Genomic DNA, 975,807 nt, shown 5'->3' on the forward strand with positions numbered 1-975,807 from the left:
CAAGTACAACAAAGTAGGACACATACAAAGAGTGCTTTGGGCAGACAAAAATAAATGGACCATTCAGGGAAGAGAAAAAGATAAAAAGACATTGCTGTTTCTAAAAGAGCACTAATCTGCAGGCCGTTGATGAAAAATCTGATGAAAGTGACACAGGAATGTGTAGCCTTAAGAGTTACAGTGTGAAAATTAACAATTGACAAGCAATCTGACCTGATTCAGATGTTTCAGTCATTCCACAATATGAATTTGAGAGGCATTTTGTAGACACTAAACTGAACCTGCAGACATCCAGGTCAGAACTTCTACTGGAGAAAAGGTAACTCCTGTGGGAATGACATTCGAGAAGGTGAAATAGAACAACTGAGCTTGTATGTGGTAAAAACAGAAGGACCAGCATTGTAGTGGTGTTATTAGCTGAGACAACGACAACTTGATTAGAGATCTGTCCACCATTTGCATGCCACGTGCTCTGCAATGAAAACATTTGAAAACAAAGTAAGGTACTGATGATGCCAACTATCTCCATGCCAAACACCATGAACCATTGCCTAAGCAAGCTTCTGGTATGTTAGGTACTTGCGAAACGTGGTCAGTTTAAAACTGGAAGAGAGTTCAACAAGCTTCAGGAAAGTTGTAAGTGTTCGTCTTTTGTGAGCATAAAGACCAAGAATCTACCCTGCATGCATTGCGGTTATTACATGAACTTCAAGTGGGAGATAAAAGGCTGCTTGTAAAAGTAGGTGCAAAGACCAAAGCCCAGCTGAATAAATGAAAGGACAAAAAGAAAGGAGTCAATGGAGATACAAAAACAGAGGATTCGTCAGATGATGTTGTGGATGAGGAAACCAAGAGGAGAGATCAGATAGTAAAAGGAGCAATAGAAGGATTTATTAATAGAAGGATTTATTAAGCGAACTAAATGAATTAAATGCACCTTCCCGAGATCAAGATGCACGAACTAGAAAAAGAAAGATGGCTACCACTGACTCAGAACCCCATCCTGCAGTCTCAGAGTCAACTCCTACAACTCCTGAGGATGCTCCAGAGCCTCAAATTGTATTCACAGCCACAAGTCTCACCTGCCAAGCAGAGTGACTATCCTTGTCAGGAAGGACCTTATCCAAAAACAGTAAGAAATCTTCCACAGTGTTTAAATCTTTAAGCCTGAATGGAACAATTCAAAATTTACTATGCTTGCATTTCTGAATATAGCAGTTGTGAATATAGTATATGTGCATATAGTTGAGATGCATTCTATAATGAGTTGGAGTTTACTGCTAAGCAGGGAGGAGTATTGTGTATTTAATATTTCAATAAGATTTGAGTGATCTTGTGCGTGTGTGTGTGTGTGTCTGTGTATCATTTGATTAAGCATTTCCTGTTCATTTAAATAATTAATTACAGGTTATATGTCTAAATATGTGAATTTCATACATCATCACGCTACCACATGATATGTGCGCACCTTGATTAAAGTAAAGCAAAAGCTAGACCGGCATTTCAGACTCCGTGTCTTCCTTTGAATTAGTTGAGTGTTTTGAAGTTACAAAACATAACAAAATGTATGAGCTATGAGACTGATTCTAAGTCCTTTAATGACTTTAGGCGCTAAGGTGAAACTTGTCGGATATGTTGTCGTCAATGTACAACAGATCAGCCTTTGAAGATGGGCCATTTCAGAACAGTGGAATTTTTTTTTCTGCATTTAAGGTTAAACCGGCATAATGTTGGTCACATAGCTTCCCAGTGAAAGAGCAATACTCCTTCAGAAAGAGCACACAAATGTCACAAAAAGTAGTAGATTCGTTGAGCAGATACAGAGTGGCAATATTTCTGGTCAGTATCCCTTATCAGACACTACATTTATGACACTACGTGACCTTCTGAGTGTTTGCAACATTTTCAGTTTTTGCAGTGGATCTACAGCATGTGCTGAATTGGTAGGGGCTGGGGTCTTTACCAAATTGTAAAGGTATCTCACACAAAAGTCTCTTGTCAACAACTAGTCAACTATCTGCACACTGGCAGAGGCTAAAGGGCAAAGCTCCAGAGATTAGGGCAACAAAGAGGTAGTCACGGGAGGTAGAACAGCTATAGGATTGCTTCGAGTCTGTGGACTGGCCCGGATTCATGGCTCCTCTGTGGATTTGGATGAAAACACTAACGTTGTCACAGACTTTATTAAAACAGTTGTGGATGATCATTCAGAGTCTTCCCCAGCCAGAGGCCCTGAATGAGCCATGAGATCAGCAACCTGCTGAGGGCCAGATGAGAGCCGTTCAAGTCTGGCGACCAAGAAAATTACAAGGGGTCCAGGTACAATCTCCGGAAAACCTTCTCCCAGGCGAAGTGGAAATTCCAAGAATATCAATGCAGCTACAACGAGGGCACAACTGCAGCTATATTTTATTAGGAGTTTGAGAAGATTTGGTATGTCTCCAAAAACATTCAAATTTCTACAAATGTACTGTGGAGAGCATTCCAACTGGCTGCATCGCTGTCTGGTATGGGGAAGGCTACAGCACAGGATCGAAATAAGCTGCAAAGAGTTTTAAACTTAGCTCCAACATAAACTTAGCCTCTGTAGTATCCAGGACATTCTTCAAGGAGTGATGCCTCAGAAATGCAGCATCCATCATTAAAGACTTTTATCATTCAGGGCATGCCCCGTTCTCACTGTTACCATCAGGCAGGAGGTACAGAAGCATGAAGGCACACACTCAGCGATTCAGGAACAGCGTCTTCCCCTCTGCCATCCAATTTCTGAATGGACATTGAACCCATGAACACTAGCTCACTACTTTTTTGTTTCTATTTTTGCACTACATATTTAATTTAACAATTTAATATACATATATTTACTGTAATTCACAATTTTTCTCTATTATTATGTATTGGATTGTGCTGCTGCTGCACAGTCAACAAATTTCACAACATATGCCGGTGATATTAAATCCTCCTGAAGTCAATAATCAGCTCCTGGTCTTGTTGACATTGAATAAGAGGTCCTCATTAGGGGATTAGATGTGGAGAATGCCAGCAATGTTAAATTCCTGTGTTATTATTTTGGAGGACTTGTGCTGGGCCCAGCATGTAAGTGCAATTATGAAGAAAGCACTGCAGTGCCTCTACTTCCTTAGGAGTTTGCGAAGATTCAGTATTAAAACTTTGACAAACTTCTATAGACGTGTAGTGAAGAGTATATTGTCTGGCTGCATCACGTCTGGTGCGGAAACAACAATGCCCTTAAATGGAAAATCCTACAAAAAGTAGTGGATACAGCGTAATCCATCACGGGTAAAGCCCTCCCCACCATTGAGCATATCCACGCAAAATGTTGTTGCAGGAAAGCAGCATCCATCATCAGGAACCCCAGCACACAGGACATGCTCTCTTCTCACTGTTCCCATCAGGAAGAGGGTACAGGAGCATCAGGACTCACACCACCAGGTTCAGGAACAGTTATTACCCCTCAACCATCAGGCTCTTGGCCAAAGGGGATAACTTCACTCAACTTCACTTGCCCCACCAATGAAATGCTCCCAGAACCAATGGATTCATTTTAGGCGCTCTTCACCTCATTTTCTCAATATTTATTGCTTACTTATTTATTATTATTTCTTTCTTTTTGTATATGCACAATTTGCTGTCTTTTGCACACTGGTTGTCCGCCCAAGTTGGAGTGGTCTTTCATTGATTCTATTACGGGTTTTATTGAGTATGCCTGCAAGAAAATGTATCTCAGGTTTGTACATGGTGATGTATATGTACTTAGATAATAAATTTGCCGTGAACTTGGACTTTGAACTTTATTCATAAATCAATCATATTTTATGGAAGGAGACCATTTCAGTCTGATGAGCCTTTGCTGTATCACAGAACAATTCTATTACCCTCTAATTAGCCTTGCAATCTACATTTGCATTAACTCAGCCCTAAGTCTTCTAATCACTTACACACTTGGGGCAATTTCCAGTAACCAGTGAATCCAACATGGGGACTAAATTGGAATGTGATCATAGGGAGAACAAGTAGACTCACAGTCAGCAACAGATCAGGACTGAACTTCTGTAACTGGAGCTGTGAAAAGGACAATGAAGAGGACACTCTGCCAGTGACGCTTCTCTGCCATCAGTTAGAAAGTCATCACCCAAAATATCTCAAACCACCATTGTCAAAATGTCAAAGGGAGTCCAATAGTCTCTTTGAAACCAAAATGATACTTTTGTTGTAATTAAGAAAGAAAATCTCTGACTACTTAAAGACATTCAGGAGCAGAATATTGAACTCTGGAAGATTGATAATCATGGATGCAGATGATCTACAATATCAGATCTACAAAAATTGGAGAACTTCAAACTTAAGTCTTCCTTGGTCCTTGTTCAACATAATACCAGACCTGTCAGGTATCACAACAGCATTGACATTGTTTCTTCAAATGCTGGGGAAAGCAAAGGTATATGATCTCTAAGTTATTTGTTAGTCGTGTGGGCCTTCTAGTGCATTATGACACCACTTGTAAGTTAAAGCTTGCTTGTCTTCCCTCAGTTTATGGAGGTCATGGAGGTTCAAGTGGTTATGAGTCATGGTAATGTACAAAAACAATAAAAGAACTTTGCTTTTGAATCTCAGAAAGAGTGAGAGGATTTACGCTAAAACAGAAAGGTTATGAATAGTATTTGGCATAGCACAATTCACATTGATCACTTGAGCCCCTGGAACCGAGTTTGCAATTGCACAATGGTCACCTGAAGTGCTAATCCATCCTCCTCAAGATTTAGATTGAGAGAGGATTCCAGCTGGATGTCACACTCAGCCTCAATGTTGCCAAACAGTGCTGCTAATGCAAGTATAGAGAATGCTGTGTGTACCAGCAGGCAGTAGAGGGTGATTTTTCTATAAATACAGTGCAAATAGTGGAAGCAACACAGAACGCATATTAAAACAGAATCATTTTACTTTGAATGGTTGGGCTGATCCAGACGTAGTTTGACCAAAAATATGAAGACTTACCATGAGATGTTACTGACCTGTCTTTAAATCAGGGCTGTTTTAAAAGGCTACAAGAAGTACTATCCTTAAAACAATGAGAAGATCTTTGCACATGTTGTAAGGTTGAATTATTTGATGAAGAGTTGAGACACAACATGACTGAAAGTGACAAGTAAATGCCTTCAATAAGTTGATGGTGGATGCTGAACCATCTGTTGAGTGTAGTGAAAAGCAAAACAGGCACTCCAGAGCAATTGAAAGAAAAAAAAATCAGAGGATTTGAAATTCAGGTAATTGGTTAAACTTGTTGCTTTATAAAAAAAATGTTGACTTACTTCCAAACATTGTTAATATATTGGGTGATATGTCCTGGGCCCGGCACATAGATACAAACATAAGCAAACAGTGCTTGTGTCCTTACTTCCTTCTGAGGTTAAGGAGCTGCAGATTTTCATTGATCGCTCAATAAACTTTGACGGATGTACTGTTGAAAGTATCCTGATCATTGTAATGATCTGGTAGAACAATGTTAATGTGCACAGGAACGTCAGAAGCTGCAGAGAGTGGTGGATTTTGCCCAATACATTACAAGCACTTCCCTCCCCACCATTGGTAGATCTACAAGAAACACTGCCTCAAGATACCATCCAGGCCATGTCAGCTATTAACAGCCCACCATCAGGTAGGAGATACAGAAGCCTGAAGTCCCACACTTCCCTTCAACCATTTGGTTCTTGAACCAGCCGGATAAACTCTAATACCAGTACAGTTAAGCAACACTATGACCACTCTGATCCCTTTGCGGTAAAATGGGATTTTTTTTCTTTTAATTCTGTTTTTTTCTTTTAAAAATGTGTGTAATTTATGTTTAAATTATGTTTCTCTTGTGAATGGTGCTTGTACGAAGCTATATGTCTGTAGTGATGCTGTTGCAAGGAAGTTTCTCATTGCACTTCGCGTGTTAGAATGAGTGGCACCTAAAAGGAACTACATTCTTTACTTGTCATTGTTGTTAGAGTTACTGCAGCTGGAACTTGCTTTTAGGAAGATATGTATCAATGTCAGTATGGTTACTATTGCTGGTTTTGATTTTAGAAACCGGATCTAGCAAACAGATGGCCATGGTAATCCATACAAACAGGTGGAAGCCATTTAGTTCTATTTAGTCACTCAAGCCTGTCTCAGCATTCCATGAGATCATAGGTGATGTGATCTAGCTTAATAGATTTGTCTTTCCCACATCCTTTAAAGCTTCTTTAACGGAAGTATATCAATATCAATAACAATTGACCATTAACTTCTGGCTCCCTCTTGCCATCTTGCTCTGTGACTCTGTTGCCAGCCAATTTATAAGATAGCTGGTTTGACAAGTCACTTACAGCTGTTCAGAAACACTCACTGTTGCCACCACCCACCAAAGCCTCTTCTTGATAACGGTTTATCTAAATGGTATCAGAAAAAGACCTTGGCAATTGTGGGGATGACTTAACAGCGGACTGAAACACTTGAGCATATAGACATTAAGAAAGAGAATGTGCTGGAGCTTTTGAAAAGTATTAAGTTAGATAAATCACCAGGGCCAGATGAGAGATACCCAGGCTACTGTGGGAAGCGAGGGAGGAGATTGCTGAGCTTCTTGCGATGATCTTTGCATCATCAATAGGGGTGGGAGAAGTACCGGAGGATTGGAGGGTTGTAAGTCTTGTTCTCTTGTTCAAGAAAGGGAGTAGATATAGCCCGGGAAATTATAGACCAGTGAGTCTGACTTCAATGGTGGGCAAGTTGTTGGAGAAGATCCTGAGAGGCAGGATTTATGAGCATTTGGAGAGACATAATCTGATTAGGGATAGTCAGCATTGCTTTGTCAAGGGCAGGTCGTGCCTTATGAGCCTGAGTGAGTTCTTAGAGGATGTAACAAAACACATTGATGAAGGTAGAGCAGTGGATGTAGTGTATATGGATTTCATTAAGGCATTTGATAAGGTTCACCATGCAAGGCTCCTTCAGAAAGTAAGGAAGCATGGGATCCAAGGAGACCTTGTTTCGTGGATCTAGTATTGGCTTGCCCACAGAAGACAAAGGATGGTTGTAGATGGTTTGTATTCTGCATGGAGGTGGGTGACCAGTGCTGTTCTTCAGGGAGCTATTCCTCATTGTGATTTCTATAAATGACTTGGATGAAGAAGCAGAAGATTGAGTTAGTAAGTTTGCTGATGACACAAAGGTTGGGGGGTGTTGTGAATAGTCCGGAGGGTTGTCAGAGGTTACAATGGGACATCGATAGGATGCAGAACTGAGCTGAGAAGTGGCAGATGGACTTCAACCCAGATAAATGTGAAGTGGTTCATATTGGTAGGTCCAATCTGAAAACAGAACATAATATAAATGGTAAGACTCTTGGCTGTGTGGAGGATCTGAGAGTTCTTGGGGTCCATGTTGATAGGTTAACAGTGTTGTTAGGAAGGCATGTGGTGTGTTCGCATTCATCAACCATAGGATTGAGTTCAAGAGCCGTGAGGTAATGTTACAGCTACATAAGACCTTGGTCAGACCCCACTTGGAATACTGTGTTCCGTTCTGGTCACCTTACTACAGGAAGGATGGGGAAACTATAGAGTGAGTGCAGAGAAGATGGACAAGGATGTTTCCTGGATTGGAGGGCGTACCTTATGAGAATAGGTTGAGTGAACTTGGCCTTTTCCCCTTGGAGCGAGAGAGGATGAGAGGTGACCTGATAGAGGTGTAAAGATGATGAGAGGCATTGGTCATGTGAATAGCCAGAGGCTTTTCCCAGGGCTAAAATGGTTAACATGAGGGGGCATAGTTTTTAAGGTGCTTGGAAATAGGTACTAAGAGGATGTTTTTCACACATAGAGTGGTGGGTGTGTGGAATGCACTGCCGGCGGCGGTGATGGAAGTGGATACAATAGGGTCTTTTAAGAGCCTCTTAGATGGTACATAGAGCTTAGAAAAATCGAGGACTATGCGCTAGAGAAATTCTAGGCAGTCTCTACAGGAGATAACATGATCGGCACAACATTGTGGGCCAAAGGGTCTGTAATGTGCTGTAAGTTTCTATGTTCTATGTTCTGTGTTCTGGAATATTAGAAAGCTTAGGACTAGAGAGATACCAGATCAGAGATTCCAATCTCTCACATTGTCAATTGCAAAAGTCCCCTATTCTACCCCCAACTGTGACCCCTTCTTCATCCTGTCAGAAAATAACTGATCAATTATTGATCAATTTCTGATTACTGATCCGTGGCTGACAGGGAAGTCAAAGCTAATGTAAAAGCAAAAGACAGGGCATACAACAAAGCAACAATTAGTGGGAAGATAGAGGATTGGGAAGCTTTTTAAAACCTGTAAAGAGCAAGTAAAAGAGTCATTAGGAGGGAAAAGATAAAGGGGATGCAGTGGATGTTGCATACTTGCAGGGGCCTTTGACAAGGTGCCACGCGTGAGACTCCCTACCAAGTTATGGGCCTATGCTATTAGAGGAAAGTTACTGACATGGTTCGAGCATTGGCTGATTGGTAGGAGGCAGTGAGCGGGAATAAAAGGTGTTGGCTGCCAGTGACTAGTGGTGTTGTGCAAGGGTCGGTGTTGGTTCCTCTTCTTTTTATGCTGTATATCAATGGTTTAGATGATGGAATAGATGGCTTTTTTGCTAAATTTGCAGATGATATGAAGATTGGTGGAGGGGCAGGTAGTGTTGAGGAAATGGATAGGCTGCAAAAGGACTTAGACAGATTAGAAGAATGGGCAAGAAAGTGGTGATGAAATACAATGTTGGAAAATGTGTGGTCATGTACTTTGGTAGTAGAAGTAAATGTAAGGACTATTTTCTAAATGGGGAGATAATCCAAAAATCTGAGATGCAAAAGGACTTGGGAGTCCTTGTGCAGAGCACCCTGAAGGTTAACTTGCAGGTTGAATTAGTGGTGAGGAAGACAAATACAATGTTAACATTCATTTCAAGAGGTCTAGAATACAAGAGCAGGGATTATTGCTGAGGGTTTATAAGGCACTGGTGAGGCCTCACTGTGAGTATTGTGAACAGTTTTGGGCTCCTCATCAAAGAAAAGATGTGCTGGCATTGGAGAGGATTCAGAGGAGGTTCTCAAGGATGATTCTGGGAACAAAAGGGTTATCATATGAGGAATTTTTGATGGCTCTGGGTCTGTACTTGCTGGAATTTAGGATGAGGGGTGGATCTCATTGAAACTTGTTGAAACTTTTTGAGTGTCAAAAGGCCTAGACAGAGTAGATGTGGACAGGGTGTTTCCCATGGCGGGAGAGTCTAGGTCAAGAGGGCACAGCCTCAGGATAGTGGGGCATCTATTTAAAACAGAGATGCAGAGAAATTTCTTTAGCCAGAGGGTGGTGAATTTGTGGAATTTGTTACCACAGGCAGCTGTGGAGGCCAGGTCGTTGGGTGTACTTAAGGCAGAGATTGAAATGTTCTTGATTGGACATGGTATCAAAGGTTATGGAGGGAAGGCTGAGGAGTGGATCTGAGGACAGTAAAGAAGCTCAGCCATGATTGAATGGTGGAGTCGACTTGAGGGGCCAAATGGCCTAATTCTTCTCCTATGTCTTATTGTCTTGTAGTCAATTAAGATGACTGTTCTGAAGTGATAGTGATGGGTGGGTGGGGTTATAGGGTGGAAACAAATATATGAATTCTAGAGGAAGAATTTCTGTCATATTTCCCTGTTTTAGGATTTTATAGTCTAGCTCACCGTTGTCTCCTGCTTAATTCAAATGGTTTTGCTTAGCTTGCTTCTTGGTAATCAAGCTACCAAAGTGCTCAGACCTCTATAGGGTTCAAATTCTATGGAAACAACGTGTTTCTGATCAGAAATAAATGATTTTCCATTCAGCAGATGTTTACGTCACTATGATCTTTATCATAATGTGGCCTTGTAACTGAATCAAGGAATGTATGTGAAACTAATCCATGAGGTCAGGGAGATTTCTCCCCACCGGAATTATCCCCAGCACATTGCTCACATTATTCAAAGCCGTTCTCAAGAAGTGGAAGAAGCAAATTAGCATAAGACAGACATTGCTGCTCATATAAATCAAAATCCAACAAGGGTAGTATGCTGCATGCCCATGTTATCAACTGGAACCTAAACAGAGGCAGAAAACATCTGAACATTAACGACAAAAATAGATGTGACATAAATGTGTTGGTACTTTCTTCAAGTTTGTTATCTCATTCAAAGGTCAATGTAGGATCACACAGTAATTGGCAAGATATACTGTACATGTATTGTTTTTAATGACTTCCAAGAAGTGTGCATGCACATTGAATGATTTGACTGTTAGGATGACTTTCCCTTTTCTGCTCTGACCTGCATATCACAGCTTTATATGTGCCTTTGTTTTTCCCCCTCTGACTGCCTTCATTAATCTTTTTAACCAGACAGCTCTGTAAACTAGGCAGTTGACCTCCTCATATCACTGATTCCCTTTTCTGAATCACCCTCCCCAGTCCTCTCACAGTTCCAAACTAACTTGTTTTCTCTCTTTCCCAGGTCTGAAGAGAAGTCAACCTGAAATGATAACAGGTGCAAATCTGGCCTTTTGATTGTTTACAGTACTGTACTTCTTTTGTTTTTATTTCATATCTGCTGCATTTTTTCTTTTTTCTCTTTCTCTCCCACAGTTTCTCCCACCTTACCCATTATAAAGCAAGTATTCTGCCATATGTTATCACTCTTAAAAATCTACAGTTTTGTCTTGTACCTTTCACTTGCTAATATTTTGTCCAGCCACTAGCTGTTTTGCGAGCTTAAAATCAGCGACATTCTGTCCCTCTTGGCCTGCCGAAGGATCAACATTTTGTGCTGATTACTACAACAGCTGTTTCGACTGTCGGCACCCACCCTGCTTGCAGCACTTTAATTCAAACTAATTTTAAACCGTGCTGCTGAACTGAGCTTTTGCCAATTGTATAAGCAGCTGTTGAATTCACCAGCTGGAAACTTCCTTCATTGTTGGATGTGCTGACGGAGGCAGAATAGGACCTTAAAAGCTGCTGCTGATTAAAACTAATTTATTTCTTCAAATTAATGAGCGAGGAAGTGAGTGGAATCAAAACTTCATACAATGTTGGCTAGTGTAATATCCAGGCGTGTGAGTGGTTTTGGCGCAGGCAGGAGTCTGGCTCCCTAACCTGGATCAAATTATGAAATTTATTTGACAAAGCTGCCAGGTCGTCAGAGCTGTGCCACAAGCAACCTCCAGTTTGGTCACTTCTGATCTTGGTGAACGTCTGTCAGCAGCTAGAAACAAGGCCACGTTCCCTATGCAGAGCCTCTCCGTAATGACCTCCATGAGATCACCTGGAAACGAGAGATGCAGGCCGGGTGCGGTTGGGTGGAGAGTTGGCAGTCTTTGGTGCCATTCCATATGCGCAATGTCACATAACTAAACAAACTAATTTCCTTATATTACCATAATGAAAATAAGAGAAAAAGCCTTCATCCTTAACATTCCTTGGGTCACTATTGTCCAGAAATCTAAGTGGACATATACATAAACTCTAGGGCTACAAACACATGCCAGGCCAGAATTGTGTATAATATTCTGAAATAATAATACCAATTTATTATTGTTGCTATGTTAATATTTTGTAATACCAGCCATACAGTGGAGAGCCCTTCATTACAGGAACGGCCATGGATCTTCAAGAAGTCCACTCACAAGACCAGCTAAAAGGAAAATTAATTATGGGCAATAAAGTCAGGTCTTCTTTTCCATGAAAACTAAACGTAAATAAATATTCATGCCCTTTGTGCTTGGTGTGAATATCTCCCCAATAAGACTCAATGTAACCTATGTTCATTATCTGAGTAGTTATATTTTTGGAATTATTTCCAGTGAAACAAAATCGCTTAAAAAATTACAGTAGCAGCCTGCATAATAATTTGTGTACAAGCATATCTTTGTGAAACGTTCTTATTATTTCCTTTTCACTATCTTCCATTTTGTAAATCAGGATTGATTGCCATCTGATATTGTATTAAAAATCCTTTAACAAAGTTCAAAGGTGGAGATATAAAACAATTCAACTCTTAGCCTTTCCTAAAGAGTGTGTCTGGGTAGTATGTGCTGTGTAAACCAGTATGGTTGAACAAGGGGAAGCACAGCTGTGGGAACCAAAATTGTAATCCCAGTATAACAAATAATGAACGACCAGTGCCATTTTCTATGTATAAAGTCTCGAACAGAATGGATAGATACATTTGTGGATGTTGATTACCTTTAAATGGCATCATCCTCATTTAACTTGTCCATTTCTGGTTCTGCCAAGTTTCTAATTATCAGTGTGTAGAGAGGTGTCAGCTCACACAATTTTGGTTACCCTGCTTTTCTCCCAAATCCTACGACATGTTGGTTGGTTGATTATTTGGCCACCATATGTTGCCCATAGTGCAGAGGTGAACAAAAGAATCAGGAGAGAGCTGAGGTGAGCGTAAGGGGAATGAAATCGAATTAGTGTATCTGGGAGCACCTTAGTCAGCACACACTCATTGAGTTGAAGGGTCTATTTCTGTGCTGTATGAAACTATGATTCAAGGAACATATGAAGCTGAGGTATTGGCCTGAGAACATTACATGGATCTCACAATATAGATATACTTTAATTAGCCATCTGTGGGCAGAAAGGTGACTGGATTATCCATTTTCGTCTCCCTCTGATCTGCTAAACATTGGAGAAACAGAACCTCGGCCACTTTGATTCGTGTCACCCGGTGTGAAATGGCATCGAGTGCCCTAGATACCGTAAGTTCAGTTAACATTATCAAAGCCTTTCTTCATTATAACATTGGCAGTTTGGATGCTCTCTGACTGCACAACATTTGGTTTCAGTTCTAGCATCATATTAGTTGGAGCAATCTACATAAGCATGAACGACGTCCAAGTTTGAGATGTAACATTCAACTTCCAGGCACTGATTATACGCAACAGGATGCCACCGAGATGCAACACAGAGCGTCATAGGAAGTCATTCCTGCCTGTGGCCATCAAACTTTACAACTCCTCCCTTGGAGGGTCAGACACACTGAGCCAATAGGCTGGTCCTGGACTTAATTCCTGGCATAATCTAAATATTACTATTTAACTATTTATGCTTTTATTATTACTACTTAATTATTTATGGTGCAACCGTAATGAAAACCAGTTTCCCCCGGGATCAATAAAGTATGACGATGACTGTGACTATGAAGAGAGCAAGTGATTATATACTCTTGACATTTGGTGCCAATTCCACAAACTTATGTTATCATTATGGAAATAAGAGACAAATCCCACACCTTCAACATTCCTTGGGTCAACAATGTTGAGAAATCAAGGTGGACGTGCACAGAAACTCTATAGCTACAAATACATGACAGTCCAGGTCAGAATTGGTAAGTATTGAATTGACTTTATTTCTTACATCCTTCACATACATGAGGAGTAAAAATCTTTACGTTACATCTCCATCTAAATCTGTAATGTGCAATCATATTAATTTATAATAATTTACAATAAATAGATTAGTCAATGTAATACAAAGTACACTCAGATCAGAGTGAGTTAATCAATCTGATGGCCTGGTGGAAGAAGCTGTCCCAGAGCCTGTTGGTCCTGGTTTTTATGCTGCGGTACCACTTCCCGGATGGTAGCAACTGGAATAGATTGTGGGTAGGGTGACTCGGCTCCCCAATGATCCTATGGGCCCTTTTTAGACACCTGTCCTTGTATATGTCCTGAATCATAGGAAGTTCACAACTACAGATGTGTTGTGCTGTCCAAACCACTCTCTGCAGAATCCTGCAATCAAGGGAGGTACAGTTTCCATACCAGGCAGTGATGCAGCCAGTCAGGATGCTCTCAATTGTGCCCCGAGAAAAGTTCTTAGGATTTGGGGGCCCATACCGATACAGGACCAGGAGAATCCCGAATGACATAATATTCTGACTAAAACCCTCACTAATTTTTATAGATGCACCGTAGAAAGCATTCTTCTAGGGTGCATCACAACCTGATATGGATGTTGTCCTGTCCAAGACTGGAAGAAGCTGCAGAAGATCGTGAACACAGCCCAGCACATCACACAAACCAATCTTCCGTCCTTGAACTCACTTTACACCGCACGCTGTCAGAGCAGTGCTGCCAGGATAATCAAGGACACGACCCACCCAGTCAACACACTTTTCATCCCTCTTCCCTCCGGGAGAAGGTTCAGGAGCTTGAAGACTCGTACGGCCAGATTTGGGAACAGCTTCTTTCCAACTGTGATAAGACTACTGAATGGATCCTGACCCTGATCTGGGCCGTACCCTCCAAATATCCGGATCTGCCTCTTGGTTTTTTTGCACTACCTTACTTTCCATTTTTCTATTTATGTTTTATAATTTAAATTTTTAATATTTACCATCGATTTGTAATCCAGGGAGCGGGAACTGCAGAATCAAATATTGCTGTGATGATTGTACGTTCTAGTATCAATTGTTTGGCGACAATAAAGTATAAAGTGTAATATTCATTGTTGCTAGGTTAATATTTTGTAACACCAACCCCACAGTGGAAGGCCCTTCAGTACATGAACTGTCATGGACCTTTAAGAAGTCCACTCACCTCACTAGCTAAAAGGAAAATTAATAATGGGTAATAAATTCAGGTCTTCTATTCCAAGAAAATATAATGTAAAATAATACATGCCTTTTGATCTTGGTGTGAATATGTCCCCAATAAAATTCAAAGTAATCTATGTGCAATTCAAAATGTTCATTATCCGAGCAGCTATATTTTTGCAATTATTTCCAGTGGAGTAAAATCTTTTCATAAATTATAGTAGCAGCCTGCTCTATAATTTGAGTGGAAGGATGTTTTTATGAGACATTCTTATTATTTCCTTTTCAATGCCTTCCATTTTATAAACCAGGACTGATTACCATCTGAAATTGTATTTAAAAGTTCAAAAGTGGAGAAAAAGAATAATTCAACTTTTAACCTTTCCAATAGAGTGTGCCTGGATAGAATGTGCTAGGTGAACCAGTATGGCTGAATAAGGGGAAACACAGCTGTGGGAACTAAAACTGTAGTCCCAGTACAACATGTAATAACTGACTGCACAGCAAGAGGTTTTGTGAAAGGCTGAGATGAGAGGTTCTATGAACCATATCCTTGCTGCTTTTTGGCTTCTACAGCATTCTGGTAAGCAATGCAAATGATGGACATCACTCTGAATTCATCACAAATCAGACAAAATAAGCTTCAACTAACCAAACAGGATTTACCCATTCAACAGAAGAAGCATATTGCAGTGTTGTGACACAAAATGTTACTCACACAACCCCTTCTTCAAGACAAACAGAAGCATATTTGATTGCTCTTACAGCTGAGGTGGGAAATGGGACCATTCACCTTCCCAGGTGTGGACTACAGACTCCTCGTTTGTACAGAACTCTGTAAATTTATACATAGACCATCTTTAACTGATGCACAGACAGATGGTTATTGGCACTCGACCAATCAGGTGCCAATAAGCTCATGATCAGTCTTTTCTGACATGATTAGGCCTGCATGACCAGTGTATTTGAAGATCCCATGTGCTGGTGATCTTGTAGTCAGCTTTCATCTCTTGTCCATAAGGGTGCTCTGACTTGGATTACTCTGGTGTCATCCTTGGAGACATTCCCTGCTGCAACCCTTGAACCAGCAGAGGCTGTCTGATATCTTCTTGGGATGATGGGAGTATTATTGGCAATGGATGTTCCATAGATTTGCTGCCACCATACAAGGCCATATTGTGAAATCCCTGGGCCTGTTTCCTTGTCCTGTGTCAGCAAATGAGCATATTTACTTATGGCTGGATATGCTGCCACCATACGAAGCCGTATTGGGAAATCTCTGGGCCTGTTCCCTTGTCCTATATCGGCAAGTCTATTGCCTAGCTTGTAGAATTAATTTAAAGACTTTAACTTGTAAATAAAATGTCCCAATCCCAATAACTAAACAGAGATAGCTGGTATATACTGCTGCTCTCTTTATGTGTGCAGATTAAATCTTCTATTGTGCCATTATCCTATACAATGCACTGTGAGGATCACGTTTTTTGATTTCTCAAGTGCCTTTAATAGCATGCAGCCCTCATTGCTGGGGGAGAAGCTCTGTTCAATGCAGATTGGCACTTCCATTGTATTGTGGATAATGGACTGGCTGACCACAGTATGTGCAGCTTCAGAGCGGCGCGTCAGACATAAGCAGCACTGGGGCCCCACAGGGGCCTCCCTTCCTGTTTACCCTGTATACCTTGGACTTTAGGTACTGCGCTGAGTCATGTCACCTGCAGAAATTCTCTGATGACTCAGCAATAGATGCACGGCTCTCTGTTACTATTGATGGTGAGGACATGGATGTTCTGAGGACCTACAAATACCTTCGAGTGCACTGGGATGACAGACTGGCCGTGTACAAGAAGGACTAGAGCTGCCTTTACTTCCTGAGGATACTGAGTTCCTTCGGAGTGTACAGGCCTCTCCTTCACATGTTCTACCAGTCTGTTGTCGCCAGTACAATCTTCTATGCAGTGGTGTGCTGGGGCAATGACATCAACACGAGTGATGCCAACAGGCTCAATAATCTGGTTTGAAAGATTGGCTCTGTTGTAGGAGTCAAACTGGACATTCTATAGGTCGTGGTAAAACATTATTCCAGCCGGAAAAATTGGCTAGAAAATGGCAGATGGAATTTAATGCAGACAAGTGTGAGGTATTGCATTTTGGAAGGACAAATCAAGGTAGGATATACACAGTAAATGGTAGGGCACTGAGGAGTGCGGAGGAACAAAGAGATCTGGGAGTTCAGATACAGGTTTCCCCCGCCATCCAAAGGTAGAGCGTTCCTATGAAACGGTTCGTAAGCCGGAAGGTCATAAAGCAAAGAAGCAATTACCATTTATTTATATGGTAAAAATTTGTGAGCGTTCGCAGACCCAAAAAAACCTACCAAATCATGCCAAATAACACATAAAACCCAAAATAACAGTAACATATAGTAAAAGCAGGAATGATATGATAAATACACAGCCTATATAAAGTAGAAATACTTCTCTACAATCACTGCCTGCACTGTTCTCCGTAGCGAAAATCTCACGCAAGCGCTCTTGGCAAAAACACGGCGCAAGCGCTCTCCAGTAACCTTTAAGCTATGACGCTGCCAAATCATACCAAATAACACCTAAAAATACACAGCCTATATAAAGTAGAAATGACGTATGTACAGTGTAGTATCACTTACAGGAATCAGGAAGACATCGAGCACACTGATGATGGTGTGTTAGGCTGAGTCATCGGAGGCTGGGGTGGTGCTGTGGCCCCCACCCTCCAGGCAGCGAACTGATACCGATTTGCGAAGAATGCAGCAGCGGCCGGGACGCATCCAACACATCTTTAAGAAAAAAAGCCGAAATAAACAAACTAATTAATTAGGTGCCGCCTGGTATGTAAATGTCAGCCCAGAGCAGAGGCGATTGCCGATTGCGTCGCCTCTGATGTGGGGCGACATTTACTTGCCGAGCGGCACCTAATTAATTAGCTTGTTTATTTCGGCTTTTTTTCTTAAAGATGTGCTGGGTGCATTCTTCGCAGCGGTTGGGGACCACTAGGGTGTCATCTCATCGTCGATCAGGGCAGGCAGGTCATCTTCTTCTATGTCTGCCTACCTCGATGTTGAAGGTCAAGGTTCGTCGTCTGCCGAAGGCTTGCTTGACTGCTAGCCTCGCACATTTTTCTATCATACAGTTCTTTGTAAGCACTCAAACCATCTTGCAACTATGCCCTAAACCGACGTACCCTTTCAAAATTAAAGTCGTACTTTACCATTGTAGCAAAAATCTCACGCAGTTGCTTCATGTTCAGTTCCTGGACAACTTCACTTTCGGTCCGTTCGCTACTGTATTCGGTTTCAATTGTTATCCTTTCCTCTCCCAATTGCATCAGCTCTTCATCTATCAGTTCTTGGTCATGGGATGCCAAAACCTCTTCCACATCATCTTCGTCAACTCCCAAAAGCCAAACTCACTTTTTCCTTGCTTCATTCACCACGATTGAAATGGTTAATTATGTCTAGTTTTACGCTAAGTGTAACACCTTTACAAGCTCTTTTAGGCTTTTCCGATACCTTAGAACTCATCTTGCAAACGGCTGCTCACAGGCACGTGTTTAAGCAATGCCAACTAGAATGCCGTTCCGATTCCAGGGGAGAGCAGTTGCTCGGGGCGTGCGCTGCTTTTTTTCCACGCGCTGCCTTTTTTCGTAACAGTGAAAACACCTTCTGTTAGCGAAAACAGGGAACTAATGTAGGTCTTTCATAACAGTGAGGTTTCGTAAAGCGAACGTACGAAAAGCTGGGGGGACACCAGTACATAATTCCCTGAAAGTGGCGTCACAGGTGGACAGGGTGGTAAAGAAGGCTTTTGGCATCCTGGCATTCATAAATCAAAATATTGAGTATAGGAGTTTGGGTGTTATGGCGAGGTTGTATAAGACATTGGTGAGGCCAAATTTGGAATACTGTGTGCAGTTCTGGTCACCTTACTATAGGAAGGATATCAGTAAGATTGAAAATGTGCAGAGAAGATTTACTAGGATGTTGCCAGGTCTTCAGGAGTTGAGCTACAGGGAAAGATTGAGCAGGTTAGGACTTTATTCCTTGGAGCATAGAAGAATGAGAGGAGATTTGATAGATGCTTACAAAATAATGAGGGGTAAAGACAAAGTAAATGCGAGTAGGCTCTTTCCACTTGGATTAGGAGAGATAAACACAAGAGGACATAGCTTTAGGGTGAAAGGGGAAAGGTTTAGGGGGGACATTAGGGGGAACTACTTCACTCAGAGAGTGGTGGGAGTGTGGAACGAGCTGTCATCTGACGTGGTAAATGCGGGCTCACTCTTAAGTTTTAAGAACAAATTGGATAGATACATGGATGAGAGAGGTCTGGAGGGTTATCAACTGGGTGTGGGTCAATGGGACTAGTGGAATAAAGTTTTGGCACAGATTAGAAGGGGCGAATGGCCTGTTTCCTGTACTGTAGTGTTCTATAGTTCTATGGTTCTAAAATACCTTTCTGAAAATCCTGGCAACTCTGGACAATGTTTCTCACCCTCTGCATGTCACTTTGGCTGAACAGAGGAGCACTTTTAGTAATAGACTGAGACAACAGCGCTGCTCCAAAGAGCGCTATAGGAGGTCATTCTTGCCCTTGGCCATCAGGCTCTATGAGTCAACCTATAGTTGGGGAAGTGATTAGCTCCCTCCTGTTAGACTGTTTGTAGTAACTTATTTTTTATTCTTTCTATTTCTCTTCTAATATTTATATCTGTGCACTTGTAATGCAACTGTGACACTGTAATTTCCTTTGGGATCAATAAAGTATCTATCTATCTAGTCCAAATTCACATTTTAATAGGAATTAATATAAGTGATATTCATACTTGGAATTTAACTTCCTCCTGACTATTTAAGGTAGCACATCTGCTGAAATGTTGATTATTTGCCCCTCAATTTCCCTTTCCCTGCCCCGTAACATTTATCTTTTCCATTTCATGCGTGTATCCAATTCCTCTTTTGATAGTACAGATTTTGTTCCATACAGTGCACACCAAATCTTGAGAACTCACTGCTTTTCCTTATATCACACAGGTTCATCATCACAGGACCTATATGTTCATGAACAATTAATTCAGCTATCTTTTGATAAGTATTTCAGGACGTCCTACCTTTCAGAAAAAATTCCACAAGTGTCTAAAATGAGTGGCGTGATTTCTTTGCCCCCCTCCCCATCATTCACTGCATTCAACACAAACATAGGTGAGACTGTGAAAAGCAAAGCTAATTAATTTGGCAACTTTATTTTTTAATCTCTGAGATACTTCAGTGGATTAAAAGTAAATTTATCCAGAGGTTAATTGAATGCTTACAATTTACTCTTAAACTTTGTATTAAAGTAATTGGTAAAAGGATCAGATGGGATGTCCTGGGAAGGGTAGTTCCTCTGGTGAAGGGGTTTATTGTGTCCATTCCAGGGCAGCTTGCTCACCTTTGGTCTTCAGCGGACACTCAGTTCTTGCCGATGGCTCCAAGTAGCTGTTTTCATGCAACAGTGACCACACCTGATACATCACTTGGACAGGTGGGCTAAACCAGGTGAGGGTAGCCGACAGCCTCGTACCCCAGTGTGATTGGGACATGCCTGTCCTACCATGCGAAGTCGGCTCTGGCGGACTAGGCAGATAAGATCCAATGGTCCGGAAGGTTGCTCTACAGCACTCTGTGGAGAGCAAAGAGCACGACGAGGCACAGAAAAATCATGGTCATCCACTGCAGCAAGGAAGACCCTGGATGTGACGCTTGTTCATACCACTGGATCTGGATGTCTGAGGTTGACAGAGTGGAAACTGCCCCAGTGCAATGGCTCTTCCACGATAAAACAAACTCTCTTTCACAAGTGTCCTGTCATTCTCGGACATGACGAACAACCACCAAAAGGAACAGAGAATTTCTTCGGAAGGAAGTCTTTGCACCAAAAAGTAACAGAGATCTATTATCCATGACCTCTAAATGTAGTGGAGCCAGAAACCCTGAATACACTTAAAATATGCCCGGTTAAGCATTTAAATGGATGTAATGTTCCAAGAACCAAAATGTGCCATTTGGGCTGGCAGGAACACAAATGAGTCAAATGGCCTCCATCAGTGCTTCAAATTCCTGTGGTTTTACCAGCAATTGTTTCTTTATTTAACAACCTTAAGATTTAAACGGTCCCTGCACTAAATGTAAATTAGTGTAATGTTCACTGCAAGGATCACACGATCATATGTAGATCATTGAGCATTTGAGTTCAATTTGCCTAATGAAGTTTGCAGTCCCTGAATGTAATCTCTACTGACTATGGACACATGGGGTCATACATAATACAATGGCAATAAAAGAAAAAACAACAAGGTTTAGTATCCAATGGCATAGCCCCAGGATGAAGGGACTTCACTGCAGGACTGTGATGAGCTGAAACACTCAATTTCTTCAGTCAGCGGGTGTTGAGTTATTGCCGCAGAGGGTTTTGGAGGCCGAGTTTGTTAGGTTCTTGAATGGTAAGGGAATTAGGGTGATAGCAAGAAGATGGGAGAATGGAGCTGAAATAAAAATAACAGCCATGGTTGAGTAGTGAAGCGGACTTATTAGACTGAATGGCCTAACACTACTCCAAATTAAATTAATCAAATAAATTGAGTGAATGGATACTCAATAGTGGAGTTTGACTGAAAATTTGCAAATTAGGCAGTGACTTAAACCTGAAGGAATAATATTAAAGTTCAGAGTTGGGCACATGAGGAATATAGGGTAGTGTGTGTGGAACATTGAGTATAGCCCCTTTCAGTGTTAAACTAAGAACTGTGGCATCTGCAGTATAGTCCAATCCCACTATATTAGGAGGCACAGCAATTATTATTGAGTCTATAATCCCTAATGGGGCATGGTCTACTGACAGTAGATTGCCAGAGTCCTCTGTCCTGGGCCAATCTTTCAAGTTGTCCCCAGATGCAGCCCATCTTATCTTTCCTCTCTCAGGAATGAGGTCTTTGGAGATTCTGCTGACTTCTCTGTTGCTCTGGGTTTTTACAGGATGGGGTTGCTTGCCCCATGTTCAACTCTCCTCCTCTCACAGCCGGCCTCAGGACTGTCTGTGGAGGAGTTTCACAGCGATTTTGCATAAGCAGAATGATTGGAAATATCCTTCCTGGCTAATACACTCTTGAAGTTGAGCGTCAGCATAGAAAGTAACTTATAATGTAAGTGTTATATTTGAATGCACGCAGCATAAGAAATAAAATGGATGATCTTGAAATTCAGCTACAGATTGGCAAGTATGACGTTGTGGCCCATCTCTGAAACTTGGCTAAAGAATGGCTGCCATTGGGAGCTGAATGTCGAAGGATATACAGTGTACTGGAAGGATAGGTTAGTAGGCAGAAGGGGTGGTGTGGCCCTGTGTATAATATTAAACCATTAGAAAGGGATGACATAGGACTGGAAGGTGTAGAGTCTCCATGGGTCGAGTTAAGAAATGGCAAGGGTAAAAGGACCGTAATGGCAGTTGTATACAGGCCTCCAAACAGCAGCTGGGATGTGGATTACAAATTACAGCAGGAGATAGAAAAGGTGTGTCAGAAGGGCAATGTCATGATAATCATCGGGGATTTTAACAAGAAAGTGGATTGGGAAAACCTGGCCAGTACTGGACCTCAAAAGAGAAAATTTGTAGAATGTCTAAAGGATGGCTTTTTAGAACAGCTTGTTGTTGAGCCCACTAGGTGATCGGCTGTACTGGATTAGGTGTTGTGCAATGATCTGGAGGTGATAAAAGAGTTTAAGATTAAGGAACCTTTAGGGAATAGTGATCACAATATAATCAAATTCACCATGAAATCTGAGAGGGAGAAACTAAATTCTAAACTAAAAAAAATGTCGGTATTTCAGTGGAATAAAGGAAATTACAATGGCATAAGAGGGGAACTGGCCAAGATTGACTAGAAAGGGACACTAGCAGAAGGACAGCAGAGCAGCTGTGGCTGGAGTTTCTGCAAAAAATGAGGGAAGTGCAAGGCAGATATATTCCAAATAAGAAGAAATTTTCGAAGGGAAGGAGGACACTACCATGGCTGACAGGAGAAGACACAGCCAAAGTAAAAGCAAAAGAGAGGGCATGCAAGGAAGCCAAAGCTAGTGGGAAGATAGAGGATTGGAAAGCTTTTAAAAACTTGCAGAAAGAAACTAAGAAGGTCATTAGGAAGGAAAAGATGAATTATGAAAGGAAGCTGGTGACTAATATCAAAGAAGATACTAGAAGCTTTTTTAAGTATATAAAGAGTAAAAGAGAGTCAAGGGTAGATATAGGACCAATAGAAAATGACACTGGAGATATTCTAATGAGAGACGCAGAGATGGCAGAGGAACTGAATCAGAATTTTTCATTAGTCTTCACAGTGGAAAACATCTGCAGTATACCAGACATTCAAGAGTGACAGGGAAATGAAGTGTGTGCATTGAAAATTATGACTGAGAAGGTGCTCAGGAAGCTTAATGGTCTGAGAGTGGCTAAATCTCCTGGACTTGACGGAATGCATCCTCGGTTTCTGAAGGAAGTAGCTTGAGAGATTATGGAGGCATTAACGATGATTCTTAAAGAATTGTTAGATTCTGGCACTGTACTGGATGACTGGAAAATTGCAAATGTTACTCTGCTATTTAAGAAGGATGGGAGGCAGAAGAAAGGAAACTATAGACCTGTTAGCCTGACAACGGTGGTTGGGAAGTTGTTGGAATCAATTGTTATGGATGAGGTTGCGGAGTACCTGGAGGCACATGACAAGATAGGCCAAAGCCAGCAAAGGAAGATCCTGCCTGACTAACTTACTGCAATTCTCTTGAGGAAATTACAAGCAGGGTAGACAAAGGAGATGCAGTAGATGTGGTGTACTTGAATTTTCAGAAGGCCTTTGACAAGGTGCAGGATATGAGGCTGCTTAGCAAGAATTACAGAGGAGTTACTAGCATAGGTGGAGCATTGGCTGATTAGCAGAAAGCAGAGTGGGAATAAAGGGATCCTATTCTGGCCTGCTGCTGGTTACCAGTGGAGTTCAACAGGGGTCAGTATTGAGACCGCTGCTTTTTGCGATGTATGTCAATGATTTGGACTACGGTATTAATGGATTTGAGGCTCAATTTGCTGATGATACAAAGATAGGTGGAGGAGCAGGTAGTGTTGAAGAAACAGAGAGCCTGCAGAGAGACTTGGATAGTTTAGGGGAATGGGCAAAGAAGTGGCAAATGAAATACAATGTTGGAAAGTGTGTGGTCATGCACTTTGGTGGAAGAAATAAACGGGCAGACTATTATTTAGATGGGGAGAGAATTCAAAATGAAGAGATGCAAAGGGACTTGGGAGCCCTTGTGCAGGATACCCTAAAGGTTAACCTCCAGGTTAAGTTGGTGGTGAGGAAGGTGAATGTAATGTTGGCATTCATTTCTAGAGGTATAGAATATAAGAGCAGGGATGTTGAGGCTCTATAAGGCACTCGTGAGACCACACTTGGAGTATTGTGTGCAGTTTTGGGCTCCTTATTTTAGAAAGGATATACTGACATTGGAGAAGGTTCAGAGAACCTTCAGGAGAATGTTTCCAGGAATGAAAGGATTAACATATGAGGAACGTCTGGCCGCTCTAGGGCTGTATTCCTTACAGTTCAGGAGAATGAGGAGGTATCTCAAAGAAATGTTCCTAAAAGGCCTGAACAGATTAGATATGGCAAAGTTATTCCCCATGGTAGGGGACCGTTGGACAAGAGGGCAGGATTGAAAGGTGTCCATTTAGAACAGAGATGCGGAGAAATGACTTTAGTCAGAGGGTGATGAACCTGTGGAATTTGTTGCCATGAGGGGCTGTGGAGGTCAAGTTATTGGGTGCATTGAAGGCAGAGATAGATAGGTTCCTGATTAGCCAGGGCATCAAAGGGTGTAGGGAGAAGGTAGGGGAGTGGGGATAGCTGGAAGAATCAGATCAGCCATGATTGAATGGTGGAGCAGACTCAATGGGCTAAATGGCCTACTTCTGCTCCTATATCCTATGGTCTTGTATCAAAGCCACAGGGGAGAGTAAGAAAGCACATATGCCTGGGTGCAGATGTCATATTGCCAGACTTCCTGGTGACACAAGCTAAAAAAAAGTGCCATTCAATGAGGTGAGAGGGATATTACAGAAACATTTTAATTTGGCAACTATGAAGATTGTAGAGCGGGTAAGCCAATTCAGAACCAGAAACTGAAGTTCAGAGAACACCAATCGTGATTAAATGTTTGCATTTAACAATCTGCCTTAATATTGCTATGTTGCCACTTCACTGAAAAAAATGCTGAAGATTATGTTCGTGTGTGGTTTTATAGCTGAAAAATGAACTTAGATGCTTAAACACACAAGAATCAACATTTGTGTGTGTGTGTGTGTGTGTGTGTCTGAGAGAGAAAGGACCATTTCAATGGAGAAAGCTTCCAAGCTACTGAGGAATTTTATCCAGTGCATCATGCATGAATTATTGTGATGGTTCTCTGGTGCTGATCTTAAGGCTTGTTTTTGTTTATGAGAAGTGAGACTAGTGAGAAATGGTGTTACCAACATATTGGATCATTTATTACAACTGTACCAGTTTAGAGCAGTGAAATACCTCTACAGCAAAATAAAAGTGTATCTAACCCTGGAGTTCAAGGCTGGATACAATAATGTCGGCCAAACTGGTCTGCAATGTAATGGCAACACTAATTACAAAAAGCTGCAAAGGAGACTTTTGCCATGTTAAACCCACCAGAAAAATTCACAGACGATCATGCCATTAGTTACAATTATGGGAAATGCAGTGGTTTTAAAATTAAAATAAAATTTAATGATCAGTGTGAACACTGATGTTAATGTTGATTACTCAGTTGATGGCAGAGGAATGTGCAGAAAGAATTTCATTAAAGTGCCTTTCATAAAACGTATGCTGAATCCGAGGAGATGCTACAGCAAAACACTGAATCCCTGGTCCCAATGTGATAGATAGATACTTTATTGATTCCAAAGGAAATTACAGTGTCACATTAGCATTACAAGTGCACAGATATACAAATATTAGAAGAGAGGTAAAAAAGAATAAAAATAAATTACTTTAAAAATAAGATGTACAAGATTTACAAGGCAAAGACGACAAGATCACTTCCCTGGCTATAGGTTGACTCATTAGGCTTCTTTAGCTATGTGAAAAGGAAAAAAATAGTTAAGACCAAAATTGGGCCCTTGAAGACAGAAGCGGGTGAATTTATTATGGGGAACAAGGAAATGGCAGATGAGTTGAACAGGTACTTTGGATCTGTCTTCACTAGGGAAGACACAAACAATCTCCCAGATGTAATAGTGGCCAAAAGACATAGGGTAATGGATAAATTGAAGGAAATTTATATTAGGTGAAATGGTGTTGGATAGGCTGTTGGGCCTGAAGGCTGATAAGTCCCCTGGACCTGATGGTCTGCATCCCTGGGTACTTAAGGAGGTGGCTTTAGAAATTGTGGACACATTGGTAATCATTTTCCAATGTTCTATAGATTCAAGATCAATTCCTGTGGATTGGAGGGTGGCTAATATTGTCCCTCTCTTCAAGAAGGGAGGAGGAGAGAAAACAAGGAATTATAGACCAGTTAGCCTGACGTCGGTGGTGGGAAAGATGCTGGAGTCAATTATAAAAGATGAAATTACGACACATCTGGATAGTAGTAACAGGATTGGTCCGAGTCAGCATGTATTTGCGAAGGGGAAATCGTGCTTGACTAATCTTCTGGAATTTTTTGAGGATGTAACTATGAAAATGGACAAGGGAGAGCCAGTGGATGTAGTGTATCTGGACTTTCAGAAAGCCTTTGATGAAGTCCCACATAGGAGATTGGTGGGTAAAATTAGGGCACATGGTACTGGGGGCAGAGTACTGACATGGACTGAAAATTGGCTGGCTGACAGAAAACAAAGAGTAGCGATTAACGGCTCCCTTTCGGAATGGCAGGCGGTGACCAGTGGGGTACCGCAGGGTTCAGTGCTGGGACCGCAGCTGTTTACAATATATATTAATGATTTAGATGAGGGAATTAAAAGTAACATTAGCAAATTTGCCGATGACACAAAGCTGGGAGGCAGTATGAAATGTGTGGAGGATGTTACGAGAATGATGGGTGACTTGGATAGGCTGGGTGGGTGGGCAGATGCATGGCAGATGCAGTTTAACGTGGATAAAGGTGAGGTTATCCACTTTAGTGGTAAGAACAGGAAAGCAGATTATTGTCTAAATGGAGTCAAGTTAGGAAAAGGGGAAGCACAACGAGATCTAGGGTTCTTGTACATCAGTCACTGAAAGCAAGCATGCAAGTGCAGCAGGCAGTGTAAAAAGCTAATGGCATGCTGGCCTTCATAACAAGCGGAATTGAGTATAAGAGCAAAGAGGTCCTTCTGCAGCTGTACAAGGCCCTGGTGAGACCACACCTGGAGTACTGTGTGCAGTTTTGGTCTCCAAATTTGAGGAAGGACATTCTTGCTATTGAGGGAGTGCAGTGTAGGTTCACAAGGTTAATTCCCGGGATGGTGGGACTGTCATATGTCGAAAGATTGGAGCGACTGGGCTTGTATACTCTGGAATTTAGAAGGCTGAGAGGAGATCTTATTGAAACATATAAGATTATTAAGGGATTGGACACACTGGAGGCCGGAAGCATGTTCCCGCTGATGGGTGAGTCCAGAACCAGAGGCCACAGTTTAAGAATTAGGGGTAGGCCATTTAGAACGGAGTTGAGGAAAAACTTTTTCACCCAGAGAGTGGTGGATATATGGAACGCTCTGCCCCAGCAGTCTGTCAAGGCCAAGTGTCTGGATGCTTTCAAAAAGAGATGGATAGAGCTCTTAAAGATAGTGGAATCAAAGGTTATGGGGTTAAGGCAGGAACTGGATACTGATAGTGGATGATCAGCCATGATCACAGTCAATGGCGGTGCTGGCTCGAAGGGCCGAATAGCCTACTCCTGCACCTATTGTCTATTGTCTATTGTCTGTTATAGAGCCTGATGGCCGAGGGCAAGAATGACCTTATGTCATGCTATTTGGAGCAGTGCAGTTGTCTTAGTCTATTACTAAAAGTGCAAGTGGCATGAAGGGAGTGAAACATTGTCAGGATTGCCAGGATTTTCCGTAAGGTCCTTTGTTCTACCACAAATTCTAGTGTGTCCAGTTTGACTGCAAAAACAGAGCCAGCCTCTCTAATCAGTTTATTGAGCCTGTTGGTATCACCCGTGTTGATGCCATTGTCCCTGCAGACTACCGCATAGAAGATCGTACTGGTGACAACATACTGGTAGAACATGTGAAGGAGAGGCCTGCATACTCCAAAGGACCTCAGTCTCCTCAGGAAGTAGAGGTGACTCTGGCCCTTCTTGTACGTAGCCTCTGTGTTGGTGCTCCACTCAAGTCTGTTGTCCAGATGCACCCGCATGTTCTTGTAACTCCTCCCCACGTCCACATCCTCACTATCACCATCAATAGTAACAGGGAGCAGTGCAGGCTTGGCCTTCCTAAAGTCCATCACCATTTCCGTTGTCTTCATAGACGTTGGTAATAGATGTGATGAATTGATGTGATTGGCAGGTCGTAAGGCAGAGTTTGATCGGTTCTGATTGGACACGGCATCAAAGGTTACGGGGAGAAGGCTGAGGAGGGAATAAAAAGCATCAGCCATGATTGAATGGCGGTGCAGACTCAATGGGTCAAATGACCTAATTCCACTCTTATGTTTTATGGTCTTATGGTGATTAATAGATGTTGATAACTGTGAAAAGCAAAGTTGCAAATCATAATAAATGCAGAGATCAACTCTGCTCAGGAAAGATCAGTTGGAGGAATTAAAAGTGGACTGGTGTGTAAACTTGGCACAAGCCCTTCACAGCCATGTCTAGATAAGCTAAATGCACAGCTGCTTATTGAAGTGGGAATGGACTTGGTTTGGACGAAGGGGTTTGGTGAATTAAGATTGTTCCATTCTTAAAAGTGAAAGTGGAATGCTAGTGGTTGGAACACTGTTCAACAAATCAACCAAAACTGATCAAGTGTTCACGTGGAATAACTATATTTTTCCCTAAATAGACGTGTCCTGAATGGAAGTTGATTTCCATTATTTGTTCACAATACAAGAGATATCTCTTTCAATCCACCCACTCGCTGATCTCACTATTCATCCAAACAGAGTAAAAAACCTCATCAAAGCTCTGAAACTTAGTAACTGCCACTGGACAATCAATCAATACTTTTTGTAGCTTACCAAATCTATTATGTATTTGATATGTCAGACAGATCTTTACTTATTGCAAGTTTTATTTATTTCTCCCTTTGTGAATTAACCATTTTTAGAGTAAGTTGCAATTCCCTTTTTCAGAGTTATAACATTTTATTGATGTCTATTATTTTCTTTCACTAATTAGTGATGCCATCTCTGTGATCAAGATTTCATCAGCAAATGTTTCAGTTGATGCTTCCGTTTACCAGCTAAGTATTCTGGAGACTATGGTTACTTTTTGGTCTGCTCTCTGCTAGAGCTTGCTGTAATGGGAGAATAGCCCTAAAATACAGTTTTGGAAATGTAGGCAGAGAGGAACTTTCCACAAAATATTGCACTCTAATCTAGTTGGAATGAGAATGTTATTGTCCACCTGATAAATATTAAAATTCTGCAGTAATTTTCAGGAAAGCCCAAGATTTGGAACAGCTGAGCAGGTATTTCAATCAAATCTTTGATGCCCACTTCTACTCCTGTAAGTGTCAGCCTTAAATCATAACTTAAAATATTGAAGCATTTGGGATCAAATTATTTTAAGGAAACATCTCATTAAATACGCTGCAACTTGAGCAGTGAGATGCTAATTATTTACTTCACACAACAAAGGAATTAGGGAAGTGTGCTGAAATATCATAGCAAAGGAGGAGGGGAAGGGTGGAATGCATTGTTTTCTCTTACTTGATTTATAACTTTTCCTTTTAAATCAATCACTTTTGCTGGTTGCGAACAAAAATATATTGCAAATGCTGGAAAACTAAAATAAAATCGGAAAACGTGAGAAATACTTACCGAATCAGCATTTCTGGACTGGAGAACAGAACCAGAGTTTCAGCTAAAGACCTTTAATTGGATCCATTCGTGGTTTCATTTGAAATATTATGTGTTGGCAAGTCCCACCCAACCAAGGGGCAATGCCTGCATGAAATAACAGAGACCAATGAATGTGTATTTTGAGAAAGGTGTGTTTTTAAAAAAAAAATCCATGAGGAAATGAGCTGTCATACTGAAGACTTGCTCCCAGTTTTTATTTGATTGTATTTCCTTTTCACTTGTCAGTTTCCCAACCTTCATGTGTACACAACAAGCACAAACCTAATTTTTTTTCTTGCTGTTCTCTTTCATAGCTTCAGAGTTCAATCTGTTGAGGAAATCTATGTATGTAAATCTTTGAAGCGATAGTGATTGTGGAAAATTCTATTCGAAGATTGTCGAATAGTACTGCAACTTATTAAAGAGCATTCACGGATCTGGGAAAATTAGAAAAAGGAGAAGAGGGTAAATCAGACTTCACAAGAAATAATGAACAAAGTTATGAAATGTGCAAGCACCTACAGGGTAAAGTTTAACTCAGAAAATTTGCTGATGCAGTCTGGAAGGAGGAATGAAAGGGGAAGAATGGCAGAGGGATGGGAACTGGAGAGATAGTGCTGAGGATGAGGTAGTTGGTTTACAGGCAGAGGCAGTGTGTAGTGAGACTGCTAGCAAAGAACAGGCTGACAGTGGGCAAAATTACAGTCAACAAGATGAGTTGCAATGTAAAAATGGACAAAATCGAAAAGGGGTGAATACAGGTCTGGAGGTGTTATATTTGGATGCACGCAGTATAGGGAATAAGGTAGAAGAACTTGCAGCACAGTTGCAGTTTGGCATGTATAATGTTGTGGGCATCACTGAATCATCGCTGGAAGAAGATTATAGCGAGGAGCTTAACATCCAAAGATACACATTGCATCGAAAGGGCAGGCAGGTAGGCAGAAGGGGTGGCGTGGCTCTGTTGATAAAAAATTAAATCAAATCATTAGAAAGAGGTGATATAGGATCGGAAGGTGTTGAATCATTCTGGGTAGAGATAATGAACTGCAAGAGTAAAAATACCTTGATGACATTTACATACACACCCCCAAAACGTGGTCTACAAATTACAATGGGAGATAGAAAATGCATGCCAAAAGGACAGTATTACAATATAGTCATGGGGGATTACAATATGCAGGAAGTTTGGGAAAATCAGGTTGGTGCCTGATCACAAAAGGGGGAATATCTAGAATGCTACGAAAGGGCTTTTTTGAAACATAGAAACACAGAAAACCTACAACAAAATACAGGCGCTTCAGCCCATAAAGCTGTGCCGAACATGTCCTTATCTTAAAATTACCTAGGATTACCCATAGCCCTCTATTTTTCTGAGCTCCATGTACCTGTCCAGGAGTCTCTGAAAAGACCCTATCATATCCACCTTCACCACAGTTGCCAGCAACCCATTCCTTGCACTCACCGCTCTCTGCGTAAAAAAGCTACCTCCTGACAGCTCCTCTGTACCCACTTCCAGGCACCTTAAAACTGTGCCCTCTCATGTTAGCCATTTCAGCCCTGGGCAAAAGCCTCTGACTATCCACATGATCAATGCCTCTCATCATTTTATACACCTCTATCAGGTCATCTCTCATCTTCCGTCACTCCAAGGAGAAAAGGCTGAGTTCACTCAACCTATTCTCATAAGGCATGCTCCCCAGTCCAGGCAACATCCTTGTATATCTGCTCTGAACCCTCTCTATGTTTTCCACGTTCTTCCTATAGTGAGGTGACCAGAACTGAGCACAGTACTCCAAGTGGGGTCTGACCAGGGTCCTATATAGCTGCAACATTACCTCTCGGCTCCTAAACTCAATCCCATGATTGATGAAGGCCAATGCACCATATGCTTCCTTAACCACAGGGTCACCCTGCGCAGCAGCTTTGAGTGGCCTATGGACTTGGACCCCAAGTTCCCTCTGATCCTCCACACTGCCAAGAGTCTTACCATTAACACTATATTCTGTCATCATATTTGACCTACAAAAATGAACTACCTCACACTTATCTGCGTTGAACTCCATCTGCCACTTCTCAGTCCAGTTTTGCATCCTGTCGATGTCCTGCTGTAACATCTGACAGCCCTCCACACTATCCACAACACCCCCAACCATTATGTCATCAGCAAATTTACTAACCCATCCCTCCACTTCTTCATCCAGGTCATTTATAAGAATCACAAAGAGTAGGGGTCCCAGTACACACCCCTGAAGCACACCACTGGTGACTGACCTCCATGCGGAATATGACCCGTCTACAACCACTCTTTGCCTTCTGTGGGCAAGCCAGTTCTAGACCACAAAGCAATATCCCCTTGGATCCCATGCCTCCTTAATTTCTCAATAAGCCTTCCATGGGGTACCTTGACAAATGCCTTGCTGAAATCCATATACACTACATCTACTGCTCTACCTTCATCAACGTATTTAGTCACATCCTCAAAAAATTCATTCAGGCTTGTAAGGCATGACCTGCCTTTCACAAAGCTATGCTGACTATTTCTAATCATATTATGCCTCTCCAAATGTTCATAAATCCTGCCTCTCAGGATCTTCTCTATCAACTTACAAACCACTGAAGTAAGACTCACTGGTCTATAATTTCTTGGGCTATCTCTACTCCCTTTCTTGAATAATGAAATAATTGATGGTGCAAAATCATTGCCAGAGGCTCAGAAATCTCCTTCCTCACCTCCCACAGTAGCCTAGGGTACATTTAATCCGGTGCCGGTAACTTATCGAACTTAAAGCTTTTCAAAAGCTCCAGCACATCCTCTTTATTAATATCTATGTGCTTAAGCCTTTCAGTCCACTGTAAGTCATCCCTACAATCGCCAAGATCCTTTTCCATAGTGAATACCGAAGCAAAGTACTCATTAAGTACCTCTGCTATCTCCTCCGGTTCCAGAAACAATTTTCCACTGTCTCACTTCATTGGTCGTATTTTCTCACGTCTTGTCCTCTTGCTCTTCATACACTTGTAGAATGCCTTGGGGTTTTCCTTAATCCTGTCCACCAAGGTCTTCTCATGGCCCCTTCTGGCTCTCCTAATTTCATTCTTAAGCTCCTTCCTACTAGCCTTATAATCTTCTAGATCTCTATCATTACCTAGTTTATTGAAACTTTTGTAAGCTCTTCTTTTCTTCTTGACTAGATTTACAACAGCCTTTGTATACCATGGTTCCTGTACCCTACCATCCTTTCCCTGTCTCACTGGAACGTACCTATGCAGAACTTCAGGCAAATATCCTCTGAACATTTGCCACATTTCTTCCATACATTTCCCTGAGAACATCTGTTCCCGATTTATGCTTCCAAGTTCCTGTCTGATAGCCTCATATTTCCCCTTATCCCAATTAAGCGCTTTCCTAACTTGCCTGTTCCTATCCCTCTCCAAAGCTATGGTAAAGGAGATAGAATTGTGATCACTATCTGTGTCCGACTATCTATTGTGTCCGACAGAGTGATCAGCAGCACTGGGGCTCCACAGGGGACTGTCTTGTCTCCCTTTCTCTTCACCATTTACACCTCGAACTTCAACTACTGCACAGAGTCTTGTCATCTTCAGGAGTTTTCTGATGACTCTGCCATAGTTGGATGCACCAGCAGGGGAGATGAGGCTGAGTACAGGGCTACGGTAGGAAACTTTGTCACATGGTGTGAGCAGAATTATCTGCAGCTTAATGTGAAAAAGACTAAGTAGCTGGTGGTAGACCTGAGGAGACCTAAGGTACCGGTGACCCCTGTTTCCATCCAGGGGGTCAGTGTGGACGTGGTGGAGGATTACAAATACCTGGGGATACGAATTGACAATAAACTGGACTGGTCAAAGAACACTGAGGCTGTCTACAAGAAGGGTCAGAGCCGTCTCTATTTCCTGAGGAGACTGAGGTCCTTTAACATCTGCTGGACAATGCTGAGAATGTTCTACGAGTCTGTGGTGGCCAGTGCGATCGTGTTTGCTGTTGTGTGCTGGGGTAGCAGGCTGAGGGTAGCAGACACCAACAGAATCAAGAAACTCATTCGTAAGGCCAGTGATATTGTGGGGATGGAACTGGACTCTCTGACGGTGGTGTCTGAAAAGAGGATGCTTTCCAAGTTGCATGCCATCTTGGACAATGTCTCCCACCCACTACATAATGTACTGGTTGGGCACAGGTGTACTTTCAGCCAGAGACTCATTCCACCGAGACGCAACACAGAGCGTCATAGGAAGTCATTCCTGCCTGTGGCCATCAAACTTTACAACTCCTCCCTTGGAGGGTCAGACACCCTGAGCCAATAGGCTGGTCCTGGACTTATTTCCTGGCATAATTTACATATTACTATTTAATTATTTATGATTTTATTACTATTTAATTATTTATGGTGCAACTGTAACAAAAACCAATTGCCCCCGGGATCAATAAAATATGACTATGACTATCTCCAAAATGCTCTGCCTCTGAGAGACCTGACACCTGACCAAGTTCATTTCCCAATACCAGATCAATTACAGCCTCTCCTCTTGTAGGCTTATCTACATATTGTGTCAAGAAACCTTCTTGAACACACCTAACAAACTCCACCCCATCTAAACCCCTTGCTCTAGGGACATGCCAGTCAATATTTGGAAATTAAAATCTCCCACCACGACAACCCTGTTATTATTACACGTTTCCAGAGTCTGTCTCCCTATCTGCTCCTCGATGCCCCTATAAAAGACACCCAGTAGAGTTATTGACCCCTTCCTATTCCTAACTTCCACCCACAGAGACTCTGTAGACAACCCCTCCATGACTTCCTCCTTTTCTGCAGCCATGACACTATCTCTGATCAACAGTGCCACGCCCCCACCTCTTTTGCCTCCCTCCCTATCCTTTCTGAAACATCTAAAGCCTGGCACTCGAAATAACCATCCAAGTTTCATTCCTCCCCTGAGCCATCCAAGTCTTTAGAGCAGCTCATGGCTGAGCTCATTAGGGGATCAGCTATTCTGCTTTGAGTGCTGTGCAATGAACCAGAATTGATTAGAGATCTTAAGATAAAGGAACCCTTAGAGGCCAGTGATCATAATATGATAGTATTCACCCTACAATTTGAGAAGGAAAAGCTAGTCAGATGTATCAGTATTACAGTGGAGTAAAGGGAATTACAGAGGCACAAGAGAGAGCTGTCCAAAATTGATTGGAAAAGAACACAGGCAGGGATAACAGTAGAACAGCAATCACTTGAATTTCAGGGAGCAATTTTTAAGGGACAGGATAAATACATCCCAAAGAGGAAGAAGTATTTTAAAGGCAGGATGACACTAATGTGGCTGACAAGAGAAGTCAAAGCCAGCATAAAAGCCAAAGAGTGGGCATATAATAGAGAAAAAAATTAGTGGGAAGTTAAAGGATTGGGAAGCTTTCAAATACCAACTGGAAAAGTTATTCAGAAGGATAAGATAGAATACGAAAGTAAGTTAACCAATAATATAAAAAAGAGGTTACCAAAAGATTCTTCAGGTACATGAAGTGTAAAAGAGAGGCAAGAGTACATACTGGATCACTGGAAAATGGTGCTGGAGAGGTAATAATGGGGAACAAGAAAATGGCAGAGGAATTGAATAAGTGTTTTACATCAGTCTTCACTGTGGAAGACACTAGCAGTATGCTGGAGGTTCAAGCGTGTCAGGAGACAGAAGTGAGTGGAATTGCCATTACTAGGGAGAAAGTGCTTGAGAAATTGAAAGGTCTGAAGGTAGGTAAATCACCTGGACTCGGTGATCTACTCCTCAGGGTTCTGAAGAAGGTGGCTGAAGAGATTGTACGGCATTGGTAATGATCTTTCAAGAATCAATTGATCTTGACATGATTCCAGAGGAATGGAAAATTGCGAATGTCACTCCACTCTTCAAGAAGGGAGAGAGGCAGAAGAAAGGAAATTATAGGTTAGTTAGTCTGACCCCTGTGGATGGGAAGGTGTAGGAATCAATTGCTGAGGAAGCAGTTTTGCAGTACTTGGAGGCACATGATCGAATAGGCCAGTATAGTTTCCTTAAGGTAAAATCTTACCTGACAAATCTGTTGGAATTCTTTGAAGAAATAGCAAACAGGACAGTCAAAGCAAATCAGTGGACATTGTGTACTTGGGTTTTCAGAAAGCATTTGACAAGGTGCCACACATGAGGCTGCTTAACCTGTTAATAGCCTATGGTATTATAGGAAAGATCCTAGCATGGATGAAACCACCACGATGACCCTTCTGCTGTCATCGATGATGCCTTCACCCGCATCTCCTCCATTTCCCGCACTTCGGCCCTCACCACATCCTCCTGCCACCACAACAGGGACAGAGTTCCCCTTGTCCTCACCTACAACCCCACCAGCCTCCAGATCCAGAACATTATCCTCCGCAGCTTCCGCCACAATCAACAGGACCCCACCACTAAACACATCTTTCCCTCTCTACCCCTCTCCACTTTCCGCAGGGATCTTTCCCTCCGCAATTCCCTGATCCACACATCCCTCCCCACGGATTTCCCACCTGGCACTTATCCCTGTAAGTGTAAGTGCTACACCTGTCCCTACACCTCTTCTCTTGCCACCATTCAGGGCCCCAAACAGTCCTTCCAGGTGAGGCAACACTTCACTTGTGAGTCTGTTGGGGGTCATCTATTGCATCCGGTGCTCCCGGTGCGGCCTGCTCTACATCGTTGAAACCCGACGCAGATTGGGGGCCCACTTTGTTGAGCACCTCCACTCCGTCTGCCACAACAGACAGGATCTCCTGGTTGCCACCCAGTTCAACTCTGCTTCATACTCCCATTCGGATATGTCCATACATGGCCTCCTCTACTGCCATGATGAGGCTAAACTCAGGTTGGAGGAGCAACACCTCATATACCGTCTAGGTAGTCTCCAGCCCCTTGGTACGAACATTGAATTCTCCAACTTCCGGTAATTCCCTCCCCCTCCCTTCCCCTATCCCTATTTCACTCTGCCCCCTCCCCCAGCTGCCTACTACCTCCCTCATGGTTCCGCCTCCTTCTACTACCCGTTGTGCTTTCCCCTATTCCTTCTTCACCTTTCCTGCTTATCCCCTCCCTGCTTCCCCTCCCCCAGCCCTTTATCTTTCCCCTTACTGGTTTTTCACCTGGAACCTACCAGCCTTCTCCTTCCCACCCTCCCCCCACCTTCTTTATAGGGCCTCTGCCCCTTCCCTCTTCAGTCCTGATGAAGGGTTCCGGCCCGAAATGTTGACTAATTTCCATGCATGCTGCCCGACCTGCTGAGTTCCTCCAGCGTGTTGTGAGTGTTGCTTTGACCCCCGCATCTGCAGAGTATTTTGTGTTTATGATTTCTTCTCATTTTCAGCATCTTGTCACATGAAATCTAATGGCATAAGCAAGGAGGTGATCTGCTCTAATTGGTATCTAGTATATGTTTAGCACTAAATTCAGCAATTAGTACTTTCACATCAGTAATGTACTTGATAGTCAAATATTAGTCTATGCACTTTCATTCGGCCTGTCATTGTTTGATGTATGTTATTGTCTCTGAAGCTATTCAGCAAGCATCATCTTATGCCGATAAATCCAGGCAAACGTCACCCATCCCTATAACCAAACACCACCATAATTTTCCACACTTAGAAAATATTTTCTGTTTTTCTTGAAATGTTCATTTTTCTTAATTGTCATTCCCTTTGCCATCAAGATATAGGTATATGGTTTGGATAAAATGTATTCTATTTTTCATCTTCACCTCTTTTTAAAAAAATCATGATAATCTGCCCTAATGACTTCTTACTTTCATTCAAGTTCACGGATTATTTATAAGATACAAGAATGATCACATGTGATACATTATCCAATTCTTAAACAAGGGTTTTTTGGAAGTCTCTCACGTGGGAGTCATGGGATGTGCTATAAAAGATACATTAGGACATCAATATCTGAACAATAGTTGAACTTGTCAGATCTGAACTGATCAGATATGTTCGGAAAAATAATTTTACCTGAATGTTCTCCTATCAAAGGGAACCATTTGAAACTTCCCTCGGATGCTACATAACCTGTTTTGTACCTGCAGAATTTTTAGTTTAAATTTATGTTCTTGCTGCAATATTTTTGTTGATGCTTAGCATATGCATCTCTTGTGCTTGCATGACATTTTGTCTGCGAAGTGAGTAAAAGATTTGTAATTGACTGCAGGCTTTGTTGCATCTTCAATTCCTAGTTCAGCAAGGTCACTGACTGTGGATCCTAACTCATATGTCAACATCCATTGGTTTCCAGAACCATCAGAATCACTATAAGCTCTTGAACAATCACAACTCATTAACCTCAAGTGAATATAGATTTTTAATATCTATTGGCATCTGTGGAGTGGCTCGAGGCCCATAGTTAGAGCAGGGCCAGCAGTTTAAACATTAGCCAATAGTAACAATTCTAGCTGTTATAAAAACGGGAAATTGGAGTTCCAAAGAAACCCAGCAACAACAACTCAGCCTAACAGTTAACTAAAACCAGAGAAAAGTGAAAGTTGCCACTGCCACCACAGAACAACAAAAGCAATTGAGAAATGCGATTGTAGGCTATAGGTTGGGATCGTAATTCACTGGAGTTCCCGTAGAACGAGCTTGTCCCAGATAGTCACAACTGCAAAAAATTACTCTGCCCAGGGGCACTCTGGCTCATAACCTACTGTGTTCAGAGGAGGGAGGGTTTGTGCATGTAAGTCAGCAAAGGATAAAGAGAATAATTCTCAACAAAAGCTGCAGTGCCCATGACGGATGTGAGGGTAAATATGAAGGTTTTGCAGGGAAAGAGGCAAGTATGCAATCTGGAGCAGGAGGCAGTCCAAGGTGAAAGGGAGAAGAAAGGAAAGGAAAAGAAAGGGGCTTCGGCAAAAAGGAATCATTCAGTAGATGAATTGCATCCCCTGCAGACACAATTGATAGATACTTTTGCTTATTTATTACAAAGTACACTTTCTGGAGTAACTGGAGAGGAACGTGAAAAGCAAAACTAATGTGGGCCATTTTCAATTAACATGATGAGGAAGAAAAAAGAGAAAGACCTGCCGGTGGAGAACTGAATTTGTACATAATCGTGTGTGAAGACTAGGTGCATTTCTGCCCTTGATGTTATAAAACAAAACTGTGAAGGTACAAAAAAGATTAATGAATGCTTTTTAGAGCAGTTTGTGCTTGAGCCTACTCAGGGAAAGGCTATCTTAGATTGGGTGTTGTGTAATAACCCATAGCTTATTAGAAGACTAGCGCGCCTTCAGGGTGCCGGATTTTCGTGGCCCTGGAGGCAGGCGGATTCGAGGTCAGTGCCACCGTCTGATGTATCGTAGGAGTACATGGAAGATCGGAAGCAGTGGGCTGGCTACTGCCGGTGTGTCCGGAGACCCGAGTTCTTTGGGCACAGAGCTTGGGAAAAGTGATGCAACATGAATCGGCGAGCTGTTTAGTTATGCCTCCCCTCTTGCTGTGAAATGGGGACACCTCTTTTTCCCTTATTAGGGAGAGAGAGAGAGAGAGAGAGAGCCTATGGTATGTCGAATTACTAGGTGATTGAGTAGCCTTTGGAGTACTGCAAGTCTGTGTCCTTATTGATGCTTTGCTGCACGCTTGAGTGCTCGGTGGAGGGTGCAGATGGTGGGAGATGGGAGGGGGTTCATCACTTTGCTGCTGCTTATGCATGGGAGGGGGCTTTGGGGTTTTAACATATAACTGTCATTCATTCTTTGGGGCACTCCTCTGCTTTCGTAGATGTTTGACAAGAAAAAGAATTTCAGGATGTACATTTCTCTGACATTAAATGTACCTTTTGAGCTATTGAAACTATAATGTAGCAAAAGTGGGTGGGAAGTTGGATGATTGGGAAGTTTTTAAAATCCAACAAAACGGATCTGAAAAAGCTCTAAGAAACGAAATATGAGGGCAAACTAGCTGATAATATAAAGTAGGATACTAAAAGTTTCTTCAGTTATGTAAAGAATAAAAGAGAGGTGAGAGTTGATATTGGACCACTGGAAAATTATTTTGGTGAAGTAGTAATGGAGAACAAAGAATGACAGAGGAACTTAATAAGTACTTTGCTTCAGTCTTTACTGTAGAAGACACTATCTGTATGCCACTGGTCTGTAAGTTTCAGGGAACAGGAGTGAGTGCCGTAGCTAATACAAAGGAAAAAGTACTGGGAAAACTCAAAGATCTTAAGGTGGATCAGTCACCTGGACCAGATGCACTACATTTCAGAGCCCTGAGAGAGGTTGCTGAAGAGACAATGGATGCATTGGTCATGATCTTTCAAGAATCACTTGATTCTCGCATGGTCCCACAGAACTGGAAAATTGAAAATGTCACGACAGAGGAAGACAAAGGAGGAAATTATAGGCCAGGTAGCCTAACCTCAGTGGTTAGGAACGTGTTGGAATCTATTATTAAGGATGAGGTTTTGGGGTACTTGGAGACCACTGATAAAATAAGTCAAAGTCAGCATGGTTTCTGTGAAGTGAAATCCTGCCTGACAATCTGTTGGAATTCTTCGAGGAAATAACAAGCAGGATGGACAAAGGAGAGAGGCAGTGGATGTCATTTACTTAGATTTTCAGAAGACATTTGATAAGGTGCCTCACATGAGGCTGCTTAACAAGATAAGATCCTATGTTGTTACAGGAGAGATATTGGCATGGATAGACGAATGGCTGACAGGCAAGAGGCAGCGAGTAGGAATAAAGAGGGCCTTTTCTGGCTAGCTGCCAGTAACTGGTGGTGTTCCTCAGGGGTCAGTATTGGGATCGCTCCTTTTCACATTGTTTGTCAGTGATTTAGATAGTGGAATTGATGGCTTTGTGGCAAAGTTTGCAGATGATGTGAAGATAGGTGGAGGGGTAGGTAGTGCTGAGGAAGCAATGAAATTTCAGCAAGACAGACAAATTGGAAGAATGGGCAAAAAAGTGGTAGATGGAATACAGTGTTGGGAAATGTATGATAATACATTTTGGTAAAAGGATCAATAGTGAAGACTATTATCTAAATGGGGAGAAAATTCAAACATCAGAAGTGTAAAGGCTTAGGATTCCTCGTGCAAGACTCCCAGAATGTTAATTCACCAGTTCAGTCTGTGGTGAAGAAGGCAAATGCAATATTGACATTTATTTCAATAGGAATAGAGTATAAAAACAAGGAGATAATGCTGTAGCTTTATAAGACACTAGTCAGGCCACACTTGGAATATTGTCAACAGCTTTGGGCCCCATATCTCAGAAAAGATGTGTTGTCATTGGAGAAAGTCCAAAGGAGGTTCATGAGTTGATGTTCTGGGAATGAAGAGGTTAACATATGAGGTGTGTTTAGCAGCTTTGGGCCTGTACTCACTGGAAATTAGAAGGATGCGAGGGCACCTCATTTAAACCTACTGAATGTTGAAAGGACAAGATAAAGTGGATGTGGAGAGGATGTTTCCTTTGGTGGGGGTATCCAAAACTAGAGGGTACAGCCTCAGAATTGAGGGGCAACCTTTTAGAACAGAAGTAAGGTGGAATTTTTTAGGCAAAAAGTGGTGAATTTGTGAAATGCTATGCTACAGACTGCCATTGAGGCCAATTCCATGGGTATATTGCGCGCGCGACAGTTCTGAATGAATATCGTATGTGTTAACTAGGGGGCCGTGCACAATCCGGATTTGATGGAGAGAGCCGTCAGAAGCACGGAGGAACATCTGGAGAAACCTCTGAAATGCCCGCTTCGCTGCCGCTGCTACTGTGCGATCGAGAATCTCCGGAGGGAATGCCCCAAATCCTCGGCTTTGCCTATTGCCTGTTGCCGGGGCCGGGGTCGAAGCGCTCGGCAGAGATGGTGCTCGGTGTCAAAGAGCTGGTCGGAGGCTCGGAGTTTTCGGACGGACTCTGAGTCGGACTGTGGTCGGATGCTTCCAGTATGCTGCATTGGCAAGTTTGCGGCGCTGGAGGTTTACCGTGTGCGTGAGATGATGGGACTTTCGAGAGACTTTGAGACTTTTACCGTGCCATGGTCCGTTCTTATCAAATTATGGTATTGTTTTGCACTGTTGTAACTATATGTTATAATTATGTGGTTTTTGTTAGTTTTTAAGTCGGTTTGTCATGTGTTTCTGTGATATCATTCTGGAAAAACTGTATCATTTCTTAATGCATGCATTACTAAATGACAATAAAAGAGGACTGCGTGTCCTCATAATCTAATCTAATATTGAAAGCGAAAGTTGATAAATTCCTGATTGTTTGGTGCATCAAGGGATATGGTGAGAGGGCAGGTGTATGGGGTTGTATAGGATCTGGGATCAGCCATGATGAAATAGCAGTGTGGACTCGATGGGCTGAATGGCCTAATTCTGCTCCTGTCTCTTATGGTCTTATGGTAATATACTATAGGCATAGACATACTATATACTTTATATAGCATACTTTAGACATAGGCACACTATTTTCATACTGTCATCCTCCTGGATAGAGAATGCATATAGTGTACCTATTCATCAGTAATATTCAATCTGCATCAATGGCTTAACAATTCGATATATAAATAGCTTAAGTGTATAGTTTTGCAAATAAGACATTATCCCTTTGGGTAAATGTAGAGTGTTTCAATGAACACATTGCAAGAAATGTTGAAAGATTTTTGTGTGAAAATTTTAGTTGAAGTTGTAGACTTAAAACTGATTTTTTTGTGGTGTTTCCTTGTAATCCTCTGGAATATAGTCTCCTCCTCCGAGAGAATGAGAACTTGATTGAAACATTGGTTCCTAAGGGGTTTTGACAGGATGATGGAGAGGATGTTTCTTCCTGTGGGAGAATTTGGAATAGAGTGGTCACTATTTAAAAATAATAGACACTTGTTGCTTCTTAATCAACATGGGTTGAATAAAACACATAAGGTTTAAATGAAACATAAGGTTTAAAATCAGATAAGCCATAATCTTACTGAAAGGCGGAATAAGAATGAGGGCTCATTTGGCCAGGCTCTGCTCCTAATTCTGTTGTCCATATGGTTTTCTTTTACATGTATGTCTCTGGTGTGGTACTTTGCTTGCGGAAGACAGCACCGGGGAGCAACATTCTTCTGTTTTCCAGCCAGTTTTGCTGAACAGCAGTTACAATCAGGAACGCAGGGAGACCCATCCCTATACAGTGACAGCACTGGCAGACTGATCTGAGCTAATTAATTGGTCCCAGGGATTGACACTGGAAGACTCTTATTCATGATTTCAAAAGTACATTTATTCATTCAGTTGTGAGAGAGGAATTTATGAAACTGATTTTGCCAGAGAACCTTAAAAGAAACCTGAAAATATGCTTGTTGCACGAAGGATTGGAGGGAAAAAAAAAGTCCTGTGTTTCCTTGTCCAAAACAAACTTTTAACTGCATTAATACAGTGCTCCAGATGATGAAACCATATAACCATGTAACAATTACAGCACAGAAACAGGCCATCTTGACCCTTCTGGTCCGTGCCGAACACTTACTCTCACCTAATCCCATCTACCTGCACTCAGCCCATAAACCTCCATTCCTTTCCTGTCCATATACCTATCCAATTTTTTTTAAATGACAAAATCGAACCTGCCTCTACCACTTCTATTGGAAGCTCATTCCACACAGCTACCACTCTCTGAATAAAGAAGTTCCCCTTCGTCTTACCCCTAAACTTTTGCCCCTTAACTCTCAACTCATGTCCTCTTGTTTGAATCTCCCCTACTCTCAATGGAAAAAGCCTATGAACGTCAACTCCAGAACGAGGGGTCACAGTTTGAGGATAAAGGGGAAGCCTTTTAGGACGGAGATTAGGAAAAACTTCTTCACACAGAGAGTGGTGAATCTGTGGAATTCTCTGCCACAGGAAACAGTTGAGGCCAGTTCATTGGCTATGTTTAAGAGGGAGTTAGATATGGCCCTTGCGGCTACGGGGATCAGGGGGTATGGAGGGAAGGCTGGTGCAGAGTTCTGAGTTGGATGATCAGCCATGATCATAATAAATGGCGGTGCAGGCTCGAAGGGCCGAATGGCCTACTCCTGCACCTATTTTCTATGTTTCTATGTAACTCTATCTATCCCCCTGATAATTTTAAATACCTCTATCAAGTCCCCCCTCAACCTTCTACACTCCAAAGCTGGATTGTTTTAATAAAATGCAAGATAAAGCAGTTTCCAGGAGGGATTTAGTTTGGCAATCAGAGGATACAATTGTCAGTTTTAATGATCCTTGTTGGAAACATTTGACTGCCAGTACAATATCCTTATTTTTATGTTTTTGTCTCTAAACAACCACAGCATGATTATTTATCAATGGGCTAGAAATGAAATCTTCAGTTCCAGTAAGGGAGAAATAGTGCAGTTGTCCATAGCTATCAGATAGAGTAGACTACTGGCCAGCTGTACAGCCCTTGAGCAAGTGTGACAATAGGCAAAACCCTAACTTTTTTTCATATGTTCATAAGATGAACTTAACAGAGTCTTTGAAGAAACATCTTGTGGACCTTTATGTAACCTATGATATTTGTGTATCTATAATGCCTGCGCTCAGCAAGCTGAAGTTGCATTGTTTGATAGTATTTCTGAGTGTATTTAGTATTTATAGAACCTTTTTTGGAATGGTAGCGTAGGGGTTAGCACAAAACTTTACAGTACCAGTGACCCAGGTTCATTTCCTGCCTAGGTTTCCTCTGAGTGTTCCAGTTTCTTCCTAACAATACGAAGAAGTGCCAGTTGGTAGGTTAATTGGTCATTGTAAATTGCCCTATGGTTAGGCTAGGGTTAAATTGGGGGATTGCTGTGCAGTGAGGCTCAAAGTGCCGGAAGGGCCTATTCTGTGCTGTATCTCAATAAATAAACAAAGGAACTGAGAGATGTTGAAGTGGGAAACGGGACCACCGCGAAGTCGCAGTTGCCAATGTGAACTCTGTTGCAGTCTGTACTATTGACCACTTGCAAATTCAGTGAAAGAATGAAGGGGATCACAAAGCAAATTAGAATATTAATGAGATACTGGAAATACCAAGCAGTCAGATAGCCTCCAGGAAGAGAGAAACAAAAGTATCAAATAGATTGGTGCACTGGACCTGTTGTGTCGTAAAATACAAGCATAAATGTACAAAGGATGAAAAATAGAAGGCTGGCCAATAAGGCATTGCAATACTTGGGTTCTGATGTAGTGAAGTTAAGGAGAAACACAGACGAGCTGAGAGATGTCAGTTATATTTGCATATATTTGAGAAATAATTTATTGGTTGTTTACAGCTTAGGACAGGAACAGCTTAGGGTGATAAAATATCAAATAAAATTTTATTCACTCATAGTAGAAATACATCACTTTTTGCATTTCAACATATAATATCTCCATTTGTTCATATTGAATGCATGAGTCCTTCATCTTCCTTAGGATTATCTTTTTTGTATTATCTCAAGTTCATAGTTCCTCTTGTCTGTTGATATGTTGAATCTGGTCACCCTGCACCAAAGCTGTAAATCTGGATCATAAACTGGGAATGGATTATAACAACCAGGAACCAAAAGGCAACCTAAGTAACATCTCCAGTTGTCTGGTTAGACCTCGCGAATGGCTACGGGTCTATTCCACATGACCTCATCCTAGAAGGACTTGACCACTACTACATCCCAGTGGCTATTTGAGACATGATCACCAGCTACCTAGGAGGATTCAAACTCAGATTTACATCAGCCCATTTCACAACTAGTTGGCAGGACCTCCAGAAGGGGATTCAAACAGGGTGCATCATCTCCACCATCCTATTTATTATGGGAATGAACCTCCTATTATCAGCAGCAGAAGATGTAACCTGTGGCCCGATGCTGGAGTCGAGTATTGTTCATCCGGCTCTACGAGGATTCATGGATGACATCACGATAACAACTGTGTCACATGTCCAAGCAAGATGGATATTGGAAACCCTGGACAAAATGTAGCCACTTGGGCGAGGATGTCCTTCAAGGCCAAGAAGTCCGGGTGCATGGTGATCAGAAAGGGCAAAGTTACTAGCAAGTTTAGCCTCCAGGTTCAGGGTGAGGTCATCCCTTCCATCGAAGATAACCCGATACAATGTTTGGGGAAGTGGTTTAATGTGTCACTGACAGATGGGGCCAATGTCACCAATGCTGTGAAGCAAACAGACGAATGGCTGAAGAAGATTGACAAATCCGGACTTCCGGGTAAATTCAAGACCTGGCTGTACCAATATGGCCTTCTGCCCAGGCTTCTCTGCTCTTCACACTTTATGAGTTCCTCATGACTGCCGTAGAGGGCATTGAGAGGAAAACCAACAAGCACCTGCGGAGATGTTTGGGAGATGCCCCAAGCTTCTCTTCAGTGGGCTTCTGTATTCGATCTGGGGAAATGCAGCTTCCCCTGTCATCTGTTGTGGAGGAATTCAAGGTGGCAAAATGCAGAGCTTTGTTAAGCTTGAGAGATTCCAATGACGTCTTGGTAAAGCAAGCAAGCGTTACAACCAGATCCGGGTGCAAGTGGGCAGCCAACGCAGCTGTGGAGGAGGCAGTGTGTTCTCTGAAGCTGCGAGATATCATCAGCAACCCCTGCATCGGGCAGCAAAGCCTCGGCTCAGTTCACTTCCAGCAGTGGGGAAACGCAAGCATGAGGAACAGGCGAGACATGGTACAGGCAGAAGTACGGATCCGTGAGGAAGAGAAGGGGATTTCAAAGGCAGTGGAACAAGGGTCCCAGGGTGCCTGGACAAAATGGGATCTGCCTAAGCGCAAGATCTCATGGGCAGAGTTATGGAGACTGGAGCCCTTCCGTATTTCCTTCCTCTTGCGATCCGTGTATGACACCCTTCCTTCACCATTACATCTGTACACATGGGGGATGAGAGAGGACCCGAACTGTAAGCTCTGTGTTCAAAAGGGGACACTGGCTCATATACTGTCCGGGTGTAAAACAGCTCTAACTCAAGGACGGTATAGGTGGCGCCATGATAAGGTGCTTCTGGCTCTTGCTGACACACTAGAGCGAGAGAGATGCAAGAAGAGGACGGCTGGCACAGATTTGAGGAAGGCCATCACCTTCATCAAAGAGGGAGCCAGACCTTTTGTAACCAAACAACCAAAGCCCAATCTGCTGCTAACAGCCAGGTCTTGGGAGATGAGGGTCGATGTGGGAAGGAGGTTGTAGTTCCCGGATGTGGTGCACACAACCCTACGCCCGGACATTGTACTGTGGTCAGCTGAAGACAGGAAAATAATTCTGGTTGAGCTGACTATGCCGTGGGAGGAGGGATGGGAAGAGGCCCACGAGAGAAAGGCCTTGAAGTACCAGCCCTTAGTGCAGGAGTGCAAAGACAAGGATGGCAGGGATGTTTGTTCCCTGTGTTGATCGGCTGCAGAGGTTTCCCAGCCAAATCAGCATGGCGGTTGTTGTCAGCTCTGGGCCTGGATGAAAGGAGCAAAAAACAAGCAGCTCGTAAGATGGGGGAAGAGGCAGAATGAGCCTTTTGTTGGATTTGGAGTAGGTGAGAGGAGGGGAGCTGGAAGCCAGGAGCAGCTGGGCAGTGATTTGGCCACCACTGCCAGCCCACCAACTGTAGAGTGTCATGGTTAAGGGTCAAAACACTCAGTGAAGGTTGGGAACCACCTGATGACATCTGCTCCTGGCTGAAGGCTACGGTTACCTTATAAAGTATCTGGAGAATGCACCCTAGCAGGTGTATGTAACAAGCCTTTAATGTTGACCATTCCTGTCTATTACTTTTCCTTTACTGAACAGTTTTTCATGGGAATTATATTGACTCCAATGAGCCTGAACAGAAAGCAAGTTGTACAAACTGTCCTTACTGGTAACTCAGAAGAAGCATTGAAAATTTAATGTTGAAATTTTTTTTAAAAAGATGCATATATGGAAAAGCAGAGTCAGAGCAGAAATTGCTGGGAGTCCTCAGCACATCAAGTAGTACCTGGAGGGAAAAGAAAAATAAGTAATTTTTCAGGTCAATTAAATCAGTATCAGGTTTATAATGTGCAATTTATTACTTTGCAGTCTTAGTATAGTGCAAAGACATAAATGTTACTATAAATTACAAATAAAGGAAATAAATAGTACAAAATAAAAGAATAATGGGTTAGTGTTCATGGATTCTTGGAGAATAACAGGTTAGTGTTCATGGATTCTTGGAGAATAACAGGTTAGTGTTCATGGGTTCTTGGACCATTCAGAAATCTGATGATGGTGGAGAAGAAGCGGGTCCTAAGTCATTAAATGTAGATTTAAGGCTCCTTTGCTTCGTCCCCAATGACAGTAATGAAAAGGGGGCATGTACCAGATGGCGAGGGTCCTTAGTGATGCATGCCATCTTCTTGAGGCACCGTCTCTTGAAGGTCTTGATGGTGATGAGGCTTTTGTCCATGATGGAGATCGCTGAGTCCACAAACCTCCGAAGACTCTTGTGATCCTGTACATTGGAGTGTCCCTACCAGGCTATGATGCAGCCAGTCAGAATGTTCTCCACAATACATCTGTAAAAATTTCTAAGAGTCTTTGGTGCCACGTAAAATCTTCTCAAATTCCGAACAAGGTAGAGCTGTGGCATGCCTTATTTGTGACTGTATCAAAATGTTGGGCCCAGGATAGATCATCTGACACGTTGATGGCCAGGAACTTGAAGTTGATCACCCTTTCCACTGCAGACTCCTCAGTGAGGGTTAGATGTGTGTTCTCCTGATTTCCCCTTCCTGAAGTCCACAATCAATTGTTGGTCTTGTTGATGATCAGTGTTGCAACACATTCAACAATAAATGTTAATATTCAGCAATGTTAATGTTTGAGAAAGAACAAAGTATCGCATCTGCAAACTGGAACTGAGGGACGTTGTTTTTTTCATGTTTCTATCTTTTGCATTTATTTATTTTAAATCTGGATTCTGATGTCATTGTTATTTACCAAAGTTATTTAAGAGGTAAAAGAAACGCTGCTGATTAATTTGTTCAGGTTAACCTACTAAATTACACAGCAATCACAAATTCAATTAATTCAGTGGCTTCCATTACTGTAAGTGCTCAACATTTATCCTTCCATCAATATCATAAAAACGGATGCCTTGGGCATTATAATATTCCTGCCTGTGTGTATAAATTGGTTACTGTCTTCCTGTGTTATAACAATGATGGCTCCCCTTCAGAACTCCTTCAGTAAATATAACGTGCTATTAGATGGCTATACAACTCTGAAACTTCCCTTGCTATCCCATCAGATTGATTCAAGGCTCAAAGAGAATGTGAAATGTAACATCTTCAAGCTGCATGCAGAAATGGAGCTGGAATGGGAAATTACAGGGATACTCCTGCATCTTGTTACCATTCTGTGTTTCTTCTTGCTCATTCTAAACTTAATCACTCCACGATTGGCAACCACCAGGGGACTAAATTTATAATACTCTCTGCCTCTATTTCCATAATGAAGATACACCTTAAAACTAACATCCTCAATGAAATTTTGGTAAACTATCCTAATATTTTATTTAGGTCATTGTTAGTTTTTTCTTTGATAACATTCCCATGATGTGACTTGAAACTTTGCTGTAGTCATAACTGTAATTGTGTAAAACTGTGTAAACTAAGACACCAATAACATAGGTAGACAAGGTGAGGAGGTCCTGAAGGTATATTTTAGGGAGCTTGGTAGAAAGCTGAGATGAACAGGACCTCCAAGGTAGTATCTCTGGATTGATGCCTGTGCCACGTGCTGGTGAGAACATAGAACATAGAACATAGGACAGAGAAATTTACAGCACATTACAAGCCCTTCGGCCCCAATGTTGTGCTGACTATGTAACCAACTCTAGAGACTGCCTAGAATTTCCCTAGGGCATAGCCCTCTATTTTACTAAGTTCCATCTACCTACCTAAGAGGCTCTTAAAAGACCCTTTTGTATCTGCCTCTACGACTTTTGCAGTGCATTCCACACACCGACCACTCTCTGTGTGAAAAACTTACCCCTGACATCCCCTGTGTACCTATTTCCAAGCACCTTAAAACTATGCCCCCCCTTAAAACTATTCCCCCCTGGGAAAAAGCCTCTGGCTACCTACACGATCAATGCCCCTCATCATATTATACACCTCTATCAGGTCACCTCTCATCCTCCGTCGCTCCAAGGAGAAAAGGCCAAGTACACTAAACCTATTCTCATAAGGTATGCCCTCCAATCCAGGCAACAGCCTTGCAAATTGCCTCCGCACTCTCTCTGTAGTATCCACATCCTTCCTGTAGTGAGGTGACCAGAGCTGAACACAGTACTCCAAGTGGGGCCTGACAAAGTTCTTATATAGCTATAACATTACCTCATGATTCCTGAACTCAGTCCCATGGTTGATGAATGTCTGCACATCATACGCCTTCTAAATAACACTGTCAACCTGCGCAGCAGCTTTGAGTGTCGTATCGACGCAGACTCCAAGATCTCCCAGCTCCTCCACGTTGCCAAGAGTCTTACCATTTATATTACATTCTGTCTTCAAATTTGACCTACCAAAATGAACCACTTCACACTTATCTGGGTTGAAGTCCATTTGCTACTTCACAGCCCAGTTCTGCATCCTATCGATGTCTCGCTGTAACATCTGACAACCCTTCACACTATCCACAAAGCCCCCAACCTTTGTGTCATCAGCAAATTTAATAACCCACCTTTCTACTTCTTCATCCAGGTCATCCAGGTTGTGAGGGTAAGAGTAGGACGATTTGACAGGTAAATGTACGTCTGAGGAACTGGTGCAGAGGGCAGGGGTTCAGGTTTATGGATTATTGGGATCTCTTCTGGGGAAGGTTGACCTGTACAAAAGGGATGGGTTACTCCTGAATCCGAAGAGGTCCAATATGCTTGCAGCAGGTTGACTGGAGTTGTTTAGGAGGATTTAAACTAATTTGTCATGGAGTTTGAGAACTGGAGTGATAGTGCTGAGGATGAGGTAGTTAGTTTACAAACAAAAGCAATGTGTAATGAGACTCCTAGCCAGGAGATGCTGATGATAGGGCAAAATTGCAGTCAACAGGATGAGTTGCAATTAAAAGGCAGACAAAATCTTAAAGGGTGAACACAGGACTGAAGGTGTTATATTTGAATATGTGCAGTATATGGAATAAGGTAAATGTTGCAGTTGCAGATTGGCATGAATGATGTTGTAGGTATCACCGAGAAAAGATTACAACTGGGAGCTTAATATCCAAGTACATACTGTATCAGAAGGAAAGACGGGAAGGCAGAGGGGTGGCAAAAAATGAAATCAAATCATTAGAAAGAGGTGAAATAGGTTCAGAAGGTGTTGAATCATTGTGGATAGAGCCAAGAAAATGCAAAGGTAAAAAAACCCTGATGGGTGTTGTATACAGATCCCCAAACAGTAGTAAGGATGTGGCCTACAAATTACAACAGGAGATAGAAAATTGGAACTTCAATATGCAATTAGATTTGAAAAATCAGGTTGGTGCTAGATTCCAAGAGATGGAATTTCTAGAACGCCAATGAGATTGCTTTTTAAAACAGCTCATAATTCAGCCCACCAGGGGATCTGCTATTCTGGATTGGGTGTTGTGCAATGAATTGGACTTGTTTAGACAGCCCTTTGGGGATAAGTGAAAATCATATGATCAAATTCATCCTGAAATTTGAGAAGGAGAAGCTAAATTCAGACATATTAGTATTACAGTGGAGTAAAGGGAATTACAGAGGCATGAGAGAGGGGTTGACCAGAATTGATTGGAAAAGAACACTGGCAGGGATGACGGAAAAGCAGCAATAGCTGGAATTTCTGGAATCAATTCGGAAGGCAGAGGATATATACATCCCAAGCAGGAAAAAGTAAGAGTGACAGGATAAGACGTGAGAGAATAGTGTATGGAACTGGAGGAGAAAGCAGAGGTACTTAATGAATACTTTGCTTCAGTATTCACTACGGAAAAGGATCTTGGCGATTGCAAGGATGACTTAGTGGACCAAAAAGCTTGAGCATGTAGATATTAAGAAAGAGGATGTGCTGGAGATTTTGGAAAGCATTAAGTTGGATAAGTCACTGGGACTGGACAGGATGTACCTCAGGCTACTGTGGGAGACAAGGGTGGAAATTGCTGAGCCTCTGGCAATGATCTTTGCATCATCAATGGGGATGGGAGAGGTCCCAGAGGATTGGAGGGTTGCAGATATTGTTCCATTATTCAAGAAAGGGAGTAGAGATAGCCCAGGAAATTATAGACCAGTGAGTCTTACTTCAGTGGTTGGTAAGTTGATAGAGAAGATCCTGAGAGGCAGGATTTATGAACACTTGGAGAGGCATAATACAATTTGAAATAGTCAATATAAAGGCAGGTCGTGCCTTACGAGCCTGATTGAATTTTTGGAGGATGTGACTAAGCACATTGAAGAAGGTAAAGCAGTAGATGTAGCGTATATGGATTTCAGCAAGGCACTTGACAAGGTACCCCATTCCAGGCTTATTGAGAAAGTAAGGAGGCATGAGATCCAACGGGACATTGCTTTGTGGATCCAGAACTGGCTTGTCCACAGAAGGCAAAGAGTGGTTGTAGATGGGTCATATTCTGCATGGAGGCCGGTCACCAGTGGTGTGCCTCAGAAATCTGTTCTGGGACCCCTACTCTTCGTGATTTTTATAAATGACTTGGATGAAGAAGTGGAGGGATGGGTTAGTAAATTTGCTCATGACACAAAGGTTGGGGGTGTTGTGGATAGTGTGGAGGGCTGTCAGAAGTTACAGTGGGACATTGATAGGATGCATTAGAGGTGTACAAGATAATGAGAGGCATTGATCTTGTGGACAGTCAGAGGCTATTCCCAGGGCTGAAATGGCTAGCACGAGAGGGCACAGGTTTAAGGTGCTTGGAAGCAGGTACAAAGGAGATGTCAGAGGTAAGTTTTTTATGCAGAGAGTGGTGAGTGCGTGGAATAGGCTGCCGGCAACGGTTGTGGAGGTGGATACGATAGGGGCTCTTAAGAGACTCCTGGATAGGTACATGGAGCTTAGAAAAATAGAGGGCTATGGGTAAGCTTAGTAATTTCTAAGGTAAGGACATATTCGGCACAGCTTTGTGGGCCAAAGGGCCTGTGTTGTGCTGTAGGTTTTCTATGTTTCTAAAATTGGTCTGAGAAGTGGCAGATGGAGTTCAACCCGGATAAGTGTGAGGTCGTTCATTCTGGTAGGTCAAATATGATGGCAGAATATAGTATTAATGGTAAGACTCTTAGCAGTGTGGAGAATCAGAGGGATCTTGGTGTCTGAGTCCAAGACACTCAAAGCTGCTGCACAGGTTGACTCCGTGGCTAAGAAAGCATACCATGCATTGGCCTCCATCAACCGTGGGATTGAGTTTAAGAACCAAGAGTTAATGTTGCAGCAATATAGGACCCTGGTCAGACCCCACTTGGAGTACTGTGCTCAGTTCTGGTCACCTCACTATTGGAAGGATGTGGAAACCATAGAAAGGGTGCAGAACAGATTTACAAGGATGTTGCCTGGATTGGGGAGCATGCCTTATGAGAATAGGTTGAGTGAACTCAGCCTTTTCTCCTTGGAGCGACGGAGGATGAGAGGTGACCTAATGGAGGTGTACAAGATATTGAGAGGTATTAATCGTGTGGATAGTCAGAGGCTTTTTCCCAGGGCTGAAATGGCTGGCACGAGAGGGCAAAGTTAAGGTGCTTGGAAGTAGGTACAGAGGAGATGTCAGGGGTAAGTTTTTTATGCAGAGAGTGGTGAGTGCATGGAATGGGCTGCCGACGACGGTGGTGGAAGTGGATATGATAGGGTCCTTTAAGAGACTCCTGGACAGGTACATGGAGCTCAGAAAAATAGAGGGCTATGGGTAACCCTAGTAATTTCTAAGGTAAGGACATGTTCGGCACAGCTTTGTGGGGCAAAGGGCCTGTATTGTGCTATAGGTTTTCTATGTTTCTAAGTACTCTTAAAGGCAAGAAGACACAATCATGACTAACAAGAGAAGACAAAGCCAATATGAAAGCCTAAGAGAGGGCATATCATAGAGCAAATATTAGTGGGAAGATAGATGATTGGGGAGCTTTTAAAAACCAACAGAAGGCAACTAAAAAGTCATTAAGAAGCTAAAGATGAATACAAAGTGTAAAAGAGAGGTGAGAGTGGATATTGGACCACTGGCAAATGATGCTGAAGTGGTAGTAATGGAGAACAAGGAAACGGCAGATGAACTGAATAAGTGTTTTGCATCAGTCTTCACTGTAGCAGATACGAGCAGTATGGTGGATGTCGCAGGTGTCAGGGGTCATGAAGTGTGTGAAATTACAATTATGAGGGAAACTGAAAGGTCTGAATGTAGATAAGTCACCTTGACCAGATGGTGTACATCTAGGGTTCTGAAAGAGGAGGCTGATAAGGTTGTGGAGGCATCTTTCAAGAAGCACTAGATTCTGGAATGGTTCCGGAAGACTGGAAAATTGCAAATGTCACTCTTCAAGAAGGGAGAGAGGCAGAAGAAAGGAAATCAAAGACCAGTTAGTTTGACCTCAGTGACTGGAAAGATATTGGGAGTCGATTTGTAAGGATATGTTTTCAGTGTACTTGGAGGCACATGATAAAATAGGCCATAGTCAGCATGGTTTCCGCGAGGGAAAATCTTTCCTGACAAATCTGTTGGAATTCTTTGAGGAAATAACAAGCAGGATAGCTAGTGTAGAATCGGTTGATGTTGGGTACCTGGTAATATATGAAGCTGCTTAACAAGTTAAGAGCTCGTGGTATTATGGGAAACATTCTAGCATGAATAAACCAGTGACTGATTGGAAGGAGGCCAAGACTAGGAATAAGGGAAGCCTTTTCTGGTTGGCTGATGGTGACTAGTAGTTTTCCACAGGGGTCTGTGTTAGGACTGATTCTTTTTATGTTATATGTCAATGACTTAGATGTTGGAATTGATGGCTTGGTTGCAAACTTTGCAGCTTATATGAAGATATGTGGAATTCCAGGTAGTTTTGATGAAGTAGAGAGGCTATAGAAGGACTTAGACATATTAAGAGAATGGACAAGGAAATGGCAGATGGAATACAGCATCAGGAAGTGTATGGTCATGCACATTGGTAGTAGAAATGAAAGGGTTGGCTGTTTTCTAAATGCAGAGAAAATACAAAAAACTAGGTGCAAAGGGACTTGGAAGTCTTTGTGCAATATTCCATAGAACCATAGAAACTACAGCACAGAAACAGGCCCTTTGGCCCTTCTTGGCTGTGCCGAACCATTTTCTGCCTAGTCCCACTGACCTATAGAACCATAGAAACTACAGCACATTCCCTAAAGGATCATTTGCAGTTTGAGTCTATGGTAAGGAAAGCAAATGTGATGTTAGCATTCATTTCAAGAGGACTAGAATATAAAAGCAAGGATTTAATGTTAAGACTTCATAAAGCAGTGATGAGGCCTCACTTGGTGTATCATGAGCAGGTTTGGGCTCATTATAAGACCATAAGTCATAGGAGCAGAATTAGGCTATTTGGCCCATTGAGTCTGCTCCACCATTCAATCATGGCTCATCCTTTTTTCCCTTCCTCAGCCCCATTCCCTGGCCTTCTCCCTGTAACCTTTGATGTCTTGTCCAATCAAGAACCTATCTAGCTCTGCCTTAAATACACCCAATGACCTAACCTCTACAGGCGCCTGTGGTAACAAATTCCACAAATTCACCACCCTCGAGCTAAAGAAATTTCTCTGTATCTCTGTTTTAAATGGATGCCCCTCTATCCTGAGGCTGTGCTCTCTTGTCCTAGACTTCCTCACCATGGGAAACATCCTTTCCATATCTACTCTGTCTAGGCCTTTCAACATTCGAAAGGTTTCAATGAGATCCCCACTCTTCATAGTCATAGTCATACTTTATTGATCCCGAGGGAAATTGGTTTTCATTACAGTTGCACCATAAATAATTAAATGGTAATAAAACCATAAATAATTAAATACTAATATGTAAATTCTGCCAGGAAATAAGTCCAGGACCAGCCTATTGGCTCAGGGTGTCTGACCCTTCAAGGGAGGAGTTGTAAAGTTTGATGGCTACAGGCAGGAATGACTTCCTATGACGCTCAGGGTTGCATCTCGGTGGAATGAGTCTCTGGCTGAATGTACTCCTGTGCCCAGCCAGTACATTATGTAGAAGGATTGAATCCTTGTAACTACCAGCGAGTACGGACCCAGAGCTATCAAGAAAAGATAGAAAGGATGTGCTGAATCTGGAGAGTGTTCAAAGGAGGGACATAAAATTGATTCCAGGATTGAATGGCTTTTTAGATTAAAAGCATTTGATGGCTCTGGGCCTGTATTCACTAGAATTCAGAAGAATGAGGGATGACCTCATTGAAACCTATCGAGTGGTGGAAGGTCTTGATAGAGTGGCTGTGGGGAGGATGTTTCCTATGGTGGGAGAGTCAAAGACCAGAGGTCCCAGGCTCAGAATAGAGTAGTGTCCTTGAAGAAAGGAGATGAGGCATAATTTCTTTAGTCAGAGAGTGGTGAATCTGTGGAATTTGTCACCACAGGAAGCTGTGGAGGCGAAGTCTTTATGTATAATTAAGACAAAGGTTGATAGATTCTTGATTGGTCAGGGCATGAAGGGATATGGTGGTGCAAGGGAGGCAGGAGATTGAGGCAGTGAGGAAAAATGGATCCGCCATGATGATGTAGTGGAGCAGACTCGATGGGCCAAATGACCTAATTCTGCTCCTATACTTTATGGTCTAATGGTCTTGTCCATTTGATGAAATGGGTGAACCACAGACAGAAAAATTTGTGGTATTCCTCCCAGACTCCGAAATGTTCTATTTTTATCTTCTTCTGCAGTCACTTAGTATTGATAATGCTTTTCTTTCACTCGAATTTTTTAGGTCCTGAGGTGGCTGATGAGGTCTGCAGATTCTGCCACGAGTAGGGCACGTGGTTCTTGACAGATGGGGAGGTCAGTAGTCTGGGAGCTGGTGCACTTCCTCTGTTGTTCATTACAGGCTTACTGTTTGGTTCCAGGTAAGTGAGTCCTTGTTCTCAATGCCATTTGTACTGATCCTTATGCAGTTTTGAGTATGTTATAGCCAGGATTTCTGTAGAGTGGTAAAGATATAGGACTTCTTCAAGGAAACATTGATAATATTCTATAATCTTTTCCTTTGTCCACATTGCAGTGACAATGAAAAACCTAGTTTCGGAGTCTGATATCAGGCAGGTGAACAATATGATCTCTCTGTTTGTAGACTTGATGCTGTGGAGGTTGGGCTAGGAGACAGCACTGCTATTGGATTTGATAGAATTTCTGATAACAACACTGGCTTGAAATTGTTTGTGAAATGTGCAAAAGTTCAGGTATCATTGCTGCCCAGTAGGCCATGATCTTAGTGCCTAATTTGAGGATTAATCTTCAAACACACATTTCCTTATGAGGCTTCTGCTGCGATGTAGGAGAAGTAGGCCAGTTTTTCCAGGGTCTTGCTGTAGATCGTTGCCATGGGTGGTGTGTGCAGCAATGGCAGGTTAGTAAAGGGAACATTGTTTTGCAGAGAGTGAGCAATTTCAAGTTCCTGGGTGTCAATACGTCTGAGGAACTAACCTGGACCCAACATATTGACGCAGCTCAAAGAAGACACGTCAGTGGCTAGGTTTTATTAAGAGTCTGAGGAGATTTGGTATGTCACCTAAAACGCATGCAAATTTCTACAGATATACTGTGGGTGGGGGGGGTGCAGGGGGCCTACTGCACAGGACTGAAGAAAGCTGCAGAGTTGAAAACTTAGTCAGCTCCATCATGGGCGCTGGCCTCCGTAGTATCCAGGACAACTTCAAGAAGTGATGCTTCAAAGATGGGAAGTCCATCATTAAGGAGCCCCACCACCCAGGATTTGCCCTTTTCACACTGTTATCATCAGGAAGGAGGTAAAGAAGCCTAAAGGCACACACTCAATAATTCAGGAACAGCTTCTTCCCCTCTGCCATCCAATTTCTGAATGGACATTGAACCCACAAACACTACCTCACTACTTTTTTATTTCTATATTTTGCACTACTTATTTAATTTATCTATTCACTGTGAATTATACTTACTGTAATTCACAGTTTTCTCTATATTATTACTTATTGCAATGTACAAACTTGACAAATTTCCCAACATATGCCAATGATATTAAACCTGATTCTGAGATATTATATTATATTATATTATATTTACCCAATGCTCTCAGATGCTTGTGTAGATGAATCAATGTTAATTTAAAATAAGTTTATACCTTCTGTGTTAACATAGAACAGCAATAAGGTAAGGGTGAATTTTGAGGCCAGTCAAATTTTGGAAAGGTTCCCCATGGACCACTTAATTGATCCTCTGCTACAACCTCTTCACGGAACAATGACAATGACAGAAACATCGACACAATAAAATCAATGATGCCATATGGTCTCTAGGTCACCGCATCACTGAGCTGTTCCTACAACTGACTCACTTCCAAGGACTCTTCACATCATGTTCTCAATATTTATTGATTATTTATTATTACTGTTATTTTTTCTTTATTGTTTATTTGTGCAGCATATTGTCTTTTGCACACTGCTTGTTTGTCCGGCCTGTTGAGTGTGGTATTCCATTGATTCTATTGTGTTTCTTGTACTTACTGTGAATACCCACAAGAAAATTAATCTCAGGGTTGTATGTGGTGACACATACTGTATGTACTTTGGTAATAAATTTACTTTGAACGTTGACAAAGATACTACTTCTCCGTCAGCACTTCACAACCTGATTACTTTCAAAAATGAGAGCTAAAATTGTTCACAATATCTGGATTGCCCTGAAGCCTCCATATTTAATGTCAGTTTATTGATGGAACCAGGTATAAGATAGAGGAGCAGAATTAGACCATTTAGGGATGGTTTGATTACAATGATCAGAATTCCAGAAGTGAATTAACTGCAAAAAAAAATGGCACTTAGAATGAAAAACACCAGATCTCAAGGGAAAAGTTAAGGTTCTACATACATACTTTTGAAAGCCGAGTTATAAAACTGGTTTCCTTGAGGACTGCCGTTGGGTGGAAAGAGTGCTGCAGGTCCAGCTGCTTACTGAATTTCATGTTAAAATTCTTCCGTTCAAAGCCATCTATGGGACCATACACCACCTAACTGAGAGCCCAGGGCAGTGACAAACTTATCAAAGACACCAGGCAATCAGTTTCAACTGAAAGAAAACTCCTCAACCTTGTTTTCTTGTCCTTGATATGAGTAATATTGTTTCCATTTTAAAGTAGCCCATCTGGTCCAGACTACATGAGGGTGAACCCACAGAAAACATCAGACCAAGACAGGGTACCTGGTCGAGTACTAGACCTGTGCTGCTCAACTGGCTGGAGTATTCACTGGTATCTTTATCATCTCACTTCAGCTGTCTGAGGTACCCACCTGCATCAAGCAGGCTTTCATTATACCAGTGCTAAGAAGAACATGGTAATCTGCCTCAATGACTATCTTCCAGTAGCACTTATATCCACTGTGATGAAGTGCTTTCAGAGATTGGGGATGAAACATATCAACTCTTGCCTGAGAAGTGACTTGGATCTGTTCCAGGTCAACTACAGATGCCATCTCATTGGCTCTTCACCCAATCCTGGAACATCTGGACAGCAAAGGTGCATGCATCAGAATGTTCTTCGTTGACTACACCTTGCCATTCAATACTATCACTCCCTCAAAACTAATCAATGACCTTGGCCTCAATACCTCCTTCTGGAACTGGATGCTCAATTTTTCCTCACTTGCAGACCCTAGAAAGTTCAGATTAGTAACAACATCTCCACAATCTCCCTCAGCACAGGGGCACCACGAGGCTGTGTGCTCAGCCCCCTACTCTACTAGCTTTCTACTTACAACTATGAGGCGAAGCACAACTTCAGTGCCATATTTCAGTTTGCTGATGATACCACAGACACTGGCCAAATCAAAGGTGGTGATGAGTCAGCATATAGGAAGCAGATTGAAAATCTAGCTGACTGGTGCCACAACAACAACCTCTCACTCAATGTCAGCAAGACGAAGGGGATGATTAGTGACTTCAGGAGGAGGAAACCGTAGGTCCATGAGCCAGTCCTCATCGGGGAATCAGAGGTGGAAAGGGTCAGCAATTTTGAATTCCTTGATGTTATCATTTCAGAGGATCTGTGATGGGTCCAGCACATATGTGCCACTACAAAGAAAGCACAGCACTGCCTCCACTCCCTTAGAAGTCTGTGAAGATTCGGTATGACATCTAAACTTCTGATAAATGTCTATATATGTGTGGTGGAGAGTATATTGACTGGCTGCATCATACTAGTATGGAAACACCAATGCCCTTGAACATAAAATCTTACAAAAAGTAGTGGATATGGCCCAGTCAGTCACGGATGAAATCCTCCCCACCATTGAGCACATCTACATGGAGCACTGTCGCAGGAAAGCAGGGAGCAGGGACCCCCACCACCCAGGCCATGCTCTCTTCTCACTGCTGCCATCTGGAAGAAGGTACAGGAGCCTCAGCACCCACACCACCAGGTTCAGGAATAGTTATTACCCCTCAACCATCGGGTTCTTGAATCAAAGGGGAAAACTTCACTGAGTTTCACTTGCCCCATCATTGAAATGTTCCCACAACCTGTGGACTCACCTTTAAAGACTCTTCATCTCATGTTCTCGATATTTATTGTTTATTTATTTATTATTATTTTCTTCTTTCTTGTTCTATTGCATATAGGTTGGTGTGGTCTTTAACTGATTCTATCGTGTTTCTTGTATTTACTGTGAATGCCCACAAGAAAATGAATCTCAGGTTTGTATATGGTGGGATATATGTACTTTGATAATAAATTTACTTTGCACTTCTCACAATTTCTAAAAAGATGATGTGCATCTGAAAGGCTGCAAGACCTCTAGACCAGAGGATATGCCCACTGAAATTATAAAATTTTTCATGGGTGGCTCTAGAAATCACGGACACATTGGTAATTATTTTCCAATGTTCTATAGATTCAGGATCAGTTCCTGAGGACTGGAAGGTAGCTAATGTTATCCCACTTTTTAAGAAAGGAGGGAGAGAAAACAGGGAATTACAGACCAGTTAGCCTGACATCAGTGGTGGGGAAGATGCTGGAGTCAATTATAAAAGATGAAATAGTGGCACATTTGGATAGCAGTAAGAGGATCGGTCCGAGTCAACATGGATTTACTAAGGGGAAATCGTGCTTGACTAATCTTCTGGAATTTTTTGAGGATGTAACTATGAAAATGGACAAGGGAGAGCCAGTGGATGTACGGTACCTGGACTTTCAGAAAGCCTTTGATAAGGTCCCACATAAGAGATTAGTGTGCAAAATTGGAGCACATGGTATTGGTGGTAGGGTACCGACATAGATAGAAAATTGGTTGGCAGACAGGAAACAAAGAGTAGGGATTAATGGGTCCCTTTCAGAATGGCAGGCGGTGACCAGTGGGGTACCGGAAGGCTCGGTGCTGGGACCACAGCTATTTACAATAATGATTTAGATGAAGGGATTAACAGTAATGTTAGCAAAATTGCAGATGACACAAAGCTGGGTGGCAGTGTGAAATGTGAGGAGGATGTTATGAGAATGCAGGGTGACTTGGACAGGTTGGGTGAGTGGGCAGATGCAGTTTAATGTGGATAAATGTGAGGTTATTCACTTTGGTGGCAAGAACAGGAAGGCAGATTACTATTTGAATGGCATCAAGTTAGGAAAAGGGGAAGTACAACGAGATCTAGGTGTCCTTGTTCATCAGTCTCTGAAAGTAAGCATGCAGGTACAGCAGGCAGTGAAGAAAGCTAATGGCATGCTGGCCTTCATAACAAGGGGAGTTGAGTATAGGAGCAAAGAGGTCATTCTGCAGTTGTACAGGGCCCTAGTGAGACCACACCTGGAGTATTGTGTACAGTTCTGGTCTCCAAATTTGAGGAAGGACATTCTTGCTATTGAGGGAGTGCAGCGTAGGTTCACAAGGTTAATTCCCAGGATGGCGGGACTGTCATATGTTGAAAGATTGAAGCAACTGGGCTTGTATACACTGGAATTTAGAAGGATGAGAGAGGATCTGATTGAAACATATAAGATTATTAAGGGATTGGACACGCTAGAGGCAGGAAACATGTTCCCGATGTTGGGGGGAGTCCAGAACCAGAGGCCACAGTTTAAGAATAAGGGGTAGACCATTTAGAACAGAGCTGAGGAAAAACTTTTTCACCCGGAGAGTTGTGGATCTGTGGAATGCTCTGCCTCAGAAGGCAGTGGAGGCCAATTCTCTGGATGCTTTCAAGAAAGAGATGGATAGAGCTATTAAAGATAGCGGAATCAAAGGTTATGGGGATAAGGCAGGAAACGGATACTGATTGTGGATGATCAGCCATGATCACAGTGAATGGTGGTGCTGGCTCAAAGGGCCGAATGGCCTACTCCTGCACCTATTGTCTATTGTTTGACATATGAGTGATGCAGTTTTTGGTGACCTGAGTTGATGTCTGACCTCCGCTAGTTTCTACAGGGACTCTGCATTGAGTGACTGCAGGTTTCCCCAGTTTCCTACCCCATTCCAATGACATGTAGATTAGTTGGTTGATTAATTGATCCAAGTGTTAGAATCTGGGTGAAGTTGAAAGGAATCTGGAGAAATTAAATTGTGATTCATGTAGGATTAATATAAATGGTTAACGCACATAAAATGTTGGAGGAACTGCAAGTTCAGTAGTATCTGTGCATAGAAATAAAGAGCCAACATTTCAGACTGAGACACTTCAACAGGACTGGGAAGGAAATGGGCAGAAGCCAGAATAAAAGGTTGGAGGGGGGGAGAGGGAAAAGAGTACAAGCTGGCAGTGATAGGTGAGAACAGGTGAAGGGGAGAAGGGGCAAAGGAAGAAAGAAGTTGGGAGGGAATTCAATAGAAGAAGCCTTACGTCTGTGGTGGGAAAGCTGTTGGAAAAGATTCTTCGAGGTAGGATCTATGGGCATTTAAAGAATCATGGTCTGATCGGGGACAGTCAGCATGGCTTTGTGAAGGGCAGATCATGTCTAACAAGCCTGATAGGGTTCTTTGAAGAGCTGACCAGGCATGTAGATAAGGGTAATGCAGTGGATGTGATCTATATAGATTTTTAGTAAGGCATTTGACAAGGTTCCACACAGTAGGCTTATTCAGAAAGTCAGAAGGCATGGGATCCAGGGAAGTTTGGCCAGGTGGATTCAGAATTGGCTCGCCTGTGGAGGAGGGAATACATTTGGATTGGAGGGTTGTGACTAGTGGTGTCCCACAAGGATCTGTTCTGGGACCTCTACTTTTCATGATTTATATTAATGACCTGGATGAGGGCGTAGAAGGGTGGGTTGGCAAGTTTGCAGACAACACAAAGGTTGGTGGTGTTGTGAATAGTGTAGATGATTGTCAAAGATTGTAGAGAGACATGGATGCAGAAGTGGGTTGAGAAGTGGCAAATGGAGTTCAACCTGGAGAAGTGTGAGGTGGTACACTTTGGAAGGACAAACTCCAAGGCAGAGTACAAAGTAAATGGCAGGATACTTGGAAGTGTGGGGGAGCAGAGGGATCTGGGGGTACATGTCCACAGAGCCCTGTAAGTTGCCTCACAGGTAGATAGGGTAGTTAAGAAAGCTTATGGAGTGTTAGCTTTCATAAGTCGAGGGATGGAGTTTAAGAGTCGCGATGTAATGATGCAGCTCTATAAAACTCTGGTTAGGCCACACTTGGAGTACTGTGTCCAGTTCTGGTTGCCTCACTATAGGAAGGATGTGGAAGCATTGGAAAGGGTACAGAGGAGATTTACCAGGATCCTGCCTGGTTTAGAGAGTATGCTTTATGATCAAAGGTTAAGGGAGCTAGGGCTTTACTCTTTGGAGAGAAGGAGGATGAGAGGAGACATGATAGAGGTATACAAGACATTAAGAGGAATAGATAGAGTGGACAGCCAGCGCCTCTTCCTCAGGGCACCACTGCTCAGTACAGGAGGACATGGTTTTAAGGTAAGGGGTGGGAAGTTCAAGGGGGATATTAGAGGAAGGTTTTTTTACTCAGAGAATAGTTGGTGCATGGAATGCACTGCCTGAATCAGTGGTGGAGGCAAATACACTAGTGAAATTTAAGAGACTACTAGACAGGTATATGGAGAAATTTAAGGTGGGGGGTTATATGGGAGGCAGGGTTTAAGGGTCGGCACAACATTGTGGGCTGAAGGGCCTGTACTGTGCTGTACTATTCTATGTTCTATGTTTTTAAGTAAAGGGCTGAAGAAGAAGGAATCTAGTAAGAGAAGATATTAGACCATGGAAGAAAGGAAAGGAGGGAAACCAAGGGAGGTGATGGGCAGGAGAGCAGAAGGGGTAAGAGGGAGACCTGAAAGTGGAATGTAAAAAGAGAGAAGGAAGTAGGGGGGAAAGAAATTTCCGTACAAATGGGTACTTAGTAGTCCAGAAGGATGCGGTGGGCCAACGAGCCTGGTGCTGTGCTGTTTGATTCTCTGACTCTGGGAATCCTGGAGAGAAATTCACAACCTCATGTACTAAATCCGGAAAGAGGAGCTCATTTCTAGTAACTTTAGAGACACCATAGTTGGCTTGTGATAACCACCAGAGTTTTCTTTGCTGTCTGGCACAGGAAGTACCTTCACCAGCATCCTCTGCCATGTATCCTTCCACCAGCTGAACAGTTGTTCTTTCAACTATTCATCGAGAAGCACAATGGGCAATATTTTAACTGCATATTAATTCCAAGAGAAATGCAAACAGCAGAATCATCACAATGAGTAGCCTATTTAATAGGAATGAGCTGCACTAAATGAATAAAGAAGTCAATAGACTTGGAACAAGCTACACGTCAATTTTCTCATAGCACCCGAAGAGTTAAATTTAATAGCATTAAAGAGTTTGAGAGTTTCTGTTTGCATACAGTAAATCAAAATATATATTTATAGAACATTAACTACTGAATATAGCTGTTTTAATTATTTTAAGGTACATTGGGAAATGAGTTTAATCTCTGTGAGCCATCATGAATATGAATGGGTTTAATCATTTCCTCAAATCCTCTGAAGGCTGAGCATCTGTACTGCTGACGCTGACTCAGCAGTTCGTATGCTCAGTCATCAGAGGAGTTTACATTGCTTTGTCGGCTGTATGGTTGTCATGCCAACAAATCAACTCCCTCCAGTTTTGCTTCTCTTATACATACACAGAAAGACAGACCTGCCTTAACTGGTCTTCACTTCTCCAACCTTCACCCTGGCTGTCCCTTCATCACCCTGTGTTCTCTCAAATTGTCCAATCTGGATTCTTAACCTTCTGCAACACATACAAAACGCTGGAAGGAGTCAGCAGGTCAGGCAGCATCCATGGAAATGAACAAACAGTCGACGTTTCGAGCCAAATCCTTCCTCTTAATCAGAATCAGGTTTGATGTCATGAAATTTGTTAACTTAGCAGCAGCAGTATAATACAATACATGATAAGTACAGCATAAATAAATAGAATAAATAAATAAATAACAGTATATAAAATGATTAAATTTAAAAATAATTCAAAAACAGAAATTTACAGTAAGGTAGTGTTCGTGGGTTTAGTGCCCATTTAGAAATCAGATGGCAGAGGGGAAGAAGCTGTTCCTGAATCACTGAGTGTGTGCCTCACCACAATGAGAAACAAGTAGTGTTACAAAGTGGTTTGACACCTTCTCGCAAAATGCCAGAGAACACATCACCTCTGGGGACTGGATTCAGTGCCAGAATAGGGTGGTGCTTAGCATAATGCTCTTACAATGTCAACACCCCGGGTCCAGTTCCCACTGCTGTCTGCAAGGCATTTGTACATTCTCCCACACCCCCACCCCATGACCACGTGGATTCCTCCGGATACTTCAGAGGTAGGTTTCAACATCACTTTCAGTTCACCAGCACGGCCTTTGGCCAGCTGAGGAAAAAAATGTTTGAAGATAAAGACCTTTTGAGTTTGATACTGACCTTGGGTGCTCTCGATGTGGAGGTTGTGTGTTCTCTGCGTGGCCAGATGCGTTTCCTCCAGGTACTCCAGTATTCCCACAGCTCAAGGACATGTAACTGATGGGTTCATTGACCACTGTATTTTGCCCCCCGTGTGTAGGTGAGTGGTAGATTCTGGTAGGAGTAGAGGGAATCTTGGGAGGAGAGGTTACAGGGGAAATTATTGGGGCTAATTGCTTTGTAAGCTGTCAAAGAGTTGTTGAGCTGAAATGGCCTTCTTCTATGCCATAAAGGAAAATGTAATATGCCATCTCAAATCCAGCATAAGACTCATGGTCTACTGGGCAGCAGGGCAGCAGGGCAGCAGCGATCTTAATGCACTCGGGCCATGGACTTCTCTCAACATGCTCACAAAGCACTGAAGAGATGCCATCAATACTGTCTCCATCTGTTCATAAATAAGTTATGATCTCATGATCGAGTCTCTATCAGAGTAAACAATTCAAGTATGTTCTCCAAGCCTCCTTAGAAGATAATGACATTTCTGCTGTCTCATGGAAATCCCTGTGCACTCCCCTTTCAAAAATGATGAAGATTCAGGATTCCAGTGCTAAGAGCTCTGTTATGTGTGATATATACCTGCATATATGGATATGTGAAGTGTAGAGAAACCTTGGGATGCAAATTGGCTCCCTGACAGTGGCAACACCAGTAGGTAGGGTGGTAACTAAGGTATACAGCATACAAGTGAAGGCATCAGTCAAGGCATTAAGTATAAAAGTCAGGAAGTCATGTTTCAACAGTATAAAACATTTAGAGTATTGTGTGCGGTTCTGGTCACCACTTCACAGGAACCATGTGGAAGCTTTGAAGAGGTTCACTAGGATGTTGACTGGGTTGGAGAGTACTAGCCACAAGGAGAGGTTGAACAGACTTGGATTATTTTCTCAGGAACTTCGGAGATCAAGGAGTGGTCTAATTAGAATTTTATAAAATTATAAGAGGTATTATAAGGCAGATAGAGTCTTTATCCCAGGGTGAAAATGTCAAATAACTTTAAAGTGAGAGTTGTTCAAAGGAGATGTATGTGTAAGAGTGGTGGGTGCCTGAAATGTGCTGCCATAGGAGGTGGTAAAAGCAGATACAATTGAAATATTTAAGAAACATTTAGATAGGCATGTGAACTGGCAGGGGACGGTGTGACATAGAACACATGCAGGAAGGTGGGATTTGTTTAAGTTGGCAGAATGGTCAACATAGACATCATGAGCTGAAAGGCCTTTCCTATATTGACCTCGTCATTTCTAAACAGCCAGCACTTCCACCTCATATGTGGCAGAGTCCACGGATCCCTTGTTGGTCTTAATTGCTCCCTCGGAACCCAAAAGCCTGAACTGGAAGCAAATCATCATAGACCATGAGGGACTCTATCAGAAGAAGATAAATTAATATTTTACTTTGACTCCTAAAGTGCATTTACTATGCATAATTCCTTTTTTGACTGCTCTTAAATTACACTTGTCAGGAGGTCACAGTCATTTTATCCGACTTCTGCATGTACTCATTCAAAAGCTGGAGGTCAAAGGGCAGATCCTATCTTTTGTAATGGTGGAGCACTTGAGCTCCAAGAAAATGCTCCACAGGTACCAGGCCCACATCTACATGGACTTTGAATGGGCTGAACCTAGTGTAAACTATCATGGTAAATGTTTCAGTTATTTCACTGTATACTTATTGCTTATTAGTCTGTGAGAAGTTTCTGTTTATTGTTTCAAATTATGTTGACCAATTTGAATGTATTTTATATACAGTATACCTCTGACCAGTAGAAGCATTATAAACCAGATGAATGGTAGAGAGGGCATTCCAGGAGCAAGGCCCCAGTGCAATAGCACTAAATATCCATTGATAAAGGGTCAGTTATCAGACTTTTGAAATGTGGGAGAAATAATAAGGGTGGGACAGGTGTGAACCATCAGTAACAAGTCCAGACAGCAAGTCACGCCCTACCATTTTTTGAACTGGTGTTGGAATTTGTGCTGCACTTCCTGCCTTTTCTCCTCTCATCTGTATGCAAAATTTCATTTTGAATTTCAGCTACATTTCAGCTGTATGCAAAATTGCATTTTGACAAGCAAATTATTACAAATATTTTAAAACATTTTATTACAAATATTTTTAAAACATTTTGCAAAAGATCCATAAAGTTCTATAAGGAAGTTCATCAATTCTCTGCTCCTTTTGAAAAAAACTATATATATGTCAAATGCTGAGCTCAAGATATTGTAATAGCTGTAAACTAGTTCCTGGGGAGACTTCATAAGTGGACATACAGGAAAACAGTTGTTAGAAACATAGAAACATAGAAAACCTACAGCATAATACAAGCCCTTCGGGCCACAAAGCTGTGCCAAACATGTCCTTACCTTAGAAATTACCTTGGGTTACCCATATCTGTCTATTTTTCTGAGCTCCATGTGCCTGTCCAGGATTCTCTTAAAAGACCCCATCATATTCACTTCCACCACTGTCGCCAGCAGCCCATTCCACGCACTCACCACGCTCTGCGTAAAAAAACTTACCTCTGACATCTCCTTTGTACCTACTTCCAAGCACCTTAAAACTTTGCCCTCTCATGCTAGCCATTTCAGCCCTGGGAAAAAGCCTCTGACTATCCATATGATCAATGCCTCTCATCATCTTATACAACTCTATCAGGTCACCTCTCATCCTCCGTCACTCCAAGGAGAAAAGGCCGAGTTCACTCAAACAATTCTCATAAGGCATGCTCCCCAATCCAGGCAACATCCTTGTCAATCTCCTCTGCACCCTTTCTATGGTTTTCACATCCTTCCTATAGTGAGGTGAACAGAACTGAGCACAGTACTCCAAGTGGGGTCTGACCAGGGTCCTATATAGCTGCAACGTTACCTCTCGGCTCCTAAAGTAATCCCACGATTGATGAAGACCAATACACCATATGCTTTCTTAACCACAGAGTCAACCTGCGCAGCAACTTTGAGTGTCCTATGGATTTGGACCCCAAGACCCCTCTGATCCTCCACACTGCCAAGAATCTTACCATTAACACTATATTCTGCCATCATATTTGACCTACCAAATTGAACCACCTCACACTTATCTGGATTAAACTCCATCTGCCACTTCTCAGCCCAGTTTTGCATCCTATCAATGTCCCACTGTAATCTCTGACAGCCTTACACACTATCCACAACAGCCCCAACCTTTGTGTCATGAGCAAATTTACTAACCCATCCCTCCACTTCTTCATCCAGGTTATTCATAAAAATCACGAAGAGCAGGGGTCCCAGAACAGATCCCTGAGGCACACCACTGGTGACTGACCTCCATGCAGAATATGACCTGTCTACAACCACTCTTTGTCTTCTGTGGGCAAGCCAGTTCTAGACCACAAAGCAATGTCCCCTTGGATCCCATGCCTCCTTACTTTTTCAATAAGCCTTGCATGGGATACCTTGTCAAATGCCTTGCTGAAATCCATATACACTACATCTACTGCTCTACCTTCATCAATGTGTTTTGTCACACCTTCAAAAATTCAATCAGGCTTGTAAGGCATGACTTGCCTTTCACAAAGCCATGCTGACTATTCCTAATCATATTATGCCTCCAACAGAGGCAAACTAATCTTTTAGAACGCTAAGTGTTTGAATGCAGGTCTTCATGTAAGAGAACTGGAGAAATGGATGTTGTATGATACAGTTAAATATGAATCCGGTGAAAGATGCCAAATGGTTAGGTTAGATACCATTTCAACAACTTAAAGCAGGGGCAGTTATTTGGATGGTAACATAAGCTGCCATAGTTCTAGCTGCAGAGCTGCAGTTTGGGTGTAAAAGACCATAAGACCATAAGACAAAGGAGCAGAAGTCAGCCATTCGGCCCATCGTCTGCTCCGCCATTTTATCATGAGCTGATCCATTCTCCCATTTAGTCCCACTCCCCCGCCTTCTCACCATAACCTTTGATGCCCTGGCTACTCAGATACCTATCAATCTCTGCCTTAAATACACCCAATGACTTAGCCTCCACTGCTGCCCGTGGCAACAAATTCCATAGATTCACTACCCTCTGACTAAAAAAATTTCTTCGCATTTCTATTCTGAATGGGCACCCTTCAATCCTTAAGTCATGCCCTCTCGTACTGGACTCCCCCATCATGGGAAACAACTTTGTCACATCCACTCTGTCCATGCCTTTTAACATTCGAAATGTTTCTATGAGGTCTCCCCTCATTCTTCTAAACTCCAAGGAATACAGTCCAAGAGCGGACAAACGTTCCTCATATGTTAACCCTCTCATTCCCAGAATCATTCTAGTGAATCTTCTCTGTACCCTCTCCAACGTCAGCACATCCTTTCTTAAATAAGGAGCCCAAAACTGCCCACAGTACTCCAAGTGAGGTCTCACCAGTGCCTTATAGAGCCTCAACATCACATCCCTGCTCCTATGCTCTATTCCTCTAGAAATGAATGCCAACATTGCATTCGCCTTCTTCACTACTGACTCAAGCTGGAGGTTAACTTTAAGGGTATCCTATACGAGGACTCCCAAGTCCCGTTGCATCTCCAACTTTGAATTCTTTCCCCATTTAAATAATAGTCTGCCCATTTATTTTTTCTGCCAAAGTGCATAACCGTACACTTTCCAACATTGTACTTCATTTGCCACTTCTCTGCCCATTCTTCCAATCTATCCAAGTCTCTCTGCATACGCTCTGTTTCCTCAGCACTATCGGCCCCTCCGCCTATCTTCGTATCGTCAGCAAACTTAGCCATAAAGCCATCTATTCCATAATCCAAATCGTTGATGTACAATGTTAAAAGAAGCGGCCCCAACACTGACCCCTGTGGAACACCACTGGTAACCTGCAGCCAACCAGAATAGGATCCCTTTATTCCCACTCTCTGTTTCCTGCCAATCAGCCAATGCTCTATCCACGTATGTAACTTTCCTGTAATTCCATGGGCTCTTATCTAGTTAAGTAGCCTCATGTGTGGCACCTTGTCAAAGGCCTTCTGAAAATCCAAATATACAACATCCACTACATCTCCCTTGTCTAGCCTACTGATAATTTCCTCAAAAAATTGTAATAGGTTTGTCAGGCAGGATTTTCCTTTAAGGAATCCATGCTGAGTTCTGCCTATCTTGTCATATGCCTCCAGGTACTTTGTAACCTCATCCTTGACAATCGACTCCAACAACTTCCCAACCACCAACGTCAAGCTACCAGGTCTATAATTTCGTTTTTGCTTCCTTGCCCCCTTCTTAAATAGCGGAGTGACATTTGCAATCTTCCAGTCCTCCGGAACCATGCCAGAATCTATCGACTTTTGAAAGATCATCGCTAATGCCTCCGCAATCTCCATAGCTACTTCCTTCAGAACATGCGGGTGCATTCCATCTGATCTGGGAGATTTATCCTTTAGACTATTCAGCTTCCTGAGTACTTTCTCTGTCGTAATTGTGACTGCGCACACTTCTCTTCCCTGCCACCATTGAGTGTCCGGTATACTGCTGATGTCTTCCTCAGTGAAGACTGATGCAAAATACTCGTTCAGTTCCTCTGCCATCTCCTTATCTCCCATTACAATTTCTCCAGCATCATTTTCTATCGGTCCTATATCTACTCTCAACTGTCTTTTACTCTTTATATACTTGAAAAAGCTTTTAGTATCCTCCGATATTATTTGCTAGTTTCCTTTCATAGTTAATCTTTTCCCTCTTAATGACCTTCTTGGTTTCCTCTTGTAAGGTTTTAAAAACTTCCCAATCCTCTGTCTTCCCACTAATTTTTACTTCCTTGTATGCCCTCTCCTTTGCTTTAACTTTGGCTTTGACTTCTCTTGTCAACCACGGTTGTATTTTTTTCCATTCAAAAATGTCTTCTTTTTTGGAATATACCTGTCTTGCACCTTCCTCACTTCTCACATAAACTCCAGCCACTGCTGCTCTGCCATCTTTCCCGCCAGTGCCCCTTTCCAGTCAACTTTGGCCAGTTCCTCTCTCATGCCACTGTAATTTCCTTTACTCCACTGAAATACCGATTTCAGTTTCTCTTTTTCTAATTTCACAGTGAACTCAATCATGTTATGATCACTGCCTTCTAAGGGTTCCTTCACCTCAATCTCTCTAATCACCTCTGGTTCATTACACAATACCCAATCCAGTACAGCCGATCCCCTAGTGGGCTCAACAACAAGCTGTTCTAAAAAAGCCATCTCGCAGACATTCTACAAATTCTCTCTCTTGAGATCCAGTGCCGACCTGATTTTCCCAATCCACTCACATGTTAAAATCCCCCACAATTATCATAACACTGCCCTTCTGACAAGCCTTTTCTATTTCCAGTTGTAATTTGTAGTCCACATCCCTGCAGCCCTTTGGAAGCCTATAAATAATTGCCATCAGGGTCCTTTTACCCCCTGCTATTTCTTAGCTCAACCCATAAAGATTCTTTACCTTCCGATCCTATATCACCTCTTTCTAATGACTTAATATCATTTCTTACCAATAAAGCTACGCCTCCCCCTCTGCCTACCTTCCTATCCTTCCGATACACCGTGTATCCTTGGACGTTCAGCTCCCAGAAACATGCATCCTTTAGCCACGTCTCAGTGATGGCCACAATATCATACCTGCCAATCTGTAGCTGTACAACAAGATCATCCACCTTATTCCTTATGCTGCGTGCATTTAAGTATAACACCTGTATTTGATAATTTTCGCTTTGATTTCACTGCAACTTTATTGCACTGCAACTCATCCCAATGGCTACAAATTTGCCCCATCACCTGCCTGTCTTTCCTGACATCTTTACTGCTCACTATCTTAGATTTATTTCTGTTTTCTCCTTCCTCCGTTCTGTCATTTCGGTTCCCATCCCCCTGCCAAATTAGTTTAAACCCTCCCTAACAGCTCTATTAAACTTCCCCGCCAGGATATTGGTCCCCTTCGGGTTCAGGTGTAACCTGTCCTTTTTGAACAGGTCATACTTCCCCCCAAAAGAGATCCCAATTATCCAAGAATCTGAAGCCCCCTACACCAGTCTCTCAGCCACGCATTCATCTGCCTGATCCTACTATTCTTGCCCTCGCTAGCACGTGGCACAGGTAGCAATCGCGAGATTACTACCCTGGAGGTCCTACTTCTCAGCTTCAGATGTGGATAGACTTTGCATTTCTTTAAGGTTCTTAGCCAGTTATATTGTGTTGTAATATATGCATATAGGAAGTACGCAGAGTAAGTATGTCATGTCACCAAGTCTCATCTGTTGGAGATCATTGAGTGGTGAGCATTGCCAAAGCAATTGATGAGTGCAGTTCTGACTGACTTGTGATCTCATACGTACCACAGTGGGTAGCAGTGAAGAGGCCAGTGATCCTCAATTCTTTCTCCTTGGTGTCATTCCAACTGATGATTGTGATATCAACAACTTTAGGCAGCCCACCTCTGTGTTGCTGACGGGACAACTGTGTTCAAGAGGTGAATCCAACTACTTTTCCTTGGGCGGCAAGTAACAGCAACAATGGCGTGACTAGGAATTTGGCAAATCAGTTCCCCTAAGAAAATAATTCTAAAACAAATTCCTCATAACACCCTTAGATGTTAGTGTTTTGGGACAAGAAGGCAGTACCATAGAATTTCTTACTTTAATATTTTTAGTTCGAGAGATTCTCAGATAGTTAAGATCAACAGTGGAATGCAAAGTTAAATCATATTGAGAGAGAAACTACAAGTGAGCAAAACACCATCCTACTAACCATGAATGAATGAATGCAAATCAAACCTGATCATTACCCAAAACTATATTTATGCATCCAGGCACAGATGAAACAACAGATAATAAGGTGCATGTCCATCATGCCTGCCTTCCTTTTAAACAGGGGTTTCCAACCTTTATTACACTATGGATCTTTACCATTAACCGAGGGGTCCATGGAGCCAAGCTTGGGGCCCCTGCTTTAACACCAAGTGAATTAGACATTTCAGCTCATTGATTCATCAGTAGTGGGAAAGTTATTGGAATATATTCTAAGGGACTGGATATATGTGTATTTGGATAGACATGGACTAATTAGCAATTGTCAGCATGACTTTGTGCATGGTAGGTCATGTCTAACCAATCTTGTCCAATTTTTTGAGGAAGTTACCAGGAAAGCTGATGAAGGCAAGGCAGTGGATGTTGCCTACATGGACTTTAGCAAGGCACTTTTCACAAGATCCACACCGGAGGTTGGTTAAAAAGGTTCAGTCACTTTGCATTCAAGATGAGGTAATAAATTGGATTGGACATTGGCTTTGTGGGAGAAGCCAAAGAGTGGTAGTACATAGATGGTTGCCTTTCTGAGTGAAAGCCTGAGACTAGTGGAGCGGTGCAGGGATAGGTGCTAGGACCATCTGTATCAATGATCTGGATGATTCACCTCTTTCACCTCAGATGGTTGAAGAAGTCTGGTATGGGCCCCCAAAGCCTAAGAACTTTCTATAGGGTCACAATTGAGAGCATCCTAACGAGCTGCATTACTGCCTGGTGTGGGGCTCTGCAGAGAGTGGTCCGGACAGCCCAGCACATCTGCAGATGTGAACTTCCCTCTATTCAGGGCATTTACAAAGACAGGTGTGTTAAAAGGGCCTGAAGGATCACTAAGGACCTGAGTCACCCCAACTACAAGCTGTTCCAACTGCTACGATCCGGGAAATGGTACTGTAGCATAAACACCAGGACCAACAGGCTCTGGGACAGCTTCTTCCACCAGGCCATCAGACTGCTTAATTCATGCTGACACAACTGTATTTCTATGCTATATTGACTGTCCTGTTGTACATACTATTTATTATAAAAGTTGCACATTGCACATTTAGACGGAGATGTAATGTAAAGATTTTTACTCCTCATGTATGTGAAGGATGTAAGAAATAAAGTCATTTCTTGATAATGTGGTTTACCGGATCAGAAAGTTGGCGGATGACACCAAGATTGGGAGTGTAGTGGACAGTGAGGAAGGTTTTGAGAGCTTGCAGGGGGATCTAGGCCAGCTGAAAATATGGGCTGAAATATGGCAGATGGAATTTAATGCAGACAAGTGCGAGGCATTGCACTTCGGTAGGACCAACCAGGGTAGGTCTTACATAGTGAACGGTAAGGCACTGAGGAGTGCTGTAGAACAAAGGGATCTGGGAATGCAGGTCCATAATTCATTGAAAGTGGTGTCACAGATAGGTAGTGTTGTAAATAAAGCTTTTGGCACATTGGCCTTCATACATCAAAGTATTGAATACAGGAGATGGGATGTTATGTTGAAGTTCATAAGACATTGGTGACCATAAGACCGTAAAACATAGGAGTGGAATTAGGCCTTTCAGCCCATCAAGTCTGCTCCACCATTCCATCATTGTTGTTCCCGGATCCCACTCACCTGCCTTCTTGGCATATCCTTTGATGCCCTGACTGATCAGGGAACGATCAACTTCCGCCTTAAATATACCCATGGACTTGAACTCCACCACAGTCTGTGGCAGAGCATTCCACAGATTCACTACTCTCCGACTAAAAAATTTCTCCTTACCTCTGTTCTGAAAGGTCACCCCTCAATTTTGAGGCTGTTCCTTCTAGTTCTGGATACCCCCACCATAGGAAACATCCTTTCCACATTTACCCTATCTAGTCCTTTCAATATTCGGTAGGTTTCAATGAGATCCCCATGCAGTCTTCAAAATTTCAGTGAGTACAGGACCAAAGCTGCCCAACGCTCCTCATATGTTAACCTTTTCATTCCTGGAATCATCCTCGTGAACCTCCTCTGGACTCTCTCCAATGACAACATATCATTTCTGAGATATGGGACCCAAAACTGTTGACAATACTCCAAGTGTGGCTTGACTAGTCTATATACTACTAAAACCCTTATGCTCTGTTTGTCTGTCTGTGACCTCCAATTAGCGCAAACAGTGCATTACAACGGCACTATTTTTGGCTAAATTGACTTGAGATGCACTAACTTACAGAATGCAGGCAAAGTTCAGGGTTCTATATTTGTTTAAAATTGCTCACTTGCAAAAATCAACAGCCCCGCTTTCACCCGAGAGCTGATGTCGGCCATGATGGAAACCGCGACGCCACACCACGACGCATGCGCACGGCCAGCCTCAGAAGTGACTCATGATGCTCACAGCAGCAACACCAACCAGAGGAAAAGGGCAGGGCAGCTCTATTTCGAGTGGTCACTTTCTGCTAATCACCATCAGCACGTGCAGGATTGGGACAGATCAAACTGAGACCCATCACTAGATCATTAACTCTTATTGTAATGACGTACTTTGAGACACCCATCAAACCCTTTGCTGCAGTCAAAGGACAGTGGTGATTATATCACGTCCATCTATAGAATAGTACAGCAGAGTACAGTCCCTTCGGCCCACATTGTTGTGCCGACCCTCAAACCCTGCCACCCACATAACCCCCCACCTTAAATTCCTCCATATACCTGTCTAGTAGTCTCTTAAATTTCACTAGTGTATCTGCCTCCACCACTGACTCAGGCGGTACATTCCACGCACCAATGACTCTCTGAGTAAAAAACCTTCCTCTAATATCCCCCTTGAACTTCCCACCCCTTACCTTAAAGCCATGTCCCCTTGTATTGAGCAGTGGTTCCCTGGGGAAGAGGAGCTGGCTTTCCACTCTATCTATTCCTCTTAATATCTTGTATACTTCTATCATGTCTCCTCTCATCCTCCTTCTCTCCAAAGAGTAAAGCCCTAGCTCCCTTAATCTCCGATCATAATCCATACTCTCTAAACCAGGCAGCATCCTGGTAGATCTCCTCTGTATCCTTTCCAATGTTTCCACATCCTTCCTATAGTGAGGCAACCAGAACTGGACACAGTACTCCAAGTGTGGCCTAACCAGAGTTTTATAGAGCTGCATCATTACATCGCGACTCTTAAACTCTATCCCTCGACTTATGAAAGCTAACACCTCATAAGCTTTCCTAACTACCCTATCTACCTGTGAGGCAACTTTCAGGGCTCTGTGGACATGTACCCCCAGATCCCTCTGCTCCTCCACACTACCAAGTATCCTGCCATTTACTTTGTACTCTGCCTTGGAGTTTGTCCTTCCAAAGTGTACCACCTCACACTTCTCCAGGTTGAACTCCATCTGCCACTTCTCAGCCCACTTCTGCAACCTATCAATGTCTCAGCAATTTTCGACAATCCTCTACAATATTTACAACACCACCAGCCTTTGTGTCATCTGCAAACTTGTCAATCCACCCTTCAGGTCGTTAATAAAAATCACGGAAAGTAGAGGTCCCAGAACCGATCCTTGTGGGATACCACTAGTCACAACCCTCCAATCCGAATGTACTCCCTCCACCACGACCCTCTGCCTTCTGTAGGCAAGCTAAAACTGAATCCAGACGTAAATAAGGTTGAAACAGTACAGAGAAAATTTACAAAGATGTGGCCTGGACTGGAGGAACTGAGTTACAAGGAAAGATTGAATATGCTAAGACTACATTCCTTGGAATGTAGTAGATTAAGGAGAGATTTGATAGAGGTGTACAAAATTAGGAGAGGTATAGATAGGATAAAATCGAGTAGGCTTTTTCACTGAGGCTGGGTGGGACTACAATTAGTCATCATGCATTAGGGGTGAAAGGTGAAAAGTTTAAGGGGAAGGTGAGGGGAAACTTCTTCACTCAGAGGGTGGTGAGAGTGAGGAATGAGCTGCCAGTGCAAGTGGTGCATATGAGCATAATTCCAACATTTCAGAGAAGTTTGGATAAGTATGCGGATGGTAGGGGTTTGGAGAGCTATGGTCCAGGTGCATGTCAATGGGAGTAGGCAGTTTAAATGATTTGGCATGGACTAGATGGACTGAAAGGCCTGTTTCTATGACTCTGAGTCTGCTCTACCATTTGATCTTGACTGATTTATTTTCCATATCAACCCTATTCCCCTGCCTGTTTCCTGTCACCTTTGAGATTCTTACTATTCAAGAACCTATCAACCTCTGTTTAGACTACTGAAAACATCTTCTCCACGTCCACTCTATCTCGGCCTTTCAATAGTTGGTAGGTTTCAATGAAATCCTCCTGATTTTTCTAGACTCCAGTGTGTACAGGCCCAAAGCTATCAAACACTCTTCATACGTTAAACCTTTTGTTTCTGGGTCTATTCTCATAAACCTCCTCCGGACCTTTTCTGAGCACTGCTCCTTTGGCCAGTGATTGTGTGCACCACTGCACTCATTCCCTGGGATATAATTCCTCATTTTCTATGGAGAACTTTTTGCTACATTATTGCAACAGCTTTGAGATCCTTTGAACACAGACACTTGGAGCCATACTGACAACATGAGATTGCATGCAATCTTCAACTGGTGTAGCAGTGGAATTTACCGGATTAGCCAGTGGATTTCGCAGAACGATTGGGTGAAGACGTATTCAAACGAACCTGGCTGGAACTTCTATACTGGAAAATAGAGTTCTGGGCTGCTCACAAAGCCTTCCACAATCTGGAGTCAACCTTTAATTTATCTGAACTGTTTCTTTCTCTGCATGTGCTGCTTGACCTTTTAAGTATTTATAGCAGTTCTTTTTTCTTAATTGCAAGGGCTCTCAGTTTGAAGTTGGGAAATAAAAACAGAGTGTTGGTGTTTACAGCTATAGTTGGATTGAAATATAAGTGACATATTTAATTCTGCTACAGATACACTAGCGAAATTTAAGAGACTGCTAGGCAGGTATATGGAAGAATTTAAGGTGGGGGGTTATATGGGAGGCAGGGTTTAAGAGTCGGCACAACATTGTGGGCCGAAGGGCCTGTACTGTTCTATGTTCTATATTCATATATTTATTTGAATTAATTATAAGTACCTTTCAATATTTTTACTTAAGCCTAATCTGCAAATCTATACCAATTTTGTAAAATACGCTCTGTAATTAATAGTTATAAAATGTCACCAAAGACAAACATCTTTTGCAAAAGTTGGCAAAGCTATGAGGAGGATTTTGCCAGCTATATAATTTTGAAGGACAATTTTTTTTCCTTGGGCTATGAAAAGGTGTTTGGTTTGGAATTCTTTGAGGAAATAACAGGCAGGATAGACAAAGAAGAGTCAGTGGATGACTTTTACTTGGATTTTCAGAAGAATTTTGACTCTGAAATTAGACAGTTCAATTGCTTAATTCAGTTTTGCTTCATATTGTACATATTAGTCCCTTTCCAAAAAGTCTGGATCCGTATATATGAGATGCATGCAATGACATGGGAGCTATTTCTGATCACACTTAAGATCCAACACTACATGCCTTAGCTCTTCAAGTATTTGGTTAGAAATTATACAGCTGTGGCAAATTTATAGAGGAAAAGCCCTATCAACTTTTGAGAGGGACTGATGCCAATCTAACAGAGGCAAGTCTGTTCACCTATGAAAGGGTGTTTTCTATGCAAAGTGCTCATTAGTGAGAAAATGCTATTTTAAATAGAAGGGACAGTGTTTTATATATATATGTTATAAAGCAAGAAAATGTGATGTAATTTCTATTAATTTAAAAAAATGCATTACTTCATCTGCTCCTATAATATAACATCTATTTTTATCTGCAGAAATTATGCCTTAATTCTTTTGGTTGGCAACTGAATATTCAACATATCTGACCAGGCTCAAGAGAGCAAATGTGCTCACTGTGCTCTTTCCAAATTTCTGCTTTCTCCTGTTGCGTCTAACTTGAATTGGTTACAAGGGACTGTAATTCTTTACTGCTTTGGGACAGAGGTGAATGCAATTATCAAGGATATCAAACTTAATTTGAATCAACAACATCTAACTCACACCCAATCCCTTGTGCAAACAAACCTGGCAGACTCTTTGAATCCAGCCTAGTGGACTGTGCTTCGCACTTTCTCAGCACTACCACTTTAACACCTCATTACTTCTTCAGATGCTAAAGACGTGGACTGTACAATTGGGAGAAGCTGTAAAAGGCCCTCTTCAAATTTGGCTACTCACAGAAATTCTCTCCTTTTTATGTTTGTCCATAACAACAGGTAAACTGTGACACGAACCAAAGAATCTACAACAGCAAAACACACAAAAGCTATTCAATCTTTTCTTAGAAATCATGTCCTCCAGACTCGGCAACATCCTTGTAAATTTTCTCTGTACTCTTTCAAGCTTGTTTACATCTTTCCTGTAAATAGGTGACTAAAACAGCACACAATACTTCAGATTAGGCTTCGCCTACATTTTATACAATTTCAGCATAACATCCCACCTCCTGTACACAATACATTGATTTATGAAGGCCAATGTGCCAAAAACTTTCTTTATGACCCCATCTACTTGTGACGCCACTTTTAATGAATTATGGACCTGTATTCCCAGATTCCTTAGTTCTACCACATTCCTCGGTGCCCTGTGGAAGACCCTATCCTTGTTGGTCCTACTGAAGTGCAAAACTTCGCACATGTCTGCATTAAATTCCATCTGCCTTTTACCAGCCCATTTTGTTCCAGCTGATGCAGGTCCCTCTGCAAGCCATGATAGCCTTCCTCACTGTTCACTACCCACCAATCTTGGTGACATCCGCAAATTTGCTATCCAGTTAACCACATTATCTTCCAGATCATTGATACAAAAATGACAAACAACGGACCCAACATGATCCCTGCGGCACACCACAAGTTACAAGCCTCCAGTCAGAGAGGTCACCCTCCTTTGCCACTCTCTGCTTTCTCCCACAAAACCAATACCTAATCTAATTTACTACCTCATCTTGAAGGCTAAGCAACTGAACCTTCTTCACCAACCTCCTGTGCGGGACCTTGCCAAGTGCCTTGCAGAAGTCCATGTAGACAACATCCACTGCCTTGCCTTCATCAACTTTCCAGGTAACTTCCTTGAAAAACTCAACTTGATTCGTTTGACATGACCTACCCCACACAAAGCCATGCTGACTGTCCTTAATCAGTCCATGTCTATCCAAATACTTTTATATCGGGTCCGTAGAATACATTCCAATAACTTTCCCACAACTGATGTCAGACTCACCAGTCTACAATTTCCTTGTTTCTGTTTAGAGTCTTTTTTAAAGAGCCGAAAAGTGTTGTCTATCCTCTCCTGTTGGTAAGCATGTTTTAAATATCTTTGCTCGGCCCTGGCAATTTCTGCACTTACCTCCCGCAGGGTCTGAGGGAACACCTTGTCAGGCCCTGTGGATTTATCCACCCTGATTTACCTCAGGGTAGGAAACACCTCCTCGTCTGTAATCGGTATGGGGTCCATGAAATTGATGCTGCTTTGCCTCATTCTATAGACTTTGTACCTGTCTCCTGAGTAAATACAGATGCAAAGAATTCATTTACGATCTCCCCCATCAGTTTTGGCTCCACACATGGATTATCATTCTTATCTTCCAGAGGAACAATTTTGTCCCTTGCAATCCTTTTGCTCTTAACATATCTGTAGAATCCCTTAGGATTCGCTTTCACCTTGTCTGCTAAATCAACTTCATGCCTTCTTTTAGCCGTCCTGGTTTATTTCTTACATGTTATCTTGCATTTCTTATACTCCATAAGCACCTCATTTTTCCCTACCTGCCAATACCTGCTATGCACCTCTTTTTTTCTAACCAGGGGCTCAATATCTCTTGAAAACCAAGGTTCCCTGCAATTGTCATCTTTACCTTTTATTCTGACAGGCACATACAAGATTTGTACTCTCAAAATTTCTTTTTTGAAGGCCTCTCACTTTTGAAGTACACCTTTGCCTGAAAACAGCCTGTCTGAATCCACACTTCCCGGGCCATTTCTGATACCATCAAAATTGGCCTTTCTCCAAATTCTCTCAATCTGCAGACCAGTCATATCTTTTTGCATATTTACTTTGAAACTAATGGCTGTGGTCACTGGATGCATACTTCAGCCCCATCTCATTCCCTAATAGCAGATCCAGTATCGCATGCTCTCTCGTTGGGATGTCAACATGCTGATGAAGGAAACTTTCCTGAACACATTTGACAAACTCTGTCCCATCTGGAACTTGTGCAGTCTGGGTTTCTCAGTCAATATATGGAAATTAGAATCACCTACAATAACAACCTTTTGTTTCCTGTGACAGTCTGCCATCTCTTTACAAATCCTCTAAGCGCTGTAGGGTGGTCTGTACTATAGCCCACTAACCTTGTCATACCTTTCTTATTTTTCAGTTGCACCCATAATGCCTCTCTAGTCAAGTTCTCCTGACTGTTCTGACAGAGCACTGCCATGATATTTCCCCAAACTAGTAACACCATCCTTCCTCCATTAATCCCTCTCACTCAGTCATGTCTAAAACAACAGAACTCCGGAATATTGAGCTGTCAGTCCTGCCCTTCCTATGACCGAGCTTTACTAATGGCTACAATATCATTATTATAGGTGTTAGTCCATGCCCTGAACTTATCTGTGTTCCTACGATACTTCTTGCATTGAAATACACACAGCTCAGGACATTAGTTGCACCATGCTCAACCTTTCGATTCCTGACTCTGTCTATTTTGTCTGAGGTCTTACCAACCTCTGCCTCCACAACCTCTTCACTAACTGTTCTGACACTCTAGTTTCCATCCCATCCCCATTTAGTTTGCTTAGTGTTTGGGGTACAAACACATAATTACTAAGCAAACTAAATAAAGAGCTGAAAAATGATGCTAAGAGGGAAATTAATGCTAAGGCAAAAGAATAAAGGTGGCACTTTTATAGATAAATGAAGGGAAATTCCTTAGATAGGATTAAACAAATTACTAGGCTAAATAATTCAAACAATTACATCATGTGAAGTAATGTGTTAATACTGCCAGTGAGTTGGAGAAAAAACAGTCTTGTTAAAAAGTACAAGTCTTATAAAAAGTACTATTTTAATAAAACAGTGATTTCCAACCACTGGTTCTATAAGGGACCCTGGCAGAATGACATATGAATATTCAGAATAATCTCTTTTAAACAAACACAAAAAAAGTAATAATGTCCAATAAAAATATCTGTGTTTGAAGTCTTCCCACAGTACTTGTCTTAATCTGGAGTCACCTTAGCTCTCTTGCAGTGGCTGGAATGTATCCACTTAGTTTTACCTTCTACTTTAACTACTGAATTGGTAATTAACAGTACTTGGTAAGGACCTTCCCATGAGCTGCCAAGGATATCTTATGCGGTTTCTTGAACAGGACCCACTCTGCAGGAATCAAGGCGTGTCCTCCTTCCAATGGACTGCTCCAACAGACTGAACAGCTTGTGTTAGTTTTGCACAATAATTAACTAAACTATCTGACATTGCTACTCAAAGGCATCAGAACTGGTGCACGAAGGCAGCGTACAGTGTAATTGGGGGGTGGGGGGGTGATTGTCTTGGACGTTTCTCTTGTGATCGCAAGACATTGTTGGACATTGATAATGTAAGATATGGTAGGCCTGTTTCCCTTGTTTGGTGGTGAGACAGGAGGTGTGGGAGTTGCATAGCCTCAGTTGTAGCAAGGACTAGGCCTCAAGTGACAGGCTTGCTTGCTGTTGCAGTCCAGGTGAAGAAACACTGGAGGCAGTGTAGCGTGATGTCTGTGCTCGAATGGGGGCTGGCCTCTCCCATCAGTGCTGCCCTCCAGTGTATGATCGGTGGAATGACAGTTTAGATTGCTGTACCATCAATTTGCAAGACATTTCGCTCAGGGTCTTGGACCTTTTTTTAATGTGTTTTTTTTTAGTGACTATGCTTTTTTTTGTTCGCTATTTTGAATGTGCTGTGTACAATATGTTTTGCACCTTGGTGACAGAGGAACGTTGTTTCGTTCGGCTGTTTCTATGTCTGGTTGAATGATAATTAAACTTGATTTGATTTGATTTGATAACGTGTATAGATCGAGAACTCCTGATAGTGATATAGGTTGCTCTGTCACCGCTCCAAACATACCCAAACTTGTTTTCTTGATTGAGGTTGCCCTGATGCTGCATAGAACCAAAGGAAGAGCTATAGGCCATGGTACACCACCCTAGTGATACTTAGTCAGCCGTTGTTTGATGATGCCATTGATTCTTACAACTTTTTCTGGATGATGTGGGCAATGAAAAGACTATTCAATGTTCATCAATCAACATAATTCTTGACAAACACATTTTCCAGTGAAATGTGTTCCTTGGTCAGAGTCAATGTGGCATGGTATCCCCATCTAGGAATATAGTCTTGTGTGAGTGGTAGTAGCTTTTCTTGCTGGGATGACTTCCACCCATCTTGAAAATATATCCATTATTACAAACGCATCTGAATACCCTTGGCACTTCGGTAAAATAATGTGGTCCACTTGTAGATGTAAAAGTGGTCCAGGTGCGGCAGGAGTACTTCGTTGAGGTAGCTCCTCCCTTCATCCAGGGTTTGTTTTCTGGTATGTCATACATCTCTCAACTGTTCGTCGAGCTTGCATCTTGAACTTTGGATTCTACCACCATTGGGAGAATGTGTCGACCATCATTTACACTCCAATGTGTCCTAAGAAGTGTATCTACTTCGCCAGGTAAGGAAGCAGCTCAGCTGGGGCTACCAGTCTATGACTAGTCCTGCATTTCCATACTCCGTTTTTGTTTTATAACCCACCATTTTCCATCCAGAACCACTTTTCTTTATTTGAGCACTGATCTTGCATTTCTTGAATTTCTTGCATGTTTATCTGTGACGCAGTGTTTAACTTGGTTTTGTTATTGGGTTTTCTTCCATTTTTTTGATTTTCTTTATTTCTTCTCTTGTTCCCCTTTTTGCAGCTTCATCTGCAAAAGTATTTCCATGGTTTTGCATTGTGGTAATTTTAGAGTGACGTTTACATTTTAATACTGCAGCTTCTGATGGTAGAGTTATGACTTTCATGATTCCTTGTATTAGTTCACCATTCTTGATTGGCATTCCCTCGGCGGTAAGAAATCCTCTTTGTCTCCATAAATTTCCAAAAGTCCAGGATGATTTCAAAAGCATATTGTGAATCCATGCAGATATCAGCTGATCTTCCTTCTGTGAGCTTACAGGATTCAATTATAGCTATCAGTTCTGCCTGTTGTGCAGCGGTACCAGGAGCCATGTTTCCAGAGGCTATTACTTCAGTTTCCGTGACAACAGCCCAACCAGCCATTTGAATTCCATCCTCAATGATTGAGGAGCCATCAGTGTACAGGACTAGATCTGGGATCAACAAGGACACTTCTTGGTATCTTCTTGGCATGATATTGGTCTTGCACAGTCATGATCATCACAATCTCCCATTTCCACTGAGACCGGTGTACATAAGCCATCCAAGTTTTGCCCTACCACTGCAGAAAAAGGCTGCATGGGCAAGCCCAGTCATTTTCGCAACTTTGAGAACATCTCAATTAGCTCTGCAATTGTAGCCTGAAGTGGGTCTGTCCAGTCAATGTTTTCCTTCCCTGGTCACGTAGAGGGTTTAGCTTGCCATTGAGGTTGTTGTCCTTGTGATGAAATTGATTTATTATGCCAACAAGATTTAGCCCAACATACTCTTCTACTACATAAGTTGCATATGTTGGTTAGCAGGTAGTCTGTTGACCCATCTGTATTGATCTTATTCAGACGTCGATATCACACTCCACTTGTTTAGCAGCTTGTACCAGTTCACTGTAGGTAACATCAGTTTGACTCCAATTTGCTTTTGTTAGCTTTGCCATTTGGGCATATCTGGTTTCAAACCATCCATGAAAGTTGAGTTCTGATATTATCTTCTTTTATTCCTGGGACTGTAACTGAGCCAAACTGTTTTATAGTGATCTTCATATTCAGAAACATCATCTGAAGGCTTTTGTTTGCAATCAACCACTTTCTTCTGGTTTGGGGCTTGTCCCTCCAATCATGTCTTAATTGCTTCTCAACCAGCTGGTAAATTCTGCTCATCCTCTCCTATATGATCTTCAACTTGCTGTGTCAGCTGGTTTCTTTGCTGAGTTGTTAGCATAATAGCTAAAATTTGAATGCCATCAAATAGATGCAATTTACATATACAGTATTCTTAATTTGTTGAAGTTCAGCCGAAGACTTTATGCTTCCTATTTTTTAGATGTGGAACTTCTCTGGACAATTTGTCAATTTTTTTCTGGATCTGGTGGCTGATGATGACCTCCTGTTTCCTTTCATAATCTCCATCATAAGTTTTGCGTGTTTTCGCTCTCTTAGATTTTACTGCGACGAGTCTTGCCATGGCTGCCAGACCAATTTCCTTATTACTGTCATCATCGCTTTGTGGTTCCTTGGAGTTCCCAAGGTGTCGCTATTTTTGGGGACTAGTCAATATTGGCTGCCTTTCAACATGATTGACATCAGCGTTAATGCTGCCCACTGGGTTGGCTGAACTACCCTCTGAAAGGCTTCTCGATGCCATTCAGATTCATTTCATTTCACTTTGCAACTCAGAATAGAGCTCTTGACTATGGACACATTTTGCTGTTAATACAGAAATCCGTTTTTCTGCTTATGTATTATCCTTTTCATGTTGCTCTTATTGTGTGTTTTTTCCAAATCAGTGTTTTTGGGTTTTGAATTATTGGTCTGGACTTGCAATTCAATACACTTGCGCCTTCATACCTCTGTAAGGTTGCTAGCATCCAAGCTGTTTTTTAAGCTCCTGACCACATCTTTTTGATCTTCCAACATATTGCTTCAACATCACTTATAAGCTAGTCCTCACCAGTCAGAGCAATGATAGTGCATTACATCTGAATATCTTTTCCAATGGCATTGTTTATATGCATCACTTAAACACCTACAATTCCAGTTAACTTTCCCCACTCTAGTGGGAATGCAAGGGACTCACCAGTCTGTTCCAAAGCTTTGGCTATTGTATGAGTTTCAATCTTAAGGAGTACTTTTCATTGTCAAAAATCTCACAATCCCATTGTGACTCTAATATCAGGTACAAACAAACAAACATCCAGCTGATATCTTAAAACTTTTGTCAGTCTCTTTTCCGACAACTCACACAACTCCGTTATGACTATAATATCAGATTCTGCATTTCCGATAATTTATGTTGGCCCCACACAGGTTGTACAACCGTGACTCCACTCACTCTTAAACTCCCTATAAATGATGTGTGGAAAATATTTATCCTCAGACAGTTAAGAAACGAAGGAATATTTTACCTCCCAGCTGCATGTTTAAAGCTTCCTTTGTTGATCTGGTTTATTGGGCATCAAACAGTTGGATCTCTGTTTATTTTGCGATCCTTAGGATTCTTCCAGGAGTCAGGAATGATGAGCAATCTTAATTCTGAGATTTTAGTTTATTTTAGAGTACAAACAAACATACAAATACTAAGCAAACTAAATAAAGAGCTGAGAAAAGATGCTGAAGGGAATTAAAGCAAAGACAATATAATAAAGATGACGCTTCAGAAAAATCTATCACTTTTAGAGATAAGAAAAGGGAAATACCTTAGATTGGATTAAACAAGTTAATAGGCTATATAATTAAAGCAATTACATCACGTGGGTAATGTGCTAATGCTGAGCCAATGAAAAATGAGAAAGGTGATAAACCATTGGTTTAGCAACCATACCGCTTTCTGGCAGTGAGTGTGAAAATACATGTGTTCTTAAAAAGTACAAATCTTATAAAAAGTATTATTTTTAAAAAACGGTGGTGTCCAACACTATCCACACAGTCGTAGAGAGAGTAGAACAGTGGGCTAAGCATGCATCCTTGAGGTACGCCAGTGTTGATTAGCAGCATGGAGGAGATAGAATATAGAACAGGCTTTTTGGACACAATGTAGTGCTGAACCAGCTAAAACAAATCAAAACCCCCCAAAAAGTAATCCCTCCTGCCAAATAATGTCCATATCCCTCCATCTTCCCCATATTCATGTGCCCATCTAAACATCTCTTAAAAGCCTCTATTGTATTTACCTTTACCACCATACCAGACAGGGCAATCCAGGCATCTACCTCTCTCTGAGTAAAAAACTTACCCCTTGCATCCCTTTCGAACCTAAACCCTCTTGCTTTCAATGCATGCCCTCTGGAATAAGACATCTCTACCCTGGGAAAAAGATACTCTGTCTTTGCATCTCATAATCTTATAAACCTGTATCAGATCTCCCATCAGCTTCAGTCACTGCAAAGAAAACAACCCAGGTTTGTCCAACCTCTCATACCCTCTAAACCAGGCAGCATCCTGGTAAACTTTTTCTGCACCCTCTCCAAAGCCTCAACATCCTTCCTATAGTGGGGTGACCAGAACAGTATGCAATACTCCAGATGTGGCCTAGTCATACTTTATTGATCCCGGGGGAAATTGGTTTTCGTTACAGTTGCACCATAAATAATAAATAGTAATAGAACCATAAATAGTTAAATAGTAATATGTAAATTATGCCAGTAAATTATGAAATAAATCCAGGACCAGCCTATTGGCTCAGGGTGTCTGACCCTCCAAGGGAGGAGTTGTAAAGTTTGATGGCCACAGGCAGGAATAACTTCCTATGACGCTCTGTGCTGCATCTCGGAGGAATGAGTCTCTGGCTGAATGTACTCCTGTGCCCACCCAGTACATTATGTAGTGGATGGGAGACATTGACCAAGATGGCATGCAACTTAGACAGCATCCTCTTTTCAGACACCACCGTGAGAGAGTCCAGTTCCATCCCCACAACATCACTGGCTTTAAGAATGAGTTTGTTGATTCTGTTGGTGTCTGCTACCCTCAGCCTGCTGCCCCAGCACACAACAGCAAACGTGATAGCACTGGCCACCACAGACTCGTAGAACATCCTCAGCATCGTCTGGCAGATGTTAAAGGACTTCAGTCTCCTCAGGACATAGAGATGGCTCTGACCCTTCTTGTAGACAGCTTCAGTGTTCTTTGACCAGTCCAGTTTATTGTCAATTCGTATCCCCAGGTATTTGTAATCCTCCACCACGTCCACACTGACCCCCTGGATGGAAACAGGGGTCACCGGTACCTTAGATCTCCTCAGGTCTACCACCAGCTCCTTAGTCTTTTTCACATTAAGCTGCAGATAATTCTGCTCACACCATGTGACAAAGTTTCCTACCGTAGCCCTGTACTCAGCCTCATCTCCCTTGCTGGTGCACCCAACTATGGCAGAGTCATCTGAAAACTTCGTAATCTCTTAACTTTTGAACTCAGTCCCTCAACTAATAAAAGCAAACATTCCATAAGGTCTTTTAACCACCCTGTGTAGGCACTTTCATGGAATTATGAATTTAGACCGCGAGATCTCTCTGCTCAGCAACACTGTTAAGAGTCTTGCCCTTTAACAGTGTCCTTGTATTTTCCCTACCAGAGTGCGACACCTCACATTTATCTGTGTTAACCTTCATCTGCCGAAACAGCCAATTCGCCATGGACCCCATGCATCTTCATCTTCTGAATTAGCCTCACATGAAGGACCTTGTCAGACGGCATCATTATCCCCACCATCTTCTTGGTATGCAAACACGAGGAAATCTGCAGATGCTGGAATTTCAAGCAACACACATAAAAATTGCTGGTGAACGCAGCAGGCCAGGCAGCATCTATAGGAAGAGGTACAGTCGACACTTCAGGCCGAGGCCTTTCGTCAGGACTTGGTACCTTGGCCCATGACCCTTTGAAATGAAGGAGGAGCACACGTGCACCCATATTGAGAACTAGCTGTGTTCCAGGAGTACATAAAAATACAAGTAAGTATTGGAAGGAGCACACTATCTCATAAATAACTCACCCACCAACCCCATTACTCGTACCCGTGTCCGTGGCAAGGTTTGTGGTTCCAATGACCTCATTAGCCACTTCAGAAGCAGGTCATTCTCAGTTCCTGGGGACAGTTCATGGCACTGTTTTGGAGACAGTGGCGAGTGCAATTCCCAAGAATATCAAACTTGAATTTCAATAAAGAAGCCTAAATCACACCTGATCCTTGTGTAAACAAGCCAGCCTGCCTCTTTAAATCCAGCTGTGCGGAATATCAAGAGGACTGCTGTGCTTTTAAACAATGTGACCTATTCTACTCAATCCACACTTTCTTTTATTTACATTCTGCACTAAACGTATTACACCTTATCACCTCATTAACAGCTCCATTACATAGTACTATCTCTTTCACCAAGGAACTAAAGCAAATCCTCTGTAACATCTCAGCAGCAGATTGTCCAGAGCCCCAGGGAATATTTAATACCTCTGCCCTCTGTATTCAAATCAGAGTTGTTTGTTTCCCTCAATTGCGTTCATCTATTCAGAACAATTAACCCCTTGAAACACTCCCATTGAATTAAGGGGTCACCAGGGTTCTCTGCACAGCAAAACTGAGAAACCACTTGAGCACCATGAGTAATTTATTGACCCGACAGGTCTCTTTAGTGATATGTGACAAGAGATTCTGATGATGTATCGTGGTATATTTCACAATGATTAATGGCAGTGCTACTGTTGACCACAAATGCATTATAAGGTCCTGTCCATCAAGAGCCTTTACCATGCTAAATAGGAAGTCCTGCAGTAAATATAGAGCTTCAAAAATTAAGATAATCAGTAAGCATAAAAACTCATCTATGATTCTTTTTAACTCTTTTCTCGACCACTTCACCTTTAGATTTCATAGTAGTTAACAAATACATACGATTTACGGAAATTTGCATCTGGTAAACAAGGGACAGAAACGGGTCCCTTTATCCCAGCACAAATACGCCAATTATTAAACACAGATTCATACTAATACTACAATAATCTCATTCTATTTCCTTCCCAAGCCCTCATCCGCTCACCACAGATTGTACTTCTCACCTATTTACCAGGGGTAATTAATTTAAAAGCCTGTGTGGCGACCCACTTTCTACACAAGCGAACCAGCTCACAAAATAGCCCGCGCGCGGGGAGAGACTTTTGTAATGCACCTCTGACGTCATTTCCACCCGGAGTGGTCTGAAGTTTGCCGTGAAGTTTGGATAAACGAGTCTCGAGTGCGACTTACAGACTGCGTGTCGTTATTTCTAGCTGTGTGTGTAGCACATCGCTACATTGGTGACCCCGACGGTCCAAACGGGATTTGGACCAAAGATGATCGATTCTTCTTCATCTGTTCACGCAGTTTCGCTAAAACTGCCAACTTTCTGGACGCTTCGGCCACGCGTGAGGTTTAACCAAGCAGAAGCCCAGTTCCAGATTCGGCAGATATCTTCGGATTCCACACGTTACTGTTAGGTGGTGAGCTCCCTCAACCAGGAGACAGCCACACGGGTTGGGGATTTCATACAGTCACCCCCCGAAGAAGGCAAATATGCAGCATTCAAAGTGCTGCTCTTAGAGACCTTTGGCCTCTCACGGCGTGAGCGAGGTGCCCACTTGCTGCACCTGGATGGTTTGGGAGACAGGCCGCTGTCAGCGTTAATGAACGAGATGCTGGCCCTGGCTGAAGGACACAAGCCCTGCCTCATGTTTGAGCAGGCGTTCCTAGAACAACTGCCCGAGGACATACTGGCTGACACAGATTTCAGTGACCCCCAGAAGGTGGCAGCCCAGGCAGACGTGCTGTGGAAAGCCAAGAGGGAGAGCGGGGTGTCCATTGGCTAGATTACCAAGCCACGCGCCCAACAGCAGGCCAGACCAGGCCCGGCAACGGAGCGCACACAACCCAGAGGGAGGAGTGAGGAGGCCAATGAACAGTGGTGTTTCTACCACCAGCAGTGAGGCACAGAAGCCCGCCACTGTCGCCTGCCCTGCACGTTCCCGGGAAACGCCAGGGCCAGCCGCCACTAATGCCTACAGCGGCTGGCCACCAGGACAGCCTCCTGCATGTCTGGGACAAACAGTCAGGACGCCGCTTCTTGATCGACACTGGAGCGGAGATCAGCGTCTTACCCCCGACGGGGTATGACACCCACAACAGGGAGAGGGGACCCACCCTGAGGGCCGCAAACGGCAGCACGATTTGGACCTACGGCACCAGCACAGTGCAGCTACAGTTCGGCACCAGCCGGTTCACGTGGGACTTCACACTGGCCGCCGTGACCCAACCACTCCTGGGGGCGGACTTCTTGCGAGCCCACAGCCTGCTGGTCGACTTGCAAGGGAAAAGACTGGCCCATGCCAAGATTTTCCAGACGTTCTTCCTGGGTGCAACCAAGATGCTGGCCCCACACCTGGACTCCATCACGCTGTCTGACAACGAATTCACCAGAATCCTGGCGGACTTTCCATCGGTTCTGACACCGCAGTTCATGGCAGCCATGCCCAGACACGGCGTACAGCACCACATTCCGACCCAGGGACCACCCCTCCATGCCCGTGCTCGAAGGCTTCCCCTGGACAAGCTCCGACTGGCGAAGGAGGAGTTCAAGAAGATGGAGGAATTGGGGATCATACGACGGTCCAACAGCCCATGGGCCTCCCCCTTGCACACGGTGCCCAAAGCAGCCGGGGGCTGGAGACCATGCAGCGACTACCGCAGACTGAATGAGCTACAACTCCAGACCGCTACCCCGTGCCACACAGACAGGACTTTGCAGCAAACCTGCACGGGGCAAGCATCTTTTCCAAAGTAGACCTCGTCCGGGGGTACCATCAAATTCCGGTACACCCTGAAGACATCCCAAAACAGCACTCATCACCCCGTTCGGCCTATTCGAATTCTTCCAAATGCCATTCGGCCTGAAGAATGCTGCACAGACGTTCCAGCAGCTAATAGATGCGGTGGGACGCGACCTGGACTTTGCATTCATCTATTTGGATGACATCCTCATAGCCAGCAGTAGTTATCAGGAGCATCTGTCCCACCTCCGCCAGCTGTACTCCCGCCTGAGTGTTTTCGGCCTCACGATCAACCCAGCCAAATGTCAGTTCGGACTCGACACCATCGACTTCTTGGGCCACAGGATTACCAAAGACGGGGCAACACCTCTGCTCGCCAAGGGAGATGCGATCCGCCACTTCGCCCGGCCGAACACAGTCCAAAGGCCTGCAGGAGTTCGTTGGTATGGTGAACTTCTACCACCACTTCCTCCCCTCAGCAGCCCGTATCATGCGCCCTTTGTTCACCCTAATGTTGGGTAAAGGCAGGACATTACTTGGGACGAAGAGGCTGCGGCCGCTTTCGTTAAAGTCAAGGAAGCCTTGGCAGATGCTGCGATGCTAGTGCATCCCAGAACAGACGTTCCAACCACCTTCATAGTGGACGCATTCAACACCGTAGTCGGTGAGGTGCTGGAGCAACTCATCGAGGGGCGCTGGCAACCCCTGGCATTCTTCAGCAGGCGCCAACGGCCACCCAAACTCAAGTACAGTGCCTTCGACCAGGAGCTGTTGGCACCATATCTGGCAATCCGGCATTTCAGGTACTTCTTAGAAGTTCACCGCGTTCACGGACCACAAACTGTTGACCTTCGCATTCACGAAGGTGTCCAATCCCTGGTTGGCCCGTCAGCAACGACATCTGTCCTACATCTCCGAGTTGTTGTTGTTGCTGTTGTTGGTCCTTCGTAGTCGAAGATGACCATGGCTTCAAAGTCAAATGGGAGATTGGTGGCTGTGAGTCTGGAGGTGACTGATGAGGCCAATCCGGGCCCTGAAGGCTTGCCCACATGTGGGACACAAGTGGGTGGGTGCTGTCGTGGCAGTGGATGCTGCTCGGGCCTTGCGCACAGCACGCTTTCGTTGCGCCTCAATGATGCGCCTGACTTCAGCTGCACGGGCTCCTGTGGTGATCTTGCTGCGCCAAGCTGGACGGTTGAGAGCAAGTGTCTCCCACGTGTTGATGTCGACACCCAGGCCTTTGAGCTTTGAGGGATGCTTTCAGGCAGTCTTTGTAACGTTTCTTCTGCCCCCCGACTGAGCGCTTGCCCTGACACAGTTCTCCGTACAGCAGCTGCTTAGGCAATCGGCTGTCTGGCATTCTGACCATATGTCCAGTCCACCTGGCTTGGGCTTTCAGCAGGAGGGTGTAGATGCTGCAAGAGCCCAGCTCGTTCCAGGATTTCCGTGTCAGGGACTTTGTCCTGCCACCTGATGTGGAGGAGTCTGCGGAGACAGCTCAGGTGAAAATGGTTGAGCTGTTTGGTGTGTCTGCTGTAGACAGTCCAGGTCTCGCTGGCGTAAAGGAGCGTGGTAAGGACCACTGCACAGTAGACCTTCAGCTTGGTGGTAAGCTTACATCACCACCAAGCTTACATCTCCGAGTACACGACGGACATCCAGCATGTCTCGGGAAAGGACAACGTCGTGGCGGACGCAATCTCCAGACCAGCTATCCAGGCCCTGTCCCAGGTGGTGGACTATGCAGGACTGGCGGAGGCGCAGCAGGCAGACGACGTGATGCCCAGCTACAGGACCGCAGTCTCGGGTTTGCAGCTTCAAGACTTCCTCGTAGGCCCAGGTGAGAGGACCATCCTGTGTGACATGGCTACCGGCCAACCTCGTCCCATCGTCCCGGCAGCCTGGCGGCCATGAGTTTTCAGCTCCATACAGGGCTTGGCGCACCCATCTATCAGGACAACTGTCTGGATGGTCTCCAGCAAGTTCGTGTGGCATGGGCTTCGTAAACAGGTCAGTGAATGGGCCAAAACGTGCATGCAGTGCCGAACGGCCAAGGTGCAGCGGCACACCAAGGCTCCGCCGCAGCGGTTCGAACTCACCCGCCGGAGGTTCAACCACATCCATGTGGATATCGTGGGGCCCTTGCCAGTGTCGTGAGGAGCGCGGTACCTCCTAACTATCGTAGACCGGTTCACAAGATGGCCAGAGGCGGTCCCGCTCAACGACACCACCACTGATTCCTGCGCCCGAGCGCTGATTGCAACCTGGGTAGCCCGCTTCGGGGTACCGGCCCACATTACCTCCGACAGAGGCGCCCAGTTCACCTCCAGCCTGTGGTCAGCTGTAGCCAGCCTGGGAACACAATTATACCACACAACTTCCTACCACCCACAGTCGAACGGACTAGTGGAACGCTTCCACCGTCACTTAAAGTCGGCTCTCATGGCCCGCCTGAAAGGGCCGAACTGGGTGGACGAGCTTCCCTGGGTCCTGCTCGGAATCCACACAGCACCCAAAGAGGATCTGCACACCTCATCAGCCGAGTTGGTGTACGGCACACCCCTGGTAGTCCCAGGAGAGTTCATACCAGCCTCAAGGGGGCAAGAGGAAGAACCCGCAGCAGTGCTGGGCAGACTATGCGAAAGGCTCTGCAACCTGGCCCCCATACCCACTTCACAGCACAGACAGATCCTGACCTGTTTACCCAAAGACCTGCAGAACTGTAAGTTTATATTTGTACGAAGGGGCGCACACCGGGCACCGCAACAGCGGTCGTACGAGGAACCGTTCAAGGTGATCAGTAACAACGGGTCCACATACGTCCTGGACATTGGGGGGGAAAGAGGAGGTTTTCACGGTGGTTTGACTCAAACCGGCCCACGTGGACTTGGTGCAGCCGGTCGAGGTTCAGGCACCGCGTCGCAGAGGCAGACCGCCCAAACAGAGACTGATACAGACTGTGGACATTGGGGGTGTATCGCCGGTTCTGGGGGGGGGGCGGTATGTGGCGATCCACTTTCTACACAAGCGAACTGGCTCCCAAAATAGCCCACGCGTGGGGAGAGATTGCACCTCTGACGTCATTTCCGCCCGGAGAGGGCTGGAAGGAAACTGCTTAAAAGCCAGCGCCGCGCAGTTTGAATAAACGAGTCTCGAGTGTGACTTACAGACTGCGTGTCGTTATTTCTAGCTCTGTGTGTAGCACATCGCTACACCTGCATGTCTTTCAGATGCAGAGAGGAACGAGAGCACCCAGAGGAAAGCTCTGAGGCAACAGGAGGAAGATCCGTATTCCACAGGACCTCTCAGACCGGGATTGAACCCAGGTCACTTGTGGCAGTTTGGCTAGCATTGCCAATGGCTCTGTAGGGTTTCTTAAGTTCAAATATGGTGTTTGATACTAATTTGCCTTTGGTAACTTTGTGCTATTACTTACTCTGTTAAGATGCAAAACACAACAGTAAAACTTACCCATAAAGGACAACATATGGTGGTGCTGGTTTGAAACATTAGTAATGCGTGTTGTTCAATAATGACATTTTTGTTGTATATATTCCTGCAGGAGCAGATGGTCAGAGCAAATGGCTGGATAACTGTTGAAATCTAGAAAGTTTGAGAAAAAGGAAAATGTCTGCATGCTGAACCTCTAGGAGGCTCATACTAACAAGTGAACAACCATTATAGCTAATAATTTTCAGCCAAGAAAATTCATGTCTTCATTTGGTGAGGCACTATTATCCCAAGGGGCAAAACAGAGAGAGGAAAATAGGTAGTGATGAACACAAAACAACAAGGAAAGAACATAATGCTGTGCCCCAGGGAACTTGGAATCAGGAATATCTGACTGTAAACCCAGTCAACTTAGTAATTCTCAGCAAAACTTCATAAAGTTGCTGACTTGCTTGAAAATTTGTGTATATATCTTGCAGGTCAAAATTGGTCAGAAATCCTAAATGAGAAGGTTTGAGTGTCCTCTGCCCATTTGAAGCAGGAAAAATCCATTTCTTTTAGCTTTATCTGTAGATCTTTTAATGATCTGGCAGGTTTGGTTATGGTAGGTATAAGGGAATTTTGTGTCCCATATCTGCTTTTTAAGTATGTATTATTGGTATTTATCTACCAAAATTAACTTAGACTATCAGCAGTTGTAATGAAAGCAGCTCGACAAGGAAAGAAATGTTTGTAAGTAATATGTAATTCATTGAAATGAGATAATCTTATCTTGGTGATTTCAGCTGGAAAATATCAGAATTGTCATTAGTATTCATTGTCCAAAAATGGAAAATATCTGCCACGGTTTCTCCTTCTGATGAACAGCAATTAATTAACCAGCAGGCAAATTTATGTAAAAGTCAACTGAGAATGGGCTGTAATTCTCACCTGGAAATATTGTCATATTTACACTTTATAAAATTGCCTACTAAGGATTGCTGTAGAGTTGTGTTCAACCATGTCATTACCTTCAAGATAGAGATCAATGATCATAAGCAAAACAAAATAGAAACTAGACAAATTTATGTCACAGCTGCGCATGATTCCATTTCTAAAGCAACTGCCTTGAAACTATATTTATCTGCTTTTTGTCAACTTCTTTGACATGCTTTTCCATGGTCTGATTTGAAATCGAGTTGTTTGATTGCAATTGAAAGACACAACAAGCTGCTAAAATTATGATCTCTCTCACTGATGACAATAGTGGACAATAAAACTGGTTTAGATAGTATTAACTAAGTTCCTACAAGGTAGGGGCAACCTTCATAAAAAGGTCAGTTTTGAACATGGTACTTTTTTATGAGTATTGAATTCCATTAATCATAGATTGAAATTGTTAATTCCGAATTATATTCTTTGCATTGAAAGCATACACCTCTTCTCTTCAACCAGGTGCCATTATTTAAGTTGATTTGCATGTTGCAGTTGGCAATTTGACTATATCTGCATTTTAAGTATTTCTAATGACTTAAGTAGCTATGATTATTATTGCATCTATTGGTGATTGCAGGAGAAACACAGAAGATGAACTTTAAGGGAGAAGATTCGCCACTAATAGTCAACTAGGTGCCATTAAATTTGAACTTATTTAATTAGGCAAAATCTCATTTTCTTTCTGCCCACGTTTTTTCAAAGCTAATGTGATAGTGGAGGAAAAGTGGCTTTAATCTTCTTATCTTCCACGAACTAGTTGTAAACTAGAAAATATTTTATAAATGTTATGGTTAAGAAATAAATTCATAGCCAAGGAAGTAATTGTGAAACTACCACAGGAAAAATTTACAGATTTATTCAGGACACTAAAGGCTATAGAATAGAGGCGAAGACCAAAAATATGAAAGTGGAGTTAATACTGAGAGATGTAGATATGAATGAATGTGCAATAAACATGTTGTATACATTTTGGGCAAGGTTATATACAGTAACAAAGTCCTTAAAAACCAATTACTTAATTGGTTAACTAATTCTTAAATCTGTTTCTCAAACAGTCTCATTTTGCTTTTTTGATAAAATCCATAAAGCAACATGAATTCTGCAGTTTAATTCAATATTATCCTCCCAATAGAAATATATGATAACTTCATGATATGGAACTATGTTCAATAGGAGCAACATGTGAACAACACTCATAGCCTCTTCAACAAGGTGAAATATCCCACAGGCCATCTTGGAAGGATCAGCAGATCCTCAGTATATCTGCCTGAGGAGATGTTACCTACCCATCTTTAAGGCTGTGGGTCACAAAGTAACCCCCTCCCCCCTCCCTCCCCCTCCCCCTCCATGAATCTTTTGGAACAAGAAGTATGAGCACATCTCAACCTGCCCCACAGAGGTGATCCTGTATTGGAAGATGATCATGGAGGATTTCAAGGCAAAGAGCACAGCTTGTCGGCTCTTCGTTCTCTCAGAGTTCCTCCCACTTCCATCCTTTGACTGCAGAAAGAAAATTTGCTGCATCTGTTTGTTTGGAGTTGGCACAATTCCATCTGACTTTCCAAATACCCTTGGGGATGATGAACCTGTTGATGTTTTCCTTGGTCGCTTCCATCAGGTGAATCAGTGAGTTAAAGAGGAGCTTCAAAGTCCGCTTTTTTAATCCTTTGTAATCCTTTTTTAGCTCCTCGATGATCTCTAGAGACAGCAGCTTGTCATTCAACTTTCCACATCCCCCTGCCTGCCTCCTGGTCCTCCTGTAGATAACAGGAGGCTTGAAGATAGCAGTGCTCAGGCATGATGTTGGAGGACCGGATCATGACTGCCTTTGGGACGAAGATTATCTGGGACCCTGCTGAGCTGCCTTTTCCAGGCTACGTGCTTTGAGGCTAAACTCCAGCTGCAGGGTACTGAAGGCATCACACAACTTTGCATTTTTAACCCCTTCCATCGGGAGTCGGAGGCGCTATATGATCTGTCAGCATTGCCAGGATGTCCAGTCACATCAGTGATATAGTTGAAATCCCAGTCTGAGTGGCTGGCAGGGATGTCACCAGCTGTGGGAGCCCATCAAGTCTGCTCTGCCTTTTTATATATTTTTTATTACAAATTAAGTTTTGTGCTGATGTATACACTGTTGTGAACATATCAAAGTTGGTGATGAATTAGCATTCAGTGAGAAATTGAATGCTCAATTGAATGTGAGAAATTGTTGTGGTGGCATTACAACAATCTCGCACTCCATGTCAGCAAGACCAAGGAGCTAATTGCAGACTTCAGGAGAGGGAAACCAGAGGTTTGTGGGCAAGTACTCATCAGAGGATCAGAGAGGAGAGGTCAGTAACTTTAAACTCCAGCACCTCTACTTCCTTAGAAGGCTGCGGAGATTTGGCATGACATCAAAAACCTTGACAAACTTCTATAGGTGTGTAGTGGAAAGTGTATTGACTGGCTGCATTACGGCCTGATGTGGGAACACCAATGCCTATGAAAGGAAAATCCTGCAAAAGGTAGTGGATTCAGCAAAGTATGTAATTGATAAACCGCCCCCCCCCAACCATTGAGCACATCTACATGAAACACTATCGTAGGAAAGCAGCATCTAACATCAAAGATCCACACCACCCAGGCCATGCTCTTTTCTTGCTGCTGCCATCAGGCAGATGGCACTAGTGCCTCAGGACTCGCACCACCAGGTTCAAGAACAGTTACTACCCCGCAGCCATCAGGCTCTTGAAAAAGAGGATTACTACATGGAGATGTTCACACAAACAATGATCTCACTTTAAGGGCTCTTCATCTTGTTATTACATGCTCTCATTATTTACTGCTATTTACTTATAATTGCACTTCAACAGTTTGTTGTCTTCTATGCTTTTATCTTTCATTGATCCTGTTTACAGTTACCATTCTATAGATTTGCTCAATATGCCCACAGGGAAAAAACAATCTCAGGGTTGTATGTGGTGACATATACATACGAACTCAGATGATAAATTTTACTTTGTTTATTTTTGAATTTAAAAATATCTAAATATCACATAGTTTGGTTGTTATCAATTAAGCTATGGAACCAAACCAAATATGCAGATATGTTTGAAGAACCATTTTAGTGGAGGAAAGAGAATTTGAGAGGTTTGCACAGAGAATTGCTCAATGAGTAAACAGTAGCAGAGTCGTGAAAAATGGAATGTTCAGAAGGCCAGAACTGGAAGAGTGGGAAATGGAAACATTATCAATTAGGAATCAATGTATTTCTATTTACATGAGAGTGATAAACAAGTCCAGATTATGCATTAATAGCAACTGTAGGATATAAAATAGATTATAAAATACTTGAGTTTTACTTTGAATGTTGTAAAGATTAGGTAATATTTATCTGAACATTGTCAGAGCATAGTTTAACATCTTAACAAACTAGCACTATTTCAATGTTGCATGAATTTTTGTTAATAGGAGGCACCTATCAACTTCTGAAGCAAAAAAAAACAATTTTCTGGAGGAACTCAGTGGGTTAAGTGGCATCTCTAGTTTGATTTACTATTGATGCATATACTGAGATATGGTGAAAGGTTTGTCATACCTGCTATAAACACACAAGGTTGTGCAAATGCTGGAAATCTTGAGCAACGCACAGAAAGGGCTGCAGGAATTCAGAAGGCTGGTGAGGAGGAGCTGACAGTACATGCTTCAGGCTTTTGTACCTTCCGCCTGATGGAAGGAAGAGAGAATGTCTGGGGGTAAATGGGGTCTTTGATTATGCTGGTTTCCTTATGGAGGCAGCAAGAATTTTACACTGAGTATAATTCTTGGAATTCCAGGAGAGTTTGGCTTTCATGGTGCGCCGAACTGTGCCCACAGCTCGGCAGCTTCTGGTTGTCATGGGCAGATCAGTTGTAATACCAAGCCATGATCCATCCAGATAGGATGCTTTCTGTGGAGTATCGACTAAAAATCAATGGGAGGAAAGGAATTCTCCTCTTCCTTTCCTTTTAAATACCCTTTGAAGTGAATTTAAATTTCTGTTCTCCTACCGCCAGAAATTCAATTTTCTTCCACCAACGCAGCTCAACCCACTGAAATGCTCCGGGTTCTGCTGCTCCAGAATCCAGAGCCTGCAGTCGCTTGTATCTCCTATACTGACTTGACAGGAGCATGTAACGACTGAATCAAGCTGGTATCCCCGTGGAACTGTCAATCTCCCTCAGTCAGCCACTGTGAGCTTCACAACCACTGTCCTGTTGCTCAGTGTTTTGGGAGTTTGACATGAGTTTAAAAGTAATTACGTCATCTTTGGATCACTTTTAAGGTTTCTTCTCCAACTAAAGCCAGTATTTGAATGATTCCGATTTGACTCATTTCATAACTAAATGTAATATTGATCACTATAACTCTAAAATGCACTAGAGCACAAGTTCACACATGGCATGGAAAGGGTTAACACATTGAATCCTTTGCATAAGTATATCCATGACTGTGGGAGTATTCACTTCATCCTAGAGTTTAGTCTCCAGTTGTGCCTGTGTGATTTTTGTCATAATCATATGCAAAAAATACACAATGGCATTAGCTTACAGTTATGTGCTAAATGGATGCCATTATCTTCACAGTGCCGCTGGCCATGATGCTCATGGAATTTAGTTAGGGTAATCTGGGGAACATGAAGAGAGAATTGAGTGAAATAATAAAATTTGGACGGCAGTTAAAGTAGCTTGATGGGTGGTTAAACACAATAGCCAACTGAAAAAGTTCATTGTACAGGCCTTTGTAAAGTGAAACCATTTCTGTCTAGGGTTTAATATTGTAATAACAAAAATGAGTCGTGCTAATTTTGATACTGCCGTGCCGAACTGTTGGACAGAAGGATGAGATGCTACAGTATAGCTGAAGGGTGTGTTAATGTTGGCAGGTTTGGAGCCAATTTTCATAAGAAATAGTATCCTGAACAGTGAAACTGGTGAAAGATTACATTAACATGAACAGTAATTGTCACAGCAAAATGTGTTAACACTGTGTTTGGAAGATTATGGATTAAAAGAGCTGACTTAAAATTATATATGTTCTTGGTGGCCACTTTATTAGGTACACCTGTACACGTACTTGTTAATGCAAATATCTAATTAGCCAATCATGCAGCAGCAACAGCATACAAAAATGCACGCAAACCTGGTCAAGATGTTCAGTTGCTGTTCAGAGCAGACATCAGAATGGGGAAGAAGTGAGATCCAAGGGACTTTGATCATGGAATGATTGTTGGTGCCAGATGGGGTGGTTTGATAATCTCAGAAACTGCTGATCTCCTGGGAGTTTCACACACTGCCATCTCTAGAGTTTACAGAGAATGATGCAAAAAAACAAACAGAAGTCCTGTGAGTGGCAGTTCTGTGAGTGAAAATGCCTTGTTATTGCAAGAGGGCAGAGGAGAATGTCCAAGCTGATTGGAAGGCGATGGTAACTCAAATAATCACGCCTGTACCTAATAAATTGGCAGCTGAGTGTACGTTTAAAAAAACTCCTTTAGGTATCTTTTCCACAACTACGCAAAAGATTAAGAGAGAGAAGCAGAATGTGGAACAATAAAAATGACCCAGTTAAGCATTCAAGTTAAAGTATAGTTCGTGTGTAACATCAGCATGTTATGTATTTAACAAATTATCTGTGTCAACAGCTCCCAGTAGATCCTGATTTTCCTATAAACTTCGACACCCCATAACCTAATGGCTTACTTGCACTGCTGTCTATGCTGGTGTGAGGAATGCTCACTTAAAATTGAAGTTGAGGGAAAATAACTTCCATTTATACTGAAATGTTTATAACCTTAGGACATTCCTTTCAGTGAAAGAAGTACTTTGGATAATTGTTGTTGCTGTACTATAGAGAAAGGTAGGGCCAATATGTGTGGAGCAAGACCCATCAATCTACTATGTGATAATGATTGCATCATCAGTTTTAGTGATGCTGACAGAGGGGGAGCTTTTAACCAGGTCATCTGGGATTGCTCTCCTGGTACTCCTAAAATGTTAATGGTTTGTACTCTATATCCATCAAGAAAAGAAGAGGGTGCCTTGGTTTAATAGCTTGTCCAAAAAGTAGACTGGTGTTCCTTCTATGCTTTACTGATTTGTCAATAAAGATTATGTATTCAGATCTTTGAAGTGGCATATTGACTTGTACTTAAAAGACTAACAAAAAGACCTTTCAAACCAAGCTTTCAATAATTTAGAAAATATCACTACCTGCTGGCTATGAAGCAATACTGGTTAGTAATTAGGAAGAATAGGGAGCTTCAATTTAATAATTTTAAGTAAAGATGGTTATAATGAAAGGTGGGTGAGTTCATCAGGTAATTAGACGCAACAAACTCTCTACTGGAGGTACCAGTAGGATGAGCAGCATCGGTGTGAGGTTGGTGCTCGGGTGGAGGAATTGTTGACGATTTCAAACCAAAATTTTAACACTTCCTTTCACTCTACAAATAGGTATATAGAGCCGTCTCTATTTCCTGAGGAGACTGAGGTCCTTTAAAATCTGTCGGACGATGCTGAGGATGTTCTACGAGTCTGTGGTGGCCAGTGCTATCATGTTTGCTGTTGTGTGCTGGGGCAGCAGGCTGAGGGTAGCAGACACCAACAGAATCAACAAACTCATTCATAAGGCCAGTGATGTTATGGGGATGGAACTGGACTCTCTGATGGTGGTGTCTGAAAAGAGGATGCTGTCCAAGTTGCATGTCATCTTGGACAATGTCTCCCATCTACTACATAATGTACCGGGTGGGCACAGGAGTACATTCAGCCAGAGACTCATTCCACCGAGATGCAACACTGAGCGTCATAGGAAGTCATTCCTGCCTGTGGCCATCAAACTTTACAACTCCTGACACCCTGAGCCAATAGGCTGGTCCTGGAGTTATTTCCTGGCATAATTTACATATTACTATTTAATTATTTATGGTTTTATTACTATTTAATTATTTATGGTGCAACTGTAATGAAAACCAGTTTCCCTTGGGATCAATAAAGTATGACTATGACTATGACTATAGCTAACGTACCTAAGACTTCTGTGGAGTGGAGAACAAGTTTATGAACCTGACGGGGACAAAGGATGTTGGGAATGGAGAGGGTGGAGTACTATGGGAGGAATGTGGGACAGGTGGCAGAGGAGGAGTGCTGGGGGGGGGGCATTGCTGGTGCAGACACACCCAGCCCCGAGACACCAGGCAAGGTCATTTGATTCCAAACAAGTGGTTCAATGATCATTACAGAATGTCTCTCGAGTGTTTCCCGCTCTCTTCCCTCTCCCTTCCCCTTTTCACAACCATGATTCCCCTCTCCCTGCCCCCTTCCCATTCTCAGTCTACAGTAGAGACCATATCAGAATCAGGTTTATCATCACTCTCATATGTCACTAAATTTGTTTTTTTTATTGGGGCAGCAGTACAGTGCAATACATAAAATTACTACCACACTGCGCAAAAATATGTAGTACCCCAGCTATATATTTGTGCCTAAGACTGTTGCCCAGTACTGTAAAATTACGATAAATTACAAAATAAATAGTGCAAAATAAAGAATCACACTATGGTTTGTGGGTTCAGAAATTTGATGGCGGACAGGAAGAAGCTGTTCCTGAATCTTTGATTCTGAGTCTTCAGGCTCCTGTATCTTCTCTCTGATGATAGTGAGAAGCAGAGGGCATGTCTTAGATGGTCAGAGCCTTTTGAAGATGTTCTGGATAGTGGTGAAGGGGGAGGGTGAAGTTATTCCTGTGATGGAACTCGCTGAGTCTACAAACCTCTGCAGCCTCTTGTCATCCTACACATCGGAGACTGCATCCCAGGTTGCGATGCAACTGGTCAGAATTGTTTTGGAGAAATTTGCAAGAGCCCTTGGCAACAGGCAAATCTCAAACCCTTAATGAAGTAGAGCTGCTTGCACGTTTTTCTTTATTATTGCAACAACGTACTGGGCTTGGGACAGATCATCCAAGATGTTGACACCCAGAACATGACGATGCTTACCCCTTCTGGCTCCTCAAAAATAAGGGTTGGTGTGTGACCTCCTGACTTCCCCTTCCTGAAAACCACAATCAATTCATGCTCTTGCTGATGTTGAGTGTGAGATTGTAGTTGTCATTCTGCGCAACCAGTTGATCTATCTTACTCCTGTACGCTCTCCTCGTCACCATTTGAGATTCTGCCAACAACAGCAGTGTTATTTGCAAAGTTATAGATGGCATTTGAGTTTTAGCCATGCAGTCATGTGCGTAAAGGAAGTAGAGCAGTGGCAAGGCACACGTCCTTGAGGTGCACATGAGTTGATTGCCAGCAAGGAGGAAATGTTCAGTCCGATCCGCATGACTGTGGTTTCTGATAAGAAAGTTGAGGATTCAGTTGCAGAGGGAGGTACAGAAGCCCAGTTTTAGATAGATAGACACTTCATTGACCCCAAAGGAAATTACAGTGTCACAGTCACACTGCAAGTGCACAGATATACAAATATTAGAAGAGAAATAAGAAAGAATAAAAAATAATTTACCTGAAACAGCCTAACAGTAGGGGGTCATCACTTCCCAGCTATGGGTTGACTCATTATACAGTCTAGTGGCCGAGGGTAAGAATGGCCTCTGTTCAGAAGCACAGTTGTCTTATAGTCTATTTCTAAAAGTGCTCCTCTGTTCAGCCAAGGTGACATGCAGAGGGTGAGAAACATTGTCCAGAATTCCAGGATTGTCCATTGAGTACTTTGTTCTACTACAGCCTCCAGTGGACTATTTTCTGAATGCGGCGAAAATTCAAAAATCTGGGATGCAAAGGGACTTGGGAGTCCTTGTGCACAACACCCTAAAAGGTTAACTTGCAGGTTGAGTCTGTGGTGAGGAAGGCAAATGCAATGTGAGCATTCATTTCAGAGGTCTAGAATACAAGAGTAGGGATGCAATGCTGAGGATTTATAAGGCACCAATGAGGATTCACCTTGAGTATTGTGTACAGTTTTGGGCTCCTCATTTTAGAGGAGATGTGTTGGCATTGGAGAGGGTCCAGAGGAGGTTCACAAGGATGATTCCAGGAATGAAAGGGTTATCATACGAGGAACGTTTGATGCTCTGGGTCTGTACTTGCTGGAACTTAGAAGGATAAGGGGGGATCTCATTGAAATCTTTCGAATGTTGAAAAGTCCGGACAGAGTAGATATGGAAAGGATGCTTCCCATGTTGGGAGAGTCTAAGACAAGAGGGCACAGACTCAGGATAGAGGGCTGTCCATTCAAAACAGAGGTGCGGAGAACTTTCTTTAGCCAGAGGGTGGTGAATTTGTGGAATTTGTTGCCACAGGCAGCTGTGGAGGCCAGATTACTGGGTGTATTTAAGGCAGAGATTGATAGGTTCTTGATTGGACATGGCATCAAAGGTTACAGGGAGAAGGCCGGGAAGTGGAATTGAGGAGGAGAAAAAAGGATCAGCCATGATTGAATGGTGGAGCAGACTTGATGGGCCAAATGGCCTAGTTCTGCTCCTGTGTCTTATGGTCTTATGGTCAATGTGAGAACACTCACAGAATAGTCATAGACTTTACAGGAGGGACGTGTGCTGCGTGTGGCAAGATATACAAACTATAACAGATTACAAGTCCACCCTGTGCATCAATGATGGCGACACCTCTCTCCCTGATAGGCTGAATGCTTTCAAAGCCTGATTTGACACAATGAATGTTGGAACATGAAGGAAAGCTCCCCTCTCCCACTGAGGAACAGGCACCTTGTCTGGCTAGGACCCTAGCCAGGGTAAACCCACACAAGGCTGCGGGGCTGGACAACATACCTGGTCAGGTGCTGAGGGATGGTGCAGCCCAGATAACAGAGGTCTTAAAGGACATCTTTAATGTCCCTTTGCAACGATCCACTACCCCTGCAGACTTCAAGGGAACCACCATCATTCCGGTGCCCTAGAGAGCAAGCTAACTAGCCAAAATGATTACTGACCTCAGAAATTATGAAGTGCTTGAGTACAGGCAATGGATTGTATAAAATTCCAGCTTCCAGCTATAATGGACATTTTCCTGTTTGCCTACTGTTCAAACCAAAGGACTAATGATGTCTCGTCCCTCCTCTCCATCCACTCCCACCTGGAGAATCATGCCTCATATGCCAAGTTGTTCATTAACTTCAGCTCAGCGTTTAACGAGATCATCTCCTCAGAGACTGGTGGGTAAGCTCTTTCAATTGACTTAACGCCACTCTCTGTAACCAGATTTTGGACTTCTAGATAGAAATATCCCAGTCAGTCCGAATTGGCAGCAACATCTCAAGCTCCACCACGTTGAGCACTGGCGCCCCCCCCCACCGCCCCCCCAGGGTTGTGTGCTCAACCTGTTTCTGACTCACAACTGCACTGCCAGATCCAGCTCAAACTGCATCATCAAGTTTCCTGATGTTGGTCTCATCAGTAACATTGATGAGTCACCATTCAGAGCGGAGGTAGAGAGGCTTGTCAAATTAGTGTAAGAACAACAACCAGAATCTCAAGGAGATGTGGACTTCGGGGAGGTGCAAGTTGACCATGGTTCATTGCACATCAATGGCTCTGTCGTGGACAGAGTGAAGAGCACAAAGTTCCTTGGTGTGCACTTAATGAATGATCTAACCTGGACCTACAACACTTCCTCATTAGTCAGGAAGGCCCAGCAGTGTTCGCACTTTTTGAGGACATTGAGGTGTGCAAGGCTCCTTGCCCCCACTCTAACAACTTTCTTCAGGAGCACAATTGAAAGTCTTCTGTCTGGCTGCAACACTGTGTAGTATGGAAACTGCAAGGCATCGGACCGCAAGACCCTGCAGAGGATACATTGCCAAGAGTAACACTAGGGTCTCCCTCCCCCCTATTTGTGACACTTACTGGGCGTGTTGTATACAAAAGGGGCCAAAGCACTGTTGAAGATCCCTCCCATCAATTCCACAGTCATCACTTTGACCCACTACTGACAGGAAAGGGCATCACGACTAGGACTAGGACTGCCAGTCTGTGTAACAGCTTCTTCCCTCAGGCTGTGAGACTAACAAATACCTTGCCACCACCAGGGTCTCATCATTAGCACAGCAAACTGTTTACCTGCGCTGCACACTACATGCATTTTTGAATTACATTTTATTTACCTATTTATTGTATAGATTGTTTGATGTGCGATGTATGGTATATGTTTTGGGGGTGCATTGTGTTCTGGAGGAAGGTTGTTTCATTTGCTTATATATACGTTCAGTCAGATGACAATAAACTTGAACTTGAACTGTTAAACTAGATTGAAGTAACTTATAAAAAGTACAATTTATGTAATAAAAAGTATTTAGAGAAAACTTGAAGTACTTCAAGATAACTCAAGGATCAAGATAAACAAAACAAATAAACCATTTATCCAGGCTTTGCTGCTAACTCTGAATAAGTAATTATGTTCAAATAAGTTGGTTTGTGCTAATTGTCCCTAGGATAAAGCTGAGCAGAGAGGTGCAAAGTGTATCCAGTCCTGTATGCTGTGTGCAACTAGCAGCAGGGCAGGAGGTTGATACATACTTATCTGACATCTAGTTAGTCTCCAGCCTGCCTGTTTCAGATGCAGTGGTTCAAGAAAAAAATCAGGGTGAGTGGCTAGCTAAAGGCCGCTATGACTTGGCCAAAGATAAACCAGTTAGGAGCAGTTCTAAAAACCGACCAACCTTGTATAAAACTCCAAAGTCTGCCGAAAGCTTTATACAATGGCACAGCCGTCAGCCCAAGAGCATGCAGAAAAATCTTCTGTTTGATAACAATAAGATATTAATTTAATACTCTTTCTGCCAAAGTCATAGAATCATTGAGTAATACAGCACAGAAACAGACCCTTCGGCCCAACTCCTCCATGCTGGCCAAGGTACCTACCTAAACCAGTCCCATTTGTCTACATTGGCTGATATCCTGCCCATATACTAATTTAAATGTCTCTTAGGTGTTATTGTGGGAATTTCTGGCAGTTACCATTAGTAAGTGGTTTTTGTGGATTCTAGTTATTGCTGAGCTCCAGAACCATTGGCATGGATGGCAACAGAGCACAATAAGAAGTTAAAGAACATGAAACACTGCCTTGGGTATTGTGTCAGTCCATTTCAATCTGCAAGCTAGCATAAAGGTGTCTAAAGAAAATGTTTAAAGTTAATCAGAGCTGTTCCATATAGAACTGGTTTTTTCAGAGAGATGTCTGAAGCAAGATGAATTAGCAAACTAAAGTTTTAGCAAAAACCTAAACAAACGAATCTAAGACGATTTGTCTTTTCTTATCTTATAGATTGGGAGTATATATATAACTGACATCTGCAGATGGACATGTTTTCCATTTTAGCATAATCAGAATGGGGTGACTATTACTCTGGAAGCAATGGAGTACTTCGTCTTCTGTCCACAGAATTTGTGACCTTGCATTGAAGGGGCATCTTGAAATTTTCATTGTTAAGCAAAGCTTTGAGACTATTTTGTTTTACCTGCTGCCTCAAACTAAGACAAAGGCTCTCTTATTAAAATGGTCTTGTGCCTCAAGCAAGCTACAGATTAATACAGAAATATGAAACACGGAATTTCTTAGGAATTTAAACTAAACAGGCTTAAAACTCATTACAGTAGATCCATCAGCAAGTACTGAAGGTACAGAATTGAATAATAGTTTGAGAACAGGGAGGTCAAGTCAAAGACCAATGAAGAGTATAATGTGGGGTGACCAAATATATTTATCAGAATCAGGTTTACTATCACTAGCACATGTCTTGAAATTTTTTAAATTATCATACAACACAATACATGATAAACATAGAAAAAAACTGAATTATGGTAATTATATACGTACATTAAAGAGTTAAATTAAAGTAAGTAGTTCAAGAAAAGAAATAAATAAAAAGCATTGAAATGGTGTTCATGGGTTCAATATCCATTGAGAAATTGGATGGCAGAAGGGAAGAAGCTGTTTCTGAATCGTTGAGTATGTACCTTCAGGTTCTGTACCTCCCTCCTAATGGTAACAATGAGAAGAGGGCATCTCCTGTGTGGTGGGTGTCCTTAAATGATGGACGCTGCCTTCTTGAGGCACCAATCCTTGAAGATGCCTTGGATACTACACAGGCTAGTTTTACAACTTTCTGCAACTTACTTTGATCCTGAGCAATAGCCCCCTGCCCCATATCAGATAGTGATGCAGCCAGTCAGGATGCTCTCCACGGTACATTTTCGGTGACAAACCGAATCTCCTCAAACTCCAAATGAAATATTTCCTTCTATATAGCTGCATTAATATGTTACGACCAGATTAGGTCCTCGGCGATATCGACACCCAGGAACCTGAAATTACTCACTCTCTCCACTTCCGATCCCTTTGTGAGGACTGCTTTGTGTTTCCACATTCAACCCTTTCTGAAGTCCACAATCAGTTCTTTGGTCTTATTAACGTTGAGTGCAAAATTATAGCTACGACACCACTCAACTAGCTGGTATACCTCACTTCCGTACACCCTCTCATCACCATCTGAGGTTCTGCCAACAATTTACAGATGGCATTGGAGCTGCCCCTAGCCACACAGCCATGAATGTAGAGAGAGTAGAGCATTGGGTTGTGGTGCTCCTGTATCGATCGTCAGACAGGTGGCGATGTTATTTCTAATCTGCACAGATTGTGGTCTTTTGGTTAAGAAGTTGAGGATCCAATTGCAAAGGGAGTTACAGAGGCCCATGTTCTGTAGCTTTTCAATCAGGACTGTGGGAATGATGGTGTTGAATGTTGAGCTATAGTCAATAAACAGCATCCTGACTTAGGAACTTGTATTGTCCAGGTAATCCAAGGCTGCATTGAGAGCCATTGAGATCATGTCTGCTGTAGACCTATTGTGGCAATAGGCAAATTCAGAGGGTCCATGAGGAACCTGGTGGCATGGTGCGAAGACAATAACCTATCCCTCAACGTCAGCAAGATGAAGGAATTGGTTGTTGACTTCAGAAGGAGCAGCGGACCGCATGACCCAATTTACATCGGTGGTGCGCGAGTGGAACAGGTCAAAAGCTTTAAGTTCCTCGGGGTCAATATCACAAATGACCTGACTTGGTCCAACCAAGCAGAGTTCACTGCCAAGAAGGCCCACCAGCGCCTTTACTTCCTGAGAAAACTAAAGAAATTTGGTCTGTCCCCTAAAACCCTCACTAATTTTTATAGGTGCCCGTAGAAAGCATTCTTCTAGGGCGCATCACAAACTGGTATGGAAGTTGTCCTGTCCAAGACCGAAAGAAGCTGCAGAAGATGGTGAACACGGCGCAGCATGTCACACAAACCAATCTTCTGTCCTTAGACTCACTTTACACCGCACGCTGTTGGAGCAGTGCTGCCAGGATAATCAAGGACACGACCCACCCAGCCAACACACTTTTTGTCCCTCTTCCCTCCGGGAGAAGGCTCAGGAGCTTGAAGACTCGTATGGCCAGTTTTGGGAACAGCTTCTTTCCAACTGTGATAAGACTGCTGAATGGATCCTGACCCGGATCTGGGCTGTACCCTCCAAATATCCGGACCTGCCTCTCGGTTTTTTTTTGCACTACCTTACTTTCCATTTTTCTATTTTCTATTTATGATTTATAATTTAAAATTTTAATATTTACTAATTTTTATTATTTTTAATATTTTTAATATTTAATATTTGTAATCCAGGGAGCGGGAAGCGCAGAATCAAATATCGCTGTGATGATTGTATGTTCTAGTATCAATTGTTTGGCGACAATAAAATATAAAGTATGTCATGTTTATCGATTGAACAGAGGTGATCAACAAAGCACAACCCATATGCTTTAGTCACTCCAATGTAGGAGGTGCCACAGTAATATGGAAATGCAAACAAATTCACTTGGAAAGGGTTGTTAGGCCCTGGGTGGTGAAAAGGAAGAGGGAAGAAGGGAAGTTTTGCAAATATAATGGTTGCTTTAGAAGGTGTCTCACCAATCACAGGATACTATACATTTGCACATGCCCACAAGTATAACTATGACCAGCTGCAAAGATGGCAGCTGGCAGCAGAAAGTAGGTGCATTATTTTCACAAATACATATGATAAAGAGGAAAACTAGAATGGTTGGAGGGTGGGAATCAAATTAAAGAGACTAGGAGAGAGCAGGTTAGTTCACAGCAGGGGGATGGGAACCAGTGCAGAGAGTCAGAGAGGTGTAAAATGAGGGTAGAAGCAAAAAGTAGTAAGGTGAAAAGTATATGTGGCAGGCCAGCAAATCCAGGGCAAAAATCAAAAAGGGCCACTGTTCAACATAATTGTATAAGGGCTAAGAGTGTTGTAAAAGTGAGCCTGAAGGCTTTGTGTGTCAATGCAAGGAGCATTCGTAACAAGGTGGATGAATTAAAAGTGCAGATTGTTATTAATGAGTATGATATAGTTGGGATCACAGAGACATGGTTCCAGGGTGACCAAGGATGGGAGCTCAACCTTCAGGGATATTCAATATTCAAGATGGATAGTCATGAAAGAAAAGGAGGTGGGGTAGCATTGCTGGTTAGAGAGGAGATTAACGCAATAGAAAGGAAGGACATTAGCCGGGAGGATATGGAATCGATATAGGTAGAGCTGCATAACACTAAGGGGCAGAAAACGCTGGTGGGAGTTGTGTACAGGCCACCTAATGGTAGTAGTGAGTTTGGGGATGGTATTAAACAGGAAATTAGAAATGTGTGCAATAAAGGAACAGCAGTTATAATGGGTGACTTCAATCTACATATAGATTGGGTGAACCAAATTAGTAAGGGTGCTGAGGAAGAGGATTTCTTGGAATGTATGCGGGATGGGTTTTTGAACCAACATGTCAAAGAACCAACTAGAGAGCAGGCTATTCTAGACTGGGTATTGAGCAATGAGGAAGGGTTAATTAGCAGTCTTGTCGTGAGAGGCCCCTTGGGTAAGAGTGACCATAATATGGTGGAATTCTTCACTAAGATGGAGAGTGACATAGTTAATTCAGAAACAAAGGTTCTGAACTTAAAGAAGGGTAACTTTGAAGGTATGAGACGTGAATTAGCTAAGATAGACTGGTAAATGACACTTAAAGGGTTGATGGTGGATATGCAATGGCAAGCATTTAAAGATCGCATGGATGAACTACAACAATTGTTCATCCCAGTTTGGCAAAAGAATAAATCAAGGAAGGTAGTGCACCCGTGGCTAACAAAGGAAATTAGGGATAGTATCAATTCCAAAGAAGAAGCATACAAATTAGCCAGAGAAAGTGGCTCATCTGAGGACTGGGAGAAATTCAGAGTTCAGCAGAGGAGGACAAAGTGCTTAATTAGGAAGGAGAAAAAAGATTATGAGAGAAAACTGGCAGGGAACATAAAAACGGACTGTAAAAGCTTTTATAGATATGTAAAAAGGAAAAATATATTCAGGAACATTTCTTTAATCAGTATGTAGAAGTCCCGACTAAAGTCCCTTGAAATGGGGAAGGAGACAGAACTGAGTGCTGGGGAACACTTCAGATCTAGTGATTGTTATTCTATTAATTTCAAGATCATTATAGAGGAGAATAGGAGTGATCTTCAGGTTAAGATTCCAAACTAGGGGAAGGCCAAATTTAATAGCATCAGAAGGGAGCTGGCAGGCATGGATTGGTATAGGTTACTTACTGAAAAGGGATGCTTGGCAACTGAGAGACCTTCAAAGATAAAATAGCAAAGCTAACAGGTTTAGGGAACCTTAAATACTGATGGATATTGAGGTCCTGGTAAAGAAAATTTAGGAAGTGCATGTCAAGTATAGGCAGATAGGATCAAATGAGGCACTTAAGGAGGATAAGAAATGGACAAGAACACTTGCCAGGGAAATCAGGATGGCTAAATGAAGACACGTTTGCTCTGGTAGACAAGATGAAACAGAATCCCAAGGTCTGCTATAGCTACGTTAAGAGTAAAATGATAGCAAGGGACAAAATTGGTCCTCTTGAAGATCAGTGTAGTGATCTCTGCTTAGAGCTAAAAGAGATGGAAGTGACCTTAAATAACTTTTGTATCTGTATTTATGTGGGAGATAGACACAGTCAATGTGACTAAAAGTAAAAAGTAGTGAGGTCATACACTATATCCAGATTACAGAAGAGATAGTGTTTGTTCTCTCGTGGTAAATCAGGTGGGATAAATTCCTAGGGTCTGACAATGTGCCCCCTTGAACTTTGTGGGAGGTTAGTATAGAAATTGCAAGCGCTCTGGCAGAGATATTTAAAAGCTTTTATAGATATGTAAAAAGGAAAAGACTGGTAAAGACAAATGTAGGTCCCCTGCAGACAGAAACAGGTGAATTGATTATGGGGAGCAAGGACATGACAGACCAATTGAATAATTACTTTGGTTCTGTCTTCACTAAGGAGGACATAAATAATCTTCCAGAAATAGTAAGGGACAGAGGGTCCAGTGAGATGGAGGAACTGAGGGAAATACATGTTAGTAGGGAAGTGGTGTTAGGTAAATTGAAGGGATTAAGGGCAGATAAATCCCCAGGGCCAGATGGTCTGTATCCCAGACTGCTTAAGGAAGTAGCCCAAGAAATAGTGGATGCATTAGTGATAATTTTTCAAAACTCTTTAGATTCTGGACTAGTACCTGAGGATTGGAGGGTGGCTAATGTAACCCCACTTTGTAAAAAAGGAGGGAGAGAGAAACCGGGGAATTATAGACCGGTTAGCCTAACATCGGTGGTGGGGAAAATGCTAGAGTCAGTTATCAAAGATGTGATAACAGCACATTTGGAAAGCGGTGAAATCATTGGACAAAGTCAGCATGGATTTGTGAAAGGAAAATCATGTCTGACGAATCTTATAGAATTTTTTGAGGATGTAACTAGTAGAGTGGATAGGGGAGAACCAGTGGATGTGGTATATTTGGATTTTCAAAAGGCTTTTGACAAGGTCCCACACAGGAGATTAGTGCGCAAACTTAAAGCACACAGTATTGGGGGTAAGGTATTGATGTGGATAGAGAATTGGTTGGCAGACTGGAAGCAAAGAGTGGGAATAAACGGGACCTTTTCAGAATGGCAGGCAGTGACTAGTGGGGTACCACAAGGCTCAGTGCAGGGACCTCATTTGTTCACAATATATATTAATGACTTAGATGAGGGAATTAAATGCAGCATCTCCAGGTTTGCGGTTGACACGAAGCTGGGCGGCAGTGTTAGCTGTGAGGAGGATGCTAAGAGGATGCAGGGTGACTTGGATAGGTTAGGTGAGTGGGCAAATTCATGGCAGATGCAATTTAATGTGGATAAATGTGAGGTTATCCACTTTGGTGGCAAAAACAGGAAAACAGATTATTATCTGAATGGTGGCCAATTAGGAAAAGGGGAGGTGCAACGAGACCTGGGTGTTATTATACACCAGTCATTGAAAGTGGGCATGCAGGTACAGCAGGCGGTGAAAAAGGTGAATGGTATGCTGGCATTCATAGCAAGAGGATTCGAGTACAGCAGCAGGGAGGTACTACTGCAGTTGTACAAGGCCTTGGTGAGACCACACCTGGAGTATTGTGTGCAGTTTTGGTCCCTTAATCTGAGGAAAAACATCCTTGCCATAGAGGGAGTACAAAGAAGGTTCACCAGATAGATCCCTGGGATGGCAGGACTTTCATATAATGAAGGACTGGATCGACTAGGCTTATACTCATTGGAATTTAGGAGATTGAGGGGGGATCTTATTGAAATATATAAAATCCTAAAGGGATTGGACAGGCTAGATGCAGGAAGATTGTTCCCGATGTTGGGGAAGTCCAGAACGAGGGGTCACAGTTTGAGGATAAAGGGGAAGCCTTTTAGGACCGAGATGAGGAAAAACTTCTTCACACAGAGAGTGGTGAATCTGTGGAATTCTCTGCCACAGGAAACAGTTGAGGCCAATTCATTGGCTATATTTAAGAGGGAGTTAGATATGGCCCTTGTGGCTAAAGGGATCAAGGGGTATGGAGGGAAGGCTGGTACAGAGTTCTGAGTTGGATGATCAGCCATGATCATACTGAATGGCGGTGCAGGCTCGAAGGGCCAAATGGCCTACTCCTGCACCTAGTTTCTATGTAAGGAACTGAAGCTCCGATTCACCAACAGTCTAAGGTGTGATGTCCACAGTCACCCATATTCCCTCCAGTTTTTGTTTAAACTAACTTGATGCGAAGAAAACAATCATAGTTACTTTGTCTCACATCCTTCGCTCCTGAGTGCTAAGGTGAATAAAGCCCAATTAAGAAAAAACATTGCACAAAGGGTCTCGGCCTGAAACGTCGACTGCACCTCTTCCTAGAGATGCTGCCTGGCCTGCTGCGTTCACCAGCAACTTTTATGTGTGTTGCTTGAATTTCCAGCATCTGCAGAATTCCTGTTGTTTGCACAAAGAAAATAATGTTTCTGAAGTACGATCTGGTCTGACACCTGGTTTTGAAGAAATACTTTTTAAGGACTGCACTGAAAACATAAATAGGTTGATAAACATTGCTTAACTACTACTTCGCGCTTCACAGAAATCTATTTTGATTCAATATTGCAAAACGCTGTGCTTGAATGGGCATCGTTTCAAAGCATATCATGGGAGTCAACTAAGGAGGAAATAAAAGGTTGGGAAAAGATATTTAAGCCCATGAATCAACATTGTCCTTCATTTAAAAACAATGAGGAATGTGATAAAGCAGGAAATTCTCTTGCCCTGTGCTATTGCTCTTTGTGCTTGTATTGTTTTCAGTGAGACAAACAAGTCAGCAAAGAGAGAGGCCCCTAGGGCTGTACAGCACAGGAGTGGGTACTTCTGGCCATTGTGTCCATGCTGGCCATTTCGCACATCAACACTAATCCCATTTACAGTACTTACATTGGGAAACCATACACTTCTGTGCGTTGCCTATTTAAATGCCTGTCTAAGTGCTTCTTAAATAAAGTAACTGTATTTGATCTCACCACCATTTCTGGAAGCACATTCAACCCCTCTGTATGTGTCTGGGGGGCGGGGGGCGGTGTGAGGACATGTCCTTTAGAACCCCTTTAAAACTCCTTCCTCTCACCTTAAACCTACTGTATATCTCTTGTTTTGAGGATTCAGGACTTGCCAGTTTTATGATTTCAAGTGCTCATTAAGTTATCTAAACCTCAAGATTGTATTATAGTTCTGCACCAGATGTTATCAAGATATTTTATTATAATGTAATTTAGATATTTCACTTAGATTATTTCTATACTTCTACATTATATTTGGATTGCTTCAGACAAACCATATGTTGCTGAAGTTCCCAATGACAATTAGAAATGCTGGCAATCTCAACGTTGACATATTTATTGACCATTTAGGAAGTTGGAACAATAAATCAATAATCCCATAACATTTGTCCTTTATATTTTCCAAGCTGGAATAATCGTAGGAATACTGCATTTTATCTCCAATCACCTAGTGTCAAAGGTGTGTGCTTAATCCACTTCTCTACTCTCTCTACACCCATGACTGTGTGGCGAGGCACTGCACAAACAGCATCTGTAAATTCACCAATGACACAACTGTTGTCATTAGAATCTCAGATGGCGATGAGGAGACGTACAGGAGTGAGATAGATCAGCTGGTCGAGTGTGTTGCAAAACAACCTGGCACTCAGTGTCACTAAGACCAAGGAATTGATTGTGGACTTCAGGAAGGGGAAGTCGAGGAAACACACACCAGTCCTTATTGATGGGTCAGCAGTGGAAAGTGTGAGCAGTTCCAATTTCCTGGGTGTCAACATCTCAAAAGATCTATTCTGGGCCCAACATATTGATGAAATCATGAAGAGGACACACTAGTGGATATATTCAATTTGAAGTTTGAGGAGATTTGCTATGTCACCAAAGACTAGCAAATTGCTGCAGATGTAATGTACTGTGGGGAGTATTCTAATTGGTTGTATCACCACGGAGTCATTGAGAAGTACACCACAGAAATAGACCCTTCAGCCCATGTAGTCCATGCCGGAACCATTTAAACTGCCTACTTCCCATCAACCTGCACCTGGACTATAGCCTTCCATACTTCCATACTCCTACCATCTGTGTACTGGACCTGTCCGAACTTCATCTAAACATTGAATTTGAGCTCGCATGCACCACTTATGCTGGCAGCTCATTCAGAACCCTCATGACCCTTGGGTGAAGAAGTTGCCCCTCATGTTCCCCCTTAAACTTTTCACCTTTCACCCTTAACCCATGACCTCTGACAGCAGTCCCACCCAACCTCTGTGGAAAAACTCTGCTTGCATTTACCCTATCAATACCCCTCATAATTTTGTATACCTATACCTCTATCAAATCTCCTCTCAATCTTCTACGTTCTAAGGAATAAAGTAGTATCTCATTCATTATAACTCAGGTCCTCCAGACTCGACTACATCCTGGTAAATTTTCTCTGTACTCTTTCAACCTTTTTTGTATCTTTCCTGTAGGTAGATGACCAAAACTGTACACAATACTCCAAAATAGGCTTCACCAATGTCTTACACAATTTCAACATAGCTCCTGTACTCAATAAATTGATTTATGAAGGCCAGTGTGCCAAAAGCTTTCTTTACGACCTTATCTACCTGTGACACCACTTTCAATTACCTATGGACCTGTATTCCCAGATCCCTTTGCTCTACTACACTCCTCAGTGCCCTACAGTTCATTGTGTAGGACCTACCCTGGCTGATCCTACCGAAATGCAACACCTCGCACTTAAATCCCATCTGCCATTTTTCAGCCCATTTTTCCAGCTGATGCAGATCCCTTGCAAGCCATGATAGGCCTCCTCGCTATCCACTACGCTCCCAATCTTTGTGTCTTCCGCAAATATGTTGATCCAGTTAACCATGTAATCATCCAGATCACTGATATAGATGACAAACAGCAATGGACCCAGCGCTAATCTCTGCAACACACCACTAGTCTCAGGCCTCCAGTCAGAGAGGCAACCCTCTACTACTACTCTCTGGCCTCTCCAACAAGCCCAATGTCTAATCCAATTTACTATCTCATTCTGAATGCCGAGTGACTGAACCTTCTTGATCAGCCTCACATGTGGGATCTTGTCAAGTGCTTTACTAAAAATCATGCAGACAACATCCACTTTCCTGGTAACTTCCTTGAAAAACTCGATAAGGTTGGTCAGACATGACCCACCACGCACAAAGCCATGCTGACTATCCTTTATCAGACCATGTCTGTTCATATACTTATATATCCGGTCCTTAGAGTACCTTCCAATAACTTTCCCACAACTGATGTCAGACTCAGCAGCCATAACTTCTTGGGTTCTGTTTAAAGCCTTTTTGAAACAGTGGAACAAAATTGGCTATCCTCCAATCTTCAACTACCTCTCCTGCAACAAATGATAATTTAAATATCTCTGCTAGGGCCTCGGCAATTTCTGCACTTGCCTCCCATAGGGTCCGAGGGAGCACCTTGTCAGGCCCTGGGGATTTATCCACACTGATTTGCCTTGAGACAGCAAACACCTCCTCCTCTGTAATCTGTACAGGGTCCATGAAGTTGATGCCCCTTTGCATCATTTATATAGACTTTGTACCTGTCTTCTGAGTAAATACAGATGCAAAAAAAATATTTACCATCTCCTTCATCTGTTTTGGCTCCACACATAGATTATCATTCTGATCTGCCAGAGGACCAATTTTGTCCCTTGCAATCCTTTTGCTTTTCATGTACTGTATCTATGGAATCCCTTAGGATTCTCCTTCACCTTGTCTGCTAAAGCAACCTCAGGCCTTATTTTAGCTTTCTTGATTCTTTCTTAAGTGTTCACTTGCATTTCTCATATTCCTCATTTGTTTCCTACCAACTATACCTACTCTGCACCTCCTTTTCTCTCTTAACCAGGGCCCATATATCGCTTGAAAACCAAAGTTCCCTACACGTCTTATCTTTACCTTTTATTCTGACAGGCACATACAAGCTTTGTACTCTCAAAATTTCACTTTTGAAGACCCCCCTTCTTACCAAGTATACCTTTGCTAGAAAACATCCTGGCCCAATCCACTCTTGTCAGATCATATCTGACAACATCAAAATTGGCCTTTGTCCAATTTAGAATTTCAACCCATGGACCAGACCTATATTCTTGCATATTTACTTTTAAACTAATGGCACTGTGGTCACTAGAACACTACAAGGTGTTCCCCTACACCCACACCTGCCCTGTCTCATTCCTCAATAGCAGATCCAGTATCGCACACTCTCTCGGTGGGGACTTCTACGTACCGATGAAGGAAACTTCCCTGAACACATTTGACAAATTCTATCCCATCTAAAACACGAGGAATTCTGCAAATGCTGGAAATTCAAGCAACACACATCAAAGTTGCTGCAAAGTGGCTCGGCCCGAAACGTTGACTGTACCTCTTCCTAGAGATGCTGCCTGGCCTGCTGCGTTCACCAGCAACTTTGATGTGTGTTGCTTGTCTATCCCATCTAATCTGTTTACATTATGGGATTCCCAGTCAATATGTGGAAAGTTAAAATCACCTCCTGTAACAACCTTCTGTTTTTTTGCAATAGTCTGTGATCACTCTGCAAATTTGCTCCTCTAAACCCCTAGGAGTTTTGGATGGTCTGTAATATAGCCCCATTAACATGGACTTACCTTTCTTATTTCTCAGTTCCACCCATAATGGCTCACTAGATGAGTTCTTCCGTTCGTCCTGATGGACAACTGCCGTGACATTTTCCCAGACTAGTAATGCCACCCCTCGTCCTTTCATCCCTCCTGCTTTGTCATGTCTAAAACAATGGAACCCTGGAATATTGATCTGCCAGTCCTGCCCCTCCTAAAACCAAGTCTCACTAATGTCTACGATATCAATTTTCCAAGTATTGATTCATCTGCCTTTCCTACGATTGAAATCACTTAAGACATTAGCCGCAGCATGCTCAACCTTTTGATACCTGATTTTGTCTGAGGTCTTACCAACATCTATCTTTACAACCTCTCCACTAATTGTACTGGCACTCTGGTTCTCATCTCCCTGCAACTCTAGTTTAAAATCCACCGTGCAACAGTAGCAAACCATCCCGCTAGGCTATTATCCCAGCTAATATCACCACCTGCCCGGGATCAGAAAAAGTTGCAGAGTGTTGTAAATACAGCCAACTCCATCATGGGCACTGGCCTCCCCGCCATCAAGGATATCTTCAAAAGGTGATGCCTCAGAAAGGCTGCATCTATCTTGCAGGACCCCCACCACCGAGGACATGCCCTCTTCTTATTGCTACCGTTAAGAAGGAAGTACAGGAACCTGAACACACACTCAATGTTTTAGGTACAGCTTCTTCCCCTCCATCATCAGATTTCTGAATGGACAATGAACCCACTACCTCACTATTTTTGGCTCACTTTTTGCACTTCTTAATGGTTAAAGGCATCCGTTAGTCTTGCGAGACCATGGATCTGCGCCTGGAAAGTCTTCACTCTCTAGGGCGCAGGCCTGGGCAAGCTTGTATGGAAGACCAGCAGTTGCCCGTGCTGCAAGTCTCCCCTCTCCACGACATGTTGTCCAAGGGAAGGGCATTACGACCCATACAGCTTGGCACTAGTGTCATCACAGAGCAATGTGCGATTAAGTGCCTTGCTCAAGGACACAACACGTTGCCTCGGCTGGGGCTCAAACTCACGACCTTCAGTTCGGTAGTCCAATGCCTTAACCACTTGGCCACACGTCCACACATGTTCAAGTGTACTTCTTATTATAATGTATGGTATATTTATATATTGCACTGTATTGCTGCTGCCATGAAACACCAAATTTCATGGCATATGTTGGTGATAATAAATCTGATTCTATTTCTGCAAGGTAAATAATTCACTTGCAATCTGAGATATCTGGGGGGCAGCACTGTATCTGCCTATTGCAACTAAACAGGTTATAAGCTCTCACTGTCTTTGCTTGGATACATGCGATTCAGGTAAAATATCAGTATTTAAATATTTTTTTTAATGTAATGCCTTGTTGAAAAACATGTTAGCCAGACTTTTCTCCTATTGAATAGGTCATCCTCAGTGTACTGCTAATTAAAATGACTGTCTGTAAAATTATAGGCCTGTAAGCAGAGAAGCAGAAAATTGCAGGCACTGAATTACAAAGTTTGTGATTACTAGTGGTTACATGAGTGGATTACAGGCACAGACAAAAACCTAATGCATTGTCTGACTCATAGCATGGAATCTGAAAAGGAAAATCAGAGTCATAAAGCCATACAGAGGTGAAATGGGTTTTTGTCCCACTGTGTTATCAGATACCGATCTATCTGAATCCTCTTGTCCAGCAGTCGTACATCTTAAAATGTTGTGAGAAGCCTTTGCTTTTACCACTATTAGTTAGCAAGTTCCAGTTTTCAACCACAAACCAGGTGAGAAAATGCCACCTCAAATAATCTATGAATCACCTGTCCCTTATCTTAAATCCATATTCTCAGGTTAGGAATGGGAAAAGTTTATCTACCCTTCTATGCCCCTCATGATTAAATTTCTGCTGCCATTTCTCTGACCATTTGAGACCTCATCTCCGTCCTCCAGTTTTATGCACAAATTGATATTCTGGTTCCAAATAGACCCTTCGTTCGCGCTGGATACCTTCTTGCCCTCAGAACACTTATAAAATGTTGTGGGATTTTCCTTTAATCCTGCCCCCTCTTCATCCTTCTAATTACTTTTATATGTAACACCCCACACATTCAATTCTCCTGTTATCAGCTACCTTTTCTTAATTAATTCTTAATTTATAATCTACATTCACAGTCTCGCAAACTAGTTGGCCTTGAATTCCAGAGGAACGCGTTAGCCGAAAACTCTCAATATTTCATCTATTTGCAAACTTCACGACACATGCCGGTGGTAATAAACCTGATTCTGATTTAGACTACTCCCAATTCATGTTTACCAATTCTATTTGACCATGATCAGAACTAGTGGTTATAAATGGTCATAAATGAGACTGATTCTCAAACGAAATGCTAATCTGGGGAAAGGATAATTACAACTGTATGAGGCAGGAATGGGGGAACTAGATTGGGAGGACCGATTTGATGGTAAATCCACATCTGGCACAAAGTCTGGGCCTGTGGCTCAGAAGGGTAGGGAAAGGAAGAGGATGGCAGCAGTGATCGGGGACATTATAGTTAGGGGGTCAGACAGGCGATTCTGTGGACGCCGGAAAGAAGAACGGATGGTAGTTTGCCCTAGGTCCCAGGGTCCGGAATGTTTCTGATCCCAACCATGATATCCTGAAGTGGGAAGGAGAACAGCCAGAGGTCGTGGTACATATTGGTACCAACTATATAGGCAGGAAAAGGGAGGAGTTCCTGAAAGTAGACCACAGGGAGTTAGGAAGGAAGTTGAGAAGCAGGACCACAAAGGTAGTAATCTCGGGATTACTGCCTGTGCCACGTGACAGTGAGTATAGGAATAGAGTAAGGTGGAGGATAAATGCGTGGCTGAGGGATTGGAGTAGGGGGCAGGGATTCAGATTTCTGGATCATTGGGACTTCTCTTGGGGCAGGAGTGACCTGTACAAAAAGGATGGGTTGCACGTGAATCCCAGGGGGAACGATATCCTGGTGGGGAGGTTTGCTAAGGCTACTGAGGAGAGTTTAAACTAGAATTGCTGGGGGTGGGAACTAAACTGAAGAGATGGAGGAAGGGGTGGTTGGCTCACAAATAGAGAAAGCACGGAGACAGTGCGAGAGGGAGGATAGGGAGGTGATAGAGAAGGACGCGCTCAGACTGATGGTTTGAGATGTGTCTATTTTAACTCAAGGAGTACTATGAAAAAAGCGGATGAGCTTAGAGCGTGGATCAGTACTTGGAGCTATGATGTTTTGGCCATTACAGAGACTTGGATGGCTCAGGGGCAGGAATGTTTCTTCGAGTGCCAGGATTTAGATGTTTCAGAAAGGACAGGGAGGGAGGCAAAAGAGATGGGGATGTGGCACTGTTGATCAGAGATAGTGACACAGCTGCAGAAATGAAAGAAGACATAGAGGGATTGTCTGTGGAGTCTCTGTGGGTGGAAGTTAGGAACAGGAAGGGGTCAATAACTCTACTGGATGTTTTTTATAGACTACCCAACAGTAACAGGGACATCGAGGAGCAGACAGGGAGACAGATTCTGGAAAGGTGTAATAATAACAGGGTTGTCTTGGTGGGAGATTTTATCGATTGGCATGTCCCTAGAGCAAGGGATTTAGATGGGGTGGAGTTTATTAGGTGTGTTCAGGAATGTTTCCTGACACAGTATGTAGATAAGCCAAGAGGAGAGGCTGTACTTGATCCGGTATTGGGAAACGAACCTGGTCAGGTGTCAGATCTCTCAGTGGGAGAGCATTTTGGAGATAGTGATCACAATTGTATCTCCTTTACCACAGCATTGGAGAGGGATAGGAACAGACAAGTTAGGAAAGCATTTAATTGGAGTAAGGGGAAATATGAGGCTATCAGGCAGGAACCTGGTAGCATAAATTGGGACAGATGTTCTCAGGGAAATGTGTGGAAGAAATTTGGCAAACGTTCAGGGGATATTTGCGTAGAGTTCTGCATGGGTACGTTCCAATGAGACAGGGAAAGAATGGCAGTGTACAGGAACCGTGGTGTACAAAGGCTGTTGTAAATCTAGTGAAGAAGAAAAGAAGAGGTTATGAAAAGTTCAAAAAACTAGGTAACGATAGAGATCTAGAAAATTATAAGGATAGCAGGAAGAAGCTTAAGAATGAAATTAAGAGAGCCAGAAGGGGCCATGAGAAGGCCTGGCGGACAGGATTAAGGAAATCCCCAAGGCATTCTACAAATATGTGAAGTGCAGAGGATAAGACGTGAGAGAATAGGACCAATCAAGTGTAACAGTGGAAAAGTGTGTATGGAACCAGAGGAGATAGCAGAGGTATTTAATGAGTACTTTGCTTCAGGATTCACTATGGAAAAGGATCTTGGCAATTGTAGGGATGACTTATAGCAGACTGAAAAGCTTGAGCATGTAGATATTAAGAAAGAGGATGTGCTGGAGCTTTTGGAAAGCATCAAGTTGGATAAGTCACTGGGACTGGATGAGATATGCCCCAGGCTACTGCAGGAGGCGAGGGAGGAGATTGCAGAGCCTCTGGCAATGATATTCGCATCATCAATGAGAACCGGGGATGTTCCAGAGGATTGGAGGGTTGAGGATGTTGTTCCATTACTCAAGAAAGGGAGTAGAGATAGCCCAGGAAATTATAGACCAGTGAGTCTTACTTCAGTGGTTGGTAAGTTGATGAAGAAGATCCTGAGAGGCAGGATTTATGAACATTTGGAGAGGCATAATACGATTTGGAATAGTCAGCATAGCTTTGTTAAAGGTAGGTCGTGTCTTACAAGCCTGATTGAATTTTTTGAGGATGGACTAAACACATTGATGAAGGTAGAGCATATAATATAGTTTATATGGATTTCAACAAGGCATTTGACAAAGTACCTCATGAAAGGCTTATTGAGAAAGTAAGGAGGCATGGGATCCAAGGGGACATTGCTTTGTGGATCCAGAACTGGCTTGCCCACAGAAGGCAAAGAGTGGTTGTAGACAGGTCATATTCTGCATGGAGGTCGGTGACCAGTGGTGTGCCTCAGGGATCTGTTCTAGGACCCCTACTCTTTGTGATTTTTATAAATGATTCAGATGAGAAAGTGGAGGCATGGGTTAGTAAATTTGCTGATGACGCGAAGGTTGATGGTGTTGTGGATAGTGTGGAGGGCTGTCAGAGGTTACAGCGGGACATTGATAGGTTGCAAAACTGGGCTGCGAAGTGGCAGATGCAGTTCAACCCAGATAAGTGTAAGGTGGTTCATTTTTGTAGATCAAATATGATGGCAGAATATAGTATTAATAGTAAGACTCTTGGCAGTGTGGAGGATCAGAGGGATCTTGGGGTCTGAGTCCATAGGACACTCAAAGCTGCTGCGCAGGTTGACTCTGTGGTTAAGAAAGAATACAGTGCACTAACCTTTATCAATCGTCAGATTGAGTTTAGGAGCTGAGAGGTAATGTTGCAGCTATATAGGACCCTGGTCAGACCCCACTTGGAGCACTGTGCTCAGTTCCAGTCACCTCACTACAGGAAGGATATGGAAACCATAGAAAGCGTACAGAGGAGATTTACAAGGATGTTGCCTGGATTGGGGAGCATTGAGTGAACTCGACCTTTTTCTCTTGGCGCGACAGAGGATGAGCAGTGACCTGATAGAGGTGTATAAGATGGTGAGAGGCATTGATCGTATGGATAGTCAGAGGCTTTTTCCCAGGGCTGAAACGGCTAGCATGAGAGGGCACAGTTTTAAGGTGCTTGGAAGTAGGTACAGAGGAGATGTCAGGGGTGAGCTTTTTATGCAGAGAGTGGTGAGTGCGTGGAATGGGCTGCCGGCGACGGTGGTGGAGGCGGATATAGAAACATAGAAACATAGAAAGGTCTCTTTAAGAGACTCCTGGATAGGTACATGGAGCTCAGAAAAATAGAGGGCTATGGGTAACCCTAGGTAATTTCTAAGGTAAGGACATGTTCAGCACAGCTTTGTGGGCCGAAGGGCCTGTATTTTTACTGTAAGTTTTCTATGTTTTCGATGTTTCTATCTGGCATATATACTCTTTTAAAGACCAATTGTTTTAGAGTTCAGAAGCAGCATATTCCTGTGAGTAGGTAAGGTAAGAATGGCCAGAATTAGGAGCCTTGGTTGATTAGAGATATTTAAAGTTTGGTTAAAAAGGAATATGAAACCAGTGTAAGATATACATCTGAAATCAGACAAGGCCCTTGAGGCATACAAAAGAAACAAGGAATTGTGAGTGCTAAAGTGTCGATGAAATCTCCTTCACAATTAGTATTAAGGAGAATCCTAGAGCATTTTATAACATAGAATAGAAGTAGGATGGTAGCAAGGGAAGTGGAAGGTTAACTGAAGGATAATGGAGAGAATTTATGCATTAAGCAGAGCAGGTGGGTAGATCCATAATCAGTACCTCAGATCAGTATTCACAAGAGATTGACATCGATGATAATGGAACTGGGGAAGAGTCTTTTGATATCCTAGTTCATGTCGGGCACGATGACAACGCCCGACGCCGGCCGCCTAGGCCTGAGTCGACGTAGTGGGAGGAGGTGTGTATTGATAAACATTAATGTGATTAAGTCCACTGGGCAGAACTGAATCTACCCCAGCAGACAAGGAAAGGGATTGCTGGGGCTCTGACAGAGAGTGTCCTCTTTCGCCACAGGCAAGCTCCCAGAAGACTGGAGAGTAGCCAATGTTTGTTGGATATAGAAAGCATGATTAATATATTTACTAATAACAAAAAGATTGGTGGTGAGCCAGGTTATCTTTAGCTACAGAACATTTGTTACTTAGTGAAAAGGGCAGAGAAATAGCAGGTGAAATTAAATCCCAAAAAATTTGAGAAGCTGCACTTTGGGAGGACTTGCAGAGTTTGGACAATTTCACTGAATGGTAGGACCCAAGGAAGTAGACAGGAACAAAGGATTCCAAGGGACACCTAAAGGCAGCAGCACAGGGAGGTAAGGTGGTCAAGAAGCATATTTGCCATTTCTGGCCAGGACGTGGAATACAAGAAGAAGGAGATTATGATACAACAATATGAGACAGAAATTGAGCCACTACTGGAGCAGTAGGTGCATTTCTGATCACATCGCAGAATGGCAGGATTGTACTAGTGGAAGTGCAGAGGAGGTTGACAATGACATTGCCTAGGATGAGTGCCAGGAGGGAGGTCGGTGGAGAGGGTTGAGTGAACAAGGGATTCATACAGAGAGTGATCCCTGCAGAAAGTGGAGAGCTAATGGTAGACAACAGGAATTCTGCAGATGCTGGAAATTCAAGCAACATACATCAAAGTTGCTGGTGAACGCAGCAGGCCAAGCAGCATCTATAGGAAGAGGCGCAGTCGACGTTTCAGGCCGAGACCCTTCGTCAGGAGTCCTTTGCTGAAAAATTGCTGATCAATTGCTGAAAAAGGGACCGGCAAACGTGGACGCAATGAGCCACGAGGTCTGTTTCCGCTCTGTGTGATTTGTAACACTGCGGCTTTCTTTTACAGTTCCTACTGTCAGACAGGTGCATTAAGTGTCACAGAATATCCACACTCAATCTGCACATCCACCAACCATACACAATCTTCCTTCCCCCTATCCTGCCTCATGTCTCGCCTTACCTCTCCTCTAATGATTCCCGTTCTCCCCTCCTTTACTGTCAATAGTCAGCAAGGAGACGAGGTCATTTCCCATGCAGGAATCCAGCACTGGTGTTCCTGTAGCTGCCTCCCATCTCCCCACCCCCACCCACCTTGCTCCATCTGTTCCTTTTTCCCTCTCTCTTTGTCTGACTCCATCTATCATTCACCTACCATAGTTTTCCAACTCCTCCCCCTCCCACCATCCTTACATCCCTCCTCAGTCCACCAATCATCTCCAAGTCGTTTCTTACTACTCCCTTTCTCCTCTCTACACTGGCTGTCTCACCTCTCCACTTTCAGTCCTGATCCAGGGATTCAGCCCAAAATGTTGATCATTTCATTCCTCCCATTTATGCTGCTCGGCGTATTGAGTTCTCCCGGCAGACTGTGTCGCTCTGGATTCCAGCACCTGCGTTCTCTTGTGTCAGCATTAAGTTTTTGACTGAGACTCTAGCCTGTCAGCACCAGCACTTTTAATATGATAGGTGAGATTTTCTGCTTCTCTGCTCATCAATTTTACTGCCATCCATCTTAATTTAATTCTAACCTCACCTCCCAGTTAGTGGATGTCATTTGTATGAATGTGAACCATGACCTCAACTCTTCAGAATGCCCTGCAGCCGTCTGTGACATCCTTCATCCTGCTACCAGGGAGGCAACATACATCAGAGATTTAGACCTACAGTTCAACAGAATCACCCGTTTATTCCCTTCATTGTCGGGTTTCTCACCACGATTACCTCTGAGATCTTGCTCCTTCACTATGCAACTGAGCTACTCAATGTGCTGTGATCTTCATTTAGCTCATTTGAAGGCTTCCCTGCCTCCCGGTCACCTACTCGTTCTCCGACTGCATTTCCCTCACCCACAGGATCCCTAATTCTAAGCACATATTAATCATATAACCATCCCTATAGTATCTCCAACACACTCAAAATGAAGGGGCCCAAAGTGTCACCTATTTATCCCACTCCATAGATGCCGCCCGGACACCATTTTGTGTGCATTGCCCAAGATTTCCAGCATTTGTATTTGCATTTGCAGAATCTCTTGAGTTTATGCTATCGCACCTCCAGCTGGCATTCAGGCTCTGAAACCTGACATTCAAAGTGATCAAACCAGCGGCAATTCCTACTCCCGTGGCCATCTGTATCGTAATGCGTGTCCGTGAACTGTCCACTCGCTGCTGACTATACAATACTGCTGGAGCTCTCTGGGGTTGCCAGTATTGGACAAGGGCAATGGATGTACAAAGGGGAGCCAGTAGAATTTGTTATTTGGATTTTGGGAAGGAATTCAATTAGGTCCCTCACACAAAGGTGATTAACAGAAGAGAGGGTATTTGGGTAACAGATGGTGATTTGGATATTGATTATCAGACAGAAAGTAAAGAATGGAAATGTTTCTTAGGTTGGCAGGCAGTTATAGGTGGGTGCTTGAGTCCCTGCTGTTGAGAATCTGCTTTGACAATTTGCCTGAGAGGACAAAATGCCATACACCTACATTTGCTAATGAAACAGAACTAAGTGGGATTTTAAGTACTGAGGAGGATGAAATGAGGCTTCAAACGGATTCAGCTGTGTTGAGTGAGTGGGCAAGAACAGAGCAGATGCAATACTATGAGGAAATGATGTGGAGTTATCCATTTTAGTGTCCAAAACAGAAAAGCAGATTTTTTTAAAATGGTAAGTGACTGAATAATGTTGAAGTTCAATGGCCTCTATGTATCCTGGTACACAGGTTACTGAAGGATAACATGCAGGTTCAACAAATGATAAGGAAGGTAAACAGTATGTTGGTTTTTATTACAGAGGACTTGAGCAAGGAGCAAAGAGGTCTTACTAAGGAATTCTCTGTGCCGAAGGGTTGTGGAGGGTAGAGCACTGGGGTGGGGGGGGGGGAAGGGTACGTGATTCTAAAGGGCCGTTCTGAGACAATGGAGTATTGTGCAAAACATTTACAAAATGTTTGAAGAAACAAACAGGTCAGGCAGCACCAGTGGATGGGAATAAACAGTCGATGCTTCGAGCCGAGACCCTTCATCAGCAGATTCTGGCTCCCGCCCCATTTCCTCCTCATTCCTGGTGAAGGGCCTTGGCCTGAGAAGCTGACTGCATATTCTCCTCCACAGATGCTGCCTGACTTGCTGAGTCCTTTCAGCATTTTGTGTGTGTTGCTCAAGATTTTTAGCCTTTGCAGCATCTTTTGTGCCTGTGCATCACTCCGCTGTTCTTCCCTCCGAAGGGAAAAACTTGCAAAGGAGATTCACTGGACTGATTCCAGGGATGGTGGGTTTGCCCCGTGAGGAAAGGCTGAGTAAGGTTAGGCCTTTATTCATAGTTCATTTGGTGGAAGAATGAGATGCAAAGGGGATGTTGCCCGTGGCTGGGGAGTCTAGAACTGGGCTCAAAGTTTCAGAATAAGAAATGACCCATTTCGGACTGAGATGAGATATTTTGTTATTTAAAGAGTCCTTGGAATTCTTTACTTGGAAGGGCTGTGGAGACTTTGTTACTGAGAATCAGAATCAGAATTAGGTTTTATATCACCGATGTACGTCGTGAAATTTGTTAAATTTGTGGCAGTAGTATAATGATAATAGAGAGAAAAAAGAAAACTGTGAATGACAGTAAGTATATATATGTCCATGAATGAATTCATTCAAAGTGTGACTGAGCCCTTGGTGTACTTTAGATCTGGCTGTTCGGTGTACTGGAGGTGAACGATCCAGAGGAGCCTGCTACGTACAATCGCATTATTCTGCAAACAGTGCAAAACTGACATCACTTGAGCAAACCTCTCCCCCAATTGTGTGATTTTCCCCCTTGACAGGCCTTGGAGCAGATGTTGTCTGAGGGTTGGGGTCTGATCCAGCATTAGTTGAAAGTTCTGACTGACCTAATCTGGCAGTCTATGGTATCAATTTTCATTAAGGCAAGTTCCCTCTTCCAGAGTGACTGATAACCCCTCTTCCCCGGTCCACCCTGCCAGTCCCATTGTTACAGTCTATCTTTTCTACAAAATTTTAATACCCACATTTGCCCCTTATCCCCACATCTTCTCCATAGATTACTTCTCTCCTCTCTCTTTCTGTTGCCTCACACACTTTCTGCCTTCTTCATTCACCACAATGGATCTGGAACAAATGGCTTAGAGTTGCATTGCAATCCCACAATGCACTTCAAATCAGGAATTGTGGCTCATTAACCCATGACAACATGCACTGAGGAATTTCTAGCCTTGGGAGCTGCAGACAAGTGTTTGTAAACCCAGGGTAGGCCAGAAACCACCAGTTTTAATGAGGGGCAAGGAGATAATGAGCAATTATATAAAAAAAAACAGATTGCAGTAAGTTTTCTTGAGGTACTGAGAAAACATAAGAGGGTTCTTTAAATATTACATATCACAGACCACTACCTTAATGTGGTTCCTCTCTCAGTGTAAAACTTGGCATAAGCAAATCAGCAGCTCTGAAATTCAGTAGAACATCCTTCATGAAATGTGTAGGTGTTCAGAAGGACCTGCATAAATCTTGCAAAGTTAATCAGCAGATTCAGCAAGGAACTAGGAAGGCAAAACACTCTGTAATCTGTTTATTTATCATTGAATTTTATTGCACAGGGATTTAAATATAAGAACAGACATTACCTGATGGTGGATCTCTGGAATTCTGTCACCCTAGAAACTTGCATGGGATGGATCATTGGGTTTATGTAAAAAAGGAAGTACATACTTTTATGAAAATCAGTTAATTAAAGGACAGGGGAAGTGGCTCAAAAATATGATGTGAAGCCTGGGGCAAAGCAATCGCATTCATATCAAATGCTGGGCTAAGGTTGAGGGGCCAAATGGCCAATTTCATTTTAAAATCTTCTTATTAATTATTACTGAAATTCAACAAAAAATATATTTAAGTAATCAAGTCAACATATCAATATATACAATAAGAATTAAATTATCAAATAACTGATTAACAAAGCTAAACAATATATCAATAATAAGAAGAAAAAACAAAATGTCAAAACTATTTTTTGGAAAAAAGAATGAAGGAAAAATGAACCCCTACTAACTAAAACAAAAAAACCTACTAAAAAAAAGAGAAAAAAAAAACATTGGGAGCACATCCCCAGAGCTACACGCCATACAAGCTTCCATAAAAGAAAAACATCAATCCACCAACCAAATCCATTTACACAAGAATCAGAAGGGGACCATCTTAATTAACTCAAATCAAATGATAGTAGCAGGCAAAAGAACCCCACCTTTTCTCAAAGTCAAATGGACGATCGAAAGTTCAACTTCTGATTTTCTCCAAACTAAGATGTAACATCACCTGAGAGAACCATTGTATCAAAGTGGGAGCAGAGGCATCTTTCCATTTCAATAAAATAGCCCGAACAAAACTGTCAATTTACTAGGTTGTAAATCAATTTTTAAAGCTTTAGAAATTGTCGAGAATAAAGATTTCCAAAACTGTTTCAATATAGAACACGACCAAAACATATGTGTCAATATAGCTGTCTCAGTTTTACGTCTATCACACTGACTATCAACATTAGGAAATATTTTAGACAGCCTCTCCTTTGTCAAATAGTACCGATGTACAATTTTAAATTGAATTAGAGAGTGACTGGTACAAATCGAAGAAGAGTTAACCAACTTCAAAATTCGCAACCAATCCTCTGTTATCAAGGTCATGTTAAGCTCTCTTTCCCAATCTTGCTTAATCTTAAGTAAAGGATAATTGTACTGTTGTAATAGTAAATTATAAATTTTTCCAATAAAACCTTTCACTAAAGGATTCATTTTTAAAATAACGTCAACAGGTCAGAATCTTGTATACAGGTGTCCCCCACTTTTCGAACGTTCGCTTTACGAAACCTCACTGTTACGAAAGACCTACATTAGTACCCTGTTTTCGCTTTCAGAAGGTGTTTTCACTGTTACGAAGAAAGGCAGCGCGCGATAAAAAGCTACGCGCGCACCGAGCAGCCGCTCTCCCCTGGATTCGGAACGGCATTGCTTAAACACGTTGCATTAAGCAGCCGTTAGCAAGATGAGTTCTAAGGTGTCGGAAAAGCCTGAAAGAGCTCATAAGGTTGTTACACTTAGCGTAAAACTAGACATAATTAAGCGTTTCGATCGTGGTGAACGAAGCAAAGTGAGTTTGGCTTGTGGAAGCTGTCGAAGATGATGTTGAAGAGGTTTTGACATCCCATGACCAAGAACTGATAGATGAAGAGCTGATGCAATTGGAAGAGGAAAGGATAACAATCAAAACCGAATGCAGTAGCGAACTGAACGTGAAGCAAATGTATGAGATTTTCGCTGCAATGATAAAGTACGACTTTAATTTTGAAAGGGTACGTAGGTTTAGGGGATATTTGCAGGATGGTTTGAGTGCTTACAAAGAACTGTGTGATATAAAAATGCTTGAGGCTCAGCAGTCAAGCAAGCCTTCCACATCAGCCACAGCAGACAATGAACCTCAACCTTCGACATCGAGGCAGGCAGTCATAGGAGAAGATGAGCTGCCTGCCCTGATCGATGATGAGATGACACCCCCTGTCCCACCACCCCAACCCCTGGGCCCCGGACAGATACTGTACCGATTCGCGAAGAATGCAGCGGTAGCCGGGAGGCACACAGCACATCTTTAAGAAAAAAGCCGAAATAAACATGCTAATTAATTAGGTGCCGCCGACACATAATTGTCGATCCAGATCAGAGGCGATGCAATTGGCAATCGGCACAGATCTGGGCCGACATTTACGTGCTGGGCAGCACCTAATTAATTAGCATGTTTGTTTCGGCTTTTTTCTTAAAGATGTGCTGTGTGCCTTCCAGCTACCGCTACATTCTTCGCGGCAATGTATCGGGTCGGCAGCTCAGAGGGTGGGCGCCAGTGCACCACTCCAACCTGCGACAACTCAGTCTAACACACCATCATCAGTGTGCTCGGCGCTGTTTTCCCAATTCCGGTAAGTGATACTACACTGTAGATACATTATTTCTACTTTATATTGGCTGTGTATTTTTACGTGTTATTTGGTAGATTTGGCAGCTTCATAGTTTAAAGGTTACTGGAGAGCGCGTTTATGCCAACAGGGCTTGCGTGAGATTTTCTGCCGGGAGCGCTTGCGTGAGATTTTCGCTATGTAGATCTGTGCAGGCAATCGTTGTAGAGAAGTATTTCTACTTTATATAGGCTGTGTATTTATCATATCATTCCTGCTTTTACTATATGTTGCTGTTATTTTAGGTGTTATGTGTTATTTGGCATGATTTGGTAGGTTAGTTTTGGGTCTGCGAACGCTCACAAAATTTTCCCATATAAATAAATGGTAATTGCTTCTTCACTTTACGACATTCCGGCTTACGAACCGTTTCATTGGAACGCTCTACCTTCGGATGGCGGGGAAAACCTGTATATGGAAAATTACTTCAATATTCTTGTAAGAAATGTCTGACCTGAAGATATTGCAAGCAATGTGAGTACGAGAGAAAATGTTTAGTTACTAATTTCTCAATAGACATTAATCAGCCTTCTTGAAACAGATCCATGAAGGAATAAAGTCCTTTATTCCTCCAAAGAGAAGAAGTACGATCACTAAGTGAAGGTTTAAATAAATAGTTTCAATAAATTAAACCAAGAAGGTTAAATTTTTTAAGATTAAAAAAATTACAAAACTGGTTCCAAATTCATAATGACTGCTTAATCATAGGATATAAATTTAGAATAGAAATTTTGGCTAGGTGCACAGGTAAAGAGGCTCCTAATAACGAAGTTAAGTAAAAAGTGGGGCAAAGCAATCACATTCATATCAAATGCTGGGCCAAGCTTGAGGGACCAAATGGCTAGTTCCTACTTGCATTTTCTTAAATATTTCTTGTCGCTGTGGAATCAGGATGTAAAAGATTAATTACAAGTGTGGTATTCCAACCCGAGAAAGGCTATAGCTGTGGTAGAGAGAGCGCACCTAAATTTTACCAGGCTGATTTCTGTGATGATGGTAATCAGGTGAGTTCTGTGCTCTCTCCTGTTTGGGACAATGAGAAGATGCTTCATGAAATGTATAAAATCTTTCCTGGGACTGACGGGGTATACGAGGGTTGATGGTTTCCCCACTGAAATGTTTAGGATCATAGTCTCAAAGTATTGGTTTGGTCCGTTCAGTCCAAGGATGAGAAGAAATCATCCAGCTGAAGATTAATTCTCTCAAGAGCACTGTGGCCAGAATGTGCCCAGTACATTCATTCAGAGATCAGTAAACTTTTAGATATTAAGGAAATTGCAGGAAACTGCCATGGAGGAGAACAACTATGATCTGTTAAAATGGCAGACCAGCCATGAGGGGCTGAATTACTTTCTCCTGTGAAACATTTCTTTTAAGTTGCTTCCAATAATTTCAACACTGTATTGCAATTACTTTTAAAAATCACTGTACAATTTGCAACATTAGCATTTTAACAGCATTCTAATTATGTATTGAAATAAATATGAGGAACACATTAATCGGAATTTAGACTTGACACCCAAACTGATAAAGTCTTTGTGCACTATGAGTGATAGCCTACTTGTGTTAGATAGACTGAGAGTATAGATTAAACTGTAAATTGGTTGAAATAAATTAAAATAATGCTTTAGCTTCTCATTAACTCTGTATATTCTTGGAGCTTACATTAATAATTCTGCTCTTTGTCAATGCCAAAATGACTAACCATTCATTAGACAGATTGTATTTCTCTCCTCAAGTGAACAGGGTTGATTTCAACATCTCAGTAAACATTGGAGACCTATATGTTGGCTGAATAAAACATTTCATATTCCACTATATTTTTCTTTGTCTAGTCAGTCAACTAAGGTTCATGTCTTAAACTCCAATGCCCTTGAATGGGAAAGCCTACAACAGGTAGTGGACACAGCCCCATCCATCACAAGTAAAGACCTCCCCACCACTGAGCACATGATGGAAACCAACATCCATCATCAGGAAGCCGCACCATCGGCGCACGCTCTCTTCTTGTTGCTGCCATCAGGAAGGTGGTACAGGAGTCTTAGATCCCACACCGCCAGGTTCAGGAATAGCTATTACCCCTCAACCATCAGGCTCCTGAACCAGAGTGGATAACTTCACTCACCCAAACACTGAGGTCCCAACTGATTCCACAACCTATGGACTCAATTTCAAGGACTCTGCAACTCCTGTTCTCATTATTCTTTATTATTTATTTATCTTTTATTTTTATTTTGTTTCCGTATTTGCTCAATTTGTTGTTTTTTTGCACACTGGTTGTTTGTCCGTCTCTGAGTGTTGTTTTTTGCACTGATTCTATTGTGTTTATTTGTACTTATTATGAATGCCCACAGGAAAATAAATCTCAGGGTTGTAAACGGTGACATATATGTACGTTGATAATAAGTTTACTTTGAACTTTGAATTACAACTGAATTGAAAGTAAACAAGAATCTCACAGTGTAAAGCAATATATCTGATGCACCTTCAATTATTCCAAAAGACTGAAGTAGGGTGAATACTGAAAGGCTTTTATTCGCTGTACAATATGACCTCCATGGTGAGTGTCTGCCCCCGGACTGATGGGGAGGGACAAGGCAAAATCACCTTTATTCAGGGGTCTGTGGGAGGAGCCACAGGGGCAGTCAGCAGAGGGGCGTGTCCAGACAGTTAACCCAGTTACAACATATATATGGTTTACCACATTCACCCCTCCTTTTTTTTTTCAAAAGAGTCCCGCGCAGTGAAGTGACTGACAATATTTAAAACAAGTATATATACAGGTCAAGTCTGTCAGGCGGTCGAGTCCGTCGCTGTGATCTACATAGCACCGGTGGTGATTGCATCGGCGACGGCGGTTGTGCTGGCTCCAGCCTGACTTGAGGTGCCAGCACGTTAGGCATTGGTAATCCCTCGTGCGTGTGCGTCGCGCCCGGTATGGGAGTGTCGTGTGGTGTCTGTGTAGGGCTTGGAGTGCGCGGTCTCTGGTGGGTATACATATCGGTGCATACGGGGTTAATAGTCACCATGGAGTGTTCAGGGTAGGGGCCCGGTGCTCCTGCGGGCGCCAGGTCGCGGATGGAGACTGTGTCCTCCCGCCCATCAGGTAAAACTTTATAGGCATACTGGGGGTTCGAATGAAGTAAGTGAACCCTCTCGACCATCGGGGAGTATTTATTGCTCCTTGCATGTTTCTGGAGCAGCACTGGCCCCGAGGACATCAGCCAAATTGGTAGGGTGGTTCCAGTGGTCGACTTTCTGGGAAAAGAAAAGAGTCGCTCATGTGGGGTGGCATTGGTGGCTGTGCATAACAGGGAGCGGATGGAGTGGAGTGCCTCGGGAAGGACCTCCTGTCAGTGGGAGACCGGCAGTCCCTTTGACCTGAGGGCAAAGAGTGTGGCTTTCCACACCGTGCCATTCTCCTTCTCTACCTGTCCATTCCCCCGGGGATTATAGCTCGTGGTCCTACTAGTTGCAATTCCACTAGCCGGTAGGTATTGGCGCAGCTCGTCACTCATAAAACGAGGACCCTCTGTCACTGTGGATATAGCATGGGTATCCGAACAGAGTGAAGAGCTTGCGCAGGGCTTTTATAACTGACGTGTTAGTGGTGTCGGGGCAGGGGATGGCGAAGGGGAACCACAAGTACTTGTCGATAACGTTAAGAAAGTACACATTGCGGTCGGTGGAGGGAAGGGGGACCTTAAAGTCAACACTCAGTCGCTCAAAGGGGCAGGTGGCCTTGATTAGTTGTACCTTTTCGGGTCGGTAGAAGTGCAGTTTGCACTCTGCACAGACTTGGCAGTCCCTGGTCATCGTCCTGATCTCCTCAAGGGAGTAAGGCGGGTTCCGGGCTTTCACGAAGTGGAAAAGCCGGTGACCCCCGGGGTAGCAAAGATCTACATGTAGGGCGTATAGCCAGTCGATCTGCACGCTGGCTCACGTTCCCCGGGATAGGGCATCGGAGGGCTCGTTGAGCTTCCCAGGCCGGTATATGATGTCATAGTTGAAGGTGGAGAGTTCGATTCTCCACCTCAGAATTTTATCATTTTTGATTTTGCCCCGCTGTTGGTTATTAAACATGAATTCATCTGAGCGCTGGTCAGTTAGCAGGGTGAACCTTTTGCCGGCGAGATAGTGCCTCCAGTGCCTAATAGCTTCCACTATGGCCTGGGCCTCTTTCTCCACCGCGGAGTGCCGAATTTCAGGGCCTTGAAGAGCACGGGAGAAGAACGCCACTGGTCTTCCCGCCTGGTTGAGGGTAGCAGCCAGTGCGAAGTCGGAGGCGTCACTCTCTACTTGGAAGGGAATGGCCTCATCCACCGCATGCATTGCTGCTTTGGCAATGTCCCCTTTTATGCGGCTGAAGGCCGCGCGGGCCTCGGCTGAGAGGGGGAATGTGGTGGACTTGACCAGGGGGCGGGCCTTGTCTGCGTAGTTAGAGACCCATTGGGCGTAATATGAAAAGAAGCCCAGGCACCTTTTGAGGGCCCTGAGGGTGTTGGGAAGAGGGAGTTCCAACAGGGGGCGCATACGGTCGGGGTCAGGGCCAATGACTCCGTTCTCCATGACACACCCAAGGATAGCAAGTTGGGTGGTCCCAAACACACACTTGTCCTTGTTATAGGTGAGATTGAAAGCTTTGGCCGCTTGGAGAAATTTTTGGAGGTTGTCGTTGTGACCGCAGATGGTGATGTTATTCAGATATGGGAATGTGGCCTTCAGTTGGCACTGGTCCACCATCCAGTCCATTGCCCTCTGGAAGACAGATACACCATTCGTGACACCGAAGGGGACGCGCAGGAAATGATAGAGCCTGCTGTCTGCCTCGAAGGCGGTGTAAGGGCGGTCCTCCCGGTGGATGGGGAGCTGATGGTAAGCGGATTTTAGGGCTATGGTCGAGTACCTTGTACTGTGCTATCTGATTGACCATATCTGCGATGCGGGGTAAAGGGTACGCGTCGAGCTGCGTGAACCTATTGATGGTCTGGAAAGGCTTTTATTCGCAGTAAAATATGACTTCCAGCATGCTGAGTGTCTGCCCCTGGACTGAGGGGGAGGAGCAGGGCGAAATCACCTTTATTCAGGGGTCTGTGGGAGGAGCCACAGGGGCAGTCAGCAGAGGGGCGTGTCCAGACAGTTAACCCAGTTACTATATATATATATGTGTGTGTATATGGTTTACCACAATATCACCACTTTATCTTTTTTTTGAGAAAAGCAAATGTGTTTCTTTATCTATATATATGGCCTTCACAACAAGCTTTCAGTTCATATGTGGCTAGATTATATTGCATTTGATATGGTCCCCATCTGGCTGCAGTGTTTAGTCTCAGGAAACTTCCTGCCCAAATTCCAAAGGGAACCTTTGGAAAGATGAAAGTGGGTAATATGGCTTTGCTGCCTTTCATGGGCTATATCACAGCTGCAAGTCAGAGGCCAGTGTCAGGTGGGCTTGGTTTTTTGATTTGTGCGGGAGAACTTGACTGATCTACTTCAAGATCCCAGGAAGGCAGGCAAATTGGGCAATACTAACAAACTATCTTCTTTTGTGACAAAGATTGGCTGCCAGTTTGATGCGTTGAAGCTGAACAGTTGTGGATGGATGAGGAAATATAAAAATGGTTTGCATTGTGGACACAAACGATTCTGTGGATGCTGGAAATCCAGAGTAACACACACAAAATGCCGGAGGAACTCAGCAGGTCAGGCAGCATCTATGGAGAGGAATAAAGATTATTGCATAGGAGCAGGCTCTTCTGCCCATAATGTTGACCCGAACCAATTAAAATTATAGTGGGAACAGTGATGCAATACCTGGAAAGGAAGCAGAGTGCATAAATTACATTACATTAGCACCTGTTTCTATGTTGGTGCTTAGCAAAGTTATCAGTTAAACAGGTGAGAATTCATAGAAATAAACCAATTTTTATTTTGTGCCCAGTGAAGGGATTGATGAATTTTTGACAAATGCTTGCCCATTCTAAAGCTGACAGAGATCAGAAAATTTGTCTTGTAGAACTTGTAGAATGTGACAACGTTCTGAACATAATTACATTTAAACTGGAGGATAACTAACGAGTGTAGAAACTAATGGACTGATTTAAGCAAAGAGGCAAACATTTTAGGGATGCTGAAGTAGTTGGAATTTTCATTACCCAGGTTAAGTTGTACACTCTGCTGTCTATTCATTTAGATACCCGATGTGTCATTCTAGTGTGCTTTGCAGTTTTTTTTCTCCTCAGTGTTTTTGTAGCTCCTATCATTACATTTTTCAATTGTGTCCTATATACTCAAGCAATTAAAATAAATTAAGAACAAGAAAATCCTAGGACAGACCCCAGAGGTACACCACTTTCAGGTCTGGTCCAAGCAAAACCCATTACAACCTCTTTCAAATCCAACAGCCAAGTTTTTATCAATACCATGTGCCCTAATTTTTCCTAATGAACCAGCTATCTGATGCTATCTGAGGAGCTGAGGTTCACATTGAGAGATGAGGAATATATATTTGATTCCATCATATGAATGCAGATTTATTGATCATTTCATGTTCACTTCAGCTTACTGATATGAAATTAACAGAACTGAAATTTCGATTAATCTGCTGTTTTTTGATCAACTGGGCAACAAGCTATAATGTGGGATCCACCATTGTTTAAGAATTTGCAAAGTAATCTGTTAAGAAATTTGCAGATTTTTGAATTGACTTGTTTAAAAGCACTTCAATGGACAGTAAGATTGAGTGACAATTTAAATATAAAGGTTTATGGTACATACTTATAATATATATTCATTAAATAGATAGGTTTGGTTAAATATGAGGCTGGAGCTTTTTTGTTTGATATGGGATCAAATTCTTCCTGTGTGAGATACTCCCAACATAGATAATACTTCCACAGATAGTTCACTTGATTCCAGTCTAATTTCACCAACTGAATGTTGGAATCATTTTAGTCCTACTTACTAGTATTATAGTTTATAACCAAAATGCCAGTCGACATTATCATTGTATTGAAATATCAATCCTTTTAATTATCCCCTCGCTTTAAAGTTATTTGCCTTATTTCCACTGTGTATTCAAAGATTCAAAGTCCATTTATTTTCAAAGTATGTATACAGAATACAACTCAGGGATTCATCCACCCACAGGCAGCCAAGAAAGAAAGAAACACCATGGAACTCATTTAAAGAATAACTTCAAACATTGAACGTGTAAGAAAAAGAACAAATTGTGCAAAAGGCAAAAAGCGAGCAAAATACATATAGATTATCAACATCAAACCAGGAGTCCATGAGTTTAGTTTAGTTTAATTCTGCGCCGTGCCAGTAACTGACTGCATCCACAGAGCAAGTCTTCAACGAAGCACCCCAGTCCACATCAAACTGCTCAAAAACAGCAAAAAAAGAATAACTAGAATCCAGAAACACATGTAACATGTACCTCAAAATCACCCAAAATTAGTTCACAGCCACAAGCCTCATCGATCAATTCTTGCTACGTGAATTCCTAGACATCTACACTTTCCTCCAACAGCAGCTAGCAAGAGGGAGAGGAAGATCGGTCAAACGCAGGCAAACGGCACCGAGCAACTACCCATCCGCCACTCTCATCTTCATCGATTTCAACCTTGCTTGATGCCTCAATTGTAGAGAAGCAATGGAGTCGATCGTGGGCTGGCACTCTGTCTCCAGGCTTCCAGGCCATCAGGCCGCACATTCTGCTCCCAACCTCACCAAACTCCCTTGGACTCAACAAAGTGCCAGTCACTCAATCAGCCCAAAATGTTAATCACAGGTTCCAATCGCACACAGCTTTGTAGTGGAATCATACTTGAAAGAGGAAGAAGTAAAAAAAAAGCAGTTTTGTGAACTGTCTGCAGGACGTCACTATTGGTCGCGTTGTTTGATAGCGCCATCTTGACCAATAATATCTGTATATTATTTTACTTAAATTTTCAAAGGCCACATTGAGGCCATGCAATATGTGATGTGGAGAACATCTAACATAGAATCCCCCAACTTAATCCAGATGGAAAAGGCAAGCACAATGATTTTTAATCCCTAGAAGGTATAAAGACAGAGAGTTTCTTACTATTGGAACTTCATTGTGTTTCAAAAAAGCCAAAAGTAATGTAAAGCTGACTGTCCAAATAATGTTCAAACATATAGTTAATATGAGACTGGAGCAATACCAGATACGGGACAGGATAGGAAAGAACACGGCTAGAAGAGTAACTTTGTATTGGTTTAATAATATGTTGGGCCCGTGTTTCTGTTGGTTACTTTTCAGTTTTTGACAATGCTATCTCATTCTGTCATAATTTCAAGTCATGTGATCAGAACCTCGCATTAACTGAAGTTGTGCCAGAGCAGTGTGATGACAACCAGTTTCCATCAGCTTTCTTGTGTTCAACTTCCTGTTGTTACCTTAGTGCACAAAACAAAAATTGTCAATGTGGTAACTTTACTCTAAAATTGCTAATATGTCTCGTACTTGCTTTATGTCTCCATTCAATTTCATTAACTGACATAGTGAGATAGCTAACCAGTGATCAATTCTAGACATGTTTTAATATTCCTTTTCAATATTCTCAGGAAGACAAGTTATTGAAATTTGCCCCTTTTGCACAAAATGCTGAACTGTCAAATATGTCACTTACTCTAGCAAAGTAAATCCTACCAGCTGAGATTCTGAGGACACATCGTGATTTTCACTTTTGTAAGTTTATAGTTCTCAAATTTGCACAACTTTCAAGGTGATATTTTTAAAATATCATTCTAAACAAAGCTTGAATACACACGCTCTAAACAAAGCTCCAGTCACAAAAAAGATCATCTCTGATAGCTTCCTTGCATTAATCTCTACTCACATCTTGTTTTATTCCTTTTAACATTCTTTACTCTGTCTGCTGCTGGAAGAGAAACATTCTCCCAATTGGCTTGCAAGTGAACATTCTGCATCCTAACTCTGTTGCATTTGACTCTACATAATGTTTCTGCCATAATTGTTAGTCTGCTCAACTGTGTGCTCAGCTTTGAAGCCCTACTCCACAATAAGGTAATTTTCCCTCTGATAGCAGCCTTACATTACATGCCACAATGCATTCTTATAAATCCAAGAAATGTTGAGTTGAATTGAAATAGCAGAAAATTGACTCACTGACTTATTTTCAGATGTAACAGTCAAGACCACCTGAAAAGCATAGGCAACTCCAGCTTTTTCTACTGTAATATGTTGTCTTAACCCTCTCTCTGCTGTTTTTGTATTCTCACCTCCAACCATAAGAAAAAGGAACTTGTGCAAATCACTAAAATAAAGAGTCTTTACTCTGCCCCTTTCCTAGGATTAATCAGTCAGCCACCCAGTGCGTTTTCCCTACTGCCTAAGCTCTCATCTTTCACTTGTTTCTGTCCTCCCATAGTCTCCCTCTAGAGTCATAGAGTCATTGAAAAGTACAGCTCAAAAACAGCCCCTTCGGCCCATCCAGTCCATGCTGAACCATTTAAACTGCCTGTTCCCATCGACCATAGCACTCCATACCCCTGCCATCCATGTACCTATCCAAACTTTTCTTAAATGTTGAAATCGAGCTTGCATGCACCGCTATGCTGGCTGTTCGTTCCACGCTGTCATGACCCTCTGAGTGAAGAAGCTTCCCCTTAAACTTTTCACATTTCACCTTAGGCCATGACCCCTGGTTGTAGTCCCACCCAAACTCAGTGTAAAGATCCTGCTTGCATTTACTCTATCTATACCCCTCATAATTTTGTACACCTCTGTCAAATTTCCTCCCAATCATCTATGTTCTAAGGAATAAAGTCCTAACTTATTCAGTCTTTCCTTATAACTCAGGGTCTCCTGACCCATCAACATCCCTGTAAATTTTCACCGTACTCTTTCAATTTTATTTGCATCTTCCCTGCAGATAAGTGACCAAAACTGCACACAATACTTCAAATTAGGCCTCACTAATGTCTTATACAACATAACATCCCTCTGAACCCATTTCATCCATGAGATGCACCCTTTGCTTCCTTGAACCATACTGACCACCCAATTTTTATTTTGGATCCACGTCAATTGATGTAATAAAATCACTCTCCTCAGGTACTGCACTCATCTTTAGGTGTGCCATTATCACTGTCTTCCTAAAAAAAAATGAACTCTGGGTGCCAACAGACAAGTGCCTTTCTTTCTTCAATTTCTAATCTTTTTCAGCATTTTAATGTCCAACCACTTCCTAAATATGTACCCACTTTTCCCAGAGCACGAATTTTGAATTAATGCTAACCCTCATGATAGCACCGAAATGGTTATCAACATAGCGGAGACAATGTTCGTGACTAATGTACCATCTTCCTCCCAACTAGTGAGATCTGAATGTAACCCAGGTTAATTAAACCCTGCGGAGGGATGAATACAAGGTTTACCGATTTAAAAGAAGAGAGAATTTGGAACTGTTAAGAGCGGAATCAGTGGTGAGTATCTTTACCCTACTAACTTGAAACCCTCAGGGCGAAACCTGAGAGACAATAGCGATAAAAGATTTATTGAAGCTACAGCTATAACACGCAGCAGCAATAACAGGAAAATATCGGCAGAGACCAGTGTCCAAGATCCCTACCATGTAGTTGGCAATTAGTTCTGCAAAATCATACCAAGGGATTTGGTCAAGTTTTTGTACAAGTTTGTGAATTGACTTACTGTGGATGATAAACTATTTCATTCCAATGGATCAAGAAACAAGCTGGCGAGCCACCCAAGTTTAAGAACCATGGCGGGAACGAAATGTGCAATGACGCAGAGGATTTATTACGGTTGGATGTATAAGTTAATTTCATTTGAAGTATCCGAATTTCATTCTCTGCATGAACTGATTATTTTTGCAAAGACTTTGATAAGTTACCAAATGAGATTTTCTCTGTTTAAGAGTTGTGATGTTGGAGAATTGTTGTGAAGGGTGTTCAACTGTGTACAGTATATATAATCTTTAAATTTATATTTAAACTTCTAAAGCCTGGAACTGAAACTGAAGTTAACAATAATACTTAAGAATAGGAATTATGTTTGGTTTTCGAACTAACTAGGGATAAGAAGGAAAATATAGTCTGTAAACTTTTAAATAGGGAATAACATTAGATCTAATTAGTTAGGGAAATTGGAGTAACAAAGGTTATTCTAATGAATATCACTGATTCTAACTAAACAGGAACTTGGCTTTTGTTGATATCTGAAATTTGGAACCCAAAGAGAATGTTTGAATTTTGATTTGTTCTTGCTCATGAAATGTTTTGTACAAATTGTTCTTTTCCTATAAACAAAACTCATTTCCAGAGTGTGTGGTTTCTATTCACTGATACCTGGATTCTTCTGATGGTCTTCTTGCACGTAGTGTAATGTGATTTTCCCAAAAGAGTGCGATGACCAGACACATGATAAGACCGGTGCTACACAGGTGTTACGTGAGCATCCTGACTCCTTTCTTATATCTACAGCTGTAGCAGGGAATGCGTTGCAGTGGGTTTTCTTCCCACTTACACACTTTCTGCTTTGGTGTTTCCTCATCTCCATTTGTGGTAGCCTTTTTAATTTTACCTAAGTTCCATCCTTTAACCATATCTTCTTAAAATACCTCACTGCAGTTATGTTGACAGCATACCCACCACCCCGCCATCAACATCTCTAATATAATTAAGTTTATCCGTTCCTGTTCGGCAATTTAGTCACCACAGCAAACAGTTCTCCAGCTTCTGACTCCATACCTCTCCCTGGACAATTCAACAACTAAGTCAGACTCTCTTTGCAAATTTGCTACAAAATTGAGCACAAGATGATATGTGCACATCATTTCTATCACTGTTTATATCTACTATTAATATCCCCAAGATCAGAAGATTTGACTGCCAGAATCAGCAACATTTTGGACATTGCAATAATCATGAAGAAGCATGATGAAGATCTGGTATTGGTATTTGGAATCAATTATGTATTGGGATACTGGTAGTCAGCAGTTTAATAGATGAGTGGGGAAGTTAGAGGAATATCAGAAACTGGCCTTTGTAATCTGGAGTTATGCTGAGGCCTAAAGGAACTTGACTTAATGGAAACACCCAATGCTGGCCTGCAAATTGCGCATGAAAGTTTCCTTGTGTTATACTGAAGCAACCCTCACAGGCACTGTGGAACCTCGCTGCTGGGTGAGTGGCCTGGAAACCTCACTGGATTGCACATTTGCCACTGAAAATTCCAAGAGTAATTGTACCTGATCTTGTGCAGATAACTGCATCGTCACTGGGTCTGCAGATATTAGCATGACGTGCTGAAGGATCGTTTAGAAATTGCAGCTTACAGACCATACTGTAATTGTCCCATTTTGCATATTCTCCATTGTAGTAAAGTGTGATGCCAAGTGATATGATTTATGGGATTTTTTGCAATCATAAATCTTCTAGGAAACTACAGTACTGTGCAAAAGTCTTAGGCACATATATATTGCTAGAGTGCCTAAGGTTTTTGCAAAGTACTGTAGTAATTTTCTGTGGTGCACTGTACTGCCACCCCGAAATAAGACACGTTTCATGACATGTGAGCAAAGATAAACCTGATTCCAATATGTGTCTCAACTGTGGACTAAGACTGGGAAGGGGGCAGGGAGAGGGGAATCATGGTTGGAAAAAGGGGAAGGGAAAGGGGAGAGAGCTAGAAGTACCAGAGGGGTATTCTGTAGTGATCATTAATCCAATTGTTTGGAACCACATGGCCTTGCCTTGTGCCTCATGACTGGGAGTATCAGCACCTGCAAAACCCCCCGCCCCGGCACTCTTTCTCTGCCACCTGTTCCACAACCCTCCTGCAGCACTCTACCCGCAACATCCTTTGCTCCCAGCAGATTTATAAAGTTGCTCTGTGATCCATATTGACAAATATTGACACATACACACACACACACACACACACGCACACATATGTGTGTGTGTGTGTGTGTATGTGTGTGTGTGTGTGTGTGTGTGTTTGTACACAAACAAATGTTTGTATATACACACACAGATATGCCTAAGACTTTTGCACGGTGCTATAGTATCTTGTAAAATAATGCAGTTCGGTCTAGTCTGATTGGGAATACTGATAAGTTGTATTACTTTTGAAATAAATGGTATTTTAAAATGGAATCATTAGCTACTAATACAGAAAGCAAGGCTAATAGATGTAGAATTAATTTTAGCTCTGTAATAATCCCTGAGGTTTCTTAATTAAATGCCTTGCTCATGCATTTTTTTGGAATTCAGCACCAAATAATTGCTATTTCATTAATGCTTCCAGGAAGCCTGATAATTTGTAAAACAGCTTCATCCACTTCCAAGCCGGTTTTTAATTACAAGTAGGGTTAATCCACACACTGTGGAAATTGTAATCAAAAGAAATTAATAGGGCATATCAGCAAACACTGGGAAAGCAGTGCAATGGGGTCTCTGTATTTTTTGTGGAGAGAGCTGTGCTTACTGCTGACAAATAAGGTTTCTATACATTATGGAACCTCTGACCATTTTCTGCCCAGGGAACTACATTTCAATGTTTAAACTTTTAAAGCAAAATACACTCAGCGCCCATTTTATTGGGTACCTCCAGAACCTAAAAAGTGGCCACTGAATGTCATTCACAAAATTGCACAGAGACAAAGTTGGATAAAACACCAACAAACCCGTCAATGCAACTATTTCCCAAGCATCAAAGACATGCAATTTACTGGCCTAGCTTGGTAATTCAATAACTTGGACTGTTTTTGCCCTTGAGTGTTTGGAAAATATTGTCTACTTCAGACCGCTGCTCTGGTATGAAGACAGAAACAGGAAGAAAGTATAGTTTTAAAGTTCAGCTTTTGAACAAATGCTGAAAAAGGTTGATTTCCCTAGAATTAAAACTTTAAGTATGGGAATGGTTATCAACTTAACTCAAATTATGCAAAAACAAACAAACGAACAACCCAGAGCAAAGTTTTGTGGAGAGAGAAATACATCTGAGGGTTGAGGTGGTGATCTATTGTATTGTAATAGTACACAGTAACTGTGGTTGAAGGTAAAGTACTTTACATGATGATCATGTGCTCTGTTATTTTCTCCCATGCAAAAAATTCTATTCTGTTGCCTACCAGCAATGTCATCTAATGTGCCAGAGTCTGAAATTACAATTTCCTTTGTGTTCTCCCTCCCAATAAGTTATGAATGGCGTGTCCTGAAAAGTACTTAAATGATCTGATCCTACCTTGCAAGCTGAGGTAAGCTTTACAAAGAAACTAGTCTTTCAGTGTTTGTGTTTTGTGGGAACTTGAAAAGGGCTTCTTTCAGAACATTGACTGCAATTGAAATTGTGTTTGATATGATGAGAAATTATATAAATGCAGATATTTTGGTTTTTTTTGTCTTCGCATTCATTTTTAACTTTCTTATTTATGTTGTATTGATATGTTAAGTGCAGGCAAATTACAGTAAGTTTTCAACTTAATATATTGTGAGTCTGTTGAGAAGGAGGAATTTATTCATCTCCATAGTACAAGATCTTCTATAGTTTTAGTTGTTATTCATTGAGCCATATCTTTGTTTTTTTTTAGCTGTCTGGAAGCTTTGAACCTTTGAGAAATGAATATAATTTTCTCAATGACCCATTTCAAGTAGTTTGTGATTTCTGTAGGGGGACTTTAAAATGGTTGCTGATTTTTTTTTTCATGATCATGGTCTGCATCTTTTAATACCACAGCACATCTTGAGAAAAAACATTTTTCAAATTTATCAACTGTTTAATTAAATTCAACTGCTTTGATTAAAAATTAATTGCTCCATTATTAATTTCATATTGTATTCACGTTGCCTGTGTTCAACATCTTAACAGTAAAACCATTTAACAAAAGCAAATTTCATAACAAAAGCATGATTTTAAAAAAAACTCCAAATATCATTTTAAAAATTGGCACATTTAATTTCCCACCTATAGTATGTAAATGTGTACTTCAGAAATACATTTTTGTTGCTTGGATGGCATACAAATGAACTCAACATGCATAACTAGCATAGAGCCTGGTAGTTGTTTTAAGACAACAATGCACATTTATGTGGTCTCAAAGAAATAACCAGGCAAGTGGTGTTCAAAAGCCAGGGACCTCCAGGTTAAAAGGACCACAGAGATGTATAAATTAAGCTAAACTGTTCTGATATTCAAGAGAACGTGTCTCATATACAGTACTTTCAGGTAAGGGAATAGATTTTGGTTATTGAAGGAAGCAATAATTCAGTTGTATGTATGTAATATGAATTACTGCCTTCTCAATATTTCTGTATAATAAAAGTGTGTTACACAGCTTTGTCTGATATGCAATTTAACCAGTGGCTTGATCCAGGCTTCTTGAAATGTAAACCAGAAGGGATGATGATCATCAACTAAAAAAAAATCTAATCATTTTAAAATTGATTCTAAGGTTAAAATTCAACATCAACCCCCAATTTCTAAATACTGAAAAATCAAGACAAAAACCTTTTGTAGATATAAGTTTATTGAAGATAACAATAGCAGAAATAATAATAATGATCCAAAAGAGAGAAGTAAAACATTTGCTTGACATTTCAAAATTTAGTGATAATAATTACTAAATCAGTGATCAATGCTGGGATCTCTGTTGCTTGTGATAACATATAAATGACTTGAATGTAAATGTGTGAGGGCTGAATAGTAAGTTTACAGAAAACATTAAAATTGGCAGAGTTGTGGAGAGAGAAGAGATTTGTCAAAGGATACAGTAGGATAGATCAGTTGGCGATTTGGGCAGAGAAATGGCAGATGGAGTTTAATTTGGACATGTGTGAGGTGTAGTTTTGAGAGATCAAATGAAAGGGGAAAGTTGATGGTAAACAGCAGGATCCTTAGGAGTATTGATATGCAACTTCATCGGTCCCTAAAAGTGGAAACACAAGTAGTTAGGGTGGTAAAGAAGGTACATGGCATGCTTGTCTTCATTGGTCAGGCATTGAATATAAATGCTGGGAAGTCATTTGCAGTTGCACAAGACTTTCATAAGGCCACATTTGCAATATTGAGTGTAATTCTGCTCACCCCTTTACAGGAAAGATATAAAGAAGACTTTGGAGAGTGTGCAGAAGAGATTCCCCATGACAGTTTTTACACAGAGTGGCAAGTGCCTCGTGTGCAGGATGGTGTGGGTGGTGCGGTGGAATGTGGGGAAGGTGCGGCAGAAGCAAATAGTGATATTTCAGAAGCATCTACACAGGCAGATTATCAAATAGGGAACAGATGGATATAGAAAATGTGCAGGCACACAGTATAAGTAGGATTGGCATCATGACCTAAAGGGACTGTTTCTATGCTGCACTGCTCTATTTTTTTTTGAAGTCACGCCGAAGGCCCATCTCAGTCAAAAGTGAAGCAAAAGTTGACCCTACATTTCCAACTATTTTAAACTAGTTAAAAATGAATCAGACTATTTTTAATGCAAAAATAAAATGCCCTTAAATACGAAGACAGTTGAAAAATAGTTAAGCAAACTAATTTAATTAAAAACACGTAAATACCTAATATTACCTGGAGATGTATGGCATGTCCTGAAACAGGTCCATTGGGCAGATTTTCTGATGGAAGTGTTCTGGACATGTATGAGGTTGTTTCTCCCTCACTAGTGGTTTCCACCAATGGAAAATGGTTAATAAGAGCCCATTGCGAAGAACAAGAATTTCAGGGTGTATATTGTACATGAGGGGTGATTGATAAGTTTGTGGCCTAAGGTAGAAGGAGTCAATTTTAGAAAACCTAGCACATTTATTTTTCAACATAGTCCCCTCCTACATTTACAAACTTAGTCCAGCAGTCCTGGAGCATACGGATCCCTCCTTTGTAGAAGTCAGCGTCTTGGACCTCCAGAAAGTGGTCCACAGCAGGGGTCATTGATAAGTTCATGGCCTAAGGTGGAAGGAGATAAGTTATACAGATCTCGTTACATGCACGTGCAGTTCAACTCTTTGAGTGATTATGCAGAAAGTTTGAAGTTAATAACTCATCTCCTTCTACCTTAGGCCATGAACTTATCAATGACCCCTGCTGTGGACCACTTTCTGGAGATCCAAGACGCTGACTTCTACAAAGGAGGGATCCGTATGCTCCATGACTGCTGGACTAAATGTGTAAATGTAGGAGGGGACTATATTGAAAAATAAATGTGCTAGGTTTTCTAAAATTGACTCCTTCTACCTTAGGCCACGAAGTTATCAATCACCCCTCATACATTCTCTGATATTGAATGGAACTACTGAACTATTGAACTATTTATTCTCTACCATGAGGGATCCCGTATTTCATGTACGTCCCTAATTTCCTGACACGTACACACACAGAAATGTTAACAGCTACACAACATATTTTTTCAAGAAACTACGAGCCATTATCATTTCTGAGGAATGACCTGTGCTTCATTAACTGTCTACAAGTTGAGTTTGCCTGGTACATATGACAGGTTAGACACAGTAGTCATCTTCTGATTTCTCTGTATTGTTCTTCATTATGATAGCCCGGACAAATCATCTGGTCATGTGTACAAATTATGTGCAATGAATTTGAATCAATTAATGGAGTAAATATAAAATAAAAGGGGATAGTGACAATAAAAGATGGAGATCGTGATCACCCACTTGAATCACAAACATATTTTGGAGAAGGGAATTTGACATCATTGCCTGGATTGCATATAAGAGACCCCAGACCCATAGTGACATGATTAACTTTTTATTGTTCTCTGAAACAGCCCAGCAAATAGATCTAGTGCAAATCGAGATGGAGGATAAATGCTGATCTTTCCAATGATACCCACACCCTTTGAGTTAATTTAAAAAGTAAGTGCATGAAGGAGAATGTGTAAAACTTCATGTCTTTCCAGCAAGCCACTGGGAAGCTTTTGCATTGAACCCTGGCCACATTTAGTCAATGGGTCGCCACCACTGTAGTGTACGGATCTATGTCCTTTTTGTGCAATGACTAAAATTAGCACTAGTTATTGACTGATAACTTACCCATGCATATTGATTTGTTGCTGTCTCTGCAAAGTGAACATACAAGTTAACTTCACCTCCGCATGCGTGCCTTTATTGAATTGATATGTAGTTGTACAGACACAGCAAATTGGCAACGAGTATGAACGTGAATGTCAGTGAATATCACCAACTGCACCATCAGTTACAAGGTGACAGAACTCAGAGGAAGGGAGAGAGACAATGAGAGGAAAGAGTGAATCAGTACAGAGAAGGCAGCTACGGATGCTAGCAAAGGAATGCATGAGTAACAGTGCACAGTACACAGTGAGAGATGCTCAACTAGCAAAGCTAAAGTGAAAATAATGTGCTGATGGCCTCAGTTGGGAAAGTTGATGAATTTGACGGTGTAAATGAGGACTGGGAATCGTATATCGAGAGGGTTGAACTGTATTGAAATGCTAACAATGTGGATGAGGTAAAGAAAGTCTCCACACTTCTTAGCTTAATAGGAGCTAGAACATAGAGTCTCTTACACTCCTGAAAAGCCAGAAAGCAAGACCCATGATCCTCTCGTATCCCCTTTTGCCTATCACCTGTCCAGCTCTCGGCTCTATCCCTCCCCCTCCTGTCTTCTCCTATCATTTTGCATCTCCCCCTCCCCCTCCAGCTTTCAAATCCCTTACTCACTCTTCCTTCAGTTAGTCCTGACGAAGGGTCTCGGCCTGAAACGTCGACTGCGCCTCTTCCTATAGATGCTGCTTGGCCTGCTGCGTTCACCAGCAACTTTGATGTATGTTGCAACAAAATTGTTGCAATTTTACAAAATCATTTGAGCCCAGATTTCACAAAAGGAACCAGTCAAAGGATGAAAGCATTTCTGCATACATTGCAGAAACTGCACAAACTTTCCCAATACTGTGACTTTGGTGATGGACTTTCTGATACATTAAGGGACATGTTTGCATGTGTTATGTATAGTCAAACCACTCAAAAGAGGCTACTGTCAGAAAGACACTTAACCTTAGAACAGGCATTGACCATTGCAATATCATTGGAGACAGCAGCAAAGGATGCATCAGAACTACAGCAAAATAGTTTAGAATGTGAAACACACAAAATGTTCCTGAATGGTTAAAAAAGCCAGAAATGTTATCAATGTGGCAAATCCTCCCATGATGCAAGTGACTGTTCGCTCAAAGAAAAAGTTTGCAGAAAGTGTCACAGTCAAGGCCACGAAGAGAGAGCATGCAAGTTAAACAAAAGCACAACCAAAGAGAAAAATCACACAAAGTGAAACGTTTCAAACACAAAACAAAACAATACATTAAGTGACTGAATGTGAAACTGAATCAAACAACACTGAGTCTGACAAAGTTAAGCTGTCATGCCTAGAACTGCATAGCATTACTGAAGGAGATCACAAAATCATATGGATCACAACAGATGTGTCTGGTGTAAAACTGAAAATGGATCTGGATACAGGGTCAGCTTTGTCTTTTATTTCAGAGGTTGACTACAACAGACTGTTTTCTAAGCTACCATTAGAAAAGACCTCAGTAATGCTAAAGACCTACACAGGTGAAAAAGGCAAACTGAAAGTGATTTTGATGGATGGAGGCAAAACACAGCAGTTAGTGTTTTATGTGTTGAACAGTGGGGTGCCAGCACTTTCCAACTAGACTGGCACACATTCGAAGCTCTCAATGTGTCATCAACAGGCAACTGCAGCCTCAACAGTAGCACTAACCAAAGACTGTCACAGCTGCTTAATGCTAATAAGAAGGTGTTTGGGAAGGGTATTGGTAAACTCAAAGGCATGGAGGCCAGAATTGAACTGGATGAAGCAGCAACAGCATGATTCCATAAAGTGCGTCCAGTGCCTTACGCACTATGTCCTAAAGTTGATGCTGAATTTCAGAACTTGGAGGCACCCGGCATTCTCTCCAAGGTTGAGTAGAGTGATTGGGCCATGCCCATTGTCCCAGTGGCCAAGAAATGGAAGGCTGGAGTTGTTTGCACATGCATCAAAGTGAGCACCACCCCTGTGCTGTGTACTGTGCAATATCCCTTGCTGTGAATAGAAGACATTTTACATCTCTAGCAGGCAGGGAGAGGTTTGCAAAGATTAACTTGTCACAAGCCTATCTGCAAATGGAGATTGAGGAGTCAAACATGAAGTTCCTCACAATCAACACTCACACAGGATTGTTCCTGTATAATTATCTTGTCTTTGGCGTCGCATCAGTTCCAGAAAGTTGGCAACGTGCAATGGCCTAAGTGCTCCAAAATATCCCAGGAACACAATGCTACCTCGACGACATCATTGTGACTAGCAGGAATGATGAAGAGAACCTCCAGAATCTTGGTAAAGTGCTTACCAGGCTGAATGAGTATGGTCTACATGCAAAGAGAGAGAAATGTGAGCTTTTCGGGAATAGGATTGTGTGCTTGCAACTCTGTGTGTCCGACAGAGTGATCAGCAGCACTGGGGCTCCACAGGGGACTGTCTTGTCTCCCTTTCTCTTCACCACCTACACTTTGGACTTCAACTACTGCACAGAGTCTTGTCATCTTCAGAAGTTTTCGGATGATTCTGCCATAGTTGGATGCATCAGCAAGGGAGACGAGTCTGAGTACAGGGCTACGGTAGGAAACTTTGTCACATGGTGTGAGCAGAATTATCTGCAGCTTAATGTGAAAAAGATTAAGGAGCTGGTGGTAGACCTGAGGAGAGCTGAGGTACCGGTGACCCCTGTTTCCATCCAGGGGGTCAGTGTGGACATGGTGGAGGATTACAAATACCTGGGGATACGAATTGACAATAAACTAGACTGGTCAAAGAACACTGAGGCTGTCTACAAGAAGGGCCAGAGCCATCTCTATTTCCTGAGGAGACTGAGGTCCTTTAACATCTGTATTGAAATGCTAATGATGCTGAGGATGTTCTACGAGTCTGTGGTGGCCAGCACGATCATGTTTGCTGTTGTGTGCTGGGGCAGCAGGCTGAGGGTAGCAGACACCAACAGAATCAACAAACTCATTCGTAAGGCTAGTGATGTCGTGGGGATGGAACTGGACTCTCTGACGGTGGTGTCTGAAAAGAGGATGCTGTCCAAGTTGCATGCCATCTTGGACAATGTCTCCTATCCACTACATAATGGACTTGTTGGGCACAGGAGTACATTCAGCCAGAGACTCATTCCACTGAGATGCAACACAAAGCGTCATAGGAAGTCAATCCTGCCTGTAGCCATCAAACTTTACAACTCCTCCCTTGGAGGGTCAGACACCCTGAGCCAATAGGCTGGTCCTGGACTTATTTCCTGGCATAATTTACATATTACTATTTAATTATTTATGGTTTTATTACTATTTAATTATTTATCGTGCAACTGTAATGGAAACCAATTTCCCTCGGGATCAATAAACATTGACAAGCATGGCTTACATAAGTCACAAAAGAAGACTCACAACACGCTGGAGGAACTCAGCAGGTTGGGCAGCATCCGTGGAAACAATGAGTCGACGTTTTGGGCCGGAACCCTTCGTCAGGACTGAGGAGGGAAGGGGCAGAGGCCCTATAAAGAAGGTGTGGGAGGGTTGGAAAGAAGAAGAGGGCAAGATTGTTGCCAATGATTGCTGATAAGCAATCATCAGAAACCAATGTAGAGACCCACTGTGCATTGCCTCATGTTATACACATCTCACGTTTATATACATACATTTTTTGGAACCCTCCTTCCAACCCTCCCACACCTTCTTTATAGGGCCTCTGCCCCTTCCCTCTTCAGTCTTGATGAAGGGTTCCGGCCCGAAACGTCGACTGTTCGTTTCCACGGATGCTGCCCGACCTGCAGAGTTCCTCCAGCGTGGTGTGAGTGTTGCTTTGATCCCAGCATCTGCAGATTATTTTGTGTTTACAAAAGAAGACTGAAGCATTGCAAAAGGCACCCAAACCGGAAAATGTGTCGCAACTTAGGTCACACTTGGGCTTTGTAAACCACTACCAATGATTTCTCCCAAACATTGCTACAGTGCTGCACCCATTGAATGCACTGCTGCAGACAGGAGCAAAGTGAGAGTTGTCGGAAAGATGTGAAAGAGCATTCAAGGAAACAAAGAGACTAATAACATCAGATGAACTGCTCACCCATTATGACCCATCTCTGCCCCTCAGACTGGCCTGTGATGGCATTGGTGTCATTTTGTCGCACATTATGAAAAATGGATCTGAACATCTGATTGCTTTTGCTTCAAGACCACCGATGAGTGCAGAACGCAACTACGCGCAGATTGACCGAGAGGCCCTTAATCTATTATGGAGAATAAAGAAGTTTCACCACTTTCTCTGTGGACAAAAGTTTACTCTGGAGACAGATCACCAGCCCCTTGTTTCATTTTCAATCCCAGGAAGGGAATTCCAGTGATGATTCTACCCGATTACAGTGTTGGGCACTATTCCTATGAGTCCTCTCTTATGACATAGAGTTCTAGGGTACCAAACAACACAGCACCACTAATGGTGTTGACAACTGAAGAAGAAAAGTCTTCATATTGTGACCCAGCAGAGAATAAGGTTGTGGCTGGACCAGCTATCGGTAACAAATTCTGAAATACAAAGCGAAACAAGGAATGACCCAATATTGTCAAAAGTCTATGACATTACCATGCAAGGATAGCCAGCTTATGGTAATCTTACGTTTCCAAAGTTCTCAGTGAGACAAAACCAACTCTCTGTATATCAAATGACGCTGATGTGTGGACCTCGTGTTGTGATTCCCTCTAAACTGTGCACCAGAGTTAGAGAATCTGCATGCAGGATATTTGGATACAGTCAAGTTGAAGAGTCTCACCCCGAGCTACGTGTGGTGGCTGGGAATAGATAGACAGATTGAAGACTTGACTGAGAACTCTTTGGGATCTCACAAAGTTCAGATTGCACCCACTCAGGCACCTTTACACCCGCAAGAGTGGTCATCTTCACCATGGCAAAGAGTGCATATTGACTTTGCTGACTCATTCATGAAATCCATGTTTCTGTTTGGTGTGGATGCTCATATGAAGTGGCGTGAGGTCATACCAATGAAGTCAACCACATCAGAACAGACTGATCCCATTCTCTGGAAATGAGTTACTCCAACAAATCTTCAGCAAACTTAGATATGGCATTGGAGCTGTGCTTAACCTCACAGTCATAAGTATAAACCAAGTAGAGCAGAGGGCTAAGTACTTCCCCTGTGCTGCTTCAGGACTTCAGAACAGGAGTACTTAGTGTGATATCTCACCGGGCACAGACAGTGCCCTATTTCAAACACAACATCAGATGAAGGTGGGATTAGAACCAGTCAATTCCTTCTGGTGGGGTCCAACTAGGACAGTTCTTCTGTTCTCTCATAAACTAGGTTACCAGCCCAGATTTCAGTATATTGTGGCTTATAGCCCAGGGAGACTTTATCAATTTTAATTCTAATGATTTATGATAGGCTTGTGAAAAGATTGTTCAAATCCAATGTAAAAACAATAACTTCTATATACCAAAGCAAGAACAAACTTTTTAATATGAGTTGTGAGCTCTTTCCTTTACAAAATGTTGATATTTTCCAATTGGGATTATTGCAGAATATGAAGGTAGCTACAAATGGTCGTCTGTAATGAGTGACTTTTTTCCCTATTGAACACACCCTGGAATTTCAGCTTGTCAAATTGTGTAACATTTTGAATTATTAACAATCATAAAATCTGATGATCATTGTGACCCCTGTGGTTTATGCTAAAATAAGGGATCGAGAGCTAATTAAAGCAGGAGCGAAGGTCCCTTACCACTAACTGAAGTCATTAATGCACGACTGCTTAGGGTTTTTTCAAAAAACATATTTTTCAATAAATCATTTGTGTGCTTCCTTTACTAATAATTAAGATTTCATATTTGTTTTTAGAAGCTAACTTTGATTCTCAGTTTCTTTCTGTAGTCAGGACAGTTTGACAATATTTATAAAGTAAATATTTGTTTTAAACTTTTAAATGTTGGTTTTGTAAATTCAAAATTGCATTGTTCAGTCTTTGGCCACAAATTAATGACAGGATGGCTGACTTAATTCAGTTACAATGAATGTTGTAGCATATTTCCTGCTGGAATAGGCAATAGAGCTGATGAAAGCATAAGTCATAGCTGTGTGCTTTAATCAGCTCATGTTCCCTTGTTGCAACGTAAAGCACACCAGCAAGTTCATTATTAAAAGCAGATTTTTTATATATATAAAATTTCACAATATAGAAGGAGGTTATTCGGTCCTTCATTGCTCTACTAAATCTCTGGAATACCTACCATTCCTGTATCATTTCTTTTCCAAGTACAGGACATTTTGGATTAAATGGTACAATTTTTTTCTGCAAGTATTGCACATTCTAACAGAACTTAAGTAAGTGAAATTATGTCTCCTAAACATTGCTTCTATTAGTATTGTTAAATTATTACCTCAAATTTCTAACCCATTGATCACGGGGATTTTTTTTCAATGCAGATGCTGGATGTCTTTTTCTTTTGGAGCAATGACTCCCTTTAGCACAACATATGGACAAATAACTTACATATGCATAATGATCTGATCTCTCTCTCACTCTTTCTGAAATATGCATACATCAGTTAACATCTCCGCTCATATGCGTGCCTTTATTTAATTGATATGTAATTGCACAAACACAACAAGTTAGCAATGACTACGAACCGGAAAGTTAGCGAATATCAGCAATGGCACTGATAGTTATGGGACAACAGAATTCAGAGAGAGACAGCGAGAGGAAAGAGTTAATTGGTATAGAGAAAGCTGTCACAGATCCTAATAAAGGGACGTGTGTGTAACTGCACAGTACACAGTGAAAGACACATAACTAGCAAAGTTAAAGTGAAAATAACGTGACGCTAGCCTTAGTTGGGAAAGTTGATGAATTTGACAGTGCTAATGAGGACTGGGAATCATATTTCGAGGGGTTTTAACTGTATTATACTGCGAACGACGTGAATGAGGAAACAAAAGTAGCCATGCTTCCTAGCTTAATGGGTGCTAAAATGTACAGGCATTTACACAACTTAGTAACTCCTGAAAAGCCAGCAATCATGGTGTTTGACAAAATTCTTACAAAAATCATTTGCACCTTAAACTGTTGGTAGTAGCTGAGATATTTAGATTTTACAAAAGGAACTAGTCAAAGGATGAAAGCATTTCTGAATATACTGTAGAACTGCACAAACTCATCCAATGTGACTTTAGAGATGGACTCTCTGATGCAATATGGGACAGGTTTGTATGTGGCATGCATAGCCAAAGTGCTCAATAGAGGCTACTGGCAGAAAGAGACATAACCTTAGAATGGGTATTGACCATTGCAATATTGTTAGGGACTGCAGCAAAGGATGCAACAGAACCGAGAAGACAAGTGGACACCCAGTAGGATAGCTACAAAAACAGGAGGTACACAGTAGATGTTGGCGATCATACAGGGAGACATTATGTGGACCAGATACTGGACGCTCAATCAAAGAACACACTTGAGTCGACTACATCCGACAAGACGGACGCATTACAGCCACCGGACTTAACCCTCAGTGATGATCATGTCTCTAACAGCAATGTGATATCAGCAGCAGAGTAAGTTGTCTCTGAAAAGACACCGGCCAAATCTGATGCCACTCTAGAGGTCCAGAGGCACTATCCTGAAAGAAAGAGAGCTCCGCCCAAAGACTGGATCATTAGTATAATGAAGTTACTTATGGATTATTATTGTGAAAGCACATTTATCTGAATATGGTTTGTGAAAAGGAAGTTGAATATTTTGGTACATATGCAATTTTATGTTACATTTATCTAATGGGGGAGGAAGTGTAATATATGGATTTATTTCTTTTAGAGCAATGACTCCTTTTAACACTACGTGTGGACTGATAACTTACCTGTGTGCATTGATCTGTTATCTATGCATGCACATTGATCTCTCAGGGCAATGTGAATACACCAGTTAACCTTACCTCCTGTGTGCATGTCTTTATTTAATTGATATGTAGTTGCAGACACAACACTGGAAATCTAAAATGAAGCAAAAAATGCTGGAAACACTCAGTAGATCAGGCCACATCTCTTGAAAGTGAAATAGTTAGTGTTTTATTGGAAGTTCTCTTTAAAAGCCTTCATAAATTTAAACACTTCTATTCAAACAGCTTATTTTCCCTAAGAAAATCTTCCTATTTTAAAAATTCTTACAGTAAGTTTCTTTAGCACATTTGCATTAATGCAACATTCTTTCCAAAGTAAATTATCAAAATAGGTCTCCCTTGAACAGATTTTTGATTGTGATTGTGACTGGCTCACAATGTTCCTTGTTTTTTGGAATGGCTCAGGTTTCTGCCTAAACTCACCTATACAACAGCAATTTAAAAAATATTGCACACATGAGGGAAACCTGGCAGTAAACGGGGATATGTTTGTTTTAATATTCCCATACATTAAAAACATTTCTTAGTGTATTTAAGAACATTGATTTGATGCAATTTTATTAATTAAAAACAGAAAATGCTGCAAAGATGAAGTAGCATCTGTGAAGTTAGGAACAGAGTCAATGTTTTAGACCAAGGCCATTGGAACAGTTCGTTAATACTGAGTAAATACTATGGTACCTTAATTAGATTAAGTATAATGTTTGTTCGAAATAATTTAGGTTTTTATTCTGGTTTGACCAATCTGGGTTAATTTTGCTTCTAAGTCTGTGTACTTTTATGCTTGCACTTGAAACACATATTCAATTGAACCTGCAAAGTGCTCTGAAGTCCTGATTTTATCATTCAGTATTTGTTTCTCATTTATTTATCACCAAACATATCATGTATGTATATAAACGTGAGATGTGTATAACATGAGGCAATGCACAGTGGGTCTCAACATTGGTTATCAGCAATCATTGGCAACAATCTTGCCCTTTTCTTTGTAGCCAACTAGCAGCTAGCTTCCTATATGGCTTTTTACCCAATTTTCATTCAAAACCCAGATTCCAAGGTTCACTCCGGGTTTTTCTTTCTCGGTCCTTGACCAATTCAATCATACCTTTGACAAGGCTCTCCTTAACCAGCCCATATTTTTGAGGACTATTAAGATCATAAAAACAAAACAAAAAAAGTAGGCCACATGGTACCATCCAAAAGATCAAAGCTGATTTTGTGCATCAATTCCACTTCACATCATGCCCACTGATTTCCAGACCCTCTCGTTGTTCAGTGTCAAAAAATTGATTTCAATTTTGATCACACACAAAAACGATGCATCCCAAACCCGTTGTGATGGAAAATTGCAAAATATTACTACATTGCACATAACAAAATAACTTCTTATTTATTTATTTGTCTGTTCATTTGTCCATCAATTTAATTGTATGTTTGTGTACTTATCAATTTATTTGTTTGTTTGTTTGTTTTAGAGATAGAGCACAGAATAGGCCCTTTTGGCTTACAGCCACACTGCCCAGCTACCCACCTATTTAAGACTATTAAGCGGGACAATTTACAATGACCAATTAACCTAGTGACCGGTTAGTCTTTGGACTGTGGGAGGAAACTGGAGCACCCAGAGGAAGCCCACACTCTCACAGGGAGAACATACAAACTCCTTACAGATGGTATCGGATTTGAACTCTGAACTCTGAACCCTGGAACACCCTGAGCTGTAATCGTGTTGTTCTAATAGCTGTGTTACCGCAGTGCCTTAATGATCCAAATGACCAACCATTCCTGAGATTACACATCCATATCTTTGATATGAATTTACTGTTAAAACATTTCTAGCATCTAACCCATCAACCCTCTCAAATTCTTCTATATCTCAACAAAGTCACCTGCCATTTTATGAACTTGATGAAACATCATTCAATCTCTCTTCACAGGACAATTCTCATTTCAGGAATAAGTTTCTGCTCCAGTGTCTGCTCTGTACGGAAGGCTGATTTATACTTCTGCGTCAACTCGACGCCGTAGGTACGGTGTCGCTGCGAGCCCTACGCAGAGCCTACACGGATCCCTACGCCGTCGCCTGACGTGCACCTCTCCCAAAATGTAACTGCGCATCGCAGCAACGCAGACCGCAACAGCTGTGATTGGTCCGCCTGGTAGCATCGCATTTCCTCCTACACTGCAATAGCTTCCCATTGGGCGACTGAAGGGCAGAGAAGGAACTCTGGCTGCAATGTTTTCCATAAATCTTTACAGTCCTCTGATATTATGGAGGACACATTTCGCTTTTACAAAAAAAGACGCTTGCTTTAAACTTGTTTACCCCGAGAAAGACTACCATGACCATGAAGCCTTGCATGGGCAGGTGTGTGCACATGCGCAACATGTGCGAATTGCAGAGCGACGCAGACACACCAACGCAGGAGTATAAATGCTCACAATGCGCGTAGGGCACTTGTGTAGGTTACGGCGTCGAGTTACAGCAGAAGTATAAACCAGCCTTGACTCCTCTATGTTCCGTACCTATTCTGGTACCTGTCCCCCACTTTTCCTTCGCTACATCGACGACGGCATTGGCGCTGCTTCCTGCACGCATGCTGAGCTCGTTGACTTCATTAACTTTGTCTCCAACTTCCACCCTGCCCTCAAGTTTACCTGGTCCATTTCCGACACCTCCCTCCCCTTTCTAGATCTTTCTGTCTCTGTCTCTGGAGACAGGTTATCTACTGATGTCTACTATAAGCCTACCGATTCTCACAGCTATCTGGACTCTTCCTCTTCTCACCCTGTCTCTTGCAAAAATCCTATCCCCTTCTCGCAATTCCTCTGTCTCCGCCGCATCTGCTCTCAGGATGAGGCTATTCATTCCAGGACAAGGGAGATGTCCTCCTTTTTTAAAGAAAGGGGCTTCCCTTTCTCCACCATCAACTCTGCTCTCAAATGCATCTCCCCCATTTCACGTACATCTGCTCTCACTCCATTCTCTCGCCACCCCACTAGGAATAGGGCTCCCCTTGTCCTCACCTACCACCCCACCAGCCTCCGGGTCCAACATATTATTCTCCGTAACAACGGGATCCCACCACTAAACACATCTTTCCCACCCCCCCCAGCTTTCCGCAAAGATTGCTCCCTACTCGACTCCCTTGTCCATTCGTTCCCCCCCATCCCTCCCCACCGATCTCCCTCCTGGCACTTATCCTTGTAAGCGGAACAAGTGCTACACATGCCCTTACACTTCCTCCCTTACCACCATTCAGGGCCCCAGACAGTCCTTCCAGGTGAGGCAACACTTCACCTGTGAGTTGGCTGGGGTGATATACTGCGTCCGGTGCTCCCGATGTGGCCTTCTATATATTGCCGAGACCCAACGCAGACTGGGAGATCATTTCGCTGAACACCTACGCTCCGTCCGCCAGAGAAAGCAGGATCTCCCAGTGGCCACACATTTTTATTCCACGTCCCATTCCCATTCTGGTATGTCTATCCACGGACTCCTCTACTGTAAAGGTGAAGCCACACTCAGGTTGGAGGAACAACACCTTATATTCCGTCTGGGTAGCCTCCAACCTGATGGCATGAACATTGATTTCTCAAACTTCCACTGATGCCCCACCTCCCCTCATACCCCATCCCTTATTTATTTATATACACACATTCTTTTTCTCTCTCTCTCTCTCCTTTTTCTCCCTCTGTCCCTCTCACTATACCCCTTGCCCATCCTCTGGGTCACCCCCCCCCTTTTCTTTCTCCCTGGGCCTCCTGTTCCATGATCCTCTCGTATCCCTTTTGCTAATCACCTGTCCAGCTCTTGGCTCCATCCCTCGCCCTCCTGTCTTCTCCTATCATTTTGGATCTCTCCCTCCCCCTCCCACTTTCAAATCTCTTACTAGCTCTTCTTTCAGTTAGTCCTGATGAAGGGTCTCAGCCCAAAACATCGACTGTACCTCTTCCTAGAGATGCTGCCTGGCCTGCTGCGTTCACCAGCAACTTTGATGTGTGTTTCTCCACAGATACAGCCTGATCCTTTGAGTTCCTATAGCTTTTTGTCTGTTGCTCCAGATTCTAGCACTTACAAATGAGACGTTGCCTGAATTATTGCATGTTGGGACAGAACAGTGGCAACCCTAGCACCACTGTTGCTTCACAACTCTATCAGCCCAGCTTTCACCCTAACCTCTGGTGGGTTTTTTTGTGTTCTCCCTATTTTACCCATTCTCTCTGTGACCAAATAGTTTCTTTCTCCTTGTGTTCCAGTTTACTCCCACATCCCAAAGACCTGCCAGGTTAATTGACTGCTGCGAGCTCTAGTGTTAGAGGGTTTCAGGAGAATGGTCGGGTGTGCGTGGGGTCTGTGCAGTGGGGGCCTGTTGATAGGGTTACAAGGGGAAATGGGATTAGTGCAGGTATGTGCTTGATAGTTGGTGTTTTACAACTCTATGAGATTTATATGCATTTTGTTGTTAACTGAGGGGAGAAGTGTTGAATGCCAGTGTTACATTGTACACTGTACTCTCATCTCTGCAACCTGGATTTAAAGGTTAAACAACTAATGTGGACATTATTTACTTTCTGCTGTCTGAATCATCCTCTGAGAAAATTAATGGATATAACTAAAGCAAGCTCAGAATGTCTGGGAATCTGATGTTTAAAAATGCCCGAGTTCCACACTGCAGGAATAATCTCATTCACAGATAAATTTGAGTGGTCTGGAGTTAGCTATCAGGCTGCGTCACTGAGCCAGGGAAGTTACATTTGACAGTGTTTGGATGTGTACATTAACCAGATGCTTATTAAAAATGCAGATGAACAGTACACTGTGCTTTACACATTTAATGGCCATGTCACCAAAACCTAACCTCCTTGGCAGTTCAGGTGGTGGTTGAGATATTTTGTTGGAGATTACAGGAAGCTGATGTTAAAAATCAAATTGTGCATTGGCTTGTTTGTTCCACCACATCACCAGTAGAAATAGAAGTTTTGTTCTGGCACTTTGATTCCACTTAAAGTTGTCTAACCCTGCTTGGGCCATGGCTTACTGTCTGACCTGTTATTGTTTAGTTGAGGGCAGGGTCATGCACAGGAATTTGGCTGCTTTTGGAAGAGAATGTTAAACACATGCACATCATAAACGTTTGACAGGTCCTTAGTGAAGTTAATGATTACTGGGCTCTGCCTTCTCATTCACCTTCACTCTGCACACACCATGACTATAGACTGCACAGAATATTGACCTCTTTTTAATTATGTATCTTTTTCATATGGATGGCCATCTGATTTATCATCAATCCTATGCAAACTTTCAGTGACAAACACTTTTTATAGCTATTAATTTCCTCCTGATTGCTTCCCTTCAGAATTTACAGTCTCCCATCTGGTTACAGTGCTAGTACTAATTCACTGCTTTTGTTTCCCTGTTTTCTTTGTCATACTCCCAAAGAGCTGTTGTTCTAATTTGTTCCCCCCCCCCCATACTTTTCATATATTCTCCGTAATTTCTGCAATGAACAGATTTCATGTTGAATTCATTCATGCAGTGTAATAATCTAGTCCTGACGAAGGGTCTCGGCCTGAAACGTCGACTGCGCCTCTTCCTATAGATGCTGCCTGGCCTGCTGCGTTCACCAGCAACTTTGATGTATGTTGTAGTGTAATAATCTAATTGACATAGAGGCCATTTTTAACAACTAACAATTTCTGAGGACATAGAGTTAATTAAGTTTGTCAACATACCCAAGCAAAAATTTGGCAAGTGAATAAGCACAGTGACAAGTTTAGAATCCGACTGATCATAAATATAAAAACATCCAAGGGCTTCATCCCTCTTCCAGACAAATGAAAAGCTTGTAAGTTAGATTTTATAGTTCCTGAAAATAGGCATGGCTTATGCCAGCCAATATGAACCATAGCATCAAAAACATAAAATTCTAGAAACACTTGTCATGTTAGACAACATCTATAGAAAGAGAAACAGTTGATGTTTCAGGTCAGAGACCCTTCATCAGAAATGGAAGGGGGAGAAAGCAAGTCACCTTCTAGCCAGCCTACCCCCCCCCCCCCCCAACCCACCTTTTAATTCTGGTGTCTTCCATTTCCATTTCTGTCCTCAGGAAGTGCCTTGGCCCAAAACGCCGACTGTTCACATTCATTTCCATAGATGCTGCCTGACCTGCTGAGTTCCTCTAGCACTGCTTTGGATTTCCAGCATTTGCAGACTTTCTCATGTTTAAGTTGCAAAAAGAATAGAGGAGGGATTAGTATGACAAAGGGAATATTTGACATAGCGGAGCCCGTATTGCTGTGGTGATGGTAAATGGATATGTAAAAACTCAGTTGGAAAGAGACAGAGAGAAAAAAACAAATAAATAGATATGTTAAAACTGCAAAGTTCAGGTTGGAGCTGTTGGGAATACCCAATTGATCAATCAGTATTGGAGGTGGGTGACCTACGACAGAAAAAGGAAGTCAACTGAACATATTGAATTGAATATTTATTTATTTTATTTTGAGATACAGCACAGTAATGGACACTTTTGGCCCAAGCAGTCTATGTGACCAATTACCCACGAACCCAAATATCTTTGCAATGTGGAAGGAAACCGGAACACCCAGAGAAAATCCACATGGTCATGGGGAGAAAGTCCGAATTCCTTACAGACAGTGACAGAATTGAACCTGGGTTGCTGGCGCTGTAATTCCACAACTTCATTGCGTTAATCTCTTTTGATCATGAAACGCCTAACGACAACTGATGCAGGGAATATGGCATTGTTTAAAATTGATTCGATATGTATCAGCCAAGGAAGAATGTAAAACAATGTACGGGAAGGACAGTGAAATCGGATTGCAGTAATTATCTCCTGTTGAATAGTTGAAATCAACACAACAAGGAAACTAATGGTTTCATTCTGTGCTGTAGTTTTTATGATGCTGTAAGATGTTGGACAATTCGATTCATTTGGGATCAAAGCTGCCTTGGACTTGAATCAAGGACATTTGCTTCAGTATAGCCATGATATCCTCCAAAGGGAGTGCTTGGACTGCACACTAGTGTTTCTAAAAATGGACATTTTTTAAAGTTTTTGTTTTAAGAGTGAATTGGCTTGCTGAAACAGAACTTCCAGTTCACCATCCGGCAGCTGTTGAAATTGCAGCGATCCCTCTCTCACACATGATTCTAAAACATGGTTACCTACAGTGAGCACCTCAAAGCACTGGAAAGATAACATCCATGCTGTCTCCTCAAAACCTTCAAATTTACCGCAAGGAAGAATGAATCAATAGTAGTGTCACCCTCTTGACCATCATCCTCAAAGCTGAGGTCCCATTTACCCAGTCAGTTCTATTGGACAGGCCAAGTCACCCTATGTCCATACTAGACTCTTGAAATGCACTCCACCTGAGTTCTGTCCAGGGTGAGCTTATCAGCAGGATAAATGAACAATTCTAATGAACCTGGTGAAGTCTTCCTTGAAAAATGCAACATCCCCACGGACTCCTGGGAATCTCTGCTCATCATTGCTCTAAGTGGAGAAGGATCATTACAGAGAACAGTGAAAATTGCATCCTCAATAGCTTTGTGTCTATGTACTGGAACCACTAGGAAGCCTTGTGGAAAGGTAGAAAGGATGTGTCATCTCACCAACTGTTCACCCCTCTTTGAACTCAGCACTGATCTCAGAACCTGTGTAAAGGACTGCTCCTTTGAAAGTTTCTGTTTTATATCTCCTTATAACTTCAAACTCCAATGGATATGTCTTCCACAGTTGTAGTCAACTTCAAGAAGCTCAATTTCATTTTATTTTCTGTGCGTGTCTTTTGAACTTTGCCTATTCATCTCCAACATCCATTCCAAAATATAAGCCGTGCTCTTAAATCAAAGAAGGCTATTCTCATATCATGAGTCAAGGATAAATGTGAATCATTAGGTCATCCAATTTCTCCTCCAGCCTTTAATAAGTCTTTATTAGAACCTTATTTTTGTTTTGGGAATTATTACATAAGCAGTACTTCTCTAAACTTCTGTTTCCTGTTCCGAAAATCTCTCAGAAGGGTGTGAAGCAAATAGTCTGAATGCCATAAATAAACTTGGAAACAGGACCAATGAAAAGAATACCCTGACTATTTTAAAAAAAGATAAGAATGTCCTATTAAAAAGGGGGAAGACAGTAGTTCGTTTTGAATAACAGAGGCGTTAAAACTGAAGAGGTATTTTGAGAGACTGGCAAAATGAAAACACTGAAAGATAATATGAGGATAATAGCTAAATAAGGAAAGTCAAAACAGAAAATGTGTTGGGTAATGATGAGGAAACCTTTAATCAAAAGGTGAAGAATTTTAATATCTGTAAGAAGAACATTTTATAAACAAACTTTACTCTCTTAGATGGGAAAATTGTAAATTTATAACCGAGTTATCAGTGTAAGTGTTTAATGAATAGTTTGCATTGTCCTTCGATGCAAGAGACATGGATGTGTGTGACAACAGCATGCAATTAAGATGGATACACTTTACAGTATAAGTACTATTAAGTACAAGATGACTGCGGTAGAAGAAGGCCTGGTGACAGGCAAGAGAAGCAGCTTTATTGATATCATCAATCAATTTTACAAAGCATGGAGAATTCTTCAGAGATTTTGCTCAAACCTTCTGAAACATGCATCAAGCTCCTCGACATGCCTGTTCAGTGATTCTCTTTGCATTGTGTTGCTGAGGTGAATCTGAAGATGGAGCAAGGTCATTTGAGAGAAGTAAAGATGATCTGCCTTGAGTGCAATATGTGCATGCGAAGAAAGTGAGCCAGAGTATCTTTTAAAACATTGCACCTCAGATTATATCACGGGAAAGGCTGAATGACTCTACTAAATGGAGCTGGATCGATTCACCTCCCTAATCAACCAAAGCAACATCAAAGAATTTAAGCAGAATAAGAGCATCACACACAAAATGCTGGTGAACGCAGCAGGCCAGGCAGCATCTATAGGAAGAGGTACAGTCGATGTTTTGGGCCGAGACCCTTCGTCAGGGCTAACTGAAAGAAGAGATAGTAAGAGATTTGAAAGTGGGAGGGGGAGATCCGAAATGATAGGAGAAGACAGGAGGGGGAGGGATGGAGCTCAGAGCTGGAAAGTTGATTGGCAAAAGGGATACAAGGCTGGAGAAGGGAGAGGATCATGGGACGGGAGGCCTAGGGAGAAAGAAGGGGGGAAGGGAGTGCCAGAGGAAGATGGACAGCAGGCAAGGAGTTATTGTGAGAGGGACAGATAGAGAAAAAGAGAGCGAAAAAAAGGAAAAAATAACGAAGAAACAAGCAAACAAACAAACAAATAAATAAATAAGGAATGGGGTAAGAATGGGAGGAGGGGCATTAACAGAAGTTAGAGAAGTCAATGTTCATGCCATCAGGTTGGAGGCTACCCAGGCAGAATATAAGGTGTTGTCCTGCAACCTGAGTGTGGCTTCATCTTTACAGTAGAGGAGGCCGTGGGTAGACATGTCAGAATGGGACATGGAATTAAAATGTGTGGGCACTAGGAGATCCTGCCTTCTCTGGCGGACAGAGCATAGGTGTTCAGCGAAACAGTCTCCCAGTCTGCATCGGGTCCCACCAATATATAGAAGGCCTTACTGGGAGCACCGGACGCAGTATATCACACCAGCTGACTCACAGATGACGTGTCGCCTCACCTAAAATAAAAGCATCATCTGTATTTCCAAATGGATTTATGATTCTGATGTCACCATGACACATCATTTGAAAATTCATGGAGCATGGTGGAAAGAAATCATCCAACTGTCCAATCCAAGCTCTCTTTATTGTTGTGTGGGAAGTAGATGTTACTGCCAAGACCAGAATTTATCGTTTCCCAATGCATGTATGAAGATGGTGGTGCACCGACCATAATCTTGAAGGATTGTCATAATCACCATAATCTTTGTGGTGTTCCTTCAAAACAATCGGGTATGCACTTCCATGATTTAGACCAACTGTGAAGTAGGACCAGTGATGTCAGGATGGAATGCAGAGAGCAAACTGTAGTTGGTGTGAACAAGACACCCTGATGGTAGAGCCTTTGACTTTGGAAGGAACTGTCAGAGTAACCCAGGCAAGAAAGTGTCATGAACTTTGCAGATGGCATGAATTAAAGCCATCACACACTGATGATGGAAGGAATGAATGTTTCAGCTGATAGATGGAGAAATGATCAGGCTCTGGCTTGGGTGTCTCCCAACACCTGATTTACTCTTGTAGCTAAGGTATTGACATAGCTGGTGCAGTTGAATTTCTAATGGTGCAGTCAAGTATACTGATGGTTCGTTCATTCATTATATTCCATGCTGTACGGCGTGGGCACTCATGCTCTTTCCATGACCATGATTGCTCTTGGAGAATTTTTCTACAGAAGTGGTTTGCCAGTGCCTTCTTCTGGGTAGTGTCTTTACAAGACTGGTGACCCCAGCCATTATAAACACTCTTCAGAGATTGTCTGCCTGGCGTCAGTGGTCGCATAACCAGGACTTGTGATATGCATCAGCTCCTTATACGACCATCCACCATTTACACCCAAGGCTTCATATGACCCTGATCAGAGGACTAAGCAGGTGCTACACTCTGTCCAATGGTGACCTACAGGCCCCATACATCTCCTTTGGTCGAGATATATCTCCACCCCACCACTCTTACTGAAGGTAAGAGTTATAATAATGCCTTTCAATATCAAGCAACAATGGCTCAACTCTCTCTTGTTGGAAGTGACGACTACTTGGTACTTTTGTAGATTGAATGTTGTCAAAATCTTGCTGCATGAAGGTATGGTTTGCTGAGGAGTTACACATGTCATTAAACATTAAGCAGACGACAAAAAAGCTGCAGGCAGAGTTTTTTTCTGCCCCATGGTTTATTGTTTTCCTTCTTGTCAGTACCTCCAGTTGAACTTGGTCTTTTTGTGTGTTTTCCCCCTAGCTGTCAGTCTGTGGTTTTGTATTGCCATGTGCTTCTGTCCCCGGTCCTGTTCTACTCCGGCTCCTGTATTACTGAGTACTCCGTCTCTCATCTGTTTCTCATTATTACCTGTACTGCTGCCACCTGTGTCTCATTGTGCTCCACCTATCACCTGCCTCTCTGTGTATTGCTCAGTGTATTTCAGTCCTGTGTTTTTGTCAGATTGTGCCAGTGAGTTTTCCTGAGCCTTTCCAGCATTTGTATCTGCCTGTTTCCCAATTCTGGTTTTTAGATTTCTCTGGATGTTTTGATCTCTGCCTGAACTTTGATGCTGACATTGTTTGCTCCTTGGGATTTGTTACTCAATTAAAATCACTGTGTGCACAGTACTGGGTCTGCGATTGGATCCCTGCTCCAGTGCCCTGACACTTCTTTATAGTTGCTCTGTTAGAAACAGTAGAGATGCAAGATGGTAGAATGTGCCACTTGTGGGGTTTGGGAATGTAGCGAGACATCCAATGCCCCTGACAACTACGCCTGCAAGAAGTGCACCTAGGCGCAGCTTCTAACACTCCACGTTCAGGAGTTGGAGCTGGAACAGCATAAACTCCGGATCATTTGGGAGGCTGAGAGGGTGATAGATAGGACATTTAAAGAGGTGGTTACATCCAAGGTGCAGGGCACAAGAAATTAGGTGACAGTCAGGAAAGAGAAAAGGGGTTCGACAGCCAGTGCAGAGTACACATGTGGCTATCCCCTTCAACAACAGGTATATCACTTTGGATACCATTGGGTCATTGCCTCCTGACCCCCCCCCCCAGTAGAGGAACTTCACAGCAGTCAGACCTTTGATATTGAGTCTGCCTCTGTGACTCAGAAGAGGAGGAGGGAGAAGAGGTGAACAGCAGTGATAGGGGATTTGTTAGTTAGTGGAACAGAAAGGAGGTTCTGTAGATGAGAATGAGAATCTCTGATGGCATGTTGCCGCCAGGGTTCTAGGGCCCAGGACATCTCGGATCAAGTCCTCAGTATTCTTAAGTGCCAGGTAAATAGCCAGAGGTCATGGTCCATCTAGAGTGACGAGGTTTTGCAATGTGAGTTCAGGACTTGGGTGCTAATTTAAAGGGCAGGACCTCCCAGGTTGTCATCTCAGAATTGCTACCCGTGCCAGGTGCCAATGAGGTTAGAAATAGGAAGATTATACAGTTGAACACATGGCTAAGGAGTTGGTGTAGGAGTGAGGGCATCAGATTTTTAGATCACTGTGCTCTCTTCTGGGGAAGGTGGGACCTGTACAGAAGAGACATTTTGCACCTGCACTGGAAGGGGAATAATATCCAGCTGAAAGGTTTGCTAGTGCTGTCTGGCAGGGGTATGGGAACCAGAATGCCAGAACAGAGAGTGGAGAGATTGTGGAAACAAATGTTGTTAAGACCTCAGACAATGCCAGGAATCAAAAGGTTGAGCATGGTGTAACTAATGGCCTGAGCTGCCTATTGTAGGAAAGGCAGATGGTCTCAGGGCATGGATTAACATTAGTATAACCATTAATGAGACTTGATTGCAGGATGGGCAGGACTAGCAACTCAGTATTCCAGGGCTCCTTTGTTTTAGATGTGACAGAGAGGAAGGGGTTAAAGGAGGAGGCGTGGAGTTGCTAGTCAGGGAAAATGTCACGGCAGTGCTCAGTCAGTAGAGACTGGAGAACTCATCTAGTGAGGTGTGATGGGTGGAACTGAGCAATAAGAAAGGTATGACCAAGTTAATGGGGCAATATTACAGACCAACCAACAGTCTGAGGAATTTAGACGAACAAATGTGTAGAGAGATCGCAGACATGATGTTGTAAGAGTAGGTGATTATAACTTTCCATATATTGACTTTAACACCCTATTCTGTAAAAGAACTAGATGGAGAGAGTTTGTAAAATGTGTTCAGAATTTTTTCTTCATCAGTACGCAGAAGTCCCCAACGAGAGAGTATGCGATACTGGATCTGCTACTAAGGAGTGAGACAGGGCAGGTGACAGAAGTTTGTATAGGGAACTGTGCACCTTGTGATTGCAATGCCATTAGTTTCAAAGTAAGTGTGCAAAAATATAGGTCTGATCCACAGGTTGAGATTCTAAGTTGGAGAAAGGCCAACTTTGGGGTGCTATCAGAAAGCTTCTCGCAAGTGCGGGTTGGATAAATCCATCAGTGATAATTTTTCAATACTCTTTAGATTCTGGACTAGTTCCTGAGGATTGGAGGGTGGCTAATGTAACCCCACTTTTTAAAGGAGGGAGAGAGAATCCGGGGAATTATAGACTGGTTAGCCTAACATCGGTGGTGGGGAAAATGCTAGATTCAGTTATCAAAGATGTGATAACAGCACATTTGGAAAGTGGTGAAATCATCAGATGAGGTCAGCATGGATTTGTGAAAGGAAAATCATGTCTGACGAATCTCATAGAATTTTTTGAGGATGTAACTAGTAGAGTGGATAGGGGAGAACCAGTGGATGTGGTATATTTGGATTTTCAAAAGGCTTTTGACAAGGTCCCACACAGGAGATTAGTGTGCAAACTTAAAGCGTAAGGTATTGATGTGGATAGAGAATTGGTTAGCAGACAGAAAGCAAAGAGTGGGAATAAACGGGACCTTTTCAGAATGGCAGGCAGTGACTAGTGGGGTACCGCAAGGCTCAGTGCTGGGACCCCAGTTGTTTACAATATATATTAATGACTCAGATGAGGGAATTAAATGCAGCATCTCCAAGTTTGCGGATGACACGAAGCTGGGCGGCAGTGTTAGCTGTGAGGAGGATGCTAAGAGGATGCAGGGTGACTTGGATAGGTTAGGTGAGTGGGCAAATTCATGGTAGATACAATTTAATGTGGATAAACGTGAGGTTATCCACTTTGGTGGCAAAAACAGGAAAACAGATTATTATCTGAATGGTGGCCGATTAGGAAAAGGGGAGGTGCAACGAGACCTGGGTGTCATTATACACCAGTCATTGAAAGCGGGCATGCAGGTACAGCAGGCAGTGAAAAAGGCAAATGGTATGCTGGCATTCATAGCAAGAGGATTCGAGTACAGGAGCAGGGAGCTACTGCTGCAGTTGTACAAGGCCTTGGTGAGATCACACCGTATTGTGTGCAGTTTTGGTCCCCTAATCTGAGGAAAGACATTCTTGCTGTAGAGGGAGTACAAAGAAGGTTCACCAGATTGATTCCTGGGATGGCAGGACTTTCATATGATGAAAGACTGGATCAACTAGGCTTATACTCGTTGGAATTTAGAAGATTGAGGGGGGATCTGATTGAAACGTATAAAATTCTAAAGGGATTGGACAGGCTAGATGCAGGAAGATTGTTCCGGATGTTGGGGAAGTCCAGAACGAGGGGTCACAGTTTGAGGATAAAGGGGAAGCCTTTTAGGACCGAGATGAGGAAAAACTTCTTCACACAGAGAGTGGTGAATTTGTGGAATTCTCTGCCACAGGAAACAGTTGAGGCCAGTTCATTGGCTATATTTAAGAGGGAGTTAGATATGGCCCTTGTGGCTAAAGGAATCGGGGTATGGAGGGAAGGCTGGTACAGGGTTCTGAGTTGGATGATCAGCCATGATCATACTGAATGGCGGTGCAGGCTCGAAGAGCCAAATGGCCTACTCCTGCACCTATTTTCTATGTTTGGCACAGACTGTTTACTGGCAAAGATACACTTGATAAGTGGGAGACCTTCAAAAGTGAAATTTTGAGAATGCAAAGCTTGTATGTGCCTTTCAGAATAAAAGGTAGAGATAACAGGTGTAGGGAAGTTTGGTTTTGAGGTGATACTGAGGCCATAGTTAAGAAAAGTAAAAGGAGGTACATAGGTATAGGCAGGTAGGAACAAATAAGGTGTCTATGGAGTATAAGAAATGCAAGAGAACACTTAAGAAAGAAAGAAATCAGAAGGGCTAAAGGAAGGCATGAGGTTGCCTTAGCAGACAAGGGGAAGGAAAATCTTCAGGGAATGTTAAGAGCAAAAGGATTGCAAAGGACAAAATTGTTCCTCTATAACTGTTAGCAAACATCCCATGTCTTTCCTTATGAGGGAATGGAATGTCTTTAAAGCACCAGCTGAAAATGGTTGAACCTTGGACTACACTGATGACTTGATGCAAAAATAAACCACAGAGATTAACAATAGTTTCTTGATTATACAATCTCCCCATATGAGCAAAGAAAAAATATGGAGCCAATTCAGGAAATGTAATTTTCCAAAACTCTTCTTGATTCATTAAGTCAATCAACTAAACCTTCAGTTGATGATAACAATCTGTAAATTCTTCCACTGAGTGTGATTGAGAAGCATTGACACATTGCCTCAGTAATGTTTGCAGTCTGTATTTCTCTATGGAAATGCCATTGTTCTGGATTGTTCCCCATTCTTTAAGGCATTTAAAAGTCTGTTGAACAGTATCAGGGTATATTTATCTGGGAAAGCACACAAACATCCCATTTTAGTATTTTTACTTTGCCTCAAGCTCAATCCTCCAGAGTTATGAAACAAGTAGTAAATACTCATTAAGCATAGTTTTAGCTCATTTCTAATCGTTATTCTTTTGCCAAAATACAGTCTAATCCTATTAATTGAAAATAGAGTCCAGCGGGAATATAAAACTCCAAATTACATGTTTATATTTAGCATGAAAAAACACTGCCTCAGGTGTGACGAAATGTTTTCCAAGTTCCGGCCTTGTATTTTTGCATCTTTTCTGATTACTCTGTGTCTTCTTCTTCTGCCTTTCAACTCACTAGTGAGTCGTAAGCACAAAATAATCTGGAGATGCTGGGGTCAAAGCAACACTTATTAGTGAGCATAGGCCATCAACAACCTCTTTCCAGATCAACCTGTCTTGTGCATATCATTCCAGCTGTGACCATGTCATTCCCACTCTTCTAGCGTCGGTTAACCCTTCCCTCCTCCATGTGGACTTGGGCCTACCTCGTTTGCCCTGAGGATTCCATGTGACAGTTTGTCTGGTGATACTATTTGGGGGCTTCCTCAACGTGTGTCCTATCCAGCACCACTTCCTTCTCTTGATCTCTGCCTCAGTTGGTGTCTGGTTGGTCCCTTGCCATAATTCTGTATTGTTCACACAATCTGTCCATGTTAGCCCCAAAATCTGACGCAAGCATTTGTTGATGAAGGTCTGGATTTTTCTGATTACTTCTGATGTCAGTCTCCAAGTTTTAGAGCCATATAGGAGGACAAATTTGACACTTGAGTGGAAGATTCTCAGTTTGGTTCTTAACCTTAGTTCTTTTGCCATCCAAACTGTGTGTAGTAGATTATATATTGATACTGGCACAAACCTTTTCAGTGTTGATAATAATTATTTAATGAAGATCATAAAGCCAATAATTATTACATTAGTTTTTTAAAATAATGCTGTTTGTGTATTAGATGCTAACAGAGCTTGAAATGACTTGAATACCCCTTTTAAGGATGATAGCTGTAAATATTAGTATGAATGAGTGGTTACATAAGTGCAGTGTGAGCCAAGATTGTACCACAGACAATTATTTTTAGAACAGAATTTATTACTGCAGTTACATGTCAGTAATATTTGGTTCAAACCAGAGGTGAAATCTCCATCAAGTGAATTAAGTTTCTGCTGAAATCTAAATGAGTAATACCATTAATATTCATATTATTGTTAGCTCAGCTAAAAAATTTATGCAAATAATCTTGTAAGAAAATTGTACATATTTGTGTACGTAACTCCAGCTGACCTAATTCATAGAGTTTGAACATTTTTTAATTATACATAAACTATTTTGGTTAATCTACTTTTTCCCTGGAGGAAATGTGAATAGAAGCAACTCAAACCATCTCTGTTTTTGAAAACTACCCATTGTTCAATTATGGATTTGCTTGCAACTTATCAGGAAAAGGTCCGTTCTCAAGCCATTAAAAATGGCCACCTACTAGTAAGAATTTTTACACTAGATTTTCCCTTTTCCTTTACCATTGTTAATATAAAGAGATCTCATTGAGGCAGGAAAACGCTGATTATGAAGGGTCTACAGGTGAGGTGCCGGAGGATTGGAGAGTGGCTCATGTTGTTCCATTGTTTAAAAAAGGATCGAAAAGTAATCCAGGAAATTATAGGCCAGTAAGTTTAACATCGGTAGTAGGTAAGTTATTGGAGGGAGTACTAAGAGACAGAATCTACAAGCATTTGGATAGACAGGGACTTATTAGGGAGAGTCAACATGGCTTTGTGTGTGGTAGGTCATGTTTGACCAATCTATTGGAGATTTTCGAGGCGGTTACCAGGAAAGTGGATGAAGGGAAGGCAGTGGGTATTGTCTACATGGACTTCAGTAAGGCCTTTGACAAGGTTCCGCATGGGAGGTTAGTTAGGAAAATTCAGTCGCTAGGTATACATGGAGAGGTGGTAAATTGGATTAGACATTGGCTCAATGGAAGAAGCCAAAGAGTGGTAGTACAGAATTGCTTCTCTGAGTGGAGGCCTGTGACTAGTGGTGTGCCACAGGGATCAGTGCTGGGTCCATTGTTATTTGTCATCTATATCAATGATCTGGATGATAATGTGGTAAATTGGATCAGCAAGTTTGCTGATGATACAAAGATTGGAGGTGTAGTAGACAGTGATGAAGGTTTTCAGAGTCTGCAGAGGGACTTGGACCAGCTGGAAAAATGGGCTGAAAAATGGCAGATGGAGTTTAATACTGACAAGTGTGAGGTATTGCACGTTGGAAGGACAAACCAACGTAGAACATACAGGGTTAATGGTAAGGCACTGAGGAGTGCAGTGGAACAGAGGGATCTGGGAATACAGATACAAAATTCCCTAAAAGTGGCGTCACAGGTAGATAGGGTCGCAAAGAGAGCTTTTGGTACATTGGCCTTTATTAATCAAAGTATTGAGTATAAGAGCTGGAATGTTATGATGAGGTTGTATAAGGCATTGGTGAGGCCGAATCTGGAGTATTGTGTTCAGTTTTGGTCACCAAATTACAGGAAGGATATAAATAAGGTTGAAAGAGTGCAGAGAAGGTTTACAAGGATGTTGCTGGGACTTGAGAAAACTCAGTTACAGAGAAGGGTTGAATAGGTTGGGACTTTATTCCCTGGAGCGTAGAAGAATGAGGGGAGATTTGATAGAGGTATATAAAATTACGATGGGTATAGATAGTGAATACAAGCAGGTTTTTTCCACTGAGGCAAGGGGAGAAAAAAACCAGAGGACATGGGTTAAGGGTGAGGGGGGAAAAGTTTAAAGGGAACATTAGGGGGGGCTTCTTCACACAGAGAGTGGTGGGAGTATGGAATGAGCTGCCAGACGAGGTGGTAAATGCGGGTTTTTTTTTAACATTTAAGAATAAATTGGACAGATACATGGATGGGAGGTGTATGGAGGGATATGGTCCGTGTGCAGGTCAGTGGGACTAGGCAGAAAATGGTTCGGCACAGCCAAGAAGGGCCAAAAGGCCTGTTTCTGTGCTGTAGTTTCTATGGTTTCTATGGGTCTATAAGACCATAAGATATAGGAGCAGAATTAGGCCATTTGGTCCATCAAGTCTACTCCACCATTTCATCATGGTTGATACATTTCCCTCTCAGCCCCAATCTCCTGCCTCCTCCCTGTATCCTCTCATGCCCTCAATAATCAAGAATCTGTTAACCTCTACCTTAAATATAGCCAACAACTTGGCCTCCACAGCCACCTGTGGCAATGAATTTCACAGATTCACCACTCTCTAGCTAAAGAAATTCCTCCTCATCATTCTAAATGGACACCTCTCTATACTGAGGCTGTGTCGTCTGGTCTTAGACTGCCCCCGCCACAGAAAGCATCCTCTCCACATCCACTCTATTGAGGCCTTTCAATATTTGATAGGTTTCAATGAGATCTCTCCTCATTCTTTTGGATTCCAGTGAGTATAGGCCCAGAGCCATCAAAAGCTCCTCTTATGATAAGCCCTTCAATCCCAGAATCATTTTCGTGAAACTCCTTTGACCCTTGTCCAATGTCAGCACATCCTTTCTTAGATAAGGAGCCAAAATCTGCTCACACTACTCCAAGTGAGCCCTCAGCAGTCCCTTATAAAGCCTCAACATTACATCCTTGCTTTTATATTTTAGTCCTCTCGAAACGAATGCTAACATCACATTGGCCTTCCTCACCACAGACTCAAACTGCAAATTAACCTTTAGGGAATCCTGCATGAGGACTCCCAAGTGCCTTTGCACCTTAAAGTTTTGAATTTTCTCTCCATTTAGAAACTACTCTATGATTTTATTTCCCCTCCCAAAGTGCAGGACCCGACACTGTATTCTAAGTGTAATCCAGAAGTTTTTCCCTTTTGTTTCCTTCTCTGATATTACCATTCCAGTCTAAATCAAGAATATTTAAGTTCCACCTCAGCCTATGGTTCTTACATTTTTCTCCATTTTCTTTTCTTGTGAGTTTACTCCTCTATAGCTTGAAAACTTGGATTGGATAAAATCCATTTGTGACAATCCTAATGACTGCATTCCATCTAACAAACCCTGTTGGACATGCTTGGAAGTGTTTTCACCCATTTCTGTTTGATTTCCTTGAGAAAATTGAGTGACACGCATCCTGTTTCAATTATCTTTACAATGATGTCTTTTCTGCACCTTATCCATAATGTGGACAATGAAAGTTGGATTTGAAGGTCACAATTTACATCGATTATTAATTCTCAGTTCAGCAAGGAGTTCATAGGTGAAACCTAAGTAAATTTAAGTCTTCCCTGGGTTATATTGAAATTCATCTCTTGTAATTTTGATTTTATTTAAGTTCATTACTGGTGATCTTTGGTACATTTATGGTATCAGTAAACTGCCAATTTGACTCAATTGTTAGTGTGAATGTTCACAGTGGCAATAAATGCTGTCCTTACCAGTGGAATTAAATCCTGAAAAATGAATACAGAAACCAGCCAATTCCACCTAGGAGAAGTTGCCCATAAAACCCATGTACAATAGTGGACCCCAGCGTTTACTCCCTTGCCATGGGGAGATCACTTCAACAGCTGTGATAATTTTCCCTTGGACGGACTATGAAGTGTTTTCACAGTTGCCTGCTAATATACAGCTATCCAGTTTTGAGGCAAAAACTTTTCCACTTCTGGTTGATAGTATGCTCCCAGCAATGAAATGGAACCCACACGTTACCTTAACCCTTACAGGACATCTTCGCCCTCCAACAGCACAATATGCTCTTTTTCAATACTGCTGCCATTATTCCTATTTACCACATCCGACCTTCCCAGTCTGCTTTCCTCACACCTTTGCAAATCACAGAAACCTGCATTTTGGATAATAGCAGAAATTGGCAACAATTTCCAAAAGCCCTCATGGCTAACTATTTCCCATTTGCAAGGGCTTCATAAACTTACGAGAACACAAACTTCAAATTTTAGTACAGTAACACTTAAAAGCAATACTTCATTTTGAAAAGTGATCAATCAGAAATTTTGATAACTTTGGAACTTTGTTACTTTGTGCTCACACATGGTCATTTGAAATTACAATCCAAGTCCTATTTATTTAATGTATTTAATGTAGACAAACTGCAAGAGCAGGTGTGCCCTAAATTCTTCAGTGTCTTAAAGACACAACTTGCGTGATATGCTTTGCATTTTTGTCAATAAACATTATCACAATCAACAATCTGATTAAAACACAATCAAAACTTAACCTCTTATTCAACAAAATTTTGTCAAATATATTGGCTGCTGTTAAGATACATATGGCACACCTGTTAATGAAAGGGAAAAACAGTTTGTAGCTAAAGTAAGCCCCAAATAATGGATTAATTGTGAATTTACTTTTTATCCACTAGCTTGTGCTTTATGGAAAAAATGCATAGCTTATAACTGTAGTACCTTTAGATTATGCTACAGATAGTTGGAAGGAATATCAAGAACTGAAATATTCTGATAAAAACATTGTAGTACCTCAAGGAATGATTGTCTGAAAGACAGCACCTCCACGATACCACACTCCCTTGATGCTGCACTGAATTGTTGCCCTACATTTTATACGCAATTTGTAGAGCTGGGCTTGAACCCAAACTTCTGACTCAGAATTGGGAGTGCAGCCAAGTGAAGCTGAAGCTCATGAAGTAAGTCACTTCACCAGAAAGAAACAGATCCAATCCATAGATGGGCTTAGAAATCAGTAGAGGGGTTGGCTGCTCATCATCTTTGCAAACAAGAAGAGCAGAGAGAGAGTAAGGAATTCAGAAGCCAGGCTCAAGGCTAAAAGAGTTCTTGGATTATATTGTGCCATCCTTTATACCCACTATCAGTCTCACTATCAGTCATGCATAGAATCTCACAAGCAGCATATTGGAGCTAAGTTCTGGTTTAATGTCTCTCTTGTGATCCTTGCCCCAACATTTGTTGTTTTTTCTGTCAGTTTAGGCCAGGAAGATCAACACTAGCCCTGTCATTGGCCCAGGGCACAGCAACAGCACTTTGTTAATGTCTATAAGTCATTGTACACATCATGAGGAAGAAATTGATGGGATTTGAGGAAGCAGGATTGGATAAGTCACTGTGCATAGATGAAGAGTTGTAATCCCAGTGGGAAACACAAAATCCAAGCATAGATGTTCATAAAGTTGTCAGCCATACATTTACTTGGCCGTATATGTTTAAACACAAGATCCGTTCCCTTCTCAGAGCTCCATGGAATGAATATAATTTGCCCTTGCAAACATTTTAGTAGTCATCATACACTCAGTGTCCACTTTATCATCTACACATGTCCTTTAATGCAATATCTAATCAGCCAATTATGTAGCAGCAGCTCAATGCAGAAAAGCATACAGACCTGGCCAAGCATCAGACTAAACATCAGAATGGGGAAGAAATGTGATCTAAGTGACTTTGACCATTGGTGGTGCCACAAGGGATGGTTTGAGTATGTCAGAAACTGCTGATCTGGGATTTTCATTCACAAGTGTCTCTCGAGTTTACAGAGGATGGCGCAAAAAAAAAATCCGATGAGTGACAGTTCTGTGGATGAAAACAACTTGTTAATGAAAGAGGTCAGACAAGAATGGCCAGATTGATTCAAGCTGATAGGAATGTAATAGTAACTCAAATAACCATACATTACAACAGTGGTGTGAGAAGAGCATCTGTGAATGCACAACAACTGAACCTTGAAGTGGATGTGATACAGCAATGAGGACAGGTACGAAGCCAACTTTCTTCCTAGGTAAGGTTTGAGTCAGAGTGAGGGTTAGAACGCTAGGCATGGTGGCATCTGTCATTCAGCGTCCTGGACTGAGAGCAGACATTTCACTTCAGAGTGGCCAGCCTCAGGCATTGAGATCAGATTTATTGTCCTGCTTTTCCGATCTGCCAAAATGTTTTTCAACAGATCAGCATAACTTAGCTGTTTGTCAGAGAGACTGTTCTAATAACTTACTTGCTCCATCTATTTATTCTGTACATAGCAATAAGCGATAAAATAATCATTTTATTTTATGAAAACACCTTTTTGTCTAAACCATTCTCATTCCTGCGAGTTCTTCCTTGTGCCAGGTTGGGTTCCTCTACAGAAATGGGCAGCTCCTGCTACCAATTATTTTAGCATACCTGCAATCAAATCACCATCTGCAGTCACTAAACATTAAACCTGACATACAAACACGTGGACAGGTGTGCAAATCAAACACGTGAATCAGGAGCGAGAGTAGGCGACTCAGTATGTCAAGCCTGTTTTAATAAAGTCATAGCTGATTTGAATGTAACCTCATTTCTGCATTCCCGCCCATCCCCAGTAATCTTCTATTTCCTTGTTTATCAAGAATCTATCTACCTCCTCTTTAAAAATTATTCAAAGTCCCTACTTCCACAGAACTTTAAGGAAGAGAGTTGTAAAGATTCACAACTCTTTGAGAACAAAAACACTTACATTTCTGCTTCATTGAGGAAGCCCATTATTTCTAAACAATGACAAGTGGTAGCAAACGCTCTGCATTCCCACCCCGCACCATCAAGAATCCCCACCAGGGTGTGATATCATTCCTCTTTCTCTAAAAGGGACAATGGTCTGCCCTGCACAGCTGAAGGAGTTAAACAGCACAGAAGCTTATCTCTGCTAGTAGATTGTCCCACTTCATTGGATAGATAAGTGTGGGGGTGGGAAGGTTGTATATGATTTACTGCTGCTTGAGAAAACAATGAAATTCTCAGGTTAACAAGTGCACTCTAAAACTTAGGCTACGCTTATTAGCACTCACAGTGTTTAGATCTTGAGAGAAGTAGCTGTCAGTTCTTCTGTTCTCAAACCTTCAATGAGAACATATCATTTTAATGTTGAAACAATTTCTGTTCTATTTCTTACGAATGTAGAAAATTAATAATTGGGCCAGAGAAGATAAGAAAATCATACAGAAGCCCTTTACTTAAAAAATTTGAGTAATGCCAAAGAAAACTTCATGCTGCGTCATTTGATAGAAGTTTGTTCCAGATAGATTTCTTAGGTCCTGAATTTTCCCTATTATTTTTTAAGACAATTTTTATACCATTTGCCTGTCCTTCACAAAACCCAACTTGATGCTCAAAAATTAAAATTGATTTGCTGCCATTTTAAAGGTTATAGACCTGTAAAACTTGTGATCCAGCAGTTTTTTAAAATCTTAATTTGAAACAATCTTCATAACAATGTTGACAGTAGACCTACAGAGTCATAGAAAAGTACAGCACCGAAACAGGCCCATCAGTTCATTTAATCCATGCTGAACTATTTAAACTCCCTACTCCCATTGACCAGCACTCGGACCATTACCCTCCATTCTCCTACCATCCATGTACCTATCCAAACTTCTCTTAAACTGCGAAATCAAACTTGCATGCACCACTTGTGCTATCAGGACGCCCCACACTTTCACGATTCTCTAAGTGAAGAAGTTTCTCCTTATGTTCCCCTTAAAATTTTCACCTCAACCCATAACCTCTAGTTGTAGTCCCAGATCTGGCCAGTTAACATCTTATAGACAGAATTCAATTCAGCAACACTGAGCACTTACTGTTACGTAATTGTTCCCTCTAAGAAAAATGATTTTAAATCTATATCTTTGTATCAACTAGCTTTAATAATTGAATATTGTTAAGCTTGTCATGGGGACTACTTTGAGGAGTGCAAAGTATCTTTGAAAAAATTCCAGGGGAATATTTATGCCTAGCTAGATAGAAACTGGCATCACTTAGGAGTGGAGATCAAGAAGGCACAATTTTTACTCTCTCTGGATGCTCCAAAGTGCTTTTTGATTTATTTGCATATCTATAGTACACAGCTTCATAGATGTATTGCAATATTTACTGTAAATTCAATTATTCTGGGGGTTGTCAATAGATTTTTTCCAATTGCCTATCATTTTTTCCTAATACATAAGAATAAACAAAAGTAATTTTACTTTAATATAGGTTTTAAAAGGTTATGTCAAATAAAGCCCTATTTTAAACAATTACCAGAGAGTGCCATTTTACTGTTATACAAAGAAAATGATTTAAATTCATTTTTTAAAACCTTGGTGTAAGTTATAGAATGACAGCAGCTTATTTTTTAAAAAATAAATTGAGCAAAGCTAAATGCAATGCTCAGCTTTAAGAATAAAAAAATTACATTAGCCTTCCTCAGTAGGTCACTCCCACGTCATTCAGCCATGTTACACATTAACTGTCTTTTCCAATGTGTTTTGCTTGAAATAAAAATATTATTTATTCCATGAGAGGTTACAGAAGTGGAAAGCTGTCATAAGAACAGAGCTATGGAAAACATACAACCAGTCAGTGAGTTCAGTGTGACATTGACTGAGCAAAGAACAGAATTAATACACGAAATATTGTTTATGTAAAACTCCTAAGTTAATGCTGTGTGAAGATTTCAAATGCATTCACTGATTTAAAAAAATTCCCATCTCCTTTTCTTCTCATTCAAAGTACTTACTCAAGTGAGTACCAGCACTTTAAAACTAATGGGGGTTTCTTCCTCCAAACTGAACACTCCACGGGTGTAATGGAGACTTTCTGTTGCTCAACTCAATGAGTTCACCGTTAGATGCAATACATCATATAGAACTGTACTTTGGTGAATGCCTTAATAATAAAGTGTGTTAATTACAGGCTTAAACATTAGTATGGGGACTGGATGTTCCAGAGTTCATGTCATACAAAGTGATCACATACTGTCACTTAAATAAAGGAGAGGAAAGAATTGAAAAAGTGGAAAAGAGAAGAAGAAACAGGAGCAGGTGTATGCCAGTCGGCCCCTTGAATTTGCTCTGTCCATTCAATAAGATCACAGCCACAAGGGGTACTGCAGATGCTGGAAATCTAGAGCAATGTACGCAATGTACTGGAGGAGCCCAGAAGGTCAGGCAGCATCCACGGATGGGAATAAACAGTCGATGTTTTGGGCCAAGACCTTTCATCAGGACTGGAAAGAAAGGGGGAAGAAGTCAGAATAAGAAGGTGGGGGGGGGAGGGGTGGATGAAGTAGAAGGTTGGAGGTGATGGGTGAAACTGGGAAAGGGAAGAGAGTGAAGTAAAGAGCTGGGAAGTTAGTGGAAGAGATAAAGGGCTGGAGAAGGGGAAATCTGATAGGAGAGGATTATAGCTGAACCTGTCATGGCTTCAATACCACTTACCCTCTGTCTCCATACCCATAATGTCAATATTTACCTTGTTTATGTTTAATGACTCAGCCTGCCTGGCATTCTGGAATAGAGAATTCCAAAACATTTTTGCCCCTTGAGAGGAGAAGTTGAAATTGCTCACTCTTTCCACTTCTGATCCCTCTGTGGACAGGTGTGTGCTCCCTCGTCCTACCCTTTCTGAAGTCCATAAACAGTTCTTTGCTCTTACTGACACTGAGTGCAAGGTTGTTGCTGTGACACCACTCAACTAGCTGATATACTTTGCTCCTTGTCTCGCTATTTGAAATTCTGCTGACAATGGCTGTAGTGTCAGTAAATTTATAGATGGCACTTGAGCTGAGCCTAGCCACATGATCATAGGTGTAGGGAGAGTAGAGAAGTGCGCTGAGCACACATCCCTGAGGTGGATTGTCAGCAAGGTGGAGATGTTATTTCTTATACGCACAGGTTGTGGTCTTCTAGTTAGGAAGTCGAGGATCCAGTTGCAGAGGAAGGTACAGAGGCCCAGGTTCTGGAGCTTTTCAATCAGAACTGTAGGAATGATGGTGTTAAACACTGAGCTGTAGTCAATAGACGGCATCCTGATATAGGTATTTTTATTGTCCAGGTGATCTAAGACCACATGAAGAGCCAATGAGATCGTGTCCACCGTAGACCTATTTTGGCGGTTGGCAAATTGCAGAGGTTCCAATTCCTTGCTGCTGTTTTAACTGAGTATGTCTTCATTTCTTCTTGGATCCATTTTCCATCTTTCCACCTTACAAAGTTATTTGTGACTATCAGATACTGGAAATACCGACACACGTATTCGTCCAAATCTGACCAGTCATGGAATCCTTGCACATAAATTTTATTTCAAGTTTATTTAAACCTGACTGCAGCCAACACCCACTAGGAGAAGTGTGTTGATAAGGGCAACATACACAAGGTGCCGGATGAGCTCAGCAGGCCAGGCAGCAGCTATGAAAATGAATAAACATTTGACATTTTGGCCTGAGATCCTTCATCAGGACTGGAAAGGAAAGGGGAAGAAGTCAGCGTAAGAAGGTGGGGGTTAAAGGTGATAGGTGAAGCAGGTGGGTGCCGGAGAATGTAAGAAGCTGGAAGGTGATAGCTGGAAAAGGGAAAGGGCTGGAGAAGAAGGAATCTGATGCGAGAGGAGAGTGGACGATGGGAGAAAGGGAAGGAAGTGAGGCACCAGAGAGAGGTGATAAGCAGGTGTAATAGTGACTTACTAAGTGTACACAAGTCAGTGATAGGTAGATGATTGAGTGCTAAGAAATTAAGGTGCATTGATCTCGAATGGGAAGGCACAGCTGTGTGCTGTTATAATGAGGAGAGGTGAGTGGGATGCAAGAGTGGGTTTGTAAAAAGAGGGAAGGAACAAGGGAAAAAATGACCAGAAGTTAGAGAAACTGATGTTCATGCCATCAGTTTGACAGCTACCTATATGGAGTATGCGGTGTTGCTCTTCCAACCTAAGAGTGGTCTCATCGTGGTAGCAGAGGTGGCCATGGACCAACATGTCAGAATGGGAATGGGATTGGAATTAAAATGGATGGCCACCAGGAAATCCAGCTTTTTGTGGATGGAGCGAAGGTGCTTGACAGAGCAGTCCCCCAATCTATGTCGGGTCTCACCAGTGTAGGGGAGGCTGGATAGGGAGCAATGGATACAGTAGTTGATCCCAACAGATTCACAGGTGAAGTGTTGCTTCACTTGGAAGAACTGTTTGGAGCCCTGAATGGAGGTGAGGGAGGAGCTGAATGGGAGGTGTAGCACTTTTTCCACTTGCAGGGACAATTAGCTGGAGGGAGATTGGTGGGGATAAACAAATGGACAGGAGAATCATGGAGGGAGTGATCTCTGTGAATGCTGGGAGGTAAAAGTTTGTTTTATGGTAGGATCCTGGTGAAGATGGTGGAAGTCACAGAGAATGATGTGCTGGATGCAGAGGTTCATGGGATGGAAGGGGAGGATGAGGAACTATCCTTGTTAGGGATACAGGAAGATGAGCTGAGGGTGCATGTCTATGAAATGGAAGAGATGCATGTGAGCACAGTGTCAATGGTGGAAGAAGGGAAATCTTGTTCTTTGAAGAAGGATGACATCTCTGATGTTCTAGAAAGGAAAGCCTCATCTTGGGAACAAACGTGGCAGAAACAGGAGACTGGTTAAGAAGAGGTATAGACACAATAGTTGAGGGAGTCCGTAGGTTTATAAAAGATATTCATGACTGGTTTATCTTCAGAGATGGAGACAGAAAAATGGAGAAAGGGGGAGAGATGGATAAGAGACAGAAGTGTACAGATGTATACTTGTAAAGGTAACGGAAAGCAATGTTGATAAGAGGTAGCTCTTGCCAACGAGCCTGCAATTTATTCATAAAATGTCAGTCATTTTAGCATTGAGTTAGGGTGGCTTCTAATTGTTTATTATGGATTGAAATGGCAATTTCAAAGCCAAATGTTCCAAATTTAACACGCGATTTATATTCCATGTTGTCTTTTCATCACCTCATGCAACTTTCATGGACAGCCTTTGACAGTGAACCAATCAGACAAATATTGTTTGAAATATTGTGAAATTTGGTGACTATTCAAGATTATGTAGCTAAAATCTATTTGGAAGTTGAGAGCAATGCTGAATTTAGCAATGACTTTGTTGGCAAAGGATATTGCTCTCACTTGATGGGCATGATTGTGGCATCAGGATCTAGGTAAAATTCTGTGCTACCTTCTGAGATACAATATGAGGTAGGCACTGTTTACAGGAGACAATTCAACATTTCCTTCAACTTAAACCTTACAGCCACTTGTACATGAAATAGGATTATATCTACCATTCTGTCAATCTTCAATTAGAGTTTCTGCTCAATTAGTCTTTTCCTATCCTTGAAAACCAAATGAAGTTTCTCTATTAACTTCAGTGTGGTTACTGACTGATAATTATCACTCATGTGCAGCTCTAACAACAGCTGTGAAATTTAAATTTAGTTAACATCTGCAAGTTGGAAACATAACAGCTAGTTTTAATATTTAAAGGTGACAATAACTACCAGACTGTTGTGAATACCCATCTGGCTCACTAATGTACTTTCAGGGAGGAAATTCGCCTTTATGCAATTCCAGATAGACTCCATGTGATTGACACTTCAGTATTCTTTGAAATGGTCTAGCAAACAATTCTACTGTAAATAGCTCACAACCATCTTCCCAAAGGCAATTAGAAATGGGCAATGCAACCTGGTCTTCTCAACATCACCTAGGTGCCGTTAAATGATGGGCAGTAGGGTAGCATAGTGGTTAGCACAACGTTTTGCAGTACCAGCAACCCGGGTTCAGTCCTGAAGCAGGGTCTCGGTCTGAAAAGTCGACTGTTTACTCTTTCCCATAGATCTCACAGGTAGTTAAGAAAGCTTATGGAGTGTTAGCTTTCATAAGTCGAGGGATAGAGTTCAAGAGTCGCAATGTAATGATGCAGCTCTATAAAACTCTGGTTAGGCCACACTTGGAGTACTGTGTCCATTTCTGGTTGCCTCACTATAGGAAGGATGTGGAAGCATTGGAAAGGGTACAGAGGAGATTTACCAGGATGCTGCCTGGTTTGGAGAGTATGCATTATGATCAGAGGTTAAGGGAGCTAGGGCTTTACTCTTTGGAGAGAAGGAGGATGAGAGAAGACATGATAGAGGTATACAAGATATTAGGAGGAATAGATAGAGTGGATAGCCAGTGCCTCTTCCCCAGGGCACCACTGCTCAATACAAGAGGATATAGCTTTAAGGTAAGGAGTGGGAAGTTCAAGGGGGATATTAGGGGAAGGTTTTTTACTCAGGGAGTGGTTGGTGCATGGAATGCACTGCCTGAGTCAGTGGTGGAGGCAGATACACTCGTGAAGTTTAAGAGACTACTAGACAGGTATATGGAGGAATTTAAGGTGGAGGGTTATATGGGAGGCAGGGTTTGAGGGTTGGCACAACATTGTGGGCCGAAGGGCCTGTAATGTGCTGTGTTCTATGTTCTATGTTCTATGCTGCCTGACCTCCTGAGCTCCCTCTGCATTTCGCTAGTGCGCTGCTTTTGGACTTCCAGCACCTGCAGGTTTCCCTGTGTTTGTGGCTTGGGTGCAATTCCCACCACTGCCCGTGGGGAATTTGCAAGCTCTCCCTGAGACCGCACTGGTGTCCTCAGTGTGCTCCAGTTTCCTGCCACAGCCCAAAGACGTACCAGTTGGTAGGTTCATAGGTAACAGTAAATTGTCCCGTGATTGGGTGAGGATTAAATCGGAGGATTGCTGGGTCGTGCAGCTTGAAGGGCTTATTCTACACTCTGTTTCAATAAATATATAAACAGATCTTTGAAATTGTGTACACAGACTTGGAACAGAAAGGACATATAGTGGACAGAAAGAATATTTGAAAGGAAGCAATCAGCTGAAAATCACAACATATGCTGATTCTTATCAAGTAGGTAAGTAGATAAGAAAAGAGCCTAGCAAGTGGAGAAGATAGGTAGGTAGCACCTGATGAAAGAAGTACTTCAAAGAATAGAAGTACTTCAACAAACTTCTCAACCAAGAAAATTTCTTCACGTGAGTGTCCTTGACTCCATCCCAGTGAAAATATCCAGTTCAGTCTACTACTAACAAAAATAACATAGCTCACAGAGAAACAACAAGGCCTACAAAGAACCCCAACTGAAATTCTAAAGCTTTTTGGAAAGAGACTTCAGCTACTTATTCACAATCTCATCTACAACATCTGGCAAAAAGTCATGTTTTTTTTCCGGTGGCCCAATCAAATCAGGAGTGAGTGAGGAGGCAACCCACAGATCTGTTAATGAGATTTTAAAAAGGAGCTTTCGCAGACTTTCAGCATTTTACAGGCAATTCAATCGAATCAAGAGCAAGAGAGGAGGCAACTCACAGGCCCGTGAGTGAGATTTTAAAAAAAGGGGAACTTGGCATTTTCAGCAGCCCAATCAAATTGCGATTCATTTTCAAGGGAAAATAAAAATAAGTCAGGGATAAGTGGAGCACTATTGTGTGAGTAGACCAGTGTTAGAGTGTGGCACTTTGGCTCATGTGGCTTCAGCAAGAACTGGCCTGGATGAGCTACATTCACCGTGTACAGTTAGAACTGTGATATGTTCTTTGTGTGAGATGCAGGAATTCTGGGAGACCTTCAGTCTCCCGGATAACCACACCTGCACCAGGTGCTTCGAGCCTCAGCACCGCAGAAAATGTGTGAAGGAACTGGAACTGCAGCTCAATGAACTGGTGCATATGGAAAACTGAGGTGCAGGGACATTGGTTGCAGGAAGCAGGTACCTGAGTGACTGTCAGAAGAGGGAAAGGAAATGGGCAACCAGTGTGGAGTATGCCTGTATCTGTTCCCTCAAAAATAAGTACACCGCTTTGGATACTGTGGTGAGGGAGCGGCAGGGAGTGGGATGATCTACCAGGGGAACCCGCAATGAGAGAGTCTCAGGCACTGAGTCCGGTCCTGTAGATCAGAAGGGAAGTGGGGAGGAGAAGTGGACTACAGTAGTGATAGGGGATTCCATAGTTAGAGCAGCAGGCAAGAGTTCTGACACCTGGATGGTATGTTGCCTCCCAGGTGCTAGGTTCAGGGACATCTTGAGTGCGGTCCACAGAATTCTAAACAGGAAGTGTGAGCAGCCAGAAATCTTGGTACATATTGGCAATGACATAGGTAGGAAAAGGAAGGAGGTCCTGAAGACAGAATTTAGAGAGCTAGGTAGAAAGCTGAAAAACAGGATCTCTGGATTACTGCCTGTGGTATGGGCCAGTGAGGGTAAGAATAGGATGATTTTGCAGATGAATGCGTACAGGGGGTCAGTGTCTCAGACTTGTGGATAATAGGGGTCTCTTCTGGAGAACATATGACCTGTACAAAAGGGACCGAGTTACACTTGAACCCGAAGGAGACCAATGTCATTGTCGCATGTTTGCTAGGACTGTTGGGAAGGTTTTTAACTAATTTGGCACAGGGATGGAAACTGAGGATTGGGCATTTGGTTTACAAGCAGAGGCAGTGTGTAGTGAGACTGTCACGAAGGACAAGCAGATGATAGGGCAAAATTGCAGTCAGTGGGATGAGTTGCAGTGTAATGGGGAAAATATCGGAAAGGGAAATGAATACAGTACTGAAGATGTAATATTTGAGCGCACACTATATACAGAATAAGGTAAACAACAGGAATTCTGCAGATGCTGGAAATTCAAGCAACACACATCAAAGTTGCTGGTGAACGCAGCAGGCCAAGCAGCATCTATAGGAAGAGGCGCAGTCGACGTTTCAGGCCGAGACCCTTCGTCAGGACTAACTGAAGGAAGAGTGAGTAAGGGATTTGAAAGCTGGAGGGGGAGGGGGAGATGCAAAATGATAGGAGAAGACAGGAGGGGGAGGGATAGAGCCGAGAGCTGGACAGGTGATAGGCAAAAGGGGATACGAGAGGATCATGGGACAGGAGGTCCGGGAAGAAAGACGGGGGGGGGGGGTGACCCAGAGGATGGGCAAGAGGTATATTCAGAGGGACAGAGGGAGAAAAAGGAGAGTGAGAGAAAGAATGTGTGCATTCAGGGCCCCAAACAGTCCTTCCAGGTGAGGCATCACTTCACCTGTGAGTCGACTGGGGTGATATACTGCGTCCGGTGCTCCCGATGTGGCCTTTTATATATTGGTGAGACCCGACGCAGACTGGGAGACCGCTTTGCTGAACATCTACGCTCTGTCCGCCAGAGAAAGCAGGATCTCCCAGTGGCCACACATTTTAATTCCACATCCCATTCCCATTCTGACATGTCTATCCACGGCCTCCTCTACTGTAAAGATGAAGCCACACTCAGGTTGGAGGAACAACACCTTATATTCCGTCTGGGTAGCCTCCAACCTGATGGCATGAACATTGACTTCTCTAACTTCCGCTAGGCCCCACCTCCCCCTCGTAACTCATTTTTATGCACACATTCTTTCTCTCACTCTCCTTTTTCTCCCTCTGTCCCTCTGAATATACCTCTTGCCCATCCTCTGGGTCACCTCCCCCCCCCGTCTTTCTTCCCGGACCTCCTGTCCCATGATCCTCTCGTATCCCCTTTTGCCTATCACCTGTCCAGCTCTCGGCTCTATCCCTCCCCCTCCTGTCTTCTCCTATCATTTTGCATCTCCCCCTCCCCCTCCAGCTTTCAAATCCCTTACTCACTCTTCCTTCAGTTAGTCCTGACGAAGGGTCTCGGCCTGAAACGTCGACTGCGCCTCTTCCTATAGATGCTGCTTGGCCTGCTGCGTTCACCAGCAACTTTGATGTGTGTTACAGAATAAGGTAGATGATCTTGTAGTGCAGTTAGAGATTGGCAGGTATGATATTTTGAGCATCACTGAGTCATGGCTGAAAGTCATGGCTGAGTTGGGAGTTTAACATCCAAGATTTACATTATATTGAGGGGACAGGCAGGTAGGCAGAGGAGGGTGGCATGGCTCTGTTGCTAAAAAGTGAAATTAAATCCTTAGAAAGAGGTAACATAGGATTGGAAGATGCAGAATCATTGTGGATAGAGTTAAAGAACTTCATGGGTAAAATGACCCTGAAAGGAGTTATAAATAGGCCTCTGAACAGTAGCCTGGATGTGGGTTACAAATTACGAAGGGAGATAGAAAATGCTTGTCAAAAGGGCAACGTTATGATAGTCATGCGGGGTTTCAATATGTAGGTAGATTGGGAAAATCAGGTTGATGCTGATTTTGGATCCCAAGAAAGGGAGAATTTGTAGAATGCCGACAAGTGGCTTTTTATAGCATCTTGTGATTGAGCCTATTAGGGGATCGGTTATTCTGCATTGTGTGTTGTGTAATAAACCGGATTTGATTAGGGAGTTTAAGGTAAAGGAACCCTTTGGATACAGTGATCAATATGTGATAGAATTCACTCTGCAATTTGAGAGGGAGAAGCTAAAGTCAAATGTATCAGTATTATGGTGGCGGTGGGGGGGGGGGGGGGGTGTAAAGGGAATTACAGGAACATGAGAGGGGAGCTGGCCAAAGTTGGCTGGAAGGGGACACTGGCAAAGATGATTTGCAGAGCTGCAATGGCTGGAATTTTTGGAAGCAATTCAGAAGGCACAACATAAATACATTCCAAAGAAAAAGTAGTGTTCTAAAGGCAACCATTTTTGACAAGGGAAGTCAAAACCAACATGAACGCAAAAGAGAGGACATATTACAGACAGGAATTATGTGTGTGAGGTCGTTGTTCTGTGCCCAGTGTTAGATGTGGGAAGTCCAGGAGACTCCCAGCCTCTCGGACAGCCACATCTGCGCCAGGTGCACTGAGCTGCGGCTCCTTAGGGACCAGGTTAGGGAACTAGAGATGCAGCTTGATGACCTTCGTCTGGTCAGGGAAAGTGAGGAGGTGATAGATAGGAACTATAGGCAGGTAGTCACACCGGGTCCTGGGGAGACAGATAAGTGGGTAACAGTCAGGAGAAGGAAGGGCAGGAGTCAGAGGCTAGAGAGCACTCCTGTGTTTGTACTCCTTGACAATAAGTACTCCTGCTTGAGTACTGTTGGGGGGACGGCCTACCTGGGGGAAGTAACAGTGGCCACGACTCTGGCACATAGTCTGGCTCTGTGACTCAGAAGGGTAGGGAAAGGAAGAGGATGGTAGCAGTGATAGGGGACTCTATAGTTAGGGGGTCAGACAGGTGATTCTGTGGATGCAGAAAAGAAACACGGATGATAGTTTGCCTCCCAGGTGCCAGGGTCAGAGATGTTTCTGATCATGTCCACGATATCCTGAAGTGCGAAGGAGAACAGTCAGAGGTCGTGGTAAATATTGGTACCAACGACATAGGCAGGAAAAGGGAGGAGGTCTTGAAAGCAGGCTACAGGGAATTAGGAAGGAAGTTGAGAAGCAGGACCACAAAGGTAGCAATCTCAGGATTACTGCCTGTACCACATGACAGTAAGTATAGGAATAGAGTGAGGTGGAGGATAAATGCCTGGCTGAGGGAGTGGAGCAAGGGACAGGGATTCTGATTTCTGGATCATTGGGACTTCCTCTGGGGCAGGACTGATCTGTACAAAAAGGATGGGTTGCACTTGAATTCCAGGGGGACCAATGTCCTGGCGGGGAGATTTGCTAAGGCTATTGGGGAGAGTTTAAACTAGGATTGCTAGGGGGTGGGAACCAAACTGAAGAGACAGTTGGCTCACAGACAGAGAAAGCTTGGAGACAGTGCGAGAGGGAGGATAGGCAGGTGATAGGGAAGAGATGCACTCAGACCAAAGGTTTGAGATGTGTCTATTTTAATGCACGGAGTATTATGAACAAAGCGGATGAGCTTAGAGCGTGGATCAGTACTTGGAGCTATGATGTTGTGGCCATTACAGAGACTTGAATGGCTCAGGGGCAGGAATGGTTACTTCGAATACCAGGCTTTAGGTGTTTCAGAAAGGACAGGGAGGGAGGCAAAAGAGGTGGGGCATGGCACTGCTGATCAGAGATAGTGTCACGGCTGCAGAAAAGGAGGAAGACATGGAGGGATTGTCTATGGAGTCTCTGTGGGTAGAAGTTAGGAACAGGAAGGGGTCAATAACTCTACTGGGTGTTTTTTAGAGACCACCCATAGTAACAGGGACATCAAGGAGCAGATAGGGAGACAGATTCTGGAAAGGAGTAATAATAACAGGGTTGTTGTGCTGGGAGATGATAATTTCCCAAATATTGATTGCATTTCCCTCCAGTGAAGGGTTTAGATGGGGTAGAGTTTGTTAGGTGTGTTCAGGAAGGTTTCTTGACACAATATGTCGATAAACCTACAAAAGGAGAGACTGTACTTGATCTGGTATTGGGAAATGAACCTGGTTAGATGTCACATCTCTCAATGGGAGAGCATTTTGGAGATAGTGATCACAATGCTATCTCCATTGGAAAGGGATAGAAACAGACAAGTTAGGAAAGTGTTTAATTGGAGTAAGGGGAAATATGAGGCTATCAGGCAGGAACTTGGAAGCATAAATTGGGAACAGATGTTCTCAGGGAAATGTATAAAAGAAATATGGCAAATGTTCAGGGGATATTTGTTTGGAGTTCTGCATAGGTACGTTCCAATGAGACTGGGAAAGGATGGTAGTGTATAGGAACCATGGCTGTTGTAAATCTAATCAAGAAGAAAAGAAGAGCTTACGAAAGGTTCAAAAAACTGGGTAATGATAGAGATCTAGAAGATTATAAGGCTATCGGGAAGGAGCTTAAGAAAGAAATTAGAAGAGCGAGAAGGGGCCATGAGAAGGCCTTGGCAGACAGGATTAAAGAAAACCCCAAGGCATTTTACAATTATGTGAAGAGCAAGAGGATAAGATGTGAGAGAATAGGACCAATCAAGTGTGACAGTGGAAAAGTGTGTATGGAACTGGAAGAGATAGCAGAGGTTCTTAATGAGTACTTTGCTTCAGTATTCATTACAGAAAAGGATCTTGGCATTTGTAGGGATGACTTACAGTGGACTGAAAAGCTTGAGCATGTAGATATTAAGAAAGAGGATGGGATGGAGCTTTTGGAAAGCATCAAGTTGGATAAGTCACCGGGACCGGATGAGATGTACCCCAGGCTACTATAGGAGATGAAGGAGGAGATTGCTGAGCCTCTGGCAATGATCTTTGCATCATCAATGGGGACAGGAGAGGTTGCAGAGAATTGGAGGGTTGTGGATGTTGTTCCCTTATTCAAGAAAGGGAGTAGAGATAGCCCAGGAAATTATAGACCAGTGAGTCCTACTTCAGTGGTTGGTAATTTGATGGAGAAGATCCTGAGAGGCAGGATTTATGAACACTTGGAGAGGCATAATATGATTAGGAGTCCCATGCAAGGCTTATTGAGAAAGTAAGGAGGCATGGGATCCAAGGAGATGTTGCTTTGTAGGTCCAGAACTGGCTTGCCCACAGAGGCAAAGAGTGGCTCTGCATGGAGGCTGGTGACCAGTGGTGTGCCTCAGGGATCTGTTCTGGGATACCTACTCTTTGTGATTTTTTTATATATGACCTGGATGAAGAAGTAGAGGGATGGGTTAGTAAACTTGCTAATGACACAAAGGTTGGAGGTGTTTTGGATGGTGTGGAGGGCTGTCAGAGGTTACGGTTGGACATTGATAGGATGCAAAACTGAGCTGAGAAGTGGCAGATGGAGTTCAACCCAGATAAGTGTGAGGTGGTTCATTTTGGTAGGTCAAATATGATGACAGAATATAGTATTAATGGTAAGACTCTTGAAACAGTGTGGAGGTTCAGAGAGATCTTGGGGTCCGAATCCATAGGACACTGAAAGCTGTTGTGCAGGTTGACTCTGTGGTTAAGAAAGACTCTGTGGTCTTCATCAATCGTCTGATTGAGTTTAGGAGCCGAGAGATAATGTTGCAGCTATATAGGACCCTGGTCAGACCCTGCTTGAAATACTGTGCTCAGTTCTGGTTGCCTTGCTGTAAGAAGGTTGTGGAAACCATAGAAAGGGTGTAGAGGAGATTTACAAGGATGTTGGCTGGATTGGGGAGCATGCCTTATGAGAATAGGTTGAGTGAACTCAGTCTTTTTTCCTTAGAGTGACGGAGGCTGACAGGTGACCTGATAGAGGTGTACAAGATGATGAGAGGCATTGATCATGTGGATATTCAGAGGCCTTTTCCCAGGGCTGGAATAGCTAGCACAAAACGGCACAGTTTTAAGGTGCTTGGAAGTAGCTACAGAGGAGATGTCAGGGGTAAGTTTTTTACGCAGAGAGTGGTAAGTGCACGGAATGGGCTGCCGGTGACAGTGATGGAGGCAGATAAAAAATAGAATAAAAGTCAATGGGAAGTTAGAAGATTGGGAAACTTTTAAAAAAAAACAAGATAGTAGCTAAAAAACTAAAAGGAGGGAAAAGATGGAATATTTGATTAAAAAGATTAGTTAGCTAATAATATCAAAGTCAATACCAAAAGTCGTTTTCAGTTATAAAAAAAGTAAAGGAGAAGTGAGGGTAGATACTGGAACACTGGAAAATGATGCTGGAGATGTAGTAATGGGAAACAAGGAACTGGTGGGCAAACTGAATTTTGAGTCACTTTTCATTGTGGAAAGCACTTGCAGTATGCTGGAAGTTCAAGAATGTCAGGGAGCAAAATCAAGTACAGTTGCTCTTACTAGGGAGAAGGTGCTTGGGAATCTGACAGGTTTGAAGGTAGATAAGTCATCTGGACCAGATGAACCAAACCTCAGGATTCTGAAAGAGGTAGCTGAAGAGATTGTGGAGGTATTAGTCATGATTCTTTAAGAATCATCAGATACTGGCATGATTCCAGAGGACTGAAAAATTGCAAATGTCACTCCATTCTTCAAGAAGGGAGAGAGGCAGAAACAATGAAGTTATAGGCCAATTATCCTGACCTCAATGATTGAGAAGATGTTGGAGCTGATTGTTAAGAATGAGATTTTGGGTACTTGGAAGCAGATGGTAAAATAGGCCAAAAGTCAACATAATTTCCTTAAGGGAAAATCTTGCCTGGCAAATTTGTTGGAATTCTTTGAGGAATTAACAAATGAGAATCACTGGATATTGTGTACTTGGATTTTTAGAATGCCTTTGACAAGGTGTGGTACTTAAGCAAGATATTACACTTAAGGTATTACAGGAAAGAAACCAGCAGGTATAGACTATTGGCTGATTGGCAGGAGGCAAAGAGTGGGAATAAGAGGAGACGTTTTTGAATTGCTGCCAGTGACTCGTCGTGTTCTGCAGGAGTCAGTTTGTGATGGCTTCTTTTTATGTTGTATTGCGATGATATGGATTATGGGATTGAAGGTTCTGTGGAAGAGTTTGCAGACAATCTGAAGATAGGTCAAGGGGCAGGAGCTGAAGAAGCAGAGAGGCTGCAAGAGGACTTAGACAGATTTGAAGAATGTGTAAAAAAGTGGCAGATCGAATACACTGTTGGGAAGTGTATGGTCATGCATTTTGGTAGAAGGAAAAACATCAACTATAATCTAAAAGGGAAGAAAATTCAAAAATCCAAGGTGCAAGGGTACTTGGAAGTCCTCGTGCAGACTTCCCTAAAGGTTAACTTGCAGGCTGAGCTGGTGGTGAGGAAGGCAAATGCAATGTTAACATTCAATACGAGAAAACTGGAATATAAAAGCAAGAATATAATGTTGAGGTTTTATAAGTCTCTGGTGAGGATCCACTTGGAGTATTATGAGCAGATTTGGGACCATTATCTGAGACAGGATGTGCTGACATTGGAGATGTTTCAAAGGAGGTTCATGAAAATAACTCTGGGATTGAAAGGTTTGTCGTATGAAGAACATTTGATGGCTCTAAGCCTGTACTCACTGGAATTTAGAAACTTGCAGTGTTTTTGCCTTCAGTAGAAGACTTCTAACAGTTTGCATTTCTCTTTCTTCTTCTCCATTTGCCTGTGGGTACTGTGGACTGCTTGTCTGGTGTTTGAACTTATGGTCCCTAGCAAAGGCTTTTGAATTCTGAGTAGCTGAATTGTGGACTCTTGTCTGATACAAGTATCTCTAACATTCCACGGTGATCGAATACAGCTTTCAGATGCTGTATAACTGCTGCTGAAGATGTGGAGGACAGCTTGGACACCTCAACATTCCTTGAGTAGTAATCCACAGTGAGAAGATATTTATCTCTTTTCAGCTTGAAAATATGCCATAGAAAGTCTGGGAATTCTGTGAGACAGAGAGGTTCAGCATGATATTTGTGCAGTTTTCTGCATGCTTCACATTGCTTTACATAATCTCCCAGCTGTGTGCTCAGAACAGGCCACCACATGGATTGCCTTATTCTTAGCCGATTTTTTTCAATGCCTTGAAGTCCTTAGTGGATTTGACTGATGATTTTGGTGTGCACAGAATCATGAATGATGAGTCTGGAGCCCTTTAGCAGAATCGAGAGTGTGTCTCTTTCAAGCCAGTAGGGTCTGGGTTTGTGAGCTCCTTTCGGAACAGTTGGCCATCCATGCTTACAGTATTGGTTCACCTTACTGCAGATTTGATCCTTTTTCAACAGCACGGATTTCATCCAGTTTACCCTGTAATCCAAGAGTTCTTTGACATACCTCACCTAATTAGATTTTGGTTTTCATGAGGGTGGAGTCAGCTTCCGTCCTCTCAAATTTGCGTGGCATCCTCGAAAGAGTGTCTGGTGTTGTGGAAGATTTGCCGGGAATGTGTTCAATGTCATAACGGTATCGCATCAGCCTCGTTTTGAATCTTTTCAGACGTGGAGATAAGTCATCCAAGTGTTTTGAGCTGAGAAGAATGGCAAGTGGCTTGAGGTTTGTTTCAACTAGGAATTTAGTACTTATCAAGTAGCAGCTGAAGCGTTCACAAGCATCTCTTTTTGGATTTAGGCATAACGCTGCTCAGTAGGAGTCAGTACTCTTGATGCATATGCCACCAGTTTCCATACACCACCCCAGTATTGCTTGAGCACTCCCCCAGGGCAAAGGCAGAAGCGTCTGAGCAGACGTTGGTTGCTTTGATCGGATCAATAAACACCAATGTTGGCGGAGAGATAAGCTCTAATTTAATTGACTTCTCCTGTAGCGCATTCCAGGTCCAAACATTTCCCCGAGAGAGGAGGTCAAGTAGTGGCTTTGTTTTCTCTGCCAAATCTGGATTGAACTTTCCCAGCTGGTTCACCGGGCCAAGGAAACTGCATACCTCTGATACATTCGTAGGTTGCTCCATGTTCCGAATTCTTGCCAGTTTATCTGAATCTGGTTGCACTCCCTCTGAGGACAGTTGGTGGCCTAAGAACTTCACGTTCCAACTTTGCAAATTCACTTTTCTTTTTGTTCAGGGTGATTGCAGTCTGTTTCTGTTTCTCCAAGTCTATTTTGTTATGTTCCTCACGTGAGTCTCTCAAGATGAGAATTTTGTCCATGGGGCAGACTACACATTCCAGTCCCTCCAGAATGTGGTTCATCCTCATCAGAAAGAGTTCAGGAGTTGATGAGATGCCGAAAGGGAGTTTCTTGAGCATGGTGTGTTATCAAGGTTGTGGACTTCTGTGAGTCTGGATCTAAATGGATCTTCCAGAGACCTGATTTTGCATATAGTCTGATGAAGAACTTTGCTCCACCTAACATACTCAATTTGTGCTCAGCAGAGGGCAGAATAAACTTCTCCTGCATTATTCCATTTTGCTTGATCAACACAGATCCTCACTGAGCCATCTGGCTTGGAAACAAGAACAATGCTCACACACTGGACAGTAGGTCCATTCACCCAAGACTCTGATGAAGTGTCTCAGCCTGAAACGTCAACTGTTTACTCTTTTCCGAAGATGCTGTCTGGCTTGCTGCGCTCCCAGCATTTGGTGTGTGTTGCTAAGGATTTTCAGCATCTGCAGATTTTGTCATGCTTGTGGTCCATTCACTATATTTATGATGTCACATGTCTCTGTTCTTTCAAGTTCAGCACTAACTTCGGTCATCAGTGGAACTGGAATACGCCTTGCTGTGGTCGGAGAGTAAGCTATCACTCCTGGACTCAGTTGGATAAGGTACTCTTCTTTCAGTACCCCCCCCCCCCATGAACAACTCCAGGTACTTCTCCTGCCATTGAACATTGTTTAGCAAATCCAACCTGGCAAAGAGGTTCAGCTTCTTGATGGCATGTCATTCCAATCATGGTGAGAAGAAATTCTGAACCACATAGATATCCTCTTTTAACTGTTTCTCATTTTTATGGATGGAAGTAGCAAATGTTCCTTTCACATTGAGTTTTTGTTTCCATGGCCCCATGAGCACTTTATTTGTTGGGTTTAGTGTAACGCCTGTTTCCTTTAACAGACCTGTGAACAGACATTCGGGGATGGCTGTGACATCAGCCCCAGAGTCCATTTTGAATGTCTCTGCCTCATTTTGTAACTGAACCATAGTACACCAGTCTTGAGAGCCCCAAGGAAAGCTCTCTCTTCATCTGAATCATGGTCTTCCTTGATCTCCTGTTTTTGAGTGACACTGGCTTTTACAATGGCCAAATCTGTTACATTGGTGGAATTTCACTTCTTTTGCTGGACAGAGCTCTTTGACGAGGAATGGAGACTTGCTGCATTTCCTACAGTTGGACTTTTTATCTGCTCTTTGCTTCGCTTATCTATTTTGTTTGTGCTGACCTCTTTCTGTAGACTTTCTGACTCCATCTTGTTTGTACCCTGTCTTTTGTACCTCAGTTTACCTCAGTGTTATTTGTATGCTTGAGTTCTGCCTGTTCCTGACAAACATTCTCACTCTGTCTGACCATGGTAATAGTTTTCTCTAGTGTGAGATTTGCCTGTAACTGAGGTCTCTCTGACAATGAGGTCTCTCTGACAAAAATCCTGTCTCTAATGAGCTCCTCTCTCAGGTTTCCATATGCACAGTTGTCTGACAGGGCATTCAATGCTGTGATTAAGTCATTTACCCTTTCATCTGGCTCCTGCTTTCTGGAGTTGAACTTTGCCCTCTCATATACCACATTTCACTTTCCTGTGAAATATTATTTGAATTTGTCCTGCTCTGTTTTCTAATCCTTTTTCTGAGTATCTGTCAGCCCTAATCATCGGATTTGTCACCCATGAAGTTTATTGGCATGCTTACTTGATGCTGTTCTGAAGCCTAAGTGAGATAGCTTGCAAACCTGAATATCTCAAAACATCTGATCCATCTCTCAAAGTCCCCTAGTTTAGAGAAAACAAATGTTTCGGGAGGCACTGCAGGTATTTGCACCATTTCCCTCTCTGTTTGTTTACATATCATTTTATTTATTTGTTTGGACTGAAAATGTCTTCTTTTCTCTCCCTGAGAGTTTGACTAACTTCTCTGCTGTGTCTGTGTCTCTGTGCACTTCACAAGGCTAGCGACGCACAGATTATTACAATATATCCATTTTAGGGTGCAGCTTGAAGGTGTTGCCCAACATTGCTCCCTTCTCAGCTCATGCCTCATGTTAGCAGACTAGCATAGGCAGTTTAGGTTGATAAGTCTCTGTATATGTTTCATAAATATATGCGAACAAGAACAGTCTTTCTGTAAATTTTTCTTGCTGGGCATCTCACTTGGTCTGTAGCAGCAATTCATCAACTGTCAACCACTTCTGACACCATGTTGTGTTTGTTATTAAGGGATAGTGCAGAGCACACCAGGGCACCCGCATGCAGGATACTCAACTGAACTTTATAGACAACTCTGCTCGTCCAGTACAGGAACTCCTCCCATGTGCAAGTGGCTAACTGAATGGAAAAGGAATAACACTGTTAACTACCACACAGCAAAAGATTACCAAGAAGAAAGAGGAAACCGTTCCAGGATGTTCTCAAGGCCTCCTTGGGGGAAAAATACAACACCTACACCTCAAAGTGGAGGAAAAAACATTCTGAAAGGAAGAAGGACTCTCTGGGAGCCCCTGAAGTACAGTGAAAATGGTGGGAGGAGCACACTGAATTTCACACTACTTACTGACCCACCCTCTTCAAACATCTCATGACTCATCTGCAGCAGACTATATTGGCCCCACAGTAGCACATAAGCTCAGAGCTAGGACTTGACTGGAAACAAGTCATTGTTAAGCTTGAGCAAGAAGTGGTACTCAGTCAGTTTTGTCATTGTCATTGTACTTAAAGATGTTCTTGGTTTGGCATATCTATCAACCTAACAAAGCCATTATTTCTGAGTTACTGGTAATTTTACATTTCAACCTTTGGCAATATTTTTCTTGGTGGCCCATAATTTGTATTTATCCTCTGGCAGAGAAACTTGTACTATACGAAAGTATAACACAAACCTCTGGTTGTTTTTAGTACAGATGTAAAAAAAAATCAGATAAATTTTTACAGACATACATGCTGGAACTATTTAAATTCTGTTTGCGCAAAAACTTCTTCCATAGTTTTTGCGCACCTTCCCAATCTTTCCTCATGGGATTTGCATTTCCTCCATTTTTTATTTTTGTTCTTTGGCAATTTAATTAGTGTTCCAAAGTTCTACATTTTATGCCTTGTTATTTCCCTAGATTTAAGATCAATATTTGCATTCTGTTCTCTCAGATCCATGTTGACTTTGAGTTGTCCCATCATGCTCTTTGATGGACAACAAATCACACCTTCAACAGGGTTGTATTAGTTTTGCAAAGCAGTTAGTTTTGCATTCTCAAATTCACAATCCTGAACATTTGAATCAGTCTTGGAACATCTTTATCTGGCTCTTTGGTAAACTTTTACGATACTAAACAACACTGATGGCAAGACTTCTGAGAAAATCTATACTCTCCTGTGGAATTATACCTTTTAATGAAGGCATTTTTTTTTTAATTGACAACTCTGAGGACTTTACCAATACCTGTTTAAGTTCATCCTGTCCAGTCTATGTCCAGTATTCTTCATGGTCTTTTTCACTAATTCCAGAAATAAACCTTGAAACATATGCATGTTCTGGCTTCAGTCCTTCAACATGAATAAGTTTTTCCAAGTTTTTGTGCAAATTTCTTCCACATTTTCATGTCATTTTTTTCATGGATTGTGAAAGCACAACTCATTGGCAGAATATCCCCTGATGCCATTGTGAACGTGAATCACTTCTTGTACAATATTGAGAATGGTGTCCACTACCAAAATAACCATCAAAATAATGAATATTATTTGAAAAATGTGCTCATTATCATCTTTAAGGCTTAGAGCTTTTAAAATCTACCAAAACACATCTAATGAAAAGTTAAACGTCCTTTTACAATCGACATTGTAAAAAGAATGAACCAAAGAAAAACCTTTCTGTATTTTTAAATAACATTCCTAAATTTTGAATCAAGCTGTTTCACTTAATAAGAACTGATTCCATCAGATTGGAAAACCATGCACAGTACAAAGACCTATTCATTTTATATCTGTCGATGCATGAGAGATAATTCACAAAAATATTGTCATTACTGTACATGCTTGTAACAAAATTTCAATAAACCACTATAACTTTTTCAATCAATTTTTCAAAAATATTATGACTCCAAAGTGATCATATTTGCAGATTCAAGTTACAATTAATAAGGTACTTTTGGAAGGGACCTGACCACTAGAATCTTAGGAGCAGGAAATCTTACTTTCTAAGTGCTGGAAATATGACACTCCTTTATAGAGAACAATTTTACAGATGTTGGTGGCACAATGGGTGCCTACTATCCATCCTGCTGAAAATTTCTGAAGAATTTATTCTGGCAGACAGAAACAATCAGTCACCTTTGGAGGCTTTTAAGCATTATTCTTTCCATACTTGCAAACCAAGCAGGTGGCACAATTTTTGGCATAAGCTTCCACCCACTTAAGATAAATGAACCCAGTTATTTAACCATAGGGAAATCTTCTTTCAGTGTTTCTATGGCAAAGATACAAGATTCTAAATTTTCAAGGTTACTTTTGATTTGGTAACAATAAATTGTAATCTATTTATCAATAACCTCAGCCTGTTTAGGTATTTTTACCAAAGCAATTTTAACCTAATTATTTTCTTTATAAATTATGTTTTCTGATTCAATCTACTGGTAGAATAAGCACTGAAACAAGAATTTGTGACCTGCTGAAATGTCCTCAATTTCAATACAATATTTACTTGCTCTGTACACTGCCATACAAATGGGGCCAGAAGACAGTTGACCTAACCTGCACCTTGCACTTTCCCTTGGTTACTCTCTGTGGCTACAGTGACACTTCGTGGTCCTGTAAGGCCCATCCAACCCTAGCCATTCCGTGAGTGCTGCTGTTGTGGTGTGGGTGAAGCCACTGGAGAGGCACTGAAGCTAGTGGATACAGAAGTGCTTTATTCAACAAAAAATAATGGCAGGCATCATATTCAGACACTCTTGGAGAAAGAGGCCTCTTGATCCAAAATTACATGACATTTTTATATGCTAAAGATCAAAGGTAGAAGTAGGACAATTCTGTAGATATATCTACAGTGCTTCCTTTGAATTACATATAGTTTTCAAACACCTCCTTCTTCCCACCCACACCTCAGGCATCTAAAATGAATGTTAATCCCCATGACTCTAGGCCGCATTCATGCATATGCCGGCATCTAAGATCTAAGAGGAGTGTTTCAATGTTTGTGATTGTCCCGACCTGCAGCTCCAGGAAACCCATTGTTCTGAGCAGCTTTTTAAATTCCATCTGCAATCCACATTCAAATCTGAAGAATGGCTGCTGTTGAACTTAATATTTCTTATATACCGTAACTCTAGAATATGCCCTAATTTTCCCTTAAATACTCTCTGTAGCTGCTGTGACATTTCACGGTCCTATTAGACCTGTCGAACAGGAATCCTCTATTCCCTAGCCATTCCATAAATGGTCACCAGGCCTCAGGTAGTTGAATCTGAGGCTCTGCCTCCAGCACTACCCTGCCAGCCTAAAAAAGCACCATGTCAAAGGTTTGTTTCTCCTTCATTCAGAGTTACTTAACAGTAGCTTTAAATAATTACAAATATAAAAATTACTTACAGATATTTTTAAAAGCCAGTACATTTAGTTGATGCATTATTGCCTCTAATTGAAAACACAACTATAAATAAAAATAAACATATTTAAAAATACATAAACATACATTTAGATGTTTCAGAAAGGATAGGGAGGGAGGTAAAAGAGGTGGGGGCGTGGCACTGCTGATCAGAGATAATGTCACCGCTGCAGAAAAGGAGGAGAACATGGAGGGGTTGTCTACGGGGTCTCTGTGGGTAGAAGTTAGGGAGAGGAAGGGGTCAATAACTCTACTGGGTGTTTTTTATAGACCACCCAATAGTAACAGGAACATTCTGGAAAGGAGTAATAATAACAGGGTTGCTGTGGTGGGAGATTTTAATTTCCCAAATATTGTTTGCATCTCCCTAGAGTGAAGGGTTTAGATGGGGTAGAGTTTGTTAAGGTGTGTTCAGGAAGGTTTCTTGACACAATATGTAGATAAGCCTACAAGAGTAGAGGCTGTACTTGATCTGATATTGGGAAATGAACCTAGTGATCTCTCAGTGGGAGAGCATTTTGAAGTTAGTGATCACAATTCTATCTCCTTTACCATAGCATTGGAGAGGGATAGGAACAGGCAAGTTAGGGGAACGTTTAATTGGAGTAAGGAGAAATATGAGGCTATCAGGCAGGAACTTGGAAGCATAAATTGGGAATAGATGTTCTCAGGGAAACGTATGGAAGAAATGTGGCAAATGTACAGGGGATATTTGCATGGGGTTCTGAGTAGGAACATTCCAATGAGACATGAAAAGGATGGTAGGGTACAAGATCCGTGGTGTACAAAGGCTGTTGTAAATCTAGTCAAGAAGAAAAGAAGAGCTTACGAAAGGTTCAAAAAACTAGGCAATGATAGGAATTTAGAAGATTATAAGGCTAGCAGGAAGGAGCTTAAGAATGAAATTAGGAGAGCCAGAAGGGGACATGAGAAGGCATTGGCAGACAGGATTAAGGAAAACCTCAAGGTATACTACAAGTATATGAAGAGCAAGAGGATAAGACATGAGAGAATAGAACCAATCAAGTGTGACAGTAGAAAAATGTGTATGGGACTGGAGGAAATAGCAGAGGTACTTAATGAATACTTTGCTTCAGCATTCACTATGGAAAAAGGATCTTGGTGATTGTAGGGATGACTTACAGTGGACTGAAAAGCTTGAGAATGTAGATATTAAGGAAGAGGATGTGCTGGAGCTTTTGGAAAGCAACAAGTTGGATATGTCACTGGGACCGGATGGGATGTACCCCAGGCTACTGTGGGATGCGAGGGAGGAGATTGCTGAGCCTCTGGCAATTATCTTTGCATCATCAATGAGGACGGGAGAGGTTCCGGAGGATTGGAGGGTTGTGGATGTTGTTCCCTTATTCAAGAAAGGGAGTAGGGATAGCCCAGGAAATTATAGACCAGTGAGTCTTACTTCAGTGGTTGGTAAGTTGATGGAGAAGATCCTGAGAGGCAGGATTTATGAACATTTGGAGAGGCATAATATGATTAGGAATAGTCAGCATGGCTTTTGTCAAAGGCAGGTCATGCCTTACGAGCTAGATTGAAATTTTTGAGGATGTGACTAAACACATCAATGAAGGTAGAGCCGTAGATGAAGAGTATATGGATTTCAGCAAGGCATTTGATAAAGTACCCCATGCGAGGCTTATTGAGAAAGTAAGGAGGCATGGGATCCAAGGGGACATTGCTTTGTGGATTCAGAACTGGCTTGCCCACAGAAGGCAAAGAGTGGTTGTAGACAGGTCATATTCTGCATGGAGCTGGTGACCAGTGGTGTGTCTCAGGGATCTGTTCTGGGGCCCCAACTCTTTGTGATTTTTATAAATGACCTGGATGAGGAAGTGGAGGGATGGATTAGTAAATTTGCTGACGAAACAAAGGTTGGGTGTGTTGTGGATAGTGTGGAGAGCTGTCAGAGGTTACAATGGGACATTGATAGGACGTAAAACTGGGCTGAGAAGTGGCAGATGGAGTTCAACCCAGATAAGTGTGAGGTGGTTCATTTTGGTAGGTCAAATATGATGGCAAAATATAGCATTAATGGTAAGACTCTTGACAGTATGGAGGATCAGGGGGATCTTGGCGTCCGAGTCCATAGGATACTCACAAGTTGCTAGACAGGTTGACTCTGTGGTTAAGAAGGCATACGGTGCATTGGCCTTCAATAATCGTGGGATTGAGTTTAAGAGCTGAGAGGTAATGTTGCAGCTATATCGGACCATGGTCAGACCCCAGTTGGAGTACTGTGCTCAATTCTGGTCGCCTCACTACAGGAGGGATGTGGAAACCATAGAAAGGGTGCAGAGGAGATTTACAAGGATACTGCCTGGATTGGGGAGCATGCCTTATGAGAACAGGTTGAATGAACTCGGCCTTTTCTCCTTGGAGTGACAGAGGATGAGAGGTGACCTGATAGAGGTGTATAAGATGATGAGAGGCATTGATCATGTGGATAGTCAGAGGCTTTTCTCTGGGGCTGAAATGGCTAGCATGAGAGGGAATAGTTTTAAGGTGCATGGATGTAGGTACAGAGGAGATGTCAGGGGTAAGTTTTTTACGCAGAGAGTGGTGAGTGCGTGGAATGGGCTGCCAGCTACTGTGGTGGAGGCGGATACGATAGTGTCTTTTAAGAGACTCCCGGATGGCTACATGGAGCTTAGAAAAATAGAGAGCTATGGGTAAAGCCTAGGTAGTTCTAAGGTAGGGACATGTTTGGGACAGCTTTGTGGGTCGAAGGGCCTGTATTGTGCTGTATGTTTTCAAGGTTTCTATGTTTCTAAAAGAAACCTGATTCTTTTTACTGAAACATGTGATTCCATCTAAATGAATAGGATTGTAGTTAAGACTGCTGGATTGAATACTAGGTACAGTGTTACCTAGGTAACTTCAGTTAGAAAACTGTCTAGAATTAGGGGTCAGTCGAGAAGCAGAGCAGGAAGTTAGTTGTTCTGGCATCTGACTTCCCTGGCTGTTCCAACTTCTTGGCTATAGTATACAGATGTTATGGTTGACAAAGCTTTATATATCAGACAACGAATAGAATTGCCACCACATCCAAGGTTGTTGTGGCCAGTTACCTTCCTGATCACAAGATGATCAAGATGATCCTGGTAATTTGAACTACATAACTCATACAAGACCTTGCTGTCATGATAGATATGCCATTGTACTGCATCAGGTCTGCTTAAATTTCTACTCAATATCAAAGTTGTGGAACAAACCACCACTTTTACAATTCAGACCCTAGTTAATGCTGGAGACTTTACCAAAGCTCTTTTTCCTCTCATTCTCCTTTTCAGCATTCCTTTGGGGATGAGAATACTTTACATTTGCTCCAGCTTAGTGCATCTGATGTCACCATTGAGACAAAAATGGGATGTGAAAACACAGCCACAGATAAAGGCCAAAAGCTTTTTTGTAGGAAATGGCTTGGTGGAAGAGAAAGTGATATAACTCTTCCTACCACTTTTGCTAACTTTCCATATGCTTCTGACAGAGTTTTGAAGTTCTCAGTGCCACCACAGAAGCTCGAGCTCCTAGGCAAGAGAGGAGACTTTGAGAACATCATAATTTTTTCCCCTTTCCTTCATTCACTAACATCAAGGGTTACCTATTACATCTGTGCCACTTTTCTGCATTAACCCTATATCCTTTGATTGTCTTACTATTCAAACATCTGTCAATCTCTTTGTTGGAAAGTCCTCAGCACTCTTGAGTAAAGAATACCAGAGTCACTCCCTTTTTGGTGAAGAAATTTCTTTTCATTACTTTGTGGCCCCAATTCTAAATTGAATATGCCCACAAAATAACAAATCTCAGGGTTGTATATGATGACATATATGTACTTTGATAATAAATTTACTTTGAACTTTAAAGCACTGCCTGGGGAAATAGCATCTCTGCATTTATTCTTCCAGTCCCTGTAAGAGTTTAGTTTATTTCAATAAGATTAATTATTCTTCCATATTTATTCGATGATAAATAATATCTGCATAAATGTTTCCTCAATGAAGAATTTCCTTCCTGCCGCCTTCTGTTCCTAGGAATTAATCTGGTATACCTTTGTGAACTCCCTCTATCACATGTGTATCCTTGCTGTCCCAATCTTTACTTTAGTTCTGAAACAGGATCACATTAAATATCAAAATATTAATTGTTTCTCTACTTGCTTGCTTTACCTATACATTAACTTACAGAAATTTGCATCCAAGGATATTCACGTTTCTCCGAATACAACATTTTAAATCACTCAGGAATGAAAAAAAGTACATTCAGTTTATGTTTCTTTTTCTACTTCAATCAATAACTTTGTGGTTTTTCATTTTGAATACCATTTGCTATGTCCTTGCCCCTTCATTTTGTGTGATTACAGCTCCTTGAAATTTCCCTGCAACTTACATACTGCAATCCTGCTTTGAATCATCAACTAACCAGGACAAATTGAATGTGAACACAGATTGTGAGTAGTTAAGGCCCAGCACTGTTCCCTGTGGTAAGTCCTGTTTCCAATCTGAAAATGGCCCATTTATTTCTACTCTGTTTCTGTCCATTAATCCTCAATCTACAGTATGTTGGTATGTCATCCACAGTTTTATGGACTCTGATTTCATTTGTTAGTCTTTAGTGTCTTCCATTATCAGACACCTTTCTTGAAATCCAAATACAACACATGCATTAGCTCCTGCAAGATACAACTTCAGAAACCTCCAGTAAATCTGTTAGATGTGATATTATTTCCATAAATACATCTTAACTCTACACTATCTTATTATTTCCCAAGAGCTCCATTTACAGGGAAGACATAAAAACTCCTAGAAATACTAGAGCACTAATAGTTCAGGGAAATAAGGAAGTAAAATAACTGTGTTTTCATAAAAATATACTACTAGAGAGACTAACAACATTAAAAGTTGATAATACCTATAGACCTTACAATCCACATCCCATAGCCCTGAAAATAATTGCTATAAAGAAAGCAAATACTTTGGTTACCATCCTCTGGATTCTGTAGATGAGGAAATGCTTCCTAGAGATTGGAGGGTAACAAATGATAGCCAACTATATTAGAAAGAATAATGAGAAGAAAAAAAGGAACTACAAACCTGTTAGTCTGACATTAGTAGCTGGGTAATACTAGAATCTAAATTAAATTATAAACTATCAAGATGCTTTTAAAATAAGAATAGGACTATGCAGAGTCAACATGGAGGAACACAGAGTCTGGTGGAAGAACTCGGTGGGTTGGGCAGGAGGGAAGAAACTGTCAACGTACCCTGCATCAACATTGATATTTTCTTTCCTCTACCCCTGATGCCTCTTGACACATTGCGTTCTTCCAGTAGTTCGCGTATTGTTCCAGATTCCAGCATCTGCAGACTCTTGTGTCTCCCGTGTCAACATGGATTTCTGAAAGGAAAATCATGTTAGAATTTTGTGAGAATGTATCTAGTTATTCATCATTTATATGAATGATATGGCTGAGAAGATCGAATACCACATTTCCAAGTTTGCTGATGATACAAAACTAGATTTGACTATGAGTCAGGAGAGGGTGGAGGGGAGGAAATGTTAAAGGGATTCACAGACAGGTAGAGTAAGAAGGCAAGCACATGGCAAAGGCAGTATAATGTGGAAAAATATGGTTATTTCTTTTGATGCATAAACAAAAAGGCAGGATATTTTTTAAATGGTGAGAAATTATGTAACACTGTTGTTTAAAGGGGCCAAGGTAAGTTGTGGGTATAACAAACAATTAATAAAAAATTAGTCTTCAGAACAAGAGGATATGGGTACAAAAAGTTTTCTGCTTTGACAATGGACATAGGGTCTTAGACTATAAACACATGAAAATCTGCAGATGCTGGAAATCCAAAACAACACACACAAAATGCTGGAGGAACTCAGCAGGTCAGGCAGCATCTATTGAAAAGAGTAAGCAGTCAACTGTTTTCTCTTTTTCATAGATGCTGCTTGACCTGCTAAGTTCCTCCAACATTTTGTGGGTCTTAGACTGTACCTGGTGTATTGTGAACAGTTTTGACTCTTATCTAAAAAGGAGTACAACAAAGATTTTGCCAATTGCATAGGTGGAATGATTCATTGGATTCAGCCCTCAATGGCTGGAAGAATGAGAGACAATTTCATTGAAGCTTACAAAATTCTTACAGGGCTCAACACGCTGGGTGAAGAAGAATGTTTCCCATGGGCAATTCAATTTCAGAATGAGACTAGATCATTTAGGACTGAAAGAGGAGAAATTTTTTCACATGGAGGGTGGTGAATTTTTGGAATTCTCTTCCCCAAAAGTCTGTGGAGACTCAGCCCTTGAGCTCATACAAAACAGAGATTAATCGATTTCTGGATATTAACGACATGGAGGGAATACAGATGGGAGAGGAAATGGTTTTGAAGTGAAAGATCAATCATGATCATGTTGGGGCTCAGTGGGACATATGACCCACTGGATCATGATCTTTTGTTACCAAGTTCCTTAATAATAGTTTACAACTTTACTCTTGTCAGGTTAGTTGGTCTGCAGTTCCTAACTTCTTTCTTAAATAGTAGGGTTACTTAGGCTACCTTTAAAATTCTGAGAAACTTTCTTGAATTGCTGAAGAATGGAAGATGCTTGTGCTTTTTATATATATATATATATATATATATATGTATATATGAGTTGGACTTGCCTGTAAAGTTTTACTTGGAGTGGAGAGCAAAGGTAGAGGAAGGGGAAGGGGGAAGAGAAAAAGGGAGGAAGCCTGGATAATGAAAGGAAGGAGGGATCAAGTGGAAGGAGTTGATGGAATAAAGGTGTCAGGGTGGCTGAAAAGGGGCAAGGGTTTGGAGGAGATTATGCAACGGGAGAAACCTTAAGGAGAGGGATCCAAGAGTGGAAGGACAGAGGTAGGAGGAGCCATTGGAAGTGAGTGGATGAGAGCAGGGAAGATGAAGAGGAAATGGTAGGCAAGACCAAGTGCCTGAGACCACCTGTTTATGAGCGAGAGTTAACAAGCATTTGGGCATGTCTGTCTGGATATTAATTCCAGAAAGCTCTTGCCACTAGACAAGTCCTCTTCCGGTCTGTTCATTTCACCTTTTATTTGCTCAGGTTTTCAAACATTCCAAATCAACCATAAAGGGAAGATTGCCAAGAAAATGCACATTTCGAATGAACTTCTGATTTGTTTCAAATTAAGTCTGTTTTTCAGTTGGGACATCGTTACATAGGAAGAAAACGTCTGGCGAGATTTCCACAAATGACGCTGTACAGGAGAATTTTTAAAAAAAACTTTCTAAAAAAATCTTCGTAAATTTACTTGAACTAATATTGCACATGAGGATCACCATGAAGCCCCTGTTGACTTAAAGGTGTAGACCCTCTAAGTTTTGTGTGATCCAGTGAGATCTTGTGTTGAAATTACACCGTATGTTTATTTAAAAGACGCTCTTTCTCCCATCCATTGAAGTTTATGTTAATTTCACAAGAATCCACGGAGAGTTTCGTCTCGGCCCGGTCGTCAGTGAAACCTGAACAACAAAGGCTGGAGCTGAACGTAACCGAAACGGCTGGGAATTTTCCACAACGCCATTTTCTACAATGTGACCCAGCTTTGCAAATCAAGCAAGAGCAGGTTCGGAGATTTGCAACAATAAATGAAAGAGCGGGGCAGGGAGCAGGCGACAGGCAAAATAAAGGGGGATGGTCACGCCACCTCACCGGGTTGATACTGTTTAAATTAGGCTATATTATTTTTTTTAATTGGGAAGTGAGTTTTCGGGAGACGATCCGAATTCTTCTTCGAGGATAAAATGTGCAAAAGTAAATGCTTTTAATTTGTTTTCCGGAATGGGAATAGAAAAAAAATGTCTGGTTACTGCAAGAAGGTTGGAATTTCACTAATCTTCCTCTTACCCAGGCCCAGATTATCAGCAAATACTTAGGCATCTGTAAGCGGACAAAAAAAATGTTTGCGAATGTGTTGCGACGAGTTAGAAGCAGAGTGGGTCATGGATGAAAGTGGAGCTCGGCCTCGATGGTGGTGACGTCTCCTGTCAGTTTGAGAATTAGAACCCAAACGTCAGATGAGCCACCCAAGTGTCGTCATTTACTGCGGCAATTTTATATAAACGGGGCTCGGCACAGAATCGCTCGTTTGCTGGTTAAAGAAAAAATGCATTGCGCAGTTTAAAAAAATAATGATGCAATATTTTGTTATTTGCAGTTTTAGACGTGTCACTTCAATACATTTGCAGTTAAACAATGACGATACGCTACATCTATCTATCTATATATCTATCTATATATTCTCATTGGAGAAAGAGAAACGCTTTTGTGAACCAGTTGTTTAAAGTTAACACGCCAGCCTTCATTTTAGGAACATTTTCTGAACGGTTCAGAAGCTTAACGTCGTTTTTTTTACTTCCCACCCAAGAGTGAGTTTACAGCACCTGACCTTGGCCTTTGTGGGGGATGGTGTAGAGTGGGTGGGACGGCGGTGAAGAGTGAATTAGTTCAAGATCTCCAGTCAACTGGCTGCATTCATTTTTTTTCGCGTCGCGATTCCATTACGTATGTTTTAAAAAAAAATAAGCGTTAGAATCTTCATTTGGTGTTTTGAGAGGAATATGAGTTATGCACTAGGAGTCAAGGGCATTTTTGCATTTCTGTGGCAATCGCCGAGTGACCGAATGTTTAGACACAGATCAAAGACCGCGACGTTTACAGTTGAGTTTTTTTTATGCCATAGCGGAGTTTGCCCTTTTGCTGGAAGTGACCTAAAAGGCAACTAAGAGCAGATAATTAAGCCACTGCTTGACCGCATGGTATTAAAAACAAGGCATGTTGGGAATACGTACCAAATTTCAGCCTGGAAGCTCGAAAGAAAATTAAAGCGACACTTTCTAGGGCAACGAACACAAAAATGCTGGAGGAACTCAGCAGGTCAGGCAGCGTCTATGGAGGGAAATGAACGTTTCGGGCGGAGACCCTTCATCAGGATTTCAAGCGCAATTTTGCAAAGGAATGGCAACGAATAAATCAGGGATACCAATAAATGGATGCAAATAATATTTTGCAGGAAGTTGTTTCCAAATTGTGACCATTCAAGTAAGCTCCTATAAAATACATGATCTAATTTCAGGGACCATTCCGGGGTGCCCTGCTGGGTATGGATAAACGTCCCTTAGCGCCCGCGTCAAGTACTTTAGCGCCCCCTAACTTCAATAAAAATTGTAATCAAAATCGTCACAGATCACATCTGGAGGTCACAGTTGTGAAAGGGTTTCGCTTTATTTGCGGACAGTTAGGATTGATCGCACTCTAATCTATATTTATGTAGTATTGATTACAAATGGCGAGAATGTAGAGGTGGAAATTACCAAATCACAAGATGTGTAGTTCCCAAAATAAGCATTTGCTATGTGCAACGCTGATTTTGAACAACTTTTTTGAAGCCCAGCCGAAATGTAAAGCGGTGAAGTTAGTTTATTCAAATAAAAAAGGCAAATCTAAACGTAATTAATTGTGTTTTGACCATCTTGTTAAGTACCAAAAAACTCAAACGTTTAATCAAGCGCACATGTTTTATGAACGTACGGTATTTGTTGCTTTTCCAAACACGGTGGAACAGGAGATTTCTTACAACGTTAAAAATACTGGTAGCTTTTCACTGGTGTCAAGAGGCAAATAAACAAGTTTGTAATGTTGTAATTAAAATATGTGAATCATTATCTTTTATCACCTGCACATATATGTTTTGGAGTGATTTCGTAGGTTGAAGTCCCACCATGGCTTATAGCTGTTGTAAGCTTGCGTAAATACTGTGAACCGACATTGCCATTGGTGCCATCGTCAAAAGTGCAGATGTAAAGAAATTCATGAATTGCTTCTTGATACCATGGAAGGGAAGATGCAGATTTTTACGTCAGTTATCTCTGAGAAATGGTAAGACAGTTACCTTGAAAGGTTTGAGACCGGCGGTGTAAAAAAAAGGAACACCCCGGTGACAGGCCTAAGAACACGTATGCAACAGTTGTAAAATTCGCCATTGTTGAACATGCATTGTTAAGCTATGATGGACATGTATGTTATTTTTATCTGATTTGTGTAGATTTCCTATAGATAGAATTTCTACTAAAGGTTATTTAAAAAAACAATAAACATAACAACGAAGGAGGTGCAATTACACATCCTAATAACCATGATTTTATTTGATACTTAAACTGAGATATGATTTGAATAAACGTTACTTGAATGAAGTATGGACTTCAATATTGTAATCACTGAAACTCACTCCTTTGCCATATGGGTATCCAAACTAAAATTCGCAGACGATAAGTTTCCATGTTCGACAACTTCGAACTTGGAAATGTTTTCTTCATGTTGCAATCAAAGGAGTGAGTCTCCTTTGTTATGGTGCCTGATATTTTACCCGTAAGTAAGACCAACGGTTAAAATGTTGAACAGAAAATAATCCGGAATTATATCCTTTCAGAATGATAATCTTGCTCTTCACAGGCACTTGTGCAAGGGTAACCTTTGGATTTAGTGACGACATTTAGAGCAGGTCTATTGCCCCTCTCGTTTTCTTTCAAGATGAAAAACAAATTACGTATCTCATGGATAACTGATATAAAGACTTCTTAATTTCCTTTTGCGGGCACCAGGAACTTGACGGAATTTTTTAAGAATGATCAGTTCATTTGAGACTTTTTTAAATACATAATCCTGGGAGAAATGATTCCAACCCAAACCCCATATGCCCTTGTTTAGCAGATTAACTGGTTAACTCAGATTTAAGTTTAAATGCAAAACGTGGTGGTTATTACAAAAAGACCCGAAAGCCAATTGACTATGAATATTTTACCGTCAAATACTAGCCAATACAAAGATCAATAAATACTATCAAATTACCATTATATAATATAATGTAACTAATCTATATTCTGCTTTTAAACTAATTAGCCATATCTTGACAGCAGTACTTAATATTTTAGTTTGAAATCATGTGGTAAGTGTAATAGCTTATTTTATCAACATATAGCATTGATTTAATTAAACAGGAAATACACATTATTATGAAATATATTTGGGATTTACATTCCAATTCCCACATATATGTAACAATTAGATTGGTTAGTGTGCCAAAGAAGAACCTTAGTAATAATACGCCGAATGGTATCGTAAAACATGACCCTCTGATTTTTTTTATCTAGTTCGTTTTGAAATACGGCCTTCCTGAAGGCAGCAGCAGCAAAATTCTGTTTAAGGTTAAGTTAAGAAAACAAAACCAGTTTGGAGATTTGGCACTTGGTTGGAGAGAATAAATTACTTTTTAATGACAAAAGAAGTTTAAACAGTGTTTTATAAATTCCGAATCAATCTTCTGACTCCAGCTAGAGCTCCACTGTGCGATCTTAGTGTCAGACTTGAACATACTAACTGTATCGATAAGCAGAATTTTATTTGTTGACCTTCACGAATCTATGATAGAGGTTTTATTGCATTGAAATTTAGTTCTTGACTTCAACTTACTTTGTCCGTGGAGACAGAATGGAAATTAGAATTTTAAAAGTTTTAATTGGTCCGTGGTATGATCAAATAAATCGAGAAGGAGGTGGGATATTCAGAAGATACCATTAATTTAAAATAATATGGGGGTAAGCCGGACACATGGTAGTTAATGAATTTTTATTAATTTTAGCAGGTGATATTGCCAAGGTTGGGGTATTTGTTTACTGATCTCGAGGTCAAGGGATGGAAAAGTGAGAGAGCTGCGTTGAGTAGGTCGGGCTTTAGGACTGCGCGGAAGCCGGGCTCTACCCGGTAGGACTCTGCAGTAAGTGCAGGGGACCTCAAGGAGGCCGCGCCGGCTGGGGAGGACGCTGGAAGAAGCAGCCGAGGGAAAAGGTCCAGGCCTGGATTGGCAACGGGTAATTTACACTCCGATCACTATTAAACTCATCAGCTAATCAATATATTTTCCGATCTTCAACTTTTCGAGGCGATTGCAAACCAAGAAGCAGTAAAAGATGGTGATGTTTTTCCTTTTAATGGGGGTTGGGTGGGGGTAGAGGTTCCATCAGAGGCTCTTTGCAGATGTGCCCTCCCGTATATTTTAACGATTGTTCACTTTCACCGTGAACTTGGGAGGTTTGGATCGGGAGGAACTGCGTTCCCCGATGAAACGGAGGAGGTGTCCGAGATCTAAAATACTCGTTCAGTGTAATCTGGTCGAGTCCGTGCGTGTGATTTTGTTTTTAAAGGCTTGCATCGAACAAAAATGTAGCTAAGCCTTGGTACGTGTTAGTATTCTCTGCAGCTAAAGCCAGTTTATCATCTGAAGCTTGGCTATCTTCCAAAACTCCACTACTATGGTCAGTCTCTGGCACATCCACTGCTCGCTTTCTAACAGCACTGGCTGATCAAAATGGCATCAGATTCTCCAGCAGCGCAGCCCATTGCAGAATTGTGTTTTATTTCCCAGCAATAATAACGATCTCCGAGGATTATTGTTGCGCGAGAGGAATCACGATGGACGTACCTTGCCCCACCTGCACGCAAACCTGGGTGGTGGTGCTGGGTGTGTGTCGGGGCGGGGGGTGTGGGAAGGGGTAATGGTTGCTGATAAAAAATTATAGACGTTATATACTTATATGCATATTCACATACAGATATCTGTCCCCGCTAAACATGTCAGTGTGTGTTTTATATTTTGTTTCCATAATGTCACTTTGATCAGCAACAAAGTGCAGCAGTTGCTACGTACATTACATAATCAAGCCCGAAGATCTTCGGTGTATCCCGTTTTTGTGGGCGTTACGATTCTGGGATTTTTCCTTACATTTAGTTTAAAAGTTAGTACATTTTTGTGAAAGTGGATGTTTTTCTTGCAATTGTGTGTCGTTTATATATAATATATATGTATATACTTTGCCCCGTTAACACGGAGATTGGTCTGTTTGATGCAGTTTACTGCAAATGACCTGCATAAAAGGGTCATCTGAATAATTTTGGGAATGTCATGATTTAAATGAACCCTTATGCCGTTTTTCCCCCACTGAAACCGTCTATGAAGGTTAACCTGAAGTTTAAAGTCAGCAGACGCCATGTTAGCGAGCTATTCCCAATGATTCTAGATAAAGGACGGGGAAAAAAGCAATGGAAGGCTCCAGAAAATCTTTCTCACTGCCAAGTACAACATCACACATGGCAAATGCATCAAGGATTTTCCATAGCAACAGGTGCTCAGTCCATTATTTTGACGGGGCGTTATTTTTCCCTCATCCTCCAACGTTTCTATTATTGTAACACTGATACACAGTAATCAGTTATAGTACAGTCAGACTCGCTGAGGTCACCGTTTCTGAGTCAAAACACAGACCAAAGCTCTAATTATTAATCAGATCACAACCCGATGTTTCGAGGAAACAGCTTGTATTCTTATTTTTGTTCTCTGTGTTAACTATGGGGCTGTATTTATTTACACGTTGAGAAATGTTGGTTTCTATTTCAATTACAATCATATTATTTTACTTTGCCAACCCACAGCTGTGGCCAGACAGTTTTTATTCGGGCTGTTCTTTTGAATCGCAAGGATCAACTAAAAAAGCCGAATCGTTTTTGGAAAACACTTAATCCAGTAATGTAATACGTAACATGTAATACGACAGGAGCACCGGATATTTCAAGGGGATCCAGGAGTATCATTCGACTTTGTTATATATTTCAATTGTCCCCACATACTACGACTAGTTTCCGATCGAGTGAGAGAGATACATAAAAATGTTGGACGGGAGATTCTTGCCAGTGAGGTGCAGAAAGCAGGGAATCTGTGCTGATTTGAAGTGTTGCTGACAAGCTTGACAAAGATGAGGGGAAAATGGAAAATGCTGACCAAGCAGAACGTGAGAATGAAACGCCGCTAATAAAATAAAAAAAGGAGATGTATTGTATTTGAAAAGGGTCCCTCTCCTCTGGTCAAAGCGAGTAAAGCAACAAAATGCGCATTTTGGCACCATGTCAAAACCGCCATGTTATAACAGAGAGAGAAAGAGAGGAGAGGGGGGAAACTCATTCAATGTGATAGTGATCTGTTACGGACTTTTTTTTCCAAGGGGAGACAGATACGACAATAATGTCCGGCCGGTTGTCCAACTGTAGACGGCCTGACGTTTACTGACGATCTGTACGATGCTTATTAGAAAAAAATGGTTGGGAACAACTGTCCATCTCCTAACTGAGCGCCACTGCCTGGAACGGCTATCATTTTCGCTAAGGTGGCAAGAGCCACGGCTGCTAAAATAACTGAAGACATTAAGAAATCACTCGAGCCCTGATTTGACGGTTCCAAAATCATCATTTGCTTTCTTTCTGTTTTGAATTTTTTTTTGCAGACAAGGGAAGGCTGAAGGACAGAAGGCACTCCTCCGCTTTATTACATCTAAAATATAGCAATCTATAAAATCAGATCCCATGATGCCGTCCAATACCAACACAAACCCTGCCCCGGAAGAAGGAGTTGAGACACAGATGGTAAGAAATTACCCCTTAAATTTTTAGCACTTTGCACTTTATTCTTTGCATTTCTTTGTTGTTCCCGTAACCGGGTTGGTGTAGGTCGGCAGGACCGGGTCCGATCTTCGCCAACGCTCGGCCACGTTCGGGCGAAATCCCCTCGTTTCTTCCCCTGCCTGTCTGAACTCCTTCCCTGCCCCGGGGTTGGGATCTTACTGAGTGCACCTTGGACATATTTTTTCCCGGGGGGGGGGCCGGTTAGTTAGTAGTGGTGTCGACCTATCAGGCGTTGCATTCTGGGATTGTCGCATAGCGCAGGCGAAAAAATAGTAAGCACCAACTTTGAACTCTTTGCACTCATGGGGTGGGGGGGCGGTGTTGGTCGGAAGGGCCCCGTAGCTCCATCTCTCTAGGGCCGTCTAGGCAGCCCCTCCCCCTCGGGCGGCCCTCCGCACGGCGTGAGGGCGGGCGCGCAGATCACCAGGAGCATCATTTCCACATCAGTGCGCCCTCCCTTCAGTTGGCATCAAGGTCAAGTTCCGCAAGATCAAGAGACCTCGGCCGGGCGGTTAGTGCATCCAGTTTACGGACCAGCCACCCCCCCCTTCTTTCTGCAGGGAGGTGGGAGCCTGGTGACAGCGCCAAAGACACTTGGCCGTTAAGCTGATGGGCATCTCCACTGCATTATATCAGCTGGTTTGTTGTGGTGCTGATGTAATGTGCCAGCTCGTACTAAACAGAGAACGAACTTTCTTTCCACTTCATCGGATGACTGGCCTTGAAACCATTGATTACTTGAATGTAGTTTGTTAAATCACTCTCAAGACATCTAGCTTTGGAAATATTAAACTGTAAGGAAGCGCAGTGGGCTTGATGTGGAATGCTTAGCAATCGCCCTTGCTCTTGAGTTCAGAATGTAAGCAATATGGGGCGAAAATTGCCACTGTTGTTACTGTATATAAATCTAGTTCCCAAAGTCATAGCGTAACTTCAAAACAAGAATAAAAACATCAGACTGTCCCAGATTAGTTGAGGACTTTAATTCATCTCTAAATTGATACGTCTTGCGTTACTTCTGTTCCCATAAAGTTAGGTTTACCCGTGCCAGAATTATTCTGCAATTAGTCAACAGAAAAATTTGGCTTATGTAACAGTGAGTAAACACCAAGCTTTTCAAACTTCTTAAAGTGAGTTTCACTTTCGGGTGGTGTTCATTGCGGCAAATAAGAACGTTGAGTTCAACAACAGCACCTGACTGTGGTTTGAATAGCTAATAGTCCAAGGCCTTTGTTATGATTAAATTCTTGATGCCCTTTAAAGCAAAGCTGTCAAATGAGAATCATTGTTTAAAAATTAAAATTTTCAGTCAGTTCCCATCTCTCTTAAATGTGTCTGTACCATAAATAATCACTTTAGGTGGTGATATTCCAAATGTAGCCACTGGAAGGTAAGTAAGATTGACATAGATTATCATACTGCCTGATTTTTCCCTCCCGTGTCCAGAGGTGTCTTATTTCAGCTCTATATCTCTTTTATCCTGCACTTAATTGGAAGCTCACTGTGAGTTCACTGTGATCCCAGAGTAAGTCTTCCCTCTCTGTCACACATCTTGGTCCAAAAGCTGCATGTTTCTTGGGCAAGCTTTAATGGTATGTATATATTTTTAAATAATCTCTTTATAAAGTTTTTTAAAAACAAGTTCAATCATATCCCTTCCCTGTTGGTTATGATTACATCATTTACAGCTATGAAAAAGAAATGGATACCTTTTGAAGTTGCTAGCATATCTGTTTTGTGCTTAATTAACCCTTTTGTCTAACTGTAAGTGGAAATCATTATTCAAGGTTAAGACTAAAATATATGACAACTAGTATATGAAATTCCTTGCCGTGATTTAATTTATAGAGTATCTATTCAGTTTTACTCCGTAAAGGTATAACATGTTTAACTCCAGTTTTCTTTGACAAGTTTTAAAGGAAATTATGAGTATAAACTCCTAGGATATTGTGCAAATTTTATCACCTCTGTGGAATCCGTAAGTTTAATACTGAATAGTGGATGAATCCCCATCCATAGTGAGGTGTTGCTCCACTCGCTACATTAACAAGCTATCTCTTTTCTTTGTCTGGTTGTCTCAATTTCTTTGATTTTTTTTGCAATTTGCTGACTGACCTTTGTCTGTTCATCCATGTTTCTCTTTCTGCCTCCTTTGCAGGTTGCCCTTGTTTCTCTCTCTCTTTCTCACTCTTTCTCTCTGACTCTTTGAACTTGCTCTGCTGCATTTTGTAGGACTATAATTCTTTTTGTAAATATATGCCTTCAATCATGTCCCTTCGTTGTTGTCATCCTGCTTACCATAAAGGAATCATCTATCTTGCACACAATGCTTATCAACACAAATGCATGTGCATTAGCTCAATTGCTGCTGCTATTGTGACATTACAATCACAGCTGTTGCTGTTCCCATCTTTATCACAGTCCCATATTACATAGAATTAAAATGTTGCTCTTTATATCAAAAGTGTTAGAAATGACTGATAACTGTCAAAATAAGCTGTTTTATTTTGTCCCACCTTCACTGAATCAACCCTTCTGGGAAATAATTTAATATGCAAGTTATTCAACACAGATGCAGCCATTGTGATACAAAGGCAGATGATCAGGGCAGTGACATGTCATTCCTTATAGTGCCCTTCCATAACAAAACAGAGGTTGTATACCATTAGGAATACTTTTAAAGTTTTCTGTTAAATTTTGGAAATAATTTTAAAAGTAATTGAAATTATACTGGACGTAACCTATCAGTGCAGTGAAATGGATACTGCAAATTGAATTTAGAATTTTGTAGAATTTTAAGAATTCTTGTTACATGTTAGTATTTAATTTTTGCTGACATAGTCCATTTTTCATTGTGCATACAGTATATGCAATAAGGGTGTTTGGATTGTCTAGTACTGTGATTAATTTTGCTGATAGTAACATGGGGTTTTCATTAAAGTCACACAGATCCCATGTTTGTTTGGATTTGTTTTGTATTTGGAGCTGCACCTAAGTTCATAACAAGCAGCAAGTGTAGAGTCATAGATCTGCTGCACTGATTTTGCATAAATTTGGTGTTATTTTGAAATTAATAGCACCGTTGTATTAATTTGTGCTCGCTTGTAACAAGGATCTTTAGTGAAACTTGCAAGTGTGCTTGGTACTTCATGTTGTGTAAATCCTAGCAACTGAATTGTTTGCTGCTAAGTTCCTCCAGCATTTTGTTTGTGTTGAGCTGAGTTGTTTAATTTTCTGTAAGAATAATGTTTCATTGATACTGATGGATTTATGATGTTGCTGAAGTAAAATAGCATTGTTTGGAACAGTGAGTTGAATATAGATAGAAATTGTGCCAGGACATAATTTTCAAAACTTTGTTTCTCTTAGCTTAGTCTTTTTGAAGTTTCATAAAAACAATTTAGAGGTAGGCCTTCATGTAAAGTTATCGTTTCACATCTTTTAAATAAAAGATCTAATTTTTTACCACAATTTAAGTTCACTTAAGTACTAAGTTGTGATTTTGTTTCCTTGCATTGAAGCAACACTTGTGCAAAGAGATACATAAAAGAAACAATGAAAGTTGTAACTAATGACTATGAAACAATGTGGATTTTGATGAATGTAATCTGAAAATTGAAGCACTTTGTGGTTCTAGAAAGATAGAATGAAACAATTGTACCATGCAAATGACAACCACATTACGGTATAGGACATTTTACTTTTTCAGGCAACATGATTAGTTATTCAACTATAAAATGGCCTTTGGCAGGGTAATCACTTTAAAGAGGTATATACGTACATATTTCATGCAGTAGAGTTTTTCAGTGGTGCCAATTAGTAGTTTGTCTTACCCAGCCAGTTGCCGACATCTCCCTGACACCCAGCATGCTAGTATTAAATGCATCTGGCTGAAAACTAAGTTTAATGTTAAGCTTGATGTCTTGCCCTTGGACCACTTTGACGTGTATTACTTTAATTTTATTTTTACGAAAGAACCAGCAAGAAAAGGAGTTCATTGATCAGTTCAATTGGTGTTTCTTGAAAACTTTGTAACTACCGCCTAAAACAAAGCTATACTCAAATGTTGGAACCTTGATGGTTATAAATGTCTTGTCAGTCATTAATTCTAGATCACTAACTTAAAGTACAAGATTGAATTGAAGAATATAAATGAAATAATTACTTAGCCAATGGCATTCATGACTGTTTAAACTAGTGGGGAAGCGCTGGGGAGTTTTCTAGCATTTATCTCTCATGCACTATGACAAAAACATTGGATCTGATCATTTTCATCTGATCATTATAATTCTTGCTGTTTGTGGAATTTTGCTTTATTTGGCTTTGCTTTCATTTGTATTCTATTATTACGTTATTGGCTGCAAAAGACTTCTGGAATGAAAGTTTATTTTATTTATTCATTCAAATTGGGGAAGTTTCTTTGTGCATTTTGTGAAAAAGGAAACATCTTTTTGTTATCCCAATTGGAATAAATCAAAAATGTCTTCAAAATGTTGCTGTCAGATGCAGTGGTCATGGACATGTAATAAAGTTGCTTGCACTATCACACAGGTTTTCACTGGTTGAGAGGATATTGTCCTATCATATTCATTGTTATGTTTGATTTTGTCTGGATTCACCTCATGGTCAATTGGAAAGTTATTTTAATCTTACTTGCACTTCTTTACGTATGTATGTTGTAACATTTCAAATAATTTCAATCAAACCAGTTATTTTGACTTTATTATCTTCATATATCTTGAAAACTTTTCAGGGTTGGTGTGGAGCCTATAAAGACAGTGAATTCATGCATGAACTAAGTTTTGGAAAATTTTAAGTTATTTACTACAGTCAGCAACAATGACTGGGTACGTGTATTTCTGTTTGTAGAACTTGCAAATTTTCAATTCAGCCTTTAGGTCCAGTGCATGCACAGTAACTCTTTCACTTGTGTTGTGCCTTACTGATTACTCCAATGGGTAAATGAGCCTAGCTTTGCCAATTTGGTATATTAACACACATGTAAATTTATCTCATCAGACAGAACCTAGCTGCAACATAAGAGTCACGACAGATTCTGTTTGGAATCACATGTATTTGATTTAGCATATTTAATTAATTTCAAATGACCAATGTAAATGCTGTCCCATTACAGTTACCATGATGTTTTTACCTCCCTTCTGTTAGTGCTTATCATTTAATGTTTCAGTGTAAGTCCATAGGTCTATTCTAAACAAGCACGTTTACAATTTAATCAGCATAAGAAATATTTACCATTACTGAAACTTTAGTGCCACAATTGTTTAGTAACATTATCCAAACTCATTAGGGTTTTCCAAGTTTCTTGCAAACTTACAGCTATTATAATGAAGAACTCTATAAATTTACTTTTTTTTTAAAAAGTCTACATTGAAATTCTGTACCTTTAAGATATGAGTGAGTAATAATAAAATTATCCAAGGCCAGGCATCGTGTAGTATTCCTTTTAAATTAGTAAAAAAAGAAAATCAACAAAATCAAAAGAAATCCCAGACTTGTTGTAAAGTGTAAACTCATTCTACAGGTTGCAAATATGGACCAAAAATTATTAAATTCGACTTATTATAAATCAGTGTGAAAAAATTGAACATTTTTGTTTTATTCTTACAAAAACGTGTATCCATATCTCAAATAAGGCATTTGATCTACTATTTGTTGTATTTTAGCACCATTCAATTTTGTGAGGTTATTTACATCATGTGTCCCTGACTGGCTCAAAATCACGCTTAGGGATAAATTCATAATTAACAAATGGATTTATCAACTGCAACTAAAATGGATGTACAAGTTTCTAACAAAATAATAAGGAATCTATAAATATAACCAAAGCCTCAGTAATACAGTTGACAAACCAATGACTTCATATTTTTTCAAGGACTTTTTTTTTGCCTTCAGTGTTTGGTTCTCTGTCAAGCCTAGGATATAATATTGAAAGAAAGAATGAATGAATTTACAAGGAAATGATTAATAGAATTTTGCGTTTTGAATATCTGCGGCATTTCTAGTGGAGGCCTGTGCTTGCCGCAGAAGCCTGAAACTTTAATTCATTAAGATTCAGGGGCCCATAATTCAAGGTCAAGTTCAACTTTGTTGTCATCTGACTGTGCATAGACAGTAAACAACCAAATGAAACAATCAGACCATAGTGCACCCACACAACATATATCACATCCAACACAAAAACCAAAATATAATACAAAATTCATGTAGTAAAGTGCAGGACAGATAAATACAAACCCCATTTCCAGAAAAGTTGGGATATTTTCCAAAATGCAATAAAAACAAAAATCTGTGATATGTTAATTCACGTGAACCTTTATTTAACTGACAAAAGTACAAAGAAAAGATTTTCAATAGTTTTACTGACCAACTTAATTGTATTTTGTAAACATACACAAATTTAGAATTTGATGGCTGCAATACACTCAACAAAAGTTGGGACAGAGTTAAAATAAGATTGAAAAGTGCACAGAAAAGTCATGCTACTGTGACAATTATAGCCACCTGGGCTCGGGAGTACTTCAGAAAACCATTGTCACTCAACACAGTCCGTCGCTGCATCCAGAAATGCAACTTGAAACTGTACTACGCAAAGAGGAAGCCATACATCAACTCTATGCAGAAACGCCGGTGAGTTCTCTGGGCCCGAGCTTATCTCTGATGGACCAAAGACTGTGGAACCGTGTGCTGTGGTCAGATGAGTCCACATTTCAGCTAGTTTTTGGAAAAAATGGGCGTTGAGTTCTCCGTGCCAAAGATGAAAACGACCATCCAGATTGTTACCAGCGAAAGGTGCAAAAGCCAGCATCTGTGATGGTATGGGGGTGCATCAGTGCCCACGGCATGGGTGAGTTGCACGTATGTGAAGGTACCATTGGGATTTTAGAGAGACATATATTGCCATCAAGGCAACGTCTCTTCCCGGGACGTCCATGCTTATTTCAGCAGGACAATGCCAGACCACATTCTGCACGGGCTACAATAGCGTGGCTTTGTAGACACAGAGTGCGTGTGCTTGACTGGCCTGCTGCCAGTCCAGATCTATCTCCTATTGAAAATGTAGAGGAGAATCAGACAACGGAGACCACGGACTGTTGAGCAGCTGAAGTCTTACATCAAGCAAGAATGGACAAAATTTCCAATTGCAAATCTACTACAATTAGTATCCTCAGTTCCAAAACGATTAAAAAGTGTTATTAAAAGGAAAGGTGATGTAACACAATGGTAAACATGCCTCTGTCCCAACTTTTGTTGAGTGTGTTGCAGCCATCAAATTCTAAATTTGTGTATGTTTACAAAATACAATTAAGTTGGTCAGTAAAACTATTGAAAATCTTTTCTTTGTACTTTTGTCAGTTAAATAAAGGTTCACGTGAATTAACATAGCACAGATTTTTGTTTTTATTGCATTTTGGAAAATACCCCCACTTTTCTGGAAATGGGATTTGTAGTACAGTAAGCTGCTCACTGTCCTGGGGACAAGACCTCAGTGGTGGTCTCTAGCTACTGTGCACTCTAGCTTCTAACCTGAATAGGTACAGTAGTATCATGGTTTATAGCTCCTGGTATGTTTTGTGCCGGCAGCTGAGAGTACTTCTTTATTTGATTGATGGGTATATGTATTATTCACTGAGCATGTTAGATCTTGCTGTTGATAAACTCTATCCAGTTTTCAAATTCTACTAATCAAAAATGGTGCTGTTTGAAATGGAGAAGGACAAGTAGTGAAGATTCAAATGGATTCATTCTTCTTAAAAGTTTAAAGCCGTATATCTATATTTTTATTCTGAGGTAACTTTGAAAACAATATACAGTATGCTGTAATTTAGCCAATCACCTTAAACATTGAATGATAAGAACAGGAGAGAGTTGAACATGTGAGCAAACAATGAATGAGTGGGATAGACTCAGGAAAACAAGATTGTTTGTCTTTATATGTCCTATTTACTTTAAAATACCCATCAATATTATATCAAGCAACATACACAAAATGCTGGAGGAACTCAGCAGGCTGGGCAGTATCTATGGAAAAGAGTACAGTCGACGTTTTGGGCGAGACCCTTCAGCAGGACCACAAACAAGAGAAAATCTGCAGATGCTGGAGGGTCTCGGCCTGAAACATCGACAGTACTCTTTTCCATAGATGCTGCCTGACCTGCTGAGTTCCTCGAGAACTTTGTGTGTTGCTTAGATTTCCAGCATCTGTAGATGTTCTCTTGTTTGTGATTAGATCAATATTGTATTCATATTTATTCCATTATATGGATATAGATTTATGAATGCTCAGTTTTCAGTCCATTGGTGTACACCGTTTGCTAGGATTTATACTTCTTGTGCATGCAAATGTACTGCAGTTCCCAACAAATGATTCTGCTGTTGACAGTCTAATTCCAAGTTCAGAATGTGATTACTTTAATGTCTGATAGTCGAGGGAATTGTTATATCAAACACTAATTTCTTCTAATTGTGTTACATGAAATACATAGCCAAACTACTTCATGGGTTATCAAATAAAAATTGACACACGACCATATTGGGTCAAGTGCCCCATACTTTAGACAAAGAAGTAGGTATTAAGGTAAAAGCTGAAAGATCAATGACTACAAAGTCGTCCTGTGGTGAATTATAATCATGGGTTGAAACTATACCTCATATTCTTGTTACATGAATACCAGTAATGCCAGAATGAAGCAACGTTATCAATTTTTAGGCCAAATATCTTGTATTATAAAACTGTAGTTCTGGTTTTACATACTGTCTAAAGTCTGTACATTTTGCATAGCATGCTCTAGAAGCTCACAATTCAAAGTCCATTTGCCTATTAATAGTTTTGGGTGCTATATTTGGCTTGCAGCCAACAAATTCTTCTGTCTGTGCCAGTATTGTAGGTTTAAAAGTAATATGTAGTTTTATTTTGCTGGAACACTTCATTTTTATAGTGCAACCTGTTTTGCATGTGAATGAATTTTTAATAATTTGTTAACTGGATCAGTGTCCTTTGATAATGCAACCTCGTCAGAAACATACAGTAATTCGTGGGTTGTGAACCACTTGAGGATAATCTGCCATGGAAGGCATGATATAAGTTTTTTTTCCTTGCTATTTAAACATAGTAATTTTGATCATATCCTATTGATATAGATTCTATCAATCTTGTGTATGTTTCTGTACATACATTTGATGCTTTCCTCTGCTTCATTCATATCACTGGTATTTATACTTTTACAAATCTCTTGTACCTATTTTGCAGGAGGAAATAGTTCCTCCTTCAGGAGATTTATAATCTTGGCGGGTATAGATAAGTAGTATTCATTAATATCCCCACTATTATATAGAGAAATACCATGGTGCATTTGAATGTGTCTTAGGTGGGGGTATGATTTGTGACCTACAAAATCTATAAGTGTATGTCTTGAGTCTGATGTTTTCAAAGTTGTGTATATAATGAATAGCTGCTCATATTGTTTATCTTTCAGTATACATGCCAATGTATACAGATGGATAAACCTAATGGAAAATTAGAGTGGACATCATTTAAAATTGGGTTGAACTTATAACAGCCTTGGATTTGTGCATGTGGCTTGACTTAAAGACATCTTTCTTAAATTAACAAAAAGTTCCAAATGTTTGAAGTGAAGTTTAGTAATATAATATAAGCTTACATATATGGTGTAATGTAAAGTAACTAGATAATTCAATTTATTAGTCTAAAGTCAGAGTGTACTCTGATAGTTTAAAAGCTAAAAGAGGTGCTGTTGGCTTGATATACATCCTACTGGTCATTCCTTTGCATTTATGGAAATACAATTCAAGTAGGTGCTTAGTTAATGTTTGATGATGCCAGTGATGGATGATAGTCAGCTTTATTCTTGGCTATTTAAGTTAGTAGCTGTTCTTGCATGATGGAGTTCTTAAACAAATAAGGAAGGTTATTCTTTGCTGTCTGCACCTCATTATTGCATCTTTACTATCATTTTAGGCAATATTTTGAGCTCATAATAGCAGATTTATATATTAATCAATCTTAACTCACAGAAATAAGCATATAGTCTACCCATCGTGCCCCCAAATGTCTTAATTTTCACTGCCCCACCAACATTTCCCAATCCCAGTTCAAAACTGGTTTTAGAAGAGGAACTGGGAACATAAAAAATAGTCAGTGGGAGCACTGAGAGTCCAAAGAGAGCAGAGTTGGCATCCCGTCTGCCTTTCTGGTGGGGTGCAGTTTGTCACCTCCCATGGTTGCCTCTGTAAGTAAGTGTATGCCTCAAAATTCGTCCTTGGCCAGTAGTACTAAATATACTTCCTAATAGCATCTACACATTGTATCCTTTCTGATTTCATTGCATTGGCACTGCTATGTCCTGTGTGAAGTGCTGCCAACTGAGTATTTGTTTTTTGGCATCAATCTTTGACTCTGATGAGTGTGAGTCATCTCCGGTAACATGCTCTGGCATGCTTAAGTATTGTTATAGCTATACACTACCAACGTAGGATGTCACCTGAGGAGAACTACACTGATTCTGCTAGGTATTTGAACTTCCTCTTTCTCCTCTCGTCCTTGTTCTGCTGAGCTGCAAAATGCTAACTACTAATTGATTCAGTCTTTAGATCATAAAGCTCCCTTATACCACTCTTTGCAGTAGTGATGGTTTGCTAAGTTCTCTTGGTTAAGACTCCAACTCCATAACTTATTCACTTGTAAAGTTGAAAGTATAGCATTTTTTATGATTCATGAATAAAGCTTGACAATTGGGGGTTACACACTAGTTTAACATTACAGTGCCAGTAACTGGGGTTCAACTCAGTGGTTGTCTGAAGGGAGTACATACATTCTCCCTGTGACCGTGTGGGTTTCCTCCAGATGTGATCCAGTTTTGCCCCACATTTCATAAGGCAGGTGGATTAGTAGGTTGTTAGGTCACATGGGAGGAATTGGGTGGTGTCCACTCATTTGCCTGGAAAGGCCAGTTGTCATACCCTAAAAATAAAGCAAATTTGGTCTTTTATTTCTTTCATCTACAGCCATTTTGCTTTAAAAGGTTACACAAATTAAGAACGCTCAAAAATCCTTTCATATAAAAGATGTCCCTTTGCACTGTCAGCTATAGTTTTGACAATTTAATGTATATTTTAGCTGAAATTATTGAAGAGAAATGTATCCAGTCTGAAGAAGGGTCTTGGCCCAAAACGTCAAGTGTTTATTCCTCTCCATAGATGCTGCCTGGCCTACTGAGTTCCTCCAGCATTTTGTGTGTGTTGCTTTGGATTCCCAGCATCTGCCGAATTTCTGGTGTTTATTATATATCCAGTCTTCTGTATTTGCAAACCCAAGGCAAAAATACAGAGGAAACTATATGGTTTACTCAGGAGACAACACAGTATGCATGCATTGCAATCACACAGAGCGCAAGGAATACCCTTGTTTCATCCCCTCTTAGCATGTATTTATAATTGGGCATGGTGCAACCGTTAGTCTCCATATTTGGAATCCTTGATGCTGTGGACAGAAATTAGCTCCAATATGGCTGAAGTTTTATTGTACCCAGTAATTTTGTGCCACAAAACAAATTGTAAACCTGTGTAATATATTCTTTGTTGTTCTATTATTTTGATGCTTGTGTATATTTACCCTGGTATTACCTGAACCAGTGTGCGACATTATTAATGGAAAATTCTGTAGAGGAATGCTGATTAAAATCCCATCTATCCAATCTGAAACAATAATAGTACATAACAATAAAACAACTTTAAAGATTCTCTATTGTTGATTATTTGACAAATACTTTGTCTACTTTGTGTCAGCTTTATTGAACTTAAGAGATCTACATACCCATCATTCCTAAGTTTGAGTAAATTAAAACCATTTAAATTCATCAAGTCCAAGTAACGAGACACTGAGAACATAAAATGCCATTTTGTCCATGATGGATTGATGTATAGTCAATCTCTAATACAATGCGTACATAAGGGTAGGAGGTATAGATTTCAGATTCTGATCTATCATCTTTGCAGATGACTGTACAATTGTGGGAATTATATTGTTGTCTGAAAGCTGTTACCCAGCTGACTTTTGTGCCTGCCCTATCCACTGATGATAACTCATTCCTAACTGTGGACTTTTTACTCTCCTCCCATCCGGTAGGCACTACAGGAGCCTCCGCTCCCATACCAGCAGGCACAGGAAGAGCTTCTTCCCTGAGGCTGTGACCCTGCTGAACCTCACATCACAGCGCTAAGCAGTATTGCACCCATATTGTACTGTGTCCGTACTTTTATATTTGTGTGCTATAGCACTTACTTTTTATTCGCAGTTATTTTGTAATAACACTATTCTTTGCATTTCTGGTTAGATGCTAACTGCATTTTATTGGCTTTGTATCTGTACTCGGCACAATGACAATAAAGTTGAATCTAATCTAATCTAATCTTAACGCTACTGAAGTTTCCTGATCGCTATTAACCAATAGAGATTTTGGGTCTTCAAGCTGGATAGGTGCTTCATCTTAGCCAAACTAAATCATCTCTGCCGCCGAATTATTTCAATTTCAAATTGTTCATTAGAGTCAGTAGAGGTCATTGATCCGAAATGGACTCTTCCACCACAAATGCTGCCTCATCTGTTGAGTATTTTTTGTTTTTACCTGTCTTTGTTTAAGATTTACATTTTTGCTTTGAGAAGACTATACGGCAACTTACTGCAAAGATTGGAACTGAGCAATTTTGGTAGAAATCTGGTGGGGGCATTTTCTGCTGCACTGTTACCTTATATATGGCCAGTTGTAGTTTGTTTTATGTGAGCTGAGAGAAGATGAGGTGATTACCAAGTTTTTGTTTAATTACAAAAGAAAATCATGGTTGGCCAAATTAAAATAACTTCCAGTGAATTTGGGATAATTAAACTTTAAGTTACTGAAAGAAATGAGCATTCATTTTTTTAAAGGGTTATGCAAGCTTTCTAAATAATCTTGGCGGAATGTTTTTCTCAGGGTAGGGATGTCAAATATTAAAGCGTTGATGTAATAGGGGAGAAAGTATCAGATTTTTATACAGGGAGTGGTAGGTGTCTGGAAAGTGCTGCCGGGGTGATGGTGGATACACGTGTTTCAGAGGCATTCAGACAGGCACATTAACGTGAAGAATGGAGCAATATGGACTATTGCAGGCAAGTAGGTTGAGTTTAATTTGGCATCATGGTTGGTCAGAACAGACATCAAGGGCTGAAGGGCTTATTCTTGCGCTGTACTGGTCTACTGTAGATTCTAACAGCTCTGTGGGAGTACCTTTACCAGAATGACTGCAGTGTTTTAAGAAAGTAATTCATCCCCAGCTTTTCCTGCCCAATTAGCAATGGGTAATCAATACTGTATTTGCTGGTGAGGCCAGAGTGTGAAAAATAAATAAATTGAAATATATTTTGTTAATGATAATGCCCCAGTACTTTTTGTGAAGAATCAAAAGTATCTTTATGGTAAATATAATCTAGTAGTTTGATGTAAAACTCTGCAGTTAGACTTGTGTAGCAATACCAATATAACACCAATCAGTTACTGTGGCCAGCAACCACTCTTCAAAGTAAACAGTGTCTTGAACGCCATTCATACAAAACTTTTAAGGTCAGTCTAACATTATTGTTACAAAGAAAAAAAGAAACCCGATTAAATGAGTTGATATGAATCTGCCAGAGAATTCCATCTTGGTGCAAACTTCTGACCATGACAAACCATACAGCAAAGCTGTAACTGTCAAGATACTGTTTTATTGTTTACAGTCCAATTGGCTGAGGCTGAAAAATAATTTCTCAGGTTTGGGATCATGCCAATTGGTTTGAATGAATAATCTATGCTTTATTTTGCTCTGATTTCTGTGGCTGCTTGAAAAAGATAAAACCTTGATTGATAAATCCTGGGGCAGGGCAATGAGGTTCAGGTAATTTCCAGTAGTTCCTCATTCATTAACTTTGGTATGGTACTTTTTTTGTACATTTATGTTCAAAATTGAGACAGCTGACTTTTACTTAAAAATACTTGCAGATCAGAATACAGGTTAACTTTCATTTTCATTCATTAGTTTACAAATTAAAACTGAGCAGAGTTTACAATAGTTGGCCTGTATGCAAAGCTAGTTTAATGCCTTCTGCTAAGTTGAAAGCCTGCCTTGATATTCTTTTTTGATCATGTGTGGAATTTCCATGTCAAAAAAAAGTGCATTATTTTTCATGCTTATCTAGTGTTTCTCTACAGTGCTAGGGGTTACATAGTGTTTCCATGAATAGAAAGTATCTTTTATGTTTCCACTCATGGAAATGGAAAGACAGCACAGTTTCTGCCTCACCACTTAAGAAACTCAGATTCCATTCTGTGCAAAATTTGCACATTCTCCCCGTAATCCCATAGGTTTCCATCAGCTGCTCCAATTTCTTCCCACGTGTCATGAGGTGAATTGGATACTGCCAAAAAAAATACCGGTAGCGTAGATGAGTGACAGGAGAGTTGGGGTGGGGCATAGTGGGTGGCAGTTGACGAGGGTGCAAGAGGAAAAATACGACGAGTGCAGATGGTGCCTAGGGGTCAGTGTGTATGTGATAGGCAGAGAGCAAGTTTCGATGCTATGCACTACTGAGCTGTAAAATGAATGGGTGTGGGATCAAACATAACTTTTTTTTGAGTGTTGGCACAAACATTTTGGACTGGAATGTCTTCTTTTGTGCTTTAAGTTACTAAGGTTGTATGTTGTGCATATTCTCTGTCATCTTTAGCCTCCAGTTTTAATGTTTCTGTTACAGATATTTCCTTAACAAGTTCTGTTCTGTTAATCACATTTTTGTTTCTCCCAACTGTAAGGTATGCAATCCCATGCATGCTTCCTTCTCTTTATGTTTGAAGTATGTTGAAATTAACCATTTCCATGCCATTTTGTACTGTTTAACTTAGTTCTTCCCAGGATCTGAAAGCTAGCATTTGTTTGTTAAGCTTCTTGCTACAAATTACTGCGTCTTGACTCCATGTCCTGGAAATTGTTCACTTACTGCAGTCTAACTGATCTTAGCTCCCCATCATCTGTATATTATGTAGCCTAACACTAGACCCTCAATGAGGTGTCCAATAGCAAAAGTGAAAAATTATTGTAAGTATTCACCACTTCAGCAAATTAAATGGCTTGATGATATTTTATATGATTAAACGAATATAAAACTGCACCTAAAATGATTTTGATTGCTCACAAAAATAAGCTGTTGCGGTATTGCATTGATTATGAGGGGGCAGAGTTTCAGATTTCTGGATCATTGGGATCTCCTGTATAAAAGGGGCAGGTGACATCTGAACCCACAATATCCTTGTGGGCACGTTTACTAGAACTGTTGGGGAGGGTTTAAATTAATTTGGCAGGGCGATGGGAAGCTAAGTGATACGACTGAGGATGGGCAGTTGGTCTACAAGCAGAGGCAGTGTAGTGAAATTGTCAGGAAGGACAGGCAGGTGATAGGGCAAAATTGTAGTCAACAGGATAGGTTTCAGTGTAACGGGGACAAGATCAAGAAGGGAGACGAATACAGGATTGAAGGTGCAACACACACACAATATTGGAGGAACTCATTAGACCATGCTGCATCTATGGAAAAGAGTAAATAGTCAATGTCTTGGGCCGAGACCCTTCATCATAAGTTCTGATGAAGGATCTCAGCTCGAAACATCGACTGTTTACTCTTTTCCATGGTTGCTGCTTGGCCTGCTGAGTTCCTCCAACATTTTGTGTGTGTTACTTGGATTTCCAGCATCTGCAAATTTTTTCTTGACAAGATTGAAAGTGTTATATTTGAATGCACACAGTATACAGAATAAGGTAGATGATCTTGTAGCATTTTTAGAGACTGGCATATATGATGTTGTGGGCACAACTGAATTGTGGCTGAAAGTAGATTAAAGTTGGGAGCTTAACATCCAAGCATGCATATTATATCAGGCAGGTAGGTGGAGGAGGTGGCGGGGCTCTTTTGGTAAAAAATGAAATCAAATCCTTAGAAAGAAGTAACATAGGATCAGAAGATGTAGAATCTTTGTGAGTAGAGTTATGGAAATGCAAAGGAAAAAATACCCTGATGTGAATTATATATATATAGGCCTCCAACGGAAGCCAGAATGTGGGTTACAACTTACAATGGGAGATAGAAAGTGCACGTCAAAAGGGCAATGTTATGATAGTCATGGGGGTATCAATTTGTAGATAGATGGGGAAAATCAGGTTGGTGCTGAAATTGGATCCCAAGAGAGAATTTGTAGAATGCCTATGAGATGGCTTTTTTGAGCAGCCTGTGGTTGAGCCCACTAGGGAGCAGTTATCCTGGATTGGGTGCTGTGTAATGAGGTGGATTTGATTATGGAACTTAGGAAGCAGTGATCATAACATAATAGAATTCACTGTGTAATTTGAGAAGGAGAAGCTGAAGTCATGTGTATCAGTATTACAGTGGAGTAAAGGGAATTACAGAGGCAAGAGAGAGGAGCAGTCCAAAGTTGACTGGAAGGGCATTCTAGCAGGGATGATGGCAGAACAGCAGTGGCTGGAGCTTCTGGGAGCAATTTGGAAGGTGCAAGATAGACGCATCCCAAAGAAGAAGTATACTAATGGCAGGTCGACACAACTGTGGCTTACAAGGGAAGTCAAAGCCAGCATAAAAGCAAAAGAGAGTACATATAATAGAGTAAAAAATAATGGGAAGTTAAAGGATTAAAAATCAGCAGAAGGGGGGGAAATATGAAATATGATGATAAGTGAGCCCAATAATATCAGAGAGAATACAAAAGTTTTTCAGATATATAAAAAGTAAGAGGGAGGCAAGAGTAGGTATTGGTCCACTGGAAAATGATGCTGACAAGGAAATGGCATGTAACCTGACTAAGTATTTTGCATCAGTCTTCTCTGTGAAGATGCTAGTAGTGTGCCGAAAGTTTGAGAGTGTCAGGGGGCAGAAGTGAGTGCAGTTGCCAATACTAGGGAGAAGGTGCTTGGGAAGTTGAAAGGTCTATAGGTGGTTAAGTCACCCAGACCAGATAAACTAGACCCCAGGGTTCTGATATAGGTAGCTGAAGAGATTGTGGAGACATTAGTAATGATCTTCCAAGAATCACTAGATTTTGGCATGGTTCTGGAGGACTGGAAAATCGCAAATGTTACCCTACTCTTCAAGAATGGAGGGAGGCAAAAGAAAGGAAGTTATAGGCCAATTTGCCTGATCTGAGTGGCTGAGAAGATGTTGGAGTTGATTGCTAAGGAAGAGGTCTTGGAATACTTGAAGGCACATGATAAAATAGGCCAAAGTCAGCATGGTTTTCATAAGGGAAAATATTACCTGACATATCTGTTGAAATTCTTTGAGGAAATAGACAAAGAAGAATTGGTAGATGTTGCGCACTTGGATTTTCAGAAGGCCTTTGACAAGGTGCTACACACGAGGCTGCTTAACAAGGTAAGAGCCCATGGTAATACAGGAAAGATACAAGCATGGATAGAGCATTGGCTGACTGGTAGAAGGCAAAGAGTGAGAATACATGGACCTTTTCTGGTTGGCTGCCAGTGACTAGTGGTTGTGTAGGAGATGGTGTTGGGACTGCATCTATTTATGTTGTATGTCAATGATTTAGGTGACAGAATTGATGACTTTGTGGCCAAGTTTGCAGATAATATGAAGATAGGTGGAAGGGCATGTAGAGCTGAGGAAGCAGAGAGGGTGCAGAAGGACTTAGACTGATTAGAAGAATAGGCAAAGAAGTGGCAGATAGAATACAGAGTCAGGAAGTGTATGGTCACGCACTTTGGTAGAAGGAATAAAAGCTTAGACTATTTTCTAAAGGGAAGAAAGTTCAATAATCTGAGGTGTAATCCTGTGCAGGATTTCCTAAAGATTAACTTGCAGGTTGAGTCTGTGGTGAGGAAGCCAAATGCAATGTTAGTATTCGTTTCAAGAGGACTAGATACGTATAAAAACAAGGATGTAATGCTGAGGCTTTATAAGGTGCTGATGATGTCTCACATGGAGTACAGGTGTGCGCTGCTTAACGTCCATTCGGACAATGTCCGATCGCATGTACGTATGTAGTCCTGATCCGAGAACATGACGTAGCGACGTAAACAATCTCATGTATCGCACGTCTCTTGAGTGCAGTAGCGTTATCTCTCTGTTTAATTTTCTTTTGAAAGTATTACCGTAAAGTGCATCATGGCTTCCAAACGCAGGTTATTTGGCCTGAAACTCTTCCAGTGGAACACTATGAGGAAGTTGAGAACAGTGATGAGGATGATCCTGATCATCTTTGATCAATTGTGTGTGATATAGGCTAAGAAAGTGTTTACATAAAAGTTTAAAAAGTGAAAAAATTATAAGGTTAAAATGAAATAAATTATAGTGTGTGTATTATAGTGTACAGTATACAGTTTTAGTGTAAGTTTTTGGCTATTTAGTCAATACAGGTACACTACAGTACTCCATATAGGTTTGCTAAGTATATAATATGGTGTTCGCACAATGTCCAAATCACATAACGTCCAATTTCGCAGAACGTATCATGGACGTTAAGTGACGCATACCTGTATTGTGAGCAGTTTTGAAGAAAGGATGTGCTGACATTGGAGTGTGTTCAAAGGAGGTTCATGAAAATGGTTCTGGAAATGTAAGGCTTACTATATGAGCAGCATTTAATGGCTCTGGGCCTGTAGTCGATGGAATTTAGAAGAATGAGGAGGATCTCATTGAAACCTATTGAATGTTGAAAAGCCTTGATGGTGTGTATGTGGAGGGGATGTTTCCTATAGTGGGGTAGTCTCGGACCAGAGGGCACAACCTCAAATTAGAGGAACATCCATTTGGAATGGAGGTGAGGAGGAATTTCTTTAGCTGGAGGGTGGAGAGTCTATAGAATTTGTTGCCATATGCAGCTGTGGAGTCCAGGTGTTTGGATTAATTGAAGGTGGAGGTTGGTAGATTCTTGATAAGTCAGGGTGTGAATGGTTATGGGGAAAACGCAGGAGAATGGAGTTGAGAGGGAACTGATTCGGCCATGGTCAAATGGCAGAGCAGTCTCAATGGGCTGAATGGCCTACTTCTGCTCCTGTCTCTTATGGTCTTTTTTGTGAAGCTGACTTTGGGATATTAGAATGTACTTGTTCCTTCCGCTCCCCAACACTTGCCAGCTGATTTGAGACATTTAATTGCTGTACCTCTTCTGTGCTTGACTGAAAATATGAAAAGAAAACCAGGCATCGATCCTTTCTTGTTGGAATTTTGCTGCAGCTGTAGGTTAGTCATGTATGATTAGACTTATTGATGCTCTACATAATCGTAGAATTTTTTTTATACCAGAGAGGGAGGCTGTTTCACCCATTGATTCCTTGCCAGTTTCTAGCAGAATAATTTACTTTGTTCCAATTCCCTGTTTCTTCCACCGATGGAATATACCTATCTAGTTCTACTTGAAAACCTTGATGCTTGCATGCAGTCATCAGCACTTCCTGCACAACAAAAGTTTTTCCTTCCATTGCCTGAGTTTTTTTGTCTGGCACTTTAAATCATTGTTCCTGGTCCTTGAACAGACAGGAACAGGCTCTCCTCATATAGTCTCAAAATCCATTATAGTGTTGGATACTCTGTCAAATGTCTGCTCAACCTCCTTTGCTCCAAGAACAATATAAACTCCTGCATTTTAATTTTGTAACTCAAGTTTCTCACCCATGGAGCCGGTCCAGAAATATTCGTCTTCACCCTTTCTTGAACTTTTCAGCCTTCTTGTGGCTAGAATCATATATAATACATACCATTAGCTGCCTGGTATTTTATAATGCTTCTGCATTCCCTCTATGCTTCTGTACTCCATGCCTCTATTTATGAAGTTCTTGTTACAATGTGCGGTTTTTGGCTACTTTTATTTGCCCATACACCCTAGTTGCTCTCTTCCTGCAAAACATTGTGAACCTGCCATTTAGCCTATATTATCTCCTCGATCTTTCTGCAATAAGGATCGCTCACCCTTTACTGTATTAAATTTTACTTGCCACTTTATCCAATTTGCCAGCTTATTTTTCTGTCTCCCTGTTGCCTTTAACTACTGGATTTTTCATGATTTTATTGTATTCAAAGTGCGGGTCCTTCCATATGTGCAGTAAATCACATCATTTGGCAGAGCCAAAAGAAGCTGTGTGCACAAAATAATTGGCAGATAGCTAAGAGATGTTCAGAAACATCAAAACTATTAAACTTTTGAAGCATGTTGTTAAGAGTTAACAAAAACTAAAAATGCTTCAATGCTTAATGACAATTAAATGCATTTAATTAAACTCATTTTAAATGGAAATAATCTAAAGTCACGTGAAACTGTTCCTCTCCAGTGCAGTGAATGGAGTTGTTGTTTCTAGGCCTGGTTCATCTGGCACAGATTCAGCAGGCAGATTCCACAATGTAAATGCTGGGGAAATGTAGGAAGTTGGCACTCTGCTCGTAGACTCGGTGAGGAATTCAGCATTGGAGTGTTACTGGCAAAACCCCATTGTATACCTGTTGTGAAATTTGGGACTTCTGTATTTGTGCAGGAGGCTCATACCTCTTGAGGCTTATAGCCAACAGTTCCACCGGGATGTTTCATATATTTTCCTTGTGATATACAGTTGGCTGTTATTTTGTGTACATTGTTCTTTGGGTTATTGCTTCCAGTGTCAATGATTTGATCACTGTTGTTATTACTGTATGCCATTATTTTCCACTGAATTCAAAATTTGGTCTGGGGTCAAAGGGCATTGTTTCAAACCACCTTCCCTCCCTCTGCCTCTTATTAAATTCCACACAACGAGAATGTTAGTCATCACTGGAGCAAATTCCAGAAGCTGTTTCTATGAGCAAATCATGCATTATTCCCCACTCTGTATTTTGTGGTGAATTCCTTATTATTCCAAAAGCCTCTTTATTTGGATATGTGGCCTATGAACTGGGAATTCTTACTTTGTAGTGTTTTTCAGTTATAGATTTATTTAGTTTTTCAGCTTTGAATTCAGTGAGCTGTATGAAAAATCTTAAATAATTCATAATTTGAGTTGCAATATTTCTTTTATTCTGTGTCATCATTTTGGCAGCTTTACAATATCTGGTTGCCAAAAGGGTGATGTAAGACTGATTCAGCATGTTATTCACTGGTGCTGTGGTCAAATGAGCTGCCTGTTTAAGAATTACATCATAAGAAACCTCTGATTATCAGCGGCAATTTCAACATGTATTTGAATTGATTACAACAATGCAATGCATCTATTTTAAATGTAGGGTTTATAACACTCATTTATTTGTTTTGTTCATTAGATTTCTTCATTAAAAAAATAAGTATTATACATCCTGGCAGAAGAGAGAGGGAGAATTCCTGATTGTTCCAAATTGTTGATCTCAGATTGGGACAAATAAAGTTAGCTTCATTACAGTTACATCAGGGAGGGTAAAATTTTGATTTAAAAGCACTATTTTGATTGCCCATGTGGGGTTGTCTTTGGTTGAGGAAAGAACCAAACTCACTTCACCTCACAGGGAAAGATAACCCAGCACACATTCCTGTTTGTACTCATACATTAAAAATGCTAATTTGACAAAGTAGAGATGTAGGACTAACAGGGGGCACAATCATCAAAAGAAGGAGGGTGGGACCTTGGGTGAAAGGTAATTAAAATATATAAATATATTATTTCAAAAATAATTTCCTTACTTTCTTCACATCTATTTATCTGTTATCCTCTTCCTTTACATGAGCTTTTCCATAAAGTAACTTTCTGCAGTAATTTCTGTGTCTCCTAATAGTTTTGATGTATGATTTTAAAATGTGCTAAAATGTAGCTTAAAGACATGTACACTTGGTGATAGCAATGATGTCCCCAGATGGTGTTATAACATATGTGAATAAGATTGGATTCATTGAGGCCAGAATGCCCTGGTCATATACAGCTTAAAGGCATTGTATAGAAAAATATGCTAAGAGTAAAGTTTGGGAGATTGGTCATACTGTGAAAGGCTTGATGAATTATTCTGGTTTGAGAATACTCTTGGTGGAGAGAATCCAGAAGAGGTAGAACATAGGAATATTGGTAAGCCTGCTCAGTGATAGCACTGAGACTGTAGCTTGAGAAATGGAAAATGAAGTTGGTGGGCTTGTGACACTTCTCAGAAGGGTCATGACTGAGTTTTCTGCCAATATACTGAGGCCCATAATAATAGTTATTATTATGTCATCACTTTGTGGAACTGCTGAATGTTCTGAATAATAAGTAAAATTCACACTTTCATCACCTGGGAAATCTGTTTTCTGCACTGAAAGGAGTATTAACCCATACATTCATTTGCGTTTTGTTAGAGTGGAGATTTGTGCCATAATCCATACAGATTATACTTATTTAAAATAAAAATTTAAGAGGCAGTTCTGTCCTTTGAACTATATAATCTGCGCATAAGATCGGTTAGATTGATGGTTTAATTGCTTTCTGGTGGAAAACTGACTGGAAGAATTGTTACTTAGTTAAAGCTGTGCACTTCAAGGTCACATGAAGGTTACTCTTGTGCTAGGTATAGAAAAGCATTATTAGTAAATTTTAACAATGCAGCACTTTGGTATTTCTATGCATAAGTGTCCAGTTTCTCTCAGAGGTGTGCTTATATATATATTAAAAATTACTGGAAGCACTCAGCAAGTTAATCAGTATTAGTGGAGAGAGAAACAAGAATTAATGGTTCAGTCTAAAGAACCTTTGTCAGAACTGTGGAAGCGGGATCGTAATGTTTTCCATCTGCATGATACGTTGCTTCAGCAAGGCTAGAGGTATCATCAAGGATGCCCGTCAACCCTCACTCTTCTGAATTCTAGTGCATACAGGCCCAAAGCCATAAAATGCTCTTCATATGAATAGCCATTTTCGTGAACCTCCTTTGAACCCTCTCCAGTTTCAGCACATCCATTCTACGGGTTCCAAACTTGCTCACAATGCTCCAAGTGAGGCCTCAGCTGTGCTTTATAAAGTTTCAACATTACATCCTTGCTTTTATATTCTAGTCCTCTTGAAATGGATAATAACATCACATTTGCCTTCCTCACCGCAGACTCAACCTGAAAATTAACCTTAAGGGAATCCTGCACAAGGACTCCGAAGTCCCTTTGCACCTCAGTTTTTTGTACTTTCTCTCCATTTAGAAAGTAGTCAACCCTTTCACTTCTACCAAAGTACATGACCATACACTTCCCAACACTATTCCATCTGCCAATTCTTTGACCATTCTTCTAATTGAAGTCCTTCTGTAGCCTCTCTACTTACTCAAACCTACCTGCTCCACCGTCTATCTTCATATCATCTGCAAACGTTGCAACAAAGCCATCAATTCCTTCATGCAAATCATTGACATAAAACATAAAAAGATTCGGTCCCAACACTGTGGAATACCATAAGTCACTGACAGGTAGCCAGCTAGAAAAGGCTCCCTTTATTCCCACCCTTTGCCTTCTGCCAATTAGCCACTGCCTTATCCATGCTAGAATCTTTCCTGCAATACCATGGGCTCGTAGCTTGTTGAACAGCCTCACATGTGGCACCTTGCGAAAGGCCTTCTGAAAATCAAAAAGCACAACGTCAAGCAATTCTCCTTTGTCTATCCTGCTTGTTATTTCTTCAAAGAATTCCATCAGATTTGTGCACTTTATCTATCTGAAGAAATTTTTGGTATCTTCAGTACTGTTGACTAGCTTACTTTTGTATTCCATCCTTACCTTCCTAATGACTTTTTTAGCCGTCTCCTGTTGGTTTTTAAAAGCTTCCCAATCCTCTGACTTACCACTATTTTTGCTGTATTACACACCCTCTCTTTGGCTTTTATGTTGTGTTATCTTTCCTTTAGAATACTTCTTCCTCTTTGGGATGTATATATCCTGTGCCTTCTGAATTGCTTCAGGAATTCCAGCCTTTGTTGCTCTGCTGTCATCCCTGCCAGTGTTCTCTTCCAATCAGTTCTGGCCAGCTCCTCGCTCAAGCCTTTATAAATCCCATTACTCCACTGTAATACTGATACATCTGATGTTAAGTTCTCCTTCTCAAATTTCAGGGTGAATTTGATCATATTATGATTACTTGCCCTCAAGACTTCATTTACCTTAAGGTCTCTATTAACATTCTTTGCTCCATTCTGCTATTTTGCACTTGTCATTGTAATTACTGTTGTGGCTATTATTGTCATGTTTCCAGCATTTCTGCTTATTCCATAAGAGATAAAGCACATTAGTTTCAAGCTGCAGAGAAGGCAGAGGGGGGATTGGTAGAATAAATGGAATATAACATAAAATGTTTAAAATTTGTAATTAACTTTAAATACTGTATTTTTATTGAAAACGAAACCAACGCTTCAATTTAGGAATCTTACTGTGAGGGAGTTGCTCTGCTGAGAGAAGTCATGCAAGTTCAGGCACATTATATTTACTTCCAATATTGTTGGAATAGTAAAGATTATAATTCTATTTTCACCATTAATTTGAGTGTAAATTGATATTGGCACTTTAGTTATAGGCCAACAGTCTTGAAAATAACTTTTTATTCTCTAGCCCATTTTAGTTTGAACCTGTGTATTGTGTTGGTGGTAATGTGGGATACTGCCTTGCATTGGGCATGACAGTCACATCAGAAATTAGTCACACATACCCAATTAATAAAAGGCTGAAGGTCCTGCTGAAGGGTTTGAGCCTGAAACATGGACTGTACTCTTTTCCCCAGATGCTGCCTGGCCTGCTGAGTTCCTCCAGTATTTTGTGTGTGTTGCGAGGATTTCCAGCATCTGCAGATTTTCTCCTGTTTGTGGCTGAAGGTAGCATTATTTTGGGACATTTGTTAACTTTTTGGTAATTACTGAAATTGAAACTCAGGAAAATCTCTGTAAAGTGGTTAAGTAGTATTAGATTTTACGGGAAATTTTATTTACTTTTGAAATTAAAAATACAGATAATAAATCCTATAGGTTATTCTTGGAGAATAGAACTGGAGCCCATCTAACTCTGTGTGGTATCTCAGCTAGACCATGTTTAAAATGTGTAATATTTATCCTCCATAAATCAGGAAAGAGGTAGAAAAACTAGAGAAGTTGCTTCTGAGACTTAAAATCACGATTCCAGAAGTGAGAGCTTTTAACCATTGGTAGAAGCTTATTTTTCTCTCTGGAAGGCGAAGGAATGACATAATAGAGATCTTCTGAAATTTTTGCATAACGTTAGATAGACATGCACAACTGGTCCATGTCAATTATGATACCTATCCAAGCTGACCCTGTTTGTCCGTGTTTGGCTCATATCCTTCTAAACATTTCCTGTCCATTTACCTGTTCATATGTGGAGCAGGTTTTTGTGGGGAAGGTGGGAGAAATGGGGATGATACCAAATGGTAATATAAATAGGAAGTTTACAATACTGAAGGATTTCAACTCTTCAGCGAGCCCTTTTGAGACTAATAATGATACATCCATGGATCAAACATAAATTTTTAAAGACGCAAGAAGTTCTGTGATGCACAAGACAAAGCTGCTCATGTGATTAGCACTCAGTCAATCATCTTAAAAGTTTAGACCTTGTTTTACCCAGGCAGTAGTGCTATACTTTGACAGCTCCTCACAAATGTCTACCATCAAAGTCCACCATTAAAATTATATACTTCCACCATCCTTTTAGCTAATGAGTTCCTAACCCATACTGAATTTTGTGTGAAAGATAATTTCCTCAACTACTTCTAATCCGTTGAAGTGCAATGATTAACAATAAATCTCGGGAATATCATATTTACATAGTGCAAAGTTTTAATTGTTACCATTCGTTATCTTTATATCAATATGGCAGATGGATATTGCAGGCAGACCTTAATTTATTACACCTCAATTCATTAACATACCTGTGAGATTATGGTCATAAAATGCCTCCTTCTTCAGTTGCAGTCGATGAGTTGAAGGTGCTCTCAAAATACTTTTAGTTGGGGAGCGGACACAGCAATGATGATGTAAAAACTGTCAATGTCAAAATGGAGGGGAACATTTTGGTAGTGGCATTCATTGTCTTTCACTGCAACCCAACAGTAAATTTATAAAGTGTAAGCAGACATCCATTTAATCTGTCCTGGTCATGGGCCAAACACAACGGGGGACCTTCATCCAAATTTGGTGATAATCTGTTTAACACAAATCATTCTTCATTTGTTAACTTGTGCTGCCTTGTGTCCTATTGTCAGATTTGGCCACTTTGTGTCCATTCAATGCAAGTATTAGTTTGTGTCAATTGGTTCTATGCTGCTTGCTGAATTAGATAAGTCTCTGTTTAGCACCTTTACTTCAGGACTTGGCTACATAATGTCAGTTGATACTGGTGCAGAACTGAAGAAATGTATCATTATCAGATGCTTCAACTTTTAGAGGAACCTTTAAATTACGTTCTAGTTGGAGTAAAATGTTTCCCTAACCAGCATTCTGCCATTGATCTAATTTTCTGTGGGTTAGATATCTGCAAATAGGTTACTTAACTATGGTTACTTCATCTCAAATATAAATTATTGGCAGTGAAGACTCGGAGGACAATTTGCAAAATATGGCATATATAAACCTAAGTGCTTTGCTTTAGAAAATACATAATAGGAGACATATTTTCTTTTCACACTGCTTTTACATATGACAGATTTCCTGGCATTTGGAAACCTTTTCACCGATCTAACTTAGGAACCTTATGGAATACACTCAAACATTTTTGGATGAAATCAGCCCCAACAAATCTTTGGAAGTTGGACATCATCCAGAACAGAGTAGACTGCTTGACTGGCATCCTGTTGATTACCATAACTATTAATTCCATCCACTTTCAGCATACTGAGCCTGCAATGTGTATCATTTACAAAATGCACTGCAGCTGTTCATTCAGATTAGTCTGACAGCATCCCTTAAAGTCACAACCTCTACCAGCAAGGAGGACAATGTTAGCAAGCAGATGACAATGTCATGACATGCAGATTCCCTTCCAAGTTAGACATCATTCTGATATGGAAATGTCTCCTTTGTTGTCACAAACTTCTGGAACTCCCTGCCCAACAGCAATGTGGATGTTTCTTCCCCCAGGCACTTGATCTGATCAATCATTCAAGTTAGTCCTCCACCAAGCCCCCTCTATCTATTACCTCATTTACTGCAATGCACTGTAAACATTTTAAACCACATTTTCTAATGCTGTTCACATTGTAAATACATGCTGGTATTTATGTACTTGTGTACATTTTATTTCATATCCATGCTTTAACCTCTAACATACAATTCTTTATTCTTCCTAATTGTTAAATGTTTGTTTTTATTGCATGTCATGCCAACACACCACAGCAAGTTCCTAATACATGTAAATGTATACAGCACATAAAGTTGATCTTTGATACAAGGACTAGAACAGTTCGATAAGACATTTCACTGTCACTGAGAGCAGTAAGTGTTGGAAAATAAATATTAAGTTTGCCTGTGTAACTTGCATGAAAAAAATGAAATTATGAGTATCTGTCCCGGACTTGAAATCTGATTTTTCACTGTTGGTTTAAACATTTATATTTTTGACAATATTTTAGCTAAATTGCAAGTGCACAAATGCCATTAATTTTATTGCTGCATATGACTTATTTCTGAGCAAATTTCTTCCTTATCTAAAACTCAGAATACAAATGTTCAACTTCCCTTCAGGTTAATTTATCAGCTGTCTCTTTGCAGTGTTGATGCAGAGGGAAATGGAATTAGATTTAAATGTTGAGTGAAATCTGGAGCAGTTAAAAATCCAGTGGAGCATGACAAAATAACAATGCTTTAAACCTGCCTTTACAATGTTTACGTTGAACGTTTCAAGACTCTCTTTCAAATTTTATGAAGGTATGGATCTTTAACATAGACAGACAATTTATACACATCTGGGGAAGGGTTTTTTCCACCAACATTCATGATCCAGTATGTTAATTTGGACTAGCTTGTGTAATAAATTAGAACATCGTCTTGACACCACAGAGGCCTTTGGCTCTAAATGCAGCTCTAATTAACCGAGTCTCCCTTTACTTTGAAATGTCTGAGCTGTGAAAAAAACTGGTTATTGATGTGGGCTACCCTATATTTCATTATGTTTATGGAGTTGTGATTTTAACTAAAAACAGGCATGTAATATAAGCACATTGTCTAGTCAAACATGGAACCTAATTGTCTGGAAAGCTCCCTATACTTTTGTTTTGTCATACATTACCAGTAGTAATATAAACCACAGATAAGGCAATTCCACTCTTAAGTTACACATTTTCTTGTAGCTTAGTCTTGTTTATTGCTCTTGAATGCCAGTGTCTCTATTTTAAATTTATTTAATTAGTTGATTTACAACCTACTGTATTGGTGTTAGACATTTGTCTGATAAACCAATAGCTTCCATGGAAGGACTGCTTCTGGCACTTGTACGTAAAACAGTACAGCCTCTCTCTGCCAGTTCATTTGCCTGTTTAAATGTACCTTAAACATTGTCATTGTATCTACAAACGTAATTCCACCATTTCTCTTGGTAGCATGTCCCAGAACTTACTGCTCTCTGTGTAGGAAAAAATAAACTTGTCTTGAAAATCTTCTTTAAACCTTTCTTGCTCGCCATAAAGTTATGTCGTCTATCTGTAAGGCCCAATTGGCTCAGTTTCTACTGTGCTTGCAAGCAGTGATTTCCAGATGATAACCACTCAATACAAAAGTTATTAAGAACAGCTTCCCTAAATCTAAACCAGTAATTTTCATGTGCACCTTTATCATATCTCCTCTTAACCTTCTTTACTTTAAAGAGACAGTTCAAATTCTATTTTAATCCTGTGTCCAAAATTTTTACTTCTTTCAAACATTCCAATATATCTTCTCCGCATGCACTCTATGACCTTGACATCTTTCATGACCTGATTGGCACAATTTCATTCACCTCTAAACTGTGTGATGATTACTAAATAATGGTTTCTCGTTGACTGTTAATTTAAATTCCTAAACCTAGGTTCCAAGGTTATTTCAAGGTTCCACACGGTAGGCTTATTCAGAAAGTCAGAAGGCATGGGATCCATGGAAGTTTGGCCAGGTGGATTCAGGATTGGCTTGCCTGCAGAAGGCAGAGGGTCGTGGTGGAGGGAGTACATTCGGATTGGAGGATTGTGACTAGTGGTGTCCCACAAGGATCTGTTCTGGGACCTCTACTTTTTGTGATTTTTATTAACGACCTGGATGTGGGGGTAGAAGGGTGGGTTGGCAAGTTTGCAGACGACACAAAGGTTGGTGGTGTTGTAGATAGTGTACAGGATTGTCGAAGATTGCAAAGAGACATTGATAGGTTGTAGAAGTGGGCTGAAAAGTGGCAGATGGAGTTCAACCTGGAGAAGTGTGAGGTGGTACACTTTGGAAGGACAAACTCCAAGGCAGAGTACAAAGTAAATGGCAGGATACTTGGTAGTGTGGAGGAGCAGAGGGATCTGGGGGTACATGTCTACAGATCCCTGAAAGTTGCTTCACAGGTACATAGGGTAGTTAAGAAAGCTTATGGGGTGTTAGCTTTCATAAGTCGAGGGATAGAGTTTAAGAGTCACGATGTAATGATGCAGCTCTATAAAACTCTGGTTAGGCCACACTTGGAGTACTGTGTCCAGTTCTGGTCGCTTCACTATAGGAAGGTTGTGGAAGCATTGGAAAGGGTACAGAGGAGATTTACTAGGATGCTGCTTGGTTTAGAGAGTATGGATTATGATCAGAGATTAAGGGAGCTAGGGCTTTACTCTCTTTGGAGAGAAGGAGGATGAGAGGAGACATGATAGAGGTGTACAAGATAATAAGAGGAATAGATAGAGTGGATAGCCAGCGCCTCTTTCCCAGGGCACCACTACTCAATACAAGGGGACATGGCTTTAAGGTAAGGGATGGGAAGTTCAAGGGGGATATTAGAGGAAGGTTTTTCACTCAGCGGGTGGTTGGTGCATGGAATGCACTGCCTGAGTCAGTGGTGGAGGCAGATACACTAGTGAAATATAAGAGACTACTAGACAGGTATATGGAGGAATTTAAGGTGGGCGGTTATATGGGAGTCAGGGTTTGAGGGTGGGCACAACAATGGGGGCCAAAGGGCCTGTACTGTGCTGTACTACTCTATGTTCTATGTTCTAAACCTTTTTTCAAATTCTTCCACGGTGAATCCCTCCAACTCTTTTTTCTTTCTGTAATCTCTTACGGCTCTGCTGCCTGCACCTTTCTTCATTTCTTTATTCACAATACTCATTGTTCCCTGTATTGGCAGCATGCCTTTATGCAGAAGTTGAATTCCTCCCCAAAACACCTTTTTCAATTTCACTCCTCTTTTAAGAGAAAATCTTAATTTTTTCATCTAGATTCTATTTACCCTCATCAACCCTGTTCTTTCTGAGGCATGCTGTCAAGTTGGGACAGATTCTTTTGAAGTGCTTCAAGAAGTTTTGCTACACCAAAAGTACTGTGTTTATTTAATCATTATTTTAAATAGTAGGAAAATCTGATGTAATGAACCAGAATTTCAATACTGTTCTTAATTAGGCATCCCACTGAAAGTACAAAGTCTGAAAATGAATATCTCTGGTAACTAGCGAGTTATTACATTCCACACTGAGGAAGGGCTGAACTGAGTTACACAGATTTTAAATAGTTGCACAATATGGCAGTGTAAGTTAACACTCTGAAAACTCAGAATTAAGATGATCCTGCATCTGCTCACACAACTTGAATGTAAGTGCAAAGTGCAAGCAAGAATAATGCAAATACATGGCATGCGGCATGCTTTACTGGCAAAATATGTGATAATTTCCAAGCTGCACCTCCTGCAGATGTGCAAGAAGTGCAGAAGTGTAACACGAAGATGGGCTGCTGGCTGCAACCTTGACAGACTTCCTTTTTACCTGGGCTAAACTTGGTCAACTTATTCAACAGTAACTACAAATGCAATTCCCTCCTCACTCGTTCATTTGTTCTATGCTGTGTCGTATGACATGGGCGATCATGGTCTTCCCATGGCCATGATTGTTCTTGGCAAATTTTTCTTCTGAAGTGCTTAGCCTTCTTTTAGGGAAGGTCTTTCCAAGGTGGGTGACCCCAGTCATTATCAATGCTTTTCAGAGATTGGCTGCCTGGCAACAGTGGCCGCCTAACCAGGAATTGTGATGTGCACCAGCTGCTCACACGGCCACCAACCACCTGCTCCTATGGCTTCACATGACCCTGATTGGGGAGTTAAGCTGGTGCTACACCTTGCCCAGGGTGACCTGCAGGCTAGCAGAGGGAAGGACCGCCTTACACCGCCTTTGGTAGAGACGTACCTCCACCCCACTGCACATCCTCCTGACTAGCAATTCTATACTCCTCATCTTCCTGTCATCACTGACCATTGTACCCTTGTACCGTCAGCAGTAATGCAAACATCTAGCTTGAGATACGTATTTTATTGCAAATTTATGAAACAATTCACCGCATAATTGTGTGAACGGAAAATGAATCTCAGCATAGTATATCGTGACATTCATGTACTTCAATGATAAATTTACTTAGAACTTTGATAATTGTGTATTCCTTAATAGTACTTTTTCTGCTAATTTTGCCTATGCAAAATATGTGAGGTGCTGTACAGTGATGTAATATTCTGAAATGCAGTGAAAGAGACTGCAGAAGAAGTGAATTTGAGCTTTCTGGGGCTGTGGAGGCTAGGTTTTATTCTATACCAACTCAACATGGGACGGTAATCTGAACTGACTGGCTCATGGCAAACAACTAGGGCAGAGGTGAAGTGATAGATATAACCATACAACTATATAACAATTACAGCATGGAAACAGGTCATCTCGGCCCTTCTAGTCTGTGCTAGAACTCTTACTCTCACCTAGTCTCACCTAGTCCCACCAACCTGCACTCAGCCCATAACCATCCATTCCTTTCCTGTCCATATAGCTATCCAATTTAACTTTAAAAGAGTAAACGACAGGTGAGAGTAGATATAGGACTGATAGAAAATAATGCTGGAGAAATTGTAATGGGAGATAAGGAGATGGCGGTGGATGTCTTCACTGAGGAAGACATCAGCAGTGTACCGGACACTCAAGGGTGGCAGGGAAGAGAGGTGTGCGCAGTCACAATTACGACAGAGAAAGTACTCAAGAAGCTGAATAGTCTAAAGGTAGGTAAATCTCCTGGACCAGATGGAATGCACCCTCGTGTTCTGAAGGAAGTAGCAGTGGAGAATGTGGAGGCATTATACTTTATACTTCATTGTCGCCAAACAATTGGTACTAGAACGTACAATCATCACAGCGATATTTGATTCTGCGCTTCCCGCTCCCTGGATTACAAATATTAAATATAAAAAATAGTTAAAATTAGTAAATATTAAAAATTTAAATTATAAATCATAAATAGAAAATAGAAAAATGGGAAGTAAGGTAGTGCAAATATCCGAGAGGCAGGTCCGGATATTTGGAGGGTACGGCCCAGATCCAGGTCAGGATCCGTTCAGCAGTCTTATCACAGTTGGAAAGAAGCTGTTCCCAAATCTGGCCATATGAGTCTTCAAGCTCCTGAACCTTCTCCCGGAGGGAAGAGGGACGAAAAGTGTGTTGGCTGGGTGGGTCATGTCATTGATTATCCTGGCAGCACTGCTTCGACAGCGTGCGGTGTGAAGTGAGTCCACGGACGAAAGATTGGTTTGTGTGATGTGCTACGCTGTGTTCACAATCTTCTGCAGCTTCTTTCGGTCTTGGACAGGACAACTTCCATACCAGTTTGTGATGCACCCTAGAAGAATGCTTTCTACGGTGCATCTATAAAAATTAGTGAGGGTTTTAGGGGACAGGCCAAATTTCTTTAGTTTGCTCAGGAAGTGAAGGCGCTGGTGGGCCTTCTTGGCAGTGAACTCTGCTTGGTTGGACCAAGTCAGGTCATTTGTGATATTGACCCTGAAGAACTTAAAGCTTTTGACCTGTTCCACTTGCGCACCACCGATGTAAATTGGGTCGTGCGGTCCGCTACTCCTTCTGAAGTCAACAACCAATTCCGTCGTCTTGCTGACGTTGAGGGATAGGTTATTGTCTTCGCACCATGCCACCAGGTTCATAATTTCCTCTCTGTACTCAAACTCATCATTACCCGAGATACGGCCTACAATTGTTGTGTCATCAGCAAATTTATATATTGAGTTCATTAGTGATGATCTTTCAAAAGTTGATAAATTCTGGCATGGTTCTGGAGGACTGGAAGATTGCAAATGTCACTTCACTATTTAAGAAGGGGGCAAGGAAGCAAAAAGGAAGTTATAGACCTGTTAGCTTGACGTCGGTGGTTGGGAAGTTGTTGGAGTCGATTGTCAAGGATGAGGTTGCAGAGTACCTGGAGGCATATGACAAGATAGGCAGAACTCAGCATGCTTTCCTTAAAGGAAAATCATGCCTGACAAACATATTACAATTTTTTGAGGAAATTACAAGTTGGGCTAGACAAGGGAGATGCAGTGGATGTTGTATATTTGGATTTTCAGAAGGCCTTTGACAAGGTGCCACACATGAGGCTACTTAACAAGATAAGAGCCCATGGAATTACGGGAAAGTTACATACATGGATAGAGCGTTGGCTGACTGGCAGGAAACAGAGAGTGGGAATAAAGGGATCCTATTCTAGTTGGCTGCTGGTTACCAGTGGTGTTCCACAGGGGTCTGTGTTGGGGCCGCTTCTTTTTACATTGTACATCAATGATTTGGATTATGGAATAGATGGCTTTGTGGCTAAGTTAGCTGATGATATGAAGATAGGTGGAGGGGCCAGTAGTGCTGAGAAAACAGAGAGTCTGCAGAGAGACTTGGATAGATTGGAAGAATGGGCATAGAAGTGGCAAATGAAATACAGTGTTGAAAAGTGTATGGTTATGCACTTGGCAGAAGAAATAAACGGGCAGACTATTATTTAAATGGGGAGACGATTCAAAGTTCTGAGATGCAACGGACTTGGGAGTCCTTGTGCAGGATACCCTTAAGGTTAACTTCCAGGTTGAGTCGGTAGTGAAGAAGGCAAATGCAATGTTGGCATTCATTTCTAGGGGAATAGAGTATAGGAGCAGGGATGTGATGTTGAGGCTCTATAAGGTGCTGGTGAGACCTTACTTGGAGTACTGTGGGCAGTTTTGGTCTCCTTATTTAAGAAGGGATGTGCTGATGTTGGAGAGGGTACAGAGAAGATTCACTAGAATGATTCTGGGAATGAGAGGGTTAACATATGAGGAACGTTTGTCCGCTCTTGGACTGTGTTCCTTGGAGTTTAGAATAATGAGGGGGGACTTCATAGAAACATTTCGAATGTTGAAAGCCTTGAACAGAGTGGATGTGGCAAAGTTGTTTCCCATGATGGGGGAGTCTAGTACGAGAGAGCATGTGTTAAAGATTGAAGGGCGCCCATTCAGAACAGAGATGCAAAGAAATTTTTTCAGCTAGAGGGTGGTGAATCTATGAAATTTCTTTCCACGGGCGGCAGTGGAGGCCAAGTCATTGGGTGTATTTAAGGCAGAGATTGATAGGTATCTGGGTAGCCAGGGCATCAAAGGTTATGATGAGAAGGCGGGGGAGTGGGACTAAATGGGAGAATGGATCAGCTTATGATAAAATGGCGGAGCAGACTTGATGGGCCAAATGGCCGACTTCTGCTCCTTTGTCTTATGGTCTTATGGTCTAAATGACAACATCGATCCTGCCTCAACCACTTCTGCTGGAAGCTCGTTCCACACAGCTACCACTCTCTGAGTAAAGAAATTCCCCCTCATGTTACCTCTAACCTTTTGCCCTTTAACTCTCAACACGTGTCCTCTTGTTTGAATCTCCCCCACTCTCAATGGAAAAAGCCTAACCATGTCAACTCTATTTATACCCCTCATAATTCTAAATACTTCCATCTAGTTCCCCCCTCAACCTTCTACACTCCAAAGAATGAAGACCTAACTTGTTCAACCTGATGCTGCCCGACCTGCTGAGTTCCTCCAGCGTGTTGTGAGTGTTGCTTTGACCCCAGCATCTGCAGATTATTTTGTGTTTTGTTCAACCTTTCTCTGTAACTTAGGAGATGAAACCCAGGTAACATTCTAGTAAATCTTCTCTGTACTCTCTCAATTTTGTTGACATCTTTCCAATAATTCGCTGACCAGAACTGTACACAATACTCCAAATTTGACCTTACCAATGCTTTGTACAATTTCAACATTACATCCCAACTCCTATCCTGAATGCTCTGATTTATAAAGGCCAGCATACCAAAAGTTTTCTTCACCACCCTATCCACATGAGATTCCACCTTCAGGGAGCTATGCACCAGATCCCTCTGTTCTACAGCATTCTTCAATGCCCTACCATTTACCATGTATGTCCTATTTTGATTAGTCCTACCAACATGTAGCACCTCACATTTATCAGCATTAAACTCCATCTGCCATCTTTCAGCCCACTCTTCTAACTGGCCTAAATCTCTCTGCAAGCTTTGAAAACCTACTTCATTATCCACAACTCCTATGTTAGTATTATCTGCATACTTACTAAACCAATTTACCACCCCATCATCCAGATCATTAATATATATGACAAACAAATGACAAACAATGTTGGACCCAGTACAGATCCCTGAGACACACCACTAGACACCGGCCTCCAATCTGACAACAGTTATCCACCACTACTCTCTGGCGTCTCCCATCCAGCCACTGCTGAATCCATTTTACTACTTCAATATTAATGCCTAACGATTGAACCTTCCTAACTAACCTTCAGTGTGGAACCTTGTCAAATGCCTTACTAAAGTCCATATAGATCCACCGCTTTACCCTCGTCAACTTTCCTAGTGACCTCTTCCAAAAATGCAATAAGATTTGTCAAACATGACCTTCCACGCACAAATCCATGTTAACTGTTCCTAATCAGACCCTGTCTATCCAGATAATTATATATACCATCTCTGAGAATACTTTCCATCAATTTACCCACCACTGACGTCAAACTCACAGGCCGATAATTGCTAGGTTTACTCTTAGAACCCTTTTTAAACAATGGAACAACATGAGCAATACACCAATCTTCCGGCACCATCCCCGTTTCTAATGACATTTGAAATATTTCTGTCAGAGCCCCGGCTATTTCTACACTAACTTCCCTCGAGGTCCTAGGGAATATCCTGTCAGGACCCGGAGACTTATCCACTTTTATATTCCTTAAAAGCACCAGTACTTCCTCTTTTTAATCGCCATAGTTTCCATAACTACCCTACTTGTTTCCCTTACCTTACACAATTCAGTATCCTTCTCCTTAGTGCAGGGGTCCCCAACCTTTTTTGCACCGCGGATTGGTTTATTATTGACAATATTCCTGCGGACCGGCCGTCCGCATGGGGGGGAGGGTTTTCGAGTAGGATTAAACTCACCTCAACGTGTCTTTTAAAGTTAAGGTTGCCAACTTTCTCACTCGCAAATAAAGGACAAAAGTAGCAGTCAAATCCCGGGACACTTTACCCCAGGAAAGACTACCACGACCATGAAGCCTTGCACGGGCACCTGTGTGTGCATGCGTGACATGCCCATATGTGACGTGTGCATGCATGTACGTGCAGATTTTTTTCCCATGAATCAGTTTTGCCTTCATCTTCCTGACTCTACTGCACATACATTATTTCTACTTTATACAGGCTCTGTATTTATCATATCATTCCTGCTTTTACTATATGTTAGTGTTATTTTCAGTTTCATGTGTTATTTGGTATGATTTGGCGAGTTATTTTTTGGGTCTGGGAATGCTGAAAAATGTTTCCCATATAAATTAATGGTAATTGCTTCTTTGCTTCACGCCATTTCGGCACAAAAGATTTCATAGGAACGCTGTACTTTAGCAGGGGAAATACGGGACAAAGGCGATCCCGTATGGGACAAACCAATTTAGCCCAATATATGGGATGTCCCAGCAAATACAGGACAGTTGGCAACCCTATGTTCAAGTTCAACAGTGTGTGACAGGGAATGAGGAAATGTGCAGCTGACTCATATTGTTTCCTCGTGGCCCGGTAGCACGTGTTTTGCGGCCCGGTGGTTGGGGATCGCTGCCTTAGTGAATACTGAAGAAAAGAAATTGTTCAAAATCTCCCCCATCTCTCTTGGGAGTCTTGGTGGAGGCAGTCAGCCCTGCGAGCCGAGGTGCCAAGGGGAATGGGAGCCAACCAGGAGACGCCCACACTTCCCAGCCAGAAGATTTGTGAAAGTTGTTATATGAAAGAGAATATGATATCACTGGCATTAGTAATGTATTGAAAAACATTTTGATGGACTGCTATGGTGCCCTGGAAACTACTTTGCACAAAATACATAACAGCTTATGATAGCAAGCCTCTGAGTCTCAATGAAGCATTGCATAATGTGCTGTAGTGGGAGCTGAGAAATGGGCATGCTGCATGAAACCTGGTTCCACGAGTATTTTGAAGTTCTCCCAATTCGCATTAACTGAGTAAATCCTGATTCTGAAACTTCCTTTGTGAGTGCTAGTATTCTCCAATAGTGGAGATATCCTCTAAACAACTACCTGGACAAGCTTCCCTCAGTTTGATAGGATCTCCTCACATCCTTTTAAACTCCAGTGAATACTGAACTAGTTTGCTCAGACATTATTTATAAGACATGTTAATCTCAAGAATCAGCTGAGAGAATATTCTCTGAACTGCTTCCAAAGTAGCTATGTCCCCTTAAAAGAGGAGAGAGAAATTTTATGTCGCACCCCAGTTGTGATCTCATCAAAAGCAATTTAATATAAAATTTCCAATGAACAGCCAGCATTTCCTTCTCCTTTCTATTTGCCTCTTGGATCTATACACTAACTTTCCATGTTTTCATATCCCTCTTTAAAGCAATTTTTAAAAACCTTCATCCAGAGAAATAATAATCTGCTTTGCTGTACTTTTCATGGAAGTGGATAACTTCACATTCTCCAATTTAATATTGCATCTTCCAAACATATACCCTTTATCTGAGCCTGTCTATACAGTATATCCTTTGCAGATTTCGTGTTGTCCTAACAATTTGCTGATGGGTAGAGGAGGGGCAAAAATAAAGATTGTCAAGGTAATACAAATGCAATCTTAAAAGAGGGTGATAAGTGCATGTTAACTGCAGCTGATTGTCCAGGGGAGCATAAATTGGGGGGGGGGGAAGAGGAAAGAGTGTTAGTATTGTGATATGCAAAACACAGCATTTATTTCCCTTTCCCTCCCTCCACAGATGCTGCCTCCTAATCACGAGGAAATCTGCAGATGCTGGAATTTCAAGCAACACGCATAAAAGTTGCTGGTGAACGCAGCAGGCCAGGCAGCATCTCTATGAAGAGGTACAGTCGACGTTTTGGGCCCAAAACATCGACAGTACCTCTTCCTAGAGATGCTGCCTGGCCTGCTGCGTTCACCAGCAACTTTGATGTGTGTTGCTGCCTCCTAATGCTGTCTTTAATCTACGCAACACACATCAAAGTTGCTGGTGAATGCAGCAGGCCAGGCATCATCTCTAGGAAGAGGTACAGTCGACGTTTCAGGCCGAGACCCTTCGTGAGTCCTGACAAAGGGTCTCGGCCTGAAACGTCGACTGTACCTCTTCCTAGAGATGCTGCCTGGCCTGCTGGGTTCACCAGCAACTTTGATGTGTGTTGCTTGAATTTCCAGCATCTGCAGAATTCCTGTTGTTTGCTGTCTTTAATCTCATTTTTTTTGGTTTAATTTCAGATTTTCAGCATTGGCAGTTTTTCTCTTTGATAATCAAACCTTGCCAACAGTTTCCAGCTTTCTGTTTTTTCCTTTTGTGAATGAAGTGGGAGGGGTGGTGAATTATGTTTACTGTTTTCCAATCCACTGGAATCTTATCTTACCCTGGAAAATATAGGAAGATCTCAAAACCTTGTACCTCTGCAGCTGCCCTTTAAAGGCAGGGTACAGTATTAGGTCCCAGGGACTTGGCAACCTGTAGTCTCGTTACTTTGCTGACTACCTTTATTCTGTTGATAGCAATTGTTTAAACTTCCTCTTCTCTCTCTCTCTCTCCTGTGACATGATTTTCCATGATTATTAGGATGCAGTTAGTCTTCTGGTCTTCAGATTCACTAGTCTTGGTTGCTTAATGGGAAGTAATGAAACTTTGTGAGTCATTGCATCAAGATCGTCAGGGTAACATTTCTGTTAGTCACCCCAAGAGATATTGTTTCCAGTGCAAGTACCTGTGCTCAGAGAGTCTCCTGACCCCACTGGTCTTTCTTTCCTTCTCCTTCTGTCAGGTTTCAGTCAACTGAAAGCCATAGTCAGTCATTCTTTTCTCTTTTCCAGGCTTGATTGAGCTGGAGAACGAGGCATTTGCCTGCTCCAACTACAGTGCATCTCCCCATTAAGATGCGCAGGCAAGTCCTAAGTGATGCCAGTTAGGAAAGAAATCAGGACTCTGGCTAATATGTATTGGCTAGCTTTAAGCTCTGCAAGTCACTAACAATATTGTGATCCCTACTGATCTGCCCAGGCAATAAACAGAGCTGGGAGAGCTGGCTGAAGGCAACAATCGATGTAATTACCATGAAGCATACATTTGGCACACTGCCCCCATTCCACCCAATAGGCTTGAATTAGTCATGCATCACAGTCTACCTACCTACTCACCCTTTTTAAGGGCTAACCAGTTTATAGCCCAGGGTGTCTGCGAGCTGAGCAAGACGTGCAGCTGAGACAACTTTTCCAATTCCTTGTCAGTCTGAAAGGTGCAAAACTTAAACAGGGCAGAATTTTACTGCTAATCAGTCTGGGAATATATTGATCATCGTTACTTGATAGTTCAGATTTCAACAATAAACTCTTTCAATTTTTTTACCCACACACCCTCGTTATGAACCACTGTTTACTTTCATGGGAATTACTAAAAAATAAAAATTTAATTAAATGTCTTAATAAGGAAGATAATGCTGAAATAGTTATCTGACATATTGAAGCAGTATTTATGATATTCACAGTAGTTCATTGAAATTCATAATATTAAAATGCAAATTTCATACAGAGAATTTTTTTATGGAAATACATTTAAAAATTTCTTTATAGTGATCTATGGAGCATTTGGTATGTATTAGTTCCATTGATTATTACATTCGTCCTTTAACAAAGAACATTTGATAAACATGCAAAGTATGCCCAGCTGGAACGTGTCCATTGGTGTCGAGCAGTGTGACTCACAGCTGAGTCTCCGGTGGTTAGGTTGTTTCTGTGGGTCCACCTGCTTATCAATGTACAATAGGTTTGTTCAGTTCTCCTGATGGTGAATACTGAAAAAAAAGGGGATTTTATATGTTCTGGATCCCACATTTGGGACTATGATCATCTCCACCCATCATATTGGAGAACACAGGGATATCTCATAATTTCTAGAGCCTAAAAATATCCAGTGACTGCAGGAATCCATGCCTTTGCTCAGTGTTGACCATAATTTGCTTTGGAAATTAGAACAGTATGACACAGGAATAGGCCCTTCGGCTCATGATATGCCAAACTAATTAAACTAATGCTACCTAATCCTTACTGTCGGCACACAGTCCTTATCTTATCCCTCCATTCTCTGTACATTTAGACCATAGATCAAAAGACATAGAAACGGAATTGGGCCATTTGGCCTATCGAGTCTGCTCTGCCATTCCATCATGGCTGATTTATTATCCCTCTCAACCCCATTCTTCCGCTTTCACCCTGTAACCTTTGATGCTGTGATTAAACAAGAACCTATCAACCTTCACCTTAAATATACCCAATGACTTGGCATGCACAGCTGTCTGTGGCAACGAATGCCACAGATTTATCACCCTCTGGCTAAAGTAATCTTTCCTCATCTCTACTGTAAATTCTGGGGCTGTGCCCTCTGCTCCTAGACTCGCCCATTGTAGCAAACATCCTCTCTACCCTCACTTTATCTAGGCCTTCCAATATTCTATAGGTTTCAATGAGATTCCCCCGACCATTATTCCATACTCCAGTGAGTTTAGGCCCAGAGCCATCAAATGCACCTCATATATTTAACCCTTTCATTCCTGCGATCATTCCCATGAACTTTCTCTGGATTCTCTCCAATGCCGGCAAGTCTTTTCTCAGATAAGGGGCCAAAAATTGCTCACAATTCTCCATGTGGCCTGGCCAATGCTTTATAACACCTTATACAACCTAAATTTAGGTGCCTATTGTATTCAAAGCACCTGCCACTTTCTCTGTTTAAAAAAAAATGACTTGCCCAGCACATGTTCTTTGAACTTTTCCCTTTCACCTTAAATGAAAGCCCTTTGGTTTTAGATATTTTGACCCTAGAAAGAAGACCAGCTTTCTATCTAGCCTCTCATAATTTTATAAACTTTTATCAGGTCTCACCTCAGCATCTGCTGCTGGCAAAAACAGCCCTAGTTTGTCCAAACTTTCTTAATAGCACCTGCCCTTTAATCCATGCAGTGTCTTGGTAAACCTCTTCTACACCATATACCAAGCCTACACATTCTACCTATAATTGTGAGACCAGAAGTGAATATAATACTCCAGATGCAGCCTCAGCAGAATTTTATAAAGCTGCATCATAACTTCTGGCACTTTGAACTTAATGCCCCGACTAACAAAGGGAAGCATGTCATACGCGTTCCGTACTAACCCTGTCGATTTGTGTGGCCACTTTCAGGAAGCTTGGACAATCACACTTCTAAAGGTCCTGCCATTAATTGTGTACTCTCCCTTTACATTTGATCTTCTAAACTGCAACAACTCACATTTTGCTCTGATTACACTCCATCAACAATTCCTCTGCCCACTTTGCAACTGGTATAATCCAAATTGGGTCTCCTTAACCAAGAAAGGATATACTTACCATTAGTGGGAACACAGTGAAAATTTACTAACCTGATTTAGATTATGAAGACACGTAGTCCTCTTTTATTGTTATTTAGAAATGCATACATTAAGAAATGATACATTATTTCCTCCGGTGTGATGTCACAAAACACAGGACAGACCAAGACTGAAAACACTGACAAAACCACATAATTATATAATTACAAACAGTGCAACAATACCATAACTTGATGAAGAAGTCCGTGAGCACAGTAAAGTTCAAAGTTTCTCAAATGTCCCACATCTCACGCAGACGGGAGAAGGAAGAAAAACTCTCCCTGCCATGCCGACCACAATCCGACTCTGAGTCATCCGAAAACTTCGAGCTCTGATCAGCTTTCTGACACCGAGTACTGAGCGCCATCTCTGTCTGAACAATTCGACCTCCTTCTCAGTCGCCAAAAGCAGACAAGGCCGGGGATTTTGAGGCCTACCCTCCGAAAGATTCCGGACCACACAGTAACGACAGCAGCAAACGGGCGTTTCAGAAATTTCTCCGGATGTTCCTCTGTGCTTTCACGTCCGTTCTCCATCAGATCAGAATTGTCCACGGCCCCTATTTAACAGATACGACATCATTTTTTCACCGGAGGGCTGCTCACACGCAGGCGCGCTGCCTTCTTCTTCTCCTGCCTAATTCAGAGGAGAGCAGGACTACCACATGAGGAGTGATAAGGTCAACTTTTGTTTTATTTCCAGTTGTGTTAATAAGAATGAGAGAATATCTAAATGACTGGATGTAGAGAGGATTTCCGGCACCTGCAGATTGTCTTGTGGTTTGTAGTGGTTCATGTTCTTGCGGATCTTGGGTTCAAGGCCTATCCTCACTGAATGGGAGTACAATGGTTTGGAGCTTAGGTTTCACTTGCATTCAAACACTCATGCCATCTGCGTGTGCAGCAGGTCATCTGATGCTCAGGCGGTTTTGGTTCTGGAGTGTGGTCAGTGTGGGTTGAACACCTTCCCATTAGTTTTGAAGTTAGTTAGAGTCAAAGTTCATCAATGAAATGGAAAACAATTGAGAGAAGTAATGGGGGGAGGGGCGATGCCGCAGTCTTGTTTGAAACTTATCTTCATTGACATTGGCTCTGTTGTTGTCCTTTTGCTTTGTAATGTGGCTTGCATACTGTTGTGGATCAAACATAAGATAGAGATAAACTTCAGATAAACTTTGATAATTTAATAAAATCACCAAGACTTGTGCTTATTTACTTATGGAAATAATTTTAAATCATTACTTTTTAAAAAACACCAGAAATTGCTTTTAAAAGCATTTAAATCCTTAAATTATGTTGCTGCTAGTTACTGATTCATAATAATAACTTGGCAATAAAGTCTGTAGATCTGTGGCCTAGTTTGGGGATATTAAATGTTTATTTTTGTTGCCAATATTTGCCAGTTAGCTCTTACCTTTAATATCTAAGGATTAGAAATATGCATAAAGAATGGACCTTTTGAAGTAAACTGTTGCATTTTAGTTTTCTATAATTATGGCATATTGGATTGACTTTGATTCCATAGGCACCTTGTCACTTTTATCTGTACTCCTAGATTTGGCCATGTAATGTGCACTAATACTTCATTGTATGACTATGAAGAATACTGTGTGCAAGTGCCTACCTTATCATGGAACCATGAAAATTTGTTATACTGTGGATTCTGATTAACTGGGGTACATCACATTCATTACATTTTGGCTGATTTAAGTGGCTGCCCCAATTAACCAAAGTTTCATGGAAATACTTAAAAAGGTATTGAAAAAAGACAAAATGGTTTAACTGAGTAACAAATTATGTATTTAAATGAAATGCAGAACAGATTAGAACACTACAAATACTACTACGGTACTATAAAACTGTATTAGTTCCTAATAGCTATCGATACAGGATATTAATCAGTAGTAAATTAAGGCAACTGGACTTGCTATGTTGCCTAGAAGATGTGCCTTGAATTACTACTGCTTGATATACAATGACCTAGATGATTGAGAACATTCATCGACATTTCAATACACGAATTCATCCAGTGTATGCTATTGTGTTCTTTTGATTGACTGTAATTGAACAATTAAGTGGCATAGTGTCCCAAATAAATGAAGAGAATGCCTGCTACTTTCTCGATTAGTTTTTGGTCTTTAAGAGTTGTCCCAAATAATTGGCTGCCCCGATTAACTGATGGCCCAGTTAACTGGAATCCACTGTTCTTGGGGTGGGGAAACACAAATCTCTTTCAATGAGCCATGAAGCATTTTGCTCAAAATTTAACCTTGAGATAAACCACTGAGGAGAATTATTGCTTGAGTTGCCATTCTACGCATTGTCTTGATCATCATTGCTGTCATGCATGACTCTGCTTCTTAAAAGTATTGTGATTCATGAAGCATTTGAGACGTGGTATTTCTTTTCCTTTTTTTGTTTTATCATGGAACTAACTTCATGCTCCTGTATTATTATTTTCAAGGATTTATCTCTCTAACAGAGGACTAATAATGCTATATCCTTCCCACAAAAATTTTTAAGCCACTCCAAGGTGTTTGCTGACCAACTCATGGCTGACCTTATTAAAATCTCCACCGATTGTATTTCTTTTACTTTTCTGTTGTCATAAAATTATTTAACTTTCCATTTCCTCCACTGTTTTCCAGTCCTGGTCCACCTGCTGTGGCTTTTCCTCCCTGATTTTACTGTATTGACAATAACTACAACATCCTTGTGGGATTATTGGTGGAAGATTGGTTCTGATAAAATGATCAATGTATGAACGACCTTTTGCTCCACATGTCACGTTGCCTGTCTTAATGACAATAAGGTGTTATGCTGATGGCAATGGGATGTGTGCAAAGTCAGCAATCGGTGTACAAAGCTAATTTTCTGACAGCATTAACAACATGGGGGTACAATTTATGGCTGTTTCATTTTTTAATTTTACACAGTTCAATGCATATTTGGTGGCAGGATAGACTCCTCCACCACTCAACCCTCCCTATTAACCAGCACAGTTTAAAGGAACACCAACATAGTGTGGGTTAGTTGCTGAGTGTTTTCTACTGGTTGTTCTACAAAGGTGTGCTTTCCAGATTTCTTTGAAATTACTGGTCTAAATGTAATGGCGAACCAGCTGCTGACTGTATTTGTCTTAACTTCAAACCTCTCTGGAAACTGGTTGCTTCTGAACCGTAGTGCATGTTAATTGGGATATCTGCACCCATTTTTTTTTGGGACCTATCCAAAATAACAAATCACCTCTTCAATGGGTTTCAGCTGTTTCACATGCACAGTCTTCTGTTTGCCTATCTCAAGCTTTATCTTTGTTCTCCCTCCCTGTTATCTTCTAACTGCATTAAACAACAGGCATAATGTAGAGACATCCAACAGCAGCCATTATCTGGAAACCTGATGTTTGCTGCTCTACCTTCAGGTTGCCCATGTGATATGTTGTGCTGGATCAGTTGTATTTTCCATCAGCTTCAGCTTCAGCTTGGGAAAGCTGAACTCATCCAGTTTAAAAATTCTTTTGTATCTTTTGGGGCTCTGGTGGCAACTGATCAGATTTCTTTTTTTTAATTGCGAGCTGAGGAAAATGATGTGCAAATTTGAAATTAACTTTAATCATAAATTGAGTTTTTTAATAGCAAATTTTGTCATCACCAGGTTTCTATTCTCTCAAAGTAAATTATAAAGTATAATTCCTTCATCATTTTCAGGATGGCATTCTTACATGCAACACCTTTTGAACTCTTGTCTATGTTCAACTAATCTAGAGGTGAAGCTGTCTTCCATACAAAGTTGCACATACCCTCAAATCACTTGAACTGGATCTTGTTCCCCAGCAAATTAACTTCAAGTTCTTTATCATCCTTCAATGGCTTCATTTCAGACTAGTTGAGCAATCTTCTTCACCCGTATATGTCAACCTACATTTTTCTTTTCCTTTAACTTTAATGGGCTGATTTGTTCTTCATTTCTCCAGTCCACCACCAAAGGCTGCTTTTTCAGCCATTGCTCTGAGGAACTCTCATGCTAAACCATGTTGCATGGCTACTTTCTTCTCCTCTTCAAAAACATTCTCAAGAACCAGAATTTCTCTCCTTTCTCCTCCACTTTCTCATTTTGAATTCTTCATTTCTGGTTAAAATTATCTTTGTGATGATCTGTTATCTGAGGAGCACACTGAAAATATGGTGGAGAAGAGATGTCGCACCAATTCACTGGCATCATCTCTGTAGAGATGAATGTTCACGTCAAAAAAATGTTCGTTGGAAGAAATTCCATCAGAATCGACAAGTTGCCAGAAAATTAAATAAATTGTAGAGAAGAAATTGTTAGTCGAAGATAACTTAAAGGGTCCTTTACAGTACATTTGAAAATGGCAAATGGAAGATTTTTGCCCTGCTGATCATTCTAATAACCTGCTGCATCATCGTTTATCAAAAAAAGTCATCTGGTTGTCTGTACCTTGTTTTTATGATACAGAATGATGAGCAGCCAGAGAAAAATAGAAACAAGGAGAAAAGACGAGGCAGGCCAGGGAGAAAACGCAAGCAAACGATGGTAAGCACGGATCCTATTGTTAAATGTCCCATGATTTCATATAACAAGTGAGTCCTCTGGTTACTGGTGGGGATGCACTAATGGAATATCACCATTCTTTTAAAAATCTGAATTGTTTGGCTTCCTTTGTTCATTCCACACTTATTAACAGTCTTTTCCAGTGACTGTTTAATGTTTTGCTTTTAATTTCTAATGCAATCCAGTTGCTAGTTGATTGATTATCTCAGCCAGACATGAGACTAAAATAGTTTTTACAGATAATTCCTAGTGGCCTTTTGGGTATTTTTCTATTCCAGATTTATTTCTTGTATCTTGAAATGTTGTTTTATTTTCTCCATAAATCTACTTCCCCATTAATTTCCACTCTGCTTTATAAAAAATCTATTTCGGCATCACATGTTTCCCATTTTGGACTGGGAGGCCAATACAGTGTCCCAGTAGTTTGCTTCCACACAAAACTCATGGCTCTGCCTAGTAGTTTGGAGCAGATTTCATCCATGTTGTTACAATGAATAAAATTATAATGTCAAACACATTTTTATAAGTTGTTACATAAAGCACACCAGCGAATCTGCTAATCCCATCCATTTTTTCCCATTCCCATAGCAAAAGATTTTTCCATTTGAATGTGGATACCAATTCAACAGTAATTAGTGTGAAATTATAGGTCGTGAAACCAGAGTGATGTCATTCCAAAAACTTTTCAGTAAGGGTAAAGCACACAGAAAGCAGCCTTCTCAATTGAGTGAACACATCCCTGAGATTTTCAAACTCATTGCATCATTTATTTGCATTATATTTTGCAGACACACAGGAAACATATCATCACTGTTTCTTGTATCAAGAGAGACATTTAATGGTATGCATCAATTATTTTAATTTGAGATTGATAATACTACCTGTGGATGTCATCAAAACTCTGAATAGTCATGGGACTAGCTCTTCAGAGCCAAATAAGTTGATGTATTTAGTTAGAATAGCAGCTTGTAGGATTCAGCGCATGCTATTTTTCTATGTCTATATGCTGTGCCAAACTTTTTTTTAATCAACAATAGTGCACACTTGTGAATGACCCTAAAAGATAACTAAATTAATTTATCTTTTCCAGGTTCAAATTAATTTGCTCAGAAAGAGAGAGAAAGCCAAACATAATTTTTATGTGTGTACCTAAATACATGATTTGACTGCCAACTCAACATTCAATCCTGAAAATTCTGACTGAAAGCAAAATGCTTTATGTTTAAAATTCACTTGTCCAAAACACATAACAAGGTATTACAGATGATGGAAACCTGCTAGTTCCATCTCCACCTCAAAAGGTGCTGAGAATTCATCACAAGTCAGCAACAGAAGTACAGGTGGAAATGAATTTACTGTTTCAGGTCAAATTCTCTTCACATGTAAATCCATTATTTAGAGAATCATTACAGATTACTATCAAGAGATAGTTTGCTTTATGTAGTTGGATTTTTGTCTTAGCTTCAACTGCATCACTCACACATGATAAGTTTTCGATGTTCTTTAGTCACCCTTATGAGAGATATTGAAAAGGAACTAGCATGTGTTTTCAAAATGCTGAACAAAGGCTGGCCAAAACCTTGCAGTCATTTCAAATTCGAATATTTTTTTTCTTTCAATACAAACCTTTTGAGTGTTTCCAGCATTTTCTGTTTACGATTTTATTTGCTTTTCTTATGTTTGTTTCTTTGCAGTCGTGCAACTAGGTTGAATTTTGTACATATTTTTTCATCTTATTTGTCTGCAAGGTAGAGGCAGTAACCTTTTGTAAAGAAAAACAACTGGTCCATGTTATCTCAGACTACTTCTCAAACTGAGGGTGAAATATCAATTATGCCAACTGTGTCTTAAATTCAGTCACAGCTTTAGTGTAATTGGCTTTAAGTTGGCTCAATCTCTACACTAGATTGTTCAATCAAACCAAAACAATATTGTGATTTCAAAAGTAGTATCTTTTCCAGTCAGGAACTGTTTATACAATATCTGCTCCATGACTAAGTTGCAACCTGAGCATAGAAAACACACAGCTATAATTCACTTTATTACTAGTGGCAAATATCCAACTGAAGCCATTGAGATATGAACCTTACCTGGCTTCAGTAACTTGTCTTATCAGTTTTAGCAGGTGTTGCAAATAAAATAATAGGTAATATTTATTTATGCATTGGAGTCCTAATCACATATGAAAATTGTATTTATTATTGTTAGATAAAAGATGAGCATTTATTTTTTCAATTGCTGTTACATGAAAACCTAGTTACAGGTATATTTTACAAAAGAAGTGTAAGAAAGGAAATACAGGTTAGACATTCAGAAAATTTCAAATTCAGAATATTTCATGTAGTTCATCGGTGTTTATTTTCAAAGCATGCTTCAGTTCAGTTCACATTCATCAAACATCTAGTCATTATGAAGACACACAAACAGATGCATGTAAAAAATTGAACAGAAAAAGGCTGGCTGTGACATGAAGCCTGTTATAGCTGGTGTAAAGATTAGCTTTTCCTTTCCTGTGAAAATTGCCCATATTTTTGACCCAAAGTTAGTTTGTAGTTTAACTCTTCAAGCCATTCTATGTCCTTTCTGGTTTCCTGTATTTGGGTCCCAAGCTGCATGTTTAATTCCAACTGTGACCTTTCCAATGTTCCACAGAAATTCAACATCACTTCTTGTTTCTTGGTCCTCCATATATCAACCCATAATTTTATTTGGTCTTTATGGGTTTTCCAAACTACATTAACTCTCTTTATTTCCAGTCAGAAGTAGGAGTGCAGATTCTTATGAACATACAATCAGTGAAGAGCGCAAATAAGTCATAGATCCGTCCAGCTTGAATCACATTTGATTTATTCTGCATCGCAATATATGCACACAAAAACATCAGTGGTCTTCTGGGAAGAACAGATAAATCAAACTATGTACCTTAGCTTATTTGGGGAGAAATAATTGATCACTTTTCTTTGGCTGATTCAAATAGTGCAGGACATAGACTTCTTTGCACTTTACTCTCCTTTCTTTAACTGAAATAGGTTGTAAATACTTCTGAACAGTGCCAACTCTCCATGTCTTCAGCCATGGCCAAATTGTTCTGCTGTTATTGTGGACTTCCTGGCATTCCTGGTCAATCTGCTTGCCCTTATTAGTTTGGAAGGATATATTTAAGAAAAGATTGTCAGTAGTCAAACATTGAGTCTTTAGAATTGTGCTGTGAGATTTTTGTGCACAAATGCTAAATGTATTCATGACACATCTCTTCCTCTCAATGTCACTTGATAAGTGAATACATGCCATATTAATAGTTCTTTATCTCCTTCTCAGAATGGGAAACAAACTTATACAGGTACATTTAGCATCTGAGCATAATTGTTTTGGAATGCAGTGTTGGAGCCTGATTCATTTTTTGCAGGAATGGTTAAAAATTATTTTTAAGTTATTTAACGTAATAACATACATCTTTCAAGCTGAATTTATAAGCACTGGACAATGTTGTGATGGGAAGACACACTGAGAGATTGCAGAGGAAATGAGTAACTTATTTTCTAACCATCTGTTGTAATTGATAGACTATCACGGGCACTTTGTCCATAATTTTCCAGGATGACTTTCGTCAAAGTACGTACATTAAGCTCAGGAGCAGTCAGGGTTCAAATTAGCAGAGATTACAACAATTGGTAATACTTGTACAATGCTTTTGACATTGTAAAATGCCTCAAAGTATTTCATAAGAACAATATAAAACAAAGCATATCACGATTCTCTGAGATGAGGCAGAAGGAGGTGAATATCAAGGAGCATCCTGAAGGAAAACAGAAAGGCAGAGAGGGCCAGTTCTTCTAAGTAGGAATTCTAGAGTTTAGAAACTTGAAAGTTGTGAGTTAATGGAGCAAGAACCAAACGTAGAGGAGAACAGATATCTTTGAAAGTTGAGGAGGTCATGCAGTTGAAATGTGTTGATCGATATTCTCATGACGTAGTTGGATTTTATTATCATGGTCAAATGAGATCTTAAAATTTTCCATCTCCTGCTCAGTAGAGAGTTAAATAATTTGAAAAGAGCATTTGGAATAACCTTGATTGAATTAAGTGATATCTCTTTCCCCAAATCTTTCCAAAATATCTTAAAAGTTGTTGTTACGCTTCGTAGCTTTTTGTGGTGAGAATTTAAATTATTTATGCAAGTCATCATAGTGTATTATCATTTCTCTTTAATTTTGAATTTTAATCATACTTTTCATTAGTCACCACAAGTAGGATTGATTTAGCTTGGTCCTTTCTATTCTAATCTGCCCAGTCTTAATCAGGTTGACTCAACCAATTGTCTCACTTCCCACCTCATACTATTTACCTCGAGACTAATCCAAGGATCGATAATTGTCTCCTTCCACTTGTTACTGCACTTAGTGCCCCATGGTGACTCTATCTGCAGATATGGAGTAAGTGACTATCAATAGTCTGGTGATATCCAGCTCTATCTCTTGACCATGCCTCTCAACCATTCACTCCACCTATACTTTCAGAGTTCCTTAATAGCTTTCAGTGCTGGATGAGTTACAGATTTTCAGTCTGCTGAATGCTGAAAACATTTTTCTTTCTCTTTATTCCTAATGCTGCCAATATACACTTGCCTCTGCTTGCTCCTTATCTCAGTTTGTCTGTTGTTAAAACTCTCTCAACTTTGTTATTTTAAGACTTGCCAGTCCACTGTTGGTTTCAATATTAATCCATCCACTCTCCTTCAATGCTGTTTAGATCATTCAGAATTTGTTGATGCTTTAACCAACACAAGTCCGTTTATTCACTATCCTATCCGAGCTAACCTATATTCAATTCTGGTTGCCCAGTAATTAAACAATTATTCTTTAACTATATGTCACCTTCTTAAACTATATGTCAATTTCTCTCACCCCAAATTCCATTTTTTGAAGTTGGTCTCTTATGGACCCAGCTCACTTTAACTTGTGGTGCTCTGCCTTTGGTTTGAAATTATTTTCTTGAACCCCTTTGCTTCTCCCTTTTTCATTAAGGCATGCTATAAAATAGTCCCTTTTCTTTCTGTGTGTACTTATTAATTTTCAGATGTTCTTTGGGTTGGGCTTTAAATTGCTGAAGTATGAGTAAGCTGGTGGTGGTGGTGGTGGTGGGGGGGAGGTAGCCTGTAAGAATTTGACTCATAGGTACAGCATGTCTACTGGTGACACTCAGCAGTGTTCCCAGCGTTCTGAATCAAATGACATAAGCAATGACTCTCATGAGTTAATTTCAGATCTGGTATTTGAAGGCACACTGCAAAAACGCAAATTGGATTTTGGAGTTTCTATAACTCAATAGCATTTGGGTATCATTGCAAGACCAGGAAGTATTGTCCAACACTTGAATGGAATTGGTTTGTTATTGTCACATGTCGGTGATACAGTAAAAAGCTTTTATTTGCTTACCACCCGGAGGTAGTACAAAGGACATGGATGTTCAGTTACAGAGAAAGTGCAGTGCAGAAAGTGGAAGGGCAACCAGAGGATAGATTAGGAGATCAAGAGTTCACCTTTTTACTGTATGAGAGGTCAAGAGTCTGATAATAGAGAACCAGGTGGTTCAGGCTTTGAAACCTTTGTATCTTCTGCCTGATGAGAGGTGGAGGGGTTGGAGAAAAGACGATGACTGGGATTCTAATGCTGTCCTTTTCAGCTGATGTTGTCCTTTGTGATGAGTGTAGCTGTGTAGTGCTGTTATATAAACAGCTTCATTTAGAGGCAGTGATGATAAAGGCGCAATTATTTTCAAGGCATGATAATATATGACTAAGAGTGGAATGTGGAAATTTCTGATGTTTTCATATAGTGGGTGCCCCAGGTATTAGAGGTTGCATGTTGGGAAGTTTTATTAATGTAACCTTGGTGAGTGACTGCTGTGTATTTTGTAGTTGATGCATATTCCAGTCATGGTAGAAAGAATTAATGTGTGAGATGGTGGATTGGGTGCCAGTCAAGTGGAATGGTTTATCGTTGATGGTAATTGTTGGAGGTGTGCTCACCCAGGAGGTGAAGTGTTTCCAGCATTCTACTGGCTCATGCCTTGTAATGGCTGTTGTCCTAATGTGGCTGGCAAAGTTTCTGTTCTTCAGTTACTTTGTTAATATGTGGCGGAGGTGGTGTCAGCCTTAGCAGGGAGATTCATTACTTCTCAGTTGTGTCGTGTGACTGCAACTATCCATTCATCAGTGTTGTCCAGGTTGTGCTCTAGAGGCAGATGAATAGTTTCATGTTTGAGGAGTTGTGACTGGAACAAAGCACTGGGCAATGATCAACAAACATCCCTTCTTCCGACATTGTGATGGAGAGAGTCTCATGGATGAAGAACTGAAGTTCTTTGAGCCTAGGATACTGTGTGAGCATTGGCAGCCAACAATTAAAACCTTCTTTCTTTGTGTGAGGTGCAATGCAGCCACTGGAAATCTTACTCTTAATTCTAATTGACTTGAATTCTTTCAGAGCTCCACGACACTCACTCTATATGTTTCTTTGATTTCAAGGCTCAGTCATTTTTGCTTTTCCTCTGGAATTCAGCTTTTTTTTATTATTATTATATTTGGACTAAAGTTGTAACGAAATCTGGAATTGAAAATGCCTGGAGGAATGCAAGAAGAGTGAGAAGAGCAAGTTATAACTAAAAAAAATTGTTTATTGACAATATCAATGCTAGCTGATGATTGAGAGGACAATGGAAAGGTTATAGTTGACTTGTAATGGGATTTTTCTTCCTTTCTAGTGGCTGATCATACCTGGTGAGTTTTTCTAACCATTGGGTTTATGGGATTGTCGTAATTTCACAGAAATATCTTGTATCACAGCATAGCTTATTCTACCACACAAGATTTCAATATGATATTATTTATTGTTGAACTAAAAAGCCTTTGTACCTGTGCAGATCCAGTCAGAATCTTATGCAGTGAATCTGATTGGATATCTCTGATTTCTGAGAGGTTGGGGATCTTTGAGGAAGCTCAGCAAGATCATTCTTCAGGCACTCTGGTTGAGGATGGTTGCCATTTCAGCCTTGACTTATTTACTGTGGTTGATGATAACGTTCATGAACTCTCCTATTCTCAGGTGTTAACCTGCCCAACATTGGTTGAGTCTGCTCAGACAGAAAAGCACCGATCTGATTGATTAGTTATGGCTGGGAGCTCAACAGCAGAAGTGGCAGAATGGAAGTTAAATGTTCAAAGGCTGCATCTTGATTTAGAAGTGCCTCTCTGGAGTTGGTGCTTAGGGAATTAAGGGTTCATAGGGAGATGGTCTTTCCTCTTATCAGAAGGAAGAAACCTTCCTGTGAAAAAATGGAGACGTGGTAGGAGTTTGACAATGAAAGTGATACAATGCTTGAGGGTTCATTAACAAAGCAGAGCAGGAAGGGTGAGTATATTGGTCATTTACCTATAACCTGATGTGATTTCCATCCCATCAGCCTCAGTCTGCCTTCTCAAACCTATTCTAAGCAGATAACCCTTCATACTTATTTTCCATGCAAATATAGCCATTCTTTTACAATTGTATCTCCTTTCACACACTTCTGTTCATCTACTACTCTCATTTAATTTCACCTTTCTGCATTAGCATGCTATTCCTCATGGTATACTCAACAATTGTATTTCATCTGTTCTTCCATTCAGCATGTGCTTCGTTCGTCACTCTTAGGTTTTGTTTCCTTGCAGGAGAAGAGAGCACAGACTTATGAGAAAGTGGTCTTCCTGACATTCCTCAGTAGATTTATAGAGGAGGTGCCTGAATTACTAGAGTCTCGATGTGGTTGACCATTGGAGGCAGAGAGATAATGGGCCCCAGCTTTCCACTGAATGTAGTAAATGTCAAATACATAATATACAGCACTCATTCATATTGATTTGCTATTAGTGGTAGGTGAAATATGATGCAGTACATAATGATAACGTAGCACAAATTTTCAGCCTGACAACTCTAATTTGGGTCTTTAATCTCCCACAGGAGAGGATCCAAGAGAAAGTCAACAGCTCCTCTGAAGAGGTCACTCCTCATCATTACAGGACACATAAAGACCATGCACTAGCTCAGATACTCACATTTTGGTGCAGTCGCTAAGGCACATAGTTGGACACGTAACAAGTGAGCATGAAAAATATGGACAGTAGATCCACCAGGAGGCCCCTGGATCTTCGAGCTGTATTAGCTGAGTAGAAATGGTGCTTCTCAAGGCCTTTGATCAAACAGGCTATTTCTGGAGCAACAGCAAAGAATTTATTCTTGGAAGGCAATAGAGTGTGTGGAAGTGATGGCAAGGTTGTTTACAGGACTGCTTTGTGTTGCTCAGACAACATGGGGTCAGGAGTGGTAAGAAAATGTAGCAGTTGTACATGCATGTCAGATGATGAAACTCGAAAGAAACCTCAAAATAAATAGAAACTCTTGGCAGCAATGTGCAGTATCAACCACAAACCTGCCTGCTTCTTGGAATCATCCGAACTTACTACTTACTTATTTTAACAGACAATCATTCAGCTTGTTGAATACATGCTGGCTCTGTGCAGACTAATCACATCATCCCATTTTTCCTTCCTATTTCCCAGTAATTCTGAAATTTTTTTTCTCTCACAAGCTATTTAAATTTTTTTTGCAACTTACCTGCACTAAGGGATAATTTATATTAATCTACCCATACATCTTTGGGTGGAAACTGGCACACACCTTGAGGATAACCCATGCAGTCGCAGGGTGAACATATGCAGACAGCATTCAACATCATGGTTGAACCTGGGTCACTGGTGCTGTGAATATGCAGCACTAACTGTGTCATCACTGTTCTGTGTCCTGCTCCCTATCTCCTGCAGGTCCAGGACTTGCTCCCGTGGAATTGTAAAACAGCGAATTAAAATTGCATGTCACAGCACAGAAAGAGGTTATTTGCCCATTGAGTCTGTGCTATCTGTAAAAGTAATCGTGTCAGCCCCACTTCTCAGTTACTGTGTCCCTTGAAAGTAACGATAGTATCTGCTCCTTCTGCTCTTGCATAGCAAATCCCAGATTATAATTACTTGCTATATGAATAGTTTTACCTTGTGAATGCTAGTTCTTTTCCTAATCGCCTTAATTCCGAGCCTTCTAATTATAGGCCTTAATTCATTTTGTCCAGATGCTAGATGATATTGAAGATTTTTATTAAATCGCATCTTATCTTCTCTGTTCCCCAGAAAATAATTATTCAAATTTGTTACATACCTGGTGGCTGGAGGAGCAATTACTTCAGGAGTGGGAGGGGGCATATCTAGTTGTCATGGCTCATGTGGGAATCAGTGACGCTGACTCGGGGCGGAGGGGGGGGCGTTAAACTTCAAAGTTCAAAGTAAATTTATTGTCAAAGTATATATATGTCACCATATACTACCTCGAGATTCATTTGCTTGCAGGCATTCGCAGTAGAACAAAGAATTACAATAGAATCAATTACAAATGGCACACAAAGACTGACAACCAATAAGCAAAAGACAAACTTTGCAAATATAAAACAATATAATAAATAAATAAATAATATTGAGAACATCAGTTGTAGAGTCCTTGAAAGTGAGTCCATAGATTGTGGAATCAGTTAGAGTTGAGATTATTCATGTAGGTTCAGGAGCATAGTAAGGGTAATAACTGTTGAAAGTGGTTGAAGGGTAGTAACTGTTGTTAAACCTGGAGGTCTGAAAATGCCATCCCAATGGCAGCAGCGAGAAGAGAAATGAAATATCTTTAATGTCATTGCATAGTACAATTTGTCATGCACCAATACAGCGAAAATGAGTTTGCAACACTCATACTCAATGCTATAAAACAACCAATAAAATAAATAAACAATAAATAAAATCAAGTAACCAGCCAGTACAAGCAATGTCCAGCAGTACAAAAGCGCAACTCAGCCATAAAACCAGTATTAAAAGTAGCAAGCAGAGCAATTATAGCTCTGGGGAAAAAGCTATTTTTCAGTCTGGAAGTGCAGGCATAGAAAATCTTATAACGTCTGCCAGATGGTAGAAGTTCAAACAGATGATTGCACGGGTGTGTATTGTCCTTACAGATGCTTGTAGCATCATCTGCATGGTGGAGGTCCTTGATGATGGATGCTTTCTTGTGGCACCACTGCTTGTAGATGTGCTCAATAGTGGGGAGGGCTTTGCCTATGATGGGCTGGGATGCATCCACCACTTCTTGGAGGCTTTTCCATTCTTGGGCATTGTTGTTTCCATACCATGCTGTGATGCAGCCAATCAGGTTACTCTCCACTGTTCATCTATAGAAATTTTCCAGAGTTTTATATGACCTACACAAACTTCTGAAAAAGTAGATGTGCTGTCATGCCTTTTTTGTAATGGCACTTACATGCTGGTCCCACGGCAGAACCTCTGATATGATAATGCCTAGGATTTAAAGATAATGACCCTCTCCACCTCCGTTTCCCTGCTGAGGACTGGCTTATGAACCTCCAGATACTTCCTCCTGGAATCTGGCATCTGTATTGCTAAGAGAAGAGCTGTACCTTTGAACCCTTATGAGTACCAGAGTTCTAGAAAATGGCAAAATGGAAAATAGGTTATTAGTAAAGCACAAAGCCAGTGCAACAGTAAGAGGCTATTATCTCAGTAAATGAAGAAGTGAAAATCTGGGCTGAGCCTAGTGAAGCGAAGCGGTGGAAGATCTCTGACTGACAGTGGTACAGCAGAAGATGGCATTAAGTAAGAAATGGAGGATACATATAGCAAAGACACTACAATAATTGTGGATGACATTAATCTACATGTGGATTGGCTGCACTGAATCACCAATATCTTCAATGAGGAAGTATTCCAGGAATGTGCAAATGATTCTCAGAATGGTGGATTTGCTGGATGAGGAGAGAGAAGGTCATCTCATTTGTATCTCAAGGGAAGACATTTAAGGGAAGTTTGGATAGGTACATGGTTAGTGGGGTATGGAGGGCTATGGTCCTGGGGCAGGTCAATGGGGGTAGACATTTTAAATGGTTTGACATGGACTAGATGGGCCAAAAGGCCTGTTTCTGTGCTGTACTTTTCTATGACTCTATGACTTTGATAATCTATGTCGGAAATTCAGGAAAATATAGGCTGATCAGTGGCAAGTAAGATTTGTGCCCCGCAAGTGCAAGGTCAGTTCCAAAATATTATCACTTAGCTTTGACATTTGATGGTGTTATCAACACTGAGTCACCCATTGTCAAGACCTTAGGATCACCATTGATACTCAATCGCAGCAATCAATATTCTGAGCAGATCAAAGATGGGGCATCCCATGGGGAGGAAATTAACTGTTCAGCTGTTGATGAATGTGACTGGATCAGCACATGGAATTTTGACATTGCAGCCATTAGTGAGACTTGGTTGCAAAAGTGGCAGGACTGGAAACTCAATGTTCCAGGATTCCATTGTTTTAGATGTGATAAAGCAGGAGGGGTAGCGTTACTAGTCAGGGAAAATGTCACATTAGTGCTCTGACAGGACAGACTGAAGAGCTCGTCTAGTGAGTAGAACTGAGGAATAAGAAAGGTATGACCTTATTATTGGGATGTATTATAGATCACCCAATGGTCCACAGGATTTGTCTAAGGTTGTGGTAGTAGGTGATATTAACTTTCCACATATTGACTGGGACTCCCATACTGAAAAGAGGCTGGATAGGAAAGAGCTTGTGAATTTGTTCGGAAAAGTTTCCTTAATCAGTGCACAGCACGTAGAAGTCCCAACGAGAGAGTGTGATACTAGATCTCCCATTAGGAAATGAGACCGGGTATGTGATGTAGGGGAACATTTTGCATCTAGTGATCATAATGCCATTAGTTTCAAGGTAATTATGGAAAAGAATATGTATGGTCGTCGGGTTGAGGTTATAATTTGGAGAAAGGCCAATTTTGATGGTATCAAAAAGTGTCTGGTAAGTGTTAATTGGAACAGTGTTGTTTTCTGGCAAAGGTGTACTTGGTAAGTGGGAGGCCTTCAAAAGTGAAATTTTGAAAGTACAGAGTTTGTGTGTTCATGACAGAATAAAAGGGAAGGATAACATGTTAAGGGAACCTTGGTTTTCGAGATATGTTACGGCCCTGGTGAAGAAAAAGAGGAGCAAGCATAGCAAGCAGGAAGGAACAAATGTGTGCTTATAGAGTATAAGAAATGCAAGAGAATACTTAAGAAGGAGGTAGGGCTGAAAGAAGGCATGAGGTTGACCTAGCAAACAAGGTGAAGGAGAATCCTAAAGGCTTTTACAGATAATGTTAAAAGCAAAAAGGTTGCAAAGGACAAAATTGGCCCCCTGGAAGCCTGGAGTGGAAACCTATGCATGGAGCCAGAAGAGATCGGGGACATTACCCATTTCACAGTGGAAAAACTATTTTAGAGTTTTTAAGGAAAGTAACCAGGAAAGTTGATAAGGCAAGGCAAAGTCGATTGGTCTACATGGGGTTCAGCAAGGCCCTTGACTGTGTCCCGAATAGGAAGTTAGTCAAGAAGGTTCACTCGCTTAACATTCAAAATGAGGCAGTAAATTGGATTAGATATTAGCTTCACAGAAGAAGCCAGGGAATGGTAGTAGATGGTTGCCTCTCTAACTGAAGGGTTGTGATTCCTGGTATGCCACTGGTATGTGCTGGGTCCATTGTAGTTTGTCATCTGTATACTGATTTGGGGTGATAATGTGGTAAACTTGATCAGAAAAATTTGCAATTTGTGGACGACACCAAGAATGGGGATAAGGTGGAGAGTGAATATTTGCACTGGGATCCGGACCAGCGGGAAAAATGGACTAAAAAATTACAATTGGATTTTAATATAGACAAGTGTGAAGTTTTGCACTTTAGGAGGACCAACCAGGGTGGATCTTACTCAGTATACAGTACGTCGCTGAGGAGTGTGTAGAACCAAGGGATCTGGGAATACAGATCACTAATTCCTTGAAAGTGAATCACAGGTAGATAGAGTCATAATGAAACCTTCGGCATGTTGGCCTTCATAAAGCAATGTATTGAGTACAGATGTTGGGATGTTATGTTGAAATTATATAAGATGTTGGTGAAGCCTAATTTGGAGTATTGGTGCAGTTTTGGTCGCTTACCTACAGAAAAGATGTAAATAAGGTTGAAAGAGTGCAGAAAAAATTACCAAGGTGTTGCCAGGACTTAAGTACTTGTGTTTTAGGGTAATATTGAGCAGGTTAGGACTTTATTCCTTAGACTGTAGAAGATCGAGAGGAGGTTTGATGGAGGTATACAAAACTATGAGGGATAAAGATAGGGTAAATGCAAGCAGGCTTTTTCCACTGAGGTTGGGTGAAAGTCCAACTAGAGGTCATGGGTTCAGGGTGAAAGGTGAAATGTTTAATGGAAATATGAGGGAAACTCTTCACTCAGAGGGTGGAACGAGCTGCCAGCACAAGTGGTGGATGCAACTCCAATTTCAACATTTAAGGGAACTATGGATAGGTACATGGATGGGAGGGGTAAAGAGGGCTCTGGTCTGGGTGCAAGTCAATAGGTTTGGCATGGATTACATGGCCAGAGGCCTGTTTCTATGCTTTTGTGTTCTATGACTTTGTTCTATGTTCACTTTCCAAGAACTTTTTTACTTGTATATTGAGGTGCAGTGTGGAACAGGGCCTTCTGGCTCTTTGAGCCATGATGCCCAGAAATCTACATATTTAACCCTAGCCTAATTACAGGACAATTTACAGTGACCAATTAATCTGTACATCTTTGGCATGTGGGAGGAAACTGGAGCACCCGAGGGAAACCCATGCGGTCACGGGGAGAACGTACAAACTTCTTAGAGGCAGTGGCAGGAATTGAACCCTGGTTGCGGGTGCTGTAAAGTGTTGTGCAAACCACTATGCATTGTAGCATAGTGTTTAGCATCTACGTAGCTTTGTGAAATACTCTTCATTTACCTGGATGGGTGTAGTTCTGGCAGTGTATAGGCAGCTTGACACTATCCATAAGACCATAAGACATTGGAGCAGAATTAGGCCATTTATCCCATCAAGTCTGCTCTGCTATTCAATTGTGGCTGATCCTTTTTTTCCCCCTCCTCAGCTCCACTGCCCAGCTTTCTCCCTGTAAAACTTAGATGCTGTGTCCAATCAATAACCTATCAATCTTTGCCTTAAATATACCCAATGGCCTGGCCTCCACAGCTGCCTGTGGTAAAAAAAATTCCAGAAATTCACCACCCTCTGGCCAAAGAAACTTATCTGCATCTGCTTTGAGTAGACGTCCCTCTATCCTGAGGCTGTGCCCTTTTGTGCTAGATTCCCCCACCATGGGAAACATCCTTTCCACATCTACTCTGTCTAGGCCTTTCAACATAAGAAGGGTTTCAATGAGATCGCCCCATCATCCTTCTAAATTCCAGTGGGTACAGACTCAGAGCCATCAAGTGTCCCTCGTATGATAACACTTTCGTTCTCAGAATCATCCTTGTGAACCTTCTCTGAACCCTCTTCAATGCCTGCATATTTTTTCTTAGATGAGGAACCCAAAACTGTTCACAATACTCAAGGTGAAGCCTCACCAGTGCCTAATAAAGCCTTAGCATCACATCCCTGCTCTTGTATTCTAGAGAAATAAATTGAAATGAATGCTTCCTCACCGCTGACTCAACCTGCAAGTTAACCTGTTCTGCACAAGAACTCCCAAGTCCCTTTGGATCTCAAATTTTTGGATTTTCTCCCCGTTTAGAAAATAGTCTGAATATTTACTTCTGCTACCAAAGTGCATGACCATGCATTTTCCAAATTGTATTTCATTTGGCACTATCTTGCCCATTCTCCTAGTTTGTCTAAATTCTTCTGCAGCCTGCCTGTTTTCTCAACACTACCGCCTCCTCACCAATCTTCGTATCATCTGCAATCTTGGCAACAGGCCACCTATTCCATCATCTAAATCATTGATATACAGCATATAAAGAAGTAGTTCCAACACTGACTCATGTAGAACACCATTAGTCATTGGCAGTCAACCAGAAAAGGATCCTTTTATTCCCACTAGCTGTTTCTACTAATCAGCTAATGCTCTAACCATGCCTGTAACTTCTCTGAAATACCATGGGTTCTTAACTTGGTAAGCAGCCTTATGGGTGGCACCTTGTCAAAGGCCAAATATACAACATCCACTGCATCCCCTTTATCGATCCTACTTGTAATCTCCTCAAAGAATTCCAACAGGTTCATCAGGCAAGATTTTCCCTGAAGGAAACCATCTGACTTTGTCCTATCTTGTCCTGTGTCACCAAGTACTTCATTACCTCATCCTTAAGGATTGACTCCAATTTCTTCCTAACTACTGAGGTCAGCCTAACTGTCTACAGTTTCCTTTCTGCTGCCTTTTTCCTTTCTAAAGAGTGGAGTGGCATTTGCAATTTTCCAGTCCTCTAGCACCATGCCTGAGTCCAATGATATTTGAAAGATCATTACTAAAGCCACCACAATCTCTGCCATTACCTCTTTCAGCACCCAAGGGTGCAGTTCATCTGGTTTGGGTGACTTATGTACCCTTAGGTCTTTCAGCTCTTTGAGCACCTTTTCCCTTGTAATAGGAACTGCACTCACTTCTCTTCCCTAACACCCTGCAACATCTGGCACACTGCTAGTGTCTTCCACAGTGAAGACCGTTGCAAAAAGCATATTTAATTCATCTGCCCTGCCCTTGTCCCCTGTTATTACTTCTTTGGCCTCAATTTCTACCAGTCCTATATCTGCTCAGGAAGAGGTACAGGAGCCTTAGGACCCACACCATCAAATTTAGGAACAGTTATTACCCCTCACCCATCAGGCTCTTGAACCAGAAGGAATCACTTCAGTCAGTCCATTACTGAACTGTTCCCATAAACGATGGACTCTTCATCTCATCTTCTCTATTTTTTTGCTTATTTATTTTTGTTTTTTTTTTCCTCTTTCCTTTTGTATTTGCATAGTCTTTTTGCACACTCATTGCCTTTCTTGTCTAGTGAGGTCTTTCATTGATCTTATTGTTTTTCTTCGTGATGCCCTCAAGAAAATGAATCCCATGGTTGTATATGGAGATATATATGTACTTTGATAATAATTTTACTTTGAACCTTGAGTTCAGATCCAGTATGGAAAGTGGGCATCAGTACCGGTCCTGCCAGCTGCAGTTGGTTGGATTCTTTTGTCTTTAGTTGTCCCCTCTGCTGGTTCATCATTTATGGTCAGTGATTCATCCAGAGCTACACTCTGATCCTCCACCTTCCAATGTTTATGCAATTGTGACAAACTTCGATAAACGTAGTAAAATTTATAAGTTTTGGACCTGTCTGCTCTTAGCATTTTTAATGTTGTATGAAGATTGATACATGGTGAGCATTCAGCAGCCTATTCTCTAATGAGAGCAATGCATCAGTTAGCTTTGGTGATTTTTGTGGATCAACACTAAATTACTTGTATTTATGATGGTACATCTTGAAGTGTACAAAATTGAGGGATGAGATTAACAAGAAAATGTTAAAGCATTTTCATTTCATGAAGACATCCATCCTTTTGTTGATCCTCTTCTAGTCATCTGTGTTCATCAAATGACACTCGTACTGTTTTTATTCTTCAGTCTTTTGTCTGGGCTCTTTTTTGACAGGATGCCCAGACCATGCAGAATTTGTACATGATTACTTTAGCTTTAGACTCCAACCCAATCCACTTGAGATCTATATCTGTAAAGAGAAAAGGCTGCTTGTGATATTTTGGGTGTGCACCTGTGATTTAAATGTCAGGTTCTAATAAAAGGATTACATCATATACTTCGCACAAATGATCTGCTCCAATTTTTACAATTTTGTAACAGTGGTTATTGTGCACTGAAGTGATACAGTGAAGTATTACTACAGAGTGGAACTGATTGATTACATTCTCTGAGAGAATGTATCATTCTGACCATATGGTGAGATAAGCAGCAATTTCTAAGTAATGTATCATTTTCTATTTGTAATAACATCACAACATAATCCTTTTCTACTTCCATCGATAATGTGCATTGAGTGTGTGCTGAGATTATATACCTTAGAGCAGTGGTCCCCAACCTCCGGGCCGCAGACCGATATCGGGCCGCAAAGCATGCAGGGGTGCAGTGGTAGCCGGAGCGCACCCAGCCCATCTTTAAGAAAATAGCCGAAATAAACAAGCTAATTAATTAGGTGCCGCCCGGCAGGTAAATGTCGGCCCAGATCAGGGGCAGTTACCGACTTCACTTGCTCTACGCGATGTTCATTCCTCTTTCTTTTAGCCTTTAGCTGTTCCATTGTTTGGTCAATTTAAACTCCAGCCCAGACAGGCTGAAAAGACAGGGCTGTCAGGATCAAGGTGACATGTTGAATCTACACAAACTTCTAATAAAGTATAGGTGCTGCCGTGCTTTCTTTCTAATGACAGTTACGTTCTGGTCCCAGGACAGATCCTCTGACACTTTTCAGAGAGAGAAACGTCAATCCTTAATGCCGAAGAATTTAAAGTTATTGACCCTCTCCACCTCAGTTCCTCTAATGAAGACTGGCCTCTGGGCGGCACCTAATTAATTAGCTTGTGTATTTCAGCTTTTTTCTTAAAGATGTGCTGGGTGTGCTCCGGCTACCTCTGAACCCCTGCATGCTTCGCAGGTGGCATGATATCGGTCCGCGGCCTGGAGGTTGGGGACCACTGCCTTAGAGTGTGGTAGAGCAATACCAACATCCTATGCTTTAAAAAAAATACTCAGCTGGTAATATCGGATTATTGGCTTTGGAATTTCTTGACTGATGCCCAAGTTTATTGAGGGAGAAATAGAGAATACAGCCCAGAGAGGTTTAAACTTCGTTTTTCAACTGTGATGAAATAGCTGACTTCAGCTGGGGACATAATATGGATAGTATAGTTAGTTCCAGTCCATATAAGACAGGAAGATGAAATTTGGCTTTTTTTCCTTTTGATTGCTGTCCATTGTCTTTTTGTGCATCTGTGGATATCGGAGAAGATCAGGATCATGAGTAGCTGTGATGTCACTCCAGTTAGAGAGCCAATTAGCACTCAGGAGTTAGGATTGCACACACAAGAATGCTTCAGTCAGTTTGCTTAAGGAGATTTGGACTTTATGAAACCGCATCCATCAATGATTTGCAATTATAGAGTGGGAGGGAGAACAAATGTAAATTCACTCAAAATAGGAGTCCCCAGTTGAAGCCAAGAGAATATGCTTTGTATTTCTTTCATTAAGGTTATTGGCATTTTATGTTCAATATGCCTGCTGAAAGAAGTTAAGGAATTGAATTTAAGATGAATATTATACAGAATTAAGATAGATCCTTGCAGCATTTAGTTTTGCCTCTAAAGTTATTGACAACATACTCATTGAACTATTTGAACATTATAGAAAGGTGGTGTGCTTTAAGTGTAAAATGTAATATCACTTTCATTTTTAAAATGGCAGATCTTTATCATTGGATCTCAATTCACAATTGGGAGAAAGCCTGAAACTTTTTATTTGGATTTATCTGAAGAAAATAAAAACATTAAATGTTGGAAAATTCCAAGGTCAAGCATCCTCAGTGGAGAGAGAAACAGAGTTTTCAGGATGATTGATGGCTTATCTCCAAGAGCTGCAAGTTAGAAATTGAACATCCTCAGTGAGAACTGAATGACGGTGGAATGGTACCATATGGGGTTGATGTAGTGCAGAATGGGGATGCAGGATTGTACTTTCGACTGTGGATGGTGTTGAGTGCCGGGAAGTGTACAAGGAATAAAAATGAAAATGTGCGAGAAGGCTAGAGTGATGAATTGACAAAAGGCATACTTTTTCAAGGCTAAAGATTTGGTAAAAGATCCAAAAAGGGAAAAATGAGATGCATTTAGAGAGAGTGCAGATGGTAACAGCAGAACCATAACCAGCACCTGCTGTCCACAATACATTGGTATTGAACCCAAACGTCTGCAATTGAAGGATAAAGTATTTTTGATTTACTGTGAAGTTCAGTGGAACATTGTTGGAAGTCAGTCTTAGAGTGGGAGTGGAACAAATCTCACAGTTGTATTTTCAATTCCATGCCAACATTACAACAGCAGTCAGGTATGTAGTTGCATTCTGAAAATCACACTGGCTTGCCAAGTTCTTCCAACTTCATTGTATTTTAGTGTGCTCACTCACTTTTAGAAACTGTGACAGCCAAAAATCTGGAGTGACCAAGTTTTAAGTTCAGTTTCATGAGCCAGTTAAATCTTTTGCAATATTTATTCCCATTGGTCAGTGTTTATACGCAATTAATTTCAACATGAAGTTCATGTATTTTTTCTTTGCTGGTGATTTGAGTTCCTATCCCTGTTACTAAGAAGTAATGCAGTTATCCTGCAAGGCATTTAAGAGATGGTCATGTGCCTGTGCAGATGTGTTAGAGAGGCTTCAACAAAGCATTGTCATGCTGGCTAAATGTGCCCTTAGAAGTATGATTCTGATGTCATTAAATATCGTGCTGAGAGTAAAGAAGTAGGAAAGAAAATTTTAAGGTGAATTCTGATTAGCTTGGAATGACATAGATTAACACGTTGGATTTTAATGTTCATATTAAAATATATTTAGCAATTACTCATTATAATCACTTTTTTACATATGTAGAAGTGAGCTAAGGATCCTTCTAAGCTTCCATTTAGAACTAAAATTGAAAAGGCTGGAAATACTCAGCAGGTCAGGCAGCTTCTATAATGACAAGAACAGAGATTTTGTTTCATTTCATTAACCTCTTTCATTTTAACTGCCTGGCTTGCTAAATCTTTACAGATTTTGCTGTTTTTATTTTTGGTTTAGACTAGACTAGGTTTACAGTAGATCTTAGAACATTAATGTTTTAATAATATATGTAAATCCCTCAAAATACCTGGGTATGCCAGAGTATATGGCGGTAGTAGTTAGTATTTACTTTGTGTAAATGGTCCAATGAAGAAATCACTTCTCAGTTTCCTACCCACCCCACAATAAAACAAATCTGACAGCATAATTTATAATGCTGAGAAGAATATTGTGGTTGACTTTTGCTCATTGCTGTGTCCAGATCAAGCACATTCAAGGCATTTCCCACCCTTTAGCTTCAAAATCAAAACCTCCACTATTGCATCTTCTTAATCTTTTATTTACTTTTGTCTACTTTGCTTATTTATTTGTGTTTCTTTTGCTTTGAGCTTCTCAACTCACCACCTTTGTCCAGGATCTCTGGTTGATCACACATTAAAGTTGTTAAACCATCATTACTGGCATGATATCAACCCTGGATCATCTTTTTCATGATAGACTCAATATCTAGTGCTTAACAATCGAATCTGCTCACTGAGACCGAACAAGGTAAGTTTCATAAGATAATCATCTTTGTCCCAGTTTTCTGCTTACATTGTGGTTTGCCATTGATATATGTTAAAGAATTTTCAGTATTGTGGTAATTTATCTGTCATAAAAAATTACAGAATATCAATTTCAAGGAGTTTAATTATAATTTTGTGGAATCTGCTTGCAAAAATAAAAATTCACTGTGCTACTATGTTGAATCTTTTGATGGCTCCAAAGAACTTACATGAAATTTAATGATCTGGCTTGGGGAAAAATGTGTGTCTTGGAAATCGTCAATGTATGAGTTAACCATTATTCAATTTTTGTCAGATTTATCATCTGATTGTTTTGAAAAAAGAACAATGATGTTTTCACATTCAAATCTTAGCAATATTCTTGTGCAGATCAAGGAAAACCATGTGATTTATTACGGGCTATGCTCAGATTGGGTGTTGTTTTTCTTACATTGCAATATGGTTCAGTTTTTTTGGGAGAAAAGTGCTTTGGAATGTCTTTAAGATTTTGGTCTCAAAGGGTTTGTTCTCATTTATTTGGTTTAGGATTTGGGTGCTATTGCAGGCTTGTAGAGATGAGTGTAATTCTTGGGGAATTCTGTTTTAGTGAGCTACACCATAAACCTTCTCCTTAGTTGTTGTCATTAAAATGGTGACTATGTTCTATATTCTGTATTTCTTTCCAAAATTTGTCCTGTTCAAATCAACAGAAATGAATATATAAGACAGTATAATTTTGTGTTTAGACTTATTGGCCAGTGTCTAACTTGTAGCCATTGCAGTCTTCTTGAGCAGTACTTTTCTGAAGTCTGTCAAAAGAATCAGCATTGATTTTGCTGAAATGGTTGATTTAATAAATACTTGTAGTTTGTAATTCATGGATGGAAAAGTTCAAATTCAAGTTCATTGCCATACAACCGTACACGTGTATACTGCCAAACGAGACAACGTTCCTCTGGACCATGGTGCGCAACACAGTACATATATAACACAAAGTAATATTACCACACATAATTAGGTGCATATGAATCAAGTTTAAAAAGTAAACCATATAATGCCACTGGTACTTCATACATGATGAGACCTTGGTGGTGGCAGGGAGTTCAGTAGTCTTACGGCCTGGGGGAAGAAGCTGCTTCCCATCCTAACAGTTCTTGTTCTAATGCTTTGGTACCTCCTCCCAGATGGTAGGGGGTGAAAGAGATTGTTGGCTGGATGGGAGGGATCACAGACAATTCTCAGTATGTTGTACGTTGGTAGATTTTTCAGTTGCTATGACAGTCACGTGTTTATGGTTTTACACAGACAAAATACAGTATATTTGCAGTCATTTTCAGAATTTCTCTAGACCTAGTCAAGGGGAAGGACCATTGTGTTTAATTTCTGGCTTTCAATTTGTTAATATTTGATTTATTTTTAAATCTCATCATTTCTGGTTTAATGAACAAATAAGAGAAAAAATAGCAATTAACTATTAAGGATGTGGAGCCAGTATTATGATAAATGTAAATTTTGAATCATGTTGCCAATTTCTTCTGGAGTTTCCATTGTTTCTAGTCCAGTACAGGCAGCGTGACAAAAAGCATAGCCCACTTTCATTTATTTATACATAATCACTGACACCTAGCCAGCAAAGACTTGCATGAAACACAGCCTACATGTTATTGATACCACACTGAACTGCCGGTCAGTTTTGTTCAGAAACTAAAATTTTCCTAATTGAGGAAATTCAAAATCTCTCTAGCCCTGAGACTTGGTAATGAAATAAAGTTTAGATTTAGCTCTGTTAAAATTAAATTTTAGAAAGTATGCATACATTAGTGCTGTTTTGCCACTGAGAACTGACCTGATTTCAGGTAAATTATATAAAGTGGCATTTGTCATATTCCTAATTTCTGATTATGGCTCAGCAAACAAATTGCCATTGGATCTGGGCAGGACCTGATATGGGTTTTATATTTTCCTACTAATCAGCCAGTCTGCTATACCAGTTGCACTGTCTTTCAACGTAACGATTGCTAAATGTAGCTTAGAATTTTCAGCAACTGTGCTCCAACATGAGTCACCCTTTATAATCTTATCATTTTGTAACAAGAACATTGATATTTTTCACACTTAAATAAGAGGAATTTTTTTATGTAGATCAAATAAGAACTGCAGCTTTTTTTTATATGACTTGCACCTTTCAGACCCCAGCATTAGAAACTGGTAGAATAATGTTGTAACACTAATCTCCCATTTAGTGAATCCTAAGGTGTAGAATATTTGTTAAGGGAATTGGAGGAGCTGTTGATTTTTTTCACTTAACCTCCTGGTGGGAAGCTGTCATGTTATTTTTCTTTGGTCAGTTTTACACCTTGCCCAACTTTACAACCTGTCTAAATCAATGGAGGGGTGTAAAACAGCTGAGAAACCCAATCCTGTGCTCTCCTTGCTTGGAATTTAAACTAACATCACCCCCAGCAATTGCTGTTCACAGCAACTTCTGCAAAAATTGGGGCATTATTTGCCTGGTTGAATGCAGGTTGGGAGAAGAAACTTAAGAAAATGAATTTACCAAAAGAGAAAGTAAAATAAAGTATCAAAAACAGCTCAATCTCAATATCATCACTGGGTCCCTGAATAGCTGGGAAATGGTTCCATTAAACAGATTGTTTTTATGCAGTAGGTGAAATAGACATGTAACTCTTACAGATTCCATTGAAGCATGATTGAATGCATTACGTTTTTCCCCCAAAGCTGCATAGAGTATCAACAAAGTGTGAAATATTACACTTCCTTGTCAATGAACTTGGGTCTAAGTATTCTCGTCTATTTATGTTAAGAAATGATTGACCTAATATCGTACAATTTTAAGTCTTGTTGAGAAGTCATTTGTTGAGGGTGTATCTCTGGACATGCTTTATTGCTAGCTTGAAGTCATATTTAACATTCCAAGCAAGGAGAGCACAGGATTGGGTTCCTCAGCTGTTTTACACCCCTCCATTTAGGAACAAAGGAAACCCTGAAGGGTGTTGTTAGTCTTTCGTTAGGCAATTGACATAGAGAGCTCAAAAGTGTAATCCTAACAAGCTGGGGCAGCTCCTAACATATTGTGACAATCCAAGGGTCATGAATACCAGCATAATTTCACTGTGCAAAAATCATTTCCGAGTACTTGAAGAATGATTTCCAGTAATTGATGGCCACAATGACCTTGAATACTGCTGAGCTCATACCTTACCTCCAATTTTTTTTAAACCAGTAGTATTTGACTGTAAATAATTTTTGGTGTTCAAGCTATCAATGAGAAATGTTTTAAAAAGGAAGCAGAATATTTGATGATTTTTTTAATTTATTGATATTTATTAGTTCTCAATCTCTTCATATTATCAAAAGAATATCACATGGGGTTTATCTGCTCTTCATCATATCTTCATCCAATCCTCATAGAGAGATCAGAAGTGGAGAGAGTGAGCAGCTTCAAGTTCCTGGGTGTCAAGATCTCTGAGGATCTAACCTGGTCCCAACATATCGATGTGATTATAAAGAAGGCAAGATGGCGGCTATACTTTATTAGGACTTTGAAGAGATTTGGCATGTCAACAAATACACTCAGAAACTTCTATATTTGTACTGTGGAGAGCATTCTGACAGGCTGCATCACTGTCTGGTATGGAGGGGCTACTGCACAGGACCGAAAGAAGTTACAGCTCCATGTTGGGTACTAGCCTACAAAGTACCCAGGACATTTTTAGGGAGCGGTGTCTCAGAAAAGCAGCATCCATTATTAAGGATCTCTGGCACCCAGGGCATGCCCTTTACTCACAGTTACCATCAGGCAGGAGATACAAAAACCTGAAGGCACACACTCAGCGATTCAGGAACAGCTTCTTCCCCTTTGCCATATGATTCCTAAATGGACCTTGAAGCTTTGGACACCACCTAACTTTTTTTTTAATATACAGTATTTCTGTTTTTGCACATTTAAAAAAATCTATTCAATATATGTAATTGATTTACTTGTTTATTATTATTATGTTTTATTTTATTTATTAACTTTTTCTCTCTGCTAGATTATGTATTGCATTGAACTGCTACTGCTAAGCTAACAAATTTCATGTCACATGCCGGTGATAATAAACCTGATTCTGATTTAGTTGGTAAGCCAACCATAGCCGGGAGGCTGCCAGGGGCGTATGTAGATAAGGGAAAACAATGGGAAGGATGGGGCAGTGGGAGAGAGATGAAATGGTCAGCCTTTTAAGAATCACATTTCCAACAGTACTTAATGAGAGAATCGAGAACAGTGGATGGGTTGGGAGTAGAAGTTCCAGAATTTAATAGTTCAGTGAAGACTGGATATAGAGAGAAGTAAGATTTCTGAGATCCATTTCAAATTTCAAACTGGTTTATTGTTTTCAGGCTATCTCCAAAATACAGAAGTCAGAAATAACTTATTTGTTGAACTTCGAGCATTTGCATTCCTGTGCCTGAGTCAATCAACAGATTTCTGCAGATCCTCTGACATTGAACTTGCTTTGTCTTTATGAAGCAACTGGATGAACCTCACGGAGGAATGACTATTGAGCAAAGTTTGAACCTGAGCCGTATGAAGAGATAATAGGACACATGATCTGACGCATAGTCAAAGAATTCAGCTTTAAACTATTATGTCTTTTAAGACTCTTGGTGTGATCTCAACAAAGCCAAGTTTATTACAATAAGATGTCTTTCATGTTGTTCTTTATATCTCCTGCAATGAAGGCCATCATTTCATTAGCCTTAATTGGTTTTCTGCACTTGAATGTTCACTTTTGATGATTGGTATGCAAGGGCATTTGGATCACTTTATACATCATTATTTCCCAGTTGTGTACCATTTAAATAATATTTCAAATATTTCCATTTCAAGAACTTAATATGTCTTCTAACACAAAATACTCTGCAGATGCTGGGGTCAAAATAACACTCACAACACGTTGGAGGAACTCAGCAGGTCGGGCAGCATCCGTGGAAACGATGAGTCGACATTTCGGGCTGGAACCCTTAGTCAGGACTGTAGAGGGAAGGGGCAGAGGCCCCATAATGAAGGTGGGGGGAGGGTGGGAAGGAGAAGGCTGGTAGGTTCCAGGTGAAAAACCAGTAAGGGGAAAGATAAAGGGGTGGGGAAGGGGATAGGCAGGAAAGGTGAAGAAGGAATAGGGGATAACACAATGGGTAGTAGAAGGAGATGGAACCATGAGGGAGGTGATAGGCAGCTGGGGGAGGGGGCAGAGTGAAATAAGGATAGTGAAATGGAGAATTCTATGTTCATACCAAGGGGCTGGAGCCGAGTCGCCAGCCCCTTGGTATGAACATAGAATTCTCCAACTTCCGGTAATTCCCTCCCCCTCCCTTCCTCTATCCCTATTTCACTCTGTCCCCTCCCCCAGCTGCCTATCACCTCCCTCATGGTTCCGCCTCCTTCTACTACCCATTGTGTTTTCCCCATTCCTTCTTCACCTTTCCTGCCTATCCCCTCCCTGCTTCCCCTCCCCCACCCCTTTATCTTTCCCCTTACTGGTTTTTCACCTGGAGCCTACCAGCCTTCTCTTTCCCACCCTCCCCCCACCTTCTTTATAGGGCCTCTGCCCCTTCCCTCTACAGTCCTGACGAAGGGTTCCAGCCCGAAATGTCGACTCATCGTTTCCACAGATGCTGCCCGACCTATTGAGTTTCTCCAGTGTGTTGTGAGTGTTGCTTAATATGTCTTCTGTTTTCCTATATCCATCTTGCATTTGCGCAGTCATTCAACTTTACTGAATCCCATTGGAACTATTTAGTATCTTTTTGGTATCCTATTCACAATTCACAATATTACCCAGTATTGTGTTGTCTGCAAGCTTAGAAATGTTTCCTCATTCAATTCATTGATATACGTTGTGAATAACTGAGGCCAAGTACAAATCCTTGTGCTACCCCACAGGCCTTTCTTGTCATCACAACAGAACACCATTTATTCTTCCTCCATGATTTCCACTTGCTGCCAATTTTCAACCCAGCATATTTACTCTAGATCCTATGTGACTAAATTTTGCATACTTATATAGGGTTCCATCAAAGGCCTTCTGCAAGTTTATATTCACCACGCCTTCTGGTTCTCCCTTAATTATTCTACCATTTAGATCTACAGAATCTTCAGTATGTTTGTCAAATGCAGTTTCCCTTCCATCAATCCACAGTGTCTCTGTCTCATACAGTTGATATTTTCCTCCAATTATTGCATCCTTTATAATAGACTTTAGAACTGTGTAGTCTTAAGACCATAAAATATAAGAGTAGAATTAGGCCATTTTGTCCATCGAATCTGCTCCACCATTTCATTATGACTGATCCATTTCCCTCTCAGCCCCAGTCTCCTGCCTTCTCCCCGTATCCCTTTACGTCCTAACTAATCAAGCATCTATGAAACTCTGCCTTAAGTATACCCATTGACTTGGCCTCCATAAATTCCACAGATTCACCACTCTCTGACAAAAGAAATTCCTCCTCATCTGTGACATGCTTCTATTCTGAGACTCTGTCCTCTGGTCTTAGGCTCTGCCACCATAGGAAACCTCCTCTCCACATCCACACAATCGAGGCCTTTCAACATTAGATAGGAATCAGTGAGACTCCCCCCGTTCTCTTCTGAATTCCAGTGAGCATGGGTCCACAGTCATCAAATGTTCCTCATAGGATAAGCCTTTCAATCCCGGAATCATTTTCGTGAACCTCCTTTTAACCCTCTCCAAATTCAGCACATCCTTTGTTTGATAAGGAACCCAAAACGCCGCACAGTACTCCTAGTGAGGCCTCACCAGTACCTTATAAAGTTACAGCATTACATCCTTGCTTTTATATTCTAGTCCTCTCGCAATGAATGCATGAAGATTTCCAAATAAGTCCCTTTGCATCTCAGATTTTTATATTTTCTCTGCACTTAGAATATAGTCTACGCTTTTATTTCTTCTTCCAAAGTGCATGACCATACATTTCCAGACACTGTATTTCACTTTTTTGCCCATTTTCCTCATCAGTCCTCCTCTAGCCTCTTTGCTTCCTTAACACTACCTGCTCCTCTACCTATCTTTGTATTGGCCGCAAAGCCATCAAATCTGTCCTGCAAATCATCGACGTATAACGTAAAAAGAATCAGTCCCTATACAGACCCCTGTGGAACACCACTAGTCTCTTTATTTATTTCCATTTATTTATTATCTTTATTTCTATTTTTTGCTTCTTGCCAATCAGCCAATGCTCCATCAGTATTTTTAAGTAATACCATGGGCTCCTACTTGTTAAGCAGCCTCATGTGTGGCACCTTGCCAAAGGCTTTCTAAAATCCGAGTACATGACATCAACTGATTCTCCTTTGTCTATCCTGCTTGTTATTCCTTCAAAGAATCCCAAGATTTGTCAAGCAAGATTTTCCATTGAGGAAACCATGCTGACTAAGGCCTATTTTATCATGTGCCTCCAAGTACCTTGAAACCCCATCCTTAACCATAGATTCCAACATCTTCCCAACTGCTGTCAGACTAACTGTACTATAATTTCCTTTCTTCTGCCTCTCTCTCCTCTTGAAGAGTGGAGTAACATGTGCAATTTTCCTGTCTACTGGAATGATGCCAGAATCCAATGATTTTTGGAAGATCATTACTAATGCCTCCACAGTCTTTTCAGGCACCTCCTTTCAGAACCCTGGGGTGTAGTCCACCTGGTTCAGATAACTTATCTACATTCAGACTTTTCAGTTTTCCAAGCACTTTCACCCCAGAAATGGCACCTTTACTTGCATCTACCCCCTGACACTGTCGAACTTTTGGCATACTGCTAGTGTTTTCCACAGTAAAGACTGATGCAAAATACTTATTCAGTTTGTCTGCCATTTCCTTGTCCCCAATTAGTACCTCTGCAGCATAATTTCCAGTGGTTCAATATGTACCCTTGCCTCTCTTTTACACTTTATATATCTGAAGAAACTTTTGATATCCTCTTGAATATTATTGGCTAGTTTACATTTGTATTCCATCTTTTTCCTCCTTATGACTTTTTTAGTTGCCTTCTGTTTGTTTTTTTTAAAGTTTCCAAATCCTCTATCTTCCCACTATTTTTTTGCGTCATCATGTGCCCTCTCTTTGGACTTCTCTTATCAGCCACGGTTGCATCAACCTGCCATTAGAATACTTACTCTTTAGGACGTAACTATACTGTGCCTTCCGAATTGCTCCCAGAATCTCCAGCTATTGTTGGCTGCTCTGCTGTCATCCCTGCTAGTGTTTTCTTCCACTTTTGGCCATCTTCTCTCTCGTGCCTCCGTAATTCCCTTTTCTCTACTGTAATACTGCTACATTGGTCTTTAGCTCTTCCTTCTCAAATTGCAGGCTGAACTCTCTTATTATGATCACTTGTCCCTTTGGGTTCCTTTCCTTAAGCTCTCCGATGAATTCTGGTTCATTGCACATCACCAAATCCAGCATAGCTGACCCCCTAATGGGCTGAATCTCGAGTTGCTCTAAAAAGCCATCTTATGGGCGTTCTACAAATCCCCGGTCTTAGTAACCAGCACTAACCTGATTTTTCCCAATCTCCCTGAATATTGAAATCCCCCATGACTATTGTAACATTGCCCTTTTGACATGCATTTTGTATCTCCCGTTGTAATTTTTATTCCACACCTTTGCCACTGTTTGGAGGTTTGTATTTAACTCCCATGAGGGTCTTTTTCCCTTGCAGTTTCTTAGCTCTACCCACAAGGATTCTACACCTTCCAATCCCATGTCACTTCTTTCTAATGATTAGATTCTATATTTTACCAACAAAGTCACCCCAACCCCTCTGCCTAGCTGCCTGTCCTTTCGATACAATGTGTATCCTTGGACATTAAGCTCCCAAATATAGTCAAGTCAAGTCACTTTTTATTGTCATTTCAACCATAACTGCTGGTACAGAACATAGTAAAAACGAGACAGTGTTTTCCAGGACCATGGTGCTACATGAAACAATACAAAAACTACACTGAACTACATAAGAAAAAACACAAAAATGACATGACTACAGACCTATCTAGGACTACATAAAGTGCTCAAAACAGTGCAGGTGCTACAATAAATAATAATAAATAATAAACAAGACAGTAGACACAATCTTTCTGCCATGATTCAGTGATGCCCACAACGTCATACATGCGAATCTGTAACTGTGCTACAAGTTCATCTACCATATTCCATATACTGTATACCAGCATGTTTTATTTTCATGGTAATTTTTAGTATTCTGAGATACATATGATCAGGCCATAGGCATTCAGTTCCATTAATTTATTCAGCTCTGCTTTACTAATCTTAGTTCATAGGTTTTGCAAGCAAATGTCTGTTACTGTATAATGTTTTTACTATTAAAATGTTAGGCAAATAGTATCATCACTCTGTTGAGGTCATTAAGCAATGCTGAAATTGGAGAGGGTTTCACGAGTAGGGGCTTGCCTGTCATCAGTATAACTTTGACAGTTTCTCCAGATTCTGAGTTGTTGACACTCGATGTATGGATTTCTTTTGAGCTGAATTTCTCTTTTTATAATGTAGATACACCTTAAATCTGTAGTTTGGACTCTGTTCCTCCAAGCTTTTGTTGGAGCTCTGCTTCCAGGATCAGAATCGTTTTTAATATCACCGGCAGATATCGTGAAATTTGTTAGCTTAGCGGCAGCAATACAATACAATACATGATAGTATAGGGAAAAAGGGTAAATCAATCACAGTAAGTATATATATATGTGCAAAAACAGGAGTAGTTACAGTGAGGTAGTATTCATGGGTTCAATGTCCATTTAGGAATTGGATAGTAGAGGGGAAGAAGCTGTTCCTGAATCGTTGAGTGTACTTCCTTCCTGACGAGAAGAGAAGAGGGCATGTTGTGGGTGATGGGGGGATCGCTAATGATGGATGCCTCCTTTTTGAGATACTGCTCCTTAAAGATGTTTTAGATACTATGGATGCTAGAACCCAAGATGGAGCTAACTAATTTTACAACTTTCTGTAGCTTCCTTCAATCCTGTGTAGTAGCAGCCCCCCCCCCCCCGCCCATACCAGACAGTCATGCAGCCTGTCAAAATGCTCTACTGTACATCTGTGTCTTAGGTGACAAATCAAATTTCCTCGAACTCCTAATGAAATATAGCCACTGTCTTGCCCTCCTTATACCTACATTAATATGTTGGGACCAGATTACATGCTCAGACATCTTGACACCCAGGAGCTAATTTGGCAGGGGGGTGGGAACCAGAGTGAAGGGACTCAGGATAGGGCAGATGGTTTAAAAAAAAGCAAAGATATTGTGCAGTCAGACTGTCAGGAAGGGCAGGCAGATGATAGGATATAATTGTAGCCAGCAGGGTGAGTATCAGTGAATTAGGATGCAGAAACAAAAAGGTTAGCAAATGCAGTGCTCATTGTGTTATATCTCAATACATAGAGTATAAGAAATAAGGTGGACGATCTTGTTGCACTATTACAGATTGCCAAATATGATGTGGCCATCACTGAATTCTGGCTGAAGGATGTTTGCAGTTGGAAGCTGAATGTTTGAGGTTACAATTTGTATCAGAGGGATAGGAAGGTAGGTAGAGGGGTGGCATGGCTCTGCTGGTAAAAAATGGCATCAAATCAGTAGAAAAATATGACATAGGATCGGAAGATGTTGAATCCTTGTGGGTTAAGTAAAGAAACTGCAAGGGTAAAAGGAACCTGATGACAGTTATATACAGACCTCCCAATAGTGGCTGGGAGGTGGACCACAGATTACAAGAGGAAATAGAAAAGGCATGTCAAAAGGGCAATGTTATGATAGTCATGGGAGATTTCAACATGCAGTGTGATTGGGAAAATCAGGTTGGTAATGGATCTCAAGAGAGTGAGTTTGTTGAATGCCTCCGAGATGGCTTTTTAGACCAGTTTGTCATTGAGTTTACTAGGGGATCAGCTATACCAGATTGGATGTTATGTAAGGAACTGGAGGCGATTAGTAAGCTTAAGGTAAAAGAACCTTTGGGAACCAGTGATCACAATATGATTGTATTCAACTTGAAATTTGATAGGGAGAAAGTGAAGTCTGATGTAGCAGTGTTTCAGTGGAGTAAGGGAAATTATAGTGGTAAGAGAGAGGAGTTGGCCAAAGTAAATTGGAAGGAGCTGCTGGCAGCGATGTCAATAGAGCGGCAATGGTGTGCGTTTCTGGGAAAAATGAGGAAGGTGCAGCACATGTATTCCAAAAATGAAGAAATACTCAAGATTTATAAAATAGTACAAACCGTGGCTGACAAGGGAAGTCAAAGCTATTGTAGGAGCAAAAGAGAGAGCATACAGTAAAACAAAAATTAGTGGTGGGAAGATAGAGGATTTGGAAGTTTTTAAAAAGCTACAGAGAGCAACTAAAAAATCAGAAGGGAAAAAATGAAATATGAAAGCAAGCTAGCAAATAATATCAAAGTGGATAGTAGAAGTTTTTTCAAGTACGTTAAAAATAAAAGAGAAATGAGAGTGAATATAGGACCACCAGAAAATGAAGCAAGATAAATAATAACGGGGGACAAGGAGATGGCTGCTGAACTAAATGAGTAGTTTGCATCAGTCTTCGCTGTGGAAGACACTAGCAGTGTGCCTGATGTTGTAGAGTGTGAAGGAAGAGAAGTGGATGCAGTTACTGTTACAAGAGAGAAGATGCTCACAAAAGCTGAAAGACCTAAAGGTACATAAGTCACCTGGACCTGCTGAACAGCACCCGAGGGTTCGGAAAGAGGTAGTGTTTGGGATTGTGGTGGCACAAGAAATGATCTTACAAAAATTTTGGACTCTGGCATGGTGCCAGAGGACTGGAAAATTACAAACGTTACTCCACTTTTTAAGAAAGGAAGAAGGGAGCGGAAAGGAAGTTATAGACGAGTTATCCTGACCTCAGTGATTGGGAAGATATTAGATTCTATTGTTAAGGATGAGGTGATGAGTACTTGGTGACACAGGACAAGGTAGGACAAAATCAGCGTGGTTTCCTTCAGGGAAAATCCTGCCTGACAAACCTGTTGGAATTCTTTGAGGAGATTATGCATAGGATAGATAAAGTGGATGTTGTATATTTGGACTTCTAGAAGGCTTTTGACAAAGTGCCACGCATGAGGCTGCTTACCAAGTTAAGAGCCCATGGTATTACAGGAAAGTCAGTGGTATGGTTAGGGCATTGGTTGATTGGTAGGAGGCAACAAGAGGGAATAAAAAGATCCTTTTCTGGTTGGCTGCCAGTGACTAGTGGTGTACTTCAGGAGTCAATGTTGGGACCTTTTTTTAATGCTGTATATCAATGATTTAGATGATGGAATAGATGGCTTTTTTGTCAAGTTTGCAGATGATATGAATATTTATTTAGGGGCGAGTAGTCTTGAGGAAATGGATAGGCTGCAAAAGGACTTAGATTAGGAGAATGGGCAAGAAAGTGAAAAATGAAATACAATGTTGGAAGATGCATGGTTATGCATTATGCACTTTGGTAGTAGAAATGAATGTGCAGGTTATTTTCTAAATGGGGAGAAAATACAAAAATCTGAGATGCAAAGGGAGTTCTTGTGCAGAACACCATAAAGATTAACTTGCAGGTAGAGGAAGGCAAATGCAGTGTTAGCATTCATTTCAAAACGTCCTGAATACAAGAGCAGGGATGTGATGCTGAGGCTTTATAAGGCACTGGTGAGGCCTCACCTTGGGTATTGTGAACAGTTTTAGGCTCCTCATTTAAGAAAGGATGTGCTGGCATTGCAGAGGGTTCAGAGGAGGTTCACAAGGATGATTCTGGAAATAGAAGTGTTGTCATACAAGGGACATTTGATAACTCTGGGTCTGCACTGCACATCGAAACCTTTCTAATGTTGAAAGACCTAGAAAGAGTACATGTGAAAAGGATATTTCCCATGGTGGGGGAATCTAGGACGCGAGGGCTCAGCCTCAGGATAGAATGGTGTGTATTTAAAACAGTGATGTGGAGAAATTTCTTTTGCCAGAATGTGGTGAATTTGTGGAATTTATTACCACAGCCAGGTTGTTGGGTGTATTTAAAGCAGAGCTTGATGGGTTCCTGATTGGACATGACATCAACAGTTACAGGGAGAAGGCTGGGGAGTGGGTCTGAGGAGGGGAAAAAAGAATCAGCCATGATTGAATGATGAAGCAGACTCGATGGGCTAGATGGGCTAAATGGCCTAAATCTGCTCCTATATTTTTCTGCTCTAACTTGAAATTGCTCACTTCTGTGGGGATTGGTTTCCTACCCTTTCTGAAGGCCACAGTCAGCTCTTTGGTCTTACTGACATTGTGTACAAGGTTGTCGCTACGACACCACTCAACTAATTGGTTTATCTTGCTCCTATACGCCCTCTCGTCTCCGTCTGAGATTCTACCAACAATGGTTGTATATCAGCAAATTTATAGATGGCGTTTGAGCTAAGCCTAGGATCACAATCATTGGTATAGAGAGCAGTGGGCTAAGCACATATCCCTGAGGTGCATTAGTGTTGATTGTCAGCAAGGAGGGGTTATTAGTACCAACCCATACAGAATGTGGTCTTCCGGTTAGGAAGTCAAGGATCCAACTGCAGAGGGAGTTATAGAGTCCCAAGTTCTGTTACTTATCGATCAGACTGTAGGAATGATGGTGTTAAATGCTGAGCTACAGTCAACTAACAGCATCCTGACATAGGTGTTTGTATTGTCCAGGAGATATAAGGCTGCGTGAAGAGCCATTGAGATTGCATCTGCGTAGACCAATTCTGGTGATAGGCAAATTGCAGTGGGTCCAGGTCCTTGCTGATGTAGGAGTTGATTCTGGGCATGAACAACTTCTCAAAGCATTTCATCATCATAGATGTGAGTGCTGCTGGACGATAGTCATGAAGGCAGCTCACAATACTCTACTTAGCCACTGGTATAATTATTGTCCTTTTGAAGCAGATAGGAACTTCTGACCATAGCAATTTGAGGTTGAAAATGTCCTTGAATATACCCGCCAGTTGATTGGCACAAGTTTTCAGAACCTTACCAGATACTCAGTTGGGTCCTGTCGCCTTACGAGGGTTCACACTCCTGAAAGACAGCCTGACATCGGCCTCCGAGACAGAGATCACAGCGTCACCAGGTGCAGCAGGAACCTTCACAACTGTAGTTATATTCTCCCTTTCAAAGTGGGCATAAAACATATTGAGCTCATCTGGTAGTGAAGCATCACTGCTATTCATGCTATTGGGTTTCGTTGACGTGAGTCGACATGCATCCGATGCCGCCTCCAACCTCACTCAGAGTTGTTTCTTGGCTCTTGAAATAGCCCTCTATAAGTTATACCTCTTTTTTTTTTGTACAAGCCTGAGTCGCCAGACATAAGTACCGCAAGTCTAGCCCTCAGCAGATGATGAACCTCCTGGTTTATCCACAGCATTTGGTTTGGGAATGTACTGCAAGTTTTCGTAGGCACATACTCATCCACACAGGTTTTAATGAAGTCGGTAACAACTGCAGCATACTCATCCAGATTTAAAGATGAATCCCTGAAGACAGTCAAATCCTCCAACTCAAAGCAGTCCTGTAAGTACTCCTGTGGTTCCCTTCTCCATATCTTCTTGGTCCTCACTGCTAGTCTTCAGTCTCCACCTATACTCAGGGAGTAGAAGTACAGCCAGGTGATCAGACTGTCCAAAGAGTGGGCGTAGAATAGCACGACAAGCACGCTTTATCTTAGTGTAACAGTGATCCAGTGTGTTGTTCTCTCTGGTACTTCGAGTGATTTGTTGATGATAATTGTTTAGTGACATTTTCAAGCTGGGTTGGTTAAAATCCCCCCAAATGATGGTGAAGGCATCAGGGTGTGCTGTTCCAACCATACTGTTACCTTCTGTTTTCCATTTGGAAACACTAGAAATTTGCAATATTAAACCATTCTGGAGACATTTCTAGATTCTCTTTATAGTGTTCCTGCACTTCCTGCAGCCTTTGCTCAAAGAGTAGTTCTTTTTAAATGCTGCAACTGTGATCTCAGGGTGACTTCCTGGGTCTCCTCTCCATTATGTTCCACCCAGCAGTGTTAGAAAGAGATGACTCCACTTTCTGGTAGATTCAGTGTTGGAATTACTTCTAGATTGTGTGATTTAGGATTTCAAACCGATTAAAAATTTAATTATTTTAAGAACTTTAAGGGAAGTTATGGTATGAGGCTTAATTTAGCAGAACAATTGGGCATCTTAGGAAGTAAAAACATTAAATGCATGTCCATGTCTTATTTTCAGCAGCATTAAGCAAGCTTTATGAGATAAATCATTAGCTGGTCTATATTTTTTAATATATAACTTTCAACAGATCTGTATAATAATTACACAGGTAAATACATCGATTGAATTTGATTGATTACCCAGCAACTTACCTCATTTTAAGTTGCTTACCGAGCTTTGTGCCGTTGTCTGGGGCAAGGACACAGTCATCATTGCCTTTTTTTAAAAATTCTGGAATTTTAGCAAAGGCAATGTTTAAAAGCAAAGTTTCAGTTTATAGCCAAGAGATCAAATAACTGAATGTTATTTCAACTCATTCTCAACAAGGGAATCTCCAAAAGATCCCTTTTAACATTTTCAGGACAAACACAGCTGGCCACGATCCCTATGAAACGGAAGAATCAAATTTAGCTTAGGCCAAATATTCACCTCATATTGGTTGCATGCTGTCCCACAGCTAAATCCTGGGAATGAAAAGGTTAATGTATGAGAAACATTTGCTGGCTCTGTGCCTCTACTTGCTGAGAGGGGATTTGATTGAAACCTGCCAAATATTGAAAGGCCTATATAGCATGGATGTGGAGAGGATCTTTTCCTGTAGTGGAGAGACTAGGAACAGCCTCAGAATAGAAGGATGCCCCTTAAGAACAGCGATGAGGAGGAATTACTTTTCTCAGAGAGAGGGTAATGAATCTGTGGAGCCATAGATGGCTGTGAAGGGCAGGTCATTGGGTATGCTTAAAGCAGAGGTCGATAGGTTTTGGATTAGTAAGGTCGTCAAAGGTTACAGGGAGAAGGCAGGAGAATGGGGTGAAGAGGGAGAATTAATCAGCCATGATCAAGTGGTGGAGCAAGCTCGATGAGCTGAATGGCCTAATTCTGTTCCTTTGGGTAATGATGTTTTTTAATGGATATGAAGATTTGATGAGTTGAATGGCCTAATTATACTCCTATGGGTTATGGCCTTAAATATAAATACTGAAGCAAAGCTTAATTCCCACAAAACACAGGATAAAAAAAGAGTACTATAAATGAATACCATGTCAAATTCTGAAATGGAAGGGTTAATAGTGACCAATCACTATAACGGAAGTTTGTTTGGAAGGTCTACCAACTGAAAAGTAAATAAAATATTTAAACTACACGTACAAAATGGTGGAGGAACGCAGCAGATCAGGCAGTATTTATGGAAATTAATAAACAATCGATGTTTCAGGCCGAGTCCCCCTTCATTCTCAGTCCAGAAGAAGGGTCTCAGCCTGAGCTACCAACTGTTTGTTTATTCATTTCCATAGATGCTGCCTGACCTGCTGAGTTCATCCAGCATTTTCCGTGTGTTGGTTTGGATTTCCAGCATCTGCAGAATTTCTTGTGTTTAAAATATTTAAACTGATTTTTATTTATTTTTCTTCCTTTCTTTCTTGCCCTTCCAATCCATGGTGTAATTTTTCAGGCACTTTCATATTCTTTTTACATTTTTCTGTGCATTTAGCACGGAAGATGATATGACTGTCGAGTCTTAATTTTGTGTTAATTAAAAGTTCAGGGATGGAGAGAAAGAATTGGCATGAAAGACCTCCACCTCAGTATGCTGACATGAGTGATGTCACTGTGCCCTGGCCAAATGAAGTGCAATGACCTCACTGACACAAAAGCTGCTACTGTCTTCTCTATTGTTCACACACTGGCCACAAAGTTGTTCAGCTAAAAAAAAAAGGCTCTCTGTAGTTCCTTTGTGTTGTGTACTGGTACATCATAGCACAAGCTCTTTCTTTCCTGTAACTAATCTGCACTCATTGTTTTTCTTGGCCAGGTGCACACAGGTTCATTGCTCCTTTAGCATTGAACTTTTCTGGCCAATAATTCTGATCCTGTCATTGTTTCAGAGGTTAAAATACCACACAGACTCGTCCGATGGCCTCAAACAGCAATGAGAAAAATGACTCATAGGTCCATTGAACAGTGCTAAAATTTGTTTCCATCTGTTTGAAAGCGTGCTTGCTACAATAATTACCAATGCACTCTTAACCCTTAAATATTTTGGCATTCAAGTTTTTTGGATTCCAAAATATTTTTGGACCCAAACTTGAATGTTCATCTTTATTGTGATCACTGAGAGGGGATCTGAACATTGTTACGGATGGTAGCAGTTATTCCAGTCAGTGAAAAAGAGGTTTAAGAGTATTTTGTTGATATATTTAATCTTCATTCAAACTGCTAAAGTGTCAAGCATTCTCCAAAATTCCTTTCAGATGCCTCCAGAAATAATTGCAGAACAAATAATGCATTGTACCCTCAGTTCGTAATCTATCTTGAAGTACTTCATTGCACTGTATTCACATATAAAAAAAATATACTGAGCCACAGAAAAGAGAGTTTTCTTCTCTCTTTGACATATTGTTACATACTCAGGAGTAGTTTCTTTCTTTGCCTGTGTCAATAAGCGGCCGATTGGTGAGATTTTATACTTCCATTCATTGAACCATTGAATAAGAGGCCAATGATGATTCCATGCTAACTAACTGAAAAGAGGCTCAGTCAGAAGTGCATATCTATAAGGCTTTCAAAATAAAGAAGGTGCCTGTGTCAAAGTCAGAATTACTTCTTCCTTTCCCACAATTACTTGTTACTGAACTGCCTTGTCAAGAAACTGAACAAGTATGATTTCCCTCAAGTTTAATTTTTAACTGGAATGTTTGAATTTCTGATATCCCAATTGTTCCACATGTGCCATGTTTGCTGACTTGAAATTCAAGTGAGTTGTTATACCAATACCTGAAATATTTTTTTCAGTGCAAAAATAGATTTTAAGTTGTTATATGCAAGTTCTATTATTTAATCTTTATATAAGTAAAGTTATTTGTGATTACATCCATAACTGAGGTTAAATCTTTTAATACTATATTTTTTTATGAGTGTTGCTCTGGATTTTCAGCATCTGCAAAATCCCTTGTGTTACAAAATACAAGGCCTTTGCTTTGGAACACAGATGAGGAGGAATTTCTTTAGCCAGAGAGTGGTAAATATGTGGGATTTATTGCCAAAGATGGCTGTGAAGGCCAAGTCATTAGGTGCATTTAAAGTAGAGGTTGATAGGTTCTTGATTAGTAGGGTGTCAAAAGTTATGGGTAGAAGGGAACTGAATGGGGTTGAGGAGAATAATAAATCAGCCATGATGGAATGGTGAAGCAGACTTGATGGGCCGAATGGTCTAATTATGCTGCTGTATCTTATGTGTTTTGTGGTCTTGTATGTAATATTGATTTGCATTCAGTAAACTTACTGAACTTTACTAATCTTTACAATGGATTATTAGAGTTTAGCTTTTGTTAATGCAACTAAGGCAAAAGCACATCCAAGACAAATATTGGTCTGGATTTAGTTGGTAGACTTAATTATTATCAAAGCATTGCACAAATGCCACTGGTGTTATCTTTTGCAAATCCTGCAAATTCACTGGAAAGATTAATTAAACCATGTTAGTGTCCTCTTCTAGCATAGGGTCCTTTCAGTTATTCACATTGAGCAGGCAATGCTATTTGCATGCCCAGTGCTAGAATCCCTAAATAGGCATTCCATTCAGAACTCTGTCATGGGAGGAGCTAAGCAGGTGGATGGAGAAAATGATTCAAGGATATGCTCAAATCTTCCTTGACAAAATGCAACATCCTTACTGGCTTCTGAATACATCTGGTTAATAACCATGCAGGAATCTCTGTTCCTACTTCACTCTTCTTCTACTTTCCCTGTGCTGTACATGTGCAAAATATAGTTTCTCCTCAAGGATACTTAGAAAAACTTCACAAGTTTTGAAAAACTCATGGGTCTTGAGGACAAACTAAAATGGATTTTGCAAGATGTACCCATTGTCATAGTACCACAATGCCTCATAGTTCCAAAGACTCAGATTTGATCTTGACTTAGGATGCTGTCTTTGTGGAGTTCATATGTTCTCTCAGATTTCTCCAACTTTGTCAGTTCCTGTCTACAACCAAAAAATAGGCTGATAGGTCAGCTGATGGCAGGAGAATCAGAGGGAAATGCCATTTGATGGGTATGTGAAAAAGGATGGGGTTTCATGGCAATAATTGCAGGATTGGCACAGATGGGTAATAGATGGAGCCTCAAGCAGGAGGGCTATTTGGTCCTGGATAGTGTTGAGCTTTGATTTGTGGAATGACATATTTATAAGAAGAGGTTATAAAAAGATGAAGGGAAGGGAGGAGTGAGCTCTTGCATCACCCCTTCCCTTTGCCTTTTTATACTGACTATCTTTCCTCTATCTTTCAGTTCAGATGAAGGGTGTCAACCCAAAATGTCAACTCTCCATTTCTATCCACAGATGCTAACTGAATTTTGGAAGGCTTGACAGAGTAGATTTGGAATTGAGGTCTCCTTTGACTTGGATTAGTGAAACCAGGAGCCACTACCAGAAAATAAGGGCATGCCAGTCCAGGTCAGAGATACAAACAAATTTCTTCACTAGAAAGTGATGAAACTTTGGAATTTTCTACCCAAGGGGCTATATTTAAATCACAGGCTGATAAATTTATAATTATCCAAGATATCAAGAAACATGAAATCGATGTTGGAAAATTGTAAAAATTAACTATGATGGCATTCAATGGTAGAGCAAGCACAGAATGACAAATGGTAAAATCCTGATTTTATTATTTACAAGCTTCTTGAATATTGATGCAACTGTGGTCATCCAGATAAGTGAAAAGGATTGTATTTCTCCCATTATGTGTTCCCCGTTGATAGTGGAAGGACTTTGGGGATTTGGAAGATGAAACATACCCTGTTCTTTGTTGCCTCATAATTGATTATGTTTCTTGATGTTGATAGTAATCTTGTTGATTAGCAAGGGTAGCTGAGTTGCCTGACATTTGTGTGGCACTGATGTTCTAACATGGCAGAACAATAGAGAAACTAAAAAGTACATTCATTTCATTGTACTCCAATGTTTTCTAGATAGTTTTTTTTCTCTCATACTAACAGTTACTCAAAATGCAGAAGTGTATGTTCGAAATGATAATACTAATACCAGTTGTAGGTTTTATAATTGCATAGAACAGTGATTGTGTAATGAGTAAACCTGTTGAAATGTCTACATACAAGGCTTTGTACTCTGTGGTGGTAATGAGCAGCTGAATCCAGTATGGAGAACTACGTCAGTCAAGTGGTTGTTGGAGTAATTGTCCCTCCATAGTGGATTCCAAGTTTCTTGTGGATTGTGAGTTGTTCCACACTATAAAGCAATGTACAAGGTGGTTTCCTCAGGACAGATGTAAAACTTGCGTGAGTATACAGTACACTCATCTGATGCTTGCTCCTAAAGCTTCTATCGGTGCATTGCATTGTGTTTTACAGCCACCTATAAAGGGTCATAGATGCATAGAACATTTGTAAAGGGCTTCAGAAACACACAGCACAGCCTTGAGCTTTGCCATCTGTCATTGGAAGGGTTTATTGAGAGTTACTGTTACAACATGTTGTTCATTCCTTAATTGCAGCAAAATCTCATTCACAAAGGAAGGCAAAGATGTTAATAGTGACATGTTGGAAGAGGATCTGTTACTTTGCTTGACGATATTTTGCACAGTAGTTGACGGAGGTACAATGTTTTGAAGTAGCAGAATATAAGATAGTGCATTGGAGCTATGAGTAAGCTTCCATTTCCCAGACATCCACGCTCCCCTATTTTCCCACTGACTTAATAGCGATAGAGTTGCTCTGTTCCTCACCTACCATGAGCCTTTGCATCTGGCACATCAATCTCCGCAACTCCCGTCATCCGCATCGGGATCACGGGATCCTATGACCAAACACATCTTCCCGCCCCCACCCCCAAACTCTCTGCTTTCTGCAGGGATAGCTCTCTCCACGATTCCTTGTCCATTCATTGCTCCCCACTAATCTCCCACCTTGTACATATCCCTACAGGCAACAGAAATGCTACACCTGTCCATTCAGCTGTTCCCTTACCTCTATTCAGGGTCTCAAACAATCCTTGCAGGTGAGGCAGCACTTCACCTGTGGATCTGTTGGGATCATCTATTGTATTCGGTGAAGAGACCCGATGTAAATTGGGGGACAGCTTTGTCAAGCATCTCTGCTCCATCCGTCAAAAGTGGAATTTCACAGAGGCCAACCATTTTTTTTCCTATCCCAATTCTCATTCCAACATGTTGGTCCATGGCCTCCTCTTTTGCCACGATGAGGCCACACTCAGGGTGAAGGAACAACACCTCATATTTTGTCTTCATAGCTTCCATTCTGATGGCATGAACATCAATTTATCCTCCTGGTAATTTCCCCCCCTTCCCTCTTCTTCTATCCCCCATTCTGGCATCTTACCTCATCTCCTCACCTGCATATCACCTCCTCTGAGACTCCTTTGAGTCTCAGCCCAAAACGTTGATTGTTCATTCATTTCTATAGATGCTGTCTGACCTGCTGAGTTCCTCCAACATTTTGGATGTGTTGCTCTGCATTTCCAGCACCTACAGAATCTCTTGCTTTTATGAGTAAACCTGCAGTTTTTAGATCGCTTCTGTTCATTATGTACAATACTGCAGCTCTAATCAGCGTGTGTGTTGCATTTATTTGTGGATTCCACTTCACCTAATTGCCGAACAGTTACTTGCACTTGTGTAGCCGTTAGACACTACACCATACTTACAGCGAACATTTTTAAAATAGTGTTGTATTTGTGTTCAAAAAAGTGTTTTTTTCACTGGTAGTTGACAAAAAAGAAGCAGTAAGACATTTCAGAACTGTGTTGCTCGTGGCAGTTTCAAGCATTTAAGCTTGGAGTTGCCAGAAACGGCCAGGACTGAAAACTAAACTATTTCACTACTTCAACAAGTTAGGACCTACGAAGAGTTTGAAGGTATTGCCAATCATCTTGAATGTTCAAAATGAAAATGTTACAATTGGAGGATGCAATCACCAATATCAATGCATGAAGGCTATTCATTATTTGCACTGGGTGTCTGCACTGATTTTGTTCATTGCACACACTGGATGAATTCCTCTGTTGATAACTGTTAGGAACTCATTCACAGTTTTATGGTACTGTAGTACTATTGGTAGTATTCCATTTATTTCATTTAAATACATAATTTGTACTCAGTTTTTCTTTTTTCTATTATTATAGCTATTTCCATGAAACGTCGACTATTTGGGACAGCTGCTTAATTGGGCCAAAATGAATTGGTCCCGATGTGTCCCAATTAACCAGAATCTACTGTATTAAGTGATCAGCTATTCACGCCTCCAATGAAGTGCCTCTTTCTGCAAAGTTTGGGGTGAAGAAGGTTTCACTTATTTCCTGTTCCACGCTATTAATTTCCTAAAAAATGCTTCGTGCTGCTGTCTAGGACATAGTTAGTAACCAAAGCTTTTATACTACATAGCATCATTTTAATTGTAAATAATAGTGAAAAGCCAACTATAAAAAGTGGCTTTCGAATTTGGAACAGGTCTGTGCTTTTGCTTTTTGCAGAATTGTAAGTCAGCAAAACTATGAATGGAAGAAATTAGACAAATCTAACTATAAAAATGTTCCACCAAAAGAGAAATGAAAGTGAAAATATCTTGGGCCACAGCTGATGAAGTAAGAGTGCTTCAGAGCGCTTCCCTTTGTTAGCACTGAAATAGCCATAAAAGGCATAGGCATACTTCAACGCTCAGACAGAATGGAGGGCTAAAAGACCTTTTAATCGTGCCTGAAACAACTGAGCTTGTGGCCTAAGTCTTGTAAGTGATTGCCCCTGGTGTCTTCACTAATTGTAATCTCAGTTCTCCCGGAACTGAATTCAATTCAAATTGGAAGATTTGAAAAATAAGAGCTGAATAACAAGAAATGCTTTTCATCAATTGTAAACCAAATGAATAACTCTCCTTTGAGCAACACACATCAAAGTTGCTTGTGAACACAGCAGGCCAGGCAGCATCTCTAGGAAGAGGTACAGTCGACGTTTCAGGCTGAGACCCTTCGTCAGGACTAACAGTCTTGACGAAGGGTCTCGACCTGAAACGTCGACTGTACCTCTTCCTAGAGATGCTGCCTGGCCTGCTGTGTTCACCAGCAAGTTTGATGTGTGTTGCTTGAATTTCCAGCATCTGCAGAATTCCTCATGTTTGTGTTTTTAAACTCTCCTTTGCATGCTTAATGGGTCTATTTTTAAATAAATATTCCAAAGGGAACCATGATATAAATTTTCAATTGTTTTAAATTCTCCATTAGTACATATTTTAATGATTGATATTGTCTGTTTTAAATAGTAACCTCTAAATATGTAATTTTTATCAACTGCTTGATTGAAATGCTTTATATTTTGAAAACATAATATTTAAAAACACTGGGCTCTAATGAAGCGAATTAATACTATTAAAACAAGATTATATGAGATGAAATTAATTAATTTATAAACTGGGACGGCTAATATTCGTACCAGTCTGTATATTTGCATGTGCTTGAAAAATAGTGTAAAGTTCTTACCATAGTAAGTCGTGAAAAACTAGTAGCCTTCTCTCTATCTTAAAGTTCAGAACCGGGGCTTCATACATTCAGTACTATACTCATATCCCCAGATAATGTCCACATGCACGTAGAATGGACCTTGGCTAATAGTAGACAAGTAACTTATGAAGGACATAAATGGCCATAATGAACAGATTTATATTTCCTTTGCATTCTAACATTACTCTGTCATCAACTTTATCATTTTTGAAATCTGATGCATCTTTATTGATCTGATGTTTACTATTTGACCATATAAATACGAATGCAAATTAGGAACCTGTTTTCCTATATTGTGCAACTCAGTTCCTGACTCCTTGAGGATTACACATTAGTTACAATGCAGAAAGGGCCTTTGCGGCCCTTTGAGCCATGCCACCCAGAAATCTTGTGATTCAACCCCAACCTAATCATGGGACAATTTTTTACAATGACACATTTACCTACAACCCGGTAGGCCTTTGGCTTGGGGCAGGGAGGAGTCAGAGCACCTGGAGGAAGCACACACGGTCATTTGGAGGATGTACAAACTGATTACAGGCAGTGGCAGGAATTGAGCCCAGGTCGCCTGTACTATAAAGCGTTGTACTGACCATGATGATGTGATGCCCCCATCTGGGAAATATAAATTAGAACCAGGATGGAATACATCTTCTCCTTTTCTAAATGAGTGCACTTTCAGTGGTACTCAGGAGGAGCAGGTAAATGTGATTAACTCTGTCCAGACCATTTCCAAAAATCATTCATTCCCTCCATTACTGGCTCATTAGCTTCTTTGGCTTAAGCTACATTGTATCAATTCTCAGTGTTTATTAACCAGCAATGCCCAAACCTCCAGCCTCAATTACCTAAAGATAAGAGCGGCTGGCACATGAAAATGCCATTTCACAACTTGAAAATGTATCACTGTTCCTTCACTGTTGCTGTGCCAAAATCCTGAAAACTTTTTGGGTGTGCCTTCACTGCACAGACTGCAACAATTTAAAAAGTCAATTCACCAACAGCTTCCCAAGATAATAAAGAATGAATAAGAAACTTTTGCCTTACCAGTGGTGTCCTCATTTCATAAAAACATATTTAAAAAAAAACCTTCAGGAATGTTTCTCAAGTGTTGTAATAAAGCAGGCAGTTGAATTTTATTGCTTTTTTTTGCTAGAAGCAGTCTGTGGTTTCAGACTTGACAAATAATGTAATTCAGTGAATTTCCTGTTATCAGTGGACAATAGGGTACAAAACTATACTATGTGCTGATGTAGAATATCTTTCTATGTTTTAAAACAGAAATGTCGATGTACAACAAATATTTTCCAAAATTTGTGCTCCAGGCACATAGCTTTCCTTGCATGGAAGATGTAAGGGAATTCAGGCATAGAAGTCAACAGGCTTTACAAGATTTTCCAATCATTAATTTTAAAGGCTGAAGGACCTTGTAGGCACATTGAGCTTTGCACATTAGCTGCTGATGTGCTCTCTTGGTGAAAGAAGTTCAAGTTTGTAAAGATTATCCCGTACTATTGTATTGCAGAGTTTTACTGGTGTTAATCATGTAAAATCTACAAAATGATTGTGTGATTGACCTAATTGATATTGGTAGCATTCAGAGAAAAAAAAGCAGCAATGAGCTGGTTGAGTGAAGTGATGAAAACTTAACTTTAGACTGCTGAAAGATTAGAAATGAGCGGAGGAAAAAATGAAAGCATTGTTTACTGGCCAGTTCCTAAGCATTGTGTTATTGATATCTATCAAATACATGCATGCACCATAAGATAAAATGATTAATAAACAGTTTATTCTTATCAAAAAGAAACTTGCTTATTAAAATTGAGTTTTATATTTGGCTTAAAATTGTCATTTTAGATGTAATCAACTAGTAGTTGTTGAGGTTCTCTGTTGGTGGGAGCTGACCATGGATGTTGCTTCAAGCTGTCTAAGTGATATGTAAGCCTGTCCCATGAGCCAGGGCAGAACGATATGGAGGGCAAGCTCCCCTCTCTACACATCTGAGGAATCCAAAGGAACGGCAGAGTTTGGCACCAGCAGCAGCATAGGGAGTTGCCAGCCAATATTGAACTCAATGTTGGACTGCCCTATGGACTCCAGCTCCAGATTTTTCCTCGGGGTTTACTCCCAAAGCCTTCCCCGTGAGTGAGTACAGGCGCAAGGCAGTGGTGTTTTGAGATCAGAGTTTTCCTTCTCCTAGTTGAGCCGTCAACCATCTGCCTGAAGTGTCCGGTTTTAAGGCACCAGTAACCCTCCTCCTGCCTGTAGAAATGGTTCTGCGGGGCCTGGTAACTATACTACACGTGAAGGATGGGAGCTGGACTTGCTTGTCAGAGGCTATTTGAGATGCACACCATTGGGAGCATTTACTAGGTAGTGGAAGCTTATTCCCCCCGTTACTCTCAGCTCTAACAACCTTAAGCAACCTGTAGTTCTGGACGCATAATTATTTTAATACTTTTTTGTTGATCCAAAGTAATTTTGTGTACACATAAATGGAAAAAGAAACAACAACTGAAGTGTTGAGTGACAATATGATAATCAAATGCTTCAGTGCCAAATTGTGCCCTTCTGATTCTGCCTTTACACCAGAACTTGCCTTGAAAGTATATTTCAAAACACTCCTCTCTTTGGAGCATTTAAGACCTTTTCAATTTAATGCTAATAATGTTAAGAGAGAAGGGCACTTAAGTGCCCTCCCTCTTCTGACATTAAAAGTAAACCCAATTGTCACAGCTCGATGCTATGCTATGTAGCCAGCATTGCCAACTGGGTGACAATTCATGAACTTCACTGCAATGAAGAGAAGTGATTCAAAGGCCCATAAAATATAATTAATATATCATCCAGGTCTTTAAAAAGAAATGGCAGTGCAAACAGAGTATTAATTTGGATTGTAGATTGTAGAATCAAGGGACACAGCTTCTCAATAATACAGCAAGGTTGACATAGAAACTTAGTAACTATTATGTACTGTCACTGAAAATATCAACTGCATCCCTGGCAAGCATACAGGTGAGGCATAAGAAGCACACAAACAAGTGAGGCAAAGTTGTTTTAATTCTTGGCTGAGCATGTAAAGCAGTTTTTGATGACAGACAGATATAATGTAGCTTAGAGATTATGGCCTGGATTTTTAGTCAGCTGTGCGGCTACAATGCTCACTTCACTGCTGGGTGTTGAGAGATGGCAAAAGAAGACAGAAATGATGGTAATCAATCAAAAGTTAGATTTGAAGTTCAATATAGATTCTTACAGATATTTTTTATAGTACTATAAAATGTAACTGTAATTTCTGGAGAGATAAATCAAACCAGAAAAATCTTGAAAGTACCTAGCAAGGCTGGCAGTGAGGCGGACGTAAAAGCTAAACTGACACTTTTCTTATAGTTCCTTCATGGAAACTGCAGCATCCAAGTAGATATACTTGATAGAAAGGGGAGAAGCTCATTAGCATCCTTATAACTATCATTAATAAAATGCAAAGTATTCTTAACTAATTCCTCGATATGCTCCATGGTTGTGTCTCCAGGAATTGTTCTCTTGTTATCCAACAGTAAGGCTTGGCAACTATTATACACCTCCATAAAGTCTGATAACACAGGGCTCTCTGACTCATGAATACTTTGCTGTGTTATTTGCCAAGGGGGTTTGTGATATGCTGAAGGTTTAATCATTTGTAATTATCAGCAACTTGTTAAACAGGGTGAGTGAATCATTGACAATATGTTCTAAACCGTAAAAATGTAATAAATGCAAGTATGAGGCCATAACTGCTGAGCCTGTTCAGACAAAGTGCAGTAAGATTATTGTACTCAGGTCCATTCTTCTGCCTGATTCCCACAATCCTTTGTACCTTTAGTGTCAAAACCTCTATCTGTCTCAGCCTATTACAATGATAGATGCAACACACATCAAAGTTGCTGGTGAACGCAGCAGGCCAGGCAGCATCTCTAGGAAGAGGTACAGTCGACGTTTCAGGCCGAGACCCTTTGTCAGGACTAACTGAAGGAAGAGTTAGTAAGAGATTTGAAAGTGGGAGGGGGAGGGGGAGATCCAAAATGATAGGAGAAGACAGGAGGGGGAGGGATGGAGCCAAGAGCTGGACAGGTGATTGGCAAAGGGGATATGAGAGGATCATGGGACATCACCTGTCAATCACCTGTCCAGCTCTTGGTTCCATCCCTCCCCCTCCTGTCTTCTCCTATCATTTTGGATCTCTCCCTTCCCCTCCCACTTTCAAATCTCTTACTAACTCTTCCTTCAGTTAGTCCTGACGAAGGGTCTCGGCCTGAAACGTCGACTGTACCTCTTCCTAGAGATGCTGCCTGGTCTGCTGCGTTCACCAGCAACTTTGATGTGTGTTGCTTGAATTTCCAACATCTGCAGAATTCCTGTTGTTTGCATTTTTACAATGATAGATGCCATAGGATAGAGAACTCCAAAAATTCACAGCTCTCTGAGGTATTCCTCCTCACAGGTTTCGTTGATGGACCAAATATTGTGAGAAGGTGGCCCCTCCTAGCCATCACACTATCCATTTTGTCAAGCTCTCAGAACTTAATGTTTTAATCATCACTAATTACACTTCTAAGTCGCAGAGACACAGACACAATCTCATAAGACAGTATCCTCATCCTAAGAATAAGTCTGGTGAACCTTTGCAGGACTACCTCAAGGGCACATGTATTCCACCTTAAATAGTGTATGCAGTGTTGTCACCAAGCATCGTGCTCTTCCTTACTTTCCTTCCTAATTGCTTGGTGTACTCACATCCCCATTTTCTCAATGCTTGAAAATCTATCGCTCTTTCAACATGCTATATCAATTAAATGACACATTTCTGTTCTTTAATGTCACCTTTACTTCATTATACTCTCTCTGATGTCTTTAAGACTACCCACTTAACCTGTCGAAATGGGATTGCAGATACTTTGTGTTCTGCTCACAAATGATTTTCCCAACTGTTCTTGCAGTATTTGCAAACTTGGATATCTTATACTTCCTCCCAATATTGTAGTCAGCAATGTACGTCATATTGGACAAAAACAATTTCTAGGACAGAGGAAAAATTGATGAGGCTAGTTTTGCTGTGAATGATTTGGCGAGATCTGATCTGAGAAATTTAAAAAGGACATTAGGGGAAGCTTCCTCACAGGAAGGGTGGTGTGTATTTAGAATGAGTTGCCAGAAATGGCGGTTGAGGCTGGCGCCTCAGCAATGTTTAAAAGCCATACAATTAGATACATAGATAGGAGAGGTATAGAAGGCTCTGGGCCAAATACTGACAGATGGGAGCACAGGACTGTAAGGCGTAGGAGCGGAATTAGCCCATTTGGTCTATCAAATTTCTCCAGTATTCCATCATGGGTGAATTTTTATCCCTTTCAACCCAATTCTCCTGCTTTCTCCATGTAATCTTTGACACCCTGATTAATCATGAATCTATCAACATCCACTTTAGATGTATCCAAAGTATGTAAGGGACTAGCTCTCTGGGCCGCATAGTCAGTATGGACAAGTTGGATTTACTTTTCTTTGTGTCTGGATTTGGCCAGAAACTGACATTGTAAATTTATCTTCGAGACGCAGAGCATGATATAAAGTACAGACAAAGTTTCAGGTAAAAAAAAACTGTACTGAGTGAAATAAGCTCATTTGATTCTGTTCCTATTATCGCTTGGTAAAGAGGGAGATTGTTGTTCTGTCTGCATTGCTTTGGTATATACAAAAAATAAACATTAAATTTTGTCCAGGTAGTCCGTAGCAGAACTCTCCTATTGTGGAAGTCTTGAAATGCACCACTCATAAAATGTAGGACTGAAATTTTAGACATTTTTAGATGAAAGTTGAGGTGAGTGGGGAGGGGGCATGAATTTGATCTTCATGAAAAATCTAAGTACACTCATAACAAATGAACACCGTCCTTTCTGTTTGCATGATCTTTTTCCAATAACTTCAATAAAAAGGAAAGTTGTGCAGCCTACAAACATGGTTGTGAGATAATAAGTTCAACATATCTGTATATACTAGGAAGAAGTTGGGAATGACAGACACTGGGAATTTGTGCTTGTATTAATTTGTTAAAGAATGTCTTGAGGCATGAGCCTTGATCATTAGGAAACTGTTTATAAACCCAGTGTTTTTATGTGTTCTGGACTTGGTTGCCATTGATTAGCATTGGCACGAACCTTGAAAAATAAAACATTCCAGTGAGTCTAGGCTTGAAATTGTGAATCCAACAGTTTGATTGCATTAAATCTGGGTGAATAACTATGTTAATAAACACAAAAGACTTGTAGTTATAAAATTGCTGAGAGTTTTAGGAATACTCTGAGAATTTGGGGTTCACCTACTGCGAAACTCAAAGGGGCACTTTTTTTCTGCAACTTGGCCAGAAGGAGTCAAAAATGTAATGACTCCAGACTACTGAACAGTGTGATATATGTGTGGGAACATATGAACATGCATTAACTTTACTGGCAACAATCATAAATGTATTCACATTTACTAAGTTGGCATGGAAGTGGATATTTTGAATGGCAAATACCAAGTACAGATGCAGTAATATGTCTTCTTACAATTTCACAAAACCAAAGGTCCTCCCAAACCTCACAAATACACTTTTTTGTAGTAGCTTTGTTACATTATATAATGTAGGCAATTGAGTGACTCCTAATTTAGTTTTGCTTAGTGTCACAGTGAGATCACATCAAAAACCTGGGCAGAAAATTAATTCTGTATATTAAAAGTAAAAGTTATCACCGTAATACTGTGATTGGGAAGCAGAAATAAAACAAACATAGACTATAATACAGACTTCTTGATGACTATAGTCAATTCCACATTGATCACCTAAGTTGCAAATTTTACAGGTCTACTAATAGTCTCCTCTTATCATATTAATTTCTGTTTTCATGATTGCTATAACTGACCAATAACAACAAAGCTGATAATCATAATTTCATGTTATTGCACAGTTAACCTCTCCTTAGGCACTGTTAATAATTTTTGTTGAATTAAAGAAATTATTTTTCATGGGTGTTACTGATGGAATTTGCAGAGCAGTAACATCAGGGTAAAGAGATTTTGAGTATTATCCAAGTAAAGGTGAGTCCAGTGGTGAAAATATGCATTTTCTCTCATTGTTATTGCAAATTTATCATAAAATTGTTTCAGCAATTGCTTTGTGGAAGCCAGTATATGAGTGGTAACAACACATCTGGCTGGTGTGAAAATTTCCAAACTTAGCTCCCAATCTAGCCTTGCTCATGACGGCAATCAAATTGGCTTTACAAGTTTCTCAAAGTGTTATTAATTTGGGCCATTTTAACTTGTGACTCACCTAGAGAGAGCAAACACACACATGTTCATGCTGAATGAGGGGTTTACTTCCAAAGGCAATGCTACCATTATTATCCAGCGGCGCTTTTAACATTGGCTGACTGTGGCTTGTATTGTCCTGGATCTGCTAATGAAATCTAACAGCAGTGGGAATGTGGCCCATGTGATTCTTTGAGGTTTGCAATTTTAAAAGCTACTTATGGAACACGAGGAGCAGTAACGTTCCTCCTTACCTCACCTATAGATAATAACACCCCCCCCCCCATGCCACCCCACCCCCGTTACCAGGCTTCACTCCCCTTGTTTAGCTGCCTTGTCTTAGATGTTTCTTTATGTGGGAATTGCAATGGTAACCTTTAAGACTTGTATCCCCCTCCAGCTTCCATTAAGGGTCACAAATTCAGCTCCAGAACCAATATGCCTGGACCAGGTTAAAATAGTCTATACTAATGGTGAGCAGCAAGATATCACAGGTATATCCTCGGGAGCTATGTTTTAATCTATCAGTCTATGGTTAAGATTATTTGTCAAGGCATCTGAGAAAAGAAAGGCTTGAGTAAAAACTCCTTATTTTGTTGTTACCTGGCTCAGCCAAAAACCTGTTCGTTTCTCTTTACCACTCTTGCAATTCCAATGAAAATGGGATAATTGGAGAAAAGTATAAAGGTTGTGTTAACTTTCTATATGTATAACTGAAGTTTTAAATTAATTAGGCCTCTAATATAAATTTTGGCAGTTGAATAAATGTAAGAGAGTAGTTTAAATTGACCCAAGTATCTGATTGGTCAAATACAAAAATTAATTCCGTACACAGAACAAGGAAGAAAAGTTATCAACCAGCCAATAACTGGCCTGAATACAATATATTGTTGAAACAGTTTTACTCCAACTTCTTTTGGTTACTGTGTTTCTTTTTCAGCCACTGACTTATAATAGTAAGCACATAAAATTCAAGTAAGTCTCTTAACATTAAACATGCCCATGAGCCTATTTTATTTTAGAAATCCCAATAACAATTTTCCTCTGCATAGGTCTTCTCCTTTCTCTGGCACCGGGCCAGCTGCATTCAAGATAACCGTGTCTACATGCGGCCGAACCAGCAGTCCTTAAAGGGACCGCTGGAGGCTGCCACCATAAAGGTAAGTTTTTGAAAAAAATACTTACCTGAATGTGGATCTGGGAGGTGAGGGAGGGCTCCTCCCAGTTCTGCAGCAGTCCTGTAGACCATTGCCAGCTCCTGCTTGGCCCCCTTCTAGTCAACCCCCTAGTCCTCCTAATCTCTCACCCTGTCTCTGATTCAACTCCTACCCCTCCCTCCTTGTCCCAGAACCTACGTGAGGGCTGCTGCTGGAGCAGCCGGACCATCTTTGTGCTTGTGAAAGAGCGAGTTGCCTCTGGACACCCGGTTGGCATCCGCAGCTTGCTGGTGAGACTCAAGTCTCGATGAGGGGTGAGCCATATGACAAGTGTGGCTGGATCCAGTTTGTGTTACAATGCGTAACACCTTCTTAAGTATATTTTCTATGCAGTGAAATATGTAGAAAATGTGTTTGTTCAATGGCCATAAACGTATAAGTGTTTGTGCTATCTTCTATATTCAGGTAATGATGGAAGTCAGCATCATGAGAAATTGTTTTGCACCATAGTACTGCTGTCTGTGAAAACTAAACAAGTTTAATAGCTTGTGGTGAGAAGAGATTGTGCCTCTGGTCTGAATGATATAACCTCTAACTACCCAAGAAGAATCACAAACAGAGAATGGATGAGGCTGCAGATGATGATGTGTTTGATTGGTTTGGTACAAGCTAAGTAATTTTTGCAGTGATCTGTGTGGCCAAATTACTGAGTGATCAGCTGTTAGGCCAATGATATCATAGCTCAGACATCATGTACTTTTCCACAGGACATTAAGATGCTCTTGATTTATATTCATCAATGTGCATTAAGATGCTCTTTCATCAAAGTGCATTAAGATGCTCTTGATTTATATTCATCAATTAGTCATGTGATCTTCAGTATAAACATCAAATTAGATGTATCAAGGCATGTTGTAATTATTAGTGTTGGAATTTATCAATCTTCCTGAAGAAACTTTGTCCACTACATCCTTTATGCTCTGGGAAAAATGGATCAGTTGACTATACATGAGGGTAAGCAGGTGAAAAAGTGAAGCAATCAGAAATCTATCATGATCTTTTAGAGCAAAATGGTTTTCACACTCATTGCTCCAATCAGTGCTGTCGACACATTGGAAGGAATGAAAATGTTGCGGTTTTGTTTGATCAATATTCTTTCTAACGTTAATATGGTGCCGGCTCCTGTCTCTACAATCAACCATTGCCACTTGTAACATTGGACGACATGGTGTCATTAAAGCATGTTCTGTCTGGCAGTGAAGTTCAAAGTGAAGGGAGATCCGACAGAGGCAGGCGATCTCCTCCCTGCCCCTCCCTACTCCTGAGGTGCTGATGAACAGAGACGCCATCCTTCAGGTGAGAACATTTGACCAAGGCCTTTCTGCTCTCTCAGGAAGATGGGAAAAATCCCAGGGAGACCCTTCAGAGGTGAGACTAAGCTGGGCTAGCATTAACCACACTACCAACGTCACTGCATTAACCAGTCAGTACTGATGTGCTGTGGGATCCTGTTGCGCAAAGTTTGGATATCAAGTTTCCTACATTGTGACAGTGAGAGTAGTTGGGAGAAGACACTCCAGTCCTCAGTGAGGGGTCAGTGGTAGAAACGGGTGAGCAGCTTCATGTTCCTGTGTCAACATCTCCAAGTATCTGTCCTGGGCCCAACACATGAAGAAGATGCATCAACAGTTCTACTTAATGAGGAGTTTGAAGAGATTCGGTTTGTTATGAATGATTAGCAAATTTGTACAGCTGTGCAGTGGAGAGGTTGTACCATAACCTGGTTTGGATCCACCATTGCATAAGATCAAAAGGCACTGCAGATGGTTGTAGACTCAACCAGCTCCAACTCAGGCACAACACTCAACTATTAAGGATATCTTCAAGAGCTGGTGCCAAAAGAAGGCAGCATCCATCACTAAGGACCCTCACCATTGGGAAATGCCCTCTTTGCATTACTACCATCAGGGAAAGTGATACAGGAGCTTAAAAACCCACACTTAGTGATTAAGGAGCGGCTTCTTCTGCTCTGCTTCAGATTGCTGAATGGCCCATTAACTCATGAATACTACCATTTTTGTACTATTTATTTATTTGTGTAATTTATAGTAATTTTATATATTTGTACTGTACTGCTACTGCTAAACAACACACTTCATGTGATATAAGACAGTGATAATAAACGATCTGATATCAAAATACAAAAATATATTATTGATGTGAGATTCCTTAATATTTGTCAGTATAATTTGTCATCTTTTTGTTTCTGATGAAGTGTGAGATTTGATTAGTAGAATTAAAAAAAAAGATTATGATCCGTGTAGATCAAAGCCTTTGGTCTAATTATGTTGATTAGGTGATTAAATATTAATCATATTATGTTAAAGATATTGATTATCTTTTATACTTTGGTAAATAGCAGCTTCAAAGAATTTTAATTTTAAACAGATTTTTACCTTGATTTGATTTAGGGATAAAGTTTGGTCTTTATATGACAATAAATTATTATCTTTGGTACAACATATTGAAGCTATGATTCCGCTTAAAAAGTTACAGTTTGTTAATGCGTAAATGATACCATTCCTTTCACAAAATGCACATGAAATAATCAAAAACATAAAGTAGATAGCTTATCAAATTTTTTGTATCCTTTTTAGTCATAGGTGTTGTGAAATTCACATTTTGTGGAACTCAGAAATTGTGGGCAACTTGCAATCCGTCATGGTTTGACTGGTCATTTTCTTAATTCTGACGGGCAATTCCAAGAAACTCAGAACAATACTACCTTAAATACTTCTCTAAACTCAAGGCAGAGGCAAATCAATCGCTCCTCTTGGGCGACAGTTGTGAAATTTATCTAGGCTTTTAAGTGTACATTCATATGCTGTGCTACAGAAACAAATGGCAGCCTGGTGTATCGTGAATTCACCTGCAGTCTTAGATAATTCTAGAACATTATCTATCACTGAAAGATTTTGAGAGAATTTAATGTTTTTGATTTATAAAGCATATTGTTGTTTTCAGTTTGTTGGCAAGCTGTGGTAACTTTTTCCTGTGGTCATCAAGCAAGCAAAAGAGTAAGGAGCAATATGCCCTCTAATATAGTTGTGAATGGCAAACAGGGACCCTTTAAGAACTTGAAATAGAATTTGGATGAAAACCTGTTTAGCTTTCATCTCTTAACCTGCACCATCACAACCACATGGTTTGTTATGTTACATAGGTAAGACGAGCAATAGCTACAATTAAGATGTAGTTAAGAGACCACAGTGTGCTTCATGATCTTCTAAACATACAGAAGGTGTCAACATCTCTTTTCTTGGCACTATTCAGCTCCGAGGCTTTTATTGTTTGGGATCTACAGATGCCAACTTGTGCTTGCTTGCTGCTTGACTTACATCACATATTTGTAGTACAGTTCATTCCTTCTGCTTTGTTGGGAAGGGCAGCAGAACATGTAATAGTCATGCATGCTGGATTATATGGAGCAGGTAGATTCAATGTGCAAGCTGATTTAGTGCCAGAACTGTTAAGTTGAAATTCAGTGATGCAACTGACAATGTGTTCAACTTATATTAAGAACTCAACAGAGAACAGCAGGAAGGAGCCACATAACATGTGCTAGATTCAATAGGTACATTTAATATCAGAGAAATATTTACAATATACATCCTGAAATTCTTTTTCTTTTTCTTTGCTATTTAAATTCCTCATATTTTGTTTGTGAATAATTTACCAGCTGTAAGTTTAATAAAGTAGGGGAGTTGATCTTTTTTCAGGTCTCGTGGCAACTTTTGAAGTCTACAGCAAACTTGCAAAAGAAGGTATGTGCAGACAACGGAAGTTGTTGACAGCAGAGTGGGAGGCTGGTGACCAGTTCACCACAGTACATTGTGTGAATGAAAATGAGGAGGATGGGACCATCTGTTAAAAGAGAGAGAAGGAGTTCCTCAACCAGAGAATCCATCCAACTAGACTGTGTTCTCTGAAGTCTTCACCCCCATGCATGTCAGCTGAAATAATCCCTAAAATGACGCTGCTTCATTAAGAACACGCTGTTGGAACTATGCTATAAATTACATCACAACTGGCCTTGCAAAGTAAGTATAGGACTCTGATTAGTGACTGTGGAAGTCAAGAAGATCATTAGTTTTTGCATGGGACATCTTAAACATTTCACAGTTAGTAACATGCCATTGCATGAGGAAGATCAAGACATTATCAACTTTAGGAGAGCAGAACTCATCACCTATGGATGTGGATTCACCAGGATTTATAGGTTTCCAGTGGTGTAAAGTGCCATTGACTGGACATGTGGCATGAAAACCTCTATACTTGAATGCTGAAGTACCCCGCGTATTGCAGACTTTCATTTTCTAACTGCACAACTACCCAGTAACCATACTTTGTGCAATATGATAGTCATTGCTGAATACCCTTTTGGTAGCACAGACTTTTAATTCTTCACAGTAAGCTGTATTTTCCAGCAGTGATTAACTTCACCAGTTTAAAAAGTGAAATGTGAGGTCCATCCTTCTCACCAAATGAATCTTGATTACAGAGTGAAATCATTAAGTTTTTTCAACACATAATGGCTGTCAGTGCTTAGAATCTTTGCCTATCATGGAGCAATGCAGTCTGTAACATTTTTTTTGATTTCTTTCTGAGAACAGTGCTGGCAAAACCTCCAGGTTTTATGTTGTCTGCAAATGGTAAAAGTTTACTCTGAGCATTCGTATCAGTATTATTGACCTCTGGGGACCACTACGATCCACTGTCTGAAAATTTGAGTCCCACACTTAAGTCATTTAAATTATCATAGTCTCTTTAATGTCATAGGTTTCAGTTTTACTAACCAGTCTTTGTGTGGGATTTTATCAGAAGTCTTTGGAAAATCCATATGTCAGACATTAATTCCATGAGCCACCTCTGTAACCTCAAAACAATATCTCAAATTGATTTATTCAAATTCAATTTGTTATCAACAAATTTGTCCTGATTCTTCATTAATTCAAACTTCTCCAAGTGAACTATTATTCTTTTACCAGATCATTGTTTCTCGAAGCTTTCCCATCACTAAAGTTAGACAAGGTAGCTTGGAGTTCCTAGCTTTCTGCTTGAATCCATTCTGAGCAAGGGTAAGAAAATGAAATTCTCCAGTTCTTTGACAACACCGCAGTATTTAAGGATGGCTGATGAGGTATGATAAGGGGAAGTGTGCGGTTAGCCATATCGATAGGAAAAATGAAGCATGAGACCTACCTTTGCTTGAATACATCAAAACCCTTCATCAGTGCAAATGAATGGTCTCAACTCAAAGCATTGATTGTCCATATCCCTCCATACCTGGGGAACAAGGAAATAGTGGACAAACTAAATAAGTATTTTACATCAGTTTTCACTGTGGAAGACACTAGCAGTATGGTGGAAGTTCCAAGTGTCAGGGGCATTAAGTATGTGAAGTTACCATAACTAGAGAGAAAGTTATTGGGGAAAATGGAAGATCTGAAGGTAGATAAGTCACCTGGACCCAAATGGCATACACTGCAGAGTTCTGAAAGAGGTGGCTGAAGAGATCGTGGAGGCATTAGTAATGATCTTTCAAAAATCTTTAGATCTGGAGTGGTTCTGGAAGACTGGAAAATTGCAAATGTCACTCTGCTCTTCAAGAAGGGAGGGAGGCAGAAGAAAGGAAACTATAGGCCAGTTAGTCTGACCTCAGTGTTTTGAAAGATGTTGGAGTCAATTATTAATGATGAGGTCTCAAGGTACTTGGTGGCACATAATAAAATAGGCTGTAGTCAGCATGGGTTCCACAAGGGAAAATCTTGCCTGACAAATCTGTTGGAATTCTTTGAAGAAATAACAAGTAGGATACACAAAGGAGAATCAGTTGATGTTGTGTTCTTGGATTTTCAGAACACCTTTGAAAAGGTGATGGACATGAGGCTGCTTAACAAGCTACAAGCCCGTGGTATTACAGGAAAGATTCTAGCATGGATAAGACAGTGGCTGATTGGCAGAAGGCAAAGAGTGGGAATAAAGGGAACCTTTTCTGATAGGCTGCCAGTGACTAGTAGTGTTCCACAGAGGATTGTGTAGGGACCAATTCTTTTTAAAATACACAGATAGATAGATAGATACACTTTATTAATCCTGAGGGAAATTTGGTTTCGTTACAGCCGCACCAACCAAGAATAGAGCGAAAAATATAGCAATACAAAAAACCCCAACAATCAAACACCAAAATACAAAAAATACGCCAGATGGAAAATAAGTCCAGGACCAGTCTATTGGCTCAGGGTGTCTGACCCTCCACGGGAGGAGCTGCACGTTCGATGGCCACAGGCAGGAACAACCTCCCGTGACGCCCAGTGTTGTATCACGGTGGAATGTGGCCGAAGTCCAACAGTAAAAAGTTCAGTATCCAGTCTGCAAACACGTTCCTCGATTGTAATATACCCCGGATTGCACCATCCGTTGTTAGCCAGAACAGCAAGCACCCAATTCCTTCACGCTTACTGCTCTCAGTGCACTTCCGGTCAGCCGGAACGGTATTACCCACCGAACTCCTCTTCTCCAAATGTCTCTGTTATCTCAACCCGGGCCTCTTTCCTCAGCTTTATGATCCCCCTCCGTGTGTTTTCCTCCGGATTTCAGCAAGGGTGTCCACCGCTCTGTTCGCTAAGCCGGCCGGTCTTTGCTGGTCCGTGGAATACACTATGCGACCTTGCTTCTGTCCCGCGTGTCGGGATGTAACCATTTCCAGCGCTAAAGAAAACCCAAATAAAACTCTCTCTACCAGCATGTTAGAGAGGGTGCAGCTTCGACGTGTTACCGTGAGAAAAAAATACAAAAAAGCAACGTAAATTAAAAAGTAAGAAGAAGAAAGTAAGAATAGATCGGAACAGCTGTACCAGGCTGCATGCACGACCGGCGCATGCGAATGATTTGGATGATGAAATTGATGGCTTTGTTGCAAAGTTCGCAGATGATATGAAGATAGGTGAAGAGGCAGGTAGTTTTGAGGAAGTAGAGACGCTATAGAAGGACTTAGATAGATTAGCAGAATGGGCAAGGAAATGGCAGATGGAATACAGTGTTGGGAAGTGTTTGGTCATGCACTTTGGTAGAAGAACTGAAAGGGTTTACTACTTACTAAATGGAGAGAAAATTAAAAAGAAACTCAGGTGTAAAGGGACTTGGGAGTCCTTGGGCAGGATTTCCTAAAGGCTAATTTACAGATTGAGTCTGTGGTGAGGAAGGTAAGTGCAATATTAGAATTCATTTCAAGAGGACTAGAATATAAAAGCAAGGATGTAATGTTGAGACTTTATAAAGCACTGGTGGGGTCTCACTTGGAGTATTGTGAGCAGTTTTGGGCCCCTTAGAAAGGATGTGCTGAAACTGGAGAGGGTTCAAAGGAGATTCACGAAAATAATTCCAGGATTGAATGGCTTGTTATGTGAAGAGTGTTTCATGGCTCTGGATCTGTATTCATTGGAATTCAGAAGAATGAGGGGTGACTTCATTGAAACCTATCAAATGGTGAAAAGCCTTGATAAAGTGGATGTGGAGAGGATGTTTCCTGTGGTGGGAGAGTCTAAGACCAGAGGATTCAGCCTCATAAGAGAGGGGTGTCCCTTTAGAATAGAGATGAGGAGGAAATTCTTTAGCCAGAGAGTGGAATTCTTTGTAACAGGCAGCTGTAGAGGCCAGGTCTTTATGTATAAGCAGAAGTTGATAGATTCTTGATTGGTCAGGGGATTAAGGGATATAGGGAAGGCAGGAGAGGAAAATTGGACCAGCCATGATGAAATGGCAGAGCGGACTTGATGGGCTGAATGGCCTAATTCTGTTCCTATATTTTATGGTCTTAAGGTCTTGCATGTGTGATTTCATTGATGTTCTTGTGTAATATCATTTGTTCTTTGGAAACTGCCGCCTACTGATCTTACCAGCTCATTTTTCCTTCTGGCACTTTGATGATTCTGAGATGATGCCCTAGTCTCCAATTAGAGCATCCCATTCTTAATCCCCACTTCATCAGTCGGCCTCTTCTGATACATCAGAAAATGTCTCCTGTATTCAGCTATCTCTTCAGCAAACTGTTTGGACGTTGAATGATTCCACCTCCTGCCGTATCTACAAGGCAACCCTCTTTTAAGATGTGAATTTTGGAAGTTGGCTTTAAGCTGTGGAAGTCAAATCCAACTTGTGCCCCTCCCATAGATGAACAGTGGCCTCATAACTTGGGCATTTTTGTCTGCCCTCCACCAGGTCAAAGAGACACAAATTACTTCAAAACAATGGTCACACTATGTTTATTTGAGCCATCCTTCGAGTTAAAATTGAAGTGTGTGGCTATTTTGCACAGAAGGGGAGGTTAAAATGAGTTTACTTAAATTCACTTCTAAGCTGATATTTCTAGTCTGAGGCCCTAGATACACTCTGTCAGTCATGTTGCAGAGGCAGTGTCATTCACACGCTTGACACCTGGCTGCCGAAACGGACACCTCATGGGAAGTGATTACCAGGTGACAGGAAAGACTTCAGGGATGTTTCAGAGCCTGCTGGGGAGAAATATATCATTCCCACTGATTCTTGGGAATTCCTAGCTCAATGATGCTCACAATGAAAAAAGAGCATTTTACATGTGTTTGAGAATGTCAAGGTCACACAAAAGCCTTTCATAAGCAACAGTAAGTGCACGTTGCATTATAAATGCCCCCCTATTGCCCATCCATATAACATCTGGAACTTTCTGCTTATGTGTAGAAACGTCAGTAGTTCCCACAATAGTTTCATTAGTCTTTTCAAAATGCCCAGAAATGGAATGGAAGTAGTCATCCTTGACCCCAAAGAACTGTCTGAGAGTTACCATATGAGGAACATCTGGCAGCTCTTGGGCTGTATTCCCTGGAGTTCAGGAGAATGAGGGGGGATCTCATAGAAACATTCCGAATGTTAAAAGGCCTGAACAGATTAGATATTGAAAGTGGGCATGCAGGTACAGCAGGCGGTGAAAAAGGCGAATGGTATGCTGGCATTTATAGCGAGAGGATTCGAGTACAGGAGCAGGGAGGTACTACTGCAGTTGTACAAGGCCTTGGTGAGACCAGACCTGGAGTATTGTGTGCAGTTTTGGTCCCCTAATCTGAGGAAAGACATCCTTGCCATAGAGAGAGTACAAAGAAGATTCACCAGATTGATTCCTGGGATGGCAGGACTTTCATATGAAGAAAGACTGGATGAACTAAGCTTGTACTCGTTGGAATTTAGAAGATTGAGGGGGGATCTGATTGAAACGTATAAAATCCTAAAGGGATTGGACAGGCTAGATGCAGGAAGATTGTTCCCGATGTTGGGGAAGTCCAGAATGAGGGGTCACAGTTTGAGGATAAGGGGGAAGCCTTTTAGGACTGAGATTAGGAAAAACTTCTTCACACAGAGAGTGGTGAATCTGTGGAATTCTCTGCCACAGGAAACAGTTGAGGCCAGTTCATTGGCTATATTTAAGAGGGAGTTAGATATGGCCCTTGTGGCTACGGGGATCAGAGGGTATGGAGGGAAGGCTGGTGCAGGGTTCTGAGTTGGATGATCAGCCATGATCATAATAAATGGCGGTGCAGGCTCGAAGGGCCAAATGGCCTACTCCTGCACCTATTTTCTATGTTTCTATGTTTCTATATGGCAAAGTTATTTCCCATGGTAGGGGATTCTAGGACAAGAGGGCACGACTTCAGGATTGAAGGACATTCTTTTAGAACTGAGATGCGCAGAAATTACTTTAGTCAGAGGGTGGTAAATCTGTGGAATTTGTTGCCATGAGCGGCTGTGGAGGCCAAGTCATTGGGTGTATGTAAGGCAGAGATAGATAGGTTCTTGATCAGCCAGGACATCAAAGGGTATGGGGTGAAGGCAGGGGAGTGGGGGTGACTGGAAGAATTGGATCAGCCCATGATTGAGTGGCAGACAATTTTCAATGGGCCAAATGGCCTACTTCTGCTCCTATATCTTATGGTTTAGTTCAAGAGAGGTGGTTTGTGTTCAATGAATAGACTAACGAGAATAGAAATGCCTGGCGATGTCTGATTAAAGGGAAAGAGAGTTTAAATTTAATTTTGGTGATCTTTCACCAGAACTGGAAAAATGGCAGTAAATAACTCCACGTTGAGATTGGAGGGCTGAAGAAAGCTGCTTCTCCTCAGTTCCCAAACATTACCCTAATGCTCCATTTACACCTCATCAAGGGAGATCTTCTCTTTCCCGTGCCACTTTAATTCTCCTTTATCTTCTATTGCCATGTCTTTCATCATTTAAGTTTTCCATCTTTCCATTCTACCGTATGTTACATTTAGTTATTTCTTCCCTCTCATCCTTCACCTTTTTTAAAAGTGCTTTTATTAATGGTTTCTCGTTCCAAATCATGCTCATTGACATGACACCAATGCTCATCCTCCAAAATTTGTATCTCTTTACAGATGCGGCTTGACTCCCTGAATAATTTAGCATTTTACTTTCTTTTACTTCACATTTCCAGCAGCCAGGAGCAGAGTTATACTTCAGTATTAATTGTCTGAATATTACTAGATAACTAAAGTTCAAATAATTGTTTTGGATTCGATGGATACTTCACCATTTCACAATGTTATAATACATGCAGGACAAAACATAATACTTGTCACCATATGCAGTTCATTTCTCAACAGATTTAAGATAATGGCATCACATTTCTTAGTAGCTTAATGACATTATCCCATATCACAACAAGGAGGTTGCTACTGGCAGGAGATAGAAAATCAAATAACAGTCCCAAATAAAGTTTCCTTTTTAAAAATAGGAGGCTTAAGAAGTAATAACCGAGTTTATAACCTAATTCCAGGAGTTTCTAGATGGTAACTATATACCACTCAAACTTTGCTATGCAATATTTCTAGTTCCGTTAATAATATTGCCAGTTTACATGGTGCAAGGGCAACATTGCAAATGGTAATCCCTAATAGCAGCCTCTATTACATGAGGTGTAAATCACATTACCTGTCATAATCGGAAAGGAACTAACCAAGATGTTTGATGGAAATATTCTGACAAAAGTAGACTGAAAATGAATTTTACTTCAGGAAGGATGCCATCAAAATTTATGTTACCTCGAAGTAAAATATACCACATCTTTAAAGAAAATAGGAACTTTAAATATATGCACAATAATTAGCATCTGGTTGTAGAATAATAAACATTTCTTTGCATTTTCATGTCCTATTTCATTATACAGAGTTAATTTTAAAAAAAATGATATATATTGCATGATAATGATATTGTGACAAGGAGGTGTACATAAGAGAATTAGATTGGCTTTTAGGGTGATGTCGGAAAAACAATCTTGTGTGCAATGTCAGGAAGGCAAAAGAATTGATTGTGGACTTGAGGAAGGGTAAGTCTGGAATGAGGGGTCGGCAATGGAAAGAGTGAGCAGCTTCAAGTATGGGTGTCAACATTTCAGAGGGTCTGTCCTAGTCTCAACACATTGATACGATCATGAAGAAGGAATGCCAGCAACTATACTTAATCAGGAGTTTGAGGAGATTTGATATATCATCAAAGACTCTAGCAAATTTCTACAGATACACCGTGGAGAACGTTCTGAACTGGGTGCTTCACCACCTGGTATAGACTATACAATGCGCAGGATGGAAAGAGGATGCAGAGGATTGTAGGGTTGGCCAGCACCATTACGGGTACTATCCTCCCGACCACCAAAGACTTCAGAAGGCGGTTCGTCAAGAAGGCAGCATCCATCGTTAAGGACCCTCCGCATCCGGTGCATGCCCTCCTCTTATTACTACCATCAAGAAGGAGGTACAGTGGCCTGAAAACCAACACTGAATGTTTTAGGAACAGCTTTTTCCCCCTCTGCCATTAGATTTGTGAGCAGTCCATGAACCCATGAAAACTACCTTATTATTCCTCTTAACAATTGTAATTTATAGTAATTTTTATGTCTTGCACTGTACTGCTACCACAAAGCAACACATTTTATGACATATGTCAGTAGTAATGAACCCGAATCTGATTCTAAGACTTTCAGTTTCAGTTAAGTTAACTTAACTTGGCTAACAATATGAGTTCTAAATGGATGGCAGATTAATTGCATCTCAGTCCCAATTATCAATCAAGTACATACGCTGTATTACAATCACCCTCAAACACTCCAGCTGTCAAAATTTGCAGGGAACCAGCATACCAAAAGCACAAAGAAACAACAACACAGCTGGACATAAGAAATTGTGCCCTTATAAATCCTGCCAAACAATTGAAGAGCCTTTGAATAGCTGTGATATCATTTATGCTGTTGGGGATCGGATGTAACATAGTGATGCACAGTAGTGTAAAAAGAATTAACATATTAGCTGATTTCTGATTCTGAATTTGTGTCAGATGATATGTTTTATGTTTATGTTTTAAAGCTAAATTGATTTGTCATCCAGGTAACAATACAAGGTGATATTGATTTTAAGAATATTGCAATTAAATATGCAACAACACATCCAGTTATTTTCAGAATAGGATTTTTGCATTAGATCATTGAATAGCACACAACAGATTAGATGTGATTTGTAGAAATAAACATATATTGTTTTAAAAAATATGTAGTATGTAACAGGAACTTCCCAAAATAGAATCAGTCAGATAACCAACAGTTCAGTAGAAACATCTGGAAAAAGTTATTGCTAAAAATAAAGTTGTTGTAGGTATGATTGTGCTACCTCTTGTAATAAGATGGGTGGTGAGAGGATTCTCTGATACCTGACAATGCAAGAAAGAAATAGATACTTGTGATGTTAATAATAAAGAAGTGATTTGGCTGACTGAGGACCATTGGTTTGTTATTCCTTTGTAACAGCAAAAAATCCCAAAGGAAACAATTAAAGTGAAAGCCTTGCTTCATCTTTTTTTAAAGTAAGTTAAATTTGCATGTAGACTGACCCATCTAAATCAAACAAATGACAGATGCAGCAGGACGCTTAAAACAAGTAAGTCAAACTGCTCATTGTTAGTCACTCAAAAGTTTAGAAACATAGCAATAGAAGAGATCTGCAGATGTTAGAAATCCAAAGTAAAAAATGAAAATGCAGTATTATCAAATATATCATCATATATTTATATAAAATATATAAATGCCAGAGAGCATCCATAGTGAAAGAAACCGTCAATATTTCAAATGCTGGTCTGTTGAGTTATTCCATCTTTATCTGCTTTTATTGGAAATGTGACAAATCAGGCTCATCCATATTTTTATGCAACCCTTGGTGGAGTGGAAGTCCAATAGTGAAAGTAGCTGCCATTTCTGTAGCACCTTTGGTATAACCAACATCCAAGGCACTTCATAATAAGATTATCATACTAAATTTGACCAAGGGCAACTTCCTCCAGATGGCTCACAAAACTCCTTCTTTCACTTAGTCTTTTTCTTCCAAATGTGCTATTGTTGGAGCCTGTGATCTGCATTTTGGTGGTGTGTTTTCGGGCTAATTGAGCGATTCGCTGTCTCCAAGTGTCTTCCATGAGGCTTTGAAGGAAGCATGCAGCCTCAAGGCCAAGAAGCCTGGTGATGGTTCATAAGCCCATGATCGACTCTTTTTCTCACTGATCTTGCCAGTTAAAGCACTGAGGAAGATTACAATCTTCGAGGCGAGTGCAGCAGGCGAGTGGATGTTCAACCAGTCTCTTGTTCACTGCTGTCGGAGGAAGGTGCCTGCGTGTGACTGTCTCTCTCTCTCTCCTTCTTGCTCGCTGCTCCTGAGGAAAGGTCCTTACATTTAAATGGTCCCTCTCTCCCTCGATGCTGTCGGAAGATAGTGCTGGAGTCCTGCATCTTGGGCAAGGTTTAATCAACGCCATTTGTGAATTGGACTCTATAGTTCACATTATGATGTGTTTCTGTTTGCTTTTTTAAATTGCTATCTTGGGCAATTTTCAATTGGGGTGGCCGGCAGATAATGAACACTGAGCTGAACTGAATGTGCCTCGACTCTTTCAATCTTGTATTTTATATTCTGTGTTTTTTGCTTGTTTTTTTCCTTTATGTTGCCATTTGCTCAATTTGGTTTTTTTTTCGTGTGTTGGGGGGTTGATTTTTTTCTTTGAATGGGTTCCTTGGTTTTCTTTGTTTCGTGGCTGTCTGTGGGGAAGACGAATCTCAGGGTTGTGTACTGCACACATGCTTTGATAATAAATGTACTTTGTGTCTTTATGACTTAATGGCCTGAGATCTTGCAGGGAAATGCTGCAATATCAGCATGAATCTATTGGCATTTCCTTATGTAAGTGCCACTAAGTTCAGGATTCTCAAGTTTACAGATGTGAATGCAGAAATCCTGATTGCCCTGGCCAATTAATTCCGCCTTTCCCCAACTGTGCTCCAACATGGAATCCAATGGCAGTTCAAAGCTGTGGCATTTATTTGGAGAGGAACAGCTGCATGTGACAAAGGTAATTAAGTGATTTATTGTTTTAAATTAACTGAGATAATTTTTTTTTAGTGCTTAGCTTTTTTTAATGTGTAACAATTTTAACTTGATAGTTCTTGACCACATTTAGATTTCAGGGACTTTCAGGACTTCCTAAAAGTTTCCAACAAGTCTGACAGCCAGTTAAATTGGAGTTAGCTTGGATATGTCTCATTGTTCTTCTTCCACAGATGGGGCTTGTTCTCTTTCACCACCCCTGCAACAAATTGGCTGTATTTATATATAGCCAATTTATAAATTTTTATTTCCTGTTTTCTAAAGTGAATGACTATTTCCAGAGTAGAATGTTTAGGTTTCAATAGGTATATTTAGTGCCAGAGAAATGTATACAATATACATCCTGAAATTCTTTTTCTTTACAAACAGGAAAAAACAGAGGAGAGCCCCAAAGAATGAATGACAGTTAAATGTTAAAACCCCAAAGCTCCCTGCCACACACAAGTAGCAGTAAGGTAATGACCCCCCACCCCCACCAGCAAAAATGCATCTGCATCCTCCACCAAGCACTTAAGCGTGCAGCAAAGCATCAATAAAGACACAGAATTGCAGTACCCCACCAACTGCTCATTCACACGGTAATTCGACATACCACAGGCTCTCTCTCTCTCTCCCTAATAAAGGAAAAAGAGGTGTCCCTGTTTCACAGTGAGAGGGGAGCATAACAAACAATTTGCTGATTTGTGATGATAAAGTTCTGTTGCATCTCTTTTTCTGAACTCTGCGCCCAGAGCGTCAGCCCCAGAAAGGCGCAGCTCTCTGAACACACAACCCCTGGCAGCTAATCCGCTGCTCCCGATGTTCCGCGTCTCCCACAACAGTTCGGTCAGTAACACCGGCCTAGAATCAGCACGTCCCCAGAGCCATGAAAACCTGGAACCCCTGAAGGTGTGCTCATCTTCCAGGCCGCGTCCTTGGGATATCAAAAAGCTGCTGGTCATGAGGCCCTGAGAGCGGGTCCCATTCCTGTGATGAACTGAAGTCAGAGTGCAAATCCAGGTCAGGGTCTTCAAAAGAACCTTGAAAAGGAAAAAAAAAGATATATCAAAGATAGAAATAGAGCTGTTTCGGAAGATGCAAGCAAAGGAGTTGCCGTTTAGTGCCATCTTAACTTCAGTCCACCTACACATTTATGTCTCATGTTTCTAGTTTTGTTTTAGTTTGTGCTGTGTAATAGTTCCTGGATTTTACATTCATGGCAATAAATGGCTGTTAACATCTAACATTCAGATTAGATTGATTTAGGCCACTTGTGCATCTGTTGCACCAATGTTGAAATAAGCATGTTTGGGAGAAGGTTAGGGATGGAACAGTGAAGGGAGAGTGCTTATAGTAGATGACAAAGCTACTAAAATCTTTGGAGAATGCAAGCACACAATCAGTGGTATGAAATCTGAAACTGCATGAATAGAAGACTTCAAGAGAAAAGTTTAAAGGAAATCAAACCTAAGTATGTGAGCAAGAGGCTGACTAATCGAGAAATACAGCCCACATACCAAATGATTGCCAAACTGGAGGCAGTGATGTACCACTGATGTAGCTGCAAGGTTATTCTTTCTCCGCCCACTGACACTGATTCACTACCCACTTTAAGAAGTATGGTTTTTGCTAGGACAGATACAGACCTTATAATCAAGTGGAAAAGTGGTGAGATCACCACACTTTCCATCTCACTTTCCTGAGTATACATGTGGAGGAAGTTGACTGGAATCCAAACTTTTGATATCAGTCTATTTTGCTGCCCACATACACTTCTTTCAAATGATAGGATGGCAGGTAGGGGGAAGGGTGGTAGGAAGTGAGAGAGAATTAAAAAAATGTTCTTTTTTATCTTTATCTAGCTGGACAAATATTCAGACTTCTTGATTATTTCTGAAATCAACTAGAATCCTAAAACTAGAAACCAATTGCCTTAATCTCTAGATATAGTTGTCTTCAATCCTTTCTTTCTAGCCAAAAGGTTTTGTGAAGAATAGACATAAGATCACAACTAAGCTTACATGCTGGTTTACATCACATAAAGTTGCAGGATTCTGCTTAAATGAATGCAATGAATTAACACTAGATGACTCTCACATGTTGTGGAGTCTTGCTTTCTCACCCACAATTGAATCATCTCTTTACTCTTCTGAGTTTCTGTTAGAGTTTTTAAAATAAACTGGATCATTATGTTCCAGTATTTTTGATGTAGGTTAGAAAATTGACCAAAAATTTGGATTGTGAATTAGTTGAAACTTACCATTTACATTTGATCGAATGTATGACAGGATTTTCTGAATGTAAGTATAATGGGGTGGTATGGTTAGTCTTTCAAGCCAGTGCTCATGATAACTCTGCAAGACCAAATACGATCTTTCTTGGACCAAAGACCAAATCAGCTTGTTGAATAAGGAGTTGAAAAATGGCAAATCTCGTCTTCCATGGTGTGCAAAAGATATCTTGACTATAATTCAGTTTAAGTCCAGCAATATGATAAAGTATAAAACCTGATACTAAGCCTTTGAGCATGAGATAATGTTCTTAGTGGGTGAGTGATAAGAGCTTTCCTGTTGAGCAAGAAGTGGTCCTGACATTAGATTTTCAAAGAAATCCAAGTTGTGTCATCTGCAAGTGGAGATTTGATAGAAAGGAGGAAATCATGGGAAAGAACCTAGAATTGTATGACTAGTTAGATTAGTGAAATATTGTGAAGTTATTTAAACATCAAATTGTAATAGGATAATAGTATTTAATAGAAGATATATGTCCAAGAATGATAACAATTGGAGACCTATAGACCCAGTGGCCTGAGAGCATGTGCAAGTTGATTCTGTCTGCTATCTTTAACACAGCTAATATTGTCAGGCCTTATTTCTCAGACTCGTGCTGAAAACAGGAAGTGGGGGTGGTTTCTGTAAGTGACAGGAGAAACATTTAACATTGACAGGAAATGCTGAACTTTTTTTTCAGAGAAAAGGCAGCAAGGAATTGTGTACCTTTGTATCACCTTCTGTGAACTTTAATCAGTGAAGATATTTGAGCTTCTGTTCCATATAATGGTATGTCAAACTTAACCATGGATCTCATTTTAGCTGTTTGTTATTTGTTTCAGCTGCAGCAGTGTTATCTTTCCAGAGTCTGAGAATTGTGTTTCTGGTTTCTAGCATTCTATTATTAAAGCAGATAATGGTAGGACGGTAAGCTTCACTCCATGTCAGAAGGCACCGCTTAACCAGAGAAGGTAGTCTGAAATATTTAAATTTCAAAACCAGCTGTCAATCATGCTGAAAGCTGTCGTGCTCTGACCACATGCTGAATGTTGAGGCCCATTGAAGTGGAAATGTGGAAGTCTATGTAAATGTCTTTTCGTGTCCATGCACGTGCTCAGCACAAGCGCTGGTATTCAGTCCTTCGATTGTTTCATTAAGGACCAAGATTGTGTGGTTTAATGATTTTCTTCCTCAATCATGGTGACAATACGGAGATAGTCACCATCAGAATCAGGTTTAATATCACCAGCATATGCTGTGAAATTTGTTAACTTTGTGGCAGCAATACAATGCAATACATAATATATTTTTTAAAACTGTGAATTATTCTAAGTCTATATATGTATATCAAATAGTTATAAGTAGTACAAAAGCAGAAGTAAAAAATAGTGAAGTGGTGTTCATGGTTTCAATGTCCATTCAGAAAATTGATGGCAGAGGGGAAGAAGCTGTTCCTGAGTCGCTGAGTGTGTACCTTCAGGTGTCTGTACCTCCTTCCTGTTGGTAACAGTGCAAAGGCATGTCTTGGGTGATGGGGGTCCTTAATGATGGACAGCACTTTTCTGAGGCACCAATCCTTGAATATGTCTTGGATGCTATGGGAATACAGAATAGTAACTGTACACAATAGTATATGTGTAGATCCCATATAATTTTATATTTGTGCATCATGGAAGTTGGAAGGCAATTTAGTTTTGGACGCAAAACTGACATTGAGGACTTTAAAAAAAAATGAAGAGTAGGGCCATTTCATGAATATCAGAAAACACTGCAGCTGTTGGAAATATGAAACAAAAATTACTCAGTGGGTCAGCCAGTGCTTGTGGAAAGAGAAATAGAATTAACATTTTAGCTGATAAATTCTTCATCAGAACTGTTTCATATTTTTGTGTTTGCATTTAACTAAGAAATATTAGTCTGGCAGATTGCCACCACCATTGCAGCACTCAGACTAGCTGGTGAGAGATTAATATAGATATATAAAGCTATAGTGAGGTATATATTGGATTTCTAGCATCTACAGATTTTCTGTTGTTTCTGAGGTATATATTCATTTTGTCTATGCCATTGTACCTCACACCCTGATCTGAATGATGTTAGAAACCTCATGGAGCAGGAATCATTGAAGACAGCTGTTATTGTGGATAGTCATTTTGCACTTAACAACAGCTATAGCATTGGACTGGGGTATCTAGGAGTAGTCCAATCACTTGAGTTGACTATAATGTTTTCCCAGGGGATTATTCCCTTACTGGAGAATGGCTTTGTGTGACTTGGTTTAAAGAGGGAGGCTGATGCATGAACAGCCACTACATGGTCCTTGACAGATTAAGGTCAGGGTCCGGTGCTGTGGCATACAAGACAACTAAGGACCTTTCACTGCAGCAGCCTTCCTTTGCCTTCACTGTCATTGTGATGTATCATCATCTCTGCCAGCACCACCGCTGAGGTCTTTGATGAATGGCTGTTTGTCTGGAACCTCCTCCGTGACTTTACCACCATTGGTGACCCTACCAAGAGCTAAGCTCTAGACAGCATCACTCTCAGGATCTCAGAAGCTTACTTGCCTCTCCACTTTGAAAAGGTGGCGATCTTTGGAAAAGATTTAGGATGGTGGCAAAAATAGGAAAACAGATTATTATCTGAATGGTGGCCGATTAGGAAAAGGGGAGGTGCAACGAGACCTGGGTGTCATTATACACCAGTCATTGAAAGTGGGCATGCAGGTACAGCAGGCGGTGAAAAAGGCGAACGGTATGCTGGCATTTATAGCGAGAGGATTCGAGTACAGGAGCAGGGAGGTACTACTGCAGTTGTACAAGGCCTTGGTGAGACCACACCTGGAGTATTGTGTGCAGTTTTGGTCCCCTAATCTGAGGAAAGACATCTTTGCCATAGAGGGAGTACAAAGAAGGTTCACCAGATTGATTCCTGGGATGGCAGGTCTTTCATATGAAGAAAGACTGGATGAACTGGGCTTGTACTCGTTGGAATTTAGAAGATTGAGGGGGGATCTGATTGAAACGTATAAGATCCTAAAGGGATTGGACAGGCTAGATGCAGGAAGATTGTTCCCGATGTTGGGGAGGTCTAGAACGAGGGGTCACAGTTTGAGGATAGAGGGGAAGCCTTTTAGGACCGAGGTTAGGAAAAACTTCTTCACACAGAGAGTGGTGAATCTGTGGAATTCTCTGCCACAGCAAACTGTTGAGGCCAGTTCATTAGCTATGTTTAAAAGGAAGTTAGATATGGCCCTTGTGGCTACAGGGGTCAGGGGGTATGGAGGGAAGGCTGGGTTCTGAGTTGGATGATCAGCCATGATCATAATAAATGGCGGTGCAGGCTCGAAGGGCCGAATGGCCTACTCCTGCACCTATTTTCTATGTTTCTATGTTTCTATGTTTCAACATAAGCAGTCATCGTGAGAAGAAATGGGATGTTGGAGAAAAGTATTAGAGGATAATTCAGCCCCAGCACTTCCACTTTTTTGCTTTCCTTGTTTGTTTAAATTAATTGAATTCGTGTTTCAATTGTGTTATCAAACATGTATCTACCAATCTTTGAAACAATGCAAGCTCTGACTACTTGCTAGGTAAGAAGGTTTCCTCTTTATTGCCTTTGTTTCTTTCAAGAGTAACATTAAATTTCTTCTCTCTTGACACCGATCCTTAAGCTATTGGAAACACGTGTTCTTTATTTGCTACATTTAAACATTTCATAGTATCAGACAACTCTATTGAAACTTCTTTGCCATGAAATAATCCAAATTTTGCCCGTCTATACACTCAGGTTGGAGGAACAACACCTTATATTACGTCTGGGTAGCCTCCAACCTGATGGCATGAACATTGACTTCTCTAACTTCTGCTAGGCCCCACCTCCCCCTCGTACCCCAGCTGTTACTCATTTTTATGCACACATTCTTTCTCTCATTCTCCTTTTTCTCCCTCTGTCCCTCTGAATATACCTCTTGCCCATCCTCTGGGTCACCCCCCCCCCCGTCTTTCTTCCCGGACCTCCTGTCCCATGATCCTCTCGTATCCCCTTTTGCCTATCACCTGTCCAGCTCTCGGCTCTATCCCTCCCCCTCCTGTCTTCTCCTATCATTTTGCATCTCCCCCTCCCCCTCCAGCTTTCAAATCCCTTACTCACTCTTCCTTCAGTTAGTCCTGACGAAGGGTCTCGGCCTGAAACGTCGACTGCGCCTCTTCCTATGGATGCTGCCTGGCCTGCTGCGTTCACCAGCAACTTTGATGTGTGTTGCTACAAATCCCTCATTTCTTTCTGGAAACTGGAACTTAGCACAGTGATTTTTGGACTGCACTGAAGTGATCCTACTTGCTGCAAGCCTCAAAAAAAGAACAACTTTAGCCAGGAATTATTTAGCAGTCTCCAGGTCCTGGTTTTCTGCTTTCCTGATATGAGCAGCTGTCAGGAGTCATCAAAATGAAGTGGGGGGTTTCAGGCCCTCAAGTAGGCTGTACTGAATGAGATGTGAAAATTTACCCCAATATGTCTGATCCAGAAGAAACTAAGATCAATCCAATTCCTGTTTGATGAGTCAAACATCAGAAATGAGGTAGAACATTGGTGTAAGGTACTACTTCCTCACCGACATGTTCAGTTTGAGTTTCAATAGGACCATTTGGCTCCAAAACTCATTTTTACTTTGGTCTGTGAATACCCAAAGGCGCTGATGAGAATATGCCTGCAACCAACAAACAAACAGAATTTGATTAAGTGTGACATCAAGGAGCCATGGTGAAATTCAAGAAGAAGATCTAGAACAAAAGAACATGGGAAAGTTTTTTGAAGATAGCTCATTCGTTTTCCAGAACATCACTGTAGCTGTTACTCAGGTCACAAGTGGAGATGTCCATTAATTACTCTGAAGACTTCAATTTTATCTGCAAATGCTTGAAGAATGAAGAAATCCCTACCTTCATTTGTCAATTCCTAAGCCATGTTTAGGGGTGGACTGATAATAGGAAGTAACATTTGTACTATTTTGTTGCCGGGTAATGGACACCTCTAATAAAAGATTCTAAATATCTACTCTCAGATTCAAGACCGTATGATTGCCATTCTCTGACCATCAACATCATGGATATGGTGGGATAAGGGGGAATATTACTGACTGGACACTGAACAAGATCAGCCATGTCAGTACTTGTCTCCAGGAGCAGTTCACAGACTGGGCATGCTACGATGAGTGACTTACTTGCTGACTTCCAAAATTCTACCATTAACAAGATGCAAGTCAGAAATTTGATGTAATGCTGCATATGCTTGGATGAACGCTTCTCCAGCAACAGAGTGCTTCAAACCATCTTGAACAAAACAACATGCTTGATGCAAACAAAAGGAAATCTGCAGATGCTGGAAATTCAAGCAACACACATCAAAGTTGCTGGTGAACACAGCAGGCCAGGCAGCATCTCTAGGAAGAGGTACAGTCGATGTTTCGGGCCGAGACCCTTCGTCAGGACTAACTGAAAGAAGAGCTAGTAAGAGATTTGAAAGTCGGGTGGGGGGTGGGGGAGATCCAAAATGATAGAAGAAGACAGGAGGGGGAGGGATGGAGCCAAGAGCTGGACAGGTGGTTGGCAAAAGGGATATGAGAGGATCATGGGACAGGAGGCCTAGGGAGAAAGAAGTTGGGGGGGGGAACCCAGAGGATGGGCAAGGGGTATAGTGAGAGGGACACAGGGAGAAAAAGGAGAGAGAGAAAAAGAATGTGTGTATATAGATGAATAACAGATGGGGTACAAGGGGGAGGTGGGGCATTAGCAGGAGTTTGAGGTCAATGTTCATGCCATCAGGTTGGAGGCTACCCAGACGGAATATAAGGTGTTATTCCTCCAACCTGAGTGTGGCTTCACCTTTACAGTAGAGGAGGCCGTAGACAGACATATCTGAATGGGAATGGGACGTAGAATTAAAATGGGTGGCCACTGGGAGATCCTGCTTTCTCTGGTGGACAGAGCGTAGGTGTTCAGCAAAACGATCTCCCAGTCTGCTTCGGGTCTCGCCAATATATAGAAGGCCACATCAGGAGTACCGAACGCAGTATATCACCCCAGCCGACTCACAGGTGAAGTGTTGCCTCACCTGGAAGGACTGTCTGGGGCCCTGAATGGTGGTAAGGGAGAAAGTGTAAGGGCATGTGTAGCACTTGTTCGGCTTACAAGGATAAGTGCAAGGAGGGAGATCGGTGGGGAGGGATGGGGGGGACGAATGGACAAGGGAGTCGTGTAGGGAGCAATCCCTGTGGAAAGCAGAGGTGGGGGGAGGGAAAGATGTGCTTACTGATGGGATCCAGTTGGAGGTGGCAGAAGTTACCGAGATTAATAAGTTGGACCCAGAGGCTGGTGGGTGGTAGGTGAGGACAAGGGGAACCCTATTCCTAGTGGGGTGGCTGGAGGTTGGAGTGAGAACAGATGTGCGTGAAATGGGGGAGATGCGTTTGAGAGCAGAGTTGATGGTGGAGGAAGGGAAACACGTTTCTTTAAAAAAGGAGGACATCTTTTCTTCCTTGATGTCTCATTCTCTACCACCAACATCCTCTTTGTCCTACGGCACTTGTACCTTATTGTTACAAAATGCACCATCTGCAAGATAAATTGTAGCAACTTGCTAAGTCTCCTTCGTCAGCACTTCGCAAAACTATAATGTCCACTGACAAGAGGGACAAGAAAGGACATAACTGAATTGTGCAAAATAAAACAGCCAGTCGCATTGAAGGGTACTGTCAGACACCAAATCAAACAATTCAAAATATTCATCTTTGAATCTTATATTCAAGGATTTTGTAGGGGTTAAAATAGACTCTAGAACATAAATATTGGAACTAAGGCAAAGTCAAAATATAAATACAAAATAAAATGAAAATTCAAAACATGTTTTGTGTATGCTAAATCTTTACAAACTCCATTTTGGCTAGCTGGAGCATTGATCTAGAATTTCTGATGGTAAAGCAACAGTCATTGTTAAAACCTGGGAACTGTAAGAGCAACACAAATACACAAGCAACTGGCAGTGACTTTCCACTCCCTTCCTGGATATATTGTTGAAATCCTTTCCGGCATAATGAGCAAATATTATAAATGACTGCGTACACCAAAAGAGGCTGTTAAGACTTGGCATATCATTGAAAGGTGTGTTTTAATTATTTCAGTGTCCTGGTTATTAAAGGTTATTATCTCAGTTCTCTGTGGTCAAATATCCCCTTCCAAAAGTCCAATATGAATTCTTTTTTGTCAAGAGTGCATGTTCTCCACAGCATACCTATCTAAGAACAACATATGGTGCAGTACCAGCCATTGCATGTAGCCTTTCCAGACAATGCAAAAGCCTTTTTCAACATTGAATTTCAGTTCAAAGTTCATCATAATTTCTGTCACTGCAGAATCACAGATACCATGCTAACTACCCCCTGTCACACATTACCAAACAAGTCTCAAACTGGACCCTCACAAAGATGGTTCAGTTTCTGTGTCTCAGGGGCTGGTTCCCAGTCAGGACAGAAAATGATGCTATTAATCACCACTTCTAGTGATGATTGGTTGGAAGATAAATGAGGAGACCAGCCGAAGGAGCAAAAGAGGCAATAACCAAGCTCACAGTCTATTAAGCAACAGTGATTGCTCGCTTCCTTTATCACTTTGAGGCATGATCAACGGGGAATCAGAACTTAAAACCTCAGAAAATCCACAGACACGTTATAAATGCTTCCTAATGCCATGGCAGGAGAAACAAAGCCTGGTCTATTTTCTGGCAAGCCAATATCCCTTGTCATTAAGGTCGCTGGCACCAGTGAACAGGCCACATTATCTGTTTTTTTGATGCTGGACTCCAAAAATAGGAATTTAATTACTTAATTACAAACTTGATCGTGGCAAAATAATTCTCAGAAAGCTGAGAAAATGCTTCAGGGGTGTTCTTGTAGTCTCTTTGAGAAACGTATGGCCTTTACTGGCTCACAAAAATCCTTAGCCCATGATTGATAAAATGGATCATTCAAGAAGGCGCAACTCAACTCAAATGTCATATTAGGAGCATGTAGAGGCCAAGTACAAACAGCAGAAAGGACACACAGCATCCCAAATAATCACCAAGCTGCTTCATCAAGCACTGACTGCTATTTGTCGATTCCACATAGGCCTGATTTGACTGCAGAAGTGGAGTTGGAGCAAGTAGTTCCCAACCTTAAGGGTTGCCTAAGAATAAGAAACTACAGCAAAAGGAGTCATTCTAATCACAGATTAGTACTCATGGATTCTAAAGGTAACAGCCCTTAAGACTGGTTCAACAGGGTCAGGCCTGGTAATAACACAGATAAGGTATGATAGCAATCAGATTTGCTATAGATAAGATTGTTCAGAGAGTATTTTCAATGCAAGCAGGCTAATAACCAGTGTATAGTATGGGTGTGGCAGACTGGAGAACAGGTTTAACACTGATAAAGCAGAATAGATCAATATCTGTGGGGTTCCGGGATAATGGCCGGGATCTGCTCTGTGCGAGAAGGAAGGTGATTGCCATTGGTAGGGGAAGTCCTGGTTTGAATGTGATTTAATCAACATGCAGAGGCATGGAATTTGGCTGACATTTAGGAGATTTTCAATACTTTATAAAATCCAGGTTTTCTCATTTTCCTTTCCATTATGGAAACACATCTGGATTAACAAATAGTTGGAGACGTATACCTATCAGTGTTGTGCTCATCAAAATAGCTGCGGGATTCCAGTCATGTTCGCCAACTGTTACTAGACTTGCTGCACTGGCATCAAGATCAAGTGTATACTTAATCCTGCGTCCCACTGATTGACAAAGTAATGGGGTGTAAATCTCTGAGACTGCCACAAACCACAAAAATCTTCAACAGGTTAACAAACCATTGAAAGTTGATGTGCCTGATGCAAAAATACAGATCAATCTTTCAACGTAATGCCTATAGTAAGTGATGTGCCTGATGCAAAAATACAGATCAATCTTTCAACGTAATGCCTATATCATGTGGATCTGGAATTGAGGATGGTTTATAAAGGGCCAGGCATGTGAAGCAAGAAGCCAACAGCAGAATAATGTTATTTCTTGACTGATCATTACAGATTTGCTATTTAACCCTCACTCTTTGTGTGGACCAAAGCTTGAAAAATAGACACAACCCTTAATAACTTTAAGAAATATAAAAGCAGATCCATTAAATATTTCATAAAGTTGGCAATTATAGCAATGGATATCTTTGCAAGTCTAATTAACTAGATGGAACCAAAGAGGCAATTAATGTTCTTTGAAGAAGTAAATTTAGTGCTTACACCCATTTAGTGCCTGCACTTAGGGCACTATGGTTGATTTTCAATTGCTCCATGAATTGATCCTGGACTAGCCATTCAGTGGAAAGGCAGTTAGTGAGAAATGTTGCCCAATCCAACAATATCTACATCCAAACAACAGGAATTCTGCAGATGCTGGAAATTCAAGCAACACACATCAAAGTTGCTGGTGAACGCAGCAGGCCAGGCAGCATCTCTAGAAAGAGGTACAGTCGACGTTTCAGGCTGAGACCCTTCATCAGGACTAACTGAAGGAAGAGTGAGTAAGAGATTTGAAAGTGGGAGGGGGAGTGGGAGATCCAAAATGATAGGAGAAGACAGGAGGGGGAGGGATGGAGCCAAGAGCTGGACAGGTGATTGGCAAAGGGGATATGAGAGGATTGTGGGACAGGAGGTCCGGGGAGAAAGACAAGCGGGGGGGGGGGAACCCAGAGGATGGGCAAGGGGTATAGTCAGAGGGACAGAGGGAGAAAAAGGAGAGTGAGAGAAAGAATGTGTGTATAAAAATAAATAACGGATGGGGTACGAGGGGGAGGTGGGGCATTAGCCCAAGTTGGAGAAGTCGATGTTCATGCCATCAGGTTGGAGGCTACCCAGACGGAATATAAGGTGTTGTTCCTCCAACTTGAGTGTGGCTTCATCTTTACAGTAGAGGAAGCCTACATCCAATTTACATTAGTGTAGATGCAATGGGTCAAATGGCCTCTTCTGTCGAAAGGAAATATGGAATAAATAAATAAGCATAATTGTTAGCCAAATTGTGCTCAGCTGCCTTATTTAGAACATGAGACACACTACCCTTTAGTTTATTTCTTAAACAGGAAAAGTTCTTTCAACTTTGGAGAGCTTTGAGGTATTGAGTTGCAAACTGAAACATGTCTGACACTATAAAAGAGTCAATGGTTAGAGTTTTATATATGTAATGAGCTAGATAATAACTAAACTGCAGAATCAGTTAATAATTACTTGAAAATATCACAATCCCATAGTGTTTGGAAATCTTGTTAAATGAATTAGGAAGAAACAAGCTGAGCTCTTTTCGCATCAAGTTCACCCTTGCTTTTTCAAGACAGTCTCTTCCACTACTGTTACTTTTATAAATTCCTCCTGTGCACTCCCTTTTCTTGTTAATGCATTACAACTGGTCTTTACACGTAATAGCAGTGATCAGTTGCTCTATGTGCAAAATAGCTACATTGGCACACTGTGCCCTGGTTTTAATTTTTCCCTAAGCTCTGTGATGCTGACTTCTGCATGAACTTGCTGCAGATAAGTTGAAAGCCTCATTTCATGTATCAACAGTGAAAGTATATTCTAGAAGTAGATCATGGGCACAAAGGGCTTTGGGGTTGGTGATCTTCAGAAGCACTAAATTAATGCAATTTTTTCTTTCTTAAAGAAAAGAGCAAATAACTAAAATTTTACCACTTTCGATTTGGCACCAGTGGCATTTTAGTGGAAAAATAGGTTAAATTTTTATTTCTCAGTTATATTTTAAAATGAGACTTAAATTTCATTGTCAGTTTCTTGAAGCCTTATCTTTGGTGACTGCAAACTCAATCTTCAGCTACTGTGTAGAGGGGACTGAGGATAAAGGACAAGGACATACGTTTTACTCAAAGGAGAGTTTAACCTAAAATGGCAGGAAGGGTAGGAAGCATAGTAGTAGGTGGGAGAAAAATAAAATGGATAAATCAAATAAGTGCAGTGGGCAGATTAAGGAGCATGGGAGGGCTGGCAGGTATTTGTTTAATGCAAGGAGACTCCTAAGGAACTCAGGTGATCTCAGAGTTTGGATCAACGCTTGGAATTAAGATGTTAATGCATTTTTGGAGATGTAGTTAAGAGAAGGGCAAGCTAAAGTAAAAGTTTTAGGCATGATAGAGGGTATGCAAAAGATGAAGAGGTAAGACAGTACTGATTAGCGTAAACATATTAGCAGTATTTAAAGAGAATGGCCAATGTGCAGGAGTAGGTGAGGGAGTGATCTTTGTATAACCATTTGCTGCAGTTATAAGGCACCCAATAATTTGCAGGAATTATAGGAACAAATACCTGAGCAAATCACAGAAAGGTGTAAGAACAATTCATTTAAAATAGTGGGTAATAACTTTCCCAGACTGACTGAGATCAACTTAGTGCAAGGGATTTAGATAGGGTGGAATTTATTAAACATGCCTAATTAAGTATTTGAGACAACTTGTAAAGAGTTCTACTTGAGATGGGATAGTACTCAGCCTATCAAAGGATATTACATTGGGCAGGTGGTGAAGTGCCAGTGAGGAAAAACTTTAGAGTGGTAACCATAATTCTGTAAGCTTCAAGGTAGTTATAGAAATAGACAAAGCTGGTCCTGATGTCAAGGTCTTGAATTGGGTTGATTTAAACAGTGTAAGAAAGACAGTGATGAAAATAGATGGGAGCAGATGTCTGTAAGTATCTGACAAATGGGAATCTTTAAAAGAGTGTTAGTAAGAGTTCAGGGACAGCATGTTTTAATCAGGGTGAAAGACAAAGATGGCAAAATTGGGTGACGAAGGATATTGAAGATTTGACCAAGGGGGAGAAAGGGAAGTGTATGGCATCTGCATGGGACTTGATCAAGGAAGTCCATATAGGAATATAGGACAGAACTAGTGTATCTAGGGACCAGGCCATTGGGTGAGGTCCTAAATGCCCCAAGGAGAAGGATGTGGAATATAGTGAGTTCAGGGAGGGTAACGTAGATAAAATAATAGTCAGGTAACTAGGGACCATTGACCTTTATGTCAGCAGTAGGGTAATTGTTTGAAAAAATCCAAAGTTATAAGAGTTAGATTAAATTCCACTGATAGATGGAATTTAATCCCACAAGTGTGATGTGATGCACTTTTTGAATAACAAATATGGAGGAACAGTAGGAAGTTTTTTGTTTAAGACTATGGCTCTCTGAAGATGGCCACACAGAGTGATGTAGAAGGCATATAGCATACTTGTCTTCTTAGGTCAGTGCAGAGAATATAAAAATGACTTGCATCGAGATTTTACCAAACATTGGTTAGACTGTGCTTGGAGCACTGTGTGTAATCCTGGTTGCTACACCACAGGAAGGATGTGGTTGCAGTGGAAAGAATGCAGAGGGGATTCATGGGTTATTATCTGAATAGGAAAGCTTTTGTAATGGAAAGTAATTAGATAGGCTGGGCGTGTTTTCCTGGAGTGCAATATACTGACGGATGACCTGATAGAGGTACAATATATCATAAAATTATAAGAGAAGTAGACAGGGTAAATAGTAATTGTGTCATGCTGTACGTGGAAGCAAACTATTCAGGACACTACGTTCATACCTATCTGTATTATTCCCATCTTCTCGCACTTGGGCCATTGGTTTCTATGTCTAGACATAGAGCTACTTAGAGTTATAGAGATATACAGCACAGAAACAGGCCCTTCAGCCCATCTAATCTGTGCTGAACCATTTTAGTGCACATGCACCGGTCATGCATGCAGCCTGGTACAGCCATTCCGATCTATTCTTACTTTCTTCTTCTTACTTTTTAATTTACGTTATTTTTTGTATTTTTTTTCTCATGGTAACACGTCGAAGCTGCACCCTCTCTAACATGCTGGTAGAGAGAGTTTTATTTGGGTTTTCTTTAGCGCTGGAAATGGTTACATCCCGACACGCGGGACAGAAGCAAGGTCGCATTGTGTATTCCATGGACCAGCAAAGACCGGCCGGCTTAGCGTACAGAGCGGCAGACACCCCTGCTGAAATCCGGAGGAAAACACACAGAGGGGGATCATAAAGCTGAGGAAAGAGGAGCGGGTCGAGACAACAGAGACTCTTGGAGAAGTGGAGTTCGGTGGGTAATACTGTTCCGGCTGACCGGAAGTGCACTGAGAGCGGTAAGCGTAAAGGAGTTGGGTACTTACTGTTTTGGCTAACAACGGATGGTGCAATCCGGGGTATATTACGATCGAGGAACGTGTTTGCAGACTGGATATTAAACTTTTTACTGTTGGACTTTGGCCACATTCCACCGTGATACAACACTTGGCGGCATGGGAGGTCGTTCCTGCCTGTGGCCATCGAACGTGCAGCTCCTCCCATGGAGGGTCAGACACCCTGAGCCAATAGACTGGTCCTGGACTTATTTTCCATCTGGCATAGTTTGCATTTTGGTGTTTGATTGTTGGAGTTTTTTGTATTGCTATATTTACGCTATTCTTGGTTGGTGCGACTGTAACGAAACTAAATTTCCCTCAGGATTACTAAAGTATATCTATCTATCTATCTGTCTGTTTATCTAAACTGCCTGCTGCCATGCTTCTTAGATGCCGTCAGTGACTCTGCTTCCACCACTCTCTTGCCAGTGCATTCCAGGTACTCATCCCTCCATGTGAAAAAGATCACTCTCAGATCCTCTCTAAACCTTTTACCCCTCATCCTGATCTAGTTTTATCTACCTTGGATATGAGGACAGTTTCCTGCATTTTACCCTATGTAGCTCAGTTATGTCCCTTCTTAACCAGTTCTGCTCCAGGAAAAGCAGAACTGTTCTCCCTTCAGAAGTAAAACACTCCATTCCCAGGCAACATTCTGGTGAATCCCTCCTGCAGTTTCTCCAGTGTCATCACATCTTTCCCATAGTGTGGTGACCAGAACTGAACTGCATGCAGTGCTCCAGTTGATGTTTGACCAATATTTTATAAAGTTGGAGAATAAGCTCTTTGTTGTCCCATATCACAGGGCTTGTATCCCATATCCAAGTTGCTACCTACAATGGTACCTTAAAAACGTCTGTGGAGAGCTACACCAAGGTTCCTCCCTTCCTTAGTACTGCTTGAGACCCAGCCATTCACAGTTTATGTATAGCCTTATTCACACTCCCCGAAAGTATCACCTTGCATTTATCTGGATTAATTTATATCTGTTTTTATTCTGAGCCCATTTTACCAATGTATTGATAACACACTGTAGCCCAAGACTACCCTTCATACTGCCGACAGTTCCATCATCTTTATGCCATCTGTGAACATACTGATCATATTCCCAAATCCACATTTAAATCACTCACATATGTGCAGTATATTACAAACATCAGGGATATTAGCATACTTCCATGTGGAACACCACTAGTCACATATATCCATTCACAATAATAATCTTCTACCATTACTATCTGTCTCCTATTGCCAAGGTAATTTTGAATCCAATTTACCAAATTGCCTTGGATTCTGTGGACCCTAACCTTTAGGAATCAGTCTGCCATCTGATATCTAAGGCCTTACTGAAGTCCTTGTAACAACATATACTGCACTGAACACATTAGTTCAGTTTGTTAACTCTTCTATAAAGCTCAACCAGCTTGGTCATACAGGATCTACCCTTGACAAAACCATTCTGGCCATCTCTGATTGGTTCCTTTCCTTCCAAGTGATCATTAATCCTGTCCATTATATTTTAATTTCTAAAAACATCCCTGCTTCGGATATTAGTCTCACAAGTGTGTAATTGCCAGACTTTTTCCTGCTTCTCTATGCATAGAAACCATAGAAACTACAGCACATAAACAGGCCATTTGGCCCTTCTTGGCTGTGCCGAACCATTTTCTGCCTAGTCCCACTGACCTGCACACGGACCATATCCCTCCATACACCTCCCATCCATGTATCTGTCCAATTTATTCTTAAATGTTAAAAAAGTACCCGCATTTACCACCTCGTCTGGCAGCTCATTCCATACTCCCACCACTCTCTGTGTGAAGAAGCCCCCCCCTAATGTTCCCTTTAAACTTTTCCCCCCTCACCCTAAACCCATGTCCTCTGGTTTTTTTCTCCCCTTGCCTCAGTGGAAAAAGCCTGCTTGCATTCACTCTATCTATACCCATCATAATTTTATATACCTCTATCAAATCTCCCCTCATTCTTCTACGCTCCAGGGAATAAAGTCCCAACCTATTCAACCTTTCTCTGTAACTGAGTTTCTCAAGTCCCAGCAACATCCTTGTAAACCTTCTCTGTACTCTTTCAACCTTATTTATATCCTTCCTGTAATTTGGTGACCAAAACTGAACACAATACTCCAGATTCGGCCTCACCAATGCCTTATACAACCTCATCATAACATTCCAGCTCTGATACTCAATACTTTGATTAATAAAGGCCAATGTACCAAAAGCTCTCTTTACGACCCTATCTACTTGTGACGCCACTTTTAGGGAATTTTGTATCTGTATTCCCAGATCCCTCTGTTCCACTGCACTCCTCAGTGCCTTACCATTAACCCTGTATGTTCTACCTTGGTTTGTCCTTCCAACTTGCAATACCTCACACTTGTCAGTATTAAACTCCATCTGCCATTTTTTAGCCCATTTTTTCCAGCTGGTCCAAGTCCCTCTGCAGGCTCTGAAAACCTTCCTCACTGTCTACTACACCTCCAATCTTCGTATCATCAGCAAACTTGCTGATCCAATTTACCACATTATCATCCAGATCATTGATATAGATGACAAATAACAATGGACCCAGCACTGATCCCTGTGGCACACCACTAGTCACAGGCCTCCACTCAGAGAAGCAATTCTCTACCACCACTCTCTGGCTTCTTCCATCGAGCCAATGTCTAATCCAATTTACCACCTCTCCATGTATACCTAGCGACTGAATTTTCCTAACTAACCTCCCATGCGGGACCTTGTCAAAGGCCTTACTGAAGTCCATGTAGACAATATCCACTGCCTTCCCTTCATCCACTTTCCTGGTAACCTCCTCGAAAAACTCCAATAGATTGGTCAAACATGACCTACCACGCACAAAGCCATGTTGACTCTCCCTAATAAGTCCCAATCTATCCAAATGCTTGTAGACTCTGTCTCTTAGTACTCCTTCCAATAACTTACCTACTACCGACATTAAACTTACTGGCCTATAATTTCCCGGATTACTTTTCGATCCTTTTTTAAACAACGGAACAACATGAGCCACTCTCCAATCCTCCGGTACCTCACCTGTAGACAGCGACATTTTAAATATTTCAGCCAGGGCCCCTGCAATTTCAACACTAGTCTCCTTCAGGGTCCGAGGGAACACCCTGTCAGGTCCCGGGGATTTATCCACTTCAATTTTCCTCAAGACAGCAAGGACCTCCTCCTTTTCAATCTGTACAGTTTCCATGATCTCACTACTTGTATCCCTTAATTCCATAGACTTCATGCCAGTTTCCTTAGTAAACACAGACGCAAAAAACCTATTTAAGATCTCCCCCATTTCCTTTGGTTCCATACATAGCTGACCACTCTGATCTTCAAGAGGACCAATTTTGTCCCTTACAATCCTTCTGCTCTTAATATACCTGTAAAAGTTCTTTGGATTATCCTTCACTTTGACTGCCAAGGCAACCTCATGTCTTCTTTTAGCCCTCCTGATTTCTTTCTTAAGTATTTTCTTGCACTTCTTATACTCCTCAAGCACCTTATTTACTCCCTGTTTCCTATACACGTCATGCAACTCCCTCTTCTTCTTTATCAGAGTTGCAATATCCCTTGAGAACCAAGGTTCCTTATTCCTATTCACCTTGCCTTTAATCCTGACAGGAACATACAAATTCTGCACTCTCAAAATTTCTGCTTTGAAGGCTTCCCACCTACCGATCACATCCATGCCACAGAACAACCTGTCCCAATCCATGCTGTCCCAATCTTGCCGTAATGGCAGAATGATCACTATGATCATCATATTCAGAGTGATGGTTAATGATATGCTTGTTTTTATGCTTTAAGAAACTCTTTTATCTGTTATAAATTCATATTTGTGAATAAAATGAGAAAACTGGGGAGTACACCCACGCATGACCTTTATTGTATCGCTTGAGGGATGACATCATTCTCTGTTTGGGCTGTAAATAATATTTTAATCACTCCTCAAGAAGAACATGATACTGATCCCACTAAAGAAAATGGTCTGGATCTTCTTAGTACCTCGTAAGGTTCACATTGCATTTGTAGGTCATTCACAATAACAATGAAACCATTGTTGCCTTATTGTCTTCGCTTACGTTGAAGGGACTAAAGTAATTTTTGTATATGTCTGGAAGAGATATTTCTTATTTTAATCACTAAACACTAATATGATTATGCTACGTGGTGTGGTGGTTAGAACAACGCTTTACTGTACAAATGATTAGGGTTCAATTCCTGCTACTGTCTGTAAGGAGTTTGTATGTAACCACCCCATGGTCATGTGGGTTTCCTCTGCGTGCTCCGGTACCTCTCACATTGTAAAGACATACGGGTTAGGGTTAACAAGTTGTGGACATGCTATGTTGGTGTTGGAAACATGGCAACACTTGCACGCTGCCCCTAGCATATCCTTGGACTATGTTGGCCATTGCCGCAAACAATACATTGAACTGACAAATAAAACTAATCGTTAATAAATCTCTTAATATAATCCATAACCTCAGGAAACACTGAGGCTAGTGACTACACAAAAGTACAGAACCCCACATAGTCTAGCAGATAGGATTGAACTGTCAGGGCCTGCGACATCATTCATTGGAAATGGCAGACTCATCCAAAGTGAAAGAGCCAGGATAGCCCTTGCAGTTCATATAGTGAAAGGAATCTGGAAAAAAGAAAAGAAGCTGTGTGTTAGACACTTGGATCTTTAATCCAAGGAATACTGTTGGGATGTTTCAAGGATTTGGTCACGGAGAGCAAGATGTGAAATGAATCATCATGAATACTGCACAGCCAGGACATGTCTGTGCCAAATGTGCCTAAGCCAGTTGGCCTCAAAGGTATGAGATTTTACAGTATGGCGATGGGGCTAGGAAATAGTCTATCTTGGAAGCAGAATCATCAATATATAGTTATCAGCTCAGCTGCAGCAGTGTTGACATGGTGGGTCAAGACCTGGAGGAACGACAGCTGGCAGGGGGATATAAAACAAAGGCCAGTGGCAAAAGAAGCAGGAGGATAAGTTTCTCATATAAGTGGTTTGGATCTGGAATGGACCCAAACATTTAATGGATGCAAACTCCACTGTGGGGTTGAAAAGTTACACTACTTGGAAAAGAAACAAACTGCCAGGCAACTTGATGAAGTTAATGAATAGCACAAGCTGAATTGTGCCTACAGAGGGCTAGCACAGACGTGATGGACTGAATGATCTCCCGTGCCATGACCTTTTTGTGATTTGATATTTGTAGGAGGATGGGAAAGAGTGATTTTATTTGCTGTTGATGAGGGATTGAATGAGTAGAGAAATGCAGACATTAATGCAAATGAGCAACTGAGCAGTGAGTTAAGCAATGTCCTGTGTCGATATAGGAGCAGAATTAGCCCATTTGGCCCATCAAGTCTGCTGCACCATTTCATCATGGCTGATCCATTTCCTTCTCAGTCCCAATCTCCTGCCTTCACTCCATATCCCTTCATACTCTAACTAATCAAGAATCTATCAACCTCTGCCTTAAATATTCTCAATGACACAGCCACCTGCAGCAAAGAATTCCACAGATTCACCACTCTCTGGCTAAATAAATTCCTTCTCATCTCTGTTCTAAAAGGATAGCTCGCTTTTCTGAGGCTGTGCCCTCTGGTCTTAGACTCCCCCATCATAGGAAACACATCCTCATCACATCCAATCTATCTAGGCCTTACAACATTCAGTAGGTTTCAATGAGATCCCCCCCCATTCTTCTAAATTCCAGTAAACCCAAAGCCATTAAATCCTCCTCACATAAGCCTTTCAATCCTGGAATCATTTTTATGAAACTTCTTTGAACCCTCTTCAATATTAGTATATCCTTCTTTAGATGAGGGGCCCAAAACTGCTCAAAATACTCCAAGTGAAGCTTCACCAGTGCCTTATAAAGACTCAACATTACATCTTTGCTTTTATGTCCTAGTCCTTACAAAATGAACACTGGCACTGCCTTTGCTTTCATTGGTGAACCTGTGAGTGCAGCTGTATGTAAAGGTGAGGATTCAGGACATGACTGCAGGGAAGTAAAACCAGAATGGGCAAAGAGAATCTAGGTCATGATTGAAATCACTTGAAAAGAGGAAATACACTGCGCAGAGGTTAAATGAGGAGAGAAGGAAGGAAATTACAGTGATAAAGTTGCCAAAATACTTTGTAGGATAAGCAATAAACGGTCTTAAGGGACATATGAAATTAGTGTGGCAAAGGTGCAAATGAATTAAGGCAGCCAGTCAAAATGAAACAAGGTTTGGGAAATGCAGAAGTCACTGTGGCAATAGAAAGCTGCAAATGGCTTAAGGCAACCAGGCAAGATGAAAAGAGATTTTGCTGTCCTGCAGTGGCAGATTGAATGTAGTTGAACATGTATTGTAGCTAATACTATGCTAATTTATCAAACCTTGGGCCACTTTTTTTTATCAAACCTGAGATAATGGTAAAGTTGAAAAGGTGAGAATCTTACCCACAAGGCAGCAGATATTTTGAAGATTAAGAGATCAGAATCCTTGAAAGTTGAAAGAGGGCTAACATTTGATGGTTGGGTAAAATTCAGTGCAGCAAGTTGTGTTCACCTGTTGCTAGCAATTATGCAGAATTTAGAGATCAGTGCCAGTACATGTGACCTTCTGATTCACAGCTCCTTATTGTTGAGTTCAGACATGGGATAGTAAGGTGAGAGGCAAAACATTTCTGCCCTTTCAGTGTTACAGCAATCTAGCTGATGTAAAAAGTGCAAGCTCATCAATTTCATTTGGGTTGATGGCCCCATTAAAAGGGCATTTCCAATTAAGAGGTTTATTTACTCTATTTAATTAATTTATTCTTTTAAAAATCTTTTTAACTTAATATGTTATGAGTTATTTTTAATTCTTTTAATTATCAGGAACATTGAAAAATAATTTAAAGTTATTTGTTAGTGCAAAAGCTGCCAAAATCCACTGGGATCTTCTGGGAGCCGAGTTGTCAGGTTCAAATTCCAGATGCTGTTTGCAACTGCTCAACTCCATGAGATTAAGGGAATTCATCGTGCATTAAGAAAATCAGTTTGTCCTGCCATCCTTTTCTAGATCAGGTTATTGTGGGTGGTGAGTTCAGGTTGGATCCAGAATGACCTGACCTGATCTGATAAGCCTTGGGCTGCAAAAAGCAATAAGTACAGTTAACCACCTTCCTCAAATCAGAAATGAAGGAGAAATTGGAACTGATGCCTGAAGAGGAGACACCAACCTGCAGATGGTGTTACTGATCACTAATCAGCTCATGGAGAACTAATTTTGGAGAAAGCAGAGTTGTGACATCTAGCGGTTCAGTGGCCTCTACTTTTGAGGTGCACCAGCTTTGCAATCAAACCAAGCAATTTTTAAAGTTTTTACTTTCATTGTAAACTATCAGGAGAGAGCTGTTCCTGCTAAACATTTCATAAATCATCTGTAGCAACACACAAAGTGCTGAAAGAACTTAGCAGGTCAGGCAGCATCTGAATAAACAGTTGACATTTCGGGCTGAGACCCTTGTTCGAGACTCATCTGTTTTAAACTTTGTTTTTCACTCCACCAGTTTGCTTGCAGGTGTCCTAATGAATAGCAGAAGGCTGATGCAACAGAGAGGGGGCATTTTGTTTCTAATGTATTCATATTTTTCCTTCTGCATGAAATTCAAAAGAGTAACACAATACTAGCACATCTAGTGATTGGAATGTCCTGCATTGTAAGTTTTTTCCATTCTCTATGGTTTACACCACAAAATAATCTGTATTGCTTTTACCTTGAACCGAACACAAGCTCACCTAGAAACCACTTCCCATTCCACAGACGGAAAACTCATTACTTATTTTGGCAGAGTAAAATTAATAGGTTCCACAGTTGGGAAATCTTTTTTAATGGTGCAGTTACTATTCATGATTTTTTTCTAATAGGTTTATTGAGGCCTAGTTAGACAGTAATTCATTAATCAATTTAACCACACAAACTTAGTCATTAGTTTAACTATCTGGAAAAGTTCCACATTTGTTTCTTAATGTTATAGTTAAATATTATAATGTAAATATTTGAACAAATCCCTAAACCAAATAGAAATTCAAACTAAGTCATTTTAACTATGATGGCTTTGGATTTTTATTTAGTTAAATTAAGTTCCAGTAGCTTGAACATTCTGATTAATTCATTTGTAAACTATGCAAAGCCTTAAGTCTTGCAACCGGCAGAAAGTCTCTCTAATTTTGTCTTTTCCACTGCTTTGCTGAAGTTTCTAAGCAATTCTTTTCTAAGGTAATAGTAGAAAATGTATGATTCAATTTCTGCCTCTCTATATGAACTTTTGAATCTTAAAACCACCACCATCTTGCACAAGTATAAAGAATGAAGTTAAAATAGCTGGAGAGAAAGTTTTGAGAGACATTTCAAGAAATATTTGAGAGGTAGGGGCAATTTTTTTTTTTTTTTTAGCAGTTTTCGCCTCTATGTTTCACCTGGATGTTTTTGAAATGACCAATTCTGCCTATTTTTAGTCCATCGCCCACAATCCAGCATGTGATTATGAACCACCATTAATTGTACTCTCACACTCTATTTGAGAGATTCATTTCACGAGCTCAAGATGTTCCAGAATTCTGCGCAATAAACAAATCACTTTTGAAGTGGTGCTGTTGATTCAGTGGTCCGAGATTGATCCAGATTTCTGGGGCTGTCTGTATGGAGTATGCATGTTCTCCCTGTCACTGTGTGGCTTTCTTCTGGATGCCCCTGTTTCCTCCTGTATTCCAGAAGCATGCCAGTACATTAATTGGCTATTTAAATGAACCCAAAGCGACTGGCTGGAGAGTTGAGAGTTGATGTGAATTTGGGAGGGAATAGGTTGCAGAAAATGAGAGAGGGGGAACGGGACTGATGGGGTTGCTGGATTGATGTAGTGCGCTGAATGGCTTTCTCTTTATTAAGAAAATACATAAATATTTCTGTGATATTAAATAAGAAAATATTAATTAATAATGAGTAAATAACAACCAAATTAGGATGTCTAAATCTGTCAGGAACTAGCCTATAAATTTTTAAGAGGAAAGGCCTAGTTTGAGCTTGGAAGTTCTCAAAATGGTTGGCAGTTGCAGCAGCCTCTGTTGCAGAACACTACTACCTGTGATTATCCTCACATTAATGTCTCTATGTCTTTTCAGGCCATCATAGCTGACATCTATATGGAATGTACTGATTAATTAAGCAAACCATGTGGCATTGTTTTCATATGTTACTTTTTCAGTGGATGGGAATGGCAACATGATAAGCTGCCTTCCTTACAAGGTTGTCCAAATGCCCAGAGATGAGCAGGAATAGCTCTGGGGCCCCATCACCTGGGCTGCAATCTGGAGCATTAGATCACACAGGTTCAATACTTCAGCCAATAGGCAATAGTCACAATTCCTACGTTCTACACGATATCTCTGTGCCACTTGTTTAAGGCAGGGAGCTGAACAGATGGCAGCCATTTTGGATATATCATTGGAGACAATTTAGAAGTTCAGCTCCAGTCAGTTCTATGAATCTAAAATCTTTTGACAGAATAACTGTTAACAGTGAGAGAAAACTTGGTAACCAAAGACCACAGATTAGTCATCTGCAAAATAAACTGAGGTGGTATGTTTTTTACAATCCCAATTGTAACGGTCTGGAATTCATTATGAAACAATGATAGAATATAGAATAGTACAGCACAGTACAGGCCCTTCAGCCCACATTGTTGTGCCGACCCTCAAACCCTGCCTCCCATATAACCCCCCACCTTAATTTCCTCCATATACCTGTCCAGTAGTCTCTTAAATTTCACTAGTGTATCTGCCTCCACCACTGACTCAGGCAGTGCATTCCACACACCAACCACTCTCTGAGTAAAAAACCTTCCCCTAATATCCCCCTTGAACTTCCCACCCCTTACCTTAAAGCCATGTCCTCTTGTATTGAGCAGTGGTGCCCTGGGGAAGAGGTGCTGGCTGTCCACTCTATCTATTCCTCTTAAAATGATGAAAGTTGATTCAGTGGGACGTTACAAAATAGATTTGGATAAATGATTAGAATTGAAAATCTTGCTGGGAAAAAAAAAGAGTGGGGGACTAGGATTAAATTGATACATTTTGCACAGAGCTGGAGTGGTGGATAAATGGCTTTTTCCTTTGCCAACTCATTCTTTAGATCAATTTACAGCACTAAATTTGTGAAAATTTCCATATAAGGAGTTACTAACATACAGAAATTCCAACTTCTACTTTTTTTTAAGCCTTAAGTGATTGAGTGGATTGCAGTCAGTGCTCAGTGGATCAACAAATGTCATTACACAGGAAGAGGTAAATGAGGCCATTTCACTCATGATAGTGTCCTGAATTTGGGAAATATGAGTACAGGGCAACTTTGAATGTTTATGGCAGAATAGAATAACTCCCAGGCATAAGTCGTGAAATACCAGTTAAAGGTCAGCATTGAAAATGTGGCAAATGTTTTTCGCGCCTGGAATGTATCAGAGAACAAATGGTTAACTCCTCACACCTGTGGGTACATGTTTGTTTGTTTGTTGTTGCTGAGAGCTGTCAAGTCGTTGTTGACTCATGGCGATCCTATGGATAGGGTTTTTGTGACAAGATGCAGAAGTAGATTCCACACAGATACTGCTGCTGGCCAGGTTGGAACCCATCCGCCTCAAAGTCCAGTGCTGATGCCACCAGACCACTGGCCGTTTGTTTGTTTACTTGTTTCTCAATAAATACCCTGAGGTCTGAACTAAAAATTCACAAACATGAGATCAAGTCACAGCATGACGGATGTGGAATTTGTTTTCATTTACAAAGTGAATAGGAAGGGTACAGAAGGCTACGGTATGCGTGTAGGTTGATGGGACTAGGCAGCTTAAATGGTTCAGCATGGACCAGATGTGCTGACTGGCCAGTTTCAGTGCTCCGCCTTTCTGTGACACTATGACTCCATTATATGAAAGGGCAGAGCAGACCCAACAGGCTGAATGGCCTAATTCTGCTCCTGTGTCTTATGTTTTGTGTCCTAAAGTGCATTGCAGAACTTTTGTACCCTATGGTGATGAGTCGGCTCTGACACTCGAAACGTTTCTTACCTATCTACTTGACACAAGACAGGTGTGCGGTAGAAAACTTCCCACTTTTCTTGATGTGTGCAGCACTGAAGAATTTTGAAACCATTAGAGACAAAGCATCCCATTTGATTAGCACCCAGTCCACAACCCTGAACATTGATTTTCTCTACCACCACCTTGCTCAAGTACTTGCCAAGGCGTCTCAGTACCACAGAAACCTACAACCTCTACCGCCAACAAGAATCAGGGCAACAAACGCATGGGAACATGGAAACTTCCCCTTCAATCACATAGTATCCTGGACTGGAAATGCTTCAGCCCTCTGTCATTGTTGCTGAAAACCTTATCCATCAACACTGTGGAAGTATCTTCAAAGAATTGTCAATTAATGCTGTCCTTTGTAGTGATATTCACATCCCAAAAAATGAATAAATATTAAATTTTGCTTTTATCTTGCACCAATTTTTCATCATTGAATCACTCCTGATATATTGTGTATCCTGTTGTGCAGTATTTTAACTTGTAATGGTAACACATTTTTGTGAGGTTAACAGTTAAAAGGTTTAGGCTTGTTCGTCCAAATTACGTTTTTGTTGCTTTAGTTCCAATGTCCTTGTCTCTTGATTATGTGGTTTCAGGATAGGTTCCAAAGCAAATACGTGTGGTATTTGTTAAAAATACTTGCATCAATGTGGTGAAATAATAAATGTTATTTCCAAAATGTTAATTGCCAGAGAGCATTCATAGCGACATTTGAAAAATGTAAAGATATACACACTTACCATTACACACTGTATCCTCATTATCCCATGACCTAACAGTGTTGAAAGGATTTAAAGAAAGCCATACGTGCACTGATCTAAGTTTTAACAAAACTTAAGTGAAAGGAAAAAATCAGTTTGTTCTACTGATAAACAGTTTTGCAAAATGTTGACATATTTATTTAAACAACATGATTAACTTGGGAAAATTTTTTACTTGTTTAATCGTATAGGAACTTCAAGTGGAAATGCAGTATTAAGTCAAGGTTATCCTGTCCATTCAGTTCATCTCTTCTCATGAAGGGTGACTCTGCATCACACAACAGAAACTGATTTTGAAAGCCCCAACCTTTGACTGTTTCTTGGCACTGAGAAGAAGCTGCTGCTTCGATTAAGAATGTGAGCTCTATTTTCTAGTGTAGTTGTTTTAAATTTCATCACAGAAAGATGGAAAGAAAATGTAAACCAGAACATTGACTGTGGAAAGAGAATTATTGAGTAAAAGGTACTTTCAAATAGTAATACAAACCATGTGAGAGAGTAAATCACAAACACGAGAAAATCTGCAACTGCTGAAAATCCAAAGCAACGCAACAAAATGCTGGAGAAACTCAGCAGAGCAAGCGGCATCTGTGGAAAAGAGTAAACAGTTGACGATTGGGCACCGACCCTTCATCGAGACATTTTTCTCTCACATGGCTCAAAGGTGCCAAAGCAATTTTGGGCACAAGTATTTTCAAAAAAAACACTTGAAAATAGTTTTTTTTAACTTTTTTAGGTCTATAGATGCTGTAAAAATTATATGAGAGAGGGATAGACATATCTATTTGCAAGCTCTAAACATAAGTCAATGAAAAATGACCCTTTCATGTCTCAGTAAAAATAGACCACTGATCAGAAAAAGTTCAGTGCTGGCTCCCTGGTTTGTGTTTAGTTACTTGGAATTGGAACTGCACAGAAGCACTTCAATGCACATTTCTTGACTTGGAGGGAGACAAACAGTTAAACCACAGTTTCAGTTAGCTCGTTGCTTTACTTCCTTGTCCCAAAAACATGTGACACCCATTCATGAGGCAAGTGTTCATTCTGTAGCTAAAAGCCTTCCAATACTACAGTAGTCATGTTTAAAGGAGCAAAGGCATGGTTCATCTGAGCTTTGGGGAGTGGATAATCCATGAGGAATCAACTGATGGTGAGATGAGTCTAATCAAGTACGGGCGTAATAAAGTGGATCAAGTGAAAGGAAAGCAGCATTTGAGAAACAGGTTCATAATTTCTTTGGAGAAGATTATTGATGGGGAAGATGGATGCCAACAAATTCTTCTGGAGGAAAATTAATTTTGGTAATCTGCAAAACGATTTGGTTCAAATGGATTGGAATCAATAATTGGAAGGTAAAACACAGGTCCAGATTTCTTTTGGTCACTGCCCAGATGTAACTTCAAAAGCTCAGAAGCATAGAGATTCCTTCATGGCTTCTCCAGTGTGGGAACAAAAACAGAGTCATGTGGGGCTGTTCCAACCAAAAGATCAAAGAAAAAAATCTGGCAGTGGACTAAATCATCCCTCCAGATCTAGTCAATTCTGGCTTTTAAAAAGAGTTTAGAATCTTTTCTTTAAGATTTTGAAATAACAATAAAGAAACTTGAAAGGAGTTCTAAATATTTCCCTACATTTTAAGGAATCTAAATCAATAAAATGTTGGAGAGATTCTTTGAAAAGAAGACTTGGAAAGATTTTTGAAAATTAGTTGGCTCTTATTACCTTTGTCTTTCACAGCTGTTTTTTTCTACTAAAATCCAAAGGAAAATTCCCTTGTGCTCCTTCCATAAGTTTTGGGCAATTTGCCGAATTTCTCACTACCCTGTTGAATCCTGTGTTGATTTCTGCCTCAGAGCGTTGGCTGCAGGGCCATGTAGTATCACTGAGAGCAGTTTACAGATTTATGTGCTTGAAATTGCACGTGTGGAAATCCTGAAATCTCTGTCAGTTTTGTGAAGTCGTGATAGCGAATGGCAGTAATTTTGTTATCTTTACTCCACAAAGCTTGATCAACTAACAAGACCTTCAAACAGTTGATACTCATGGAAATGTTAGATGTGAAAGCAAAGGAAGGATTAACAAATCTAAAGCCTGCTACCCCGCTCCTTTCCTCTTCACTCAGATAAGTTAAAACGTGATACAGAAAGAGGATACTTATGATGAGTATTAGTTTTCTAGTTCATTGGGGAAGCAACTGAATGCAAAAGAAATACATGGAAATTAGTGCCTGGGAAAAGATGGTTCCAAGGTCCTTTATATAGATGCAGAAGTGAGGGTGTGCTAGCAGAGGTTTTGGCTGAGATATTAGAGGTGTACTTTATGTCTATCTTCACAGAAGAGAAAAATTGCTAGTTGCACAAGGGGAAGATATAAAATAGTATTAAAATAATTGAAATAATAGTACTAAAACATTTCGCAAATCTCAAAATAGAAATATTTACAGTTTGGGTCTGATTTATCCCTAGGTTCTTTAAGGAATAAGCACTGTTACTGATCTTTCATTCCTCTTTGAGCCACGATGCCATACAACTGGAGCATTCCATTGATATGCCCTTGATCAGTAAAGCGGAGTTGGATATAACCAATCAGTGAATAAGCATTTTAGACATTTAATGGAGGAAATTAACTGGCATCTGAGAAAAAGTGTTTTAATAAATGAAAGCAAGCAGAGATTTCTAGAGGCTGTAATGTTTGACTAAAGTGAAAGAGTTTTTTGATGACGTAACAGACTCGTGATGAGGGTAGAGAGGTTGATATTGTGCATATGCTCTGACAAATAGCACTCAGTAAATTTTCACACTCCAGCCTTCACATTCTTAACATGCAACTGTAAGATGTCCTCTGTGTGCGAGTGTAGGGAGCAACATGGTGATCTATACTGAGCAGCAAGTGTCCACATGTTTAAAAAGTCAGCTGCAGTTAATTGCTCAGCTGGGCAAGCAAAGGGCGCGTTATTCCACTAGGATTCATAGTATAATTAGAGTGGTTATCTGCGAGAGTGAACAGTTTAAAGGTTGCTTTTTAATCTTGTTAGCTGTAGACTATTGCAGTTGGCTGCACCTGTTACAACATGCAATGTACTAAGAAAATACAAAAGTTTTTTTAATCCCAACAGTTAAAGATTTCCCAAGTTTGAAGTCAATATAATAATTAACATCATTATAATAGTTAATATCCTTACCACTGATCTGGATTTATGAAACAAATGTTATAAAAACATAGATGACATCCTAGATCTTTCAACTCGTTTTCCAGACTGGTTTTGGGAAACCTTCATAAGACTCTTACAGCTCATAGAGGTGGGAACTGTGATATTTGTGCAAAGTCCCTACTGAGTTAATTGCAGATCAAAAATGAACTTCTCTTGTTATTTTTTCATTTTTAAAAAGTAGAGACCTCATTTGTTGCTGGTTGCAAAAGAGGAAAATTATAGGAAAAAGATAATTTGGACAGAGACAACATTGCAAACATTACATTTTCTTTGGTGGTCACCGTGTGTATAATTAATTAGCTGCTGAGTTCAGTTGAACCTGAGTTAGCAGCCATTTATGAACTTATTAATCAAAAAGAAAGGTCTCACCATGTTTTCATTTGGCCTGTTAGATGATCCTTTCTAAACTTCCAGAGGGCACTTAGGCTGAAAAGGTGGAACTGGTTCTCATTCTCTTCAGATGTTGTACATTATGATTGTGAACAATACTGTTTTGAGCTTTATGAACCCCTTTCATCATGTACAGCATGGAAGCAAGAGACATCAAATACCTAAAATTAAAATGGCTGAACAAGCTTAACTTTTGCACCCGGTAAAGACTTTCTTCCATATAGCGTGTTGGCCTTTATTTGGATTATAAGAATAGTGAGGTTTTGATACCGCTCTAACAGAGTGATGTTGAGCCCACACTTGAATACTATCTCCTGTTTTGGTCATCTTACCTTAAAGAAATAATGATGTAGTGTTAGAGGCAGCCCAGAGACATTTCACCAGGATAAGATGGTTGCCCTGAATCTAAAGAGACCAGGCAGTTTAGGACTTCATTCTTTGAAGAAATGAAGAATGACCTTATTCGAACATATAAGATCCTAAGTGGCTTAACAGGGTAGATATTGGGATGTTTTCATGAATGGGAGATGCACAGAAAAGGAAACCTAGTTGGAAAATAAGATGCTGGTCATTAATGGCATGAGGACATTTCTTCTCTCAAAAGGTAGTGAATCTCTGGAATTCTCTTTCCCCTGAGGCTGGTGGAGGCCAAATCATTAGCAAAATTAAAGGCAGAGGTGAGAGCTTAAAGATGGCTGAATCTGATGGCTGCAGTGAGGAGATTGATGGGCCTCTGCTAAGATCCACACTGGCCACAAGAATGATACAGGTAACTGGAAGATGGTAAATATATATTGGATATATTTAAGGCAGAGGTTGATAGATTCTTAATTAGTCAGGGCATGAAGGGATATGGGGAGAAGGCAGGGGATTGAGGCTGAGGGACATGGATCAGCCATGATAAAATGGTGGAACAGACTTGATGGGCCAAATGGCCTAATACTGCTCCTATATCTTATGGTCTAAATGTGCTCCTCCTTTTCAAGAAGGAAAGCAAGGAGATAACTGCTAATGACATAAATGTGAGCCTAATATCAATGGTAGGTAAGTTACTAGGAAAAATCCTGAGGCACAGGATGAATGATTACCTGGAAGAGTAGGCACTACCAGGGATTGTTAGCATGGTTTTATTAACTGCAGAACTTTTTTGACTGATTGATCGTATTTTTGAAGAGGTATCAAAATATACTGATGAAGGAATACACATCAAAGTTGCTGGTGAACGGAGCAGGCCAGGCAGCATCTCTAGGAGGAGGTACAGTCGATGTTGCAGGCCGAGACCCTTCGTCAGGACTGAAACGTCGACTGTACCTCCTCCTACCTAGAGATGCTGCCTGGCCTGCTGTGTTCACCAGCAACTTTGATGTGTGTTGCTTGAATTTCCAGCATCTGCAGAATTCCTCGTGTTTGCATACTGATGAGGGACGTGCTTTCCGTACTTCAGTAAAGCCCTTGACAAAGACCCACATGGGAAACTGGTCCTAAAGATGATGTTACTGGCAGAGGGTGGCCTTTGTGATTGGACGCCTGAAACTAGTAGTATTGTTCACAGGCATTGGTGCTGGGCCCCTTGCTGTTTGTAATATATACGAATGATTTGGAAGTAGATGTAAGTGGCATGACCAGTAAATTTGCAGATTACATGAAGATTAGTGAAGTTGTTGACAGTGTGGTGAGTGGCCTTAGGCTACAGAATGGTATCAGTAGATTGGTGAAATGGGCTGAGAAATGGCAGATTCAGTTTAATCGTGATAAATGTGAACAGATTCGTTTTGGGAGTTCAAATGAGACTTATCAACATGCCATGAATGATAAGCTCCTAGGGAGTATTGAAGAACAAAGGGAGCTTGGTTTGCTAATCTAAACATCCGTGAAGGTGAAGAGCAGTTTGATAATGAGGTTGGGTTCGGGTTATAGTTTCTCTCTGGTAAATTTGGGAACATCATCTTCCCTAAAATAATCCAATTTAAGAGAACTGCTGCAGAGAATGAAATTACATTACACGGCAATATGATCCATAATATTTTTCATTGCTGGACGTTTAGTAAGCATGTTCTTTACATTATTGTCCTAAACTGTATTGTAGCTTTAAATTCTGAAATGCATAGCTGTCTGATTTCTCGGGCCAGTATGAAAGCAAATTATGGCAGGATTGTGGTTGTGGTGGTATCAACACGTTTGTGTAAAATATACTGAAGCCATTTTAAAATCTGTGGTTAAGTGGTTAACCTTAAAACCCCTGGATTTTAATTTGCATGTCAAATACCGAATCTTGGGAATCAAGTCGTGGTTCCACATGTCATAGCCCAGTTTTGTAATTTGATTGCATAAGTTTCTAGCTCTTCATTGCAAAACAAAAACTTCAGAATGGGTTGATCAGGATAAGATGTGTCATAGCTGTATTGTAAGGGAAAAATCTGTATGTTTGCTTTCCTTGCCACTAACTGCCTGACCACTATCACCAAATATCATAAGTAAACATCAGAGCTGACTTTATCGTGACCAATTTTTTTCCCCCTTGCTAAGTGACTGTGACAAATTGAGGGAGCTATTTCAGCAGAGGTATTTAAATGACTTACAAAGATATTCTCTTTTTTTTCCAAAATGCTTCAATATCCTCTTAAGCACTCAATTTAAAGCTTTTCTGTCATAAATAAAAAGGTGCACATATAGGATTCAGATTTGTAGAGCCCAATGATCTTGACAAGTGTATTAAGTATAGTAATGGCACGAAATAACTTTTATGTAATTGAATATTTTCAGTAGTCAAACGTAATTTTTGCTGACTGCCAATCAGCATGTCAGTTGTTCAGATGAAGTACCGTATTTGAAGCATTGAATCACCCAAATAAAATGTAGTTTGAATAGATTTCTTCTGATTGATGACTCAAGAAATACTTCGACACACGTAAAATGCATGTTAAATTGATGTTGCATGAAGGACCCACACCACTTTGGGTTGAGTTTGCAAGGCAGAGACTTTTTTTATGCATGGTGCATGCGATCCTATTTTTGTGCACATAATTGTGCATAACATGCAGTGTCCAAAAGAGTCATGAGAATTTCAAATTTGCCTCATCATGGAGGACTTCATATAGCCTCAGTGAGTCAGTGGGGCTAATCAAGGGAAGATTACCATGTTGATGGAAGTGAGGATTTGTTGGTAGACACGACATGGTTTTGATGGAGGATGAGGCATAATATTATTGGAGGTGGGCACTTGGGGAACCCCACTGAGAAAGGGACTTGATCTTGGGACTAGGTTGAAGAGCTGCCATCACTGCTGCATTCCCACTAGTTGTTTAGGTAGGGATGGCTACTCAGCAAATACAATAGTAGGTCTTCACCTTCCATGCAGGACTCTCTTTTCCAATCCCAACTCAAGTGATTATAGTGTGCACATTGGACAGTCCTCCTACTGCTTCTGGAAATGGTTTGTGCACACACAGAGTCTCTATTTGGTAACTTGTTTTGCAACACGTATAAAAACCAATGCATCATGTAATTTTGGCCCAAATTGTTATTTAAGTAAATAAATTTATATGGACTATACTGACGATGTGAAGAAATTTTTATGACAACAATAAATTCTTTTTGCACATGTGTTTAATGTAGCAAAAACCTTTGAAAATACTTCACAGGAGTGTTCTCAAATTTAATAAAAACAGCCATGCTGTTGCAATGTACTTTTTGGACAGATGAACAGATAGCATGTTCAAAGAAGGAGGCTTTATTTTTTTTTGTAATTTATTTTTTATTGAATTTCATCATCAAACAAACATTTCCATAAGATGTATTTCAGATACTGTACATATATATCATATAGTCATATTTGTCACAAATCTCCACATAATATTTATCTGAGGTATACACTTATAGAAAGGAGAGGAAAGAAATAATCAAAAGAAGAAAACTATGTAGAGTGGGGAGTGATTTTTTTTACAACATATTCATTGACTTGTGAGAATAAAATCAGGCCTATGAGGTGTTATGTAGTTAAACCATTTTTTCCAGTATGAATAAAATTTTTCCAACTTATGATTAACAGGTGCTGTTATCTTCTCCATTTTGTAAATGTCCATTGTAATTTCCATCCATACGTTTAAAGTTGGGCTCTCCTGTGATAACCATTTCCTGGTTAGGGTCTTTTTACCAGCCACCAGCAGTATATTCATTAACTATTTATCTCTTTTCAATCATTCTTGAGGTATATACCCAAAATATATGGTCTTACTCTCTAAGTGTATTTTACATTTAAAGATGTCTTGTAGGGCATTATGTATCCCACTCCAATAGTCTTTGATAACGGGGCATTCCCAGAAAATATGATAATGGTTTGCATTTTGATTCCCACAATTTCTCCAGCAAGCAGGGGAGTTGCTATTATAATGGGATTTCTGAGAGGGTGTAATAAAATATCTTATCAAGTTTTTCCACCCGAACTCCCTCCATTTCTGTGAACTGGTACACTTCCATTGATACCTCTATATTATTGTCCAGTCTTCCTCAGATATTATTATCCCTCCTTCCTGCTCCCATTTTGTTTTAATGTATGAAGTCAAATGTGTTTTAAGATTTGACAAACCCTTATAAACGCTTGAAATGATTCTACTACCGTTGTCTGAATTATATGCTTTTCTAAATAGCTCTATCAGACATGTACTTGCCTTGGTTACATTTTTAACCGTCCTGTTAACATATTGTTGCATCTGTAAATACCGGTAAAAGTCTTGTTTTTCTAATAAGTGTTTCTCTTTGAGCATTTCAAAACTGAACAGTGCTCCTTCTTGCATTATATTGCAAATAGCTGTTATTCCTTTAGCTGTCCAGTCCTTAAATCTAGCATCCAGTTTATTTGGCGTAAAATCTGAGTCATATGCACACCATTTAAGAATTGCAATGTCTCTCTCTAGTTTATATTTTATAATAGTTTTCCATATTTTAAGAGTCCATTTCACCTACGGGTTGTCAATATTATTTATATAACTTTGTAGGTTGTTATCAGCCAAAATTGCCTGTATGGGGACGGAAATTATCCTCCCCTCAATGTTTTTCCATTGAGCGCCATATGATGGGTTGCACCAGCATATCACAGCTCTCAACTGTGCTGAAAAATAGTAATCTCTGAGAGAAGGTAGGCCCCTATCGCCCTTTTTTCTTGGCTAATTGCGAAGTTTTGAGACGAACCCTAGGCCTTTTACGTTGCCATATATATCTTGATAGCATCTTGTTCCATTCATTAAATTGATTTTGGTTAATTCTCTATTGGTAGGGTCTGACAGAGATATAGTAGTCGGGGGAGTATATTCATTTTAATAGATTCAATCCTTGAACTGAGACCAAGAAAAGGAATTAAGTTGCAGCTTGTTATAGCTTCCTTAATTTTTTTATATATAGGCTGATGATTGCATTCTGATAATTTTGCCAAATCTTTTGGCATAATGATGCCCAAATATTTGACGGACTCTGGTTGCCATGTCCAAGGATATCTACTTTCACTTTCTCTTGGTGGGCTATAGTTATATGAAAGTAGTTGGGTTTTATCTATGTTGATCTTGTATCCTGATAATTGGCCATATTGTTCAAAGGATTGCATCAATTTAGGTAAAGAGTATGTTGGTTGCCCTAGATTCCTATTTTTAAAATTTCCTCTAGTGTATCCTGTGCCAAACTCAATTTATGTTCCTTCAGTGTCATCTGCGTAACAGGATGCTCTGTCCATTTAATAGTAATTCCCCTGACATCTTTATTTTGTCTGATGTATTGAGCTAATGGTTCCAGATATAATGCGAAGAGTAGCGGTAACCATGCACAACCCTGTCTCGTGCCCCTTTCTAGGGTAAAACTATTAGAGAAATATCCATTGATTTTAATCCTGGCAGTAGGATTCGTATAGTGCCTGGATAGTTTTGGTAATTGTGTCATGTAGATCAAATCTTTGTAAAACTCTGTAAAGAAAATTCCAATTAACCGAACCAAATGCCTTTTCAGCGTCCATGCTTATCACTATTGCTTCAAATTCATTTTTTTTAATATGATCCATAATGTGAATTGTGCTTCATATATTGTCTTATGTTTTGCGTTGTTTTATAAAACCTGTCTGATCATTATGTATCAGTGTGGGTAGAAACTCTTCTAATCGTTTGGCCATGATGGAGGTGAATATTCTATAATCCACATTAAGAACAGATATTGGTCTAAATGACCCACATTCCATTTTATCCTTGCCTTCTTTCGGTATAGCTGAGATTATTGCCTCCTTCCAGCTGGGTGGCATTTGCGACTTTCTTAGGGCCCAGTTCAGTGTGGGGAGTAAAACAGGAATTAACCCACTTCTAAACTCTTTATACCACTCTGCTGTATATCCATCTGATCCTGGTGACTTGCTTAATTTAAGCCTACTAATTGTAGTTTTGAGTTCAGCTTCAGTTATGTCAGCAGTCATCGTTCTATTTTGTTCTTTGCTTAAAGTGGGTAGTTATGCTTCCCCTGGAACTTTGGAAAATAGAGTTTTGTAAAACATTTCAAAAGCTTCTTGAATTTCACTTAGCTTATTTTTTTATCACTTTTGTTCTTGGATTCCTAATTCTATGAATTGTATTTTCTGCTATCTTTTTTTTCCAGTTTCCACGCCAGTATTTTCATAGATTTAGATCCACTTTCATAGTGTCCCTGTTTCAGAAACATAAATTTTTTTCTAATTTCTTGTGTAGCCAAACTATTAATTTCATTCCTATTTTTAAAATTTCCTCTAGTGTATCCTGTGTCAAACTCAATTTGTGTTTTTTTTCTAGCTCCTTCAGCTTATTTTGTAATTCCTCTAATGTTCTATTCCTTATTTTTTTCTTATATAAAGATATCACTATAATTTTCCCTCTTAAAGACAGCCTTCATAGTATCCCATAGAATGGGAGGTGAAACCCTTCCATTATCATTGAATTCTAAGTAAAGACCAATTTCTTTTTTAATTTGTTCCTTAAAATAGGGATCATTGAGTAGACTTGAATTTAGTTTCCAAATAGTATTCTTTGGTTGTAGGTCAAAATCAACAGATAAATATATTCTGTAGGTGCATGGTCACTTACATCTATTGCCCCAATTCCACAGGTGATTATTTTGTCTCTATCTTTTCCAAATGTTGTGAAATAGTGTATTCTTGTATATAGGGAATGGGGGGCAGGATAATGAGTGTAATCCCTTCTGTTGGGGAAAAGGTCCCTCCGTATATCAGTTAGACCAGCATCCTCAAAAAGTGTGTTAACTTTATTATGTAAGGACTTTGTTTCATAAGTTTTTCTATTGGAAGAGTCTAACTTTGGTTGTAATTGTAAATCTAAGTCTCCCCTACATATCAAGAGACCTTCTGTTTCCATTACCATAATACTAATAATTTTCTGGAAGAAACTGATATCACTTCCTGGGGGTGCGTATATATTCAATAAAGTAACTGGATTTCCATCTATATTCCCCCTTACCAGAATATATCTGCCCTCCCTATCTCCCATTTTGAATACTTTTTCAAAATTTAGCTTGCTTGAGATGAGAATAGCAACTCCTCTTCTATGTCCTGAGTTATATGAGGAGAAAAACAAATTAGTGAAGCCCATTCTCTTTAATTTTCCATGCTCATTATCACTTAAGTGAGTTTCCTGTAAATATACTACATGGGCTTCTTCTTTTTTCATTTTTGATTGCATTTTACTGCACTTGACTGGATTCAACAGCCCATTGACATTAAAAGAAATGAATTTTACTTTGTCCTTAGCCATGTGTATTTATCTGTTAGTGTATCATTAAATTTTGCAGAATATAACTTAATTGATCTACTCCCTGAACAAATAAGAGCCAAGAAACGTGAATAATAAAAAAAAAGGTAACGAAGGTGTGATTCCAAGGCTGGGGTCTCTAGATGACCCTGGGTTGAGCTAGAAGAAAAGTCTAGCTGTGGGGATTAGCCTCTCCTACCTGTGGGTTGAGGGCCCCCGTTGCAGTACCTATCAAAGTAAGAAAAAAAAACTATGTCCATTACACAGAAATTATTTCCCTGTGTATTCCACCCATGTATATATGGTGGGGAAAAAGGAATGAGTAATTGGACTTAAAAAAATTCAGTAATATAAAATCCATGTTATAACACTTATTTCTCGAGATGGGTATATCACCGTCTATTTTTGCTTCCGTTTAGTTTATCAGCACTTTTAAAGTTAGCCAAACCTTATGGCTCTTCTGGAGGAGGTGAGGGCTGCCCTCGGAGAACTCACAGTCTCTTCCTAATATCCTTCTCTCGTCCTGTTCCTGTCCCCTGCTTTCTAGGTTCTCTTACTATTTCCCAAGCAGCTCGGGACAACTGCTCAGCCAGACTTTTCCTTGGTTTGACCACACTAATGGACGGTCCTCTGTTGTTCATGTCTGTAGTCGCCTCCTCCACCGTCTGGTACAGTCACATCCCTTCTTGGTAAAATACCCTCAGTTTAGTAGGGTACGGGGTTTGGAATTTAATCTTTTCTTGCTTTAATATTTGTTTCGCTTTGGAATATTCCTTGCGTTTCTGTAGGACCGCCGGGAGGTAATCATGATCGAAGTATATTAACTTCCCGTTCCAAAAAACTCTCTTTTTACCCCAGGCCCTTCGTACAATCTCCGCCTTGCTCTTGAATCGAAGGAATTTAAGTACTATCGAGCACGGTTTACTTTGTCTGTCTCCGGGAGGCCACTGGACGAGCGAACGATGTGCCCTCTCAATTTCAATCTCCATAGTCTGGGGAATCGCCAGCGCCTCCCGCAGCAGCTTGTCTACAAAGTCTATCATCGACAATTCCTCCACTCCTTCGAGAACATTACAAATCCTGATATTTTTCCGTCGCGATCTTTCCTCCTGGTCAAACAATTTACATTTCTGTTGATTTAATATTTTTATTGTCTTACTTAGTATCTGTTCCCCGTTTTGCACGCGATCTTCCACCTTCTCAATTCGAGTCTCTGCCACTGCGATTTTCTGATTGACGTTGGCGAGCTCTGACATTATAGCATTGAGTTGCTGCTTTATATATTTTTGGACTTCCCTTATCTCCTCCAGAATCCTTATAATATTTGCCGCTTCGCCCGCACGAAGCCCTGCGTCACCCTCGCCAGCACGCGCACGTGTAGGAGAGCCGCGCGCTGTAACCTCTCTCTTCCATTGGCTCCACAGTGGTGCTTTTTTTTATTTCCATTCTTTCTCCCCATTCTTGCCCCCCTTATCAATTCAGATATTTTCGAAAGATCTTATACTTGATGGATTAATGGGGAAAAATGTGCGTTTTTCCGGAGGAGCTGTTGATTTAAGCTGCCATTCTGAACGATGACGTCACCGGAACCCCAAGAAGGAGGCTTTAAGAGGTGTAATACGGATAAAAAAAAAAGAGGAGCTTCATGAGAAGAGAATTCCAGAGCTTGGGGCAGCGGCAACTGCAAACTCAGTCAGCAATGGTCAAGCAATTACATTTGGGGATTGTCCAGAAATTACATTTGGAGGCACAGGTATCTATGGAAAATAAAGTGAAAGAGGCTGAAAGTGATAGAATGGAGCAATATTATTTGGGAACTTGAAAATGAGAATAAGAATTTAAAAATTCATAAAGGTAACTGGGAGCAAGTATGTGGGTGTTCTGTGCAAATAACAGTGAGAGACTGTTAGTGCAAGGAACAAAGTTTTGGATGACATCAAATGATTCTGTGATTGCCTGACTAAATACTGTCTCACAAGGTCTCTTTTAAAAGAGATGGCTAGGACTGGAAGCAACGTACCAACACAGATTTCAAGTACATACAAAATTGTCTTAGTGATTGAAGTAGTTGGAATATCCACCGGCATTCTGCAGATCAAGTACGTCCATTCAACTCTTTATTATGATTCCCAATTTCTGCTCTAGTAAGTTAATATGAAGTATTGGCACTTTGATAAGCAAACGTCCTTATTGGATGGTGTGAGACTGATGGTAACTTCAGTGCTGACTACCTTACCAAATGAGGTGAGCAGCTTGTGTGGTCTATTTACTCCTCATTGTATTTAGAAACAAAGTAAATAGACTGGATTTCAAATGTACTCCAGTCCTCACTGTAATTGAAAATATGTTTAATATGCACCAGATTTTACATTGTCTTGACCAGTGATATGCAAAGTGTAAAAGCTACAGAAAAAGTATAGTGTAGCTAAGTGATGAAGTGCAAGATCATAATGAGGTAGATTGTAAGGCCATGAGTCCATCTTGTCATACAAGTTGTCTGTTCAAGAGCCTGATAACAGTGGGATAGAAGCTATTCTTAAGCTAGTTGGGATTCATTTAAGATTAACGTCAAATGATGTTTGATAATTAGCGTGGACTCAGTGGGTCAAAGGGCCTGTTTCCATGGTGGTTAACTCCAGCATCAAAAGAAAAAGTTTGAATTAAGTTGGAGATAAATGATAGTGCAAAATATATTTTCTTTAACTTTTTAAAAAATCTCTGTCATTATGTAAAATATGAAAGACTGAAATTTCATGCTTACTAATGTTAATTTTCAGTGTCATAGAGAATTTGCTTGGTAATCAACGAGATATATAACCTATTCAAAGAGTCCTACTTTAAAAGGTATTGGAATTTTCTGTTGAGTTCACAGGTTAACAGAAAGGTTACCAGGGGAGCCCTGATGGTATTGGAACTGTATCTGGAGAAGGGCATCTTTATTTACATACTTAACTGAACACATGTTATTGCTGAAAGTTGATGTGTGATCTGCATATTGACATTGTTGCCCGAATTTTTAGCTCAAAACACAACTCAGCATTGTATGGAAATTCAATACATTGCAATCTTATGTGGCACAGCCTTTGGAAAGGTGTGTGAACATTCACCACCTGTGGAGCATATTGAATATAAACAGTTAGACGTTATAAAGTCTGTCAATATCAAATTGTTAATAAAGGATGTATATCAGACATTTCCTTTGCTTACATGTTTGGTTGAAAAAGGAAGGTGACAGATTAAGATCAGCATTGGGAAAATAAAGCTTTATTCCTTGAAAGAACAGACAAAAGCTCAGAAATTATGATTGGTTAAGTATTGAAGAAAATAATTTTGTCATGCCAGGTCGAAAGTACCAATATCTCCAAAAATAAAAAAATAAACTTGCAACTTGCCTCTTAGAAAAGGTGCTGTTTTAACATTTGGGCATATTTGAATAAGAATTCACCAATTGTAAGATATTTGTGAAAACGTACATATCCAGGCATACTCGTCTCGTGGAATTAACCAGAACCGTAGCTGTCCCTACGGCTGCTGGCAATGACATACTGCAGTCAACTGGCCATGGATATAACAACTTTTCTGTACATTTCTACTAGTCTGCTTCAGGTTGTCAGAGTAAGAATGTTTGCTTTTGATTTACAGCATTCTTAAGAGGAGGAAATTGCCAAGCTTCTAACTCTTCCCACAATCCTCAGCAGCTGGTAGCTTGTGACTGCTCTGTGACAGCAGAGCCACCCACATTCCCGACCCGGCTCCAGCTTCAAATTCTTCATCTTCCCAACTCTCAGAATTCCTGATCCCAGATAACACTCTGGACATTGCCTCTGACTATAATACCAGTCATATGTATTCACTAACTCACCCTCTGAAACAATGGTGATTATAGAATCTGGGAGACACAGGGGAGCAACGTACAAAGCAGATAGATTTCAACGTACAAAGCTGATCTCCAGTCTGAACTATAAACTGCAGTTCATCCACCTCAGATCCAAGATCACCTAAACCTGTGCAGCATACTTGGAGATTTTTGCTCTTGGAGGATAAGATACAAGATACTGTATCATTGCCTAAATCACATGAGGAAAGAACATTCACACAGCCTCCACATGACAAAAGTCATCGACCAAGTTCAAGAACATGCCAGAAAATGTAATTCTTATATTTTAGCAGCTCCTCTTTGCAAAGGTGGGATTCATTGATGAAATACTTCATTCCTTCAATACACCAGCATTATCTTTGGCCAGTTGAGGAAATGGACAATCGAAATCATAAGCCTGGTAGGAAATTCTTGGTTTATAGCCAGCAGTGATCCCGGACTGCCAATATGCTTCTGAGACCTGGGCTACTTACAGCCAGTACCTTTAGCATTGGAGAGGCACTACCAAGTCGATCTCTGTAAAATCCACCGTATTCAGTGGTAGGATAAGTGAACCAATATCAATACCCTCTCCTTGGCTTAACATCCTAGCTACACTCAGTGAGGCCTGCTGGGCAGGCCACAACCATCCCATGCCCATTACAACAGTGGTCCCCAACCTCCAGGCTGCAGACTGATACCGGGCCACGAAGCATGCAGGGGTGCAGTGGTAGCTGGAGCACACCCAGTAGATCTTTAAGAAATAAACAAGCTAATTAATTAGGTGCCGCCTGGCACGTAAATGTCGGCCCAGATCAGAGGTGATTGCCGATTTCACTTGCTGTACGCGATGTTCACTCCTCTTTCCAGGGAGTTGGAGCCTTTAGCTGTTCCATTGTTTAGCCAATTTAAACTCCAGCCCAGGCTGACAGGCTGAAACTACGGGTGTCAGGATCGAGGTGACATGTTGAATCTACACAAACTTCTAATAAAGTATAGGTGCTGCCGTGCTTTCTTTGTAATGACAGTTATGTGCTGGTCCCAGGACAGATCCTCTGACACTTTTCAGAGAGAGAAAAACATCGATCCTTAATGCCGAAGAATTTAAAGTTATTGATCCTCTCCACCTCAGTTCCTCTAATAAAGACTGACTTCTGGCTGGCACGTAATTAATTAGCTTGTTTATTTCATCTTTTTTCTTAAAGATGCGCTGGGTGCTCTCCAGCTACCGCTGCACCCCTGCATGCTTCGCGGCCCGGTATCGGTCTGCGATACTGCAGACCGATACTGTGGTTGGGGACTACTGAATTACAAGACTCCCAAGGAAGGCACCCTTTTTGATATTGTCACAGGAAAAGATTACTGGCGGATGGTTGAAAAGATTTATAGATATTCTCAGCTCTTCCTGTTGGGACTCCCTGGCCCATGACTGCTCAAACTGGAGAAGATACATTGAGGATAGTACCAAGAATCTTGAATCCTTGTGCTGGAAGCATACAGAAATTCAGTGTGAACTGTAGAGTGTGCACACCACCTCACAATTTGTCTACCCACCAGACCTATCAGGCACCCCTGCCCTCGCCATTGGAAGAAATACACTATCATGCTTTGGCTTCACCAGAACTACTAAACTGTAATGGGAACAATTCTTTCTGGATTCTGAGGAATTGTCCAAGAATATCAGAACAGGCTACGGAGTTGGATAGCTACTTTTGCATCAATTAATTATGTTTAAAAATTCTACTGCTGTAGATGTCAGGAATATACATCCACCACACATTCAGTCAAGTTTTTCAAGTCATGCTAATTCACTGCTTTTCAAAAAAAATCTCCTGTTTTACCAATTATCTTTGATTTATGTGCACTAGCTATTGATTCGCTAAGCATAAACAGGTTCTTTCCAGTAGCTCATTAAGTTGCTTCCTTTAGTTTGAACTCTTCAATTGACTTCTCATTTTCATCGATCTCAGAAAGTCAATCCTGATTTTCTCATTCATTCATTCCAGAGGTCATGAGTTAAGGGTGAGAGGTGAAATGTTTAAGGGGAACATGAGGGAAAATCTCTTCACCCAGAGGGTGGCGAGAGTGTGAAGCGAGCTGCCAGTGCAAGTGGTGGATGCAGGGTTGATTTCAACATTTAAGAGAAATTTGGGTTGGTATATGGATGAAAGGGGTATGGAGGGCTATGGTCTGGGTGCAGGTCGATGAGACAGGGCATATCAATGGCTCAGCATGGACAAGATGGGCCAAAGGGCCTTTTTCAATGCTGTTTTATTCTGTACCTCTGACTCTACATAAGTACCTCTGTCCTGGTAGTAGTGTGGTAAATGATACTAAATATTGCAGTTAATTTTCAGTATATATTTCAGATTATCAGCATTCACAATATTTTCCTTCTGTACTTTTAGATTATGATTCTACTTCTCCCATTTACACCTCCTCCAGCATGACCTTTTTATTTGTCACTTAATTATGTCATTACCACCATATTTTTCTTCGTATCATTACCATTTTTGAAATTTAATCTCTGATGTTTTCAATTTGTCATCCCCTCACTCCTTTGCCTGCATCTTAAAGCCTGCTTACATCCAATTTTTCCCATTTCAAATGAAAGATCTTCATTTCTCTCTTCACTGAAGCTGCTGAACAAGTTGCCTGTTTTCAGAATTTTATTTTTATTCAGTTTTCCACTGGCACCAAGCAGAAATTCTATTGGCCTATTAGTCTACACTTGTCATTTATAAAATGCTGAAATCCATTCTCAATCAAGTAATAGCAGGATATTTTGAAGGCAGATTTGTGGTGTTCTTTGTGATGTGAAAAATAGGGTGGATAAAGAGGAGCCAGTAGATGCAGCATCTTTGGATTCTGAGAAAGAATTCGAAGATTCAAAGTACATTTATTATCTTAGTATGTATCAGTATACAACCCTGAGCTTGGTTTTACCACAGAGGCACAAAACAAAGAAAACCATGGTACCCGTTCAAAGGAAAACATCAAACTCCCAACGTGCAAAAAAAAAGAACAAATCGTACAAGGGGGGAAAAAAGTGAAAAACACATTACAAAATCCCAAACCACAAATTCATTGGAACAGTCTAGGAATGCAGGTTTGATGTTGTCGTTTAAAGTTAAACTGGACAGCTATATGGACAGGAAAGGAATGGAGAGTTATTGGCTGAGTGCAGGTTGGTGGGATTAGGTGAGAGTAAGAGTTCGGCACAGACTAGAAGGGCCGACATGGCTTGTTTCTGTGCTGTAATTGTTATATGGTTATATGAATACTCAGTTTAGTCCAGCTCAGTGCAACTTAACGCTGCATCATTCGTTGACTGCAGGCCACAGAGCCAGCCCCCCGCCCCAAACAAAATCGTAAAACTAGCAATAAAAAGGAGTAACCAGAAAACAGAAACACATAAGAACACAAAGCACAGAGTCCAATACACAAGCTGTGTTAATTAAACCTTGCCCAAGACCCTAGACTCTGGCACCATTGAGTGAGAGGGAGAGAGCGAGAGAGAGACCATTCGGATGCAGGCACCTTTCCCCAGAAGCAGCAAGCAAGAGCAAGAGAGAGAGAGAGAACGACTGGTCATACATAGGCACTTTCCTCTGGCAGCAGCGAGTGAGAGTGAGACAGAGAGGGACCAGTCGAGTGCACACCCACTTGCTTTTCACTCTCATCCTTGTTGATTTCAGTCTTCCTCAATGGCTTAGTTGGCAAGGTCGGCGAGAAGTGGTGTCAATCACGGGCCCACACCCCGTCACTGGGCTTCTTGGCCTTCAGGCTGCACACTTTGCTTGATACTTCACTGAACTCCCTTAGAGACATCCAAGTATCAGATCGCTCAATCGGCCCTAAAACACAGCATCAAGATATAGATCACAGATTCCAATAGTAGCAGAAACATATTTGAAAGAAGAAGCAGCAGCAAAAGAAGTAGTTTTGTGAACTGTCTGAAGGTATCGCCTTTGGTCTTACTGTTCAGTAGTGCCATCTTCGTCATTAAGAAGTTGCATTAATGCTAACTGCACAAGAGAAGAGAGTATGAAGTTTGGATGATTCATGGCAAGGACAAGAGAGTGGGTGACTAACAAAAAGAGTTGCATAAAGGAGCCTACTTTTGGATTGATATTGAGAAGGTAATGGGGTGCCATCGGAGTTAGCAATTTGCCTCAGCTATTTAAAATCTATATTGATAACTTGAAGGGTGAGCATAGTGGCACAGTTAATGAAGCTAGTTCCAACAACCCAGTGTCAATCTAGCCCTCTGGTGCTGCCTGTGTAGAATTTATGTATACTTCCACATGAGGCTGTCCTCTAAGTGCTCTGATTTTCTCTTGCATACCAAATGCATGCAGATTTGTAGGATAATTAGCCATAATAAATTGCCGCTTGTGTGTAACCATTGACGGGGATAGGATTTATTGAAGGTGGGGTAAATGAAATATAATTAATGCAGCAAGAGTGTAGATGGATGTTCGATGGCCGGTTTTGACTCTGTGGGCAGACGGTCCTCTCTTTGCTGGATTTGAGAAAAATATATGTGGGTGAGCAAGTTGTGAGGAGGATACAAAGCTTCAGCAAAGAATACTTGTAACTGGGCGGACTAGGAGTTAGCTAATGGAGAGTAATGTGAAAATGGGAGCAAATTATTATTTAATCTTAAAGAAATAGAGATCTTCATGTAGAAAATATAAAATGTTAGTATGCAGGTAAATCAAGTAAGTAGTAAGATTAATAAAATCACACACAAAATGCTGGAGGACCTCAGCTGTCCACACAGCATCTATGGAAAAAAGTACAGTAGACATTTCGAGCCGAAACCTTTCGGCAGGACTGGTGAAAGTAAAGTAGATTTGAAAGGTGGGGGGAGCGGAGAGAGAAACACCAGGTGTTAGGTGAAACTTGGAGGGGGAGGGATGAAGCAAGGAGCTAGGAAGTCAATTGATGAAAGAGACAGACGGCCATGGAAAAAAGAAGAAGGGGGAGCACCAGAGGGAGGTGATGGGCAGGCAAGGAGATAACATGAGAGAGGGAAAGGGGATGGGAAATGGTGAAGGGGGAGGGGGGGTGGAGGCAATAATGAAAGCTTGAGAAATCGGTGTTCGTGCCATCAGGTTGGAGGCCACCCAAACAGAATATAAGATGTTTTTCCTCAAACCTAAGTGTGGCCTCATCACGACAGTGGAGGGGGTTGTGGATGGACATAATGGAATGGGAATGGGAAGTGGAATTAAAATGGGTAGCCACTGGGAGATCCCTCTTGTTCTGGCGGACGGAGCATAGATGCTCAGCAAAGTGATCTCCCAATCTACGTCAGGACTCACCGATATTCAAGAAACCATTATTTTTAATAGAACATTGCCCTTTATTGCAAGGGTATAGAGTATAAAAAAAGTGGAATTTTGATACAGCTTAACAGGCACTAGTGAGACCACGTCTAAAGTGCTATATATGCATTTGTGGTTTCTATACTTGAGGATGCTTGTACTTGTATTGGAGACTGGGCAGAGACAGATCATAAGCATGAGTCCTGGGATGAAAGGGTTGCCAAGTACAGTATTATGCACAAGTCTTAGATACATATATATTTGATGAGGGTGCCTTAGACTTTAGCACAGTACTGTAGTAACTTTATATATTGCATTGTACTGCTGCTTAATAAACAAATTTCATGTTCTATCTGAGTGATGATAAACCTGATTCTGAAATGGGCCTCTGTTGTAGACTGAGAGTAGGAATTTATTTACAGTGCGGAATAGGCCCTTTGAGCCACGTCGCCCAGCATCTCCTGACTTAACCTTCAACTAATCACAGGACAATTTTTTTTTAGATCCATGGTCTCGCAAGATCCGTTAGTCTTGCGAGACCATGAATCTGCGCCTGGAAAGTCTTCACTCTCCAGAGCGCAGGCCTGGGCAAGGTTGTATGGAAGACAGGCAGCTGCCCATGCTGCAAGTCTCCCCTCTCCACGACACCGATGTTGTCCAAGGGAAGGGCAAGGGCTGATACAGCTTGGCACCAGTGTCGTCGCAGAGCACTGTGTGGTTAAGTGCCTTGCTCAAGGACACAACACGCTGCCTCGGCTGGGGCTCAAACTCACAACCTTCAGGTCACTAGTCCAATGCCTTAACCACTTGGCCACATGCCCACACAGGACAATTTACAATGACAATTAACCTACCAACCGGTACGTTTTTTGTTCTGCAGAAGGAAACCAGAGCTCCTGGAGGAAGTCCGCGCAGTCATGGGGAGAACGTACAAACTCCTTACAGGCAGCAGCGGGAATTGAACCCAGGTTGCCTGGACTGTAAAGTGTTGTGCTCACCACTACGCTTCCATGCCATCCAAAATGCAGTATTGTATTGGAAGGGGGCAGGGAGAGGAGAATCATGTTTGGGAAAGTGGGGGAGGGAGAGGGGAGGAAGCAGGAAGCAGGAAGCACCAGAGGGACATTCTGCAATGATCAATAAATCAATTGTTTGGAATCAAATGACCTTGCCTGGTTTCTCAGGGCTGGGTGTGACTGCAACAATGCCATTCCCCCCCCCCCCCAACTCCTGGCACTCCTCTGCCACCTGACCCACAGCTCGGCCGTAGAAAGTTAAATTCATACCCATGATGATTTATCCAGAAGAGCCAAGTAGAATAAAAATGCAATAGACGTTACTTACATTACTTTATGTAATGAAGGTACGTTTACTTTTAATCTGTCAAGACATTGACTAATGGAGTTTTCTTTACTGTAAGCAACAACGATCATTGTTCAAATAAAGTGGGATTTCAGGGGAATATTATGAGAAGCTGATTACTGGACTTATTTGTGACTAAAATGGTAAATATAATGAAAAGGAGAATAGAACTTATTGTACATTTGTGCAACCTAAACTAATACTTCAGCTTATTTTGGTTTACAGATTTCTGGGTTGAAACTATTGTGTAGTATTATTTTGTGTGAATGCTTTAATTCATTATTCTAATGAACTAGCTATCATAAAAGGTATTTGTATTATGAAAAGGATTAGGATTAGCTCATCTTTGTTCAAATGACTCTTACCCACTGAACAGAGTCACATTGGAATCTTTGACATGGTCAGAAACACTCATTTAAGAGGAACTCAGCAGGTCAGGCAGCATCTATGGGGAGGAATAAAGAGTCAATGTTTTGGGCTGAGACGCTGCATCGGGGCTAGAAAGGAAAGGCGAGGAAGCCAGAATAAGATTGAGGAGGGAGGGGGCTGAGTACAAGCTGGAAGATGATAGGTGGGTGGGGGAAGGATTTCCAGCATCTGCAGAGTCTCCTATGCTTACATGCTTAAGATTTCAGGCTGAATTTGGAAACTGGTATTATTTATCTGTTTAATAATTAACTTCATAGCACTGTAGTTATTAATATATACACATCAATGAGTAACTGTGGATACTGCAACAATGTTGATTGACTGCATTTTTTCTTGTGCAGTTCAGAGATCAATGCTGGACATTGCACTGTGTTTATGAGTGAACATGGTGTTTGAAGCTACTACATTAACTGGATTTCTCCTTTAATGACCCTTCTCTTTAATATGTATCATAATGTTGTACTCTATGATTCAGAAGGTAGCCCCAATTTATTCTGTCTCATGCTAAGGCTTCCAAGGGTTCTGGTTGACTCCCTAAGCCTTTGCATCCGCTTGCAATTATTGAAAGTCAATATTGAACATACTCCTCTTCTTTTCTGCGGTTTACTCAGTTTGAACATTTGTAACAATGTGCCTATCATCCACTTTGCAGACATGCTCCACCTATTTGTGCCATGCTCTTAGAATGGAGCAGTTGTGAAGAGGTTCTAAATGAAAATCTCTCAGTGAGGAATAAAGAAATGGTTTTGATGCAAAGAGGGTTGTATTTGTGTTCGTGGACTTTAGGAGCATGTGGAAGAATTTAAATGGTGCAGTGTTCAGAATGCATTTTAAATAGGATGTCGGCTATGCACATAAAAGCATAACCTGCTTCTTTTTGAAGTTCATGGATGGTGTGGAGCTGGTGGTCCTGAGAGTAGGCTGGAAGTTCTGTGTATCATTTATAGTGCTCTCTCCATTGTACCAGTACCCCACTGGCTTTCAGTTTCTTAGACACATGTTTACAGTTTCTGAAAGGGAGTAAAATAATTGCCTTTTAATATTTTGAACTGCTGCACCAGGTAAGTAAAACCACTGTAATACTGGTGCAAATGGAATCTTGGCTGAGGTTTGAAGGTCATGGAATGCTTTCAAAAAAATACGAAGTAGTCACTTGGGTCATTTAAAATGCAGAGATTCATGAAGTCATAAAGCCTGGAAACAGACTCTTTGGCTTACTGAATCATGCCAACCATCAAGTATATCATTTACACTAGTCCCAGATAATACCCCTTCTAATCTTCCAACATTCTCATCAACCCTGCCAGAATTTACTGCTCAGTTACAAATGGGGGGCAATTTACAGTGGGCAGTTAACCTGCTGATGGCACATCTTTGAGTTCAGGAAGAAAATAGAAAATCAGAGAGAAACCCATGCTGTCACACAAAATGAAGCCGGGTTGTTCAAGCTGTGAGGTAACAGCTCTGTTAACTATGCCGTCTTGCTGACCCCCTCATTCAAGTTTAATTTATGTCGTTTAGATATATTTCTCTTCGTTTGACTGTTAATCCTCAGTCACCTCCTGACCTTGTTGGGTACCTGTTTCATGGTGTATCTTTATCCTCTTTTTGCAGATAATGTCTCACAATAATGTTTTGTGTTCATCCATAATCTTTACTCTCTGATCATTTTTATAGAAATAGATCTTTCTCCCCTTAAAAATACCAAGTGATATTAACAGTTAATTTAATACCTGAGTTCCAGACACTGCAGCCTTGCAGATTATGGAGTTATCTCTTTTCCATTTTATCTTGGCCTACATCTTCAGAGTAAACCTGCCCTACAAGATAATTATAGGACCCTGAGATGCATGGAAGGAGACTGTTCAAAGAATAGGTTCTCAGTAATTAATAAAGGTCATCAGCAGGATGTTAGAAAGTAAATACCAGCCAGAAATTGTTGACAGAGAAATAATTCCTGCTCTTGTGGTGCAGCCCCTTCTGTTGCTGCAAATGCTCGAGGCATTATCTAATAATCATGCAGGAATTCTGACAGAACATCTGAAAAAAAAGAGAGAGCATGTCTATAAATGTGGATTATTGTCAGTGATGGTTCTAGTCAATTAAAGGCAGCTGAAATTAGATTCTCTGGATATAGCTATTCCTTACTGCCATCAGAAAAACTGGAGGAATTTACTTTTCTCACTCATCAGAGGTAAAAAATAAAACTCTCAAACATGTGGAGTTTGGAGAAAGAACTTTCTTGTGCTTGACTTCTTAGTTTCAAAATACACAAGTTTTATAATAAAATTCCCCCAGCCTCCCCAAATAAGTGACTTGGCAAATGTTCTTTTGGTGCAGCACACTGGTATGTGATAAGTGTAAACTAGTATTCTTAATTGCCTCTTTACAGCTTTCCTGTGGAAAGCTGACCCATTTCTGTCATACAGCCCTTTTTCAGTTTATAAATGTAACAGTAGCATGCCTGAGGATAAAGCAATCTTTCACTAAACCCTCTGAGAATTTTAGAATTGGGAAATATATATTTGTTCAAGCTTTGGCAAAAGGAGAATCCTCCTAAAATATCAGCTTCCTCTGATTCCAGGGAACAGATATAATATGAGACTACACTCAGACCTTGAAAGTTGACTAGTTTGCATTAGTCAGCCAGGGATATTTGAATTTATCACCTAACTGCTCCTAATATTACTAAGATACAAATTCACAAATAGAGTGTCAAGGATTTCTGCATTTATGATTCATTTCCTCCCACTCCCCACCCCACTTGCTTAATAAATGTCAGGTACAGAATATCACAAATTAAAAGATTTCTAACTTCAAAGCAATGCTGGCTCTACTTACTACCTGAGTGCATATTGAAACTTCAGACTTCCACCAGAAAAGGAATGCTGATAGGGTATATTGAAATGTACAATGGAACTTGGGTTTATATCAACTATTCTCTTCACAGTAAAATAGGATTAATTACTGACAAAAACGTAGCCACCAACATTTTGCGCGCCACAGTTCCCAAGGAGATATTGGATCACGTAAGGGGAGAGAGTTTAAAAGAAGCGAGCAGGGGCAGCAAGCGCATGCTGTGCGCCACAGTTCCTGAAGAGACATTAAGTTGTGTAAAGGGGAGCTGGCTCATCAGGGATTTGGCAAGGAGAGGCATAGGCCGTAGGCAGATTTTTTCATCTTGTTGCAGATTTGGAGCTGTGGGATTTAGACCCATTCAGGTTACTGGAATGCTCCTCTTGCAGGACATGGGAAGGCAGGGAGATCTCCAGTGTCCCTGATGACTATACCTGCAAGAAGTGCATCCAGCTGCAGCTCCTAACAGACCATGTTAAGGAGTTGGAGCTGGAACTGGATGAACTCTGGATCATTTGGGAGGCTGAGGGGTTGATGGACAAGACATTCCTGGAGGTAGTTACCCCCATGGTGCAAGACAGAGGTAACTGGGTGACCTTCAGGAGGGGGAAAGGGAATAGGCAGCCAGTGCAGAGTACCCCTATGGCCATCCCTCTCAACAACAGGTAAACTACTTTGGATACTGCTGGGGGAGATTACCTAGCAGTCAGGTCCCTGGCACTGAGTCTGACTCTGTGGGTCAGAAGGGAAGTGGGGAGAAGAATTGAGCTGAAGTGATAGTGGATTTATTGGTTAGGGGAATAGAAGGTCATCCTGTGGAAGAGAACGAGATCCCAGATGGTATGTTACCTTCCGGGTGCTAGTATCAGAGACAAACAACAGGAATTCTGCAGATGCTGTAAATTCAAGCAACATACATCAAAGTTGCTGGTGAACGCAGCCGGCCAGACAGCATCTATAGGAAGAGGCGCAGTCGACGTTTCAGGCCGAGACCCTTCGTCAGGACTCAGAGTATCGTATCAGAGACATCTCGGATTGAGGCCACAGCATTCTTAACTGGGAGGGTGAGCAGCTATGTCCGTATCAATAATACAGGGAGAGGGGTGATAAGATCCAGCAAAGAGATTTCAGGGAGTTAGGTCCTAAGTTAAAGGAAGTGACTTCCAGGGTTGTGATCTCAGGATTACCCATGCCAGGTGCGAGTAAGGCCAGAAATAGGAAGATCATACAGTTCGACATGTGGCTAAGGAGATGGTGCAGGAGGGAGGAATTCAGATTTTTGCATCATTGGGCTCTCTTCCAGGGAAGGAGGACCTGAACAGAAGGGATGGTTTGTACCTGAACTGGAGGGAGACTAATACTCTAGTGGGAAGGTTTACTAGTGCTGCATTGAGCGGGGGTGGGGGGGGGGAGGGTTCTAAATTGGACTTGCTTAGGACATGGAATTATTAGCACATTGAATTATGACATTGTAGCCACTAGTGAGACTTGGTTGACTGGCAGCTCAGTGTGCTGGGGTTTCATTGTTTTAGATGTGATAGAGTAGGAGGGATGGCTTTACTAGTCAGGGAAAATGTCACGGCAGTGCTTAGACGGGACAGACTGAAGAGCTCATCTAGTGAGGCTTTATGGGTAGAACTGGGGAATAAGAAAGGAATGGCCATGTTAAAAGCAAGGATTTAATATTGAAACTTTATAAAGCACTGGTGAGACCTCATTTGGAGTATCGTGAGCAAGGACCTCTATTCTTAGAAAGGATGTGCTGAATCTGGGGAGGGTTCGAAGGAGGTTCACTAAAATGATTCCAGGATTGAATGGCTTGTTATATGAAGAGCGTTTGATGACTCTCGGCCTGTATTCACTGGAATTCTGAAGAATGAGGGGTGACCTGCAGAATGAGCTGCAGAATTATCTGCAGCTTAATGTGAAAAAGACTAAGGAGCTGGTGGTGGACCTGAGGAGGGTGAAGGCACCGGTGACCCCTGTTTCCATCCAGGGGGTCAGTGTGGACATGGTGGAGGATTTCAAATACCTGGGGATAATAATTGACAATAAACTGGACTGGTCAAAGAACATTGAGGCTGTCTACAAGAAGGGTCAGAGCCATCTCTATTTCCTGAGGAGACTGAGGTCCTTTAACATCTGTTGGACGATGCTGAGGATGTTCTACAAGTCAGTGGTGGCCAGTGCTATCATGTTTGCTATGGTGTGCTGGGGCAGCAGGCTGAGAGTAGCGGACACCAACAGAATCAACAAACTCATTCGTAAGGCCAGTGATGTTGTGGGGATGGAACTGGACTCCCTCATGGTGGTGTCTGAAAAGAGGATGCTGTCCAAGTTGCATGCCATCTTGGACAATGTCTCCCATTCACTACATGATGTACTGGTTGGGCACAGGAGTACATTCAGCCAGAGACTCATTCCACCGAGATGCAACACTGAGTGTCATAGGAAGTCATTCCTGCCTGTGGCCATCAAACTTTACAACTCCTCTCTTGGAGGGTCAGACACCCTGAGCCAATAGGCTGGTCCTGGACTTATTTCCTGGCATAATTTACATATTACTATTTAATTAATTAAGGTTTTGTATTGCTATATTTATACTCTATTCTTGGTTGGGGCAAATAACGAAAATCAATTTCCCTCGGGATCAATAAAGTATGACTATGACCTCGTTGAAACCTAACGGATGGTAAAAGCCCTTTTACCTTTTACCATAGAGTGGGTAGGAAGAGGATGTTTCCTATGGTGGGAGAGTCTGGACCGCCTCAGAATAGAGGGGCATTCTTTTAGAGTGGAGATGAGGAAGAATTTCTTTAGCCAGAGAGTGGTGAATCCGTGGAATTCTTTGCCACAGGCAGCAATTGAGGCCAAGTCTCTATGTTTATTTATGGCAGAGGTTAATAGATTCTTGATTGGGCAGGAAATGAAGGGATATGGGGAGAATGCAGGAGATTGGGGCTGAGAGGAAAATTGGATCAGCCATGATGGAATGGGGGAGTAGACTCGATGTGCTGAGTGGCCTAGTTCTGCTCCTTTATCTTATGTTCTTATGTCATAATGGGATCATATTATAGACTGTCCCTGGGTCTTCAGGTTGTGATTCTACATTGGAGAAAGGTCAATTTTGGTGATATCAGAAAGTAACTGGGAAGTGTAGATTGGGACAAGTTGTTTTCTGGCAAAAGTGGACTTGGTAAGTGGGAGGCCTTCAAAAGTGAAATTTTGAGAGTACAGTGTATGTCCCTGTCAGAATACAAGGCAAGGATAACAGTATTGGGAACATTGGTTTTGAGAGATATTTAGGCCCTAGTCAAAAAAAAAGGTACATAGTAGGTTGCAACAGGTAGGAACAAATGAGGTACTTGAGTACAAGAAATGCAAAAGGACACTTGAGAAGAAAATCAGGGTGACTAGAAGAAGGCATGACATTGCTCTAGTAGACAAGGTGAAGGGGGATAAAATGATGGGGGAGGTCTTAAATGGATATTTTGCATTTGTATTTACTTATGAGCCGGACACAGAGTCAAGAAGTGAGACAAAACAGCAGAGAGGTCATGGACCTTATACAGATTACAAGGAGGAGATGTTTGCAGTCTTGAGGCAAATTAGGGGAGGATGAATACTTAGGATCTGACAAGGTGTTCTCTTGAACCCTGTGAGAGGCTTGTGCAGAAATTGCAGGGGTAGAAGAGATATTTAAAATATCCTTAACTGTGCGTGAGATGCCAGAGGATTGGAGGATAGCTAATGTTGTTCACCATGGTTTTGTGTGTGGTCAGATGTGTCCAACCAATCTTAGAGTGTTTTTCAACAAAATTACCAAGAAAATTGATGAAGGCAAGGCAGTGGATGTTGTCTACATAGACTTTAGCAAAGCCTTTGACAAGGTTCCGCATGGGAGGTTGGTCAAGAAGGTTCAGCTGCTTGGCATTCAAGATGAGGTGGATAATTGGATTAGACATTGACTTTGCAGGAGAAGCTAGAGAGTGGTAGTAGATGTATGCCTCTCTGAGTGGAGGCCTGTAGCTGGTGGAGTGCCACAGGGATCAGTGCTGGGTCTGTTGTTGTTTGTCATCTATATCAATGGTCTGGATGATGATGTGGTAAATTAAATCAGCAAATTTGCAGATGACACCAAGATTGATGGTTTAGTGGACAGTGAAGAAGATTATCTGAGCTTGCAGTGGCAGCTGGAAAAATGGGCTGAAAAGTGACAGATGGAATTCAACGCAGACAAGTTGGAGGTACAATGTACTGCTGCGGCAAGACAGCAAATTTCATGACATAGAGTACTGTACAAAAGTCATTGGCACCCCAGCTATGTAGATGTGCATGGTACTGTAGATAGCATTGTAAAGAAAGCTTTTGGCACATTGACATTCATAAATCAATGTATTGAGTAGCAGAGTTGTAATGTTATATTGATATTGTATAAGACGGTGATGAGGCCTATGGAGTATTATGTGCAATTTAGGTTACCTACCTGCTGGAATGATGTAAGTCAGATGGAAAGAGTGTAGAAAAAAATTACAAGAATGTTGCTGGGACTTGAGGACCTGAGTTTCCGGAAAGTTAGAACAGATTAGGACTTTATTCCCTGTGTGTTGAGAGGAGGTGTGATAGAGGTATGCAAAATTATTTAAGGGTATAGATGGGGTACATGCAAGCAAGCTTTTTACACTGAGGTTGGTGAGGCTACAACTAGAGGTCATGGTTGAAGGGTGAAAAGTAGAATGTTCAAGCTGAAGATGAGGGGGAGCTTCACTCAGAGGGTGGTGAGAGTGTGGAATGAACAGCCAGTGGAACTGCGGGCTCAATTCAACATTTAAGAGAAATCTGGATAGGTACATGAATGGGACGGGTACGAAGGGCAATGGTCCAGGTGCAGGTCAATGGGACTAGACAGATTAATGGTTTGGCAGGGACTAGATAGGTAATGGGCCTGTCTATGTGCTGTAGTGTCCTATGTTTTGGTGTGAATGGCATATGGATTTGTTTCAGTATATTCTTATTGAGATTGATTTTCAAGTCACAATGTATGACCACCGATGACCTAGGATATATGAGAATTTTAGTGCTGTCTAAGGAAACATGGCTGCCTTTTACATCCCTGGATTATTATACTCTTGCTGGAGCTACACATGTAAATGCTAGTATAAACAAACCATAAAGCAAGCCACAATAAAATGTACTGGATGTTAGAAATCCGAAAGAAAAACAAAACTTGCTGGAAATTTTCTACTGGTCAGCCTCTGCCTGTGGAGAGTGTGGATAGTACAGTGTAAATAACACAGGTTTAATATTTCAAATTGATGCCCTTTTGTCCAACAAATATAAAGCCATTGACTTAAAAGGCTAACTGTTCTGCACAGATGCTGTCTAACCTGCTAACTAATTCTAGAATTTGATTTTTAAAATTTAATAAAAATAAAATCTAAATTTTATTTTTATTAAATAAAAATAGGGCTAACCCCTATTGACATTAATGGATCTGGGGTTGAGAGGATAAACAGCTTTAAGTTCCTCGGCATCCTCACTACTGAGGACCTCACGTGGTCTGTACATACCTCTATCACCTCAGATGGTTGAAGAAGTTCGGTGTGGGCCCCCAAATCCTAAGAACTTTCTACAGGGGCACAATTGAGAGCATCCTGATTGGCTGCATCACTGCCTGGTATGGGAACTGTACCTCCCTTAAAATCGCAGGACTCTGCAGTGAGTGGTGCGGACAGCCCAGCACATCTGTAGTTGTGAACTTCCCATGATTCAGGACATTTACAAGGACAGGGTGTGTTAAAAGGGCCTGTAGGATCACTAACTACCCGAGTCACTTCAACCACAATCTATACCAGCTGCTACCATCCGGGAAACGGTACCGCAGCATAAAAGCCGGGACGAACAGGCTCCAGGACAGCTTATTCCACCAGGCCGTCAGACTGATTAACTCACGCTGATTTGAGTGTATTCTATGTTACATTGACTGTTCTATTTATTATAAATTATATAAACTACTACGATTACACATTGCACATTTAGATGGAGATCTAATTTAAAGACTTTTACTCCTCATGTATGTGAAGGATGTAAGAAAAATAAAGTAAATTCAATTCTATATCAGTTGTACTGAAATAAATAACCTTTTGTTAGAATTATTACAAATGTTCTCTTTCCTTTTAAGAGGGAAACATTTTTCCTTACAATGGGCATAATAATGTACAAAAATCTGCAATCCTAATCCTGCAGAATTGAATACAGAGCAAGGGTCCACTTGTAGTTAATTGATGACACAGTGTGTCACTGTAGCCCCGAGGGCTGTTGGGCAGTTGTTAAACTGGACAAGTGAATTTGTTTAGTTCCCAGCCACTATAATCATTTCATTCAGACGATTTATTGCTCTATGACACCTTCCTTAGTGGAGCCCAACATTTTATGGCCGCTGCTTTATAGAACCACCAGTTAACCTTTAAATGCCCAGGTTAAAATGCTGGTAAATAATTTATTTGTTAAGAACAGTCCACTGATCTACTTATAATTATAAAGTTGGAAAGATAAGTGAAAAGTCCTCGATAACAACATTGCAATCCTTGCACATGATGCTCATATGAATTGAATGGTTAGATTCTTGTATGAAAAGATGCAAATTCAGTGTAAAACCTGTAACTCAGTATTGGTGTATTTTAAAATGCAAGTTGTTTTGACTAGAAAATCTCCATTTTTATGGGAAAATCAACTGTGAGTTCATTATTCACACAATCATGTACATTCAAATTGACTAGCAAATTCAGGTGTGGAAGAGACACTATAGTTTGCAGTTGATTACACCACTCCATAATTAGTTTTGCATAAACCACTCACCTTCAACTGAAAATTAGAGTTAAACTTGCACAAGTCTTAATTTAATGTCATGATAATTGCAAAGCAACCCCCAACACATCTTTCTTGACTAGAATGAAAATGATTTAAACTGATGAGGCTTTGCTTGTATGAAGTAGATCTTTCCAAAAAAAAAGTACATTCCTTTTCCATTTTTAAAAAGTTTCTCTCTTCCTTTCTCCAAGGAATTATGAATATGTGTAGAGGAAACTTTGAAAATGTCCAATCGTTGAGAAAGATTGTGGTTCATCTGTAATCGAGTTCCATACATCCCCAAGTAATTCTGGTCATTGAAAGTCTACCATTCTTGAATTTTCAATAAATAAAGGAATAACAGAAAGTCACCATTTGTGAATTCAAAGTTGTATGATATATACAAGTTTATGTTACCTTCACTCTTGGAGCTGCCAATCTTAATATTTAGACAATGACCCCACTTATCCTTGATTTCTTGAGCAATGAAGATGGTTTTTTCTCAATCTGTCATTCCAATTTCTCTTAAAGCCTCAATTAACTTGACCCCCAACCTTCAAAATAACAGAAAATGCCAGCCTTATGCAATATCTTCTTGTAACCTGGTAAATGCACTCTCTCCTTCCCTCTTCTTAATTCTCTTTCAATACCCCGTTCTCCATTGTTCCTCTGTTTATTTCTTGAAAATCTCTGTATTTTAATCTCATTGTTAATCCTGTTATTCACCAAGGTACCAGCTGCTGCATTCCTCTCATTATTAACTCAGACTTCAATGGTCAAAACTTTTGATTTAAAAATGCTATGAAAGAGTGCAACTAATGACATGCTCAGCAATATGTCTCCCTCCAGCAAAGTCCACCTCAGGGGTCCTTTTTCTTCTGGCTGTGACCAATATTTCTGAAAGGAGCCACAACTTCAAAAGGAAGTACATCCTGGAATTACTCACCTGCACTGAAAAACTTGGAGTTAAATGTTTGAAAAGATAACTGCATATCTAATCAGTATTTATGAATCAGTAATATCTATTTAAATATAAATTTATGTAAATATCCATAGTTTTAAATGTCTACAAAGGTCAAAGACTAAGGCACTGTCTCTAGATTTGCCTTCTGCCAAAGCCTGGGCCTCTGCACCTCCCTCGCTAAGGCTTGGTTGCCACCCAGACCATATTGCCTGACTGTATGCTGCACAAGTCAATTAGATCAGCCTGTTGCAGACAGCCCCAGTCAAGTTTCTAAAAGGGGCCCACTCCAGCACGTTCTATATATTATGTGGAACAGTAAAAGTGATTGCCCCATAGGCATGTAATTTTTAGCTTAAACTAAGATTTTGTTTGGCATTCAGGATCATCGATTTTGTTCAGTTATTTTCCTGTTAATATTCTATCCTTGAGAAGCTGAAACGAAGAGTAGGCTTTGGCTCTACAGCTAGCAAATACACCATTTATCTGCAGCCTCCTGGAATGTAGCAGTATCATCACGGCTGGAAAAAAAAACTTAGTTCATGACATTTGCCAAAAAAATCTATATCATACTCCAATATATCACATTCCAGCTAATTGCTCAATGGAAGAATAAACTGTAGCAAATCTTTTCCTGAACGATAGTGATGGTCGCAGGAATCGAGCTTTGAGGAAATAAGGGGAAGCAACACACATAAAAGTTGCTGGTGAACACAGCAGGCCAGGCAGCATGTCTAGGAAGAGGTACAGTCGATGTTTCAGGCCGAGACCCTTTGACCCTTATGTGTGTTGCTTGAGATTCCAGCATCTGCAGATTTCCTCGTGTTTGCATTTTTAAATAAGGGGAAGGATAAGTTTGGTAAGTCTCATTTTATACCAACAGTGTAGCTGGTTTATTGTTGCAGAACATGGCCACATATACATTTCATTTGCTTTGACAGGTATATTTTCTCAAAATGCTTAAAGGGTATGGTATTCCCTATGTTGTGTATCTGGCCTGTTTACACAACTATGTTATTAATAAAAACGCGGGAGACGGGAGCTAACTTTCATGGTTCTTTACTGGTAGAGTCCGAACTTTTACTCACACACATACAGATCCATATGTGCCTAATATCGCATGCAATGATGTGTTACTACAACATAAAGTAGTCCCTTATTATAATGCAGGCTATATGGTACACTCCTCCCCTTTTATTTTAAAAGTGTATCAACTTTTTCTTACTGAGGCACTATACTGAACAAATACGTTTACCCTTAACATACAAGCACAATATCAAATTATAACTCAAGTCTCGGGGGGCGGTGGGGTGTCTTCTCTGCCTCTCTGGGTAACGTCTGTCCTGAAACGTTTGCTTTGGGGAATGAGTCTCCACAGGTACATCAGGTTGGTCCTCAGCACTGATGACAGGCTTATCTGTAGATGAGGCTGATGTAGTCACATCAGGATTATTTGCTTCTACGTCAGGGGAGTCTGGGCAAGGCTTATCTGTAGATGAGGCTGATGTAGTCACATCAGGATTATTTGCTTCTATGTCAGGGGAGTCCGGGCAAAGTGTTATTGTGTTTTTCACCTGAGCATCCAGGATTTGGTCCACATGACATCTCCATACATTCTCTCCCACCTGTACTCTATGCATCAGTGGCCCGTCTATGGTGGAAATTGTACCCAGCTGCCACTTTTCAGTCCGGTAATCACGTGCAAGAACTGACTGTCCCACATTGAAGCTCGGAGTTGACTTAGCATTCAAGTGTTTGATCTGTCTGTTCTCCACATCACGCCATACATCTGGTTTGAGAAGATTCATGTAGAACCTTAGGTTCCTGTTCGGAAACATCATTGCTGGAGTCTGATTAGTGGCTGTATTACAATAGGCAAGCAGGAAGCTATCTATCTTGTGTTGCAGTGGTCGATTTTCACTGTCCATTGCCTTGAGGGCTTTCTTGAATGTATGCACAAATCTTTCTGCCAAGCCATTTGTGGATGGATGGTAAGGGGTTGATGTAAAGTGCTTGATTCCATTGTTCTTCACAAAACTTTGGAATTCTTCAGAGACAAATTGTCGTCCATTGTCTGTGCAGATTTGTTCTGGTGTGCCATTCCTGGCGAACATGGTCCTCAGAACTGTACTGGTCTTTTCCGATGTGGTTGTCTTCATTTTGATGACCTCTGGCACATTTGGAATGTGCATCGATGGCGATTAAAAGGATAGAGTCCATGAATGTTCCAGCAAAGTACATGTGCACTCGTTGCCATAGTGATGTGGGCCACTCCCATAGACGGAGAGGGGCTTGTGGTGGTGTGTTCTGGATCTTTTGACATCCAGAGCAGTTCTTGGTCAAGTCCTCAATCTATTTATTGATTCCTGGCCACCACACATAGGCACGGGCAAGACTTTTCATTTTCACGGTACCCAGGTGCCCCTCATGCAGTTCCTCCAGCATTCTGGTGCATAGCTTGGGAGGAATCGCAACTCGTGAACCACACATTAGTGTTCCCCGACACACTGACAACTGCTCCTTCCTGGCTGAGAAGGCTGGAAACAGTGTGTTACCCCGCGCTGGCCACCCCTTTACCGTGATGTCATACACTTTTGGCAATATAGGGTTATTGCTTGTTTCTCTTTCAATGAGACTATTTGGCACTGGTAATTGTTCAACACTTGCGTGAAAGACCTCTGCTGAATCCATTTGTGTAGTTATCTCTGAAGTCGGCAGTGGTAAACATGACAAACCATCAGTGTTGCCATGTTGCTTGGTCCCCTTGTGTTCAATGTCATACATGTGACCTCCTAAGAAAAGAGACCATGGCTGCAGTCTTTGTGCTGTCATCACTGGAACATCTTTCCTTGGGTTGAAGATTGACACGAGAGGCTGATGGTCAGTCAACAAAGTAAACGTTTGACCATACAGGTAGTGACTGAATTTCTTGACTCCCCACACGAGGCTTAGGGCCTCTCTGTCAATCTGTGCGTAGTTGCGTTCAGCTGAAGTTAGCGTTCTTGAGGCAAAGGCTATTAGTCTTTTGGAGCCATCTGGAAACGTGTGTGATAACACAGCTCCGATCCCATGGGGCGAGGCATCACAAGCCAATCGGATTGGTAAGGAGGGGTCAAAGTGCATGAGCACCCCTTCTGAAGTTATGAGTCTTTTAGTTTCTCGAAATGTTTTCTCACAGCTCTCAGCCCACTTCCATTGTGTCCCTGTCTGTAATAGTGCATTTAGTGGGTGCAGGACTGTGGATAGGTTAGGCAAGAACTTGTGGTAATAGTTCACTAGTCCAAGATACACTCTCAGCTGAGACACATTTTCAGGTGGTGGTGCCTTAAGCACGGCTTCTATCTTGTCTTGAGACATGTGTGAGCCATCCTTGCTGATCACACGCCCACAGTATGAGATTTCCTTTTTGAAAAACTCACATTTCTGTCGATTAGCTCTGAGCCCATATTCTCGTAACCTGGTGAGCACTTGTTCAAGGTTATAAAGATGTTCATCGTCGTCTTTGCCGGTGACAATGATGTCATCCAGGTAACACTGAGTCCCTGGAATCCCCTGCAGGACCTGGTCCATTGCCCTTTACCAGATTGCAGGGGCTGATGCTATCCCAAACACCAACCTGTTGTACTGGTAAAGTCCGTTGTGTGTATTTATTGTCAGGTATTTCTTGGATGCTTCATCGATTTCCATTTGGAGATAATGCTGGGCCAAATCGATTTTTGTGAAATGCTCCCCTCCTGACAGGGAAGCAAAGATGTCCTCAATACGAGGTAGAGGATACTGTACTGTGCGGAGAACTGGGTTAACAGTCACTTTAAAGTCACCATATATGTGCACCTTGCTTGGTTTTCCTGGTTTTGTGCTGGAGATTTTCTTCATCACTGGAACAATAGGCGTGGCCCATTCACTCCAATCCACCTTTGACAGGACCCCAGTCTGCTCCAGATTTTTCAGCTCTGCCTCTACTGTAGGATGGATTGCATATGGTACTGGTCTGGCTTTGTGAAATTTTGGACATGCATTTTCCTCAATCTCAATCTTTGCCTTCATGTCCGGAAGTGTTCCTATTCCTTTCATGAATACTTCCTCAGGGTCAGCAAGTATTTGTGACAGTCTCTCAGATGTAGCCTTGCTGCTCTCCTTTGCTGACACATCTAGTGCCTTGATGGTGTGCCAATCCAACTGGATTTTCCTGAACCATTCATGTCCCAGCAACGGTGGTTCTCCATCTTTCGGTACATAGAAGTTCATCTGTTGTGTTTTGTCTCCGTAGGTCACTGTCACTTTAATTTTACCTGTGGGACGCACTTTCTGTCTTGTGTAAGTCTTTAGCAGTAGTTTAGTTCGTTTCAGAGGTATGTGAGAAACCAGTCATTTGTAGTCGCGTACAGAGATCACTGTTAAGGCTGAGCCTGTGTACAACTCCATTTTCGGTCTCACACCTGCCACTTGTGGAGTGATCCATATTACTGTTCGATCATCTGTTTCTTTCACGCTGTGAAGTTGCAGACAAGACAATTCACTTTTGTCTGAGTCATTTTCATCAGAACTGCTTTCTTTCATTTTGTGCACATTGTTGTATTTTCCTTTCTGGTGTTTCTTGTATCTCTGTATTTTGTCCTTTTTCTGTTGTTTACTAGCTTTGCATACTCTGCCAATGTGGCCCTGTTTGCCGCAGTTTCTGCATTCTTTGACTTTAATCCAACCGTCCTCAGGGTTATGTGATATGTTCCCACAACGGTAACATTTCTTTCCTTCATTTCTGTTCAGGGACATTTTATTTGTTGCATATTCCAGAGATTTTTGTTGTATCTCTGAAGCACCCTGTGCTGCTATTTCCAATGATATTGCAATGTTTACCGCCTTCTCTAAGGGAAGGTCTTTTTCACACAGGAGCTTCTTCTGTGTGGTTTCACAGTGCATACCATACACTAACCTGTCCCTCAATGTGTCCAATAGACCAGCTCCAAATTGACAATGTTCTGATAATTTGCACAATTCAGCCCAATATTCAGAAATGCTTTCATTTTTGCTCTGATTCCATTTGTGAAATTTAAATCTTTCATCAATGATGAGTGGTTTGGGGTTTAAATGCTGTTGGAGAGTGTCTACTGTTTGCTTGAACGTTTTGTCAGGTGGTTTTTCAAGGGTTACCTAGCTCCGTAGCAGACCATATGTTTTTGCTCCCGTAACACTGAGTAAGACGCTGGTTTTCTTTTCATCATTAACACTGTTAATATCACAACATAACTTTACTCTTTCAATGTAAGTTACCCAGTTTTCAATGTCACTGTCAAATGCTGTATTGGTTCCAATCATCGCCATCTTTGTTATGTTAATTTAGCCCCATTTTTCCTTGTTTTCTTTTTAGCTAGCTCCTTGCAGTCACAGCACGTTTCACTTGATTTACGTGTCATTTTTGCTAGCACAACGAGCACACTCCATCTAGATGCATGTGTCGCTCCTTTTCATCTCCCTTCTTTCTCTTCTCTGAGGCTACATCCACACTACGCCGGATAATTTTGAAAACACCGGTTTCGAGTAAAAACGACAGGCGTCCACACTAAGCGTTTTTCAAAATATCTCCGTCCACATTAGACGGATATTTGGGCGAATCTCCTCCTACTGGACATGCGCAGGACACACAGAAAACAAGCGAAGAGAGAACAATATACTTGGTGCGCTTTTGTCCAGTTATAGAGTAGAAAAACTTAAAAGGAATTGCTCTTGGATCTCGCGCAGGAGGACTTAAAACTAAAAAAAACAAATACTGGAGCGTATGGGGGCAATTGACAGGGAGTTCACGGACAGAATGACCCGGCTGACGACAAACATTGAAAAACTGACATTACAATTTAACTCTCACGCCGTTCACACCGACTGCGCGTTATAACAGCCGTACGGCAGTGCTTGCGCAGTACCAAGCAGAAGCAGAAAAGCGTTATTGTTGAGGTGTTGTCATGACAGCGTTTTTAAATCTCTCCGGTTACCCTGTACACGCTACAACGGATATTTGGCGTTTTCAAATTTATTCCCTCTGGAGACCGTTTCTGAAAATCTCCGTTTTCGGGGGCTGAAAACGCCGGCTCAGTGTGGACGGGAGGTCAAAACGAAGAGAAAAAGCTTTGTTTTCAAATTTATCCGGCGTCGTGTGGATGTACCCTGAGTGTGGTTATCAACTAAAACACAGCGTTCTGATAAGATGTAGGTTCATAATTCTCGTCGCCAATTTGTTGTGTATGTGGCCTGTTTACACAACTATGTTATTAATAAAATCGCGGGAGACAGGAGCTAAGTTTCATGATTCTTTACTGGTAGAGTCCGAACTTTTACTCACACACATACAGATGCATACGCGCCTAATAGCGCATGCAACAATGTGTTACTACAACATAAAGCAGTTCCTTATTATAATGTAGGCTATACTGTACACCCTAATTTGGAGATTGAGCCAGTCATCTATTCTCAGGACTCTAATCAGACAAGATCTCACAAGTAATGTAGAACAGCTGTAGTCTACTCTTTACCTCCTACTTAAAGGAATAGATTCATTACTTTTCCTTAATAATACACGAGATTTGATCTGCAATTTATCTGCAAGTTCTTACATTCGATGGCACTAACGTATGTTAAAAGAATTGTCTCTTTTACAAGTAGAGTAGTCCCAGTGCTATTTTATGGATAAAAGTTGCTACATTATTTATATAACTGAAACTAATAGATCTGCAGCATTAGACCAGCGGAGAGAGTTTGAAGCATCTGGCAAAGACATAGATATTGCCCTCCAACTATAAGTGAACATTTTGATTAATTAGTGTGAAAGTGACAAAAGGAAGAGAAACAAGCTGCTGTAATTCTCATAGGGAATTCACATTGTTTGAAATAGCAAGTGAGTGAACATGTTGCAGGGTGGAATCCATTTGAAAACAGCAAGTCTCGTTGGGAGAAAGTCTTTTTGAACCATTAAAAGAAAGGAGTTATACAAAAAGAAAGGATACATTGTTGAAGTGGGTCAGTGTTAGAGTGGTCAGGCTTGGGCCCAACAGCCTTCAGCGAGAATGGACAAAGGCTAAGGGTACTGAGTCATGTAGTTGAATGTAGAACTTAAGCTTAAGGAGTTAGAGCCAAAGGTATAAATAATGTAGGCAGGATGGTAGTTAAGGCAATGGAATGCACCTCCTGTAAAATGTGGGATTGCAGGATACTTAATGGTCTGGATGTTCTCGGGACCATCCTGGAGGCTCAAAACCTCAAAGATGAGACTTTTACTGAGGTGGTCACACCCATAGCGCAGGCTTCAGGTAGCAGATTGGTGACCACTAGAAGTAAGGGGAGTAAAAAGTGATTGTCCTCATTAGCAAGTATACCCATTTGGATACTGCTGGGAGGGATGACCTAACAGGTCACAACAGCAGGGCCAGTGCCACTGTGGCTGGTTCTGAGACTCAGCGGAGAAGGGTAAAATCAGGCTGTGTGATAGGGATAGACACTATAGTTAGGGGGACAGACAGGAGATTCTGGTGGCCATGAAAAAGACGCCAGCATTGTGTGTTGCCTCCCTAGTGCGAGGGTTAAAGGTGACTCTGAGCTGCTGCCGAATATTTTCAAGAAGGAGGGTGAGCGGCCGGCAGTCATGGTGCTTATTGGCACCAATGACATGGGTAGAGAGGGGTAAGAGGTCCTGTGCAGTGAGTAGAGGTATTTGGGGAAGAGTCTGAAAAGCAGGACCTCTGTAATAGTAATCTCTAGATTACCACAGTGCCACCTGCTCGTCAGGGCAGGAATAGGGTGATGGAACAGATGAACGAGTGGCTGAGGAAGTGGTACAGAGGGCAGGGTTTCAGATTTCTGGATCATTGGGATCTCTTCTGGGAAAGTTATAACCTGTGCAAAAAGATATAACTGAACCTGAAGGGGACCAATGTCCTTGCAGGCAGGCTTGCTAGAACTGTTTGGGAGGATTTAAACTAATTTGGCCGCTGGATGGGATCTGAAGTGTTGGGGCAGTTGGTATAAAATCCTTAGAAAGAGGTGACATGTGATCAGAAGATGTAGATTATTTGTGGATAGTGTTAAGAAACTACAAAGATAAAAAAAAACCCTGATGAGAAGTATACACAGACCTCCAAACAGCAGCCAGGATGTGGGATATAAGTTGCAGTGGGAGACAGAAAAGGCACATAAAAAGGGCAATGTTATGATAGTCATGGGGGATTTCAGTATGCAGGTAGATTGGGAAAATCAGGTTGATGCTGGATCCTAAGAGGGAGACTTTGTAGAATTCCTATGAGCTGGTATTTTAGAGTAGTTTGTGGTTGAGCACATTACGGGAAAGGCAATTCTGGATTTGGTTTTGTGCAATGAGCCAGATTTGATTAAGGATGTAAAAGAACTTTTAGAAGGCAGTGATAAAAAATATGATGGAATTCACCCTGCATTTTGAGAAGGAGAAGATGAAGTTGGATGGAGATAAAATCAGTCTTACAGTGGAATAAAGAGAATCACAAAGGCATGAGAGGGGGATTGGCCAAAGCCAATTGGAAGGAGACACTAGCAGGGATGACGGCAGAACAAAAATGACTGGAGTTTCTGGAGGCAATTTGAAAGGCACAAGATAGATACGTCTCAAAGATGAAGAAGTATTCTAAAGGGAGGATGAGGTAACCATGGCTGGCAAGTGAAGTCAAAGATAGCAAAGAAGGAAAACAGAGAGGGCATATAATAGAGCAGAAAATTAGAGAAAAGTTAGACAATTGGAAAAATTTTAAAAACCAACAGAAGGCAAGTAAAAAAGCCATAAGGAGAGAAAAGATGAACTGGGAAAGAAAGCTAGCCAGTAATATATAAGAGGATAACGAATGATTTTTCAGACATGTAGAGAGTAACTGAAAAGTGAGAGTAGATATTGGATTGCTAGAAAATGACACTGAAGATGTATAGTGCCTATAAAAAGTCCCCCCCCCCCGAAGTTCTCATGTTTTATTGTTTTACGACCTTGAATCATAGTGGATTTAATTTGGCTTTTTTTGACACAATCAACAGAAAAAGACTATTTTGTGTCAAAGTGAAAACAAATCTATATAAAGAGATCTAAATTAATTACAAATATAAAACACAAAATAATTGATTGCATAAAGTATTCACCCCCTTCAAGTCAGTATTTAGTAGATGCACCTTTGGTAGTAATTACAGCCTTGAGTTTGTGTGGGTATGTCTCTATCAGCTTTACACATCCGGACATGGCAATTTTTCCCTACTATTCTTTACAAAACTGCTCAAGTTCTGTCAGATTGCGTGGATTGTGAGGGAACAGCCCTTTTCAAATTCTCAATTGGATTGAGATCTGGATTCTGACTTGGCCACTCCAAGACATTAACTTTGTTGTTTTTAAGCCATTCCTGTATAGCTTTGGCTTTATGCTTGGGGTCTTATCCAAGTCACAGTTCTCTTGCAGACTGAATCAGGTTTTCCTCCAGGATTTCCCAGTATTTTGCTGCATTCATTTTACCCACTACCTTCACAAGCCTTCCAGGGTCTGATACAGTGTAACATCCCTGCTGCTTGATGCAGCCACTATTATGCTTGAGAATGGCCTCAAAAATTGAGTGACCCTGCAAGAAGGGAACCAGTGATGTACAGCTGTGCCATATTCTTTCCATTTCTTGATGACTGACTCCAAGGGATATTCAGTGACTTGGAAATTTTCTTGTATCCATCTCCTAACTTGCACTTTTCAAAAACCTTTTCGTAGAGTTGCTTGGAGTGTTCTTTTGTCTTCATGGTGTAGTTTTTGCCAGGATACTGACTTACCAGCAGTTGGACCTTCCAAATACAGGTGTATTTTTACTACAATCAATTGAAACATCTTGACTGCACACAGGTCTCCAAAAACAGATCTCCATTTAACCAATTATATGACAATTATAAGATACTAGCAATATGCCAGAAATTCAAAATTGTCAGGGGCAGAAGTTAGTGTAGTTGCTATTACTGAAGAGAAGGTACTTGGGAGGCTGAAAGGTCTAAATGTAGATACGTCACCCGGACCAGAAAGGTTCTGAAATAGGTAGCTGAAGAGATTGTGGGGGCATGAGTAATGATCTTTCAAGAATTACTAGATCCTGGAATGGTTCCAGAGGACTGGAAATTTGCAAATGTCACTCCACTATTCAAGAAGGGAGGGAGGCAGAAGAAAGGAAATTATAAGCAAACAGAGGTTGGCAAGATGTCCATTATTAAGGATGAGGTATCAAGTTAAAAGAGGCCAAAGTCAAGATTTCCCCTTAAGGAGAAATCTTGCCTGAAAAATCTATTGTGATTCTTTGAAGAAATAACAGGCAGGATAGACAGAGAGTCAGTGAATATTGTTTACTCAGATTTTCAGACAGCCTTTGACAAGGTACCGCACATGAGACTACTTTACAATATAAAAGCCCATGGTATTATAGGAAAGATACTAGCCTGGATAGAAGATTGGCTGACTGGTAGGAGGAAAAGAAGGGAGTAAAGGGGGCTTTTCTGATTGGCTGCTATTGGCTGGTTGTGTTCTGCAGGGGTTGGTATTGGGGCAGCTTCTTTTCATGTTAGATGTGAATGATTTGGGGGATAGAATTCATGTCTTTGTGGCCAAGTTTGCAATGAGATGAAGATAAGTGGAGGGGCAAGTAGTGTTGAGGAAGCAAGGAGACTACAGAAGGACTTAAACAGATTGGGAGAATTGGCAAAGAAGTGGCAGATGGAATATAGAGAAGGGAAGTGTATGGTCTTGCATATTGGTAGAAGGAATAAAGAGAAAGACTATTTTCTAAATGGAGAGAAAATTCAAAAAATCAGAGGTGTAAAGGAATTTGGAAGTCCTTGTGCTGGGTTCTCTAAAGGTTAACTTGCAGATTGAGTCAGTAGTGAGGAAGGCAAATGCAATGCTAGCACTCATTTTGAGAGGACTAGAATATAGGAGAAAGAATGTATTTATTTGCTGAGCTTCCAGTCCTTGGAGCCATGCTGCCCAGCAATCCCCTGATTTAATCCTGGTCTAATCATGGTACAGTTTACGATAACCAATTAACCTACCAACCAGTAGGTCTTGGACGGTGGGAGGAAACTGGAAACCACACATTCCAGGGGAAGAATATACAAACTCCTGACAGGAATTGATGAGAATTGAACCTGGATCGCCTAAAGTGTCATGCTAACCACTATGTTACCTTGCTGAGGCTTTGTAAGGCATTGGTCCATCCACACTTGGAGTATTATGTGCAGATTTGGGCCCATTATCCAGGAAAAGATGTGCTGGATTGGAGTTGGTTCATGAGAATGGTTCCGGGAATGAAAGGGTTAACTTCTGAGCCGTATATGATGGATCTGGGCCTTTGCTTGCTGGAAATTAGAGGAATGAGGAGGGATTTCATTGAAACCTATCGCATATTGAAAGACCTTGATAGAGTGGATTTGGAATTGATTTTTCCTGTTATAGGTGAGTCCAGCAGAGGGATGTCCATTTAGAACAGACAAGAAGGAAGTCTTTTAGCCAGAAGGTGGTAAATCTGTGGAATTCAAAGCCACGGACGGTTGTAGAGGCCAAGTCATTGAGTATATTTAAATCGGAGGCTAATAAATTCTTGATTAGTCGGGGTGTCAGAGATTATTGAGAGAAGGTAGGAGAATGGGGTTGAGAGGGATAATAAATCAGCTATGATGGAATAGCGTAACAGACTTGATGGGCCAGATGTCCTAATTCTGTTCCTATGTCTATGGTTCTATAGATATTTAGTTACCTTCATTTTTTCATGGTTCAGAACCCCATTGGATTGATTCCTAGGAAAGCATTGAGGATGACAATGTAGCATTAGTTTAGTGTGGGACCTGGCAGTATGGGCATGAGGAAGCTGCACTCTCCTGCAGAATTTATTTATCTACATTACCTTTTTCATTCAGATGAATAGCCCTATCGCTTCTGTTGCAGTTTAATTAGTGTAAAATAGAACACCCTCATCATGAAATAGTCTGCCTCTTGAGAACTGATTTTGTGAAAAGGTCATTGGAATACATTTGTGGGCAAACCTTAGAGTTGTAGCATTTACTGGAGTTCTAGTTCTAAATTCCTGTGTTGAATTTAAGAATATTTCCATTTAGAAGTGTCATAAAATTTGCAGAATTTACTACAGCAGGCTACTGGAAAATGCACATTTACACTGAGTTAGACATTAGGAATGACATAGAGGTAACGGAGCTTAAGAGCACATGTGTGCATGGTGCTCTTAAGTTTGGCATTTTCATTTTTACCATTTGCAAACATTTGCCTTCTTAATGCTACACTATTGTTTTTTCAGTATATTTTTAATCATCATGTTGTTTTCCTCTGTCTCAGATCACAAGCAAACAGCAATTATAGAGTACTCAATAATTTTTATTTGGAGATTGTATTTCACAACTCCATTAACTTTTTCTCCATAATAGTCCTAATTAAAGTTGATTATAGTCTTGGTGATATAAATGAGAAATGACATAATTCCTGAGGTTTTGTAAAACCTTTCTCCTGTTCACATTTCGTAATATATGATAATTGGACTAACTTCTGCACATACATTAATGGCAAGAACGTACTGTTATGTTGGAAAAAGAAAATAATCCAAAAGATTCCAGATTAGATTATTTTATGAGGGTTTACTTTTGGTTTATCAAGGTAAAAAAAACAGGTCTGAGTTCACTTTGGAAGTAACAGCAGTGAAAATGCTGTGCTTCGTGAAGCTTTTTCCTGCTAGGAAAAGGATGAAATAAAAACACATTACTCTATAGATACAATTTGAGAACTTCTGAATAAAATTGTCAATCTTAAATTCAGCACTCTGGAATTTGAACTGCTGTACCACATCATTTAAATACATTTGCTATAAATATATGCAATGGGAGATTATGGTGTGAAGGGATCTGATGTGAGAATACACAATCAAGTTCATTTCACCTTCGAAGTTCATCATTTTCCACATTGATAGAAGCACTGGCGTGTAAGTCCAGAGATCATGGTTCTAACAGAGTTGTTGCTATTATTAAAAGCAGTCAGTCTCAATTACAAAACTATTTGTTGTTATTGATCCTTTTTTGTACCACTAAACCAAATGTAAAAGTGGAACATGAACTTGAATTAGATATTGGGAAATAAGGTGTAAAGGTTATTGATCTGAACAATATTTTATTATATTTACTAGTAGTTTTTCTTCCTTTCTCAGTTGTCATTCTTTTCTTTCTATTCACAGCTCCTTCAGACAAAGATACAGTTACTTTGATGGAATTATACTTGAGCACCCCACCCAAATAGTGAGCAGGAAATAGCGGCGCATATGTACGTAGGGAAATCATGGTTCAGTTTAGGAACAAGAGGGTTGTAACAGAAGGTGACTTTAACTTCTCTAATATTGATTGAGACTAGCATAGTGTAAAGGAATTAGATGAGACAGAATTTGTTACATGTGTCCAGGAAAGTTTTCTGAATCAACATTTTGATGGCCCAACTAAAGAAAGAACTATTACTCAATCTTCTATTTGAAAAGGAGGCTGGATAGGTGGTCGACATGGTTGTGCAGAAGCAGGTGGGGACCAGTGACCGTATCTCTGTAAGTTTTAAAATAGCCAGAAAAGAAGGTAGGCCTGATCGTCGACATTGGGAGAAGACTAATTTGCAGGAAGGCTAATTTTCGATTGATTCAGACAAGAACTCTCTAAAGTTTGATAGCATGAGCTATTAGCAGATAAGGGGGTCTCTGGCAAGTGGGATGCCTTTAAAAGTGAGTTAAGAACTGTTGAGGAGTAGCATATTCTTGTGGGAGTGATGGGCAAAATTGATAGGAATGGGGAAATGTGGTTGACAAAGGAAATTGAGAGTCTGGTCAGGAAAAAGGAGTCATATGTCAAGTGAAGACAGCTAGGATCAAGCAAGTCTCTTGAAGAGTATAGAGGATGTAGGAGTACACTTAAGAAGGAAGTCAGGAGGGCAAAAAGGCCCATGATATATATCCCTGGCAGATAAGATAGAAGGGAATCCTAAGAGGTTTGATGAATATATTTAGAGTAAAAGGAGAGACTAGATTAATTTGGTGATTTATATGTGGAGCCATCAAAAGTGGGTGAGGTCTCAAAAGAATGCTTTTTGCCTGCACACAGTCTATACCCCTCCACCCTCTCCCGTTTATTTGCCTGTCAGAAGTCTCTTAAATGTTGCTATCATTTCTGCTTCCACCATCTTCCCTGATAGTATGGTCTCGGCACCTCCCACTGTGTGTAAAATAAAAAAAGAATTACTCAGAAGTCTCCTCTAAAACTTATCCTTCAAAGTCCTCTATTATTTGACAGTCCATCCTGTCTTTAACTGTCTACCACATCAGTGCCCCATCATTATTTGAAATATTCCTATCTTATCACCTCCTCACCCTGCAATGCTCCAGACAAAGGAATATTTCCCATTGGTGGTATAGTGAGAAAACCTCTAAAATGCCTTAAAAATATTTTCCTGGTCCATAGCCTTTAAAATGGTATTCCAAAACAAAGCTTAATGAAATTCTGGATTGCATGCTGCGTAATGAATCGGATTTGATAGGGAGCTTAAGTTAAGGAACCCTTAGGAGGCAGTGATCAGTTCAGTTCAGTTCAGAGCTTTATTGTCATTGCTCAGGGTAATGAATTTACAGAGCTGCTCCGTTCATTGCAAAATAGTATACTGGCAATTCAATTACTAAAGACTAAATTTAAAATAATGTCTGAATTGGTTAGAATGACAAAGTTACAACTTAACTAAAAACAAAAAAAGCTCTAAAAGTAAAGGAAACAGAGGCTGTCCCATTCAAGTATTGCACATGACTATTTTATAAAATATAATGATTTAATATAAAATAGCATCAAGAATTAAAGCTTAAATTTAAGTACATGACCATGTATTGCATTTAAAGATTATACATAGTGCCTGTGGATTATAGGTGGGGGTGGGAGGGGAGTGCATTATTCAATTGCACAATAGCCCTAGGGAGAAATCTGTTTTCCAGTCTGTATATCTGTGTAGAGATGCTCCTGTATCTCCTGCTGGATGGTTGGAGATTAAACAGGTGATTACTGGGATGGGATGTGTCCATCATGGTTCTGTGAACTTGCTGTAGGCAGTGTGAGTTATGATAGTTTCCATGTTTGGTAGTTGTGTCCTAATGATCTTCTGTGCAGTTTTTCTCGGTCCAAGAGAGCTCCTCTTTAATGTTCATTCCCAAGACCTTACCGCTGGAGACTCTTCCCACTGCTTCACCATTTATGAGTAGTGGAGCTTGTTCATACCTTCTTGATTTCTTGAAGTCAATATTCATTTCTTTGTTTTTTTATGTTAAATGATAGGTTATGGTTTTTGTACCATTCAGACAGTGTTTGAACCTCCCCTAAGTTTGCTGTTTTGTTGTTATTTGCAATTAATCCAGTCACTGTGGTGTCACCTGCAAGCTTGCTGTTGGAGTTGGTGGCATAGGCAGGGACACAGTCATGGGTGATAAGAGTGTACAGAAGTGACTCAGTACAAATCCCTGTGATGCACTGGTGTTCAGGGTGAGGGAGGTTGAAATGTACTTACCGAGTCTGACTGGGTGCGATTGATAAGCAAGTCCAGAATCCAGTTGCGAATTGATATATTGAGTTCCAGATTGTTTAGTTTGATGGTGGTAAGTATAGTGTTAGAGGCAGAACTGTAGTCAATACAAAGCATTCTGGCAAGGGTGCTCCAGGTGTTCCAGTACACTGTGGTGAGCAACAGAGATGGTGTCCTTGGTTGATCTGTTTTCCTTATAGGCAAAGTGCTGCTGGTCCAGAGTAGGAGGAATGGCATTCTTAATATGAAACATAACCAGTCTCTCCAACCACTGAGGTTAGGCTAACTGGCTAATAATTTCTTTACTTCTGCCTCCCTCTTTTCTTGAAGTGTGGAGTGACATTTGCAATTTTCCAGTCCTCTGGAACTACTTCAGAATCTCTTGAAAGGTCATTCCTAATGCTTCCACAAACTCTTCAACTACCTCTTTCAGAATCATCTGGTCCAGGTGACTTATCTACCTTCAGATCTTCCAGCTACCCAAGCACCTTCTCCTTTAGGTGGAGGGTGGTGACTCTGTGGAACTCTGCCATGGACTTCTGTGGAGACCAAGTCATTAACTATATTTAAAGCAGGGGATCATACGTTCTTGGTTAGTCAAGGTGTCAAAGGTTACAGTGAGAAGACTGGAGAATGGGGTTGAGAGGAATAATAAAGCAGCCGTGAAGGCATGACAGTGCAGTCTCGATGGGCCAAATGGCCTAAATCTGCTCCTATGTTTTATGATCTTATAGTTTTCTGGTGAAAGAAGACATTAAAATTTCTGTCAGAGTCCCAAAAGAGACTAAGCTCACTTGTGTAAAAAAAAATAGAATATTCAACTGATTTATTACAACTTGGCAACCGCATTTGTTGTTAGACATTGGCCCTACTGCTCTGTTTAACTAATCCCAAACATCACTCATTTTGTCATCCAACTCCCACCCTATCTGCCTCTTAATTTTCTCTTATCCTTGTGTTAAAATTCTTTTTGTTGCTAACAGATTATTACTTTGCACTGTTACCTGCAGGACATTTGCAGCAGATGTGGGTGACTGCAATTAAATTAATGCAATTGTCTTGCTAGGGTACCAAATGTCACAGAATATAGGATAATTAGTTCTTCTGTGAGCAGTGGGTGGTGGGATAAGTTTCAAATCTCTTCAGCCAGCTCTATTCAGTAATGACATTCTGTGTGTGTTGCATGACATTGTACATTGCTTTTTTTGTTCTCTTATTGTGGGTGTATTTCAGTCTGTTATTTTAGGGAAAGTGTTTAATTTAACGTAATTATATTTCATCACTGTCTTCCTGCATTAATCATGTTCTAAAAATAGATCTATCAGCTATTTACTTAGTAATGTTGCCATTTCTCTGAAAAGTAAAACTAAATGTCATATAACTCTCTACTGTACAGTTTGAAATGTGCGAAGTGTATGTATAAGTTTATTGTTCAGAGAGCAAATGCTCTGATTTTCTTCCAAGGTCCAAGCCAGTGCAAAACCAAGGTTTGGGACTGCCCTAAATAAACCAATGTAAAAAAAATGACATCTCCAGCAATCCACAGAATAGTTTCTGGAATATTCTAAAGATCTTCAAAAGACTGTTACCTCTTGAATGTTTCTTTGTATTTAAACGTGTTTCACATTGGCAGCACCGAACACTGTCAAATTAAAAATAAATATGTATGTGAAAATGTATTAAGCAACATACTGAAAGAGCTGTTTTTTCACAAAATATGTCAACCCAAACCTTAGTTCCATTATTAGTGTGTTATGCTTTCATCTTGTGCTAGTACATTGGGTAAAACTATAAGTGTCCCTAATTCTATAGTAAAATATGTTCCATGGGGAGTTGGTCAAAAGTTTTACTGTGGAGAATACAATCTGTGTTAAATCATTTATTTTTCTTTACTGTAGGTGGACATCAATGAAGCTTCCAGTGAAATGGTGGCAGCCCCAAAGTGCCAATCTTCCCAAGCATCGTCAACACAGGTTCACAATGGAGAGATAGAAAGTAAACAGCAAGAGATGGGGAACTCACAGCAGACTGGAGAAAAGATCGTTCCTGAAAATGGCGACCGTGGAAGATCTGTCCTTGAGGCTCAGAACTTGAAAGACCAGGAGTCCAACGAAGAAAGCGCAAGTTTGGATGGAGATATTGAAATAGACTTGGAGATAGAGAATAGATGTTACACCCCAAAATATGGCCAGGATTCTGAGAAAGGAGAAAATGAGAAGCTACCGTCTGCTCTTAGAAAGAAGCACAAGAAGCGTCAAGTGGAAGCTGCCGAGAAAGGTTTGAGCATTTTAATAAAACTGTTTTTATATCTTTGGGACACCAGTCTGATCTCAGAGTTAGCTATGGGCTGGGCACCCATCTAAAATCACTTCTATAAAAGTCACTGTTGGCCCAGTTTATGTGAAGTATTTCAGAGCATTAAAGTATTTGCAGTTCAAAGGTATGTTCCTTTCTTTTGTTGCCAGTGAGGTTATTAAACAAGCATTGAGTTCTCTGAAGCAAAACAGTGTTGGAAATCCAAGTTACATTCAATGTTTGGGAGAATAATGTTTATATAGTCAAGTAATCCTTTTGAAAAAGCAATTCCCAGAGGTCTATGTTGCTGCTGTTAGAATTTAATTGTGAATAAATGGGAATTGTTTTTGTGTTCATCACACTTTATTCAGCTGATAATTAATAATCATTAAGCATACACACCAGCAAAATTATTATGGATGATTTGTGAGATGGTTTGTGGTGTTCCCCGTTTGTGCTCTTTAAAAGTACCATTTAGCCTGTGACATGAAGATTCAGAATGTATTTGGCCTGTTTATTAACTCATTAGAAATACTTGAGTGGTCTTTCTGGTTTTGGAAGGAGTCCAGTCTGACCCCTGATTGTCTCAGCCAGTGTTACTGAATGTATTTGTGTGATGTTTGAGACTGAATAGTCCAATAATTGGGAAGATATTTCACCATTATGCCACTTATCTGAAAACAGGGTGAACATCAGCAATAGGATTTTTGTTTCCTGTGAAACCAAGTCATGTTTGGGGGTGACGACGGAGGATGATATGAGAGTCTCACTGAAGATTGGATTTCTATTTAAGTTGAAGTGGTCTAAACACTTGCAAAGGAGTTTGCTTAGAAATTAGGTCACACAATCCTCTTTATTTTTAGCTGTACCAGGTTGGGTACTGTAAAATCAGACACAACAATGATAATTTCTGATTTTCTTTATGTTGATCTGTAAATTAATTCCTTCATCCTGCTATTTGCCACTCTCATCTGATGTGATTTCTGCATCTTATACGTGCTAAATCATGTATTTTCCCTTTATATATTTCAAAATGAGCATAGCAGTGGAGATTAAAGCAAATCTTCATGAAACATACATTGCTGGTCATAACTCGATCTTCACAGTGTAGCACCAGACTGGAATTTGAAACTCTGAGCCTTTCTGTCCTTCAGACCATAAGCTCCGTGATACTGATCAACACCTCCACACAATGATATGCTTATTTTTACACACCAATCAATTTTCTTTTCCCCACAGGTTTTTGGAGTTTTGATTCTCTCCTCCAATCCATCACTGTCCTCTGACTGCCTGATCCTCTTTTGGGCCTAACTACCACTTGACCCTCCAGACAGACTTTCAGACTTTGCCCCAAAACTTTCAAACTTTTTTCCTGACCTCCAGTCTCCTTCCTCATAGCATTCCAATCAGTCAGCCACACCAGCACCCCTCAAATTCCATCCAACATCACAACTTTCCAGTCATCTCCATGGGTCCCTGATCGCCCCTACCTTAACCATTAGATTGGCCCAGGAATGCTTGTTTTTCCAATGTGTAGATTGCCTATGATTATGGTATTTCCTGACCCTGGCTCTACCTTTCTACTGGTCTGTCAGCTTCTTGACTCCAGCCTCAGACCTATAAGGCCAATGATTGGATGCCCCCTCTCTCTTTTACCCTGACCTGGGGCCCAAATAACATTTTCATGCTTGAGGAATGTAGCACATAGTCCAAAATTATTGTTGATGTGCTGATTTGCAACCAACTAAATATCCATTAAGCCTCACTTAGAATGTGCAGGTCATTCTCTTGTTACTTTTTTTGAATTCAGCACCATTTTTCACTGCATCTGATTTATCCTGGAACTATGGTCCCACTCATATACTAGATTTATTCCTTGGTGAATAAAATATATAGCTCTTGAGTTTTTTTTCTGCTAGAGGCTATGAATATATTTATTTTATAATAGAACATCAGCAACTGTCTTTGCTATACTGTTGCTGACACTTATCTATGTATGAACAGAGGTATTTTCCTGTGTGTTCAAAACTTGTCAAACTTTTCCTGCAAATTAGAATATAATCCTTATCAGAAAAAAACAGACTTATTGCACCCCTGTAAGTGGCTCTGCAAGGTTTTTGTTTAACATGCTGCATACACTAAGGATCTTATAAAAGAGTATGCCTTATGGCAGATGTGCAAGTAAGACTTGTGGAATTCCTTTTTTGCTGAAAGCTCTGTAATATGACTCCCTTCTAACATTTGACATATAATATCTCTCAGTCAGCAAATGTTACTAAAACCACCAAATGCAGGTTGACAGTGTTGTTAAGAAGGCACATGGTGAGTTGGCCTTCATCAACCATAGGATTGAGTTCAAGAGCCATGAGGTAATGTTACAGCTATACAAGACCTTAGTTAACCCCTACTTGGAGTACTGTGTTCAGTTCTGGTCACCTCACTACAGGAAGGAGTGTGGATACTACAGAGAGAGTGCAGAGGAGATTTACAAGGATATTGCCTGGATTGGAGAGCATGCCTTATGAGAATGATTGAGTGAACTTGGCCTTTTCTCCTTGGAGCGACGAAGATGAGAGGTGACCTGATAGAAGTGTATAAGATGATGAGAGGCATTGATCATGTAGATAGCCAGAGGCTTTTTCCCAAGGCTGAAGTGGCTAACACGAGGGGGCATAGTTTTAAGGTGCTTGGAAGTAGGTACCAAGGGGATGTCAGAGGTAAGCTTTTCACACAGAGAGTGGTGGGTGCGTGGAATGCACTGCCAGTGATGGTGGTAGAGGTGGATACGATAAGGTCTTTTAAGAGACTCTCAGATAGGTACATGGAGCTTAGAAAAGTAGAGGGTATATAGGAAAATTCTAGGCAGTTTCTAGAGTAGGTTACATGGTCGGCACAACATTGTGGGCCAAAGGGCCTGTAATGTGCTGTAGATTTCTATGTTTCTGTGTAAATAGCTGAGCATCTATGCTGATCTACTTCACTGACTTCCTTCCAAAAGGATTATGTAAATGGAAAAAAAATGCATTAAGAAAGACAGGAAATATTTAACAACCTTTTTTTAACTTATAAGAACAATTCAAATTGGAAATAAAAGTAATGAGAAATTAGCTGAAGTAAAAAATATACAAGTTAAATGGTATTGAGTCAAAGTATGAGAAAAATGAAAATTAGACATTTAAATTAGACAGTGTATATTTGATGTTCACAGAACAAAAATGTTTTGGGAATAATATGGGTAGTTGGAGAGTTCCATCCATCTTGATGTACTGCTCAGATTAGGCATTCTTGAACTGTATGTTGAGAAATGATGTCCCAGAGTGGCTTAAAGTTGGCCAGATCTCAGTGATATCCATGTCATTCATTATTCAACCAGTGTAACACTGCTCAAGGTGAAGTCAGAGAGAACCAAAAATGATTATTTATTGTGTAAAACATAAAAACCTTTTTCAATGGTAAACCAACAACAACATTCTATTAAGATAAACTGTGTATTTTCTGGCAATTCTTTCCCAGCACCTTGAGATGCTGTGCTGGTCACAAGACAGGTCATTTGAGAGTCATTTGCAGATTGGAGTAAGCACTTGACATCGTGGGCCCGCAGTATTAGTGTGATTTCATGCACTAAGACATGCAGGTCTTCCACATTTCTCACTATTTACCTAAGTTGTTTCTTTTGTTGGAGTGTTGTCGCTTCTGAAAACCACTTAACCCTGGCTTTCAACCATGCATTGCACCCCTCCCAACAACCCCTTCCCCCAGTAAAGGTTTCCACGTAAGGGTTGTTACGGACTGAAATTATCCCTGGCATGCATGGGCCCACATGCTGTGACATGACCTTTGACAGGCCCTGTCAGCAGTGCTTCACTTGTGGATGAGAGCTGTTGCAATGAATTGTTGTGTTGTTCCATCTTTTGGTGTGACAGTGATTTGAGAATGAGTGAAAGCTGTCCCAATTTAAAAAAAAAATCACTGCAGACACAGCAGTGGAAATTTGTCAGGGTTTCTCTGAAAGGGAAAATGGACTGGATAGGCCAAGTTTGTTTTCTTTGCAGCGGAGAAGGCTGAGAGAGCATCTGACTGCAGTATATCTTATGCGGGATATAGACAGGATGGTAAGAGAAGTTGGTCCTCCTACCAGAAGTATCTATATTCAATGACAAAGATTTAAGATATATTCTCTGACTCAGAGGAAATTTAGATGGAATATATTCTCCTAGAAGGTGATTAAAATCTGGAATGCACCTCCTAAGAGGGTAACATAGGCAGGTATATAACAGTTCAGAGGAGGTGGTAGGGGGAGGTGATATTACAATACTAAGATACATTTGGACAGCTAAATAGATCAGAAAGGTTTGCAGAGATATGGTCAAATGCAGGAAAATGTGATTAATGTAGACAGGAACTTTGGAAGGAATGGACAGATTGGGTTAAAAAGTCTGTTTCCATGCTGTAAAGCCCTAACAATCTATTAATCTATAAAAGTAAGAGCATTGAAACACTAAGGCATACAAGGCTGCAGACTGAGTGCTGGAAAATGGATTGGTATAGCTAGGCATGTGATGGGCAGCACAGACCTGAATCTGTGCTACATCTGCGGCTCTTCCTGGTCCTCAAAACAAAACTAAAAAGAAAATAGTCAATTAAAACAAAAAGCTAAATATTCTTCCCATTTCTCCACCATATTGTCATTTGCAGTGTTCTGTTTAATTTAGGACCCTAACTTCCATATTTAAAAGATCTACTATTCAAAAATAGGAAGGGTATTATGATTGCTCATTGTTAGGACCCCTCCAAGATGGTAGTGTCAGGAAGATACTTGGATCTCTAACAAACCGATTATAAAGGACAAACAAACTCACACTCTCCCTCAAACTCGTGAAATAGAAATGAAGTTAGTACTTAGCTGTAGTGTGTGTTCTTTTGCAATTGCCACTTGTCACCTTGATTTTGCAGTTTTTTCTGTCTATTTGCATGCTGTTAGACTGCAAAATTGCAAAAGCAAAATGACAAGTGGCATTGCAAAATGTGCATATCTGTGAAGATCTGTCTTCATTAGGCATTTACCAATAGGAGACAGCAGCTGAAGTATTAAGAGGCTTTTATTTGCAACCAGGATTATAGTCTGAAATGTTGTTGAAATATTGGAATAAATGCTTGAACAGCACTGGACAAGTGTGATGTTAGTCTCTGAAGAGAGAAAATTATTGCAAAGGCTGATGAGGGATTTTAGTGTATGTCTCTCAGAATGGACCTGGACTGCTCCCATCTTTTACTAAATCACAAGATGACAGTGGTACCACATTTAACAGTGAAAGTTGTTTGAAACTGCACGCTTCCTGGATTATGCACCACATCTGGTGACAGTCTTCGAGAACTGTACAGTACCTTCAGAACAAACCATAAAGTTCCATGATTTCTTGCTTCCATGAAAGGGAAAATCGATAGCTTACACTAGAAGTCAGATTTGTTCATGCACAATATTTCTTAATCAAATGCTAATTCTACAAATTTTTGTCAAATGTGCACGTCTACACAGTGGGATATAATTAATATGAATGTATTTGATGACAATGTTGCAAAAGCTGTGGTTGCTATGCAACTTGCCCTTCCTTCGCATTATTGGCCTTCATTTTACAGTTGATGCATCAACAGCTCAGAACGAAAAAAAACTCAATCTGTAAACAAATCGTCTTTTGATATTGGTTGATTGTTATTGGCTGATTATTTCAAAATACCCAGTGATATAGCTGAGAGAACCACTCAGCTGTCAACACTGCCTTTTCAAATGGCAGTTAGTGATGGACAGTAAGAGCAGGCCTTGCCAGCAGTCCGCATGCACTAAAAGGAAGAAATTTTAAAGAATTGCTTTGAAAGCAGAACAAATTGAAGAAATTTTTAGCTTAAATAATGCACTTGATGGTTAAAGCAGTGAATAGTAAAGTTATGTGGAATGGGAAGTTCATACCATTTCTGTCCAGTTCTGCACAAACTTAACAAACCAAGCCAGTATGGTTGCCCATGTACCATTGGACCTCATTTAGTGAGAGGAAGACTGTGTCAGTTCTTTTTTGTTGATTGATGCCAAGTGGCTTTTTACCGGAAATATGCGCACAATAGCATCATGTGGGACGAGAACTAGGCTCAGTTGTATTAGCACACACAGTGTCAGACGGATTGTCCAGCTTTACTCTCTAGTCTACAACATGAAGGATCCGCACATGCTTGATATATTGCCAACAGGACTAAAGTTATCTCAGCAAGGAGCCAGCACTTTTAAGTCATTTTCTTTTAAGAAAATTGCCAAAGAAGATAAAAAATGTGCATTTTATTCTTGAATCAAGAATGCCTGTCAGATCCTGAGTATTGTAAAAATAATATTACCTGCAGAAAAATGCTGTGCAGGTGTGTAGATTATTCTCTACTCCCATGATGAAACTAGTGACCTTTAAAGTTTTATGATGCTATTGTAAAATCAGTTTTGTTTGCTTGCAGATAATATATTTCCCACTATATTGTGGCTTTGTGTTTAGTTGCATTTTGAAGCTAAATTACAAACCAATTAACAGAGCAAATAAAGATACTTTGCAGACTTTTGCAAAAGATTGTGCAAAAGCCATTTGATTTGCCTATGGAATCCTCCTTGTCCGTAGGCAAGTCTTGCAAAAGCAATGGTTGCACAAGAGTGGAAAAAAAAACATCTGTTGACACCCTGCTGCTGGTTGGGTCAGGTAACAGAGAATAAATAAAGACCAACATGTTACTTTCTTTTAGCCTTCACCTCTTCTTTCACCACTAATCTTAAGAGATTATGGTTAAGATTCGGTGGAAGAAATATTGATTAGTTTGGTATTAGCAGTACTGATCTGATGTGTATTACACTGCATTAAAGCCTTCTAGGATAGACTGCCGTGGAATACATTTCTTACATCCTGAAATTTGGAAGAATATAAAACATTTCATGGGTGACTTCAACTTCCTTAATACAAAAAAATTAAGATGGAGTGTGGCCAAAAAGGACTCCTGGCATAGTACATAGGCCGACCACAGGAAAGGTCATACTAGATCTGGTAGTAGGCGTGAACCTGGACAGGTGAAAGATCTCTCAGTAGGTGAGCATTTTGGAGGCAATGACCATAGCACCCTGACCTTTACCAAAGCCTTGGACAGGGATAGGAACAGGTGGTAAGGGAAAGTATTTAATTGGGGAAGGGGGAAGATGACAATAAGACATAGGAGCAGAATAAGCTATTTGGCCCTTCAAGTCTGTTCTGCCATTCAATCATGGTTGATCCTCTGTTCCCCCCCTCAGCCCCACTCCATGGCCTTCTCATTGTATCCTTTGATGCCATGCCCAATCAAGAAACTATTAAGCTCTGCCTTAAATATATCCAGCAACCTGGCCTCCACAGCTGCCTGTGGTACCACATTCCACAAATTCACCACCCTTTGGCTAAAGAAATTTCTCTGCATCTCTGTTTTAAATGGACACCCTGCTATCCTGAGGCTGTGTGCTGTTGTCCTAGACTCTCCCACCAAAGGAAATATCTTTTCCACATCTACTCTGTCTAGGTCTTTCAACATTCGAAAGGTTTCAATGAGATCCTCCATCACCTTTCTAAATTCCGGCGAGTACAGACCCACAGCCATCAAGTGTTCCTCGTATGTTAAAACTTTCATTTCTGGAATTATCCTTCTGAACCTCTTCTGAACCCTCTCCAATGCCAGCACATCTTTTCTTAGATGAGGGGCCCAAAACTGTTCACAATACTCAAGGTGATGAAGCCTCAGCATCACATTCCTGCTCTTGTATTATAGACTTTTTGAAATGAATGCTAACATTGCCTTTGCCTTCCTCACCACCGACTCAACCTGCAAGTTAATCTTGAGGGTGCTCTGCACAAGGACTCCCAAGTCCCTTTGCATCTCAGATTCCCGGATTTTCTTCCCATTTAGAAAATATTTCTACTACCAAAGTGCATGACCGTGCATTTTCCAACATTGTATTTCATTTGTTACTTTCTTGCCCATTCTCCTAATCTGTCAAAGACCTTCTGCAGCCTTCCTGTTTCCTCAACACAACCTGCCCCTTCACCAATCTTTATATTATCTGCCAATTTGGCATCAAAGCCATCTATTCCATCATCTAATTTATTTATATACAGCATACAGAGAAATGGCCTTAATACCCTCCCCTGCGGAACACCACTAGTCACAGGCAGCCAACCAGAGACGGATCCTTTAATTCCCACTAGCTGCCTCCTACTGACCAGCCAATGTTCTAACCATGCCAGTAACTTTCCTGTAATACCATGGGCTCTTAACTTGGTAAGCAGCCTCATGGATGACACCTTGTCAAAGGCCTTCTGAAAGTTCAAATATGTAACATCCACTGCATCCCTTTTATGTATTCTACTTGTAATCTCCTCAAAGAATTCCAGCAGACTTGTCAGGCAAGATTTTCCCTTAAGTAAATTATGCTGACTTTATCATGTTTTGTCCTGTGCCACCAAGTACTCCATTACCTCATCCTTAACAATTGATTCTAACATCTTCCTAACCACTGAGGTCAGGCTAACTGATCTAATATTTCCTTTCTGCTGTCACCCTCCTTTCTTGAAGAGTGGAGTGATATTTGCAATTTTTCAGTCCTCTGGCACCATGCCACAGTCCAATGATTTTTGAAAGATCACATGACAAGATAGGCCAAAGCCAGCATGGTTTCCTGAAAGGAAGATCCTGCCTGACAAACCTACTGCAATTCTTTGAGGAAATTATGAGCAGGGTAGACAAAGGAGATGCAGTAGACGTGGTATACTTGGATTTTCAGAAGGCCTTTGACAAGGTGCCGCACATGAGGCTGCTTAGCAAGATAAGAGCCCATGGAATTACTGGGAAGTTACTAGATGGGTAGAGCCTTGGCTGGTCAGCAGAAAATAGAGAGTGGGAATAAAGGGATCCTATTCTGGCTGGCTGCCGGTTACCAGTGGAATTCCACAGGGGTCAGTGTTGGGATCGTTATTTTTTACGACGTATGTCAATGATTTGGACTACGGTATTAAGGGATTTGTGGCTAAGTTTGCCCATGATACAAAGATAGATGGAGGAGCAGGTAGTGTTGAGGAGACAGAGAGCCTGCAGGGTGACTTAGATAGTTTAAGGGAATAGGCAAAGAAGTGGCAAATGAAATGCAACATTGGAAAGTGTATGGTCATGCACTTTGGTGGAAGAAATAAATGGGCAGACTATTATTTAGATGGGGAGAGAATTCAAAATGCAGAGATGCAAAGGGACTTGGGAGTCCTTGTGCAGAATACCCTAAAGGTTAACCTCCAGGTTGATTCGGTGGTGAAGAAGACAAATGGAATGTTGGCATTCATTTCTAGAGGTATAGAATACAAGAGCAGGGATGTGATGTTGAGGCTCTATAAGGCACTTGTGAGACCACACTTGGAGTACTGTGTGCAGTTTTGGGCTCCTTATTTTAGAAAGGATATACTGACATTGGAGAGGGTTCAGAGAAGGTTCACGAGAATGATTCAGGAAATAAAGAGTTATCGTAAGAGGAACATCTGGCAGCTCTCAGGCTGTATTCCCTGGAGTTCAGGAGAATGAGGGGAGGATCTCATAGAAATATTCCAAATGTTAAAAGACCTGAACAGATTAGATATGGCAAAGTTATTTCTCATGGTAGGGTAGTCTAGGTCAAGAGGGCACGACTTCAGGAAGGAAGGACGTTCTTTTAGAACTGAGAGGCGCAGAAATTACTTTGGTCACATTGTGGTAAATCTGTGGAATTTGTTGCCACGAGCGGCTGTGGAGGCCAAGTTATTGGGTGTATTTAAGGCAGAGATAGATAGGTTCTTGATTAGCCAGAGCATCAAAGGATATGAGGTGAAAGCAGGGGAGTGGGATGACTGGATGAAGTGGATCAGCCCATGATTGAATGGCGGAGCAGACTCGTTGGGCCGAATGGCCAACTTCTCCTATATCTTATTGGTCTTATGGTCTTATGATCATTACTAATGCCTCCACAATCTCTGCCACTACCTCTTTCAGCACCCTAGGGTAAAGGTCATCTGGCACAGGTGACTTATGTATCCTTAGGTCATACAGCTTTTGGAGCACCTTCTCCCTTGTGATATAGTAACTTCACTCACTTCTCTTCCCTCACACCCTTCAACATCTGACACACTGCTAGTATCTTCCACAATGAAAACTGATGGAGCATACTCAGATAGTTCATCTGCCAACTCCTTGTCCCCTGTTGTTATTTCTCTGGCCTCATTTTCTAGCTGGCCTATGTCCATTAGCTTTGACTTCCCTTGTCTGCCACAGTTGCACTGTTTTGCCATTTGAGTATTTCTTCATTTTTTCCAGAAACTCACATATCTGCTATCATCCCTACCAGTGTCTCCTTCCAATTTGCTGTGACCAACTGCTCTCTCATACCACTGTAATTTCCTTTGCTCCACTGAAATACTGCTACATCAGACTTTACTTTCTCACAATCAAATTTCAAGTTGAACTCAATCATATTGTGATCACTGCCTCCTAAGGGTTCTTTAACCTTAAGCTCCCTAATCATCTCCGGTTCATTACGTAACACCCAATCCGGTATAGCTGATCCCCTGGAAGGCTCAATGACAAACTGCTCTAAAAAGCCATCTCGTAAGCATTCAACAAACTCACTCTCTTGGGATCGATTTCCAACTTGATTTTCCCAATTGACCTGCATGTTGAAATCTCCCATGACTATCATAACATTGCCCTTTTGACACACCTTTTCTATTTTCCGTTGTAATTTGTGGTCCACATCCCAGGTACTGTTGGGATGCCTGTATGTAACTGCCATCTGGGTTCTTTTATCCTTACAGTTTCTTAATTCAATCCACAACGATGCAGCATCTTCTGATCCTATGTCATAGAAACATAGAAAACCTGTAGCACAATACAGGCCCTTTGGCTCACAAAGTTGTGCCGAACATGTCCCTACCTTAGAAATTACTAGGCTTACCCATAGCCCTCTATTTTTCTAAGCTCTATGTACCTATCCAAAAGTCTCTTAAAAGACCCTATTGTATCCGCCTCCACCACCGTTGCCAGCAGCCTATTCCACGCACTCACCACTCTCTGCGTAAAAATCTAACCCCTGACATCTCCTCTGTACCTGCTCCCCAGCACCTTAAACCTGTGCCCTCTTGTGGCAACCATTTCAGCCCTGGGAAAAAGCCTCTGATTATACACACGATCAATGCCTCTCATCATCCTATACACCTCTATCAGGTCACTTCTCATCCTCCGTCGCTCTAAGGAGAAAAGGCTAAGTTCATTCAACCTGTTTTCATAAGGCATACTCCCCAATCCAGGCAACATCCTTGTAAATCTCCTCTGCACCCTTTCTATGGTTTCCACATCCTTCCTGTAGTGAGGCGACCAGAACTGAGCACAGTACTCCAAGTGGGGTCTGACCAGTGTCCTATATAACTGTTACATTACCTCTCGGCTCCTAAATTCAGTTCCACGATTGATGAAGGCCAATACATTGTATGCCTTCTTAACCACAGAGTCAACCTGCGCAGCTGCTTTGAGCGTCCCGTGGACTCGGACCCCATGTCACATCCTTCTACTGATTTGATGCCATCTTTACCAGCAGAGCCGTGCCATCCCTCTGCCCATCTTTCTATCCTTCTGATACAATGTGTAACCTTGGAAGTTCAGCTCCCAACCACAACAATCCTTCAGCCGTGATTTAGTGATGACCACAGCATCATACCTGCCAATCTGTAATAGTGCAACAAGATCATCCACCTTATTTCTAATATTCCATACACTGAGATATAACACTTTGAGAACTGTACATGCTGCCCTTTTTCATTCTGCATCCCTAATGCACTAATACTCACCCTGCTGCCTGCAGTTATGTCCTGAGCAGTCGAACAACAAATTTGAAATAAATACTTTTTCCACTGGATCAATGTTAAAATACTAAGCAGCTGATTTTGTACCTGAAGTAAGTTGGTTACAGCAAGAGCTTACCATAAGCGTGTACGTGAAAACAATACAACCGATTAACAGATGCAGTTTCAGTGGAGCAATTACTCATTTGACCAAAAACTTTCTCTGCTCTCAGAGGCAATGTATAGCAATTACTATTTATTAAAAATTTGGTTGGACAAAATAGGCCTATTGTAACTTCAAGAAATGAGAGAATGGAGAGCAAGAGGAAATTGAGTATTGCATGTGCCTAACTATGGAGATATCATTTGTGAATCAGGTTAGTGGTCAGGCAGTTCCAATATACAGAGGCATGCAAAAGTTTGGGCAGCCCTGGTCAAAATTTCTGTTACTGTGACTTTGAATAGCTAAGCAAGTAAAATAGGAACTGATTTCCAAAAGGCATAAAGTTAAAGATGACACATTTCTTTAATATTTTAAGCAAGATTTCTTTTTTTATTTCCATCTTTTACAGTTTCAAAATAACAAAAAAGGAAAAGGGCCCGAAGCAAAAGTTTGGGCACCCTGCATGGTCAGTACTTAATAACACCCCCTTTGGCAAGTATCACAGCTTGTAGCCAGCTAAGAGTCTTTCAATTCTTGTTTGGGGGATTTTCACCTATTCTTCCTTGCAAAAGGCTTCTAGTTCTGTGAGATTCTTGGGCCATCTTGCATGCACTGCTCTTTTGAGGTCTATCTACAGATTTTCGATGATGTTTAGGTCGGGGGACTGTGAGGGCCATGGCAAAACCTTCAGCTTGCACCTCTTGAGGTAGTCCATTGTGGATTTTGAGGTGTGTTTAGAATCATTATCCTGTTGTAGAAGCCATCCTCTTTTCATCTTCAGCTTTTTTACGGACGGTGTGATGTTTGCTTCCAGAAATTGCTGGTATTTAATTGAATTCATTCTTCCCTCTACTAGTAAAATGTTCCCCATGCCACTGGCTGCAACACAAGCCCAAAGCATGATCGTTCCACGCCCGTACTTAACAGTTGGAGAGGTGTTCTTTTCATGAATTCTGCATTCCCTTTTCTCCAAACATACCTTTGCTCATTACGGCCAAAAAGTTCTATCTTAATTTCTTCGGTCCACAGGACTTGTTTCTAAAATGCATCAGGCTTGTTTAGATGTTCCTTTGCAAACCTCTGACACTGAATTTTGTGGTGAAGATGCAGGAAAGGTTTCCTTCTGATGACTCTTCCATGAAGGTCATATTTGTGCAGGTTTCGCTGCACAGTAGAACAGTGCACCGCCACTCCAGAGTCTGCTAAATCTTCCTGAAGGTCTTTTGCAGTCAAACAGGGCTTTGATTTGCCTTTCTAGCAATCCTACAAGCAGTTCTCTCGGAAAGTTTTCTTGGTCTTCCAGACCTCAACTTGACCTCTGCCGTTCCTGTTAACTGCCATTTCTTAATTACATTAAGAACTGAGGAAACGGCTACCTGAAAATGCTTTGCTATCTTCTTATAGCCTTCTCCTGCTTTGTGAGCATCATTTATTTTAATTTTCAGAGTGCCAGGCATCTGCTTAGAGGAGCCCATGGCTGCTGATTGTTGGGACAAGGTTTGAGGAGTCAGGGTATTCAGACATCCCAACCTGCAAAAACTCATTTCAGGGAGGTATCACTACCATTTCAGGGAGGTAGCACCCCCACCCCCCTGCAACACCATATCCCCCCCCGCACCCCCCCCGACCTCCAAGGGTGTATGTAATACTTTGTTTAGTGATTTTGTCTAATCTGTAAACCAAGTTAGGTGTATGCAGCAAATGTGACATTAAAATGTGTACTTATATTATCATGTTTATTCTATTACAACTTTAAGCGAGTTTGGCCTCATCACGTAGGACACCAATAACGTAGCTCCTTAGCAGCTAGCCAGCTAGTTTAAATAACGTTAGCTATGCTGTAATGACACCTGTTAAACTCACCTCAACATGACTTTTACATTTTAACCCACCATGGGCAATAGAAAAGTCACTGTTGCAAACAGTGCAGCGAGCAACACTGACATTATTTTTGAGGTCGACTGTAAAGCCCGCCCACAGAGAAGACTGATAGGTCTACTTAGCAGGGGTCCCCAACATCTTTTAAACTGCAGACTGGTTTAGTATTGACAATATTCTTGCGGCCCGGCCGACCGGGGGTGGGGGGGGGTGGCGGTGTTAATCACGACCGGAATATAGGTGATAAGTCAATAGCATCATAACATTTTAAGTAACGTTTGGATATTAAACACACAGCGCATATTTTCCCTGTATGAACATATAAAATCATTGCGACACACCAATATCGCTGAATCAGTGTGAGCCCTGGGCTTGTTTTCCTGCAACAAGATGGTCCCATCAAGGGGTGATTGGAGACAGCGATACTCGAAGGGGGTTCCTTATGTCCAGTCTATTCTGCAATTTAGTTTTCGTTGCATACATTGCAGAAAACTCTGCTTCACAGCAATATGATGTTGGAAATGGAAGCAACGTTTTCAGTGCTTTCGTGGCTATCTCAGGATATTTAGCCTTGGCTTTGATCCAGAATGCCGGCAGAGATGTTATGTCAAACATACTTTTCAGCCCACCGTCATTTACAAGCTCGAGGAGTTGACTTTTTCCCGTGCTGACATGGATGATGCATGCGTAATGACCTCGCGTGCGTTCAAGTTCAACAGTGCGTGACAGGGAATGAGGAAAGGTGCAAATGACTCATATCGTTTCATATCGCCAAATCATATTGTTTCCTCACAGCCCGGTGGTTGGGGACCACTCTTAGCACAAAGAGAGACCAATCAGGATGCTCGCTCTCCCTCTCCCTCTCAAAAAAAATCTATTTCCGGGATATTGTATATAATTTCCGGGCGTCAGGGAGCCTCTATCGATATGCGGGACACTCCCGGATCTTCCGGGAGAGGTGGGATGTCCAGGGTATTTATGAAGCTTTGAAATTTGCATCACCTGGCCTTTCTTAATGATGATTGTGAACAAGCCATAGACCGAACAAGCTAATTAAGGTCTGAGACCTTGGTGAAAATTGTCTGAGAGCTCAAATCTCTTGGGGTGCTCAAACTTTTGCATGGTGCTCCTTCCCTTTTTTTCACTCTAAAATTGTACAAAACAAGAATAATACACTAATCTTGCTTAAAATGTTGAAAATAATGTTTCGTCTTTAATTTATGACTTTTGCAGATCAGTTCATCTTCTACTCACTTAACTATTCACAGTAACAGAAATTTTGACCGGGGTGCCCAAACGTTTGCATGCCACTGTAAGCTCAATAGCACAAGTGTCAAGTGAACTGAAATCCTAAAATAACTTCATCAATGTGACCTGATGGTAGTGTTATCCTGTAAATATTATCTTGCAATACTGGGAGACAAAATGGGACATGCACACTATTCTGATGTCAACTCAAAAATGTGTTTATCTTAAAGAAGAAAATGGAAGTCATACTGATATGAGGTAACACTGAAAGTTGCATGTCTTAAATTGAGATTTTAAAGACACCATAGTAAGCTTGAAAGTTCACTAGAAGTTTCTGGCTGGTGTGAGCAATTTGTTAGAGTGAGAGTCATAGATTTATAGGAAACTACAGCACAGGAACAAACCCTTCAGCTCACTTAGACCATGCTGCAGCATTGAAACTATACCTGCACATAGACTATGGCCCACTATCTCCTTCCCACCCATGTACCTATCCAAACTTCTCTTAAACGTCGAAATCAAAATTACATCCACAACTTGCATAGGCTGCACATTCCACAGTCTCACCACTCTCTGAGTGAATAGGTTTCCCCTCATGTTCCCCTTAAACATTTCACCTTTCACTCTTAGACAATGACATCTAGTTGTAGTCTCATCCAACCTCAGCAGAAAAAAAAAGCCTGCTTGCAGTTACCCTATCTATACCATAATTTTGTGTACCCCTATCAAATTGCCCCTCAATTACCCTTCTCCCAATTAGGAGTTGTCCTAATATGAGGCAAGGGAAGTCCATAAGACATTAATAGCTACCAATAGGAAACCACACTCAAAGCCACAGTTCATTCACTAAAATAAATGCACATTGCAGTTTATTCTAGAATATGCCAAGAAACATGTTCCAATTCTTAATGCCTCACAAGAAGAAATATTTTGGAAATTCAAACACTCTGAGCTCAATGCCCAATATTGCTTCTGCTCTAAGATATATTTCTAAATGGATTCAGGAATTCTTGCGGCACAATCTTTGTTTTTATTTTAACCGTGTCTTAATACAGCATTTTCTCATTACAAAGTGATATACGTTGGTAAAAGTTGCCAAAATAACCGTGACTTAATATAAAGAAAACAAAATTGAAAAATGCAAATACTGGAAATCTGAAATGAGAAAAGAACTGGAAGTACACGGCTGTTTAATCAACATCTACTCAATGAGAACGCATGTCAAAGCAATACATATCACTCAGAAACAGCAACAGCGGGAACATATCAATGACAAATGTTTTTAAATCGTTTGATTTATGAGGCTTCTGAAAATAATGGATTCAGTAAAAAGGGTGGACACTGAAAACTCAATATAAGAAGCAAAGCAATAACCTAGATTGGTTTGAGAAGCTGCTCTTGCAGAACTACCATCCAGCTTTAAAGCTAACCTGCTTCAGTGCTTCAGTTTGTGAGAAAATTGCTTCTGCTAGGACAAATTTATCCTGGAGCTTTTTGTTTCTGTGGGATATATACTGAAGATTTGCTCCCATTCCAAAGCTTGATATTTGCTTTACATTCTAACAGTGACATAGTCTGAAACTACCTATTTTTTTCATGAAATCAATTTGCCCTGTTGCAATCTGGAACAAAATTAATTGGGAGTTTGTAGCTACCTTCACAATAGTCTCCTTTCAATGTATACCACATTATCAGTGTAAATGTGATTTACCTTAATTTGAGGCCACTAACACGAGACTCCATTCTGCCTAATCGTCAAATATTGTAATATCTGTGTTTGGATTTGGATGAATGAATGTAAAAAGCTAGTTGTTATTCTGGTATGATTCACTAGACTTAAGTTATCATAGGTCATTTAGAAACAAAAATATTTTCTTGTGAATTTAGGTTTCAGAGCTGCAGTAAGTAATTCATTAGCTCACACAAATAATGCCCTGAAGTATTGAATTTAACTTAAGTAAAAATTCAAGTCCCAAATAGCTTTAGAAGGAAGTTCCAAGGTTTTCATTAGACTGGAAGCACAATTTGCTTTGATTTAAGGAAGACAAAAATTCTGGATGTTTGAACAAGTGTCCCATTGAACATGTGATGCAGCTATAAAGCAGGTTCTTAAAGAATAAAGAAGTTCAAGTTCCAATATAAATGTTGTCTGTAGGTTGAATTTAACATAATGAATATCAATGGTAAAGAGGCCAAGGTTTAGCATCATAGAGTTATACATTGGAAGCACCACAGTAGCGTTTAGCACTATGCTATTACAGCTTGGGGCGTCGGAGTTCGGTGTTCAATTCCGTTTTCTTCTGTAAGAAAGTTTGTATGCCCTGTGAGCACATGGGTTTCCTCCAGGTGTTCTGGTTTCCTCTCACAGCACAAAGACATACCGTTTGGTAGATTAATTGATCATGGTAAATTGAACTGTGATTAGGCTAGGGTTAAATTGGTGGGCTGCTAGACGGTGTGGCTCAGTAGGCCAAAAAGGTTAGTTCTGTGCTGTGTCTCCCTAAATAAACAAAAACAGGGAAACATGTCCTTTGAGTTCCAGGAAAAAGATCATTCTCAAAAGTTCTTCAAAATTTCCGTCCCTTTTGAGCCTCCTCTTCACCCTCCAATTATTTTTTAAGTTTCTGTGCGCATTCTATGGACCTGTATGGTCTTATCTATATTCTGAGTATAACTTTATAGCTGATATTGTGCTTGTCTTTTTGGGTCATACCTCTGTTGACAATTAATAGAAATCAGAATAGCATATTTCTGTTAAAGTGTTGTTAAAAAGTCTATCCTGACAATTTTTCTTTGCTATGCAATTTCATCTTTTGAGAACCCATTGCAACTGACAAAATGTTCGCCATGGACTTTGACCGTAGAATCATGGATATTTACAGCACAGCGGAAGCCACTTGGACTGCAGTGGGCATACCTGCTGTAAAAGAGGCCTTCAGGCAAATTCTATTTTCCATTTGTTGATCCGCAGCCTTGTAAGTTATGTGACGTCGCAGCTCATCCAGATACTTCATAAATGTGATGGTATTTCTGGCTTCGCCATGCTATCAAGTGGGACATCCCAGACTGCCATTGCTCTCTAAATGAAAATATTTCTGGAACTCTAAATCTTCTACGAATCTATGCTTCCCAGGTGTTGATCCAACTGCAAAGGGGCCTGAGACTGCACCTAAAATAAATACTCTCATAAGAGTTCTATTCCAAAATAAGAGGCCCAGACTAGTCATAATTTCTCATGAAATGTTTCTTGCAACATTTTCATAAACCTCCTTTGTGCACTCTCCAGTACTTTCAGATTCTGCTTGGATTCTGGTGAGAACTAAATGCAGTATTTTACTGTAAACTTTCTGGTTATTTTTAATGCAACCAACATGATCAGCATCCCTTGAGGGTTTCAGTTTGGGACCTTTCATCTGGACTATCCATTTCAGAACATAATTGCTGCCTGAGCTGTTGAATTCCCCCAGCAACACACACAAAATGCTGGAGGAACTCAACAGGCCAGGCAGCATCAATGGAAAAGAGTACAGTCGACGTTTCAGGCCGAGACCCATCAACAGTCCTGCTGAAGGCTGTTGGTCTAAAACGTCGACTGTAGTTTTTTCCATATATGTTGCCTGGCCTGATAAGTTCCTCCAGCATTTTGTGCGTATGCTTGGATTTCCAGCATCTGCTGGTTTTCTCTTGTTTGCGATTGAAATCCTCCAGCAGTTTGTATGTTGTTCCAGATTATGGTGTCTGCAGTCTCTTCTGTCTCCATGTAACATGTTTATCTTGCTTTACTATTCTGTACCTTAAACAACAAAAGAAAATATCCAATATGCATTCACAACTACTATCTTTGCCAGCCCTGCGACTCTCTGGGATCTGTGGGCCTGTATTGATTCAGAACCATTCCTGTATGTTACCTTGGATGTTTTGAGCTGGCGTACTGCATGCGATTAGAATTAATTCTAATCACCATGGTCACTGAATGAGAGCACACAATTGAGGTATATAAAATTATAAGGGGTGTTGATAGAGTAGACTCCAGGAAACTTGTTCCTCTATCAAAGGTGGACATTCTGCAGCTGGAGAGTGTTAAGTACCTAGAAGGCACTGCCTTAGTGTGGTTGAAGCTGGTTAGTGAAGGCATTTAATAAGGGTCCTGATAAACACTTGATCACTTGGGCACAGAGTGTTATAGAACCTAAAGGTGGGCTTAATAAATTGGGCAAGATTAATTTGTTCCATGCTGTTTGATTCCGTGATTTTAGCTCGCCCTGTTTATACAATATCCACTCTGTTCTCCAAGGGTGCAGTTCAGCCTACCATATTGACCCAACCTAGTGGAAAATCTTCAACCTGTGCCTGCATTAATGGATCTGGCAGAGGAACAACCTCTGTGCATAATTTATCATGCAGTGGTTTAAGTGACAGCAGGTTGACTCAGACTGCAGTGCCAACAGTTCCATGTGAGCAGTATTACTGAGAGCACTGCACAAGAGCAGGGCTAGGCAAAGCATGGAAGCAGGAACATTATCTCCTGCCCAAATATGGAGAGATGACCTGTTGTCCACCTGATATAATTCATAAACAACAGGAATTCTGCAGATGCTGGAAATTCAAGCAACACACACACACAGTGCTGGAGGAACTCAGTCAGTCAGGCAGCATCTATGGAAAAGAGTAAACAGTCGACGTCTGGGGCCATGATCTTTCATCAGGACAGGAAAAAAAGATGAGAAGTCAGAATAAGAAGGTGGAGAGAGTTTAGAGTGCTGTCTAACCGCAAATATACCAAAAGAAAAAAAAATTGATTGAAAAAATGCAATATTTATTCATGTTTTATGCTGTCCAAAAATTGGGAATAAAAGTAATCAAATAGGAATAATAGATTAGTGGTAAGGTTTTAATTATTTATTTTTATGCGCCAAGATTTAAGTAGTTTTTATCTCTATATTTTCCAAAAATAATACTTAATTTTCATTTAATCACAAAACTTTCCTACTCCAGTAATTTAGAGCTGAGAGTAATTTCATAGAACAGCTGAAGTTAAATTATTTGTCAAAGCATTGGCAACACACGAAAAATATTGTAAAACTAAACTTCCTGGCATAGATTTATTTGGGAAATGAATGTTGTTCATTGACTTCCAAATTTTTGTCAACGCAACTCCCTTTTTAGACCAGCATAAAGTGTTCTTGCCAGTTAGGAGAATCTGCAAGAAAGAACTTGCATTTATATAAGACCTCTTACCACCAAGAACTTACTCTGAGACAGTATGATTATCATTGTAGTATAAAGAAACATGGAATGTCAATATCAAATCCCACTTAGTATTGCATCAATCTGTAACATTTCTATGTTTGTTGTCTGAATTCTTGTTCGGTATACAGTGGTTAACATATTTGAGATTGGGTAAATCCCTAACCTAGAGGATTAAAAGCTGCTCTTGTTTAAAGAAGGTAGATAGAACAAACTAAGTAATAACAGACCAGTTACTTTAACACTGAAAGTTGGCAAATTGTTGAATCAGTTCTGAGGGGGTACTGATATTACAAATCTGAAGACCATTTTAAAGGGCAATCAAGGTCTTAACAAGGAGGATGGATAAAAAGGGCAGCAGATGATTTATTTTCCACAGGTCAGAGCAAAATTCCACATTGCAGCTGACCAAAAATGTAAAAGCTCATGTGATCTATGGCAGATGGTAAATTAGCTTCATATTTCACCAAGAGTAGGAAGCAAAGAGTTGTGGTTACATGATGTTTCTGCGACTAAAATGCTGTCATCAGTGGGGTTTCACAGTGCTCATTACTCAGAAGTGACTTCGACTCAGAGGCCTATGGTAAAAAAAAGTTTGCAAAGATGTGTGACCGAAGGTGAGAAGGGCTTGGACTGTTGGAAGGTATGATCTGAATAGAAAAATAGGAAGTGAAATTCAGTTTCAGAATCTGTGGTGTGGTATATTTGAGTCAGTTGACAAATCAGAGTTTTGACGAGAGATTGGGGAGTGTGGCTACACAGTAGCTTAGCAGTTAGCATAATGCCATTACAGCACCAGAGACCCAGGTTCAATTCTGCTGCTGTCTGCTAGGAGTTTGTATGTTCTTCCCCATGGCTATGTGTGATTCCTCCGCATGCTCCGGTTTCCTCCCACATTCCAAGGACTTGTGGGCTAGTAGGTTAATGGGTCACTTCGGTGTAATTGGATGGTGCAGTCTCATTGAGCTGGAAGGATCTGTATCTCTTAAGTAAAAACAAAATAAAATTTGCAGGGCATGTGGCACCATTTGGTGTGCTGAGGGAGATCACTGGGTCAAGTGAAGTCAGAAAATTGAAAAGGCATCAAGAAGCTTGATGATTGGAGTGGGTGAGGGGCAAAGGGATCTTTGTGGTGGTAAGAGCAATTTAAAACAGAAAATGCTGGAAACGGTGCAGGTGAACAGAATCTGTGGAAGGAGTAATTTTGTCGGTTCATTGTAATAGCATGCCTAAAAATATTTCAGTTTCCAAGTTGTTGGTGGTTCTGAATAAAATTAGAGCAAACATGTTAACCCTGGTTTAATTGTGGCTTTCCACTCTGACAGGCCAGTGTTCAAGGCCCAAGCTGCTTTCTCACATTGCAAATGAGTGACTTTAAAAATAAATTATTTCTACTGTGGAAGGAAACCAAAACCACAGTTAAAATAATCATCTGGTTTATCAAGAAAATAGTGTCATTCTAATTAGCCTGGTTTCTGTGAACTTTACATTTCCCAGGCAAGAAGTTGACCTGGAAATTGCAGAACTCCATTTTATTTCTAACATTAAAATGTTCTTGTGGGCCACTTTCATGACATTTGTGAAATTCACATGAAGATTGAGATTTTAAGTAGCGAGATTCACAACAGCATTTTTGTGTTTCTAATTGTGAGTGTGTATGCTGAAACGATCAGTGTCAGTGTTGCATTTCTCATTGCTGTCAGCATGCACCTTGGCAGATGTAATCTTCGCAGCCAGCTCTTAAAGGGTAGCACAGGCAACACTTTTCTGACTGTATGGGGGAATTGCTCCTGAATTAATGCTACTGCATGTCAAGTGGGATGGGATTGGGGAGAAGTGACGAGTGGATAAGATGCAAACAACAGGAATTCTGCAGATGCTGGAAATTCAAGTGGTTAGTCCTGACGAAGGGTCTCGGCCTGAAACGTCGACTGTACCTCTTCCTAGAGATGCTGCCTTGCCTGCTGCGTTCACCAGCAACTTTGATGTGTGTTGAGTGGATAAGATAGTGTTCTCAAATGATCAAAAAGACCTAGACAGGCTGGTGAAGAACCACACGAGACATGTTTTTATATAAGATTGACAGAGACCAAGAAAGACTAAAACCAGGAGCTTCAGACAGTAGCTTACCCAGGAGATATCTTAAGGACATGAATCCCATCCATGAAAGGCTGTATTTTAGTCTGAGGAGCAAGCAAGCTCTGTCTGCTTGCTCAGCTGGCTAACAGAAATGTATTGGAAATCTCCTTTATTTGAGCCTGGAGTTTGGATTCCCTCTGTAATGCAGTGATAAGCTGTGAGATGGTGCAAAGAACAGTTGCAATCTAGAATGAACCTGAGGGCAGGGAGCTGCGAGTGACCCTGAACTCGAGGTGCATGGGAAAAGCAGACGCACCACATGTCAGGTTGTAAATGCTGGCACCCGGAATAACTTGCAAATGACCATAGGGAACACTGCTCTGAACCTGTCAGCTTCAACATGGGGTTACACAAGGTAACCTGACAAGGTTGTTCTGTAAATCTCAGAGAAGATATTATCTTTTGGGGACTTCCAACAAATGGTGCAGAGGTGAACCAGAAAGTAGTTTTAACATCAGTAAAAGGTGGCAAAGCAATTTTCAGGCCGAGCAAATTTTATCTCCAAGAATTGGCAAAGTATTGCGCTGATGTCATCATGCATTCTTCCAAATTCATCTTCTTCTGACAGTTGCCTGATCTACTGTACCAGGTTCCTCCATCACTGGGGTCCATTCTCCAATGACCGCCATATGATTTTCTACTGTTATTTACATAATTTAGCAAAGATTTTGATTGACAACTCCACACTGAGTTTTAGCTCCATCCCAGAGCACACTGTTTTAAAGCAAACATTTCATAATCAGCTTAAGAAATATCAGTGCTTTCAATGTTAGATTTCTTATTTTAATTTGAGGAAATGCTACTGTTTTTGTTCAAGTAAAAGTACTTGTACTTTCTCAACGCTCAAAAAATACAATTAAGGAAGTGATGAAAGAATGCTGATCAGTACTTTATGTGAAATCTTTCTCATGACCTTTGTAGGGTGCAATGGAGAGCTTTATCTTTTTCATCAGGGTTGGATCTGATTCTCTGGCCAAGAATTGTAATCTAACCCACTCACCAGGCAATAATTACCTAATGATGGCAGGATTCCAAAACCCTCTGCATTATTCAGAATTTAGTAAAAACAACAATTGAGGATAACAAAGCAAAATATGCGGAAGGATGATTTCTGCATGTTTGAATTGGATCTTTATATTCCTCAACTTTAATAGCAGTGTCCACTTGGTATCAATTCTACACTACTGTGGAACCCTGGCCAGGATCATAAATTGCTTGTGACAACATGTGAACATTAATAATACCTGGTGAGAATCTTTAAATAGGGTGAGAGGGAAACATTCATTCTGTTGATAAATGTTACCAATGTTTGTGTTCAAAACCCTGCTTTGAGATTCATGCAGGGTTTCAATCTGAAAAGGTGACAACACCTCGGCCTTGACCCTGCCTTGTGCAGCTGCATCCTGGACTTACTGTCAGATCACCGGCAGGTGCTAAGAGTGGGCTCCCTCACCTCAACCCCTCTGACTCTCAACACAGGAGCTCCTCAGGGCTGAGTACTAAGTCCCCTCCTTTACTTCCTGTATAACCTTCACTGTGTCGCCACCCTCAGCTCTAATCTGCTAATTAAATTCGCCGACGAAACTACATTTATTGGCTTAATCTCAAACAATAACAAGGTGGCCTACAGGAAAGAAGTAATCTTCCTGACACAGTGGTGTCAAGAAAACAACTTCTCCCTCAATGTCGCAAAAACAAAGCAGCTGGTTGTTCATTACAGGAGGAATGGAGAAGGGCTAACCTCTATTCACGTCAATGGATCTGGGGTTGAAAGGGTCAACAGCTTTAAGTTCCTCGACATAAATATCACTGAAGACCTTACGTGGTCTGTACACATACCAGCTGTGTAGTGAAAAAGGCACAACAGCGCCTCTTTCACCTCAGATGGTTGAGGAAGTTTGGCATGGGCCCCCAAATCCTAAGAACTTTCTACAGGGGCACAATTGAGAGCATCCTGATTGGCTGCATCACTGCCTGGTATGGGAACTGTACCTCCCTTAATTGCAGGATTCTGCAGAGAGTGGTGTGGACAGCCCAGCGCATCTGTAGTTGTGAACTTCCCATGATTCAGGGCACTTGCAAAGACAATTGTGAAAAAAGGGCCTGAAGGGTCACTGGGGACTCGAGTCACTCCAACCACAATCTATTCCAGCTGCTACCATCCGGAAAACAGTACCGCAGCATAACAGCCAGGACCAGCAGGCTCCAGGACACCTTCTTCCACCAGGCCATCAGACTGATTAACTCACTCTGATTTCAGTGTATTTCTATGTTACATTGACTGTTCTATTTATTATAAATTATTACAAATTACTATAACTTGCACATTGCACATTTAGACGGAGATGTAACATAAAGATTTTTACTCCTCATGTATGTGAAGGATGTAAGAAATAAAGTCAATTCAATTCAATTTCCTCCTGTGGATGTTGTTCATCTCTCTGAGTTTTTCTCGCTGGATTCCATCATCTGCAGACTCGTCCGTCTCAATATTGTCAGATAAAGGTATTCAATAGTAATTATGTAATAATTTGACATATGATTCATTATAAGACCATAAGCTATAGGAGCAGAATTAGGCCATTTGGCCTGTCGAGTCTGCTCCGCCATTTCATCATGGCTGATCCATTTCCCTCTCAGCTCCAACCTCCTACCTTCTCCCTGTATCATCTGCAAACTTGGCCACAAAGCCACTCTCCAGCACTGACAAATCCACTTTTTCAATACACGATCAAGATCTTCACTTTTTGCTTTATGAGGTATTTTTCTATCTTTCATTAACTTCTGTTCATTACATATGTGAGGTCACTTCTCAGTACTGTCTGTAGTGCACGGAGACCTGCACATCCCCTGGGAACCGTCCCAATGCCTTGGTGGTATTATGCATTTGTGACGTCACGTCAGTGCTCAAAAAAATTGTACTTCTTAAGTTTTCAGAATTTGCAAAAAGGGTGCTAAACCACCTTTCACACCTGCAGTCCTGTATTCATCACTCTTTTCGACTTTTCCCCCATGTTACACTTCAACTCATCTGACTGATTGTAAGTTTTCCCAATCATCTACCAGTCCTTCCTCACAGTCTCACTACACACTGCATCTTCTTGCATACCAACAGCCCCATCTGCAGCCTTATCATGTCTTTTCCCAAACCCTGCCGAATTACTTTAAATTAGTTTAAAACTCTCAATCAAATTCATAAGGCATGGTCTGCCCTTCACAAAACCTTACTGACTGTCCTTATGCAGGCCATCTCTCTTAAAATCTGCATAAATCCTATCCTTAAGTATCCTCACCAACAGCCTCCTTACTACTGACATGAAGTTTGTTGGCCAATAATGCTGGTCTGGATTGTCCGTATTTCCCTTATTGAACAAAGGTACAATAATTATTAGCCCCAGTCCTTTGGGACCTTGCTTATTGTTAGTGAAGACACAGAGCTCTTTGTCACACACCCTTACTTGTTTCTTTCAATATTCTAGGATATATATACCATCTCATCCACTTTAATGCTTTTCAGAATATCCAGTAGTAACTCCTTAATCTGAAATATCCCAGAACATCAGCAAGTCAATTTTGTTGTCACTTTCCTCCAAATCCTTCTCCTCGTAAGGTACTTAATTAGTACCTTGACCACTTTCTCTGACTTCAAACACAAATTCCCTCCTTTATCTTTGTGTTGCCCTACCCTTTTCCCTAGTTATCCCTTTTTTTCTTAATAGAAGTATAAAATGGCTTGGGATTCTCCTTGATCCTGCTCACCAAAGACATTTTACGAGCCCTTTCAGATGACCCCACCTGAGTTCCTCTTAATTCAAGAGTGCATTAAAATAAATGAAGTCCCATTGCGCTGTGTACAATTAAGTATTATGGTAGTAGGCTCTAACACAATGCAGACCGCACATCAGCTTGCGATGCAACACTCTCAGTTGTGTAGAAGAATTTGTAAATCAAACTTATACTTATAAACCAATTTTATACCTTCTAGATAGGAAAACTCAATCAGAAATGGATAATGATTCTCCCAGCTTTGGAAGCTAATGAAAGTCAAGTTTGTGGTCCCAGAAGTGGTGCACATAAGCCATCCGTTAGTCTTGCGAGACCTTGGATCTGCGCCTGGACAGTCTTCACTCTCCAGGTCGCAGGCCTGGGCAAGGTTGTATGGAAGACCAGTAGTTGCCCATGCTGCAAGTCTCCCCTCTCCACGACACCAATCTTGTCCAAGGGAAGGGCATTAGGACCCATACAGCTTGGCACTAGTGTCATTGCAGAGCAATGTGTGATTAAGTGCCTTGCTCAAGGACACAACACGTTGCCTTGGCTGGAGCTCAAACTCATGACCTTCAGGTCGCTAGTCCAATGCCTTAACCACTTGGCCATGTGCCCACACACATAAGCCAAACAGCATCTATAATAGACACATTATTGGCTTCTTTCTGAGAGTGCTTCAGAATGTAATTCTTATTTTTAAAAAATTACAAATAATTGTGAAGAGATAAAAAAGGAAACAAAATGTGATCCTGCCAATCCATTTCCTTGTTAGATGCTAAATTCTCACCAGTAGACCAAAATAATCTGAATTTCAAATTAGCAGAAAATTGACCACAGAGTTGACAATATACAGGTACCACCAGGCTTAGGGACAGCTTCTATCCTGCTGCTATTAAACTCCTGAATGAGTAGTTTGTATGTTAAAGAGTAACTCTTTATTTCATAACTTACCTTGTCATGACCCTTGCACCTTATCATTTGCCTGCACTGCACTTTTCATATAATTGTAACTGTAAATTATATTCTACATCCTGCTACTACTTTTCTCTTGCACCACCTCAATATACTTACATTTTGAAATGATTTGTCTGGATGTCTTGCAAAACCAAGATTTTCACTGCAGCTGGGTAAATTTGACAATAATAAACCAATACCATACCAATACTCAACACAATCCAATAATTTTCAACATATTCTAACACTGGAAAATATTCTATGAGCTTATGGCCACTCTAAGGATATCTGCAAAAGGAGTTGGCGCAGCCTCAGAACTGCCAATGTCTCGTAATAGTCACCAGTGGCATAGTTGCAGTTTATTGAGAAGTCTGAGTGAATGTCCATTCTCCTCTTTGCCCTGGGAAGAACTGTCATTGGTTGCACCATCTATGGGGTAATTCACAAATGAGATCATGAAATATCACTTTAAGCAATCAATTTTGAAAAATTTCAATATTTTCATGAAAAATTACAGAATAATGTGCAACGTTTTCAGCTTCTGTCATCCTTGTGTATTTAAGTTGTTTCTTCTTTTGTTTATTAAGCTTCCCTTTAAATGGATCAACACCATGCACTTCAACAACTTCTTGTGGATGCAATTTCCACTTCCTCACCACTCTGAATTTACCAACACACATCAAAGTTGCTGGTGTAACGCAGCAGGCCAGGCAGCATCTCTAGGAAGAGGTACAGTTGACGTTTCAGGCCGAGACACTTCATTTTTTGCTTACTATCTTCCATTTTGTTGTTTCCTCACAGATGGATCTACACAATGTGCTGCCATGATCTTTTTTTTTTGACATTTTAGATCCTCTATTGGACACTTGGTATTCTCATTGTCATAGAAACAAGACTTGGGGTTTTCACCTTTTCCTGCATTCATATAAATAATTTCACCCTTCTCTCAGCATCACCATATAGTTAATTTAATATGAAAGCCACCTCTACAGAGTACACTAATGTGGTCTAACTAAAGTTTGACACAAGATCAGATGGCTTTCAAATTCTTAACTTGCACTGCATTGTTTTGTACGTGGTCCTCAGTCACATGGCAACGTGCATGGTAGAATGGGATTGCACTTTTTGTGCTCTGAGAGCCTTTCCTCAAACAGCTCCACCATAGTCTGAGTTTCTGTTGAAAGGTTAATACCTCAAGTGGTAGGTTAGGGTTATAGTTTGTTGGGGCGGGGGTGGAAATTAATGCACATTTCCCCCATTGATTCCAATGGACCCACTGTTACAGCTTGGGAGCTGGGAAATCTACAGAAGTTCACACTGTCCAGCAATGGATACATCCACTGGCAGATCAATCTTGAGTCATGGCCAAAGCTTTGCCCTGATGTCACTTTGCGGCTCATTGTTTTTGTCCTCAGCATTTGACTATCCTTTCCAATTTGGTGTCCTTGTCAAAGTTCATATTATTCCTGATTCGAAATTCTAAGTTGGTATAGAAATTTCGGCAGCAGTGATCAGATTGATACGGAGCCTTCTTCCTGCCTTGTTCAACTTGGAATAATTACCCTTTATCTCATTTTTTTGTCAAATTTTGCCGCTAGCTGGCTCTGCATTGTACAACCTGTCAACCAGACACTGCCTTATTCACCTCTGACCTAATTTATAAGTAACTTATATGGCACCTTGTCAAAAGCTTTTTTGAAATCCAGTTAAATTATATTAATTATATTGTCCTTCAGTGTTTTGTTTTTTATTCGTTCATCAGGGAATTCATTGAAGATGTAAATCAATACTTTCCTTTAAAACCAGTGGGAATTTCATTATTATAATTTTCTGGGAATGGAAATACATCCTTGGCGAACAGTGCTCAGGACATTTTATAGTTGTGACTACACTTTGTATTCCCCTTCCAAAATTCTCTACGTTTTACTGTATTTTAAAGGGACACATGTCATGTGTATTCCCATCTTGCAGGGACACAGAGCAAATGAATTATTTAATATTTCTGCTTTTCACTACTTCAGACTGTAATTTTATCTTGACTACCTGTTAGTCGCTCCATCTTGTCCAGCTTTCCGCATATTTTATTTATGTACCTTAGAATATATAATCATCATTATTTTGTATAATGTTCCTTGGTAACATAGTTTGACAATTTTTGCTAGGCTTTGCTATTTAATTTTTTCATGGCTTGTCTCTTGGTCTCATTGTATTCTATGTGTACATTCTCCCCTAACTCCATGTGCTTTGTATATGTAATTTTTATAATCCTTTTTCCTATTTACATCTTTATTGATGCCCCATTGGTATTTAGTTGAATTTCTATGTCACTGTTTCTCAATATTATTAATTTTATTTTCCATGTTTTAACTGCACTCCATCATCTTGGCCAGTATCATGCTAATTTATTTACCATGCTGTTTGTTCTCTAATGTTGCATAAGTAGGAAGGTAGCTTGTGCATGTTTTGGGATTTCTCCTATTCTTTTAGCCTTAAATTGGGGATGCATAAAGCAACAATAGGAATGTAACTGACAGAATTCAATTGAAAATATCTGTTGTTGTATTTTGGGGCCATTAATTTTTACACTGAACACTCAATGTGGTTTCAAATTATCTTTTAAACCTCGTCACAGAATGGGACAGCTTGGAGTCTGGGGAAGGACAATAAGTTTCATTGCTACCGCCCAGATGGTTCACATCTAATTCTGGCACACTCAATGGCCTTCGAAATTGAATTAAACTAACACTGCATGGCCTGACAATCTCTTGTGGGCACACTGCTGGGAAATTCAGAAGTGTTTGAGGCATGAGACAAATGGAGCGTTCCGGGAGGCGTTGATCTGCGGCGGTGATGGGAGAGAGCCCCAGGGACTGGTAGGGGGAAAATGTTTGTAGAGGGCTCAGGGCCAGGGACAGTTGCTGTGTGTTAATTTAGGGGTGAGGGACAGACAATTTCAGGAGAGTGAACGCTTATGTTAAGGAGATTGATCAGCATTTGGAAGACGGGGATCAGTCATTGGGAGTTGGTATTTGTAGTTGAGAAAGGGCGTGTTGTCTAGTGTAAGGTACTGAACCTTTAGGAAAGCTACATAAATGTAATGTGCAAATCTGAATGACTATTCCCTGCACTAGCTTGGGATATGCTCATTGAGGCAGGTATTACAGAGATTCTTGGGAAGGCTGCTTCTGCATGAGTGGCCTAGAGTAAGCCACACGTGCTACTAAATGCAATGTACAGTATTACATATACACGGAGCAAGAACAACAGTGGAGCAGGATGTTTAAACGCTTTTACTGAGTCATGTTAGCCATAGTGCATGCTGGACAACTTACAAAGCAGGGGAGATAAACCAGGCCTGCTGAGGCAAAACCATGCCCGTACAAGAATAGAGAGGGCCTTCCTAGGCCCAAACCATTCACCGTGTGATACACACTCGCCACATGCTTGCAGTCGATTCAATATGGTTCTTCTATCCCCCTGTAGGTAGGTTCCTACAGTTCAGTACGTCCTTGGCTATGTCAAGGATCCCGTGTGTGTGGAAAATACTCAACTTTCTAATCCATCTGCAAGTCCCAGATTATCATTAATGTTTTATTTCTAATAAAGAATGAAACTCTTTGTGCAAAAAAACCAAAGTGCTACTACAACACAATTGCTGAGCAAATATCCATTAAACATTTTCTAATACTTACATCTTCCTGGCTATATCTCATTAGTGCTTGAAAACTCATGAATCTTTGGTAAGAAACATCAACTATATCATTTTTGAGTTGAACCTTTTGGGATGAATTAGCATAGAAATAGTTCTGTTCTCAAAAGCAACATTAAACAGACAGTAGGCTAACATTTGTTTTGTATGTCAGAGCCCACTACAGTATTCTGTTGTGCACGAGGCCCAAGATACCATGTGCACTGTAAATGGCACACCAGGGCCTTTCCTCCTTTGCTCCGTGACTGCAAACCTTACTGGTCCTGCTGAAGTGTGGGCTGTCATCAGGATCATAAATGGCTTCTGTGGGAGTATGTGTTCAAGATTCACAGCCAGGGAGATTTGGTCTCCACTCTAACTTGTGCAGGAGCAGCCTTGCAAGCATTGTGAGAACTTACTTCAACCTAAGTAGCCTGCACCTTTCACAGTCTGTCAGTACTTGTCTTTTTGTGTGTTTTCCCCCTAGCTGTCAGTCTGTGGGTTTATATTGCCATGTGCTCCTGTCCCCACTCCTGCTCTACTCCGAGAGTACTCCGTCTCTCATCTGCTTCTCATTATTACCTGTACTGCTGCCACCTGTGTCTCATTGTGCTCTACCTATCATCTGCCTCTCTGTGTATTGCTCAGTGTATTTCAGTCCTGTGTTTTCACCTGTTTGTTGCCAGATTGTGCTAGTGAATTTTCCTAAGCCTTTCCAGCATTTGTATCTGTACTCTGTCTGAATATTGACTCTGCCTGTTTCCCGATCCTAGTTTTTGGATTTCTCTGGATCTCTGCCTGAACTTTGACGCTGACTTTGTTTGCACCTCAGGATTTGTTACTCAATTAAAATCACTGTGTGCACAGTACTGGGTCTGCGATTGGATCCCTGCTCCAGTGCCCTGACACAGCCACAGTAAACTGAAGTGATCCTTAAGTGAGGGAGGGTGTTGCATGTCTGGGTACCTCCATGCGTAAGTGCAGTCTTACAAATGGATCCAGACTGAGTAGCATGCACTCTAATTTGTCACATTGGTGCCACAGCAGGTGCTGCAGCCTGACAACTGTGTCTTTGTCCTGACCTCGGGCATTGTGAGTGTGCAGTGAGCTTCCATAGTCTCCCTGTGACCATATGTTTTCTGTTTGGTGCTCTGATTTCTTCCAGCATCCAGGTTAATGGAGGTAATAGTGGCAAAAATAATGAAAGGGAAGTTGATGGATATTTGTGGGAAAATAAATTGCAGGATTGTGTAGAATTAAGAAGAGGGTTAATGGGACTGCTCTGTAGGTCCCAAAAAAAACAAATGCCCTTCTTTACTCTAATAAGTGAATAAGCACAAACAAATTTTAGCCTGAAGTTAATTCCATTACCAAAAAAAACATAGTTGTCTTGATTGGATTTCTATCCTGCAGTCTTTTATGATTACCCAGAACTTGAAAGAGGCTGCAGATGCTGCAATCAGGAACAAGCCACAATGCTGGAAGCTTTCAGCATGTGAGGTGGAGGTAAAACTTGTAAGTAAATACATTGGGTTGGGACTCCATATCAGGATTAAGAGAGAAGAAGGAAGATTGCTTGTATATAGAAGTAAAAGGGAGAGATATTGTCCTGAGTTGCATATATTTCAATGCAAGAAGTATCATAACAAAGGTGGATGATAGTGCTGAAGATGAGGTTGCTGGTTTACAAACAGAGGCAATGTGTAGTGAGCAGAGACTGTTGATAGGGCAAAATTGCAGTCAACTGGATGAGTTGCAACATAAAAGGCGGACAAAATGGAAAAGGGTAAATGCAGGACTGAAGGTGTTATATTTGAATGCGCACAGTATATGAGATAAGGTAGATGGACTTGTAGCACAGTTACAGATTGGCATGTAGGATGTTGTAGGCATCACTGAACCATGGCTGAAAGAAGATTATGGGTGAGAGCTTAATGTCCAAGGATACACATTGTATCAAATAGACAGGCAGGAAGGGGGCAGCATTGCTGTGATGGTAAAAAATGAAATCAAATCTTTAGAAAGAGGTGATAAGGTGTTGAATCATTGTGGATCGAGCTAAGGAACTGCAAGAGTAAAAAGACCCCGCTAGGTGTTGTATACAGACCCCCCAAACTAGTATGGATGTGATCCACAATGAATAAACTCTTCTTGGGCTTCCAGCCAGGTACAGATATCGATTAGAATTGATGCTTTGATGACAAACTCTGCCATCTTCACCAGAGGTGATCCCTGATGAAGATGGCAGAGTTTGTCATCGAAACATTGGTTATACTTAATACTTGTACCTGGCTGAAAGCCAGAGAAGAGTTTATTCGTCATGTGTGCCTGGAAAGCACTAGATCCTTTTTTTATGTTGTCTTCAAATTACAATGGGAAACAGAAAATGCATGCCAAAATGGCATTGTTACAATAATCATGGGGGATATCAATATGCAGGTGGATTGGGAAAATCTGTTGCTTCAACAGCCCATTCATGCGTTGATCAGCCCCACCGCCTGCAGGTAGCAGGGAATGTGGAGCACCCACAGAATGCCGGACTCATCTTCCTCCGGAAACAAGTTTAATTCTTCCTTCCTTCAGAACTTTCACAAGTAACTGCAAAACTAAGAACAAACAATTAATTTCCACAGTTGGAAAACTTTAACACATTTTTCAAAGAACAAAGGGAAAAGAAAAGACGACTGGGTGGGGGCCCCTGACGTGCTAACGTGTTCACATAGCTGCTTAAAGGTAAAGGTAAGAACTGCAAATTCAAGTAACACACATAAAAGTTGCTGGTGAACGCAGCAGGCCAGACAGCATCTCTAGGAAGAGGTGCAGTCGACGTTTGCAGAATTCCTGTTGTTAACTGCAAATTCACTTCACCGAGTAGCAAAATATTTCAGTTAGTTACTGTTTCCGCTGAAGCATAGGATTAATTCAAACGCCCTTCCAATGTAGATTTAACAACTTTTGGACCCAGCTATGCGTACCTTCTGCCATGTACTCCAACCTCCCGGAGACTGAATTTACGATACCCCCCTACTGCTGGTGCCATTAAAGACAACACCAGCACTTTCAAGTGGGGAGCTGCTGTTCTAACCAAATGCCCTACCCTGGCAAATTCAAGTTCAAATTTATTGTCACTTGACTCTACATGAATACAACCAAATGATAAAACATTCCACTGGACCAATGTGCACCCACACAACATACGTCACACCCAGCACATAAACCAAATTATTCCACTATAAATAAGTTAATTCAAAACACATGTAGTAAAGCATAGCACGGGTAAACTGCAGAGTAAACAGCTAGCACATTCCCAATGATTCTTCAGCGCTGGTCACCACCCAGCCTAAAGGGAGCCCCAAGCTAAGATGCAGAGCACCTGGCACACACTATTCATGTACCCTGGGGTGCCTGAAGCCAGTGCGGCAGCTCTCTCAATAGGAGAGAGCTACCACATCCTTTGAATGGGCCACTTACATCTGGCAGGATGGAAGTGGCTTCTGACTGGCAGGTTGATTTTTACTGGATGAGGAGTTCCAGGCTCACCCATCCCTCTGAACTGTAGAACAGCATGAAAAGATTAGAACATTGGTTTGGGGGTTTTCTGCTGAGTTGTGTTGCTGGAGCCTCCAATAGACTGTATGTGCTAACCTGTTTCATTTAGTCCTGTGCATTTTGTATTAGTCTTTAAATCTTTCTCCCTGATGCAATTATGTTGATGGATGGATGAATGGATCATCCTTAACAGTCCCATGTTGTCTGCAAGCTGTGCCTCCTTTACTGCTTATTGGCAAGCTATCATTTGGTTCAGCCTTTTTCATTTGCAGACTGATAGTGAGCACTCTATTTTGCAAAAATCTCTGTTGCAGGAAGCAACATTTCAAGCACCTTGGCAATCAGTACAAGTTATTTTATGCTCGCTGTGTCAGTGAATATCTTGTTACCCAGCAGATGTTTGAGAGCTTGTATCTTTGCTGCAGGATCCACGATAGTGAGCCAAGAGGCAGGTTCGTAAGTTCACACTCTGGAAGCGTCTTGGCATCTGAGAGCACCAGCTCACTGCCAGCCTGTTCTTGAAGTAAACCACCCTCCCACCCGCCCACTTGCAAAGTTGTAAATGACAAACTATTCGTATAGATGTGCTGTCCTCTCACACTTCATGAGTTACAGTAGGACACCTGTTTATCATCCGTGGCTTGTTCTGTCAGTAAGCTCCCATTCTTCAATTGCATTGAATGTGTTCATTTCAGTGAAAAGAGTGTGAACTCTTAGTCAACTGTTCAAGGCAGAGGAAATTTTCTTGGTAGTGTACCAATCTTCAATGCTGTTTAGGAATATCCATTTAAAGAAGATTGTGTTCTGAACTCTTAAACATAGCTACGGGACTTTATATGGTATTTGCCCATGTTTCTCCAAGCATATAATGGTCCTGGGAATGATTTACAAATGCTTTCACATTATCCTGTATGATTTCTTCCAATTAAAAAAAACAAAATCAGAAAACATTGGTGATAAGTATCAGACCTAGTGCCAGATGTAAACAAACTTTTAAATGGGAAAATGAACAAGCTGTTTTAGAGACCAAAGGGTAATGAAACAGTAAGAGGTTAATGGAAGCTATAGTGAAATCTGGAGTTTGGGATACTTATTTGTCCCATGTTGAGCCAATGGATTTAATAGTTAAACAGATTCTGTTAAAAACCATAAAAGATCTGAAATCCAGTGCATAATGTTCAATGCCAGCTTATTGCCTAAACTCTGTGTGTTCTTTCTAAATGATTGTTTAGTGGAAGTCAGTTAAAGGTTGTGATAAAACAAACATTTGGAGCTTTTACGCCGGATATAGATAACTGAAGCTTAGCTTGCAGCTACTACAGTCATACTCAATATGAGAAGTAGATTGATGAAATTATGCTGCCTTACTCACCTGCAAGTGTATGTTTTCACTGTCAGAAAGAACTGTGGTTTGGTACTCATTCCCAATAGCAAAGTGGGCTAAGAAAGGAAATTGGACTACACATAGATGCCAATATTTGGGAGATTACCCCAGATAAGTTTTCTAAAGTCATCAGTTACTGAAATCACAAATGTTTTTGAAAAATCATGATGGTTCAAAAGGTAAGTGTAAAACCTGGAAGGACTGTTCTTTTGATAGAAAATTCAATATGGTTGTGAAAATTATATATTTTTTAATAAGTGCTGCTGAAACTTGGTCAGAGTTTTGTGTTGGGTTCCATGCCATTTCATTTTTATTGCTGTAACTTGAGACCTGGGAATGTAGAAGTAACTTTTGTGTAAGCCAGCTGTGAACTATGACCATATTTCTGACATTAATTAAAGAAAGCAGCTTGTAGCATGCACACGTATTTCATGAGTTTTAATTAAAACCACACTAAACTGTAGGAAATTGTTAATGTATTAGCATAATCTTGCAGTTGAGTTTTATTTTTAATTTACATTGAGTATATTAACCAAGGTAACCCAGTGAGACATACCTTTCGTGTCTAAGGCTGTAGGGCCTGTGTCTCGTCAAGCATACCACTTTCAAGTTAATATTAATTAACCCTCAGTCTTTCGGCCTGCAGAATAGTTTCCATCACTGTTTCTTACATGAACAATTATTAGACTGTTATTTGTAGAATCATCGTGTTTAAATGTTCAGCAAGCATTGAGATATGTCCTTCAGACTGGCCACAAACTGAAGTGCATTTTTTTAAAAGGTATTACTTCTAAATCTCAGAAGAATCCAATTACATTTATGTTTTTAGCATTAAGAAAATGTTAATACTGCCAGTAATCATTTCACTACCATTCTGAGGCTTCTGAGCAAACAGAGCACAGCTCACACATGTAAATTTTGTGCAGGTTTTTCGAAGTACAAATGTGGCAAGAGGAAAAAAATCTTTTACTCGGCAAGTGGTTAAAGTCTGGAATGTACTGCCAGGAGAAGTTGCAGCGACACGGTCAAAAGTAGATTTCAAACAGGATCTGGATTTGTATCTGAAAGAAGTTAATTTGTAGGGCTGTGGGGAGTTAGAGGAATGGCAGGACCAACATGCTTGTCTTTTACCAAGAACCAGTAGATCCTGATGGGTTGAATGGCCTTCCTATCTTCTAGAATCATTCTGTGTTTTATGCTACAAGGCATGGTAAAACGCAGTCAACCATTTAGATACAATATTTTTCTAAAACCTCTACAAGATGATGTTGACATGTAATCTTGGATAGTGGTCGTAGCATCCGTTAGTCTCGCGAGACCATGGATCTGCGCCTGGAGCAAGGTTTTATGAAAGACCGGCAGTTGCCCATGCAGCAAGTCGCCCCTCTCCATGCCACCAATGTTGTCCAAGGGAAGGGCAAGGGCTGATACAGTTTGGCACCAGTGTCATCGCAGGAGTTGCCAGAACGAGGTTGAAGGCAATGTCGGACTGCCTTAGGGACCCCAGCTCCGGATTTGTCCTCAGGGTTTACTCCCGAAGCCTTTCCCATGAGTGGGTATGGCTGCAAGGCAGCAGAGGTTTGAAATCAGTTTTTCCTCTCCTAGATAACTGCCTTCCCAGGCTGACGAGCTCCATCTACCCCAAGCACTGATTTTAAGGCGCCAGGACCCGCCTTCGCCCCTTCTCCTGTCAGTAGAAACAGTTCCGCCGGGCTTAAAGGCTAAGCCACACGAGAAGGTCAGGAATTGGACTTTGTTGTCAGAGGCTATTTGAGTCGTATGCCGTGAGGAGCACTTTTAGGTAGTGGGAGCTTATCCTCACTACCACTCCTCGGCTTGACAACCTTAGGAACCGGTATCTTGGATGGTACACAAAGGTAAATAGAATGATTGACTACATCAGAAGTCCCTATTCTGTAAAACACTTTGGGGCATATTGAGGTCATGAAATGTATATTTTTATTGGGATAATTGACCAAAAGCTTGATGAAATGATGGATGGTGTGGGTTTTCATTATCCTTTAAATCAGGGAGAATTTCTTGATGAGATTTCATCTACTTTAGCAAATTTAAATTCAAGTTCAGGTTCAGTAACAATAAGTCTGCCATTGAAGCTTTGATTTGCTACTAATCCATTAAGCTCCTTTGCTGCCTCTTTGGAAACTGCTTCTTCATTGGTATTTTAATGCATAACGTTTGCAACTTACTCCATGCTAATGAAATTCCCATTGGGAGCTCTTATGTACTGTAGTTGCAAATTGAAAGAACAACAGGTTTTGAAAGGTCACATTTAATGGAGGAAAGTAGCCCAAGGCACATCATAGAAGTGTAAACAGAGGCAAGTTGTCTAAAAGGAAACCAGAAACGAATGTCTCAAATCTTGATCACAGAGGCACATTTCAAAAGCAAGAGGATAACCCGCTGAACAGTAGGTTATCTACTTGCTGAACAGAGCCTATTCCCAGTTGGATGAGCAGTGCAGCACTGTGAGGATCATGTTATTTTATTTCTCATGATTTCAATACCATAAATCCTCATTACTGGGGGAGAAGCTCCATTCAGTGCAGGCTGGCACTTCCATTGCATCCTGGATAATGGACAACCTGACTGGCAGACTACGATTTGTGCAGCTTCAGAGCTGTGTGTCAGACATGGCAATAAGCAGCACTGGGGTCCCACAGGGGGCTGTATTGGCTCCCTTCCCATTTACCCTGTATACCTCGGACTTTAGATACAACACTGAGTCATGTCATCTGCAGACATTCTCTGATGACTCAGCAATGGTTGGGTGTATAAGGGGAGGACAGGAGGATGAATACAGAGCCCTGGTGGAGAACTTTGTCAAATGGTGCAAGCTGAAACATCTGCAGCTTAACATCAGTAAGACAAAGGAGATAGTGATGGACTTTAGGAAGACTAAACCTGCACTACTCTGTGTTACTATTGGTAATGAGGACATGGATGTGGTGAGGACCTACAGGTACCTGGGGTTGCAGCTGGATGACAGACTTGCACCAACACAGAGGCTGGGTATAAGGAGGCTCAGAGTCACCTCTACTTCCTGAGGAGACTGAGGTCCTTTGGAGCATGCAAGCCTCTCCTTCACATGCTATACCAGTCTGTGGTCACCAACACAATCCTCTATGCGGTGGTGTGCTGGGGCAATGGCATCAACAGAGGTGATGCCAACAGGCTCAATAAACTGATTAAAAAGGCTGACTCCGTCATAGGAATCAAGCTGGACACACTGGAGGCTGTGGTAGAACAAAGGACCGTACGGAAAATGCTGGCAATTCTGGACAATGTTTCTCAACTTCTGCATGCCACCTTGGCTGAAGAGAGGAGCACTTTTAGTAATAAACTAAAGGCTGATTTATACTTGTGTGTCAAATGGACACCATAACCTACGCAAGTGGCCTACGTGCATGGTGAGCATTTATACTTGTGCGTCGGTGTGTCTGCATCGCTCTTCAATTCGGGCACATCATACATGCGCACACACCTGCCCGTGCAAGGCTTCATGGTCATCGTAGTCTTTCTCGGAGTAAACAAGTTTAAAGTGAGCATCTTTTTTCATAAAACCGAAATGTGTCCTCCATAATTTCAGAGGTCTGTAAAGCTTTATGGCAGCATTGCAATCAGAGTTCCTTCCCTGCCCTTCAGTCGCCCAATGGGAAGCTATTGCAGCGTAAGAGGAAATGTGATGCTACCAAGCGGACCAATCACAGTTGCGGTCTGCGTTGCCGCGACGCGTACTTACATTTTGGGAGAGGTGTGCATAGGGTTTGTAGTGACGCCGTACCTACGGCGTCGATTTGACGCAGAAGGATAAATCAGCATTAAGACAACAGCGCTGCCCCAGAGAGCGCTATGTAAGGTCATCCTTACCCTCGCCCATTAGGCTCTATAATGAATGAATCTATAGCACGGGTAGTGATGACCACTTCCTGTTAGACTATTTGAGGTAACTTACTTTTTATTCTTTCTTACTTCTCCTCTAATATTTGTATATTTGTATATCTGTGCACTTATAATGCTACTGTGACACTGTAATTTCCTTTGGGATCAATAAAGTATCTATCTATCCATCTATCTCTATCTGTAAGTATAAAGAGGTTAGGACTACTCAGAGATAAATAAGGGAACACTTTTGGAGGTAGAAGATGCAGGAGAGATCCCAAATGAGTACTTTACCAAGGAAAGGATATGAAGATTGGGGAGATCAGTGTACAGCATACTAATATGCTAGGAAATTTTGAGATGAATAAGGAGTTAGTTTTGGGTCTCTTAAATAGCATTAAGATGTGGAAGTTCCATTGGCTGGGTGGGATATACCCCAATTTATTCAGATAGGAAAGAAATGAAAATGCTGGGGCCTTGACCAATATCTTTGTATCTTCTAGCCACAGGTGAGGTCCTGGAGGACTGATGAGCAGCTAATGGTGTTCCATTATTCAAGAAGGAGAATAGGGATAATCCTGGTGAGTCTTTTGTCAGTGGTAGGGAAGCTAAAGGAGAGGATTCTGAGGGATAAGACTCATGAGCATTTGGAAAACTGGGACCTTATTAGGAACAGTCAACATGACTTTGTGTGGGGCATCTCATGTCTTACTAACTTGCTGGACTTTTTGAGGACATGATGAAGGTAGAGCTGTCGGCATTATTTACATAGCAAATAGGAAGGTGTTTGACAAGGTCCTTCATAGAAGGCTCACCCAGAAGATTAAGATGCATGTGATTCATAGTGAGTTGTCCATTTGGATTGAGAGTTAGCTTGCTCATAGAAGGCAGAGGGTAATGTCAATGGGATTTATTGAGGTCAAAAAGGACGACGGAAAGGATTCGTTCAGCACAATGTTGTGAGCCAAAGGGGTTTTCTGTACTGTACTATTTCAAGTTGGAGTAATCCCATCTTTTATTGTGTGTTACAGATCTGTGCAAAAGTCTCAAGCACATTTACGGCATATAGCCAGGGTGTTAAGACTCTGGCACAGTACTGAAGTAATTTTATGAATTGTATTGTAATGCTATCACTAAAAAAATAAACTTCATGACATATGTGAGTGATCATAGAAACATAGGAAACCTACAGCACAATACAGGCCCTTTGGCCCACAAAGCTGTGCAAAACTTAGAAATTACCTAGGGTTACCCATAGCCCTCTATTTTTCGAAGCTCCATGTACCTGTCCAGGAGTCTCTTAAGAGACCTTATCGTATCCGCCTCCACCACCGTCTCTGGCAGCCTATTCCATGTACTCACCACTCTCTGTGTAAAAAACTTACCCCTGACATTTCCTCTGTACCTACTTCCAAGCACCTTAAAACTGTGCCCTCTCATGCTCACCATTTCAGCCCTGGGAAAAAGCCTCTGACTATCCACACGATCAATGCCTCTCATTATCTTATACACCTCTATCAGGTCACTTCTCATCCTCCGTCGCTCCTATGAGAAAAGGCCGAGTTCACTCAACCTATTCTCATAAGGCATGTTCCCTAATCTAAGCAACATCCTTGTAGATCTCCTCTGCACCCTTTCTATGGTTTCCACATCCTTCCTGTAGTGAGGCAACCAGAACTGAGCACAGTACTCCAAGTGGGGTCTGACCAGGGTCTTAAACCTGATTCTGATATGGGTCTCTTTTGTGGACTGAAAGTGGGAAGGGGGCAGGGGGAGGGGAATCATGGTTGGAAAAAGAGGAAGAGAGAGAGGATGGAACAGGATGCACCAGAGACAGATTCTGTAATGATCAATAAGCAAATTGTTTGGAATCTAATGACCTTGCCTGGTGTCTCAGGGCTGGGTGCATCCGCACTCTCACCACCCCACGCCCCCGGCACTCCTTCCCTGCCACCTATCCCACAAACCTGCTGCGGTGCTCCATCCTCGCCATTCCCAACCTGCTTTGCTCCTGCCAGATTTCCAAACTCACTCTCTGCTCTACGTTGACAAATACAGTGCTGTGCAAAAGTCCTCGGTGTGTAAAAATGTGCCTGAGACTTTTGCACAGCACCGTACCTCACCTACTTCTCCCTTTTTGACTATTCTTCTGAAATATCTTTATCTAAATTAGTAGTACTCCAGCAATCTAGAGTTGTACTGGTCCACGCTGATCACTGACACCCAGCTCAATTCCCAAGGCCTAGATTTTATGGAGACCGAGGCCTTGTTGCTGTGGCCTTGTTTTTGCTCAAAGTAAGTGGAATGGTGATTATGATGCAGACAGTAAAACCTAAGGCCCCATGCCCAGACTATCTATTTTTAGAAATAAAAATTACAATCCATTTCATTAATGTGAATTACTGAAATCATATTACTCAAAATAAAGCCAATGACCTAACAAATTTTCAAACGAGTTTAGCAATGCCATTCAACTGAATGAGGCTGCATTAGTTATATCAGCAACTTCTGGAATTAAACTGCAAGGCCAACTAAATACTCAGTGCCTCTGCCCCTCTGCTGAAGATGTTTAGGCTGCACCTCCCTGCTCAGAGCCTCTGCATCTGATCCAGACATCCCACTCTGCAAAAACTCATTTCAGGGAGGTAGCACCATCAATTTGCGGGAAACTCCCGGAACTTCCGGGAGAGGTGTAATGTCTGCAATAGAGTAGCTCCTTAGCAGCTAGCCAGCTAGTTTAAATAACGTTAGCTATGCTAATGAACGAATGACACCTGTTAAACTCACCTCAACATGTCTTTTACAGTCTTAACCCACCATGGGCAATAGAAAAGTCACTGTTGCAAACAGTGCAGCGAGCAACTGTCATTATTTTTGACCCCTGTTAGGCAGGGGTACACTTTAGGGTAGTCTGGGGTGACGAACGTTTTATGTTTTCTTTTTTTGAAACACTCTGCCATGGCGCGTGCTCGCTGTCGCTTGCGCTCTCTCTCTCTCTCGTGGTCGCTCTCACGGTCTCTCTCGCGCTCGCTTGCTCTCTCTCGCACACTCTCTCCCTCTTGTGGTCTCTCTCACGCGCTCTCTCTCTTTCACTTGCTCGCTCTCAAAAAAATTGACATCCAGGACATTGTATATAATTTGCGGGCATCAGGGAGCCACTATTAATATGCGGGAGACTCCCAGAACTTCCAGGAGCGGTGGGATGTCTGCTGATCTCAAGCACCGTTTTATATTCTATGCCAGAGAGCCAGAATGTACTGACAGACAAGAAGCGTCCCTTTGGAAATACTGGCAAAAGGTAAGTATGTTACGACCCCAAACCTCAGCAGCTCTTTTCTTTCCCGAGATAATACGGTTGATTTGGATGTGCCTCTATTATTCACAGTAGAAAATCTATGCTTAATACACATCAAATATATTGAAATTGACAAGTTCCCTGGTGGACATTATTGATAAAATTGCCTGCCAGCGTCGTTGAATCAAAAATAAACCCTCTCTGGGATACTTTAAACTGTCTGAGTATCATGTAACCATAACTGAGTGTTTTTTTCCACTAATTAACACAGTGTGGCTCCAATTGTCTACATCTTGACTATTTTTATTTTGTTTTATCAATAATTAACATTAACATAATTAGATTGTACTTTATTAAAACAGACGATTTCTGACGGGAAACAGTAGTAAGAGATTGCTTTTAGAAAACATGAAGTAACTTATTTATTATTATGCAAAAACAGCTTTCAACCAATGTTGCTTTAATTGATCCTTTTCTAAGTGTACACAGTATGAAGTTCTCTTAAATAACTGAAAGACATGACCCTCAGTTCCAAAAATATTAGACACTGCTCTTGTCAATCATATGGAGTTCCCTCTGCTTCACGTTATTGCTCGTCTACAATTTAGACCATGTTATATACAGTGCCTGGCTTCAAATGACTACCTGCTATGATCAGGAGCTCCAGCTTCCAAATCATCAGCTCTCAAACCTGCAGCATAAATTGGAAAGTTTTGTGAATTCAGGTTAACCTATTAAAATTAAATTAAATTAAGGCATCTGTTAGTCTTGCGAGACCATGGATCTGCGCCTGGAAAGTCTTCACTCTCCAGGGCACAGGCCTGGGCAAGGTTGTATGGAAGACCAGCAGTTGCCCATGCTGCAAGTCTCCCCTCTCCACGACACCGATGTTGTCCAAGGGAAGGGCATTAGGACCCATACAGCTTGGCACCAGTGTCATCGAAGAGCAATGTGTGATTAAGTGCCTTAAAGGACACAACACGTTGCCTCGACTGGGACTCGAACTCACGACCTTAACTACTTGGCTACTTGGCCACGTGTATATTTACTCGTTTAATGTAAATTAGAAATTACATTAAAAGAGTAAATATACACTTATTTAAAACATATCAGAGGTGGAGAGGTCAGCAGCTTTAAATTCCTCAGTGTTGTCATTTCAGAGGACCTGTCCTGGGCCTGGAACAGAAGTGCAATTCGAAAGGAAGCAGAGCAGCATCTCTACTTCCTTAGAAGTTTGCAAAGTTTCAGCATGGCATCTAATACTTTGACAAACTTCTATAGATGTGTGGTGGGGAGTATATTAACTGGCTGCATTACAGCCTGTAATGGAAATAATAATGCCCTTGAATGGAAAATCCTACAAACGTAATGGGTGCAGCCCAGTCCATCACGGGTAAAGCCCTCCCCACCATTGAGCATATCTACACAGAGCTTTGTCACAGGAAAGCAGCATCCATCATAAGAGATCCCCACCACCCAGGTTATGCTCTCTTCTCGTTGCTGCCATCAGGAAGAAGATGCAGAAGCCTCAGGATCCACATCACCAGGTTCAGGAACAACTATTACCACTCAACCATCATGCTCTTGAATCAGAGTGGATAACTTCACCTCCCCCATCACTGAAATGTTCCCACAACATATGGATTCCCTTTCAAGGACTCTTCAACTCATGTTCTCAATATTTATTGCTTATATATTTATTATTTTTATTTCTTTCTTTGTATTTGCACAGTCTGCTGTCTTTTGCACACTGGTTGTCCGTCCTGTTGGGTCTTTCATTGATTCTATTATGTTTATAGGGTTTATTCAGTATGCCCGCAAGAAAATGAATCTCGAGGTTCTGTATGGTGACATATATGTACCTTGATAATAAATTTACTTTGAACTGTAATACACCTAGTTGAATCTCGCAAAAAGCCTTTGTCCTGGCGGTTGATCTATCCCATGGATTGCAGTCGACTGTGCCACTAATGTAACAGTGGCACAACTGATATAGCTGCTGTGGCTGTCAGGTGAATTCTGACCTCTTGTGTTGAGCTGCCCCTTCACGTTGCCGATTCACTCTTTGACTGTGGCGGTTTCCCCTTTCTGCTCAGAGTTTCTCTCACATTCCAAAGATGTGACCGTTAACTCTATGAAGAGTGAATGGGAATGTGGGGGGAATAAGGCGAAATGTTTGAGGGGAGCTTATTCACTCGGAGGATAGTGAGAGTGTGGGCAAGCTGCCAGCAGAAGTGATGGATGCAGGTCCAATTTCAACATGTAAGAGCTGTTTAAATAAGTGCATAGATGGGAGGGCTATAGAGACCTATGGTCCATTACAGGTGGAAAGGACTAGGCAGGATAATAGTTTGGCGCAAACTTGATGGGCTAAAGGGCATTCTTCAGTGCTATAATGCTATCGGACTCTGTGACTCTAAAATGAATGAGTTCAGTGCAAAATTATTGAAGCGCAGAATCAAATATCGCTGTAATGATTGTACATTCTAGTATCAATTGTTTGGCGACAATAAAGTATAAAGTGTAAAGTAATGGAGCTTTGACTTTCAAGGACTCTTATTCTCATGTTCTCGACATTTATTGTTTTTTTTCTTCTGTATTTGCATAGTTTGTTGTCTTTTGCGCGTTGCTTGTTTGTCCAACCTTCTGGGTGTGGTCTTTCATTGATTCTATTGTGTTTCTTGGATTTACTGTGTATGACCGCAAGGAAACGAATCTCAGGATTGTATATGGGGACATATATATACTTTGATAATAAATTTACTTTGAACTTTGATGGTAAGCATGGGCTTAATGGGTCAAAGGGCCTGTTTCTGTACAGTTCAACAGGCAAATCCCCTAGCATGAGAAATGGAAAACACTGCTATAGTGTGCAAGCTACAAGGAGTATAGCTGGGGAGCTTAGACACTAATATTTGGCATATCCACTGGCAGAAATCAACCTAAAATATCAATGTCAGAGATGGAAAGTGCGATTTGGAGTCTAAAAGTCGGAAAGGCGGCCGGAGAAGATAAGATTTCCACTGAAATTTTGAAATCACTTGGTCCGGAAGGAAAAACAAACCTTTTAGCAATATTAAACAACAATTATATGACAGGAAATCTTCCGGAGGACTTTCTCAAATAGGTATTTATCGCCTTACTAAAAAAGCCAAGGATGATAAATTGTAACAAACACAGTACGATAAGCCTAATGTCTCACTGCGTCAAGCTACTGTTGAAAATAGTGTTCGGCAGAATGAAAGGTACAATTGGCGATGAAATTGGAGAAACACAGTTTGGTTTTTGTAAAGGCTCAGGAACGAGGGAAGGAATATTTGTGATGAGAAACATCATGGAGAGATGCATTGAGGCACAAAAGACCATCTACTTATGTTTTATTGACTATGAAAAGGCTTTTGATAAAGTAAGACACGAGAAAGTAATAGAGGTGCAGAACAAGTATGATCTGGGATGGGAGAATGTGCAGATAATAAGAAAAACTTTCATTGGAAACAGAAAGCAGCGGTCAGGGTAGAAAATGAGCTATCACCATGGGTATGTATTAAACGAGGCTTAAGACAAGGCTGTGTTGGATCGCCGGATTTGTTCAATCTCTACGGAGAATGGATTTTTCGGGAATACGACCATCAGGAGACAGTCATTCCAATCGGAGGCCGGAAGGTGGATAAGATCAGGTATGCGGATGACACTGCGTTGTTGGCTGACAGCGAACTGCAAATTATGCTGAATAAAGTGAATGAGAAAAGCCTTGGCTATGGACTTAAAATCACCCCTAAGAAAACAAAATCAATGGTGATAAGCAAAGCAAACACTAAAGACTCATTCGTGGTATATCGTTACAAGTGAATGGACAAGACATTGAACAGGTGCGAAAGTTTGAATATCTTGGTGGTTGTCTGACAGATGATGGGAGATGTGAAGTTGAGATCAGAAGGAGAATAGGTATGGCTAAGACCTAATTCGTGAAGCTTAAAGATCTACTATGCAATCAGAAGGTAGACGTCCAAATTAGAATCCGCTTCCTCGAGTGTTACGAATGGTCAGTACTGAGGTATGGATCAGAAACATAGACCCTGAAGAGGGATGACATGAAGCGAATTAATGCTTTTGAAATGTGGTGCTATCGACAAACGTTGAAGATCAGCTGGGTAGAGAAAGTTTCAAATGAGGGGGTTTTGTCCAAAGTTGATAGACCATGGATATTGCTGGAGAAGATTATGAAGTTAAAAGTTGCTTATTGTGGACACGTTACACGGAGAGATAACATCTTGTTGGACTTACTATATGAAAAGGTGGAGGGAAAGAAAGGAAGAGGAAGGCAAAGAACAACGTGGCTGGATAACATGAAGGATTGGACCAAGATGGGCAAGACCCGGGATGTTGTGGACAAGTGTCAGGACAGAGCAGCGTGGAGGGAAATCATCCGCCAACTGGAAATTCCAGATATGAGTTAACGATGACTGGCAGTAGTACACTCAAAATGCTGGAGGAACTCAGCAGGTCAGGCAGCATGTATGGAAATAAATAAAGAATTGCTGTTGCTGGCCAATACCAATAATCCTGTCACATCCACTGGCAGATGTGTTGTTGGGCTCAGCAAAGGATTTGCCCCCTATAATATCACCATTTATGGTTCTGTCTTGAGAAGAAGTGACAACTCTTTGCCACATGTTTCAGCAATGGTGCACCTCATGAAGTAAAAAGTGATCTCACATTTGTGTTGGATTCTAATAATGAAGTCAAAGATGTTCTTGAAACTGGGCTAACCTAACATCTATTGCTGACGCTGATAACTTGCCTCATGGGTCATTATCACCTAAGGAATATTTTGGCAGTTCTGTATCTACAAATCTTGCTGTGGAGTTCCAGTGTCATAGTTGTTTGCAAATTTTATCAAAATTTTAAATATGGGGAAATGAAAAAGTAACTTGGACATTTATTGTCATGTAAGTAATTGTGCTTTCCATTGTTCTGAGAATAACTCTGAAGGGGGGGAAAGATAAATGTTTTTTCGTTGTGAAGGTTGATCTAGAAATCAAGAAAAAAAAGAAGTAATTTTGTAGAATTACTTAAGAGTGGAGGGAATGACTGAAAGGGTGAATATGGAATTCTAGTTAGATTTTTGAATAGGAGGATTTGAAAGTAACGCCCCAGTCGTGTGAGAATTAAATGCACTAAAACTTAGATGTGGTCCATTTACTGCAATCCTATCTGTTTCTCATTCGGGCTTTCCCTCACTCTGCAGTTGTAACTCTGTTTGTCGGTATCCTTCTACTGGTTACTGCAACAGAATACAGCATGGAGTTAATTATGATATTGCCTCTTCAAACAAAATTTCTGCATGCTCTGACACATCTTAGAATTAAGAAATTCAATTAAAATGTAAAAGAATGGGTGATTATTGCTGAATAGATGCAGTAATGTAAAGTACAATCTGATTACCTGTTCATCAAATGAACTAACTGCAAAATCCACTGTAAATATGGAATATCATTTGAGGAAAGAAATGGATACCTTATTGTTCATGTTAGTTGTAGAGCTCTAAACATCTGGGATGTTTTAGATCGTCTGCTTGAATCACAGTGCACAACTATTATAGTCTGTTGGATAGTCCTGTTCTTTAGTTGCAACATCGTTAAGTCCATTGTCTGTGTTTACAAAAATTCATTTGAAATTCCATTCTGTGACAGGGCTTTTTCACCCGGAGAGAATATTTTATGTTCATATTTGCTTAATAGGACCAGGATCAAGGATATTTGCGGTAAATCATTAGAAAATCGTATTTGTTTTTGGAAAGGGAGAGCTGTCTTGCACAGTATATTTTTAATGAAAATAGATAATTTAAACTGTATTAAAATGTTAAATGACCATACACCTAACATGATTATATTTTCTAATTTACGTGTTGTTCTAAAGTGTAATACATTTGAAGGTCAATATGAATGATTTATATTTTGACTCTTCATAACATTAGCTGTATATATCTCTGACCTCCAATACAATTGGACTTGTCTGTGACACGTGTGGTCCGCATATAACTTCAGATGTCATTTCACTAGGTTCTGAAGATTACTGCAGAGGAAACAACAAATATTGCTCCATGTGCAAAAGCAGACAATAATTGATACTAACTTCCACATTTAACTGTGTAGAATCGAGGCCATGGAAAATTTTTAGCAAAACCAAAGGCATCAAGGCTAAAGAAGTTACCCTTTAAAAATGAGTTGACGGAAACAGTTGTTTTTCAGTTGGGGGATTGTAGATGATGTGTTCCCCAGAGGTCAGTCGAATGACCACTGCAGTTTTCATATACATGAACTACCTGGACATGAGTGTGGAAATAAAATTTCCTTATTGCTGAAACCAGGCAGTGGAGGGGAAAGTAATAGAATGCAAGAACATAAATGTTCTTTAGGTGCTAATGACATTTTTAGTTGTTGGGTAATTGCGTTACGGCTCAGTTGGACCATGGACACAAGAACCCAGCTGCTTCACATTTTCACACATTTGTCTATATTGTGATTGGTGGTGGAGTGGGTGGGGATTATGGCGATAGGATTGATCGAGAAAATCAGCGAGGGAATTGGGGAAGCAGGCAAACAGCAGGGCTGGAATAATGGGAGGCCTGTGTTGTGTTGAGGGAGCCACATACTAAATGCTGCTGGAACTCAGCAGATCAGGCAGCACCTATGGAGGGAAATGGATGGCCAGCCTTGCTGATTGAAAACTTTCATCTGGTCAATCCAGCTAATGGTGGGGGGGTGGGAGGGTGGAGGGAGATGATTGATAGGTGAGGGAGGGGAAGAGTGGGAATGATGTAAGAAGTTGAGAGATATTAGTCGGTAGCAGAGGCGAGATGCAAATTAGATGAAGAACACTTCATATTCCACCTTGGTAGACTCCAATTTGATGTCATGAATGTCAGCTCTAACTACCGGTAACCACTTCCCTCTGTCTCCTTTCCTTCCTTAGCCCAGCAACCCTCTCTTTCCCCTCCCCCACCCTGTCAATCTGCCTATCACCCACACAATTCCTCCAACTTTCCCTTCTTCACCTTTCATTCATTCTGTGGTCCACTATCCTCTCCTGTCAGATTCCATCTTCTTCAGCCTTTTGTCACTTCCAGCTTCATACATCATTCCTTCTCTCTCCCTTTTTCACCTGCCGATCATCCTCCTCTTACCTGGATTCACCTCTCATCCACCAGCTCATGCTGCAACCCTTCCCTCCCCCTTTTTATACTGACTATCTCCTCTTTCTTTCCAGTCCTGATGAAGGGTCTTGACCAGAAATATTGTCTGTCCATATCCCTGAGCAATAAACTAAAATGCTGGAGGCAGTCAACAAATCAGGCAGCATCTATGGAGAGGAACAAGTAGTCGATGTTTTGGGTCAAGACTCTTCATTAGGGCCCGAAATATTGACTATTTATTCCCCTCCATAAATGCCGCCTGAATTAGTGACTTCCTCTGGCATTTTGTGTTGCTCAAGACTTTTAACATCAGCAAAATCTCATGTCCGTTTACCTCCTCTGCCTGACCTACTGGGTTCCTCCAGCATTTTGTGTGATGCTTCATATTTCCAGCGGTTACTCCTGTGTCCCCACTGTGAAATGGGGATGGGAAGACCCTCTGTGTATAGATGGAGTGGGAGATCAGTGTTATATTGAGGAATGAATAGGTGATTGTGGCCTTGGCAGTGTATTGGGGAAACAGGAAGCCCATAGTAAATGGGGAAAGGTGGAGACCCACGATATATAAGGGGGGTGGTGAGTTTAAGAAAAAAACAAGGGTGAGTGGGATGTAGGGAGAAGCACAGTGTGTTGGCAGGGGTGCAGAGATTCATGGTGTGTTGGGGAGGGGAAGAGACCCACCGTGTGTTGGTGAGAAGGGGAGTGGTGACACTTAATGTACTTGTGGGTGAAAGGTCATTGAAAAGTAGATTCTGTTCTTCTTAGGAAGACAATAAATAGAAAATGAATTTCTTCTGGTGGCCTGATCTCCATTTCTTCCTTTGTCAAACTGATGACTCTAATACAACACTCTCCAGTCCCTGCCGTTCAGTCTGGAAGGTCTTCAGAGTCTGTGTATTGCTTCTCCAAATTAAATTCCATTTCTGATTCCTTGCCCCACATACTCTGCTGATCAAGATCCCTCTATAATTTTTGATAACTATCTCACTGTCCACAAGGCAGGGTTAGTAAGTTTGCAGATGACACTCAAATAGGTGGTAAACCATTTTCATTATCCTCTTTACCACCTATTTGAGTGTCATCTGCAAAAATACTAATCATGACTTGTACATTCTTATTCAAATCACTGATGTAGATGACAAACAATAATGGACCCAGCACACCACAGTTCAAGGGCTCGGGTCCAAGAAATAACCACCTTTTATCACTGCAACACACACAAAATGCTGAAGGAACTCAGTAGGACAGGCAGCATCTATAGAAAAGAGCGCAGTCAACTTTTCGGGCCTAAACTCTTTGGCAGAACTAGAGAAAAAATGCTGAGGTGTAGATTTAAAAGGTGGGGGAAACGAGAGAAAAACACCAGGTGATAGGTGAAACCTGAAGGGGGAGGGCCAAAGAAAAGGGCTGGGAAGTTGACTGGTGAAAGAAACGGGGGAGTCTGATAGAAGAGGACAGAAGGCCTTGGAAGAAAGAAAAGGGGGGAGGAGAACCAGAGGGAGGCGACAGGTGGTCAAGGAGATAAGATGAGAAAGAGAAAAGGGAATGAGGAATAGTGAAGGGGGTGAGGGGCATTACCGGAAGTTTGAGAAATTGATGTTCATGCCATCAGGTTGGAGTCTACCCAGACGGAATATACGGTGTTTTTCTTCCAACCCAAGTGTGGCCTCATCACAACAGTGGAGGAGGCCATGGATAGACATATCGGAATAGGAATGGGAAGTGGAATTAAGATGAGTGGCCACTGGGAGATCCTGCTTTTTCTGGCTTCTTTTATCACCTGCTGTTTTCTATCATCAAGCCATTTGTAGATACCCATTAGCCAGCTAACCCTGGATTCCATGCAATCTAAACTTCCTGCGCATCTGCCATGCAAAAGTTTATCAAAGGCCTTACTGAAATCCACATCAACTGTCCAGCTCTCATTAAGTTTCTTGGCCACCACGTCAAAAACCTCAGCAGTCCATAAGACATGGTCTCCCATGCACTAAGCAATGCTGTTTGTGAATATCCTTAGTGTGGGTAGTTTAGGTACTTTCCCACACAACAAAAGCCTGAATATTCCAAATTAATTTATAGTAAGATGTGTCTGGAGACATTTCAATGACAAACTGTGCTAAATAAATGCAAGATTTGCTTATTTTATGTGGGTTAATCAAGATTTATGACTTTTTTTGAGTACACTAGAGCAGGAATGCCTAATGTTCTGTTATCCATCCCAGTGATGGGGCTTCCTAACTGGCAGGAGCTGAAGTGTCAAGGGATCATTTTAACAAGTTGCCATCATGGACCATTTATTTTCCATGGAAACAGAAAATGTCAAAGATGAAAATCCAACAGGTTTAACTCATCCATTTTCCTGCAATTGCAACAGTTGTAACTTATGTGGCAGTTCTTTTCAAAATACTCATCCAGTTTGACCTTGAAGAGACTTAAGCTACTTAACCCCAAACTATCCCATAATAAGCAGATCAGCTACCCAGCAACGAAGTTTAGAAATTTGAGAAACCCTTGCCGATAGCAAATCTTGTTATATAATTTACCAATCTCTCATGTCATTTGACAGTCTTAAATGACAATGAAAGAGGCCACTGACCCTTTTATGAGCAAAAGGATAATGTGAAATTTACTCAGGGGAAAAATAAACACTATTTTAAGATCAAGTTACAGAGTTTCATTTGCTTCTGATGAAATTTCATGCAATTGTTTTCATTTAACTGCTTTAGTATTTTTTACAAATTGGTTAACTTAAAACTCCTGAGAAATGCTAAAGATTTAAAGCATTGTTTATTATGTGCAATCTCCTGGATAAAATAAGTTAGAAAATCAGTATGCTCACAGTGTACAACTGTAAAGATAGACCTTCCATTATGGTGACCCAGTATGTCAGGGCATACTCCTTGGAAAACCTCTACTGTTACAAATTTGTTTTCTCACAGGATTATCCTTTAAAAAGATGGCCTTTGTAATGAACATTTTTCATATCTTACATTTAACTGAATATCTATGTGGAAAGGAGATTCAGTAATATAGATACAAAGACATCGAATAGCATGTATCATTAAGAATGTTTTTGAACTTCCAAATGCAGTTGGATATTTTTATATTTATCATGTCACTTTTCTCTTTTTTTGCACCTCCCCTGAGATTAACCTATTTGCATGTATAGAATTTCATGAGAACTACATAGTTTCTGTTATTTGCTGCTGCGCCCTGCCACTGAAGTATTCTCAGCCAGGTCCTTGCCCAACATTCACAGAAATAACTCTTCAGTTTATCAGTGGGGTCCAGGGATAACCTGTTAGAAAGTAAAGGACTTATTTAAAGTTCTAAATTTCAACAGACTAGAAACAGTGAAGATATTTCCCTGGTTAAGGGCTCCAAGCAAGCCAACCTGGGAATAATCCTTTCATCCTAAAACGTGTTTTCTTTCTGATAATCAGCTATTAATCCATACTACAACCCTATCCCTTTGCTTTAGTCTTGTTGATCAATATCCTCTGGTGGGACTTAGTCGAAGGCCTTATGAAAATCCAAAGATAGCACAACCAGTGGTTTGCTTTTATCTGTTCTACAAGTCACTTTCCCACAGAACTCAAGTAGTTTGGTCGAACATAATTTTTCTTCCATAACTTCATGCCAATTCTGCTTAATTCTGTTGTGCCTTGGAGCTGTTCTATTAATGTATCATTCATAGGTTTCACCATTTTTTCTACGACTGATGTTGAGATACGCAATAGCCTGTTTTATTGTATTCTCTTTCATTTCTTAAATAAAGGAACTTATTTGCCACCCATCTTTAATTCACAGGAACAGTTTCAGAATCTATAATATGGAACGTGGTAAACAGAGCAATCAACACCTTTCAAATTTCTGAATGCACATTCTTCGGTCCTAAGCACCTACCAGTTTTTAATTGCACCAATTTCTCCAGAACTATATTTTCACCACTACTTCAGTTCCTTATTCTTGCTAGACTTCTAGTTCTTTGATACTTCAATATTTCTTCCAGGTGATTTTTTTTTTGTCTTCTGCCATGAAGATAAACTCCTTAATAATCTCTTTATAGAACCTCTTAAAATCTTTTTTTATGAACCTAGTCAATCAACTCTCATATTTCATCTTCCGTTATAAATTCCTCAGTCCCCTTTGCAAAGAATTATTAAGTTCTAAAATGCTCCCAGTACTTATGCCCGCTGCTATTTCTGGCACTCTCTCCTGCATTTTCAATACTGTCTGTAATTTTTTCCTTTCAGCCATGGATGGACTAATTTTCCAATGAGGGGGTTTTTACCTTAACAAAATCTTTTTCTTCTACCAATTATACACTAGTTCTTTAATTGTTAGCCATCATCTGTCTACTACTATACTTTTCATTTTATTTTCTCAATGAATTGCAGCCAACTCTCCCCTCAGGCCCTTGCAGTTTTCTTTGTTTAGATATAACATCCTAGTTTTGGATTAAACCACATTCCCTTTGAAAATTATTGTAAAATTTTATCAATTTATGGGTATTCTTCCCTAAAGGTTTCTTTACAACACAACCAATTTTATTCACTGCAGAATTATAGATGCAGAATTGCTGTTCTTCTAGTTAGATCCTCAAGCACATTTGTACTCACCACCAGCAATTGCTATTTAGATTCTGTGTATTGTTATTATCAGCAGACAATTCCCATACTCAGCAACATACCCTCTCCAGGTAGAAGAAGCTACTCTATGTATGCTGTTATTGAAAGCCTCATGTTGTCTTATCAAATATTGCTGCCAAGGTGTCTGTGACTGACAGATTATATCGATGTCATTTGCTTCTTCACGAGTACATACTCTTCTTACCCACTCACATTCAACAAATTACAAACGTTTGTAGATTCAGCTCCTTCATACTGACTCAAGGCTTCTAAGCTTGCAAAAGCAAAGTTAAAATTAAAACACTGTGTGTGTGTGTGTATGTGTAATGTACTGACAGTCTTCAGCTATATCACAAGACAAAATGACAATGGGCATTTAAACATGTCTTCTCATAGATGCTGCCTGACCTGCTGAGTTCCTTCAGCATTGTGTGTGCGTTGCTCTGGAGTTCCTCCAGTTCCTTTGTTGCTCCAGAATTCAAGCATTTGTCTCCACTTTTATTGAGCAAATGTAGCATTCATTTTGACAACACAGTAAACCATTAAGTGAATGACCAATAGTCTTTAATAAATGATACAAGCAGGAATGGACATGCATAAAGCTCTCATTTCTTTGACTTGTGTCTTTAGTGTAATTTAAACTAATGGAATAGGTGGAATGAGACGTCAGGAGCAAAATACCTCTGACTGTGCAACACTCTCAATCCTGCACTGAAATGCCAGTTTGGAACATATGAATAGAAACTTGGTCTTACATCCTAATGGCTCTGAGATGAAAAGACCGTCATACCATTAAAGGCAAAGTTTCCATGCTGTATGTAATATGCTGTATATTAGAAAGAAGTGGTTGGTTAGACCTCATAATATATTCCTTTGATGTTCTTTCCTTTTTGCCATTTATTTATGTATTCTGGACTGTAGAGCACGGCTGGCAGGGATTTATTTATTGCTCATTCCTGGTTGCTTGAATAAGTGAAACTGCTGACATCTTTAGATGGAATTGCTCTCAGACAGTATCAGGGAGAGAATGAGAGAATTTTGACAAAGCAACAATGAATAAATAGTGATAAATGTTTGTCAAACTAATAATAATTTGAAGAGAATGTAGAAGTAACTAGTGTTTCAATAATATTACCTCTCTTATCCAACTTTCAGGGTATTGGATACTGACATAGTAAATAAGTGGAGGGAGGATAGGTGATTATTTTCATGGAGGCTTCTGTAGCATTAATATGCCATTTGTCAGCCCTGTCTTAAGTTTTATTGAGACCTTACTAATGGTTGGCATGGGCTGTTTTATTTTGGAAAGTAAATTAATGATAGAAAAATTAACCAATAAAGCAGTTTAAACAATTTAGCTGAGGAATTAAGAGTTTTTAAAACAATCTTGCAATGATCCCTTTTTTGCTTATTTTGTGCTTGAAGAATTGCAACCGAGCAATTCTTCAAGCACAAGATAGAGACTCCAGATTCATTCCATGCATAAACTCCTGTGAAAGGTTTTTGGGTTAGGTCAAAAGTAAAATATAAATTACACCCCCACCCCTCGTGAGAAAAGTTTTTGAAGAGAGACACACTTCAGCAAAAATTGTCAGGTTTGGCATTTTGTCAATGTGTATGAAGGGATTTAGATTCTGCAACAAATCAGAATCAGGTTTAATATCACCAGCATGTGACGTGAAATTTCTTAACTTAGCAGCAGCAGTTCAATGCAATACATAATCTAGCACAGACAGAAAAAAATAGTAATGAAATACTGTATATTAAAAAAGTGAGTTAGTGTCCAAAGCTTCAAAGTCTATTCAGGAATCGGATGGCAGAGGGGAAGAAGCTGTTCCTGAATCGCTGACTGTGTTTAATATCACTGGCATATATTGTGAAGATTGTTAACATTGTGGCAGAAGTGCAATCCAATACATGATAATATAGAGAAAAGAAGCACTATGAATTACAATATATACCTTTCTGAAGTCCACAATCAGTTTGGTCTTGCGTTGAGTGCACACTACTCAACTAGCTCCTGTTGGCCCACTTGTCACCATCTGAGATGCTGCCAACAATGGTTGTATCATCAGCAAATTTGATGGCATTTGAACTCTGCCTAGCCACACAGTCATGGGTGTAGAGAGAGTAGAACAGTGGGCTAAGCACACATCCCTCAGGTAACCTTCACAAAACAGAAACCTAGGGATATGGATTACTGGAAAGTAAGATTCATTTCTTTTGGACCAAGGGATAAGAAAAAGAATCACATTACCTTTTCTCAGCCATCAAGTTTTTATTAGATACTTGTGTGACCTTGATCTAAAAGTTATTGATAGAGTTATTTAATATTGCTTATTTTGACACATTACTGTGCATAATCATTGGCAAATGCAGAGCTGATCTTAATTAGTTTTGGTGCACACACCTGTTTTCAGATTTTTGAGGTACTGACTCTGTGATTTTTGTTAATAGTGTTTAAGTGACGCAGGGATTCCTCTGAATATTGCTATAAGTTAATGGAAACCCCAGGTAAACATCTTTCATATCTGGAGGATCTTGAATACTTTAACAACATCATCCCTGAGCAGAGTGAACTTTCTCTCCTTGGTGTAGTCTCTCCTTAGACTTAAGAATTTTAATCCTAGTTATCAGAATAATTCTCCTGAGATGTAAGTTCTGCAGTGCCTGGATGCCTTTCCTATAAATGCTGCAGTTGGTGTAAGACCTGGGTTGCTCTTCCCAAGGTCCTACTTACAATTATTGGGATAAATATAGTGGAGTTTTTATATAATTTTGCTCCATTTTCTTTGCAGTGAAAAGTTGATTAATTTTGTATTATTATGTCAATGTATTTGTTCACATACAAACCAAAAAATCTGCTGAGTAATGCCTCATGCTGCAGATAATTGAAGTACTTTAAATTTGATAGGAGATATATTATGACATGGATGAAGGTTGACAAGCATATCAGACTGAGACAGCAATAACTTTTAAGGGCTCAGGAGAATTATTTTGTCAGTGGAATGAAATTCTGACAGTTAAACCTCTTACAGATTAACTTGCAGAAAGTACTTCTATGTGTTCCAAGCCACTTCATTAGCTAATAATGACCAAGTTTTTCTTACAACTTTCAACTTGTAGATGGATAAGCTGAAAGAAATTGCAGGGATGAAAAAACTGGTGACATGTGTAATTATGTTCCCTTGTTATCTCTTTAAATTATTGACTGAGACTTGATCCACTGAACAAAGATGTTAATGGCCTTATATTGTAACATTATTCTTTACAGTTAGGATGAATTTCCCTGGGTTTTCTGTAGATAAAAGGACAAAGTAAATTAATGTTTGTGAGGGAGTGGATAGATAAAATAAAAGATGGTTGATACTTGTAGCAATCAAGCTAAATATTGGGCAGATCAAGCTCAATCCAGCTCTTATGTACCCAATCCACTCCAAGCCTATAGTATTTACGTGGATCCAATAACATTTGCAGCTCCAGAGAATGTAGCAAGCCCCAGGCCTCTGCAATGGTGGAATAGTTCATGAGCAGCAAGTTGGCTTCAATCAGGGTAACCAAGAGTTCTGCCTCATACTGTCTTGTTGCTCATGCTGTCAAAGTCTTTTCCAGCTGTTTCCTAGTGCTTCTAATGATAATTATAAATAGATTAAATATAAATAATTTAAAAAGATAAAATAATATCAAAAATTTTAAACAGTATTCATACTTAAAATATATTATGAACTAAATGTTTTGTTTCATTTATAAATAAAACAAACCACTTTTTTGTATTAATTTCATAATCCAGGTGGGTGCCCACATTCAACTGGGTGATATTGTCTTACCTGCACCGGCTACCTTTGATGTGATGTTGAATGGCTAGATAGACTTCAGCTCAGTAGGACTGAATTCTTAAACGTGGACTCTGTGTCTAAACCAGCAGCTGAGAGGGTGGTCAGACAGAGTAGTTCACCCCCAGCCTCCAACATGTTCCTGTCCACTGTGTTGCAATGCTGTGTGCATAGAGACATTTGTTGGAGTTCGGTTCCTTGTCACCAAATATAAACGTTCAGTGCTGGACAACATTGCATTCAGCATCCCAGCTGAGACTTGATGCTGCAAGTGGAATTGCAAATAGATTTTCTTTTTCTCAGATGCCCATAGGATTGGTAAGCTTCTAAAAATGAAAGTTCAGGATCTGGTTGGTTGACCACCAGCTCCTGAATTCACTAAGCATCCTTATGGGCCTCTGGTGTTGTGCTGGGAAAGCAGAACCTCCAGAGTAGGGATTCCCCATTCTAGCAGGAAGAGAATCTATCCCTTGACAAGCATGTTTCAAAATCCAAACCATGGCAGGTGCCCCTGCTTTTATCATAAGCTATTGGATTCATATAAGGATGTGGGTACAAAGCAAAAAACAGAAGAAACTTGACCCAAACAATAACATATCTTCACTTGTACCATCATGCATGCCTGATTTTTTGGATATTCAGTTACTGCCATGTTTCCAAGAATCCCTTATAATTCCTACAATCTTGTGAATTGCCAAATCTACAAATGTTCTTCTCAACATCGTAAATTTTGCAAATTTTATGAATAATTTAAACCTCTATCAACCATGCTGTGATGTTTCTGTCAATTCTGATGATACCCCATGCATTAATTTTGGAGAGCACAATTGCTAACTTAACAAAGTTGCTCAAGTTATTGTGGATGCATGTCTGGCTTTGAATCGGAGCCAAAGTAAAAACCATCTCCTGTGCTTTGCCTAGTTGACACTGGCATTAATCCAGCATTCATGCCTCAGGTGGATTATTATTATTCACATTTAAGGTCAAATTGCGACTAGTGCTGGAGTCCTATTGTGCGGTGTAATCAGAGTATAAATAGCCTTCTTGGAAACAGAAGATTTTCATCCCTCTTAGCAACAAATCTGAAAAAAAAAAGCAGAAAGCAAAGTCATTACTGTGTCTGGAAAATTACTGACCTGGGGCTAATTTGGAAAAGGACCTAACTGGAATATATTGCCAACAGAAGCCCAAAAACTGTGGGAAACTGGTGCAACAGCTCTACACAAATTTAACATGGCCAGTGATGTGACCAGAGAAAATTGGTTTGGCAACACTCTCCACACACCCCCCCCCCCCGCCCCCAGCTACTGGTTATCATGTCTCTTCCTGTTGTAGCGCCAAAGACAGCTCACCAGTTGCAGGAACTTGGAGCTGCTTTCAGAGTTGCAAAGGGGAATGTAAAGCCAGCTCGTTGCAGTAGGGGGTGGGGTGTGGTGGAGGAGTTCAAGTGATCTATAGATTGAATGAGGGGAACAATACTAGAGCTGCTCCTGGATACACATTTGGCCTAAATGTTTTGTATAAAACCCTGGTGTAAAATTGCCTTGGTGCCTGCAGAATCTCATTAAATGATCGCGGCCTGCTGCTTGGAAAATCAGTTGCGCCCAAGGCCAAAGTAACCCATTTTGTATATTATTTCTGCACATTATGTAATAACCACATCCTGATGCCACAACATACCTTTATAAATAACTTAAGCTGTATAATGAGTTTATAACACAGTAAATGCAATGCAAAAGAAAAATAAATAAATTTCAGATAGCCACATTTTACACAATTTAAGATATTGTGCTGTTCTATTTTTCTATCAAGTACAAATGAAAATGGTTTCAATTAAAATCATGAACAATTACTAGACCATTTATTGCCAGCATATTAACTGCATCTTTAGGGGGTCTCAAAAATCATTTCTGGTGTTTAAATGGAGGTTGCCTATTGAAAAAGTTGGAAAAAATTACATTAGATGCACAGAACATAGAATCACGCAAGTCATGCTTTGAATCTCCAATTATCGTTTGGGTTTTATTTTGATAGAAGCTCTCTCACATAACCCACTGTTGCAATGCAATCTAATTTCCAGGCATTAACATTTGATGGCAGCTTCTTTATGAGGTCTGTTGATGGGGCTGGACTTGGCAATTTAATCACAGCAGGCTAGACTTGGCAATTTAATCACAGCAGGGCCAAAGCTTACTGTGTTCGTTGTGAGACAATTTTCAATTCATTTCTTAAAGCAAGCTTTACAAAATTTATTAGTTTATTGAAGGTGCCTGATACATGTTTAATGTGGCTTCTGGGGAGCCTGTACCATTGTGTTGCAGTACTCTTCACACATGGGAAGGTGGCTCCTAAATTGGATCTCCGTGCACTTGAATTCTGCCTTGAAGCCATTCCACCCAGAACTCCAGTGGAGAAGTGCAGGAAAGAAGCTCAGTGTTTTAATCATGACTGGCTCCCTCTAGGGTTGAATGTCATCATGTTTCAGATTTGCTAGGCTCCGAACAAGCTTTGTGACAGCTAAGCATTCCAATAGTTGCATTGGCTTTAGAAGAGCACAATTCATGGATTTTCTGGAGTAGTACAAGATATGCTTAATGTGGAGAGCAGATGTAGAATGACTCTTTTGAACTTTGAATTCCTATAGAAAGCAAATTTTAATTGGCTGTGAAACAGATGGCAGTCTCTGACGCTATCAGTTTCGGGTCAAGCAGTTTATGGTAAAATTGCCCTCAGGTGTGAAACAATGATATTCGTCGCACATTTCCATAGCACTGCTACTTCCTATATTTTTCATTGGCATTCATCCAATCCCCTAGGCTGTTTTATTGTCAACTGTGAGTGCTTCCCTGGTGAATGATACAGGGAGGTATGCTGCTGACAGGCAATTTTTAGAGAGAAAACAGAATTGTGATGCTTCTTTCTTCTTTATGCTGAAAAATCTGTTTTTACAGTCTCTCCTTCGTGCATGTAAATTCATATAGCAGGATGGAATGAAATCTGAAAATCATTTATTTAGTTACTTCATTCTTTGGTGGACTGGTTGAATAAATAAAAAGTTTATGATAAGCAGGAAGACACTGAAATGTGTGGAGGAATGCAGGGACCTCGTATTGAAGGAATAGGGATTAAAAACTGCTTATGCATTTATTGTTGGAAAAAGTAGGATCTCAAATAACCGATTCATGGTTATAAAGTTTTAGCGGTTTTCACCAGCCACGTTGTCATCCATTTAACCAATAGAGATCATTACTTCTCTATTGGTGAACAAAGTAAATGTAAGTAAGTTGCATTGAGCTCATAGAAGTCACTGCACAGGCATGGTAATTTAATAACAGTAAAATGAAGGATTATATCTGAAATCATCTAGATGATAAACATGCTAAAATCTTGAGACAGTCCATGATTTTCTGGGTCAATCTTTCCTTGCTTCATGCTTTGAATATTTCTTTTTTTTTGTAATTTATTTTTTTATTGAAGTAATCATTAAACAAACATTTCCATAAGATGTATTTCTATATTGTACATATATATCATATACTCATATTTGCCACAAATCTCCACATAATATTTATCTGAAGTATACACTTATAGAAAAGAGAGGAAAGAAAAAACAAGCAAAAGGAGAAAACTATGTACAAGTAGGGAGTGATCTTTTTTTTTACAACATATTCCATTGATTTGTGAGAATAAAGTCAGGCCTATGAGGTGTTATGTAGTTAAACCATTTTTCCCAGTATGAATCAAATTGTTCCAACTTATGATTAACAGATGCTGTTATCTTCTCCATTTTGTAAATGTCCATTGTAATATCCAACATTTCCATGTTGGCGCATAGCCAAGTGGTTAAGGCGTCGGTCTAGTGATCTGAAGGTCGCTAGTCAAGCCTCAGCTGAGGCAGCTTGTTGTGTCCTTGAGCAAGGCACTTAACGACACATTGCTCTGCGACGACACCGGTGCCCTAGTGCCCTTCCCTTGGACAACATCGGTGGCGTGGAGAGGGGAGACTTGTAGCATTGGCAACTGCCGGTCTTCCATATAACCTTGCCCAGGCCTGCGCCCTAGAAACCTTCTAAGGCTCAAATCCATGGCCTTACGAGACTAACGGAATGCCTATTAAAAGAAAATTCCCATCCATGCATTTAAAGTTGGGCTCTCCTGTGATAACCATTTCCTGGTAAGAATCTTTTTACCAGCCACCAGCAGTATATTCATTAAATATTTATCTCTTTTCAACCACTCTTGAGGTATATACCCAAAATATATGGTCTTACTTTCTAAGGGTATTTCACATTTAAAGATGTCTTGTAGGACATTGTGTATCCCATTCCAAAAGTCTTCGATAACGCGGCATTCCCAGAAAATATGATAATGGTTTGGATTTTGATTTCCACAATTTCTCCAGCAAACAGGGAGGTTACTATCATAATGGGATTTCTGAGAGGGTGTAATAAAATATCTTATCAAGTTTTTCCATCCAAACTCCCTCCATTTCTGTGAACTGGTACACTTCCATTGATACCTCCATATTATTGTCCATTCTTCCTCAGATATAATTGTCCCTCCTTCCTTCTACCTCTGTATTATTGTCTATACTTCCTCAGATATAATTATCCCCCCTTCCATGCTTTGAATATTTCAAAGTAAATTTACTATCAAGGTACATGGATGTCACCTTACAAAACCCTGAGATTCGTTCTCTTGCGGGCTTACACAGTAAGTCCAAGAAACACAGCAGAATCAATGAACAACAAGGCCAAACAAGAAGTCTGCAAAAGATAACAAACTGTGGCAAAACTGTACAAAAGGAAAATAAATAAATAAAAAAACAATAACTATCAACAGCACGAAATGAAGAGTTCTTAAAAGTGAGTCCATAGATTATGGGAACAGTTCAGCGATGAAGAGAGTGGAGTTGAAACCGAAGTAAAGTACTTAAACAAAATTATGGGCTGCAGATTGCAGTGAGTGTAGTTAGAAAAAGTATTTAGAAGTTTTGTACATTGCCATGGTTCACCAGTGCCTTTTTGCGTTATTCATATTGCATTTTCCTGAGTCTTTGCTGTTTTTTTCTCAAGCTGGAAGATTTGAAATGAGTTAATAGCCCCACATGTTCTCTCCTGTTCCAGGCTCTGCCTGTCCTATATTTAACAATAGTAAGGATATTAATTTCTCAGTTGTCTTTGTGACCCTAATTTTCTTTCATGTAGTATGTGAAACATACTGTTTTCAGGTTTTATTTATCCATTTGAGGAACACAAATATTTAAGTAAGCATCTATTTTATTTCAGACCTATGATGAGGTTTTCTCAGCAGGAGGCATGGCTAGGGTTGGGTCGAGACCTTATCTTTGAATGGGACAGTGAAAAGATTGAAATAAATCTGCGAACACATTGGGCTAACCAAACAACTAAGAAGAAAAGTGAATATTTCATAACTTGAATTATGCTTGGCAATTTGGATCGTATCCAAAAAGCACTTTGTGGTAATTTATAATAAGTATATGCAATCCTGCAAACTTGATAAAATAAAAGGAGGCTATTTAGCCCATTGTACTGATTTGTAAAGTGTTATTTGACCTGACTCCACCTTCCTGGCCCTGTTCATGGCCCTGAAGGTCCTGGCTCTCCTAATACATATCCAGCCACTCGTTTTGTTGACAGTTTCTGCACTTACTGCCATTTCAGGTAGTTCACTTTTGACAATACAAGGAACTGCGCACAAAATGCCAGAGGAACTCGGCAGGACAGGCAGCATTTATGGAAATGAATAAACAGTCAAAGTTTCAAGCCAAGACTCTTCCTCAGGACTGGAAAGGAAGGGCAAAGATGCCAGAAAAAATGGTGGGGGGGAGAGGATGGAGGACAAGCTAGAAGGTGATGCATGATGCCAAGTGAGTGGGGAAAGCTAGGGCTGGAGAAGAAGGAATCTGATAGGAGAAGGGAGTGGAACATAAGAGAAAGGGAAAGAAGAGGGGCATCGGGGGAGCTAATGGCTGCCAGTGACTTGTGGTGTTCCGTAGGGGCCAGTGTTGGGGCCGCTTCTTATTATGCTGTATATCAATGTTTTAGATAATGGAATAGATGGCTTTGTTGTCAAGTTTGCAGATGATACAAAGATAGGTGGAAGAGCAGGTAGTGTTGAGGAAACAAGGTAGGCTGCAAGGAAACAGGTAGGCTGTAGAATGACTTGGAAAGATTAGGAGAATGGGCAAGAGAGTGGCAAATGAAATACTACGTTAGAAAATGCATGGACATGCACTTTGGTAGTAGAAATAAATGTGCGGACTATTTTCTAAACCTGGAGAAAATCCAGGAATCTGAGATGCAGAGGGACTTAGGAGTCCTTGTGCAGATGGTTAACTTGCAGGTTGAGTTGGTGGTGAGGAAGGCAAATGCATTGTTAGCGTTCATTTCAAGAGGTCAAGAATATAAGAGCAGTATGTATATGGTAACATATACATACTTTGATAACAAATCTACATAGAACTTTAAACTTTTAGGCCCTTCTGCCAGTTACTTCGAATACGTTTTTCTGGGTTAACTTTCTAAATTCATGGAAATAGCTTTTTCGTGTTTAGGGTCTCTCATAATTTTAATGCACCTCTGCTCCAAAGAAAACAATCTTGGCCTATTCACGCTTTCCTTATGACTCAAATTTTGCAGTATAAGGAAAGTACATGTAAATCTCTGCACTTAGCCCTCTATAATCATGTCTTTTGTGTAATGCGGTGACCTTTCCAATCTGCTTGTTTATCAGTGTATGCAATAGAAGGTCCTTTGGTTCTCCCACTCATTTCCATTTCTGTCTACTTATCGATTACTCCTTCCTAAATTCATTACCTCACACTTCCCTAGGAAATAATTTGTGAGCCAAATGTTTTTATTAAATCTCCACAGAGATAGCAGCTTATTTTACTTCCTAATGCCATTTGAGAACCTGCCATAGAATGCTGTAATGACATATTTTGTTTGGTCTCTGGCATTAATATGGTGATATTCTTTCAAATTTTGTCCACACTCAGATTATATTATTGAAAATAATTACAGCAAACAGTTAAATTTAATAACTCTGTATTAAGCTGAGTGATGATTTATTGAAAGGGCAAATGAAGTCTTTGTGGTCACTTTTGCAATGTAACATGGTAGTCAATGTACACATGCCAAACTCTCACAAATGGGACTGATGTTACATATCTTGAGCAACCTCCATAAAATGCTGGAGGGACTCAGCAAGTCAGCAAACGTCTATGGAGGGGTACAGAGGGATGTGATGCTGAGGCTTTATGAGGCACTCGTGAAGCCTCACCTTGAGTTTTGTGAACAGTTTTGGAGTCCTCTCTAAGGAAAGATGTGCTGGCATTGGAGAGGGTTCGGAGGAGGATCACAGGGATGATTCTGGGAATGAAAGGGTTATCATATGAGGAATGTTTGATGGCTCTGGGTCTGTATTCGCTGGAGATTAGAAGGATCTCATTGAAACCTTTAGAATGTTGAAAGGCCTAGACAGACTAGATGTGGAAAGGATGTTTCCCATGGTGGGGGTGTCCAGGACAAGTGGGCACAGCCTCAGAATAGAGGGGTGTCCATTTAAAACAGAGGTGTAGAGAAATTTCTTTAGTAAGAGGGTGGTGAATTAGTGGAATTTATTACCACAGGCAGCTGCGGAGGCCAGGTTGTTGGATGCATTTAAGGCAGAGCTCAATTGATTCTAGACTGAACATGTTATCAAAGGTTAAAGGGAAAAGGCTGGGGAGTGGGACTGAGAAGGGGAAAAAAAGATTAGCCACGATTGAATGGCAGAGCAAACTCGATGGACCAAATGGCCTTATTTTGTTCCTATGTCATATGGTCGATATATGCTGCCTGACTTGTTGAGTTCCTCCAGCATTTTGTGTGTGTTATCACGGTTGAGTTTTGGTCTGGGGCCCCGAGTGGGGCCCAGAATTAATTCTGTGTTTAAAAAAAAACAGCTTGCCCAAACAGAAATGCAAGCATTGAAGGGAATGATTGCCCAGGTGTCCACTTCAGATGCAGGGGCTCCCCATCAGCCACAGGACAGCATGTCTTATCAAAAATACCATGCTTAACTGGGCAAGGCCTTAAATGAAGCACTTCTAAAAGTAATAATGAACACTGCAGAGGATAAAAGTCTCTTTGCTTGGAGTTTGCAGTTGCAGGAGCCTCTGAAGAACCATAAGAGCTATTACCCACTAATTTCTTGATTTGAGTTCCTTTAAAATTAGTAGAAAGATCTTAGCAATGATTTCACTAGACATCTAAGCTAGGCTAACTTAGTGAAATGGCCCCAGGAATTCAATGGAGCATCCCACCTCAGATCAGTGACGTCACAGGTCCAATAAGTAAGTGTCATATATAACCCTCTACATTGATATTTTTATGTTGCAGAACATCGTACGTTAGAAGTATGGCAACATTTTGATTTTTTAATGTCAGTGCTGTACATGCAGCAATCTAAAATCTGCTAGGCTGTAATCATTGCTGAAAGTGGCACCAAGAGATGAGGGTGCCTTTGGAGATCTCAGATCAGAATTTCTTTGTCACGCAAACACGAGGAAATCTGCAGATGCTGGAATTTCAAGCAACACACATAAAAGTTGCTGGTGAACGCAGCAGGCCAGGCAGCATCTCTAGGAAGAGGTTCAATCGACGTTTTGGGCCGAGACCCTTCATCAGGACTAACTGAAAGAACTAAGACTAAGAGATTAGAAAGTGGGAGGGGGAGGGGGAGATCCAAAATGATAGGAGAAGACAGGAGAGGGAGGGATGGAGCCAAGAGCTGGACAGTTGATTGGCAAAAGTGATAATGAGAGGATCATGGGACAGGAGGCCTAGGGAGAAAGAAAAGGCGGGGGGGGGGAGCCCAGAGGATGGGCAAGGAGTATAGTGAGAGAGACAGAGGAAGAAAGAGAGAGAGAGAAAAAAAATGTGTGTATATAAATAAATAACAGATGGGGTACGAGGGGGAGGTGGGGCATTAGTGGAAGATTGAGAAGTCAATGTTCATGCCATCAGGTTGGAGGCTACCCAGACGGAATATAAGGTGTTCCTCCAACCTGAGTGTGGCTTCATCCTTACAGTAGAGGAGGCCGTGGATAGACATATCAGAATGGGAATGGGACATGGAATTAAAATGTGTGGCCACTGGGAGATCCTGTTTTCTCTGGCGGAGAGAGTGTAGGTGTTCAGCAAAGCGGTCTCCCAATCTGCGTCGGATCTCGCCAATATATAGAAGGCCACATCGGGAGCACCGGACGCAGTATATCACCCCTGCTGACTCACAGGTGAAGTGTCGCCTCACCTAGAAGGACTGTCTGGGGCCCTGAATGGTGGTCTTTCAAATCTCTTACTAGCTCTTCTTTCAGTTAGTCTTGACGAAGGATCTCGGCCTGAAACTCTTCCTATAGATGCTGCCTGGCCTGCTGCGTTCACCAGCAACTTTTATGTGTGTTTCTTTGTGACCATGCCTTTTAATGTCCAACAAAACTGAAAATGCCATTATTTAGTGGAATTTAGCAGGTATCTTCTAGAAATCCAGCCAGCATAGCAATTGAACTTGGGTTGGCGTATGAGTCACACTTAAGAAGGCAGAAAATCAAAGCCATTGTAAGAATTGAAGGGGCTTTTTGGCATTTAATTGGGACCATGTCAGGATACTGGATTCTGCAATTAAATATAATACTCTCCCACAATAAGTAGAGCTTGCATGAACCTAGCGGTACTCTGTGGAATCATCAACTCTGTCGTAACAAAATTCAATCTACTACGGCAGGGTATAAAAGGCCTTTCAACAATTGGAATGTATTTTAAAGGATTTTTGTGTTATGCAGTCCTGCTAAGGCTCAGTTGCAGTATAAAGCAGAGGGCCTATCTGTCTGAGATGCGTTAAAATCCAGGTGCCAAAGGTGAAATAGATTGTGTTGTGACACACTTTGCAACTCGATACTTGTACAACCGCTTATGTCAACCATCTTAACATGAATATATAGGTAAACATAGCTGGCTTAGGCCAGCACTATGAAGGATCTCAGTGAACCTCATTCACTTCAAAGGCTGTTATGTAACAATGTGATGTAATTAGGCTGGGTATAGGAAAGAAATACTTAACAGTTAAATATTTTTTTCTTTGCCAGAATAAGAGGTGTTGAAATTGTTGAGATACTGTTTGACCATAGTCAAAAGACTAGTGGATAAGGCATAGAAATCTGTTTAATTTACAGCATTATCAATTATGCTGGAGAGTTTTTCTAATAAAGTGGTTTCCAGTTAATTGGAACGCATCAGGACCAGGACATTTTGGTCCAATTATGCAACTGCCCCATTTAGGCAAAGTTTCACTGAAAATAGTTAAAAAGGTATTTAAAAAAAGATAAACAAGCATTTAACTAAGTAAAATATTTTGTAATTATAAGAAATACAGAGCAAATATGAACGTAACCAATACTGCTATAGAACTATAAAACTCTATTAGTTCTTAATAGTTATCGGTCAGAGGAATTCATCCAGTATATGCTGCTGTGTTCTTTTGAATGACTGTAAGTTAACAAAATCCGACACCTAGAGCAGATAATGTAGTGTCCAAAAATAAATTTCCTGCCATCCTGTGTAGTCACTAGCTCAAGTTCAGATGTGTCATCTTCATCACTTTTCCTCGTCTTCATATTTTCTGTCTGAGTGTTTTGATACAATGCTTTCAATGATAACACAAGGACATGCAACTGACACTATATAAAAACTGTTCACTCTAAGCATGATGTAGTTTCTCAGGGTCACACAAGTGCATGAGACGAACACGAGTTAGAAACTGTTCAGCAACCGTCTCCTATCCTAGTTAAGCGGCAATGAGGAGAATTCTGGCTATTTTCCAAATAGTTTTTGTTCTTTAAGAGTTGTCCCAAATAAGTGGCTACCCGGATTAAATGATGGCCCAATTAACTGGAATACACTGTGTTTGAAAATGCTGACATTTTAATAACTTGAATAACTCCAAAATATCATTGCATGCTTTGTTGCCTAGAAATAATAGTCTAATTTCAATTAATCTCTTTTGTTCAGCTGAAAGAAGCTGTATGTTGAGATAGATAGATGGATAGTTTATTGACCCCAAAGGAAATTACAGTGTCACAGTAGCATTACAAGTGCACAGATATAAATATCAGAAGAGAAGTAGAAAGAATAAAAAATAAGTTACTTCAAACGGTCTAACAGGAGGGGGTCGTCACTTCCCGGCTATAAGTTGACACATTACAGAACCTAATAGCCAAGAGTAAGAATGACCTCAATGCAATGGTCTCAGTCTATTACTGAAAGTGCTCCTCTGTTCAGCCAAGGTGGCATGTAACCCATGATTGAAAATTACATTGTTGAAGCATGGCTTAGCACAAAGAAGCAAAACAGCTACTATTTCAATATTATTTGTACTGATCTAATCTTTGGAACGTTGCTGACTCTTTCTTTAACCTCATGGAGAAAATGTGTAGCTTTCAAGAGTCTTGGATTTCATGTTCCTGTGTCATCTCGATCGTGTGTCCATTTGTTATCCTCAACTTTAACTCATTTGATGTTGAAAATAAGAAAAAACATATTTAGTTAACACAAACAACAGGAATTCTGCAGATGCTGGAAATTCAAGCAACATACATAAAAGTTGCTGGTGAACGCAGCAGGCCAGGCAGCATCTCTAGGAAGAGGTGCAGTCGACGTTTCAGGCCAAGACCCTTTGTTAGTCCTGACGAAGAGTCTCGGCCTGAAACGTCGACTGCATCTCTTCCTAGAGAAGCTGCCTGGCCTGCTGCGTTCACCAGCAACTTTTATATTTTGTTAACATTTTTTAAAGGGAACATGGGCCAGAAATATCTTTGAGAAAAAGACTGGTTGAACTGTTGGTTTTGCAGGTAAAGGAGTACAATGTGGGGAAAATAAAACACTGTTCCCTTGGGCAAGAAAATAAAACATGTGAGAGGTTGCAGAGAGATTTGGGTGTCTTCGTCCATGATTCACAAAAAGCTGGTACATTAGGCACATAATTAGGAATGTTAACACAATGTTATTATTTATTGCCATGTGAATTGAAAACAGAGATAGGGGGGTTATGCTTCAGGTAGGTAGAGTCCTTGTGAGAGTACATCTGAGGTTGAATACATAAAAGTGGTTTTCTCATTAAAAGAAGTTTATCAGAATGGTGAACAAAGTTCCATGAAGATTTACTGATACCTGAAAGGGTAGGATGGTTTTAGGAGGAAAGGCTGGAGAGGCAGTTAAGTATGTGCTGGAGTTTAGAAAAGTGAGATTAAACAGGATGACAACGCATAAGGTCCAAGAGATCTTGAACAAAAGGCAGAATGCTGGAAGGACCTAGCTGGTTAAGCAGCATCTGTGCAGGCAAGAGATGTATGTTGACATTTCAGGTAAAGTCCTTGCATGGTTTTGACATTTCAGGACAAGACCTTGCTCTATCTGACCTTCATTGATTCCAAATCTGATTCCACCTATACCAACCTCTACCCATGCCCTACCCCCCACCCCCATCCCAAGTCACCATCCTAATCCCAATCAATCTTTCCTCTTCTATCTCAGTTCTCATGCAGGGTCTTGGCATGAAATGTCAACCTGTATCTTTTAATTTCATAGATGCTGCTTGACCCACTGACCTTTGCCACTAGTCTGTTTTCTTTGTTCTAAGTTGCAACATCTGTAATCTCTTATGTCTCCATCCAAGGGACCTTCACAGGGTGGAGATATTTTTATTTTATGGGAGAACCTAGATCTAGGCATTACTTAAAAAATAAGCTGTGGTCCATTTAAGACAGTAAGACAATCTTCTTCTCTCAAAGCATTGTGAAAGCAACATCTTAAAATATTTTTAAGGTGAGGGTAGACAAATACTCAATAAGTAATGTTACCATGGATATTTGGTTATGTATGTTAAAGTTTCAGCCAGATCAATCGTGATCGTATTAAGTGGTGAAACAGGCCTGAGGGACTGACTGGCCTATTCATGTTTACAGTTCATAAGCTGTTACTATGAGATAATAAGATATAGGAGCAGATTAGTGTTATTCAATCATGGCTGACTTCTTTTCAACCCTGTTTTCTCATCTTCTCCATGTAGCCCTTAACCCTCTTACAGATCAAGAACCTTTCAATGTTTGCTTTGAATACACCCAGTCACTTGACTGCCACAGCCTTCTGTGGCATCAAGTTCGACAGATTCACTACCCTCTGGCTGATTTCTAAAGGGACATCCCTTTATTCTGGGGCTATGCCATCAGATCATTCTTCTCTCTTACAGCTTTTTCAGTGGTCCTCCCTTGGCTTTTAAAGGCATCCCAGTCTACTGGCTTCCTGCTAATCTATGCCCTATTGTATGCCTTTATTTTGGCTTTTCTGCTATCCCTAATTTCCCTTGTCAGTCACAGTTGCCCACTTAGTATGCTTCTTATTCCTTGAGATGTAATTCTGCTTTCTCTCCCAAATTACTCATAGAAATTCCAGCCATTGCTCAACCACAGTCAAACCTGCTCGTGCGCACCTCCAATCAATATTGGTCAGTTCCTCCTCCAAGCCTTTGAATTTACCTTTACTCAGCTGTAATACCATTACTTAACCGCAAGAAGTTAACGATGGATTTGTACCATATAGTAGTTTTCCATTTTTAGAATATTGTGTGCAGTTTTTGACACTCAGTTGTAAAAAAGACATTTAGAAAAGAAATGGAAAAGTTTTAACATAGATTTACAAAGATATTGCTCCATAATATTTCTTCAGTGGAATGGAGTCTGTTAAGGGGTGATTTGACAGATGTTTTCAAAATTAGGAAAAATTAAGATACTCAGATTTTATAAGTGTATCCTTTTGTTCCTCTAATAGTCAATCGTATAATAGTCAATAGTATTTTGAATTCAAATACTACTTTTACATAGTACAATTAAATGATGACTATTTCTAAGGAGAGACTTGCTGGAAAAAGTTAAATAAATAGTTCTGAATGTCTAAGTTGGAGAGTTTTGATTGTTCTGGTTGATAGGAAAGACAATTTTGAAGAGATTGCCAGTTTCTTGGTGTAACATGGGAGCATTTGGAAATAAGTTTTTTTTCTTTTTGTTTAAAGAAGTTTTAAATCTGTAAATTATCCAATATTTTGTACATGATACCTGAATTGTGACAAATTCATGCACAGATTTCTAAATCCATTCTAGAGACAGAGCAATGCTGAGGTGGAAGTATTCAACATGCATTCAGTTGCACATGACACAGACAAGTTATTGTATCTGTGATCATTGTAATCTATTCCATTCAATCAGAGTAACCAATGTAATTTTAATAAAACCATAAATTGAGAATAATGGGGTTTTGCAAGCTGCATTTAGATTAGATTAGACTATGAGGACATGCAGTCCTCTTTTATTGTCATTTAGTAATGTGTGCGTTAAGAAATGATAGAATATTCCTCCGGTGTGATATCACAGAAACACAGGACAGACCAAGACTGAAAAACTAACAAAAACCACATAATTATAACATATAGTTATAACAGTGCAACAATACCATAACTTGATGTAGAACAGGCCATGGGCACAGTAAAATATGTTCAAAGTCTCTCGTAAGTCCCACATCTCACGCAGACGGGAGAAGGAAGAAAACTCTCCCTGTCATGCCCGACCACAGTCTGACTCTGAGTCGTCCGAAAACTTGGAGCTCTGATCAGTCCTCCGACACCGAGTACCGAGCACCATCTCTGCCGAACGCTTTGACCCCAGCCTCGGTCGCCAGCAGCAGGCAAAGCCGGGGATTTGGGGCCTTCCCCTTCGGAGATCCTTGATCGCACAGTAGCAGCGGCGGCGAACTGGGTATTTCAGAAATTTCTCCAGATTGTCCTCTGTGCTTCTCACGTCTGTCTCCATCAAATCAGAATTGTGCACGGCATCCTACTTACAAATACGATATCATTTCACCGGAGAGCTGCGAGCGCTGTGTTGCGCCACCATCTTCTCCTCCCGCCTTGTAACCTGTAAATTTAACCTGTAAATTTCAGGCAAATGTGTCGTGATTTAAGACTTACCTAATGGCCAAAAACAAATATTCTCTTCATGTCTAACAAATACTCTTTCCATGTTTATAGAAGCACAAAATTCAACCAGAATAAACCTGCAAGAAATATAGAACTTGATTTAACTATTTTCATTTAATAATCTGGGTTGTGAAAACTAGATTCCTGAGGCTGAGGAGTGATATGTAGCCTTCTGGTCATGGTTTGTACATCTCATCCATGTGGTTAGACTTTGCCTAAGTCCCATCAGAAACTGTTTGCCATTAATTGCTCTCTCGTACAGCCTGGGGCCAATACAGAAGTTTTCTTAAAAACTTGACAGGAGGAGTATACATTTGATGCTCCTTCAGAGCTTTACAGTATTTCACACTAATTTTTTGTATCTGAAGTTTAGACACATGAAGTATGATGCATTTCAAAGTTTTTGTATCTAATCAGGAATTTCCTGTGCTCCTAGGAGAGTGATCAGGAGCATTACGACACGTAATGTACAATGTGACATTCATACATTCAAAGAATTAAATAGAATGAACACAGGCCCGAAAGCCCAACTTGCCCATGCCAACCATGATGCCTATCTTAGCTAACCTTAATTGCTTGCATTTGGTCCATATTCCTCTAAACCATTAATATAAATGTACCCATGCATTTTTTAGTTATAATTCTATTGGCCTTTACTACTTCTTTTGTAAACTCATTACATGAACCCACCACCCTCTAGGTGAACACCTTTCCCCTCAGATCGCCATTAAATATTTTCCCTCTTATCTTAAGCCTACGCTCATTGTTTTAGACTCTCTTACCCTGGGGGGAAATCTGTGACCTTCATAATTTTGTAAACTTCTATAAGGTCACCCCCTGAGCCTCCTTCACTCCAGAGAAAACAGCCCCCCCGGCTTATTCAGTCTCATTATGATTCAATCCTCCAGTCCAGACAATTTTTTTGTGAACATTTTCTGCAAATGCATCCTTCCTAAAGCATGGTGACCGGAAAATGCAATACTCCAAGAGGGGTGCAACTAACATTTTGTTTAACTGTAACATGATGTCCCAACTCTTGCCACAGCCAGTGAAGGAAAATGTACCATGTAGCTCCTTCATCAGCCTAGCAATACACACAATTTGCTGGAGGAACTCAGCAGGCCAGGCAGCATCTATGGAAAAAAGTACATTCGACATTTCTGGCTGAAACCCTTTGGCAGGACTGGAGAAAAAAAGCTGAATAGTAGACTTAAAAGGTGGGGGGAGGAAGAGAGAACCACCAGGTGATAGGTGAAACCTGGAGGGAGAGGGATGAAGAAAAGAGCTGGGGAGTTGATTGGTGAAAGAGACAGAAGGCCATGGAAGAAAGAAAGAGACCATAAGACAAAGGAGCAGGTCGGCCATTCGGCCCATCGAGTCTACTCCACCATTTTATCATGAGCTGATCCATTCTCCCATTTAGTCCCACTCCCCCACCTTCTCACCATAACCTTTGATGCCCTGGCTACTCAGATACCTATCAATCTCTGCCTTAAAAACACCCAATGACTTGGCCTCCACTGCTGCCCGTGGCAACAAATTCCATTGATTCACCACCCTCTGGCTAAAAAAATTTCTTCGCATTTCTGTTCTGAATGGGCGCCCCTCAATCCTTAAGTCATGCCCTCTCGTACTAGACACCCCCACCATGGGAAACAACTTTGCCACATCCACTCTGTCCATGTTTTTCAACATGCGAAATGTTTCTATGAGGTCCCCCCTCATTCTTCTAAACTCCAAGGAATACAGTCCAAGAGCGAACAAACGTTCCTCATATGTTAACCCTCTCATTCCCGGAATCATTCTGGTGAATCTTCTCTGAACCCTCTCCAATGTTAGCACATCCTTTCTAAAATAAGGAGACCAAAATTTCCCACAGTACTCCATGAGGTCTCACCAGCGCCTTATAGAACCTCAACATCACATCCCTGCTCCTATACGCTATTCCTCTAGAAATGAATGCCAACATTGCATTCGCCTTCTTCGCTACTGACTCAACCTGGAGGTTAACCTTAAGGGTATCCTGTACAAGGACTCCCAAGTCCCGTTGCATCTCAGAACTTTGAATTCTCTTCCCATTTAAATAATAGTCTGCCCATTTATTTCTTCTGCCAAAGTGCATAACCATACACTTTCCAGCATTGTATTTCATTTGCCACTTCTTTGCCCATTCTTCCAATCTATCCATTCCTCTGAAGACTCTCTGTTTCCTCAGCTCTACCGGCCCCTCCACCTATCTTCATATCGTCAGCAAACTTAGCCACAAAGCCATCTATTCCATAATCCAAATTGTTGATGTACAATGTAAAAAGAAGACGGGGAAGGAGCACCAGAGGGTAAATGATGGGCGGGAAAGGAGATGAGGTAAGAGAAGGAAAATGGGATGGGAAATGAGAAGGTATGTGGTGGGGGGTGCATTACCAGAAGTTTGAGAAATTGATGTTCATGCCATCAGGTTGGAAGTGATCCAGATGGAATATAAGGTGTGGTTCCTCCAACCTAAGTGTGGCTTTATCGTGACAGTGAAGGAGGCCATGGATGGACTTACCGGAATGGGAATTGGAAGTAGAACTAAAATGGGTGGCCACCGGGAGATCCTGCTTGTTCTGGCAGATGGAGCGTAGATGCTCCGCTAAGCAGTCTCCCAGTCTACGTTGGGTCTCACCGATGTATAGGAGGCCACACCGGGAGCATCGAACACAGTAAAGTCCATATAGGGTAATGTCTAATGCCCAGCTTTCATCAATCCTCTTGGTCACCTCTTCAGAAAAATTCAGTCAAATTTCTGAGACATAATTTCTCATACACAAGGCCAAACTGGCTATCCCAAATCAGTCTTTGCCCTTCCAAATGCAAATAGATCCGGTTCTTCATAATCCCTTCTGACAACTTTATCAACACTGATATAAGGCTCCGCAGCCTGTAAGTTCCCTGGCTTTTCCTTGTATCCCTTCTTAAAAAAAGGTACCACATTAGTCACCCTCCCATTTTCTGTTACTGCATCTGTAGCTAATGAAGAAACAAAAACCTCTGTGAAAGTTCCAGTGATTTCTTCCCTTGTATTCCACAACATCCTCAGATATGCCTGGTCAGGCCCTGGGGATTTATCCACTTTTATGTACATCAAGACCACCAACATCTCCTTCAAAATCTCAGTACTGTATGTTTCAGGACACTACTGTTCCCCTGGAGAGCAGCATTATTCTGCTGCTTGGGCAGTATGTGCCATTAGAATAGAGTTTAATTGGTTGACCAAAGCTCTTCAGGGATTGAAATTAAGTGAAAATGTCAAAAGAGAGTTCAGATTTTATGTCACAGCTGTTACAGACTCCAGCATCTGGAGCAGACTGTTGCTCTGATGCAGTAGGATATTGACACTTTCTGCTGTCAGCGTGATAAGTGAGCCCAGTTGATGCTGCTCCCTACATTTTTCTTATTTGATGCAAGGTCAAGATAATTATTACCATATCTCTTGATGGAACAAATCCAAATCTGGAAGGAGTTCTGGGCCGTTGGGATGAGGTAGATGAGCAAAATTTTTTTGACCACTTCAAGCAGGGAGATCCCTTTGTAATTATTGCATTCAGACTGATTCCTTGAATACAATCTCGGTGCACTGTGATTCTGTGTTCACTTCCTTTGTGCTCTGTTTCCTGATGAAGAAGATGAGGTCATGGATTCATGCCAGAAATACTTCCTGGGTATTTTTTAGTACTTCAGGGATTTCATCTGCTACGGATGCTTTGTTGTCCTTTTCAGCCTTTTACTAGGCTAGGGAACACTGAGATTGTCATGTTGGGGTGTAATCAAGGCAATTTGCTTCAAATACAGATCCATTTTAAGGATTTTTTTCCCAACAGGCATTGTCCTTCATTTTTGACTGTCAACGGAGTAAATCCTTGGGAGTTTGGGCCACCGTGCGAGGCCTTTTATTACCTCACTAAAGTCTTTGATTCAAATCCAGCTTTCCTTAGAAGTCCTTAACATTTTGTATCAGCTACACAATTACAAGCAAGCTATGATCCTAACCACTTCTAGATCTTCCTTGCTACATTATTGCTTCATATCTGTGAGTCCTTTGTGGCTGTGGGGTTGATCTAAAGGATGAAAAGGAAATGGTCCAAACTTTGACTTTTCACTCCAGAACCAAGATAACCTGTCCTCAGTAATCAATTTGCAATAGGCCCACAATGTTTCCATCCTAGGTTATTTTTCATTCCTTCCTTTGAAAGGATGTACATGCGTGATATACAGAATACAGAAGAGAGGAATCCTCTACTAATCAGCCTCAGTGACAAAACAGTATCACCTGCCAGTCAAAATACATGATAAGACCCTAGAATACTATAACTTTTCAAATCACAGGAGCTACCTCAGTAAGGTAATTGGTGACAAAAGTTGCTCATGTCTCCAGTGCACCCTTCAGTTGACCAATGACAAGAATGATAGAAATCCTCACACCCGGCTCTTAGCCCATGGTCCATCAATCAGCAGGGACTCTGCTCTCCAGTATGATTTGAATCCCAAACACTGAAGCTTTGATCAAGCTTAATCAAATTCGGAGGACAGGTTACATTGTCTGTGTGACTCAAACCGGGCTCCTAACACAAGTACTATTTCAAACCTTGCCATGGCAAGAAATTTCCAGAAGGACAGTGGAAATACTTTAAGGATATTTTAACTCAAGAAACTCTCAATCTCCTTGAAATCTCACCGACTTGTGAGAGCTCCTGGGCAATGATTCATCAAAGTGCAGAAGAAACATTTTGGGTGGCACAGAGAGCCATAAATCTCTGTCTCGAGGACAGAAGGTCCTTCAAAAATGGTAGAAGTGTGCCATTATCTCTTCAGGCTCACCTATCTGCTTATCAGGTCTCTACTGCCCACTGGTGGTTAGTTTGTGGATCTAACAAAGGATTCTTTAGCTAATAAATATGCTCTAATTTGAGTTGCACCATTAAAAGCAAAATCATCTGTTGTTACATGTTGAGACATAACATGAACAGACCTGTAATGTGCCTTATTGTATCGTCTATCCGTGAGGGAATAAAGCATAAGGCACAGATTACTTTTTCCAGTGGTGATTTCAGCATATTGAGTCTGGGACCAAATATGCTGTATCTGTTTGCTCATAGGACGAAAGTGCAGTGTGTAGATGGTCAGACAATTTATTTTTCCTTTAGAACCTGTTACCTGGAGCTAAACAAAACAGTCATGGAGCGATGAGAGGCAGTTGAAGGGATCATAAGTTTACATAGTGGTTAAACCAAGTAGGCACTTAAATCTTCTAGGTTTTTATCCTGCTGAGAAGCTTCCCAGATTCACTGCACACCGGGTGGGGAATAGACCGTCAGTATGCAAACACCAAATTTCACCGCCAAAGCCACAGACTTGACAGGAAACATTGCTAATGACTGCATAGTGTTCTGTTTGCAACTCCCTGCATAAGGGTGGTGGAAGCAAAATCCATCAACGACTTCAAAAGGATGTGGGTAGAAAGAATAACTTGCAAGTCTTCAGAGGGAAAGAGCTGAGGAATGAGCCCAGAGGTGAAAGTAGGACAGACCAGGCCAGGAGACCATGCCGGTAAGGAAGTGAGCAGTGCCATATGGGTTAAGTTGGCAATGTTAATGACGTGGCTGTATTCGCAAGTAGCTGTTATCTCTGCATTGGACGAACAGGAACAGCATAGGTGAAGTCAGTTTCTTACAATGGCTTGAGGTTATGAGTCCTATTCAGTCTGTGGAAGGACCCAGGCACAATAGGGAATGAATGGCTCATCGGCCCTACTACTGCCTCACCAGGCCCCCACCCATGTTTTCTTTTAACTTTATCACAGATTTTTCTGCTGCTTTATAATAGATCATGCTGCTCATGATCTGACTCAACTTCAGTGGCCAGCATAGGTATGACATAGAAGGTCTTGGCAATGAACACAGCTAATGTAAGTAAACACACTAGAAAAGCTTTAACAGGTAATTCAAGGGAACATCTGCTCTTAGAGTTTATAGCAGTGCTTTTCACCGATTTCCTATTTTTTGGGGTCCATGAATGGAACGATAGCACCACATACAGGGGCCTTATAATACCCCAAAAATAGGGTGTATGTCAATTTCTGGGCAAAAATAATCAGTATTTAATTCAAAATAAATATATGTTGGAAGATATTCTAAGGGACTAGATATGTGAGTATTTGAATAGACACGGACTAATCAGGGTTAGTCAACATGGCTTCGTGCGTGGTAGGTCATGTCTAAGCAAACCTATGGAGCTTTTCGAGGAAGTTGCAGGAAAGTTTATGAAGGCAAGAAAGTGGATGTTATTGACATGGACTTTAGTAAGGCATTTGACAAGGTCCCATATGAGATATTGGTCAAGAGGTTCAGTCACTCTGCATTCAAGCTGATGTAGTAAATTGGATTAGACATTGGCTTTGTGGGAGAAGCCAGAGAGTGGTGGTAGATGGTTGCCTCTCCTACTGGAGACCTGTGACTAGTGGACTGCTGCAGGGATCGTAGCTGGGTCCAGTGTTGTTTGTCATCTGGAGACCAAGATGACACGAAGATTGGGAGTGTAGTGGATAGAAGGGAAGACTACCAGAGCTTGCAGTGGGATCCGGATCAGCTGGAAAACTGGGCTGAAAAATGGCAGAGGAATTTAATGCAGACAAGTGTGAGGTGTTACACTTTGATAGGACCAACCAGGGTAGGTCTTACACAGTCAACGGTAGAGTGCTGTAGAACAAAGGGATTTGGAAATACAGGTCCATAATTCATTAAAAGTGGTGGCATGGGTAGATAAGGTTGTAAATAAAGCTTTTGACACACAGGCCTTCATAAATCAAAGTACTGAGTACAGGAGAGGCGATATTATGTTGATACACGATGTTGGTGAGGCCTGATTTGGAGTATTGTGTGCAGTTTTGGTCACCAGCCTATAGGGAAGATGTAAGTACGTTGAAAGAGTACAGAGAAGGTTGAAGAGGCTGTTGCCAGGACTGGAGGACCTGAGTTGTAAGGAAAGATCGAATAGGTTAGGACTTTTTTCCTTGGAACGTAGAAGATTGAAGGGAGATTTAATAGAGGTATGGACAGGGTAAATGCAAGCAGGCTTTTTCCACGGAGGTTAGGTAGGAGTACAACTAGAGGTCATGGGTTAATAGAGAAAGGTGGTTTAAGGGGAGCATGAGGTCAAATGTCTTCACTGAGAGGGTTGTGAGCGTGTGGAGTGAGCTGCCAGCGCAAGTGGTGCATACAAGCTCGATTTCAGCATTTAAAAGAAGTTTGGATAGGTTGGATAGTTATATGGATGGGAGGTGTATGGAGGTCTTTGGTTCCAGTGCATGGCAATGGGAGTAGGCAGTTGAAATAGTTTGGAATGGACTAGATGGGCTGAAGGGCCTGTTTCTGTTCAGTACTTTTCTATGACTTCATTTGCTGTTGCACAAAAATTCCCAAAATACTCCAACCTGAAAACTGTAAGAGTCCATTTACAGGCCGATGATTTTCGTGAAAAAGAGTTGTACACTAAAATCTGTCAAAATAGGAAATGCGCTGGCTGTGTTACTTCCACCCAAACATTGCACAATAGCTGTGACTGTGGAAGTGTCTGAATTTTCTGTTTATTTGACCACTGGAACAATATAAGTTGCCAAGGCTTTCCTACCTGAGCTTCTTATATCAGTAGGAATGCAAACACTCACACTTTTCCAAGCTTATAAATAGACATTAGTAAGTTGACAACAAGGCAATAATTAATTTTAAATGCAGATGGTTGAGATTAGTATCCAAATTTGGAATCAGTACATAATAATATGTTTTGGTTTTTTGGCACAGGAAGTGAATGAAATAGAAAGTGAAAGCCCTGAAGCTCTATTTATAAGGAAGATTTTCTGGGCTCTAGCCCAGACACATTGAGTTACCTTAGTGTCGTGATTATCAAGAAAACCAATCACTTTCATTTATAAATACCCCTCAACACTTTGCATCCTATTTAAATTAGTTACATATTTCCCACGGTATAACATATACTTTAAACCAAAAAAAAATGGCAGATGCAATTGATGTGTTTGATTCATAAATCTGATTACAACAATTTCCATTGACATCATGCCTTTGATAAAGTAAAATACCCTAAAGCGGTAAATCACAAAAGGAGATGACTGTGAAGATGTAGCTTTAAGGGGTGTCTTAAAGAAAAACAGGTAGATAGAGTGGAGAAATTAATGGCGAACTATACGCTAAAGGGCGTGACAACCTAAGTCATGAAAATTATTTGTTGCTTAGGGAAGTGGTTGGAATGAATAATTAATAATGATCTAACAGAGAATGGGAGGGGTGATACTATGGAAGAATTTGAAAACAGTAAGGATTTTTAAATCAAGATATTTCTCCATTTGGAGGCCATGTTTTTTTTGCACTACTTTACTTCCCATTTTTCTATTTTCTATTTATGATTTATAATTCAAATGTTTAATATTTACTCGTTTTAACTATTTTAATATGTTTAATATTTAATATTTGTAATCCAGGGAGTGTGAAGCGCAGAATCAAATACCGCTGTGATGATTGTACGTTCTAGTACCAATTGTTTGGCGACAATAAAGTATGTACATTAGAGAGTGGATAGGACTTTCGTTCATATTGTTTAATAAAATCGTGTAAAGGCCATAACAAGTAATTTGAAGTTAAAGCTGAGCAAACCTATGTTTCATAATATGTGCCTTAATAGAGTGTCAAGTCCTTTCTGATTGTATCCATATATAAGCAGAGTGTGGATGTTGTGAAGAGTCACATTCAAACACATGCCTTAACTCTCCTCAGAAACAAAATTATGTAGGCATTATTATTTAAAAATAGGCTTAGAATAATGGTGATAAGTAAATATTTATCATAATGGATAAGATTTTCTGTGTTTCTGATTTGTTTTATGTTTAATTGATTCAGTTTGTGATGATCTATCACCTTGTTCTTTGTTCAGAGGGCTTGGGAGCTCAAGGCAACAAATTCAAATTTTAATGAATTCACTGCCAGTGAAATGATTTTACTGTTTACTTCAGGAATACTATCTTATTAAAAGAATCATGCAAATGTCATGCAACTGTTTTGGGGAGCCAGGCTTGATTCTGGCTTGTTCCACTTCATTCAAGGAAAGCATGGTGCGATCCCTATTTGTGGTGAGTTGCATAACAGAGGGCAGCAATCCTTGGAAACATGACCTATTTATCTGACATTGATATAAATGTGTGCTATAATTTTCAGGGATGTATTCTAACATCATTAGTTAATCTCTTTCACCTAGCATTTTAGCTGACCAGGATGTGGCTCATAATCATTGCCTTGATGAAATAATAATTTACTACCTCCCCCCACCCTATGCTTTTATACAAGGGCCAGCAAGAAAGTAGTGATCCAACGCACCAGCAATATTTAAGCACAATTTCATGTGAATAAGCCACATGCAGATGAAATCTGGTGGTTTTTCCAATATTACTGCCGTACCATTGCTTCTCCTAGGAAATGGAAAATTCAAAATCCATAAAAAAACTGCAGATGCTGGAAATCTGAAAGCAAAGGCAGAATCTGTTGAAATGCTCAACTGGCCAGGCAACATTGTTCAGCAGGTTTGTTAAAGGTGAGGTGGGTTTAACTTATGAAGAGGTTTGTGTGCCAATCTTCTCTGGAGTTGGAAGAATGGGAGATCTCTTTGACACTCATAACATTCTTATGGAGCTCAGCAGCATGAAAGGAGGGTAGTTTCCCAGGCTATAGCCATAATCTCAACTGAGTTTTTGTATCATACTGAGTGAATTGAACTGGTTGACAATTCACAGTTAAGGTGATGGAAGTCTCAGAATGGAATCAATACAATCCTTTCTGTCAGAGTTTCAGCTAGTCATTATTGTAAAAAGCTCAGTCACACCTTGAGCACACATGTTGGCCTATGCCTTCAATGAGGATGGGGATGTTCCTGGAACCCTCGACTCTTGTTAACTGTTTCATTCCTATCACAGAATATGACAGGCCTGCAGAGATTTGATAGAATGTATTCATTCCCAGACTGTTTGTCTTTGCTTGTTGTATGCTCTTTTTGTTGTTGGGTACATATTTTTCACCACAGTTGCAGCTTCTGTAGGTTAACAACTCATTTGGTGCTGCTCCCAACATGTGTTCTTGCCTTCCCATTGAACTGGACAATGCTAATGTATACCCTGGGCAATGCATTACACAGTTGCTACTGATAATGGCACACAGCAGCTGGTGGATGCCCTGTTTTAATCTTCCAGATACCTGTTCCATATCTTTATCATTTTACACAATTATAGTATTCTTGGAGTGAAGATGGGACTGTCTGTCCAGTGGCCTTTGCAAATGCCAACATATATATAAATGAATTTGCCACAAGTAGATTGGTGATGATGAGGTCCGAAAGGGTTATCCCTAGTGTACAAACAGACTCAAGTCTTTTGGGCCTCTGTCATTTTGGCCAGTGCAGGTACAACCAACTGACTCCTAGTGGTGGACAATGAAGTACCCCACCCAAGGTACTTTATGTATCCTTCCAACTTGTGATGTTAGACAACATAGAGGTTCGCTAAGTCAGTAGCTAAAGGAAGCAGTAGGTTCTTGTAATGTATGGATAGATTTCTTTTAGCACAATGACTCCCCTTCGCTCTACTTATTGACTGATAATTTACCCATGCGGTTTGATCTGTCACGCTCTCTCTCTCTCTCTCTCTCTGCGAAGCGAATACACCAGTTAACCTAACTTCCACATGCGTGCCTTTATTGAATTGATATGTAGTTGTACAAACACAACAAATCAGTGATGAGTACGAACCTGAAGGTCAGCGAATATCATCAACTGCGTCAACAGTTACGAGTTGACAGAGTTTGGAGGAAGAGAGAGATAGTGGGAGGGAAGAGTGAACTGATACAGAGAGGACAGTCATGGATGTGGGACGTGTGAGTAACAATGCACAGTGAGAGATGCACAACTAGCATGTGAAAACAATGTGACAATGGCCTTAGGAAAGTTTGAGAATTTGATAGTGCTAATGAGGACTGGAAATCGTATACCAAGAGTGTTGAACTGTATTGTAATGCAAACGACGTGGATGAGGAAAAGAAAACCTCCACGTGTCTTAGCTTAATAGGTGCTGAAACATACACCCTCTTACACAGACTACATCCACACTAGACTAGATAAATCCATAACCGAAGCTTTTTCTCTTTGTTTTGACCCTCTGTTCACACTGAAATGGCATATTCCTCCCCTGAAAATGGAGCTTTTCTAAAACGCTCTCCAGAGTGTGTAAATCTGAAACCGCTGGTTGGGCATTGCAGTGTGTACGGGATAACCGGAGCTTTTTAAAAACACTGTCATGACGTGCCAGAACAGATGGTGGCGGCAGTGCGGCATTTCATTGTTTTCTTTGTTACGTACCCCGTAACTGGGTTGCCAAACCAGCAGAAATGGATCACTCAGTTGGAGTCTGGATTACTAGAACTAAGAAAGTTTTATTAAAGAAAACAAGCAACACAGTAATCGAAAGAATAATAAATGCAACAGTTCAGTGATGATAAACACACATGTGCACAGCATTAAGATAACAGCATCAATCAAGCTCTATCGTTGTCTAGGGGTAAATGACCAATTTCAAAGTGACACAAAGTCCAGTTCAATTTAGTTCAGTTCGCAGTAATCGTTGCCATGACGATGGACAATGTGGGGGGAAGGAGAGAGAGAGCAAGAACGAATGATCATTCAAAACGGCTTCCACTCACAGACCGGCGATATTGCTCACAAGCAGCTTTCGGGCGAGTCCTTTGTGATGTCACCTGAGGTCACCGACTGTGACCCCTCCTCCAGATGCGGTTGATCCTCTGCAGTGAACCTGGCACCCAAGCAAGGGTGGACACACACTGGGTTCCCGCTGATCGTACCTTTCAACCCTGTGCGTCTAAGGCTTGGTTCCGCAACCAGCCTTCCAAATGACTCCCGCCGACTTGCGGGGGGGGGGCACCGCTTCCAGGGTCTCATTACCTCGTGGTGTCGTGTGTGTCCTGCCTTAGCGAACCTGCCCCTTTTTAACCCCCTGCTGGGGGTATCGCCTGTCCATCACTTCAAACAGTTCAGGGTTCAAAGGGGGAGCCACTCTAGACAGCTCTCTCTCCCGTCCCTTCATTACACATCTCCAAATGCTGCTCCATTGTCTTCCTTATCTCTCTCTCCCGAAGACAGGTGGCAGACCAACTGCTGATCACACAGGACAGCTAACATCTATGTGTATTCTTGTCACACTTCCCCCCTTTTAAGGATTTTTACCGGGGTAAAAATTACAAACATGAGTACATATTTGATACACACAAGTATACATCTTTATCAGCTATTTGGCTAATACAGAGAATTTGAAGTTGTCAACACCTTGACAGACAGTCAGCCATCACATTTTCTGTCCCTTTTATATGTGTTATTTATAATCCCTTAGACCAGGCTCCAATTTAGCAAACTTCATAGTGGCCAAAAACACTGATGAATTGCGATCAATGTAACCTCTCATTTGGTTTTGTCCTGGACCACAATAACAAGCGTCGTCCCATTCCGACTTAGTTTTCTCTCGCAAGGGCTTAGTAGGAGGGGGAGGGGTAGTGACCGCAGAGTAATTGCAAAACTTCCTACAGTACTCCACCATCTCCAAAAACCTTCTGAGGGCCCTCTTGTCTGTCGGGGTTGGGAGGTCAGCGATAGCCTGCACTGTAGCTTACATCGCTGCCAGCTGCCCCTGTGTCACCACAATTCCCAGGTAAGTGACCTTCATGTGGCCGAACTCATTTTTTTCAAGGTTCACTATCAAGCTGGCTTCAGACAGCCGTAGTAAACTGCCAATACACACCTCTGTGTTCGTCAGCCCCTAAGTCACTGAATTACTCATTCTATATCGGTATTGCTTACTAGGCTAACCTATTGTGACAGACACCACCCAACGTCCCAGTTCTTTGCATCACTTCTGGACAATCAAACACACGGGTGCGAGTCGTTTAATTACTTCTCCTAAAGAGTCGCTTTTTTCGGGGATTAAGGGAGAGACCTTATCAGCAGACCTGGCGAGAACAATAGCCTTCTCCCATCTGGTCGATAGCATACTCATCTTTTCAAAATGGTTTTTCTCTCTTATCGGGGGGACCCTAGCTTCATTGATTTCCACGCTAACCCAGACTAGGTTTGTTAGCATATCAAAAGCCTGTGACCGTCTCAGTTCGCGTTGGTCATAATCAGTAACATCCTCCCCCCTGAGCAGCCGGTAAACCTCTTTCATGATTCCACCAACTGTTTCCTCCAGCACCGCAAAATGTCCACTGGGGGGTACCTCGTGGGCCAGGTTAAAAACCTCATCCCCATAACTCTTTTGCACCACCCCCCACTCCTTATCTGTGGGCACGGTACTTGGTCTCCCTTGCTTCCTTAGTACTTCCTCCCCCATACAATAGCCAACTAGTTCCCTTGTCAAGTCTGTGTCAGAGAGAGCTGTCTCTGCCGAAACCAATCAGCCCCTCGTCTCGCTCCCGCGTCTGCACAAATTCTTTCCTGGCTACTGCTACGTCTGTCCCAGCTCCCTCACTACCTCTTGCCTCACTACACTCCTTCTTTTCACTTTCTACCCCCTTCCCGTACAAGACTGGCAGAAACATCTCAGCTAAATTCACTACCGCGGTCCGGTGATGAACCTGTGAGTCCATGGGCGGGGCCTCAATACTGGCAGGCTGACCTGTCAATCTCACGACTGGGAACACGATTCCCCCGGCGATGTCATTACCGAGCAAAACTTCCACGCCTTTCATCGGTAATTCGGACCTCACCCCGATCGTGACTAGTCCAGAGACCAGGTTGCTTTGTAAGTGTATCTGGTGCAAAGGGATGGCCTCTGTCCCTCCCCCAATACCTTTGACCTTGACCTCCCCAGTCTGGGTCTCTGAGCGAAACTCTAATACACTCTTCAGTATTAGTGACTGACACGCTCCCGTGTCTCTCCAGATCCGCACTGGAACTGGTTTTAACCCCTCCTTCACCGACACCAATCCGGCCGAGATAAACTTCTCGCGCCCTTCCTGAACTTTGGCAGACCTGTCCTGTCCTAGCAGTTCGCTTACCAGCTCGATACAGCCAGTCAAAATTGCTGTTTTTCCTTTTCCCGTCTCCTTCTTTGGGGCAAAGCATCTGGACGCAAAGTGTCCGACTTTCCCGCAATTATAGCAGACGATCCCAGGAGACTTCCTACCAGACTGCTCCCAGTCTACCTTATCCTTCTCACTAGTCCCTGGCTTACTTTCTGACTTTTCCGGCGGACTCTCCCCGCCGTCCTGACTACCCTTCTGGTAGCCTTTACTCGGGGCAAACTTCATTTTATGCGTCAATGCATACTCATCTGCCAACTTAGCAGTTGCGACTAACGTGGCTGCCTCTTTCTCATCTAGGTAGGGTCTCATACCCTCAGGGACACAACCTTTAAACTGCTCAATCAGGATCAGCTGTAGCAGTCTGTCATAATCCCCCTCTACCCCTTTCGAGGCGCACCAACGCTCACAATATGTCTGCATCTCACGGGCAAACTCCAAATATGTGCAGTCCCACTGCTTCCTCGCATTCCGGTATGCCTCCGGGACCAACTCATAATCCTGAGGATGGCCTCTTTCACCACCTCATATCTCTGGGTATCTTCCGCAGACAAAGCTGAGTAAGCTTGTTGGGCTTTCCCTTTCAGTACACTCTGAAGCAAAACAGCCCACTTATCCCTCGGCCAGTCCTGACTTATAGCCACTTTTTCGAAATGGAGAAAGTACCGATCCACGTTGGTATCGTCAAATGGGGGAACCAGCCTAACCTCCTGGGTCGCCCGGAACCCTCCACCTTGGTTCGGCACGAGCCCCTGCTCTGCCCTTAACCTTAACTTCTCCAGCTCGAATTCCCTTTCCCTCTGTTTCTCCAACTGCCTCTCTTTCTCTTGCCTTTCTAACTCCCTCTCTTTCTCTTCTCGCTCCAACTGCCTCTCTCTCTCTTGCCTTTCTAACTCTCTCTCCTGCTCTTCTCGCTGTAACTGTCTGTCCCTCTCTTTCCCTTCTCGCTCCAACTGCCGTACCCGGAACTCGTGCTCAAGTCTCAGTTTTTCAAGCTGCACCTGTACCACATCTCCAGCAGGTTTTTCAATAGACACCACCTCCAGCTCGCCTTGGGGAAACACACCTTTTGATACATAGTGCTCTACGATAGCTCTGTGTATCTCCTCTCTCCTCATTGTCGACTTCCCCTTAGCAAGATTCAACCGTTTGGCCACAGCTACCAATTCCGATTTCCTGGCATCCTCTAATGCCTCCAAGGTCGGCGCCTTTATAAATTCCTCAGCCTCCATTTCTGCTGTTCGTCTTTTCTTTCTTTCGGGAATTTTGACCCAATCAATTTACTCCATCCCAAATTTAGCGTTCAAAATCGCAGACGAGCACCCCACTTATGTTACGTACCCCGTAACTGGGTTGCCAAACCAGCAGAAATGGATCACTCAGTTGGAGTCTGGATTACTAGAACTAAGAAAGTTTTATTAAAGAAACAAGCAACACAGTAATCGAAAGAATAATAAATGCAACAGTTCAGCAATGATAAACACACATGTGCACAGAATTAAGATAACAGGATCAATCAAGCTCTATCGTTGTCTAGGGGTAAATGACCAATTTCAAAGTGACACAAAGTCCAGTTCAATTTAGTTCAGTTCACAGTAATCGTTGCCATGGCGATGGACAATGTGGGGGGAAGGAGAGAGAGAGCAAGAACGAATGATCATTCAAAACGGCTTCCACACACAGACCTGCGATATTGCTCACAAGCAGCTTTCGGGCGAGTCCTTTGTGATGTCACCTGAGGTCACCGACTGTGACCCCCTCCTCCAGATGCGGTCGATCCTCTGCAGTGAACCTGGCACCCAAGCAAGGGCGGACACACACTGGGTTCCCGCTGATCGTACCTTTCCACCCTGTGCGTCTAAGGCTTGGTTCCGCAACTAGCCTTCCAAACGACTCCCGCCGACTTGCGGGGGGGGGGCACCGCTTCCAGGGTCTCGTTACCTCGTGGTGTCATGTGTGTCCTTCCTTAGCAAACCTGTCCCTTTTTATCCCCCTGCTGGGGGTATCGCCTGTCCATCACTTCAAACAATTCAGGGTTCAAAAGGGGAGCCGCTCTAGACAGCTCTCTCTCCCGTCCCTTCATTACACATCTCCAAATGCTGCTCCATTGTCTTCCTTATCTCTCTCTCTCCCGAAGACAGGTGGCTGACCAACTGCTGATCACACAGGACAGCTAACATCTATGTGTATTCTTGTCACATCTTGAACGCAACCTCCAACACCACAACAACATCTGACAATAGATGTTTAACAGCCTAATGTAACATTGTATGGAAATACAAGATAACACTGATGCAGACATGTTTTATACATTTAACGAGGTGCTTTACTAATGTATTGCTTGAGCAAACATTCAACAGATGCAATTGTCACTACTTCCAAAATGTCATTTTTAAGTAGTAGCTTATGTTTGACATAGACATGAAAATGTTAAGGCCAAAAAAGAAAAATTGTGAGTTTCACTTTTACTCAGGTAAAAATAAAGTGACTTTTGCCCAGTAATTCGTTTTATTGTACATGTTAAATACAGCAAAATAATACAGAAAGACATAGCAAAAATAAAGGCAAACAAATAAGGTAACAGTAAATTTCACTTTTCCCCAGTAATAAGTCTTATTGCATTTAGCTGTAGCTGTCGTCCCTTTTATCAGTGAAGACACTATGGCTGTAGGAAATGTTTCCAGGGTGACCCCTCTGTGGGAGTGGGGAAGATGTTGTTGGGGCCACCCGGGGGTCTGTGTGTCCATATGTGTAGCTATTGTAGTGGCTGTGAGGCTGGTATTGTGGCGGTGAAAAGTACTGGGCGGGGGAACCATCATATTCCTCATCATTGCAAACCCCTCTGCAACAGAGTTAGTCAGTTTTTCAATGCTCGTCGTCAGCCAGGTCATATTGTCCATGAACTCCCTGTTGGTTGCCTCCATGCTCTCCAGTATTTGTTTTTTTAATTTTAAGTCCTCCTGCGCGAGAGCCAACAACTGTCTGTCGTTTGGCAATTTCCTCTTAAGTTTTTTTAGTCTGTAACTGGACAAACGCGCACCAAATATACCGTTTCCTCCTCACTTGTTTTCTGTAGATGTGTTCTGCACATGCCCAGTTGGAGGAGATCCACCTAAATACCCGTTTCAATGTGGACAGAGGTATTTTCAAAAACGCCTGGTGTGGGCGCCTATCGTTTTTACGCGAATCCAGTGTTTTCAAAATTATCCAGTCTAGTGTGGACATAGCCTTAGTAACTCCTGAAAAGCCAGCCGGCAAGACGTTAGATGAAATTGTTGCAATTTTACAAAATCACTTCAGCCCTGAATTGTTAGTAATAGCTGAGAGACTTAGATTTCACAAAAAGGACCAGTCAAAGGATAAAAGCATTTCTGAATACATTGCAGAAATGTGCAAACTTTCCCAACATTGTGACTATGGAGATGGACTTTCTGATGCATTAAGACATAGGCTTGTATGTGGCATGTATAGTCAAAGCTCTCAGAAGAGGCCACTGTGAAAAAGAGACCTAACCTTAGAATGGGCATTGACTGTTACAGTATTGTTGAGACAGTAGAAAAGGATGTGCCGAGCTACAGAAAAAGAGTTTAGAACATGAAACACACAAAATGTCACTGAATGGTGCAAAAAGCCAATGAAGTTATTGATGCAGCAGATCTTCCCATGATTCAAATGACTGTTGGTTCAAAGAAGACATTTGCAGGAAGTATCACAGACAAGGTCACACAGAGAGAATGAGCAAGGCAGACAGAAAGCACAACCAAAGAGAAAAGCCACACAGAGTTAAAAGTTTCAAAGGCAAAACTAAACAAATGCACAAAGTGGCTGAATATGAAACGGAATCAGACAACACAGAGTGATAAAAGTAAGCTGTAATGCCTCAAACTGCATATCATTACTGAAGCAGAAAGCAAAATCATCTGGATCACAACAGATGACTCTGGTGTAAAGCTGAAAATGGAGCTGGATATAAGGTCAGCTTTGTTTATAATATCAGAGCCTGACTACAACAGACTGTTTTTAAAGTTACCATTACAAAAGACTTCAGTGATGCTAAAGGCTTACAGAGACAGAAAAGTGTCTCCCAAAGGCAGACTGTAAGTAAATGTGATGTACGGAGTAAAAGCACAGCAGTTAGAGCTTTATGTGTTGAAAAGTCGAGAGCCAGTGCTTTTTGGATGTGAATGTCTGAGAAAAATCCAACTAGACTGGCGCATAATCAAAGCTCTCAATCTGTCATCAACAGGCAACTGCAGCCCAAATGGTAGCACAAACCAGAGACTGTCACAGCTGTTTAATGCTAATGAGAAGGTGTTTGAGAAAGCACATCCAGTGCCTTACACACTACGTCTTAAAGTGGATGCTGAACTTCAGAGCTCGGAAGCGTCTGCATTCTTTCCAAGGTTGAGTGGAGTGATTGGGCCATGGCCATTGTCCTGGTGATCAAGAAAGGGAAAGCTGGAGCTGTTAGCATATTTGGGAACTTCAAAGTGAGCATCAGCCCGGTGCTGCGTACTGTGCAGTATCCCTTGCCACGAATAGAAGATATTTTTGCATCTTTGGGTGCCGGGGAGAGGTTTTCATAGATTGACTTGTCTCAGGCCTATCTGCAAATGGAGATTGAGGAGTCAAGCTGGAAGTTCCTCACAATCAACACTCACAGTGGATTATTCCAGAATAATCATCTCATCTTTGGTGTTGCAGTAGTTCCAGCAATTTGGTAAAGAGTAATGGACCAAGGGGTCATTCTGGGGATACTGTATCCCCAGAAAACAATGTTACATTGATGATATCATTGTGACTGGCAAGAGTGATGAAGAACACCTCCAGAACTTTGGTAAAGTGCTTACCAGGCTGAGTGAGTATGGTTTGCGTGCAAAGAGAGAGAAATATGACTTTTTCAAGAATGAAATCTCATACTATGGACATGTCATTGACAAGCATGGCTTACACAAGTCACAAGAAAAGATTGAAGCAGTGCTGCAGGCACCCAAACCTGAAAATGTGTCCCAACTCAGGTCATACTTGGGCCTTGTAAACTACTACCGCCGGTTACTCCCAAACATTGCTGCAGTGCTGCACCCATTGAATGCACTGTACAGACAGGAGCAAAGTGAGAATGGTCAGAAAGATGAGAGAGAGCATTCAAGGAAGCAAGGAGACTAATAATATCAGATGAACTGCTCACCCATTATGTCCCATCTCTGCCCATCAGACTGGTGTGCAATTTGTCCCCTTATGGCATTGGTGCCATTTTGTCACACATTATGAAAGATGGATCAAAATGTCTGATTGCATTTGCTTCAAGATCACTGATGAGTGCAGAATACAACTACACACAGATTGGTGGAGAGTCCAGTATGGCCAATGAAGATGTTCCACCACTACCTCTGTAGACAAAAGTTTACTCCAGTGACAGGCCACCAGACTCTTGTGTCTATTTTGAATCCCAGGAGGGTATCCCAGTGAGGTCTGCTGCCCGGTTACAATGCTGGACACTTTTCCTAGGAACCCACTCTTATGACATAGAGTTCAAGGGTACCAAACAACATAGTAACACTGATGGCTTGTCACGTCTTTCAATGTTGGCAACTAAAGAGGAAAAGTCTTCAATCTGTAACCCAGCAGAGGTGTTCTACACAGCATTGGTGGACTAGTTGCCAGTAACAAATTCTGAAATACAAAGAGAAACAAGGAATGGCCTGACATTGTCAAAAGTGTATGACATCACCATGCAAGGATAGCCAACTCATGGTCATCCTATGTTTCCAGAGTTCTCAGTGAGATGAGACCAACTGCCTGTATGGTTAAGAATGCTAATGTATGGATCTTGTGTTGTGGTTCCCTCTAGTCTGCACACCAGAATGCTAGATAACCTGCATGAAGGGCTTGAGTCCAGTAAGAATGAGAAGTCTCACCTGGAGCTATGTGTTGTGACTGGGAATACATAGACAGATTGAGGACATGACTAAAGGCTGTTTGGGATGCCACAGAATTCAAAATGCACCCCCACAGATACTGTTACACCTATGGAATGTATCTGCTGATGCATCTGTCTTCACTGTGGAGGACAATAGAAGTGTGCCAGAGGTCCGTGAGTGTCAGGGAGCAGGAGTGACTGCATTTGCTATTACAAAGGAAAGTGCCAGGCAAACTCAAAGGTCTTAAGGTGGATAAGTCACCTGGAGCAGATGGACTACATCCCAGAGCCCTAAGAGAGGTTGCTGAAGGGATAATGGATGCGTTGGTCATGATTTTTCAAGAATCACTTGATTTTGGCATGGTCTCCGGGCATTGAAAGATTGTAAGCATCACTCCACTCTTTAAAAATCAGAATCAGGTTTATTATCTCCAGCATGTGATGGGAAATTTGTTACTTAGCAGCAGCAGTTCAATGCAATACATAAAATAGAAGGAAAAAAAAACAAAATAATGGTAATAATAAATAAGTAAATCAATTACACTATACATATATTGAATAGATTAAAAATCGTGCAAAGAAACAGAAATAATATATATTTTAAAATGACGTAAAGCCCGAGGGTTCAATGTCCATTTAGGAATCGGATGGCAGAGAGGAAGAAGCTGTTCCTGAATCACTGAGTGTGTGCCTTCAGGCTTCTGTAGTTCCTACTTGATGGTAACAGTGAGAAAAGGGCATGCCCTGGGTGCTGGAGGCCTTTACTAATGGACACCGCCATTCTAAGACACCACTCCTTGAAGATGTCCTGATACTTTGTAGGCTAGTACCCAAGATGGAGTTGACTATATTTTCAACCTTCTGCAGCTTCTTTTGGCAGGAAGAAGGGAGGAAGGCAAAAGAAAGAAAATTATAGGCCAGTTAGCCTAACATCAGTGGTTGGGTAAATGTTGGAGTCTATTATTAAGGATGAGGTTTCGAGGTACTTGGAGACCAAGAATAAAATAAGTCAAAGTCAGCATGGTTTCTGTAAAGGGAAATCTTGCCTGACAAATCAGTTTTTCAGAAGGCATGTGAAACAGTGCCACACATGATGCTGCTTAACAAGATAAAATCCTATGGTGTTACAGGAAAGTTACTGGCATGGATAGCAGACAGGCTGACAGGCAGGAGGCAGCAAGTGGGAATAAAAGGGGCCTTTTCTGGTTGGCTGCCAGTGACTAGTGGTGTTCTTCAGGGGACTGCCACCTTTCTCATTGTTTGTCAGTGATTTAGATAATGGAATAGTTGGCTTTGTGGCAAAGTTGGCAGATGACATGAAGATAGGTGGAGGAGTTGGTAGTGTTGAGGAAGCAATGTGATTGCAGCAGGATTTAGACAAATTGGAAGAATGGGCAAAAAATAGCAGATGGAATACAGTGTTGGGAGATGTATGATATTGCATTTTGGTAAAAGGAACAATAGTGCAGACTATTATCTAAATGGGGAGAAGGTTCAAACATCAGAGATGCAGAAGGACTTAGAAGCCCTCGTGCAAGACTCCCAAAGGTTAATTTACAGGTTGAGTCTGCAGTAAAGAAGGCAAATGCAATGTTGGCATTTATAGCCGTAGTCATAGTCATAGTCATACTTTATCGATCCCGAGGGAAATTGGTTTTCGTTACATTTGCGCCATAAATAATTAAATAGTAATAAAACCATAAATAATTAAATAGTAATATGTAAATTATGCCAGGAAATGTCCAGGACCAGCCTATTGGCTCAGGGTGTCTGACCCTCCAAGGGAGGAGTTGTAAAGTTTGATGGCCACAGGCAAGAATGACTTCCTATGACGCTCAGTGTTGCATCTCGATGGAATGAGTCTCTGGCTGAATGTACTCCTGTGCCCAACCAGTCCATTATGTAGTGCATGGGAGACATTGTCCAAGATGGCATGCAACTTGGACCGCATCCTCTTTTCAGACACCACCGTGAAAGAGTCCATTTCCATCCCCACAACATCACTGGCCTTACGAATGAGTTTGTTGATTCTGTTGGTGTCTGCTACCCTCAGCCTGCTGCCCCAGCACACAACAGCAAACATGATAGCACTGGCCACCACAGACTCATAGAACATCCTCTGCATTGTCCAACAGATGTTAAAGGACCTCAGTCTCCTCAGGAAATAGAAAATGAAAACAAAGAGATAATGCTAAGCCTTTATAAGACGCTGGTCATACCACACTTGGAGTATTGTCAACAGTTTTGGGCCCCATATCTCAGAAAGGATGTGTTGTCATTGGAGAGAGGCCAGAGGAGGTTCAGGAGGATGATTCCTGGAATGAAGGGGTTAACATATGAGGAGCATTTGGCAGCTTTGGTCCTGTACTCACTGCAAGTTAGAAGGGTTAGGGGGTTCTCATTGAAACCTACCAAATTTTGAAAGGACTTGATAGGGAGGATGTTTCCTATGGTGGGGATATCCAGAAATAGAGGGCACAAAATTGAGGGGCAACCCTTTAGAACAGAGGTAAGGAGGATTTTTTTAGCCAAAGAGTGGTGAATCAGTGGAATGCTCTACCACAGACTGCAGTGGAGGCCAGTCCATGCGTATATTTAACACGGAAGTTGATTGTTTACTCATCGGACGGGGTATCAAAGGATATGGCGAGAAGGCAGGTGTATGGGGTTGAGTGGGATCCAGGATCAGCCATGATGGAATGGCGGAGCAGACTCAATGGGCTGAATGGTCTAATTCTGCTCCTATGTCTTATGATCTTATGGGAGTGGCCATCTTCACCATGGTAAAGAGTACTTACTGACTTTGCTGGCCATTCATGAACTCAAGTCAGCTCCTCACCACCCAGCAACGCATGGTGGACAACTTCCTTTTTTTGTGTATTGGAACTCTGCTCATACAACGACAAATCAAACACCTGCAATGCTGTTTATGAGCAGGAATCTGAGATCTCTCACAGACCTCCTGAAACCAGATCTGTGGAGGGAGGTACAGAATAAACAGATCAGCCAGGTACCAAGTATATCAGCAAAGAACTTCGAAATTAGACAGGTAGTCCTCGGACATGATTACCAAGAAGTCAAGTGGACACCTGGTAGGATAACTACAAGAACTGGACCACAGAGGTACACAATAGATGTTGGAGATCATACATGGAGACATGTGGACCAGATACTGGGTGCTCAGCTGAAGAATACACCTGCGTTGACTGCATCCAGCAAGACAGACACATTACAGCCACCGGACTTACCTCTCAGTATGACTGGAAACCGAGAACATTGTCTTTGACAAGACAGCTGCTACTCCACAGGTCCAGAACTGCTATCCTGAAAGAAACAGAGTGCCACCCAAAAGACTGATTCTTTAATATAGTGAAGTTAGTTATGGACTGTTATTGTGAAAGCATGTTTATTTGAATATGGTTTGTTAAAGGGAAATTGAATGTTACATATACAGTTGTTACACATACAGTTTGCCTACTTCTTCGGCAAGGACTTTTCCACCCCCACCGATGACCCCTTCCCCCGTCTTCAACCCTCCTCCTCTTCATGGACACCCCGCTCTGGTCTTCTGCCTGCTATGGATGTCTTTATTGTTAACTGCCGATGGGACATCAACCGTCTCAACCTCACCGCACCTTGTTCCCATTCCAGACTTACTCGTTCCGAACGCTCTGCTGTCCACTCCCTCCGCACTAATCCTAACCTTACTATTAAACCCGCCGATAAGGAGGGTACTGTTGTAGTCTGGCGTACTGACCTCTACCTTGCCAAGGCACAGCGACAACTTGCGGATACCTCCTCTTATTTACCCCACTAAATATGAGAATGGGATGGCATTTTTGCAAGAGACAGGGTGAGAAGAGGAATAGTCCAGATAGCTGTGAGTCAGTAGGCTTATAGTAGACATCAGTAGATAAGCTGTCTCCAGAGATAGAGACAGAAGGATCTAGAAAGGGGAGGGATCCCACTAAGGAGCACCAGGCCATTGTCTCCCACACCATCACCGACTTTATCCGCTCAGGGGATCTCCCATCCACTGCTACCAACTTTATAGTTCCCACACCTCGCACTTCCCATTTCTACCGCCTACCCAAGATCCACAAACCGGCCTGTCCTGGCAGACCTATTGTCTCAGCTTGTTCCTGCCCCACCTAACTCATTTCTGCATACCTCGACACAGTTTTATCCCCCCTTGTTCAATCCCTTCCTGCCTACGTTCGTGACACTTCTCACGCTCTTAAACTTTTCAATGATTTTGAGTTCCCTGGACCCCACCGCTTTATTTTCATCGTGGATGTCCAGTCCCTATATGCCTCCATCCCCCACCAGGAAGGTCTCAAAGTTCTCCGCTTCTTTTTGGATTCCAGACCTAATCAGTTCACCTCTACCACCACTCTGCACCGTCTAGCAGAATTAGTCCTTACTCTTAATAATTTCTCCTTTGGCTCCTCCCACTTCCTCTAAACTAAAGCTGTAGCTATGGGCACCCGTATGGGTCCTAGCTATGCCTGCCTTTTTGTTGGCTTTGTGGAACAATCTATGTTCCAAATCTATTCTGGTATCTGTCCCCCATTTTTCCTTCGCTACATCGACGACGGCGTTGGCGCTGCTTCCTGCACGCATGCTCAGCTCGTTGACTTTATTAACTTTCCCTCCAACTTTCACCCTGCCCTCAAGTTTACCTGGTTCATTTCCAACTCCTCCCTCCCCTTTCTAGATCTTTCTGTCTCTATCTCTGGAGACAGCTTATCTACTGATGTCTACTATAAGCCTACTGACTCACAGCTATCTGGACTATTCCTCTTCTCACCCTGTCTCTTGCAAAAATGCCATCCCATTCTCGCAATTCCTCCGTCTCCGCCGCATCTGCTCTCAGGATGAGGTTTTTCATTCCAGGACGAGAGAGATGTCCTCCTTTTTTAAAGAAATGGGCTTCCCTTCCTCCACCATCAACTCTGTTCTCAAATGCATGTCCCCCATTTCATGCACATCTGCTCTCACTCCATCCTCCCGCCACCCCACCAGGAATAGGGTTCACCCGGTCCTCACCTACCACCCCACCAACCTCTGGGTCCAACATATTATTCTCCGTAACTTCCGCCACCTCCAACGGGATCCTACCACTAAGCACATCTTTCCCTCCCCCCACCCCTGCTTTCCGTAGGGATCGCTCCCTACGCGAATCCCTTGTCCATTCGTCCCCCCCATCCCTCCCCACTGATCTCCCTCCTGGCACTTATCCGTGTAAGCGGAACAAGTGCTACACATGCCCCTACACTTCCTCCCTTACCACCATTCACGGCCCCAGACAAGTCCTTCCAGGTGAGGTGACACTTCACCTGTGAGTCGACTGGGGTGATATACTGCGTCCAGTGCTCCCGTTGTGACCTTCTATATATTGGCGAGACCCGACGCAGACTGGGAGATCGTTTCACTGAACACCTACGCTCTGTCCACCAGAGAAAGCAGGATCTCCGAGTGGCCACACATTTTAATTCCACATCCCATTCCCATTCTGATATGTCTATCCACGGCCTCCTCTACTGTAAAGATGAAGCCACACTCAGGTTGGAGGAACAACACCTTATGTTCCGTCTGGGTAGCCTCCAACCTGATGGCATGAACATTGACTTTTCTAACTTCCGCTAATGCCCCACCTCCCCCTCATACCCCATCAGTTATTTATTTATATACACACATTCTTTCTCTCACTCTCCTTTTTCTCCCTCTGTCCTTCTGACTATACCCCTTGCCCATCCTCTGGGCTTTTCCTCCCTCCCCCTTTTTCTTCTCCCTGGGCCTCCTTTCCCATGATCCTCTCATATCCCTTTTGCCAATCAACTGTCCAGCTCTTGGCTCCATCCCTCCCCCTCCTGTCTTCTCCTATCACTTTGGATCTCCCCCTCCCCCTCCCACTTTCAAATCTCTTACTCACCCTTCCTTCAGTTAGTCCTGACGAAGGGTCTCAGCCCGAAACGTCGACTGTACCTCTTCCTAGAGATGCTGCCTGGCCTGCTGTGTTCACCAGCAACTTTGATGTGTGTAGCTTGAATTTCCAGCATCTGCAGAATTCCTCGTATATACAGTTTTATGTTGCATAGGTCAGGTCACCTGTCTGAGTGCTACTGGTTCCATGTAACCCAGTACTACCTGTCGCATGGTCAGGTGGTCAGCGACTAAACCAGTTCCCCCACCAGGCTTGCCTGGTGAGGAGGGTGGCTAGACACCCTGCAGGACAAAAAATGAGACCTGTCAAAGGGCGGAGGAACCCTCTCGTAGGGTCAACCGCCATCTAGCAAACACGTGCTGTGAAGCGCGGAAAGGGCATCCCTTGTATCGAAGCTTGGTCTGGCCATTCACTGCAACAGAACTTCCCCAGCTGACTTGGACCCCACCATGCCACTGGATCCGGGAGAGGATGTTGAGAGGGTGGGTCTGGACCCGTGCAACCCCCTACTCACCTAAAATCCACTCACGCACATGCTGTTCCTTTCTGAGGAGTGGGGTATCACCCCACTAACTGACTGAAAGGAACCATCATCATCCTATGGGATGGATAGCCAGAGAGAGAGAGAGATGTTGCATTAATCTAAAGGGGGGAGGAAGTGTAATGTATGGATCTATTGCTTTTGGAGCAATGGCTTTCCTTTGCATTACTTATGGACTGATAACTTACCAACGCGGATTGAGCTGTCGCGCTCTCTCTCGCTGCAAAGTGAATACAGCAGTTAACCTCACCTCTGCATGTGTGGATTTATTTATTGATGTGTAGATGTACAGAATGACAGTACTCACATGGTGCTGGGTTCCTTTCACATATTTGGCCTTGTGCTGTTGAACTTCATGGGGTCTGGACTCTTTATTGAGGACTGGTAGATTGATCTTCCTGCTATTATCCCACTAAACCTCCATCACTAATGGGTCTAAATTTTGTTCACAGGACAATGCTTGGAGCCCACCTGATTTTATCCTACATCTGCTTCATGTAGTGGTAGTGGTAACATTCAGCAGTATTGCTTGCTAATCCATGTTTGGATCAGACTGTTCAGACTGAAAAGACTTCCCTGAAAGGACTGGATGAGTTTTAAGACGGTCTCATCAGTGTTTTTTTTTGTTATCCTTACCACAGTTGGTTTTTCAAATTCCTTATTATGAACTATATCTCATTAGTATGGAAATGATGAATTGAAGTTACATCATGAGCATATCCATTGACATAATTTAGGGAAGTCCCAGGAATTTGTTTTCATTGCACCTGCAATCTAGATATTCCCTACAAGGAGAAAGCAATCCACCATGACAGATTTAATTGAGTAGGAAACAAAAGAGTTTTATTGGATAGTAGCTAAAGAAAACAACAATCTGAAATATACAGTAAATAGGATATAAACCTCAGCTTCATTATAACCATATAACAATTACATCACGGAAACAGGCCATCTCAGCCCTTCTAGTCCGTGCCGAACTCTTACTCTCACCTAGTCCCACTGAGCTGCACTCAGCCCATAACCCTCCATTCCTTTCCTGTCCATATAGCTATCCAATTTAACTTTAAATGAATGGCAAATATCACAATTTGATATAGGCAAGAGTCACAGAATACTATAAGCATGGTCATCTATTTTTGTAGAACATTTCTATTGATTTTTTTTTAAACTCCTTTTGAACTGTTAAATTTCAGGAGAATAATATGTGGAAAAATTTGTATTTTTACCAATGTGTATCAGAATATATTCCATGGTAGTGAGTTCTTTGCAGTTCTGCAGGTTGATTTATTTACTAGCTATGATATTACATTTCACTCTCAAGACTAGTGCTGTAATTTTAACATCTGTAAATGTTATACTGTGACTTGATTTATAAAAAAATTATAAAGATGATTTTATAAAACTGTAATTATTATCAATAATTATTAATTCTGCTTTTTAAATAGCAGAGATGTCAGATAATGGTGTCATAATTCTAAGCTGTTGAAGCAAACATTCCCATCACTTCGCTAGTTTCGGCAATGTAATTTGGTAATTACTCAATTTTACTTTCAAATTAAGGCATTGACACATTCTTTTGTGGGTAAACTGTATAGGGACTTTATCATTAATTATTCCTAGGGGGAATAATTCTAAAATTTAAAAACCGTTTTGAAAATTCTCTTGTTGAAGTTCTCACTTAATCTGAGTTTCTTATCTTATTTATTGCACTGTTTTAAGATAAGCTCTGGATTTCTCTGCCAGAAAGAGACTTGGCAACAAATAACTTATAAAGCAATTTGTAATCCATTTGCAAAACAATTAGATTCAGACTTTATGACACTTTCAAACTTGGGAATTCCATGTGCAGCTCAGAGAATTTTAAATTCATTGCTCATAAATTTTAACAAAGTATACTCTAATCTGAATACATCCATGCCTAATGTTTCTTTTAACAACATACAGAGGTTGAAAGCAAATAAGACCATTAGATATAGGAGCAGAATCTAAAATACCGCTGCCTTAAATATACATAGAGACTTGGCCTCCTCAGCTCCCAATGGCAAAGAATTCCACAGATTCACCAGCTAAAGAAATCCCTCCACATCTCTGTTCTAAATGGAAGCCCCTCTGTTCTGAGGCTGTGTCTTCTGGTCCTAGACTCTCCCACTATAGAAACATCCTCTCCATATCCACTCTGCCAAAGCCTTTCAACATTTAATTAAGTTTCAATGAGGTCACCCCTCATTCTTCAGAATTCTAGTGAATACAGGCCCAGAGACATCAAACGCTTCTCATATGACAAGCCATTCAATCCTGGAATCATTTTCATGAACCTCCTTTGAACCCTCTCCATTTTCAGTGCATCCTTTCTAGGATAACGGCCCAAAATTGCTCACAATACTCCAAGTGTGGCCTCACCACTGCTTTATACAGTCTCAACATTACATCCTTGCTTTTATATTCTGGTGCTCTTGAAATGAATGCTAACATTGCATTTGCCTTCCTCGCCTTAGACTCAACCTGCAAATTAAACATTTAGGTCATTTTGCATAAGGACTCCCAAGTCCTTTGCACCTCAGTTTTTTTGTATTTTCTATTCATTTAGAAAATCTTCTACCCTTTTATTTCTTCTACCGAAGTGCATGACCATACACTTCCTGAAACTGTATTCCATCTGCCATTTCCTTATCCATTCTCCTAATCTGTTGAAGTCCTTCTATAGCCTCGCTAATTCCTCAAAGCTGCCTGCCCCTCCACCTATCTTCATATTGCCTGCAAACTTTGCACCAAAGCCATCAATTCCATCATCCAAATCATTGACATATAACATAAAAAGAATCAGTCCCAACACAGATCCCTATCACACACTACTAGTCACAGGCAGCCAACTAGAAAAAGCTCCCTTTAATTGCACTCTTTACCTCCTACCAATCAGCCACTGCCTTATCCATGCTAGAATCTTTCCCATAATACCATGAATTCATAACTTGTTAAGCAGCCTCTTGTGTGGCACCTTATCAAAGGCCTTCTGAAAATCCGTGTGCACGATATCAACCAATTCTGCTTTGTCTATCCTTATTGTTATTTCTTCAAAGAATTCCAACAGATTTGTCAGGCAAGATTTTCCCTTGAGGAAACCATACTGTACTATGGTTTATTTGATCAGGTGCCTCCAAGTATCCTGACACTTCATCCTTAATAAACTCTAACATCTTCCCAATCACTAAGGTCAGACTAACTGGCCTATAGTTTCCTTTGTTCTGCATCTCTCCCTTCCTGAAGAGTAGAGTGACATTTGCAATTTTCCAATCTTCCAGAACCATTCCAGAATCCAGTGATTATTGAAAGATTATTACTAATGCCTCCAGAATCTTTTCAGCCACCTCTTTCAGCACCCTAGGGTGTACACTTTCTGGTCCAGGTAACATCTACTTTCAGACCTGTCAGTTTCCTAAGCACCTTCTCTCTAGTTGTGTGTCACTTGGAACTTCCACCATACTGCTTGTGTCTTTCACGGTGAAGACTGATGCAAAATACATATTCAGTTTGTCCAACATTTCCTTGTTCCCTGTTACTACTTCTCCAGCTTCGTTTTCCAGCAGTCCGATATCCACTCTTACTTCACTTTTACACTTCGTGTATCTGAAGAAAATTTTGATATCTGCTTTAATATTATTGGCCATCTTTATTTTCCTTCTTTACCCCCTTGAGGACTTTTTTAGTTGCCTTTTGTTGGTTTTTAAAAGCTTTCCACTAATTTTTGCTCTATTATCAACTCTGAGACTTCTTTTTACCGTGCCCATGGTCTGTTCTTTATCAAATTACGATATTGCTTTGCACTGTTGTAACTATATGTTATAATTATGTGTTTTTTGTCAGTTTTTTAGTCTTGGTCTATCTTGTGTTTCTGTGATATCATACTGGAGGAACATTGTATCATTTCTTAATGTATGCATTACTAAATGACAATAAACGAGGACTGCGTGTCCTCATAATCTAATCTAATCTAGTTATCTGCCCTTTCTTTGGCTTTTATGTAGGCTTTGACTTTTCTTATTAGCCATGGTTGCATCACCTTGCTTTTAGAATACTTCTTCCGCTTTGGGATGTATATATCCTGTGTGTTCTGAACTGCTTCCAAAAATTCCAGCCATTGCTGCTCTGCTGTCATCCCTGCCAGTGTTCTTTTCCAATCAATTCTGGTCAACTCCTCTTTCATGCCTCTGTAATTCCTTTTCTCCACTGTAATACTGATCTATCTGACGTTAGCTTCTCTTTTTCAAATTTCAGGGTGAATTCGATCATAAAGATCATTTGCCACTAAGGGTTCTTTTACCTTAAGCTCTCTAATCAATTCCAGTTCACTGCACAACACCCAGTCCAGAATAGCTGATCCCCTAGTGCCCTCAACCATGAACTAATCTAAAAAGCCATCCCGTAGGCACTCTGGAGATTCCCCCTCTTGGAATCCAGCGTCAATCTGATTTTCCCAATTTACCTTCATATAGAAGTCCCCCATGACTATTCTAACTTTGCTCTTTTGGCATGCATTTTCTATCTCCTGTTGTAATTTGTAGACCACATCCTTGCTACTGTTTGTTGGTCTGAATGTAACCACCATTGGGGTCTTTTTACCATTGTAGTTCCAGAATGATTCAATACCTTCTGATCCTACGTCACTTCTTTCTAATGATTTGAATTCATTTTTTACCAGCACAGTAATGCCGCCTCCCCCTGCCTTCCTGCCTGTCTATTTGATACAATGTATATTCTTGGACATTAAGCTCCCAGCTATAATTTTTCTTCAGCCACGATTCAGTGATTCCTACAACATCATACGTGCCAATCTGTAACTGTGCTACAAGTTCATCTACCTTATTCTCTATACTGCACACCATCAAGTATAACACCTTCAGACCTGTATTCACCCTTTTCAATTTTGTTCGCCTTTTATGTTGCAACTCATCCTGTTGACTGCAGTTGTGCCCCTTCAACAGTCTCTCCTCACTACACACTGCTTCTGTTTGTAAACTGGCACCGCATCTTCAGCACTATCACTCCGGTTCCCATGCCCCTGGCAAATTAGTTTAAGCCCTCCTGAACAACTCCAGCCCACCTGCCACCAGGATATTGGACTCCTCGAGTTCATGTGCAGCCATCTGTTTTGTACAAGTTGTATCTACTCCAGAAGAGATCCCAATGATCCATAAATCTGAACCCCTGCCCCCTGCATCAGTTCCTCTGCCATGCATTCACCTGCCCTCACTGGCACGTGGCACAGGCAGCGATCCAGAGATTACTATGCAGGGGGACCTTTTTCTCAGCTTTCATTGACTGAAGGTGGAACTAATAAACATAATTAAGATTCAACCTTAAGAAGTTGCTAAAGTTGAGCTGTTGGTGCCTTTCCAGCATATCCACTGCAACTTTGGTACAACTATTCTTGGGTCTCTACTCCCATGGTCTGGATTGCTAGGCACAGTGATTAACAAGAAAAATTAGCAAATTAAAGGGTATAACTGCAAAGGGACACATGATTCTTCCTTTATTTCATTAAATAAATTGAATGTAAAGTTAATTCCATTGCATGTTTGTGCTCGTCTGTGAAACTTGTAAACAGCAACACAAGAAACAGGCACGAACCTATTCCAAACAATCGCTGCCCACTTTTCACTCAGTGACATTTTTGATTCGATCCACACAGATGTTTTTGCATCAGATATGTGAGACTTCAATGAAGGACTTACAAAAAAACGAATACCCTGTTGCAGAATTCCTTGATTTTTCTTGCCTACATTCTCTGTTTACTGACCTCAGCTGAGTAAACTAGCTGATGAATGGATGGTTTATTCTGCCCTTCACAAGATTTACTTATGGATGTGCTACAACTTTGCATCCTTTAATTTATAATGTGGGTGTTTGACTTGAGTTCTAACTCCCCATGGTGTTTTTGTCAATTTTATCCACTTTTGCTTTTTCTAACAATTGTGATTTAAATTACTTTAGTCAGCTTTAGAAAATGGGCTCTGTCTTACCAAGTGTGTAAGAGTTGAAACACAAGGATTTCAGGAGGGATGAGAGACAGCTGTGTTTACATAGAGGTGAACTGCCTACAAAGGGCCTTACCAAATATAGTTTTGTCTACAGTCTAGTAGGAGACACTTATAAGTGTCTGAGGAAATCAGTTTTTGCAGGCTCCATTCCCCCTGGGAAACTGTGACAGAATTATGTCATATCCTCAAACCTTATCTACAGACAAGATCAACCATTGGGACAGCACTGCCAGTGGCTGTAAAGGTAACAATGCTGCTAAACTTAATGCCTTTGGGTTGTTCCAAAGAAGCAGGGAGGCTACACGTCAAATCAGTCAGCCATGAGCTGGTGCATATAAAAGAGCTGACAGATATGTTGCCCACCAGAACTAACTCATTCTTTTTTCCTCCTCTAAAGCAAACAGCCCTGTGAAAGAGCCTTGACTTTTTTCCACGTGGCAGCATTTCACAAATTATTGGCGTTATTGATTGCTTTCCTGCTCTTTCAGGCCCTGCTTAGAATGGTAAAGTTTTCAGGAAATTAAAGAAATTCAATGGAATAAATTTTCAGGTGGAATATTACCTATCATGGAAACTGAAATCATTTCTTCTGCAGTTGTCATGTTACATAAATTGATCAGTTTGGTAAATTGAGAATATTACATTGCATTGACTTAATGTACTGTAATATGGGACTTAATGTGGGGCAGCACCATAGCAGAGTGGTTAGCAGAATGCTTTTCAGTATCCGCGACCAGGGTTCAATTCCCATCACTGCCTGCAAGGAGTTTGTAAATTCCTCCAGGTGCCCCAATTTCATCCCACAGTCCCAAAGATGTACCGGTTGTAGTATTTTTCGTTTGTGTTACTTACACAGGAGGCATTCTGAAAGAGCAGGTGGTCAAGAAAGAAACAGATGAATCTAAGTGCAAAACAGCAATGATACTGCTGTTAATTATTTGAACAACTCAGCTTTGAAACCATAGAAACCATAGAAAAACTACAGCACAGAAACAGGCCTTTTAGCCCTTCTTGGCTGTGCCGAACCATTTTCTGCCTAGTCCCACTGACCTGCAAATGGACCACATCCCTCCATACACCTCCCATCCATGTATCTATCCAATTTATTCTTAAGTGTTAAAAAAGAACCCGCATTTACCACCTCGTCTGGCAGCTCATTCCATACCCCCACACTCTCTGTGTGAAGAAGCCCCCCCTAATGTTCCCTTTAAACTTTTCCCCCTTCACCCTTAACCCATGTCCTCTGGTTTTTTTCTCCCGTTGCCTCAATGGAAAAAGCCTGCTTGCATTCACTCCCTATCTATATCCATCATAATTTTATATACCTCTATCAAATCTCCCCTCATTCTTCTACACTCCAGGGAATAAAGTCCTAACCTATTCAACCTTCCTCTGTAACTGAGTTTCTCAAGTCCTGGCAACATCCTTGTAAAGCTTCTCTGCAGTCTTTCAACCTTATTAATATCCTTCCTGTAATTTGGTGACCAAAACTGAACACAATACTCCAGATTCGGCCTCACCAATGCCTTATACAACCTCATCATAACATTCCAGATCTTATTTGATTAATAAAGGCCAATGTACCAAAAGCTCTCTTTATGAGCCTATCTACCTGTGACCCCACTTTTAGGGAATTTTGTATCTGTATTCCCAGATCCCTCTGTTCCACTGCACTCCTCAGTGCCTTACCATTTACCCTGTATGTTCTACCTTGGTTTGTCCTTCCAAAGTGCAATACCTCACACTTGTCTGTATTAAACTCCATCTGCCATTTTTCAGCCCATTTTTCCAGCTGGTCCAAATCCCTCTGCAAGCTTTGAAAACCTCCCTCACTGTCCACTACACCTCCAATCTTTGTATCATCAGCAAAAGCTGATCCAATTTACCACATTACCACTTTGTTACGTAGTGGAACTAACTTTAAGCACTTGTTATATCAGTCTGTACTGAATGGGAAAACTGAGGCCTCCATCAGTCAGCGTTGACTATGGATATTGTGTCCTAGCTGTCTAGATATGTAAGCCTGGGCAGTATGATATGGAGAGCAAGCTGTTGCTCACGTAGCAAGCTCCCCCCCTCCATGCATCTGAGACCGATGCAGTTTGGTATCTGCAGCATCACAGGAATTGCCAGTCAACATTGAACTCAATGTTGTACTGCCCTGGGGATTCATGCTCCAGATCTTTCCCTCAGGGCTTATTCCTGAAGCCATCCCCATGAGTGGGTATAGCTGCAAGGCAGCAGAAGCTTGAGATCAGAGTTTTCCTTCTCCTAAATGAGCTGCCAACCACGGCTGACGAGCCCTGTCGGCCTGAAGTGATGGGTTTTAAGGCGCAAGTAACCTTACCTTTGCCCCTTCTCCTGTCAGTAGAAACTGTTCCACCAGGCTTAGTAGCTAAACCTCATGTGAAGGCCAGGAGCTGGTCTTGGATGTCAGAGGCGCACGCCACTGGGAGCATTTAATAGGTAGTGGGAGCTTGTCCCGTTTATCACCACCCCCCCCCCCGCCCCGGCTATAACAACCTTAAGGAAACAAGGGAAAACTACATACACTTAATTGATCAGGCAGTGGAAGAGTCTACCAGAGCAGAAAAATACAGTACAAAGTAATTGGCAATCCAAAAAGGGACAGTTTGACATGGATAAGTGAAAGACTTTGTGTACTACTATTTTCTTTTGTCCTATTAGTTGAAAATGAAAGCAACCCATGTTAAACATTAGAGTGTGTAAGAAAAAGCTGTGTGTGATATTAATATTTCATCAGTTTTGTTATTTTCACATATTAGATAAAATATTGCAAGTATTTTATGGCAGGTTCATCATTAATATTTTTTAAAGCCCTTGATAAACAATATATGTCATTTTGAAAAGGGTAAATTATAATATTAAATAAAAGCAATGCCAGCTGAAAAGCAGCTGAGATCTAACTAATTTGCAAGCAGAAGATCCCTCCAAATGGTGCATCCCGAAGGATGCTGTTGTCTGCTTATTGTGAACATTTCTGACAGATTAAACTGCGGTATACTGATGCCTCAATGCCTGATTCACTTTGCTGTTGTATGCCACAATACAGATGGCTTTGTATCTGGAGTGGTGAGTGGATAATGGTAATAGAACTCATGGACAGTGGTATTTCATGAGGACAAATGCAGTTTGAGAGCCCCTGAAACAACTTCTGCTCTCAATCCTTGCTTCTCCACTTTCAGTCCTAATGTAAGGTTTTGGCCCAAAATATTAACAATTTCTTTCCTCACACAAATCAACTGCTGCTCTTGACTGTACAGTAGTTGTTTGTAGACCACCTTCCAAGATGCCTGCAGAATGGCATTATTTCTTTAGAAAACTTCTCTGGACGCTGGATGCCATAATTTCAGTGTACGGTAAATCTGATTGTTCCCATTCACTCATCTGCCTCTGACCTTTCTTTTCTAAGAAAAAAAACCTGCTACCTGAAATTCACTTATACTAGACACTTTAATTGCCTGTTGTAGAAATATATATCTGCTGCATTTTCAGGAGAATATTTTCAGCAATTCTTTTACTTTCTTGAAGGAATAGCTTTCATTTAGACTGCAAAATGACTTTTTGATATTTCAATGCCTTTTTTTGGAAAATAAGGAAAAGGCTTTATCAAGTACTTTTCATAAGAGCAACACTCCTTTAACATGATGCTAATCATCTGTGCTATGTCCTTACATTGTTTTTACTCATTCTGCAATTGGATTCAAGAATTCTAGATGAAGCTTTTACCATTGGCAAATTGTGCTAGGTTGTCCTTGTTCCCAAAGGAAAGCTGGATTGCCTTGACATTTTTTTTGCTGCATGGAATTCTGGGAAAGTGATCTAATTATGTTGTAATATAAATCCTGCCACTTTTCCCAGCTGAGTAGGCCTACTTACACAGCTGCCTATCTCATACCACTTGAGATCTTTAATGAGCAAACCATACTCACTTGTCATGCAGACTAATCAGAAAAGGGAGTTTGGCCAAGAAAAAGTATACTTTTAAATTGTTGGTAAAACTCTTCTCTGGCATTGGCCCCTTAAAGTTAGAGGTGTCATGAATGGAGGCTTCTTGAAGGCATTGTGAATCCTTCATTATGACAATGAGCCATAATTGCAAATCTTAATCCAAGAAAAGAAATGAAGACATCGTAAAAGTCTCATCTCGCATGAAAACATGGAAGAATTTCTGCAATAATCCTAGCAAGTGGAGTACATAACATCTGGAATATTATTATGTTGAACTAAACATAACCTGAATCTTATTTTATTCTGTTTCTGATGCTAGTATATTGAGTGATATCATTTTATTGATTAATGTGTGTTTTGATTTGGATTTTTTTTCACTTTTTGTAGGATCTGAGGAAAACACCACTTCACCACAAGAGTCAGTAAAAGTAGAGGTAATATACATTTTGCCTTGTACATAGGGACATTACTTTTCGTACATGATGCTTTGCCATTTCAGGTGTTTGTCATCCACTTCCTATTGAATAAAGCTGTTATCAAAACTCTCATAGAATTTTAATACACCTGAGGTTTTTTGTGAAAAAACAACAGTCTGCAAAATAATGATTTACTGGAACTCTAATCAAGTGAAACAATCTCTATTCATTTTATAAGCATTTAAAATTCGGATTTTTAAAATTATTTTGAATCCTGTTGAACTCATAAAAAATTATTCATAATTTGTGTAGCCTTCTCACTCATATGAATCTGTTACTTGTACGGTATCTGGATACTATACACCCTTTTTAAATCAGAGATTTGGAACCCGTGATCATGCTTGTTATGACAATCTATGCTACTTCTGTGTAAAATGTCTGTTACACTGGACAACAAAGATTTTGCTTTCTGATTATTTTTGGGTGTATCATGAATTTTGGGCTGCTGATCATGAAAATCGCCATGGAATTTCCCTATTACGCACCATTTTTTTTGGAATTCATAATTCAAGTTAGTTAAAATGTTGTGCATAATGCAAGCAAGCTGAAAAGTTTCCTATCTTGCTCAGGCATGCCTGGACATGCTTAGGCAGGGAGGGTGCTTCACTGCAGGACAGGAATATAGCTCAGATTCACCAAGCAATATTGCAATTGGGACAGCTGTACTAAAGAATCTCATTACATTAAAAAGGATTGAGCACTGCATAAGCAATTGGTTCCAGGGTAGAAAGGTGTGGCGCATAATCCACTTGTAGACCCAACAAAGATATTTTGCCTCCTCTTCATATAAAACTGAGGTTTGTGAAAAATTTTGTGTAGGCGATGAACAAGGAAGATAAAGGATTTTGATATTTGAGACAGATGTTTCCCATAGCGGGAAGAGGATACTAAAAGCTTTTTCAAGTATATAAAGAGTAAAAGACAGGTGAGAGTAGATATAGGACCGATAGAAAATGATGCTGGAGAAATTGTAATGGGAGATAAGGAGATGGCGAAGGAACTGAATGAGTATTTTGCATCAGTCTTCACTAAGGAAGACATCAGCAGTATACCGGACACTCAAGGGTGGCAGGGAAGAGGAGTGTGCGCAGTCACCATTACGACAGAGAAAGTACTCAGGAAGCTGAATGGTCTAAGGGTAGATAAATCTCCTGGACCAGATGGAATGCACCTGCGTGTTCTGAAGGAAGTAGCTGTGGAGATTGCGGAGGCATTAGCGATGATCTTTCAAAAGTTGATAGATTCTGGCATGGTTCCGGAGGACTGGAAGATTGCAAATGTCACTTCGCTGTTTAAGAAGGGGACAAGGAAGCAAAAAGGAAATTATAGACCTGTTAGCTTGACATCGGTGGTTGGGGAGTTGTTGGAGTCGATTGTCAAGGATGAGGTTATAGAGCACCTGGAGGCATATGACAAGATAGGCAGAACTCAGCATGGTTTCCTTAAAGGAAAATCCTGCCTGACAAACCTATTACAATTTTTTGAGGAAATTACCAGTAGGCTAGACAAGGGAGATGTAGTGGATGTTGTATATTTGGATTTTCAGAAGGCCTTTGACAAGGTGCTACACATAAGGCTGCTAAACAAGATAAGAGCCCATGGAATTATGGGAAATTTACATACGTGGCTAGGGTGTTGGCTGATTGGCAGGAAACAGAGAATAAAGGGATCCTATTCTGGTTGGCTGCCGGTTACCAGTGGTGTTCCCCAGGGGTCCGTGTTGGGGCCGCTTCTTTTTACATTGTACATCAACGATTTGGATTATAGAATAGATGGCTTTGTGGCTAAGTTTGCTGATGAAACAAAGATAGGTGGAGGGGCTGGTAGTGCTGAGGAAACAGGGAGTCTGCAGAGAGACTTGGATAGATTGGAAGAATGGGCAAAGAAGTGGCAAATGAAATACAATGTTGGAAAGTGTATAGTTATGCACGTTAGCAGAAGAAATAAAAGAGCAGACTATTATTTAAATGGGGAGAGAATTCAAAGTTCTGAGATGCAACGGGACTTGGGAGTCCTCGTGCAGGATACCCTTAAGGTTAACCTCCAGGTTGAGTCGGTGGTGAAGAAGGCGAATGCAATGTTGGCATTCATTTCTAGAGGAATAGAGTATAGGAGCAGGGATGTGATGTTGAGGCTCTGTAAGGTGCTGGTGAGACCTCACTTGGAGTACTGTGTGCAGTTTTGGGCTCCTTATTTAAGAAAGGATGTGCTGACGTTGGAGAGGGTTCAGAGAAGATTCACTAGAATGATTCCAGGAATGAGAGGGTTAACATATGAGCAACGTTTGTCTGCTCTTGGACTGTATTCCTTGGAGTTTAGAAGAATGAGGGGGGACCTCATAGAAACATTTCGAATGTTGAAAGGCATGGACAGAGTGGATGTGGCAAAGTTGTTTCCTGTGATGGGGGAGTCTAGTACGAGAGGGCATGACTTAAGGATTGAAGGGCGCCCATTCAGAACAGAGATGGGAAGATATTTTTTAAGTCAGAGGGTGGTGAATCTATGGAATTTGTTGTCACAGGCGGCAGTGGAGGCCAAGTCATTGCATGTATTTAAGGCAGAGATTAATTAGTATCTGAGTAGCCAGGGCATCAAAGGTTATGGTGAGAAGGCGGGGGAGTGGGACTAAATGGGAGAATGGATCAGCTCATGATAAAATGGCGGAGCAGACTCGATGGGCCAAATGGCTGACTTCTGCTCCTTTGTCTTATGGTCTTATAATAACTGATGTCAAGATTAAGGAAGGCATTTTTTTGGCAATGACAATGCACCAAACTACGTGCAGTTGGTTTGACGACATGCTTCAAGCATACAAACTATGAGATGCAACAGCTTCAAGCATACAAACTATGAGATGCAACATGTCACTAAAGATTCATTTTCTGCATTCCCATTTAGACTTCTTCCATGCAAATCTTGGTGCTGTCAGTGACAAGCATAGTGAAAGGTTTCATCAAGACATTGCGATCATGGAGAAATAGTATCACAGCAATTGGAATCCATCAATACTGGCTGATTATTGTTGGACACTTAAGTGAGAAGCCTCAGACACTGATACAAACAAAAATAATCAATGAAACTTTTTACCTATGTTGAACTATTGTGAAGTGTCAGCACCATTATGCAATTAATCACATTATATTCAATAAAAGGTAATTTCCTGTTCCTCCAAATGTGTATAGTTGTGTACCTGGTACAAGTAGTCTGAAATTATATTTATGTTCAGCTTCAAGTGGTCTATCATAAACAAAAATGGTATCTGAGGAAACAACAGTTTCGAAAAAAATTTGTTGTCCAGTATTATTTGACCATAAGTAGGAATTTCATGTATCTATAAAACCAGTGTTATAACTTAGTTCTTCAAATGTAATGTGGATCAAAAATTGGGTGTTTAATGTGATATTTTCTTCACTTGTGCCATTGAGTCATCATGACCAGCATTTCAGGGCCCCATTCATTTAAATAGAGTCACTGATATTGATCAGAAAGGTAAGTCAGGTAAATTATTTGTTATTTTGCTTAATTTTGCTTACTCCTAATGTTTTTTGTGAAAAGTTAATTTTACTGAATTGCCTTTTGAGGTAAATTTGTTTTTAAAAGTATATTTTCAACCAGCAAAATCATTTTGAGCTGCTTTTAAGTGTCTCTGAGCATGCATGTCATTCACAAACAATTTAACAGACGAGGATCTAAGACAGCATGATCTGCACCTTGATAACAAATCTTGGGGCTTCAGTAAGTAAGTGTGACAACAAGAATAGCACAGGGCATGAACATGGGTAGTGAGCCTGACCAAGCATGATCCAGACCGTTGAGGTATAAACATGTTAGAAGGTGGTACCCTATTAATAAAATGCATACACAAGATATTATTTCAAAGGCCCCTTTGTAGGTGGATCAAAATGCTCAGTAAATACTGGGAAAAGTGAATGTTTAGCATTCACTCAAATACTCACATTTCAAGGAACTATCAGACAAAGCAAATATTAATCTTGATGCCTACTTAACCCCAACAAAATATTCATTATTCTGTGCCTTTAATATTAAAATATAACTTAATTTCATCTTTTTTCAATAGCAGTTTAAGAAAATTTAAGATTCTTCACACTTTAATCAAATATTCATGCCACTCATATTGGATAATCCATTTTCAAACAGTTCAATGTTCTTTAAAAAGTTGTTAGTTAACCAGCTCTAATTTGTTGAGCATTCTCCTGTTCTTCCATTAGGAAACTGATAAATTTCGCAATCATATTCACACATTATTAGACCCATATTGAAGTCAGAAGTAAACTAAAGATAATTAATATCTTCAAGCTTCCTAATATTGTCAACAAAAATCTATCTTTTGAAACAGGGAGCAAGGGGGCGACATCGTGGCCAATCAGGGTGGGAAAATAGCCTGCGACAGAGACCAGTGCAGCGAATAACTTTCCAAGCTGGTGATCCTTATTATATCAGTAAAAGGAAACGAGATGAGTGGCTGGCTAAATGGAAGAAGGAGGTAAGCTTACATTGTGGATAAAACTGACCATCATCAGCACAGCTCAAAGATCTCAACTCCGAGACTAATTCAGCTGGCAGTTAAATAAAGGTTGATAAATGGCAAATTGAAATTTGTGCTTTAACTCATGCTCTCAGATAAAGATGACAATATTCACTTCAACTCTGTTAACATCAAATAATGAATAATTCAGGTGAAAAGATGCCAGCTCAATCAAATGTTTTCAAAGATATCTCAAATTTCCTCTCATAGATTTCCACAATGATTATTACTTCTTCCTATTACTTTTTGGAAGTTTATGCACAGAAGTATACATTTCTAGTGGCTTTGCAGAATCCTAGTGCTGTAGAAAAATGTTATGTCAGTGAATATTAACTTGAGGTCGGTGTGAGCATATTGATCAAATAATTTCCATAAGACTATAAACAAGGTTTATTGTGACACAACGGTGAGGGGAAATCCATTAACTTGTGGACATTATCTGAAATGCATTTCAAATTAATTCAGCCAGAAAACTAAATGAATTGCAACCTTATGATAAAATGCAGAGAATACCCTATGTGTATACTCACTACTTGCACACTCCCTTTGACATTAACACTATTAGGTGGAGATCAAGAAGAACTGTATTCTAATGTGGCTGTCCATTGTAATAGGGAAGTGGTAGAAGAAGGAAACACCATTCGACGTGGAACTTCCTTTAGTTTTTTGCTTCTTCGTAGCTTGGCAATATTCGTTTCACCATCCAGCAAACACTATGGATGGAAGTGAAATAACACAAGCTTGAATTTGTGGAGCTACTGTGGTTTGATAATAAATGTCAGCACACTATTGCTGTTTTTTAGATACGGTTTTCGATATTTTATTTATATATTAGTAAGAAGGAAAACAAAACAAAATGAAAGGTTTTAGGAACTTGACAGCAAAGCAAATGTGGGCAGCTGTGAGGGTAAAGTAGCTTGGAGTGATTCAGAGGAACTGCTATATGATTCTGTCCCCAATTTATCCACTGCTTGTCAGCAACTAATACTGGATGAATACAAATGTCCTCTAATTGAACACTGGCATAACCGAAGCCTTTATCTTCGGATCTTGATGCAAACTCCATTCTCCAGCCACCAAACCCAACCCATGACTTGACAACTGTCTGAAATAGATCCAAGCTATTCACCAATTAACAAATGTATTTGACCTTTGGATGGCCCTAACTGATCTTATCCATTGTTGAAACCCTCCAGGAGAATCTTTGTTACCACGGGGCGATTGTTCCAATGCCCCCCTATCAAGGCTCCTTCAGTCAATGGATCCATGAGCCTGAATTTTTCCAAAGCTTATGTTCTATATGCCAGCTCACTTTCAACCATCCCCGTTATGCTTACTGACCTATGGAGGCTTTGAGCAACACCTTGATTTTAAAATACTCATCCCTAAATTTATTTGCTCTACGATTGACCTGCTCTAGCCTCTGGGCTCTTGATTCTTTCCCTAGAATTTTCTCCACCTCTAATACCTTCCTCTCCATCTTGAAAACTCACCGTAAAATATTACTTTAAAACAAGTTCATGTCACCTGCTATGATAACAAATTTGGTTTGATAATGTGTCTGTGAAGTGCTTTGGGAGAGTTTGTTCTGATGAAGGCAATTGTCTAAGCGTTAATCACTAACTATAGCCATGCTACTCTTGTACAGTTACCACTGTGCATTTACCCAACAGTGTGGAACCCTGTCCAGGTATGTTCTGTTCACTTGCCCAGAGCAAATCCTGTCTGGCTAATTACCACCCAGTCAGTCTACTCTCACTTTTCAGCAAAGTGAAGAATGGTGGTGTTATCACCATTGGGCCCAATCTGATCGATCATTAATCAATCAATTAAGCCTCCAGACAATTTTAAAATGGCTCCAAACAATATGCTCATATCCCGAACGAGCAGCCCAATTTCATATCATTTCTTATCATATTTAGTCACCTGAGCTCCTGCTCACAGGTGTTCGGTTTGGGTTTTGCATATCTCAGCCCAACCTCCATAGGTGGGGTGAGAGTGGCCCCCTTGACAGTAACGTAGCATTTGATCAAGTGTAGCATCAAAGATCCCTGATAACAGTGATGTCACGAGACATCAAGAGGAAAGCATTCTAGCAGTTCGAGTTATAGCTTGTACGAAGGAATATGGTTTTGCTGGAGATCTGTCATCGCAGTCCCAGAATATCCACACCGGATATTGACCCAGGCTGACTCGCCAACCACCCTCTTTCCATTATGTCAGAAAGGAGGATGCTGATTGAATGCAGGTGTCCCCCGCTTTCTGAACGTTCGCTTTACGACATTTCGTATTTATGAAAGACCCACATTAGTACCTGTTTTCGCTAACTGAAAGAGGGTTTTTGCTTTTACGATAAAAGACGCTCGCTTTAAACTTGTGTTTACCCCGAGAAAGACTACCATGACCATGAAGCCTTGCGCGGGCAGGTGTGTGCGCATGCGTGTACGTGCTCATGCGTGTATGTGCCGATTTTTTTTCTACAAATTGGTTTTGGCTCAATCTTCCCGATTCTGTTGAGTGAAACTACACTGTACATACATTATTTCTACTTTATATAGGCTGTGTATTTATCATATTATTCCTGCTTTTACTATATGTTAGTGTTATTTTAGGTTTTATGTGCTATTTGGTATGATCTGGTAGGTTATTTTTTGGGTCTGGGAACACTCAAAAATTTTCCGATATACATTAATGGTAATTGCTTCTTCGCTTTACGTCATTTCGGCTTACGAACGGTTTCATAGGAAGGCTCTACCTTCGGATAGTGGTGGAAACCTGTATTGCACAATGTTCAATCTATTTGTACCCCCTCAGAAAATGAAACATTGTGAATCAGGAACATTCGAACTGACTAGAAGGATGCTACCTTATTTTATTTATTGAGATGCAATAAATAAAATAAGGTAGCAGCCCTTCGAGCCACGCTGCCAAGCAGCCCCCGATTTAATCTGAGTCTAAGCACGGGACAATTTACAATGACCAATCCAATTAACCAACCTACCGGTACGTCTTTGGACTGTGGGAGGAGACCAGAACAGCCGGAGGAAACCTACGCGGTCGTCGGCAGAACGTACAAACAAGTAGTGGCGGGAATTGAACCTGGGTCGCTGGTAGCAAATAGCGTTGTGCAAGTTCACTGCTGAAAGAGTTGATGAGGGGAATACATATATCATAATTGGAAGATGGTTAATAGAATGCAGAGAAGGCTAGGAATTCAGATACTGATTTCTTTAAAGCTGAGGGTACAGACAGAAAAAAAAATCCACAAATGACAATTGGGATTCTGTACTTTGTGGCAAGGAAGTCACTTTGAATTTATACAAGGAAATCCGCGGGCAAAGTTACACAAGTTCTGAGTGCCATGGCCAACATAGGAGAAATAATAAAGTAAAATAATTACAAAAGGATGTTCTTTTTCACTGGAATTTAAAAACAATTTAAGGAATGGAGTCTTGCAGAGGTTTTTGAAATTGTGGAATCATTTCAGTAGATAGCATGTAACTTTTCATTCTTTAGATGATACTCTGTAGTTTGTGCTGTACTCTGTTACCATTCATTGGTTTCATGGTGCTGTGGATTTTTACTGAAGTGATGTCAGTTTTCAGAAATGCAAATCTCCATAGCTGACTGCAATGGGAGTGTAAAGCTACAGGGATTTTCTAGAACCAGCAGCCTAAAAGACCTGCTAAAATATGTCTTGCTGGCAGTCAGTTTTTGTCAGTCCCAGAACATTTATATTTAACATGTAACCAGCTGTGTGGGATGCACATTTTGAGTAACTCATAGACTAGTGCACTCAAATGTAAAAACAGTTTCATGTACTTTTGACTGATTGCTTTTTGAGACCCAAGAATGTTTGTGCAGAGATTTCCCTCAGGAAATTAAATAGGTGTGGTTGACTACAACTGGGAGTTTCTATTCATTAAAACTGACTTGCCCCAGTAACAAAAAAAGCAATGTTGGCTGTCTTTTCTCTTTAAAACTACAGAAGACATGTTTATATTGGAAATGCAACATTTCGCCTTTGTTTCAATATAAGAGAGATTTAAAGATGTGGCTGTTTTAGAGCTTCACCTTTGCTTACCTTATTTACTGTAGGACAGTTTGGTATCAAGCAAAAATGCATCAGTGCCCAGAAATTTTTTACATTGCAATGCTGTATCTCATTTCCAAATAGTAGAATGGAACAATCACGACATCACTTCTCCTCTGGACTCAAGGATGTGGTATACAGATGATGCCACATATGTGCACATTCAGATGCTAAACTTCAAATCATCACCTACTCATTCAGTGAAGGGCACTAGGAACCTGGACTTACTCTTATCCTCAGTACAAAACTTCTCTCACAACCAATCCCCACTGTATAGTACTGTCCTCTGACAACGAAGGTTCATAACAACAATGTGGAACACTTTTCTTAATTTAAGAGTCACTGCACAGCAAATATAAACATAGAAATTGAATTCAGCATAACCTTTAGTACAATGATTCAGTCTTTGACGGGACAAAAAAAAATGTTTGAAGGTCAGCATCTGAAATCTGCATAAAACTCCCGGTTTTTAGGGCATCAATAATACCTCCCTTCTTGTTTGTTTCTGAAACATGAACGACCTACAACAGACAAAGCACCAAAGTGGTATCACCAAAATTACCTCTGTAAAAGTTCCTCGGCATCCACATTACCGAGGACCTCACATGGTCTGTACACACCAGCTGTGTGGTGAAAAAGGCACAACAGCACCTCTTTCACCTCAGACGGTTGAGGAAGTTTGGTATGGGCCCCTAAATCTTAAGAACTTTCTACAGATGCACAATTGAGACCATCCTGACTGGCTGCATCACTGCCTGGTATGGGAACTGTACCTCCCTTAATCACAGGATTCTGCAGAGAGTGGTGTGGACAGCCCAGCGCATCTGTAGTTGTGAGCTTCCCATGATTCAGGACATTTACAAGGACAGGTATGTAAAGAGGGCCCGTAGGATCATTGAGGACCCAAGTCATCCCAACCACAAACTATTCCAGCTGCTACCATCTGGGAAGCGGTACCGCAGCATAAAAGCCAGGACCAACAGACTCTGGGACAGCTCCTTCCACCAGGCCATCAAACTCACACTAACTTGAGTGTACTCTATATTACATTGACTGTTCTGTTTATTATAAATTACTGTGATTTCACATTTAGAGAGAGATGTAACATAAAGGTTTTTACTCATGTATGTGAAGGATGTAAGAAATACAGTCAATTCAATTCAATTCAATTCAAAATCTTTCAAGCCCACTAGCAGTTGAAGTTGTCTCTCCTAGGCCAATATCCTCAGCATAGATGCCGTTGTTACAGTCAGTGCCCTGAGGGCAGCCTTCAGCTGGCTGATACTGGTTTCCAAAATTCAGACACACTATTCCACTTGAGAATTCCATACAGATCGAGGGAAAGAGTCAGGAATATATTCAAATACTTCTTGACGCAGTCACGCTTATCTGAGGTCCATGAGCACTCAAAAGAAGCATCTGGAATAGTGTCAGGACCACATGGAAGCACAACATAAATAGTGGAAGGAAAATGTAATTTCTCGAATTACTCATCTCCCTGCCCCATGAAACACCTTTACATGAAACAGTACTGATCTTGCAAGGGCAGGAATTCAACAGCTGTTGCCCATATATATGTAAATTTCTGTTGCTTTTGATTAAGAACAAATATGGAAAAATATACTTGACTGAAGCCAGATTTTCTTCAACTAATCTATTTCTCTTAACTGCGATTGCATAGGTGCAGTGTCACAGAAAACCAGTAGTCTCTTGTGAATTCTTTTACAGAGACGCCAACATTTCTTCCTGTATTTGAATTTCCACCTAGATTTGAAACATAGAAACATAGAAAATAGGTGCAGGAGTAGGCCATTCGGCCCTTCGAGCCTGCACCGCCATTCAGTATGATCATGGAAATTGAACATGGAAATGGCGTGTGAATCTCTCTTGGGATGAATTTATACATCAGGTTGTGCTAAGGCCAACTGAAACATAGGAACCCAATTTGCCAAGAAGCGGTCTTTAGCATCAAGAGATGGTTGTTCCATATCAACACACAATTGTATGTTTTGAAGATTTATATGTAAGAAACAAATTCTGATTTTATAGCTGGCTTTTAAGTGGGGGTTCTCAGAGGGAGGGAGCAGAAGATGGAATTTAAATATTGGATTGTGACAAAGGACCAGTAGAGAGCATCAGATGGATTGAAGGGATCGTTCATTGGCATATTATTTTAAGAGCATATACAGCTGAGCTATACTACATTAAACGCTCCTTGCTTGAAGGTAATTATATCCTTTATTTTAATTGAATTCTCAGCAAAATTTACATTGCAATTTATTTGCAACACAAAGACTAGCTGAATGAAGAAGCACTAGGCTGACTTTCATTGTTTCTCACCTCTGCCAAATTGCGTACACACTTATGGTTAATTTGAGTTTATCATGGATAATACCCATAGTTTTACAGCAGAGATCATGTCTAGCCATTATTTGGTGATTGATGTTGGCACTTGTTGTACAACAACTACTAAGCTATGACCTCTCAAGGGTTGTAGGGAAGATTATTAGTTTGTTCATAATTTCTTAGGTAATTCGCTTCACATCTTTTCTGCACACATCTTAACCATGAAGTACATGCCATGTGTCTTTCTCCTTTGCCCATTAAGCTACTCATTACCTGATTTCTCTTTGTGTTAAATATGATAACCACTTTAAAAAGGTGAAATCATTTTGAGGTCATTACTCATCAGCTTAAAAATCCCCATTAACCTACTATCCTTGAGGACTGGCACGACATCTTTTCCCTCTGGTGTCCTGAATACATTGCTGCAGCCTGTGCTCTTGTTCTTACCTGTTGCCTCTTCTACAAACCCCATTTCCAGAAAAGTTGGGATATTTTCCAAAATGCAATAAAAACAGAAATCTGTGATATGTTAATTCACGTGAACCTTTATTTAACTGACAAAAGTACAAAGAAAAGATTTTCAATAGTTTTACTGACCAACTTAATTGTATTTTGTAAACATACACAAATTTAGAATTTGATGGCTGCAACACACTCAACAAAAGTTGGGACAGAGGCATGTTTACCATTGTGTAACATCACCTTTCCTTTTAATAACACATTTTAATCATTTTGGAACTGAGGATACTAATTGTAGTAGATTTGCAATTGGAAATTCTGTCCATTCTTGCTTGATGTAAGACTTCAGCTGCTCGACAGTCCGTGGTCTCCGTTGTCTGATTCTCCTCTACATTTTCAATAGGAGATAGATCTGGACTGGCAGCAGGCCAGTCAAGCACACACACTCTGTGTCTACAAAGCCACGCTGTTGTAGCCCGTGCAGAATGTGGTCTGGCATTGTCCTGCTGAAATAAGCATGGATGTCCCGGGAAGAGAAGTCGCCTTGATGGCAACATATGTCTCTCTAAAATCCTAACATACGCCTCAGAGTCAATGGTACCTTCACATACGTGCAACTCACCCATGCCGTGAGCACTGATGCACCCCCATACCATCACAGATGCTGGCTTTTGCACCTTTCACTGATAACAATCTGGATGGTCGTTTTCATCTTTGGCACGGAGAACTCAACGCCCGTTTTTTCTGAAAACTAGCTGAAATGTGGACTCATCTGAGCACAGCACACGGTTCCACAGTCTTTCGGTCCACCTGGGATGAGCTCGGGCCCAGAGAACTCACCGGTGTTTCTGCATAGAGTTGATGTATGGCTTCCTCCTTGCGTAATACAGTTTCAAGTTGCATTTCTAGATGCAGTGACGGACTGTGTTGAGTGACAATGGTTTTCCAAAGTACTCCTGAGCCCAGGTGGCTATAATTGTCACAGTAGCATGATGGTTTCTTAGGCAATGCCGCCTGAGGGCTCAAAGATCACGTGCATTCAACAGTGGTTTCCGACCTTGCCCTTTACACACTGAGATGTCTCTGAATTCTCTGAATCTTTTCACAATATTATGTACTGTAGATGTTAAAAGACCTAAATTCTCTGCAATCTTGCGTTGAGAAATGTTCCTTTTGAACTGACTAACAATTCTCTCACGAATTTTGGCACAAAGGGGTGAGCCACGACCCATCCTTGCTTGCAAAGACTGAGCCTTTGATGGATGCTACTTGGTCAGTAAAACTATTGAAAATCTTTTCTTTGTACTTTTGTCAGTTAAATAAAGGTTCATGTGAATTAACATATCACAGATTTTTGTTTTTATTGCATTTTGGAAAATATCCCAACTTTTATGGAAATGGGGTTTGCATTTCTGCCACCCCTTCCCCTCCATACTCCCCATGAAAAATCTATTCCAACTCTGATAGGTTCTTTCTTTCACCCTGCCAGTGGCAGATGGTTAAGCCTGTGTTCTGGAATTCTATATTAGCCCCCTAATCACTTCTGCCATTGCAATCCCTCCTTCCAAGCTACTCTTAGTCAAGCACTTCGGCACCCATCATGAGATCTTGTAATGCTTGAACAACACTGTACAAAGAAATTCTTCCTGATCAGTCTCTTAGCAGTTTACTTTTAATTAAACCTTTGTGAAACATGTTTGGATTTTGTTAGCAAAGTGAAAACATACGAATTCTGACGATTGTTATTGAATATGAAATAAGTTTTCACCAAAATTATCAACAAGTTGGTCAACATCCCATTATTTTTTTAAAGGAAAACTAATAGTTGAGCGAAGGGACTGATCAGGAACAATTTCTTTGCATAGTGTTGTTCAAGCATTGAACATTTTCCCTCAGGACTAATTGAGAGGGAAAGAATTGCACTTCATTGGAGGGAAATGGCAAAATGTTTACGAGGAAGATGTAGAATAGCATGAAAACATTTAGCTGAAGAATTTCCTCTATTGTATAGTTTTATTTTTATGTAAATAAAAATAATACTTCCACCGAGAGTGCTGAACTTCAGCAGTTATCCATTGCTGTTTTTGTTCAAAAGTATATTTATTCCCCTCAAATCTAAATAGTTGAAAACTGATCATTTTATATCAACAGGCTAATCGTGTTATGCATCCTTTCTTCCCTTTCACTCTTGTTATAGTTTTTATATTTCTGGGTTCAGTTTTCATAGAACTCAAGAATAATTCCGGGGAATAGAAGATAAGACTTAAGTAGTTAGTGAAAACATTTTGTGTTTCTTATTTGCTGGTCTTATCCATGCTGATTGTTTGCTCTTTATCAGTAGTCACAAATAACATCCATGATCATTTCAAGAGCTTGCTGTCCTGATCTCTTGCATAGGTAATTTACCTCTTTGTCTTATATTGCTCTAAAACTGGATTAATTAAACTTACCTTCAAAGAACAAGCCCCTTATTATCTAAGAGGATTAGTTAAGCTCATAAATTATTGTTGGGAAATCATATTATTTGTTAAACCAAATAACATGGCTGATGTGAAAAATTCAGGTAACTTTTCTATGCCTGAGAGGACATGCTTAACATGATTCACCTTCAAAGGTACTCATGTTGTGCCTTACTAAAGGCAAGCCCATGAAAGCAAGACCTGGAAATAGTAAACATGAGTATTTTTAGTAACTTTGAAACTTACATTGCCTTTTATGGAATAGCAGGAGCTTCTGTGAGTGCATATGAAACGTCATTTCTAAGGTTTATTAGTATTTAGTTGCATTGACATTCCAAAAAAAATGTTAAAATTGTGTAAATTAATATCTTTGAAGAACCTGACCTGGAATATGTTTTACGAAGCAGTGAGCTTATAAGGTTAATAAAAGTTAGTTTTGATTGTAACATGGGCTGTTGCGATGATGAACAGGTAACGCCAGGAGGCAATCATTTTAGAATGTCAAGCTATTTAGATCAAATGTAATTTTGATTGATCCTTCTTTATGCATGATTAAGAAGCTTCATAGAATCTTTCACTGAAACAGTAAATGAGTTATATTGAATCTGTAAGGGTGGAGATTATATCTGGGGTAGGAACAGAGTACATAATGTACTGAAGTTCATATTCTATGTCCATCAATGGAGTGAGTAAAGAATTACTTCTTTGTTAGTTAAGTGTTGACTCAAGCATGATGGCTCTGTTTCAAATGTATTTAATGTTGCGCTGTGAGAATTGTCTGATCCGTTATGGCTATTTTCCATTCAAGGTTACCACTTAGGAATTGGTGTAAGGAAGCTGGTTGATTGCACTCCTGTCCTTTTTGCATTTGACCAGTAAATATATTCAAAAGAGGTTTCTCCAACTCTTTGCAGAAAATCTTTCAAAAAATATTCAACAAGAAAACGAATCTCAGGATTGTATATGGTGACATATACAATATGTACTTTGAAATTTACTTTGAACGTTGAACTTTAATACAGGAAAATATATTATTTCGTACTCTCCCACAACATATCTTGCACAGAATCATAGCTGATGATTAGATCAAATACATGTTGGATAATTATTAAACCTGAGAACAGCAATCTCACTTTATCTCCTGGGGAATTTTGAAGTGATGCTCGATATCTGTTGAGAAGCTTGATAGTGAGCTGATACAAATCAGGGATCTTTGGTGTGATGTTATTGGTCAAAGGTTCATCTGCACTACTTCATCTGTTTTTAGAGCACAAAAAATCTTGCATCATTGGCCCTTTACATACATTATATTATATTTATTAAACATGAAGAGGTCTGAAATTCATTGATGTCACAGAAAGCTGTCTTTGATATATATTTTTATGAGTACATTAATTTGAAGAACATTAGTTCTAGCATAATTTTCCTTAAAATCAAATAGATCTGTACAGAGCATTTCCAACATATTCAAACAGACCTGGCCCCAGATGAATAGTGCCAACATTAAGTAAGATGAATGCATGGATGCAATTGCACATTGCTATCATCTTACTCCGTCTTAAGGCAATTGTAGGAAGTAGACAGTATGTGAGCAGGCTGTAATTCCAAGAGAAGCCTAGTAGAAATGAGTGATATAGTTTCCACTGTTAATGAATCTTCCATGTGTATATTAACTTCAGTAATCTTCTTGGCAAGTTTATATGCATAGAATATGCAGGTTATTTTTGCTAGCAGTAGTTTTGCACCGTTCTGGCCATAAAGTCTAATTTTATTACATAAACAAGGTTCAGGACTCTTGGAGTTTAATTTCTCTTTGGGTTGCAGACCAGAATGTCATCACCCATAATAAAATGAAATAAAATAACATAAATGGACACAAAATGTGCGCGTGCACACACACACACACACACACACACACACACACACACACACACACACACACACGTGCACGCGCACACTGGCACACATACACACGCAGACACTTACGCACAGACAATCACGCTTTGTTTTACTTGTGCACAAGGAGAACAGTGTGGCCCCTACCACCATATTGTTTCCAAATTCTGAACAGAAAACTATTTTATACAGAATTGGCTTATCAGTTATGGATATTAACCACTTGGTAAACTATGTATGTTTGAATTTGAATTCCTTACACAATGTGTAAGGGTTGTGTTGATCCATTAACACAATAGAAGTGTTAAAAGCCAATAGAAATTAAAAGCTGACAGCCGATGACACTTTGAAGTTAGTATAGAAATTGTCCCTCAGTTGTTGGGTGTGTTTCGCATCCTTCCATTATTCTATCTCAGCTGTCTCGGGCACCCCCTTTTGTGTAAAGGGAAGCTACATTCTTCAAGGATCTTTTTAGAAAGGGTTTCACTTCAGAGGCCCCACTTGCCTTGTTGAATACACACTGCTGCAGTCACCCTCGCCTGTCTCAGCTGCAGTAAGCGGGGATGGCTTCGGCGGCCTCACTTCAAAGGTCTCCTTGTCTGAGTTGACTACACAACGCCACGGTCATTCTTGCCTGGACATTGTCTTTAATCCTTGCCTTCCCGCAGCTTCCACAAGAGCAAGGACGCAAGTTTAAATGCCCTTTAACGTGGCTGAATGGTGCTTACAAATGTGACATTGTAGTACAAGCTGAAATTTATGTAAAGTGAGTCATTTATTACCATTATAGATTGACAAATGTCAGCAACTCTGTCCTGTAAACTAGAGGGGAACATGGTATCATCTCACTTTAAAAATATTAAATGGGATTCAAACAACAGCCAGAATCAATCACTGAATAATTATTTGTTTATATATTACTGCTGTTTTCTTATTAATGTATATGAAATAAGCCTAGCATTAATATATGTGCCAGAATAATATGAGAATATCTGATCTATTTTAGGGTGAAAATGAGTAATCCCAGGAGTCTGAAACTAACGAGTCTCTGTTGTGATAACTATTTAGGGCACGTGGGCAAAAAGGTCACCTAATTTTCTGGAAGCTACCCAGGAGATGCCAACAAGATGACCATTGGTTCATCTGTCACTTGCAGGACATATAAAGCAGAATACAAACAGCAGCCATATTCAAGATTCAGAAGCAACCCACCATTATCTAAAGAATGCACTCAGCCTCTGGGCCCCTTTTTCGGAGGAAAAAAAATAATCATAGCAAGCTCAAGGGATGATCAGCAACTGTGAATGTGAAATTGTATCCATAGACCCTGCAAGACAGATTTTAATCCAAAGCATTGGTTCTGATATTTGTAAAGAGAGGATAAGAGCCAGTCGTGCATGCAGCCTGGTACAGCCGTTCCGATCTACTCTTTTACTTTCTTCTTCTTACTTCTTAATTTACGTTATTTTTGTATTTTTTTCTCATGGTAACACGTCGAAGCTGCACCCCCTCTAACATGCTGGTAGAGAGAGTTTTATTTGGGTTTTCTTTAGCGCTGGAGATGGTTACATCCCGACACGCGGGACGGAAGCAAGGTCGTATTGTGTATTCCATGGACCAGCAAATCCCGGCCGGCTTAGCTAACAGAGTGGTGGACACCCCTGCTGAAATCCAGAGGAAAACACACAGACGGGGATCACAAAGTCGAGGAAAGAGGACCGGGTCGAGACAACAGAGACTGATGGAGAAAAGGAGTTCAGTGGGTAATACCGTTCTGGTTGACCGGAAGTGCACTGAGAGCGGTGAGCGTAAAGGAGTTTCGTGCTTACTGATCTGGTTAACAACAGATGGTGCAATCCGGGGTATATTACAATCGAGGAACGTGTTTGCAGACTGGATATTGAACTTTTTACTGTTGGACTTCGGCCACATTCCACCGTGATACAACACTTGGCGGCATGGGAGGTCGTTCCTGCCTGTGGCCATCGAACGTGCAGCTCCTCCCCTGGAGGGTCAGACACTCTGAGCCAATAGACTGGTCCTGGACTTATTTTCCATCTGGCATAGTTTGCATTTTGTTGTTTGATTGTTGGGGTTTTTTGTATTGCTATATTTACACTCTATTCTTGGTTGGTGCGGCTGTAACGAAACCAAATTTCCCTCGGGATTAATAAAGTATATCTATCTATCTATCTAGAGTAGAAGACCAGAAAACAGCACAAACTGTTAATAGAGTAGAATTTAACACTACATTCTGATTGTTTCATTTTTGCATGCAATTTGAGGTTAACTGCTGCCAGGTGAAAGAAGTTAGCGATATAAAGTTACAAACAGAGAAAAGGAATGGAGGAAAGGTGGAGTATGTGGGTCTGGAAATTAAATCATAAGAAGAGAGTAAGTCTATTTGAGAAGTGGAAATGGGAAGATTGGAGAAGGAATTACAAAATGCTCTGGGTATCTAGAGATCTTAACATAAGGATCTGGATTTCATATTACAGGAATCAGGTCCACACGATGTACATATCACAAGAAGTCTGTGGGTCACATCACAGAAGGCGTAGCTAATTAGATTTAAGGCATCCAGTGCTCAGTTTCGTGAAGGAGAATTTGTCGGACCTGTGAGGTATAAGATTATGGAGCTGGCACTTTGAAATGGGCAGGTTTAGGGAGACACAAACATGAAAATCCCATTTTTTTTCCAGTCCTCATGAAGGGTCTCAGCCCGAAACGTCAACTGCTTATTCCTTTCCATACATGCTGCCTGACCTGCTGAGTTCCTCCAGCATGTAAGCTGAGAGAGATTTTTGACACTGAGTTGTGTTGACAGAGACTTAACTCAGCAAATGAGTATCCTTTCAGCGGCCAGTTTTCCCATATCCTCAACTTATATAAAATTTTCATTGGACTAATATGCCAATCCATCCTATGAAAACAGATGATCACTAAAGCATTTATGGTCAGATTTCCAGCTTAATCCATCAGTGTTCCATCCACACTTACCAGCTAAAATTTTCATCATTTTATCCACAAAATATGTCAGTAATTAATTTATGCAGCTAATTATCGATTTCCCTCAAACATTAAATGATATGTAGAGAAATCAGAAGTTGGAAAAGGGACATCCATTTGGGAAGGAAGATTTCAATACTGCTGTGCTGCTTATTACAGATCTTCAATACAATTTGCCTTTTCTACTTCCCTTTATCTTTTGATTCCCTTAATATGTGAAAGCCTTTGGATTTTAGCATGACTAAGCTTCCATAACCTCTTGCAACATGGAATTCCAAGGACTTGCGTCCATTTTAGTGAAAAAGAATTTCTGCTCAATTGATTGATCCTTTAATTCATCACTGTGATAATAAATTATTGACTTTTTAACCAGCATAAATGCTCTCGAACCTCTTTAGGAATTTTATACATTTTGACGAGTCAACCCCTCATGTTTCTAAACACTGCGGAATGAGATCTACTGAATCTTGCTTCATGAGATAATCCCTATCATCAACCCATTGCACTCCATCTGAAAAATATCCTTGCTAAGGGCAATATTTCAGAAGTTGTCTCATAAAGGCCATATATAATTAGTATTGAACTTCTTTTCAATAATTTACTCCTTATCTAATAAAAGCTAATACTGTCTTCCCAGTTACTTAATGTGATTTGTGTACAAGAACAACCAGCTCACTCTGAGTATTAATACTTATCAGACCATAAGACTATAAGATATAGGAGCAGAAGTAGGCCATTCGGCCCATTGAGTCTACTCAGCCATTCATTCATGGGCTGATCCAATTTTTCCAGTAAATCTTCCACTTGTCGGTCTTTAACCTTTTAAAAAAATATTCTGCTTCTCTATTTTTCCTAATTAAGTGGATGACTTCAGATTTCACCAGTGACAGAATGTCAACTCACTTTATCTGTCTTAATCCATTTGTACACTCTCTTTTAGCCTCCTGATAGTTTAATTTCACACCTAGCTTTTCAGATTACACTTGATCCCCACACCTAAGGCATCAATATGGATTGTAAATAACTGAAACCCATTTACTAATCATAGAGTCTGCCAGACCAAACATGAACAATCTATTCCTTTGCTTTCTGTCTACTCACTAATCTTCAAACAAGACATCCCTAAATCCACCCCTAACCTTGTGAACAAAACTGCTGAGGAGCACCTCATCAGAGCTTTTTGCTAATCCAAGTACATCATATTTACTGATTCCTACCTATCCACCCTAATGCCTTCAATTAAAGCTGCAATCTTATGCACATTGGTGCCATTTTGTTCAGTCACCTGATCATTTAGTAGATTTGACAAATATGATTTTCCTTTCCTTTCAAAATCTGTTTTGACACCTGTCCAATCATAACATGATTTACCACGTAGTTCTAAGATGTCACTGATAATATCAGTGCAAAATCAGAATCAGCTGTCAACTGTCACTGCATAATCTTTGACATTTGTTACAATTTTGGAGATCCAGTCATCAATGCTGCAGCATGGGTGATGTAGCAGTCAGAGCTGCTGACTTTCAGCTTCAGTGACTTGGGTTCAATCCTGACCTTGGGTCAACACGGAATTTTAGGTTTTCTCTCTAACGACACGGGCTTCCCTTTCAGATCTAGTCCTAGTTCCCTTTCAGATCTCGAAGATACAGCAATTGTCAATTCAAGTTACCCCCTTGTATCATTGTGTGTCAGGAGATTTGGAGGGGAGCTGTTAAGCATTGAGAGAGAACAGGTTACAAGGAAATACGGAGAGAATGAAATTGATGTGAAGGCTGTGGAAGCTAGCATGGACCCGATGGGCTGAATAACCTCCTTCTGTGCCATAGGGAAATTGATATGAAATATCATAAGAGTAGCAGGTTCACATGCATATCTTGCTTTGAGATAAAACCATTGTTAGAGTGCCCACTGGTGATTTCAGTATTTCACAAAGACAGTATTGTGCGTACTGTAGAAATGACAGGAGAGAAACAAGTTAAATCCTGGAAAAAGTACACAGTATTTTGAAAACACCTTTCACATCGTGTACTCCTTAGTTTTTGATGCTGTTTTTTGTTTTCTTCTGACATAGAATCATAGGAGCCACAGTAGTGTAGTGGTTAGCACAACGCTTTGCAGTACAGGTGTCCAGGGTTCAATGCCTACAAAGAGTCTGTATGTTCTCCCTGTGACTGCGTAGGTTTCCTCCGGGTGCTCCAGCTTCCTCCCACAGCCCAAGGTTAGTTGGTCATTGTAAATTGTCCTGTGATTAGGCAAGGGTTAAGTCGGGTATTACAGGGCAGTGAGGTTCGAAGGGCTGGAAGGGCCAATTCCGCCCTGTACCTCAGCAAACAAATAAATAAAAGCTACAGCACAGTAATAGGCCCTTCGGCCCAAGTAGTCCATGATGAACCATTTAAGCTGCCTAGTCTCAACTCCCTGCAGCCCAGACCTTCACCCTCCATACTGTTCCCATCCATGTACCTCTCCAGACAGCTCTGAAATGTTCCGCTGTAATTGCACCGACCACTCGTTTCACACCCTCACCACCCTCTGAGTGAAGAAGTTCCCCTGATGTAACCCTTAAACATTCCACTTTTCACCCTTAATCCATAACCTCTAGTTGTAGTCTCAACCAGCCTCAGTGGAAAAAGCCTGCTTGCTTGTACACTATCTATACCCCTCATAATTTTGTATACCTCTATCCAATCTGCCCTCAATCTTCTATATTCTCAGGAATAAAGTTCTATCCTATTCAATCTTTACTTGTAACACAGCTACTCCAGTCCCAGTAAGATCCTTGTAAATTTTCTCTTTCTCTTCGCTGTAGGACAATGACCAAAACTGCACACAGTCTGCAAATTAGGCCTCACCAACATCTTACACAGCTTCACCATAACATCCCAACTCCTGGACTCAGTACTTTGATCGATGAAGGCCAATGTGCCAAAAGCTTTCTTTACGACCCCATCTACCTGTGACACTATTTTCAATGAATTATAGACCTGTACTCCCAGATCTTTTTGTTTTACCACTCTCCTCAGTGCCCTGCCATTCACTGTGTAAGACCTGTCATGGTTAGCCCTCGCAAAGTGCAACACCTTACACTAGCCTGCATTAAATTCCATCTGCCATTTTTCAGCCCATTTTTCCATCTGGTCCAGATCCCAGTGCAAGCTTTGATAGTCTTCCTCGCTGTCCACACTCCCAATCTTGGTGTCATCTCCAAATTTGCTGACCCAGTTAACCACATTATTATCTAGACACTGAAAGCAGCTGCACAGGTTGACTCTGTGGTTAAGAAAGCATACGGTGCATTGGCCTTCATCAATCATGGGAATGAGGTTAAGAGTCGAGAGGTAATGTTGCAGCTATATAGGACCCTGGTCAGACCCTACCTGGAGTACTGTGCTCAGTTCTGGTTGCCTCACTACAGGAAGGATGTGGAAACCATAGAGAGGGTGCAGAGGAGATTTACAAGGATGTTGCTTAGATGAGGGAACATGCCTTATGAGAATAGGTTGAGTGAACTTGGCCATTTTTCCTAGGAGCGACGGAGGATGAGAGGTGACCTGACAGAGGTGTATAAGATGGTGAGAGGCATTGATCGTGTGGATAGTCAGAAGCTTTTTCCCAGGGCTGGAATGGCTAGCATGAGAGGGCAGTTTTAAGGTGTTTGAAAGTAGGTACAGAGGAGATGTCAGGGTAAGTTTTTTACACAGAGTGCTGAGTGCGTGGAATGGGCTGCCGGCGATGGTGGTGGAGGCGGAAATGATGGGGTCTTTTAAGAGACTCCTGGACAGGTACATGGAGCTCAGAAAAACAGAGGGCTATGGGTAACCCTAAGTAATTTCTAAGGTAAGGGCATGTTCGGCACAGCTTTGTGGGCCAAAGGACCTGTATTGTGCTGCAGGTTTACTGTGATTCTGTGTTTCTATCATTGATATAGCTGACAAACAACATTGTACCTATTTCAAATAATTAGGTTAAGTCGATATTCTCTAACTGCAAAGGAAGGTCAGATTGTGTAGCACTTGGGTATATGCTGCGTCAGTGCACAGCAAAACACGCATTAGGTTCTTGGTTTGCAAAGTGTCTGCATTGCTTGACTTCTGGGAGACTCCTTCCACTTATCCACTGGTCAATAATAGAGGACAGATTTCCTGACATTCACTAATCACAAATCAACTGTGAAGATTGCTCATGATGAGAAGCAAAATAGCTGGTGTAAACCTGCACTGAAAATTGAACTGAATTTGAATTCTATCCTGCTGATATTATGAGTTCCATATGAAAAAATCGGACTGGCTGTTTAAGTTCTCATGAAAGGAGTTTTACCTGAGATATCAATCTTGCTTCTGTCTTCACAGATGTTGGCTGATATTCTGAGTGCTTGTAGTATTTTATATTATTATTATCGGCTGTTAATCAGCTATTTTCCATCAGTTCCATTCAAACTGGCAACAGGGGGCCAGTGCTCCTCCTGCTTCAAAGTAGGACCTATGCTTTGATTGCTGTAAAACTTCTCACTATCACAATCATCCTTAAAGTGTAAAAATGTACATTTATTTTTCTCTTCCTTCTCTGTTTTTTTTGTAATCTTTTCTCTCTTTTCCATTCACTTTGTACTGTTTTTACCCATAGTTTTCAAGCCTATGTTGTAAGAGCAGGAGGTGTGTTAAGGCATGTTATAAAAATTGAAATTGTTGCCAATTCCTTCAGAAACAATAGCTATGTGAACTTATAAACTGCCCTTAACACTGTTAAATTACAAGCCAATCTTTTGATGTTGGAGGACAAAAAAAGATGCTGAAATAGATGCTGGAATTTTGGAAGGAGGAGATTGGTTTAAAAAGAGGAAGATAAAGATCAGAATGATTGAAAATGAGAATTTTAGAATGCAGGACACAGGTGGCAGAAGAAAAAGATGCCAATGGTGAGTTCTAAGAAAGGAAAATATGCTGAGTTTAGAACTAAGGAAGCTCAATCATATCAGAGTTGAATTTCTTTTTATGAGACGGTGCTTCTTGACTTCAATTAGATAAAGTTATTTACTGTCCAGCAGCATTTTTTAATTGAAATGCATGGCATTCTGAAACAGTGAAGGGATCTGATAAAACCAATACAACATATTCAGTTGTTGACAAACAAGTTGATGGTCTCTCAGTACCTGGAATGTTTTTAATGCATTGAGCAAGATATATTTTTATATTTTATGCTTCTGTATTGCTCCTCCCTTAGAATGAAAAGGTTGTGAGGTTGTGACTTCAAGCTGCTGTGTAGGAGCGTGCATTGAGGTTGGCAATTCGGTTCAGTAGTGAGCAAGTTCGGTGTTACCAGTTTGCTGCCTTTCTGGTGTGGAATAAACGAGAATTGCTCAGATGGAGGTGAAAGATCCCAGAGCACGTAGTCAGGGAAGAGCTGTAAATTCTCTGTTATCTTGTCTGACATTCCACAAGCAACATCACTGAAAACAACTCAACTGGTATTGTATCTCATTTGTAATCTATGAATACACTTTATGTAAATTAATTACACGATGATAATGGCTGCACTTCAAAATTATTAATTGATGCAGAAGTACTTTAGATTATTTTGAAGAAATTATATCAGCGAACTTCTGCTCCATCGGAGTGCTCCACTGTTGAGCTCAACCAGTTAAATTCAATTCTTGTGCAAATTTGCATTTAGGGAGCTGAAAGTCTTCAGCACTTGGGATGAGTTATGAGAAGTGCTGGCAGTTCCTTGTAGAACTGCTGGCAAATTGCAACAAAATCCCAAGCTGTTCTGGTTTAGTCACTTGGTTGTGGGAGGGGCAGGACTTGCAACTCAGAGTTCCAGGGTTCTGTTGTTTTAGACGTGATATTAAGGGAGGGATTAAAGGGAGAGGAGTGACATTACTAGTCAGGGAAAATGTCACGGCAGTGCTCAGTTAGGACAGACTAGAGAGTTTGTCAGGTAACGCCTTATAGGTAGAACTGAGGAATAGGAAAGGTTTGACCACGTTAATGGTATTATACAGCACCCATCAGTCCATGGAATTTAGAGGAGGTGATTTGTAGAGAGATTGCAAACTATTGCAAGAAACATAAGGTTATTATTGTAGGTAATTTTAAATTTCCACATATTGACTGGGGCCATCATACTGTAAAACGGCTAGATGGGAAAGGATTTGTCAAGTGTGTTCAGGAAAGTTTCCTTTATCAGTACATAGAAGCCCCATCTAGTTGTTTGATTCTAGATCTCCATTATGGAATGAGACAGAGCATGTTTGATCAGAGATTAAGGGAGCTAGGGCTTTACTCTTTGGAGAGAAGGAGGATGAGAGGAGTCATGATAGAGGTGTACAAGATAATAGGAGGAATAGATAGAGTGGATAGCCAGCACCTCTTCCCCAGGGCACCACTGCTCAGTACAAGAGGACATGGCTTTAAGGTAAGGGGTGGGAAGTTCAAGGGGGATATTAGAGGAAGGATTTTTACTCAGAGAGTGGTTGGTGCGTGGAATGCACTGCCTGAGTCGGTGGTGGAGGAAGATACACTAGTGAAGTTTAAGAGACTACTAGACAGGTATATGGAGGAATTTAAGGTGGGGGGGTTATATGGGAGGCAGGGTTCGAGGGGTGGCACAACATTGTGGGCCAAAGGGTCTGTACTGTGCTGTACTATTCTATGTTCTATGTTCTACGTGACAGAAGCTTGTGTTGGGGAACACTTTGCTTCTAATGATCACAATGTCATTGGTTTCAAGGTAAATCTGGAAAAGGATAGGTTGGGTCATCAGGTTGAGACTCTAAATTGGAGAAAGGACAATTTTGATGGTATCAGAAAGGATTTGGCAAGTATGGATTGGGACAGGCTGTTTTCTGGCAGAGGTATACTTGGTAAGTGCGAGGCCTTCAAAGAGTTTATATGTTCCTGTCAGAATGAAAGGCAATGACAACAGGTTTAGGGAACCATTCTTTTCGAGAACTACTGATGCCCTGGTTAAGATAAAGAAGGAGGTGCACAGAAGGCATAGCCAGGCAAGAACAAATGAGGTACTTGTGTATAAGAAATGTAAGAGAACACTTAAGAAGGATATCAGGAGGGAAAAATGAAGACATGATGCTGCTGAGTGAACGAGAATCCTCGGGGCTTCTACAGACAGATTATTGCATTAGACATTGTCTTCACAGGAGAAGCCAGAGAGTGGTGGAAGATGGTTGCTTCTCTGACTGGAGGCCTGTGACTAGTGGCATGCTGCAGGGGTTGGTGTTGTGTCCATTGATGTTTGTCATCTGTATCAATGGACTGCTGGTTAAACTAGTTCAGTAACACACACAAAATGCAGGTCAGGCAGCACCTATGGAATGAATAAGCAATTGATATTTTGGGCCAGCACCCTTTCTCAAGACTGACAAGGAAGGGGAAAGACACAACAATAAAAAGGTTGGGGGAAGGAAGGATGGGAAGAAGGGTAGCTAGAAGGTGATAGGTGAAGTCAGCTGTACAGGAAAGGTCGAGGATTGGAGAGTAGAGTGAACCATAGGGGAATTAGAAGCAGGAGGGGCACCAAGTGAGAGTATGAGAAGTATTGTTTATGTAGGTGGGAAGGGACTGAACCAATGGGCATAGAATGGAGCCAAAGTATGAGGACACAAGTTCTGTGGGACTGGAGCAGGCCAAGGCAATGGACCTATCCAGACAAAATGGATCAGCAAATTTGCAGATGACACCAAGATTGAGGGTGTAGTGGACAGTGAGAAAGACTATCATAGCTTGCAGGACGATCTGAACCAGCTAGAAAATGGGCTCAAAAAAGGCAGGTAGAGTTTAATGCAGTCAAACGTGAGGTGTAGCACTTTGGGAGGACCAACCAGGGCAGGTCTTACAAGATAAGGGGAGAACAGAAGGATCTGAGAATAGAGATCCATCATTTCTTAAAAGTAGCATCGCGGGTTGATAGAGTAGAAGATCCTCCTCATGTTCTCCTTAAACATTTCACCTTTTACCCTTAACCCATGACCTCTAGTTGTAGTCTCACCAAACCTAAGTGGAAAAAGCCTGCTTGCATTTACCCTATCTACACCCCTCATGATATTGTTTACCTCTATCAAATCTCTCCTCATTCTCCTACGCTTTAGGGAAATAACGTCCTAACATTTTCAACCTTTCCCTATAACTCACGTTCTCAAGATCCAGCAACATCCTTGTAAATTTCCTCTGTATTATTTCAATATTATTTATCTGTAGGCAAGTGACCAAAGCTGCACACAGTACTCCAAAATTAAGCCTCACTAATGCCTTGTACAATTCTAATGGCATGAACATCAATTTTTTGCAACTTCCAGTAACTTTCCTCTTCTTCATTCCTGCACTTTGGCTTCCCTCTTACCTGTTCTCCTCACCTGCCTATCACCTCCCCAAGGTGCCCCTTCTTCTTCTCTTTCTCCCATGGTCCACTCTCCTCTCCTATCAGATTTCCTCTTCTCCAGCCCTTTCCCTTTTCCACCTATCTCCTCCCAGCTTCTTACTTCATCCCCACCTCTTCCACCTACCTGGTTTCAACTATCACCTTCTTGCTTGCTGTCCTTCCCCTCCCACACCTCCTTATTCTGGCATCCTCCCCCTTCCTTTCCCGATCTGATGAAGGGTCTCGGCTTGAAATGCCAACCGTTTATTCATTTCTGTAGATTTTACCTGACTTGCTGAGTTCCTCCAGCATCTTGTGTGTGCTGGGTTGTTAAAGCTTCTTGAGGAGAAGAAGGAATCAGTAAGCTCTCCAAAATATAGTCAGCATTAGTTCACCTGGTCTCCTTATGTATTTCAGCCATCACAAGGATCACAATTTTATTGCAAGGAGGGTTATACTTTTCTATTCATTTTCTTCTGAATTTGGCAAAACTAGATGTTTCTCTTTCTGGCTGTATTTCTGTCTCTTCTTTCACTCTTTTCATCTTCTTGGAAGTCCGTTGGGAACAATAAAGATGTCAGTGATGACAGCGAAGTCTTTATGTCACTATCACAGCATTGACCAGCATTTCCTCAATCATGTGAGATCAGCCAGACTCCATCTAAGCACTTTCCAAGTATGTGCTTTAAACATTACTAAAATAAGAAGAATAAAATATGAATTCTGTCTGGCAGACGTGTATCACTGCTGTGGAACTTCATTGGTGGAAGAAGATTTTGCAATTCTGTTTTGGGAATGAAGTTATGGGTAGGGAGAGTTAGCAGTTTTGTTAACTGTTAGTATAAATGAAAAATAAAAATAGTAAAGCCCAATTGCAGTGAAATAGAATGAAGTTGTTCAAATTTGCTCCTTTTTTTTAGTGTAATAATTTCGTCTCAAAGACGGAAGTCAGTATCCACTTTGCTGTGAAATGCTCGTGTCATCATGGCTGTTGCCCACAATTACAAATAACTTGTGTTTCAAACATATTTAGTTTACACAGAACAGGATTGCTTTTATTTTCTAAGTTAGTCATAGATTCATGGAAGGGTACAGCACAGATGCAGATCCTTCCACTCATCAAATTCATCCTGGCCACCAGCCCCCGTTAATACTAATCCCACATTAATCTCGTTATTTATTCCCCCTACTTTCTCAACAATTCCCCCTACTAACCCGCACACTCGGGGCGACTTGCAGTGGCCAATTAATCTGCCAACCTGCTTGTGTTTGAGATGATTGATTTCCAAGTGGGTGGGAGGCACCATGTAATTAACAGTGATTCATGTAAAAACTGTCAAATTCACTCATATTCCTTGAGGCATGCTCATGAGATTCAAGATCTCCTAGCTTTAAATTACATTACATTTGATTTATGATACTTGTCTGTTGTCAGCAAATGTCTTTGCATTGATTATGGTGAGGGTTGGGTCTCTGTAAATGAACGTCTGAGATTATGCTTAGCTATACATTTTAGGGAAAAAATGAGCATCTGAAGTATTCTTAATTTTGTTGACAGGATGCCTATTATGTATTCAAATTTGTGAAGTTATTGAAGGCATAACCTATTAGTAGGTTTCATATTTGACCTTTAGCTATTTGCCTCCCGTCTCTGTATTGATCATTAATTTAAAATGTATATAAAAACCCTTCCCTTGAAGCATTTATTTTAGATTAGATTAGATTCAATTTTTATTGTCATTGTGCCAAGTACAGATACAAAACCAATGAAATGCAGTTAGCATCTAACCAGAAATACAAAGAATAGTGTTATTTACAAAATAACTGCAAATAAAAAGTAAGTGCTACAGCACACAAATATAAAAGTACTGAGACAGTACAATATGGGTGCAATACTTCTTAGCGCTGTGATGTGAGGTTCAGCAGGGTCACAGCCTCAGGGAAGAAGCTCTTCCTGTTCCTGTAGTGCCTACTGGATGGGAGGAGAGTAAAAAGTCCCTGGTTAGGGTGAGATGCATCCTTGATAATGCTTTTCGCCCTGCTCAGGCAGCGTTTATGGTAGATGTTCTCAATGGTGGGCAATTGAGTGCCAATAATCTACTGGGCAGTTTTCACCACACACTGGAGTGCTTTGTGGTCTGATTTTGAATCTTTTTCTGAGTTTTTGACCCTTTCTTACTTTCTATAATTTTATTTTATTTAATATTTCCATTGTTATGTCCTTTTCCTGCCTTTCAACCCTCTTCAATTTTCTGAGCATGATTTTCTTGCTTGAAATTTCACCTACAGTACCTGTCACTTCTTTTAACAGCCTCCTCAAACCAACTTCTTTGACCACGTCTCCTGCCTTCCCTAAGCTTTCTGTTGGCGTGGCTCAGTCTGGCTATTATGTCTAATGTAGCTCTTTGGAATTTTTTTAAGCAAGATACTATAAAAATGAAAGGTACCACTGGATGCGTGAAAGTTTCTTCACACACTGTAGCTTGAAAGGCACCACTAAATGCAACTCACACAAAATGCTGGCTGACCTCAGCAGGTCAGACAGCATCTATGGAAAACAATAAACAGTTGGCGGTTTTGGTCAAGACCCTACACCCAGACTGGAACAGAGGGGGAATAAGCCAGAAGAAGAAGGTGGGGGAAAGGGGAAGAGGACAAGCTAGAAGGTGGGTGGGAGAGGGGAGATGAAGTAAGAAGCTGGGAGGTGATAAGTGGGAAAGGCAAAGGGCTGGAGAAGGTGGAATCTAATAGGAGAGGAGAGTGGATCATGGGAGAAAGGAAAACAGGAGGGATACCAGGGGACAGGTGATAGGCAGGTGAGGAGGTGAGGTAAGAGGCCAGAGTGGGGAAATGAAGAAGAGAGAAGTGGGAGGGGTAAAAATGTCCAGAAGGTGGAGAAATCGATATTCCTGCCATTAGGTTGGAGACTCCCTAGACGGAATATGAGGTGTTGCTCCTCCAGTCTGAGAGTGGCCTCATCGTGACAGAGGATGGAGCTGAGGTGCTCAACAAACAGGATCTCGAATCTATATCATGTTTCACCAATGAAGAGTAGGCTGCACCAGGAGCAAATCCTTTCATTCTTCCCCTTTCCCACTTCATTACCCCACTCAGGCCTCTTCTCCTCACCTGCTTGTCACTTCCCCAGTATCCCTCCTCTTTTCCTTTCTCCTATGATCCACTCTCTTCTCCTATTAGATTCCTTTTCTCCAGCCCTTTGCCTTTTCACCTCCCAGCTTCTTACTTCATTCCCCCTCCACCACCCACTTGGCTTCACCTATCACCTTCTAGCTTCTCCTCCTCCCCTTCCCTCCACCCACACCTGCTTATTCTGGTTTCTTCCACTTCCTCCCAGTCCTAATGAAGGGTCATGGCTGCTTATTCGTTTCCATCAATGTTGCGCGACCTGCTGAGCTCCTCCAGCACTTTGTGTGTGCTGCTCTGAAGTTCCACCATCTGCAGGGTCTCTTGTGTATGTAACTCTCGCTTCGCCTAGCGGCTTAATATAGGGGGTGGTAATCCCCAGCCCAGCCAAACTTAAGAAACCTCGTTTGGGTGGATGCAGCGCAATGTTACAGCGATGTTCCCTGTTACAAATCAGTACCCTGAAATAACAAACAGTACACAATATGGGATTAAACAATGCTTTATAACTCTTACTTTGACTATATGGTTAGTAGAGAAATGAAATATCTGTAAAAGAAAAAAAAGGGCCCAATCTTATTAAACAGTCTATGCACAAAGTTGGAGCTCACTCATAGGCCTATCATTCACCATCAACCTCCTCCGATCATCGCTGCCCTTCGGACCCTCGCTCCGAGTCCATACTATCTGGTGGTCTACCAAATCTCTCCATTCGCGTTTTCTGTCTTCATCTCTCTCCCTCTCTGGCAAAAGCCCATGAAATCAACTGCTTCCAGATTCACAAGACAGGGCAACAAAATCCTGATTGGCTAGCATGCATAACCACAATCCTGTTATCTCCAGCCATAACCCAAACATTGCTGCTGCAGAAAAACCATTACTTCAGCAGTGAACATTACAGAGAATCCATTTCATTAGCCTTAGCAATGAAACATTACTGAGAAGCCATTACAGCGCGTTACATGTATACCACTAAATGCAAGGTCTTTTTCTTTATTTATGTACCTGCTATGCGACATATTTTTGGATCAGTTAAAAGCAAATATTTCCATTTTTCTCCCTGAAGGACAAGTCATTGATAACTACTGAAAACAATTTCAGCAAGCATTAATATATCCATATCTTAACAAGCTATGAGGAGATATTCAAAAGTAAGGTTTACTTGGAATGGGTAAATTATTTTAGAAGAATAGTTTGGATAGGTAAAGCATATATCTGTTGTTCAAAAGAGTGAGGCGTGATTGGATTGAAACATGCATCTAATGATTCCATTACAGGGAATCTATAACTAGATGTGGCTGTGCTTAACTCTGCTTGTTGGTTGCTGAAAATTGTCTTGGCAATCAACCAATCTGTGGTTTAAAAATATGGGGTTGCCCATTTAAGAAAGAGATCATGTTTTTTTTTCCCCCAGGGAGAAGTGTGAGCCTTTGAAATGCTTTTCCTCCAAGGACAGTGAAAACTGCATCTTTGAATATTTTTAAGGCAGAGGTAGATAGATAAATTCTTAAAAAGCAAGGAAGGTTGGGTGCAGGGTTTGAGTTGAAGTCTCAGTCACATCAGGCACGGCCTTAACGAATGAGAAAACTGACTCAAGTGGCTGAGTGACTCCTAATCTGTATGTTCAGATATAACACTGTACAGGAGCAAAAATTTGCAGCATGCTGGTACGCAGAAGGACTTGGGAGTGCTTGTGCATGAATCGCAAACGTTTGGCTTGCAGGTGCAGCAGGCTATCGAGAAGGGAAATAGAATGTTGGCCTTCATTGCTAGAGGGACTGAACTTAAGAACAGGGAGGTTATGCCGCAACTGTACAGGGTACTGATGAGGAGGACCTGGAGTACTGCATGCAGTCCTGGTCTCCTTACTTAAGAAAGGATATACTGGCTTTGGAGAGGTGCAGAAGAGGTTCACCAGCTTGATTCCAAAGATGAAGGGGTTAGACAATGAAGAGAGTTTGAGTCACCTGGGACTGTACTCCCTGGAATTCAGAAGAATGAGAGGAGATCTTATAGAAAAATATAGAATTTTGAAAAGGGTAGATAAAATAGAGACAAGAAAGTTGTTTCCACTGGTAGGTGAGACTACAACTAGGGGACATAGCTTCAAGATTTGGGGGAATAGATTGAGGATGGAGATGAGGAGGAATTGCTTTTTCCAGAGAACGGTGAATCTGTGGAATTCTCTACCCAATGAAGCAGTGGAGGCTACCTCAGTAAATATATTTAAGACAAGGTTGGATATATGTTTGCATAGGAGGGGAATTAAAGGTTATGGGGGAAAGATAGGTAGGTGGAGATGAGTCCATGGCCAGATCAGCCATGATCTTATTGAATAGCGGACCAGGCTCGATGGGCCAGATAGCCTACTCCTGCTCTATTCCTTATGTTCTTCTGGAAGCCTTTGTGCAGATAGGAAGGGAAGTAAGATAGATGTTCTTTATCCATAGTACATTAAGGGACCCTCCAAATAAATAGAAAGATGAGAAAATCTGCAGATGCTGGAAATCCAAGCAACGCACAGAAAATGCTCGAGGAACTCAGTAGGCCAGGCAGCATCTCCGGAAAAGAGTGAACAGTCAACATTTCGGGCTGAAATTCTTCATCAAGACTGGGGAAAAAAAAAGAAGAGAAATTAGATCAAGAAGTTAGGGGAGGGGAAGAAGTACAAGATGACAGGTGAAGCCGGGAGAGGGGAAGAGGGGAAGTAAAGAGCTGGAAAGTTGATTTGTGAAAGAGAGAAAGGGCTGGAGAAAGGGGAATCTAATAGGAGAGGGTAGAAGACTGTGGAAAAAAGGGAAGAGCCCCAAAGGGAGGTGATGGGCAAGTAAGGAGATAAGGTGAGAGAGGGAAAGGAATGGGGGAAGATGAAGTGGGGGGGGGCAATTTTCGAGAAATCAATGTTCATGCCATCAGGTTGGAGGCTACCCGGATGGAATATAAGGTTTTGCCCCTTCAACCTGAGTGTTGTCTCATCGCAGCAGAAGAGGCGACCATGAACTGACGTTTTGGAATGGGACTGGGAAGTTAAACTGAAATGGGTGGCCACCAGGAGATATCGCCTTTTCTGGTGGACAGAGCGTAGGTGCTCGGCGAAGCGGACTCCCAATCCCCTGCCCCCAGCTTCTTGCTGTAACTTCCCATCTTCTTTTCCAGTCCTGATGAAGGGTCTCAGCCCGTAACAGTTTACTCTTTTCCATAGATGCTGCCTCCTGCATTTTGCGCGCGTTCCCTCCGGAGAAGTACTGCTGTAGCAGTGACGAGAGAGAGAGCCCTGGCAGAAACCACTGTGGTTGAGCCTTGTGCCTTCCAAGGTTAAACTAATGCCTTTGTGGTTGTACTTCAACCATGCTTCACGGTTGCCTTGGCATTTCGGCAATCTGTCTCCGTGCAGATCTCTGGGATTGATGAGCCACCATCCTGCAGAGGTGGCGAGGCCTCCAACAGTTCACAAATTGTTTGAAGTCTCAGGAGTAACACCATTTCATCTCACACCACAGGCAATCTCTTGACAATCTTGATGCTGCATATCAGGCAGGTAGTTAAAGTGCTGCTGCTTATGCCAATACCTGACAATCTGGAGTCAGATTTTCCCGGCCCAGAACTGCTCAAGACCATACTCAGAAGCCACTTGCACTGAAAGTCAGCGGTCACACTGCAGCTACCAAGAAAGAGCACTCGAACATGCAATTGCAAAATGTACACGTGTTAGTTTCTATGAAGTTTAGTATTTTTTGGTTTACAGATTTGGTGAAAGATGATAATTTGACAAGAGGCAATGAAATTTACTCGGCTGTATTTGAGTGGGGAAGTATAAAACACAGCCAGCTTCAGACTGGTAGGATGCAGAAATATCAACTTTCCTAAATACTTGATAGGCAGTGGCATTCCATTCCTGTCCTGCTTTGAAACTGTAGCTGTCTTTACAATCGTGCACTCTGTTTCTTGCTGGAGTTTGAGTTGGATTGTATTCTCTGTACTCTCTGGGCTGAATTATTTTTCTGAGAGCCTTTCCCATCCTTTGTTGTAATCTGGCTTTGTGCATTCTTTGGTCAGACTGCAGACTACCAATGCATCCATGTCTAGGAGCAACAAGTCTCTGCAAAACCAGGTCCATGAACATTTACCACTCCTCTGCCTGTAAGCTTAATAGCAATTTCAAAGAACTCCAGAAAGCACCAAGTTGTAACAAGTGAAAAAGAAATCAAAATGCCACCAACTGTAATTCACTGGCAAATATCAATGCTGGAGAAAGTCCTTCCTCCATCATCAACATAATCGGACGTCCCAACCTGCAGAAACTCATTTCAGGGAGGTAGCACCCTCATTCCCCGTTGACCTCCAAGGGTGTATGTAATACTTCGTTTAGTGGTTTTTGTCTAATCTATAAACCAAGTTGGGTATATGCAGCAAATGTGACATTAAAATATGTACTTATATTATATTATCATGTTTATTCTATTACAACTTTAAGCAAGTCTACAGGGAGTTTGGCCTCATACGTAGGACATCAATAGCATAGCTCCTTGGCAGCCAGCCAGCTAGTTTAAATCAGGGGTCCCCAACCCCGGATCGGTTTAATATTGACAATATTCTTGCAGACCGGCCGACGGGGGGGGCGGAGGGGTGTTAAACGCGACCGGAATATAGGTGATTAGCCAACTATAAGTCACTTGTAAGTGGCTAATGCACTCAATTTCGTTTCTAAAGGGGTTTATCTAACAAATTTAATATTAAACACACAGCGCATATTTTCCTGGCATGAATGTAGTGATAAGTCAATTATAACAGTGGTCCCCAACCTCCGGGCCGCGAAGAATGCAGCGGTACAACGGTAACCAGAACACACCCAGCACATCTTTAAGAAAAAAGCCGAAATAAGCAAGCTAATTGATTAGGTGCTGCCCGGCACATAAATGTTGGCCCAGATCAGAGACGACGCAATTGGCAATCGCCTGTGATCTGGGCCGACGTTTACGTGCTGGGCGGCACCTAATTAATTAGCTTGTTTATTTCGGCTTTTTTCTTAAAAGCTATAGTCCTCCAGTCCCTCAGTGTCTAGAGGTGGCAGCACTCTAGACATTGGTCTTTCACTGCAGAGACTCTGGGCTTCACTGTGTCCCTCACCATGTATTCCCGCACCTTACAATGTGTGGACGTCAGCATTCAATTGCAGACAAGTTTCAGGCAGAACTAGGTGCATCATTCATTGACTTTCAAGCAGCGATTGATGTTTGTCTCAATATGTAACCTGGAGAAAAAAGCTGATGAGCACAGAATCCTGTGCTACACAGTTGCTTGGTGCAGTCCTTAACAAGGATCACTCCATTCCTCTCCAGAACTTCTTTACAAATGCATGACCCCTGAGGAAGAAGACAGTTGCTTCATTATGAAGATCACCTTTCTGTGTGGCTACATTAGTGTCTGAGTACACATATTTAATGTTGCTATCTTCCCACAGTGTTGCAAAGGATGAACCTGGCCTCTTTGCTGCTGTATGTTCCACTTGCAGTAATAATTCCTTTTCAGTGTGTCTTATATTTAATAATTTTTTTCATAAACTATCCCTGCCCACTGTATGGGCTCATCTCATTTGGGCTGAATTACTTTGCCTGAATATGATTTCCTTTAGCTTCCCACAACTTAAAAAAGAAGGGCTTTGTATTTATGTGTGGGATTTGTCAAAATGCTTTGCTGCCTGTGACATATACTTTTGAAGTTTACTCCATGTACTAAATTAGGAAACACTGCGGGTAATTTGATGACAACAAGCTCATGCAAACAGTAATATGATAATGATCAGATTGTTTTGGTAATGTTGAGTTAAAAATAAATATTAACAAGGGCAATGTGGATAACATCCTTGATCTTCTTTAGACTAATACTATAGAAACTTTTATATCTGGCTGAAAAACTATAAAAGTTCCATTTTAAAGTTTCAAACAATAGACAATGCCTGTGATGGTCCAGCAGTTCTAGTCAGAGCTGGAGAGAATTTAATCTCTCAGCTTTTTGACTTCATAGCAGTAACTAAACCAGAGTCAGCATCGACATCTATGAGCCAACAACAGTCCTTTAATCCCCAACTTCCTGCCATCTGATGTTACACGTGTATCCAATTGGTAGCTACTGTTTTGAAGGGTAAATGAACTAAGCCATGGAGATGAGGCCCGGAACGGAATTTCTCAAGGTCTAAATACTGAGATTAGGTGGGTTCTTTTCCCCATGATTCTCACTGTGGGTATACTGTATACGAAAAAATTAGACTAATTTTTATAAACTCAAACTCATCCATGACCAAAACTTTAGACCATAAGTCCACAAGTTATAGGAACAGAATTAGGCCCTTCAGCCCATCGAGCCTTCTCCTCTATTCTATCTTAGCCTTTTTATTATCCCACTTAATCCCATTCTCCTGCCTTCTCCCAGTAACTTTTGGGACCTAACTAATCATCCTCCACTTTAAATTTCCCTAATGACTTGGCCTGCATAGCCATCTGTGGCATTGAATTCCACAGATTCACCACCCTCTGGTTTAAGAAAATCCTCTTCATCTCTGTTTTAAATACACATCCTTCTTCTGAAGCTATGCCATCAAACACAGCTGATACATTAACCTTTCATTTGCAGAACCATTCTTGTGAACCTCCTCTAGACCCTGTCCAAAGCCAGCACATCTTGTATCAGATAAGGTGTCTAAAACTGCTCACAATACTTCCAAGAGTAGTCTGACCAATACCTTAGAAAGCCTCAGCATTACATCCTTGCTTTTACATTCCAGTCCTCTCAAAACTGAATGCTAACATTTTATTTGCTTTTCTTACAACCAATTCAACCTGCAAATTATCCTTTAGAGAATCCTGCACGAAGACTCCCATTTTCAGGACAAAATAAAATAGGTTTGAAACTAGAATATTTAGTAGAAATATTATTATCTATAGTTCAATAGTTTACCTTCCCAGGTTTCACAGGCCAAACCTTACAGTTAAAACAGAAATCGTAAAGTATATTTATAACTGGAAATCACGATTGCACCCATATTAGCACATAGCAGGTAATTTAAATGGTTCTGTGACCCCTCTTCATCTGCCCACTTTTTTCTGGTGCATGAGGTCTGAATAAACTGTGTAATGCAAGGTTTATCCCACCCATTAAGAGAGTGTATAAGCTTCAGAGCATACATTCTGATTTATGTGATTAGCAGGCATTATGACTATTCAAGCTAGCAAAAATCACAGACATCTGAGAGAATATAATACTTAGCCTCATTTATAATTCTTTTCTAAATTAAACTGATCATCTAACTTGCAACGAGGCCTCTGTATTTGTTACGCTTTAATGTGTATGCACATCTCATTAATAAACAAATATTTTGTAGCAGATTTTATTTCAAACTGAAATGTGAGTCACTTTGCTTATGAGGTAATTTTTATTAGGATTAAAGTAAGGAAATAAGAGCAGCGTCCTACCTTAAAGGAACACTGGTTTCTCTTAACAGACAAAAAAAAAGCCTAGTTGTGTCTTTGTAGAAAGTAATATTGGAACCACCATCTGATAGGATTGATACAATTTGTTTCTTCATTGTCAGGGATAGTATTTAATTGTCATTGAAGTGAATAAATCCTCTGGATAGACAAAACATAATGTAAAAAATTGCATGCTTTTGTTCAAAAATTTATATTTGTTACTAGTTATTCATGCTTGAATTTTTGGAAAATTCAGTTTGGTTGCTTCCTTGCTTAGCAAATCCAAGATCATAAAATATAGATTTCTCTGTTTCTGTGCTATAAAACCCAATGACTCTAAATCTGCTTCTAGTTCTATTGATGTTTATGTCACTTTATTGAAGCATTTCTTCAGAAGTTTACAGAATCATGGCATTTAGAACTCAGAAAAGAGAAGACATTCAACCCTTGAAGCCATTATTGATTAATCCTGCATCTTAATACCATAATCCCACTCTAGCCTAATACCCCCCTGGTGCCTTTTACAGCCAGAAATTTACCTATTTACTTTTTGAGGGAGTTGTCCTCAACAACTCTTTTAAGTAGCTAATTCAGAATGGGAATCAAATTAATTATCACTGCCATATGTCATGAAACTTGGTGTTTTGCAGCAACAGTTCTGTGCAAGAAATAGAAATGACTCTAAGTTACAAACATAAATAAGTGCAAAAGATGAATAATGAGTTAGTGGTTGTAGAGTCATGGACCCTTCAGAAATCTGATAATGAAGGGGAGGAAGGGGAAGAGTCGGTAACCTTCTGCAGCCTCTTGCGATCCTGTGCACTAGAGGCTCTATACAAGGCTCTGAATCACCCAGTGAGAATGTTCACTGTACTACATCTGTAGAAATTTGAAGGAGTCTGGTGACATACCCAATCTCCTCAAACTCCTGATGAGGCAGAGACACTGGTGTGCCTTCTTCATGACTGCATCAGTCTGTTGATCGATCAGAGGATAGATCTCCTGAGATGTTGATACTAAGGAACCTGAAGCTTCATCACCTGAAGACAAGTATGTTCCCGCCTTCCCCTTCCTGGAGTCCACAATCAATTCCTTTGTCTTACTAATGTTGAGTATGAGGCTGCTGTTGCACCACCACTCAGCCAGCTGATCTGCCTTGCTCATGTAAGCTTCCTCATTGCCATCTTAAGGCTGATTTATACTTCTGCGTCAAATCGACACCGTAGGTACGGCGTCGCCGCGAACCCTACGCAGTGCCTACCCGGATCCCTACGCCATAGCCTGACGCGCACCTCTCCCAAAGTATAACTACGCATCACGGCAACGCAGACCGCAACAACTGTGATTGGTCCGCCTGGTAGCATCGCATTTCCTCCTACGCTGCAATAGCTTCCCATTGGCCGACTGAAGGACAGGGAAGGAACTCTGGCTGCAATGCTTTCCATAAAGCTTTACAGACCTCCGAAAATATGGAAGACACATTTCGCTTTTACGAAAAAAGACACTCGCTTTAAATTTGTTTACCCCGAGAAAGACGACCATGACCATGAAGCCTTGCACGGGCACGTGTGTGTGCATGCATGATGTGCGATACGTGACGTGCGCATGCGCAACGTGCCCGAATTGCAGAGCGATGCAGACACACCAACGCACAAGTATAAACGCTCACAACGCGCGTAGGCCACTTGCATAGGTCACGGCGCCCATTTGACGCACAAGTATAAATCAGCCTTGAGATTCTGCCAACAACAGTGGTGTCATCAATGTATTTGTAGATTACTTTGAGCTGTGCCGAGCCACACATTCGTAGGTGTAGAGAGTAGAGCAATGGGCTAACCACACATCCTTGAGGTGCACCTGTGTTGAATGTCAGTGAAGAGGAAATGTTATTACTGATCCACACTGACTATTGTCACCCGATAAAGAAGATGAGAAACCAGTTGCAGAAAGAGGTACAGAGGCCCAGGATTTGAACCTTGTTGATTAACATGGAGGGAATGAAGATATTGAATGCTGACCAATAATCAATGAACAGCAGCCAAACATGCGTTGTACTGTTGCTCGGGTGCTCCAGATCAGAGTGTAGAGCCAGTGAGATTGCATCCACTGTAGACTTGTTGTGGTGATAGGCAAAGTGCAGCAGGCCCAGGTCCTTGCTCAGGCAGGAGTTAATCCTAGCCATGACCAATCTCTCTAAACACTCCATCACAGTAGATGAGAGTGCTTCCAGAGAGGGCTCACTCTGTGGAATGATGTTCCAGTATATCGGTTTGCCACTCTCAGGGTTTATTTTTTTCATCCCTCACCTAAGTTTCTTTCCCTCTTGTCTGAGACCATGACCTCTCAATTTGTGTCCCACAGCATCCACTCTATTGAGTTTTTGAAGTTTCAATCTTCTTCAATCTCATACTTCTTCACCCGATTGAATACAGATCTAGATGACCAAATCTTTCCTTTCCCTGCAGTCCTGGCAGCCCAGATGGCAGTCTGGTGTACAAAAGTTAGGAAGACAAAATGAACCTTTACAAAGGTTTAGACACTTCTGAAATATTATCACTGGTTCTGGGTGCCAAACCTTTCAAAACATTTCTGGAATTGACTTCAAAGATGAGGGACATGCAATGTATGAATAGAGTGGGGAAGCTGACTTGTTCTTCCTGGAAAAGAGGAGGTTTGAGGGGTTTTCAAATATATATTTAGAATCTTTACAGTTTTGAGATATCGGGTAAAAAATAACAATTCTTACTGATAAAACCAGGGCATAATTTAAATGATTAGCAAACAAACCAAAAAGGACATTTAGGATTAGAAATACATTGTCAGAATAGAAACAAGAGAAAATCTGCAGATGCTGGAAATCCAAGCAACACACACAAAATGCTGGAGGAACTGAGAGGGCCAGGCAGCATCTATGGAAACAAAGTACAGTCAACGCTTTGGGCTGAGTGCTGCTTAGGGGCCTCCGCCCGAGGCTTTGTCTGTACTTTTTTCAATAGATGCTGCCTGGCCTGCTCAGTTCCTCCAACATTTATCATGTGTTGCTTGTTAGGGTGGAGAAGGTTTTAGATTCAATTGTAATGTACAAAAGAGAGGTGGATAAGTATCTGACAGGAAAGAATTTGCTGGGCAGTAGGGAAAGGACAGGTGATTAGCATGAGCTGAAATGCCCTATGTAATACCAGCATAGTCTCTGGTCTATACAGCCTCTTTCTCTGTAAACATCAGTGTTTCTTTTCAGACCATCTCTGGGGACTTCGTAATAAGCATATAAACAACCTTTCATATCTGAAATCTTTGAAACCCTTCAAAATTATTGCATTGGAGTGTGACATGTTTTGAGAATTTGACAGTGGGTTAAAGTAAAATCATTGTTTTGATCGTCATATCTTCATTGCTAGTTATAATAATTTTGAATAGTCTGTACATTTGCTTTTATTGCTTTATTAATCTCCTAGCCATGACAGTACAGAAGCTTTATATTACTTAAGAAGCTTAGAATCATTCACGTTTGTGTACTTGTGAAATCTTTTCCCATGACCAACAAATGACTTAACAGGGAGAAAGAAAAAATAGTACAAATTAGGAAAGTAAGAATCATATTACTATCCCAGAAAACAGACAAAAGGGCTCATTCTGCTAGAGTGTCCTTAAGCCTGGGCATGTCATATACAGATCAGTTACAGGAATTTAGAAAAAATATATGTATGCATTTAAAATCTTATATTTACATCGATGCTTCATTTCCGTTCCAACCATAAACTGAACTGAGCCTCTTCTATTCAAGCTATAAATTGTCTCTCACAAAAATTAATTTGAAACACTAAACAGCAAGTAGTTCTATAATGGCCTGCTGTCATGGTAACCAAAGTACTGCCTATTTGCTCCAAATCCAAAGCTTGTGCGTGTATGTTTGTGTATGTGTGTTGTATAGTCTCCTGCAGTGAAGGGACTCCACCAGGCAATAATAAGTCTAGGAAGAAGAAATAGTCGAGAAACTCAAGGTAAATATGCTTGTAATATTATAGGTATTTATTGCAAGCAATAAACACACTCCTTAGTTTATCGAGCAATTTAGCTTTTGAGTTTTTTCATACATTTATAACTGTTGTACAGATAATGTTTTAATGCAATAGGGATTCAGAAATATAACAAATGTTCACTCAACATTAGGCAGATTTTGGCTCTTTGCCAGTTTTTTTTTTCAGATGTCAGCCAACCAGAGTTCTTGACAAGAATCATTTGATCTTGAATTCCAGACCAAAGAAGCATCACAAAGTTTCTGGGCATCTGTTCCACAAGAGGAGACAACCCCCCACTGGATAGTAAAAAGAAAAGGTGTACTATACCTAGCTTATAGAAAATGTCCCTATTTTACTAGAGCAGATAGCAGTTGGTGTTTTTGCCCTGTGCATTCTGTACAAATATAATGCAGTTCAAGTCCGGCTAAACTACCTAGATGAAAGAATTTTTAAAGTGTAAGATCACCGATCCGGGAGTAAGCTCTTTAAAACCACTTGCTGCATTGCTAAACAGCAAATAATAGATTATTAATTTGATAAATTGGTTTACTCCATACAGATTAATTCATTACAACAATGCATTGAAGTAGTGCAAGGTAAAAATGTAATAGAGTACAGAATAAAGTGTTATAGTATGGTAAGGTGCAAAGTCACAGTGAGATAGATTGTGAGATCAAGAGTCCATCTTATTGCAGAAGGAAAATGTTCGGTAGTTTTATAAAAGCAGGATAGAAGTTGTCCTCAAGCCTTGTGGTATGTTCTTTCAGGCTTTTGTATCTTCTGCCCAGTGGGAGATGGGAGAAGAGAAAATGGCCAGGATGAGTGAGATCTTTGAATATGCTAGCTGCTTTACCAAGGCAGTGAGGAGTATGGACAAAGTTCACTGAGGAGAGGTTGCTTTTCATGATGTCATGTGCTACGACCACAACTCTTGACAGTTTCCACACCCAAGCTGCAAAGGTGCATCAGTAAAAATTACTGAGGTGGTGAGGGTCCAATTAGGGTCTTCAGCCTCCTGAAGAAATAGTTTTTATGGCTATGGTGTTAAGATGGTTTTAACAGAGCAGGCTATTGTGATGTACACTCATAGGAGCCAAAAGCTTTCAACCCTCATATCTGCAGCATTGTAGGTATAAACAAAATCATATGCACCACCTCCTTGCTGATGACTCTTTTGTTTTACTGACATTGAAGGAAGTGTAGGTGTCATGAGCCATGTTAGCTTTCTATATCCTTGTATTCATTATGAGTGTATAGGGGGCAGAATAGAGGGCTGGTGGCAGTGTATTATGGGACAGCATCACTGAAGATTATGGAGGCAGAGCTGTTGCTACATATCCCTGCTGACTGGTGGTTGGGTACTTAAGGATACAGTTTCAAAGGGAGGAATTGTCCTGCTACACACAAATTGCTGGTGAACACAACAGGCCAGGGAGCATCTGTAGGAAGAGGTACAGTCGACGTTTCAGGCCGAGACCCTTCGTCAGGACTGACTGAAAGAAGCAATAGTAAGAGTTTTGAAAGTCGGAAGGGGAGGAGGAGATCCGAAATGATAGAAGAAGACAGGAGGGGGAGGGATGGAGCTAAGAGCTGGAAAATTGATTGACAAAAGGGATATGAGAGGATCATGGGATGGGAGGCCTAGGGAGAAAGAAAAGGGGGAGGGGGCAAGCTCAGAGGATGGGCAAAGCCCACACCATCACCGACTTTATCCTCTCAGGGGATCTCCCATCCACTGCTACCAACCTTACAGTTCCCACAAACCGCACTTCCCGTTTCTCCCTCCTACCCAAGATCCACAAACCTGCCTGTCCAGGTAGACCCATTGTCTCAGCTTGCTCCTGCCCCACCAAACTCATTTCTGCACACCTCGACACTGTTTTATCCCCCCTTGTTCAATCCCTTCCGACCTATGTTCGTGACACTTCTCACGCTCTGAAACTTTTCGATGATTTTCAGTTCCCTGGCCCCCACCGCTTTATTTTCACCATGGATCTCCAGTCCCTATATACTTCCATCCCCCACCAGGAAGGTCTCAAAGCTCTCCACTTGTTCTTGGATTCCAGACCTAACTATTCCCCCACTACCACGTCTAGCGGAATTAGTCCTTACTCATAATAATTTCTCCTTTGGCTCCTCCCACTTCCTCCAAACTAAAGGTGTAGCTATGGACACCCGTATGGGTCCCAGCTATGCCTGCTTTTTTGTTGGCTTTGTGGAACAATCCATGTTCCAAGCCTATACTGGTATCTGTCCCCCACTTTTCCTTCGCTACATCGACGATTGCATTGGCGCTGCTTTCTCACGCATACTGAGCTTGTTGACTTAATTAACTTTGCCTCCAACTTTCACCCTGCCCTCAAGTTTACGAGGTCCGTTTCTGACACCTCCCTCCCTTTTCTAGATCTTTCTGTCTCTATCTCTGGAAACAGCTTATCTACTGATGTCTACTATGTTTGTATAAGCATACGGACTCTCACAGCTATCTGGACTATTCCTCTTCTCACCCTGTCTTTTGCAAAAATGCCATCCCCTTCTCAATTCCTCCGTCTCCGCCGCATCTGCTCTCAGAATGAGGCTTTTCATTCTAGGACGAGGGAGATGTCCTCCTTTTTTAAAGAAAGGGGCTTCCCTTCCTCCACCATCAGCTCTGCTCTCAAATGCATCTTTCCCATTTCACGCACATCTGCTCTCACTCCATCCTCCCGCCACCCCACTAGGAATAGGGTTCCCCTTGTCCTCACCTACCACCCCACCAGCCTCCGGGTCCAACATATTATTCTCCGTAACTTCCGCCACCTCCAATGGGATCCCACCACTAACACATCTTTCCCTCCCCCCCCCCCGCTTTCCACAGGGATTGCTCCCTACGCGACTCCTTTGTCCATTCGTTCCCCCCCATGCCTTCCCACAGATCTCCCTGCTGGCACTTATCCGTGTAAGCGGAACAAGAGCTACACATGCCCTTACACTTCCTCCCTCACCACCATTAAGGACCCCAGACAGTCCTTCCAGGTGAGGCAACACTTCACCTGTAAGTCGGCTGGGGTGATATACTGCGTCCGGTGCTCCCGATGCAGCCTTCTATATATTGGCGAGACCCAACGCAGGCTGGGAAACCATTTCGCTGAACACCTATGCTCTGTCCGCCAGAGAAAGCAGGATCTCCCAGTGGCCACACATTTTAATTCCGCATCCCATTCCCATTCTGATATGTCTATCCACAGCCTCCTCTACTGTCAAGATGAAGCCACACTCAGGTTGGAGGAACAACACCTTATATTCCGTCTGGGTAGCCTCCAACCTGATGGCATGAACATTGACTTCTCTAACTTCCACTAATGCCCCACCTCCTCTTCGTACCCTATCCTTTATTTATTTATTTATTTATCCATTCATTCTCTCTCTCTCTCTTTTTTCTCCCTCTGTCCCTCTCACTATACTCCTTGCCCATCCTCTGGGCTTCCCCCCTCCCCCTTTCTTTCTCCCTAGGCCTCCCATCCCATGATCTTCTCATATCCCTTTTGCCAATCAACTTCCCAGCTCTTAGCTCCATCCCTCCCCCTCCTGTCTTCTCCTATCATTTCAGATCTCCCCCTCCCCCTCCCACTTTCAAATCTCTTACCATCTCTTCTTTCAGTTAGTCTTGATGAAGGGTCTCGGCCTGAAACATTGACTGTACCTCTTCCTATAGATGCTGCCTGGCCTGCTGCGTTCACCAGCAATTTTTATGTGTGTTGCTTGAAATTCCAGCATCTGCAGATTTCCTCGTGTTCGAGTTGTCCTGCTGAAGGATTTCGGCACAAAATGTCAGCTGTGCTCTTTTCCCAGATGCTGCCTGGCCTGCTGACTTCCTCCAGGATTTTGTGTGTTGTAGTTGAGACCCACATCTAGGAATTTGGAGTTGAGTTTGCTTGGAGTTGTTGAAGGTGGAGCTGTGGTCAAGAACCAGTTGTCTTACTCAGGTGTCAGGTACTCCAGGAAGAGTAGGGACAGAGAGACAGCATCAGCTGCAGACCTGTTTCAGCAGTAGGCAAATTGCCTTTGGTTGAGGTAGTCTGGGAGGCTGGAGTTAATGTGTACCATGATCAGCCTGTTGAAGCACTTTGTGATGATAGATATCAGAGCCCCCGAGCGGTGGTCACATAATCTTGTTTTTCTTAGGTATCAGACTGATAGCGGTCTTCTTAAAGTAGCAAATGTTTACCAACTGATTTGCACAGGATCTAAGAACCATGGCTGGGGATAACATCTAGGCCAGTTGTTTTCCATGGGTTCACTCCCTGGAAGACTGATTTTGGGTTACTATGGTGATAGTGGATTACATTGGAGGCTCTCAGAGTGGGAAGTGGCATTCCAATCCCCTCCTTTACAGTGGAATACCTTATGCTAATCAGGAAGGGATGCACCTTTGTATCATGAAAACCCTGCCATAACGATGGCTGAATATACTGATGAGTGTCCAATCTATGTGTGTATTGAAGTGTAATTTCCAAACATAAGGATGGTAAAGAACTTACTATTAATTACTCTTTAAATTTGTATCTGTCTCGACTACGTTGTTAAAATCTCAATCAATGAAATTCATTAATTTTCAAAAGCATAACTGAAATTGGTAAACCAATGTACAGATTTTTCATATGACTTATTTTAAATAGGTTAGCAAGCTGGAAAGTGTTTGAGTCAGCTGTAGAGAGAAACAAAGCAAACAACCAGTTATGTCATTGTATTTTTTGGTCATAAATTATTTTGAGAAGTCCTGTGCTTGTCAAGGATGCTATATAAATAAGTATTCTTTCATACTCTCAGAAGCATTGTCTGGTATCCCAAGACAACTCAGGTAATCTGTTTTCCAGGATTGTTCAAAAATGCCTGATTCTCCCGGATAGTTTTTGATATTTTGTTTCTCTATATTTGCTGGGGAAAATAATGGAAGAGGTGTTAACACAGTCTTTCAGTGAGATTGGCTTGTTGGTATAACACAAACACTGTCTTTCATAACTGGTTGCATTTTCTAAATGATGGACAACTCCTTGTGACAGCCATGCTTCTATTAATTTAATGACAATCAGAGTCATATTGATGCAAGGACAAAAATAAGAAAAAAGACAAATCTACAGGAAGTTGCCTCTCTTCAGGGAGTTATCCTGATATAAAGGTGTGAAGCTCTTGTCTATCTGCACTGCCACTTCAGGGATCTTTGGACTTCTACACCAGGGTCCGTCTTTCCTTTCCTCGGTACTCCCAGGGACCTTGCATTTCATGGTGTATGTCCCAGTCTCATTAGTACTCTCAAATTGCAGCACTTCACACTTACCTTGTCACAGGCATGGCTGAGATACTTTCCCAGTATAATTGACACGGAATAGATTGGGTTCCAAACACTTTATTTTCACCTGTGGCTGATGAGCTTATATCCCTTCAGCATAGTCCTTGTGTTGCCCTTAAGGCATTTATTTGCCTTTGTTGGGTCTGCGTGTTAAATGATTTGTTTGTAACTATTTTCTAGTTAAAGTTAAAGGTTGATAATTAAGTTACAGTTTAACAAAGGTAAATTCATTGTCTACGGTATATCGTGGCATGTGGTGACGTCACCTCTGGTCTTATGTGTAGCCTCCGGTTCAGAGAAGGTGTGAAGGTGGGTGCCATGCGTGTAGCATGATCGTGTAGAGCTCCGTTTCTACCCACAGCGAAACATTATAGAAGCAACACCTTTTCACCATACGATGTTAATGTGGAAGAGTGAGCAGTAAATGGTTAACCTTACTACGATTCTGTCTTCATTGGCTCCGGTTTAACTTGGTGTTTAGTCAGAGTTTCAACACACTGCACAAGAACACTACAGTCCTGTTTTGAAGATAAGACAGCAGTGAGTTCTACAGTCATGATAATTCAAACTTATTTAAAGGAAGTATATTTATAAGATAATCAATATTATTTTTATCCAAAAATACATTATTCCATCCATAATGAAATATACCTTAACATTTGAAAATCATTGTATAAGACCCTTTTATCGACTGCGCCTCTTCCTATAGATGCTGCCTGGCCTGCTGCGTTCACCAGCAACTTTGATGTGTGTTGCTTGAATTTCCAGCATCTGCAGAATTCCTGTTGTTTGCTGAATTTCTGTTGCTGTATTGAACACTGTACAACAAACTATCAGGAAAAGGAAGTCTTGAGGGGCGTATTAGTGGTGCCATAACACAATCTCCTGCGAGTTGAGCAGCATTGGTGGGAGGAAAGAAAATGTTGGCATTTCAGGCCAAAACCCTGCATCAGGACTGAGAGTGAAGAGGTGAGATGATCAGTACAGAGAGAAAGAGGGACATTGCAAGAAAGAACTCATACTTCAGGAAGGAAGACCTGAGTTTAGGAAAATCTTAATTTATGGAACTGAAATACAATAGACCATAAGACATGGGAGCAGAATTAGGCCATTCAGCCCATCGAGGCTGTTCTGCCATTCCATCATGGCTGATCACGGATCCCACTCAACCCCAAACACCTGCCTTCTCACCATAACCTTTGATGCCCTGGCCGATCAGGAAACTATCAAAACTTCCGCCTTAAATATACACACTGACATGGCCTCCGCCGTAGTCTGTGACAGAGCATTTCACAGATTCACTACTCTCTGGGTATTATTTTGTTGGAATCTGTAGTTTAATTATTTACCATGCCCCAGTGTTTATAAAAAGGAAAATATTGTTTACTGCCCAGTTAGTTCTTTTGATGTAAATTATCTTTTAGTTTTGTATGATCTAGTTTTCTTCTTCTCAAATTGGTCAAAAATGCAATTATTGTAATGTAAATTAAATTAAGATGAAGGAGTTTGAAGGTTTGGAAATAAATGAAGCTAGGGATTTATTGCCTCTGTTTCCATGTGTGGCTGTATGTGTAGCATGCATATAGGTTTGGGGGAATTTATTTGTTAATAATTTGTTGCACTGGTTTTGAGGGGAATTCTTCCTGCTCAATGAGTTACGTACTTTAACTATTGAAAGTGGATGTACATGGGTGAAGGCAATCCCTCAGCTTCAAATGATTGATCTGCAAATCATGAAGAAATCTTCAACCTTGTTCTTTTTATTAAACCAAAAAAATCTATAAAACAATTAAGAAGTATATTAATAAGTATATTGATTTGAAAATTATTGCATAAAATCCACTGTGGCAGATAAGTTGCAAAATGGTGTCTTTTTAAAATTATTATGATTATGAAATGCAATCATTCATCTGATTGTTGTATCTGTGTTTTGCATGATACTGGAGCAGTGTCTGACATTCTGTTCAGAGACTGACATTGGTTATTACTGTCCTTTATCGATTGTTGGCCTCTTCTGTTTTAGGATTTTTGAATGCTATTAGCGAGCTAGAAAAGAAGTAAATCTATGCAAATCACCTTTAAGTCATTTACATCAAAACAATTCATTCTTAATAAATTGAACACATTCTAATGATCTCATCAGCTGCTGGTAATATTGTGTTACAGATGCACCATACATTTTTAATAAACTCACCTTTTAAAATTATAATTAGGAATGACCAAATTGAAATCTGAAGAATCCCAAAGAGACTATAGTATTTAAAATCAATCATGTTATTTATTATGTTGTTATATTTTGTTCCCTAACCAGCTTCGGTGTCTCATAGATCACTGAACCAGAATGCCCCATGGATAATACACACTGATACTGGATATACAAGTTCAAGTTCTGTTTATTGTTATTCAACCATACACACATATTACTGCCAAATAAAACAATGTTCCTCTGGACCAAGGTGCACAACACAGTACAAATAGATAGATAGATAGATAGATATACTTCATTGATCCCAGGGAAATTGGGCTTCGTTACAGTTGCACCAACCAAGAATAGAGTATAAATATAGCAATATAAAACCACAAATAATTAAATAATAATATGTAAATTATGCCAGATGGAAATAAGTCCAGGACCAGCCTATTGGCTCAGGGTGTCTGGCCCTCCAAGGGAGGAGTTGTAAAGTTTGATGGCCACAGGCAGGAATGACTTCCTATGACGCTCAGTGTTGCATCTCGGTGGAATGAGTCTCTGGCTGAATGTACTCCTGTGCCCAACCAGTCCATTATGTAGTGGATGGGAGACATTGTCCAAGATGGCATGCAACTTAGACAGCATCCTCTTTTCAGACACCACCGTCAGAGAGTCCAGATCCATCCCCACAACATCACTGGCCTTTTGAATGAGTTTGTTCACATGCAATGACTCACACATTTAATGCGTAAAGAAATATTGCCACTAGTAAATTTACATATAGAAGATGCATTTACGACACAAGGTATAAAGTAAACAGAAAAATGTGCTGGCACTTCATGCATGATGAGACCTGTGTGGTGGCAGGATGTTCAATAGTCTTACAGCCAAGGGGAGGAAGCAGTTTCCCTGGTTCCCATCCTAATTCCTACAGCATTTTGTGTTTTGCTTCATTTTGTAGTCAATCATTTTTCTTCTACATAATACAATTAATTACTTGTAGGCTGTTTTATTAATCATTATGTTAATCTTGATAAAATGGAGGGTTATGCCAATATTTAATTTTCAGAGCTGGTGTTCCTTGAACTCAGTTCGTTGTTGTAATACATAGAATCCCAAACGTTGCAATTGAAAAGAGCAAGATCATTTTTGAAGGGAGTGGAGTTGAAGGCAGATGCACTGTGGGCAAAGTGGACTGCACTTGGGGGAATTTGCTGATTGAAGATAGAAGAGTGTTTGGGAATGGCTGAGTTGGTTAAAGCCATGAAAGCCAGCAGTGCACAGGGAAACTAGCTCCAAACTCACTGCCTTAGGGTGAGTGTAAGCACCTTGGATCAGAGAGGTTAGCAATTAAAATCAGGATGATGGAAGTACTCAGATGATTAAGCAGCATCTCTGGAGAGAGATGTAAGGTTAATGTTTCAGGTCATTGGCCTTTCATCAGATGAAAGGGTTCTGATGAGTTGCAATATAAAGTCATTGACCTGGAACCCCTTTCTTGCTCAATTAGCATTAATTAATTACTCAGTTGCGGTGATATATATCCAGATATTGTATCCATCAGATTTAGTCTTTTTATTGCTTATTGGTGAAAGCAAGGCAAGAACATTGCATGGTCCATTCGCCTCATGGAAAGATCCCAACAAATATTCAGCTGTTTTCTTGCTTGCGTCTGCAGGTTGATGTGCTAGTATCAAGAATGCCAACTTGGTCATGGGCTGAATGGACATTGTTGATTGAAGTATTTAATACTCCATTGCACAGTAGAAACCTGGTAATCCTCGACTGTATTCATCAAATTCCCAGAAGGTTCATTTGGCTGAATGCAGACCCTCTTTTCCCGACTCCTTTAAACTCACTGGGGATCATTTCTTGCATTCTACATTGTTCCAGTTTCCATGCCGCTTGAAACTTGCTGGGGTTTCATAAATTTACTGAGTTTGCTTGAAAATCTATTAAATTTTGAAAAAGTGAATTAAAACTATATTGGGGTGTTGAAAGCGATTATACCCAATAGTCAGGAGAATCTATCAGGCCTGCACTTCAAAGGTCCAGAGTGTGTCAAATTAACAGATTTTTACCGTATTAGTGAACCTGTTGATGACAGAAAACATCATCTCACTGACCCACAATATCAAACCCTTCCGGCTTAATCTGGGCTTTATTTTCTGTGCAATATTCATGACTTTACTCAATGATTTTCTTTTTCAAGTAATTACCATCTGTGTTTGACAGGCTGAGCTGGGGTTGCACCTTGTAATACAAACCACTCACTGTTGCATCACTGTCTCAACCATCTGCCGCTCACTTGAGAATCAGTAGTGTGCGCTCCCGTCAGTCTGCAGGCCCCACTGAAACACGGGCATGGGACAGGTGGACAATATGCCTGAGTCATGTGACAGGTCACCTCCAAAAGAATGACTGCAACTCCCTGCAAATCTGACTGAATGTATGAAGGAAAAAAGTATAACTAAGAACCATTTAGTTTGTTTGTTCATGGGATATGAACATTTTTAGCAATTTGCCAATCCCAAATTGCCTCTGAACTGATCAGACTAGACCGGTCAAAGGTGACAACTGTCCTTCTTTGAAGAACATGAGTGATCCAGATGGGTTCCTCTGACAATCCAGTACTTTGGAGGTTTGTGTTACTGAGAGCAGCTGTTTCTCTTTGTAACTCCACTGTTTCTGCCTTTAAATTCCTCAGCTGCCAAGGTCCTGAACTCTAGCAGTTGGTCCAGAATCTTAACCAGTACGACATGGTATCCTGACATGCAAGTGTCTGATATTTAATTGTTGTCACGCAATAGCTGGTATCTCACCACTACTGGTGGTCACATGCACAAACTGTTGACTGTATCTCCAGAGCTTCCTCCTGTTCAGCTGTTGTCGTGAGATGGCTGCAAATTCATCTCCATTTATCTCCCATGTGAATCTCTGCACCCTTGTCATATCCGACCAAGGGATGAATGTGATGGCACATGTTCACCCAGAGCAGGGAGTTATTTTGAGGTTAGGTCATGTGGATCTTCACTGTCACTGCCTGTCATTGCAAAGATAGTGAAGGCTGTCTGTGATTGGTGATGGCACTGTGGATATTCACAGTCAAGGTCAATAACTAAGATGAAAGAGCTATCCCTATTTGGACCACTTTTGCTGATGAAAAGGATAGGCGGGGAAGTTTTTAGTGAGGAGAACACAAACAGGTCTGCAAATGCAAATAGCCTCAAGATTCGGGGGGAGTAGATTTAGGCTGGAAATAAGGAGAAACTGCTTTTCCCAGAAACTAGTGAATTTGTGGTATTCTCTCCCCAGGGAAGCAGAAGAAGCTACCTCATTAAATATATTTAAGACAAAGATAGGTTTTGTGGAATTAAAGTTGATGGGGAAAAGGCAGGTCGGAGAACCTGAGCCCATGGCTGGATCAGCCATGATTTTATTGAGTGACTAGCTCAACAGGTCCGGTGGCCTACTCCTGCTCCTATATACCTCCCATTTCTTATGATATTGGCCTGTGCCACAAGCGGGCAAAAGTATAGCAGATGAAATAATGAGATCATCCATTTTTGTAGCAATAGTAAAAGGACAGAATGTTAGTTAAATGGTGTGATCTGAAGGCTCTTGTTCAAGAAACGCACACAAGATAATATGCAGATGCAGCAATTAATTAAGAAGGTAATTTATATGTTGGTCTATATCAGAAAGGGGAAGGAAAACAAGAGAACAAATCCTTGCTACTCTGCTGCTGTGCTTTGATGAGACTACACCTGGAATAATATATACATTTTAGATCTTCCTACTGAAGCAAGTGTGGGCATGTGGCCAAGTGGTTAAGGCATTGGACTAGCAACTTGAAGGTCGTGAGTTTGAGCCCCAGCCGAGGCAATGTGTGTTGTGTCCTTGAGCAAGGCACTTAATCACACATGGCTCTGTGACGACACTGGTGCCAAACTGTATGGGTCCTAATGCCCTTCCCTTGGACAATGGTGTCGTGGCGAGGGGAGACTTGCAGCATGGGCAACTGCTGGTCTTCCATACAACCTTGCCCAGGAGAGTGAAGCCTTTCCAGGCGCAGATCCATGGTCTCGCAAGACTAACGGATGCCTTTATTTATTTATTGAAGCAAGGATATGAAATTCGAAGAGAATTCACTGATAAAACAGTTGTCCATGGAGGAAAGATCGAGAAGAATAAGCCTTAGCTGTCTGGAGTTTAGAAAAGTGATCTTAACAAAGTTACGATATTCTGAGGGATCTAAATAAATGCTGAGAAGGTATTTCCCTTGGAGGGGAATTTAAAATGAGGCCCATTGTCTCTGGATCAGCAATGGCTACTTAAGGGTTGTTTATTATTTGAATCCACTGTGGCTGTGGACTTACTAACTGTGCTCAAAAACAAGATTGATGTACTTTGGACTACGGGGAGATTGAGGGTTATGAGAAATAGGTGAGAGAACAGTGTGAAGGGCAAGAATACATCAGCAACATTCGTGCTGAATGAAGAGATGGCTTGAGGGGCTATATGGCCTGTTTCATCCGTTAGGAATCCTTCCACTGAGGATTAATGGTATAAAGATCCAATTACTTTGTTATTAGAATGCGATCAAGTTAATCTGAAGAATTCTGCGAGACAAAAAGGAATTCTGTAAACATTTTCTGTCTGGCATCCGCTGCTCCACTACCAGCCCACTATGCATACACGCACACAGACATGCACTTCCCTTCCCTACTCTCACCAATTTGCCGGCTGACTCCAGTCAGAGGCCAGCTGTTTTCCTGCTGCATTGTGCAAGAAGCCAGTGAACCTCAACCTAAGTGTACTTTATCAGTAAAATTTAAATGAGATCCCAAATGGAAAATAGTTTCAGGTCTCCCATCTGGACTAATGTCTCTCTGCCATGTTGGGGCCAACTTGCAATGCACCTTCTTTATATCTCAGATCTGTGGCCACAAAATCAGTTTTAAATAACCCTTGTAGCTATGTATATAAATATTATACATCTGGTAGAGTAAGCTCTTCATTGAGGCCCAGTTGGAAAGAAGGGTTGGCACGGGTCATGAGTGATGCTTGAATTCTCACATTTCTCTTGCAGAGAGAGAGGTGCGAAATGCTATGGGCCTCATTTAATATTAATTTAGTACAAAGCAGAGGGAATTCTGGACCTTGAGCGCAAACCATGTTTCTCTTCAAGTTTTTACTTGTATGTTATTTAATACAGATTAATTATTAGAGTGGATTTTAGAAGAGTAACACTGTTGCCAGGCAGTTGTGCAAGCCAGCATCAAAACCAAAACCAACTCCAGCTAAATATTTTTCATTTAAACTCAGCAGCTTCCACTCAAGCCAAGAGAGAAACAGACAGGATTAATTCATGGGGCCTTTTCTCCAAACACGCACGTGAAATGTTAATTTAAAAGATTCTTTCCAGAAAAATAACACTTCAGAAAACATAATTCTTTTGTGTTTCATATTTTATATTTTTTCATGTTTGCTTACCACAAAGAAAGACACCATTTGGCCCACTGAGTGAAAGACAATTCGCTCACTATTCCCCAGAAACCATTTCTGCCCTAGAATCCATCTAGACTCGGGCTAGTTTACTGTAACCAATTAACCCATGTGTCAGTACTGTACACCTTTTGGGTGTGGGTAGAAATACATGCCCTCAGTGGAAATAGGTGTAATCACCAGGAAAATGTGCAAATTCCAGACATCAAGATTAAACCTTGGGTGCTGGAGCTGTCAATTAATAATGTCTACATATCTTTTCTTCTCTACAACCAACCATGATCATCATCATTATGTGCTGTGTCGTATGACATGGCTGATCATGGTCAGCTCTTGGCAAATTTTTCTCCAGAAGTGGTTTGCAATCACCTTCTTCTGGGTAGTGTCTTTATAACATGGGTGATCCTAGATATAATCTACACTCCATATTTTGTCTGCCTGGCATGAGTGGTCACATAACCAGATCTATGCTCATATGACCATCCACCACCTGCTCCCATGGTTTCACATGACCCTAATCAGGAGGCTAAGCGGGTGCTACACATTGCCCAAGGGTGACCTGCAGGCTAGCGGAGAGAAGGGGTGCCTTATATCTCTTTTGGTAAAGGCATATCTCCATCCTGCTCCTAAACTGCAAGCAAACACAGAGAAAAGTCAAGTATTTAGGTGATAGAGTGTGTAGTTCTATTTCTGATAGCTTACTGTGCCAAGGCAAGTAGACAATATGTTTGCCTCCTCCGACACCCAACCCTTATGTTAACTCCAATAGCAATTCAAGTCTTTTAGTGGTTTCCGCTTGTGTTAGTGGTTGTTGTTCAATATTAAAAGCAACTGCTACATCAACTATACAGATGGATCTCTGGAAAAGAGATCCATTCATGCAAAAGTTATGTCTTGTTTACATTTTAAATACTATGAGGACTTGGATGAAAAAATGGATGTTAAGTTTGCATTGTATGTTTACATTTGCCAGAATATTTTGCTGGAATATTTCCTCTGCAGACACTTTAACGAATTGTTTGGAAACATTCTTAGTGGTACATTGCTTTCTTTATACAGGGGCATATATCTACTTCAGGAATGCATTAATTGCAAACAAAGCAAAACTCATTATGGCATTATCTTGGCAAAAAGGCTAATCACTGAACTTTAAAATTCAAGACATCTTTGAGATTGAAATTTCTTTTGTTAGGGGAAAAATAGTGCCAAAGAGAAAATTTTACTTTGTGCTGACTTTACACTAAATTTATCATCTGAAGAAATCATAGGTTGCTTGCTTATAATGAGATGCAAGCTGCAAACAATATCTGCTCTGTTCCTTTTTCACTGTTCTGAAACCGCATGCTGTTTCCTGCAAGGTTCTATTTTGGTTGTATGTATTACAATAGCAGTGTGTGTAATTGTAGATCTGGCCTATATTGTTGTGGGTTTGTGCCCCAAATCTTTCAGCCACATGTGACTATGTTTGGCTGCTTCTGTCAGCTTTCCAAGTGGGACAAAAGGCAAACCCGTTCCTGCGTCCAGCATCAATTCAGTTGGCTGAATCAGAAGGGGAATATCGTCATAACAAAATAAAACTCACCACTCTTCCAGCTGCAACAGCAAAACCCACAATACACATCTGTTTCTTTTATTACTGTTGGTTTTCCAAGACAGGGCCTAAGAAACCAGATACAAACTTAGGCAACAATTAACAGGAGTGGTATGACTCTCAGATCAGCTACTTTTCTCTGACATCACGTTTTTGCCGTTTTCTGTTAGTAAAAATTTCAAAAAACTTTATTAGATTTGGGGAGGCTCCTACTGTGCAACGGCTGCAGTGTTCTGTCAAAGTTTCACCAAAGCAAAATGACATAATTTTGTAGCACAGATTGTAACAGCTGTACGAATAAACTATGAAGGATGAAAGTACTGGCAGAAGTTAACCAAACGGCAATGTGTAATGAAATGTAAGCACTCAAAATACAAATATTTCATCACCCATTTATTAATTAGTTAACTCCAAAAACAAACTCCTCTCCAGTTTTGTTTCCTGTCTTTGTGCCAGAAACACAATGGGGATGATTCATGTTGCTATGTGGGATAGAATGCAGTTGAATTTTTTTATTCACCTTTGAGCCAGTAATGCACAGATCAATTTTGAGCAAGCTTACAGGCTGCCACAGATGTTGCTTTAAATAACAGAAAACTATTTCCCAAAATTTCTATCCTTCATCTAACTTCTTTCATCACAATCACCAAGTTATTCTTCCTTTGCTTTTCATGAATATTGGATTTTCTTCTGTTCTGTTCACCAGAGTGAAATATCTCATTCTGTTCAAATGAACACTTTTGAAGCTCTTTATCTGCAGTAGATTTTCCTGGCTGAGGTGCATCTTAGCATCTGGGCTACTGGATATGTGCAGAAACAGTTTGAGGCTGAAATCTGTTGCTGAGGACTAAAATTCAGTTTGGGGGTCAACTGAACTGATTAAGGAATGGGGTTGGGTGAGCAATCAGCTCAGTGGTTATGGGGGATTTTGGGTCAGGTGGTTCTGCAGAGTGAGGGGACATGAGGTTGGGCAGGGAGCCTTACCAGTTGCCTAAGCTCATTTGGTGTGGAGGTGGACATTTTAGGTGTGAGAATTCAGCAGGCAAGAACATTAGGGCCCTAGGACTTCAGAGGAGTGGAACCAAGGTGATGTCAAGAGAACAACTTGCCAAGACCTGGTAAATTAAGCATTTAGATCTCAGGAAACTGGATGGTTAGACAGGAAGATCACTGAAAATGTTGATAGGTTGATGTGGAGTTTCCCAAAATTAAAATAATAGAATTTGCTTAATGGTGTCTCAGGCTACGTCCACACTAGACTGGGTAATTTTGAAAACACTGGTTTCGCGAAAAACGATAGGTGTCCACACCAAACGTTTTTGAAAATACCTCCATCCACATTAAAACAGGTATTTGGGCAAATCTTCACCTACTGGGCATACACAGGACACATCTACAGAAAACAAACAGCATGTTTGGTGTCGAATCTCGCTGTGGAAGTGTACATTTGTGCAGTTACAGACTAGAAAAACTTAAAAGGAAATTGTCAAATGATGGACAGCTGTTGGCTCTCACGCAGGAGGACTTAAAACTAAAAAAAACAAATACTGGAGCGTATGGAGGCAACCGACAGGGAGCTCACGGACAGTATGACCTGGCTAACGAACATTGAAAAACTGACTAACTCTGTTGCATTAATAAAGCACCTTGTTAAATGTTTCAAACATGTCTGCATCAGTGTTATCTTGTATTTCCATACAATATTACATTAGACTGTTACACATCTATTGTCAGAGAAGTACTTGCATAAATAGGTAAACCACCTTCATACAAGCAAGGACAGAAAACAGGGCAAAGTGAGTATACTTATTTATTCAGTAAGTTTTGGGTCAAAGTATTTGGTGAGTATATTTCTAACTCTTCTGGCTTCAGTCTCATTGCTGCCTATTCTGAAATTGTTAGGTTGTGTTGGGGGGGTTGCGTTCAAGAAAACAATGAAATACCGTGCTGCCGCCACCATCTGTTCCAGCACGTCATGACAGCGTTTTTAGAAATCTCTGGTTACCCCGTCCACACTATTCTGCCCAATTGGCATTTTCAAATTTACACACTCTGGAGGGTGTTTTAGAAAGGGTTTGTTTTCGGGGAAGAAAACGCCGTTTCAGTGTGGACGGAGGGCCAAAACGAAGAGAAAAAGCTTCGGTTACGGTTTTATCCAGTCTCGTGTGAACGTAGCCTCAGTAAGTGCTACATCGTTAAGACTTAATCAACCTGAGATTAACTTGATTGTCGGGTATTTGTAATGCTCTAAAACAGAGGTTCCTAACCTTTCTTTATGCCATGGACCTGTACCATTAAGCAAAGGTTCTGTGGACTCCAGGTTGGGAACCGCACTCTAAAAGATAGATTACATGGGGAATAATATAATATGTGTACCTTATGGTGGCTTGCAGTGATGAAAAACTGACCCAAATTAGCGTTACTGTTTCACTTGATGGTGAACATTTTCACTGGAGCCGAAATAAGCAATACATCACATTCGACATTCAAGATTCTATTTGAACTCAGAAAGACCCTAACGCTGCATCTGAAACTGATCACTTTTGCATGTGTGAGTGTGTCCGTCTGTGCAGTTAATATAGAAATCTTGTATTATCAATAAGAAGCAATGCTAACTCTCATCTGTGTAGGAGATTTGAACCAGAGTTACAATGAAGGAAGGAATTGTATTACCATCCCATCCTCACCTTAATTATTACATAGTGAAATCGGTATTGACACATCATTCTTTCAAATGAAAGAAGTGAAAATGCCACAGCCAACTCTAATGCCGGTCTGGAGTGGAGTGATTACTTAAAACTGCAAGAACTGTTCTGTGCTAATTTGTGAAATTGGACAATTTAAATAATTCATGATTCTGGCCAAGACTATACCTACAAGAAATAAGGTGGATGATCTTGTTGCACCACTATGGATTGTTGGGTATGATGTTGTGGCCGTTACTGAATCGTGGATGAAGGATGGTTGTAGTTGGGAGCTGAACGTCCAAGGTTACACTTTGTACTGGAGGGATAGGAAGGTAGGCAGATGGAAAAGCGTGGCTCTGCTAGTAAAGTATGGCATCAAATCATTAGAAAGATGTGACATAGGAACGGAAGATGTTGAATCCATCTGGGTTGAGTTAAGAAACTGCAAAGGTAAAAGAACACTGATGGCAGTTACATACAGGCCTCCCAACAGTAGCTGGGATGTGGACCACAGATTATAACAGGAAATAGAATAGGCACAGGATAGTCACAGGAGGTTTCTGCATGGTGGTTGATTTGGGAAAATCAGGTTGGGAATGGATCTCAAGAGGGTGAGTTTGTTGAATGCCAATGGCTTTTTAGAGCAGTTTGTCATTGAGCCTACTAGGGGATCAGCCATACTGGAGTGGGTGTTACTTAATGAACTGGTGGCGATTAAGGAGCTTAAGGTAAAAGAACCCTGAGGAGTCAGTGATCACAATATGATTGAGTTCAACTTGAAATTTGATAGGGAGAAAGTAAAGTCTGATGTGGCAGTATTTCAGTGGAGTAAAGGAAATTACAGTGGCATGAGAGAGCATTTGGCCAAAGTAAATGGGAAGAAGATGCTGGCAAGGATGACAGCAGTGCAACACTGGCGTGAATTTCTGGGAAAATTGAATGGACTTTGAAGCTTTGGACACTACCTCACTTTTTTTTAATATACAGCATGTCTGTCTTTGCACATTTTTAATAATCTATTCAATGTACGTAATTGATTTACTTGTTTATTTATTATTATGTTTTATTTTATTTATTATTATTTTTTCTCTCTCTCTGCTAGATTATGTATTGCATTGAACTGCTGCTGCTAAGTTAACAAATTTCACGTCACATGCCAATGATAATAAACCTGATTCTGATATATTCCAAAAACAAAGAAATACTCAAATGGCAAAATAGTACAACTGTGGCTGACAAAGGAAGTCTAAGCTATTGTAAAAGCAAAAGAGAGGGCATACGACAAAGCAAAAATTAGCAGGAAGAGAGAATTGGGAACTTTTTAAAAACCTACAGAGAGCAACTAGAAGAATCATTAGGAGGGAACAGATGAAATATGAATGTAGGCTAGCAAACAATATCAAAGTGAATAATAAAAGCTTTTCAACTATATAAAAAACAACAGAGAAATGAGAACAGATATAGGACCGCTAGAAAATGAGGTCAGAGAAATAATAACTGGGGCCAAGGAGTTGGTAGATGAATTAAATGAGTATTTTGCATCAGATTTCACTGTGGAAGACACGTGCAGTGTGCCAGATGTTCAAATGTGTGAGGGAAGAGAAGTGATGGCAGTTACTATTACAAGGGAGAAGGTGCTCAAAGAGCTGAAAGACCTGAGGATACATAAATTACATGGACCAGATGAACTGCACTCTAGGGTTCTGAAAAATGTAGCGGTTGAGATTGTGGAGGCATTAGTAATGATCTTTCAAAAAATCATTAGGCTCTGGCATGGTGCCAGAGGACTGGAAAATTGCAAATGTAACTCCACTTTTTAAGAAAGGGGGAAGGCAGCAGAAAGGAAATTATAGATCAGTTAGCCTGACCTCAGTGGTTCTGAAGATGTTGGAGTCAATTGTTAAGGTTGCGCTTATGGAGTACTTAGTGACACAGGACAAGATAAGACAAAATTAGCATGCTTTCCTTAAGGGAAAATCTTGCCTGAAGAATCTGCTGGAATTCTTTGAGGAGATTACAAGTAGGATAGATAAAGGGGATGCAGTGGATGTTGTATATTTGGACTTTCAGAAGGCCTTTCAAGGTGCCACACATGAGGCTGCTTACCAAGTTAAGAGTCCATGGTATTACAGGAAAGTTATTAACATGATTAGAGCATTGGCTGATTGTTAGGAGGCAGTGAGTAGGAATAAAAAGATCCCTTTCTGGTTGGCTGCCAGTGACTAGTGGTGTTCTGCAGGGATCTTGGGACCACTTCTTTTTGTGCTGTATATCAATGATTTAGATGATGGAATAGATGGCTTTGTTGCCAAGTTTGCAGGTGATATGAAGATTGGTGGAGGAGTATGTAGTGTTGAGGAAACAAGTAGACTGCAGAAGGTCTTTGACAGATTAGGAGAATGGGCAAGAAAGTGGCAAATGAAATACAATGTTGGAAAATGCATGGTCATGCACTTTGGTAGTAGAAATAAATGTGCAGACTATTTTCTAAATGGGGAGAAAATCCAGGAATTTGAGACGCAGAGGGACTTGGGAGTCCTTGTGCAGAACACCCAGGTAGCATCAGTGGTGAGGAAGGTAAAATGAATGTTCACATTCATTTCAAGAGGTCTAGAATACAAGAGCATGGATGTGATTCTGAGGTTGGTGAGACTGCACCTTGTATATTGTGAACAGTTTTGGACTCCTCATCTGAGAAAAGATGTGCTGGCATTGGAGAGGGTTCAGAGTAGTTTCACAAGGATGATTACGGAAATGAAAGTGTTATCATACAAAAAACATTTGATAGCTCGGGGTCTGTACTCACTGGAATCCAGAAGGATGGGTGGGGACCTCATTGAAACCTTTTGAATGTTGAAAGGCCTAGACAGAGTCGACGTGGAAAGGATGTTTCCCATGGTGGGGGAGTCTAGGACAAGAAGGCACAGACTCAGAATAGAGGAGCGTCCATTTAAAACAGAGATGCAGAGAAATTTCTTTAGCCAGAAGGTGGTGAATTTGTGGAATTTATTACCACAGACAGCTGTGGAGGCCAAGTCATTGCATGTACTTAAGGCAGAGCTTAATAGGCTCTTGATTGGAGACGGCATCAAAGGTTACGGGGAGAAGGTGGGGAGTGGGGCTGAGGAGGGGACAAAAAGATCAGTCATGAATCGAATAGCAGAGCAAACTCAATGGGCTAAATGGTCTAATTCTGCTCCTATGTCTTATGGTTTACAAGTTAGGGGTTAACTGAAAAGAGCAGGTAGAAGGGAGATTCTGGAGAAATGCCAGTTCGATAGATTGCATTCCCTTGAAACCATGGCTGGAGTAAATGAAATATTTCTAAAATATTATTTCATCTTGTTAACTATGAAGGAGGGAAAAAGCAAGAGATAAAATCCAAGGCAAATCCTACACAAACACATAAAGCAGAGCCAACAAGAGGAAAGTACAGCAGTGCTGTGGCGAACTAGTTAAGGGGGAGTGATACTTCATGAAGTGTTTACAGGAAGCATTGCTTTATTTAACCTTCCAGGGCACACTGTACAAGAGGTGACAAGCTGAGGTTAATACAATGTTAACAACCTGTAGTAGCTGAGAGCAGATGGAATAAAGTGACAGTAAACAATGAATGTGACATGGTAAGGCCATCTCTCTCCCGTATCAGGTGCCACACGGTTGACTATGAAGGCATGTCACAAGGAGGTGCCTAGTAACATATTCCACATTAACTGTGGGTCATTGCCGGATCAGAGCTCAGTGATTACATCCCCTGCATCCCCATTCTGCAGCAAATCACAGGTATGCCCTGTAGGTTGTAATTTTAAAAAAAACCTTCTCAAGAGGATTCAAACATTATGTTTTTTTAAACTTTAATATAATAATATAAACTTAAATATTATAACTCCATATAATTATCAGGGATAAAGTGAACAGATAAGCATAAACCGATTGGGAGAAATAGTGCAGCTCTCCTACTGGAACTTTACATTGTTAAAGACAATTGTGTATTTTGATGTGTTACGCAAGATGCTGAGTAAAGATGTTACAGTTAATATTGTCATCTCTGATTTTCAAAAATCCATTTTGATGAAGTACCATTTTTTTATGGCAAGACTGAAGCACACTGGATGACGAGGGCAGTGACAAAGTGGGAAACAAAGTTGCCCAATGAAAAAGAAACTGAACCTGTGATGGATTTAAAAATGATTTAAAAACTAGAATGCAATCCAGGTCTCAGTACCATGACAACTCCTATCTTTACTGTATGTTAGTGTCCTGAACTTGGGTTGGCGAGCACGAGTGCAGACGTTGTAAATGATCCAAAACTTTTTAGTGCAGTCATCAGTGAGGAAGATGGCAATGAACCTCGAGCGGTCATTGGCAAGCAGATAAAAATTTGGTGGGAAAAATCAGGAGAGACAATGCAGACTAAGTCATGCAGTAGTAAAGATGGTAACCTTTGGCAGTTGAGTACAGGTCTTTGACAGTAACCAATCAGTTCATAAAGTGTGGTACTTAGTGCTTTATTACAGAGTACAAAATCCAGGAAGTAAGGATAAAGTTATATAAACATGAGTCAAGCCCCAAGGGAATCATTGCAAAACTCCAGTAACTGTTGAACTCAATATCTATATTGCCACACTAACAGATTGGGACCGGTACATTTTTGCCCAATTGAGTGGCATCCCCAATTACACAAAGCTTCATGGAAATAGTTAAAAGGTATAAAAAAGGAAAACTAATGTTGAACTAAGCAAGAGTTTATTTATTTAATTGAAATTCAGTGCCAATTAGAACACTACTAATACCTCTTCAGTGCCATAAAACTGTGTATTAGTTGCGTTAATGATTGATGAATTCATCCAGTGTGTACTGCCGTGTTCTTTTGATTGACTGTAAATGAATAAAATCAGCACAGACATCTAATACAGATAATGAACTCCCTTCATACAATGATTTTGGCAGATGCATCCTCCAAATCTTCATTTTCATTGTAACATTTCAGATAATTGTTGATGCATTCAAATTCTTTGCAGTTTCTAACTTGTTGAAGTAGTGAAATCATTTAATTTTCACTCGCCATTGAATGCTTCTGGCAACTCTAAATCTGATTGCTTGAAACCACAGTGAGCAAAACAGGTATGAATTTCTCTCCAACTATACTGTAAGTGACAAGAATCACTGCTTTTTGAACAGAAATACACACAACTGACACTATGTAAAACCTGTTCATTCTAAGTGCAATGCAATGTCTAACAGTCACACAACTGCACGTGACTAATGCTGGTTAGAAGTTGTTTAGCAACAGTCTCTTGTCCCAATTAAGTAGTATTCTGTCCCAAATAAACAAAGAAAATCCAAGGTATTTTCTCAATTAGTTTTTGTTCTTTAAGAGTTGTCCCAAATAAGTGGCTGGCCCAATTTACTGATAGTCCAATTAAGCAGAATCCACAATAATAAGTTCTCTTTGGAGAAATATTGTTCTGATGAAGGGTCCCTAATCTTTTCACTGTCCCCCTTTTGGAGATGCTGTGTACACGGTTTCGTTTATCAAGCATTTTCTGTTTGTATATCAGACTCAATCACCTCTTTTTTGTTTTTTCTTGGAAAAATAAGTGAATATTTGTGTGGAAAGAAGAAGATGACCAAAGATAATATATTAACCTTGCTATAGCTTCTCACATAGTCGGTTCCATAGATACAACTGTCTTACACTGCACCTCTCAATGTTAGTCCATTGTGGAGATGTGCCCCATTATTCTAACATTCATTCCTTTCTTCAACCACTTTAGATCCAGAGGAACAGATTGATGTTACTGCCTGCTACCCAGTTTCTCATGTTTCTCATAAACCTTGGCAAGTCCAAACTTTGCAACACTTACAGTACCTCAGAGAATGCAGCTGAAGAAATAGCACCAAGTGGAGGAGAAGCTGGTGTGAATAGAAGTAGAAACTCACCTATATTGCTGCCATCAATGGAAGATGCGGCAGATACAGGCAGGCAGTTGTGATGCTGCGGTGTTTTAGTATTTAAGAGCTTAAAGTTTTGACTTTGCAGTGACTACCATTCCTTTTTGTCTTTGGAAATGTATTACTATTACAATTTATCTCATACTTCCTTTCATCAGATCTTAAAACTCAACAAATAGCTCACTGTGCACTGGGGCACTTTGGATCTGAGCAAACTCCAGATAGTTTCCTCCCCATGGGTGGTATTCCCATAAAAAGAGTACTTTCATTTATCTCAGAATGTACCAAACTATTCTATAGGCACTGAAATACCATCTGAAGTGTATGAGTTAATTTCTTCATGTTTCTGAAACTGGTATTTTCCCTTCCTTTTCCTCTCCCCTCCATTCACTTTTCCTCTCCCCTCCATTCACTTTTCCTCTCCCCTCCATTCACTTTCCCTCCTCTACCCCTATCACTTCTTAGCTATCTAAACCTTAATCTCCCAACTTCCTCCTTTCTCACTGCTGCGTTTGACTAGCCCTTTTTTTCTGTTAGGTCTGAAGTAGCTTTATTTTGAATCCTTTAGTCCATCTCCACATGTTTTCTGTTAAATAATTGACATGAAACGTCCTTCCAAGGAAAGCTCATGATAAGCTAACATAACCTTCTTTATAAACAAGACAGTGGCAGTTTGTATGTGTATTTGGCTTAACGACAGCTTGCAGAGTGTTCTTTTATGATACAGAGGCTTGGTGTTGAGTGTATACATGTTAGACCATAAGGCCATAAGACATAGGAGCAGAATTAGGCTATTCAGCCCATCGAGTCTGCACCGCCATTCCATCGTGGCTTATCCCAGATCCCACTCAACCCCATACACCTGCCTTCTCACCATATCCTTTGATGCCCTAACTGAACAGGAAACAATCAGCTTCCGCCTTAAATATTCCCATGGACTTGGCCTCCACTGCAGTCTATGGCAGAGCATTCCACAGATTCACTACTCTCTGGCTAAAAAAAATTCCTCCTTACCTCTGTTCTAAAAGGTCACCCCTCACTTTTGAGGCTGTGTCCTCCAGTTCTGGATACCCAGACCATCCTCTCCACATCCACCCTATCTAGTCCTCTCAACATTTGGTAGGTTTCAATGAGATTTCCCCCTCTCCCACATTCTTCTGAATTCCAGTGAGTACAGACCCAAAGCTGACAAACTTTCCTCATATATTAACCACTTCATTCCCAGAATCACCCTTGTGAACCTCCTCTGGACTCTCTCCAATGACAACACATCCTTTCTCAGATATGGGGCCCAAAATTATTGACAATACTCTAAGTGTGGCCTGGCTAGTGTCTTAGAAAGACTCAGCATTATCTCCTTGCTTTTATATTTTATTCCCCCTGAAATAAATGCCAACATTGCATTTGCCTTCTTTACCACAGGCTCAAGCTGCAAATTAACCTTCTGGGAGTCTTGCATGAGGACTCCTAAGTTCTTCTGCACCTCTGATGTTTGAACCTTCTTCCCATTTGGATAATAGTCTGCACTATTGTTTCTTTTACCAAATTGCATTATCATACACTCATACATTTGTTATGCATAAATGACCTGTGTGTTTGTAAGAAATACAATGAGGAGTTTTATTGGTGGTAAATGGGAACGGGAGAAGCCGATGCGTTGGAATGGGGAATAACTGTGGTATCATGCACTTGGAGAAATGCTTTATGAAGAGGCAGCTGAATCAGACTGATATTAATGGGGGGACTGCAAAAACAGAAACAAAATAGTACATGCACAGTAGTATTTGAATGTAGTAGAAGGGCAAGTTGCTGAGGCACTTGTGAAAGTGATACATTACTTTGAATCTAAAAATGAAGAAGCTGTGTCTGCTGAACTTGTGCAATTCATTCGCTGTGCCTCATTTGCAGTTCTGTGTATGTTTCTGGACATCAGACTGAGGGAAAGATGTTATGGCCTTGGAGAAGATAGAATAGATTTACTATGGCAAGACTAGGGGAAAAAATGGAGGCTCTTGGGTTGTCTTCCTTTTAGTGCAGACAGCTAATGTGGCTTACTTATGTACTTTGTGCATCCTCAAAGCAGTGATTTTATCCAAAGGGTGGTGAAAACTATACACTACCTATAAAAAGTATTCACCCCCCCCCCAACCAGGAAGTTTTCATGTTTTATTGTTTTACAACATTGAATTATTGTGGATTTAATTTGGCTTTTTCGACACTGATCAACAGAAAAAGACTCTTTCGTGTCAAAGTGAAAACAGATCTCTATAAAGTGATCTAAATTAATTACTAAATATGAAACAAAATCATTGTTGCATAAGTATTCACCTCCTTCAATATAACACGTCATATCATTACTGGGGTAGCCAATTGGTTTTAGAAGTCACATAATTAGTTAAATGGAGATCACCTGTGTGTAGTCAAGGTGTTTCAACTGAATGTAGTAAAAATACACCTGTATTTGGAAGGTCCAACTGCTAATGAGTCAGTATCCTGGCAAAAACTACAGCATGAAGACAAAAGAACACTCCAAACAACTTCTCTGACCAAATTGGTTCAAGCTGATCGGAAGGCAACAGTGGTGTGCAGAAGAGCACCTCTGAACACACAACACTTTAACAGATGGACGGCAACAGTAGAAGATTACGAATGTACAGTCGGTGGCCACGTTATTAGGTACACGGACTACCTAATAAAGTGGCCATTGAATGTAAATCGTATTCCCAACCATCTCTGCCATTAACTCCAAATCAGGATTATTATCCACAGTTCCTTTTTGGGTCTAGAGTTTTCATCTTCAGCCTCACTAAATGACTTTCTTCTGTCTTTCTTCAGCCAGCTTTCATGCATAAAGATGAACCATATTAACGTGGGTGAGAAAACACCATGTGGATCTTTCCCAACAGCATTGGTCAGAATTTTACAACACTTCATAGCATGAAGCTTGCTCTGCCAAATTTAGCTGGCTTTCGCTCAAGATCCCTAAATTATTGATATGTAACAGTATTAATCCTTCCACTTCAGACAATATGTCTGTCTTGAGATGCGAAGCAGACTCGTACGCATACATCAGTGCTAATGTTTCATCATGACTGCTTCATAATTCAAAGTTGTATTAATTCTCATCATTCTCACAGTGGTCGAAAATACTTTTTTATATGGAAGGCTGATTGCCTTAACAATCCATCATAAGGATGTGCTGAAACTGGGGAGGGTTCAAAGGAGTTTCACGAAGATGATTCCAAGATTGAGCGGCTTGTCATATGAAGAGTGTTTGATGACCCTGGGACTGTATTCTCTGGAACTCAGAAGAATGAATGGTGACCTCATTAAAAACCTATCAGATGGTGAAAGGCCTTTACAGAGTGGATGTGGAGAGGATGGAGACTCTGGTGTAAGAGTCGAAGACCAGAAGACACAGCCTCAGAGTAGAGGGACAGCCATTTAGAACAAGAGGTGAGGAGAAATTTCTTTAGACAGAGAGTGGTGAATCTGTGGAATTCATTGCCACAGGTGGCTGTGGAGGCCAAGTCTGTATATATTTAAGACAAGTCTGGATAGATTTTTGCATAGTAGGGAATTAAGGGTTATGGGAAAAAGGCAGGTAGGTGGAGATGAGTCCATGGCCAGATCAGCCATGATCTTATTGAATGGTGGAGCAGGCTCGACAGGCCAGATGGCCTATCCTGCTTCTATTTCTTATGTTCTTATATATATTTAAGGTGGAGTTTGATAGTTTCTTGGTTGGTCAGGGCATGAAGGGATATGGGGGGAGGCGGGAGATTGGGGCCAAGAGGAAAAATGGATCAGCCATAATGAAATGATGGAACAGACTCAATGTGTCAAATGGCCTAATTCTGCTCCTATGTCTTATGGTCTAAGATCAATTAAGCCTAAAAATTATTAATCTCCAATTGCTAATTTAGAAAGCGCAGATAATCCCAGCTTTTGGGCTTTCTTTACTGATTATCTGTTTAAAGTAATCTCATTTCTTCTCTTGCTCATGCCCTCAACACTTACTTCAACCTGCAGATATGAAGAACTCTCTCTCATGAAATTTAAGCCCATCAATTGTTATTTCGGAAGCGTCACACCAGTTGCCCACTAAGTCAAAGTTCCACCAAGGCTCTCCTTAACATAGCAATGGATCCATGTTTCTTCACTATCTTTCCCCCTCCCTCTGCCCCACCTCTTACCTTTCACCCTTTCTCCTTTGAATCCCTGTGAGAGAATGGCTGCTAAGTTACTGATGATTTTACATTTCTATTCATAAATTCCATAGATAATAATGTTATCCATATTGCAAGGTCGAGACAACCTCCTGGGTGTGAGCTATTGAGTGTTAAGTGTTCTGTAAGTTTGCACAGCAAGTTCCAAATAATAATCTCTCCAACAAGCGACAATTTAACCATTTCATCTGGACATTCAGTCCTGGTTGCCAGGTTTCTAACAGCAACATCTTGGGAGTAGTTGGTTCAGGTGTAAGGTGGCTAATGGCAAAACAGTGTGGTGCCACTATTTGCCAGTAATCTAGCTGGACTAAACACAAAATGCTGCAGTTATAAAGGCAGACAAAAGGCTGGTCATTCAGGAATGAGTAGGACCAGCTCCGTATATCCAAAAGCTTCTCTATGCAAGGCAAGAGTAGGATGGAATATTCTCCATGTGCTACGCATCCATTGTCAATGAATTGTGCACAGAGTTTGTATGTCTGCTGGATGCACTGCAGCAATTAAGCAAGATGTCTCCAACAATTACCCCCATCCTCTCTCAACCAAAGAACGTCATCAAGTGGATGAGAGCACCACGGTGTCCAGGTCACTCTCATGCACTTCTGTTGCTATTCCCCTTTTAATTCATTGGAACCTACTCCTTTTTCTGATTTTTTTTCCCTTTTGGTTATTTTTTTTTTGTTTTGTAATTTCACAATTGAAATAGGTTAAACTTTAAAATAATTTCTGAAATAATATGACATAGAATTGTTGAGTAAAAAGACTTCAACCCATTTTCACCCATTTGGGTTTTGTTCCAATGAGGTGTAGTGAGCTAAAAAGTCTCTCAGCTGGTTGTGTCCACAACTGGTTTCACCACATTGGGTTGCAGCATATTTGAATATTTCTGGAGTACATTACTGCTGATTGTACACTATTGCCATCTGATATGAAGTCTCTGTCTTTAAGTACGTAGCCTGGGTGATAAAAGAAATAGAAGCTCTAACACTGTTTTAAAATATATAGATAGAACAATTTTTATGGAGATTTGTTTGACTTTATTATCCTTGGTTTTTGGGTACATTAGCAGTTTTGGAGATAACAATAAGAAAAAAAAACATATTTGATAATGTGTCTCATCCTTGGTATAAACACCAACCATCTGGACCCAGGTTGTTTAGTAGGATGATTAGTTGGGTATCCTTTTGGAGTTGGACAGTACAGCTGGTCTTCAGTATCATCCTGTAGTGGCAGCCAAAATGACGTGTTCAAGTCCTGAAGCAGCGTATATATCTACAAACCTCTGGCTCAGAGCCAAGAATGTGGATTGCTGAACCAAACTGAAACCTAAGGGCTGTATTTACAAATGCATATTGCAGGCAGCATGAGCATTGGCTCTGAAAGGCATCTGCAGAATCCCAGTTAAAACTGCATTGCAAAGGCAAAAATTGCAGTGATAACGTTAGCGAAAGTTCCACTCTTTACTAAGGTATTATCAAAGATTTTTGTGTACCCAGTTTGTCCAAATATAGCACCCTGAAGTTTCTGGGAAGATTTTGATCATGAAAGTGAACATTCCATTTCCAAAAGAATAAACTTAATGTTGATCAAAGTGCAAACTCTAACTTATTTTAAGGACTGGACGCAATGCTACAATCATAGGCAGAGTGATCAGAGACCATCCATGCTGATGAACAGCACTTGAAGCCCTCTGCTGCTCTCTGCCATGGTGCAGATTTTAAAAGAAACCCTGCTAAGTGTGGAACCTTCATCTTTTGTTCAGTGTGACTTTTGCATCTTGGAAGGGGCTTTAGGTGCAGTGGAGTCCGCACAAAAGTGCTACCATTCAAGGAGAATCTCCTTTGCACGACAAAAATTATCTTATGTTATTATGTAACCAGCAACAATGAATATCAATCGAGTCAGGTTATATAAAAACAACCAAACATTTATTAAACACGGATAAACAATAAAAAACAAATGAAAACCTTAACGGGAAATTAACCGCTATGCGGCCGTTCAACAAATCGTCACTCGGTACTGATTCTTAAAGCAATAAATTCGAAAACAGTTCTTAAAGTGGTAAAGTCAAAATACAGTTCTTAAGATAGTAAATTCGAAAGTCCAACAGATTTATACATTCAATTGGGAGAGACTTCTCTGGAGAAGGATTTCTTCATAGATGTGACTTTCCTGCTCTTTCTGTCCAAAGGATTCATGATGAAGGAAATAAATGGCTTAAAACAACTGACCTTAATTTCTAGAGAGCACCTTGCATGAACTTCCTTGCTCTTTTGGCAGCAGTTATCTTTGATGCAGGTCGCTACATCTTCAACGAATACTCAATAAGGTCGATCCTTTATTAAACTGCTGAACATTCCCGACTTTTCTTAGTCCTTCATATCCTGTACTTCGATGAAGACTTCACTCTCCAATACTACTGAAAAGATACACTAACAGACCTGGCAGCGATTGTCAGACTGCTGGCTCAGACTTCTGTATCTTACATTAGAACATAAAACTCCGTTTAAAATCAAAACTGCATCATACTGCAAATACACAGCGGAGCAGAGTATCTCATTAATGTTCTAACTGGAAAACAGAAAACTAAAAACTAACTGCGTCATCTGAGGTCTTCCCTTATATACCCGTGGTGAAAATGTCATCACATGACCTCACATCGGCGGGAAAATTACATCAGGTGACCTCCAAAAGACCATTACATCATTCTCACAAGAAAGTCACAAGATCTCCTTGAGGTATGTAACAATGTGCATATTATTTATAAGTTTGTGCAAGTCCATCTGGCCCTCAAAGGGCAATCCACGCTACCCCAAGCATGCTCTTCTCTCCCACACTCCCACCACTCTGCTTTTGATCATTGTTGGTTGAACTTAATGCCTAAGAACACTCCCCATTAGCTGAAAGACTGCTGACTCAAGCATGATCTGGCCCTTTCTGTAATTAGAAGGGCAGCTACTGAGGTAAGTTCAATGTGGGCTGCATACAGAGGTAAGATATTTAGTAATGGAGTACAAGAATTTAGCAGAGCAATTACATACTTTGTAACTGTCTTGAAAGAAAATACAAAAAAAACTACAAGAAATATCCAAGAACCAAGGACCCAATGAGAATGAGGAACTGGAGAAAATAAATTTTTGTTTGAAAGTGCACTAGAGACTAAAATCGCAAGGTAGTACATTCCAGAGCTTTGAAAGAGTTGGCTATATAGAGAGTGATTGCACTAATTATCTGGTTATTATCTTGATAACCATGAGCAGGTTATCATCTTCCAGAATCCTGAAATTGCTCACATAGATTCAAATGTGGAAAATGTGGCATCTCTGTTTGAGAAGGGTGCAAGAGAGGGAAAAAGGAACGCCCTACATGTTTGCTGAATGTCGGTAGCAATGAAGATACTGAAGGGAATAATTAAGGATGTGATAACAGGATTGATTGATACAGTAAGTAGGATTGAACGGGATCAGTGTGGATTTATGAAAGGAAGATCAGGCTTAGAATTCTTCATGGATGTGAAGAGTAGAATAAGGTGGTGGAATCAGTGGATGTGATATATTTGTATTTTCAGAGATTTTCAATAGGAATCCACACAGGAGGCTGGTCAGCAAGGTGATGTGTGGGTAATGTGCTTATGAGGAATAAGAACTGGCGAAGAGAAGTCATAAATTCTGAGGAAGAAAATATGCCAGTAGGCTACAACCTGGGACCAGTGCCATAGGATAGATGCTCAAATACTTAGTTTTATGATAGGGAGAAATTATTTCACTCATAAGATTGTAATTCTCTGTAATTCTCAGCCCAGACGCTTAGTTCTTTAAAGTTGAAGTTAAAAGATTTTGGGCGTTATGAAAATCAGAAGATCTGGCAATTGAGTTAGGACAGAGTCTGTTATTGACTGGCAGAGGAAACTTTAGAATCAATTGGATTGCAGAATGGTAATGACACCCAGCAAGGTCATTTCACTCTTCAACTCTCTGACAATGCAATACAGATCATTCCTGTCCTCCCAACCTTTCCCTGTGTCCCTACAATTTGTTCTCTTTGAAGCTATAAGGCAGCGCTAATTGAATCAAATTCTACCACCATGTCAGACAATCCATTCCAGATGTCCATTGCTCTCTGCGTAGAGGAGATTCTCTTATGCCACTTTTGGTTCTTCTGTTAGTCGCGTTAGACTTGTATCCTCTGATTCTCCGTCCTTCCACCAAATGAAACAGTTTTTCATCAATGACTTTGTGTAGATGCTCATTATTCTGAACACATTTTTCACATACCTGAAACTTCTCAGCTTCAAGTGAAGCCTTCACGGTGTCTCCAGCCTTCTTTGTTTTTCATTTGTGGAACTATTCAAGTAAACCTTTTTTGCATCCTGTCCAAAGCCTTCACAATTGAAATAATAATGAGTTGTGGCCAAAAGTTGAAAATTAGCATAACATAGAAGTGAGGGAAACATCACTTCTAAGCTACTTCATCACCTCATTCTTTGGTGAATTTTTCATTTTTGCAAGTGTTTTTTTCTTTCCATGATGGCAATAGCATTGCAGCATGCAATTTTGTACAGTGCAAGTTTTCACTCTCACAGCCTGAAAAACAATGAGTCTAATTTACTGAACAAACAGATTTTACTGACTGTGTTCATTGAAGCTGTGCCTTTAAAGGATCAATCTTCACACTGTATCCTTTATGCTTGAAGGGACCTGTGACTTTTTGTGACCTCAAATACATCCTTACATGTGCTCTGACTGATTTTTTTTCCCCATTCAGATCAGAGTCAAGGTCAGTTAACATACCAGCCTCAGGAACATTTCAGTCCATTGCTACTAATATCTGCTACTTCTCACAGCTCACTGGTCCTTTGCAGAGGTCATCAAAACTCTATTCCTAAGGAAAGAAGTCACCTCTTCTTTCCTTTCAGTCCAAGGAAGAAGGACAAGCTGATACAGCCATCTGCCTGCATTACAAAGTGCAAATATTCATAGACTGCCCTTTTGTTAATACACAGAACTCCCTGGTAATGCCCTTGCACCTTGAAGATGTTCAGTAACCTCCTGGACAAAGAACATACCTCCTGTAGACATTGTGTTCATCAACTGTCCTGATTTTCTTGTTAGTAGACATGGTGTTACCTGGCTGATGCACAGTATTAGATTTACACCATATGCACCACTTCATATTGAGGGCACTTTAGTCTCATCTAACCAAAAGACCTTCTTCCACCTCTTTACAGTATTTTCTAAGTGACACTTTGCAAAGTCATTATGGGCAAGGATTTTTTTTTATTAGCAGTACATGTGGCGTAAATCTAATAATGTGAATCAGCCAAGTAACTCCATCCCTACTGTAAAGTATCATGGAGGTAGCATAATGCTATGGGAATGCTTTTCAGCAGCAGGGACTGGAAATCTGGTCAGGATTGATGAGAAGATGAATACTGCTAAATACAGAGAGATCCTGGATAAAAGCTTACTTGCCTCTGCCAGAAAACTTATACTGAAGAGGAAGTTTGTCTATCTGCAGGACAACGACCCAAAGCACACTGCCAGAGCAACCATGGAGTGGCTTCAAATGACGAAAGTGCCAAGTCAGATTCCTGACCTTAACCTGATTGAACATCTCAGGCAATTTTGTTTTCCACGGAGGAATGGGCAAATTTTGCTCCAGTACATTGTGCAAAGCTAATAGAGGCTTATCTAAAAAGAATATTACTGGCTGTAGTAACTGCAAGAGGTGGTTCAACTAAATACTGAACAAAGGGCAATGAATACTTTTGAACTGGTGACATTTCAGTATTAGAATTTTTAGTTTTCCATGCTTTACAATCTTTCCTGTCTTTTGGGCTCTGCAGTGAAAAAGGAGCATGTGATTCACAAACAAAAATTCTCTGTTAAATTGATCAAAATCCCTGATTGTAATCTCCATTATGTGAACAAAGGATTGGAGCTGAATACATTTTCAAGGCACTATATGCCATTTATGCTGTGCTCTGCATGAGTAGTTGAGAAAAGAGTGAAGAGTTTACAAGAAAGAGAGAATAAATCTGTTTTTAAGTAGATTTCCCTACAATCTTAGCTTAGTGCAGTTGCAGTTGTCGGGGAAGGTAATTTTTTGAATCTTTCCTGCTGGTGCAAAGGCTTACCAGCCACATGCAGAAACCTGAATATTTAGGCGTGTTACCTACGACTTCCAATCGTTCGTCAGGAAGACTGTGTGCTGCACCTGCTTTAAATTCCATTATATACCACGAGCAAGGTGCCCCGCTGAAAGATCAGTCAGAAAACCCACCTTTATCATTCATCATTACCGTCAAAGGAGATCTCAGATGTCACTACTTATACTCAAAAAAATGAATTATATTGCAACGTTCTGAGTGCACGTTTCTGAAATGTGTGCAAGAAAAATGTTTTTATAAATTGGAAAGTCACACATGGCCTAGCTCTAAATTTTCAATATTCACGGCTGGCAGTCAAGTCTCCGCGTGCAACCCAAACATAGAAAAACATCCCCTTCACATCTGTAATTCCGACTAAAGAAAGCACAACAGCACCTCTACTTCCTCAGGAGTCTGCGAAGATTCGGCATGTCCTCAAAAACCTTTGCATGGATCTATAGGTGTGTGGTGGAAAGTGTGCTGACTGGCTGCATTACAGCCTGGTCTGGGAACACCAATGCCTTTGAGCAGAAAATCTGACGAAAGGTAGTGGAGTCGGTCCAGTAAATCACAGGTAAACCCCTCCCAACACCGAGCACATCCACATGAAACATTGCCGTAGAAAAGCAACATTCATCATCAAAGATTCTCCCCACCCAGGCCATGCTCTTTTCTCGCTGCTGCCATCTGGTAGAAGGTACAAGTGCCCCAGGACCCGTACCACCAGGTTCAAGAACAGTTACTACCCCTCAACCATCAGGCTCTTGAGCAAAAGGGGATAACGACACTGATTCTACTTCTGGGGCTCCCACAACCAACAGTCTCACTTTAAGAACTCTTTATCTTGTTATTTCATGCTCGTTATTTATTTAGATCTGTATTTGCACAGTTTGTTGTCCATGAATCCTGCTTACAGTTACTGTTCCACAGATTTGCTAAGAATGTCCGCAGTAAAAGAATCTCAGGGTTGTATGTGGTGACATGTATGTACTCCAATAATAAATTTTACTTTGAAATTTGAACTATAATTCTTGAGTATTTATTTGAAGTTCAAACTTAATTGATTTATTCCATCCAGCTGAGTTTTAATTGATTTCACGCACGAAGGTCATGTGTTCAGACTGTGGTTCATTTTCCATTCAGGGCCTGCACGTAGACACAAAAGCACAAATGAATTTGTAAAGTTAGAATTTGTATCTTGTCCTGGTTGAACAATATTCCCTTGATGGAGTTGCCAAGCAGTGTTATAAATGATTGAATTCAATCAGTGGCTGTTCCATTCAAGTTGGTTTTAAGGTCATATGTTCCTAATGTATTTTATTTAAGTACCGTTTATGTTCATGGGAGATACCTTGTGGGAATAACAGCCAAATTTATGAAACAACACACCCTGAAACTTTGCAATAAATGGGTAAAAAAAAACACTCTTATGTAATTCATTAGCATTAAAATTCAGTAGTCAGACCTGTATAATATAATGAAAAGTTAAAAACTATTGGAGTATTTTCTTTGGAGATTATGCCATCATTTTTGGCATAGCTTCTACGTAAAGGAAGGAACCTGTTTCTCTGCTTTGGTTGAGGTATATTTTGTTAGGAAGTGTGTTTATGATATGTATTGGTTTTTTAGAAATGGACAGTATTATTAACTATGGTGGAAATATTTTTCACAATAAATTATGTAATTTATTATGGCCTACAGTGATTACAAATATAACCAATCTTCATTCAGGAAGAAAGTAATCATTTGACAAATGATTACCTGTTATGTCAGTGCCATTTTCATAACTAGAAATGATTATCATCAGAAATACATGTTTATGATGCTTAACATTCGGACAGATCCTGCTATGAAATGGCATGAGATCCTTGGGTATCTCGAAAAGGCACCAGCTACTTCACTTGATTGCATCAAGTTTCTTATACGGCCCACCTCTCCATGAGTGAAGGTTTATGTAAAATAACAGGTTTATTTACAGCAATCAGAAATCTAATCTAATTATCACTGCCCTTTAAATGGGGCCAAAACTGGCAAGAATTTGTCCAATTCTACCATCTTTGGTGTCCTGATCAAATGAGCAAGTTTATGAATGAAAGGTCAGCTGAGAGGTTGTGCAGCACGAAGGTTCAGAATCTTAAATAGTGTATGGTTGGTGTTTCTCCAAAGGTGAGGCATAAGCATAATGATGTTTACTTAAACAGTATTTGATTGAACACATCCAAAAAAGTTGATGTCAAAATGGTGAAATTTTTAATTATACTGCCATATACTTGTCTGTAACGTAGGTAAGAAACTCCTAGCAATTTTAAATGTCGACCCCATTCCATAATGGGTGTTCTTTCATTTACTTACATTTTTCCCTTTTTTGTCTTCTTATTCCTTTACTTTAGTCTCTCACCTCCATGCGTCCTTCTCCCGCTAGGAGGGTGAGTAAAAAGGCTGCAGACCCCCTTGATGCATCCCACTTGAATGCCACTCCATTGCTTAGCCAAGAGGAAGCACTCTTACCGTGGGGTGAGATGGAAAGAATGTCATATTTTCCCCGAAGTGGGAATCTTCACCCCCTCCCCCAGACTGAGGTACAGTGTCTAAACCGTTACTCTACTGAGTTGCTTTGTTTCAGTCAATAATTTTGCCACCCAATGCATATAGCAGGGTGCATGGAGTACTCACAAAAACTCCTGTGTGAATTATCAGGACAGTTCTGATTAGTTTATGCCATGAGATGCCTTGACAATGTCATAATCTTGTTTTGAAGGATACCATCTTGTCACTAACTAAATGATTGACCTCAAAGGCACAGGTATTGAACAGAAATAGATGCACCCATGGAAAAGTGGCCCTCTCTGGAATTGCTCATCAGAAAATCAAATCCATAAGTGAGGCAGTTTACCACCATAGGCCTCTGGGAGTGCTGCTTTATACCAGGCCCATCTTAGAATTGGTCGGGAATGGAGATTGGAAATATTCAATCAGGGGTGGGTTGACGAAGAATCTTTGAGCATTTCCCAATCTGTGAGGTTCAGCATGTTGGTGCAACATCTGCTGATGTGAGGCAGGCTGTGGTATAACTGACCACAGTGTTACACATCGGGCTACGGAGTGATGAGTGAAACAAGATACCCAGTCCTTGCTGTAGTCTAGAGACATAGAAGTGCTTGTAGGTTGGGTTAGGGGTATCTTGCTTGGGTTATCTTCCTCGATATTATTGTCAAGTAATCTGAGATACTCGTTCAACTCACAAATGAACATCGCTCGCCAATGAATCAGCAAAGTGAGGCAACCTGCAGCTTAGAAATATATATTAGAGGCAGGAAGCATGTGAAGTACAAAATTCATTTTTTCAAGCTATTTTAGGGAATTTTGTAACTTTAAGTACATTGAGTGGAATATTACCATCTTTCATTGAGAATGCCAGGACGCCCATTTCATCAGCAAGCTTCCACTTTGATTCCACTTCAAGCCTGTAGCTTCAAAAACCTCAGTGTTAAACAAGTGCAGCCCTTCAATTCTCAGACCTCTGTGGCTGTTTAAAGGTTGTAGAGCTTGTAATAAGTTTTGAAGCTGTTAAATCCATGATCACCACAGCTTCCCTGATTGTAAGTCTTTAAGAAGCATTGAAACAAGATAGTTCTGGAATAAGTGACGTTAGTGAGGAATAAAGCTAATCTTTAACAATCTTTGAATTTTTTTTTTGCCTCTGTTCATGTGCTCATGGTCTCATGGTCTCCCTTGAAATTCACATTTATGTGAAAATATGAAATCTTTCTTTATGATAGAGGATCTTTCTTTGCAATCTTTCTTTAAAGTGTATCAATGTACACTCTGTGCCCATTTTATTAGGGATCTCCAGTACCTAATAAAGTGGCTACTGAGTGATTGTTTGTGGTCTTCTGTTGTTGCAGCCCATCCACTTTAAGGTTCAACATGATGTGCATGAAGAGATGCTTTTCTGCATAGCACCGATGTAGCATGCAGTTGTTTGAGTTACTGTCATCCTCCTGTCAGCTTGAGCCCGTCTGGTCATTCTCCTCTGACTCTTCTCATTATCAGGGTTTTCTCACCCACAGAGCTGCTGCTCACTAGATGTTGTTTTTTGTTTCATGCACCATTCTCTGTAAACTCTAGAGACTATTATGCATGAAAATCGCAGGAAATCAGCAGTTTCTGAGATACTCAAACCACTCCACATGGCACCAACAATCATTCCATGGTCAAAGTCACAGTTCTTCCCTGTTCTGATATTTGGTCTGAGCAATGACTGAACCTCTTGACCATGTCTGCTTTTGTGCATTAAAGGTCGCTGCCATGTGATTGGCTGATTAGATGTTTGCGTTAACAAGCAGAAGTACTTGATAAAGTGACCACTGAGTATATTGTGGGCTACGTTCAGGAGCCCAGAAAACAGGCGAAAGGATCACAGTGTGGGAATCAACCCATGCAAAGCCAGCAGCATACCAACTTGTTGCTAAATGGAAACTATAATGCTTGTAGTATGTAGATAGCACTTTCTGGGATAGGTGTATCGGCATTCAAGAAGCTTGATGCTGTCCAGGGCAAAGGTATTCCATCCACCAGGTTAAACACATGCTCTCTCCATCACCTAGCACTGTTTGGGAGTGATTGTTTAAGGTGGAAGATGAAATGACAATCTGGATGCTTGCTTCCGGCTGGCTGGTGTTGGCTATTTTAAGTGTTGTTGGAGCTGTAACTATGCATTCAAGTGAAGACTGCTGTTTCATTCTCCTTCCTTCTTTTATCTGGTGGAAGGGCTATGGGGTGGGAGCAGGGGTTCTCGACTTGAGTTCCACAGACAGCTTCCTTAATGGTATTAAGTCCATGCTTAGGAACCCCTGGGTGGGAGGAAGGGTCAAGTGCCACACCGTTGACCAACCGTTATGGCTGCAAGGTGGTTGTTACTGATGAATGTATGAAGAATGATGATGCCTCTGTGTTAATGGCATGACTTTTAACGACAGTGATAACATTGACTTGTAAGGGATAGACAATTGAGATTGGCTTGACAGAGGAATGAAATGATCACAAGAAAAACCGAGTGAAAATGAATCAGAGGGTATTCATTAATCTTCATCATGATCCATAGCAGAAGTAAGAGACTTCATCATCCCAGGACATAAGTAGGCAACAGATGGACACACATGGAGATGCAAGGAGTTCCAAGCAAGTGTTTCTGCCTGCCTCCAATAAACACTCACTTCCATGGATATAGAAATATTGTTAATGTTGTGCCATTTAAAGTAAGCAGAATATTTCAGGAGGATCATTGTAATATGGTTTACTTTTCTAAGTTCCCATAAATTTAAAAATTTTGCGAAGGTCTCTCCATTCAAAATGTGTAACCTTATCGCCACCTAGTGGACGAAAATCATATTGTTATAAAATTTGTTAATCAAATCAATTGAATCTGTGCATATTATCTCAGAATTGGAATCAAGTTTATTATCACTGACTTATATGATGTGAAATTTGTAGTTTTACAACAACGATATAGTGCAAGGGCATAAAATCACTATATATTACAAAAATAAATAAATAATGTGAATAATCAGGAATAGCACGATATTGTCCATGGGTTCATCGACAATTCATAAATCTGATGACAAAGGGGAAGGGGCTGTTTTTGAACCATTGAGCATAGTCTTTCAGGCTTCTGTATCTCCTCTTTGATGGTAATAATAAGAAGAGGACATGTGCTTGCTGGTGTGGTTCCTTAGGATGCTACCTTGTTGAGACACTGTCTCTTTAAGATATCCTCAATGGTAGGGATGGTTTTGCTCGTAATGGAGCTGCCTGAGTCGCCCACTTTCCAGTATTTCTTGCGATCCTGCACACTGGAGGCTTCATACCATGCAACAAGTCAGAATGTTCTTCACCACGCATCTATAGAAATTTGAAAGAGTCTTATGTGCCATGTTAAACCTCCCCAAACTCTGAATGAAGTAGAGCCAGTGGTATGCCTTCTTCATGATTGCATCAATGTGTTGGACCCAGGATAGATCCTCTGAGGTGTTGATGTCCAAGAACTTGAAACTGCTCACCACTGCTAACTCCTCAATGAGGACACCTGTGTTTTCTTCCCCCTATGCTTTCCTGAAGTCCACAATCAATTCCCTAGTCCTGCTGAAGTTGACTGTGATGTTGTGTTGTAACACCACTCAACCAGCCAACCTATCTCACCCCTGTGTGTCTCCTTATCACCATCTCAGATTATACTGACAACAGTGGTGTCGTCAGTGAATTTATAGGTGGTGTTTGAGCTGTGCTTAGCCACACAGTCATGAGTATAGAGAAAACAGAAATGAGTGTTAAGCACACATGCATGAGGTGCATCAGTGTTGATTGTCAGTGAGGAGGAGATGTTATTACTGTTCTGCACTGACTGGTCTCTTGATAAGGAAGATGAGAATCCAGTTGCAGAGGGAGATACAGAAGCCAGGTTTTGAAGTTAAACAATGAAGTTTGGGTTATGAATACAGTAGATCTCAAAAACCGAATCCACGTAACCGCAATTTATTTTTAGCATTTTTCAATCTTTTTAAGCTATTGTATGGTTTAATGATTCAACTTTGCCACAATCTGAATAACTGTTACGTTATTCTAAATCCACAAAATTTGTCTTCAGTAATTTAGCCTAACATATATATGTAATAACAACTCTGCATTTATTCCTGCTTCGCACATTCTATTCCAGATAAACCAAATTCTGTAAGCAGAAGGAGTGAGATGAGGAATTAGGATTTTAGTACAGATTCATGATACATGGCTTATAATTTTATTTCCAAAGGTAAAACAAAATTGATTAAAACCTGAACATGCTCATCAGTATTAGAGGAGAGAATAAATAAATAAGTATTAAGAGTAGTGAACATTTCTCCAGAAAGGAAACATAAACAACGGTTGTATTAATTTTATCAGAAACAGAAAATATAATCGTACAAATTTCAAAAAAAAATTGTTCCAAAACATCAATATCAAAAGTAGATCATTCAAGAAAAGAACAATATGAATACAGCAGAAAAAAATGGAGAACCAATAAAGGAATAAATTAAAATTTAGATAACTATGTAAAGTCAGTTTGAAACAGAAGATGTATCTGCAGTTTGAAGTTACCAAAGTCAGTTTTCACAAGACAGGGTTGAACATAAGAAATAGGAACAGGAGTAGACCATCTGGCCCATCAAACCTGCTCCACCATGGCTGATCTGACCATGGACTCATCTCCACCTACCAGCCTTTTCCCCATAACCCTTAATTCCCCTACTATGCAAAAATCTATCCAAACCTGTCTTAAATACATTTACTGAGGTGGCCTCCTCTGCTTCATTGGCAGAGAATTCCACAGATTCACCACCCTTTGGAAACAGCAGTTCTTCTTCATCTCCATCCTAAATTTACTTCCCCTGAATCTTGAGGCTATGTCCACTAGTTCTAGTCTCACCTACCAGTTGAAACAACTTTCCTGCCTCTATCTTATCAATCCCTTTCATAATTTAATATGTTTCTATAAGATCTCTCTCATTCTTCTGAACTCCAGGGAGTACAGTCCCAGGCGACTCAATCTCTCCTCATAGTCTAACCCTCTCGTCTCTGGAATCAACCTGCAAAATTAAGAACAATTAGAGATTAATTCATAAACTCTGTGTGGTTTATAGATTATTTATGGAAGTACATTCTGATTTCTTTCATACTGAACCTCCTCTGCATGACCTCCAAAACCAGTATATCCTTCCTCAAATAAGGAGACCCGAACTGCATGCAGTACTCCAGATGCAGCCTCACCAGTACCCAGTACAGTTGCAGCATAACCTCCCTGCTCTTAAATTCAATCCCTCTAGCAATGAAGGCCAACATTGCATTTGCTTTCTTGATAGCCTGCTGTACCTGCAAACCAACCTTTTGCAATTCATGCACAAGCACTCCCAAGACCTTCTGCACATTCAAATAATCTTTTACCATTCAAATAATAATTTGGTCTTCCAGTTTTCCTTCCAAAGTGGATGACTGCGCATTTACCAACATTGTACTCTCTCTGCCAGACACTTGCCCACTCACTTAACCTATCTCTATCTCTATCTCTCTGCAGTCTCTCCATATCCTCTGCCCAATTTGCTTTTTCATTCAATTTGGTGTCATCAGCAAAATTAGATACACTACACTCATATTTGTGAAGTAGGATGCCGTGCACAATCCTGATTTGATGCAGACAGCTGTGAGAAGCACGGAGGAACATCTGGAGAAACCTCTGAAATGCCTGCCTCATTGCCGCTGCTACTGTGTGATCAAGAATCTCTGGAGGGGAAGACCCCAAATCCTTGGCTTTGCCTATTGCCTGTTGCTAGGGCCGGGGTCGAAGCACTCGGAAGAGATGATGCTCAGTGCTCGGTGTTGGAGAGCTGGTCGGAGGCTCGAAGTTTTCGGACGGACTGTGGTCGGGTGCTTCCAGGATGCTGCATCAGCAAGTTTGCGGCGCTGGAAGCTCATGGCAGGAAGAGTTTTCTTCCTTCAACCATCTGCGTGAGATTTTGGGACTTTCAAGAGACTTTGAGACTTTCTTTATCATGTCCATGGTCTGGTCTTCTATCAAATTACGGTATTGCTTGCACTGTTGTAACTATATGTTATAATTATGTGGTTTTTGTCAGTTTTTTAGTGTTGGTTTGTCTTGTGTTTCTGTGATATCATTCTGGAGGAACAAATTGTATCACTTCTTAATGCATGCGTTACTAAGTGACAATAAACGAGGTCTGCTGTCCTCTCCATCCCCTGTTCCAGATCGTTAATTTCTATCGTGAACAGTTGTGGGCCCAGCACCAACACCTGTGGCACTCTGCTCACCATTGATTGCCAGCCAGAGAAACACCCATGTATCCCAACTCTCTGCTTTCTATTGATTAACCAATCCTCTATCCATGCTAATGCATCACCCCCAATTCTTATGGATAAGTCTTTTATGTGGCACCTTATCAAATGCCTTCTGGAAATCCAAGTAAATAACATCCATCTGTTCCCCTTTATCAACTGCACTCATTATATCCTCCAAGAACTCCAGTGAGTTTGTCAAACAGGACCTGCCTTTGCTGAAACCATGCTGTGTCTGCCTGAAGGATCTATTTCTTTCCAGATGCCTCGCTATTTCTTCTTTAATGATAGCTTCAAGCTTTTTCCCAACTACAGATGTTAAACTAACTGGTCTACAAGAAAGGCTGTCTGCAAGAAAATGATCTGGCTTGCCTTCTTGCTTGTGCTGTTACAGAAGTCTTTCACTTTACCATATTGCATATACTTTTTTGGACTTGGACTGTATCTAATATTTGCATTGAGGGGAGATGTCATTTCTTCATCCAGCAATAAATAATGGAATACTCTATGGCTAAAGCTCCTTTCATCAGTAGACTTCTGTTTAAAATTCTTTCAGATATTTGAAAAATTGCTGATCCACTTTTAGCTTGAATCAATTCTTGGAGAAGCGGGAAAAAAACAGGAGACAAAATTTGTGAGCATCATCTGATTACAAATCGCTCATCAAAATTTCAGTGACCGTTGACATTCTCAAATAAATATAAACTTTGAAGCACATTCATCTTATCAAAATAGTTAAAAGCAAAATCCAGTGTAAAAGCAGCTAAACATAGCTAGAAATGTACACAACAAAATGGAGCAGTTGATAAACAGAATATATCTGTGTCTGCTGTTTCTTTGAATTAAATTTTAAGAATTTTAATATAAAGGGTAGGTATGGCAGGTGAGTATTTTGACAATATATAAAAATGAAAAGCAACATCAAGAACGATTAGAGATTACTTCATAAACTCTCTGTGGTTTATAAATTATTTCTAGAAGTACATTCTGATTTCTTTCATACTGCTTTGCATTGACCAAAAGCATATTTTGATAGATTTTAGCGCACTGTCCTTTACAAAAAATGCAACAAGAGAATCATTACTTTCTATGTAGTTAATTGCAATTTATATTCTATTGTATTTCTGGATTTAACACACCTGTACTGAAAAGTTAATTATTTTCCATATATGAATATATGTTGGAGTGGCTGTTGGTAATAGCCCCTAAGAAGCTGTTCATGCTCTTTCTTTAAAACATTGCACGAGGCATGGTGAAGGTAGCTTTCCAAACTGCTGTCAGTTGGCAGTCCCATGGTTTTGATCTTAAAGCAATGAAGAATCTTTGATAAATGACTAATGCAGCTTGCATAAAGTTCATAGTACACCAGTTATGTAAATAGTAGTGGTGCTTAAGGTGTCAAGCAGGCAGGCTGATTTGTGTTGGGCTATTTTAGTGTCATTAAGGTTACAGTGGCTGCATTCCTCTTGGCAAGAGGGGACTGTTTTATCCATTCCTAACCTAGCCTTTTAAAGCAAAGGAATACTCAGCATACCCAGCCTTTGACTTGCGACCTGTGACCATAGTGCTTCTATGGTTGATCCAGTTGAGTGGTTAGGGGTGTGACTCCTCCTCCCAGGATTTTGATGGTGATAGATTCAAAAAATGGTAATGCCATTTACTGACAAGTATAAGTGACAGGATTCTTTGTTAATGAGATGATCATTGGCAGTACGTGCCAACAAAGTCACTTACCAGCTATCAGCCCTAAGACTGAATTTTATCCAGACTTTGCTCATGTATATGTGAGCTGCTTCATTTCCTGAGGAGCTACGAATGGCACCAAGGTTGGTTATGACTCAGTGACCTGGTCTTATAATGGAAGAAAGCTGAAGATGGTTGGGGCTGGAAAGCTGTTCTTTTAAGTATGTCCTGACATAAAGTTAGTGGCTGTCCCTGTTGTATCCGACGATGACAAGGAAACCTGTGCGGGAGAGCTTTTAAAGTGGAAGAGCCATCGCACTGGGACAACTCCACTCTCTGGACCTCAAAAGTCTGGATCTGGTAGACATCACAACTGAGGTCTTCCTTGGTTGCAGTGGATGACCGTGACTTCTCTGTGTCTCATTATGCCTCTCGCTCTTTACAGTGCTTGCAGAACCGCCCTCCTGATCACTGTGGGTCTCATCTGCCCAGCCTGTCAGAGCTGACTTCGCATACTAGGACAGTCATGTCCCTACCACATCGGGATGTGAGACCCACCAGCTCCCCTCACCTGGTGTGGCCTGAATGTTGAAGCATAGTTACATCTCCTCCCTGGACACTCCACACACTCCAGAGTGGAGATAGTTGCTTCCTAACAACCACAAGCAACTTCCCTGATTCCTGTCATTAACTCTACCAGTTCTGATAGTGAACTTGATTCAATGATGTTTTATTATAAAGGCAATCATTTTCATCTTAACCTCTGGAATTCTACTTTTTTCCCACTTTTGGACCCCGGCTTGGTGGGCTTTGGAACTCTGTGGTGTCTCAAATCCCAAACAAGGCTGGTTATTAGAAAGTCGGGGTCAGTAGCTTCTCAGCGTCTTTGCTGATGATTGAAAACGGAATGTTGAAATGGTTTTGTGCCAGATCTAATTTCTCCTGATGCTTGTGAACAAGACATACCTGAGCAGTTTTTCCAACTTGTTGAGAAGATGGCAGTGCTGCAACTATGCAGGAGCACTTTGAAAAGAAATAAAGCAATGAGTTGAATACAAGTCATCAGATGGATCATTGTGGGAACACAAAAGGCTTTGCTGTATTCATTGCATTCAGCTGGAAATTATGTGATGTGAGCTCTGTGGGCTGATATTTGATTTCTGTGATGGTGGGTGGACAAGCTAAGGTAATCAGTAATTTTGTTTCAAAGTGATTCCAAATGTTGCTTCTTTGATTTTTGGATTCCTAATATTTCATTATTATCGATAATAGGGTTGGTTGTTCATTAGGATTCCTCTTTCTGTTAGATGCTTAACTGTGCACTACCAAACATCACTAGATTGGGCAAGAGGCCAAGCTCTGATGTGATTCATTATTTATTCAGTAACGTAGCTGGCCTTTTCTGATTACCAAGCACTAGGTCCTGTATTATAGCATCATTAGGACAGATGTTATATTTTTAAGTATGCCTCGTTTGCTTATCTGAACTTCCCTTTGGATCACTGCTGTTCCTCAGCCTTGATAGTGGAGTGAAAGGTATGTCACACTGTGCAATTACAGATTGCCAAGGAATGGTGCTGCTGAATATACATTGTCTGACAAATACCTTGCTCTGCACAGCGGCAGTGTCATGCGTTGCAGTGGGAGGGTGCTCAGTATGAAGATGGGACTTGGTTTAATAAGAACTGTTCAGTGCTCACTCCTATCAGTACATCTGAAACAAATGAACTGATGAAGGCAAGGTCAAGATTGCATTTCTCCAGTGATTGAATTTCTGGCATAGGGTTGAGAGAACAGTCCAGCAATTCTGACCTTCAGACCCTGGCCGACACTGTTTGTGGTGGTACTGGTGAGCTGCCCTTTTGATGAGCACTGGGGTACATACCAGTGCCTTTGCATCTCTCAGTGCTTCTGTCAAGTGTCGTTTAATATGGAGGTACTGTAAGTCATCAGTGGAGAGAGGAAGGTAGGCAGTAATGGGACAACATTGGTTTTCCAACCTTTTCTGTTTTCCATTCCCCTGGATCCAGTGGTAATGTTGAAGACTCTTAGGTAACTTGCCTCTTACTACCTACTGCCTAATCTGTTTTGCTAGTGAAACAGAATGATGGAGGCACATGGAAATGCATGATTCTATAAGTATTATTCTGTCAGGCTGTTGCTTGATATAGTTCTTCATCATGAAGAAGACCTTGCTCAGATATTGGGTCTGCTGTACGTTTTCTGGTCAGAATCTGTACCTATATTGCTACGAGGTTACGTGTTCAGTTTTCCATAATCACGTAGTACAATTGAGTGACTTACCGAACTATTTAACAGGTACTTGAGGGAGCGGGTGCAGGTGGGGTGATGGGAGATCTGGACTGGTGTGGAAGTCGGAGTGTATAAGAGCTAATTACATTGCTTGGGTTTAAACTTCCTTAATCGCTGGAAGGATCAATGGTGGTAGATGTTATGCAATTTAAGGAACACTTGAATCGGGGTTTGATGTGATATCAAGCTTCATGAGCACTACTGCCTAAGCTTTTCATTCATGTAAATGATTAGTTAAGTAAAAAATAATTAAATCTGCGGTCAAGTTCCCCGGTTGCCATCATGGGGATTGAGCTTGTCTGTTGATAATTTTTTTCGGTCTCTGGATTACCAGGCTAATAATCTCTAAAATGGTGTTCCCCTGCTATTGCTTTGCATTTTCTGTCACCAATATGACTGAATGCAGAGCTTTGATCTGATCTGTTGGTTGTGAATCTCCACCATTTGATTTTAAATTATTTGTCTTCTCAGGCCTTTTTCATCCAAACTCCCATGAATGCCCTTTAAAGTTCAATGTTCAAAATGTCTTCATTATCAAAGTATGTCTGCTATATAAAACCTTGAGATTCATCTCCTTACAGGCAGCCATGATACAAAGAGACCCAAAAGAACCCATTAAAAAAAGGCCGTCAGACACCCAATGTGAGAAAAAAAAGTCTTGCAAACTAAGCAAATGACATTCAGGACTGAAGCTCCTAACAGTGAATCCACAGCACGAAGCCAGTCACAGCTGATCCAAGAGCCCGTTAATTGCAGGCCACAGGCTCAATTCATGGCAGAGACAAGTAAACCTCGCGAACAGCACGTCCCTCTTCTCTGGCCCTGACAGCCTGACCTTTTCAACCTGGCCCAGCGCTTGTTCCTCGTTTTCACACCCGGGCCCTGCCGCTACAGTACACCCTTGGGCCCAGGACCCGCCCCCTTGATTTGGCCAGGATGTACAGGCTGTTCAAAAGCTCAACTCCAAATGGGAAGTTACAGGCTATTGATTGTAGTGATCATTTTTGAGAAAAAAGTTTGAGTAATGAAGTAGCTTTGTTTGCTGCCAGTAAGTCGTCACTCTGCTTCACCAATGCCATCTTAAACCATATTGTATCACATGACATTTGTAGCCACCTGAGCTACTGAGATGTCTCCAAATGAAGCCAATAACCTGATGCTAGTTGTCACCTAAGTACAAATATTTTTTCTTCCCCGGGAAAAGAGCTGATATTACCCAGCATCGTTTAAAGAACTCAATTGGACTAGGCTAAACTTGAACCTGAGCAGTTCCTTCTCTCTGGTCCTATTGCCTGATGCTGCATTGCTCCAATCAAACCTAATTTATGTTATGAATACTATTTTTAAGATACAAAAAATCCTCACGTAACAATTTATTATTTTCAGAAGAAAGTAGCTCAAAATATTGAGCAATATACAAATTTAGTAGTGCTGAGGCATGGGATTATCATAGTGGATTTAATTACTATTCTCATTATCAATTTTAATTAAAAAGATGTATTTGACTGATGTGTGAAATGAAGTGAAAAATCTATTTATTTTTCATTCACTTTGTGGATATTGTCAAAGCCATCACATTTTTATTTACTCAATTCACTCATTCCTTCCCCATATTATCAATCATCTACTCCCTGCAGGCTGAGAAGAGGGCAAAGCTTGTAGCAGTGATGAGCGCTCAGGAAGATGCCCCAGTTCAGAAAGAGAAAGAAACAAGCACAACCACGCCCCAACAGCCCCCGGATCCAGCACCTCCCAGAGCTGCTAGAACTCCAGAACTTCCAATAATTTCCAATGAGACGGTCGAGAAGGACACTTCCAAAGTGATAGATGAAGAAGCGGAATATGAAGTAAGTTCATTATCCTATTCCTTGCTATAACTTGGACAGATAACTTGAGAATTATTAAAGGTAACATACTCAGTTCTGCAGAACTCAGAAAAAGAGAACTAATACAATTCTGAAATGACCACTGCACTGATTGGTTCATGGACTTCAGTGTAGTGTGGGCTCCTTTGTAAGAATTGGAGTTTCAGTGCAGAGACAACACAATGGGGCGAAATTTGATTACCTGCTTTGTTAATTAGCCTAATGTAACTGTGCCATGATTGAAGGTATTGACTGAGGGGTAACCATTTCATCATGAGAAAGGAATTTTAAGGTCTATCTATACTTAGGTAGGAGTGGGAAAGCACAATTAATGAAAAGATTTTAATAAGTCTGCAGGTGAACTGAGTCCTTCGGATTACAATGTACATTCATTCAAGGTGACGGTCCCAAAGGAGAATTTTAAAGGGGCCAACAGTATTCTAAATTTATAAGCAGGATCACTTCTTGGCAGCGTTTATTCTGTCCCCTCCAGTAACATGGCCAGAAATTTAGAGGGGTGTTTCGCAAGATTAGTTCATCCAGTGGACTAATCATTGGGTAAACATTGATCAGACTGAATTCAATGAGTTAGCAGCTGACTTATAAATAATATAGACTTGAATTGCAGTGAAAAATTGATCACAAAACACTGTCTATTCCCTATAAAGTACACGGTCATTGCCTTAGAGTTGTGCAGCATAGAAAAAGGCCCTTTGACCCACCGTATCAATGCCAATCTCTTTAGCCTATCTGCACAAGTCCCACTGCAGCACTGTATCCTTTTATACCTTGTCTATTTAATTTTGTGTCTGGATACGTCTTAAAGGTGGTAATTGCAAGTGATTTCATCATATCCAGTAGTAACACATTCCAGATATCAATCAATCTCTGTGTAAACAAAAATAACTTGCCCCTCCTATTCATTGTAAAACTCCTTCCTATCACCTTAAACTGATATCCTCATCTTTTTGAAACCTCAATCATAAGAAAACAATTTTGACTGTCTATCCAGTGTATCCCTCTCATAGATGGGGCATGATAGGTACCTGTCTTATTTGCCCATGCATGCAAATAACACATGTACACTCAGTGGTCACTTTGTTGGGTACCTCCTGTATCTAATAAAGTGGCCGTTGTGTGTGTTCATGGTCTTCTGCTGCTGGATCCCATCCATTTCAAGGTTCGACGTGTTGTGCATTCAGAGATGCTCTTCTGCATGCCACAGTTGTAATATTTGAGTTACTGTCGGCTTGAACCAGTCTGGCCATTTTACACTCTTCTCTCTTTGTAACAAGGTGCTTTCGTCCACAGAACTGCCACAGTTGCTGGATGTGTTTTTTTCTGTTTTTTCACACATTCTGTGTAAACTCTGGGGACTGTTACGCGTGAAATTCCCAATGATACTCAAGACAGCTTGTCTGACACCAACAATCATTCCATGGTCAAAGTCACATTTCTCCTCCATTCTGATGTTCGGTCTGAACAACAACTGAACCTCTTGACCATGTCTACGTGCTTTTATGCATTGAGTTGCTGCCACATGATTAGTTAATTAGGTAATTGCATTAATGAGCTAGTATATCTAATAAAGTGGCTACTGAGTGTGAATTGCCCTAAATAGTCCTCCCTGCAATTTAGAGTGTAATGGTAAATGGTGTGTTATAGTTGCCGCAACATTTTCTGGAAGTGGCCACCTGTATCAAGTGAAAATCTTAACTAAGACATTGGACAATTCTCCCTATCCTGTTGGTCATTATTAATCCGAAAGTTGTTAGCTCTTGACATTTAAGTGGTGTGATTGCAAAAGCACGTGTTGTACGAGAGATTCAATATTGTCAGGATGTTTTCTCACCTGGATGCTGAGACAGGTGCTCTGTGCAGCTCCAAAGTGACGAGGTCAAATGGCGTTTCATTGCAGGCAGCAGTGCCAGGCGCGACCACTGCCCACGTATCCATCTGCGCCATAATGTTTAGTGTGTCAACAACTTACATTTCGTGCTGGAGGGTATGAATATCTGACCTGTCATTGGATTGACCAGCAGCAGCTGCTGAACTGACTGGGCTGAGAAGCTCAGTGAATTTCACATACGACCCTGTAGCTCTCGTGCCTTAACGACATCCATAAGATAACAGAAGATCAGCTAGTTATTGTTTCCAAAAACTCACATTTTATAAATATGCGGCAGGGATTTAAATCAGTGTGGGTAATGCTGACTGAGAATCTATCAATCACAAATATGTACTGAACTGATTGATCTCTGCCTCTGTGCTGTAATTTCTGTAAATTGGAGCAATATAGAAAATCAAAGAGACATCATTAAGCCAAAGAAATGGCTTAGTGACCCTGTAGGTGATGTTATCTCAAGTGCTTCTCTGCGTACATATTAAATATAATGAAGGTTTCTATTTAAATCTCCATCTGCTTTACAATGAAAAACACTCCCAACACTATTTCTCGACTAATTACCTTAATAGTCTAGTTTGTTGATCCTTTGTAACTACTCGTAATTTTACAAGTTCATGATGGCATGGCGGCATAGTGGTTAGCACAATGCTTTACGGTACCAGCGACCCTGGTTCATTTCCTGCCACTGCCTGTAAGGCGTCTGTGCATTCTCCCTGTGACCGTGTGGGTCTTCTCCGGGTGCTGTGGTTTCCTCCCATAGTCCAAAGAAGTACCGGTCAGTCGGTTAGTTGGTCATTGTAAATTGTCTCGTGATTAGGCTAGGATTAAATTGGGTGGTTGCTGGGCAACATGGCCAGAAGGGCCGAAGGGCCTATTCCACACTGAATAAATGACTATTCATAATTTTACATAGTTCAGTGAAATTGATCCCTTTTTCCTTTGCACTAAAGAAGCAATGCAACCCGAATCGTAGCCAAATACTGAGCATAGAGCCCTGCAGAGATGCAATACAACCAAGCTTCCATTCACCAAAACATGAACCAACAACTATTGTGCTCTGTTTTCCAACACTTTGCCAATGTCCAGTCCAATGTGTCTCTTTTCTTCAGACCTCAGTGATTTTCACATTTCTACTCAGTCTGCTATGACAGATTTTGTCAACTGATTTGCTAAAATGCATAAAGGTTATATCAACTCAAAAAACAATCACAGTTGTCAGGCATTTCATACAAAAGCAAAAAATACTAAATATTAACCTACAGTTGTGCTAGAAAGTTTGTGAACCCCACAGAATTTTCTCTATTTCTGCATAAATATGACCTAAAATGTGGTCAAATCTTCACACAAGTCCTAAAATTGGATAAAGAGAACCCAATTAAATAAATAACACAAAAACATTATACTTGTTCATTTTTTGTTGAGAAAAATTATCCAATGGTACATGTATCCAAAAAAAAAACATTGCTGCATATCTCAAGTTTGCAAAATAAAAACCTGGATGTTCTACAACGCTTCTGGGACAATGTTCTGTGGACAGATGAGACAAAAGTTGAACAGAAGTGCAGATTGCTATGTTTGGAGGAAAAAGGGCACTGCACACCAACGCCAAAACCTCATCCCAACTGTGAAGCATGGTGGAAGGAGCATCATGGTCTGGGGCTGCTTTCCTGCCTCAGGGCCTGGACAGCTTGCAATGTTGAGGGAACAATTAATTCAAAATTATATCGAGACATATTATAGGAGAACATTAGGGTAGCAGTCCGTCACCTGAAGCTTAATAGAAGTTGGGTAATGCAACAAGACAATGATCCGAAAGGCAAGTGTAATCAACAACAGAATGGTGTAAAAAGAAGAAAATTCGTGTTTTGGAATGCTGACCTTAATCCTATAGGAATGTTGTGAAGCAAGCAGTTCATGTAAGGAAGACCACCGACATCCCGGAGTTGAACGAGTTTTGTAAGGAGGAAAGGCTTAAAATTCCTCCAAGCTGATGTGGAGGACTGATCATCAGTTACCAGAAACGTTTGGTTGAAGTTATTGTTGTACAAGGGGGTCACATCAGTTACTGAAAGCAAAGGTTCACATACTTTTTCCAACAGAAACATGTACTATTGGATCATTTTTCTCAACAAAAAAATGAACAAGCTTCATATTTTTGTGTTATTTATTTAACTGAATTTTCCTTATCTAGTTTTAGGACTTGGGTGAAGATCTGATCACATTTTAGGTTATATTTATGCAGAAATAGAGAAAATTCTACAGGGTTCACAAACTTTCTAGCAACACTGTAAAACATTTATTCTGCTTCGCTCATAATGATAGTTGTTTGATTCACTGAGCATTTCCTGCACTTTTAGTACTTAGTTTTTGGAAGAGGTAACAAAATTAGGGTAGTGCACGACCTGAAATGTTAACTGATACCCTCTGCACTGATGATGCTTTATTTGCCGAGTATTTTCAGCATTTTATTTTTATATTTCAGATCTTCCACATTTACATTATTTTGCTTTTAATCAAGCATGTCTTCTTAAGCAAACCCAAGCAGATTGTCTTCGGATAATATGTACCCTTTGAAGTATTGGTTGTACTTATTTAAAAACAAGTGGGTAGAGCAAGAAATGAAGATTTAATCCAACTATTTGTGTTCCTGAAGCAGGGCTTTTCATCCGGCAGGGGAGCCTTTGAAGAATTCAGATATGAACATCAGACAACCCCGTATTTTTTTCTATTAAAGCCAATGTATGAATATAAAATTTCCAATCTAATGAATGGTGACAAATTTGCAACACATTTTAAATTTAGAACTCAGTCCACACATCACGAATATTTTGCAAAAAATGACCAATTCCTTCATTAGCGTTTGCCTCTGAATTTCCCAGGATGGGCGAGGATTTGGCATTGGAGAGCTGGTCTGGGGAAAGCTCAGAGGATTCTCGTGGTGGCCAGGTCGCATTGTGTCCTGGTGGATGACTGGCCGAAGTCGGGCAGCTGAAGGAACACGATGGGTGATGTGGTTTGGAGATGGCAAATTCTCTGTTGTAAGTTTTAATACTTTGGTTTTCAAAAAAAACTTGCATACACTACCTGACAGTGGCAATGCAAATGGAAATATTTTGAAGATTACTTGTTATCCAGACGCTTTAAAAAAAACCTCTGTTTCCCCTCAAAATCATCTTTTATTTCAGTGCTATGATTAAACCGTCATGAAATATCACTATTTATTTTCTGTTAATTTGACGAAAATTTGCAAATACCATGCATTGCATCCCTCTGTGGTGAAGATTATTAAAATGTCAGCAAAAAATACAGTCAAGAGGTGAAGTGCAAAAATACGGCTGGAAGTAAAAGAAGGTAGATGTAAGATACTAATCTGATTGTCCTATAGATTGAACTAATCAGATAAAATTTAGGTTTCACCATAGCAGTTACAGAATTTGTTCAATTAAATCAACTGAAAATTAAGAAGCTGGCTTCAAAATGGTGACTATAAAAGCCCTCCTGGTTTACTACCCTTTGAAGAAGAAAACATTTCATCCCTTCTCACTTTGGCTCTGTTTGATTCTGAACCAAGAAAGTCATAGAAATTGACGGCACAGAGAGGAAACTATGCAATCCATCATGTTCACAGAAGCTCCTGTCTCCCATTTTCCCTCAGCCACTTCCCAGTCTCCATACCCCACACACTGATGTTGAAAAATGATCTCTAAACTAGCCCAGCAGGTCATTGCTGTCAGGCACAATTGGAGGTGGACTCTGTCAGTGAAAGAATAAGAATATTCAATTCTAATTCCACAGAATAATCATGGAAATGCATCCCACTCCTCAACCATACTGAGTTCTCAATTTCAGTGTAGAGAACTGGACTGAGGCCAACAGTCTGACTGAGCAGTAAGAATCTGAGACATTAGTTCTACTTGCTAACCAGCTCTGAGTAATGGAAGCTCACAATAGCACATTTGCCACAGTCCAACACATTTGCTGCAGTCCAATCTGAGTAGGAATAATTGAGAAAGTTGTGGAATTTCAGTTTTGAAAGAAAATGCATAGGAAGCATTTTGGAAGTTATAGCTTCAAAGCTGTAATTCTAGTCACAGTGCCAGTAGGTTCTTAGTCTGCTGCGGGAAAGGAAAGGATGTATGAAGTGTAATTGCTATGTTTTGGTGAAGTTGGAGTAATAAACAGAGACCTCCAATAGGCAGGGGATAAATAATGAATGAGGAAAAGAAGAGGAATAAGTATTTCACCCATTCAAACGAATGTGAGGAAGAAATTGAAAGTGTCAATGAAAATAGAGGGAAGAAGAATTGTTCAGCAAAGGGAGATACGTTATTTAAGAAAAAGAAGCAGAATAAAATCAAGGAAAAACATCAGGTGGGACAGTGGGAATAAAGAAAAGGTGGTAAAGGAAAGGAAACTTAGAGAATGTGCAACGTAACCTTCTTATTGGATATTTATGGAATGCATGCCCAGGAAGTAACCCAGCAAAGACCTTTCACATTTTTCTAGTTGAGCTCGAACTTGCACAAACAAAAAAGTATTCAGGTAAGTTACCCAAAATACATAGCATTTATAAAAGGAAAACATGCAAAATATTTGATGGCAAAAAATCACTTTAAGTTCTCCCATTCTTTACCTATGAACCAAATAAATCAAATCCTCATTACTTGAAATATGTAAATAAAACTTAAGCAGGTACATCAATGCTTAGCTGTAGGAATGAAGACTTAGAAATTCTAGTGCACTCTAAATATTATATAAATGATTATACCAGCAACACACTACAGACCATTTTAAATGTTGATTCAATCCTACTGAGTGGGCATTGCACATGTTTGAAGTCAAAAATGCGCTTGTTAGATCTGGTGTGTTTATGGGGAGTGGTGGGTAGCAAGCATGACCTGAGATCAGGGACTAGGATTGACCGGGCAAGCAAGATAAGTGACTAGAAAGGAAAGGGGAGTTAGCAAGAGAGACTGGATCTTGGAGAGACTTTGGAGAAGACACTGGCAAGTGACCAGAGTGGGAATGGCCATCAAGACATTAGGTGTGGGAAGTGTTCAGGTTTGGGTAGGCTGTATTATGGGCCTAGGACTCTCAGGAAGAGATTGGGTCAGGAGCCAGATGGGGTGGGTTGAGCAAAATCAGAGGAGGGGCAAAGGATTGGATGTAAAGTATGAAACTCTGCTGATAATCGTCCCACTCCAGTGCTATGTTATTAAAGGTGAGTTATTCCAGGAGTGCCCTTGTGATGATCAGTCCTGCAGCAACTTGGTCTAAGTTCTTCCAGGGTGTTTTCAAAGAGTTTTGCATGGGATATGATGTTTTGCAGAAGACTAAATTAAAACTGTCAGGCTTGCAAGGGAAAATAACACTGTGAAATTTCTGACTGAACTTTTGGATTGTGCAGAGCAACCCAGAAATTATCATCATCATTTTTCAGTCTGGTAAAGTCACTTTTCAATTCTATTAACTAAATGGATAAAACAGCATCATAAAATTGAATTTCTAAACAGCAATGTTTCAAATGTTTCTTTTTCTGAGGGCTGTGAACAAACATTTTGTAATTTATTCTGAGGCGTGTGAATGGTTCTTCCTTTCCTTCAGGTAACTTCCTCTGTCATTTAACAGTACTAAAATTGATTAACTGGCCCTTAATCTCATTCTTTTTTTTTGTTAGTTTTAGCTATGGGTAAAATTGGAGCTGCATTTGTTGAAATAACAACAGTCTGACTTCCAGAAAATTCACTGTTTATGACCCACTCAGGTACTTTGGAGAGGAATAATAAAGTGCTTCATAAATCTATCTGCCATTCTTCCCTACCCAACTTCTCACCTTTTACAAGGACATCAATCTTGAAGTGTGTGAATGAAAAGACTTGAGCTCTTTTGTCAATGATAGTAACTACCACTGAATTCATCCTTCTCTGGTTGACAGGTCTGTGTGGAAAAGCTGATGCCTTTGAATACTTTTTCTACTGCCTTTCACCAGCCAACCTATAGCAAACAGCCTATGTATAGGAAAGCAATTTTTGAAGTCCTACAGGTATGAGATTCCTTCATTAATCTTTATATACACCTGTCCTTTTTCAGGACTAAATGTATTTTATTGCTAGTGTTCAAATGCCTATAATTATCCACTGCAATAATAAATTTGTGCATCAGAAAATAAACATCTGTTCCAGTGTTTAAACGTAAAGCCCAAGTTTTTTAGAACAAGCCTTCCTACTTAATCGCGGCTAAGGAGATCTGTTCTGCAACATGAAGCTAACTGAATGCAGGAAATGGAAAACATTGAACTGTAATATTTTGTAAATAGAAATGCCTTTCAGCAATGGGGAAAGTAAAGGCGCACTGTGCAAATCACCAAAGGCGAATGAGCAGAATCACATAACAGCTATGGGTGGTTAGAAACCAGCTCCTATCTTTCCTGAACTCTGCAGCTGTGATTTGAGCAGTACAAATTCTTAATTTAAAAGATCTATCACCAACATTTGCATAGAATTTAAGGATGTGCTAAATACACTATACAATTCAATAGCAAGTCTGGAAGAGAAAATGCCTAAAGCATTTAAGATAGACATGAGGAAGAACATTGGCCGTTGGCAGGTTGTGAAATTCTAGGACTCTCTATCCTAAAGGGTTGTGAATACTTCAGTCAGTGAACATCCTCTATGCCAGAAGTTCCCAAACTTTTTTATGCCATGGACCATAACCATGAAGTAGTGGATCTGTGAACCCAAGGTAGGGAACCCTTGCTGTAGGCAAAAACAGATGGATTTTGGTCTAGAGAGAATTCAAAGCTATGGGGGACAACCAAGAAAATAAAACCATGGCCAAAGTCAGGTCAACAATTTTCTTATTGAAAGCAAAGACTTGAAGATTTGTATGACCAACCCTTACTCTTATTTTTATGTTTTTCTCAGTGCAAAATATATATGCTCAATGCTTCATTGAAATGAATCTAGCACAAAACACAGGGGAGCTCTTAGACCTACTGCAATCAAGATTATAATGATGAGAGCTCCTCTTTACAGCAAAGTATCCAACTCAGACTGTTAGAATGAGGCTTTGATCTCATTTAACAAACATTTTGCTTTTCTCAAGCTTCCAACATTTTGAAGGAGAGACATGTTGCCTAGAGTTTGATAATGAGAGGTTTTACTATTATACACAAGACTCTGTGATTGACGTCGAAGAGCATTGAAAGAGGTGGCTTTGGAAATAATGAATGCACTGCTTATCATGTTCCAATATCCTGTAGGTTCTGGAATACTCCTCTGGCTTGGAATGGAGAACATATTAATATCGTAGCGCATGTTGGCCTCACATTAGTAATAAGAATAATGTTGGAATCTTCAATAAAGGGCGTAACAACAACACATCTTATTGTAATAGTGACAATAAAGGCATAAAGGAAAGACCATGTTGAACTAATTAGTCAGAGGACTTTGAGGATGTGAAAAATAGAATATATCAAGAGAGCTTGTGAACATGGTGTATTCCAGCAGGCTTTCAATAGGCACAGGAAGTTGATGAACAAGATCAGAGCATGTTCAACTGTAAGTAATATACTAACATGGATTGAATATGGAATATTAGACAGAAAGCAAAGAGTGGGGATGAATAGACTTAGAATAGGATAGGTTGAGAATCTGTGAATACTGGGGAGTAAATATTTGGCAGGGATAGGTGCTTGCCTTCTTAGGATCTACATTTGCAATGGGTTGAGCGATAAAATATTTCTAAATTTGCTGATGGTACTACGTTTGTAAATCAAGTGGGTCTACAAGTACAGAGGAGGATGTAAAGGGGCTTTGAGGGGATATGAACAAATGGATGAGATTATAATATAATGTGGAAAAATGGGAAATCGTCCACTTTAGTGCATATCACAGAGAAGCAAAGAACTTGTAAAATGGTAAGAAAATCGGGTAGTTTTGATATTTAAAGGGACCTATTGTACTTCTACATAAGTTATTGAAGACCAATATACAAATGATTTAAAGGGCAAATACTGTGTTAGCCTTAATTAGAAGAAGGTTTGATTCCAGGAAGAGGGAATAGAGAACTGTTGTATTGAACCTTGGGGATACTCTACCTGGAATGTTGCATAGAGTTTGATTTGCTTGCTGTATTCGCCATAGAGAGAGTTCAGCAAACAAGACTGTTTCCAGGAATAGGGGGTTTGCCTTATGAGGGAGGGGTGGTTGAGTAGATTGGGACTTTATTATTTAGAGTTTAGGAGAAAAGTTCTCACCTATGGTGCAAGGAGTATGTTTCTTCTGACAGAGGAGTGTGTCTAAGACCTGGAAGCACACTTTCAGAATGAGGGGTATGTCACTTAGAAATGTAATGAAGAGAAATTTCTTCAGTGAAAGAATAGTGAACTTTAATGGAAGATGTAAAAATAAAACACCTTTGCAAAAGAACGGATATGGACTAATGAGGTGAGGAACGTGTTTAAGTAATCTAGTAATTGTTAACTAATGTAGGAATTATCCTCTCTGGAGGGTTGTGTAAGCTCACGCACTGAGTCTGTTTGAATATATTATTGGGCATGAAGGCAATCATGGAATATGTGGTTCATGTGAGAACATGACACTGAGACAGAATATTGGCAACGTTTGATAAAAAGCAGAGCAGGCCTGAAGGACCTTCTCACTCTGATTCAACTTGTCCACTTATTCTTAAAAGTTGTGGCTATGCCTAGTGACAAATATAAGGCTCAACTTGGCATGGACCAGAATGAAGACTGCTGTTTCTAGTCATCACACTTATACGGTAATGACTGGATCACCCTCGCTCACCAGCAGCAGAGCTACCAGAGGAAGTCCTTGCCTTGTTCAACCACCAACACTGTGAGGCACAGTGCAACTTAAATCCAAAATACTCAAATACAGAACAATGTGGCAGCTACCATAATGACTAATTAATCAAGGACACTCAGAAGAAGAACTCTACATTCCGTTTTCTTTCCAACTACATTGTTATGTACCATTCAACTCGATCTTCCAATATACAGAAACAAACTGCAACAAATTCAGAGTGCATCACATTCAGTTTTTACTTACAAGGGGAGCTATACTTCCAGCCAAGTTTCGTCTGGAAATATAGCTCCAATCTTATGTTTCAACCAAAGCGCTTTTATACTTTTTTACAGGAACAGTAATTAGGATGTTCCATTGCAGTCCTCCATTATCTTTATCTTATCTTGTTCTGACATTTGTTCTGTCAAAATATCCCCTCTGGCCATAAAACAAATTGCCTATATAAAAAAATGAACTTCCTCCCATAGAACATATTGACTTCTGTAAATTTTCCTATGCAAACCAGCAAAGTACCTTGGGATTTCATAGACTGCACTTTGTCACTTTACATTTTACAAAAGTTACAAATTCAGGGTTACAGATATACTTCCACAACATCAATGTACTCATATATAAAATGATCTGTCTGGATGGCATGCAGACAGAAGTTTTTCACCATGCCTTAGTACAAATGGCCATCAATTCCAATTCCAACTAGATTGTTCTAGAATATGTTTTTCATTAAGGCTTATTTCCTGAATCTTTAGACACATTTAAGTGTTACAGGGAGCTGGCATAGATTCAATGGGCTGATTGGTCACATTTTCTGCCGGAGCATAGCAAATATCAGTAATGGTACAAATCATTGAAAGACTGCGTCTAGGTTTCCTTCATTGTTAAATGGAGCACTCTCAGAAGGAGTCTATCACAGGTACTCCTCATTTTCCGGTCTTAGGTGAACCAGACTCCAGGAAATAAACATTGTGCTTTATCACCAACTGGAAGCACTGGTGTGAAATATATGAGTCAATTGACTCATTACATTTAGTCTGTAGCATGTGGTTTTAATTTATTTCAGCCAAAGGGCAATCCCCTGGCAATCCAAGGAGAGGATAGATTAAGACAGCAAATATTTTAGTAAAACTGGCTTTGACTATTACAAAGTACATATATGGGAGGGCCTTCACGTAGAGGTACAACTAGTAGGGTTGCTGCCCTGCAATTCCAGTGCCTCAGGTTCAATCCTGACTTCTGGTGTTGTCATTGGAGAGTTTGTATGTCCTATATAAATTGTGGATTAATTGACCATTGTAAATTGCGCAGGTGTAGGTGAATGGTAGAATCTGTGGTGAGCTGGTGGGAAAATATAACAGGGAGCTCAGTGGTTACCATTAACTCAGTGAGCCATGGGATCTGTTTCCATGCCCTCTGACCCAATGACATCAACAACTTCATTGAGTGGCTGATAATTTGTGGAACCACCATACTTTCAGATAAACGCCTCTGCTCAAGAACAAATCTAGGAGACTCATTCGATATTTTCCTGTACGGAGCATGAAAGAAAGCGATCTCCTTAAAAAGTTAATAAGGACAGCATGCTGACTGCAATAAAAATTCTTATCTCTGTTCAATTACTCACTTACTAAACTGCTTAGTGATGTTTTTCTTTCATATAATAAACTCTCAGCTTCAACTTAAATTACTTTTTAATATTAACAAAGACGTTTTTTCATTGAAAATTATCTTAAGGTGTGTTGTTCTGGGGAAACAGAAAACTGTCCTTGTGAACAAAACTGGTCTCAAAATACAAAATATTCATCCATTCTAAGAGATATATACAAATAATACATAATTTAGCTTTCACATTACTTTTTTTTAAAGCTTCATTCTACTGAGATGTGCCTTGATGATATTAAAAAATTCATGTTACAAAAAATTATGGGGCAGTTCTTGAACGTAAATTTTATCATGTCCAACGCAAGCTCTAAATGGGAAACCCAATCCAGCTTTTGTTACCTGTGCATACTTACACTCATTGATCACTTACCAAGGATGAAAATCTGAGTAGTATGAATAATTTCTGTGCCATTTTATAAATAATATTTTGAAGAAAACTTCATATGAAGAGTTATTTCATGCTATCTTTATATAACTATGCTTTCATTGTTACATCCCAATATGTGTTGGTAACTGACAGGGATGTAGCCTGTGCTTTTCAGCTACCAAACTTTGGGTTCTAAATTTTGTTACTTTCAACTAGGTGGCAAGCAACAGAGCGGGGAAACTCTTTCCAGCGCAATCTGGGAATGATGAGTTGGACTCTGCCAAAGGTGTGGAAAACCAAACCAGGCAGATGATTCAGTGGGCTTTGGACGGATTTCTGCCATTAGGGCCAAAGAGTTTGGATCCGCCTGAAGGTAATCATGGGGGTTGATTGGGACAAAGGCAAACTCATTGCCAAATTCATGTAGAGATGTTTCATCCCAGTAACTGACAGCATTTCCACTTCTCTATTAGAATTATAAATAGTTATAGTACTGGAATTTATACCCCAAGGAGGGAACCTGAAAGAATACTAGCATTTAAAAGGGGGAGGGGTGAAATCATGTGATAAGGTTAAAATTTTAGTGAAATTGCAGAAAAGTAAAGCATCTTAAATTCACGGTGTTCTGATCGACATTGTATAATTGGTTCTACACTAATTTTCTCATTAGCAGTTCATTTGCTCAGCCAACTTTGGTTGTTCCTCAACTTCATTCTGAATCCACTATTGAATGTGGAGCTGTGAATCAGTAGTAATTGGCAATTTTTACTGAAATGCTGGAGGACTTGCTTCAGAAGCTCTCTTCCAAGCATTCACTGAATATGAAGGCTTACACAAAACCCAGATGGTGTGCTTAATCAGCACATTGTGTGGAAGAGTAAGGTTAGTTGCTGCTCTAACAGGAGAAAATCTGCATTTGCTGGAAATCCAAACACACACGAAGTGCTGGAGGAACTCAGCAGGCCAGGCAGCATCTATGGAAAAAAGTACAGTCAACGCTTTGGGCTGAGAATCTTCTGCATGAGGAGTAGATTTAAAATGTATGGGGGGAGGGGAGAGAGAAACACAAGGTGATAGGTGAAACCGGGAGGATTGAAGTAAAGAGCTGGGAAATTGATTGATGAGGAAGATACAGGGCAAGAGAGGGGGTAGTCTGATAGGAGAGGACAGAAGGCATTGGAAGAAAGAAAAGAGGGGGAAGGTACACCAGAGGAAGGTGATGGACAGACAAGGAGATGAGGTGTGAGAGGGAAAAGGGGATGGGGAATGGTGAAGGAGAGATGGGTTGGGGGGGCATTACCAGAAGTTCGAGAAATCAATGTTCATGCCACCAGGTTGGAGGCTACCCGAATGGAATAAAAGATCTCCTTCCTCCAACCTGAATATGGCCTCATTGCGACAGTAGAGTCCTAGGATTGTCATATCGGAATGGGAATGAGAAGAGGAATTAAAATGGGTGGCCGCTCAGAGAACCGGCTTCTCTGGCAGAGGGAGCATTTGCTCAGTGAAGCAGTCTCCCAGTCTACATTGGGTTTCACCTATATACAGGAGGCCACACCAGAAGCACCAAATGTAGTATATGTCCCCAATGGACTCCCAGGTGAAGTATCGCCTCACCTGGAAGGACTGTTTGGGGCCCTGAATGGCAGTGAGGCAGGAGGTGCAGGGGCAGGTGTAGCACTTGTTCCGCTTGCAATGTTAAGTGCCAGGAGGGAGATCAGTGGGGAGTGATGAATGGACAGGTGAGTCAAGTAGGGAGCGATTCCTACAGATGGGGGAAGGGAAATATGTACTTGGTAGTGGGATCCCGTTGGAGGTGGCAGAAGTTCCGGAGAATTATGTGCTGGACACAGAGGCCGGTGGGGTGGTAGGTGAGGACAAGAGGAACCCTATCCCTGGTAGGGAGGATGGGGTAAGAGCAAACGTGTGAAATGGAAGAGATGAGGGCGGTGTTGATGGTGGAGGAAGGGAAGCCCCTTTCTTTGAAAAAGGAGGACATCTCCTTCATTCTTGAATAAAGCAGAGGTGTGACCTCCTGTGTATCAATGAGACCCAATGTAGATTAGTAGACCACCTTGCCGAGCAACTACGCTCCATCCACCAGAAGTTGGATCTCCCAGTGGCCACCCATTTTAATTCTACTTCCCATTCCCATTTCAATATGTCAATCCATGGCCTCCTCTACTGATACAATGAGGCCACATTCAGGTTGGAGGAACAACACTTTATATTCTGTCTGGGTAGCATCCAACCTGATGGCATGAATGTCAATTTCTCAGACTTCCAGTACTGCATCTCCCCACCCCCCTTCACCATTCCCCATCCCCTTTTCCCTCTCTCACCTCCCTCTGGTGATCCTTCCCCCCTTTTCTTTCTTCCATGGCCTTCTGTTCTCTCCAATCAGACTCCCCCTTCTCCAGCTCGGTACCTCTTTCACCAATCAACTTCCCAGCTCTTTACTTCATCCTTCCCGGTTTCACCGATACCTTGTGTTTCTATCTCCCCTCCTCCCACCTTTTAAATCTACTCTTCATCTTTTTTTCTCCAGTCCTGCCGAAGAGTCACGGCCTGAAACATCAACTGTACTTTTTTCCATAGATGCTGCCTGGCCTGCTGAGTTCCTCCACCATTTTTTGTGTGTTGTTTAGTTGCAGCTCTGCTACGCCAATTCCTATTTGGCTCTTTGGTATTGTACAGAGAAAATATTTGGTTTCCAGAAATTATGTATTTGCTGTTCTGTGCCTTGGTATAAGAATGCTAAATCCCAGGGATTGTACATTTACCTACATTACTCTGGCTTGTGGCCATGTTCTAGTTGGAGACAGATAGTACAAACCTTCTTTTCCCTAACTTTCCTTATGATGTTAACATCTTTCATGCTCAGAAAACATAAAATCTGCATCTTATACTACCAGCTATTGTAATCCATAAAGTGGAATTGGATGGAAATTTTGGAAGGTTACAAAACCTTAAAGAAATTTGAGAATGGCATTTTGAGTAATGATAATGATGCCTTTATTATTTTACAATACTTAACAGTCTCAAATTGAAGTTTAAATCTCCAAAACTAAAACACCATCCCCTCTATGGACTCTATCTATACTTGATGCTGCCTCAGTAAAGCAGCCTGTATAACAATAACCTGGGCATTATCTCTTCTCCCTGCACCCATTGGGCGGAAGGTACAAAATCCTTACAATCTACCTCATTATGATTATGTATTTTATTTGTTTACCTGCAGTGTGCTCTTTTGGTAACTGTTACACTTTATTCTGCATTGTTATTGTTTTACTTTGTTCTACCTCAATGCACTGATGAACTGTAATGATCTGATCTGTATCTGGGTGCATGCGACAATGATAAACTAATATTTCACATCAGTAGAAAAGGAAATCAAGTGGAGTGTCCATCTTGAAAGATGGCACCATTAAGTAGCAACTGTTTGTATGCAGCTCCATTGGAAATCTTCAGATTTTCCCATTTAGGACTACTACAGCTGAAATCTACAGTCACAGACATGGGTGCTTCAATAGGCAGCATCATTTTAAGAGGTTTAAAAAAATCAATTGATATGCAATATCAATTAAATTGGACATTAGATTCGGGTCACAAGTGCAGTTCCCCTTTAAGAAAATGGAAGCAGGGACACCACATTTATTTGCAAATACGATTGAAACACAGAGGCTTCAGACTCCCATACCTGACTAATCTATTGATGAATGTACAGTCTCTGGAAAATAAAACTGAAGACCCCAGAGCAAGATTCTGTATCAGAGGGACATCAGGGACAGTTGTGTATTTTGCTTCACAGAAACATGGCTATCCCCAACGTTTTGGACACAACACTGCCACCCAGCGTATAGACCAAGACTAAGGACTGCAGCACCAGTGGTGAAGACCAAGAAGGTATGGACAAGGGAGGCAGAGGAGCACTTACACAACTGCTTTGAGCAGTAAGTTAGACAATATTCAGGGATTCATCTTCAAGTCTGAATGAATATGCTACAATTGCCAGCGACTTCATCAAAACCAGTGTGGATGAGTAGGTGATTTGAGAACATACCAGTCATACCCAAACCAATAGCCATGAATGAACGAGGAGATTCGTAGTCTGCAGAGGGCTAAATCTGTGGCATTCAAGATCGGTGATGCAGAACTATACAAGAAAATCCAGGTACGAACTATGGAAGCTATTTTAATGGCAAGAAAAGAATTCCAATTGAGGTTAGAGGTGGAATCGGATGCACTTCAGCTCTGGCAGGGTTTGCAGGGCACTACTTCCTTACAAGGCGAAACCTAACATCATAAATGGCTGTGATGCTTCACTCCCAGATGAGCTCAATGCCTTCCATGCACACTTTGAAAGGGAGAATAAATCTACACCTGTGCAAATCCCTGCTGCATCTGGTGACCCTGTGATCTTGTCTAGGAGACTGATGTCAGAATCTCTTTCAAGAAGGTAAACTCTCGCAAGGCATCAGGCTCTCAAGGTGTACCTGGTAGGGCTCTGAAAATCTGTGCCGGCCAAAAGGCGGATGTGTTCAAGGACATCTTCAATCTCTCACTGCTGCAGGCCGAGGTTCCCACATGCTTCAAAAAGGCAACAATCATACCATTGCCTGAGAAGAACAAGGTGAGCTCCGTCAATGGCTATCACCCAGTGGCACTCACAGCTTTTGTGATGAAGTGCTTCGAGAGGTCAGTCAGGATCAGAACCAACTCCTGTCTAAGCCAGGACATGGACCTACTGCAATTTGCCTATCGCTAGAATAGGTCTACAGCAATCGCAATCTCACTGGCTTTGGACCATCTGGAGAGTAGTAATCCCTATGTCAAGCTATGGTTTATTGATTAAAGAGTTCAACACAAATGTATCCTTAGTTCTAATCAAAAAGCGTGCAAACCTGGGTCTTTTTACCTCTCTCTGCAACTGGATCCCTGACCTCCTCACTGGGAGACCACAGTCTGTGCAGATTGAAAATAACATCTCCTCCTTGCTGACCGTCAACACTGGCACAGCTCAAGGATGCAGGCTTGGCCCACTGCTCTGCTCTCTCTACACCCATGGTTGTGTGGCTATGCGCAGCTCACACACCATTTGTAAATTTGCAGATAACACAACAACTATAGTCAGAATTTCAGATGGTGACGAGAAGGTGTACAGGTGCGAGATAGATCAGCTAGTTGAATGGTGTAGCAGCAGCAACCTTGCACTGAACGTTTGTAAGGCCAAGGAATTGATTGTGAACTTAAAGAAGGGAAAGTTGAGGGAACACACACCAGTCCTCATTGAAGTGTTGTAAGTGGATTCGGTGAGCTGGGTGTCAGCATCTCTCTAGATCTACCCTTGGCCCAAGGTATTGATGCAATTACTAAGAAGGCATGACAGTGGCTATATTTCATTAGGAGTTTGAGGAGAATTGGTTTGTCACCAAAGACCCTCATTTCTACAGATGTACCATGGAGAGCATACTTACCAACTGCAACTCAGTGTGGTATGGCAATTGTCCCGCATCGGACCACAAAGCACTCCAGCATGTGATGAAAACTGCCCAGCAGATTATTGGCACCCAATTGCCCACCATTGAGAACACCTACCATAAACGCTGCCTGGGCAGGGCGAAAAGCATTATCAAGGATGCATCTCACCCTAACCGTGGACTTTTTACTCTCCTCCCATCCGGTAGGCACAACAGGCACAGGAAGAGCTTCTTCCCTGAGGCTGTGACCCTGCTGAACCTCACATCACAGCACTAAGCAGTATTGCATCCATATTGTACTGTCTCAGTGCTTTTATATTTGTGTGCTGTAGCATTTACTTTTTATTCACAGTTATTTTGTAAATAACACTATTTACATTTCTGGTCAGATGCTAACTGCATTTCATTGGCTTTGTATCTGTTCTTGGCACAATGACAATAAAGTTGAACCTAATCTAATCTAATCTAAGATACTAATTCTAACTGGTTGCATCACCGTCTGGTATGGAGGAGCCACCACATATGATTAGAAAAAGCTTCAGAAAATTGTAAACTCAGCCACCTTCATTATGGGCGCTAGCTTCCCAAGCTTCAAAAGGCAATACCTCAAAAAGGCATCCATCATTAAAGACACCTATCACCCAGGACCTGCCCTCTTCTCATTGCTACTTTTAAAGATGAGGTACAGGAGCCTGAAGACACAACCTCGACATTTCAGGAACAGCTTTTTCCCTCCTCCATCAGATTTCTGAATTGACAATGAACCCATGAACACTACCTCAGTATATTCCCCACTCTTTTTGCACTGCTTATTTAATTTAGAACATAGAAATCTACAACACATTACAGGCCCTTCAACCCACAATGTTGTGCCGACCATGTAACCTACTCTAGAAACTGCCTAGAATTTCCCTAGCGCATAACCCTCTGTTTTTCTAAGCTCCATGTACCTACCTAAGAGGCTCTTAAAAGACCCTGTTGTATCTGCAATTTAATTTTCTTTTTTCATATATACATATATACCTATATTTATAGTTTTATTATTATGTATTGTAGTATGTTGTTGCCGCAACATTCATAACAGTTGATTTGAATTTGTTATCAATATTAGCAGATCCCTCAGAATTCCTTAGCTGTGGAATATTGTCCTTTGCGTTCTTTAACTGTTCTTGCATTGTCTGATGTAACAAGGATGGCATTGATTTTCAGAGGAGCGAAATCCTTACAAAGAGGTTTATACAGATAATTGGATTGAGCCTGAGGCTACTGCTTACCCTCCACCTCCCCCTGCCAAAAAAGCCAGAAGAAGCACAGAGAAGCTAAAAGTCAAAGAAATTGTAGATGAACGAACTCGAGGTACAAACCTGTGATTCTTATGATTTTTATTATGTGTATTAGATTGCAAGAACCCAAAATGTAAGCAATTCAGAAAAAGATTAATTTTGTGTGCTCAAAAATTGTTTCGAAGTACATATAAACATTAATTTAGGAATAAAAACACATTTATTGCAATACCTACAAAAAGCTGGAAAAACTCAGTGGGTTTATAAGGGCAATAAACAGTTGGCGTTTCAGACCGAGACTCTTCATTGTGGTGAGTTCCTCCAGCATTTGTGTGTGTCGCTCCAGATTTCCAGCACCTGCAATCTCTCTTAGATTCATAGAAAAGTACAGCACAGAAACAGGCTCTTTGGCCCATCTAGTCCATGTCGAGCCATTTAAACTGTCTGCTTCCACCGACCAGCACTGAGACCGTAGTCCCCCAGTACCTCTGACATCCATGTACCTATCCAAACTTCTCTTCACTCTCACGGCCCCTCATGTTCCCCTTACACTTTTCACCTTTCACCCTTAGCCCATGACTTCTAGTAGTAGTCCCACCCAGCCTCAATCGGAAAAGCCTGCTTGCATTTACTCTATCTATACCCCTCATTATTTTGTATACCTCTTGTGTTTACATCTATTGCAATATTTCTACTTTCATCTTTCATGGAAACTGTTATTTACATGATGAAAGATCAACTGAAAGTACAATTTTCTTCATTCATATTGGTAACTTCTGCCCTAAAACTATGTGTTGTGGTCAAAGTAACCCACCAAAACTGAAGTTGCCATTAGGTTTGTTATGAATTCTGCAAAGAATCAATAATTGCACCAAAATGGTTAACCATGCACACGTGCCCAGTACTTAAACTTAAATCAGCAAGAAGACAGTCCACTTACTGAGCAAATGGGGGCTTGGTTGTGTTAAGTAGTTTACCAAAGCACAACAACTGTGTTTAAAATAGTGTTTAAACTTTGTTTAAAATACTGTTAGGTGCATGTCTTGCATATCCTTTGTCAACTTCTGGAATACTGAGGTTGATCCAAGGATAATTATAATAAAGCACCTTCCCACATTTGAACTTCACCTTGGGGCTCTGGGAACTCAATTTGCATCAACTTCCTTACAGACATGAATTCTGATGGACATGCCAAAGTAGCAGAGTAGAGGAAATCCCGACACCCCGTCCCAACAAAATTTCCAATTGGTAGAAGTTTTCCAGCAACGGAATGTTTGACTTGCCACTTACTGCCTGACCTTTTCCTTCATCTTAAACAACTCTCCCAGGCAGAATTGTCCAAGCTGAATATGTTTTTGATTCCCCAGACTGCTTTGGGCTGAAAACATTTCTTTAGCTAAAGGAGTGTTGCCAAACTGAGGCAGGCTGGGAAGGTAAAAACATAGTCAGCTTGAACATCTCAAGGGTCAGGCACTATATTTATGTCATCTCCTAAATACCTCCAATAACACCAAATCCTTTATTTCCAGTCAAATTACTGACTCTTGAATCTTATTGTAACTAATTACATTTTGTTTGGCATCATGTTGCACTGAAAGGTTTGTTAAAATTTATTTGAGATTAGGTGATCATGAATCTGACTTCCCTGACTTCTGGTATTTCAAGTAGGTGGAAAACATGTTTAACAGTACAAAAGATTTTATCTATAAAACGGGAATAAGTGATGTTTGCACAAGTTACTGACAATGGAAAACACTAATGGATTCAGCTCTGTGATAAGCAAATGATACATAAGAAAAATAATAACTTTTTCATAAATGCGTTTTGTTTTTCCAGAGAGGCTAGTCTATGATGTGAGGCAAAATAGCAGAAACATCGAAGGTAAGTGTATTTGAATTTAATTTTAAAAATGATTTATACAACAAATGTAATTTTACCTTAAACTAATTATTCTTTTCTTTACTATTGACAGATATCTGCCTTGCCTGTGGAAGTCAAAATATTTCTCTTGAGCACCCACTTTTTATCGGAGGCATGTGTCAAAGTTGTAAAGTAAGTGATATTCTATATTTTCCATATGGTTTACTGTATTGTTGGGCATGGTTCAAAGCAACAGTACTGCCAACTTCTGTCATTGTCAGCCTGTGAAAAACATGAAACCAATATATTGCTTACAGGTTCAGCCTTGGCATATTAGAGTTCACTCAGGGCAGGAGACTGCGCGATTTAAGTACTTGATGGCTCAGAAGAGCTAACTCCACACCAATTGATTATCTCTTTTTTTGTAACCAGAAGCAAAGTGGTAAGATCATTAGCAAACTGGTTATTAGTGTTGCTCAAATACAGTATCCAAGTTTACTGTGTGCCTCTTGCTTTGGAAATGGCCACAGACTTGTTACAAGTGGAAAAAATTAAATATTGAGGCTTTAAAATAAAATGACAAACAAAGTTTAAAAAGGTCAGCAGATTCTAACTCACAGGAGTGGATGAACATGGGCTTTAGAAAATCATCTCCCTATTATTAATGAACATTTATGGTAAGGAAAACAGGGTGGATGCATCCTGACTGTCCAGAGTGTCACCACCCAGTTTCCACCACGAACAGAAGTTTGAAGTCAGTCAGGTTTTCTCCCCTGGTCACTTCAGCAAGTTTCCATAAAAGTCACAGTTACAAGCTAGAACTGAAAGTTGTGGGAAAGGGGTATCTCACACTCACTCAACCTGCCTTCCATTCTTCTCAATCTTTCAATTCTTAATGGTTTTACTGTATATTGGATTGAGTGGAGATGCATCTGTATGTACACCTGATAGTTTGTTTATTTAAATACCTGTTGATCTAAATGCATATATCTAAGAACTCCAGTTTATATTTGCCTGGGGCATCACAGGATAGAAATTTGTTGTTTGTTATCTGTACTTAATATTTTAAACTTATGCATTCTGTCCTCTACTTTCTCATGCCTTCTATCAATGTCATCTGTAGATTCGCAATTACGTTAGCAATGACCTGCTCAAATCGCATATTCCAAAAACAGCAAAACATGGAATTGGAGAGGAGTGGAGCACACTAATCAAAGATGAGGAAAGCAATCAATAAAAACTAGCGGTGAAGTGCATACAAAGACAATGATTCAACAGCTAGTCACTGTCCTCTGTAAGCAAAATAAAGGAGAAAGTAAGCCAGTAACATCGCTCCTAATATCTTGTCCTTTCAGCCATCATCATAGTTTATCCATGAATCAAGAATAACATTAGTAACATATTGAAAATTACCAAGGAGAAAGGCTGGAAATTTCTTTGGAGCTATCACATTTCCGGAAATATTATTTCTCCGAAATTATAATGGAAAACCCTTCAATCTTTAAAAATGTGTCCGCCACCATACCTACGGCCAAATGTTATCAGCAATCTGGGGAAGTTACAAGGTGTATTCTGACCATTACGAAAAGTGCTCATGAGGTGATTGTTTCCTTGTTGTCTTTGAGTTTTTTTCTGAGCAGACAAAACATTGATTTTGTGCATATTGTCAGGTCCAACACTATTAGCAGAGGAAGTTTTTCAGGCAGACTCCAAGTCTCAGCATGTTCAGTTTCTAGAATATTCAGATTAAGTTGACTTCCAACTGGGCATTCACCCTGTTTTTGGGGGGGTGGGGGAGGAGGCACTGTAAACTCCAGTAGGAAATGATCAAAAATGAAAAGCTCCAGGGAACAATTTAGTGAACAGTGAAAGTAAGCAAAATTGTGTTCCATACACACAAAAGAAGTAGGAATAAGAGGAGGTCCTATGGCCTAACAAAGCAAAGATCAGACATGAAACTTTCTGTTATACTTGAAGTAATTTAGGTCACTATATTAATGCACATTCCACATATATTTGGACTGTTTATTGCATCTAACATATTTGCCAAATAAAAATGTCCAGTAATGGCATTCTTGAAAGGCTATTTTTATGTTTTGTTGTGGTTTCATTTGCCACTTTATACATTACTGAGAACTTAAAATTATTTTTTACAAACAGGTAAAATGTTGCTGTTTCCCATTATTCACATCTGCAGGAAAATGCGGAATAACATTTATAAAATATACCCGTGTAGTCTAGACAAATGCATTCTGGGAGTACATGTGAGGCTTGGACATGCACCATGAATAGTTAGATCTCCAGGAGTATTGAGAAGCAGAGTACAAGACCATAAATCTTTGAGGGTGGCATCACAGGTAGACAACATACTTAGGAAAACCTTATGGATACTAAACATCATTAGAAACCATAGAAACTGCAGCACAGAAACAGGCCTTTTGGCCCTTCTTGGCTGTGCTGAACCATTTTCTGCCTTGTCCCACGGACCTGCACACGGACCATATCCCTGCATACACCTCCCATCCATGTATCTGTCCAATTTATTCTTAAATGTTAAAAAAGAACCCGCATTTACCACCTCATCTGGCAGCTCATTCCATACTCCCACCACACTCTGTGTGAAGAAGCCCCCCCTAATGTTCCCTTTAAACTTTTCCCCCCTGGGGCATTAGCTGGGGCATTGAATTAAGGAAGTAGGGAGATTATGCTCCAATTTTGTGAATCCTTGGTGAGAGCTCAGCTGGAGTACTGTGTGCAGTGCTGGGAATGGTCTGATAGTGGTGGAAGGTGCAGAGGTGAATCGCCAGGATATTGCCTGAGATAGAGCAGTTCAGTTATGAGAATAGATGGAGAAGTAAGTTCTTTTTTCCCTAAAGTGGAGGAGGTTAAGAAGGGACGTGACTGAGGCATATTAAACTGTGAGAGCTGTTCATAAGTTGGACTAGGGTAAACCTTTTCCTGATACCAGAGATAGCTAATGCTAAAGGACGTGGGTTTAGGATAAAGGGGAAGAGATTAAGACTGGATGGGGAGTGGGAGGTGCCTTCTTCACCCAGAGAATGGTGAGTACCAATGGAGGGTGAATCCAGGGTGCAGCTATAAGAAGTAGCTAGATGAGTACTTTAATCACTTGGACATAGGGGACTACCAGTGATGGGACTAATATCCCATGCTCCCTTCTTGACTTCTCCAAGAGCAGTGCTGCAGTGCTGCAGACTATTGACATGGTTATCATGGAGAATTGTGACCTTCTATGACCTTAATACTGACTCGCATTGCATGGATCATCATTCAATCTCACAGGCTCAGGAACATTCCAGATTGGTGGAAATGACCTATTCCATTGCGTAGGAGTTTGCTGCTTACTTTAGCATTACTAGGTTGCTGATTCTCAATGGCAAGGGAAAAACAACTTCCCCTACTTTCAGCACAGAAGATGAGGCATAGCAAGTCGATGGATTTGCCAGTGTGACTGACTTCTCCCAAGATTCAGGCCATCATTTGAGGTGTTCTCTCTCTCGGAATCCAGGAAATCTAGAAACACACGGACTTCCACTCATTCAAGTCCATTTCTACCAAGGAGAAGAAGTTCCTTGCAGCCACCTACATGCATTCTGGAGGCATATGTCGCTCACGTTCTGCAGCAGTCACCGCAACTCATTGTCTTTTGGGGATTAAAGGCCAGCGCTCTGTAGCTGATTTTTCTGTGCCTTCCCCAGCCACTGCTTCTGTGCCCAGCAATAATGAAAAGTGTGATAGGAAAGGAGATTGGCTGAACCCTGCTGCCGACCTCCCCAAAGTCAGCAGTGTCCGCCTGCAGCCTTCCGTCAGTGCCCTCCGCAAGTCACCAGACAGGGGTTCCGACCTCACCACCCATCATGAACTGCACAATTTAGCAAACCGGAGAGTAAAGCCCACACCTGAGTCCTCCAGCAAGAGGTGGGACGGTAGGAAGCACAGGAAGAACAAGAAGAGGAAGTAAAGGAGGAGGATGAAGAAGGTTGGTGCCAGTGGGAAGGAATGAGCAGAAGGGAGGTCCTCCCAGCAGCTGGCATTAGTATCTATCTAATTATCCACAGATCCACATCACTTACAGTGTGGTCATGTGAACAAAGTCACCAGACAGAAGTACTGGTAGATATGAAGCAGCCTCTTTATTCAACAAAACGGGATACAGCAGGCATCAGATGGAGAGCCTATTGGAGGGAGAAGGTCTGCCTGACCCAACACGACATGACATTTTATCTGCTAAAGATCAGAGAAATGTGCAGGACAATTCCATATTTATAGTACTTCCTTTAAACTACACACCATCCTCACGCCTCCCTCAGATTCTCTTCATTTACAGTGCGTCGCCCTTTCCAATCCACTTGTTGGCATCTGCTGTCACAAAGGGTTTGGCTGTGTTCCTGTGAACAGGCATTTATTCTCCACCAGCAGCACAAGCATTAGCTAGATAAAGATGATCATAAAGTTACACAGCTTGCCATTACCGAAACACAAGAAAGTCTGCAGATGCTAGAAATCGAAAGCAGCACACACAAAATGCTGGAGGAAGTCAGCAGGTAAGCCAATGACTACGGAGATGAACAAACAGTTGGTGTTTTGGGCCGAGACCCTTCTTCGGCCTTGAGAAGGATGAGGGAAGATGCCAAAATAAAAAGATGGGGGCGGGGGGAGGGGAAAGAGGCCAGCTGGAAGGGGATAGGTGAAGCTAGATGGGTGGGAAAGCTCAAGGGCTGGTGAAGGGAGGGGGAAATTTTGTTTACTGGAAGGAGAAATCAATTTTCATGCCATCAAGTTGGAGGCTACCCAGTTGGAATATAATGTGTTGCTTCTCCACCCTGAGGGTAGCCCCATTCTGAAGTTTACCGTTCTCGTGTGCAAAATAAAACTCAGATAATCCAGCACTCCAAGCACTTTGGTGTCAAATGAGTGATTTCCTAAACTATTAGATGTTACTCTTAATAATACCCAAGTCACTTCTTTCGAATTTTACACAATTGTAAAGTATAACTTTAGACAAGTAAACCATCTTTTGGGTGAACTCGTTGAGTGTAAAGGAAGTAGCAAATATGCAAGGACTCTGGAATCTGAATCCACTGTCAGCCGCTATTCAACCCATATACCTGGCCTTGGCATTCAGGGCCTAATCCTGGCTCTGACCCCACATGAAGCTCACTGTCCTGACGCCCAGCTCTGGCCAGACTTTGGATTTAGCTTCACTTTCTCAGTCCCCAAATTAATGAGTGAGGCAGATGTCTGAACAATTGGATACTGGATTATTGAAGTTTTATTGTCATTTCCAATTTCTGAGTTGAAATTGCTGTGTAAGGCTGACCAACAATAGACCCAAACTTGATGAAAGTGAGCAGAAAGATGGTTTCCTTGGTGATGGCTTCTCGGAATGTCAGTCTATGTGCAGATCAGCCTGACTGTACTCACCCACTCTTTAATATCGCAGCGATATTGCACATTAGAGAACTGCATTTAACTGGCTCAACAATTCTGTTGTCAGGACCAAATCCACAAGCAATGCCGCAAGTTAAAAAATATTATTACCATCATTTCTCTGTTGGGCCAAACATCATGCTAAGCACAATAGATAAATTCTAATCCTTTTAAATGTAGAATACTTACTTCAGTAATTTCAACAACATAATTGTTTATGGGAGGCACCAAGTAACGCTTGTATGGAACATTGTGAGGAACACCTGTTTCTGATGGTCATATTTTAGAATCTTCACATTTATGTGTTTTACCAAATCACTATGTGTCCACTTGCCAATAAAGAATTCCTACAAGAATTCAAGATGATGATTACCCACAAGGTGCTGATATAACAGTCTTACATTCTTACATTTTTCCACCAAATTCTAAATATTGATTTTTTTCAATGTCAGGTGACCATAAAGAAGAAAGTCATTGTTTTAACTTGTTTAATCTGAAATTTATAAATACATTCTTGATCCATAAAATTTATTGCCTTTAACAGTTAAACTATAAGATATGATAAGACCATAATATGATAAGTTTTAATCTACAATTTGAGAGGAAGAAGGGAAACTCAGAAGTGTCCATATTACAGTTGAACAAAGGGAACTATGGTGCTATGAGGGAGGAGCTGGCCAAAGTTCAATGGAACAATACCCTAGCAGGGATGACAGTGGAACAGCAATGGCAAGTGTTTCTGGGAATAATGCGGAAGGTGCAGGATCAGTTCATTCCAAAGAGGAAGAAAGATCCTAAGGGGAGTAAGGGGAGGCCGTGGCTGACAAGGGAAGTAATGGACAGTATAAAAATAAAAGAGAAGTATAACATAGCAAAGACGAGTGGGAAGCCGGAGGACTGGGAAACTTTTAAAGAGCAACAGAAGGTAACTAAGAAGGCAAAACGCGGAGAAAAAATGAGGTACGAAGGTAAACTAGCCAAGAATATAAAGGAGGATAGTAAAAGCTTCTTTATGTATGTGAAAAGGAAAAAAATAGTTAAGACCAAAATTGGGCCCTTGAAGACAGAAGCAGGTGAATTTATTGTGAGGAACAAGGAAATGGCAGACGAGCTGAACAGGTACTTTGGATCTGTCTTCACTAGGGAAGACACAAACAATCTCCCAGATGTAATAGTGGCCAAAGGACCGAGGGTAATGGATGAACTGAAGGAAATTTATATTAGGCAGGAAATGGTGTTGGATAGACTGTTGGGTCTGAAGGCTGATAAGTCCCTGGGACCTGATGGTCTGCATCCCAGGGTACTTAAGGAGGTGGCTTTAGAAATCGTGGATGCATTGGTAATCATTTTCCAATATTCTATAGATTCAGGATCAGTTCCTGTGGATTGGAGGGTGGCTAATGTTGTCCCTCTCTTCAAGAAGGGAGGAAGAGAGAAAACAGGGAATTATAGACCAGTTGGCCTGACATCGGTGGTGAGAAAGATGCTGGAGTCAATTATAAAAGATGAAATTACGACACATCTGGATAGCAGTAACAGGATCGGTCCAAGTCAGCATGGATTTACGAAGGGGAAATCGTGCTTGACTAATCTTCTGAAATTTTTTGAGGATGTAACTGTGAAAATGGACAAGGGAGAGCCAGTGGGTGTAGTGTACCTGGAATTTCAGAAAGCCTTTGATAAAGTCCCACATAGGAGATTAGTGGGCAAAATTAGGGCACATGGTATTGGGGGCAGAGTACTGACATGGATTGATAATTGGCTGGCTGACAGAAAACAAAGAGTAGTGATTAACGGGTCCCTTTCGGAATGGCAGGCGGTGACCAGTGGGTTACCACAGGGTTCAGTGCTGGGACCGCAGCTGTTTACAATATATATTAATGATTTAGATGAGAGAATTAAAAGTAACATTAGCAAATTTGCCGACGACACAAAGCTGGGTGGCAGTGTGAAATGTGAGGAGGATGTTATGAGAATGCAGGGTGACTTGGACAGGCTGGGTGAGTGGGCAGATGCATGGCAGATGTAGTTTAATGTGGATAAATGTGAGGTTATCCACTTTGGTGGTAAGAACAGGAAGGCAGATTATTATCTAAATGGAGTCAAGTTAGGAAAAGGGGAAGTACAATGAGATCTAGGTGTTCTTGTACATCAGTCACTGAAAGCAAGCATGCAAGTACAGCAGGCAGTGAAGAAAGCTAATGGCATGCTGGCCTTCATAACAAGGGGAATTGAGTATAAGAGCAAAGAGGTTCTTCTGCAGCTGTACAGGGCCCTGGTGAGACCACACCTGGAGTACTGTGTGCAGTTTTGGTCTCCAAATTTGAGGAAGGACTTTTTTGCTATTGAGGGAGTGCAGCGTAGGTTCACAAGGTTTAATTCCCGGGATGGCGGGACTGTCATAAGGGGTAGGCCATTTAGAACGGAGTTGAGGAAAAACTTTTTCACCCAGAGAGTGGTGGATGTATGGAATGCTCTGCCCCAGAAGGCTGTGAAGGCCAAGTCTCTGGTGCTTTCAAGAAAGAGATGGATAGAGCTCTTAAAGATAGTGGAATCAAAGGTTATGGGGATAAGGCAGGAACTGGATATTGATTGTGGATGATCAGCCATGATCACAGTGAATGGCGGTGCTGGCTCAAAGGGCCGAATGGCCTATTCCTGCACCTATTGTCTATTGTCTATTTTGTTGTTGTTGTTGCCTTATGAACAATTAGATTGTTTGGCAATCCAGACACTAAATTCCATCAAATTTGTACTCATTTTGCAAGGTTTCTCTTCCTTTTTTTCCCTTACATGTGATCAGGCTCCCATTTTTTATGCATCTCTTGTCCAAGTTATTTTTCTGATTATAAACACAAGAAATTCTGCTAGTGCTGGAAATCCAGAGCAAGTTTTCCCTTAAACACTTCACCTTTCACTATTAATCTATGACTCTAGTTCGAGTCTCAGCCAACCTCAAGGGAGATAGCCTGCATATATTTACCCTTTCTATGCATCTCATAATTTTTATACCTCTTTAAGATCTCCTTTCATTTTCCTTCACTCCTGGCAATAAAGTCCTAACCTGTGCAATCTTTCCCTATACATAGAACATATAGAACATGGAAATCTACGGTACATTACAGGCCCTTTGGCCCACAATGTTGTGTCAACCATGTAACCTACTCTAGAGACTGCCTATAATTACCCTACCGCACATCCCTCTATCTTTCTAAGCTCCATGTCCTTACCTAAGACTCTCTTAAAAGACCCTATTGTATCTGCATCCAGCACTGTCACAGGCAATGCATTCCACGTATCCACCACTCTCTGTGTGAAAAACTTACCCCTGACATCCCTTCTTCCAAGCAACTTAAAACTATGCCCTCTTGTTTTAGCTATTTCAGCCCTGGGAAAAAGGTCTTCAAGTCCTGACAACTTCCTTGTAAATTTTCTCTGCACTCTTGCAAGCTTATGAATTTCATTCCAGCAACCAGAGCTGTACACCTCACCAACATCTAATAAAACTTCAACATAACATCAAACTCCTGTACTCAATGCTCAGATTTATAGTATGAAGGCCAATGTGCCAAAAGCTTTCTTTACATACATATCTACCTCTGATTTTGAGACCAGTGCCACAGGCAATTTCAAGTTGTTATGGATCTGTCTTCCCGGGTCCCTTCATTCTGAGGCACACCAGTGCCCTATCATTCACTGTGTAAGTCATATCCTGGTTTGTCCTCCCAAAGTACTACAGCTCACACTTGTCTGCATTAAATCCCATCTGCCATTTTTCAGCCCATTTTCCAGCTGGTCTAGATCACGCTCAAGCTTTGATAGCTTTCCTTATGGGTTTGACTGAGGAATAAGAAAGTGATATCCACATTAAAGAGTTTATATTACAGACGTCCCAATAGTCAGTGGATTTAGAGGAGCAAATATAGAGGTAGCAGACAATTGCATGAAAGATAAGGTTGTGATAGTAGATGATCTTGACTTTCTGCATGTTGTCTGGGATTCTCAGAATGCAAAAAGACTGGATGGGATAGAGTTTGTCAAATGTGTTCAGGAAAGTTTCCTTGTTTTGTCTTATCCATACTGCACCAACTGCTACTGCTGGGCTATAAGCATGCAGGAGCAATGTGTGGTTAAGTGTCTTGCTCAAGGACACAACATGCTGCCTCAGCTGAGGCTCGAACTTGCAACCTTCAGATCACTAGTCCAAAGCCTTAACCACTTGGCCACGCGCCAACACTTAATCAATGCAGAGGTCCCAACTAGAGAGAACATGATCTTGGAGCTTCCCGTCGAGAATGATACAGGGCAGGTGAAAGAAGTTTGTGCAGGAGAGCACTTTGGATCTTGTGATCATATTTCCATTAGTTTCAACATAATTATGGAGAAGCATAGAAGAGATTCTAAATTGGAGAAAGGCCAATTTTAGTAGTGTTAGAAGAGATCTAGCAGGTCTCTGTTTCCTAGCAAAGGATGCTTGGTAGGTGGGAGGCCTTCTAAAGTGAACTATTGAGAGTATAACCATATGTGTTTCTGTGAGAATAAAAGGCAAAACTAACAGATTTGGGGAAGCTTTGTTTTTTGAGGGATGTTGAGGCCCTGGTTAAGAAGAAGAAAGAGGCAAATAACAGGTACAGGCAGTGAAGATCAAATGAGGTGCTTAGAAACATAAAAAATAGGTGCAGGAGTAGGCCATTCGGCTCTTCGAGCCTGCACCACCATTCAGTATGATCATGGCTGATCATCCAACCCTGTACCTGCCTTCTCTCCATACCCCCTGATCCCTTTAGCCACAAGGGCCATATCTAACTCCCTCTTAAATATAGCCAATGAACTGGCCTCAACTGTTTCCTGTGGCAGAGAATTCCACAGATTCACCACTCTCTGTGTGAAGAAGTTTTTCCTAATCTCGGTCCTAAAAGGCTTCCCCTTTATCCTCAAACTGTGACCCCTCGTTCTGGACTTCCCCAACATCGGAAACAATCTTCCTGCATCCAGCCTGTCCAATCCCTTTAGGATTTTATACGTTTCAATAAGATCCCCCCTCAATCTTCTAAATTCAAACGAGTATAAGCCTAGTCGATCCAGTCTTTCATCATATGAAAGTCCTGCCATCGCAGGAATCAATCTGGTGAACCTTCTTTGTACTCCATCTATGGCAAGAATGTCTTTCCTCAGATTAGGGGACCAAAACTGCACACAATACTCCAGGTGTGATCTCACCAAGGACTTGTACAACTGCAGTAGTACCTCCCTGCTCCTGTACTCGAATCCTCTTGCTATAAATGGCAGCATACCATTCGCCTTTTTCACCGTCTGCTGTGCCTGCATGCCCACTTTCAATGACTGGTGTATAATAACACCCAGGTCTCGTTGCACCTCCCCTTTTCCTAGTTGGCCACCATTCAGATAATAATCTGTTTTCCTGTTTTTGCCACCAAAGTGGATAACTTCACACTTACCCACATTAAATTGCATCTGCCATGAATTTGCCCACTCACCTAACCTATCCAAGTCACCCTGCATCCTCTTAGCATCCTTCTCACAGCTAACACTGCCGCCCAGCTTTGTGTCATCTGCAAACTTGGAGATGCTGCATTTAATTCCCTCATCCAAGTCATTAATATATATTGTAAACAACTGGGGTCCCAGCACTGAGCCTTGCGGTACCCCACTAGTCACTGTCTGCCATTCTGAAAAGGCCCCCTTTATTCCCACTCTTTGCTTGTTGTCTGCCAACCAATTCTCTATCCACATCAATACCATACCCCCAATACCGTGTGCTTTAAGTTTGCACACTAATCTCCTGTGTGGGACCTTGTCAAAAGCCTTTTGAAAATCCAAATATACCACATCCACTGGTTCTCCCCTGTCCACTTTACTAGTTACATCCTCAAAAAATTCTATGAGGTTCGTCAGACATGATTTTCCTTTCACAAATCCATGCTGACTTTGTCCAATGATTTCACCACTTTCCAAATGTGCTGTTAGACCCTCAAATGTGCTTGAGGGTCTATAGATCTGAGATAAAAGTGTAGTGAAGTCGTGGACAGTATCCAAATTGCAGAAGAGGAGGAGCTTGCTTTCATGAGGAAAATTAGTCTTAAGATAAATCCCCAGGGTGCCCCTCGAAACTTGCAGTAAGCAAGTGCTGATGTTACAAAGGCCCTGCCAGAGATATTTAAAATATCTTTAGCCACAGGTGAGGTGTCAGAGGATTGGAGGTTAGCAAACATTGTTCCATGGCTCTAAGAGTAGATCGGGAAGTAACAGGTCAGTGAGCCTGACTTCAGTCATGGGTAAATTATTGGAACGTATTCTAAAGGACAAGATATATAATTACTTGGATAAGCAGGGCCTGATTAAGGATGGTCAACATGGCTTTGTGCATGGTAGGTCATGTCTAATCAATCTTATAGACATTTTTGAGAAGGTTACAGGAAGGATGATGAAAGAAAGGCAGTGAACATTGTCTACATGGACCTTAGCGAGATCTTTAACCAAGTTCCATATGGGAGGCTGGTCCAGTAGGTTAACTCGCTTGGCATTCTGGATGAAGCAGTGTGCTGATGGTGTACTTTGTATTCAAAAAGAACATAATCTCTGATTTTGAGACCAGTGCCACAGGCAATTTGCTGCTAAGGGGAAGGATGTAAAATAATTAACAGGGAGGACGCATGTATATGCATATATTAATTTGGATGCGATACTGTATCCTATCATGTTATCATGCTGAATTCTGTTATATTCTATATTGATTGAGGCATTCACCTATTTAAAATATACCTCACGAGGTAAGTGCAGGTGGTGATATAATCTAGTGTCAGTAGCATAGGAAGTACATGTATCTGTTATGGTGAGTATCTGTAAGGTCTGAGTAATAATTATTTGATTTAAGCAAATGATCACTATCTGATGACAAGAGGAGGAAATGTATTCATGATACGTGGGATTCTTATGGTGACAGATCACCTCTTGAATTCTGCTTTGCCCAGATATGTATTATACAGTAGTTTGTCTCGGTGAAAATCCAATTACTTTGAGTATTACAATGCAAATATAAGCTGGTTGGTGGTGTAGTGCCATCTGCATCGGACTTCAAGGTGAGTGGTCCCAGGGTTCAAATCCGGCTGGGTCCTTGCACGCTTTCCACCCCTACTGGGTTAAGCATCAAGCTAGCAACTCAGCCTCATAAAAAAACAGACAAATGTGAAAGAAACAGCAAGGTTGCCGCCCGATGTGCCATCAGGCGCAGAGAGAAACAGCGATGCAAATTTGTTTCCCCAAATTTTGGGATGTGCCATAGGTTTAAGAAATTTCACAGTTTTTAGCATATTCCAAATGAAGGTTTAGCTGTCATAAGCCCCTTGTGGACTATTAGATGCATTGGATTTATGAGAAGAAAAATATTTTTTAGATGTTTTGTTACTGGGATAAGAATGTGGCAAAGGCCTGATGCATGCTTTCACACAGCTCTCTTAATTACCTAATGCTACTCCACCATATACATTCACAATATGTGAAATGTAATGGGCCCTATTTTCAATTGTTTGCCTTGTTGTTTGCGCAGTGATTGCTCAGCTTGCAGAGATGCACTGCAGAACATTTGATAAATTTTCCTTGTGAAGATTTTTGGGATTTGTTAAAAATCTGAACACAGTTCCACCTTGATAAACCCAATTGTAGTTCAGTGATGCACTTTTGTGCAATCACTTGTCAATTATGTCATTGCAGAAAATCAAAAACAGTTTTTTATCCTGCTGAATCAGAAAACTCTGAAAAGAAAACAAATTGAAACAAAAGACAATGGCAGCCTTTCCGAACACCACTAACAGTTGGGAAGATGATTCCTCTGAGTGAGGTTATTTCTTGTGCGTTCTATATCCCAAGACACATACACACGCCTTGTCATTTGTAAAACAAAATCACATTTTTTTTAATCTTAATGTATGTTTCTTGTTTCTGCAGGGCTTGTGACAAGCTAAAATTGGGGTAAGTCATGTTCACACAGACCTGACAATTTGCAGCAGTCTATGGGATTTGAGTATCGCATCCTCACTGCGATAATCCTACAGGAATTGCCTCCAAAACTGCAGAAAATCTTTGTAGAAGCCTTTTTTTTTGTGCAACTGCAATGCACTGTATCTTTAAGAATGGGAAAAATATCATTAAGAATTATGCAAGCGCAAAACAAACACTCTGCAAATTATATTTCAGAACAGCAAAAAGTTTGAAAATAGGGCCCAAGGTACATACTGTGAAAGCTGCAAGGGACAGCAAGTACTCAAAGAGTTAATGGGGAATATATTGGAGTGGGGGGGAGGAAGTGCTTAAAATAATGTGACTTCCACTTCCCCACAATGCAATGGGTGCCACGCAATATTTGGCTTACAACAAAAATAAGTGAAAACTAGATATGATTTTTGGCCATGTTCCATCATAATAGATAGTTACTTTATTGAAACAGATGTGAAAAGCAAGATGAAAGGGGGAAGGTACTTGATGTCTGTAATATTCTTCCCCTCTTCATGTGTATCTTGCATCTGCTCGTGTCAGATCTCTGATTCTGAAACAAATAGAGTGGATTCTCTGGTTACTTTTCTGCATTAGTTTGAATCCCGTCACTGTGAGACACACATATAAAAAAATACAACCCTTTCCACCACCACCATGGGCATATCCCTTTAAGAGAATATTATCTATTTTCAGTTTTCTTTTTTTTTCCTTTCTCTAGGTCTTCGCCCACCATTTCCTGAAGAATGGGCCAGGAGCCTTTTCAGGCCTCTACCAATGTCTCTCTTTGAGTTGGCTTCTAGGAAGTGCTTGAGTGCACCACAGTTTTACTTAACCTCTGATTCTTCCTCCTGGCGGGCAAGCACCCTGTCTTACATCAGATACCCCAGCTGGCTAACAGGCCTGAACCCATGACCTAAAGCTTTGTAGTATGGCATATTAGTAAAGCAAAGGCACCAGGCTGCTCCAACAGAATGCTAATATTTGGGCAATTATTTAAAAACTGCAAATATGATGTGATGCTAATCAAAGCTTAACGTGGTGGATGATGTTGCAGAGGTATGAGTGAAGGTATGCTGCAAGCACTGATAATCCGAGGTCCAGTGTCTTTGCACTTGATCACAGTTATTTTGAGGTGCACAAAAAGGTTGAAGAAAATACAACTGACTCATATGATTGTGAAATTCCTAATGGTGTTGTGATTGTTTTCAGAATTGCTTCTTGGAATGTGCATACCAGTATGATGATGACGGTTACCAGTCCTACTGTACCATCTGCTGTGGGGGCAGGGAGGTACTCATGTGTGGAAACAATAATTGTTGCAGGTATGAGCAATTCAGTTTTACGACTGGGGACAGGAAAAGAAGAAATGCAGATTGCAAATCACTTTGTTACAAGACAGTGTTACATTTAATGGCACTGGTTAGACAACATCCTGTGTACTGTATACTGTTCTTGTTATTGAAGCACAGAATAAAATTGCTACTTAGAGAATCAATAAAGGTGGTAGGCTGTCCAAAGTAGTGACAGACGATTCAGGAGCATGTCCATACTATCCTCCTTACTATTTGAATGTCATTAGTAAATATGGATATTTTACCCAACACTAATATCCAAAATGCACTGAGAAACACCAGTGCCTAGCATCATCTTTACCGAAAACTCCATGTTTACTATGATGCTGTCTTCTGTTTGTGCTGACACCAACCTTTTTGTCCTTAAGCCTTTGATTGTGTTAACCAGTGATTGATACTTAATCAAGTGTCTTTCATTCATCAACCTTTCTGTTACATCACACCAAAAAATCAGTGTAGTCAGATGGGACTTGCCTCTAATATATGTAACTGGGTTTTCTTTACAAATAAATCTCCATGTCTATTTTTGGCCCTGATTTGTGTCTCCCAGGAGCTTCACCATCAGCAAGGTTAAACTGATAAGTTACCTGGTACGTCCTAATAACTGTGAACTAAGGTCCTGTGTGGTAGACATCTGATTGTGCAGATTTGACCCATCATCCAGAATCACTGTCGCTGAAACCGATTTGTAAGATGCGGAGGGCCAACGTTGTTCAGGCTGAGCAGCCAGGCCCAAGTATCGACCCAAGCCATGGGTGATGTTATCCTGCAGTCTCAGCAATGAAGTATTCCTGTCAGCCCTTGACACGCCAAAGCTGGAGGAGAAGCATTATGTTGTGAGAAAGCTATGAGGGAAATTAACAGTTTTTACAAGGTTATTAAACATACAAGATAAGGCAAATTATTCAAACATTCAGCAGAAGTAAACAACTAATTCTTATTTCCAGTACATCAGAAAATTGCCATTGAAATGAATTGGGTCTTAAATCTGTCACTTAATACTGGGCATTCTCTCAGGTGCATATCGCTGTACTCAATGTGAAATGAAGTAACGGGTATGTTGCAACTGATTAATTCCTAGACCTTAAAGTAGTTTGGTATGAATCTGAGACTTACTTCTATTGAATGGCTAAACACAGGGGGGTGGGTTCCCTCAGAATTGCCAGGCAAAGCAAGGGATCTTGTTGTCAATGTCCAGTTCAGCCGAGACTTGTTAAGCATTTTTCTCTTTTCATTCCACCATTGGGTACTAGACTTTGAGATGACAGGGTTCCACTCTCTGGCATTCCTTCGATTTCTCCTGAAATGTTAAACCCAGAAATATTAAATTCCCAGTCAAAATTCTTGGTGCATCTGTGTTCCCATGACATTGGAAGAAGTTAGGGAGGATTAGGAGAATATTACAAATTGTGGAGGCTGGGAGTCAGCTGATTCAGGCATCAGGTCTGAAGGAAATATTGCAGCTCCTGGCTGACGAGCAATCTTCTCATGGACTGAACGTCTGTCCAGTTCCATTCACCTGTCATGGATAACTGAACCAAATCTGGTAAAAAATCAGCCTGCAAACATGAAGGCACTCTGCCTTTCCTGTCTCATAAGAGCATATTGTTTATGTGTCACCCAGTCAGCCTTCAGTAAAATTGGATGTGTGTAGGTGTAGGGAAATGTGATAATAATCTGCTGGAAGATCACAGTGAGTCAAGCAACATTTTTTACAGAGAAAAAGAACTGTCAACATTTTGGACTGAAACCTTGCAAGGTGGCCAGTGTAAGTGATTAGTAAAATACTTTAAAGTGTCAGGGACCCAGCTTTCAATTCCTGTCACCGCTTGTAAGGAGTTTGTATGTTCTCCATGTAACTGTGTGGTTTTCCTCTGGGTGCTGTGGTTTCCTCCCAGTCCGAGGATGTAGGCTAGGGTTGAACTGGGAAAATGCTGGGCGGCATGGCTTGAAGGGCCGGAAGGGCCTATTCACACTGTATCTCAATAGATAGATAGACAGGTGGGGAAGAAGGAATTAGTGAACATAGGAGTGGAGTTGGAAGGCTGCGGCAGGTGGATGATAGTTGGAGGCAAACAAAGAGAGAGGAAAATGGAAATAAAACAACAGAGTGAGCAAGCTGGGGGGAGAGGAGAGTGCAGAGAGGTGACAGCTGCTGGAGGAAGATGAGGAGGAATACAAAAGATTATCAGAACTGGATTCAGTTAAGTAAAGCAGATGAGAATAGTAGCCATTAGGGGATGGGAGAATGGCAGATTGAACCATGTGAGCAAAACTCATCAATTTTATCACCTTCACCACCAACTTCCATTGCAAATTCATATGGACCACCTCTGATGCCTAACTCCCTTTTATAAATCCCTCTGTCTCCATCTCAGGAGACAAATATTTGGATAAACCCGCCGACTCCCACTGCTATTTAGAGTACACCCTTTCCACCCTATCTCCTGTAAGGAAGACATTCCTTTCTCCAATTTCTCCAAGATGAGGCTTTCCGTTACAGGACATTGGAAATATCCTCCTTTTTCAGTAAGTGTGCTGTGGCTAATAGAGCTGAATATTGCATTTCCTCCTTTTCTTGTACTTCTGCTCTTACCCGCCTCACTGCCCCCCCACCCCAGCCAGAACAGAAGCAGAATTCCCCTAGTCCTCACCTTTCTCACTATGAACCTCTGTCTCTAGTTTATCATCGTTCATTATTTCTGCCAGCTACAATGAGATCCCACCATCATCCACGTCTGCTCTTCCCCCCACCCTTTCTACTTTCCGCAGGGATCTTAATGTTTCTTCCAATAATGTAGTGGTTACTTGGAAAACAGCCCAAAAGCGCTGAGAGACTGAGAGAATTGACCCTATGTAACACGCTTCCAAATAACTGAGTTCCAAGTTGAAAAAAGTACTTTAGTACAACACCAGCAAAGACAAGCAATCTTATATAGCCATATCAGAATTAGTAAAGTAGGTGAAATGATCAATCAATTAAAAATATCCAGCCCCTGCTCAGTCTCTATCTCTAACTAAATGCACGGCACAAAGTGTGAATACGTAACTGTACTTACTGGCTTCCATCACACCCTAACCCACGTGACACCTTGTGGTAACCCATAATAAAACATGCAACACAAAATGCAATACAGACAGGCAGAACATAGATACATGGTTGTGACATCCCAGCCCCTAATAATTGCACTATAATAATCACAGCAACATACTACAAAAATAGGAGACATGATATCGTCAAGGATCAACAACTTAATATTTATGCAGATATCCTCTTTCATCTTTCTTCTTCAAGTCAAGTCATGTAACAGTCATCTAGGCCAGAGGTTTCCGGCACTTAGCCCAGTACAGGGGGATCTTTACCACAACTCTGTCAAGTCAGGAAGTCAGGTCAAAGTCATGAAATCAGACAACCAAAGTGAGTGAAGCTTCTAGAGTTGTAGTTCCTCAAACCTCTGCCTCCTGTAGAAGACAGATGTTTGTTTTAGGCCTGTCCAGACAGCTGGTCTTGGTCTTGATGCACACCTGTCGCACAAATCCTCTTCTGTTTAGAAAGGCTTGAATGACTCTTCCCGTGATCCATAAATTGTGAGGCACTGTGCCATCAACTAAAGCACAATGTCTCCTGGGAGGAAATTGCACTTTATACCTGACCATTTCTGACATTCCTGTAACTCTAGCAAGTACTGCTTGACCTACCATTTCTGAAACAAATTCAACATTTATTGGATCTGCTTCCATCTCTGATGAGCATAATTGTCTTCCTCTTGGAACTCTCCTGATGGTAAGGATGGTGAGGGCTTCAGAAGCAACAGGTGGTTGGATGTTAGTTCTTCTAAATCATTAGGAACAGAGGATGCCTTAGTAATTGGATGACCATTGATAATAGCCTCTACTTTGCAAAGGACTATGAGGAAACCGTCTTCATCAAGATTCTGTACCTTCATGGTGGAATTGAGGACCTTTCGCACAGATCTGATCAATCTCTCCTGTGTTCCCCTATGATGTGAGCCAGCAGGGGCATTAAAAATCTATTTAATTCCTTCTGAAGAAGGACATCACTGATCTGTGAATGGTTCCACTTCTCAAAAACTTCTCTTGATTCACACTCAGCTCCAACTAAGTTTGTCACATTATCAGAGTGCAGTTCATGAACCTGTCCTCGCCTTGCTATAAAGCAGCGAAGTATGTTAACAAAGGAATCTGTGTCCAAAGAAGATGCCGTTTAAATGTGAACAGCTCATATAGCTAGCCAGGTAAATATGACTCCATACCTCTCCTTCTGCTCTTCATTTCAAAAGGTCCAAATGTGTATACAGAAGTTCATCTGGAGAGAGCCTGTCTAGAGGTAGATCTGCCAGGGGCTGGCATCCTGAAGCTATGTGCAACTCTCGACAAAGAACACACTTAGAAGTCATTCTTCCTAGTACTAGCACCGGGAATCTAGTATTTTTGGTGCAACATAGACAACGTGTGGTTATAGCCACAAAGTCCTACCGCATGATGCAAATGCCTCAGAATGATGTCTGAGATTTGGAGATCCTTTGCCAATGTAACAGGATGTTTGACTCTTCAGGCATGGCTGCCCCACTAAGCTGTTCTCCAACTCTCAAGACACCATCTTTAAGTACTTTAAGATTCAGCTTAAAAATATCACTGTTCCTTTTCACACTTTCTCCCCTTTGCAAACCTGAGAATTCATCTGGAAATCTCTTTCTGTGGCAAAACCCAATGATCTCCATTTCGGCCTTTCTAATCTCCTTCACTGAGAAGCAACCTTGGTTGATCTGACCTTTGGTCTTCTCAATCTCTCTCTCCAATGAACACACTCACTTTTCTTCATTTAAGTCAGACTGAGGAAGAGTGATGGTCAATTGCTTCCTCTTCTGACTAAGAAACAAGAGTAGGTTCTTAAATCCAGGGCACTGTCTTCTTCAAATGGGTGCAAGACAAGAAGTGATGGATTGTACATGTAACCACATCTACCTCCTCTTCAGTCTGCATGACATGCATTGTAGCACTCCGCTTGACTTCTGGATCACTGAGCAAGAGTTCTCCAGAAAAATCAGGATGCACAGGCTATTTCCTTTCAGGCTGAAGAAGATAATGAGGGGCTGATATCCACATTTCATTCTTCAGGAATGCTTTCACCTTCAACCTTCTAGAGGCTGCATCTGCCAGGTTACTTGAAGTGTTTACATATCTCCATTGAGATGCCTGTGTGACCTTAAGAATTTCTGAAACGCTGTTTGCAACAAAGGTCCGGAACCTGGAAGTTTCAGTCTTGATATACTTCGATACTACCAGTCCAAAAGCTGAGTCATTAAGCTGTATGTGCAATTCCTTATTCCACAGTGTGTCCATATGGCTTGCCATTGTAGCAGCAGTGAGCTCCATACTACTTCAATGGAGTTATCCTAGATTTTCTCATGATAAAAAAACTGTGCACCTGAGATCACGCATTGTGCAAAAGCAGGTAGGTCACTGCTCCATAGCCATCTTTGCTTGCATCTGTAAAGTGGTGTAACTGTGCAGCAGTAACTTCTCCAAAATCCAGGGGCTTCAAACACCTAACAAACCTGAAGTCTTCCAATTGACAGAGTTCTTCCAGCTCGTCCACTCACGTTGGCATAGTGTCATCCCAGCCAAGTTCTTTCTTGCAAGGTTTCTTAAGGATCATAGACCACTCACCAGAAGGGGAAATCTATCTGGGATCATGATCTTAAACTTAAAAGTATCAGACAGAATGCACTATTGCATACCCATTGCTCTCTCCACCAAAGGTATATCTTGATCCAAATCCAAATTCTTCATCTCTTTCATTCTTTGTTCCTTTGGTATCACAGCTCGCACACAATGTCTGTTGCTTATCCACTTTGTGAATCGAAAGCAAACTATAACACAAAGAGATATAAGGTCATGAGACAGAGGTACTGTTTCTTCTTTGGGGGACACTGACACAGGGCAGTCATTGACTAGAAGCAATACAAAACCTTATCCATCTTTCAGCTGAACTGTTCTTTATTGTCTTTTGCACATTCCCTAAGGGCAAAGTTGGCACAGTTCGGCGATGAAGCTTCTCCAAGGAGATGTACCACCATTCTAAAGTCCACCAAGTGTGGGCTGAGACCGCCATCAAGCCACCACTGAAACCTCAGCAGATCTTCAGCTTCTGCTGGTACTTTAACCTTATGAAATATTGATTCACATCTGCCATGATCACCACTGATACTTTTCTAAATCTGGTTATGAATCCAATCAGTGAGCTAGTATGATCTGGCCCCTGTAACAGCTGATTTAGTGATGTTCCCTGAAAAGTCACTCCACAGTCAAACACAATTCAGAGTTTCCCTTTTCTGCGGTGAACACCATGATGTAGAGTATACCAGACTTTTCCATCGCTGTGTATCAGATCCTCTGCTGGCACTCTTTTGGCATAACCTTTGGAGATTACATCCTTCATGAAAGCTGTTTAATGGTATGAAATGACAAATCCTCCTTAATCCTTCTTCGTAGATTTGGAGCACTTTGTCCTGCAACCTTCTTGTTATTTGGCATGTCAACCTCCTCCTTTCATAAAGGAAAAACGTATCTGCTAGTGGCCATCCACCAGTCCTGCAGAACTTTTAACCAGCTCCATGAACTTGTAGTCTTCTTTAGACAAACCAGGTCATTCATCCTGACTGCATTCAGGGAAGTTTGCTGTGAACCGCCACTGCCAAAGCCTATCCAAGTTCAAAGCTGAAATCCTGTTAACTGTCAGCTCTGGCTATGCACAGTCTCTTCTATTATCATTGTTTTCTTTTAATGGTCCATTTACAGTACAACCCAACATTGATCTAATTACCTAAGTCCCATTACTGACATTGCAAGTCACTGGCAACGGCTCCAATACTAGACGCACATTCATCCCTGTCAGCAGCTCAATTTCCAACCAGTTTCTGGTAAATGGATTTATTTCAGGTGAGATCATCGCTGGGGACCCCTCTGTCATGGGATGTTCCCTCTGTAGGCAGGCATACATTCCCTGTGTATAGATGTTAGGTTGTTCACACTAGTTTTCACCAACTAAGTCAGCCACTTCCAATACTTAGACAATGTAGCTACTCACAACCTTCTCTTGACCCATGGTGTGTAAGAGAATGTGTATCCTTTTTCCTGTTCAGTTGAGCTTGTTCATGAGGCCCACTGTGCAGAGCACTGTTGTACTTCCTTGATCTAGGAAAGCATAAGTAACCACTGTCTTGGTACCCTTCTTAGACTTCACTTGTGCTTTTCAATCATGATCACCAGCCCCTATAAGACCATTGGCTACCAAGGCACTACTCACTGTTGTGTCTGAGTCGTTCTTGGCTTGTTTTGATTCTGCACCCATTTCATCAGAGTGAATATGAAGTATCTGGAATGTTTAAAACTGCATACCTTGCATGAAAGACACTTCCTGCAAACCTTGCTTATGTGTCCTGTACACATACAGCCAAAGCAGACACTGTTTTCCTTTAGGAAGGCAATCTTCTCACTACAAGCCCTTTTCTCCTTCTTAGAGTACAAATCCAATGTGTGTCCCTCGCAAAATAGACATACCCCTTTGGCTGATGAGGCCATTTCCTTTCCATTAGTTCCAGGTTTCGTTTTGGCTTTACTTCTCACTGTAGTGGCAAAACTGCTTCCTTTAGCCTTAGAATGAAGTTGTGTCTTAGTTTTGCTCACACCTTTGCTTACTGCCAGTGATGGAGCATCCTGATAATTCTCAACTGCTGGGTTAGAGCAACCTTTACTTGCCTTTCAATAAAATCAACAATGTCGGTGAAAGTAGTCTTAAGGTTGTGCCTTTCTTGCAGTTCACAGACCACCATTCTCCATATATCCCTAAGCATGACGGACAATTTCTCTATGGCAATCAATGTATTGGCAGACATCACACTCAAAATGCTGGAAGAACTCAGCAGGCCAGGCAGCATCAAGAAAAAAGATTACATTCGACATTTCGGCCCAAAATGTTGACCGTACTCTTTTCCTAGATGCTGCCTGGTCTGCTAAGTTCCTTCAGCATTTTGTGTGTGTTGCTTGGATTTACAGCATCTGCAGATTTTCTCTTGTTTGATATTCGCAGGCATGTCCAGCTCGCGCATGTACTGCACTTCTGCTGTGGCATTGCAACAGCCTCTAAGAAAAAGACTATAATCTTGAAGCATTTTCACCTCTTCAGATTTGATAGGTACCCAAGAAAGAACCTTTTGCATGTAGGCAGATGCAATTTTCTGTTCATTGCCAAAATATTCCTGTAGTAAAGCCTGAAGCCATGACATATCCTCTCTTAGGGTCAACATGCTAGCAACTTCTGACAAGTTTTCTAGAGCGACCCCTATTGTACTGTTCAAGGAGATAGAGACAATCACTCTGGCTGTCAGTCTTGCTTTTAACACTACTTTCAAAGGTCTTCATAAATGCATGATACTGTAATGGATCACCATCAAATACTTAAATCTCTCTTTTCGGAAAAGATAAACTGCGTTGTTGTTGTGGCAATAAGGTTGTTACTTAATTTTGCTTCCTCAAGATATCAATAACACTATTTTGATTTGTATCATCTCAAACAAGATTGTTTCCATGCTGCAAGTGAATGTTCTCATGAGCACTTTGATATGTTGGATATGACATCGGCTCAGAGTGCCTCTTTGGTGCAGGCTGAGAGTAAACACCCTGAACTACTTCCTGGGGATCTTGTTCATGTTGCCCAGACACTTGAGGAACAAATAAATCAGCATTGACATTGGGCGTTTTTGCTTATCTTTGGGTGTTTTCAGTATAAGGATTCACATCATATGACTTGGAGCACTTTTAGCATTTGCCTCAGTTGAAGCCCTTAGCACTCTAACTTTAACCAATTATGCACCATAATTTTTCCTGCAACTTAAGCTGCTCCTTCCTTTTCCATAGCTGTTCCTCTTGCTCTTCCAGCATGCAGAGGAGTTAGTTGATACAAAAGGTTTTCTTCCAGCAGCAAAGCTTCGAGAGCTTCCATTTGACACACTGTTGCTTAGTTTCAAATCAACTTGCAGGTCACTTGCTGTATGTGTAATCAAAACATGAATTTGAGAAAAAAACATCTGTTGGAAGGTGAGAAACTCATTCACTTACTGCAGCAACATTACCTTCAATGTAATATGTTTGGGTGAACCATTGTTTCACATCCTCTGTGAATGCACTGCTACAGCTATCAATGCTTGAGAAACATTCATTCTGTTTTTCCTGTTTGTCCTTGGAAAGCAAAGAGATCAGTATTTGATGTTGCTTAGCGACAGCCTTGTAGGGATTTGTCAAATTCTCAAGATGAGATTGCACTTGTAGGGCATTTCACTTATTGTTCAAAGGTCCTTATTTGATGGTATTAAACCTTTAATTTTGTTCACATTTGTTTTACATTCCTTTTGAAGACTTTCAATTCTACTCAGCAAAGCTTTGGCAGTGAGTTTAATTTCTCCTTTGCCAGCCCTGAATTTGGGGCTGCTGATGTCAGTCCCATGCTTTAATTCACTCATGTTACTTTCTCCTTATTGCACAACTCACAACTAACTCTTTGTGTGCCCAAAGCACATTTGCAAAACGTTCAGTATTCCATTCAATAAATGTAGGCAACAAACGAATTGTTCATGTATCCAGAGCACTCAAACCAGACCAAGCAAACAGTATTCAATGTCAGCAACTGGGGCAATAGGGATATGGGGAGAAGGCAGGAGATTGGAGTTAAGAGGGAACATGGATCAGCCATGATGAAATGACACAGCAGACTCGATGGGCCAAATGGCCTAATTCTGCTTCTATATCGTATGGTCTAATATTTCAACACTGTTCAAACTACGCAGCATAAATCAACAAAAGGTCACAGATAATCTTACCACAAGTTGCTCCTGTTGCTGATGTATTGTTCTCAGTGTTACAATTGCAATTTCACCAACATGTCCAAGGCAATCCTTTGCCATAAACTGGTGTTCATTTACTATAACTCTTTTTTGTTGACAAAAATGTAGTGGTTACTTGAAAACAAATGAAAACCAGGAAGAGACTGAGTGAGGGAATTGACACTATGTGACACACTGTCAAATAACTGGGTGCCAAGTTGAAAAAAAGTACGTTCAATTTTTTATGACAAAAGCAGCAAAGATGAGTGATCTTATATAGTGATATCAGAATTGCAAAGTAAATTAAATAAGCAATCACCGAAAAATTTCCAAACCCCTGCCCAGTCTCTACTTCTAACTAAATTAACAGCAACCAAGTGTGATCTGGTATGGTGGGGGGGGGGGGGCTACTGCACAGGACCGAAAGAAGCTGCAGAAGTTGAAATTCTAGTTAGCTCCATCTTGGGCACTAGCCTACAAAGTACCCAGGACATCTTCAAGGAGCGGTGTCTCAGAAAGGCAGCGTCCATTATTAAGGACCTCCAGCACCCAGGGCATGCCCTTTTCTCACTGTTACCATCAGGCAGGAGATACAAAAACCTGAAGGCACACACTCAGCAATTCAGGAACAACTACTTCCCCTCCGCCATCCGATTCCTAAATGGACATTAAAGCTTTGGACGCTACCTCACTTTTTTTAATATACAGTACTTCTGTTTTGGCAGATTTTTTAATCTATTCACTATACATAATTGATTTACTTGTTTATTTATTATTATGTTTTATTTTATTTATTATTATTACTATTTTTTCTCTCTCTGCTATATTATGTATTGCATTGAACTGCTGCTGCTAAGTTAACAAATTTCACATCACATGCTGGTGATAATAAACCTGATTCTGATTCTGAATACATAACTATACTCATTTACTTCTACCACACCCCAACCCACGTGACAAATTACCATAACCCCTAATAAAGCACGCAACACAAAATAAAATACAGACAGACAAAAAATGGAATTATGGCTCCTGCAGGTAATAAAACAAAGATTTTGTTTAAACAATTCATGTTTCAATTTTTTTTTAATGATGTCTAATATGTCATTTGGGAACAACTGTAGTGCCTATATAATTCACCAGCGGTGTATGAACTCCAATTTCCAGCCTTGCCCCATTATGGTACTGCAATTTTGATTGAACAGTATTGAGAACTCTCTTTTATTAAAGAAACCAAGACTGGAAGGAAAGATATTATCATAGAGTCATTGATTGATGGACTAATACAGCACTAGAAGGAAATGAGAGCAGCAAATAAAAATGGAATCTGTCATGGAAGAAATTTCAACCCAGAGGCTTCTAATGGTAGTTTAATTTCTCTGTTAAAAAGTATCAGAGAAATTTGCATTATTTGTGGGATTACAGCACTCAGTACTATGAAGACTATCATTCATTAATTTCTGTCCACAATATTTGCAAAGAGGACATTATTTTTCAAGAGTCAAATCTAATATCTTGACATTTAGAATTGCCACATCTGCAATTTATTATTTAAGTTGTTTTGAGCTTGTTCTTAAACAACTCAAATTTATTGGAAGGTTTAGCTGAGTCATTGGACTGGAAGTTTCTTCACCCACCGGAGTGGTGGCCGCCAACAATCTGATCCCTTCTTGTGGTGATGATGCCTGTTTTCTGTTGCATGTAGATGTTTCTGTGTGGAATGTGTGGACCTACTGGTTGGACCAGGTGCTGCACAGGCAGCAATTAAAGAAGATCCCTGGAACTGTTACATGTGCAATCACAAAGAAATATTTGGACTGCTAAGACGGAGAGAGGATTGGCCAATTCGGCTCCAACAGTTTTTCGCTAATAACCATGACCAGGAATTTGTAAGTATTTGTTTATATGCTGTCTTGAGACTCTACCAAAATGTTGTACAACTGGGTTGTTTGAGATGTTCGAAGTATGGGATGGTGTATAAAGAAAGAAATGATTTCTCATTGGGGGGATCTAGGGGAGAGTTAGGAAACGTTTTCACCCAAAATTTGGGTGAAGAAGTCTGGATCTGAAATTCCCTCCACCAAAGGAATTTCTTTAATTGCCAATGTAAAAACTGAGACAGCTTGTTTTTGATTGTTAAGTTGAGGTATTAATGATACAAGAACCAAACTGTATAATTATTACAAAGCCAAGAAAGAAGGAAGAAGCTATTTTAGTGAATTTTGATGATAAGTCCGTCAAAGTTGAATAAATTGTAATTTATGCAAGTTGTAAAATATAATTATTTTAAAGCGTTCGGCACGGACTAGAAGGGCTGAGATGGCCTGTTTCCGTGCTGTAATTGTTATATGGTTATATCGTTATTAATTTTGTAGCATTCTTTATAACCTTCCTTTTGTGATTTGCTCCTTTCAAGTAGCAAAGGGTAATAGGGCAGAGTGAACATGTTATCATTAATGTGATACCAAAAGTGTGAAAATAACTATTTACCACACTTGAATTATGTAAAGGAACAGAAGTAAAGATAGATGGGGTTTAGTGAAACAGATAAAAACAGAAAAAAATATTAAAAATCAAGACTTACATCAGTGAATAGGAAATCTCATATCCTCAGATTTAAATTATTGCTGATTTCAAAACATTATTTGTATGTTTCTTTCCTTCGCATTTCTCTCCCTCTAAGTATTTATTCCCTTTTATTTTCTTTCTGCATTTGTCTGTCTATTAAGTATTGCAGCTGACAGTTCATGGTTCATTCTTTGCTGGCCTTTATCATTTCTTCAGTCTGATTGATTAAGAGGATTTGAAGGAGCTTTTTTTTATTCACACAAGTCCAAGATGCTTTGTAATCGACATTCATTTATCTGGATAATTAGCAAATGGAGAACTTTCATTGCATAAGCTTATATTGCAAATCTAACGAATGACTTGTATTGATTGTTAGCCCCTCTGATAAAAAATCAAGCTATTAAGTTTTAGAAGCATATCATCAGATTATTATTTTGTGTCAAAACTATTATCAGGATGCTTGATGTGCAAGGCCTTTTTTTCATTTGAAATGTTTCAATTTAAGATATAATTTAGGTTATTCAAATGCTGAAAGGAATAGCTTGTACTCAGATGAAATGGCCTTTTAAGTTGCTTGTGAGAGGTCTTGAAGTCAATAAGTGGAAAGGCAGGTTATATGCCATGGTATTCATTTTCACAGAAATAAATCAGGAACCTTATGTGGATTTCCAGAAAGTGCATCAGGGTTTGATTTCTTTAGATCCGAAACATTTCTCCAAAGCTGAAAATAACCTGATTTACTTTCACATGCTGCAATTTCCTGAAGTTAATTAATTGCTTTTGCAGAGTGAAGAAGAAATATTTAGTATCCTTTTTCGTCAAGGTATTTTCCTCTCACATCTGGTGAATGTGGGTGGGTTTCTCCTTTATTGTCTCTCGTTATCTTTAAACCCACCCGTAATCCGGTGATCATGGGTGGGTTTAAGGGTGACAAGAGACAATAAAGCCTTCTCCCAACCATGTACCGGAATGTGACAAGCTGAAATTTCTGGTTTTATCTGTTCCTATCTAATTTTCCTGATTTATATCAAAAGCAATTAAATAGTATATCACAAATATCAGATAAAATCCACTGTTCATGACATGATTCATGTGATGGATATCATTGATTCTCTGGTATGTACAGAGGATTCCAGTTAATAGGGACACATCAGGACCAGTACATTTTGACCCATTTAGCCGAAGTTTCATGGGAATTGAAAAATACCTAATAGTTACTGATGAAGAAATTAATCCAGTGTACACTGCTGCATTCTTTTGATTGACTGTAAATGAGCAAAATCAGTGCAGACACTTAATGCAGATAATGGACTGCCTTCATATAATGGTTTTGTCAATTGCATCCTCCAAATCATTTTTATTGTAACGTTCAAAATGATTGTCGATACCTTCAAATTCTTTAAAGTGCCTAACTTGTTGAAGTCAAGAAATCATTTCATTGCTGGCATTTCCTAGTCTGAATGCTTGAAACTACGATCACCAAAACAGTTCTGAATTGCCTTACCGTTTAGTTCTCACTATTAGTGAAAAAAGTGCTGCTTTTTGAGCAGAAACACATGCTAAATGACGCTATTTTAAAAACTTTGTTTTAAGCATGGTGCAATGTCTTAACAGCCACATGCGACTGACACTAGTTAGAAACTGTTCAGCAATGATCTCCTGTCCCAATTAAGCAGCATAGTGTTCCAAATAAAGGAAGGGAATGCCAGCTATTTACTCAATTAGTTTTTGCTCTTTAAGAGTTGTCCTGATTAGCTGATGGCCCAATAACCGGAATCCACTGTATATGGCACCTAATTGTTATCGAGGTGCATTGTACACCATACCTATCTCTATACTTATTTGCACACAAATATAATAAACAATGCCGATTATTTGTATTACACAGGGAAATTAACACATCCAAGGGAAATCCATTCATGTAATCTGGTGGGTTAGTGGATTTTTTCTGAAGCACTTGCAGAGTTCTACAAATCTATAAATATTTATTTCTTTAAATTTTCAGGACCCACCAAAGTTGTATGCGCCCATTGCTGCCGAGAAGAGAAAACCTGTCCGAGTACTGTCACTTTTTGATGGCATTGCCACAGGTAGTGTATACAGCCAAGTGCTGGCATTAAGAAAACTGCACATTTTAAAGATAATATTTGATAAGTACTGACCTATAACTTTTGTCTGACCTCCAGTTCGGAAAGAGATTTATAATGCATATAATTTCCAGCCTCTGCAATTCAAAGATTTGAAGTTTCCATATTAAAGGAATCCAACACTTTTGCAGTCGGAACAGCTGTTTTACTTCTGTTAATTTGCAACTTAAATAACTTTTCCAACTCTTCAAAATTCACTTGCTGAACTTGTGTAGCTGCTTTCTGTCAGCATCAATTTAATCTCCTCAAGTGCTGTAATCATGAAATTATAGAACTAGGTGGTTACCAGTTAACCTGAACATTTTTTTATATAAAGTTAAATTTATTTGGAAAGCCTATTGAATTAAAATCTTCAGTGAGATTTGCCAAAAGAACAATGCATCTGCAATTCTCACATTACAATTAGTTAATTTTGTCCACCATGCCTTTGGACTGGAATAGCATCTGATTAAGTGAATTTCTCAATAAGCAAAAACAGAGGCAAAATTGACATTTTACCAATTAGTAATTGGTATATGTAAATATACATTTATTTATTGTAACTACTTCATCTAACATAATGGTTACATACTGAAAAAGTTTGTTAGATATATAATTCATAACTGATTTAATTTTAAAATACAGGTAATTCTTGTCATTTACAGCTTTAGATAGTTATTAGAAATATGTACTGTATAATGAAACTGCATAATGAAAAATAATCCACCTAGAAAATTGGGATAGATATTTTAATTTTATGAATGAATAAGCATTATGATCTGCCTAAAATGCACCAGAGTAGCTCAGTCCATTAATTGAATAAATTGCAAGAAGCAGGTTTCCTGCCATGATTTTTAAACATGTATGATTTATTTCCTGAACTCCTAAAGCTGAAAAGGGCTCTGCATAAATAGTTTAACAAGTAAGTGCCCTGCCCTTACAAATCAGGAAGAATCACCACCTTATCACAGCTTATACTCAGTTAATTGACCTCACCACTGGCAGTACATAAGAGCACTATGCTTGAATGAGAAAACATGCTGGAACTGACCCGATGGGCTGAAAAGCTAATTCTGCTCCTATGTCTTACAGTCTTAACACGTTCTCGTAAGCATATTCAGCAGTGCTCTGTTTTGAATGCCTTGTGTGTGGTCTGTGGCTGAAGCATTATTAGACCTGAGTATCGACACATACATTGATAATAGCAGGTGAAGTATCACAAGGTGAACAGCAAGAAACCTGCGTCTAAGTGACTACCCTCAGGAGAGCAGAAGATAAAATTGTCAATGGAATTAAGAGATGTCAAAATGAAGCTATAGAAGATTATAAAGCCAAAATACAGAAGCTATATGGATAGAATCAGAAGAAATGAAGATTTGGAACACTTCAACAGAGAAGTTGCTGAGTTAAAGCAATTAACAACCATTGTCCCATTCCCATTCCTCTATCATTTTCCAGTTGTCTACTCTGGACATCTAAGTGAAGTAAGAGGCTCACTACTTGATGCAAATGGTGTCCACAGCCTCGATTACAGTTTAACTGATATCTGGATAAATGTCCATTATGGAAGATCAATAATAGAAATTCCCATTGCAGCAGAGGAGACAAGTATATCATAAAATATATTATAGCCCAGAGGGACTTGGGATGCTTTGAACAGGTCACCCTCTAGGCCTCCTGATTTTGTGCTTGCCCGGAGTTGGCGACTTCATTGGACATTTGGATTGAAGAATGCACTTTGTGAATGAGGCCTTGAAAAAGGACCTGATCTCCCACTGACCACCTATCCCCTTTCAAAGGTTCAAAGATCCAATTCAATGTCAGAGAAATGTATACAATATACATCCTGAAATGCTTTTTCTTCGCAAACATCCATGAAAACAGAGAAGTGCCCCAAAGAATGAACGACAGTTAAACGTGAGAACCCCAAAGTCCCCCCTCCCGCATGTAAGCGGCAGCAAGCAACAATTCCCCCTCCCCCCCGCCAGCAAAAAAAAGCAAGCATCTGCACCACCACCGAGCACAGGCGTGAGCTAGGCAATAGCAAAGACACAGACTTGCAGTTACCCCAAAGACTTTGCATTTTATCTGGCATCCGACAAACCACAGGCTCTCTCACTCCCTGATGAGTGAGAGGGAGGTGTCCCCCATTTTCACAGCAAGCGGGGAGACAACCTGCTGGTTTACGATGTTGAAAGTCCGTTTCGTCACTTTTGATGAGCTCTGTGCCTGAAGATCGCAAGGATCTCGGAACTTCGGGCACACAGTGAAAGATTTTCCGGCCCCCCCCCCCCCCCGCCCGGACAACACATGTGTCTTCTGCCGTGACACCGACCCTCGATCCACCCGTCTCCAGAGCCTCGAGATCTTAGGCTTCCAAATACGAGCAGGACTCTTAGGCCGAACCATTGGCATGTGGGATAACGGCCAGACCTGAAATCCCGAGAATGGGTCCCATTCCCGCAAAGAACCAAAGTCTGCACGTAACTCCAGATCAGGGTCTTCAAAAGAACTATGAAAGGGAAAAATAAAGATATTAAAGATATCATTGATGAAGTTAGAGCGGTAGATGTAGTGTATATGGATTTCAGCAAGGCATTTGATAAGGCTTATTGAGACAGTAAGGAGGCATGGGATCCAAGGGGACATTGTTTTGTGGATCCAGAACTGGCTTGCCCACGGAAGGCAAAGAGTGGTTGTAGATGGGTCATATTCTGCATGAAGGTTGGTGACCAGTGGTGTGCCTCAGGGATCTGTTCTGGGACAGATTGTGATTTTTATAAATGACCTGGATGAGGAAGTGGAGGAATGGGTTCGTAAATTTGCTGATGACACAAAGGTTGGAGGTGTTGTTGATAGTGTGGAGAGCTGTCAGAGGTTACAGTGGGACATTGATAGTTTGCAAAACTGGGCTGAGAAGTGGCAGATGGAGTTCAAACCAGAATAGTGTGAAGTAGTTCATTTTGGTAGGTCAAATATGATGACAGAATATAGAGATGGTAGAAATGGTAAGACCCTTAGCAATGTGAAGGACCAGAGGGATCTTGGGGTCCGAGTCCATAGGACACTCAAAGCTGCTGCGTAGGTTGATTCTGTGGTTAAGAAGGCATACGATGCATTGGCCTTCACCAATTGTGGGATTGAACTTAGGAGCTGAGAGGTAATGTTGCAGCTATATAGGACCCTGGTCAGACCCCACTTGGAGTACTGTGCTCAGTTCTGGTCGCCTCACTAAAGGAAGGATGTAGAAGCCATAGAAAGGGTGCAGAGGAGATTTACAAGGATTGGGGAGCATGCCTTATGAGAATAGGTTGACTGAACTCGGCCTTTTCTCCTTGGAGTGACAGAGGATAAGAGGTGACCTGTTAGGAGTGTATAAGATGATGAGAGGCATTGATTGTGTGGATAGTCAGAGGCTTTTCCCCAGGGCTGAAATGGCTATCGTGAGAGGGCATAGTTTTAAGGTGCTTGGAAGTAAGTACAGAGGAGATGTCAGGGGTAAGTTTTTTATGAAGAGAGTGGTGGGTGCATGGAATGGGCTGCCGGCAACGGTGGTGGAGGCGGATACGATAGGGTCTTTTAACAGACTCCTGGATAGGTACATGGAGTTCAGAAAAATAGAGGGCTATAGGTAACCCTAGGTAATTTCTAAGGTAAGGACATGTTCGGCACATCTTTCTGGGCCAAAGGGCCTATATTGTGCTGTAGGTTTTCTATGTTCTGTGCTCTATGAAAGATGGAAATAGAGCTTTTTCTGAAGATGCGAGCAAAGGAGTCACCGTTTAGCGCCATCTAAACTCCGACTTCAGATCGTCCACCCCAGATTGCTAAGACTTACCCCAGTGAGTGAAGGATGAGGAAATATTTAGAAGAAAAAGAGCTGAGAGATAGAAATCCATCCTTCATCAGAAGCAGAGTAGATTTGGTAAGATGGAACTAGCCCTAAAATCTTACAGTTCTTCGGTTGTGTGGAGTTACTGCTGCATCTCCACATCTGCGTTTGTCAGGCATACTTCCTTGACTGATCTTTCTGAGGTGATACCTGTTCCTCTTTTATGAAATACCCTTCCTAGTCATGATTTTGGCATCATCAGGGGCTAGAATGTGACAAGTCATCATTACCTAATATACCTGGTATTTATTTGAGTTGAGTTTCAAATTCATTGTGTCTTCATGTTTTAGTGGTGACAGATCTTTAGTTCTTCTGTTGTGTCTGATTTCTGGCCACCTTCAGTTGTCACCTTCCTCCTTATTCTGGACTTACGGTTCTAGTAGACTTCCTTCGCAGTGACTGGAGTTCTGGTTAATCTATTCATAATTTTCTACGCAGAAATGTTTGATACCACTTACCCTTAGAAATTTTATAACTGGAGATACAATTCTGAGCAGTTTGTCACCTTCAACATCTCCTTGGTCACCTTCATTGCCTTTCTCTTTCTCTGTAGAAAGTCAGATGATGTTGTTCAGTTATCTGCTAGCCCTCTGAGGAACTCACAAAATTGTCTGCTGTGAATTGTGACCCATTATCTATAATCAGCATACCATATCTCTCAGAGTCCTTTGTGTTTGCAAATGGCTGTCATGACTGGTTACTTTCAAAAAAGTTTACTCCCCAGAAATTTGTAAAATAACCCATTGTCACCAGATACATTTCACTTTCTAGATGAAACAGATCTAACTTGAATTAGCCCTGACCAGTAGGTACTTTCAATCCTCTCAGTCACCACTTTACAGATGTGAAGAGTGAATGCCTTTGGTTACATGATAGTTTTATAGTTGGGAAGCAAATTCACCTCTGAACATCAGGCTACCTTGAACACCTAACATATCTTTCATAGAAGTGTGGTCTGAAAACATGCTGTCTTCCGCGGGGGCTACTGAGGTGACTTTAAACTAGAATGGTTGGGGGGTGGGAATCAAATTAAAGAGGCTAGGCATGAGGAGGTTAGTTCACAACAGAGGGATGGGAACCAGTGCAGAGAGACAGAGGGGTGTAAAGTGAGGGTAGAAGCAAAAAGTACAAAGGAGAAAAGTAAAAGTGGCAGGCCGACAAATCCAGGGCAAGCATTAAAAAGGGCCACTTTTCAACATAATTGTATAAGGGCTAAGAGAGTTGTAAAAGAGCGCCTGAAGGCTTTATGTGTCAATGCAAGGAGCATTCGTAATAAGGTGGATGAATTGAAAGTGCAGATTGTTATTAATGATTATGATATAGTTGGGATCACAGAGACATGGCTCCAGGGTGACCAGGGATGGGAGCTCAACGTTCAGGGATATTCAATATTCAGGAGGGATAGACATGAAGGAAGGGGAGGTGGGGTGGCGTTGCTGGTTAAAGAAGAGATTAACGCAATAGAAAGGAAGGACATAAGCCGGGAAGATGTGGAATCGATATGGGTAGAGCTGCGTAACACTAAGGGGCAGAAGACGCTGGTGGGAGTTGTGTACAGGCCACCTAACAGTAGTAGTGAGGTCGGAGATGGTATTAAACAGGAAATTAGAAATGTGTGCAGTAAAGGAACAGCAGTTATAATGGGTGACTTCAATCTACATGTAGACTGGGTGAACCAAATTGGTAAAGGTGCTGAGGAAGAGGATTTCTTGGAATGTATGCGGGATGGTTTTTTGAACCAACATGTCGAGGAACCAACTAGAGAGCAGGCTATTCTGGACTGGGTTTTGAGCAATGAGGAAGGGTTAATTAGCGATCTTGTCGTGAGAGGCCCCTTGGGTAAGAGTGACCATAATATGGTGGAATTCTTCATTAATATGGAGAGTGACATAGTTAATTCAGAAACAAAGGTTCTGAACTTAAAGAGGGGTAACTTTGAAGGTATGAGACGTGAATTAGCTAAGATAGACTGGCAAATGACACTTAAAGGATTGACGGTGGAAATGCAATGGCAAACATTTAAAGGTTGCATGGATGAACTACAACAATTGTTCATCCCAGTTTGGCAAAAGAATAAATCAAGGAAGGTAGTGCACCCGTGGCTGACAAGAGAAATTAGGGATAGTATCAATTCCAAAGAAGAAGCATACAAATTAGCCAGAGAAAGTGGCTCACCTGAGGACTGGGAGAAATTCAGAGTTCAGCAGAGGAGGACAAAGGGCTTAATTAGTAAGGGGAAAAAAGATTATGAGAGAAAACTGGCGGGGAACATAAAAACGGACTGTAAAAGCTTTTCTAGATATGTAAAAAGGAAAAGACTGGTAAAGACAAATGTAGGTCCCCTGCAGACAGAAACAGGTGAATTGATTATGGGGAGCAAGGACATGGCAGACCAATTGAATAATTACTTTGGTTCTGTCTTCACTAAGGAGGACATAAATAATCTTCCAGAAATAGTGAGGGACAGAGGGTCCAGTGAGATGGAGGAACTGAGTGAAATACATGTTAGTAGGGAAGTGGTGTTAGGTAAATTGAAGGGATTGAAGGCAGATAAATCCCCAGGGCCAGATGGTCTGCATCCTGGAGTGCTTAAGGAAGTAGCCCAAGAAATAGTGGATGCATTAGTGATAATTTTTCAAAACTCGTTAGATTCTGGACTAGTTCCTGAGGATTGGAGGATGGCTAATGTAACCCCACTTTTTAAAAAAGGAGGGAGAGAGAAACCGGGGAATTATAGACCGGTTAGCCTAACGTTGGTGGTGGGGAAACTGCTGGAGTCAGTTATCAAGGATGTGATAACAGCACATTTGGAAAGCGGTGAAATCATTGGACAAAGTCAGCATGGATTTGTGAAAGGAAAATCATGTCTGACGAATCTCATAGAATTTTTTGGGGATGTAACTGGTAGAGTGGATAGGGGAAAACCAGTGGATGTGGTATATTTGGATTTTCAAAAGGCTTTTGACAAGGTCCCACACAGGAGATTAGTGTGCAAACTTAAAGCACACGGTATTGGGGGTAAGGTATTGGTGTGGGTGGAGAATTGGTTAGCAGACAGGAAGCAAAGAGTGGGAATAAACGGGACCTTTTCAGAATGGCAGGCGGTGACTAGTGGGGTACCGCAAGGCTCAGTGCTGGGACCCCAGTTGTTTACAATATATATTAATGACTTGGATGAGGGAATTAAATGCAGCATCTCCAAGTTTGCGGATGACACGAAGCTGGGTGGCAGTGTTAGCAGTGAGGAGGATGCTAAGAGGATGCAGGGTGACTTGGATAGGTTGGGTGAGTGGGCAAACTCATGGCAGATGCAATTTAATGTGGATAAATGTGAAGTTATCCACTTTGGTGGCAAAAATAGGAAAACAGATTATTATCTGAATGGTGGCCGATTAGGAAAAGGGGAGGTGCAGCGAGACCTGGGTGTCATTATACACCAGTCATTGAAAGTGGGCATGCAGGTACAGCAGGCGGTGAAAAAGGCGAATGGTATGCTGGCATTTATAGCGAGAGGATTCGAGTACAGGAGCAGGGAGGTACTACTGCAGTTGTACAAGGCCTTGGTGAGACCACACCTGGAGTATTGTGTGCAGTTTTGGTCCCCTAATCTGAGGAAAGACATCTTTGCCATAGAGGGAGTACAAAGAAGGTTCACCAGATTGATTCCTGGGATGGCAGGACTTTCATATGAAGAAAGACTGGATGAACTGGGCTTGTACTCGTTGGAATTTAGCAGATTGAGGGGGGATCTGATTGAAACGTATAAGATCCTAAAGGGGTTGGACAGGCTAGATGCAGGAAGATTGTTCCCGATGTTGGGGAAGTCCAGAACGAGGGGTCACAGTTTGAGGATAGAGGGGAAGCCTTTTAGGACCGAGATTAGGAAAAACTTCTTCACACAGAGAGTGGTGAATCTGTGGAATTCTCTGCCACAGGAAACTGTTGAGGCCAGTTCATTGGCTATGTTTAAGAGGGAGTTAGATATGGCCCTTGTGGCTACGGGGGTCAGGGGGTATGGAGGGAAGGCTGGGGTGGGGTTCTGAGTTGGATGATCAGCCATGATCATAATAAATGGCGGTGCAGGCTCGAAGGGCCGAATGGCCTACTCCTGCACCTATTTTCTATGTTTCTATGTTTCCCTTCCTGTCTGAATGACTCACTTCAGACACGACATTTTTATCATCTCACAGCTTTTTTCAAACACCAGTATTTAAAGGTTAAGAGTTTATAATATGTCTTGTCATGTTGATTTTCTCAAGCTCAGAAACACAGCATCCTGTGCCCTTAAGGTAGGCTCAGAAAAGCATATCAGTTACATACCTCCCATTGACCAAACAGTAGCAACCCTGTACATTGTACACATATAATCCTCTGTAGCTCTTTAATCCTCTATGGAAATGCTAAGTAGAAAATTTCCAAGGGAATTTGCCTTTTGTGTATTGTTGAAGCTTTTGCAGACCAATGGTGGCAGCAAATAGCTTGTTGACTAATTAAGGACAACATGAAATGCTGAAATTGCTAAAGTCTTATGTTTGTGGATAAATGAAACAAGTTGTGCTGCTAAGTCACCTGATAACTGGAACTCCAAAGTGTATCTGTTAGAGCTTTTTGTCCTATTGCTGAGTAGTTTTAATTCTAGTGAAATATTATGGAAAAAAATTACCAAAAAAAGTTCACACAAAGTTCATCCCTATCAGGACGTTTTATCAATAATTATAGGTTGTTATTACATAAAAAGTTTGAACTTTAACTGAAAACTAGATGATGGGACTCAAAGTAGATCCTCTTAATTTTAAAATTAATAGATGAATAGTGACTGTCTTGACAAGAGGAGATGATCCCCATTGTTACTCAGCTTCGACAATGGCTATGGAAACAAATCGACTCCAAGGGTGTGAATCTCTGCCACACTTATCTAGATTTGATTAACACCTCAAGCATCAGAAACTGATACAATCAGTTAAATCATTCCTATCTGTTTCTCAGGGATGTAAGTGTGGATTTGAGGATAGAGACTTTGCTGGTAGTTTTTAATGCAATTTTTCTATTAATGTTGTTTATTTTTTAAGCTTGTTGGGAGGCAGAAGAGATTTGACCCACATAAGGCTGATGTCTAATCAGAGATATTAAAATAAATTCAGAATTACAAACGTGGTGAAATTGTTTTTTTTAAGTGAAAGCTGTGCTCTGTAAAAATTGATGACAAAGCCAAAAACAGTTTTTGACAATGTGCATTTACTAAGATTTGCTGGTGCAAGCTAGAGCAATACCTTTGCAACATCATTGAAAAGTGAATTTAAAAATAGGCTGAACCTTTTTCATTCTTTTCCGTTTAATCTATCTTTGTCTATTTGCAGGGCTGCTAGTTCTAAGGGATTTGGGGATCCAAGTGGAACGCTACATTGCATCCGAAGTCTGTGATGATTCCATCACAGTGGGTATGGTCCGACACCAGGGGAAGATCATGTATGTGGGAGATGTTCGAAATGTTACTCGAAAACATGTACGTGAATACTTTCGAATATTGATTCCATGCATCTGTATCTGGAAGTAAATTCTATGCAGATCAGTATTTACTAAAAAAAAATAGATTTGGTTTTACAAGTATTTTCAAATATAATTTAAATATCTGATGCAGGTTGCAGCTTCAATATTCTTTTAATGCTTTATTCTAAAGCAAAATTGAGCAACGTTTTAAGGCAGGTGACAAAAGATTAGGCTAAGATACTAGGTGTGCAAGAGAGTATTAAGGAGGAAATTTCAGAGGTTAGTACTGAAGTAGCTCTGGTATTGTTCATTGAGATTTCATTTACAAATTTGAAGAACATCTGATGTACACTAAATCAAACTGAGCAAATTAATAATACTGCTTGCATTTTGTGGTTTATTAAAATATTAGATTAGATTAGATTAGATTATCAGGACATGCAGTCCTCTTTTATTGTCATTTAGTAATGCATGCATTAAGAAATGATACAATGTTTTTCCAGAATGATACCACAGAAACACATGACAAATCAAGACTGAAAAACTGACAAAAACCACATAATTATAACATATAGTTACAACAGTGCAAAGCAATACCGTAATTTGATAAGAACAGGCCATGGGCACGGTAAAGTCTCGAAGTCTCTCGGAAGTCCCATCACCTCACGCAGACGGTAAAGCAACAGCGCCGCAAACTTGCCGATGCAGCATCCTGGAAGCATCCGACCACTGTCTGACTCTGAGTCCGTCTGAAAATTCCGAGCCTCCGACCAGCTCTCCGACACCGAGCACTGAAAACTGAGCACCATCTCTGCCGAGCGCTTCAACCCCGGCCCCGGCAACAGTCAATAGGCAAGGCCGAGGATTTGGGGCCTTCCCCTCTGGAGATTCTCGATCACACAGTGGCAGTGGCAGCAAAGCAAGCATTTCGGAAGTTTCTCCAGATGTTCCTCCGTGTTTCTTCACGTCTGTCTCTATCAAATCAGGAGAGTGCACAGCATCCTACTTCACAGATACGATATCATTTGGAACGGCCGGGCGCACTGCATAGCGTCGCCATCTTCTTCGCCTTCCTCTTATTTATTTGATAATATATAATATTTAATTGATAATGAAAATTAAATGATTTTGAAATAGAGTGAACAGCATATAAATTACTCCAAATCCAAAAAACAACCCAATTTTCCTAAATTGGATTTCTTTGAATTTCAGATTTGTTTTGGAGCTCAAGCATTATCAAGACCCTTGTGGGAGAGAAAGATATGAGATAAATCATTATTTAAAACTGTCTAACGTGGCGATTAGATGCCTCCATTCTCAAGTAATTTGCTCAAGAAACTTTAAGGTGAATTGAAATAATTGTAATTTTGATACTCCACATATGGCAGGTGACTGTTAGCTCCTTGTACATTAGTTAATCCAAGTTTGCAAGAACTCAGACCAGAGATCAAGATTATCTTCAGCCTGTATTTATTATGAAAAGCATTGTTCATATCAGGAAGTAAAAATGAAGGTAAACATCCGTAATCTGTTCAGGATACTGAAAGCATATTGCGGAATCACACTATTTTGGTAGAAAAAGACAGAGTAGGACAGAAGTACTCGCAACAGGAGACCATATGTGCTCAGGCTGCTCAGGGAGCAGTTGCTGGAACTTCAATGATGAAGAATGTGTCAGAGCTTCATTAAGAAAAGCCTACCTGGAAACTGCCACCTGTTCAGCCATGATTGCAACATCGGAACAAGAAGAGAACTGCATTGCCAGTAGCTCGCAAGGTGATTGTGGCTATGAACCTTTATTCATCGGACTCCTCACACAAGAACTGATACAGACAGTGTATCCCAATTTGCTTTCCACTGCTATTTTGAGGACTCAGACTGAAAGAAAACTAGCTATTTAGCTTTTATTCTTGACAGTGAAAAAAAGATAAAGTAGGCATGCAGTGGTTCAAGAATTGCTTGGCTCCCCACAGTGTGGGATCCTGTACACTGGAGACTTGTTGCTTATCAGCAATTCTGAAATGCACCAAAGCTGAAAGGAACTCCACCCCTTCACTAACCATCTGGTGTGTGGCCACACCTTGTGGATCAATGTTCAGTATCAATGCAGACTGCACTTCAGAGGAGCACGACTCTTGGTTGACAGTGGTCATCTGCTGATGGTGCAGCTTGTGACTTCAGAGTGCCCACAAAGATGCAGTGAAAGGCACACTAGCATGCACTTTAATAGAGCTGACCACTGGAACAGGGAGGAAAAGCTGGTCCGTCGTCAGGACCTCATTGGTGGAGCTCCAGCGTGTTTGGCACATTGAAGTCAAGGTTCATGGTTTTCTGCTGTGGGCAGCATAACTTCTTCATAATGAAGGCACAGCCATAGCCGCCAATCAGCTTTTCTGTTCTTATCTGGCTGCCTGCCAATCATGCCTGACAATGATACAAGTAAACACAACCCCAATTCCCATTCCTCTACTTCCTTCTGAAGTTGAACATGACTTTGACTCCTGGCCTGAAGTCCCCAACCCACCCTGTGTGGCCACCTGTTGCCATAATGATGCCTCCAGTCATGGCGTGCCTGCAGCAAGGTCACTATCGAGCATCCCCGGAACTTCTCTCTCAGCAGGTATCTCTCCCTCTCGGTTGGAAGTCTTAACTTTTAATGTGATCTCCAATTTATGTTAGTACCGACTGAAAGTAGGTATTATCTTGTACACAATTGATACCAGGAAAACAGAAATGGATTTGAAAAAATTATTGTCATCCATTCTCATTTTTATCGACAAAAATATCCATTGCTGCTTTTTAAATGCTAATTTTTTATTCTTTCAACACTTGCAGTATTTTTTTTGTGAAATGTGTGCGGCCAAATAATCCCAAGCTATTCCTGATCTGCTGCTCTGAATTATTTGTCAACATCTCGTCTGACTTCTTTGCCAATTCCCCTCCTCTTCAGTAGGTACCTTTCTGTTGATGGAGCCTGGTTTTGGACACTGTAAGAACCATGATTCTTATATCATATCACAATGAGACATGAGTACTTTTACATCACACCAAATCTTCATGTGCTATATGATTAGATTTCAGAGGGGAAAAAAATGAAAGGAAAGTTGTGGACTTAGCATTGTGGATGGCGGTCTCTGATTGTCCAAGCAGTTGATCTGCTAACAGATGAAAGCCACCAAATCTGCAGTCGTACGCCAAGGAAAATCAATCACACATAAACAAGCCTTCAGAGCAAATGTAATATCATGGAGATACAACATGGAGACAATCCTTACAGCCCATCAAGTGCACATTGATTATTAACCACCTATTACATTGATTCTGCATTAATCACATTTCCTTCTCATTAACCGCTTCAGTTTCTGCTACTTATTTACATACCTGGGCCAACTTACAGGAATTAATAAAGCTACCAGCCAGCACGTCTTTGGGACATGAGAGGTAAGTGGAGCTTCTGAAGGAAGCTCACACATTCACAAGGAGAACATGCGAAGTGCACCGAGGCAGGATCCATGGGCATCTCTGACCCTGTGAAGCAGCAGCTCTGTTGACTGTGCTACATTGCAGCCCTGCTGCTTCATTGTAAGGAAAAGGAGGTTCTGTCTGGTGTACACCAGCACTGGAAACCAGCTTCAGATATATTCAACCGAACTTAAAATCTTGCTCTTCGAAGCAAATCTCCCTTGGATCTCACTTTCATTCCATAGGTGCAACCAAAGGCCCAACACCCCTACACACTGAGCTGCATAGTGCCTCCAACAGTCATTAGGAACTTTCAGCATCCCTGATGGTCCACTCAGCTTTCTAAACACCAGGCCTCCCTGACTGATACCTCTCTCTTCTTCAAATCACACTCCTGGAACCCATGAATAGAAATCCTGATTTAGTTGTCAGGGGACCTGCGCTCTCCCCAGTGCAGAACATCTGCAGAAAGGTGTCTGATGTGAAAGGCTGGTGCAACTGCATTGGAATACTACTTGTGCCCAGTAGAATCATGCAGCAGGTGGCCCCCAAACTAAAAAAGAAAAATAGCGATAGAAACATAGAAAAACTACAGCACAATACAGGCCCTTCGGCCCGCGAAGATGTGCCGAACATGTCCTTACCTTAGAAATTACCTAGGATTACCCATAGCCCTCTATTTTTCTAAGCTCCATGTACCTGTCCAAGAGTCTCTTAAAAGACCCTATTGTATCTGCCTCCACCACCAGCGCCGGCAGCCCATTCCACGCACTCAGCACTCTCTGTGTAAAAAAACTTACCCCTGACATCTCCTCTGTAGCTATTTCCAAGCACCTTAAAACTGTGCCCTCTCGTGCTAGCCATTTCAGCCCTGGGAAAAGCCTCTGACTATCCACATAATCAATGCCTCTCATCATTTTATACACAAGAAAATTAATTACAGTACTGTGTAAGAGTCTTGGGCATATATTTACAGCTAGGGTGCCTAAGACTTTTGCAGAGTATTGTATTTGTCAGTGTGGAACAGCAAGTGAGTTTGTAAGCAGCACACATGAATGCTGGAGGAACTCAGCAGGCCAGGCAGCATCAATGGAAAAAAGTAAACATTCAACATTTCGGACCGAGGTCCTTCATCAGGCCAAAACGTCGACTGTTTACTCTTGTCCATCGATGCTGCCTGGCCTGCTGAGTTCCTCCAGCATTTTGTGTGTGTTGATCCAGCATCTACAGATTCTCTCTTGTTTTGTGAAGCGAGTTTGTAAATCTGATGGGAGCAAAGGATGTTGGGAATGGCGAGGGTGGAGCATCATGGTCGGGATGTGGGACAGGTGACAGAGAAGGAGTGCTAAAGGCTGGGGGTGGTGCAGGTACATATATATACACACACCTAAAACTTGATATAAGTGAATCAGTAAGCTTACACAGCTGTATCTAATTAAATGGACTTGATAACAGAGGTATTTAATGAAAGCTCAATAATTATGGCTGGAAATTGTATTGTCTTTTTTTCCTTCAGCTATTGGAGTGGGGTCCATTTGACCTGGTTATTGGTGGAAGTCCCTGCAATGATCTCTCCATTGTGAATCCTGCCAGAAAAGGACTGTATGGTGAGTAATTGTAATGATTAGCAATTGTTTAGCTCATTCTTGGCCCACCAATCTGAATTATGTGTTATCAGTCTCCCGACTTTTAGCTTAGTCAATGGCTTGATTAATTTTCTTTTCAGTTTTTTGTTTTTTTTCACAGTTTTCTTCATGGGGTATATTCCAAAATTTAGTTCCCATCATTTGAGTGGCAGGGGTTCTGATTGTAGCATAATTCATGACATTTAGCAAAAAAGGCAGTAATGAGCGCAGAACTTGCAGAAAGTGCAAGTTTTGTTTGTAAAGTCAGTCCCAGAGAAAAGTTGATTTGATGGGACGATGGCGAGGCTGGATGGTCAGAATCCAGATCATATCATGAGTTAGGAAAGCATGGGAAAGCCCACAAGAGGAGTCATCACAACCTCCCATAGATCCACAGTTACATGCATGCTTCTCTGTGATGAGTAAGTAGTCTACTTGGTATGTAGATTTTCTGGAGATTAATCACTGGAGTTTGAAAAGTCAGGAGAATATGAGCAATGACCACTTGCAGCCTTGGTCATCCTTCACGAAAAGGAGTGGGATAAAAAGGCCCACAACACAGGGACACCTGGAGACAAAGGACAGGAAGTCTTATTCTACAATCGGCTTTCATTCAGCATGTCTCTATTGTTAAAGTGACCAGGGAACATGACTGTGCGTCAAAGGTCACTCAGATATCACCCACATTCTGTAGCCAAACCTATCGCGGCAGAGTGGGGCTAGAAAAGCCTTGATAATAGTAGTAAAGTCACCACTTCGCTGAATTCCTCCACTAGACGTACTGGAGGCATTACATACATTTCCCACCACTACGTTATGAAAGCTCTGTATTCATGGAGAGTTGAATTCAACGTCTGCCTCTTGGTTGAAGAGAGACAGGCAGGGTAAGATCTGGGATTTGGAGATCATGAGCTTCTCAGCAGTATAGCGACTGGATTTACATCACCTTAGGAGATTGCGCAAAACAAACTCACTTCTATGAAGAAGAAATCTGAATCATTCCTTCCTTGACAATAAAGTAGCTTTTTCTACACGTAACTAGACTTGGATAACCCAGCATGAAACCTGAAGTAGCAAGTAACATTTACATTACAGAATTACTTGGTGGTAACATGGCCCAACGAGAGAGGAGCTAACAACCTCCCCTTGAATGCAACTGCAAAATCTTTGCTGAATCCGGCAGTTGCTTCCTTTGAACAGAAACAATTATACTGACAGCAGAGACACAGGGTGTGCAAAATGACTTAACTCCTGATTCCTCAAAGGTTTTCTTAGAGGTACTGGTTAATAGTGTGATAGGAAAGTGGCAGTTTGTCTGGATGAGCACTGTTCCAGTATCTGAAAGACGCTTGACATGTTCCAGAGCAAAGCAGACTACTTAACAGGCATTCCACCCGGCAGCCTGAAAGTGCAAGGGCAGTATGTTAGATCATATGCAAAGTAAAGAAACCACTGCATACTTCTGCCTTCTGATTTTTTTTCCTGAGCTGTCTGGCTATTAGGCAACAATAAGAAGACTGGCTGAATGGCTTTGGTGAAATCGCAAATGCCTTTATCTTGATAATGGACAGCTAATTCGTTCTTCAAGGGGTTGCTGCAGCTTCCCCGGAGAAACCACTCCGGGGAAGTAAACTATCGGAAGGCAGATTGCACTCTGCCGTTACACCCTCAACTGCCCTTTGAACAGTGGTATCCAGAACCATAATGACAGCAATCTGAACTTAAACAATAATCATCTTGGTTCCTGCTGCAAACACAGATGTGGGGAGGCTTCTACTTGTACTGGATTGGATTTGACAAGATGATTGTGTCTATTATATCCATGATGAGGAGGATGGGTCCCACAGTCCCAAAAGATCCTGTGCAAGCTGGACCCATCACTCCTTAGCATTGCATTTACTTTACTATAGGGCTGCCAATGCACAAATATTTAATTCTGCATGCCCATCAGTCACTTTTCATCAGATACTCTGTCATTGTTTTCACCTGAGCAAAATTCTGATGTGGAAATTACTCCCCCAGAGATCTTGTGAGTCTCTGCAATTCTTTTCTCCAGAAAGGTATGAATATAGTCTAAGTTCAGGTAGACAGATTCTTAATTGTTAAAATAATTGAGGTTTGTAGGAAGAGGGGAGGCAGTCGATGAGGAACGCTAGATGCTTGATTTTACTGAATGTTGGAGTAAGCACAAGGGGCTGGCTGACTTATTTCTTATGGTCTTGTGGCCTTCATTTGTGTTCCAAGGTTCTGTAACAGAGGTCACAATCTCCTCTACTGTGGATTATGTACACCATTTCAGTGCCTTCGTTAAGCTACTGTCTACAGTACAGGAAGTGCACGCCCCTGAACTTGATACTTGAAAATGTCTGCTCCACAACAGTTGATGGATGTCCTCTTGCTGGAAAGCTGCTACATGTTAATTCTTGACCTGAGAAGAGAAAGGCACAAGGTGAAGTTATGACATAGGATGGGCTGCAAGGTAGAAGAAAGGCAATGTACTTCAGAAGAGATTATGAGACATGAGAAAGATGATTACACTTGAGGAAATCTGAAAGGCCAGCTGCTACAACTGCACCTTCATACCAGTTTCTGAAGTTGGCCAACCAAGCTGTAATTTTGTGCTGCTTTGGTTTGGTTCTGCACCATGGAGTGGAATAAGCAGTCGATGTTTTAGGTCAAAACCCTTCATTCTGGGCTGAAAAGGAAGGCAGCAGAAGGTTGGGGGAGGGGAAGGAGGACAAGCTAGCAGGTGATAGCTGAGGGAAAGGTAGGCATATTAGGTGAACAGTGACAGCAGTAAACGGCTGAAGAGGGACATGATGAGCAAGTGAAAAGGGAAGGGGTGGGATGGTAACCAGAATGGAGAATGCAAAAAGAGACAAGGGGGAGAGGGTTGTGTATTTACTGAAAGTCAGAGAAATTGATGTTGATGCCATCAGGTTGGAAGCTACCCAAACAGAATATGAAGTGTTGCTCCTTCAAACTGAGTTTGACTTCACTGTAGCAGGAGAGGAGGCCATGGATTGATATGTCTAGTGGTGTTGATGAGGCAGAGAATGCAGAGAAATTTATTTAGCCAGAGAGTGGTGAATTTGTGGAATTTGTTACCGTAGGCAGCTGTGGAGGACAAGTCTTTGGGTGTACTTAAGGCAGAGATTGATAGGTTCTTGATTGGACACGGCATCAAAGGTTACGGGGAGTAGGGCTGAAGAAGGGAGAAAAGGATCAGCCATGATTGAATGGCAGAGCAGACTCGATAGGCCAAATGGCCTAATTCTGCTCCTATGTCTTATGGTATTACGACGGAATAGGAAGTTGAATTGAAATGAACAGCCACCAGGAGATCTTGCTCATTGTGGTGGACAAGGTGAAAGGGGTCAACAAAGCGGTCCCCCAGTCTATGTCAGGTTTCCTTGATGGAGAGGTGGCACCACTGGGAGCACTTGGTAGAATAGATTACCCCCAATAAACTCACAGGCAAAGTGTTGCCTCAACTGGAAGGATTGATAGGGCCCTGAGTAGTGGAGGGGGAGGAGGTGTAGGGAAAAGTGCTGCACTTTCACGGATATGTGCCAGGAGGAAGAACAGCAGGGAGGGACGAGTGGTCATAAAGAGCGATCTTTACAGAAAGCAGGGGAAGTGAAAGCGAAAGACATGCTTCATGGTAAGGTCCCCTTGGAGATGCCAGGAGCTGCAGAGAGCAATGTGCTGGGTACAGAGGACAGTGGTATGTAAGGACAAGAGAACCTTAACCCCATTAAAATGGTAGGAGGATGGGGTAAGGGCAGATGAACAGGAAGTGGAGGCGATTTCATCAGAACCACCAAGGTGCCCATTCCTTCACATATCAACAAGATGCAAAAGCCTGTTAAATGCTACAATACTGTAATTACCACTATCTTCAACTGCATCTGACCGTTCAATAAATTGCTTTGGCAATCACGATCAATGGTGCTCATTAATCACCAAAATCCTGTCAAGAGATTCAACATGTACCCCGCACAAGATCTAACGACAGACTTTCATTGCACATCATGATAGCAGCAGCCATTTTCCAGCACTATCCAACTTAGCCCTGGAAGCTAATTACCCTCGGATGCTAATTTCAAATGGTCATTACAGTGTGAAGTGCTTTCTGATATCAATGGTTCATAAGATAAGTGGAAGCGCAGAGGATATTGGAGAAATTACTTTAGTCAGAGGGTGGTAAATCTGTGGAATTTGTTGCCACAAGCAGCTGTGGAAGCCAAGTCATTGGGTGTATTTAAGTCAGAGATAGACAGGCTCTTGATAAGCCAGGGCATCAAAGGGTATGGGGTGAAAGCAGGGGAGTGGGGATGACTGGAAGAATTGGATCAGCCCATGATTGAATGGTGGAGCAACTCGATGGGCCAAATGGCTGACTTCTACTCCTATATCCTATAGTCTTATGGTCTTATATTGATTAATAAAGCTTCTGTTAATGCATCACAGCAAAGAATTGATAGTTTACCTCAATATCTTGTATCTACTATTATTTCTCTGGTGCTTGCACAAGAGAGACATTCTTCACAGTTATCTGCACAGCAACTGTAGCAATAAAATGATCAATAGTGGGAATAAACATACATATTTTCAAATAATTATTGAGTTTGTTTCTTGTTCTTTGTTAAGCATTGTACCTCTGGTGACTGGTGCTCACGGGGGTATTGAGGAGTGATCTCTCAGGAATTACTGAAGGGAACCTGGGCTACATACTTTTTTGAGTAGACTGGATGAGGAGAGACTAGAAATTACAAACATCTCATTTCTGTCAATTTTTGCCCTTTTCTCTAACCACATTTATCTATATTGATTGGCTGGCTTTGAGCTGGAAATGCTGAGAGTTGCCAGGGTATAGGCAGGAGCCATTAAAGTCTGTGGCAGTCAATCAGGAGGCATTGTGGTTTTCACAAAAGTGTGATGGTGGTGTTTGAAGTTGGGAATGGGGTTGAGGAAGATTCTGGGAGGTTAGGATACTGAACAGATTTTTCAGACCCGGAACTGGGACCTGAATAACAACATTACATGAAAGATCACTGGGCTGTTGGGGAAATAATAACAGACAGCAAATGGGAAACTGAGAACAAATGTGTGCAGAAGTCTGGAAATTATGAGAAGGATTATCCCTGCAAGTGGCCAAAGTGCTACACCTGCCGATTCACCTCCATTCAGGGCCCCAAACAGTCCTTCCAGATGAGGCAACACTTCACCTGCAAATCTGCTGGGGTCATCTATTGTGTCCGGTGTTCCTGATGTGGCCTCCACGACATTGGTCAGACTTGTTGTAAATTGCGGGACCGCTTCATCGAGCACCTCCACTCCATCCGTCAAAAGCGGAACTTTGTGGCCAGTCATTTTAATTCCAGTTCCCATTCCCATTCCAACATGTCAGTCCATGACCTCCTCGTGCTAAGATGAGGCCACCCTCAGGGTGGAGGAGCAACATCTTATATTCTGTCTAGGTAGCTTGCAACCTGATGGCATGAATATCGATTTCTCCTTTCCAGTACAAGAAAAAATTCCTTCCCTCTTCTTTCATTCCCCACTCTGGCCTTTTGCCTCTTCTCACCTGCCTATCACTTCTCCTTGGGTCCCTTTCTCCTATGGTCCCCTCTCCTCTCCTATCAGATTCCCTCTGCTCCAGCCCTTTACCTTTCCACCCACATGGCTACAACTATCACCTTCTAGCTATCTTCCTTCCCCTCCCCCACTCTTGTATTCTAGCATCTTTCCCCTTCCTTTCCAGAGCTGAAGAAGGGCCTCGGCCCAAAACATTGACTGTTTGTTCATTTCTATAGACGCTGCCTGACCTGCTGAGTTCCCTCAGCATTGTGTTTGTGTTGCTCTGGATTTCCAGCGTCTGCAGACTTCCTCATGTTGAAGGTTATGGAGGAGGTCTGGTTTGATCAGGACAACGGGCAGTTAATTGGAAGTGAGCCGAGGACGGGTGCCAGGATGTGGTTGGTGGCTAGTTGATGAAGTGTATTCAAGGAGACAGGCTTTTGTCCTCGTTGTCTGTCTGATTTGGCTGTTGCTGCCTCCCTCTGGCTGCTGGATATCTTGGGTCCTAGGAAATCACCATCTTTAAATAGCTACCAAAGTCAGAGTAATGCAATCATGCATCATAGTATCGTGGAGCTGCTTCTCCAGAGAGGTGAACATAATGCACCAATGTTTAAACTGACAGAGGCTCATTTGGGGTGAATTAGGGCTGAGTTTTGTAATTTTACTGATTTAACCTGCACCTCATCCATGATTCTGCTCTTCTGGATGTTGCTTATACCCTGTTTATCATAAAAAGTATTCACTGCGAGTGTGAGGATAAACGTCATCTTGTGCACTATGGTTTGCACACAAGTTCAATACTGAAATTCTGTCTTGATAACTAGACCTAATGACAGAGAAAAAGGAGCTAGTACTCTCCTGGGGTATGTGACAAATAAACTCTTCTCGGGCTTCCAGCCAGGTACAGGTATCAATTATAACCGATGATTCAATGACAAACTCTGCCATTTTCTTCAGAGATGATGCTTGGGCATGCCTTGTCCAGTGGTATTTATACCCCTGTAGTCCTTCCTTCCTGACTGGTTAGTCATCATCCAATCAGGTTTCTGCTCTCCCACCATGTTTAATATCAAATCCCAGTTCTTACTTAGAGCAAGAACTTCGACTTTGTTAAAATTCATCTCCTGTAGTTTTACTTCAATGTCTTCTTTCACCAGGTGGTCCCAAAAGCCATTGGCACAGTACAGTAGTTTTGTGCCATCGAAGTCAATCCTATGGCCATTGTGAATGCAATGTTCTGCTGTTGCCGATTGCTCCGGGTAACCCAAACAGTTACACCTCCTGTGCTCCTTGATGCAGGATTCCACCGTGTGTCCCGTCTGGCTGATGTACGCTGCTCCGCATTCACAGGGAATCCTGTAAACACTGAGTCCCAGGTCATCCTTGACCCGCATAAGCTGTGATTTGAGCTTCCTTATGGGTTTGTGGATGGTATTAATCTGGTACTCTTCAGGATCCTGGCGATCCTACCAGAAACCGTGGAAATATAGGGAAGACAGGCGGTAGCGATTGATTTCACCTCGTCGTTAGGTTCCCCAGAGCAGTATATATTGGACAAGACAGGACACATAGTGGAAACCGCATCAAGGAGCACAGGAGGTGTACCCGTTTGGGTTACCCAGAGAAATTGACAGTAGCAGAACGTTGCATTTGCAATGGTCATAGGATTGACTTCGGCAGCACAAACTGCTGTGGCTTTTGGGACCAACTGGGAATGGAAGCCATTGAAATAAAGTTAAAGGGATAGAAGTTTAACAAAGATGAAGGTCTCACTTAAGTAAGAACTGGAATTCGATTGTAAACAAGGTGAAGAGCAGAAACCTGATTGGATGAGGACTAACCAGTCAGGGGGGATGGACTACAGGCTATAAACACCACTGGACTAGACATGACCAGGCATCACCTCTGATGAAAATGAGAGAATTTGTCATCAAAAAGTCAGTTAAAACCGATACCTTTACCAAGCTGGAAGCCTGAGAAAAGTTTATTGACTATGACAGAGTTTCAGACCAGACGCTGATTGTTGTAGAGCACAGACCTTTTGAGATACGACAAGTACTTGAAACAGGTTTCTGTTGTTTTAAGGTGTCCAATAAAACAGCTATCACTGTGTTATTTTTTATTTACCTTTTAGAGGGCACTGGCCGCCTGTTCTTTGAGTTTTACCGTCTACTTCATGAAACAAGACCCAAAGAAGGAGACAACAGGCCATTCTTCTGGCTGTTTGAAAATGTGGTGGCAATGGGAGTCAGTGACAAGAGGGACATCTCGCGCTTTCTAGAGGTAAGTTTCTTGAAAGCAAATATTTTCTTGAGTCCTATCAGATAAAATTATGAAATGACATTGCTGTTTACTCAATCAAAAATAATTACTGTGCATATGTTTCATTTATACACTTTTTAAAGATATGGATCTAAATTATAATAAAAATAATATATAATAAATGTAAATTGTGAAGAGGTAAAATTGGATACTATCACCTAGCCTAATATGCATTTCACAGTTGTAGTTCAAAACACTGAATTAACACAGCTAAATTGTCACAGGACTCATCTTTTTAGTTGCATATTGTTGCTGCTTCTTAAAGACCAGGAAGAGACAAAGCGGTGTTAAGAAGGTTTAGATAATCATATACACCACAATGCAAATGGAAAGTTTTCCTGCCATCTTGTCAGAACTGTCAGGTCACCATTCATTTGAGAATACTCCCCTATTAGTGGAGAACAAGCGACATAGGTGACAACAAGGCTTCGCTTCCTGATGAGCTCGGTGCCTTCTATGCTGACTTTGACCATCAAAATATGGAGGAACCAGCATGAGCTCCCACAGCCCCAAATGATACTGTGATTTCAGTCTCTGAGGCCAACATGCAAGTATCCTTCAGGAGGGTGAATCCACAGAAAGCATCCGGCCCAGACGGAGTACCTGGCCAAGTACTAAAAACCTGTACTGATCGACTGGCTGGAGTGTTCACTGAGATCTTTAACTACCTCAGCAGTCTGAGGTACCACCTGCTTCAAGCAGACTTCGATCATACCAGTCCCTAAAAAGAATGTGTAACTTGCCTCAATGATTATTGTCCAGTAGCACTTAAATGCACTGTGATGAAATGTTCTGAGAACAGCTGGTGATGAAATATATCAACTCCTGCCTGAGAAGCAACTTAGATCAGCTTCAATTTGCTGACCAGAGCAAGAGGTCCACAGCGGATGCCATCTCTTTAGCTTTTCACTCAAAATGTATTTACAGAAAGTACTGGATACAGCCCAGCCCATCTTTGGTAAAGCCCTCCCACCATTGAGCACATCTACATGAAATGCTGTCAGAGGAAAGCAACAGCTGTCATCACACCACCAGGTTCAGGAACAGTTATCACCCCTCAACCATCAAACTCCTGAACCAAAGGGGATAACTTCACTCATCTTCACTTGCCCCATCATTGAACGTTGCCACAGTCTATGGACTCAATTTCAAGGACTCTTCACCTCATGATCTCAACATCTATTTATTAATTATTTCTTTCTTTCTTTCTTTCTTTCTTTTTCTATTTGCACAGCTTGTTGTCTTTTGCTCACTGGTTGGTGCAGTCTTTCATTGATTGTGTTATGGTTATTATTATTCTATTATGGATTTATTGAATATGCCTGCAAGAAAATGAATTTCAGGATTGTATATGGTGACATATCTGTACTTTGTTAATAAATGCAATTTGAACCATGATCTGTGTTGCGATCAAAATTAATTATCTAACAAAAGATGACGTACAGATAAAGGAATCAGTATTCCTTTACCTGTCAAATTAAAAACGTTCACATGATATTGGGGAATATGAGATTGTTCAAGGTAAGTAAATGGCTGTATTATTCATTCATGAATGAAGGAAGTGTAAACTATGGGAATTATTTTTAAGCCTTAAGTATTATACTTTTACATGAAGGCTATATTTCATTCAAGTAAAAGGGTATACAAAGCAATCTACACAGCATAGTGAGACAATTCATTTATACGCTGCAGTCATATACCATTGTTCTTTCTTAAAGAAACTGGTTTTCAGTTATCAGAACAAACTTTCTATAAAGCAACCCTGATCTCTGTAATGCATTTTTCCCATAATTTATTATCCATCATTATCCACTTACATATAGCTTTATAAATACAGTAACTCCAGCAATACTTATTGAGCCATACAATGTTTACAAAGAAGTGATATTTTTCAGTCTGCCAGGCACAGCTGACTGATAACACGAAACCTGTTCTGTTCTCTAGAGGCGCAGTTCATTTTGTATGGACATCACTTCCTGTAAATTTTCCTTGTGGGTTTTGGTTCACTGTGAAGCCCACAGTTCTTTATTTGCCCCTGAAACAGCAATATCTATGAAAAAGGTTTCCATCTCGGGTGATTTTTGAGAAGTTGTTTAGCTCACTGCATTGCTGTGTGTAGATGCACAGTAAGGGCAGTAGTGAACTATTGAATGATTCTGCACCTTGGAACAAAATGAAAGAGCAGTGGATAACTGAAGGTTTCAAATATAAACGAAGCATCATGCCCCCATCCGCTATTTTCATTCTTTGTGGACTTCATCTGCTGCCACACAGGTATGCAAAATGATCCTAGTTTTGTGCTCTCAGCTTCCTGCAACACATCATTCAAAGAGAGTTCTCCAGTAAAAGCATGGAAAACCAGAACCCCTATCACAGTCAGCAAAGCTGCAGTAGAGAACTCTATCATGAACCCTGATAGACAACACCCTGTCCATAAGAACTCTCACCCATCATGGAAATGCAGCGCTTTCAGAGAAAAACCTCCTGCAGACCGGAGATGCTTTCTTGTAGAGCGTTCAGTATGTCTCAAATGTGCTTCCACAGCACACCACCAGCACATATCAGCAATTCCTTCAGGGCCGGCACCTTGGGCTACGACTGGTTCCGACACACCCACAGCTGATCATCCATCAGATCTAGAGGTACAGTCGACGTTTCAAGCCGAGACCCTTCGTCAGGACTAACTGAAGGAAGAGTTATTAAGAGATTTTCAAATCAAAATATCTTAGTAACTCTTCCTTCAGTTAGCCCTGACGAAGGGTCTCAGCCTGAAACGTCGACTGTACCTCCTCCTAGAGATGCTGCCTGGCCTGCTGCGTTCACCAGCAACTTTGATGTGTGTTGCCGGTGGAACTGTTATGGAGTCAATAAGGGGGAGAGGGGTTTGGGTCCAATTACCCTTGCCAACCCTCTGAGTGCAGCCAGATTCCCAGCATCAGGGGTGAAATCCTTGAATGACCATGCGGTCATTCACATCTTAAGGACATAGCTGACAAGGTTCCCCCACTTGAAATTTCTGCTGAGATTCTCCTGTTGCTCAGCAGAGTCACCATGATTGGCACATTTCACCCTATGCCCAATAACTGGACCTGGTTTGGCTCATGGTGGATGAAGTCTGCCTGGATAGTACTCATCAGCCCACCATCAGAACACTTAAATGTCCTGGAAAGCAAGCACCTAAGACATTTCAGACCCTGTGAGAGAGGAATCCATATGAAAGAGAAGATTGTAGGTAAGCAAACCAAGCACCCTGAAATACTTACCTTTGCTCAACCAGATTTAGGCAAGCTGGTTGTCTGTCACTCAGGAGATGAATATAAGCCATCACCTTCCGTCAAAGATGAAGTCTTCCTTGAAATCATGAACAAATAGTTTTCCAACAATGAGTCAAACAGCTGGGTAACTCCTCTTCCTTTCCACTCTCCACAACTGCTAAGAACCAACAGACAGGAGGTCCACAGTGGACTCACGTCCCTCAGTCACACATTGAGAAGGAAACCAGAAATGAAAGATCATTACATGGAGTTCATGGAGACACCCTTCAGGAACAATCATGATCTATCAGATCCCAAAAATGAAAGCTGGTACCTGCCCAACTTTGGTATTTAACACTCCCATAAACAAGGACAAATACCAATCGCAAACACGAGGAAATCTGCAGATGCTGGAATTTCAAGCAACACACATAAAAGTTGCTAGTGAATGACACATAAAAGTTGCTGGCGAACGATGAAGGGTCTTGGCCCGAAACATCGACTGTACCTCTTCCTAGAGATGCTGCCTGGCCTGCTGCGTTCACCAGCAACTTTTATGTGTGTTGCTACAAATACCATTCGTCTTTGATTCAAGTGCACTTTTCTAATGCACATCACTGAACAATGTGCTCTTGCTAGGTCCAGGTCTCAAAAGCAGTCTATTCGGGGTTAGCATGTACTTCAGAACTGAGGCTGTTGCGGTGGTGGTAGACATTGAACAAATGTACAACAGCTTCCTAGTTAGAGAGGATCATCAAGACTACCTCAGGTTGTAAGCAACACACACAAAATACTGAAGAAACTCAGCAGGTCAGGCAGCATCTATGGAAATGGACTAACAATTGAAGTTTTGGGCTGAGACCCTTTTTCATGACTGGAAATTAAGGGGGAAGATGACAGAATAAAAGGGTGGAAGGAAGAGAAGGAGGATAGCTAGAAAGTGATAGGTGAAGCCAGGTGGGTAGGAAAAGTAAAGGGCTGGAGAGAAAGGAGTCAGATAGGAGAGGAGAGTGGACCATAGGAGAAAGGGAGGTAACCCAGGGGAAGGTGATAGGCAAGTGAAAAGAGGTAAGGGGGGTCTTAAGGACATAGCTGACAAGATCCCCCACTTGACTTTTCTGTTGAGATTCTCCTGTTGCTCAGCAGAGACACCATGATTGGCACATTTCACCCTAAGCCCAGTAACTGGACCTGGGTTGGGTCATAGTGGGTGAAGTCTGCAAGTGAGAAGAGGTAAGGGACCAGAGTGGGGAATAGAAGCGGGGGGAGCAGGTGGAATTTTTTTTTACCAGAAGGAGAAATCAATGTTCATGCCATCAGGTTGGAGGCTACAAAGAAGGACTATAAGGTGTTGCTGCTCCATCCTGAGGGTAGCCTCATTGTGACACAAGAAGAGACCATGAACCAACATGTCAGAACGTGAATGGGAATTGGAAATAAAATGTTTGGCCACTGGGAAGTTCCACATTTGGTGGATGGAGCGGAGATGAAGTGGACTCCAAGTTTAAAACGGGTCTGACTAATGTGGAGGAAGCCACTTCGGGAGCACAATAGATGCGCAGGTGAAATGTTGCCTCACTCAGAAGGACTGTTTGGGGCCCTGAGTGGAGGTGAAAGAGGAGGTATGGGGGCAGGGGTCGTACTTTGGCCATTTGCAGGATTTCCTAAAGGTTAACTTGCAGGTTGAGTCAGTGGAAAGGAAGGAAATGCAATGTTAGCATTCATTTCAAGAGGACTAGAATATACAAGTAAGGGTGTAATGCTGAGGCTTTGCAAGGCATTGGTCAGACTGCATTTGGAGTATTGAGCAGTTTTCGGTTCCTTATTTCTGAAAAGATGTGCTGGCATTGGAGAAGGTCCAGAGGAAATTCATAAAAATGATTCTGGGAATGAAGTGGTTAACATATGAGGAGCGTTTGATGACTCTGGGCATGTACTTGCTGGAGTTTAGAGGAATGAGGGGTGTCTCTTTGAAGTCTATTGAATATTGCAAGGCCTAGACAGAGTGGATAGGGAGAGGATGTTTCCTATAGTGGGTGAGTCTAGGACCAGAAGGCATAGTCTCAGAATAAAGGGATGTCCATTTTTCAAGCTGGAGATCACTTACCAGAGCATTTGCCCAGCTCTTACATATTGCCCATTCCTTTACCAGAGTAGCCAGTGGCAGCCTTTGCAATGGTTGGCACATTTGTAAGTAATCTCTCAGTGCAGAGCAGATGAATTGGGAAAAGGTTAGAATTCTTCTTCTTGTTCAAAGAGAGGTTTGTGCAGAGAAGTGCAGTGCATTACAAAGCAGTAATTGCTCCCAAAACAATGTTCCCTTAGTAAACCATGCCCCTTTCTTGACTGAGGGGCTACTGCAAGTTGGAGGAAGTATTAATGCACAACTCGCTTCAGAGGTAACTCACCCAATCATTATTCTAGGTAAGCTCCATGTCTCCTCGCTGCTCATTAGACATTACATCGAGCAAGTATGTCATCAAGGCCAGCATTTTCGAGGTAAAAACGGTTAAAGACTGTGCAGTAAGGCTGTTAGCAAGTCCAGACTCTGAAACTATTCTTCTTTTGCCAAAGGTAGTAAAATGATCGTTTGACTTTTAGTTTCAGAAATTAAGTTTGACATCCTATGGATGCCAGGCAGGGAGTGTTCAGGCTTCTAGCTGCACAGTTCATTTTGTATGAACATCACTTCCTGTACATAAGTTGTCTTTATATCTTTTCCTTTGCGGGTTTTGATTCGATTTGAACCACACAGTGAAAAGACATGCATCTCCATCCATTCTTTATTTGCCCTTTTTCTTTTTAAATCTTTTTATTGAATAAGTATACAAAAAGGTAAGCCATATAGGCACTAATACACTGTTAGAATATAATAAAATTACAGAAGATATTAATACAAAAAAAATACTACAAACAATGTAATTTAAACATAACATACCAAGGTACCATAATAGTATACTAATTTTTATATATATATATCAATAGAGAAAAGGAACCCCCCCCCCAAAAAAAAACCCACCGTGCAACTAACTAAAAGCAAAGCAAAGCAATGGGCTAACTTGAAACCAAACAGAGTTAAAAAACTTAAAATCACGTCCTCAATCCCGACCTCCATTAAAAACAGTAAAAAAAAACAAGAAGGGTATATATTACATTAAATGAAAATATTGAATAAAAGATCTCCAGGTCTGTTCAAATTTAAATGAGGAGTCATAAAGATTGCTTCTAATTTTCTCCAAATTCAAGCATAATATCATCTGAGAAAACCAAAAAAAAGTAGATGGAGCATTGAGCTCTTTCCAATGTTGTAAGATGCATCTTTTCGCCATTAAAGTAAGAAATGCAATCATTCTACGGGCTGAAGGGGAAAGATTACTGGAAATTTTAGGTAGTCCAAAGATAGCAGTAATAGGGTGAGGAGAGATATCTATATTCAATACCTTGGAGATAATATTAAAAATGTCTCTCCAAAAAGTTTCCAGAGTAGGGCAAGACCAAAACATATGAGTTAAAGAGGCTATCTGCCCCAGACATCTATCACAAAAAGGATTAATATGAGAATAAAAGCGCGCTAATTTATCTTTGGACATATGTGCTCTATGAACAACTTTAAATTGAATTAGGGAATGTTTAGCACAGATAGAGGAAGTATTGACTAATTGTAAAATCTGCCCCCAGTTATCCACAGAAATGATAAACCCCAATTCCTGTTCCCAATCTACCCTAATCTTATCAAATGGAGCTTTCCTAAGTTTCATAATAATATTATAAGTCATAGCCGATGCAGCTTTCTGACATGGATTAAGGTTAATTATAGTATCTAAAATGTATGTAGGAGGAAGCATTGGAAAGGAAGAAAGTATAGTACTTAGGAAATTTCTAACTTGTAGATATCTAAAAAAATGTATTCTTGATAAGTTATATTTATTAGATAATTGTTCAAAAGACATAAGGGAACCATCTAAAAATAAATCCAAAAACCGTGAAATACCCTTAGTCTTCCAAATTTGAAAAGCACGATCCGTAAAAGAGGGAGGAAAAAATATGTTACCTAAAATAGGAATCGCTAACCCAAATTGATTAAGATCAAAAAACTTTCTGAATTGAAACCAAATACGTAAGGTATATTTAACTATCGGGTTAGACACCTGTTTAAGGCGTTTCAAATCAAAAGGAAGAGAGGAACCTAAAATAGAGCCAAGTGTATAACCCTGAACAGATTGTAATTCCAATGCTACCCATTTAGGAATGGATAGTATATCCTGGTCAAGTAACCAGAATTTAATATGTCGAATATTAATTGCCCAATAATAAAATCTAAAATTAGGTAATGCTAAGCCTCCATCTCTCTTAGCTTTCTGTAAATGTATTTTACCCAGTCTCGGGTTTTTATTTTGCCAAATAAATGAAGAAATTTTAGAGTCGACTTTGTCAAAAAAAGATTTTGTAACAAAGATTGGTAATGCCTGAAATATATATAAAAATTTTGGCAAAAAAAACATCTTAACTGCATTAATACGACCAATCAAAGTTAAATATAAAGGAAACCACTTAGATGAAAGTTGAATAATATGGTCTATTAATGGTAAAAAGTTAATCTTAAATAAATCTTTGTATTTACAAGTAATTTTAATCCCAAGATATGAAAAATAATTATTAATCAATTTAAATGGAAAGTTATGATATAAGGGAAGTTGTTTATTAATCGGGAAAAGTTCACTCTTACTAAGATTTAATTTATAACCAGAAAAGAGACTAAATTGGGCTAATAACTCTAAAACAGATTTGCCCTTGAAACAGTAATATCTTTTTACAAGTAAGAGATCTCATTAAAAACCTAGAAGAAAGCTTCCACCTTGGGTGATTTTGAGAAGTTATTTAGCTCACTGCATTGCTCTGTATCGATGCCCAGTAAGGGCAGTAGAAACCCATTGGGTGATTTTGTACCTTTGACCTGGTTTAAAAAAGAATGTATTTCTGTAAAACAAGATTTTAATGATATAAGATTTCAGTGAAAAGAAATAGAGCGACTAGACCATATGACCCTTCAAGCATGTTCCAATGTTCACAAGAACATGGTTGATCTTTTTCCAGTTCCATCACTTTTGCCATATCTCTTGATTCCCTTAATATGCAGGAATTGATTGATCTCTGTTTTTAATAAACATTATTAAGCACATGTAGCCATTCAACATATAGAATTCCAAGCACTCACCTGCCACTGGGTAAAAAAAAAACTCTTCCCCCATCAAATTCTCAAACTGCTCCTGCTGGTCTTAAACTCCACAGAATGGAGAAACACCCTCCCTGCATAAGCCTATCAAGCCCTTTAAGAATTTTCCAATTTTGAGTGAATTTTTCTAAATTCCACTGAATACTGTCCTGGTCTACCCAATCTCTCTTCATGTAGTGCAAGCTTGCCATTCCAGGAACTAGTCCAGTGGTTCTTATAGCAAATATATCCCTTCTTTGGAAAGGAGAACAGAACTATACACAATACTCCAGGTATTTTCTATACATGTCCTAACCAGTTGCAACAGGACTTCTTTACTCCTATGTTCATTTGTCTAATAGCAGCTAATACACTGGTTGCTTGCTTAATTACTCCCAACACTTGCATATTTTCTTCCAGCAAGATTCAATATACAAGAATTGTAGATACTTTAGAACATTAACCCTACCCAATCTCTCACCATTAGACAACTGCTCTGTTTTTCTGTTACCCAAGTGCACCTCACTTTTTCCACATTATATTCCATGTGCCATTTTCTCATCCACTCACGTAGTTTGTTAATAACCTCTTGAAGCTACTTTAGATCTTCCTCTATTTTCAGAATCCCACCTAGTGTGGTATCATCAGCATATTGGAAATACACTGTTTCATCTCCTTGGTCAAACTTGTTGATACAGATTGTGAATAGATGGAGCCCAGCTTCCAATTCCTGTGGGGGCCCCATTATTCATAGCCTGCCAATCTGAGACAATATATTCATTGTCATTTTTTGCTTTCTACCCAATAGATTGCCAACTATTTCATGAATTTTGACCTGGTAAGATGGTGGTATTCTTGGACGTAGTGGCGTCTCAGGGGCTAACCAAAGTTTTTTTCGCTGTTGGAGTAGACTTACAGTACCCAAAGTTCCTGGAGTCCAGCATTGTTTTGCGATAATAAAAAATGGTCTGGCAGGCTGTAATACCAGTATTTCAGATCAGGAAATATGAATATCATGAACAAAGTTAGTGGATTTAACAACACGCTGGAGGAACTCAGCAGGTCGGGCAGCATCCATGGAAATGAACAGTCAATGTTTCGGGCTGAGACCCTTCGTCAGGACTGAAGAGGGAGGGGGCAGGGGCCCCTCCCTCTTCAGGGCCCCTGCCCCCTCCCTCTTCAGTCCTGATGAAGGGTCTCGGCCTGAAACGTTGACTATTCGTTTCCACAGATGCTGCCCGACCTGTTGCGTTCCTCCAGCGTGGTGTGCGTGTTGCTTTGACCCCAGCATCTGCAGAGTATTTAGTGGATTTAACAAAACTGACCTTGTCTCCATAACATTGTTAAAGGTTGCCTACAAGGAGCTATTCACCTCTTGTCATTGACCTCTGCCAGAAGGCAATGAATTCAGCTGTATGCCTAGCACAACTATGTTGGATTAACAGTCATGGGAAAAAACATACTTGTGTTCTTCATGGGCATTGTTAATGACCAGAGCCTCATGCTAATAGTATAATTGTGTACACTGGAATTTAGAAGGATGAGAGGGGATCTGATTGAAACATATAAGATTATTAAGGGATTGGACACGTTAGAGGCAGGAAACATGTCCCCGATGTTGGGGGAGTCCAGAACCAGAGGCCACAGTTTAAGAATAAGGGGTAGACAATTTAGAACGGAGTTGAGGAAAATCTTTTTCACACAGAGGGTTGTGGTTCTGTGGAATGCTCTGCCTCAGAAGGCAGTAGAGGCCAATTCTCTGGATTCTTTCAAGAAAGAGTCAGATAGAGCTCTTAAAGATAGCAGAGTGAAGGGATATGGGGAGAAGGCAGGAAAAGGGTATTGATTGTGGAAGATCAGCCATGATCACAGTGAATGGTGGTGCTGGCTCGAAGGACTGAATGGCCTACTCCTGCACCTATTGTCTATTGTCTAATAGGTCAAATTGGTATTATGGAATGGGAAAGGTGACAAGGGAAGAAAGAAGTTTTCACTGAAAGTGCCTTTGTTCAGTTTCATGAAATTAATAAATTTATTTTTCCTCTTCTTTTTAATAGTGTAATCCCGTGATGATTGACGCCAAGGAAGTTTCCGCTGCCCACCGAGCCCGATACTTCTGGGGTAACCTTCCTGGTATGAACAGGTTGGTGAAAGAACGGTGAGGGAGCCATACTGAGAATTAGCCAGTGGACAGCATGACACAGTGAGACTCAGTAGAATATTCTATCCATGGGCAAAGAACCTCTTGTGATGGAGCATAGATATCCATTTGACCCTAGTTTTAATTCTCTGCTTTTTTCCTCTGCAAAGCTCCTTTTGGCAAGGAATATCCTGTTCTGTGTGTATGCCCTCTACATTCTGAATACCAGATAGGTTATATGTTGATACTTATTGGTCATATTTCCTATTCCTGTAAAGGATGCCCATCTCTGAAGTATATTCTATCTTGACTATGATCTGGTGAAATTCTTTGGCAAGTTGAAAGGAATAGTGAAGACTGAAACTGTTAAGTTCTTGCACACTAGTTAAGCTTAAACTGTCAGTGTTTCCAATTACTGTATTTGACTACGTCTTTTATATTTTCATCCATTATGCCTAACAACACATTTTCAGATCCTAAAACACAGTGTAGCATGTGTGTATCACTGGAGATATATTTGTGGTTAAGAGTTGAAGAACTTCTTAAAATCAGCATATTTTATAAATAAAAACAGGAAGTACTAGAAACATAAAGAAGGCCAGGCAGCACCTATGGATGGAAATCAGAGTTTACTGAGAACCAAACATGTTCTACAAATCCTTTAAAGACTTCCATAATTAATCCAATTCTCATGATGGGCATTCTGATGATTTGTAGGGCTGAACATTTTAAATTATAAAGGAACAATGAGAAGAACTGATCATCTTGATAGTACACCTTGATAAAGGCAATTACAGGACCGCCTTACTTTTTATAAAAAGATGTTGGTGAAAACTTTTTAAAAATTACCGATAGGTGATGGATAGGCACTGAAATAATTCTCACAATTCTGTGTGGCTGACTAATCCACAGATCTATGCATACCAACCAACTTAATGAAAACATCAACAAAAATCAACCTTCTTCTGTCGTAAATCACAGGAATTCAATGGAACTGAATCCCTCATTTCTGACTTATGTGTCTGTTTCGCCTCCTTTCACTGTTTCTCTATCTTTCTACCTCTCAAGTTTTCATTGGCTCCTTGGAGTAATGTTTAACTCTTTCCATAAGCCTAAAAAAGGAAAACTCAGATCAGTTCTCCGTCATGTCTATTATTCTCAATGAACTCTGTGGATGAATATCACATTTTTGATTATTATCTCTATGCATCTCAATATAATTCTGAGATTTTCTCTCTTTCTTTCTCTATTCTTACATGGTTCCTTCATTTTATTTTTCCGCACTGCAAAGCTACAATGGAAAATGCTGTGAATTGTCCTGCAAATGTTTTCGCTGCAAAGCATGCATTTGTGTTAATGTGGCTTGGTTTGTATCCTGGAAGGGTTCTCATTGCCACAAAAATAATTTACTAATTGTCAGTCATCTCGTCTTGCTGCACAGTAGAGAGCAAATGCCCAAAATCATGCTCTCAAGCCCAGTGCCTTGGTATATATCATTTCAGTTTTGACTCCTTGCGCCAGTTTTCTCCTGCTCTGTCTTTTGCCCTTAGAGTCTCTGAGGTATATTTCAATGGGCTCTTAAAATCCTTCTCATCATTATTTTAGTGTTAACACTTTTAAAATTATACCTGTACAATAAATGCTAATTTCATATTGTGATTTAAGAGGTGTTGTTGCATTTCTTTGATTCATATGCTAAAATAGTCTGTATTTAATTTTTTTAAACATGAACACTAGAAGAATTGGGCACTAAATTGAAGAACACTCAGATATGAGAGCTGGGATCGGAATGAGCAATAAAGCCACATTGGTTTGAGCTGGAGGAGAGTGGCCACAATATTCAGGCTGCTGCCTCATTACTGCAGTTTCAGCAACCATCCAGTTCTAACCATGTTAATCATGACAGTTGTGGTTCAATTAGTCATTCAACACCTGAACAAATAGCTTCAGATTCAAGTCCACTGATGGCATACTGACTTATTGCTTTCTGAGAAAGGCACTGCTTATAGATAAAGTCAAATGATGCCTATTTCCTTAAATATAAATTATGTATATAAATATGTATTTGTTATGAAATGAATATCATGTTTATAATTCACTCATATTTCTAAGTGCTAGGATTGGCAAAGGAGGAGTGTTGAGGGGCAAAGGGAGATGTAGGAATTTCGAAGTGGGAGAAATATAGAGGAGTCAGTATGATTTTAAATTTGCTGTTTCTATTCCTTATATGTCATAGGGTCATTTTACTGGCCTACAGAACAGCTTACAAAATAATGAAATAATCCATTTCAGAGAGAGAACCATGCTGTTTGTAAGATTATCAGCCTCAAGAGTTCAGTGTATATTCCTCCTCATTCAGTAGCATTTGCTCTATTTCTGACAGACTTAACACCCTTAATTCAGGGTGCCTTTTCCAGAAGCTGAGAGACTTCCACCCTCTACAGCACTGACACTCCTTAGGAGAACAATCCAAAAGAAATAGCTTGAAAAAAAGAGTTTCTAAACTTTTCTTAAAATGGAGAAGTTCTGTTTTTGGCTTTTCCATTCATTTCATCTCCTCAGCGTGTATGAAATATCTGCATACTTCATGCATTTATTATACCACTGGCTTATAATGTGAGCATCTTCTTCTACTAATGCCACACTTACATATTGTACCTCAAGCCAAAATGAATTTTCTTAAGGTCTCATGCATCTACAGTGCCACATTTGGCAGCTTTCTTCTTTGACTTCTTTCGCAAAGGTTTGGGAATTGGATAGTCTGATTAAGTCAAGAAAGTGTTCACATTCCAATTCATTCAAAATTTCAATTGTGAATTAATTCATCTTGTTCTGACCTTTGTCAACGATGGTGCTGAGGGAAATGTGATGTGGTAGAATTGTACGATCCTTGGGTAAGAGCTCCAATTAAAAAATAGAACAATTAGGTCTTTACTGCTAAGAATAGATCTTTCAGTAGGTGACTTTATTTGGTCAACTATAAGTACAAATAGAGCAGTGCTCAGAAGAATAATTTATTGACATCAAATAAAATACTTGGCATCTGCTATTATAGTTTGGATGCAGTGGTGTGTTTAGCCATGTGGAATAATTCAACAGCCCATCCTTATTTATAAGAACTTACTCTTTCCTTTTGTAAAATCAGCTTCTCAGTGTCCCTTTGCTTATCGGGCACTAGCTCCTCACTAAGTCACCAAGGGGCCATCCTTCCCGTATAAAAAGAAGGTATCTGATCTTTTTATCAGATACTTGTCTCAACAAAGTATTATCTTAAACCTCAAATCATTTTGAAAAACACAGCTCATTTAGAAATCACCTGTTTGGTGATGTTAAGACTAATTGTAAAACATAGAAAACCTACAGCACAATACAGGCCCTTCGGCCCACAAAGTTGTGCCGAACATGTCTCTACCTTAGAAATTACTAGGCTTACCCATAGCCCTCTATTTTTCTAAAGTTCCATGTACCTATCCAAAAGTCTCTTAAAAGACCCTATAGTATCCAGCTCCACCACCGTTGCCAGCAGCCCATTCCGCGCACTCACCACTCTCTGCGTAAAAAACTTACCCCTGACATCTCCTCTGTACCTACTCCCCGGCACCTTAAATCTGTGACCGCTTGTGGCAACCATTTCAGCCCTGGGAAAAGCCTCTGACGATCCAGACAACCAATGCCTCTCATCATCTTATACACAATTGTAATGCTGAATATTTGAAAACACTAACTCAGCATTAACTAGTGATTAAGTCTGGGACTTCTTGGTAAATTACTGCTTGAATCAAGAAATTTAAATTCCTTATTTGATTTTATGAAAGTTCATAACTGTTTTTGTTATGAGGAAATAAATTACTTCAAAAGTAGTTAAGCAGCCAAGAGTTTTTGCAAGTTCTTACTAATTTAGCTGGAGTTCAGAATTGATGGCTACTTCTTGCACAAATAAGGAAGACAGTTATGTCTTTACATTTGGCGCCAATTACATGTTAGCAATACCTCTTTAGTTTATTTGTGCAATTCGTATGTACTAACATAACCATATTTTCCAAGTCTCCACTTTTCTTGAGACAATTATTGTTCATTGTTCATTCATAATCACCATGCAGACTTGATATTTCATGAGTTATAGAAAAAAGAAACAAAATTACCACACAGCACAGTTTGGTATCCAGCTTGCCTTGGAAACATGTAATTGATGTTTACAATGAGGGCTAAAAGATAATTGGTAAATACAACAGTAGCAGCCGTTGATATTTGCCCACTTATAGGCTCTTGACCCAGTGTTTTGAACTGTAAAATGTGTTTTGAATTAATGTCATCTGACTGTCACTGGTCATAATGTGATAGTAGAAAACTGATCAACTCTTCTTTTTTTTTAGACCACTGGTTGCCATGTATAATGATAAACTTGATCTTCAGAACTGTCTTGAGCATGGCAGGACAGCAAAGGTTAGTACAAATTATCTGTACTTAGTTTTATATTGTTGGATTGAATCATGGGGGAGACCTTGCAACCATCACAGGCAATCAATTCTAAGATGATTAAAAATTGAAATCACACGGCGTATTAATTTCTCTCCTACACTTTTGTTCATGCAGCTGTCCACAATCTCTTCCTAAGAAGCTGATAAAGTAGTCTCCAGTCTCTTTTGTCATTTTTGTCTGTTTACTAGGAGATAAGAATATGGCATCCATTTTCCCATCTCCTTTGCAGAAATACTGTATATTAATTCACTGGCTGCTATATAATAAATCCAAGTTCCTCTGTGCCCAGGGAGAGATCCCAGGCGAAGACTTCTATTAAGAAATAAGTAGCCTAGTATTAGACTGCAGCAACGTAGGACTGAACTAGTGCAGTGCTGATTTAACTACCTGGGACTTGGTGGTATTGTGCTCTACTGAACAGAGTGCTTGAGAGGAGTTTTTAAATTTAACCAAAATCATGCGCCACACTGACAGATCTGATTAGGTGCTCAAAATCATATTCAACATTTTATTTGGTGGATTGGGCAGGATTAAATGCATACAGAGTCTATTCATGTTAGTTACTTTTGGCCACCTTGCCACTTAGCAACAGAGTTCCATGATCCCAAGGGAAACTGATAACAACATAATAATATGGAGGGTTCATGTCTTCCTTATAGAATAAGCTATATTACAAGATAAAAGAAAAGTATTTTACAGTTAATTTTTATGAGGATTTCAACAATTTCAGTGTTGAAATATGATGTTTGGCCACATTGTCTAATATTTTCAACCATCATCAAAAATAAAAAAAAAACTGAAGCATGTGTGTTGAATAGAACATAGAGGGATAACATTCATTTTCTTTATTTGTGCTGCATTTTCACTAATTTACCCTTCACCTCCCTAAAAATATCTGAATAGTCCTGTTTATTTTCTCCATTGGCCTGTAATTAACAATATTATAAAAGCAAATATCCATATACTTATCGATATTCTTCTACTGTTTACTGCTGGGAAGTAGCTGATGCTCTAAGCTGAACTTTCCTTCAGATATCATGGACTTCTCCATGATATCATGATTGGCATACTCTGTTTTTGTTCATAATATCCCTATAAGGATTTCTACAAGCTCAAGCTGTTCCCTCGTGCTGATCTCACCATTTCCATAGGGGTGACAAAGAGCAACTGAGAGGCCATGTTAAAAATACAAAAGTATCTATTTAATATTAAAACAATAAATGATCCCTTAAATCTGCTTAAATGACAAACTGATTTGCTAAATGCTTTTGAAATAGTTTGAAAACAACATTAGAACATAGGACACTACAGCACAGAAAACAGGCCATTCAGCCCTTCTAGTCTGTGCCAAAACATTAATCCGCTAGTCTCATTGACCTGCATCCAGTCCATAACCCTCCAGACCTCTCCCATCCATGTACCTATCCAATTTATTCTTAAAACTTAAGAGTGAACCCGCATTTACCACATCAGATGGCAGCTCGTTCCACATTCCCACCACTTTCTGAGTGAAGAAGTTCCCCCTAATGTTCCCCCTAAACTTTTCCCCTTTCACCCTAAAGCCATGTCCTCTCGTATTTATCTCTCCTAATCGAAGTGGAAAGAGCCTATTCACATTTACTCTGTCAATACCCCTCATAATTTTGTAAACCTCTATCAAATCTCCCTTCATTCTTCTACGCTCCAAGGAATAAAGTCCTAACCTGTTTAATCTTTCCCTGTAACTCAACTCCTGAAGACCTGGCAACATCCTACTAAATTGTCTTGCACTCTTTCAATGTTACTGATATCCTTCCTATAGTTAGGTGACCAGAACTGTACACAATACTCCAGATTTGGCCTCACCAATGTCTTATACAACCTCCCCATAACATCCCAACTCCTATATTCAATTAGCATGAAATTGGGAATTAATGTTTCACCATTGTATCTTATCAAGACCTTGATAAGAATTTCAACCCTTCAATAAGATATGTTGTAGTAAATATAATTCTCACACATGTCACACCTGTAAAAATATTGTTTTCAATTAATTTTGCTGTTTTATTTGCCCATCTTTGCTTTAACTTTAGAAGTCAAGTGGTACACCAACTGGATTCAGATTTCAACAAAGATAAGAAATAAATTACAAAAATGCTGCCTTAAATTTACAGCAGTGCACTACTTGCTATTTTAATTAAACTGAATCAAATGTTTGCAGCCTTTAGATCAATTTTGCAAGTACCTATATGTCACCATATACACCCCAGAGATTTACTTTCTTGTGGGCAATCACAGTAAATACAAGAAACACAATAGAATCAATGAAAGACCACACCCAGCAGGATGCACAACAACCAATGAGCAAAAAAAAACAAACTATGCAAAAAGGCAAAGAAAAAATAAATAAATAGGTAAATAAATAAACAAGCAAGCAATAAATATTGAGAACATGAGATGAAGAGTGCTTGAAACTGAGTGCAGTTCAGTGGGAACAGTTCAGTGATAGGGCGAGTAAACTTGAATGAAGTTAACTTCTTTGGTTCAAAAGCCCAATAGTTGGGGAGGGGTTAATAACCAGGCGGTGCAGATCCTGAGGCTCCTGTACCATTTTCCCCATAGCAGCAGTGAGAAGAGAGGATGATGTGGATGATAGGGGTCCTTGATGACGGACGCTGCTTTCCTGTGACAGTGCCCTGTGTAGATGTGCTCACTGGTGGGGAGGACATTAACCGAGATGTATCCACTCCTATTTGTCGGATTTTCTGCACAAGGGCATTGGTGTTTCTGTACAAGGCACCTGGAAGCAACCAGTCAATATACTCTCCTCCACGCATCTATAGAAGTTCGTCAAAGTTTTAGATGACATGTCAAATCTTTGCAAACTTCTAAGAAAGTAGTGGCTTTGCCATGAACTCTTCATAATGGCATTTGCTGGAACCAGGCCAGATCATCTGAAATGATACCACTGAGAAATTTGAAGTTGCTGCCCCCTCACCTCTGATGCAGAATGAAGACTGGCTCATGGCCCTTCACCTTCCTCTTCATGAAGTCAACTTAAGAATGGCATTGAAGCTTCACTGTCCAGATGTTCCGTGATTGAGTGAAGAGCCAATGAAATGGCATCTGCTGTTGATCTGTTGTGACAGTAGGCATATTGGCATAGATCCGAGTCACTTCTCAGGCAGGAGTTGATACTTTTCATCACAAATCTCTCAAAGCACTTCATCACAGGGGATCGGTGCAAGTGAAGCCCACTTGAAACAGGTGGGTACCTCAGACTGCCGAAGCGAGAGCCAGTAGATCAACACAGGTCTTTAGTACTCAGCTAGGTACCTCGTCTGGGCCAAATGCGTTCCGTGGGTTCACCTTCCTGAAGAATGCCCTGACATCGGCATCAGAGACTGAAATCACAGGGTCAGGGTCAGTGGATGTTCCTAAAGGTGCCTCCATGTTTTGCTGGTCTACGAGAGCATGAAAGGCATTCTGGTCATCGGAGGGCGAGGCCTTGTTGTCACAGACTGCATGTCACTTGGTTTTACTTTGTAGGAGGTGATAGCATTCAAGCCCTGTCACAGGTGTCGAGCGCCCTTCAGTGATTCAGGTTAGGTGACAATATCTGCAAGGTCTCTGATTTTTTTAAAGAATGTATAACAGAAATATTAGCAGTAGATGTTCAACGTTTTCTGCAAGGTATTGTGGAATATAAAACCAAAAGACCTATTTCAACTATGAAAACGGCATTTTGTGTGAACGGGGTACAACTTGTGGTTAATTAAATGAACAGCAGCCACACTAAGTTCTGCATTTTGATATAGTTAATTTTACAAAAGAGTAATAAAAGAGCAATAGCATGCACAAGCAGTCAGGAGCAAGGAACACGGGCACTCCCAGTAGTAATTAAATATGAAAAGGACACTCACATATGCAACTGGGTGTATAGTATGATTGTTTAATGTGTCCCTCAAAAAGTCAGATTTGAATTCCTGAACATGCCTCTCCAAAAATGGAAATGAGAGAATTAAGCCAAGAAAATGTTTATAATACTTTATAATGTATACATTAGAGACATGCAACTTGTCCCTCTGGAAGGAGAGGTATATGTAATGCATTTCTAGGAATCACCATTTCTAGTACTTGGGTGTTTCCTGTTTGACTATCTTTTATGATATTTGGCATTACTTTCAACAATAACAGTTATCTCAAGCAACAAAATATAATTCTTCAAAGAACTGCATATAATCTTTTGTAACTTATTGTAACTCCTTACACTATCTGAGATGCTTGTTTAAACTAAACTTTGCTGTTGGTATGTCTCATCACCCTTTAAGGAAACATTTATGCTAAAGTTATAAGAAGAGGTTCATATAAACAGACAGTGACACAAATCAAAGGAATTGAACATGCACTGGGGCAATTCTCTTTGCTGATGTTCCCTAATTATAACTGTTTTAGTTCTTTGCTGCCAAAATAAAGAATGCAGTTTCATACCAGAGGCTTAGTGTTCACAGTGCTTGTCCTTGGATTTCAAAGTCTTTTAACATTACACACATATCCCCGATGTCAAATAAAGTAATTTGAATCAAATTTTACTCCAGGGAAAGTGTTCTATATTCCCAGTGTCACCATACTTAAGATTAAAATCAGTGGACACTTTTAATCATTTTGTGGCAATGGGTATTTGTAAACCAATGGTCCAAATTTTGTTGTCAGCAGTGGGCAGTGACACTTCACACACCCAAAGTTACAGTCAGATGAATTCCCTCATCTGACAAGATGTGCAGTTTGGCCTCACCTTCAGAGATCAGCATTCACAGTCAAGCAAGCTGAGCAGCTAATTAGGTTGATCAATTCAGCTAAGAAGGGAAAAAACACTGATTATAATAACACTTAATTCATTCACAGTATGTGAGATATATATTGGTGTAGACACAAGATTTAAATAACAGCAGATGGCATCCCATAATTGGATTAGATTTTTTTATGATCAAGGCATGATTAGAAACTCCATCTCATTAATGATGTTGTCACATTTCCTTTGAAGCAGATAGAGTATGTAAACATGAACGTCACATTGAATCCTGCATGATGGGGATCGGTAATGATGGATGTCACTTCTTTGAGGCATTGCTCCTTGAAGGTGTCGTGGATGCTGGGTTGGCTAGTGCTCATGATGGAGCAGATTGAATTGACAACTTTCTGCAGCTTATATTGATCTTGTGCAGTGCTTCCCCCTTCCCCCATACCAGAAGGAGATTCAACCAATTAGAATGCTTCCCATGGTACATCTGTAGAAATTTGCGAGTGTCTAGATGCAAGCCGCTCAGCTAGCTGATATATCTCATTCCTGTACTCCTTCTCCTCACCATCCAAAATTCTGCAAACAACAGGCATATCATCAGCAAATTTATAATCCAGAAACAGGCAAAACATTTTATCTGCTGCCTTCAAAATGGGGTAATATTGTTCCATCGCTTGTCATTTATGGGCTTTGTAGAATATTAGACTTCCTGCTGCGGACAAACAGGGATGTTGCTTCTCTAGGAACTCCACTCTGCTGGCTTATCCACCAACATTCTTTTGCTAGATGGAAGATATTCCGAACCACTTATTTTGGCATGTTTTTTTTCTCCCCACTGTAGATCAGATTTGATTGCAAATGCAGGGAGCTGACCTGACTTTATCATGTTGCAGGGTTAAGGAGCATGGCCAACTTTCAGGTTCTTGACTTAATAATCTACTTAGTGCTGAAGGTAGCTCACCGTTTGTCCATCCATTGTCCAATCCTGCCTGTTCCTGTGATGATTTGGTCAATGCTTGTCTTTCATATTGGAAGTTAACCACTCAGTAGAGGATTTTGAAAAAGAACTTCACTTTTGATGAATCTGCCAAGTCACTGAAGAAGATAATAACAGCATGGAGCCAAGCACACTTGCCTGAGGGATCCCTGTGTAGGTGTTGAGATACAAAGATGAGCATCTATTAACCATGACATGGTACTTCTTCTGAGAAAGAGTTGTGTCCAGTTAAGCAGCTAATCCATTTTACCACTTGAGGTTCTCTTGTCAAACAGGAATGCCATACCCTCTGGAGAGTCAAACGTAGTCAAAAGCTACTGAACTAATTTCCAAGCATACGTCGGGAGAAACAGTCCCATTATTGGATCTTGAGGGCAAGGGCATCTGCATCAACTGCTTCACTCTAAAATTGTTATGAAACATATCACAGGTCACTATGATTTAAGATGTTGTAACAGCTTCTCATTTACCATGGCTTCCATGAGCTCTGAAAGCTTTTGCCAGTGAAGGTACATTTACAGGGTTTGACCCTGATCCCATTTTTCAGACAGATACAATGCCGTTCATTGTTGATGTGACAAGATTGTGAAATTGGTAAGTGAGAGAATCTTTAGCTGGATGCTCTGTCTTGCAGCTGTGTAAAATGGTGCATTCAGGTACCAATTTACTGTCTCATTGAGCCATGAAAATGGTTCTGAGTATTCGCTCTTCTGAAGTTACATGACATGATTCATTCAAGAGTTTAGGAATTTGATTTTGTACAAAGTGTCATGAGCTCACACTCACTGGCAGGAAGACAAAAGGATACACCAAAACCATATAAGATAGAAATATCCAGCAAAACAGATTTTTTGCCAGACTTTGGCTCATTTGTGAAAAATAGAAGGACTTCTGTGAGACCATATTCCTTTACAGCCCTCTTTGATCAGAATGGTATGTAGAGACAAAAGGTCAAGCAAAATCACTTTAAAATATTTCCTTTAATTGCTGCAGATATTTACACTGAAAGACAGTAAATATCAATTGTATCCAACTTTCTCTGGATATCCATTAAACACCCTCAAGCTATAAGTTAAACCTTAGCTCCTTAAATTCTGTCATTAAAAACTAATAACTCATAGTTCTAAAAGCATCTCCTAAAAACAAAACCTTGGTGGAAAATCAAACCAATCTGAATGCATTCATTGAGAAATTAGCCAAGTACATATCATTGTGACCAGACTTGCATTAATCCCTGGCATTCAGCATCCTCAAAAGTAATTCTCTGTGAGGAAATCCATCATCAATGTATTATGTATGATCCAGGTATATCATTTTATATAATTTTGTGTGGGCATGTGGCCAAGTGGTTAAGGCATTCGACTAATGATCCGAAGGTCGTGAGTTGGAGCCCCATCTGAGGCAGCGTGTTGTGTCCTTGAGCAAGGCACTTAATCACACATTGCTATGCGACGACACTGGTGCCAAGCTGTATGAGTCATAATGCCCTTCCCTTGGACAACACTGGTGTCATGGAGAGGGGAGACTTGCAGTATGGGCAACTGTTGGTCTTCCATACAACCTTGCCCAGGCCTGCGCCCTGGAGAGTGAAGACTTTCCAGGCGCAGAGCCATGGTCTCGCAAGACTAATGGATGCCTAAGAATAATATAATTTTATTATAATATGAAACACCTAGATTTTATAATCCATTGATTCCTAAAAATAATTATTTAAAACATATAAAGAGTCTTTGAGGAAAGAGAAGCAGAATAAAGGGTGTAAAGGTAGTAAGGTAGTAAGGATCATCTTTTGAGTCAGTATGGGTAGAAGTCAGGAACAAGAAGGGAGCAGTTACTCCATTGGGAGTATTCTATAGGCCCCCTGGTAGCAGCAGAGATACCGAGGAGCAGATTGGGAGGCAGATTTTGGAAAGGTGCAAAAATAACAGGGTTGTTATCATGGGTGACTTTAACTTCCCTAATATTGATTGGCACTTGATTAACTCCAGTGGTTTAGACGGGGCAGAGTTTGTTAAATGTGTCCAGGATGGATTCCTGTCACAGTAAGTTGACATGCAGGCCAACTAGGGGGAATGCCATACTAGATCAAGTATTAGGTAACGAACCAGGTCAGGTCACAGATCTCTCAGTGGGTGAGCATCTGGGGGACAGTGACCACCACTCCCTGGCCTTTAACATTATCATGGAAAAGGATAAAACCAGAGAGGACAATTTTTAATTGGGGAAGGGCAAATTATGAGGCTATAAGGCTAGAACTTGCAGGTGTGAATTGGGATGATGTTTTTGCAGGGAAATGTACTATGGACATGTGGTCGATGTTTAGGGATCTTTTGCAGGATGTTAGGGATAAATTTGTCCCGGTGAGGAAGATAAAGAATGGTAGGGTGAAGGAACCATGGGTGACAAGTGAGGTGGAAAATCTAGTTAGGTGGAAGAAGGCAGCATACATGAGGTTTAGGAAGCAAGGATCAGCTGGGTCTATTGAAAAATATAGGGAAGCAAGAAAGGAGCTTAAAAGGGGGCTGAGAAGAGCAAGAAGGGGGCGTGAGAAGGCCTTGGCGAGTAGGGTAAAGGAAAACCCCAAGGCATTCTTGAATTATGTGAAGAACAAAAGGCTGACAAGAGTGAAGATAGGACTGATTAGAGATAAAGGTGGGAAGATGTGACTGGAGGCTGTGGAAGTGAGCGAGGTCCTCAATGAATACTTCTCTTCGGTATTCACCAATGAGAGGGAACTTGATGACGGTGAGGACAATATGAGTGAGGTTGATGTTCTGGAGCATGTTGATATTAAGGGAGAGGAGGTGTTGGAGTTGTTAAAATACATTAGAACGGATAAGTCCCCGGGGCCTGACAGAATATTCCCCAGGCTGCTCCACGAGGCGATGGAAGAGATTGCTGAGCCTCTGGCTAGGATCTTTTTGTCCTCGTCCAAGGGAATGGTACTGGAGGATTGGAGGGAGGCAAATGTTGTCCCCTTGTTCAAAAAAGGTAGTAGGGATAGTTCGGGTAATTATAGACCAGTGAGCCTTACGTCTGTGGTGGGAAAGCTGTTGGAAAAGATTCTTAGAGATAGGATGTATGGGCATTTAGAGAATCATGTTCTGATCAGGGACAGTCAGCATATCTTTGTGAAGGGCAGATCGTGTCTAACAAGCGTGATAGAGTTCTTTGAGGAGGTGACCAGGCATATAGATGAGGGTAGTGCAGTGGATGTGATCTACATGTACAAACCCCATTTCCAGAAAAGTTGGGATATTTTCCAAAATGCAATAAAAACAAAAATCTGTGATATGTTAATTCACGTGAACCTTTATTTAACTGACAAAAGTACAAAGAAAAGATTTTCAATAGTTTTACTGACCAACTTAATTGTATTTTGTAAATATACACAAATTTAGAATTTGATGGCTGCAACACACTCAAGAAAAGTTGGGACAGAACATGTTTACCATTGTGTTACATCACCTTTCCTTTTAATACCACTTTTTAATCGTTTTGGAACTGAGGATACTAACTGTAGTAGATTTGCAATTGGAAGTTGAAAACCATTGTCACTCAACACAGTCCGTCGTTGCATCCAGAAATGCAACTTGAAACTGTGTTATGCAAGGAGGAAGCCATACATCAACTCTATGCAGAAACTCTATGGTGGAGGGATTATATTCAGATTGGAGGGTTGTATCTAGTGGTGTTCCACAAGGATCGGTTCTGGGATCTCTACTTTTCGTGATTTTTATTAACGACCTGGATGTGGGGGTAGAAGGGTGGGCTGGCACGTTTGCAGATGACGCAAAGGTTGGTGGTGGTGTGGATAGTGTAAAGGATTGTCGAAGATTGCTGAGAGACATTGATAGGATGCAGAAGTGGGCTGAGAAGTGGCAGATGGAGTTCAACCCGGAGAAGTGTGAGGTGGTACACTTTGGAAGGACAAACTCCAAGGCAGAGCACAAAGTAAATGGCAGGGTACTTGGTAGTGTGGAGAAGCAGAGGGATCTGGAGGTACATGTCCACAGATCCCTGAAAGTTGCCTCACAGGTAGATAGGGTAGTTAGGAAAACTTATGGGGTGTTAGCTTTCATAAGTCGGGGGATAGAGTTTAAGAGTCGATGAGGTAATGATGCAGCTCTATAAAACTCTGGTTAGGCCACACTTGGAGTACTGTGTCCAGTTCTGCTCGCCTCACCATAGGAAGGATGTGGAAGCATTGGAAAGGGTACAGAGGAGATTTACTGGGATACTGCCTGGTTTAGAGAGTATGCATTATGATCAGAGATTAAGGGAGCTAGGGCTTTACTCTTTGGAGAGAAGGAGGATGAGAGGAGACATGATAGAGTTGTACAAGATAATAAGAGGAATAGATAGAGTGGATAGCCAATGCCTCTTCCCCAGGGCACCACTGCTTAGTACAAGAGGACATTAAGGTAAGGGTTGGGAGGTTCAAGGGGTATATTAGAGGAAGGTTTTTTACTCAGAGAGTGGTTGGTGCGCTGCCTGAGTCAGTGGTGGAGGCAGATACACTAGTGAAATTTAAGAGACTACTAGACAGGTAATGGAGGAATTTAAGGTGGGGGGGGTTATATGGGAGGCAGGGTTTAAGGGTCGGCACAACATTGTGGGCCAAAGGGCCTGTACTGTGCTGTACTATTCTATGTTCTATGTTAAAAGTAACTATTTATTAAAAATTTAAAAATATATATTTTTATTAGAAAAACAATATTTTTATTCTTATCAAATTTCAAATTGACATGTAATTGTTGTGCTTTTTCTGGACCTGAGCTTCCTTGGGAGGTTGATGAAAATTAAAAAGAACTGCATAACCTGGAAATATGAAACAAAAGCAGAATTGACAGAACTCAGTAAGTCTGGGAGCATCTGTACAAAGAGATACAATTAATAGTTTGGGTATGTGACTTTTCCTCAGAAGGTGCCCAGTGTAGAATTAGTACAGGGCAGAATCCTTGTTCAGGTCCTGGGCTCAAAAGCATCTGAATATATTGAAAGACTGTGTGGAGGTTTAAAGTTGAAATTAAGGTAACTTCCTCAGGAAATTCAGAATACAGGCTAGCCATGCCATTGGTGGGTGGGTGGGATGACATTGATGAGGAAGGTTCCACTCCATAATTCATGCTACAGTTGCTCAGCAGGCATCCCTGGCATTCAGAACACACAGGAGAGAAATGTGCTGATGGCTTCATTTGGTATCATTCCTCTTTGCATGCATCTGTCCCATTTGTGGCAAGCATAACATATGCTTGCCCAAAAATGGACAAGAAATTTTGGCAGTGGATGAAAGGAGCCTGAATTTAGTACAATCTGGTCCCGCCCTCACTTATGCACAATCTGTGTTCTGCCAGTCTTGAACATGAAAAAAGAAGGAAATTTGGATTTTAAAATCCAACTGTTTTGTATCTATTGTATCAACTGCCATCCATTCTATTTATCTAGGGAGTTCTCCTCCACAATCCTGACCACAGTTTATATAGCACCGGCTATAATCAATATAGTCTACGAGATACTGCATGATACTGTCTCCAAGCAAGAAACAGTCCACACTAAAGCATTCCTAGTTGGGGGACTTCAACCAGGTTTATTTGAAGATAACCCTGCACATTTACCATCAGCATATAACTTGTAGTACCAGAGGTCCCAACACACAAGACCACTTTTATACTAATGCTTACCATTACATGCCCAGACCACATTTTGGTAAATCAGATCACTTGTCTGTCCTTCTCCAACCTGCATACAGACAAAGGCTGAAAAGCAAAATCCAGAGCCTCGGACAACAAAAAGGTAGTCACACAAGGTAGAGGAGTATGGGATTGTTTGGAGTCAGTTAACGGGACAATGTTCAAGAACTCATCTGTGGATCTGAAAGTCCATGTTATTCTGGACTTTATTAAAACAGCTGAAGGCAAGGGTGTCCTCACATAATCATTCTAAGTATTCCCCAGTCAGAATCCCTGGATGAACCATGAGATCCACAATCTGCTGAGAGCTGGATCAAAGGCATTCGAGTCTGGTGACTAAGAAGGTTACAAGAGGTCCAGGTACGATCTCCAGAAAGCCACCTCACAGGCAAAGTAACAATTCTGGACTAAGCTTGAACCATTGAAGGATGCTCGACAGCTGTGGCAGGGCTTGAATACTATCATCTCTTGTAAAGCTAAATCAGGTGAAATTAACGACAGCAGAGCTTCACTTCCAGATTAACTCAATGTCTTCTGTACTCGCTTTGATCATCAAGACATGGGAGAACCATTACGAACTCCCGAATCCCTCACTGATCCTGTGATATTCTTCTTGAGGGTGGCGTGCAAGCAGCCTTCAGGAAAGTGAACTCACAACAAGCATCCAGCCCAGACAGGGCACCAGGCCAAGCACTAAAGACCTGTGCTGACAACTGGCAAGAGTATTCACTGATACCTTTAACCTCTTGCTTTGGCAGTGTGTGGTACCCATCTGCTCAAGCTGGCTTTAATCATACCAGTGCTGAAGAAGAGCAAGGCGACTTGCCTCAGTGATTATCACCCAGTTGCACTTACATCCACAGTGATGAGGTGCTTTGACAGGTTGGTGATGAAACATATTAACACCTGCCTGAGAGGCGACTTAGATCCACTCCAATTTACCTACCGGAGCATCAGGACAACAGCAGATGCCATCTCATTGTCTCGTCATTTAACCCTGGAACATCTGGAAGCAAAGATGCACACATCAGGATGCTCCTTATCGACTACAGCTCAGCATCATCTCCTCAAAACTAATCAATAAGCTCCAAGACCTTGGTCTCAATACCTCATTGTGCAATTGGATCCTGGATTTTCTGGATTTCCCCAGTCAGTTCAGATTGGAAACAGCATCTCCTCCATGATCTCCATCAGCGCAAGTGCACCACAAGTCTGTGTGCGTAACCCCCTGCTCTACTCACTTTACACTTAGGACTTTATGGCTAAGCACAGCTCTAGTGCCATATTCAAGTTTGCTGACAACACCAGTGTTGTAGGTCAAATCAGAAGTGGTGATGTATCAGCATATAGAAGGGAGATTGAAAATGTAGCTGAATGGTGCCATAACAGCAACCTCTTATTCAATGTCAGCAAGACCAAGAAACTGATTATTGACTTACAGAGAAGGAAACCAGAGGTCTATGAGCCAATCGTCATTGGACGATTATAGGTGGAGAAAGTTAGCAGCTTAAATTCCTTGGTGTTGTTATTTTGGAGGTCCTGACTATTATGAAGAAAGCACAGCAGCACCTCCACTTCCTTAGGAGTTTGCAAAGATTTAGCATGACATCCAAAACTTGGATAAACTTCTATAGCTGTGTAGAGGAGAGTATATTGACTGGCTGCGTCACATCCTGGAATGGAAACACCAATATCCTTAAATGGAAAATCCTACAAAAAGTAGTGGGAATGACCCAGTGCATCATGGGTAAAGCACTCCCAACCATTAAGCATGAAATGCTGTTGCAGGAATGTAGCATCCATCATCAGCGACCCCCACCACCCAGGTTATGCTCTCTTCTTGCTGCTGCCATAAGGAAGAAGGTACAGGAGCCTCAGGACTCATACCACCAGCTTCAGGAACAGTTATTACCCCCTCAACCATCAGGCCCTTGAACCAAAGGGAATAACTTGGCTCAGCTTCACTTGCCCATCACTGAAATGTTCCCATAACCAATGGACTCGCTTTCAAGGACTCGGCTCATGTTCTCGATATTTATTGCTTGCTTGCTTATTTATTTATTTGTTTGTCTATTTGGTTTTGTATCTACACATTTTGTTGTCTTCTGCACTCTGGTTGAATGCCCAAGTTGGGCAGTCTTTCATTGATTATGTTGTGGTTATTATTCTATAGATTTATCGAGTATGTCCACAAGAAAATCAATCTCAGGGTTGTATATGGTGACATATATGTACATTGATAATAAATTTACTTTGAATTTTGAAGCATTGAAATTCTGGAAAGCTTATAAGCTTACATTACTGTTTTCTGGATACCATCAGGCCATTAATAATATTCTTTAGGATGGCAGCGATAAGTGATGATAAGTTCAATGGAAATCACCAAATATTCCCATTCAGACTACAACTGCTGAAATCCACAGTCACAGTCAGGGGTACTTCAGTCAGCGGCATCATTTTAAGACATGTTAAAAAAAATTTCTCGATACTCAAAATCAGCAGACCCCTGATGGCATGTTCAGGTCACAAGTGCACTCAGTTCCCCTTTAAGAAAATGGAAGTGGGGATGACACGCCAGTGTACCATCACTCCCAACTATCCTGCTGCTGAATGTACAGTCTCTGGAAAATAAAACTGAAGGTCTCAAAGCAAGACTGCAGTACCAGAGAGACATCAGGGACTGCTGTGTACTTTGCTTCACGGAAACATAGTGCACTGATGCCATTTCCAACACAGCACTGTAGCCCGATGGCTTCACCATTCTCTGCAAAGAAAGGACAGCTCAGTCTTTTAAAGGAAGAGGAAGTGGAGTATGCTTTATGATTAACTCATTGTGGTGCACAGACATGGCAGTTCTGTCTCAGTCCTGCTTGCCTGGCCTGGACCACCTTGCTGTGAAGTGTCGTCCCTTTTCTCTGCCGAGGGAGTTTTCTGCTATTATTCTGGTAGTGGAGTACATTCAACCTCAGCCAATGTCAGACAGGCACTGAAGGAGCTGAGCATTGTAATCGGCAGTCACAAAACTGTGCACCCGGATGCCTTCCCTCTCGTTGTGGGATATTTCAAACAGGCCAGCTTCATGAAGTCTCTGAGCAACTACCAACAACATATCACCTGTGGAAACAGAGGAGCAAACATGTTTGACCACTGCTGTACCACCATGAAGAATGCTTACTGTGCCATCTCACACTTTGGAAAGTCCAGTCACTTGGCTGTACTTCTATTCCCAGTGTATGAGCAGAGATTAAAGACAGCAGCACTAGTGGTGAAAACCAAGAAGGTCAGGGAGGTGTAGGAGCACTTACAGGTCTGTTTTAAGGCAGTGGACTGGACAATATTCAGGGATCCATCTTCAAACCTGAATGAATACACCACAGTTCCCACCAACTTCAACAAGGCCTGAGTGTATGAGAACATACCAGACATACCCAAACCAAAAGCCATGGATGAACCAGATTATTCATAGTCCACTGAGGGCTAGATCTGTGGCATTCAAGACCAGTGATCCAGATCTATATAGAAAGTCCAGATACGACTATGGAAGTTTATTTTAAGAGCAAAAAAAGCAATTCCAATTGAGGTTAGAGACAGAATCAGATACAAGGCAGATCTGGCAAGTTTTGCAGACCATTGCTTCTTACAAATCAAAACCTAATATCATGAATGGCTATGATGCTTCACCCCCAGATGAGCTTAACCCCATTTATGCATGCTTTGAAAGGGAAAATAAAACTACGTCTGTGCAAATGACTGCATCAGGTGACCCTGTGAACTTTGCCTCAAAGGCCAACTTCAGAACATCTTTCAAGAAGGTGAACCCTGGCAAGGCATCAGGCTCTGATGGCATACCTCATAGGGCTCAGAAAACCTGTGCTAACCAACTGTCAAGTGTTCAAGTATATCATCAATGTCTCTCTGCTGCAGGCGGAGTTTCCCACTGCTTCAAAAGGATGATAATTATTCCATTGCCCAAGAAGAGCAGGATGTCCGACTGCAAAAACTATCACCCAGTGGCACTCACATCTGCTGTGAGAGAATGGTCACGGTCAGAATCAACTCCTGCCTGAGCAAGGATCTCGACACACTGCAATTTGCCTATTGCCACAATAGGTTTGCAGAAAATGCAATCTCACCAGCTCTCCAATCAGCCTTGGGTCACCTGGATAATAATAATACCTACAGTACGTCACCCTGTTTATTGACTACAGCTCAGTGTTCAACACAATCATACCCTCAATTCTAATCAACGAGCTCCTTGGCCTCTGTTGGATCCTTGACTTCCTCACTGAGAGACCACAGTTATTGCCTGTGGGAATTAACATCTTGTCTTCGCTGACAAGCAACACTGTCACACCTCAAGGCTGCATGCATAGCCCACTGCTCTACTCTCTCTACAGTCATGACAGTGTACCGAGGCACAGCTCAAGCACCATCTATAAATTTGATGATGACACAACTGTTGTTGGCAGAATTTTAGATGTTGACAAGGAGGCGTACAGGAGCAAGATAGATCAGCTCGTTGAGTGGTGTCGCATCAATAACCTTGCACTCAACGTCGTTAAGATCAAGGAATTGGAAGGGGAAGTTGAGAGAAAATGCACTAGTCCTCATCAAGGGGTCAGCAGTTTCAACTTCCTGGGTGTCAACACCTCAGAAGGTCTTTCCTGGGCCTAACATATTGATGCAATTACAAAGAAGGCACGACAATAGCTACGTTTCATTAGGAATTGACAAAACTTGGTATGTAACCAAAGACTCTGCAAACTTCTATAGATGTTATGTGGAGAGCATTTTTACTGGTTGCATCACACCCGGTATGGAGAGGCTACTGCACCGGATTGGAAAAAGCTGCAAAACATTGTAAACTCAGCCAGCTCCATCATAGGCATGAGCATCCGCAGCATCAAAGGCACCTTCAAAAGGCGCCGTCCGTCATTAAGGGCCCCCATCACCCAAAGTTCAAATTACATTTATTATCAAAGTATGTATACATTATACAACCTTGATATTTGTCTCCTAACAGGCAGCCAGGAAACAAAGAAACCGTATAAAAAAGAAGACCATTGAACACCCAGTGTGCGGAGAGAGGGAAGAAAACCAATTCATGCTAACAATAACCGCGACAAATAGCGTTCTGGACCAAGGTCCACAAGGAGAGTCTGAGACCCATAGTTCAGCGCAGAGCCGTGTAAACGTCGCAGAGCAGTGAGCCGAACCGAACCATCCCATCCCTAGTCTCAGGCCCCGACATCCTGACCTTTTCAGTCCAGCCCACCGCCTTATTTGATGTCTAAGCTTCAGGTTCAATCACCTCAATATGCTCTGGGGCTTGGACCCCACCTCCTCAATTTGGCCTGTACCTAACCTTCCCGATTCAGCACGGTACTTAAAGCTCCATTCAAACATCAGGTTCAGTTGCCTTGACATGCTCTGGGGCCTATATCCTCTTCACATTGCTACCATCCAGGTAGAGGTACACGAGCCTGAAGGCACACATTGACACAATTGCATTTCTAGGCTATATCGACTGTTCTGTTGTATATCTTACTGTACATACTATTTATTACAAATTACTATAATTTGTACATTGTACATTCAGATAGAGGTAATATAAATATTTTTACTCATGTATGTGAAGGATGTAAGAAATAAAGTCAATTTAATTCAATTCAATTCAACACTACCTTACTATTTTTTTCCTTTCTTTTTGCCCTACGTGTTTAATTTAATGTTTTATTTATATTTCTTATTGTAATATGTAGTTTTTTATTATTATGTATTACAATGTACCACTGCCACAAAACAAATTTTGCAGCGTATGCCTGTGATATTAAACCTGATTCTGATTCTCACTTGTATTATTGTTCAAATACGATATATTAAAACGTTTTGTTTTTCCAATTAACATTGATTGCTTAACCTATTCAGATAATATTTAAAAAGTTGTCCTCTTGACCAATTGGCATCATTTGACAAAATGAATGAAATATTATGTGGGGTCATTGATATGAAGGAGCATATAAATGAGGTTTTGCTGATACTGAAATCATGCCAAAGTAAGCAGTTAGGAATACTTTCCATCTAACAAGCCCTTAAAAATATGTTGTCACATGCCAGCAGTCTGCAGTAGTGGACAGGGATCATGTGTTGTCAGATAATTTAAACAGCTAAATTTCAACCAATGTTGAGTATTCAGTGTTGAGTTGTAAACCCTTTATTAAGTTCTGCCTCTGACCTCTATTAAATAATCTGTACTTGTCAATATCCTCAGAATTAAACCACACCGCCTACAGCTGTTGAAAGCCACATCCATGCCTTGGCTAAATTCAGACTTCTCCTTTGTTGCAATACATGAACTTTAAGATATTCTGAGTTTACTGTCAACTTCATGCCTCACATGTGGTGGTCATTGTCCACTGGCTCTGTCCCTGTTTAATTCCACTTCAACTGATTTTTTTTAACCTGCTTAGTTTATATATCCTTATCTGTGCAGACACGTAAACCTTTCTTCATTATCTATAACCACTGTACTGTATTTCCCTTCTTCTCCCATTGTCTGTCATTGATGTCTGTAGCTTCAATTATGTCTACCTGAATACAAAGAAGTAACTACTAAAACATGACATCTTGTCACACCTCAAAAGCATGTTAATATTTTTGAAGCAACTTCAGATAGCTCACCTTATTTGGCTTGTGCTTACACGCTGGTCTGAACCTCCAATATAAGGTACTCAGGTTTTTTTCCTGCATTAAGATAGGAAATTAGTGCAGTAATTATTGTTCCCAGATAATGTGGCTTTTCATTTCATTTGCTGGGATTTTCCTGTGCAGAAATTAATTGTTTTATAAATCGCATAATAAAATGAAAGTACTTCAAAAGATCTGGTGAGCTTTAAAGCATTTTCAGAGTGATTCTATTGTTTGTTTTATGTGGTGCTTTGCATTTTAACGTTTAGGGTAGCATTGTCCATGCAGAAATGCCTTTTTAATTTATTAGATAAATATTTGCATGTATTTGTTCCTCTTAAGCTTAAGAAAACTACAGTATAGTTTGAGTGCAGCTTGTAGACCAAACTGCAGATGCTGACCTTGAATTATTTATATTGTCACATTCAAATTGAGCAGATGTTCAAGCAACAGCCTCTAAGATTGCCAGCTGGTCCCTGCTTCACCTCAGCCATTTAAATGATATTACCAGACAACAATGTATATAACTCAAAGTTATATATATTACGTCTCATAATTTAATTATTATCAATGTCCACGGAACATGTGCTCAGGCCAAAAGAAAGTTCTCCAATCATAAGCAGGGAAAGTGTTTATAGCTAGTTCAATGTTGTGTATTATTGACAGCAGTCAGATTTACATGCAGCTGTGAACTATGTCAAGTAAATCTTTGTCTATTTATTGCCAGTTCGTGATTTTTTTAAATTATATTGTTAAAATAATAGGACCAATATGCAGACTTTAATTACCTAAGTAACTTTTGTTTTACAATTGATTTTCAGAAAAAAATTGAGTAAGTAGGGAAAAATACCATTTTCTTAAACCCCATGAATTGGACACAGAGTAAAACTATGTTTTGCTGCCTTAACTTCACATCAGTATAGCTGCCCCAATAGGAACTCCCCTACTTACCCTGAGAGAAGTTACTTTTTTAGGAGTGAAATTCTGTTGTAAACATTTTTTGTTACCTTGGTTATATGTATATCTTGAAATTCCCTCCATTTGTGTAACCAATTCATAAAGAATTTGTTAAAAGAAAAGTGAATTAATTAATGTTAAAAAATAGAGGGAATCTTGTCTCTTTTAGTCATGCATGTACTAAAAGTTCAGAGCTATTTATACACAGATAGTTTATCTTGCACTCTGATACCCAACAAGAAGGAAACCTACCTAATTGCTTGAGATGTGTTCAAAGCCAGCTTTGAAGCCTCTCAGTTACACATAGCTTCTGTCCTTTATTCCACATTCATGAACAGAGATTAATATTCCCAGTTGCTAGCATCAATTTAGCAAATTACTTATAATGGTGTGAAAAGAGGTGAGCATAGTTGTTAAGTTTTAATGTTTTAAGTAATATCAATTAATTACACAAAATTTGTGTTTACATTCCCTTCCTCTCCATTGTCATCTGACAAATTAGCAAGATTAAATGCCAGGACCACGAAAGCAATATTGAAACTTGGCAGATTAGCAACATCCAACATCCTGTTAATGGAAATATAATTCAATTAAATATTGATCAGGCTAGAAATATTGTCAGGATCCACTTCCCCATTGCTAACTGAACTTGTTTTTTTACATAACAATGGAGGGCTTCTCTTGGATACCAACTCAATCCATACATCTAGCAACTGTCTGACAATAGAAAGGCTGTTCACTAATTTAGCAGTATGTCTGATCCTAAACTGTGTCCCTAACAACAAATCTGTGATATCAGTAAGCCAGGTTATTTTCTCTCAATTCAGTTCTACTTCAGCTCCAAAGTGAGTTTGGGGAACTAGGTGCTAAGTTGTGATCCAAGGTTGTGCCTCAGGACTGCTACCCACGCCATGTGTTAGTGAGGCCAGAACTAGGAAGATTGCACTGTTTAACAAATGTCTAAGGAGATGGTGCAAGAGGTAGAGCTTTAGATTTTTGGATCACTGGGCTCTCTTCTCGGGAAGGTGGGACATTGTTGTCCAGAGACAAAGACAACAAAGAGGTGGTCATGGAAGACTTCAAGTCGGTGGACTGCACCATGTTCAAGGACTCGTCAAAGGATCTGAACGAAGATACTATGATTGTCACGGACTTCATAAAAACAGTCATAGATGAGTGTAGCCCCACAAAATCATTCAGAGTCTTCCTTAACTAGAAGCCCTAAATGAACCATAAGATCTGCAATCTGATAAGGGCCAGATCAGTGGCATTCAGGTGTGCTGAACAAGTTAAATGCAGGAGGTCCAGGTATGACCTCCAGAAAGCCATCTCACACGCAAAGTGGCAATTCCAGCCTAAACTTGAATCACTGAAGGATGCTTAACAGCTGCATCAGAGCTTCAATGCTATCATATCCTACAAAGTGACATGGGTGACAACAAGACGAAGGGTCTCGGCCTGAAACGTCGACTGCGCCTCTTCCTATAGATGCTGCTTGGCCTGCTGCGTTCACCAGCAACTTTGATATATGTTGCTTTACATCTTTTATACTCAGTTTGACCATCACAACATTGAAGCACCTTCACAAATTCCCACAGACCCCCAATGGACCTGTGATTTCAGTCTCTCAGGCCAACATGAGAGACTCCTTCAGGAGGATGAACCTACAGAAAGCATCCAGTCCAGATAGGATGCCTGGTCAAGTACTAAGGACCTCTACTGATCAGCTGGCTGGACTGTTCATCAGTATCTTTAACCTCTCACTTCAGTAGTCTGAGGTACCCACCTGCTTCAAGCAGACTTCAATTATATCGGAGCCTAAGAAGGACATGGTAACCTGCCTCAATGATTATCGTCCAGTGGCACTTATATCCACTGTGATGAAGTACTTTGAGAGATTGGTGATGAAACATGTCAACTCCTGCCTGAGAAGCAATTTGGATCCGCTCCAATTTGATGACCATCACAACAGCTCAATGACACATTCCATTTTATTGGCTCTTCACTCAATCCTGGGACATCTGGACAGCAAAGGTGCATACATCAGGATGCTGTTCATTGACTACAGCTCGGCATTCAATACTATCATCCCCTCAAAATAAATTAATAAGCTTCAGGTCTGAGGACTTAATACTTTCTTGTCCAACTGGAGCTTCACTTGCAGACCCCAGTCAGTTCAGATTGGCAACAACATTTCCTCCACAATCTCCATCAGCACAGGTGCACCACAAGGCTGTGTTCTTAGCCTTCTGCTTTACTCACTTTATTCTTATGACCGTGAGGCCAAGCACAGTTCCATAGCCATATTTAAATTTGCCATTTAGGAGGGAGACTGGAAAGCTGGCTGAGTGGTGCCACAACAACAACCTTGCACTTAATGTCAGCAAGACCACGGAGGTGATTATTGACTTCAGGAGGAGGAGAGCAGAGGTTGATGAACACAAGAAAATCTGCAGATGTTGAAAGTCCAAAGGAACGCACAAAATGCTGGAGGAGCTCGGCAGACCAGACAGCATCTATTGAAATGAGTAACAGTCGATGTTCCATGAGCCAGACCTCATCAGAGGATCAGATGCTGGTCAGCAACTTAAAATTCCTCAGTGCTATCATTTCAGAGGATCTGTCCTGGGTTCAACAAACAAGTGCCATTATAAAGAAAACACGACCGCGCCTCTACTTTCTTTGAAGTTTGTGCAGATTCGACTTGTCTTCTAAAGCTTTGATAAACTTCCAGAGGTGTGTGGTGGAGAGTGTATTGACTGGCTGCATTGCAGTCTGGTATGAAAACAACAATGCACTTGTACAGAAAAGCCTACAAAAAGTAGTAGATATGGCACCATCTATCATAGATAAAGCCCCCCCTCCCACCATTGAGCACAGCAACGTGGAGTGTTGTTGCAGAAAAGCAGCATCCATTATCAAGGACCTCCAACAACCAGGCCATGTTCTCTTCTCATAGCTGACATCAAGAAAAAGGTACAGGAGCCTCAGGATCCACACCAACAGTTTCAGGAATAGTTATTATTCCTCAACCATCAACTCCTGAACTAGAGGGGATAATTTCACTTAGGATAACTTCACAAAGGAGAATCACCTGATGTTGTGCATTTGGATTTTCTGAAGGCCTTTGACAAGGTGTCACACATGAGGCTGCTTAACAAGCTAAAAGCTCACGGTATTACAGGAAAGATTCTAGCATGGATAAAGCAATAGCTGATTGTCAGGAGGCAAAGAATGGGAATCCAGAGAGCCTTTTCTGCAAGGCTGCCGGTAACTAGCAGTGTTCCACAAGGATCTGTGTTGGGACCGATTCTTTTTACATTATATGTTAATGATTTAGATGAATTGATGGCTTTGTTGTAAAATTTGTAGACAATATGAAGATAGGTGGAAGAGCTGGCAGTTTTGAGGAAGTAGAGAGGCTACAGAAGGACTTAGACAGATTGGGAGAATGGGCAATAAAATGGCAGATGGAAGTGTTAGGAAGTGTATGGCCATGCACTTTGGTACAAGAAATTAAAGGATCGACTATTTTCTAAATGGAGAAAAAATACAAAAAGCTGAGATGCAAAGGAACTTGGGAGTCCTTGTGCAAGAATCCCTAAAGGTAACTTGCAGGTAGAGTCTGTGTGCAAATGCAATGTTAGCATTCATTTCAAGAGGACTGGAATATAAATAGATAGATAGATAGATAGATAGATAGATATACTATAGTAATCCCGAGGGAAATTGGGTTTCATTACAGCCGCACCAACCAAGAATAGAGCGTAAATATAGCAATACAAAAAACCCCAACAATCAAACACCAAAATGCAAACTATGCCAGATGCAAAATAAGTCCAGGACTAGTCTATTGGCTCAGGGTGTCTGACCCTCCACAGGAGGAGCTGCACGTTCGATGGCCACAGGCAGGAACTACCTCCTGTGCCGCCAAGTGTTGTATCATGGTGGAATGTGGCCGAAGTCCAACAGTGAAAAGTTCAATATCCAGTCTGCAAACACGTTCCTCGATCATAATATACCCTGGATTGCACCATCCGTTGTTAGCCAGAACAGTAAGCACCCAACTCCTTTACGCTTTACTGCTCTCAGTGCACTTCCGGTCAGCCAGAATGGTATTACCCACCGAACTCCTCTTCTCCAAAAGTCTCCGTTGTCTCGACCCGGTCCTCTTTCCTCGGCTTTGTGATCCCCCTCTGTGTGTTTTCCTCCGGATTTCAGCAGGGGTGTCCGCCGCTCTGTTCGCTAAGCTGGCCGGTATTTGCTGGTCCGTGGAATACACAATGCGACCTTGCTTCTGTCCCGCGTGTCGGGATGTAACCATTTCCAGCGCTAAAGAAAATCCAAATAAAACTCTCTCTACCAGCATGTTAGAGAGGGTGCAGCTTTGACGTGTTACCATGAGAAAAAAAATACAAAAAATAACGTAAGTTAAAAAGTAAGAAGAAGAAAGTAAGAATAGATCGGAACGGCTGTACCAAGCTGCATGCACGACTGGTGCATGCACACATGAAAGCAAGGATGTAATGTTGAAACTTTATAAAGCATTGGTGAGGTCTCACTTGGAGTATTGTGAGCAGGTTTGGGCCCCTTATCTTAGAAAGAATGCACTGAAACTGGAGAGGGTTCAAAGAAAGTTCACAAAAATGATTCCAGGATTCAATAGCTTGTCATATGAAAAGGGTTTGATGTCTCTGGGCTTGTATTCACTAGAATTCAGAAGAATGAGGGGCAACTTCACTGAAACCTATAGGATAGTGAAAGGCCTTGATATAGTGGATGTGGAAAGGATATCTCCTGTGGTGGGAGAGTCTAAGACCAGAGGACACAGATTCAGAAAAGAGAGGCGTCCTTTAGAATGGGGATGAGGAATTTCTTTCGTCAGAGAGTGGTGAATCTGTGGAATGCGATGCCACAGGCAGCTGTAGAGGCTGTATTTTTATGTATATTTAAGGCAGAGGTTGATAGATTCTTGATTGGTCAGGGCATGAAGGGGTACAGGGAGAATGCAAGAGACTGGTGCTGAGAAGAAAAATGGATCAGCTGTGATGAAATGGCAGAGCAGATGAAATGGGCCAAATGACCTAATTCTGCTCCTATATCTTATGGATGAGGTTCATTCACCTCATCACTGTACAGTTCCCACTGAAATGGACTCATTTTCAAGGAACACACACAAAATGCCAGAGGAACTCAGCAGGCCAGGCAGCATCTATGGAAAAAAGTACAGTTGAAGTTCTGGGCCGAAACCCTTTGGCAGGACTGGAGAAAAAATGCTGTGGAGTAGATTTAAAAGGTGGGGGGAGGGATTTCTGGCATCTGCAAATTTTCTCTTGTTTGTCAATTTCAAGGGCTCTTCATCTCATTTTCTCAATATTTATTGCTTGTTTATTATTATTATTTCTTATTTTTCTCGTCTTTCATTGATTCTGTTGTGTTCCTTGTATTTATTGTGATTGTCACTAGAAAATCTCATGGTTGTACATATATGGTGACATATACAGCATGTATTTTGACAATAATTTTACTTTGTACTTTGAACTTTGCACAGATGGGATGGTTTGCATCTGAGCTGCAGGGAGACAATTTCCTTGCGGGAAGCTTTGCTAATGCTGCACGGGAGTGGTGCGGGGAAGTGTTGGTTTAAACTAGTATTGAAGGAGGATGGGAACCAGAGGACCAGAGCAGATAGTGGAGTGGTTGTGGGGAATTATGTTATTAAGCCTAATTACGAAGTCAGGAATTTAAAGGTTGAGTACGATGGGGCTAATGTTCTGAATTGTGGATATTTCAGTGTATTATAGAAAAGGCAAATGAGTTTAGGGCATGGATTAGCATGTCGAATTATGACATTGTAGCCATTAGTGAGACTTAGTTGTAGGAGGGGCAGAACTGGCAGCTCAGTGTTCTGTGCTGCTGTTGCTTTAAACGGGATAAAGCAGGAGGGATTAATGGAGGAGGGGTAGCAGTACTTGTCAGGGTAATTGTCACATAGTGCTGAGACAGGACAGACTGGAGAACTCATCTACTGAGACCATATGGGTGAAACTAAGGAATAAGAAAAGGATGGCCACATTAATGGGATTATATTATAGACCACTCAACAGTCCACGGGATTTAGAGAAGGAAATTTGTAGGGAGATTGCAGACTTGCAAGAAACATAAGGTTGTAATACAGCTGATTTTAACTTTCCACATATTGACTGGGACTCTCGTACTGTAAAAGGGCTGGATGGGAAAGAGCTGTCAAATGTGTTCAGGGAAGTTTCTTTAATCAGTATATAGAGGTCCCAAATGGAGAGAGTGCAATACTAGCTCTCCTATTAGGAAGTGAGACAGGGCAGGTGACAGAAATTTGTGTCAGAGAACACTTTGCATCTAGTGATCATAATGCTATTAATTTCAAGATAATTATGGAGAAAGATAGGTCTGCTCAGTGGGTTGAGATTCTGAATTGTAGAAAGGCCAATTTTGATGGTATCAGAAAGTATGCATTGGGACAGGTTGTTTTCTAGTAAAGGTGTACTCGGTAAGTGGGAGGCCTTCAAAAGTGAAATTTTTGAAAGTACATGATTTGTATGTTTCTGTCAGAATAAAAGGCAAGTATAAGAAATTTAAGGAACCTTTGTTTTCCAGAGATTGAGGTCCTGGTTAAGAAAAGGAAGAAGGGTGCACAGCAGGCAGGCATTGGCAGGAAGGAATTAATGAGGTAATCGAGAGGCATAAGAAATGCAAGAGAACACATAAGAAGGAAACAAGAGGACTAAAAGGCATGAGTCTTCTCTAACAGACTAGTTGAAGGAGAATCCCAGGGGCTTCTACATACATATTATGAACAAAAGGATAGACAAGGACAAAATTGGTCCTCTGGAAGATCAGAATGGTCATCTATGCATGGAGCTGAATGAAATGGGGGAGACCTTAAATGGATTTTTTCCATCTGTATTTACTCAGGAGACAGATGCAGAGCCTATAGAAGTGAGACAAAGCAGCAGTGAGGTCGTAGGTCATATGCAGGTTACAGAAAGGAAGCTGTCTTGAAGCAGATCAGGGTGGAATAATCCCCAGGGCCTGACAGGGTGTTCCCTCACACCCTGTGAGATACAAGTGCAGAAATTGCAGGGGCCCTAGTGGAGATGTTTTTAAAAATCATTTGCACAGGTGAGGAGGATTAGGGGATAGCTAATGTTGTTCTGTTGTTTAAAAAAGGCTGTAAGGAATAAGCCAGGAAGGTACAGGCTGGTGATCCTGAGATCAGCAGTGTGAAGTTTTTTGGATGATATCCCTGTATTAAGGGACCATATATAATGTATTTGGATAGACGGGGGCTGATTATTTTATTTCATGCGTAGAACAGGCTCTTCCAGTCTAATGAGCCACATTGCCCAGCAACCACACATTAACCCTGGCCTAATCACAAGATAATTTACAATGACCAGGAATAGTCAACATAACTTCGTGCATGGTAGTTTGTGTCTAACCAATCTTAGAGAGTTTTTTGAGAAAATTACCAGGAATGTTGATGAAAGCAAGGCACTGGATGTTGTCTACATAAACTTAGCAAGGCCTTTGACAAGGTCCTACATGAAAAGGTGGTCATTCAAGAGGAGTTAGTAAATTGGGTTAGACATGGGCTTCATGGGAGGAATGTGATCTAATTGATTTTGACTGTGGAATGATTGTTGGTGCCAGATGAAGTGGTTTGAGTACCTGCTGATCTTCCATGATTTTCATACAGAGTAGTCTCTGGAGTTTGCAGAGAATGGTGCAGAAAACAAACAACCTGCAGTGAGCAGTAGTTCTGTGGGGGAAAACATTTTGTTAATGGGAGAGGTCAGTGGAGAATGGCCAGACTGATTCATATTGACAGGAAGGCAATGGTGATTCAAATAACCATGTGTTACAACAGTGGTGTGCAGAAGAACAGTTCTAATCACAGAGCACATCGAACCTCGAAGTAGATGGGCTACAGCAGCAAAACGCCATGAACATACACTCAGTGGCCATTGTATTAGGTACAGAAGATACCTAATAAAGTGACCACTGAGGATACACCACAATGCAAAGTTCAAAGGTTCAAAAGTTAATTTATTATCAAAGCATGTATCCATCTACAACTCTAAAATTTGTTTCTCCGGGCAGCCACAAAACAAAGAGTATGAAAGTCATTCAGAGAGAAACACCAAACTCACCCTTCCCCCCGCACACACATAATAAAGAACGGCATCCCAATCATCAGCCCCCAAAACCCAACTCCTCCCATACAGAACGGGACAGGAACAACAACCTCCCCCCCCCCCAAAAACAACCCTTCCGCACACAAAAAAATAACAGAACGTGAACCCCCAAACACCCTCTGTTCACACAACAAAACAGAAAAGGAACAATTGATAAAACACACAGAATATAAAAACCCTAAGTCTGAAAAAGTCCACAGTCCATAAGCGCAGAGCCATGATACCATCCTACGATATCACCGACATTCATCAAAAGAGAGGGACACCATGCGAGGCAGAGAGACTGACCTGCCTGCCACAGTGAGCCACACAGTGATAGGCCGCTCACAGCTTCTTTCTCCAGCAGCAGTCAAAAGGCAGGCAGTCGCTCACCTCCTGCATTCGCATCGATGTCTCAATCTTCCTCAATGCTTTAATCAGTGATTAATGGACTCTTTAAGCGGCGAAATAGCATCGAACGTCGGCCCTTTACATGGAGGCCATCCAATACACATTTGCTTCCTGCAGTCTTCTTGGAGACAGGAAAGCTTTGATCGCTCAATTGATCTTCAAGCTGTAAATCACAGGCTCTAACAGTCCCAGAAACACATTTAAGATGAAAAACAGACAAGAGCGAAATATAAAAAACATTTTCATGAGCTATCTGAGAGATGTAGACTGAGGGAGCGCTGTTTGCTGGAGCTCAAAGTACATGTATGTCACCGTATACCAGCGGTCCCCAACCACCGGGCCGCGGACCAGTACCAGGCCACAGAGCATGTGCTACCGGGCCGCGAGGAAACGATATGATTTGGCGATATGAGTCAGCTGCACCTTTCCTCATTCCCTGTCACGCACTGTTGAGCCATTACCCGCGTGTCATCCATGTCAGCGTGGGAAGGAGATCAACTCCTCGAGCTTGCAAGTGACAGCGGGCTGAAAAGTCTGTTCGACATAACATCTCTGCCGGCATTCTGGATCAAAGTCAAGGCTCAATATCCTAAGATAGCCACGGAAGCACTGAAAACGTTGCTTCCATTTCCAACATTTCTCTGTGACGAATGTAACAAAAACTAAATTGCGGATTAGACTGGACATAAGGAACCCCGTTCGAGTATCACTGTCTCCCATCACCCCTCAACAGGACAGTCTTGTTGCAGGAAAGCAAGCCCAGGGCTCCCACTGATTCAGCGATATTGGTGTGTTGCAATGATTTTATAAGTTCATACGGGGAAAATATGCGATGTGTTTAATATCCAAACGTTACTTAAAATGTTATGATGCTATTGACTTATATAACCATATAACAATTACAGCACAGAAACAGGCCATCTCTGCCCTTCTAGTCCATGCCGAATGCTACTCTCACCTCGTCCCACCGACCTGCACTCAGCCCATAACCCTCCATTACTTTCCTGTCCATATACCTATTCAATTTAACTTTAAATGATAATATCGAACCTGCTTCTGACATTTCTACTGGAAGTTTGTTCAACACTTACATCAAGCTCCCCTGTCCCCCCCGATAATTGACATTGCTATATTCATGCGAGGAAAATGCGCTGTGTGTTTAGTATTAAATTCGTTAGATAAAACCTTTTAGAAATGAAATTGAGTGTATTAGCCACTTATCACCGATATTCCGGTGATAAGTGGCTAATACCCCCCCCCCCCGCCGAACAGAATCGCCAAAAACGATTTGTAGAAAAATAGACACAAGCGCAAGGCTTCATGGTCATTGTAGTCTTTCTCTGGGTAAACGCAACGTATTTGAGTGCTACTCTTGTCCGTTGGCAACCATCCCACCCCCCCCCCCGGTCGGCCGGTCTGCCGGTCCGCAAGAATATTGTCAACATGAAACCGGTCCGCACTGCAAAAAATGTTGGGGACCCCTGCCGTATACAACCCTGAGATTCATTTTCTTGTGGGCATACTCAATAAATCCTATAACCATAACAGAATGGAGAAAGAAAGACCACACCAACTGGGCAGACAGCCAGTGTGCAGAGACAAACTGCAAATTAAAATGAAAGAAGAAATAATAAATAAATAAATAAACAAACAAACAAGTAAGCAATAAATATCGAGAGCATGAGATGAAGACTCCTAGAATGTAAGTCCATAGGTTGTGGGAACATTTCAAGTGATGGAGCAAGTGAAGTTATTCCCTTTCTTTGTAGTTGCCTTTTTGTGCCGGGCCCAGAACAGGCCCTCTGATCTGGACCCTGACCCTAACCCTAACAGTGGGTAAAATAATAATTTCCAGAAATTAGCTCCCCCTTCCACTAAAGTAGCATTTGATAGGTGGTTCACAACTGGTTTACGAATGTTTTTAGTGTGGACTGCACATTTCCACCCTTATCTTTTAATGTGCCACCAATGCAGAGTGAGCAAGGAATTGATGATTATACCTGGAGCTGAGATTATAGAGTGAGTGTCACAAGGTGGAGTCCAGGACCGAGAGTTGTTGGAGATGAACGATGAATAAATAGGTCAGGGAATGTGTAGGTTGGTTGTAGTGGATTGCTGGAAGGCCAGGCTATTATAAGAGAAAAGCATAGTATTTTTTTATTATTGTTGATAATTTTTTTGTGTAGTGCTGGTCATCAAGGAGTAAGATTGGAAAAAGATTCTAAATTGAGGAGGTTATTGGTTTTTTATTATTCTTGTCACATATGCCAAAGTACATTTAAAAGCTGGTCTTGCATACTGTTTATACAGATCAAATCATTACACAGTATATTGAGCTAGAATAAGGTAAAACAATAACAATAAGTTTAGGTTTAGGAGCCAGATCAGGGTATATTTGGAAGGTACAACAGATTAATAGAACCACAGAAACATAGAAATCTACAGCACATTCAGCCCACAATGTTGTGCCGACCATGTAAGCCTACTCTAGAAGGTTATAGTTTAGGAGTAGGATTTGTATTTCAAAGTAGGGGAAGGAATGCTAATTGCAGAAGTACAATTGATCAACAGCTGAAGACCAGCAGGCAGGGAAATAATATTGTTAGTGAGGGCAATATGATTGGCAATCTGGGATGGATTGGCTTTCAGAGGGCAGAGATTCATAATTGGAGACCTCAAAGGTGCAGTCAGGAGTTTAAGGTTGGTAGTTGGGCATGTAGAATTGGTCAGTGGGTTGAGGAAATAGAATGATAGTACTGGTTAAAATAATTAGTTAGGAAATGGTACAGTGCTCAGGAATGAGATGGTTAGTCAGGGGTAAATGGTAGGTGAGAAAAATTGGGAACCAGATGGGATTGATAGTGGGGGTTGTAGTTGGGGAGAAGGATGGTTGTTGAACAGAGATTGGAAATCAGGTAGGTGTAATTGGTGAATGATTAAAGCTGTTGGGGTAGGATTGTATTTGGGAGATGGGATTGATAATTGGTGAGCAATGAATTGGTAGGTGGGCTGAGGGTGAGTGGTTGGTGAAGACTGATTTGATAGTCAATATAGCATTGGTAGTAAGACATAAGAGACAGGTTGGTAGTTGGTGTGGTTAGGGGAAGAATTTATAGTAAGTAAGGCAAGCACTGATAATCAAAATTGATAGTCATCCGGTGGTAGTTGGTGAGAAATTAATTTAGTGGATAGGATTGGTTATCAGAAGGTATGGTTAGTTGTCAAAGGGATGGATCTTGTAGTTGGGGGTTTGCTTTGTGTTGTTGGAGGATAAGATTAATGATTAAGAAAGAAGGATTGGTGGTTAGGTGGTAGAATTGATAGGAATGTAGATTTGGTAGTTGTGGGTTGGGTAGTTAATGGTCAAGTAATGAATGTGTGATTGGTCATCTGATGTTTAGGCGGTTGGGTAGCCCAGTGATTGCAGGGATAAGATGAAGACTGTGAGCTTGATATTGAGTGCTTGCTTTGGATGTAGGGGTGGGGTTTCAATGGGCTGATGAGAGCCTGCCTTAATGCTGACCTCTTAGTGTGTTTCCAACACCAACAGAGGAACCATTTAAATTATGCAGACGTATGGCTCGTAGACGCTGTAAAAATATGATTCTGCATGAATGGTTCATCAATAATGTAGTCCACAGATGAACAGTTATAAATTCCATCCATATATGGTGTGCTGTTGGAAACATAGAAAACCTACAGCACAATACAGGCCTTTTGGCCCACAATGCTGTGCCGGACATGTATTTACTTTAGAAATTACCTAGGGTAACCCATAGCCCTCTATTTTTCTAAGCTCCATGTACATATCCAGGAGTCTCTTAAAAGGAAGCATGTCTAGAGATATAAAGCAAGTACCAAAATGTCTTTAAATGAAATTGTATCACAAAACACTGAAAATATGGTATTATATAAACCAATATCTTGACATAAATACCTTATCTGAAGGCTAAGGTCTTCACTGATATTTCTTGTTTTGGTAGCACTTGTGTTAATAAAGACGAAATGATGAGAATGGAATCTCCTTCAGCTCTGTAATGTTATTCCTCATTATTTTGATACTTTGAATAATATAGCAGAGCATGTTGTATCATTGGTTGACTGTCAATGCAATCACTGTAAACTGCTGCTTGAAACAATTGCTTATTGTAACTCATTTTCACACAACCTATTTCTCATATGAGTTAACTTTATATTATTTATAGTAATAAATCACTCCCATTTCTGGAATGCCAGTAGTTTGCACAATAATAACCAAGGCCATGTGCATTCTGGGTGAACATCAGAAAATTACTAAGTTCCTTATGCAATTGCAATTTATTTATATTTTTCTTACTTTGTTCAAACAATTCCTGAATCTGGAATTCCAAGCACATAAGAAAAGCTATTGACTACTTCTGACTTTTATGATAATTGCACTGTTTTTAAAACATTACTACATTTTCTTGAGATAGAAAACTCCTTGGATACACAGTAATTCTATGTAATTTCATTTCTTGAAGTGCTGCTATTTAAACTTGTATTCTCATCATATACTTTCCATAGTGTGGCATTCTGTTAAAAGGCAGTAGACAAGTCTTCTGAATGATTTAGTTCTGCCAAGGTTATACACAATTGTGAAATAACTGAGATCATACAATATATGCTATAGTGTAACTAAGCATCTTCACCAGTTTACAGCTATGTTAAAACTGCACCATTGTTCCATCAGCTTGGGTACTCTGATCAGTGCTATTGTAAAGCTTGCTTTAGTCTGTTGAAGGTAGACTAGTTTGTATGCATTCTAAATTAACAGGGAAAGCTAGGCAGTTTGTTATCTGTTCCGATAATACAAGCTGACATCAAGCTCCAAGGTTTGTCAGCAGTATTCATTTGCCTTGACCATTACCAGTCTTAGGATTCTTTTTATGTGAAGGTCAACATACCCTGGAAGTCAACTATCCATCTGTATTGCATTGGGATATCCAAGGGATAAGTTCAAATCCCGAAGGGGCCTTGAATCCACAAAGTTTTACTCAGGGGCAAGAATGTCAAGCTTACAGCTGTTTGTATCTGGCTTGTCAAGATAGTTCAAGTGAGAAAGTTTTCTCAAGTGAGAAACTACAAACTCTACATGCAACCAACATGCTTTAGAGGATATCAAAATCTAGGGTATTAATATTTTAATTACTGAAAAGAAAAGGATATATTTGAATTTGTGCTGAAAGTTATTCATTATCATTAAGAAACCTGCCGAACGTTTGCAGCTCCATGTAACGTTGCAATGGCAATTGATAATTTAAAGCATAATGTCTTGCCTCAGTTTTCTAAGCTTACCCTTTACTTTTTCAAAAAGGATTTTATCCATGTGCAGAATGTACAAAAAAAGATCAAGAGGGAATGCCAAATATCCCTCTCCATCTTGATTTATTTAAATTCTAATTCTTATCAGGTAACATAACATTGTTTTAACAATGATAGGTCGTTATTGTATATCTCCATTTTTGCACTAATGAGAAATGGTTGTCATTGATAAAGATGCAAAAAAATTGAAAGACTTTGACTTTTGTGTTCATATATGCTTGATTATAGAAATCTGTTATTTATGTATGTGGGGAATATCATTAACATGAAACCAACAACTCATGCTGTGCCAGTAATGCAAAAACTATTCTGTTCACATATGCCAATGTTTCTCAGGAAGTTGTTGTAGAATGAAAACTGTTGGTTTCATTATTGCGGGGTTTTTATTTGGTTTTATTGGGTTGCTTTGTCTTAAACTTAACTTTTTTTTCTTTTAGTTCAACAAAGTGAGAACCATCACCACTAGATCTAATTCTGTTAAGCAGGGCAAAGATCAGCATTTTCCAGTCCTAATGAATGAGAAGGAAGACATTCTCTGGTGCACTGAAATGGAAAGGTACACTTGTTTCAATCATTCATAGTCTTTTTTTCCTTCACCTCCACTTTACTGGTAAAATGCTGACCTCTTATTGTCAGGGTAATAAATTGAACACTAATCTGGCATGGTTTAATAAAATGTTTTTTTCTTGGGCAGCATTTTCAAATCTATTTTACTCATTCGTTGTGGGAAGGAGCCTTTGATGGTGTGCAAAATATTCAGATCTATCTTAATATTTGTGAACTGATAATCACAACTCCTCTTAAATTTTCTTACTAACATGATCTTGTATTGTAACTGCCTTTGCCTATGCCTGTACCTACCTGTCTCATTTGCTAAACCTCTATTTGTTTATTTATTTATTAAGCTACCAACAAGATTTTTAAACTTTTCATGGATTACTTGAGTCTCTGAGAAAATGCCAGAAAGAGCAATCATAAATATGTTGCCAAATTTCAGCTTGCAGCAAACATTATATTTTAGTCCAACAAAATACAAGCAAAAACAAACCATCCATGGTTCTGGTCATCAATTTATGTTATAACCTGATTATTTTTGAAGAAGGAATATAATTATTCTCTATTAGTTTATGGAAAATTTACTTGGGAGAATACCATTTAGAATAGCTTGTCTGGTTTGTCATCTGAAATTGGACTCCAACTCAACCATTTGAAATAAAAATAATACAGTTTAGAAATCTCTGTTTAAATTTAACAATTTTGCAGATTTCAAGTGGAAATAAAAAAGTAGATCAAGTTACTTGCATATGCAAGGACTGGTGAGGTTTTAATGAAGCAAAAGCAACACATGCCTCATTGGTATGAAATTTAATTGAAATATAGCTAGACAATAGAACTATCTTTACTTTCTCTTCAGGGTATTTGGTTTCCCAGTCCATTACACAGATGTCTCCAATATGAGCCGCCTTGCCCGACAAAGACTTCTGGGGAGATCCTGGAGTGTTCCTGTCATACGTCACCTGTTTGCACCACTGAAAGAATATTTTGCCTGTGTTTGAAAGCAAAGAAGACAAAGGAACTTATTATATAAAAAAAGAAATTAATTTACTCCAAGGAAAAATATCATATTCTGTTAGATGTTACTTAATTTCACGTATTTTAAATGTCATCCTTTTTATCCTATTTAATTTTTTAAATGTTTTTAATTTTCAGCTATTTTAATGTGTGATTTTGTAAGTTTTGTTTTTGTTGTGTTCAAGCTGTACTTGAGATGAGGCTGTTCAATCCTTTGCAGCACTGGGAAAAAGACAATTTTGCCTTGTGTAGGTGGATAAGAGCATCAAGAAGAAGCTGGATATGAACAGAGCCTGGAACATCAAGTCAGCCAGCTGAGCCTTACCTTACCAGCACCATTTCTGGTATCTATCTCAAGCAAAAAAATCACAGCTACTTACAAATACTGTACATTTTCAGGTGCCTCCAACCAGAAACCACAAAGAAACAATATATCAGCTGCCAGTATATTTCATTTCATAACACTGATTGTTGTTTGAAAAAGGTACAACTGTGCAACGATTTCTGCAATGGTGCTTTTACAAAAGGTGATTGAAAACATCAGCTCTGATGTTGCCTTATCGTTTACAAGAGGCAGAATTGTAATATAATCAGGAAAGAGCAACATTTAAGGTTGTCGAGGTGGTCTTTAGTGGCTTGAGTTTGAAAATATAGCAATGTTTTCACATGCTCAAGAGGCCACTTTTAAGGACTCTTTGCCATGACTGTAATTTTTCTATCATGTTTGTACAATAAGAAAAAATATATAACAGAAAATGGTGCTTTTTTCTTAGGTGTGCATCCTTGGGCCAAGACCTGGTGCTTATCTTACAGGTCACTTATCGGCACCACAAATAGCCAGCCAACATGCAGTGATGTTTTTGGTCATCCAAAACTAAATGACAGGCTGCACTTTTTTACTGAAGGACTGATGAATTTTTTACATCTGTGATTTCCTTTTACTTTTAGTTGATTTTTTTTAAATTTCCTTAGGGGTCTCTTTTATACCAGAATATACCCCTTCTTATAGCTGCATATAAATCAGGTACAAGTCAATACAGTGCAGCTTGATGGTGTAATTTTGCTGTTTGTTTTCTTTTATTTCCATTTCCTTTGTTATCCTTTGGTTTTCTTTTTGTTAGCATACTTTTTTGTTGTTTATAAGTTGTTTATGCGAATCGTATTTCTACTGTCAGTACTTGATCAAACACAGCCAATAGTTTTCCTTGAAGCAGTTCTTGATTCATATGGTGCTACACATTTTTTTCTGAAATATTGAAAAAAATCTGCTATCTTGACTATGATTAATTAAGCTCTCATGGTCAAGGAAAAGCACTATTATTTTACTCTTTTAAGAAAAGAAAAAGGCATTTTAACTTTGTACTTGAAGGAAAAAGAATCAGTTTCATGTGTTTTAGCCTAGGCAGTGCCGTAGTTGGTGCTTATTTGTGGGAATCATGTATTCATATTGAAGACAATGTAGTAAATTTGCTAATCCTTTTACTGTTACATATGTATTTGCTTGATCCCCAGCAGCAGTGCATTTTCTTTCCACATTCCATGCAGCAAGCAGTATGTTTGGTTTTATTCCTTCATTTTACTGTCATTATAACTTTGATAATATTTATTGACAATAATGTGCATTTCAAAGTTAAGAGAGTTCACTGAAGGTTGCATTTCAGTGAATATTGTATTACTGTGTATTGCTTGTGACATAGCTGTCTATGGAAAGGTCAGTACGTGCAGCAGATGTAGCAGTCAACCTCCATCCTGTTTTCAATGCCCAATAATGCTCCTTTCTTATGTACTTGTGCTGGAGAACACTTGAATAAATGTATTGTTTTTTTGTGCAAAGTGTACACAGTTGTGTATCGGTTTGTTGTGTATTCTTTTGTTCCTCTAGTATATTGTTTCTTTCTACTGTAGATCCAGTTGGCTAACTTTGAGGAAAAAATATACAACTTTGTCTGATCTGGATCCTACCAATCAGCCAGTTGTTGAGTAGGTGGTTTGCTGTTGAAAGCTGCTTACTTTTTCATTTGGAAAATAGTTTATTCTGAAACGGCCAGCTTTATACATTGACACACTAGAAAAAAACAGTTTCTAGTACTGTATGTGAATGTTTTTAGACTTCCATTTTTCCATTTCTCATGATGAAGGAATTCTGCTGTCCTGAAAGCTAATGTTTTTCAGATATTTGCATCTGGTCCAATGAAAGGAATCATGTGCAACACTTTGGCACGTTTACTAGAAACCAATGGATGCCTAGTGTTCTGAACTGTGCACTGCTGTGTTGTGGGGAAATTAAGCTTGTAACACTGCATTTTTTTCACCACATGGGTGGCCACATATTGCCACCAACTTGCTTACCTGCTGACTTCATTGTGGACATGTTTCCCAGTACAAATGGTCCCAGGTGCGTCACATTAAACAGAGTACTGAGTTGCAAAGTGCTGATATTATTTGACAATACCTACAGTACAATCAGCCTAAAAATTAAGTAATAAGGTGTTAAAGGTAACCTTTAAAAATCTGTTCCATTTGGAACAGTATTAGCCTATAGTTGGGGAAGCACTTTTTAAACTGGTAACAACTTGAAGGACTAAAAAGTTCTTGTTTTCCCTCTGCATCCTGACATGCAGTTGTGTTGTCAGAAGGGAACACATTTACAAATAAGACCAGGAGCTTCTAATAAAATGTAAATCCAAACAATACCCCAATTAGGTCAATTAGTACAGATTAGTAACTAATTACTAATACGTGATAATTTTGAAAAATATTAAGAATGGGGAACTCTTAATACTCTATTAGCCAGCAGATGAAAATAGCAAGGAGTTCTCCTCACTTAATTATATATTTTTCTATTTATATTCTCTCCCAAGTGTTACCATTTTTCCCCAACATGACTGCTCACCTGAATGCTGCTTTCTTTCAGTTAGGGTAGTGGCGAGCTCCAAGCTGTGACTTTTTCCAAAAAATAAATCACACTATTATTCTTCTGACATCAACTTAAAGTCAGCATGCAATCAAGGCCACATGATAAATGGCTGAATTCATTCTGTTAAGAAAGTAGATTGAAGCGTTATAAGAGCTTGTGATTTGATGTTGCAGTCTTTGCATTTTAATGTGCTCTAAACATTATAGTTTTGTTTAATATATAGAATATATCCAACATGTAGCTGGTAGAGAAACCCATTTGCTGTGGTGCTAAAGTATTTGTCAAATGACAAGTTTGAACAAAGTTTTATTTGCTTGTGATTGGGTGTCTCCAGCAGAATGTGGAATAAAATTGCCCCCTACTCAATGTTCATTCCTGTTCCGTTATCCTAGAGCAGCAATTCTCCACAGCTTGAAACCGTCCCATCCTCCCCACTGAAGTATGAAGCATCATGGTGCTAAAGGGTGGCAACTGTAAGGATTTAAGGGGGGAAAAGTACAAACTATTTTTTTAAATGCTTTAAAAAATACTCAGTACACAGAAATCTAGCTGTGATAAATTTGGAGTCCATTCTGGAGCACATTGTATCACACCAGGGTTAATGGCAACTCCAGTGTCTCTGAGGTTCCTGAACTCCAGTGCACAGAAAATCTATCTTAAAGGGATACTGGGATCAAAAAAAGTGTTTTTTTTTGTTTACATACAATGCAATGATGTAATTTACTCAGATAAAAATAATTTGAATCACTTGATTCAAAATGGTGCATGCCTATTATCTTTTTCCAAACAAAAAGGATTTGTCAAACACTTTTTCATGAAGACGGTATCCCTTTAAATATTAAAATGAGGTATTCTCTCATCTCTTTCCTTTAATATATACCCAACACCCATCATTGATATTATGAATATATAAGGTGTAACCCTGATATGTGACTGTTACTGTAAGGATGATTAATGTAACTGCTCAGAATTTATACTGGTACATTTATTTGTGACTGTATGTCTGTTAAACCTCAATAAAATGTTATACAAAATTGCACTGCTAAGCAATAAATGTATGATTGCCTTCAGTTTGTTAATTCCTTGGTAACTACATTCATGTGACGCTACTTCTATCAGTGTGAAAAGCTCAAGTACAATTCATTCACACTTTCCATATTGTTTACAAAAAAATCGTTTTGTTTTATTTATCGAGATACAGCGCGGAATAGACCCTTCGAGACATGCTGCCAATCCCTGATTTAGTCCTAGCCATTTTATAAAGCGATAAAGGTATACATGCAAATATAAGAGTGGGTGTCTACTATATTAGCAATGCAAATTTTCAAGACAATCAAAACTTTTCCATGACTGTATGTGTTGACACAGCAAATAAAGTATTGTGAAAGCTGACGGTGCTGAAAAAGCTGATTTAATCATCAATAGTGGATTGCCTCAGACAGAATGGAACTTTTTCTTATATCAAATCAAAATTCATGCTTTATTCTACTCAGCAGCTTTATAATCAGAGATTGATAAGTGGCAGACTAATACCCAAATAATAACATAAAATGTTGGAAGGAACATGCCCATTGAAGCATCCCAGCAACCCTGCCCCTCCCCACCCACCTGGGAACACAAATAGTCATTTTCACTAATCAAACAGCACCCATCAGAATATCTAATTCATCTTAAATGCTGTGATCAATTTAACTCCATCAGTTCCATTTTCTTTATGGACCCTTAATCATTTGAAAATTTTAAAAAATGATCTTTTTCATGATGAAATTGAATTTTGCTTAAACAATCATGTTAACTAGTATTATGGCAATGTTATGTGGAATGGTGGTGGTTATAGAACAACTTCGTCCACAAAGTGAATGTTAATACAATTCCTTGCGGTGGCAGGGCTTTGCACAAGTTTCTGAAGCAGTTACACACAGTAAAATCCTACTGTGATATACTTTTCCCAATGAAGCCTCACAATGCAATCTTGTCTGGCAGATTCCATGGTGATTTTGTGTGGAAAGGCAAGCTTGCTTAAACTATGATCAAATTAAATCCGCTCAAATCCTTTTTTTTTCCAACTCTGTTCTCGTTGAGATTTTGTAGTACATCAGAAAAAGGATGGTGTTTTTAGAATTAGGTGTTTAAGGGCAAAAATACTGCGTTAAAACAGATCACAAAGAGTGTCAGAAGTCAGATCTCTGATCATTACATTTATACAGATGCTGCTCGCAAGACATGCATTTATTGTCTCTGCTTAAATGTCTGCCAACTGGAGCCATACATAAGCCTTGTGATGTAAAGTCAGAGGATATCCATCCTTAAAGGATATTATTGAAACAATTGGATCTTTCTTAAAGAAAATCTAGGTTTTTTTGGTTACTGTTACAGACTAGCTTTTTTTATTTTACTACCAGATTTATTAAAGTTGTTTCAAAAGTTGAATACAGACTTCAAACCTTGAGCTCAAATTAGTTGTCACTTCAAGATATTTTGTCTATATTCAGAAATATTTTATTAATCATTCACAGCTGAGTGAAAATCATTGCAGTACTTTGAAATATCAAAAGTACTTTCTCCTCTTGGCATAAGTGAATGTATCCTAAACTTCGTGTCCTTCATCCATACGGTGTAACGCTATGGAGTTTAAATGGTTGGAGCTACAATGGTGCCTTAAATAAAATTGATTATAATTCCAAGATTAGATGAAGCATCAGCTTTATATTTTTCATCCTTTTCAAAATTCATTAGTGATAACTTGCATGTAAATTTATCATACGTTTTTCCATTAATCAATGTATAATTACCAGGGTTATTTTGACTTCTTTGAGCATAAAATGCATTGTCCTTTTTCCCAGTAAACAGAAGGAATACTTTTCCAACAAAATAGATCTACAAAATAAGATTATATTTCACAATTTCTGTATTTTTAAGTTTCTAACAGGTTTTCTTGTTCAAGTTAGGGGCCTGGTGGAATGTCCTCCACCTATGTGTGAATGCAGCTTCAACAATTTTCAGGAAGTCTGACATACATCCCTCGTCTGACACCAAACTCTCCCATAACCAAATATTCCCTCCGATATTGACACATTATTTCTACAATAAATACCATTGAGAAAATAAACCATAGCATCTTGCCAAAGCTACTCTGACAGCAGTTCAAAGACCTCAGGACCTCATGCACCAGAAGGACAAGGGCTGCTGGCATTTTAAAAATCTAACACCTTTAGGTTTCACTTCAAATCTCACAGACACTTGACCTGAAAATATATAAAAACTCTTTTCTCACCACTGGGGTCAAAATTGTAAACATTCCTACCCCAAATCCTGTGAGAATTTAGGAGAAAATTGCTGAGAATTTTAGTGTCTATACTCACTTCTAATTTCTTCTGAGAATGTAATGGTGGACTATCTTTTTGAACAACTGCAGATCCTCTGAAGTTGCGATTCCCATAGTGTGTTGGTTAAGGGGCTTTATGACATTACGGAGTTGGGAAGGGCATTGATAGAGCCGAGGGAGAGAGTTAGTTCCCATGAGAGAAGGATAACAACAGGGGATTAAGAATCAAGGTGATTAGCAAAAGAACCAAAAAGGACGTGAAGAATTATTGTTACACAAGTGATTGAGAGTAGTAATGGAGTCAGATTCAATTGTCAAATTCCAAAAGAAGCTTGGTAGGTATCTGAAGAATTTGTGGGTCCATGGGGAGGGGGTAACGTTGAAGTAACACACATCAAAATTGCTGGTGAACGCAGCAGGCCAGGCAGCATCTGTAGGAAGAGGTTCAGTCGACGTTGAAGTAAACCAGCTTAATCAAAAAGGAGTGTTAAACACTCTCTCTATCCCATAGATATAGGACAAATATTACATGCCCTCTTTCATCCGAGGCCTGAATATTATCTGAACTTGCAAGGTTCTGAAGTGGAATGATTCAATTTCAGGGATTTACAATTGGCATTTCTGAACTTATGATAAAGCTGCAAAAGGTAATTGGGTGCAGGGTATTGCTGAATAACATTTGTAGCAAACACAGGTCCACAGAGTGGTTGCCATAAAACCATAAGACATAGGAGCAGAATTAGGTCATTCAGCCCCATTGAGTCTGCTTCTCCATTTGATCATGGATGATGTATTTCCTTTCTCAATCCCATTCTGCTGCCTTCTTCCCATAACCAGTGATGCCTTTACTAATCAAGAAACTATCAACCTCCACTTTAAATATACCCAATAACTTGTCCTCCATCGCTTTTGGTGACAATGAATTCCAAGGATTCACCATATTCTGACTGTAGAAATTCATCCTCATCATCCTTCTATTCAGAGGCTGTGCCCTCAGGTCCTAGACTCACACACTCCTGGAAACATCCTCTCCACATCCACTCAATCGAGGCCTTCTAATATTTGATAGGTTTCAATGAGATCCCCCACGCCCACCTCAATATTCTAAACTACAGTGAGTTCAAGCCCAGAGCACCAGAGCCATCAAGCAATCCTCAAACGATAACCCTTTCATTCACAGGATCACTCCCTTCAAGTTCCTCTGGACCATCTTCAATACCAGCACATAATTTCTTGGCTATGGGGCCTAAAACTGTTTACAATACTCCAATTGTGATCTGACCAATGCTTTATAAAGACTGAGCATTACATCTTTGCTTTTATATGCTAGTTGCCTCAAAATAAATGCTAACATTGCATTTGCTTTCCTTACTACTGACTCAGCCTACAAGTTAATCTTTCAGAAATCCTGTACTAGGACTGCCAAGTCCTTTGCACCTCTGATTTCAAATTTGTTCCCCATTTATAAAATAACATTTGTTTCTTCTACCACAGTACATGATCATACAATTCCCTACACTGTATTCCATCTGCCATTATTTTGGCCATTCTTCTAATCCGTCCAACTTCTTCTGCAGACACCTTGCTAAAAGGTTACAGTGTTACAACAGTGAAAAGAAGTCTTTCAGCCTACTGATCTGTCATGGCTCTATGTAAAGCAATCCTATTTCTTTCACTCACTGTCCTCTCCCCACAGACCTGCAATTCCTTTCTGATACATATTCAGCTCTTCATTGAATGTGCCAATTCTTTCCGACCCCTGCCAATGAATTCCTAACCCAAGCACTCACTGGATAAAACAATTTTCCTCATGTCACTTTCAGTCCTTCTTCAAATCATCTGCATTCTCTCTTCCTGGATTTTGGCCCCTTTGCTAATGGGTACAGTTCCTCGCCATCTACATGGTCTATACCCTCCATGATGTTAACTATCTTTGTAAATCTCCACAACTCCCTTTGACCCAAGGAGAGTAACCTAGACTTCTCAAGTCTATCCGTAAAGTTAAAGTCCATCCTCCCTGAAATTAATTTGGAAACTCTGTTCTGCTCTGCCACAACATGTGGCACCCAGAGCTGGTCACAATGCAAGAGTTTTGGCTGAACTCATGTTTTATAAATTTTCAACATGACTTCCCTCTTCTTGTAATATTTGCTTCTACTTATAAAGCCCATCTCATGTTATCCCTTATGCTTTTATAACTATTTCCTCAACATGCCTTCCCATTTTTAGCAAATTATATGCAGGCACTCCTATAGCTATACATTATCATAACCTTTTAAGAATTCTCATCTCCAGTTTGTAGTGATGCGATTCTCTGTTTCCTCCATGCTCCGCAATCCTTTTCATTCCATCACTTGCAACCTAAATAATAACCAGTTTCTGTGACACTTTATTAAATGTCTTTTGCACACCGTATCACATAAGTTGCATTTCTTGATCTGTTGTTTTCTCTCTGTTACTTTCTTAAAAAATTACGTTGATGGCTGGCTATAATTCGCCTTCGGCAAGTTCATGCTAACTTTCTCAAATCAACCTACACATGTCAAAGACACAGTTACGTGCAAACACAAGAGATTCTGCAACTGTTGGACGTTTTAGGCAACACACACTGCAAAAACTCAACAAGTCAGGCAGCTTCTATGAAGGGGAAGAAACATTCGATGTTTTGAGCTGAAATCATTCATTAGGAAGTCTCAGTCCAAAATGTTGACTGTTTATTCCCCTCCATAGATGCTGCCTGGCTTGTTGGGTACCGCCAGCATTTTGTGTGTGTTTCTCATGATTAATTGAGTTGATATTTATTTTTCTAGAATTTCCACCAGGTTTTAAAAGATTATTCTATATTTACTAAATATATCCCTGTATCTATGCTTGACTAAGTGTCTAAAATTAGTAGTGTTTCAATTATCAAGCATCATCCCTAGCTCTAAAGATATCTGTAAGATTATTTTTCAAAGGTAATTCGGGATGTGTGATTAAATGCTGACTCAGCTGCAAAGCACACATCCCTTGAATGAATAAAAAACTAATTAATTATTGTCTGGAAAAATGAAACTTCTTCCCTCCCTTCCCTCAGCAACCTAGGATGCATTAAATCTGGCCTAAGTGATTTATTCACTTTGAATACATCTAGACTTTCTGATGTCTCCACTTCAAAAAATTTAGTATATTCAGAATCACAGTTACATCTTCTTTAATGGAGACACCAATACATCTTTGTCGTTAGTGAAGAGTGATGTAACAAACTTATTTAGTATCTGAACCCCAAGCTTCCTGGAGTAAACTTCATACTTGATCTCGAATTTTCAGGACTCTTTTCTGTCTTTCAGCTGCCCTGTAAGATTGAGGGTGGTAAGGGTGGGTGAAATGATGACTACACTACAAGTTTTTTTGTCTATTCATATAACTTTACCCATAAAGTGTCGTCTGTTATCACTTGAAATTTTTCTCAGGGATCCCAAACTTCAAAATAACTTCTCATAATAAAAATTATCAACAGTTTCGGCATCATTTCTCTGAGTTGAATAAGCTTTTGCCCATGAAGATAATAAACAAAATACCAAGTTGATAATCACAACCCATACCTTTAGGTACTTGCATAAAGTTCATTTGGAGAGGTACAAGTAAATTCCTTTGGGAGGATCCAGCAGTGGCAGATACCAGCAGTGTCTTTCAAGATTATGTCTCTGGCAAATCATCCAGATGCTGCTATGTTTATTGCAATGATTGAGAATATCTCATTTTCGATTATACCCATCATCCGTAAAAGTTTTGCACAGAGTGTGCTTTAGTCTATAAAGTCCTTATTGCCTTTGATGCAGCATGCTATAATTGTACAAGCTCATCAAAAGAATTTGGAAAGACCTAGCAGCCTGATCGCTCTGGAGTGCTACATGACCATAACGATCTGCCGTTGCAACCTTAGCAAAGGAGTCAGCTCATTTTTCCCGTCTAGTTATTTCATCCTTTCCATCAGTATGAGCCGTATAGTTTATAACAGCAAGTAACTGATGAGCAAGTAAAGGTTCATCACTAGTTCACCGTGTTTTATCAGAGTTCCAAAGTGAAAAACCAACATATGACAATAATTGTCTGTTGTCATGTGCTACTCCTAAGGCAGAATAAGAATCAGTGTAAACTGAATTAAACTGACGTTATTTCTTACATCCTTCATATACATGAGGACATTTACATCGGTGGTGCACAAGTGGAACAGGTCAAAAGCTTTAAGTTCCTTGGGGTCAATATCACAAATGACCTGACTTAGCCCAACCAAGCAGAGCCCACTGCCAAGAAGGCCCACCAGTGCCTTTACTTCCTGAGAAAGCTAAATAAATTTGCTCTGTCCCCTAAAACCCTCACTAATTTTTATAGATGCACCGTAGAAAGCATTCTTCCAGGGTGCATCACAACCTGGTATGGAAGTTGTCCTGTCCAAGACCGGAAAAAGCTGCAGAAGATCGTGAACATGGTGCAGCACATCACACAAACCAATCTTCTGTCCTTGGACTCACTTTACACCACACACTGTCAGAGCAGTGCTGCCAGGATAATCAAGGACATGACCCACCCAGCCAACACACTTTTCATCCCTCTTCCCTCCGGGAGAAGGCTCAGGAGCTTGGAGACTCATACGGCCAGATTTGGGAACAGCTTCTTTCCAACTGTGATAAGACTACTGAACGGATCCTGACCTGGATCTGGGCCATACCCTCTAAATATCCGGACCTGCCTCTCGGTTTTTTTGCACTACCTTACTTTCCATTTTCTATTTATGATTTATAATTTAAATTTTTAATATTTACTATCGATTTGTACTCTAGGGAGCGGGAAGCGCAGAATCAAATATCGCTGTGATGATTGTACATTCTAGTATCAATTGTTTGGCGACAATGAAGTATAAAGTATAAAATCTTTACATTACGTCTCCGTCTAATGTGCAAGGTGCAAGTTATAGTAATTTATAATAAATAGTACGTACAACAGGACAGTCAATATAACATAGAATTACAATTGTATCAGCATGAGTTAATCAGTCTGATGGCCTGGTGGAAGAAGCTGTCCAGGAGCCTATCAGTCCTGGCTTTTAAGCTGCTGAACCATTTCCCAGATGGTGGCAGCTGGAACAGTTTGTGGTTGGGGTGACTCAGGTCCCCAATGATCCTTCAGGCCCTTTTTGCATGCCTGTCTTTGTAAATGTCCTGAATAGTGGGAAGTTCACACCTACAAATGCATTGAGCTGTCCGAACCACTCTCTGCAGAATCCTGCGATTGAGGGGAGTATAGTTCCCATACCAGGCAGTGATGCAGCCAGTCAGGATGCTCTCAATTGTGTCCCTGTAGAAAGTTGCAAGCTTTTGATAACGTAAAAATGTTGAACTGTTTGAGTAAATAGGAGGGAAGATAGCTGTGCCTCCTCGGCTGCTACATGAGGTCCACACATTGGATTTCCAATAGAATTTTCTACTAAAATGTTTTCCCAGTATCAGATCAGGAGCAAAAGCTGTCAAAGAAAGATTGCAGCAGGCATACATCAGGTAGCATTTTAAATGGGCAGAATTAAAATCATACGGGTTCCTAAACACAGTTCAGGAATGGATTATTTAAACTGCGTAGTCTAGAGGGCTGGTGAGTGGTGGAGGCAGAAACTGTTATCAAATTTGCCTTGGCCTAAGGGCATCTTCAAGCACAGCGGCCAGGCTGTCTGTCAATGTTCCCTCTATTTTTTACAACTGTTTTTTCCAAGCAGGAAATTTTTACACAGCCTGAAAACTGCGCAGCACTTTAAATGCTTTTTTTTTGGCAATATGCATACTATGAATATGAAAATATAAAAATCATATACTTTTGATTTTATTTATTAATTGAAGGGTATAATGAAATAAATTTCAACAAAGAAAATCTTTTAAGCTTCATAAACTTTTAAACTTAGGGTTCAGCGGGCTGGTAGTTTATTGGCAATGAGCTACCAACTTCTATTCTGTGTTTATCGTTACAATTTTTAATTTCATAATGTTATAAAAGTTCAAAGTTCAAAGTAAATTTATTAGAAAATACACATATGTCACCATATACAACTCTGAGATTCATTTTCTTGCAAGCATACTCAATAAATCCATAATAGAGAGGCCCGCCCCTGTCTGCCAATGGGGTAGCAGTATTTTTCTGCTGCTCTTAGTTTTCTTTCTTTCCCACTAGTTTAAGCTTTGAATTTAAAATTTTTACTTGTTGATTCTTGAGGGTGATTAATACGTCTATGTCTACAAGAAGTGGGAAGAATTTACCTGAACCTAATGATAAAGGTAATGGGAAAGGAAAGGTGCAAAAGGAAAGATCTGATGAAATGCCATCGTGGGCTGAAGATATCGTTCAGACACTGAATTCAATTGAGGGATCAGAATGGATCAATTAAAGACCAACTGGAAAAGAATAGTAATGAAATGAAGCCATTTCTGGGAAAACTTAAAGACCTGGAAACTCAAGTTATTTCACACGAAGAGGAATTGAAGATAACTAAGCAAAAGCTGTCTGAAGCTACAACTCGTTTGGAAAGATATCAAAATAAGATTATGGACCTGGAAACTAGGTCTCGACGAAGGAATATAAGAATTGTTGGGCTGCAGGAAGGAGCTGAAGATGGAGATCTAACGGCTTACTTTGGTAAGCTTTTCCACACTTTATTTCCTACCATTCTATCAAAGCCGCCTGCTATACAAAGGGCACACAGGGCGTTTATCACGAAATCGAAGGACTCTAGTAAACCAAGATCTGTTCTGGTTTGCTTTCATCACTTTAAAATTAAAGATCAAATAATACGGCAGGCAAGAAAACAGAGTTTTTAGATTTAAGGAATCCGAGCTCCGCTTCTACGAAGATTATTCAAGAGAGATAATGGAACAAAGATCAAAATTTGTCCTGGTAATGAAACAAGCATATGATAAGAATCTTTTCCCGTCTTTGAGGTATCTGACAAAACTTAGAATTTTCCCTCCTAATTCTCCTCCTCATACTTTTTTTGATCCAAAAGCTGCACTGGATTTTGTTCAGGCTTTACCTGCTGCTGTCACCAACACCGACACCGCTGTTAAATGATCCATCTGAAAGGTTGTTTGGCTATTTGTATATTTTTCGCATTTTGGAAAGAAGATTTATGAAGGTCACTTGTATATTTCATCGAGAGACTAATTAAAGAACACGGGGAGTTGTTCTTTATTGCGTATTATTGGTTTTCCTTTGGAAAGATTTATGGTTTAAGTATCTCTGCTCAAGTGATCTCTGGAGATTTTATAACTGAGGGAAGAAGATAAGGTGATTTGATCCTTTAATTTAATACTTCGTAGCTAATTGGTAGTTTTTCCTACTAATAGGGCTTTTTATATATTTTTCTGTTCTATTATAACTTTTTATAATTGAATTTAAAGCTTTTTTAGGGAATTAATATTAAACTTAAACATGGCGCTGGTTTTTCTCTCTAAGAGATAACATTATTTTGGTAACACGCATCAAAGTTGCTGGTGAACGCAGCAGGCCAGGCAGCATCTCTAGGAAGAGGTACAGTCAACGTTTCAGGCCGAGACCCTTCGTCAGGACTAACTGAAGGAAGAGTGAGTAAGGGATTTGAAAGTTGGAGGGGGAGGGGGAGATCCAAAATGATAGGAAAAGACAGGAGGGGGAGGGATAGAGCTAAGAGCTGGACAGGTGATTAGCAAAAGGGATAGGAGAGGATCATGGGACAGGAGGTCCGGGAAGAAAGACAAGGAGGGGTGGGGGGAACCCAGAGCATGGGCAAGGGGTATATTCAGAGGGACAGAGGGAGAAAAAGGAGAGTGAGAGAAAGAATGTGTGTATAAAAATAAGTAACAGATGAGGTACGAGGGGGAGGTGGGGCATTAGCGGAAGTTAGAGAAGTCGATGTTCATGCCATCAGGTTGGAGGCTACCCAGACGGAATATAAGGTGTTGTTCCTCCAACCTGAGTGTGGCTTCATCTCTACAGTAGAGGAGGCCGTGGATAGACATGTCAGAATGGGAATGGGATGTGGAATTAAAATGTGTGGCCACTGGGAGATCCTGCTTTCTCCGGTGGACAGAGCGTAGGTGTTCAGCAAAGCGGTCTCCCAGTCTGCGTCAGGTCTCGCCAATATATAAAAGGCCACATCGGGAGCACCGGACGCAGTATATCACCCCAGCCGACTCACAGGTGAAGTGTCGCCTCACCTGGAAGGACTGTTTGGGGCCCTGAATGGTGGTAAGGGAGGAAGTGTAAGGGCATGTGTAGCACTTGTTCCGCATACACGGGTAAGTGCCAGGATGGAGATCAGTGGGGAGGGATGGGGGGGACGAATGGACAAGGCAGTCACGTAGGGAGCGATCCCTGCGGAAAGCGGGGGGGGGAGGGAAAGATGCGCTTAGTGGTGGGATCCCGTTGGAGGTGGCGGAAGTTACAGTGAATAATATGTTGGACCCGGAGGCTGGTGGGGAGGTAGGTGAGGACCAGGGGAACCCTATTCCTAGTGGGGTGGCGGGAGGATGGAGTGAGAGCAGATGTACGTGAAATGGGGGAGATGCGTTTAAGAGCAGAGTTGATAATGGAGGAAGGGAAGCCCCTTTCTTTAAAAAAGGAGGACATCTCCCTCGTCCTAGAATGAAAAGCCTCATCCTGAGAGCAGATGCGGCAGAGACAGAGGAATTGCGAGAAGGGGATGGCGTTTTTGCAAGAGACAGGGTGAGAAGAGGAATAGTCCAGATAGCTGTGAGAGTCAGTAGGCTTATAGTAGACATCAGTGGATAAGCTGTCTCCAGAGACAGAGACAGAAAGATCTAGAAAGGGGAAGGAGGTGATGGAAATGGACCATTATTTTGGTTCTTTCTTGTTTATCAGTCGATGGAATGTAACTACCTTTTTTTCCTGAGACTTTATTGTCTTTTTCACAATGTCACTCTACTTTTTTACTAACTGGGGGGAGGGAAAGAAAACACAGGCAGAGCAGTCAGCAGCTTTGAATTCTATCGTAGATCGCTTACCTTTTTCAGGTTTCCGGGTGTGGGCAGGTGGGTCTAGAGTTAGTTTTTTCCCATTGGGTGGTTCCGGAGCATGCGTGTTTTTTATTTGGTTGTCTTCTTCATCACCATCACCTTTGATCATCCTGCATTGGTATGTGCTTTGTGCATGTATAAAGTAGAATGAAATTATAGTATGCTGTTCAAACGGATTAATATAATAAGTTGGAATGTACGTGGTTGGAATCATCCTATTAAACGAAAGAAGACTTTTAAAGTTATTAACTGATTCCAACCTGACATAATTTTTGCTCAAGAGACACATATCAGGGCGGGAGATCAAAATAGATTTTTTAGATGGTGGAATGGTTTGCAATTCCACTCTACTTTTCAGAGTAAAACAAAAGGTGTGTCTATTTTCATTAAACCTAATATATTTATTCAAGAGGATATTGAATCAGATTCTAATGGTAGATTTTTAATTGTTAAAAGAACAATCTTTAACAGAAAAGTTGTTTTGGTTAATTTGTATGGTCCTAACTTAGATGATCCTTCTTTTTTTAAAAAGGTATTCGCTTTACTGCCTGACTTAAATGAATATATGCTTATAATGGGTGGGGATTTTAATTGTTGTTTAAATCCTATGATTGATAAGAGCTCAACCAATCAGCGACTTCCAAATCGATCCGCATCATTTATTAATTCCTTTTTGATTGATTTGTGGAGGTATCTTCATCCCGACAATAGAGAATATTCTTTCTTCTCACACGTTTATAAAAAATATTCGCGGATCGATTATATTATAATCGATCCCCGCTTCTTGCCTAGTGTTAAAACCTGCGAATAGGACACTATTGCTATATCTGATCATGCACCTCTGAGTTTGTCTTTTGAATTTGATTATGTCACTCTTGCCCGCCCACCTTAGTGCATGTCTCAGACATTATTGCAAAACTCTGACTTTGCCACTTTCATTGAAACCCAGATAAAAGAATTTTTTTCTTTTTAATGATATAGGGGGTATGTCTAAATTAGTTACATGGGATACATTTAAAGCATTTTTACGTGGTCAGATTATTTCTTATTCAGCTAAACTTAAAAAACAAACTAAAGCAGAATTAGATAGAATTTCAAAACAAGTTAAAGATTTAGATAATATTTATGCAATTTCCCCCAATACTGATTTATTTAAACAAAGGGTGGAACTTCAATCACAATATAACCTGTTATTAACTCATCCCATTGAAGGTTATTTGCTTAAGTTAAAGAGCCAATTTTATATGTCTGGAGATAAAAATAATAAACTGCTTCCATCTCAATTAAAAATGGCTGCAGCCAAAAGGCAAATCATGAAAATTCGTAGGAAAGATGGTACCTTAGCTCAGGAATATGAAGAAATTAATAAGATTTTTCAAGACTTTTATGCTGAGCTATATAAATCTCAATGTCCGTTAGATTCCTCTAAAATGAATGCTTTTTTACGAAAGATTGTTTTTCCTAAAATCTCGGCTGAGGATCAAAAGATTCTCGATGCTCAAATTACTGAATCTGAAATTCATAAAGCTGTTTTTTCAATGCAATCTTGTAAGTCCCCAGGACTTGATGGCTATCCCGTAGAATTTTATAAAAAATCTGGAAAGTTGCTCTCTCCATATATGTTGGAAATGTTTAAGGATTCTTTTGTGAAAGGTGACTTACCCTCTACTTTTTATGAGGCCTCTATTTCTTTAATTCTTAAAAAAGATAAAGATCTTACTGACTGTGCTTCATATAGACCTATTTCATTACTGAATGTTGACGCCAAGATTTTGTCAAAGATAATGGCCAATCGGTTGGAGAATATTTTGGGTAAAATTATTTGTAAAGATCAAACAGGCTTTATAAAGGGTCGTTATTCCTTTTCAAATGTTCCGAGACTACTTAACATTATATATTCATCCTCTTCTAAAATACCACCATGTGTTGTATCTTTGGATGCTGAAAAAGCGTTCGACCGAATCGAATGGAAATATTTATTCAATGTTTTAGAGAAATTTGGCTTTGGTGTTAATTTTAATAATTGGATTAAAATGCAATTGTAGGTCTCCTTTTTTTCAGCTTTCATGGGGGACAAGGCAAGGCTGTCCATTAGGTCCTTTGTTGTTTAATTTAATATTAGAACCCCTTGCTATTGCTCTTCGTGAGGCTAAAAATATCCATGGGATATTTGTGAATGAGACCATGCATAAGGTCTCTCTTTATGCTGATGATTTATTGGTTTATATATCTAACCCTGATGAATCCATTCCTGCCCTGCTAAAATTATTTAATGAATTCGGAGGTTTTTCTGGATATAAAATTAATTTTAGTAAAAGTGAATTGTTTCCTTTAAATGATTCTGTTTCTATATATGATAATACTCCTTTTAAAGTTTCAGACTCTTTTAGATATTTAGGTATTATAATTACTAAAAAATATAAGAATCTTTATAAAGCTAATTCTGTTCCCTTAGTAGACTCTATGAAGTATTTATGTAGTAGATGGAGTCCACTTACATCTTCACTTGTTGGTCGTATTCAGAAAGTTAAAATGATGATTCTACCAAAATTTTTATATTTATTTCAGAATATACCTGTTTTTTTGACAAGGAAGTTTTTTGATCGGATTGATTCTATTATTTTATCTTTTATTTGGAATAATAAAAGACCAAGAATTAGTAAATGTCATTTACAAATTTGAAAAAGGATGGAGGTCTTGCTTTGCCTAATTTTAGAATGTATTATTGGGCTGTTAATCTGCGATATATGTCTTTTTCGTTATACTGGGTTGATAAGAGTGATCGGCCAATTTGGGTAGACCTGGAACTAAAAGTTGTAAAGCAGTTTTATTTAACCTCGTTATTGGGGGCTCCTTTACCTATGCAATTAGTTAAAGTTGTTAATTTAAACCTATATCCTGTGATTAAGTATTCTTTACAAATTTGGCTCCAGTTCTGCAACTTTTTTAATCTTAAAAAATTTAAACTTTGTAGTTTAATTTACCGAAATTACTTTTTTAAGCCTTCCTTGAGTGATCCAATTTTTCTACTTCGGAAAAATAAAGGTATTAATTCCTTTTTGGATTTATTTAAAGAAGATAGATTGATGTCTTTTGAACAATTAATTGATAAATATACTCTTTCATACTCACACTTTCTGCAATACCTTCAAGTTAGACATTTTGCACAAAAATATTTAAGTAATTTCCCTTACATATTGGAGGCTGACCTGTGAGATACTATTATGAGTATGAATCCTTTGATTAAGGGTTCTATTGGGAGAATTTATAATTTACTATTACAATGGGATAAGCGTCCTTTGTCTAAGATTAAACAGGATTGGGAAAAGGAACTTAATTTGACTTTTATGACGGAGGATTGGATGCGGATATTGAAGTTGGTTAACTCTTCTTCAATTTGTACTAGCCATTCATTGATTCAATTTAAAATTGTACATCGTTATCATTTGACAAAGGAGAGACTTTCTAAAGTCTTTCCTAATGTTGATACTCATTGTGATAGATGTAAAACTGAGATAGCTACACTGACACCTATGTTTTGGTCTTGTTCTATATTGGAACAGTTCTGGAAGTTGGTTTTCTCAACAATTTCTAAAGCACTTAAAGTTAATTTACAACCTAATAAATTAACTGTGCTTTTTGGAATAGTTCCTCAAAATATTCATGGTATTTCTGTGTCTGACCAACATGTTATTGCATTTGTTACACTGATAGCTAGGAGGGCCATTTTGTTGAAGTGGAAGGATACATCAGCTCCCACTTTGTCACAATGGTTCTCTCAAGTGATGCTATGTCTTAGTTTGGAGAAAATTAGAAGTCAAACTGATAGAGGTATATAAAATTATGATGGGTATAGATAGAGTGAATGCAAGCAGGCTTTTTCCACTGAGGCAAGGGGAGAAAAAAACCAGAGGACATGGGTTAAGGGTGAGGGGGGAAAAGTTTAAAGGGAACATTAGGGGGGGCTTCTTCACACAGAGAGTGGTGGGAGTATGGAATGAGTTGCCAGATGAGGTGGTAAATGCGGGTTCTTTTTTAACATTTAAGAATAAATTGGACAGATACATGGATGGGAGATGCATGGAGGGATATGGTCCGTGTGCAGGTCAGTGGGACTAGGCAGAAAATGGTTCAGCACAGCCAAGAAGGGCCAAAAGGCCTGTTTCTGTGCTGTAGTTTCTATGGTTTCTATGGTTTCAAACCTTTGAACCTTTATTTGATTTTGAGAAAAGATGGGGCTCATTTGCTCGTTATTATCATTTGAGTTAATTGATATAATTTTTCCACAATCTAATTGTAAATTTTTTTTAGTATATTTTCTTTTCTTGCTGGCAGTTTGATGTTTATTTTTAGAAGCTTTTTGCATGACGCATGACTCCGGAGTTGTACACCAAATGAGTTCTCTTTTTTTTCTCATTTTTCTGCTCAGTAGGTTTTTTTTTGTTATCACAAAATTTTGTTTTCATTCTTTAAGATGATGGTTTTTTTTTGAGGCATTGTAAGTGTTGTTACTTCGATGTACTCGTTATTTTTCCTATATATGCAATAAAAAGATTTGAAAAGAGAATAATAACCATAATAGAATCAATGAAAGACCACATCAACTTGGGTGTTCAATCAGTGTGCAAAAGACAACAAACTGTGGAAAGACAAAAAGGAGAAAAAAATAATAATAATAAATAAACAATAAGTATTGACAATATGAAGTGAAGACTCCTTGAAAGTCAGTCCATAGGTTATGTGAACATTTCAGTGATAGGGCAAGTGCAGCTGAGTGGTTCAAGAGCCTGATGGTTGAGGGATAATTGGTTTTGAACCTGGTGGTGTTAGTCTTGAGGCTCCTGTACCTTCTTCCTGATGGCAGCAGTGAGAAGAGAGCATGACCTGGGTGTTGACGGTTTCTGATGATGGCTGCTGTTCTCAAAGGTTTCAAAAGTTTTAAGGTTTCAAAGGTACATTTAATGTCAGACGAATGTATAAAATATATATCCTGAAATGCTTTTCTTTCGCAACCATCCATGAAAACAAAGGACTGCCCCATAGAATGAATGACAGTTAAATGTTAGAACCCCAAAGCCCCCCCCACACACACACACACACATAAGCAGCAGCAACGCAACAATCCCCCCTCCCTCACCAGCAAAAAAAAAGCATCGGTGCCCCCCCCCCCACTGAGCACTCAAGCGTGCAGCAAAGCATAAAGACACAGACTTGCAGTATCCCAAAGACTACTCGTTCACCCGGTATACATATATATAAAGAACTCGGGTCTCTGGGCACACAGCTAGCAGTCAGCTTGCTGCTTTCGATCTTCCGTGTACTCCCACAACACACCGATTTCCTGCAGAGGCACTGACCTCCAGTCCGCCCACCTCCAGAGCCACGAAATCCCGAAACTCCAAGGGCGAGCTAATCTTCTAGGCTGCGTCCTTAATATATCGAATAACAGCCAGTCATGATACCCCGAGACCGGGTCCCATTCCTGTAAAGCACCGAGGCCAGTGTGTAACTCCAGGTCAGGGTCTTCAAAAGAACCCTGAAAGGGAAAAATAGAGATATTAAAGATAGAAATAGAGCTGTTTCTGAAGATGCAAGCAAAGGATTCGCCGTTAGGCACCATTGTCTCCTAAGCTCCTGCTTTCCTGCGAGAACGCTCCATATAGATGCTCTCAATGGTCTGGAGAACTTCACCCGTGTTGCGCTAGGCTATATCCATCACTTTTTGTATTTTTCCCATTCAAGGACATTGGTGTTTCCATACCAGCTGTGAAGCAGCCAGTCAATATACTTTCCACCATGCATCTAGAGAAGTTTGTTAAAGTTTTATATGTCATGCTGAATCTTCGCAAACTGCTAGGGAAGTAGAGGTGCTGTCGTGCTTTCTTCATAATGGCACTTACGTGCTGTGTCCAGGACAAATCCTCCGAAATGATAACACCGAGAAATTTAAAGTTGCTGACCCTCTCTACCTCTGATCCTCTGATGAGGACTGGCTCATAGACCTTTGGTTTCCTCCTCCTGGAGTCAATAATCAGTTCCTTGGTCTTGCTGACTTTTAGTAAGAGGTTGTATAAAAAAATTATATATTTTATATAAAACTAACATTATATAAAGATACACACATAAAAGTTGCTGGTGAACACAGCAGGCCAGGCAGCATCTCTAGGAAGAGGTACGGCCGAACTTTCGGGCCGAGACCCTTCGTCAGGACTAACTGAAAGAAGAGTCCAGCTCTTGGCTCCATCCCTCCTCCTCCTGTCTTATCCTATCATTTCGGATCTCCCCCTCCCCCTCCCCCTTTCAAATGTCTTACTAGCTCTTCTTCCTGATGAAGGGTCTCAGCCCGAAACGTCAACTGTATCTTTTCCTAGAGATGCTGTCTGGCCTGCTGCATTCACCAGCAACTTTTATGTGTGTTGCTTAAAATTCCAGCATCTGCAGATTTCCTCGTGTTTGCGATTATATAAGGATTCCAGCTGTGCAGCAAGAGAGGCTATGTGTGCAGGAGCACTTCAGTTATCGCACGGCCCGCACACCCACACAGCTTAGAGGGAACTGTGGCTAAAATTGATATCATGCTAACATAATATCAAGAACATATATTGTTTTTTGTGCTTTATTTTCAAAAGTCTGATATTGCTAACTTTGATTATTCCTTTGTTAGAAGGCATTAACTTCTATAGAGCAAATATAGAACCAGCTTGGAATAAGGAAAGAGAAACTGACTAATCAATTCAAAATGTTCAAGTTGTTAATAGAGTCGATGGTTGCAACCATTGCATGAGTGTATTTGGATTTTCAGACTTTTGTTAAGATCCCAGACAGATGTTGGTGAATAGGGAATTTAGGTGATATGCTCTGTGTGGATTAAGAGTTGTTTAATATACAGAAAACAAAAAGTGGGAATACAGTAAATGCATTTTTCTCAGGACTATGACTAGTGGAATACACAGGTATCATTTCTTGGCACCCCAACCATAACAATACTGAGAGCACTAAATGTAGATTTCATAACAAAAAGTAAGTAATGGTAAATTTGTAATGACAAAGCTGTTATAGTGATAAATATGCAAAATATCTTCCAAGTCATATTGGCAAATTGAGTGGTAAATAATATAGAAGATGTAGATGTAGTGGGAAGATGCGATATCCACTTACATTAAAAGAAACAGAAATGCTGAGTTATTATTAAATGGTTGGAAATGTTAATGTCCAAAGAGACCTGAAACTTGCAGCAGATGTTGAGAATAAAAATGGTATGTTGGCCTTTATTACAAAAACAATTGTGTTCAAAAGTAAAGGTGTCTTACTACACCTACATATAACCTTGTTCAGAGCTCTCCTGGAGTGTTTTATATCATTCCAGCCCCTTTATCCCAAAAAACAAGCTACAGAGACAGTGTCGCAAACTAGACAAGAACGGGAAGATAAATCTGCCAAATGCGGTCATATTGAAGATGCCAGATGGCTCTTCTCCAAATTTAGAAGAATCTGAGGCGACCTCATTGCGATCTACAACATTATTAAGAGGGATCAACAGGGCCATCATTAGGAGGATGTTTTCCCCTGACTGACAAGCATAGAACTCGAAGAGGTGGTCGGCCATTTAAGACTGAGGGGAGAGGAATGTCTTCATTTCGAGGGTGGCGAATCTTTAGAATTCTCTGCTTCAGGGACTCTGTCATTGATTTCACTTAGAAATTAGAAGAATCGGGGGAAATGGGGAGAGTGTAGGAAAATAGTGTTGTTAGAAAGTCAGGCGCGATCTCGTTAAGCGTTGAAGTATGTCCGAGCGGTTGAGCGACCTGCTCCCGCACCTATGTCGTGTTCCAATAGTACCTTTGAAACCATAGAAAACAAGGAAGTACTTTTAATTTTAATTGTCTCAAGGTCATCTGGAAATTCCCAGAAATGTGAAATATTTCTCTGGGCTTTCTCAGCCAGTCCTCCTTAAGATAATACACCGTCTTCAGCATTTAAGGAAGACCTAATGATATTCTGTATTCAATATGATATTCTGTATTCAATATTCATATGAAGTGTGTGTTCGATAAACAGGTACTAGCCAACTGCTGAACTTAGAAACACGAACAAATTAAAAAATCTCGTTAGAATAGAACACAGAAGGTTCCTGTCACGTCTATCATCGGAGTGCATATATCAATTAAAAGCCATATTAAATATAAATTAATGTTTTCAAAGTTTTCCGGATGACTGTAGGACATTATTTCGTAAATGCTTATTAACTACTTTATGCAATAATGCAAATATTTTAAACGGCACAATAAATTATAATCGTCAGCATTTTGGCTGCAAATGAGGATAAACTCAAACAATGCTCGCAGATACAGTATAGCCTCCCTGAACTTGGTATTCAGATTCCAGGACCACGCCAACTTGTGGGAGGTGACATGGGATATGTAGTTCGCCTACAGACGTCTCAATGTTTACTGCACCTGCCAGTTTTAAGTCGGAAGACCACAACTCCCAGTGTTCAGTCCGCGGCGCTGTCCAGACCCTCGATGCAGATTGGTCCATTCGCGACAATCGCACAATCCACAGGCTGGTCGGGCTGCGTGTACGCACTTAGCAACCGGCGACGAGGCGAAAGGACGGCTGGCTAGGATTTGGCTGCTTCGCTCACAGATAATAAGAACACTGCGTGGAAAAGGAAGAATAAAGGAGAAACTAATTCTCCGAACAACGGGGGGAGTTCGGTCAGCTGTTTGTCAAGAACAATGCATGCCGGTGCAAGCGCCCTACGGACCCTCATCAAAGGGGGACGGGTGGTGAACGACGACTGCACCCAGGAGGCCGATGTCTACATCGAGAATGGCGTCATCCAGCAGGTGGGCCGCGAACTCATGATCCCCGGTGGTGCCAGGGTCATCGACGCCACCGGCAAGCTGGTGATGCCGGGTGGCATCGACACCAGCACCCATTTCCAGGAGACCTTTATGAACGTGACGTCCGTGGACGATTACTACCTCGGCACCAAGGTAATGAAAGGATGGGCATTGTTCCCACGCATTCACCACACCCCAGCCACCACCTCTCACGTATTTCGCTCCTTGCAGCCTCCGCACATCCCACCCCACCTCTCCCTCCATCCCATCCGAATCATCTCTGCGTCCTTTCCTCATACTGTCTCTTGTTCTCTCTCACTCTTTCATACACATTTTGATTAGCTCCCAAATACAAAAAAACTGCTTCCCATCACATGCCCATATTTTAATCAGTCAATAGAAATCAACGAAATCTGCCAGCTTTCACCAACGCGACAATTATTTCAGATGTTATCAATTTATCGATCCTAATACTGTAGCTGCTTTGCTTTGTGATGACTAGAATGCTTTGATATTATTGTACACTGGGATGAAGCTGGCTGCAATCTATTTGATAGTTTTGGGGGAGAACTGTAAGTGCTCTGGGTTGGGGACAGGTGGAGAGTGAATAAGATGGGGTACTGAGAAGAAGAATAATCATCTTGCCAATGGAAGGTGGCGTTGGGATTGTTATGTGTGGTTAAGAGAAGATAAATATAATTTCTTATCCTAAAATCAACACTAGATATTTTGTTTGCATTCATTTACATCTTTCGAGAGACTTTGAGACTTCTACCGTTTCATGGTCTGTTCTTATCAAATTACGGTACAGTTTTGCTTTGCACTGTTGTAACTATATGTTATAATTATGTGGTTTTTGTTAGTTTTTAAGTCGGTTTGTCATGTGTTTCTGTGATATCATTCTGGAAAAACATTGTATCATTTCTTAATGCATGCATTACTAAATGACAATAAAATTCGACTGCATGTCCTCATCCAATCTAATCGAAAATTTTGTGTTTGGGGTTGATACTGAAATGTGAAGAAGCTTACAAATCAAGTTGTAGAGATGATCATTGACTTGAGCAATTTTGTAAATCCAAGTTCACAACCTTTGTCCTGCTTGATAGAAGAGTGGCAACACCATGCAAGGAAGGTATTTTGGCTACCTTTATTATCACAGAAGGCAAATGAGAGTAGCTGAAGAGAGCACCTTGCATTGTCTGGGCAAGTGGGACTGGAGGGTCTGTTTTTGTGTTATATGAATCCATAACATAACTGATAATGTAACTGCACGGTAACTTATTTACAATTCACATTTTTTCTTGTCTAAAATAAGGAAATTTGAATATACTAATACTTTTTTAAAGATCTATTTTATGAAGAACAAATGGCTGTATATCACTCCCCTGCCACTGCTCCACAGAATAATCGTGCCATTGAATGCCAACGTAAGTGATTAGACCATCTCTTGGTGGAAATGGTCTTCCCCTGGCATTTTTGTGCCCAAGTGTTACTTGGCCGCTCATTGCTGGATGTCGCCAAGCTCTTGCAGTATGCAAGCAGAGGTTGCTTCATTTGCTGGGCAGTTTGGAATGACAATGAACATTGTGAGTCATCAGCAAATATCCCTACTGTGGTGTTGTGATCAAGAGGAAAGTTTTGATGGAAAAGGAAGTGGATCTTAGACTGGTGCATTGTTGCCATGGGACTAGGATGATTGAACTCCAACAGGCATTGGGCATAGCCAGCTTCCTTTGTGCAAGGGTGTGGCTACAATTATTGGCGTTTTGTCTCTTTTGTTTTACTGGTGTGCCATAATACCACACGGTCAAATGATGCCTTGATAGCAGTCATTTTCTCCTCATGTCTCTAATTCAGTTTTTTTTTAATCTATGAGTGGACCAGGACTGTGTAATAAAAAACCAAACTGAGAGCAGCATGACCAGAGTGAAATTCCATTGTGCACACAGATTTTGTTGCTTTCTTGATGATTGTGAATCAACAGATAGGCAGTGATTTGCTGGATTGGATTTGTCCTTTTTCCTGAATGGGGCACACATACATTTTTCCACATTTGTTTCATAGATGTTAGTGTTGTAGCTTTATTGGAACAGCTTTTTTGGAGGTGTGGCTAATTGTGAAGCAACAACAAGAGCTGAAATGCTGCCTGGGTCCAAAGTCTTCGCTGCTTCCAGTGGTCTCCGTCATTCTTTAAAATCACATGGAGTGAATCAAATTGATTGGAGACTGGCTTTTTTGGCAGTTGCAATCAGGGGACACAACCAAGATGAATCATATATTCTGGCTGAATGTATATTCCTCTGGAGTGGCAGAGTTCCATCCTTGCTGAAATTTCACAGCATTTAAACTGGGGGAGATTGCTTTCTTGAACCTGTGCCAGTTGGAAATTACATGGAGAAATGTGAAGCTGTCTGTGAAGCGTATTTGAAACACTGTTTTTAAATTATTTAAATTATTGAATTATTTATCTTCAAGCATTACCCTCCTCTCCTCCTCGAACTCAACTGCATCCCTTAAGACCGTGGCTGTTAAAAGCCAATTAAGTGGGTCCCTTTAAATATTAAGAATGAGGTCCCAAGTTCAATCCTGTTGGTGTTGAGAAATAAAATTGCATTCAAGTATACAGCAAAACTTATGATATGGGGGTTAAAACAAAAGCAGGCTGTAGCAGTTTTGCTATTTAAATTTTGGCTCTCCAGTTTTAGTTCCACTTACATAAAGAAAGGAAAATTGTGTGGTATCTGATAGAGAAACTTATTATTAGTTTTCACTAATACATTCTGTGCTGTTGTTAATCAGGAGTATAACTGACTGAAGATGTTTTATTTAGTTGTGTATTGCTCTTTGATTTTGAATATGAATTTTGTTAGAAACTTAAAAATATTTTGCCTCAACTTTTACAAAGGTTGAAATGAAATGGTGAATAGGAGATTTAGAATTGTTGATTGTAAGTTGTTAACAACACTCGTTCATGCTGATTACTTGTGGTTTCTTGAAACAATTACAATTTTAAAATTATCTATAAAGGGGTTAGGGCAAGATGCAACATTTTTTTGCAATGCTGCACCCAAGGGAATAGGCTGAAAATGTATTCATTGTTTAGCAATGCTGTTTGTCCAGCCATAGTAACATCTATTTGGATTCATTGTCCCTCACCCTAGATATCCATTTAATTCTGTCACAGCAGTATAAATTCTATGCTTGGAAACTTATAAAAGGGCCTAGGAATTGCAGCAGCAGTGGGTGTGATGAGGGTTAAGTGGGGCCAACTGCCTGAGCAACATTTGATATCTTGGAAAACATGTACTTCAATTTGTTTAGGCTTTGTCAAAATTGACCACAAGACTTTGGGGCTACTCGGCCCATCAAGTCTGCTCCACCATACAATCATGCCTGATTACCTCTCAACTCCATTCTCCTGCCTGCTCTCCCGTAACCTTTGATGCCCTGACTAATCAAGAATCTACCAATCTTTGCTTTAGATATTCTGAATGACTCGGCCTCCACAGTCGTCCGTGGCAATGAATTCCACAGATTCACCACTGTCTGGCTAAACAAATTCCTTCTCATCTCTGTTCTAAATGAACATCCCTCTATTCTGAGGCTGTACCCTCTGGTCCTAGACACACCTACTATAGGAACATCTTCTCCTCATCCAATATTTGATAGGTTTCATCGAGGTCACCCCTCATTCCTCTAAACTCCAGTGAGTGCAGGCCCAGAGCCATCAAGCAATCCTTTCATTCCTGGAATCATTCTCGTGAACCTCTGGATCTTCCAGTGCCAACACATCCTTTCTTAGAAAAGGGGCCCAAAAATACTCCCAAGTGCATTTGCCTTCCTTGTCACTGACTCAACCTGCAAGTTAACCTTCAAGGAATCCTGCACAGACTCCCAGGTCCCTTTGCATCTCTGAATTTTGAACTTTCTCCCCATTTAGAAAATACTCTGTCTTTATTCCATCTAAACTTCTCTACGCTATATTCCCCATTTGCCACTTCTTTGCCCATTCTCCCAACATGTCTAAGTCATCCTGCAGACCCCCTGCTTCCTCTACATTACCTGCCCCTCCATCTATCGCTGTATCATCTTCAAACTTGGCCATAAAGCCATCAATTCCATCATCCAAATTGCTGGCATGAAACCTGAAATGAAGCAGCCCCAATACCAACACCTGCGAAAAACCACTTGTCACGGGCAGCCGACCAGAATTGGCCCCCTTTATTCCAACTCTTTGCTTCCTCCTCATTAGCCAATCTTCTATCCATGGTAGTGTCTTTCTGGTAATATCATGTGCGGCACCTTGTCAAAGGCCTTCAACATCCACTGACTGTATCTACCCTGCCTGTTACTTCCTCAAAAGTATTCCAGCAGATTTATCAGGCATGATTTCCCCTTAAGGAAATCATGCTGCCTTTTGCCTTCTTTGTCTGAGTACCCCGAAATCTCATCCTTAATAATTGACTCCAACATCTTCCCAACTACTGAAGTCAAGCTAACTGGCCTATAATTTCCTTTCTTCTGCCTCCCTCCCTTGAAAATTGCAAAATTCACTACATTCTTTAAGTCCTCCAGAACCATTCCAGAATCTGGTTACTCTTGAAAGGCCATTACTAATGCCTCCATAATCTCTTCAGCTACCCCTTTCGGAACCCTGGAGTAGTCTATCTCGTCCAGATGACTGCTCTACCTTCAGTTTTTCAGCTTCCCAAGCACCTTCTCCTTAGTAATAACAACTGCAATCACTTCTGCCTCCTGACACTCTTCAATTTTTCTGACAGACTCTAGTGTCTTCCACAGTGAAGACTGACTCAAAATACTTATTCAGTTCGGGTGCTATTACTTTGTCCCCCATTTTTTTACTCTCCAGTGTCATTTTCCAGCAATCCAATGTCCACTCCCACATCTCTTTTACTCTCTATATATCTGAAAAAGCTTTTGGTATCCTTGATATTTTTGGCTAGCTTACCTTCATATTTCGTCTTTTCTCTCCTTATGGTGTTTTTAGTTGCCTTTTGTTGTTTTTTTTTAAAGCTTCCCAATCCTCAAACTTCCCACTAATTTGTGCTATATTTTATGTACTCTCTTTTCCTTTTATGCTGTCTTTGATGTACCTTGTCAGCTATGGATGCCTCATTCTCCCTTTAGAATACTTCATCTTTAGGGTGAATCTATCTTGCGTCTTCCAAATTGTTCCCACAAACTCCAACCAGCGCTGTTCTGCTGACATCCCTGCTAGATATGCAGGTAGGAGAAGGGCAGCCAAGTGATCATATTTCCTGAAACGAGGCCTGGGCATGCCTTTCTATTATTGGGTAGACATTCCTTATCTTAATATTCAATGGTCTTATTATGTTGGGTTCTCTGATGCTACAGGTTAAATGTTGATGATAATTGGGCAGGATTTTCTTCAAACAAGCTGATTCAAGTCCCTGCCTATGATGGGATGGATTGTTTTTTGTTTTGAGACAGCATCATGCATTATCTCAAACGTTTGATTATGGTCAGTTGCTCATGGTCTATAAACTGTGGTCAGGATCACAGAGCCGAATCAGCATATAGGAGGGTGATTGGAAATGTGTCTGAGAGGTGCCACAACAACAACCTCTTACTCAATGTAAGCAAGACCAAGGAGATGATTATTAACTTCAGGAGGAGGAAACTGGAGGTCCATGAACTGGACCATATCAGGGGATGAGAGGTGGAGAGGGTCAGAAACTTTAAATTCCTCAGTGTTATCCTGGGCCCAATTATGAAGAAAGCATAAGAGCCCCTCTACTTACTGATGAGCTTGCAAAGATTCGCCATGACATTTAAAATGTGTGGTCTCAGAAAGGCAGCGTCCATTATTAAAGACCTCCAGCACCCAGGGCATGCACTTTTCTCACTGTTACCATCAGGTAGGAGATAACAGAAGCCTGAAGGCACACACTCAGCGATTCAGGAACAGCTTCTTCCCCTCTGTCATCCGATTCCTAAATGGACTTTGAAGCTTTGGAAACTACCTCACTTTTTTTAATATGCAGTATTTCTGTTTTTGCACATTTTTTATATAATCTATTCAATATATGTAATTGATTTACTTGTTTATTGTTTTATTTATTTATTTTCTCTCTCTCTGCTAGATTATGTATCGCATTGAACTGCTGCTGCTAAGTTAACAAATTTCACATCACATGTTGGTGATAATAATTCTGATTCTGATCCTGATCAAGTATATTGACTAGCTGCATCATAGTCTGGTATGGAAATCCTACAAAAAGTAGTGGATATGGCCCAGTCCATCACAGATTTAAGCCTTTCCCACCGTTGAGTATATCTACATGGAGTATTGTTGCAGGAAAGCACCATCCATTACCGGGACCCTCACCACCCAGGTCAATCTCCCTGATAGTAGCAGTGAGAAGAAAGACTCACACCACCAATTTCAGGAACAGTTATTACCCATCAACCACTCAAGGACTCTTCATCTCATGTTCTCAATATTTATTGGTTGTTTACTTGTTTACTTTTTGTATTTTCAGTTTGTCTTTTGCAAACTGGTTGCAACCCATTTAGTGTGGTCTTTCATTGATTCTATTATGGTTATTGGATTGATTGAGTGTACTGGCACGAAAATGAATCTCAGGGTTGTATATGGTGACATATCTGTACTTTGATAATACATTGAAATTTGAACTAGAGTCCCCGTCTGATCAAATTTGGCCAGCTTCTCTCTCATGCCTCTGTAATTCCCTTTTACTCTAATACTGATACATCTGACTTTATTGTCTCCCCCTCAAACTGCTGGGTGAATTCTATCATACTGTCTCCCAAGGGTTCTTTTACCATAAGCACCCTGATCAAATCTGTTTTATTATACAGCACCCAATCTGGGATTGCCTTTCCCCTTGTGGGCACAACTGCAAGCTGCTCTAGAAAGCCATCTTATAGGCATTCTACAAATTCCCTCTCTTGGGATCCAGCACCAGCCTGATTTTCCCAAGCTGTCTGCATATTAAAATCCTCCATAACTATTGCAACACTGCTTTTATTAAATGCCCTTGCTATTTCCCATTTAAAATTTAATATCCCATATGCTGTCTACTGTTCGGAGGCTTGTAGATAACTCCCATCAGGATCTTTTTAGCCTTGCAGTTTCTTAACTCTACCCACAAGGATTTTATATCTTCCAATCCTATGTCACCTCTTTCTCAGGATTTGATTTCATTTTTTGCCAACAGAGCCACTGCTTCCCATCAGCCTACTTATCTTTCCTTTTGATACAAGGTGTATCCTTGGATGTTAAACTCCCAACAATGATCCTCTTTCAGTTACATCTCAGTGATGCCACAATGTCATACCTTCCAATTTCTAAATGCGCTACAAGATCATCAAACTTACTCCATTTACTGCACGCATTCAAATATAATACTTTGTCCTATATTCATCACAGTTTTTGATTTTTGCCCCCATGTTACACTTCACTTTATTCTATTAACTGCAATTTTGCCCTATCATCTGGCTGCCCAACCACATAGACTCATCTACACACTACATCAACTGGTATAGCAACTGCCCCATCCTCAACCCTATCACTCCGGTTCCCATCCCCCTGTCAACTTAGTTTAAATCCTCCTCCACAGCTCCAGCTAACCTGCCTACAAGGATATTGGTCCCCCTCGGATTCAGGGGTAACCTGTCCTTTTTGTACAGGTCATAGCTTCTCCAGAAGAGATCCCAATGATCCAGAAATTTGAAACCCTGTCCCCTGCACCACTTTTCTCAGTTACCCATTTATCTGTATCATCATCCTATTCCTGCCCTGACTAGTACATGGCACTGTGTGTAATCCAGAGGTTAGTACCTTGTTCTTCAGCCTTTTCTCTACCTCCCTATACTTTCTGTGCAGGATGTTTTCTCCCCCTTTCAACCTATGTGCACCACAACCTCTGACTGCTCACCCTCCCTCTAGAGAATCTTCAACTGCTCTGAGACATCCTGAACCCTAGCACCTGGGAGGCAATACACCATCCTGGCTTCTCTTTCAAAGGCCACAGAATGGCCTAAACACTCAAACCACTGAGTCTCCTATCATTGCCACTCAGCCTGACTTTACTCTTCCCTTCAGAGCCTCAGAGCTGACCACAGTGCCACTGGCCTGGCTGCTGTGCCCTGAAAGGTGATCCCCCCAGCGGTATCTAAAGGGATACTGCTTTAACTTTAAATGTTTGTTCAGATAATCAAGAATATGCTGTGTTATAGTATTTAATGGTAACAAGTTTGAGATTCTCTAAACTGGTATTATTGCAAAATAATCAGTTCAATTTAATGAGGAGTATTTCTTTCACTGTCATCAAAATGGCCACTAGGTTTGGTGCTGATATGTTGTTGGAATGCCTGCCATTTTTATTGTTTTTATTAGTAGGGAATGGAAGAAGGCAGAAACTAGAGGAAGCATCATTATTGAAATGCCAGATATGATCAAAATGTAACAGTATATGTTGTGTTCTGGAAAATGCTTTGCAGTTAATGGAGCTGCTGTGAAGTGGTTGATCTGAGAGGAGTAGAAATGAGCCAGCTGCTCCATTCTTGTCATATTGTCACAGCTGAGTAGCTTGGTCAGGGTCTGTCTGCCAACCAGACCGTGTAAGTCCTCTGCCAAATGCTGCATTTGCATTAAGAAATAATTAGGCTTGGTATTACATTTACTGCAGGACCTTTATTTAATTGTCAGTATTGATTTTGCTCAACAAGATCTATAGATATGTTCATGAAATTATCTTCTGTACCGTTCATCATAACATAATCTTTGTTTTGATACCGAAAGTTAAACAAGGCTGACTTTTTTTTGTCTTATCTAGATAATTTTAAATAAATTGGATACTAGTTAATTGGGGCACATCGAGACCAATATGTCTTGGTCCAATTAATCAGCTGCCCCAAAAGGTATAAAGATAAACAAATTGAGTAACAAATTATGTATTTAAATTAAATACAGAACAAATAAAAACACTGCCAATAGTGTTGTCCGTCAAATCTGATGATGACAGGATATTTGTGCAGTGGACTTTTTGAAGTAGTAAAGCCTTTGCGCTGGGATATTTCCACTGTTTTGACGTGGAAAATTGAGTCCAGTGGTAGTTTGAGTAGTTGTCACAAACTGGGATCTTCTCTGGTTGGAGTGAATGCCCATGACTTTTATGCCTCGTCGTGCCCTTCATTTTCCACATAGATAGATATACTTTATTGATCCCGAGGGAAATTGGGTTTTGTTACAGCCGCCCAACCAAGAATAGAGCATAAATATAGCAATACAAAAACCACAAACAATCAAACAACAATATGCAAACTATGCCAGATGGAAATAAGTCCAGGACCAGCCTATTGGCTCAGGATGTCCGACCCTCCACGGGAGGAGCTGCAAAGTTCGATGGCCACAGGCAGGAACAACCTCCCATGACGCCCAGTGTTGTATCTCGGTGGAATACGGCCGGAGTCCAACAGCAAAAAGTTCAATATCCGGTCTACAAACACGTTCCTTGATCGTAATATGACTAGGATTGCACCATCCGTTGTTAACCAAAACAACAAGTCCCCAACTCCTTTACGCTTACCGCTCTCAGTGCACTTCCGGTCAGCCCAAACGGTCTGGTAGCCATCCGTGGAAAAATTTTGATCGGGTATGTCCTCGTGCAGCCCCGTTTCAGTAAAATACATAACACTGCACTCACTGGTGTTGCAGAACTGCCTTCCTGGCTGTTGGATCTGAGTAGATCTAATTTTCTCCCCCCCCCCCCCCCAAAACAGTCCACTGACTTTACATGCTAGGAGAGGCATGTCCCTAATTCATCAGGGTATGAGACCAGTTGCCTACCCTCACCTGGTTTAGCCTGCCTTTTGAAGCAGTGTATGGGGTGTGGCCTCTGTTGCACGCAAACAGCTATGTGGACCCTCAGGTGAGAGCTGAGTATCCAGTGAGGACGAGAGGTAACATTCAAGATTCAAATTCTTCATAGTCCCTAATGTGCTGAAGTAGTGAAATCATTTCATCTTCACTCCCCACCGTTTCTGGCATTTCCAATTCTGAATGTTTGAAACCACAGTGAGCAAAACAGTTTTGAATTGTTCTACTGCTTATTTATCACCAGCTATCAGTAACAAAGATCATTGTTTTTTGAACACAAACACCTGCAAGTGACACTATTTAAAAGCTGTTGCTCTGAGCACGGTGTAGTGTCTAACGGCCACATTGGAGCAGGTGCCCGATGCTAGTCAGCAGTTCAGCAACAGCTTCTCATCCCAATTAAATGGTATAGTGTCCCACATAAACGAAGGGAATCCTGTCTAATTTCTCAAATAGTTTTTGTTCTTTAGGAGTTGTCCCAAATAGCCAGCTGGCCTAATTAATCAGAATCCACTGTATAATATTTTTTTCCCACTCTCTACAGTGTAAGGGCATTTTAGATTTCAGTGCACAGTAATAATGAGCTGTGAAACATCATATTTCTAACTTTTGGTTATTAATTTCTAACTTTAACTTTCTGATTTAGATTGCTGGGTAGAATATTTTTGAATATAAAATGTTTGGTCTAAATTTTAATTGTTACACCTTTGTTAATGTGGAAGTGAGTCTTACAACAAGGCAACACTGAGTGTGCCTCGAAGAGTCTGGATAAAACTACATTCAAGCGGTAAAAACCCCTGGCTAGCTAGAATCATTCCTCACAATGTAAGATGGTTATGGTTGTTGAGATGTGTTCCTTGGGTCCAAAGTACAGCTATCTTCATTTCCTTTATCATTTATCTTGCTTTCATTATGAGAGTCAGACAGGAATTTTTGCTTATTGTTTGGCAATATTGAAATTTGATTAAACTTTTTGAACAATAAAGCAGTTGTTAATCTGCATGCAATCAGTTTACGCCTGCATTGATAAATGGCAAACAATATATACTCCATGCAGACCAAAGAGAATGGCTGATTGCAGTGGCATTATCATTGCTAAATCCCCTATTGTCAACTTGGGGAGCTTGGTGGTGTTAGGCAGAGAGGAGTTGATGATCACCATTAATCAGGAACTGATCTTCTCGACCAACCACATAATTTTTGGCTTCAAGTACGGTTCCAGGATGGGTTATTTATTAACAGGTATTTCATCTTCTGATTCTCCAAAGCCTTTCCACCATCCATAATGTGCAAGGCACCAGTGTTAAGGAATAACGTCCACTTGCGTAGATGAATATAGTTCCAAAAATCCAATTTTAATACAATCCTAAGTTAAGTAGGCTGCTTGAATTGTACTCCCTTCGATACTTATAGATTGTGGCTGTAATGGATACCATGTGCAAAATATTCTGACATTCTGCTATCTCTTTCACTCAGATATGTTAACCTCCAAGATGCATACTGTCCTCCTTTGGAATTTCAAAGTTCAAAGCAAAATTTATTATCAGAGTACATACATGTCACCATATACAACCCTGAAATTCTTTTTCCTGTGAGAATACTCAGAAAATCTATAGAACAATAACTGTAACAAGATCAATAAGCAACAAACTGTACAAGTACAAATACAAATATAAATAAATAGCAACAAATAATGAGAACATGAAATGACAAGAGTCCTTAAAGTGAGATCGTTGGTTCTGGGAACACCAGAAATAGAATGAGCATAGTTATTCGCTTTTGTTCAAGAGCTTGGTGGTTGAGGGGTAGTAAGTGTTCTTGAACTTCATGGTGCGGGTTCTGAGGCACTTGTACTTTCTACCTGATGGCAGCAGTGAGAAAAGAGCATGGCCTGGGTGGTGAGCATCGTTGATGGATGCTGCTTTTCTATGGCAATGTTTCATGTAGATGTGCTCAGTGGTTGGGAGGGTTTTACTCGTGATGTACTAAACTGAATCCATTACCTTTTGTAGGAATTTCTGTTCAAAAGCATTGTTGTTCCCATACCAGGCTGTAATGCAGCCAGTCAGCACACTTTCCACCACAAATTTGTAGAAGTTTGCCAAGGTCTCTGATGACATGCTGAAACTCTACAGATTCCTAAGGTAGTAGAGGTGTTGTTGTTGCTTATGTTACTCGTGAGTTTAAATGCTAATCAATAGCATGAGGGAATACTTTCAGTACAAGGACTGGTGGTTCAAAAAGACTTCATCATGTCATGGAAAGAGATAAAGAAACAGTGCTGCTTTTGCAAGCCCTGACCATGACGTACTGAGATCAATTAAGTTTACGATTCAGTACATTGAGTTACTAGTGTACAAGTTGGCCATTCTCACCATCTGGTTTTTGATTACACCTCATCGTATTTCATCACATCATTTAAGTAAGTCCTTCTATCTCTTACTCCTTATTTCATGCCATTGGGTCTTAAAAGTATTCATGCCATTTGTCCCAGCTGCTCCAAGTAGTAATAAATCAACATCCTGTGTGTACTGATCCACTGTCTTTTAGCTGATAATGCACATGTAAGAATTTTAGATCTGAAGTATCCACAAATTCTAAGATCACTAGATGGAAATCAGCTAAGTTCGTTTTTCCATGTGCAGTGATCTATCTTCTATTGCCCTCCTTTGGATACAGTTAAAGCATAAAGGGATTTAATTTTGTTGTCTTAGTATGACACAATGTGGCAGGTGGTGCCTATACTCAGTGTGCCCTGGGTGTTTAGAGATCCTTTCCAGAAGATTAATCAAAATAACAATCAGCTGTTGGGTACCCGCATACAAGGTCAAACACTATTAAAAACGAGTGTGGTAGTCTTATGGGCAATATTTCATAGAACACTTTGTGACGTTATGTTTAAATTGAAATGAATATTTGTGCAGTTTTGTGAAGTTGTTCATGGCAAAGCGGATAATTGCAAAAATCACAAATCTCATAAAATTAAAGGCAAATTGAATAGGAATAAGGAACCTTGGTTCTCAAGGGATATTGCAACTCTGATGATGAAGAAGAGGGAGTTGTATGAAATGTATAGGAATCGGGATAAATCAGGTGCTTGAAGAGCATAAGAAGTGCAAGAAAATACTTAAGAAAGAAATCAGGAGGGCTAAAAGAAGACATGAGGTTGCCTTGGCAGTCGAAGTGAAGGATAATCCAAAGAGCTTTTACAAGTATATTAAGAGCAAAAGGATTATAAGGGACAAAATTGGTCCTCTTGAGTGGTCGGCTTTGTGCGGAACCAAAGGAAATGGGGGAGATCTTAAATAGGTTTTTTGCATCTGTATTTACTAAGGAAGCTGGCATGAAATCTTTGGAATTGAGGGAATCAAGTAGTGAGACCATGGAAACTGTACAGATTGAAAAGGAGGAGGTGCTTGCTGTCTTGAGGAAAATTAAAGTGGATAAATCCCCGGGACCTGACAGAGTGTTCCCTCGGACCTTGAAGGAGACTGGTGTCGAAATTGTGGGGGCCGTGGCAGAAATATTTAAAATGTCGCTGTCTACGGGTGAAGTGCCGTAGGATTGGAGAGTGGCTCATGTTGTTCCGTTGTTTAAAAAAGGATCGAAAAGTAATCCGGGAAATTATAGGCCGGTGAGTTTAACGTCAATAGTAGGTAAGTTATTGAAGGGAGTACTAAGAGACAGAATCTACAAGCATTTGGATAGACAGAGGCTTATTAGGGAGAATCAACCTGGCTTTGTGCGTGGTAGGTCATGTTTGACCAATCTGTTGGAGTTTTTCGAGGAGGTTACCAGGAAAGTGGATGAAGGGAAGGCAGTGGATATTGTCTACATGGACTTCAGTAAGGCCTTTGACAAGGTCCCGCATGGGAGGTTAGTTAGGAAAATTCAGTCGCTAGGTATACATGGAGAGGTGGTAAACTGGATTAGACATTGGCTCGATGGAAGAAGCCAGAGAGTGGTGGTAGAGAATTGCTTCTCTGAGTGGAGGCCTGTGACTAGTGGTGTGCCACAGGGATCAGTGCTGGGTCCATTATTATTTGTCATCTATATCAATGATCTGGATGATAATGTGGTAAATTGGATCAGCAGGTTTGCTGATGATACAAAGATTGGAGGTGTAGTAGACAGTGAGGAAGGTTTTCAGAGCCTGCAGAGGGACTTGGACCAGCTGGAAAAATGGCAGATGGAGTTTAATACTGACAATTGTGAGGTATTGCATGTTGGAAGGACAAACCAACGTAGAACATAACGGGGTTAATGGTAAGGCACTGAGGGGTGCAGTGGAACAGAGGGATCTGGGAATACAGATACAAAATTCCCTAAAAGTGTCCTCACAGGTAGATAGGGTCGTAAAGAGAGCTTTTGGTACATTGGCCTTTATTAATCAAAGTATTGAGTATAAGAGCTGGAATGTTATGATGAGGTTGTATAAGGCATTGGTGAGGCCGAATCTGGAGTATTGTGTTCAGTTTTGGTCACCAAATTACAGGAAGGCTATAAATAAGGTTGAAAGAGTGCGGAGAAGGTTTACAAGGATGTTGCCGGGACTTGAGAAACTCAGTTACAGAGAAAGGTTGAATAGGTTAGGACTTTATTCCCTGGAGCGTAGAAGAATGAGGGGAGATTTAATAGAGGTATATAAAATTATTTTGGGTATAGATAGAGTGAATGCAAGCAGGCTTTTTCCACTGAGGCAAGGGGAGAAAAAAACCAGAGGACATGGGTTAAGGGTGAGGGGGGTAAAGGGAACTTTAGGGGGGGCTTCTTCACACAGAGAGTGGTGGGAGTATGGAATGATCTGCCAGACGAGGTGGTAAATGCGGGTTCTTTTTTAACATTTAAGAATGAATTGGACAGATACATTGGACAGAGGTGTATGGAGGGATATGGTCCGTGTGCAGGTCAGTGGGACTAGGCAGAAAATGGTTCGGCACAGCCAAGAAGGGCCAAAAGGCCTTTTTCTGTGCTGTAGTTTCTATGGTTCTATGGTTCTAAAATAGATAGCCGATTCTCATGCAACCAGACAAGGCATTTATATACAGGAGAAAATCCACAGATGCTTGAAATCCAAGCAACACACACAAAATGCTGGAAGAACTCGGTAGGCCCGGGAAAGAGTTTTGGATCGAGACCCTTCATCAGGATTGGGGGGAAAAAAGATGAGAAATCAGTGTAAGAAAGTGGGGGAAGGGGAGGAAGAAGTACAAGATGGTAGGTGAAATCGGGAGGGGTGAAGTGAAGAGCTGGGAAGTTGATTGGTGAAAGATAAAGGGCTGGAGAAGGGGGAATCTGATAGGAGAGGGTAGAAGAGCATGGAAGAAAGGAGTGAAAGGGGGAGGTGCACCAGAGCAAAGTAATGGGTAAGTACAGAGATGAGGTGAGAGGGGGAAACGGGAATGGGAAATGGTGATGGGAGAGGAGGGGCCATTACCAGAAGTTCGAGAAATCGATGTTCATGCCATGAGGTTGGAGGTTACCCAGACAGAATATAAGGTGTTGCTTCACCAACCTGAGTGTGGCCTCATCGTGGCAGTAGACGAGGCCATGGACTGACATGTTAGAATGGGATGTAGAATTGAAATGGGTGACTACCAGGAGATCCAGCTTTTCCTGGCAAAAGGAGTGCAGGTGCGTGGCAAAGTGGTCTTCTAATCTACGGCAGGTCTCACCAATATATAGGAGGCCACACCTGGAGCACCAGACACAGTATATGACCCCAACAGACTCACAGGTGAAGTTTGGGGCCCTGAATGCTAGGGAGGAGGTGTATGGCCAGATGTGCACTTGTTCTGTTTGCAACGATAAGTACCAGGAGGGAGATTGGGGGGGGGGGGGGGTAGAGACGAATGGACAAGAGAGTCGCATAGGGAGTGATGCCTGTAGAAAACGAAAAATGGAGGGGAGGGAAGTTGTGCTTGGTGGGATCTCAATGAAAATGGGGGAACTTACAGAGAATTATGTGCTGGATGCGGAGGCTAATGGGGTGATAGGTGAGGACAAGAGGAACCTTATCCCTGGTATTGCGGAGAGAGGATGAGGTGAGAGCAGCGTTGATGGTGGAGGAAGGAAAATCCCTTTCTTTGAAGGAGGAGGACATCTTATTAGTTCTGGAATGAAACCAATCATTTAACCAATTTCCCCCAGGATCAATAAAGTATGACTATGACTTAAATTGTCCCATGATTACGTTAGGGTTAAATTGAGTTTGTTGGGGGCTGCTAGGGCAGCACTCCTCGAAGGGCTCTCCATGCTGTAATGCTAAATAAATAAATTTCCTCTTTACTCCTTCAATCATTTTGATATCTCTCCTGTAGGTAGATGAACCAAACTGCACACAATACTCCAAATTAGACTTTCACCAGTGTCTTAAACAACTTCAATGTAACATCTCAATTCCTGTAATCAATATTTGATTTACAAAGGTCTATGTACCAAAAGCTCCTTTTATGACCCTGTGATGCCACTTTCAATGAGGGGGAGGGAACATCGACTCAGACCCTGAGAGGCCTGCGTCGGGCATTTTCATACCTTACAAGGCACAGATTGGAAGTCTGTGTGGGGCGCTACTCCTCGCACTTTCAATGAATTATGAGCCTATATTCCCAGATTTCATTGTTCTACTGCACTCCTCAGTGCCCTACTGCTCACAGTGTATGACTTTCCCTGGTTGGTCCTTCCACATCACACTTGCCTGCATTAAATTCCATCTGCCACTTTTCCCTGCTGGTCTTGATCCCGCTGCAAGCTTTGGTAGCCTTCCTCGCTGTCCACTGTGCCCCCAGCCAGAAAATTTATCCACAAATTTGCTGATCCAGTTTACCACATTGTCATTCAGATCGTTGATAAAGATGACAAACAGCAATAGATCCGGCACTGTGACACTCCACTAGTCACAGGCCTCCACTCACATGCAACCATCTATTACCACTTTCCAACTTCTTCTACAAAGCCAATGTCTAATCTATTTTTCTACCTCATCGTGAATGCCAAGTGACTGAATCTTGACCAACCTCCCATGCAGGACCTTGTCAAAGGCCTTGCTGAAGTTCATGTAGACAACTGCCTTTCCTTCATCAACTTTTCTCGTAACTTGAAAAACTATAAGTCTGGTTAGACTCGACCCGCAGCGCACAAAGCCATGTTGACTATCCCTAACCTTGTATATCCCAAATACTTGTATATCCTGTCCCTTAGAATACCTTCCATAACTGACCTACCACTGATGTCAGGCTCATCGGCCTATAATATCTTGGCTTATTCTTAGATATTTCCTTAAACAATAGTATATCATTAGCTGTTCTCCAGTCCTCTTGCACTCACCCATGGCTAAGGGGATTTTAAATACCTGCTAGGGCCCTGTAATTTCTGCATTAGCCTCCCAGTGCCTGAGGATTTATTCAGCCTAATTTCCCTCAAGATAGCAAGCATGTCCTCCACTGTAATCGTATAGTCCATGACTTCACTGGTGTTTTGGCTCAGTTCTATAGATTCTGTGTCTATCTGCCAAGTAAATACCGCTGCAAAAAATCCATTTCAGATCTCCCTCATCTCTTTCGACTCCATCCACGTACTTATTTGAATAAGTACGTGGATGGAGGGCCATGGTCCAGGTACAGATTGATGTGACTCAGCACAGACTAGATGGGCTGAAGGGCCTGTTTCTTGCACTATGTTCTATGAATCTGTGACTCTTTCAAGTGCTGTTCTAATTAAATTGACACAAACTCTTCAGTTGGCAGAGAATGTGTAGAATTTTGGCTTGGTTCTGAATGTTCAAAGTAACTCAAAGTTTAAAGTACAAAGTACATATATTATCAAACTACATATATGTCACCTCATACAACCCTGAGATTCATTTTCTTGCAAGCATACTCAGAGTAGTGGGGCTCTTCAACCCTAACCAGGCCAATCTGATGCAAGACTATGGAAATAACTGCTGTTGACAATTTTCTCGTATGTATAATGACCAAGTCTTCCCACTTAGGTATTTCACTGTTTTAACTTCAGCCTCTTGTTACCACGAATGAGAATGAGAACTTCGTTTGTTGTCGAAACCTTTGCAATCATGGGAGGTATTTCAGTTTCAAGGAGTTCAAAGTTCAAAATAAAATTATTATCAAAGTATATGTCACCATATAAATACTGAGATTAATTTTCTTATGACCATATTCTGTAAAGCTAAGAATCATAATAGAACCTATGAAAGACCTGTTACAAGAATCATGGCCAACAGACTGCACCCAATAGGGTGGACAAACAAGCAAGGTGCAAAAGACAGCACACTGCGTGAATAAAAAAGAAATAATAAATAAATAAGCAGTAAATATCGGGAACATGCGATGAAGAGTCCTTGAACATGAGTCCATTGGTTGTGGGACCAGTTTGGTGATGGGGCAAGTGAAGTTATCTCCTCTAATTCAAGAGCCTGATGGTTGAGGTGTAATAACTGTTCCTAAACCTGGTTGTGCGGGTCCTGAGTCTCCTGTACCTTCTTTCTGAGAAGAGAGCATGACCTGGGTTTTGGAGGTCGTTGATCATGGATGAAACAGCACTCGGTGTAGATGTGCTTACTGGTGGGGAGGGCTTTACCCATGATGGACTGGGCTGTATCCACTACTTTTTGTAGGATTTTTTGCTCAAGGGCAATGCTGCTTTTATGCCAGGCTCTGATGCAGCCAGACAATATACTCTATACCGCACATCTATAGATTTATCCAAGTTTTAGATATCATGCCATATCTTTGCAAACTCCTAAGAGAAAACAGCAACGCCTCTACTTCATTCATAATTGCTCTTGTGTGTTGGGCCAGGACAGGTCCTCTGAAATGATACTAGGGAACTTAAAGTTGCCTTTGCTTCTCCAATGACGACTGGGTCAGGGATCTCCGATTTCCTCCTGCTCAAGTGAATAATTAGCTCCTTGGTCTTGCTGATATTGAGTGAGAAGTTGGTGCTGTGGCACCACTCAGCCAGATTTTCAGTCACTCTCCTATATGCTGACTCATCACCATCTTTGATTCAGCCAACCACAGCAATGTCGTCAACAAGCTTAAATACGGCATTGGATCTGTGCTTACCCTCACAGTCGCAAGTATAAAGTGAGTTGAGCAGGGGGGTAAACACAGTGCCTTGTGGTGCATTTGTGCTGAGGGAGATTATGGAGGAAATGTTATTGCCAATCTGAATTGTTTCGGGTCTGCAAGCGAGGATCCAATTGCACAAGTAATTGGATTGAGTTGTTTTCCAATCTTGGCAACACAACTCAATCCAACCATCAATCACCCATCTTGCGAATTATTTCCATCAAAGTAAATTTATTATCTAAGTATATATGTTACTAGATATTACCTTGAGATTCATTTTCTTGCAGGCATTTACAGGAAAAAAGAGCAATAGTAGAATTTTACAAAGGTTAAAAATAGGCAAAGATTAACAATCAACCAAAGTGCAAAAGAACACAACTATGCAAGTAAAAAATAATACTGAAAACTTGAGTTGTAAAGAAATCTTGAAAGTGAGTCTGTAGGTCATAGAATCAGTTCAGAGTAGTGCTGAATGAAGGTATCCACATCGGTTCAGGAGCTTGAGATGGTTGTACAGTAATAACTGTTCCTGAAACTGGTGGTATGGGACCTAAGGCTTCTATACCTGCTACCCAATGGTAGTAGCGATAAGAGGGCCTGAGCTGGATCAAAGTTCAAAGTACATTTCTTTTCAAAGGTTCAAAGTGCATTTATTATTAAAATATGTATTCAGTGTACAACCCGAAGAATCCCCCTCCTGCATGCAGGCAGTCACAAAATAAAGGAACATCGGGGAACCCATTTAAGGAAAACATCAAATATCTCTTTTTATTAATTTCATAGAATGAAAACATAACATAGCAATAATACAAATAGTAGGAGATACATTGTTGCACTTAAAATGAGTAATTGTAAGACCAAATAGTATAAATTGACAAAGCTCCCAATCGTGTAGAATAACAATGAATAATACAGGGCAAAAAAAAACTGAAGGAAAATCATGAAAAAGAAAAAAAAATAGAAAAAAAACCCCATCCCAAAAAAAAACTAAACAGAATTAGTCAACTAAACTAGAAGACTTGGGCAATTCTAACAACTTAAAAATGGGAGAGAAGAAAACCTTAGTGTCGACAACTCCATTCCTCTCAACCAACAGTACAGAGAAATAAAATAAGTTTGGAAATGGCCAAATTACATGAAATGAAAATGCTGAATGAACGGCCTCCAAGTTTTTTCAAATTTAATGGAAGGGTCATAAACCCCACTTCTAATTTTTTCCAAATTCAAACACACCATAGTTTGTGAAAACCAATGAAATACAGTAGGAGGGTTAATCTCTTTCCAATTCAGCAGAATGGATCTTCTAGCCATTAAAGTAAGAAATGCAATCATCCTGCGTGCTGAAGAGGTTAAATAATTTGTATCTATCATTGGTAATCCAAAGATAGCAGTAATTGGATGAGGTTGTAAGTCTATATTCAAAACCGTTGAAATAATGTCAAAAATATCTTTCCAATATTGTTCCAACAAAGGACATGACCAAAACATGTGAGTTAAAGAAGTTATCTCGAAATGACATCTATCACATATTGGATTAATATAAGAATAATAATGAGATAGTTTATCTTTGGACATATGAGCCCTGTGCACTACTTTAAACTGTATCAACCTATGCTTAGCACATGCAGAGGATAAATTAACCAATTGAAGAATTTTTTCCCATTTTTTAAATCAGTATAATAATCTTAAGTTCAAATATTCATTTGTTTATACAATTTGGAAGAAGTAAAAGGAAGCGAAGTTCCTAAAACCGAACCCAAGGAAAGCCCTTGTAATGAATTACATTCAAGATATACCCAATGTGGATTTAAAGATACATCCAAATCTCATAACCAAAATTTTAAATATCGAATATTAATTGCCCAATAATAGAATCTAAAATTCGGGAGGGCGAGCCCCTCCTCCTTTTTAGATTGCTGTAAATACCTTTTACCTAACCTAGGATTTTTGTTCTGCCATATATATGAGGAAATTTTTGAGTCTACATTATCGAAAAAAGATTTTGGGATAAAAATTGGAACCGATTGAAATACATATAGAAATTTGGGCAAAATGATCATCTTAATAACATTAATCCAACCAATCAAAGACAAAGAGATTGGTGACCATTTAGTAAACAAAAGTTTAATCTGATCAATTAAAGGTAAAAAATTAGCTTTAAATAAGTCTTTATACTTTTTCGTAATTGTTATCCCTAAATATATAAATGAATCAGTAACCAATTTAAATAGTAAACGTCCATAAATAGGTACCTGCTTATTTAGGGGGAATAATTCACTCTTATTAAGATTCAATTTGTAACCAGAAAAATTACTAAATTGGGCCAACAAACCTGGAATAGCAGGAATTGACTTCTCCGGATTAGAGATGTATAACAACAATTCATCTACATATAGTGATAATTTATGTATTTCGTTTCCGCGGGTAATACCAAAAATATTGGGCAAGTCGCGGATAGCAATTGCTAAAGGTTCAAGGGCGATATTGAATAATAAAGGACTAAGAGGACATCCTTGCCTAGTACCACGAAAAAGACGAAAAAAAGGAGATCTATGATTATTAGTACAAACCGAGGCTACCAGGGAGTAATATAACATTTTAATCCAAGATATAAATGTCAAACTACTTCAACAAGTTAGGAACTACGAAGAATTTGAAAGTATTGACAGTTACCTGAATGTTATGATGAAAGTGAAGATTTGGAGGATGCAATTGTCTAAAGCATTGTATGAAGGCAGTCCATTATCTGCAGTAGGCATCTGCTATGATTTTTGCTCATTTGCAGTCAATCAAAAGAACACAGCAGTGTATGTACATTAGATGAATTCCTCCACTGAAAACCATTAGGAGCTAATACAGTATTATAGTGCTGTAGTGTTCTAGTTTGATCTGTATTTCATTTAAATGCATAATTTGTTACTCAGTTAAATGGTAGTTTATCTTTTTTTTTAACCTTTTTAGCTGTTTCCAACTTAAATGGGGCAGCCAGTTAATTGGGCCAAAACGTACTAGCCCCAGTGTGTCCCAATTAACTGGAATCAATTCTATTCCAGTTGTAAGAGGAAATGTACGTCCATTTCTGAAAGAGATAACTAATTGTTTTTTCTGGGTGTGCTGTTATCTTGTAATCATCCAATGCAGTTCAACCTTGATGTGATATCGTTAGATATTTTCTAGTCATGTGTCAAACATGTAGTCAAGGAAAGAACATATTTTGTACCTTGAAGAGAATAAAGTATGTTGAGGTCTCTGTTCAATGTATTTCTCATTTGAAATTGATGTTACTGCTGTTTCAGCAAACTCTTTTCATAAGTAATGCGAGAAAATATTGTCAAATATTTGAATGGAAATAAATTGCAGGAAGTGATTCTGAGACCTGATAGAAATGAAGAGTGTGCAATCACAGAAGTACAGACTACCAAGTCTGATTTAACAGGAAGTAGAAACCAAAATGGTGCATTAAGTTTTCTATACAGTATTAAAGCAAGACATATATTTGCATTGTCCAGTGGTATGGTGTGTAGTATGACCATCACAATTGCTTTTCTCAAAGCTGTGTATTAATCTTCAAATTTAACTGCTCAAGATTTTGCATTTCTAGTTTCAGAATACCTTGTTATGTCACAAGAATAGCAAATTAATCATCCTTCAGACAACATTTTTCTTTCTGAGTAGGTCAAGGGTTATTGGGAAGTGCTGAACTGACAAATGTAATTACACAGGCTGTTTGTAAAGCAACCCTTGTTTTATGACTTGATGTTAAAACCCCGGTCATCCTGAGAGCTGTTCATTAGAAGGTGCTGAAGTTTTCATCTATAGTAGAAAGGGACGGTATTCAACATTGCATTTTAAGGGTTCAGGGAGGAGTGTATTGATTTTTTTTTTAATTCTCTTCCAAATCGCAATTAGAAACATAGAAACATAGAAAATAGGTGCAGGAGTAGGCCATTTGGCCCTTCGAGCCTGCACCACCATTTATAATGTTCATGGCTGATCATCCAACTCAGAACCCCGCCCCAGCCTTCCGTCCATACCCCCTGATCCCCGTAGCCACAAGGGCCATATCTAACTCCCTCTTAAATATAGCCAATGAACTGGCCTCAACTGTTTCCTGTGGCAGAGAATTCCACAGATTCACCACTCTCTGTGTGAAGAAGTTTTTCCTCATCTCGGTCCTAAAAGGCTTCCCCTTTATCCTCAAACTGTGACCCCTTGTTCTGGACTTCCCAATGTCGGGAACAATCTTCCTGCATCTAGCCTGTCCAATCCCTTTAGGATTTTATACGTTTCAATCAGATCCCCCCTCAATCTTCTAAATTCCAATGAGTACAAGCCCAGTTCATCCAGTCTTTCTTCATATGAAAGTCCTGCCATCCCAGGAATCAACTCTGAATTTCTGAGTTTAACAGTTAATATTTTAAACCACATGGGATGGTTCACAACTTGAGACATTTCTAGATTTTAACTTGCATAGTGCAACAAGATAGTATTGCTATTTAAAAGAAACAGGTTACTTTGCCTTGGCACATTGCTTGCTTGAATCTGTTTATGATTATTTGTGCAGCAAGGCTGAGAAGAAAATGGGCAAAAGTTACAATTCCTTAAGTACTCTGTTAGAAGTAGCATACATGAAATAGATGTAATTTCGTATGCTTGCTTAAAATTTTCACAGCATGATGTGTTTCATTTGTCTTTTTGTAGTAAATTTAAATTTTAGTTTCAAATTCACAGGATTAATCAATTTCTCACATTAAATTTAGTTCAATTGAAAAGAAATTTGAGTACCATAATTTTTCTAAAAGTAAACACTGGGGAAAAAGTTAGTGGAATAAAATTTTGATTCCATTGTACTCTGAATCTTGAAATTATATCACATCAAAACTAAAATAAAAGCTAAAAGAGTGTGTGCAGTTGCAGGGCAAGGTTATAAACTCAATAAAATAAGGACAACATTGTTTAGTAATTACTAAAAATTCATACAAGGGTTACCTCGCTATCCATCCTTGATATTTAGCAGTATTATTGTCATTTTAGTTCGGCAGTCTTGTGTCAGAATTCGTCATTGCTTTCCAATTGCTGAATGATTGTTACCACTTATCGCCTGAAATGTTCTGTATTGTTCAGTCTTGCTGCAGTTGGCATGGGCTGATTCATCTTCTGAGGAGTTGCAAATGAAATTGAATATGTGATATTCACCAAAAGACACCTCTTCTGATCTTGTGGTTGGAGAATTGTTGGTGTTAAAGCAGGTGGAATAAAAATGGAAAATGTTTAGAATTATATTTATTATCAATGACATGATGGGAAATTTGTTGTTTCATGGCAGCCATACAGTGCAAAGCCATAAAAGTACTAAACATTACAAAAATAAATAGAATCAGAATCAGGTTTATTGTCACTGCCATAGTGTCATGAAATTTACTGTTTTGCAGTAGCAGAGCAGTGCCATACAAAAATACTATAAATTACAACAAGAAATATGTATTTTAAAACTTCAGTGCAAAAAGAGAGCTAAACTAGTGAAGTTGTGTTCATGGTTGGTTCATTGCCTGTTCAGAGTTCTGCTGGCAGAGGGGAAGCAGCTCTTCCTGAAACACTGAGTGCATGTCTTCAGGTTCCTGTACTTCCTCACTAATGGTAGTAATGAGAAGAAGGCATGTTCTGGATGGTGAGTGTGATTTGTGAGGGTCCAAGCATATTGATGAAATTACAACAGTGGCTATATTTCATTAGGAGTTTCAGGAGAATTGGTATATCACAAAAGACTCTCACATATTTCTACAGATGTACCGTGGAGAGCGTTCTAACTGGTTGCATCACCATCTCACATGGAGAGACTTTGCATAGGATTGGAAAAAGCTGCAGAAAGTTGTAAACTCAGCCGACTCCGTCATGGGCACAAGCCTCCCCAGCATTCAGGACACCTTAAAAAGATGGCATTATCATTACGGACCCCCATTACCCAGGACATGCCCTCTTCTCATTGCTAAGGAAAAGATATAGGAGCCTGATGACACACACTCAGCATTTCAGGAACAGCTTCTTCCCCTCCATCGGACTTCCGGATGGACAATGAACCAATGAACACCAGCTCAGTATTTTTCCCTCACTTTGCACTAGAGTTGGAGAGATGTACCATACAGAAACAGGCCTTTCAGCCCATCAAATCCACGATGAAACCATTTAAGTTGCCTACTCCCATCAACCTGCATCAGGACCATAGCCCTACATATCCCTGCTATCCATGTATCTATTGTTACGTACCCCGTAACTGGGTTGCCAAACCAGCAGAAATGGATCACTCAGTTGGAGTCTGGAGTACCAGAACTAAGAAAGTTTTATTAAAGAAACAAGCAACACAGCAATCGAAAGGATAATAAATGCAACAATTCAACAATGATAACCACACATGTGCACAGAATTAAGATAACAGCATCAATCAAGCTCTATCGTTGTCTAGGGGTAAATGACCAAATTTCAAAATGACTCAAAGTTCAGTTCGCAGTAATCGTTGCCATGGCGATGGACAACGTGGGGGAAGAGACAGATAGAATAGGAACAACTGATCATTCAGAACACTGCTTCACTCACAGACCAGCGAGATGGCTCACAGACCAGCGAGATGGCTCACAAACAGCTTTTGGGCGGGTCCTTGGTGATGTCACCTGAGGTCACCGACTGTGACCCCTCCTCCAGATGCGGTCGATCCTCTGCAGTGAACCCGGCACCCAGGCAAGGGCGGACACACACCGGGTTCCCGCTGATCGTACCTTTCCACCCTTGTCGTTGTCTGGTACTTCTCATCCACTCGTGAGAGGCGCACCACTTCCAGGGTCTCGTTACCTCGGGTGGCGTGTGTCTGTCTTAGCGAACCTGTCCCTTTTTATCCCCCTGCTGGGGTATCGCCTGTCCATCACTTCAAACAGTTCAGGGTTCAAAGGGGGGGAGCCGCTCCAGACAGCTCTCTCTCCCACATCCCTTCATTACACATCTCCAGACGCTGCTCCATTGTTCCTTATCTCTCCTTCCCCTGAGGGCAGGTGGCAGACCACTTGCTGATGTCACTGATGCTAGCCCAGGCCAGCAAACATCTTAATTTTATGTGTATTCTCGTAACACTATCCAAACCTCTCAAATGTTGAAATCGAGTTCACACGCACCGCTTGTGCTGGCAGCACATTCCACACTGTCACAACCCTCAGAGTGAAAAAGTGTCCCTGCATGTTTCCCTTAAACTTCTCACCTTTCACACTTAACCCATAACCTCTGTAGTTCCATTTCGCCTCAATGGGAAAAGCCTGCTTGCATTTACCCTATCTATATCACTCATAATTTTGTACACCTGTGTCAAATTTCCTCCTAATCTTCTACATCTGAAAAGTACAGTCCTGACCTATTCAATCTTTCTATACAACTCTGGTCTTTCAGACCCAGCAACATCCCTTGTAAATTTCCTCTGCATTCTTTCAATCTTGTTTACATCTTTCCTGAAGGTAGGTATCCAAAACCACACAAAATGTCCATATTAGGCCTCACCAACATCTTATCCAACTTCAACATAACCTCCCATCTCCTGTACTCAATACATTGATTTATAAAGGGCAATGTGTCAACAGCTTTCTTCACGACCTGATCTACCTATGACACCACTTTCAATGAATTATGGAGCTGTATTCCCTGATTCCTTTGTTCTACTCCCTTCATCAGTGCCCTTACATTCACTGAGTAAGAACTATACTGGTTGGCCTCCCGAAGTGCAAAACCTCGCACTTGTCTGCATTAAATTCCATCTGCCATTTTTGGCCCATTTTTTTCAGCTGACGCAGATCCCTCTGCAAGCTAAGATAGCCTTCTTCACTGCCCACTACACCCCCAGTCTTAGTGTCATCGGCATGTTTGCTGGTCCAGTTAACTACATTGTTATCCAGATCATTGATATAGATGACAAACAACAAAGGACACAGCACTGATCACTGCAGCACACCACTATTCACAGGTCTCCAGTCAAAGAGGCAACTATCTACTCCCACAAAGCCAGTGTCTAATCCAATTTACTACTTCATCCTGAATGCCAAACAACTGAACCTTCTTGACAAGCCTCCCATGCGGGTCCTTTTCAAATGCCCACTAGAGTCCATTTGGACAGCATCCACTGCCATTTCTTCATCCACTTTCCTAGTAACTTCCTTGAAAAACTCTATAAGATTGGTTAGACACAACGTACTATGCATGAAGACATGCTGACTATGCTTAATCAGTCCTATGTCTATCCAAAAACTTATATATCCGGTCCCTTAATATACCTTCCAATAACTTTCCCACAGCTGATGTCAGATTCACTGGTCTATATTTTCTGATTTATGCTTTGGAGCTTTTTTTAAACAGTGGAACAACATTGGCTATTCTCCACTCTGATTTGTATCAGGGTAGCAAACACCTCCTGCTCTGTAGTCTGTACAGGGCCCATGAAGTTGATGCCACTTTGCCTCACTTCTTTGAACTCCGTATCTCTCTTCTGAGCAAATACAGATGCAAAGATTCACTTAAGTACTCCCCCATTTATGTGTATTTTTAATTGTAATTTATAGCTTTCATAAACATGAGAAATTCTGTAGATGCAGGAAGTCCACAGCAACACACACACAATGCTGGAGGAACTCAGCAGGTTAAGCAGCATCTATGGAAATGAAAGGTTGATGTTTTGGGCCGAGACCTTTTGTCAGGACCGTAAAGGGAGGGGGATGATGAGCTAGTATTTGACTTTGGGAATGGAGGATGGGGCACATGCTCCTGTCTACATCAGTTGTGCTAGGGTCGAGAAGATTTGAGGGCTTCAAGTTCCTAGGAGCCTGTCCTGATCCGACCTCATAGATGCCACAGCGAAGAAAGTTCACCAACAACTTTACTTCCTCACGAGGCTGAAGAAATTTAGCATGTCACTGTCGACCCTTACCAATCATTATTCATGTATCATAGAAAGCATTTTATCTTAGTCCATCATGCCTTGCCATGGAAACGGTCCTTAACCACAAGAAACTACTGAAAGTTGTGGACGTATCTCAGTACGTCTCCAAAACTACCCTCCCTTCCATGAAGTCTGTCTATATTTCTTGCTGCGTCAGTAAGCCAGCCAGCATAATAAAAGACCCCATCCACCCAGACATTTTCTCTTCTCCCCTCTCCTATCAGGCGGAGGATACAAAAGCCTGAAAGCACATACTACCGGGCTCAAGGACAGTTTTTACTCACTGATAGAAAATTATTGAATAGTTCCCTTGTATGGTAAGATGTACTCTTGACCTATCAATCTACCTCATTATGACCTTGCATCTTATTCTACTTGTACTGCACTTTCTCTGCAGCTGTTACACTTTATTTTGCATTTTGTTATTGTTTTACCTTGTATTACTTCATTGCACTGCGTAATGTATTGATCTGTGTGAACTGTGTGCAAGGCAAGCTTTTCATTGTACCTCAGTACATGTAAAAATAACAAACCAATTCCAATTCCAAAGTGATACCAACACAATTTACTTTATTTCTAATTATAATTTTTTTTTTACAGGCTGCACTTGTTGGAGGAACAACAATGATCATTGGCTATGTATTACCAGATAAAGAAACTTCACTCCTAGAGGCCTATGAAAAATCTAGAAATCTAGCGGATCCCAAAGTCTGCTGTGACTACTCACTCCATGTTGGTGTGACCTGGTGGGCTCCTCAGGTAGGGCTAATTTTTATTGAATGCTTTTTTAATGTTGTCTTTGCTTCTTGTTAATATTAGACGGTTCTTCAAATTAAGTAGCAGAAAAGTTAGTGTGGAAGAATTGTCTTGAAAGACACCGGATAGTACATGAGAAAAATCAGCTCGTGGTCGTGTACTTCCTAGAGTGGCTGAGGAGTACCACTCTGGAGTGACAGTCTCTTCCACACTGGCTGTAGGTGAAGGAAGATGGACATCTGATTGGAGTGGTCCTTCCCTTTCGCTGAGCTCTCTTGACAGCCAACTCATTGATGTGGGTACTTTATGCTCTTTGCATGCCTTTTTGAACGGCCGGACCCCAGGCAGCCTGGTTGTCTGTATTGTTTTCCCAGTTGTTTACGTCAATGTTGGCTAGCTTTGGATCCTTTTTACAGACATCCTTGAGGCAAAGCTATGGGCGACAACTGGATGTGTATCCTCTGCCAGCTGCCCATTCAGCAGGTCTTTCAGGATTCAACCTCTAGCTGAGGAGGGCAAACAAGTTAGGGATGCCTGCATATTGTAAGACTTCTGTAGTAGTGGCTCTGTCCTGCCAAGGTATGTGCAGGATCTGTCTGAGGCAGCATAGCTGTTCAAATTCTTTGCTGCTCTTGACATTTCTCCTGCATCTCCCATAGTGAGAAGATCATATCCATAGAGGATCTGCTTGATCTAAAACCACACTGCTACTCTGGGTAGACACATTGAGCAAGCTGCTGTAGTCATGCCAAAACGATTCGGACAAAGAACTCTCCCACAGTGCTGAGGAGAAAGATGCTGCAGTAGATGTTACAGTCACTCCAATCACCCTTCTTGTACAATGTGACAATGTGGGCATCTTGCAGGTCTTGTGCTATGTAGCCTTTGTCCCAGGTGAGACAAAGGAGCTCATGCAGATGATGCAGCAGTGCTGGTTTGCCGCTCTTCAAACCTCTGGAGGGATACCATTAGTTCCAGAGGCCTTCCCGCAAGCGAGATAGTCAATAGTTTTGCTGAGTTCTTCCAGTCTTGGCAGTGGATTGAGCTCCTCCATGACTGGTAAATCTGAGATAGCCTTGAGTGCAGTGCTTGTGGTCACATTATGGCCTGAGTACAACTCTATATGTAGTGCTCAACCCAGTGTTTATGTGGTGGATCTTCTTTGGTGTGGTCAGTATCACAGTCTGCGCTGTGATAGCCGCGGGCGTCTCAGGAGGGCACTTCTGAGATCTGCATGCCTGGTGATGACAAGGTCTAGCTGGTGCCAGTAGCGATAATGTAGGTGTCTCTGTGAGACCTTGGGGAAACTCCGTGCACTGGAAATGTGTTAGTTGCATACAGTCCATGGTAACAGCACAGTTCTAGCAGCTTCTGCCCATTGTTCCCATGCCCATGTGGGCACAAACAGCTGGGCCAGGCCTCGCTGTTGGCTTATACTCTAGCATTGAAGTCTCCCAATAGGTACAACCCTTCAGTGGTAGGTGCCTTGAACAGTGCTTTATCCAGTGTCCTGTAGAAGAGATCTTCATCTTCCGGGGTGGCACCGAAAGTGGGGCCATAGATGCTGATGAAGTTGAGAGGGCTGGATGATGTTGACAGACAGAGAGTGAGGATTCTGTCTGCCCTTCCCCCCCCCCCACAATGGAGGCTCAACAGCTGCTGCAGGTGTATTCCTCGCTGCAAAGCTGACACAACACAGTCGTGCCTCATGCTGAGATTTCCCTTGTCAGAGGTGGTGTAATTTGACTCTCTGATAGAGCCGCTGTCTGCCAGACAAGTGTCCTAAAGGAAGGCAATGTCAATGTCAATTTGATGTAGCTGTGAGTGACTTCTCCAGGGTGCTACCAGCCTAGGCAGATGATATGGAGACCTTGGGGCTGCCCAGACGACAAGATCACCTTCTTAGCCTTGCTGATGTAATCCAATGGAAAGTTAGAACCAGTATAATTTGCTACCAGTGTGGCTGCAGAAGTTGCCGGGAGGAGGCGCAATACGCCATCCAGCTGCCTTGGGAGCTCCACTCTGGATCTGCTATCAGTATTTTCTCCCTTAGCCTTCATCAGTCCCGAGACTGATCCACAAGGCAGTAGGCCATTTCCCCATGGCTGCGGCACAGTTGATCAATGCTCAGAGCGTGTCCATGGACTCAAGGTCTTTGCACATCATGACTATCCATCTTGCCTTGACACTTCAAGGGTTTGGAATCAGAGTTTCCCTCCTCCTGGATAAACTGCCTGCCAAGGCTAATGAGCTCAGTCTGCCTGGGCTTAGAGTCACAGCTGTCTCTCTCCTTCACCGGCTGCCATTGTAAACTGGAGCCCTATCACAATAATGCTGGCAATTCAATAAAGGGATCTGAGATCTTTAGAACATGATTAATTAGGAACTAGTAATAATTTCTTGTGACCTGAGTTATTGATCATGTACTCCCAGGGTGTCTTCAAATTCCATAACGATTGACTTGCGGTTTTATGCTAAGAAGCCACAGAAAATGCTGAAAGATGGCATGTATTAGTGAGACACTGGAGGTTCTTTTAGACTGGAGGTAAATTAACATTGCCATTTTCAAAAAATGATCTATCAAAACCAATTCAGACACTGACTGTTTTCTCGTAAGTCTTGGATGAATTAACCAAATTGTCTTATGACTTGATAAACATGCTTTGTCATTTTCATGCTTTATCATCTTGATAAATGTTGCTTTACTGCATGGTTAAAAAAATATGGGTGCAGGATATATGGATGTCCAAAATATCCTTTGCCGAGACAAGAATGAAAGATTTTGACTGGAACTTGGATAAAACATTGGCAACAGATGAAGTTGATTAATGCGTATGACAATAACATCAGGAAGATAGACAGCAACAGTTTTGAAGGAATTTCTTTTAAGCCATTAAATAGGATTTTTTTTCTGGAAGTGCACCATGGACATGGAGTTCAACTCCCAAATGCTGTAAAATTCTGTGTATGTTGACTGGAGATGGCTAAATAAACTCAGTATAGATGAAATGAAAATAATCCACAGTGGAGCATAAATGAATTGGACTCATTCAATGAGTGATATTTGAAATAATAGACCAAAGATGAATAATGACAAAAATGCATATTGTTGTTTGAACACTCTTGATTGTTGCTAGAAAAAAATCAACAGGCCTTTTCTAAAATTGCCTCAACAACTAACCCCTCCCCTTCCCTTCCCCCTCCCCCACCCCTACCCACCAAAGCTGTTTTATCAATCTGGAAAGAAATGGTGAAGCCGCCGTCAAAATGTATCTTTCATTAATGAAAATAAATGAATATTCAAAGGTAAACATACTTGATGAGATTTTTGCTAAAAAAGCTTTCCTTTTCCCATGTAGGTGTTACCTTTAACTTGAGTCAGCTGCGAGACATTATTTTCAAAACTTTGTTGCTTGAGTGTAATTAAATGTGCATGCCTTACTAATGAGTGCTGATGGGAAAAACATGCAGACGGGATTATTTGTATTTACTACTGGATAACAGATTACTCTTGTGGGTGTCTGTTATGTTATTCTTCTCCACACCTTGTGGCACATTGGGCAGCAGCCTTGCTTTTTCCTTAGCATTTTGTCTGTTTTTTGTGAGACCAAATTGCTTGCTCGATGCTCAACCCAGCATGGATGGAAAGTATCCAAGGAGCTGAACCCAGGACCACTCGCTGTGAAGTCTGGTGCTAATACCACTACACCACCGCTGTCTGTGGGCTCCCCAGAATCTTTTACCAACCATATGCCTGATCAACACTAATTGTACTTTGCTTCATCTTTGATTCTGTGCAGAATATAATGCCCATTCCCTCTCCATCTCAAAGATTAGAATATTTTATTCACATGGTTTTTACCTCTACTGTTGTTTTCAAGAAATTGTTGGAGCAAATACAAATGTTTCATTTGCTGGTTCCTGTTTCCAAGTATTGCTAATTATCAACTTGTTGTAAGGTCTTGAGTTACACTTCACTCTGAGCTCTGGCCTTGCTGACCCATTTCAAAACTTACCGCCATTACTTCAAGTTCTGAATACATCTTGAAATTGTTGCATGGCTCGCACTTCCTCTATGTCCCGTTTAGTACAGCATTTCTCAGTTCCGGTATTCTGTCCTGTCCATCCTGTATTTGGGTATGTAACTATTGAGGTCAAACAGTCATTCCTTAGATTTACAAAAAATAAAGAACGATCTGCAGAGCATGGGGGCATTGTTTCTATTAAAGGTTCTGTATAAATAAAAAGGTTCTTTTTCCTTCTGTATATTGATACTGAGTGATTTATTTAGTAATTCTAATAGTTCTTGATGCTTCAATTTGATGTGTAGGAATAGAGTGGTGTGTTTCTTTGATAAACTGTGGAAGATCAGGGAGAAGTCTAGAGCCCCCAAGAGCTACCTTTGTGGGAAGAATTTTTCTGAGTAGGTGCTGGGCATTATGTAAAGGGAGGGAGAGTAGCAAGTGGTAGTTGTCCCATATTGGTACTATAACAGCATAGATGGGAAGAGAGATAAGATCCTGCTCGACAATTTTAGGAAGCATTGTAGAAAACAGAACCTCTTGGCTTTACTGTTTCACATACTTGTGAGTATAGAAGTTGGAGGATAGTACAGTTGAACGTGTGGCTAAAGAGTTCATGTAGAAGCGATGGCTTTTGATACCTGGATCATTAGGCTCTCCTGCAAGGCATGTGGTATTTATACAAGGAGGACAGATTACACCAAAACTGATGGGCTACCAACAGGGGGAGTGGGGTTTGCTAATTCTACTCAGAAAAAGTTTTATATGATGGGGGTTTGGAACCAAGGCAGTAGTTCAGCAAGTGGAGTGATTTCTCATGGTAGGCTGGTCCAGAAGATGCATGATTAATTAAATCAACTCATTCCAGTTTTTTTTTGGGGGGGGGGGTGCAGGGGAAACAGAGAGAACCAGGAGAATGAACACAACAAGAATGATGACCACAAGTGTGTTTATTTTAATTTAAGGAGTATAATGGATAAGACAGATGATTTAGAGCCTTGCAGCATAGTACAGGCCCTTTGGTTCATGATGTTGTGCTGACCCTTTTAATTAACCTACTCTTAAGATCAATCTAACCCTTTCCTTCTACATAGCCCTCCATTTTTCTTTCATCCATGTGCCTGTCTAAGAGTTTTTTAGATGCTCCTAATGTATACCTGGCAGGGCACTCCATACACCCACCACTCTTGTTTTTTTTTTAAAAAGACTTGCCTCTGATACAGTATTCCCCCTATACTTCCCTCCAATCACATTAACATTATGCCCCTTCTTATAAGCCATTTCCATGCTAGAAACAAGGCTCTAGCTATCTATTCAATCTGTTTCTTATCTTGTGTACCTCTATCAAGTCACCTTTCATCTTCCCTCGTTCAAAAGAGGAAAAAGCCCTTGCTTGCTCCATCTATCCTCATAAGGCATGTGCTTTAATCTAGGCAGCAGCCTTTTGACGTGCGTTTAGATTGGTCTGATGAAGACCCACCTCTGACCCTTATGAGTACTGATGTACAAAGGTATCACAGTGCAAATTCATTGCTCCCTGAAAATGTAAAACCAGATAGGTAAAGGCCTATGGCACGCTTGCCTTCATTGGTTAGAATGCTGTGCATAAAAAAATGGGAATTTTTTTTACAGGGTTGTGGATGCCCGGTATGCACTTCTCGGATATCTGATAAAGCGGACATGGTATCGGTGTTTAAGAGGCATTTAGGCAGACTCATGAATATGCAGCAAATAGAGGGATATGTATGCAGACAGGTGGGATTAATTGAAATTGGCATTTTAGTTGGCACAGATGTGTTAAGCCAAAGGCTTCTTTCTGTATTAACATTGTACCAACCAAAATACCTGACAATGACCAGTTCCACCATTTAACCTTGATATTTAATAGCATTGATTTTGATAACTTCTGGTTCATAAAAATCCTGAGGCTTGCCATTGAACAGAAGTTCCACTGGATAACAATATAAGTACCATGGTGACAAGTGTAGGTCCGCGACTGGGTACCACTAGAGAATGCTCTGGATTGGTGTAGTTCCAACTATGATAAAGCAACTTAACATTCCGCGTACAACCATAACCATTAATTTCCTCCATCACTGACTTACTGAGACTGCACTGTATTCCATGGACTAATTACACAGCAATTACCTAAGCTATTCCACTAGCAACTCCAAAACATGTACCTTCTGCTACCAATAAGGACAGGGTAGTAGGCACTTGAGAATACCGCAACCCCATGCTGATTTCCTTTCAAGCTGCATGTATTGCCTTTGGAAATTTGTCATTGTCACTCCATTGTTGCTGGGTCTGAATACTGGAGCTCCTTCCCCAACAGTGGAAGTTCTGGAGGTACCTTCACTAGAGAACTGAAAGGTTTCAAAGGGGTGGATTCTCAAAGGCATTTCGGGATTTCCAGTCCATGCAAACCTTGCTGGCAAAGTGTATTCATTTAAGTTGTGCTTCATTAATATACATAATTATTTTTACTAATTCTTGATTTTCAAGCACTAAAGGCTCTCTGTTGAATAAAGTATGATTCTCCAAAAATTAATGTAATCTGTCCATTTCTATTACAAGTGTTGAATTCAAGAAGGGAGAATCAAAAGTAGTTTGAAAGTGCAGTCAAAAGCATTGATACCTTTTATATACAAGTCTGGTAAATACTGATACTAATGTGGATTTGTGCATTAATAATAAGTAATTCGAAAGATAAAATATTTCACTAAGGAAATTATTCATTTATCTTAAAAGGAGGAAGTGAGGGAAGCCTTGTGAAGGAATAGAACAGAATATGCTTTCATTTAAAAAAATTATACACAAATCATAGTGAAGTTACTGTTTTAATAAATAGACGTAATAGAATACAGAGGTGAAATTGATTGGTTAATTACTGAAATGTAATTTGCTCTTTGAAGAATGTTTGGAAATCAGGCTCATTGCCACAGGGTGAAGGATCTGCCAGTCAGGACTGAAACGCAAAATTTACCTACTTGGCTTGCTAATCTTTGAAATTTTTACCCAGAGGGCTGTAGCTGCCTTATTATTCAGAATAGTTGAAACTGGAATAATAGCATGATGGAATCAGAAGAATGATGTTGAAGTTCAGATATGACACTGAATACTAAAGTGGGTTTGAGGGTCCACATTCCCTCCTTGTTATTTTAGTTTTACTGATGAAACTTCTTGAACTTTTAATAAGTTATGTGCATTTCAGCCAAATCATCAATCCATGTATTTTATAAAATTGTTTTTTAGGTACAACTTGAAATGGAGGAACTAGTGAAGGAGCATGGTGTGAATTCATTCCAAACATACATGACATACAAGGACCAGTACATGCTGCGAGATAATGAACTTTACCAGATTTTTCGTACATGTAAAAGTCTGGGTGCCATAGCTTGTGTTCATGCTGAAAATGGAGACCTTGTTGCAGAGGTAACTGTTCATATATAACCATATAACAATTACAGCACAGAAGCAGGCCATCTCGGCCCTTCTGGTTCATGCCGAACTCTTACTCTCACCTAATCCCACCAACCTGCACTCAGCCCATAACCCTCCATTCCTTTCCTGTCCATATTGCTGTCCAATTTAACTTTAAATAACAACATCGAACCTGCCTCAACCACTTCTGCTGGAAGCTCGTTCCACACAGCTACCACTCTCTGAGTAAAGAAGTTGCCCCTCATGTTACCCGTAAACTTTTGCCCTTATGTGACATAAAGTGAAGAATATTTGAAACAATTCCACAAGCATTCAAAAAAAGTTTAAAATATAATGTAAGATATCTTGATAAAGAATGTGACAGCAAAATTTCAGATTGCCTTTGAAGCTTTAACTAGTTCATTGTTATTGATATCCTGGAATACAGGTCTTCCTGTGAAAGAATAAGTGAATTATTTTAGGCTAGCTTACTTCCAAGGGATGTTAAAAAAGTGCTTTTCTTTCCAGGGTGCAAAAGAAGCTCTTGAATTGGGAATCACTGGACCTGAGGGAATAGACATCAGCAGGCCTGAAGAGGTTTGTTACATTAAAATGATTGATGCACGCTGAATCTACACAAGTATGACATAATTTATTATCAGTCTTTTATCTTCTGATATTCTGAAAGGGCTTGCTTATTCATATTTTTCACTTGAACAAGAAAACATTTTTGGAGATCAGGGTGAATAAAGAAATGTAGACTAAAAACAAGTATTTCACTTGTGAGAAATACAATAAGTTTATATAAATCTTGTACTATCTGACAACAGTGATACTCTTTCTGCATGATTCTTTTTGATCCATTGGAAAATCAGAAAGGAAATTTCACCTTTTTGTCTAGGAAGGATCTATAATTTGAAGCTGGCTGTTTCTCTTATTCAGTTCTCAAACTTTCTACTCTCAAAAAGAAAGCTTAAAAATATTAAAAGAAGCTGCTACAGATATAACATAGAACAGTTTAAACTGAACAGGCTTTTCAGCCCACAATGTTATCCTGCTGTCAATTTGTACTAAATATCTTGCTCCTATGTATCATCCATATCCCTCCATTCCCTTAACACTGTGTCTATTATAAACTCCACCAAACTGCCTGCTTCCGCTACTAGCCCTGGTAAACAATTCAAGACACCTACCACTCTCTGTGCTTTTAAAAATAAAACTTCCCTCTCGCATCAGCTGTAAACTTAAAAACATATCTTCTGGTGTTTGGCATTTCCACCCTGGGGAAAAGATTCTGACTGTCAACCCTATCTTTCATCTCACAATTTAAAAATAGATAGGGCCTCGCCTCAACCTCCGGGGGAGACAACCCAAGTATAGCTAAAGTTTCTTGATAGCTCAATCCTCTATTTCAGACCTCATCCTGGTAAACCACTTCTGCACCCTCCACAGTAGCCATATCCTTTCCTATAACGTGGGAAACAGAACTACAAGCAATACTCCCAAGTATGATCTGACTAAAGTTTTACATAGGTGAACCATGGCTCCTCACTCTTTTACTCAACACCCCTACCATGGAATGCAAGCATGCAGTACACCTTCTTTACCACTTTATCCACTTATGTAGCCATTTTCTGTGAACTATGGACCTGATCTCAGGATCCCTCTGTACCTCAATGCTGTTTAGGAGTCTACTATTAACGGCATACTTTCTCCTTTCATTTGATTTCCCAAAGTGTAACACTTCACACTTCCCTGGATTAAACTCCGTCCACTTTTTCTTTGCCCATATCTATAACTGATTTGTATCCCACTGTAGTTTTGTTTATACTGTTCACAACTCCACCAATTTTGATGTCATGCACAAACTTGCTAATCCATCACGTAAAGATCATAAATGTGCACCACAGACAACAGAGGTCCCAGCACTGATCCTTTCAGAACAGCACTGGTCACGGGACTTCAGTCAGAATAATAGCATTTCACCACTATTCTCTGTCTTCCATGGGCAAGCCAGCTCTGGTCCCCTTTAAATCTTTCCCCTTGCATATTAAATTTATGCCCTCTAGGTTTAGACTCCCCTACTCTGGGGAAAAAAGACTGTGACAATTCACCTTCTTCTCCCCTTCATGATTTTATATACCACTATAATTTTGTGTGGTTTAAGTTCTTGACAACTATTTTCAATTAAAGTATTAATTGCATTTTAGTATTCTAATAATTAGAAAACAGATACATTACTGAAAGAACTATCAGAATTTCCTTGAAATAATTACTTGACCACTGCACAATCTAAGAGAAGACATTTATTGTCCATTTGCGTTATTAAGAAAAGTGCCATAAAAGTTCGTTCTAAGATCCAGCAATTATATCTGTTTCTGAGACCTGCTCATATTCTTGTAAGGAAATTAGAAGGCTCTTTTCCCTCCAGTGATTTCTGTTAAATAATGGGTGTTTCTCCGGTTGGCAGTCAAGTGGTGAGTGGGGTGCCGCAGGGGTCGGTGCTGGACCCGCAGCTGTTTACCATTTACATTGATGATTTGGAAGAGGGGACTGAGTGTAGCGAAGCAAAATTTGCTGATGACTCTAACTGAGTGGAAAAACAAATTGTGCAGAGGGACTTAAGAGTGCTTGTGCATGAATTGCAAAAAGTTGGCTTGCAGGTGCCACAGGTTATTAAGAAGGCACACAGAATGTTGGCTCATTGCTAGAGGGATTGAATTGAAGAGCAAGGAGGTCATGCTGCTACTATACAGGGTACAGTACTGGTGAGACCACACCTGGAGTACTGTGTTCAGTTCTGGTCTCCATACTTGAGGAAGGATCTGCTGGATTTGGGGGCAGTGCAGAGGAGGTTCACCAGGTTGATTCCAGAGATGAATGGGGTTAACTTATGAGGAGATATTGAGTCGCCTGGGACTATACTGTCTGGAATTCAGAAGAATGAGAGGGGATCTTATAGAAACATACAAAATTTTGAAGGGGATAGATAAGATAGAAGTAGGAAAGTTGTTTCCATTGGTAGGTGAGACTAGAACAAGGGACATTGCCTGAAGATTCAGGGGAGAAGATTTAGGATGGAGATGAGGAGAAACTGTTTTTCCCAGAGAGTGGTGAATCTGTGGAATTCTCTGCCCAGGGAAGCAGTTGAGGCTTCTTCACTAAATATACTTAAGAAACAGTTAGATAGGTTTTTACATAGTAGGGGAATAAGGATTATGGGGAAAAGGCAGGTAGATGGAGCTGAGTTTACGGACAGATCTGCCATGATCTTATTGAATGGCAGGGCAGGTTAGATGGGCCGAATGGCCTACTCCTGCTCCTATTTCTTATGTTCTTATCTATGTTCCTTTTTAAAAAACATAAAATACTTCTTACTTGTTTCATATAGGTTGAAGCAGAAGCAACACATCGTGCCATCATAATTGCGAATCGAGTGAGTTTTTCAATGAAGTGATTGTTTCAGTATATTTCAGCATTGTAGTGGGAATTGTTAACTAACTCTTATTTTCCCTTTTAGACCCATTGTCCATTATATTTGGTTAATATCTCAAGCAAGTCAGCAGCTAACGTCATTGCTTCTGCACGGATGCATGGTAAGGTTAGTTACCAGTGTTTAGAAAATAAGACTGTTAAATCTTACGTATTTTTCCCAGATATTCTGCAAAAGACTATTCTTGATTGTCACTATTGGTGTATGAAAGTTGTCTGCTTTTTGAGGTAAAGATACCATTTCCATTCAGTAAGTCTGAGTTGCTTGTTCTTTTAAATATGAATCAATTAAAGATGCATTTAAGCTATATAGTTTGTGGGCAGTCTTATACAATTTCTGTACGTGGATAACCTCATCTCAAGAATCAGAGTAATAAACTTATGATAATCATGTATTGAGACAGTGTTGTCAAAGCTGCGCAGACTTGGTATGATCTATTTATCCTAAAACTCATTGAAATAAAGATCACCACATAATTGCCTTCCTGATTGTTTTATTTGCTTTCTGCATTGTTTGAGCCTTCACACATCTGTACAGTTAAAATAACTCTTTCTCTAATCATATCAAATTATATTATTCCACATTTATGCTCCATCTGTTGCCCGTTAGTTCATTTACTTGATCTATACCCTTTTGGTGACACTTTGCTTCTTCCTTATAATAGATTTCCCATCTGCTTTGTATCATGAACAAATTTGAATAGATTACACTCTATAAATTTCCACTTAATCCATTAATGCAAGTCAAGAATAACTGAGGATTCTGTGATACTTCATAAGTGAGTCTGTCAAACTGTATTCACTTCATTTATTCCTACTGTCTGCTATCCATCCTTTAATAAATCCTCTATCCAGGGTAATTTACCTCTTTTTTGTTACGGGTCAACAAATGCCTTTTCAAAATCAAGAGAAGATTCACTGGTTCCCCTTTTTATCTACTCTTTGTTAAATCCCCAAAATGCTCCTTAATTAATTTAATGACCTGATTGCAAAATTATTCATGGTTTTCTCAATGCCCTGTTATTGTGCCTATAATGATAAATCTCAACATTTTGATGACAGATGTGAAATTAAGAAATTAAGTGATCTGCAATTTGTCTTTTGCTTTCTTAATTCTTGTACATGATGTTACATTTTTTGATATTTGATCTTCTTTATCATCTTTAGTCATACATTTTTACTTCTTAAAAGAAAATGTGTTGTTCTTAACTTTAGTTTCAGCCTTCATTATTCAGTGTACAACCTTCCCACTTATTGTTAGAAAGCTGAACCAAAAGCTTAGTTATTCACATCTCTGCTTCTCAAACTCCACATTTGTTGTGTAGATGGTGGTGCACTACAAAACACACACACAATGCTGGAGGAACTCAACAGGCCAAGCAGCATCTATGGAAAAGAGTGAACAGTCGATGTTTCGGGCTGAAACTCTCTTCTCTCGATGCTGCCTGGCCTGCTAAGATCACGGTTTAGGAGGGTGCATCCAGAATAGTAAGCATCTCTAATGGATTTTTTAAAAAGGTACACACAGCTGCATTGTGCACAATTGTGGGAAATGTATTTGTTGCATGTTTATGATTAACTGCCAAACAAAAGAAGAGCTGTATGGTCTTGAGTGCCACAAGTGTTAAAGGAGCTCCAGTCATCCAGACAAACTAAGAAAATTGGAGTCTTGGGTGCTGGAAAGATTTTGGGTGTTTTAGAGCTTCAGGAAACTTACCCTCTCACTGATTATAATAGTTGCTGTCTTTACATGCATGGTCTGGTTAAGTTTCTGGCCGATGGTGAACCCAGGCTCTGAACGGTTGGAAGCTCAGCAGTGGTAACGCTGAATACCACTAGTAACTGGTCAAATTACCTTGTTGGACATCACCATTGCCTGAGCGCATGATACCTAAGCAGGCCATACCAAAAATACCAAAATATTGTCTAGGTGTACATGCAAAATGGGCTACTTCATTTTCTAGGGAGTTGTAATGAAAACTGAACTTCACAATCAGAATATTGATTTGTATTTTGACTTGTGTTAGACAAAAGGACATAGATGAGCCAGCTGAAGATAGTTTGGTTTAGAACATTGCTCTGAGGAACTCTGACATATCCTGGTGAGGGGATGAGATACTGCTAATTGTCATGACTACCTTCGTTTGTGTGAGCTTCAACTCCAGCAATGTAGTTGTTCCCTTGATTAGTGTTCCTTTTATTATTTTACCATGCCTCTTCCACACAATATCTGGTATTAAAGGCAGTTGCTCTCACCACAGCTAACAGAATTCATTTCCTTTGTCCACTTTAATAAGGTTTGGAGAAACATCCTCACGGGCAATGGTGAACAGGGTGCTGTTTAATTGCCCCATCAATAACATTTTACATCATTTTGTTGACTGAGGGTGTGTTAATTTGTTGGATTGATTAGACCTTTTCAAAGTTCAAAGTAAATTTATTATCAAAGTACATATGTCACCATATATAACACTGAAATTTATTTTCTTGTGGGCATACACAGTAAATCCAAGAAACACAGTAGAATTGATGAAAGACTGCACCCAGCAGGGCAAACAAACTTGTAAAACCAATGTGCAAAAGACATAGTGCAAATACAATAGAAATAAAAATCAAGAACGTGACATGAATAGTCCTTGAAAGTGAGTCCATAGGTTGTCAACTGTTTTTTTAAGTACCCTGTAAATTTAATCAAATTGAAGTTTTGTGTCTGCAATAACATGGGCAGGAGAAAACCAAGGTCCACTCAGATATAAATCATCAACTTTACAGTCAGTAAATGTGTCCAGACTGTACTGCCAATGATAATGAAATAATCTGGGAAAAGTTTCCAATTTACTAACGAATTACCTCCCAATATATGCAACTGAAAGTACCAGCCTACAGATGTGATCCATTGATTTAGAGATTACTTAGTTCATCTGTTGCATTCTTACTAGATTTTGGTAGCTTCACCATATTTAGTACCTCAGTTTTAGGTACACCAAAACAACTGCAATGAAAGGATAAATTAATATGAGTAGATAGTGAGAATGAAGTGCAGTATGTTTGGTCTTCATGGTCCATTCCCCCCCCTGGGCAGCCTTATTCCTGTGATGTAGTTAATAATTGCTTAGCTTGTTACCATCAGTAGAGCCATTCATGGTCATGGTGTATTTTGAAGTTTCCCACTGTGGGTACATCCTCTGTCCTAGCTACTCTCAATACCTTTTCCAAGTGTGGCTCAACATAGAGGAGGATTAATTCATCAGCTGAGTGGACAGGTGGTAATAAATTGGAAGATGCTTTGTTCATGGAACGGTTTCTAACATGGTAAAACAAATAATTACAAATCTGAAAGTATTTCATGAAAGTAACCAAGTTTCTTTAATAATCATACCTACTGCAAATTAATTTCTCTCCAGTTTACCAAAATTGTCCATTTGTGTAAGACAAATTAATAGAAATGAAAAGGTCACTATCCAACTCGAACAAAACTTAAGTGAACCCTCTATGTGTACATCAATTAACCAGCATGTTATAACTATATAAATTAAGCACTTTGATGTGCAGTTTTAACCAATGTAATTTTTAAAGGCAATATTATATATGGGGAAACAACCTTGGCGCACACGGTTCTGAATGGATCCAGCTATTACCACCCAGACTGGTCTCATGCTGCTGCCCATGTTACTGTTCCTCCACTCCGACTGGACTCGAGCACTCCCACCCACCTCATGAGCTTGCTAGGCAGGTAAGTTTCTATCACGGGTTTAACAAGGATATCATTTGTTGCCATTTTTGTATTCAGTGATGTTTCACTGAACTGAAAGCAGTTCTATTAATATAATTATGGATATTTATTCAGCTCAAGCTATTTGCAATACTAGAACTTTAAAACAGCAAATGCATTCTTAGAATTTTTGAATAGTGCATAACATTGATTAGAATATAATATTGATTGAAGTGAGATTTATGGTTTAAATTGAAAAATGCCAGTATCTGCATAATGATGGTAATTGTTAATACTTAAAGATTAACCAGTAAAACATTTTTCAATGTTCTTCTTAAACCTACGGATCAGAAAATTTCATGTTAATGATTAGCCCACTCTAAATTTCTTGAGAACATCCATAACAGCAGCTAAGAGACTGGATATCTTGCAACAATTAACTCAACTCCTGCCTTCCGATGACCTTTATTCCATCTGCATTTTACAAGACAACAATATGATAGAATAGGGTCCACCTGCTTAAATGAGTGCAGCTTCAACAGCACTGCAGCATATTTGGCTGGCACTCAGTCCAGCTACTTGAAACTTTCATTCCCTCGTTCACTGACATCATCTTCCTTTCATTTGTCATATTACTCTAAACACTGCAGTAATTGAAGTTGTGCTCACAACAAAGAAGGATGATTGAGATTCTCAGAGGCCAATCATCCCAACCACAGGGCATCACTGTAGAATGAACCCAAATCACCTCCAGTTGCTCTGTAAGTGAACCTCCTTTCATCATGACGTCAGGAGTGCAGATTGTACAATGTTCAATTCCATCCGTAACTTATCAGCAAATGAAGCAGTTCATGGCTGTATAAACCGTAGACTGAGAAGTGGCAAGTGACAATTGGGCCACAGAAGTGCCAGGCAATGTCCATATCCAACATAAGAATCTTAACTACCAACCTTGATGTTGAATAGCATTGCCATCACCAACTTCCTCACCGTTAATATGCTGGAGATTGTCACTGACTGGATATTCAACTGAATCACATAAATACCATAGTTGAAAGAGTAGATTAAAGGTTGTGTATTCAATGGTGTGTGACTTGCCTTCTGTTACTCAAAGGCTGTTCCACTATTTTCAAAGCACAAGTCAGGAGTGATGAAAGAAGTTCCACGTGTGTGAATGAGTGCAAGCGCCACCCTTCAAGAACCTTCACACCATCCAGGGCAAAACAGTCCCCTTGTCTTCACCAGAACAACTTCTGTGGTTCAAGAAGGCAGTTTGGCACTGCTTTTTCTAGGTCAATTACAGATTACGAATGAATGATAACTTTGCAAGTTAATGTAAATCCTAAAAATAACTTAAAAAGAACCTCCTAGATTGTGGTGCATAGTGTCTACTGTAGTTAATGTTTTTCCATTTTGTAGCAAGGATTCTGCAGTGGCACCTCAACCAAACCAATGGCCTTTGTTGCTTGTGCAGCTGGAAAAGATAATGCCCTTTATTCGTCATTAAAGAGTCTACATCCTGGAAGTCCTTATCGTCTATTTCCATGTGAGTGCCTTCACTAGAAGGACTCCAGTAGTTCAAGAATGGAATGACCAAAAAGAGCTGACCTTGCCAGCAACAAGTTCTTCCAACAAATAAAAAATTGTACTGAGGTTATGCACATTCAGTCAAATCCTGTAAGATAAGGTTTTTGCCATCCTCTCATCAAGATGGCGCCGGCAAACTACGATTCCTTGGGTGACATCTGCCAGATAGCAAATCTTTTAAATTATTTCACAGTTCCTAGGCCTTCTGCTGCTTTGTATTGTTTATCTTATGGAAACTGTTGGTACCTGTGATGTACAGTTTGGATCTCAGTTGAAGGATCCAGCGCTGTGCTATGTCCAGAGAGCTGCCTCATGAAGATCAGAGTCACTCACCCAAAAAGGACCAAGAACACAAGTTGACTCATGAGGAAAAAAAAGGCAGGACGTAGGTCATAAACGACTCCACCTTGAAGCGGCAAGGAAGCTTGAAGCATTGAGGTAAAGGCAATCGGATCCAGTCAGCGAGTGCTGCCAGATTGACAGCATTCAGACCCTGTCAGCAATCACTCCCAACAGAGGCCATAGAGTCAGTGATGCTCCCAACGGGACCAGATGGTCAGTGATTGCTCCCAACAGAGACCACCGTTCAGACCACGCATGGGTTCTCAGTCACAGAAGGACTGTTCGATGTTTTGATATTTATGTAATTGGACTGTACTTTATATTGGTCTCCTTCAGTTTTTTGGTGTTTTCTTTCTTGTGGTCGGGTGGATGATCTGCAAGTTTTTGTGTGTGGGTGGTTGGGGGGAGGTTTGATGCTACTGTTGGTGTTCTTTTTTTGCCAGTGAGGGGGTTGGTCACTTTTTTTCTGTGGGGGAGGGGTTGGGGATTTGTTGCTATTGCTGTTTTTTTCTGCTGGGGAGAGGGTCGGGGGTTGTTGTTATTGCTGTTCTGCAAAGAGGGGGTGGAGGATTCTGGGGACTGTGAGTTTTGTTTCTTTTACATTTTCATGGCTATCTGGAGAAGACAAATATCAAAATATATGCATACTTTGATAATAAATTGAACCTTGAAGGAATTAGCAATGCCCAAAATGTACATGTGCATTGTTAGGTTTCATAGAGTTAGTTTTGGGCATTGCTAATTCCTTCAAGGTTCAATTTATTATCAATGTACATTTAACTGGAAAAAGACACAAAGTGTTGCATAAGTTTTTTTTCAGGAGTTTTTGGGAGGAAGTTATCTGCAACCAGATCCAGCCAAGATAACTAATTAGTTAAAATGCAGGTCGTAGGAGTGCTCAAGTCTTTTCTGCATGGTTCTTGATCAAGGACTTGTGCAAAATCTACAAACCTATTGTAGAAAGTTAGACAAGGGAGAATGTATGTCATAATTAAATTTCAAATATTTTGTGCTGTTGATTAACCTTAGATTGAAATGATTGAAACTCTCATAAGGTCAAAATATCTAATGATTAATTTGAACACATTATTATTATTGTTTGATTTTTGTTTCCTAGTGATACTATTAATGTTGTTGCTTCGGATCATCGTCCATTTACTACCAAGCAGAAAGCTGTAGGAAAAGATGATTTTACGAAAATTCCTCATGGTGTAACTGGAGTGCAAGACCGAATGACTGTCATCTGGGAGAAAGGAGTGGTAGGATTGACTGTACTCGAGTTTTATGATGTTACATTTACATAACAAGCTTTCCTTTTTTTCCCCTCAAGATTGCTTTCTATTTCTCATCATTTGTTCCCTTGTTATCATTCACAGAAATTCGGTATTTTTGTTCCTGTCTGACATCTTCTAAAATCATGCAAAGGATCTCAACAGATGTTAGAAAACATGACTGCTTCATGGATTTCTTTTCTGTCTTTCTGTAGTTTTCAAAAATGTTCTTGTATTCTCCTGGGTATATGTGTTGTTTTATGTAATGGCTGATTCCTAGCAAACATTAAAAAGTGATGACTTTACTTTGTAGACATCAGAGAGAAAGAAAACAACACTTGGTCCCCACACCCTCCAGCCTGCCATTGCAAATTAGTTTGCAAATATAATATAATACCCATACCAAAAAAAAAGTGGCATGGAATATTTGTATCATATCTGTACACTTCACAGTGAATTTCCAGACTAGAAATTCTGATTTTCAGAGTCTGCTGTATTGTTCTGAAAAGGTAGTTGCATTTTAATTGCTAAATACTCTTATTATTTAGGATTACTTAATCAGGAGAAGTGAACAATATATGTATGAATAATCTGTTATATGATGCCTGCCATTGTTTAGTCTCACAACTAACTATCCCTGGCTGGAGTGCTTCATGTAGATCTTAGTGGCCCTGGTTACTTTGTCTGCAGATCACTTCAGAAATCGCAGTTTAAATTCTGTCACATCTCGCTTGAATGTTATTGCTTTGGATCATCATCTACTGCATTTATAATGTAATAAGGCTCCATGTTTAAAAAGGAGCATTCACTTCATAATTTGTAAAATTTAGCAGATGATCTGGCTGTGTATATTTACCCAAAAATCAGTTTGAAAATTTTATTAGCGAGGCGCTGGTTCTAAATGAAAATGAGTAATAAAATTTCCCCTCATCGTGCACATACTCTGTAACACACATCCTGTACTCCAGTGCTCGATGATATGCAGCTTGGAACCTTCGATCGTTTGCTGATATTGGAGTAATGAACTATGCATGTTGTATTTAAAACGCCACGTTGGTCATACAGTGGCTTCTAGGGGGACAAGAGCAATATTCTTTAGCCATGCCTCTTACAATATACACTATCGGAAGCACAAAGAAACATCATCTGGAACATAATGGAGACAACCAGTGTTGTCCTGCAGTCTTCAAAATAGGTGACAACTACTCATCAGGGATTTTTCCACAGTGCATGGAAAATCCAACATCTCTACCACCTATAAAGACAAGAACAGTGATTGAGGAATTCCAGTATTTCCAAGGTAACTTTAAGTGATGCAGTATCCTGATCTGGAAATTGCTATTCCTCAATGTTATTCCTTATTCACAATCTTGGAGTTTTCACACTTCCAGTCTAATCATACTGCAGCAATTCATACACCACAAATAGTTCCTCATCATTCTGTTCAGGAAGTAAGGATGATTATTAAATGCCAGACTCCGGTACATGGAATGACATAGTTTCCTCCTTGCTGTCACTCAGCTATAGCTCATTTTCTGTGTCTGCAAAAGTTATCAATATGTGAACTGACCAAATCACTGTGGCATATATGGTATTTATACAGTTTTGTGCTGAAATTCCACATCTTTCCACTCCCTCCCACTCCCATGCACTGCTGCATCAATAGCTAGGGAGGTGAATATGTTTTTTTTTATTGAGGAGAAAGTTGCTAATGCCTATGAAGTACAACCTTGGAGCAGCTGAGAACTCGTATTGGGAAGTTAATGTGTTCAGGAAAGTTTCCTTAATCAGTTTTTAGTGTGCAATACTTGATACAGATTTCCCCCACCAAATGAAGGTAGAGCGTTCCTATGAAACGGTTCATAAGCCGAAATGTCGTAAAGCAAAGAAGCAATTACCATTTATTTATATGGGAAAAATTTGTGAGCGTTTGCAAACCCAAAAATAACCTACCGAATCATGCCAAATAACACATAAAACCTAAAATAACAGTAACATATAGTAAAAGCAGGAATGATATGGTAAATCATTCTATGGATAATCAATATGTATAAATCAATAAAGTATAAGTACGAAGTATAAAGTAAGTACACAGCCTATATAAAGTAGAAATACTTCTCTACAATCATTGCTGCACTGTTCTCCATAGTGAAAATCTCACGCAAGCGCTCTTGGCAGAAACACTCTCTCCAGTAACCTTTAAGCTATGAAGCTGCCAAATCATACCAAAAAACACATAAAAATACACAGTCTATATTAAGTAGAAATAATGTATGTACAGTGTAGTATCACTTACCGGAATTGGGAAGACAGCACTGAGCACACTGATGGTGTGTTAGGCTGAGTCGTCGGAGGTCAGGGGTGCTGCAGTGGTCCCCACCCTCCAGGCAGCGACCCGATACCGATCCGCGAAGCATGCAGAGATGCAGCGGTGGCCGGGATGCACCCAGCACATCTTTAAGAAAAAAAAGCTGAAATAAACAAGCTAATCAATTAGGTGCCGCCCGGCATGTAAATGTCGGCCCAGATCAGAGGCGATTGCCGATTGCATCGCCTCTGATCTGGGCCGACATCTACATGCCGGGCGGCACCTAAATAATTAGCTTGTTTATTTCGGCTTTTTTCTTAAAGATGTGTTGGGTGTGTCCCAGCTACCACTGCATGCTCCGCGGCAATGTATTGGTCCGCGGCCCGGGGGTTGGGGTGGTGGGACACTGGGGTGTCATCTTATCGATCAGGGCAGGCAGGTCATCTTCTTCTATGTCTGCCTGCCTCGATGTCGAAGGTCGAGGTTCGTCGTCTGCTGTGGCTGATGTGGAAGGCTTGCTTGACTGCTTAGCCTCCCATATTTTTCTATCATACAATTCTTTGTAAGCACTCAAACTATCTTGCAAATTTGCCCTAAACCTACATACCCTTACAAAATTAAAGTCGTACTTTTCTGCAATCATTGTTGTCGATTGCAGCAAAAATCTCATGCAGTTGCTTCATGTTCAGTTCCTGGACGACTTCACTTTCGCTACTGCATTCGGTTTCAATTGTTCTCCTTTCCTCTTCCAATTGCATCAGCTCTTCATCTATCAGTTCTTAGTCATGGGATGCCAAAACCTCTTCAACATCATTTTCGTCAACTTCCACATGCCAAACTCACTTTGTCCTTACTTCACAAACACAAGGAAATCTGCAGATGCTGGAATTTCAAGCAGTACACATGAAAGTTGCTGGTGAACGCAGCAGGCCAGGCAACATCTCTAGGAAGAGGTACAGTTGACGTTTCAGGCCGAGACCCTTCGTCAGAACTAACTGAAAGAAGAGCTAGTAAGAGATTTGAAAGTGGGAGGGGGAGATCCGAAATGATAGGAGAAGACAGGAGGGGGAGGGATGGAGCCAAGAGCTGGACAGTTGATTGGCAAAAGGGATATGAGAGGATCATGGGACAGTAGGCCTAGGGAGAAGGCCTCCTGTCCCCCCTTCCCCCCCCCGCTTTTTCTTTCTCCCTAGGCCTCCTGTCCCTCCAGTCTGAGCTCAGATGGAAGACATCTGCACTTGTATGCAGTAGTCATATATTGCTGTTGTGAAAGTTGAGACCTCAGCCAGCATGCTGCATGGTGGTTGGCTTCTGAGTCGTGATATGAAGCTTTTTTGTAAAGGGCCTCTGTTTTTAAAAAATATATATTCGCAAGGTCAGACCTCACACAGTGCCTGAAAGATGACACTTGCATGTTCATTATCTAATATGCTGCCCTCATCTGAAATTTGCTGATGAGAGTTGTCCAGCCCACATGCTACACCTCCCCCGGATCTGGGTGTAGATTAATTTTGCTTCGTATCCAACAAAGTGCAGAGCTCAGAATCAGTGTGAGAATCAAGTTTGATATCACCAGCATATGTTATGAAATTTCTTGCTCTAAGCAACCCCTGGCTACTACTGGAATGCCATTAGCTGAGATTGTGACACTCAGTGTCACATGAAATGGTAAAATATGTTAGCTTCATACTGAGAATTTTCCAATTGTTTTTAATTTAGTATCTCAAATGAAAAACATAAGATTGCTCTTGATGTGGAAGAAAAGGGACAAGTTTGAACAATTCAAATAAGTGAAATTGAGTGTGAACTAGAGAATTAGAAGTGAGCATACCTATTGTGAGAGTCCTTGTGGCAACTGTTTTGACAAGTGGTGGCACTCAAGATAATAAAGAAGGAAGATTAGATCCAACTACTGCCATTCTGCAGCTATTGTCATCAGCTTCTTGCCTCCTTTTACAAGCTGAGTGAAGTCTGAGTTTAGTGATTGCTATACAATATCTTTATGATCTGCCTATCATGATTGAATTTCACGTTTTGAATGGTTTCTTGGACATCAGCATACCTCTATATCCATACTTCTTTGCCTTTTGAGCTGTGGTGGTATTTCCAGTTTAATAGCTCTTAGATTGCAACAACAATAACTGTTTGTTTGGAATATTAGGTCCTCTTCCTACCTTTATTGATTATTTTCTCAGAAATTTCATGTATGATCAGAGCATCTCATCAATTAATACTTGTATTCTGCGAAGCCTTATAAAATCAGGTTCTAGTAGCCATCTCATAGCTGGTCCTTCCTTTCTCATTGAAATATTTCTTAAACAGAAAATTGGCTTAGCTACTTTTAGAGCTTCTCCTCTTCACCTAATATTCTTACAGGGTGAGCTGTGAAATAATGACAAGCAATATTTTGTTCTTCCAGAGTTGGAAAGGCTGCATTGACTCTATTCTCATTTTATTAATCTGTTAAGAATATTGGTAAAAGCTTGTATGCTGCTGTTATTTCATAACTTATCAGAATATCGAGGGATATAAGAGAGTGAAGCAAATTTAATTGAAATACAAAGAAAAACTTGTTTTGCATCTAACTATTGGTACAATTTGATATTTTCAGGTTGGTGGCAAAATGGATGAAAACTGCTTCGTTGCTGTGACTAGTTCCAATGCTGCAAAAATTTTCAATTTGTATCCCAAGAAAGGAAGAATTGTTCCAGGTGCTGATGCTGATATTGTTGTGTGGGATCCAGAAGCTACAAGGTATGTTTCTAGTACCATGAGTTTTGATTTTTTTAAAAATCTAATCCAAATTTTTGTAGTCGAGATGACCTGCCGCTTGTGCTCAGGAAAGGTCATAAACTAGAATATGATGGAAACAATTCTAATCTGTTACACTATTAATCCCAAATGCAAGCCTTTCTTTGGACAATAACAAGTGATTTAGGGGTAGAAAATTTTGAGATAGATGTTTAGGTATAATTTTTGTACATGCCAATAGCTGAAGTTCAGATTTTCAAGAAATTTAATTTTCATATTTTCTAGTTGATTTGAAACACTATAAGATTAAGTATAGCACACTGACAGTTGTTACTATAACCTAAAGCCCTGAAACTTACTGTAATTTGTTCTGTTTCTTAAATAAGTAAAACTTTTAAAAAATACATATATATTCTTTCCTCTAAATGTGTAACCAGTACCATACTTTCTAGCATATTGCTTGGTGGCGGTGCTTTATACTTGTGTGCAAATTGGGGACCTGCTTCTGCCCTGCAAACTTTGAAACTCAACTAGATCAGAAGTTTTACTCAACTCCTGATTCCCAAGAAATACTCTTTTATTTACAAGGCACAAATTGAATGTGTGATGGGATACTCTCAACTAACAGCATTGTTCTACTCTGACAGTACTAAAGAAGCCCATCATCAGTAAATTTTATTGGTATCTAATGCTTTTACTCTCTTCACAGACAGAACTCTGTACCTATGATTTACATAATCTGATAGATGTTGTGTAGCTACTTGCCAACCTCTTTCATTGTGAAGGATTAGATTAACAGTTTTGTACCAAGTCACACAGCAACTTGACTTGGAAGTGTACAGCTGTACCTTCTTCAAACTGGCAACACCCTGATAGCTCTGTGGTTGTATCTTCATTAAGCAGAAGACAAAACTTCAAGAACCCCATCACTTTAAAGGCATTTAAGATGATGCAATAAATGCTGGTTTTGAAAATGGTACCTTTATTCCATGAATAAAAATAATCAGATCAGTTAATGTAAAGCAAAGTTTCTCTCAATCCCACCTCCACACATCAGAAATAAATCTGAGGAGGTCTGTTTCTCACCAAAGTGCATGGGAGCATCAAAGGATATAACAATATCAGGACATCTGTGTATGTTCTTGATACATGTCAAGCTACATCAAAGGCAGCCAAATGCACTTGTAATACTTATTTGCACACTTTCCCTGGGAGTGGTACGTATTACTTGTGTTGGCCAGTGAATGGACTTCTGTGTTCTTCAAATCTAACCAGAAATAATCCTTTATTTTTGATGTGCACATGTGGGCAGTATTATGGTTTGACATTTTATCTGAGTATGACAGTTGTCAACAATTCTTCTGTTTTGCATTGATGTGATAGCCTATATTTTAAGCCAGACCATATTAGTTCTGCGATGTGGCATTCTTCTTCTTTGCTTTAACTTTATTCATTAGATAAGAGGTATAAAGCAGAATTTTTTAACAGGTCTACTAAATTAAAGGGGTGTATATCATATTTTGTTTTACAGAATACAGATGAGAAAATAAGTTGTGTTCTAAGTTGTAATCTTTCACAAGCTTTCCTTTGCATTTGTGTTAATAGTTGATTGATTGTTTCAGAACGATCTCTGTGAGTACGCAAGTACAGGGTGGTGATGTGAACCTCTATGAGAATATGCGATGCCATGGTGTTCCTCTGGTGACAATCAGCCGTGGTCGAGTTGTCTATGAAGATGGGATCTTTACATGTGCTGAGGGAACCGGGAAGTTCTGTCCACTTCGACCTTTTTCAGATTTTGTGTACAAAAAACTGATCCAAAGGGAAAAGGTAGAGTTGATTATAATTTAGATATTTCTCCACTTAAATGGAGAAAGTCAAACATTTTTTTTATTGGATCCTTTATGAGACCATGACCAGATGTTTGAAGGAAGCAAAAATAGAATTGTCTTCTCATATTTTATGCTTTGATTAGGTGCCTAATGATACTAAATGATGATTGTGATAGCCTTCAAATTGAAATTGAGTTATTATTGTTACATATACTGAGATACAATGAAAAGCTTGTCTTGCATACTCTTCATACAGATCAAGTCACAGTGCATTGAGGTAGACAAGGTAAAACAATAATAGGATGAAGAATAATATCTAACAGCTACAGAGTAAGTGCAGTGCAGGTAAACATTATGGTGCAAGACCATAATGAGGGAGATTGTGAGGTTAGTTCCATCATGTCATACTAGGAAATCAATAAATAGCCTTATAATAGCAGGTTAGAAGCTGTCCTTGAGCCCGTTGGGATGTGATTTTAGGCTTTTGCATCTTGTGTCTGATGTAAGAGGGGAAAAAAGAAAGTGTTTAGGGTGGTTGCTATCTTTGATTATGCTGCCTGCTCTAATGGGACAGGTAGAACAATCGACAGGTTCCTTGCAATAGGACTTAAATAGCAGTTACTAAATAACTAAGTAGTAATGAATCAGTTCTGCTGGAATAAGTTGCATCACCAATTTTCTGAAATTTGTATCTCTTGTTTGAGATGTAGCTGTTAGAATTTGAGAACTATACATAATGGAGAGTTGTGGGCCCAAGGTCTTGTTTATCATGCATGAGAGCTGGGTTACATGAAAAGTGGTGGGTAAATAGAGGTCAATTCGCTGGCACACTGAAACTGCAACAAGAGCCCAATCGGTTGCAGGCTACAAGGTGGCTGAAGACCACTGGTAAAATTAAGATTTAGTAAATGTTAAATCATAAAATGTAATAGCATAGTTATAGATCATCGAACACAGCAACTATGCTACATCTGGAAATGCTTTCACTTGGTCTTGTAGACTCTCTGCAAAACCTTTTGAAAAGATAATTTTTCAGATACTTATGCACTCATTTTTCATTGATTGTACAAATTGTTTCTTGCAAGTCATTTCATGTCCTAAAAACCTTGTGGATATATAAATACATCTCCAGTCATCTTGTTTATTAAATTAAATTAAAATTAAAAATGGCTAATAATTGTTTTTGGAATTAAAATAGTGCAGAGTAAGAACATTAGAATAGATGACATGTTGGATATGCTCACTATTTCAAGAAGTTCAACACTTTTAATTCAAATTATTCATTCTCAAAATGTTTGATCTTTTATTTTTAATACAAGGAACCATTTCAATGTGCTTCTCATCCTTTTGAACTTTTAATACTTATTTCTTTTTCTTGTGTCAGATGGAGATGTGGAAAGGTAGGGATTTTAATCATGTGTTTTGATTGTGGATGTATCAGAAATCCCATATTAATCTGACTTCTGTTATTCATCTGAACACAGGGATTTGTAAGAACTCTCTTTGGGAAGAGAGTAGCAATTTTGGTGTTTATTGTTCTTAAATAAGGATATTTGCACAAATCTATTCATTTAGAATTAAACAATAGCTGTATAGTGACATTACTTAAACTATTATATCAGCTGTCAACTAGTGGGAATTTTATGCAGGAGTGAATTTACAGGGAAGTCACGGAAATATGGAAATCCTTGGAGATTTCACTTAAGCAGTTGAAGATTGGGATAGCAACAACAAAATTGGCAAATAGAACTGTTATTGAAGTGTGTTTAGGAGAATTATCTTGAATGTATTTTTCTTATCTATTGAAGTAGCAATGCTGGATTTGATTATGAGAGATGAACTAGGTCAAATGAAGCATTACAATGAAGGGTTAGGGTAGGGAAGTTAAAATCCAGCCCTCCCTGAAAGACCAAACAAAAGGAGGATGTATCAACTCACTGGTGGTGAGAAAAAAGCAATTGAAAACCACACTGATTACAAGGTGGGAAGTAAAGAGAAAGTCAAATTAATAACATTAGGGGAAAATAAACTTTTCCCAAACATGAATGGAAATCCAAAAGTATTCTTCTGGCCTAGGAGTAGCCATGAACAAAATGAAAATTTACCACTAGCAGAAAAGAGTATGGCGGATGTATTAGACATGTAATTAATCTTCAAGGGTGAATATGATGCTGGAGTCGCAGCAAAAGAAGATTTAATTGAGATTCTGGATGGGCTAAAATGAATAAACAATAAGAATTAGAAATACAAGCCACCTGGTCCATTTGCGTTCTTGAGAGAAGTAAGAAAGGAAATTGCTGTCCTCTTCTAATTTTCCAAATAACTGCAGATTCACAAGTGATCATTGGGAACTAGAAATGCAAACATTACATATTTGCTGAAGAAAAAGTGTAAAAATAAACTCAGTAACTGTAGACCAGTCAGATTAATCTTGGTGCTGGGGAAGAAACAGAAGTAGAAGTTACTTGAACAAATGTGGTTTGATTAGAAGACGTCGGCATGAACCTGTTGAAGAGTAAATTATGTACATTATGTACTTGATATAATTTTTAATAATTGACAAACTTCAAGGAGACAGGCAGTTTTCGGAATGGGTGAATAGGTAGCAAACGGATTTAGAGCCATAGAGTTGTAGAAAAGTACAACACAGAAACAGGATTTCAGCCCACCTAGTCCATGCTGAGCTGTTTAAACTGCTTACTCCCATCAACCTGCACTGGGACCATAGCCCTCCATACCCCTATCATCTGTGTACCTACCCAAACTTCTCTTAAATGTTGAGATCGAGCTTGTATGCACCACTTGTACTGGCAGCTCATTCCACTCTCGTACAACCCTCTGAGTAGAAAAAGTTTCCTCTCATGTTCCCCTTAAACTTTTTGTAGTTGTAGTCCAACCCAAACTCGATGGAAAAAGCCTGCTTGCATTTACCCTATTTATGACCCTCATAATTTTGTATACCTATACCAAATTCCCTCTGAAACCTCTATGTTCTGAAGTTAAATGAAGTTTTACTTCTGTAGGTAGGTGACCAAAACTGCACACAATACTCCAAATTAGCCCTCACCAGCGTCTTGTAAAACTTCATTTAATGCTGAGAGATTTGAGATTTGACACTGGGAAGAAAGAGAAAATGCAAGATAAACCGGAGGTCAGAATTCTAAAAGATCATCAGAATAGAGATATCTGAGCTTTGTAAATGGATTACAAGAGAAATTAATTTGCAGAACAGTGATTCACCCACTTCTGGAATAGTACCTTGTCTTAAGGAAAATATAAGGCATTTGGAAAAGTTCCAGAGGAGATTCACCAAAATGATTGCAGGGTTGAGGAACTGGAGAATCTCAAGTTGGAAAAGGAATCCTTTGGAGATGTTAAAGTCATGAATGGAAGATGGAGAGGAATCTTTTCCAATTGGCAAAAGAAAGAAAAAGAGTGAAATAAGGAAGAACAAAGTTTAGAGCCTGGAATGCACTGGCAAGGGTTGTCATTAAGGTAGAGTTAATTGTTAAACTGTGAAGTAACTTGGTTAGATACCAGAAAGGAAATGGAAATAATTTCAAAAGTACAGTACTGTGCAAAAGTAGGCACCCTAGCTATATATCTATATATTTATATATATTTAGGGTGCCTACTTTTGCACAGTACTGTAGTAATTTTATATACTGCATTGTACTGCTGCCACAAAAAAATCAAACTTCATGGCATATGTGAGTGATGATAACCTGATTCTGATACGGGTCTCTATTGTGGACTTACTGTGCGCGGTGGTGGTAGAATTGGTTGAAACAGGGCCGCGATGTGAAAGTTTCTACCTTGGCCCTTGGGCAACCTGGAAGTGCCTTAACAGACTTAGGACTGGTGTGGGTCGTTCAAAGGTGTCACTAAGCAAATGGGGATATACAACCAGCCCGACAACTTGTGAATGTGGAACTGAGCCACAAACTATGCAACATCTCCTGCAATGCCCATCACTAGAGGAACCCTGTACTGTTGCAGATCTTGCCGAATTCAACAACAAGGCGCAAAAATATGTCCAGTTCTGGCTGGGTCGTATACAGACTGTCCGTGGACACGATAAGAAGAATTGTGGACTGAGAGTGGGAAGTCAGCAGGGAGTGGGGAGGGAGTGGGAAGCACCAGAGAGACATACTGTAATGACAAGTAAAGCAACAGTTTGAAATCAAATGACCTTGCCTATGTCTCAGCTGGGTGTGCCTGCACCTACCACCACACTTCTCATATGGCACTCCATTTGCACCATTCCCAGCATCCTTTGCTCCTACCAGATTTGTAAACTTGCTTTCTACTCCACGTTGACAAATACACTACTGTGCAAAAGTCTTAGGCACCCTAGCTGTGTATATGTGCAGAAGACCTTTGCACAGTACTGTATGAGGAGAGGGTAGGAATGCATGATAAACTGGATTGTTCCTACAAAGTGCTCAGATGAGCTTCAAGCATTCTCTTCTTATTCTATGACTAGGACTTCAGCTCATGTGTACTAGTTTTCAAATCTTGAAGCTTCTCGGTGCCATCAGTGTAGAATGGAGATGGGAAAAAAAGTAGGCAAATCTGGTAGTAGGTACTGAGTGGCACAACTGTTTTCTTGAGCGATTTTTATAAAACATTTATAAAAAATTGAATTTGGAGTTATTTGAGAAACTTCCTCTTGACTTTTGGTGTATTTGAGCTAAGAGTGAACTTTGCTGTTCACTTTTAAAACTTTACTAGTCCATTATATTTTGCAGTTCTTCAAAGTTACTTAGTGAGATGTTGTTTATACAAAGACGCTTAAAGGAATGAGAATAGAAGGTACAACTCGCAGGATGTCATAACCACTCATTGTTTTCAGTCACAAAGCTGAGTTTCTGTATTGTAACTGAACTCTGGTGCCTGAAGCTCAAAGTAGCACATCAAGCAGTGAAAGATATTTTCAGCCTTCTGCCTGCAGGACTTTGTGATCTTGTTCTCCTGATGGCTGTCAACATGACTACTGTCTTCAACTTATTTATCTGAACATTATTTATTGACTTTGCTGTGAATCTATAAGCCATGGACAAATACAACAGGCAGATGACTGGCATTTTGTTTACATTAGCCTTACTACAGAAGAGACCAGTCAAAAACGGGGGGCATCCTATTTTTCAGGTCTTACTGGCTCTCCACAATGCACCAAGCCATCCCTTCCCTTTAACACAGCTGGAGTATTCATACGCCAGGACTTCCACACCTTTCTATTGCAGCTGCTGACCTTTAACCACAATAGGGATCTTTCTCCATTTGTGCATCAATCCTCACCAGATGCCAAGATCCTACATCATCTGTTTGCCCTCTTTTAATATCTGAGCAATCGTACTATCTACCTGATTGGAGAAAAGGGATGTCACCTTAAAATAGGTCAAAAAGCAGGGTAAATGAAGAGGTATGGTCTATGAGAAATGCGATTAAGTTATCACCAGCACACAGAAGTTGGACTTCTGTTTATGGGCTTCTATGCTCTGGGCATGTATCAGAGGAAAGAGCTCCAAAGGCAAAGAAAAATACAGAGTTAGGGGTGTACCACATAATTGCAAAGAAATGTTTTCATTACAGCAAAAATCACAACATTCAGCAATTAACTGGCCTGAAATCCAGGATGTGAGGCTACATACTGCTATTTGGTGTGGAAAGGTCCTGCTGGTGGGACGAAGGCATGGGCAAAGAGAGTAATATAAGAAAAAGGAACAGTTTCATCCTTCACAGGAGCCCCCAACGCTTGCCTGTAGATTATGAGCAGCTGAGCACTGAGCTGCATATCATTGCGATGTGTCTAAGGTACCTTGTAAATTGCACATGCTCATTGAAGGACCTGCGTGCAGTTGTCTGATAGCTGTTAGGTACTCAGTCATTGCTGCATGCATGAATACCATGATATTGCAAAATCATTCAGTCTCTCTCTGCAAGCATTTGCAATGCAGTTAGAGTGCATTTTTCTTCTGCTTCTCCTGAAGGATACTGTTTTCTAGTGGTCCTTGATGTACACCAGCTGCAGGAACTGAACCACCTTGTTCTGCACCTTCAAACACAGGATTTCTGGTGCTATTTACTGATGCTCATTGTGTGATCTTCTTGTCACTTGTGAAAATCAAATCTGGACTCACCAAAGTCTGAGTACCTCAACTGGTGGGAAGCATGGGTCATATAATGGTGCATCTGCAGACCGAGTGACCTCTTCAGAAGGGAAACTCTGCATCCTGTCCTTGTGAAATCTCTTTGAAGGTTAAAGTCATGAATTAGAAATGTGAAGGTAATTGTGTTTAATACTGAGCATCAAACAAGTATGTAATGTGACAGAAGACCGGGAAATTCTCTGAATCGCTTGTTAAGAAGCAGAGTCAGACTGAGGGCACAATTGTGGAATTAAACAAACTGTTTTAACTATTAAGACCACAGGCTACTCTATATATGTACATTGTTACTGTACAGTATATATTATATTATACTATTATAGAAATATATATTTAAGGTATTCCTATAATTATCTTAGAGTCTGACTGCAAAGCCTGTGGATCGTGCCCCATATGCAGGTGATGTGGCAGTAGTACTTAATGCAAAAAAGGAGATGCCACCTCATTCAGAACATCAATCTCGTGTCACAACACGCCACAGTGGAGTGAGGGATTTGCATGAATCCAGCTTCAGCTTGTCAGGTAAGAATTTACCATATCTTAGAGATTCTTAACACCTTTCTGGATTTTATCTCTAAGTAAGTTACATTTATTATACCTTCTTAAAGTGTTTCTCATTAATAGTAGCATTTAACATGGTGAGAAATCAGAAGCAATAGAAATGATTTCTTTATCAGGAAGCATCATTGCTTGTATTTCATAACAGGGTGTGGGAATGGTAGAGATCAGGGCACATTGATAAAAGTTGTCATTGTGAAGCATTAACTGTTTCTCTCTCCACAAATGCTGCCTGTTCTGTTAGATATTTGGAGCATTTTCTGTTAAATTTTGATAGATCATATTCTGAAAGTTTCTGGCGTAATTGTATTGCTTCTACTTAAAAATGTTGATCACATTAGTTATTTTGTTTATTATTTTGGTCAACATGATAATTATTAAAAATTTATTACATTGTCATTTTCTTCGACCAGCTTTCTCACTATTCCATCTGTGGAGTGACTCTGTGGATAATGGGAGCATTTTACTTTTATATGATTCAGTGTTATATTGCTATATTACTGTATTAGTATTTTTTGGTAAATGTGTTAATATTTACCTTTTTGCATGTTATTGGCAAAATATTTTGTATAAACATAACTGTTATGTTCTTTGCAGGATCCCAAGTTGATGATCATGTGCCAAAGCGTCCTGTCTCCAGAGTTCTGGCTCCACCTGGTGGTCATTCTAATGGCATTTGGTAAAAGAATAGCATATTCACAACTGAAACCTTCCACTGAAAACACAAGAGTATGAACGAATAAACTCACCCCACACTGGAGATGACCACAACAGCCTCAGCAACACAGTATTGACATCAAAAGAATGAACGTGCAACTTCTTGGTTATTTTAAGCCTTTTGCAAGATGTGGGAGGATATTAGATCAACACAGCAGGAATTTGGTCAGACCTAAAAAGTGGCTAACAACACAATTCACAAATCCATTACTATTGACCCTATGTTATGCTCCTCTGCTGTGTGCAAAAAGCCCATAATTCTGCCATAATAAACTGCACAAGTGAATCATAGTGTGTGTGTATTATACAATCTGACTACATGTACTGCAACTTTTCCTTAATTCTTTACCTTCAAAAAACTTTGAATCCTTTAAAATGTATTAATATTTACACATAATTTGTAGTATGACTTCAGTTGGTGCATACAAGGATTTTTTTTTAAATACTAATGTTTTATGCTGCTCTCAATATAAAATTGTCACTTTGAAAACCGATAATTGCTTTTACATATGTAGATTTTGGACAGTTTCACTGTTCATAATGCTGAAAAACAGAAGGTGGAAACAAGTTGAAATTGTTACAGTAAGTTGTTTATTATGTTTAATTGTATGATTGTCATTAGGGTTACTTAGAATGGGTAGTATAGTTTTTAAACTTTTATTGAAGATTTTTTTCTTTTTTCTAGAATTAGCAGGTTTATATTCTTTGAGGATTTTGTTACTTAATGTAAAGGATTTGTGTGTTTCCTAAAGGGAAAGCATAATACAGCAAGAATTCTGGAAGGAATATCTTTACTTGGTGAAAACCTGAAATTCATTATTACACAGAATGTGCAGTCATGTACGTAAGGGGAAATTCTAAGTCCTCCAATATCCTCTGTGATTGTACTGTACACAAATTCCTCAAATAATGATGGATCAGTCTTTGATTTTCTTTGGATGTAGTTAGCATATATTTACATTGAGCATGTGACATCAGGAAACCAAGAGTTTCTCCAGTCGTTCCACAACCCAGTAGCATATAAGATCATGCAACTCTTAATATGTTCTAATGCTTTGGAAATTACAACATATGATTGTCTATAACATGATAATTATTTGTTTCAAGAATTGTGAAGATCTTTTATCCAAAAGTTGTTTTTCTTAGGGGTCTTCCTACAACTATAAGCATCTATTAAATAATGTAGTCTGTTATAATCAAACTATGTAGATTTGTAGGATATGTGCATTGTTGGCTTCAGTACTAAAAGTGCAGTCTAACTGGGCTGCACAAATTAATGTGATCATTATTTTAAGGGAAAATAGATATTTAATAGCAATACCTTTAACTTATAAAAGGAGCAGATTTTAAAATAATTTCATAAATATAGTTAAAGATGGTGCCCTAAATTAAAATAGATGTTGCAGTTAGTGGGCATTTGTTTTTTTTGCTTGATATTTTCTCCTATTCAACCCATTTCCCTATTATATTTCAAAGATTGTACACTGTAGGGTTGAGAAAAGTATCTGTAAAGAAATTATATTACAAATAGTATTCTGAGTTTAAACTCAGTTTTATTTAATTTTTAAGGCAATCTGTTATATTAATCTTCAAGTGAGCTATGCTTGTGTTTCAGGTATGTTTTGAGTTCAGATTATTTTCCTCTTTCCAGGATGTTGCATAGCAGCCAGGCTGCTAAGTAAATCAGTCAACTAATGGAAAATTGTTGAAGCAAGGTAAAATTGGGGAAAGTAATTATCATTTGCACCATAAAACTTGTTTTAAAATTATTTATGGTTACAGTTGTACATTGCTGAAAGCCATTACTTGGCTGAAGTATTACAAAAATCTGAAAATAATTTATAAAACTTGTAATAATTGAAATGTGTTTTTTTTTTAATTCCACCACCATCCCCACAAGTTCTGACTTCTAACTGTGGTGGTTGACTATGGTGTTATCAATACTGTGAGTTGTTAAGGTTTTCAGATGAAAAGGTCATTTTAATTTTTGAACAAAATTTAAGATATTTATTTCTTAAGGTACAAGTTTGTAATTTAGTCATAAACCTCAGCCCTCCCAGGGATTATGTGCTTTACAAAAATCCCATGTTATTTATTTTTCAATATAGCAATACAATGTATTTTGTAAAGCTGAACAGAATTGTTATGAAGTAATTTGGCCGGAAACATAAATTAATTCAGTCATTCAAACTGAGAGCAAAATTCAAACTGCTTTTTTTAAAAAAAAGGAACAAATATACAGTGGCATGCAAAAGTTTGGGCACCCCTAGTCAAAATTTCTGTTACTGTGAATAGCTAAGTGAGTAAAAGATGGCCTGATTTCCATAAGGTATAAAGTTAAAGATGACACATTTCTTTAATATCTTAAGCAAGATTACTTTTTTAATTTCCCTCTTTTACAGTCTCAAAATAACAAAAAAGGAAAAGGCCCCGAAGCAAAAGTTTGGGCACCCTGCATGGTCAGTACTTAGTAACACCCCCTTTGGCAAATATCGCAGCTTGTAAACGCTTTCCGTAGCCAGCTAAGAGTCTTTCAATTCTTGTTTGGGACATTTTTGCCCATTCTTCCTTGCAAAAGGCTTCTAGTTCTGTGAGATTCTTGGGCCGTATTGCATGCACTGCTCTTTTGAGGTCTATCCACAGATTTTCGATGATGTTTAGGTCAGGAGACTGTGAGGGCCATGGGAAAACCTTCAGCTTGTACCTCTTGAGGTAGTCCATTGTGGATTTTGAGGTGTGTCTAGGATCATTATCCTGTTGTAGAAGCCAGCCTCTTTTCATTGGCAGCTTTTTTACAGACGGTGTGATATTTGCTTCCAGAATTTGCTAGTATTTAATTGAATTCATTCTTCCCTCTTACCAGTGAAATGTTCCCCGTGCCGCTGGCTGCAACACAAGCCCAAAGCATGATCGTTCCACCCCCTTGCTTAACAGTTGGAGAGGTGTTCTTTTCATGAAATTCTGCACTTTTTTTCTCCAAACATACCTTTGCTCATTGCGGCCAAAAAATTCTATTTTAACTTCATCAGTCCACAGGACTTGTTTCCAAAATGCATCAGGCTTGTTTAAATGTTCCTTTGCAAACTTCTGACACTGAATTTTGGCCGCAATGAGCAAAGGTATGTTTGGAGAAAAAAGGGTGCAGACTTTCATGAAAAGAACACCTCTCCAACTGTTAAGCACAGGGGTAGATCGAACATGCTTTAGGCTTGTGTTGCAGCCAGTGGCATGGGGAACATTTCACTGGTAGAGGGGAGAACGAATTCAATTAAGTACCAGCAAATTCTGGAAGCAAACATGACACCGCCTATGAAAAAAAACTGACAATGAAAAGAGGATGGCTTCTACAACAGGATAACGATCTTAAACACAACTCAAAATCCACAATGGATTACGTCAAGAGGCGCAAGATGAAGATTTTGCCATGGCCCTCACATTCCCCTGACCTAAACATCATTGACGAATCTGTGGATAGACCTCAAAAGAGCAGTGCATGCGAGACAGCCCAAGAGTCTCACAGAACTAGAAGCCTTTTGCAAGGAGGAATGGGCAAAAATCCCCCAAACAAGAACTGAAAGACACTTAGCTGGCTACAGAAAGCATTTATAAGCTGTGATATTTGCCAAAGGGGGTGTTACTAAGTACTGACCATGCAAGGTGCCCAAACTTTTGCTTCAGGTCTTTTTCCTTTTTTTCTTATTTTGAAACTGTAAAAGATGGAAATAAAGTAATCTTGTTTAAAATATTAAAGAAATGTGTCACATTTAATTTTATGTCTTTTGAAAATCAGGTCATCTTTTACTCGCTTAGCTATTCACAGTAACAGAAATTTTGACCGGGGTGCCCAAACTTTGGCATGCCACTGTATTTGACTTTTGTGTGTTTGAATTTTGTTTTTTTTTTAATGATTATGCTCTGTCATACATTTTGTCAACTTACCAGGCATCTTTGTATTGACCTAATTCCATCTATTTAAGTTTTTCGGGAAATTACTTTGAATAGATCTGACAGTTTTCTAAGGGCACTGAAGAAAATTAGAATAGGAACTTAGCTGTAAATTGTTATTGGCCTTGTGATGTCTAACTAGGCAAACACATGGGAAATGTTTGTTTTTTCTGAACATATTTAAAAGTTGTTTGATGACTAGTACACATGTCCATTTAAGAACCTATCCTAATGTCATTAACTGATTTTAAAATGACAAAGCAATAGATTTCAATAGAACCTCCTTGTGGTTTTAAAAATTGACCTAGATAGCCATTACATTTTTGAAATAGAACACTGACTTTGTGTGTTAACCAAATCTATTCATACTGTCACCTCAGCATCAGTTTTAAGTTTCCTGAATGTGAAATTGTTTTTTTAAGAGAGAAGGTCATTACTGTATACAGTCAGAAACTATGTGGGTGTTGTAAAGTTTTTAAAGGGTATTCATGATTCAGCTTACTTTACACATTTTAAAGGTAGATCTAAATAATGCAAATGCTAATAGAATATGGGCATACAAGTGATTGTTGTCCTGGGTACTGTATTTAAAATGCGTAACATGTTAAAGTGTCTAACCAGAGACAAAGGTCCTTACATGAACAAAAGAATTAGATTTCCAATCAGACCTTTTCAATTGAAAAGGGAACAGCTGCATTATTTAATGTGCATGAAAAGTCAATTCCTATTTCTTAATCTTATAAATTATTTTCCCCCACACTAATTAAGGGCTATTTATAGTGCATTGGTCTCTTGGTGATTTATTGGAATTGCCTGCATGCTGCTTACTGCCTTTGACTCTTTTTCAGTACATGGGGTTTTCTGTATAAATGTAACATGTTACTTCTTAAAAATATTTTTCTTTCTCGTGTATTGTTTATTACAAATGCAATTGAAATACAAAACATTAAATGAGACGAGTATATCAAAAATATTCATATTGAACGTCTCATAATGAAACTAAGGATGTACATATGTTTGTCAGTTGTCGACAATGTTGTGACACTTTTTGGGATGGTTTTTGCGCTTGTAGACTCGGGACTATTTGCACGTTCTAGAGACAGCTCCACTCTAGAGTGACGGTCTGTCTCACAGCGGCTGCAGATGAAGGAGGAAGGTGCTCTGGGTGATGCAGCTCTGGCTGTCTTGTTGATGAGCATGTTGGTCCTTGCTATCTCAGCATGTCGTACACCACTTTTGACTGCAGCCCTCCATGCTGTCCAGACTTCAGCTGTTTCCTCCCACGTGTTGAGGTCAATGCCTGCCAGCTTCATGTCACACTTGCAATCATTTCTGTAGCAGAGGTGTGGTCTTCCTCTTGGGTGGTAACCTTCACTCAGCTCACCATAGAGCATGTGCTTAGGAATGTGTCCCTGGTCCATCCATTTGACATGGCCCAACCATCTGAGGTGTCTGGCTGAGTAGTGTGTGGGTGCTGGAGGTGTCAGCCTGCTGCAGACATTCTGTGTTGGTGATTCTGTCCTACCAGGAGATGTGCAAGATGCGCCTGAGGCAGCGTAGGTGGAATGAGTTTAGCCTCTTGGCTGATGCATGGTGTCCAAGCCTCACTGGCATGAAGGAGTGTGCCGAGCACACAAGCAGCTTGGTCACCTTTGCCAGCTGTCTGTTGCTCCACACTTTCTTGTTCTGTCAGCACATGACAGCTGCAGCTTTGGCAACCCTGCTGTTCACCTCTGCTTCGAGGAACAGGGAGCTAGTGATGGTCAACCCAAAGTAGGTGATGAAGTGAACTATATCAAGGGAGCAACCATCTGTGGTGATGGTTGCGGGAGATTCTGCACCCTGGGCCATGTCTTCTTCAGACTGATGGTTAACCCAAACTCCTTGCAGGGATGGGCATAGTTGTTGGAGTCTGCCTTCAGTGTGTGACAAGAATGCTGCGTCTTCTGCAGACAGCATCTTGCAGGTGAGGGCTGCCCTAACTTGGGTCTTGGAGCGCAAGCGAGCAATGTTGAACAGCTTGCCATCAGCTCTTGTGCAAAGTTGGAAGCTTTCGGTGCAGCCAGCGAAAGCATAGTGAAGGAGCATGGAGAAGAGAATTCCAAAGAAGGTCCGTGCCAGGACACACCTTATTTCATTCCGCTGCTCGCTGGAAAGGCATCAGAAGTTGCTCCATTGAACCAGACAGTGCTGTGCATGTCCTCTTGGAAAGATGATATGATGCTGCACAGTCTGGGGGGGGGGGGGCTGTCCATCTTTAGTGGGTTTGAGGAGTCTGCTTTTGCTGACGAAGTTGAACGCCTTGGTCACATCAATGAAGGCTGTGTACAGTGGCTTTTGCTGACAAGGTCAAACACCTTGTCAGATCAATGAAGGCTGTGTGCAGTGGCTTCTGCTGACGAGGTCAAACACCTTGTCAGATCAATGAAGGCTGTGTGCAGTGGCTTCTGCTGCTCTCGATGCTTCTCCAGCAGCTGGCACAGTGAGAAAATCATGTCCACTGTAGACCTTCCTGTTCTGAACTCACACTGGGACTCTGGATGCAAGGCTCCGAAGTCATGCCAAGACGACGCAGGTGAACACTTTCCTGCATAATACTAAGGATAGAGATGCCGCGTAGTAGTTACAATCACTGCAGTCGCCCGTGGTTTTGTACAGTGTGACAATGTTGGCATCTCACATGTCTTGGACGTGGCGTTTCTCCCAGCAAAGACACAGAAGCACGTGTAAGTGATGCAACAAGGCAGGCTTCCCCACTCTTCAAGACTTCAGGGGAATTCCATCTTTCCCTGGAGCTTTCCCACTGGCAAGACAGTTGATAGCTTTGCTGAGTTCCTCCATAGAAGGCAACGCATCAAACTCTTCCATGACTGACATGTCAGGCAGTGCCTCCAGGGCAGCATCAGTCTCCACATTCCAGGTTGCATACAGCTCCAGGTAGTGTTCTACCCAACGTTCAAACTGCTTGCTCTGGTCTGTGACGACTAACCCATTTTTCCACTTCAGTGGGCCTGTCTTGGTGGCTGAAGGGCCTGTTGCTGACTTGATGCTGCCAAACATCCCTCTTGCGTTCCTGCTGTCAGCAGCTGATTGGATTTTGCTGCACAAATTCAGCCAGCAGTCGTTTGCACAACGTCGGGCAGTTTGCTATGCCTTGTTTCTAGCAGCTCTGAGGGCATTGCATGTGCTGGTGCAGGGTAAGCCAGCAGGGCTTTTCTCTTGGCCTCAGTTACTTGCTTGATTTCTTCCCAATGCACTTCATACCTGTCTGCATTCTTCTGTTCCTTTTTTCCAAATGCTATTATGGCTGAACTGTTGATGGCATCACGGAGTTGTGACCACTTGGAGTCAATGGAGGTACTGTTATCAGAACTGTTCTTTATTGTGGCTTCAAAGACATCTGCTAACTGAGTACAGCAGTACATATATTAGAACTGTAATATAAAGAGGGAAAATCTTCCATTTTGCGGCACAGTTCTAAGTACAATCAATAACTGAATCACCTCAGCCTTCTGGGTTAGAAAATTCCAATGATCTTTTTAGTCAAGAAATTTTTCTGAGTTATAAGTGGCCTACCCATTATTTTAAGACTGACTTTTATTCTAGCTTCAGGCAGAGGAAATATCCCCTAAGTATCCTCTCCGCCTCCTTCTTTCCAGTCAGGCTTTCTAAGAATTTCGTATGTTTCAATGAAATCTTGTCTCATTCGTTTTAAACTCCAGAGAACCTAGTTCTAATTGTTCAACTTGTCCTCTTTTAGCAGACCTGCCATCCCAGAAACTGGTTAGGTGAACCTTTGCTTCACTCACTCTAAAGCATACTTACCCTCTAATTTGTAAAATGACCAAAATTGTGCACAATATTTCAGATGTTGACTCACCCTATGTTATTGCAAGAAGAAATCTTTACTCTTGTATTCAAATCCTCTTGCAATCAAGGATAATACTTATTTGCCTTCCTGCAAAGTGCCTGCTACACCTACTGTACATGCCATTCTTCAGTGAATTGAGTCCCTGAATCCTTTCAACATCATTTCCAATCTCTCATCTTTTACAGAAAATATTCATTTTTCCCTTTTGAACTGGGTAATATTTTTTTTCTTCATTGTGCTCCATCATAACTTCCATCTCCATCATAATTTTCATAAATTTACAACGCACCCCATTCAAAGTCAAACTGTATTCTCTGCAACCTTCAGTTAAGGATCAACATTCCAAAAGCTTTTTTGAATATTGTTTGTTCTTGTGCATATTCAAATGGTTAATTTATGTGAATAGCTGCTAAATCTCCTCCACTGCAGCAGCTATTCCTTCCCTTTAAGATCTAAAATGGCAAATTCTGTATCCAAAATGGACTGTTTCCAGGAAATCAAATTTGACATGAGTGCTGCCACTTGTCATGTTATCAGAACAAAACGGTGTTATCGGATGAGTTTAAAATCATTTTTTTTCCCTCAGAATTTAGGCTGAGTGCAGGCAAATGAAGGGAGCAAGAGAGCAGAGACTTTACGGGATTCTTCCAACATTTTTGGAGTAGTGGTGGAGGCCTGAGAACAAGTTAGTTTTCTGGCTGGAGCAATAACATTCACCAATAGAAAAAGTAATAAACTTTGGAGTAATATACCAGTTGAATTAAGAGTTAAATAATAACTCTTGGATAATAAAGTTTTGATATTTAGCTAAGGGGTTTGAGTTCAGCTCTTTGAAATTATGCATTTGAGTATTGATTTCTTGCAGTTCATTTATGATATGAGGTGTGATTTTTTTTCCACCCACCAAAAATATTTGAAATCCATTTTGCCCCATTTTCATTTCTCTCCATTTCCTGTCTTCCAATTGACCAAACCCTATTGCACCTTTCTTCCCTGAGCCCCAATCTGTGCTTTCATTTTCATCTCAGTCACCTTGGTTTTGAGCTTGCAGGTTAAAAGGAATTCTTAAAAGTTCAGAGCTTCCATTCCAGGTGCAATTTTGCAAATAGTCTTTGCTGTAAACTTTCACCTGAATTAGAAAAGATGCTTTCTTTTTGTATACCTTTAGTATTTTTTCCACATATTTGTCACTGTGCATGTATATAAAAAATGAACAGTTAAATCTTTATCATGAAGTATTACATTTTAAAATTAATTTTCTTTTCTGTAAGTAATTATTTTACATTTCCCAAACACTAATATATTCAGTGAAGTGCCTCGTTTCCAGCAGACTTGAAATACCACTTGGATGATCTGTTTTGCACAACACAATACACAGCTATTTTTGAAATTCATGTATAACTGCTCAAAATCCACAACTCCAAATATGGATATGAGGACAATTCGGTTCTAGGCCTTATGCTCTATGTAATACAATTAATTTCCAGGAAGACTGGAAATAATTGAAACTGTGTGAACTTGTTGACTTTGGATATAATCTCCCACTTCAAGAAGCATAAGTCTAAATTGAAAATAACTGTTTGACTCGCTCTGTTTTTGTTCTTCACAAGAGTGTTTTGAACTAATTCAGTTATCTTACTACAACTTTGCATTTCCTTTCCTATAAAGCTTCCTATTTCCCCCTGCAATGTATGCAGCAATCTGCCCATGCCATTTCCTGCAGAAAAAACATTTGTGTTCCAAAACTATATTGTTAAACAAATTTCTCCTCACTCTGTTAATTCGAAGTAACCATCCGAAATTAAGGACTCAACTTGCATTGTCCAATCAGTGAAGATAGCGTTTCCTTGTTTGCCCTGTCAAGCTCTTAGCAAATCTCTTCAATTAGTTAATTTCCAGCGAAAATTACTGAATACCTCAGACTTCTTGCTTAAATACTGCACTCAATTACAGTTTACCAGTTAGCATTGAGACAGTGAGGACTTGACATTTTAGCACTTCGGTAATTACTGATACAGACAAATTAATCTGTAGTGCATTACAGTTGTTCGAGGAGTACAAATAATCTGGTTTAAAAGCAACACACAAAAATGCTGGAGGAACAACAACCTTATTTGAAGCCACCTGTTACACAATCATATCTGTTTAAGGACCATATTTAATTTATAAGAACATCGAATTTATTTGGTCTGCTCAGGAATTTGAAATGGTGCTAATATAATTTGTAATTGAAATATTGTCATGGAATTAAGGTGCTAAATGTGCTAAAGACATATTTGAAATGGGATTTTCTCATAACTCCTTTTCTTACAAAGGTGTTTCTTGAGTGCTGTCCTTTCACTTTTATTCTAACAATGGTGTAGATTAGAACTTTGTGGATGAAGTTTGTTTTCTGTGAAACATGACACTACTTGTACCTGGTGCCAATAAGAATATGTAAAAAGAATATTGGCATAATCGGCTGACAGTAGAAATGATATTAACATCAAAACAGCTTTTAACTTTTACAATTATTTTCCTCATTCAGTTTCACCCTCTTGTTAATGTGACATCACCAAGAAATGTCTGTCAGCCATTTCCTTGAATGCATTCAATTGACTGCCAAACAGCTCTCTGATGTAGAGAACTCCAAAGAGTTATGACTGAGGGAAGAAATTCTTCTTCAACTTCGTCATAAATTGACACCCACATTCTGAATCTCTGCCTCTTAATTCTAGGTAATGGTGGAGGAAATGGTGTCTGAGCATCCACCTTTCAACCCCTCTTAGAAGTTCCTGTTCCGTAAGATCATATTTAATTCATCTCTCTAATGCATACAGGCCTAACTTGTTCATTCACTCTTCATATATTAAACTTTTCATCCCAGTATTCAACCTAGTGAACTTGCTGTGCACCTAGTGCACTTCAACATGTGATTCTATTGTACTACTTCATTTTGTAGGCCCACAATAACCAATAATTTGCTTTTGCAATTTTCCTTGCAAAGTGCAAAACCTCACATTTTTCTGCGTGATATTCCATCTGTGAACTTTTTGCCCACTGTTAACCAGAAATTACTGCAGATAGTCTGATTTTACTCTATAGTGGATTTGCATTGATGTTGAATCAATTTTGATGTCTAAATTCATGAATGCTTGCTTTAATCTGTTTCAACATTGGGGAAATTTATAGTGAGAACAATATGTTAGACCTGCATATCAAGCTTAAATTAATATATATCACAGTATGAATGCTACTTTAGATTTTCAGTAGGAGCTATGTGTGATTTGGTATGGTGCTTTCCACTTATTTATTTAAAATGAATTAAACCAACCCTTTTCTGATGTGCTTTAAAAATGCACTGTTCCTAGTGTTTCAATCGGTGGACTTCCATAGTTACAGCTATATTTCAGCCATGTTGGATTTTAGGAGCCAGATTATTTAAAGTGTGTATTGCTTGAGTGAATTACTATTTGGTTCCATTGAAGAAAATATGGAAAGATGTACGTAACTCTAGGATTTGGCTAGATGATGAAAAACGAGATGTGCAGATTTGCATTTTTGTATTGTAATGGTGTGGAGAATTATGCCTTTGGCATTCTGTAGTTTATTTAGAAAACTATTACTGTCAGTGTTGGAAAAGAAAACATTTTGACTTGGAAAAATGTAAAAAAAACACTCCATTTTATTATATTACTTGTGATAACAGCTATTTTGTGGTTATTTCATTGTCTTGGTGTGTATGTGTACATAAGGTATGTGACAATTTATGAAAAACTGTATTAAACTTGTTTTGGAGTGCATGCCATTTTACGTGCATTATTTCTTTATACTGTAAACTAAATATATGGGAACAGTCAAAATAGATATGTATAGTATATTTGTGTTTGGCATGTTACGAATCATTAAAACAATATTTATCATATCCTGTACTATTTAACATTCTAATATTGCAATATAAGTTTCAAAGCAGGTTTTCAAAGTATGAGGTTTAAATACTAATCACATGTGGTTTGTGTTATTATAATAAAGCTGACACACATTAGGATTTAAATTGCTGCCAATGTTTTTATCTCGTATTCTACAATTAACATCAGTGAGTTTCACTTTCTGCTTCCTTTTCCCCATTTTCAGTAAACAGTTTCCTTTTCAGACAAATGCTACCTGATGTGCTGTTTTTCTTGTTTATTGCTCCTTCATTCACATCAAAATCCTCAAAAGATTGAATGCTAGATTTCTATAAATTAGCACACCGATTCCAACTCCTTCAAACTTATTTATATGCGTCACAGTTTCCATTTTGGTGTCCTTAAAATTTTATGCTTCCTGCAAAGTGAGGAATTTGTATTGTACTAATTTGATTGAGTATTTTGAGGAGGTAACCGATGAAATTGCAGGCAGAGCAGTGGCTGGTGTCCATTTGACAAAAGTTTACACAGTAGGCTGAAAAAGAAAGCTAAAACATGGGATTCAAAGCAACCTGGTTAATTGGATTCAAAATTAGCGTGGTGTTAAGACAATAGTAATGGTGGCACGCTTTTCTGATAACAATTCTATGACTAGCTGTTGGTGCTGGGTGCTGAGAAACAATTACTGCATTTAAGAGGCTTTTAGATAAACACTTAAATTTGTAAGGCATGGAAGAATATGCTTCTTATGCAAGCAAATGGGACTAGTGTTGCAGATTGGCAAGCATAATGTAGGCATCACTGAATTATGACTGAAAGGAGATTAGAACTGTGAACTTAAAGTCCAAGAATACACATTATATTGAAAGGATGGGCAGGAAGGGAGAGGGGTGGCATGGCTGTGTTGGTTTAAAAAATCAGAATCAAGTTTATTATCATCGGCACGTGTTGTGAAATGTGTTAACTTAGCAGCAGTAAAATGCAATACATGGTAATATAGAAAGAAAACTCAATTACAGTAAGTATATATGCATATTAAATTCAAAATAGTGCAAAAATAGAAGCAATTTTTTTTTAAAGTGAGGTAGTGTTAAAGGATTCTATGTCCATTTAGGAATCATTGCAGAGGGGAAGAGGCTGTTCCTGAATCGCTGAGTGTATGCCTTCAGGCTTCAGTACCTCCTCCCTGATGGTAACAGTGAGAAGAGGGTATGCCTTGGGTGATAGGGGTCCTTAATATTGGATGTTGCCTCTCTGAGGCACCGCTCCTTGAGGCTTGTACCCAAGAAGACGCTGACTTGTGAAAGAGGTGACATAGGATTGGATGGTGTTGATCTGTGGATAGAGCTAAGGATATGCAAGGGTAAAAAGACACTGATGGGAGTTAAGTACGGGCCCAACCCCCTTCCCCCCCCCCCAGCCAGTAGTAAGGATGTGATCTACAAATTACAGTGGAGGTAGAAAATATATACCAATAATCATGGGGGATTTCAATATGCAGGTAGATTGGGGAAATAAAGTTGGTGCAGAATTCAAAAGGGGGAATTTCCAGAGTGCCTGCGAGATGGCTTTTAAGAGCAGCTCAGGTTGAGCCCACTAGGGGATAAGCTATTCTGAATTGGGTGTTGTGCAATGAACCAGAATTGATTAGTGAGCTTAAGGTAAAAGAACCCTAAGGGGTATGTGATCATAATATTGTCGAATTCACCTTGATTTTGAGAAGGAGAAGCTAAAGGCAGGTATATCAGTATTACAGTGGAGTAAAGGAAATTACAGAGACACAAGAGAGGGGTTGGCCAGAATTGATTGGAAAAGAACACTGGCAGGGATGACAGCAGAGCAGGAATGGCTGCAATTTCTGGAAGAAATTCAGAAGGCACAGGAAATATACAACCCAAAGAGAAAGTACAGTATTCTAAAGGCAACATGACACAACTGTGGCTAACAAGGGAAGTCAAAGACAACATAAAAGCCAAAGAGAAGGGATATAATAGAGCAAAAATAATTGAGAAGTTAGGGGATTGTGAAGCTTTTGAAACCAACAGAAGGCACCTAAAAAAGTCATTGAGAAGTAAAAGATTAAATACAAAAGTAAGCTAGCCAATAATATTAAAGAGGATACCAAAAGGCCATAGTCAGCAGGGAAAATTTTGCCAGGCAAATCTGCTGGAATTCTTTGAAGAAATAACAAACAGGATAGACAAGGGAGAATTGGTAGACGTTGTGTACTTGGATTTTCAGAAGCCCTTTGACAAGGTGCCACACATGAGGCTGCTTAACAAGCTATGAGCCCATGGTATCACAGGAAAGATTCTAGCATGGATTAAGCACTGCCTGGTTGACAGGAGGCAAAGAGTGGGAATAAAGGAAGCCCTTTTCTGGTTGGCTGCTAGTGACTATTGGTGTTCCACAGGGATCAGTGTTGGGACCAATTGTTTTAATGTTATATGTCAATGATTTGGATGATGGAATTGATGGTGGTGTTGCAAAGTTTGTAGATGATACGAAGATAAGTGGAGGGGCAGGTAGTTTTGAGGAAATAGGCTACATAAGGATTTGGACAGATTAGGAGAATGGGCGAAGAAATGGCAGATGGAATACAGTGTCGGGAAGTGTACGGTCATGCACTTTGGTAGAAGAAATGAAAGGGTTGACTATTTTCTAAATGGAGAGAAAATACAAAATTCTGAAGCACAAGGGAATTTGGGAGTCCTTGTGCAGGATTCCCTAAAGGGTAGTTTGCAGGTTGAGTCTGTGGTGAGGAAGGCAAATACGTTGTTAGCATTAATTTCAAGAGGACTAGAATATAAAAGCAAAGATGTAATGTTGAAACGTTATGAAACATTGGTGATGCCTCACTTGGAGAACTGTGAGCTGTTTTGGGCCCCTTATCTTTGAATGGATAGAAACATGGAAAACCTACAGCACAATACAGGCTCTTTGGCCCACAAAGCTGTGCCGAACAGGTCCTTACCTGAGAAATTACCTCGGGTTACCCATAGCTCTCTATTTTTCTGAGCTCTATATACCTGTCCAGGAGTGTTTTAATTGTATCTGCCTCCACTACCATCGCCAGCAGCCCATTCCATGCACTGGAGAGGGTTCAAAGGAGATTCACGAAAATGATTCCAGGATTAAACGGCTTGTCACATGAATAGCATCTAATGGCTCTGGGCCTGTATTCACTAGAATTCAGAAGAATGAGGGGGGACTTCATTGAAAGCTATCAAATGGAGAAAGGCCTTGATAAAGTGGATGTGGAGAGGATGCTTCTCTAAGACCTGAGTACACAGCCTCAGAATAGAGGGTGCGCTTTTAGTATGAAGATGAGGAGGAATTTCTTTATCCAGAGAGTGGTGAATCTGTAAATTTCGTTGCTGTAGGCAGCTATGGAGGCCAAGTCTTTATGTATATTTCAGGCAGAGTTGATAGAGCCTTGATTGGTCAGAGCATGAAGAGATACCGGGGTGGGGGGGAGGGGGGCAGTGGCAATGACAGGAGACTGGGGCTGAGAGGGAAATGGATAAGCCATGATGAAATGGCAGAGTAGGCTCCATGGGCCAAACGGTCTAATTCTGCTCTATCTTATGGTCTATAGTGTAGATGAAAAAAAAAATCACCATGGATGTGATGGTGTGAAGGTCCTGTTTCTGTACTGTACAAATCTATGACTTAGCATTTGGTTCACTATCTTGAATTGCTACTCAATCCATTGAATCACAAAACTCATTACTTGGACTTGGATAACCACTTATGCAAGGGTCCAATGGTCTAAACTAAGCCTAATAACTAGGCCTAAAACATTCCCTGTTACATTAACCTAGACTGGGGACACCCCCATGAACCCAGATACTAAATAGACCACAGAAAACTACACAAGGCAGGGAAGATGTGTCCTCCTTGAACTTACATACATCCTCTGTACATCATACTCTACAGATACCACCCCAACACAGACCAATTCAAGTAGCACCCCACTCCATCCCCCAAGTAGATATGGTGCAGCAGGACAAATCCCAGGCAAAAGTCTTTTCCAGCTCTATTTCTATATCTCTCTATCTCTCATCTCTCTCTCTCTCATCTTTCCCTCTCTCTCTCCTCCCTCTCTCTCTCATCTCTCTCTCCTCTCTCTCTCTCTCTCATATCTCTCTCTCTCTCCTCCCTCTCTCTCTCTCTCTCTATCTCTCTATCTCTCGCTCTCATATCTCTCTATACCAGGTCCCTTCCTCTTCCAGCTCCCCCCTCCCCCCCCCCGCCTTTCTTCCAGCCCATACTCTCTCTTCCACAAACTGCTCCCCTCCGGCCCCACAACTCCATCCTCTAACTACTCCTCACTACCACATCCCTCCCTCACTCCTCTAGCCCTCCCCCTGCCACCTACATCACCTAATCTCCACACCTGTTTCTCCTCCAGCCTCCTTCCTCTATCCCCTAATCTCCTCATCCTTCTCAGTTCAATGGGTTACAGTCTTTTCTGAGTTCTGAACTAAGAGTCATCCTTTTACAGTCGTTGTTCATGGGTTATCGCTGCTGATGTGCTCTGTTTCTTATGTTTTCACATCACTCTCAGAGGGGAGGGGCTCTTAAACCCTAACCTAGCCAATCTGACACAAGAGCATGGAATTGATTGCTCTTGACAGTTTTCTGATGTATGTATAATGACCAAGTCTTCACCTTTGGGTATTTCACTGTTTTAACTTCAGCCTCTGGTTACCACTAATGAGAATGAGAATTTCTAGCTACTGTCAAGACCTTTGAAATCATGGGAGGTTAGATTAGATTAGATTATGAGGACACGCAGTCCTCTTCTATTGTCATTTAGTAATGCATGCATTAAGAAATGATGCAATGTTCCTCCAGAATGATATCACAGAAACACAAGACAAACCAAGACTAAGAAATCTGGCAAAAACCACATAATTATAACATATAGTTACAACAGTGCAAAGCAATACCATATTTTGATAAAGAACAGACCATGGGCACAGTAAAAAAAAGTCTCAAGGTCTCTCGAAGGTCCCACCATCTCATGCAGACGGTAGAAGGAAGAAAAACTCTCCCTGCCATAAGCTTCCAGCGCCGCAAATTTGCCGATGCAGCATCCTGGAAGCACCTGACCTCAGCTGACTCTTGAGTCCGTCCAAAAACTTTGAGCCTAGGACACCGAGCACCTTCTCTGCCGAGCACTTCAACCCGGCCCCGGCAATAGGCAAAGCTGAGGATTTGGGGCCATTCCCCTCCGGAGATTCTCGATTGCACAGTAGCAGCGGCAGTGAAGCGGGCGTTTCAGAAGTTTCTCCGGATGTTCCTCCATGCTTCTCTCGTCTATTTCCATCAAATCAGGATTGTGCACGGTACCTACTTACAAATACAACAGGAGGTAGTTCAGTTTCAAGAAGTTCAAAGTAAATTTATTATCAAAGTACAGACTGGGTATGTCACCTATACAACCTTGAGATTCATTTTCTTGCAGCCTTTCGGTAATTCTAAGAGCCATAACAGAATCAATGAAAGACCAATGAAAAACAACCAATGTGCAAAAGACCATAAGACATAGGAGCAGAATTAGACAATCTGGCCCATCAAGTCTGCTCTGCCATTCAATCTTGGCTGATCCTTATTTTCTATCTCCTCCTCAACCCCAGTTCTCAGCCTTCTCCCTGGAACCTTTGATGCCATGTCCAATCAAGAACCTATCAATCTCTGCCTTAAGTACACCCAACGACCAGGCCTCCACAGCTGCATGTGGCAACAAATTCCACAAATTAACCACCTTTTGGCTAAAGAAATTTCTGTGCATCTCTGTTTTAAATGGACACCTCTCCATCCTGAGGCTGTGCCCTCTTGTCCTAGACTCCCCCACCATGGGAAACATCCTTTCCACATCTACCATGTCTGGGCCTTTCAACATTCAAAAGTTTTCAATGAGATCCCTACTTATCCTTCTGAATTCCAGCGGGTACAGATCCAGAGCTGTCAAACATTCCTTGTATGATAACACTTTCCTTCCTGGAATCATCCTTGTTAACCTCCTCTGGACCCTATCCAATGTCAGCACATCTTTTCTAAGATGAGGGGCCCAAAACTGTTCACAATACTCAAGGTGAGGCCTCACCAGTACATTATAAAGCCTCAGTATCACATTCTTGCTCTTGGATTATAGACCTCTTGAAATGAATGCTAACATGGCATTTGCCTTCCTCACCACCGACTCAACCTGCAAGTTAACCTTTAGGGTGTTCTGTACAAGGACTCCCAAGTCCCTCTACATCTCAGATTTTGGATTTTCTCCCCGTTTAGAAAATTGTCCACATGTTTATTTCTCCTACCAAAGTGCATGACCATGCATTTTCCAGCAAAAGATGACAAACTCAAATAAAAAGAAAAAAGAAATAATAATAAATAAGCAATAAATATTGAGGCCATGAGATGAAAAGTCCTTGAAAGCGAGTCCAAAGGTTGTGGGAACAGTTCAGTGATGGGGCAAGTGAAGTTATACACTCTGATACAAAAGCCCGATGTTTGAGGGATAATAACTGCTCCTGAGTGTGGTGAAATGAATCAAGGCTCCTGTACCTTCTTGCTGATGGCAGCATCAAGAAGAGAGGGTGACCTGGATTGTGGGGTCCCTGATGATGGATGCTGCTTTGCTGCGTCAGCAGTCCGTGTAGATGTGCTCAATGGGTTTTACCTATGATGGACTGGGCCGTGTCAACTACTTTTATCGGATTTTCTGTTCAAGGGTTAAAGGCATCCGTTAGTCTTGCAAGACCATGGATCTGCGCCTGGAAAGTCTTCACTCTCCAGGGCGCAGGCCTGGGCAAGGTTGTATGGAAGACCAGCAGTTGCCTATGCTGCAAGTCTCCCCTCTCCACGACACCAATGTTGTCCAAGGGAAGGGCATTAGGACCCATACAGCTTGGCACCAGTGTCGTGGCAGAGCACTGTGTGATTAAGTACCTTGCTCAAAGACACAACACGCTGCCTCGGCTGGGGCTCGAACTCATGACCTTCAGATAGCTAGTCGAATGCCTTAACCACTTGGCCACGTGTTCAAGGGTATTGGTGGTTATACTCTCAGGCAATATACTCTCCACTGTACATCTATAGAAGTTTGTCGAAGTATTACATCTCTTGAGACTTAGAGTTAGGAAATGCCATTGAGAATAAGATGAATGAATGTTATTTTCCAACTGTTTTGTTACCTCATGAAGATCTGGTTTCAGTTTGCATCTCACAGTTTAATTTCCACAATTTAATTTATCACAATAGGTTTGGCTTCTCAATTAGTGAACACTCTATGTTCTCTTGGCATTCTCAGAGAATTAGTTTCTTTTCTCATCGTGTTTTGTAAATGTTTAGCTACTGGACATGCAACTACAGCACATTCAAACACCATCACTCACTGAAATTTCCTCTTTCTGACTAATTTGAAGGAATTGTCTTTGCTTTGTTCCACTTCCTTTTATGCCATAACGTATCTTGCAACAATACCATTCACTCAGGTGCCTTGCCGTTCGGTGTGGGCGATCATGCCTCTCCATCCATCATGGTCTCTGACCCTCCGAATTGTAGTTGTTGCCTCCCCTGTTTCTAACCATGATGTTATTCCATCTGTCATTTTCATTCTGTGTCTGCCTCTGCTTCTTTTCCCTTCCAACTTTCCGGTTGTAACTAAATGTTCTAATGTCTCTCTTCGCATGATGTGTCCAAAGAATTTTGATTGCTGTTTTCTGATTTTTTTAAGTAATGTACATTTTGTTTTTGTTCTCCGTAGAACTTCTTTGTTGGTTATCCTGTCCGTATATGATATGCATAGCATTCTTCCGAGGAACCACAACTCTGCTGCATTGATTCTTTTTTCCATTGCATTTGTGATGGTCCATGACTCGCAGCCGTACATCAATATAGGAAGAATGTAGCAGCTGAGAGTTCCAAGGCAGATGTCAATTGCTATTTTCTTGTTCGTTAGGATGTTTCTCATTTCTGTAAATGCTGTTCTTGCCTTTAAGTCTGTTTTGCATTTGCCATCAGATGTTACCCATGATCCAAGGTACGTGAAGTTGTGAACTTGTTTCAGGATTTCATTTCCCAATATGATCCTACAGTTTAGGATATCAGGTTTCTTTGATATTACCATTACTTCAGTTTTATTTTTGTTTAAGGTTAGACCAAGTCTTTCGCTCCCTGTGTTGATGGTAGATACTAGTTTCTGTAAATTTACTTCACTGTTCGCTATCAGTACTGTATCATCCGCATAGCAGAGGTTGTTGATATTGTATCCTCCTACACTTATTCCAGGTAGGTCTCGTATAGTTCTCATAATGTTTTCACTGTACAGGGAGAACAGGTCGGGTGATAGAACACAACCCTGTCTGACTCCTCGCTTTAGTAGTATTAGTAGTAGTAGTCATGCTTTATTGATCCCGGGGGAAATTGGTTTTTGTTACAGTTGCACCATAAATAATAAATACTAATAGAACCATAAATAGTTAAATAGTAATATGTAAATTATGCCAGGAAATTATGAAATAAGACCAGGACCAGCCTATTGGCTCAGGGTGTCTGACCCTCCAAGGGAGGAGTTGTAAAGTTTGATAGCCACAGGCAGGAATGACTTCCTATGACGCTCTGTGTTGCATCTCGGTGGAATGAGTCTCTGGCTGAGTGTACTCCTGTGCCCACCCAGTACATTATGTAGTGGATGGGAGACATTGACCAAGCTGGCACGCAACTTAGACAGCATCCTCTTTTCAGACACCACCGTGAGAGAGTCCAGTTCCATCCCCACAACATCACTGGCCTTACGAATGAGTTTGTTGATTCTGTTGGTGTCTGCTGGTGTCTTTATTGGCTGACATTCACCAATCTCGTTGTTCATCCGTACGGCTGAACTTTGTTGCCAGTAGAGATTACTGATTATTCTTCGACCTTTTCCATCAATATTAATATCTTTAAGCATTTTCATGATGATTTGGTGTTTCACTGTGTCAAAGGCTTTTGTGTAGTCAATGAAACAGAAGTATGGATCTTGTTGTACTTCTATTGACCTTTCGATAATATTCCTGAGAATACCACTTACAGCATTAAAACTCAAGATGGCGCCAGCAGCCAATACAATCAATAATGATACCATTCAGACATAAACAAAACTAGATTTTTAAAAAAATATGCTTCTTCTAATTGTGAGCAATTGAGGCCTGTAATTTACATTTTGATCATGTGTTTTTTGGGAGTGATCTGGTGCTTTTGCTGTCTCCAGGGAAGCTCAGCGAGGCTGAAAGCGGAATGTACGGCCTAATGGCAGGATGAAAACTTATGATGGGCTCCATTACTCACCGCCAGTTAAAGTGTCAACAAGGGCAAGTTGGTGTTCACACAGTCTGCCTGCATTTGACCGGTATCTCTCTCCCTCTGGCGTGATGCTGCCAGCGGAAGGTGAAGGGGTCTTGGTTCCATGCTACAAAGATTGATCGGCGTGACTCTTGGCTCTTTTTCAGAGGACTCTGTGGTGTGGTGTTCAGTGTGTGCGGCTTTGGAGGACTCTGCGGTTCACGTTATGTGTTTCTGGTTAATGGTTGCTCTTTTTTCCACATTTGTGCGATTTGATTGTGGTGCCTTGGCGTGGACTGTCTCTGCGGCCTGCAGCCAATGAACGACACAACACTAAACAAAACTGAACACTACTAGACTGTTCGATATTCTGTATGTTACTTGCTCAGTTTTTGTTGTTTGCACGATTTGTTTATTTTTCAGTGCATTGGTGTTTGATGTTTTAGACCATAATACATAGGAGCAGAATTAGGCCATCTGACCCATCGAGTCTGCTCCACCATTCAATCATGGCTGATCCTTTTTTCTTTCTCCTCCTCAACCCCAGTTTCCGGCCTTCGCTCTGTAACCTCTGATGCCATGTCCAATCAAGAACCTATCAATCTCTGCCTTAAATACATCCAACAACCTGGCCTCCACAGCTGCATGTGGCAACAAATTCCACAAATTCACCACCTTTTGGCTAAAGAAATTTCTCCACATCTCTGTTTTGAAAGGGCGCCCCTCTATCCTGAGGCTGTGCCTTATTGTCCTAGACTCTCCCACCATGGGAAACATACTTTCCACATCTACCCTGTCTAGGCCTTTCAACATTCAAAAGGCTTCAATGAGATCCCCACTCATTCTTCCGAATTCCAGCAGTACAGACCCAGAGCATCAAACATTCCTCGTATGATAACCTTTTCATTCCTGGAATCTTCCTTGTGAACCTCCCTGGATCCTCTCCAATGCCAGCACATCTTTTCTAATATGAGGGGCCCAAAACAGTCTGCACATTTATTTCCACTACCAAAGTGTATGACCATGCATTTTCCAACATTGTATTTTATTTGCCACTTTCTTGCCCATTCTTCTAATCTGTCTAAGTCCTTCTACATCCTTCCTGTTTCCTCAACATGATCTGACCCTCCACCAATCTTCGTATCATCTGCAAACTTGGCAACAAAGCCATGTATTCCATCATCTAAATTATTTATATACAGCATAAAAAGAACACCACTAGTCACTGACAGCCAAACAGAAAATTATCCTTTTATTCCCACTGGCTGCCTCCTACTAATCAGCCAATGCTCTAACCATGTTAGTGACTTCCCTGTAATATCATGGGCTCGTAACTTGGTAAGCAGCTTCATGTGTGGAACCTTGTCAAAGGTCTTCTGAAAGTCCAAATATACAACATCCACTACATCCCCTTTGTCTATGCTACTTGTAATCTCCTCAAAGAATTCCAACAGGTTTGTCAGGCAGGATTTTCCCTGAAGGAAACCATGCTGATTTTGTACTATCTTGTCCTGTGTCACCAAGTATTCCATCGCTTCATCCTTTTGAACAATTGACTCTAACATCTTCCCAATCACTGAGGTCAGGCTAACTGGTCTATAATTTCCTTTCTGCTACCTTCCTCCTTTCTTAAGAAGTGGAGTGACATTTACAATTTTCCAGTCCTCTGGCATGAATGATTTTTTGAAAGATCATTTCTAATGCCACCATAATCTCTAACTCTACCTGCTTCAGAACCCTAGGGTGCAGTTCATCTGGTCCAGGTGACTTATGTGCCTTTAGGTCTGAACTTTCTCTCTTGTAACAGTAACTGCACCCACTTCTCTTCCTTCACACACTAAAACATCAAGCATTCTGCTGGTGTCCTCCACAGTGAAGACTGAAGCCAAATACCTATTTAGTTCAGCAGCCATCTCCTTGTCCCCCGTTATTATTTCTCCTTCCTCATTTCTAGCGGTCCTATATCCACTCTCATTCCTCTTTTATTTTTAATATACTTGAAAAACTTTTTCTATCCATTTTGATTTAATTTTTAAATCTTTTTTTTAATTATTATTGAAAATTGACAACAAAAAAAATTAAAATAATCAAGTCAATATATCAATATGTATAATAAGAGTCAAACTATTAACCAAGCTAAACAGTATATCAATAATAATAATTTTAAAAAACAAAATGTGAAAGCTATTTTTTTTTGAAAAAAGAAAGAAGGAAAAAAGAACCCCTACTAACTAAAACAAAAAAAACCAGCTAACAAACAAAAAAAATGAGAAAAAAGAACCCCACTTGGAGCACAGACTCGGAACTATACGCCATACAAGCTTCTATTAAAAAAAAGACGTCAATCCGCCAACCAAATCCATTTACCCAAGAATCAGAAAGGAACCATTGTGGCGACCCACTTTCTGGCACACACGAACCGGCTCACAACAGCGCGCGCAGGCAGAGGGCCGGCCCCAAAAAGGGCGCCAGGCCATCTTCACCAGCAGGGGGAAAAATCCCGCGCACAGAAAGAGTCTGGGAATATGCATTCCCCACAGCAGTCCCGCCCCAGGGAGGGTGCGAACGGGAAGGCTTTAAAACAGGCCGCGAAGTTTGAATAAACCTCTTTCATCGCAACTCTAACTCACCGACTCCGTGTGGTTATTCTAGCGCTGTGTGTAGCACACCGCTACAATTAGTGACCCCAATGGCCCAAACGATATTTGGACCAGAGATGACCGACGCCGCATCTGTTCATGCAGTTTTGTTAAAACTGCCAAGCTTCTGGACGCTGCGACTCCAATTAAGGTTCGAACAAGCAGAAGCACAATTCCACATTCGGCAGATAACCTCGGAGTCCACTCGCTACTACTACATGCTGAGCTCACTCGACCAGGAGGCAGCTGCACAAGTTGAGGAGTTTATACAGTCGCCCCCGGAGGACGGCAAATACACAGCATTCAAAGCCCTGCTCATAAGGACTTTCGGACTCTCACGGCGCGAACGAGCACGCCGCTTAATGCACCTGGATGGTTTGGGAGACAGGTCGCCGTCAGCATTAATGAACGAGATGCTGGCCCTGGCTGAAGGACACAAACCTTGCCTCATGTTTGAGCAGGCGTTCCTGGAGCAACTGCCCGAGGACATATGCCTGCTGCTGTCCGACGCAGATTTCAGCAACCCCCGGGAGGTGGCGGCCCGAGCAGATGTGCTGTGGAATGCCAAGAAAGAGAGAGGGGCATCCGTCGCACAGATCACCAAGCCGCGAGCCCAACGAACAATGGTGTTTCTACCACCAGCGGTGGGGCACAGAGGCCCGCTGCTGCAGATCACCCTGCAAATTCCCGGGAAACGCCAGGGCCAGCCACCGCTGATGGCTATGGCGGCTGGCCATCAGGACAGCCTCCTGTACGTCTAGGACAAGCAGTCGGGACGCCGCTTTTTAGTCAACACCGGAGCGGAGATCAGCGTCTTACCTCCAACGAGTTACAACATCCGCAACAGAGAACCCGGACCCACCCTGAGGGCCGCAATTGGCAGCACAACACGAACCTACGGCACCTGCACAGTACGGCTACAGTTCAGCTCCAGCCAATTCACGTGGGAATTCACACTGTCCGCCGTGGCCCAACCACTCCTGGGGGCGGATTTTCTACAAGCCCACAGCCTGCTGGTCGACCTGCAAGGGAAGCGATTAGTCCACGCTAAGACTTTTCAAACGTTCTCCCTGGGTGAAGCACAGTTGCCAGCCCTACACCTGGACTCCATCACGCTGTCCGACGATGAATTCACCAGGGTCCTGGCAGATTTCCCATCAGTACTGACACCGCAGCTCACGGCAGCCATGCCCAGACACGGAGTACAGCACCACATCCCGACCCAGGGACCACCACTCCACGCCCGTGCTCAAAGGCTTCCCCCGGACAAGCTCCGACTGGCGAAGGAGGAGTTCAAGAAGATGGAGGAATTAGGGATCATACGACGGTCCGACAGCCCATGGGCCTCCCCCCTTTACATGGTGCCCAAGGCAATGGGGGGCTGGAGACCATGCGGTGACTACCACAGACTGAACGAGGCTACAACGCCAGACCGCTACCCTGTGCCGCACATTCAAGACTTCGCAGCAAACCTACACGACGCAGGATCTTTTCCAAGGTAGACCTCGTCCGGGGATACCATCAAATCCCTGTACATCCCGACAACATCCCCAAAACAGCACTTATCACCCCGTTCGGACTTTTCGAATTCCTTCGAATGCCGTTTGGTCTAAAGAATGCCGCACAGACTTTCCAGCGGCTAATGGACGCGATGGGACGCGACCTGGACTTTGCATTCATCTATTTGGACGACATCCTCATAGCCAGCAGTAGTCGGCAGGAGCATCTGTCCCACCTCCGCCAGCTCTACTCCCGCCTGAGCAAATTCGGCCTTACAACCAACCCAGTCAAATGCCAGTTCGGACTTGACACCATCAACTTCCTGTGCCACAGGATTACTAAAGACGGGGCAACCCCGCTGCTCGCCAAGGTAGACGCAGTCCGCAACTTCCCCCGACCCAATACAATCAAAGGCCTGCAGGAATTCGTGGGTATGGTGAATTTCTACCACCGTTTCCTCCCCTCAGCAGCCCAAACCATGTGACCCCTGTTCACTCTAATGTCGGGTAAGGGCAAGGACATTACCTGGGACGGAGAGGCCGCAACTGCTTTTGTTAAAACCAAAGAAGCCTTGGCAAATGCCGCGATGTTAGTGCACCCCAGAACGGACGTTCCTGCTGCCCTCACGGTGGACGTATCCAACACAGCGGTCGGTGGAGTGCTGGAACAACTCATCGAGGGTCGCTGGCAACCCCTGGCGTTCTTCAGCAAACACCTACGACCACCTGAACTCAAATACAGTGCTTTCGACCGGGAGCTATTGGCACTATACCTGGCAATCCGGCATTTCAGGTACTTCTTAGAAGGTAGGCCCATCACCGCATTCACAGACCACAAACCACTTACTTTTGCGTTCATGAAGGTGTCCGATCCCTGGTCGTCCCGCCAGCAGCAAAATCTGTCCTACATCTCCGAGTACATGACGGACATCCGGCATGTCTCTGGAAAGGACAACGTCGTGGCGGACGCACTTTCTAGACCGACCATACAGGCCCTGTCCCAGGGGATGAACTATGCAGCGCTGGCAGAGGCACAGCAGGCAGACGCTGAGATCCCCAGTTACAGGACTGCAGTCTCCGGTTTACAGCTTCAAGACCTCCTCGTAGGCCCAGGTGAGAGGACCCTACTATGTGACGTAGCTACCGGCCAACCCCGCCCCATCTCCCAGCAGCCTGGCGCCGGCGGGTTTTCGAGTCCATTCACAACTTAGCGCACCCCTCCACCAGGACAACAGTCCGGCTGGTCGCCAACTGGTTCGTGTGGCATGGACTTCGTAAGCAGGTCAGTGAATGGGCCAAAACGTGCATGCAGTGCCAAACGGCCAAGGTGCAGCGGCACACCAAGGCTCCGCCACAGCGGTTCGAACCCACCCGCCGGAGGTTCGACTACATTCATGTGGATATCGTGGGGCCCCTGCCAATGTCGTGAGGAGTGCGGTACCTCCTAACTATGATAGATCGGTTCACCAGATGGCCAGAGGCAGTCCCGCTCACCGACACCACCTCCGAATCCTGTGCCCGAGCACTGATCGCAACCTGGGTAGCCCGCTTTGGGGTACCGGCCCACATTACCTCCGACAGGGGCGCCCAGTTCACCTCCAGCCTGTGGTCAGCTATGGCCAGCCTTTTAGGAACACAGCTACACCACACAACTGCTTACCACCCACAGTCGAATGGACTAGTGGAGCGTTTCCACCGTCACCTGAAATCGCCCGCCTGGAGGGGCCTAACTGGGTGGACGAACTTCCCTGGGTCCTGCTCGGAATCCGCACGGTGCCCAAAGAGGATCTGCACACCTCGCCGGCCGAGTTGGTGTACGGCACACCCCTGGTCATCCCAGGAGAGTTCATACCAGCCCCATATATAAAAGCAGAATCATTTAAAGGAAATAATTCACTTTTATGCAGGTTTAATTTATATCCTGAAAACTTTCCAAATTCATTTAATAATTTCAATAAACTAGGAATAGATCCTTCAGGATTCAAAATATAGACTAAGAGATCGTCAGCATAAAGGGAAATGTTTTGAATAATTCCATTTATGGAAATTCCTTGAATATCCTTAGCTTCACGAAGTGCAATAGCCAAAGGTTCAAGCACCAAATTAAATAACAAAGGACTTAACGGACATCCTTGTCTCGTACCCCGCAAAAGTTGAAAAAAGGGGGATCTACAGTTATTAGTAATCACAGCGGCAATAGGGCCTTTAAATATCATTCTAATCCACTTATTAAAATTAGTACCAAAGCTAAATTTCTCTAAAATGTTAAATAAATATTTCCATTCAACTCTATCAAATGCCTTTTCAGCATCAAGAGAAACAACACATTGGGGAGTTTTCGAGGGGGATGAGTATATAACATTTAACAGTCTCCGAGTGTTAGAAAAAGAATAATGGCCTTCTATGAAACCTGTTTGGTCCTGAGAAATAATTTTAGCTAGTATATTCTCCAACCGATTAGCCATTATTTTTTGAAAGAATATTGGCATCTACATTTAATAATGAGATAGGTCTATATGAAGCACAATCCATAGGGTCTTTAATTTTCTTAAGAATTAAAGAAATAGAAGCTTCATAAAATGTAGCAGGTAACTCTCCTAACAAAAAAGAATCTTTAAACAATTCCAACATATAAGGAGTAAGCAAATTTTCAAACTTTTTATAAAATCCTACAGAAAAACCATCTAGTCCAGGAGCTTTACCAGATTGCATTGCAAAAATAGCTTTCTGAATTTCTCTTTCAGTAAAAGGAGTATCAAGAATCTGTTGATCTTCAACAGATATTCTAGGAAAATCAATCTTTTGTAAAACGGCATTCATTTTAAAAGGATCAGCTGGAAACTGAGATTTATAGAGTTCACTGTAATAGTCTTGAAAAATTTTATTAATATCTTCATAGTTACAAGCTAAACTACCATCTCCCTTACAAATCTTTAAAATTTGTCTTTTAGCTCTAACTGCTTTTAGTTGGGATACTAGTAGCTTATTACATATATCTCCAAACACATAAAATTGACTTTTTAATTTAAGCAAATTTCTTTCAACAGGATAAGTTAATAATAAATTATATTGTGATTGTTCAACCCTTTGCTTAAATAAATCAATATTAGGAGAAACTGCGTAAGTGTTATCCAAGTCTTTAATTTGTTTTGAAATCCTATCTAACTCTATTTTTGTCTCTTTCTTAAGCTTAGTCAAATAGATTATCCGAACTCACAAATACGCTTTAAGTGTATCCCATATAATCAATTTCGACATATCTTCTGTATTATTAAAAAGAAAAAAATCTTTTATTTGAATCTCTATAAATTTAACAAAGTCCAAACTTTGTAATAAGTTTTCTGGAAAACGCCAAGGCAAGTTTACATTACTAACATCATTCAATTCAAAAGTTAAGCTTAAAGGTGCATGATCCGAGACAGCAATAGCATCATATTCACATTTCTGGACTTTGGACAAAAATAGTCATAGTCATACTTTATTAATCCCGCGGGAAATTGGCTTTCATTACAGTTGCTCCATGTTGCTCCATAAATAATAAATAGTAATAGAACCATAAATAGTTAAATAGTAATATGTAAATTATGCCAAGAAATTATGAAATAAGTCCAGGACCAGCCTATTGGCTCAGGATGTCTGACCCTCCAAGGGAGGAGTTGTAAAGTTCGATGGCCACAGGCAGGAATGACTTCCTATGACGCTCAGTGCTGCATCTCGGAGGAATGAGTCTCTGGCTGAATGTACTCCTGTGTCCACCCAGTACATTATGTAGTGGATGGGAGACATTGACCAAGATGGCATGCAACTTAGACAGTATCCTCTTTTCAGACACCACCGTGAGAGAGTCCAGTTCCATCCCCACAACATCACTGGCCTTACGAATGAGTTTGTTCATTCTGTTGGTGTCTGCCACCCTCAGCCTGCTGCCCCAGCACAAAACAGCAAACATGATAGCACTGGCCACCACAGACTCGTAGAACATCCTCAGCATCGTCCGGCAGATGTTAAAGGACCTCAGTCTCCTCAGGAAATAGAGATGGCTTTGGCCCTTCTTGTAGACAGCCTCGGTGTTCTTTGACCAATCCAGTTTATTGTCAATTCGTATTCCCAGGTATCTGTAATCCTCCACCATGTCCACACTGACCACCTGGATGGAAACCGGGGTCACCGGTACCTTAGCTCTCCTCAGGTCTACCACCAGCTCCTTCGTCTTTTTCACATTGAGCTGCAGATAATTCTGCTCACACCATGTGACAAAGTTTCCTACCGTAGCCCTGTACTCAGCCTCACCTCCCTCGCTGATGCATTCTGAAAATCAGAAATCAGCTATAAAATAATCAATTCATGAGTATTTTTTATGGGCATGTGAATAAAAAGAATAATCTCTATCATTAGGATGTAGATTTCTCCAGATTTCTATCAAACCATAATCAATTAAAAAGGAATTAATAAGTGATGCTGAACAAATCGGAAGCTGCTGATTGGTTGAACTCTTGTCAATCAAAGCGTTTAAACAACAGTTGAAATCACCTCCTATCAGCAGCATATATTCAGTTAAGTCTGGTAATAAACCAAATACATTTTTAAAAAAAGAAACATTAGGTCCATATAGATTAACCAAGACAATTTTTCTATTACAAATTGTTCCTTTAATAATTAAAAATCTACCATTGATATCTGAGATGATATCTTCTTGGATAAATAAAATATTAGATTTAATAAAAATAGATACTCTCTTTGTTTTATTTTGACAAGTAGCATGTTATTGAACGCCCTTCCACATTTTAAAAAATCTATTTTGATCGCCCATTCTGATAGCGTTTCTTGAATAAAAATTATATCGGGCTGGAATCGATTAATACTTTTAAAATCTTCTTTCGCTTAACAAGGTGATTCCAGCCACATACGTTCCAACTAATAACGTTTATCTGTTTAATAACCATAGAATATTGTTTTAAACATGAAAATACACACATACCATCGTGGGCTAATCAAAGATGGTGGTGATGAGTATAACCATATAGAAAACATGCATGTTCCAGAGCTCCATAACGGGAAAAAACCTGAAAAAGAAATCCTATAATAAACCCCAAAATGCAAAAAAAAACCTGAATCCTCCCCCCCATCCCAAAAGGTAGAAATCCGGCAAAAAGGAAGGAAAAAGCTGGAATGCCTCCCCAAAGAGAAGAGAAAAGCAGAACTCCTCCTGCAGCTCAATATAAATAGTGATTTAAAAGTTTTTCTCCCAATTCCCCCCCTCTCCTTTACAAAGAAATCACATGACCCTAAGATAAGAAAGCCCAGCAGAGAAGCAGAAAAAAGATGTTCATAGTCAATCATTGAAAATAAACTAGGAATGCAAAAATAGTCTCCAGAGGCGTCAAAACAATGCTATTAAACCTAAACAATACATTCTCTAACAAGAAAAAGACGCCATTATTGCTTTAGCTTAAAACTAAAGCTAATTATCTATTCTAAACACTCCTCACCATATAAGAAAAAGTCTATATAAACTACATTTGTATGAAAGCTATCACTTAATTAATAAAAGAAAAGGAAGAAAGAGGCAGATAATCAAACCAGTTAATAAACTGTCCACTGTGTTAGTTCACTCCATGTACCAAACAGACTTCTAAAAAGTCATTCATTAGTCAAACCAAAAAGTTCACCTCTTCTTTAAATAGTTCATCAATCAAAGGAAATCTTCAGCATATCAAAAATCTTCAAAGCCTGTTTTCTTTCAGAAGATTATTCAGCAACCCAAATATCCTTCATGCGTCAGCCGACTCAGCGATAGAGTTAAAAAAGTCCAAAGCTGCTTGGGAATCCAAAAACACATAAGGTGTAGAATCTTTAGGAAATAATTTTAATCTAGCGGGGTAGTGAAGCGATGGAGGAAGTCCCTTTGCATGAGCAGTTTTCATCGCTGGGGCAAATTTGATCCGCTGTTCCATAATCTCCCGTGGATAATCTTCGTAAAAACAGATCTCAGAACTGTTAAATTTTAAAATTCTCTGTTTCCTTGCACATTTTATGATTTGGTCTTTGACTTTAAAGTGAAGAAAGTTGACCAAAATAGGTCGAGGTTTACCTGAAGTCTGGGAATTTGATATGAAAATTCTATGAGCTCCTTCAATATCGGGAGGTTGAGGTAGAATATCTGGAAACAAAGATTGAAACAAATTGACAAAATAGTCCAATAAATTCCCACTCTCAGAACCTTCCTTCAGTCCGATAATTCGTATATTATTCTGACAAGACTTCATCTCTAAATCGACAATTTTTCGTTGAGCCTGTTCCAGGCAAGTTGAGATATCCACAATCTGACGTTTCAGTTCTTTAAACTCAGTATTCAAGGAAATAATATTTTCCTCAATAGTCTGAAAACTCTGTCGGAACGACTTCAACTCAGAAGTGTTATTGTCTATTTTGTTGTCGAGAACCATCAACGCACGTTCCAAACGCTCAGCCCAGACAGGCATATCTTTCGATTTTTCTTTCAAAGTTTTGCCCTTTCCATTGCTGGATTCAAAAGGCAGCTTTCCACTTCTTAAAGGATATGACATAATGACAACTATTTCCCTCTAAGATCCGAGAAATAAAAGTTAAAAATTCAAGGTTTAAACTGGGGAAAAGGAGGAATTAAAGGCAGCTACAAAATTTATGTGTTACTCCATCGAGCCGCAGGCGGAAGTCCCCCCATTTTGTTATTATTTGCTAGCTTGCTTTCATATTTCATCTCTTCCCTTCTAATTATTTTTTAGTTGCTCTCTGTAGGTTTTTAAAAACTTTCCAATCCTCTGAAGGAGATTGTTTAATTTTAAAAGACTGGCAAAAGAAAACAAGAGAGCTTGAGCTCATAAAATGAAAATGCTTCTGTGATATTCTGTCGTACACCACTGAGAACTTTAAAATCAAATATGGGAACTTTAAAATCAACTCTCAAAGATTCAGGAAGCCAATGCAGAGTATCACTGATATGCCTAGTTAAAAGTCTAGTAGTGGTGCTCTGAATAAGTTGAAGTTTGTGAATAAATTGCTTTGGAAGGGCATTGCTGTGTATTTAATATTTCAATAACATTTGAGTAATCTTTTATATATATTGGTTGATTAAGCATTCTTCTTCATGTAAATAATTCATTATGGGTTATATGTAAAAATACGTGAAATGCATACGTCATCACTCAATCATTTGATACGCACATACCTCGCTTAAAGTAAACTCGAAGATAGACCCACATTTTGGACTCCTTCCAATTAGTTTAATGTTTTGAAATTACAAAGCACAACTTTGGTGATGAGGCATTTTTAAAACAAACCCAGCACAAATACGTACCTGTCAAAGCGCAGCGAGGTGTTTGAACTAAAAAAACACAGCAGGACACGGTCAAGTTACAAAAAAAAACAGCCTAGCACATGGAGAGACAATCGAGTTTTTAAAAAATGCAGTGCAGCACAAGTTCTTCGGAAGAGAAGACATGATCCAGTTTATTAAAAAAGTAAGAAAATGGATGAATTCACAGGTTCATAAAGAACGAGTACCGGGCGATATTAATCATAAATAAGAAAAGCAGAAATGGCTAGCTGCATCAGAAAGATTGACACATTTGATTAAACAACAGATAACTGGATTTTATGTACTGAGCAAATGGAACAGTATTTTGAAGCAAATGAAATAGCCAATGACCAAAGAGCACATATTTTGCTGAGTGTATTAGGTTTAAGGGCATTCAATTTGCTTTGAAGTTTGACTGCTCCAAGCAAATCAGTAGATGTAAGATTTGCTGATATTATAAAAAGTGATGCAGGAACACTTAGTACCAAAGATATTGTTGATTGCAGAACACTTTAGGTTTCAAAAGCAGAATCAGTAAGAAGGGGAATCCATATCAGTATACACGGCTGAATTGAATAGATTATCTGAGCATTGTCAGTTCAGTCCTAGGCTTAAAGAACACTGAGAGGTTGTCTAGTTTGTGGAATCTTACAACAAAGCATTCGAAAATGGCTCTTAACTGAAGCACAATTTACATTAAAAAGAGCTGTTGAAATCACTGTTTCAAAGGAAACCGCAGACAGAAGCGCAATTGAGTTACATCAGGAGTGAAAGTGAGCTTGAACAAATTTGCAATGTCTGAACAGAAATCGGGCTTGCTGGAAGAATTGTGTTACTGTTGTGGCAGGATCTCACATACTGCAGACCAATGCAGGTTTCAGGGCAAAATTTGCAGAAAATGCAACAGAGCAGGACACATACAAAGAGCATGTCAGGCAGACAGATATAAATGGACTGCACAGGGAAGAGAAAAATCTAAAAAGTTATGTTTCAAGAAGAGCACTAATCTGCATGCTGTTGATGAAAAATCTGATCATGATGAGAGTTACATAGACCGGGTACCCTTGAGATTTACAATGTGAAAGCTAATGATAGACAAGCAAACAACAGGAATTCTGCAGATGCTGGAAATTCAAGCAACATACATCAAAGTTGCTGATGAACGCAGCAGGCCAAGCAGCATCTATAGGAAGAGGTGCAGTCGACGTTTCAGGCCAAGACCCTTCGTCAGACTGCACCTCTTCCTATAGATACTGCTTGGCCTGCTGCGTTCACCAGCAACTTTGATGTATGTTGATAGACAAGCAATATGGCTTACCCCAGAAGTGAATGGCAAATTAATGAAAATGGAATTGGCTGCTGCTCTCATTTCACATAATAAGTTTGAACAGCATTTCAAAGATACTAAACTGATGCCTGCAGGTAAAATATCCAGCTAAGAACTTATACAGGAGAAAAGATCATTCCTGTGGGAATAATATTTGTGACAGTGAAATACAACAAGCAAAAGCCACATTGAGCTTGTATGTGGTGAAAACAGGAGGACCAGCATCGTGAGGGCATGATTGACTGAGCAACCACAACTTAATTGGAGATCCAACCACCATTCACATGCCATGTTCTCTGCAATGAAGCCATCTGAAAGCAAATTAAGAAAGGTGCTGAATGATGCTGAACACCATGAACTATTGCCCAACAGTGGACAAAGAGGTGTTGGTCCCAGGTTGGAAGGGGTATTGGACCAAGTGCTGTTTAGGCGAATCATGAAAGTGACGAAAGCAATGGTCCAACTACAACAGATTTGTAGGCAACATATCTGAGAAAATTTCTGATATGTTAATCAGGCAGTTACTTGCAAAATGCAGCTTAGTTTTAAGCTGCAAGAAAGTTCAAGGAGCATCAGGAAAGTTGCAAGCATTTGACTTTTATGAGCATAAAGAACCAGAATCTTCTCTGTGTGCATTAATGTTATTGTATAACTTCAAGTGGGAGACAAAAAGCTGCTTGCAAAATTAGAGGCAAAGACCAAAGCCCAGCTGGGTGAATGAAAAGCCAAAAAGAAAGGAGTCAATGGAGATATGAAAACAGAGGATTTGCGTGACAGAGAGTTCCCAGTAAACACAAAAACACACACATTGCCTTGTCATTCTGCTGTTGTTCTGCTGGGAATGCACAGTTCAACATCTTCCTCCGGTATGTTCTAATAAAGGGTAGTAAAGGTTTGGCTTTATGGTACTTTTCCCATCATAAATGGCAGAATATTCCATTTCTTTAGTAATGAAGATGAGTAAATGTGTATATATTGTTTGTATACTATATTTAACGCAGATACTTCTTTCTATTTTTTTAATAATGATTGTAACTACATTGTGGGGTGCTTCATATTCTAATTTCATGTGTAATCTTAAGTTAACTTTGTAGGTAATAAATGATAGTATGTCCTGGTGTCTAATAAATAGAGCTCATCACTCTCATTGGCAGAAAAAGATCGGGACTGCCAGTACTTCATACTGGCCAAATATAAGTAGGGAACTATTATTGTGTTTTTAGGTAAATACCTTTTTGTAAATATTGGCGGCTTTCTTTTTTCTATTTTTACTAGGTTTTGAAAATTCGGTTTTTTTTTAATGCATGTAATAAACACCCTTGCACAAGAGTGCTGAGCAGCTCCTGTAGGGTAATGTAATTGGTGGAAATGTACATAATTTACAACCGCCGACAATGAGTTGGGTTTCACTTTAAGAGGTTGATCTGATGTGATGACGTAATTATGTAAAGGGCCTTTACCACGCTTTGTGTTCAGTTTTTTTTTGGAGTTCCATAAGTGAGTTGTTAGGGTTTCTCTTAAACATAAAATGCCTCACATCATTTTATTTGCAAAAACCTATACTGCAACCATCTTTTCCTTTGGTCATAACCCGGGTATCTAACAATTTGTCAGATGATGCTGTTGATGAGGAAACCAAGAGGAGAGATCAGATTGTAGAAGGATTAATAAGAGAATACTACAGTCAACTAAATGCACCTTCCCAATATCAGGATGCACAAACTGGAAGAAGAGAGAGGAAGAAGAAGAGAGGTGGCTACTGCTGACAGAACCACTTCCTGCAGTCTCAGAATCAACTCCTACAACCACCACAGAGGAGGCCCCAGAACCTGAGATTGTTTCACAGCAACAAGTCTCACCTGCCAAGCAGATGAAACCTTGTCAGGAAATACGTTATCTCACAAGAGTAAGAAATCCTGCACAGCAATTAAATCTTCAGGTCTGAAATGGAAACTTAAATTGACTATGCTGTGGGTATCTGTATTTAGTAGTTGTATTATATGATATACAGGTACTGTGTATGTAATTGAGCTGCATTCTATTGAGTTGGAGTCTATCGCTAAGCAGGGAAGTGTGTTGTATATTTAATATTTCAATCATATTTGAGTAATCTTGTTTATATATATTGATTGATTAAGCATTGTTCACTTAAATAATTCTTGATGGGCTATATGTATAATAACATGAACTGCATACGTCATCACACTCCCATGAGATACATATATGCCTCGCTTTAAACTCAAAGTTAGACACACATTTCGGACTTCTGTGTCTTCCTTTGAATTAGTTTAATGTTTTAAGTTACAAAACATAGCAACCAGTAAGAGGTGCATTGCAGTAATATAGTGTAATCAATAAAAAGGTGTGAATTAGTTTTTCCGCTTCATTATGCAACAGAAACAGGTGTGACTTTCAATATGTTTAAGGGTAGAAATGCTGTTCTGGTCACTCTCTTTATGTGGGATTTTATATTCAAATCTGAGTCAAGGATAACATCGAAGCACATTACTTCTGATTTTACAAGGAGAACAAAGTTCCCAAGTCCATCTCTTTTGGCTTTGGTTTTAGGAAATTATTGTTCATCTATTTGTTTATTGCAGCCATACCAGAAATCAAAAAAGATAGGGAGGTATCAGGTTCAACTGAAATAAGCAATTGTATGTTACCTGCGTAACTGTGGAAATCAAGTTCATGCTCTGGAATGATATCTCCTAAGGGCAGCATGAATAACCATCAGACCATAAGACACAGGAGCAGAATTAGGCCATCTGGCCCATTGAGTCTGCTTTGCCATTTCATCATGGCTGATCCAATTTTCCTCTCAGCCTCGATCTCTTGCCTTCTCCCCTCATCCCTTCATGCCCTGACCAATCAAAAATCTCTCAACCTTTGCCTTAAATATACATACTGACTTAGCCGGTGACAACAAATTCCATAGATTCACAACTCTCTGGCTAAAGGCAATCCTCCTCAACTCCATTCTAAGAGGAAACCCCTCTATTCTGAGGCTGTGTCCTCTGATCTTAAACTCACCCACCACAGGAAACATCTTCCCCACATCTATTCTATCAAGGCCTTTCACTATTCAGTGAGGTTGCCCCCATTCTTCTGAATTCCAGTGAATACAGGTCCAGAGTCATCAAACGCTCTTCATCTGACAAGCCATTCAATCCTGGAATCATTTTCTTGAAACTCCTTCGAACCCTCTCCAGTTTCAGCACATCCTTTCAAAGAAAGGGGGCCCAAAACTACTCATAATATTCCAAGTGAGGCTTCACCAGTGCTTTATAAATTCTCAATACTATTTCCTTGCTTTCATATTTAGTCCTCTTGGAATGAATGCTAACATTGCACTTGCCTTCCTCACCACAGACTCAAACTACAAATTAGGGAACCCTGCACAAGCACTCCCAAGATGCTTTACACTCCCAAATCCCCTTGTGCCTCAGATTTTTGTATTTTCCCTCCATTTAGAAAATAGTTAAACCTTTCAGTTCTTCTACTAAAGTGCATGACCGTACACCTCACAATGCGTATTCCATCTGCCACTTCTTTGCCCGTTCTCCTAATCTATCTAAATCCTTCTGTAGCTTCTTTACTTCCTCAAAACTACCTGTCCCTCCACTGATCTTCTTAACATCTGAAAACTTTGCAACAAAGCCATCAATTCTATCATCTAAATCATTGACATAACGTAAAAACAATCGGTCCCAATACAGACCCCTGTGTAACACCATAGTCACCGGCAGCTAACCAAAAAAGGCTCCCTTTATTTCCATTCTTAGCCTCCTGCCACTCAGCCACTGTTTTATCCACGCTAAATTCTTCCCTGTAATAGCATGGGCTTGTAGCTTGTTCAGCTGCCCTGTGTGTGGCACCTTGTCATTGTACATGGCCTATCAGTAGTGTCAACAGAGCTCTACCAAGAGGGACTTCTCGCAGGTCAGCTGCGGTTATTTAAAAAGGAAGCTTCGAGAACATTTGTCCATTGTACGTGGCCTATAAGCGGCTATAACCAAAGAAATGGCAAATGAAATACAATGTTGAAAAGTGTATGGTCATGCACTTTGGTAGAAGGAATAGATGGGCAGACTGTAGCGCTGTGCTACACACAGCGCTAGAATAACCACACGGAGTCGGTGAGTTAGAGTTGCGGTGAAAGAGATTTATTCAAACTTCGCGGCCCGCTTTAAAGCCTTCCCCTTCCCGCCCTCCCTGGGCGGGATTGCTGTGGGGAATGCATATTCCCAGACCCTTTCTGCGCACGGGATTTTCCCCCTGCTGGTGAAGATGGCCTGGCGCCCTTTTTGGGGCCGGCCCTCTGCCTGCGCGCACTGTTGTGAGCCGGTTCGTGTGTGCCAGAAAGTGGGTCGCCACATAACCCCCCCCCCCCGCCAAAACCGGCAATACCTCCCCCAATGTCCACAGTCTGGATCGGCCTCTGTTTGGGAGGTCTGCCCCTGCGCCGCGGTGCCTGAGCCTGGACCGGTTGCGCCAAGTCCACATGGGCCGGTTTGAGTCGGTCCATCGTGAAAACCTCCTCTCTCCCCCCAATGTCCAGCACGAACGTGGACCCGTTGTTCCTGATCACCTTAAACGGTCCCTCGTAGGGCCGCTGTAGCGGTGCCCGGTGTCCGCCCCGTCGTACAAAAAGAAACTTACAGTTCTGCAGGTCTTTGGGTACGCAGATCGGGCTCTGTCCATGCTGTGAAGTGGGGATGGGGGCCAGGTTACCGAGCCTTTCCCGTAGTCTGTCCAGGACTGCTGTGGGTTCTTCCTCTTGCCCCCTTGGGGCTAGTATGAACTCTCCTGGGCCGACCAGGGGCGCACCGTACACCAACTCGGCCGACGAGGTGTGTAGATCCTCCTTGGGCGCCGTGCGGATTCCAAGCAGGACCCAAGGAAGTTCGTCCACCCAGTTAGGCCCCTCCAGGCGGGCCATGAGAGCCGATTTCAGGTGATGGTGGAAACGCTCCACTAGTCCGTTCGACTGTGGGTGGTAGGCAGTTGTGTGGTGTAGCTGTGTTCCTAAAAGGCTGGCCATACCCAACCACAGGCTGGAGGTGAACTGGGCGCCTCTGTCGGAGGTAATGTGGGCCGGTACCCCAAAGCGGGCTACCCAGGTTGCGATCAGTGCTCGGGCACAGGATTCGGAGGTGGTGTCGGTGAGCGGGACTGCCTCTGGCCATCTGGTGAACCGGTCTATCATAGTTAGGAGGTACCGTGCTCCTCGCGACACTGGCAGGGGCCCCACGATATCCACATGAATGTAGTCGAACCTCCGGCGGGTGGGTTCGAACCGCTGCGGCGGAGCCTTGGTGTGCCGCTGCACCTTGGCCATTTGGCACTGCATGCACGTTTTGGCCCATTCACTGACCTGCTTACGAAGTTCATGCCACACGAACCTGTTGGCGACCAGCCGGACAGTTGTCCTGATGGAGGGGTGCGCTAAGTTGTGAATGGATTCGAACACCCGCCAGCGCCAGGCTGCTGGGACAACGGCGCGGGGTTGGCCGGTAGCTACGTCACATAGTAGGGTCCTGTCACCCGGGCCTACGGGGAGGTCTTGGAGCTGCAACCCGGAGACTGCAGTCCTGTAACTGGGGATCTCAGCGTCTGCCTGCTGTGCCTCTGCCAGCGCTGCATAGTCCACCCCCTGGGACAGGGCCTGTATGGTTGGTCTGGAAAGTGCAGCCGCCACGACGTTGTCCTTTCCAGAGACATGCCGGATGTCCGTCGTGTACTCAGAGATGTAGGACAGATGTCGCTGCTGGCAGGACGACCAGGGGTCGGACACCTTCATGAACACAAAGGTAAGCGGTTTGTGGTCTGTGAACGCGGTGAAGGGCCTACCTTCTAAGAAGTACCTGAAATGCCGGATTGCCAGGTATAGTGCCAATAGCTCCCGGTCGAAAGCACTGTATTTGAGTTCAGGTGGTCGTAGGTGTTTGCTGAAGAATGCCAGGGGTTGCCAGCGACCCTCGATGAGTTGTTCCAGCACTCCACCGACTGCTGTGTTGGATGCGTCCACCGTGAGGGCAGTAGGAACGTCCGTTCCGGGGTGCACTAGCATCGCGGCATTTGCTAAGGCTTCTTTGGTTTTAACGGAAGCGGTTGCGGCCTCTTCGTCCCAGGTAATGTCCTTGCCCTTACCCGACATCAGGGTGAACAGGGGGCGCATGGTTTGGGCTGCTGAGGGGAGGAAACGGTGGTAAAATTTCACCATACCCACGAATTCCTGCAAGCCTTTGATTGTGTTGGGTCGGGGGAAGTGGCGGACCGCGTCTACCTTGGCGAGCAGCGGGGTTGCCCCGTCTTTAGTAATCCTGTGGCCCAGGAAGTCGATGGTGTCAAGTCCGAACTGGCATTTGGCTGGATTGATTGTAAGGCCAAATTCGCTCAGGCGGGAGTAAAGCTGGTGGAGGTGGGACAGATGCTCCTGCCGACTACTGCTGGCTATGAAGGTGTCGTCCAAATAGATGAATGCAAATTCCAGGTGGCGTCCCACCGTGTCCATTAGCCGCTGGAAAGTCTGTGCGGCATTCTTTAGACCAAACGGCACTCGGAGGAATTCGAAAAGTCCGAACAGGGTGATAAGTGCTGTTTTGGGGATGTAGTCGGGATGTACAGGGTATCCCCGGACGAGGTCTACCTTGGAAAAGATCCTTGCGCCGTGTAGCTTTGCTGCGAAGTCTTGAATGTGCGGCACAAGGTAGCGGTCTGGCGTTGTAGCCTCGTTCAGTCTGTGGTAGTCACCGCATGGTCTCCAGCCCCCCGTTGCTTTGGGCACCATGTGAAGGGGGGAGGCCCATGGGCTGTCGGACCGTCGTATGATCCCTAATTCCTCCATCTTCTTGAACTCCTCCTTCGCCAGTCGGAGCTTGTCCGGGGGAAGCCTTTGAGCACGGGCGTGGAGTGGTGGTCCCTGGGTCGGGATGTGGTGCTGTACTCCGTGTCTGGGCATGGCTGCTGTGAACTGCGGTGTCAGTACTGATGGGAAATCCGCCAGGACCCTGGTGAATTCATCGTCGGACAGCGTGATGGAGTCCAGGTGTGGGGCTGGCAATTGTGCTTCACCCAGGGAGAATGTTTGAAAAGTCTTGGCATGGACTAATCGCTTTCCTTGCAGGTCGACCAGCAGGCTGTGGGCTCGTAGAAAATCCGCCCCCAGGAGTGGTTGGGCCACGGCGGCCAGTGTGAAGTCCCACGTGAACTGGCTGGAGCTGAACTGTAGCCGCATCGTGCGGGTGCCGTAGGTTCGTATTGTGCTGCCATTTGCGGCCCTCAGGATGGGTCCCGGTTCTCTGTTGCGGGTGTCGTAACTCGTTGGAGGTAAGACGCTGATCTCCGCTCCAGTGTCGACCAAAAAGCTGCGTCCTGACTGCTTGTCCCAGACGTACAGGAGGCTGTCCTGATGGCCAGCCGCCGTAGCCATCAGCGACGGCTGGCCCTGGCGTTTCCCGGGAATTTGCAGGGTGGTCTGCAGCAGCGGGCCTCTGTGCCCCACCGCTGGTGGTAGAAACACCATTGTTCGTTGGGCTCCTCACTCCCGTCGCCGGGTTTTGTAGGCTCTGCTGCCGGGCCTGGTCTGGTCTGTCGTTGGGCACGCGGCTTGGTGATCTGTGCGACGGGCGCCCCTCTCTCTTTCCTGGCATTCCACAGCACATCTGCTCGGGCCGCCACCTCCCGGGGGTTGCTGAAATCTGCGTCGGACAGCAGCAAGCATATGTCCTCGGGCAGTTGCTCCAGGAACGCCTGCTCAAACATGAGGCAAGGTTTGTGTCGTTCAGCCAGGCCCAGCATCTCGTTCATTAATGCTGACGGCGGCCTGTCTCCCAAACCATCCAGGTGCATTAAGCGGCGTGCTCGTTCGCGCCGTGAGAGCCCGAAAGTCCTTCTGAGCAGGGCTTTGAATGCTGTGTATTTGCCGCCCTCCGGGGGCGACTGTATAAACTCCTCAACTTGTGCAGCTGCCTCCTGGTCGAGTGAGCTCAGCACGTAGTAGTGGCGAGTGCGATCCGAGGTTATCTGCCGAATGTGGAATTGTGCTTCTGCTTGTTCGAACCATAATTGGAGTCGTAGCGTCCAGAAGCTTGGCAGTTTTAACGAAACTGCGTGAACAGATGCAGCGTCGGTCATCTCTGGTCCAAATATCGTTTGGGCCGTCGGGGTCACCAAATGTAGCCGTGTGCTACACACAGCGCTAGAATAACCACACGGAGTCGGTGAGTTAGAGTTGCGATGAAAGAGATTTATTCAAACTTCGCGGCCTGCTTTAAAGCCTTCCCGTTCCTGCCCTCCCTGGGGCGGGATTGCTGTGGGGAATGCATATTCCCAGACCCTTTCTGCGCGCAGGATTTTCCCCCGCTGGTGGAGATGGCCCGGCGCCCTTTTTGGGGCCGGCCCTCTGCCTGCGCGCGCTGTTGTGAGCCGGTTCGTGTGTGCCAGAAAGTGGGTCGCCACAAGACTATTATTTAGATGGGGAGAGAATTCAAAATGCAGGGTGCAAAGGGACTTGGGAGTCCTTGTGCAGGATACCCTAAAGGTTAACCTCTAGGCTGAGTCAGTGGTGAAGAAGGCAAATGCAATGTTGGCATTTATTTCTAGAGGTTTTGAATATAAGAGCAGGGATCTGATGTTGAGGCTCTATAAAGAACTCGTGAGACCACACTTGGAGTATTTTGTGCTCCTTATTTTAAAAAGGATATACTGACATTAGAGAGGGTTCAGAGAAGATTCATGAGAATGATTCAGGAATGAAAGGGTTACCGTATGAGGAACATCTGACAGCTCTTGGGCTGTATTCCCTGGAGTTCAGGAGAATGAGGGGGGGATCTCTTAGAAACATTCTGAATGTTAAAAGGCCTGAACAGATTAGATATGGCAAAGTTATTTCCCATGTTAGGGGAGTCTTGGACAAGAGGGCATGACTTCAGGATTGAAGGACATCCATTTAGAATTGAAATGCGGAGAAATTACTTTAGGCAGAGGGTGGTAAATCTGTGGAATTTGTTGCCACAAGTGGCTGTTGAGGCCAAGTCACTGGGTGCATTTAAGGCAGAGATGGATAGGTTCTTGATTAGCTAGGGCATCAAAGGGTATGGAGAGAAGGCAGGGGAGTGGGGATGACTGGAAGAATTGGATATGCCCATGATTGAATGGCAGAACAGGCTCGATGGGCCAAATGGCCTACTTCTGCTCCTATATCTTATGGTCTTATGGACTTCTGAAGATCTAAGTACACAACATCAACCTCTGTCTGTCCTGCTTACTTCTTCAAAGAATTCCAAGATTTTCCCTTGAGGAAACCATGCTGACTGCAGCCTATTTAATTATGTGCCTCCAAGTACCCAGAAACCACATCCTTAACAATTGACTCCAACGTCTTCCCAACCACTGAGGCCAGAGTAACTGGCCTATAATTTCCTTTCTTCCACCTCTCTCCCTTCTTGAAGAATGGAGTGACATTCCAGTATTCCAGGAGCATTCCATAATCTAGTGATTCTTGAAAGAACATTACTAATGCCTCCGCAATCTCTTCAGCCACCGTTTTCAAAACCCTAAGCTGTACACTAACTGGCCCATGTGACTTATCTACCCTCAGACCTTTCAGTTTCCCAAGAACCTTCTCCCTAGTAATGATAACTTCACACACTTCATGACCCCTGACACCTGGAACTTCCACCATACTGCTACTATCTTCCACAGTGAAGACTGATGCATTTATTCACTTCATCTGCCATTTCCTTGTCCCTCATTACTACCTCTCCAGCATTGTTTTCCAGCAGTCCGATATCCACTCTCGCCTCTCTTTAACACTTTAATGTATCTGGAGACACTTTTGCTATTCTCTTTGATATTATTGGCTAGCTTATTTTCATATTCCATTTTTACCTTCTTAATGACTTTTTGGTAGCCTTCTGTTGGTTTTTAAAAGCTTCCCAATCCTCCAACTTCCAATTTTTGCTCTATTATGTGCCCTGTCTTTGGCTTTTATGTTAGCTTTGACTTCTTTGCCTCCGTTGTGTCATCTTGCCTTTAGAATACTTCTTCCTCTTTGGGATATATATATCCTGTGCCTTCCGTATTGCTTCCAGAAATTCCAGCCATCACTGCTCCACAGTCATTCCAGCCATTTGTCTTTTCCAATGATTCCGGCCAACTCCTCTCTCATGCCTCTGTAATTCCCCTTTCTTCAGTTTAATACTGATACATCTGAATTTAGCTTCTCCTTCACAAAATTCAGAGTGAATTCAATCCTATTATGATCACTCACCCCTAATAGTTCTTTTACCTTAAACTCTCTAATCAATTCTGGTTCATTCCAATTCATTGCACAACATACAATCCAGAATAGCTGATCCCTTATTGGGCTCGCCATGAGCTGCTCTAAAAAATCCAACTCATAGACATTCCCTCTTGGAATCCAGCACCAACCTGGTTTTCCCCAATTTACCAGCATATTGAAATCCTCCATGACTATTGTAATATTTCACTTTTGGCATGCATTTTCTATCTCCCATTGTAATTTGTAAACCATATTCTTACTACTGTTTGGGTGGTCTGTACATAACTCCCATTAAAGTCGTTTTACCCTTGCAGTTCCTTAGCTCTATCCACATTAATTCAACACCTTCTGACCCTATGCCACCTCTTTCTAATGATTTGATTTCAATTTTTCCCAACAATACCACCTCCTTTGGCTTCCCACCTGTCCTTTTGATACAATGTGTATCCTTGGGCATTAAACTCCCAGCTATAATCTTCTTTCAGCCATGATTCAGTGATGCCTACAACATCATACATGCAAATCTGTTACTGTACTACAAGTTCATCTACCTTATTCCATATACTACGTGCATTCAAATACAACACCTTTAGTCCTGTATTCACCCTTTTCAACTTTGTACACCTTTTACGCTGCAAGTCATCCTGTTGACTGCAATTTTGCCCCATCATCAGCCTAACCTTGCTCGGAGTCTTACGACACACTGCCTCTGTTTGTAAAACAACTACCTAATCTTCAGCACTATCACTCCAGTTCCCATCTCCCTGCCAAATTAGTTTAAACTCACCCAAACAACTCTAGCTAACCTTGCCGCAAGGATATTGGACCCCCTCGGGTTCAGGTTTAGCCGATCCCTTTTGTACAGGTCATACCTTCCCCAGAAAAGATCCCAATGATCCATGAATCTGAACCCTGCTCCCTGAACCAGTTCCTCAGCCACACATTCATCCTGTTCTTACATTCACTGACACATGGCACAGGCAGCAATCCAGAGATTACTACCCTGGAGGTCCTGTTGCTCAGCTTTCTCCCTGGCTCCCAAAAATCTCTCTTCAGGACCTCTTCACTTTGTGTACTGATGTCATTGGTGCCAATATACACCATAGTTCTGGCTACTTACCCTCACCCTTGAGAATGCCATGGACCTGATCCTGGCACCAGGTCCATATCCAAAACTCAGAAAAGTTGGGCAACGTTCTCCCTCTCTGTAGCAGAACAGTCTCACCAGCGATAAAATGGAAATCTGCCCTCTCCGTAAAAGAGTGATCTCACCAGCGATAAACAGGCAGTCTCCCCTCTCTGGTAGCAGAGTGATCCCGCAGCGATAAAAAGGCAGGCAGCCAGCATTTCAATCTCTCTTGTTGCTTTAATTGGCGAACAATGGATGCCTTAATTGGTGAAATGGTGTTGAACATAGGCTCACAGCCTTCTCACCACAAAATTCCCACACACTGCCTCTATCTCCCGGAATCTCCTCGGAGACTGCAGGGTGCTGAAACACCCAAACGATGTCCAAACTGCAAATCACAGGCTCCAAAAGTGACAAAATCACATTCAAGATGAAAACCAAACGTAAAAAAAACATAAAAGAGGTGAAACATATGCATGGTTTCATGGTCTCTCCAGAAGATGTCAACCGAAGGAGCATTGTACACCAGAAGGTCAAGTTGTTGAGTTGGTTGAAAATGACTTTCTCAAGAACCTTGCCCTGGAAGGGAAGATCAGAAATAGGCCTGTAGCTACCTAGTACCTCACTATTAAGGTTTGGCTTTTGAAGTAGGAGTTTGATAGCCAGAATTTTGAAGGCATTTGGAAAAACTTCAGTTTCAAAGAATGAGTTAATAATTTTCCTAACAGAATTAAAAACACTATTAGAAGAATCCTTAAAGGTGTGATAGGGACAGGGTTGAGATACCAAGTAGAAAGTTTACTCTTTGTTACAATCTTATAGTATTTTGAATCAGAGATACTTGTAAATTTTGACATGATTGCTGTCTTTTTATGAAGTTAACAATACAGGTTACTAGTATCTATAGCTATACTCTCCCTAATGAAAGTAATTTTGTTGATAAAAAAAATTGCAAATTCCTCACATTTTGTGGCAGGTGCTTGACTGAATACATTATAGGTTGGGGCAAGGTTCAACAGTTGGATTATAGTTGGAACAATATTCTTGAATCACCGTTATTCTCTGTAGTAATCTTGGTAAAATAGCCTCTTGCAAGTGTAAAGTCACCGACTGTGACTTTATCAAAGGGGACCGGTTTTCTGTGGTGGAGCTATCCCCCGGGCAAGGGTGGACACATGGACAACTCCCCACCAGTCAACCCTTTTCCTCTTTTCACTGCAACAGCGATGGATCGATCAGCCTGATCGATCCTCCTGAACCCACTTTTCCTGCGGGCACAACAATGCTCATTCAGTGCCCAGGTCATGTGTCTGAGGTCTGTATCATCTGACCTCCTATTTTATCTTCCCGTACTGAGCATCAACTGTCATTCAAATAACTCCTCCTTCTTTTGTCTGTGTAAGAAATGCAAGCAGGCAAAAAGTCCTTGAAGAAAGTATCAACAATCTGCTGAAAATCATAATATCGAGTGTCCATTAATTAACACCGCCTTCGATGTAGCAACTTACGAGCTGCTCGGTGCTGTCTCCAACTTCAGCAGAAATTCAAAAGTTAACCAGTTCTTTCTCGTGCCTTAAAGTGACTGTCCAACCGTTAATCTTCGTCTCTCTCTCTCTCTTTCCAAAACACAGATATCGGTGGTAAATAACTCTCTCTCTCTCTCTTTTCAAAAGTACCGTTAATGGGAGTAAACAAACACAGTTCATAGGGGTAATTCAGGATCCTATCACACTTGCTAAAGTCCATATAGACAACATCTACTACCCTGCCTTCAACTATCCTCTTGGTTACCTCCTCAAGCAAATCCTCAAGCTTAACAGACAAGACTTCTCATTCACAAAGTCATGCTGACTGTCTCAAATTGAACCCTGTCTCTCCAAATGTTGGTAGATCTTATCCCTCAGAATTCCCTTCAGCAATTGACCCACCATTGATGCCAATTCACTGGCCAGTAGCTTTCTGGCTTGTTTTTCCTACACTTTTGAAACAATGGCAACATATTATTCACTTGCCAGTCCTCCAGAATCTCACTTGTGGCCAGAGAAGAAACAAAAATCTCTGTAACCGCTTCTTCAACTTCTTCTCTAGCTTCCTACAAGGTCCAAGAATGGATCGGATCAGGTCCCAGGTGGGGAAGGAGTCTTGGTGAGTTGCTTGGTGAGGTTCTGTTTGAGAAGTACATAAGAGGAGGTGTCTGAGAGTTGTCACTGGGCCTCTGTAAGGTAGAGGTCGGTATGCCAGACTTCTAAAGCGCTCTTCTTATCTACGAGGTTGATAGTGAGATTAGGATTAGTACAGAGGGAGTGGAGAGCAGAGCGTTTGGAAGGAGTGAGGTTGGAATTGGAGAGAGGAATGTTGAGTCAAGATGGTTGCCATTCCGTCAGCGGTTGCCAGTGAACTAAGGACCACCGAGCCATTGTCTCCCACACCATCACCAACATATTAGCTCTGGGGATCTCATCCACTGCCACCAAACTCATAGTTACCACATCCCACACCTCCCGTTTCTACCTTCTACCCAAGATCCACAAACCTATTTGTCCAGGTTGACCCATTGTTTTAGCTTGTTCCTGCCCCACTGAACTGATATCTGCATACCTACACTCTGTTTAATCACCCTTAGTTCAGTCCCTTCCTACCTACATCCATGGCGCTTCACACATTCAGGATCATTTCAATGATTTCAAGTTCCCTGGCCCCTATCATCTTATTTTTACTATGGATATCCAATCCCTATACACCTTCATCCCCCACCAGGAAGGCCCTATTTCTTTCTGGACACCAGACCAACCAGTTCCCCTCCTCCACCACTCTCCCCCATCTAGCGGAACTTGTCCTCACTCTCAATCATTTCTACTTTGACTCCTCCCACTTCCTTCAAACAAAAGGTGTTCCTGTATATCAGTGAGACCTGACATAGATTTGGTGACTTCTTCGTCCACCAGAAAAACTGGGATCTCCCTCCTTTCCCTCCACCTTTTAACTCCACTTCTCAGCTTTTTTTCTCCAGTCTTGCTGTAGGGTCACGGCTCAAAACGTCGACTATACTCTTTTCCATAGATGCTGCCTGGCCTGCTGAGTTCCTCCAGCATTTTGTGTGTGTTGCTTGGAATTCCTGCATCTACAGAGTTTCTCACCACACCACCTTTCTCTGTGTTGGATATGGTTCCAACCAGTGGATGATTTTCCCCCGATTCCTATTGACTCCTATCAGCTCCTTGGCGCTGTACTTCATCAAGTGCTTCCTTTAAGTTAAGGGTAGCTACTCTCACTTCAACTCTGGAGTTCAGCAGGTTGTCCAATGCTGTGATGAGGTAAGAAGCTGTGACTTTGATGGATCCATACTGAGTTTCTGTTAGCATCTTGTTGCTAAGTAAGTGCCACTTGATAGCATCTTCATCTCCTCTTCCATCAATTTGCTGATAATTGAATGTAGATGAATGGAGTGGTAACTCTCCAAGTTCATTTTGTCTTGCATCTTGACGTCAGGACATACGTGGGCAAATTTCCACATGGCCAGGGAGTTGCAGCCGTCATTAAACAGATTGGCCAAAGGTTTAGTAAGTCTTGGAGCACAAGTTTTCTATACAGGTTTCCCCCACCATCCGAAGGTAGGGCGTTCCTATGAAATGGTTCGTAAGCCGGAATGTCGTAAAGCGAAGAAGCAATTAGAACCATAGAACCATAGAAACTACAGCACAGAAACAGGCCTTTTGGCCCTTCTTGGCTGTGCCGAACCATTTTCTGCCTAGTCCCACTGACCTGCACACGGACCATATCCCTCCATACACCTCCCATCCATGTATCTGTCCAATTTATTCTTAAATGTTAAAAAGGAACCCGCATTTACCACCTCATCTGGCAGCTCATTCCATACTCCCACCACTCTCTGTGTGAAGAAGCCCCCACTAATATTCCCTTAAAACTTTTCCCCCCTCACCCTTAACCCATGTCCTCTGGTTTTTTTCTCCCCTTGCCTCAGTGGAAAAAGCCTGCTTGCATTCACTCTATCTATACCCATCATAATTTTATACACCTCTATCAATTCTCCCCTCATTCTTCTACGCTCCAGGGAATAAAGTCCTAACCTATTCAACCTTTCTCTGTAACTGAGTTTCTCAAGTCCCGGCAACATCCTTGTAAACCTTCTCTGCACTCTTTCAACCTTATTAATATCCTTCCTGTAATTTGCTGACCAAAACTGAACACAATACTCCAGATTCGGCCTCACCAATGCCTTATACAACCTCATCATAACATTCCAGCTCTTATATTCAATACTTTGATTAATAAAGGCCAATGTACCAAAAGCTCTCTTTGCAACCCTATCTACCTGTGACGCCACTTTTAGGGAATTTTGTATCTGTATTCCCAGATCCCTCTGTTCCACTGCACTCCTCAGTGCCTTACCATTAACCCTGTATGTTCTACGTTGGTTTGTCCTTCCAACGTGCAATACCTCACACTTGCCTGTATTAGTCTCCATCTGCCATTTTTCAGCCCATCTTTCCAGCTGGTCCAAGTCCCTCTGCAGGCTCTGAAAACCTTCCTCACTGTCTACTACACCTCCAATCTTTGTATCATCAGCAAATTTGCTGATCCAATTTACCACATTATCATCCAAATCATTGATATAGATGACAAATAACAATGGACCCAGCACTGATCCCTGTGGCACACCTCTAGTCGCAGGCCTCCACTCGGAGAAGTAATTCTCTACCAGCACTCTTTGGCTTCTTCCATTGAGCCAATGTCTAATCCAATTTACCACCTCTCCATGTATACCTAGCGACTGAATTTTCCTAACTAACCTCCCATGCGGGACCTTGTCAAAGGCCTTACTGAAGTCCATGTAGACAATATCCACTGCCTTCCCTTCATCCACTTTCCTGGTAACCTCCTCGAAAAACTCCAATAAATTGGTCAAACATGACTACCACGCACAAAGCCATGTTGACTCTCCCTAATAAGTCCCTGTCTATCCAAATGCTTGTAGATCCTGTCTCTTAGTACTCCCTCCTATAACTTACCTACTACCGACGTTAAACTTACTGGCCTATAATTTCCAGGATTACTTTTCAATCCTTTTTTAAACAATGGAACAACATGAGCCACTCTCCAATCCTCCGGCATCTCACCTGTAGACAACGACATTTTAAATATTTCTGCCAGGGCCCCTACAATTTCAACACTAGTCTCCTTCAAGGTCCGAGGGAACACTCTGTCAGGTCCCGGGGATTTATCCACTTTAGTTTTCCTCAAGACAGCAAGGACCTCCTCCTTTTCGATCTGTACAGTTCCCATGATCTCACTATTTGTTTCCCTTAATTCCATAGACTTCATGCCAGTTTCCTTAGTAAATACAGACTCAAAAAACATATTTAAAGTCTCCCCCATTTCCTTTGGTTCCGCACATAGCCGACCACTCCGATCTTCAAGAGGACCAATTTTATCCCTTACAATCCTTTTGCTCTTAATATACCTGTAAAAGCTCTTTGGATTATCCTTCACTTTGACTGCCAAGGCAACCTCATGTCTTCTTTTAGCCCTCCTGATTTCTTTCTTAAGTATTTTCTTGCACTTTTTATACTCCTCAAGCACCTTATTTACTCCCTGCTTTCTATACATGTCATACAACTCCCTCTTCTTCTTTATCAGAGTTGCAATATCCCTTGAGAACCAAGGTTCCTTATTCCTATTCACTTTGCCTTTAATCCTGACAGGAACATACAAATTCTGCACTCTCAAAATTTCTCCTTTGAAGGCTTCCCACCTACCGATCACATCCATGCCAGAGAACAACCTGTCCCAATCCACGCTTTTTAGATCCTTTCTCATTTCTTCAGATTTGGCCTTCTTCCCGTTAAGAACCTCAACCCTAGGACCAGATCTATCCTTGTCCATGATCAAGTTGAAAGTAATGGTGTTATGATCACTGGAACCAAAGTGCTCCCCTACACAGACTTCTGTCACTTGTCCTAACTCGTTTCCAAATAGGAGATCCAATATTGCATCCACTCTAGTTGGTCCCTCTATATATTGATTTAGAAAACTTTCCTGAACACATTTTACAAACTCTAAGCCATCTAGACCCCTAACAGTCTGGGAGACCCAATCAATATGTGGAAAATTAAAATCCCCTACCACCATAACTTTATATTTCCTGCAGTTGCCTGCTATCTCCCTGCAGATTTGCTCTTCCAATTCTCGTTGACTATTGGGTGGTCTGTAATACAATCCCACTAACCTTTCCTGTTTCTCAGCTCCACCCACAAGGACTCAGTAGACAAGCCCTCTAATCTGTCCTGCCTGAGCACTGCTGTAATATTTTCCCTAACAGGCAATGCTACTCCCCCACCTTTTATTCCTCTGCCTCGATCACATCTGAAACATCGGAACCCTGGAATATTAAGCTGCCAGTCCTGCCCCTCCTGTAGCCAAGTTTCCCTAATTGCTACAATGTCATAATTCCACGTGTCAATCCACGCCCTCAACTCATCCGCCTTCCCCGCAATACTCCTAGCATTGAAATATATACACCTCAGAAGATTTTTATCACCACTCACAACCTTTCTATTAGTGGATTTGCTTGAAATTTTAACATCATTTATTTTCACCCCAGCCACACTGTCAGCTCTGGCACTCTGGTTCCCATCCCCCTGGTTACCATTTATTTATATGGGAAAAATTTGTGAGCGTTCGCAGACCCAAAAATAACCTACCAAATCGTGCCAAATAACACATAAGACTTAAAATAACAATAACATATAGTAAAAGCAGGAATGATATGATAAATACACAGCCTATATAAATTAGAAATACTTCTCTACACTGATTGCCTGCACTGTTCTCCGTAGCGAAAATCTCACGCAAGTGCTCTTGGCAGAAACACGGTGCAAGCGCCATCGGCAGAATATCTCATGCAAGCGCTCTCCAGTAACCTTTAAGCTATGAAGCTGCGAAATCATACCAAATAACATATAAAAATACACAGCCTATATAAAGTAGAAATAATGTATGTACAGTGTAGTTTCACTTACCGGAATTGGGACAGTGCCGAGCACACTGATGATAGTGTGTTAGGCTGAGTCGGAGGTTGGGGTGGTGCAATGGCCCCCACCCTCCGGGCAGCGAACCGATACCGATCCGCGAAGAATGCAGGAGTACATCGGTAGCCAGGACGTACTCAGCAGATCTTTAAGAAAAAAGCCGAAATAAACAAGCTAATTAATTAGGTGCTGCCCGGCACGTAAATGTCACCCCAGATCAGAGGCAATTGCCGATTACATAGAGCAAGCGAAATCGGCAATCGCTTCTGATCTGGGCTGACATTTTCGTGCCCGGCGGCATCTAATTAATTAGCTTGTTTATTTTGGCTTTTTTCTTAAAGACATGCTGGGTGCCTCCCGGCTACTGCTGCATTCTCCGTGAATCGGTATCTGTCCGCAGCCCGGGGTTTGGGTTGGTGGGACACTGAGGTTTCGATTGTTATCCTTTCCTCTTCCAATTGCATCAGCTCTTCATCTATCAGTTCTTGGTCATGGGATGTCAAAACCTCTTCAACATCATCTTTGTCACCTTCCACAAGCCAAACTCACTTTGTCCTTACTTCGTTCACCACAATCGAAATGCTTAATTATGAATAGCTTTACGCTAAGTGTAACACCCTTACGAGCTCTTTCAGGCTTTTCCGATACTTTAGAACTCATCTTGCTAACGGCTGCTCACAGGCACGTGATTTTAAGCAATGCTGGCAAGAATGCCATTCTGAATCCGGGAGAAAGCGGCTGCTCGGGGCGCGTGCTGATTTTTTTTTGCACGCTGCTTTTTATCACGCGCAACTTTTTTCGTAACAGTGAAAACACCTTCTGTTAGCGAAAATAGGTAACAAGTGTAGGTCTTTCGTAACAGTGAGGTTTCGTAAAGCGAACGTTCGAAAAGCGGGGGACACCTGTATTATTTTTATAATGTTATCAGAGCCCATAGCCTTTGCTGTGTCCAATGCCTTCAGCATTTTTGATATAATGAAGAGTGAATCAAATTAACTGAGGACTACTGAAGGAGGCTAACATGGAGGATTGAATTGGCATTTGGTGTACAGTGTACCTAATAAAGTGGCCACTGATTGTATGATCTGTTGGTTGTTGGAATACATGGCACTGTCTATTTCATGTGGTTTATGTTGCTGGCATGCTAGTCCTGTCTTGTAGATTTGTCAGGTTAATTCCCTATTCTGTGGCGTGCCCTTCTGCATTCTTTATTGAATTCGGATTGAAGGCCTGGTTTGATGTTGGTAGTATATTGGGAATGTATCAGGCCATGAGGTTGCAGATTATGATTGAGTATAGATGGGAGATTAGTACATAATTGGAAGATGGATTAGAGGGAGAGGAGAAAAATATATTTTTCCCACAGGGTTGTATGGGCCTGCAGCTTGCTACCTGAAAAGTGTAATAGAGGCAGAAAATGCCTTCACAGTATTTGAGCATGTAATGGAGAGACATCAGCTAAGGGCAGAGGAATGGAATGTGGGTACATTTTTCAACAAAATGAGTTTGATGGCTTGAATGTCCTCTTGTTTTGTAAATTTTCTATGATTCATCCCCAAAGTGACAGCAGCCCATCTTCATGAATACTGTAGTAAGTGATGAAAATACTTGTTCGATAAAATGTTTCAGATTTTCTTCTAGCAAAGATAATGGTGGAATGTAGTATTCCTAAAGTACAAAGACATGAGGTCATGAATTTAATGAAAATGTTGCATTTAAGGTATTCAAATCCTGTTCATTCAGATGCAATTGGGCCCTGAATGAGTGACTGCGAGAGCAGGGAAATTGTAATTGCCAGTGCCACATAGGCATTTCCCATTGTACAATTCTAAACAGTTTGAGGGGCCAGAAATATGCAGGTATAATAGAATTCTACATGCAAGACAAAGAGGCTTAAAAAGCTAGCATAAGTATGATGAAAAACAAGTTTTGCTTATTCGTTGGTAAGCATATTCGAAGAATGATTTAAAATTAGTATAAAACTTGAGTTTTATTTAACCTTGTATGGCTGAGAAGCTTGCAACTTCAACTATGATTCCAGGAACTCATATTGTTTATCTCGTTTTAACAAGTCTGTGTAGTAGAGAAACTTTCCTCGTCTTCATGAAGATAGTTGTCAATATCCTGGGATACCCAAATGATCCTCCACTCATAAAAGAATCTCCTCTGATCTTTTGTTCTCTTGAAATATCCACGTTATGCATTGCTGAACATAATATCTGATAGGAAAAACATTGCTTTGTTCTCAATGTTAATCCAAGAGATACAGTTCAGAGCAAAGGTTTTCTCTGAAATGCACAATCAGCTGCCTAACACGTGCAACAACTGTATCTATCCAATTCTACTGTGTTATCCTCGCCCACAGTTTTAAGCTGTTATTTGATGCAGATCAGCTGTAATTAAATGGCTGGATTTAACAGCTGAGTTAGCCCTGATTTAGCAGGTCCCAAATTCTATTCATGGGGATCAGCTGTTGATTGCAAAATTCTGGTCCTTGTGCCTTTTGAGTTACTATCTCAAAATCATTCTGGTTTGAATTTCCCAGCACTCACTCGTTGGAGGTCAGATAGCTGGTTAAAACAAAACTGTCATTGCTGAAACCTGAAATCAGAAATTACTGGACACACTCAGCATTTGAGCAATATTTGTGGAAAGAGAACAGAGTTATTGTCTTAAATGTGAAAGATTAATTCAGATGGCTGGTTTTGAGGATATTGTAGAGCAAAAGAGCATCTTGCAGACCTGTGCTAATCAACTGACTGGAGTGTTAATGCACATCTTCAACCTCTCACCTCAGCAGTCTGAGGTACCCACCTGCTTCAAGTAGGCTTCAATCATACCAGTGCCAATGAAGAATGGGGTAAGCCTCAATTACTATTGTTCAGCAGCACCATGATGAAGTGCTTTGAGAAGTTGGTTGTGAAAGCATATCAACTCATTCCTGAGGATTGACTGTGATCCACCCCAGTTTGCTACTGTCACAATAGGTCAACACCTCATGCTATTTCATTGGCTCTTTTGTCAGCTCTGGAACACCTGAACCACAAAGATGTATACAACAGGATGCTCTTTATTTGCTACAGATCAGCATTCAAAACGATCATCCCTTTTAAACTCATTGTTAAGCTCAATACCTCCCTGTGCAACTGGATCCTCAATTTTCTCACTCACTGTTAAGCCAATCCACTGTTGGTGTGGATTGGCTTAACAGCTCCACCATACCATCAGCACAGGTGCACCACAGGGCCGTGTGATGGGCACCTTGTTTACTCTCTTTATACGTATGATGGTATAGCTAATACAGCTCCAATGCCATATTTAAGTTTGCTGATGACACCACTTTGGTTGACTGAATCAAAATTGGTGATGAATTGGCATATAGGAGGGAGATTGAATATCTGGTTGAGTGGTGCCAGATATTCTCTCACCCTTCACTCAACGTCAGCCAAACCAAGGAGCTGATTATCAACTACAAGAGGAAGAAGCTGGAGGTCCGTACGCCAGCTCTCATTAGGGGAACAGATGTGGGGAGGGTTAGTGGCTTAAATTCCTCGGTGTTGACATACTAGAAGATCTGTCATGGCACCGGCACAAAGTGTCCTCACAAAGGTGACATGACACTACCTCTACTTTCCGAGACATTTGCATAGATTCAGCATGTCATGTAGCATAGTGGTTAGAGCGACGATATTACAGCATCAGAGTTTGGAGTATAATTCTGACCCCATATGTAAGGAATCCCTGTACATTCTCCTTGTGGAATACGTGGGTTTTCCCTGGGAGATCTAGTTTCTCCCCACCGTCCAAGGATGTACCAGATAGTTTAATTGGTCATTGTAAATTGTCCTGTAATGAGGTCAGGTTTGATCTGGGTTGTCGGGGGTTACTGAGGTGGCATAGCTTGAAGGGCTGAAAGGCTTACCCCACACTCTATCACAAAAATAAATGTCACAAAAAAGTTTGACAAACTTCCACAGATACACACTGGAGAGTATCCTAACTGGTTACATCTCAGCCTGGTATGGAAACACCAATGCTCAAGAATGGAAAAGGCACAGAAAGTGATGGATACAGCCCAACCCATCACAGGCAAAACCCTCCCCATCAGTGAGCACATGTACATGAAGCGCTGCCACGAGAAAGCAGCATCCAGTCCTTGCTACGACCATTGGCAAGGGCTATAGAAGCTTTAGTTCCTATACCACTAGGTTCAGGAGCAGCTGTTACCCTACAACCATCAGGCTGCTAAGCCAGTGTAAATAACTTCAGTCAACTCTGACCTCCAGACTAACTTTTAAAGACTCTTTGCAACTCATGTTCTCAGTATTTTTAAAATTTGCAGAATTTATCTTTTGCCTATTGGTTGCTTGTCAGTTTTTGTCTGTTTATGTTTAGATTTTTGTAAATTCTGTTGCATTTCTTTTTTTCATGTTAACGCCTGCAAGAAAATAAATCTCAAGATTCTATATGGCACATATACATACTTTGATAATAAATTTACTTTGAATTTTGAATACTGTTTTTTCTCTGTGGTTCAGCCAACCTTTTATCTAATAACAATCAATGTAACACCTAAAAATGCAGATTTTTGCCGACACAAGATGCTCCCCATCTGATTTCTGCCAGGTGAAGGAAGTTAAATCAGAGTTCTAAATCATTTTTCTATTTCTGTGATTTTAACTAACTACACTGAGTGAAAACAGCATTGAGAAATATTTGATATTTTGACACTGGATAAACATATTTTTTATATGTTTAGGTGGTTAATATTCCACCCATCCTTAAGGAAAAATCCATTTTCTTTTAGCTGCGGGCAGTCAGTCAGTTTTGACATCCTGCCTGTATTACTTCTGCTCTACTGTTCTTTGTAATACAATACCTTTGTAGTATTTAGGTACACCCCAAAATTTCAAATGTGCTCTCCCTTCATTTAATTTTGCTCCAATGTACACATCACTGAACAACTCTGAAAGCATGGCAAAATAGTTGTCTCTGTTCTGCATTCAGCTGGACTTCTATGTTTTAAGCAATAGTGAGACTTAAACGGGTAACTATTTCCTCAGCATGGGAACCATGTCTGGTCAATGCATAAATAATTTGGTGTTATTTATGCACAGAAATATCTCTTTCTCTTCCCAACATCGAATTTCCATTGCCTATAGAACATTCTTCTATGTGCCAACTCCCATTCTTCTTACTTGTTGAAATTGACCTCCAAGCATTGCCAAGAAAAAGGTTTGTTTGCATAATAATTTGGAATCCTGATTTCAATGAAAACCCAGAGTGTGACCTTTCAGATATTTCCCTGTTATAGGATGTACTATGCAAACTATTGTTCCATTCTTCTTAGCCATTGTCAAATATGTAACTTGAATCCTTTCTCCTATGGATTTCACATTTAAAAGCATGTAAGAGAGATATCCTTAAATTACTGCAAATAATTATTGCATTATCGATCTTTGGCGATTAGTTTGTTTATGACTCCTGTTTAATTTATTCCAAAGACTTTCATTATGTCATTTTTTTTCATTATTTGTAGGGGACATGTTGTTTCTGCACCTTGTGTCTGTTGTGACTATGAACAAAGTTACCAGAGAGACACTGAATCAAGTGTACATAGAAGCCTTTATTCAGCAAAAACGAGCAACAAGCACCATATTTGAGACTCTCTTTGAAGAAGAGGCCCCTTGACCCCATATTACATGACATTTTATATGCTAAAGATCAAAGGTAACAGCAGGACAATTCTATGGCTACAACATATCTATAACGCTTCCTTCGAATTACAAATACTTTTCAAACACCTCCTTCTTCACACCACACTCCAGACACCCAAAATTAATGTCAATCCACATTGTCTCCTTCTAGTTGCATTCATGCATATCCAGACATAAGTGAATGTGTGTTTCCTGGTTTGTAATCAACCCCAATCTGCAGCTCCAGGAAGACTTTTGTTCAGAGCAGCATTTTAAATGCTAAGTACAATCCACATTCAACTCTGAAGATTGGTTGCTGTTGAAATTAATATTTGCTATATATCCTAACTCCAGAATATGCTCTAACAGTGACAACTCAAAATACAGACATCTGATCTTTTAATGTTCTGTTTGTAATGTTGAAAGAATAATTTACTTATATATTTTGCATCAAAAGCAATACTTCATTTTCTCTCTTTATGCATCCCAATTCCAAGATATATTCTTCTCAGTTTCAAATTTACCTACTCTGAGAGCACGAGGCTTAAACTGCAAGTCCTGTGACCAAATTATGCTTAATCAGAATCAGAATCAGGTTTATTATCACGGGCATGTGTCATGAAATTTGTTAACTTAGCAGCAACAGTTCAATGCAGTACATAATACAGAAGAAGAGAAAAAATAATAAATAAATCAATTACAGTATATGTATAATGAATAGATTAAAAATTGTGCAAAAAACAGAAATAATATATATTTAATAAGTGAGGTAGTGTTCACAGGATCAATGTCCATTTAGGAATTGGATGGCAGAGGGGAAGAAGCTGTTCTTGAATCGCTGAGTGTGTGCCTTCAGGCTTCTGTACCTCCTACCTGATGGCAACAGTGAAAAAGGGCATGCCCTGGGTGCTGGGGATCCTTAATAATGAACGCTGCCTTTCTGAGACACCACTCCTTGAAGATGTCCTGGGTACTTTGTAGGCTAGTACCCAAGATGGGGCTGATAAAACTTACAACTCTCTGCAGCTTCTTTCGGTCCTGTGCCATAGCCCCCCCGCCCCCCACCCACCATATCAAACAGTGATGAGGCCTGTCAGAATGCTCTCCATAGTACATCTGTAGAAGTTTTTGAGTGTATTTGTTGACATACTAAATCTCTTCAAACTCCTAATGAAGTATAGGTGCTGTCTTTCCTTCTTTGTAGCTGCATCGATATGTTAGGACCAGGTTAGGTCCTCAGAGATCTTGACACCCAGGAACTTGAAACTGCTCACTCTCTCCACTTCTGATCCCTCTATGAGGATTGGCATGTGTTCCTTCGTCTTACCTTTCCGGAATCAGCTCTTTCGTCTTACTGATGTTGAGTGCCAGGTTGTTGCTGCAGCACCACTCCACTAGTTGTCATATCTCGCTCCTGTACACCCCCTCATCTCCATCTGAGTTTCTACCAACAATGGTTGTATCATCAGCAAATTTATAGGTGGTATTTGAGCTAGGCATAGTTCAATTAGTCATGGGTATAGAGAGAGTAGAGCAGTGGACTAAGCACACACCCCTGAGGTGCACCAGTGTTGATCGTCAGCGAGGAGAAGATATTATCACCAATCTGCACAGATTGTGCTCTTCCAGTTTGGAAGTCGAGGATCCAATTGCAGAGGGAGGTACAGAGGCCCAGGTTCTGTAACTTCTCAATCCGGATTGTGGGAATGATTGTGTTAAATGCTGAGCTATAGTCGATGAACAGCATCCTGACATAGATGTTGGTATTGTCCAGGTGGTCTAAGGCTGTGTGAAGACCCACTGAGATTGCATCTGCCGTTGACCTATTGTGGTGACAGACAAATTGCAGTGGGTTCATGCAATGCTTTCTGTCCTTTCCAGGTCTGAATCTGTGGAATTTGAATTAGTTCATTTATTTGGTGCTGCCATACAAATGAGTTTCCACCATTTAGTTTAATTTGCTTTATTATTGTTCTCATGTATTATGCCGGCTTGTATTGTTGGCAACATCCTCGCAGCTAAATCTACTATTGATTCAAATACCACTCCACAATCTCAGCACATAAACTCGGATGACATTTCAGAGCCACACAAAGAGTGCTGCTGTGTGAAAGGCTATGTCTGTTGAAATAAAACAACGAACCAAAATCTTATTTGCCAGTGGAGGTGGACATAAATCATCCTTTGAAACAACTTGATGAGCAAGGAGAATTCATGTGCAAGCCACCATTCCACTTTCAACTAAAAAAAATTCAGTATTTGCTGTTTATGGGATAACTATTTGTAAGTTAACTTACACATTTATCTTTGTTAGAACATTATTAAATGTTTCTAGAAATCCTCAAAATATCAAAAAGCTCTTATAAATTCAAGATATTTATTTGTAAAACTTAACTCAATTTCTCCATTCACAGAGTGAAGTTTATCCAGAATCAAAGGTGGACAATATTCAAAATATCTTTCTTCAAAGGGGCAAAAGAGATGCATTGTAAATGTTTACTATCCTCACAAATTCTGGCATATCAACCAGGAGTAGGTATGAATCATAACATTTTAAAGAGTGAGTGAGATGATAAAAAGGCAAAAAAAAAGGCTTCACCAGGCTCAAAGCCCATAGTGTATGTCTGATACGTGAGTCTCCATCAGAGAGAACCTGCTGTAGCAGCAGAAGAGATTTTTCACATTTATACCATTATCGTTGAGCAGCTGCAAACATGCTCCCATGTCCAGTCCTTTCATTCAAAAAGCAATGGATAGAGTAAATCAGCAGGCTTTGAATCTCTGAAAGAAAATGTAGGTTTGTTTATCACATGTTCAAAGGTTCAAAGATTTATTTATTATCAAAGTATACAACTCTGAAATTCTTCAGTTCTCTGTGTAACCATGAAACCAAAAGAGAAAAGAAAGGCAGTGTGATCATCCATTCCCCCCCCCCTGCAAAACCCACCTCCCTGCAAAAAAAAGACAAACAAAAACAGAACAGGCACACTAAACCCAAATCCTTCCACCTGCACAAAAAAATGAGCAAAACGGATTAGGCACCTGGACCCCAAATTCCTCTTCTCACACAAAACGGCCCAAGAAGATTGGGTGAAAAAAACACAGAATATAAAAACTATAAGACTGAAAAAAAAGTCTATAGTCCAAAGCACAGGGTAACCTGGGTAACACTCTCCGGGCACAGCAGCAGGTTCTGCCCTCTCTGGTACAGAGCAACCAATCAAAAGGCAAGCAGCCAGCGTTCACTTGCATCGATGCTTCAATCACCCTCGCCAATTTAATCAGCGAACAATGGAAGGTTTTTTGCCACAAAGTTCGCTCACGCTGCCTCTCGGGACCGTCTCAGAGAATGCAGAGTGCTGAAGCACCCAAGTGATCTCCAAACGTCAAAATACAGGCTCCAACAGTTCCAGAATCACATTCAAGATGAGAAACACATGTAAAAGATATAGAAGAAATGAAAAAAGATGGTCTCATGTTCTCAGAAGATGTCAACCAAAGGAGCTGTATGCAGGCATCATCTTGACCAGAATAGTAAATGTAAATGGCATGTTTAAGGTAAGATTTTTGTTGGATAAGGCCATATATATTTATAATGGAGCTGGGTGAAAGATGACCATTCAGTTCTCCTTGGGAAATTTGTAGCACATTGCTTGGTTAAACTGCCATTTGTTTTTCATAAGATAAATGAGGTTGATCTGTGACAAATGTATTTATTGCTGAAAGTAGTTCTTACATCTTCCATATCTACACATTAATTTCCTCCGTACAATCCTACTCAATTTCCTGTTGGACCAAAGCACTTATTACCCTGCACAATCATTTTCAGAATGTAGATTCTATAGACTACAGAACAACGCCCTTATCAATGTGATCCAAATAGTGTTTTTTATATTCATTCATTTTATAAGAATGAATGCATGATGGATTTAAATAAAACCAGTTCTGAAATTGTGAATTACAGTTTTGCTAATTTAATAATAGTGAATAGAAAGACTTTCTCGTTCTTTAAGTACCTTCACTAACTTTAAAGTTGTGCTGCAGTAGATTTAATGATTTTAAATGGCCAACAGCCAGCCTGATGCAAAATTGACTCTTTTTCCCTGTTATGGAAATCACTAAGCAACTCAGGCTATATGTGCCATGAGTGGTATGTGCGTCATTGGTTAGCCACAGCTCGGTCATAAGCATGTAATCTAAGGATTTGGAATTATTTCCTATTTCTTCTGATGTACAAACTATGATCCTGGGATAAAGCACACCATTCTCAGAATGAGTCCTGCCAAAAGGATCTCAGCCCAAAACATGAACTGTGCTTTGTTTCCATAGATGCTGCCGGGCCTGCTCAGTTCCTCCAGCATTTTGTGTGTGCTGCTTGGATTTCCAGAATCTGCAGATTTTCTCTTCTTCATTCTCAGATTGACATTTTTGACTGGTAGGATACCACAAGGTTCAGCACTCGCATCTCAGCTGTTTACAATTTATATGGATAATCTAAGTCCTTGATCTCATTGCCTAAGTTTGCTGATGATATGAAGCAAGATGGTAAGGACAGCAAAGCAATGTAAAATGTGAAATGAGTGGGCAAGAAAATGGCACATTGTTCAAAAATAGAAATGCATAAGATTTTCAACTTTAGAAAAATAGTCAGTCATTATAAATTGAGCAAATTGGTAGTCAATACTGAGATTTCTGATAGTGGTGCAGGATATTAGAGGTTCCAGACAGGAGTCACAAAGTCATACCCAAAGAGGTATTTCTATTACCATACAGTATTGGCCTGTGATCTGGCACTATTCAAGAAGTTTATTAGAATGAGAACTGACATGAAAAGAACCAGCTTCCATTGGAATTACACTCACACTTCCTTGAGCCAGTACTCCCACGACAGGTGATTGATAAGTTCGTGGCCTAAGGAAGAATGAGCCAGTTAATACCGTAAAACTTTCCGCATAATCACTCAAAGAGTTGAGCTGCATGTGCATATAACGAGAGCTGTATAACTGATCCTCTACCCTAGGCCATGAACTTATCAATCATCCCTGGTACTAGTACTGGCCAGAATAAAAAGGTGCGGATTACCTTCTAGCTATTCTTCTTCCCCTCTCCCAGCCTTTTTATTCTGGCATTCTTCCTTCTTTCTTTCCGGTCCTGAAGCAGGGTCTCGGCGGGAAACTTCGACTTTATTTATTTCAATGGATGCTGCCTGACCTGCTGAGTTTCTGCAACATTTCGTGTGTCTTGCTTTGGATTTCCAGCTTCTGTCTGTAGAATTTCTATGTTTATGAGAATACACGAGATGGTATGGATTTTCTCTTGTTTATGATGTAAATACCTCATGATACCTTCGAGCCAGGAAAACCCCTGCGCTTCCTTGTATTGCCTTAACCTGTAGACCCAAGTAGCTGATGAAATCGGATTAAACCTGTTCTTGCTCCCCTTTGGCAGGAAAAAGATGGTGAAGAGTTACGGTTCTACCAATTTATGGTCGTCTCCGAAGTCAGTTGCCACTAACTTCGTGAGCACCACTCACAGTTTTCTCACAGAGCGTTTAAGAGCACTGCACAATATGTTGTTGTACATAGAAGACAGCCATCTAGCTACGAATCTACGAAGCATATCACTGTCTGCTGGCGTGCACGGCTCCGAAAAAGAAGAGATTTGCAGAATGGATCACTTTCAAAAGTAAAACGGTAATAGGCACAGGACAAATATCAGTGAGCGCCTCGCTAAAGGAGAAAAAAAAACTGTGGGTAAATGTCTCAGCTCTTGTGTTTTTCTTTCGATTAGTTTCTGGAGTTAGAAAACAGAATCGTAAGTTTTCAGCTAACAGGCAGTTGCGAGGAAAGGTTTAACTCTGGACAGTGATGTTCCAGGTGCGCGTGCACGCGCGGTCCGGAGAGCGCGCACCGCCCACCGGAGCAGTGCCGCAGCGGCAAGGGGACTGCGCACAACCCCGCCTCCTGCTGGAGCACGCAGGCGCAGTGCGGCTCCGGTGAGTTGCGTTGATTCGGAGACAGCGGCCTGAGTGCGGCTTCAGACCTGCTGCAAACGGTGAGTTCGCTGCGCTCCTCCGGTGGCCAATTCCGTCCTCCCCCCCTCCTCACTCTCGCCACCCCACCTCCCGTTTGCCGTTCACGGCGCTTTCGGGAATTCCTTCGCTGAACACTCCGCCCCCGCTGCATTGCCTTGCCGCCTGGGGCCGCGGTGACAGCCGGCGTTACATAACAACACGGCGGCGTCGAATGCAAACTGTCCTGTTCAAAACCCAACGGCAAAGATCGGCGTCAGCCCCGCCCCGCCCTCACCACCGGGAACCCGTGGGGGGAGGTGGATCAGCATGTATTCCCCCATAGCTCGCTATCCCCCCTCACTCACCCCAACAACCCTCAAACCCCAGTTCCAACAAACCTCAAACTCCCACTCCACATCTCTCACCCCCACACATTCTCCTAGCCCGCACCCGTTCGCAACCCCGGCTCCCTGCACCCCAGTGTCCCGCATATCATGCAAGATACCTCTAACTCATTCCACTCATCACGATTGCCTTCCCCCAGCACTCCACTAACGGGCCGAAGCGTGAAACGTCGTCTGTTTATTCATCTCCTTAGATTGTTACCTGACTTGCTAAATTCTTCCAGCATTTTTTGTGTTGTTGCTCAAGATTTCCAGCATCTGCAGAATCTCTTGGTTTATGAATAACTCTGCTAACATCCCTTTTCCCTGAATGTTCTCTTTCTCTCTCACACACCCTGTGCAGCGAGAAAACAAGTTGTTATAAATTGACCTTTGTCACAAGATTTACAGGATTAAATCTGTCCTAAACTATTTATCTAAATCAGGCCAAGGTGAGGCCTGGCCTAGAGAACTGTGTACAGTACTCACCTTGAATAAACGATATACCTGTTGTTGAGGGAATGTATTGAAGTTTGTGGTTCACTGTGGCAGTAGAATGAGAAGAAATATTATGAAAGTTTCTTTAAAAAATCTTACTAGGTTTGATAGGATGGATGTTAAGACAAATGGGTGTAAATTTAGGTGTATCTGAAAGGTATAGTTGGATAGAGAGAGATCACATGGGATTAAGTAATTTCATTACATCCTCAATGAAGGAAGATAAAGTCATGAAGCAATAAGCCAATTATATTTTGGATTTAATGTGAAGAAAATGATGAAGACAAATTTAAGGGGAGGCTTGTTAATTAGCATGGAGCACAGAAATATAGTATGAACTGGTTACTCGGCCCTTTGAGTCTGCTCCTTTATTCTTTAATTTGACTTCAGGCCCAAGAACTGAAAACAAATTGACATTCAGCCCAATTACTCTGTGCCGATTAAAACGTCGAGCCAGATCAAGGCCCGAGAGCGGAAAGCCAACTGGTTTTCTGTACCATGTGCCTTCATTTGACCCATCGCCCTTCTTCTCACTACTTCCTCAGGTGGGAGGTGCTGGAGTCTTTGGTTCAGGTTTGAGAGCAGTTGTTGCCCTGTGGCCATGGGGCTTCTGACCAGCTTCAATCACCTCAGTGCTGAACTGGCTCTGCAGCTCATGTTCTATGTATTACTTGTTTACTTATTTTATTATTTGCATGATTTGACCTCTTTTGCACATTAGATGTTTGTCAGTAAATAAATCAATAAAAAAATTGTGCAAAACAAAGACAGACAACCAAGCAAAATGCAAAAGACAACAAATATGCAAATACAAGATAGAAAATGAAATAATAAAGAAATAAGCAATAAATATCAAGAACATAATTTATAGAGACTTTGACTCAGTTCATAGGTTATGAAATGTGTTCCATGTTGGGGTGAGTGAAGTTATCCCCTCTGGTTCAAGAGCCTGTTGGATGAGGGAGAATAACTGTCCCTGAACCTGGTGGTATGGAACCTGGGGCTCCTGTACCTCCTTCTTGATGGAAGCAGTGAGAAAAGAACTCGCTTTGTGCACAGTAGTGCGGTGGGCTTTACCTGCGATGGACTGATTATTTTTTGTAGGCTTTTCCATTCTAGAGCATTGGTTGCATCACAGCCTGGTATGGAAATGTCAGTCAGTATACTCTACACCGCACGCCTACAGAAGTTTGTCAAAGGGTTAGATGACATGCCGAATCTTCGCAAGCTACGAAGAAAGTAGAGGCCTTCTTTGTAATGGCAGTTAGCTGCTGGACCCAGGACAGATCCTCTGAAATAATAATGCCAAGGAATTTAAAGTTGCTGACCTCTGCAGCTGTGATCCCCTATGAGGACTGGGTAATTTGCCTCCGGTTTCCTCCTTCCCTAGGCAATGATTAATTCTTTGGTTTTGCAGACATTAAGAGGTGGTTGTTGTGGTAGTATTCAGCCAGATAATCTCCCTCCCATATGCTGATTCGTCACTACCTTTGAATCAGCCAACAACAGAGCTGTACAGCTCCAAATTTAAATCTGAGATTGGAGCTGTACTTAGTCATAGTCATACTTTATTGATCCCGGGGGAAATTGGTTTTTGTTACGGTTGCACCATAAATAATAAATAGTAATAGAACGATAAATAGTAATATGTAAATTATGCCAGTAAGTTATGAAATAAGTCCAGGACCAACCCAATAGCTCCACAGTATAAAGTGAGTAGAACATGGGCTAAGCACACATCCTAGTGGAGCAGATTGGGAGGCAGATTTTGGAAAGGTGCAAAAATAACGGGGTTGTTATCATGGGTGACTTTAACTTCCCTAATATTGATTGGCACCTGATTAGTTCCAAGGGTTTAGACGGGGCAGAGTTTGTTAAGTGTGTCCAGGACGGATTCCTGTCACAGTATGTGGACAGGCTGACTAGGGGGAATGCCATGCTAGATCTAGTACTAGGTAATGAACCGGGTCAGGTCACAGATCTCTCAGTGGGTGAGCATCTGGGGGACAGTGACCACCGCTCCCTGGCCTTTAGCATTATCATGGAAAAGGATAGCATCAGAGTGGACAGGAAAATTTTTAATTGGGGAAAGGCAAATTATGAGGCTATAAGGCTAGAACTTGTGGGTGTGAATTGGGATGATATTTTTGCAGGGAAATGTACTATGGACATGTCAATGTTTAGAGATCTCTTGCAGGATGTTAGGGATAAATTTGTCCCGGTGAGGAAGATAAAGAATGGTAGGCTGAAGGAACCATGGGTGACATGTGAGGTGGAAAATCTAGTCAGGTGGAAGAAGGCAGCATACATAAGGTTCAGGAAGCAAGGATCAGATGGGTCTATTGAGGATTATAGGGAAGCAAGAAAGGAGCTTAAGGGGCTGAGAAGAGCAAGAAGGGGGCATGAGAAGGCCTTGGCGTGTAGAGTAAAGGAACACCCCAAGGCATTCTTCAATTATGTGAAGAAAAAAAGGATGACAGGAGTGAAGGTAGAACCGATTAGAGAAAAAGGTGAGAAGATGTGCCTGGGGGCTGTGGAAGTGAGCGAGGTCCTCAATGAATACTTCTCTTTGGTATTCACCAATGAGAGGGAACTTGATGATGGTGAGTGAGGACAATATGAGTGAGGTTGATGTTCTGGAGCATGTTGATATTAAGGGAGAGGAGGTGTTGGAGTTACTAAAATACATTAGGACGGATAAGTCCCCGGGGCCTGACGGAATATTCCCCAGGCTGCTCCACGAGGCGAGGGAAGAGATTGCTGAGCCTCTGGCTAGGATCTTTATGTCCTTGTTGTCCACGGGAATGGTACCGGAGGATTGGAGGGAGGCGAATGTTGTCCCCTTGTTCAAAAAAGGCAGTAGGGATAGTCCGGGTAATTATAGACCAGTGAGCCTTATGTCTGTGGTGGGAAAGCTGTTGGAAAAGATTCTTAGAGATAGGATCTATAGGCATTTAGAGAATCATGGTCTGATCAGGGACAGACAGCATAGCTTTGTGAAGGGCAATTTGTGTCTAACAAGCCTAATAGAGTTCTTTGGGAGGTGACCAGGCATATAGATGAGGGTAGTGCAGTGGATGTGATCTCTTTGGATTTTAGTAAGGCATTTGACAAGGTTCCACACTGTAGGCTTATTCAGAAAGTCAGAAGGCATGGGATCCAGGGAAGTTTGGCCAGGTGGATTCAGAATTGGCTTGCCTGCAGAAGGCAGATGGTCGTGGTGGAGGGAGTACATTCAGATTGGAGGATTGTGACTAATGGTGTCCCACAAGGATCTGTTCTGGGACCTCTACTTTTCGTGATTTCTATTAACGACCTGTATGTTGGGGTAGAAGGGTGCGTTGGCAAGTTTGCAGACGACACAAAGGTTGGTGGTGTTGTGGATAGTGTAGAGGATTGTCGAAGATTGCAGAGAGACATTGATAGGATGCAGAAGTGGCAGATGGAGTTCAACCCAGAGAAGTGTGAGGTGGTACACTTTGGGAGGACAAACTCCAAGGCAGAGTACAAAGTAAATGGCAGGATACTTGGTAGTGTGGAGGAGCAGAGGGATCTGGGGGTACATGTCCACAGATCCCTGAAAGTTGCCTCACAGGCAGATAGGGTAGTTAAGAAAGCTTATGGGGTGTGATCTTTCGTAAGTCGAGGGATAGAGTTTAAGAGTCGCAATGTAATGATGCAGCTCTATAAAACTCTGGTTAGGCCACACTTGGAGTACTGTGTTCAGTTCTGGTCTCCTCACTATGGGAAGGATGTGGAAGCATTGGAAAGGGTACAGAGGAGATTTACCAGGATGCTGCCTGGTTTAGAGGGTATGCATTATGATCAGAGATTAAGGGAGCTAGGGCTTTACTCTTTGGAGAGAAGGAGGATGAGAGGAGACATGATAGAGTTGTACAAGATAATAAGAGGAATAGATAGAGTGGATAGCCAGTGCCTCTTCCCCAGGGCACCACTGCTGAATACGAGAGGACATGGCTTTAAGGTAAGGGGTGGGAAGTTCAAGGGGGATATTAGAGGAAGATTTTTTATTCAGAGTGGTTGGTGCGTGGAATGCACTGCCTGAGTCAGTGGTGGAGGCAGAAACACTAGTGAAGATTAAGAGACTACTGGACAGGTATATGGAGGAATTTAAGTTGGGAGCTTATATGGGAGGCAGAGTTTGAGGGTCGGCACAACATTGTGGGCCGAAGGGCCTGTACTGTTCTATGTGTGCTGATGGTGATTGTGGAGGAGATGTTGTTGCCAATCCGAACTAACTAGGGTCTGTTACAGATTTTACTTTGATAAATCCATGAGTCGGTGTAGAAAACTGGTTTTAAAAAAAACACTCCATCTAGCCTTTGTAATTTTTCGGTATTGGAGATCCCACGGAATATACAGTGGCATGCAAAAGTTTGGGCACCCCTGGTCAAGATTTCTGTTACGGTGAATAGCTAAGCAAGTAGAAGATGACCTGATTTCCAAAAGGCATAAAGTTAAGGATGACACATTTCTTTAATATTTTAAGCAAGATTACTTTATTTCCATCTTTTACAGTTTCAAAATAACAAAAAAGGAAGAGGGCTCGAAGCAAAAGTTTGGGCACCCTGCATGTTCAGTACTTAGTAACACCCCCTTTGGCAAGTATCACAGCTTATAGCCAGCTAAGAGACTTTCAATTCCTGTTTGGGGGATTTTCGCCCATTCTTCCTTGCAAAAGGCTTCTAGTTCTGTGAGATTCTTGGGCCATCTTGCATGCACTGCTCTTTTGAGGTCTATCCACAGATTTTCAATGATGTTTAGGTCGGGGGACTGGGAGGGCCATGGTAAAACCTTCAACTTGCGCCTTGAGGTAGTCCATTGTGGATTTTGAGGTGTTCAGGATCATTATCCTGTTGTAGAAGCCATCCTCTTTTCACCTTCAGCTTTTTTTTAAACAGACGGTATGATGTTTGCTTCCAGAATTTGCTAGTATTTAATTGAATTCATTCTTCCCTCTACCAGTGAAATGTTTCCCCGTGCCACTGGCTGCAACACAAGCCCAGAGCATGATTAGCAGTTGGAGAGGTACTCTTTTCATGAAATTCTGCACCCTTTTTTCTCCAAACATACCTTTGCTCATTGCTGGCAAAAAGTTTTATTTTAACTTCTTCAGTCCACAGGACTTGTTTCCAAAATGCGTCAGGCTTGTTTAGATGTTCCTTTGCAAACTTCTGAGGCTGAATTTTGTGGTGAGGACGCAGGAAAAGTTTTCTTCTGATGACTCTTCCATGAAGGTCATATTTGTGCAAGTGTTGCTGCACAGTAGAACAGTGCACCACCACTCCAGAGTCTGCTAAATCTTCCTGAAGGTCTTTTGCAGTCAAACGGGGGTTTTGATTTGCCTTTCTAGCAATCCTACGAGCAGTTCTCTCGGAAAGTTTTCTTGGTCTTCCAGACCTCAACTTGACTTCTACTATTCCTGTTAACTGCCATTTCTTAATTACATTATGAACTGAGGAAACAGCTACCTAAAAACACTTTGCTATCTTCTTATAGCCTTCTCCTGCTTTGTGAGCATCATTTATTTTAATTTTCAGAGTACCAGGCATCTGCTTAGAGGAGCCCATGGCTGCTGATTGTTGGGACAAGGTTTGAGGAGTCAGAGTATTTATAAAGCTTTGAAATTTGCATCACCTGGCTTTTTCTTAACGATGATTTGAAAAAGCCATAGCCCTAACAAGCTAATTAAGGTCTGAGACCTTGGTAAAAGTTATCTGAGAGTTCAAATCTCTTGGGGTGCCCAAACTTTTGCATGGTGCTCCTTTCCTCCTTTTCACTCTAAAGTTGTACAAAACAAAAATAATACACTATTGTTGCTTAAAATGTTGAAAAGAATGTTTCGTCTTTAACTTTATGACTTTTGGAGATCAGTTCATCTTCTACTCAATTAACTATTCACATTAACAGACATTTTGACCGGGGTGCCCAAACTTTTGTATGCCACTGTAACCCTTGTTTCTGTGATCACTCCTTGTAGTGTAGTAATTGGTGCTAACAGATTCTTCCGTCGGAAAAATAAAATGATTTATTCTTGTGCCGATATTTTGATACCTAAACTGACAGATCTACTTATGAGATGGGAGAGTTCTAAGCATCATACTTTAGGAAAGATACAGAGATCTTGCAGGGACTAAGCATGTTATAACAGAAACATGCCCACATTGCTCAGGGGAAATTATAAGGAGAAAGCAATAATCTGGGATTCGGAACTTATAGCACGAGTTAAATTTTGAAGCGAATAATGAGAATAGTAGGGTAGCAACAATATTTTTATTTGTGGTAGGGCTCAGAGTTGAAGAAAAGATAACAGGAAAAGATAAAAATAGAATCAGCTATCTTAGGAATGAAGTCAGGAGTTCCTCCTCAAGAGTACCTCCTGATTTGATCGTTTAAAGATTAATTTCTGAAAGCAGCATTTTGATAAGCAGAAGTATGATGGATCATGTGAAAATTCAGATATGTGGATTTAGGTCACAGATCATCTGGAATCTCATCGTTCAGGCTTGAGGCCAAAGTAGACATTTTTATTTCATGTATTTATACAATTAATAAGAAAGTGACTATTTGATTCCAACAATTTGATTGCTGCATTTAAGATGGCCTGCCCATTGTGTATGTAATTTGCCTTATAAGCATCAGTTTCCTCTACTGTAGGATTGTTTTCCTTCTCTCAGTTTTCTAAACTTGCAGTGAAATTCATAGTTTGTTCATAATTTGTCTTATCACCTTAAGCAATTTCAAACAGTAAATTGAATAAGGAGTAATTAATTTCTCTACATTCTTGTTTTTTATTAATATATCATACTGATACAATGGTAAGACTAAACTGAGCTATGAAGAACAATTATTTTTGCTGTGGGGTGCAGATGCGGATTGGACTTGGCTATATTCTGTGGCAGGTCAGTTTGACTGTTACCATAACTAAATTTTTGCCTTTGGAGCTAATTCCGAGTAAAGGTCAATAATTTTTGGGTGGGAGGCGAAAATGCACTCTTGTTTATCATAGGACCAATTGCTTATTTACTTGGTTTATGTTCAATTTCAAGTTTATCTGATTGTACATATATACAACCAAATGAAACAATATTCCTTCAGATCACGGTGCACCCACAAAACATGTATCACACACAGCATATAAATCAAATATTATACTAGAAATTAATTAATAAAATATGATTTAAAATGCATGTGGTAAAGCACAGCACAGGTAAACAGTAAACAGTTTGTTGTCCTAATGATGAGACCTCGGTGGTGGCAAGGTATTTATTAGTCTCTCAGCCTGAGGGAAGAAGCTGTTACCCAGTCTGGCAGTGTGAAGCAAACTGAAAAGTCTTAAAGGTGGATAAGTTATTTGGACCAGATGGACTACATCCCAGAGTTCTGAAAGAGGTTGCTGAAGAGATAGCAGATGCATTGGTTATAATCTTTCAAGAATCACTTGATTCTGGCATGGTACTGGAAAATTGCAAATGTCGCTCCTGTCTTTAAGAAGGGAGGAAGGCAGAAGTAAGGAAATTGTAGGCCAGGTAGCTTAATCTCAGTGGTTGGAGTCTGTCATTAAGGATGAAGTTTCAGTGTACTTGGAGATCAATGATAAAATAAGTTGAAGTCAGCATGGTTCTTGTAAAGGGAAATCATGCCTGACAAATCTGCTAGAGTTCATCGAGGAAGTAATAAGCAGGGTGGACAAAGGAGAGGCAGTGGATGTCATTTACTTGGATTTTCAGAAGGCATTTGTTAGGGTGCCACACATAAGGCTGCTTAGCAAGATAAGATCCCATGGCATTACAGGAAAGATACTGGCCTGTATAGAGGAATGGTTGACAGGCAGGAGGCAGCAAGTGGGACTAAAGGGGGCCTTTTCTGATTGGCTGCCAGTGACTAGTGGTGTTCTTCAGGGGTCAGTATTGGGTCCGCTAGGTTTCACATTGTCAATGATTTGGATAGTGGAATTGATGGCTTTCTGGCAAAGTTAGCGGGTGATACAAAGATAGGTGGAGGGGTAGGTAGAGCTGAGGAAGCAATGCGATTGCAGAAGGACTTAGGCAAATTGGAAGAATGGGCAAAAAAATGGCAGATGGAATACATTGTTGTGAAATGTATATTAATGCATTTTAGTAACAGGATCAAAAGAGCAGCCTATTATCTAAGTGAGGAGAAAATTCAAACATCAGAGGTGCAGAGGGATTTGGGAGTCCTCATGTAGGACTCCCAGAAGGTTAATTTGCAGATTGAATGTGTGGTAACGAAGGCAAATGCAATTTTGGCATTCGTTTCAAGCAGAATAGAATATAAAAACAAGGAGATAATGCTGAGGCTTTATAAGACACTGGTCACGTCACACTTGGAGTATTATGGACAGTTTTGGGCCACATATCGTAGGATGTGTTGTCATTGGAGGGAATCCAGAGGAGGTTCACGAGGATGATTCTGAGAATGAAGGGGTTAACATACGAGGAGTGTTTGGCAGCTTTGGGCTTGTACTCACTGGAATTGAGAAGAACGAGGGGGATCTCATTGAAACCTACCAAATGTTGAAAGGACTAGATAAGGTGGATGTGGAGACGATGTTTTCAATGGCTGGGATGTCCTGAATTAGGGCGCACAGCCTCAAAATTGAGGGGTGACCCTTTTGAACAGAGGTTAGGAAGATTTTTTTTGTAGTCAGAGAGTAGTGAATCTGTGGGATGCGCTGCATCAGACAGCTGTGGAGGCCAAGACTGTGGGTATATTTAAAGCGAAAATTGGTAGTTTCCTGATTGGTCAGAGCATCAGAGGTTATGGCAGGAAGGCAGGTGTATGAGGTTGAGTGGAACCTGGGATCAGCCATAATGGAATGCTGGAGCAAACTTGATGGGCTGAATGTCCTAATTCTGCTCGTATGTGTTATGGCCTTATCGGTGCCATTTTCATAACACAAACAGATTGCATACTTTCTGGGAGTATTAAAAGTATTTTTCACCATGTCTTAATTTTCATGCTTGAACATTGAGCAGCCAGTCTGTTCCCCAAAGCAAATCTGGGTTCAATCCAGACTTCCATTACTCCCTATGTGGAGTTTGCATGCCCTTGTGAACATATGTTTTTCCTTTGGATGCTCCAGTTTCTAAAGATGTGTGGGATAATAGGTTAATTATCTCTGTAAATTGCCTCTGCTATGTAGGTGAGTAGAAGAACCTTTGGGAGTTGATGGGAATGTGGGGATAATAAAAAGAATTGACTTGGTGGGCCTGTTTACATGTTGCACGACTTCATTCTAACCGTTCATAAGTTATGCATTACCTCTACGTACTCATAACTTGGAAGCTTTATTGGCAAAAATGTTTCTATAAGTTATTAACCTGTACATTTTTGCTTCTCATTTGGATTCTTAGGCTAAAACTGTAAATGCAAACAGAATTTGTTGGTGTAATGCTCAGTTCCAGATGTAATAGGAAATTACAGGCCAGTGCGCACTACGTAGTGTTAGGGAAATTATTGGAGATGTTTCTTGGGAATAGGAATTACACACTTCTGGAAAAATATGGACTTATTTTAAAGTCAGCATGACTTTATGCAAGGCAGGTCATGTTTTATGAACTTAATTGAGTTTTTGAGGTGATGAAGATGATTGAGAGTTAGTTATGGACCTTAGTAAAACATTCAGCAAGATCTCTTATAGAAGGCTTATTCATTTATTTATTGAGATGCAGCGTGGATTGGCCCTTCAAGATGTGCCACCCAGCAATCCCCCAATTTAATCCTAGCCAAATCATGGGACAATTTACAATGACCAATTCACCTACTGACTGGTTCATCTTTGCACTGTGGGAGGAAACCCACATGGTCACGGGGAGAACATACAGGTGCCTTATAGGCAGTGGCGGGAATTGAACACCAGTCATCTGTACTGTAAAGTGTTGTGCTGACCACTACACTACTGTGCTGTGTAAACCTTTGGTTAGGCTGCATTTGAAGTATTGCCTGCATCCCCGGTCACTGAATTACAGGAAGGATATGGAGGCTTTGGAGAGGGTGTAGAAGTTATTGAGCTGTTACCTGGTGAGTAAGGAGAGGTTGGACAAACTTTGATTGTCTGGAGCATTGGAAGCTGAGGGGTGACCTGATTAAAATAATGAAAGGCATTAACAGGGTTGATGGGTTGTTTTTGTGAAGTACCAGAACATAGCCACAAGGTGAGATGGGTGAAGTTTAAAGGAGATGTATGAGCCGAGTTTTTTGACACACAAAGCTATCTAGTCCTGACGAAGGGTCTCGGCCTGAAACGTCGACTGCACCTCTTCCTACAGATGCTGCTTGGCCTGCTGCGTTCACCAGCAACTTTGATGTGTGTTGCTTGATTTCCAGCATCTGCAGAATTCCTGTTGTTTGCAAAGCTATCTGGAATGTGTTGCCATTGGAGGTGGTGGAAGCAGATACCATAGCAAATAAACAAGCTGAAAATGGAGAAAAACAGACCACATGCAAACAATGGGAGTGGCTTAATTTGGTGTGGTCAGTACGGACATAGTAGGAGGAGGGGCGTATTCCTGTGCTGCGCTGTACTGTTCTGTCTGAAGTGCTTGAATTTAATGACCTGGAGATAAACATTTCTAGTGTAGACAAGTGGTTCTCTAGAATTACTTATTTATAATAGGACTCAACTGGTAACAGCAGCTCTGAAAATTAAAATGCTTTTGGGAGGGATAAAGTAGATGGTCTAAAGCTTTTGAAGACAAAAACCCCAGGCTAAAACATTATTCTCTTTTTATCACAGAATTGTGAAGGGTATTTCTTTGTATATACAAACATTCCAAATCTTGATAGAACAAAAATTATTTTGGCCATATTTGATGCAATAATTGGCAAAATAGATAGTTTAGAAGTTTTGTTGACTTCTGTCGATTTTTGACTCAGGATGTTTGATTCCTAGTTCAACGTAGTTCAGTTAAGATAACTGTACGAATGACCAATGCATACGAGAATGTCTGATGGTCATGTCAGTTTACAGGGTATAATTCTCCTCTCTCTGAGTTATTTTTGTTTATATATGGAGATATTTAATATATGTGTAATTAGAGATTGTGATAGAATAACCGTCATGTTGGGAAGTAATGGATCAGGGCCTCATTCAATTAGAACACAAATTGAGGCCAGAAAGATGCATAAATGTAGGAAAAAGGAATGATGAGAAAATTGATCGTGTTTGCTTTTAACCTACAGAAGATGTGTTCTTTTTTTGTAATTTATTTTTTATTGAAGTTCATCATCAAACAAAGCTTTCCGTAAGATGTATTTCAGATACTGCACATATATATCATATAGTCATATTTGTTACAAATCTCCATATAACATTTATCTGAGGTATACACTTATAGAAAGGAGGAAAGAAAGAACAATCAAAAGAAGAAAGCTATGTACAAAGTGGGGAGTGATCTTTTTTTAAACAACATATTCATTGACTTGTGAGAATAAAATCAGGCCTTTGAGGTGTTATGTTGTTAAACTATTTTTCCCAGTATGAATCAAGTTGTTCCAACTTATGACTAACAGATGCTGTTATGTTCTCCATTTTGTAAGTGTCCATTGTAATTTCCATCCATACATTTAAAGTTGGGCTCTCCTGTGATAACCATTTCCTGGTAAGGCTCTTTTTACCAGTCACCAGCAGTATATTCATTAAATATTTATCTCTTTTTCAACCATTCTTGAGGTATATACCCAAAATATATGGTCTAACTTTCTAAGGGTATTTCACATTTAAAGATGTCTTGTAGGGTTTTGTGTATCCCACTCCAATAGTCTTTGATAACGGGGCATTCCCACAAAATATGATAATGATTTGCATTTTGATTTCCACAATTTCTCCAGCAAACAGGGAGGTTACTATCATAATGGGATTTCTGAGAGGGTGTAATAAAATATCTTATCAAGTTTTTCCACCCGAACTCCCTCCATTTCTGTGAACTGGTACACTTCTATTGATACCTCCATATTATTGTCCAGTCTTCCTCAGATATTATTATCCCTCCTTCCTTCTCCCATTTTGTTTTAATATATGAAGTTGAATGTGTTTTAAGATTTGACAAACCCTTATACACGCTTGAAATTACTCTACTATCGTTGTCTGAATTATATGCTTTTCTAAATAGCTCTATCAAACATGTACTTGCCTTGCTTACATTTTTAACCGTCTTATTAACATACTGTTGCATCTGTAAATATCGATAAAAGTCTTGTTTTTCTAATAGGTGTTTCTCTTTGAGCACTTCAAAACTGAACAGTGTTCCTTCTTTCATTATATTGCAAATATCTGTTATTCCTTTAGCTGTCCAGTCCTTAAATCTAGGATCCAGTTTGTTTGGCGTAAAACCTGAGTCACGTGCACACTATTTAAGAATTGCAATGTCTCTCTCTAGTTTATATTCTTTTATAATTTTCCATATTTTAAGAGTCCATTTCACCCATGAGTTATCAATAGTATTTATGTAACTTTGTAGGTTGTTATCAGCCAAAATTGCCTGTATGGGGATGGGAAGTATCCCCTCCTCAATGTTTTTCCATTGAGTGCCATATGATGGATTGCACCAGCATATCACAGCTCTCAACTGTGCTGCAAAATAGTAATCTCTGAGAGAAGGTAGGCCTCATCCCCCTTTTCCTTGGCTAACTGCAAAGTTTTGAGACGAATTCTAGGTCTTTTACCTTGCCATATATATCTTGATAGCATCTTGTTCCATTCATTGAATTGATTTTGGTTATTCTCTATTGGTAGGGTTTGACAGAGATATAGTAGTGTGGGCAGTATATTCATTTTAATAGATTCAATCCTTGAACTGAGACCAAGAAAAGGAATTAGGTTCCATCTTGTTATATCTTCCTTAATTTTTTTATATATAGGCTGATAATTGCATTCTGATAATTTTGCCAAATCTTTTGTCATAATGATGCCCAAATATTTGATGGACTCTGTTTGCCATGCCCAAGGATATCTACTTTCAATTTCTCTTGGGCTATAGTTATATGAAAGTAGTTGGGTTTTATCTATGTTGATCTTGTATCCTGATAATTGGCCATATTGTTCAAAGGATTGCATCAATTTAGGTAAAGAGTATGTTGGTAGCCCTAGATAGAGCAAAATGTCATCTGCGTAACAGGCCAATTTATGTTCTATCCCTTTAATAGTAATTCCCCTGATATCTTCATTTTGTCTGATGTATTGAGCTGATGGTTCCAGATATAATGCAAAGAGTAGCGGTGATGATGCACAACCCTGTCTCGTGCCCCTTTCTAGGGTAAAACTATTAGATAACTATACATTGATTTTAATCCTGGCGGTAGGATTGTCATATAGTGCCTGTATAATTTTAATAATTGTGTCATGTAGACCAAATCTATGTAAAACTCTGTAAAGAAAATTCCAATTAACTGATTCAAATGCCTTTTCAACGTCCACGCTTATGATTGTTCCTTCAATTTCATTTTTTTTATATGATCCATAATATGAAGTGTCCTTCATATATTGTCTTGTGTTTGGCGTTGTTGTATAAAACCTTTCTGATCATTATTTATCAATGTGGGTAGAAACTCTTCTAATTGTTTGGCCAAGATGGAGGTAAATAATCTATAATCCACATTAACAACAGATATTGGTCTAAATGACCCACATTCCATTTTATCTTTGCCTTCTTTCGGAATAGCTGAGATTATTGCCTTCTTCCAGCTGGGTGGCATTTGCGCCTTTCTTAGAGCCCAGTTCAGTGTGGGGAGCAAAACAGGAATTAACTCATTTCTAAATTCCTTATACCACTCTGCCGTACATCCATCTGATCCTGGTGACTTGCTTAATTTAAGCCTACTAATTGTAGTTTTGAGTTCAGCTTCAGTTATGTCAGCAGTCATCGTTCTATTTTGTTCTTTGCTTAAAGTGGGTAACTAAAGAATTCAGGAAGGTGTCAATCTGGGCTATGCTTCCCCCGGAACTTTGAAATATAGAGTTTTGTAAAACATTTCAAAAGCTTCTATAATTTCACTTAGCTATTTTTTTTTATCACTTTTGTTCTTGGATCCCTAATTCTATGAATTGTATTTTCTGCTATCTTTTTTTTCAGTTTCCACGCCAGTATTTTCATTAGATCCACGTTCATAGTGTCTCTGTTTCAGAAACATTACATTTTTTCTAACATCTTGTGTAGCCAAACTATTAATTTCATTCCTAAATTTTTAATCTCCTCTAGTGTATCCTGTGCCAAACTCAATTTGTGTTTTTTTTCTAGTTCCTTCAGCTTATTTTGTAATTCCTCTAATGCTTTATTCCTTTTTTTCCTTATATGAAGATTTTGCTACAGTTTTCCCTCTTAAGACAGCCTTCATAGTATCCCATAGAATGGGAGGTGAAACCTCTCCATTATCATTGAGTTCTAAGTAAAGAGCAATTTCTTTTTTAATTTGTTCCTTAAAATAGGAATCATTGAGTAGACTTGGATTTAGTTTCCGAATAGTATCCTTTGGTTGTAGGTTATAATTAACAGATAAAAATATAGATGAATGGTCACATATCTATTGTCCCAATTCCACAGGTGTTTATTTTGTCTTTATCTTTTCCAAATGTTATGAAATAGTCTATTCTTGTATATACGGAATGGGGGGGCAGAATAATGAGTGTAATTCCTTCTATCAGGGAAAAGATCCCTCCATATATCAGTTAGACCTTCATCCTCAAAAAGAGTGTTAACTTTCTTATGTAAGGACTTTGTTTCATAAGTTTTTCTATTGCAAGAGTCTAACTTTGATTGTAATTGTAAATTTCAGTCTCCCCACATATCAAGAGACCTTCTGTTTCCGTTACCATAATATTAGTAATTTTCTGGAAGAAACTAATATCACTTCCTGGGAGTGCGCATATATTCAATAAAGTAACTGGATTTCCGTCTATATTCCCCCTTACCAGAATATATCTGCCCTCCTTATCTCCCATTTTGAATACTTTTTCAAAATTTAGCTTGCTTGAGATGAGAATAGCAACTCTTCTATGTCCTGAGTTATATGAGGAGAAAAACAAATTAGTGAAGCCCATTCTCTTTAATTTTCCATGCTCATTATTACTTAAGTGAGTTTCCTGTAAATATACTACATGGGCTTGTTCTTTTTTCATTTTTGATAGAATTGTACTTCGTTTGATTGGATTTAACAGCCCATTGACATTAAAAGAAATGAATTTTACTTTGTCCTTTACTGTGTACTTATCTGTTAGTATATCACTGAAATTTGAAGAATATAATTTAATCGATCTACTCCCTGAACAAATAAGAACCAAGAAATGCGAATAATAAAAAAAAGGTAACGAAGGTGTGATTCCAAGGCTGGGGCCTCTAGATGACCCTGGGTTGAGCTAGAGGAAACGTCTAGCCATGGGGATTAGCCCCTCCTACCTGTGAGTTGAGGGACCCCGCTGCAGTACCTCTAAAAGTAAGTAAAAAAAAATCTATGTCCACTGCACAGAAATGATTTCCCTGTGTATTCCTCCCATATATATATTCTCATTTAGGTGGGGGAAAAGGAGTGAATGAATGAATTAAAAAAAAATTGAGTAATATAAAATCCGCATTATAATACGTATTTCTTGAGATAGGTATATCACCGTCTATGTTTGCTTCCGTTTAGTTTATCAGCACTTTTAAAGTTAGCCAAACCTTATGGCTCTTCTGGAGGAGGTGAGGGCTGTCTTTGGGACTCACAGTCTCTTTCTAATATCCTTCTCTGGTCCTCCTCCCATCCCCCTCCCGTCCCCTGCTTTCTCGGTTCTCTTACTATTTCCCAAGCAGATCGGGATAACTGCTCAGCCAGATTTTCCCTTGCTTTGACCACGCTAACAGGCAGTCCTCTGTTGTTCATGTCTGTAGTCGCGTCTTCCACTGTCTGATATAGCTGTATCTCTCCTTCGTAAAATACTCTCAGTTTAGCAGGGTATGGAGTTTGGAATTTAATCTTTTCTTGCTTTAATATTCGTTTCGCTTTGGAATATTCCTACCATTTCTGTAGGACCGCCCGGGGGTAATCATGATCGAAGTATATTAACTTCCCATTTCAAAACACCCTCTTCTTACCCCAGGCCCTTCGTAGAATCTCTGCCTTGCTCTTGAATTGAAGCAGTCCTAAGTACTATTGAGTGCGGCTTACTTTCTCTGTCTCTGGGAGGCCTCGGGACGAGTGCACGATGCACCCTCTCAATTTCAATCTCGATAGGGGAATTTCCAGTGCTTCCTGCAGCAACTTTTCTACAAACTCCATCATCGGCAATCCCTCCGCTAACATTATAAATGCTGATATTTTTCTGTCACGATCTTCCCTCCTGGTCAAGCAATTTACTTTCCTGTTGATTTAATATTTTTATCGTCTTACTTAGTATCCGTTCCAGGTTTTGCACGCGATCTTCCACCTTCTCAATTCAAGTCTCTGCCACCGCTATTTTCTGATTGATGTTGGCAAGCTCTGACTTGATATCATTGAGTTGCTGTTCTATAACTTTTTGGTCTTCCCTTATCTCTTCCAAAATGCTTATCATATTTGCCGCTTCGCCTGAACGAGGCCCAGCGTCAGCTTCGCCACCACGCGTACGTGTAGGAGAGCCGCGGTTGTACCTCTCTTTTCCATAGGCTCTGCAGTGATAATTTTTTATCTCCATTCTTTTTCCCCTTCTCAGATATTTTCAGACGATCTTATACTTGATGGATTAACGGGGCAAAATATGCATTTTTCCAGAGGAGCTGTTGATTTAAGCTGTCATTCTGGACGATGACGTCACCGGAACCCCCAAGATGTGTTCTTTTAAATTCTTTAAAAGACTTAATTTTTATAATTAATACGACTTTGGAAGCAAGCAATTCTGTTGTTCAAAATTAGTTTAAGACTTAAATTACGTAAGGTCTTTTCCCTGCGCTAAGTAATTATGCACACTTGTTAAGTAGGGCCAATAAATCCATGAGGAACTAAATGAAAAATCTGAGGGAAAAAAATTGGATCAAATCTATTGTCGCATCAAGGAGCCCTGGTACAACTGGTTCTAGCCTGTAAGGGAAGAAGGTTCTCCATTATGTCAAAGAAAGATGAATACAAAATAAAAACAAATTTTGGAAGTTGAGGCAAATACAGGTTTCTCCTGCCATCTGAGGGTAGAGCGTCCCTATGGAATGGTTCGTAAGCCGGAATGTCGTAAAGTAAAGAAGCAATTACCATTTATTTATATGGGAAAATTTTGTGAGCATTCACAGACCCAAAAATAACCTACCAAATCATGCCAAATAACACTTAAAACCTAAAATAACAGTAACATACAGTAAAAGCAGGAATGATATGATAAATACACAGCCTATATAAAGTAGAAATACTTTTCCGCAATCATTGCCGGCACTGTTCTCCGTACCGAAAATCTCACGCAAGCGCTCTCAGCAGAAAATCTCACGCAAGTTCTTTTGGCAAAAACACGGCAGAAACACTCTCTCCAGTAACCTTTAAGCTATGAAGCTGCCAAATCATACCAAATAACACGTAAAAATACACAGCCTATATAAATTAGAAATAATGTATGTACAGTGTAGTATCACGGGAATCGGGAAGACAGCGAGCACACTGATGATGGTGTGTTAGACTGAGTCGTCGGAGTTTGGGTGGTGCAGTGGCCCCCCCCACCCTCCAGGCTGCCGACCGATACCAATCCGCGAAGCGTGCAGCAGTGGCCGGGAGGCACACAGCACATCTTTAAGAAGAAAGCCAAAATAAACATGCTAATTAATTAGGTGCCGCCCGGCACATAAATGTCAGCCCAGATCAGAGGCAACGCAATCGTCTCTGATCTGGGCCAACAATTACGTGCCAGGCGCACCTAATTAATTGGCATGTTTATTTCGGCTTTTTTCTTAAAGATGTGCTGGATGCGTCCCGGCTACCGCTGCATTCTCTGCGAATCGGTATCTGTCCGCGGCCTAGGGGTTGGTGTGGTGGGACACTGAGGTGTTGTCTCATCGTCATTTGTTTCTATTAGGGCACGCAGCTCATCTTCTGCTATGACTGCCCGCCCCAATGTCGAAGGTCGAGGTTCGTCATCTGCTGTGTCTGATGTGAAAAACAACAGTACAGTATGCTTGACTGCTGAGCCTCGCGCATTTTTAGACCATACAGTTCTTTATAAGCACTCAAACCATCCTGCAAATATGCCTTAAACGGACGTTCCCTTTCAAAATTAAAGTTGTACTTTATCAGTACTCATTCGGTTTCGATTGTTATCCTTTCCTCTTCCAGTTGCATCAGCTCTTCATCTATCAGTTCTTGGTCATGGGATGCCAAAACCCCTTCAACATCATCTTCGTCAGCTTCCACAAGCCAAACTCACTTTGTCCTTACTTCGTTCGCCACGATCAAAATGCTTAATTATGTCTAGTTTTACGCTAAGTGTAACACCCTTACGAGCTCTTTCAGGCTTTTCTGATACCCTAGAACTCATCTTGCTAACAGCTGCTCACAGGCACTTGTTTAAGCAATACCAGCAAGAATGCCGTTCCGATTCCGGGGGAGAGCGGTTGCTCAGGGCGTGCACTGCCTTTCTATTGCGCGCTGCTTTTTTTTCGTGCGCTGCCTTTCTTTGTAACAGTGAAAACACCTTCTGTTAGCGAAAACAGGGAACTAATGTAGGTCTTTCATAACAGTGAGGTTTCGTAAAGCGAATGTTCGAGAAGCGGGGGACACCTGTATGGAAAATAGTGCTCGAGAGATTAGAAAAATTTGATCATATCTTCTCAAGGAATTCTGTTTTGAGCAAGGGGTTTGTGAAGTTTTACAATGTGGTTAAAATGCAGTCTACATCTGTTAAGTAAGCTTAAAGTGAGGCGAAGAGCAGCTAGTTCTAAACTGTGACTCTTTAACTTTCACTTTCCACAAAATGCAAGTTAGGAATTTAGTGCTCCAACGATGCTAAAGAGAACATAATCTGGTATGTAACAGCTTGCTTGATTGATAACCTGTCCTTCACTCACATGATTTGATTGACTGGGTATCATACTGAAATACCCACAAGTTTTCACAATAGCTCATTTTAAATCTCATCTTTAACACTCAGGAATACTGGAACAACAAGCACAAGGTAACACCAGTAACTTTCCTATATTCCCAAAAAGCGTATTTCCATAAAATATATACTGAAATTAAATTGATGGTGGTTAATTCCAGCATCCATCAACTTGTTAATGAATACCTTTGATGTGAATACCTTTTTAGAAGTAAGGAGAGCCTTCATTAAGAGAATCAACAAGAATTTGTTTAATTTGGAGTCACCAGTTGTCTGCTTCTCATTGTCCAAATGGTAACTGCGGTTAACCTTAGATTCAGTAGGTACATTTAATATCAGAGAAATGCTTTAAAAAAAACATCCTGAAAAAGTTCTTCTTCGCGAATATCCACAAAAAAGAGGAGTGCCCCAAAGAATGAATGACAGCTAAATGTTAGAACCCCAAAGCACACCCCCCCCCCGCAGCTTCCCCCTCCAATGCACAAGCAGCAGCAAGGCAACAACCAACATTCCCACCAGCAAAAAAGGGTTGGTGTCCTCCACCGAGCACTGAAGCATGCAGCAAAGCATCAATAAAGAGACAGACTTGCAGTACCCCAAAGATTACTCGTTCATCCGGTAATTCAACGTACCACAGGCTCTCTCTCTCCCTAATCAGGGAAAAAGAGATGTCCCCGTTTCACAGCGAGAGGGGAGACATAGTAAACAACTCGCTGATTTATGATGTTAAAAGTCTTGTGTCACTTTTTCTGAGCTCTGTGCCCAGAGAATCGACTCAGGAAAGGCTCAGGTCTCTGGACACACAACCAGCAGCTAACCTGCTGCTCTCGATGTTCTGTGTTCTCCCGCGACTCCTCAGTAATTGGCACCAGCCTTGGATCAGCCCATCTCTGGAGCCACGAAAATCCGGCATCCTGAAGGCGTGTTAGTCTTCCTTGCATCTTGGAAGGACTTTGCTTTTGTTGTCTTGATCTGCTATCTACCTCAAGTTATATCTAGATATTCCATTTTTATTTAAGAATTATAGAGCTCTAGTAGCCTCTTTTGAGTCATTATACTGCAAAATACTATAAACACTGAGCACGGGGGCCTCCCCAGGGCTGTGTGCTCAGTCCACTGCTGTTCACTCTGCTGACCCACGACTGTGCTGCAGCCTGTCTCTGAATGTCAACAAAACAAAAGAGATGATTGTTGACTTCAGGAGGACATGGAGTGACCACTCTCCGCTGAACATCGATGACCCCTTCATAGAGATTGTTAAGAGCACCAAATTTCTTGGTGTTCACCTGGTGGAGAATCTCACCTGGTCCCTCAACACCAGCTCCATAGCAAAGAAAGCCCAACAGCATCTCTACTTTCTGCGAAGGCTGAGGGAAGTCCATCTCCTACCCCCCCATCCTCACCACATTCTACACAGATTGTATTGAGAGCATCCTGAGCAGCTGCATCACTGCCTGGTTCAGAAATTGCACCATCTCGCAAGACCCTGCAGTGGATAGTGAGGTCAGCTGAGAAGATCATCGGGGTCTCTCTTCCCGCCATTACAGACATTTACACCACACACTGCATCCGCAAAGCAAACAGTATTATGAAGGATCCCACGCACCCCTCATGCAAACTCTTCTCCCTCCTGCCATCTGGCAAAAGGCACCAAAGCATTCGGGCTGTCACGACCAGACTATGTAACGGTTTCTTCCCCCAAGTCATCAGACTCCTCAATACCCAGAGCCTGGACTGACACCAACCTACTGCCCTCTACTGTGCCTATTGTCTTTTTTTTAATTTGTGGTAATGCCTGCACTGTATTGTGTACTTTTTGCAGTCCTGGTTAGGTCTGTCGTCTAGTGTAGTTTTTCTGTTGTTTTTACGTAGTTCAGTGTAGTTTTTGTATTGTTTCATGTAGCACCATGGTCCTGAAAAATGTCTTGTTTTTACTGTGTACTGTACCAGCAGTTATGGTGGAAATGACAATAAAAAGTGACTTGACTTGACTTGAAAAGCCTATCAAGTCCATGGCAGTTCCTCAATAAGCAGCCTGGGCAGTATCATTCTCTGATAAATTAGTTAAAAAGATGCTCAATTTTTTTGTATATTATATCTTACTTTATCTAATTATTGTTGATTTTACTGACAAGTTGTTGACCTGAGATATTTACTTCATTTCAGTCTTCGCAGATGCTAACCTGACTTGATTATTTAGTGTTTACAGTTTTTATTTTGGAAACATGCAAAGTATTGTTTGTAAGGAATGGAATAATGACACTTATATAATTGGAAAGTAAATTCACCACATTGTCTCACATCTGCATCTGCCCATCAACATACAGTAGGTGGAGAGCATCAATGGTCCCAGTTCTCAAGAAATTAAAACTACTCATCCTTTCCACTGTTGATTCCTCAATGAGGGCTGGTGCGTGCCTAAAGTCCACAGTCACTTACATGGTTTTGCTAATGTTGAGTGGGAGGTTCTTGCTGTGCCACCACTCAACCAACTGATCTCCCACTCCTGTATTCTCATTCCTGTATGCCTCCTCGTTGTCATCTGAGATTTTACCAACAACAGTGGTGTCATCTGTGAATTTATAAATGACTTTTGAGCAGTACTTAGCCATGCAGACATGAATATAGAAAGATTAGAGCAATGGGCTGAGCATGCATCCTTAAGCCGATGTTGATTATCAGCAAGAAAGAGATGTCATCACTGATCTGTACTGACTGTGGTCTTCCAGGAGGAAGTCAAGGATCCAGCTCCATGGGGAGGTTCCAAGGCTCAGGTTTCAAAGCTTGGTTGATTAATATTGATGGGATGATAGTATTGAATGGCATCATATATGTAACCATATATAATATTATAATGTAAGATATGTGAAATTTACAATATGTTACAATATCAATAGTGGTGAAATGCTTTGAGAGGTTGGTTATGTCTAGACTGAACTCCTGCCTCAGCAAGGACCTAGACCCATTGCAATTTGCCTATCGTCACAATAGGTCAATGGCAGACACAATCTCAATGGCCCTCCATACAGCTTTAGGCCATCTAGACAACACAAACACTTACGTCAGGATGCTGTTCATTGACTATAGCTCAGCATTTAATACCATCATTCCCACAATCCTGATTGAGAAGTTGCAGAACCTGGGCCTCAGTACCTCCCTCTGCAATTGGATCCTTGACTTCCTAACTGGAAGACCACAGTCTGTGTGGATTGGTGATAACATCTCCTCCTTGCTGATGATCAACACTGGCGCACCTCGGGTGTGTGCTCTATTCTCAATAGACACATGACTGTGTAGCTTGGCATAGTTCAAATACCATCTATAAATTTGCTGATGATACGACCATTGTTGGTAGAATCTCAGGCGGTGCCGAGAGGGTGTACAAGAGTGGAATGGTGCCGCAGCAACAAACTGGCACTCAACATCAGAAAGATGAAAGAGCTGATTGTGGACTTCAGGAAGGGTAAGACGAAGGAACACATACCAATGCTCAGAGGGATCAGAAGTTGAGAGAGTGAGCAGTTTCAAGTTCCTGGGTGTCAAGATCTCTGAGGATCTAACCTGGTCCCAACATATCGATGTAGTTATAAAGAAGGCAAGACAGTGGCTGTACTTTATTAGGAGTTTGGAGAGATTTGGCATGTCAACAAATACACTTAAAAACATCTATAGTTGTACCATGGAGAGCATTCTGACAGGCTGCATCACTGTCTGGTATGGAAGGGCTGCTGCACAGGACCGAAAGAAGCTGCAGAAGGTTGTAAATCGAGTCGGCTCCATCTTGGGCACTAGCCTACAAAGTACCCAGGACATCTTTAGGGAGCAGTGTCTCAGAAAGTTAGCGTCCATTATTAAGGACCTCCAGCACCCAGGGCATGCCCTTTTCTCACTGTTACCATCAGGCAGGAGATACTGAAGCCTGAAGGCACACACTCAGCAATTCAGGAACAGCTCTTCCCCCTGCCATCCGATTCCTAAATGGTCATTTTTTAAATATACATTATTTCTGTTTTTGCATGTTTTTTAATCTATTCAATATACGTAATTGATTTACTTGTTAATTTATTATTATTTTGTTTTTTCCCCTCTCTATTAGATTATGTATTGTATTGAACTGCTGCTGCTAAGTTAACAAGTATCATGTCACATGCCGGTGATAATAAACCTGATTCTGATTCTGATCTATACAGGTATAACATGTCACATATCTAACCATGATTCCTTTTTTCTGCTCCAATCTAATCATTTCTCAAAGCACTTAATATTCAAAATACTTTAGCAATTATTTGCCATCATGTCGTGGGAGGTGAGCTTTATTATCTCAGTCAAACAAGCTCCAATAGTCGCTTGAACCAAATGCTGAGTCACTGCAGCATTTTATTCAATATCATTATGGCTCCTTCCCTACTGCCTCTATTTGTTCTGCTTCTGGAAACAGCAGTTCCATTGAAAGCAAGATTTTTGCAAGAACATCATTGTAGGTATGGTGTCGTTTGTGAGATAAATTTGATATACGCCAGGCAACAGTTTAGTAATTTATTTTTCATGTTGGAAAAATATTTATACTTAGTTCTGCAAAATTGTAACGTGAAGGAAAGTTATCTTGTGATGTCCGTTGAAGCCAGTGAACGTTGAACATCCAGTTAGTTTAATTTTTAATTATACTGTTCTTCTAATTTAAAAATATTTGTAACTGTTACTTGGTTATACAAAAGCAAGTCTGCTTCGGATATGAAATGTTCTCTGTGTGACATCAAAATCTACGCAGCCAGTTCATCTACAAGTGGTTCTGATATGTGTTAACAGAATGTAAAGATAGCTTCAAACAATAAGGAAAAAGATTAATTCATTCACAGTATCAATTTTACAATTTTAATGATGCAATTTACTGTACTTTAAATAGAACATGTAACAGGTTGCCTTAAGAATAAATGGCAATCTGAAACCTTGGAACAAGTATTTTGTGAATCTTTAATCAAAGGTAGAAGAAGCATTGAATTATATAATTAATGAAAATATTTGCCTGGTTACTATGCATAAAATATTATGTCTGAAGATTGATTACATTGTGAAGAACTTATTATCCCTTGTCAGTAAAAAATGATCTCGGAATAACATTCACTTTTTCATTTAGCACTATTCAGACTATTTAAAGTCATTTTCATTAAAAATAGTTATTTATGCAAGTAAAATATTACACTATTTGGCTCTAAGGAAAGCTGCCTCAGTTTTGCATGTTAAGTTGTAAGAAATATTCTGTTTTAGTGCAGTAGGCTCTGTTCCAATGTTGCAGTATAACATCTGCAGTAGAATACGTTGTAGCATGGTACATTATAAAACTTGAATATATCATTAGTTAAATCTTGGAGCAAATTTGTCATTTAGGCAGTTGGGAATTTACTGCAACCATTCCTTAAGAAATGAGTTTTGACTTTGTATTCTGAAATACCTATGAAGAAAAATTTCAAATTTCCTTGATGAGAAAGTCATACTACTATGGATAAATTAATTGTGTTTAATCATGTAAATGAACAATATTTACCACCATTCAACCTTAACTTCATTGGTTTACATTAAAGGAATGTTACAGCCATTAAAATGTCACGTCCATTTTACAACAAGTGCAATATTTATGGAGGCAAAATTGGATTTGTTTTGGTATCTTTTTGACCTTTAGGAAATTGCAGAATTGTTACCAATTAATGCTAATGAAACAGACCACTAAAATTTAATTCATCCAGAATTCCAGTACTGTGGCTGATAAACCAGAGAAATTTCCAGTTCAGCTTCCATCTTATATATGGTTGAAACATTTTTGCAATGTATCAATAAGAAAGTTTTATCTTGAACAATGAGCTGACTTTTCCTGAAGGTTCAGTATGTGCTATTTTGTCCCAGGAGATGAAACTACTGAAATGCTATTTATTGACGTGGTTTAGGAACATGAAATCTAATAGAGAATTCTGTAAAGTGGCATGAATATATGCATTAACAGAGTTTCCAAAGTTGAAATTGTTCAAATTATTCGTTGGTTTTCTTTTGAGATGGGTGTTACAAAGAACTTATACTTGCAACATTGAATGAAATTACAAAACATTTATTGGCTTTAGGTCTACAGCTTGAAAGGAGTGTCATTTTCACAATCAGAGTATGTAAATTGATATTACAGTTGGATTTTTTTTTATAAATGTCATCCATGAATAAAGAGTATAAACTGAATGAGGGTTTATGATTTTTTTTGGCCAGTGTTGTATTCAGAGAATTTGTAAATAAAAGATAACAAGAATGAGGTGCAGAATATCAAGGGTATGATTTTACACTGCATGTTGTGTGAAATACCTTTATTTGGGCAGTGTTCCAGAATAAGACTAAATACTTCTAAGGGGAATAAAGGCATAATTGTTTTAAGCATAGAGAGCAGAACTGCTTTGGTATAGGTTGAAAGTCTGAATATCTTCATCCATTGCTAGAAGTTCCTAAAGTTTTTACAGTATTGTTTCTGCTGCCCCTTGAGATCTTCATTTCCTCTGTACTCTGTGTTGCTTAGCTGGTGTGCTTCCAAATGATTGGAAGCTCATTCATCTCAGCAAATGCATTTCTATTTTGTCAGCAGCTTCTGCTTTCTGATGGCAGCTGTTACAGAGATTGTTTTCTTTGAAACAAAGTCTGAAAAGGGATTTAATTGATTTGTCCATTCCTTAAGTGGCATCCTTGTCACTTTTCACAAATAGCGTCTTGTACAAAACAAAGCTACATGAATTCTGTCTGCACTGTGCTGCTCCTCATTACATTTATGCTCATTAATCTTCATCCTCATCAACCTTCATTAGCCCCTTTCTGTTCAAAGCATGCCTTTTTCTTTTTTACAAATTCCCACTTGACTCTCCATTCTTTCTCTTACATTCATGTGTTCTAATATGCAGGCTTCAATTTCAGCAACTTTCAATTTTCAATGCAAACTGTTGACAAAGTTTTTTTAAAAATCTGGTTTAGCATTCTCCCCCTTTTTTATAATTGCACAATGTCTTACTGACCTTCATAAAATGCAGTGACCAAACTACCATCAATGAAACTGCCAATTTTAGAAAAAGTTTCCACCGTACACCTCATCTGGCTGATAACACGCCGCTCCGTAGAGAATCCTGTAAACACCAGAAAGGGCATATGGTGGAACCCTGCATCAATGAGAACAACAGGTGTATCAATTTAGGTTACCTGGAGTCATCGGCAATAGCAGAACATTGCATTCGCAAAGGTCATAGAATTGACTTTCACGGTACAAATCTACTGTGCCGCTCCAGTGGCTTTTGAGACTGCCTGGTGAAGGAAGCCATTAAAATAAAACTAGAGGAAAAGAATTTTAACTAAGACGAAGGTCTTTCTCTAATTAAGAACTTGAATTCGATTGTAAAGGTGAGACAGTAGAAATCTGATTGGATGAGGACTGACCAATCAGGAGAGACGGATGTTGGTTAAAGTCAATACCTGTACCTAGTTGGAAGCCCAAGAAGACATTATTTGCCAATTTTAAAATTTGTTTATGTAATAAATGCTAAAACTATAGCTTATTCTTGCTTGTTGTACTTACAAAACAAGTTTTTCAGCATAGCATTTTCAATATCATTTAATCCTTTAGCTATTCGGAAAGACTAATTTACAATAGAAGATTTGTTTGTGTCGATATGAGAGTTGGACCCGTAAAAGATTGGCTGATTTTTAAATATATATATTTGCAAATAAAGTTATGTGGTTTTTTTTATGAAAAATTAAATACGTTGTTGGATTGTTCTGTTTTTTTGAAATACAATTTTGTATCAAACATAGCCATATAGATGGAATATATTCATGTGGAAGTTTGCAGTTCTTTTCCTTTGGCACCAAAAGAGAAATGTAAATGTTCCAGAAGAATTGGATAGGGTTGAAATGGGAAGAATTTCAAAGTTTCATAGGAATATACCGTTGAAGCTGCAGAATTTCTTAATATTTATCAGATTGGTTATGTTTGACAGTAGTTACACATTTTATCAGGAACTCTTCCTGTTACTGTCATCTCCCAAACTGGCATGGAGAAGTAACAGACCTTAACAGGTAAGGACGTTAAAAAGAAGTAGGAATAAGTCAGGCAGCTTTTTTTTTATCTTGCTCCACCATTGTTTAGGATAATGTCTGATCTAATCTTGGCTGGAACACTACCACCATTGACAACACATTTCATGTCATGTTTGATAACAAAGGGTTATCTTTAAAGTGATGATAACCCTCATTCTGTTTCTGAAGCTCACGTCACAGCGCAATGGGTTTTTGCTCAGCCTGCTTGAACTTTTCTTCAAATGTCATCCCCATCTCCTTTGTGAACCTCCTTATGGGGACCTTCATTGTATCAAGTTCTTAAAGAGCCAGTCTTATATCTGACATTAAAATAGAATTCAAACTATTTTCAGTTTAATTGAAAAGAAAACCTGATCTTCAGTCCACTCCTATAGAAAATTAACGAGAGAGCACGATAAACTATTCATACTTCATATGAATTTCCTTCATTCAACACGTTTCACATTTTCACCTCGATGATGGTGCATATCATGTATGCAGTCTTTATGTAAACTTTTAAGCAGGACCTTGAGGTTACTGGCACAAAGCCTTCAAAAGGGATGTGCATGTTAATTCGGAGCATGCTTTATCAGAAGCTTTTTGTGATTGCTGGAATCAAAATCAAGAAGGACAACTTACAATGCTTAATGCAAAACTATGTGCAGTAAGAAAAATGAGTAAGTGAAAAGATTTTGAGACTGTTGAAAGTTTCATTATTTCATGTTCTTAAGTTCTCAAATAATAACTGAAGGAAATAGTTTTATGTGGATTTTTTTTAGTATTAGAGACTTTTTTGCTAATTTCATTATAGAATTGAATATTTACTCACATCACAATATGCAGTTGTTCAAATCTGTGTGGTTAGTGGTATCTTTTTGGAGAGTACACTAAAATCTCACCTGAGATGTACATAACTGACATTTAGAAGGTGCCAGTAGAGTGAAACTTGAAGTTGAGTACATTGCTGTAACTTCATAATTTACTTAATGTGCATGATCAGACACAGTATTTTGCTGATCAATGTATCCCATAATGATGAGCATTATTTTTACTACAAAGTGTGGAACAAAAATTAAAAGGAAAACCTATTGCTACCTATACTTAGTCGGTGGGATCAATTGCTGTTCTTTTTGGAGATCATGTTTGACTTGGGAATCATTCATGCGTAGATTCTTTAATACAGTAGAATTTTGGACAAATCTGATAGATTTTAGAATTGCTATGAATCTGCATAATTCTACTGCCATAATTGTGCTTCACAAATTAGTAATGGTTTTTCCAAAGTTACACCTAATGCAGTCTGGAACTGTTCAATTTGTTTGTTTATGTTTCTTTACTTTTGTGACTTTTCATTAATTTTGGGAAGATGTATTCTAAAGTCGTTATATTTAAGAATGTAGAGTGTCTCTTTTGAGTCCTGAGAAGTTTCTGGGTTTGGGAAAAGAATTCTCTGGATTATGTAGCTTTTATAGGACTTAGAATGCTTTGTTGAATGATACAAGGACTTCTGTGACTTGATATTACTGAACTGGAACTGCAGCTGGATGTTCTTTGGCTCATATGGGAGAATGAAAAGTTGATAAATAGGAGATGCAGGGAAGTAATCAATCGCATGTTGCAGGAGGCAGTTAACTCGGTAACAATCAGGAAAGGGAAAGGGAATAGGCCAACAGTGCAAAGTACCCCTGTGAAGAGGGAGGAACCAGAGTAATGGGACAGTAGGTATAAAATCATAAGAACATAAGACGTAGAAACAGAGTTAACCATTCAGCCCATCAAATCTTCTCTGCCATTCTGTAATGGCTGTTCCTTGGTTACAATCAGGACTCATTTGAATTAGTAGTGGGGAGGAGGTCACTAAACAAGCTGTTGTCCATTAATGGACTATTGGGCACATCCTCTCCATGACTTACTGAATAAGCAGCGGAGCACCTTTTCGAACAAACTCATTCAGCTCTGCAGTCACAAGGATCGTTACAGAAAATCTTTCCTACCTAATGCAATAAGTATATACAATAACTCATCTCAGTGCGGCAGGAGAACACACATCATAGTACAATAGTCTGCTTTATTATTGTGTATATTATTATTCTGTACGTAAGTAATAGTTAAGAAAATCTGTAGATGCTGGAAATCCAAAGCAACACACACAAAATGTTCGAGGAACTCAGAAGGCCAGGCAGCATCTAAGGAAAAGAGTAAACAGTTGACATTTTGGGTGGAGACCTTTCATCAGGACAGTGGCTATAGATAGTGTTTATGAATAGTAGGGTATAGCTAGTGGGATAGAATGAATTTGGTTTTGCAAACTCTATTTAAGAAAAGGGAAATGTGGAGTTCTAAAATGACTGAATTATTTTCATCCTCACTCGGCTCCTCCCCTGCAATGCTTCACTCATAATTAATTTCCCTTTGTTCAAATAAATTTAGGTAATCTACTATTGTTTTGTGCCTGAAGTACAAAGAAGAGAAATATACCTTTATTAGGATGTCTGTACCTTTCATTTGTTCTGTGTCTCTTTCAACTAATTTATTGTATTTTTTTCTGCAGCTGGGGGATGGCAGTAAATGTTTATTCCACCTCTGTGACAAGTGAAAACCTGAGCCGACATGATATGTTGGCATGGGTCAATGACTCCCTCCAGCTCAGTTACACCAAAATAGAACAGCTATGTTCTGGTAAGATGATTATTATTAATTCTTTTGTGTAAGTAATGAGCCTTGTTTGCAATGTGCTATATTTCTTTAGCAGCTGAAAGCTGTACAACAGGTAAAATGCACAACATTAGTTTGTCCGGGTTACTGTCTTTTCAATAGTACCAATAAGAACAAAAAGAAACACTTTTTATATGAATGTGTTGAAGTATCAGTGTTTTCTTCTATTGAAAACAATTTTGTCATGTATTGATATCTCCATCCATTAATAAAAAGAAGCTCATTTTGGTGATTCCTTGGCCATTCACTGGGAAGTACAAGTAATAATGACAAATATGTTATAATTTAATAAAATGACACATTGATAGGCAATATACAAGTTATTGTTCAAGGCATAGAATATAAGAACAGAGAATTATGTTTGAACTCTTTCAGGTATCTGTTAGGCTCTAGCTTGTATTTGATACAGTTTTGTCATCACACTGCAAGAAAGATGTGAAAGGAGACAGATTTATAATGATAAACATGAGAATTTCTGCAAATGCTGGAAATTCAAAGCAATACACACACAAAATGCTGGAGGAAATCAGCAGGTTAGGCAGCATCTATGGAAATGAATAAATGGATGATATTTCTGGCTGAGACTCTTTTTCTGTTTAGGTTTGGGTATTTGATCCTCCGCAATATTCCGCATGGGAATTTAAACTGGACGTGGCAGTGTTTTTTATGTGGTTGAGTTGCGAGCTTGACATCAACCTGGCATGGATGGAGAGCGCGCTCGGGTGCGGTCTGTCACTGGACCGAACTGGGAAATCTCCGTTCTCGAGCCCGGCACTGATCTCACTGCGCCACCAGACTTCCTGTTCTGGAAAGGAAAGGGGAAGATGCCAGAATAAAAAGGTGGTGGGGAGGGAAAGAAGGCTAGCTAGAAGATGATAGGTAAAGCCAAATGGGTAAAAAGGTGTAAAGGGCTGGAGAAGAAGGGATCCTATTAATGGGGGGGGGGGGGGAGGAGAGGATAAATAATAATGTTACCAAGCTGAGGAATTGTAGTTTAATGGGAAGACTGACTCAGTTGATACGGTTTTCTTTGGAACAAGATTGAGAAGAAATTTAATTTTATTATATTAGGTGTGTAGTATAGTTAAATAGATGAGCTATTTCCTTTGCAAGAAAATTGATACCAGCAGGGTCAATTTTAAGTTGATAGGAGAATAAGAGGAAAGTTGAGAAAATTCTTTTCACAAACGTCGTCTGAAATTCAGTATCTTGAAGGATAGTGAAGACAGATCCCATTTATGGAGTATGTGACTGAGAACTTGAAAGGGTATAATCTATAAGCCTTATGGTCTAAGAGCTGAGAAATGGAAGTGACCTAAGTAACTCCAGCTCTGATCAATCTGGACATGATGGGCTGATTGGCCTCCCGCTGTAACTTTCTATAATTCTGGAGGTAACTTCCAGAGTTTGAAGCATGTTTTAAGAAACTAAAGAATCTTTTCCTGTGCCTATCTTGCACCACTACATTAGGGGCCAGAACTAGGCACAGAATTCTAGATTGGGCATAACCAATATCTTATGCAAGAATATTAAGTTGTGCTGAGTTTCATACTGAATGTTCATAGCAGTGCAGATCAGTGATGCTGTCCTGCTTCTCACTGCAGTTACAGAACACAGTATCAGAGGGCAAGAAAATAGAGGCCTCAATTCCTACTTTATACCCCCATAGCCTTCAATTCCACATTCATTCACCTCCACTGATAAATAACCCTACTGAGTCACCACAGTTCTAAGGTGTAGAATGAGACTGTATTTGTTTTTACCTCTTCTTAGAGCTTGAGAATAACATCTTTGTTTTATACCACCAATATAACCACAAGAAAACTGAGTGGCATGCAGCAAACTATCTGTCACTTAGAATTATTCCTGAGCAAGCATTACACTTTGGATGAAGTGGCCTCAGACGAAATTCAATTAATTTTTTGTTTTATTTACTTGGACTGACATATGCAATAGCTGGTGAAACTGCACAGGAAACAGAATAGACCACAAATGTTGGAATCTGGAGCAACAAACAACATACTGGAGGAACATGGTTGGTCATGAAGCATCTGTTGGAGGAAAGGAATTGTTGACATTTTGGGGCAAAGCTCTGCACCAGGATTGAGAATGGAGAGGTGAGCTTTTTAGCATGAAGAGAAGGGGAGGGAAATGAGTCAGAGATCATTGGTGGACTGAGGAGGATTGCAAGATGACAGGCAGGTTGTACTAATTCAGCAAGGGGGGGTGGGGGGGTTCCGAGACAGTAGCAAGTGAATGGTAGCTGGAGGCAAGCAAAGGGAGAGGGGAGATAAATAGATGGAGTAAGGTGGTGCTGGCAAAGTATGGAAATTGGAGACAGCTGCAAGAAGGAGATGATCAGGAACACAAAGCACTATCAGTGTTGGATTCTAGTAAATACAGGAGGGGAGAATGAAAATCAATAGGGAAGCAATTGGAACCAGAACCAAGCAAAGGACGAGGGGTAGGAGACGCGTGTGTGTGTGTGTGTGTGTGTGTTGGATAGATGGAATAAAGGAAGAAAATGGGGGGAAAGGGGGGCAAAGTAAGAGGACTACAGGAGAATGGAGGTGGGGAAGGGTAGTAGTGATTGGAAAGGGCGATAAAATCAACCCAGTGGAGGGGAGAGTTGGGCTTTACAACCTGTTCTTTCTCTACCATTTTATTTAAAATGCTGAAGGAAATAGACTTTAAAAGAGGCAGGGCTGTTTCTACAAAAAACATCTTTTGTTGCTGGCTGCAGAGATTTTACATAATATGAATCTAGTTATCAGAATATATGATACAATCTACATGTGAACTAATCTTTCCTGAAAAATACTGTGGAGAATTTTGGTATTATTCCATTACTTCTCACTATGAGGTAAGCATACTTCCATTGGAAATAACCTTCAACTAGATCTCATTTTAGACTCTCAAAAATTTCTTGACATTTATCTCCCACAAAGCACATCAGCTACTCATCAGAACTCAAAGAACAGAGTATGCTAGAGTTTGTCCTAGCATGGAAGTTCTTGATGTTCTTGGCAGGTAACTTGAAATGGAAAACATTCCAACCTACAACACGATCATAAAAAAAGAATTTTAAAAGTAAACCATGATTTCTGAATTCATTTCATGATTCCAAGTGTCATGTACGCCGTGACGGAGATAAAGAAACCAGCAGAAATAGAGTCTCGTATTGCTATAAACTACTAATATTTATTAGTAACTAAGCAATACAGTAATATCAAAGTAAATAAATCACACAGGTTAGCAATGAATATATATATATATATATATATATATATATATATATATATATATATGTGTGTGTGTGTGTGTGTATGCAAATCAGTAAGTGTGGAAATATATGTATGAAAACCAAGCTTCTTTAAGTCTAGGCTTAAAAAGATACAGTCTTATGATGTTGAGTAAAGTTCAGTTCAATTCGTGTTATGTAGTTGAATAGCGATGGGGAGAGAGAGAGAGAGTTGAGTCTTCAGGTGAGCTGTTGCCGTCGATCTTCTCGTCGTCCTTCAAAATCCTTCACAAGTCACTGACTGTGACTTTAACCAGGGGGACCCGTTTTCCTGTGGTGGAGCTATCACCCCGGCAAGGGTGGACACATAGACAACTCCCCACCAGTCAACCCCTTCTTCACCGCTGGAATAGCAATTTGGATCGATCCGCCTGATCGATCCTCCAAAACCCACTTTCTCTGAGGGCACAACAATGCTCATTCAGTGTCCAGATCATGTGTCTGAGGTCTGTACCATCTGTCCTCCTATTTAACTCACCAGGCTAAGCATCACCTGTCATTAAGAGTCCCTCCTTCCTTTGTCTGTAAAGGAATGCGAGCAAACAACAAGTCCTTGGAAGTAACATCAATAATGTCCTGTTGGTCACCATAGCAACCTTCGAGCTGCTCAGTTTTTATCTCCAAAGTAAAACTCCAAAGTTAACTCCCGTGTCAGTCCAACCGTCAATCTTGGTCTCTCTCTCCTTTCCAAACAAACCATCAATGATAAATGTCTCTCTCTGTCTCTCTTCAAACAGTTAATAGGGGCACTCCTGGATCCCCTCACACAAGCAATCCCTCAAGACTGGAGATAATTTACTTCCACACCAGGTAGTGGAGTAACTAATTTTGGAATTGTTAACACTTCCACATGTGGGGCAAGGGCATCAGTCATTTGTGAAGTCCTTTGCTCTGTCCGCCACATAGACAGGATCTATATATACACGCGTGTTTTCCTTCCAAGGTTCTCAACATCAGCGCAAATGCTCCTTCTCCACTTTGGTCATTTGCGTAGTTTCACGAAAAGAGAGGATGTTGCATTTCTTCAAAAAAACTCTGAGCATATAGACTCATAGAAAAGTGCAGCACAGAAACAGGCTTCAGCCCGTCTAGTCCATGCCGAACCATTTAAACTGCCTACCCCCGTCTCAACATATTAATCCACATATTAATCTCTTCCTATGATCTAGAATGGATTAGAATACAGTGGCATGCAAAAGTTTGGCCACCCCTGGTCAAAATTTCTGTTACTGTGAGTAGCTAAGCGAGTAAAAAAAATGATTTCCAAAAGGTATAAAGTTAGAGATGACACATTTCTTTAATATTTTAAGCAAGATTACTTTTTTATTTCCATCTTTTACAGTTTCAAAATAACAAAAAAGGAAAAGGGCCCGAAGCAAAAGTTTGGGCACCCTGCATGGTCAGTACGTAGTAACACCACCTTTGGCAAGTATAACAACTTGTTAACATTTTCTGTAGCCAGCAAAGAATCTTTTAATTCCCGTTTGGGGGATTTTCTCCCATTCTTCCTTGCAAAGGGCTTCTAGTTCTGTGAGATTCTTGAGCCGTCTTGCATGCACTGCTCTTTTGAGGTCTATCCACAGATTTTCGATGATGTTTAGGTTGGGGGACTGGGAAGGCCATGGGAAAACTTGAGGTAGTCCATTGTGGATTTTGAGGTGTGTTTAGGATCATTATCCCGTTGTAGAAGCCATCCGCTTTTCATCTTCAGCTTTTTTTTTTATAGATGGTGTGATGTTTGCTTCCAGAATTTGCTGGTATTTAACTTAATTCATTCTTCCCTCTACCAGTGAAATGTTCCCCGTGTCACTGGTTGCAACACAAGCCCAAAGCATGATTAACAGTTGGAGAGGTGTTCTTTTCATGAAATTCTGCACCCTTTTTTCTCCAAATATACCTTTGCTCATTGCAGCCAAAAAGTTCTATTTTAACTTATCAGTCCACGGGACTTATTTCCAAAATGCATCAGGCTTGTTTAGATGTTCCTTTGCAAACTCCTGACGCTGAATTTTGTGGTGAGGACACAGGAAAAGTTTTCTTCTGATGACTCTACCATGATGGTCATATTTGTGCAGGTGTCACTGCACAGTAGAACAGTGCACTACCACTCCAGAGTCTGCTAAATCTTCCTTGAAGGTCTTTTGCAGTCAAATGGGGTTTTGATTTGCCTTTCTAGCAATCCTACGAGCAGTTCTCTCGGAAAGTTTTCTTGGTCTTCCAGACCTCAACGTGACCTCCACCGTTCCTGTTAACTGCCATTTCTTAATTACATTATGAACTGAGGAAATAGCTACCTGAAAACGCTTTGCTATCTTCTTATAGCCTTCTCCTGCTTTGTGGGCATCATTTATTTTAATTTTCAGAGTGCTAGGCAGCTGCTTAGAGGAACCCATGGCTGCTGATTGTTGGGACAAAGTTTGAGGAGTCAGAGTATTTATAAAGCTTTGAAATTTGCATCACCTGGCCTTTCTTAATGATGATTGTGAACAAGCCATAGCCCTAACAAGCTAATTACAGTCTGAGACCTTGGTAAAAGTTATCTGAGAGCTCAAATCTCTTGGGGTGCCCAAACTTTTGCATGGTGCTCCTTTCCTTTCTTTCACTCTAAAATTGTACAAAACAAAAAATAATACACTAATCTTGCTTAAAATGTTCAAAAAGAATGTTTCATCTTTAACATTATGACTTTTGGAGATCAGTTCATCTTCTACTCACTTAACTATTCACAGTAACGGAAATTTTGACCAGGGCACCCAAAGTTTTGCATGCCACTGTATCTGTTTCAGGAATCTGGTGCCACGCATGCAAATGTTGTGACCTGTCTACTGTGGCCAACTGTGTGCAACTGGGAATGATAAACAGAAAGAACTGCATATAGTAGAAGTATGAAAAAAAAACAGAGAATACTGGAAACGCTCAGGCTGGCCAGTATGAAAAGAGATACAGTGTTAACTTATCAGGTGCAAGATCCTTCAGGAGAGGAAGAGCAATATTCCACAAGATATATAGCCAATGCTGTGGACAATTCCAATACTCTAATTTCACATGAGGCTTGACAGAAATAACTAATTTTGACTTTCACCCTAGGAAGTAGGTAAGAGGTTAAATATGATGGGCTGGATAGCCATAAATCTGTGTTGGGAACTCGCAATGATTATTGGGTCTTGGTGCATCCATCAAATAAATGTAGCTTTCAATATTAATGAAATACCTATCTATATTTTAGAATTCCTGAGTAATTTTTAAGAGTAAGTGTACACTCACTAAAATGTAGATTCTTTTCCCAACAGGAACTGCATATTGTCAGTTTATGGATATGCTATTTCCGGGTTGCATTCATCTAAAGAAAGTCAAATTCCATGCAAAATTGGAGCACGAATATATCCAACATTTTAAAATCTTACAGGCAGCCTTCAAGAAAATGAACGTTGATAAAGTATGTACGTGAATTCTGATGAAAGTTGTATCTTTTTCTTTGTAAAGTAGATTTGTTTAAGTTTTTTTCTTTTTCAGTTGCTTGTTTCTTTTTCTTGGGCTATATCACTTTCTGTATTTTAAGTGTTTCTGAGATTGATGGTACAGGGCATTTAAAGGGAACAGTACAAAAAGAAATGTGGGAGTCTGCAAATACATCCCTAAATAAGATGATAAGTATGAAGAAAAAGAATTCTGTAAGGCATGAGCATGTGAAAATAACTGAAAAGGTGAATCGTAATGCAGATTTACAACATTTTTGGAAGTAGAAAAAATAGTGAAGTAAATCTGAGTTAAGAAAATGTGTGTGGTCCTTCATTGAGACCAGCAGGCAGTCATACCCAAGCTTTTTTTGCCCCTTAAAGCCTTTGCCAGTTTTTTTATACTTTGGTTTCAATTTTCCCCTTCCCTTCAATTATGAGCAGGTTAACTGTTCTCCATAAAAATATCTTAATTTGTTGGTTTCTGATAGTGTCAACTCTGTTATTTCATCATTTTCCAGTAATGAATTGTTTTGTGTCTTACTGGTAGATGTTTCCCATTTCCTCTTTTTTTTTTAAGTGCCGTGCATATTCCAATTCTGATGAAAGGCAGGCACATTAAAAGTCTTTCTCTCTATGAATGCTCCTTGACCCATGGAGTGTGGAGAACACTTCCTATTTCTAACAATATAAGCTTATTTAAAATATAAACCATTAAATAAGCAATACCACACAATTGCTATGTAGAATATATCTTTTAATCTTTTAAATTCACCACTGCTACTGCCATCAGGGAAGAGGCTACATGGCATCCACACTTGGACCACCATAATCAAGAACAATTACTCTTCCCAAGCAGTAAGGTTGATCAACACCTCCACCCACTACACCATTAAACATAGGAGCATAATTAGGCCATTGAGTCTGCTCTGCTATTCCATCATGGTTGATTTTTATCCCTCTCAACCCCATTCTCCCCATAACCTTTAACACTCGCACCTCCACACCCCTCACCATCACTATCATTTCCTGTCAGTCACCTTAGCACAGACATTCCTGTGCCTAGTATCACTTTACAGACATAGAATCAATCTATGAATAAATTCTCTTACGTATTTATATTTATTGTGTTTTTTTATTGTTTTCTTTATTATATTGTGCTTTTTTGTGCTGCATCGGATCTGGAGTAACAATTATTTTGTTTTCCTTTACACTTGTGTACTGGAAATGACATTAAATAATCTTGGAATTTGGAAATAATATTTCAAACATTATGTCACTGAATCCACCTTGATATAATGCCATTACAACTTTCCCTGAACCAAGTCCAAGTAAAGATTTAAAGGTGAATATCCTTTTTTAGAGCTCTATAAGCCGAGAAGTGATTTTTGACAATAATCGTGGTTTTGCAATTACCTTTAGCACTGTTGTTATTTTGAGTGATTTGCATTGGCACTTAACTGTGGGTGTTGTGCTATTAAGTTGCTTTTAATTGTATTCTGAATATTTCCAGAAAATGACATTCATTTAAATGGTGTAGCAATTTTTGTCCAAGCAGTTGACTTTGACGGTATTAGTTAAATTATACTCATTAATTATCTTTCACTGTTCCAAATGGTGAATTTGTATTATTTTATACCTATTTTATTTATGCATTTTTATACCAAGCATGGAAATTTTAAAATTTGAATTGTAGGTTCTGGTTTTAATCTAGGCATATATGCAAACTGATCTTTCTTATTCAATCCCATGTGCACAGTAAAAGGAAAAGAAACATTCATACATTATTGAGAAAAGGCCTATATTTATTGCTGTAGTTTGTTGTAAAAGTTATTAAAATTGAGGTTTAGATATGTTGAAGGAACATTTGCAATTGTTTTGCTAATAAAGTCATAATAAGTTTATATAATCAATGGTGTACAAATGAAGAAAGGTAAATTCTAGTCTTGAAAGCTTTTTGGATTTTTTGAGAATTTAAAGGTAAGATCTTGAATTATTGTAGTTTGTTTTAGGTATTAATATTTGTTCTCTTTACAGTTTCTGTATGGTCATCTGATAAAGAGAGGTACATGAATTTTAAGTTAACTTTTCCTGAAGTTGGCCATCAGAAAATGAACTTCACTATCCTGGAGTTCGTTCTTTTTTTACATTGAAGCTTGTGCAAAGATAACTATGTTTGCAAGTGTTTTTTACGTGCACATGATGTTGAATATAGAGACAATTAACATTAAAAAAAAACTAATATCTGCACAGTCCTGCATCATTCCATCAAGACATCATACCTCCAGAAAGTATCTTCAATTTCTATGATGTCATACATCCTCCATTATCAGATGAATTGGGTCTGTCATTCAGCAGATGAAATCACAGGAATGCTTTGTGTCCTCCTCAAAGGCTACATGATCTCTCTCACTATTTTGGTTTATCTAACAAGTCAGTCCTTAATCCTTCCTTTTACTTCATTACTGCAGTAGTACCACATTTTTCAGAATGTGAAAAGGAGTGAGGAGCCTCTCTGTGCAAAATGCATGGAGTCTGTCCTGCACTTATTTTCATGGTTACTGGAGCAGTTTAGTTGTTCAGACAAGCAGTTATATAGGTTTATAATTCTCCATGTAGCAAGTTTTCTGCTCGTTTCTAAGTGGTCAAAATCTTAGTCTGCGAATTTATACTTGTACACGATCTCAAGCCTTGCACTGGGCTTATGGACTGTGAGAAGCAATATGCCTTCCTTTATGCTTTGAAATAATGAACAACCTCAATTACAGTACCTTGAGTACCACCAACAAAATCCCTCCAGTCAGTTGGCTAGATAAGCAAGCCAATATCACTCTTCTTTTGGGGTCCTACAATCCCAGTATTGAGGCTTTGATCGTGTTAACTGGGCTCTAATGAATAGCAACATTGTCCCCATGCCTGACACCAGCCCACTTGAACAAGCACTATACTCCACATTCCATCACAGGAGATCTTCAGGACAGAAAAAAAATAGTTCAAGGACTCACTGACTCATCCGAATTCTAGTTCTTGACCACTCAAAATGACCATTCAAGAAGGCACCAAGATCTTTATTCCCTGTGAGTGAAAAATGCAGGGATTATTGGCAAGCAAAAAGAGATAACTGCTCATATATCCTATGCCTTCCACTTATTCACCTCATCAGTCTTCACTTGTGGCAGAGTTTGCGGATTCCATAAAATTTTCGGTTAATTCAGAACCCACAGGCTGAAGTGGGAGGAAGTATCATAGACCCCAATAACTGCTTCTGAAGATTTCTTGAATTTTTCCAGATTATCTAAACAGCCTCTTAGAATCTACTCTGTCAGACCCTCTCTTTTCCATTAGTGCAATCATCTCTTACAAACTACAACATGGATTCTTGTTGTATTAACTGTAAGGCAAGGACATCATTCTTCAGATATAGAGACCAAAACTGCTCTCAATAATTCAAGTGAGGTCTTCTCACCTTCCTTGTGTGCTTCTCCTCTTTAAATTCCATTGGGGTGAAGGGTCTCGGCCCAAAAAAAGTCGACTGTTTATTCCTCTCCATAGATGTAACCTGACCTGCATTCCTCCAGCAGTTTGTGTGTTGCTCTGGATTTCCAGAATCTTTTGTGTTTACCATTAGCTTTCCTTCAAACAAAAGGTGTAGCCATGGGTACTCACATGGGTCCTAGCTGTGCTTGCCATTTTGTCTGTGTTCCAAGCCTAAACTGGTGTCACTCCCCAACTTGTCCTACGTTACATCAACGACCACATTGGTGCTACTTCCTGAACCCATACAGAGCTCATCGACTTAATCAACTTTGCCTCCAACTTCCACCTTGCTCTCATATTTACCTGGTCCATTTCCGATACCTCCCTCCCCTTTCTCGATCTCTCAGTCTCTATCTCTGGAGCCAGCTTATCTACTGATGTCTATTATAAACCCACTGACTCTCAGCTACCTGGACTATACCTCTTCCTCTTCCTACCCTGTTACTTGTAAAAATCCCCTTCTATCAATTCCTCTCTCTGCCGCATCTGCTCTCAAGATGAGGCTTTCCGTTTCTAAACAAAGGAGAGGTCTTCCTTCTTCAAAGAAAGGGGCTTCTCTTCCTTCTCAATCAATATTGCCCTCAACCGCTTCGCTTCCATTTCTCACATGTCTGCTTTCACCTCATTCTCCTGTCACTTTACCAGGGATAGGGTTCCTCTTGTCCTCACCTACCAGCCCACCAGCCTCTGCATCCAGCACATAATTCCTAGTAACTTCTGCCATCTCTAATGGGATCCTACCACCAAGCTTTCCACAGGGATCGCTCCCTACACGACTTCCTTATCCATTCATCCCTCCCCACTGATCTCCCTCCTGGCACTTATCCTTACAAATGGAACAAGTGCTACACCTGCTCCTATACCTCCTCCCTTGCTACCATTCAGGGCCCTTAACATTCCTTCTAGGTGAGGCAAAACTTCACCTGCGAGTCTATTGGGGTCATCTATGGTATCTGCTGCTCCCCGTTTGGCCTCCTGTATATTGGTGAGATCTGACATAGATTGGGAGACTGCTTTGCCGAGCACCTACCCTTCATCTGCCAGAAAAAGCGGGATCTCCCAGTGGCCACCTATTTTAATTCCTCTTCCCAAACCCATTCTAACATGTCATGCATGGCTCCTCTACTGTCATGATGAGGCCACACTCAGGTTGGAGAAGCAACACATTATATTCTGTCTGGTGTAGCTAGCCTTCAATCTGATGGCATGAACATCATTTTCTCATACTTTCAGTAATTTCACACACCCCTCCACCATTCCCCATTCCCTTTTCCTTCTCTTTCTCATCTCTTTACCTGCCCATCACCCCCCTCTGATGCTTCTCCCCTTCTTCTTTCCTCCATGGCCTCTGTCCTCTCCAGGACAGAAGATACCCCTTCTCCAGCCCTGTATCTCTTCCATCAATCAACAACTTTCCAGCTCCTCACTTCACCCCTCCCCCCACCTCCCCGTTTCACCTATCACCTTGTGTTTCTTACTCCTGCCCCCCCCCCGCCCACCTTTTAACTCTACTCCTCATCTTTTTTCCTCTAGGCTTGATGAAGGGTCTCAGCCCAAAACGTTGCCTATAGATGCTGCCTGACCTGAGTTCCTCCAGCATTTTGTGTATATTGCTCAGATTCCCAGTATCTGTAGATGTTCTTTTACTTGTGCCAACTACTTTTGCATTTTATTTTGTTTTTCAGTTATTCTTCTATTATCAGGATTACTGACTTTTTCCTCTATCTTTCTCAACCCGTAATCACAACCTCATTCATTCTGTTTGTACTTTTAAGTATTAAGTAGTCCAGAATAGTTAATTACTATCCTAGACAACAGCTCTGTAATAATTATCAGGTCAAGCTGACGTGTATGTACTTGTTTCATTGTTGCCACTGTAGTATTGCAAAGGTTCCTTGTTTTCAGATATAATTTTAACCACGTTTTTCCTTTTTATACTGCATATTATGATTAAAATACCTTACTTTCTTGTTTCATTCCACAACTGAATTGCTAATTGGCTCTGCCTTTTTTTATATATGTCTTATTTTCTCTTCACTTGAATCCTTCCATACTCTGGTCTCCTCAAACTCTTTCATGCTGCATCTACAATGTATTACTTGGCTTACAATCACTACTGAATGCTGCTTAATACAATGAATTAACGGAGGTTACTGTATACCTGATATTTAATTTCTTTTTACATAAATTCGCAACTGAAAATTAGTTTATTTTGCTTAACATTACTTTTTTGTTTTTTTTCTGGTTTCAAAAATATACTGAGTACCAAGCAGATGGCAAAATTTAAATACTCATTAGCTGCATATTCCATTGATTATCGCAAGTATTGAATACACAAAGCAATGCCACTTCATCATGTAGCTGGCTCTGGCTGCTGTGCTTTTCAAATACAAATGACCTACTTGCTTATGGAATGAAGTTTGTGCGTCAATAAATGGCACATGTCCATTGAAGTGGAAATTGTTGAATACTGTTCAGAATCCTAGCAATTAAAGGTTGTGTTAGTTATCAGTCTCTGAAGAATCATACAAAATTTTGTATTTATGCTGTGATCTTTCTGCGTTGCAGTTGCATATACTATAGAATATTCCAGAGGATTTTGAAGAGCATAATTCAAATGGCTCTGAAAGCAACTTAGTTTTCAGAATGCAAGATCCTCCAGAAAATTATCTGGATTTATCCTCTTTTGTCTTGTTGAAACTATCTGAAGAAAGAAAATAGTTGTCCAACTTTGTATATTGACCATTCTCTCTTCTTCCTCTCTCTGCATTTGTTTTTGCTGAAGGTGTCTGACACATTTTTGGGCAGGCTTGTTTTCATGTATTTATTGTTTTAATTGTTCCAAGTAAGATCACAGGCACTTTGTCATCCTAGCTGACACTGTTTTCTAAATGCACTTGGAATTAAGATGATTTAGGCATACATTTGCATATTGGCTCTTCTTTCTTCTTCAGATGTAAATGAGCTTCTATGTATAGAACTTTGGAGACACTTGTGATACTTATCACTTTTTCCTCAGCATTTAAGCCATACTCTTGCGATCATCTGACATCTTGCATCATTTGATCTCTTGGTGCTTATTTTTGCATGACAGGGAACTGACATGCTTTGGTGTTGCAGCCACTACTTTGGGGTTCAAGTGCAGACTTCCTCATCCTTCTTTCATTTTTTATTAGAAATATTTTGGATTTTTTCTCTTAAATTCTGTTATCAGAAGTTGATTTCAACATTGAATGTTAACGTAAATGGATTGGATCAGGGGACTATTATGTGAAACAACAACTTGCTCCTTTGAGGTAGATTTTCTTGGTGTAAGAATTGCCAAGAAATGCACGGTGGAAGGATAAAGGAGTTTATTTCTCTTTTATAATAAGTTAGCTGTTTTGGCGACTTACTTAAAGGTTTGTTCTACCAAGTCCGTGGCTTCTGAATTGATCATTGCAAAATTAGCTGCTTTTACTTGGGAGTGCCTTGATGCATTTTCAAACACCATTGTTTGGATATATTTGCAAGGGCAAATAACCGCCTTTGCAAGATCAGTTCTGTAAATTGGTATTTAAATCAATTCACAGAATTGCCCATCTCCATTTTTCCAATAATCCCGATATTGTCTTTATCTGGAGAATAAAAATGAGGAAGAAAATATGATGACGCACCTTTGGTATTGATGCTCCCTCACTCTTTACGTATATTTTATCCTCTGAATTAAGAACTTCTGTCTTCCTTCCCTGTTGTCTTCATGCTGAGTTGGAGGTTGATTGTTAATTTTATTTAATTTCTCCTTCGTTATACCACCTCGGTCTACTTTTCAGCCACCTCTGTCAAAAAAAACCTAAGGAGGGATTCGGGATCGATGACTTGTGTACAGTGTGGGAGTGAGGGAGATCACATGGCTGTTGCGAGGAGCATTGTTAAAAGGACAGAGTCTTGTGATTTCCCCCCATTGGATGACAGACCTGATTCATCTGCATATGGAGGATAAACTGCACTGAAGTCAGGAAGAAATCCTTATCAAGGTGAGTTATCTTTCTTTGCACAATCCAACAGCAATGGATAACTTGCAGAATTTTGAAAGCTGAAATACGCTGTTTGGTAGTATCAGTCTTTGTTTCTGCAGCATATTCAGAAGTGAATTTTATTTGCTCGATTATGTATACACCAATAACATGCTCACTGGATCATGCGGGTTACTCCTTTTTTCGTGTTTCAATTGAGTGTCTAAGTTTGCAATGGTATTGCGGTTTCATTTGACATAGGCAAGAAAGATCTATTCTAAAAATCTATTTGCCTATTCTTCGGGAATTTACCAGCTATTACTTCTTCTACCCTCTGATATTATAAGAAGCTATACTTGGATTTGGCAATTAGATTTTTTTTTAGCTTTAGGTTTCACCAGTATAAACATACTCTATCCCATGAATTGTGGTAGAAACATGTACTCCACTGTAGAATTGGTCAATTCATGATAATCAAGGTAATTTCTGGCATTAGTCGTGTTGGGTTTATGTAGAGTGTTGCCCTTAACTGATTAGACAGAACACTGACTTGGTGACTGAGCTTGTAAAGCAGAACACAGGAGTAAAATCACAGTTAAAAGTTTTGCCTTTCAACACAATTTTTTGAAAAATGAATAAATGTAGAATTAGAAGTTCATATGTGTAAAGGTAACCATGAGGCTGTTAGATTTAAAAAAAATAGCAACTGACTCATTTGCTATGTTTTGAAAGAAACCTGCAGTTCTTTACTAGTATGGTCTTTGTGAATTTATCCCATTGTTGACTTCTAACTTCTTTCTGAAATTATTTATGAAACAATTCAATTTTATCAACTATAGAAAAGAATAAAACCACATAGATGAATCTGTTAACTAGGCAAATTTCTGATTTGCTTGCCATTTTGGTTTGGTCCAAAATCCTTCAACACACATTGAATTCCACAGATTCACTACCCTATGACTAAAGAAATTCCTCCTCAATTCTGTTCTAAATGGACTTCCCTCTATACTGAGTCTGTGCCCTCTGGTCCTAGACTCTCCCACTGTAGGAATAATCCTCTCCACATCTATTCTATCTAGGCGTTTAAATATTCAAGAGGTTTCAATGTGATCCTCCCCTTCATTCTTATAAACTCCAGTGAGTATAGGGCTAGCGCTATTAAATGCTTCTCGTATGTTAACCCTTTCATTCCTGGAATTATTTTCGTGAACCTCTTCTGGACCCTCTCCAATACGAGTACATCTTTTCTTAGATACTACTACTACTACGTCGACTCAGGCTTAGGGGGCCGGTGTCAGGCACGATGACGGACTCTCCACTTCTCCCTCTCCCTCATCAGTGTGTTCAGTTCATCTACATTAGCCACGCTGCTGTCTTCTAGAAGCGTGTTGACCATACTCTTGGGAGGGCGCCCAGGGTTCATCCTCCCATGCTTGGGCTCCAATATGATGACTAGGCTGGCAGGCAGCTTGGGGTGGCGTAGACAGTGCCCCGCTAGTTGCAGTTTTCTCACCTTGATTTAAGGAGTCCAAAACTGCTCACGACGCTCCAAGTGCAATCTGACCAATGCCTTATAAAACCTCAGCATTACATTCTTACCTTCCATACCACTGACTCAACCTGCAAGTTAACCTGTAGAGAACCCTGCGCGAGAACTCCGAAGCCCCTTTGCACCTCTGATTTTTGAATTTTCTCCCCATTTAGAAAATATTGAATTGAATTGACTTTATTTCTTACGTCCTTCACATACATGAAGAGTAAAAATCTTTATGTTACGTCTCTGTCTAAATGTGCAATGTGCAATCATAGTAATTTATAATAAATAGAACAGTCAATGTAACATAGAAATACACGCAAATCAGCATGAGTTAATCAGTCTGATGGCCTGGTGGAAGAAGCTGTCCTGGAACCTGTTGGTCCTGGCTTTTATGCTGCGGTACCGTTTCCCGGATGGTTACAGCTGGAATAGATTGTGGTTAGGGTGACTCGGGGCCCCCAATGATCCTGTGGGCCCTTTTCTCACACCTGTCTTTGTAGTTGTCCTGAATCATGGGAAGTTGACAATTACAGATGCACTGGGCTGTCCGCACCACTGTCTGCAGAGTCCTGTGATTAAGGGAGGTACAGTTCCCATACCAGGCAGTGACGCAGCCAGTCAGGATGCTCTAAATTGTGCCCCTATAGAAAGTTCTTAGGACTTGAGGGCCCATGCCAAACTCCCTCCAACCGTCCAAGGTGAAAGAGGAACTGTTGTGCCTTTTATACCACACAGCTGGTGTGTACAGACCATGTGAGGTCCTTGGTGATATGGACACCGAGGAACTTAAATCTGTTTACCCTCTCAACCCCAGATACACTGATGTCAATAGGGGTTAGCTTTTCTCCATTCTTGCTGTAACCACAAACGGCTCCTTTGTTTTTGTGACATTGGGGGAGAGCTTGTTTTCTTGACACCACTGTGTCAGAGAGATGACTTCTTCCCTGTAGGCCACCTCGTTATTGTTTGAGATTAGATCAATCAATGTAGTGTCACCGGCAAATTTAATGAGCAGATTAGCAGTGTACGTCTTTATTCCTTCTACCAAAGTGCATGACCATACACTTTCCTACAGTATATTCCATTTGCTACTTTGTTGCTCATTATCCCAATCTTTCTAAGTCCTTCTTCTTCCTCAACATTACCTGCCATTCTACCTATCTTTGTACTGTCCACAAAGCCATTAATTCTGTCGTCCAAATCATGACATACAACTAAAAAAAGAGGCATTCCCAACACTGAACATTGCAGAACACCACTTGTCACCAGCAGCCAACCAGAAAATGCCCCCCCTTTATTCTCACTCTTTGCCTTAGGCCAGTCAACCAGTCTTCTCTCAATGACTAGTGTCTTTCCTGTAATACCATATCTTGTTAAGCAGTCTCACATGTGGCACCTTGTCAAAGGCCTTCTGAAAATCCAAGTATACAACCTCCACTTACTCTCCTTACTCTATCCTGCCTATTATTTCCTCAAAGAATTCCAACAGATTTGTTAGGCAAGATTTACCCTTAAGGAAACCATGCTGAATGTGGCCGGTTTTATTATGTACCTCCAAGTACCCTGAAGCTTCATCCTTAGCATTGGACTCCAGTATCTTCACAACCACTGAAGTCAGGCTAACTGGCCTATAATTTCCTTTCTTCCATCTCTATTCCTTCTTGAAGAGTGGAGTGACAGTTGCAATTTCCCAGTCTTCTGTAACCTTTCTTGAATATGGTGATTCTTGAAAGATCTTTATCAATGCCTCCACAATCTCTTCAACTACCTCTTTCAGAACCCTGGGTTATAGTCCACTTGGTCCAGGTGACTTACCTACGCTCAGACCTTTCAGCTTCCCAAGCATCTTCTCTTTATTAATAGTAACTGCACTCGCTTCCGCACTATGACACTCTCGAATTTCTGGTGTACTGCTGGTGTCTTCCGTAATAAAGATTGATGCAAAATACTTGTTAAGTTTGCCTTCCGTTTCTTTGTCCCCCATTACTGTCTCTCCAGCATCAGTTTCCTGCAGTCAAAGTATACACTCTTGCCTGTCTTTTAGTCTTTATATATTTGAAAAAACTTCTGGTACAATCTTCTATATTACTGGCAAGTTTACCTTAAAATTTCATCTTCTCTCTCCTCGTGGCTTTTTGTAAGTTGCCTTCTGTTGGTTTTTAAAAGCTTTCAATTCTTCTAACATCCCACTAATTTATGCCATATTATATGCCTTCTTTTTTGCTTTTATGGTGTCTTTGACTTGTCAGCCCCAGTTGTGTCATCCTCCTTTTAGAGTATTTCTTCATCTTTGGGATGTGTCTATCTTCTGCCTTCTGAATTGCTCCCAGAGACTCTAGCTGTTGCTTTTCTGCTGTCATCTTTGCTAGTGTCCCCTTCTATTCAACTTTGGCCAGCTCCCCTCTCATGCCTCTGTAATCCCCTTTACTTCAGTGTAATACTGATCCATCTGACTTTAGCTTCTCCCTCTCAAACTGCAGGGTGAATTCTGTCATATTATGATCATTGCCTCTTCATGGTTCCTGTACCTTAAACTCTCTAATCAAATCCGGGTCATTACACAACACCCAATTTAGAATTGTCTTTTCCCTAGTAGGCTCAACTATAAGCTGTTCTAAAAAAAAAAGTCTTGTGGGCATTCGACAAATTCCAGCTCTTGGGATCCAGCATCAACCTGATTTTCCCAATATGCTTGCATATTGAAATCCCCCATGACTATCATAACATTACCCTTTTTACATGCCTTTTCTACCTCCTTCTGTAATTAGTATCCCATATCCTGGCTACTGTTCGGAGGCCTATATATAACTCCCATCAGAGTTTTTTTATCCTTGAAGTTTCTTAACTCTATCCACAATTATTATACATCTTCTGATCCAATGTCACTTCTTTTTAAGGATTTTATTTCATTTTTTACCAACAGAGCCACCCCAGCTCGTCTGCCTGTCCTTTTGATGCAATGTGTAGCCTTGGATATTAAGGTCCCAACTATGATCTTTTTCAGCCACTACTCAGTGATGCCCACAATGTCGTACCTGGCTGCCTAACCCATGTTACACTTCAATTTAGCCCACTGACTGAAATTTTGCCCTAACATCGCGTGTCCTTCCATACAGTCTCACTATACACTGTATCTACAGGTATACTAACGACCCATCCTCAGCCCTACACTTTGGTTCTCACCCCTCCTCACCCACCAAATTAGCTCAAACCCTCCCCAACAGCTCTAGCAAACGTGCCCACAAGGATATTTGCCCCCTCCAGTTTAAGTGACACCCATCCTTTTTGTAAAGGTCATACCTTCTCCACAAGAGATTACAATGATCCAGAAGTCTGAAACCCTGTCCCCTGCACCAATTCCTCAGCCAAACCACAACTTCCATCTGCTCACTCTCCCCCTTTAGAATGCTGTGAACCTGATCCAAGACATCTCTGAACCTGGCATCTGGGAGTCAACATACCATTCTGGTGTCTCTTTCACATTCACAGAGTCTCTTGTCTGCTCCTCTAACTATGGAATCCTTGACCTTTCTGCACTTCTCTTCTTCTCCCATCCCCTTCCCTTTTGAGCCACAGAGTTAAACTGCTGTGGCTTTCCTCTGCTATGTCACCTAATACCACCCCCACCCCAACACTATGCAAACTGTTATTTAAGGGGAACAGCCACAGGAGTACTCTGCACTGGTTGTTATTCCCTTTCTCCTTTGTGACAGTCACCCAGTTACCTATGCCCTTTTGTAAGCACGGACATCAGACTTGCTCAAAAATGTAGAAATTTGAACTTGCTGCTGAAATTCTGGCAGTATTCCAATTGCATTCTGTTTCTAAGTTTGTCATGGAGCCCATTCTTATCAGCATCCTGCTGTAAGAAAGAAAGGTGAGTCATATTTTTCAAGTAATTGTGTTTTTGTTTATATTTTAAGTGTTGTAGTTGATTTTGTTTATGTTACAAATATTAAAAGTGTTATTGTCCTTTTCATTTTTAACCGTTTTTGGTTGTTTCTGAATGTCAAAAATATTTAGGAGCGCTGAAAAATCTTGAGAGCAAGTTTCTTCAAAGGAGGTCCTTAGACAGGGCTTGTTTTGGTTCACCACCCATGCCTTTGAATCTTGCCAGGCCCTTCCTTCACTCAGTGATTTATCAGAAACATCATGGTCAGCAAATTTACCTTTCCAGATGTATTATGGCTAATAATTGAAGGATCTCCTTATCCTTACTTTCAGGAGTACAAAATGAACAGTGAAGACCAGTAAAGACATTTGGGAAGATTATAGGGCGGGGGGGGGGGAAGGAATCCATGAGGGACACTTTCCATTTTTTCTGTTTGTCAATGTCATTGCAGTTTTCTTGGCAAATAAATTTCAATCCACAAATCTTTTACCACTTCCCTAATCATCTTTGAACAGACTTGTGTAAAACATTATACAGTGTAATTTGAAAATACAGATTAAAAATGCTTAGTGGTCTTTATTCACAAACATAACAACATTTGTCTGGTTTATAATTCATAGATTTATAACATACGTATTTTTGAAAGCAATATATATTGTTCTTTGCACAGGATTCTTCAAATAACATTTTCCTATTCAGTGTCTTATGTATCTCTCTCTGCTATTGACCTATTTCATTTCTCTCATTTTGGATCTGAAAAATTAGTTAATGATGCCTCTCTTAGGGCATGGCTTTCTTACATTTTTTCCTATGCTTACAAAAACATGGAAGGGACCATTGGGTCCAAGGCAGCTCCTGCGGTGAGTATCCTGTAGATGGCTCATTTCTTTCCACATCCCAATGATGGGTTAATGGCAACTATCTACTTAGCATAGATAAAGTCAAAAATAATCAAAAGGGAGGTGATGGGTACATCTGAGAGAATAAGTTGTAAAGATGCAGTGAAATTTGGGGGGAAATGGGAATAATGAATTGCCCCCAACATGGACAACTTTGGCATGTGGGTGGGAATGAGAAGTCCTGGAAACAACTCTCATGGTCACAGAGTATGTAAACCTGTCCAGACAGGATCAAACCCATCTCAAGAGCTGTAAAGCAGCAACAGTCACTGCTGCAGCACTGTACTGTTTAAATTGTTTAAACCAGGTATTGATAACGAGAATAAAAATAATTAACTTGGCTAAAGTTTGAAATAAGACACTTTCTATGTGAAGTATCAATGGCAATCGTATCTTTTAAGGAGGCAGATACATTGCATTGGTCTATGCCATCAGCATGTGTTGTAACATGATTTGAAGGTTAAAAACAAGTAAGATAGGGCCAAAATTAAGTTTATGCTTTTTTCCCCCACAGATTATTCCAGTCGAAAGATTAGTAAAAGGAAAGTTCCAAGACAATTTTGAATTTGTTCAATGGTTCAAAAAATTCTTCGATGCAAACTATGATGGAAAGGAATATGACCCAGTTTTGGCAAGACAAGGGCAGGATGCAACTCCACCACACAACCCAGGTGAACAAATATTCAACAAACCGAAGAGACCTGTAGGCACTGCAGGTAAATTTATACTGACCTGTTGGGTTGTGGGAATTTCCCCCTTTAAGCATCCACCGATAATAACTCAATGTACTCTTCTTATGTTGAGTTGTATGCAAAGGTTGAGTGCTGAAGATGAATGCAAAATACATTTAATGGACTGAAAAAATTTGGTTATGTGAAACAGAATGTGGGACACTTCATGACAGAGTTCAATGCTAAGTTCATTACATAATTGAAAAAGGCATTAAGCTTGGCTAAAGAGGAGGAATATCAGTGCATATGTAAGAAAGCAAAAAAGGTAATTAAACTCAGTGCAAGAAGATCTTAGTATTGATCTTGCTATTGTGGATGAAGAATGAGGTTGATATAAAAGGAGGAAGGGAATAGGTGCCAAAGCCAAATTGGCGGACATGGAAAAGAAGGAAATGGTTAACGTTGGACAGGTCAAATTGAGCACTTCTCATTTGAAATGCTTGGGGCTGGAAGTGTTTCAGATTTTGGAATATTTGCATTCTATATAATGAGCTATGTTGGGGGCTGGGGGTGACCCAAGTCTAAACACAAAATCCATTTACATCACATATACAGCTTAAACATATACCATGAAGGTTTTTTTGTATAATATTTTTAATAACTTTTATACATGAAGCAATAATATTTACATTAAACCATCAGAAAGGTATGCTTTTATACCTCGGCCACCCAGGAGGACAGTCAGTGGCTGTTTGGAATTGCCATCATTCTCCGCTTTGAATTTATGTACTTTCTGTAAGCAGCCTTTCTTTGTCTTATACTTGTTCATCACACATATGTACTGGTACAGCCATTCAATATATTAGATTTTCATCAGCGATGTTCTTGGCAAACTCATCAATGAATTTCTGTGCTGCTTCATGATCAGCAGAAGCTTTATTATCAAAAATCTTTGAAAATTTAATGCCGTGCCTTTTCTTAAATTTCTGCAACCAGCCTGTTGAATATTCACAATTACCATCAGTTTTCACTTTGTTATGATAGATCTTTGCTTGTTTCATGATCAGTATACCTTTAAGCAGCATCTGCTCACTCAGACGCTGATGAATCCACTCTTTCAATCACATGAATGAGATCTTTATTTTTTGCTTTTTGCATTTTTCATTTTTAAATCTTTTTATTAATTATTATTGAAAATCGACAACAAAAGATACATTAAAATAATCAAGTCAATACATCAATACGTATAATAAGAGTCAAACTATTAACCAAGCCGAACAGTATATCACTAATAATAATTTAAAAAAAAACAAAATGTTAAAGCTTTTCTTTGAACAAAGAAAGAAGGAAAAAAGAACCCCTACTAACTAAAACAAAAAAACCCAGCTAACAAAAAAAAATGAGGAAAAAAACCCAATTTGGAGCACAAACCTGGAGCTATACGCCATAGAAGCTTCTATTAAAAAAAGACATCAATCCGCCAACCAAATCCATTTACCCAGGAATCAGAAGGGGACCATCTTAATTAACTCAAATCAAATGATAGTAGCAGGCGAAAGAGCCCCACCTTTTCTCAAAGTCAAATCGAGGATCAAAAGTTCGACTTCTGATTTTTTCCAAACTAAGACATAGCATCGCCTGAGAGAACCATTGTATCAAAGTGGGAGCAGAAGCATCTTTCCATTTTAATAAATTAGCCCTTCTAGCCAATAATGTAACAAATGCAATTACTTGTTGGTCTGATATAGAAATACTATGAATATATTGAGGAATTATACCAAACAAAACTCAAATTATTAGGTTGTAAATTAATTTTTAAAGCTTTAGAAATTGTAGAAAAAATAGATTTCCAAAACTGTTTCAATACAGAACACGACCAAAACATATGTGTCAATGTAGCTATCTCAGTTTTACATCTATCACACTGACTATTAACATTAGGAAATATTTTAGACGGTCTCTCCTTTGTCAAATAATAATGATGTACAATTTTAAATTGAACTAAAGAATGACTGGCGCAAATGGAAGAAGAATTAACCAACTTCAAAATTCGCAACCAATCCTCTGTTATCAAGGTCATGTTAAGCTCTCTTTCCCAATCTTGCTTAATCTTAAATAGAGGATAATTATCCTGTTGTAATAGTAAATTATAAATTTTCCCAATAAAACCTTTCACTAAAGGGTTCATTTTTAAAATAGTGTCTAACAGGTCAGGATCTTGTATATATGGAAAATTACTTTAATATTCTTGTAAAAAATGTCTGACCTGAAGATATTGCAAAAAGTGTGAATATAAAAGAGAGTATTTAGTTACTAATTCCTCAAAGGACATCAATCGGCCTTCTTGAAATAAATCCATAAAGGAATAAATTCCTTTATTCCTCCAAAGAGGAAAGGTAGGGTCACTAAGTGAAGGTTTAAATAAATAGTTTCGATAAATTAAACTAAGAAGGTTAAATTTTTTAAGATTAAAAAGCTTAAGAAATGGGTACCAATTTGTAATGACTGCTTAATCAAAGGATTTATATTTAAAATAAGAATTTTGGTTAGTTGTACAGGTAAAGAAGCTCCTAATAACGAACGTAAGTAAAATTGTTTCACAGCTTTCAATTCCAAGTCAACCCATGGTGGTCGTTCATTTTTATCGGTCCAATATAACCAAGAACACGCATGGCGTATATTAACTGCCCAATAACACATTCTTAAATTAGGCAAAGTAAGACCTCCATCCTTCTTTAATTTTTGTAAATGACGTTTTCCAATTCTTGGTCTTCTATTATTCCAAACAAAAGATGAAATAATAGAATCAACTTGATCAAAAAGCTTCTTAGTTAAAAAATAGGAATATTTTGAAATACATATAAAAATTTTGGTAAGATCGTCATTTTAACTGCATGAATTCGACCAACTAACGAAAGTGTAAGAGGATTCCATCTAGAGAATAATTGCTTCATGAAATCCACTAAGGGAACTAAATTAGCTCTATAAAGGTCTCCATAATTTTTAGTGATGATAATACCTAAATATTTAAAAGAATCCGTAACTTTAAAAGGAATATCAAACACCCGCTAAAAAGAGGGCGTTTAGAGATGGAAATAGGGAGGAGCTGAGGGCAATACAGAATGACCTGAAAGCCAGGATCAGGGAGGCTAAAGACAGGTACAGGAGGAAGCTTGAGTGGAAACTCCAGCAAAACAACATGAGAGAGGTCTGGAGGGGGATGAGGACCATCACTGGGTTCCAGCAAACTAGCAACAGAGGAGCGGAAGGCAGTGTGGACAGGGCCAATGAACTTAACCTGTTCTTTAACAGATTTGACAGTGTGGCCCCGCCCATCCCACACATGAGTTGGTTGTCGGCCCCCAACCAACACATATTCCACTGAGGAGACTGAGGTCCTTTAACATCTGCCGGACGATGCTGAGGATCTTCTACGAGTCTGTGGTGGCCAGTGCTATCATGTTTGCTGTTGTGTGCTGGGGCAGCAGGCTGTGAGGGTGGCAGACACCAACAGAATCAACAAACTCATTCGTAAGGCCAGTGATGATGTGGGGATGGAACTGGACTCTCTCACGGTGGTGTCTGAAAAGAGGATGCTGTCTAAGTTGCATGCCATCTTGGTCAATGTCTCCCATCCACTACATAATGTACTGGGTGGGCACAGGAGTACATTCAGTCAGAGGCTCATTCCACCGAGATGCAGCACTGAGCGTCATAGGAAGTCATTCCTGCCTGTGGCCATCTAACTTTACAACTCCTCCCTTGGAGGGTCAGACATCCTGAGCCAATAGGCTGGTCCTGGACATTTCATAATTTACTGGCATAATTTACATATTACTATTTAACTATTTATGGTTCTATTACTATTTATTATTTATGGAGCAACTGTAACAAAAACCAATTTCCCCTGGGATTAATAAAGTATGACTATGACTATAAAAGCAGAATCTTTTAAAGGAAATAATTCACTTTTATGCAGGTTTAATTTATATCCTGAAACTTTCCAAATTCATTTAATAATTTCGATAAACTAGGAATAGATTCTTCAGGATTCGAAATATAAACTAAGAGATCATCAGCATAAAGGGAAATCTTTTGAATAATCCCATTTATGGAAATTCCTTGAATATCCTTAGCTTCATTAAGTGCAATAGCCAAAGGTTCCAGCACCAAATTAAATAACAAAGGACTTAATGGACATCCTTGTCTCGTACCCCACGAAAGTCGAAAAAAGGGGGATCTACAGTTATAAGTAATCACAGTGGCAATAGGGCTTTTATATATCATTCTAATCCACTTATTAAAATTAGAACCAAAGCTAAATTTCTCTAAAACGTTGAATAAATATTTCCACTCAACTCTATCAAATGCCTTTTCAGCATCAAGAGAAACAACACATTGGGGAGTTTTCGAGAGGGATGTGTATATATTATTTAACAATCTCCGAGTGTTAGAGAAAGAATAATGGCCTTCTATGAAACCTGTTTGGTCCTGAGAAATAATTTTAGCTAGTATATTCTCCAACCGATTAGCCATTATTTTTGAAAGAATATTGGCATCTACATTTAATAATGAGATAGGTCCATATGAAGCACAATCCGTAGGGTCTTTATCTTTATTAAGAATTAAAGAAATAGAAGCTTCATAAAATGTACAAGGTAACTCTCCTAACAAAAGAGAATCTTTAAGCATTTCCAACATATAGGGAGTAAGCAAATTTTCAAATTTTTTATAAAATCCTACAGAAAAACCATCTAGTCCAGGAGGTTTACCAGACTGCATTGAAAAAATAGCTTTCTGAATTTCTGGACTTCGAACAAAAATCGGAAATCAGCTATAAAATAATCAATTCGCGAATATTTTTTATGGATGGGTATAAAAAGAATAATCTCTATCATTAGGATGCAGATTTCTATCAAACCATAATAAATTAAAAAGGAATTAATAAGTGATGCTGAACAACTCGGAAGCTGCTGAGTGGTTGAACTCTTGTCAATCAAAGTGTTTAAACAACAGTTGAAGTCACCTCCCATCAGCAGCATATATTCAGTTAAGTCTGGTAATAAACCAAATACATTTTTAAAAAAAGAAACGTTAGGTCCATATAGATTAACCAAGACAATTTTTCTATTACAAATTGTTCCTTTAATAATTAAAAATCTACCATTGATATCTGAGATGATATCTTCTTGGATAAATAAAATATTAGATTTAATAAAAATAGATACTCCCTTTGTTTTATTTTGACAAGTAGCATGATATTGAACGCCCTTCCACATTTTAAAAAATCTATTTTGATCGCCCATTCTGATAGCGTTTCTTGAACAAAAATTATATCGGGCTGGAATCAGTTAATACTTTTAAAATCTTCTTTCGCTTAACAAGGTGATTCCAGCCACGTACGTTCCAACTAATAACGTTTATCTGTTTAATAACCATAGAATATTGTTTTAAACATGAAAATACACGCATACCATCGTGGGCTAATCAAAGATGGCGGTGATGAGTATAACCATATAGAAAACATGCATGTTCCAGAGCTCCATAACGGGAAAAAACCTGAAAAAGAAATCCTATAATAAACCCCAAAATGCAAAAAAAACCTGAATCCTCCCCCCATCCCAAAAGGTAGAAATCTGGCAAAAAGGAAGGAAAAAGCTGGAATGCCTCCCCAAAGAGAAAAGAAAAAGCAGAACTCCGCGTGCGGCTCAATATAAATAGTGATTTAAAAGTTTTTCTCCCAATTCCCCCCCCACTTTACAAAGAAAACACATGACCCTAAGATAAGAAAGCCCAGCAGAGAAGCAGAAAAAAGATGTTTATAGCTAATCATTGAAAATAAACTAGGAATGCAAAATCCGTCTGCAGAAGCGCCAAAACAACACTATTAAACCAAAAAAATACAATCTCTAACAAGAAAAATAACCATTATTCCTTTAGCTTACTACCCAACTTTAACAAAGGAAACTAAAGCTAATTATCTATTCTAAACACTCCTCACTATATAAGAAAGAGTCTATATAAACTATGAAAGCTATCACTTAATTAATAAAAGAAAAAGAAGCAGATAATCAAACCAGTTAATAATCTGTCCACTGTGTTAGTTCACTCCATATACCAAACAGACTTCAAAAAAGTCATTCATGAGTCAAACCAAGAAGTTCACCTCTTCAAATAGTTTATCGATCAAAGCAAATATTCAGCATATCAAAAATCTTCAAAGCCTGTTTTCTTTCAGAAAATTATTTAGCAAACCCAAATATCCTTCATGTGACAGCCGACTCCACGATAGAGTTAACAAAGTCCAATGCCGCTTGGGGATCCGAAAACACACGAGATGTGGAATCTTCAGGAAATAATTTTAATCTAGTTGGGTAACGAAGCGATAGAAAAAGTCCCTTTGCATGAGCAATTTTCATCGCTGGGACAAATTTGATCCACTGTTCCATAATTTCCTGTAGATAGTCTTTGTAAAAACAGATCTCGGAACCGTTAAAGTTAAAAACTCTCTGTTTCCTTGCAAATTTTATGATTTGGTCTTTAACTTTAAAGGGAAGAAAATTGACCAAAATTGGCCGAGGTTTACCTGAAATCTGAGAATTCGAAATGAAAATTCTGTGAGCTCTTTCAATATCAGGAGGTTGAGGTAGAATATCCAGAAGCAAAGATTGAAACAAATTGGCAAAATAGTCCAATAAACGCCCACTCTGAGAACCTTCCTTCAGTCCGATAATTCGTATATTATTCTGACGAGACTTCGCCTTTAAATTGACAATTTTACGTTGAGCCTGTTCGATTCTTTAAACTCAGTATTCAAGGAAATAATATTTTCCTCAATAGTCTGAAAACTCTGTCGGAATGACTTCAACTCAGAAGTGTTATTGTCTATTTTGTTGTCGAGAGCCATCAACGCACGTTCCAAATGCTCACCCAGACAGGCATATCTTCCGATTTTTCTTTCAAAGTTTTGCCCTTTCCATTGCTGGATTCAAAAGGCAGCTTTCCACTTCTTAAAGGATATGACATAATGACAACTATTTCCCTCTAAGATCCAAGAAATAAAAGTTAAAAATTCAAGGTTTAAACAGGGGAAAAGGAGGAATTAAAGACAACTGCAAAACTTATGTATTACTCCATCGAGCCGCAGGCGGAAGTCAGTCTTTGCTATTTGCAATGTTTTTCTATTTTTCATTAATTTCTGTTCATTATATATGTGAGGTCCCTTCTCAGAACTGTTTGTGGTGCGCAGAGACCTGCACATCACCGGCAGCTTGGGGAATTTTCCACTTGTGAGACCATTTCAGCGCTCAAAAAAATTTTATGTTTCAGAGGTTTTTGGATTTGGAATTTCGGAGAAAGGGTGCTTGTTATAATGTGAGCATTATTAAAAGTAAGTTAGCACTGAATTAGGATAATTGGGGTGGGGGGTTTACTTCCGTTCTTTTTACTTCCGGTGGGCACTGTATATAGTTTCTCTGCCATGCCGTACGAAGTAGCGAAAGCCTGTGTGTGTGTGTGTGTGTGTGTGTGTGTATTATATATATTTCAGTTTTGCCGTTCTGGATAAAGTCGTTCTTTGGGCATGAAATTGTCGTGTGGTCCTTTCCAAAGTAGAAGTTACCACATATTTTTGGCGATGAGGTGAACTGGTTTTGTGGACATGGCAGCACGTTTCGAACAGGAGCAGCAGCGCCGATAAGGAGCCTCATGTTCAGATGGCTACGTTTGGGACTATCGGTGCATTTGTAGAGAGAACCGAGGACTGGCCGGAGTATGAGGAAAGGTTGGGTCACTTTTTCTGTGCTAATGGAATTACTGAGGAGGCTAAGAAGCGCTCTATTCTCCCGAGTGTGTGTGGGGCAAAGACTTACAGGCTAATAAGGAATTTAGCCACACTGCGGAAACTGGGGAACATTCCATATGACGAACTGGTCAAGCTCGTGGGGAACCACTACAATCCGAAACCTTCTGTAATAATGCAACGGTTTAAGTTTCACAGCCAGGTCAGTCTGTGGCCAAGCTTCGGCAGCTGTCAGAGCATTGTGACTTAAGAGCGGTGTTGGATGACATGCTCTGTGATAGCTTGGTATGTGGCATTAATAATGACATCACACAACCCCACCGTTGACTTTCAGAAAAGCCTTAGAGATTGCCCAAGGCATGGAGATGGCTGCTAATAATGTCAAGGATATCCAGAAAGGACATGGGGGGTCACAATTGGTGGCAGTGCACTAAGTCAGGAGGGAGACTGGTAAACAGGCAAAGCGGGTGGAATGTTTCCGGTGTGGAGGGACGCACTATGCAAATGATTGCAAATTCAAAGATACTGTCTGCCATGCTTGTAGTAAAAAGGGACATTTAGCTAAAAAGTGCAGAAGTTCAAAGGGTAAGATTAAGCCTGGGCAGAGAAAGCTCAACAGACTCAGGCAGCCACACACCATCTAGAAGAAGCAGATGAAGAGGCAGCGTGTGTCTACAACACGTTTGGAGTGGAAACAGATGAGGAACCTCCTGAACCATATTATGCCACAGTCACTGTTAGGGGAAAGGACATTAAGTTTCGGATTGATTCAGGGGCTACTGCATCGGTTATTAGTGAGGAAACCTACAGGAGGACATGGGGGTCCAACCTGCCTCCGATTAGGCCATCAAAGCTCAAACTTAGGACCTATATGGGGCAGCCCATATCTCATTTAGGGGTGTTATATGTTGACATTTCAGCCGGGGGTCAGAAGGCTGAAGCCAGGCTAGTGATAGCTAAGGGCAGTGGGCCCAGTCTTTTGGGTCGCGATTGGCTTCGCAAAATCCGGCTAAACTGGCATGAAATTAAGTAGGCACACACGACGGAGGACATTCTTCAGTGGTACAATAACGTTTTCAGGGATGAGCTGGGAACACTGAAGGATGTAACAGTGAAACTCCATGTCGACCCTGAGGCTACACCACGTTTTTTTAAGCCCAGGTCGGTGCCCTATGCCATGAAAGGCAAAGTCGAGGAGGAGCTGGAACATTTACAGAGGCTGGGCATTATTGAGCCCGTCCAATTTTTAAGGTGAGCAGCTCCCATTGTTCCAGTTTTGAAGGCAGACAGAACAGTGAGGATATGTGGGGATTATAAACTTACGGTGAATCAGGTCTGTAAGCTGGAGGAGTACCCATTGTCACGGGTGGATGATCTGTTTGCGACCCTGTCAGTGGGTAAGCTGTTCACAAAGCTGGACATGAGCCAAGCCTACCAACAGCTGCTGCTCGACGAAGATTCAAAGGAGTACATCACTATCAATACAGATAAGGGATTATTCAAGTACAGTCGCCTGGTGTTCGGAGTGGCGTCCAGCCCTGCCATTTTCCAAAGGACACTGGACACTTTGCTGCAGAGGATTCCGCACGTAGCTGTGTACCTTGATGATATTTTGATCATGGAGGTGGAGCATCTGGCTAACTTAGAACGGGTGCTGAAGAGGCTCTCAGACGCAGGGCTGCTGTTGAAACGTGGAAAATGTGTGTTCCTGGCATTGAGTGTGACTTACCTGGGACACAGGATCACAGCTGAGGGGCTTTGCCCTGTGGAAGACAAAATGAGAGCTATTAAGGAAGCCCCAAGCCCCAAGACCGTCATGGAACTCAGATCATTTTGGGGCATGGTGAATTATTATGGCAAGTTTCTTCCTGACCTCTCAAGGGTTTTGACCCCACTGTATAAGCTGCTTCACAATGACACCAAGTGGCAGTGGGGTGAAGAGCAGGAGAAAGCTTTCAAGGAAGTGAAAGAACTCCTCCATTCGGCGAAGCTGCTTGTTCACTATGAGCCAGACAAGGAGATCACCTTTGCATGCGATGCCTCGCCCGATGGAGTCAGGTCAGTTCTCTCACATATAATGGAGGACCGCTCAGAGAAGCCTATTGGTTTTGCTTCACGTACCCTGACAGCTGCTGAGAAGGGATATTCACAGCTAGACAAAGAAGGTCTGGCCATTGTTTTGGCGGTCAAACATTTCCATCAGTACCTTTGTGGACACGTATTTACCATTTATACGGACCATAAACCACTGATGAGCCTGTTCAGTGAGACTAGATGCAACCCACCGCTAGCCTTAGCTAGGATACAGCGTTGGACTCTTACATTGTCAGCCTACCGGTACACTATAGTGTACAGAGCGGGTGGGGATAATGCAAACGCCGATGCACTGAGTCGACTACCTTTACCTGAGACACCTGTTACTACATATGTGCCTCCAGAGACTGTGTTTTCATTGAAGAGGCTGTCAGAGACACTTCAATGGGCCGAATGGCCTACTTCTGCTCCTTTGTCTTATGGTCTAAAGGCGACCCAGATCCAGCAGTGGACAGAGAGGGACCCAGTCCTGTCCCAGGTCAAGACTTTTCTTTTACAAGGTTGGCTCAATGTCATGGAAGGAGAGGAACTGAGGCCTTATGCCAAACGCAAGACAGAACTGAGTCTGCAGGATGGCTGCATTTTCTGCAGGGCGAGGGTCATCGTGCCTCCCGCTGGCCGTTCGCAGATTCTGAAGGAAATTCATGAGACTCATCCGGGGGTGTCTTGAATGAAAAGCCTTGCAAGGTCCTATGTTTCGTGGCCAAGAATGGATCAGGATCTGGAGAACAAGATAAAATCGTGCATGCAATGTCAGACTAATCAAAATATGCCACCACCAGCTCCTTTGCACCCATGGGAGTGGCCAGACCACCCCTGGTCTAGGCTACGTTTGGACTTTGCAGGCCCTTTTATGGGGCAGATGTTTCTTGTAATGGTAGATGCGCATTCTAAATGGATTGAAGCTCACATCATGAGCAACATCACAGCCCCCTCAACCATAGACAAACTCAGGCAAGTGTTTGCAGTCCACGGGTTGCCTGACACTCTGGTCACTGATAATGGCCCGATGTTCACCAGTGAACCGTTCAGTGAGTTCATGCAGCAGAATGGCATTCATCACATTCGGACGGCCCCTTTCCACCCAGCCTCCAATAGTTTGGCTGAGCGGGCTGTTCAGACAGTGAAGGAAGGCCTGAAGCGGATGACAGGGGACTCTCTTAGCATTCGGCTTTCATGTTTCCTGTTCAAATACCACCTCACGCCACAGACTACAACTGCACGCACTCCAGCAGAGATGCTGATGGGGCGTAGGCCCAAGTTAAGATTGGACCTGCTGCGCCCAGACGTGAAGGCGAAAGTGGAGAGGAAGCAGGAAAAGCAGAAGGAGGGACATGATCAACACGTGTGAGAGAGGCAGTTAAAACCGTGATGACAATGTCTATGTGAGAAACAATCAGCAATGGCTGCCTGGGGTTATTCTTAAGCAGAGTGGTCCCGTCTCCTATGTTGTTAAGCTGACTGATGGGTGTGTTTTCCGCAGACATCAGGACCATGTGAGCCAGCGTCATGATACCAGCTCAGAGGCCAACAGTTCCATGGAGTTTCCACTTGTGAGACAGACTACTGTGGAAGCATGTCCACCAGTGACTTTGCCAGAGGGAGAGACGCTGGCAGAGGAGTTGGGGTCCCCTGAGGAGGATGGACATTCTCACGCAGACACACAGACCCCTCTCATGCCCCCAAAACCAGATCCACCCAAAACACCATCACCAGCAGTGCCTGCTGGGTCACCGGGGGTAGTGCGCAGATCATAGCACACTCGTAAACCTCCTGACAGACTGAATCTTTGATGGGACAGTTTTTTTTTGTTGTCAGATTGAATGTTGAATCTGTCACGTTTTCCAGATGTTTTGTATTGGTAATCTGTTGCTGAGATATTAGTGTAAGTTTCCAGGGGTACGTAAGTTAATAACACCACTGTTTTTATTTCCGAGTTTTTTACATTTGGGGAATGTTGGATTTTAAAGGGGGAGAAGTGTTATAATGTGAGCATTATTAAAAGTAAGTTAATACTAAATTAGGATAATGGGGAGGGGTTACTTCCATTTTTATTTCCGGTGGGCACTGTATATAGTTTCTCTGCCATGCCGTACGAAGTAGTGAAAGCCTCTGCGTGTGTGTGTGTGTGTGTGTGTATATGTATGTATCCGTTCTGGATAAAGTCATTCTTTGGGCATGAAATTGTCGTGTGGTCGGTCCTTTCCAAAGTAGAAGTTACCACAGTGCTCAACCTGTGCTAGTCTCTTGAAGAGTGCTTTGGGAGGGAGGATCAGTGAAGCAACATGTCCAGCAGGACATTAGCTCAATTTCAGCTTAGATACATGTAGTATTGGAAGTTACAAGTGAACGAATTTTTAATACTGAAGGACTGATTGTCCTAATGCATTTTAGCAAAATAAAACTGCATAACTTTATGGTGCCCAAGATACGGAACTGCAAACTCAAAATACCCCAAAAAAACTATCCATTAAATGTTGATGATATGTATCAGAAAAGTTAATTGCAGATTTCATGGGTATTATTGGGTAAATGTGAATATTCATCAAAATCTATACATGAGCTCCTCTAATAGATCTGCATATGAAATTAGAGAAAACAGAGTAAAAATACTCGCAGGGGAGCAAAAGGAATCACTTACCACTCAACAGTTGTTGTGAAGTCAACAGAGGTTAGGGTTATTAAGGAAGAACTGAAGAGGTATAAATGCCTATTATAGTTGTAATTAGAGTCAAGCCTCAGTGTCATGATTGATTCAGAAGCTGTACTTGAATGGCAAAAAGCAACAGGAAGTAAGTAGGTGTTGTCTTGGTAGTTGGAAGTTATATCCTTCCAAAGCAGAAGATGAGGGTGTCAGGTTTACTGCAGATATTTGAGCATATAATCTTGTTGGTTAATTGAGTGTAGGACTCTTAAGGTTCTGATGATAAGTCTCAGCCTGAAAAGTTAACTGTTTATTTCCTTCTGTAGATGCTGCCTGATTTGCTGAATTCCTACAGCACTGTCTATATGTTGTATGGTATTCTCTGTTGTGTGAAACTCTCTGCCTCCTTGTGGATCTAAAATTTACCACAGTAATTTTTTTAAAAGCATGGGGAACCTGCTTGCTTTGTCTTTATCACCCCTTGTTCAATCCCTTCCGACCTATGTTCGTGACACTTCTCACGCTCTTAAACTTTTCGATGATTTTAAGTTCCCTGGCCCCCACCGCTTTATTTTCACCTTGGATGTCCAGTCCCTATATACTTCCATCCCCCATCAGGAAGGTCTCAAAGCTCTACGCTTCTTTTTGGATTCCAGACCTAATCAGTTCCCCTCTACCACCACTCTGCTCCGTCTAGCAGAATTAGTCCTTACTCTTAATAATTTCTCCTTTTGCTCCTCCCATTTCCTCCAAACTAAAGGTGTAGCTATGGGCACCCGTATGGGTCCTAGCTATGCCTGCCTTTTTGTTGGGTTTGTGGAACAATCTATGTTCCGTGCCTATTCTGGTATCTGTCCCCCACTTTTCCTTCGCTACATCGACGACTGCATTGGTGCTGCTTCCTGCACGCATGCAGAACTCGTTAACTTTATTAACTTTGCCTCCAACTTTCACCCTGCCCTCAAGTTTACCTGGTCCATTTCTGACACCTCCCTCCCCTTTCTAGATCTTTCTGTCTCTGTCTCTGGAGACAGCTTATCCACTGATGTCTACTATAAGCCTACTGACTCTCACAACTATCTGGACTATTCCTCTTCTCACCCTGTCTCTTGCAAAAACGCCATCCCCTTCTCGCAATTCCTCCGTCTCCGCCGCATCTGCTCTCAGGATGAGGCTTTTCATTCTAGGATGAGGGAGATGTCTTCATTTTTTAAAGAAAGGGGCTTCCCTTCCTCCACTATCAACTCTGCTCTTAAACGCATCTCCCCCATTTCACGTACATCTGCTCTCACTCCATCCTCCCACCACCCCACTAGGAATAGGGTTCCCCTGGTCCTCACCTACCACCCCACCAGCCTCCGGGTCCAACATATTATTCTCCGTAACTTCCGCCACCTCCAACGGGATCCCACCACTAAGCATATCTTTCCCTCCCCGCCTCTCTCTGCATTCCGCAGGGATCGCTCCCTACACAACTCCCTTGTCCATTCGTCCCCCCCATCCCTCCCCACTGATCTCCCTCCTGGCACTTATCCGTGTAAGCGGAACAAGTGCTACACATGCCCTTACACTTCCTCCCTTACCACCATTCAGGGCCCCAAACAGTCCTTCCAGGTGAGGCATCACTTCACCTGTGAGTCGACTGGGGTGATATACTGCGTCCGGTGCTCCCGATGTGGCCTTTTATATATTGGTGAGACCCGACGCAGACTGGGAGACCGCTTTGCTGAACATCTACGCTCTGTCCGCCAGAGAAAGCAGGATCTCCCAGTGGCCACACATTTTAATTCCACATCCCATTCCCATTCTGACATGTCTATCCACGGCCTCCTCTACTGTAAAGATGAAGCCACACTCAGGTTGGAGGAACAACACCTTATATTCCGTCTGGGTAGCCTCCAACCTGATGGCATGAACATTGACTTCTCTAACTTCCGCTAGGCCCCACCTCCCCCTCGTACCCCATCTGTTACTCTTTTTAATGCACACATTCTTTCTCTCACTCTCCTTTTTCTCCCTCTGTCCCTCTGAATATACCTCTTGCCCATCCTCTGGGTCACCCCCCCCCGTCTTTCTTCCCCGACCTCCTGTCCCATGATCCTCTCGTATCCCCTTCTGCCTATCACCTGTCCAGCTCTCGGCTCCATCCCTCCCCCTCCGGTCTTCTCCTATCATTTTGCATCTCCCCCTCCCCCTCCAGCTTTCAAATCCCTTACTCACTCTTCCTTCAGTTAGTCCTGACGAAGGGTCTCGGCCTGAAATGTCGACTGCGCCTCTTCCTATAGATGCTGCCTGGCCTGCTGCGTTCACCAGCAACTTTGATGTATGTTGCTTGAATTTCCAGCATCTGCAGAATTCCTGTTGTTTGCTTTGTCTTCTGTCTGTTCCCAAATCATCCAATGACTTTTGGAATTCTGATTGGGTTTTTCTTTGTTCTAGCCTCCAACTCTCCAAGTGCTCTATGTCCTTCTAATTCTGACTGCTTATTAAATTTCCACTTTCTTTACTGTATCATTCTGGCATCTGTTTCATCTTTATAGCATGCCTCTTTGCCACTTTAGCTTTTATCTTTTGAGATGCTGTGGGAAACTTTTCTCTTTGCCAAACCTATTAGTGATAGCCAGTGAAGGAGTGCAGCTTTGAGGCTTCAACGAGAAGAGGCAGAGGATGAGCTTGTTCCCAGTTTGGTCTTTACAATGCCTCCTGAGATGGTGATGTGCCTCTCATGTGAGATGTGGCAGTCTTGGGGGAACTCCCCTCTCCCGCAGAGTCACATCTGCCAGAAGTGCATGCGGCTGGGCGATCTGGAAGACCATGTAAGGAATCAGGAGCAGCAGCTGGATGACCTTCGACTCGTAAAGGAGAATGAGGCAGTCATAGATGAGAGTTACAGGGAGGTAGTCACACCTACGCTGCCAGAAGCAGGTCATTGGGTGACAGTCAGAGGGGGGAAAGCGAAGGTGAATAGACAGGTAGTGCAGAACACCCCTGTAGCCATTCCCCTGAATAATAAGTTTACCGTCCTGGATACTGTTGGCGGGGACGACTGACCAGGTGTGAGCCACGGTGGCAGGGCCTCCAGCACTGAGTCTGACCCTGTGGTGCAGAAGGGTGGGATGGAGAAGAGGAGAGCTGTCGTCATTGAAGACTCTATAGTCGGGGAGCAGACAGGAGACTTTGTGGATGTGAGAAGGACACCCGCATGGTTTGTTGCCTCCTGGGTGCACGACATCCTGGTACAAGAGGGAAAGCAACCAGAAGTTGTGATACATGTAGGGACCAACGACATAGGCAGGAAGAGGGATGAGGTCCTGAAGTGTGAGTTTCGGGAATTAGGCAGAAGGCTGAAGAGCAGGACCTCAAGGGTGGTGTTCTCAGGATTGCTGTCAGTGCTACGTGACAGTGATGTTAAGAATTGGAGGAGATGGCAGTTGAATGCATGGCTGAGGAGTTGGTGCAGGGAGCAGGGTTTTAGATTTTTGGATCATTGGGATCTCTTCTGGGGAAGGTGGGACCTGTACAGATTGGATAGGTTGCACCTGAACTCGAGGGGGAGCAATATCCTTGCAGGTACGTTTGCTAGTATGGTTTGGGAGGGTTTAAACTAATTTGCAAGGGGGATGGGATGCAGAGCGATGGAGCAGTGAAAGAAGTGCATGGAGTAAAGCCAGATCTAACATGTAGAGAGGCTTTGAGGAAAGAGAAGCAGAATAAAGGGTGTAAAGGTAGGAAGGTAGAAGGGCTAAAGTGCGTGTATTTCAGTGCAAGAAGCATCAGGAACAAAGGTGATTAGATTAGATTAGATTATGAGGGCACTCAGTCCTCGCTTATTGTCATTTAGAAATGCATGCATTAAAAAATGATACAATGTTCCTCCAGAATGATATCACAGAAACACAGGACAACCAAGGCTAAGACTGACAAAACCACACAAACTTGCCGATGCAGCACCATTGGAAGCACCCGACTGCAGCGGACTCTGAGTCCGTCCGAAAACTTCGAGCCTCCGACCAGACCCTCCGACACAGCCTCTCCGAGCGCCATACTCTGCTGAGCGCTTCAACCCCGCCCCGGCCACCGAGCAACAAGCAAAGCCGAGGACTCGGGGCCTTTCCCTCCGGAGATTCTGGACCACACAGTAGCAGCAGCAGCGAAGCAGGCATTTCAGAAGTTTCACCAGATGTTCCCCCATGCTCTCACGTCTATCTCCATCAAATCAGGATTGTGCACGGCACCCTACTTGACAAATAACAGACATCACCACCGGAGTGGCCGCTGCAAGCTGCGTCACGCCGCCATCTTCTCCTCCCTCATGAACTGAGAGCTTGGATACATACGTGGAATTATGATGTAGTGGCCATTACAGAGACTTGGCTGGGACCAGGGCAGGAATGGATTCTCAATATTCCTGGATTTCAGTGCTTTAAAAGGGATGGGGGGGGGGGAAGCGGAGGAGGGGTGGCATTACTGGTCAGGGATACTATTACAGCTACAGGAAGGGTGGGTAATGTAGCAGGATCCTCTTTTGAGTCAGTATGCGTGGAAGTCAGGAACAGGAAGGGAGCAGTTACTCTATTGGGGGTATTCTGTGGGCCCCCTGGTAGCAGCAGAGATACCGAGGAGCAGGTTGGGAGGCAGATTTTGGAACGGTGCAAAAATAACAGGGTTGTTATCAGGGGTGACTTTAACTTCCCTAATATTGATTGGCACCTGATTAGTTCCAAGGGTTTAGATGGGGCAGAGTTTGTTAAGTGTGTCCAGGACGGATTCCTGTCACAGTATGTTGACAGGCCGACTAGGGGGAATGCCATACTAGATCTAGTATTAGGTAACGAACCAGGTCAGGTCACAGATCTCTCAGTGGGTGAGCATCTGGGAGACAGTGACCACCACTCCCTGGCCTTTAGCATTATCATGGAAAAGGATAGAATCAGAGAGGACAGGACAATATTTAATTGGGGAAAGGCAAATTTTGAGGCTATAAGGCTAGAACTTGCGGGTGTGAATTGGAATGATGTTTTTGCAGGGAAATGTACTATGGACATGTGGTCGATGTTTAGGGATCTCTTGCAGGATGTTAGGGATAAATTTGTCCCGGTGAGAAAGTTGAAGAATGGTAGGGTGAGGAACCATGGGTGACAAGTGAGGTGAAAAATCTAGTCAGGTGGAAGAAGGCAGCATACATGAGGTTTAGGAAGCAAGGATCAGATGGGTCTATTGAGGAATATAGGGTAGCAAGAAAGGAGCTTAAGAAGGGGCTGAGAAGAGCAAGAAGGGGGCATGAGAAGGCCTTGGCGAGTAGGGTAAAGGAAAACCCCAAGGCATTCTTCAATTATGTGAAGAACAAAAGGATGACAGGAGTGAAGGTAGGACCGATTAGAGATAAAGGTGGGAAGATGTGCCTGGAAGCTGTGGAAGTGAGCGAGGTCCTCAATGAATACTTCTCTTTGGTATTCACCAATGAGAGTGAACTTGATGATGGTGAGGACAATATGAGTGAGGTTGATGTTCTGGAGCATGTTGATATTAAGGAAGAGGAGGTGTTGGAGTTATTAAAATACATTAGGACGGATAAATCCCCGGGGCCTGACAGAATATTCCCCAGGATGCTCCACGAGGCGAGGGAAGAGATTGCTGAGCCTCTGGCTAGGATCTTTATGTCCTTGTTGTCCACAGGAATGGTACTGGAGGACTGGAGAGAGGCGAATGTTGTCCCCTTGTTCAAAAAAGGTAGTAAGGATAGTCTGGGTAATTATAGACCAGTGAGCCTTACGTCTGTGGTGGGAAAGCTGTTGGAAAAGTTTCTTAGAGATAGGATCTATGCGCATTTAGAGAATCATGGTCTGATCAGGGACAGTCAACATGGCTTTGTGAAGGGCAGATCATGTCTTGCAAGCCTGTTAGAGTTTGTTGAGGAGGTGACCAGGCATATAGATGAGGGTAGTGTAGTGGGTGTGATCTATATGGATTTTAGTAAAGCATTTGACAAGGTTCCACACGGTAAGCTTATTCAGAAAGGCAGAAGGCATGGGATCCAGGGAAGTTTGGCCAGGTGGATTCAGAATTGGCTTGCCTGCAGAAGGCAGAGGGTCATGGTGGGGGAGTACATTCGTATTGGAGGGTTGTGACTAGTGGTGTCCCACAAGGATTGGTTCTGGGACCTCTACTTTTTGTGATTGTTATTAATGACCTGGATATGGGGGTAGAAAGGTGGGTTGGCAAGTTTGCAGACGACACAAAGATTGGTGGTGTTGTAGATAGTGTAGGGGATTGTCGAAGATTGCAGAGAGACATTGATAGGATGCAGAAGTGGGCTGAGAAGTGGCAGATGGAGTTCATCCTGGAGAAGTGTGAGGTGGTACACTTTGGAAGGACAAACTCCAAGGCAGAGTACAAAGTAAATGGCAGGATACTTGGTAGTGTGGAGGAGCAGAGGGATCTGGGGGTACACGTCCACAGATCCCTGAAAGTTGCCTCACAGGTAGGTAGGGTAGTTAAGAAAGCTTATTGAGTGTTATCTTTCATAAGTCTTTCATAAGATAGAGTTTAAGAGTCGCAAGGTAATGATGCAGCTCTATAAAACTCTGTTTAGGCCACACTTGGAGTACTGTGTCCAGTTCTGGTCGCCTCCCTTTAGGAAGGATGTGGAAGCATCGGAAAGGTTACAGAGGAGATTTACCAGGATGTTGCCTGGTTTAGAGAGTATGGATTATGATGAGAGATTAAGGGAGCTAGGGCTTTACTCTCTGGAGAGGAGGAGGATGAGAGAAGACATGATAGAGGTATACAAGATATTAAGAGGAATAGATAGAGTGGATAGCCAGCGCCTATTCCCCAGGGCGCCACTGCTCAATACAAGGGGACATGGTTTTAAGGTAAGGGGTGGGAATTTCAAAGGGGATATTAGAGGAAGGTTTTTGTTCTCAGAGAGTGGTTGGTGCGTGGAATACACTGCCTGAGTCAGTGGTGGAGGCAGATACACTAGTGAAATTTAAGAGACTACTAGACAGGTATATGGAGGAACTTAAGGTGGGGGTTATATGGGAGGCAGGGTCGTCACAACAATATGGGCCGAAGGGCCTGTACTGTGCTGTACTATTCTATATCTATATAATGATCTAATGTCCTCTTCTGTGATTTGATAAAAGATGTGTAATTTTTCTCCAGTGCAGCAAGTTAGTGCAAGCATGTATCTCTTAAGTGATTATCCTGATGTCAAGTAAAAAGCTTGGCTTTTATGCTGATGTTGAAAAGCTGATTTTAAAATCATATGTTTTTGATGGAGATAATACATTCTCAGGAGATGAAATTATACAGATTAAATCAAAGCAAAGTGAAACCTTGATGATTGATGTTTACAACTTCTTTGTAATAGTGATCTTGGATTTGGGTGCTGAGGTTTGTGAAGAGGATAAGGATAGAATAATGGATGTTCACTATTAAAAATGAACTGATTAGATTCATCAAACATGTAATATTTTACTTTCCAGAAGATTGGTCTGTAAACTTCAATCTTTATATTTTTATGTTTGACCTTATGTTGAAATTATTTCCTATTCAGTGCCACAGAGAACATCTCCTACTGCACCTAAGATTACAAGAACGCCAAATGCACCATCCTCAATGGGCATGAGGAAAGCCCAACATCTTTCTCGAAATGGAGCGAGCGATGCTGATGCCCAGATAATAGAGCTAAATCAGCAGGTTTGTAAAATTGTAGAAATATGCTTTGTTGTTTCAGTCCCACATGAACCAAGTACAAAATGTTCATTGCAGACTACATCGTTTGTATGAATATGGATATTCACCATCTGAAACACAAAATACCTCCATTATCTTGATTTATAATTTCAAATCATGTAAATTAGCAGAAATATTGAGCAGTGGAGTACAATGTTAATTCAAATTCTAGACATTCTGGAAACGTGTAGAAAATAAATAAAGAATTGAATTGTTATTCTTCATGTTGCAGTTTCTCGGCCTTATTTTAATGAGATCAAAATATGAACAGATGAACATCCTCAGAGAACGTATTAAGGAGCTGGAGCTTGAGTGTTCTGTGTGCGTTGCTATTCTAAGATCAGTCTAACCCTTCCTTCGTACATAGTCTTCCATTTTTCCATCATCCATGTGCTATCTAAGAATTTCTTAAATGTCCCTAATCTATCTGCCTCTATTACCATTCCTGACAGGGTGTTCCACAGACTCACTCTCTGAGTAAAAAACCTACCTCTGACATCTCTGACTTTCTACCAATCACCTTAAAATGATTCCCTCTTGTATTAGCTGTCCCATCCTGGGAAAAAGTCACTGACTATCCACTATCTATGCATATTATTATGGTCCTGGCAATATATGGCAACTTCTTGCAGACAGCTAACAAAACTACCAGATATGCATCTTCTGAACTAAAAGCTTAGATCGAGGGGACATGGAAAGGATGTTTCCTATAGTGGGGGGAATCTAGAACCTGAAGGCGTAGCCTCAGAATACAAGGATGACCCTTTAGAACAGAGATGAGGAGGAATTTCTTTAACCAGAATGTGGTGAAGCTATGGAATTCATTGCCACAGACGGCTGTGGAGGCCAAGTCATTGGATGCATTCAAAGCGGAGGTTGATAAGCTCTTGATTAGTAAGGGCATCGAAGATTATGGGGAGAAGGCAGGAGAATGGGGTTGAGGGATATAATAAATAAGCTGTGATGAAATGGTGGAGTTGACTCATTGGGCCAAATGGTACAAGTCTGTTCCTATGCCTTGTGGTCTTATGAGCTGTTATCGCTGCAATCTGCTGCCTTTAATTTCTCTTTAGGAAACTCACTTTTGAAATGTCTCAATATGCTTGCAGGATTTGTCATCTTTTGTACATTGGTTGTCAGTCTGATATTTATAGTCTTTTTTATAAATTCCATTGTATTTCTCCGTTCTACTGTAAATGCCTACAAGAAAATGAATCTCAGGGTTTTATATGGTAAGATATACCTACTCTGATAATAAATTTACTTTAAACTTTGAAACGTGACCATGGCAGCAGTGGATGTTATAGTTAACTGACCAGAGTATTAGGGTCAAAACACAGCAAGATTAGTAAGCTTGATTAATGATGCACCCAGGATCTGCAGCCCAGAGCTTTGAAAGATGTGACCATAATGGTTGTGAATGGTGTGGTTAACACCTTCCATTATTTTATAGATTTTGGAATGGCTTCAGCAGATAAGGGCAGCAAATCTGAGCAATGATGTGCAATTAAAAAGGAGAGAAAAATCAAGACCTTATAGTCTGACATTGGGAAAGAGCTAAATTCCAGACTGTTAGAAAATGTGCTTTCCGGGCCGGCTGGTGGCTCAACGACATTGGTGCCGGACCTGGGAACAGAGGTTCTCGGGTTCGAAACTCGTCGGGTTCGCCCCTGAGTACGCTTTCCATCCGTGCCAGGTTGAGTGACGAGACAGCAACTTGACCTCATAAAACAAAGGGAAAATACTGTGAAAATGTCTGTGTGAGGAGTGGCAGGCCACACAGTCTCTCTCTCGCTCTGCGCCTTGTAAAAAGCCATGAAAAATCCATCATCACGGACACGCAGACGTGCATGCACGCAGGCACATGCCAAAAAAAAAGAGAAAAGAAAATGTGCTTTCCAGCCACTTGAAAAACAATGATCTGATAGGGCAATGTCAATATGAAATTTTTTGACTGATACATTGTATCTTTGATGTATTGGGTCGAGTTTGGACAAGAAAGTGTAAATCGGATTAGTTGATTCATTACTGTACAGAAAGCAAACCAAAAAGGAGGAAAAAATATGAGATTGTAAGAATCACATGGGAAATTTTAAAACTTTTTTTTAATTGACTGATATCTCCAGGAATATAGAACATAGAATAGTACAGCACATTACAGGCCCTTTGGCCCACAATGTTGTGCCGACCCTCAAACCCTGCCTCCCATATAACCTCCCACCTTAAATTCCTTCATACACCTGTCTAGTAGTCTCTTAAACTTCACTAGTGTATCTGCCTCCACCACTGACTCAGGAAGTGCATTCCACGCACCAACCACTCTATCGCTCCGGGTCCCATCCCCCTTGCAAATTAGTTTAAACCCTCCTGAACCATGCTAGCAAACCTACCTGCAAGGATATTGCTCCCCCTCGATTCAGGTGCAACCCATCCAATCTGTACAGGTCCCACCTTCCCCAGAAGAGATCCCAATGATCCAAAAACCTAAAACCCTGCTCCCTGCACCAACTCCTCTGTCACGCATTCAACTGCCATCTCCTCCAATTCTTACCATCACTGTCATGTAGCACTGGCAGCAATCCTGAGAACACCACCCTTGAGGTCCTGTTCTCTCTCACTTCAGGACCTCAATCCTCTTCCTGCCTATGTCGTTGGTACCAACATGTATCACGACTTCTGGTTGCTTTCCCTCTCGTACCAGGAGGCAACAAACCATGCGGGTGTCCTTCTCATGTCCACAAAATCTCCTGTCTGCTCCCCTGACTATAGAGTCTCCAATGACGACAGCTCTCCTCTGTCCCACCCTTCTGCACCACCGGGTCAGACTCAGTGCTAGAGGCCCTGCCACCGTGGCTCACACCTGGTCGGTCGTCCCCACCAACAGTATCCAGGACGGTAAGCTTATTATTCAGGGGAATGGCTACAGGGGTGCTCTGCACTACCTGTCTGCTCACCTTCGCTTTCCCCCCTCTGACTGTCACCCAACGACCTTGGTGTGACTACCTCCCTGTAGCTCTCATCTATGACTGCTTCATTCTCCCTTATTAGTCGGTCATCCAACTGCTGCTCCAGATTCCTTACACGGTCTTCCAGATCACCCAGCCGCATGCACTTCTGGCAGATGTGACTCTGCAGGAGAGGGGAGTTCCCCCAAGACTGCCACATCTCACATGAGAGGCACATCACCGTCTCAGGGGGCATTGTAAAGACTAACTGTGAGCAAGCTTGTCCTCCACCTCTTCTAGTCGAAGCCTCTCGAGTCAAAGCCTCAAAACTCCACTCCCTCGCTGGCCACTCCACTTGAGCTACCCCTCTACTTATCTGTTTGAGCTTTTCAAAATGCTTGGTCACCTGCCCTCGATTGCCCAATCAACTGCTTTCTGCTGAGTCTGAGCTATTCAAATCTTGATTGTCTAATCAACGGCTTTCTACTGATCTATTCAAATCTTGATCGACTTGATTGCACAGACCAACTGCCAGAATCTCTTGAGTCAAAGCCTCAAAGCTCCACTCCTTCACTGGCCCACTCACTCGCTGGCCGCTTTCCACAGGCTGCTTCGCTTCAGCTACTTCTCTATTTATCTGTTTGACTGAAGAACAAAACTTGTTACTTGTAAAAATTTCACTAATGAAGTTTGTTTTGTAGTGGCTTGGGCTAAACATCCCCTTGAATATCTTTTTTCAAGAATGCACATTGTTGGTAAATTTACTGGAAATGTAGCACAGATTTCTATTAACCACTTTTCATTTGTATCAGGACCAATTGGCTGAGTGAGACTCGTACCATAATTTTTATGGAAGAGCTGGGAAACACAGACAGATAATTCCTATTTCTTTCTTCAGCGATGGATGAATGTTGTTTCTGTTTTTTCAGTTTTACTCTTTAACAGCAATGATTAATCCTTTGTATGTAAAATAAGGTAAAACTTTGAATAAAAGCATAAAAATGGTTTCATAGTAACTGCCGAGAATAAATTAGTGGAGTTTGCATTACTGCTGTAGGAGAACTTGATTCAATGTATTTGAACATGAAGTATGATGTATGATGTAATTTCCAAAGTCATCCCATGTTACCTTTGTATCATAACTCTGAGAAAGAAACTGTTATGTTCAGGCAACCTCCTCCACACTATGTGACACGTGCATCTTCACCCTTTCACCGCCTTAAAAGCCATATGTCTGCAGCCTGTAATAACTCCTTTGTTCTGTTAAGTGGTACTGTGCACAATTAAATTAAAATTACATCAGTGTACCAACTTCCAGGAAGTGAACATGGTAGACCAGATCATTCTAGATCCAGACTAATATTTTCTGACTAAAGAGTGCCTGGTAAATTGATCACCCTAGAGGCCTTTAAAAGTCTGTTCAAATAGTCACATTTACAAAAACATTGTTTAGAACTTTTAAAATATGAATTTAATTAACAGCAATTAAAACTAGCAAGGCACTTATTTACACATGCATAGCTATTTATATATTTTCATGTCAAATATTGAAAAAACGGATGTGATTTGTTTTATTAACTCCTTTATTTTTAAATCCTAAAAGCTAATGGAACTGAAACTGACAGTAGATGGACTTGAGAAGGAGAGAGACTTTTACTTCAGTAAACTAAGAGACATTGAACTCATCTGCCAAGAACATGAAAGTGAGAACATCCCTGCAGTTCAGAGGATTGTGGAAGTTCTGTATGCAACTGAGGTATATATTTCAATTACTGTGGTTCCTTTGAAATTCACTGAAGTATTTGGAAATACTAATCATAATGGACTCTTCTTTAAGACTGATTATCTTGAAAGCCAAGTAGAACCTCCTCATATATGCATACTGCTGAAGATTTACATGAACTTTTTTCTTTTTTTTAGTTTGAATTGATAAGAAGGCAGTAGTATTTTTATCATTGAAAGATTGTTACTGAGTCTTTCATTGAAAAAAGTAATAATTTATGATGCACGAGAGTTAACCTTTTATATATTATCCATTTCGTGGTAATATCCCATATTCAGCATCACTTAATAGTTATAAATATGTTTAATGATGCATCACCATTTGACTTTGGGAAAGTTCAACCCAATTGACCTTACTTACTGTGAATGCATTTTAAAGCATTAACTGTACCAGACAACCTACAATCATTACCTGGCGCTCTAAGTAAACACAAAATAATGGACCTTGTAAAGATATGTTACTTCCCAGAGTCATAGAGCACTACATCAAGGAAGTGGTGCGATCCTTTGCCGAACTACTATTATGCTGAGTCCCATCAACCTTCACCTGGCCCATAGCCCTCCATACCTCTCTCATTCATGTACTTATCTAAGCTTCTCTTAAATGTTCCATTCAAACCCACATCTACCGCTTCCTCATTCCACACTTTAATCATCCTCAGAGTAAAGAAGATCCCCCTCCGGTTCCCCTTAAATGTTTCACCTTTCACTCTTAACCTGTGACCTCTAGTTCTAGTCTCACCCAACATCAGTGGGGAAAAGTGTACTTGCATTTGCACCATCTATGCCCCCTCGTTGTTTGTTTATTTATTTATTGAGATACTGCATGGAATAGGCCCTTCCGGCCCTTCAAGCTGCACCACCCAGCAATCATCTGATTTAATCCTAGCATAATCATGGGGCAATTTACAATGACCAATTAACCTACCAGCTGGTACGTCTACGGACTGTGGCAGGAAACTGGAGCACCCGGAGGAAACCCACGTGGTCACGGGGAGAATGTACAAGCTTCTTACAGCCAGCAGTGAGAGCTGGTATTGTAAAGTGTTGTGTTGACCACTGTCAACACAGTAGTCATAGCTACTGTGCTGCCCCAAATTTTGTATAGCTCTCTCAAATCTCCCTTCAATCTTCTACATTCTAGGAAATAAATTCCTAACCTATTCATCTTTTCCCTATAACTCAGGTCCTCAGGTCCCTGTAACATCCTTGTAAACTTTCTCTGTACTATTTCAATCTTATTGATTTATTTCCTGTTGGTCGGTAACTAAAGCTACACTCAATACTCCAAATTAGGCCATACCAACATTGTATACAACTTCAATGTAATATCCCAACTTTTGTAATCAGTACTCTGACTTAAGAAGGCCAGAAACTCTCTTTACGACCCTATCCACCTTTGATGCCATTTTAACAGAAACCATGGAGGAACTCAGCAGGTCAGGCAGCATTTATGGAGGGCAATAAACAGTCAGCACAGAAACTATTCACTAATCAAGAAGATCAAGGTGATTAAAAAGCATGCGGTTACTCGGATTTAAAAATATGGGTTATTGGAATCTCATCAATTATTGGTTAAGCCTCTGTTGGAGTATTGTGGACAATCAAAACCATCCTCATGCATCAGAAAAAAAACTCAATAGTACAAAGGAAATACCCAAACAGAATGTTACCTGGTTGGAGGAACTTTAGATAAGTGGAAATGTTTAACTTATTTGTTCTATTTACTGCATAATAAAGCATTGGAGTTACAAGTTGACCTTTCAAAAAGAAATCTTTCTAGAGAGAAATGACTTGCACTCTCTAACAGGTGTGCCCATAACCATAGGAATGCAGTTATTGATTATCACTCTAGAACAGGGGTTCCCAACCTATTTTTTGCCATAGACCAACAGCGTTCAGCAAGAGGTCTGTGGACCCCAGGTTGGGAATCCCTGCTCTAGAGGGAAGAGTTGTAAGGCTTTTCGTTCTCAATATCAGGACAGTTAATGTTGCACCTAAAATAGCAGTGGAACCTGATTCTAAAATTACTTAAGTACTGATTCCAAATGAAAGATTCAAAAGTTGTTTGGAAATGCACATACATTTGCAACAGTTTCATTTACAGTAGTATTCACTCATTTTCTTCTTCCTGAATCTAATTTTGATTAATAACAGTCATATGAGGCAGATTGGAGAGTTTTTAAAAAATGTAATAAATGTTAATTTACATGTGAATTATTGAGTCCTGATGAATTAATAAATTGTATTTTTGTTCTGTAGGATGGATTTGCTCCTCCAGATGACGATGACATTAATATAAATCATCCAGAAGATGAGCAGGATGAATATTAAGCTTGTGTAATTGCACCTTTATCTTTCCTAATCTGTCTGCTCTCTGTGATTGAGAATCTCCCAGGCTGTTTACTAACATTACATTGAGTTGCGTTTGTACAGCCACTGCACAGTCACAATAAATCTATACACTCTGTATCACAGATTGCTACAACTATATCATCCTCATCACTATTACTGACAAACTATTATAAAATATATTTAATTTGTATATTTTTCTTAAATGAGTACCTTGCACTTTGGTTTGAAAGTAATCAGAAATCCAGGATGATAATGCAAGTTGTTTGCCTTTGTCTTATAAGCAGCATGCAGTCTAGGTTTCTTTTAAGGTTGAAACAGCTTGGATATACTTAAAGTCACTTTATAAATTCTGAAAGCATGTAGATACTTTAGCAAAATGTTTGTGGCAGGGAAGATGGTGTTTTATGCAAATTAGCTTTGAGAAAGTGACTTGGCAGATTGAAGTCAGGAGTTTAAAATTTTAATAATTTAAAGGTAATTATTTATTATACTTTGCTATATACATGAAGAATAAGGGATGCTTTTTGATGTGACAATGATTAACTCAATTCCAGCTGCTTTTCATCAGAAAACACTAAAATATGCCTTTGACATCACATTTTGCATCACCTTTCCGATACTGTGCCCATGACAGTGGTGTGCAGAAACAAAACCTGCATCTGTGAAATTTTATTTAAAATAAATGTGTGAAAAATTGCAGATGCTTTGTATATTTAATGCCTTTCTTGTTTAAATGTATGTTTGATGTTTACACATCAAGTTTTGACTCATTTCAGTCAGAATGCTGACCTCAATGGACATTAGACTTATAAATAAAAAGAATTAATCAGAGATTGTGAATGCTAACTCTGCAAATATATTGGATGCTGGGATTGCACTGGTACTCTGCTCAGTGCTTCAGTGCTGTACCTCAGAGCAGTGATTGAATCTCTAGATCAAACACTCACAGGTGCATACTCACCTCCAGTCTAAAGAAAACATCCACTATTGCTGTGTGCTGCTGGGCTGAGAACCTACCATGCATCCCTGCTCTACCCACTGCTGGTAACCTGTTACAAGTCCCTGCTCTCTGCTGGCACTGCCATAGCAATTACATATGGGTCAATGTAGAGAGTTGCCTCTGAGGACGGGTAGGGTAGGCTGGGACAAGTAGAGTGTCTGTTCAGCTCTGAGATATATCAGAGCTGTACCCTAGCTAGCAAAATAGGTGCAGATATTACCCAGAGCTCACAGTGCCCACTCCATGTGTTGACACACTACATAGATGCTACAGTTACTAATCACTCTTTGTTGGATACTGTGTAATAGAAGCTGCTGTCCACTGTTCTCTTGTCTGGCTATACATGCACCAAAGCCAGTGAACACTTTGAGCTTGCTACAACAGTGAACTCTCTGGGTTGGGAGAGCTGTGTAGGCAGATGAAGAGAGGAGGACACATCAATTTCTAACATATCCAATAAATAATGGTGAAAGAGACTGTAGGAACCAAGCAGTTTGTCAACACAGGTGCTCTCTGTGCTCAACAGGGACGCACGTATCTGATGTTACCTGAGTGCAGAACAGCTGCACTGCTTACACTAGCCCAGCAAACACCTACCAGCACAAACAGCCTCTTTACACTGAGCGGGGCAAGTTCATTGCTGGATTTTTTCCACGTTTCTGGAATAGTGACAAGTCACAAGGAGAGCATGTGCTCAGGCATAGCAATGTTGTCAGTAATGTATCTCAACAGCTATAACTTTCTAATGACCCATTTAGGCTCTAATCCCGTTAGTGCTCACATGAATGCATTCTAAGCACTGTAAGGCACCAGTGAATACTGATTCCCACAATTGTGTTGCACTTAAAAACATATCCTAAGATCACATATTCTATATCATGTTCCAAAATAATATTTACAACTAGATAAATGTTTGCCTAAATATAAGATAACTATTTAATCATTCTGATCACAAAATTGATGTTTTTGGCCACTAGCTATGGCACAGTTGTTAGTACCCTCAGTTTTAGTTTGGAAGTTGTGGGTTAAATCAACTTGGGTAGATTTATAGATCCCATACACTGCTTTGAACTACAAGGATGAACTCATTATGGTTTTCCGGCCACCATTTGACACTGTTAATATCACTAAGAAAACAGTTATCTATTGAATATTAACGCAAACAACAGGAATTCTGCAGATGCTGGATCTATTGAATATCATATTTCTGTTGTGGGAGTTTGATTTGCAGTCTATTCCAAAGATGGACCACCACTTGAAACAGTGCAGTTGGTTGAGTGAAGGAACTCCCACAACATGGAGACAGCAGCGACGAAGGAAAACCAATATATTTCCATCTAAGGGAGGTATCTGACCTGAAGGCACAGGAGACTGCAGATGCTATAATATGGAGCGAAAGAAAAACTGCTGGAGAAACTCAGTAGGTCAAGCAGCATCTGTGGAAGCAAAAGGGTGGTCAGTGTTTCAGGTTGAGATATTGCATCAGGATGTCTCCACAGAAGTTGCTAGATCTGAGTTTCTCCAGCAGTTTTTTTTTGCTGCAGATGTTACTGTTCCGGACATCCAGCCTTTTTCCTTAGTGGTTGAGATCATGGCATGCATGGTTTCTTAAGTGCATTTAAAAGCCAAAAACCATTAACAGCTCAGAAGATGTGACTCAATGGCACAGCTCCAGCAACCCAGATTCATTCCTGACCTCGAATGTGTTCCATGGGGTTTCCTCCTGAGTGATGGTCTCCAAACACAGCATGAGGTTGGTAAATCATTTGACCATGTATGTAGGTAAATGGAGAAATCATGGGAGGTGAGATTTGATTAGGATCATGGGAAGAATGAAATGGAATTAATTTAGGTGCCTGCTTAATGATTAATGCAAATTCTTTTATTCTGTATGAGCAATGCCCAGGGCTCTACCTTTTTGAGAGCCAAGAACCACAGTAAACTCTTTGGGGTCAGGATAGTCAATGTCTGCAGGAAGGAACTCTTCAAAGACTTTCTCAGTAGCAATTCTGTCTTTGACAGGACTCCATTCCATTTGTGTTCAGGCCAGCTTTGTTGCGACTCCTGGCCAACGGGAAATGCGGAGGTGCATCGATCCAAACTGAAAAATAACAAAGCATTGAGGGCAGATGGCATCACTGCAGAAATCATAACAATTCTGGCAAGGAGCTTCAGTGACACAGAGTGTAGAGCAATACCGAACTGGAACAGGCAGTTTGGCCCACCATGTCTTTGCCAACAAACCACACTCTCATTCTCATTACCTGTAATGTCACTGTTTGTATCATAAGGCCATAAATATAGGAGCAGATTTAAGCCATTTGGCCCATTGAGTCTGCTCCATCATGGTTGATTTATTATCACTCTCAACCCCATTCTCCTGCCTTTTCCCCATAACCTATTACACCCCGACTAATCAAGAGCCTATCAACCTCTGCGTCAAATATACCCAATGAATCTGAAGAGGAATATATTCCAAGGGACTGCAGCGATGTTTTCATAACCATTCATGACTGGTAGAATCTGAAGGGAATTGCAAAAATGCTGCGAGAATAAAAATGGGATGACTGAGTTGGTGTGGACCTAGTGTGATGAAGGGCCTGTTTCTATGCTGTGTTTTTCTATTTTCACTTACAGCAGGATGAGAAAATGTGAAAAGTGGAAGAGCAGGTGTGGGAAATTAACACATTATTCCAATGAACGGGACAAACCATGAACTGATGTGTGCACAAATGACTTGCATGATTCTTGTCCATGTATTCTTGTCTGAACAAAAAGAATACATGGACAACAAGAGTCATGCAAGTCATTTATTGTCTCTGGGTAGTTTCAATATAGGATTGTACATTAATCACAGGATAACTTCTAAATTACAATTTAAAGGTCGTGTTATCACATAATTCCATGAGCAATTCAATAAACTTATAAAAAATATTTTAAATCATCCTATGCTGGTTGATAAGATTTCTCAAACCAGGAAGTTTATGCATTCTCACAGCTACACTTGCACTATTCAGTTTGAAACCAGTCTGCCATTAATGGAAAAAGTCAAATTATATGTTCAGTCATATTTATTCTATTTCTCCATGGTATTTAACAATAGATAATTATGGAACTTTTGTCCCCAGAGTTTAAAGAGCTCCAGTAGTTATCCATTTTCGAGCTCCCCTGTTTAAAGGCAGAATACTGGTTTTGTCTTTGACGAAGGTCACAGATGAAAAAACATGAACTACCTTTAGAGAATTTGTTCTCTTGAGGGAATATTTTTCATGTTCTTACACATAGACCAGCTTATAATAGCTACCAAAGTGGCAGATGCTTCCAATTTACCTATAGATGTAGAACAATATAAATAAACTAGCAAGAATTACAGAAAAATAGCTAATTACAACGCACCACAAGGCTCATTTTACATTTGTAAGGCAAGGAACAAACATGCTAGATCAGATAATAGAAATTTGGTAAATCCTGCTGTATCATAAGCAAAGGATGTTGCATTTTTATACGATAGTGAGCAATATTCAGAATACATGGCTGTAATTCTTATTTGAAAATTGAAGTTGAGACAGTGCTGCACAGCAGTAGTCAGGTCGCTGGGAAAGCCTCATACCAACGATTCCATTGGCCTGGGACTGCAGGATTTCCATGACTCGAAGAGGAGCATCGAGAGCAGCACTGTGAGTTTGAGCATAAAGTTTGTGAAATACCAAAAATCACACTGTCTGATATTTTGCTGTGCCAAATCTAGAGAAGTTTGTTTTTGTTGCACTGCAGAGGGGATTGGGGATGGAGACCACTGGATTGTTCTTGCACTGACTACTGAATTATGCAATTTATGAAGAAATGGAGATGGGAGAGATGGTTGACTGTGCCTGTATAGGTTTGTGGAAGGACAGAAATAAAGCTCAGCTCTACCACACAGCTTGAATTTAAAGAGACAGCATCTCTAACAGAATATCCAGTACTGTGGAATGTGGGAGGCACAAGGAAGGCAGTTCTGCAGCATACTTTGGGAAAGATTGCTGTACTTACCAGATGGGTTTTTTACTTGGGCACAATCAGGAAAATGGCCTCAGACTTTTTCTGGTTAACTTTTTAAAGATTACATTAATATTATTTTGCATAATTGGAAGATTTCCATGGACCAGTGTAATTAAATTTACTTGACTCTTTTCTTACATTAAAAATATTCTTTGGTATATTTAAGACTAATAATTTCTTCTTGTTATAAAAACATTAATTTATGATAAAAAGAAAGCTTAATAACAGTATGTCATTAATGATTTAAAATTGCTTCGGAAGATGCACTGATCAGTTTGTTAATTTAAATGGAGTAGATAGGTCAGTTTGTTCATAAACTAAATACTTTTGAAATGAAATTATTTTAAAACTTCTGTTGTAATGTCCATGTGTCCAAAAAATGCAGCGCAATTTGAAGAGCTTCCCTAAGGCAGCTGAAATATTGAATGCCTAATTGGTGAGGTAATTGAATCTGAACCATTATTATCTTCTGTCCCTTGGGACAGAGGATGACTTGTTTCTACTCCATTTCTAAGGAGTGGAAGATGCCTGGGCATGATTTTTTTTTTTTGCCAGCCAATACATTGCCTTGACTAAATAAAAGCAATACCAATAAAATCAATCTCCACTGCCATCCAGGCTAGAAAAGCCTAAAGATACATCACCCAGTAAGTGAAGAAATATCTCTTCACTAAAGATCTAAGTGACCTTCCCCTTATTTTGATACTCTGAACCCTAGATCCAGTTAGAAGAATTTTGTATATTTTCATGATGTCACCTTATTCTTCTAAACTCTAAAGAATTAGAGATCAAGGAACTAGCCTCTTGAATTTTTCCCGACCACTATCATCAGTGAACATACCTGCATCTGAAATTTATTATGGAAGATCTTTGATAAATGTCTGGAAATGGTTGAACCAAGGACACTACCCAAAGGATAGTGATGATTGACCTCTAATAATCAGAATAATCTATATTTGTGCGAGGTATTACTCCAGCATCCAAGTCTCTCTTTTCTCAAAGAGTTTAGCTTTACTGGTCTCTTTAATGACACACTCTTTCAAATGGCTCTTTCAGTCACGGTTGTGATGAAACACAAAATGGACATTAATGAGCAGGATAATAACGCTTAAATGCTACTTGATGCACCAGTCACTGTGAACGTGAGTGGACTGAGCAGTAATTTGCAGCGTAAATTTAACTTTTTGTAATGGACCAAGACATAAATAGTCTTTTATAATTTACCTTGCAGGATAGATACCAGTGTTGGAGAGCTCTACTGGCAATAATTTTGCTCAAGCCCCATTTAATTCTGGAACCCAAGTTTTCACTACTGTACTGAATGTTTCTTTGGTCAAATAACATGCTATATCTAGTGTTCTCAGCTGTTACATGCTGCTGCATGGGATGAATCACATTCGCTGAAGATTGCTTTCTGTAATGGTGGAATCATAGTGCCCACTACTGAGTGGGCATGGTTGCCAGCTGGCAAATATGATTACAGTTTCATTTTGTATGTTGTTTATAAGCATATTTGTGGGGATCAATTGTGAGAGATGTTGAGAATGAGGGGGAGATTTGTCTTTTTCGGGGGGGTTTGATATTCATCTCAGAATTCGTGAAAAAATTGCACATGAACTTTTTAAATAAGTAAATTTAAAGTCTTTAAAAGTACTTTGGATTATAGCCATTGAAATTGTTTTAAGTACAGATATTTCACTGTGCAAAATATCACAGCACATAATCTATTTCAGACTGATGCAAAATAGTCTAATTATAAGACCATAAGACGTAGGACCAAAATTAGGCTTTTTGGCCCATTGAGTCTGCTCCACCATTTCATCATTGTTGATCCATATTTCCTTTCAACCCCAGTCTCCTGCCTTCTCCCTGTATCCATCATGCTCTGAATCTATCATTTATCAACCTCTGCCTTAAATATACCTACAGACTCAGCCTCTACAGCTACCGGTGGCAACAAATTCCACGGATTCACCACTTCTGGCTTATTTATCCATGGATTATCCAACAGGAAGGGCTCTTTATTTTCACATGTCAGAACATGTTTTCTTCAAATCTGTGTATTTCAAAGAGAAGAGAGAAAAAAAATGAGGAAAACCTGTTGATGAATAATTGACCAGGAACGTAGTCTGAAAATAGCTCTAAAGACAGAGTTGGTTTTATTAAAACTGGACAGACATAAGTAGTTAAGGCTTCAAGGAACAGGTTTTGGTCCTCAATTATTTATGATTCATAAGTGTCCAAGTTTGCTGACACTGCACAAGTAAAAGGGAAGGCATGTTGTGATGAGCATATTTAGATTCTGCAAGACAGGTTGAATGAGTTGATGGAAACATGCCAATGGAGTTTAATGTTGGAGAGTGTGAAGTCATGCACTTGAGTAAGAAAAATCAAAAAGCATATTATCTAAATTAAGATTTAATTTGACTCATCAAATTAATGCAGGCTTTTAGAGGGCAATCACATCCTCTCCTCCCCCTATTTTTTTCCTCATATTCCTGGAAATTATTGTTTCTGAAAAGAAAGTCCATTTTGAAAGCCCTATGGTTGTATCTATCATCTCTACAGGCAATCAATTCCAGATCTTGCCCTCTCGTTATGCTGTGAAAGTGTGTAAAGTGCTGTTTACCTCGAAAAGTAAGATACTCTATAGTGTATCTATTTCTATGAATGCTATATTGGTGTCTTTATTATTTAGTAGGAACCCATTCTTGGCATTTTACTATGTTTCTGCTGCTGTGACCCTATAAATCTGCATGTTGCTTATCATTGGAGGACGGTGATCTGACGAGTGGTTTGAAATGTGATTACCAGCTTTTGAACAGCACAAAGAATTCAGTGGACTCAGGAGGCAATTTATGATGCAATATAATAATTATGAGATAATTATTTGGTGTACTAACCCATTTATGGGTGACTGGATATTTCATTTCGTCATGGAAACCATCTCTCAGGCAGAAGCAAAATGATGGAAGAACTCCATCCAAAAATGAGGATGGTTGGGAGGCCCATGATGGAGCTGGCTGAGTTTTCAACCCTCTGTAGCCTTTTCTGATCCTCAGCATTAGCCCCTCCATACCATAGAGTGATGCAACCAGTGAAAATGCTCTCCATGGTAGTTCTGTAGAAACTTGCTAGAGACTTTGGTGACATATCAAATCTGCTCAAGCTCTTAGTGAAATATAGCTACTGGCATGTTGCCTTTGTAACTGCATCAATATGTTGAAACCATGATAGACCTTCTGAGATGTTGACACCCAGGAACTTGAAGCTGCTCACCTTTTCCACCTCTGACCCCTGAATGAGAACCAGTGCGTGTTCTTCTGACTTCCCCTTCCTGCAGTCCACAGTCATTTCATTGGTTTTACTGACATTGAGGGCAAAGTTGGTGCTGCAACGCCACTTAACGAACTGATGTACATCTCCTAGTCACCATCTGAGATTCTGTCAACAACAGTTGTATCATCAGCAAATTTATATGTGGCATTTGAACTGTGCCTATGCACACTATCAGGAGTGTAAAGAAAGAGGAGCAGTGGCCTAAGCACACATCTTTGAGGTGTGCCAATGTTGATTGTCAGCAAGGTGGAGATGTTATTAGCAATCCACACTGATTGATCTCCCAATGATGAAGTCGAGGATCCAGTTGCAAAGGGGTGGAGGGGGGGTGTGGTACAGAGGCCTAGGTTTTAAACTTGTTGATCAGTACTGAGGGGATGATAATGTTAAACGTGGAGCAGTAGGTCTCACTGTTGTCCAGGTGGTCCAATGCTGAGTGGACAGCCAATGAGATTGCATCCAATGTAGATCAATTAAAGTGGTAAGCAAATTGCAGCATATCCAGGTCCTTGCTTAAGCAAAAGTTAATTCTAGCTATGACCAACCTCTGAAAGAGCTTCATCACAGTACTTGTAATGCGAATGCTACTGGGTGATAGTCGTTGAGGTATTTCACCCTGCTGTTCTTGGGTGCCCGTCTGATTAATGCCCTTTTGATGGAGGTGGAACCTCTGTCTGCAGCAGAGAGAGACTGAAATTGTACTTAAACACTCCAGCCAGTTGGTTAGCACAGATTTTCAGTGCCTTGCCAGGTACATGATCGGGACCTGATGCCTTGTGAAGGTTCCCCTCTTGAAGTTCAAGTTCAGATTTATTGTTATACATGTATACTGCCAAACAAAACAACATTCCTTCAGATCAAGGTGCACAAAACAGTACATACAACACATAGAGTATATATTATCAAAATTAAATTAACAAATGGTAAAATATATTCCAGAAGATTGACATTAAGTTGAAAGATGTTCAGATGTCTTCTCTGAGACTGATATCACAGGGTCAATACATGCTGCAGAGATTCACGCAGGTATAGTTTTATTCTCCCTTTCAAAGCATGCATAAAAGTCATACAGCTCATCAGGGAGTGAAGTATCACAGCCACTTATGATGTTAGGTTTCACCTTGTAGGAAGTATTGGCCTACAAATCTTGCTATAGCTGACATGCATCCGATTTTATCACCGTATTCACTTGGAATTGTTTTTCCACTCTAAAGATAGTCTTCACTAAGTCATACCTGGCCTTCTTGAAGATTTCTGGATCACCAGTCTTGAACACCATAGATCTAGCCTCAGCAGACTGTGAATTTCATGGTTCATTCATTGCCTCTGATATGGGTATATTCTCAAATGCGCGCCCTCATCCACACAGGTCCTAATAAAGTTGCTAACAGCTGTGGCATATTCATTCAGATCCAAAGATGGATCCCTAAATGTGGTACAGTCCACTAATAAATACATTGAGAGGGCAGAAGAGAGAGACATGGGTGGAGGGTGTAGTTTGGTGGGTTTAGAGAGTGGATTACTGGAAGCTGGATAATTCAGTTTTGATGCTACTGGGATGGAGACTATGCAGGTGGAATGTAAGGTGATGCTATTTTAGTTTGCGTTTAACCTCGTCATGGCAAGTAGAGGAGACTGAAGATAGACACTTTGGTGTGGGAATGGGAGAATTATGTAAAGTGGCTGACAACCAGGAGATCCAGATGGCCCCATGCAGGTGTTCATTGAAGTGGTCTCCTAATCTGAAACTGGTCTCACCAATATAGAGCTATGCACTAATGAAACTAATTGAATATTATTGAAGTATTAAATACACAACACTTCTCCCTGCTTATCTATAAACTCCAAACAAACACA

The 975,807-nt window shown here is 40.8% G+C and overlaps 3 protein-coding genes across 21 annotated transcripts; all 3 read left to right on the forward strand.

Annotated features, from left to right (window-relative positions):
• The first annotated feature begins 218,195 nt into the window (after window positions 1-218,195).
• dnmt3ab (DNA (cytosine-5-)-methyltransferase 3 alpha b) lies at window positions 218,196-741,344 on the forward strand. 14 transcript variants are annotated; one of them, XM_063036199.1, is made up of 25 exons: window positions 218,196-218,335; window positions 220,799-220,937; window positions 267,468-267,545; window positions 320,139-320,246; window positions 412,740-413,118; window positions 523,969-524,015; window positions 528,415-528,561; window positions 601,899-602,087; window positions 614,022-614,231; window positions 619,035-619,193; window positions 622,091-622,198; window positions 627,223-627,379; window positions 633,696-633,842; window positions 635,606-635,650; window positions 635,742-635,821; window positions 650,303-650,415; window positions 662,053-662,236; window positions 664,921-665,005; window positions 674,291-674,436; window positions 679,399-679,489; window positions 687,228-687,376; window positions 697,939-698,039; window positions 702,395-702,464; window positions 736,022-736,140; window positions 736,999-741,344. In XM_063036199.1, the coding sequence occupies exons 2-25, from the start codon at window positions 220,878-220,880 to the stop codon at window positions 737,138-737,140; spliced, it is 3,114 nt and encodes a 1,037-aa protein (XP_062892269.1). In that variant the 5' UTR covers window positions 218,196-218,335; window positions 220,799-220,877; the 3' UTR covers window positions 737,141-741,344. The 14 variants fall into 14 exon arrangements, with proteins under 14 accessions (XP_062892269.1, XP_062892277.1, XP_062892337.1 ...); XM_063036207.1 differs by having other exon boundaries at window positions 697,939-698,024; XM_063036267.1 differs by lacking the exon at window positions 601,899-602,087.
• A 19,698-nt stretch (window positions 741,345-761,042) lies between these two features.
• LOC134358589 (dihydropyrimidinase-related protein 5-like) lies at window positions 761,043-824,428 on the forward strand. The gene is made up of 12 exons (XM_063070998.1): window positions 761,043-761,432; window positions 789,823-789,981; window positions 797,256-797,435; window positions 797,952-798,020; window positions 800,815-800,859; window positions 800,944-801,019; window positions 804,492-804,648; window positions 807,674-807,815; window positions 812,747-812,889; window positions 814,509-814,716; window positions 821,248-821,410; window positions 822,044-824,428. The coding sequence occupies exons 1-12, from the start codon at window positions 761,172-761,174 to the stop codon at window positions 822,127-822,129; spliced, it is 1,689 nt and encodes a 562-aa protein (XP_062927068.1). The 5' UTR covers window positions 761,043-761,171; the 3' UTR covers window positions 822,130-824,428.
• Window positions 824,429-886,111: 61,683 nt separating this feature from the next.
• On the forward strand, window positions 886,112-966,396 carry mapre3b (microtubule-associated protein, RP/EB family, member 3b). 6 transcript variants are annotated; one of them, XM_063036317.1, is made up of 7 exons: window positions 886,112-886,216; window positions 916,759-916,886; window positions 923,514-923,659; window positions 938,053-938,254; window positions 958,310-958,452; window positions 963,037-963,189; window positions 965,478-966,396. In XM_063036317.1, the coding sequence occupies exons 2-7, from the start codon at window positions 916,766-916,768 to the stop codon at window positions 965,547-965,549; spliced, it is 837 nt and encodes a 278-aa protein (XP_062892387.1). In that variant the 5' UTR covers window positions 886,112-886,216; window positions 916,759-916,765; the 3' UTR covers window positions 965,550-966,396. The 6 variants fall into 6 exon arrangements, with proteins under 6 accessions (XP_062892387.1, XP_062892430.1, XP_062892396.1 ...); XM_063036360.1 differs by having other exon boundaries at window positions 938,053-938,209; XM_063036326.1 differs by lacking the exon at window positions 886,112-886,216 and adding an exon at window positions 892,083-892,105.
• The last annotated feature ends 9,411 nt before the right edge of the window (window positions 966,397-975,807 follow it).

The sequence above is a fragment of the Mobula hypostoma genome, chromosome 2 (assembly GCF_963921235.1).
Source record: "Mobula hypostoma chromosome 2, sMobHyp1.1, whole genome shotgun sequence".
Lineage (NCBI taxonomy): Eukaryota > Metazoa > Chordata > Chondrichthyes > Myliobatiformes > Myliobatidae > Mobula > Mobula hypostoma.

What these genes read in the sequence shown, in the direction of transcription:
- dnmt3ab (XM_063036199.1), top strand. Translation starts at nt 220,878, where the DNA reads ATGATGCCGTCCAATACCAACACAAACCCTGCCCCGGAAGAAGGAGTT. An exon ending in CAATTTTTGAAGTCCTACAG is followed by an intron (nt 622,199 to 627,222) that starts GTATGAGATTCC and finishes ACTTTCAACTAG; the next exon opens with GTGGCAAGCAACAGAGCGGG. An exon ending in AACAGGTTGGTGAAAGAACG is followed by an intron (nt 698,040 to 702,394) that starts GTGAGGGAGCCA and finishes CTTTTTTTTTAG; the next exon opens with ACCACTGGTTGCCATGTATA.
- LOC134358589 (XM_063070998.1), top strand. Translation starts at nt 761,172, where the DNA reads ATGCATGCCGGTGCAAGCGCCCTACGGACCCTCATCAAAGGGGGACGG. An exon ending in TGCTTCTGCACGGATGCATG is followed by an intron (nt 801,020 to 804,491) that starts GTAAGGTTAGTT and finishes TAATTTTTAAAG; the next exon opens with GCAATATTATATATGGGGAA. An exon ending in TGGGATCCAGAAGCTACAAG is followed by an intron (nt 812,890 to 814,508) that starts GTATGTTTCTAG and finishes TGATTGTTTCAG; the next exon opens with AACGATCTCTGTGAGTACGC.
- mapre3b (XM_063036317.1), top strand. Translation starts at nt 916,766, where the DNA reads ATGGCAGTAAATGTTTATTCCACCTCTGTGACAAGTGAAAACCTGAGC. An exon ending in GAGACCTGTAGGCACTGCAG is followed by an intron (nt 938,255 to 958,309) that starts GTAAATTTATAC and finishes TTTCCTATTCAG; the next exon opens with TGCCACAGAGAACATCTCCT. An exon ending in AAGTTCTGTATGCAACTGAG is followed by an intron (nt 963,190 to 965,477) that starts GTATATATTTCA and finishes TTTGTTCTGTAG; the next exon opens with GATGGATTTGCTCCTCCAGA.